Raw genomic sequence first — 1,127,976 nt, 5'->3', positions numbered from 1 at the left:
AGGTCAGTGCTGGTCCATCTTGATGGAACCAAACCTCTGTGATTTTATTTTTAATAACGGTGATCAGTGTGGGAGCCTGTGGAAGCTAAGGGTGTCAAGGAACTCAGTGCATTCTGGCATCGCAGGGACCAAGGAGGCCAATCAGGTTTAAATTTAGAAGCTGTTTTCCTCTACAGTAGTGTAAGGTCCATCCTGAATTCAACTCTCCGGGGCGCGTGTGCATCCATCTCCATCCCAGTTGTGAGTGTTGAGCTGATTTTCATTCTGCTTCTCACTGGAAAAGTGGAGAAAGTCAGAGTGGACAGGGTAGAAGCTGGCCACGGCCTGCCCTGTCACACGTGAAGAGACTGATGCACAAAAAGGACAAGTGTGGCAGAATGAAGGTCCCACCTGCTCTCTGCCTCCCTGGGGCCAGGCTGTGTGCCAGGCTGTGTGCCGCTGGAGGGCACTGGGGGCCTTGGCTAACAGCATGGCTCATCTAGGGAGTGAAAGCGCTTGGGTCAAGTGCACACCACCAAAAGTCTGTGTTTTCAATACTTATCATAAGAGCTACTACTTATTAAGCACTTAATGCATCCTGACCATTACGCACTTCATAATCTTCTCATTTATCTTCATGGCAGCCCTTTGAGGTAGATGGTGCTTACTATCCTCATTTACAGAGGGGAGTGAGGCCCAGAGAAGGCAAGTGACTCTCCCAAGGGGACACAGCAAAGGAGCACTGTGGCAGGGATTCAAACCCAGGCCCATTTTTATGGTGCGTCTTAGCCAGCAAAGCTAAAAAGTCAAATTCTGAAGACACATTTTCCTGGTAAGCACAGGGAACTGGCTGGCTTATCTTTCCAGGGCGTACTTTCAGAATTTCAGTGTTCTGTGGATTACCGCCTCTCTGATGCATAACCGGCGAATCAGCCCCTGTGTCACAGAGACCTCGTAAAGCAGCTAAGTCGTTAACCTCTCAGATGACCTGCATTTACTGGCAGGAAATATTAGTAAAAGAAGAGTTATCCTTGAAAAGTTTGTACGTTGATGATGTTTTGTTTTGATTAAGAATTCTGGGAAGCCAGAGACGCCTTTCTGCGTAGAGAGCTGCCGTTTCCCTGCCAGAACTGGCTCCTCCTACAGATGGAGCAAGATCCCGTCACTCACAGGAACTTTAGAACCTTCTCTCCCGCCGACCCGGCCCTGTCCTGGTCAGCAAGACTGACTCAGAGTGGGCCGAAGCCCCGCCCCTGCCCTAAGGCTTGTCAGGCGGTGGAAGTAGGAGTCTCCCCGACTCCTCATCATTGTGATCAATCTCAGGGACGGGCCACAGAGGGGGCTGCCCCGGGGCCCCATCCAGGCACCAGAAGCACTTCACCCTCGTCATCTGCGCGTGTGCCTGCACAGATGCGGGAAGTGGATTTGGTGGCTGTTCTCGATTAGTAGAAAAGCGGCACCTGGCTTCCAGCTGCCCTCAGTCCATAATGAGGACAGACCAGGCGGCCCCAGGTGTGGAGTGTTTGACAGGCACGTGTGTCCTCCAAGTTCCCTGGATGCCCCGCTCTTGCAGGTACCTGGCAGGTCGTCCTACACTCAACAGTGCCTTAGAGGGTGCGGAAGCCCTGCTCCATCTGCCCTCCAGATCCCCGGCAACAGGTGTTCCTTCGCTCCCTCTGTTCCTCCCTCTCTCCCTTCTTCCTTCACTTTTGTTTTTGTTTTTTTCCTCTTCTCTCCCTCCTCATATTTCTTTCATTTTCTTGCTTTGCACATTTCCCTCTCAGGTAATACATGCTCACTGGAGACGTTTGTTAGGCATTGAACAGTAGGGAAAAAACCCCAGACCTCCGTAATCTTATCATTCATATGTGGGAGTATTTCTTTTTGAGCATTTTATGTTCCTTTATATATATATTTAGGCTTGTATCCTTGTTATGATGTTCTTTTCTTCTGTTTTTTGCTTAGTGTGTTTTAGAAGCGTTTGCTCCCAACCTGGGAAACACTATTATTTTTAATGGTTGTTCCAGGGATTTCAACGTGCATCTTTAACTGATCACAGCCTACTCAGAGTTAATATTGAATTACTCCAGGAGAATACAGGATGCTTGTGGCAGTATATCTGCACACACCCCTCCCCCATGCTAATGCTACTATGGCCACATGTCATTGCTATACACATTGCAACCAACAAATCAGTGTCCTAAGATTTGCTTTAAACAGTCCCGTTTATCAACTTCTTTTATACATTGTGTTTTTGATATCACACCTGAGAAATCACTGCCTAGCCCAAGGTGTCAGAGAGTTTCTCCTATGTTTTCTTTTAGAAGTTTTATAATTTTAGGTTTTACATTCAGGTCTATGATTCGATCGAGTTAATTTCTGTGTATGGTATGAGGTACAGATCAAAGTTATTTTTCTGCATTTAGATATTTAATTCTTCCAGCATCTTTTGTTGGAGACATTCTCCTTTCTCCACCGGATTTGCCTTTGCAGTTTTGAAAAAAAAACTGACCACATGTGTGTAGGGTCTTGCTCTGTGTATTATTTTTTCAAAATTGTTATGACTATTTTATATTCTTTGTGGTTCCATGCATATTTTAGAATCAGCTTGTTAATTTCTACCCCAAAAAATCTTGCTGGGATTATTATTATTTTATTGTTATTATGTAAGTGTTAGGTGTACAGCATTATAGTTCAGCATCTGTGTATACTGCAGGGTGGTCACCACCATGAATCTAGTTACCACCCATCACCACACAGTGGACCCCCTTCCTCTCTGGTAACCACTAATCTGTTCTCTGTATCTATGAGTGTATTTTTTTTTTTTTGAAGTATAGTTGATTTATAATGTTGTGTTAGTTTCAAGTGTACTGTCTGTGAGTTTTTGTTTTGTTTTTTAGATTCCACATATGGGTGAAATCACATGGTATTTATTATCTCTGACTTATTTCACTTAGCATAGTACCCTCTAAATCCATCCATGTTGTCACAAATGGCAGGATTCCCCTCTTTTTTATGGCTGAGTAATATTCCATTGTACATATGCACAGCATCTTCTTCATCCATTCATCCACCAGTGGACACGTAGGTTGTTTCCATACTGTGGGCTATTGTAAATAACGCTGCAATGAACATAGGGATGCAGCTATCTTTTTGAATTAGTCTTTTTGTGTTCTTTGGATAAATACCCAGAAGTGGAATAGCTGGGTCATATGGTAGTCCTGTTCTTAATTTTTTGAGGCGTCTCCATGCTGTTTCCCACAGTGGCTGCACCAATTTACAGTCCCACCAACAGTGTACAGAGACTCCCTTTTCTCCACGTCCTCTCCAAATTTCATTATTCCTTCTCTTTTCAATAACAGCCATTCTGACAGGCGTGAGGCGGCTTGCTGGGGTTTTGATTTGGATGGCATTTAGTGTGTAGATTAATTTAGAGAGTTCCTTGAATTCTAGCTGTGAACACAGTGCATCTCTCCATTCATTTAGGCCTTTAATTTTTCTGTGCAGCACTTGTAGTTTTCAGTTTATAGGTCTTGCTTATCTTTTGTCAAATTTAAGCCCGTTTCATATTTTGTACACTATTGTAAGATGGTAATTTTAAAATTTTACTTGGATGGAGTCCAAGACAAATGACTTAGATTTGTCTGTTTCTCCTTTCAGTTCTATTTTTTTTTTTGCTTTGTGTATTTTAAAGCTTTATTATAAAATAGGAATTTTATATATTCTTAATGAGGTGGCCTTATTGTTGCTGTGACGAGTTCCTCTTCCTCCCTGGAACAGTCCGCATTCTGAAGTCCGCCATAACTCCAGTGTCACCCCTGCAGCTTTCTTTTGATTAGCATAAGCGTGTTGGTTGGTGTACATTTTCCTCTCTTCCTTTTTAACCTCTATATGTCTGTATATAGTTAGTTTCTTGTAGATAGCATATAGTTGCATCTTGCTTTTTTATAGTCGGACAACCTCTCCATTTTAATTGGTGTGTCGAGTACATTTACATTTAATATGAATAACATCATTGGGTTAAAACCTGCCATCTTGCTCTTTGTTTTCCATTTGTCTTATCTCCTTTGTTACTTTTTTTCTCATTTTTCTTCTTTTAGACTAATTGCATAGCTTGTCTGATTCTAACTTATCTCTATTATTTACTTGTAGATATTTTAAAAGTTGAAGGTTTGTTAAAGATGTATGGAAAGTAGCCATTTTCTCTAATGAGACCAAGCATGAGACAGTTGGTTAAGGAAAAGGTCAATAATAAGAAAGATCATATTTGGGTTTGCCTCTAGTTACCAGTAGGAAACAGAATAAACCTACACCAGAAGCCAAGTGAATTTTATTCCCTAAGCTCACAAGTGAGGTGTCTATGGTTTGACTAGTCAAAGGAGCCAAATGGAGAGTCTGGAAATTTGGGAGAAATGCACTGATGGCTAAAAGGCCAGCTCACCTCAGCTCCCCTTTCCCCGTGGTTCTCCTCCCTTCCCTCATGCTAAGCCTCTCTCTGCAGAGCTGTGTGTTCCATGCTCCACAGCGTCCCTAGCCAAAGCGTGCTTCTAACTGGTGTCTTCCAGTGCTTATCATGGTTAAGTCCAGCTCTGGGTTAGCTGGCGTGTTTCACCGGTGTATGGATTTTAGGGCATATTTTGGTGAAGGGCATGAGTGACAGTGCACCAGGCACTGCGTTCAGAGCTTTACCCACCTCAGTTCATCTGCTCCTTCCAACAGCACTGTGAGGCCCCCGCTGTAATTAGCCTTGCTTTGTGGCTGGTGAAACTGAGGCTCCGGCCCTTCCAGTCGCCCTTCTCTTTTCTTCCCCAAGGCTGAGATGAATAACAAGATATTTCACGGGGCCTTCTGAAACGTCTTCCCCTTCAGAAATCAGCCCTGTGCTGGTGCTGAGGAGACAGAGGCAATGAGACATGGCCTCTGTCATAGAGCTGCTGTTGCAGGCTTTACCTGGATTCCACGTCTGCAGGTCAGCTTGGGGTAGGAGTGTCACCTGATCTATACCAGGTTCAGCTGGGCTTGCCTCCAGTCTGCAGGTTGGATCCCATTCCACCCCCCACATCTTTGTTCTGTGCCCAGTCCCCGAGGTATGACCTGGAACGTGTTCTCCTTGTGGCTGTTACAGAAGCCCATTGATCAAAGGAAGTCACGTGGTGAAGTTCAAAGCCAAGAGAAGGGGAGGAAGAATCAAGATGATGGAGTAGGAGGACATGCGCTCCCTCCCTCTTGCAAGAGCACCGGAATTACAACTAACTGCTGAACAACCATCCACAGAAAGACACTGGAACTCACCAAAAAAACCCACCCCACATCCAGAGACAAAGGAGAAGCCACAACGAGACAGTAGGAGGGGCGTAATCGCGTTAAAATCAAATCCCATAAATGCTGGGTGGGTGACTCAGAAGCTGGAGAACAATTATACTGCAGAAGTCCTGAGGGTTCTGAGCCCCACGTCAGGCTTCCTAACCTGGTCCAGCAACGGGAGGAGGAATCCCCAGAGAATCAGACTTTGAAAGCCAGCGGGATTTGATTGCAGGACCTCCACAGGACTGGGGGAAACGGAGACGCCACTCTTGGAGGGCACAGAAAAAAGTGTGCTCACCAGGACCCAGGGGGAAGGAGCAGTGACCCCACAGGAGACTGAACCAGACCTACGTGCTGGTGTTGGAGGGTTGCCTGCAGAGGTGGGGGGCAGCTGTGGGTCACCAAGGAGACAGGGGCACTGGCAGCAGGGGTTCTGAGAAGTGCTCATTGGTGTGAGCCCTCCCAGAGTCCACCATTAGCTCCACCAAAGAGCCTGTAAGCTCCAGTGCTGGGTCACCTCAGGCCAAAGGACCACCAGGGTGGGAACACAGCCCCACCTGTTGGCAGACAGGCAGATTAAAGTGTCACTGAGCTCCACCCACCAAATCAGATTAAAGTTTTACTGAGCTCCACCCACCCAGCCCAACACACCATCAGTCCCTCCCATCAGGAAGCACCCACGAGCTTCCTAGACAGCTTCCTCCGCAAGAGGGCAGACAGCAGAATCAAGCAGTATCAGCAGTACTTCAACTTGTGGAGCTGAAAATCACAGCCACAGAAAGACAGAGAAAATGAAAAGGCAAAACACTTCGTATCAGATGAAGGGACAAGATAAAACACCAGAAAAACAACTAAATGAAGAGGAGATAGGCACTCTTCTGGAAAAAGAATTCAGAATAATGATGGTGAAGATGATCCAGGATTCTGAAAAAAGATTGGATGCAAAGATCGAAAAGTTGCAAGAAAGGTTTACCAAAGACCTAGAAGAATTAAAGAACGAACAGAGATATGCAACACAATAGCTGAAATGAAAAATACACTAGAAGGAACCAGTAGCAGATTAACTGAGGCAGAAGGGCGAATAAGTGACCTGGAAGACAGAATGGTGATCATCACTGATGCAGAAAAGAATAAAGAAAAAAGAATGAAAAGAACTGAAGACAGCCTAAGAGACCTCTGGGACAACGTTAAACGCACCAACATTCACATTATAGGGGTCCCAGAAGGAGAAGAGAGAGAGAAAGGACCTGAGAAAATACTGGAAGAGATTATAGTTGAAAACTCCCCTAACATGGGAAAGGAAATAGCTACCCAAGTCCAGGAAGCACAGAGAGTCCCAGGTGGGATAAACCCAAGGAGAAACACACCAAGACATACAGTAGTCAAACTGACAAAAATTAAAGACAGAGAAAAGTTACTAAAAGCAACAAGGGAAAAAAGACAAATAACATACAAGGGAACTCCCATAAAGTTAACAGCTGATTTCTCAGCAGAAACTTTGCAAGCCAGAAGGGAGTGGCACGATATATTTCAAGTGATGACAGGGAAGAAACTACAACCTGGAATACTCTACCCAGCAAGGATCTCATTCAGATTCGAAGGAGAAATCAAAAGCTTTACAGACAAGCAACAGCTAAGAGAATTCAGCACCACCAAACCAGCCTTACAACAAATGCTAAAGGAACTTCTCTAAGCGGGAAACATAAGAGAAGAAAAGGACCTACAAAAACAAAAACAAAACAATTAAGAAAATGGTCATAGGAACGTACATATAGATAATTACCTTGAATGTAAATGGAGTAAATGCACCAACCAAAAGACACAGACTGGCTGAATGGATACAAAAACAAGACCCATATATATGCTGTCTACAAGAGACCCACTTCAGACCTAGGGACACATACAGACGGAAAGTGAGGGGATGGAAAAAGATATTCCATGCAAATGGAAATCAAAAGAAAGCTGGAGTAGCAATACTCATATCAGATAAAATAGACTTTAAAATAAAAAATGTTACAAGAGACAAGAAAGGACACTACATAAAGATTGAGGGATCCATCCAAGAAGAGGAGATAACAATTATAAATACATATGCACCCAATATAGGAGCAGCTCCATACATAAGGCAAATGCTAACAACTGTGAAAGAGGAAATTGACAGGAACACAATCATAGTGGGGGACTTTAACACCCCACTTACACCAATGGACAGATCATCCACACAGAAAATTAATAAGGAAACACAAGCTTTAAATGACCCAATAAATCAGCTTGATTTAATAGGTATCTATAGGACATTACATCTAAAGTCAAGAGAAGGGAAGTACAGTCTGCCCACCAGCCATGCAAGCCCCCAGGCCATGGGGCCGTAGAACAGTCTTTCAGCCTAATCAGGACTAATAATTCAATTTACCTCATCTGTTTTGACAGGTGAGTAAAGTAATTTCCATGATAAATGCAGAAAAAGAGGAAGCAAAAGATGTTGCTAAGGAGGACAGTGACATAAGCACCTGTGACCTGCCAACCACCTGCCTTCACAGAGGAGGTGGCATTTGTGCCGAGTCTTGAGAGGTGGGCTGGAGGGGGTTCCCAGGCAGAGGATCAAGCATGTGCAAAGGCCCAGGGGCACAGAGGCCCCTGTGGATTTAGCAGCAGGAGGCTGAAGCATGGGGTGGCTGTGGGAGGGTGGGGAAGCAGGGAACCAGATGCAGTAGAGGGAGATGACCCCAGAAAGCAGCCAGTGATGAAGCTGGAGTATCTTGGTCAGGCTTGAATTTTCAGATGACAGTTCTGGCTGCAACGTGGAGAGCAGAGAAGAGGCACAGTGATAATGACTGTCACAGGTTTTAAGTAAGTGCCGGCACTGTTGCGTTTAAACCTCACAACAACCTCGTGACATCGGCATTACTACTTTTTAATGTACAAATTGATGAGCTTTATTTATTTTTTAAAAAATATTTATTTATTTGGCTGCGCCAGGTCTTAGTTGTGGCACGTGGAATCGAGTTTCCTGACCAGGGATCGAACCAGGGCCCCCTGCGTTGGGAACCTGGAGTCTTAGCCACTGGAGCACCAGGGAAGTCCTGAATCAATGAGTTTTACTTATTTTAAAATCTTTCCTCAGTGGCCAGGCTTGACAAGCTGGAGGCTCGAATGTGCTCACATGTGGGGGAGGGGAAGGGTCCTCGCTTAACACACCCTGTATGATTCCATTTACAGGACCTTCTGGAACAGGCAAAACTGGGGGAGGCGGGAGGTGGGTGGGAGGTGAGGGAGGGCCCAGGCATGACTGGGGAGGGGCATGAGGTGGTGGAAACACTCTACCTGTGATTGTCGTGGTGCTGGTATAGACGTCTGTTGGAGTTGTTAAGCTGTGTGCTTTCAGATCTGAAGTCAGCCTCCTATAGGGATGATTTAAAAACTCCTCCGAGGCCCCCTGCTGGTGAGACTGGGTCAGTGCAGGCACCGTTTGTCAGTGGCCGGGATCTGTGAGAACACACGGATGCCCCTTCCTCTTTTGTGTTTCGGGCTACCTGACCTTTCCCTTTCTCAGCTGAGGCTCCTGTCTGCCTCTGGGGGACCAGGGATGCTTCAGGAGCTCAGCGGGAGAGAGGAGTCCGAGTCTAGGTTTCAGAGTTCTTACTGAGATCAGAGGCCTGAAAGCGGACGCAGGTAAAGACAAAGTGTTTTCTAAATCCCTTTAGCTCCCACTTATGTGTCAAGAGTCAGGCCTGTTATCACCAGAAAGTCTACAAATGACAAATGCTGGAGAGGGTGGGGAGAAAAGGGAAGCCTCCTGCACTGTTGGTGGGAATGTAAATTGGTGCAGCCACTCTGGAAAACAGTATGGAGGTTCCTCAGAAAACTAAAAATAGAGCTACCATATGATCCTGCAATGCCACTCTTGGGCATATACCTGCAGAAAACCATAATTTGAAAAGATACACGCACCCCAGTGTTCACAGTAGCACTGTTCGTGATAGCCAAGACATGGAAGCAACCTCGGTGTCCATCAGCAGAAGAATGGATAAAGAAGATGTGGTGTGTATATATCCCTGGAGCTGAGGGAGGGAGGGAGATTAAGGGGGAGACTGAAAGCAGAAGGAGTCAGAGCCACCCCCAGTGCGATGTGCAGGGGAGACCACCGTGCGCTGGCCTGGCTCCAACATGGGGCAGCGCCGTGCACCCTGGCTGCTCGGGTGGCTGGTTAGGAAGGGGTGGCCAGAGCTGAGCCGGGGCCATAGCGTGTTGAAGGGGGGCTGCTGAGAAGCTGTGTCCACTCGCCAGCCCCCAGAATGGCGATTGTGACCTCTTTTGCAGATGATGAAGTGATCAAGTAGCAGATCTCAAGATGAGATCATTGTGGGTCACCCAGGTGGGCCCTAAGTGCAGTGACCAGGCCCCTCTGAGAAGAGGAGAGGCCGTGTGAGGGTGAAGGCAGAGAATGGGGTGCTGTGGCCACGGGAATCCCTGAGCCAACAGAAGCTGGAAAGGGCAGGAAGGATTTTCACCAGCACCACCCTGCTCGCACCTTGATTTCAGGCTTCTGGGCTCCAGAACTGCGAGAAAATGAATTCCGGTTGTCTTAAGCCCCCCAGTCTGTGGTCATTTGCCCTGGCAGCCCCGGGACACTCATCTTGGCTCTTGTGTCTTGTAAAAGGATCTGGGGGGGGGGGTTGCCCTCCCCCAGCAAAACCACAAAGACCCTAAACTTTCCTCCCATCCCAGGAGGCAGCACAGGGAGGAGAGAGTCAAGGAAGATGCAGCCGTGAGAGGCTCCGGGTGGTGCATCTCAGACTAGTGACCTGAGACTCTTCAAATGAGCGGAGATGCTGTTAAGCAAGAGAAACTGGGATACTGCTTCTTGTCAAGTTCAAGTTAATTACCACTCCCTGCACCACCCCCAACTGCCCCGTTGTAGAAAATAGACACACACCTCCGAGCAGATGTGGTGTGAGCGTAGCTGCCTGTCCCATATGGATGAGAAGCACATGGAGGCGGAGGACAGCGTGGGGAGACCTGAGGGTGCCCGGACTCTCTGCCCATGGCCTCGTCCATGGTCACGTCCAACCTGCCTGGTCTGAGCTTCTGCAGGCGTCCTGGGGCTCCCCCGATGGTGGAAGGCAGCTGCTGCCCACCAGGACAAAGGCTGAGGCTGGCCCCTGTCCAATTTTTGCATCTGGAAAGTGTTACTTGATTGCTAGAAAAATAACCGGGCGAACCCAGGGCATTTCTGGTAAAGAGGCTCTGAAGAAGCGCCTCTGGAGCCAGATGACTCAGGGCTGAGCCGAGTGCTGTGTGGTCTGCGAGCCGCGCTGCCTGGAAGCCGTTGCCTGCACTGCAGCTGATTCACAGTGGTTTCCCCTTTGAGGGGCGGCGCGGGAGCCTGTGGCCCAGCTCTGTGGCCGCCCGGATGCCCTTCTGCAGTCACAGCGAATCATGCATCAGTTTTAGTGTCCCATGGCTGCTGTAAGTGACCCCAGCCTTAAAGACTTAAAGCAGCATAAATCAACGCACATCTAGTGTCTGGCAGGCCTGGAGGCCAGGAGTCTGAAATGGGTCTCACTGGACTACAGTCAGGGTATCGCAGGGCTGGTTCCCTCTGGTGACTCCCGGAAAGAATCCACTTCCTTAGCTTCCCCAGCTTCTAGAGGCACCTGCATCCCTTGGCTCGCAGCCCCTCCTCTGTCCTCACAGTGCATCCCTCCAGCCTCTGCTTCTGAGTCAGCCTCCTTCCGCTCTGACTCTGACCCCTGCCTGCCTCTTGTAAGGACCCTTGTCACACTGGACCCACAGGATAATTCAGTGTAATATCCTCATTTCCCGATCCTCCATCAGATTAACAGAGGCCCCTTTATAGTGTATGGTGGGTGGACTAGTGTCCCCTCAGATTTCATCTCCACACAGCCCTCAGGATGTGATCTTATTTGGAAATAGGATCTTTGCACATATGATCAAGCTGGGGTCCTACTAGAGTAGGGTGGGCCTTCATCCAGTCACCGGCGTCTTTGTAAAAAGAGGGAAATTTGGACACAGACATACAGGGAAGAAGTCTGTGTGATGACAGAGTCAGAGATGGAAGGGATGTAGAGCCTAGGAACCCCAATGCTTGCCAGCGACCAGCGGAAGCTGCCGGAGGTGTGGAACCCATCCACTCCAAGAGCCTTTGAAGGAAGCATGGCTCTGCTGACACCTGGATTTTGGACTTCCAGCCTCCAGAACTGTAATAGCATAAGTTTCTTTGTTTTAAGCCCTCCCATTTTTGGCCTTTTGTAGCAGCCCTAGGGGACAAATGCATCATATAAAGCAGCATTCACGGACTTCAGGGGTCAGGTTGTGCACGTATTAGGGGGCCGTTTATTCAGCTGGTCACAGAGCCTTAGAGGTGAGGAGAAGCCTCCTCGCTGGGAGGAGCCCAGATGCTGGAGGCTGCAGTTAAGCCAGATGGAGTCTAGGTTTGCTACTGTGGGCTTTAGCACAGCGATGCCACTTGGGGCCTGTGGTTTTCTTTTTAACAGATTTCAACATGCAGATTTGTGGGGGGACACAGTTCAGCCTGTAAGAGAAGTACAGAATATTCCCTGGAGTTTTTCACTAGACAGCTGTTTGGAGGGGAAATTGTATGAATTTCAGAACTTTCTCTCCTTGACTGTTGTTACAATGGCGTGATATGTTTTGGTCAGCCTTTGCCATGTAACAAAACGTCCCAAATCGTAGGAGCTTCAAGCAGTGCAATATATTATTCTCATGTATTGCGGGATGTTCCTTCTGTGGTCTCACTGCAGATGACTGACAGCTTGGCTAGGGCTGGATGTCCGAGGCCGCTCACTCCTGTGCCTGGCAGTTGGGGCTGGCTGTCAGCTCAGGCACTGGGGCCCCCTGTCACCCCCACCCCCCAAACTCTCATCCTCCAGTGGGCTAGACTGGGCTTCCTTATAGCACGGCCATCTCTGGGTCTGCGGGAGCGACAGCGGAAGCTGCAGACCCTATGGGTCCCCAGCTTGGAGCAGGTGCCCCATCGCTTCCCCCATAATCTATTGTCCAGAGTAAACCACATGGCCAGGCCAGGTGCAAGGCTGCAGGAATAGACTCCACCTGGTGACAAGCCGAGGGCCAGAGTCACAGAGGGGCCAGGACACGCGTGGGGAGGCAGGAGTCACTGGGAACTGTCACGGTAACGACTGACGACATACGTGTCATGACTCTCCTGAAGAGATGATTCCCGCTTTGGCTTGGGTTGAAAGCAAGACCCAGTGAGCGACAGACCCAAGTCATTCAACTGACGACACCAATCTGGAACACAGGATGAGGCCATCCTCACAATTGTCCCCAGGTCAGAGACCCGCTAGGACTTGCATATCTGCAGGTCTCACAAATTCACTGACTCACCCCGCCGCAGCCTGCCAGGGACTCCAGAAGTCTGTCTTCCATTAGGTCCAGTGTTTAACAGGAACACGGAGGCCACTCCATCATTTGGAAATAATCTCAATTTGTCTTGGTTTAGGCAAGAAGGAAGACAGAGCCCTGTTGTGTTCTATTTACTAAATCACAGGGTATTAATGGCTTCAGTTGTTCTCACTGTCGCGTACTTTCTAGGGCGTCAGAGATGGTTCTGTTAGTCAGCAAACGTGTGGTGAGCGCCTTCCGTGGGCCCCGCGCTGTGACAGCAAGGCACGGCTTGAGCCGTCCTGCTCCTGTTGCCTGCTGCTGTGCAGGCACGTGTGCCCCCAGGCCGAGTGCCTCAGAGCAACACCGAGCATTCATTCTGCAGGCGCGTCAGCTGGCCCTGTGGGACCCGCGCTCAGAACTGCACGCTGGTGCCGGCCGCCAGCTCCCCTCCCCGGGGCAACCTGGGCCTCCTCGTGGCGGGCGGTGGGCTTCCAAGATCAGGTGTCCCGCGGGGAAGAAGTGGAAGCTATCAGGTTCTTCAGGCCTGCCACAGCATCACTTCTGCCATATTCTTGGTCACGCAGCTCAGAGCCAAGGTAATAGTGTCCTTCCAAAACTCATATCCACCGGGAACCACAGAAAAACTGCAGTTTTCTTAGTTGGAAAAAGGGCCTTTGCAGATGTAATAAGATGAGGTCGTACTGAACTAGTGTGCCCCTAATGCAGTGTGACTAGCGTCCTCGCACGGAGAGGAGGGGACACGGCAGATCAAAAGCTGGAAGCGGAGAGCAAGGATCCCCCGCTTCCGGCTCCAGAGGGAGCTCGGCCCCGCTGACACCTCGATTTCAGACCCTGGCCTTGGATCCTCCGAGAGACACGTTTCTGCTGTTTTGAGGCCGCCAGCGTGTGGTCATTTGTTCCGGCACGCCCGGGACGTGGGTACACTCATTTACCCTGCTTTGCAGACTCTGACCACGGACTCCGCTTATTTGATTGTTATCTGGGGTGGGGAAGATGAGGGAGGGTGTTCCATAGGTAGTGCTTGGCGGGGACGGTATTTATAGAAACAGGAGCGTTGACTTGGAGGACACGGATGGAAGGGGTGATACCGAGAATTCTCGACAGGTAACTTGTTTACTACAGCAGCTCTGCAAAGTGGGTCTGTTACTATTCTCATCTCACAGATGGAGAGGCCGAGGGACGGGGAAGTCAAGGCACTTGCCCTGGGTCTCAAGCCAAGAGGGACGGAGCTTGGATTCAAGGTCAGGAAGGGGATCTGGAGGCTCAGGGCCCCTCCCCAGCAGGTGGGGTGGCGTGCTGTGATCCCCTTGCTGGGGGCTGGCGAGGAGCCCGGTTTTCATTCTGTTCATCCCTCAGGCCCCCGGGCTGGCGAGGAGGGGTCCGGCGCACCTCAGGACCCAGCACACACGCTGGGGGTGCTGTTCACGAGAGACGGGCAGCGTCGGCATGCTTGGCTTCCCGCCAGGCTGACAGAAAGGTTGAGAGTCTCGTGGAAACACCACACCCTGGGCGTGAAACGCAGTCCCAGCCTCCTCTGGAAAAGCCGGATTGTCACTGGGGAGCAGGCAGTCACCACTGCAGCATTTGCCAGGAGAGCCGCGTTTCCTGAGGAGTCCCAGCCACGGTCACCGGAGTTCCCTGGCTCTTCTCCTTGGATGTCAGAGAGAAGGGGGAGCGGGGGTGGAGGTGGGCAGGAACCCTGGGGATGGCGGGAACCCAGGCGTGTTTCAGACATGGGTTTGGCCTGTTCTGGGTCAATGATTTCAAAGTAGCCTGAGCAGGGAGTCTCACGAAATTGTGAAACGTAGTCTCCACCTTTTTGTAAAGATACAATCATACCCCCATTCCGTTGTTTGCCTCCAAGGATGAAGAGGTTCCTCATGGATAATTTAAAAGAAAACAGGGGCTTCCCTGGTGATCCAGTGGTTAAGGTTCTGCACTTCCCCTGCTGGGGGGGCAGGGGTTTGATTCCTGGTCTGAGAATTAAGATCCGGCATGCTGCACAGAGCATGACCAAGAAAAACAAAAGCAAAACCCCCAACCAACCAACCAAACAGAGAAAAACCAGAGAACACCAACAGAAAATAAACTCCTGTGTTCTAACATTCGATCTATTATCACTTTTAAACTAAAGATGTTATCAGGATTAGCTACTAGGGAGGAACAAAAACTCCTCGTTGCCTCCCCACCTAAATGAGGATAGTTCATTTCTCTTTTATGTAAAAGAAGTCTGATGTAGGTAGTGGGACTGATATAGAGACCTATATCAGTCGTGGATCCAGGTGCCACCACTTATGGCTTCTGTTCCCAAGGTACCTCATGGTCCAGAGTGGCTGCTGCACTCCAGCCATCATACCCATATTCTAGGCAGGAAGGAAGAAGGAGAACAGTGAAGGGCAAACCTCCCCCTCCCTTTAGGGAGACTTCATTGAAGCCACACAAAACTATTCCACTCACTCCTCTTTGACTTAGGTGAAGTTCTACGGAAAGGAGAAGGCGCAAGACTGGCTGGGAAGTATCATCTTTTAACCGAGTGACAATGTACTCTATTAGAGAGCAAGAATCTTCCTGTTGTTAAGGAAGAAAAGAGATGAGCTGTCTAGAGGCAACTTGAGCGTCCTGTGTCGCTGCTGGGAACTGTGTGGTTAAAGGGCTCTGGCACTGAGGTGGAGCATTGGGGAGCTGGCATGATTGTCCCAGGTGGCCTGTGTCACCCTGGGTGTCGATAATTTGGCAGCCTTATCGCTTTTCATAAGCTTTTCCTTGGCTGAGGAGGAAGGATTCATGGGTGCTCCAAGACAGTCGTTTATACTTCAAAACCATAAAAGCATTTCCATCCCAAACCCTGTAACAAAAAGCTCCCTGAATGTTCCAGTACTTTCTAACCAAAGAATTTAATAGGCTACTCCCTTCTGACCACCTCCTTGGTTCAACAGGTATCCATTGCTAGCTGGAAGCTCGCCGTTGGAGCTTGGGACCTAAACAGATTCAGAAAGAGAGAAAGGGGGGGAGCGAGGTCCTGCATTGGACCTATTAGTGATCACTTACCACATCACAGGTTTGTTAAAAGCCCAGGTTTTGGAGTCCACTGGGTTCACACCCTCTGTATCTCTTGCTGTGAGATCCTGGGCCACTTACTTATGTGTGTGAACCCCAGTTTTCTTCTCAGTTTAATGGGGATGCTACAGATCCCACCTCCCAGCACCACCATGAGGAAGAGAGACAGGATTCACGTAAAGCACTCAATAGATGACAGGCTTGGGTTCCTAGTTCCCTCCTGTGAGCTCGGGGTTCACCCAGCACCCAGGCGCCCAGAGAGGAAGGGAGCCGTTCGGGGCTGTGGCTGACCATCCTCTGTGGTGCTGGGAGCTCCCCTGAGACATCCGTTCCAGCTCCCCTGGCCCCAGGTCATCTTCCCCATGGCTGCCCCATGATCTGCCCCGAGTGGAAATCTTGCCTTTTGGGGTCTCCTAATTCTCTCCCGCCATGTTCAGGTCTGCATTGCTTGGCAGGCTCACTCAGGCTCCCACCCCCAGCCTCGCCTCCCCGATGTGGTCCCCGTGTGTCCTGTGCATCATTGTAGACCCATCTGTCTGGGCCATCTCTCTGCCCAGACCCCCCACCCTGGTGCAGCTCCTCAGCTCCGGCTGCCCCGGCCACTGGGTAAACACATGAGCCGGGTCCCATCCCCCAGCCACAGACTTGTGGCGATGGCCGGGTGTCTTAGTTTGCGTTCCCCCTAAACAGATTCCGAGACAGGGTGTGAGTACAAGTAGTTTGTTGGGGAGATGATCCCAGGAAGTACCAGGAGGAGGGGGAGGAAGGGAAAGAGCCAACAAAGGGTGGGCATCACACCAGCTATCACTGCAGCACCTGGAGTGGAGCCCCCTGGGGTCCCTGGGAGCCAGTGTCATCCCCTGAGGGGGGAGGGAGCTGGGATAGCTCCACTCCAGTTCTTATTAGATCATTGCTTGATGCTGCTCCAACCATGCCAATTTTGTCCTGCCGTGGGCACCATGCCCAGAGCCAAAGGAACGTCTGGGCCGGCCGCAGAAAGTCAGGCCAGCACCACAGCCGTCAGGGTTCGAGGACCAGGATGGGGCATGATAGCATCTGCCAAAGTGGATGTGTGACCTGAGCCGGGCCAATCGTGTCTTTCCCTGGGATTTTACTTCTCAGTTTGCAGCCAGGTGGGAGGTGCGGCCCGTTGAATCATAGCTGCCAGTGGTCACCTTCTCTGCCTCGTGGAGTGACCAGAGAAGCCAGGCAGCGCCCAGGGAGGGGAGGGGAGAGGGACATGACCATCTTCTTTGAGGTCCTGGTCCCAGGTGTGCCTGAAACTGTCTCTCCCCGGGCCTCCCACTCATAGTAGCTGATACACCGCCTCTTTTTCTTCCTCAGACTGCCCTAGTTACATTTCCGTAACCTGCAGCTGGCCCTGCATCACGTCTGTCCATGAAGCCTCTGTTCACCCCTGGGTCCAGACACCCTCTGGGCTCCTTGGAAGCCTCTAGATCCCTGTCACTGCCCTCAGCACAGAGGATGCATTGACCGTCCTCCTGGGGTCCCCCCATCAAAAGGCTTGTCTCATGTCTGCCTTATTCATTTCTTTTTTTCCAGAATGCCTAGTCCAAAGAAAGTCCTCAGTAAATGTCATCAAGTAGGATAAAAAAAAAATGAACTCCAGCATTCATTTATTTTTAAAAATCTATTTACATTTTCTGCTTGTATTACTTCTTGTGGGGTAACTCAAGGTGGAGAAATTTGTTCTTCACTGTTGGCTGAAGAATTCCTTTAATTTGCTCTAAACTACCTCTCTCGAACTTTAAGGGGGTGCCCGTCGTATTCTGGGATTTGGTGTTCACTTTTCCTATGTGAGTCATAGTTTTTATATAGTTAAATAATACCACAGCTCAGCTTCTCTGGCTTCCCAATTTCTTCTTATAAAAAGCCCTCCTCTCTTTATATGGCTAGACTTTTTCAGTTCTTTCCTATTTCTCTCCTATATTTGCCTGCATGTTGTCTGGAATGTAGTAGGTGCTCAACTAAGATTCAGTGGATAGAAGAAAGAGTGTACAGATATCCTCATGGAGTAGAGAGACTCCTGGATTCTCCTCCCCAAACTCCAGGGTCCTCGTCTTAGTTTGGGTTCCCAGAAGCAGACCCTGAGCTGAGGATTTGAGGTCAGGCCGCTTGAGAGATGCAAGGAATACAGGAAAGAGATAGGTTTAGTGATACAGGGAAGGGAAGGAACGTAAAGTATACAGCATTAAGCCGTCGACCAGCTAGAGAATCCTTCTGGGAAACATCCACCTCCAAGTCATCCCAGTTGAGAGTGTAGGGTCTGAGGTATTTACACCTCCAGCCCTGTGAACCACTGATGGCCGATGTCTCCGGGGCATTGAATCCCAGGCACTTTGGGTCCTTGGTCTCTTTTGATTGACCATCGATTGACATCTGCTCTCAACAGGGCCAGTTAGATTCTGTCTTCAGGAAGTCAGAACTGGGAGATGGGTGGGCACATCCTGAGCTGGTCCCTGGAACAAGGGAGATGTGAACCTCCATGCTGGTGGGATGGTCATGTCCACAGGGGCTGGGCAAGGCCTGGCTGCAGAGAGAGAAGGAAGGGACCCCTCTTCAGAGTGTGAGAAATACACAGACAGCATCCTTACACCCTTCCAGGGCTAATTCTAGTTCTTTGAAGGTCTTGGCTGTCCTTGAATTCCACAGTAACCCAGCATCCTACCAAGAAGCCCCGTTCTGTGCTTAAGCTGACTCAAGTGGGTTTCTGTTACTTGCAACTTCAATTAATCATGATCTTACCCTAGATTTGCTCCCCACCCCCACCCCAGAGAGTTGTCTGCCAGTATAAGATATGGAACTCACTCTTGTACGCTTCCTTTCCAACAAGTCAGGCAAATCTACCCCACTGAGATCCCAGAGGACCACATGATTGGCACCTGTCAGCACAGAGCTGTCACCATTTTTCCCATCCTTTTGGTTTCTCTTTCTAAGCCGTACCCATCACAAAATGGTACCCCCATCTCCTTGACTCAAATTGTTAGTGGTCTTTTCTTTTTTTAATATATTTATTTATTTATTTATATTGGCTGTGTTGGGTCTTTGTTGCTGCACATGGGCTTTTTCTAGTTGCAGTGAGTGGGGGCTACTCTTTATTGTGGTGCATGGGCTCCCCACTGCTGTGGCTTCTCTTGTTGCGGAGCACGGGCTCTAGGTGCGTGGCCTTCAGTAGTTGCGGCACATGGGCTCAGTAGTTGTGGCTCACGGGCTCTAAAGCACAGGCTCTGCAGTTGTGGCACACGGGCTTCGTTGCTCTGTGGCATGTGGGATCTTCCTGGAGCAGGGATCGAACCTGTGTCCCCTGCATTGGCAGGCAGATTCTTAACCACTCCGCCACATAGGAAGCCCCTGTTAGTGGTCTTTGATGCCAAATTGAGGCTCAGTGGCTTTCTGCAGCTGCTGAATGGGTGTGGTAGGAACAAACGAGAAGCTGGAACTCCGCAGCCTTGGCTCTTGGTGTCCAAATCAGAGAGACGCCAATGAAAATAACTGGTGAGGAGATGTTGGTGTGAGCTCAAGACCCATCAGTTCTGTGGCAACCACCTCGCAAGATAGGAAAGAAAGACCTTGATCTTTGCTTTGCATGATTAAACCTTCACCGCCGTCTGGTGCAACCCCACCGTTTTGTTTGGTCCTTCCACCAGCCCACCTTGGTTCCAGGAGAGCGAGTAGACAGAAGGATAGAACCTCTCCAGGCCCGAGCGTTCCTTTTTCTAGATTGGGCTTCATTATGACCAGAAGGGCCTTTTCCTTGGTCTCAAACTCTCCATGGCTTAACTCCTGCCTGGGTAGCAAACAGGACCCTTTGCTGGGACGTCCAAGGATGTAAGTGGCCAGTCCCTTCTCAGGAGGACTCTTGGGTGCCTCTCAGTTCTTTCCCACCCAGGACCTCCCAGTAGCCCACATTGCCCATGACACACCATTTTATTCAAATTCAAATTTTGTTTTTGGAAATGAGAGTCTAAGATTGCACAATGATGGAAAAATTGATGAAAGTCAAACCTCTCTCTTTGTACTTTGTTGGCCTTAATAACAATAATATTAACTAATACTTGCTAAGCGTTGGGCCCTGTTCTGACCATTTTCCATAAATTAACCAATTAGTGCTCATGGCAGCCCTGAGGAAGAAAGATGCTCTTATCATCACCCCATTTTACAGATGAGGAGCTGAACACAGGCCAAGCTTGGAAGTGATGGAGCCAGGACGTGAACTCAGCACTGCTGGTTCCAGAAGATGGCACCACCAGGCAAGCTACAGACTCAGGCTCAACCTGCCCTTGGGTGGTCCAGCCTAGGAGACAATTGCTGCTCAGAGAGGTCAGGCAACTTGAGCAAAGACACAAAGCTGGTGGAGTCAGGATTCAAACTCATCCATCTAGACCCTCCTTGCCCTGGACTAACTAGTTAGCTCCCTGAGATGGACTGATTATCTTTTACTGAGTGCTCGGTGCCAAGCACTGTCTGTGTGTTTTCACGTATTGTGTCTGTTTTATTTTATTTTAGTTAATTAATTAATAAACTTGGCCGTGCTTCATGGCTTGCAGGATCTTAGTTCCCTGACCAGGGATTGAACCCAGGCCCTCAGCAGTGAGAACACAGAGTCCTAACCATTGGACTGCCAGGAATTCCCTATTGTGTCTGTTTTAAAACTTGGAGAGGATTTGAAACAAGCCTGCAGATTCTTTGATCTCTACCTGTTGAAAAGTATCGTCCATGCCCTCTCTCCTTGACCCCAAGCAAGCTCTGTGTTTCGACCAAGGATATGGTGGACGTGACATTCTGTGACTTCCAGTGCCAGGCCACTAAAGGCCTGCATCTTCTGCCTGGTTCCCTTGGGAGGCTTGGTCTGGGGGAAGCAAAAAGTCTGACTACCCTACCTTCCTGGAAAGGCCACATGGAGCTCCTACCACGTAGGTGACTCAGCTTGGATGTCCAGACCAATGGAACCTTCCAATGTCTGCAGCCCAGCCAACGCCTGACTGCAACCACATGATGAAGTAAGGAAGAGCCATCCAACGGGGCCCATCCCAGATTTCTGAGCTGCAAAACTATGAGCAAAGTAAAATTGTTGTTTGAAGCCACTACATCTTGGGACAGTTTGTTACACAGCAGCAGTGACCATAACATCCCATTTGAGAAATGTTAACCCCACTGAGTTGTTAAAGAGAAATGAAGTAGCTCAGAAAGGCACAGTGCGTTCACACTGTGGGAAATCCTGCTTCCTCCTCCCCTCAGGCTACCAGGTTCAGGGGCCAAGGTCACGGGCATGAGTGCTTGTGGAAGTTAGTGGGCAGTGCTGGGCACGGTCAGATCCTGTCTCTCAGCAGGGCAGATGAGAAGCAGATAGACAGATGAAGAGGGGACCACAGAGGGATAGGAAAAGAGAATTGGAGAGGAGAGGGTGGGGGTCTGGAAGTTCCTAGGTGCAGGATGCTGGGGTGGCGGCTGCCAGTCTGGACAGGAGTTGGCAGCTCGGCTGTGGGGCGACACTGTAGAGAGGTGCCCTCAGCTTGCAGCTCTGCCAACAGCGCCCCTGAACACCTGAGCTGGGAAAGGTGTCCTCAGAGCCATCCGGGACCAGCAAGGAGCCCACAGAATTGCCACGAAAAGAAGGCGGAGGCCTGAGCGAGCAGAGGTGTGGATGTTTCCTTATTGACTTCCCCAACCCCACCCCCACCCAAATGCTGGGCCCATGAGAAATCTGGGCTTCCCTTCCTTTCTGCTGGGGCAGGGACCACTCTACCCCACTGCTATGTACCCAGGTTTGATGGTACATGAGGCGGCAGCAGCTGAGCGGTGTGAGCACGAGTGGAATTCCAGCTCCTTGTGGTGGGAGGGAGTGTCCGTGCCAGCAGGGAACCAGCCTGGGAGGTGGGAGGTGAGGCTGACTGAATGTGAGGTCTTCAGAAAGCTGCTCAATGTTCCCGAGATTCAGATGCAGTGTCGCTATTCTACCAAAGTTTAATTGAAATTGTAAATGTGAAATAAAATTTCTCCCCTAGTGAAAAAACAGAAACAAACAAACTAATCCCAGTTCCTCCACTAGGGAGCTGTGTGACCTTGGAAAAGCTACTTACACTCTCTGTGCCCAGTTTCCTGACGATGACAGCATCAGCCTTGGAGGGCCGTTGGGAAGGGGACGGGGGTTGCCAGGATGAGGCTGGGTACCTGAGAGGTGTCTGTCAAGAATACAAATCTCTTTTCCCCTTGAATTTGCCCATTCTCAAACCAAGGACGCTTGTTCTGCAGCAGTCTGCTTTGCTCAGCACTAAATGCCCCAGTGCTTGGGGCAGAGCCTGGCACATAGTAGGTGCTTAATAAGTACTGGTTGAGTGAATGCAAAGCTGAGAATCGTGCTTCAAAAACTGAGAAAGGGAAGAAAAAGAAAAGAAGTGAAAATAAAATGTTTTAAAAAAAGTTATCTATTTTTTATCTGCATTTGAGCTGCACCAAACTCTTCAAGAGCTTCCAGCTTTCTGAATCTATATCACACGTGCCCAGCCAATCACTGAGGTTCTTCCTTTATCTTTGCCCCGTCCCTGTCCCCCCCCCCCCAAACCCGCCCCGTGTGCTCTGACCTGTCCGGGTGCCTCAGACTCTGAGATCCCAGCATAGCACAGCGGTGGGTGCAGGGCGACTGGATGGGGCCGTGTGGGGGAGTGATACTGAGTGAGCTGATTCAGTGTCTTCATGCAGGAATAGCAACATGCTGAGGACAGGCTCCCACTCGCCCTTGGGCACCAGCACCACCGGCACACAGTAGGTCCACACTGTGTGACTGAGTGGGGAGCATGGGGGCGTCCTTTAGCTCCTACAGCCGTGGTTTCTTCCCCTGCCAACAAGGGCCTTGGCTTTGCATCTCTTAAAGGTGATATCTTCTGGCTCTAAATTGACTGAAGTATTTACCTACATAGGTTTGAATCTGCACTGCCCACTGAGGACTTGGGGCACCCTCTTCTCCCAGCCTCAGTTGACCAGTCTGTGAAATGGGATCATTTCCATCCCACTGGATTCCTGTGAACCTGTGCTGGAATAATGACGGTAAAGTGCTTAGCTTGGACCTCAGGTTTACTGCCTTCATCCAGCAACGTCTTCCTGTCTTCATCCGCACCCTGGAAATTGTGTGTGTGTGTATGTGTGAAGTTTTCTGATGGAAATAAACTTAGCAAGTGTGTATTCTGCACCACAGTTGATGGTGCCCACGCCCTTCCCGATTTCATTTGCTGCAAGCCACGGGAGGTAGCTTCCCTTTTCCCGTTTTCCAGTTGAGCCGCAGAGAAGTGAAATTTGGTAAATTTGCAAACCCCTGGTGGAAAGTGCTTGGCACCGCGCTGGGTGCCTCGTTAAGCTCTCGATGGAAACGATGCTTCTGTGGTCATGATGAAGAAACTGAGCGCGATGAGAAGAGAGTTCCTAGGACGAGGGTGGTCGCGCTCTCCCCGCGATGCCCCCGGACCCCCGGCGCCTGCTCCTCGCTGTGTCTGCCGGGGTGGGGCGAGGCCGGGAGCGCCCGGGGGGTGGGGTGGGGTAGGGCCTGGCGGGGCGGGGCGGGGCAGGGGCGGGGCCGCCACGGCGCGGTCCTATTAGCGCCGCCGGCCGCCGGGGGGCGTGGCCCCTGGGCTCTGGGTAGCCTACAAAAGGCGGCGCGCAGGGTCCTCGGACCCACTGCATCCCTCGGCGGCCAGGGTGTCACAAGTCCTGCGACCTGTCCGCTGCGTCCGCTGTGCTTGTGCTGCCGCCGCCGCCACTCCACTCAAGAGACACCGGCGAGGAGGTGGTTGCAGCCCTGCGGAGGGAGGTGAGTGTAGCCCTGCGGAGGGAGGTGAGTGTGACTTCGATTCCTCTCCTCTCTGCTTGGTGCGATCCTCTCCGGCAATCGCGGGAGCTGAGATAACCAGAGCAGATGCCACCTCCTAGGGCTTACTGTGTGCAGGTACTTAGCTGAGCGTGCCACCTGCCTCTCAGAACCATGCTCAGCAGCATGCCCGTCCACAGATGGACAAACTGAGGCTCAGCGAGGGCAAGGTGCCTGAGACCGCACATGCTGGGTGCTGGGGAGCCGGGGCCCAAAGCCGGTGTGACCGCGGAAGCGTGCTCCCTCGGGCTGTGTACACCTGCCTTCCCTGTGCAGTTCGCTAGCATCTGTTGCATTCCTGTGTACACAGTGGGCGTCAATAAATGGAAAGCTTATGGTGTGCATGTGGCAGGAGTTGGAATGTGTCCTACCCACGTGTGGAGGGCTGGGGCGAGCCTGTGCAGTCTGCGCGACAGTTTACAGGGCCACGCCCCTTTAGGATTTTGTCTGCAACAAACCTTCCAGGTAGCCTTCCTCTTCCCACATTTCAGAGGAAGACACTGAGAGGCAGAGAGGTGAACTGTCCAGGCAGAGCGGAGGCTGGGACCCAGTTTTGTCAGCCCCCAGAGCTCCCTGTGGCTGTGGATGTGCCCAGGCATGGGGCATGCCAGAGTTCCTGCAGGTTTGGGAAGAGTTCCTGGGTCTCTTCAGCCACAGTGGATATCTGTGTAAACTTCTTGTGGGGGAACAGCTGGGGGCTGAGGGCTCAGCTCTGCGGTCTAGGAGATCTTGGGTCCCAGGTGGAAAAGCCAGGACCAGCCCCTGGCAGTGCAGACCCAGAGCCTCCCTTGAAAGGGCTGGGCTGGTGGACAAGCCAGGAAGGGCTGAGCTCATACCTGCTCATCAAAGTCCAGTTGGAACTGGGCGTCTTTTAGCCAGAAGGTGAGTTGCTGCTCGGGTCAAGAGAAGCAGCTGGGAGTCTGGCAGGTGCCCAGCTCACCTTCCAACCAAGAGTGGGCTTGTGAGTTTATACCTAGAGCCGTTGGGCTCCTTGCCCTGGCAGAATAGGGTGAACCTGCCTTCCTCAGTGGGGTCAGGGCATCTAGGGTCTAGAGCCTGAAAGATGAGAGACCAGGATGTGAGGGACAAGACGGAAGGGCATGCCCCCTTCTCCACATAGACCCAGAGGGGAACTCTCAGGGCTCTTTGTGTTTTGTGCACCCGATTTTCTGTTTCTGCCCCTGATCTGGCTGTTTCCACATGGGGAAGGAGCAGAAGGTGTGGGAGCTGTGTCACTGTGCTAGCTGTGAGGTAACCGTGCCATCCTCTTTACCTGCAACACACCTGGGCACAAGGCTTCTAGATTTTCATTACAGATGAGGAAACCGAGCCTCAAAGAGGTGAAGTCCTTGCCCAAGATCCCCTAGCTGGTGTGTGATATTGTCACCCCAGGTCTGTCTGTCTGCATGTACCTTACACACGTAACGGCTGGGTCCTGCCTCCTTTCAGACACTTCTCTGCCAACTGCTAGTTTCACCTCCAAACCTGACCTTCAACAAGGAATCATTTTGTTTGAGAGGGGCTCCAGGTAAAATAGCAGTCGGCAGAGTTGAGCTCCAGCCCCGTCCATGACGGTGCAGCTAGGGTGGAGAATGAAGAGAGTGCTTTTGATTTTTACAGTCTCTTAAAAATAGGAGTAGGAATAGTAATGATAGCATTTGTCATCCTACCAGCAGCTGACATGCATCTGGCACTTATTGTGGGCCAGATGTGCCTGGGGTTTAATATGGATGACCTATCCTGCTGACTTCTTTATGAGCTGGACTGTCCTCCGTTTTACAAGGAGGCAGTCAAGGCTCTGAGTGATTAGGGCATGTACCCAACACGACACGGCCAGGGTAGGGGAGAGCTGCCATCCTGGCTGGCCACAGGACTGTCAGCGCAGAGCTTGCTACTGGGCAAGGCTTCTGCCATGTGAGATCTGAATCCCTGCCCCAGTTAGGAGTGAGCCTGGAGAGAGGACACTGCCATGGGGGCTCAGAATCCACTCTGCCAACAGGTACCTGTATCAACATGGAGAGGGCCCTGCTGGGAAGCCCAGAGCAATGCCAGCTGCTCCCGCAGTCCTGCCTCTGGACTGGAAGGGAGAGCTGGCTTGACGGGGGAGGTGCCGGAGCCTCGGGAAGAGCATGAGCTCTGAAGGCCCGCACACTTCATCTTCCCTCAGAGACCCCATGTTGGATATCTGGGGGGTTTTGGTAGGTTGCATTTGAAAACTGGCTTTTAAAGTCAGGACCCCCAAATGCTGACCTCTTTGGCCTTGTGGGAGCTGGAAAGTTTCTTTTCTCTGTCATCAGAGTAATTTATTATGTGTGGGAGGTGCCTCTGTGTCTGCTTGCTCCCGACCTAGGGAGCTTTCTTCCCCCCTTTTTTTGCAAACTCACTGGTTTTTGATCAGTCCCAGATGTGCAAACCCAGCATCACTCAAAGGGGCTGATGGCTTGTCAAGAAAGGAAAATACAACACAGACGTCATTTCATTTCCTCTTCCATTCATTGAGCTGGATAGCTGCTCAGACCTTCATGGGACAGGGCGTCTGGAGCCGCTTGTAAAATCCTAAAGGGCGCACACTCCGTCCTGGGGCAGGGAGCGTCAGGCACGTCTGGGTGGTGGTTGGTAGGGCCAGCCATGCTCTTTTTGCTTTCTTTCTTTTTTTTTTTCCCCTTAAAAAAATGTTTTTATTGTGGTAAAATATGCATCAACGTAAGATTTATCATTTTAAAGTGTACAGTTCAGTGGCATCTAGTATATTAGCAATGCCATGCAACCATCACCACTGTCTAATTCCAGAATGTTTTCATCATCCCGAAAGCAGACCCCATAACCATTATTAGCAATTGCTCCCCATTCTGTCCCCCGCCCCAGCCCCTGGCAACTGCTCATCTGCTTTCTGTCTCTCCGGACTTGCGTATTCTGGACACTTCATATTGATGGAATCCTACAGTATGTGGTCTTTTGTGTCTGGCTTCTCTCACTGAGTGTAACGTTGTCAGGGTTCGTTCCTGTCGTCGCCTCTGTCAGTGCTGCCTCCCTTTCCATGGCTGAGTACTATTCCAGTGCACGGAGAGACCCTCTTTCACTGATCCATTCGTCCATTGACGGAAGTTGGGGCCATTTCCACCTTTTGGCTATTGCACATAAGGCTGTTGGTAACATCTGGGTACACATTTTTGTTTGTACACCTGTTTTCAGTTGTTTTGGGTCTACCCCTAGGAGTGGAATAGCTGGGTCACATGGTACCTTTATTTTTACCTCATTAAGGAACATGTGTCCCTTTTTCTTGACTTCCCTCTTGAAAAAGCATCAACTGAGACCACCTCATTCCGGAATGGGTCAAGGCCCTCTGCTGTGGGTACAGGGAATCTGGCATCTGGGTGTTTTGGGGGAGGTGTTCATAGTCATCCCCTCCACCTCACCCCAGAGAGCAACTGGCAGAGATTCCTGTTGGAGACGTTGCCCTGCTGGAGCGCTGCTTTCTACCCCAGGCTGTGCAACTGTGGGTACTCACAGACAGACACCCCCCTCCCCGCACCCCACCCCACCCCACCCCCGGTTTGGGGACAGAGAGTTTCTAGTGGTCCAGCCCAAGGGAGATTTATCTTCTCTGATTGTCTCGAGTGCTGCATCAGCTTAGACAGAAACCACAGATTCAGGGGAAAAAGGAACGTCCTAATGAGGATTGTGCAACTTTTGGACCATCATTTAAGAAAAATATAAATTTTGAAATCCCACATCTTCAATCCAAGTTCCTGGATCATGTCCCACGTGAGTGCAGGATGGTGAAATCCCGGAAGGGAAAAGAATCCAGCTTCCATTTTGTTTGCAGTCCAGTGGTCCCAGAATGGACCCTGCCCTGAGGTTCTTTTGGATTGAAAAAATCCTGGATCTGTCTAGAACTGGCATTCAGCTGGCAACTGCTGAGACTGACCTGATGAGATCCTGGAAGTCCTTTTAGAGCCAAGAGGTGGCATTCTCTGGCTGGGAAAGGTGACAGTGGGTGGGGGGATGTTGAGGGGTGCGCCAAGGGGAGGGGCCATGTGTGTGCAAAGGCCTGGAGGAGGGGAGGGGCCTGGCACCCTGAGAATGACAGGATGCACAGGGCGGCTGGGGTCTAAGGGTCAGGCTCAGGGCGGAGGAGCCTGCCTGCAGTGGGGTCAGCTGGACTGAGTTTGGATTTCCTGCTCCACGCTGCCCGGCACAGGAGAGTCACAGGAGAGTCACAGGGTGGCCTTTGTACTTGAGAAGAGGTCACCATGGGATGAGCAGTGTCCCCAAGGTGACCAAGCGTGTGTACTGACCCAGCAGCAAAGGCCTCCAAGCCAGGAGCTGTTCTCTCCTCTCTGTTACAGCAAGGCGACTGTCTCAGGGGGTGCCTTCTGTCCCTAGCGCCTCCCGCCGCCCTGACCTCCCTTTACAACAAAGAGAGAGCGCCCTCTACAACCAAGCCTCTGGTCCCAACTCTGTTCCGTTTTCATCATGTTTCATTTTACCCCTGCCTCAGGTTCTCTGCACATGCTGATGATAGAAGGTTCCCTTTTTAAAGTAAATTTCTTTGAACCCCCAAAGTGATCCAACATAAAATCGGGACTATGAAGTAGAACAGGGATGTGGTAGGAAGGTGGGCAAAGCTTGGGGGGGGGGGTGTGCCCAGGGCTGGAGTTTGGGAAGCACCGGATGAAGGTGTGGCATGAGGAAATTTGAGAGGCTATTACCAGCCACCTAGAGCAGCAATTCTCAAAGTGGGGTCCCCACACCAGCAGCAGCACCTGGGAGCTCGTCAGAATGCTGATGCTCAGGCCCTGCCCAGCTCTCCTAAAGTGATGGGGGTGGGGCCGGCCATCTGTGCTTTTAATGCAGCTTCCAGCACATTCTGGTGCAGGCTCCAGGGTGGGACCCACTGCCCTGGAAAGCTGAGAAGACTTGCCTTGGGCCCCGGCCCCAGAATGGGGTGGGCGGGGCTGGCCAATGGGGGCGGGCCTGGTGTGACCAGAAAGAAGCCACGTGGCAGGAGTGGGGCAAGTGGCTTGGAAGCTAGACTGGCCTCTTCTGTCCAGCACCGAGGCCCCTGAGAACAAGCTCTTGGCAAGCCCCTGGGCCTTTCTTCCGGAAGAACACCTGGCTTGTTGGCACCCCTTGCTCTGGGGCCCGAGCAAGTGTCCTGAAGGGTCCAGCCTTTCCCTTCAGCGTGCTTTCAGAGCCCCGTGTGCCGGGAGCTTGTGAAGTCCGCCTGTGTGCAGCCCTAAGTGCCCCCTCTGAAAGAATGGGTTGTTTCCTCCGCAGCATTTAAACCCTGTCTGTGTGTACATACATGTCCGCTGCGTCTCTCCATCCCACCCCCAGCCGGCTCCCAACACAGCCAGTCTGTTCTCATGGGGAAGCACTGGCTGCTTTGAAAACACTGTTTATTCCTGAGAACCTTCAAGGCCGGGCTTCCCGGGGACTGAGATATTTTCAGCCTTGGCTTCGCTGGACAAAGTGCCCTTCAGACTGGGGATGAACTGGGCCCTGTCTGGGAGAGTCGGTGTCTGGCCCAAGTGGGAGGCCCTGGCTGCGCGGGGCTTTATCTGGGCTCCAGCACCTCAAGTTCACTTTGCAGGGCTGTCGGAGACCAGGCCCCGGCCTTTTCTTAGCGCTGAGACTCCCAGGGAGAGCCCTGAGGTTTCTCTTCCTAATGCTCTTCTCCAGCTTCCCTGGACCCTTTCTGCCAACAGAAGCCAGAGCCTCTTTCACTTTTCTCTTAAACATTTGATTAAAGTTCGACATGGTAGAGAAGAATGCGTACGGATTCGTGCACTGGGGGATGAATCCTCTCTAAGTGCGCATGCGTGTGCTCCGGCCCCAAGGCTACAGAACCTGACCGTCCCCCGGGGAACCCTCCCATGGTCCCACCCCCGAGGGTAACCATTTCCGGACTTCTGATGGCCCAGGCTGGTTTTGCCTGGCTTTGGACTCTACGCAGATGGAACCACACGTGTTTCATCACTGGAGTCAGACTTCTTCGGTTCAACATTGTATCTGTGAGCTTCGTCCGAGGTCCTACATCTGCTAGGCTCTCAAAGCATAAATCAGACCCTGTCACCACTGGCTTCATCTGTCCTGCACCCAACACGCACACGCACGCACACGCATGCTCGCACACACACCCCTCTTTGCATTTAGAGTAAAATCTGGACTCCTTGTTATGGTCCTCAAGGCCCCTGGCTGTGTGGCCCTGCTTGCCTCTGTGACCCCACTCCTCCCTGGCCACACTGGCTCTTCACCCATCCTCGGTCAGGCCAAGACAGTGACCGTCTCTGAGCCTTTGTCCTTGTTGTTCCTGCTGCCTGGAGTTCACCCCAGCCAGAGTGGTCCCTGCCCCTACCTCGGCCCAACCTCACCAGCTCCTGTCCCAGGGCTGTCTTCCTCCAGCCTCTGTAGCATCTATTTGCTGCAATGTTCCCTCCCTCCCCGCCGATTCCTGGGGACAGAGTCTTGTTCACTAGCATATCCCAGGGACTCTGTGGCCACCTGAGGGTTTGCCCTGGGGATTTTCATCTGCAAAACATTGTGAAGATTCCATAACCTACTGCTATAGAATTCTTGAGCCTGTTTCAAGGCTGTGACTCATCCTTGCAGGTGCCACCCAATACCTGTGAATCGTGCATTTCAGGTGGGAAGCTGGTCCAGGTTTTGCCAGTCCCGTAGCCTGGAGCAGAGATGATCTGGGATGCCTGAATTCACCCAGGAGGAGGAGGGAAAGAAACAGTCATTAAACAGCGGTAAATCCTGGGACTCTGCTGCTGCGCTCTTTAGTTTTGCTTTTTTATCCTTTTTTTTTTTTTTTTGGCCACACCGGACAGCATGCAGAATCTTAGTTCCCCGACCAGGGATTGAACCCATGCCCCCTGAAGTGGAAGTGTGGAGTCCTAACCACTGGACCACCAGGGAAGCCTCTAGAACCACTATTTTCATAATCTTCAAATCCTCCCCCAGCCCTGGGAGAAATTCAGGGCTTTGTTTTGCCCATAAGGAATTGGAGACTCTAGGAAGTAGAGGGACCTTCTGGGCAGCACCCAGCTCAACGACGTGGAGTCAGGATTCGAACCAGGGTTCATCCAGTGTCCACACTTTTCCACACTGCCCCCTGAAAGTCCTTGATTTCTCGTCTTTTGGAAATGGAGGTTTCCTGCCATTTATCTAAAGCTTTGCTGGGAGCGTTGTTTCCAAGGAAACATCCGCACATCTGCAAGAAGGGAGAAAGGGGCCCCAGGAGTTATGTATTGGGTTTTAAAGAAATATATTAATTTATTATCCAATCACTTTAAAGTGGCTTCTCTTATATTTTATCTTGGCTTGCATTGAACAAACCTGGTTTTTTGTTGTTGTTTTTAAATATTTATTTTTTTGGCGGCATTGGATCTGAGTTGCAGCATGTGGGATCTGTCATGGTGCGCAGGCTCTTTGTTGTGGCATGTGGGCTTCCCTCTAGTTGTGGTGCGTGGGCTCTAGAGCACATAGACTTAGTTGCCCCGGGGCATGTGGGATCTTAGTTCCCCAACCAGGGAACAAACCAGCGTCCCCTGCACTGGAAGGCGAAGTCTTAACCGCTGGACCGTCAGGGAAGTGCCCAAATCTGGTTTTTAGTTCTTTTTTTTGCCAGAGTAGATTAAGTAAATGTTTGTTGATTGAGTGTTGTTCTCTTTTTTTTGTTCAGAATTGTGTGTATTCTCGGCATAGTATTTAAAAAACCGAATGAGTTTTATATATTATATTTGTTCAGTTAAGCATCCTGAGATAGTGCCCTGTGTATCCCATAAGGACATATCTTTTGCTGAGGGACAGAAGGAAAGAAGGTGCCCGTGGGGGTGGCATTTTTATTAAGCCTAGTGTCCATCTTTGTGGGCTTGGAGGCCGAGCAGCTGGCAAGGGAAGGGACGGGCCTGTTTCTTCCACCGCCTGCCCCAATTCTGTCCAGAAGCATTTAAGGAAAACTGGCTGGCTCCAATGGAGGAGGGAGATTCCCGCCCACAGGGTGTCTGGTTCTTACCCAGTCCTGGGATCTGCCTGAGACAGGCTGGGGTGTCCCGCCTCCTTCCTCCTAGCCGCCACTTCATTCCTGGAATTTCTGGGTGGTTTGTGGGTCTGACTCTGCTCTGCCCTTGGCCTCGCTCACATTTTGAGTTCTCCTTTGTGCTTCTGAGGAAGAGCAGAGCCCAGGGCACCCTGCCTTTACGGTTAGCCGTGGAGTCTCTCGCTGCGTGAATCCGGCTGACTTGGGGCACAGGTCAGAACTGCCTTGACGTTTTGGAGAGCAGGAGGGGTGAGCCGTCGCAGTGTGGCAGGCTCCCCGGCATCGTCTGGGGGCATCCTGTATGACCGAGAGGAAGTTGCTTGTCTGTGGTGAGCCTCAGCTTCCTCATCTGTAAAACGGGGATCATAACGGCAGTGACCCCATCAGTCTGTGGAGAGGATGAAACAACGAGATTCTGGGAGCAGAGGACCCAGAACAACGTCCGCCACTTCGTCCTCACTCGTCAACTGTTGGCTGGATTATGGGTGATAAATGTTTACTGGGCAGTTAATACGCGTCGAGGTTTCAAGTTGAATAAGACCCAGTCGGCCAGAGCTGTGCTGCAGCTGGCCAACTGGGTCATGCCGGCTCGTACCGGCTTATACCAGCTTGCACTGGCTTGTGAGAGCCGATGGTTATGTTTTCAGAAAAGTTGTGGGCCAGTTCAGTGCAACCATCATTTTTTTTTTTAATTGAAATGTAGTTGATGTACAATGTCATGTAAGTTTCAGCTGTACAGCACAGTGATTCAGGTTTACATGCATGCATACGTATATATACACACATATTTTCAGATTCTCTTCCTTTATAGGTTATCACAAAATATTGAGTATAGTTCCCTGTGAACACAACCGTCGGTAAACATTATATAAACTTACAGCGAAGTGAGTCTCATTTACAACGAAGGTAATCCATACTCAAAACTTAGCACATCCTAATTTGTTACTGCACTTTCCTATTCTCTCCACTCTTGGGGTAGTGGATGTCTATTCTGTGCATGTGATGGAAAAACCACATCGTGCTGTGTTATCGTGGGACTCTTTCCAGAAACTCCATGCTCAGTGACCCCACCTTGGTGGCTTGAAATTGCCATGGTGGGAATATTTACACGAAGGGAACTGGCAGACACTACAGATCAGGGTGGGCGTTTGGGGGTTTGTTTTTTTTCCAGCATTGGTTGTTAAACATTGAGCAGCACAGTACTGGTTCCAGCCCTCAAGAAGTGCCTGGTCTAGCCGGCAAGGCAGCAAGTGTGAGCAGACGGGGGCAAGCTGCTGAGCCCTCGACACCCAGGGCCGGCGAACGCAGCTGAACGGGGCCCTGGAAGGAGACCCAGCCCCACGGCAGCACTGGCCTCTGAACTGGCCAACTGTCATCATCGTGATCCGGTTCCGGCCAGACGGTCACAGTCCCGCTGCAGACCCGGTCTGTGACATCCTGGAAGCCACTTCCCCAGGAAGCTGGGAGAGGTGGCCAAGGCCCCGGGGTGTGCAGGGAGCCGAAGCATGTTTCAGAGTTAGGGGAGGGCTCGCCCCTCAGCCCCACAAGCATCAGACATTTAATAGGATTTTTAAAAATTAGACTTTGTCTCAAAGCAGAGGTGGGGCTTGGAACTAATGTGGTGAAGAGAGAAGAGCCATCTTCACCGCATCCTCCGTTATTAGTCCCAGCCTTCCCCAAACCCTTCCAGACCGTGCACCTGTGGAGCACTTAGCATCACCGTCACAGTGGTCAGAGCCAACGCACGTAGCTACACACTACGTAGCGAGGCCCGTAACGTCCTAACACTCCTGTTCCTGGTCTCGGTCATTCCTCGTCCCACGGCTCATCCCTTGACCTAAGCCCGCCCCTTCCCCGCAGGCACACCATCCCTGCTCAGCGGGAAGACTCCGCCAAAGGCTCATTGCTTTCTGGAAGGCTCCTGGAGCTGAATCACCCCTGCAGACCTGTCGGTCTTGTTCACTCATGGAGGCACCCACGGTGTTCGATAAATATCTATGGAGTGAATGTACAGATCTCCTCGTCCCAGCGAGGCCAGACGTTGGCGATTCAGCGGTGAACAAGGCGGACCGGTCTGGGGCCGTGATTAAGCCCTGACCCTGCAGTCTTAACTCACGAGCCACGAGCAGGAATTCATCAGCGGGGCCTGGGCAGGGGAGGGGCAGGTCGGGGTCATGGGATGAGCCGCGGGAACAGCATGTGCAAAAGCAGAGAGCTTGGCACGGCCTCGGAGCTGACAGCTGGCGGGCTCCATCCTCAGATTCATCTTTATGGCAGGCTTTGCTAAACACAGGCAGAGGCAGCCCAGACCCGATGACGCATGGAACTTCAACCACATTCTCTTCCTGTCTCGCTCCCGAGAGTTGAATTTGGTGGCAGCATCCCCCAGGAGCCAGCCCTCGAGGAGACCCCTGGCTAGATTGGGGACGCGCAGGGCTCTGGATGCCCTAAATGTCCCCAGAGCCTTGGCCGGGGTGGAGGGGTCATGGCAGAGCTGACGTCACAGCAGCCGCGCGCTCCAAGTTCCCCACGTTCCAGAAAGCTGGGTTTCAAGCCTTGGTTCCACCTCCGACCAGCCCCGCAGCCTCACAAATACCACATAACATCTCCTGGGCTCAGTTTTGTTTTCCAGAAAATGGGGTGAAAAACAGCCAGAGTCCAAATGCATCTGAAGCTGGGGCGGTGCTACAGGAATTTGACCCCACGTTGGGTCTGGCCGTTGACCGTGGGGCCTGAAAGCTTTGTTGGTCCCTTTCCGCCCCCCTGGTATGTGCTTATGGGACCCTGCCGCCGTTATCTTGTTTGCGGTCTGCCGGGCTGCGTTTTACAACTGCGGCCAAGGAGACGACGTCTCCCAGACGTTTCTGTGAATTGTGCGACGGTCCACGCGGGTGTTTCGGGCTGTTGGTAGGAGGCCAGGGACAGAGAGTGGAGACGGGCTTCTCTAGAAATGAGGCTTGCATTTGGCAACACTAGAAGAAGCCAGGGCAAAAGTGCGGAGCCAGAGAGTGTGGGCCTCTGTCTCCAGGTCCTACAGGGAGCTCGGGTTGACCCCATGAAGTGCGAGCCCCTCGGGGACCTTAGGAGGGCTGGAGGGTGCCCTGCAGAGAGGGTCCGTCAGTGAGGGCATCATATCTGAGTCAAAGGTGAGCTGGCAGGTGGAGACTGGTGAGTACCAGGCCCAATGACGGGGCGTGTCTTGGTGAAATGTCACCATGATGTAAATGTTTCACTCCCCCGGGGGCGACGCATGGTGCCTTCTGCTCGACAGAGTCGCTGTCTGACCTGGGGGTGGGCGTGGTGCCTGTGTCCACTGAGCCCCACCATCTGTCCAGGAAGCAGAGAAGGGCAGGGAGGGTCACAGTGCAAGCTGGGTTGTTTGCGGGGGTCCCTTCCTGCATGGGTAGTGACAGGAAATCCCCAAGGGGAAGGCACGGTGGAATTGAGAAAGGGGCTTGGAGGTCAAATGGAGCTGCGTTCCAGCCCCAGGTTTTCTGCTTGCAGTTGTGTGACCCTGGGCAGCTTCCTGAAACTCCAGGGCCCTCAGTCTCCTCATCTGTAAAATGAGAGCAATAGAACCCAAACCTCTGAATCATGGGGAGGGTGAAGTGAGAAATGCAGTGGTGGGTGGGCGGTGGGTGTCCCTCCATGTAAGCCCTGCTGGCCTCCCTGGTGGGGGTGTGTACACGTCACTGGAGAGCCCCAGGCGGCGATGGGCAGTATGTGTATCTCGTTGGGAAAACTTTTTTAAAAATTTATTATATTGAAGTATAGTTGGTTTACAATGTTGTGTTAATTTCTGCTTACAGCAAAGTGACTCAGTTATACATATACATATTCTTTTTCATATTCTTTTCCATTGTGGTTTATCCCAGAATATTGAATGTAGTTCCGTGTGCTCTACAGGAGGACCTTGTTGTTTATCCATTCTCTATATAATAGTTTGCACCTGCTAATCCCAGACTCCCAATCCATCCCCCTCATCCCTTCTCCCCCTTAGCAACCACTGGTTTGTTCTCTATGCCTGAGTCAGTTTTTTAAATTTATTTATTTTATTTTATTTTTTAAAAGTAAATTTGTTTATTTATTGGCTGCTTTGGGTCTTCGTTGCTGCACGTGGGCTTTTGTCTAGTTGTGGAGAGCGGGGGCTACTCTTCGTTGAGGTGCGGGGACTTCTCATCGCGGTGGCTTCGCTTGTTGTGGAGCGCGGGCTCTAGGTGCGCAGGCTTCAGTAGTTGCAGCACATGGGCTCAATAGTTGTGGCTCGTGGGCTCTAGGGTTCAGGCTCAGTAGCTATGGATTTAGTTGCTCCATAGTACGTGGGGGATCTTCCCAGACCAGGGACTGGCAGGCAGATTCTTAACCACTGTGCCACCAGGGAAGTCCCGGGTTTGTTTCCTTTAAATTGTAGATGGAGAGGGGGCTGAAGTGCTTTGGCCCTAAGTTCTGACTGATCTGTTTTGAATGGGCCGCACAGGCCACGGGGGCTGGCGTGGCCCCGGCAAAGTCGCTCAGCACCGATCGCCACCGCCCAGGTTCCGGCCGCGATCCCAGCTTTGACCTCCCCGTTCGCCTGTCTGTGTTCCCCTCTTGCGCCCTTCCATACCGATGCCGGTGGGATGCTTCGAACACAAATCTCCTCATTTGTTATCTGATGCTTGTATTCGTTTGCTAGGGCTGACAGCACAAAGTACCACAGACTGAGTGGTTTAAACAACAGAAATTCAATTTCTTACACTTCCAGAGGCTGGAAGTCCAAGATCAAGGGGTCGGCAGGGCTGGTTTCTTTGAGGCCTTGCTTCTTGGCGTGTAGACGGCAGTCTCCCCCCACCCCGTATCTCACATGTTCATCCCTCTGTGTGTCTGTGTCCTAATCCCTTCTTCTTATAAGGACACCAGCCATACTGGAGCAGGGCCCACCCATATGATCTCATGTTAACTTAATCACCTCTTTAAAGACCCTGTCTCCAAATACAGTCACGGTCTGAGGTGCTGGGGGCTGGGACTTTGACGTAGGAATTTGCAGGCCACACAACCCAGTCCAGGATTCTGTTTGGTTTTTTTTTCCCCTACGTGCCAGCCCTGTGCTGTGCTCTGGAACATAGATGTGAGATGCCAGCCCTGTTACTGTTACGATTCTGCTTAAATCTTCAGTGTTTGCCTGTGGCCCAAACTTAGCAGAAGCCATCAAGGTCCAGGCCTTGCCCCCTCCCCATCATGGACCCCCCAGGCCCCCTGAGCTCCAGCCAGGCCAGACCACTTTCAGACCCAATAGTGCCGCCCAGAACAAATGGCCCAAGACTAGTCGGCGTGTCCAGGCCAGCGGCTGTCTCGAGGTGGAGAAGCCACTTGGAGAAACACCTCCTTTCACTTGTGTTTCTCCCCATAGGAGGGTTTGACTAAACCCCATGGTTGGGAATCCCCTGGCGGTCCAGTGGTTAGGACTCTGTGCTTTCACTGCTCAGGGCCCAGGTTCAATCCCTGATCAGGGAGCTAAGATCCTGCAAGCTACATGGTGCAGCCATAAATAAATAAATAAATAATAAACAAACAAACAAACAAACAAACCCCCCACCCCCCCACCCCATGGCTCTCCCAACTCTGAAGCTCCGCACGAGGCTTTATCAGTTCTCTCCAGAACCTTGGGGGGAGGGACCCATCTGCTGTCCATGGACGAAGCATGGCCCTTGAACTTCAGAGTGAAGGTGGCTGGCCAAGTCTTCTGGAGTTAAGGTCGCCCTTGTTCAGAACATGCTGAGAGGAGGCACCTGGAACCAGCAGTGGTTTCATTGTCCTTTCACGCTTTGGCATTTTGCTTCGTTTTATTTGTTAATATTTTAAAACATTTAAGATAGGCAAGTCCAAAAGCCAGTATGCACTCGCCACCAAGGTCCGGCCCCCAAGGACGCCCTCCTCTGGCGACCACATCACGGTTGCTGCCAACTCAGCCCGTCCACTCAGCGTGAACAGAGCTTACACTTTGCCATATTTGCTTGAGATTTTTAAAATAGAAACAGAATATTGAAGATAAAGATGAGTTCCCTCATGTTCTCCGTCCCTGTTCAGTTTCCCTCACCCTGACCTCATCTACCATCATGAACTTGATCTGATCGGTCCCGGTTTTATGATACAAACGCACGTGCACACATACACACACACACACACCATATACACATGGTGTATATACACACACACACACACACACACACTGTATAATATACACATATGCACAGATGTGTGTATATACACACATCCATAAACTATACAAAATATCATGTCTGTGCCTTAAAATGTACACAAATAGTGCCATTAGCATGGTATTCTACAACGTGCTTTTTTAGCCCAACTTCAGATTTGAGCTTCGTTTATGCTGACACTCACAGAGCTCAGGCCATCCTTTTTACCTTCTGTATACTATTCCACCCACACTGCCCCACAATCCATTTACCCATCCCCCTACTGAGGGCCCTCTGAGTTGTGCCCGTAGGTAACTCAAACCCAACCCAGGTTTTGATCTAGTTGAGTCACGTACGCAATTCCTGTTTCATGCCTTCGGGGGTGCCCTGCCCCAGGGATGCTGAAGCGTCAAGGGAAGCAAATCGGGTGTTGCCATGATGCCCAAGTGGATGCTCCATGATGTCAATCCCGCTCCTTCTTCGTCCCAAATCTTAACCCAGTGTCAGGGCATTTTGGCATCCCTTTCAGCCTGGCCTCTGTAGCTGGGAAATGCTCATATATGGTGGTGTGAGTAAGCGGGAAGACGTCAGGGACCATGAGAGCTTCTGTGTTACTGGCTTGATTCCCATGTGGTGAGTGAGCACACAGTAGTCCCCCCCGCCCCCGCCCCGGCCAGAGGTCCCTGCGGCTCTGCCCCAGAGGGAGCCCCTTGGGGAGGAGGCCACATCTCACCCACTCTGAAAAGCCAGGCCTCCCCGGATGGCGTTTATTTTTATCTGAAGTGTAAGCTCGGTCAGGACCCTGGAGAGTTTCCAGGGTGGAGATGGGAACCGTCGCGTTCCCATAGCTCCTTGGCTCCAGCTCTGCCTCCGGGGATGCCCAGGCCGTACCCCTGAGGATGTCCTCCTCCGGCTGCCATCTTGCAGCCTGGCCAGTGTGACCGTGAAGACTCAGTTGTTGCTGATGTGGGGGAAGACCAGAGGGGCCTCCTGGGGTTCCGGGTGGGTCAGCATCCAGGCTCGGCTATCTCCCTCCCCGTCCGGGGACTCTGAAGCCCCTTCCACCAGCTCCCTGCACTGTCTTCAGTCAGGCCTGCCTGTCCCGCTGGGAGGGGCTGTGGGTTTCCTCGCCCGTCTCCCCAGACAAACTGGGAGTTCCTTGAGGCCAGGGACAGTGCCCTTTTCATCTTCCAGTCCCAGTGTCCAGCACAAAATAGGTGCCTAATAAAGGTCACTGGGTGACTGACCAGCTCTTCTCGGGAGTAAAGCAGAGGCGAGAGGGTGAGTGAACACAGTCATTCTTGGACCAGACGACAGCCCGGAGGAAGACCACAGTTTGTGACCGTTAGTGTGACCCCTGGCCCCCGGGGAGAGAGGAACCAGGGTAACGTGATGGAAAATCCCATCACTCCTGGGTTAGAGTCTTAGCAGTAGAGCGGCCTTGGGATCGGCACTGTAAGCCCCAGCCTCCTCACCTGTAAAATGGGGGTAATAACAGACCGGCCTCCTGGGCTGTCGTGAGGGTTGGAAATGACATAAATGAGGTGACTGGCCCACGTAGACGCTCAGGAAGGCACAGCGGAAATTCACCCAGTAAATTAACTTTGGGCCCACCGGCCGGGGTGCTCTCGGTGCTGCGCGGAGACCCTCCGCATCCCCGCCAACATGGTGCTGCGAGCAGCGCGAAGCGTGCGGGCTGTGGTGTGCAGCCTGCGCGCCATCTCTGCGCCCAATGCACCCTGCCCGCCGCGGCCCTGGGGACTGCGGGCCAGCGCCGTCCAGGCGCTGCGCACCAGCCCCGCTCTGCTCTCGGTGCCTAAATTCACAGACAAACATGAATGGGTAACAACAGAAAACGGTGTTGGAACAGTGTTGCACAGGAAGCTTCGGAAGATGTTGTTGACTGTGGGCTGCCTGACATTGGGACAAAATTGAAGAAACAAGAGGAATTTGGTGCTTTGGAAAGTGTGAAAGCTGCGAGTGAACTCTATTCTCCCCTATCAGGAGAAGTAACTGAAATTAATGAAGCTCTAGCAGAAAATCCAGGACTTGTCAACAAATCTTGTTGTGAAGATGGTTGGCTGATCAAGATGACACTCAGTAACCCTTCAGAACTAGATGAACTAATGAGTGAAGAAGCACATGAGAAATACATAAAATCTATTGAGGAGTGAAAATGGAACTGCTAAATAAACTAGTTTGGAACAACTTAATCTAGCATAGTTGCCTTAAATTAGTGGTGGATAGATTTTTAAAAAGCAACTTTTAGCAAAAGAAACTACTTGCAACAATGTTTCCTAAAGAAAATTACCCCTTAACTTCCTAATGATTTGAGATAAACACTATGCATCTCTGTTTCACAGCAATCTATGATTTTTAGGCTAGGCTCCAGTTATAATATTCAGAATTCCTGAAATTATCTGTGGTTAAACTAGTTATAAAAATTATGTAATTTAAGGATAACAGTGTTATCTTAAGCCTTATATATAATATTGTAACTTGCTTGCAGCTATCCCTGGATTTGGGTCAAAATACTCAGTGATCTTCCCACTGGAAATAACTGGCAGTGGAGAAGAGTTTGTTAGTTGTATAGTGTCCAGTGACGAACATTACTGTCTTAATTTTGCGATATACTGTGTTTGCTGGTGCCATTTTTATACAGTGAAGCAACAGCCTTGCAGGAAAATAAACAGTTTAATAATAAAATCTTTACCTTCATAATTAAAAAAAAATTAACTTCGGATCGTGGAATTTTAAAATTGCTGTGTGTTCTAAGACTCAGACAGCTTTTCCTAAGATGCTAACTAAGAAAGGTTAGTAAGAGGCGTTATTTGGGAAAAGGGCCCGTAGCCCAAAGGCAAGGAGGGAGCTTCAAGATCCTAGATGGGTCATAAGGTGAGGGGTCCACTACAGTCGGCACCAGGGTGAGAGGGGTGAATCCCAACTGATGTGACGGCGGGGCCATGCGCCACCGCCCCTGGCCCGGCACGTGTCAGGGTTAGGGTCCCAGAAACACTCCTTGAGAAGTGCAGCTCCAAGACGGGCCTTCAAGACCGGGAGTCCCAGCCACCGTCTTCTGTCCCCACGGCTCCGCTGATGCAGTTGATGGGTAGTGTAGGAACCATTGACTTAGCAGCCAACAGGGCAACACCTGGCAGTGCCTGTAACAGGCTCGCTGTCAGACAGAAGCTGGCCAAAGGAGGCTGCATGCCAGGCCGCTTAGGGGGTTTGCCAGGCAGGGATGGATGAGAGTGGGGTACGCAGGTACCCCTTGGAGGTCCTCTCTCTTTCCCCTGTCACCTTCTCCAAGGATCAAATGGGCAGAGCGCGTGTCTGGGTCCCTGGCTGGGTCCTGGGAGACTGTGTCGTTGTGTGTGATGGTTACGCGGGTGGTGCCGTGATAGGAGGAGCCTCGTGCAGCGATGGGTCTGGGGATGTCTGACAACCGCTTTGGGAACTGAGTCTTACTTCACAGGGATCAGGAAGTTTGCCACTTACGTTGGTTCCCAGCATGTCCTTCGGTGATGTGAAATGACTTTAGCAGTCCCTTTTGGGGGCAGGAGATGGAGCTTAATTCAGGCCATAGACCCACCGGAGTCCTGAATGAGTCCACGTGCTGACTCAAAGTGAGAAGAGACGGCACCACGGGAAGTTGAGTCCAGGAGACACCCAGCCAGGAGGTCCCATGTGCCATCGGGCTTGCATCCCAGCTCCACCCCTTCCTGCTCGCGGAAGGAAGGCAGGCAGGCAGGAAGTCTAGCCTCCTGAGAGCCTCCGTCTCCACATCTGCAAAGTGGGGAGAAGGACGCCCGGTCCACTCCCTGCCCTGGCGGGTTTGATACTGACTGACTTCTCCCACTCCCTCTGCTTCCTTCCAGAGCACACGAGCACCTCAGGAGCCCAGGCCGCCCAGTCTCCCCAGCCCTCGCTGCCATGAGCTGCGTCCCAAACCACATCCTGCCCCTGGGGCTGCTGCTGCTGGTCTGCGGAGCCCAGGGCTTTTTCCTGCCCAACGTCACACACTTAGAGAGGCTGCTCAGCAAGTACCAGCAGGACGAGCCCCACTCCCGGGTCCGGAGGGCCATCCCCAGGACGGACAAGGAGGAGATTCTCATGCTGCACAACAAGCTTCGGGGCCAGGTGTCCCCGCCGGCCTCCAACATGGAGTACATGGTGAGCGCCGGGGCCCAGGGGCTGGCAGGCTGGGGCCTTGGCGGGGGAGGAGGGAGTGCGGGCGGCAGGCCCGGGGGCTCCTGGCGAGAGAGGGTCCCCTGCCTCTGTGCTGGGCCCCCACCCAATCCGCACTGGGCTCTGCAGCTCAGCCCAAGCTCCCCGCCGGGGGCTCTTCCCCCCAGACCCTCCTGGAGGGGGAGGGCGAGGGGCTGGGCTGCGTCCTCACTGGGTGACCCTGATGTCTCCTTAGCCAGGCTGAGCCTCCGTGTCTTCTGTGGAAATCCGCCTCGTGTGGCCCCCGTGACAGTGTGGTGGCATGTGTGTCGCATGCCCGGCACAGACGCTCAGCCTGGGGCTGTGCTGTTACCGTGTCCTCATGTCACCCTTCCCGTCACCCCCCTGTAGCTGCGCCTGCTGTCTGAGTAGCGAGAGGTGGCCGAGTCCAGGAGTGATGGGGAGCCTGCTGGGGAGGAGGAGTAGGGAAGGGGCAGTGGAGGGTCCCCGTGCGCCTGGAGAAGCCCCGCACTTAGGAGCACAGGGGGCAGCCGGGTCCCCAGTGCACGTGCCCAGCCCTGCCCTCGCTCGCGTCTCCATGTCCCATCCCCCCGCCCAGTGAAGTAGGTGCCGTGATTTCCCCCCACTTTATAGACTGGAAAACCGAGGCCCGAGGTCACACAGCTGGTAGAGGCGGAGGCGGGTTCCGACCTGGGTCTGGCTGAGGCCACCCCTCCACGCTCCATGTAAACCACCCACTGCCCCCGCCGGTACCAGGGGCTCTTTCTCCCGTACCAGGGGCGGGGTGGGGGTGGGGGTGTTTCCCGTCCCATCTTGCCCTCTCTCGCCCATTCTGAATCCTGGCGTGGCTTTATCCTTCCTAAATCCTCACTCTCTTCCAGCCTTTCTCCTGGCAGGAGCCTCGGGGGCCCTCTGTGCTTCTTGCCTGGCATCGAGGCCTCCTGCCAGGAGCCCCTGTCCGTCTGGATAGCCTGCTTCCCTCCCTCGCCTTCGCCAGAGAGGTCTCCGGGTGCTGTGTGAGCTACAGCCGCCGCCCCCAGGAGCGCTGTGTCCCCTTCGCTCCCGCGTGCAGCCCCCTGCGGCGCTGGCCCCGGCCCTCTTCTTCCTCTGCACTCAGGGCTGCTTTCCTTGCTGCCTGTGCCCCGACTTTGGCCCCCGTTGCGGCCGGACGCCTGCCGTGTGCCTGCGGGCCCCTCGGGGTCGCTGCGGCCGCACGAGGCGGCCTGTCGCCGGCTGCGGGGCGTGAGTGGGTGCTGCCTGGGCAGAGCCCGGATCGAGGCTGTCTTCTGGGAGCTCGTTATGAAGCCATTTCTTTTTCCCTCAAGAAAACGGTCCAGGTATTTCTTCCGAAGCGGCTGTGCTAATTTTAGGAGGCGAGTGGGCACCCTTTCAAAACGCTAGCACATGGGGCAGCCATGCAGACCTTTTTAGGGTTCAAGATGGAGAGAATTAGGGTAGGGTTCTCTTTAGGGCATGGACTCCTCCCTGCTCCTTCCCAGGAACTGCTCACTTGGCGTCTGTCCCCGTGGAGAAAGGACACTCTCCACCTCTTTCTGGACCAGTCACCCTCCATCCCGTGTCCCTCCCCACCCCAAGGCCCTGGGAGGCGCCCACCAGGGAGCAGGCGTTTTCCTGGGCCTGAAGCTTGGCCGAGGCCCCAGCCCCCTGGGGTCCTGGCTGTTTCCTGCCTCCCGTGGGGAGCAGGCTGGGCTTCTGCTGGTCTTTCCCTCACGCCCTGTGCTTGTCCAGTGCTTGTGGGGGAGACTCAGGACAGGAGAAAGGAGCTTAGGTAGCAGCAGGCCGGGGCAGGCCCTGGACAGCTGTGATGAGCCTGTCGTGGTTTCCTATTTGTTTACTTTGCGGCATCTCAGGACTGGAGCTGGGATCTGGGTCCTCCGGTCTCCACAGCCCCCTGCGGGGGAAGCAGAGCCTTCAGGGGTGTTGTTGGGCTACCTCCGAGCAGGGAGCCACGGGACCGGTGCACGGTGTCGGCTCCTTCTTGAAGCACTGGCTGGTCCCCTGCCTGGAGATGGCTTCGCCAACTTGGTGCAGGGGGTTTATCTGGGGGGTGGTCCGTGAGTCCAGAAGACAGGAGGGAGGCAGTCCTGCATCAGGGCGCCCTACAGAGGTCTCACGGTGGGAATGGGGGCTCGGATCTGCGGGATTTGCTGAGTCAAGGAGGCTTGGGTGTTGAGGAGTCGCCGTCATTGTGGCCAGAGGGCGATGGTGGGACAGGAGAGGGCAGCGGGCAGCTCCCATGCTGGGCTCCTGTTGCTGGATGGCCCCGGGGCTCTGCCCGCACGGGCCTGCAGCGAGCACCTACTGTGCGCCAGGGCTGGGCGTCCCAGAGCAAGGGGACAGCCCCTGCCTGCTGGGAGCTGGAGCAGCTTCCCCAAGACGCTGGGAGGGCACCGGGCAGCCACGGGCTCGCAGCTGGGAGGGCGGCTTGGCGTCCGTGTCCTCCCAGAAGAGAAGTGACCCCGCTTGCCTCGTTCACTGTGTTCTTTCCTGAGGAGTGATGTGCCCTCCCTGGGCCGGCTGGGAGGCGAGAGGGCCGCAGATTCTTAGACCCCTGACTCAGGGTGGGCTGTGCCAGAGGGGAACAGGACTGGGTGAGCTGAAGGCGTTTCTTGCTACTTAAAAATAGATATAAATAACGGTAAAATATATATAATATAAAATGTACCATTTCAACCATTTTTATTATTTTATTTTATTTTTTATTTTTTTGGCTGTGCTGTGCGGCACGTATGATTTTAGTTGCCCGATCGGGAATCAAACCCGAGCCCCCTGCGTTGGGAGTGCAGAGTCTTAACCGCTGGACCGCCGCGGAAGTCCCTCAACCATTTTTAAAGTCAGCGTTCTATCGCATTAGGTACATCCACACCGTGTGCAACCATCACCACCATCCACCTCCAGGTTATTCCCATGTCACAGATAAGAAGACTGAGGCAGAGAGAAGGGACTTGTCAGTGTCCCCGACAAGTTAGGGAGTGAGCAGGAGCTCTGAGGATCCAGGCTTCTCTAGGTTCTTTGCGGAGTGAGGAACCCGTCGGAGATGTGCAGAGTCCCTGGGTCCGGTGCCAGGGTCTCCCGGGGCCCGAGCTGGGGGCGCCTCTGCAGTTTGGGTTCTTACACCCACCCCTGACCCTGGCCTCCTGGTGCCCATTTCTCGTCCCCCTGCAGACCTGGGATGAAGAGCTGGAGAAGTCGGCAGCGGCCTGGGCCCAGGAGTGCATCTGGGAGCATGGCCCCACCAGGCTGCTGGTGTCCATCGGGCAGAACCTGGCTGTTCACTGGGGCAGGTAAGGGCCGCCGTGGTCCCCTTACTTGTGAGGGAGGAGGTGTCTCACTCACGCCACTGGCTGAGGGCTGGTTTTGTTAGAGGAAGCGGAGAAGGTGTCTTCTGACCCATTAAGACTCACTGACCACGTGCTGTGCACATGAGTGCTCCGAATCGGGGCTCAGGGTCTCCGGGGTCCCGGTGTCTGCTTTCATTTTGCCCTATTCATTGAAAACTTGGCCTGGACTGGAAACAGCCCCTCAAAACACAGATCAGGATTTGCTTGACTTCAGACCCACTGTTTCCGGCTCTCTACGCCCAGAGTCCAGTGGGGCCACGAGCAGCTTCACTTTCCTTAGCTGGCGCCTTTCCGGGCAGGACCTGGGCAGGTGTCACGTGGGGCCAGCAGCGTGGAAGCACAGCAGCCTGGTGGTCTTTTCTGCTTTTTATAAAGTCTGTCTTATGACAGCATTAAAAGAAAACGTCTGAAGGGAACCGAACCCATCCCTGCGCTGCCTGGCTCAGCTCGCTGCGCGTTCCCAGCTCCTGGGCCACATGTGGCTGCGGGCAGCAAAGTCTCACGTAGTTGTGACCGTGGCCAGGACAGCTGTTAATTCTTTCTCTCCTTCTCCTGTGATATCAAACAATTTTCTGCTACGTGATTGCCATGGTCATCAGCTCGTCCAGGCTGCCTGTGGGCCGTCAAGTGGACGGATGGGGATTCAGCCGTTCCATCCTCATAACTGGGATCTACCCCCCATCCCACCCCCTATCCCACCCCCTGCCACTGCCCCTTCGGCTCATTTGAATGATTTTATTAAGAAAACTCTGGGGCGTGGGATTGGTGGGTCCCAGGGCACAAAGGCTGTCCCACTTCGGGGTGAACGTGAAGGCCCCTCGGCAGCCGGCTGTTCTCTTTCTGAAACCACCCCAGCCTGGCTGCGGGTCTCCAGGGAAACGCACAGACAGGACGGTGGGTTCCCTGTGGCCCTGGAGCTCGGTCGCTGCGTGTGTCTCCTTCCCCGAGCTGGCCCCAGGAAGACAGGCCGTTTCTGCAGCCACGCCACCGACCGCCACCATTCCCGGGGTCCTGACAGTAATTGTTACAAGACCTCTAACCGCCCCGCTCCCCACGATGCCCTCAGAAGTGACCAGACCCCCACCACGTCTGCTCTCTTTATTGAAACCGCTTTGTTTGCACTTGCTGGTGACAGCGACCGGGGGTTACATCTGGTGTATTTTCTTTCCTCGTGCCAACCTGGCAGACACGGCCAAAGTGAGGGGGTGGCAGCCACCAGCCGTGGCTGGCGGGGGGGTCCTCCTCGGGGCTGGGGGCCAGGGAGGGTTCAGGTGCTAAAATCCCAGAGGGGAGCTTGGTGCAAGGCTTTGCCCACCTGAGTGCAGGGCTCTGTGCACCTGTGGGTTCCTGTGCCCTGAACGAGTTTTCTGCCTTGTGTGTGAGTCCTTGGGTCCCCTGGCAGCCGAGGAATGAAGCGGGTTGTGACATTACAGGAACGTGAGGCTTTAGGCTTCTCTTGGGTCGGGGGGAGTGGATGATAGGGACCTGTCTGCCGTGTCCCCCATCACCAGCTGTTTCCCAGCTTCCAGACCCTCTCCTGCCATGGTGGGTGTCCCATCTGGGGCAGATCTGTGCAGTTATCTACATACCATCTTTCTCTACATTGACTTTAAGTGGACTCACGCCTTCAGTTTTGTCGTAAGCAGTAATATATGTGAGATGTGGGATTCAGGGGCTGCGTATATTTTCCCAAATGTATATGAAAATAAATACATAATTATTAACATAAAAAAGGACTCCCTGAGGGCCAGGTAAGAGGAGTTTCCCGCATACACAGGTGGCATGTGGGTCACCCGGGGACACTCTTGGAACCCAGAGGAGGCTGATTTGGTTTTTAAGCACTTTTTAACAGATGCTGGGTGGCGTGTGGGACTGTTTGCCCAAAGGAGGCCCCCCAGGCTGGTCTGTGGGTGGCTGGGGGAGGGGGCTCCATCGTTGGGCACGTGGTGGCTGGGACAGAACCAGCTGATCTGTCCCCACAGGTATCGCTCTCCCGGCTTCCACGTGCAGTCCTGGTATGACGAGGTGAAGGACTACACCTACCCCTACCCCCACGAGTGCAACCCCTGGTGTCCGGAGCGGTGCTCTGGGGCCATGTGCACCCACTACACACAGGTAAGCCTGGAAGATCAGGCCTGACCTCAGCCCGGCCCCCAAACGCTGTCACTCACCGGGCCCTATGGGATTGTCATCCAATCAGAAACCTCTGTCCTATCATTGCCTTAATTTTTTCCTTTAATTCAGTGCTGCTCAAAGTCTAGCTCGTAGGCCAAGCTGTATGTGGCCGGTTCACAAATACAGAAACTGAGAGTAAGCACTAGAAACTTCTATGTCAGTTTTACATTGCTGGGAGATTTTCCTTCTGTGTTTGTTCATTTTGTTTTTGTTTCAAACAAATGTATAGATCTTCACTGGGTTAGGGGAAGAATCTGGTCCTTCACCCCTTTACCACACACCCCTTTAGTGCCAGCACCTTATGGATCCAGGCCAGATTATGTCACCCTGGTGTGCCCTACCCCTCGAGCTCAGATGTATGGATGGCATCTTTTCAGATAGTTTGGGCCACAACCACCAAGATTGGCTGTGCTGTGAACACCTGCCGGAGGATAAACGTCTGGGGAGATGTTTGGGAGAACGCGGTCTACCTCGTCTGCAATTACTCTCCAAAGTAAGAACAAATGACGTGGTTTCATGGGTTGGGAGTGTGTTTGCCTACTATGGAAGACCCAACTAAAACTGGCTATTGTGGTGAAATCTCTTCATTATTTCACATAACAAGGCATATAGAGGTTGGTGCATCTAGGTTAGTTTAATAGCTCAGCAGTGTCAATGAAAACTTTCTGTCTCCTTGCTGTACTGTCCTCTCCTCGTGATCTCAAGATGGCTGCAGAGCACCGGGCATCGTATCTTTCCAAACAGACTGGAGGAGAATGGTAGAAAAAGGCTCTCTCCTTAGGCTTTTCTCACCCTTGGCCCACTTTCTCCTTAGGTCATTGGCCAGAACTAGACAACTCAAGGATAAGGAGGAATAAGACTACCCCAGTTGGCTTTGCAAGTCATCCTCTGGGGCTACCTGAATAAGTCAGAAACAGGAGTAGTTGTTGGCTGGCTAACCAGTGGGGTCTGCCATAGGGATTCTTTTTCTCTGAAAATATGCGGCAGCTAGCAATCTAGAAGACAGGTACTCGTGCTAGTCCTAGTTTTTGTGTCTTTCTACCTCCTCTCCCAGAAGGGACATCATCAAGCCTTTAGGTCATCGTTCCTCTTCCTCTTCACAGCATCCTGATGTCATCAGTGTCTCACTTACCCCTTTACTCATTCACCACCGTTGCTCATCAAACAAATATGTGCTGATTCTCGGAGAACGCTCACCCAGTTTACAGCCTGTGGTTTGCACACTGGCCGCTGGGCTGGCCGCCGTCCTAGCACTGGGCCCTGCGTGCAGTGGGCCCTTGAGGCATATTTTCTCAGTGACTGCATGAAACAGGAATGACCTCATTTATTGGGTTGGGTCAGGAGTGGCCGTGAGAAGGTGGGCTGAAGAGGGAGTCGCTGAGGTTGGGAGGAAAATAGAAACTCTCCGTAAACCATCCGGCACGCCTGTGGTAGCAGTGTGTCAGCAGCCCACAGGGATAGGGCAGTGGGTTACGTTATCTGTGGGAGGGACCCAAGCCCGTGGAGGAGCTTCCACTGGCCCCCGTGGTGGGACTCCTGGCAGAGCAGCAGGTAGGGAGTGAGGAATCATTTGATGTGAGTCTTTATATTAAAGAATACACTAGAAGATCCAACCAGAAATACCTTTGTTCTCTTATTTAGTCTCTACCACTTTCTTGAAAAAATAACAACCTGTGCCCAGTAAAATACACTAATCCTAAGAGCACAGCTTGATAAATCTTCCCACATATAAACATGTATTAGTCAGCTCAGCCTGCCATAACAAAATACCACAGACCGGGCGGCTTGAGCAGTAGACATTTATTTCTCACAGCTCTGGAGCCTGGAAGTCCAGATCAGGGTCCAGCAGGGTCAGTTTCTGGTGAGGAGTCTCTTCCCGGCTCACAGATGGCCACCTTCTCCCTGTGTCTCCACATGGTGTTTCCTGAGTGTGTGTGTGGGGTGGGGGGAGAGAGAGGGAGGGGGAGTCCAGCTCTCTGTGTCTCTTCTTATGAGGACACTAATCCTGTCGGGTCAGGGTCCCACCCTTGTGACCTCAGTGAACCTTAATCTCCTCCTCCAAGGTCCCACTTCCAAATGCAGCCATCCTGGGGGTTAGGGCTGCTGTGTGTGAGTGGCAGTGGGCACACACTTGTTCAGCCCACGCATTGTGTATATACCTGTGTAACGAGTGCCCAGGGCAAGGGAGGGAGTGTTTCCAGGGCCCCAGGCTGAAAGAGGGGCTCCCTCGTACCCCCCAGAGTGGCCAGCACTCTGATAGCCCTCCCCATCGGTCAGTTTGTCTGGTTTGGAGCCTCCTGTGAGTGGACAGATATGCCCTCTTGTGTCTGAGAGATTCGGCCGTGGTGTTGTGGCTCAGTGGGCAGTTGTTTTCAGATGTCTGTGTGGTTTTCCATGATGCCCACAGCCTCTTTCTTTAAGAGTCTGAGCCCCCGGCGGTGCAGGGGTCCGTGGCCGAGAGGGTGGGCCCTGGGGTGGTGTCTGGGCTCAGATCTCTTTGGGTGGGGGTGGGGTGGGGGGTCGTGCACCTTGACGGCCTCATGGGTGCGGGGAGGATGCGCGCTTCCTGGGGCTGCTGGAGAGTGGGGAGGCTGTCCGTCTACAGGACGCCTGGCACCCAGCCCACATCCATGACCACTAACCCGGGGATTTACGGCTCCAGCTGCGTGGGAGGCGTGGTGTGTCGCTGAGGAAACGTGGAACCCACACATGCTAGCGAACTTGGCTGGGGGTGAGGAGGAGCCCGTCTGGGGAGCCTGAATGGTCCGAAGAACCAAACTGAGCCCCACCCGGTGACAGGGCAGGCGCTGGGACACCCTGGGCCCACCTGGCGATGGTCCATGCAGGGGGGTCGTCCCACGTCGCCCATGAGTCCCCGGCCAGCCTGCATGTGGGACGGAGGCGCTCAGCGGAGCCGGCCTGCAGCCTCGGGGCGGGGGGAGAGGTTGCTATTCTGCCATCCGTGGGTGCAGATTATAGCAGCCCCCCACCCCCACCCACGTGGCCCTGGGTGATGTCCTTCCGCTATTTTGAGCTGTCCAGGAGCACACAGAGAGCGTGCTTTCTGCAGCTGGTCTCCTGGCCAACACTAGCAGGACCCCTCCCTGACCGCCCTGGACGGCTGTCAGAAATGTCACCTGAAGAGGATGTTGATTTAGCAAAAGCTCAGAGAGCGTGTTGCCGTCCCCAGGGGCCAGCTCCAGTCTGAGGCCGTCACACAGTTGCCCCCTGCATCTCACGACCGCCCCCTGAGGTTACCCCATTACGGGGAAGAGAGCAGAGGCTCAGGGTCGAGGGGCATTGGCTGGGGTCGCCTGGCTGGCAGGAGCACCCCCGGGAGACTGCGCGTCACTGCTCAGCTTACTCACACCCAGGAGCAGGGCCCCGAGTCTCTTTCCTGCGTGGACGGACAGGTGACGGGGCCGCCATGAAGAAAGTTTCCAAGACACATCCCAGTCACTCTCCTTGCCAGCCTGTGCTGCCAGAGGCCCAGGTGCTGGAAGGAGGGCTTGGCCACGCGCCACGTGCCACCCGGCCCTGGAGGAATCCCACTGAGCAGCCTCTGGTTTTCGCGCCCTGGGAACTTCAGAGGGAGGTGGATGGCGCCTGTGATGCACAGAGGGACCTTGGTCCCAGCCCCGAGAGCAGAGTGTGGTCAAAGTCTCGGAGCCCTACGGCCTGGGTTCAAATCCCAGCCCTCCCACTCACTTGCTGTGTGAACTTGGGCGAATCCCTAAACCTCTCTGAGCCTCAGTTTCCTCTTCTGAAAAAGGACTGAACTGCAGCACGTCCCTCCTGGGGTGTTGGAAGGATGGAGGGAGCGGGGGGGCGGGGGGTATGTGGTAAACACTAGACACTCCCTGAATCAGGTTGACCTTTACTCATTTGAGAAATGGCTTAGAAGGATCCCAACAGTTTCCCAGCACAGAGGCATCAGGGCTGGAGCGGGGGGTGTCGACAGCCTTCAGCGCTGTGCGAGGGAGCAGTGCGGGCAGGTGTGGGGCCACAGGACAGAGGTGCAGGGAGAAGGATGCTTCGTAGCTCCCGGCTGGGCTTCTTCTGGAATCCTCTACACTCTGTGCACAGGAGGAGGTCAGGGCAAAGTGCCCTTCCCCCTTCACACCTTCCTTCCTCCCTGACTGTGTCTGGGGGAGGGGGCAGCCTGGGCCCTGTCGTGGCAGCCCCGGTGACGGTGTTTCTGGTCTGTCCTCAGGGGGAACTGGATCGGAGAAGCCCCCTACAGAACCGGCCGGCCCTGCTCCGCGTGTCCGCCCAGGTACGGAGGCAGCTGCAAGAACAACTTGTGTTACCGAGGTAGGAAGCGGCGTCAGAACCCTTTGGAACGGGTTTCTCCTCCTCTCCCCATCTCTGGACTGGGGTTCAGCCCCAACTCCCTGGGACACACACACCCCGCCGCCCCCCGCGAGCATCTCCCATGGGCGGCACCGGCCAGAGGCATCCCTGCCCTGTTGGTGCTCGGAGTTTGGTATAAGACAGACAACAGACGAGGAATTTACAACAGCCACCTGACGGATGGTCCAGGCGAGCTGCAGGCCGGGCAGGGGCCGCCCCCGCGGGCTGTCAGAGCCCCTCCTGCCCGTCCTCATCCCCTGCCAACCACCCAGCCACCCGCGTGTGCGGCTCGCCCGGCCGGCACTCGTCAGAAACGTCTGCCTCCCCTCCGCCCACGGCTCAGGCCGAGCCGGAGCTGTCAGAGGCTGCACGTTTTCCTGCGCTGCCAGCATCTGTTGATTGCCGGTGCTCAGCAGGTCTCCGTGCTCCCCACTCGTATAAGTAAGGCACACTTTTCGTGCCTGGAGCGCTCCTCACAGTTTGGACTACTTCCTCCGGCTCCATCCCAGGAGAAGCAGAGCCGGCCAAGGGGCTGACGGTGTTCTGCAGCTGAGACGTGTTTTTTCACGTGGCTGCATGAACAGGCCTTGTGATGGCTGAGAGGGGCCTTTCAGGAGGGCTGCGCCGGGCAGGAGGCAGCGGCCCACCGTGCCGGGCCCGCCCCGCTGGGGGGACGTGGGGTCCGTCCGCTGGCTCCCAGGCCCTCTCAGGCCGGCTGTTTGCTGCTGGTTCTGTCCGCTGCGGGGGTGGGGGGATCTCGCAGGGTGGGGAGCAAGGGTCTGACAGTCCAGGCTGTGCTGGTCCCCTGGGTTGTGAGTCATGTGCAGGTGGCCGAGTCTCCAGGGGGAGCTTGGGGGGCTCAACCCAGAGTCTGGACATGAGGCTTCCGGGTCTGGCTGTTTGTGCAAACCACTTGATCACTCTGCCCATGTATGCTAACTCCAGCCTTCCATGACGTGTCTCGGGTTCACATGAGAGCGTTGGTGCATTTGGTGTGAGTGTACTGAGCGCCTGCTGTGTGCCAGGACATTGCTAGGTGACAGGGCTGGGATGACTGTGGGCACCGGTCGTGGTCCTGCCCTTGGGAGCCTGAGGTTCAGGCCTGAGGACTGACAGGCGTCTTTCAGGGAAAGTGACAGATGCCTTGTACCAGGAGCATCCACCACCCGCTGGATCAGGGAAGCAGGCGACGGCTGAGGAGGGAGACCTAGCCTAGCAATGAGAGAAGGGAAAGGTGTTTCTGGCAGGGGAACAGCATGTGCAAAGGCCTGGAGGCACGAGGCAGCGCGGTCAGGAGACTGGGAGGCGGAGGCCCCATGGGAAGGTGCGGGTCCTGGCAGGGCCTGCCACGTGGTAGGGGCTCTGTAAGCGTTGGTCACATGGAATTTCTCCTGCTCCCCCACCCCCTCTCAGGTACCAACTCTTCACTGTCTTCGAGATGTGGGTCCCCACGCCCATCCTTAGTGAAATATTCCCAGATAGCCCTGTTCCGATTCCTGGATTCGTGGGACAAGGGTGGGTTTTGGAGTGCAGCACACCTGCCTGAGGAATATCAGCCCTGCACGTTCCGGCGGTGGGAACCTGGGCAGGGCGTTTTATCCACCTGAGCCTCAGTTTTCCTGTGTGAAAATGGGGTGATGTTTTGGCCCTCGGGGGTCATGGGAGGGCGGAGAAGAATACAGGCTGACATTCAAGGCATATCAGGCCCCAAATCACCATTCAGCCGGGTCCTGTGGCTGCTGTCTGGTCACCCAGAGGGGCACATCCCTGTCAGATCCTGAGTGCCGATTTGGGGACCATGAGGGAGGGAAGCCCACTGGGGATCCCCTTTGGGTCTCCTGTTGGGAGGGGGGCTCCGTGTGCGCACGAGGCAGGCCGTTGGGGTGCAGGGCAGGCAGAGCGGGCGTCTCTGCGTTCCTGGCCACGTGTGCTCAGGCATATTGCTTACCTTCTTTGAGCCTCAGTTTCCCCATCTGTGAGAGTGGTGATATCGTTCTCCCGCAGATGGTTTGCTGGGAGAATGCGGCAAGAAGGGTGTGAATTGTGAGGACAGCAGCCCGCACATAGTCAGTGCTTTACGAACACAGCTCGCTTCCTTGGAGAGGTGGTGGCGGAGAGAGATTCCTGCACTCACCGCCCGGCATGGGGTTCTTCCTCACCTAGGGGGCTGCTTGGGGCCCTCTCCCAGCCTGGGACTCCCATCCATCTCAGGACCCTGGGAGACGCCTTCTCTTCCTGGGAAACGCATTCTGGTGTCACATCTTCTCCAGGGAGACGTCCCTGCTTCCACAGACAGGCAGCCTGCCTACCTCCATGCTCTTACAGCACCCAGACTCTCCCTGAACTTGAATCACCCGTAGTTACAATTGTCGGTCTGCTCCGGGGCCCCCAGGGGCACATAGCAGGTGGGTTCTGCAAGTTACCTACATAAATATACCCCCGATATCCCCACAGAGGGTCATTTTCAAAAAACAGATGCACACAAAGATAGCCTAGATGCTGGTTAACCTACTCAACGAAGCCTCCTGGACTTGTTTCTTTATTTTTGGTGGAAAATACCCAACTTCACTTGGCGGGCATCCTGATTTCTTAGCTAACCATGCAGAAAGTCTCCTCTAAAGCTGCTTATCTGCATAAGCTCCTTAATAAGCGTTTATTGAGGTGCCTGGCAAGACCTTGACCTATCATGGAGCTGGAACAGGGATAAGGTAGACCGTAGGAGAGGTTTCCATCCCTCCGGCCTTTCCCTGTGTGGCAGTGAGGGGCGTGGACTTCGGGGAAAGGTGGTTCAACTGTCAGCTGTGTGAGCTTGGGCAGGTCATATAGCCTCTCTGAGCCTCGGTTTTCCCATCTGTGAAATGGGGCTGCTCATGCCTCCCAGGGCAACGAGAGGATGACACGAGAGCTTGACATTAGCTGTGAGCTCCGTCCCCACTTATGGACCCAGGTGGGAGTCTGCAGAATGACGTAGCAATGCTCGGTGCCCCGGGACCCCCGGTCCAGAGCTGGATGGGGCACAGAGTAACCTTGCAGTGAACTCGGGCGTGGAATTTCCCCAGGCCTGTGCTGGTCCACACAGGGGACCTTAATTAGGATGTGCTCAAAAAGAACCCGTCCTCTGGGTAAGCGTTGCACTTTTCATGTGTGTGTCTAAGGGCGAGGACTGTCTGCCCGTTTTCTTAAATAGTGAGCCCTCAAGTGCTTTAGACGGCCTTCCCCAACTGTATTCAGCTAAATAAAGCCGCGATTATGAGGTATAAAAATCCTAAAGGCCAGTGGAAGAAAACCCAGGTTATTCCAAAGACAGCTCTGGCTTTCAGTGAAGGGCAAACCTGAATAGCCACATTGACGGGAAGACAGACCAGAGACAGCCGCTGGGTCCCAAGTGGTGTTTGCAGACCCAGTGTCTTCGTAAAGATTTAGCCTATAGCGTTTGGCTACAAATGATGTTTTCAGAATTCCTTTTCTAAACGTCTTTAAACTTTGCTGGGACTATTTTTTTTCCCCGAAAGAGTTCAAAGACAGAATTCGTTGGGAGTTGTGATCATCCTTCACTGAGCAGGTTTTGTTGAGCTACGACTCTGTGCTCATTGCTGCGTGTAGTGGGGGTGGGAAGCAGGCTGGCTGCCGGCCTCAGGGAGTTTACAGCTGGGGGGCGAGGCGGGTGGTGGTGAGCACGCCATCCAGGAGCGGTACGTGGATGTCCGTGAGCTCTGATAATGAACTTGGGACTCAGGATTGCATTCTCCTCCAGTTTAAATCCCTCTTCCCAATCCCATCCTCTTCTCTGGCCATGGTTCATCTGGGGCGGTGGTTGTGCTGTGAGGAGTTGGCCAGTGAAACAGCCACAGAATATCGCAGCCTCGAAAAGCATCAGAGAAGATTTCATCTGCCTTTCATCTGCATATCTTGTATCAACACAGAACACTTGGTCTGCTTTTCAGAGAAAAGTTGTTGCTCTTCAGGAGAAGTGGGGATAAGGCTGGGGTTGATGAACACTTGATGGGACTTGAGTTTTAATCCACCGACACAAAGAGGCCTGTGGGAGTGCTTCATTCCTGCTCCTTGAAATCGTTCTTACCCAAACACACCTGTTGTCTTTTCTCATTGGAGGAGCTTGGGAGGCAGTGGTTTCCAGCTCTGGTCCACAGACGTCCTTGGGAGGGCAGAGGTCCCCCAGCAGAGAGGTGCACCCGTTCATCTCTGATGAGGGCATTCAATCAGACTCACACGGCAACAGTCTGCTTTGCTTTGGCTGGGATTTATGGTTTGGTATCCAGGTGGCCTATTTACAGATCGCAGCGAGTGGTTAATAGTTGCCTTTCATGATGAAAACTGGACGATAAATAAACTGATGCTTAATAAATGCGATGTATTCGGTGAATTAGCACGTTTTGAAACGTGAAGGTCGTGGTCATGCTTGGAGAAGTAATAATATTTGGGTGGGGAAAAGATTGGGACCAGATGAATTACGTTTTTTTAACCAAGAGCTGGGTCTTTGGCTCAAAACTTCAGTGCAGAGAAAGGTTAAGGGATCTTGAGCTGCAGGGGTGGGGAAGGAAGCAGAATGCACTGACGGTGAGGGGCAGAGGGGTCCAAGAGCATCGACAGGGGTCTTTGTGTGTCATGAAGCCTTGTAAATGAGGAGGACCCCTCTGCCAGTGAGATCCTAGGGCCAGAGGACCCTCAGCAGAGACAGCTACAGTCTGGGGTCAGAGGAAGAGGTGGCTTCCTGAAGCTGCTTCCTTGGGCAGACGGTGGTGTGCAGGCAGAGATGGGACAAGAAACCATTCTGATCACGCAGGGGCGGGCGCCGGGGCCTCCTAACCCCTGGTCCGCCCAGCTGCTCTTGCGTCCAAAGCAAACCCAGCGAGCAGAGAGCCATCCGTTGCCCCTTGGCGGGGAGAATTCCACCTGGCCAGCACTGCCCTGAGATGTAACTTTCTCTTTGCCACTGAAATGACCCTTTGTGAAACCAAACCTCAAACAAGCTTACTTTCCAAATTGCTTTTTTATTTTTTCCGAAATGCATTTTGGTTGAATCCCAGCATGTTGCTTTCCTCTCCCTCTTCACTATTAAGAGACGTACGACCAAAAACCTGAAACGGACGAGATGAATGAGGTGGAGACGGCCCCCATTCCTGAAGAGAAGCACGTCTGGGTCCAGCCGAGGGTGATCAGACCCTCGAAGCCCAAGAAAGCCTCCACCGTGAACTACATGAGTGAGTGTGGCTCTGTCCTCTGCCTGTCCTGCGAGCTGCCTCCTGAGGGGGCAGTTGTCCTTGGGGTGGGTGGGGGAGGGCATCTGGTGGGTTGAGAGGTCTCCAAGTGGACAAACAGCGGGTAACAGGGTGGGGTGTAGCTTGCAAAAAGCACAACCTGAAGACGTTTCTAAAAAATGATATTTTTAAGTCATTTCAAAAGAAGCATTATAGGAGCTGTGCTTGGGTGGCCTTTTCCCCCGGCAGGTATTTTAAGGTTAGACCTTCTCTTGTCCTTTCAAAGAGGACCTGGGCTGAGATCTGGTTCCTGTTGGAAGTGCCCGGGTCCCGAAGGAAGGATGAATGTGCAGGGTGGAGCCTGGCTCCCACGGTCGCCACGCGCCAGCCCTGTGACTCAGACCATCACCTTACTGTGTGAGACTTGATGTGCTCATCCGTACAGTGGGAGCAATAATGCCCCATCAGCATTTTTTTAAATCGGTGAGATGTGGACACGTGCATTTCATAGTTTACGGGGGGCATTGTGTTCTTGACAATGGAGAACTGAAGCAGTTACTAAGGAGCAAGGCTATGACTTCTAGACCTGGGACAAACCTCCTGGGCCGTGTGTTGATGTTCCCACCTGTTACTCCTCACCCATCTCCTCCCGGAGCCGTTGCAGCTCCGTCAGGGTGCTGTGAGGATGACTTGCAGTCACGCGGGTTACCCAGTGTCAGCTGTACCTTGAGATCATCAAGTCGCCTCCGACAGCCCCCTTAAGGCAGGAAGCTGGATGTTTTCCTGGAGACTTCCAGAAGCCCCCAGACGCGGAGTGTTCTCACACTCACCTCTGTCGCGCTTTCTTCTCCCTGGTCTCCCAAGACACTCTGCCTCTGGGGCTCGCTTCTCTCTGCCCTCCCCTGCCCAGGGGCACCTGTGTATGTGGTGCCTTATTGAAGGTTTGAGGCTCTGGAGGGCTTTTTCTTACAGACACGGCACCAAGCGTGGGTTCCCTGCCCGCCGGTGTCTCTGTTTTCCCTCCAAACCTCACACAGCATAGAACCGGACTCACCCTGAGTAGGAGGCCAGCTCACGCCCATCCTTCTCAAAAATCCTCTGCTTTTTGGTCAGTTGCCCTTCCTGTCACCCCTGGCAGTCTCTATCCTCTTGGGCCTTCAAATGTCTTTCTCCTGGACTGTATGCCTGTTTAGTCAGCTGTAGCTTTCTTTGACCAGGAAATACACTTATGTTCCTATCTGTCCAGAAGTTCCAAATGCTTCCGTTGTCTTTTTTAAGAACGTAAAATTACAAAATAATGTGTGTCTTTTTTGTCAAACTATAACACTACTCCAAGATCCCATCATGTCCCTATAACATAAACCAAAAAGGAAAGTTTGGCAAAATCATCTTGGCTGGGGGGAGATGACACCGGTGAGAATAGCCGGGTCCCTGCCTCCCGGGCTGGACAAGGCTCGCCCTCCAGAGCCCTGTGAGGCTGCGGGGCACTCAGTGTGCAGCCTCGCTTCCAAGGCTGCATTTACTTTCTCATTTAAGGCTCACACTGCTGTGAGCGTGGAGGTGGGTACTATACCCCTCCCCATTCATAAGCAGAGCTCGAACCTCAGAGAGGAGAAGGAAGATGTCCAAGGAGACAGTGCTACTAGAAAGGGGATCCGGGACTCAAACCTCACCCTGAGGCTGCAGCCCCTGGGCAGTGCTCCTGCTCTCGTTATGACATGGATTCCAGAATGTTCCAGAAAGTTCCTCGGTGTGGGCATGGGGTCTTCTAACTCAGACTCATCAATATGACAAGTATTTCTGCATTTCTCTCCTAGCCCAAGTCATCAAGTGTGACACCAAGATGAAGGACAAGTGCAAAGGGTCCACATGCAACAGGTAAGGCCTGGCCTGTTCTTCTGCCTCTGCCTACAGCCCTCTGAAGCACCTGCTCTCGGTCACGGGTCACATCACTATCTGTCAGCTGATCCACATCTGTAGAAATGCCGGGTGTGCCAGCAGCAGGTGTGCTGTTGACAGGGAGGTCCTGACCGACGCTTTGGTGTGGCTGGGCGCTCCCTCCCACCTCTCTGCGGGAAGGGGCTACAGGGCAGCCCAGAGCTCTGTGCCAGGGACGATGGGGCCATGGCAGCGTTAGGGCAGGTGTGGCCATGGACGGGTCCAGCACGGCTGCGGCGGAATCTGAGTCGGCCTGCTTCCCGAGGGGCCCCACCCGACGAAGAGCGGCCAGCATCTCCCCCAGCGTTGAATGAACTCATCTAGCTGACGGAGTCGCTTAGTGTCGTCCACTTCAGATGTTGGAAAACATCTGCCAAGAAGAACAAGCTTGGTTTTGGCAACATAGCTGCCGGGCTGCTCCCTTTGGCAGTGAATGGCCAGCAGGTGCAGAGGTCTCACATAGACCCTCAGGTTCACAGCAGGAAACCAGGCCATCGGTGGAGGGGCCCTCACTCTTCTTCCTGTGGATTCTGGCATCTGTTCATCTAAAGCTGAATCACATTATTTAAAGCACATGCTAAAAGGAGAAGGTATACTGTATATTAGGTATATTACCTGAAAGAGGGGGTCCTATTTGATTCCACGGAGATTTGGGGTCTGGTTTGCCAGGACAACGCTTCGCTCAGACTTTGTCAGGCGTGTCCTGGGACAGACAGGGCAGCACAGGGTCAGACGATCAAGGGGCTCCCACGTCATTGTGCGAGCAGCTGGTGACAGGCCAGCAAGTACCGCGAACGTCGAGCCAGGCAGTTTGTTGGTGAGATGGGCAAGACGTGGCAACAAGGATGGTGGAATACCTGTCTGTCCCCTCGCACCATCGTCCAGAAGGGGTCTCCACTCTGCACACTCATGGGTCTGGGGTTCCCGGAACGCTCCCGTGTTGACCCTTGGTGGCGACGTGCCTTCCTGAACCACTAGCTCATTACGAGAGCATCGCGCCTGATTTTCAACAAATGACAAGGTCCAGAGAACATTCGTTGTCAGACAGCATCAGAAGAGTTGCTGGGGGTAGACGGGACCCTCCCCAAGTGCAGAGAAGGCAAGGGTCTGTCCACATGAAGACTGTTAGAGGCCTCCTGTCAGTAGACAGAGCTCAGCCCACGTGCAGCCACAAGGGCCCCGATGGCACACCTCCTGGAAGCTGGCCCACCACCTGGCACATCAGTCTTCTGTACGTGGCGCTTTTACAAAAATAATATTTAATGGACTTTTTTTCTGACTTTAAAAGGTATTCCTATTCATTGTAATTCAGGAAAACAACAACCAAAACAATAGAAAGAAAAGAATACGTGTCCCAGAATCTCGTCAATATCACTAACAATTTGATGTAGTTTCTTCCAACCTTTATTCTGTGCACTGATTAGGCTGCTACTGGTTTCACGTAAGATTTTCCAAAGTCAATAAGTATTCCTCAAAAACTTCATTTCTAGTGGCTACATAATACTCTGACATTTGGCCACACAAAAATTTATTTGGCTATTCCTTTGACATCTGCTGACTTACTTCCAGTTTTTCCCAATTATAAATGGTTGGAATAACTGGAGGTCTTTCTGCGTTTTAGCTTGGGAGATTCAAGAATCAAGGGATATGCATTTTTTTCTTTTTTTTAATTGAAGTATAGTTAATTTACAATGTTGTATTAGTTTCATGTATACAGCAAAGTGGTTCAGTTATACATATATATACATATATTCTTTTTCAGATTCTGTTTCAAGTGTACAGCAAAGTGATTCAGTTATATATATATATTCTTTCTCAGATTTTCTTCCATTATAGGTTATTACAAGATATTGAGTATAGTTCCCTGTGCTGTACAGTAGGTCCTTGTTGGTTATCTGTTTTATATATAATAGTGTGCATATGTTAATCTCAAACTGCTAATTTATCCCTACCCCCCGCTTCCCCTTTGGTAACCATAAGTTTTCTATGTCTGTGAGTCTGCTTCTGTTTTGTAAATAAGTTCATTTGTATCTTTTTTTAGATTCCACATATAAGTGACATCATATGGTGTCTTTCACTTACTTCACTTACTATGATCATCTCTAGGTCCATCCATGTTGCTGCAAATGGTAGTATTTTATTTTTTTTTATGGCCGAGTAATATTCCATTGTGTATGTATACCACATCTTCTTTATCCGTTCATCTGCCAATGATTACTTAGGTTGCTTTCATGTCTTGGCTATTGTGAATAGTGCTGCTATGAACATTGGGGTACATGTGTCTTTTCAAATTATAGTTTTTCATCTCTTCTGGATATATGCCCAGGAGTGGGATTGCTGGATCATATGGTAACTCTATTTTTAGTTTTTAATGTAACCTCCATACTGTTCTCCATAGTAACTACACCAATTTATGTTCCCCCCCAACAGTGTAGGAGGGCTCCCTTTTCTCCACACCCTCTCCAGCATTTGTTATTTGTAGGCTTTTTAATGATGGCCACTCTGACTGGTGTGAGGTGATACCTCATTGTAGTTTTGGTTTGCATTTCTCTAATAATTAGTGATGTTGAGCATCTTTTCATGTGCCCATTGACCATCTGGATGTCTTCTTTTGAGACAAATGTCTATTTAGGTCTTCTGCCCATTTTATGATTGGATTGTTTATTTTTTTTTTTTTGATATTAAGCTGTATGGACTGTTTGTATACTTTGGAAAATGAATCTTTTGTCGGTTGCTTCAGTTGCCAGTTTTCTCCTAGTCCGTAGGTTGTCTTTTTGTTTTGTTTATGGTTAAGGGATGTTAATTTTTAAGCCTTTCTGGAAAGATTAATTGATATTTGTGAGTATGATCACCATCACTGAGTTTTTTGTTTTGTTTTGTTTTGATTTTTTTACCTCTTTATTGGAATATAATTGCTTTACACTGTTGTGCCAGTTTTTGCTATACAACAGAGTGAATCAGCTGTATTTATACATATATCCCCACATCATTGAGTTTTATTCTATTAAAAAACTTTTGACACCTGGAAAATGCCACCTCCTTTTACTCTGCACATCTTTGGTGACTGATGTCTGAGGATTTTTTTGGTGCCTTTGAAGGCACTTGTCTTTCTTCTGTGAATTGTCCATCTATCCAATTTGAATCTGAAAATAATCTTTAAGGAGGTCAAGTTGAATTTGCATTTGTGTCCGTGTGACTATAAACTTCAGCCTGGGTGAATTGTGACTTGCTCCAAAACAAAGCATGCTATATCGCTGACGCTTTTCTATATGTAATAAGAGAGCTATTGAAGAAGAAAAAAACAATAACTTCATGATGAGGTTTCATCAACGTGTTTACCTCTGAAAATCATTTTCTTTTTCCTCTGCCAGGTACCAGTGCCCAGCTGGCTGCCTACACAACAGGGCAAAGCTCTTTGGAACGCTCTTTTATGAAAGCGTAAGTATGGCCAGTGCTTCCTTAAATGGCTTGTGTGGACTCCTGTCTATGTTTTAAAAGCAGGCGGCTGGTTTTCGGGTGAACAGACTTCCTTTCCCCTCCTTAGTCAAACCCCCTTTTTGTAGAGCTGACCTGTGTGTGTTTCTGGGGTCACAGACTTCTGAAGCCGCTTTCGGGAACCGAGGCCGACCCTCGAGCAGACCAGTCTCCGTGTCAGCCCTCGTGTTCACGTGCTCCACTGGGTGGGGAGAAAGGGCTGTTTGTCACCGTTCTTAGTCTGTAAAGCAGCTCAGATGAGTTGTTAAAGATAAGCAACCCTGGGAACAGAGACGTGTCATAGAGCAAGGTCTGGTCGGAAGCGGGCTGAGCCTCGGCCCGACTTTCTGGCTTTTTGCGGGGTGAGGACAGGCACCTCGGGTGCTTCTGGAAGTGATCGCAGACAAAAGCGAACTCAGATGTGCTCACGGCCTGGCCTTCCCCGCAGGCCTCCAGCATCTGCCGAGCCGCCATTCACTACGGGGTCCTGGACGACGAGGGAGGCCTGGTGGACGTCACCAGGAACGGGAAGGTCCCCTTCTTCGTCAAGTCCGAGAGGAACGGCGTGCAGTCTTTGAGGTAACCATTCTGCGATCGGGGTTCCCGAAAACTTCTCTTCTGATTGTGAGAGTATTGTTGGAACTTTGAAAAGTACTGAACAATATAAAGAAGCAGGAAAGCAGTAAAGATGACCTTAATCCCATAACTCAGAAATCGCCCCGTAGGCCGTTTAGCATATTTCATTCCAGTGGATTTCTGTGTGTGTTTAACGTGGCTGAGTTTTTGTCTGTTTGTTTTGTAGGTTTTAGGAAAGTTGATTCTATATTTGAAATTAATACTATTCTTAATTATGAAATGTACATATAGCCATTAAGATATAGAAAAACAGAAGTAAGGAAATACTAATCCCTTCATGCTCACTTCCCAGAGATAATCTGGGCACTCAGCCTTCAAGAGCATGCAGTCTTGCAATCTGATATGAGCTCTGAATCCCGCCTTTTCTCCCCTTGTCCCTGAGCACTCTTCAGACACCTCAGTAATGACTGATGGTATCTTTGAGTTTGTAGGCTAACTCTTGATTGGCACTTTTTTTTCCCTAAGAATGAGGCTTCTCATTTTTTAAACATACTTACTTGTTTTTGCAAGATGTGTTCCACGTAAGGTGTGTCGGTGGATGACAGGACAGGCCATCCTCGCCATTCTGGCTTTTGGGGGGTGGGGGTGGGGGGGCATGGAGAGCAGCAGGAGGCGTGTCTTGATGTGCCCATGGCCTCCAAGGCACAAGGGGACCCGGAGCCAGTGGAAGCCATCGGAAGCCATCAGGGGCTCTGGGTCAGACAGACCTGGCTCTGCCTCCTCCCATTGTGTGAGCTGGGCTGGCTTCTTCATCCCATCGGGGTGGCAGTGCCCTCATTTATAAATGAGGGCCACAGTAGGGCCTGTGGCTGACACCCAGCCCCCCCACCACAGGGCAGCATGTCAGGGACCCCCGTGTCAGTGCCCATCCCAGAGGCTGCAGGAGGAAGGCACCCAGCAGACACTCATGTTACCAGGGGGCATGTTCTTGTTTGTGTTCCTTCCAAACAATGAAGCCACTCAGAACATTTCAAAAACTACCTGAGTCATTCTGCTTGGAAAGGCCTGGTTCTTTGGGCAATGTTGCAATATTCCTCTGTCTTAGCTGGGGATTTGGGGGGTTATGTAAACAAAAAAAGAGCAAGGAAGTTTAAATGAAAGCAAAGAAATTATTCACGGAGAGAAAATATTCACAGAGATTCACTGGCCTAGATAAAGCTCAGCCCCAGCACTGATGGAGCTGTGGGCATGGCCAAGGGTTCAGATCCTGTGTTGCCTGGGACGCGTGTCCTGAAGCCACTTCTGGTACCTCCCAATGGCCAACTTTGCATCCAGAGTGGGCTTCTTCATGTCTTAGAATGCAGGAGGTCTGTGAACATCATCGCAGAGCACATCAAAGCTTTTGTCTCACTAACCTCTAGTCGAAATGCAGTATTTTCTTGCGTGATGGATGTTAGCCCCAAATCTGAGTAGCACTGGTAGGGCCGGTGACTTTCTCACGGGTAGGAATCCACTTGCTGGAAATGTCTCGAAACAGTCCCTGCCGTCATGATCCCTAAATGACAGTAGTTAGAAGACCTGCCTCTAGATTCTGTTTTTAATGCCTTACTAGAGATGCACAGCTATTACGCTAACATATATTTGTTTTAATACTTTGCTAATGATATTAACAATACCTGATTTCCTTTTAATCTTTTAAATGTCTCATATGCATGTTAAAATCATTGTTCTGAGACGGTGTCCATAGGCTTCACCAGGCTGCTAGAGGGATCCTTGGCAGAAGAAGATTAACAAGCCTTGTTCTAGAATGTTCTCGTGCTAGATCTTGCTCTACAATGTCCTCAGGGCTTTCGGGCTGCTGGGACACAAGTAGGAAAATGTGAAGTTGAGGCTGTGAATAAAATAAGTACAAACACAAGGGTTAACTTTTGGAAGCAATTCTGTTTGCATTTATCTAATGTTTCCTTTCACAGCAAATACAAGTCTTCCAGCTCATTCACGGTGTCGAAAGTAAAAGGTAAGCTGGCCAGTCTTTGTTTATATGACCACAACACACAGCTTATCTTGGGTTTCCCTGGAAATTTCATCCCCCTTAGTTATGTTTTTAATTAATTAATTAATTAATTTTATTTATTTTATTGGCTGCATTGGGTCTTCGTTGCTGCACACGGGCTTTCTCTAGTTGTGGTGAGTGGGGGCGACTCTTCTTTGTGGTACATGAGCTCCTCATTGCAGTGGCTTCTCTTGTTGTGGAGCATGGGCGCTAGGCGCATGGGCTTCGGTAGTTGTGTCACACAGGCTCAATAGTTGTGGCACACGGGCTTCGTTGCTCTGTGGCATGTGGGATCTTCCTGGAGCAGGGATCAAACCATGTTCCCTTCATTGGCAGACGGATTCTTAACTACTACGCCACCTAGGAAGTCCTCTGGTTAGATGTCTTTATAAAAACATACAGTAGCTTTTTTCCCCTTATCACAAAAGTAATGCCTGTTTATTTAAGATAATTTAAAAATACAGAGAATCGTTTAAAAAAAAAAAAAAAAAAGACCTAAATTCCACCCCTCAGAGATAACTGCTCTGAACATTTGGATGGATACCTGTAAATTTTCTTTTCCCTATGTATTAAGACTATATACATTGATAATATATACATTGATATGCTTTTAAAAATTGAAATGGAGGGACTTCCTAGGTGGCGCAGTGGTTAAGAATCCAGGACACAGGTTCGAGCCCTGGTCCGATCCCACAGGCCACGGAGCGACTAAACCCATGCACCACAACTACTGAGCCTGTGCTCTAGAGCCTGAGCTCTGCAATAAGAGAAGCCACTGCAATGAGGAGCCCACGTACCACAATGAAGAGTAGTCCCCGCTCCCCACAACTAGACAAAGTCCATGTGCCCCAACAAAGACCCAAAGCAGCCAATAAATAAATAAATTTATTTTAAAAGATTGAAATGGAATCGGTAACCTCATTTTTTTCAAATAATAATGTATCAGGGAGATACTTCTGTACCTTTAAGTGAACTTCTAAACCTAATTTTAATGATCTCCCTGGCATCCCATTGTATAGCAGACCCTTGGTATACTAAACCAATCCCCCTGCCCAATGGCTGCACAGACCCCTGGCCCATCCAAGTGATAGGCTGGACCAGGGATGGGCAAACTATAACCCACAAGGCCAGATCCTGCCTGCTGACTGTTTTTGTAAATAAAGTTTTATTGGCACCCGGCCATGTCTATTCATTTCCACATTGTCTGTGGCTGGTTTCTGCTACAGCAGCAGAGTTGAGTGGTTACAACACAGACCATAGGGCCCACAGAGCTGGCTTTACCCTCTCACTCTTTAAGAAAGAGTTTGCTGAGCCCTGGACTAGACAAGGACAGGCTGTCAGAGACCACAGGTGGACAGCATTGGAACTGCTTTCTTACATCTGTTGTTGAAACACAACATGTGACCTTGAAGGAAGGAGTCGTCTGCCCCTTGGGAAGGGTGTGAGCAAAGAGCTGTAGGCTGGGAATCAGAAACCGGGCCCCTCACCCATGTCCTGTGCAGCCTCAGGAGGTCTCTTAGCCTTTCTGGGCCTCAGTTTCCCCATGTGTGTAATCAGAATAACACCTGCCACGAGGCCCCAGCATGGCGCCGTAGAGGGAAGGGCAGCAAAGTGGAGAAGCGCGACGCGGATGAGAGGCGGGTGGCCCCACAGAGAAACTGTCGGGGCTGATGACACCCTTGACCTGTAAACACACTTGGGCCTGGGGTGTTGTCTCATCCCTTGAGTGGCGCTGGTGGAGATGCCAGGAGCCCTGGGGCCTGGCACCTGCGGTGTCCTCACCCCAGTTCTCATCCCAGTTCGGGGGCCTGAGGAACCCCTAGAACCACTGTCCAGCAGCGCGTTTCACAGGCCGGGAGCCTAAGGCCCAGGCCAGCCCGTGACCTGACCCTTCCCCGACGTGTTCCCGTTCACAGTGCAGGACCTGGACTGCTACACCACCGTGGCCCAGCTCTGCCCGTATGAGAAGCAGGGGACGCACTGCCCAAGGTAAGACTCTGTCATCTGGACTTGCTAACATGGGGGCTGAGAGGAGGAGGGCCAGGCTGGGTTGGGGTCACCGCACGCAGCCACGCGCAGCTGAGTTGTAGGCGCGGCCCTTGTGTTTGTCCACCCAGGAGGTCAGGGGCTTTGTGCCCTGAGCCAGGGACCCCCTTGACCTCTCCCTGAGACCACGCGTACTCAACCCTGGCTGCACGCTGGAATTGCCTGAGAGCCGCGAAAAGAACAAATCTCAGTCTCTCGGCATCGTGGCCCAGCAGGGCACCCACATCTTTAGAAGCTTCTGGGTGAGCCCCGTGTGCGGACAGGCCCCCGGCCCTGCTCTGGGGAACTTAACTGAGGAGATGATTTTGCCCCTCGCCGTGTCACCTCCACTCGCAGGAGAGAGTATTTGACTTGTAGAGATGACTTCATTTGCCACTGAGCTCTTCCCAAGCCCCTGGACAGACCTTGAGACCTGTCATTCTTGACCTCTTAGATCAGTCAAGAACCCTGGAAGCTGGGGGCCACTGGTCCCCTTGGAATCAGCTCTTTGATTCTTGTACTTGATCTGTGATGTCTTCTGTGGGTCACTTTAGAACTAGCTCATTAAAACCCAGTTTTTTGGAGGCATGATTTACACACAACAGAATCCACTGGTCAGAAGTACAGTTCGTGTGTTTTGACACATGTACAGCACAGTCCAGAGAGAGGACGTTTCATCACCCCAGCAAGTTCCCTATCAGCCCGTCCCATCCCTCCAGCTCCCACCCATGCCCCTGCCTACACCGAACTCCTTTCTGTCCCTATCACCACGCCTTTTCTGCGATCACATGTACGTGCAGCCGTCACAGCTTGCAGTCTTCTGTGCCAGCCTCTTCCACCTTGCACAGTGCTTTGCGATTCACCTGTGTGGTTGAGCGGGTCGCTGATTCATTTATCCTTTCCTGTTGCCGTGTGGCGTTCCATCCTGTGGATGTACCGTAATTTGTTTGTCTAAGGAGTGGGTTTTACATGCATCTGCCTGAATCTTAACTGGCTGATTTTTGGAGGATGGTGCATCAGAACAAAAGAAGGGGTGTCTCCAAAGTACCTATTAGATCCCCTCAGAAGCTGGGTGATATCGCATCTCTTGAGCCCTTTTCCTGGGCCTGAGGCCTGTGGATTCCCCAAGGGAAAGACTGACCTTAAAACTAACAGGTGGTGGGAATTCCCTCGCCGTCCAGTGGTTAGGACAGTGCAATTCCACTGCAGGGGCCACAGGGTCGATCCCTGGTCGGGGAACTAAGATCCCTCATGCCGAGCACGGTGGCCAAAAACAAACAAACAAACAACCGAACCTAACAGGTGGAGACCCCAAGGTGTGAGCAGGGAAGAGCCCGGGAAGGGCCCGTGAGACTGGACGGCTCCCGGCTGCTGCTTACATTTCCCTTGGGGCTTTCTTGCTGCCCACGGCCACCTCCACCACCAAGCCAACCCCCCGTGAATGTTCAGGGAAAAACAACCCTTCAATATTTCCCCAAATATCAAAGAGAAGCAGAGGGAAATAATTGCAGAAAAGACAAACAAAAGCTTGACATATTACAAGTACCCAAAGTATGTTTCTGAACTGCCCTTCTAGAAGTAGGAAAGAACATTCTTACCCAAATTCTTTTTTTTTTTCCTCTTTAAGTCTCAGACACGTCCTCTTTCTCTGTGCCCTGCCCCCCGCCCCGTCCCCCTACAGGACCCCTTCAGCCTCTCACTCTCTGCCCGGCCTCCTCTCTGTGTCGGGGCCACTGGGCTTCTGGCTGCCATCTTGGTTTCTTGGTCCCCGGGCCACAGCCTGTGTACTGGTTCCAGATAAAGACAAAAGACCTTTTCTTAAGTAAAGCCCACGCTCTTTCCTGGTGTGAGGGACTCCACTTTGAGGCACTCCCCTCACCCCCCGTGGCAGGGATGTGCTGACTGACACAGCGGTGAGCTGACCTTCCTGCCCCGGGTTATCAGCGCCCCTTCCTGGAATATTCTGTGACTCGCGGAGGTGAGGGCCCCCACCCTTTCCTCCCCCACACAGGGAAGTGGCCTTTAAAAAAATCTTTTGATTATAATCTCCATAAGGTACCTGCAGTGTGAACCGGCCAACACCCAAGAGTGGGAGGTACAACCCCTTACAGTCCCACATGCCCCTCTTAGGTTTTTATTTCCTTTCACCTTGCTGTTTGTACGTGTCTTGTCATATGAGTTTTTGGTTTTTTTTTTGTGAAGATATTCCATTTTATTAATAAGTGACTAGTCACAAAAAAGAAACAGGAAGCACGCATTACTAAGGTGCACTGAGTAAACCAGCAATTTTAATCGAGTGGTCAACCAGCGAATGATCCAAAAAACTTTAAAACCTTTCATTTTCGTTACAATTTCTTAAAAATTTTATTTTGTTTATTTTATTTATTTAAAATTTTTTTTATTGGAGTAGAGTTGATTTACAATGTTGTGTTCGTTTCATGTGTACAGCAACGTGAACCAGTTATACATATACAGTTATACATATACATGCACTGTTTTTTAGATTCTGTTCCCATAGAGGCCATTACAGAGTATTGAGCAGAGTTCCCTGTGCTGTACAGCAGGTCCTTATTAGTTATCTATTCTGTATATAGTAGTGTGTGTATGTCAATCCCGTGTGGGGTTTTAAAATTCTATATGCACTTTTAAGCAAAATATATCTTTATCGCTGCTAGGGTAGGAGAGATGTGTTTGTTTTTTTTTCTTGACGAGTAAACCGTGTGGTCGTTGCCTTTCACCTGAGTGCTTAAATCTTGACGTGCAAATAGAGCGGGCCAGCTGCTCTTCTCAGGTGCTGTTTTCCGCTGCCGCGGGCCGTCACCCACACGCTTCTCGCTTTCCAGAGTCCGCTGCCCAGCGCACTGCAGAGACGAGCCATCCTACTGGACCCCCGTGTTCGGGACCAACATCTACGCAGACGTGAGTATCCTGGCCTTTCCCGTGACCGCCCCACGGAAACCACGTTCCAAGGTGCAGACCCCGGAAACCTGAGATCCCATCCCTGTGTCTCCAGCCGAATGTCGACCACCCACGGCTGCTACCACTGCCCTAGTTTCTCCATTCACAGACACATCTGCCCTCCCACCAATGTGTGCTAATGAACACAGACGCAGGTGTGCCTCCTCTTACACAGACGACTTCAGAGTTGGGTAAATGGAATCCTGCTCCTCCCCGCCCCGCCCCCGCCCCGACATGCCTTTTTCATGTGAAGGCTTCCGTGCATCACACACTTCACCCCCCCAGAGAGTTTAATCACCTTCTTTCTCTCCTGGTGCATTTAGAGCTGTTGGTCCACTCTACTCACGGCATTGCTTTTTGGCTTTGCACACACTGAGCTAAAAGCACACAGAAGAGAATACAAACGACCTCCAATTCACTGCTTGTTAATAACCACTCATATTGGAGTCTGTTCTTCCATTTTTCCCTCCTAACTTTAGCAAGCTGTAGCCTGATTTTTCTTTTTCTTTTTTAAAAAGTGTTATTGACGTATAGTTGATTTACAATGTTGTGTTCATTTCTGCTGTACGGCAAAGTGACTCAGTTACATGTATGTATTTTTTTTGTATTCTTTTCCGTTATGGTCTAATCACAGCATATTGAATATAGTTCTCTGTGCTCTGCAGTAGGACCTTCTTGTTCATCCGTCCTGTATATGATACTTAGTTTTCATAGCCTGATTTTTCTGAAGTGAATCCTACAGAATGTAGTCTGCTTCCTCCTGGGGCCCAGGGTTTAGGGACATGGTGATGCAGAAGATGTGATGTGGTCACAGCTCTGCCCAACAGGCTATTCCCTCTTCTTGCCAAGTCGCTTACCTCTCTGTAGAACGAGCCAGAGCTGGGATTTTCTAGTCCGGGGAATCTTCTAGAGCTGAAAGTCCACAGTTAGATCAGCAGCCCTCATCCCCAGCTGACACTTTCACGCAGCCTTTCCTCACCTTCATTCTGTGGTTCTCCCTCACCGGCTGCCACCCTCGCCTCCATCTGCCTTCATTTATTCTGGATTCCCGTAAGTGTGAGCTCACCCAGTTCTGCAGAGTCAAAGCAGCCTTCATGGCTACTGTCCCCCCCACTTCCGTCTTTTTTTCTTTCCCCATTAGATGAGTCTTTTTTCTCCTTGAAAGCTGCTCAGCCAAAATTGAATTCTGAAAGCTTAATGAAGGAGTCAAATAATGTATATCAATTGCTATGCTAAGTGTTTGAGCCAAAATCTGCTACTAAAAGACAGAGCCTTTGATTTTCAAGTACTTTAAATATCAAGGGATGGGCAAAATGATTCCAGTAAAGTACAAAGAAAGGAATAGATGAAGCGGGAGTGGCAATATGGCTATCTGATAAAGTGGAATTTAAAGTTAAGTACACTGACTGGGACAGGACAATTCATTATGCAGTGGTACAAAAGTTACAGTTCGTGAAGATGTGAAAATCAAATCTTTATGCGCCAAACAACGTAGCAGCTAAACATATAAAGCAGAAAGAAAGACAGAGAGAGAGAAAGAAAAAGAAAGGTTAGAAATGCAAGTAGAACTTGATGAAAGTTAGTAATAGTATAAGGCTATTTTTTACTATGTTTTAGGTTCTTAAAAAAACACCATCACTAGGTATTGTTACTCCCATCTTACAGAGAAGGAAAGGAAAGTGAGGCTCAGGATAACTGGCCCAAGTCACACAGCTAGTACATGGCCAAGGAGAGATGCAGACGAGGGTGTGTCTTGGCTCAGGCTCCGTCCTTCCCCTACGGTGCTCTGCTTTGTCTGAATGTACCCACACTCACAAGTGCACGGGTGTGAGCAGGCCTGTTTGTGAAAACCTGTATACAGTCTCTAACTTGTTCACTAGGGTTTTGAGCTTTTGGAACCACTGTTCGATTCATGCTTGTTGAAAGAGTAAACCAGCAAAAATGCTACCGCAGTCAGTGCTTAAACAGCTCTTCAAAACATAAAAGAAGGAAGGAAGAATGGGAGAAAGAAAGAGAAAGCTACCTCCCTTCCAGAGGTTCTTTTCTGGCCTCGGTTTCTAGGTCACTCTGTATTCTGGAAAATGATGATGGCTTTTGGAAAATGTGTGTTTAGCTGAGAGATTTATTTTGGGAGAGTCGTCTCCAGACCTTCGAAGGGCCTGGTAGTGCCTGCCGTCCCTGCCTGCTCACCCGGAGTGCATGACTTGGCAGAGTCACGCTTTGTGGTGAGCTGCAGGCAGGAGAAGCCTCAGGGTGTAGCCTGCGAACTAAGTCTGGGTCAGAAGATGCCAAGTGAAGCCTCAGCTGTGACATTTACCAGGCTTGGCATGGTGGACAAGCCTTTCCCTGCTCTGAACCTCACTTTTCTTATCTGTCCCATCTCCCTTGGTTGGGTATGTTCTCACACTTGTGCATGCATCAGAATCCCCCAGAGGGCTTGTTCCAACAGAGTTCCGGGTCCCACCCCTGGCGTTTCCAATTCAGGGGGTCTGGGGTAGAGCCGGAGAATCTACTCCGTTCCAGGGAGTCCCCCGGTGAGGCTAATGCTGCGGGCCTGGGACTGCATCTTGAGGGCCACTGGGTTAGAAAGGACAGTCCCTTGAGAATTTTCCATGGTGGTGATGGTGAGAGTGATGATTCTGGTGGTGTGTGTCTTAGTAACTAGCATCTGTTGAGCACTTGCTGTGTGCAAGCCTGCATTAAGCCCTTGATCTTACTTGGCTGTCTCGATAGGCCGTCAGGCTGTTACTGACCCCGGTAGGGTGGTTGCAGCTTGCTGGCTCTGGGTGGCAGCCCTGGCTCTGCTGTTTGCCAGCTTAGTGATTTGGGGCGAGTCATGTAACCCCTGTTAAGAGAGAGTGATAATAATAATAATACCTACCTTGTAGGCTCCTGAGAGATTACTGTATCCGTCACGTGAGACACTCGGAAATGGGTCTGCCGTGGTAAATGCTCAAAAGGGTTACCTATGAAGGTCCCCACTTTATATTGAGAAAATAGAGACTCTGGGGGTTCACATAGGTCATCCCAGGCCACACAGCCAACAAGTGATGGGGACAGAGTTGCTGAGAGCAGATCTTTGTTGATAGCAGTTGTTAAAAATATTCAGATATTGGTGTTGCCTCAGGCCCTCAGGAGAGAAAGCAGGTAACTTGTACCTTCGGGGAAGAAGCGGGGAGAGGACAAGTGTGGGGGGGGGGGAGGGGGAGGAAAGGGTTTGTCGGGCATCAGCGGTGGCAGACGTGTGCAGTGACTGCTGGGTCCCTGCAGGGAGGACGATCAGGCCCTGGGTGTGAGGTTTCCATTCCCACGGCTTGATGTTATCACGGGAAACTTCTGTGCCACTGGCGCCCAGAAGTCCTCCAGGGACGGGGCAAAGGACTGTCATAGAGGCCGCAGCACCAAAGCGCCCCACCTCCCGCAGCTACCCTCAGAGGGTGTGCCTCCCCGGGCAGGCAGGCCCCGGGGCTGTCACTCAGGGAGTGTACACATCCCAGCTCCACCCGCCCGTGAGAACTGTGAGCCAGGCCGCGCTCGCTTCCACGGCTCAAGGATTCTCCGTCAGTCATTTCATTTCCCAAGTCTCCCTGCTTCTCTTTGAGAGGGCAGCAGATTTATTGCTTTGTAATCTTCTGGGGGGGCGCACAGAGCCTCCTGAGAACTGGAAAGCTGTGATCTTTCTCCTGGGGAAAAGAAGGCTTCCTTGTGCCGACAGGGTTGACCAACCATCCCAGTTTGCCTGGGATGCTGGGTTTCTCAGGCTCAGTGCTAAAACCTTGAAAGTTCTTGCCGACCCTATAGGCCCACAGCCTTCTGCCTGCAGCCTCAGGGACTCGCAGACCCCCCGGAGCCCACTTCATCCGTTTATTTATTGAAGACAAGACATGTTCATGCAGGGTTAGAAAAACTGGCCTTCGGTCACTCAAGTCAGTCAGTGGTGGAAACCAAGAAATCCAGTTCTCCCGTCTTTAGTATGGGGGTGCGTTTCGGCTCTGAGACCCTCCACCTTTTGGCAGCAACATTACCTTCCGCTGTGAGCCTCTTTCCTTCTGCAAAACTGGCAGCTTGTCTGGAATGACCTGGATTTTGAAGGGACGTGGCAGGAGCTGAGAGTCTGAAGAGCCGCTGGGTCTTCCTCATGCCGCTCCTCTCTGCCTCTGACCCTCCCGCCTCCCTCGTGGGGACCCCTGAGATTCCACTGGGCCCACCTGGGAATCGAATCTTGCTGAGCCCATACTTTCTGGCCTGTAAAATGGGAATAACAGTGGTCACCATCTCCTTGGAAGATGAAATGAGATGACAAGAAAAGAGCATCACAGGGCTGGTATTTAATAGGCTCGGAGTCAACGAGAGCTCTGCTCGCTGTGAAGGAGGCCACTCACCCCACAGACGGGTTAGTTCCACCTGTGTCTGCGGCCCCAGCTGCACCTGACAATCACCCAGCAAGTGTTTAAAATGTTCAGTCTCGGGCTTCACCCCAGAACAGCTGGCTCTGGGGGTGGGGGATGGGAAGGGCAGGGACCCGGCACCATCACCACGTAAAGATGCTGCAGGCGGCTCTGAGCTGCAGTGAGGGTGGGGACTCACTGCCAAGGCCAGTGTCAGGTTCCAGCGCAGGCCAGACACAAGGGCCATGGAAGAGGCAGGAGGGTGTTACCTAGCTGGTTCTTAAGCTTGAGTGGGCGTCAGAATTATTCTGAGTCAGTAGGTCAAGGTGAGGCCTAGGAAACTGCATCTTTAGGAAGCCCCGGCCACCCCACCCCTGAGTGCATTTCCCCAAATTTGAGAAATGTTGGTTAATTACTCTGACAACCCCACCTGAGGACTGATTTTCTATTGAATAAGTTAAGACCCTAATGAAAGTTTACTCGACCATTTTATTACCCAGGAACTGGATGACTTGATGGTTTTAGAAAACAGCACATCCTACCCTTGCTTGAAACCCACTGGCTCATTTGGCACCTGGAAGGAACCCAAACCCCCCCTTGAAGCCCTCACAGCCCCACGTGACTGGCCTCTGCTCACCTCTCCCCACTCCTGCCACATTCTGCCTGACACTGTATTCCAGGCACCCTGGTCCCTCTTTCTAGTCTTTGGACATGACAAGTTCACTCCCACCCCAGGGCCTTTGCATGAGCTGCTGCCCTGCATGGGATGCTCTGCCCAGAGATATTCCATGGCTTGGCTGGGTCTCTTGTTGTCACTCTCATCTGAGTTCTAATATCACTTCAAGAGCAGTCTTCCCTTGTCAACTGTCCTAAAAGAGCCCCTCCACCACTCATTTTATCTCATGATCTGGTTTTGTTTTCTTCATAGCCTCAGTCCCTTGTTTGTGTATTTGTTTGTCTGTCTCCCTGGACTCCATGAAGGCAGAGTCTTTATTTTGTTCCCCACTGAATCCTCCTGCATCTAGTACAGTGCCCGGCACATAGTAGGAGCTCAGAAAATATTTGTCAGAAAAAATGAACAAATGAATGAACGGATGGATGAGGCCAGGTCTCCCTGGAGAGACCACTGAGGAATCGAGGTAGCCATGGTTACTTCCTAGGGGTTGGTGTGGTCAACACGCCACCAACCAGGAGGCCAAGTAACAGCTGACCCCAGCAGGGCTTCACCTGCGCACCTGACCTTGACACTGACCACAGCTCTTCCTGCGCTTTCAGACCTCAAGCATCTGTAAGACCGCCGTGCACGCGGGAGTCATCAGGAATGAGAGCGGGGGTTACGTGGACGTGATGCCCGTCGATAAGAAGAAGATGTACGTGGGCTCCCTCAGGAACGGAGTTCAGTCTGAAAGGTAGGGCTGCGTTCTCAGACTCTCAACACCCAGGCCAGCGAGGGGCATGGGAGGAGGGCCAAAGACGGTGCCCTTTAAGATATTAGAATTCCCAGGACAAGTGTGTCCTCTTTCCTCTTCCTTTCTTTTCTCAAAATAGGAACTTTTTCCTATAGCCAGCACTTGTTTTTGTAGACAGTTTAAGGCACCAGAGAAGCCCAAAGGAAGACAATCGTGTTACCTCTCACCTGGGGGAGCCACTGAGATTTTCGATGTGTGTCCCTCCGGTCCTTTTTCTGTATGTGTACATGCACCCTGCCATGCCCCCCACAAAACTATGGGATCAAATTATAGGCTCACGATGGTTATCTACAGCTACATCAGAATATAGTTGCATTTCATTACGTGAATAAGAGGCAAGTCTGGAGTGCAACAGAGCTAGGCTCCATTTCTTACCAGCGCTGTGACCTTGAGCAGGCCACCTGCTTTGCCGTGGGGATAACCATGGTCTCTAGCTCTGGGGCTGTTGGGAGCCTTGATGGAGATGCTACCTGGCTCTTCTTTTTTTAATTAATTAATTAATTAAATGTTTGGCTGCATTGGGTCTTTGTTGCTGTGCGTGGGCTTCCTCTAGTTGCCGCTAGCGGGGCTACTCTTTGTTGTGGTGTGCGGGCCTCTCTTGTTGTGGAGCACGGGTTCTAGGCGCGCGGGCTTCAGTAGTTGTGGCTCACAGGCTCTAGAGCACGGGCTCAGTAGTTGTGGTGCACGGGCTTAGGTGCTCTGCAGCATGTGGATCTTCCTGGACCAGGGCTCGAAGCCATGTCCCCTGCACTGGCAGGCGGATTCTTAACCGCTGTGCCACCAGGGACGTCCTGCTTAGCTTTTCTTGCCACGACACCAGGCACGTTGGATTGAGGCCCACGCTAATGACTGCATTTTAATTTAATCACCTCTTAGAGGTCCCTGTCTCCAGGTACAGTCCCATTCTGAGGGTAGCTGGGATTAGGACTTCAACAGGTAAACTTGGCGGGGGCTTACAAGTCAGCCCATAGCAGAGGGGAATGCTAAAGATTTTATATCTGAGGGACCACTTTAGAAAAGCAATGTAAAATCAAGAATACAGAACGTGCCAGGCCCCTTGAAGCCTGGGCTTTCACGGCTCCTTGGAGCTCCGCGGCTGTCCCCACCCTCCAGCCTTCTGGGGCGCTTTGAGCCTCACGACAGCGCTGTATGGGAAGACCCTGCTGAGTCAAGTGACGCAGAAGCCCAGGGAGGGGAGGGGGCTGCAGGGTCACGGCCACCAGCCCCGAAAGCTAGAGTTCACAGCTTCTGCATTTTCTCCTTCAAAATTTGCAACTTCTGTTTGGGAAAAGCTTAATGAAAGGAAATTCCATTGACTTAATGGGAGGGAAATGAAGCCGCTGATGAGGTGGAATTTCCTGGCCAGGCTGGAAAGAAATCCCAGGACACCAACCTCTTGAGCTTTTGTGCCCCTTTAAGAGAAACCGTCTTGGTGAGAAGCTGGTAGGCCAGCCCCTGTGCTCTCTGTCTGTCTGATCCCTGAGAAGACCCCAGCAGCCCCACCCCCACCCCAGGGCTGGGACACAGGGGGTTGTCTGGAGAGGGCAGGGGCCAAGGGGGGTCCACCAAAGTGCTTTCTTCCCCACTGTTCAGCCTCTGCCGCCTATAGTTCTCTCTGCCCAAAAGACCCGCCCAAATTGCTCTGTCATCAGAAGAATAGTCGCCCCTGGTATCCGCGGGGCCTTGGTTCCAGGACCCCCTGAGGACAGCACAGTCCGCGTACGCTCAAGCCCTTATACACGATGTCAGAGTACCGTAGGCCGTCCACATCCCCTGACTCCACAGCCGCAGATGGTTGACTCGTGGGTGCGCGGGTGCAGAGCCCGTGGATGCGGAAGGCCGACTGTGTCTTCTTCAGGACCGCCTTCCCCAGGTGCAAAAGTGGCTGGTGCCCACTGCGCTATTCAGAAAGGTTTTCTCGAACTCTTTCCCCCTGAGTAGGTCCTGCAGGCTGGAATCTGTGGTGATGTCTGGCTGAGTTTCCCAACCTTTAGAGGAGAAAATGATAGCACCTACCTCCTGGGGTGGTGGTAAAACGATGGGTCTCCAGGTGGGCTCCCCAGACCAGCAGCATCCAAACCAATGGGGAGCTTGCTAGAAAGGCACATTCTCCGGCCCACCCCGGACAGACACTCAGGGAGCGGGCTGGGCAGTCTGTCCCCCACGGGTCCTGATGCCCACAGGAGGGTAACAGCAGCTACTGTGAGGGTGGTGCAAGGGTGACCACATCCCTGGCACACAGTCACACTGCCCATGATTCTGGTAGTTTGTGATGAAGAGTCATTGATTTACTACGTATTCACGGTGGCCCAGGCCGGTGTTGGCATCCGTGGGCACCGGGATGATAGAGTCCACCTGCACGTGCAGAAGGAAGAGGCCAGCCAGGCCAGGAGGGCACATGGTGACCCTGCTGCACTGCTCACAGCTGGGCAGTCTTCCCGCGCCTCGGTCCCTCCTCTCTCAGTAGCTGCTGTGAGCATGAAACGAGAGACCACGTGCAAAGCACTCACCCAGTGGCTCAGAGTAAGTGTCCCATAGATCCACTGGCCTCACTGCTGTGACGTACCCTCCAAGGCCTGTTGCGGACCTCAAGACGTTATGCTTCTTTTCACGTAGGGTCAAGGAACTTGACGGTAGGAGGTAGCCTACATCGATTATCTTCTGGACAAGGGCGAAAGCATCCTACAGGAATTATTCTTTCACCTGGGCACCCGTCCTTTCCACACCACTCACCCATCAGGTGGCATACACGTGGCGAGCCCTTGCGATGACCCAGACACTGGACCTAGCAGGGAACACAGGCTGACCTCTGCCCTCGTGGGACTTACCATCTAGTTGGGGGACAGATGATGCAGAAATAATGACGTCAGTAGCTGGGCAGAGGCATCACTGCCATGGAGGGGGTGCTGGGAGCTGCGTACACCCCATGGGGCGCCATCTTGCTGTCTGGAGGTGCCTCCTCGGTGATGCGGCTCCTGCAGAGACATCTGGGTGCCCCAGGCAGGGCCCTGCCCCATCCTCCCCTTATTTAGATGGGACCTCAGTGCCCCTCTGCATAGAGACCAGGGCTGAGAACTGTCCCCAGAGCCTATTCCCATTAGAAACTATGAGAACCCAGCCTAGGGCCAGACAGTGGCTCTGTCCCCAGTGTCTACTGGGACCCTGGAGTGGTCAGGGCCATCCCAAGGGAGGTGTGAACACGGGCCATACAGCAGCCCATTCACAGAAAGCCGCATTCTAAATTTAGGGAATCCTTTAATCAAATAAACAGACAAGCAAAACCTCCTGCACAGAATTCTCAGTACCCGGGCCAAAAGTTGTTTCTACTTCAAAGTGGCTTTGGTTTAGCAATTGTCTTTTTCTAGAAGAGGATTTCCCGAAAGTTTTGAAAGATGACCATGCAGAACTGGGACAGTGTAAGAGGACAGGCACTTTCTCTCTCACACACGTGCCTGCGAAGGAAAGGAAGGAGAAGGGGTCCAGAAGAGCTTTAGATGTTGGGACCAGAGTTTGTCCAGATATTTTCGGAAAGAAGCTGGACATCTGGATGAATATCACTTCAGGATTTTTTTCTGAGACTAGGATCATTTTTAAAGGCAGATTTCACAATGAGATTGGGAAATATACCAAACAATGACAGTTAACATCTTTGGTCACTTGGTTTTAACAGACGTAACCTGTTTACAGAGGTTGATGATATATACATGTGGATTGACTTTCGTTCAGACAGTAAAGCATTTATGAGGCAGCTCCTGTGTCCAGGGCACCGTCCTCGGGGCTGGGGACAGAGGGACAGAAGAGACAAAAACCTTCATCCTCAGGGGCCTCTGTCTGCCACAGCACATCCCAGATGCATACTGTGAGCCACATGTGGGCTTTTAAAGTTTCTAGTAATCACAGCAGAGAGTAACAGAAGGGAGAATTTAGAGTATATTTAATTTAATCCAAGGTATCAAAAATATTAGCATTTCAATACGTATGAATAGAAGAAGTATTGATGGGAAACTTGCACTCTTCTTTTTCCATAAGAGCTGGGAGACCTAGCAGGTATTTTGCACACAGAGCACGTCTCATTTTGGGTGAGCTGCGTTGCAAGCACTCGGTAGCCACTGTGAGCTCTGGGAGTCTCGAGGGTTGGGTGTCTGAAAACCTCTCGACATGTCCAGAAACTCTGGGAAGCAGAAACCTTTGAGCTGTTATTTCCAGAATGAGCCTTGTACAATCCCTGAAGCCGCTGGACCAAGGCTGGGCTGGTTTCCTCTTCCGTCTCCCCTCCTCCCCCCACACCCGTTTCCCAGCACTCTAAGATCTGTACACACATCGGCTCATTTTGTCCTCCCAGCAGCCTCATGAGGTGAGGACCACAGTTATCTTCATTTTATCAGTACGGAAAGGGAGGCGCAGAGAGGTTACGTGACCTGCCTAAGGTCACCCAGCCAACAGGTAGCGGGGCTGGGACTCAAACCCAGGCCGCCTGCTCCAGCATCCATGCTCACAACCCGCACACGTGGCTCCTCACCGCAGACGAGTCATTGACCTTGGGGCACAGGCCCTTCCCAGAGGGAGTTGGGGTGAGTCTTACAGTCCTACGGTACACTTGTTTGTAACTTTAAAAATATTGATTAGAAAAGAAATACATACTTATTATGTAAATAACATGTCCAGGGATTAGAAAAAAAGAGTTCCTGCAGGCACCCTATTAACCTCTGTTAATTGCTGATTTATAGCTTTTCCAGGCCTTTTTTTTCCCCCTGGGCAACACACATAAAAATGAAAATGGTGATTGTATTATACACCCTGCCCTGAAATTTTTTTCCCTAAAAAATATTTTATATTTCATGCAATAAGATTAAGAGGTTTGACGATTCCTTGGGGGTTGCACTTTTGTGTGGATAATTCGTGCTTTGCTGTGCACATACCTGCCGTCCTCCTGATGGGAGAATGAGGGTTAAACCCAGCAGGGTGGCGTCCCCATGGCCCATGGCTTTGAGTGAGGCACTGCCTCAGACGCTTTCCCTGGATAAGCTCATTCACATCCTGCAGGGTCTCTGAGGCGGGGGTACTGTTGTGAACCCTGTTTACAGATGTGGGAAACGGAGGCTCAGAGAAGTGGATTAACCTCCCCAAGGTCCAACAGATAAGATCTGAAACTGTGTCTGAGTCTTGAATTTTCCTGGAAGATCAGTAGAGGCTGAGACTCTGGGAGACTAGGATTAGAATCTTAAAAAAAATTATATATATGTGTAAGACATACATATAAGCACATATATGTACATGTATACATATGTGATATTTCTTAATAATAAAGAAGATATTGCACATGTAACAGACAGAAGAGCAGCCCTCTGTCACCCTTTCCTCTGTGGGTTCCGTGACCCCACGGGGTCCGCAGCCAGCTGGTGGACGACGACTCCGTCCCTCCCAGGACAGGTGGCCGCTGGCCTCTCTCTTTAATCCAGTCTGTGCTGTGTGGTGCCCAATGGCGATCAGGTCCTCCCCGAGTAATGTTCACTGGCAGGAGTGAGCCTCCAGGACGCAGCCTTAGGCTTGCGGCTCCCGGAGGACATGCACCCTCCCGCCTCCCAAGGGGCTCCCAGCCTCTGAGCCCCCCCACTGCCATGTGGGGTTGGCCAGGGTGGTCCTCAGGGATGGCATGGCCACAGCCCGTCCATTTAGGATAACGGTTAGGAAAGGATCCCAGTGCATCAACAGACCGGCGTCCACATCCCAGCTGCACCTGGAACAGGTGTTGGATTTGGGACAAGTCGGATCACCTCTCAGAGCCTTGGTTCCCTCTCTGTAAGTGGGAGGAACCCTAGAGATCTCTCAGGGGGCTGCAAGGACTGAACAGGGTAAGATTACATAAAGGATGGAGGCGGCGTCTGGGGGTGCCGTGGTGTGTGTGCCGGGCACAGCCGCTGGCACAGAAAGCGGAGTGCTGATGCCGAGGGCAGGGTGAGTGGCCATCAGAAGCCTGGAGTCACTCACCAGACCTGGGCTGGTGACACCGCCCAAGGCTGCAGACGCTTGACCTTTCCCAGAGCCCATCCCAGCTCATCAAATAGATCAGCGACCTTTGGGCACTGTCAGCCCGTGTGCACGCCCCAGAAGCTTCTCAGTCCAGCTCAGGTTCTTCCCCAGCTCTGCAAGGGGGTTTTTGTGCTGATTTTCCCTCCCTTCCATCCACCCCTCCTTCCCTTCCTCCCTCCTTTTTTCTTTCTTTCTTTCTCTTTCTTTCTTTCTTTCTTCTTTCACTCCTTCTCCCCTCCTTCCTTCCTTCCCCCCTCCACTTTTCACACAGTAAGATTAGAGAAATTTCAAGAAATAACAAAAATAACATTTAAGAAATTACTATCATGGGGCTTCCCTGGCGGTCCAGTGGTTAAGACTCCATGCTTCCACTGCAGAAGGTGTGGTTTCAATCCCTGGTTGGGGAGCTAAGATCCCGCATGCCACATGGTATGGCCAAAATTTTTTTTTAATTAAAAAAAAAAAGAAAGAAATTACTATCATGGAAAATCTCACAGCCAGAAACACCCACTGCAAACATTCTGATATATTCCCCTGCATATTTTTTCTTTTTACACACTAACAGCTTATTTCTTATTTGTTTTGTTTCTACAAAGAAAAGGGGAGATCAGACTGCGTGCATCATTCTGTTCATTGTTTTCGCAGTCAGTGACGGGCTGTGAGTGTCTCCCCGATGTTCCCCACGCCCGGCGTAGTCACGCCGTCACGTCCGTGGCTCCACGCTGTTCCGTTGTGTGGACAGACCATCATTTCCTTACCCAGCTGACTGACATTGCATTGTTTTCTTTTTTTCTTTTGCTGTTATAAACAACACAGCAAAGAACATCTTTGCACAAGCCCGTGTACTTTCCCCACACTTCTCTTAGGTAACTTCCTTTTACCAGAGCAGCCGCAGCTGCCCGATCAGCCTCCTTCTGCGATGCACGGTGTGTCTCTCTCCTGTGGAAGCCCTGCCCGCAAGGGCTGAGAATAAAATCCCCGCCCTTTACCAGGCAGTCCACACCTGCTGCCACCCCTCCTGGTGCATCACCCTCCTGGTCACAGCAGTGCCCCCCACTAGTCTTCTCTCTCTTCCTGGACACCAAGATCTCGCCTCAGGGCCTCTGCACCCACTGGTATCCAACCCCAGACCCTCCCAGCTCCTATACATCCCGTGGCTGGGCCCCCGTGTCATTCAGACCCGCACGCAAATGCCACCTCCCCGAGGAAGCGTCCTCCTGCTGTTGGGTCTCCAGTCAGCTCCTCCTCCCCAGTCTCATCTGATCCGGTCACCCTGAGCTCTTTACTTCCCAGCATCCGGCCACTCTCTGGATTACTGCTTACACCTGTTTAGCTGTTGGGTTCCCACCCCCAGGCTGTAAGCTCCGTGAAGGCAAAAACCACATCAGTTTGGTTTAGCCTGTGTTCCTGATGCCCAACCTGCGCATAGTAGATGCTCAGGAAACACTGGTTGAATGACAGACAAAACGCTGAGTTCAGCTATTCGTTCAGAACTGGTTGTAGGATTTTTAATACCCTTTATGAAAATTGTTCAGTATCTTTTGGAAAAAATCATCCAGTACCTTTTGTGAAAATTGTCCAAAAACGCTGTGCCAATTTACATCCCCTTTCATATACATGTGGGAGCTACAAACTAATCTAAAAAGGGTCAGAGGGCAAGACTTAGAATTTGTTAAATCTCACGTGTGTTTTTCATCACACACACACAATTGTCAACTTTCCTAGCAGAACTGGAGCTCAGTGAATGTTTGATGCTTGAACAGTAGGGACCCACCTTGCCTGAGGCAATGGAAGGGACCACACTTGGTGTCACATGATATGTGAGATGTGTTGAGGGATTCACAGCCGGTTCAGCGGGGCCTGCTCGCGCCTTCCAGGCGGGCCGGCTGTTCAGCGGGGATGCTTGATAGGACTGGGTAGGACCTTCGGGGACCTTAGGGTGGCTGTCTGGAGGACAGCCTGGGTGGCCCCTTGCCCCTGGGTTGTTGGGGCCCTGTGGATGGGGGCACCCACTGCCCCATCTGTAGAACTTCCGGTAGTTTTCCCCAGCGTGCCTTGCCCACCATGTGGAGTAGCCGAGTGCCTGGTGGCTCTGGGTGGTCCTCCCAGACTGTTCACTTGGGCGGAGAATCCAGGGAAATCTTGTAGCACAAAACGGAAGAAACCTAAATGCCCATCAGCTGAGGAAGGGATCGATGACATGCGGTCTGTCCGTATAACGGAACATCACTGGCTAATAGAAGTGGTGAAGTACAGACCACGCTGCGACAGGCGCGAGCTCCACAACCTCACGCTTAGCACGGAAGCCCGCCACAGAGCCACACGCTTTATGATCCCTTTTACATGGAATGTCCCGAACAGCAAATCCCTAGAAACAGAAATTGCCAGAATGGATTACAAATCGGCACGAAAGACCTCTGGGAGGTGATTGCAATGACCTAAGACCGGATCGTGGAGGTGACTGACCACCCCCCAAAATCACTAAAATCACTGAATTGTACACCTCAAGAAAGTGAACTTTGTGGCATGTTATATCTCAGTGAAGCTGCTTTTCTTTTCTCTCTCTCTCTTTTTTTTAAGGAAAACTTTCTCTCTTTTTAAAAAAAAATTTATCTCTTTTTGGCTGTGTTGGGTCTTCATTGCTGCACTCGGGCTTTCTTTAGTTGCAGTGATCAGGGGCTACTCTTTGTTGTGGTGTGTGGGCTTCTCAGTGCAGTGGCTTCTCTTGTTGCGGAGCACAGGCTCTAGGTGTGTGGGCTTCAGTAGTTGTGACACACAGGCTCAGTAGTTGCGGCACAAGGGCTTCGTTGCTCCGTGGCACATGGGATCTTCCTGGACCAGGGATCGAACCCATGTCCCCTGCACTGGCAGGCGGATTCTTAAGCGCTGCGTCACCAGGGAAATCCAAAACTGATCTTCCTTCTCTCTTTCTCTCTTTCTCGCTCTCTTTCTTCCCTCCCTCTTTCTTTCCTTCTTTCTTTCCTCCCTCCCTCCCTCCCTTTCTTTCTTTCTTTCTTTCTTTCTTTCTTTCTTTCTTTCTTTCTTTCTTTCTCTCTCTCTCTCTCTCTCTCTCTCTTCCTTCCTTCCTTCCTTCCTTCCTTCCTTCCCTTCTTGGCCTGAAGGATTTTGCTCCTGTCTTGAGAGGGTGGTTTTCCTGGCTGTGTGACCTTGCAGAAGCTTTATTTCTGCCCGGCTTCATTCCCTTGCCTGCAAAATAGGGATACTAATGATTCCTCCATGGGGAGGAGGTAAAGGCGTATAGAAAAGGCTCCCCACAGTATGTGAGCCAGGTCGGATTGCTGCGCCTGTCTTAGGAACAGGCGCACACGCGTTATTGTCATAATGCCACCCTGGCATCGGTCAAGCAGGCGGCCACTCTTCCACTTGACAGGTGGTAGAAAAAACCAGGCAGAAGTCTCGGAGGCCAGGTTCAGTTCAGACAGACGGGGGCCAGCAGATTCCAAGTTAACAGCAATACCTTAATAACCCTGACCTCGATTCAGACCCAGGCGTGTCTGAAGCGGCAGAGGGCTTTGCCAGCTGCTGCTGGCTGGGGCAGGCTGTGTTCCCAGCAGCTTCAGGAAGCGTCTGTCCCTCGGTCATTCTTCTTCCACCGCGGGGCCTTGGGGACACCCAGCTCCCCCTCCCAGCTGCATCCCTGCAGATCTGTGGGTAACACGTGCTCTCCCTTCTTTTTCAGCTTGAGGACCCCTCGAGATGGAAAGGCCTTCCGGATCTTTGCCGTCAGGCAGTGAACCTTCAGGGCCGGGGAGAAGGGGGCATCTTCAAGAGGGCTTCGGGGGTTCGCTTTTTATTTTTATTTTGTCATTTGGGGGGTGGGCCGGGGATGTGGAGAGTCAGGAAACTTCCTTTGATTGGCGTTCAGTGTCCCGCCCGCCGCGCCTTGGTCTCAGCTCCGCGCAGGGGAGCATCCTCGGCGTCCTGAGCAGACAGCCGTGACCGTCCTGCTGAGGCCCCGGGGGGTCTCCCCCAGGAGGAGTTCTTTTGTGGATGGAGAGCGGATTCCAAAGGATTCGGAGCTGACGCTGAGAGGCATTCAGGGGCGTGGGGAGAGGTGTGTTGATGATACTCAGGGGGAGTTTCAGGGATGGAGTAGAAGGCAGTTATTTAAAACATTAAAAACACAGTCCGTCCCTACCAGTGGAGAAAAATGGGTTTAATGTTTGCTGGTCAGACAAATGGGCAGGAACAAGGGGACTCTGCCCAGGCACCTGCCCTGCTCTCGTCCTGCTGCGTGCGGGCTGGTTCTACACACAGCAGTGCTGGTTTACTTCGAGTTCAGCCGTAACTCCAGAGATGTGTGTTGTCTTGGTCCTTCCCTTCGTCCACGTGGCCCATCTGTTCGCTGCCGTGACCTTTGGTCTCATTGAGGACTAATGAACCAGGACCCTTTCTTCATCCCCTCCCCACTGTGGCTCACACCCCGCCCAGGCTGGTTTCTGTGTCTCCCACCAGAGCCTTTGCTTGGCAAGCGATTCTGTTGGAAGCCCACTTTTTTTTTTCCCAACTCCTCGTCTCTGTGGGTTCCACTGAGATGTCTAAGAACAGCCAAAGAAAGGCTGTTTTGTTGCTGCCTTTAAAAAATGGCACTGAAATGTGCAGATTTCCCATCCGTCGGATGACCTATTTTTTAGCAATGGGAGGAATGGCTTCATTCCTTAGTACATTCCTCGCCGAGGTTAGCAGCTCTGGGAAGAGGGACAGCCTGTGGTTATGAAACCGTCCTGCGGCGTAATAACAAGTGATGGTAACACACTAGAAGGACTTCTCTTCCTGTTTTTGTGGAACGGTTCTTGCCAAATGTTCCTGAGCCTCCAAGGAGTGCGGTGCTCTCTGGCTCCCGTCACCGTATAAAACTTCTTCATAAGCCTAGACCCAGAACCCACAGTGAAATAAAATACCCTTTTGTAAATAGCACCGCTTTGCAGAAGGTAAAATTCCACCCTCCACCACCAGGCTGGCCAATAGATTACTTTTGTGAATGCCGGTTTCAAAGTCGATTTCACTCTCCATCAAAATATTTCAAAGGCAAAAGAACTAGCAGCAAGTTAAAAAAAACAAAACAAAACTAAGACAGTCTGGACAAGGAACTCGACCTGGGGAACCAAGTTGATGCATTGTTTCAGGGCATCCCTAATGAGTGAAGAAAGAGAAGGTAGCTTTCCCCCCCTTGAGGGAGTCTGTAAAAGCAATGAAACCCTTAGCTTGACGGAGCTGAAGTCAGCAGGACTGTGTTTTTGCTTTGTGCATTGTGGGCTCGTTATAACTCGTAAGTACTGACTGCTGGACTCCAGACGTCAGAGTGGAAGAATTTGGTCAGACTCAGATACAGTGTCTAGTTCCCACCAAAGATCTGAGTCCTTGGAAGCTTCTGGATGGAGGTGTTACGCTGTTGGACTTTTGCTTGTCACCAGGCTTTTGTGGCTATGGCCACGTCCAGACTACAAGGTTGGGTGTTTAGAATTAGCGACCATCCACGGGAATTTCAGCAGCTTTGCTGTTGAAGCATCCTGCCGGAGGGAGACGCTGAAACGTCCAGTGTGAGTGGACAGTCTTTTTAAAATAAGATTCCCAGATTCCTCAGTGCCTTGTTAAACGGCACATCTGATGGGCTAGAAACTCCTCACCCAGAACCAGACCTTGTTGTCTTTTTCACCCTCACAAACATTTTGGAACTGGAACCATTGTCTTCCGGAAATAGACACAGGGCGACAAAGCATGAGCCCTTGTGATCAGAGACCCTCCTCACTTAGCGTGGTTAACAGGCCCGTGGTGCCTGCAGCACTTCACCCATAAAAACATGATAAATCCAGTCAGCAGTGCTACTGGCCCCCCCACAGTGAAAAATTTTGGTTTCCTTCTGAATTTTGCCCCAGCATGTCTGATTTTTCATACTGTCTGTAGGCTCACTCAGCCCGCAGCTTACGTGTGTGCTTTTTTCTATGAAAAATGATGTATTTTACTACTTCCTATGTACAAAAGTTTATTGTAAATTTTGTGTGTGCTTCGCATAAACAGGGACCACATTGCTGTTGTTTCAATAAAACTGGTGTATTTCTAAAACGTTTCTGGGATGTATCTTTGACGGAAGCATCGCAACAGTTTGTGGAATAAAACATTGAAAACCTCCCTGCAGGCTCCTGACTTTTTGCCACGCCACTCCTCCCAGGAACGTGGCGCAGGCCCGTGGAGATGCTCCTTGTTGCAGTATTTTCACCTGAGATGCCCGTGAATCACGTGGCAGCGTGGGGCGGGGCTTGTGGAAACACGTGTTCCTGCCCGGCAGGTCTGGGCCGGGGCCTGAAGGGCTGCAGTTCCACGGGCTCCCTGTGACGCCGAGGCTGCCCACCCCCAAATCCCACTACGTGGCGAGTAGACAGGCTTAACCTCAGCCTCGCATGGTCCTGGTCAGCTTGGGCTGCGTGACAGAACGCCGCAGGCTGGGGGCTCACGCTGGAGACTTACCACTTCACAGCCCCCGAGGCTGCAAGTCCCAGGTCAGGGGCAGGAGGGCTGCTTTCTCCAGAGGCCTCTCTCCCTGGCGTGCAGACGGCCACCTTCTCACTGTGTCCTCTCCTCTGTTCCAGCATCCCGGGTGTCTCTTCCTCATCTTATAAGGACAGGGGTCCTATAGGATCAAGGCCCTATCTTGCAGACTCCATTTAACTATCCCCTTAAAAGGCTCCATCTCCAAACACAGTCATGTCAGGGGTTAAGGCTTCAGCATATGAATTTGGGGAGGGGGACCCCAATTCAGTCCTTCACAGTCACCTTCTTCCCAGCCATCAGCCCCTTTTTGTCCAGTTGAGTCGTGTATCCCATGCGTTCCAAACGCTGTCACCTACAAGCGATTTCAGAGGCACCTGGCCGACCTCTTTCCTCTCGCCATCCACACTCTGCCTTTGCTTTCACGGCCCTTCTAGTTATAAGGGCTTCTCATTTTCATTAATGGTGGGGTTAGCTTTCCTTTTTTTTTTTTTTTTTTTCTTTCTTCTTTTCTTTTTGGCGGCAGCATGTGGGATCTTAGTTCCCCCACCAGGGATCGAACTTGTGCCCCCTGCAGTGAAAGCTTAGGTTCCTAACCACTGGACCACTATGGGATTCCCAGCTTTCCTTTTTAATAAGGATATTTAAGGCTTTTTAAATGCTGATTTAATAATATCACGGAAGCAGGTGTGCAGGTGGGTCGCAGAAATCACGAAGATGGGATAATAATGACAGGGGTTTGGGAAACACTGGTTTCTGACAAATGCATTGTCAAGGCCGCAGAAATGCGCTCCCCCACACCCCACTGCCAGCAACCCCAGGGCGGTGGGGGCCTCCCTTCCGGCCTCCCTCCCACAACCCTGCAGCCTTCCTTGGTGCGCCCCTTTCTCCTGCCTCTGGAAGTTCTCCTGAGCTCCCAGGACGCCGCAATCCCAGGCCCCAAACTTCTGGTCCCCAAACCTCCCACACGCAGAAGAGGTACCGGCAGCTGAGGGGGGTGCTGGCCCTTCCTGCTTGCAGATTCCGTCTGAGTTGCTGCAGGAGTGCTGGAAAGCAGGCTGAACGCTGCCGCCACGCTGCTTGGGGCCCCCCCTGCCGCCCGACAGAGGGGGCTCCAGCACAAGGTGACACAGGGACAGAGCACGGACCTGCGAGTCCCCAGGTTGCTTCCACCTCTTACCCACGGAGGGACCTCGGACAAGTCACTCTTGCCTCTTTGGGCCTCAGGCTGCTCACCTAGGAAATGGGAATTTCTCACGGCGCCCTCACCCCAGGGCAGAGATCACAGGGAGCTGTAGGCCGAAAGGTGCTCCACTAATGATGGCGACCCTGGGTCCCGCTTGGCGTGCTTTGGGGCTGCAGATAACACGAAGCCCACCTGACAGCTCCAGGACTTGTCAGAAAGGCAGATTCTCGGGCGCCAGCCCAGACCCAGTGAGTCAGAACCTCCAGGAGTCAGCAAGCCCTCAGGGTGATTCTAGTGCTGGTTCAGTTGGAGAATTGTCACCCGGAAAACATTCACATGCCTCACGTGAGAAGTCAGGAGGGAGGTGACTCAGGGGCAGCAGCTCGGAGACGTCGGGACCCTGGTCAGCATCCCTGCAGACTTGCCCCTGCCTCTGTGGTCAGGACAGCCGCCGGCCATGAACTGTCCCCTCACTGAATCTGAGACGGGACGAAGGGACAAGCGGGAGGGTCCTCCTTCCCACAGTATTCTCTCTTTTATGGGGGAAGAAAATCTCCCCCGGGATCACCCAGCAGGCCCTGCGTCTAAGTCCCTTGCATTACCGATGGTCACATGTCCATTCTTAGGTTTATCACGAGCAGTCGTGATAGAACGGGAAGGTTTAGGGTAAAGAGAGGCTGACCGGGGCCATGAAGAGGTCGCGTGCTGTGAGAGTTAAGGGCTAGGACGCAGACAGGCCCGAGTTTGAATCCCACATCAGCTCTCCACCAGCTGTGTGACGCTGGGCAAGTTGCTGCACCTCTCTGAGCATCAGTGGTCTCCTCCGTAAAAGGGCAGTATCAACAGTGTCTACTCCACAAGCTGGTTATGGGGATTAAATGAGGTCAAACTTGAGACGTGCTCAGCCCTTGGCGGGCACACAGCTGCCACATGTGACCACTACCTTGCTTTGCAACATGGAACTAATGCCAGTGGGTACGTGCCACAGGGAGACAGATTTCTACCAAATACAATAAGGAAGTTTCAGATTGGCAGAACTTCCAAAGATGAAATGGCCCTTGTGAAGAGGGAGTGAGCTCCTCATCCCTGGAAGAATATAAGCAGAAGCTGGAAGATCCTCAGACCAGATTGACTTTAAAGCCTCTTCCCTGATTGTGGCTCCCAGCAGAGACCTGCCTTTCTCTCCTCTGCCCGGCCCAGGGGTCCCTGGGGACCCTCAGAAGGGGTGACGTGAGCTACGGGCTCCTGGCTCCTCAAACCATGGCCACTTCATTCTAAAAAAGGAAAAACAAAAACCCTACAGCTTTGTAGGTGGTCCTGAGACCGTTACGTTTTATTGGGTTGAATTTTGTTTGTTTATCCATTTTCTTTCCAATTTTTCACACCAAAACCAAAAGCTGTCCTAGACTACCACTGGGCCTTAAAAAGTCTTTCAGCCCCTTAAAAAAATAAATTTGGTGCCGAAGGCCCAGGTTTTGAAAACTTCGTGGCATTCCTTTGACTCTTTCATCTTGCCCAACTAAACTGGTAGCAGCCTTCATCCAAGGACCAGGGAGACAGACCATTAAACCAGTTCTTCTGTTGGTGCCTGGCCTGGCTCCGAGGTGGGCAGAAGGCCTCCCTGTGGGCCCTGGCTGCCACCACTCTAGACGGGGATGAGCTGGCTCTCTAGCCAGCAGGCCCCCAGCTCACCTGCTCTCACCTTCCCACACCAATCATGGCTGTGGTCCCACAGATATATCCTCTCCATCCCGGTGTCACCAGCCCAGCCCCCCCGCCCCCCACCCCCGCCTGACCCAGGAAGGTGGCAAAGGAGCTCCCCTGTGCCAGGTGCCACTACGTGCTTAGGCTGACTGGGCGCCAGGCACATGCCCTCTCATCTAATAAGCACACGTCTCCATCGACGACTTGCTGATTCAGTATGTTTGTTGAATATAATTCAAATCCTAGTTAGATTTTCTTTGTCAAAATGTCAGCTAGGAATGCGTCAGGCTGCATGTAACAGAGACCCAGTTGCAGGGGAAGGTAGGAGGTCCTGGGGTGCAGTGCTGGGGAAGTCCTCAAGGACCAGGCTCCTTCCCACTTCCTGCTCTGCCATCCTCAGTGCGTGGCGTGTGTCCTCATGGTTGAAAGAGGACAGCTTCACCTCTAGCACATCATAGATATTCGGGAAGGAAGGGACATTGTGAAGGGCAGAAGCCATAGGGCAGTTGATTCTGCCCCCTTTTATTCCAGATATTGTATTTTTATTTATTTATTTACATATTTATTTATTTTTAAGTATAGTTGATTTACAATGCTGTGCCAATCTCTGCTGTACAGCAAAGTGACTCCGTTATACTCATAGAGGCTTTTTTAAAAATATTCTTTTCTTTTCACAGGATATTGACTAGAGTTCCCTGTGCTCTACAGTAGGACCTTATTGTTTATCCATCCTGTACATAATAGTTTGCCTCCACTAATCCCAAGCTCCCAACCCATCCCTCCCCCACTCCCCATCTCCCTTGGCAACCACCAGTCTGTTCTCTGTGTCTGTGAGTCTGTTTCTGTTTTGTAGAGAGGTTCATTTGTGTCATATTTTAGATTCCACATGTAAGTGACATCATATGATATTTGTCTTTGTCTTACTTCACTTAGTGTGATCATCTCTGGGTCCATCCATGTTGCTGCAAATGGCATTATTTTTCTTTTTTAAGGCTGAGTAGTATTCCATTGTATATATGTACTGCATCTTATTTATCCATTCATCTGTCGATGGACATTCAGGTTGTTTCCATGTCTTGGCTATTGTGAATAGTGTTTCTATGAACATAGGGGTGCATGTATCTTTTTTTAAATTAATTAATTAATTCATTTATTTATTTAACTGGTTGGCTGCACTGGATCTTTATTGTTGCGTGCGAGCTTTCTGTAGTTGTGGAGAGTGGGGGCTACTCTTCATTGTGGTGTATGGGCTTCTCATTGCAGTGGCTTCTCTTGTTGTAGAGCACCAGCTCTAGGCATGAAGGATTCAGTAGTTGCGGCATGTGGGCTCAGTAGTTGTGGCACATGGGCTTAGTTGCTCCACGGCATGTGGGATCTTCCCGGAACAAGGATCAAACCCGGGTCCCCTGCATTGGCAGGCAGATTCTTAACCACTGTGCCACCAGGGAAGCCCTATCTTTTTGAATTATAGTTTTGTCCAGGTGTATGCCCAGGAGTGAGATTGCTGGATCACATGGTAGTTCCATTTTTAGTTTTTTGAGGAACCTCCACACTGTTTTCCACAGTGGCTGTACCAATTTACATTCCCACCACCAGTGCAGGAGGGCTCCCTTTTCTCCACACCCTCTCCAGTGTTTGCTATTTGTAGACTTATTAATGATGGCCGTTCTGACCGGGGTGAGGTGGTACCTCATTGTAGTGTTGATTTGCATTTCCCTAGTCATTGGTGGTGGTGAGCATCTTTTCATGTGCCTACTGGCCATCTGGATGTCTTCTTAGGAGAAATGTCTATTAAGTTCTTCGGCCTATTTTTTCATTGGGTTGTTTGTTTTTTTGTTGTTGAGTTGTATGAGCTGTTTGTATATTTTGGAGATTAAGCCCTTGTTGCATGCATCATTGGCAAATATTGAGTATTTTCTCCCATTCTGTAGGTTGTCTTTTCATTTTTTCACATATTGTATTTTTCAATTCTAGAATGGCCAGTTGATTCTTTTTGTAATTTTCTAATTTTTGGTGCTATTTCTCATTTTTTAATTTATTTTGAGTATATTTTACTTTATGACTTCAGCATAGATATAGATCAGCTAATTCCCATATCTGGACCAGTCACCTTTGATTATCTTTTCTCTTGAACAGGAGTTCGCAAACTTTTTCCCAAAGGACCCAATCAGTAAATATTTTAGGGTTGCAGACCATAACATCTCTGTCACAGTGACTTACCTTTGTGGTTGTAATGTGAGAACAATGACAGACAATATGTAAACGGATGAATGTGACTGTGTAACAATCAAATTTCATTTTCAAAAGCAGACGGGCAGCCCATGGGCCATTGCTTGCTGAGATCTTCTCTTGACGATGGACACGTGTTTTGGTTTGTTTATTTCTTTGTATGTCTAGTAATTTTAGATTATATCTTGGTCATTGTGAGTAAGGCATCTTAGAGATTCTAGATTGTTTTTTTGAGCACGAAATTAACCTGTCTGGACTCAGGGTCTGTGCAGCTGCAGTGACCTGCAGCTGAAATCACTGTTGGTTCTGTTGTCCTTTGCTAGACTGCTTGGAGTCTGTTCTGTGCATGCATGGTTCAGGGGTTGGGCAGAGCTTGTACCCAGAATTTGGCATTCCCCTTCTGCAGCTCTCTCCTTTCTGGGGTTTCCCTTCTCACTTTCTAGCTGCTGGATCCTCAGGCTCTTTAAGATTTCAGGCTCCTAATAGACATTTAGCCACCCCTATAGGATGCTGACTCGGGCAAAAAGTTGAAAAACACTGGAGACTCACATAGTGCAGTCCCCTTCCTCCAAATGTTGGCTTCTGTGCAGTTTCTGCCACCATTCACTCTTCTGCCTTTGCTTCTCCCAATAGCCATCAGGGAGTTGTATTTTATATTCTCTCTGGAGTTTATGGTTGCCATGTGTAGAATGGTTGGTCTGATGGTAGCTACCCTGCCATCACTGGGAGAAGAACTTGAGTCTAACTCAACCAGAAATCAGTGGAAGTGTAGCTTTCCCAGAAGTCTCAGCCAGTAAATTTCCACTGACACTTTGTTGGTCAGAATTATATACCACAGCCATTCCTAGCTGCAAGGAAGTTTGGAGGGTTGCCTATTTTTTCCCGAGCACATTGCAGATCCAATTGTAAAGTGGGTCCTATGAAAAAGAATGGGAGATAGGATTAAGATGGCGGAGTAGGAGGATGTGCACTCACTCCCTCTTGTAAGAGCACCAGAATTACAACTAACTGCTGAACAATCATCGACAGAAAGACACTGGAACTCACCAAAAAAGACACCCCACATCCAGAGACAAAGGAGAAGCCTCAATGAGACGGTAGGAGGGGTGCAATCGCGTTACAATGAAATCCCATAAATGCTGGGTGGGTGACTCACAAACTGGAGAACAGTTATACTGCAGAAGTCCACCCACTAAAGTGAGGGTTCTGAGCCCCACATTAGGCTTCCCAACCTGGGAGTCCAGCAACAGGAGGAGGAATCCCCAGAGAATCAGACCCTGAAAGCCAGCGGGATTTGATTGCAGGACCTCCACAGGACTGGTGGAAGCAGAGACTCCACTCTTGGAGTGCACACAAAAAAATGTGCTCACCAGGACCCAGGGGAAGGAGCAGTGACCCAATAGGAGACTGAAACAGACCTACCTGCTGGTGTTGGAGGGTTGCCTGCCGAGGTGGGGGGCAGCTGTGGCTCACCGAGGAGGCAGGGGCACTGGCAGCAGGGGTTTTGGGAAGTGCTCATTGGTGTGAGCCCTCCCAGAGTCCGCCATTAGCCCCACCAAAGAGCTTGTGGGCTCCAGTGCTAGGTGGCCTCAGGCCAAACAACCAACAAGGTGTGAACACAGCCCTACCCATTAGCAGACAAGCAGATGAAAGCTTTACTGAGCTCTGCCCACCCAGCCCTACCCACCATCAGTCCCTCCCATCAGGAAGCACGCACCAGCCTCCTAGATGGCTTCCTCCACAAGAGGGCAGACAGCAGTATCAAGCAGTATCAGCAGTATTTCGTCTTGCAGAACTGAAAACCACAGCCACAGAAAGACAGAGAAAATGAAAAAGCAGAGGACTTTGTACCAGATGAAGTGACAGGATAAATCCCCAGAAAAACAACTAAATGAAGAGGAGATAGGCACCCTTCCAGAAAAAGAATTCAGAATAATGATAGTGAAGATGATCCAGGACTTTGAAAAAAGACTGGATGCAAAGATTGAAAAGTTTACCAAAGACCTAGAAGAATTAAAGAGCAAACAAACAGAGATATGCAACACAATAACTGAAATGAAAAATACATTAGAAGGAACCAGTAGCAGATTAACTGAGGCAGAAGGATGAATAAGTGACCTGGAAGACAGAATGGTGATAATCACTGATGCAGAAAAGAATAAAGAAAAAAGAATGAAAAGAACTGAAGACAGCCTAAGAGACCTCTGGGACAATGTTAAATGCACCAACATTCGCATTATAGGGGTCCCAGAAGGAGAAGAGAGAGAGAAAGGACCTGAGAAAATATTGGAAGAGATTATAGTTGAAAACTTCCCTAACATGGGAAAGGAAATAGCTTCCCAAGTCCAGGAAGTACAGAGAGTCCCAGGCAGGAGAAACCCAAGGAGAAACACGCCAAGACATATAGTAGTCAAACTGACAAAAATTAAAGACAGAGAAATGTTATTAAAAGCAACAAGGGAAAAACGACAAATAACATACAAGGGAACTCCCATAAGGGTAACAGCTGATTTCTCAGCAGAAACTCTGCAAGCCAGAAGGGAGTGGCATGATATATTTAAAGTGATGAAAGGGAAGAACCTACAACCAAGAATACTCTACCCAGCAAGGATCTCATTCAGATTCGACAAAGAAATCAAAAGCTTTACAGACAAGCAACAGCTAAGAGAATTCAGCACCACCAAACCAGCCTTACAAGGAACTTCTCTAAGCGGGAAACATAAGAGAAGAAAAGGACCTACAAAAACAAAAACAAAACAATTAAGAAAATGGTCATAGGAACGTACATATCGATAATTACCTTGAATGTAAATGGAGTAAATGCACCAACCAGAAGACACAGACTGGCTGAATGGATACAATAACAAGATCCATATATATGCTGTCTACAAGAGATTCACTTCAGACCTAGGGACACATACAGACCGAAAGTGAGGGGATGGAAAAAGATATTCCATGCAAATGGAAATCAAAAGAAAGCTGGAGTAGCAATATTCATATCAGATAAAATAGACTTTAAAATAAAAAATGTTACAAGAGACAAGAAAGGACACTACATAAAGATCAAGGGATCCATCCAAGAAGAGGAGATAACAAGTATAAATATATATGCACCCAGTATAGGAGCATCTCAATACATAAGGCAAATGCTAACAACTATGAAAGAGGAAATGCAAAGCAGAAAAAGAGACACAGATGGAGAGAACAAACACATGGACACCAAGTGGGGAAAGCTGGGAGGGTTGGGGGGGAATGAACTGGGAGATTGGGATACCAAATTATACACTCTAAATATATGCTGTTTATTGTCTGTTAACTGTATCTCAAAAAAATTCTTAAAAAAAAATAAAAAATAAAAAATAACATAAAAAAAAAAGAATGGGAGAGGGACCTTGGGTAGGTAAGGTACAGCTCACCCGGCAACTTCCACAGGTGTAGTTTCTTATAGCTGCTCTAACAAATGACCACAAATCCAGTGGCTTAAACAACTGAAACTTATCCTCTCACAATTCTGGGGGCCAGAAGACTGAAACCAAGGTGTGGGCAGGGCCATGCTCCCTCTGAAGATTCCAGGGGAGCATCCTTCCTGCCTCTTCCAGCTTCTGGGGCCCTAGGCATCCCTTGGTTTGTGACCACATCATTCCAATCTCTGCCCCAGCTCACATGGCCATCTCAAGATCCTTAACTAATTACATCTGCAAAGATCCTATTTTTAAATAAGGTCACGTTCTGAGGTTCCAGGAAGACATGAATTTGGGAGGGATACTGGTCAACCCAATCTAACATGTAGACACCTGTCCTGCAGGCTGAGCAGTGGTAGCTGGTTGTCCACGTGACAGCTTGTCTCCCTGGACCCTTGGATTTTCCACCATTCACTCTTTGCGGTCTTTGCTCAGCCCCTCTGTAGCTCACTGTTGGGGCAGCACTCTGGGAACTGGTGAGTGGTGTGGCTTATCCCATTTTCCCTTTGCAGCCCCTCATGTTTGAACCTTTAAATCTTGCCAATATGACACTTTCAAGGGGCTGGAGACGAATCTGGAACCAGCAGGCCTGGGTTCAAATCCCAGCTCTAGCACTTATGATCTGTGAAACCTTGGATGGGTTCCTCAACCTCTCTGTGCCTCAGTCTCCTCATATATAAAATGGGAACAATAATAGCTGCTACTTTGGGTTTTTTTAAATTTATTTTATTGAAGTATAGTTGATTTACAATGTTGTGTTAATTTATGCTGTACAACATGGTGATTCAGTTATACATGTATGCGTTCTTTTACATATTCTTTTCCATCATGGTTTACCACAGGAAATTGAATATAGTTCCCTGTGCTCTACAGTAGGACCTTGTTGTTTATCCATTCTGTAAGTAATAGTTTGCATCTGCTAATCCCAAGCTCCCAACCCATGCCTCTCGCACCCCCCATCCCTTGGCAACCACAGGTCTGATCTCTATGTCTGTGAGTCTGTTTCTGTTTTGTAGAGAAGTTCGTGTCATATTTTAGATTCCACACAGAAGTGACATCATATGGTATTTGTTTTTCTCTGTCTGACTTACTCCACTTAGTATGATCATCTCTAGGCCCATCTGTATTGCTGTAAATGGCATTATTTTGTTCTTTTTTATGGCTGAGTAGTATTCCACTGAATATAGGTACCACATCTTTATCCGTTCATCTGTTTGCATTCAGGTTGTTTCCATGTCTCTGCTGCTGTGAATAGTGCTGTGATAGCAGCTACTTTGTATGGTCGTTATGAGGTTCAAACAAGTTAGTACTGTTTTTTAAAAAAGCCTTTGGAAGCCTAGCACGTAATAAACGCTTATACGTGTTGGTTGTGTACCATTATTTTAACAACCATGTTGTTCATTCCTGGGATGTTTTTTCCATCTAAAACCCTGCCCTGAGCCTTCAGGCAGCAGCCCCTGCTGTTCTCAGGGAAGGGAGGCCAAAGCAGGACAGCAGGAACAAAGAGGTGAATTTTATTTGATAGCTTTTGACTTACTAGAGAGATTTTTGTTTTTTAACTTTTTCTTCTGACATCATTTCAGACTTGCAGAAAAGCCACACAAATACTCTAAAGAATTACCCTCTACGCTCCATGCAGCTTCCCCAGATATGAACGTTTACTGCATTTCAGTGATCACTTTATTTCTCTCTTTTCTTTTGTAAACTATTTAAGAGGGAGTTGCAGACATGAGACCCCCTTTATCTCTAAATACTTGGGTGTGTATTTCCTAAGAACAAGGACATTCTCTTCCGAAGAAGGAGACATTTTCTTACAAAACCCTGGTATAATGATCTGAATCTGGGAAATTAACATGGATGCATTACGTGATCTAATCTACAGACCTTATTCAGCTTTAGCTGACTGTCCCAGGAATGTCCGTTATGGCAAAAGAAAATCTCAGATGATGAATCACATTCAGTTTTCATGTCTCATTAGTGTCCTTGAATCTAGACAAGCTCCTCACTTTATGTTCTTCTTTTATGATGTTGACATTCTTTAAAAAGATTACTGACCAAATATTTTGTGGAACGTTCCTCAAATCAAGTTTGTCTTATGTTTCTCCCTTATGCAATTCAGAGGACGCATTTTTGGAAGGAACCTCACAGAAGTGACACTGGAAGCTTCTCAGTGCCTTGTACCGGGGGCGTGTATCTATTTGCTATGGGGCTCTGATGTCAAATTTGATATCTTGGTTAAGGTGGTGTCTGCCAGATTTCTCCACTGTGAAGTTCCTATACTTTGGGGTAATAAATAATTATCTTGTAGAGAAATATATTGGAACTATGTAAATATCCTATCCCCACAAAACCTTCAGTCCCCAGTTTTAGCCTCTAGTGATGAGTCTTCCCTGAAACAAGTACTTTCTGATGGTTGTCAAATGTTACCTTTCCTCATTATGCTACATCGTCCACATTTATCAGTTGGCACTTTTCTCTAAGGAAGAGGTTCCTCTTCTCCCATCTTCATGTATTTAATCACGCACACATTGTACTTTATAAATGTATATTCTGCGTGTACAGCACATACAAATATATATACACACATGCATGTGTTGTTGTGGACTCATTAATTCTTAGTTTATGCAGTGGATTACAATCTTTTTTTTTAATTTTTGATTTTCAAATCATCTCAGATTTGAGCAGCGGGAGCCCCTGCCAGCTGGCCTGTGTCCTTTTGACACAGCCCCATCAGTTTTGGCTCAGCTTGCTGGCGCAAGGTGTTCCTGGCTCGCCTTGTACTTTCCTTGCCCCAGTCCTGCAATCAGCCATTTCTCCAAGGGGCCCTGCTTCCTTTTGGGGGACATTGCATCTAAATAGACACGTGAAACCCCTTGGTGGAGAAAATAGGTTGAGGGAAAGGATGCTCGGATCTCAAGAGCCAAATCTCATGGACCACACAACAAATTTGGGGAGATTCTGGTTCTTCACCCTGCCCAGCTTCTCCAGATAACAGGGGAGCAGAAGCCTAAACCCAGCTGCTGGCTGTGGTCCGAGGGGCTCCCCGAGCCAGGAGGCTGAGCCCTACTCCTGCTGTAGAAATTTGGAGACACTTGCTTTCCCAGAATCCCTTGCAGCTAGGGTGCACACATGGGATGTGTTTCTGTGACTTTAAATTGGGAGCCCCTGATGCAGGGAAGCTGGTGTCCAGAGACTTTTCTTGGGGGAGCAGTGGGGCTTCAGGGATAGCAGGTAGGGATGCCAGAGTTAGAATAAAATAAAAATAATAACATTAAAATATTGTATGGAACATACTTTTACTAAAATACTATTGTTTTTCTGCAGTTCATAGTGAACTGGGTCACCTGGGTTTCATCTTGCAACACTAGGCATGGGATAACAGGAGAGTCTGGACTTCCGCAGGTAGGTCCCACCAGACCATCCTGTGGTGTGATCTTGGTGTCATTTCTGGCTGCAGAACCCTCCTGCCTGGTCCTGCAGCCCTCCTTGAGATTCTGTGGGAGCCACAATGGTCTTGTAACAAGTCCCTTTTTTGCTTAAATAAGTGCAGAATGCTGTGAAGGGCCACCTGTGCCTACCTCTCACTGTGCTGGAGTCAGGTGGGGACAAAGGGAGGAAACCCCCAGATCAGTTCCAGGAGACTAGAGAGTAGAAGGGACTTGTTCCCCACTTCCTCCCAGAACTTGCAGAATTCCCCAGCCTGCAAACTAAAGACAGCCACCCACCCTTCCATCCATCATCCACCCACCCATCCATCCATCCATCCAACCACCCACCCATCCACCCATCCATCCATCCATCCATCCATCCATCCATCCACCTACCCATCCATCCATCCACCATCCACGCACCCATCCATCCACCCACCCCTCCACCCATCCATCCACCCACCCAACCACCCACCCATCCACCCACCCACCCACCCACGCACCCATCCACCTATCCAGCCATCCATCTACCCATCACCCATCCATCCACCCATCCATTCATCCATCCATCCATCCATCCATCCATCCATCCATTCATCCATCCATCCATCCATTCATCCATCCATCCATCTATTTGACATTTATTGAACACCTACTGTGTGCTAGGCACTGTCTGGGTCCTAGACACACCACAGATGAAAAAAACAACAACAACAGATACAAATGTGTCTGCTCCCACATGGAGCTTACATTCATGTGGGGGAGGCAGACATTAAATAAAACAAGTTACATACATTATATGTCAGTTGGTGAGAAGTATTATCAAGATAAAAGAACCAGGAAGGGGGCAGGGAGTGCCGAGGCAGGGGCTGTTGGTATTTTAACTGAGTGGTCAGGAAGGTGAGATCAGGTCACCGAGAAGGTGACATTTGAAAAGGGGGGGGATGAAGATGAGGGAGGAGCCGGGTGGGTGTCAGAGGCCAGAAGCTTCCAGGTGGAGGAATTGGCGAGCCCCAGGATGCTGGGGAGTCAGTGTGCCTGGCCTGAGGGATCCCACGGGGCCCTCAGGGAGGGAGAGCATGGGCAGGGAGGTGAGGGCTGAGGGCAGATTGGGGACAGCCATCAGACCGTGGGAAGGACCAAGCTTAGACTCTGGGGAAATGGGGGTGACGCATGGGTCCAGAACCAGGGAAGGTGGGCTCTGATACTGTTTTTAAAGGCCATTAAAAGCCACCTCAAGGAGAAGAGGGGAAGGAGGGCCTTCTGAATGAACTGATTTAAACTTGAAACAGTGAGGAGAACCAGGATGCCTTTCCCTGAATGACCAGCTTTATTCCACCAAGTTCATTAGACGTGGGGCAGGACTTGACACCTAAAGGTCACGTTGCCTTATAGGAGGGGGTGGCTGGAAAATCATTGCACCTCACAGGCATCCCCTATTTATTCCTTGCCACAGCCCCAATTACAATACCCCCATTTACAGATGAGGAAACTGAGGCCCAGTGCAGCCGAGCACCTTGCCCAGGACCCTGGCCGGGGTCCCACCCAGGCCTGTCTGTCCCCTGAGCTCACTCCCAGACCTACCTTCATCACGTGCTTCCTTCCAGCTCGAGTCGCCTCTGGACAGGCCCTTGCGCTCTGTGGGGCTTCAAAAATCAAGCCAAAAAAAAAAAAAAAAAAAAAAAAAAAAAAAAAAATCAAGCCGAAACGACCAGAAGCCCAGCCTGCCCTTCCGGCTGCCGGTGTGGCCCCACCCTCCCTGCTGGGCTGGCCTGGAAACACCAGCCCTGGCCCATGGGGGACTGAGACAGCTTCTTCTGATGGGCATGGACATGTGCTAACTTGGTTTTGCCCCCAAATAAGACGACCTTGTCATTCAGGGGTGCGTGTGGACACAGTGGCGAGGACAGTGCAAAGGTCCCAGAGAGGCCCAGGTGGGGTCGGCGGGGACCGTCCTCCTCCCCCGGCTGGCCTGGTGGCGCAAACAGGCCAGGCCCGGAGCGGGCGTGAGGAGCGAGAGCCACCGTCCCTGGCTCCCAAGGCTGCTGGGCTGACCTGCCCACTTCCGGACGAGGCTGGCAGAGCCGTGAGACGTCTGATCCCAGATGGAAAATTGAAACCGCGCTCCTCCGTCACTGCAGCCATTTGTCACTGGATGACGGTGTACATAAACAGCTTAATTCAAACCATACTGCCACCCCTCCGCCTCCCAGCCTTCCCTCGCTCCCTTCAAGGTAATGAATACAGTGCGATGTTGAAATGAAGGGCCCCGTTTGCTGCTCCTCGTTGAGCTGAGCCTGCTAGGATGCTTTATCTTGTCTTCACGAAAACCCCATGACATAAGAACTATTATTAGGCCCACTGGTCAGATGAGGAAACTGAGGCCTGAGTTAAATTCTTTGGCCAAAGTCATGCAGACAAGAGGCAGAAGCAGATGCTGGCCAAACTGTCCCCTAGACCCAGCTGCCCCTCTGTGACCTTGGCCCCTACGGTGGGACACACAGCCAGAACCCCAAACCTGCGCTGGATCCCAGATCCACTCCACTTGCTGAGGGTACGTGGTCTTTGAGGTCCCCCTCTGAGCCCCAGTGGGAGACCCACGTGCCTCGGAGGCTTGTCCTATAGCTGGTAGGTTCCTGAGCTGGTCTTCATTCCCAGACCGCGTGACCATTAGCTTCTCTCACCATCTCGAAAATCTCTTTTCATCCCCTGTATCATCAGGCAAGGGAGTAAAACAAGAATGAGGAACACCCCCCCGCCCCGGGTTAGAGCCCTGGTGGGGTCCCTTCTAGCTCTGTGACCTTGGGCAAGTGCCTTAACCTCTCTGTGCTTCCATTTCCTTATCTGTATAAGGGGCACAATAATAGTACCTATCTCATAGAGCAGTCACGAGGAGTCGATGAGATAGTGTGTGTAAAGTGTTTAAAACAACACCTGGACTATTTAACAAAGGCTGATAGATCATACAGTAACAAAGAAAGCCCTGCAAACGTGTCTGATAATATCACAATAATAAGTGAATGGTTATAAAAACAGCTGGGCAACAAGATGTGCTCATACCAGGAACACGTGGATGAACAAATGGGTGAATGAATGAACATGAAACTGACCAGATGAGCCCAGGAGGAGCCTGCGCGAGCCTGGCCCCGTTTTCCGGTTCAGGAGCCCAGGGGTGCAGGTGAGGCTGTGTGTGGTTGTAAACCGAGCCCGCACAGATGGAAGGGGGGGGGAGTTCAACTTCCCTGCAGAGGAAACCTGGAGCTGGAGCCGCGGGCCCCTCCCTCATCCCTACGAGGGGAGGTTTTGTTTCTACAAGGCCTCCTGCCCCGTGTCCACCCTGCCTGCTTCTTTCACTGATTTCAGCTAAACTAGGGAGATCAGTAAATGGGGAGAGATCTCCCAGTGAGGTGTCTGGGGAGCGGTGACCAATCTCTTTCCAGCCAGAGTCTCGGAAGGCAGTGGATGGGAGGCTGGGAGCCTCAAGTGACAGTTTAAATGTCTTGTCTCTGTGTCATATTTTGGTAATTCTCACAGTATTTCTGACATTTTCACTGTTGTTATATCCGTTGCGGTGATCTGTGATCAGTGATCTCAGATGTGACTCTTGTCACTGTTCTGGGGCGCCCCGAAGCACAGCCGTGGAAGACGGCACTTAATCCATAAGTGTCACGTGTGTTCTGACCAGTGCATAGACCAGCCTTTCCCCGTCTCCCTCCCTCTCCAGGGGCCTCCCTATCCCGAGACACAAGAATATTGAAACAGGCCAGTTAACAACCCTGCAGCGGCCTCTGCGTGTTCAGGTGAAGGGAAGAGTGGCACGGCTCTCGCTTTAAATCAAAAGCTAGAAACGATGACGCTTAGTGAGGGAGGCCTGTCGAAAGCCAAGACAGGCCAAAAGCGAGGCTTCTCACGCCAAACCGTCAGCCAAGCTGTGAATGCAAAGGGAATGTTCCGGAAGGACGTTACAGCGCTGCTCCAGCGAACACACGAGTGATAAAAGTGACACAGCCTCACTGCTGATGCGGAGAAAGTCTGAGGGGCCTGGAGAGAAGGTCACGCCAGCCACACTCCCTGAAGCCAGAGCCTAGCGCAGAGCGGGGCCCCCACGCTCCAGTTCTGTGAGGGCGGAGAGAGCGGAGGGCGCTGCAGAGGGAAAGGCTGAAGCCAGCAGAGGTTGTTCATGAGGCTGAAGGAAGGAAGCCGCCTGCACAGCACGGAAGTGCCAGGTGAGGCCGCCGGTGCTGACGGAGAAGCCGCAGCTCAGGCCACCCGTGGAGGGGCTGCACTGAGCAGCAGAGGGTCACCGCAGAGGGACAGCCATTAAGAACATTCACAGGGCGTGGGAAAAGGTCCAAATATCGACATGCGCAGGAGTCTGGGAGAAGGTGACCCCAGCCCTCGTGGACGACTTTGAGAGGTTCAAGACTTCCGTGGAGGAAGTGACTGCAGGTGTGGTGGCAACAGCAAGAGAACTAGGATTAGACCTGGAGCCTGAGATGTGGCTGAACCGCTGCATCTCATGAGACAACCTGAACAGATGAGGCGCGCCTGTGGATGGACGCAGAAGTGGCTTCTGGAGATGGAATCCACTCCTGGTGAAGATGCTGTGAAGATTGTTGAAATGACCACAAAAGATTTAGATTTTGTTGGTCTTGTTTTGTTTTTTGGCCATGCCACACGGCATGCGGGATTGACCGGGGATCGAACCCGTGACCCCTGCAGTAGAAGCACGGAGTCTTCACCCCTGGACCACCAGGGAAGTCCCAAGGATTTAGAATATTGTATCAGCTTCGTTGATCAAGCAGGGTTTGGGAAGATAGACTCCAATTTTGAAAGTTCTACTGTGGGTTAAATGCTATCAGACAGCACTACATGCCACAGAGAAATTGTTCCTGAAATTCACGCAGCAAACGTCATTGCTGTCTCATTTTAAGTAACTGCCGCAGGCACCCCAGGCTTCAGCAACCACCACCCTGACCAGTCAGCAGCCACCAACATCCAGGCAAGACCGGCCACTGGCAAAAAGATGACGACTTGCTGAAGGCTCGGACGATGGTTAGAATGTTTTAGCAATGAAGTACTATTAAATTAAGGCATGTTCATTGTTTTTACAGACGTAATGTTATTCCACATTTCACAGACTACAGTATATTGTAAGCATAATTTCCACTGGCACTGGGAAACCAGGAAATGCATGTGATTTATTGCAGTATTTGCTTTGTTGCAGTGGTCTGGAATCGAGCCGGCAATATCTCTGAGGTTTGTTTGTATTATACGCTGGTACGATGTTAAATTTCCTGATTTGGGTCATTTTATTGTATTTAGGTAATAGAAAGTCGTGTTCTTAGGAAATACTCACCAGAGTGTTTAGGGAGAAAAGTGGCTGATGTCTGCAACTTACATATATATGATATTGACATGAAAACATATATAGAGAAGGAACGATGGTGAATCTGGGAGAAGGGTACACGGGAATCCCTTATATTATTGCGACCTTTCTGTTGTAATTGTACCAAAATAAAAAGTTGTGGAAAGTAATAACTAAAAAAAAATGTTAGTAGCCCCGAATCCATGACGTCACAGTGCAACCCGGCACCTCTCTTTCAGATTCTCGACATCCGCCAACACTGAAACACACCTGTGTCCACTCCGTCCCCCAGTGGCTGCTGGAGGTTATCACATTCAGGTGGGTGGCCCTCCTCGGATTGTTTGAGAGGCCCCGGGTGTCCTTCTCCCCCTCCCAGCTCTGGAGATGCCAAAACCTCCCACTGTGTGCCAAGCACTCGAGCTGACCCTGGAGCCGCCAGGGTCCACCAATGAGACAGACCCCACCCCCACCCTCAGGGAAGCAACAGACACAGGACAGGAATTACAGGGGTGAGGAGGGTCCGAGGAGAGGTGCTCGGGGAACCCACTGGTCTGGAGCAGGATGGGAGTGGGAAGGCTTCCAGGTGGAAATAGTTTACACCAAGGCCCAAAGGAGAGGGAAAGCCGGCGGGGAGGAGCAGGGGCAGTGTGCTTCCCGGCAAATCTGTGAGTTAGGTACCCTGAGCTCATTTTATAGGTGGGAAAACTGAAGTTCCAGGTGTGTAATTAACTTGCTCCAGGCGCAGTGGCTAGGACGTGGCAGTCCTGGGGTCCACACCGGAACACTGCCTCGCCCTCCTGTGAGCAAGAGGGGTGACATCTACGGGGAGATGAGAACCCACTCCAGGAGAGGGGACACCCCGGGTTGGGGCCACCCCTTCCATCCCAGGAGGCAAGGATGCGGATGACTAACAGGATTTTCAGGGACCACTGTCTCCAGTCTCCACTTTTTGCTGAGCTATTCCCCTAGAAAGTCTACGGACTGAGAGCCAGATTTCTTCCTCCCGATAATGAAATTGGAGTGGTCACACCAATGGGAAAATCGGGCCCAAGGTCCCCACTCAATCTGATCTCTCAACTTCTCAGCCTCCTACCTGCCAGAGCTTCCTGGACGTCCTGGGAGCAGGGAAGCACCTCAGACAAGGATGCCCAGGTAAGGAATCTGCGTGCGGGAGGGCCCAGCCCTGCCACTTAGAAGCCCTGACATCTTCAGTCTAAATCTCCGTCTTCTTGTCCCTGAAATACAGACACTAATAGTGCCCACAGCCTTGGCTCGGGGCTGGACAAACTTTATAACAGCGGCAGCAGTGTTGATCAGAATGACGATCATTTTGAGGCTGAAACACTTCATTTTCTCTATTCGTGGCCCAGACGCTAAGGAATTACGTCCAAATCGTACTCTTTGGCCAACTCCCTTCCTTCCAGACGGTGTGGGTTTGTTTTTCCCCTTGTTGCTTTAGCCAAAAGCAAAAGTCACAAACCTCACCACCTGCCCCTTCAGAAGAGAAGTATTATTGTAACCAAAAGAACAGTGATGGCAAACCTTAGGACCCCTTAGGAAAACCCTAAGGTGTCAGCAGGGATGGGTCCCAGCAAACCTCAGGCTCCACATTTCACCCCACGGTGGCCTCTTCCTGTGTCATTGCTGCGTTGGCCCCAGAGGCCCAGGAACGTAAGCCCAAAGTACAGCTGAGGAGGGAGAGTTCAGAGGCTGGCACCTGGGACGATTCCAACAGTTGCTTTGTGTGGGCTGGACCTGTGGCCTCAGCTCACCTGGGCAGCTGTCTTTCAGAAACGGCCCCAGGCGGCTGCCTCCTTGGTATTGGTCCTCAGTGGTCAGTGTAACGGTCCGGGGACACTGCATCCGCTGACTCCAGGAGAGGGGATAACCCGGGCTGGGGCTGCTCTGTCCACGCCCGGGAGGCAAGGATGCAGGTGACTAACAGGATTTTCAGGGTCCGCTGTCTCTAGTCTCCACTTTTTTGCTGAGCTACTTCCCCAGAAATTCTATAGACTAAGAATCAGATTTCTCCCCCAATAATGAAATTGGAGTGGTCACACCATCCTCAGCGTTTAAGGTGGCAATGCCAAAATTTCGTGTCTGTATAAAGATGACCACGCTGGGTGATCACATATCCTAACTTCTGGCAAGAAGGCGAGACTTGAGAAATCGTGATTTGAACGATAAGATTGCTCCAGCATTGTTTACAGATGGTGTCCATTCGTCCACAAAGGCGTTCTCAGGGTGCTTGCTCTTGGCTGAGCACTGCCGATAGACTGGTTCCCAGAGGCGCTGTGATTCAGGGAGGCCAGATGGTGGACCCGCTAACACCTGCGAGAATGGCCGTTAGGGGCATGCGGTGCCCTGAAGTGGGCGCTTTGTGTGTGCAATCAGGGAGGCTTCCTGGGGGAGGAATCTGGTCTTTATCTCAGGAGCAGTGGGCCACAGCCATTGAGGTTTTAATCAGGGGGTGACAAGATCAGATTTTCATCTTGAAAGCATGTTCTGGCGATAGTGTAGAGAATGGATGGTTGGAGTTCAGAGTGGGAGCCAGGGAAACGGGGAGGAGACCTTTGCCCAGCCCTGGTGAGAGGCGCACAGCCAAATATTACTAAAGTACTTTCCTCCGCCTCCAGGTGGCGTGGCCAAGGGGATGGAGAGAAGTGGGTGGGTTGAGAGATACTGAGAGGGCCACCCTGACAGGACTTAGGGGCTCACAGGCTTTGGGAAGAGGCAGGGTCACAGTTGCTTCTGGGTGTCTGGCTTAGAGAAACTGGTCCAGGTGGTGTCTGCCCGGCCAGGTAACTCAGGTGGGAGGGGGGGAAGAAAAATCTCCATCATCATAAATTTAAAAAAAAAAAACATAATCTACAAGTACAGTGTTATCCTTGTTTTAAAATGTACAAAAAAAAAAAAACCCAAAAAACAAAAAACTGAAATGAAATTCACCAAAAATCAACAGAGGTTCTCTCTGACCACAGGATTCTCCTCTTTCTACTTGTCTCCATTTCCCAAATGATTGCTGATGACCATGCACTAATACAGTAATTAGGGAAAACCACACGTGAAAATCGATATGTATTTGATCAGTTCTAGGACAATCCATGCCTCTGACGGAGGTAGTTTTTCAGTTTTTTCCAGAGAATAAGTCTGGCTGGTCAGAGCAGGAAGAGAAAAGTCCCATAGCTGGGACTGCATAGTTTAACCTCGCCCATTTCCACTACCACCTGCCAGCCAGGCTCTGACCTCACCATCTCTGGAGGAGATTTTTGCTCCATTTGTCAAATCCAGGTGTGTGGATTATATTCTGAAGTCTAAAATTCACTGTCATTTTCTTTTTTAAGTTCAATGTCATATTTTCTCCCTTTCTCCCAAAGAAACATGCAAAGCAAACCACAGCTCCAAGTGCTTGACATCTTCCTACAGTACTTGGGCCTTTCAAAAAAATGAGGCGTTCCCTTCTCTGGCTTCGAAAGTGCAGCGAGGTGCTCTGTTTTGTTTCACATCTGGCCCGGAGAACATAGGCTTTCAGTAGGGAAGGGCCACTTGGAAGCAGCCTCCCCCCGTAAATCCCTTCTGTTTGCTCAGGAAGGACAAAAGTTTGAAACATTTTTAAACGTGAGCCTGCAGGGTTGAGTCTGGTACAGGGGTACCCCGACCGTCTGGGGAAGATCGCGGCCCCATTCCAAGGAGATAATCCCCCCAGACGCAAATGCGGGGGAAGGAGGCTGTGCTCCAGGCTTCTGTGGCCTCTGGCCAGTGATTTCCAGGGGGCTTCCCCCCCGTTCCCCCCCGCCTTGGGGGCAACCAGGTGCTGTCGCACTGGGGGCCCAGGGAGACCCTGACCCCTTTGGTTCTGCAAAGTGTTGGACTTTTTAGTTGAGTTCCTGATCCAAGAGTCCAGAACTCAGCCCGCGTGAGAGGTGATTGTCCCTCCTTGAAGAAGTTAGCAGGACAGAGTTCCTCTGCCTTGACAAAATCCTAGCAAAATAGTAGCAGCAGTAATACTACTCAGCAGTCATACTAATCGTAATAATACTAATGGTAGCAACAGTACAAATCGTAGTAATGGCGATGTGGTACCAGTCGTAGTAACGGTGGTAATGGTGGTGATGGTGGCGGCGTAGCCGGTACCAGCAGTGATAGGGAGAGCAGGAGTAATCGCAACAGTAACGACAGTATTAATACTAGCAGCCATGGGAACAACGGCGACAGCCCTGGGGGTGGGATGGGAGTGACGATCACATAGGAGGAGAGCCGTGATACTACTACCGCCAGTACTACTGCCGCTACCACCACTGCTTGCGGGTCGCTGTGTCCCAAGCGCTGCTGGGGGCACGAGACAGAAACGGACACGTGGATCCCCACGGCACCTGTGAGAAAGGTCCTGTGACCGCTGTCTCTGTTTGTGGATGGAGAAGCTGAGCCTTTAAGGGACGTGTCCAAAGTCCCCCCGCTGTTAACAGGCAGGGCCAGGATATGAACCCGAAGCCGTGTCGCTTCGCAGGCCCGGTGCAGGTTCGCAGCCCGGCTGCCCAAGAGGATCGCCGGACGCAGCTAAGGCCCGGCCCCCCTCCAGGGACTCTGCTCAGCCAGTCTGCAGGGACCTGGCGCTGGTTCTGTGCTGTGGGCTGCCAGGGTGATTCTAGCGCTCAGCCAGGGTTGACCAGCACCACGCGACGCAGTAGCTCTCGCTCGGGGACAGCAGGACCCCCAAAGGTTATACAGCTTATCACCCGCCCGTCGAGTTTCTGATGCAAGAGGTCTGGGTGGGGCCCAGGAATCTGCATTTCTACTAAGTTCTCACCGGCTGCTGCCGCTGCTGGCTGGGGCCCCACTCTAAGAAGCCCGCTCGGCTCAGATCCTGCCTCCCAGGCAGAAACCTGGGCCACACGTGCGTGTGCCAAGCCCTCTGCCAAGCTGTGAGCGACAAAGCAAAGGAGAGCTCGCGCAGGCGCGTCCGTCCGTCCTTCCCTGACGGTGTGGAGCACACGGGGCCTGAGGATGAGGGCGGGGCCCTGTTGCCAGGACTGGATGGGAGGGGCCTCCCCACCCTCCGCCCAGCGCGTGGGGCGCTCCTTTGTCCTCAGCCCCCCGAGCTAATCCACCATCCAAACCTCCCCTCTGAACCCGTTACATAAGTGTTCCCTGAGGCCCAGAAACTTCCAGATGGGCCTGTGGCCCATCCCACCAGCTGTTCCCGGGATGTCCGCCCCGGCCTCTTTCCTGGGCCCCGGAATTCCTGGAGCAGCCTGACGTGCAGCAGCTGCTGAAACGTGGGTCGGGGAGGCCGAGCGTGCAGCAGGCGCAGGGCTAACAGCCTTTGTGCGGCCGGCTCCGCCCACCCCCACCCGCGGGCCGCTGCCGCAGGGGCGGAGCTGGGTCCCCGTGACCCCAGGCGTCCGGCCCGCAGCACACACCAGCCTCGAGGAAGGCACGCCGGCCGCCTCCCTCAGCAGAACAGTCTGTCCCCGGCCCTCCTCTTCTGCTTGGACGCCTTCCTGGGCCTTCGGTGATGGCTCTTCTCCCACCTGCCCTCAAGTCACCCCCACGGCCACGGCCAGGGAACCACAGGGGTCCCACGCCTCCGGGTCCTTCCGAATCACCCGGAAAGCTGGCTTAAAATGCCTGTTCAGGGGCTGCCCCCAGAGAGCCTGATCCTGTAGGTCTAGGAGGGGCCCAGACCTCATCTCCATTTTTGATGAGGTCCTCAGGCAGTGCAGGGGTTCCTCGGACCACTCTTTGAAAAACACTGACACAGCTGGCATACTCTCATTTTCTATGATATATGATGTTTATAGGAAAGGGAGACTATTTTATATCTATATATGTATACAGATATATTGATACGTATCATATTAGTTTCCTAGGGCTGGGATAACAAATTACCGAAACTGGGTGACTTAAAACAACAGACATATGTTTTCCCACAGTGTGGAGGCCAGAAACCCAAAAGCAGTGTGTCAGCAGGGTCACCTCCCTCAGAAGGCTCTACGGGGAGATCCTTCCAGCTCCTGGTGGCCCCAGACATTCTTTGGCTTGTGGCTGCATCCCTCCAAATTGGCCTTCAAGCAGAAGGGCGGGGAAGGGGCCCGAGTTCAAGTCCATCACAAAGACGGAGCCGCAGGCCGGGTCCCTCGCACCTGCTCAGAGCAGTCAGGCTTTGCCCTACAGCCAGCAAAGCGGCTGATCAAACGGTGAATTTTTCTGAGACCGCACACTTCCAGCTGGCATCTGCCTGTCAGCGCCTGCAGTCCTCACCCCTCCTGGTTCCTCCCCTTCCCGGGCCTCTCCTGCAGGCTCCCTTCCTTCCCCTCTGACACCCGACCCTGGGCCTCTTCCCTCCTCTTAGACACCCTCCCTGGAGAGCTTTAAGTGCCATTGACGTGCGGGTCACCCCACACTGCCCTTCAGCCCTTGCCTCCCTGAGTTCCAGGTCTGTAGAGTTCCAGGGCCAACCACCCACTGGCCTGTCCACTCCGATGTCTTCCAGACGCTTCACTTACCAGTTATGAAGGTAGCAATCCTCTTAGCCTTTCTGAGCCCCCACTGGTAACCGTGACCTTGGAGGGCTGCTATGAGATGCAGCAGTAACACTGAGCACAGAGAAAGCCCCCAGAGCCAGAGGTGAGCATCTCACAAGGCAGATGCAAAGTGCACACCACCCCTCTAGGTTGCAGTGCCCAGAGCTGGGAAGCAGGGCCTCGGCCAGGTTCTCCCACGTTCCCAGGTCAGAAGAGACAGGTGCTCTCCAGGGTTCTTGGAAGGCCTCTTCCCTTCCTTCTCTGGTGCATGAAACTTAAAGCCAGCGGGCAAGCCTTCCTGTCCTCCAGCATGAGCTTTGGGATTTAAGTGGCAATCTCCCCTGGAATGGGGCTCAAGGATTTGAGCTGACTCTTACTAAAGTGTGAATGACTGACAGCAGACCAGTTCCCAAGAAAGAGCAAGTATGAGGACCCTGGCCTTGGGGTCCGGGGAGCGGGCACCCCTACCTACAGTCAATCAAAGGGTACCTCCCAAAGGCGGGGGTGGGGGGTGGGGGGTGCAGAATTGCCCGCCACGAGGGGGCAGCAAAGCACCAGGGATCAATTTACACATACAGAGGGAGGGGTCCGGATGGGTACCTCGATACATCGTGAAACTCCTGACCACCCCGTCTAGGTAGCCCCTCTTCTTCCTTCCAACTGAACTTGCGCTCCCTCCGTGCAGCCCCGCCAGGCGAAGGTCCAGAAGGGTCCCATGTGAACCTCATTCCTCACATGCAGTGTTACCCAAGTAGAGACTTTACACCTCAAGTCCCAATGCTGCAGACTTCCTAGCGCCTCAGAGCGGGGTCTCCAGACTGGCAGCTCCAGCTGCACCTGGGAGCTTGCTGGAAATGCAGGTTCTCAGGCCCCATCCCCCGCCAGACACACAGCATCAGATTCTCTGAGGGTAGGCCCAGCAATTTGGTTTTTTGGTTTCTTTTTTTTTTTTAATTTATTTTATTGAAGTATAGTTGATTTACAATGTTGTGTTAATTACTACTGCACAACACAGCATTTCAGCTATATATATCTATATATATATATCTTCTTTTTCATTATCCTTTCCCATTGTTGTTTATCACAGGATATTGAATATAGGTCCCTGTGCTCCACAGTAGGACCTTGTTGTTTATCCATTCTATATATACTAGTTTGCACATGCTAATCCCCGATTCCCAATTCATCCCTGCCTTATTCCCCCTCTCCCTGGGCAAACGCAAGTCTGATCTCTATGTCTGTGAGTCTGTTTCTGTTTCGTAGGTAAGTTCGTTTGTGTCACATTTTACATTCCACATGAAGTGACATCATATGGTGTTTGTCATTCTCTGTCTGACTTCGCTTAGTATGATAATGTCTGGGTCCATCAACGTCGCTGCACATGGCATTATTTTGTTATTTTTTATGGCCGAGTAATATTCCATTGTATATATGCACCACATCTTCTTTATCTGTTCATCTGTTGATGGACATTTAGGTTGTTTAGGCAACTTGGGTTTTAACAGCCCTCCAGGGGATTCTGATCAGCTCAGGGTTGAGAACCCCTGCTTTCAATGAAGCAGGTGAGATGGGAACATGGGTTCGTGTGCCGTCACGTGTCAGTACTGCTTTGAGGAAGAAAAGCCGGTTTGGTGCAGTTTGCTGCAAGGATGTTGGTCTGGAGCAGGGACCCAACCTGGCAGGCCTCGCCCCGAGCTGGGCCAGGCGGGCGATTAACGTGAAGGATGAATGAGTGCGTTATGGTCACACAGCTCCGTGCTCTAATCATTTCCCAGGAGGAGGAATTAGGAAGTCGTCTTGGGTTGTCAGTTCTCCAAACTGAGAACATCTATGGCTGAAAAGGAAGCCTGGAGACTTCCCTGGTGGTGCAGTGGTTAAGACTCTGTGCTCCCAGTGCAGGGGGCCTGGGTTCGATCCCTGCCCAGGGAACTAGATCCCACATGCATACCACAACTAACACCTGGAGCAACCAAAATACGTTAATTAATTAATTAATTTTTAAAATAAAGGCAGCCCGGTCCTCTTTCTGACAGTAGAATAGAGGCTGCCCATCAGGGATCTTCAGGAAGGAGGGGAACCCACTACCTGGGTTCACATTCCTGCTCTACATTTAGAAGCTGGGCCACCCTACTCGGTGACTCAACCTCTCTGATCCCCAGCTTCCCACCGTATGCAATGGGGACGATAATAGTATGCACCAAATAAGCATGTTGTGGGGACGAAATATGATAACTCATGTGACACTCTGGCCAGAGTAAACGCTCAACAAGCATTAGTGAGTTGTCGGGTTTTTTTAATATAAATTTATTTATTTATTTATTGGCTGTGTTGGGTCTTCATTGCTGTGTGTGGGCTTTCTCTAGTTGTGGAGAGTGGGGGCTACTCTTTGTTGCGGTGCGTGGGCTTCTCATTGCAGTGTCTTCTCTTGTGGCGGAGCACGGGCTCTAGGCATGTGGGCTTCAGTAGTTGTGACACATGGGCTCAGTAGTTGTGGCACGTGGGCTCTAGAGCATAGGCTCAGTAGTTGTGGCACACAGACTTAGTTGCTCCGTAGCATGTGGGATCTTCCTGGACCAGGGATTGAACCCGTGTCCCCTGCATTGGTAGGCGGATTCTTAACCACTGCGCCACCAGGGAAGTGCTGCATTAGTGAGTTCTTAATAAGTGGGTCATTTATGTTGTAAAACTCTATGGTTTCCCAGTCCGGCCGCTCCACAGAAAGTTAGCTATAGAGTTACTATATGATCCAGACATTCTACTTATGCGCCCAAGAGAAATGAAAACTTAGGTTCACAGAAAAACTTGTACACAAACGTTCATAGCAGCACTATTCACAGCATCCAAAAAATGGAAAGAACCCAACTGTCCATCAACAGATGTGTGGATGAGCAAAACGTCGTCCCCCCACAGAATGGAATCGTATCTTGGCCATAGAAAGGGAGGAAGCACTGATGCAGGCTGCAGCGTGGATGGACCCTGAAGATGTTATGCTCGGGTGAAAGAAGCCAGACACAGAAGACCATAGAGTATAGGGTTCCCTGTGTATGAAATGTCTGGAAGAAAATCCACAGAGAGCAGATGAGTGGTTGCCAGGGCTGGGATTGGGGTGGGGGGATTGGAGGTGATGGCTAAGAGTACAGGGTTTCTTTTAGGGGTGATGGAATGCTCTAAAAGTCATCGTCTTCATGGTTGCAAGACTCCGAATACGCTAAAACCCGCCCAGTTGTGTGCTTGAAAAGGGTGAATGGTGTGGCCTGTGAATTATATCCCAAAAGAGCTCCTTAAAAAAACCCATGTTTTCCCCATGAGATGCTCTGAAGCTATTTTTCATTGTCAATGAGGAACAGGGAGGGAAAGAGTAAAGAGAACATTCTCACTTTCTTCCCAAACTGATCTCTAAGCAAAAACGGTTAGAAAAGGCACTTGAGTTTAGTTTCGTCTCCAAGTCAGGGCTCTGTCCTAGGGCCCCGCCTTCAAGGTCCAACCTTCGTAACACAGCAAAGCAAAGCAGCCCATCAAATTGTGGGTTGTTTTTGTTTTGTTTTTTTAAAGGCTACAGACTTTCCAGCTGGATTTTGTCTGAAAACATCATACAGTCCTTGAGGTGGGTTAAGCCCCTAGGATCTTTGGGGGCTTGGGACTAAATTATCATCAGAAAAATTGCAGCATCTCCAGGCCCAGGGAGCCAGGACTGTGTCCACAGCTGTCCTTGCAGGCAGCTGCCCGGGAGGCCTGCCCTGGCCTTATCTCCAGGAGGAAATGTTCCCACCCTGCTCCAAATGTTTGTTCAGAAGGATAGGGCCAAGCAGAGTCCCAAGAGGGGACACAGCCCCACAACCCCAGCCAGAGGGAAAGTCTCCCCACACCCCACCCTGGAGGAGAAGAGTCACCAGGGAATGGGTGGGGCTCCTGGCTCCTGTGCCTCCCACGGGAACCGAAGGATTCTGTCCCCAGCCTCTCCTCTGGCCACAGCTCCCCACCCTCATACCCTCCTATCACTATCGCATATCTTCAGTTTCAAGGGTAGGGGTGGCCCTAAGGTCGCACAGTCTGACCCTGCCCCCGACACAGACTTGTTCCTTCTCCCAACTCCCTCGCTCCCCAGGGCCTTTACACAGGCTGTCCTGGGAAGGTCCCACCAGGTGCCAGCTATGTGTCCTTGGACAAGTCACTCCCTCCAGGGCTCAGATCCCTACTGGTCATTTGAGAGGCTTCCTCAATGACCAATGGGGATATGAGGACCCAGAGTCTGGGGGTGAGTCTGTGTTCTGCCTGCCTCTCGCCTCCAGTACTGCCCTTTCCCAGAGTCAGACTGCTAACTGCCCGCTCATTCTTCCAGCCGCAGCTCCCCTCCTGCCCCCGGAACCTTCCAGAATGTCCTGGCACTCTCAGGTTCCTGGGCCCATCTATGATGGTCTGGTGGCCTATTTGCTTCTTGGCCACACTGACAATTCCTGGAGGGCAGGGCTCATGGGACAGTTTCCCCTGCACATCCCCTCCCCAGCCTGGCCCGTCACAGCCTCTCTACCAAAGTGTCTAAGGGAGTGAGTGAGTTTGCACAACACTTCCTCTTCCATGGTCTCATTGGTCCTCCCCGGCACCTGGACACCGGAAACAGGCTATTGCCCCATTTTACAGGTGAGAAACTGAGTCTCTGAGCTTTGGGCTTCCAGCCAGCCTGCTCCTCCTCCTCAGCTTCTCCCAGGTTTCCAAGATGGTGAGAGAGGACCATGGGCGAGGGTGGTGCCTCCGTGGACCGTACAGCTCCTTGAAAGGATGCTGTTTAAGCAAAGCCTCCTGGCCCGGCCAGGGTGAGAGGTCACGTGTCCTTTGGCTGAGAAGAACCTGCCCCGCGGGCCGGGCTGTGTGCTTGCTGATTCATCACTCCTGGCCCCGGAGTCACTCTGCCTCCCGCCCAGCCGACGACCCACAGCGCCAGCTCCGTTCATCTTCCCATCAGGAAAGAGGGCTGTGGCCTGAGGGGACCCCAAGGGCCACCCTTCTGGAAGCAAACATGGACAAGCTGTTCAGGCCGCTGGGAGGATGTGGTTCTCTGCAGGCAGCTCCTGCCACAGCCCAGAGCAGTCAGTAGAGCCCCTGGAGACTGTGCCAGGCCAGCCCGGGGTCCAGCACCTGCTCCTCTGCTCCCCCAGCAAGGTGACCTTGGCAAAGCCCCAGACCTCTACAACCGTTTCCTCCCTGCAGCAGGGGTGAGGGCTGTGTCATAGCATCCTTATTCTGAAGGATGGTCGTGACGTTTAAAGGTCACGTAGGTCCGTGAGCGTTGGGCAGAGTGCCCAGCACAGAAAAAAGAAATCACTTATTTATAAAAAGGTTGCTTATTTGTAGAATTTATCAGAAATCTTCAAGGAAGAGGCAGGGTGAGAGAAAACTGCGTTTTCGGAGTCAGGATTGAGAGCTCCTCTGTGAGTGGGGAGCAGGGGCTGTGGTCCAGCTGTGTGCTGGGGATGCTGAGGCCTGGGTGAGAGTGGACACTGGGAGTCAAGATGGAGCCTGGCCTGGGGGGTCAGTGAGACTAGCCACTCTATCAGAGAAAAGGGAGGGGAGAAAAAGGGTGTCTAGCACTACTGCAAGGACCGCTGGATTGGATGCCCTCAAATGTTCTCTTACAGTTCCCTGGTAATTGCGAGGCAGAGACTGAGGGTTCTTTGAGGACTTGCTGAGCCCCGTGGGACCTGAGATTTATCCGGGTTACACAGGATTGTCATTGGGCAGCAGAAGCCAAGTCTGTGCTTGGTGGAGGATGTCTCCAAAAAGAGGCCTTTCAAGGCCACTGAAGGTCCAGTCTAAGTCAGAGCAGGGCCTGGGGAGTGCTCAAGAGCCCAGGGCTTTGTGGACGCAAACCAGAACGGCCCAGCTAAGCTGCAGGGCTGTTTCCCCCCAGCACAGTCTCCCACAGCGGCTGTTAGCAAACCACCCCAGACCCAACACTTTCAAAACCAAACAAAGGTATTCTTTCACCGTTCGGAGGCTGAAAGTCTGAAATGAGCCTTACAGGTGAAAATCAAGGTGTGGGCAGAGCTGCTCCTTCTGAGGCTCCGGGGGAGAATCTATTTCCTGCCTTTTCCAGCCTCTAGAGCCGCCTGCAAACCTTGGCTTGTGGCCCCCTCCTCCATCCTCAGTGCTCATCCCTCGAGCCTGTGCTTCTGTCCTCACATCTCCTTTCTCTCACTCTGACTCTCCTGCTTCACTCTTGCAAGGACCCTTGTGATGACAGTGGGCCCATGGGATAACCCAAGATAGTCTCCCCACCTCCAGGTCCTTAGTCACATCTGCAAAGTCGCCTTTGTCACGTAAGTCACGTAGTCACAGGTTCTGGGGATTGGAACATGCACATCTTTGGGGGCCACTCTTCAGCTGACCACAGTCTCTGTACCCGCACAGCTGGGCCCAGCAGCCTATGCCTGATAAGGCTGTTAGTATATCGTTCAAGTTCAGGGTTTTAGTATAATAACTTCCCTTCCTATAGATGTCACCAATATCCATCCCCTTTCTTCCTTTAATGGTAGAATGCCTCAGCTTTCATTGGGTTTAAGACTGCTCATTTCCTAGCCTCCTTTGCAGTTAGAAATGATCACGTGACTGTATCTGGCCAACAGAGTGTGCGCAGAAGTGTTATGTGCCATTGCTAGACTGCGCCCTTAAAAAGAATGGGCGTGGGCTCCCTTTGTCTCTTCCCTCTTCCCACTGTCTGGGATGTAGACACGATGGCAGTGACTGCAGCAACCACTTTGGAACCAGAGATAAAAAACCATGTGTTGAAGGTCACAGAATTGCCCTACTAGTAGTCACCTCCCTCTGGACTGTGAGAGAAATAAGATCTTACGTTACCTAAGCCAGCGTATCAGGGGGCCTCTTTGTCACAGCAGCGTACACAGTACGCTGACTCGGACACATGGGCCTGTGTATCTGAGAGGCAGCCTTGTTCCTCCCACTGCCAATGCCTCCAAGGGCTCTGCTGCCTCTCTCCCAGACCTCACCCCTGCTGAGCTGGTGGAAACTACAGGCAAGCTTATCAAATTCTTCCTAACTCGGGCTGAGAGGGGAGACTTTCCCAAACATGCAGGCTCGAAGCCCTGGCTGTGGACCCACGGCCTCAGCATCACCTGGGAGCTTGTTAGAAATGCAGAGGCTCTGGCTCCAGCCCAAACCTTCTGCATCAGCCTCTGCATTTAACACGGCCTGCAGCTGATGCGTGTGCCGTCACGTGAGAAGCTCTGGGCTCAGCTCTTCAGGTTTTGTACGTGCGCCTGTGCTGAGATCCCTCGCACGGTGGATTTGAAGCTGTCCCCCACGTCCCTCGGTTGTCCAAGGGCCTAGATTCCTCACCCCTGCTTTAATGAAGGCAAAACCACATTTTTGGCTTTATTTGATGGGGTTCTGCATAGACTAATTTTCTAAAGTGAAGTGTGAAAGTCCTGGTCCCGGGCCGTGTGCCTCCTCCGATGACAGCCACAGGGACTACTGGGGGCTCGCAGGGCACAAGGCAGCAGGGGCGGCAGCCGAAGTGGCAGGAACCCCCACTGTCTCTCGGGTGTCTATACATTTCCCCAGTTTCCCTCAGAGGAAGCAATCCCCATGGGTGGAAAGGCCCGGAGTCTCATCTGCAGGGGCATTTGAGACCATTTATACTACTTTGTGTTGTTTTAGATCATTTTCATTCATTGATTAGTGGATAGATGTTTGCTAAGTGCCGGGCACCTTTCTGTGCATTGGGAATACTGCACTGATGGTACCTAACAGACTTGCTCGTGGAGGTTACACTTTACTGTGGGTGTGTCTGGGGAGAAGATTTCCAGACCAAGGGAGCAGCCAGTGCAAAGGCCCTGAGGTCAGAGGTGCCAGGAGTGTTTGTGGAACATTGCTGAGGCCGGCCAGTGTGCTGTGGATAGGGGAAGGCAGCAGGAAGGATGTGGGGGCGGGCACTCATAGATTTATGGGGGTGACTGGCCTGGCATAGCAGATGCTGCTGGATGTCCTCTGCCTGTGTCCCCTCTGAACTCACATCATGATGCATGCCAACAGCTGCTTACCTGCGGTGCCCCTTCCACAAGCTTATGGGCTTTCTCTGGCCACAGGAGAAAGCTTGAGAGGCAGCAGGGGTCCCCAGAATGTCCAGAGAGTAGGGTAACCCATTTGTGTCTGGCTTTGGCACTGAAAGTCCCAGGCAGACCAGGAAGGGCAGTCACCTTGTGGACGAATTAACCTCTGGGGAGAAGCCCTCAGGCAAGGAAGGACAAGTGTGGTGTATAAACCCCGGGTCCTGCCCCTCATGTGGGACTGCTCAGAGGCACACCCCAAGTCGTGGGGGCCCCAGCAGGCCACCCACTCAGGACCACTCTCTCTCATCTTTCCCCCGCCCACCTCCCTTCCGCACCCCCTCACGTGTGCTTCCTGGGAGCACTCCCCAGTATACTATTGGTACCAAATCCTTGTCTCAGGCTCTGTGTCTGGAGGACCCAGCCTAAAGCCGAAGGCCCAGGCTAATGAATATGGGGGGCGGAGCTAAGCCACCCTTTGAGTCACCCTGACCTGCATGGAAGGTTCTTGGAATTTGGGGGGTGTCCCCATCCTGAGGCCCCTCCGGGCCTGTGCTAAGCCCAAGTGTGAGTCAGAGTGGACATCAGAGCTAAGAGGCCAGAACCACAGGGTGCCTCCCCAGACACTTAGGTCATCCCAGCGGCCCTGCCATGGCCTCCTTCCCTGGTGACCCTTCCCCTGCCCCTCCCCAACAGGAGGTGGCCAAGATCACGGCCAAGGGTGAGCAGTCTGTGTCCTCGGCCGCAGCCTGGGTCACTGCCGGGAACCCCTGGGCTCTCCGAGGCCCGGTCAGCATCCCCGTGCTGACCCCGGCCTGCTGCCGGTTTGGTTGGAGCCCAGGGGCTGCGTGGGGCTGCTGGCCTGGCCTGCACTTGTTCCCTCTCTCCCTCGCTTGGCTCTGCCAGTGCTGACCTTGAATCACTTTCTTGGCCTCCAGCCCCTGGCCTCGCTCTTCCCCTTGCCACTGGGTGCCCAGATGTCCTGATGAACTTAGCAGGTGGCAGTGGCCCTTCCCTGTGCTCTGACCTGTGGGGGCCTTGGCCGAGCCGGCAGACGTGGGCCAGTGTGGACTTCTTGGGCCAACCTGGTGGCCCTGGCGACGCTGGGCCAAGGCCAGGGGTTCCACCCGCATCACATCCCACAGAATGGTGGCTGCTGTGGAGCTGTGCACGGTGGTGAGCCGCCCTGCCTTCCTGCAGCCCCCTCCTCACACTCATGGCAAAATCCAAGCCCCCTCCCAGACTGTCCTGGACCTCGCCACTCATAAGAAACCTGCTCTCACTCATTTCCACTTTCCCAACACCAGAATTCCATCCTGCCTCTGTATCAGCTCACGGAAAGTTCTTTTTTCTTCCAAGTAGCTTCACAGCATTGGCTTAATCAAGATTTTCTTTTGGTCGGGGTGATGAAAGAATAACTCGGTTGTGAGGCTGGCAAACTACTTTTCTCGAAAGGAGAGTCCCTTTTCTTTCAGATGAAAATATTCTTTTAGATTCAAAGGACAGGCATGCCTTTAGCTGACTGTGAGCCTTGGACAAACGAATCGCTTTTCCTTTCTTGAACCTCTCACCTGTTTCCTCCATAACAAGTGACCTTCACGTCCAAAGCTGGAACCCGGGAGCTATCAGTTCTCTTTGGACACTTTGCAGCATGAACTTGTAGGGAGAAAAAGTCCTTTGCTGTTCCCAGTGCTGCCGTTTTATAAGCATACTGACTGCTACCATTTTTCAGTGTTTACCGTGTGCCACGTTCACAACCTCCCTGTGAGGTGGTCCAGCTACTGTTCCCATTTCATAGATGAGGAACACGGGGCTCAGCAGGGTTAAGTAGTTTGCCCAAGGACACACAGCAGGACCCAAACCTAGGTCTTCCCGAGGGCCAGAGGGGTCCCGGGTGACTCATTCCAGCTGTCTAAAGATTCCTTCTGGACTCAGCATTGATTTTGCTCTTTTTTTTGTGGGTTTTGTTTTTCCAAATCAAAACCAGTTGTTCTTCTGATTTAGTTGGGGCCTGGTCGGACCTCCCCAAAGCAGGAGAAGACGCCTCTCCAGGGTAAATGGAAACCATTTACACAATAGTTGTCAAATGCTTTAGCAGGAAATAAAACAAATAGAATAAAGCTGGAAAAGCTGAAATGAATCTGTGTGGGCAGCTGGGTTTAACCCCCAAATTACTTCCAGCCTCTTTAAAAAACATTTTCCCCCCTCTTTTCATGTTTGTTTATTTCAGTTTCTTCCCCGCCTTGCGTACATTTTCCAGACCTGGCTTTCAGAGAGGCTGTCGATGAGTCAGACCGTTCTGCTTATCTAAATGCTAATCAGGGCCACCCTGGTCCCCAATTATCTTCATTCCCGCAAAGTCACCTAGGTGGGGGCAGGGGGTGACGTCCAAATGAGTTGCAGTTCATGGAAGTTCCACGCCCCTGGGCGCCAGATTTGGGGGCCCTCCCTAGCGAGGCCGCAGGCCATCCCCTCAGAAGGAGCTCCTCAAATATGTCCACGTTGGGGTCCCAAACCAGACCTCCTCAACTGGCAAAGCCCAGGAATCTGCATTTTGAGGCACGTGCCTGTGTTTGATCCTGACTCTCTTGAAGAAAACCTAGGCAGACAGAGTCCTGTACCACAGTTCCCAGAGTGCAGGTGGGACCCCAAGGCCTCAGGAAAGAGTTCTTTGGAACGATGCAGGACCCTTCAGCACCGCCCCCCGAGCCCAGGCCAAGGGGCCGCTCTGCCCATGCCCGATGCAAGCCTCTGAAGATTTAAGAGCAGCTGGAGAGCTGTGAAGCGTTTCCCTGCAACTTCCAGTCGCTTCACTGTTGACAAGTAGCTTCTGCTTGTTTCTACTTCCTTTTCCCTCAAAACATCACAAATACAAGAGAGCTACAAGTTCTGTCATCCACGTGTCTCTGAGCACATTTATAACAGAAGAAACAGTGGAGTCGAGAAAGGCCCTTTATCAGAGGTTTCCAGTGATCCATCCATCTATTCAACAAATCCTTTCCTGAGTTTCCACCGGGCACAAGGCATGGGCAGCCAGACACACCCCTGCCCACCCGGCCGGCAACCGGGAGACAGACCCTGTGGTTCACTGTTTCACTGGGGGTCCGAGAGCCTGTGATGGGCTCCAGCCCCGTCTGGGGAGACAGGGAGCGTTTCCATGGGCTCTGAGGCGTGCGGGGAGGTGGGCAGGGAGTGGGGCGGTGAGCATCTAGACAAAGGCAACAGCACAGGGAAGCCCCACCCCCCCACCCCGCCCGCAGTGGGGAAGGTGCGGGGTGAGGCCTGGTGCACCACATGGAAGGTTCCGGAACAGCTGCCCATCCTCTCCATTCTGCCTGCACGTCGGAAAGGACCCAAGCGAGATCTCCCTCCTCAGCGGTCCCTGTGTCCGTCGAGCGGGACGTTCCTGCCGTGCCCTGGCCCCTGTGCCCTCTCCTGTAGGGATGTCCTCACCTCTGCACCCTCAGACCCGCGTCTGCATCCCTGGGACGGTGTTCCCACCACCAAGGGCACCAACGGAGACTGGGAAGTAGGCTAACAGCTTCCAGATGTCCATGAACCCGGCCTGGCCTCTAGAGGGACGGTTTGGCTCGCTGAGGTTTGTCGGCAGCAGGAGGGGTTCCCCTCCTGACCCTCGTGAGGCCCCAGCCTGGCCGGCTCAGCACACAGCAACCCGCGGGGATCTTGATGTGAGCCCTCCCGGTGTTTCTGCCCCGATCGGGGTACAGAGGGGGTCCTGATGCCCAGATGGCCGGGTTCCGCCCCAAAAGAGAGATGGCTGGAGGCAAATCCCACAAACCCGAGGGAAGGTGCCTCTCAAGTTGGCCGAGCTGGGAGGACCCCGGCCATGCCTTTGCCACAAGCACAGCGCCCCACGCACCCACGGGAACCCCCAACCTCCATGACCCACCCGGCCCAGACGCCACCCTGTCTGCCCCCCGCTGAGCTGACAGCAGCCACGCTGACCTCGGGCCTTTGCACCTGCACCCGCTGCCTGGAATGCCCTTCCCCAGTGAATTTACTTCCTTGTCACCTTCTCAGTGAGACTTTCCTTCCCTGCCCACCCCAGCTAAGAGTTCCACAGCCCCCTGCCCCCCAGACTGCATTCCCCTTTCTTTCTTATTGGTTTCTCATATCACTTTTTTTTTAATTTATTTTTTTTTATTGGCTGCGTTGGGTCTTCGTTGCTGCACACGGGCTTTCTCTAGTTGCTGAGAGCGGGGGCTACTCTTCATTGTGGTGCGCGGGCTCCTCATTGTCGTGGGTTCTATTGTTGCAGAGCTCAGGTCCTAGGTGCGTGGGCTTCAATAGTTGTGGCACATGGGCTCAGTAGTTGTGGCTCACGGGCTCTAGAGCACAGGCTCAATAGTTGTGGCACATGGGCTTAGTTGCTCCGTAGCATGTGGAATCTTCCCAGGGCAGGGCTTGAACCCGTGTCCCCTGCATTGACAGACGGATTCTTTACCACTGCACCACCTAGGAAGTCCTCTCATATCACTTTTTTAAAACATATTTTCACTTATTTATTTTCTTGTCCGTCTCTCTCACTAAAGTGTAAGCTCCACAAAGGCAGGATTGTCCTGTACTTTCTAGTCACAGATGAATCCCAGTGCCTAGCAGAGTATCTGGGACACAGTAGGCATTTAATAAATATTTGGCAAAAGAGCAAAAACAAGAGAGGGAGAGGGGTGAGAGGGAAGGAAAACGAGACAGCAAGAAGGAAAGAAAAAGGGTGGTGAGAGAGGTGGGCAGACGGAGGGAGAGAAGGAAGGAATCGCGCTTCTCGCTTCTCCTAGGCCAAAGCTTCTTCCGCCCCATTTGGGGGGCTCCTTGAGGCCCCCGAATTCCTAATGCCACGTAGGAGCGGATCTCCCTGTTGGGCCAGGCTGTGCGCAGCTGAGGCCGCTGGTCAGGGAAAGCCTTGGCCTCTCTCCGAGGACGGAGTCTTCTTCTCAAGCCAACTGACATTTCCACTTAAAAACACACTGTCCAGCCCGAAAAACCCTGGTGTTTCCTGCCTGCCTCTTGCTTGCTGAGCTGTGGCCTGGGCTGGCTAGCTTGGAGATTTCAACGCACCAAGCCTCTAAATGACCCCCTGATGTGGCCCATTTTTAGCTGCCTTTGGCCCACCTGCCATCTGTAAGCCACTTCCTGCCCGCAGCTGGCATTCACCTCTCATTTACCAGAAGCAGAGGGGTGAGGCCAGGCTGCGGGGCAGATCCTGGGTGGCACCGGCAGAGCGGGCGCAGCAGATGGGCTGGCACTTCATCTCGATCGTACTTTGAGGCCACCTCGCCTTGGTCAGAAAGGTACATGGTTAATTTCACGCTGTGGACGGGCCCCCATGCCAACCAGAGAGAGGCTGTACCAGGGCAGTCTCGGGTGCCCGCGAGGTTACATGACTGATGGTCACGGCTGACCGTATGAGCCCCCTGCCTGAGGCTCACAGCAGGCCTCGCAGGCCGGGCCCTGGGTCATCGCGCATTTATAAAGGGGGAAACTGAGGCCCCCGGGGCCCTGGCCAATGCTGACAGAGGCGACCAGGTAGGTCCCCTTCCCTTCACCTTCCATATGCAGGGCAAACTCGTTAAGATGCTTTCCCTCCCGAAGCGTTTCCGTGTGCATCACGTGTGAGTCATGCGTGTTACAGATAGCGTTGGGTCAGGTCGAGGCCGGGACCGAGCCTGAAGCTGCACCCTTGTGGGGTTTATCCCGTCCCATCCTGCTCCCCCCCCCCCCCCCCCCCCCCCCCCCCCCCCCCCCCGCTCCCAGGTTGTGATCCCAGGAGCATTTCCATATTGCCTGCCCACAAAGCCTCACCTGGGGGTGTGATGTGGGGACTCTGACCCAAGACACAGTGTGTTCTGGGGTTTCCTCCAGCGTAACTGACTTAGTAATCTATTCATTTAATGATTTAGTCTTTTACCGAATAGATATTTGCTGAGTACCGCCTGTGTGCGGGGGCACTACTCCAGGTGGCAGGAATGTCCGTGCACGTGTGTCTGTGTTTCTGAGCGTGCCGGGCTGTGTGTGTGTGTTTGAGATGTTTCTGTGTGAGGAGCAGGTGGTGGGTCACACAGGTGGTCGGAACGGCTCCTTCCCCGTGTCCCTCACAGCGGGCAGGGGAGCTCTTCTCGTCATAGGGACCGGGGGACCCCAGCTAAGGGAGCAGCCGCCATCTCCACTGTGCAGCAGGAGTCACGCTGGCAATTAAAGGCTCTCACCTGGGCAGCGACGCATCCTCACCTCAAGGGGGTGGAAGAGGCGAGGTGCCCGGAAGCGTGAGGTCCGGAGGTACTTGGAGACGGGCACTGACGTCTAGTATCACTGCAGCGTGGGTGTCGTGTGGGCCTGGGGTCAGCAGTGAACACGGCAACTCAGACACTGACGCTCTAGCTGGGGAGACAGACAGTGGGTGAGCAGCGACAGAGTTAACGATTTAATTGCATCTACGGCCAGCGCCACCAAGACGGGCAGGACACCAGGGCGCCGAACAGGGCCACGTAAGCTCACTGCGGGGGCTGGAGGGCCTCCCTCTGCGGCTTAGCTGGCGCTGCACATAAAACCTGAAGGATGTCTAGGGTTCCCTAGGTGAAGATGAACAGGAGGGCCTCTGAGACGTGGGCAGAAGGATTGCCAAAGCCCTGCGGAGGCAGGAAGTGTCCTCTCCAGGAACTGGAAGGAAGCCGTCACTGCTGGAGCACGGAGCGTGGAGCACGAGATGAAGCCGGAAAGGTCAGCGGCCAGATCATTCACGGCCTTGCAAGCGGGTGTGCGAAGCCGGCCTGTGTCCTGAGAGCCACGGGGAGCCGTGGAGGGTTTTCAGAACGTGGAGGGGCGGGGGGAGGCGCTGGACAGCGCCCTCTGGTGGCTGTGTGGGGACTGGCGTCTGCGATGCTCTCGGCCAGCACCTGTCCTGGGCTTGGTTCCAAGCCTTCCCCGCAGGGCCTGGAGATACAGTCCTTCTGAAACTGCCCGCCCCGTGAACGCCGGTGGACACAGCTCACAGGGGCCGGCCTCCCAAATGGCATGCCACCAAGCCCCGCTGTCCAGGAGACCGCCGACGGACACGCCAGCGCGGCGTGGAGCAGACCCAGACAGCGAAAGGTCTGGCTGGCCTGCGTTTTCTCCAGCGGGTGCCTGGTCTGGGGCTGACTTCAGACGGGAAGGGTCTGACCCTCCCGTCCCCACCCTGGGTAATCTCAGCCCTCCCGCGGGTGTGTGCCTCGGACAGACAGACACCGGCCACTCAAATCCCCCGCATTACCGAAGGCAGATAAACCCCGACCAGCCAGAAGCAGGGGGTGCTGCGGCGGCGCCCCCCAACCCGCCCGCCCCCGCGTGCTTTCTGTCTGAAACCGCAATGCTTATCACAGGGGAGTGATGAGTCAGGGCCTGCGTTCCTCGTCGAAGGACCGCCTCGAGCAGGAGACGTTTATCAGCTGCTTTTCCTCTTTACTTTCAGACGGGGTGAATCCAGCCAACGGAACTTTGTGGAAAGGGAGGGGAGATGGTTTTCCTCCTTCATTTTTGGAAAGTGTGACCTTACCAAAGGGCACTCAAGGCTCCCTCTCACCCTGGAAGCCCATTTGCCTTCCCGAGCGCCAGTACCTGCCCTTCCAGAGAGACCAGGCCCAGAGCAGCAACCACAGATCCACCAGTTTCTACAAGTTTTGCTCCCATGAATATGCTCTGCTCCTTGCTGGCTACTGGCTTTACTTCTTTAGGGGAAGAAGGTTTTGGAATAGCCCAGTGATTTTTCTCTTGGGGCGCCTCCATCAGCACCCCTTCTGTTAGCACAGCCAGGCCACGAAATGTGGCCTCTTGCTAAGGGCGGAGAAGAATGACTCCAAAGATGTAGACACTCAGCTTTGAGCAGGAAAATAATTTCTTTGAGTCTTCTTTTTAATCCTTGGTGAGACAGTGGTCTTGAAAGCTGGGCTTTCAAGCGTGAGTAAATGTTCCTGGAATTCCCGTCCCAGGGCATCTCCCATGAAGAGTCACACGTGGAGGACTGACCTTGGGGTGAATCAGAGCAAGGAGCGTGCAAGAGGCAGCCGAGGGAAGACAAAAGCACACGGAGAGGAAGAGCAGGGCCAGTGGGAGGGACAGAGACATCTCCCTAGCCCTCCGCTGGGGAGATGGAGGCCCCGCACTCAGCCTCTCCCTGCTCCCCCGGCTGGGCCCAGAAAGGCAGCCCGTGGCAGAGAGCCGCACTGTGGGCTCACGTAGCAAGTGGGGTCCAGCCCAGGAAACAGACACCCTCCTGGGCATTTCAGTGGAAGGTACTGAACGCAGGGAATTGGTGATGCAGGTGACGGAACAGCTGAGAAGCCGGACAGAGAAGGGAAGGGTGGGGAGGAGATCTGAAGGCAAAGAGGCCCAGGACTTCACAGCCCAGCACCACTTCCAAAGTGGCCCCAAACGGTAAAACAGAAACGATGCAGGCTGTGGCCTGAGAGAGGATGCCTACTTCCCATGGCTTGAGTGTGGCATATGGCGGGGGGCGGGGGGGGGGGGGTTGAGAAATTCCGTGTGCCCCAGTGGGGAATGTGGAACAGAGCTGAGGGGGCAGGTTGGTGAGCTCAGGGGGGCAGGGGTGCTGGGAAGGAGCATCGAGGATCACAGAACAGCCAAGCTGGGGAGCAAAGTAAGTAACGTCTGGATTCAGAGAGCCCCACAACTCAGATATCGTAATGCGAGGGACAGAACGGCAGCGTGGCTCCAAGGATGACAAAGCCCTGCTGTGAAAGCCCCAGGACAGTTTGAATAGAATGAGTTCATGAAATGTGAGAGTAGAAAATAGTCATATCTCTAAGGAAATCTCTAACATGACTTTAAATACGTATGTATAAATTAATAAATGTGTATATATATTTTAAATGAGAGCAAAAAACGACCACTCACTTTTGCTCACCTGTAAATTCCAACAGCCCCCCTGCACGGGTTGAGAAATGCCTGCCCCATGCCCCCAGCTCTCCCAGCTCCCGAGGCGTACGTTATTCAGTGGTCTCCTTGGCACCTGTGCTTTTTCTGCAAACTCAGCATCCTCTTCCTCATCCTGAACTTTACATCCTTTTTAGGGGGAGGAATCCCTTCTTAACCTGGAATGGAGCTGAAGCCCAATCTCTCCCAGTCAGGAGAAACATGGTTTACTAGTTAAGAACATGCTAGCTGCCCTAAGGAACACGTCTCCACATTTCAATGACCTTAAATGTAGTTGAAGTTTGTTTTCCGCTCGATAATGGAGAGCAGGTGTTAAGGAGGTGGCTTTTCTAGGAGGCAATTTAGGAACTCCGTGCAGGGTGGTCTCTGCCAACCCCTGGGAGCCCTCTGCTTCCAGCTGGTGGGAAGGGACAGGGCAGAGAGGAGCAGGTGAGGGAGGTTTTAAGAGGAGTGAGTGGCTTCCTCTCGAATCCCATTGGCCAGAATTCCATCACGTGCCCTCACCTGACTGCAAGGGATGCTGGGAAATGCTAGTTTGCTGTGTGCCCTGGAGGAGGAGGAAGAGGAGGTGGGATGGTGAATAGCCAGCCGGTCTCCCTCACCCACGGGCCCGGTGAGAGTGCCTGTGAGACGCCATTAAACATCCCCCGGCAGACGGAGCTGGGGAAAAGCCCACCCTTTGGAACTTTGTTCCTGCGTCCCGAGTCCCACGGGGCAGCCTCACTTCAGTGCTCCCCACACAGTGCCGCCTGGAACCGGAGCACTGGCCGTGGAGCCTGTTCTGCTCCCTCAGCCAGCATCCTCCACGATGGCTGAGAGGTGGTCCCCATCCTCTGGGGGCTTTCTGTGTCCCTGGAGTCAACAGACCCAGGAAGAGAGGACGGAACAGGGAATGACCTCACAAGTCTGCACTGGCACCCGTGGGGCAGGAGGGTGCCTCGGAGCTCCAGCTAAAGGCCCACAGCCGAGGTCGCCTCCGCGTTCTCGACAGGGCGGCCTGCCCTCTCCCCAGGGCTCACCACCGTCGGCCGGTCCCACCCCTCCAAGTGGGGCCAGGCTCTGGGAGCTGCACCTTACGAGCAGGTGGGTGATTATCCACGTGCGTGGTCGTGAGTTATGGCTACGGTCGAGTTTCCCACCCTCAGGTCTTCCGAGCGTGGGAGCTGGATAATTCCTTGTTGTGTGTGCTGGGTTTGGGGGGTGTGGTGCCCTGTGTACTGTAAGAGGTTTACCCATATCCCGACCTCTCTCCACGAGATGCCGTTAGCACAGCTCTGAGATGTGATGACCAAAAATGTCTCCAGACCTTGCCAAATGTCTCCTGGGGGGCAAAACTCTTCCCGGTCGAGAACCATTGGCCTGGAGAGTGGTTCTCACACCTGATTACACATTTGAGTCACCTGCAAGCTACAGAAAATCCACTCTTAGGTATGGGCCTGAGATAAAGGAGGCACGTCCACAAAGGACTGTAGGGCTATGTTCCTGTCAGCTTGTTATTAATAGCTGGTGACTGGGAACAGCCCAGATGTCCATCCATTGGCGACTAGATGGACAGATTAGATACATTCACCTAGCGGAATAATGCTCTTCCAGAGAGAAAGAAAAAAGCCAACAACATGCATGGATTGCACTGATATTAAGTGGAGCAAAGGAAGCCTCACAGGAGTACATGCCGCAGGATCCCTTGTAGGTGAAATTCAAGCACAGGCAAAATCAATCTATGGTGATAGAGGTGCAGAGAGTGATTACTTCTGGGGAAGGTAGTGACCAGAAGCCTCGGAAGCTGCCGGGAATGTTCTATCTTGATCTGCAGGGTGACACGTGGTGTGTGCAGATGACAGTTCATCGCGCCGTGCACTTAAGATTCACGCGTAAAAGTGATGCCTGGTATTTGTTTCCTGTGACAGCTGTCATAAATTACCATAAAGTTGATGACTAAAAAAAAAAAACAGGAGTGTATTCTCTCAATTCTGGAAGCCAGAAGTGTGAAATCAGGTGTTGCAGGGCCGTGCTCCCTCTGGAGGCTCCAGGGAGACAGACCTTCCTTATCTCCTCCAGCTTCTGGTGGCCCCAGCAACTCCTGGCTGGTGTCCACATCACTCTCTCCGCTTCTGCTGTCACACTGCCGTGTCCTCTGTGGGTGTCAGGTCTCCTTCTGCCTCCCTTATGAGGATACACGTGATTGCCTTTGAACCCACCAGATAGCCCAAGATAGATTTCCCATCTCAGGATCCTGCGTTACATCGGCAGGGTCTTTGCCAGCAACGCTCATGGGTTCCAGGGGTCAGGACCTGAGCTGCTGGGGGCTCAGTATCCAGCCTACCCCATAACTGAATTTAAAAGAAACATTTTGAATTACCATTGTGGTGGCCCCACCCCGCACCCACTGAATCGGACTCTCTGCTGTTTTTGTTGATAAGTTACGCAGCCCCGGGCGTGGCGGGTGGGGAGGCAGGGATCTGGAGGTGGTTCCTCCCATGTCAGCGGTGTGGGAAGGGTCGGGTTGCGCCTCTCTTGCGCATCACTTATCGCAGTGTAAAGTCGACTTAATGAACTTGCTGAACATTGAGTGAGTTGATACATGAATGAACACAGTTACTACGGAAGATCTGTTTTTCACTGGTAACACTTCTGACTGCCAAACATGTAGATCTTCCACAGCCAGCGATTCTCCAGTTCCCTGGGGACACCAACTGGGTGTCCTGCAATTTGATTCGATGCTGACACGGACCACCCGGAGTTAGAGCAGAGCCCATGGTTAAGGGCTCAGTCTGTCAGTGCTGCCCCCGCTTCAGAGGCCAGTCACAAGCGGTGGGTCCCCAGGTCACTCAGACTTCTCTCTGACCTGGCAACAAATCAAGGATCCCACAACTCCCTGCTCAGGCTCGATCATTTGCTATAATGGCTCATAGCACTAAGGGAGATACTTTGCTTACATTTACTTTTATTGTAAATGTAAATCCTTTACATGTATTGTAAAGGATACAGATGAATAACCAGATGGAGAGGGACGCAGGGGGACGTCTAGAAGGGTCCCAAGAGCGGGAGCTTCTGTCCCTGTGGAGTCTGGGCTGCACGTCCTCTGGACACGTGGGTGCGTTCACCAGCCCAGAAGGGTTTTCCTGGAGGTTCCGTTCCACAGACACGGCTGAGTAAATCACTTGCCACGGGTGATTGCCCAGTCACCTCCCTGGGGTCGGGGATGGACCTGCACGTTTCAGCCCTCTAATCAGATGGTTGGTTCCTCCGGCAACTGGCCCCCCGCTGGGGCTCTCTGGGGGCCACCGGAGGCCACCTCATTAGCATAAACTCAGGTGTGGTTGAGAGGGGCTGGTTGGGGATACCCGGGAGCGCTCCGATCTCCCCGTGAGGAAATGACATGGGTTCTAGGGGCTCTGCTGCCAGGAACCGGGACGGAGGCCACATACGTACTTCTTATTCTGCGTCACAAGAGAGAACGAGGGCAGCCCCAGTAAACCGGGACGATCTAAAGTCAGAGGACCCGGCTTCAAACCCGGCGCTGTCACCAGCCGCGTGACCGTAACCAAGGCCCCTCGGCCTCCCACCCTGCCTCCTCACCAGGAAAGTGGGCACACCAGAACAGCCGGGGGAATTCATGAGACGAGCCCATCCCTGGGAACCTGCTTGAAATCCAAAACAAGTGCATGCCTTCCGTGCAAAACATCTGATGCGGAGCCCATTGTAAACAGTGACGTCCCAGGTGAATCAAATAAAATCAGAAGATGCTGGGTGTTAGGTGGGTGGGATCTACATGCCTGCCTCAGCGTCAGCGTCAAATACGCTCTCGGGAAACGTGCAGAGCTTGTGAAATAGCTGAGCGCTCTTTGAAGGCAGCAGGGAGGGACCCTGGAGAATGTAAGCTGGGTGGGGGAACAGATTAGATCCTTTTGAGAACTATAAAACCCTGTCCTAAGTCGAGGGTGATGTCCTAACCCAGTTAATTCTGCCTGCGTAACAGTATGCCTGGTTCTATTTAGTTTGACAGGGGAAAACAAAAGAAAAGAAACACCCAAACAACAGCAAAAACCTCCTTCTCAGGAGAGCTTGGCGTCTGATGGTCTTTCTATAAGACACCGTGCTTGGTTTGGGATTTCAGGCAGGTCTGCTGGGGGGAGAAAAGGGCCTGGTTCCGTGGAAATTTCCTAGTAGGGTTTATTTTGAAGTAAAGGTTTGGCAGCCCTGACCCCGTCTCCTTGGCTAGACAGAGCCTCTTTTAAGAGAGTCAAAAACAGCAGGGATGGGAAATGGCCCTTGAGTGAGCTGGTTTTAGTGGAATCCTCTTCTTCCAAAAAGAACTGCCAAGACCAGCCCAGGCATCCCTTGCTTTATGAAATTCAACTCAGCTCACCTGTGGTCGGCAGAGTAATGCCCGCCCCCTGGCCCCACCCCAGCCAAGATGCCCTCGTCCTAATTCCTGGAATCTGTGTGTATGTGACCTGACATGGCAGAAGGGACTTTGCAGGCGTGCTTGAGTTGAGGACTTTGTGATGTGAAGATGGTCCTGGGTGATCCGGGTGGGCCCCGTGGAATCCCATGAGTTCTTAAGATCAGAGACCCTTTCCCCGCTGTGGTCAGAGAAAGAAGAGGCAACGGAGAAGGGTCAGAGATGCAGTGTTGCTGGCTTTGAACATGGAGAAAGGGGCCATGAGTCAAGCAACAGGGGCCACTGCTGGAAGCTGGAAAGAGTGAGGAATAGTCTGTGCCCTAGAACCTCAGGCAGCCCCACTGACACCCGGGTTGAGCCCGGTGAGACCCACGTTGAATTTCTGACCTGCAGACAGGAGATAATGAGCGTGTGTTTCTGAAGTTGCAGAGTTTGTAGAAATGTATTCCAGCAGCAATAGAAAATCAACACCTCGCCTTTCTTCTTTTCTCAGAATGTATGTTATTGAGGTATAGCTGATTTACAACGTTGTGTCCATTTCTACTGTACAGCAAAGTGACTCACTTATACGTACACATACATGCTTTCTCATAGTCTTTTCCATTATGGTTGATCCCAGGATGTTGAATATAGTTCCCTGTGCTCTACAGTAGGACCTTGTCGATCCACCCTATATGTAATAATTTGCATCCACTAACCCCAGACTCCCAGTCCACCCTTCCCCCAGCCCCCTCCCCCTTGGCAACCCCAAGTCTGTACTCTGTGTCTGTGAGTCTGTTTCTGTTTTGTAGATAAGTTCGTTTGTGTCATATTTTAGGTTCCACATGTAAGTGATATCATATGATATTTGTCTTTCTCTGTCTGACTTACTTCACTTAGTATGATAATCTCCAGGTCCATCCACATTGCTGCAAATGGCATTATTTCATTGTTTTTTTTACGGCTGAGTAATATTGCATTGTATGTATGCACCACATCTTCTTTATCCATTCATCTGTTGATGGACATTTAGGTTGCTTCCATGTCTTAGCTATTGTGAATAGTGCTGCAGTGAACACTGGGGTGCATGTATCTTTTCAAATTATGGTTTTCTTTGGATATATGCCCAGGAGTGGGATTGCTGGATCAAATGGTAGCTCTATTTTTAGTTTTTTGAGAAACCTCCATACAGTTCTCCATAGTGGCTGCACCAATTTACATTCCCACCAACGGTGTAGGAGGCTTCCCTTTTCTCCACACCCTCTCCAGCATTTGTCATTTGTAGATTTTTTAATGATGGCCATTCTGACCGGTGTGAGAAATCACTGTAGTTTTGATTTGCATTTCTCTAATAATTAGCGAACATTGCCTTTCTTGAGCACTTGTTATATGCCGATTCCTGGGATGGGATCCCTAATCCTAGTGACCACCTGTGACACGGAGCTTGTGATCCCATTTTACAGGTGAGTAAACTGAGGCTTAGCGAGGTGAACTGACATCCAGAGAGGAGATAGGAACCCTTGGCCAACTCCAGCCGCCCTGGGCCTCCTGCTGCTCACAGGTAAGATGGGCGGGAATGAGAGCTTGAAGCACGTGGCACACAGTAGGTGTTTAGTCAGTGTTACTTCTCTCTCTCCTTTTCCCAAACATCAGGTGTCCAGCAGGTCTGGCTGTGAAGTGGGTGATATTTTCTTCTGGACTGCACTATAAAGTCATTATAAAATCAACCCTGGGTTCCCAAGAGCAAAAGCCTCCCCTGATAGATGCCATCTCGGTGGGTAAAAGGCTCTCACTGGCAAAACTGGGAGGCTCACGTTGGCCCTGACTGATCACTGTGTGACCTCAGGCTGGTTACCGCCTCTCTCTGGGAAGTTTTGGTTGACAGCTGCTCAAGTCCCCTGCAGTGTCAGTCTCCAGGGAGCCCGTGAGCAAACTCTGGTCCCTATCCAGAGGACTGAGGATCAGGCCAGGCTGGTGGCTGCTGTGTCTCTACACGCATCCTGGGAGGGCACGCAGAGGCTCTCAGGTCAAAGTCAAGCCCTTCTTCCATCCAAAAGGCCAGGGTGTGAATTTGCCTGTGCTGTGAATCTGCCCCCTTGGCAGGGCCAGCTTCCTGGTGTGGGGCTGAGCCTTTGAGCTTCTTCCCCAGGAAGGTCTCTAGGTCATGGTCCAGCCCTGGCCCGGCCCTAAAGGTCTGTCCCCGCCTGGCTTTGCCAGCGGGCAACTTGCTGACCTCCAGACACTTCCTCCTTGGAAGCGAAACACGTGAGGGAAGGTGACACGTCCCAGGGGTCCCCAGCTGTTCCCGGCAGTCCAGCCCTGCTCCCAAAGCCGGGAGGCATCGTCCCTCGGATCTGTCTTTCTCACGCTTGGCTGTCAGCATGGGAAGGCCCTTGGGGGTGGGGGTGCCCCGTAATGCCGGCCCTCTCAGGCAGCTTGAACGGTGTCATCACGTTAACACGGGTTCACAGTGGATTAGGGTGGCCCTAATCTAATGCCTGGTATCCTTATAAGAAGAGGGGAACTTGGACCCCATCACACAGGGAGAGGGCCATGTGACGATGGAGGCAGAGACTGGAGTGATTCTTCTCCAAGCCACACGGTCCTCCCTGGAGCCCTTAGAGAGAGCTGGGCCCAGCTGACACCTTGATTTTATTTATTTTTGATATTTTATTTGGTTGTACCAGATCTTAGTTGAGGCTCACAGGCTCCTTAGTTGTGGCATGTGTTCTCCTTAGTTGTGGCCAGCGAGCTTTTTAGTTGCAGCAGGCAGGCTCCATAGTTGCAGTGGGTTACTCCTTAGTTGTGGCATGCAGACTCCTTAGTTGTGGCATGTGAACTCTTATTTGTGGCATGCATGTGGGATCTAGTTCCCTGACCAGGGATCGAACCTGGGCCCCCTGCACTGGGATCGTGGAGTCTTTTTTTTTTTTTTTTTTTTAACAAATTTATTTATTTATTTATTGACTGCACTGGGTCTTCGTTGCTGCACATAGGCTTTCTATAGTTGTGGCGAGTGGGGGCTACTCTTCATTGTGGTGTGCGGGCTCACGGTGGCGTCTCTTGTGGAGCACGGGCTCTAGGCACGTGGGCTTCAGTAGTTGTGGCACATGGGCTCAACTGTTGTGGCTCATGGGCTCTAGGGTGCAGGCTCAATAGTTGTGGCACACGGGCTTAGTTGCTCCACGGCATGTGGGATCTTCCTGGAACAGGGATCAAACCTGTATCCCCTGCATTGGCAGGTGGATTCTTAACCACTGCGCCACCAGGGAAGTCCCGAGAGTGTGCAGTCTTAAACACTACACCACCAGGGAAGTCCCGACACCTTGATTTTAGACTTCAGGCCTCCAGAACTATACATTTCTGCTGTTCTGAGATCCCCCAGTTGGTAGCGCTTTGTTATGGTGGCCCCAGGACACTTGCACACCCACTGCCTGCTCTTGCCTGTTTCCCGGTAGTCAATGCTTTGAGGAAATGTGAGAAAATCACCAAGTGTCCCTCCAAATGGAACACATCCAAACGTGAGGACTAGCCTTTACTCACAGCTTATGTCCTTCCTCCATTGTTGGGGGTTAAGGTATCATTTTACAAAGGGATGCTGGTCAGAGATGGCCGTGGAACTTTACTGATCTTTTGTTAGTTCTCAAAAGATTTTTCTGAATTTCTATGAAATTCAAAAGTCTGGGGACATGGGCTCTGGAGTTAAGAGAGCTGGTTCTGGGTCAGGTGCTGCTTCAAATGCTCTGTGTGTGCTTTGGGAGGCACACCTAAACCCTCGGGGTCTTCCTGCCATCGAGAGGGTTGGAGCATGGGTAGCTCTTGGCCAGTTGCCAAGTCCCTTTAAAATTGGCTCAGCCCCTTGCCTGCTCCTCCTGCCTCCCCTCTCTCCATCCCTTGAGCCCGTCTCGAGTGCTGTCTGGGTGCTGCAAACTGTATTTGATTTCAGGGGAAGGACACCACTAAGCACATAAGTAAATAAAAAGCAAAGTTCTCAGTTACACTTACCCTCGAGAAACTTAAAGATTCCCATCTGGGAACTTTGCTGCCGAGTGAGCTTTCTTGACCTTCCCCATTGGGCAGGACTCCTGTGTTCGTCAGTGACAGAAACTCCCAACCACAGGCCACCCTGGGAGCCGTGAAGGCTGTAACCAGGAACGTCAGTGCCATGAGATCTCATGCTCTCTCCATCTCTCCCCATCTTTGGGTCTCTGGGGACCTTATTTTCTCTGCGAGTAAACAGGTTTTCTCCCAGCAGTGGGAAACACAGTGCTGGTATCCTCAGGCTTAGGTCCTCCAGCTTGGTGAAAAAAGAGAAGGGAGAGCATCTCTCTTCCTGTTTCAGAATATAGGTGCTCCAGGGAAGGACCTTGATTGGACAGCCTTAGTCACATGGCTAGGCCTTGGACCTATCACTGTGGCCAGAGGGCAGGCGTTCCATGATTGGCCAGGCCTGAATCACATGTTCCTCAGGGGGTGGGACCCTGTGATGGGCAGCTCACCCAGCATCACATAACTGATATAAGAGGAGCACGGCTCCGCAGGGGATGGAAAGGGAGATGGGCAGCGCCAGGCCCCAGCTCCCTCTGACCACCACCCAAGGGGCCATAGAGTGGACATCAGAGCCATGGGATCCTGAACCGCTGGCTAGTGGGTTTTGCACATCTCTTACTTCAGCATATATTTTTCAAGTGAACTTTTACTTGGAAGACCAACCAGAGTTGTTCTGGCTGAGGCAGGAAGAGATGGAACAGAGGAAGCAGCGCTCAGAGTCTCCTCCCTCCCACCCTCATCCAGGCTTCTCCATGGAGCAGAGCCTGAAAGTCATGGAGCCATCCCACCCCCAGGACGTGTGGGAGCGAAATCCCATTTTACAGACAGGAAAACTGAGGCTCCAGGGTCTACCCCTCGCCAGAGAAATTCCTCAGCAGTTCACAGCCACATCTTCTGCCGCCCAGACCAGGCGGTTGCCCGGAATTTGGGCCAGCCTCCTTTTCGCCCAGATGTTGGACCACGTCCTTGGAATTCCCGGCAGAAGGGAGAGGTCCACAGACATTTCAGAGCTCAAATTAGGACAGTGGACTGTGGCTCCCTGACCTGCTTTGTGGCGAGCTTGAAAGTGACTCTGCGGTGCAGCGGCTGGCGAGTGCTTTCAGCCTGGGCAGCAAGACCCTTTTTCATGAGTGTGAACCGCCCTTGGCCCCGACGAAACAGAAGTGGGCTCCAGGCCTGAGGTTGTGCCCGCAGGGTTCGCCGAGCCCAGCCGGTCAGCCCAGCCCGAGACGCACAGTCACCAAAAGCCACAAGAGTCCCCACCCGAGGGACCGCCCTTGCACTGTGCAGCCCCTGTTGTCTGCTGGCAGCAGCCACGATGGCGCCCCCTCCCGGGAAGGGCCAGCCCACCCGTCCCTAGGACACCCCAGGTGCACCCTGCTGCCGGGAAGGCCCCGTGGGGTGGTGGGTGTGGGCAGGGTCCTGCCTGTGCAAAGCCACAAGACCACCTGTGAGCCCTGGCAGAGGACACAGACGACCCAAGATGCACAGGCTCTCATGTTGACAGGGAGACAGTGGGTGCACGGAAAGTGGGGGTGTGAACGGAGTGCAGAGCCCCTGGTGCAGGAGCATCGGGAGGTGACTGTCGGGAAGGCCCTGGTGGACTTTCTTCTGGAAACACAGGAGGACTGTCGGTCGTGGGGCAGGGCAGGGTCCCCTCTGTGTTTAGGTCCACGCTGCACTGGAGGACCAGTCCCTCCATCCTAGTCCACATCACTTGGCCCGGAACTGTGTCCAGTAACTAGTTGGCTGTTTGCACTGATGGCAACTACTGTCCTAGTGTCTTCTGCTAAAACCTGGAGGTCACCCTTGACGCCTCATTTTCTCACAGCTCACATCTGAATGCTGGGCTGCCTTTTACTTCACCTTCAAAGGGAAGCCCGAGGCCAGCTGCTTCTCGCCCCCTGCACTGCCTCCACCAGGTCCAGGCTGCCGTCTCCTCTTGCCTGGACTGTGCAGTGGCCTCCCCTCCTAGCGAGCCCGCCCTCACCCCCACGGTCTGTCCCAACGCAGCAGGCCGAGGGATGCTTAGAGAACTTGACATCAGTCTGCTCCGGGCCTCCCCTCTCAGAAGCCCCCAAGGGGTTTCCATCTATACTGCGGCCAACAGCATCCCCCCAAATTCACATCCGCCTGGACCTGTGAGTGTGACCTTATTTGGAAATAGGGTCTTTGCAGGTGTGACCAAGTTTCAAATGAGGTCAGACTAAAGTAGGGTGAGCCCTAATGTAATGACCAGGGTCCTTACAAGAAGAGGGGAATTTAGGCACAGACTCAGAGGGAAGACACACGTGTGAAGACAAAGGCAGAGGGGGAGAGGGGCAGCCACAAGCCAAGGACACCTGAGGCCATCAGAAGCCAGAAGAGACAGGAAGGATCCTCCCTGAGAGCCTTCAGAGAGAGCTTGGCCCTGCTGACACCTTGATTTCAGACTCCTGGCCTCCACAACTGTGAGACAACATACTTGTGTTGTTTTACGCCACCTGGTTTGTGGCCATTTGTTACAGCAGCCGCAGGAGACTAACACCACCTCCTCTATGTGCCTTGTGGAGATTGCAGTGCCCACCATCTAGCAAAGGCTCTGAGGAATCCTGCAAGGACGCACGTGTTCCATTTTCCTGAGCTTATCCAGTCACTCGCACCTACCCTTTCACCTCCCACAGGACCCACTTCGGGAGATGTTGTACTAGAAAACCCTGGCATCCCTTCCAGACTGAAAGTTCTGTTGCTTTTGTGATTGGAAGCCAAGCCATGAAATAAACAGAAATTTGTATGCATGACTAGATGCTCATTTTAAACATCGTCAAAATGCTCCTGCATTTCGGGGGAAGCAAAAGGAGTCCGGGGAAGAACAACTGCTCTAGTTAAGCCGTCAGACACGAGCTCTTCTGACCCCATAGAAACTCGATCTGAGGTCAGTCACTGTGGGAATGAGAGCAGTGTAGTTTGCAGGACTATTTCCTTGGGCTGTGTTCCTAGAAGTGGACTTGCTGGGTCAAAGGCTTTGCATTTTTAAGACCTGTGATTCATCGTGCCAAAGTGCTCTCCAGAAGGTTGCACAGATTTAAACTCCCACTAACACCAGCGGTACCCATTCTCCCACCTGTGGCAGCACTGGCCATTATCCTATCTGACATCTATACATCGTCCTGTGTATTCTGACCACAAAGGTAAATAGAGTTTTTCCTGAGTTATCTGAGTTTCCACCCAGTCGTGCCCAGAGCAGCCTGCCCACCAGCCCATCGCTGCCAACAGGGGACTCTTGCCAATGACTGGGCAGCAGTGCCAAATTTTTGGAGGAAACAGCAAACCTCACTCAGATTTGGCCTGAAATATTAAACTCTGAAAAAGAGAGGATTCAGTGTCATTGGATCCTGCCCCGGGGCAGAGCTGGAGAGAGAAAAGAGGTTGGGATCTGGAGTCAGGAAAACCTGAAGGTTTGTCCTGACTTGGCCCCTTTCTAGCTCCGTGACCTTGGAGAACTCACATGTCCTCTTCGGGACTCAGTTTCCTTATCTTTGATGTGGGATAACAACAAGCCCAACCTCATTGAGTTTGATGGGGGTTAAGTCGTTTCCTCGTTGTGAGATGGGCTTTGCGGATGGAACCCTCACATGAGCTGGGGTTCCAGGTGGCCCAGTCCAGAGAGCACTGCAGAGAGGTGTCGTCCAGCCACGAAGCGGATTAGGAAGGAATTCGGATTTCCACTTGCATGGCTCTCAAACGTCAAGAGGAATCTGCGCCTTACCCCACAATTCTGTTTCTCAGCATCCCGCTTCCTCCCCTCCCTGCATCGCTTGCATCCGCCCTGTGGTGACTCCAGAACCCCCGCCCCCATTCATCCACACCCCCCTCGGCCCCCCACCAAAGGTCGACTCTCACTTTTGCCCTTGGCCCCCTCCGCGTTGCTTCTGTCATGGAAATGGGCTTCCTCTCTCCGGTTTTGCTTGTTTTCTCAGGGCCTGGTCTAGATCTGGACTCTCCACTATAAAGGGAGGACCCTCCCCTCTGTTCTCCTGCTGCTGTGGGGCCCATTTCCTTCTGCCTGCTCCTCGACCCCGCCTACAATGTGGAACCAGCCTGAGAAAGATGGAGATCTCACTGGGAAGTGGGCGAGGACAACACACTCTGTACCTGGGGGGCCTGTTCCGGGAACGCACCCGCGTGTGCACCCCCACTGCCGCTCGCTCCCCGGCTCCCGCTGCTTCTCCCTCAGCCGAAGCCTTTTAACATCTTTGGCGCTTTCCCCTCAGCGAACGTGTTCTTTTCTCCCTCCCCCTCTCCCAAAAGACAGGTGAGGGCGGGCAAACTCTAACCCAAGCTTTGGGGCCAGACCAGCATGGCGGCCCCAGCCCTGGGAGGGGCAGGCGGGGGCTGGTGGGGGGTCGTCTTCCGTGGCTGCCCCTCCCTCCAGCCCCCTCCCCCGATGGTCACAAGGCCCCAGTGCATGTGTTCAAGGAGAACTCCACGGAGGGCCGCCTCTCCCTGCCCCACCATCCTCACCTCCCTGCGGGGGTCCTGGGAGCACGAGGGTGCCGCAGATGTCGCCACCCCCAGGCCCCCCCAGCCTTCCCCTGAACCTTCTCCTGTTCCCTAAGGCCCAGAGCATGCGCTGCTTGTGTGTGTCCCCTCCAGCCCTGACGGGAGCATGGCAGCAAGGTCCGGGGCAGGGGGACAGCTGGAGAGGTGGGGTCAGCCTGGACTCAGCCAGCCCCACCCCCCGCCTAGGAACCGGGTGGCCTCAGGTAAGATGCTGAGCCCCTCCGAGCCTCACCTTCCTCATCCTCCTACCTCAGGGGGCTCAGAGGCGCCTGAACCTGCCAGGCGCGCCGTAGATGTGCGGATGACACCGCCTCGTACTTTCCCTCGCTCTGCTCCAGGCGCTGGCCAACTGTCCGTTCACCGCTCTGCCCTGGGTGCCCTTCCAGCTCCTGGCAATACCTGGAGGAACAGTAGCTGGCAGGGTGGCCGCTGACAGTCACACCCTGTGGGCGTAAGTGCTGTGATGAGAGTACGGGGTCTGTGGGCTCAGAGAGGGGCCTGACCCACCTGGGGTGACCAGGGACGGCTCCCTGGAGGAGGTGGTGTCTGAGCCAGGCCTTAAACAATGGGTGAAAAGTGGTTGTTCATTTTTTCATTTGCATGATTAACAAGCATCTACACCACATCTACAGAGTACAAATGCCACATCGGGTGTTGGAAAAACAAGGGCACATAACGTGTTGGCCCTGGGAGATTTGAGGCCAAAAGCAGAGGACATCTCAGACCTCCCTTTCCCGGCTGCCCAGGGCCCGGGCGTAGCCAGGCTGGGTGCGGGGGTGCTAGCAGGGCTGCCCCACGTGGGGGTCAGAGCCAGGGGCCCACGTGCCGTTAGGTACGGCAGAGCCAGGAGGGAGAGCACGCCGCCAAGAACAAGAGCAGGTGGCACTCCCACTGCTCCCTGATGGGGAACGACCTCCAAGATACACTGTGAAGTGAGAAACAGCAACATGCCAAACTGCGGGATGCGGCCATTATGCTACATACGTGTGCACATGCGTGCGTGTGAGTACGTGTAGGGGACGCCCAGGGCAGGGACGGGCAAGTCGCTCAGCAGCCACCCACCTGAGCCCGTGCTCCTGGGAGGATGTTTGCTGCTAATCAGAGTGGCCCACAGGGTTGCGCAAAGAGAGCAGGGCCGGGGGCAGAGGGGACAGGCCCAGAGCAGGCACGCGAGGCCGGGGGAAGGCCCGTCCCACCACGGGGCTGCCGTGGGACATCGAGGTGTGTGCTCGCAACGTGTACAAACACGCGCCGGGGCGTAACTCAGCTGTGACCCGTTCCACCACGCGTGAACCTCGAAGACGTGCTGAGTGCAGGGAGCCAGGCACAGTGTGCGATTCCATCCTCTAGAAGCATCCAGAACAGGCAAATCCGTAGAGACAGAGGAGATGAGTGGCCGCCGGGGGCTGGGGAGGGGGAGTGAGTGATGTTGGGGGTCTGGGGTGTTTCGGGGGATGATGGAGACGCTTTGGAACTAGACAGAGGTGGCGGTCACACAACAGTGTGAATGTACCAGATGCCACTGAACTGTCCACTCTAAAATGGTCAGTTGTATGTCAGTGATGTAAACCATTTCCTGGGAGGAGGAGGAGGAAACTCCTCGCCACCCGTCTGCTTGGGCCTGTGCAAATGCCACTTCACAGGAGTCCCCGTGCACTTGGAGTCCACGAGCCAGTGGGAGATGCAGAGACGTTACACATTTCAGGGCTGGTTTCTCTGTTCATATCCAACTCTGGTGCTTAGGGACGGGGACCTACCCTGATGCCTAAGGGCAAAAGCCCACTTCCTTTGAGAAAAGGGCCAGGCCTGACCCTGATGCCCAGGAAGGGGCAAGCCTAGGCTTTTTGTTTTTCTTGCTTTTATTCCTTTTTGTTGGCCTTGTGCTGGTTTTGTTTACAAAAGATATATTTTGTTTACCCAAATATTAAAAATAGAAAACTCCATACATAAAAAAGAAGAAAAAAAAGTCAGTTGTTTTTATTTTTTATTTAACTCATTTATTAAATTTATTTATCAGCAGCATTGGGTCTGTTGCTATGCATGGGCTTTCTCTAGTTGTAGTAAGCAGTGGCTTCTCGGGGAGCACAGGCTCTAGGTGCGCGGGCTTCAGTAGTTGTGGCTCATGGGCTCTAGAGCAAAGGCTCAGTAGCTGTGGCTCACAGGCTTAGTTGCTCTGAGGCATGTGGGATCTTCCCGGACCAGGGCTTGAACCTGTGTCCCCTGCATTGGCAGGTGCATTCTTAACCACTGTGCTACCAGGGAAGTCTCTATTTTTTATTTTTGGCTGCGTCAGGTCTTAGTTGCGGTACACGGGATATTTCGTTGTGGCGTGCAGGCTTCTCTCTAGTTGTGGTGTGTGGGTTTTCCCTTCTCTAGTTGTGGCGCACAGGCTTCAGGGTGCGTGGTCTCAGAAGTTGTGGCATGGGCTGAGTTGCCCTGCGGCATGTGGGATCTTAGTTCCCCAATCAGGGATTGAACCCATGTCCCCTGCATTGCAGGATGGATTCTTTACCACTAGACCACCAGGGAAGTCCCTCTTTTTTTTTTTTTTTTCAGTTGAAACATAGTTGATTTACAATGCTGTGTTAATTTCTGCTGTACAGCAAAGTGATTCAGTTATACGAGCATATACAATACATCCTTTTTTTCATATTCTTTTCCATTATGGTTTATCATAGGATATTCAATATAGTTCCCTGTGCTCCGCAGTAGGACCTTGTTGTTTATCCATTCTATATATAAAGGCTTACAGCTGCTAATCCCAACCTCCTACGCCATCCCTCCTCCAGCCCCTCCCCCTTGGCAACCACCAGTCCATCCTCTACGTTCATGATTCTGTTTCCTGCATAAGCTCATTTCTGTCATATTTTAGATTCTACATATAAGTGACATCACATGGTGTTTGTCTTTCTCTGTCTGGCTCACTTCACTTAGTGTGATAATCTCTAGGTCCATCCCTGTTGCTGCAAATGGCATTATTTCATCGTTTCTCATGGCTGAGTAATATTTCATTGTATATATGCACCACATCTTCTTTTTCCATTCATATGTTGATGGACATTTAGGTTGTTTCCATGTCTTGGCTATGGTGAATAGTGCTGCTATGAACAGAGGGGTGCAGGTATCTTTTAGAATTAGAGTTCTGTCTGGATATATGCCCAGGAGTGGGATTGCTGGATCATAGGGTAATTCTATTTTTAGCTTCCTGAGGAACTTCCATACTGTTCTCCACAGTGGCTGCATCAGTTTACATTCCCATCAACAGTGTAGGAGGGCTCCCTTTTCTCCACACCCTCTCCAGCATTTGTTATTTGTAGGCTTTTTAATGATGGCCGTTCTGATGGAGGTGAGGTGGCACCTCATTGTAGTTTTAATTTGTATTTCTCTAATGAGTGATGTTGAGCATCTTTTCACGTGCTTTGTGGCCATCTGTATGTCCTCCTTGCAGAAATGTCTGTTTAGGTCTTCTGCCAATTTTCAATTGGGTTGTTTTTGTTGTTGTTGAGTTGTATGAGCTGTTTGTATATTTTGGAAAGTAAGCCCTTGTCATTTGCATCATTTATTTTTGCTTTTATTTGTATTGCCTTGGGAGACTGACCTAAGAAAACACTGGTACGATTTATGTCGAGAATGTTTTGCTTGTGTTCTCTTCTACGGGTTTTATGGTGTCATGTCTTATGTTTAGGTTTTTAAGCCATTTTGAGTTTACTTTTGTGTATGGTGTGAGGGAGTGTTCTAAGTTCACTGATTTACATGCAGCTGTCCAACTTTCCCGGCACAACTTGCTGAAGAGACTGTTGTTTTCCCATTGTATATTCTTGCCTCCTTTGTGGAAGATTAATTGACTGAAGGTGTGGGGGTTTATTTCTGGATTCTCTATTCTGTTCTATTGATCCGTATGTTGCTTTTGTGCCAATCCCATGCTGTTTTGATTACTGTAGCTTTGTAGTATTGTCTGAAGTCTGGGAGGTATGCCTTAGAATGGTCAGTTTTATGTTATGTGAGTTTTGCCCCCATAAATTCTTTTAAAAGAATTCAAATGCTGTCCTGATGACTGTGGACTTGGGGATAGCCGCCTTGGCCCCGGCAGCTGGCCAGGGAAGAATGGGGCCCAGGCAGCCATGAATCTGCATTTCTAGCTGAAATCTCCTGATTTGCAGATGTGAGCATCTGACTACAGGTATTTGACCCACCTGTGGGGGCCGGATCCAGGTCATGGCTGCTAGTCTGCAGCCTCTGCCCAAGAGCATCCACCCTTGGTCCAAGGTGCCTTGACGGCTGCCCAGAGGCCTCGGGTTTGCTGGGAAACAGGAGGGCAGATGGAAAAGTACCCCTGGTGGGGAGAGAGTCCCAGACAAACACAAAGACCCTGGTGGTTTTCAAAGACACGAGCTGCAGCCTCTTAAAATTCAACAGGCCTCCCTGCCATGGATAAAATGCTTTCTGGGGAGATTGCAAATGTTTGCTCTTGTGGGATTTTGTTATAAATGGACTTGGTTTTGTTTAGTTGGTTACGTTTTTATTTGGTTTAAAAAAACTTTGCAAGATCATCTTAACTGAGGACTCTGTGTTAGTCCAAAAAACCAAAGAAAGGGCAAACAAGATGGAAAAGGAATCTGACTGCCACTTGTACGCTGGGTCTGGCTGCAAAGCCCTTCACCAGACCAGCCCGTCAGAGTTGCTACCATTTCTGGAGTGCCTACTAGGTACCAACCATCCTGGTCAGCCCTGTGTGGTTCCTTCTTTCTAATCCTCCCAGAGGCTGCACGAGGCAGGAACCATTGTTGCACTGTTTTAAAGATGAGAAAACTGAGGCCCTGAGAGGTGAAGGCACTTGCCCCAGGTCACACAGCTGGGAGGTGGCAGGGATGGACATCGTAGCCTGTCTGGCTCTTCCAACCTTATCTCACAGCCACTCAGGCTGAAAACCAGACCTGCCCTCAGAGAAACCCTCACAGAGGCCACCTGGTCACCAAGCTTTCTGGGGCACTGAGCAGAGCCCTGTGTCTGCCAGCCAGCCTGCAAGGCCACTGGCGAGCAACCGTCCCCTGGTGCCCAGATACCAGGGTGTCACCCAGGCCAAGGCCAGAGAAAGAGCATGTGCAGACCGGTCCTGGCCCCCCCGGGGGGTGGCTTTCCACAGCAGATGCCACCCCTGCTCCCACCAAGGACTCCAAACAACCCACCCCAGAGGGAAATGTCTTTGGAATTCCCGATCTTCAGAAGTCCATTTGATTTGCTCCTGGGGTTTGAGGGAGGTGGTCAGCCCCTCTTCCTTCTCCGGATTCGGACCTGACTGCGAAGGCTTTCCCTGCCCCGGGGCCTTTGCACAGCCCCTCCCTCCCCCAAGGGCCCTTCCCTGATGGCTCATTCTCCTGATGCGCTTGCTAATATTAGTGCCCTCTCCCTGCTGCTCTGTTCTTTTACAGCACGAATCACAGTATATAATTATACATTTAATTTCTTGTATTTGTGTTTACTGGGGACAGAGGCCTTGCCGGCACACAGTAGGCATTTAGTAAATATTTGTGGGCCGGCCAACTGGATGCGCTGAGGCTGCAGGAATTTTTCTGTGGTCTGAGCCGTGGGTAGTGTGTGCGCATTTGCTGTCCCATGGCGCCCTCTGGCGGACATTAGGCAGATGCCAGGCTGAGGACCACACCCTTCTCTCCTTTCAGCATCTTGTCCCCAGGCCCAGGCCACCTGGACCTGGCCACCATTGGTGACGTGTGTGAGTCCACGAAGCAGCAGAAACGGGTCCTCCTGGAGTTCTGCGAGCTGGTTCCGGATGACCAGGTGAGTTGGAAGTCAGTCAGCTTCTCACATCACTATTAATATTGTCATTATTATTAGATCCCTGAGCAGCCTCTCCCAGTCGTCGCCCGGGTCCCTCCCCTCTCTGCTCCTCCAGGCGGTGATGGAGACCGTGGTGGGCACATCCCTGTCATTAATCCAGCTCTCTTGCCCCTGGATTTGCATTAAAGCTCATGGAGAAAAGGTCAAGCGTGTTTGTATTCTGAGCCAGGGAACGTGAAGCTGTGGGCACACACATCCCAGACACTCAGAAAGCAGAGTCTGAATATCAGAGGAAGCCCAGCACCTGCACACGTGCTGAGCACAACACAAAGGCTTCCGGGTGGGAGGGGCAGTGCCAGCAAACTGACAGGCACTGCTCAAGTCTGAGGGAGGCACGAGTCAGCCTGCAGACAAGGATGAAGTTCATCTGGCATATTTTTTGCGGCTCAAACCCTGAATGGACATTATCAAAAAAAACCTCAGTGAAGGTTTTAATTTACTGTTTTCGACTCCTTTGTTTACTCAAGAAGAGTTATTATTATTTTTTTATAGCCTTTAAATGCAGTACTTTAAAAAGTAAAAAAAGAGAAGGATCTAGATTAGAAAAAGTGCTTCTATTCTACCCTCAATGTGCGTGGGGAATCCCTCCTTTCTCCCTACCCATGAGAACCTGGGCACATCCTGTAACCTCAGTGAGACTCAGTCTTTTGGTCTATAAGATAGGTTATCTGCCTTCTGAAGGTCATAGGGAAAATGCGATCAGATCACATATAGGAAGGCATTTTGGAAACTGGAAATGTCAAAACTGTATCCTGTGATCATCACTACTGTTTAACCTTGCACTTGGAGCTTTTCCTGAAACTCCATCAAGTTCTACCAGCCCGGGGACGGTGCTGGTTTGTGGGGGGCTGGTTGCTGCCTGTGAGCCTGTTTCCTGGTGCCCACGTGCCTGTCAACCTGTGGCCGGACGGCACGCTGAGCTCAGCCATCCCACGCCAGGCACCTGTCGAGGGGAGGATTTCAGGGCTGGTGCGCCTGACTGCAAACTCAAGATAACACTGTCTCGAGTGAGCCAGAGCTTCTGCACCCAAAGGACCATGTCCCCTTCCAAGTGGACCCCAGCAACCTCCCCGCTGATGTGATGATGCCTCCAGGCCTTAAGATAGTCCTGCCACTTAGGGGAACTGGCTTCAGAGCTGGGAGACCCCCTCTTTGAGAAGGCTGGGCCTGGGGAAGCTGCCAGGGTCACTCCAGGATGGCAAGTCAGCAAGGACCACCCCGAGATGCAGCGGCCTCAGCGAGACGATGACTCTCCCCTCCCACACGACGCCACTGAAGGGACCATTCCCCACTGATCGATGTGTCTCCTGCCGCAGTAATCCTAAGAGCTGCGTTTTGCTTCAGCCCGAACGAGCCGTGTCACTGCCCAGACTTTCTTGTTCAGCTGCAGGCAGATCCCAGAAGGAGGACGTTCTAAACATCCTTGCAGTGCAGACGGTGAGAGCTCAACTCAGGAGCTTCTTTCTGGATCATGTACTTAAAAAAGATTGTTTATTCTCCAAACCTATGATGACTTAAAAACTGAGATTTTCTGAAAGGCTCGTCATCTCAGCAAATCCAAATGCTTTCACTTCTCTACATTCCCTTCCTGTTTCAACTTTTATACAGACGCGCGTGTGTCCGTGCGATGACGTAGGAGTGTAAGCGAGGGTCGTCCTCTTCACTCACACAAGTGAAATATATTTTAACACTACCAAGTGGTTAATACTTTGCGCAGCTACCGTGGGTTACTTAGCTCTCCCCATGCTGGCTGACATCCAGACTGTGCTACTCAAAGTGTGGTCCACGGACCAGCAGTAACAGCATGCCCAGGAGGTGGATAGAAATGCATACCCCAGACCTGCTGAGTCAGAACCTAAAGTTTACTCGGATGTAGGGAATTTGTGTCCATTAAGGTGTCAGTGTGTGAAATGTTAGATGTATTTGGACAACACGGTGATGTCCTCACGAGAAGGCCTTGCAGGGTGTTCACTTCTGTGGGTTCTCGTGTGTAAATGAGAAGAACCGGGGGGCCTTAGGGACCCAAGTTAATGTAAGTGCCTGCTCCCAGCTCATCTCCAGTCAGCCTTCAAAGGCCTGCTTCTCTGGGATATTCTAGCACTGGAAAAAACCACAGCCATAGAGCCAAGCGTCTAGTGCCCACCTGGGTGGAGAGAGGAGATGACCATGAAATGGGCTGGATGTTTTCAGGAACGCTGGGTGGACGGCACGAGGAGGGAGCCGGCAGAACGCTGGCAGCACCGTTTCCTGAGTTGGAGTTTGATGACGTCAGGGCTGACTCCTGCCCCTGTTTAGTCTGACCCGGAGTTGCCGTGTTTGTGATACTTGGAAAATGTGCGGTGACCACGTGACCTGCAAGCAGGTCACCATTCCTGTGGCGCCGCCTTCAAAGCTCTGGAGGTCCACGTGGCCTGGAGCAGCTTGTCAGTCCTGGTCTGGGGCTGGGTAGCAGCCCTCCTTTCCTCCTCCCTGACTCATTCCACAAGACGTCCTCAAGGGTGACAACCAAAACAAGGAGGTGCAATAAAAGAAGAGGCACAATTAAACCCCAAACGTATCATTTGGTTTGAACGTTGCTTCTTTATCAATTTGAGGCCTCAAGTTCCTCCCCCAAATTCCTCAAAACAAAGTAAGTGCCGCTGATGCTTGTGTTTGCGACCCCAGGGCAGAGATGCCGCCCGTTAACTCTCCACCAAACGCACCGCAGCGCTCACCTCGGGGCGTCTGCAAGGGGGCTGCTGTGTCTTCGTGATTTAGTCTTGGTGGGTTTCCGATTCTAGGAATTGATCCTCCTCTCCTCGGCTCTCCACTCTGCTGGCCTGTAATTGCTCGCAGTGGTCTCTTGTGATCACCGTCCTTCCTCTGGCATCGGCTATCACGTCTGGTCTTTCATCTTAGCCTTCACAGACCTATAGTCTGCACAGACCTATAACTAATATGGAGACTGAGTCAGTGATCAAAAACCTCCCAACAGAATCCACCTGCCAATGCAGGGGACACAGGTTCCATCCCTGCTCCAGGAAGATTCCACATGCCATGGAGCAACTAAGCCCATGAGCCATAACTATTGAGCCTGTGCTCTAGAGCCAGGGAGCCACAACTACTGAGCCCACGTGCAGCAACTTCTGAAGCCCACGCACCTAGAGCCTGTGCTCCACAGCAAGAGAAGCTACCACAATAAGTCCGCACACCGCAATGAAGAGTAGGCCCCCCCACCCCATTGCCACAGCTAGAGAAAGCCTGCGTGCAGCATCGAAGACCCAATGCAGCCAATAAATAAATAAATAAGAAAGAAATTCTTAAAAAAAAATTAAAAAACAAAACCAAAAAACTCCTCCCAACAAAGATAAATCCAGGAACAGATGGCTTCACTGGTGAATCCCACCAAACATTTAAGGAAGAATTAATGCTATTCTCAAACTCTTTCAGAAAACCGAAAAGGTGGAAACACTTCCAGACTCATTTCATGAGGCCAGTACCACCCCGTGATGCCAAAGCCAACGACACCAAAGCCAACGACACCACAAGAAAAAACTACAGGCCAATATCCCTGGCGAACACGGGTGCAAAAATCCTCCATGAAATACCGGCAAGCTGAACCCAACAGCACACCGAAAGATCGCACGCCATCACCACGTGGGGTTTATCCTTGGAATGCAAGGGTGTTTCAACAAACAGAAACCAGTTATGCTGATACAACACATTAACCGAATGAAAGATAAAAATCACATGATTGCTTCTACAGATGCAAAAAAAAAAAAGCATTTGAGAAAATTCAACACCCTCTCATGATAAAAACTCTCCACAAATTAGGAATAGAAGGAAAGTAACTTAATATTGTTGAAATGTCCCTACTACCCAAATATATCTGCCGAGACCAGCTCGGCGACTCGAGGTGAGTGACGGGTGCCGCAAGCTTGAAGAAGACACAGACACAGACTGAAGAGAAAAGTGGGACCGGGGGGGGGGGGGGGGGGCTCAAGACCATCCCAGGTTGCTTTTATTGAGTTCCTGGGCTAACATTCTCAGGTTACGCTCATAAACAATCAAACGCCTCACATGACTGAGGCAATTATCTTTGTTTACTTCCAGGGTCCGAGTTGAGCAGGTGTGGATTTGAGCTGGGGGTGGAGAGCAAAACAGCCCTGGGGGCAGGAGACCTCTCTCAGATATTAGGGGTCTGTGCCCCACCTGTGTTGGCCCCTCTGCGACTGTGCCTGTCTTAGGTTGTTCCTCCCTTGAGGAATCTTACCCGTCTCTGGCTAACCAGCCATCCTCCAGGACCAAACAGTGTGATATTAGTCTCCACGCCCCGCACCCTCAGCTCCTCCACTGCTCAAGCAGGACATTCTGAATCCCATCGCTCGGCCCACATACTTCAACATTCTCAAGGTTTCAGAAAGGTTCCCAAATGTCTTCTCACATATATCTACAGACTCAATAGAATCCCTATCAACATCCCAATGGCATTTTTCACAGAAGTAGAGAAAACTCTAAAATTCAAATGGATGGAACCACCAAAGATCACCAAGAGCCACATCCCTCTTGAGAAAGAACGGAGCCGGAGGCATCACACTTGTAGCTGCAAACTATATTACAAGCTACAGTAATCAAAACAGCCTGGTGCTGGCATGAAGACAAAAGGAGAGACCAACGGAACAGAACACAGCCCAGAAAGCAAGCCAGGCGCGCACGGCCAACTGGTCCTCAGCAAGGGCGCCAACGTTACACCGAGGGGAAAGGACAGTCTACTCAGGAAGTGGTTTGAGAAAACTGGGCACCCACATGCAGAAGAATGAGACTGGACCCTTACCTTACATTGCCTACAAAAATCAACTCAAAGTGGATTAGACTCAAACAGAAGACCCAAAACTCCTAGCAGAACACACTGGGGTTGAAAACGATGTCCACACAACCTGCGCATGGATGGTTACAGCCGCTTTACTAGTAACTACCGAAACTGGGAAGCACCCACGATGCCCTCAGGTAGGTGAATGCATAAATAAACTGTGGTACAGCCAGACAATGGAACACTACTCAGCACTAGAAAGAAATCTGTTGTCAAGCCGTGAAAAGACACGGAGGAAACTTAACTTCATGCAAATGAAAGGAGCCAATCTGAAAGGGCTGCTTTATGATTCCAACTCTATGATGTGCTGGAAAAAGGCAAAACTATGAAGACAGTAAAAATATCAGGGGTTGCCAGTGTGGGTGAGGGGAGGGAGGGGTAGGCAGAGCACAGACTTGTAGGACAGTGAAAATACTCGGAGTGCTGCCGTAACGGTGGATACATGGCCTGAGACACTCGTGCAAGCCCACAGGACGTACACCGCCGAGAGGGAAACTAATTTAACTATGGACTCTGGGTGATGATGACGTGTCGGTGCAGGTTCCTCAGTTGTGACAAGTGCGCCACCTGGTGGAGATGCTGATAACGCAGGAGGCTGTGCGTGTGTGGGGACCGCGGGTATATGGGAAATCTCGCTACCTTCCTCTCAGTTACACTGTGCACCTAAACCTGCTCTTAAAAACATAGTCTTTAAAAAAAGGACAAAAGAAAAAAAGCTCTTGGAAATTAAAACTATCACAGCCTGAATAAAATAGCCAATAGAAGAGCTTTAGAAGACAAAGTTAAAGATACCTTCCAGAAAACAAGAGACAGAGGAAATTAGAAGAGAGTCTAGGCAGCCCAATGTGCAAGAGTCAGAAAAGTAAGACACCAGAGAGGCTGAAACTCCCAAAGATGGAGCACAGCACTCCTGCCAGAACCGAAGAGCTCGTGTCTCAGGTGGAAAGGGTCCACCGGGCGTTAGCACGGGGCACCAAGGCGGAGGATTGCTGAATTCGAGGAACTAAGGACCAAAAAAGACAGTAAAGGCTTCCTGAATTTTAAAAAAAGGCCAGTCACCTGAGATGGGCACCAGAACTTCCCGGATCCTCTCGGGAGCAGTGCGGTCTCCAAAGCGCGTAGAAACTTCCATAAGTTCTGAGACCTTCCCATCCGTCCTGGGGGCCGAGCCCTTCCTTCTGTAAAGATCAAATCCCGGCTCAGGGAGCGGCTCAAGGACTCTGCCACACACTGACAGGTGGCTGCACCTCCGGTGTCTCGTGTAAGGAGTGTGCCGGTTTCATACTCAGCACTGTAGGCAGCTGACCCTGTCACTCAGGGTTCCAGAATGCTACCTGGGGATCAACAAGGATTTGACGGGCACCCTGCCCACTGTTCCCAGGCTTCTCCCGGGCCATCCCTCCTTCAGGATACCTCTCTGCTTAAGCAGCCAAACCCAAATTTACTAACAGAAGACAGGATTTAGCCAGCTTCCTAGCTGGGTCATCTTTTGCATCCTCCAGTTTAATGCAAACGTCCTCTATGAGATGAGCCTATAAAACGTTCTAACAGGAAGAAAGCAAGTAAAACCGCAAAGCCACAGACACAAGCTTCAGGGCAGCTGTGGGCCCGGCGTCAGACTCAGGGACGTGTCTGCAAGGCCAGCCAGTGCCTCCCTACGTGGCAGCCACCCTTGCCTCACATCTCTGGGTCCCTGGAGGGCAAATACCAGACACATCGTTGAATGAAGCTGTGGGCACCTGAGGTGCTGGGCTGAGAGATTTGTTTGTTTTTATTTCCGTGTGCACTAAAAAACGAAGGAACGTTTAGGATAAAGCCGAGTGAGACGAGCGGCGCCAACTGTAAAATGTTACATGTGGAAACCTTCACCAGCGCTCGGTGCCAAGTCACTTGTCCCCGGTGCTGAAGGGGCTCGGGAAGCAGTGGCCCAGGTGCCGGTGTCAGGGGAGCCCAGGCACAGCTGAGCACGGAAACACGCCAAGAATCGCACCACTATACAAACTGCTGGAGAATGTCAATCGGTGACTTTATTTCTTACAAAAGTTACAATGAAAGAAGAGGTTGAAAAGTCAAGTATACTTGATTTGCACTTATTTGCCAAGTCTCACAGGATTCAACCACTTGGATAATCGTTTTTATTGATAACCAGGATATACACGTTAAAAGCTTCACACTGAAGCCCAACACACACGTCCAGCCCAGAGGACGGGTGTGCAGACGGACGTGCAGAGCCATCTCGGGAGCGTCCTCCGCTGCGAGTCGTGCGCCGCCCCCTCCCCCCACAGCCTGTGTTTCTGCAGTGACCGAGTCTGCTGCACAGCCACCCCACAGCTCGTTTCCTTGGCTAGACGGCTGTCAGGTAGGCCCTTCGCGGTTCTGCGCCAGCGGCGGTAGAAGCCCTGATCAGGACAGGGGAAGGTTAATGCAAACGAAAGCAAAATGGCTCACAGGTGAGCAGAGGAGACCAGGAGGGAGATGCCCACTCTTCTCAGCGTGGGAGGCGGCTCAGGGGACCCTGACCTTGTCAGAGATGGCTTCCTCCAGGATCCCACAAAACACGGACAAACCAGGCAAGTTTAAGGCGAGTCCCCCGAGAGGGGAGCTGTTTTGCTTTCTGGCATAATTTTAAGCTCTGCACCAAGGGTCCTATTTTATCGCCTGTGATGTGAGTAGAGAAACAAAATGATAGCCCCAAAGGGGAAAAATTAAAAACATCAAACCAGCTGTCGCCATCCTAAATACCGTCTGCAAGCGAGGCCCCCTCACCTCCTCAGGCCGCAGATGCCAGGCTACCGCGGACGCCGCTCCCCTCCCACCCCGGGGCCGCCACAGCCGCTAATCTGGCCGGAACCAAACAGGTCAGTTCCAAAGCCCTCTCACACACTCAAGAGTTTTAAAATAAAATGAAGACAGGAGGGCAACAAGAGGACCACAGAGGAATGATTGTTCTTTGGATCGAGATATTCTCCAATAAGCAATACATTCATAGTGAACCCCACGGGAGGGGCCCGTGCAGCTCTCCCCTCTTCCCTGAAACGTCGGTTTCTTAAAAGTAGCTTGTTTGTGGCACACACCCGTGATGTGTGACGTCGCCTGAACAACACGGCCCACTTGAAAACGCACGTGCACGCACATACACAGACACACGTGGACTTGCCCACAGGGTCAAGGCCCGCCGGCCCGGGCGGGGAGCGAGCCTGCAGCCCCCGCGCGCTCCTGGTCCAGACCCCGCCTGCAGCGAGCGGGCCCCCGAGAGTCACGGGGCCAGCGGGAGCTCCCTGGAGCCACCAGCCGCGGAATTCCTGGTCACTGGATTGGCTTGTCTTCTTCACGATTGAGAAAAGCAGCTCGGCACACAGGATTTTAATAACCCGTGTAACAGCCCGCACGACACCTTAGAAAATGCCAAGTATGTTAACAAAACTTCTAACTGTGCAGGAAGATGACATCTGGCTTCCTCGTGCGGCCACGTCCTTTGGTCACTGGACGGTGACACTGATCACAGCGCCACCCAGGTACTAGTGTGGGACCTCCGCCGTCCGTGACCGTAAACACATGGAAGGCTGCTTGCTGCAAGCAGCTGGTCTGCACGGGTCTCACTGCCCTGCTGGCCACAGGCGCGCGGCCGACCCCTTCCCCACCCCGAACACACGACGTCCGTGAACAAGTCCCAGCCGACGGGAGGGCCTCACACCGAGAGCTCGGGGCCCCCCCTCCTGGGTCTCGTGTGCAGTCGCCGGAATCGGAAGCCGACGAAGGGGTTCATCCAGAGCAGCGAGGGGGGGCCCCCAAAGACGGACTTCATCCCTTCCCAGCGCAGCCGCCGCTCCCACGTCGGCTTCTCGCTCTTCAGCCTCTCGATCTCCTGAGAGAGAAAGAAAAGCAAGTGGGCGGCGGCGCCAGGAGCCCCTCGGCAGGCACGGGGCAGGCGAGGGGTGAGGGCAGGGCACGCGCCACCGGGCCTGCGTGTCCCGCCGCACGTGGGAACGGGGTGCCGGGGGAAGCGTGGGCTCCCGGGGTCAGCAGAGCAGGCTCTCCTCCTGGCACCCGCCCTGCGGCCCTCCCCACACACAGCCAGGCCACAGCCACCGGCCAGGGGCACGGCCCAGACAGCCCATCTTTCTTTCCATATGAGATATCACTAATATTTATCAAGCGCCGGCTCTGGGCCTTCCGTTCAAAGGCGTGACGGCGATCAACGCCCTGCACCTCAGCTGCCGGCGGGTGGGCTTGCCCAGAAACTGGCAATTTGCCGGCTCTACCTGCCTGGCTCTGCTGACTCCCAAATCAAAGGGACCCTTGAAACCCCCGCTGCAACACGGTGAGAGGGACACGTGTGGTGAGCAGCTCCCGGGGAACACGCGGCCCCCGCCACCCCCAGCAGCGCTGCCCGCCGACCCCACCCCGGCACCGAGGCCTCAGCAGACACGGCGGGCGAGGAGGGCGTACCGTTTCATCGTTGCATATGGAGTGGATCTGCGTGCCGAACATCACCGCGGTGAAGGTGAAAAACAGCAGACCCTCAAGGCACAGGAAGACCAACAGGATGACAGTGACCGGAGGTGAGAAATCACTGCACTCTGCGGGCAGAGGGGGCTGGCTGTGACCCGACATCAGAGCGGGGCCAGACCCCAGGCCGCAGGTGCGGGGGTCCGGCTCACGGGAGAGCCCCCGCCGTGCCACCCCGGGCCAGCGTCCACGGAGGAGTGAGCTCGTTTTGTAAAGAGGCACACCCGCTGTCCACCAGGGCAGAAGGCGGCCCTGCCAGGCAAGAGTTCACACCACCGCTACTGGGTCGGCAGAATCGAAAGATTCTGTATCACCCCAGGTCTCTACTGAGCCTCGAATCGTGTACTGAATTGTGTATTAAAATACAACTAAAGCCAGAACAGACGAGAGTCACGTGTGCCTACACTTGTGAGCAGGCCTCACACGGGGTGCACACACAAGTCCAGGGCCACACGGCTCGCGCCTGCATGCACTACACTCGCGGGATGACTGCCCTCTGCCCCGCGTGGACGGCCCTGAGCGACGCCGGGTGGGCAAGCCAGCCAGCCAGCCAGCCACACGCAGGCCTGCTGGGAACAACACCCATTTTCACCCAGTCTCAAAATTCTGCAAGATACAAGATACACATGAAACTCAGTAGAGACGATCAGCTGACTAAGGAAGACCCACTGTACACACACGGCTTCGTTACTGTAGCAACATGGCAGTGTGAGAACGTTCCCACACTCTTTGCTTAAAAAGCTCAATTAGTTCCTGAAGTAACGGAGAGGATTTCCTTCGAAACTGGAGGATCCCTTCTTGCTCTAGCACTCCTCCCTCTCCCGCCACAGCGTGCACGGGGCAGGACCCGCCGCCTGCTTACCAGTCCACTGCCCTCGGACGCAGGCGATGAACTGCAGCCCGCAGAGGACCAGCGCGTGCACGGACGCCAGCGCGATGTACATCTGCGGGGAGACGCCCGTTAGCCACGCAAGGATGGGAGGCCGCCCGAGCACAGGTCACGCCTCCACCTCGCGTGTCAAGCAGACGCGTGGGGGAGGCGTCAGCAGCGGCAGCTGACATCCACCTCCCCGGGGCCACAGAGGGCCCCGGAGAGGAATCTCGCAGGAAACACTCAGTGGGGACATCGTGCTAACACTTCAGCAAGAGCCTATTAGCCACTGGGGTTCACGGTACCTGGGAGAGAATTCAATCACAGTAAAACATCTAGAATAACACAAGCAACATACTCTCATCTGTTGGACTCCTTCCTACCAGTGACAGCACAGATAAAATCTGAATCCCAGAGAAGAGGCTGCAGGTCTGATGTCAGAATAAATTTACTTGCTCCAGGTAAGATTTCAGATAAAGAACTTAAAACCCAATACGAGTCACTACATGAGTATCTTTACTCACAGTGAAGAGCACGAAAAATCTCTGATTCTTCTCTCCGACACAGTTGTTCACCCAAGGGCAGTGATGGTCCATCTTCCGAATACATCTTTTGCAAATACTGAAAAGGAGACAGCAGGTTTTCACTACTCCGTGCTCTGAGCAAACACCGCCCGATGAAGACAGCACTGGAGAGAGCCCCGCGGGGCCTCCTGCCCTGGGGAAGGGGCCCCTGCAGTGGTGGCAGCTCAGGCTGCAGCAGGTACAGGTCCCAGCAGTGGCGGGTGATCTGGCTGCACCTGGGAAAGTTTCCCACCCATGGTGGGTATGCAGGCTGTCCGGAAAAGAGCTCCCTGCTGCGGTGGGGGCTCAGGCTGCCCTGGAGTGGAAGGGGTCCCAGAAGTGGAGGGGGCTCAGGGTGCCCTGGGGAAGGGCCCCAGCAGTAGGGGATCTATGGCTGCACGGGGAACAGGTCCCTTCAGTGGCTGGTGCTCAGGCTTCCCCGGGGCAGGGGTCCCAGCAGCAGCAGGTGCCCTGGCTGCCCCGGGGACGGGCTCCCGCCCGTGATGGGCACGTGGACTGCACTCTGAAGGGTCCCCGTAGACGGGACACTCGACATGCCCCAGGCAAAGTGTCGCAGCAGTGGTGGGGCTACGGCTACTGGGGAAAGGGTCCCTCCACTGGTGGATGCTCAGGCTTCCCCGGGGCAGGGGTCCCAGCAGTGCTGGGTGCTCAGGCTGCCCTAAAGAAGGGGGTCCCTGTAAGGGGGGGTGTGGGTGAACAGGCTGCCCTAGGGACGGGGTCCCAGGAGGAGTGGGTGCTTGGGCTAACCCTAAGGAAGGGGGTCCCTGTGAGGGTGGGTGAACAGGGTGCCCTGGGGAAAGGGTCCCGCCTGTGGTTGGTACTCAGGCTGCCACGGGGCAGGGGTTCCTCAGTGGTGGGAGCACAAGCTGCCCTATGGAAGCAGGTCCCTGCAGCCGTGAGTGCTCTCACCAAACCAGGGAAGTGGTCCCTCGAGTCACGGGCGCACAGGCTGCCCCAGGGCAGGGGTCCCTGCAGCGGCGGGGGCGTAGGCGGCCCTGGAGCAGGAGTCCCAGCACTCGTGGGTGCGGTGGCTGCCCCAGGGCAGAGGTCCCTGCAGCGGCGGGTACTCGAGCTGCACTGGGGAATGGGTCCCAGAATGGGTCCTAGAACGGGCAGGTGCTCGGGCTGCCCTAAGGAAGAGGATCTCTGTAAGGCTGGGTGAACAGATGGTCCCGGGGAAGAAATCCCTTCAGCAGTGGGCTCTGGCCGCACAAGGGAAGGGGACCCTCCAGTCATGGGTACACAGGCTTCCCCAGAGCAGGGTCCTGGCACTGGTGGGTGCACTGGCTGCCCTAGATAAGGGCTCCCTGCAATGCTGGGTACTCAGGCTGCCCCGAGGAAGCGGTCCCTGTAAGGGTACGCTCTCTGGCTGTCTGGGGCTACCCTGGGGGAGGCTGCCGTACCTGCAGTGGTGGGCACGCTCGGGCTTGATACAGCAGCACTTGGGGCACTTGTAGATCACCTCCCCAGGCTTCAGCTGCAAGCTCTCCATGTATTCTTTAGTCGCATTCCCTTTGGGTACTGCCCCCTGTGGTTTAATAACAGTGTATTTTATTGGGCAGGAAGGAAGATTAAAAAAACAATCAGTAAATTTAGGTATTAATCTTGGGTGTTATATATAATGTATAATGCTGTAGTTTTCACTTAAATTATATTAACGTGAAAAATTATTAGGCAGGACCAGAGGTTTTTTTCCATGAAAAATAACATATGCTTTAAAATGAATTCAAAATAAATAGCGCCTTATCCTTCACAATTTGGCGAGTCATTTGGGTTTTCTAACCTGGCGCAGGGCGTGCCGTGTTTGCTAAGCCACTCCAACCCCAGGGCAGCTGCAGGTCCCGAGGGTGCGCCGGCGCTGCCCACACCCCCCGGGCATGGTTTCCCTGAGAAGCACGCCCACAGCTTTCCTATCAGCTGCAGCAGGGGAGCGCTGAACAACGCCATCTCAAAAGGACTCAGAGCTCACCTTCCTAAAGCCATGGAATACACCTCTGCCAGCCTAACCAGGAGCGGTCACACACAAGCCCAGGGACCACCCCCCACCCAACAAGGCACCGGCCCTGGGGCTGGAGCGGCAGCACGGCTGTGACAGAGCGTCTGCACGAGCCCCCTTGTGCCCGAAGCCCTAGGGGAGCTGGAGCGGGACGAGGAACGGGAGCCCCAAGCGCTGGACAGCAGTGGCCCCAGCACACGGTGGTGGGCCCGAGCAGGCCGCAGAGGGAACAGGCAGTGAAAATCACACTGGAAGATGATTCTGGGCATGGTGGACAAGGAACAAGGCCAGGACCCTGTCTCTGCGCCCCACGGAGCCTGTCCTTCTTCACACAGAAACGCACATTTCTGGAGAAGGAGCCCTACTGGGAGGAGCAGAACAGGCGTGTGGTGACGAGGAGACCTCGGGGAGACGGCGGCAGCTGACAGCGGGAGCGGCACTGCAGCTCCTGAGAGCCCGCTGCCTGGCTGGACACAGGAGCCCGCGCCAAGCCCTGCGCGGCCAGGCTGACGCACATCTGCAAAGCCCAGCAGGTGCGCTGGAGACCGAGGACACTGGCTCCAAGGCCCCCGTGGGGCTGGGCAGGCAGCCCTGTCACCAGCAGGAAGTAAGGCCCCACGAGGCGCCCTGGCGGGGGCAGGATAGAGCACATGACTTCTGGGGAGCGTGGCAGTGCACACCTCCCTGGGTTGAAGGGCTCTCCTCTGCTTGCTCACAGAGGGCAGGTGTGCATCTTGAAGGGGCGACACACCAGGCGACACTTAGTGACCAGACCACGTGGAGATGAAGGTGTTTTCTGGTCCTTTTTGTGGCCCAGAGCCCTGGGCAGGCAGCCCCGGTCTCCCCGCAGGGCTTCCCGGTGACCCACCCAGGTCCCCGCAGCTGGTGACCTATGCTTTGATTCTGTCCTCCGAGACATGCTCTTGCAGGCCACACACGGAGCAGAAGGGCAGGCCCGGGTCCACTCAGCACCGGGTCTCGCCAGGTCACACCAGAGGAGCGCCCGCTAACTCAGCACCAGCGTTGGGGGCCCCCCTTCCCTCCATCGAAGAAACGTTCCAAACAGCCGAGGCACATTCCTCACGCTCACGTTCGCTTTCGGACCATTTTCAGGGCATGTGTTTTCTAAGGCGCATCGTGCATGTTTCAGCTCTGTCTCCCCAGCACTGTGATCCCCCCACCCCACCCCAGCCACGCCTCCTACCCCAGCAGGGCCCAGACGGCACCCCTCTGGCACAGAATCCTCCCTACAGCTCTGCAGTTTGCTGCTGCTGGTGCCCGATCCCTCACACACGCGCCCCCCACCCCGAGAAGGAAACCAGACGCCCACGCTCGGGACGCGCGCTCCCAACCTCGGCTCACACACGTCCAGGGAAGTTACGATTTGCAAAGCGCATTTCCCCCCCGCCCCGTATCTTTCCATCTTGACCCCTGATTCCCTTCCCAGGACCTGACCCAGGGGCAGGGAAACAGGGCGCTTCCCCTAGATTTACCTACTAATTCACAGACAGCACACGGGACGAGGAACATGTTCAAACCCATACACAGATGTACGCTGAAAGCTCCAGAGTGGGAGGAAAATCGCAAGACAAAGGACCTTGTTTCTTCAATTTAAAAAATCCCAAGGAAAAGAGACCACAGAGATGAAAAGAGAGATGAGACACATCAACCAATCACAAAGGACAGATCTTATTTGGATCCTGCTTCAAACAAAACACTGTACACGGAGTGAGGCGACGGAGGAGACCTGGACCTCACCGGACACGGTAAGGGCTCTCCAACTGCTCCACACCAGCCGCTGGCGCTGCAGCCACGCTTCTATGAAGAAGAGCAGATAAAGTTTTATGATGTCTGAGATTTACATCCAACTGTCCTGGGGAGGGGAAGAAAGGGAGTGGGCGCGGACAACGTGGACACGAGACTGACCACGAGTTAGCAGCCGGGTTCATCACCCTCTTCCCTCCACTTCTGTGCACGATGAAACAGCTATGAGAAGTTAACACAAAAGCCGGGGCTTTGGCAACACATAACTGTTCAGACCCCAGCTTTGTCTCTCTTCAGCTGTGGGTCTCACTTCCTGATGCGGACGTACCCCCACCTCCGTGAGGTGCTGGCGGGATAATGAACGCCCAGAGGCGTCCCAGGGTGCCTGGGACGGGACCGACGGCTCCCGGCACAAAGGCGCCTTCGGGGGCCCCGGCACGCGTCTGCTGAAAAGGCTGATGCTCGCAGAACAGGGCTGGGGGTGGAGGACAGCAGGCTCCGGGTGCGGGCAGCGGGTGGCCTCGCACAGCTCTGTGCTTCTGGACACTGAGACCCGCCTGGGGCAAGTCTCACCTCCAGCCACGGGCCGGCTCTTTGTGGCCAGCCCCCGGGCCCATCAGCTGGAGGGCCTGCCTTCCCTTCTGCTCCTCCCCCCCGGCACCGATAACGCGTCTCAAGAAACAACCCAAGGGGCGTCCCTGGTGGTCCAGTGGTTACGAATCTGCCTTCCAGTGCAGGGGACGCAGGTTCACTCCCTAGTCAGGGAGCTCAGATCCCACATGCCTCGGGGCGACGAGGCCTGCACACACAACTACTGAGCTCGCAGCCTCAAAGAGAGGGCCCGCGGGCCGCAAACCACAGAGCCCACACTCCCCGCAACTAAAGAAGCCCATGCACCTCAGTGAAGGATCCCGCATGCCGCAACAAAGACCCAACACAGCCAAAAATTAAATAAATAATATTAAAAAAAAAAAAAAAAGAAAAAGGAAACAACCCAAACCAGAGCCACTCCTAACAAAGACTGACTGTTCCTACTGGCTGAGTAAGAGCACATCCAGTGGGGAACTGGCCTCGCCCTGGGTGCCTGACGGCTCTCGTTCAGCCCAGACTGGACCCTGGGTTGAAGATGACCTGCAGGAAGGAGAAAGCAGCCGCTCCGATGCGAGGACAGCGTGGGCACCCGACCCTGCTGGCCACACAGTCTCCCCCCAACTGTGGGTCTGGAACCCAACGATTCCAATTCCCTCTGGTCTGGGGGCCTCCCTCTTCACTAGGCACAGAGCAGCCCAGATGCCTGAAAGGACTGGGGAGGCCTGAGGATTCTCTCAGCCTCTCTCCTGCCCAACAGCTTCTGCACCCCAGTCCCACAGCTGGCCTGGGGCCAGACCCACCCCCACCCTGGGCTCCCCACACCCGCCCTGGGTGCACTCCTGCCTTGGGCTTCCCACATCCCCCCTGGGTGCACCCCCACCCTGGGCTCCCCACATCCCCCCTGGGTGCACCCCGCCCTGGGCTCCCCACATCCCCCCTGGGTGCACTCCCGCCCTGGGCTCCCCACATCCCCCCTGGGTGCACTCCTGCCCTGGGCTCCCCACACCCTGCTGGGTTCTAGTCACACTGACTCCTGGTGGTTTCTGTAACATGCCACCAGAGTCCTGGTATGTGGCATCCAGATGTCAAGACAGAGGACTTGAACAGACAGTTCAAAGACCTACAAACGATCAGGGAAATGCACATCAAAGCACGATGAGGTTATCACCTCACAGCCATCAGGATGCTCCCACCAAACACACACACAGAAACCTGAGGACGCGGAGATGTGGGAATCCACATGCTGCTGGGGGAACTGTCACTCACTGCAGCCGCTGTGGAAAACCACTTGGAGGTCCCTCAACAAGTTCAAGGTAGGGTGAACATATGGCGCGGTAATTCCACTCCTGGGTCTCCACCCAGAAGAGATGAAACATAGGTCCACACGAAACCTTGTCCCCGAATGTTCACGGCAGAATTACCCATAACCACCAGGAAGTGGGGAGAACCCGATGGCTGCAGACAGAACATGGCCCACCCCCACAGCGATGGAAAGGGGCGGGGCACGGACGCCACTTGCGCAGGTGAGCCCTGGAAACCTCACGCAGAGGGAAGGCAGCCAGATGCCAGGGCCACGTATCCTCGCACGACCGCATCTGTACCATCTGTCCAGAGCAGGCAACTCTGGAGACAGAAAGTAGACGAGTAGCTGCTTGGCACTGCGGGTGCTGGGGGGCTGGGGCAGTGACGGCTGCGAGGTGCACGGCTTCTCTCTCGGGTGATGAAAATGTCTAAAATGACTGTGGTGATGTGAATACACTAAGGTCACCAAACTATACACTGCAAAAGGGTTCATTTTGCAGAATGAATTAAATTTCAATTGAAAAACGCTTGCATCCAGGACTCACACCCTCCTCCACCTCACACTCCTTCCCTCAGTGCTTCCATCCAGCTTCTCAAGACACGTGGACTCAACACACCCACCGAGAGCAGAGGCAGCGCCCTGCACACACCTTCTCCCCACCGCATACCCCCCACCCTGGGGCTTCCTGAAGAGCCTTGAGGCCTCTTCCCGCGGGAGAGGGGCTGCAGCAGGAGCGGGACTACAGCGGGGAGGGAGGCCTATACTGGTTACTAGACACAAGCGCTGTGACCAGAGGAGCCCAGCCGGGCAGTCCTCCCTCCCCACCGCCCCGGCACATCACAAGCTGGATGTGGCTTTCTCACCAAAACGCCTACAAAGGATGGACCCAGCCCCGTTTTCAACACCCAGGAAGATGGCCGACACTAGCAGCGCTCTTCCTACAGTGAACACTAGCGTAGAAATCGTAGATCTGGTCCCCGTCCCGGTAACTGCACTCCGGGGCCTGGGTACCTGGCTGGGCGGCGTTGCTGCGGCAGCAAGGAGGGGCGCAGGGGCGCACAGGGATTGGGCGCAGGGTTTGGCTCCCGGGGCAGGCTTTGCTGCACAAAAGGAAACGAGAAGAAGGCCCTTTATGGTCCCTGAGGGACATCAGAACGGGTGACAGTCAAACTCCACCAGCAGATGAGGCCACAAAACCACGGGCAGACCAGCCTTGGAGCTTGTCCCCTACGTGCGGCTCCCAGCTGCCCACCCGGCTGGGCCTCTGAGACTGTGCGAGGCAAACAAGGTGACAGAGGCAGCAATGCAGGCAGCACCCACGCAGAGGAACTCGGACGCGGCAAGTCAGACAGACCAGTGTGTCAACCACGTTCCGTGCCCTGGTCCCTCCCGGTGTTCTCAGAGCCCTGACCTGGTTTATAACTGCTCGGTCCCACTTCAGAGAAAGCTTACCAAGGGACGTGAGCCCAGCAGCCCTGCACTCACGAATCAGGAGCCCCTGTAGCAGTGGTTAAAAACCACTCTCAGTGCTGCGCGGAGGACCTTTTCAGGAGACCCCGCATGGACCCCGGCACCGGGCCACGCACACCTGCGGCGCAGCCCCACGGGTGTGGGCCCCTCTCCAGGGCCTGCGGCTGCCTGCCCCCCCCAGCCGACGCCCCCCCCACCCCCAGCACCTCCTGCAGGCTCTGGGGCTGGACGGGTCCCAGAAGCCACTGTCCGCGCGTGGCCGACCCAGAGGACGTCTCCCAACCTCAGAGCAGCAGCCTTAACCCCCACGTGGCGGTTCCAAACCCAGCGGCCTTCAGGACGCCGGGAGACTCCCTGCTGGACCTGCCCCTCTTTATCTCAGGGGAACTCTCCCCAGAGGAGCCCAGCTCGCCAGTGTTTTCACGCACCTGTGTCAGCTCCGCACCGGCCCCTGCACCTGCCCTCTGTGGAGCAACCGCTTCCTCCAAAGTCACGCCCACACCTGACAGCGCCAATGACTAGGGGGTGCTTCCTTCCTGCCCAGGGGGAACCTTGACCTTTTACCAGCTAGAATGAGATGTTTGCTCCAGATTTTAGCTGAGACATAAAAATAAGAGAATTACAAAGCTAGAAAGAACTTAGAGATAACAGCTAACCTTTAGTACAAAGAAGGTAAATTAGTTGCATGGGATCAAAAGACAACTAGAAAGACTAGAAAAGCGGTGAAATCCAGATGCCAGATCACTCACTTTCCATCCATTCTTTAGGGAAACAGAGTATTTAAACTAGAAAGGACCTCGGGAATTATTCACTACAATTTCTTCATCTGAACAAACCCAATGGAACGTTTTCCATGAACACACCATGACATCACTCCTCTCGCGGCGCCACGGCTCGCCAGTGAAGCCATGAAGCACGCCGCCAGCCTGCACGCGGGAGCGCGGGAGCCCCGAGGCTACAGGAGCTCGGGGCCCTCGGCGAGTGGCCGCGGGCGCCTCCCTGGCCCAGGCCCGGCGGAAACCCCAGCGCGAGGGCAGCCACTCACGGGGTCGGTGAGCATGGTGCGCAGGTGAGAGGACAGCGCGAGCAGCGCCAGGCAGTTGAAGACGGCCCCGTTGACCAGGGAGTACCAGAAGTCTCCAGAGGGCAGCAGCATGACGAACATCACCACGAAGTCTGCGTACACGACCAGCAGCCACGTCACCACGGCGCAGACCATGCCGCAGCCGTCGCGGATGAACCAGACCCCGCCGGCCGCGTCAGCCTCGCACGAAGAGGAGGACGAGGGGTCGCAGGCGTCATTTTCAGCCAGGAGAGGGTGATGCTCGACCTCCCGGAGCCGGTGTCCTGAGGACGGCATGGTTTCCCTGGGGGGAGGGACACAGCGGGTGAGGCTCCCGGGGACACGTGCTCCCGCGCGGCCGGCCCCAGCCCCAGGGCACCAGGAGGACGCGGCGCACGGGCCAGACGAGGCCCGGGTCCCGCCGCCGCCCACGCCAGCCTCCGCGGCCCCATCCATGGTGCCCGGGCCTGTCGGCCCGCAGCACACACGGGCCAGCAGCTGGCGCACGGCTGGCGGACACGCAGCGCTCGCGCTGCTCGTTTCCACCCTGGCCCACGACCACGGGGCTCGCAGCTCTCACCTGACGCTTCTCCATGTTGCTCCGAGTTTACTCTCACGTCTCCCTCATTTTAACTGTGACAACGTGCGAGCCTTCTGAGGCAGGCTCACATTTTAATCTCCATCTTCTTTAACTCTATGCTGTTTCTAGAATGCCCTTCCTCTCTCAGTCCTTTAACAGTTCCCTTCACTTATTAATCCATTCTTTTGACAACTCTCCCATATTTCCTAAAGTACCTGATATCTGAGAACACGTTGGGTCAGAAGCTAAAGAAAAACTTGCACTTTTCCCAGTAAACATTTTGCTACTTCTTTAAACCTGTAACCTCCTCTCATCAGTGCTTGACAGGAGCAGTAATACTCGTGATAAACAAAGGGAAACAGTTCATTTGCCCTTAGCGTTCATGCAGGGGATGGAAACACCGACAGCCACAGCACTTAATCAAATGGCCCAGGGCTTTCTCCACTCAGGCGCTGCTCCTGTCAGAAGAGCACAGAGCAAGTGACTGTGAGGAGGGGAGGGGGAGGGGGAGGGGAGGAGGAGGGGTAAGAACGCTCTTGGGGTGGGGTCTGCTACAATGATTAACAGCACTGGCTTTGGAATCTGGGCGTTACTTTCTTCCTTAACTGTAACCAGAGCACAGTAATGATGAAAACATTTAGTGAATGAATGAATTTGCTGATCAGAGTTCCTTCTGCAAATATTTTGCAGAATTCCCTCTTGATATAAAGATATTGACTAGTACAAGAGAGAAATGAAATTGTTCCCCACAGACTGCTCTTAGATCAGACAAAAATAGCTTTAAAATTATTTAAGTGAAGAAACTAAAGATAAGAATTTGGGGGACTTCCCTGGCAGCGCAGTGGATAAGACTCCATGCTCCCAATGCAGGGGGCCCAAGTTCAATCCCTGGTCAGAGAACTAGATCCCACATGCATGCCCCAACGAAGAGTTCTCATGTTGCAACTAAGGAGCCTGCAAGCTGCAACTAAGAAGCCTGCCTGCTGCAACTAAGACCCGGTGCAACCAAATAAATAAATATTTAAAAAAAAAAAAGAAAAGAAAAGAATTTGGGCACCCAAACCAGCCATTCTTCAGCCAGCACACACTGGACCCGACGACTGCCTCCCTGGCGACGCCTCTGCTGAGCGCCTTCCCTCTGCAGAGTCCCACCCACCCCACAGGCTCAACGCTTCTCTCTTCCAAGCAAGTCCTCCTGCAAAGACAGTCCTCCTTCCTCTGAAGGGCACTTCAAAAAGGGGCTCTGAACATCAGACACGGCTCTCCGGAGAGCATGGTGGAGCGTGGTCCCGTCTACACCACTGTAAAGGCTGATGCCGTCAGGGGACCGAGACTCTCTGGAAGTAGGACCAGTTCAGCAGCTCCACGGGCAGTGCGCTCACCCCTCCCTACCTCGAGAGAGCATCTGTATGTCAGCCCCCGGCTGCTGTCAGCCCTTGCGGGAAAGGCCTGGGTCTTCTCTCCGGGCTCCCCGGCAGCGCCCGCCCGCCCCTAGGCTCACAGCAAGGGCATGTCCACAGGCAGATGCGACAACGTGGAACTGGTCCCTGTCTCAGATCCGGACAGTGGCCTCGTGCTTGCCACGGGAGCTTCTTAGTGAAAATGCCCATCAAGGCCTTCAGCTGAAACATCCTCTCACCACAATCCCTCTGCCTCACGGCTTCTTCTCAGGTAGGACACGTCCTATGAGAAGTGGGAGCCTGCCTGCTGGGCAGCGAGCAACCAGCTGCAGGGCCACGTGTCCAGAGACAGACTAGCCTTTTGTCAGAGCACATGTGTGCAGCCTGAGTTGTGCCTAGAAACAGGGACCCGAGTCTCCTGAGCCTGAGCCCCTCCCGCTTAACCTTTCCGGCTGAGGCAGTGGCGACAGGCCTCCCCTGGGGGTGCGCACGGCGGCTCTAGTCGTGAGGAAGAGTGACCGCACACACACCAACCCTGGTGGGCGGGGAGGGACGTTCCCAGAAGCACGTGAGGATACTGAGGCATCGCACTTGTGTGCTCCTGAGCTGAATTTATAAAACCCACTAGAAGGCAAAGGGAGAACGACCTGATCCCCAAACGCCACTTCATTTTCAGGAAAGCAGTGGATAAGCACAGCAAGGCTGGGCGGGACACATCTGGTTATCTGTCCCCAGGCGCAGGCACTGCCCGCGGAGTCACAGCGCCTGCACTTCACCAGTGCAACAGGAAGGGAGGGGAGGAAGTGAAGAAACAATCCCTTTACACTCAACTAATCTAAAAATACTGGCAACACGAGAGCAAATGGCACGCAACTGGCAACGTGACGCGCGGGGGCGCAGCCTCACCCCGCGCCGACCCCCCACTGGTGACAATCTCTGCAGGATCACTTCCGAGAAAAACCCGAGGGCGCTGCGCACTGACCCATGGCCAGGCGGCTGCCGCAGCATCAGGGTTCTATTTTAATGGCTAATTTAATGGGATTTAGTCTACACTCGCAAACCTGAGCTGTTTATCCCTGTGTTAAATCCAGCCCGCTTCCCGGAACACTAAGAGCAACAGCGCATCTCCATTATCTAACGGACAACCTTTCAAGCAAAGCCTTCCCAGCGGTTTACACTCGAGAACTCCCCTCATCTCGTAATGCTGCAAACAACCGATCAGTCCCCTTCATGGAATCTTCCTCCCGGGACACACTCTCCTTTTAGGGTAGGTGGTAAGCAAACCAAAGACAATACGTGAAGAAAAAGATTTCCTTGTTGCCACGAACCATCTGAGCTGCCCGTATTGCCTTTTCAACAGTGTCCAAGTCCGTGTCGGCTGTCAGAGAGGACACAGTGATTACACACCTATGTAAACAGTCACTTACCTCACAAATTATTTCTTGACATTACTTGAACATTTTGTGCCTTTTCTTCAGGATCTTAAGGTGCATACTGTCCTATGTGATAGGATCTGAAAGACAATAAAATCTGATTAGAAAAGTTATTTTATGACAAAGGTATGTAATATTTCTCAGTGCACAATTAATTTTTGGAGCATATGTAATCAATGTAACTCTTCCCACATAAAGTTCTGTTATTCAGAACTGTCCTTAACTATGAAATCCTAACTCCTCTAGGTTTTCATTACTTGTAAACTGACTGACAATCCTGAAAATTAAGTAATTTATTTTAAGCTGACCGTTTTACCCTCCTGTTACTTTAGCCCTGGTTTTAAATACAGATATGTAAGCCAGGCTCCCCAGAGGAAAAGCCCCAGGGACAATCCAGACCAAGCCTGGTCAATCTGCATCTCAACAGGAGACAACTGTCTCACCAGCCACAGCAGAGGAACCACAGAAAAGATGAGAAAGAAGTGCAAGGTGCACCAGGCCCTGCTGGGGGAGGGACACTGGGGGACGAGGGAGGAGAGCCCCAGTGGCATCTCCCATTGGGCTTACAGAGGGTAGGCGAATAGAAGTAGCCTCCCTAGAAGCACTCATCTGGCCCAAGAAAAAAGGCCGAAAGACACCAAGATGTGGGGGTACCCCCTCAAGAGGTCAGAGTGCTGCCAGGTTTCCCTAAGACCGGGGCCACCAGAGGACATCTAACCATGGACACAGGCGCTCCAAGCACTTGGCACACCTCATTCTTAAACATGGACCACAGCCAACAGTCAGATGCTCTGGAGAAGGTTCAAACGGGTCTCATGAGGGACAGAACCCCAGAAAGAAACGCGAGAAACAGGGATTCGGAGCAGGCATGAAGCACAGAGAAGAAAACTTAAGAAGAAATAAAAGACTGCATCTGGGAGACAAAGAGGAACTTTCTGAGAACTTCCTAGTTACTGAACAATAAAAATCTGATGGTAGAATTTTAAAATCTTAAAAACAGGACTGGCAGAGAGAATGGGGAAATCTCCCAGAAAGAAGAACTGAAAAACAAAGTGGGAGGAGGGATAAATTTGTGGTTTGGGATTGACACATACACACTACTATACAGAAAATACATAACCAACAAGGACCAACCGTACAGCACACGGAACTATATTCGATACCTTGTAATAACCTGTAATGGGGAAGAATCTGGAAAAGAATAGATATACACATATATAAAACGGAACCACTCTGCTGTACACCTGAAACTACCACAACATTGTAAATCAACTAAAAAACAAACAAACCAAAAAAGACAAAGAGAAAGACCTCAGGAGAGAAAATAAAATGAAATCAGAGGACCAATCCAGGAGGTCCATCTTCCAAACAACAGGAGGTCTGGCAAAGGGGGCCCCCGGACAAGAGTCCTTCCCCCGCACAGCTCCGCTGCCAGCCCGGCTCCTGCCCCGTGTGCCTCACAGCCTGTCCACTCTGTTTGCATCGGATATCCTTCCAATGTAGCATTTTTCTGCTCAGCACACCCTCAGCAGGTGTCTGTTTTCTGAGACCAAGACCCTTAAGGAGGACACTGGGGGCTGGTGTGGAAGAGGGTGAGGGGGCAGGGGACAGGGGTGGGGTTGAGGGGTGAGCAGGGTAAGACCCCCTGATCTCCTCCGCGAAACATGCTCTGGTGCTCCTCCCGGGAGCTGGGGGCTGCCCGCTGCTTCCTGACCAGGTGTGCCCCCCCCACCAGGCCCAGGACTGCTGTCAGGCTCCCCTGCCCACCTGCCCCCCTCCACAGTGACCTGGACAACCTCCTGCCCACAACCTCCTGCCCACCTGTCACCACCACCCTGCACACCAAAGGTTCCCACACGTATCTGCGGCTGAGTCCCCTCGGAACTTTTTAGTAACACGTGGCTGTGAACCACAAGCTGCTTCAACTAACAGACGTGACTTTTAAAATACGGCGCATGTACACACACACACACACACACACACACACACACACACACACACACACACACGGAGTAACTCTACTCAAATATATATGCAGTAGCCAACAACTTTAAACGCCAAACATGCTGAACCAGTAGTGCCTAATTATGCCTTATAATGTCTTCAACTTTTCATTCTCATTCCTTCTGAATATCTTCAAATGAGCTATGCTAGCACTGGTGTAAAAGTGAACCGGCTTTGCAAAACACACGACGGCCCATGACATCCTCAGGTCCACAGCAGAAGCTCTACAAGGAGACCAAATCCCCAGGTACTTTTAAAAATTTTTAAAAGGGACCAACACAGTAACCACTTCAGAAAGCGGTCTGGCACTTTCCCAGAATTAAACCAACATCCGCCCTGTGACTCGGCAATTCCCCGCCTAGGTATTTGCCCTGAGGTGAATATGAACACAAAGCATGTACAGAACTGTTCGCAGCTGCTCCAATCGTAACACTCACCAAACCAGAGCAACCCACACATCCTCACCAGGAGATGAGTCCACAAACCATGGCGTATCCATGCAATGGCATACTAAAAGGGGGTGAAATCACAGACACATGCAACAACATGGGTAAATCTCAAAAAGTCATGCTAAGTGAAAGAAACGAGGCAGAGCAGGAGTCCACCTCCACTGCACTCTAAACCAGGCGAAGGGGTAGGAGGATGTGGAGTTCACATCTCCTCACAACTAGGGCACCTACCACACGCTGGTGGGGGACCTCAAGACCCAAGGGGACAGGAGGAATCCCTGAGCAACCGGGTAGGATGAGGCGGGGAGGAAGGAGGGAGGAGAAGTGGAGGCCAGATGGGACCAGCACCCTAGAGAAGTGGCTGGGGGATGGGAGGGGTTCCCAGGCCTGGAGAGGCCCTTGGGTGTTCAGAGGCTCAGGGGGAACGTGGCTAGCCTACTGGGATCCCTGGCCTGATCATCAGCACTGAGACCCCCTTGGGCCACACTGAGCCTAAGCCCCGCCTCCCACCCCCCCAGGGCCTTTTCTGGTCCTAAGCCTAGATCCCACCCCACCTAAATCCTGCTCTTACCTAAGCTCCACCCTCCACAGTCAAGGCCTTTTCCAGCCTTTTTTCTTTTCTGCCATTATGGTTCAGTTTTACCTTCTAGTTGTTGTTTCATTTATATTTTCATTTTTTCTAACATATCGGTTAGTTTTCTAATCTTATTTTTATTCCTTATTATTGTTTTTTTCTTTTTTTCCACCACCCTGCTTGACTTGCAGGGTCTTGGTTCCTGAGCCGGGGGTTGGACCTGAGCTCCTGTGGTGGGAGCACCGTGTCCAAACCACTGGGCTAACAGAGAACCTCAGACCACAGGGAATATTCATCGGAGTGAGGTCTCCCAGAGGTCCTCATCTCAGCACCAAGACCCGGCTCTACCCAACAGCCTACAAACTCCAGTGCTGGACGCCCCAGGCCAAGCAACTAGTAAGACAGGAACACAGTCCAACCCATCAAAAAAAATAAGACAACAAAAAAATATGTTAAATATGAAGGAGCAAGGTTAAAAAACCTATAAGACCAAATAAACGAAGAGGAAATAAGTAACGTACCTGCAAATGAATTCAGACTAATGGTAGTAAAGATGATCCAGAATCTCGGTAACAGAATGGAGGTAAGGATCGAGAAAATACAAGAAACGTGTAACAAGAATCTAGAAGAACTAAAGAGCAAACAAACAGTAGTGAACAATGCAATAAGTGAAATTAAAATACTCTAGAAGGAATCAATAGCAGAATCACTGAGGCAGAAGAACAAATAAGTGAGCTGGAAGACAGAATGGTGGAAATAATTGCTGAGGAGCAGAATAAAGAAAAAAGAATGAAAAGAATTGAAGACAGTCTCAGAGACCTCTGGGGTAACACTAAATGCACCAACATTCAAATTATAGGGGTCCCAAAAGAAGAAGAGAAAAAGAAGGGGTCTGAGGAAATATTTTAAGAGATTATAGTCAGAAACTTCCCTAACATGGGAGAGGAAATAGCCACACAAGTCCAGGAAGCACAGAGAGTCCCGTACAGGGTAAACCCAAGGAAAAACAAACCAAGACACATACTAATCAAACTAACAAAAATAAATTTAAATTAAAAATATTAAAAGCAGCAAGGGAAAAGCAAAAAATAACATACAAGGAATCCTCCTAAGATTATCAGCTGATTTTTCAGCAGAAACTCTGCAGGCCAGAAGGGAGTGGCAAGATATATTTAAAGTGATGAAAGGGAAGAACCTACAATCAAGATTACTCTACCCAGCAAGGATCTCATTCAGATTCTACAGAGAAATCAAAATCTTTACAGACAAGCAAAAGCTAAGAGAATTCAGCACCACCAAACCAGCCCTACAACAAATGCTAAAGGAACTCTCTAGGTGGGAAACACGAGGGAAAAAAAACCATAAAAACAAACCCAAAATAATTAAGAAAATGGTAATAAGAACACACATATCAATAATTACCTTAAATGTAAATGGATTAAATGCTCCAACCAAAAGATACAGACTGGCTGAATGGATACAAAAACAAGACCCATATATATGCTGTCTACAAGACACCCACTTCAGACCTAGGGACACATACAGACGGACAGTGAGGAGATGGAAAAAGATACTCCATGCAAATGGAAATCAAAAGAAAGCAGGAGTAGCAATAATCATATCAATTAAAATAGACTTTAAAATAAAGGCTGTTACAGGAGAAAAGGAAGGACGCTACATAACCATCACGGGATCAATTCATGAAGAAGATATAACAATTATAAATATTTGTGCCTCCAACACAGGAGCACCTCAATATATAAGGCAAATGCTAACAGACATAAAAGGGGAAACTGACAGTAACACAATAATAGTGGGGGACTTTCACACCCCACTTACACCAGTGGACAGATCATACAGACAGAAAATCAATACGGAAACTCAAGCATCAAATGACACACCAGACCAGATAGATTTAATTAATATTTATAGGCCAGGGGCTTCCTAGGTGGTGCAGTGGCTAAGAATCTGCCTGCCAGTGCAGGGGACACAGGTTCGATCCCTGCTCCAGGAAGATCCCACATGCTGTGGAGCAACTAAGCCTGTGCGCCACAACTATTGAGCCTGCGCTTTAGAGCCTGTGAGCTACAACTACTGAGCCCATGTGCTGCAACTACTGAAGCCCACATGTCTAGAGCCGTGCTCCACAAGAAGAGAAGCCATGGCAATGAGGAGCCTGCGCACCACAATGAAGAGTAGCCCCTACTCACCGCAACTAGAGAAAGCCTGCACACAGCAAAATAAAAGACCCAACACAGCCAATAAAATAAATTAATTAATTAAAAAGTATATATATATATATATTTATAGGCCACTCCACTTGAAAGTTGCAGAATACATTTTCTTCTCAAGTGCACATGGAATATTCTCCAGAATAGATCACATCTTGAGTCACAAATCAAGTTTCAGAAAATTTAAGAAAACTAAAATCATATCAAGCATCTTTTCTGACCACAGCACTATGAGATTAGAAATCAATTACAGGGGGACTTCCTTGGTGGCACAGTGGTTAAGATTCCACACTCCCAATGCAGAGGGCACAGGATCGATCCCTGGTCAGTGAATTAGATCCCACATGCATGCTGCAACTAAGGCTTTGCATGCCACAACTAAGGAGCCTGCGTGCCACAACCAAGGAGCCCTCCTGTCACAACTAACCTGCTGCAACCAAATAAATAAAGTTTTTTAAAAAAAGATAATAATTACAAGGAAAAAACTGTAAAAAACACAAATGCGTGGAGGCTAAACAGTGTGCTGCTAAATAACCAAGAGATCACTGAAGAAATCAAAGAGGGAAAAAAAAATGCATAGAAACAAATGACAACAAAAACACGACAACCTAAAACCTATGGGATGCAGCAAGAGAAGTTCAAAGAGGGAAGTTTATAGCAATTCAATCTCACTTCAAGAAACAAGAAAAATCTCAAATAACCTCACGTTATGCTTAAAGCAACTAGAGAAAGAAGCACAAAGAAAACCCAAAGTCAGCAGAAGGAACAAAATCATAAAGATCAAAGCACAAATAAACAAAATAGAAATGAAGAAAACAATAGCAAAGATCAATAAAACTAGAAGTTGATTCTTTGAGAAGATAAACAAAATTGATATACCTTTAGCCACACTCACCAAGAAAAAAAGGGAGAGGACACAAATCAATAAAATAGAAATGAAAAAGGAGAAATTACAACTGACACCACAGAAATACAAAGGATTAAAAGAGACTACTACAAGCAAGCTACATGCCAATAAAATGGACAACCTTGAAAAAATGGACAAATTCTTGGAAAGGTACAATTTTTCAAGACTGAACCAGAAAGAATTAGAAAATACAAACAGATCTATCACAAGTAACAAAATTGAAACTGTAATTAAAAATCTTCCAACATGAAAGAACTAGGTTATAATGCTTTTATTATTATACACTTTTAAAATAAAATTTCCTCACACAGGAAGAACACTCTTCGACATAAATCACAGCAAGATCTTTTTTGACCCACCCCCTAGAGTAATGGAAATAAAAACAAAAATAAATAAGTGGGACCAAATGAAACTTCAAAGCTTCTGCACAGCAAAGGAAACTATAAGCAAGACGAAAAGACAAACCTCAGAATGGGAGAAAATATTTGCAAATGAATCAACAGACAAAGGATTAATCTCCAAAATATATAAACAGTTCATCCAGCTCAATATCAAAAAAACAAACAACCCAATCAAAAAATGGGCAGAAGACCTAAACTGGCATTTCTTCAAAGAAGACATACGGATGGCAAAGACTCTTGCACATGAAAAGCTGCTCAACATCACTAATTATTAGAGAAATGCAAATCAAAACTACAATGAGGTATCACCTCACACCAGTTAGAATGGGCATCATCAGAAAATCTATAAACAGTAAATGCTGGAGAGGGTATGGAGAAAAGGGAACACTCTTGCACTGTTGGTGGGAATGTAAATTGATACAGCCACTATGGAGAACAGTATGGAGGTTCCTTGCAAAACTAAAATCCCACTGCTGGGCATATACCCAGAGAAGACCATAATTCAAAAAGACACATGCACTCCAATGTTCACTGCAGCACTATTTACAATAGCCAGGACATGGAAGCAACTAAATGTCCATCAACAGATGAATGGATAAAAAAGATGTGGTACACATATACAATGGACTATTATTCAGCTGTAAAAAGCAATGAAACTGGGACATTTGTAGAGACATGGATGGACCTAGAGACTGTCATACAGAGTGAAGTGAGTCAGAAAGAGAAAAACAAATATCATATATTAATACATATATGTGGACTATAGAAAAATGGTACAAATCAATCAGTTTGCAAGGCAGAAACAGAGACACAGATGTAGAGAACAAACATATGACACCAAGTGGGGAAAGCAGGGAGGGTTGGGGGGAATGAATTGGGAAATTGGGGTACCAAATTGTACACTCTCAATATACGCAGTTTACTGTATGTTAACTGTATCTCAATAAAAGTTCTTAAAGAAATAAAAAATAAAAAGTAAAAAAAATAAAATTTCCTCTTGTAATTGTGGGAAGGAGAGCATACTTAATGAGAAGTATAGTTTGTGTCCCATTCTTGTTATTTCTATTTATATTAAAAGCATATGTTCCTACTTTATAAACAATGCATACGTTCTCTCATCACCCTACTAAAAATGCTTTGATTAGAATTTGAAACTGAATATTATCAAACATGTTAAATTTTGCTTTTGAAACTGTTCAAGATGATTCAACCTTTTGCAGTTTTAGAAAATAAAGATGAAAAGACACCATTTGGGACACAAAATCAGTGGGCAGGTCTGTCACATATACAACATCAAGGACCTGCATTAATGTCAAAGTGACCCCTGATAGTCTGTGTTTATGCTGCAGAGAAATGTACAATGCTGTTGGCAGAAAATCTCCAGACTATGTCCATATGATACAAATGTTTAAGTAGTTACAATGCAAGAATACAAGCCTGGTGCTTTGATTTCTGTTTAAGGAACTAGATAGCTGATTAATATATTTTCACTACTGTCATTGCAATTTGTGTCATACAGACACAGTCCATGTTAGGCTAGGAAAGAAACCATCAGAAGGGTTATACTTGAAGTTTTTTCATCCATTCTAATTTTAGTTGCGCTACCAATAACTCAAGGTGGAAAAAAATGAGCAACAAATTAGTGTTGGATTTTCACCCAAAATATAAAATAAATATCCAAGAATTCATACTGACACAAATAATTATTTGAATAAATAAATGAGGGAGAAGAGACAAATATCCCATACAGAATAATCTAAGTAATTTATGCAGATACTCTGATGTGAAGCAGATAGAGCATAAATTTCCTCTCCTTAAGCACAGGTTGCATGGATTAATTTTTCCCCAAAGAGTACAGGATGGAAGAGGCAAAGCAGAGTCAGTTTAGAGTGGAGTAACCTTCCAAACACTACCTCTGCAAAGTGATCACGGCTGGAGTCAACAGTGCAACTCATGCTGGTAGTACTTACGAGTGGTATGAGATAACACGTACCGTAAAACAGAACTTTACCTCTGTAGTCTACCTCCCAAAACACCCATATGTAATCGGCAGGAAAAGAAAAAGATTACACAAATCCCAGTTGCGGGGTTTTCTACAAAATACCTAGCCAGTACCCGTCAAAACTGGCAAGGTTATCCATAACAAGGAAAACTTGAGAAACTGCCATAGCCAAGAGAAGCCCAAAGAGATATGATGACCAAATGTCAAGTGGTAACCTGAATAGAGTCCTAGAACAGTAAAAAGACAAAAATGAAATCTAAGAAAACCTCAATAACAGTGGATTTTAGTTAATGGTAATATATTGATAACATTAGTATATATTGGTTCATTAACTGTAACAAATGTGTCATATAATGTAAGACATTAATAATAGGGGAAATTGGATTTGGGGGTCATGGGAACTCTGTAAAATCCTTGAAATTTTTCTGCTATAAGTTTATTTTAAAAATCTAGTCTATCCTTTTGTTCAGTATGCATATTAACAATGAAACAGTCTGAGCAGGTAAATATGTGGATGTTTTTCTTAATAATATAATTAAAATTTAGTATACAACCTTAAAAAAAAAATCTTCCAACAAACAAAAGTCGAGGACCAGATGGCTTCACAGGAGAATTCTATCAAACATTTACAGAAGAGCTAACACCTATCCTTCTCAAACTCTTCCAAAAAACTGCAGAGGAAAGAACACTCCCAAATTCATTCTACAAAGGCCACCATCAACCTGATACCAAAACCAGACAAAGATATCACAAAAAGAGAAAATTACAGACCAATATCACTGATGAACATAGATGCAAAAATACTAAACAAAATACTAGCAAACAGAATCCAACAACAAATTAAAAGGATCATACACCATGATCAAGTGGAATTTGTCCCAGGAATACAAGGATTCTTTTAATACACACAAATCAATCAATGTGATACACCACATTAACAAATTAAGGAATAAAAACCATATGATCATCTCAATAGATGAAGAAAAAGCTTTTGACAAAATTCAACACCCATTTATGATAAAAAAAACTCTAGAAAATGGGCATAGAGGGAACCTACTTCAACATAATAAAGGCCATATATGACAAACCCACAGCAAACATCATTCTCAATGGTGAAAACCTGAAACCATTTCCACTAAGATCAGGAACAAGACAAGGATGTCCACTCTCGCCACCCTCTTCAACATAGTTTTAGCAGTGCCAGACACTGCAATCAGAGAAGAAAAAGAAATAAAAGGAATCCAAACTGGAAAAGAAGTAAAACTGTCACTGTTTGCAGATGACATGATACTATACTATGTCAATATATTTTATATATTGATTACTAGAGCTAATCAATGAATTTGGTAAAGTTGCTGGATACAAAATTAATGCACAGAAATCTCTTGCATTCCTATACACTAACAACGAAAGATCAGACAGAGAAATTAAGGAAACAATCCCACTTACCACTGCAACAAAAAGAATAAAATACCCAAATATCCAGGAATAAACCAACCTAAGGAGGCAAAAGACCTGTACTCAGAAAACTATAAGACACTGATGAAAGAAATCAAAGATGACATAAACAGAAGGAGAGATATACCGTGTTCTTGGATTGCAAGAATCAATGCTGTGAAAATGACTATATCACCCAAAGCAATCTACAGATTCAATGCAACCCCTATCAAATTACCAATGGCATTCTTCACAGACTTAGAACAAAAAGTTTTACAAGATGCATGGAAACACAAAAGACCCCAAATAGCCAAAGCAATCTTGAGAAAGAAAAATGGAGCTGGAGGAATCAGGTTCCCCAATTTCAAACTACACTACAAAGCTACAGTAATCAAGACAGTATGATACTGGCACAAAAACAGAAATATAGATCAATGGTACAGGATAGAAAGCCCAGAGATAAACTCATGCACCTACAGTCACCTAATTTATGACAAAGGAGGCAAGAACATACAATGGAGAAAAGACAGCCTCTTCAATAAGTGGTGCTGGGAAAACTGGACAGTTACATGTAAAAGAATGAAATTAGAACATTACCTACCACCATACTGAAAAATAAACAAATGGATTAAAGACCTATGGACTTCCCTGGTGGCTCATTGGTTAAGAGTCTGCCTGCCGATGCAGGGGACATGGGTTTGATCCCTGGTCTGGGAAGATCCTACATGCTGCCAAGCAACTAAGCCCGTGAGCCACAACTACTGAAGCCTGCACACCCTAAAGCCCACGCGCCGCAACTACTGAAGCCCATGTGTTCTAGGGCCTGCATGCTGCAACTACTGAGCCCATGTGCCTAGAGCCTGTGCGCCACAACAAGAGAAGCCACCACAGTGAGAAGCCCGTGCACTGCAACAAAGAGTAGCCCCTACTTGTCACAACTAGAGAAAGCTCACACAGCAACAAAGACCCAGCACAGCTTAAAAAAAAAAAAAAAAAAGGATTAAAGACCTAAATGTAAGACTGGACGCTATAAAACTCTTAGAGGAAAACGTAGGAAAACACTCTTTGACATACATCAACAGCAAGATCTTTTTTGACTCACCTCCTGGAGTAATGAAAATAAAAACAAAAAAAAGCAAATGGGACCAAATTAAACTTAAATGCTTTTGCACAGCAAAGGAAACCATAAATAAGATGAAAAGACAATCCTCAGAATGGGAGAAAATATCTGCAAATGAAGCAATGGACAAAGGATTAATCTTCAAAATATAAAATTAGCTCATGGAGCTCAGTATCAAAAAAACAAACAACCCAACCAAAAAATGGGTGGAAGACCTAAATAGACATCTCTCCAAGTAGGACATACAGATGGCCAAGAGGGACATGAAAGGATGTTCAACATCTCTAATTATTAGAGAAACACAAATCAAAACTTCAATGAGGTATCACCTCACACCTGTCAGAATGGCCATCATCAAAAAATCTACAAACAGTAAATGCTGGAGAAGGCGTGGAGAAAAGGGAACCCTCTTGCACTGTTGGTGAGAATGTAAATTGGTACAGCCACTATGGAGAACAGTATGGAGGGTCCTTAAAAACTAAAAATATAACTGCCATATGAACCAGCAATCCCACTACTAGGTATATACCCTGAGAATACCATAATTCAAAAGGACACATGTACCCCAACGTTCACTGCAGCACTATTTACAATAGCTAGGACATGGAAACAATCTCAATGTCCATCAACAGATGAATGGATAAAGAAGATGTGATACATATATACAATGGAATATTACTCAGCCATAAAAAGGAATGAAAGTGAGTCATTCGTAGAGATGTGGATGGACCTAAAGTCTGTCATAAAGAGTAAAGGAAGCCACAAAGAGAAAAAAACAAATATCATTTATTAATGCATATATGTGAAATCTAGAAAAATAGTACAGATGAGCCTATTTCCAGGGCAGGAACAGAGACACAGATGTAGAGTACAGACATGTGGACACAGAGGGGGAAGGGGAGGGTAGGATGAATTGGGAGATTAGGATTGACATGTATACACTACCATGAGTAAAACAGATAGCTAGTGGGAACCTGCTATAAAGCACCAGAAGCTCAACTCAGTGCTCTGTGATGACCTCGATGGGTGGGATGGGGGGGTGGGAGGTCCAAGAGGGGATATATACACACATATAGCTGATTCACTTCACTGTACAACAGAAACTAACACAATACTGTAAAGCAATCACACTCCAATCAAAAAATAATAGCATGCAAAATAAATAAAAAATAAAAAAATAAACTAGGCAAAGCTAATTTATTTTGAAAGATATCAGAACGGGGTTGGAGCACAAGAGGAAATGATGGAGAACCCAAGGTAACTTTCGGAGTGGATGGAAAATTCTCTGTCTGGACAGGGCAGCAGGCTACACGGGCACACACACTGTCAAAACAAAATTCAATGAGCTGTTAAAATTATACACTTAAAATTGTGCATTTCACTGTACATTAACTATGCCTCAATAAAAAAATGAATAAGAGAAAAAATAAGCAGCACAGGTACACATGCAGGTGTAAAAGGGTGTAGTAAAAACCAAGTTCTAGGTGCTGCTGAAACTGTTCTCTCCCTACAGACACTGCGTTTCGAGCCAGACCCTGTCAGTTTACTTTTAACAGTGTCTTCAGGCAAGTGTCTTCATCTCTTCCCCTCACTTTTTTCCCTGTGCCTATGAACAGAAAATGCATTTCTCATAAACAAACTGAAAAGAAGAAGTAAACAAAAAACATCAGTATTCTCTGGTGATCAGCTACTACAAAAAAGAAAGAAGATCCAATGATTTTCAATACTGCAATAAAAGGAATGTCTACCCTAGAGTCTGGTATTCATGTTTACATTAAAATGCTATTTAAACTCATTGTTTTACTATTCATACACCCACTGCTGACCTATAAAAAGCAGAAATAAGCAAATCTCTGCTTCAGGCACAGAAGCAGCATATGAAACAAACACAGAGCTATGAGATCTACTGAATTCAAATGTGGGGGCGGGGCCTCCAAGCTCCAGACTCCATTCAAGGCCTTGAGGATGAGCCACCACAGACAGCCCTCAGCCCTTGAGGGCTCACAAACCAGAGAAGTGGGAAGCAGCCTGGTGAATGATGTGCTCAGTATTATCCCCAAGGACAGGCAGAGGGTGACGAGGGACAGAGATGACAACAGCTTATTCTGTCCAGAGGAACCAGAAACGTGTCAATTAGGAAGATAGCACGAGTGGGCCCCACAGGACAGGCAAGATCCGCACAGAGGAGAACAGTGCAAGAGGCGCAAAGGTGGGAAAGGGAACCTGAGGGCTGCAGGGCCCCAGGCTCAGTGCGAGGGAGGGTGGGGAGGCAGGGAAGAAGAGGCTGGGGCCCCCTGCACAAAGCACTCCAAAGGCCAAGCTAGGGAGTCTAGAATTCTGCCCTTCATCCTGCTGCAAAGGGAGATGCTGGAACTTTGGTAAACAGACAGATGTTTTACAAAGATAACTGGCGACAAAGTAAGACTAGGATGGAAGGAGGAAGATGGGCAACCGGGAGGTGGCTGCCATGCCCCAGAATAGAGATGACAGAGGCAGGGCCAGGAGACGAACCAGGGCCTGAAGGGGGTGGGCTGGGGGTTAGGAGCAGGGAGGCTGGCTGGACAGTGAAGACACAAACGGGGCCCAGGACCTTCTCCCGGCCATCTCAGTAAAGTGCCAAGAGCTTTGAGACTGGGGAGGAGAAAATTAAAGAAACAGATTTGTTTAAATGCAGTTAAGTGAAGAACATATGTAGCCGGAAGGAAAAAACTTTTTTTCAACTTCCCCTCACATATTATTTCAAAGTTAAGATGGGGATTTCCCTGGTGAGGCAGTGGATAAGACTCTGTGCTCCCAATGCAGGGGGCCTGGGTTCAATCCCTGGCCAGGGAACTAGATCCCACATGAGTACACAACTAAGAGTTCGCATGCCACAACTAAGAAGCCAGCAAGCCAGAACTAAGGAGCTGTGTGCTGCAACTAAGGAGCTCACCTGCCACAACTAAGACCTGGCACAACAAAATAAATTTAAAAAAATATATTAAAAAAAAAGAAAGAAAGAAAAAGATGAACCTTTCAACAAGACAAACTTCTATTTATAGTGGAATCTGATTTCGTCCTCACTGGCACAGAGTAAACTCCCCAAAAATGGAATAAATGTACCTGCTGCATAGAATTTTAATTTGTATAACAAGTGGTTGCTTTGTCCAAGTATTTAATTGATGTGATGCCTTGTTTTCATTTTGTATGAAACCTTTTGTATGTACTCTGTTCCAAGAAATATATCTTTACTAGTAAAAAAAAAAATAAAATAAAGAGGACAGGATCAAGACAGCAGGGGAGTAGGACAGGGAGCTTACCTCCTTTCACAAAAACATTAAAAATACATCTACAAGTGAACAATTCACACAGAACATCTACTAAATGCAGGCAGAAGACCTCAGACTTCTGAAAGGGCACGAAAACCTCCATGTAAGCAGGTAGAACAAAAGGAAAAAAGAAAAGAAAGGGATCAAGACAGGGTCTGTGCCCCAGGGAGGGAACCGTGAAGGAGGAAAGGTTCCCGCTCCCTGAGAAGTCCCCTCACCGGTGAGGAGATCAGCCTGAAAGGCAGGGGCGCATCGGAGCCTAGGAGGAGAGCACAGCAACTGGTTTACAGAAGGCAAAACAGAGTATGACCTGCACAAAAGGTCGGCACCGCCACCCTGCACTCCCCAGCCTGAGACGCTTGTCTGCCAGTGTTGAAGCTCAGGCTTCAGAGGTCAGACCCAGGGAGAGGACTGGGGCTGGCAGACACTGTGAAGAGGCTGGACTGTGGCAACTGAGGGGAGTACTTGGAAGAAGCCCAGGCCTGTCAGAGAGGCAAGGTGACATTAATGAGGGGTGCGTGAGGAGAGGGGAGGGACCACCATAAGAGCTTCTTTCCCTATGAGTGCTCCCAGGCAACAGGACACCGCCTACAGGAGTTCTGGGGGCAGCTTGAGTCTCCACCACCACAGTGGGCTCCACAGGTGGGCACAGGCTGTACAAGATCCATGAGCAAGTGCCAAGTGCTGCTCCCACCCTCCCGGAGCGCACAAGGGCCACTGCACCTGCACAGCCCATATCAAGGGAATAACAGCCAGCACACGCTGAGGAAAGAGACAGCAAGCATCCAAACTAAAAGCAGCCCCTCCATCCTGGAAACAATGGTGGAGGAGAAGGACGTGAGCTCACCTCCTCTCATGAAAACACCCACATCACAACTAACTGCTGAACAACCATCAACAAAAAAGACTGAAACCTACCAGAAAAGATATTTTACATTCAAAGACAAAAAAGAAGCCATGATTAGACAGTAGAAGAGATGCTTTTGTGCCAAAACAATTAACAAAATGGCAGTAGGAACATACATATCGATAATTACCTTCAATGTAAAGGGATTAAATGCTCCAACCAGAAGACACAGACTGGTTGAATGGATACAAGAACAAGACCCATTATATGCTGTCTGCAAGACACCCACCTCAGATCTAGGGACACATACAGACTGAACATGAGGGGATGGAAAAAGGTATTCCATGAAATTGGAAATCAAAAGAAAGCTGGAGTAGCAATACTCATATATTAGACAAAGTAGACTTTAAAATAAAGACTGTTACAAGAGACAAAGAAGGACACTACATAATGATCAAGGGATCAATCCAAAAAGTAGATATAACAATTGTAAATATATATGCAGCCAACATCAGAGCACCTCAATACATAAGGCAAATGCTAACAGCCATAAAAGGAGAAATCGACAGTAACACAATAATAGTGGGGGACTTTAACACCCCATTTTCATCAATGGACAGATCACTTAGACAGAAAATCAGTAAGAAAACACAGGCCTTAAATGACACTTTAGACCAGATGGACTTATTTGATATTTATAGGACATTCCATATGAAAGAAGCAAAACACACTTTCTTCTCAAGTGCACATGGAACATTCTCCAGGATAGATCACATCTTGGGCCACAAATCAAGCCTTGGTAAATTTAAGAAAACTGAAAACATATCAAACATCTTTTCCAACCACAACGCTATGCCATTAGAAATCAATCACAGGGGAAAAAACTGTAAAAAACACAAACACATGGAGGTTAAACAACATGTTACTACACAACCAATGGACCAGGGCTTCCTAGGTGGTGCAGTGGTTAAGAATCTGCCTGCCAATGCAGGGGACACAGGTTCGATCTCTGCTCCAGGAAGATCCCACGTGCCACGGAGCAACTAAGCCCATGCACCACAACTATTTAGCCTGTGCTTCAGAGCCCATGAGACACAACTACTGAGCCCATGTGTTGCAACTACTGAAGCCCATGCGCCTAGAGCCTGTGCTCCACAACAAGAGAAGCCACCGCAATGAGGAGCCCGCGCACCACAACAAAGAGTAGCCCCCACTCACCACAACTAGAGAAAGCCCATGTGCAGCAATGAAGACCACAACACAGCCAATAAATAAATAAATAAATAGATAGATGAATAAATTTATAAAAAAGCAAACAAAAAAACAACCAATGGACCATTGAAGAAATCAAAGAGGAATTCAAAAAATAGCTAGAGATAAATGACAAGAAAAATACAATCATCCAAATCCTATGGGATGTGGCAAAAGCAGTTCTAAGAGGGAAGTTTATAGCAATACCATCTTACCTCAGGAAACAGGAAACATCTCAAACAACTTAACCTTACACCTTAAGCAACTAGAGAAAGAACAACGAACAAAACCCAAAGTTAGAAGGAAAGAAATCATAAAGATCAGAGCAGAAATGAATGAACTCAAGATGAAGAAAATAACAAAAAAGCTCAATGAAACTAAAAGCTGGTTCTTTGAAAAGAGAACAAAACTGATAAACCTTCAGCCAGACTCATCAGGAAAAAAAGGGAGAGTGTTCAAATCAATAAAATTAGAAATGAGAAAAGGAAACGTTACAACTGACATCACAGAAATACAAAGGATCATAAGAGACTCCTACAAACAACTATATGTCAATAAAATGGACAACCTAGAAGAAATGGACAAATTCTTAGAAAGGCACAACCTTTCAAGACTGAACCAGGAAGAAATAGAAAATATGAACAGAAAAATCACAAGTGCTGAAATTGAAACAGTGATTTAAAAACTTGCAACAAACAAAAGTCCGGGAACCAGATGGCTTCACAAGCAAATTCTATCAAACATTTACAGAAGCATTAACACCTATCCTTCTGAAATTCTTCCAAAAAACTATAGAGGAAGGAACACGCCCAAACTCATTCTAAGAGGCCACCAGCACCCTGATACCAAAACCAGAAAAAGATATCACAAAAAAATGAAAATTACAGGCCAATATCACTGATGAACATAGATGCAAAAATACTCAACAAAATACTAGCAAACCAAATCCAGCAATATATTATAACGATCATGCACTATGATCAAGTGGGATTTATCCCAGGGATGCAAGGATTCTTTGATATCTGCAAATCAATCAGTGTGATACACCACATTAACAAACTGAAGAATAAAAAATTATATGATCATCTCAACAGATGCAGAAAAAGCTTCTGACAAAATTCAACACCCATTTTGATAAAAACTCTCCAGAAAGTGGACACAGAGGGAACTTACCTCAACATAACAAATGCCATATATGACAAACCCATAGCAAGCATCATTCTCAACAGTGAAAAGCTGAAAGCATGTCCTCCAAGATCAGGAACAAGACAAGGATGCCCACTCTCACCACTTTTATTCAACATAGTTTTGGAAGTCTTAGCCATGGCAATCAGAGAAGAAAAAGAAATAAAAGGAATTCAAACTGGAAAAGAAGTAAAACTGTCACTGTTTGCAGATGACATGATACTATACATAGAAAATCCTAAAGATTCTACCAGAAAACTACCTGAGCTCATCAATGATTTTGGTAAAGTTGCAGGATACAAAATTAATACATGGAAATCTCTTGCATTCCTATACACTAACAATGGAAGATCAGAAAAAGAAATTAAGGAAACAATGCCATTTATCATCACTTTAAAAAGAATAAAATACCTAGGAATAAATCTACCTAAGAAGGCAAAAGACCTGTACTCAGAAAACTATAGAACACTGAAGAAAGAAATCAAAGATGACACAAACAGATGGAATGATATACCATGTTCTTGGATTGGAAAAATCAATATTGTCAAAATGACTATACTATCCAAGACAATCTACAGATTCAGTGCAATCCCTATCAAATTACCAAAGGCATTTTTCACAGAACTAGAATAAAAAAATTTTAAATTTGTATGGAAATATAAAAGACCCCAAATAGTCAAAGCAATCCTGAGAAAGAAAAAAGGAGCTGGAGGAATCAAGTTTCCAGACTTCAGACAATACTACAAAGCTACAGCAAACAAAACAGTATGATACTGGCACAAAAAGAGAGATATAGATCAATGGAACAGGCAAGAAAGCCCGGAAATAAGCCCATGCACCTATAGTCAATTAATCTATGGCAAAGGAGGCAAGAATAAACAATAGAGCAAAGACAGCCTCTTCAATAAGTGGCACTGGGAAAACTGGACAGCTACATATAAGAGAATGAAATTAGAACATTCTCTAACACCATACACAAAAATAAACTCAAAATAGATCAAAGACCTAAATGTAAGGCCAAACACTATAAAACTCTTAGAGGAAAACATAGGCAGAACATTCTGACATAAATCACAGCAATTACCTTTTTTGATCCACCCCCTAGAGTAACGAAAAAATAAACAAATGGGACCTAATTAAACTTAAAAGCTTATACACAGCAAAGGGAATCATAAACAAAATGAAAAGACAACCTACAGAATAGGAGAAAGTATTTGCAAACAAAGCAACCATCAAGAAGTTAATCTCCAAAGTATACAAACAGCTCATACAGCTTAATATCAAAAAACAAACTACCCAATCAAAAAATGGGCAGAAGATTTAAATAGACATTTCTCCAAAGAAGACATACAGATGGCCAACAGGCACATAAAAAGATACTCAATATCACTAATTATCATAGAAATGCAAATCAAAATTGCAATGAGATATCACCTCACACCAGTCAGAATGGCCATTATTAAAAAGGCTACAAACAATAAACACTGGAGAGGATGTGGAGAATAGGGAAGCCTCCTACACTGTTGGTGGAAATGTAAATTGGGGCAGCCACTATGGAGAACAGTATGGAGGTTCCTTAAAAAACTAAAAATAAAACTACCATATGATCCAGCAATCCCACTCCTGGGCATATATCTGGAGAAAATCATAATTTGAAAAGATACGTGCACCCCACTGTTCACAGCAGCACTATTTACAATCGTCAAGACATGGAAGCAACTTCAATGTCCATCAACAGAGGAATGGATAAAGAAGATGTGCATACATACAATGGAATACTACTCAGCCATAAAAAAGAATGAAATAATGCCATTTGCAGCAACATGGATGGACCTGGAGATGATCACACTAAGTGAAGTAAGTCAGACACAGACAAGTATATATCACGCTTATGTGGAATCTAATTTTAAAAAATGATACAAATGAACTTATTTACAAAACAGAAACAGACTTATAGATATCAAAAACAAACTTATGTCACCAAAGGGGAAATGTGGGGGGAGGGATAAATCAGGAGCTTGGGATGAACATACACACACCACTGTCTATAAGATAGATAACCAACAAGGACCTACTGTACAGCACAGGGAACTCTCTACTCAATATTCTGTGACAACCTACATGAGAAAAGAATCTGAAAAAGAACGAATATATGTACATGTATAACTGAATCACTTTGCTGTACACCTGAAATGAACACAACACTGTAAATCAACTATACTCCAAAAAAATTAAAAAATAATAAATAATACAATAATTAATAAATAAAACTATGATGACCCTAAAGAAGGACTTGGTCTCCTCATTTTACAGATGAGCCACCCCAGACCCCCAGTGAGTCTGGGACCTCCACTTGAGTCCCACCATCTTGGTTTGACCATGCCACTTTTTTAAAAAAGCCTGGGACATCCCCAAAGGGATGTAATGAAAAGAGAATGAAGACTACATTCCTAGTTAAGCCAACCAAACAATCAGATTAAGAAACTATAAACCGGGGCTTCCCTGGTGGCACAGTGGCTAAGAATCCACCTGCCAATGCAGGGGACACGGGTTCAATCCTTGGTCCAGGAAGATCCCACATGCCACGGAACAACTAAGCCCATGTGCCAGAACTATTGAGAGCCCATGCACCTAGAGCCTGCACACCACAACGAAGAGTCGCCCCTGCTCACCACAACTAGAGAAAGCCCGTCAGCAGCAACAAAGACCCAACGCACAAAAATAAAAAAAAATAATAAATAAATTTATTTAAAAGAACAACAACTATAAACCAAGAGGTCCCAGCATGGTTGCTTCTTTTTTAATTCATTTTATGCTTATTTGAGCTTTTCCTGCAACTACAAAAGCAACACAGGCTCACTTTTTCTGTTTTTAAAGAAGGGCCCCACTTTGCAGACCCAGGGGCTAACGGCTGACAGCAGAGAGATCCTTCTTCCCTAGGCTGGGGAGGGCGGCAGGGAGGGTACAGAGAAGAGGGACAAAGCAGAGCTAAAGCGGCTCCCACCCCACAACGCTGCTCTGAACAGGCAGGAGGTGTGCTGTGGGTGCTGAAAGTGGAGGAAAGCCGAGGACAGTGACTGAGACTGGAGGGGCGTGGCAAGAAAGAACTGAAACTCAGCACTGTGGACCAGACAGCACTGCAAACCTGCGTTCCCAATGAACGCCAGAACAGCTAGGCCTTTCATCCGCAAGCCCAGCCCGGCACCCAAAGGCCTACAGGGGTGGAGATTCACCATGGAGGGCAGGACAAAGGGGAGCAGCCTGAGAAGCCAGGTGACAGAAAACTGCAAGGAACTCGACAGAAAACTGCAAGGAACTCGAGGTCTCAGTGAGACTGAGGAGCTGGCCTGGAGGTCGTGCAAGGGAGCCCAGGTTGGCCTGAGGCTTGTCAGCGGTGGGTGGGTGGGTGGGTGTGTGTGTGTGGCTCGTCAGCAGTGGGTGGGTGGGTGGGTGTGTGTGTGTGTTTGATTTATCCTCTTCAATGATTCTCCCCTGTACATTTTCCATCATTTAGTCTAAAGTTCATTCTTTCAATTTCTTGTTATTTTCTCAACTTACTATGATGTAAGATAAACAATTGTGGCCAAAAAATAAGGCTGCAGGGGGGCTTTTAACAACTCAGAGGAGGTGCCACCCAGGGTAACGGTGCGACCTCACACGGGGCCCGGCAAACAGGCTGCTCCACAGCAGGGGAGGTGAAGCGGGATGACAAGTGAGCCAGGACGGGGCTAAGCGAGGCTGGGAAGGCCACAGAGAGGCAGGCTCCTTGCTGAGTTTGGTAAAAGAATGGAGCATTCAGAGAGCCTACACCAGTGCACTCACTGCCACTGCAATTATGTTCTTAAATGTTTCTTCCATCAATTTGCAATCATGAAAGATTCAGTCTGTGCTCTCAAACCAGACCAATAATGTATGTCATACGAACCAGTATTTGCTTCTCAAATTACTGAATCTGAAGAACAGAATATTAACCTTTAAGGGAAAAAACAACAACAGAATATTAACTGAACAAAAGCCAAGTCTCAATAGTATGCTGGCACACTGTCCACACTGGGAACAGTAAACTTATGTAACCTTTCTAGAAAGGTCTTCCATACTAAAACAAAAGAGAGCAAACTGGGAAACACACAAGGAGTCAAGGCTCTGGGAGAGGAAAGTCAATCTCAGAGTTGGGGCTGGGGGGTGAGGACACTGGGTATTCCCCGTCCCCGCCAGCCACTCTTCAGCCTCCTGCCAGGTCCTTCTCCACAGACATCTAAATATGAAGAGGAAAACCCAGGGTGAGTCCTGGGTTTTCCTCTTCAGCTACATGCTCTCTAAATAATCTCAAGGGATCTCAGTTTCACATAGTCAGAAAAGATGCCTGTGGGAAACTCCCAAACAAATAATGCGTTACTGGGTGTCTCCAACCCATTACTCAACAACTCCACGGTAGGGTCAAAGCAGAGACTTCTCCACCCTCCAAAACTGTTCGGACATGACCTGCTCGTCTCGATAAACGGCACCACTGCCTACCTGCCAACATCAAAAGCCAGGATGCACCCTTCAGTTCCCTCTCCTCCCTGCCTCCCCGCACCTAACCCACAGGCAAGTCCTGTGGGCTGGACCTCCACCACCCACCCAGATGTGCGCCACCCTCCAGCTGCTGGCCCAGCCAGATCAAGGCTGCCTCGCCTGGGCAGCACCAACCAGCGCTCTACTTTTACACTCCCTGCCTCTACACGCCCACCAACCTACGCCCCAATCAGCACCCAGAGCTAGTTTTCACAGGTGTAAGTCAGATCCTGCCACTCCCTAACCTGTTAAAACCAGCCAATGGCTGCCTCTGCAGTTAGAATAAAACCCAAAGGCTACCCTGTGGCTACACAGCCCTAGCCGCCCAGGGCCTGTGGACCTCATCTCTTACCTCCCCTCCCGCCTGGGCTGGCTCGTTCCTCTGTCATCACCTCGACAGAATGTTCTCGGCACACCCCGAGCACACCACAGACTCTGCAAATACTTGTTGAGTGAGAGAAGAAAAAGCAAAAGCGAACCCCACAGGAACACAAAAGGAAGAAGAAAGAGGGTCAAAATAGGAGCCCTGGCCTGGGGTGGGGTCAGATGGTCCGGGAAGCTACAGGGGAGAAATGTGGATGGGTTAAGGGGAGAGAGGGAGAAGGGAGCAAAGAGAGAGACCCACAGGAGCAGGGCTTTTTCTGGGTGTGTCACCTGGAGCACACAAGCTGCACGAGGCAGCCTCGAAGGCATGTGTACACAAATACCAAAGCTTCCACCTTTATCCCCGTACTAGAGCCACAGCCTGAAAGTCAAATGGAAGAGCTATTGTTAAAAATCCCAACATGATAACTAAACCCTCAAGAATCCCAAATCCAGAGACAAAAAGAACCCCAGAATCCCAAACCCCTCAAGTGTCCCGTCCCAGGGACGAGCTGAGCCTGAACCAGGCTGCTGAATCTCCCCCCGTCCCCCCTTTCCTTATCTTCCTAAATGGGGTTTGTTTGTTTAATAGGAAATGAACTTTTATAACATCAGACTCACCCAAACCTGCAACATGAGGAACGTCTGCCCACTCAGGGAGAGCCTAGCTCTCAGATGCAAGTTAATGACAACGTAAACTACTAGACTGTGAAAGGAAAGGCCAGTTACTGCGCATCTGCTGTGTGTCAGGACCTTTATATGCATCATTGCACTGAATCCTGCCACTATCCTAAAAGCCAGGTGCTCACTGGAGGACGAGCAAATCGAGCCTTTGAGCTGAAGTAACCTGCCCGAGTTCACAGCCAGTAAAGGGTGGAGTCGGGACCAATTTGACTCCAAAGCCCATGTACTTCCATTAAAACACACCTCCTCCCAGAGCACTTGGTTTTAGAAAGTGCATTCTGTAATGAATAAATGGAATCTGGGAAATATGGAACGCGAAGAATTCAAAACACTTCGACCAAGAAATACTGTAAGAGCCTGTCTCAAGAGAAACTGGAAGCTTCTCTATCCTGACTGCCCTGCTTATTACTGGGGCTGCGAACGCACTGCGCCCTTTCCCAGAATGACCCAAACCACCAGCTTAGCACAGAGCCGGCCTCTCCTTCCATTTACTGATAACACTCTGCACGCAACCAGTATTTACTAAGCACCTTTCAACCTCTAGACACAAGGCCTCCTCTCCCCTCATTCCTATGTGTTGCCGACCCTTCCCTTCCCACCTTTCCCAGCACCCAAGCTTAGGCACCCTCACCTCTGGCCGCACCTCTGCAGAACCCTAACCAATAAAGGCGCCAAACCTTGGGACCGTGGCATTCAAGGCGCCACTGAAGGTGGCTCCGCTGCCTTTGCAGGCTCTTCCGCAGTGTTCACCTGGTTCGGCTGCCGTGCCCTTCACAGCTCTGTGCTCCTGCTCCACTGCTTCCTCCAATTAGAAGACTCTCACTCTCTGCCTAGAAAATTATTCATTAATCACACATTCATCAAGCACCCGCCACATACGGAACACTGCAGGATAACACAAGTGTTTTCAAAACTATGAGGTGCTGTATCAACATGAGGCATTATCTTGGCCCCATGAGGAGTCTGGGTTTTATTAGGCAATTAATAAAATTCTACTAGAGGTTTTTCAAAAACGGAATGAAGTAGTAGGCTAGACAAGAACATGTCTGTGGATAGAGGCAAAGAAGTGAGTGAAAGAGAAAAAAATCAGAGACAAGTGAGAGTAAATGACTAAATGCCGTGCCCTGACAGCCAAACCAAAGTACAGACACCTGTTAAACTGGAAGGGAGGCGTTATCTCCTCCTCGGAGGCAAGCGGCAAAAAAAAGACCGATGGCCACTCAGAGATAGTTCAGCTGGAATGGTGTCAAAGTTGAGAGAACACTCCCAGAGGTCTTTGCTCCATGATCTAAGAGGGAGAGTCATTCGTCAATGGTAAAGCAAAAAAGTGCGTGTGTGTGTGTGTGTCTGTGTATAAAATACACATATATACATATATAATTTTAAGTGAGGTATAGCTGATGCACAATATATGCTTCAGGTGTACAACATTCACAATTTTAAAGGTTATATTCCATTTATATTTATTAGAAAACATCGGCTATATTCCCTGTGTTTTACAATATATCCTTGCAGCTTATTTATTAATGATGGTTTGTGCCTCTTAATCCCCTACCCCTATCTCATCCCTCCCCTTCCCTCTCCCACTGGTAACCACTCGTTTGTTCTCTATATTTGTGGCTCTGCTTTTTTTTTTTTTTAAAGCATATTTTTAAGGAAGGTATCATGAATGAAGGAAGGATGCTGTTTAATAAAGAATTTAGGACTTCCTAGGTGGTGCAGTGGTAAAGAATCTGCCTGCCAATGCAGGGGACATGGGGTCGAGCCCTGCCCTGGGAAGATTCCACATGCCACGGAGCAACTAAGCCTGTGCACCTAAAAAAAAAAAAAAAAAAAAAAAAAAAAAAGAATTTAACCTTGCTCAAAGGGTCTGGCCTTTGTCCTCGGCTGACAACCTGATCTAGGGTGGGGGCTGGCCACACCAAAAGGACCCACAACGTGACTTAGGGTGGGCCTCTGGGTCACGCAGTATCAGCTGACCTGGAAACTGAGATGAACCACATGGGCGGTCAATCCATCAGTCGATAACGCCCATGTAATAGAAGCCCAATAAAGACTCCAAATACCAAAGCACAGGCGAACATCCCTGCTTGGCAATGCCGCGTGCACTGTGCCTCCTATCCATGCCGGTTAAGTACCGTGTTCCGACTCCTTGGGGAGAGGACAATGGAAGCTCCATGTCTGGTACATCCCCGATTCTGTCCTATGAGCTGCTTCCCTTGGCTGACTTTTATCTTTTCCCTGTAATAAACCACAACTCTGAGCACAACAGCTTTCAGTGAGTGCTGTGAGGCCTTCCAGCTAGTAATCACACCCGAGGGTGGCCTGGGGACCCCACAGACCTGCAGCTGGTGTCAGAAGTGAGTGTGGTCTTGTGTGGACTGTTCCCTCTCAACTTTGTAGTTGACCAACTCTGCAGGTGGCCCAAACTCTTTTCAGGTGCTACAGCCAAAGGGTCACACACAAGTTGTTAACCTGACCCTGGACACTGACTTTGGGGACAAAAGGGTGCAAGAGTGAGTGTTTAGACTCTACTTTGTGCTCTGCTCCAGTGTTTGAATGTTGTTTTTTTTAGACAAAACAAGCATGTATTACTTTTATAATTAAAACATTACTTTTAAGAAGCAGACCCCCCAAAAAGTTGCTTCAAGTAAACTATCTTGTAGAGCTATTCAGTATGGACTGTATCAGGGAAGTTCTGGAATCATCAGGAAAACTACTTCTCAATTCATCCCAAGCATTAACTTCATATGTGAACTTACTGCTCATTCCATTTCCTCAAATTAACAAAAATTATATGATTTATGTCACCAAAGGGTCCAAGCCTGCAGGTAATCATCTCAGTAAGAATGGAAGGCATGTCCAGACTTTTGACTGGCTCAAGACTGTTCTTATATAAAGTTCCTTTCTGTACTTTCTCTCTCACTGAGAAGGTCATTCCATGCATGCTAATTAATATTTGTCCTTTCTAGAAAAGGATTTCCACTTTCATAGTGCATTGATTAGCATGGCTGAAAATTCCCACTTCACTCACTGTAATCGAGGCAGGCTCTGAGTCACTGGTTAAAAAAAAAAAAAAAAGCTTCTGTATACATCTCTGCCCACTTTGCTTTGATGTGAGATGTGTACATAAAGAGTTCCAAGTGTTGATTCCTGAATCCTCTAGCAAATTACCATCCAATGGTCTCATTCTTCTCCACCTCACAACTCAAAAGCCAGCCTATGGACCTCACCCCTGAAAGTACACAATCCAAACAATATCAATCACCCCGATCCTTCTATTTACCGGAATGCTCGAGAGATGCAAGTTCACACATCTGCTCAGTCCATTTTTTCAAACACCCCAAGAGCCTTTCTCTTTAATCAGGTATTCTGCCTTCCTAACAAGCAAATTTAACAAGGTGACTTTCTTAAAAGGTGACTTCAGATAAGTCAGTGTTGTTAAGATAACGTCAAAAAGATTAAATTTGACTTTTAAAAAGGTGACTTTAGGTAAATAAAACTTATAAAAGTAACAACAGGTTAAATTCATCACCTTGGAGGTGAAGCATCTAAGACGATACATGTGTTGGCCTAGACTTCTAGACCATCTGAGACGGCAGTAGTAGATAAATCTATGCGCATTACATACAAACACTAAGCAGACTGCAAACGTTAAACATTGTAGCATTGACTGCACAGCACTTTAGACGACCTCGTCAGTAAAAGCAGCTACAAAGTAGCAACACCAACAGTTCTTACACCCCCAGAAAGCTGCTTACTTTATTGGCTTATCAATAAAGTGTGCTCGTGCAACAGCGAAAGAAGAGACAGTTCCAGCAGCAATGACTCCTCAGGAGAGATGAGCCTTGGCTGCAGCAAGAAAAGATGCAAACATTGCCCTGAAGGCTGACCTGACTGCCCCAGGTTCCCCGGCAGGCAACCCCCGCTCCCAAAGATCATTGGCAGGGGAAGGGAAGATAGGAAGAAGGTGGGCAAAGAACGAAAGAGAAAAGTTAAAACTTAAAAGGGAGGGAAGAACGGGAGCATTCGTTCGACAAGCCACGGGCGACGTTCGAGGAAACCCACTGCAATACGTGCCTATAGGCTACTCTCCACAGGCGCCCTTCTGCTCCCCAACAACAGCCCCGTTATTAAAGGGAAAAACCGTGGCTCGGGGACCAGGGTGTCACGCCCAAGGTCAGGAAAAAAGCTGGGGCTGCCATTCAGGCCCTACCCCGGAAGATGCACTAAGGAGTGTCAGGGACACACCTGGGAGAGAAGTCAAGCGCTGGCACGGAGGTGCCCCCGAGGAACTCGGGAGGGTCGCAGGCGCGGAGTGGGATGGAGGAGAGGGTGCAGGGGGCACGGGGCTGGAGGACAGGGGGCCTGGGGTGGCCGGCAGGCCCCGGTGCAAGCAGCCCGCCCGGCCCCGCCCGCCGCACTCACCCGAGGCCCGGGCGGGGTCGCCCGGCGCTGCGGCTCCTCCCGGCCTGCGGCGGCGGCGGCGGCGGCGGCCGAGGCAGGGACGCATCATGCGGCCGCGTTCATGGCCTGGCCGGGCCGGGCCGGGCCGGAGCCGGCCCCGCGGCTCGGCTCGGTGCTGCCGGGCCGGTGGGAGGGAGGCGCGGCCGCCGCGCCGACGCGAGAGCCGGAGCCCAGCCGGGAGAGCGGGGCGGCGCGACCCCCGGAAGGGAACCCCGCGAGGTCAGCGGCGCCGCGCTTACGCAATTCCGGTCGCGCCGCTGCCGGCCGCCGGGGCGGGGGCGCGGGGGAGCTCGAAGTGATTTACTGGGGCTCGGCGGCGGGGTCCGTCTGCGACGGGGAGGGGTCTTAAAGACGGACAGTTCCCAGAGGCAGGCGGCCCTTCGCCGCAAGGCCCCCTCGCTGAAGTAAAGGGCCTCATCCCAGCGGAGGCCCTGGAGGGGAAGGATGAGGGCTACGGGCCGCCGCGAGGTCCAAGCCGCGCGCCTCGGGGAGGGATGCTCGCACGGGCGTCCCCGGCCCGCGGCGACACCTCGGAGCCGGCATCAGGGGCGGCCTGTGCGGCGCGCGGGGGTGAGAGCTCGGAGCACGGCTGAAGGGGGAAGAGCCCGTGGGAACCGCGGAGGCAGCAAGCGCGAGGGGAGAAGGGCGAGCGCCGCTGTTCCGCCCTAAGGGACCTGGCGGTCGGAGCATCCCAGCGGCTCCTTCCAGGTGCCGAGTCCCAAGTGTTTTGAAGGTGGAAACGTGTTTGTGTTTGTTCGTTTGGCGGGGGCGGGGGAGTATTACCTTATAATACTTGGGACAGTTTAGGCAGGGCTGGGAAGTTAGGCGCTCGGTTAGTGCTTGTCGTTAAACTCTTGAAGTGCCTGCTAACGTGTAAGATTGATATAAAAAACAAACAAACAGGAATTGCAGCTTCGGGATCTGTCAGACTCTCATGGTCTGCAAGCCACCTTCTCACAATGTACCGTTCTTGCTCCCAGCAACGCTCATCGAGCTAAAGCTTTTGGAAGTAAGGGGTACATTAATCATCAGAATTCCAGCTTGAAGAGTTTAAAATTTTACCTCTGCGTTCAGAATGGTGCTATGCATTCCGTCAGCCCTCATTGAGCCTCCTATCGCCTGGTCTGTTTATTTCCACAAGGAAGAAAAGTGAGGTAGGCCTCCAATCCGTGATCAATTCTTTCTGCATAGGCTGAAAGAAAGGAAGATTGTCTTTGGATAACATTGAGACTGCATGTGGCTGCTATGCTTAAGATATACTTGCTACGAGCCGTGTTAAAAGAGTATCTTTTTTATAATTGAAGTATAGTCGATTTACAATATTAGTTTCAGATGTACAGCACAGTGATTCAGTTATACATATACATATGTACGTATCTGTTTTTCAGATTCTTTTCCCTTGTAGGTTATTACAAAATATTGAGTATAGTTCCTAGTGCTATACAGTAGGTCCTGGTTGGCTTTCTGTTTTATATATAGTAGTGTGTATATGTTAATCCCAACCTCTTAATTTATCCCTCCCCCCAAAAGAGTTTCTTAATAAATAAAAGGTTAAATCATGACTCTCATACAAATATAAACTCGTCAAAGATTTAACTCACTAAATCATGAGAAAGTAGGTAAAATGATATAAGTGGTTCAAAGATGAATCCAAAAGGCAGGCACATGTAGGCAGTCAGGAATGCTGCACTGAATTTGCTTGATAGAGCCAAAACTGGCTTCTTCTACAGTGGGGGAGTCAGTTGAACGTTCACCAGACAAGATTCATTTGTATGTCTGATATTGGTGGGCAAGAATTGTGACCAAGTTGGTCAAGTGGACCTGCGCAGGGGTCCCAGCCCCTGCCAAGACCTCTTGTCTTTTTCCGATCGGATTCGCACAGACAGTAATGAAACCGGTGCTGAGATTGGAATAGCATCAGCTGTATTCAATGGCCAAAGAAGGGAAAGGGGGACCCTAGTTCACAAATCAACTTCTCAACCCAATTCAGGTGGAGCCACTGAGTATCTAGGAGGGTCCAGGTAAAAAGGAGGGAATTGAAGGAGTGGGAGGAATAGTCATGACTTATTAGTGCACAGGGGTGTGGTTTGGACCTGGCACTGTTGCAGCTCTCCTTCCAGTTGCAGTCATGGCAGTCGTCCACTGTCCTGGCACTGGTGGGTGTGTCATTTAGCATATGCTAATGTGTTACAGCCAGAGTATAATGAGGCTCAGGGTCTGTTGGAGGTCAAATATTCCCCCCATCTTGGGCCTACTTGGTTCTAAGCAATTCTTGTTTTTTCTCTTTGAATCTTTCTCCTGCAACTTTGATGAGAATAATTGGTTTCCATTTGAGGGAGGGGCAGGGATATGATTCTGGGGCAACAGCCTTGGTAACAGACTCACTTGCATTGCTATCAATTTTCCAAAACCTATGGTTATAAATAGCTTAAAGCAAAGAAAAAAATCCATAGAACCAGATAACCCAAGGGTGTGCAAGACAACACATAGTTGTTGTCTGTTGAAAATACCCAATTCAAACTTTTTGACCCATTTCAAAATCTTCCACAAACGACTCATAATTCTCCTCAGTCCCTACACTTGTATAGGCTTGCTTACTGTAACTTTAAAATTGCACTGTTGCTAAAGGAAATAGAGCAATAAAATCATTCACTGAAATATTTACCAGGGATGACACCAATTGACAAAAACAATTCAACTCTTATCAAGGATTTTCATCTCTTTCCCAACAGCCTTGATATGTGATCTTTTGCAAGTCATTTCCCCTCTCCAAGCCTCCGTTGTTTTTTCTTTCTTTTAATCTCCAAAACACGAGATTAGACTTGATTTCTAAGGTTTCTTCCTGTTTTGAGAGTGTGGTTTGACACAGTTTTTTGCCTCTCCTTGATTTCATAAGGCCCATGGAGCCAAAAACCGAACATGTGAGGTCCTTGCAGGGATGGGAAACATCCCATCTCCAGGGTTAGTTCTCTTTACCCAGCAGGAGCTAGTTTCCAGCTAACCACTCATCCCAGGAAATAGTTCTTTTAAAGTGAAGCCTCTACTGAACCACTTGAAAAGGTGCTCAGTCTCATTCAAAGTAGAAGGAATGAATGCAAATTTAAAGTACCAAGACATCCCATTTTTCAAAGATGAACATTGGGTGATCCTCTGTTGGCAAGGCAGACCATATTGGTGCCATTGTCAATTTATTCAGCTCTTTGGAGAACAAGATAGCAACGTGAATCACAAAGTGTACGTACCTTTTGACCCAGCGATCCCACTCAGGAATTTATCCTACAGATAGACTCACCCATGTACACAAAGATGTTTGCACTTGAGTATTTACAGTAGGATGTTTGTAGAAGCAAAAAACTGCATCGCCCTACATGCCATCAGTATATGGAAGTATGTTATACATACAAATGGAATGCTGCGGTGTGCAGTGACCTTCGAAGTATATTAAGTCTATTGTGTAAAACTGTATGAAAAAGAAGATGTGGGGGATGTATATGTTTATATGTACACAAAATATCTCTGGAAAAATATAAAAGGAGTAGGTCTGTAACTTAAGCTTGTAAACCATGTATCCATTTTTATTTTTTATTTTTTAACAGTGGCACATGTTCTTATTTTTTTACCCATTTCTTCTGGTATTTTTTCTTTATAAATTTATTTATTTATTTATTGGCTGTGTTGGGTTTTCGTAGCTGCACACGGGCCCTCTCCAGCAGTGGCGAGCGGGAGCCACTCCCGGTTGTGGTGCGCGGGCTCCTCACCACCACGGCTTCTCTTGTTGCAGAGCATGGGCTCTAGGTGCGTGGGCTTCAGTAGTTGCGGCACATGGGCTCAATGGTTGTGGCTCATGGGCTCTAAAGTGCAGGCTCAATAGTTGTGGCACATGGGCTTAGTTGCTCCACGGCACGTGGCATCTTCCTGGAGCGGGGATCGAACCCATGTCCCCTGCATTAGCAGGCGGATTCTCAGCGACTGTGCCACCTAGGAAGCCCCATGTATCCATTTTTAAACACATAAAAATTACAAATAAATGAGACACTCCAATAGAATAGTTGGCAAAGCACCTGAACAGGTACTTCACAAAAGAATATCCAAAGCATGAAAAAATACTGTTTTTCATTAGTCATCAGGGAAACACAAACTTAAACCACAATGAAACACTATTTACACACCCACTAATGGCTAATGTGAAGAAACACCAAGTGCTGGCGAGCGTGTAGAGAAACTGGGACTTCCATACACTTCACTGCCAGGGCGGGAATGTGATTGTTAAACCCCTTTGGACTACCATTAGGAGTATCTGCTGAACATGGACCAAAAGACTCGTGCTAGCATGTTCCCACAGTACACGGTGCAGTGCTGTTCGTGAATATTCAGGTTGTTTGCAGTTGGGGCTAGAATGAATGCGTCGTGGTATTACCTGTACAATGAAATACTATACAGAAAGAAAGTACACGCTACCCACCATACAAATCACCCCCACAGACAGGATGTTGAATAAAAGAAGCAAGACACAAAAGAGTACATACTATATGATTTTATTAATAAAAAGCTCAAAATTGGGCAAAACCGCTCTTTGGTGTAGGAAGCCAGGGCAGGGCAGTGACCGCTGCTGAGGTGGGGATGCTGGGGGCTAGTAATCTACTTCTTGATCTGGGTGCTGGCAGTATGTGTTCACCTGGTAGAAATTCAGCCACGTACACTTATAATTTGTATGCTGTACCTCAAGTAAACAGTGGGAGAGAGAGAGACACACACTTCCAAGGGCTGTATGGTGGAAAATCAGAAATTTCCTCAGAAGGGTGTTTGGGCGGTTTCTTATTTTTTCCACTGAGATCGTGATGTTGAATGTGTCAGCCAGATCAGGGAAGCCAGAGGCTGAAACTACACAACCCATAGTATTGAACAAGGCCCAGGAAGTCCAACAAACAACCCAACGTGGTATGATGATACGTTCCTGAGTTGCTTTTCACTGGCCCCTCTCCTCCAGCTGCAGGTAGAGCCTCTGGGGCAGCAGGCCTGTGCCTGGGGCTCTGCGCTCCCTGCATATCCCAAGCTCTCTTCCGTGCCCTTCAGCACATCTTCCTCCCCGGCACCCCGTTCACTTCCCCCTCCCTGCTTTGCTCCTTGTCACAACTCAGCTAACATCCTCTGTCACTTAGTTACCCCATTGTTTATCTCTCACTGCAGCGCAAGCCTCGCGAAAGGCAGGGGTTCTGGTCTAGTTCGCTGTCAAAATGTAGGCCCTCAATACACACGCATTGAATGAACTGAATGAACGAACACGCCATCGCTGGCCCCTTTCTCAGACGAAGAAAACGCCCAATGAAATTAAGGAGTGGGCTGAAGTTCCCACAGCTAGGGGAGGAGCCTCACTGCCTCATAGACTCACTTCATCCCCACATCTTTGTGAAATTGGTACGATCCCTCTGTACAGCTGGGAAAACAGGCTCAGGGTGAAGTGATCCATCCCAGAGGAGCTAGCCTGCAGACCTCTTTTTGTCTCGCTGTGAAGATCCTGCTCTTCATACCATAACATTCTCACTCTCTAAGGAGCCAGAGGCCATGCTCTATACATTGCAGCTCTGTACCAAGTCCTGAGGGCTCACCTGCAATGTAATCCCCTGCTCGTCCTGCCAGGACCCAATCCACCACGTTTCCTGGAAGCAAGTCCCACCCATCTGTGCTCTGGCTCCAGTAACTCAGTCCTCTTCTTTTCCTCCATTCCGCCACCGCCACCCCCACCCCCACCCCCGCCCTGCCACCGCAGATCTTAATCTTAAACCTACATGGATTCATTCAACAAATATTTAACCTACTCTCAGCTTGGAACCCTGCTGCAGACACGGGGTGACCAAAACCAAAGTTCCTACCTGTTGTGGAGCTCAGAGACTCATTACACCAATAAAAAAATGGACAAACTGGTGTGCTTCTAAAAAGGAAAAGGACAAATGTGATGAGTAGGTATACCTGGGAATCTGACCTGGTCTGGGGGTCACAGTGGAAGGCTTCCTTTAGGATGTGATATGTGAAGGACACAAGAGTATTTGATGGGTAAAGGAGTGCAGCAGGTGGAGGAAGAGAGTTCCAGGCAAAGGAGTAGGTGGGGAGGCCCTCTGTGGAAAGCAGCATGGATTGTTTGAAGCTCTACAAGGAGCCCTGTGTGGAGGGCACGGGGGGTGTGCATTGAAACCAGGCTAGAGAGCTTGGAAGAGACCAGGTCATGCAGGACCTTAACAACCATGTGAGGGGTTCTGGCCACATCTGAGGGAGGAAGCCACTGGAAGGGTTGATCACATCTGTGGTTTTTAAAGGTCACTCCAGGGAGTTCCCTGGTGGCCTAGCGGTTAAGATTCTGCACTCTTACTGCCATGGCCCTGGTCGGGGAACAGATCCCTCAAACTGCAGCTGAAAAAAAAGCCAAAAAGGTCACCCCAGCAGCTTATTGGAGGACAGACTGGAGAAGGGCAAGGATAGATGTAGGGAAATGTCACCTAATAAATGTTGATGGAGCAGTCAAATGCCAGCCCTCACCACTTGGCAACCACCACAGTATTATTTTTTTTTTTGTTTTTTTTTGTTTTTTTAGCACACGGGCTTAGTTGCTCCGCGGCATGTGGGACCTTCCTGGAGCTGGGATCGAACCCGTGACCTCTGAATTGGCAGGCGGATTCTTAACCACTGCGCCACCTAGGAAGCCCCCACCACAGTATTATCATTAGTGGGTGCTAAACCGCTGGGTGAGAATTCATGGGAAAGCAGGATATTTAAGTAGTCTCAACAGTTTACCAATTACTTCCCGACAGATTACCAGTTACTTACAAAGGGAAAAACTACCTTTACGATGCAGAAATATAGCACCATCACAATCCTGGGTCAAACACAGCATCAGCAAGAATGAGACAAACGGATGTGTGTGCCTCCTGATAGGAGGCACTGAGGACACAATGCAGGGGCGAGGGGGGTGTGGCGGGTTCAATCCCTGGTTGGGGAACCAAGATCCCACATGCCATGCAGCATAGCCAAGACATAAAGTTTTCCTGTTTGTTTTTTAAGAAGAAGGAGAAGGTGAGAGAGGCCAAGTTCTGATGATGTCACTTGTGTCCCTGGATCCTGCTGGGGCATCCCCGCACTTCTCAGTTACGTAAGCCACCATACGCCCTCTTTTTGGAAAACCAGTTTGCCCGGGCTTCTGTCAATAACTGAAACAATTCTGGTAAATATACCTTCCAGGTCCAAATACACTATTTCTAGCATATTTCCTTGAATTACCAGTCTATAGATTTCATATCTTGAAATCTCATGGTTAACCAGCATGACTTTGTCTTTGCCGTCGGTGCTTCCTCTTCTGAGGGAGGGGTCACGGACGTTTTTCATGAGTCATCTGTCCTGAATGTTTCCCAGGCCCAATGTCAAGTTCACTCGTCTGTGGTTTGCAGAATTTACTTTCTTCCCCTTTTAAAAAATAAAGTGGCCATGTCATGTGCCTCTCTCCAACTTTCTGGCAAGTTCAGAAGTTCTTTTATGAGGTATGGAGAGAGAGGGTCCATGTGAATCTCTTGAAGAGAAATGACATTTCCCCCAAATGGAATCTGATCCTGAGTGAACTCACGTTTTCTAATTTTCCTGAATAGTTGGCATCGCCAGAGTCAGGACAAGGATGCAAGAGTCCATGCCTGGTGCTGGCTTCACTCATTGAACCAAGGGAGGACTTCCTCCAGCTGCAGAGACAGTCCTTCCCCATCCCATAAAGTCTTCATGATGGGCTTGTATTCTGCTGGACGCAGGGCAGAAACTCCCAGGGACCAATGGCATGCCCACCCATCTGTAGTGCCCACACGAGGCAATGAACACCACCTTACACCCCTTCCCTTCCTGAATGCACACCAAGCTTAAAACACCCAAGATCTGGTTCCTCACACATGGTGGCTGCACCAAGCTGGTCATGAGAGTCTGGAATGGACCAGAAGCAGCTGTGGTGCTGAAGTCCCCATAGCTCTTGTGGAAATGCAGCTCCCAGCTTTTTCCTTCACGTTGGTCCCTTAAAGTTTTCCAAGCAAGTTCAATAGCCAGCGGTCCCCAACCTTTTTGGCACCAGGGACAGGTTTCGTGGAAGATACTTTTTCCATGGATCAGGGTGGGGGGTGGGGATGGTTTCAGGATGATTTAAGCGCATTACATTTATTGTGCACCTTATTTCTATTATTATTACATTGTAATATATAATAAAATAAATACACAACTCACCATAATGCAGAATCAGTGGCAGTCCTGAGCTTGTTTTCAGGTGCCACTCACTGGTAGGGTTTTGATGTGAGTCTGCAAGCAACTGATTTATTATGGTCTCAGTGCAGTCAGACCTCGGACCTCTTTGCTAATGATAATCTGTATTTGCAGCCGCTCCCCAGGGCTAGCATCACCTCAGCTCATCAGGCATTAGATTCTCACAGGGAGTGTACAACCTAGATCCCTGGGACGTGCAGTTCACAGAAGGGTTTGAGCTCCTGTAAGAATCTAATACTGCCACTGATCTGACAGGAGGCAGAGCTCAGGTGGTAATGTGAGCGGTGGGGAGCGGCTGTAAATACAGACGAAGCTTTGCCCACTGGCCAGCTGCTCACCTCCTGCTGTGCTGCCCGGTTCCTAACAGGCCGTGGACCTGTACACAGCCTGGGGGTTGGGGGCCCTGCAGCAGGCCACCTTCCCGGGCACCAGTAGCCCCATGCTCGGGTAAGACACTGATAATCAATCCTTATGCCATCTTTTCTCCTTCTGAGTGGCAGAATTCCAGTTCCTCCAACCTAACTCTTAGGACTTCAGAGAACCCATGGTTTCCTGAAATTGACGATCTGCTCCAGTTCAGATACCAGGACATTTATTTAAAAGTAGAGCTTTATTATGTCATAGAGGTAACCCCAGAGGAGCTCTATAGCTCTGCAGTTTAGCTCTGGAAATGTCTGTAGAGAAATTGAGGTGTTAGAGCCCACACTCTATTTTGCTGGGTGCTGGAACCGAGTTTGCCATAACCCCAAAATTAATGGGAGTGGGTGTCAGTTTACATTCTTATATTTGCTCTGGAAATGAAAAAGCTTCCACAGGAGATGCTTTCTATTGTTTACCTTTTGTGGTTTCGGTATGCTTGTTTGAATTGAAGAGATGTGGAAGAAACCCACACCCTGGAGCCTGAAAATTGCATCTGGTGAAAACATGTTTGGCCAACAAGTTTTGGAGCAGAAGGTGGAATCCACCAGCTTTTAAGAAGCCCCCTTCCCCAACAAATCAATCAGAGACTTCCCTGGTGGTCCAGTGGTTAAGACTCCTTGTTCCCAATGCAGGGGGCCCAGGTTCCATCCTGGTCAGGAAACTAGATCCCACATGCTGGAACTAAAAAGCTCCTGCGTGCTACAGTGCTACAACGAAGATCCGGTGCGGCCAAATAAATATTAAAAAAAAAAAAATCAATGGGCCTCAAAGTGCCCTTCTAATTCTATACCTCCTTGCCTGACTTGCTTTACAAGTACGTTTGTTAATGTCAAGACTCCACCCTAACTCTGAAATGGGCAAGCAGGAAACGGCAAAGGGCATCCTTGCTTTAAAGGTGCGGACACCAGGGCGGGGGAGCAACCGGAATCGAGCTATGCTTCCCCGCCCGGGCTCGCCGCCTCCAACATCAGCACATCACCCACTCACGTGCTTGCAGGACGGCCTGCGCCCACCCAGCTCTGTCAGGCCCGGGAGAACCCCCTAGTTTTGAGCAGATCCAGGAAACAGGGTCCCCGGGACCTGCTGTTAGAGCGACCCACGTGAAGTCCCCGAGCACGCCCCCCGGGCCTGGACACAGGCCTCCCGCACGGCCCACCGCGGGCCGGAGCCACGCGGGACCCCGGCCGGGCCACTCCGGAGCTCCGCGCGCCCACAGCGGCACCGCCCCGTCACGTGACGCAGCCACGGCCCCGCCCCCGGGCCGGCCCGCGCCTGCGCAGAATGAGCCGGCGTGGGGGGCGGGCACGGCCAGCTGAGTGACGGCTCCCGCGAGCCGGCGCCGCAGAAGCACCCGGCTCCTGGGCCCGCGCAGGGGCCGCAGCGCCCAGCCCGACGGCGCCCGCTCGCTCCCCGGTTCGCCCGGCCGGCCGACCCTGCCGCGGTGAGAGGGGAGGGCGTGCCGGGGTCTCCCGGCGGCGCGGGGGCTCTCCGAGGGGCGACAGCTGGAGCGCCCGGGGCCGGCGGGTGAGGGGCCGGGGGGTGGGCGTCGGGGGCCTCGGGGGTTTCCTCAGGGTCCGCGCGTGCGGGTGTGGGGACGTGGCAGGGGGGCCAGGAGCCCACCTTGTGGGGGAAAATGAGGTACCTGCGGGGTGGGGGGGGCTGGACAAGGTGTCCCCACCCCCCACCCCACCCCCCCGCCCGGTGGCAGACGGTGTCGCCTGGTGGCTTAGGGATGGAGCCGGTTCCTCAGTTTGGGGGGAGGAGGACCCCCCCCCGACTCCTGGAAGGGCATGCTGGGGAGGGGGGCCTGGGACCCGGTTGGGAAAGACATTTGCCAAGTTGTGCTGTGTTGGATTTTAAGTTTGCTGCCCCTCTGCTCCTGGGGTGGCAGCCGGGGGCGCCGTGGGGGCAAAGGAGAAAGGGCCCAGCCTGTGCCGCCCCAGGGCCCCCTCCTTCCCAACATCAGGAAGCAAGAGGAGCTTTGCAGAGGGGACAGTGCCACCAACGCACAGTGTCAGAGGCTGTTTAGAACAGCTGCTTCAGGGAGGCCTGGACCAGCGTCCAGGGTCTTGGAAAGAACAGGATGTGGTCTTTCTGGAGCTGGGTGCGAGTTTTCCCTGGCGTGGCATCTGAGCTTCCCTGGGTTGTACTCTGATTGGATTTGGGAAGAGCAAGAAGACTCGGCAGTGGGCACTGGCCAGCTCCCGTGACTCTGGTTAAGTGTGAGGCCGGGGTGGCAGCCTGCAGACTGGGCAGGAACTCACCTCTGAGCTGGCACAGGTGAGGTGCTTGAGGTGCAGGCTGTCGCTGGGGCGAGTCAGCGTTAGGGGCGAGTCGACAGCTGTTCAGGGACCAGGCTGCTGTAGCCAAGCCGCCCTCCAGACCATCGTCACCTCATGCTAAGGTTTGGGGCTCATTTGCTTAGAGGCACCCCCTCCCTCCACCGAAACCGGAGCAGCCAAGATGCTTAGTACCGAATTTAGCAAAGAAAAAAAAATTCAGCTGTGTTACACGTGAGCATGGTTCAGTTTGGAAGTGTATGTTCTCCCATTGTTCCCTCTCTCCCTTGAGCTGTCACTGGTTTTTATTTCCACTTTGCGCAGAAATAGGACTGCTTACGCATGTGAAGCACAGGGCGCTTGGCTATTGAGATCAGCTCACAATGAGAGAGTTGACTCATGAGATTCTCCTTTTGCATTAAAGGTGGCTGAGGAAGCAGACGCAGGCACCTGAGCCAGCAGCGCGTTATCTCTAACTTCTCATCGGTTCTGGACTCCGTTCCCGTGTGGCTGGCTGGCTTGCTTGCTTGCTTGCTTGCTCTCTCTACTCAGTCAGCTGAGCAAATCACAAACCTTAAATAATTCACTTTGGATTTCCAGACAGTGGAGAATACCCACAGATATTATATGTGGTTCTTTTTGCATGACGATAGCTTTGGTTCCTTGGAGGTAAATTGCTTTAGGGTGACCTCAGGTGGCTCTGAGGCCACTTCTTTTAGGACGGTCTTTAGGAAAGGTTTAGGGTGGGATGAATCATGCTATATGCCTCTGTCTCTCTCTCTCCCCCCAGCCCTCCATCAGAAAAGAAAATAATCAGGTTAAAAGAAACATCAAAAGCAGCCTGGGAAGAGGAAAAAGTCAGGAAAAGTCAACCCACATGACATGCAAGGGAGGAGTCAAAATCCTATTACCAATGATAACGCCTCGCTTTTACACGACAGAGTAATTGGCAAAGGGCTTCCACACACAAAATCTTAATTGATCTTTGCAAATGTCACAGGTGAGGAAACTGAGGCTAAGTGACTTGCTCAAGGTCACTTAGCTACTCGGGGGCAAAGCTCAGTGTTAACCCTAGCCATCTGACACCAGGTGCGGGGGCCCATCACCGCTCTGCCACGCGGGATGTGGGAAGGATGCGGACACGCGCATCTCAGGGCCCTAGGGCTTTCCCAGCACCCTTCTTTCCCACCGTGTGCCCCACTTGCTAAGTCAGCTTGGCTCGAAGTTGTAGATGCTCTCCAGCACTTCCCTCTACCCCAGGCTTGAGAGTCTGCATTTACTCAGATTTGTTTATGTCTTTGAGAAATCTAGTGGGAAGTGTGATTGCAGGGAGTGTCTTTTGCTCAAGCACTCAGTGTTTCCTAATAGTCTAGGTGTCTTCAGCCATGTGATGCAAGAGATCAAAGCAATTCTAGGGAAATCTGCCACAATCGTTTTCCTTGTCCTCCACACGGAAGAAAAGTGTGCGGTGGTTGTGAAACCTGAGGAGCTGACCCAGTACTTTTGTTTATTTTATCCATTTTTTTAATGCATGGCATTGTTTGCATTATGGTGACACTTTTTTTTTTTTTTAAAAGGAGGCTACAGCTGTTCTCATTAGGGAAGAATAAGCTTGAATCCTGTTCTTTAGATCCGAGCATCTAGGTCTGAAAAAGGACACCGGGGGAGATTATCTGAGATGTTTCAGCAGGTCAGTGATAGAGAACAGAATTAAAAGCCAAGGCAGTCTTGGGACACATCAGTGGATGTATAGATGTGGAATGACAAATGTGAAGGTTCTCGTCGACTCTGTGCTTAGAATATTGAGTTCTTTTCTGGGCATCACATTTAGTGCAGGACCTAGAAAAAAATATCGAGCATATTCATCAGAAATTGCTACAGTGGGGAATGAATTAGAGCTGGTAAGCCTGGAAATCCTGGAAGTCATGATTCCGGAATGTCATGTATTAGACGTGGTCTGTGGAGGCCCAGGATCCCAAGAATGAAAGGACAAACGTCATACTTAGAAAGACTTCAGTTGTAAGAGCTTTATTGGTGCCCAAGTGATTTTTTAAAAAAACTATGACTCAAATCATGTCTCTCGCCAGTGACTTCTCAGTAGTTTTGGGATCAGATACAAACTTCTTACCTGAGTCTACTATACGAGGACTGACTGACCTTCTTTGTTTCTCCAGCTTCATCTATTACCACTCTCACTCACAAAAGTCCCTCCTTCTTTCTGTGCCTTGACCAGGTCTAACTTGCTCTGCCTCAGGGCCTTTGCACTGGCTGTTCCTTTGGCCAGGTTCTCCCATGGCTGACTCCCTGTCATTCAAGTCAGTGGTCCAGTATCACATTGTTAGGACTTTCCCTGACAATCTACATAATTTCATCCTGGTCCCCCACCCACTCACTCATGTTACATTGTTTTACTTTCTTCATAACAATATCAAATGGTCTTATTTGTAAGTTTTTTATTGTCTGTTCCTCATTTATGGTTGTATCAACAGTGCCCCAAACAGTGCCTGGCATGTAGGAGGCACTCAATAAATATTTCTTGAATGAATGATTTTTATGACAGACCTTTTCAAAGATGGGAGGGATTGCTGCATTGGTAAATATTAAACTAGTCTTCTTTTACCCGAGACAGTCATCCGTAGTTTGGCTGGTTGACCAGCGGGCAAGAAAATTCAAGCATTAGATAGACGGTAAAACCAGATCCCTTTCTGTATGAGTTTCCTAGGGCTGCTATAACAAAGTGCTGCCAACTGGGGCGCTTAAAGCAACAAATAGTTATTCTCTTACAAATCTGGAAACAAGACATCCAAAGTCAAGGTGTCAGCAGGGTTGGTTCCTTCTTGGGGGCTCAGAGGGAGCATCTGTTTGTGCCCCCCCCCCCCCACCCCTGGGGGTTTCCAGCCATCCTTTCTGTTCCTGGGCTTGCAGCTGCAGCCCTCCTGTCCCTGCCTCTGTGGTCACATGGCCTTCTCCTTGTGTGTGTGTGTGTGCGCGCGCACATGCTTTCACATTGTCTTCCCTCTGTGTGTATCTCTCTCTGTCTCCTCTCTTCTTGTAAGGACACCAGTGAAATTGGATTTGGGGCCCATGCTATTCCATTAAGACTTTATCTTAACTAATTACATCTGCAAAGACCCTGTTTCCAAATGAGGTCCCATTCACAGGTTCCAGGGCTTAGGACTTCTCTTTTCATTGTTCAGCTCAATGCATAACTTCAAGATCCAGCAACATGTTGAAGGGAAAGCCTGGCAGGAGGGGCTTGGTTATTTTCCGGGCTGAGGACATGGATTCCGATGTTTGTGTCTAAAGCATTTATGATCCTTAGAACTCACAACTTATAACTCATGATCTGTGTGTGTCCCAGATGAGGAGAGGAAGGGTCTGAGCCTTTGAGTGACTTCTCCAAGGTCATGCAGGACCAGACGAACCTCCTGACTGATTGCAGAGCCTGTGGCCTCTCCACCCCTCCCCCACGTGGCCAGTCTTCCTCGTGGCTCCAGCCCAGGGTAGGATGTGGGGTTTCTCCAGCCGCTGTGCAGGGGCCCCGGAGGGGTGATTTCTTCCCTCGGCCTTCTGCTCTCCCGCGCCCACCCTGTCCTTGTGGTGGAGGAGTGGCTCACTGACAGTGAGATAAATGGTGCAGCTGGACACGATGTTCTGGTTCAGACCTCGTGCAGCTGGTCAAAGCTGGAGGCTACAATATCAGAGAAGTCACATTTTTTCTTTGTTGGGCTTTTCCAGTGATTCTGAAGGGCTTTTAAGTAAGGTTTTGAGAATACTGAGTTTCAATATCTCAGATTTCGACCCCAAAAAAGGTTACAGAAATGAGCTGTGCAGGAGCTTTTCTGATTTGGGGCCAAGGGAATGGGTGGGTGGGGGGCTGAGATCAGGGCAGGCTGCCAGCAAAACATCCTCCCTTTGCCTTCAGAGACCTTTTTATTTCTGGCTCTGTCTCACCCAGTTACCCAATGTCCCCCTCCCTTATTTAATTTTTTGTTGGCTGGGTCACACATGCGGATGGTACAAAACTCAAATGATACAGAAAGATGTCCGGTGAAAGGCGGTTTCTGTGTCTGCCTCCCCTACCATCCCCCAGCTTCCCAGTCTCCTCCCCAGCGGTACCATCTCCACCAGTTTCTTCTGTCTCTTTTCAGAGACCTGATGTCCTTTAGTGTCCCCAAGTGCCACCCCCACCTCACCCCACCCCACCCCACAGGCTGTGTTCCCATCCCTACTTTCCGTTCCTCCTTCCTCCTGCCTTTTCAGACCCCTTGCTGTGGGGACCTGAGAGGCTGGTCTGTTCCCAGGTGCTAAGTGATGACAACACCTCTGCCAGTAGTTGTATATTTAGATGAGAGGTGCTTGGAAGAAATGAGTCTGTAATGGTAAAATGTGGGGCTTTCAGGGAAGAGTGTGGGGAAAGAGCTGGTATTTATGGTGTGGTTTTCGGATCAGGTTCCTTGAACGTCAGGGTTTGCCCTGGTGAGGAGGTGAGCACAGAGCACTCAGGGAAGGGAGGAGGGAGGGGCAGTTGATGTTCCGTTCCCCAGGGCACCGTGATGGTGTTGTTACAGCTCGTATTCACTGTGCCAGGTGCTCTCCGGGGGGTTGTCACTAACCCTCACAAGAACACTGATGGGTAGCTGTGGTTACCCTCCCCATTTCACAGGTGGGAGAGCTGAGGCCCAAGAGGCAGAGCGCTGTGCCTCCCGCCACATCTGCTTGTAAGGGCAGAGCTAGCTCGCAGGTCCAGGTACCTGCTGCGTGTACACGTCATCTCCCCTGTCTCCTGGTCTGGATGGGTCTCATCCTCCCTTGTCTTCTGTACCGTTTGGTGGTATCTTCATAGCTCTCAAAGGACAGCGTGATCCCGGTGTGGCACACGGGTGACACAGAGGAGGAGCCTCACAGAAGGAAAATCTGTCATCCCTGGGGCTTTCTGGGCCCATTCCAGAAACGTTCTCCTGCCTCTAAAGATGCAAAATGATGGGATTTACCTGGCCGTCCAGTGGTTAAGACTTCGTCTTCCAAGGCAGGGGGTGTGGGTTCCATCCCCTGTCCGGGAGCTTAGATCCCACAGGCCTGGAGGCCAAAAAACCAAAACATAAAACAGAAGCAGTATTGTAACAAATTCAATGAAAAAAAAAAGATGCAAAACAAATGACCTAGACTCATCCCACCATAGGAATAATCTCCAGCAAAAGCTGAAAGAAATGATAAATTTGGAGGGAAAAAAGCAAGAGAGAAAAGGGGATCGTTTTTTTCCTTGTCACCGAGTTCACGTGGGGAAGCTCGTGCCTGGGTGCCAGCCGTGTCCCTCAGGGAAAGCCTCTCACAGACAGGTGCACTCTGAGGCCTTCGCATCCCAGCCAGGCATGACTCAGAGCAGATGACTCACCAGTGACAGAAATGACCGATGAGCTGGGGGAAGAGGAGACTCTAGAATCCGCAGAGCAAATGGAGAATGCCAGAGTAAGTGAGCTCAGCGGGCTGACGTTCAGCTGACATCCTTGAGCGAGGGGCTTTGGGAGTGAAGCAGGGAAGCTAAGATGCAAAAGTAGGGCCCAAGAGAAGTGGGGGGATACCTCACAAGAGAAGAAAACTGAACTGTGAGTTAATGGTAAATACCAAGAATGAAGTGAAAGAATTAAATGCGGGACTTCCCTGGTGGTCTACTGTTTAAGACGTCACCTTCCAGTGCAGTGGGTGCAGGTTCGGTCCCTGGCTGGGGAACTAACATCCTGCATGCCTCTGGGCCAAAGAACCAAAACATAAAACAGAAGCAATACTGTCACAGATTCAGTAGAGACTTTAAAAAAGGCCCACATCAAAACAAAAAAAATCTTAAAAAAAAAAGAATTAAATGAGATCAGAACAGTGAAAACCTGATATCCCTGCCCCCCAGTGTTGGCTTCCTTCATGTGGCTGTGCGCAGGAAGTAGGAAACCGCCTCACAGAGGAAAGCTGGGCCGATTCCCGCTCTGCTCGGGGAGGAGGCTTCTGCCGCCCTTTCTGAACGGCAGGGTCATTCTTGGAATCCCAAGGCTCAACTTGGATGATGAAAAAACTTTTCACTTGTTAGCTCTTGTGGAGGAAAGAGGTTGTTTACGTACTCAAAATCTAATATAAGGGGCGAAGACGTCAAACTTTTTGTACTAATTAACACAATAAATCATCCTATCAAAAAGAAAATCTAGTGTAAGGGGACTTAACAAGACTCCTGTGGGCACCTCGGACCTCATCTCTCAGGTCACCTGGAGGGGCCGAAACCCAAGGGGTCCCACGAGGCTGGCACCTCCCGACCGGTGGTCCTGCTCCATCCTCGCCTGCGTGCCTGCTCCCTCTCTGCACAGCCACCCGAACGCAGCATCTTTGCAAAATCGAAATCAGACCGTGGCGTTGCGCGGATGCAGACCCCCCAGTGCTCTTTCGTTGCTCCTGGGATGAAATCCTTACTCCTCCGCTCTCAAGCCCCTGCCTAGTGCTTGGCCCGCAGCCCTGCCAGCCTTGGCTGGGCCAGGTTCACTCCTGCTGCAGAGCCTGTGAGCTTGCTGTTTCCTGAGGCTGGGATGCTGGTGGGGGAGGTTTCTCAGGCTGAGCCACACGCATGGGCTTCAGTTTCAAGCAGCCACACGAAACAAGCAAAGGAAACAGGCCCAATTAATTTTGATAGTTGATTTTATTTAATCCAGTGTATCCAGAATGTCACCACGGACATACCTAATCACTATAAAAATCATTGAGACAGCTTCCATTCTCTTTCTGTGCTAAGTCTGGAATCTGCGTGGCCGGCACGTCTCAGTTTGCACAAGCCACATTCCGTGGCTCAGTGACCACACTGGGACAGTGGCTGCAGCTCTAACCTGCTAGGGCTTCAACTTCATTCATGGTACTTGCAATGGACCGTGGTGCTGTCTGTTTACCGCTGTCCTCTTACTTGAGCACACGCTCCCGGAGGCCTGGACTTTTGTTTGCCTTGTCCCCCTGGCACGGCGCCTGGCACTCTATGATGCTCAAGAATGTTTGTTGAGTGATCAGATGAAAACATGACCAAACAAACGAACCACACCTCCATCCTCTGCACGTCCCAGAGGCAACTGAGTAGTTAGTGCCATTAGGAGCCTTTTCTAATCAGGGGGATTCAGTGCACAAGGTTTCCTGTTTCTTGTAGGTCCTAACTGTTTCTTGTCGGGACCCTTGTATTGTCAAAGGCCCATCGTGATTATTCTTCACGGGGCTTATTTTGGGGGTGACAGTGATACGAACGACAGGATTTTCAAAGGGAAGCAGTTAACAGGGTTGAGGCTCTTTGGTGTTGTTACTGCTTGGAGTTAATCTGGATCACGGATTTCAACTGGGGACCTCTGGGGACCTCTCAGTCGTCACCACTGGAGGTCACTTCCGGCATCCAGTGGGCAAAGGCCAGGGATGTGCTCACCCTGCTGCAGTCTGGCGCACAGGACAGCCCTCGCTACCAGGACTTAGCCCGCGTGGTGATGGAGCCGCAGTCGGAAGCCCTGCTGTAGATCTGCGTGGCTTCACGTTGGCTACATTTCTGAATCGCCTCTGGTAACGTCAAGGAGGTTATTAGTCTCCAGAAACTTGACAGGTTCTGTGCCGGCCCCATCTTTTCATTCCCTTGTCTCGCTATCGTGTAAACCCGCCCCTACTTATCATTTCTTTTCCTAAAAGGATAGACCAAACGGGAGCTGCCTCCGGCTAAAGCCTTTGAGATGAAAGAAAATCATCTCCACATTTCCAGCACAAATTAGAATTCTGCAGAGAAGACATCTGGAGAAGCTGGCGTCTCGAGCACCATGGATCAGTGCACTGTAAGCCCTTGGAAGCCGTTTGGAAACCTTTGAAGCAAAGCAGCAGCAGAAACCCATCTCTTTTCACCTACTTTGACATAAACATCTGCCAACTACGCTTTCAAACAAACACACACGTGTTTATGGTCGCAAGCAGGCCGGGAGTGCAGAGTTATGTCTTTTTCAGTTCTTGTTGAGTGTGACGCCGCTCCCCCCACCTCCTCCCCGCCAAATAAGAGAATGCGGCTCCCATATTATTGCAGGTAGAAGAAGGATTGAGGGACGTCCCTGGTGGTCCAGTGGGTAAGACTCCATGCTCCCAATGCAGGGGGCCTGGGTTCCATCCCTGGTCAGGGGACTAGATCCCACACTCCACAGCTAAAGATCCCAGGTGCTGTAACTAAGACCTGGTGCAGCCAAATCCATAAATACATATTGAAAAGAAAGAAGGAGAAAGGAAGGAAGAAAAAGAAAAAAAGGGATCGATTATATATGTTTCGATTTTAAGGTTTTGGGGAATACTTGCAAATATAGAGTTGTGCTAGACCTGGCAATATTTTTTATCCTTCCCAATCCTCCCACTAGGTCTGAGGAAGTCTGAACTAGCTGGTGGTGGGGGTTCCTCCTGCCCCTTGCCCGTTGCTTCGTGCTGTTTTCTCTGCAATGTCTTCCCTTGTCTGACTGGCAGGCTCCTATCAGATCTGACCTGGGCAGTGCAGTCTAATGCATCGAGTGCTCCAACTTCTGGGCTCCCGTTCACGTCCACAACCTGGCATTACAGCACTTGTCCCATTGCTATAATAATTTACTTCTGTCTGTCTCTTCTTAGATTGTGTTTGGGAAAGGAAGGCCCATATCCTGTTCATCTTTGTGTATCCATTCCCAGTACATGGTAGGGGCTTAATAAATGTTGGCACACGAGTGACCTGAACACTACAAGATAACACCTTTTATCCGTCTCCCTGGTACTGCCTCTATCTGAGAAGAGAGGCAGCGGCTCCGTTCTTGGCCTTGGATGGTGAAGTTGCAGGACTCGGCACTGAGCAGAGGTGACAAACCAGTCCCAGGAAAGGAGTGGCCCTGCATTGTCCCTGGTTCTCTGTTTTACTTAGCTGGTGACGATGTGGGTGGAAAGTGTGTGTTCCAGACGCAGCTGTGTGGGCACCACTGGGCAGCTTTGCTGACCCGCCAACCCCCGGCCCGGCCCGGCCCTGAGTCTCCACTTACCATGTTAGAGCGGCTTCCCTGAGTCTGTGCCGTTCCCCTGGACTTCCTGTCTGCCTCCCCATCCCTTTCTTGTCTGTCTGCCAGCCCCCACGTCTTCTGGAAATCCGAAGTCTCATCCAACCCTAATGTCTTGGGGTTTTATTCGAGTGAAACAAAGTCTAGAATTACTTAGTGCTTAACTGCTTTGTTCCCGCACTTTTGCAAACATCTCCTTTATTCTTTTTACTTTTTTCTTTTGGCCGCACTGCACGGCTTGCAGGATCTTAGTTCCCAAACCAGGAATCCAACCTGTACTCCCTGCAGTGGAAGCGTGGAATTCTAACCACTGGACTGCCAGGGAATTCCCAATTCTTTTATTATTATTTTTAAATCATTCAGTTTTTTCCTTAAGGCCCTGAGTAACTGATATGAAAGGCTCGCATTTGTGAGTGAAAAATGTCAAGCCCTCCTTGTTTGCCGGTCTCTACTAAAGTAGGAATTAGAAAACATCTTTACATGCTTTGGAATAAATGTCAGATTGCTAAATCAGACGTTGCCTGCATTGCTTCCAAGCAGGAAGTCCTCTAGATTGTCTTATCCCATAGGGATGAGGTGGGGGAGTGCTCCTCCACTCCACTTGCTGACAGCTCTCTGACGCAGCCTTATCTGTAGCCCAAATGGGCACAGCTACCCACTTGCCCTACAGCGAGGCTGTGGTCTCAGACTTTGCGGGGGCTTCTCCAGACTCTCTTATTTAGCTCTGTGGCTTTAGACAGCTATTTATAAACATCTATCTAAAAAGCTCTTAGACAGCTTTTCTAAGCCTTCAAGTTTCTTCAGCCATAAAATGGGAATAATGGTAACCCAGCTCCTGTGTTACAGGAGAATTAAATCAGGTTCTCAGCTAGAGCACTGGTTCAGGGCCTGGTGTGTCGTGAGCATACAGGGAGTATTGATTGTAATCATCGTTTAATTATTAAAAAGTACTAAATAATAGTAATAGCATTCTGGAAAAGAACAGCCCAAGCCAGCTTGGCTTTCTCACACCGTTGTTGTTGGCTGAAGCAGCCGTGGGGAGTGGTGGCTTTGACCTTCTAGAGAGCACGTCACACCAGGAACTGCGGCAGCGCTCAGGTGTGGCAGGAGGCCAGTGAGTGCGTGAGAGGTGGGATGTCTGCAAATGCCATCCTTTTATTAGAATTCAAATGTGCAAGGGGAGAAAATTTTGAGAAAAAATGTGATAGTGTACAGCTTCTATCATGGGAGGCATAAAAATCTTTCAAAGGCTTGGTGAAAAACTCTCATTTCACATCTCAGACCTCTTTGTAGAATCAGTGAGGCTGTCATTAGATCCAGCATGAAACCTGCCCCCTCGCCGCCTCCCTCTCTGTGTCTCTTTTGCTGTCTCTTTCTCTCTGGTCATTGGAACAGCCTAGCAGGGGTGGTCTGGTCAGAGCCCCTTGACGAGATGGCACTTTCCTCCGTGTCACGTGTTGGAGGATTCTGAGTCCAGAAGCATGTGGGATCTCTTATGTTAACACGAGAGTCTGGAATGGACTTTTAGGAAGATATTCACATTTGCTCAGTAAGGGGGCAGCAGTAGAGAAGTGGGGGTAAATCACTCCAGGAAAGACCAAGCAAAACCAGCTGTGGAGGCGCGGCCTGGAAATGGGCGGGTATCCTGTCTCATCCAGCAGGGGGCCCAGAGCCATCCCCCTGGTTCTCCTGAGCCCTGGGCCTTGGGAGGAGAGACAGGCCGACGGCCAGCAGAGGTTTCATTCAGGCTGGGCCCCAGCACGGAGAGCATGGCCTCCTCCCCAGTCTGCCCTGCATGACTGTCGTGTGCTGAACTGCCTGAAATACCTGACATGGACCTTTGTGCCTTTGGAAAGCCGTGAATGTTTCCCCATCTCTGTTTCCTAAAAACCACAGTGGCTCAGAAAGAAGAAGAAGGCTTGTTTTTTCTCCTCGTGGACACTTGGCGAGGTCTCTGCAGCTCCGTGCCTTTGTCCAGTCAGTGGTGAGGAAGCTGGGTCCATAGTGTGAGCTCAAATGAAGGAGGTGACCCCAGGCCCAGAGTGTACCTCAGGGGCCGTGGGTCCCCAAGGAGGGAGGTGGGGGGCTCCTGTGTCACCCAGTCCAGGCTTTCAGGAAGGTGACTCAGAAGCCAGGCCCCTCCCTGGCGGCCCCAAAGGGGAACTTTGACTGCATTTATTTTCCATGGTGCAGAAGAGTGAGACCCTCAACTCTCCCAGCAGCTTTGGAATCAGCCTGGCTCCTCCCACTGCCAGAAGGCACCTTCCCTTAAAAAAGGAGGTGTCCCTCAAGGGATCCATCCAAGAAGAGGAGGTAACAATTATAAATATATATGCACCCAATATAGGAGCACCTCAATACATAAGGCAAATGCTAGCAACTATGAAGGAGGAAATGCAAGGCAGAAATAGGGACACAGATGTAGAGAACAAACATAGGGACACCAAGTGGGGAAAGCGGGGAAGGTTGGGGGGGAATGTATTGGGAGATTGGGATACCAAATTGTGTACTCTAAATATATGCTGTTTATTGTCTGTTAACTGTATCTCAATAAAAGTTCTTAAAAAAAAAAAGAAAAAGGAGGTGTCCATCCCTAGTCCTGGGCATGGTCTGTAGCGGACAGACCGACGTATTCCTGGATGTTTCCTCAGCAGGAAAGAGCGGGTGGAGCTCCTCCCAGAGCTGCACAGGGCTGTCTCACTGCAAAGTGAGCACATTCTTTGGGGAGAGAGTCCTTGTCTTTGTTACTTAAGTGGAGGGCCCATGACTGTATTAAGAATGTAACACGGGGGCTCTTGAAATTGAGTCCCACCTCAAAGATTGAGTGATCCTAAGTCATTGTCGCTGCAGAGGAGGGGGCCAAGTCCTGCCCTGTGTGTGTGTGAAGGGGTGGTGGGGGGAGGCTGTTTTCTTCTCATTCTTTTAACAGTGTTTTTCGCAGAGCAAAAGTTTTTAATTTTTACGAAGTCCAGTGTATCGCCTTTTTCTTTTATGGACGTTGCTTTCAATGTCACGGTGTCTAAGAACACTTTGCCTTGTTTTATTCTAAAAGTTTACAGTTTTGTTTTACATTTGCTCTGTGATCCATTTGAGTTAATTTTTTTAGAAGGTGTGAGGGTTAGGTCAGGTTTATCTGTTTACTTATTTCTTTGCTCTTGGATGTCCAGTTGTTTCAACACCATTTGTTGTTGAGATGACTGTCCTTGCTCCACTGAATAGCTTTTGCATCTTTGTCAAAAATCAGTTGGCTGTAGGTGTGTGGGGCTGTTCCTCCACCCTGTTTCATTACTCTGTGTATCTGTCACCCACCAATGTCATGCTGTCTTGATTGCCATAGCTATTGTAGAAAGTCTTAAAACAGGAGGTATGATTCCTCCAACTCTGGTTTTCTCCCTCACAGTTGTTTTTGTCTGCTCCAGTTCCTTTGTCTTTCCATATAAATTTTAGAATAAGCTTGTTTATATCTGCCAGAAAGCCCTGCTGGGGTAGGAATTGCATGAAATCTGTAGATCAGTTTGGGGAGACGACATCTTTGCTATGTTGAGTCTTAACAGTCCTTGAACGCGATAGTTATTTCCTTTATTAAGTCTTTTGTGGTTTCTTTCATCAGTGTTTTGATTCTTTGGCACACAAACTACTGTACATGTTTTGTTAGATTTTTGCCTAAGTAGTCACTTTTTCAAGTTATTGGAAATGCTATAAGTTTTTCACTTCAGTTTCCAAATGTTCGTTGCTAGTATATAGAAATATCATTGAAATCTTGTGTTAACCTGTATCCTGCAACCTCGTTAAAGTCGCCTATGAGTTCTAGGGCTTTTTAAAAAAAGATTCCTTGGGATTTTCTACTTAGACAAGATGTCATCTGTGAATGGAGACAGGTTTATTCTCTTCTCTCCAATATTTTTTTCCAAGGCCTTTTAATGTCTTTCCCTTGCCTGACTGCACTAGATAGAACTTCGCATAGGAAGGTGAGTTGAGTAGGAGTGGTAAGAGTGTTCCCAGTCTTAAAGGGAAAGCATGCACCTTTTCACCATCAAATGTAATGTTAGATACAGAGTTTTTATAGATGCCCTTTATCAGATTGAGGAAGTTCCCTTCTGTTCCTAGTTTGCTGAGCATTTTGATCATAAATGGAGATTGAGTTTTGTCAAGTGCTTTTTTGTTGCTGTTGCTGTGGACGATATCATCATATGGTTTTTCTTCTTTGGGCTGTTACCACAGTGGGTTACATTGTGTGGTATTTTTTCATTATATCCCCAGGATAAGCTCCACTTGGTTATGATGTATTATTCTTTTTATATGTTGCTATATTTGCCTTGCATCTATGTTCATGAAGGATATTGGTTTGTCATTTTCTTGTACTGTCTTTTTGTGATTTGGTAGAGAGTAATACTGGCCTCATAAGGTGAATTGGAAAATGTTGAATTTCCCAGAAGAGATTGTGTAGACTTGGTGGTGTTTCATCTTTAAATATTTGGTTGACTGTGCCATTGAAGCCATCTGGACCTGGAGTTTTCCTTTTTGAAATGTTTTAGACTATCAGTTTAATTTCTTTAATAGTTATGGGACTACTTAGGTTATCCCTTTCATCTTAGGTGAGTTTAGTTAGTTTGTGATATTCAAGGAATTGGTCTATTTCATCTAACTTGCTGGCTTCATGTATGTAGAATAGAATCAATATTTTACCACTTCAAGTGGAAAGTAGAACTCTAACCACCACAGGTCCCTTTATTCTCTTCCCTGTGTTGTAGCTTTCATATGTATTCTGTGTGACTTGCAGGATCTTAGTTTCCCGAGCAGGGATCAAACCCCCTGCAGTAGAATCATGGAGTCCTAACCACTGGACTGCCAGGGAAGTCCCTATAATTTTTGCTTTCAGCTGTCAAACATATTTTAAAGAACTCAAGAGGAGGAGGATAAGGATTTGCCTAGTGGTCCAGTGGCTAAGAATCTGTCTTGCAGGGGACAGTAGTTCAATCCCTGGTTGGGGAACTAAGATCCCACATGCCACAAGGCAACTAAGCCTGCGTGCCATAACTGGAGAGCCTGTGAGCCGCAACTACAGAGCTCATGCTCTGGAGCCCTCGTGCCACAACTATAGAGAAGCCCACGCACCTCAGTGATGCGAAGAGCCTGCATGTCACAATGCTGAGCCTGTGTGCCGCAGCTGAGACCCAACGCAGCCAAAAAACAAATAAATATTGTTCTAAAAAAAGAGGAGGAAAATAGTCCATTATATTTATCCAGCTTTTTTCCCCTTTTCCTTTGCTCTTCCTTCATTCCTGATGTCCCATTTCCTTCTGGTATTACTTCTCTTCTGTCTAAGGAAGTTTCTTTGTAACTTCTTACAGAGCACATCCACTGGCAGCAAATATTCTTTGTAACTTCTTACAGAGCACATCCACTGGCAGCAAATATGAATGTTTTCACCTTCATTCCTGATGGATTTTTTTTTTTTTTTTTTTGCACATCTAGAACTCTAGACTGGCAATTCTTTTCTTTCAGCACTTAAAAAGTGTTTTTTTCGCTTTCTTCTGGGTGCCACAGTTTTTGTTGAAAAATCTATAGTCACTCAAATCCTTATTCCCCTCTGAATAATTCATTTTTCTCTGGTTGCTTTCAAGGTTTGTTTTGTCTTTAGTTTTCAGCACTTTCATTATGATGTGCGTGGGCGTGGATTTTTTTGGATTTATCTCTTTTGCATTCACTGAGCTGCCGAAATCTGTTAGTTTATGTCCTTTGGCAAATTTGGGGAGTTTCAGTCATTATTTCCTCAAATATATTTTTTGCACTGTCTTCTTTCTCCTCTCCTTCTGGAACTCTGATAACACAAATGTTAGATCCTTTAGTTTTGTCCCACAAATCCCTAAGGCGTTGCTCACTTTTTTAAAAGATTTTTTCTCTCTGTTGTTCGGATTAGATCATTTTTATTGGTCTGTCTTCATGTTCACTGACTCTTTCCTTTATTTCCTTCATTCTGCTGTTGAGCCTGTGCAGTGGTTTTACATTTTTCAGTTACTGTATTTTTAGTTCTGAAATTTTCATTTGATTCTTCTTCATATCTTCTGTTTCCTTGATGAGACTTTTTATCTTTCCCTTTATTTCAAGAATATTCTCCCTTACTTCTTGGAGTATTATTTTATATACTTTTATAATAACTGCCTTGATGTTTTAATTAATTCCAATACTTCATCATCTTGGCACTGGTATCAGTTGATTATCCTTTCCCGTGTGAGTTTAGGATTTTCCTAGTTCTTTGTATGTTGAGTAATTTTGGATTGATCCTGAATATATGAGTATTACATTATGAGACTCTGGGTCTTATTTATTTATTTATTTATTTATTGGCTGCATTGGGTCTTCATTGCTGTGCAGGCTTTCTCTAGTTGTGGCAAGCGGGGGCTACTCTTTGTTGCGGTGCACGGGCTTAGTGCAGTGGCTTTTCTTGTGGAGCATGGGCTCTAGGTGTGTGGGCTTCAGTAGTTGCAGTACGTGGGCCCTAGAGCACACGGACTTCAGTGGTTGTGGTGTATGGGGTCAGTAGTTGTGGCATGTGGGCTCTATAGTTTGTGGACTTTAGTAGTTGTGGTGCATGGGCTCAGTAGTTGTAACTCGGGCTCTAGAGTGCAGGCTCAGTAGTTGTGGCACATGGGCTTAGTTGCCCCGCAGCATGTGGGATCTTCCCAGACCAGGGCTCGAACCCATATCCTCTGCATTGGCAGGTGGATTCTTTTCTTTTCTTTTTTCTTTTTAAGAACTTTTATTGAGATACAGTTGACATAAAATAAACTGCATATCTTTGAAGTGTACAATTTGATATTTTTTTCTTATTAGTAATGTATATATGGCAATCCCAATCTCCCAATTCATTTCCCCCAAACCCTCCCCGCCTTCCCCACTTGGTGTCCATATGTTTGTTCTCTACGTCTGTGTCTCTATTTGGCAGGCGGATTCTTAACCACTGCACCACCAGGGGAATCCGGGTCTTGTTTAAATCCTATGGAGAGTGTTGCCATCTTTGTTGTAGCAGGCACCCAACCAATTTGAGTTCAGATTCAAAGTCCCTCCCAGCCTTCTGTGAGTTTCAGTATCAGTTGTGTTTGCAAAGCCTTCATGGTGCTCTTCAGACCTGCCTCTGTGTGTCGCTCCATGGCCTGTGTGTCACTCCATGCCAGTGTGGCACCTTGGCAGTGCTCTCTCCTGCAGTGCAGCACTGAGTCCACAGTGTGCTGGTTAGAATTATATGTGCACATGCTCAGCTCAGGGCTGAGCCTGGGAGCTCATCGCAGCTTCATGGGGTTGTTCTCCTGAGCTCCTCCTTCTCCACTGTCTCCCCAGGCCTTTCCAGTCCCAGGGGCCCCTTCTGTTTGATTTTCAGCCAGAAAGCAGGGGCGTTATTTCTCCTGTTCTGCTGCGTTCTTCCTGGGACTTAGCTCACATCCGTGACTAAGCAAGAGGATGACCAGGAGAGAAGAATTCAATGGGGTTTTCACCTTCTTCAGCTCCTCCAATTGGAAAGGAAGCTTCTGTCCCTCAAAGTTTTAGGCATCTGTGGACCCCTCTGCTGCTGTTGTCACTCCTGGGAGACTGGGGCGTGAGAGCTCCAAGAAGACAGAAGCACAAAAAAGGAAAAGCCCTGGGTTTGGTTTCACTGCCTCTGAGAATTAGACAAGTCCTTCCCTACTCCCCACGCCAGGACCAGGCTTCTGGAGCTCTGCTGATGCCTGTTTCTGGATGTCAGGTTGTATTTGGTCCAGGCTGGGGGGTCCTGGAGTAGGGAGGTGGCAGAATCACCACTACATTGGTGGTGCTTCAAATTCTGGTTGTCTCCCCTCCCCAGGCTGCCCGTGTTTGCTTTTCATAGTCGTCAAGTAGCCGTCCTGTCCATTCTGCCCAGGTTTTAGAGCCACACTCAGTGGGTGAGACAGGACGTAGTATGCTCACTGCATCTCACTCAGAACCATAAGGAAGCAGAAGACGGGCATTTTAGAGGCATTCGGCAAAGAAATCCAGATTAAACAAAGACATGAGGAAGTCAGGATGAAGCCGTGCAGGACAACTGTGGTTCATGTGGGGAAGGAGGAAAATATAAGAAGAGAAACTGAAGGATTAGGTAGATGGTAACAGAAATATCTGATATGCAGTGTCACGTGAAGGACTGATGGAACCCTCTCCCTTGAGCTTCCCTTACCCCGTCGTTATGTATCTGCCTTGCAGGGTGAGAAGGGGATTCCTTCTCACCCGCGCAGGCTGCCGTGTTGAAGGGGGTGGCTTGCCTATAAGCAGATGAGCTTCATTCCTCTCCGTTGGGGGTGTCAGGAAAGGTACACATGGAGAAGCAGGGAAAGATCTCTATGAGAGTCAAGAGTCTTCAGAGTAGCGAGTATTTTTATCCAGGTGGTCACCAATGTGTATAGCCTCATGCTGCAGGAATCTGATATCTGGGCTTGATAAAGAATTCCTCTCTTAAAGTAGATTCCCTCCCCCTGCCCCCAACTCACTCAAATAAAGCAAAGCCTTTATTGCAAGAATAATTCTTGCTTCGTTAAAAGATTTTCTGAACGAGAAAACTGTCGATACTGGTAACTGTCACTGAATTTCAGCCTACACATGTTGACACAGATGAAAGCAAAGACCTTCTGAAAATCTTAAGGCAGAACTTTGGAAGTGGCCGTTTTCTCCAGGGTCTCTGATAGCGATATGATCTTTAAAGTTCCCATTGTCCTGTCAGTTCATGTACTGAACCATTCTTCAAATGCCTAATATGAATACCATTCAGAATCCATATAGTACCTTAGCCATTTGCATTTTTTCCCCCTGGTTTGTTTTATTAGTTCGTTTGATCCTTATGACAGCCGTATAAGGCCGGCAGGATAGCTGTGGCATTGTCTTGTATTGTTTTTACGTGGTGGTAATTACAGGGAGAATATAATTTTACATCTTGGTTTTTCACTTTCCACTTTTTTCATTTAACACGAGTGTTTTCACGGTGCCCTGTTGTCATTATTGCTCTCTGTCATATTTCAGTGAAGTGCCAGAATTAATGTAGCAGAACTGACATCACTTTCTTCTTGTTGAGCGTTTAGTTTATTTTCACTTTTTTTTGCTATTATAAAGCATCCTGCGTAGAGGTTTTTTGGCCATGTTTTGGGCTATTTCCTTAGGATAGATTAAATAGGCTTTAAAAATGCTGTTAAACATTTCAACATTAGGGAGGATTTCAAAAGAGCACAGGCGACCTAGAGAAAGCACCAGGGTGACACAATCAGTTTCCAGATTTCTCCATGTTGCAGGGCAGGTTTTGGATGTGCCAAGAGATTTGGCCAAAGGGAGGTGGGTGATGTGTATAGGGAAGTGAAGAAAGCATCAGCACAGGCCCAGGGTGTGCAGAGACAGGGAGAGAAAGAGGGAGAGGGAGGAGGGGAAACCAGCTGGATTCTGCAGAAATTCTGTCTTGAAGAAACCAACAACCCCATGCTTATGTGAGGTCGCTTTTGAATGACAGCAGCAACCCCTCTGCATGTGGCCGCTGGAGAGCTGCGTGGGCAGCCTTGACCAGCTCCAGATGGCAGAGCGCCTTGACCACCAGCCAGAGAGGACAGTGTCACGGCTAACTGGTGACGGACACTAGCGGTTTGAAGCAGAGGGCTTACTGCAGCCTCCAGGTGATCCTGCGTCCAGGAGGGCTTGTGCAGAGCCCTCCCTTCCGTGGAGGCACAGATGTCCGTGTGCACGGCTCTTTGTTTTGGCCCCACGTTTGGCCCACGGAGCAAAGCACCAAGCCCCAAGAGGATGGACGTTTGTTCAGTTCCATCCCTCACCTGCCTTGGGTTCTAGGAGAAGGACCAAGTCCCAGGTCTTTTAGGGAGCCTGTCCCAATCTAATAAAGTGCGGCTGTCTCCATGCCAGGGGGTGGGGTAGTATGCAGTTATTTTGCCAAATTACCCAAAAGGATGGAAGGCCAAGTCCATCTGTATCCAAATCAAATCCAGATGTCACTGAATTGTCAGCTGTGTCCTTCTTTTACTAAAGAAGTGCAGCTGCTTATGGAGAGAAGGTTGTGCCTAGTAAATTCTAGCATTTGGTTGTAGTGCAGCCAACTCAGTAAGTTCGTGGTGAGAATGAATGGAAAACACCTGTCACCAAATTCCTCCTTGCCTTAAACTAGGGGGTTCTCCAGTTCACTGAGGAATTACCTGGGATGGATGAAACATTAGTAAAGCGCCAAAGGTACATCCAGACGCTGGTGGGAGGTAACTTGAGACTTGGAACAACTTTGGAAAAACTAAGAAATTTCAAAGACTTAGACTGGGGAGGACTCGTTGGTTTGGAATCACAATACACCTTTTCCTTCCGCCCTAATCCTCTGGGGCTGGTTGAACCCCTGCACCCTTCTCATTTTGGCAACATGGCGAAATGGGATGTGTTCTGGAGCAATGCTGCTGAACCAAGGGAGGCAGAGTCACTAGACTGTAGGGAGCGTGTCTCTTCCATGGCCCCATTCCCCACATTCAGCATAGCCCCTGCCTGTCGTGGTGATTTTAATATTGACCCAGCGAGGTCAGGCGTGGGGGAACCAGCAGATGGCCCATTATCTCTTTTTCCTGTGAACTGTGAATATTTGAGACCTTTCCTTCTTCCTGGAGGTCATAAAATAAGAGTTATCTTCGGATATAACCATTATGACAGCTGCAGTGGAAAAGAACCTGCATTAAGTGTCATAAAATGTTATCTTGGGATGGAAGTGGCACAAAACCCTAGAGGTCCAGCAGCCTCTCCCGCTACCAACCTGCTAACCCCTTCTGCTTCTGGCTTCCCTTTTAAAAAGGAGACTCTGAGGGACCATTCCGGAGGGGAGACGGCTGCCTTGCTGGGACTCTGCCCTTGGACTCTGTTCTTCCTTTTGGAACCACAGAGGACAGCCTGGTCGCTTGGTTTCACAGCCACTACTCCCAGATTTGAATCCACTGTCTTTCTTTTTTTTTTTCTTTTTCTTTTTTGGCCATGCAGCGTGTGGGATCTTAGTTCCCCTACCAGGGATTGAACCTGTGCCCCCTGCATTGGAAGCGTGGAGTCTTAACCACTGGACCACCAGGGAAGTCCCTGAATTGGCTGTCTTGTCTCCCAAATTACTTACCCCCTCAGTAAACCCCCTCGACTTTCTCACCATTGCTCACGTGACACGGTTATCAGGTGGGCTTTTGTTTTTATTTTCACTTTTGGGGATGCTCTCCAGATTCTCAATAGGCCTCTCCGTTTTTACAAGTCTTACAAACATTTATTAAATTAAAATAGTTTTGCCAGTTTATTCCTTTTTCCAAAACAGTGGATCCTACTGGGTTGCTTTGGGCTTAAGTTCTGGGGAGAAAGAGACCTGGGTCCCTGGATGTGTTTACTCAGATTAACTGCCCTAAGAGAAGCTGCTTACTCCTTCCGGGGGTGGGGCTGGACAGAATGTTCTGGGAGCGGCCACCCAGTGGGAGCAGAGGTGAGTGGAATGGTCTCTCCTGTTGTGGATCAGGTGCTGCTTTTTTTTTTTTTTTAAGATTTTATTTATTTATTTATTTATTTATTGGCTGTGTTGGGTGTTTGTTGCCACGTGTGGGCTTTCTCTAGTGAGCAGTGGCTACTCTTCGCTGCAGTGCACAGGCTTCTTATTACTGTGGCTTCTCTCGTTGTGGAGCACGGGCTTTAGGCACATGAGCCCAGTAGTTGTGGCACAAGGGCTTAGTTGCTCCGCGGCACGTGGGATCTTCCTGGAGCAGGGATCGAACCCGTGTCCCCTGCATTGGCAGGCGGATTCTTAACCACTGCGCCCCCAGGGAAGCCTGGATCAGGTGCTTCTGTCAGTGCAGCTGAAGGTCAGTTTCGAGTTTGTTGTTATGGTTGTCATCAAACCCATGGACTCGTGGCGCTGCTACCGCCTGTGAACAGGCTGCGTCTCGGCATTGAACGTGTGAGACTTTGGGTCGGAAGGTCAGACTTCCTCGCTAATAATTTATGAGTTAATCAGAGACAGAGGCCATGCTATCACCACCTCTTTGCTCGCACACCGGGCCTGGCACGTGGACGGCAGTCGGCCGGTGCCCAGCGAATGACCACGCTCACCATCCAGGGGCGTCTTTTAGACTCAGCCACGCCGAGTCTGCCACTATCTTTTGGGTCCCGATTGTGTCGTTCTCTGAGTTAACCTTCCCCCTGGCTTTCAGCGCCCCACGTTCTCCACCAACATGTTACTGCACGCAAGTCTGAGTAATTAATGAAGGGGCAGGATGGAGTCGGGCTGGGGTCCTTAGCCCGTGAGCAGTAGAGACACTGGGAGAGGGGTTCAAGCACTGACTTTCACCGCATTGAAGACCCTGTCAGCTGTAAGATTTGCCACTATTTAGGCACAAGGAACGAAGATTAAATACTGCCATTTAAATTCCCACATAATGCTCTCTTGTCACCTGGAAGTGTCTTCTGTCCGTCTTGGGAGAGCCCCTGTGGAATGACTTAGGCATAGATTACCGCTTTGTGCATAACAAGGAGGAAAATACAAGCGCAGTGAGTTGGTGAAAGTACGTCTAAAACTCCGCGCCCGGAGTCCCCCTTCTGCAGTTGCGTCAGAGCCGCTGAAGCGCATGAGTTTCTGTACAGCATCCTCCGCTCTGCCATCAACATGCCCTTTACGGGGTGCTCGTCCACGTCCCATCGCGGGTGAGGGGAGTTCGGGGGGAGAGGCACGACGGAGGTTGGTCGTGTTCTGCTCCCCGAGGTGGGTGGTGGATACACGGGAGAGTTCACTTCGTGGGAGTTCATTGAGTGATATGATTATGATTTATGCGTTTTGAATTTATTTTTAAAATTACTTTAAAAAATAAAAGAGGTTCCACCCTTGTCTCTGGACAATGACAACTGTATCTTGATGGCCCTGGCTGGGAGCAGTGCTAAGACACATCTGATTTCAGAGACCTGAAAATGCCAAAAAAGTGCGTGTTAGGATAATGAAATATAGTATTTATGAATCCACCTAGTTACACAGCATGCAGGCCACATTGTTCTGTCTTATTCTCAAAGCTGTGATGTGTTTGTCTAGAACCTAGCTAAAATCCACGTGCTGTTTTCGCAGCGTTCCCTTGATTGACGGGTCTGTAAGAAACACACATAGAGACGCGCGCACGTGCGCGTGCTTGGCTCTAGAGCTTAGTTTGGCATCAGGCCTGACCCCGGTCCTTGCTGCCTACGGGTCCTGGTGCCCGGAGCCACCCTGCTGCTGACCTCGGGTGTCCCCGACGTGGCTCTCACTCCGTCTCATCATCTGCTGGCTTCCCTTTAGAAACCAGGTTACGTTTGTCCCCCTCCCCTGTCCCCACCTGTCCCCTGCGCTTCCTCGGGGATGAGAGATCATGGTTCAGAGACTCCCCACGAAGGCTGTGGTTGTGATTCATCACCAGGTGCTCAGTTCCCATCTCCTTAACCAGGGTGGGGTCTCATCCCGATTAAAACCCCTGAGCTGGTGCCTCGAGCAGGGCTTTGGAGGCACCCCTTCCCTGCACCCCTGCAGCTCTCGTTGTTCTACTTTGATCACCAAAAAATGTTGGCGCAAGTGCTCTTCAGAGGATTCGGCCGTGAAGGGTTGGTGATCAGTGCTTGCAGAGGCCCTGGGGGGACCCTGATGTTTGAGGGAGAGGGACCCTCATGGGCCTGTTAGCTATAATGCCTCCAGGTTTGTGGCACTCCCTCCCTGCACCCCCAGGGACATCTTACCTCCACTCAGTAGCGGGCTCCAACCGACAGCTACCTGCTCTGAATGGATGTAACATATGCCTTCAGATTTTTGGAGAGTCATTTAAAAATGTATATTTCAGCATTTCTGTATCTTTGTTAGACTTCCATTATAATAATCAATGTCTTTTCATTTGAGGCTCTTCTTGACAAATTGATTTTTAAGTTTGGTATTTGGATAAAGTTCATCTACAGATGAATTTGTCAGAATGGAAAGAATTTTTATGACCCAGTTGAATTCCCTTTTTTGTTTTGGCTGTCAAGAAACTCCACTACATTCGTTGTCTGACTGCAGTAGTGGGTTTCTTTGATTCCACTGGCCTGACGTTGCCCTAGATCCACATTTACTGGACATCAATCTATGTGTGAACAACTGCTCGAACACACTGACATCTAAAAGGACAGCCATGACACTTCTTATTTGACATGTATTCATTCATTGGAATGACTGTTGCCTCAACCCATGGCCCCACATTTCTTCCTGATTCCAAGGCAGTGTCAGTTATCACCCACCCAGAAAGCCTTGAGTGGATTTACCCGTCAGGAGCTGCAGGACTGTGCTGTGACCAGCCCCCGGCAGAAGCAGACGGAGGCCCTCGTTACGGTCTTACTGCAGGAGAGGTTCTGAGCGACGGGAAGTGAGTCTCCACGAGCCTCAGTAGTGGCTGCCCTCTGGCTGGGGCTCCTCCTCACCTCCACTGCCCCAGCCAGCCCACGGGGTCTCCCTGTGACCTGTGACTGCAGAGGGGGAGGGTCGCCCAGGGAACAGATGCTGATGGAGCTGCAGGAAGAGCCTCTGCGCTGTGAGGCTGATTGTGTCAGGCCGGGGAGATGTGGAAGTGGTACCCACACCCTGTGCTGCTGGGATGCTGCCAGGGCACAGATGGGTGCACGGGGAGGGGAGGAGAGCTCCCGGAACCTGGAGGTTTGCAGTCCATCCATAGGCGTCCACAGCAGTCTGTCTACAGGGTGATGGATGCAGCAGCGGGTTGAAAGCTCTCCCTTCTTTCCTCTCCCTCTCCTCTCCTCCAGCTGTTCCCGCGAGGCACAGTTTTCCTGGAAACCATGCATGCACTATTAACTCACTTCATAGCTGAACTGAAACAGATAACAGTAATCTAATCATGGATCAAGTTCACTTGTCTCAAGACGGCCCCAGAGACCAGAAATCTCAGCCAGGGGTCTGTCTCCGCTCATCCCTGCAGCCAAACCCAGACCGCCTGTCGACCTCCCGTCAGGTCCATTTGAAATAAAACACTCCTCAGGGGACTGGAGAAGACCCTCTTCCCTGGGGTCACCTGCAGGTTTGTAGATGTCACAAGAGGATGGCCACTAGCGAGATGCGAAACAGACATCCGGATTTCTCTCGCCATTGAGATGGTAGGATAGGAGTTTGCCTGTTGACCAAGACCAGAAGGGCATCCCCGAGAATGGACATGGGATTTTGTTGGCATGGTGGCATCAAGAGCTTTTTCTCCCCCTCTTTCCAAATCTTTCTCTAATGATATGTTTACGGTAAAGGGAAAAGAAAACGAGATAATCTCCACAAACTTGGCTGAGTGCTGGGAGAATCCATCTAACAGATGCACGGGAAGACCTACGGCAGGTGCCAGTTGGGGGGAAAGCGTTTGTTGGGCGTGGCCCAGGCCTGCCGTCAGGCCACAGCACAGGCAGGGAAGGCAGTTCCACAGCGCCAGTAAAGCCTCACTGCTGTGCAGGCCTCCAACCTGCAGCTCCGCTCTGGAGATGCACCCGCAGGAGAGCATCAGACAGGCTACTTGGGGGCCACGTGGCGATCAAGAGCCTGGACTCGGGGTTGACCTGAGTTTGGAGTCTGTGCCCCGTCACTTCCTAGTCATGTGCAGCGGGGTCCCCTGCTTCCCCACCCGGATTCTCTGATGCTGTGAGAGGAGGAGCCAGCGGGATGGAGAGGGGGTGAGCCAGTGTGTCCTGTGTGCTGGTCCAGCGAGGCTTGCTGTCTCTTCTGGTGGGAGGAGGACAGTAAAGGAGGGGAGTTGCCTGAGACAGATGGCAGGGGCAGAGTTCCAGAAGGTTCCAGAGTCTCCCCTGGCCCCAGGAACCTGTGCGATTGCCCAAGGTCAGCCTGCTGGAGGAGTGTTCACTCTGGGTGCCCCAGGTGCTGGGGAAATCAGGGTTTGAGCAAAGCCCTGGGGGATGTGGCCCAGCAGCCACAGAAGGCAATCTCCTTCCGAGTTCCCGCCACAGCTTGGGGCTGTGTGGTGGGGGGGATGCGGGCGGGAGAGGGGGCAGGAGGTTAGGAAACCTCCCAGAATGCGCCCACTGAGATCATCCCCGCTGGCCCCTCAGTCTTGTTCTCTTCTACAAACTGCTGTCACGGCTGCCTGCCGTGTCACCCTGAGAACCCAACCCGGGCTCCTAGTGTCTCACCCAGCCCCCCTCGCCAACCTCTTCCCTCCTCAGCATTTCCAGTTCCTGAACTTTCCAAAGTCATGGCTGCTGAGGGCCTCTGTTGCAGGCTGTTCCTCCTCCTAGACCACTGTCAGGCCCCTCTCAGCGCTCAGAGCCATGGGCTGGCCTAGAATTTCAGCCTAATTTGGTTGGTAGACGCTTCTGCCACAGAGCCCAGGAGGTGAATTGTAAAGATGCGGTTGCTGCAGGAAGGTCTGTTTGGCTGCAAGTCGGTAGAAAGCATTTTTAATACCCACACTCTATTTGCAGAGATTCCACTGTGATTTAAAGCCCCACGTCTCAGCATCTCTGGCCCTGCAGTGGGTCTGGGGACCTCCTTGTGCGCAGCACAAAGCAGAGGGATTGAGTGTAAGTCCACAGATATGTTTTCGTTGGCCTGTGATACGTTTTGGAATAAATGTACATTAGTTGCCTGTGTTGAAGAATTGGAATATTTCACAAAGCCGATTTCAGGACTTTTAGAGAGTTCTTTAGCTCTGATCCCGCTGGTCCTGCGATCCTGAGTGGCAGCCCCTGGCCAGCCCTACACGGGGACAGTGAGGTCAGTTCCCACTGGGCCCACTTCCTCTGTGTTCTCCAGCTGGGAGAACACAGGTAGGCGCATGAGGTGTGTGATCCTGGTGTGCTGAGAGTGACTGTCACCTTGTCCTGGATGGAGGCATGTAAATGTTTCCTTCCTGGAGGAGGAGGGTGGGGTCACTGCCGAGGCCCTAACCACAGGCAACCACTTGACCTGCTTCTCAGCTCCGGGCGTGGGCTTGGCTGAGAGAGGAGATCCCGGGCAGAGGGGCCTGCACCCTGCAGCCCGTGGTGCCCGCATGGTGCCCAGGAATGGGCTCTCCTGGTACTTCTGCTTCCTCTCCTGCAGGGCCAGGCCCCTCACCGTGTCCCCTCCTTCCTGAGCCTGCAGAGGAGGCTTCTGGGAAAGGATGGCTCATGCGCTCCCCAAATTTCCAAGCTAGAAAGGTGCTGGGAGAACTTCCCGCCAGCCTCTGAGAGCACCTCGGGCCGGACCAGAAATAGCTGTGACAGTTGGGTCTGATCTTGCCCCTCCTGTGCTGTCAGGTTCTGCTTTGGTAAAGAGACGCCACCCTTCAGACCAACCACCTGAAGTGTTGTAAGATACAGTAACTTGTTTCCTTTTCCTCTCAATTTTTATTGCTTGCAAACTACATTGTTAATGATAATAAAATAAAAAGGGGAGATTATCTCAGTGCCAACACTATAATACATTTCTATCTTCTTTTTCAGTCCTTTTTCCTGTGTACACATGATTGTAATTATAGTACAATTAAAACTATTCACTTCAGTATTTCCAGCACCCAGAACAGAGGTTGACACGCAGTAGGATTCAGTAAATATTTGTTGATTGTAGAATATTTGTTTACCTAACTATAAAGTGAACAGTTTTCTAATTACATCATACATTCATTCCTATTGCATCAAGTAGTTAGAATCTGTTTGCCTCTTTACTATATTTAGATTTTTCCCTCCAGTTTATCAGGGTTATAAATACTGTTGCAGTGAGCATTTTTCTCCACATAACAGTTTTTGACTGTTCAGAATTATTTTCTCAGAATAAATTCCAAGCATTTGAATTCCTGGATCAGAGGAGAGAAAAATAAGAATTATAGAAATTGCTTTCTGAAGTCTTATTTATTCCTTTTGCCGGGATTGTTTGAGAATATTAGTTTTTTCATAATCTCATCTGCTTTTTGGGTTATAATTTTCAAGTTTTTGCTTGTTTTTTAGTATAAGCTGGAAAATAGTTGTTTTGATTTGCCTGTTTGTGTGTGGTTACTAGTACGGGTTGAAGAACTGTCTGAGCATTTAATAATAATATTTCCTCCTGTGCACCACGCCTATTTGAATAGTTTGTGTATCTATTAGAATATAGGTTTTTCCCACTGGATTTGGGTGAATTTATCATATAGATATTATTAACTCGATTTTCTTATCATAGTGGCTGCAAACATTTTCCTAGTGTGTGATTTTCCGTTTTTAATATCCAGTGAGTCATTATAGGTATGATTTTCTGTTCTATGGAGAGCCTGAGAGCATAGTTGCCAGAAGGACCTTAGAGATCTAACCGGATCTCAATGTCTCTGACGGGGACTGTGGCCCAGAGCGCAGAGGCCAGAGCTCACCAGCCCTGCTGGTGGGAAGGCACCAGGGCTGCCCTGACCCTGACCCACCACTCCTTAGTCTGTGTTGCCACCTGAGCTCCTAAGAGCCCCTATTTCTCTCCTGGCCCAGAAACTTCCTTTAAGCTGAGGCTTATGCGTCTCTGTTTTGGACAAGTCTGGTTCTGTAGGACTCTCCTGAAGGGGGCCGTTGCTGTTCAAGGGACACCGAGCCAGCCATTCCAATCTTCTGACTCAGGGCATCTAAAAATATCCTGGGCTTGGGGGTTTGGAGGAGCCCATAATCGATGCATGGGCATCCAGCTCCTAACAGGCAGTAAATGCACTCTGATGCTGAATTACCGTCAGAGATGCGTCAGCTCTACGGTTTCAGCAGCCACCTGTCTGCCAGGTGTGTTCCTGGAGACTTGGGGTCTGTAGAGGCGCAGGACGGGGGCAGCGCTCAGGATCAAGATGGGCTCATATCAGGAGGGCTTTGCCTTCCTGCTTAGCTGTCTGCCCTTCACCACTGGGGAGGGAGCCCCAGAACTGGCAGGTGACCCCTGAACTGACCGGCAGGAGACCTTGTTTAGAAGTGAAGATCCTGATCACTCCTGTGCCTACATTGTCGACTTCCTGACTCTTCAAGTGTGTTCACGGCCAGGTCTGATCATCCATTCACCAAAAATACGGTGGGCACTTAATTAGGACTCTGTGCCGGTGCTGGCATTGCTACAAAGGTGGCTGAGGCAGTCCGCCCCCTCAGGGGGTTGTACTTCAGTGGAATAAACAGAACTGCTAATATCTACCTATCAAACAAGCAGACTTATAAATGAGTGTAAGTAAAATGCCAGTGGGGCCACACAGGAATCAGTAAATCGTTTGCACAGGGTTTGAGTGAAACGTCTCAGAAGAGGTGGTACTAAGCCAAGCATCGAGGGATGGATAGAATTCCAGGTGGGGCGGAGGGAGGAAGACGAGGGAGGAGGGAGAGGACCGCCCAGCCTGAGGGGCAGAGGAACAGACAGCCGAGGTGGATGCCAACGCCCAGGGTGGCCAAAGTGCAGGAGGAGGGTCCAACACAAATGCTGCTTAGAAACCATCGGAAGGTGGGGACTTCCCTGGCTATCCAGTGGTTAAGACTCCACGCGTCCACGGCAGGGGGCACAGGTTCAGTCCCTGGTTAGGAAATGAAGACCCCACATGCCATGCCGTGCATCAAAAAAATAAAAATTACGTTATAAAAATGTGTCAACAGCTCTTCTCTTTGGTGAGGTGCAGAAAGGAAGGAAGGAAAGAAGGAAAGAAAGAGAAGGAAGGAAGGAAAGAAAGAAAGAAAGAAAGAAAGAAAGAAGGAAGGAAGGAAGAAAGAAAGGAAGGAAAGAAGGAAGGAAAGAAACCATTGGAGGGTTTAGGGGGTGATGAGAGGGGACATATCTGACACCTGGGAGGGTTCCGGGTCTTGAGTAGGAAAATGCGAAGAGAGGAGCCCGGGAAGGGAGAGACGTGGGCCTGGGAGGTGAGGGACCCGTGTGTTTCGCATGTGCCTGATGACACTGTCTTCCATGGCTGCTGCTTCAGCGACAGCGGGCGCCAGGTGGCCGTCTCCGGTGATGGTCCGGTTTTCTTGGCCTCAGTCTGGTTGGCCGGAGTGGGGAGAGGGCTGGCGGATACAGCCCCTTCGAAGTCCCTTTGCTTAGTTTGGAGACACCGTGACTGATGGTGTGTTTGTTCATTGTTTGCCCACCGTATATAAATGGGCAGTGGGAAGATGACATCCGCAGAGAGGTGGCCCGAATTCTGGAAGTTTGGAGCCTTTTCTTACAGGGCATTCGTGCCCCCAGTCACTCATCTAAGTCTGGACTCTTGGTGCTGCATTCCCCTTACACGAGGAGACGCTCTCGTGGTGGTAATCATGCGTCTCTGCTTCCATTCCAGATGCCTTAGGGCCCCGTGGGCCACCCCAGAGGACTCAGTCCTGGCGGCCAGCGGCTCCCAAGGTGCTCGCATGCGCTCGCTGGGCTCCCACTCGGCCTCAGACTCCCGCTGACGCATCTGGGAACCCCGACCACCGGCCTCCCCGCCCGGCCTCCTCCCTGGCAGCTCACCTGAGCCATGGAGGCCCGCGAGGTCCCCGTGGGCTCGCTGATTGACTTCGGGGCTGAGCCGTCTGCCTCCTCGCCCCTGGAGGCGCGGCCCCCAAAGCTGCAGGATGGGGACAGCTCCCCGGGCGAGGGCGCATCAGAGAGCGAGACCACGGAGTCCGCGGACAGCGAGAATGACATGGGCGAGTCGCCCTCGCACCCGTCCTGGGGCCAGTACCGCCGCTCCTCCTCCAACGAGTCCTTCTCCTCCAACCAGAGCGCCGACTTGGCCAAGGACGAGGAGCCGCTGGAGCTCCGGGAGTTCATGCGCGGCTACGTGGAGAAGATCTTCTCCGGAGGGTAAGCCCCCTGCAGGGCGCCACCAGCCAGGGCTCCGGGCTCGTGTCTCCGCCCTGCCCCGCCCCAGTCCACATGGACCCCCTGAAGGAGTGTCCCCCACTCCTTCCCTCCACTCAGGGCCCTGGCTTTGCGTGCGCCGCATCTCGGGTGAGGGCGCCCCCATCGGCACGCCTTCAGAGGTGGTTACACCCTGGCAGTGAACTAGGGGCAGCGCGAGGCCAGGGGGTTTCAGTTACCCGCACCCTTGGGACGCTCTCCGGACGCTGAACTTGAAGCAGCGGCTCGGATGGGGCCCCGCCCTTGCAGCTCCTTCTGGCCTCACTTTGGCGGTTCTCGGTGGTGTGAACAAGGAGCAGCGACAGCTGCAGCCCAGGCGGAGGCTGGAGCGAGAATGGCTGTTACCGTCTCGGCAGGGGAAAGGGAAACGCGCAGACTCAGGTCTTGCCGGCTGGCCTCGCCTCATGCCCTGCAGCCCCTGAAATGCTGCAGGTCCTGCCCCTCAGATCATCTCTGGGACCCGCAGCATCAGTGGCACAGTGGGGGTGGGGGTGGGGTGAGGAATGCAGAGTCGTGGCCCCACCCAACCCACGGAGCCGGAATCTGCACTTGTAACAGGGCCTCTTAGACGCGCGCGTGTTGCGGTCTGAGGCGCTCTGGCTGGAGGGACCCTCTGCCAGTTTCCCTAAAGCGTAAGACTTTAAGAGTTTCTGCCTGTTGACACCACACAACGAGGATGTTGCTTCCTGCTGCGATTTGGGCCCCTCGTTTGTTAACTGGCAAGGTTGATCTCCACCTTTTCCAGGTGTGCCTGTTTTCTCTGTGGTTAGAAAGGGGAGGAGTTTTAGGATCCTAGTATCTCATCGTCCCGCAAATGCTTTTACGTTTGACTTTGAATCCTTTCTGGGAGAGCAGTAGATATGGCTTCCTTCTTATTTTGTTTGACTAACACTGAAATTGGTCCGCTTTCTCTGAGCGCACCCAGTTAATGAAAAGGGGAGAAAGCGCAGAAGCTCGCTAATTTGCCATGAAGGCCAGTCTAGATTCATGGCAGCCTGTCAGCAGCGTGGAACGTGGACGACTGAGTCAGATGGGTTTTTAAGAGCATTCCAAAACTCCCTGCAAACGCCAGGCGAATTCTCACATTTCATCTGGTGTTGGTATTTTGGGATAAATGAGACCAAGATGTCTTCTATAAAACCTTACATAAATGGTATTGCAGAAGCCACTGATCTTCAGCCTTCTGCTTCCCACGTTTAGTGGTTATATTTGGGGTAGATTCCTGGCCCCCCACGAAGGTGATTGGAAGTGGTTTAGGTTAGGTGAGCATTTTGTCCACCCTGGCGGTGATGACCCCGAGGCCTGGGGTCCCCGATCTTCACCCCGCGCACACGCAGCTGGGGAGCGTCAGAGAGCAGACCGGCTCTCCAGAGGCACAGAGGAATGGGCAGCCGTGCCCTCCTTCTCATGGCTGGGGGCAGCATCAGACCCCTCGTGTTTCTTGGCCTCAGTGGGTCCTGCTGAGACGGAGCAGATTAGGAATTCTTGAACCCAGGGGGTGCCTCCGTGCTGACCACAGATGAGTGGGAAGTCAGATGAGCCGGAGAACCAAGCCCTCGGAGGGTCGTGGAACCCTTCTGAGTGCCTGCACCTCCCTGAGGTGGGAGGTCGGGGGAGGCGCGTGGACTTCGGAGCCAGGAGGTCTGGATGGGGCTCCGGCCTGCCATCCCCCAGCTGTGTCTGATCATCCGAGCCAGGCTTCTCATCTTGGAAACAGAAATGATACCATGTCCTCGCGGGGCTGCCCGGGGGCTGAGATGAGCGTCTGCGCGTGGCGGGGGTGCAGGCCCGTTAGGGTTCTGAGGCTCGGAGGCTGAGGGCCGAGTGCACTTAGGAGTTCCTCTCCTTCCTCTTCCCCGACTGCCTTTTTTGTTCCAGAGGCTTGAAGCTTTCCTGTTTTTTCCCTCTGCCCTCTTTGCCAGGGAGGACTTGGACCAGGAGGAGAAAGCCAAGTTCGGAGAGTACTGCGGCAGTGAGAACGGGAAAGGCCGGGAATGGTTTGCCCGGTACGTGAGCGCCCAGGTAAGGGGGGCGCCACGGGGCTGTGGCGTGTGGTAGCCCACCCGCTCTGGAGAAATGAGTTGAGGAAACGACCCACAGGAAAAAGTGTAAAAGTCATTTAGAGATGTTCCAAAAAGGCCTATTTAGAATCGTGGAAGACGCCCCCCTGGAAGGGAATGCTGGGCTGTCAACCTCATGAAATTCCAGATACGTTTATTCTTTTAAAGACAACCACATGGTTAAAATGCATGGGCTAACATGCAAGTTTTTATTAAATAACCCACAGTATTCAGTTTTTGTAAAGGTAAAATATTCAAGACGATGACAGCCATATAACTGAGACAAGAAGTAAGTTTTGTAAATAGTCAGGAGGTTTTTTTTTTCCTTCTGTAAAGTGGATTAAGTTCTTAGTTTTTAAAGTATTTTTTATCAAAATAATTTCTTCTTCCAAGAAAAGTTGGAAAATGCAGATAAGCAGAAACAGAGAAACTGCCCATAAATCAACCATCCAAAAAATAGCCAGTGTTGTCACCTTGGGGTCCCATCCCTCCATACTTTCCCTTGTGTGGGTGAGTGTGTGACGTTCCTAATTTTAAAAATCTCACAAAGAGATGCAGGAAATGCCTGAGTGATGCTGCGGGGTGGGGGTGGGGTGGCACGCCCTCGCCGGGTCCCTGGTTTCTTGGCGTGAGCGTGCAGCCCCTCTGAGCCGAGCACGCCTCTGCCAGTGGCTGCCTGACCGTGTGCCCCCTTCCTGGACAGCGCTGCAACTCCAAGTGCGTCTCGGAGCCCACCTTCTACCGCCTGGTGCAGTCCTTCGCGGTGGTCTTGTTCGAGTAAGTGGTGCTGTGGCTCAGAGCCTCCGTCCTTACCCCTGGTCCTCCGTCCTTCCCTCCCTCCCTCCCCGCCCGTGAGACCCCAGTTGTGAGTAGCAGCCACGTGCGTCATCAGCTCAGTTGCTCTGCCGCCCCCAGCATCGGCTGGAGGGCGTGACCAGCATCTCACGGGGAGTGAGCGGTCCCCATCCAGCAGTAGCAATTAGGGGACCGCAGCTGGGTGTGAGTCAGTCCCTCCCTGCGGGGCCTGGGACAGGCTGTGATTACGTGGCCAGCCCTGCCTGCCTCGAGCTGAGATCTGGGGTTCTCTGGGTTTCCTGTTGTGAAGTACTCCAAACCAGGCGGCTGCCCGCGAATGAGATGGTTAGATGACATCACCTGACCTGAGTCCTAATGAGGCACTGCCGGGGCCTTTTATCTCAGAGGACAGTGTGGGTGGGGGAGAAGGGCCCCCCGCCTCCGTGTGGCCGTGGGGGGCCAGCCACGGGACTCACGGGGCTCCTCCTCCTGAGGCCCGTGGCTCTAGGATTCCGGACCCACTTCATACATCCTTACTTGCATCAGAGCCAGACGCGCCCTCCACAGTATGAACTGGAGGGGCTGTGTCTGTCTGGGGGTCGTGGGGGGGAGTACATGGGACGGGGAGGGAAGCCCTGACCCTGATCTGACCGTCGGTCGAGCCTACTTGCCCCTGTCACCTCAGTGCGGTCTCAGAGCAGGTCCTGGTCCCCTGGCTTAGGCTGTGGCCACTTCTCTGTGTCCCTGGTGTCCTTCCAGGCCCGAAAACCCCTGCTTTCCTGTGCCTTCCCCTTCTTCTCCCAAGAGGAATACAGCTGCTCTCTTGACCTCAGCTCCCTGTGCCTCCCCACCTTTCCCTGTCCCCCACGGACACGGGGCAGGTGCTGAAGGAAAGTGGCCAAAAGAGGGGAGCCCCTGTGTTTCCTGCACTTGCTCAGAATGTCCCAGGTTCAGGCTGTGCTCCCTGCAGGGGTGGGGAATCTGGGTCTGGGAGCTGGTGTGGGTCGAGGCACGGGAGGCCCTTGGCTGGAGTGTGTCTGGAGCTGCGGGAAAGCAGCCCCAAGGGGTCAGAGGTCAGTGTGGTCTCCTACCCTGAAGACACTTCGGCCTCCAGACATTTGCATCCATAGGAATTTTCATGAACCCGTGTGTTGTGTAGGTGGTGCCCGTCCACATGGTAATGTGCTTATCTAATTCTCAATTTTTCTTTCAGTTTTTCCTTAAATAAGTAAACTGGGTGTAGGGGTGTAGTTAAATTCAAGTTCCAACCCTGCCAAAACACAGAATCTTTCCATTACTTTGTGAGTGTATGTATTTTTATATGGTTGCAAAAAAAAGTATAGAAATTCAGCTTTTTAGATTTATTAGATCATTTTTATGTTAAATGATAAAAAAAAATGGCCCTTATCCCACTGTCTACCTCATTTCTGTTGATTTCCTTTTTTTAAGTAATAGTTGTCCAAGGTGAAAAACTAAACAGGAAAGGAAAGTGCATGAGGGAATAGGATGGAAAGTCACAGAAGCCTAGGAGGAAAAGGAAAGACTCTTTCACACCCTGTTCTCTCTTTTGGTCCATCTCCCAGTGATAACCACTCTTAATAATGCACATACCAGCAAATAGATTTTTTTTCTAAGAAGGCAGTACCGTGCATCTACATCAGTGCTGCAACTGTAAAGGCTGTGACATCTTCTATACACAAACGTACGAATGTACCATAATTCATTCAGCGCGTGCCCTGTTGATGGGCCGTTAGCTGATTCCTCTTTTTCGTCTCTAATTCGCAGTGCTGCAGTGGACATCACTGTAGCTTTTGCAGCTAAAACAGTACGCATTCTTAGTGGCCGACAGGCCCTCTTTTTGAAGGGTTTCCCCCTTGTTTGTTTGCTAAGTCAAGTGGATCCGTGTGTGTCTCATCCTCTCAATATAGTGAGTGTGAGAGGATATAGTATTAACATCACCCTTCATGTTTGCAGGACATCATTTAGCATAGCAAAGGTCTGGTATGTAATACTTTGATTTGACTTTCAGCAAGTGGCGTAGGGGAGGTAGGTATTCATATGCCCAGTCGTTCTCAAAGCACTGCCCCTGGACCAGGAGCCTCAGAACATCAGCTTCCCAAATGCACATTCTCGGGCCCTGCCCCAGACCTGCTGAGCCAGGGACTCCGGGTGGGCCCAGCCATCCACAGCCTCACACGCCCCAGGGGCACTGATGCTGCGCGCGTCAGAGGGTGTCACTAAGTCCTGAGAAGTAGGGGCTGGAGGGGGCTGCCGGTTTAAGCCTGGGCCCTGAGGCCCGACCTCCAGTTCTGGGGCTGCTCCTTGGGGTGGGGTTGAACTTTCTGGGCCCTGGCTACTCCACCTTGAACGTGGAAGAGGCCAGGCTGTTGGATGGTGAGCGCCCTCCCGCCGGGAGTCAGACCCGCTCCCAGGCCATGTGCCGGGACCCAGGGGAGTTCTTTCTGTGGCTTCTCCTCCGGAGTGTCTGGCGAGTGAGGGACAAGTTTAGACGCGTCTCAGGAACGTGCAGAGAGAATCAGGTGGAAGGATCCGTCAGCCAGTCACCCCCTTCCCATTCCAGGTGTCACCAGATGGACGACTTCGGGCCGGCCAAGAACCTCATGACCATGTGCTTCACCTACTACCACATCGGTGAGGCCCGGGGCTCGGCTCACCGGCCAGCGCCGCGTCTGGGGGGTTTCTTCCCGGTCAAGGCAAAGCTGCGAGGCGCCCAGCAAACAAAGGCAGCGATGTTAGGGCAGGAACAAGGAGGAGGGAGACCCTGGAACAGGAGGAGAAAGGTCCACAGTGCGGGTCAGGAGGCTGTGAGGAAACGAGAAAGGGACACGGGCAGGACGTTCCAGGGTGGACGCAGGACATCGTCTCTTGTTCTGGCCAAATGCGCCGCGGGGCCGGCTGTGGGCGGGGTGAGGGGGTGCAGCCCGGGGCCTGGGCTGGGGCTGCCTTTGTGCAGAGTGCGGCTCGGGCTCTTCGGGCTCGTGGCCCGGGGCCTCCTGGGGCATCGCAGCTGCAGGGCTCCGTGTGAAGCTCCTTGGGCTGTGACGACAGTCAGGAGAGGGTTGCTGGGGGCTGCCTGCGGGCTGGGGCTGGGTCAGGGCCACGCAGGCACTGTGGGCCGGCTCTTGTGGTGCCTCCCCTTCCTCTGCAGCTCAGCTTTGTCCGCTCCCCACCCCCCTGTGCTGTTGCAGTAGCTGCTCTGGCTGCCTTAGCTGGGGGCCCTTGGACCTGAAGGGGGCACCTTGGCCCATGGGGGTGCCTGGGCCCCGGTCCATGCATGACTTCAGGAGGGGACATTCCTCTTTTTCCCTCACTGCCCTCCTCCCACTGTCTCCCACGTCCAACACCCTCCTGTTTCAGGCCCAACCCCGGAGGCCCGCCAGGCCTTCTGGAATCTGCACGCCCCCTCCTTCCACAAGGAAAAGATGCTCGGGTCTTCCTCCATCGCTTTGTGCGTTACACTCTCCCTGTGTGCACTGCTCGCCCGCCTTCTGGAGTTGGTGCTCCTTTGGGGCTGGATCACTGCCTGTTTCCTCTGCAGCCCCTGGTGGCACCTGGCTGACCTGTACATAGTAGGTGCTTAGCGAGCGCCTGAGGAGCAGGGGCCCCGGCCCTCCATCTGCTCGGCGTCCTGAGCCTCTCGCTTCCTGCCACTGCCGTGTCTGGCCATGGCGCAGGGAGGCGCCCCGCCCTCCGTGGTTCCAGTTGGCTCTCATTCTCGCCCTCCCCCTCCCTCCAGGTAAACCGCACCTGCTCCCCTCTGAGTCCAAGGAGAAGCCGGCTGGGAGCATCGACTTCTACTTGAGGTCAGCCAACAGCTGGTTGGCAGAGAAGAAGGACATCGCCGAGCGGCTGCTGAAGAACACGTCGGCCAAGACAGAGAATGTCAAGGGCTTCTTCGGGCTGGAGTCCAAGCCCAGGGAGCCCCTGGCCAGGAGAAGCGAGTGAGTGTCACCTGCGTGCCTCCCTCCCTGACCACGGCTGTGACCAGGAGGCCGCTACTGGTGACGGGAGCATCTGTGCACCCTCGGCCGTGATTGGGGCCCGAGAGCGGCTCGCCTGCCATCCTGGCTCACCTCTCCACCCCTCCAGAGTTTTCTGGGGTTTCCAAATGCTGTTCCGTTTGCTGGGATGTTCCCCGTTGGTCCGTGGTTCTAGGACTGGTGAGGAGCGTGTGGAAATTGCCAGGAGGGCAGGGGGGGAGGTACACCCCACCCCCCAGCTGCCGTGCGAGCTGGTGTTCATGCAGCAGGAGAGACCGCGTCCCTAGGGCAGCAGTGCTCCCTCAGCCACTCAGGAGCCTGCGGGGTGGGCACTTTAGATGAGTGTAGAAACAAAGACTTTCAGCTAGAAAGGGGGCACCCTGTGGTCCCCACTGTCCCCTCCGACAGCTTGGTCGGCTTTATTCCTCTGGTCCAGACAGTTTTGGATTCAGAGAAAATGGCACAGAGAAGCCTAAACACCACGTCTCAATTCTAAAAGACTGGCAGTTGGTAAACATAGCATTGATTTCATAAACGTGTTTTCAGAGAAGACCACCTTAAATGTACACATTGCCTATGAGACATAATCCGTTGCAGCAATGTAACAGGGTTCTTTGGGAAATTGTGGGGGGAGGCGTTTTGTCACTGCTGTGGTTTCTCTCCCCAAGGGAGGAAGAGGACAAGCCCCAGGAGAAGCCGCGGAAGACAGGTGAGTGCCTCCCCGCGCTTGCTGGCGCCCAAGTGGCGCCACAGCAGCCCCACGGGGCCTTCGCTCAGCCCCCGGTGACCAGCGACACCTGCCAGCAGGTCCCCACCCGTCTGGGGCGCCAGCTCCCTGTAGCAGGGGACGCTGTGTACGCGATTCCCAAATTGTTCTCAGTTCCAGCCTGTGATCTTTTACTGAATTTCCACGAAAAAACCACTTCTCTAGGGATAAACTCCTCACCCCAGGGGTAGGGGAGCTGCTCCTGGGACCCCCCCGGGAAGCAGTCCTAAGGGCCAAGCCTGTGCGCTGCAGAGCAGGTGCCGTGGAATTTCCGCCACATGTTTGTGTCCCCTCGGGGGGCAAGCAGGGCCTACTGGGAGGGTTGCTGGGGGGTGATCTGCCTTGCTCAGTCTCCCTCCCCTCCTGCAGTGACTGTGTGCAGCCCCGAGGAGGAGAGGAAGGGGGAGAAAATCTACCTGTACACGCACCTGAAGCAGCAGCCCATCTGGTAAGGTCGCCCTTGACCTAGGAGGGTGGCGGCTGCCAGTGCCCACGGCTCCATCAGAGATGAAGGCCACTCACGTCCCCTACGACAGCCCAAGTAGAAAAGCTGCACGATAGCAAGTGTTGGGGAGAATGCGGGGAAATCAGAACCGCATGCACTGCTGGTGGGATCATCCAGCGCAGCAGCCACTGGGGAAGACGGTCCGGCAGTTCCTCAGAGGTTAGGCAGAGGTAGCCCATGACCCAGCAGTTTTACTCCTGGGTAGATGCTCAGAGGAATTGAAAACAGGCTTTCAGGCAAAAACCTATGCATATGGTTCATGACAGCATTATTTGTAAGCATCCAAAGGTGGGAACAACCTGAATGTCCACCCACGTGGATGCACAAAACGTGGACTCTTACTCAGCCACGTGAAGGAATGAGGCACCCTTACCTGCCACAACGTGGGTGGACCTGGAAAACATTCTGTAGAGTGACCGAAGCCAGACACAAAAGACCACGTAGTATATTTACATGAAATGTCCAGGAGGCAAAGCCCTGGAGACAGAGCAGATAGGTGGTTGCCAGGGGCTGGGGGAAGCAGGGAACGGGTGGTGAAAATGTCCCAGAAGTAGGTAGTGGCAGTAGTTGCACAATTCCGTGAATATACTAAAACCCACTGAATTGTATACTTTAAGAGCATGGATTTGGGGGCTTCCCTGGTTGTGCAGTGGTTAAGAATCCACCTGCCAATGGAGGGGACACAGGTTCAAGCCCTGGTCTGGGAAGATCCCACATGCTGCAGAGCAACTAAGCCCGTGCGCCACAACTACTGAGCCTGTGCTCTAGAGCCCATGTGCCACAACTACTGAAGCCTGATGTGCCTAGAGCCTGTGCTCCTCAACAAGAGAAGCCACTGCAATGAGAAGCCCATGCACTGCCATGAAGAGTAGCCCCCGCTCGCCACAACTAGAGAAAGCCCATGTGCAGCAATGAAGACCCAACACAGCCATTAAACAAATTAATTAATAATTATTTTAAAAAAGCATAGGTTTTACAGTATGTGACTTATATCCCAGTACAGCTGTTCTGTAGGTATCAATAATGTCCACATGTGATGGCTGTGGTTGAAGTGGGAGACCAGGGGATAGGGGACAGGGGACATGTCGCCCTCTGTGTTGCTCTGAGGATGCTCTCATCCCTCTGAAGCCACTCCATCGGGTGGGTTTTATTTACTCACAAGTAGGCAGCGTACTAGCACCTGGAACCCAAAGGGTGTCAGACGTGCCCCTCCCGCGAGGATCACAGTCTAGCAGCGGGAGAACTTGGCACAACAGAACCGGGTGTGTGAGGCGTGTGGCCGGCAAGGGCTGGGCTGCAGCTGTCCAGTAGGCTCCACGAGGAGGCCCCACGCTGCAGGGCCAGGACCAGGTGATTTAGCTCCAGCCCCCTGGGCTCGACTGGGCTGCTGTCTTATCATCTGCGTCAGAGCCCAGCACACTTTTCTGTAAGGGGCTGGGGGATAAGTGTTTCAGGCTTTACAGGCAATTACTCCACTCTGCCGCTCTAGTGCCAGAGCCGCGTGGACAGGATGTAAGTGGGTGGGCTTGGCTCTGACCCCATAAAACTTGATTTACACCAACAGGCAGCTGGCTGGACTTGGCCCACGTGCCGCAGGTTTGCTGACCCTAGTCTTTAGGGAGAGGTTCTTTCTCGTGTGTCCCTGTGTTTGCTCTCTGCACAGGGCCTGTCCCTTCTGGGTTCCCGTCTATGTTACTAGACCCTGTTCTAGAAAAGCAGGTCTCCCTGAAGCCTCTGCTTCCTCTTGGGAGCCTCTGGGAGACAGAGAAGGGGAAATGGCTTTTGCCTGTGTCCTGTGGGTGATGGCTTCACCTTTGACCTGATGAGGCCAGGTTACACGTCCCGAGAGAGACGTGCAGACGCCCTCAGGATGCTTTGCCAGGGGCCCAGGGCACCAGCTTAATTTAGGATAAAGCACGTGGGCCTGAGACCGTCTCCGCTGCCTCATCTATCCTGCAGGCACACACTGAGGTTCTGGAACGCGGCCTTTTTCGACGCTGTCCACTGTGAGAGGAGAAAGCGGTCTCCCACGACCAGGTAGGAGCCAAATCCGGGCCTGCTTTGCCTCGGGGAAGAGGACCAGGGAGAGGCTTTATTGTCCATTTCTGAAGAGGAGAGCGGAAGGACAGAACGGCTGAGTCCATGCGTCTGTGTTTCTTCCTCCACCCCTTCTGGCCCTGTGCCCTGCAAGCTGCCTGAAGGGTCCTGGGCGCAGCTTTGTGGGTGGGGGGCCCAGCTTGCATGAGCGCTTACTGCCCCGGGGCTCTGGCATGACTTGGCCTGACCCTCCTAAGAAATGCAAACTCCCACCGAATGAAACCATCAGGGCCCCCTCGGACCCACTCTGCCTGTCCCTGTAAGAATCCAGGCTCCTGGGCTGGGACCACTGCAGCGGGACCCCGGGTGCGGGGCTCACACCTGGGAAAGGCAGTTGCTACTTTCAGCTTACTCCTCTGGGCTGCAGCTTCCTCGAGGAAAGTTGTGCCGCTTCGGAAGACCCCCTTTATAAACCGTTTCACAGAGCACGTTGGCGCCTGCTGCGTGCAGTGGCGGGGCGGGGAAGGGGCGGCAGCCTCCCAGGCTTGGGTCACCTTGTTGTCCCGCCAGTCACGGGACTTTGACGTCTCAGAGCCTCTCCTCGTTGATGAAATGAATCCCCTCCTTCTCGAACACGGGGAGACCCCTTCCCCTTCCCCCTGGCAGGAGAGAGGCCAGGCGTCTGCTGGTAAGACTTTGGTCCACTAGCACTTGGGGGATCTTAAGTGAAATCTGTCTTTTTGGGGGGCAGTAAACCCGAACGGGGGTGAGACAACCTGCCTCATACCCCGTGGCGGCCTGCTGCGGCTGCGTGTCCTGGGGAGGCAGGGGGATCCATGCTGGAAGGTTCCTGAAGATTCTAGAGAGAGAAGTCACCGCTCTGTTGGGAGTCACAAATGCAGGAAATGCCTGTAGGCGGAGGGGATCCTCGTGTTGCTTTGCTCTCACACTCCTGGGCCACCGCCCCCCGGAACCCTGTCTCCATCTCCGTCTCCTCTGTGATAACCCGCCTTCTGCGCTTGCTCTCTTTCCATCCACATATCTTGCATGACTTTGACATGTTCCTCTGTTTACCTGTTTCTGCTGCCGCTCCAGAGGGGATGCTGGAGAGGAGGAGAAGAAGAGGTGTGTGTCCACGTGACTGTCCATGGACCGTGCGGGGGCCCTTCCAGGGCCACTGGGAGGGGGGTGGTGTGCCCAGATGTGGGTGTGACTCGCAGCCGGTGGGCCCAGCGCTGGGACAGGCTGGCAACGAGTGGTGGGGAGCTCACCAAGGACAGAGACCCCGAAATTGTCAGGAGACAGACACGGCCCCCGAGACCCCCACAAAGCCTGGTTCACATCCCGAGAGGAGAGGGCAGTGAGGTCCAGAAGGTCAGCTCTGACTGTGAGCGAGTGCAGTCTCCACGGGCCACTCTGGCCCCCTGAGCAGACCCCGAAACCACACCCTCGGGTTCAGTTGTTTTCCGCCTGGTCATTGATATGGGCTTGGGCCAGAGGAACTGTCCCTGCAGTCACACCTGGAGGCATGCGGGCTCTGGCAGACCCTGGCCCAGTCTGACAGGTCTGGGGGGTCCCAGAGGAAGGACAGCTGCTCCCTCCCCCGGCCACTGTGTAATGTGGGGCCTGTGTGTGTGAGGGGGGTCCCCTGAAGACAAAGGTCTAGAACAGGCTGTTTCCTGCAAGTGGGGTCTGACTTTGTTTGAACTTGGTATGTGTTAGATATCTTGGTTAAGATATTTTTAGAGTTAAAGACCTGCCTATTCAAAATATAGTTTCTGATACAGTGCTTTTTTTAATTTGGTAGAAATTTCCCAAAGCATGCTTCCTTTAATCAGTGATGTATTTTTAGTGCTTATTGTTTTATGAGAAATCTTGTTTTTTTTAATGCAGCCTTATAATGGCTTTTAAAGGAGCATTTAGGCATAGCAGCTACCTCCGTTCATAAAAAGCCCCCAAGTTCCCACAGACTCTCTGGTGGGGGGGTGATTGACCAGCCTTCCTGGAGGCTTCCCAGCACTGCAGCTGAGGCCCAGCAGGGCAGGGAGCTTCGTGGCCTCTGGGCTCCGTGAAGGGAGGCAGGAACATCTGGGCCTCACAGGCCTCCTCACCCAGAGCAGATGCGGTCTGGCCGTGCACACCCCAGACCTGCCCCCGCAGGATGCCCCGAGATCTGGGTCCTGGGCAACCTCGTGCCTCCAGCATGATTTCTCTTTGGCAAACTCTGCTGACCACACCGTTAGCACCCTCTGTTCTCACAGGCGGAAATGTCCCCATTTCAGGAGGCTTCCTGTTCTGTAAGCTGCTGGTCACACCCAAATTCCCACTGTGGCAGTTTAGACACACGATCTGCCCTCTTGCAGTATTAGACCTCCACAAGTTTTGGGTGTTGAACTCAGCTTCAAAGAATTGATTTGACTATGGGCATCCCCTTATCCCTGATGTCCTTCCACCTATTTCTTCAGCAGTCAGATGAAATGTCCCAACTCTAGTCCTCGCCAAAGCAAAAAAGAATCACCTCCTCACCTGGGTCAGGGCTGCTCTGCTGCACAGCTGCAAGGGGTCTACTTCCACATGGCCTGGGGTTGTGCAGTGCACAACCTGCGAAACTGTACACAGCCAGCCTGGTGGTGGTGTGGGGATTTATGTTCCCGGACAGTCCTAAGGGTGACCACTGGGGGAAAGAGGATGGGCAGGAACATGGGATGGGATTAGCTTAGTATCTGGAAGCACATTCCAGGTATCTTCTTGGGTGTCCTGTTAGCATGAGGAGATGAGGAGTGACACTTCCCCCTCCTCTTTTGCGCCCTGGTGTCCCATGGCTCCTGCTCAGCTGCAGTGGTACCGGTGGCCTCCCTGGGCCAAGAGGGTGGAGAGGAGTTGAGTTGATGTTCTGGGTTCTGTTCTTTCAGCTTCTCCATGACCGTGACCCCTCATCCCCTCATACTGCCTCTTCTCTCCCTTTTCTTTTTTCTCTCAAACTTGTTTTAGTCAGATTCCTTGTTGGGGAAATTTTTAAGGGGAAATAGACATCTGCTGACTTCTCAGATGGCCATGCGGCTTCTGTGCCCCGGGGGCAGGGGTGGCGTGGGGCCGGGGCTGGCGGCCGGCCACTGGGGGCGGGGATGCGCTGCCTGAGGGAGGGGCCCGCGCCCTGCAGGATGGGGCGGATTCCGCTCTCACTGGGCACACCGAGCTCGGAAGGGCGCTGTCCCCGGCTGGACCCTGAGCCCCGTGCTCCTGCACCGAGAGCCCCCGGAGCCACACGGGCTGTGGTCCCTCCTCGTCGGGTTTCCCAGCTTCGCTTAGAGGCTCTGTACCGTCTCCACTGCCGTTACAGAGTAGTGGTCACGGGCCCATCCCCGTGCCCCAGGAGGGCCGTGCAGGGTGGGCATCGGCTGTGAGGCCGCCGGGAGCAGAGTGAGTGGCGGAGCCGGGCCGGCCTGGCGGGCAGCGTGTGGGCAGAGGCCGCAGACGCCTCCGGAGAGCCTGAGGCCTGGAGAGAGTGCGGGGCCCAGGGCCTCCTTGCTGGGCTCTCGGTACCCGCTCCCCACAGACACGGCGGCGCCCTGGCTTCTCTGCAGGTCTCCCCGCCTGTGACGTGGGCCTCAGCCTCTGTTGTCCTCGAATCTTGGAGGATGTGGGGGGTGGCGTTCTCGTCTCCTAGAGGATGTTCTGGGCGGCCACTAAGCGCACGCCGTCTCTGGGTCCTGGTCTCATCTCTGCCAGGACAGGGTGATGGGTGTGTCCCCGGGGCAGCGGGCGGCCCCCGGGCAGCCTTCCTAGAGGCAGCACCAGCAGCTCCTTAGCAGAGGTGTCCCCTCTGTGTCAGGGAGACCAGCCCCTGTAGGTCAGAGCAGGGGCCCAAGCGGCAGGGACACGGGCTCTGAAGCCCCTCCGCTGCCCCTCCTGTGCTTGCAGGGAGCGGTGGTGCCACATGACCCAGGAGGAGCGGGATGACAGCCTGCGATTCAACGAGAACATCACCTTCGGGCAGCTGGGGTGAGCTCCAGGGTGGCCGGCACCCCCACCCCCCCGCCACTGTGACCCAGACGGGCCCCCTTCCCCCAACCCAGGGCCCCCTGGGGGCTGAGAAAGCAGGGGGGCTGAGATGCTCCTACCCCGTGGCTCCACGGGGGGAGCGCCACCCTTTTGACGTCACACATCCCTGACTCAGCGTCACTACCACTGTGCGTTCTTAAATGGCTCAGAAGCCACGATTCACTCCATTTGGCCTCCACGCGGGTTCCTAGGTAATCAGCCCCTAACACAGCTTCACGGTGAGCGAGGCTGGTGGGCGGCTGCTGAGCACTCCCCGAGGGTGGGCTGCCTGTTGGGCCCTGGCTCCCTTCCTCCCCACCAGGCGGCGGGAGGGGTGCCAGCTCACGGCTGTGTCCCCCCAGCACGTTCACGCACAACATGCTGGCGTTCGGGCTGAACAAGAAGCTGTGCAATGACTTCCTCAAGAAGCAGGCGGTGATTGGCAACCTGGACGAGGGTGAGTGCTCTGCAGGCTGGAAACCCCGCCCAACCAAAGGGTGGTCCCTGCTGTAGTCAGACATGGGACGCTCCTGTAATTGACCGTTCCCCTCTGCCTGAGTGCGTGGGACACTCTTCTCTCCGTGTAGAAACCCAGTGCTGCTCGGTAGGACTTGCTGGGGTGGGGCAGGGTGGCCGGGGGCCCGCCAGGTCCGTGCTTACAGACGGGGTCCAAGTGAGGACAGCAGCTGGGCGCTCAGACTCTGACCTTGAAAACGGGCAGACTCAGGCCCTGAGTCGCCGCCCCTTCTAAATGGCCACCACGTGGCCTGCTTTTGTTTCTTGAATGACACTGCCGCGGGACGTCTGGGGACGGGGGTCTCGAGGGTTTCCTAGCATCTCTGACTTCTGTAACAGGAGGGGGGACACATTGCCCTTGTCAGCTTCCCTGATCGACAGCTGGCCTTCCTGTGTCATCCCACCTGCTACCGAATGCTTCTTCCTTGTCCCCTGAAAAGTCTTCCGCTTAGACATATATTTGGATAGACCCATATTGTTTAAAACTCCATCCTGCACCACATTAAAGAGGGCCGAGGACAGGTGGCCTCAGGAGGTGTCTCTGGACAATCTCAAAGTGCTGTCACGAGCCCCAGCACCCAGCAGAGGGCAAGAACACTGTTGCCCCCACCGCGTGGCCCTGTGTGGCCCCCAAGACCCAAGCCTGGCCCCCATGGTATGGTTCACGCCCCACACCAGGCCTCTGGGGGGCCTGCAGGGCCGCCCTCTGTAGCATCATTTCTGCGGGAAGATGCATCCTGGTCCCAGGGAGCCCGCTGCCAGGCAGAGGGCTCACCATGCCCCGGGAGGGCCTGCCCTGAGTGAGAAGGACCTGCCTGTCCGCGGGGCTGTGTCTCTCACGAGGAAGGACGTGGTTTTCTCTTCCAGAGCAGTACAAGCTGCTGAGCGACCACATCGAGCAGATGGCCGCCGAGTAGGCCGTGGGAGGTGCCTGAGGCTCCCCCAGGAGGACTGTGGGTGTGCGCCTCCTTCCCGGGCCTGCGGCTGAATGTCAACCCCCCTGCATGACATGGGCAGCACCCAGAGCCGCCCCGCGCCGCCTTAGAACCAGCAGTTAGAAGAACCTGGTTGCCCGTCCTCCCTGCCTCCCCTCTGCCTGTGTCTGCTCCCCTACCCACGTGCCAAAGTGTCCCTGGGATTACACAGCTACAACCAAGGTGACTGTCCGTACCCCCGAGCGTGAGGCCCGTGATGTGGGCCCACGGGGGCGCAGGAGGGAGGATGCTGGGTCCAGGGCGGGCACGGTGTCATCGTAGCCTCCTGCGGGGGGGGGGCGGCACCCAGGGGAAGGTAGGGGAAGGTGGCTGTGAGCTGACACACGCCAGTGACAGGGCAGTTCCAAGTGATGCTCTGGGGCCCTCCCACAGTGGGGTTCCTGCGGAGCGGGGGCAAGCAGAGGGGCAGGCGCCTCTGAGCGTTGGTCCACGGCTGCTGCTGGCTCTTTCCCGGGTCCCGTCTCCATGCGACAGGGGCTGGAGTCCCAGGAAGCTCCAGGAAGAGAGAGACACCCCCTGTTTCGGGGCGGGAGAGAGACCGCGGCAGAGGACGTGCTTTCCCGGATGCAGGAGGCCTGGCCACAGTCCAGGGCGTGAGCGCCCGGAGACGGCTCGGCTCTGGGTGGCTGTGTTGGACGCACGCGACACTGAGGTTTCTATGTCAGGCCACCTGAGATGTTCCCCGTCCGCTGACAGCTTTCTTCTGGAGTAGAGAAACTTCCGCCCTTCGCTCCCTGGGAGCAGCTTGGGGCCGTGTGTCCCGTGACAAAGCACAGAAAAGAGAAGCCCCTTCCGCAGCTTCCAGACACCCACCCTTTCTAAAAACAAACAGTGCTGCTCTTTATTTCACAAAAGACAGAAGAATCTGTGTCAGTGTTCCAGGCGTGGTGGCAGAGGCGGCTCCCGGTGGTGACTGTGCGAGGCTGGGGAGCAGGGGTGTCCGAGCGTCGGGCCCTCCACCCCGGCCACCTGGGAGGCCCGGACCTTCTGCTGCCCGAGCCCTCAGACCGCTTTCCTGCAGAATCTGCAGACACCCCCTCGCCGTCTCATATCCGGTGCAGGAACCACGGCTCTTCCCCCAAGTCTGTACCAGGCACAGCCAACCAGCCCGAGGGACTGTGGTCTGGCCTCCACACGCCGGCTGCCCTGGCCAGCCCGGCTCCCCCTGTCCCTGCCCTGGCTCGTGGGCGCTGACCTTGATGAGGCCAGTGGGGCTGTGTCCTTCCTGCTTTGGTCCTCCGTCCTGTGTTCCTGCTCCACCTCCTCCAGCACGTCAGACACACGTCTGATACCCAGCCCTCCAGCCGGAGCTCCAAGGTTTCCCTCGTGGGGGATGCCTCCCCGGAAGGTACCAGATGCGTTGCTTGAGCTGAGGAACGCCCATCTTGGTGACTGTAAGGGAGGCGATGGGAAATACGGCAGGACCTGAGTGCGCTGGTGTGAGATGTTCCCCCAGGAGGCCTGGGGGCTGGGGCTTCAGAAACCCTGCTGTTCTCACGATGGCATGCGCTCCTGTGTGTGTGTGTGTGTGTGTGTGTGTGTGTGTGTGTGTGTGTGTGTTGGCAGCCTCTCTGGCCATGTCACTAAACAAAGCATAGCTGTGTCACCAGTTTGCCTGTCCTGTGCAAGGGCAGGTCACACAGGCCGGAGCCCCCCCCACCCAACGCTGGGCCCAGTGATAGGACGTGTCTCTACTGAATGCACTTCAGAGAAACAGCGTCCAGCTGACGGGGGTGCGGGCCCCTCCTCCCCTGCCTCCTGCAGGCAGTGCAGCCGCTCCTAAGACCCCTGGATGCGCTGTGCTCCCCCATCCCCATAAAACCAGGGCCACGTGCCCTTGCAGGGCTCTTCCCTGCCCTGGCTGTGTCACTGGCTTTCGTAGTCTTTTCTTAGTGGCTAGTTGAAATGCGTTAAGACTTTATTCTAAGGTGCCCAAAAGACTTATCCTTGTATATATAAGACTTTTGTATGGAAGTTTGATGCCATCTGATTTCTAGACGAAGACAGTACGTTCTGGGTCTTTCCAGGGGTGCTGGGTAGCAGGCGGCTCTTTCCCTCCCCACCCCAGGGGGTGGGGGTGGGAAGGGAGGGGCCCCACAGCCTTGGAAGGAAATGCAGCTTTGACTTCTTTGGGCTTGTCCAAGCACTTTAACTTCAAGATGATCTTGAGACTTTTTTTTTGTCCCACGTAGGCCTCCTGAAATAGCAGTTGAAGGCAGAAGCAAGGGTTGCTTTGTTTTTTTCTCCCCTCCCCTTGTTCATATAGACGTAGCTCCTAAGAGTGGAGTAAGTCTGACCCCGGAAGGGCTGCCTGTCACGCTTAGCCCCACGAGGGGACCCTGCCAGAGTCCGCCGCCTCGCAGAGTGACTAATGTCGGGGTGGCGCGGAGGCTGCTCTGCTGTGTCCTGGTAGCAGCTGCATTTGGCTGAGCATTTCACCTCAGGGGGTCTGGCCAGTGTCACCTCGAGGGGCCTGGCAGCCCCAGCAGAAGCCGGCAGCGTGCTTCCCAGACACGTCCTGTCTCTGTGACACCGTCTTCCCCCTGAGGCCCGGCCGGAGCAGACAGACACGGGACAGGCTCTCGGGCCCCCGCGCGCTGAGACGTCTCACCCCGCGGTGCACACCGGAGGCTTTGCAGAAAGAATTCTCGTGGCCCTGCCTGAAAGGTCAGGACCCTTGGACTCAGGACCGGAAGCCTTGGGTTGTAGCCACAAGGACAGTTTCCGGGCCCGGCAGGTTCAGGGTCCCAAGCCGGGCGCTTCGAAGGCCTGCATCAGCAGTGGCAGCTCAGGTCTCCTGCTGTCTGCCCTTCAGGGCTCGTGAATCGTAATGGGCCCCAAACAGCGGATTCTCCCAAGCAGAAAGTGCCCTGCTTGGAACAGGGTGATGCTGCCATGTGGCTTCGTATGTCTCCGGCCTTTGTTAGCTTTAGCAATATCGACAGATGTTTGAGGGGCCGTGCTCATATTCAGATTGTCTGCTGTGTGTGCGCGTTTAACCAAAGGCAGGAGAACCCAGTTCTGGTAGCGTAAGTTAGTCGTACAGTGAAATGGAGTAGACCGTAATTTTCCTATTGCCAAAAGAAAAAAAAAGGCAGGCCAAGGAGTTCTTAAGTTACCAAAAGGAGGACCAGAAAGAGAGTCCAGTTCCTGAGTTTTGTGCTCCAGTGAAACCTGGGACCAGCAGGGTCACAGGTGAGCCCCATGCTGGGTTGAGGACGGAGACCGGGACCGGAGTCAGAGGTGCCACCTGACCTTTCTCTTTCCTCCTTCCCGGGAGTTGCAACCAATGGAGCCCTACTCACCTCTTCCTGCCCAGTTAGACAGGGACGTTCATTGCTGTGGAGAGAAGGTGGCAGCCTTGAGGGTCGCTCTTCCGTGGGCTGTTTTAAGTGGGTTAATTTATCACCCGGAGCACCTGGTATCGCAGCCTCCCGCTGTGAGAAGCGCAGCATTCACAGCACAGGAGGGTTTGTAAGGGGTTTTGGTGGACCCAGGTGACTGTGACCAGCCGTCAGGGCCGCAGCTACGAGCCTGACCTTCCTGGGCATTACCACACTCTTGACTAGTTGGCTTTTCAATGAGGGAGGATCCCAGCAGGCCCGTGTGGTTAGATCAGCTGTTTGGCCAAATGACCTACAACTTGAGACCACCGGGCAGGGGCCTGAGTCATTTGCCAGAACAGTGGGGAGCTTGGGAACTGGGGGGAAAAGGGCCCAACCCCAGCCTCGGGGGAGGGGTAGCACCCGGGCGGCCCAGGCCCGTCACCCCGCTGGCCACCCGCTTCCTCAGCCACAGATGGAGCTGAGGGCTTGGGGGCCCACAGCCCCTCGGCCCCAGGGTTCTTCTTGCTCCCCCATCCCCAGCCTTTTAGCTCCCTTGAACCACTGCTCCTGTCACTCAGCTGTCTCCCCCCATCTTCCTGTAAATCATTGATTTCCTTTTTATGACTCTCGAGGGTGAGTTTCGCTTGAAAAACTTTTGGCTCTTCCATCAAACGGGGGAATGGCATTGTTGACAAGTGCCCCTCACTGGCTGGTGTGCAACATTCAGACCTGGTCTGGAGCCGGGCCTTCCTCGAGCCACATGTCCCAGTGTGTGCCTTGTCACCGTATGGCCAGGAGCAGGCCTGTGTGGGTTCTCCAGGTAACAGACGGAGGGAGTGTTTCCAGATGGTTCCCACCCAGGAGTACCCTTAACACCAAGACCCCCCCTTGGCAGCGGGCTCCCCGGGCCTTGTTCTGCCGCCATCTCCCTGCGGTCCCTCCCAAGCAAGCATCTCGGGCAGCCGGGCTGCCTTGTCCCTGGGTGGTCTGGCGCTGGCCTATGTCTCCAAGTCGGCCGGTCTGTCTGAGCTTGAGATGAGGGAGGGGCTGGGGTGGGCACCCATGGGCACCCACCCTCCCCCGGCTGTGTCCCCAGGACTCAAGGGGGCACTGCTCCCACTCTGGAGCTCTTGGTTACCACTGGAGAAGGAAAAGCGCATCATATCCAGGAGAGTCAAGGTGGTCTGGGTTTGCCCATCTTCCCGCCACTTCCTGCAGGACCTCTGTGCAGCCGCGGGTGACCCCGCATCCGGGCTTGTCCTGCAGTGTCAGACCCGGGTGCTGGTGCCCTCCTGAGTGGCACTGAGGGATGCGCTGAGCTGGAGGAGGGCTCCTGCCCGTGATGCCCGTCAGACCTGGGGGCTGCACCTCTCCCCGCCTTGGTCCTGGATGGTGCGCTCGGGAAAATGAACGTGCTCAGCGCTCATGGGCCCCACGTGTGGGCCCTGATCTGTCCCGGTGCTGGAGGCCTAGGGTCTCGTGGTCGCCTTGAGAAGGATGGGCCAGCTATCTGAACAGTAGGAAATGCTCGAGCTCAAGCAGCAAGCACCTCCCCTCAAATCATGTCAGCGTCAGAGCTTTGTGGTTCTAAGTGGCCTCTGGGGCTTCAGCAGGGTCTCCCACATGCATTCCCTGCTTCTCTCCCACCCGTTGGTCTTGGACCTGAACTTGCCATGTCCACACCTGCACGTCGCCCTTAGTGGTCCAGAAGTTGGAGTCAGTGCTGCAGGTATGTTACGTGTACAGTTATGCAATTTTGTGTCCACGAGATGATGTTCTACAAGCTATATTTTCAGGTGGAGAAAGTTTCAAGGTTGAGCTCTTAGAACAGTGTTAAAATCAAAGCTGTTTCCTGTGAAGAAAAAAAAATGTCTACATATTAATAGCACCTCAGATTGTCAGAAGGTGGAAACTGAAATAAATTATCTTAAAAAAAGAAGTCAGTCTGTTGAGTTTTTGTTTTCACATATCTGTGAGTATTTTTTTTTTTCACGGAATTTGCAGTCTTCTCAGTGACGGCAAAGAAAACACCTTTTTCTGGGGTCAAATAGACATTCTCCCCACAAGCTGAGCAGTTGGGTCTCCTGGGCAAAGTGCCGGGCAGGGGCAGTGTCTGCAGAGTTGCTGCCGGGGGTGTGCTGGTGAACGGAGGGGCCTCCGCCCCCAGGACGCCTCCAGCCCCTCCCAGCTGGCATCCTGGTCTTGCCTTTGAGCCCTGCTGCCTCACCTCTTGCCTTTCGGGGTTGGGGGACTGTAGGTAGAACCCAATTACCACCCCCACCAGACAAACAGGATGCCTTCATCGGCTCTTACAACTTGGTTTGACAGACGTATTTTGTGAAATGTTAGACTTTCTCTTTTTCTGACTATAAGAGGTCAGGAGCCACGTTACAATTCTCCAGACTAACCAGACCTGGGAGGTGAGCCAGAGGAGCAGCACAGGGCCTGGAAGAAATGACCTTGGTGCCTGGAGCGGCAGACCCAGTTGAGGGGGCCTGGGGCAGGCTGATTCCCAGGGCGAAGGTGCAGGCAGGTCCTCCAGCCCCACCCCGGACCTCTTTCCTGGGGCCACCTGAGATGGGCTGGGGTGCATGCCCTGTTGCTCACTGAGGCGGGGGCTGGACCCCCCATCCCTGGTTCTCCCACCTGACCTAGAAGACAGCACCCCCCTCATGGCTACACCTGGAGGGCCAGCCTGGGTACACCTGGAGGGCCAGCCTGGGTGGTGGAAGCCTATACACCTGACTTTTCCTCTGGTGCCAGGAGAGTCCTGCAGCTGAAGGCCAAGGGCTGGATTCGGAGGCAGCTCCAGGGGGACAGAGAAGGACCCCTCTGCAGGCAGCAAGGACCCTGGGGGGCATGGGGCAGGGCGGCCCCGGGAAAGAGGCCCGGGTCCCGTTCTACCTCCCCACCAACCCACTGCGTGCCTTTTGCCAAATTGTTCTTTGAGCCTCGGTTTCTTTATCTGTGAAATGGGAAGGAAAACATCACTCATCTGAGGCAGTTCCTGCGAGAAATGCAGACGTGCTTCTCGCGCTAATCCATTCCCTCGCTGTCCCCATGAGGAAGGAAATCAACCTGGGAGACGTACCCATAGGAAGAGTCCTGCCCATTCAAGAGAAAAGAAAAAGGACCAAGCTTTTCTCTCTAAATTTTATAGGAATAAGTTTAAAACGTGTCCTTCAAAATTCACAACAGTAAACACAAAAGAAATTTAAACAATTATGCGTTCAAATGGTGTTTCTTTGTAAGTTGTAACCTTTCTAATTCTGATTATATTCACCCTTAAAACCATGCTGAGACTTCCAGGGCACCCTGAGCATGTAACACTTTGTCCCTCAAATTCACGCCGAGTCCCTCCCTCTGCAGCCGCCTCCCCTGTGCAGGGCCACAAGCCCTCCCGCTCCCCTAAAGAAGCATCTCCCCTCTTCCCATATTTGGAACAAGCCTCTCACTCACGAAGTCATCTTTTAATGTCACGGGAAATGACTGTGGTGCTTTCTTTTCTCCTGTATTCAGATCCTGCATGAATTGCTCTGGGAAGCAGTGGGGTGAGTTTGTCCTCAGTGCCTGAGGCCCTGAAAGCAACAGACCCCAGAAGTCATGCTCCTTCTGCCCCTGTTCACCCCACCTCCTGCCTCCTGGACCCCGAAGAGAGGAGCTAGGAATTCTGTCCCTGATCCCAAGCAACCATGCACAGAGAGAGCCAGGAAAGCTCCTGGCCCGTGTCCGACCCCAGAATTAGGAACAACTGGTCTCTTCAGGGCACTGGGGCCAGAGTGGGAGGGGAGAGGCCTCTTGTGCCGTCAGCTTACCTTTAATGAGCCCTACTATGTGCCAAGCGCCACCAGGCTCCAGGACAGGATGAATAAGCAAGGTCATTTTCCTCTGGAAGCTATCAGTGGGGTCAAGACATAGCTGAGGTTCTAAAAAAGGTATGTTTGTGTGTGTGTGTGTGTGTGTGTGTGTGTGTCTGTGTCTGTGTACATGTGCACATATGTATGTGCTTACAGTGTAAAAGTATGAGATAAAACATAGTGTAAAATGTGATGATATATGATACAACATGTGACAGGGTTATTTTATAAATTATCATATAAGAAATACAGAATGTTATTTTTGGAGTGAGTGTCCTTCCTGGTTGAATCAGGGTGGGCTTCCCTGAGGAGGTGTCTTAGAGCTGGCTTTGGGGTAATAAAAGTCACTGTGGTGAAGACGTTAATCCTGCAATAATCCCATGAGGAAGGTTTGGGGTTTTTTAAATTTAATTTTTTATTGAAATATAGTTCACTTACAATGTTGTGTTAGCTTCTGGTGTACAGCAAAGTTATACACATACATATTCTTTTTCATATTCTTTTCCATTATAGGTTATTACAAGATATCCCTGCACTATATAGTAGGACCTTGTGTATCTATTTTATATATGGCAGGGTGTATCTGTTAACCCCATACTCCTAATTTATCCCGCCCCCCTTTGGTAACCATCAGTTTGTTTTGTGTCTGTGAGTCTGTTTTTGTTTCGTAGATAAGTTTGTGTCATAGTTTAGATTCCATGTGTAAGTGAAATCATATGATGTTTGTCTTTCTCTGACAGGCTTACTTCACTTACTGTGATAATCTCTAGGCCCATCCACGTTGCTGCAAATGGCATTATTTCGTTCCTTTTTATGGCTGCGTAGTATTCCGTTGTGTACATGTACCACATCTTCTCTCTCCATGCATCTGTCGATGGACATTCAGGTTGCTTCCATGTCTTGGCTGCTGTGAATAGTGCTGCTGTGGACACCAGGGGTGCGTGGGCCTTTTCAAATTATGGTATTGTCTGGGTACACACCCAGGAGTGGTGTTGCTGGATTTACTTTTTTGAGGATCCCCCCCCCCATACTGTTCTCCACAGTGGCTGCACCAGTTTACATTCCCACCACCAGTGCAGGAGGCTCCCTTTTCTCCGCACCCTCAAGGAAGGTTTTGTTTCCCACTTTGCTGGTGAGGAAACTGTCCCCCCCCCTCCCCCCATAGGGAATGAAACCGAGGGCCAGCTGCCTCCAGAGCAGAGCGTTTTCCTGAGCCTCTGTAGGCCGGCCTCTTCCCAGCAGAGGTCTCCAGGAGGCAGCGGGAGGTGTGCTGAGAACCGAGTGACCCAGAGCTCAGATGCCCCCAGACACTGTCAGGAATTTGCTCCCTGAATGCGCACACCCAGAGGGCCCAGCCAGGCAGGTGGTCGAATCTGCGGACCCCCACCTATCTCTCCACTTTGGTCAGTGATGTGTCCCTGCTCCCGAGGTCATCCCTGCACTTCATGTCCCTGTGTTTTGGGTGAACTGCATCCCCAAAACTCATGTGTTGAAGTTCTAACTCCCAGTACCTCAGAATATGACCTTTTTTGCAGAGTCTCTGCAGATGTATTTCATTAGGATGAGTGGGGTGGATCTGTAATCCAGCATGACTGGTGTCCTTATAAAATGGGGAAATTTGGACACAGAGAGACAGAGAGATGCTGTGCGACGATGAAGGCGGACATCAAGGTGATGTGTGTACAAGCCAGGGAGCACCCAGGAGGGCCTGGGAACCACCCGGAGAGCCTCCCACAGACCCCCCAAGGAACCAGCCCAGCCAGCACCCTGACCTTGGACTCCAGGCCTCCAGACTGGGGGAGGATAGACTTCTGTGGTTCGAAGCCCCCGGTGTGTGGTGCTCTGTTAGAGCAGCCCTGGGAGATGATGCACCTGCAACCAATACGGACTCTACGGGGCCTTCCCGGGACAGACCACCCCCCCAATGTCTTCCACCTGCCTCTTGTTTGTAGAAAAATTGTAGCCTCCTAGGTCTTCCCTGAGTTTGAAAGAATACATTTAATCAGAGAAATGAGAAAATGCAGAAGCAAAGGAAAATAGTCAAGCAAGACAAAATAATAAGAGTTTAGCCATTAAACAAAGTCAAGGACCTTTAGTTCCTCCTCAGGGGCTGTAGATAACATTCGGAGCCCTGTCCTTTGAGCTGTTTGGCAGATACTGAAACCCTGACCCGGGGGGAGACGTTAACTGCAGGCTGCCCACCCGCACGCAGACCCCAGACCAGGCTGGAAGCAGCAGGTGGATGATGCTGACTCCCGACGACCTCACCACCCGCCCATCGCAAGAGTGTCCACAAGCACATGTAAAGGTAATAGTGACCAAATAAAGTTTTTCTGTTCTCTACCAAAAAAAAAAAAATGTCCACAGGGATTTCCCTGGCGGTCCAGTGGTTAGGGTTCTGTGCAGCCACTGCTGAGGGCACAGGTTCGATCCCCAGTCAGAGAACTAAGATCCCACAAGCCGCATGGTATGACCGAAAAAAAAAGAAAAAAGAAAAATGTCCATGAGCTGATCACGTGCTGCACAGCCTCCCTCCCTCACCCTGTCTTTAAAAACCTTCCCCTGGTCGGGGTTTCGTACGTAGCAGAGCAGCTCCCTTACTGCGATCGACTGAAAGTCAGCCCTCGACACAAGGGTTTGTTTAAAAAAAACAAAAAAACAAAAAAACCTTCCCCTGAAAGCCATCAGGGAGTTCGGGCCTTTTGAACATGAGCTGCCCAGACTCTGCTCGGTGCCCTGTGATAAACCCGCCCTTTACGGCACCAGAACTCAGGGTCAGTAAATGGGTTTTACTGCGTGCAGGCAAATGGACCCGAGTTTGGTTCCGTAACACACCAAGCTCTCAACATTGACACAGGCTTCAACACCCCGGAGCCCCGGTCACCAGACAGGAAGTGAGACCCAGCACGCGTCAGGGTGAGATGCACCTATGTTTACGGAGCACCTGCTACACGCCGGGCGCCCTGCTGGGCACCCTGACCCCCAGAGCAGCCCGTGAGCCGCGTGAAGTGACGCCTGCCGGACAGATGAGGAAACCGGGGCTCAGAGCACACGGGACTTGCGCATGGCAGAGCCCCGGCGCGTCCAGCCTCAGCCCCCGTTTCCCGACCGGGGAGTTCTCGTCCTATTGATGGAGCCCCTGGCCCTGTGCCCTGAGGTCCTCCACGGGGTCCTCCTCGGCAGAGTCCTCCTCACTCGCTGCTTCTTTTCTCTGGCTTGGTATGGTGCTCTAAATAACAACAACAACAATAATAAGGCCATCACCATCACAGCAACAACAGCAAAGATGATAATGACAGTGGCAGGTGCTGTTTCCTAAGTGCTTCAGGCAGATGTGTCCCCCTAATACCGCAACCCTTTGAGGGGGTTGCTGTCATTAGCCCCACTTTGCAGGTGAGGCCTGTAAGGCACAGAGAGGTTAAGGAACTTCCCCAAGGTCACAGAGCTTGGAAGCAGTGGGTTTGGACCCAGGCGGTCTGGCTGGGGACGGTACTTCCTCCACTGCCTTTAGAGAGAATTATTCAGAAATCATGAGCTATCCCTTGCCCCCACACACTGTGGTTCCCTGAGTCCACTTCAGGCGGGTCCAGGTCAGATTCAGGGCCACCCTCCCACCCGCCAAGCAAGCACCTCCTTCTCAGACCTGAGTTCTCAGCTGGCCTCTGGTCGCTTCACCTTGTCACAGGTTTCAGGCCCCACCCCCAGTGCTCACCTGGGCGAGAAACCATGGGACAGTCTGGGATGGGGTGGTGTCCGTGAGCGGCCGAGCGTCATAACGCCTATAAACTCCTCGCATCTTGGCTCTAAAATCCTGCCAGGAAAGTTGGATCCGATCAGGAAACAAAGAAAATGGTGCAAGTGGGAAGGAAACGTGGCAGGACGAAGAGGCTGGTGCACAGGTAACTGCCGGGACCCCCACCTGCACCAGGTCCACCCAGGAGCCTCCTGTTCCTTATTCCACATGAGCTACAGCAGAGCATTAAGTAGGCATCGTCATCGCATTTCACAGATGGGAAAACTGAGGCCCAGAGAGGCTAGATAACATATCCATAGTCACTCAGGAAGATCAGAGATCACACTCCCCTCCCAACCAAAATAAACTAAAGATGAGTGAATGCACCAAAGCCCGGCCAATCTTCACTGACCCTCCTATGATGGTTTTAAAGCTCACTGACAGATTCTTTGACACTTCCCCCATCAGGAACTGGACTATGATCCTCCTCCCCTTGAATATGGGCCAGTGTCACACTTCTAAGGAACAGGATGTGGCAGACATGACGCTCAGTTACTTCTGAGGTTAGGTCGCAAAAGGTGACACAGTGTCCATCTCCGATGCTTGCTCTTGGACCAGCCGCCATGGACTGAGGAAGCCCACGCCCCACGGAGAGGCCGTGGGCAGTTATTTGGCCTGTAGACCCCACTGTGGACCCACACAGGGTAGACCTCATGGGGACACAGCTCATGCAGTTGCCCAGAAGGACTCCGCCATCTTGGAATTCTTAATAAGTATTGAACAAAGGGCCCGTGTCTTCATTTTGCCCTAAACTCTGTGAATTGCATGGCCCGTCCTGGACCCAGACGACAGCCATTACCTACCACACATGGGCGAGGAAGCCTTGGAAACAGCTCCAGCCCCAGCTACGGACTGGCTGGAAGACCTGAGTGAGGAAGGCCCAGCTGAACCCACCAACCCCATAACCACAGAAGATAATCCCTGTGAATGATGGCTCTGCTCCACACCGCGAGGCGTGGCGCAGCGCGTTACAGATAACTCAGATGTCTTATTCTAGATCTTCATCACATCAGATGAGGTAATAAGCACTTTGTCTGCATCTGATGTACAGCAGGCATAGTCTGGAGATGCTTTTTGTTGTCATTGATTCATTTGTTTTTAAGCACCCAGGTGATGATGATGCCCGTGGATGGTCCAGAGAGATGGTGCCGGGGAAATTCCCCACCTCTGGTTCAGCGCCCAGGGGCAAAGATTTAAAACAGTTCCTTATAATGAGCCTTCAAAGTTAGAGAAACTGCAAAATGTTGCCAACAAAAACTGCTAAACTGCTTCTATCAAGACAAAACCAACTACTCAGCCAAAAAAAAAAAATAATGCCACTTGCAGCAGCAAGGATGCAACTAGAGATGATCATACTAAGTGAAATAAATCAGACAAACAATATATATCACTTATATGCGGAATCTAAGATATGGCACAAATGAACCCATCTACGAAACAGAAACAGGCTCACAGACATAGAGAACAGACTTCTGGTTGTCAAGGGGGAGGGGAGAAGGAGAGGGATGGAGTGGGAATTTGGGGTTAGTAGATACAAACTATTATAAATACAATGGATAAACAAGGTCCTAAGGTATAGGACAGGGAACTGTATCTAATCTCCTGGGATAAACTATAAGGGAAAAGAATATTTAAAAACAGAATGTATATACGTGTAAAACTGGGTCCCTTTGCTGTACAGCAAAGACAGGCACAACACTGTAGGTCAACTATACTTCAATTTAAAAAAAGACAAAAACAACCTGCAATTCAGCCCAACCCCTCAAAGAGGAGAATGGGGGCCTGTGACCCACCTCCAGGTCTCTCTCCAGGTCGTAGCTCTCCAGAGTCTGGAAGGCACTGGAATACACCTCCACCGCTTTGGCATGGAAGACCATCTCAATGGTCACAAAGTCCGAAAAAATTTTCTGTGGGGAGAGAAGTCTGGATCACATAAGTCACACTGTCAGAAGGACTGTCCTGGGGTCATCTTGAAGTGGACCAATGGGGGACGGGGGGGCTTAGTTATCCTTGCGGGGCAGGTCCTAGGGGGAGAGTTTCCATATAGCATTTCCAGTTAATTTATTTTAGTTTGAGCTGATAAGGCATTCCCACAGTTCAACAGCCGTCTTGCACAGAGATTGTTCCGGACATGTGTGAGGCCTCCTGGACCTGTTGAGGGACGCTCTCTTCTCAGCTCTGTCGATGCGGGCTCCTCCGCTCCGCTTCTGCTCCTTATTCCGAGGTCAGGTGTTTGCAGGTTGATGGCTGCAAACGTGCAGCCCCTGTCACCCAGAGGGCTGGGAGCAGGTCCTACGGGAGGGGGAGGGGATGCTGCAGGTGGACACTGCAGGGCGCACAGGCCCCACGACCCGACGGGGCAGCCTGCCAAAATGTCATCAGGGACAAGGAGGCTGGCTTCTCTCGACGGGACGGTTCGGCCTGGCTCGGTAGCTCTGCACAGCTCCCGTGGCGTGGCTGGCTCTGGGGGGGCTCCCACGGCATGCGGGGCCCAGCACAAGCTCCTCCTGTGTGCCAGGCCTGAGGGGAGACACCGCCTACTGCGGGTCGGGGCCCCTCCCATGCGCGGCGGGCCCGTCACAGGCCCCAAAACCATGCGCGAGGCCCTCGGAGGGCATGAGCCCTAGGGCTGGGGGAGGAGCCTGCGGCCCGGAAGCACACCCCTTCCTGTCACGTGGGAAGCACCGGAAGAGGCGGGGCCGGAGGGAGCCGCGGAGCCGCCTGGGAGGAGACAGGGGCGGGGCGCCGGCGGCCCTAGACCCGGAAGCGCTTCCTCGCGCCTGCGGGTGCTGCTGCCCCCAAGCGGCAGGGCGCGGGGTGACAAGGGGTCTCGCCTGGCCTTGACCGCCTGGCCTTGACAGCCTGGCCTTGACCGCGCGCGCGGCCCTGCGGACAGGCCGGGTGCGCTCAGGCCTCCGGCGGGTCAGGAGAGGCCCAGTTCACAGAGCTCCGGACCTGCGGGCGCCCCTGCACGCCAGCCCGGCCTGGGAGCCGGCGGGGCTGCAGGTCCTCCGGGCCCCGCCGCCTCGGGTTGAGGGGCCAGCCTCGGGTTGAGGGGCCCGCCGCGGGACGTGTGATGCACGCTCAGGTAGGTGACCCCCTGCTTGAAGGCGTGCGCTGACACCCTGTTCTGGGAGTCAGTTATTTTGTAAAGACTTTGTTGGAATGGTGACCCACCACTGACATAGTGGTAGTGATTACCTCCAAGGTCGGGTTTTCATACCTCTGAAAATGTGGAGGCTTGGGTAAGTGCCTCTTAAAGATTGAATCCCCCGATTTTAAAGGATGCCCGTGCTGCACGGGGCGCTTCTGTTGGCCGCCCGACCGTGGAGAATCTTGTATGCTCTCGTTGGCCTCGAAAACAGCAGGTGCTTAATAATGTCTGCTGGTGGTTTTCGGTGCTGCCTGCAGTCATTACCGCTGTCTCACGGCTTTGGTCCGTCCGTCTGTTCGTTGATTGGTTCGTTGATTCTTTCATTCACGTCCCAGATATTTCCTGAGTGCCCGCCCAGGACCCAGGAGGGGACACGGCAGGCTGGGGGTCTGCCCTGTGGCGCCGATGTGCAGTATGGGAGGCGTGCACGGAGCGGTGAGTTCTCCCCTGCTCGCCACCGTCACGGGGTCTGCGTCATGTCTCTCCTGAGGGTGTCGGCTCTGTGAGGACAGGGCCTTGCTTTGCTGCCTATGGTGTCCCCAGCCTCAGGCATAGCGCCTCGCACATAGTAGGTGTGTATCCAACCTTTGTTAGATTCGGGAGTGAGTTAAAGATACAGTGAATCCACCCCCTGGGATAACTCCCCCAGAGGGAGTGGAGCAGAGTGTTAACCCTTGGTCAGACCAGGTCTGGGGGTCCAGGTGAGTTTCTCTGAAGGACAAGGAGGTGTGAACTCCATGCAGCCTAAGGGCAGAGCCTTCCTGGTAGAGGATGCAGCCTGTGCAAAGGCCCTGAGGTATGAAAGGCCTTGGTGCACTTGAGCTTGGAGTGGTGTGTCCAAGATGAGGCTGGAGGCCTGGGCTGATGCTTTGGAGCCTTGAGGAGGATTTCAGCCTTTCTCCTTGGAACGACGGAAGCACAGGAGGGTGTTAAACCCAGGAGTGACAAATCAGAGCTGCTTTTTGTGACATCCTTGGGGCTGCAGTTTGGAAAATGGACTAAAGGGGGAGCATCAGGAGTGGGTGCAGGGGCCTTTGTGACCATCTTGCCCTTAAAGACCCCGACTCCCCGAGGCCTCTTGTGAGAGCTGGGATTCTGGGTACGTTGGGGTGGGGTCCGGGTGGAAGGAGGAAGGATTTGTGTGACTGGGGCTTTGCGGAGGACAGGAAGAGAGTCCGTGGGTCCCGTTCAGAAAAGCAGGAACTGGGGGAACAGACCCTGCCCAGTTCTCCTGGCCAGCAGGGAGCTGGGCTGGGTGCTGAGAGAGCAGGGCTGCCAATGCTGGCTCCCGGGCAGGACAGCTGTGCAGGACAGCTGCCCGAGCAGCCGGCCTCTTACCCCCTGTGGTCAGGATGAAGCCAGGATTAACGGTCCTGGGAGTCGGGGCTCTGAGAGTCGAGCGGGCACAGCTCTCACTCTCTCTCTCTCTCTCTCACACACACACTCTGTCACAGAGAACACACGTGCACTCACACATACACAGGTGCACACATAAATACACACACACCGAAGCTCACACACGAGGCAGCCCAGGGTACTTCCGAGCAGGGACTGACCACCCTACCTGTAGGTCCTTCAGCTTCTGCTTCTGGAAGGCGTCGACCGTCTCCTCCAGCTGGTGGGAGGTGCGGCTGGCATCCACCGAGGCCCGCTGCACACTGGTCTCCGCCTGGCCCCAGAGACAGAAGGTGTCAGGGGCTCCATTTTGGATCATTCTCTGTCCCTCCGCCCTACTTGCAGACCAGCTGTCCTGCACTGTGAGCGTCTCTTGCCAATTTGGTCATCAAAGGAATGGCCGAGTAGGAACATGACAAAAGGGGCAATTGCCACTTGGACAGACCCTCTTATTAGCTGTGTGACCTTGGGCAAGTCACTTAACCTCTCTGAGCCTCAATGTGCCTGCCTGCAAACAGGGGACAGTAATAACGCCTGCTTTGCAGGATTGTTGCAAGAATGAAAGAGTGGGCACTGCTTAGCTATCACTCTAACAGGTGCTCCACATTGGCTGATCATTAATTCCTGCATGTGAAATGATTTTAGGTAATTAATTTATTGGTTGCTTTGATTGACATTTATATGGCCTGACTCCATGGCAGGCCTGGTGCGTGAAGAAAATGGATTTCAGAGCCAGGTCCCCGCAGAGCTGAGTTGGGGGTTGCCCCTTAGCTTTCTGCGTGACCTTGGGCAAGTCACCTTTCTCGGTTTTCTTATCTAGAAGCACCTGCCTCCTGTGAGCATTGAGTAGCAAGCCTGACAAGGCAGCGGGCCATGGAGGGCAGTGACTGGCCGACTTGCTGAGCAGCATCACTGACGGGACAGACCCCAGGTCTCTCGAGCCCTGGCCGATGGCTTTCCCGACACTGCGGACTCAGCCATCCTGAGCCCAGGGCCCTGCACACACCTGCCCAGGTACAGCTCACCTCGCCATTTCGTGAGGCCATTCGTTACCTGTGTGCGAGCCTGCCTTCTGCAGGTAGACGTGTGTTGCTCACCTGGGACTGAGATGGTGCTGTTAGGGATCCAGGCTACCCAGCAGCCCCTGGGGTGGCCCCGCCGCCCCCACCCAGAGGGTGGGCCCCGCCACCCCCCAGCGCCCGCCTCGGGAAGGATACAATGGTCTGTCTATCCGAAGGGGACTTCTGCCTCAGTTTCTCCAGCTTTTCCAGTTGTTTGATCTCGTTGTTCCGGACGTGTTTGAATTTCTTGATCTCAGCCTAAGGAAGGAGCGTGGTTTCCTGGGGTCCCAGGCCGGCCAGCCCCCACGTGGCCCACCCTGCAGCACTGTGCCCTCGCTCACCCGGGTCTGCTTTGTCTGTGCCCCGTACAGCTTCAGGGGGTTGACAACCTTGGTCTCCAGCCTCTCGACCTGGGGGCAGGCACATGGACACAGAGTCAGAGCGGGTGGAGCCAGGATGCTGGGAGGCTGTGTGGCCCCTGGCCTGCGTTTATAGAGTGCCGTCTGCATACCTGGAGCTACACGGTGGGCCCTCCCCCAACCTTGGGCTTGTGAGGACCGGCCTGGGCTCAGGGCTCTGTCTCCCAAGGGCTCTGGTGACACATTTCCTCTCACTGAGCCCTGTTTCGTGGCCTGTAGAATGGGTATAATGAGTGTATCATGCCCAGCATTTCTTTCCAACTGGATGGGACCTGGTGCTATTTCATTTCTCCAAACTGCCTTAAGATCTCGCTGAGGAGGCTGGCAGGTCCACCTGGAACACGGACTAGCAGGAATTCCGAGTGGGTTGTGCTGTGCAGCCCCCAGCGACATGGCAGGGCTGGTGAGGGGCCACTTCACGCCCCGAGTCAGTGCCTGTGTGCCAGGCCTAACGCTAGACACTCGCGTACACAATAGCAGTAATTGTAATGATGCTGACAGTGAAAGCTGGGGTGGATCACCTCATGGGTGTCGCACCAGAGCAGGCGGAGGCGTCCCCGCAAGGGCTCCTTAGAACCCTGACAGCCAGGCCCTGCCCCAGAGGTTCTGACTCATCAGGTCCAGTGCATGGCCCAAGAATCTGCATTTCTAACAAGTTCCCAGGTGAGGCTGGTTCCTGGAGGACAGGGCTCCCAGAGAGTTTGGTTTGCCAGATGGGCCTGGGGAACTGGACTCCCCACCCAGCCCCTGCCTCCTCCTCCATCAGGGCTCACGGCTCTTGTAAACACAAACCAAAATAATAATAATAATAATAATAATAATAATAATAATTTTCCCAAGTGCTGAAAGGGAACGGGACTTTCCCCCTCCCTTTCAGTACAGCTCTTTTTTTGAGAAAACTTGCAGTTGTAAATCCTCCCTCTGTCCCTTTGAGATGGATGTAAACCTTTTAAAAGCTAAAGAAGCCTCTGGCCGGTCTTACAACCAGGAGAGGCCAGTCATCTCTGAACTGTAAACATGGGGAGGACAGTGTCTCCAGGGAGTTTGCCTGGTGCCTGGCTCCAAGCTGTACTTACCTGCTTGTCAGAGAGAGAGAAAAAGTGTTAGTTTTCTTTGGGTAAAGATGAGTAGCCAGCCCAGGTGGCCGCCCAATCGCCAGGTGGAATTAGGAAGTCCTGTGTGACAAAGGGCGCTGTCCCCTTCCCTGTCCTCAGGGAGAGGGAGGTTTCTCTCTGCTGTCACTTATCCAATCCTGCCACGTGCATTAGCTTCTGGTTTAACACTTATCCAATAGAAAAGCTGTTTCATTCTTTTCTGCCATCGCAGAGAGGATTTTTCTGGGCTGGCTGGAGACCTATTCTATTCTATTCTATTCTATTCTATTCTATTCTATTCTATTCTAATCTATTCTATTCTATTTTTATCCCAAACGCCCAATCCATCCCTCCCCAGTGCTTCCACCCCCTCGGCAACCACAAGTCTGACCTCTCTGTCTGTGAGTCTGCTTTGTAAATAGGTTCGTTTGTGCCGTATTTTAGATTCCACATATGAGTGGTATATGACATCTGTCTCTGTCTGGCTTACTTCACTTAGTATGATAATCTCCAGGTCCATCCATGTTGCTGCAGAAGGCATTATTTTGTTCTGCTTTATGGCTGAGTAGTATTCCATTGTGTGTACACTACATGGAGCTTTTATTTTTAATTCTTTCCCTAACTGCCTGCAGCCTCCTTGCCCTCCGGAAGCCTCCAGGCTCTCAGTCCTGTAAACCGAGGTGTGACCCCAGAGAAGGAGGGATGTGAGCGTCCTCCCTCTGGGGCCACCTTTGAGGAGATGCGTCCACTGACTGTGGCCCCTGCTGGGCGGCTCCAACCCTCAGACAACCCCCCTACCAACCCTGGACAGTGGGTCCCCTGGGGCCACTGCTCACCTCCGCCTGCCGGTAATCCTGCACTTTGGCCAGGTCCTCGGCAAAGTTCCTCAGGGCGGCCCTCATCTCTGGGTTTTCCGTGTTGGCAAAGTCGATGAGCTGCTTGACCAGCTGGTCGGCCTTGTCGCGCAGCCGGGCTGTCTTGCGGGTGTAGGCGGCCAGCAGCGAGCAGAACTGGCCGAAGTACTTCTCGGCGTTGGTCACCGTGTCCTCCATCACCCGCACCTGGCTGTCCCTGGGGAGGCGGGGGCCTGAGGGGCCGTTCTGGGCAGGGACACCCAGCCAGGTCAGGACAGCGATACAGGGGTCACCCAGCCACCACCCCCTCCTCCTAGGTGGCCAGCCCGAGCCGGGCGCCTGGTCCCCGGGATAACACCAAGGTCGCCAGGTCAGCCCATCAGGGCAGATACGGGAGACCATCGGGGTCACGGGGCTGGTCAGGGGCCAGGCAGGAGTGCAGACCTGGGCTTGGCTCCTAACCTGGGCTTTCCCACCCTGGGGCCCTTTTAGAGGGGTTTTGTCTTCCCGGCGGAGCTGGTCTGTGGTGCACCCATCCTGAGCTGCAGTGGCCTCCTCTCTCTGAAATCCCCAGAGTCTGTCTTTTCCCCGAGCTGCTCAAATTCTCTGGCTTCTCTACATTGTAAAGCTTTATTAGTAAACTTTTTTGGGGGGTGGGGGGAGCCAGTTTTAAGTTTACAGAAAAACTGAGCGGGAAATACAGTGTTCCCGCATACCCCCTCCCCAGCACATACGGTTTCCCCTGTTGTTAACAGCTTCCCTTAGTGCAGGGCCTCTGTTACAGAAGATGAGCCAATTGTGATATATTCTTATTAACTAAAGTCCCCCATTTACATGAGGCTTCCCTCTTGGTGTACCTGTCATGGGTTTTGACACATGCTCAATGCCCTGTCTCTGCCATCACAGTGTCATGGAGGAGTTTCACTGCCCTGAAGACCCCATGCTCCATGCTCTGGGTTCCTTCTCCTCCCCCAGCCATTTAGCACCATGTATCACTTCCTGTCGTGCCTGGTTTCTCTCATCCCTTGCATCTTTCAGGGTTTGGGGGTGAGGGGGCAGAGGCTGAGGTGGGGGGAGGAGCTTGCTGCCTTGCTGGTACCCACCCATCGCAGGTGTTCCGTGAAAAAGTACAGACTGAGTGAAGGACTTGCTGGATCTTGTCTTCCCGAGACAGCAGAGGGGGCACAGCCTCAGACACTCGCCTCCCTCTTGCCCCTTGTCCCAACTGATCGCTGCCCCAGCCTCTCTCCATTTGACCAAAGTTCGCGCCTCAGCCCTGCATCCCTCTAATCACATCTCTAAAGCTGGAAGCTGGGAGCAGGGCCCTTTGTCCTTCTAACAAACCCTAACTGCAGCCCTTCACAGCTTGCAGTGCACGCCATGTGTATTGCCCTGCTAGCAAGGTAGACGGAGGTGAAGCATCTTACTCAAGGTCACAGCTGGCCACAGTCTCCATCCCTCCAGGTTGGGGTCCATGGACCTCCTCAATCAGAATCACTTGGAGCACAGGTTAAGCTTGCAGAATCCCAGCCCACTTTCCCCCAGACTTGTGAAGCAGACTTCCTGTGAGCAAGGCCCGGGGGGCTGCATTTTTAAAGAAGCATGTTGGGTGGTCCAGAGGTGCCCTCGAGTTTGTGACCCCCCAGAGGAGCCAGGTGTGGAAACAACTGGAAAAGGGGCAGGAGGGTTGAGAAGGCAGTGAAAGAATCAGGCTGCAGGCAGTGGGATCGGGGATGAGTCCACAAAATGGGTGATGCCCAATGGGGCTTTGAAGAGCGAAGAGAGGGGTTTCCCAGGTAGAAATGAGTGAGGGAAGTTAGCTACCCCAGGGCTGTGGGCAAAAATGCTGGGCAAGCAGACAGAGGCCAGATTCTGGAAGTCTCCATGGTCCCTAGATCTTGAGGTGGGCATGGCGTAGGCAGGAGAGCATCCTTCCCACCGCCCCCAGCAGTGCAGGCAGCCCCGTCTGTCTCAGTGCATCTGGCCCTGAAAACCCGGCCGCCCCCTCCCTCCCATCCGGGGCCGGTGTGGAGCTGCTTACCTGGAGAGAACGATGTTCATTGTGACCAGAGGCAGCAGCTGTCCTGGTCCTGGGGAATAAGGACAGGGCCCCAGGGGTCTCTCAGGCCTGGGAGAAGCCACACAGGGCTGGGCACAGCTGTGTGGTCCTGGCTCAGGGGACGCTGCCACCTGGTTGCCTGGCAACATGGCCACACAAAGTCACCCTGGGAGGAGCCTCCACTGGTCACCGGGGCAACCTCTCCCTGGGCCAGCCTCCCTGAGCGGGTTAGGAGGCCTCACCCAGCAGCGCACTGGCGCAGGTGGGGAGGCCCACACTCTCCCAGTGAAGATGGAAGTTCTTGTGGACGTGGCAGTGTTGGGGTCCCCCATGAGGTTCGGGGACTGGATTTAGGGCTGCTGGCTGGGGATGCAGCCCTGGGCTCAGCTGTGTTCCTGGGTCCTGTTGCTGGGGTGCCTCCTCCCACGAGAAGGCCACCTGGCTTCCCAAGGCTCCTAGGAGATGGCTCCTCAGAAGGGGTGTGTGAAAAAGCAGAGTGAATGTGGGGGGTCCCGAGGCCTTGTCACTGAATAGAGGGGACAGGGCTCCAGCTTAAACATGTTAATCATCATTTTATTGGTCTTTTCCCCCTTATTATAAAAAGTATCTGCTTGTTGTTAGAAAAGTAACAAAACAAAGATAACGCGAAAAGAGGAAAACAGAACAGCACATACAAAGTTGTACTAACTTAAGTACAATACATTTTGCTCTTGTAAGATTTGTGCACTTCAGTGCTGTCTACATGTTACCTAAGGAAAACACGTGTGAAACTAACCACAAACAGTGTGAAGAGCTCAGGTGGGAAGAGGGGCAGGAGGAAACCACCGTGCTGGTAACTGTGGCTGCACAGGTCTGTTCACTTTGTGTATGTCTGGAGGTCTTCATGTGGAAGAGTGTGTTGTTGTTTTTTAAGTGTGCGTGAAAGTGAGGACTTCATTGAATGAATAAATTCAATAAATTTTTTATTGAATGAATTGAATACAATGGTGTGTTAGTTTCCGATGTATAGCAAAGTAATTCAGATATATATATGTGTAACTTTTTTTAGATTCTTTTCTATCATAGGTTATTATAAGATTGAGTAGTGTCCCCTGTGCTCTACAGTAGGCCCTTGTTGGTTATCTATTTTATACATAGTCGTGTGTATCTGTTAATCCCAAACTCCTCATTCATCCCTCTCCTCCTTTCCCCTTTGGTAACCATAAATTTGTTTTCTATGCCTGTGAGTCTGTTTCTGTTTTGTAAATAAGTTCCTTTGTATCACTTTTTAGATTCCACATATAAGTGATACCATATGGTATTTGTCTTTCCCTGTCTGACTTCACTTAGTATGATACTGTCTAGGTCCACCCATGTTGCGGCAAATGACAATCTCTCATTATTTATGGCTGAGTAGTATTCCGTTGCAAATATGTACCACATCTTTTTCATCTGTTCCTCTGTCGGTGGACATTTAGGGTGTCTCCATGTCTTGACTAGTGCTGCTGTGAACACTGGGGTGCCTGTATCTTTTTGAATTATAGTTTTCCCGGAATATATGCCCAGGATTGGGAGTGCAGGATCATATGGTAGCTCTATTTTTAGTTTTTAAGGAACCTCCATACTGTTCTCTAAAATGGCTGCATCAACTTACATTCCCCTCAGCAGTGTAGGAGGCTCCCTTTTCTCCACACCCTGAAAGTGACGACTTTAGAGTCAGCTAAACACACAGGTTCAAACCCCAGCCCTGCTGTGTGTCCTTGTGCAAGTCACCTGACCTCTCTGGACGGCAGTCTTCTCCTCTGGATTGTGGCCCTCTCTCCTTGCTTGTTGTTAGGAGAAGTAAGTCCCTGGTGCGATGGGAAAGGGACAGGGCAGGGCAGTCCCCAGGGCAATTCCTGGCCAGTTGGCCCACGGTGGTGACAGCTCCGTGGTGGCTGGTCCTGTGCTGGTTACCTGGCCCCTCCCCCACATCCCTGCGTGGCCCCTTTATCGCTCCGGCTGTCCCTTTGTGCAGGCCCTGAGCAGTGCATGCACGTAACTCGGCTTCTTCCTGTGTGGGGCACGTCACCTGCCCTGACTCCCCCCACGGTGGCCCCGCTGGGGCCCGAGGCTCTGCTGGTCACTGTGCAGGTCTTCCCTGTGTGATGCTGGGGGAGGGGCTCCTGCGCCCCTGCTCTGCGCGGAGCAGCTGTCCCGGCACCGGTCACATCCTTCTCACGCGCTCGGCTCCATCTCTCCCGGGGGCTGCACTGTGCTGAATAGTGTCCCACTCAGACACGTGGGTGTGCACGCCCACCCAGAACCTCAGAAAGTGGCCTTATTTGGAAATGGGGGCTTTGCAGATGTCATTCGCTGAGCTGAGTCATCCTGGAGCAGGATGGGCTCTGGTCCAATGACTGGGGTCTCATAAGAGGAAGCAAGACGCAGGGAAGACAGCCACGTGACTGCAGGCAGAGGCGGGAGGGGTGTGGCTACGAGCTACACCTGGTGTCCCTTGCTTCCTGGACATTTGAAGGGGAGCTTCAGTCCCATCCCTGGGCCTCATTCTGTCCCCAGTGTGTGATGTCTCTCCCCTCCCGCTCCCTCCCTCCCTCTCTCTGTCCCTCCTTCCCTCTGTCTCTCTTTCCAACGTCATTAACTCATGTCGGTAATTCCCGTCACAACACTAACGACCTGCGGGACAGCCCTAGGCCTGTCCTGCTCATTTACTCACACGCTCAGAAACCAGAAGAGGAGTGGGATTTTTAAAAAGTGGGAGTTGGAAATCAGCAGGACCACATAATTGGAGACGTGACATTTCACTGTAAAATGCAGCCTTTTCAGTTAGCCAACTGTGATGGTCCGTTTTCTGTGTCATCTCGGCCGGGCCGTCGTGTCCAATCATTTCATCCAGCACGAATCCATGTTTTTGCTGGGGCGACAGTGGGGATGTGGTTGGCATCCGCGTCAGTTGGCTTTAAGTAAAGGACCTAACCCTCGGTGATGGTGGCGGGGGGTGGGGGTGCTTCGCCCAACCACTGGAAGCTCCTCCGAGCAAAGTGAGATTTCCTGGAGATGAAGAAACTCTGCCTCAAGCTGGCCGGCAGCACCCGCTGCTGCCCGCGTCTCCAGCCCGCTCTATGGATTTCAGACTTGCCAGTCCCCACAACACGTGGGCCAATTCCTTAAAATAAATCTCCTCATGTATTCAGCTGGTCCTGTGTCTCTGGAGCCCCCAGCTCTCGTAGGACCAGGAGAGGCTGCAAAGCCGCTTCGGGTTTCCGGGGCTCCAGAGTGTGGGGTCCGTGTTATGGGCAGCAGCCACCAGAGGGCGGCAGAGACCCCCCCCATGGGGAATTCCCACGTGGAGGGTGGGACCCCAGGAAACACACCAGAGCACATGCCTTCCTGCAGGATGGGCAGAGGAGCAGCCGGCCGGGAACAAAGGGCAGTGGGTCACGGATAAACTGTAAGAACTTTAGAGAGCGGAGGTCACCTTCCAGTGGGGCCACATGGAGACATCTTGTGGCCAGAGAGAGAAAGGCTAAGAGACTGGGGAGAGCCGGGTGCAGGGGCTGGATTGGGAGAGGGCTGCCCCCTCCCTCCCCTCCTTCTCCCTCCTTCCTCCCCTCCCTCTCCCTCCCTCCCCCACCCCAGACCCCTTCACCTCCCTTGCCCCTTGGCTGGAGGGGCAAGCAGGTCTGTGTCCTTGAGAGAAATGGCATGAAGCCTGTGCAGCGCCGCCCGCCCCTCCCCGTTTAGAGCCCATGGCTTGTGCTCTCTCTTTCCTATAAAGAACAACGTGCGAGCCGGTTGCAGACATCCTGACCCTTTGCCCCAAATCCAGCGTGCACCTCCAGAGAGCAAATACGCTCTCCTGCAAGAACTCATGTGACCATCACACCCAGGAAACGCGGGTGCAGGGCTGGCATCCAGCACTCTCTGCTGTCACGTTTCCCCAGCTGTCTCACTAAGCTCACTGGTGGCTGGTTTTTCCGCTGACTCGGGATGCGTTGCAATTCCTGCTGAGTCTGTTAGGTCTCCTTGAGTTGGGAGCTGCTCCCCAGCTTTTTCCCTTTCAAGATACTGACTGTCTTTCTGTTTGTAACAGAAATAATTTCCATTGTACAGAAATAATACAAGAACTTCTCCCAGAGTCTCCAATTGTTAACATTTTACTGACCTTGCCTTATCCTTCTCTCCCGCCCTCTGTGTTTTATTTTCTGAACTGCTTGAGAGCAAGTTGCAGACCCGATGCCCCTTTACCCAAATACTCGGTGTACACTTCCTAAGAGCAGGACCGGCCTCTCACACAGCCACAGACAGCCTCGAAACCAGACCGTTCACACTGTTACACGCTCTTTCATTCTATTATCTAATCTACAGGCTTTATTCAGATTTCACACTTGTTCCTGTAATGTCATTTCAGTACGTAAGCAAACAGATCATCTTCTCCCGCTCCGTGTTCCACTCCAGGGTCACCTGCTGTCCTTAGCTGGCACAATTCTGACGTTTTTGTGGATGGGGCGGGGAGGGGTCTGTTGCATTGGGGAACACCGCCCTCTTGGGCTGGATGCGGGTCTCACACCCGGACAGGAGGACTCAGAGGTGGGAGGTCCTGCCCGTTTTATGAGACCATTCTGTAGCCAGCTCTGTTCCCTCCCCTCATTCCCGCGTGACGACACTGCCAGCTCTTGCCACCTGCCTCTCTGCAGAGCCTGGTGAGCCCGAGTCTGGCCCAGTCATCCCCTGTCCCCATCAGGTGTTTGCTGAGTGTCTCTCCCACCCCCCACCCTGGGCTCCTGGTGGGGATGCCTCTCTACACAGGCAGATGGTCCCTGCCTGGTGGAGCTTGTGCTCAGGGGCCCAGTCCAGGTTCCTTCCTCCCAGCTGGGCCCCAGGGCAGGCCAGGACTCCCTCCAGCCTGTTTCCTCATCTGGGAAGTGGGGACAGTGGTCATCCACCCTCACAGGGTGGCCTCAGGGGGGAAATGAGGTGGTGCTGGGGAGGAGCCCTTAGTGTCCGGCCACGTAGCCCCGGGCAGGGTGGGGGTGGCTGCCAGTGCTGGGAGGGGTCCCATCCCCATGCGGGGTCTGACCACGCTGGGCCCCAGGAGCTCTGCCCTCCCAGATCCAAGCCCTGACATCTCTAGTGCCGCTCAAAATTGAATTAGGGTTGGTTTTTTTTTTAGCAGCCACATCACACTGAGCTGGCATTTCACAGGCTTCACGAAGCCATCAGGCGGGTACATGAACTCAGAAAGGGGCACTCAGTCGGGGCTGCTGCAGACCCCACAGTCAGCCGTGGCTTTGCAGCCCAGCAGGAACAGCGTTTCTTGATTCTGAGCCCAGCTTGGGGGACGTGCTGAGAGGCCCCAGGGGGTCAGGTCGGCCCCCCGGCTGGGTGCTGATTGGTGAAAGCGGTGGGGTGATCTTGGCCCCGGAAGTGGCTCCATCCTAGCTGGGCCAGCACTGGGGGCATCAGGCCAGCTGGGAGGGGTAAAGCTGGAGGGGGTGGTGGGGAAGCGTCCCCCATTGTGCCTGGTCGTGAACTGGCAAAGAGCAACCAAGAGTCAAGGGGAGTGACCAAGTTCACATGATGGGCAGCGTGCAGGGTGGGGGTCTCGTCCTGCTTGCATCTCACCCCCCCCTCAATTCTGCTCCTGCTCTGACCCCTAACCTCTGAAAGGTGAGATGATAAACGTGTGCTGTTATCAGCCACGATGTCTGGGGTCATTTGGGTACAGCAGCCCCAGGAAACTCTTTTCAGCTCAAAGTCTGGCCATTCATCTGCTCTCTAGGGCTGGCAGCAGGGGACACAGAGCACGTGTGGACCCTGGGGGACCAGAGGACTCGTGGGGGTGCTGACTGTGGAGGCCCCACCCCCGCCCTTTCTCACGCTTCCCGCTCCTGGGCGTGGGGCCTAAGCTCCAGACCGGACCCCTGGTGCTTTCCTGGGCGGCCTCTGTCCCTGCTCACCCCATTGCTCAGCCTCAGTTCTCAGCCCACAGACCCTCAGAGGGACGACCCCAGAGCCAGAGCAGAGTCCACATCCGGCTCTGCTGGGTGACCTTGGAGGGGCACCTACCCTCCCCAAGGCTCAGCTGCCTCACCACGTAACAAGGGTGGTGTATGTCTACTCCACTGGGTTCCGAGGGCATTACCTGAAATTACATCTGTGACACTGTCCGAGTCACGTCGTTGTCACAGCGCCTGGTGATGTCACTGCTTAACAGCCTTGCTCTTCCAACTCCCATCTTTAGGGCCAAGTTCAAATGCCTCCTCCACCTTGACTCTTCCCTCTGCCCCCAGACAGCTCTTTGTATCCCGTGCCCAGGGTACATGGCTTAATCACCTACAATGACAATAGAGTTGCTGACATTTACTGGGCTCTTACTCTGAGCCAGGCACTGGGCTGAGTGTTTTACACACACACGTGCGCGCGTGCGCGCGTGTCAGCAGTTATTCTTATGTACAGCAATTATCAGTCTCATCACAGAGCTTCCCCCAGCCTCTCACACAGAGCCCCTCTGCAAATGACTGCAACCCACTCCCCATCCAAAAGGTGGTACATTACTTAGGAAGAGTACTGGCCACAAGTCAAAGGAAACGTCAAATAATTATGTCTTTAAGAAGGTGGAAATTGGGAATTCCCTGGCAGTCCAGTGGTTAGGACTGCGCTTTCGCTGCTGAAGGCCTGGGTTCAATCCCTGGTCTCAGGGCACTAAGATTCCACAAGCCGCGCAGTGCAGCCAAAAAGAAAAAATAAGATGGAAATTTATTTCTCCCCGTGGGAAGCTCTATGATGTCAGAGCCCAGGTTTCTCCTACGTTGTGCTTCCTTTTCCTAGAGTCACCCCAGGCTCTGGTCATCACATCTACCACCCAGTCAGCAAGAAGAAGGGAGGGGCAAAGAAGGGCACGCCGCTTTCTTTACTTAAGTTGTCCACATCACTTTGCACGCACATCCTGCTGGCCAGAACGTAGTCACCCAGCCACACCTAGCTGCAAGGGAGGCTGGGAAACGTAGTCTAGGCTCCAGGGCCCCCCTTCTGGCAGGGCCCACAGCTAGCAGCTCCGCACGGACTCAGTCTGCACTCACAGCCACTAAAGCCCCGGCCTCTGGGGACTCAGGGTGGACTCCCTCAGTCTTTCCCAACAGGGCGCCAGTGTCAGGGATCTGGGGAGCTTGGCAGACACCCCACCCTGTGTTCCAAGAACTTGGGGCTCTTGTGCTGAGCAAGCACCAGGGACAGGCCTGGTCTCCCATCTTTCTCCAGGCCGGTGGTGGCCTTGGGTTCCCCAGGCTCGAGATCTTGTTTGTGGCATGTCTCACTGCCTGTCTGCAGTCTTGACCAAACAATTAGAAAGGGCTCTCAGATTTCTTCAAATGAGTGGAAGAAAAGAAAGAAGCAAAACCAAAATATGTTTCCCTTGGAAAACCCAGGGGCGATTTTGAAACTCGGTGATGCAGGATGTCGGGAAGGGGTGAGAGTGGTTTCTCTCTGGGTGCACTGAACAGAGAACAGCCCAGGAGCACTCCTGGGAGAGGGCCCTGGAGGATGGGGGCAGGGGGTCTGGGGAGGAGGGCTCAGGAGTTGTGGGATCAAGTCCTGCTTTGGCTGCTGGATGCCACGTGACCTTGGGCAGGTCACTTCCCCTCTCTGGCTCTCATGTTCTTATCTGTATAATGAGAGGGTGGGACCAAGTGTCCTCCCATCTCTGCTGCCCGGGGGAGCAGTTTCATATCCCAGGACACCCACATTCTGACCCTGTATAGCCTTCTGAAAAGCCCTCAGCCCCCAGCTCAGTGCTGCCCTGGGAACCCATGGACCCTGGGAGCCCGCCCCGCTCCATGTGCAGGGGCCTCTCTCCTCTATTCTTTCTCATCTGCTGGACTCCTGGCAGCACAATCATTTCCAGAACAGGAAAGCCTTGTTCCCTCCTAGGCAAAGAGAAGACAATTTAGGAGCAATTAGCAGCTCCCCAGGAGAAGAGAGAAAGGGAAGGATGGTGGGAAAAGAAAACCCTAAGATGCATCTTATTAATTTTTTTACAAAGCATTTCCCCCCCTAATTTTAGAAAATCCAGAAACACAGGGAGATAGTACGGAGGGAAAAGCTGACAGCCCACATCCAGAAATATCCATTAATTGCATTGGGGTGTGTTTCCTTACTGTCTCTTTGGTAAATAATTTATCCATGTTCATAATTTCTACATATCACAGGCCTGCCCATGTTGTTTCTTATAAACTCTGCATGGGTATAATTTTTGTTATTTTTTCCAGCTTTTTACTAAGAAGGATTTCAAATATACAGAACAGGGGGGAAAATAGCACAATATAAATTGTGTCCTCACCATCTACAAGAGTGAGTCAAAAATGACCTGCACCCCGGCTGTAGAGTTTGCAGAAGTTTTAATATACCCGGAGTGCGGGTAATTTTTGACTCACCCGTGTAGATTCAAATACTGTTAATGTTTGCCAGTCATCAACCTTGTTTTAATGGCTATATAATATTCCATGAGAGTACATGTACTTGAACTTGGTCAGTTACTGAACAAATATTTATTAAGTGGCTACTCTGTGCCCAGCGGTCTCCTAGGCACTGGAGCCACGTCAGCGGACAGTAGCCCTGCGTTTGCTGAGTGGACATTCAGTGGGGAGTACAGCCAGATCAAGGAGCCAGTAGCCAGTAGGCAAAGTGGACTTTCTAGCATGCAGCCAGTCCTGAGAGCTCAGGGCACCCTTAGGATGGGGAAAGGTTCTGTGGGGACTTGTGTGTGTGTGTGTTTTAAATTTTATTGGAGTATAGTTGATTTACAATGTTGTGTTAGTTTCAGGTGTACAGCACGGTGATTCAGTTACATATATATATACTTATATTCTTCTGTTTCAGATTCTTTTCCCATATAGGTCATTACAGAATATTGAGTAGAGTTCCCTGTGCTATTTATATATTCTACAGGGACTTTTGGCCCATCAGTTTGGGGCCCATTTCCTCAGCAGGATGGAATTGCCAGGGCGTCCCTCAGCCAGTGGGAAACCAGTGCCAAGTGGTCCCTGACTTTTTTCAGCCATGTCTCCACAACAGCCACTGCAGCAGGGCCCAGCCAGTGCTCCCTGAAGGCTGACCACATGCCAAAGCAGGCCGGGTTGGCATTTGCCCAGTCCAAAGCAAGCAAACAGAAAGGGACATGGGAGATGCAACAGTATACTCACAAAGTGGGGCTCATCCCATTGAAAAAAACGTTCTGAGACTGTTGATTTCCTTTGCTTTTGGGGCTAACGTGTCTCTTGCTTGGTGCAAAATGGAGGTGGTTGTAAGTGGTACTTCAAAAATTGTCCTTTCTTGGCAAAACAAAGAGTTGGCCACCCTCTGTGGGTTCTCAAAACTGGGGGAAAAAGAAGAATTACTAACCTATGACATCTGAGAGCTGGGAACCGCCATCTGGTCCGTCTCACGTTCTCACAGGGGATGGGAACGGTCAAGGCGTGGGGACCCTTTCCTGCTTTCTGATCTGCAGGTTGAATTTCTTTCTTTTTTTTTCCTTTTTTAATTGAAGTATAGTTGATTTATAATATTGTGTTGATTTCTGCTGTGCAGCAAAGTGACTCAGGTATACATATACATACATCCTTTTTCATATTCTTTTCCTTTAAGGTTTATCACAGGATATTGGATATAGTTCCCTGTGCTCTACACTAGGACCTACCTTCTTGTTTACCCATCCTACCTATAAGAGTTTGCATCTGGTAACCCCAAACTCCCACTCCATACCTACCATCCACCTCCCCCTTGGCAACCGCAAGTCTGTTCTCTAAGTCTGTGAGTCTGTTTCTGTTTCGTAGATAAGTTCATTTGTGTTGTATTTTAGATTCCACATATAAGTGACATCATATGGCATTTGTCTTTCTCTGACTTACTTCACTTAGTAAGATAATCTCTAGGTCCATGCGTGTTGCTTCAAATGGCATTATTTTATTCTTTTCATGGCTGAGTAGTATTCCATTGTATGTATGTACCACATCTTCTTCATCCACTCCTCTGTCAAGGGACACTTAGGTTGCTTCCATGTCTCGGCTGCTGTGAATACTGTGCAGCTTGAATTTCTTACAGTCCAGCCTGTCCCAGTGTCCATGGACACCAGGCCTTAAGGGGGAGGGACAGTCTCACCTGAGAGACAGCAAGGGAGGGCGGAAAAGATGCTCAGGGCTGCCAGGCACACGGTTCCCTGGGATGTGTGACGTGGGCACCTTTATCCCAGCTCTCCAAACGAGGAAACTGATGCACAGAAGGGTTTGCGTCCTGGGCCCAAGGAGATCAGAGCCGGTGCCAAACCCTATGCCTTCCCTTCACACAGCGTCCTGATTTCACCAGTCAGGAAGGTTCAGAAATAAGAATCTGGGGGAGACGAATGCAGATAAGACAGCTTTTTATTTGGCCCAGCCAGAAACATTTTTCAAAAGCCCAATAAACTGAGGTCTCCCTCTCACAGCATTTTATTCAAGGGAAGAATCCTGTGACATACACGCACACACGGATGACCTCTGACGCGCCAGCTGCCCCCTCACGCTGACATATTCTAGCTGCTCAGGGTCACTATTTTTCTCCTCTGTTTTGAGCTCCCAGTGGCCAGACTGCTTGGTTGGAAGCCCAGCTCCTCTGCCTCCCAGCCCTGAGACTGTGGCTCAGGCCTGCCCTGCCCCGGGCCTCGTTTTCCTCATCTGTAAATTGGGGACAGTAGGACAGCCCTTCAGCAGAGTCTGGTGCGGGGTGAGTGCCCCGGAAATGATGGCCGCTTTTGTTCCTGTCCTGGAGCAGGGACTTGGCTGGGTTCGGGAAGGGGAAGGAGTGTTAGCAAGGAAAGTGGGAAGAGGGCCAAGATCAGCTCTGCTGACTTCAGCCTCCGCTGAAGCCACGGCCACCATCTGAGCCGCCTCTGTCCAAGGCTCCGAAGGGTGACCTCCCTCGGGCTCCTCGATTCCACAAGGACAACTCAGCGTCTCCCCTGGGCTCTGCAGAACTTTTTTCTCTAAACAATAAGTGCTGAGCTCCTGCGCTTCCTGCCTCCCAGGGCGGCATCACACATCCGCCGCGTTTGGCTGGGATGGACACTGCAAAGGCCAAGACACGGGGGATGGGCACTGTCCAGGAGCAGAACTGCAGACCCGGGGGCGGGGGCGCGTGTGGCCCGAGACCAGGCCCCTCCCAGGGCCGTCACTCTGAGGACGCCATCCACCCCGGCGGGGCCTGCCGTGACAACACGATGTCAGAACTTGATGAGGACTTGGAAATTTCCACAGAATGCCAGTTTGAGGTTGGTTCCTTGGACTTCTGAATGATCAGAGGTCTTTAGAACTCAGAGGGGTATGCGGTCAGGATCTGTGTTCCCATGCGGGTACTTACGACGGTCATAAAGCCATCTATTCACTCAACACGATTGTTATTGAGCAGCTGCTCTGGGCTGTGCCCGGGAGGGCCACAGTGGACAGGACAGGTGTGTGCCCCGACTTCTTGGAGTCTCGGTCTAGGGGGAGCCCTCGTTTAAACAAGAGCTTGGTGGTTCCATGGGTGGCAAAGACTGTGTGGAGAAGATCTGGTGGAAGAGAAAGCTAAGAGGAGAGCGAAGCCACGTCATCCCCACTAGGACGGCTACAGTCAAAAAGACGGACAGTCACAAGTGTTGACGAGGACGCAGAGAAATCAGAACCCGCACGCACTGCTGGTGGGAATGGAAACTGGTGCAGCTGCTTGGGAAGACGGCCTGGCAGCTCCTCAAAAGGTTAAACATAGAGTGACCACGTGACCCTGGCATTCCACTCCTAGGTATCTACCCAAGACAAATGGAGACGCCCACACACAAAAACGTGTCCACAACTGTTCACAGCAGCACTATTCACAATAGCCCCAGAGTGGAAACAACCCAAATATCCATCACCGGATGAATGAGTAAACAAAATGCCGTCTGTCCGTGCTCTGGGGTGTTATTCAGCCATAGAAAGGAGTGAAGCACAGGCTGTGACACGGATGAACCTTGAAAACATCCTACTAAGTGAAAGAAACCAGCCACAAAAGACCCACATATTGTATGATTCCCCTTGTATGAGATGTCAAGAATAGGAAAATTCATAGAGACAGAAAGGAGATGGTGGTTGCCAGAGCTGGGGGAAGGGAGAATGCGGTGACACTAAAGGATATAGGGTTTCTTTGGGGGGTGATGAAAATGTTCTGGAGTTACATACTGCTGATGGTTACACACCCTTGTGAATATGTTAAAAAAAAAAAAACTGCTGAATCCTACACTTTAAAATTGTGAATTTTATAGTATATGAATTATATCTCAACATTAAAAAAGCAGAGAGAAGGGCCGGAAACGGGGACTTTCAATCTTTCAAGGATCTCTCCACTCATAAGTCCTGGAAAGTATATAAAATATTCATTCCTTTGAAACTTTCCAGGCTTTCACAGGCCACAGAGCTGTGGCCCCTTCTTCATGATCTTCTTGCTAAGGGTTATTTCTGTGGCCTGGGCTGTCCAGGGAAGGTGCTGGCACATTTTGAGAACAGTAAGTGCTCAGAAAAGACAGGCATGTCAGAAACCACAGGGATGTCTGAGACAGTCACCTCTTTGCTTTTCTTCGGAGGTCTAAACATTCAAATCCTTCTGCTCTTCAAAGCCAGCCCTTGTTGGACCCTCTCTGTTTTTTTTTTTTGGACCCTCTCTGTTTAAGTGTATTTGTAGCTTTTTAATGAAAGGGAACAGAGAGGGTACATGGCAGTAGCCATGTACTGTTGGGCAGGTTGTTCACTGTGCAGGCAGCCTTTATTGAACATTTGTGATATACCAGAAACTGTACTGAGCTCATTTTCTACAATGAACTTGGTTAACTCTTCACGTTCACCCTTGGGTGAGAGTTGTTATCCTCAGTTTATGAAGGCAGGATCCCCCCAATTCCCTGTCCTTTCACAGGTGTGCTGGGCGGGATGCAACTCCAGCAGGAGCCTGGCCTTCTTGCACAGCAGAACCTGCCTGGCCGCTGGGAGGAGCTGGGAGTTCTCCACCACCCCAGGCCTCCCCATGCCTAGAGCTGGCCTTGGCTGGGGGAAGTGCAGTGGTGAGATGCTCGCTCCAGGGGTCAACAGGACCTGGATCCAGCCTTGCTGTTCTCACCGTGTTCTCGTGCAAGTTGCTTAATCTCGCTGGTTCGTAATCCTGTGCTGGTTGAATGTCCCCATCAGCCCACGAGGGCAGAGGCCCGGCTGTCCCATTCACAGCAGTACCCGTGCCTGGTGCAGTGCTTGGCAGATAGTAACCACGTAATTAATATTTTTTGAGCAAATGAGTGAACCCGTGAGTGACTGCATGAGTGCTGCTCAGTGCCGGGGGCTGGGCTGCGACTGCAGGACGGCCCCTGGACGTCACCAGACCCCTAGTACCAGAGGCCGCAGCCCCGGGTGCCTCATCCTGGCGGAGGTCGGGTTCTCCATGGGTGGTCCCACCCTGGGGGTTGATCAGCACAAAGTCCAGAAAACGCGGCCAGAGGGGCCTCCGCGTGGTGGGGGAGCAGGGGGGCAGGGTGGGGGGAGGCCCGGCCTCTCCTGTTTCGGCCTTGCCAGCGCTGTGACCTTCCCCACCTGGCCCCGTCCATCTCACCGGCTGCCCGGGCCACCAGGGAGCCTTTCACATGGAGAGGGGACCTTCTCCATCTGCAGGGCCTCCTGGGACTTTCCTCTCCAGCTCTCCAGTTACATTCCATTCACAAAAAACAACCTTGATCTTAAGACGTGTGAGCACATTAGAAGGAAAAAAAGTGAGGTGGAAAAATGTGGTCAGGGAGCAAGTGAGCTGGGATTGGGGCACAGGAAGCGGCCGCTCCACCCCCTTTCCACCCACCCACACACATGCCAGCTGGGGAGCCTTTCCATCTGCTGTGTGGGCTGCCCGGCTCCGGCTGCCCGTGCTGTGGAGGGGAGGGGGCTGGCCCAAGAGGCAAAGACATTCAGAGGTGAAGGCCCCCCGCCTCCACCCCACCAACTGTTCCATTCTTCCCTCTCAACCAGGGCTGCCGCTGCCGGCGACTGCCAGGCAGGTTGTTCACTATGCAAGAAGACCTGCCTCCGTCCAGGGGGGCATCTCTTCCTCACACATACCTGGGCCGTGGTCCTGGCTCCTGTATCTTTACTTCCAAGATGCCTCAAACAGAGCTTTGCTAAGTGTAACCCACCCCCACCCCCCAACTCTGAGACTCTCGTGGCTCCCACTGACCTACAGGATAAAAGCTAGAATGATGCTAACACAGCACTCACATTTCCTAACCACGTACTACGTGCCCAGATTGCGCTGCGGGATTTTGGGTGCAGTACCTCTTCCCCCGTCACATGCAATCTTTATATTATGACGCGTGACACGTGTAGGAAAACTACACAAGCTGTATATGTACTAACAAACTATAAACACTTTTAACCTTCACAGCAGCCCCACGAGGTAGTCACTGTTACCATCCCGTTTTCCAGATGCCGAGGGCAGGTTGCAGGCCTGAGATCACACGGTGAGTGGCAGAGGCAGGACTTGAACCCGGGCGTTTGGCGGCACAGACCCCCAGGGATCCTGCACTGCCTCGCCTCGGGGGGGTCCCCACAGCCCCACCACCAGGGGCTTCTCTCCTGTGCCCACTTTCCAGACGGGACACTGAGGTCCGAGGGTTCCGTCGCTTGCTTGTCGAGGCAAGGGAGAGACCCCATCACACCACCGCACTGTGCCCAGGCAGTTTTATGAGAGGCAGTGGGGGGACTGAATTCCCTGGGAGGCCTGGTCAGACATGGAGCCTAACCAGGGGGCCTTCACCCCTTCCATCGCTCCCCCCAAAACTTTCGTCTTCCCCAGAAGAGGCTTGTTTCAGGGCAGAGTCCCAAGGTTGCCGGCCTTTGCCTCCCACTGTCCCCTCTGAAGCGGGCCCCCGCCTGCACCTCCCCTTGCCCCAGTGCGCTCTGCACACAGTAGGGCCTAAGTGGACCAACCTCCAGACACCAGGGTCATCTCTGCCGCAGGGAGAACCCCTGTTCATACCCCACCGCCCTGCCTCGCCACCGTGAGAAAACAACTCGGCCGCTCCCGACCTCACTTTCCTCACCTGCAAAATGGGATGACCACCTTGCGCTCAGGTCTGTTGTGCGGCTCAAACCACCTACTCTGTGCGGCGCGCCTGGGAGGGACGGGCACCCACAGCGACGGCTCTGTCCGCATCCTGACGTGGCAGCACACGGATCTGGCGGCATGAACAGAACCAGGGGCTGCTCTTCACCTTGAGTCCTTGTCCATGTGGCCCCACAAGGCTTAATCCCATTTGGGAATTTTTTTTTTTCGTCCTGTTACATCTGTCAGTAGCATAAATACTTGTAAGGAGAAGAAAAAAAATTCCCCCAGACTTTACGTCAACACAAACAGCCCTAATTGGTCCTGGAGCCTCATAATTCTCAGATTGTCTTGACCGTGTGTATCTAGGAAATTCACAGCAGCAAAGGTGAAGGGTGTTTTCATTCATAAATCGAAGTGGAGGCTTTGTCTTCAACTGAAATTTGGCTCCAGCCCCTCGCCCTGGGGCACTTTTTCTATATGTGCGCAGAAATCTGACTTATCACTTTCTTAGGGGAAAGGAGAAAATGCATGAATATTTAATTATTCTGCTGCCGAGAGGGGAGGGGAGGGTTGGGAGCTACATGAATAAAGAGCTAGATTTTCCTTTTCAAAGGCCACGGCAGGATCCGACCAGGCCCTTCGCATTTCGCCCTCCCCCCGCCCTGTGTCATGTCGGGGGCCACAGCTGTCATGTTCCTGCTACCCCGGCCTCTCTGGTTTTGGAAAGGATCAGCCGTAGGCGTGTTTGGGTCATTTCCGGTCGGTTCTTCTGGGCTCCTTGGCATATTTTGTTTGGCTTGCGACAAACACAGGCGAAGGGGGTGGGGAGAGGGGAGGGAAGGTCCAAGCACGTCTTTGGCCGAAGAACTGCCGGCCAACAGGGAAGGGGAGCCTGTGGCTGATGAGGCTAGAACATTCTGCGATGTGAAAGCCAAAAAATTCCAAAAGAAACATTCTGTAGTTTCCAGCCTGCAAGGGGAGGAAGAGGATTTCCTCTTTGGGCGGCTTCTGGGGGCTCTGGGGAGGGCCCCCATCGGTGGCGGCCCCTCTGGCGGCCAGCATGGAGGGGCGGCGGCGGCGGTGGGGGACAGGAAACAGGGTCGAGAGTCTGGGCAGGACCAAATTTGGAGAAACTCAGGGGCAAGCATTTCAGCCCTGGCAGGAACAGGATTCTCTGTAAAGGCAGAACACTCTTCCCCAAGGGTGGTCCTGGGGAGAGCTGCCTCTGCTCCTTGGGCTGCGGGGGGGGGGGCCTGGGGGGGCAGGTAGGGGGTGTAAACTGAGGCACCCAGGTGCCTTCCCTTTACAGAGGGAGTTTAAAGGAGGGCTGTATGTCGGGGGAGAATGACCACAAGCACCGCTTGCTGAGCACGCACTAGGTACCACAGGCTTCCCTGCATCCTCAGCGCACATCCCAGCAAGGGACTGGCCCTTAGGCCCACAAGACAGATGTGGAAACTGAGGCTCAGAGAGGCAAATGGTCTGGCTCAGCCTCCCTGGGAAGAACCACCTCTTTGCCAGTAGATGATTTTAAGTTGTACTCTTCTCTGTTTAACAACAGGATGCCAAATGCAAAGGCATTCTCTATAAACTGTTGAACATAAAATAATGGGGAAATGAAATTTTTCATAACAACCGATAGGAATAATTAAGTCAATTGTGTTAGGCCAGGTTTGTTATAGGAGGTCCCTTTGCTGCCATCTGACAGAAAATGGGCATAATTGACGTGCAAATAGCCCACCTTTCACATCAATAAAACTATAATGAATTTTTTTTAATGTTTTTAAATAATAAAGAAGTTCACAGTGTGAACAGCATCCCCTTAGATATGGCACCTTGTGCAGTGTGCAACCTAAACAACTGAACACAGCAGCCCTGATGAGTGAGCAGATTTGAACTTGGGGCTGTCTTTTCAGAGCCTGGTACTACCTAGGTTCATCCCATGGCTTAGCTGGCTTGTGATTTGGCTCCATCCCAGCTTTTAACGGCTAATGACTAAGAGCATGATGAATCAGAAAGGAAGGAATAGAAGGAAGAGAGGTGTAGGGATTAGATCCAGTTTGTATCACTCTCTCCCGGGTCCTAGCACAGGGCGTGGCATGCAGTGGGCTCCTTAAGGCAGCCTGAATGAATGATTGTGTGAATGAAAGCTAAGTCCACTCCCCGCACACACCCCTTCCCCCAACCTGTCTGCATCCCGCACGGCTCTGAGCTCGGGGTGGTGGCAGATGCAGGGGCCACAACCTGAAACCCCACTGAGCCAAGGGAAAGGAGCCAGTTCCCACAGGCCCCAGGACACAGTGAGCCGTGTGAAAGCCGGCGGCCAGGACCTCTTGTAATCAGGGACAATGCTTGGCCCTCAGTCCCGAAGGACATCCCAGGGTCTCCGGAGGCTGGACCAGTCCTGCCAAGTGCCCTGGCCTTCCGCCCGCCCGGCGCTGCCTGCCGAGGGTGGGGCCCACCTGGCGACTCCTTCCTTCCAGCTGCTGGCTCCGGGGGTTCCGGCCACACCTTTCCTGTGGCCACCCCTTCTCTTCCCGGCCCCCACCCCGCTGGCCTTGCTGCTCCAGTTTCTGCCTGCCGCCACCCCCAGCCTTTCTGCGCTGTTCCCCTGGGGCACGGGGCTGGAGGCCTCATTCCCCAAGGAGGTGGCAGAGGTGTTGGGGGTGACGGCTCTGACTCTGTGTGGCTGACTCACGTGTCACGCTCGCTGAGGGTGGGTCTTGAGACAGCAGTGCTCACCTGTGTAATGGGACCGTGTGGCTGCCCTGCACACTCAGGCCTCGCTCAGTAGTCCTTGGATAGGCCGGGGTCATTATCCCGACTACGCAGGTGGGGAAACTGAGGCTCTGAGACGTTGAGGGACTCGACAGGGTCGCACAACTGAGTTTATCAGAGGTGGGCCAGGTTTGAGCCCAGGCATGTCTGCCTCCAAACTGGGGGTGTCTACTTCGCCAGCCTGCCCTGTGGAGGCTCTGCAAACCCCAGGACTTCAGCCCGCTCACCAAGGCTGCATCTGGGATTCTCACACCCAGTGGAGATACCTGGGATTGTGTTGGAATCAGAGAGAACATTTTCCCCACCCCGCCCCACCCCCACCAATTCTTGGGTCCAGTAGCATCCAACAAACACTCTGAACGGGCCAGAAAGTTGAATGGACTTTGCCCAGACAGCAGTTCTTATGGGGGGAGACCAGAAGTGCTTGCGTTGCTTCCTTCTGAAGTTTCTCCAGGACAGACCCTGGTGTGTGTGTGTGTGTGTGTGTGTTACCACCCACGCGTGGAGGACAGATGTCTCCTCAGAGCCTGGCTGTCAGAGTGAAGGTGGAAGCAAATGGTGGGAGGAGTTGGAAGGAGAAGCGACGAGAAGGCAGGCAGGGAACACGCTGAAGCCACGGGCTAGGGGAGTTTATGAGAGACAAGGTGTGGCTCCTCAGGTGGGGGTCCCCAGGGCCTGGGGACCGTGTCTGCCCCCCACATCCCTGGTGAAGCCTCTCAGTGGGAGCCACTGCGCTGCTGAGGAGAGAGCCCTGGCCCAGGGGACGAGGAGAACCTCACTCCGGACACTTGTTAGTGCTCTTGGGTGGATACACTGGCACTCTGACCCTCCGTCTCTTCATCTGGAAAGTGAGCAAAACATAGTTCTTACCCCATGGGTGGTTGTGAGGAGTAGATAAGCTATCAAGGTGAAATTAGTGTGTTTCTTGGTGCTCATACCCATTAGGAAAAAAGGAAGGAGGCTCAGGCCATCCCAAGGGTCAGTTTGAGGGTTGAGGGAAAGAATTCTCCATTTCCTTCAGGGCCTGGCCTTGGTTTTGGCCCCATTTCCTGTCCTCATCTGGCCAATCAGGCCTGCCCAGATGTAACCCCTCCCCTTCCCAGAGTCACCTCAGCCACTTGACCGGGGCCCGACCTGGCCCAGTTGGTTGAATTGGCCTCAGTCTGCATTTTAAGACACAATCAGCCCTCTCCGGGCACCATCTATGACGGTCTACCCGTCCTGTGTGGGTGCAGCGGCACTGACCCCTCCAGTTGCACCGATTTCCTGATGCTTTAGGGCTCGAGGTCAGTGGGTCACACAGCATGGCCCATCCTCTCATCCTCTCCCTGCAGGTCTGGACCCCATTTCTTTGTCTGTGGAGCAGTTCAGGCGACCAAACATCCTTCCAGCTGCACCTTCTGCAAAGTCCACACTCAGGAGGCACTTACCTCCACCTCTGTCTTCCTAGAAAAGTCTCAGGGAAGGACTTTGGTCCTGGTTAGGTCACATGCCCATCCCAGCACCAATCACGGTGGCTAGGAGAATGGCAAATTGTGACTGGCCAGGACTGGGTCACACACTCTCCCCTGTGCCAAGGGACAAGAGCAGAATACTGTGACTGGCACCTGCCCCCTGAACCTCAGGGTTGGGGGGGGGAAGCCTCTCCCCCAGGGCAGGGATGTAGTTGTGCAGTTCCGTGGGGCAGTGTGTGGGGCTGCGGGGAAAACCCAGACGTCAGAGGTCCACACGCAGGCTAAGTCCAAGGTGGGTGAAGCAGGGTGGCATGGAGCTAGGGGGGCGGGGTCAGCAAGGGGAATGCAGGAGACCCCCACCCCCTCTGCCACGTGTCCAAGGAGAAGGGGTGCAGTGACACCCCCTGTGCGGTCCCTGCGCGGCTGTCCTGGTGCCTCGGGCCTCCCTTCCCTGCCGCCAGAGCACACGTTGCAAACATCTGCCCAGCTGGCAGCTGGGGGTCGCCCTCCTGGAGTTTCCTGCTGCTGACAGGAACCGTTCGCCTTTTATTACCCGCAGCCCACATCTGGGAACACTCTGGGATCAGTCTGGCTGAGCCAGGGGGCTGAAGAGCTGACTGCCAGGCCAAGCTCATGGGGGCAGGGCCGGCGGCAGTGGCGACAGCCTGGGTCTGGGAAGCGCCTCCCTCCCCCCGCCCCTCCCGCGAAGCTGCCCCATGTGACCAGCCTCCTGGACCACGTCCGCAGAGGGGTTGTGTAACCAGCCTTGTCCAAGAGGGAGGGGACGGTCTGGGCCCAGGGTGGGGTCCCACCAGCAAGCCTGGCCTGCCAAGTCCAGAAAGGGACCTCTGGGGTGGCCTTGGAACCAGGGGTGGTGGGGCTTCTCTGATTACGGGTTGAGGTGTTAATTCTCCCCCCTTTTTTTTCCTTTCCTTCTTTCCTTCCTTCCTTTCTCTCTCTCTTGCTTTCTTTTCTCCCTCCCTCCCTCTCTCCCTTCCTTCTTTCCTTTCTTTCTTCCTCTTTGTTTCCTTTTTTCTTTTCATTCTTCCCTCCCTCCCTCTTTCTCTTTTTTCTTTCTCTCCTCCTTCCTTCCTCCCTCCCTCCCCCACTCCCTCCCTCCCTCTCTCTTTCCTCCTTTCTTTCTTTCTTTCTTCTCTTTCTTTTCCTTCCTTCCTTCCTTTCCTCCTTCCTTTTCCCACCTCTCTCCTCTCCTTGAGATGACTTTTTCATCTTCCCACTCAAAGAGCACATCCTTAAGAACCATCTTTGAAACAGCAGAAAGCAAGGGCCTGAACAAATAACATTACTTTAGACGAACCTAGCCTTTCTGCTGAAAGATGACGAGGTTGGGGGAGGAGCTGCCAGTGCTGTTGCCTGCCCCTCTCCATCATGTGCTGTGTCCCCCTCCCCTCCAGCCTTTACAAGAGAGCAGTGACCCTTCAGTCTGCAGCTGCAGGCCGAGAGCTTCCCTGGTGCTCATGGGTCTCAGATGCTTATTTCTGAGGTGAACACGGGTGCAGAAAGGGCCGCACAGACCCCGGCAGAGCCGTGAGCTAGACCGAGGTGCTAAGGAGCCCTTTCAGCTGCAGCCACAAACCCACCAGCCCAGCTGGCTTGGCATCAGGCAGCCCTTTGTTTACCTGGCCGTCCGTCCATCCGTCCGTCCGTCCGTCCGTCCATCCGTCCATCCATCCATCCTTCCGTCTGTGGCTTCCTTCAACAGCCACCTGGTCAAACCCCAGTCAACACCAGGCCATTTTATTTATTTATTATGACATGTTTATTTTGTTTCAAAGTGTCAACTCTTCTCAAATGAAAAACCTCACCAGGGGAGGCTGGGTGGCCTTAGTGGGGCAGGGGCCAGGACTTGCTAGTCCCTGGTCTCCTCAAAGCTCAGAGTAGCCCTGAAGTGTCGCTAAGGCTCTCAGCATCTCCAAGGCTCAGCCAAGAACATTCCCTGGGTCTCTTTTGTCATTCATTCATTTCACGAATATTAACGGAGTCCTTCTGGGCACCAAGGCATGTGCCAGTTATCTGGACTGTAAGAGTGTGTAGGACAGAATGTCCCTGCCTCCTTCATTTTAGTGGAATGTTAGAAATAAAACAAAACCAAGTAAGTAAATGCAGATAATTACAATAAGAAGGTGGACCTATAATGGCACTGAAGCCCGTGGGTCCTAGGCTGACCTGCTTCAAAGCAGGGGCTCCTTCAGCCTGGGCTGGGCAGGAAGAGGGGGTCCAGTCTTGTGAGGAGTGGGAAGCATGCTCCGGGTAGCAGGAGCAGCACATGCAAAGGCCCTGGGACAGGGACAGCTTGGTGGGTTCTAGGATCTGAGTGGAAGCTGGCAGGGCTTGAACTGAGGGAGAAGGAAGGAGAGAGGGATGTGATGGTGTCGGGGAGAACGGGGCCTGATAAGTGGTCCCTGTGGGCCATGGCCAGGACTTTGGGCTTTGTTGTCAGAGCAGGGAGGAAGTCACTCTACGGGCTTAAGCAGGGGAATGTTGTGATCTGGCTTACCTTTTAGGAAAAGAAGGCCACTTAGCAGGTGGAGAAGAGTGTGAGGGGAGGCAGAGAGCGGAGAGGAGTCAGTTGTAATCATTTAGGCAGAGGTGATGGAGCCACGGAGGTGGAGAACAAGAGGATAAACGTGGGGAGGTCAGAGGGCCCCACCCTTTAAGGGACTAGTTAGCAAGGGGAACAATTAAATAAGCATTTACAAAACAGAGTGAGAAACATAAATATAGAGGCAGCTGTGAGGGCTGCAGGAGTTGTTCATGAGGGGCATCCAGCCCCATCTTGGAACAATGAGGAGGGCTTCCTGGAGGAGGAGACATTTAAGCTGAAAATGGAAAAATGAGTACGAGCCAGGAGAAAGGGGGTTGGGGCAGTGGGAGAGCACTGTTTCAGGCAGTGGGAACACCCTGTGCAAAGGGCTGGAGACAAGAGGAAGCATGCACGTTTGAGGACTCCAGCAGGTCAGTGTTCTCAGGGGCAGAGGTGAGGAGGTGAGGCTGGGAGCCAGGCAGGGCTGGGCTGTGACTGGCCTGAGGTCACGGAGGGCAGAAGACTTCGTTCTGAGGGCCCCAGGGCCATGGGAGGGTTTAAGCCTCGGTGTCATCATCAGCTTTGTGGTTTTGAACCATCCAGGTGGCTGCTGGTGGCATCGGTATGGGGGAAACAGGTCTAGAAGAGGCAGTTCTAACTTGGCTGCTTCTCCCTGAGAGCTGCCCCTCTGAGAATCAGCCACTGAGCAGCTGAGCTCCACCAGGCCTCGCCTGGAAGGTGGCAGGTGGCATGCGGGGTGCAACGGGCTCAGGAGTTAGAGATCCAAGTTCAAGTCCCAGCCCTGCTCCTGTCTGGCTGTGTGACAGATGGGTCAGCTGAAAGAGATGAGATTAGGCTTTGGGGGATATTTACATTTTATGGATCATAGAGTTCTGATGGCTAAACTTTCCTCCTGGCTCTGGTGCTTTATGGTGGCCTGGGGTCACCTGACCCCACCTCTGACCTCTGGAAGGAGCATCTCCCAGATCTGGACATTGGCATCATGTTCTGTTTTGAGGTGTGCTAGGAACAGGATATTTTTTCATTAAAAGAGGAAAATGTATAATACGTTTGAGCATTAAAGCTATTGCATGAAGAACCTAGCTGAAAAAGAAAACCCAAAAAACCTTAACTAAAACAGTTAAAGCAATCGAGTGCCTTGCTGCGGAGGGGTAGGGGTGGGGCTTTTGGAGCAGCAGTTGAGGCTGGCCGATGACCTGGCCCCTTGGTCATAAAAGGCAGTGTTTGGAGAAGCGGGCGGAATGGAAGGAGAGGCAGGGATTACAGGAATCAGGGCCACCGGTCTTCACGAGGCTCATCGTTGGCACCCCGTAACTATCGCGTGAGCATCAGCGAGCCCCGCTACCTCTGCGCCAGCCTGTCGTCTGCATGGGCCTTTCCCGGGGAAGGCGAGTGCTCCTCAGACTCTCCACCTGGGGACAGAGATGTGCATCGTTTACTTCCATTCTGGACACCGTCCGCCCACCACCCACTGCCTGACCCCGGGGCGGGTGGGCAGCAGGTTCCAAATAAGGTCCACACTGTGAAGAGCTGTTACATAGACTCTAGAAGATTTTTCTTTTCTGTTGGAATATAGTTGATGTAGAGTGTTGTGTTAGTTTCAGGGGTAGGGCACAGTGAGTCAGGTATACACACACATGTATCCACTCTCTTTGAGATCCTTTTCCCGGGTAGATCATTAAAGACTATTGAGCAGAGTTCCCTGTGCTCCACAGGACGGCCTTGTTGATTATCTGTTTTCTATATAGCAGTGTGTGTATGTTCATCCCAAACTCCTAACTTAATATATAGCTTTTCCTCCGCTTCTTTCTCTCTGCCGGTGTCACCGTCTCCCTCCTCCCATCTCTGTCTCTGTCTCTCCCCCTCCCTCTCTGTTCCGTTACAGTGTATTTGTTTAAGAAACAGGGTTGTTTGTCTTGGAGAGATTCCCACAGTCCTGGGAGTGTATTGCTAAGTAGACTATATATATATATGAATATACCTGTATATAAAAGTTTAACTCCCCCTGCGCTGTCAGGGCTTCTCACGTGCTCAGGCCCAGCACTGCGGACGTTAGGGCTGGCTCGTCCTCTTGGGTGGGGCCGCCCTATGTGCTGCAGGATATCGAACAGCATCCCTGACGTCCACCCATAGACACCAGTAGCGTGAGGCCAACTCTGGGAGGGAGCCGACATGCAAGAGTTTGTTGTGGGGGGGGGCCCTGGGTCAGTGCTGTTGGGAGAGGAGGGCACCTCGGCGGGCCCCCCGGGAGCTGCGGAGCTGGGGTGGCCCTCAGAGCTGTGGGCTGAGATGGCCAAGCCTTTGTGCAGCCACTTCGCTGGGTCCCTGAACCCGGGCTGCCTGGGAGGCGCCTGGCCTTGGGTGTGGCTGACAGCACTGCCAGTGGTTGGGACGCGTCCCCTTTGAGGGGTCTGGGCAGCCCCACAGGTCACCGCAGTGAAAGGACGTGTGTGGGTGACAGGTGTGTGTCAGGAGCACTGGCAGGGCCGACTTCCTGGCTGTGAGTGCCGCCGGGGAGGGGCAGCGCCGAGAGATGGCCGGTCCTCTCTCTCTGAGCACCTTCGGTGCACCGAGCCTCCTCGCACAGAGGTGAAACCTCACACGTAGTGACTGAGAGCAGGGCCACGGGAGCCGCACACGCAGTGGGGTGGGGGGCGTTGTCTGCAGAGAGCTTGACATCAAAGCAGCTGAAAGTCCCTCTGCTTTTTAATGTGTAACTGCGTCATTGACATATCAATAGAATCTATTGATACAATTTACCCCTGTAAAGTCTGCGGTTCGATGGTGTTTAGTATATTCACAGATTCTGCAATCATCATGACGGCCTTATTCCCAATTTTATCAATCCCCAAAGAAACTCCATTCCCGCAAACTCTTGGCGGTTTGCTCAACTCCCCAGCCCTAAGCTACCACGGATCTGCTTTCTGTCTCCAGCGATTTGCCTGTTCTGGACATTTCACATGGACAGAATCCTACACTATGCAGTCTTGCGTGACTGGCTTCTTTCACTCGGCGTCATGTGGTCAAGTTTCATCCGTGTTGTATTTCGTTCTTTTTAAAGGCTGAATGATATGCCAGCGTATGGATAGACCGTATATATGGACCCGTTCACCCACTGACGGACATTTGGCTTGTTTCCGCTTTGGGCTCTCATGAACAGTGCTGCTCTGGGAACTTGAGGGTGAGATTTTGTGTGGATGGGTGTTTTCAGTTCTCTCTGGGAGTGGAATTTCTCGGTCATATGGTGACTCTACATTTCACATTTTGAGGAGCTGCCCCATTTTACATTCACACCAGCAATGTGTGAGGGCTCCAATTTCTCTACATTCTCACCGACAGTTATTTCTCTCTTTTTGATTCTAGCCATCCTAACGGTTGGGATGTGCTATCTCGTGGTTTGGGTTTATATTCCCCTAATGACTAATGATGTTGAGTATCTTTTCATGTGCTTGTTGGCCATTCGTATATCTTCTTTGAAGAACTGTCTATTCAAATCCTTTTGCCCATTTAAAAATTAGTTGATGTGTCTTTTCATTGTTGAATGGTAAGCATTCTTTATACATTCTGGATACAGCGCCCTTATCAGATATGTGATTGGCGCATAATTTCTCCTGTTCTGTGAATTGTCTTTTCACTTTCTACATGGTCTCCTTCGGAGGGCAAAGTTTTTAATTTCGATGAAGTCCAATTTCCCTGTTTGCTTTTGTTTCTTGTCCTTTTGGTGTCGTTTCTAAGAACCATTACCTAATCCAAGGGTATGAAGATTTTCCCCTGTGTTTTCTTCAACGAGTTTTATAGTTTTAGCTCTTACATGTAGGTCTTGGTTTCATTTTAAGTATACGGTGCAAGCTAAGGGTCCAGTTTCATTCTTTTGCATGTGGACGTCTGGTTTCCCAGCCCCATTTGTTGAAAAGACAGTCTTCCTCCATCGAGTGATTTTGGCTCCCTTGTGGAAAAACAGTGGACAGTGAAGGTGAGGATGTATTTCTGAACTCCCTGTTCTCTTCCATTGATCTCTGTGTCTGACCGCATCCTGAAACTACACAATCTTGAGGACTATAGGTTTGTAGAAAGTTTTGAAATCAGGAAAGTGTCAGTCCTCCAACTCTGTTCCTCTTTTTCGAGATTGTTTTGGAGTTTTCCAGGTGAATTTTGCATTTCTACGTGACATTTCGGATCAGCTTATCCGTTTTCAAGCTGCCTTTTATTCTAAACACTATCAATGATAAAACCTTCCCTCTCCTGCCACCATGCCCCACTGGGCTCCCTCTGGTTAAGGGTGTGAACTGAAGTGCCGAAGTGCCTGTTTTGAAGCCCTGGCCTCACTGTTTACTAGCTGCAGGGCCTTGAGCAAGTTACTGGACCTCTGTGCCTCACCCATCTCAGGTGTTCAGCACGGGTGATGAATGTACCTAGTCATGGTGTTGGCGTGAGGCTGAGAGAAGCAGATACAGGAGGAGGACCTCATTGTGTCCAGCAAGTGCCCACTCACCAGCAGCAGCCGTGACGCACTCCTGTTGCTTGTCTACGCCGTGCATCAGCCCCAGGAGGTGGGGGTGCTCAGCCCTGCCAGCACGCAGGATGCTCTTGCGGACTTTAGAACATTCTCTTACCAGGCCCCCTCCCCCCCAAAAGTCTGATTCGATGCATTCAGGGTGCAGCCTGGGAAATAGTTGTTTTTAAACTCCCAGGTAATTGTAAAGGGAAGTGGGCTAAGGACAGCCATCAGACTGCACACAGTCACCTCCACTTGGCTGGTGAAGCACCTGGTGTGCCCCGCCCCCACCCCATGTCACTTTCATGGATCCCGGAGGACGCATCCTGCCCTCAAGGGGTTGCCGGCTTAGCTGCCAGCAGGGACCTGCCAGGGAGGAAGCAAGTTGTCCACACAACACAAAATGTGACCACGTGAAATGAAACACAAAGAGCCTGTCACTAAAAGTTCAGGAACAAAGTAAGCCCCCTAGGAGTTGGGTGGGGGGACGGGCAGCACACAGAGACCACCGGATGTGGAGCCAACCAGTGAGCCGCTGTCAAATGGGACCCACCACGCCTCCGTCATAGGATTGCGCTGAGGATCAGTGAGGTCTTCAGTGTGGATGTGACTGTGATAGTTTCCTGTGGTTGCTGTCACCAACTGCCACAAATTCAGTGGCTTGAAACAACACAGGTTTATTTACTTATTTATTTATTTTTATAAATTTATTTATTTATTGGCTGTGCTGGGTCTTCGTTGCTGCACACGGGCTTTCTCTAGTTGCTGAGAGCGGGGGCTACTCTTCATTGTGGTGCGCAGGCTCCTCATTGTAGTGGCTTCTCTTGTTGTGGAGCATGGGCCCTAGGCGCGTGGGCTTCAATAATTGCGGCACATGGGCTCAGTAGTTGCGGCTCACGGGCTCTAGAGCACAGGCTCAGTAGTTGTGGCTCACAGGCTTAGTTGCTCCGTTGCATGTGGAATCTTCCCGGGGCAGGGCTCAAACCCGTGTCCCCTGCATTGGCAGGCAGATTCTTTACCACTGCGCCACCTAGGAAGTCCAACACAGGTTTATTAATCTTGCAGTTCTGGAGGGCAGACCCCTAGCGTGAAGGTGTGGGCAGGGCTGCATTCATTCTGGAGGCTCTAGAGGAGGTGATTTCTCTGCCTCTCCAACGATGTCATCTTACAGTCTCTCTGACTCTGCTTCTGTTGTCACATCTCCTTCTCTGTCTCTGATACCCCCACCCCGCCACCTCTGTCTCATAAGGGCCCTTGTGAGGACATTGGGCCCCTGGAGAATCCAGGGTCGTCTCCCATCTCAAGACCCCACTTTGATTACAGCTGCAAAGCCCCTTTGCCGTGTTAAGATCATATATTCACAGATTTCGGGGATGAGGGTGTGGACATCTTTGGAGCCATTATTCTGCTGAACACAGTGATAGTGGTTAATGTTTATTGATCCCTTCTGACCTGCCGGGCACTGTGCTTTGGTACCAACCACATGCCCCACCCCACCCCACCCCCCGGGAGGTGGTGCTCCCAGCTCATCCTCGGGGCACTAGAGGACAGCAGAGGCAGGACCAGGACCAGGACCAGGTAGGTCTGGCTGTCTTGACCACGCCGTGCATGACTTCACTGGGGGAACAGCTGGGACAGTGTCCGGGACAGTTCTGGAGGAGCTGTCACAGGTGATCATGATCAGCGCTGAGTAAGCTGGGCTGACCACTGGAGCTGAGACAGTGAGAGGAGTGATGGTCGCCCAGACAGGCCTAGGACGTTTGGAGCCAGAGAGGAGCCGGCTGGGGAGGAGGCGCCCCTGGGTGGAGAGGCCTGAGGGAGTGTCGAACGCTGAGCTCCGGTGTCTGGACTTGATCCGGAGGCAGTGGGGGGCCACAGGAGGTGTGTGAGCGGAGGAGTGATGTGAGAACGGGGGTGTGGGGAAGGCTGTCTCTCCCAGGCTTCGATGCCCGTCACCCGCACCCAGAGCAGCCTTTCTGTCCCCCTGCTCGGGGCCATGGCGTTCCGGGGGCCACCTGGCCCGGTCCCTTTGGAAAGCACCACCTCTTTCCTGTGCCCGCGGACCCCTGGGTGGCCGGAAGCAGTGCATTGTGGTGCTGGCCTCCAGGACTTCCTGCAGCGGCCCACGGGTCTTTGTGAAAACCCTCCCCAGAGAGCCCCGGGCTGCCTGGCCAGGTCAGACCCAGGAGGGATGTTTGCTGTGGGGCCTCGGGGAGAGGGCCTTACAGGAAGTGGATGCTCTCTGCTTATTGGGCCGAGGGGGCCTCTGGAGCCCTGTCTACCAGCCTGCTGGCTCTGGGTTTGGGTCACCTCCCAGGATCCTCTGCAGTGGACCCGGGGGGCTGGGGGGGGGGGGTGGGCTCCCAGCTCCTGACCCCAGCTGGCTGTCATCGGCTCCCTTGCTCTTTGCGTTCACCAGAAATGACATTAGGGATGTCGGGGACCTTGATGGGGGCTGCGTCCCCACCCTCAGCCCCACGCCCACCTCCCACGGGCAGGGGGTATGACCCCCTGCACTGAGGACATGGTGGGGTGAGATGTGAAAGGTCACCCCAGCTCTCCTCCCTCAGCCCCTTCTGGGACGGCCAGATCTTGTCACCCCTGGCCTCTAACCGGCTTTTGGCTGAGGTGGGGATACACACTGGCCAAAACGGAATTTTATTTATACACGTGGTGCCCTCCCAGCGCTGAGCAGGCAGAAGGGGCTCAGCAAATGGTTGTTGGGGGCTGGGGAGGACCGTGGGGGTGGGAGGACACCCTGGCACCCTGCCCGGCCGGGGTGAAGGGCCGCCCACCCCCACCATAACCTGCTGCTTGATGCAGGGCAGTGCTCGGTGGCCTGAGGCCACAGCAGCCAGCTTCCAAACCCAGCCAAGGCCACACTGCATCTCCTGTCCCCAAGCTTCCGAGGCCAGTGTGCATCCCGTGGCCTGGATCCTGCCAGCCCCCGATGGTTCCCATGAGAAGCTCGCCTGGGGGCGGGAGGGGGTTGGGGCGGGGCCTGGGCTGGAGTGGGTGTCAGGGACCTGATTGCTGTCCTAGGGTGGCTGGAGGATTTGTCCTCTGATCCCCCGAGTTTCTTTGGTCCCTCCGTCCCCTCCCCTAGAACACCTTGTCCCCGCTGTGCTCTTCCATGCCCGGCCCGACCAGGAACCTGGCACGAGCTGCTCTGGGAGCCTGCAGAGCCGAGCACAGGTGGGGGGGTTTCTCTCCATCTACATGCACTTCTGAACCCTGCTGCCTTCCTGCGGACCACAGGGAGACGCCATGGGGAAACCTGACAGAGCCAGTTGGAAGTCTGGTTGCGTGACCCTGAGTTGTGTGGCTTTACCTAGAAGGTGTCCCTCCCCTCCCCTCAGAGGTGACACAGCACTGCTGTGGGTCTCCGCTGGCCCTCAGTCAGGCTCAGAGGAGGACTGGGCTTCTGTGGGCCATGCTTTCCATTGCCAGGGAAGTTGACCACCTCCCTGGCCTGTGGGTCCGGGGTCACCTTGGTGGCCACGGGACAGTGGAGGGAAATGAGAGCTGATGTTGGCTGAGCATTTACTACGTGCCGGACTGTGCTGGGCCCCCACACGGGGCATCTTGCGTGGCTGTCAGTGTCCTGGGAGGCACGTGCTGTTAGTGCCACATTACAGGTGAAACATCCAGGTGCAGGGAGGGGTCTCGGCTCACGGGAGGGCACCCAGCTGGTCAGGAGGGCCTGGGCTGGAAGCAGGGATGCCTGTTTTCACTGTCTGTGAGGGCTCTGTGTATCCGCCTCCTCGGTGTAGGCACGGTGCTGCCCTCAAGAAGATGCTAGGGAAAAAAGCTAAGCAACAAATGAAATGATCTCCAGTTGCAAGACATGCCACGTGGGAGACCTCTGATAGGCAGTCAGGGAGTACTGCTCGGAAGAGGTGACATTCTCACTTACACCATGCTGAGCCCTAAGAACAGATAGCTTTGCATCAAGAGGGGAGTAGCAGTCCAGGAGCTGACTGGGCAACGGCTCAGCTGAGGGGCTGGAATGGGCTTCCTTCCTGCCTGGAGTGCAGGACAGGGACGGGAAAGGCAGACCCCCAGGCAGGCGAGGGTGGTTAGGCCACGTATGCTCCAGCTGAGCCCACACCACGCTGGGTGCTGTGGGACAGACAAAGAGCCTAAATCAGGTTTCCTGCCATTGAGGAAATTCCAATTAGATGCTAGGTGAGATGCAGAGGCGTGATAAGTGCCTAACAATGGCAGGCCTGGGAAGAAAGTGAGCGGGACCGGAGGTGAGGGCGCAGCAGCCCAGGGGCAGGCGAGGCTGCGTGGGCTGGGTCGGGATGGGGAAGGGAGGACAGGCGTGGCCGGGACCCTGACAGCAAGAAGGGATGTCTAGGGTGTTGGAGGAGTTTCCTGTGGCTGCTGTAACAAATGCCCACAGACGTGTTGTCTTAAAACATCATAGGTTTATTCTGCTTCTGTTGTACAAGTCTGAAGTCTGGCACGGTCTCCCTGGGCCAAAATCAAGGTGTCAGCAGGTTCCTCCTGGGGGCTCCAGGGGAAATCCGTTTCCTTAGCTTTTCCAGTATCTAGAGGCCAGTGCGTTCCTTGGCTCATGACTCCTCCTCCATCTTCAAAGCCAGTGGCACAGCCTTTCAAACCTCTCTCTGGATCTGACTCTCCTGCCTCCTTCTTCTCAGGACCTTGTGATTACATGGGAGTCACCCGGGTGACCTAGGACAGTCTCCCCATCTCAGGATCCTTCACTTACTCCACCTGCCAGGTCGCCTTTGCCATCTGAAGTCACATATTCACAGGTTCCAAGGACCAGGATGTGGGGGATTTGGGGGGCCATTATTCAGCTGACCGCAGGTCAACATCAAGGCCAGTCTTTTGGGGCTGGGAATCCAGGACCTCAAGGTCAGGGTGGGTGACAGGACTGAGCTGCTTCCTCAAGGGGCTGGAGGGGGCTGAGGAGCCACAGAGAATCACCTCCGGCTGTGACTGTCACACGCAGCTTATCTGGACAGATGTCGTGGGGCGGGGGTGGGTGGAGGGGAAGCCCTGGCTTAGCCTCTTGGCAGCTGTGTGACCTGGGACAGGTCGCTCTACCTCTCTGAGCTGCATTCTCTGCAGGTGAAGTGGGGAGGCATGAGAAGCATTTATACAGTGCCTGGCACACAGTGTGGTGATCAGCCTGTGGTGGCAGCTGACCATGGGCGCATCCTACACTGGGCCCGGGGACACGGTGCCACGGGGGGGTGTGCTGGCCAGGCCGTACCTGGGGTGAAAGGCTCCATCCCAGGAGTCTCACCTCTGAGAAAGTAGAGGATGTCCCTAAAACAACTCTGATGACAGCAGAGGCACCAGGGACCTCATCGTGGCCCACAGTAGGTGCCTAATGGATGTGTGTAGATTGAATGAACAGGTGAGGTGGGGGGAGCCAGTGGGGGGGCCCGGCACCCGCACTGGGGAGGGGGCCTCAGAGGGGAGGAGTGGGGGCTGCTGAGCTCTGCCCAGGGATGGGGTTGGGGTGGGCAGAGGCCTGGAACTCAGCTGAGCCCCTCCTCTCCCAGGAGTGCCCCTTTCACTGTCAAGGTCCCTTCATCTGTTGAGTGGCCGGGCTGGCTGTGAACCAGGCGGTGCCTGCTCTGGCGGGGGCGGGGGGCAGACCTGGACAGTGACCCGAGGCTGCTGTCAGGAGACAGTCCCGGGTGTGGCTGGGATGGCACTCCTGGTGGGGGTGGGCCACACACCCAGGGCCGCCGGAGCCCCTCACCACTGGGAGACGTGACTGAGTGCAAGACAGTGGCTGCAGTGACAGCTGGGGCCGGGGTTGGGGGGGGCATCCTTCCACCGGGACCCCAGAGTCCCTGCAGGCTGGCCCCTGAGAGACACTCACCAGCCACCTGAGTCGCCACGGGCCGACTCTCGCCACCTGTACCCAGGGACCTGCACAAGCCGTGACTCACACCTGGCAGGTGTTCGCATGGACGGAGCACCTACTGTGTGCCAGGCCTGCACCGAGGCTGCAGAGGCACGGAGCCTGGTGGTTAAGACGATAGGCCCCAGAGCCGGGATGTCTGGCTTCAGTCCTGCCTCTTTGTGTGCCAGCTGGGTGACCCTTGACCTCTTTGTGCCTCAGTTTCCCTGTCTGTCAAGTGGGGATAGAACAGTACCTGCCTCCTAGGGGTGTGGTGGTGAGGACATGAGTCAGCACATGTTATGCCCTCAGAAGGGGCCCTGCCCGCGAGCCTGGCAAGGTCTTCGTGAGTGTCCACTGTTCCTGTCCCGTTGGCACAACTTGGCGATCCTCTCTGCACTGTGCAGAGCACGGAGCAGACAGCAGGAGGCGACACTGCAGTGATGCGGGCAGCTGTCCTTGGGGCTGGACGGGAACAGCCAGGTGGGGGCCGTGCATGTTGGCGGGGGTGGACCCTGGACACCATGGCCTCGATCAGACGAGGAAGATGGACTGCCTCTCCCCCCGTGTCTGTAATATCAGACTCCCCAGCGGGCACCGCTCGGAACACTGTGCACAGGGTGTCGGCTCGTGGACTCTGCGCATAACTTGGTGTGAGGGGCACCATCCTTACAACATTTTATAGGTGGAGGGACTTGGTGATGTCACTTCATTTGTCTGTGGTGGAGCCAGGATTCGAACCCAGATACTCTGGGTTCAGAGTCCTTCCTTTTTGCCAGTTTCCAAGCTGCCTCTCTGGGGCACTAGGGAGCCACAGATGGCTTGAGGGCAGGGGAGTGACGTGAGCAAAGTGAAGTTTTGGAAGGCTGGATGTGGAGCAGCGTGCCAATGGGCTGGTGTGCGGTGTGGAGAAGGGAGGGGGGCCTCTCGGAGAGACTGTCCCACAGCCAGGCGGGAAGTGGTATGATGGCTAGGGAAGGGTCAGCACGGCTGAGACGTAAAGTCCAGGCTCTCAGGGCAGGCTCACAGGGACACAGCTGGCCTCCCTGCCTCTCAGACCTGTTGAAATCTAGCCTGAGAGTCAAGGAGAGGCCCTCACTCCGAGAGGAAGGCCAAGGGCACGTCTGCCCCTGCATCGAGACCCCATGTGTGTCCTGGGGTGCAGGGCTGGCTGACCATGGCGTGTGCTCACCTGGCCCCGTGGGCTCAGAGGTCGGCCAGCCTAGGCTGGTGGCTGACCTTGGGCGGGTTCCGTAACCTCTCTTGATTTCCTTCTCTGTAAACACGCAGATTAATAATAGTAAATGTTAAAAGATTCCCCTCTGACGGGATTGTTTTGGAGGTGTCTTGAAGATGATGAATGGGAAGTTCAGAGGAGCTGCAGACATGCTCACTGCCAGTTCTTCCTGGCAGCTTTGCCTGAGGGACTGCATTCACCCTGAGATGCATGAATGTTTGTTGAGCACCTACTGTGTGCCAGGCAGTGTTCCAGCCCTGTGTTGAGTGCTTCTGCGTATCCTCTCATCATCCTTCACAGACATCTTCCAAGAAGGTACTTTTATTATCAGATTATCCGCTACTTTTAAAAAGTGAGGCAACATTCACATCCTGTAAAATTCACCAATGTAACCATGGTAAAGTGCGCGATTCGGTGGCATTTAAGATACTGCCAAGGCTGTGCAGCCCTCGCCTCTGTCTAATTTCAGAACATTTTCATCACCCCAAAAGGAGACCCTTACCCATTAGCAGTCACTCCTGATTCCCCCTCCTTATCCCTAAGCAAGCACTAAGCTCCTTTGTGTCCCATGGATTTACTTGTTCTGGGCATTTCACACAAATGAAACGGAATCCTACATTTCGTGGCCCTTTGTGGTGCTGAAAACGTGGCCTCTGTGTGCCCGTGCCAGACCCAGTCTCTGAGACAGAGTTTTGGGGGAAGTAGAAAAGAATAGCTTTATTGCTTTGCCAGGCAAAGAGGGACACAGCGGGCTTGTGCCTCAAAAACTGTGTCCCAACGGGGGGGGGGGGGGGGAATTTGGTGAGGAGTTTTATAGCCGTGGTTCAAGGGCGGGGTTGCTGATAGGGATCAGGGTGTGTGCAGGGCCTGCACGCCTTTAACCCGGTCTCAGGTGGTTTCCTGATGAGCTTCTGGAGGTTATCAGACTGTGACCTTGTCTGGAATGGAGAGTGCTGACATCTTCTAGTTGTTGGGGTTTAGTTCCGCAGAAGAGCTCAGAGACACTGTGTGTCCCTCGCGGGGGATCCCTGCCCCAGCCTGCACTAGTATTTCTTGGCCGCTCCTCCCTTGTGTCTGCCTCCCCTCCCTTCCCTGGTTAGCAACTGTTCGCATCTGCCCTTTGGGACTCGGGGAAGGTCATGGAGGCTGGGGTCTATTCCCTACAAACAAGAAACAGGACACAGAAAGGCCTCCATGCCCTGGAGCCCCACAGGGTCCCGCTCGGTTTGGTTTGTGTCTGGCTTCCTTCCCTCTGCACGGTGTCTTCACCCACGTGGTGTCGGGTGCCAGGCCCTCATTCCTTCTCACGGGTGAATAATCGCCTGCCGTGGCGGCGGGCTGGAGCCGACCTGCTGGGGCCGGGGCGGGGGGCTCTGTCTCTGACTCGACCTTTGTGTTGCTCCGTGTGAGTCTTGGGTCGGTGTGTGTGTGTCTCTGTCCCCATTCTGTTCATTCAGTCATCCGGTGATGGACATGTGGGTTATTTCCACTTTTTTTAATCCCTATTTTAAAGACAAGGGAAGTGGGGCCAAAGCAGCGACTGGTTCAAGGTCAGCACCTGACCATGAGCCAGCAAAGAGGGTACCCAGAGGAAGAAGAACCCCCGTGCACCCCAAGAGCTGCATGGACGCCCACAGCAGCCGTGTTCACAGTAACCCCACACTGGAGTCACGTCCACCAGCAGGGGACGGACACGCCAGCTGGCGCCCTCGTGCAGTGGAACTCCACCTCTCAGCACAAAGGGAGGAGGGACCCCTGCACGCTCCTTGGAAGACCCTCGAAAACCTCTTGCTACACGAGGCCACTGGGCACACTGTGTGGCTCCGTTTGTGTGAAATTATAGATCTAGAAAATTCTAGCAAAGGCAACTCTACTGCCACAGAGAACATATCAGTGGTTTCCAAGGGGTGGGGCGGAGGGTCACCTGGGGAGGGGCAGAAGGGGAGATTTGGGGGCGATGGACATGTTGGTTATTTTGATCTGGGTGGTGGCTGCTCAGGTGCATGTGTGTGTCACGTTTCATAATGTGACTTGTGCCTCCGTCAAGGCAGTTTGAGAAAACAAGCTGATCGTCCTGCTTCACCCACGTGCTGTCCTCCCCCACCCCTGTCGCCCAGCCCCGTCCTCTGGGCCGCACAGCCTGGGTCCCTTGACTTGCGTGGTCTCCGAGTGTGCAGCACCTTTGAGCCTGCCGGTGCGCGGCACACAGTAGGCGCGCTGGAAAGCCTGGCTGTGGGCTGACTAAGGTCTGTGGCCTCCCCACCGGGTGCCCCGACTCCCCCTGGGTGGAGGCGGGGCCCAGGTCTGGGACGACTCTGCTTGGAGCCCAAGGCCAAGGCCGTGGGGCTCATCACGCCCTCCCTGGGGCTGGAGGCCAGGTCTCCATCAGACCCTGCCGCCACCGGCTCTCTGCCCTGGTGGCGGAGCCCCGGGTACCCAGCGGGTAATCGTCTGCCCAGGACACCCACCACAGCGCCTCACTTTTCTCCTGCACCCCGCAACCGCCCTCTCTCTCCCTCACAGGTGAGGGAACTGAGGCTCAGAGAGGTGCTGTCCCTGGACCCGGGTCCCAAGGCGAGTCGGGGGCTGACCAGGGACTCAAACACGGGCTGCAGGGGACTTGTCCTGGTGCGGTTCGCCACTCAGGCTCCCTCATTGCATGAAGCAGCGGCCCTGAGCAGGTCAGGGTCAGGGTCAGGATCAGGGTGTAGGACACTGATGTTGGCTTGTGAGGCACTGGGTGTCCTGGGGCACTGGCAGGCCGGGTCACTGCCCGAAGGACGGCCCCAGACTCTGCTCCAGCTGTTCCCCCAGAAAGTGGCCGATTCGGGGTGATGAAGGCGGCGGACTGGAGAGGACCTGCTCAGGCTGGGGCCGGGGGTCTCTGTCTCTGACTCTATCTTTGTGTTTCTCCACATGTGAGGTCCTGTGTCTGTGTGTATATCTCTATGTGTGTGTGTGTGTGTGTGTGTGTGTCTGTCTCTGTCTCCCTCTGTCTCTGTGTGTCTTTGTACGTCTGTCTCTCTTCTTTGATCTCTGTCTCTATATCTCTCTCTCTGGGTATCTCTCTCACTCTCTCTCTGTAACTCTGTCTCTCTGTGTGTCTGTCTCTCTCTGACTACATCTCTCTGTATCTCTGTCTCTCTATCTCTGTATCTCCCATCTCTCTATCTCTGTCCTCCCTCTCTGTCTGTCTCTATATCTTTCTGTAACTCTGACTCTGTCTCTCCCTCTATTTCTCTCAGTCTTTGTATCTCTCTCTCCTCCCATCTCTGTATCTCTGTTCCTCCCTGTCTCTCTCTCTGACTCTGTGTCTCTCTGTATCTCAGTCTCTGCCCCTCTCTGTCTCTGTCCCTCTCTGGTGTTTCTGTCTCTGCACGGTCAGAATCACCATGTCCCCTCCTGCTTCTGGCTCCAGTGGGAAGAAAACCCTTCTCAGGGCGGGGACTTGAGGGAGGGGACCGGCCCGCCCTGACCTGGCGCGGCTCCTTCCCAGGCCGGCTCTGGCGCCTCTGGGCCGGCGGGAAGAGGCCTGAAGCCCAGGGAGGCCAGGGCCTGGCAGGCAGGCGTTTCCCGGGACATGACGGCTCGCTCCCCGCCCCCTGCAGCTGGCCGGCTTTCTTCTTCACGCCTTTAGGATCAACTCTGGGGCCCTGAGCACTGGGGGGGGGGTGGCCCCTGAGCACTGGGGGAGGGACCTGCCCCCTGCCCCCCACGCAAGCACCCCCGGCCTGCATGCCCTGGAGTTCTAAGGGGAGGAAAGGCATCAGGCAGGGCTGGCTGCTTGGAGGAGGGGGCCTGTTAGGGAGCAAAGGGCAGGGGAGAACACGCTGTAACTGTCTGGCCCCCTGGGCCCCCCTCCCCACCCCCAGTGGGTCAGAAGCTGTGTCTCTCCAGCCTCAGCCGGCAGGCTGGCACCAGACGCCGCACACCAGGGTCCCAGCTGCTGGGAGGGTGACAGCTGGGCCCCTCCCTGCGGACAGGTTCCAACATGCTCCCTTCCAGGGTGGGGGAGGAAGGAGGGGGGCCTAGGAGGACCAGTGAGGGCGGCAGCTGGGGAGCCGGGTGACCCGGTCCAAGTCCGGGCTTGCCTTGGGCATGCTGGCAGATGACTTGCCATGTCCCGTCCCTCATCTGCAAGAGGCTGATGTCACTGACCACACGAGGTCATTATGAGAATACAAGTGTGAGGCTAAAGTCGAATAAAAGGATGCGACCGTGAGCTCTGAGAGGTCAGTGCTGTTTTTATTATTCCCATTTCACAGATGAGGAAGTTGAGGCTCAGGGAGCTTCAGGAATTCTCTCAGGTTGTCAGCTGCAAAGCTGGAGGCTCTTGCATTTCTAAGTTTTGGCGTCTCCTTACTGGGTTTATATAGGCTCCCCGAGGCCTTATTTCTGCAGCTGGCAGGGAAGGAGCCCACGCAATAAACAGTGAATCATTAAGTGAATCTATGAACGTTAAGCTGTGTGACCCCAGGCCAGCTCCTTTACCTCTCTGGGCCTGCATTTCGATATTTGTCAAGTAAAGGATGGACATTCTAAAGACCTTTTAGGCCAAACTCCAGGAACCCAGCGAAGGGAAATGCAGGGTAGGGCCTGAGCACAGGGACTTTCCAAGGTCCCTGGTCATTTTTAGCCTTGCTCTCAGGCGACAAGTGACCCACGCTCTGTCCTCGGCCCGGCCTGCTCTTGGTGCGTTCTTTTTCTGGCTTTATGAACTCAGGCTGCATGCACAGCCAAAGTTAAACTCAAGAGGGCTGGACACGTGGCCTGGGAGGGGAGCGGGAGCAGATGGCAGGCCACCTGTTGAGGGGTGGCTGCGAATCAGCGCCTCCCGCCCAGCAGCCCCCGTGCGGCCCGCGCCTCCCACCCTCCCGCCTGCCTTCGCCGCTCACCCACCTTCCCCACTCCACACTGGGCTCCCCGGGGCATCCACAGTGGGGGTCCTGGCCTGGGACTCTCACCGAGGGGGAGCCACTGAGGCCGGTTCCCTTTAGAGCCTGGTTCTCTGGGCTGGGGGAGGGGAGGCCCAGAGCAGACGGGCAAGGGAGAAGACCCGAGAGGGGCTGTGGCCGTGCTGCCTCTGAGTCTCCAACTCCCCTGGCCCACTTGCTGCCCGCTGAAGGGGTCATTTCACCAAATCTTTGCACATCTAAAGATTTCAAAGTTACTATTATTAAAAAAAAAAGAAATCACAAAGCAATATATATTCATGGTTCAAGGTAGAAACTTTTGAAAGTACCCATAAGCCCAAAACCCCACCATCTGTAGCCCCAGGTGTCAGGCATACTTGCTCTGGTCTCTTTTCCATGAACACGTGGATAACTTAAAAAATTCTTCTTTTGCTTTCACAGTATGGCGTTACTGTCCCTCTCAGTTCATAGCGAGGTGGCCAGAGTGTAATTTTTTTTTCGTAGCATCATTCTGGATGGCCACGTCTTTATACAGGGCTCCATCCCTTATCTGCAGCTCCAAAATTGTAAACGCTGGAAAAGCCAAGTGTGTCTGTAACTCATTTGGCTGCAAAAATCCGCCTTGAACGGACAGGAGGCTGTTTATGGCCTCATTGCTCCCCCTCAGCATGAAGATTCACATATTTTGGTACAGAAATATCAATCGGTTTGATTAAGGGGGCTGCCCCCGACCCCACGGAGGTATAAGGTAATGTTAGGCCCAGGTAGCACTTTATATCTCTCAAGTCCCCAGAATTCTGAATTCTGGACCTCCTCTGCGGCGTGGAGATGAGCTAGATTTTCACTGCGTGGACGCGTTCGGTGCTCACATTTGCTGGATGTCATGCTCTCTGCGGGTGTGTTGTGCGTAATACTTATGTCAACAGGGAGAGATAAAACACTCCGTGTCTCCATGTGGCAGATGGAGACACAGAGACTCGGGGGTCTCCCTCGGACCGCTCAGGATGGAACCCAGATCCCTGGCCACCAAGTTCAAGCACACGCTGCCTCCCTGTCTCCTGCCCTCTGCTTTCCTGACGTGGTTTGGGACGGCACCAATGTGTGTTTTTCAAGCTGTGGTTCATGAACAGCCTGCATCAGAATCAATCCCTGGATGGTCATTAAAACAATGCAGATTTCCAGCGGCACCCCCCTCCCCCGCCCCGCCCCCGCCGACCTCCCACCCCAGATCCCCGAAGGTGCCGCAGGCACAAGCCTGCCCTGGAGGCTCAGGGGCATTCTGGGCTCATCCAGTTTGAGCTTGTCTGGGTCCCAGGGACTGGGATGAAGAGAAATGCTGTCCAACTCCTACTGGACATGTGCTCTGGGGGCTCGGGGGGCTCCGTTTTGCCTCTGCACCCTGCTGCCAGGGGTGTGTCAACCCAAGCTGCTCACTCAGGAGCCCTGTGTCTCCCAGGCAACCCGAGAGCTGATGGCACGCCCTGTTGGCCTCAAAGCCTTGGCTGGAAGTGGGCTCTCCAAACCAAAGTCATTAATCTTGGTGACCACGAGGGAGCTGCAGCTCCGTTCAGAAACTACCTTCCCCGCCCGCTCCCTTCTCAGAGCCTGACCTTCCTGTGTCTTTCTGGGACTCAGCACAAAGTTCCCATGTGAGCGCTGCATTCCCCGCCCCTCTGCTTCTGCTCAAAAGAATGGTTGTCTTTTATCTTAATTCAGCCTGCCTGTTTTCCCTCCCTGCCTTCTTTTTTTTCCAGGAGTAAATCTTTCTTTCCTCCCACTCATCTACTTATCTGTCCATTCATTCTTCCTCTCTCCTACCATCCATCTCTGCATGTATTCATCCATGTGTCCAGCCATCCAGCCATCCATCCATCTACTCACCCATCCATCCATGTTTCCAGCCATCCAGCCATCCGTCCATCCACTCACCCATCCATCCATGTATCTATCCATGTATCCATCCATCCATCCATCCATCCATCCTGGCACCCAGTGAGTCCTCAATAAATCGTAGTTGAATGAATGAAGAGTTTCTCCAAGGAGTCTATCCAGTAACCTTATGAAAGACATAAAAAAGATTCATCTAGAAAAAATAAGTGGTTCTGGCTGAATGAGTTCCTCACAACTCTCCTTGTTCATTCATTCATTCATTCGTTCAGCAAACATTTATTGCGTGCACCCAGGTGCCAGGCAGGAGACCAGGTTCTGGTGCTGGAGATACCATGAGGAGTGAAAGCAGATGTCTGGCCCTTACCCTCATGGAACTTTCAAATGTGGGGGAGACAGATGTTAATCGAATAACCACACTCATGAATTCATAATTGCAAACAGCAATAAGTGCCCAGAAGGAAAAGAAATCACCCAGCATATCCCAGAGATTCCCGAGCCAGGCCTGGGGGGCCAGGGAGGGCTCCTGTGGGGTCTGGATCCTCATGCAGGAACCACAGGAGGAGCCCGTGCTCACCAGAAAGAGCCCCTGCGTCAGGTGACTCCAGAGAGGGAATTAAGTAAAGGGACCTGGTTACAAAAGTGGTAACGTAGTTGAAAGAGCCAATAGAGGAGATTGGGAACTGCAGGAAGCTGCTGTCACCCCCAGGCTGGATGGACAAAGAGGAGACAGTTACTGGAGCTGCTGCTGGAGCCACAGAGGAAATGGAGCCATTTCTAGAGACACTGCCTGAACGGGGAGGGGAGGATGGGGAAGGGGAGAGGGAGAGATGGAGGCGGGAAAGGAAGAGAGAGGAAGAAATGCCCCAGCTTCTCCCTCTTCTCAGCCTTGAGTCTCCCTCCAGTGCCTCCACTGGCTGAACCCAGGGGCAGGCAGAGGCCAGGGCACATGCGGAATGTGGTTTGCAGGCTCAGCCTGAAGAGCAGGAGGGTGAGGAGCGGCTTATGTGTGGCACAGGCAGGAATTAAGCAGGCACAGAGGGAAAGGAATCGAATTCCAGTCAAACCAAATGGCATGTGCAAAGGCCCTGAGATGCAGAGTGCACAGGGCCTCTTGGGAAGGCCAAGGCACCAGCAGGGCACACGGGGCGCAGAGGTCCTGGGGTCTCCTGGAGATGTGGGCAGGATCAGAAACTGGGAGCTTGATCTGTCACTTGAGAGCTGTGAAGCCTGAGGATTTTAAGCAAGAGGGAGGCCACGACCAGATTTGCACTTTGAGCAGATCACGCTGTGTGGCTTCTGGGTGGAGAGCAGATGTGAGGCGCCCCCAGAGGGGAAGCAGGTAGGGGGCCATTGCGGCCCTGCCACATCCACCCCAGCTCCCAGCTCTGCCCCGTCCCCCCGCCCCGGCCCACACACCCGCGGCAGGGGGAGAGCTTCAACTTCTTCTCATGAGGCGGCCACTTCCTTGATCTTCTGCTTCTCCCAGATGAGGCCCCCTGCTCAGCTGGCCTCGTCCACCCCCGCGCCCTCCTCTAAGCTCCCCCAGCTGCCCTCAGCCTGGGCTGGGGTGCCCGCCATCACGGCACCTGTTCTCGGCTGTTTTTCGCGGCTCAGTTTTCAGGTCTGATAAATATTGATGGCCGAGCAGGATCCCGGGTGGCCCTGCTGGGAGATAGTTTTTCTGGAAGGCTAGTCTGGGTGCCCGGCCGGAGTTGCAATGGGACACCTGGGCCGGACTCCTGGACTCCATGCCTGCTGCCACACCCCCACACCCCCTCCCGACTTGGTGCGGGGGGTGAGCGGGTGAGCCTGGAGCCCTGGGAGGCCGCCCCGAACATCAGACTTGCTGTGGTTCTCTCTGAAACGTGGACCTGATCGCCACGTGGGCTGAGCTTTGGGATCCCAAGGAAGAGGTGGGGTCCGCAAGAAGTTCTTGAACAACTGGGTGAGGGCACTTTGGCCTCAAAACCGTGAACCCCCATTTTCCAAAAGGTGAAAGAGCTATAGGCTGAGAGTTCGCCTAGCGATTCTGTGTGCAGCTTTGGATGATGTGTGACACCCTGGGCCTTGGCTGCTTCACCTGCTTTTTGTTGTTGTCGTTTTGATTTTTGGCCACCCCACGCAGCATTTGGTATCTTAGTTCTCTGACCAGGGATTGAACCCACGCCCCGTGCAGTGGAAGCATGGAGCCTTAATCACTGGACCACCAGGGAAGTCCCCTCCACCTGTTAAATAAATGGGGTGGGCTGGACTGGGTCCACAGCCTCAACTCTCTCCAAAAATACACACTTCTTGGAGGCGGGAACCACGTTGGGGAGCTGCGGGGACGAGGGACAGAAATGGACCCCTGTGCATCGCAGGCTCCGTTCTCGGCACTTCTGCACGCAGGGGTGTTTTGATCTCCCCGAGGCAACGAGGGAGACAGCCATGGTTGTTCTCCGTGTTCATAGGCACTAAGGGAACATGGCTCAGAAGTTCAGCCGCTTGCCCAAGGCCATGCAGAGAATAAAGGCAGGGCATGGTTGTCCGTCCAGATGTTGAAAGCCAGAGGCAATGTACTGTAGCCCTGAAGAGTTTGAATTCCAGCTCTGTCACTTAGAAGCTGTGTGATCTTGGGCAAGTAGCATAGCCTCTCTGAGCGTCAGTCGCCTCATCTATAAAGTGGAAATAATACGTGAGCCTCTGTCTCATGGGGCCGTTGGAAGGATTAAATGAGAGGACGTACGCAGCTTTAGAAGAGAGTGTGGCTGCCTAGCCGAGGGACTGCGACTGCCTGTTTCTAAGACCCGTGTTCCTCCACTGTGGCATCCCTCTGCCCGTCTGCTTGGACCCCGCGCAGCGTCTCACCCAGCCCTCCGGATGGGCAGGCGCTCAAGAAATGCACTTTGAACCCAGGAGGGAGTGGAGTCAGGACCCAAAGGGGGAACAGGGGACTGTAAGTCACTGTTCCTGGTGAGCGCCGTCCTCTGGGCAGCTGGAATGTTCTAAATCATTCTAAGACCTGGGCAGATTGGAATTTTAAAATGTGTTTCCCCTTTTAGAGCAAGCCATGCCTAAGTATTTCTGGCCTGTGAAAAGAACACAGTTTCAGAGCCAGGGCAGAGAAACCACGCGTGCTCCCATAACCCAACGAAAATACCAGCCACCGAGCCCTTTTCCTCTGCAGCCCCTGTGGGCTGTATGGGGGCTGCGGGGGCAGGCAGGGGCGGGTGCCCTGCAGGGAGACGGCCGACAGGGTCCGGCTAGTGGGTGGACAGCTGAGAGGCGGGCTCGGGAACCTGGGAACCCTGGGGATTCCACGAGCCACCACGAGTGTGGTTTCAAGTATCTTAGTATGCACTGACATCCAACACATACCTACCTCACACCAGCAACTCCAACAGAAACACCTCAGGCGTTTTCAACAAAAGACATGGACAGAAATGTTCAGAGAAGCAGTGTTCATGTTGCCCTAAAATAGGAACTACCCAAAGCCAATCAGCAGCGGAATGGATGGATAAATTATTATAAATTAATCAATGGAATGCAATACAGCAGTGGGAAAGAACTGGGTGCTCCTCGGTGCAAAAACGGGAGAACTTCAGAGACATAATGCAGAGCCACAAGCCAGACTCAAAGACTACATAAGAAATACTCCTATAAAATACAAAGATGTCCTGTACTGACACAGGCTAGGACATGGAGAAACCCTGAAAACGTCACGCTCCGTGAAAGGGGCCCGTCACAAAAGACCACATGTGGTCTTGATGCCATGAGTGTGTCTCCAGAAGGGGCAAATCCGTAGAGACAGAAAGCAGATGAGTGGTTGCCCAGGGGCTGGAGGGATAGGGAGGTGACAGCTAACGGATATGGGGTTTCTTTGGGGGCAATGAAAACGTTCTAAAATTGATTCTGGTCATGGTTGCACAACTCTAAACAGACTGCCAGCCACTGAATTGGCGGATGGGGTGGTATGAATCATATCTCCATAAACCTGCTAAAAAATAAAAACCCGTTTGGTGTTAGAAGCCAGGATGCCTGGCGTCCTGGCTGTGAGTTGTTACTCTGGATGGGGGTAAGGTCTGGACGAGGACGCGAGGGGAGTTGCTGGGGGGCTGGATGTACCTTATTTCCTGGTGCTGATGACGTGCTCCGTGTGTGAAAATTCTGCAAGCGGGGCCCGTACGCCAATGGCCACGGTTCTGTAGGTACCTGGACACACTTTTCTATACGTGAAAAGCTAATGAGGGCTTTTAAAAATCACTACACCCTGGTTTAGCGTTGTACCCACGCTTCAGTCCTGCTCTACATCCCCATCAATGAGTCCAGCACCAGCCAACCGCAGAAACGAAAGACCAGGGCAGGCGGCTGGCCGTGGGCTTCGGAACATCCTTCAGGGACTCAGAGGAGCCGCTGGAAGGAAGCTGTGGTTGCTGGCTACCTCCACCACCCCCGCCCCCCTGCCCCGAGCCCCCATGGTCAGCCAGCACTGAGGGCCGGCCGCAGCCCACCGAGTATTCCAGGGCCTGAGAGCCTGGGCTGCTGAGGCTGAGGGTCAGGGGAACCTGGGCTGGGGTATGACTGGTGGTGGAGCCACAGGCAGGACTCAAGGTGTCTGGCAAGCCCTACCCTTAGCCTCCCTGGCAGGACCCAGCCAAGGACAAGAATTAGGGGAGGCTGGGCCCGGCAGGCCAGGAGCTGGGCACGCAGCAGCAGGGTGGCTTAGAGCAAGGCTCTCTGGCCAGACGGCCTGGGTTTGAATCCAGGCCTGCCAGCTCAGCTCTGTGACCTTGGGGACGTGTGGTCACCATTCAGAGCCTCAGGGTCCCTGTTGGTGAAATCGGGTAAACAATAATGCCTATTTTTCAGTCTGTCATGAGATCTAAACGAGGTGATGATGTAAACTCTGAACATAGCACCTGGCGTTTAGTCAGCACGCGGTACACCTGAGCTGCCATCAGCGCATGCTGGAGGACACGAACTGGTTCGTATTTTCGTATTGGGTGCCTGCTGCAAGCTGGGCGCTCATAAGACAGTACCAAGTCGCTCCTGTCTACTTTCTCCCTCTCCCCTCCCCCAGCCACCTATTCCCTGTCTGCTCAAGAAACTCTCCGGCTGGGAACGATTCCTGTGGATTTCGTGCTGCACATCAGGGGTCTGTTGAGAAACCAGCAGCAAGGCAGTCTCCGAGTACATGCAAGATTTATGTGGGGTGTTTGTCCCATCATCCCCAGGGGCAGGTCCACCCTGGTGATCATTTATCAAAGGAGTTTTACGAGGCCCTGAAGTTCACGGCAATAGCCTCGAGTTTCGAGATGGAGGAGGAGGTCGGGCGAGTGGTGTCGCCGGAGGGGGAGCCTGGGCTGTTTGCTTCTGGATTTTTTTTTTTCAGGTTCATGAGAGCAAGGCAAGATTTCAGGGGCACCTGATTCTGCTCTTAGACCCTATACCCCGTGCTCTGATCCTTAACTGTATAACGCAAGCAGTGATTTTGTAAACAAAGCTCTTTGCAGCTTATAAAATGCTTCTGCATAGGCCGTCTCAGGCCCTAGAGATGGAAAGTGGTCCTCCCACTTCTAGCCTCTGAACGTTCCTATATTTGAAAACAGAAGGAACACGAAGCCAGGATCACCAAACACGCCATATATTTCTAACGTTTACACTGAACAAATCAGCCCAGTTTACACATACAAAGGCAAGGAAATGTCACCAGCTCTGGCAGCTGGGAGCTTCTCCGGGTCCCAGGAGCCGTGCTCTGGAGCCTCAGTTTCTCCATCTCTCAGAGAGAGCTGGCGAATCCCACTCTGCCCCCCTGGATCGCTGCGTCACACGAGCTAACGGATGTGAGACGGCTCGTAAGCCCAAGGCCTCCATAAATCCCAGGGATTTTTTTTTTTTTATTGTTAACCGTTGCATTCCTTCCCTCTGAGAAGGAGTATATGCTTTTGCCTGTGGCCTGCCATGTTTGAAGCTCTTTCTGAGCACAGAGGAGAAGTGCTTGCTTCATTCTTAGGGGAAAAAAGAAATTGAAAGGAAAAAAAATATAGGACAGTCAGATGATAAATTTTGTTTTTCTGGTCCCCAGTGAGCCAGAGGCCAAACACACAGCACACGTAGCCTCTAAAAGAGGAACGACGGACCAGCCTTCGAAGGTGAATGGGTCCTGGGAGAGGTGCCAGAGGCGCACAAGCAGTGCATGGAGAGGAGGAAGCGGGGAAGGGTACCCGTGAGGAGGGAGGGCGCATTACGGGGTCGGCGGCCCCCGGGGGCACACGGAAGGGTTTGGGCTGGATTGCTGGCACTCGGAACAACGAAAGACTGGAAGCCAGCAGGAGCAGCCAGGCGATTCTGGAACTTGGGAGGCACCGCGAGGTTCTGGGTAGAGTCTGGCCTCCCATGTTTAAGCACGGATCGGGCCCCAGCCGTGTCCCCGGCCGTGTGACGCTGTGGAACCTCGCAAGGGAAGCCACCCAGAGACAGACACACAATACGATGTGTGATAAGTGCTTGGAGCCTGGAAACTTGCTCTCCCCCGCAGTGTGAGGGCAGATTCCTGCGGTTTCTGGGCCAGGACGACCCTACAGGAAGCCGCAAATTTGAGATGTGCCCAGATGGTCCACGCTGACGGCCTTCTGGTCTCCTACAGACTCGAGGTGGGCATTTTCTCCCTGTTGCCGACACCGGGGCTGCCTGTGAGCATCTGTCGGTGCTTTTCAAGGCCCAGGAACGGAGACGCAGAGAGCCGGGCGGCCATCCACGTGGTCCGGGGGAGCCTGGCACCCTCTCCCCAGCTGCAGGAGCCCCGCGGCTCAGAGGGAAGCAAGGAGCTGGCTTTGCTGGGGTTGGAGGCTGTGGCTCCGACGTGAAGTTAAGGTGGATAAACCTTGAGGTTTCGCCTCATCTCTGTCACAGACTCAGTCTGTTTTGTGTCTCAGTCTCCTTAGGTGTGAAATTGGGGATGCATGTGAGGACAAGCTGGCATCAGAGGGCCCAGGGCAAAGCTAAGGGCCAACAAAGCCAGGGAGAGACAGAGGCATGCCACTGGGCTCCAGCCACAGCTCTACCCGCTGCATGACTTTGGGCCTTTATTTCCCTTCTCTGTCTCCTCACCTGGAAACTGAGGACATAACAGAACCTGCCTCGCCGGCTTATTGCGAAAATTCAGCAAGTGTGTGTGCGCGCGCGCATGCACACGTGCAGGACAGGGACTTGTGTATGTTTCACACTCAACCCATGTGCACAAGTGCTGCTGTCACATCTGCGTCCAGAGAGTGTGTGCTGCCTGGACGGTCTCAGTTCACCTTCCTCTCAGCCCTGTGGGGGTATCGTCTTGTTATCCTTGTTTTGCAGATGGGGCACCTGAGGCTCAGAGAGGTTAAGGAGCAGGCCAGGGCCACACAGCTCGTAAATGGCAGAGCTGTGACATCCATCTGGTGTGTCAGACTGCGCCAGCATCCCCACCCTGGTCATCCACCCACAAATGACCAACCGTCGTCACCTACCTTCCTCCTCCTCTGATCTGTGCTCAGCTGCTCCCTGGCTCCTGAGATGTGTGCCTGGGGACCTTCCTGAGTCACTGGGTCATAGAAGGAAAGAGAAACAACCCATGGGTGACTCTCTCCTCCCACTCCTGGCCCACGTTACACACACGAGTTCAGGCACACGCATGACCTCATGCATACACACACACAGGGATGCAGGCACACACGCACACACCAACGGGCACACACACACACACACACACACACACACACACACACACACGAGTCCCCTACAACGTGCAGGCCCCTGTGATCCACGCAAAGGATCCGGCGAGGATCACAACCTCATTACACAGAGGGGAAAACTGAGGCTTAGGGAGCTAACTGGTTTGCCCAAGGCTCACACAGCTCCACAGGGATGTGACAGCATGGGGACCCAGGTACGTGGGACCCGGGCAAATGAGCCAGGCCCCGGATCTACACAGTGAGCAAGACAGACCTGCTTCCCACAGGAAGGGGTACCCAGGCTCCTGGGGAAGCCAGGCAGAGGACAGCCAACAGAAAGGGAAATAAAATCGATGGCAAATTCCCATGCCAGCGAGCTGAGACCGAGAATTTTAGATAGAGAAGGCAGCGAGTCCTCCGGGGGAAGACACTGTAGCCAAGGCCATAAAGAGGAGAGGCGCCGGCTTCATAAAGAAAGCCTGGAGAAACGTTTGCAGCAGGGAAGAGCATGTGTCCAGCCCTAGGGGACCCCCATGTAACCCCACAGCGGATCTGCCTTTCCTGAGCCAGGGATCGTGTTACCAGCAAGCTCTTGCTCTGTGTGGGGCTTGAGAGTTGCGCTAGGACACACACAGACCTCACCCTTTAAAGTTTTCCTAATCAGGCTCCCACCTCTCAGCAGGTATTAAAAATTCCGGAAGCAGGGAAGCCCCCTCACCCTGCCCCCGCATTCTTTCTGGACAGTTTTGCTGACATGGCTTTTTCGGGCCTGGGTGAGGACCGCAGTCCTGCATTTCTGGCTGCGAAGATGATGCTGACGTTCCTGTTGGCCGCTGGACTGTGATCCCTGCAATACCCACCAGAGATTCCAAAGAGGTGGCCCTTCCCTCTTGTTCCATTTATTTATAATGCATGGTCCTCCTCCGTGCCAAGAGGAAGCCTAGTTTTATTTACATGTCAGTGTCCCAGAGGGCAGAGGGGCTAACCTGGCACCTTTGTCCCCAGGCTGCTTCTGGGCTCCAGCTGGCAGGCTGGGACAGCTGTTCACTGCTCAGAAATCAGAGACTCATCGATTTTTGAAGCTGGAAGGGGGGGTGGGCATTTTGCAGATGGGAGATGTGAGGCCCAGAGAGGCCTTCATTTGTACAAGGCCTCCCAGCCTGAGCCAGAGTAGCGGGGAGGATGGAGAGGTCCTGGCTGTGTCCCCTACTGTGGACAGTCTCCATCAGCAGCTGGATGACGGGGACCAGATGTTTGCCTGGTGTTGCTGCACAGCCAGGGAGTTGAGAGCAGGGGCCTGGAGCGGGCTGCCCGAGTCTGAATCCCAGCTCCGGCACTCCCTCAGCATACCTTAATGCTCAGAGCCTCCTCTTCCTCATCTGTGAAATGGGCTGTCATGGCACTTAACCCAGAGTTCCTGGGAGCAGTCACTGAGCAGATGTGTATAAAATGCTTAGCGTCTGCCCCTGGCACGTACTAAGGTCTCTCTCTCTCTTTCTGTGTTTAATAAATACATGTATCTATACATAGGTACTGTAAAGACATGGACATGGTTACTGCCCTGCCAGAGCTCCGGCTTAACAAGAGGAAGAGAGGGCCCAGAGTTGTTGAGTCATTTGCCCTGGAACACACAGCCCAGACACAGAGGACACGTCTGCCCCTGGCCAGCCCTGGGGAGGGGTGTGGCAGGCAGAGGAATCCGTCCCCAGGATGGAGCATTCAAAATGTGTTCTGGGAGACAGGGGACAGCTCCTCTTCCCTCAGTCACCAGAATTAGAACCCTGGGTCCTGGAAGGTGCCCCCAACCCAGGGCTCCTCGGGGTTGTAAAGGGACCTTTAGAATGGGGAGGGGGTCTCCCCCCACCCCCGCTCACTCGGCAGCATCTCTACTTTGGGGCCGAGGCCGCCCCTCCAGAGAGCGGCCTTTCCTCTGCGGCTCCCGGGTCTCTGGGGACACCGGGCGCGTCCTCACCTGGCTCCTCCCGCGTCCTCCTTGACCTTTACTTAAAGACCAGCTCTAGCGGCTGATGGGTTTCCGCGGGTCCCGAAGGAGACCCTTCAGACGGCTCGAGCCGGGCGCGCTGGAGAGAGCCCCTAATTGGGGCAATGAATCATCGAGCGCGGCTCCCGGCTGGACACAAAATAGATAGAGGAGCCGGCGAGCTATTGTGCGCAGTTTGGGACGCGGGGGGTGGGGGTGGGGGTGGGGGGAGGCGCGGCGGCGGCGGCGGCGGCGGCGGCGGAGGGCGGGCGGAGGGGAGGGGGCGGGGAAGGAGCGCGAGGGAGGGATTCCCCCGCCCGCCGCGCGCCCGCCCTCCCGCGCTCCCGCCCTCCTCCTCCCCGCCGCCCTCCGCCCTCCGCGCCGCCCGCCGCCCCGCCCCCCTCCTCCCCAATTAAATGACCCAACGCTTTGGCAGGCGCCGGAGCTCGCACATGCGGCCGCCGCTCCAGCCGCCCGGGGCCCGCCGCCGCCGCCGCCGCCGCCGCCGCCGCTGCGTTCCGGGCGCGCTCGCCGCGGCGCCGCCGGGGGCTCGGCCGGCCGGGGGGGCGCCTGTGCGAGCGGCCGAGCGCCCGCGCCCGCGCCGGCCGCCCGCCGCCAAACTTTGCGGCGCGCACACATGCTCCAAGTTGGGCGCGGCGGCGGCGGCGGGCGCTGAGGGCGGCCCGGGGCGCGCGGGGGCCGGGGCGGGAGGCGCGGCGCGGCCATGAGCGGGCGGCCGGCGCCGGTCTCCCGCAAGCAGCGGCTCATGGCAGCCGTGGGCGAGCGGGCGGCGGGCGGCGGCGGCGGCGGCGCGCCGCTCTCCTGCTTCATCTGCGGCGGCGGCATCGGGCGCGGCAAGGAGCTGAAGCTGCAGGTGAAGCAGCCGGCGGCGGCGGCGGCGGCGGGCGCGGGGGCCCCGGCGCAGCCCTTCTTCCCGTTCCTGCAGCAGCAGGAGCCGGCGCCCGGCGCGCGCGAGCTGTCCCCGGCCGACGGCTGCGTGCTGGTGTGCGCCGTGTGCCGCTGCTTCCTGGGCGAGCAGTGGGCCGCCTTCGAGCGCGCCCGCACGCCCGTGGACAAGCGCATGTACTGGCTCAAGCGGCCGCACCAGTGCGACGCGGGCGCGGGCGGGCGCCGCGGGGGCGCCGGGGCCGCCCGCGAGTGGAACGTCGCCTACGCGCTGGGCGCCGCGGCCGGCGACGACGGCGACGACGACGACGACGACGGCGGCCCCGGGCCCCGCGCGGCCGCCGAGGAGCCTCGAGACTCCGAGCTGTCGGAGCTGTCGGACACCGACCCCCTCTCCGAGCCCGACCCGGCCGCGCGTGACGCCGCCAGTCCGCACCAGGCCGGGCCGCCGGCTGCTCGGGCCACCCCGGGGCCCGGGCCTCGCGGCGGCCGCTGCCCGGAGTGGAGGCCGGGGCCGGGGCCCCCTCCGGGACAGGGCGCGGAGGCCCCCGCGCCGGGGGACGCGGAGGAGGAGGGGGTCCCCTCGAGACTGCGAGCGGATGGGGAGCCCAAGGCGGGCATCCGACGCCGGCGGAAGGGCCCCGGGAGGCCCTGCGTCCCGGAGGCCCGGGCCAGCGTCCTGAGGGGCATTCAGGACCCTTGGCAAGGGCCGCCAGTCCAGGTGGCCCCTGCAGAGAGCGTGAAAGGAGTTCCTTCGGGCAGGGCTGCCAAGACTCCGGAGAGCAGGCTGCTGGGGGAGACCCGCGGGGGCTACTGCATGTCTGAGGACAGTGACATCAACATCACCAGCGAGGAGGAGGACCGCAAGGAGCAGCCTCTCCCAGGCCCCCGTGGCCCCAAAGACAAGGAAACCGGCGGCGGCCGTGCCCCCCGGGCTGCCCCGGAGAGCGGGGCCGCACCACCAGAGAGCCTTTGCTGCTACATCTGCGGGTCGGCGCTGTCCCCGGCCTCGCAGCACCAGATCCACGTGCAGAAGCAGGAGAAGCTGGCCCAGGCCCCCTTCTTCCCCTTCCTGTGGCTGCACAGCCCGCCCCCGGGGGCGCAGCCCATCAGCGTCGGCGGCAGCACGCTGGTGTGCCCCTGCTGCTTCTCGTCCCTCATGCACCAGTGGCAGAGCTTCGAGCTGGCCAGCGTGCCCATCCTGCAGCGGCTCTATGTGGTGCCCCTGAACAGCCACGCCCCCGGCATGGCCTCCAAGGGCAGGAGGCTCCTGAGGGAAGACGGCCCGCCGGCCGGGGCCCTGCCAGAGGCCTGCTACCTCTGTGGGGAGGACTGTACCCAGGATGCCCGGGCGGTGGCCTCCAGGACCCTCAACGGCAATGCCAGGGGCTCCATGCACTTCCCCTTCCTCAGCCTTCTGCCCTGCCCCCCCAACGCCCAGGGCCCCAACAAGCGCTGTGAGGTCCGCAGCTGCCCCAAGTGCTTCAGCGTCCTGGAGGACGTCTGGGCCCTGTACCGGGCCTGCCAGAACGAGGAGCTCATCACCTCCGTGCAGGGCTTCCTGGGCAGGTACCACCAGACCTTCTCTGCCTCAGACCCTGCTCTCTCTGAGCTGCCCACGTCGGCCCAGGGCAGCCCGGCGTCCGTCTGCTACATCTGCGGGGCTGAGCTGGGCCCCGGGAAGGAGTTCCAGCTCAATGTGAACCCCTCTAGCCGCTTGGGTGAGAAAGAGCCCTTCTTTCCCTTCCTCACCGTCTACCCGCCAGCCCCGCGCGCCAGGCCTGCAGACTCCACTGGCCTGGTGGCCACCTGCGTGCTCTGCTACCACGACCTCCTGGGCCAGTGGCTGCAGCACGAGGCCCGCAGCGCCCACCACGCCGTCAGCCCCTGGTCTCGGCAGTACCAAGTGGAGATGTTTGTGTGCTTCTTCTGCCAGCAGGAGAAGAAGCGGTGTCTTGGGCTGAAGGCCGTGCGGGTAGCCCGGCTGCCCTTGTTTCTCTACACCCTGCGAGCAAATCACAGCCTGTTAGTGGATGATGGGCGGCAGCTGATCATCGGTGCCTGCACAGAGTGCGGGACGCTGGTGTGTGCTGGCCAAGGGCTCACCCGCCAGGGACCCGTGGGCTGGAGCTCCCCGGTGGCAGCTGCGAGGAAGGTAAGCAGTTCTCATGTCATCCTCTGAAATCCGAGCAGGGAAGAAAGAGGTGTTGTTTTCCGTTCTGCCGGGGAGGGGTTTGCACTGATTCTGTGCGTTGTGTTCCAGCAGGAGGTGCCCTCCCGGGTCACCCTGCTAGTGCGTGCTGAGTGCGTTGGCCTGGCTGAGCTCAGGGGCCTGTGGCAGGTCAGAGGAGCAGGGGGCCGAGAGTGGTCCCGTGGAAGAGTAGGGCACTGCTGAGAACAGCAGGCACGGGCCTGAACTGGAGTGTGTTTGCAGCGGAATCTATCAAACAGAGGAAGTTCGGGGCACGTCTGTCATCCGCCTGATAACATTGGTAAATTAGTCCAGCCATGCAGGTCACGGAGAGGTCTCCATACTTACCCGGTTTGAAACACATCAGAAGTTCCTCTCCCCGCTCGCTCCCACTCAGCTTAGCTTCTCCAGAATTTTCCACCCAAGCTCACACTTTTCCTTTGAGGCTCTCTGGTTGCTTAATAGCAGATGGAGACGGATTTCTAGATGTGGGGGTTTGAGACCCAGGGGACAGTGGCCTAAACAGACATTTCTCCTGGTGGGAAGAAAGTCTTTCTTCTCTGCAAGTCATCTGTGTAGGGGGTGGGTGGGAGGCCTGGTGTGCGCCCTGTTTATAAGGCGCCTGCCTTCACGCTGCCTGCCCGGGAGGAGCTAGATGGGGCTCAGTTAATTTTGGATCCGGCAGGAACTGCCCCTGGTGGGTCTGGGGAAGCAGATGTTTGTAAGCTGTGAGCACCATCACAGCCACCAGGAATCCTGGTTTCCACCAAAGCTGGTGACACTGGCTTGTCTTAATCAGACGCCTGGAGTGGTAGCCGCTGGCGAGGAGCCGGTGGAGGGATGTGTGAACGGGGAAGGGTGTCGCCGCGCGCGCCCAGGAGTGGTTGTTCCATCTGCCTGAAAGGTTCCCGATCCTGCCTCCCACGCGTCCACGCGTGTGCACGTGTGTGGGGTCCTGGGTTGCTTGTTCACGCACGGTGGTGGCGCCTATAAAGTAGATGCCCAGCCCCAGCATCTTCACGCTCTGCCCAGGGTTCCTTCAGTGTCAGCGTCCCCTTTGGGCTTAGTGCTGTCTCTGGAGGCTTTGGTCTGGTTTGGGGGCGTTTGTCTTTAGAGCTGTTTTGGGATGGCCTCTCGTTTTAAACGGACAAGCCTGTCACCCCCCCACCCTGGATGCTGAACCTCTCTTTTGCAGCGTGTGGCAGTGCAGCCTGTGGGCCTGCTGCTGGGAGTCTGACCTGCAGTTCTCGGAAGGGCCGGGCCTGGGAGAAGAGCCCGGCTTCGGAACAGGACAGAGCCGAGTTCCAGTCCTGCTCTTTCCCTTGTTAACTGCGTGCCGGAGAGGACGCGTCTCCTCCCTGAGTTCATTTCTTTAAGCTGGGGAGTGGCAACAAGTAACACCTGCTTCGTGGGGCCATTGTGCGAATTAAGTGAATTGGGGCATTTGAACGCTTCTGGAAAGCCAAGTGCTGGGCGTGTAGCGGGACCCTTGTGTCCGCCCGATGTGTTGGGGCCGACTCTTCCAGGGTGCAGGTGGGTTCTGCAGGGTGCGTGCAGGTTTTCGGCTTGGTGGTGGCGCGTGTGGGGTCATCAGTGCGCTCCCCGTGAGGACTCTCAGGTTGTTTTCTGAGGAGCATCCACACAGCGGTGCGTTTTCCCTCGTTGATTTGCTCACTCGTCGGGAGTTGATGAGATGCCAACTGGGGACCTCAACGGATAGGCACTTGAGGAAACGGAAGAAGCTGCAGTTCCCAGTGCAGCTGGGAAGGGGGGCCCGGAGGGTGGCCGGGTGTGGACAGAAACGCAAGCTGGTGTTTGCCCAGAAGGGGTCAGCATGAGTTTGGGAAGGCCGAACATCACACTAACTTTTGCACTGTTTCTAAAGCAGCTTATTTCATTTGCTCCTGACCACGTCCCTGTAAGGACTTATTCCCATTTTAGAGATGAGTAAATGGAGGCTCAGAGAAGTCAGATGACCTTGGCGACTATCACACGGCCAGCAGGTGGCCGAGGTGGGTCTTGAACCCAGGTCTTCCTATCCCAGAGTCCGCTGCCATTGGACCGCCCGGCAGAGGAGGAACCTTGGAAGATGGGTGGGATTTGTTGGTGGGGGAGGATTCAGGAGGAAGGGAAATGAGGTTGGGGTGAACTAGAGGCCTTGAAATGAAAAAAAGGAGATCGAGTTGAGAGTTGAAGATACAGGGGAGCGATAAAAAGTTCTTGAAAGAAGGCTGAGAATGGGCTGAAAAGAGCTACACCTGGGGCCGGACCATGGCAGCATCCCAGGTGGCTGGTGAGGCCAGCGGGCCTGTGCGTGGTGGCGCAGCTCTTTGGGGTCAGGCTCGTTTAGACACAGGGAGAGAAACCTCACCTCCTGCCTGCAGGAGGGCCTGCCTGGCAGTCAGTAGAATGCGGCAGATGCAGCCTCTGCCCCCCCGCCCCCTCCTCATTCATTCCACAAATGTTCAGGGAGCGCCTGCTCTGAGCCAGGCGCTGTTCCCCACACTGGGGCTCTGGTGGTGTCAGGGGAGGGGCACGAAGAATACAGCTTCCTGGGGAGCTGCGAGCACAGCAGGATGAGGGTAGGCCGAGCGCCAGGGTGGGCCTGGGGGTGAAAGCGCAGGGTCGCAGGAGCTGCACACCAACCCGGTGGACTCCTGGCAGGGCTGTCGCGGTGAAGAGGTGGGTGACGCCACCAGAGAACGTGCCGAGGCCTCCGCCCTCCTTTCCCAAGGCCAGCTCTGGAGTCGTTGGTTCTCGTGTGCACGTTCCGTGTCTCTCTTTTGGTGCGTGGCTTGAGAATTGGGGCGGGGGGCGCGTGGGTGGGTGGGAGCGGCTAGGGGCATTGGATGGCGGCTGCAGGGAAACCACAGAGCTGGGCCAGCCTGTTCCAGAGCCTCATTGATACTGACTCCTGTGATGCCTCAGTTGTTTCCTGTTAAGTCTTCATTCACCAGTGAATCAACTTTAACTGCTAAGAAAGTAAATGTGAAAGAAAGAGGAAGGAAGGGAGGGAGGGAGGGAGGAAGGGTGTCACTGGTGCCCTCTGTTTAGATTGTGGCTTTTGTCACCAGCTGGGCTCCTCGTCCCCTGGAGAGCACTGTGCTCTGGAGCCACTGAATCTCTGAGCTGGCTGCTTGGATAGGGCTGTGTCGGGGGTGGGCTGGGGAGGCTGCAGCCCACCCTTTTGGGGGTGCTTCCATGAGGAGGAGCCCCAGCACTGGAAAGCTCTTTGAAGCCATGGAAAGACCCTGGCTTGGCCTTAAGACAGACCTGGCTCTGATCTTCCTCCTGGGAGCTGGTTGCTGCCCTTGAGAAGTGGAGATGCTCTTTTTTCTGTAAGGTTTGTGATGTGAAAGCCACGGGTGGGCAGCGGGGGTACAGGTCCCGTTCATTCCTTTCTCCTCCCTGAGGTACTTGTACGCAGGGTGAGTCTCTCGTTGGCACCCGCAGGCTCCGATGTCACAGCCTGTGCCCCCCACTTTCCTGCTGGGGGCAAGGAGTGGTTGTCCCTCCCTTTAGAGCTAGGCGGCACGGCTGGCCCAGCAGCTTGGCATCTGGGGCTGTAATAATCACGAGGAGATAGAGTGCTTCCCGAGTTCAGGCTGTGCCGGGTTCACCTGTGCTCACACTTGCCAAGCCCCCACAACAACCCCATTTAGGGAGGTGCCACTGTCCCCATGTCATAGAGGACAAAGCCAGTCCAGAGAGATCCAAGAGTTAGCCCAAGGTCACTCAGCTCACGACATCAAGGCCAGCATTGGACCCAGGAGTCTGGCTTTGGAGTCTGTGCTCCTGACTTTCTGCCCGCTCTGGGGCTCCAGCTGTAAAGGTGGCAGTGGCTGGGATGGGGGTGGGGGGTCCTAATTGCCCCTTCCCCCCTCGCCCCCCCTCCAGCCAGTAGAGCAGCTGGGAGGCAGGAGTCAGCTTGTCTGGGCCAGAGGCCCCGAGAAGCCCCCACCGGCCGTGTCTGCTGTCCCCCCGTTTCTCTGCCCGCTGAGAAGTGGCGCTTTGTCTTTGCTGCCAGCCAGCATTGCCCAGGTGTTCAGATGTCAGCCGGGGCCTGCTTCGACTGCCGGGAGAAGCCTGTGCCCGTCAGGGATGGGTTTGCCACGTGATGGAGCTGCTTTCCTTGTGAGCCAGTTGGCGGCCAGGCCTCCCGTGCCCCTTCCCTCCGTCTGGGGAGCGTTCTGGGCAGTGGAGCGTGCAGCTGTTTACCTAACCGCACCCTGGCCCTCGCCAGGGGGACGCCCACTCCGCCCCCCGAGCCTGGCCTCCCGGCCTGGAACAGGTGTTGCCGCTGGGCCGCCTTTCTTTTCTCCGGGCTGACATCTGAGGCCTGCAGAGAGCGTCTGTCATCACTCGCCTGTCAGGGCCGCACGCACATCTGTTTCCCGTGTTCCCGGCTCTCTGCGCCCACTCGGCTCCCTGCTCTTCAGGGAGGCCCTGGCGGCTACTCCTCCCGGGTCCAGGCTCCAGGGGCACCTGGGCAAGGCGATCGGATGGGGGAACCTTCCAGAAGGTGCCAGGAGAGGCCGCCCGGCTGGGCTGACACTGGCACCACCTCCCTGGCAGCTGCTGGGAAGCGACTGGGCTTTGGGCCTCTCCCGAGCTCTGACCACCTCCTCCGGGGGGAGGTCTCTGCTTTTCTTGGCGGCTTGGGAGCCATCTGCTCAGAGGAGGAGACTCTCCAGATGCGCCTTGTCTTAACCCTGGAGGCGATTGGAGACAACTGGGGTGGCAAAAGGTCTTCAAAACAGCCTCCCTGGGAGCCGGGCAGGGGCAGGGGCAGGGCTGGAGGGGGAACGTGCCCAGAGCCTTCTGGCCCCCTTTTGGCGTAGATCTCTCTGGATCTGACCCTTAGGAGGTTAACTCTGCTGTGACTCTTCGGAGGGTTTGAAGGTTCCGGGCAGGTTGGCCACACTGGCACGTTTTCTTGGCTGAGAAAGGGCCTGTGCCTGGAATTCAGGTCTATCTTCTGTCCCAAGTCCATATCCTGGCAGGGACAGTGGAGAGCGGTGGCGCTTCTGCCCTCTGGGAAGAGCGTTGAGGACCTTGGTTTCCATCTGCCACGCGGCCCCAGAGGGAGGCTCAGGAGGGTGGTTGTGGAAGGAGCTTGGACTCGCCATGTGACCTTTGCTCGTTTCCCTGTCTGTCAGAATGAAAGGTCTGGTCCTCAGGGGTCACAGGCAGTTTGCCTGCCACCCATGAAATTTGACTGGTGGTGCCCTGTTGAGAAGGTTGCTGAGGCTGTGTCTGGATGTGCTGGGAAAATATCTAGCGATTTATTAACAGTTACTTTGTTGTACTTTTTTCCCCCAGCTTGATTGAGATGTAAATGACATACAGCATGATGTAGTTTTAAGGTGTGCAGAGTGTTGATGAGAGACCTGCATCTGTTGCAAAGTGACCTCCGTCCACTGCCCCCTCCAAAGTTGCCATTTCTTTTTCGTGATGAGAACATTTAAGATCCACTCCCTTCGCAGCATTGGAGCACGTGATACAGTGTTGTGAGCCGTGATCCCCACTGTACGTTGGATCCCCGGACTTGTTAACCTTGTAACTGGAAGTTTGGTCCGTTTGTTCAATATCTCCCCACTTCATGGGGTCTAGGTTTTAAATTTGGTATGTGATGCTGGGGCCCCAAAACACCATGATGTTCTATCCTGGGGAGGATGACGTGCTAGGGTCAGAAAACCCTCACAGATCCTCATTTTTCAAGGCAACATTATACCAGGAGGACCAGCAAGCCCACAGCCTAAGGCCACTTTTACTGGTTTAATTTTTCAGTAACGCAAGCTACTTAGATGTATAAGCCTTGAAAGAAATTCTGCCAGTCCCGTGCCAGGGTGGCTGGGGCAGTTCTGCCTCCTGGCCCGGCTCAGCCCTGGACCAGGGCTGCCCTGGAGAAACGTTTGCACCCGTTCTACCCGTGAGCTCAACAAATGTTTGCATGCCTGCAGTTGCACCACACCGTGTACCACACGCGACTCTGTGAGCACTTGGCGCTCTGAGGACATGATGTGGAATCAGGCAGGTCCTGGCCTTGGGTGCTTGCGGGGGATGGGGGGGGTGTAGGGATCTGAGTGTGCTCGTGCGTTGTGTGGAGTTCTCTGCCGGGGTCTCTGGGAGCCCATAGAATGATGGGAAATGGGTATATTCAAGGAAGGCTTCCTGGAGGGGGTGACACCTAAGCTGTCCCGAAGACTGTAAAGGAATCAGCCAGACCCACAAGGGGGTCATGTGCTCCTGGCAGAGGGACGTGAGCAGAGGCCTGGGTGTAGGGAGTGGGACTTGCTGGAGAACCTTAAATAGTTCTGCTTGCAGTGGGGGCAGGGGATGGGGTGGGAAGGGTTGGCAGTGTTTCAAATCCCTGGATGCACGTTTGAATCAGCTGCCCCAACCTGGTAAAGCAGAATCTCTGAGGGGTGGTCCTGATGGCACTGGTACTTTAAAGCTTCTGGAAGATTCTAGAGTGGGGGCGAGAACTGCCGATCTAGGCTTTGTAAGTACAGCCCAGGAGTTGGGGATTTTTATCTTGAAGGTGTAGTGTGGTGGTCACTAATAGGATTAGTGCTCATTTGTTCAGCCTTTCTTTATTAAGCGCCTACTGTATGCCAGGCACTGGCAAACCAGGCCAGTGCAGGGAGGGGCTGTGACGGTGCTGACAGGGTGGCAGGGAGAGGGGAGGGGTGGGGGTTGTCACCTGAACAGTGAGGGGGTCTGGGCAGGGGGGTCAGGATTATGGGCTGACCCTGAGAAGGCACCGTTTTTCTTTGTTTTTAAAAATGAGATATAATATACACACTACAAAACTCACGCTTTTAAAGTGTACAGTTCAGTGACTTTTAGTGTATTCACAGGGTTGTGGACCCCTGTCTAGTCCAGGACATTCCAATCACCCCTGAAAGAAGCCCCCTCCCCATTAGTGGTCACTCCCCCTCCCCCAGCCCCCGGCAGCCACGAACCTCCTGTCTCTATGGAGAGTCGGAACCACGCAGCGTGTGGTCTTTTGTGTCTGGCTTCTGTCGTTTATGTTTTCGAGGCTCACCCACATTTAGTGTGAGTCAGTGCTTCAGCCGTTTTTATGGCTGAATAGTATTTCACTGCATGGATAGAGCACGTTTTGTTTATCCATCCATCGGTGGCTGGACATTTGGGCTGTTTCCACCTTTTGATTGCTGTGGGTGACGCTGCTGTGAGGTTTGTGTACAGGTGTTCGTGTGGATCTGTGTTTCCTCCTGGGTAGAGGCCCTGGAGCGAAATTGCTGGGTCATCTGGTAATTCCACGTCGACCCTGTAAGTTCCGCTTTCCCACTGAGGGTTTTGAGCAGGTAACTAACATGACATGACTTAGGTTTGCCAGAGTCACATTTGTAACTCCTTGAAGCTGTGTTCTGTCAACCCACTGGCCACTGTTGCACCTTCTGTGCTGGTCTCCGTCATCAGATTTGTTTGAAGCTGGGAGTTGGTCTTCTCCCTGGGACAAAAGGAGCTTTTGTTAAGAATTGAGAATGGGTTGCACTTGCTTTTGGGGTTTTAGACTTGCTCCAGCTGCACCCCTGGAAGTCAGAGGCCCTAGGTTCTGGCCGCAGCACTCAGTGGCCTTGGGTTAGACCTTCCACCTGTCTGGGCGTCAGTCTTCCCTTCTCTTAAATGGGAGCAGATGGTGGGCTAGTAGCGGAGCCCCTTGGCTCCTGCCCAGCTGTCAGGCTCTCATCTTTCTGCACCTGTGGGCAGGAGCGGGATTGGGGGTGGGGAGAGAAGACCCCTGCGGTGGAGGCCCAGCTGGGCTCTGCGGGTCTGGCGGCTCTGCGGTTCTCCGCCCCACCTCTGGCCACCCCCCGCCATGTGCTACCAGACCTGTTTGGTGTGGAACCCTGTGTGGAGTTGATTGCTGGACTGGGTTTCCTCCCAGAGGTGCCAGCAGCCTTGAATGGACGGCACAAAGGTCACAGTTGGTATTTGGGTCAGCTGAGCCAGGCAGGCGTGCCGGGACCCTGGGGGGCAGCAGCCACCTCTTGGGGCTGTTTCTACCTGGCGGGTGAGAGGGAAGTGGGGAGAGAAGGCAGTTCAGGGTCCGGGGAGGGCCCATCAGAAGTCAGAGCCCACGGAGGCCACATCGTCCTGCCCACCAGTTAGTATCAGTTGTTGGCAGAGCTGGTGACGAGGAAGACCGTGTGGGTTCTGCCCCTCCCCTGGTCCTGATGCAGACCCAGCGAGGTGTGGGGAGAGGGTGAGGGTGAGGGTGATGACGGCGCTGGTGTAGCGGATGATGCTGACTGCCAGCCCTTGACTTCAGAGTGGAGGTAGTCCTCTACCCTCCTCCCAGACTGCCTGTTCCTCCTCTGGCCACACAGGGTGGCATGAGCTGCCCTGCGGGAAGGCGGCGTCCTTCTCCCATCTCAGACATGGAGGCCAAGGCTCATGACCCTGCGAGTTTGGGATTACATGGTGGAGCTGGGAAGTGCGAGAGCCAGTGGTCTAATGCCCGGCCTCAGCCTCTTCCCCCTGCCAGGGCTTGAGTGGCACCGATGGGAGAGGATGTGGGGCTGTCTGGGACCCGCCCTGGTGTAGCCACACAGGGAGGCTGCCTTTGGACTCCTGCACTAGCTCCCTGAGGGGGCTGGTGGGGGAGTTCAGAGCATTGGCACACTGCAGTGCTCTTTTATAAGCCTTCCCAGACCTGTAAACTTCGCCCGGCTTCCAGACGAGGGTTCGCAGACGGGGATTAAGAGGCCTGTGTGGGTTCTGCCGCCGGGGAGGGATGGAGACAGGTGGGAGGCAGGCGTGGGCCTTGCAGACTCCCAGGATGGGGGGCTCGGGGGTCCTGGTGTCCACAGCCGTCAGCCGAAGACAAGGGAGGCCTGGAGGAGCCTTTCAGCCTCTGAGGCTCAGATGGCCCGAGAGGGTGGCCTCCAATGGGCTTCGGCGCCAGCTCTTTTAATCCTGATTCCTTTGACGGCAGGATCTCTCCACGTGCCCTTTCCCTTCCAGAGCCTCTCGCTCAGTTGTGTGCTGTTCTGTCTTTTGTGCGATGCCCTGGGGCCATTGGACGCGGAGGCTGGGAACGTTCAGAGCGGGGCAGGGCCGTCTGCGCGGAGCACCTTGGATGCCCCGGGGCCCCCAGTGCGGGGAAAGCAGTGGGAGGGCAGCCTCCCTGTGCGTCGTCCTTTGGGCCCCGCTGGGTGGGGGCGATGCCGTCCTGGAAGCAGGCCTCTGTCTCGTGCAGGCGCCGAGGCTCCTTGGGGACCTGAGCATCCCAGTCCAGGGAAGGGCGGCCCCGGCCCTGCCGGCCACAGGGTCACGCAGCCGCCCCTCCCACCACGGGAGGGACTGTTTCTCTCGCCCCCAGCCCTCCTTCTCTTGTGAAACGGCACTTTCTTTGCTTTTCAAAACTGTGTAGGGGAAGTGGGGCCTGGCTTTAGGAGCTCCCACGCCATGGGGTGGGGTGGCCGGAGTCCTTCCCGTTAGTGGGTGAAACCCAGACCTCCGTCACCTGTCACTCACCACGTGATGAGGGGGCAGCAGGCCTTCTCTGGGGTGAGCCCTGGCTTAGGGGCAGGTCCCAAGGCGGGCGGGTGGAGGAGGGGGCCCTGGAAACCCTGAATTGGAGGGATGACCGGCTGTGGGGGCATGAGAGGACGGAGCCCTTCACCCCACGTCCCCTCTACCCCACTGACTTGTGCACAGACCCCTGACCCACTCACCTCTCACACCCAGGCTCGCACGCCTTCATTCCAGCACCTGCTCCCTCATTACAAACGCATGCGCACACTCACACCAGTGCATGCTCTCTTGCACGGACACTCCCCCTGCCCCCCATCGCATTCTCTGAGAGAGGGTGTTAATATCTATCACAATGTTGGATGTGTCTGTGTCTCTCTTTAATTTTGTCCACTTTTGCTTCGTGAACTTGGAGACTCCTGCACATTTATGATTGTTTTGTCTTTCTGGTGAGTTGGCCCTGTGGTCACAAAGATGTGTCCCTCTATCTTTGGCAGTACGGTCGTGAAGGCTATTTCATCAGAATCATCCCCATTTGAAAATCAAGACCTCTGAGGTTCGGAGGGGGAAAGTGACTTGCCTAAGGTCACACAGCTCTCCCTGTCAGGGGCAGAATTCACATCTCTCCGTGCAGCTCAAAAGGTTTCTCCACCCCACTGGCTGCTTTGGGGAAGTGGGTCTGAAAGAAGCCCCTTCCTGGTAACTTTCTGGGCGCCCGCATTTTGATGTCCCGTTTGTCAGGCGGCCAGAGCTGCGTCCCCCCCCGCCCTCCGCAGAGGACCCCCCAGGAGCCCCAGAGGTCGGCCTCCACCGGAGCCGAGCATCTGGCCTGCAGCCTGCGGAGCTCCGCTGAACATGCTTGGAACACCCTCTGGAAATGTCTGGCCAAGCTCTGCGCTGCGGCTCCTGGCCCTCCCCACCCCATCTGGTGAGATTGTTCCGAGCGTGTTGGGCGGACCTTCCCAGGGATCACATGTAGAATTTCTCCCGGGGGGGCAGGAGAAATGTCCCCCCCCCCCCCCCCCCCCGCCCCCAGCTTCTCTGGTCTGTGTAGGCCTTTTGGAGCTCTTGCCAAATCCACTTTCCGGTGGCTTCACCCCAGCCAGGCCCGCGGCCTGGAGCTGCCTGGGGGCTCCGCACTGGCGGCAGGCTGCCTGCCCGTGGTCCGTGTCATCCCAGCCAGCCCTGCCGCTGGGTCCCGGAGGAGAGCCGCCTCCACCTCCCTGGGGCATGCTGGGAAACTCTGGGACCGGCAGGGGACCTGGGAGGGGTGTTGCCTAGGAGACATTTGTGGGGAGAATTGACGCAGTGAGGGGACATACTTGCCTTAAGCTGTAAATAAGGGAGCATAAGCAAGGGGATGGGTTGGTTCACTCAGCAGAGTTGTCACTGAGCCCCTCCTGTGCCCTGGATGCGATGCTCAGAGCTAAGGACCATGACTGTGCCAGGTGGAGGGTGTGACTGCTGTCATTTATCTAAACCTAGACACAGCCCGTCTATTGTAAAACACACGATTGTTTCATATGCCACTAGGCAAGAAAAAACGCTGCTCGTGAAACCGACACTCCACCCATTGTAAGATTCATCCTGGTTTCAGAGAGCTTAAAATGTAACACAGATAGTCTGGGCTTTCAAGTCAGTGAAATGCAGTGAAACGGGATGGTGATGGTGAAGAGGATGACGGAGACGAGGAGACAGTGGTGGCAGCTGCCGCGTTAGATGCTTACGAGACATTATCTTACTGCCCCTGTGAACAGGACTCTGGTGGGTGAACGAGGGACGTTGACACCTGTCTTTCCTGCTGGGCCCCTTGGGGTGACTTTGGGGTGATTGAGCAAGGTCCCGTTGAGCCTGGATAGGGCCGTGGTTGGGGCTGACACAGCGACACGGCCACGCGGGGCACCGCGGGGGAGCCGTCAGCCTTGACAGGCCTCTTGCCTCTGTCACCTCCAGGTCCAGCACCAGGCAGCAGGGAGTGACCCAGCTGACAGGCTGACCCTGCGGTGTCCTGGTGCCCAGGGCCCTGTGACAGGGGCGTGACAGGCTCCTTTGTGACTCTGGCTGCAGTGGCGCTGGGTCCTTAATCAGGCAGGACATGGCATCAGCAGAAACTGGCAGCCGCGTGCTCGGGGCCGCCAGTGCCCCCCCCACGTCCCCGCTGCCCTACTGGGGCCAGCTTCAGGCCAGACCAAAGTCCTAGGGAGGGCTCAGGGCCCCTGCCAGGACCCTGCAAGCATAGGAGCCTTGAGAAGGACGTCAGAAACTTGCTCCCCAGACTTTTCCCATCAGAAGGCACTCATTCCTCTACTCAGGGTCCCCCGGCTCTCCCAGCCGTCCGTACAGAGGGAGGGACGGGACCGTGGCTGCAGGCGAGGCCGTGCTGGCCTGCTCCCCGCGGGCAGATGCTGTGGTTTGGCCCAGGGTATTCTGAAGTCAGACCTCGCCACCCACCCCCGCCACCCATGTGGTCGCCAGCATCTCTTCATGGCTCTGAGCTCCAGGCGTCTCGCCCATACACAGGGACAATCTCGTGTCCTCCCTTAGTAAAGCAGCTGAATCCCCTAGTGAGAGCCAGGCAAGCCATCGAGACCCAGAAATGTTTGCTGTGGTTACTGGGGGCAGAGGAAGGAGGGGCATGTGAGGAATTTGAGGCCCCACTCGGAGGGAGATGGGAAACCTGAAAGTAGCCTGAGGCACCTGGGATCTGAGCTCCCATGGTCCCCTCCCTGGGCTCCCAGTGCTTGTCTGAGAGATGAAGGGGGCATTCGGGTGATTGACCCTCACGTGACCTTTGGCCCTGACAAGAGCCATGCTGGTATTTGGTGGCAGTCAGCAGGTATGGGCCACCTGACTGCTTGTCTGTCTGTCTGTGGGCCTGTTTCCTCATCTGTCTGTGGGAATTACTGTAGTGTGTGTTGTCATAGGGCTTGGTACATAGTACATGCTCAATAAATGTTGCTTCTTACTATTTTAAAATTTTGTTGACGTATACTTGATTTACAGTGTTGTGCCGATCTCTGCTGTGCGGCAGAGTGGCTCAGTTACACATATAGAGACATTCTTTATATTCTTTTCGATCGTGGATCACAGGATTTTGAATATAGTTCCCTGTGCTGTGTAGTAGGACCTTGTTGTTTATCCAGTCTACATGTGATAGTTTGCATCCACTAATCCCAAACTCCCACTCCAACCCTCCCCCCACCCACCCCACTCCTTGGCAACCACAGGTCTGTTCTCTGTGTCTGTGAGTCTGTTTCTGTTTCATAGATCTGTTCAATTGTGTCATATTTTAGATTTCACATGTAAGTGATATCATAGGGTATTTATCTTTCTGTGTCTGACTTCATTTCATATGATCATCTCTAGGTCCATTCATGTTGCTGCAAATGGCATTATTTCATTCTTTTCTATGGCTGAGTAATGTTCTATTGTATATGTGTACCGCATGTTTTTATCTGTTCATCTGTCAGTGGACATTTAGGTTGTTTCCATGTCTTGGCTATTGTGAATAGTGCTGCTGTGAACATTGGGGCTGCATGCATGTTTTTAGAGTTTTGTCTCGATACGTGGCCAGGCTCTTATTATTTTGCTATTTGTCATTTAGTTTCCTCTCCAGTCCTCATCATTCTGGAGAGCTGACCCGTAGACCTTGAAACCACAGGGATCTGGACCCTGTTAGTGAGATGAGATGAACCAAGAGGGGCGCACCTTTTGGCTCAGGCCATGAGGAAGAGGGACACTCTGGAGTCAGGAGTTAGGGGAGTTTACAATGACCCGTCATTCTCAACGCTGTGTCCCCATTCTTACATGCAGATTTCTTAACCTCAGTCCTCAATGCAAAATCTGGGGCGTATGTGCATTTTCTGGGGAAAGGACATCAGTGGCTTTTATTAGACTCTCAAAAGGGTGTGTGACCCCCCCAAGGTAAAGAGCCATTGCTGACACCTGCACCTGTCTGCACACACTCAGTGCAATGCACGTGGGCTGACCCCTCACTATTCCTTGGAACCGTCTGACTTGTTCCCACCGTCATATCCTGACACGTGCTCGCTCTTCCACTTTTCTGCCTATTTTCCCACTCCCGGAAGCCTTCTTTGCTAACCCTTCCCAGCTGAAGTCTTCCCCCTCTCCCCCTAGGCCCTTGTCTGTATGCAACTTTTCCCCACTTGGTGATAATTGATCACTTTATTATGTGTGGTTTGATGTTGTCTTTTGGTTGCTTCACATCTGTAAGCCCTCTCTCTCCAACAAGATGGAAAAAATAGCTAAAATTGGAATTTTTATCCTTGGACCCGCCACTGGTTTTTCTTTTGTGCTTTGTACACAGCAATTCCTTGCCAGCCTTGGGAGTGGCATTCCTGAAGAGCTCCATGGTTGGCAGATCCACAGTTGGCAAAGTCAAAGTCTCAAAGAAAATAAGTTAGGGGAAAAAAAACAATAAAGATGGCATTAAGTATATGTCTTTAAAAATCGCAGTAAATAGGGCTTCCTAGGTGGCGCAGTGGTTGAGAATCTGCCTGCCAATGCAGGGGACACGGGTTTGATCCCTGCTCCAGGAAGATCCCACATGCCACGGAGCAACTAAGCCCGTGTGCCACAACTGTTGAGCCTGCGCTTTAGAGCCCGTGAACCACAACTATTTGAGCCCATGTGCTGCAACTACTGAAGCCCACGCGCCTAGAGCCCATGCTCCACAACAAGAGAAGCCACAGCAATGAGAAGCCCACACACCACAATGAAGAGTAGCCCCCACTCACTGCAACTAAAAAGAAAGCCCGCACACAGCAAAAAAAGACCTAACACAGCCAATAAAATAAATAAATTTATATTAAAAAGTCGCAGTAAATAAACTTTTTCGTAGACTTCAAGTCAAAACATACCAGCTTCATCCACACTTAAAAACCTGTTCCAGGGACTTCCCTGATAGTCTGGTGGTTGAGACTCTGCCCTTCCAATGTAGGGGGCATGGGTTCAATCCCTGATTGGGGAGCTAAGAGTCCACATGCTGCGTGGCCAAACAGTAAAAAAAATAAATAGGTAAAAATAAAAACCTGTTCCACTAGGTAGCCTTTTCCTGAGTTTCCTTCTTCAATGGATGGGTGACTTGGCTGTTGTCTTGAGGTGCTGAGGGAGAATTCCCCCATAAGTTTTATTTCTTCTTGAGTCAGTTTTGGTAATTTATGTTCTTCAGGGAACTTATCCATCTCATCTAGGCAGTCAAGTTAATTGGCACAACTCCTTCATAATACTCCCTAATTATCCTTTTATGTCTGTAGGTTCTGTAATGACGTCCCCGCTTGCATTCCTGATATTGGTCATTGGTGCCTTCTCTCTTTTTTCTGTTGATCAGTCTAGCTAGAGGTTTTATCCATTTTATTGATCTCCCAAAAGGTTTATATTTAGAGTGTGTGCCTCTTTAATGTTTCGAACCAATCCTTTTGGGCTTGAAGTGTAATGTTTTTTGCACTTGCATCCGCTCTCACTCTATTTTTGCAAGTGTAGACAAAATGTTGTGAAACCACCAGGCATTTTTCAAATTATTTATGCTTAAGGGAACATTTTCCAAGCCTGACCTTTTCTCTCTGTGTTGAGCCAGTGGATGTTAAAATGATTTCTACCAATCTGCCCTTATGACCTCTACAGGTGACGTCAAGATGGTGTGTTCTTTGGCTTGAGGGGATTTTATCAAGTCTCAGATAAGTAAGAAAGATGCTAGACTTAATTTTTTTTATGCAGAAGACAAAACAACATTATCTCAGAATGACAGATTGTGTAGGATTGCTGGCTTTTCTATATATTGGTGGCTCTGTTATTTAGAACATAGGTATTCAATAATGTTATGTTTCACTTTTTATGATACAAAGTATCTACTGTTTAAAAGGTTGGTGTCCACCCACGCTTTTGCTACAAAGTATATTTCATCTACACCCTGATTGAAACTTTTGTTTCTCTTCTCTTTGCATTTATGACAAATCTCAGAGTGTCTCTTTAGACTGGGGAGGAAGCTTAGTGATCCTTGAGTCCAGCCTCCCTGGCTTTATCAAAGAATGTGTAGAGAGGGGAAGCCAAGAACACAGAGCATGTTAGAGGCTGAGGCAGAATGCCAGTGCCCTGGGATACTTACAGTTCATCAGCCAAGCCTATCCCTCCCATCAGAGATATCTTGATATTTTTACATTAGCAATTTGAGGGGCTGTGGCAGGCCAGTCCCAGCTGCTAGATCATGTGGAATCCCCAGCCCTAAGGACAACTGGGGGCTCACAAAGGGTGAGGCTGGATGGTGAACAGTATCCTTCTGTGAACCCACTGCCCTTCCATCTTCATGGCTACCTTGTACCCTCTCAAAACCATGGGAATTATTTCTGGGTAAGTTGCATTCTTTAAAAAAATTTTTTTTTCAATAGCAGCTTTATTGAGATAAATTTGCAAACCATAAAATTTACCCTTTTACCCTCTTAAAGTGTATGATTCAGTGGCTTTTATTATATTCACAAAACTGCGTGACCATCATCACTGTCTAATTTTAGGACATTTTTCATCACCCCTAAAAGAAACCCTATCTTCCCCTCCCTCCAGCCCTGGCAACCACTAATCTTCTTTCTGTGTCTATGGATTTGTCCCTCCTAGACATTTTATGTAAATAGAATCAACACTATGTGGTCTTTTGTGTCTGGCACCTCCACATTGTAGCAAGTGTCAGTGCTTCACTCCTTTTCATGACTGAATAATAGTCCTTTGTGTGTGTGGGCTACATTTTGTTTATCCGTTCAGTGGTTGATGGATATTGAGCTGTTTCCACCCTTCAGCTATTGTGAATAGCGCTGCTGTGGACATTGATGTACAGATTTTTCTGTGAATGCATTTTTTTCTCTCTGGGGTATACATAGAGCGGAATAGCTGGTTGTATCATAACTCTGGGTTTTAACAATTTGAAGAACTGTCCGATTGTTTTCACAGAGGCTCCTCCAGAAACAGATGAGGAATCTCATGTGTGATTTGCTTTTTAAAAGAGCAGCAAAGCAGGTGGGCAGCTTATGGTTATTTGTGTGTCAGTGACAGTACACATACAATAAATATTAAAATTCTTTTCCATCCTTGAGCCTTCACTTCATATCAAAAGGTGGTCTTAATACTCTTTAAAGTTTTTTTGTTTTAAAGGTGACAAATCTCAGCTCTGTAGTCTTGGGCAAGTAGGTTAACCTCTCTGTGCCTTGGTTTCTTCTTCTGTGATTGTACCTGCCTCAGAGAGGGGGTAAGTGAATAAATGCATGTAAAGCACTTGGTACCTGGTAGTTAGGAAACCCCACAGATGTGCCAGCCATTATTTTCATTATGATTCCATTATTATCGTAGGGAATTGGGGAAGTACACAGAGGAATAAAGAACTGCTCCCCCAGCCCAGCCTCAGTGCCTGCTCGCCACGTAGCTCAGAGGCAGCCCCTGTTAACACCGTGATATGCTTCCTCCTGGGCATTTTCAGTGCCTGCTTTTTTCAGAGTTGAAATGAAGCTCTATATGCAGTTGTTCATCGTGCTCTTACTCGCTTCATGTCCCAGCATAAACATTTCCCAGTGTTGCTGTACACACAGTTTTAATGTCAGTGAGGTAGACTCCCCAGCAGAAGGGCCATCACTTACCTCCCCCCCCCCCACCCCCCGCCTCCTCCCAAGAGTGAACAGCTAGGCAGCACAGAGCCGTTTATGCTGCTGTAAAATGTATGTCAGACAAGGCTGTGGAAGCTTTTTGGCTTGAGAAGGATCTCCCCGACCTCACGACAGGCCTCGGGGGGTTAGGTGGCCAGGAAGGATGCAGGCCCTGAGCGAAGTTTCCAGAGCTCATGGCCTCGGTCAGAACGTGCAGAGGGAAGACCCCTGGAAAGAGAACGAAGCGACCAAGGGCGGCTGACTTAGTTTCGGATCTTTTCCTGAGGTCTGAGATGTTCCGTGTTGAACATGTAGGCTGCAGAGATACGAGGGAAGTGATGAAAATCACCCAGGATTCCACCCCTTAGAGCATCCAGCCTTTCTTTCTACACATGCGTGTGTACACACGCACACACACACTGCTGTAGGTGGGATCACACTGTGTGTTGTGTGTCCTAGTCTATTCCACCTAGGACATCATGAATGTTTTTTGGAGGGGCTCAGACTGCAGACTGAGGACTAAGATGCCTGGGTTCTGCTCGGGGCTGGGACTGGACCCTTTACTAGCTGTGTGTCCTTGGGCCCGTTACTTAACCGCTTGGCGCTGCGATTTCCCCGTCTGTAAAACGGTGGGGCTACGCAGACGGGACAAGCTAGAATGGATGAGAGCCGAGGGCCAGCTGTTATCCTGTGCTTCCCACGCTGATCAGCATCCTTTGAGCACAGGAATTTTATGGGCTCTGCAGGGACCCTGGGCCACCTGTTGCCGGACACCCAGCTTGCTTCTAGGTTTGCAGAGAGGTGGCGGCCCTGCCCTAAGCCTTCTTGAACCTCAGCTGCCCCTCGGCTGCCTCCCGCCTGGGCCTGTCCCCCACGGCCCCTCCTTGGTTCTTACTGATGGACCTCAGGGGCGGCCCTGGCCTGGCCTCGTCAGCCAGTGGGGAGCCTGGGAGCCTCCCAGCCCCGTTGCTAGCCATACAGCACGTGGCCAGAGGGCTGGGACACCAGGAAGGGGGAGTTGTCTTAGGCAGCCTCTGAGTGGCTTCCCTGGACCCGCTGTGGGAAGGGACCAGGGCAGGAAGGGAGCAGGCATGGGGGTGGGGGTGGCCTGTCTCACACCTGGGCCTCTGCTGGAAACCGCCTCAGCCCTTCTGGGAAAGAGGTGGGATGTGAACACGCACCTTCCCGAGCAAGAATGAACCCTATTCTTGGTTCTGCTGGCCGTAGCTGTTCTCCCCATACCGCCCCCCACCCCCCGCCCCGCCCCGCCCCGGCAGCTGGCAAGTCTCGATAAAGCCTCTGCTGCAGGGAGACCGCAGGGAGCCCTCTGGTGACAGTGTACCTGGCAAGCAGACTTCAGATGAATTTGCTTTCCCAGGCCGATAAAACCTTATTGGAAGAATAAGCAAGAATATTGAGCACGTACTGTGTGCTCCTTGTACTCCTCCATACGTTCGGTTCTTCAGGGTCTGCTTACTGAACACGCACAGGTGGTCAGGCACTGTGGAGAGGTGATAAATATCCCATCTTGTTGAACAGTGTCCCATCGATACAGGTGTTAGCTGGCTTCGTGAAAAAAACTTGTTATTTTGAGATAATTGTGATTTCACATATAGTTGTGAGAAATCGCCCGGTTTTCCCCAGTGGTAACATCTTCATAATTACAGTGCAACGTCACACCGCAAGATTGACATTGACCCAACCCGCCCACCTTATTCGGATTTCACCAGTTTTTCGTGCACCTGTGTGTGTGTTCGTGCATATGTGTGTCTGTGTCTCTCTGTGGGTTTGTGTGTCTGTGTCTCTGTGTATGTGTCGTCTCTGTGTGTGCTTGTGTCTGTGGGGCCTGTTTCATTTTACAAGGAGGAAGTGAAGCTCAGGGGTCAAGGCCTTACCCAGGACCAGGCAGCCAGGGTGCAGCAGAGCTGGGCCTCACATCCGGACATCCTGACTCCATGTTCCTGAGTTGCTTTTGGAGAAAAATCACCTTTACTCTTTGCTGCTGTTCTGAGACTCGGTAGTCCCACTAGTCTCTGCTGGAGCTGCAAGCTGAGACCCCCCTAGGCAGGCTAGAGCCCTGAGATGTGGGTGCTGAGCTGCTGGCTCCTCCCTTTCACAGATGAGAAAGCTGAGGCTCGAGGAAGTTAATGGGTTCGCATAACATCAGCCAGCTGGTCAGGGGCTGGTCTAGGTCTGTTCCTTCTGCGTCTGCACGAAGCAGGGACCACGTGAGCGTCTCTTCCCGAGAGGTGAGAGGACAGAGGACACTGTTAAGCAGAAGCACCAGGCTCAGGATTCAGATGGGTTACCAGGGAGATGGTGGGGGCCTTCGGGAAGGTTTCTGAGTGGAGATGCCTCCGGAAGTGTGTGAGGTGACCTCAGACACTTAGCATGCCCCCACGTGTGTGCCAAGGAACACTAACGACTTGGGTGTTGGGATGATTTTTTTCCTCACTCACGTATGTTTGGGAAACAGTAGATTAAAGAAAGCTAAACAGTGTTGTGTGCTGCAGGACTTATCAGTGCCTTTAATGCGCTCGTGTGCACTGGGATCCTCTAGGCAGGGGAAGGACTTCTTTTCTGCACAGTGTATTTCAGGAAATGCTTACTAAGACACTCTCCAGTGTGAGATGCCGAGGTTCTGCTGCCAGGGCTGGGGTGGGCACAAGTGCCCAGGGAGCAGGATACAAGGAGCCGAAGTCTTTGTATTTTTTTTTTTTAAAGAGGAGGCTGGTGTGGCTGCAAGTTAGCGTGCAAGGTGGCTGTAGCTCTTCTGGGGCTGGTCGTAGGGCCAGCTGCTCTCAGATCAACGGGAAGCCTCCTTCCCAGCCCAGGAGACACTTAAGAGATAATGTAGAAGGCAGACACTGGAATGCAGGGCTGTGCGCACCGCCGTCAAGCCGTGCGCCTTTGTGTGTGGACGTGCGCGGGTGGGGGAGAAACAGGCACAGATGCAGTCAGCCAGGCCCACAGAAATTCAGGTGATTTATTATTTTTAATATGAGCGTTTTTTTCTTAAACCAACAGAGGAGATTGGGCTCCATTCACTGGGGCAATAAAAAGCCATTGTGTGTTTGGAGCGAAGGTTGAGAGCAACATAACAGAAGTGATTTTAAAGAAGGATTTTTCTGAGTGGCATTCGGTAGGCAAGGTGGGAGAAGGAGAAAAGGAAACAGGTATAAACCACTTGGGAGGTGGTTGCCCTAACCCAGGCTTGGGCAGGGGTGGGAGCTGAGACGGGGGAGCTGGACGCAGCCTCACAGCTTCTCATTTTCCCGGAGACCCAGAGAGGTTACGTTGCTTGCCGTGAGTCACACAGCTGCTGGTCTGCAAACCCAGGACTCGGATTCAGCTGAGTTCAGTGTCTTGGAATGTCGCCACGTGGCATGTAGCTGTCTTCATCTGCAGTATATTTTCGCCACCGTATGGGGTACACGTTGCTGATCTACCCTGTAGAAAGCGACTCCAGAGTGTGTGTGTGTATCAGGATGTCCACTGTAGCATCTCGTGTGGTAGCAGAAATTTACCCTGTGAATTTCTCTATGACGGAGAAGATTCAGGATGTCCCAGGCACTGCACTACCGTGAATATCATGAGAAGGTTAGAAAGAAGAAGAGCTTGTCGTCGTGAAAGTCAGCAGCTGCCGCTCCTGTCACTCCTAGTCCACATCCCTTGTTGGATGCCTTTCGGGCCAGAAACATTGCTGAATTTTTTAGCCCCTTAGGAAGATTCTTTAGTGTTGAAGCTGCATTTTACGTAACACCTCACGGGGCGGGGGGGGGGGAGGGAGGGGAGCACTCTGGAATCAAACACCATCCTGTTCCTGCGGCAAAATGTGAATACCTGGTGGGGGAAAACCCCGAGACTATAAATAGCCTCCAGGCAGGGCAGGTTTTGCTGACAAACGAGTGCAGAAGCAGTTCTGGTTTCCAGAACTTTGGGATTTGGGGCTTGTGGGTGAGGATTTGGGGATCAGTGTCATGACTGCCTCCACTGGAATGATTCCGTGTGATGTCGCGTCCCGGCTCTAGGCGAGTCTCCGTGATGGGAGAGAAAGCCGCTCTCCTCTCTGGACTTTTGTGTCCATTTGAAGATGGAGGAAAGTGGGGAAGGAGCTGCATCTGACTGTATGGAGAGAGCAAGGGGAACGGCCAGCTTTTTATCCCCATGCTCCTGCATGTGTTTGACTTGTGCAACGAGTGTGTGTTATCTTTTCAATTGTAGGAGAAAAGAAAAAAATGACCCCCTAGTGTGTCTGGGATGCCCTTTGTGTTGGGGGCATTGGGGATTTTTAAAATTTGATATGAGGCTTTTATTTTATTTTTAATTTTTATTAGAATATAGCTCATTTACACTGTTGTGTTAATTTCAGGTGTTCAGCACAGTGAATCAGTTATACGTACATATACACATATCCACTCTTTTAGATTCTTTTCCCATATGGGCCATTACACAGTATTGAGTAGAGTTGGATCTGAGGCTTTTCAAAAGTCGGCTTGTTTCCTCTACGAGTGGGTCCCAGCCTGCTCACCCCCCGTTGCTGGCAGCCAGGCCTGCCCGGACCCTGAGCAGCTCCATAAATTCCTCCAGCAGCATGTTATCATCCTGCACAAACGCTTCCCAGCAGCGCTGGGAGGGAGTCCCGGATGCTGCGTGTTTAGATGGGGTGGGACCTGCTGGAATTTGCGGTCCCTCATTCAGAAGCTAAATGAATCTTTTATTAAGGTCAGCACAATCCATTTTTAACTGAATTTTAAGGTCACTTCGTGCTTGGGTTTCTCCCAGGGATGCTGGGAGCGACCGTATGTCCGCAGCATTTTGGGACTGACCACGCATCTTGGAGATGGTCTTGCCGCGCCAGGGACTGAGCACTGCCCAGGGATTCTTGAGACCCTGGTGGGCACCTGTCGGCTATCTGGTCACCTGGGGTCAGCGGCTTAACGTCTGTGTTTCCTCGGGGCGGGGGGGGGGCAGATGCAATTCATTTCTTGATCAACCATTGTTTGAGGGCCTTCTGTGTGCCAGACAGAGTGAGAGCACCGGCCTTGAGGAGCTCAGAGCCTGGGGGGGAAGCTGGACAGATGGGCAGGCGATTCCAGGACAGTGGGACAAGCTGGGGTCAGCCCCAGGGGACAGACTGGGAACGGGCAGGGAAGGCTTATGACCCCCTGGGTCCTTCCAGCTTTAAATTCTTGAATCTACATCTCAGTTTAGGGCTTCAGATCCCGAAGAAGTCAGCTCACCAGATTGCAGTGTAAGAAGATGGAGAGTGGGAGCCGTGTCTCTCCAGCTGCTGACGGTCCCGAGAGCAGCGGCCCCTCGGCAGGGCTAAAGTCAACACCTCTGTACACCTGGTCACTTGGCAGTTCTCTCCCAGGGTCAAGGCCGTGTGTCACCCAGATCAGGGAACCTGGTCCTGGGGTCCCTGCTCTGTGTTGCCCTGGAGCAAAGCCCTTTAATCCAGGGCCTCTGTATCCCGGTTGGCAAAGTGGGAAAATTCTAGGAGCTCCCGGGCTGGTGGTCCTGCACCCTTGGGCACCAGCCGGGAAGCCCAGGGCCAGAGGGAAAGGGCGGCGTGTCCGCGCAGCACGGCTGGCCCAGGGCCGACCCTCAGCCTCGCAGCTGGAGCTGAGCTGGTCCAGTTAGAGCCAAGTCAGCATGATTGCTTAAAGTGTGTTCTTACCCCGCCTTCAATGTGTGGTAAGTGTAGAGGGCAATTTCTAGGTTCAGTCAATGACAAACTGGATGTTTTTTCTCCAAGGAGGCAACAATTCTTACTTCTGGACAAGAATGCCTTTTTTTTTTTTGTGCTTTAATGTATTTATCTCTGTTGAAGTACAGGTGCTGTACGTTGTGTCGGTTGCTGCTGCGCAGCACAGTGATTCAGTTTCACGTACGTACGTGATCAGGCGAGTCCTCCTCCGTGGAGGTTGCTGGGATGTTGAGCTGTGGCCCCCAGGGTCCTCGCTCCCAGTGCCTGTTTGGAGGTGGGAGGAGGGACGGAGACAGGAAACCCTGGCTGCATCCGGCTCGCACCCTGCAGCTTCCAGCCGTCCCACGGCCCCGGGGGGCTCCCAGCATCACAGGACAGGTTACCCGAGCCCCCAGCCACGGGGACAGGGCCTCACCGAGAAAGGCGCTCACACGTCCCTAGATGTGAAAGGGGAAGAAATCTTCCTCTCTTGGTCGGATGAATGGATGGGTGAGAGAGGCCGGCCCCGTGCAGTCACTGGGCAAACGTTTCCGAAGTGCCAGCTGCGGGCCAGGCCCTGTCCTGGGACAGCCGGCGGGGCACGAAGCCATGAACAACACAGAGTCCCTGCATGCCCGGAGCTGACCCTGCGGCCAAGGAGATGGGCGGCTAAGACGTGGGCAGGCCGAGCGTGTGGCGTGTCCGACGGGGGCCTGGTGGGAGAGGTGAGGCAGTGGCAGGGTGGGAAGGAGGTGGTCCAGAGTCCTGCTGGCCGGAGGCCCAGCCTGGGGAGGGGTGCTGACTGCTTCCCCCGAGGGAGGCCCTGGCGGCTTCAGAGGTGCTCCAGACTTCCCGCAGACGACCCTGGACGCCACCGTCTGTTTCTATGAGCAGCACAGAGACGCCCCCGCCCCCCTGGCCAGCGCACACACCCAGGCTCCTGGCTTCCCAGGCTTGGGTCCCGGCACGGCCTCCTGGCCAGGCCTCCCCGGTGCTGGCAGAGCACGGGGGTGTGGGGCTGCGCCGCCCCCCGTGTGGCCCACGTGGAGCCGGGCATGGACACCGGCCCTTTGACCAGAGACTCAAAGGAGGGAGGTGTATTTATTCTGAAGTGTAATCACCCTCTCCAAGAATATACAACAGAGGTCCTGCCGTGTTGATTTTCTCAGAGGTGTATTGGCTTAGCTGTGAAAGGAGACACGTTTCTTCACCAGCATCCCCCTCCTTTATTTCTGTGTAAATATGTAGTTTTTTCTTGTCTGTCAGAACGTGCTTTGGGTGGGAACTCGGAGTTTGCACCTCTGCCCTTTTTTTCCCTTCTCTGAAATCTACGTTTGGGAGCTCAGCATCCAAAAAGGCTTAAACGGGGACATTCTGTCCAGAGGGTACACTTTGTCCACTCAGAGTGCCTCAGCCGGGGCCTGATGTGACCAGAGACAAAGCCAACCCCTGTGTGGAGGCCCGGGTGATGTCCGGAGCCTGGTGGCCGGGAGAGCAGGGAGGAGGCGACTGCAGTGGTCCCAGCACCGATGAGATGAGGGGGCGGTGTGGACGGCCTCTGTGGGATGGAGCCAGCCAGGCCTGGAGACAGACTTCTAGGCCTGAAGATGTGATCACAGATCTACCTGACTTTACCCTGCTTTGCTTTCCCCTGAGTAAAAATAGCTAGGACTGTCACCTTTCCCTCTGCTGGCTGCGGGCAGAACCACCTTCTCCCTCACCTGCTCTCTGACGCCTTGTCACTCTCTTCTTCCCGCTTCCTCCCACCTTCAAATATACTTGGGTCTCATTTTTGTCACTCACCGTGCTTGTCCTTGGCCAATTTTATCTCTCTATCCAGGGCTCTGAGTTCCCTTGGGGCAGGGACCTCTGGGAAGAGTCCTTGGGTGTTGTCCGAATCTCCGTCTTGGGCGGCCAGGTCAGCACCACAGACCTCTCCTGCCTTCGTGTCGTCATAGGGGTGGTTAGTATTTGTGGCGTGTTTCCCCAGGGGCTTTGGTCTCATTGTCTCAATGGCTGCATGTACTGTGTCGGGAGCAGGGAAACATGGAACCTTCTCTCAGAGAGGGCATTTGACTTCCCCCATGTCACACAGCTGTTCCGCAGAGGGTACAGCCGGGCTGGGGTCTTATTCAAACCCCTCTCCCCATCTCTCTCCCTCTCTCCCTCTCTCCCTCTGTCTCTCTCTCTCTCTGTATATGTGTATGTATGTATGTGTATGTATATATACATATATGTATATATATTTTTGTGGTCACATGCACATAACATACAATTTGCCACAAACATGAATTTTTTTTCTCATGTTTAAAGCCTTTTAGATTTCAAAATTGAGGAGGAAGAAAGCAGTGCTTTCAAATGAAATCCCTGGATATATTTTTGTGACCGTCTGTGGATGGTGAAAGAGGCTGGTGTTTTCAGTCTCTAGAAGGTTAGAAAAGTGAGATGAAAAGGAAAACTTCAGGTAAATGAGAGACCAGTGGGTGGTCCGGGGCCTTAACCAAGCTCTGAAAGGCGGGGTGGGAGGACACCCGCTCCCGCCCTGCCCCCGCACTCCAGGCCCACGGATGCCTCTCAGCTCCGTGGTCCGCAGTGGGGAAGAGCTTGGGGCCAGAGCTGCCCGCCCCCCAGCCCAGCAGCTGTCAGGTTGAGCAGCAAGGGCCGGGGCAGGCTGTCCTCAGCCCAGACCCTCTCCTCCCCCATCACCACTGCCTGCTGGAATCCAGCACCTTCCTAGGGAGGAGTGCGAGTGCCAGAGTCTCAGGGAGTTTCCCACAAGCCACTTTCCTGCTGAAGCCCAGGTAGGGCGCCACAACATCAGTGCAGGGCAGGGGCACCAGGGGCCTGCTGAAGGCCCAGCCTGGCTTCCCTAGGCCAGGACACGGCTGCGTGGCTCTTAGGGAGCTGGGGCAGAGCCCTTCCCCAGGAGCATTTGTGAATGGTGATAATGTTTCCAGCACTCACAGTCTTGGGCTCACTAGCATTCACAGTGCCCTCGATCCTCAGGATGGACTCACTCACGGAAGGAATTGTTCCCTCCCCGGAGACCCACGGGCCCCTTGGAAAGGCCCCTGTGGTTGTGGGAGCCAAGCACGTGTGACGATGACTTTGCTGATGGCCCGAGAACCTCCGTTTGGAGCCGCACAGAAATCACGTCCAGTTCCCTTGCCTGTTCTCTCCTGAGCACCCTCCTCGGAGCCCAGATGTGGTCTCCCCAGGCCCAGGGAGGAGCAAGGCCTCCAGGCGGGATGGGAGGCCGGGGGTCTGGCCTGGCCCCGTGGTCGCCCTGACGACAGGCTGCAGGCCTCCTGGCTGCGCCCCAGCCCCTCGGCCTCTCCCACTCCCTTCCTCCCCCAGCTCCCGCCTCCTCCGGAACATCTGTGCTCCCGGGGAGTGAGGCTCCCGGCGCAGCCGCCCTCCAGAGACGTGTTCCCCGGGAGCTCTGGCTCCTCTGTCTCCCGTCCTCTCCTCTGGGAGCCAGACCTCGGGGCACCTGAGCTGTGACTTCACACCTGGCTCTGGGGCCTCTCCCCCAGGGCCCCAGCCCTGTCCTTTTCCCTCCAGCTTTGCTTGTTGGCACGCACTTCCTGATGGCCACCCAGACAGAGCCTCTCAAGGACTGGTCTTGACCTGTGGGACTTCTAGGTCTGCAGCCCCTCTGCAAGGGGTGAGCATCAGGCCTGCTCGGGGGTGGTGAGCATCAGGCCTGCTCGGGGGCGGGGGTGGGGGGCGGGTCCTGGCAGCCACAGGCACCCTTGTGGGCACAGCCAAGGAGAGCTTAGTGCAGGGCCTGTGTGCCCAGGCATGGGCAGGTGTAGGGAGAGCAGGTTGGGCAGCTCCCTGGGCTGGTAAGGGCAACAGGGGCAGCACCAGGGCCTGAGGGCAGGAGGAGAGAGCCGTCGGTGAAAAGGGATGGGTGGGGGTGGGGGTCTCTGTGCAGGGCTGTGGGCGGGGCACGGGACATGGCCGGTCCGTGGGGCCCTGCAGGGAGGAAGATGGCACAGCCAGTGCCCTGCTCTCCTCTCCTCTGCTGGCCCTTCCCATCGGGAGCCAGCAGGCCAGGGCCGCCGGCGCATATCACCCAGATCTGCCTCGCAGGACGTAGAGCCTGGGCAAGGAAGGCCAGGACCTGGAGCCACCCCCACTTTTCAGATGAGGAGACCGAGGCCAGGGACTGGGGTTGTCTTTCTCTATAGCAGCTTTGTTGAGATAGAGTTCATACACCGCATTCACAGGTCGTGCAGCCGTCACCACGTCTGTTTTCGAGCATGTTCACCCCCTGAGAGGAAATCCCATGCCCTTGAGCAGTCACTCCTCCATCTCCACCCCCACCCCCGAAGCTCTAAAGTGACCACTCATCTTTCTGTCTCTATGGAGTTTTCTATTCTGGATATTTCATGTGAATAGAATCATCTCATATGTGGTCTTTGCATCTGGCTTTTTTCACTTTGCATAATGTGCTCAGGGTTCATGGGGTTGGCGCCTGTGTCAGGACTTGCTTTCCATGGCGGAGTTACATGCACTTCTGGATGTGTCTGCTTGTGTGTCCATGCATCACGTGATGGGCTTTCTGGCTCCTGTGAATGGTGCAGCTGTGAGCATCCACGGACAAGGCTTTGTGTGGACATAATGCTTCCATTCGCTTGGGAAGATACCTGGGAGTGGAGCTGCTGCATTACATGGTGATTGCGGGACTGTTTTCCATCCCCACCTGCAGGGTTGAGGCCTCTGGTTCCCCAGCAGCACTTGTTATTATCTGTCTCTTTGGTTCTAGCCTCCCCGGTGGGGCGTAGTGGTGTCTCGCTGTGGTTAAGGAGCGGGATTTGAACTGTGGTCTTTCTGCCCCAGAGGCTGTGCCCTCTCCCCCGCAGGAGCTGACCCCCTGTGGGGCCATCCTCCCTGGGACCTCGGTGTTCCAGCGGCAGGCTGAACCCCCAGAGGGCAGGGTCGAGCGGCCACAGGTCCCCTGCAGTGCAGGCCTCCCCACCCGCCGCCAGCCAGGGGCGCCGTGTGCTCAGGGCTCCTTACAGGGTCCTCGGGCTAAGACCTTGGTGGGAGGTAGACCACCGGCCCAGGGTTCTAGAGCCCAGGCCGTCGAAGCCTCTGGTTGAGGCATTCCAGAGAAAACCCCTGAGCCCCCCAGAACATTCTGGACACATGGTTTTCCTAAATCACCAATCATAAGACTCTCACTGGCTGGACACTCGTGCATCTTGGCTCACTCGATCCTCCGCACAGCCCTTGCGAGCGTCGTCTCTTTTTTGTGGGTGAGGAAACTGAAGCCCAGAGAGGTTAGACTACCGGCCCAAGGCTACACAGCAGAGCCAGGACTTGAACCCATGGTCGGCCGGCCAGTCCACGCTCAGGCCACGGTCTTCACTTCCTTACTCTTTCTCCCTTCATTGGGTTCCCCCCAACCCCCTTCCTTACCACAGTCTACGCAGGGGCTGTGGATGTCCCTCTGGGCTGGGAGCTGTGGGGAGCTCCAAGGGACGGGGGACACGCCCCACCTAAGGAGGCCTCCCAGGTGGGGGGGGGATGTGCACTGAGCCTGGGTGACGTTTCAAGGTGACCCTGCCATTCAGATCACCCCTTCGTTCCCTGATTCGTTCATTCCACATGTGCGATTAAGTGCCTGGCGGTTAAGAAACCCTGGTGTGTAAAACTAGACAGAGCGCCTTGCTCGCAGAGCTACCAGTCTGTTGGGAGAGAGATAGCTGCTGGTTACCAGACACACAAGCATCAGTGAGCTTGCAGCTGGGCTAAGGCTTGGAAGGAGAGGAGCGCAGTGCAAAGGAAGTAGGTAACAGGGGCCTTTGACTTCATAGGGGCGGTGATGTCTGGGGGGCTTCCTGGAGGAGGTGGCTGTTGATCCAAGGTCTGAACAATAAGAGGACGTGAACAGGCATAAGAGGGGAGGGAAGAGCATTCATGGTAGAGGGGACAGCATGTGCAAAGGTCCAGAGGCATGAGAAAGGTGCACAGTGGGGAGGCTGTCCAGAGGAGAGGCTGAGGAGGCAGGCAGGGATGGACGTACCCCTTGTGAACGGCGGGGCCCCGTTGAAGGGTTCCGGCTGGGGGTGGCATGGCAAGATTTGCCCTTTGAGAAGGTTCGCGGTTCTGGAGGGTAGAACCAAAATGAAGGCCGCAGTTTTTGAGCCTGGTGTGAACCAGCGAGAGGAACTGTCCCAGGCAGAGTGAGAGATGGTGAGAGAGGCATTTCAAGACAGCTGAGAGGTTCCTCAGCGTGGCCTGGGCCTCTGCTGTCCAGGGACCCACTGCTTCTCCGAGATCCAGCTGGAAGACCCGGGTGGGGTTTGGGGTGCTGAAAAAGCATCTGCCTCCTTGGCCGCGACCAGGGCCCCTAGAGAAGGCCTCACTCCTCCCCTGTCCCTTCTCCAGCCTGTGGCCTTCACTGCCCAGCTGGGCCTCACCGCGGCCCATTCATTCACAGCCTCCCCCTGTCTTCTCCAGAAGGGGGGACCTTCCAGGCCGCAAGGGTGGAGGTGCTGGCCCCCAGCCAGCCCAGCTTCCCTGCCCACCGCCGCCTCCCCAAACACCCCCACCCTGGCCTGCCCTTTCTTTATGGCAGGCAAAGTGCTAATTCCCAGCGCAGAGAGGTGGGCCAGAGTCTGCGGCCAAGAGAGAGACTGTTTACAGCCTCCGGCGGTTCTTGGCTCCAGCGGTCCGGCGGGCTGGCCTTGCAGTGACATGTTTATTCTCCAGGCCCACTGCTGGCCCCGGCTCTTGGCAGGGCCAGGCGGAGGGTTTCTTGGTGATGCGGACAGGCTGGCGGCTGGGGGCTGTTTGTGTCTGTGCTCGCCCGCTCTCTCTGCCTCCTATTTTACATTCAAGGCGGCGAAATGCGGAGCTGAGGCCCAGGGGCCCCCGTCCTCCCCGAGAGCACTGCCCCCCAAAAAACCTTCAGAAGCTGCACCCTGGCCCCCTGCTTCATCTCCCAGGAGACCCTGTGTGGCCAGGGTTCCAGATTCCCACCGGGAAGGTCTTGGGGGTCTTTCTGCCTGCTGGCCAGGCCAGCCTCAGGCACTCCGCGGATTCCTGCTGAGCACCTGGCCTGTGCCAGGCCTCGGGTGACAGCAGTGGGCAAGACAGATGGGGCCCCGTCCTCCGGGGCCGGCTGCCCAGCTGGGCGGGGCCGGCCCTCCCCTGGCAGGGGTAACTGGGCTCCTCAGGGGGTCCCCTCCCCGCCCAGCCACAAAGCTCTTTCCCGCCTGCAGGTCCCCGTCAGCCCCCAAGGCTGGCTGCAGTGAGAGAGCCAGGCTTTGGGGCCAGACGGTGCTGGGACAGATCCCAGCCCTGCCGCTGACCAGCAGGGTGACCTCAGATGAGTCCCTGCACCTCTTCTGGCCTCTGCTGTCTGTAAAATGGGAGGAGGAGTGTGACCCTTTACAGCTGACCTCCAGGGCCCGTCACTTGCTCATTCAAACTCAGGGTCACCAGGTGTGGTGCTGGGCTGTGCAGTGGCTTTTAGGGGCAGCTTTCCTGAGGGACCAGGCCAGGGAAGGACAGACGTGATTCTGCAGAGTGTAGCTGGGGGCGGGGTTGGTGTCCTTGGGTCCCCATCCTGGGGCCTCAGTCAAGGAGTAGCCTGGCCAGGCCAGGGTAGCCCCACGGGAGAAGGTCCAACTAGGGTCTTTGGGGACAGGGTGTTTGGGGGGCCCCTGGGCCCACGTGTGGTGTGGAGCGTCGACTGGCTGGTGACTGGCAGAACCAGGCTGCCTCGCCCCAGTTTCCCTGGTGGTCGGCCCTGCGGCATCTCAGCGTTGCGTCCAGGTCTGGGTTCTGAGCTCCAGTGGAGGGGCCGTGCCACGTGGCCGGGCCTCATCCCTCGGCGTCTCGGCAGCTGCTCCTGTCCGCCCCGCGGAGGCAGCAGCACCAGGCCGGTTCCCCGGGGGACACGCGAGTGGGTGCCCACTGCTGGGCCCGGCGCTGTCTCTGACCTGTGCGTCCTTCCACACAGCCCTCCGCTTGGACACTGACGTCCTGCGGCTTCCCCTCCTAAGTCCTTGGGTCCTTGCCTCACACCGCTCGTCCCCTCTCCATGATTCCACCAGAAACTTGGGTGCCTCTCCACCGGGCTTGGCCAACTTTTTGTTAAAGGACCAGGTGGTAAATATTTTAGACTTTGTGGGCTGGTCTCCAGTGCCTGTTGCATATTTTTCTCTGTTATTTATTTTTTCTTTACAATTCTTTAAAAAGGTAAAAACCACTCTTAGCTCGGCCGGCCGGTGGGTTGCGGTTGGCCGCGGCCTCCTGCGACCAGCCGGGTGGGGGGGGTGCTGTCCGTGCAACACCCACGTCTGAAGTTTTTGTTTTCTGAGCACGAGCTGTGCCCCGGGCCGGCTGAGCTGCACACGGATTGGCTCTGTTAACTCCGACAACAGCCCTGTGACGGGCACCGTGGACCCATTTCACAGGCGAGGAAACTGAGGCACGGGGAGATGAGAGAACCAGCCTGTGATCTCACGGCTGGTCAGGGCAGTACCGGGATTTGAACCCAGACCATCCGACTCTGTCTTAACCGCGGTGCCTCACCACATGCCTTTTGGTGCCTGGCTTCTCTGCCTCCTGCCCATACCCGGATTATTTTGGATGTAAAGGAAGTGCGGATTCTATTCCTGTTTTTTCCTGGGTCTGTGTTGGCTCTCCACGGGCCTGCATCCCCGTTGACTTTTGCCTCCTCCCATCCTGTCCCCATCACCTTCGCTTGCCCCACATGAGGGAGATGCCCTCCTGAGCAACTCAGAGTTCCAGAAACAGCTTCAGCTGCACCTGCTTCCCCATGGGCAGCCCTCGGGTCACACAAGGCAAAGCAGTGTCCCTTCAGCTGCTTGGCCCACATCCTGCAACCCTATATCTAAGCCACGTGGGTTCAGCCACGGCACGTGACCGAGGTGGGGGGTGGGAGCCCCGAAGCAGTGAGCCGGACATTGCCTGCTGGACTTGCCCTGGCAGGAGGGGGCGGCTGAGGCTGAAGGGTCACTGAGAGAGGCTGTCCCCTGCCACGGCTCAGGCACAGACAGTGAGCCCTTGGTGTCCTGAAGCTATGGGCCACCGGAGGCTGGTTCTGAACTTTCTGGCCTCCCAGGGTGCTGTCAGAAAGACAGGGAGTTTTGGACGAGTGGTTCAAATGAGAGAGAACACAAATAATAAATATATGGGGAAATAGCTACATGAAAACTATTAAAATACCAGAGAAAAAGGATAAGACTCGGTGCTGGTGAAGTAGCAGAAATGAGGCTCGTTCGTATTGCTGGTGGCAGCACCAATCTGTATCATACAGTCTGTTCCCCAAACCATTTGTCAATCCACATCCAGGGCTTTAAAAACACTCCCTACTTTGGCCCAGGAATCCCATTTCTAGAAATTCCTCCAAAGGAATGAACTTGCAAGAATGAAAACGACAAGGCACGCAAAGATGTCCTTTGCACTGTTATTTATAATAGTGGGGAAACTGAAGGTCCCGCAGTAAGATGCATTTAAGTAAACTGTTGCGTGTCCCTGGGGGTAGAATATTCTGTGGCTTTAAAATGACAGCCGTGGAGCCCATTGCAACACAGAGCTGCTGATGATCTAATGCTGAGTCAAAATAAGCAGAGCACAAAATTGTACACGTGTCTTGATTACAGCCTTAAAAAAATATGTCCATGTAAGTCCAGGCTGGAAGACTTGGAAAGCTGGTGCGGCTGTGATCACAGGTGATGGGACCCCTTCCCACTGAAACACGATTTAATGCTGTCACCGTGTCATCTTAGCGCTAAATGTGAGGCAGGCGTTTCCGTGCCATGTGACCTTGAACAGGCTGCTGACTGTGTCTGAGCCTCACTTCCACCATCTGTGAAATGGGGCCGCACCTCTACAGCTGCTTTAGGGGCTGTGGGACCCGGAGCAGCCTGCCTTGCAAGGCTTTTATGGGTAACAGAGCGTCACCATCTAGCCTAAGGGTAGAGGGGTGTCGACCAGGCCCCCTGGCCAGATGAACCAGGGAGCTTGGCCTCTGACATTGAGGACCTACGAGATGGGTGTGGGGTAGCCTGTCCAAGGCTGTACAGCTCCTAAGACTTGCAGCTGGGAGCTGCCCCAGGCCCTTTCCTTGGCTTTGATACTGCTACGTGGGATAGAGCATTTCAGGCAGGGATTCCTTCCTGGGAGCCAGTGGGATCTTTGAACTCTTGGGCCTCATGCAACAGGGGGCTGAAAGCTTCTGTGTCACCTTGGTGCCAGTGTCACTTGAACCATGACCTGTCAAATGGCTTCCATTTGGTGGAGGAGGCCTGCCATGGGCTGAATTGCATGCCCCCCCAAATTCCTATGTTGAACCACTAACCCCAGCACCTTAGAATGTGTTTGTATTTGACTATATTTGGGTCTTTACAGAGGTCGTTAGGATGGGGCCCTGATCCAATAGGACTGATGTCCTTGTAAGAAGTAGAAATTAGGACACAGAGACACACAGAGGGAAGACCCTGTGAGATATACAGGGAGAAGACGGCAGTCTGCAAGCCAAGGAGAGAGGCCTCGGAAGGAACCACCTGCCAACAGCGTTGGTCTCAAATTTGCAGCCTCCAGAATCATGACAAAAACACATCTCCGTTGTTTGAGTCCCCCAGCCTGGTACTTGGTTACGGCAGCCTGAACAAACTGATACACGGCCCGGTAGACGTCCATAGGGGTGTCTAGCACCCATGGGTGTCCAGCAGTGCGTGAAGGGGGCTCGCTGGGTTTTATTAATTGCCCCTTATTGTCGGACATTTAGACTGTTTCCCCCACTATTATAGATCACAGCGCGAAGGACATCTTCCTGCACATTCACGGTGTTCATGCTTGTAGATACATTTCCAGAAACGTCCCAGGGCCGTGGCTCTGCACGTGGCGCTCCACCCACCCCTAGTTAGTCAGCAAGGCTGGTCTTGCCGCGTGAGGAAGACACCCTCAGGCCTGGGGAGCCCAGAGCCTGGGCTCACACCTGGCAGGAGTGCCTTCCAGGGGACCACACGACCTTGAAGATCATCTTCTGGGCCCCGTCTCTGAGCTGAAGTTCTCGTAGGAGGGGGGAGCGTTGGAGGAGCCCCTCGGCGGGGGGTGGGGAGACCAGCGTCCGCAGGCAGCTCAGGCTCCGAGGCGGCGGGGGCGGAGGTCAGCGGGCTGTTGGCAGCTGTGTCGACTCAGTCGTGTGGGAACGGAGGCCTCCGTCATCCCCACAGAGATTTTCTGTGGCTGGTTCTGTGAGAGAGAGAGGGAGAGAAAGAGAGAGCTGTGAAGCGAGGTGGAGGCCATCCCTGGGCACCTCTCGCCAGGCTGGGAGCTGGCAGCGGTGCCCTCCCTCCGGGTACATAATATCCCGTAATAGGCTCTGGCTGTTAGGAGTCCAGAGACAGAGAAAAGATTGACATCATGCAAGTGCTGAGTTCGGTGCGTGGAGTGCCCGCTGGCCCCTTCGCCACGTTAGCGGCTTCTGTCCATCTGGAGAGATCTGCTCGGGGGACAGTTCCTTGGGGGACAGTCCTGGGGCTCCGTGTCCCCCCAGGTTCACATCCACCCGAACCTGTGAATGTGCCCTTATTTGGAAATAAGGTCTTTGCAGATGTGATCAAGTTAGGATGAGGTCACACTGGATGAGGGTGGCCCTGAGTCCACTGCCTGGTGTCCTTATAAGACGAGGGGAATTTGGACCCTGGCAGAGAGGATGGTAGGCGGAGACGGACACGCACACAGAGGCCACGTGAAGACAGAGATGGGAACGGTGCAGCTAAGAGCCAAGGGCCGCCAAGGATGGCCGGCAGCTGCCCGCTGAAGCTAGAAAAGGCAGGACGGGTCCTTCTCTAGAGCCTTCAGAAGGAATGAGGCCCTGCTGACACCTTGATTTCAGACTTCTCCTGACTGAGCAAATGAATTTCTGTCGTTTAAGCCACCTGGTTTGTGGTAGTTAGTTACGGCAGCCCTGGGACACCAGTGCACACACCCGGTGGTCCCCTCCTTCTTTCTCCCTCTGTGACCCTCTTACAGATCGCGAGTCCCAGCAGATGAGAGTAGCTTTCAGATGCCTTGTCTCCTGGGTGGGGCTGGCCATGGGCCGGCGCGCAGTCGATGCGCAGTAAAGGTTTGCTGAGTGGCGGAGAGGGGCAGGGGCTGAGGCAGGAGGAGAAGGGAAGGGGCGACTCTCAGAGCTGACCTTGTGGCAAGGGGGCGGCCCCTCCCCTTCCCACATCTGCCCTGTCCTCCTTGTCCCGTTCTGGCTTCTCGGGCAGGGGGTGGGGAGGGGCGCCGTGCCAGGCCCAGCCCTGGCCAGAGTGCCCACTGCTCCTGTCCCTCTGCTGCCTCTTGCTGGCCGTTTGGCTTTGGACAACTTACCACACCTCAGTTTCCCCCACTGTAAAATGGGTTTGCTGCACCCCTTCTTTGGGTCATCTTGGGGAATAGGCGAGCGGGCTGGTGGAAGGCAGTGTGCCAGATGTTTGCCTGGGTCTCAACAAAGGCTGGTTTGGTTGGGGAGCAGCTGGGCAGCCGAGGGAGGACGGAGGGGCGGAGGACGCCCATGGAGAAGGGAGGAGGGCACAGTGGTTGAGAGCATGGGGTTGGGGAGGGCACATCCCATGTGGGGTCTTGGCTGTACCACTTCTGTCCTGGCATAACTGACCCTCTGCCTGTTTCCCCACGTGGAAGAGGAGGCAGTGAAAGCACCAGCCTCACAGGTGGCTGGTGTGAAGGGGGCAGGGAGCCTTGCACAGGCTCTCCAAGCCTGCACCTTAGGTGATGGGGGGAGAGGGTGGGAGAGGGTGCCTGACACGGACGGGACATGCTGTGCCTGTGGGACCACCTTTTCTTCATTCTGGGCTGCATTTGGTGCTGAGGAGCAGAGTGCTGGCTGGGGAAACCAGAGGAAGCTTCTAGGTACAAAACCCTTTGCATCTGAAGGTTGGTCATCCCTTGAAAGAGCCATGCAGAGTGCGACGAGGTGGGAGTCTGAAGGTCCCTGGGCCGCGGCCCCTCCCACCCCCCGCTCTTTTGAGTGGGGGATCCGGGCTCAGAGGGAACCTAACGCGTGGGAGAGGTAGTGCTGGTCCAGACCCGCGCTCTCTGCCCCTGGCCCGCCCTGGTTTGTGTACTGAGGAGTTTGCATGAAACTGGGGTCCCCCCCCCCCCCCGCCCGCTCCCTGCACCCGTGCCTCTCCCTGCCGGGACCCGGTACACGCATCGGTCATCGGCTTGGCAGAGATCCGAGGGCGTTCTGCGCCGCGGAAGCGAGGCATCCCGCTGGGTGTGGTGACCCCCATCTGCCTAGCGGGGGGCCGGGGCCTTCCTGATCTCCGAGCATCTCTCTCAGATTGGGAATGGACAACTCTCCAGGAAGGCATCTTTTCCTGTTGTCACTTCTTTCCTGCGTTTTCCACGGTGGCATAGAAAGCCCCCTTGTGCCGGCCGCAGCCCCAAGATCATAGGACCCCATCTTTGTTCCCCTGGGACAACCAGAAGGGCTGCGTTTATGCCCATTGCACCGATGGGCTTACTGAACCCTGCCAGGCTGGCACTTCCCTTTCTCTGTTTCTGTCCTGGGTCAGGCAAGGCAGGCTCCCCTGGTCGCCTGGCCCTGTGGGGGACGGGTGGGCAGCACCTCCCAGGGTGGCCCCAGCCTGAGGGAGAGGGATCCCTGCTGTTATTTTTGGTCGCTGCAGGGTGGCCCTGGGCTGCTGCCACCCGCGTCGGTCCACGGCTGCCCAGACTGGCCTGTGTGTCTCATGTGCTGTCAGAGCATCCTTCTGGCCCGGGGGCTGGCTCGCCTGCACTCAGCCCCTCACCCCATTCCTGGAGGCAGAGGAGGGCATCCCGTGGTGTGTCCCCCACCCCTCTGGGCGGGAGGCAACTGATGGTAACCCCGTGCCTGGGTTTCCCGAGCCCTGTTGGGGCCCCCTCTCCGGTGGGTGGCTGTAAAAATAGCACTTGCTTTCCGTCAGGAGCTGGGGGCGGCGGGGGTCCGGTTTCCCTGCTCCTGGAGGAATTACCGGCCCACATGTTGCCAGGAGCCTTGGCTGGGAGAGGCAAGCGCGGCTCCAAGCCGGCGAGCGGGCGGCGGCGCAGATGGAAACTCGATCCCGGCTCAGCAGACTGTTTGATTTATTTTAAAATCAAGCAGATGGCTGCTGCAGGGGTTTGTTTAAGTTCAGCTCCGAGCCGGGCCCGCGGCCAGGAGCCTCGGGGCAGCTGCGCCAAAAATTTTTCAATGACTTTGGTCGTCAAACCACCTCTTCCCTCCCTTTTGAACTTGAGCCTCACCACACACATGTCGGCCGCTCGCGCCTCCTCCGTGCGGCCCGGCTGCACCCGGTGCTCCGGTCCTCCCTTTGTCTCCCTGCTGCCATCTCTGTCTTTGTCCTGCTGTCTCACTCTGGCTCTGTCTCTCAATCTGTGTGTCTCCCGGTTTCTGGATCTCTCTGGGTGTCCTCACCACCCCCTTTCTCAGGAAACCTTCCCAAATCTCCCTCCCAGCTCCCTGGCTTCCTCCAGCATCCCCCCGCCCCCACCCCGCATGCCCCGCCCCAGCAGCCGCCCTCCCCCCCACTCACAGGCACATGGGAGAACAGCCAACCTTTGTGGCCACTCAGCGTCCTCTGGGCTGTCCCCTCTCCGAGACACTGTGGCTGGGAAAACCAGGCCCCGACCGTAAAATCATGAAGTAGACCAGCCCTCTTAGGTTAAGTGGCTCAGCCCCCGTCCGGGGCAGGAAGGCCAGGCGGCCTGCAGCTGTCCCTGCTAGGGGGGAGCGGGTGGCCTGGGCACCTATGAGGAGCCCACTGTGTGGCTTTGTGGCTGGGGAGGCCAGCTGGGAGCTGCCGGCAGGGCTTGTGCTCTCCCCACCCTGCGCGTGTGCGTACACACACACACACACACACACACACACACACAGACACAGACACAGACACACACAGACACACACACACACACACAGACACACACACACACACACACACACAGACACAGACACACACAGACACAGACACACACACACACACACCCCTGGTGAACAGGCCGAGTCACATCCTCCATGCCCCCAAAGGGATTAACTGGGCCTGTTTTCAAGTGACAGCAGGCTCTTCAGCCCCAGGACCGCCCACTGGCCCCAGATACCCAGCCAGGCTGCCCAGCCTCCTCCCCTAAGGGGCCCAGCACCCACTGCCCCGCTTCCTAAACAAGCCAAGGCTTTAAATAGAGGCCAGCCCTGTGAATAACCCAGGTCCCCGCGGAGCGCTCTCCAGGCGGGTGGGGCGTGGCCCCCAGCCATCCCTGCACCGTGGCAGGGGTGGGGGGCACCGATGGCATGCCAGCCCCTGGCCTGGACTGTGGACCAGGCCCCGTGGCAGGCCCTGGTCGGGGCCGGGGTGTTTTTGTGTCTCTGGGTGGAGTGGCCAGCTCTGTGGTTGATCGGGGTGGGTGCTGACTCAGCTGTCCATCCTGATGCCTGTCCCCCAGGGTCACCCCTGACTCATGGGCCTGCCTCAGGGAGGACGGGAGAGGCCTACACCAACCAGGCCACATGGCAGCCGAGGCTCGGCTGGGGCGCCCAGGAGAGAGGCCAGGATGCTGGTGCCCCATCTCCCCTCCTCTCAGCTGCGTCCATGCTGGCAGGGGCCCTGGCCTGGCCCCCAGTGTCCCTCCACCCCCTCTGGGGTCCTCAGTGGAGTGACCTCACATGCTTTAGGGTAGAGGCCCTGACCTCTTCCTCCATCGGACTCTGCCCTGAGTTGGGCCCAGGGAGACCTCAGGGACAGATTTGTCCAGAACGGCAGCGTACGGAGCCCAGCCCCCAGTTGGGGCCAGAGCAGGACGCCTGCACCCCTTGCCCTCCAGCCAGCTGGTCAAGTGGTCGCAGGACCGTGACCTCCACAACACTCCTGGGGGTATGTTTTCACATCCTGGCACAGTTGCATCAGTTCTCTGGGGCACTGTGGATGGCGGAAACTGACCCACCAGCGCCTTTAAATCTTGAAAAAACTCTGCTGAGAGGTTCATGTCTATTTTCCAAACAGCCGACCCCCCCCCCCCCCCTTAGCCGTGCACCAGCATTTCTGTCAGATCAAACAATTTGAAATTTGTAATGATTTTAGCACCTCCTTGAACAGCCTGGGAAGCTGAAAATGTGGCCCAGTTAAAAAATGCATTCAAGCTCACTGTGTGGACTGGGCAGGTGGGGGTGATTCCCCTCGAAAATGCTCCCTGGGAGGTGGGGAAGCTTTCGTTTTTGTTTTCTGTCTCTCTGGCCCCTGCCTGGGCTGGCCTTCCCCGCGTGGAGGTCTGCATCCACCGCAGGGCTTTATTCATACTGTGAATTTTTTTCTCCTCTTTCCAGTTTAATTTTTGTGTAAGACAGAGGAAAACAAAAATTTTTTAAATTATACACTGTATATCCCCAAAGCATGTTTGTGAAATGTCTCGAAATTTCATTTTCTAGGTGGTTTTACCAGATGGAAGTTTTTGTTCTTTTCCTGATTAGTTGTTTGAAGAGAAGTTGGTTTATTGGGCAGGCAGGCATCAAAGCTATCACACCCATGTGTCTAACTCAGGAAAACACAGAAAAATGCCTTTAGACTGACCAGTGTTACAGATGATAAAATCTTCAAACTGCTAAACTTGATGACAGCCAAATGGGGCCAGCACCATTTTTTTTTTTACACTTTATTGTGTAAAAAATAAGCACCATGTAAAATTTACCATTGTAACCATTTTAAAGAGTCCAGCCTAGTGGCGTTAAGTACGGTCGCGCTGTTGTGCAACCGTCACTGCCATCTAGTTCGAGAACTTTCTCATCACCCCGAACAGAAACTCCATACCCATTTCCAGTACCATTTTCAAGATGTTCTGGAGGCAGAGACGCTGCCTGGGCAGCACGGGGCACATACAGAGGGTTCCTGTGTAGGGGCGGCATCCCAGAACGTGGTGGAGAGAACAGAGGAGCAGAAAACCGTGGCTGATGACGGGGGTGAATATGGAGAGAGAGCAAGGAGGGGAGAAGTGAGGGAAGAGGGGGTTTTGGAGCCAAACTCATTAAAAGAAAAGAAAAGCCCTGGATCTGGTTGGCAGCCGAGATACATTGTTATATTTGGGTTGAGCTGGAGGTTCTGCAGATGAGCATGGTCTGGTCCAGGTCCGGTTTATAGCTTAGTTCGTTTTGAGTCTGACTCCCTGGTTTCCTGGATGCCCAGCCCTTGGCAGGATCCAGAAGCTCCATCACTCATTCCATGAAGGTCTGCTGAGCACCTACTGTGTGTGGGACACTGTTCTGAGTAAGGGAGACAGAGCTCTGAACAAGGCAGACCTCCCTCTGCTCCCCCCATCCCTCTTTCATCCAGTTTACCTTCTGCTGAAGGAGCCTGACCGGAGAAGACAGAAGGACACAAATATGCAACATGGTGTCACATAAATTTGCAACCTGGTATCAAATAAACATTCAACCTGGTATCACTGTGGAGGTGGTGAGGGCTGGAGGGAGTAGGGGAGCAGGGCTGTGTGGGGACTGACTAACAGATGCTGTGGTTGGGGGGTGAAGCCGTGAGTGGTATAGGGGCAGACCAGGTGAGGCGTGATCCTGGCAGAGGGACTAGAAAAGAAGTCAGTGCAGAGGCCCTGACAGGGTATTGAGCATGGGGTTTTGTAGATGAAGTAGGAGGTCAGCATGGCCAGAGTGGAAGAATAGGGAGGAAGGAGAGCCTGGGGGGAGGTCCAAGAGGCCAGTGGGGCTGGAGGACATGGAGCCTTGGGAGTTTTAAGTGAGAAGGGGATTCATTGGGGCAATTCCTCAGGGAGATGTGACCTGATTCATGTAACCCCTGTCCCTCTGGCTGCTGGTTGGGGAGCACTGAGTCTGGTCAGGGTCCACTTCTTCCCCTTTCAGTTGCCCTTTGATCATTGTGACTAGTTCATGGAGAGTTTCAGGCTGTCTCTAGTGCCTCCTTAACACTCGCTGTAAAAGTTATCTGCTGCTGTGTAACAAAATACCCCAAAACGCTGCAGCTGAAAACAACAAATATTTGTTCTCTCACAGTCTCTGTGGGGAGTGGCTCAGCAAGGTGTTTCTTGCTCCAGGTCTCTGACGAGGCTGTCATCAGGATGTCGACTGGGCCGCCATCTCACCTGAGACCAGCATCTCACGTGGCTGTTGGCTGGAGGCCTCTGTTCCTTGCCATATGGGTGTCTCCCCAGAGCAGCTGGCTTCGCCCAGAGCCAGTGACCCATGAGAGAACCAGAAAGGAACTTCTGTGCCTCAGATGACCTGGTCTCAGAAGCCACACACTGTCACTTCTGCCATGTTCTGTTCATTGGAAGCGAATCCCTGTCTGACCCATCGTTGGGTTCCACCTCTTTAAAGGAGGCGTCGCAGAGCATCTGTGGACATACTTTTAAATGGCCACACTTGCCGACCTGCATGTTTAATAGAAAGAGATTAGGCCTTGGGTCCCAGGTCTTCACTGGGACTAGTATTTGGCTAAAATTGCATAGCACTGCTTCGTTTTCACAGTATGTATTTTTAGGGTTACTTTCTATTTACGTTGTTTAGCATTGATTTTCCTTTGAGGGTAGTCACGTACATTTTAAATTTATTTAAGCTTAACAAGTGATTTGGCTGGAGGAAGATTATGAAATGAGAAAAACTAAATAGAGTTGAGATGAAGGACAGGGAGAGTGAAAATGCCAGAAAGCGGCACGTGGAACGTGACGGCCGCGGTGGGGGCCTGCTGGGGAGTGGCCAGCCCCCTGCGGCTGTGTGACTGGGGGTAATGATCGGACCTCTCTGGGCCTCAGTTTCCCCGATGGTGAAGCGAGGGAGCAGCCTGCTGCCCGGGCTGCTGTGGAGCCCAGGTGGGCTGGGCCTCTGCAGAAGGGCTTGGCGCGGGGCCGGGGAGGGGGTCACGGCGCAGTGAGTGTCCCCTGCGGGACGGCAGCTTCGCCACACAGTCTGTGGGGCTGCTCGTGGTGCCCCGTGTGCGTGCGTGGGTGTGTGTGTGGTGTGTGTGGAGCTGCAGGACAAGGAGATACCACCCCTCCCCTCTGCTCACTCAGAGCAGTGGTGGCACTTGTTGGTGAGGGTGGGGAAGACTCCTTTGTGGGGCTTCTTCATCTGGTCAGAAAACTGAGGTTACACAGGAAGGAGTAAGTAACCTAAACAGTGGTCATCCTCCCCAGCCCGTTGTCTGCCTGCCCATCCACCCATGCCTCCATCCTTCCATCCTCCATTTATCCATCTTTTCTGTCCATCCCATGCATGTGTGCATCCAATCTTCCTTCCTTCCTTCCTTCCATCCATCCATCCATTGACTCACCTATCCATCCATTTTTCTTTCCATTATCCACATGCATCCATCACCCATCCTCCCATCCATCCTCCCATCCATCGATCCATCCATCCATCCATCCATCCATCCATCCATCTATCCATCCATCCATCCATCCATCTTTTTTTCCCTCTGGGCATCCATCCACAAGTCCACCTGTCCTACCTTTCATCCATTCATCTGCCCTTGCACCTGTCCATTGGTCCATCCACCCATCCAGCAGGCATTGGATTTTGCATTGAGGACAAAGCAGTGAACAAAATAGCCCCTGCCATCAGAGAGCTCCTGCCTTGTCAGGAGGCCTGTACGTTGTAAAGGACTTGAGAGGAAACAGTGGGTTACCCTGTAATGGTGTAGTGAGTGCCTGCTGTATGTGGCACTGTGATCCGTGAAGGTGAACACGTGAGGACCTCACAGTGTGTGTGTCCACAGGACAGAAGGTGTAGAAAGGGGGCATGATGAACTCTGCCTTGCAGGGGAAGGGATACTTGAAGGACTCTTTTTTTTTTTTTTAATATGTAATATTTTATTTATTTATTCATTTATTTATTTAATTGACTGTGTTGGGTCTTCATTGCTGCACTCAGGCTTTCTCTAGTTGTGGCGAGTAGGGGCTACTCTTCGTTCTGGTGCGTGGGCTCCTCATTGCCGTGGCTTCTCTTGTTGTGGAGCACAGGCTCTAGGCGCGTGGGCTTCAGTAGTTGCAGCACATGGGCTCAATAGTTGTGGCTCACGGGCTCGAAAGCACAGGCTCAGTCGTTGTGGTGCACGGGCTTTGTGGCTCCGCAGCATGTGGGATCTTCCTGGAGCAGGGATCGAACCTGTGTCCCCCTGCATTGGCAGGCGAATTCTCAACCACTGCACCACCAGGGAAGCCCACTTGAAGGACTCTTGAGGGATGTGCAGGAGTTGGCCAGGTAGGGGAGGGAGAAGGGGGGATTCAGGTGGTGGGAACTGCACAGGCAAGTTTGGGGTCATCTACGTGGTTGAGAAGTGTTTGGGAGTCATGGAGGAGGACTTGAGGATTGGGGCCAGAGTGGCGGGTGGTCGGGCCACTTGAGGGAAACCTTGGGAGTTGGCGAGGATGCGCATAGGCTGAGACCATGGGAGGGGGTTTGTTTTAGGCCAGTCGGACTCCAGATAGACTGGCTCTGCCGTGAGCCCAGGGAGAAGGGGACTCCCTTACTCACCCACCCACCCACCCACTCATTCACCCACTCACCCAGCATTTCCTGCACGCTGGCCGCTCGCCATGTGCTGGTGCGGGGGATGTGGCAGGAAACAAGCCAAGCGAGGTCCTGTCCTCACAAGCTCACAGTCTAATCAGAGGCCTCAAACATTAAATCCGAATCAGTGCCGCAGGAATGCCCTGCTGGGTAGTGACAAGTGCGTAGTGGAGAAAATACTGCAGGCAAAGGGGGCGGTTGGGGGGGAGTGCATCTCCCAAGATGGCCTCTCCCAGGAGGGGGCACTTAAGCAGAGGGCAGTGGGGAGAGAGTAGCTTCCTGGCAGAGGAAACAGCACGCACAAAGGCCCTGTGGTGGGTGCGGGCCTGGCCTGCTGAAGGAGGTGGTGCCTAGTCTAGGCTCTCAAGGACCCCCGTCACTTGGCTCATGGTGAGGAGTGAAATGCGTTACAGGGGTGATGTCCGAAGTCAGAGGTGGAAAGGGCTTTCCTGTGGGTGCTGGGGAGCCACTGCAGGTTGTAGAGCAGAGGAGGCTTGTAAACATTGTTCTTAGGCAGCAACATGCAGGGTGGCCCGGAGCGGGAGGGCGAAGCTCTGGGGCCCAAAGCTTCTGGGAACGCTGAGTCAGTGCAGTTAATGCCCGGGCTTTAAGGTCAGCCAAGCTGGGGCTGAATCCCTCGCCTGCGGTGTGACCCAGGCAGGGTACTCGTGCCCTCTGAGCCTCGGTGTCCTTACCTACAGAGTGGGCATGCCGATTGCACCTGTCTCTGGGGTTGTCGTGGAGACGCCAGGAGGTGGTGTGTGTAGCCGCCCAGTCCCTGCACGTGTGGGAGCCTCGTGTGGACCCTGGCAGGTCCTCAGGCCCCGTGAGAACTGCATGAATCGTGGGTAGAGGCAGAAGGCAGGAGGGAGCTCTGCTGGGCCTGAGGAGGAAATGTTGCAGAGAGATGTCTCAGTTTACCCCGCTGCCAAGGGGCCTGGGGCCTCCGGTCCTCCCTGGAGAGAGAACACACCCGAAAGAGTTACCCGGCTGCCGGCCCGGCAGCCTGTTCCGAGCTGTGCAGGGCCTGGGCATCTGACAAGCCGAACAACTGTGTTTGACTGACTGCAGCACAGCTGCCAAGTGGAAGCGCTTCCACGGTGGGCTCCGGCGGGAGGGGTGGAGGGACACCACCTTCTCCACGAAGGGGAGGCTGCTTGGCCGGGAGTCAGGAGTGCAGCCTGCAGAATGGGGGAGGGGGGCATCTCTGGACCCGGGCTGAGATCCCCCCAGGCCGATAGGGTGCCCACCTCGGGGGCTGCCAGCCCGGCCCTGGGTCGGTAGGGGTGGAGGGAGGCGGGCAGCTGCCTCGCAGGGCGTCTCTCCCTGCAGGCATTGGCAGGCTGGAGCCAGCTGCTCTGGCCTTGGCAGGGCGAACACAGAGCAAGTCAGCGCGGCCTCCGCAGTGCCAAGGCTAGGAGCGGGCTCGCAGCTCCTGTTCAGCTTCTGCGGGCCTGGGCCCCTGTGCCCACCCGGCTTCCCCCTGGCCTGGCCCTCCCGCACCCCCACGTTCTCTGACAGTGATGGCTAATTAGAGCTAATGTCTATTGGGGGCACTTTCTATGTGCCAAGCACTGTGCAAAAGTGTTTTCGTGTATACGGAATTATTGAACACTCACAAATATTATTCACGTTTTATGGAGAAAAGGATGGAGACACAGAGGGGTCAAGTAACTTGTTGAAGGTCACACAGCCAGCAAGTAGTAGATAGAGCTGGCTCCAGAATCCATGCTCTTAACTGCTTCCTGAGACCACCTCCTGCAATCAATAGTGAGAGTGCAAACCACAACCCCAGGGGTACAAGAGATGATCTTTTCCTTAAATCAAAGTAAATCCCAGTGTAATTCTCTTGGCCCTTTCCTCATGGTTGCAAGCTGACTGCCACAGCTCTAAGCATCACGTTCTCACAGGATAGCATCCAAAAGCAGGATGGAAAAGGGTAGGGGGCTCCCTTGCGCTTTTCTCTTTGGGGCAAGGGTGTTTCCCAGGAGATTGTAGCAAACTTGGGTTTACTTTTCCAGGCAGGGCCACACGCCCATCTGTAATTGCAGGAGTGCTGGGAACATGAGTATCTGACCTTCTCAGACTTTTTGCAGGGCAGGCTGTGCCACTGAAAAAAGAGGGGCATAGGAATGGCTGGTAGGGGAACAGCCCAGTTGGCCTGATCTTCAAACAGCCCTGCACAGTACGGGGTACTGTCTCCATTTTACAAATAAGGAAACTGAGGCTTAGTGGTGGGGGCCTAGTCTGGCCTCTTTTGACCCCATGCTGGCGTTGAGCATCTGGGCTGGGTGCCTTTCCTCCTTGTTTGTGTCTTAGAACGGGAGGTCAGCCTCTGGCAGGCCGGAACAGGGCTTATTTGTCTTTTGGGCATCTTTGTCTGACTCAGGAGTAAGCATCTAGAAGGTTCTAAATCACCGTGTACTGTACTGTAAGGGCTTTGTTACCCACACCCCTTTCTGTTTGCAAATGCCACAAACCCCGTTCCAAAAGAGTGTTTGTTGACGCATGGTATGGGTGAGGAGTAGCTGGCCCCAGGCACTCTGGGATCCTGGCTCACTGAATGTCTCCAGGCCTCCACCTGTCTACATCCTCAGCTCTACCTTCTCCCGCGTGGAGTTCATTCTTGGTCAGGTTCTCCTCACAAGTCAGAGGTGGCTAAGAACAGTTCCAGGCTGATATCTAGTGACTCCAGAGAGGGGTGGGGAGAGCAATTCCTAGCAAAAGTCCCAGGGAAGATTCTGACTGGCCACCCCTATGAAGGGAAAAGGAGTGTGTTGATGGACAGGCCCGCTGGGTGGGGGAGGGACGAATGCTGGTTAGATAAAATGAAAAAGTTGCTTACTCCAGGTAAGTGAGTGGAAGGACAGAATGATGGAAAGATGAAGGATGGGTAGAAGGATGGATGGCTGATGGCTGGATGAATGGATAGATAGATGATGAGTGGATCGATGCAGGGATGGAAGCATGGAATGATAGGGGATGGATGGATAGATGGATGGATGGATGGATGGATGGAAGGAAGGAAAGATGGACACACGAATGGATGAATGGTTGCGTGCTAATGGTTAGACAGATGGGTACTGAGATGGATGGATAGATGGACCAAAGGCTGGCTGCGTGGTTGGAATGGGGGGTGGCTGGCTGGCTGTAGCCCCTCCTCCTTCCTGCCTAGGGGCTCCGTGGGCAGGGATGCCCGTGTGAGCCGTGTGATGGCTGCATGGGGTCTTCCTCCCAGGCAGCGAACTGCTTAGGCTCAAAGCCTTCAGAGTTTCACTTCTGTATCGAGGTCATTTCTGCTTCTTCCTCCTATGAATGTCTTTAAAAACACTGACTCTTGCCCCAGCATAAAGTAATGCCTGGTCATCTTAGAAGCCTTAGAGAAACTTGCAGAAGCACAGGGACCGTCGTCATGGGACTGGCCTGCAGGCCACCCTGATGCTGCCAGCCGCCCAGAGTCCCCGTGGGGCTCTTCTCTGATGGCTGCCGGTGCCAGTGCCCGGCGGCCCTGTGCCCTGGGTTCAGGGAGTGCCAGGCTCCTGGGGCTTGGGCCCAGCCACACGTGCTTCCCCCCAGGTGGGGGGTGAACCGTGGTGACCTTTCTGGCAGGCAGACCAGAACCAACATGTTGGCTTTTGGTACGTCTCTCCGGAGGCATGTTTGTCTCCACGAGGCCACACAGAGACATTTTTATAACTTCTTCCTTGGGAGCTGCCTTCTAACGTCAGAAGAACACGCAGATCCCAGGGAAGCCACAAGGTGCTTCACGGGGCATGCTCTGTGAACGTTCTGTCCGCTGTGGCACCAGTGTGTTCCCCTCCGGCGGGAGCTCAGACCATCCCGTCAGACGCCCTCAGAGGGGCGGGCGGGCGGGGGCTCAGGCTGTGCACGGGCTCTGAGAGTCCAGAGCAGAGAGGACAGGACTGCTTCCTGGTACCTTGTCCTGCTCAGAGGATGTGGGCTTGGGAGCAGAAGGGACGGATCCTCGGGCCGGTTCTGCTGCCCCGCGGGCCCTAACGAGGTCCGCCTGCGTTCTTGTGTGAGGCGTCAGGCAGAGAGAAGGCAGCCCTCTCCCCACATCCTTACGTGTGTTCCTTCTTAGGCTCTGGGGTGGGGGGATCCTGCCGAAACAACGGCCCCCTGCCCTCAGATACAACATGGTACCTGCCCTTCCACCCGGAGTACCAGCTCCTTTTCGTCAGATGCTCATGTCACCTCCTCCAGAAGGCCTCCCTGACTACTTAGTCTAAGGGTCACCTCCTCCAGAAGGCCTCCCTGACTACTTAGTCCAGCTGAAGAAGGCTTCTCTCCACCCTGGTTGCATCTTCACGATCAGCCTGTGTTTGTGTCCTTTCTGATCTGAATCGGTGAATGAATGAATGGCTCCAGGTTCCGGCGTGTGACACACACGAGCAGCACACCCGTGGCTGGGCTTCCTGGTGTGTAGCCACGGGTCAGAGGGGGCAGCGGGCAGGGGACCTGTGCTCTGGTCCCGGAGGCCTCTTGGGGGCTGCTCTCTGCGGACGGGCACCCCGCTGCGCTCCCTGGCCTTGTTCTCATCAGTGAAATGCATGGAGAAGTCGGGTACCAGCCATCTCGCCCCAAGAATCCAGTTACCTCGCTCCCTGCTTGCAGAGACGAGGCGTCTGCCAGACCACATTTATCAGCCAATCATTAATTCATTTCCTCATTTTTTATTAATCACTCTGCCCACCAGCCAGAGCTTTCGGTGGGGCAGAAAAGCGCCGGGGAGGTACCAGGTTGACAGAATTGCCGCCCCAAGCAAAGGAACGGGGAGCTGGAACCTGGCTGGGGCCCTCCGGCGGGGGATGCAGGGCGCTGCTCCGCCTTTCGGGGTATTTAGGACAGCTCCAGGGGCCCCGTTTGTCTCCTCCCGTTAGGGGGAGCTGCTCTGACCGCCTCGTGAGCACACATCTGTGTGTTTGCCTGTATGTGTTCCCATGTGCGTGCATGTGGCAGGAGCACGCAGCGTGGTGCGGGGTGCGTGTGGGGCGATGTGTGCCCAGGCAGAGCCTGTGTGAATAGTGCGTCCTTCCGGGTGTGGTGGGTGCACGTGGAGGGGTGCGCGGAGGTGTCCCTGTGTGCGGACGTGCATCCGTGCGTGCGGTGCGTGTGCTGCGCGGCGTGCGTGGCTGGAGGCGGTGGGAACAGACAGACTGACAGGGAGCGCCTCTGGATGATTAATGGCCTTTGGAAGCCGGCGCCGCGGCCATCAGACGCAGCTGGCAGGTTCTGCGCTCGGCACCCCGCCTGCCTCCTGGCTGAACGAGCCCAGGTGAGGCTGTGTTCCCAGCCCGGCGGACCGGGCTGGCGGGCTGGGTCCCAGAGGGGACAGAGAGCCCCCTTCACCGCTGCTCACCCAGGCCCTTTCTGCCCTTGCCCCCCTGACACAGACCACCTGCGCAGCAGCACGGAATGCAGCGCGTCAAATCCCCCAGCACACTTGTCATAAATGCAGATTCCAATAGGACCAGACCAAGGCCCTGGAATCTGTGTTTTTAAAACAAGTATTGCAGGTCTGATTCTGGAGGGCTTCAGATCACACTTTAAAGAACCCACCTAGTGCTACAAGGGAAGCAAAGGCTGGGAAGGTGCTCTCGTCTGGCCCCTCCTGTATGTCCCTTGGGCAGTCATGCTCTCTGCCTCTCATTTGCTGTGTGACCCTAGGCAAGTCACTTTACCTCTCTGGGCCACTTTTCATTTTTAATAATAATCCTGTCTCTTACTAGCTTTGGGATCTTTCTGGGCCTCAGCTTCTTCGTCTGTGCAATGGAGTTAATACATGCACCAGCTTCCTCTGCTTCTCAGGTTCTCGGGAGGAGTGAATGAGTCATGCCTGAGGAGTTCCGTGGGCACCTGAGTGACCGTCACTGCTGTTCCATGCCCTGAGAGGTGGGATGTGTGGCACACAGTGGGTGGTCATTCTAGATCCTAATAACAGTATCAGAGCTCATCGACCCTTCTACAACCTGTGGCTGTGACCTCATCATTTGCAATTTAGGGACAAGAAAACCAAGGCTCAGAGAAGTCACAGGACTCGCCTAGGGTGGCTCGGCCCAGGGGGGCTTGATCCCAAAGCTGGTCATCTTACTCTGCCCTTGGCCTTCAGGTGGAAGATAGGTGAGGTTGCGACTGCCAGGCCACTGCCCCTCCCCTCCTCCTCCCCCAACCCCCAGCAACCCCGGGAACACCAGGCAGGCAGCGGCACTGCAGGGACTGGGATGGGAGGGGCTGGAGGGGTTGGGAGGCGCGGGAGCCACAGCCGCCAGCAAATCCAGCCCAGCTGGGGGATTAGACCGCATCTGGCTCAGTTTACACCAGAGAAACAAAGGCGGCTGCCGGCGCCTTTATCTGGTGGGGAGGGGCAGGAGGGGGGCTGCCCTCAGCCCTGTGGGGGACCTGGGTAGAAGGGAGACGCGGAATCTGGGCCCTGATCCCGAAACTGGCTCCCCTCCCTGCCCCGTGACCCACAGGGAGGTGACCTCACGTCTCTGGATGGAGGACAGGGTGTTCCTGGAGTAGCGTGAGGTGGAGGGGGTAGGCTGGGGGGTGAGGTTGGGGAAGGTGGGGCAGGGAATCCTAGGAGCCCCAGGGTCCCCGCAGCTGCCCTTCCCAGGCCGCCTGCGCAGCCCGCAGTGGGGATCCCAAACCTGGGGGCACGAGGAATGCCAGTACTTCCCCCTCAGGCCACAGCCCCAAACTTAGCACTAGGTCTCCCCTGTCAGTCACAGAAGGGAAACAGCCAATAAAACAGAAAATCAGAGCAAGCCCGCACTCCCCACCCCTCCTCCAACAGCAGGGGAGTGTTGGCTTTTGGGGGTGTTGGGTGTTTCTGCCCCCCCAAGGGAGTTCTTACCTCTCCTCCCACCCAACCACCGGGGGTGGGGAGGTGTTCGGGCCCCTCCCGGTCACCATGGGGGGAGGGGTGGGGTTGGGGCTGGGCCCTACCCCATGGGCAGGGTGGGGGGGAACACCTCCCACTCTGGGAAGCTGGGCGGCGCGGGTGCCAGGCTGGCGGAGGCGGCGGGTGAGTGCGCGGCTCGCCGGAGCCAGGAGCTGACCTTATTAGCCGAGGGCAGCTGTTCGGGATGCACATCTGGCAGCGGGCTGTGGCCGTACCTCCGCCCCCCGCCTGGCCTGGCGTTACCTTCCAGGAATGCTGGCAGCGCCTCGCGCATCTGGAGCGCGTTTCTGGGGGCAGCCGGCGCCCCCTCCGGCGCCTGGCCCGGGGCTGGGGGTGGGCGCCGCCCCGCCCGGATTTCCTGGCTCCTCCCTCCTCAGGCTGCCGGTGTGGCTCCTGGGCGGGCAGGCCCTCCTCTGGGTCCAGGACAGAAAGGGCAGCAGGATGTGGCTTTCTCCCCAGGGGCGGGAGACCTAGGGACCAGCTGCTTGGTCCCCACTGCAGAGGGGGAAACGGAGGCCTGGAGGAGTCAGGCGCCTTGTCCGGGGCCGCACGGCTCATTTCAGTGTTAGCCTAACGTCACGCAGGTCTGAGTGTGATACCGCCCACACAGGGTCGACATCACACCGCCTGTGCCGGCGTCCTGGCTGGGTCTTCACCTCCGGCTTGCTGGGCTAGAGGCTTCAGGGCCTAGGGCCCAGCCGGGGGCACGGTAACCACAGAAAGGCAGAACAAGTGCCCCAAGGCCGGGGCTGTGGACGGTCCAAGCTGTGTAATGCATCCAGGAGTCAGGCCTGGTTCCCAGCCCAGCCTCATCCCTTCCGAGCTGTGTGACCTGGACACATGACTTCATCTCCCTGTGCCTCCCCCCCGGCTGTAAAATGGGCTGGTCGGAATTCCTGGTTCAAGGAGTGGACGCCATGGGTAACACAAACAGCTCCGGGCCTGAGGACATGGAGGGATGGGACGGGACCAAGGGCTTCCCTGAGCGGAAGAGGAGAGGGCTGTGAAAACACACAGTCAGGTGTAGGGAAGAGGGAAGGGTGTGCTGGAGAGGAAACAGCAGGTAGGAGTGCCTGAATCTGGAGGAGGCGTGGACGGGAGGGTTGGTGCCAGCCTGGAGGCTGGGGATGCCTGCTTTTGGATGCCAACACCCAGCACCTCTTGGGCTTTGTGGCCAGGCCTTGGGGAGCTCTTGAACGTTCGTGAGCAGGAGAGTGGCCTGGGCCCCTCGCCCGCGGCTCCCTCTCCACTGTGGGGGGAACAACGCCCCAGGGAGTGTGGGGGACAACCCCGGCTCCCGCCAGGCCCCCCAGGCTGGCTGCCCAGCTCTCCCTGCCGCCCCTTCCTCAGCCTCACTCCCCTCTCCTCCCGCCGCCTCCTGTGAGTCACACACGTCCCGAGTGCATTCGTCACCCTGCCTTCTCACCAGGGGTCTTCAGTTTAAAGCTCATCTCTTGTGGGGGGGTGAAGGAGACTTGGGGAGAGACGAATGGGCAGGGCCCACAGGCAGCGGGGCCGGCAGGGACAGAGGCTTGGAGGAGGGGGTGAGCTTGAGCGGGTCCCCCCCCCCGGGGGCCTGTCCCCGTCAGGGCAGGGCTAGAGTCCCGAGGGGCGTTCAGACCCGCAGTTGACAGCGTGAGGTGCATGCTCGGGGGTTTGCCTTCGCCTGAAGGTGTCGCGGACCTTTGAAGGTGGGTAAGTGACGCTGCTTGGGGTGGGACGGGTCTGCGGCTCCAATCCCAGTGCCTCGGGTGGACCAGAGACGTCCCGGGAGCCCACGCGTGGCTGCTTGGTGAAGGCCGAGAGGGCGCTGGGGAGCCAAACCAAGGGCCTGGCTGCAGGCGGGGCCCCGGACAAGAGTGGACAGTAGGGAGCTGGGGCCTGGGGTCCTGGCTGGGGCCATCCAGCCAACGGTGCCGTCCGACCCAAGACAGAGGAGCACTGGCCACGGGCACAGGAGGACCCCTGGGTGGTGGCATCCTGCCAGGGACACTTTCTCTGCCCAGGTTCCCTGCCAGGCCCAGCCGGAAGAGCCTGAGGGCCTGCCCCTGGCCTGGCGCCATAGGGCACCCGGGGGGCCACCCTGCCGCCCAGCCACCCGCCAGGCTGCCCTGACCTCCCCCAGACACTGCCTCTCTCCCGCCAGCATCTGCTGCCTACGTCCTCCCTCCCCCAGCGCCTGTTTGTTTTTCTTCCAGAACTGTCGCCTCCCACGGAGGCAGTCGTCCAAGGGAGGCGGTGTTCTGGAGACACCCCTCTGCCCTCCACCGCCCATCATGCCTCCCAGCCCCGGAGGGGATGGTGTGGGAGGCTGGGGCCCGGGCAGGCGCGCGGCATCCTCGGGCGCCGGGATTCCGTCAGCCTTGGCTCCTGGTTCTGCTGGTGGAATCCTGGCCACATCCTGGAAGGGGCTCTGGAAGGCCCTCTGCTTGTCTTGGCCCCTCTCCCTGTGCTCCCTCGCCCCCCTCTCCCCCTCAGGCAGGATTTGTTCAGAGTCCCCGCAGGGGTGGGCTCCAGGCCGGGCTGCTGGGCTCTCCCCCGTGTCCCCAGGACCCTGGGCCTGTTGAGAGCAGGGACCTGTGCAGCGTGCTGCCTCCTGTTCTTCTACTGGGACCCTGGCCGCACCCCTTCTTCCCATCTTCTGCTTTCATGTAGTCAGTTCATCCAGCGGACACCTAAGAAGACCTACTATGTGCTGGCTGGCGAGACCCACCCCAACAGGGTCGTGGGAGGGCAGCAAGGAGGGTGCCGTGACCAGAGTGGGCTCATAACAGGCCACGATGACTCTCGTGGAGAAAGGGGCGAGGTGTCTGATGTGCCCATGTGGGGACAGATGTGTATTGAGTGAGCCTCCGGGTGTGAGCAAAACAGGCAGAAGTGCCCCCCACCACTCCCCCGGGCAGTTTGGACAGGGGGTCGGCAGGCGTGGGGAGAAGGGGGTGCTAGAAGAGCCACGAGAAGGGACGTAGATGCAGCCCTAGCTGGGAATTCCTGCTGGCCCTCCCCCTCCCCCGAGCTGGGGCTCAGGCTCCTTCAGGGCCAGACACCTTGCCCTTGAGCCCCAGCTGCAGCTCTGGGGGGAGGCCATGGCCACCGTGCAGGAGGGGAGCTGGGGATGGAGGCAGGGAAGGGCACAGCTGGGAGGGCTCCTTCTGGGTAACTCCACCCCCCTGTGAACAGGGTTGGGGCATCACCCAGGGTCTGTGATTTTTTTTTTTTTTTAAGTTGTTTGAGTGCCTTTAAAATTTTTTCTTAAATTGAAGTATGGTTGATTTACAATATTGTGTTAATTTCTGCTGTATAGCAGAGTGATTCAGTTATACATATGTATTTTTTTATATACTTTTCCGTCATGGTTTATCACAGAATATTAAATATAGTTCTCTGTGCTATATGGTACGACTTTGTTATTCCATTCTATATATAGTAGTTTGCATCTGCTAATCCCAAACTGCTACTCCATCCCTCCCCCACCCCACCTCGGCAACCACAAGTCTGTTCTCTATGTCAGTGAGCTTGTTTCTGTTTCATAGATAGGTTCATTTGTGTCATGTTTTAGATTCCACATGTAAGTGTTATCACATGGTGTTTGTCTTTCTCTGTCTGACTTACTTCACTTAGTATGATCATCTCCAGGTCCATCCATGTTGCTGCAAATGGCTTTATTTCATTCTTTTTTATGGCTGAGTAGTATTTCATTGTATGTATATACCACATTTTTTTTAAAAAGTTTATTTATTTATTATTGGCTGCATTGAGTCTTCATTGCTGTGCGGCCTTTCTCTAGTTGCAGAGAGCAGGGACTATTTGTTGCAGTGCACAGGCTTCTCTTGTTGCAGAGCATGGGCTCTAGGTATGCAGGCTTCAGTAGTTGCAGCGTGTGGGCTCAGTAGTTGTGGCTTGCGGGCTCTAGAGCACAGTCTCAGTGGTTGTGGTGCACAGGCTTAGTTGCTTCACGGCATGTGGGATCTTCCTGGATCAGGGATCGAACCCGTGTCCCCTGCATTGACAGGCGGATTCTTCACCACTGTGCACCACATCTTCTTTATCCACTCCTCTGTCGATGGACGTTTAGGTGGCTTCCATGTCCTGGCTGTTGTGAACAGTGCTGCTGTGAACACGGGTGCAGGTATCTTTGTGAGTCATAGTTCTGTCTGGATATGTGCCCAGGAGTGGGGTTGCTGGATCACATGGCAACTCTATTTTTAGTTTTTTGAGGAACTTCCATATTAATGTTCTCCATAGTGGCTGCACCAGTTTACATTCCCCCCAACAGTGTAGGGGGGCTCCCTTTTCTCCACCCATGGTCTATGATTTTGCCACCTGTCATCGTTCAGCAGAAATCTGTTCTCTGCTCTGGGCCCCGCAGTACTAGATCCTGAAACCCCACCCTGAAATCCTGAAGATCCCAGATCCCAGAGTGAGGGGCTTTAGGCTGGCGGGGGTGGGGTCAAGAATCTGTTCCGTTGGATCCCAGAACAGACAACCAGCCCATCAGGACAGCAGTGAGACCTGTCAGTCGGGAAAGAACACAGAGCCCTCAGGGCTGGAATGTTCTCTGTCCCGATCTGCTGGGTACAGGGTACGTCCATCTGTAGCTAAGCACTGGGCAGGATGTTGAACTGCGTGCACTTAACTGTTTATAAAAGCTTGTAGCCTGGTGAGAGAATGCAGGTTGAAGGGCCTGGAAAAATCGGTGGGCCTGTGGCATCACCAGTGAGCTGGGAGACTTTATGTGTCACCGAGCCTCAGCTTTACCATCTGTAAAGTGGGGACTTGGGTGCTGTCTTCCTGGCGTTCTTGGGAAGATGAAATAAGTGAACACAAGTGCAGTGCTGTCACTGTTCTGATTAAACGTGTGGCCCCAGGCGTTGTCCATGTACCTCACAGTAGTTGGCCACATCCTCTCTGTGGGCTCTGGGCTGGGTCCTTCTCCATCCCCACAGATGGCAGACAAGATGTTCCGACACTGCTTTTGGCCATTCAGGCTCACTTTTGAAAAATGCCTTATTAATGGAAAGCTGCCATCTGGGGTCCTGGGGTCCTAGGGTCCTGGAGCCTCGGTCCAGCCCAGGGTGTGTGAGGAAGCAGGTTCCCGTCTTCCTGGGTGGCATGGGAAGGCTGTCATAAGCCTTTCTCCCCCACTTTGGGAAAACACAGACCTAGGTTTGAACTTGGCTCTGACACTTCTAGCTGTGTGTCGTGGGCTCAACTGCTTTCCCTCTCTGAGCCTCAGTCTTTGCATCAGTGAAATGGGGCTGGTAATTCCTACACTGGAGGGCTGTGGCAAGGACTTGACCCAGGAGCCCCAGCCCAGCTCCTGGCACCTAGTAGATGCTCATTCAGGGGTGTTCCCTCGTGCCGCCTCCCGGGCACGCCCCTCACACCTCTCCCCAGATCAGTTGTGGTGGGAGCGTTTACACCACGGAAGTTGGTGGATGCTGTAAATCAGAGTTGTTCTTTTTCTATTTCTGTTTTTTCAGAAAGCTGTTTGTTGTTTTTGTTTTTGTTTTGGGTTTTTTTTTTTTTGCCACGCTGTGTGGCATGTAGGATCTTAGTTCCCCAACTAGGCATTGAACCTGTACCCCCGCCACGCCTAGGGGAAGCACAGAGTCCTTACTGCTGGACTGTCAGGGAAGTCCCAGAAAGCTGGTTGTTAAACATTTACCACACACTGCTGGGGAAGGGGTGTCAGTGAGTCTCTGAAAGAACTGTGTCTTTTACCCAGTGTGTCCCCGACAGTGCCTTGATTTGGGAATATATCACACAGTAAATGACAGAACAAGTATTCAAGCTGAGATCTGCAGGAATCCAGAAGCTTTTGCTTTAAGTCCTCAGCCCTGCAAAGATGATCAGGGAGGGCTTCCTGGAGGTGGTGGGGCTCCCAGCCAGGCTTCAAAGGGTCCTCTCCCCCGGCTCTATCCCCCACTCTGGCTTTAGGCCTAAGGATGGGGCAGCCACCCTTTATGGCATCCTCCCCAAGCACCTCCTGGCCCGGAAATGGGCAGCCTGCCCATCGTTTCTGGTGGCTGCGGGAGGGAACCAGCCCCTGGAAGGCCACTTATCTCTCCCAGTTGCTGCCTCCGCCCCTAGGTCCAGCCGGGTCCCTGTCTGTTCCCCACCACCTGGCCTGCCTGGTCTGCTGCCATCGGGAGGGAGACCTGTGCCCACAGCCTGTGCTGGGGCTCCAGGAGCAGGAAGCCCAGGCAGCGCCCCCCACCCTGGGTGCTCCTCAGAAAAATCCAGTCACCAGCACTACCTGGGCGTTCCGATTTGACTGGTCTGGGGTGAGGCCTGGGCGTGTCTGTAAAGTTGCCCAGGGAGATATAATAGCTAGCCGGTGAGCGGACACACAAGGGTATCAGTTCCTGTGGCTGCTATAACAAGTGACACAAACATAGTGGCTTAGAGCAACACCCGTTTATAATCTGAATAAGAATTGTGTCTGGATAATATCTGAATAGTAATGTCCAGAGGCTGGAAGTCCAAAATCAGTCTCAGTGGAAACTCACATCAAGGTGTCAGCGGGGCTGATTCCTTCCAGAGGCTCCAGGGAAGAATCTATTTATTCCGTTTTCCAGCTTCTAGAGGCCACCCCAAGGGAGAGGCGTTGGAGGACCGTGGGGGTTATACCAAATCGGACACACATCCCTCTGACCTAACAGTTCTGCTGTCAGGACTGTGTCGCCTGCTGTCACCTTTGCCCAGAGGGGCCCTCCCTCAGGGGGCAGGCACCATGTGCCCGAGCAGCCTGACGCATCCACACAAGCTGGGGTACACAGGCGCCAGCTGCAGCACCGTGCACCCAGGCCGCCCCCTGCCCCCGCTAGGGTGCAGGGCCGTGAAATCTGCCCAGGCCCCTGTGCACCAGGCAGGGCTGCTTGGAAAGCTCCCAGAGGTATTTCAGTGGGAAAGCCATGAGCAGATCCTCGCACGCACACACACACGTGCCTGTTGGATTTTAGAAAGACGCACAGGAAAGCATGGACAGTGGCCGCTCCTGGAAACCTGAGGGGCCCTCATGTAATGTTGCGGAGTTCTGCACTGTTCAGCCTTTTAAAAATCATGTGGATCGCTATTTAACATTTTAAAAAGTCTCTGGTGTAAAATGAAATGTTACCAGGGGCCAGAGGGCTTTCTGTTACTGGCTCAAAAGCCAAAAGCATGGAGGTGGCTTCCTCTGGTTAGACGCACTCTTGGGGCGGCACTGGAGGTGGAGGGAGGTCCAGGAGATCTGGGGTGGCGGGTGCATGCAGGAGGCTGTGCGCTCAAGATGCGTGGAACTGGCCGGGCTGCCCCCTCTGCTCTGTCCTGTTGCTGCGGGGTTGCTACTCAGCCAGGAGTCTGCTGGAGAGAGCGTGTGAGGGGGTCCTGTGAGGTGTCTGGAGAGAGAACAGCTCAAGGGTCGGATGTGCGAAAGGCTGCAGTGTGGATGAAAGGTAAACTGAGTTACAGGCACACTGACTTGAGTGGAATGCTGTGGGCTGGTGGCCCGGAGTGGTGCACCTGGGGACGGTCTGCCTGCTGGGTGCACCTCCCAGACCCCATCGTGCTGCCTGGAAGCAGGAGGGGGCGAGATGAAGGCCAGGGGACCATTTCGTGTCCAAAACACTGTCCTGGTTCCGATGTGCTCTGCCGCTGAGCTGAGTGACCTGGGCCATCAGAGAACCTTCCCGGGCTACTGTTTCCTCGCGGACACAAAAGGCAGCCCCCTTGTGAGGAAGTCTCCAGCAATACGCTGTTGCTTGGCATATTCACCCTCACAGGACACGTCTACCAGTATTCATTTCATAATTTTATCTGAATAGATCCCCCTGTCCTTAAGTACATTTTATTTATTTATTATTTAGGCCATACCACACAGCATGTGGGATCTTAGTTCCCCGACCAGGGATCGAACTCATGTCCCCTGCATTGGAAGCGTGGCATCTTAACCACTGGACCACCAGGGAAGTCCCGAGTAAATTTATTTAAAAAGAGTGCTTCGCATCACAGCAGTGGTAGGCAGCCGCGGCCCTGGCTGACACATTATTATTATTGTCTTTGGAGAAGGAGGTTCCTAACTGACTGTGATAAAAACTCCTTCTGGGCCCCTTTTGGTTGGATTATTGGGATAAAGTTACATGCCTCCGTCTGTTAAGCAGTTATCTTAAATTTTTTATATATTTAATTCTTAAAATAGTCCTTACTCCTCCCTCCCATTGCCATTAATTGAGTGCTTTCTCTATGCCTATATGCCAGAATTGACACAGTTTAGGGGCCTTTAATAGGAGGAAGTTTCCTCCTGGCTGGAGGGAGGAGGTGAGGCGGGTGTTCTGCCTTGGGGTCAGCCTGGTCCAGGCTGGCAGTTCCAGTGACGGACCCTAGGTGGCGGCAGATCCCCAAACTGCAGTGACGTGTTTCTCCCTGGGGGGAATGGTGTGTGTGTGTGTGTGTGTGTGTGTGTGTGTGTGTGTGTGTATCTGTGTGTGTGTGCGCGCGCGCCTGTGTGTATCTGTGTGTGTGTGTGTGTATCTGTGTGTATCTGTGTGTGTGTGTGTGTATCTGTGTGTATCTGTGTGTGTGTGTATCTGTGTGTGTGCGCGCGCGCCTGTGTGTATCTGTGTGTGTATCTGTGTGTGTGTGCGCGCGCGCCTGTGTGTATCTGTGTGTGTGTGTGTGTATGTATCTGTGTGTGTGCGCGCACGCCTGTGTGTATCTGTGTGTGTGTGCGCGTGCCTGTGTGTATCTGTGTGTGTGTGTGTGTGTATCTGTGTGTGTGTGTGCGTGCGCCTGTGTGTATCTGTGTGTGTGTGTGTATCTGTGTGTGTGTGTATCTGTGTGTTTGTGTGCGCGTGCCTGTGTGTATCTATGTGTGTGTGTGTATGTGTGTGTGTGTATCTGTGTGTGTGTGTGCGCGTGCCTGTGTGTATCTGTGTGTGTGTGTATCTGTGTGTGTGTGTGCGTGCACCTGTGTGTATCTGTGTGTGTGTGTATCTGTGTGTGTGTGCGCGCCTGTGTGTATCTGTGTGTGTGTGTGTATCTGTGTGTGTGTGCGCGTGCCTGTGTGTATCTGTGTGTGTGTGTGTATCTGTGTGTGTGTGTATGTGTGTGTGTATCTGTGTGTGTATCTGTGTGCGTGTGTATGTGTGTGTGTATCTGTGTGTGTGTGTGCGCGCCTGTGTGTATCTGTGTGTGTGTGTGTATCTGTGTGTGTGTGTATCTGTGTGTGTGTGCGCGCGCCTGTGTGTATCTGTGTGTGTGTGTGTATCTGTGTGTGTGTGTATCTGTGTGTGTGTGTGTGCACGTGCCTGTGTGTATCTGTGTGTGTGTGTGTATCTGTGTGTGTGTGTATCTGTGTGTGTGTGTATCTGTGTGTGTGTGTGTGCACGTGCCTGTGTGTATCTGTGTGTGTGTGTGTATCTGTGTGTGTGTGTATCTGTGTGTGTGTGTGTGCGCGTGCCTGTGTGTATCTGTGTGTGTGTGTGTATCTGTGTGTGTGTGTGTGTATTTGTGTGTGTGTGTGCACGTGCCTGTGTGTATCTGTGTGTGTGTGTGTGCGCACGCCCCACACCTGCACTGGGAGCGTGGTGACCATGCGGTGCGTGGACCCCCACCCCCACCCCCCTGCAGGAGACCCCAGCCGCAGGGGCCCTGCGCCCCACCCCACCCGCCCATCCTCGGGAGATGTGATGAGCAGATGTACAGGGCCAGGCCATGATGTATGTTTCCGGTCGCCTAATTATTCCCAGCCCGGAAGGAGGAGAAGTAAAATGCTTTGCAGGGCTGGGAACCCGAAATCCCAGCGGGGGCTCCCGGGTGCCCAGCCCATCCCACTCCCACCCTCAGAGGCCCCAGACCTCCCGCAGCCTGGAAAGGGGGCTGGAGGGGCAGCCAAAGTTGCTGCACCTGGAAGTGATGAGAGAGGGGCTCTCTGGGGAGCAGACCTGGGTGGGGGACGTCTGTCACCTCTTCTGAGTGATGAAGGGGGGAGAGGCTTGGGGGCCCATGGTGGCGTGTCCCTTGTACTCAGCCCAAGCAGCTTTGTAGAGGGGCCAGACCGGGTGCCCCTCCACTTAGGCCCGCCAGGCAGCGTCCCGACGGTCTTAGAAGGAAATTCCAGTCTTTGCCTGAGGGCTCAAGGGGTGTCTCCAGATATAAGCATCCCCTTCCTGTCTGACCTCATCTCGTAGCCCTCCCCCCACCCCATACCTCCTGCCACACTGGCTTCTTCCCACTTCTCGGACATGTAAGCTAGTCCTGCCTCGGCTTTCATGTCCTCTCGGGGGCGCTGTCCCTTCACGCTGCCGCCGCGGCCTTCCTTGGCCATTGTCCTCCGTCTGCGACCACAGGTGCCCTTGGCTCCATGCCAGCAGAGTCTGCATCCCCCTGTTCGCGCTGTCCCCAGTTCCTGGACCAGCGCCTGTGGGCAGGGAGTGCTCAGTAAATATTTGTGGTTTGGATGGACAGGCAGGCGGATGGTAAGCCTGCAGCCTTGCCGAGAGGCTGGGGCTCGGGGCCGGCAGGACCTCGGCTCTCAGAAACAATGGGGCCCCGTGGGTGGGGAGGAGGCGTTGGCCTTGGCAACCGCTCAGGATCTGGAGAGGCCCCCTCATCGGAGGAGTCCTGGTCCTGGCTGGCCACACAGGGGTTCTCTGTCCCTCCTCCTTTGTCCCTGTGCCTCCAGCAGAGGCCTTGCTGCTCCCAGAGGTAGGGCACCAGGGTTCAGGAGCACTTCCTGACCTTGGGTTTCTGGCCACAGGGCTCCCCAGCTGGGTGGCTTTGGGCAGGCCGGTCACTCAGCCTCCGTGTGTTCTTTCTCCTCATCTCCACATAGGTTGCCCCGTGGGGCTGTCTCGGGGACTTGAAGAGGGGACGCACGCAGGGGCTGGGTGCCTGGCAGACGTGCCAGGAGGCTGGCCTGTGATGGCACTGGAGATGGCTGATCCCCGGCTTTCTCTTCTGAGCAGTGCTGGGCACCCACGGGGTGGCACGCAGCTGGGCTGGGCGCGTGCCCGAAGGCCTTTCCGTGGAAGAGTCTGGGGCTCTGTGCTGTGGTGATGCTCATCTTCTGGCTGTAGCAATCCCTGGGGGATAGATTGCCCAGTGGCATGGGGTTAGGGGCTTTCCTGGGGCCTGCCTGGCGCCCTCCAGCCCCGCCCGCCTGCCCACGGAGCTGAGCGCAGTGTGGGACAGGCGCAGCTGCAGGGGGGCAGACGAGGACAGCCGGGGCTCCGGCCCTGCGTCCTGCAGGGGACCCTGATGGCAGGTGGGCCCGGGGCCCCAGGAGCCCCACACCCCTCAGAGTGCGTGTGGCCACCTCCTCCCTGGCTCTCTGCCCGAACGTCTGAATCTCTGCCTCTGTTCTGCCTGCCTGCCTCTCCCGCTCCTTGTCTCCTGCCACTGTCTGTCTCTCCCTCTGTGTCTCTCTGTCTCTGTCATCCTCGCTGTCTCTGTCTCTCTCTCCTTTTGTCTCTTTCCCTTTTCCTCTCCCTTCCCGCTCACCTCTTTTCCTCCCCCCGCCCCGCACTCTCTGAGCAGCTGTTACCTAATAGGCTGTTAATGATGATCCAGTGAGCGGAAGGCAGAGTCCTGCGGGAGCCGCCATGATCTGTGTAATTGGTCTCGGAGGAGACAGAAGTATCTAATATTTACACACCAGCATTAGTCCTCTGGGAGCCTTATCTTGGCTGGAGCCGAGCTGGGAGAGGCGGTTCTGGCTGGTGCCGTCTCCCCACCTCGGCACCCGCTCAGGAGGTCTTTGGTCAGCGGGAACTGCTCCCTTTGGGTGGGGATGCCAGGGCCTGTGCCACTGCTGAGGGTCCCAGGAGGTGCAGGCTCGATGCTGGGGGTGGTCTGATTGGATCAGCCTCGGTGGGCGCTGGGCACTCGGCACCCGCTCCAGTGAGTGCTCCAGGCGGCATCATGTGGCAAGAGTCCCCCACGAGTGAGGCCAGGGTCAGAGAACTCAGGGCCTGGGGGGTGGGAGGGCAGAGGCGGAGAGACAGACAGGAGGCAGCTCCCAGGTGATGTGTGTGAGCCTCTGGACCCAGCTGTGCCTGACGTCCTTCTGCCCCAGACTCTCCACTTACCAGGTGGAGTCCATCTTTCGCTCAACCCGCTTGAGGCACAACTGAGAACTCCTGCCTAACCCAGGCATGAAAGGTTTTTAAGCTGCCGTGGTGTTTGTTCAGATTTCATCGCGCCCGGTAGCGCAGTATACGCAGTCAGGAGGCGCAAAGCTGCTGCAGAGGGAGGATGCTGGGCCAGAGGACACCCCCACCTGCCCGCTGTCTAGGTCCCGGGGACAGGGGGGGGCCCCAGCTGCAGACCCCTCCCCTGGCCTCCCAGAGGCGGTATGGGCCCCAGTGACGGGCAGACCTGTGGAGGGCCGTGCCCAGGCTGGGTTCCAGAGCTTTATGGGCCTCGTGTAGGTGGCAGGCCCCACGTTAGTCTGTTTCAGAGACGGAGAAACTGAGAGGCATGGCTGGAATGCAAACCAGGACCCCCAGCTCCAGGGGCGGGGGGAGCATCTCCCTCTGAGGTCACTGCCTGCCCCCGGCACAGGGACCTCCTTGCACACTGCAAGTCACTTAGTGGAAATGACAGCTCCTCAGAGCAGAGCTCTGGGCTCTGTGCCACTGCGTGGGACAGGCGGGCGTCCAGGCCAGCCTCAGGGCCAGGGGGTGACCGGGGCTCGCGCTGCCCGGCTGCCAACCCAGCAGGGTGCTGTGGGCCTTCCACGGGGCCGTCCCCGAGCTGTATCCTCTGCAGTAAACCAGTCCTCGTGAGTCCTGTTTCCCTGAGTTCTGTGAGCCTTTCTAGCAAATTCTCAAACCCAAGAAGGGGGTTGTGGGAGCCCCCAACTTAAAGCTGGTCAGCTAGAAGTGGGGGAGCCCCAGGGCTGGCGATGGGCACGGAAATGGGGGCCCCTGGTGGGACTGAGTCGTTGCGCACCCGTGACATCGTGCTCACTGTGGAGGTCAGTGTCAGAACTGAGTGGAGGTTTAGGACACCTGGTCCTGTGGGTAGAAGCGGATGGGCATCGTGGGGGAGGTTATTCTGGGAGCCTGAGGGCCTGGCTCTGAGCGGGGCCCAGGCAGCGAGTGCCGGGCTCGCCCTGCGGTGGGGCAGGAGGCAGGGCCCCCGCCGCCCGGCACCCAGACACCCCAAGAGGATGGCCAGTGGACCACTGCAGCCGCTGCGGGTGCTCCGGGGCCGAGCGCAGTGTGACCGGGGCCCCTTGGTGCCTCTGTCTCCTTGACTGTGCAGCAGGGGTCATCCTGCCTCCTCTTCTCGGGCTGGTGTGGGTTCGCTGGGGCAGTGGGAGGTGTGTGGAGCAGCACCCGCGGGGCACACGCTGTGCACTCTGTGGTGTTGTTACCCTACTAGCTGCAGCCTCAGGCGGCATCTAGCCAGTCCTCTCTAGTTGCGTCCACCATCCCGTGGCCAGGCTGAGCCCTTGGCTGCCCCTGGAGAGACCCCCCACTCCCCCCTCTGCAGAGAGCGAGGGCGGTGGCCTGTGTTTCAGAAGGGGCTTGGACCCCATTCCACGGGTCCCTGTGCAGGGTGGCTGGTGGTCACCCAGACACCCCTCGATCCCTGGCAGAAGCCCCTGCCGGCTCCAGACACGTGTCCCCCGCGGCCAGGCCCCTGAGGACCCGTCGACAGTTTACAGACAGAGCAGCCTCGGGGCATCTGTTCTTGGTCCCCCTGCGCCAGCTGGCTGTCTCCAGGGCAAGCTGGGTTGGCGGGGATGGGGTGGCTGCCCCTCCCCTGCTGCAGGCCTGTGCCGCCTCCCTTCCCTGCGCCTCCACGGCCCTGCCCAAAGCTCCCCCTTGTCACGGAAGCCCTTACAAGCGCCTGTGTTATGTCTCTGACCACGAGACAATGTGTGCTCATTCCTTTTCATTTTTATAATTTTGAAAACACCCCACTGTGTGAAAAAATGGCATTTTACAAGTGTTAATTGCAGTTTTTTAAATAAGAATTTTATAACAATTCACCCATTGAAAGTATAGAGTTCAAAGGATTTTAGAATAGTCACTGCTCTGTACAACTCTCACGGCTGTTGAATTCTGGAACATCTCATCACCCCGAAAAGAAATCCCTTCCGCTTGGCAGTCACTCCCCCTTCCCTCCCCCAGCCCTTGGCAGCCACTTTCAGTCTCTGTGGACGTGCCTCTTCTGGACATCTCATACCCACGGACTCATATCGGTATGTGTCCTTTTGAGACTAACTTCTTTCCCTTGGAAGAGTATTTTCAGGGTTCATCCATGTGGTCTTTGTGTGGCTGAGTGATATTCCGTGGGACGGACATGCCACATTTGGTCCATCTGTTCACCGTTGCTGGGCAGCTGGACCGCTGCGATGGTGCAGCTGTGAACACGTGTGGGCAGGTTTTGTGTGGACGTGTGTTTGCGTTTCTCTTGGGTTCACACCTCCAGGAGTGGAGTTGCTGGGTGACCCCAGGCTCCAGCCCCCTCTCACAGCACCACCTCCCCCAGCTCCTCTAGGCCCTGCCTCAGCGTTAGTCTGTCTGGTCCTTTCTCGGACACCTGGAGCACAGTATAGCCTGTCCCTCTGGGGAAGGACTCGGGTCTTGTCTGCAGCTCTGTCCCAGTCCTGAACACAGCAGTGGCACAAAGTAGGTGTTCAGTAAACACAAGGAGGATGACTGAGCCGTGACAGCTGGCGCTTCTACCAGCCTGCTCACCCTTCTGCCCAGGGGGCATCAGCTTCCCTCCAGTGCTTAGCTCAGGACCTGGCACCGGTCGGCGGCCCGTAGAGCAGACACTGCCGGTCTCCCTGTTTCACTGGGCTCGGCACAGGTGATGGGCCCAAGGTCACTGAGCCCTGCTCAGGCTCACTCGGAAGGCCGACGGGGCCAGAGTAGAGGATCAGGGTAACCCTGGAGGAGGTCTGGGGCCTTGCCGGGCCACCAGAGCCTGCCTGCTGTGGGCAGGTCCCCAGCTTCCTAGGATGCGGACAAGGCTCTTTCTAAACCCAGAAGGCCTTTCTTCTTTCCTGGGTAATTCTGTGTCCAGAGGCCCAAGTAATACAGCAGCTGCCCAGCAGCCTGGCACCTGGCTGGCACCTGGGACTCAGCCCCACCCTGTCCTCCTCCCCCGCCAGGGGCAGCTCACTCACTGCTGCCTGCCTGCATTAGCGCCTTCCTCTCACACCCTGGTCCTCTGCGTGGTGAGGCCCCTCCGTGTGCTCAGACTCTGAGATGCTCTGGGCTCCTCACCTGCGTCTTCCTGGCAGGGCTGGCCTGGCAGGGGCGTCGCCTGTGACGTGGGCACAGTGACCTGCCTGGCACAGGGGGGGCTCCATGCTTGTTTGCTGGATGGGAACCTAGAGGTCAGGCGGAGCATCCTGCCCCTTCCTCCCTCAGTGCTTCTTCTGTACCAGGACGAGGCTGCTGTGTTCTCGCACTGAGTGGCAGTAACAGCAGTGCTGGCTGCGTGAGACTGCATCCTCCCATGGGGCCCAGCCCTTCAGGTGGGGCCACGCACCTGCTAGGCCATGCCTCTGCCGGGCCCTGCCCTCCTGTCCTCCTCCTCTGAGGCTGGAGTCATCTTCTCATTTACAGAGGGGACCCCAGAAGATCAGAGAGGCTCGTGTGGTGGCCGGATGGACAGCAAGCCTCCGCGGATGGGCCGGCCTCCAGGGCAGTGCACTGTGCCCGTGGAGGTGATGCCTGTGGTGCCCAGACAGGTGGCGGGGGTTGGAGGGCCACCGGGCCAGGAAACGCCCAGGCGGTGGAGGTGCAGAACCAGCCCCGCATCGCAGTCCAGGCAGATGCTTCGCCATTCTCAGCCTTGGTGTCCTCATGTCCAAGAGTGGGCGGTTCGCTGTTCTCAACCTTGGTGTCCTGATACTTACAAGTGGGCCTGCGTCACTGTCTGAGTGTTTGGTGAGAAGCACTAAACCCACGTGTGTGCCAACCGCTGTTCTTAGCTGGCAGGCAGGTGTCGTGGGTTAGATGGTGTGCCCCCAGTGTCTGTCCACTCAGAAGCTCAGAATGTGACCTTGTTGGGAAGGAGCGCCTTCGCAGGTGTGGTTCGTTAAAATGATGTCACACTGGGTGAGGGCGGCCCGAAATCCAATGGCTGGTGTCCTTATAAGAAGAGGGGAATCTGGACACAGAGTGGCGTGTGGGGACAGACACACGGGGGAAGGCCACGTGAAGACCGCGGCCAAGACGGGAGTCGTGGTGCCACAGGCCAAGCCGAGGGTGGCCGGCCACTCCGGAAGCGGGAAGAGAGGGGAAGGACCCTCCCCTAGAGCCTCTGCGGGGAGCGCAGCCCTGCCGGCACCCGGACTCCAGACTGCTGGCCCATGGAGCTGTGAGAGGGTACCTTTCTGTTTTAGTCAGTCCATGAACTCAGGCACTCTGTCACCCATAGGTGGGAACCGTCATTGGCTCCATTTCAGAGATGAAGACTGAGGCACAGAGATGGAGTTTCTTCACTGGAGCCACACAGGCTAAGTGGCACAGGCAGGGTTTGAAGTCTGGGGTTCTGATTCCTGAGCACCCCCCCCCCCAAGTTAAGCCCTGCACGTAGGGTTCAGGGGCCCCGCCCGGTCCTCGGTAGATGTTTGTAAATACCTACTGCCAATGAAAAGGCCTCAAGGAGCGGGCTCAGCCGGGCCCCCGCGGGGAGCCTGGTTCATTAGGGCACTGGGCCTGCGCGTACACGCTCAGCCTCACCTCCTGCGCCGTCCATGCACGCCTCCGGAGTCTTCCTCCCGCCCCCATCACTCGGGACTGTGTGCCCACGTGCTCCCCAGGCAGACCCCACGCCCGTCTGCAGGACATCAGAGCTCTGGGAACCCGATTTGAGAAGCGCCAGTCGGTTTCAGGCTTCCTGCCCGGGGTGCCCTGAAGACTCCACTTCTGAGGTTGTTGGAACAGGAGGAGACCAGCGAGGCCGAGGTCTCCAAGGGGCCCTGACGTCCCACGGGGAGGAGGACACGTGGGTGTCCTGGTGCGAGCACGCGCGCAAGCAAAGCTTTGAACAAACGGTGCCTCCAGCAACCAGAGAATTCCACGGGGCCTGGTCCCGCCCGGCCCCCCTCAAGTTACGGATGCACAACTGGCAGCGGTGGGCCACAGGACCGGTCTGTCCTTGCAAGCTGTGTGGCCTCGAGCAAGGCGCTCAGCCTCTCTGAGCCTCAGTTTGGTGGTCTGTGATATGGGATCACAGGCCCGCCTCCCTCACAGCGGGGAGGGCCCTCCTCGGAGCAGCTTCCCGGGCGGCTTGCTCCGCGTAGCAGCTGGGGTGAGCTCCAGCTCGGAGGCACCCCGCCCCCGCCAGCAGGCGGCTTGCAGGCCCGCTGAGGATGCTGTGACGGGGAGAGCATATGGCGGGCATATGCCACGCGGGAACACGGCTGCCCACGGGAGGAGGCGCAGGAGTGGTGGAGCGACGGCGCGGAGCCCGGCGGTGGTGCGCGTGACGTGTGTTGCCCGCCCACGCCCGGGCCTCCCTGGAGGGGGAGCGTCTGCCCCTTGGAGCCTTGGGGTGCGCCGGGAGGGACCTCCTGGGGTGATGGGCAGTGTGTCCTCGGCCCACTAGATGTCACTGTCCCCTGCAAGATCCAGCAGAGCCTCTCAGGCCCTGGGAATGGGGTGGGGTCTCTCGGGGGGCAGGGGGGCGGCCCGTACACCCTCCCCTTGGCGCTTGGGGAGACCGAGTAACTGGCCTGTGGTCGCATAGCCAGGAAGTGACAGCCAGTCTGGAGCCCTCCCACGGGGTGGTGTCAGAGGCACGGGGAGAGAGGGGGAGGTCCTGGGTGCCCACGCAGCCCCCCCCCAGCCTCCAGGCCCTGCTTTTCTGCCTGCAGAGCCCCCCTGCCACCACGTCCCTCCCTGTGTCCCCTCGGCCCACTTGCCCTGCAGGCCTTAGTGCCGTGGCTGCCTGGGCTGGAACACACGTTGACCTTGGGGGTTGTCCTCTGGCCTCTGCCTCAGTGCCGTGTACACGGCAGGTGTCCAGTACGTGCTCTGTTCCTGTTAGGTGGCCCCTCGGCGTGGCTGTACCGCAGGGAGGGGTCCGCTGAGCCCCCAGGAGGTCTGGCAAAGGGTGTCACAGGTTGAGACAGACGGCTCTGAGCTCTCAGCTTCCACAGGCTTCTGCCAGCAACGGGGGGGCCGCAGAGGTCCCCGCCCGCACGTCCCCTTGCCTTGCTTGCTCTGGGTCGGTCACACCCTGGGGAATGAGGACAGCTGCGTTTCTGGGACAGCAGGAAACCTCTGCAGGGCACGGGGCCCCGTGGTCAGAAAACCCACAGAAGGAGGGACGCAGGAAGGGGTGCCGCTTACGGGTGGGAGCTGGTTCACAGCCACACGGAGGGTGTGTGCTGTGCCCGTGACACGCGTGGCAGCAGGGCTCGGGGCGGTGCGGGGGCATCCAGCCCACGGTGCCCCTCACCACCCCTCCCGGGATCCCCAGGCCCCGGGGGAGAGGAGAGACAGCCCCCACTGCGACAGCAGCAGGCAGTCTAGGTGAGGACCCGACGCCCACCCCATCGTTGCGGGAGCAGATGGGCAGGGAGCGGGGAGGCGGCGGCAGCAGCTGGTGCCGCCAGCTTCCGGCTCCCCCGCGGCGGCGGGTGTGAGAAGCAGGGACGGAGCGAGTGGCAGAAGCCCAGCCTGCTGTCGCCACCCCCCCCGCCCCCCAGCCTGCCTTCTTGGCCCTTCCAGAGGCGTCTCCCCCAAACACTCTGCCTGCAGCCTGCCTGGGAGGCCTGAGAGCCCAGCGGTCAGATCCTGGACTGAAGAGGCCCACGTCGCAGCTCCTAGCCCAACTCAGCTTCTTCCTGGTTGTGTGACCCAGGGCCACTGAGGATGTCCCTCCCAGCCTCAGTTTCCCCCCATCTGTAAAATGGGGTCATGTCAATGCCTGCTTTTGAATCCTGCCCCTACTCATGGAGCTGTGTGACCTTGGGTAGGTCCCCTAACCTCTCTGTGCCTTGGCTGCCCCATCTATAAAATGGAGAGCGTTATAACATCTGACTTGCAGTGTTGCGGGGTAGAAAGGAGTTTATTCTGGTAAAACCATGAAGGGGACAGGGGATGCCAGGACCCACAGGCTCTGCCCTTGGCAGGGAGACTCAGATGGCCCTGTGGGGAGGCCTCAGGCCGGGAGGGTGACCATGGCCAAACATGTAAGAATGGCAGTTGCCGGCATTCATGGCATGCTCCCGCAGCCAGGCGTGTTCCGAGAGCCTCGCACGCAGGGACTCATTTAACCTTACTGCACCCTTGGGTTTGGGACCATTACTGATGCAGTCTTCAGGGGGGACGCCGAGGCCCAGAGCAGTGGAGGCCCTGGCTCAGGGCCACTGGCCCACATCCCTTTCCAGAGCCCTCATCTCTCCAGCCTGCCTCCATCCTTGCCCGGACCACGTGCTCCCAGTATCTGCTGGTGCTGCGTTTCCATCTTGAGACCCCGGCTCCTGTCACCCCTCCTCCCTCCCCCCTCTCCACTGACCAGCTCCACCAGCTCACTCCCTGTCCGTCCCAGTCCCAGGGGCTGCTCTGCCCCCCCACCCCCACCCCGTGCTGTCAGGCTCAGGGTCTCTCCCCTCCCCACCTACCCTTGACCTCAGCCACAGTTGCACTAAACAGAGACGTGTACTCCAGAGAGGGAAGTGTCCGGGGGGCGGCCACTGAATGAAATAGTTAGAAATTGCGTCCCTTGGTCACGCTGGCTGCATTCCAAGCGCTCAGTCACCACACGTGGCTGGCTGGCGGCTGCCGTGTTGGGCAGCACAGACCTCGGGTGTTCCATCACCACAGAATGTTCCCTTGGGGAGTGCCTCCGGGGGCGCTGGAGAGCAGCAGGGTAGGCCGCGTTGGCTCTCCTAGTCTAAGAGGAACGTGTTGGAGCCGCGCTCTGCATTGTATGCCATGTTTCTCCAGGAACTCAGTCTGTTCTATTTTACCAAACCTCGAGCTGGAGCACATGGTCTGGGCAAGGATAGTTCTTATATACTTGTAAATTGATTTAAGGAATTCATAAAAGACATGAACATTGAAACCACGTCTGGTTAAGCGTTCTGCAGATTGCTTTTGCTGAAAAGAAGAAACTAAAACTGAGCATCTCTGTGAACATCTGGGATGTTTACCATCCTCCCCCAGGCCTCAGTTTGCACATCTGCATGAGGGCTGATCTCCTGGGCCCCCAGCTTGGAGGTTCCGGGAGGCCGGGCAGGGCGGTGGTGGGGAGCACAGGGCCTGGACTCAGAGCCTGGCTTTGCCCAGCAAGCTTGGCTCACTCTGGGCACCTTGGCTTCTTCATCTCTGGAACGGGCAGAATAGCCCCAGCCGAGGTGAGGATCTCGGGGGGCCTGGGGTGCTCTTGCAGCACCTGGGGGATGCCTGGCGGGAACAGGGCCTCCTCGCCGACGTTGAGAAGGGGCAGGATGGACAGAGCTGGGCCGCACCACCAGCGCCACGCAGGCCCGGCCAGAGTGAGGCCACTATCCCGCGGGCCCATCACACAGCCCAGAACAGGCCAGCTTCCCTGTCGGGGGGGGGGGGGGGGGGGGGGATGGAGGGAGGGAGAGGGACCTGGAGCTCCCTGGGAGCGTTCATCTTCCTGGCGTCGTGTCTTCAGAGCAGAGCTCTGAGTTCTTCCAGGGGCACAAGTGAGAGCAGGAAAGGTCCAGCCGGGGTGGGTGCTGCCGCCTTCATCCACAGGGCAGGAGAGGGAGGGGTCAGACAGACCGAGTTTGATCTCAGCAGGTCTTTTGTCCCTGCCCCGCACTCAGTAGCCTCCCCACAGCCTCGGCCACCAGCGGCTGTGAACACGCCCATTTGTTCATCCTTCCATTCGGCCCACTTCACTGGGTCCCTGTGACACGCAGCAGAAACGGGGAGCACAGCTGGTGAAACTCCGCCCCCTGGACCGTACAGCCTCAAAGCCGTTCCTGGCTGGGATGGAGGGCCGGGGGCCAGGGTGCCCTTTGCCTCGAAAGACATCAGAGAATTCCAGCCGGGAGCCCTCACACCTCTGTGTGAGCAGAAGGGAGGTGGGCTTCCCTAGATGTCCAGTTCTGGCTGGTAACCCCTCGGCAGGGTCCCCACGCTCTCAGAGAGGACACGGCCTTGACATGTTGGCCCCCGCCCCACACGGCCCCTGTGCCCGAGCCCGACCCGCCCTGGTGGGAAGCCAGGCCCGTTGCTCTGCCAGACTCCAGTCCTGCCAGCTGGCCCGCCCTGCACGGTTGCCATGGCAATCCCTCAGCATGTCAGCAGGGCCTGCTGCTCCCTCTCCATCTCTCTCTGGGGCCAGAGCTGCTTCGGGGAGGTCCCGGGGGCTGCCAGGCAGAGGGAAGGTTCCCCAGAGGCCCCTTGTGGTCCTGGGCCTAGGCCAGGCCTTGACCCCTGCCAGGGGGTGTGGGGGCTCCAGGCAAAGAACGAGGGTTCCGCTGGGTGGCCAGGGAGATAGTGAGGAGCCGGGGGTGAGGTGAGGGCAGAGAGAAAATAAAATGACCCTGAGGTGGGGGCATGTGCCCCTGTGTCTTCACGGGCCTGCAGACCCTCCCAGCCAGTCATCGGGTCAGCACACCTGCCCTGGGAGGCCCACCCCCACCCCACTGGGTACCTCCTTTCCACTGTGTGTCCCCTCCACCGTGTGTACTCCAGCCTGCTCCACTGGCTGCCGGGCACCAGAAGACTGTTTCCTGAAAAACCGCCAGACAAGGGGGGGTCAGGATAGAGACCGCAGTCACAGCTGTCCATGGAGGTTGGTGACCCTCCCAGGGGCACAGAGAGGGTGAGTGACCAGCACAGAGCTGCACAGGGCTGCAGCCAGACCGCCCTCCTAGGGCTGTTCTCACGACTGCTGGAGGCAGGGGACGCAGGGAGAAGGAAGAACTGGGGGGGAAAGGAGTTCAGTGCAGAGCCGGGAGGACTTGGAGAGTGGGAGCACCAGGGCAGCTCAGAGGTGGTGGGGCTCCTGACGTGGCTTCCTGGAGATGGAGACCCCACAGGGGGTTAATTCTGGCTGGAGCTAAGGAATGGAGGGGCGGGTTGGGGCGGCCTTGGTGGAAATGGTGGTCTAGTGAGGGATGGTGGTCCCAGGCTGGAGCGGCCCACGGGAGGGGCCCCATGGCAGCCCCCGTGCTCCTCCAGCAGCACGGGGGGCAGGGGATGGGGGAGCTCCTACCCCCCCAGCAAGCCCTCCCAGCCCCCCAGCTCTGCGGTCCCCTCTGGTCTCAGGGGGTTACAGCATGGCTTTAATTTCAGTGACCTTGACGCTTGTCAGGTCACATATTTCAACTCCGTGGACTCATCCAGCAGGAGCGGGTTTCCACGGCAACAGGGGCTGACCCACCGGAGCCTCCCGCCCCCTGAGCGCTCCCCCTGTCCAGGAAGCCTCTCTGCGCTTCCGCCTGCACGTCCACCATCAGAGCCCTTTCCCTGTGAGTTTTAACTGCTCTGGGCTCGTCCGTCCCCCCCCTACTGTGCTGCGCAAAGGCCAGGATTGCGTCTCATGGTCCTCCCGCACCCCCCACATCCATGTCCTGTAACGTGAGCACACGGGGCCGCTGTCCACGAGGACGCAGACAATCCATGTGTGGTCAGTCTGTGCGTCGAGATGGGCTCTTGTTTTTCCTGGGGACATCTGTTGACCTGCTCTGCCCAGCTGCAGAGCCAACGGGGAAGGGGCGTGGCTCAGCATTTCGGCAGGAATTCAGCCAAGACGCCCAGTTCCACACAGACTGTGTCCCAGTGGGCATCATCCTTTCGCAGGCGCTCGGGCCACCTGGGAATTGGGTGCTCCGCCTTCATTGTCAGCTTCTAGCGCTCACGGTCGTCCTCATTTCCCCTCCCGCCTTGCAGGGCCTGGGGGGCCAAGGCCGCCCCCATGATCCAGCAGCTGTCTGTGCCCTGGGAAACTCCACCTCTGCTTGTGTTCCTGTAGCCCGGGCACGGAGCCTGTGCTTTCCTGCCGACGGCACCTCCTCTGCAGCCGCATCACCAACCATCATTTATGGAGTGCTTGCTGTGGGCCAGGAACACGTGGAGCCCTTTATGTGCATGATTTAATCCTTGCCACACCCCACGAGGGCTCTTGGGGGACAGGAGGCCTGGTGCCACCACTCACTAGGTGTGTGACTTTGGGGAAATGAATTTGCCTTCTGGTACCTCAGTGTTCCTACCTGTACAATGGGCTGTTGCTGGACCTCTGTCTGTGAATTCATGGAGAGTTTGGAACTGTGCCTGTCTTCTGGTTAGGGCTCAGGGGGGGTCAGCCGTTCGTGTGTCTCCCTGCCCTGCAGAGAAGAGGGGCACAGAGAAAGTATGCACATCTCCAAGGTGGCACAGCTGGTTCTGACCATCAGGCAACATTTCCAGCAGGCTGCATGGGGCCCTCATGGGAGAGGCGAGAGCCAGCTCAGGTGAGGGGTCGGCGGAGCCCCGTCTGCTGGGGCCCTGGCTGCTCGTAGGAGAGGGCTTGGCATGTATTGGTCCCTCTTTTCCTGAGGCTATCCACGTTCAGTGGTGTTCACAGGGCCCAGCAAATGTCCTTGAACGGATAATCAGAACGGCAGCCGTCTACTCGAGTGTGTTCTAGGTGCTCATTCATTGAGTTCTCCTGAGATCTCTGAGGTCCGAGCTGTTGTCACCCCTATTCTAGAGAGTAGTCAAGGGTTTAAGGATTTCCATAGCTCAGCGGGACTGGCTGGCAGCAGGAGGGGCGTAGAAGCACTTACGGTGTCCCCGTGATGCTAACACTTAAAATGCATTCATCTCATAGCATCTCCCCGTACCTTATAACGTAGGGCCTCTGATCACCCCCACTTTACAGATGGGCACACTGAGGTCCACGAGCTGCTCGCCCCGTGCCACACAGGTGACAGGGCAGAGCCCAGGCCCTCCGCCCCTTTGCCAGCCTCTCCCAGCCAGCGCTCAGAATGCCCAGAACAGGAAGTCTGCCCTTCAAGAATAACTTCTTTCGGAAAACTGACGGTGACAAATTATTTTTTTAATGGTTTTAATTTATCCCCCTTTCCTCAGAGAGTGTCAGAGGCAATCTGCTTCCCTCTGCCTCCGTGCGCCTCCCCGTCTCTTGTTAGTGGCTCGGCTTTGAACATATTTCCTTTTATCATGTGGTGACACGCAGTGGCAGAGGGCGATTCCGGGAGAGGCTGTCGGGGAGGGGCTGGGCTACAGTTTGCACCGCTCCTGACAGCTAATTAGCTGTGTGTCTTTGCACCGGGGGGCCTCTCACATGGCAGCCGTCATCATCACGGCCCTGAAGCCACATGCCGAGGCTTCAGAGGAGGCCCGCCACGGCCTCCCGCCTCTGGCCCCCATCAGAGGTGTCCAGGGTAGCGATTTGCATTTTGGCGGATGCCCTTGGACTGCAGGCTCTCCGGGCCTGCTCGTCGGCTGGGGTAGGAGGGCAGGGCCAGAACGGTGGATCCCTGGGGACCGAGTTCACCCGCGGTTGCAGGGTTCCGGGTTAGGACCCAAACTCGAGTGGGAGTCTGAGGCTCTGTTTGACCTCAGGCATGTCCGCTTCTCCCCGAGGCTCAGTTTCCTCATCTGCGAGTTGGGGATGAGGTGATCCTCATTCTGGCTCCCTCAAGCTTGCTGCGAGCGTCCCGTCGGGGAATGTGTCACACAGTGAGCTGAAAGCACTGAGACGCGTCTGGGTGAAATGGATCCAGCGTGTATCGAGCACCTGCCGAGTACCAGGCCCTGTTCTGGGCGCCGGGGGCAGAGCAGTCAGCAGAAAGCCTCCTGACCTTCAGAAAGGGAAGGAGAAAATAACAAACCGAGCAACAGCATGTGTAATCCCTGCTGTCGGCAGGGAGGGGCCTGGCCGGCTTGCATCCGCCTGACAGCTAATTAGAGGTGATTACAGGCAGGGAGGAGAGGGAGGCGTGGGGTGGGTGGAGAGCCTGGGGAGGGAGAAGGGTGCACTTTCAAACAGCGTGGTCAGGAGAGGCCTCGGTGACATCATCAGTTATTATGACGGTCGTGTTTATTTATGAGGATGAATGGCAGAGGTTGTGACCCACCTCCCACCCCTTTTCTGGCTTGTTAGAAACACGGAGTGTGTTCCTTTATGCTTTTTAGGGCAGGGTTCTCACACTTGAGTGGCAGCAGGATCCCTTGCGTGCTTGTTAAGGCTTGTTAAACACCTGGGCTGTCCCCAAGGTTCCTCATCCAGAATCTGCATTTCTGACAAGTTCCCAGGTGACGCAGTCGCCGCTGGGCTGGCTCGGGGACCTCCGGTCTCAGCTGGGAATGAACTTGGCTCACGCGTGAAAGCTTGACTTCCTTCTACCTGGTGGCTGTGGCCGAGAGCCATGGATTCCTGTGACGGATACTCCAAGCTACCAAGGGTCAGATCACACTGTGTGAAACCGCCTCTTCTTCCATTGCATTTGATTCAGTGTCACGTGTGCTGGGGCTGGACAGCTGTCCTGGCCTCGTGGAGCCGCCGATTAGCAGAGAGGACAGACATCGGACACTGTGTGCGGGCGTAGAGCTCGGCCTAAGGCGGGCTCCTAGCCACCCTGGGCGTCAAGGAGGACTTTCAGGAGGGGGTGACACCTGAGTGACACTTCCATAGACTCTCAGTGCCACCAGGTAGGGAAGGTGGGACAGGTGTTCCAGGTGGAGGGGACCTTCTGTCCACAGTTAGGAGTGAGTGACCTTAGGGCATCACCTGCTGGGGGAGGGTCGGGGGGGCGCTAGATCGGGGACTGGGGCCCATCGCCAGGGACCTGAGCTGTCCTGCCAGGGACATTTCATCCTGAGGGCAGAGGGGGCCCCCGACGGACATGGTGTAACGTCTTTGTATAGACACGTGTTCTGGGTGCAGAGTGTGGTTCTGCCTCCCCCCAGATCCTTTCCGGAGCACAGGGAAGCCGCGGAGGGGAACCTCATCTCAGACTGGCCCAGTGCAGCGCGTGGCCCCGCCCCACGTGCCTGGCCAGGAGCTGGTCCAGGTGGAGCAGGAGCCGTGGCCGCCCCCGAGCTGGCCCGTACCGGGGTGTCACACACCTCCGCTCTGGGTGTCCGGGCCGTCTTTATTTTACGTTGGTCCCCCTGTCCCCACCATCGCCATATTTTTTATTTCTGATCTAGTGGTGCTCGGAGCACCCTCCACTTTGCATCCTTGGCGGCAAGCTCTCTCGGAGACCTGAGAACCACCTTCAGAGCAGCCTGGGGCAGGAAGGGTGGGGGCAGGGACTGGCAGGTGCGCCTCGGGGCCTTGGCTCTGTGAAGTGCATCCGTGCGTGGTGGCGCCCGGGGCTCCAGCCCTCGCTCTCCCGACCAGCTCCCCAGCAGCAAGCAGCTGTTCCAGCCGGGTGGAGTCAGGGAGCAGGACGTGAAATTGGGCCCCTTCCCTCTGTTGAGAATCCTGGGTGTCGGATAAGTTGGGGGCACGCAGGCAGCCGGGACCAGGAGGGCCGGGGCAGTGGGGTTGAGTCCTTGCATTTTGAGATCAGACATCCTGGATCCTGACTTGGATTGCTGTGTGATGCCATCTGGTGACTAGGCCTCTCTGTGCCTCCTCTTTTGCCTCTGAGAAATGGGATGGTGACAGCGCAGTAGCCGCGTGGGGATGTGGGGATGTGGTGAAGAGGTGGGTACCCCTGGGGTGATCTGGTGGCATGTTGTAAATGCACAGTAAACACCTGGGGTGGGAGGGCCGCTTCCCTGTATCGCCACATTGGGAGTGAGGGGAAGCGGGCATAAATATCATTTTGTCACTCTTAAGAGCAAAAGAGCGATGGAATTAGAGGAGCAAGAGCCTGCGGGTAGGTGCGGGGAGTGTAGACAGGGGTGAAACCAGCTTATTGGTAGCAGGCAAAGCTCGTCACCAATCCTGGCGGCCTGGCGTGTCAGTTTTATCAACAAAACAGAAAGGAGCTTGCGGCCACCCTGCGCTGGGTGGAGACAGTCGTGACTGCTGCTAATGGGGGCGGGCTGCTCGGAAACGCTGCCTTCCCTGCCGAGGCGGACCCCCTGGGACCCAGTCTCTGCTCTCCGGAACCCTCCCACACAACACCCACTCCTAGCTCAGACCTCCTTCTGGCCTCCTCCTGAGTATGCCCTGACCATCTCTTGTAACGGGGTCCCCCCACCCCTCCTGTCTCCTCTGGGAAAACTCACCCCAGGTGTCACCTCCTCCAGGAAGTCTCCCATGATAGCCCCCTCCAAATCCGCTTTCTGGGAACTGGTTTCACATCTGTCTCCTCCATGAAGCATGAGCTCCTCAGCCCAAGGCCTGTGTCTCTGATTTCTCCTGTGTGGTCAGCACCGGGAGGGCCAGGGGCCTTGCGTTTGATGAGTGACTGAATGAACGATGTTATTCTCTGCCGCACGTTCTCCTGGGGCAGCTGGACCCCAGCTGGACGTGGTTTCCTTGCATCCTTTGCAACAGGCTGCTTCTCCTCTGGCACAACCCAGACCAGCCGAGGACCCCAGGCCGGCCTGGGTGCTGGAAAACGGAGCCGTCACCCTACCCAGGAGCTGCCTCCCGGGGTGGGGGTCCATGCAAAGACAGGGTGCGAGGCCTTCTGCAGATCCCAGGGGGGACATCACCCCTGTCGCAATCCAGACCTGCCCGAATCCATCTCCATTTGTGGAGAGTTCCAGATCACGGATGCTGTCACACCTCGGCTCCTGGCCCGGGGCCACCCTCTCTCCTCCTTGCTCATCTCTTTCCAAGGCCAACCTCATCCCCCCCCTCCAGGAAGGCCTCCCTGACCTCTCCTTTATTTCTCAGCCATGTGTCACCCCTTGGTCCTGGGATGTAGGTCCCCAGGGGCCCTTAGGGGATTCGCCGTCCGCCCGGGGCGCAGACCCCGTCCTCCAGGCCCCGTACCCCCAGGGTGTGGGAAACTGCCTTGTGATACTGACCAGTGAGGGAACCCGGGGCAGCTGCTTGCAGCCCGGCTCCAGTCTGCCACGGCCCCCTGCCACTGCCGCAGCAGGAAGGCACTGAAAGCCCCATGTGCAGGGCAAGTTCTGATTTTCATGAGGAAGACACATTCTGATTAGGCCGTGGGGAGCTTTCTTCTGTGCACAGTAAACAGTGTGCCACCTACCTGCATGCCAGGTGTTCGGGGCTCACGGGACCTAGGTGAGTGCATTTTTCCAATGAGCATCCCAGGGCCAGGAGGTGAGGCCCCACGTCCACCGTCATAGGGCAGGTGTGGGTGCAGGTGTCTGCGCTCAGCCTTGACGTTCTCTGGGTCCTGTGCTGCTTGAGGACATTGGCCGCGCTCCCCATGAGAGTGGCCTGGTGGCCGGCAGAGCCCTAGACAGACGCCACAGAGTGATGGATTCCAGGCCTTGGCGCCGGCTCCGAGGGGAGGAGGGGAATCGCTCATACTGTCAGGGGAAGGCCGTTCCGAGGAGCCCGCAGCTTCTCGGGGAGGCGGAGGGCACCCCACCCCAGCCAGCCTCCTTCCCAGGCTGAGGGGCACCTGAGGGCCCCTGGGGACTCCTGCCTGCCCTGGGGCGAGGCTGCCGGGAGGTGCATCTTCTCCCTCTGGGATGCCACCTGCAGTCAAGAAGGCGCGACGCTGCTCGTGGCCCAGTTGGGACACCGAGGCCCGAGGAGCGAGTTGGTTGCCTCCCCACCAGGGAGGCCTCTAACCTTCACTTCAGCCAGATTGGGGATGGCTGACAGCAGGCACTGCAGAGCTGCCTGAGGGCCCCCAGAACCGGGCAGAGGTGGCAGCTTCCCTCGAAAGGAACCCCGTGGCTGGAGCCGAGCGGGCACTGCCCCACTTCATCACGGCCCCTGCAGTGGCTCCAGGGAGCCAGGCGACCTGTGCCCAGGGCCTCCATGCGTGGACCTGTTTCTTCCCAACCTCGAGGTGGCTTCTGTTGTGCCCACTTCACAGATGGCAAGACCCACGCCAGCGGGTCTACACTGCTGACCGTTACCTAGCAGTCAGCGGATGGAGCTGGTGCCAGGCCTGGGCCCACCCCCCTAGCTGGAAGGGGGTGGTTTGAGACCTGATAGAAAGAGTGAGAGAAGCAGGAAAAAGGGGTGAATCTTTTCTGGGAGTGTGTTGGGGGCTGGGAGGGGAGGGGAGAGACAAGGATCTGGTGGCCACTCTGAGTGCCAAACCTTTGCATCCTGGGAAAGACCCTGTGTGACCCGCCTCTTTCAGAGGCCTGACATGTGACTTGAAGTCACACATCCAGCAGGTCGGGGAGCAGAGATCTGAACCCCTGCCCGCATCCTGTCCCTTCCCACCTTGTCCCCCACTGCTCGCTGTCCGGTGCCCGCCAGGCTGGCCCTGCCCTCCGCCGCGGGCCTGGGGCCCTGGAGCTGCTGGCTGCTGCTTGCCTTAGAGGGGGCGGGAGATGCGTCTCCCGCTCAGCTAATTATGTGGAAAATTGGAAGAAATTGCACGCGCCTCGGTGGGAAATGAGGTCAGGGCTGAAGGTTATCGGAGCAGCCGCGGTGGCCGCGCGGCCGGCCTCCCCTGAGACTCCCGGCCCCTGCCAGAGGCAGAGCGCATCCAGGGCCCCTCCCCACCCAGAGCTAAGGTTCCTGGGAAGTGGGGGTGGCCGTGGGCCGCTAACCTCGCTTCCTTGCAGGGTAGTTCCCAGTCCTTCACCATCCGAAGCTTGGTGGGCCAGCGTCCCCACCCCCGCTGCATCCCTGTCCACCGAGTCCTCTCTGTTCTCATCTTCCCAAGGATGCTCGGAGTGGCGGGGGAGGGGTGGCTCAGGGCAGCACTGGGCGAAGCAGGGGCACCGCTGGGGATTGGCAGGAAGGGAGGGCAGTGAATGTGTCTTGGCGGGGAGGGTTGGGGAGGTTCTTTGTGTGCGCACAGGTGTGTGTGCAGGATAAAGCCGACAGCCCCAACCTGACCGCCCCCACCAGCCTGCACCTTGTGCTCTCCCCGCCTCCAGCACCTCGTTCCATAAATACTTATTGAGCACCTACTGTGTGCCGGGCATAGACCTGCCTCTTTCTCTATCTGGACTCACTTCTCTCCATTCTCTTGAGCACATTCCCCAAGCCCTGAGGTGTTTTTCCTCGGCCGGCCAACCCCTACTCACCCTTCAGAACCCTGTGCAGGTGGCCCGTCCTCAGGCACCTGCACTGCTCACTGGTACGCGCTGCTGTACGAGAGGGAGAGAGTGTGCTGGCTGAACACGGACGGTGGGGCCAGGTGCCTGGTTCAAAGCCTGCTCTGCCACCAGCTAGCCGGCAGCCCTGGCCGAGTTGCCTCTCTCAGCCTCAGTTTCTTCATCTGTGGGGTGGAGTTGACAGAGCGCCTGCATCGAGATTGAATGAGTCCTGTGTGGGGTGCGCTTGAGTCCCTGCCTGCCACAGCCCTGGGGCTGCCACGTCAGGGCTGGTCTCCGGTGGTGAGGAGGGGTGGTTTTCTCAACCCCCGCCCGCCGGCAGCCTGCTCTCCTGCCTCTGTGCACACAGCGCCGTCCGTCCTGTTACCCGGGTTGGCCGTCTGTGCCTGGGTGCCAGGACCAGCGGTTGTCTCTGAGCCGGGGGTGGGGAGGTCGGGCAGCACAGGCCTGGGCAGGCAGGTGCTCTGGAGAATGCAGGTGCACAGTGGTCCTTCATCACAGGGCATCTGCCAGCCCTGACGCTGCGGCCACTGCTCGCCCGGGTCCTCTTCCTGACGGGCAGTCACGTGATGGTGATAAACGTGACTGCACGGCGGACCCCTCCCCCCTGCCCTTCCCCGCCAGCCCCCTCCCTCCACCTGAGTCCTTGGAGGGGAGCAGTGAGGGCAGTGGGGGTCACTGTTCTGGGCGGGTGGTCTCTTCACACTCAGAGCTGCCCAGACACGGGGTCTAAAGCAGGAGACCCGTGTCTACCCCGCGTGGCTGGGCCCGCTTTCTCTCGGCTCCCGGCAGGCTCTGATTTTAATGACCACGGTCCAGTTAGGGTTGGCGTACGGGGAGGCTGCAGAAAACTCCAGGAGAGGGAGAGACTGACCCTCTGAGCCAAGGGCTTCCCTCCCATAGGGCGACCCTGGGGGGGTCATGGGCTCCGTTGTACAGATGGGGAAACCGAGGACAGGGATTCTCAGAAACTTGCCCGAGGCCACGCTGGCACCGCACCGTTTTTTTCTTTTTTTAGTGCCGTGCTGCTTAATATGGAAGTTGAGGAATGAGAATAAATGAGCCGCCCCCACCTCCAATTTCCTCCTGATTGACAGGCGGTGGCCTCCTGAGGGCTGGCGGGCCTCTCCCGGGGGAGCGTCCCACGTCCTTCCTCTGTGTCCCGATACGCTGTGATGGTTGCCCCCGGCAGCATCAGAGGCTGGCAGGGAGGTGGGCGTAATTGACTTGTAACATTCAGACCGTGACAGGCCGTCATCTGTGTCAGGCTCGGGGCGGGGAGAGCACCTGTCAGTGTGTGTGTGTGCACGTGTGTGCTGTGTGTGTGTTCTCTCCTCATGTTTTATGCAGATAGCAAACCATCTTTCCTGATTGGGGAGATCCTTACAAGCACAGGGCAGGTGGCATACAGGGCTGGGGACCCAGACAGGATGGAGGCCTCCTGACCTTCCCAGCTCTGCCTGCCCAACCCTTCTCTTGGCCCCTGAGAAGTCCCTCTCTAGCCTTCCTGACCCCCTTCAAACCCAAGTCATGGGAAAGGACTCCCTGTGTCCCTGGAAAGTAGCCAAAGTGCCCTCAGCCGCAGGTCTGCCTGGGGTCTCCAGGCGAGAGATGGCTCTGTAGGTGGGGGGCTTGTGGTCCACACACGTGCTGTGCCGCGGACCTACCATGGGCACTGTGGAGCACTTTGGAGTTCGCATAGCCAGCCCATTTTGCAGGTGTGAAAACTGAGGCCCAGAGAAAGTAGGTGGCTTTCCTGAGGCTGCACAGCTGAACTCAGGTCCACTAGACTCCAACCCCATGTTCTTCCTGTGGTGCCGCCGCGTTGCCTTCTGCCCAGGGCCTGGCATGGCTTTGCTCCTGTGGAATCACTCTGGCAGAAGGGACTGGATAGGTGCTCTGTAGTGACCTCCCTGCGCCACCAGCTCCCTGCACAGACTCCTGGGGCTCCAGCCGTTCGTCCTGCCTGCCACAGCACAGCCCCTTGGTCTCGTGGTGGGGGGAGGGGAGGGGGTGATGGAGCACTGCCCGGGCCCCCTCCAGGGCTCGCTGACCAGGTGATGACTGTGCTCTCTCACCCACATCCTTCAGGAGCCTGGTCTGATGGATAAAGAGATCCTCCCCGCCCTGTGTCTCTCTCCTCCTGGGCCATTTGTCTCAGTGACATCAGGGTCTCACTCCCTCTGCCCAGGTGACCCTCCGAGGACACAGCCCACGTGGACATTCAGCACAGCGAGCTCCAGACGCGGCGGTAGCCAGAGGTGGATGTTGCCATTTGCATCCCCTTTTCAAATATTTTCAGAATCTGGAAACAATTAAAGTGGCCCAGTGGGGGCTGATCTTATTAAATCAAAGCTCGCAGGCTGTTGTCCTGGTTGGATTGATGCTGCCCTGGGCTGCCTGCTTTGTTAATGCTTCGTCCTGCATGCGGCCTTGAAGGAAACACACACCAGAGGGAGGAAAAATCCATTTAATAATCCTTGGAAGCCCAGCTCCCGCGAGCTGCAGAGAACGTCGCCCTGGGTGTTTCCGGGGTGGGAGCGGTTCTGTATGAGGTCTTGCCATCCGCTCCGGAAAGAGCAGTTTCTAAATGTGCCTGTCTGCAGCCTCCGACAGCCCATCCATCCCTGGCTAGACGGAGGCGGGAGGACCGGGACGCAGACAGCCCTGGGGGCGGACGCGCCTAGCTCCTGAGATCTGCCCCTTCCCGGCGGCTTTGGTGTCTCTGGTTCCTACCTGGAGCCTGGAGCCGGTGCCTCCGCCTCGAGGCTTGTTCAGAGGCACAGCGGGGGCTGTCAGGCCCGCCTGTCCCCCTTCTCCCTTCAGCCTGCAGGTCCAGCTTCCGCCTGCCTGCCCGTGAATGGCTTTCTTTTCCAGGTGCTTCTGGGGCCCCAGGTACCTGGCCCATGACCAGAAGGTCTGGGAGGTAGTGCCCTTCCCGGTGCCTGCGGGGAGTTGGTGTGTAGGTACCCCAGCCCCTGCCTCCCGCCCTGGGAGACCACTGAGCTCCCGGCAGGGTCAGCAGGATTGAGGGTTGGGTGACGTGCCCGGCGTCGCTCTCCTTCCTTCCCTTCCCCTGCCTGCGCTCCGACATCTCTCTCACACACAGGCGTGTGCTCCCAGGGCCGGGCGACCGGCCTGATGTCTCAGGGACACAAGGTCTGGAAGCAGTGGCGACATGTCACGCTGCATCAGCAGCCTTTGGGGGGTGAGTGGAGAGCTGCCCCAAAGCCTGAAGACCCCTCCAGGCCAGGGAGGGCAGCCACGACGAGCCTTTAAGGTTCACAGGCTGCTGGCCTGTCACTCACAGCATCAGAACGTTGTCCGGTCCAGAGAGGCCGTCGGGGCCCCTAGCACCAGCCTCGTCGTACAGCTGGAAACAGGCCCTGTGGGGCCGAGGGGCCTGCGGGGGTCTTCTGACCCCATGCCCCCCTCCCCGTCGTCTCGGGTCCTGGGACAGAGTGGACAGTGGAGGGGACAGCATCGCCTGGAGGGCGGGGATGAGGGAGCCCGGGGTGGGGGGGGATGTGGCAGCGTCAGGGTCACGTTCTGGTTGAGACGTGCCGCATTCTGGGGGAGCAGGCAGAGGCCCCAGGGCTGGGGTGGGGGGCCTGGGGGAACCTGCGGGGCCTCGGGGCCAGGCCGGTGTCTGCAAGGCACCTTCTCATAAGGACTGTTCTAAACACCCTCTCTCCTCACCCCGTCCCTCTGCGGCGGTCATCACAGTTGGACGACCCTGCCCCGTGTGGGCAGCCGCCAGCCCGGGCGCAGGTATGTAGGCTGTGCAGGTGCCCGGCGCCCTGGTGTCCCCAGGCCTGCATCTGGCGTGCTCGTGCACTGGGAGCTGAGGGACAGGCAAGGCCCAGCCCTCCTCTCCTACGCCGGCCTCGGGTTTTGGCGACGGGGCGCCTTTGGCCACGCTGCCGGGAGCGCTCTGTCTCTGCCACGCGTTGGAACAGCTTCCAGCACGAGAACGATCCGTTCCTCCAAGTTTGAAGGAAGCACGTCTGGCCTTCACCATCCTTGGAGTTAATCCTCTGACAACTTTTGCTGTTTCTTCCCGGGTTTGAGGTCTGTTCGTTTCTGCTGCTTCTTGGGTGGATTTTGGCAGTTATTACTCTGCTGGAAACCTGTCCGGTTTTGGTGAGATCTTCCCACGTGCGCCGTTCAGCTGCACACGGTGTTCCGTCATCCCTCTGAGCAGCTGCCTGGTCGATTGGTGCCTTCTGCCCTGATCCCCCGGCCCCAGGCTCCTGGAACCTTTCTGGAGAAGCTGCCAGTTGGCCTCACGCTGCAGCTGGTGAGCCGGACGCCGGGGAGGTGCGGTGGAGCTCAGCTGCCCGCCTGGCTGTGCTCGGGGGCCTGGTTTAGGGACAGGAGGAGGAGCAGAAGAGAACCCCTGGCGCCATCTGTGCCAGGCGCCCCTGATCTTCTCAGGCAAGAACAGAAGCCGGGGCTGGCTGGGGGATGACACGATGACAGCCTAGAGGCGGGCAGTGCCAGCCTTGGGGCCACACAGGCCTTCTCCCCAGAGCTGTGGCACCGCAGGCGGCCACCCAGCCTCTCCAGGCCCCAGGGTCCTCATCTCCAGCGTAGGGTGAGCATCACCCGCTGGCCGGGGGTGTGTGAGGGTTGGAAGGGGAGACACGGGACCATCAAAGCTCAGCGCAATGTCTGCTTGCGGACGGAGGACTTTACGGCGTGTAATTACACCTCAGTGAACTCGACCTTTATATGTTTTAAAGGAACATGAATATTCCCTGCAGCAGGATTCACAATAGCCAGAAGGTGGAAACAGTCCCATTGTCCATCAGCAGATGGTAAGCGAAGCGGGGTCCATCCACACACTGGAGCATTACTCGGCCATGAAGAGGAGAGAGGGGCTGACACAGGCTGCCCCGTGGGCGAACCTTGACGACATCCTACGGAGTGAAGGAAGCTGCTCACAAAAGGCCACCCGTGGAGGATGCCATGTGTGTGAACTGTCCAGCATAAGCTAGCCCGTGGAGATAGAGAGCAGATTGGTAGTGGCCAGGGGCTGGGGCTGGGGAAGGAGGATGCGGAGTGACAGCGAATGGGCACAGGGTTTCTGTTTCAGGCGATGAGACGGTTCTGGAGCTAGAGGTGGTGGCTGCACAAAACTGAGAAGGTACTAAATGCCACTGAATTGTTTGCTTTTTTTTTAAATTGTTTTTTTTTATTATTTATTTATTATGATTATCGGCTGCACTTGGGTCTTCCTTGCTGCGCGCAGGCTTTCTCTGCTTGCCGAGAGCGGGGGCTACTCTTCATTATGGTGTGTGGGCTTTTTATTGCAATGGCTTCTCTTGTTGCAGAGCACAGGCTCTAGGTGTGAGGGCTTCAGTAGTTGTGGCACACTGGCTCAATAGTTGTGGCTCGTGGGCTCTAGAGCGCAGGCTCACTAGTTGTGGTGCACGGGTTTAGTTGCTCTGTGGCATGTGGGATCATCCCGGACCAGGGATTGAACCCGTGTTCCCTGCATTGGCAGGTGGATTCTCAACCACCGCGCCACCTGGGAAGTCCCTGAATTGTTTGCTTTTAAAGTGGTTAAAATGTTCAAGTGTGTCTGGTGCGTGTTTTACTACCACGACAGAGGTAAGGGAGGGAGATGAGGTGTCGGGGGGGGGGGGGCGTTTGGTGACACCTGTCAGTGATGGCCGGGAAGGCCCTCCGGAGGCCTGGGTTGAGACCCAGGGTCCCAGCAGCCGTGCATTCTGCTGCCTGGGGGATTTGGGATCGGATCAGGCTTGCCCACCCTCTGCGAGCAGGGGTGATGGGTGGCTTAGTCTTAGCAGTGCTGGCAGGGCCCAAGTGCCCTTTCCCTTTTCCCCAGCAGGAAAGACAGAACCCAGAGTGCTGGTCTGTGCCGGTCTGGTCACTAATACGTGCGCCCTGGAGCAGGTCACTTGCCACCTCCTCGGTGCAGAAGGCCAAGCCCTGGATGCAGTAGGCTCCCTGGGAGGCTGGCCCCGCTCCTCCTGCAGTTCATGGGGAAGACAAGGCCTTGTTCTTCATTTCTCCGTCAGCAGACTTGAGGATCAGCGTGTCCATAATTACAGCTTGTAGGCAGCCTAGGTCCAGCGCTGGGAGCTTGTCAGGGCGGAGAGTCCACACGGGCTTCTGTTGGGGCTGCCCGCAGAGCGTGGTGTGGCATGACTGGCCGGCCACAGGCACAGGTGGGGGGGCCTGTGTTGCCCTCCTGGCCCTGCCCCGCCATGGGCAGAGGAGATTCCAGAGCCAGATCATCAGGAATTGAGAGGAGGATGGGCACTTCCTGCCAGGACAGCCAGCCAGAGTCCCAGCCCCTCAACACTGGACATGAAAGCCGCAGAGAAGGCAGGGGGATGGAGAGGAAGCCCAGGCCCAAGGCCCTGGGAGGGCAGAGGCCTGGGGGTGGGAGAGCACGGCCTGGCGAGGGCTCGGGCCCTGGCAGCAGCAGGAGCATCTTGAGGGGAGGGTCTGGATCTCACACAGGAAGTGCCTTGGCCTGAGTCTCAGCCACCGCACCAGACTCGTAAGTACCCAGTGAGTCTGAGCCATGCCAACAAAAGGGGCGAAGGTCCTGCAGCCAGCACCCAGCATTTCACCCCCAGGTCCGTGGGTGTCACGGCCGAATCCTGGGGGTCTTCCCTGGGGCGGGGAGCCAGTCAGGGCCCGGGAACTCTCGGGGCCCAGTGTGGTTACACGAAGGTCATGACCACACGCAGCCGGCACCCAGGTGGGAGCCGGGCAGGGAGGTGCACCAGGGCGCCGAGCCCCACGCCCCCCAGCAGATGGCGCCCTCGGCCCAGGAAGGGAAGAGGCAGGTGGCTGAGCTGCAGGCCTGCAGGCTGCCCTGTGAACTGGTCTGTTTCTGCACGTGTGGGTACCCGGCCTCACACAGGGCCAGGCTCAGCTCTAGCAGGGCTGTGGGCAGAGCCAGAGGGGGTGCTCCTGTGTCCTTAGGCCCCAGGGTCCCCATCCCAACGACGGGTGCATTTCCTGCCTCCGAGGGTGGGGGGCCCGTAGGTCATTTAGCCACGTGCTGGCATGGCAGCCGAAGCCGCGGGGGAGGTGGTCTCCACTCTTAGGCCGCATTGACGAGGTTCACGTCCCCACTTTGAAGATGAGGAAGCTGGGGTCCAGAGAGGTTGCATTACCTGCCCAGGGTCACACAGATCCTGTGTGACCAGACCCTTCTGGTGGTTGCTGAGACCCTTCTACTTTAGCTGAGTGCTTGCTGTATGCACTGTTGAAGCACTTTACTCAAATCTCCTCACTTAATCCAGGGGAGGAGACGGAAGCAGGAGGACCTAAGGGAGTGGCCAGGAGACTCCGAGCGGCTTGGGCTGGACCAGGAAGTCTGGTTCAGAGCCATCCATTCACCCACAGTTTTCTGAGCACCTACTGTGTGCCAGCAGCCCTGCGTAGGGCCCCTGCTGGGGGAGAACACGTACATAAAGTCAGCTGACAGTCACTGGTGGTGACCGCTGCTGCAAGGCCAAGGGGGAGGCCCCCTAGTGCTGCGGGGCAGCGTTAAGGATATTTGATCCAGAAAGGGCTGTGGGGTCAGGGAGGTGCCTGGAACGTGACGACCGGGAGTGACCAGAGGCAGCTGGCCGGGGAGGCGCCTGGAACGTGACGCCTGGAGTGACCAGAGGCAGCTGGCCGGGGAGGCGCTGCAGAGGTGGGGTGGGGGGTGGCCTTGCTGCGGGTGTGGCCCAGGGCAGGGGGCAGTGAGGACGGCAGCAGTGTGGGCGTCACCCAGGAGCCTCGGGAGCTCGCTCGTGGGCCCCACCCAGGCCCAGCCTGCTCAGATATGCCCACCAGCCACCGGGGCTCTGGTGGGCCCAGGGCAGGGCCTGAGACTGCGTTCCTGACAACTCCCCGTGGTGCTGGTCTAGGCCTCGCTTTGAGGCCCCACCTGGAGGAGCCTCTGGGGTGCAGCTGGGCGGCTGTCAGGGGACGGGCGGGTAGGAGCCAGTTGCGGGGGAGGGGGACCTCCATCACCCAGGTCTCCCCCGTGGAGCATTTCCTCTCTTGTTTATGTCCATGTCCAGCAGCTCAGGTCCAAAGTTCCTTTCCTACCCCTGGCTCTGGGCTGTGTCGGGGCCGGCTCATGGCCTCCGAGCTGTCTGCACCTGGGGGAGACCCCACGTGACTCCAGGACACCCGGATGCTGGGCCTTTGACTGGGGCGGCCTGTGGTTTCTTCTGAGCCGCCTCCTCAGGGCTCCTTCCTGCCTGGGGGACACCAGGTCCTGGTGTCATCTCCGCATGCAGGGGATGTGAGCGGTAAAACAGGCCTCAGAGGCTTTCCCGGCTCTGCTCATGGGAGGCATGGTTGTGGCCACTCTTGCTCTAATTACATGGTCCGATTTCAGCCTTACAGCTGCTCCATAAGGAAAGTCATCATTATGACCCATTTTACAGATGACAGGACTGAGGAGAGGGGTGTCCGGTTCTCTGGGCCAAAGTATAGGATGTGATCCCATGTGGGTGAGGGGCTCCCCTGGACTCACCCTCCCCGAGTGGGGGGACCGCTCCCTGACCCAGACGCCGCAGCTTTTGGCCTGAGACCCTGTCTCCTGGCTGTGGAGCCGTGGATAGGACACAGCAGGATGAGCAGGGGTCCTTGTCTGCCACTTGAGGCAGGGGCTCTGTGCCTGTTACCAAATGGCACGTTTTCTGTTTTTATTTACTTGTTTCTCATCAGCTTTTTTGAGAAAAGTGACATTGCGCTTAGGAATGCAGATTTTTGTTAAAAAAGTCACTCGCTCCTGGACTGACTCCTGCTTCCCCTGTGAGCGTGAATCCCCGCAGGTTTTTCGTAACTTTTTTTTTTACCTCAAATGTTTGGGGCAGGTGTGTTTACCCCCAATTTTTAAAATGCCAGTGATGTGACATTGCAGGGTGTGGGAAGAGGCTTTTGGGGTCTGCTTTGTTCCTCCAGCTCAGGTGGCGGTGCAGAGAGGGTGGGAAGCTAGCCAGGGTCGGGGGGGTGCTCCGGGCCTGAGTGGGGACCCATGTTTTCCTGTTCCCAGGCATGAAACCCCTCTCTCTGCCAAGCCTGCCGTGAATCCCACTGAAGCCAGCTCCAGAGCGTGGGGCCTCAGTGTCCTCGCCTGTAGCCGGGCTCACACCATCCCTGCCTGCTCCTTGGGGTTGAGGGGAGCCGTGGAGCCCCGGTATCTGAGCGCGTGTGAGTCCCCGGGAGCTGGGCCAGGTTTGCAGGTGGTTGGTTTCTGAACTCCAGCTCCTCTTGTGTTCACTTGAATCCCTGAGATGCTGACCCTCCCCTGCCCAAGTTAGGATCTGAATTTTGAGAGAAGCCCGTCTCTCGGTGGGAAGAACACCATCTCAGAGCAAAAGACGGCTTTACTCTGGTGGATTGGTAGCTGGGGAGACAGCTGTTCATTGAGCTAAAGAGTGTGAGTCCAGGAATTCCCAGCGGGATGACGATTCTTTGCATCCGCAGAGTCGAGAGGGGAAATTGAGCCCCTCGCCCAGGGCCCTAGAACGCATTCCCTTTCACCCAGGGCAGCTGAAGTCAGCACTTTCGTTGGCAGTTTTCCCAGAAGTAGAAGGTCTGCAGCTCTCATTCCAAAGCCTGTGTCATTTAGGAGCAGACGGGGCTGGTGGCCCTTGGGGACCCAGCTTCCCTGCAGGTGGAGTCTGAGGTGCTGGGGGCGGAGCTCGGGGCCAGGAGCATGGAGGGGGTGGGGAGCATGCACCCAGCTCCTGCTTCTGCCTCTCGGTGACCTTGACAAGGTCCCTCACGGGTCCAGGATGAGGCTTCTCTGCCCGTGACGCCTCCCAGCGTGGAAGTCTCTGATTCCACCCAGGGGTCATCTCCTGGAAGAGGTCTCTGGAGCCCATGATCTCTTTTATTTGCGGGCTCCCCACCCCGCCCCGCCAAGATCATTCCTGCAAACTTTTATCATTAGTTTCCAAAAAACATCTCCCTCGCTTCCTTATATTTACATAAACGCTTTTCCTTTTTCAGAGCCCTCTGAGGACACTGTCTTGTGTTACCATGTCTGGTTTCTTAGGAAGACAAGGCAGAGGGAAGCAGAAGGGCCCGGGGACAAGGAGCAGGTCCCACGGGCCAAGCTGGGGCGGCCGACATTGGCACCCCAGGGCAGAAGCATCGCCCAGGTCTGGGGGCGCCTGCCCAGCCCACCCTGGCAGAGTGTGCTCCAGCAGCCGGGCCAGGTGAGAAGTCACCTGGGAAGGGCCAAACCAGGTGGACGAGCTGGGCCAGGTGCCCTTGCTGTGCCCATGTCTCTGGTTGCTGTGGGGAAGTTTGGAAAGAATGGGCCTCCCTGCTCTAAATTTCCTTCAGGAAAGATCCAGAAAGGTGAAGAAGCAGACGGCCTCTCTCTTTCGACCAAAGCGTCCCTGAGCTTTAGAGCTGCAAGGGATCTTACAGGACATCAGTGCTGGACCTTGAGGGGTCATCCAGGGCCTGGGGACTTATACGAGGTCACGAATTCTTGACAGCAGACAAGTGATGGCTTCTTCCTGGAACAGCACTCAGGGTGATGCCTGCACCCCGGAGCCGGCCACGGAGCAGCTCAAAGCGTTCCCAGCCACGAGTTAATTAACCCTCCCAGCACCTCTCCAAAGGAGATAATTATTACTCATATCACCTCCACAGGTGGTTAAACCGAGGCCCACAGGGGTTGAGCGCGTGTATTAAATGCCCCATAGAGAAGTTACTCTGCATCAGAGCTTAATCTAACCTGCCTCTTAATTAGTCAGGGCGATTAGTTTCCAGCTACTTTCAAAGACTCCAGTTTTGTTGTTTTCTTATAAAAATCCACATGCGATGCTCCAGAAAAAGAAGACCTCAAAAGAACATAAGTCTCAAGCTCTGTCCAGCCTGGTGTCTGTGGGCAGAACCGAGGGGAGTGGACGTGGCGGGGGGGGGGGACAGTTACATCCCAAAGGCTGTGCTCGGTGCTTCCTAAGTGTGTTAGCTCATATAACCCTCGGACAGCCCCTGGAAGTGCAGACTGTTGCTGTCCCCATTTTAGAGATGAGGAAACTGAGGCCCAGAGATGTTAAATCCCTTGCCTAAGGCCACACAGCTACAAAAAGGTGAAGCTGGGATGTGAACCCATGCAGTCTGGCTCCAGAGTTCTGATCCACTCTGCCGTGTGTCCTCCTGCCTGGGTGTCCCTGGGCCCATCTCCTTGCCCCTCTGAGCCTCAGTTTCCTCGTGTGGGGGACATAGAGTGGGGAGCGGGGGCAGGACTGTGCAGGATCCGTGCCCCGCTCCCTGCAGTTCCGTGCGTGCCCGCGGCTGGGGCTCTCCCTCATGGGCAGCTGCCTGCCAGCCCTCAGAAGCACGTGGTTCTGCTTTCAAGATGCCCCCGGCCCAGGAGAAGGCCCCGCGGGTCAGGAGGCCGGGAGAATTGAGAATCTGCCCGACGGGTTGTGCTTTAGCTGTCACTGCAGGATGACTCTTGGCGTGTAATCACAGCGTGCGGCACAGGGACAAAGAACATGACAGCAGGGGATGATCAGACAGAGAGAAGGCGGGAGAGGGCACAGCGGGTGGGGGCCGGGCCCGGGGGCCTCTGCTTCCATCTACTTGCCGAGCACTCAGGGAGGCGGCCGAGGAGACCTGCCCCGGTGCCCCTTCCCTCTGCTCCTGCCCCAGACACCTGACCTCCGAGCGGCACAGCCTCCCCGGCCCCCAGGACTCTGTTATTACAGCACACAGCCCTGGGTTTTTCATGTCCACCAATTAAGGGATTTGCCGGGTTGACAGTTCTCGGGAACTCGGTACAGATGTTGTGTTCGAGCCAGCGTGGGGGTGGTGAGAGCCACTAACTGGATATTAAACGCCCGCTGCAGGGGCCTCGTGGTCCGTGGCCTGCTGGGATCATTCGGGCCGGAGGGATCATTGGGAAGATGGGGGCCCGGGACGAATAAGAAGGCTGGCCGATGCCCGGGGAGGGCTGGCAGGCGTGGCAGCCCTGGTGCAGACAGGGGCTGCCTCCTCGGGGGCTGTGTGCCGGCTTTCACCAGCCGGCAGCAAACAGGCATCGGGAAGACTTCAGCTCACCCATATCTGGGCTCTTTTTTTGTATCAGGTGTGTAGCGACAGACCAGAATTTGAATCAGAAAATTAGTGAACGTAGAGGGAATGGCGGAAATAGCAACACACCGTTTGCAAACAGCACAGTGGTCGTCCTTTCAGGCCGGAGCCATCCATGGATTCGGGAGTCAGTGGGCAGAAGGATGGTGGGAAGGGAGCTGTGTGTGCCGTCTCAGGGTATCCCTCCCCGAGATCTTTTCGTTTGTGTGTTTTTTTGACTGTGTCGGGTCTTAGTTACGAAGTGCGGGATCTTTCATTGCGGCGTGCGGGCTCATCGCTGCAGCACGTGGGCATCTCGCTAGTTGTGGCACGTGGGTTTTCTCTTCTCCGGTTGAGGCGCGCAGGCTCAGTAGTTGTGGCGCACGGGCTTAGTTGCCCCGCGGCACGTGGGATCTTAGTTCCCTGAGCAGGGATCGAACCCCTGTCCCCTGCATTGCAGGATGGACCGTTTACCACTGGACCACCGGGGATGTCCCGCCCCAGGATCTTTCTTGATTGTGAAGGGGAGAGTGGTCACCGTGAACCCACACCAAGTGATCCGTGGTGCCATCCTGAGGGTGGGACAGGTGACTTCGGGGCCTCTGGGTGTCAGACACTGAGAAGCACGCGGCGTCACTTCCAGGGTGTTCCTCCCGAAAACGGCCTGTGTGGGAAACTAAGGAGAGGGGGCGCTTCCTGGCCCAGCCGATTCTGTACAGGAGGGGGTTTGGACCAGCCCTTGATGCTCAGTGTTGTCTGTGCACCAGGGGCAGCCCCCTCCCCAGAGTGTGCAAGGAATGCGGAGTCTCACGCTCCGCCCCCTACTTAGAATAGAACGTGCCCTTTGAAGGGACCGCCCCCCCCCCCCCCCGGGTGCTCCATGCACAGTGAAGGCTGCAAACACCTCCCTCAAGAATCCGAAAGCACCTTCCAGCGCTGAGAGAGTGTGGTTCTGATCCAGTCAGTTTCAGCATCACAAGGAACCACGCAGGAAACCAGAACGTCGCGGCAGGACCCTGGCGGATGCGCGGGAGCACGTGGGGACACCGGCGCCACTTACTGGGAAGGCCGGCTGGCTCCCTGGACTGCTGCTGCGGAAGAGGTGACGTCCCCTCACACCACCTTGCAGAGCGGCTCCTGCCCCCTCCCGCAGCCCCCTCGTCCTGAGCTGCTGAAGGGACAGCCCAGGTGGGCGTCGCGCTCGAGCGGGGGGCGGTGCGCAGACCCTGCCGTGGAAGACACGCCCGGCCGGAGGGCTCGCCACCCCCCCGCGCGTTCGCGGGAACACCACGGCCGCTCGATGTTTTCCGAGGAAGGGTTCGGGCGGGTCAGCCCACGTGCTGGCATCCGCGCCCAGGATCTTTGCCAAGGGACTCCCACGAAACGGGAACACGCATGTGAGGGAATGTGTGACAGCGCGGCTCTGGAAAATCACACGGGGGTGTCTGTGTCTGCGTGCCTGGCCGGTCTCCCCTAAGAACGCCACCTGGCTGAATCGGGGGCTTGGCGCGCCGGGGCGGCCGGTCACCAGGCGGGCTTCCAGGGGCCGGTCCTCGCCCCGGGCGACGTCCCTCCTGACGCGAGACCGTCGTCGAGCGCCTGGCCCGGAAGGCTGGGCCCTGTTCCGATACGTTAGGAGCAGGCGCGTCTGAGCAGCGGCCACCGCCGCGAGGGGCCCCGGCTTGCCGAGGACTGTTTGGCGCCGCGGTGGACGCGTCTCTTAGTCCCGGCCCCGGCAGCTTCGGGTTGGATTGTGTGCAGGTTTCTGTGTCTGGAACGATGAAGGATGGGGGGCGGCTATTGGAACATCTGTTCTGCTGTCACTTGGGAAGTTTCAAGTCAGGCGAGTTTGTATTATCAGCCAGAGTGGGATGTTTTATTCCCTGTGTAGGGAGTTCAAAAAAGAAAGCGAGGAAGAAGTGAAAACAACACGTGAGTGTTTTCCTCGTCCTGTGGCGTGGTGCTCTGGGTCTCCCGGGGTCTGGGGGGCTGCGGGAACCAGCTCCACTTAATGAGGCGCTATTGCGAAATGTGCGTCCACGCCGGGAAGAGCCAGGGGCCGCGGGCTCCAGGGGCTCACCCGCCTGCCGTGAGGGGCGGCCGCTGCCTCGCTTCAGCTGCACACAGGGCTCTCGGTGCCGCCTCTGTCCCCGGCACCCCCCGAATGTCTCGGGGGACGAGGACAGCAGATGAGTGTTCTGCGGTGTCACTGAGACCTCTGGCTCGTGCGAGGGACCGGCTGGAGGCGGGCGCTGGGGTCTGTTTGAGACAGATGGCACTGTCAGACTTGGCTCCCGGAAATTGTGCGAGACAAGCTGCACTTGGCGGGCCTGCAGAGGCCTAGGCTCCAGGGTGGCCTCGGGGCCGACTCTGTCCAGCCCAAAACAAAGGCTGCCTGCCTACCCTGCCCTCGCACTGCCCCCCCCCCGCCCCCGCCGTGCTATCCACGCCAGGGTTTTGTGGGAGGACCTGTTGGAGGACCAGGAAGCTGACCGAACACTCATGACCTCACAGTGACCCCTGAGCCTTTCCTGATCTGCCCACACCCCCCCACACCTCCGGCCTCCTCTCCCCTCGTTACTCACTCTGTCCTAACCCAGATCCTCTTCTTGCTGTTCCTCGTATACGCCAGCCGTGTCGCCACCCCAGGGCCTTTGCACGTGCTGTTCCCGCTGCATGAAACACTGTTCCTCCTGATAGCTGCGTGGCTGGCTCCCTCACTTCCTTCCCAGGCTTCCTTAGTTGTTCCCCTCCCCCAGGCACTCTATCTAAAATTCCAGTCCGCTCTGAACAACACCTCTCCCACCTCCTGAGCTTTATTTCCCTTCTCCATGTGTCCCTAACGTGCTGTCTTACTTGTTTGGTGTCTGTCTCCCCTAATCCCACCAAAACCTAACTAAGCTCCATTGGCCCCAGAGATGGCCCGATTTTCTCCTGGCTGTGTGCACGGTGCCGAGGTCAGTGCCTGGCACACAGTAGGTGCTTAATAAGTATCTGTGGAAGAAATGAAGATCAGTGAGAAAGAAGCGCTACTGACCTTCCCCTCCCCACTTTTTGACATTTGAAAAATAGTGAAAGAGGCACTGACTCTGAATTCACTGGAGAATGTCAGAGCTGGGGGTGGGTGGTCGGGGGAGGGAACCCACAGGCAACAAAGCCAAGTGGGCAGGTGGGCAGAGACCCAGAGCGAGGACGTGACCTGCCCGAGGCCACGCCCAGCACCTGTGCACCCACCTCACCTGCTCGCAGCCTCAGCCGCCTGGTGAGGACATGGCAGCCTTGGAATCTGTAGCACGTCAAGCACTGGCTGGGCCTGGACACGGTTCCAGGAGGTTCTGATCCTAAGGAGCCCCGTGTCTGGGGGGAGACACCCGCTGCCACTTAGAACAGCGGAAGTCGGGGTTCAGTCTCCGCCTTAGAGGAAGGGGCAAAGCCAGCATGGGTTCGGACTGGCTTCCTGAAGGTGGCAGCATTTGTGCTTGGGTCAGTGGAACCTGGGGTAGGGGGCCTTCAGGTCCCGACAGAGTTGGAAGCAGGGAGGCCAGGGTGCCGGCGTCCACATGAGGCCGTCACACTGGGGAGTGGGAGCGTCGGGGCTGGATTCCCCTCTGCCCGTGGAGCCCTGAGCCCCGCCTGGCCTGCACTGGCCTGAGAAACGGGTGCCCGAGACTTGGTGTGAGTGACCTGGGACGGTTCGGGGAGAGGAAGTTGGTGAGAGAGCAGCAGGGTCCAGCTCTTGGGTGCCTTGAGTGCCGAGGCCACCCTTCGAACTTCCACCTGGGGGTCCGTGCGGCCGCAGCCCTGACCATCTACCTCGCAACAATCCAATCTCAAGGTTAAGTAGACTTTTCAAACAAACTTCAGCAAAGCCCCGGGTGTCCGTCAAGGCATCACTTTGACTTAAACAGATGCAAAAAGTTGACACTGGCAGGACCAGGTGCAAACCCACTGCCAGATGGGTCCTGGCGCCCGTCTCCCGCAGTCCTGGAGGCCACTCGGGAGTTTATTTTGACTTCCATCACCCTCCCCACAAATGCCAGGGGCTTCTCCTGGGCCCAAGAGGCCACATGTGTCAGATGCATGAGTCTGTCCCTGCGTCTGTGCCTCTCAGGACTCACCTGTGCCTCGGTTACCTGGGTCCAGCTCAGCTCCCTGCACCTCTGAGCGTGTCCCCTACGTAGGGCATGCTGTGTAGAGCCAGGCTTCTCATACTGTGTGCAAAACCCCCAGCCCTTGTGGAAGTGCAGGTCTGGGGTGAGGCCTGAGACTCTGCATTCCTAACATGCTCCCAGGGGAGGGCAGTGTGCTGGGCCGTGGACCATGCTTTGAGCTGGACTGTTTGCACACCTGTTGCCCATTGGAATCACCTCCAAAATGCTGACACCCAGGCCCCACCTTCAGGGATGCTGGGTTAATTGCACACATCACCGGCTTTTAACTGGCACGGGCACTGGAGCTTTGTAAGCCCACTTGGTAAATGTTGGGCAGGTGAAATTGCAGTGGGGTGGTTGCAGAGAGGGAGGTGTTAGCTGAGCAACCACGGTGGTGGAGATAAGAAGTTGGTGGCGGGGACTCCACAGCCGGTGGAGGACGTGGTGAGGGTCAGGGGAGATGGATGTGCGAAGGTGGCGTGAGAAGAGTCAAGATGTTTAAAAATTAATGATGGCCATTAGTTCCATTACGGATAATATTCTAAAATCCTGTTTTAACCCCCATTTTCACCCCAGGGTGGTGTTTAGCACATGTATTTGTTTGTTGAGGCCTGGGAGTAGCAGGTGACTTAGGTGGTCTGGCTCCAGAGTAACGATGAAGGAAAGAGCTGCATCCTGCCGCTGCATCCTGGTCCTGTAAAGGGGCAAACCTGGGACAACAAGGGCAGAGCTTCTGTGGGAGCCGTGATGGTGCTGGGGAGGACCATCAACCCAGGAGGTCTTCCTGGAAGCGGTGGTATTTCAGAGGCGCTCTGACAAGCCTCTCTCTGATGGATGAGGACAGGGTGCTCCAGGCAGAGGAAGAAAGAAAAGCCGGCGCGTGACTTTGAGGAGACAAAGTGAATTATTCAGTCACATGGCACTTACAGCACAAACACTGCTCTCCCCTCCCAAGTCGAGCCCAAGCTCAGTGACCTGCCAGCACTCACAGGCCTCCTGTCCTTCCATGGTCACGCAGCCAAGAGGCGTTGGACTCAAGTCCACGTGCACCGCAGCAGCCGGAGGTCCCCGTAGGGTGCTAGAGCGCGTGGCTCCTGCTGCTTTGTCCTTTCCGGGAAGTGGAAGCTGCCACTTCTCTCTGGCTCTCACCTTAACCCTCTCCTGACACTGGCAATGGGGGATTCAGGAGGTTGGCACCCGTGATGTTTCACTGTTGTTGGCTGGCATTTTCTCAGCACTGGGCCAGGGTCAGGTGGCACTGTTCTCAATGCGTTACAAAGATTGTCTCATCCAATTCCTCACCCCACCCTGGGAGGCAGAGACCATTACTGTCCCCAGGATACAGAAGGGGTGGTTGAGGCCCAGAGAGGGCAGGTAACTTGACCAAGATCACACAGCTGGGAAGTGATAAAGCCAGGATTCAAACCAGGGCAGCCCAAGCCCTGGGGCATATCTAAGCACCAGGGCTGAAAGCCCCCGACAGGGCCTCCCAGCACCTACTGCCACTTCCGAAGCAGCGTCAGGCGGGAAGGGCAGGCTCTCCGCTGTCAGGCCCACAAGACCTTGCTTAAAGCTTCTTTGGAGTCTGCTCATGGCCTCTCTGCAGCCCTCATGCAAAACAAAGGCAGCAGTGTGGGGAGGGGCCCTGGGAGGGAGCCCGGGCCCCCACTGCTCGGCCCGCTGCCCAGCTGGTGCAGCTGGCCCTGCAGGGTGAGCTCTGACAGCTGCCGAGGGATTTGCATGGGGAAGGGCTGGAGAGGGTTAGGTGCACTGAGCAGGTCCCCCGGCTCTCCCATCCATCAGATGCTCCCCTCCTACACACACACACACACACACACAGACACACACACACACACACGCGCACACACACGCATGCACGCACGCACGCGCACACACACACACACACACACATGCAGGAAGCTCAGAGCTGCTCATTCGTATTTCCCAAAGGGGCACTTGGCAGGCAGGGCCCGAGTTGGCCCCCCATTCATTTCCATTCCAAGTCCTCACGTGCAGATAACAACTGTGCCTCTGAACATTCAAAACCGAAGCCAGCCTGGGCCCCGGGCTCCTATCAGGCCGGCCGCAGCCCCCCGTGACCTTTCACCAGGGGTGGGGGGCAGGAAGGAGGTGAGAGCAAGCTGCCGGCAGAAACTCGGAGGCAGGAAGCCAAGGAGATGCAGGGCAGGGGTGGCAGGGGGCTGTGAGGGGCCGCCTTTCCCGGCCTGTGCTCCCTCCACGCGGGCGCAGGGGCTGGCCCGCAAACTGTGGGGACCCTGCGTGCTTAGCGAGCCGGCACCTCCTGGGACCCCTGCCAGGCTGGTCTGGCAGCTGCTTGCTGCCCTGGATCCTGGAGATGGGGGTCAGACCACCGTGTCCCTGGGGCACGGTTTCGCTGTCCTGGGCCTTGGTTTCCTCATCTGTAAAATGGGAGGGTTGCATGGTACTTATGAAAGCGCCGAGCACTTGCCTGATGTCATCAAAATGCCACCCTGATGCTGACGCTCATGTGGTGGGTGGTTACAAAGGGCTGAATTAGGTGGTAGAACCTGTGTGCTGGTCAGAGAGGCCAGCTGACATCTGTCTGCAGGGGCTCCCTGGAGCAGTGGCCTGGTGACATGCAGACTGCAGGTCCGGGAGCAGGGGCCGTTGGCTTCTGGACTCGTTGATTTCCAGCCTGAAAAGCTGTGTGAGTGAGAAGGGAAAAAACCGCTCAGCCTTGAAGGCTCAATCCCCTCCACCTGGGCCTGGACCACCCAGGCCAGAACCATGCCTGTGTGGCTTCTGTGTTTTAGGGGCTGGAAAAGAGGGGTGTTTGGAGAGGGAGAGGCGAGTGGAGACCCCAGGGGCCTGCACGGGCAGGGGCTGTTGGTGGGTGAAGACCTCTGGTCTCCAGGAATGGAGCCGAGGGTGAGGGGACTGAGGGCCTTGTTGGAAAGTAACCGTGGGCGCTGGCGAGTCCTGCAGGTTTGGGGGAGGGGTGCCTACTCCGTCTCCCTGGGGGTGGGGGAGCCATCCAGGCCTTGGGAGCGGGGAGGGGTGGCACTGCATCCCGGTGGCTTCAGAGGGAGTGTAAACCCCCTGCTCTCAGCGAAGACCCCCGTTCCCTCTTCCCGGAGGCTGAGGGCGGTCGGCCCCAGGGCGGGCCGCCCCCGCTCTCCCTCTGGCAGAGACTTCTGCCGACTGGCCGGGCGCCTGCTTCCTCTTCTCTCCTTTGCTGGAGCTTCAGCTCCTCGTGTGCGTGTCCTGTCAGGCCGCGGTGCGGAGGAGGTGTTTGGGGCCAGGGCCAGGAGCGGGATCCGGGGTGCACAAGCCGGGGAAGCCGGAACCCTCCGCAGGAGGCCGGGTCTGGGTCCAGGCTGCCCCTGTGGGGAATGAGACATTCCTCTCCCTCCCTGAAGGGCTGCTTGTCTTTTCCTTGATGCAGAAGAGAAGTGGTTTGGATGCCAGTTACTGAGCAACTAAGTCTTTTCCCTAGAGGGCAGGTCATGTTCACGTCTCACCTGAGGGCACCTGTCCTGCCCTTGGGCCCATTAGCTGGCCCAGCTCATCTGGCCAGGGTCTCCTGTGCTCCCCAAGGCTGTCCTCTGATCGCTCAGCCTTGTCCATGTCAGTCCCTTTGCCTGGCCACTGCACCAGGAACACTCTGGCCTTCAGGGATCCTCCTCTCTGCCCCCCCTACTCCTCCACTTCCACCCCTCCCCACCCCCCAACTTCAGCACTAATCACGTGCTGCCTTACATCGTTAACTGAAACATAAGTGCATCTCTTTCCCCAGACCTAGATGCCGGGCCTCTAAAGATCAAGGAACATGCTTTAAACCCCCTGTCACTCATGTGGCTTTTGTGTTCATAATTCTGGGTCTCCCATGCGCAGTTGTGCAGATTCCACACTGCACAAAGACATCAACTGAAATCCAACTGTCTACACACCACACACCGAGCCATGTGTGCTGAAACAAGGGGGAACCTTCTTCTAACGTAAACCTCTCATTTACACCTTGCTTCTCTTTTTGTAATAACGTGGGACGTTAACCAACTCTGCAAACAGGAGTCGAGACAGACACAAAGAGGATAGAATGCGGCCACCCGCCCTGCTGTCCTTTAGTTTCTGGGTTACTCTGTGTTTTAACCAGATGACTGGTAGGGACCACATCCTGTACTTCTTTACCCCTCCTGCAGCCACCGCCAGCTTGCACAGTCCCCCAGGAACGGGCAACTCGCGGCATCTGCTGTGCTCCGGGGCAGGGGAGCAAGGAGGCCTTTCTCCACCGTCAGAGGCAAGTCTGCAAACCCGGAACAGGGCTGCACGGCCCCAAAGAGTCACAGGAACAACAGTAGACCCTTACCCTGACTGTCTTCACAGGGTCAGGGGACCCAGGACCGCACAGGCCACTTTGCAGAAGAGCGTCTTTGTGCCTGTCTGGCTTTTACTGTGTTTTCTCCTTCCCGAGGAATCAAGCAGTGTTTTTTGGATTCTTCTCTTCCTTCCCTGCCCTGGGGGAGGACACCACGCCTCCCGCCGCCTCCTGCCCCCTCCTGGCCCCCGTGCACCCTGGCGTCCTGGGGTGTTGAATGGAGCGCTGTCCACCCTGGCAGGATGGATGTGCCCGCGGGGCTCAAGGCCATGGCGTGGGCACAGTGTGTGGCCTCTGTCTGGCAAGCAGGAAGGCCTCCTCCCAGCCTGTCTTCCCCCACCGGCCCCAGCTGCTGACGGAGCCCCTGAGCCCCGGGAGACCCTCTCCACGCTGTCCTCACCCTGCAGGAGGCTGGGGGCGCAGGTCCAGCCGGGCGCAGCCGTCCAGTGGCGAGAGGCCACCTCACAGACCTCTCTGTCAGGTCGTTAAACCCCTGGCCGGGCCCTGCCTTCCTCCCTTCCGAGCACAGAACACTGCCCTTGTCACTCTTAACACAAAGGGCCCTTTCTCCCCTCCGTCTTTTATTAGCACTGGCTTTGGGTCGACTGGGTCAGGCTGTGGGGACTTAGACAGAAATAGGGCAGCCCTGCCTTTGACCCTCAGAGCTCAGTAAGGAGGCAGAGAGGTAAACAGAATAACCACCCTCAGCCTGGGAGGTGCCAGCATCCACGTCCATGGCTGCTTGCTGTGCATCCTTGGGTGAATTACCTACCTTCTCTGGGCTTTGACGGCTCATCCGTAAACTAGGACTAATGATAGATATGACTTGTGAAGAATAATTGTGTGTGTGTGCGCGTGCAGATTAAATTGTTTCATTTTTTATTTTTGATCAGCTTTATGGAGATATAATTTATGTACAGTAAAACCCATGAGTTGTAAGTGCCTAATTCAGTGAGTTTTGACAGATGTGTAGTCATGTGACCACCACCACGATCATCAGGCAGAATGTCCCCATCACTGCAGAAAGTTCTGTGCATCCCCTTGTCATCAGTCCCCTCCCCCACCCCTTACCCTGGCAGCCGAGATCTGTTCAGTGTCCGCTGCTGGGCCTTTTCTGTCCGCTGCTGGGCAAGTTGTAGACCTGCCTTAGTGTCCTGGGGCTGGTGGAAGGAATCCCACAAACCTGGTGGCTTAAAGCAGCAGAGACGTACATGTTCTCTCAAGTCTGAGGCCAAGGTGTCAGCAAGCCTGCTTTTTCTCAGAGGCTCGGAGGAGAAATTGTCCGCGCCTCTCTCCCATGTCCAGTGCTGCCAGCCGTCCCCGGCGTCCTGGGTTCACAGCTGCATTACTTCCGTCTCTGCCTCCCTTGTCACGTGGCCTTCTTGTAGGGACACCATCGTTGGATTTAGGGTCCAGTATAACCTTGTCCTAACTAACTACATCTGCAGAGACCCTATTTCCAAGTAAAGTCACATTCTGAGTTTCCGGGTGGATGTGAATTTTAGAGGGACTCTCTCCAACCCAGCGCGGCACGGTTCTGCTTCCCTTTGCCCGTCTGTGCAGTGGGGATGTTAGCGGGAACGCCTCTTCCCAGGGCTGCTGGTCAAATGAGATAACAGAGGCAAACCCCAGAGCGCGGCCCGGCTCCCAGCGTCAGGCACAGGCCTTTCCCTGCCAGCATCACGCCAGCAGCGGGGAGCCGCCCCAGGGTAACCCTCCGTCAAAGTGTGATATTTCAGACTTTCAGGGCATGTGATGCTAACCAGATAGCACTGGTGGCTCGGGCTGGCCTGCTTCTAAGCCCTGGGTAAATGGTTTCCGGGAGCACGTGCCCTTCCGCGCTCACCTTGAGGGTTGAGGTTCCCTGAGAGCCGAGGGCCGCCCCATCCTGCCCAAGTCAGCGGCAGGCAGGTGAGCCCTGTGTGGGGGGGGCCGGGGGGGGGCCGTGGGCTGCGCTGCTGCTTTCTAGCACGGGACAGCACCTGCTCTCACCTAAGCCGTTCAGGTCTGCCGACAGGTGGCCCTCCCCCATAGGTTCCATTGTCATCCCTGTTGTACAGACAGGAAAACGAAGACACAGGGAGGTTAAGTAACTGGTTCCGTGTCAAACGTCTGGCCAGTGGCACAGCCAGGAGTTGAGCCCAGCAGGCTGTTCTCAGGGTGGTTCGAGTCTGTGGTCTACACCTGGTCTACAGCTGTTGGTCCCCTCGAGAGAGTGAGGACATCCTGCACGGCCTCGTTACCACCCTGCCCGCCGCCCCCGTCTCACCGCAGCTGCCCGCCAGGCCCTAACAGAGACCCCCGTGCGCGTGAATTCACTGCCTGTGTTGACCGCAGCCTGGGTTTATCTCGGGGTGATGGGCAGTGAATTTCCTTTAGGACAGCTTTGTGTCATCTGTAGGACATGACAAACCACCCCAAACTTCGTGGCGTAACATGGTAACTAACTGTTGTTTTGTTGTGAGCGCCTACAATCGGGGGCCCGACTGGGCTCAGCCAGGCGGTTGTTTACTGGGGTGTCCCACAGGGGCCCGGCTGCGAAGACCCAAGCAGCTGGGGCGGAACGGCTGGGGCTCGCCCATCTCCACCCTTTCCCTGCAGTTGAAAGGAGGCAGATTCCAGGGAGCAGGGCAAAAGGTACGTCAGGCCCCATGGGAAGCGTCCTGGTGGATGGGGTTGCTTGTGTGGGTGGCAGGCAGCAGTGAAGGCTTTTGACAGGCAAGTGACACCATGAGAATTCTTCCCGTAGATGTTCGTCAGTTGCCTGCGGAACGGGGCCAGCATGGGGCTGGCGTTGAACAGGCAGCTCCACGTCTGCTCTGTCGCCCCACCTGCAGACCTGCCGGGACGCAGGGGAGAGGCTGGGAAAGGGCAGAGTCTGGGCCAGGACGGTCAGTTCCAGGGCCATGCATCCCTTGGTCCCTGCCTGCGCCTTGGGAAGAGGGGTCTCCTGAGGGCACCCCGCCTTGCACTCAGCCAACCAGCGACTCTGTTCTGTCTCAGCAGCTCAGGATGAGCCCCCAGCCTGGGCACCGGCTTTCTGTGGCACTGTAATGTCTGCCTCCCAAATTACTGTGAACTTAGTGGCTAAAACCACACCCGTTTATTCTCCGACAGTTCCGTAGGTCGGAAGTCTGACACGGGTCTCACGGGGCTGGAATCAGGGCACTGGCAGGGCTGGTTCCTTTCTGGAAGGGGAATCTGTGTCCTGCCTTTTCTAGCTTTTAGAGGCGCCCACGCTCCTTGGCTTGTGGCCTCTTCCTCCTTCTCCGAAGCCAGCAGCCCTGCATCTCCCTGACCCTGCTTCCATGGTCTCGTCTCTGCTCACCGCGGCTGGGAAGCCACCTGGATAATCCGGGATCACCTCCCACCTGAAGCGCCACGTATTCGCAGGTTCTGGGGATTACGGTGGACTCATCTCTCGGGGCCATTACAGTAAGTCCCCTGCATACGAACGAGCTCTGTTCCGGGAGCACGCTCATACGTCCAGTTTGTTCGTAAGTCTGACAAAGTTAGCCTACGTATGCAACTGAGACAGTGGGCGGTATAGTGCTGTACTGTAATAGGTTTGTAACACTCTTCACACAAATAATACATAAAAAACAAACACAAAATAAGGAACACATTTTTAATCTTACAGTACAGGACCTTGGAAAGTATCGTAGTGCAGTACAACAGCTGGCACACGGGGGCATGTTCACATCTTTGAAAGTTCTCACCTTGAAGGTTCGTACGCAGGGCATTACTGTAGTCTGCCTGTCGCACCCTGGGTGACCAGTTGGCCGGTAGAGGGGAGACCCACAGGGAGGGACAGGAGAGAAATCAGAGCCCAGGGACCCAGCCCTGGGCGAACACGTTTCCATTTCTCAAGGTCTGTCGGCCCAAAGAGAATCTCTGTTTGCAGCCCTTTGCCACCAGCCTGGGTGCTGGGACCCCTCTGTGAATGCAGGGCCCCCAAATTCCAGGAAGTTGCTCTGTTAGGCGGCTTCTTTCCAGTGTCACCCTTGGGGTCTGGAACACACTCTTTGGCTGGTTGACGTTCTTGGTCCGTGAGAAGGGCCTCTGGGAGGGACATCTCTTCGTCTAGCCCCGACAAAGAGGCCTCATAATATTAATTAAACGGATCCAAGCCCGGTTAACGTCACGGCTGGGGCACAGATGCTTGGCTGTGGGGGGCACAGAACTTGCAGGAGTGGCTCCGAGGGCGTCTAGGTTCGTGTGCACGGTGTTGGACAGTTTTCCTTCTCGGCCAGCAAAGCCAGTCCCTCCTACCACCTATGGCTGTGGACACCCCTCCATCTGTCTGTCTGTCTTCCTGACATTCTGCAGCCCTTTTCCCAGCCTGCCATGGGGCGTGGCCTTCTGGGCAGCAGATTTGTTCAGGGAACGTGCATCACGGCTGCAGCTAAACCTCGTACAGTTACGTGGGCACCGCCTCGTTTGGGGTTGACCTGGCAGGTCTAGGAAGTATGCTGGCCCACTAGTACCTTGTCGATGGGTTCTGTCCTGAACGTCCCAGGCACTGAGTCTGGCACGGCAGAATTCCTCTGTCTCTTTGGGAAGTGGTCAGTCTTCAGTATGGTAAGCTGGTAGGTCGCAGAGCTGGAGGCAGGATCCAGGCTTGTGGGTCCCCGGCAGTGTCCACGCCCACATCTGCCTTGCAGATGGGTGCGGCCACATGACTTGCCCAAGGTTGCAGGGAGCGTGTCCTCAAGCGGGCCTGCCTCTGAGCATCCAGTGAGCTTGACCTTGTTCTTAGGATTCATGGGCAGCACGTTCCATCTGCAGTCTCTGCTGTACCCCTTCCTCTGCAGAAATTAAGATGGTTTTAACTGCAGATTTAACAATTATATTTTGTTACTGTGTTAAAATAGATGTAATAGAAAATTTGCCATTTTAATCATTCAGTGTACCATTCAATGGCATTAAGTACATTCACAGTGTCAGGCAACCATCACCACTGTCTATTTCCAAACCCTTTTCTTCTTTCCAAACAGAAACTCTGTAGCCCTTCAGTAATAACTCCCACACCCCTCCGGCCAGCCCCTGGGACCTCTAGTCTGTTTCCTGTCTGGGAATCGGCCTGTCCCAGATGAGTCCTGCAAATGGAATCATACAGGGTTGCCCGTTTGGCCTCTTTCGCTCAATGTGATGTTTTAGGGGTTCGTCCGGGCTGTAGCTGTGTCCGTGCTTCACTCCTTTTCGTGGCTGAGTGCTAGTCCAGTGTGTGGAAAGACCACATTTCGTTTATCCACTCGGCTGGTAAGGATGACATTTTTGCAGCAGTCACTGTGCACCTGGCAGCCAGCTTGGTTCTCACAACAGCCCTGTGATTTAGATCCCAGCCTCATCCCCGAACTGTGGGCGAGAAGACAGGGTTTCCACAGGTGACCAGCTCCGCCTCAACCACCCACCTAGCGTGGCCCTGAGCTGGGATGCCTGAGGGGGGCGGGTTGCATTCCATGCCCTGCACCTTGAGCCCCCCAGCCGGCCTGCCTCCTGGTATTTGGGGGTGCCGTGGGGCTGCAGGAGGAGGAGACGCAGGTGGAGTTGCAGCGGGACAGTTGGTCCTATGAGGTGGCGCTACAGGGCTCACTCACCTCCCTGGCCCCTCACGGAGTGGGACGGGAGCGTTTGGGGACAGGGTCCAGCTGCCCTCCCCCCGGGGCTGCCTTCACCCTGCACCCTCCCACGGCTTGGAATTCCTGCACTTCCAGCTGCCCGGCTCTCTGAAGTGGCACGAAATCGTCACAAACCCATAGAGCCTGGCTGGGACCCCCCCCCCACCCCCTCATCCCCGCCTTCCACCCCCTCATCCCCCCCTTCCCTGTCACCTCACATGGCGCCAGGCCCGCTGCAGGAATGTTTATGGTTAAACCTCCCAAGTCGAGACCGTGTTGATTTTATGAGCCGTGTGGGCCCAGCAGAGCGCGGTGCCCTGTGTGAATGTTTGCTGACACCCCAGGCAGTTGGCAGGAGCCGCCTTCACTTGGGGGGATGCATGGGATTCCTGGGGGTGGTTGGAGAAGCCCCCGGAATGGGGCCGTCCCTGGGAGGTGGCTTCTAGGGATAATGAATGCTTTCCAGAAAACACGACCTCCTCCTAAAAATCTGTCCCCGAGAACACAGACTCTGTACAAGCCGCCTGTTAGCAGAGCCTGGTGTGGGGGGAGCTTAGGGTTAGCCCCCGCCGCCCTACGTGGGCAACGGAAAGGAAATTCACCAGAGCAACGCTGTGGCACTAATCTTGGACCTGTGTGCTTTGTGGGTCCTCCACGGGGACAGGGCTTCCTGACCCTCGTCTGTCTCCGTCTGCAGCTCTGTTGCTATCTGTGTCTCGTCTCTCTGCAGCCTCGAGGCCAGGCCTTGCGTGCCCGGGCCCTGTCCCTGGGCAGGCGGAGGGGTCTGCTTGCAGGTAGCAGCTCAGTGTGGGCCCACCCTGCTTCCACGTGGCCCAGAGGCCCTGGGTGCTGACACCCTGCTGTTTGTCTCACAAAATGAGCACAACCTGTGACCTTACCCCCCCACCGGCCTATCCGTCCCCCAGGACCCAGCGTCCAGCCCTGCCCCGGGAATCCGGGTGCGGCCCAGTCTGAGGACGTGGCAGTGGCTGTGGGGGGAGGAAGCCCATCTGGGTTCCGTGACCCAGGAAGACAGCTCTGCCACGTCGGTGGATGGAAACCCTCCAGAAGCAGCAGAGCCCCGCCCGCCCCGCCCCGCGGAGCTGCCCCGCAGCCCTCCGAGCAGCTGTTAATGCCGCCCCAGATCTCCAAATCCTCCACTTCCAATTTCCCGTCTTAGAATGTCACCTGGGGGAGGAGACACAGCCCAGGAAGGGAGAGAGGAAATAAAAGGGAGAGAGAGCGAGCTCGAATGCACACACTAATCTTCGCTTGGCGGCTCAGCTTTCAGGAGCCCCAATTAATCATTATTAATTTAATCCGGGATGACTCAGAGTCGTCCTGACAAGAGATCAGCCGCGATTTATCCCACCTGCTAAGAGACGACCTTATCAGAATTCAGTGAATTCGTTATTGCGTTAAGCAAGGACCCTGATGAATCTCTTGTCTGCCCGGTTTACTGAATGACCATCGGCCTCGAGTGACTCCCGGCCTCCCCACCCCCGCACGGTGCCGTCAAGGCTTTTCATGGACAGCCTGGGGGCGGGGCTGGGCTCCGGCAGGAGGACTGAGCCTGTCCCCTTCTCTAGCACCAAGTGAGAGGTCGTAATTTTCTGCTCTGATCCCGGGCAGTTCTCACCTGCATTGTGCATCACAATCACCAGGGGTGCTGGTTGAAAATGTGGGTTCCAGAGCCTCCCCCAAGCTTCTGATTCAGGAGGCATGGGCTGGGGCCCCCGCATCTGCATTTTAACAAGCACTCCTGGTAATTCTGATGCAGAAGGCCCAGCTATCTCCCTGAGAGCACTGTGAGCTCCTCGAGGTAGGATCGTGGCCTTAGCCATTGTTGAGGGTTGGTGTGTTAGGCAGGGTGGGCAGTGCTAGCTGCTGTAACAAATAGCCCCCAATCCTCCGTGGTTAATGCCGTAAAAGTTTATTCTCACTCGCATCATGGTCCAGTAGGGTGTTCAGTAAGCCTTCCATGAGATGGTTCAGGGTTCCAGGCACCGCTGTCTCTTGGACCTCAGAGCCCCCACTGCTAGCCCATCAGTAGCAAGGAGTGGAAGTGTCACTTAGCTGTGCGTCCAGGGCTGTGTCTTTGGTTTGGTGAGCATCGGCCAGTCTGCCTCGCCCAAGGCCTCGCGAGTTTCCCAGCACATGCCTGGCATGTAGATGAGGTGACCAAGTGACTGGAGGCTTGCTGAGTGGTGGTCACTCTGACTTAGCTCGTTTCTGGGGCCCCAGCCATGGTAACGCTAAGATGAGGGGGACCCAGAAAGTGGTGCGCTTTGGGTTTCAGATCCACGCTTCTGTGCCGAATCACACCCTGGTGTCCCCAGAGGAGACGCCCATCCCAATGTCCTTGGTCACCTGTGGCCAGTGGATGGTGGCTGTTGACCTTCCCTACCTGTCATCTGATGCGGCTACGCATCTCCTCCTGCAGGAGACCTCCCTGTCACCAGAGGGTGCTCTAACGCCCCCAGCTCCTGAACTAGAACTAGCACCGAGGCGATCCCAGCAGCTGGCACTTACTGGACACCTGCTGTGAGCCAGGGTTCCTCCTGGACTCATTCGTGTGACCCTCACAACAAACCCTGCGTGGCAGCGTCTACTGGTACCCCCATTTTACAGACAAAGAGACTGAGGCCCAGAGAGGTGAAGTGGGCTGCCCAAGGCCACACAGCTCACAAGGTGCAGACCAGGTTACGTATATGATGGCCAGGAGCAGCGTTGTGGAGCCAGGTGCCCAGGTTCACAGCTGGCCCTGCCTCTTGTGCTCTGGGGGGCCTGGGAGAAGTGACTTTAACCTGGCCCTGCCTCAGTTTCCCCGTGGGTAAAACGGTGAAAACAGGATGCACCCCTTAGGGTGGTGGTGCAGATGAAATGAGGGGATGTGTGTAAAGCACCTGGCCAGGCCGAGTCCGGGGGCACAGCACCTGGGCTGCTGCAGCTCCTGCTCTCTCGGGCCCGCAGCGCCCGGAAGCTCGGAGCGCGAGGGCTGTGCCCAGTGCCTTTCCAAGCACTCTTCAGGGCCAGCCAGGGTCTCCTAACTGACCGACCACAGGAGGCGTCTGCTTCCTTGCGCCTGGCAAAGGCAGTGACCCAAATGAAGAGAACGGGGCGGCGGGGAGGGGGCAGGAGAAGATCCCAGAATTGAGGGCTGAACAAGGTTCAAAGTTCAGTTGAGGACTGGCAGAAAGTTCCTCTAGAGGCCTCAGGGTGACTATCCAAGTTTAGGGGACAGGGTGACTGCTGTGTGTCTTTTCTGCACCAGGGACCCCAAATCATGGACTTTCAGAGCACAGAGGCAGCCTTCCTGTTTCATGATGGGGAAACTGAGTCCCAGGAGGAGGAAGGGACCCATTCCTCTGCCGTTTTGTGCAGAGCTTAGAATAGCCCGGGGCTGATGTCTGGGCCGGTTGTCTTTCACGGCCCTGGCCAGGGGAGGATGGGCACTCAGGGGGGCTGGAGGCCCCTCTTTGTGGGGCCCCTGGGCATCACGGGTGAGGCTGGGTAGCTGCCAGGGGCAGCTCCGTTCCATGCCAGAAGCTCCAGGCTTGTGTCTTCAAAACAGAAAGGGAAAGAGGGTTTTCTAGATTGAACCCCCTCGCCCCGAGCAGGCAGCCACTAAGGCTCCAGGCTCACAGACTATAGCCAGGGCAGTGAGGGTGCCCGTGGGCTCGCTGGGCACAGGCAGCTACTCCGCAACCCCAAGGGGGCTGAACACCCCCCTCTTCCACCGGCATCACGGCTGCTGCACGGTCCTTTGCCAGTGGCAATGCTAGCCTCTTAGAAAAAATTAAGATCTTCCATCATCAAGCATCTCCCACTTTAGGACTGTAGCCAGAGTAGGACCCACTTCCTTAAAGCCTGAGGAGGGCCGAGCTGCACAGCCCACGTCCTGTTAGAAACCTGCCCCTCCGCGCGGCCCGGCCCGGCCCCTCTCCTGGGGCCTCCTCAGGGCGCGTGCCCCTCGCTGCAGGTGCATCCCGGCGGTGGGGTGGTGGGCCCTGCTCCGGCAAAGCTGCTCCCTGGGGGTCCCGGGTTCTCCCCTCCCAGTGTGGGCTGAGGGGCGGCAGTGGTCCTAGACTCAGCTGCACCTTACAACCACCTGGGGAGCTTTGAACAAAATGCTGATGCTCAGGCCCCGCCCAGCCCAACCGAACCAGAATCTCTGACCCCGGGCCTCGGGCATCAGTATTTTGTAAATTTCCCCGGTGCAGCTGCTGTGCAGCCAGGGACAGGAATTGTCGCTCTAGAAAAAGAGCAAGGACTGTCCTCCGGTAGTGCACTGGCTGCCCGCGGCCTCCAGCCCCAGCCGCGTTCCTGCCCTGCTCCGGGCGGGGAGTCAGCGTGGGGAACAGGGGGCAGGTGGTGACACGCTGAACACCAGCCCGGCCGAGCAGGTCTGCAGAGGGAGGCCACCAGGATGGCAGGTTCTGGAAGCCATGCTGCTCCAGTCGGGGAGGGGATCGGGCGGCTTGGTGGTGGTTCCTACATACCAGACGGTCCGACGTGTCACGTCAAGAGCAGTTAGATTTATTCGGGGTGGAGCCAAGCACTCCCTTGGACTGGAGGTGGAGTTCCAGAAGACTTTGACTCAGTAGGGAAGGAACTTTCTAGCCATTTGAGGCCAGCCAGAGAGGGGGCTGCCTCTGGCCCTGGGCAGGGCCACGTGGAAGCAGATTTGAGGGAGCTGTGGGGTTGATGGAGTGGCTTTTAGGCTGAATTTTCCAGAGAGGGAAGCAGCCCTGCAGAGAGACCCTTCATAAGGGGGAGGGGGAGTGCCACCCCGAGGGCTCTGGCTCCTGGTGCCCCTCCCCCTCTGCACTGGGCACAAGCTGGGGGGGAGGAGGAGGCCCCGTGTCCAGACCCAGCTCCCACCATCCAGAGCTCCGGCCCGAGTGCCGGGGTGGGGGCCCTGGCGCCTGGCAGGTGAGGGCGGGTGAGGGGGGGTCTGCAGGGCCCACCCAGAGGCAGGGTTTGGGCAGAGTTTGTGCTCAGGCCGCACAGACGGGCTGCGGCAGGACCACCGGGGTGAGGGAGGCTTGGGCCTGGCTCGCCTGCTGACAGGTGGCTTCTCAGGGGCTTCAGTGGTGCCACCCCACCCCGGCCCTGTCAGAGGCGGCAGCTCCTTGCCTCTCTCTCGTTTCTTTTCTATGTCGTCTGTGGTTCAGGCATCTGCCAGGTTCAGAGGGGGTCCACAGACGGCCCTCACCTCTCCCACCAGCAGCGCTGCGGCGAGGGTGGAGGGGTCCCCCAAGGCCATTCCCAGGTTCGACAGTTTGCTCACAGCACTCAAAGCTGAAGGCTGCTGTACTCACAGTTAGGGTTCATGACAGCGAGCAGGTTCACAGGGAAAGCAGCCGCGAGAAGAGGTGCCTGGGGCGGGTCCCGGAGGGGTCCAGACGCGCCGCTTCCCCTCCCAGTGAGTCAGGGCAGTGTTTGCACCTCATGGCAACAGTGGTGACACCCGCTTGGAATCTTATAACCAGGGATGCTCCCCCGAGGTGCGGTGTCCGGAGTTTTTATTGGAGCTTGGTCACAAAGACAAGGGTGACCACCCACGTGGCTGACCGTCTCCTCCGGCCCCTCCAGGGTGGCCGAGACCCCCCCCCCCCCCCGTAAGTCACGTTGTTCACACAGACTGTATGGTGTGGCCCAAGGCCCCGGGTAAACAAAAACACCCATATGCGGCAGGCCATCCCAAGGGCGTGGAGGTCGCCTCTCAGGAGCCAAGGGTCAAGGCCAGACCTCTGTGGGTATGGTCCACTCTTCACTACTCATCGCTACCTGGGAGTTTTAGAAGTTTGCATGCATCTCTGTTAAAGTGGATGGTGGGTCCTTTGCTTCCTCTCTAAATTTGAAGGACGCGTCTAAAGGGACCCTGAGCTCTGAAGGCCTCAGTGCATGTAGGTGATGTCTCGGTGGTGAGAGCCCGGGAGCGGGAAGGGCTGACTGGTCCCCAGTCTCCCTGGACCCCGAGTCCAGCCTCCAGAACCTCTGGGGACAGCTGGGACTGAGGACGTTTTACTTCTTAAGACACTAGACAGGGTGTCAAAACAGTCTCTTGGTTTCCCAGGCCTGGAAAGCCCTCCTCGAACATCAGGACATGTTTAAGCCACAGAGTGTGATGCTGACTATAGATGAGGACCCAGGGGCTCATTTTAAACTGCTGAGAAAACACACTCCCCAGGAGCTTTAAAGGTGACTGTCCACATACCTGCTGCCACCGGCCCTTAATGGGAAATCTTTCTCATCTGTGTAGTAAAACCGGCCCCCAAAAGATTCCTAAGAGGCGAGCTCAGCTTGTATTGTTGCATGTGTCCACAGAGAATGAAATGTTTGTTTGTTTGTTTATTTATCTATCTATCTAGGCTGCTGTGGGTCTGAGTTGCGGCATGTGGTATCTTTAGTTGCAGCACATGGATTTCTTAGTTGTGGCATGCAGACTTCTTAGTTGTCGCATGCGGACTCTTAGTTATGACATGCAGACTCTTAGTTGCGGCATGCTTGTGGGATCAAGTTCCCTGACCAGGTATTGAACCCGGACCCCCTGCATTGGGAGCGCGGAATCTCACCCACCGAACCACCAGGGAAGTCCCTAGAATGAAATGAATGTACTTTAAATGCTTTGCCCGTGGAAGGCTCTTGGTGAACAGTTCTTGAATTCTGCAAGCTAGACAGTCTCTCCCCTTTTAGTTTAAGTCAGAGAGGTTTGGACCGGAATCCCTTTGGAGGGACCAGGGCAAGTTTAGCATCCTAGGATCATATTTTCTGTCACTGTGACCCACAGGAGAAACTCCCCCCAGCTGGGGCCTGCCGCTGCCTTGGATGGAGGCGTGGACATTTCTGCTGACCTGGGGCTTTGCAAGAGCCCAGGAGGGCACGTGGCAGTGCGGGAGGCCTGATTCAGTTTGGAGGCAGGTCACGAGCACAGCAGTGATGGGGCTCTAGGACTGGCCTGGGAATGAGGATTTGATTCTGCAAGCCTGGGTGAGGCCTGGGAATCTGCGTTTCTAACACGCTGCAGAGGACGCCGAGGCCGAGGGTCTGGACCACTCTGATTAGCAGGGCTCTGGACCCCCTGCCCCATAGAAGCAGAGCACCAGCCACGTGTGTAATTAATGGTAAACTGCCAAGCAGCCACATTTTAAAGGTAAACGGAAAAAGGTGAGATTAGTTGTAAGAATACATTTTATGTAACTTGGTACATCTAAAGTAGCACCATCACGGGATGTGATCAAGCGGAACAGGCCTCCGAGCAGGGAGCAGCGTCCGCAGCTGCCAAGGCTGCCCGCCCGCTGCCCCCTTCTCTGCAGGCTCCACTCGGGGCTGATGATCCCTTTTCAGCTGCCGGTCTGCGCGCTGGCACTCGGGCGTGCGGCTGTGCTGCAGAGCTGGGCAGCCGGCTGAGCCGTGTGTGCCGGGCCGGCTGGCGGCCCGAGGCTGGGGCTCAGGGTGAGGGGTGGATGCGGCGGAGAAGCTTCCATTGTGCCCGCAGCAGCTGATGTGCTTACAGCTGGCGGAGAGGCGGGCGCCCCCCTCCTCCGCCCCGGCTCAGGAACAAACATCTCTTCTTACAAAAAAATAAAAAAGGAGACGTGACAGGGGTCGTGGCTGTGCTTTCCACATGACCTGCTGGGGAACAGAGTGCGTCTTTGTTAATCCAGCCGTCTGTCAGTTGGCCTCTGCACAGAGGCATAAGCCACTTAGCGCCGCCTCACCCCTGACCCGCCATCGGGCGCTCAGCTGGGCTGGGCGGGGGCGGGGGAGGATGGAGGGGGGGTCGTGGGCCTTGGCCTGTGCCTCCTGCCGGCTCCCCCACCAGCTGCCCCCCAGGTAGGGCAGCCCAGGCAGAGCTGTGCTGACCGTGGCAGGAGAGGACCGGGGAGCGGCACCCTCGCTTCAGTACCCATCATTGCTGTAGGCCTCCGTTTCCTCAATCAGGGAAATGGGAACACGAGCCATGGCTAACCCGCTGGGTGGCAGTGCTCAAGAAAGAGTTGCTATTTTTATTAAACCTTCATTCTTATTAATATTACCATCATCCCACCCTTTGTTTTCAGCCTGCCTTCCCCCCCCCACCTCTCTCCCCCGGCCCCGCTCTCCGACCCTCTCACCTGCACCCCCTCCTTGCTCCTTTTCCCTCTGTCACGCTGCACCCGGGCACCTGAACCTCATTTTCCAGCCCCTCTGTCCAGTGGCGGGTGGGGGCTGCCCAGGCCCGCCAGGCTGAGATGGGGCAGCTGGAGGAGCAGGCCAGGCCAGGCAGGGGGTTTCCAGCCCCATCTGGAAAGGGCAGGGTGCCCGCTCAGGACACCCCGGGAGGGTGCTCGGAGCCAGCTCTGCCCTGTGCTCTTCTCCGGGCCCACCCGCAGCTGCCCAGCCCACCCGCTCTGCTAAGGCCTCCATCCTGGTCTCGTGGCCACGTGGGCTGTGGCCCCCACACGGGGGGTTGCCCACCCCTACTGTTCACGTGCCAAAGCCTTGCATCGGAAAGTCTGCTGCAGGGGCGGGGGCACCTGCCCGGGGCATACACAGAGGGACCGGCGGGGGGGGGCCCTGTCCCCCTCCTGCCCCCACCCAGTAGCCTGCAGCCCCCCCACCCCCGGACTTCACAGCCTCCCAGGCAGGCGCCGTTGGAGGCTACATATAGCCACAGCGGCCACTCCCTGCGGGCGTCAGGCACGGTGGTGGGCTGTCAAGACGGATTCGCTCGTCTGCCGCGGGCAGGCGCCCTGACAGCCGGGAGGGGAGGCGCGGCCTGCTCCTTGGTACCAAATTCCAAGGCCCAACAGAGGCCTCATTTCTTGGCCTCACCCCCAGCAGATGGGCTGATCCCTAAATCCCACCGACCGCGGCGCAGAGCAGGCGCCCCTCCCCCGCGCCAGGCCGTAGGCTCTCCTGCTGGTCTGCTGGCCCCTGGCGTTCCTTGGCTCGTGGCCGCGCTCCTTCAGGCGCTGCCTCTGCCGTCACGTGACCTCTCCTCTGCCTCTCTCTTACAGGGTCCCTGCCGTGGGATGCAGGGCGACCCTCATCGTCTCTGACCTCATCATACCTTGATTCTGTCTACAAGGACTCATTTCCAAGTCAGGTCCCGTTCACAGGTTCCGGGGGGCTTGCAGTCAGGAGAGCCCTGTTCACCCCAGCATAGGCAGGAGGAGGGGAGGTCTGGTCCGTCTAGACGGGCGTCTGCCTCAGAGCAGGGGCCGTGGCCGCCTCTCTCCTCGCTGTCCAGGCCTCGCGGGGCTGCGAAGCAGGGGCTGAAGCAGGCATCAGGCCACTGGGGGTTCGGGTCCCTGGGACTGGATGTGGCGGGGAAGCGGGGGAGGTCCACTGACGCTCACAGGGGTCCTGAGGCCTGATACCTGGGGGTGTGATCGGCCCCTGGGTCCCAGCCGCGGTTGTGGGGGGAGCCCCTCCCCCTGTCCCCACAGGAGGGACGCCACGGGCCTCCTAGGTGCTTTCTCGGAGGGGAGGGGAGGCCCGGCAGCTCTCTTGTCCCAAGACCAGGTGGGCTCTGGGTTCCAGTCCCTGCTCTGCGCCTTCCCGGCTGACCCCAGCTTCCCGTGCAGGGAGCAGCCTCACCTGCAGTAGCCACGTGAGGCCCTCCTGTGGGTGAGTTCATCTAGCGTCGCCTACAGAGGGGGGGCCAGAGAACCCCCGCCCTGCCCCGGCCCTGCTTCCCCTCGGCTCACACCCCCGTTCCTTGCGTCTCCCCTTCAAGGCCCTCGGGGCCCCTTGCTTGACCCTCGCCCTGTGGTTCCATGGTTGGGGGGCTGCCCCTGCCCGAAGACCACCCTGGTGGACGTCCCGGGACAGCCTGTTTGGTTGGGCCGGGGCCAGGCTGTCTCGGCCTTCTCTCTCGCTGGTGGACGACGGGCCCTTTCATGTTGGCCCTGAGGAAGCCAAGCAGAGCAATCCCACCCCGGCCCCCAGTTCTCCTTCCTGCACCCCCGGCGTGCTGTGCCTTGCCGTGAGAGGGTTTCCTGCCCTGTTGGTCACCCCAGGACAGCTGGAGGGGCCTCAGCACGGGGGGAGGGAGGTCTCAGCCTGAAGCAGGACCCCAGGACCAGCTCAGCAGGCACGGAGGGCTGAGGCCAGGCGGGCCCTGAGGCCTGGGGGTGGGATAGCTGTGGGAAGGGGTGTGGGGGCTGCTGAGCTGCTCTCTTGGCCGAGAACTGGCTTCTGCTCCACTCCAGCTGGGCTGCGCGGGCAGCGTCCGTCCAGGGCCTGTTAGACCCCCACATCTACTCGCTTTGGGGGCTGGGAGGCTGGGGCACCCAAGAGGTGTGGGCAGGTGCAGGGGTGATGTGATACTGCACTAGTCCCAGCTGTGTGTGTGTGTGCGCGCGTGTGTGACGCATACACACAGAACCTGCCTCAGAGAGGGGCTCCTCTTTGCCACCCCACTTCCCCAGCTGTGCCTCATGGAGCCGGGGGAAGGAAGAGAAAGGAAAGGAAGGCATTCCACCAGCTGGGGCCACAGAACAGCCTAGAACCCAAGGCTCACCACAGTAGGGGGGTATGAGTGCTGCCACCTCCCAGGAACCCTTTGGAAAGTCTTGAGACCACTCCGGGGTTTCATTTTTAAGCTTACAGCTCAGTGGAGGTGAGGCGCACAGCCTGCCGGGACCTGGCCCAGCACTGGGCGAAGGAGAGTTGGGGGCCAGGTGGGCGGTGGCAGGCACAGTGGGGCCTGGTGAAGCTGCGGGCCTTGGCGGTGGCCAGGCTGGCTGTCCTCTGCACCTGTGAGTACACACGTGCCCGTGCACACACGTGAGCACACGGGCTGCCTCGGTCCTCTCCCCCCTCGTCTCACAGCCCCGCCAGCCGGAGTCACGGCTCTGGAAGAAGCCCGTGGCATTGAGCTGTCTCTGCCTGGTCGCTCGATCCTCGGTTTTCTGCAGCTTGCATTTTTCTCCTGCTGTTTCCGGGAGTCTTATCTCCCCAGACAGAGTAACCCCAGGGCAGGCAGCAGCATGGGCTCTGTTTCTTGTGTATCTTGCAGGGCATCTGGTAGGAGAGACGGAGCAGCGCGGGGCCCATCCTTCCCAGCTGGTCGTTCCAGGGCCTTCGTGTCTTGATCAAGATGCGAACGGGTACAGTCCGTGCCTTTGCCATTTGCTGATGTAGCAGAACATGCAGGACATTCGGGTGGTTCGGAGGGACACCTGGTCACAGTGCTTCCAATCAAGGCTGGCTCAGAGAATCTGCCACGTGTGTCCCGGGCCAGAGCAGAGGCCCAGCCAATATCTGGGCGCTCGGCCCTGCCGTTCTGGACGGAGGTGGCTGCGGTGCCCGGGGCGCTAGTCTTTCGCATCTTCCTTCAGGAACTTCCAAGGGCACCTCTGCAGAGTTAGCTTTTGACAGCTGAGAAGGAGGCAGAGAGGCCGGTTGAGGGAGAGCAAACAGGAGACTGGTGGCCACACTTCTCACTGCCCAGCGCTGAGGGTCCACCGGGCCAGCCCCGTCTCTAAAGCAAGACCCGGGGCAGGAGCGAGGTGGCGCCAGCGGCCGTCAGGGCCCGCTCTCTGGGCCCCTTGCGGCCTCATGTCTGCTGAGGCCTCTTCTGCCTGTATGTCAAGACAAGGCTGTTTGCAGGCAGTCAGCCTTCCTCAGAGAGCGGAGCCCACCCTGAGCATGTCAGGGAGCACGACGGGGTCAGAGGGTGTCTCAGGTCAGCTGCCGTCTTCCTAGGGGAAACGCTGGTTTCCCTCATTCGTTTGACAAATATTCGTTGAGCACAGATTGCTTGCTGGATGGAACTAAATGCCAAGGGTCCGAGAGTAACTGAAACCAACACCCCCATCCTCGGGGAGCGGTGATCCTGGCTGGGCGGGCTCCAGTCCACATGCGAAACAAGAGAGGAGTGCAGACCCAATGGTGGGGGGAGGGGGCGCCAGGCGAGAGCCAGGGCACCCGGTTAAATCTGCATTTCTATCAGCGACGGGTGAATGTTTGGTATAAGTATATCCCAAATATCGCATAGGCCATACTTGTATTAAAAGAGGGTTCGCTGTTGATCTGAAATGTGGACGGAACTGGGCGCCCTGGGTCTTCATTTGCCGCATCTGGCAACCCCAGGTGGGGAGGTTGAGGGGGCAGGGAAACGCGGGCAGGTGCGGCCGAGGGCCGGTTGCTGACGCAGAGCTGCAGCGTTAGGTGGTAGCTGAGGACAGTCTGTGGAGAAGGCACTGCTGGGGTTGAGGCCAGAGAGGAGCAGCCACACCCTGTGGGCCTGTGGCCCCTGCCAGTCTCTGCTCCAGCTGCCCCGGAGTCGGCGCTCCGGGCCACCGGACGTCCTGGCCGCACAGTTGCCACAGGCCACCTGGTCTGTCTGCTGGTTTCCAAAGGGCCAAGTGACCTACTGGAAATTCCAGCCACTGTCCAGTAAAATACAACGCCGGCCACCTATGGAATCTTAAATTTCCTAATAGCCACAAGTAAGAAAACATGTTTACTCCAAGAAAAAAATCTGTAACTACATGAGGTGATGGATGGTAACTAAACTTACTGTAGTCCTTTTGCAATATACGTGTTTATCAAATCATTATACTGTTTACCTTAAACCAATACCACAGTATATGTCAGTTATATCTCAATAAAACCGGTGGGCGGGGGGGGGGGGGGGTGGAGTGAAAACAGGTGAAATTAACTTTTTTAATGTATTTTCTTTAACCCACCATATCCACAATGTTATCGTTTGAACATGCAATCAGTATATTGAATGATTAGTGCGATTTTCTTCTCCTCATAGTGAGACTTCAGAACCCGGGGTGTCCCCTTCTCAGTCACACGGGGTGCATTCGAAGGGCTCCACAGCCACGTGTGGCCTGTGGCCACTGTTTTGGACAAGCGTGTCTGGGACCCACGCCTCCTGACTCCTGGTCCAGGCACTTTCTCTCTCCTGGGGGTGTGCGGGTGAGCACGCCCTGACCCTGCGACCTCCTGTTGGTTGGGATCTTGCCCCCGCTGGGAGGGGAAGAGATGTGCTCAGGACCCGACGGCCAGCAGAGGGCAGCGGTGGGTCAGTGCCCAGGGTCGGTCCGCAGACCAGGCCGCTGCAAGGACCGCAGATGCCCTCAGCAGAGGGGCCACGGAAATAGCCAGTGGCCTCGCGGCCGAGGAGCTGGTTGGGAGCCCCTGATGGGCCACTCCCCGGCCTCCCCAAGCCCCGTGGCACCCTGCAGGGCTTGTGGTCCGTCCTGGTGTGTGGCTTGTTTCCCTCTGTGCCTTGGGAGCTGGGAGGTGGCATCCCCTTGGCAGCAGGGACCGTTCTCTCACCAGGGGTGTGCAGAGCTGGACCCGGGCGGGTGTGAATGCCCGTCCCGCTGAGGTCACCCACGCCGGCTTGGCTACGGCCCAGCGGGGTGCGGGCGAGAGCTTCACAGCGTCTGAGTGTTGAGTGAGCTGCCCTCGAGTCAGCGGTCATAGGGCGGGAGCCCCAGCAGGGGCGCCCTGGTGCTCCTGGTGGGAGCAGCTTCCACAGGCCGGGGTGGGGGTGGGGAGGCCCTGCCGGGTGCACCAAGGTCCCCTGCCCACGGGGGCTTTCCATCTCCCACTGGGCTGAAGGCAGGGGCAGTTATTCCCTACCCATGTGGAGAGCTTTCTGCTCCATCTGCTGTGTGTTTATTGAACCAGGAGCATTTATTGAGCACCTGCTGTGTTCTACGCAGGCCTTGTCTGGTGGAGCACCCGTGAGGTTGGGCTGACGTGCAGCAGGCAGGTTCTCTGGCTCACAGTGCTGGGGACCAGGGTCCCAGGAGCAGCCCCCAGCCACAGCCGAGCCACACAGCAGCCCAGTCACCGCAGTGTCACCCGACGGGCAGCAGTGTGCCCCATGCTGGCTCCTTCCTTCCCGTCTCACCCCCCCCCCCCGTGCATCCAGCCCCCCCCCCCCCCGTTAACTATTCCCACTCCAATCCCTGTCTCAGGGTCTGCTTCTGGGGACGCCAAACTAAGACGAAAAGCCGACCTCACCAGTTGGGAAGTATTCAAATATCAAGGTGAGCCTGGGGGTCTCGGGGGAGATAGGGCCTGACCGAGGCCGCGAAAGAAGGTTCTAGAGAATTCCCTGGAGGTCCAGTTGTTAGGACTCTGTGCTTTCACTGTCAGAGGCTGGGGTTCAGTCCCTGGTTGGGGAGCTGAGATTCCACCAGCAACGTGGTATGGCCAAAAAAAAAAACAAAACTGGGAAGGTTCTAGAAAGCTGGGTAAGGGAGGGGCTGGCTGCCAGGTGGGGAGAACAGCACCTGCAGAGGCCTGGCAGGGGCACAGGCAAAGTATGTGGTGGGACAGGGACCTGCATCCACGCAGGCAGCATGCAATGGGACCGGGCACCCTGCCGCCCCTTGGGAGAGCCAGCGCTTTGCAAGCAGGAAGATGGGGGCCCTTCTTCGTCAGGGGCATCCTCTCTGGGGTTTGGCTATCTGGGAGGAATCGAGCCCGCATGCCTCTGTTTTCTCATCTATAGAATGGGGAAGGTAGTCTCCCCTGGCGGCACTGAGCACGTGGTCTGTGGAAGCAGGCAGAGCAGGGGCGGGGGCGAGGCCCGCACGGAGCCGGGGCTGCCACCGGGGTCCGCGCTGGCGGTGTTGGTGGCCGTGGGGCGGGCGCCGGAGCAAACCGCCAGTGAGGCTGTGGCTTCTGGGCTCCTCCCTCCCCACCCCACAGAGCTGGTGCAGGAGACACGGGGTGGGGGTGGGCGATTCCCAGGACTGTCAGTTTGTGGGCCTCCTTAGCTGTCGACTCAAGCTGTCGTGTTGAACTGTCTTTAAGTGACCTTGGACCTGCATGTTCCCGCCTCTGAGTGACCTGTTGGCTCGTCAGCGTGGCTGATGAGCAGCTCGTAGGCTGGTAGCATTCTTAGGGGACCAGCCAGGCCGGGGGCCCCAGTGCTGAGATGGCGTGCGGCCCCGTGTCTAGGTGCTGAGTCCTCGGTGGGAAAGCCAGGTAGCTCCAAAGGATGGAGCACAGGTACCGTCCAACATGGAACTATGCAGCCGGGCACACAGTAGGCGCTCAAAACATCTCCCTCCTCTCCTCTTCGTCTGCCCTGACACTGAGACAAATGCCCAGGGGTGGGCCGGGGTCTCAGCCGATTAAGATACCAACTCCCCACCGCCAGGAGTTGGAAATTTGCGAAGGAAGCACCAGAAAAGTGGGCATGTGACCCGAGGCTTGCGGTCAGTGCCAGAGCGCTGGTGGGCAGGGCAGTGGGAATCCTTCCAGAAGCTTCTAGATCGAGTGACATCATAGCAGGCTGCAGCGGGGCGGCTGTGCCAACAAGGGCGTGCAGGAGGGCAGCTCCTGGACCTCATCCCCAGGGAGTGGTCCGGCTGGGGTGGGGTGGGGAGCGTCTGGGGATGGGCTCGCTGGGACGGGCTCCCAGGCACACCCCAGATGAGCTTTGCGGTGACGGTGCAAGGGCTTGGGCAGCCATCATCACGGCCACTTCACAAATGAACCAGCAGAGGCTCGACTTGGGACACAGAGTGCACAGGGGCCTCGAATGGCAGACCCCACATCGTTTCACTCCTTTTCCTCTAAACGCCCCCAGGATCTCTTGGAGGCCTGTCTCGCCCGTATGTGCACACTCTAACCCTAACCCTAATCCGGATGCTTCTGGTTGGCCTTGGGCTGTACTGTTTCCTCACCTTCCTGGAAGACCTTTTCACGGACTGTACACACTCAGTAAAATAGCATCGAACTGAGTTGAGGCTGCGTTTGTGCAAACACCCAACACGGCGCCCAGCAGACACAAGGGCCGTGGGTGACCTTCCCTCCAGCCCCAGCTTTGTCCCCTCATCCCAGGGCTTATGGCCGGCAGAGCGTGTAGCTGACCTACCCAGCTGACTCACTTCTCCTTCAGGGCTGTGTTCCCTTAAAAAAAAATTACAGGTTCTCAGATGTGTAATGAAAGGTTCCAACTTTTCAGAGGGGGATCTCTGTCTGGGAAGCTTTAAATAAGGCACTGGGGAGAACCAGGTGGGGTCAGCAAATCCATTTTGCTGCTGTTCCTGGAGCCAGGGGCCTCCAGAGGGGCCTGGGTGGAGAGCAGGGCCCTGGTCACGCTTCCTCAGAGGGAGCAGGCACTTGAGGGCTTAGCAGATGTGTCGCCTGAGGGCTTTCGGGTGACCACAGGCCACGAGTGGGTTTTCTTTTCCTTCCCCAGAATGCTACTCCCGTTAGCTTCCTCTGAGGTAGTGTAATGTCACACTACCCTTTAAAATGCCAGGCAGGGCTTCCCTGGTGGCGCAGTGGTTAAGAATTCGCCTGCCAATACAGGGGACACAGGTTTGACCCCTGGGCCGGGAAGATCCCACATGTCGTGGAGCAACTAAGCCCACGAGCCACAACTACTGGGCCCGCGTGCTACAACTACTGAAGCCTGCACGCCTAGAGCCCATGCTCTGCAGCAAGAGAAGCCACCGCAATGAGAGGCCCACGCACCACAACAAAGAGTAGCTCCCGTTTGCCACAACTAGGGAAAGCCCGTGCACAGCAACAAAGACCCAACAGAGCCAATAAAAATAAATATTTTTTAAAAAATGCCAGGCATTTCACGCCATGCCAGCCCTCAGTGTCCATGTTGACTCCCATCTCACCCCAAGTAAAACTGGAGCCCCTCCCTGGGTGTTTGGTGTCCTGGGGCTGCCAAACCAAATGACTGCAGACCAGGGGCCCAAACAACAGAAATACATTCTCTCACGATCCGGAAGCCAGAAGTCCTAAATCTAGGTGTGGGCAGGGCCGTGCTCCCTCTGAAGACTCCAGGGGAGGATCCGTCCTGCCTCTTCCAGCTCCTGGAGGCTCCAAGCATCCTTGGCTTGTGGCGGCCTCCCTCCAACCTCTGCCTCTGTTCACCTGGCTTTCCCCTCTGTGTCCATGTCCTCTCCTCTCTTTTTAAAAACACTTTTACTGGATTTAAGGCCTGCGCCAATGCAGTGTGACCTCATGTTAAGTAATATACATCAGCAAAGGCTCTATCTCCAAATAAGGTCACATCCTGAGGTCCTAGGGGGACATGAATTGGGGAAGATGCTATTCAACCCTGTACACTTAGCCAGCCAAGCTGTGATCCGATCCCCTAGCCAGCTCTCCTGCATCCTTTCTTCCCACTCTCCTTGGCTGCCTTGGCCACTGGGGCCTTCTAGCACCAAGGATGCTTGTGCCTCAGGGCCTTTGTACCTTCTGGTCCTGCTGCCTGGAAGGTGCTCAGAGCCCCCTTCCTCGCTTCCCTCCTCAGGTGGGCCTCGCAGAAATAACACACTCTATCCCTCTTGATCCTTCTTCTGTGGTTTTAGCTTCCTTCATTCCACTCACCCTCTGCGTATTGTATGTTTTTCGTCTCACTGCCCCCAGGAGTCTGGAAGATGAGGGGCCTTGTCCGTCTTGCTCGCAGCTGGGTCCCTGCCCCTAGAATAGTTCATGGCACAGAGTAGGTGCTCAGCTAACCTGTAGCCTGAGCGCTTGTGGAGTTCAGGCGTTCAGGCTTCAAGGATACCGTGGTGTCCTTCAAATAATGATTTATTAAGCCGTGGGGCTGCAGGGGCCACAGGATAGGGAAGAAAGCAGGGTTGGAGAGGGAAGCAAAGAGGTCTGTGCTACCCCCTCCCCCCCATGCCTGAGCTATTCTGCTTCCACCTATTTCATCTATTTCTTATTTGAAAGGGGGGTGGGGAGTCCTGCCGCCTGCAGCCGATGGAGCCCCGTTTCACAGATGAGGGCACCGTGGCTGGGGGCGGGGTCAGGCTCCTGAGCCACTTGGGGTAGAGCCCGACCCGGAATCTGCTCTCTGACCCAGGGTGGTGTTCCCACGCCAGGCCTGACCCCCGCTTCTCCCTCCCGGGGCAGCTACTGGGCTTCCGTGGGAAGGAGCCCCAGGCTCTGCAGCCAGCAACGTGCAGCTCAGAAGGGCCGGGGGCGGGTGGACCCCCCCCCCCCCAGGCTCCCCCCAGGCTCCCGGGCACCGAACTTTCCAAGTTCAACATCGCCGTCCGCCAGAGGCCAGCTCAGTGTCGCGTGGCACACGTTCCCGAAAACAGCACATCCCCTGTCATCCCCGGCGGCCAGTCCTGGTCTGATAGACCCTGAGGGGTCAAGTGCCCTCAAAACCCGGGGTGTGGGGGCAGGTGGGGGCAGCCCACCCAGAGCGCCAGCACAGAACTCCCGGAGCCTTCTGGAAACATTGTAACTGGCCACATTGTTTGCATTTCCAAACCCTATTGCAAAGAAAAATAAATACGTGCAGCTAATCAGAGGTGAATTTGCCGCAGGCGATGACCAGGGACTGTTTCTGCTGCCGCCGTGGCCGCCCCTGACGTCCGTGGGGTCTGCTGTGCAGGCACCCAGCTCTGAGGACCCCGCTGCGGCCTGGACGGCTCTGCGGGGAGGGCTGTTGTCTCGTTAACACTTGAGGAAGCCGGGGCTCCGGTGGCCCTCGGGTCCGGTGAGGACTGGGCCTGGGTGGGTCTGGGGCGAAGGTCACACTGTCCCTGCTCTGTCCCAGCCCCGACGTAGCCCCGGACTCCGTGGCTTGTTGCTCCTGAGCGTTTGTGGCTCCCGGTGGAGACAGAAGCTCGGAGCCGGCCTGAGGCCATTCTCAGGTGGGCCTGGGCCTCCGGGGCCACCGTCTCCAAACCAAACACAGGCTCACACGGGCCCACAGGCGTGTCTGTGCCACCTCGGAGCAGGAGATGTGGTCTCGGGGATGGCGTTCGGTGCCAAAGGCTCAGCATTTTCTGGAACCTCCTGTGGGTGGGATTGGACCCCCACCCCGCGCCTGCTTCAGCTGTCGTTAGAAAGGGTGAAAGGTTAGAGGTCGGGGGGTGCTGGCCGTGTGAGATTCCGAGGAGACTGTCAAGTTGTGCCCATTCTGGCAGAAGGACAAGAACTCTCCAGAAGCAGGGGATCTGGGAGGGTGACAACCTGGAGAGGGGCCAGTCCCTGGTGGAGAGGAGTGGTGTGTACGGGAGACCTGTAACAGGGACCCCAGTCCCCAGGCACAGGTGGGTGGAGCCTGCCAGAACTCCCAGAGGCACTGCCCGGTGGGTCCTGCCAGGCTGGGCAGAGGCCTGGAGACAGCCTTTGCCCAAGTGCTGACCACACGTCCAGGGCCAGCTCTGTGGCCGCCTGCAGTCACCCAGGGTCCCCCACCCAGCTTAATGCTGTTGCCATCCTGAGGTTCTTAGTCATGTTGAACAAAGACACCTCCCCCAAACTTTCATCGTGTGCTGAGCCCCACAAATGAGGTAGGCCGTGTGTGTCTGTCACGTGCTTGCCTCTCATTTGCCTTATGAGGTTAGTTGACACAGAGAGGCTGATCACTTGGCTTAGGGCCACACAGCTCCCATGTCCAGTAAAGCCTTGACCCCAAATGTCTCCTGAGTCCAGGAGAATTTTCTGTGAACCTTCCCTGTGTCCCCTGATCGCTTTTTGCGTGAAAACTCAACCACAGTGACACATCACTTCCCCCCCCCACTAGCATGGCTAGAATCAAAAAGACAGTGACAAGTGTCGCAGAGGACTTAGGGAAGTGGGAACCGTTACACACTGCTGGTGGGAATATAAAGTGGGTCAGCTTCTGTGGAAACAGTGTGCTGATTCCTCAAACAATTAAACATGGAGTCACTGTATGACCCTGCACTTCCACTCCCAGGTGTAAACCCACGCAGACCAAAAACATACATCCACACAAAAATTTATACACGGATGCTCATACCAGGACCAGTCACAATAAACAAAAAGTGGAAACAACCCAAATGTCCATCCACTGACAAGTGGATAAACAAAAATGTGGTCCATCCAGACAATGGAATATTATCTGGCTCTAAACGGGAACAAAGTGCGGATTCATCCTGCCACGTGGATGATAAACCTTGAAAACTTGCAGCCAGATGCAAAAGGCTGCATATTGTACGATTTCATTGATGCGGGTGTCCAGAAGAGAGACATCCGTAGAGTGTTTGCCTGGGAGCTGTGGGGGTGATGAGCAGGTCGAGGGTGGGGAGAAGATGACTCTGAAGGGGGACGATGTTTTGTTTGGGGTGGTGGCAGCATTCCAGGATGAGGTAGTGGTTATGTGTGACGGTACTAATGGCCGCTGGAGTGCACACTTTTAAATGGTGCGTTGTATGGTATGTAAATTACGTCTCTGCTTTTCGAGAAGGCTTAGTGGTGAGAGCGCGCTTTGGGCCTGGGTGGCACGCTGTGTCTCTGTATCCCAGACCGCTTTGACTTCTACGGGATTATCATTGTCCCGTAGTTATCACTCTATAAACGATCAGACCTGGGTCCTGTGATCTGATAAACGATATTTTCAAATTGATTTAAAATTATTTTCACATAAAAAAATTTACAGGGTTAGAAAAGTAGCCTGACAGTTTGCACTTAACATCATTTCGTTGGAAAGAACACATTTTTTTCTGGAATCAGGGCCCTCTGGGCTTTTTCCGGACATGGGACTATCACGGTAAAACCTAAAAGTTAGAGGGGAGGACTCTGGAGTCACTGGCTCGGTTTGAATTCCAGCTTCCTGGCTGTGTGGCCTCAAAAGAGTTCCTTAACCTCTCTGTGCTTCGATTTCCTCATCTGTAAAATGAAAATGAATGCTGTTAGGATGAAATGAGATTAATGCTCAGAACATTAGGAAGTCCTTACTGTCTGAGTTTATCTCATGTTTTAGAGCCAATCGTCAACAAGTATTTGTGGGCTCCTGATACGTGCTGAATGCGGTGGGGTCCCAATCAGGAAGATTCAGCTCCCACCTGGAGATATTTCTCCCAAGAGTCATCTGTTGCTGTGTGACCAGCTAGTTCCAAACTCAGAGCAGAAAACAACCAGCATTGCTTTTGCTCACAAATCTACAGGTTAGTTGAGGCTTGGCGGGGAGGAACCGCCTCTGCTCCCCAGGGGCAGGAGCCGGGAGCTTCGTGGTGGTGGCTCCGCTGTGTGCCCTGGGCTCTGTCACAGCAGGATGGCCACATACCGACACCAAGCGTCATGAGGGAGAGAGCCGGGCAGAAGCTGTACCACCTTCATAAGGGGGCCTCCTAGGTCACCGGACATCCACTTCCATCATACTCCATCATTGGAGGCTGTCCCAAAGCCCCTGCACCCTCCAGGTTCGAGGGAAAGGGACAAAACTGGAAAGTTCTGGAAGAGCCTGTGGGATGGGAAGTACCACTGTGGCCGTTTTGGGAAATAGAATCTCTTCTTGCGACATGAAGGATCAGGGCTGGATGGGTCCCTACAGGTCACTCGTCCCCCACCACACACCCCACTTCACAGATGGGAAAACTGAGGTCCTGAGAGCAAAGCGAAATCTCAAGGTCACAGATTCTCCCCTTGCCCGGAATCAGGTTCTTTGGAAGGATGCCAGCTTTCCTGCTTGATAGCAAGCTCCTGGAGGGGAGGGGCTGAGTCGTCTTTGTCTTTGTACCCGCCCTGTTCCCCCCTTCCCCCAATGCCCAGCTCAGCTTCCCAGCCACCTGAATCTGGCCTGGGCTCCGTCACAGAAGGGTGCTGACCCCCGGCCAGGTCCCAGAAGGCCACTCAGACCTTCAGTGTCTCTCTCCCATGTTGACCTCGCCAGTGCTGCACGCAGTAAGTGCTCGGTCAGTGCTCGACCGTCTGCCCACGCCTGACCGATGCCAGGAAGCCCAGGTCCTGCCAGGCCTGGGGCCCTGGGTCAGCAGAGCACAGGGGATGGCTGGGCCTGGCAGCCCCTCCTCTCCCAGACCAAGCCCCGCCCACCCACCGACACCCCCCCCCCCCCCCAGGAGTGGAAGGGCCTGGAGGTGCCAGCCTGGCTGGGCCCCACCCCACCCCCACCCCCACCCCAGGAGGATCGGGAGGCCTGGAGGGCTGGCTTCCTGAGCCCCCTGCTGGAGGTGTCTCCGTGGCTGCGGGAAGAGCGGGCAGAGCCAGATAAAGGCCCAGCGGGGGCCCTTTCCCAACAAAGGAAGCCCGGCGGAGGCCTCTCCTCTCCCGCCTAAACACTCCAAATGCCTTTCAAGCTCCGCGGCAGACTGGCGGGCTGTTCTCAGGCAGAGGGAGGAGGTAACGACCGCACAAAATGGGGTGGGAGGCGCCTCTGCCTTCTTCCAGCAGCCCAGGGGCAGAGCCATTTATTTTAAAAGAAATAAACAAAACCCCCCATGTTCTAGAATATTCCTTCTCAGAGAGTAGGCCCCTTCCTGGGCCCTGCAGGGCGTGCGCTGGGGAGGGAATTGGAGAGAGGTGCTGGGCCTGGGTCCCCCCCGCGTGCTCCCCCCACCCCCTCACCCCCTTGGGGTCCTCGTGGACGCCCCCTCCCCTGTGATTTACGAGGCTGCCACCCAGCCCACATCTGGCTGTTCCTTCTGGGGGCCCCAGCCCCACCCTGGGCCTCTTGCAGCTGACTCGTTGCATGGGGACAGAGCAGACCGTCCTCTGCTGCCCCACCCCCACCCCGCCCCCAGCCTCCCCGTAGGAGATGCTGGGTCTGCAGGAGGGTGGCTGAGGGCCCGCAGGAACCTTCTAATGAGACAGGCATTCGGTGGTGGGCTAAAGGGGGGTCGTTGTCCCAACCCCTACTGGGGCCAGACGCGCAGGCGACACCGCTGTTTTAACATCTGAACTCTGCCCTCTGCCCCCGCTCCTCCCCACAGCTCCCTGGGTTCTGTGGAAAGAGCTGCAGCCTGGGAATCAGACCAAGCCTAGATGGAGTCCCAGGACCACCCTTTAGTTGCCAGCAAAGGGTTCAGCTGTTCTGCACCTTGGTTTTCTCATCTGTAAAGTGGGGGTTAACCCTGCCTGCTTCCCAGGGCGGGTGAGCGAAATTAATCCAGGGGGTGCCTGTGCCGTGCCCAGGGCCCTGGGTGTACAGGTCTCAGGTCCCCTGGGCCGCCCCAGGGGCCAGGGATGACAGGAGACAACAGGAGGGTTGGCGTCAGGGTTCAGCCACTGGGCAGGGGAAGCCTCGGGACAGCTGCGCTCCTGGTCGGTGCTGAGGCAGGCCCCCCAGCCCCGGCCTGGGGACACAGGGTGGCCTGTAGGACGCCACCCAATCTGGACACGCTGGCCCCCAGGCCTCAGGCCTCCTGGGCTGCTGGGGCATCTCCCGGCAGGGCTGAAGCTGCTCGGTAACGAGCCCCTGGGGCGCTGCGGGGCGCCTGCGAGAGGGCAGGACAGGGTTCGCTGGTGCCAAGGCTCATTAAGCCTGCCGTTCAGATGGGGATTCGGCGGGAGCCAGCCCGCGATTCCTTGGGTTTGGTTATTAAAGGCTCCTTGCGAGGTAAACACCAGGCGCTTCCTTTCAAAGCCGCACCTGCTAATTAGAGGGCAGGGAACTCATTAAAACTGTCACTCGGGGCTGCCTGGGAGGAAGGGCTGGGGGAGGGGAGGCTGGGCCCTGGGTGGGCAGAACCCAGGGCCCAGCATCCCTGCCGGCAGGAGGACAGACGCTCCCCCCATCATGGGCGTGGCCAGGAGGCTCAAGAGGCAGGTGCCCGGGCCCCCTTCTCCCAGGCCTGGACCCCTGGCCCCTTAGCTGTCATTCCTGTGCTTCTGCGCCCACCTGTCAGGGCTGTGCGGCCTCCTCCGGGTGCAGGCATTCTTCCTGTGACAGTGAGGAGCGGGAAGTAACAGGAGCAAAGTCACGTTTGTGTTTGTTTTGTTTTGGTCTGGTTTTTTGTTTTTTGTTTTGGACGCGCTGAGCAGCATACAGGATCTTTGTTCCCGGACTAGGCATCGAACCCGTGCCCCCTGCAGTGGAAGCGCAGAGTCTTAACCACTGGACCTGCAGGGAAGTCCCAGGCCACATTTGTGAAATGCCTGCTGTGCCAGGGAGAATAATGGTCCCCAGGATGTCCCTGTTCCAATCCACAGAACCCGTGTGCATGTGGCCTGACGTGGCAGAAGGAACTTTGTAGGAGAGATTAAGTTGAGGACCTGGCCGCGGGGATCCTGGGTTGTCTGGTGGGACCACTGTCATCTTGGGGTCCTTATGAGAGGGAGGTGGAGGAGGAGTCTCCGGAAAAGGAAGTAGGACATGTGATGCAGAAGTAAGAGTTGGAGCGATGTGAGGAAGGGGCCCCAAGCCGAGGGATGCAGGCGCCTTTAGAAACTGGAAAAGACAAGGAGGTGAGTTCTCCCCTGGAGCCGCCGTAAGGAACCAGCCCTGCCCACCCCCGATTTTAAGCCCCCTGAGACCTGTGTCAGACTTGTGCCCTCTGGGCTGTAAGAGAATGAAGTGGTGATGTTTGAAGGGCTAAGTCTGTGGTCACTGTTACAGCAGCCACAAGAAACTGCTGCCTCTGCCGAGTGACAGGCACCCTGCCTGGGTCACTCCCCTCACATCCACGAGGGAGGCCGGGGCCAGCCCTGCTGCCCGGCAAGCCTGGGGCTCTGCAAGCTCTCGGGCAGGGATGCTGGCTGCGCCCTGGTGTCCGTCTCTGCTGCATTGGGGAGCGGATGCCTGTGGGCAAGAGGTCAGCACCTGTGTGCTTGCTGCATTATTTTCTGTGTGCTTGAGACATTTCATTGCTTACAGTGTTTCTAAGTGACACCTGCCTGTTCCCAAAACCCTCTCTCAGACTCCTCCCGCCCCTCTTTCGCAAACATCAGTGGCCACGTGTGAGCCCTGAGGGCCTAGGGCCAGACCTTCTCTTGCTTGGACCAGGCCTTTGGGGAGGCTGAGGGGTTGCAGGGAGTTGAACAGCCCAGGGCACACAGCAGTTGGTAACTGCTCCCCTTTCCCAGCCTGGCAGGATTTAATCCAGCCAACCAGATGGGAGTTAGAGAGACCAAGTTCAGACCCTGCTGTGTGACCTTAGGCCAGACACCTAACCCTTCTGAGCTCAGGCCTGTCTTGTAGAAAAGAGGGAAACGCCTCTGATCTTTGCGTCTTTCCTGAGGTTGTGAGGCCCAGAGCAGGGCCTGGTGCAGGAAGTGTGGGCACGGGGCCTCCCCGTCAGGTGGACACCCGGGATTTAATGAGCATGCATGTCAGGCCCTGGGACCTCTGGATGAAAGGGATGTGTACACCTGAGTCACCTTTATGGCCATTCTGTGCCCCCGGGTGTGTCCTGCCTTGACGCGGAGCCTCAAGGCGCTGGACCAGTTTGGCTGCCTCTGAGGTCTCTCAGCCACTCTGCTCCGGGCTCTGGGCATCCGGCGAGGACGCTTGGGGCCCCTCTCTTGCACCAGTGGCCCCAGGGGTGCAGGGTAGACCCAGACTCGTAGCCACACCGGGCCAGTGGGGCAGGTACCTAACAGGACTCTTACCTAGAGGTGGAAAATCTCAACGCTGCCGCGCCCCGTCTTGTGGGGCCGCGTCACCATGGGCCATGAGATGGGGATGCTGCTCTATCCGTTCCTGGGCCTGGGCGCGCCAGATTCGGGTTTAGGGACCCTTGTGTGTGATTCCTGGGAAATAATGTCAGAACCAGCCCAAGTGTATGGACAGCATGTGCCACGTACCTTATACTTCTTAACTCACAGAATCCTTGAGCAGCTCTGCAGAATAAGGACCCCGCTGTTGGCCCCACTTTCCGGATGGGGCAGTGGAGGCTCAGAGAGGTTAAGTGACTTGCCCAAGGTCACACAGTAGGATTCACAGCCAGCCCTGTTGGGTTCCAAAGCCAGAGCTCTTGTTGGCGACCCCTACCTCTCCCCTCCCCTCTCACCCCTACTTCTCTAGGCTGGGGGTAGGGGGAGCTGCCTGGGGGCCGCAGTGTCCCTGCCCTGTCGCCTTTGGGCCACGGTGGAGGGCTTGTCTGGCTTTATCCCCCATCACTGCCCCCCACGCCTGGGCTGGGCAGCTCCCTCCTGGTGAGCACCCCCTTCTCAGCCTCCCTTCCCTGGGGTCCCTTCTTCCTGTCCCTGCCCCTCAGAGTCCTGCTCATCGCAGGAGGCTGAGCTCCTGCAGCACCTGGCTCACCCTGGCATCCAGCCTGGAGGGGGAGCTGCGAGGAGGGGCAGGGGCCTGGGAGCCGGGTGGGCCACTCAGGCAGGAGCCCTTCACTGGGGCTGTGGGACCCCTCGCTGGAGACCCCAACCCCGCCCCTGAGCCCGGCCATCCCCACACCACTGGCCCTGAGCTGACCTGGCCCTTCACGGCCTCAGGCCCGCTGCCCTGCGGTGCAGGGCACCATTGATGGGGGCTCACTCTGCAGAGCTGGGGTGGGTGGAGGGCAAGGCTTGGAGGCGGAGGGGAGGCCGAGGCCGCACCATCTTAGCTTTGTTTCTGAGGGAGGGAGGCAGGCAGGTTCAATCCACTTTTTAGTAAACGAGGCCTCTGATCTACAGAAATGAGTAATTGGCAAGGAGCCAGTGAGTTGGCACCTTGGCAGCCTCGGGGGCGGGCTGAGCAATGGGGGCAGGGTCTCTGAGCTGCAGGAGGCAGAGACCGCTGTGCTGATCAGGCTGCTTTAGGTGCAGGGGTGGCTATTTCTGGGGGCCGGGGGGGCGTTGCCAGGGACAGGGAACCACGAGCCCCAGGGTGGATACCTGGCTCCTCTACCTCCACCTGGAGTGGGGGACCTTGGTGGGCCACCTTCCTCTTGAACCTCAACTTCCCCATCTGTAAAGTGGGGCTATTCACCCTTTGCTCAGGACGCTGGTGTGAGATGCTGCCTGCGAGGTGAACAGAGCAGCAAAGACGCCCAGTCCCCCTGCTCCCCTCACTCGCTCAGGACGCTCACCCGGAGCCCCATTCATCCGTGGGGTGGCTGTGTGGCCGCAGGAGAAGGTGGCCCTCTGGGCATGTACATCCCCTGCTCTGTCCTGCTCCAGACCTGCCCCCACATCCCCCGTCCAGGGCACCCAGGAGCCACCCTCCGCTGGCCTTGCCTGACTTCTGTGAGCAGCACGTCCACCCTCAGGTCGCCCCCCGCCCCACCTTAGTGAGCTGTGGAGCCAAGGGACGACTCTGGGGACTTTAGTCTCCCTTCATCTTGACCCCACCAGGAGTCCTAAATAACCCAAGTGTGAAGTTTAAAACAGGTGTTGGGAGCCTTCCCTGGTGGTCCAGCGGTTGACTCCTGCTCCCAGTGCAGGGGGCCCGGGTTCGATCCCTGGTCGGGGAACTAGATCGTGCACGCCACAACCAAAAGATCCCTCACGGGGCGGTGAGGGTCCCACGTGCTGCCGCGAAGACCTGGCACAGCCAAATAAATACATATTTAAAAATAAATAAAACAAAACGGATATCTGTTGGGCCAACCCGACTGGCAGGCAGCACCCTCTCCGGTGGACGGGCTCCCCCGTCAGGGGCGCGTGGAGCCGCCTCGGCTGCTGGTGGCGGCCCTGCGCCACCAACAGCAACAGCAAGGACACCTTCTGCGAGGGAGGGAGGGCGAGCAAGCACGGCCCCCGCGGTAGGGCCGGGAGCCTCGACGCCTGGTGCGAGGCCTCTGAGGGAGCCGCTGCCGCGCCGGGCGCAGGTGGCCCCTTCCTGCCCTTCACGCCTGGGGAGTGTGTGTGCGGTTTTCCGGCTCCCCTCGGGGCTCCCATAAAGAGCCCCCCGCCTGTTTGCTGGCTGGCGCGGGGGTGGATTCTGGGGCCCCCTTGCCCCCCCTCCGCCCGGGGCTGCCGTGGGAGGATGGCCGGGGCGGGGCTCACGGCCCCGGGTGAGGCAGGACCCAGGCCTTCCCGGGACCCCAGCCTCTCGGGGCTGTGACCGAACCGGGCATGGGGGCTGCTTCTGACTCAGGTGTGGGCCGGGGTCCTTCCAGAAGTCTCTGGGCTGTGCCTCGGGCCTCGGTGATCAGCGGGGCCATTCGGGGACACCCACGAACCCTGCTCCTGCTGTGTGGGACTCTCGGCCGCCGGGTCTGCACCTGTGTGACTTCACTTACTCATTCAGCAAATGTTTATGCAGCCTGGCTCTGGGCTGGGAGGTTGGCGAAGCTTTGCTCGGGGAGCTCCCCGTGTGAGCGTCGGACTTTGAGGGCAGAATATCCGAGGTGCCGGGGGTAAGGGAGCCCCACAGGGGAGGGCAGAGGTGCGTGCGGCGTGGGACCAGGGCACCCACCCCCTTGGTGAGTCGAGGGGGACCACGCAGCCCCCTCCAGCTGCTGGGCTGTGTGCTCCTGGACACGGGCAGTGTGTCACGGCCGCACGAACACACGCTCACACGCATTCACACGTGCGCACTGCACGCTCACACACAGGATACACAGGGGCACACAACGCACGCCAGAGCCACGCGTGCACACACACCCCGGGTCCGCCCCAGCCTCTGTGGGGTGGGGGACCCGGGACAGACGGACACGCGTGCTTGTCCCCTGTCTCCTCGCCTGGCCACCACACAGGGCTTCCGCACGTGGACACCCAGCCTGCTCAGCCAGGCTCCAGCCACGCTGCCCACGTGGACTCAGGCACGCAAGCAGGGGCCCTGGGTCCTGGAACTGAGGGCGGGGTCCGAGAGCACGGCGGTGGGTGGTGGGGTGCGGCCCCTCGGCCCCACGGAATCCTCACCCTCGGGGGCACCTGGGTGGGGGGGGCCGAGAGGGGTGGGCTCTCAGTACAGGGCCCAGGGCAGGGGTCCCGGTGCCCAGGTCCGAGGCGACGCTGGCGTACATCAGTACCTGAAACGTACGTTTCACAAAATATTTTTACTACGTGCGGGTGCATTCTGGTATTCTTTTTTGTGTCTCTTCCGTTCCCTTTTCAAAAAAAATTGCTCTCATGTGGGACACATCCCAGGGTTTGAGAAACAGGAGGCAGGCGACATTTCAGATTCCTCCCACCTCTGAGATCTGGGGGTGCTGGAAAGTTCCCCGAGCTCCCATTCATCTTTGCAACGAGACAGAGATTACACAAACAAAGCCGGCGCCTCCGTGCCTTCCCAGCCCCACTCGAGCTGCTCCCGATCACGCAGCCCCTCTGCGTGCACGGTGCCGCCGGTGCTTTTCCTTTTTCAGGATGATCAAAGGAAACGCAGCATCGGAATAACGATCTGGAAAATGGATGCGGGACAGAGGGAGGGCCCTTCCTGTTCCTGGAGCCTCCTGCTCCCAGGCGCCCGCTCCCTCCCTCTCTCCTCCCACGGAAGGGCTGACTCACCCCCACTCCGCACCCCATGTTACTTTGTTCTCCTTTCTGATCGTCACGCTATTAGATCTTTATCCTATGTCTCCAGACTGGCCTTCATCTGTATCTTGCTTCACCTCTGAGCAGCTGTTTGTATGAAGTTGCTTAACCCCCTTTGTAAAGGGGAGGGGGGACCCTGCCCTGGGCGCCCTCTGAACTTTCCAGGCTGCTCTGGGGCACAGATTTGTGTGGAGGTTACCAGTACAGACCGAGGATGACAGCATGGCAGCATCTGGGTGCAGAGTGGGTGCTGTGTGACCCTGGGCAGCTGACTTACCCCCTCTGTGCCTCGGTCTCCTCTCGCATAAAGTGGGTGTGTCATGTAGTAGAACCTATCTCGTAGGTGTGTTAGGAGGATCGAGCCAGTGAAGATGTATAGAGTGTTTGAACAGTGCTCGGCACATATAACTAATGACATTAAGTAATTATCTCAAGGGGTCACCTTAAGGAAAAATAAAATCATCTGGGCTTTCTTGAGCAGTTCCTGAGGGCCAGGTGGTGCTCTGAGTACAAGTGTCTTGAGTCTTTTTTTTTTTTTTTATGAAGTGCACACTGTCATTATGACCGTTTTACAGGCGAGGAAGCTGGGAACCCAGAGAGGTTTAGTAACTTCCCTGGGGCCACACAGCCCACAGGGAGGGAGTCACCGCCTGAGTCCAGACAAGTTTAGTAGATGGAGGCTGCTGTCGACCTCTGGATTGTTACCATCCTGTTGCTTAAGAATGAAACAAGGTGACGTGTGCAGAGCATAGCCGGACACGTGGTACGCCGGAGTCTCAGCATTCTAGCAGGTGATTGCATGAGGTCCGGGTGGGGTATCTGTGCCCCCAGGTGGCCTGGGTCTGACCCTGCTGGCTGTCACGGCCACGGCCCGAGGAAATGTCTTGCAGGATGACGTAGGTCCCTCGCCCCCGCTTCCTCTCCTGGAGGGCCACTCTCCCCGCCGAAGGGACTCCGGCATCACACCCCCTCCCGGAGCCAGGCCAGCAGGCACGGTGTTAATTCTGCTGCTCTTTTACACTGTTGCAAATTGATTTTTTGCCCTCCCCATCCCACTGGATGATTTGTTCTGGAGTCTGACTGGGTATCGATGCCAAGCTAGCTGGCCTGTCATTTACATCGTGGGATCGTGGGGCATCTCTTCCCTGCTGGGAGAGGGGTACGCGCGTCTGTGCCAGCCCTGGGGTCTGCTTGCGTGTCTCCTGTGATGTCTCTGAACAAGTCGCCGGCAGAGCTGACCCGGCCTTTGCGTGACCTGCCCACGTGTTGTGCCCTTTCTAGAAGCTCCTGTCTTCGTTTCCCACTGTTATTTTTCCCCTTTCCACCTCAGTCGGGACTCACTCCAGTCAATTATTCCCTTCAGATCTTTTCAGGGAAGACAGCAGTGCAAAGCCCTGAAAATCGCTCTTCTCAATGTTTCTCCCATTATTAGATGTCTTTCCTGGGAAATGGCGGGGGCGGGGTGTGTTCGCGCGCACATGTGCACGTGCCCACGCTCAGGGAGAGAGAGAAAATGAGAAATTCTTTCTAATCTTTCCTTTTATTCTTCTTTTCAAAAGAGTAAGCTTAAAATCCTTTGCTGGTCAGATTCTTAGATTTTTGACTTGTGTCTTTACATCACAAGGCCACGTTTGGCTTTTCATTTGTGATGACTTCCTTCTTTGCCTGTGGACCCAGAATGAGCAGGTGTGCTGTTCTCCCTTCCAACCTCTTCACATGTCAGCGGCCAGAGGCCTGGACCTTTCCTCGTCCTGCTTGGAGTCTCCAGTGCCTAGAACAGTGCCTGGCACGGGGCAAGGGCCCGATAAATATTCCAAAATTAACTCCTAGGTCTGTTTTTCCTTCACACACACCCCGCCTCGCCCCTGCAGGGCATACCCAGCACAGCTTTGCGTCGCCGGCAGCTGTAGGAAGTTTAGGTGAATTCCGAACTGCAGTAGGTGAAGGTGCAGAAGTGAATTGCGCAAGCCATGTCAAAATAAGTGTGAGTGTTACCAAACGCAGGTGCCTGTGCCCGGCGCACAGTGGGGCCAAACAACACGGAGACATCGGAGTTTGGAGCAGAGAAAGGTTTGTTGCAGGGCCGGGCAAGGAGATGGGTGGCTCGTGCCCCGAAAACCCCGAACTCCCCGGAGGGTTTCAGTAAAGCCCTTTTAAAGTCAAGGTGGGGGCTTCCCTGGCGGGACAGTGGTTAAGACTCTGCACTTCGACTGCAGCGGGCACGGGTTCAATCCCTGATCTGGGAACTAAGATCCTGCATGCCTCAGGGTTCGGCCAAGAAAACAAACAAACAAAGTCGAGGTGAGGGAGGGGCGTGGTTAGCTGTTGCAAACTCCTTGGTGTCAGAACCCTTTGTTCTTGCAGCTGTCCAGTGTAGGTTAGGACATGATGTTCAAGACGTGTTACTCTCTGTGCTGCAGCTGTTTAACTGGAAGCAAAAGCAGCAGAAGGCAAAGGTGAAAGTAAAAGACGCAGATCTAACATGGAGTCAGATGTGTTCCTCCCGGGACACGAGCGCGCAGGACCAGCCCCCGACACAGCTGCACGTGCTGTATTCCGAGCACAGGTTCAGTGACCAGCAGCGATGCCTGCTGCGCGCCTGCAGGTCGGGGGGCCTGTCCTCTGTCGGGCTCAGAGGCACCGGGCAGGGGCCTCCAGAGGGCAGCGCTGGCGAGGGCTGCGGGGGCGCCCCCTGCTCTGCCCCGATTGTCCCTGCAGGCAGGTCCCGCCACCTCCCTGGGCCTCCAGGCACACTTCCTCATCTGCACGGCGGTGATGCTGGCAGTGTTTGCCTCACTGGTTGTGTCGAGGATTAAGTGAATTAAAACATGTGGAACGTACTTGAGACAGGATGGCGCGCAGAGCAGATGCTACGCCTGTGATTATTAGTATTTTATCGCCATTTTATGTATCATCCTTTCACGCGCCGAATGGAAACCTTTCGGCTGCCGGGAGACACTTCGCTGCCGTGGCCAGAACACGCAGGCTCCGTCTGATTGTCTGGGGCCCCTGTCATCCACACGTTTTAACGGGGTGGGGGGGAGGTTTCAAGTCTGCAAGCAGCCGAGCGAGCGGGGCCCCCGCCCCGGCAGCCTTGCTGAGGGCCCGGGCGCGGGGGTGGCCTGCAGGACACCAGGACATGCCGGCGCTCTCGGCGGTGGCGTCGACAGGGGCCCTGGCCGTGTCCTGCCGGCTGTCCCTCTGCAGGGACTGCGTGGCGGGTGAGGCCACGTCTGCAGGCGCCTGGGCGCCAGCCTCCAGCCCGGCCTGCCGCCTCCCGAGGCCGCTGAGCCGTGACCCAGCAGATGCGACGCCCTGGGAGGCTGTGTGCAGTGGCTGTCACTGTGTTTCCACGCTCCAGTGACAGAAACCCTGCCCCGGCGTTCATTTACATTATAGCCAGTGCACCCCGACGTGTGTTTTTAAAGGGTATAATTTCTATCAACTTCAATTAGAGCTATTTTTATTTTTGTCACCCTGAAGCATTTCCCTGCGGTTAAGCTGCCATTTTTCACTGTAATACCCCTGGCAAGGGCTGGGGGAAAATTAATAGTCTAGTGATCACTTAGCTAATGCACTGTCAGCGCTTGATAAACGGACTGCCCTGGGTGAGACAGCGCAGTTCCCGCCACCGTAATTATGTCATGTTTACCTGCGGCCGCGAGGCCCCCTCGGAGGAGGTGCGGGGTCGAGCTGAGCCCCCACAGGGCCCCGGGCAGGCCCTCTCCACCCCTCGCTCTCACCCCGTCCACGGAATCTGTCTTTGATGTAATTGAAGCGCGCCAGGGAGGGCGTCTGCCCATCCTCCTGCTGTGTGGCATTTGTCAGCTTGCTAAACATCTCGGATCCCCGTTTGCACAGGGAGCACTCCAAAGGGGTTACTGTTGATAAGCCACCTGACCTCCCAGTTGGGGGCATCGCAGGAGGACACGTGGTGGGGGGCGAGCATCATGCCTGGTTTTAAAGAGGATGTCAATTCCCGAGTGGGGGGAGGGGCAGACCCCGAATGGGGAGCTAGCTGGGAAAGCCAGGCGCAGACGCTGAAGGCAGAGGAGGGACAGGGCCCGCGGTGGGATGTGAGCCTGAGGCGGGGGCAAGGGAAGCAGCTCAACCTGCAGGGAACTGGCTCCTTCCACCGAAATCAGGCACCGGCTACCAAGCTGAGGCACGGCCATGCTGCGGACAACCATGGCGTCATAAAAAGGAACAAACCACCGAAATGCCCAACAACCTGGTGAATCTCCGGGGAATCGTGCTGAGTGGAAACAGCCAGTCCCAAAGGCTTACACACTGTGATTGCATTTACATAACATGCTTGAAATGGCAAAATAGAGAAATGGAGAACAGATCAGTGGCTGCCAGGGCTCGGCGTCTGGGGCCGGAGGGAGGTAGGTGTGCTCACCAAGGCGTGTCACGGGGGTGCTTAGGACGGCACTGTCCTGCCTCTCGGCTGTGGAGGTGGTCCCGGGAACCTGAGCCTGCGACGGCGCTGCGGAGGATGAAACACGCGCACGTGCAAGTACAGGTCAGACTGGGAAACCTGTGTAATGCGGGCAGGTTGGGCTGCTGATTTCCTCTGTGACCGTGTGCTATAGTTTTGTCAGATGTTACCATTGGGGAAACGGAGCAGAGCGTACTCAGGATCTCCCTGTGTCATCTCATCATAAAAAGTTAAAATTAAAATCAGAAATCAGATCACACCCCTCCTTGGCTCCAAACCCTCCCGGCTCCCTTCTTACTCCAGATGAGAGCCAGAGTCCTTTAGGGGCCCACAGGGTCTTCCAAAACATGGCCCCATTGCTTCCCCCACCCTTCAGCCTGTTGCTGTTCCTGAGACACGCCAGGCACTCTCCTGCCTCAGGGTCTTTGCGTGGGCTGTTCCCTGTGCCTGAAATACTGTTCCTCAGGCTTCTACGTGGCTCCTTCCATAACTTAGATGTCTCCTCTGTGTGTTGTGTTGGGGACACTGAGGCAAGCGACAGTCTTGGTGGAGGCAGAGGTGTAACCCCTGAATCAGTGGCACTCACATGAGGGCACTGATGGAGGTGGTGCAGGGGAAGGTCTGGCTCTGCTGAGAAGTGGAGCTGGGGAGAGAGTCCGGGGTGGGGCGGGGGGGCAGAGTCTTGGCTGAAAAGGAGGCAGGGAATTGGGGAGGGGCCGAGAGCATTTTGGAGTGAGAGGGGGACTCCTGGGCATGACAGTGGCTTGTGAGCAGACCCCTATGTTGTTTCCACCCGAACCTTGAACCAAGGGAGCCCTCGCCATTTTACGGATGGGGAAGCCAAGGCCCAGAGAAGTAGAGTCACTTGCCTGAAGGCACACAGCTCATAGGTGGGAGGTGGGATTTGAACCAGGCAAGATGGTTTCTGCATCTGCCCTCAGCCCCTATGGCACGCCTGGAGGGGAGAACAGAAGGTAGTGAGCCCAGCAGTACAGGTGCACGCATGTCCTTCTGCAGCCCCTCCTGCATCGGGTGGACCCAGGAGACCAGCGGGAGCCCCTGCAGAGGCCCTACCATCTCCTGTGTCTCCCAGCCTCGCCTCTGCTCCAAGGCAGGGCTCGGCTCCCCTCCTCTCCCACATCCCAGGTGTGTTTAGGAGACGCAGCAAACGCTGCTGCACCCCCACTCCCACTCCCTCCAGCCACACGGGCCCTGCTGCTTCTAGAACAGGGGTCAGCAACTTGGCCCACGGGCTACATCCCGCCCACAGCTTCTTTACATACAGCCCATGGACTAAAAATGAATGTTACCTTTTTAAATGATTGGAAAAAAAAAAATCAAAGGGAGATAATATTTCGTGACATGAAAATTATATGAAATTCAAATTTCAGTGTCCGTAAGTCAGGTTTTATTGGAACAGCCACACAGCATTCCTGTTCACATTGTTGAAGTCTGCTCTAGTGCTACGAGGCCCAAGCTGCGTAGTTCCAGCAGAGAACATGTAGTCCATAAGCCAAAAATATTCTCTGGCCTTTTCAGAAAAGGTTTGCTAACTTGCTTCCCGCCTCGGGGCCACTGTGTTTGCTGTTCCCTCTTCCTGGGACACTCTTCCCGCAGATACCTCTCTCCACGGCTAGCTCCCTTGTTTCCTTCAAGTCTTTGCACAGATGTGCCTTTCTCAATGGGGCCAGCCTATGGAAGATTCTAACTGCACCCGTCCACCCTCCTCTCTGTCCTCTTCTCCTGTTTGTCTTTCTGGCACCTCCTACCAACTGACCTGTGAATATGTATTTACTGACTGTCTGTCTCTCCCAGCCGGAACGTCACCTCCTGAACGGCAGGCATTTTTAACTGCTTTGTTTGCTGCTGTGTCACAGGCATAGAGCCTGCCAATAGTAGGTGCTTAATAAATGTTTATTGGATGGATGGATGTTTGGATGATTGGATAGGTGGATGGAAGGATTGATGGATAAATGGCTGGATGGATGAATGGATGAATGCATGGATGGATGGGTGGATGGACAGACAGCCAGATAGGTGGATGGATAGGTGGGTGGGTGGATTGACAGTTGATTGGATGGGTGGATGGAAGGATTGATGGATGAATGGCCGATGGATGGATGCATGGATGGGTGGGTGGATGGATGGACAGCCAGATAGAGAGGTGGATGGAGGGGTGGATGGATGCATGGTTGGTCGGGTAAGTAGGTGGATGGATGTGAGGCATGACAGATGGGTGAAAAACTGGGCTGGCCGAAATCACATGCTGGCTCTTAGACGCCACATGGAGGGGCCAGAACTTGGGTAAAGGATTTTTTGCGGGTGGATGAGTGTGGTGTTTGGGAAAGTTGGCTCAGCCCCAGGCATGGCTGGGGGGTGAGTGGGAAGGACTGTGTGCCCAGACGCCGGTGGGAGGCGCTCTCCATGGGAGGCAGGAGGAGGCGAGTGGGCCCTGCGGGCGTAGGAGGGGGGACCCCCCGAGAGCGGGGTGTCAGGTGGTCATTGGTCTGAGATCGGTCTAGCGCCCCCTGCTGGACTCCGGGAGCCCCGACACCCCTGAGGGCTCCCGCCACTGACCCTGGGCCTGAGCTGGCCACCCCCAGCATCACCCGTGTGCTCCGGTGCCTGGCAGTCAGGGGGAGGCACGCTCGCCTCTGGGAACAGTGAATTCCTCCCTGCAGCCCCCTGCCCTGTCCCTGGCCTTAGGAAGGAGCCAGCTGGCTCAGAGGCCTCCCTTGAGGGAGGAGGCCGGGCCCATGCCTTTGGGAATGTTCCTTTCAGCCCCAAGAGCAGCAGAAGTCGGGCATGCCTGCCTCTGGCCAGCTCCCGCCTCCCTGTGGCCCCACCCTTCCCAGCTGCAGCTGCCCTGCCCGGGTGAGTCTCCCGAGGCTCTGAGCACTGTCAGCAGCAGACTCTGGCTTTCTGATAAGCTCTCAGAGACGTCACGCCCCACCTGCCCCATCGAGACAGGGCAGTGAGGTACCCTTTCTGTGCCTCAGTTTCCCCATATGTGTAATGGCGCCCAACAGTTCCCACCCCCCCCCGCCCCCAACCAGGGCTAAGGCTTAATGGGCTGACACGGCAAAGGCTGGCGTGGGGCCTGGCGCTCAGTAGGTGCTGTCAACGTTTGGCTGCGACCAGGGAAAGGCATTTTGGTCCCAAGCCTCCTGCCTTAGGGCTGTGGTCCGGGACCCTTGTGCTGCAGCCACCCAGGGACAGGCAGTCGCTCCCGGCTTGGAGCAGGTGCCCAGTTTCAGCCAAGCCCAGAAACCCTCCAGCTCTGGCAACCCCCGGGTCGTGAACCAGGGGCTTTCTGGTTCCCTTCATGGCAGGTGGGACCGGCTCCCCTCTTTGTTCTGCTGTTTCTTGCTTTAACAAACGCGTCCGTGGGCTTCCTGTGCGTCAGGCCTGGGCTGGGCTGCACGAACGCTGGCTCCCCGTGACCGCCCTGTGCTGTGGGTGTGACTGTCGGCACGCCCTCTTCCAGACGAGGACGCTGAGGTGTGCCCAGGATCACCCAGCTTGGACCCCAGACGGTCACTCCCGTTGGCCACAGAACTGCTCCTGGCCCCTTGTCCTCCCCTGAGTTTGGCTTTTGTCCTCCTGAGACACACCAGTGCCTTCCTCTTTTCCAGACACCCCGGGGGAGGCGTCTGGTGCCTGCTGGAAGGGGAACCAGGCTGGGTGAGCTCTGCCCGCTTCCTGTCCTCTTAGCCTCCGTTTCCCCGTCTATAAAATGGGCTAGTCATTCTCCCTGCCTGGCCCACCTGGCAGAACCACTGCAAAGCTCCAGGAGGGGACGGCGCACACACCTTGCAGGTCACTCGGGGGGAGAGTTGTGACTGTCTCTGTCCCCTCAGGTGGCTGCAGTGCGTCCTTACCTGGCCGGCTGCGAAGCCAGGGACAAAACCAGCGTTTCTGCCCCCAAGTCCCGGACCTTGTGTCCACGTGGGCCTCTCTTGTCCTCGAGGCTGGGTGAGCCTGTTGCCTCCCTCCCTCCCTCCAGCCCCTGAGAGGTGGGAGCACCTGGGCGGACTCAGCTGGGGGAAGCGTCGGATCGGGACCCCCGGCTGTGGCTCCTCTGCCCGAACCGGCGACCCCCTCCCCACGTGCGCTGCAGCCAGAGCACCCCCAGTTGCTGTCACAGATGTGGCGGCCCCCAGCCTCTCCCGCACGATCTGCGGTGTCGCGTGAGCTTAATTAGCCCCTGATTACTCATTTACTGGGTGCTGTGTGTATTCCATATCTAATAACTTTCCAATTACGCCCGGTCTGCACCGCACAGTTAATAACCCGTTAGTTGTCTGCTTATCGGGGACTCTGCAGTCGGCAGCTCCATCTCCCCCTGACCCTCGGCCCTGCCGTTCCCTTTATTGCAGTATTTGGAGTTCTCTGCTCACCATCACGGAGCTATTACCGGGAATTCAGGGACGTAAAATACTGGGTTTTGGCTTCTGATGCACCAGCTTGCAGTGCAAAACAGGAAATCCCACCAGAGAGGGTCGAGCGCAGCTTTGTGGGTGGGCTCTCGTGGGGACCAGGAAAGGGGGAGGAGGGGCACCGTGGTGGAGCTGACCCGTGTCCCCTTGTTTCCCTCCCTGACAGACGGCCCCAGGCCTGTGACCCACGTGTCCCCGGCAGGTGGCAGAGGTCTCCCGCCAGCCCAGCTGTACCCACCCTCCCGCCAGCCACGGTGGGCCCCCGGCCATCGCTGTTTTGGGAGGGGCGGGCAGCTTTTCTCCCCAAACTTGGCTTCCTGCCTGTGTCTGATTCTTCCTCAGGGCCAAGGGCAGGTGATGCCACGTCCTTCTGCTGGCGTCTCCTCTTCCCCCTCCTGCAGCTCTGTTTTGTCTCGTTCTCCTGGCCTTGGTCTTGACATAAATCAGCCGCAGCCCATCAGCAAACCCACCACCGCTCAACCGCGGGATAAACCGGTGTGCCAGAGACCACAGTCCGGGTTGCCATGTGTCTGCTGAGGCAAGGAGTACAGGAAACGAGCCCTGCTAGTGTGCGGTGAGCGCCTACTGGGTGCTGTGGGGGCTCTGACTGTGACCGGCTGGGTGACCTTGGGCAGCTGACTTGACATCTCTGTGCCTCAGTTTCCTCCTACAAAGTGGGAGTTAAGGTAGGGTTGTTGGAAGGATTGACCTGGGTACTGACAGCAGGTGCTCGGTGGACACCTCCTACATAGCAAGTGCCCAGTAAATCTAGGGTAGGCATTACTGGTCCATTTCCCAGAGGCATAAACTGAGGTCTGAGCAGTGGAGACTAGCGTGTTACTCCTAGTTATGGCCACAGGCAGGCGGCACTCAGGATTCAGTCCCACATCTGCTTTATTCAAGCCCAGCAAGGCCGGCTTCCTGGAGTATATCTTGAGCCCATTTGGAGGAAGGAGAAGATTCAGGGTGATCAGGAAAAGTTGGGGAGCCCACACCCTAGATCCCGGCCCCATGAGTTTAGGGGCTCTGGGACTGCCTCAGGCTCTGGGCCGGCAGCTGGTGAGGGTCCTAGAAGGTGGCCCTGCCAGCTGGGGCTGAAATTGCCCAGAGGCCAGCTGGGCACCCCCTGCCAAGGCCAAGGCCGTGGAGCCTTCCCCAGCACACACCCCTCCAGGCTTTGTGGGGTCCCCTGAGCACTGCGCCCCTTTGGTTCTTGTTCCCGATTCTTGTGCGGTCAGGTGATGAGATGAGCTGCTGTTTCTTAAGCACCTACTGTGTACCAAGTGCTTTCACAGAAAGCACCCTCCCTCTGGGAGGTAGACACTTGCTGTGTTATGAATCCGTTTCTCAGGAGGGGAAACTGAGGCCCAGAGAGGTGAAGTCACTTTGCTAAGATCTCCCAGCTGGGGAGTGTGGCCAGGACGCAGTGCCTGGCCCCGTCCCACTGCAGGGAGCCGGAGAGAGGGAGTCTGGCTAGTGCCCAGGAGGGAGAGAGAAGCGGGCTCCGGGAGCAGCCAGCCACCCAGTCCCTGTTGGAGAGGCTGCGGGAGAGAGAACTCCTGGCGTCTCGTGCAGTGGCCTCTGGGATGCTCTGGGCCCTCAAATGGAAACTTCCCTTGTTTTTAAAACTACATGATTTACAGGCTACGTGGGTGAGCCTGGGACACATGAGGCTGAGTGAAGGAAGCCAGACACAGGGAGCTGCATGGTGTCGGACCCCATATATATGACACGTCCAGAAGAGGCAAGTCCATCGAGACAGGAAGGAGACCAGGGGTTGCCAAGGGCTGGGGAGGATGAGGAGTGACTGTTAATGGGTACAGGGCGATGAGAATGTTCTAGATGGATTCTAGCGATGGTTACAGACTCTATAAATATACTCAAGCCACTGAATTGTACCCTTTAAATGGGTGCGTTGTATAGTATCTAAACTACATCTCAATAAAACGATCCTACAAGACAATAAAGCAGGCGTTCCCAGACTTGGGGGGCTCCCGGACTAATACAATTAATAAAAGAAGCTGGGTACTGACGGCAGTGCTGCATGGTTTTCCCCTTCAGAGCAGGGATGCTGTATCTGCTCTCTGCCCTACTCCATCCTCATCTCTACCTGCAGATTTACCTGGAGTCAGCACTCTCCGGAAATCACTCATTCCCGGGAGAAAGTGTAACAAGGCGAGATCTCATCAGGATATTCAGTGGTGGGCTGCAAATCCCTTTTAGGGTAAAGAACCCTGGAAATTTTCCCCCTTTTTGCCTTTCCCCGTTAACTAACGCTTTAAACGTAGTGGCCCCGGTCCAGGAAAATAAAGAGGACAATAAAGTTTATCCTGGTCCATGAGGCCCCATGGGCTGTCTGGGATGCTGCCAATTTCCAGGGTCCCCGGAGCAGGGAGCAATGTATGTCCCAGGCCCGGTCCTAATAGCACTTTAAATTAAGACAGGCCGTGAGCTTGGAACTCTTGGCTCTGGTAGAGAGAAGGCGCGGTGAACATGTTGGTTCAAGGGTCTGCTTTTTATTAGTCAGGCAGTGTCGTAAATTTGGCCTTGCAGGGTGAGGAAAGGCTGCTCTCTGCCTCCATGTGATGGTCTGGCTGAGAAACTTTGCCCCCACCTACGGCGGGCGATGCCAGCATGAGCTCACCCACAACCCGCCACCCCACGTGCGTCTGGCAGCCTCGTCCATCCATGAATAGCGACTGAGCCCCCTCGGGAGTCCTGGGCAGCTGCTGACAAAAGCTGGAGAAGGGGGTGAAATCCTTTTACTTCCAACGAGAGTCAGCATGGTGGGAACAGCTGGACCGGAGGAGGGAGGGTGCCTGGCACACGGCCGTGCCAGGGAACATGTGTTTCTGGGCCGGGCCCTGTTCTGGAGCTTTGGGGTTGCATTAGTTACTCACTGCTGTGTAACAAAGGACTACGCACAAGCGGCTCACGGCAACACACTGTCACCACATGCGTAGCGGGGTCCCCTGGTGCAAGTCAAGGCTTCGGAAGAGCCGCGCTCCCACCTGGGGGCTCCTCTGGGGAAGGACCCACCTCCAAGTTCATTGTTGGCAGATTTCATCTGTCTGTGAACTCAGGGCTGCTATGGACATTTACGTGCAAGTTTTTGTGTGGACGTCTGTTTTCAGTTCTCTGGCATATCTACCAAGGAGGGAACCGCTGGGTCCTATGATGACTGTGTTTGACCCTTGACGAACTGCCAGGCTGTCTCCAAAGCAGCTGCAGCAGTTTACAATCCCGCCAGCAGCGTGTGAGGGTTTGCATCATGTTTCAACACTTCATAATCACGAGAGTGCAGCTTTTAAAAATGGATTCCCAGGTTCCTCTTGAAAGATCAGGCCTGGCGGGATGGGGCTGGCCTCCTTCCACATGGTGCTGGGTGGGACTGGTGCTGTGCCCCTGCAGTCTTACCTACCCCGTACCCTATTTACGGTTTACCCTTCGGTCCCCGCAGAGATGTGTGCTTGAATCTCTTGTCCTTCCTGTCCCTCCTCCATTTCAAAGCCTGCTCCCGTTGAAGGCCTAGTTCAAATTCCACCTGCTCCAGGAAGCCTGCCTGGATTTTCCCAGCCCTTGGGGACTTCTCGTATCCTCAAACTCCTATAGTCCTTGTCACTTGCACCCCTTTCCACACAGTAGCATTCTCTTTTGCCATCTGCTGTTCTCTACTTAAAAGCCACGTGCCCTGGTTGCTTTGTAACAGAAGGGTCTTCTCCCAGCTGCTTGAGTTCACATCCCAACACCTCCAATTACTGTTGGAACTCAAACAGGCCACTTTGTCTCTTTGTGTTTCCATGTTTCTGCTGGAGACGGGACTGTTGGGAGGATTAACCGTGGCACATAGTAGGTGCTCAGTAAACGGCATCCTCGTGCCCACAGCTCTCCATCTGGGGAGCCATCCCCCCCCCCGAGGCGTCCCACCGCCACCTCCCCCAGCAGGACCCTGGTCCCCCAGCTCCAGGAGGACAAGCAGGAGGTGGGCCTCACCCCACGCTCCTTTCCACCAGCACAGGGGCAGGGTCAAGGCCAGGGCACAATGCCACTCTCCTCCGCTCCCTGCCAGCCCGCCCCCCCCAGGTTGCAAGAACGCTGCCTGGTTTGACCAGGTGCCACCCTATAGACAGTCCCTGGAGTTGGCTGGACAAGTCATCCTGTGACTAACGGGGGACACAGCAGCCCTGCGTCTGGCAGAGCTTCCCGGAGTGACGATGGCAAAGGTGCCAGAGCAGCTGCAACCCGGTGGGGCGGGGTCTGTAGAGGCTCCAGGCTCCCCGCCATGCTGGGGGCACGCCTCCCCCAGCCCTAAGCAAGCCTGCGAGTGAATGAAGTGTGCCCGGCCCGGGCGCCGGCCCCTCCTGGCTCCAGCCTAAGCCATCAGGACCCCCTGGGATTTGCGGGGTCTGTGGTCTGGGCAGTGTCACCACATGGATCCCATAAATTAAAGTGTTCCCGGAAACAAAGGGTGACTGTCTCTGTCTCTCGCATGTGGGGCTGCTGGGGTCTGGACGCAGCGCCGTCTCTCCCCGGCACTTTGGTTTTACAGCCCTAATCCCTGGAACAACGGGGTCAGCGTGGAGTTGCTTTTTGACAGCCGTGCTGCCCCGGAGCTTGTAGCTGGGGAGGTGGGGGGTCACCCGTCCCCGGGACCGGCCCCCAGCCCCTGGAGCCCTGGCAGGGACGTCCCCGCGGCCTGGAGCCCAGGAGGCTGGCCTGGGTGGAGCCTGCCTTGGCAGCTCTGTGACCTCAGGCTCCCACCGCCCCTCTGAGAGCCTCAGTTTCCCCGCCTGTGGGAAGGGGGTGGGGTGACTGGGATCACCAGTGTCATAGAGACAGGACGTGGGGGGGGTGCCGGAGGCGGGGGACAGGCATGAAGAGTTCGCGATGAATGGGCATGGAGTTTCCATTCGGGATGACGAGAACGTTCTGGAAATGGAATCGGGGTTGGTTGCACATGGTATCTGGACTTCACACCCCTGAGTTGTACACTTAAAAATACTCAAGGTGGTAAATTTTATGTTATGTATATTTTACTACAATTTTTTTTGAATACAGGAAAAGGGGGGGAGTGGGATGACTGCCCCATGGGGTGAACTGAAGATTAACTAGGTTAATCATTATAGTTGCAACCAGCTAGTGAGTCATTATTACGAACTGTGCAGAGCACGGGGGCTCAGGTAGCAATGGGACCTGGGGGTGGATCCCCAGTGCCCAGTGGTCAGCCTGGTGTCCCCGGACAGGGTTTGCTGGGCGAGGAAGTCACTCGCAGTGACTCAAACTGGCAGTCAGGGGACCAGCTCTGCTGCTGCCCCGAGCCAGCCACGCTGAGTCCCTGATGACAAAGCCAGGCCACTGTGGGGGAGGGGCGGTACCCAGCAGTTCAGGGGGCCCACCCCTTGGGCACCTCCAGGCGGGTGTGGCCAAGACTCACCACGTTCCCCTCCTGTCCTTCCAGGTCACCTCTGCATCACTCGAGGCGTCGACGGCCGTCCACCCTCCCGCCCGGGAGCCCGAACCGCGGCCGGGCGCCCCAGCAGAGAGCCTGCCCAGGGGTCCCAGAACCACCCAGGAGCAGGGGCCAGCCCGGTGTCAGCAGAGCTGCCTGGACGGGGCCGGCCCAGACCTCACGGGCACAGGTAGGTACCAGCTTTTTACTACCTCTTGGCACTGGAGCAGGTCAGGTTGCACTCAGCAGCAAGGGGCCCCCCAAAAAGTTCAGGTGCGGACTCCCCGCCCACGGTCACCGCATCCCAGGGGAGAGCCAGGAGGCTGGGTCTCCCTGACGGGTTGAATTTTTGTTTTCCCCGCACTTTTCAATACTCTCTCAGCGTCCATTCACAAACAGCCGTTGTTGGTTTTTGTTTTTGTTTTTGTTTTTTTAATCTCTATGTTCCATTGTATTCACTCATGCGACGAAGTGAGAGAGTAGCATTGACATATAGACACTAGCAAACGTAAAATAGATGGCTAGTGGGAAGCTGCTGCATAACACAGGGAGATCAACTCGATGATGGGTGATGCCTTAGAGGGCTGGGATGGGGAGGGTGGGAGGGAGTCGCGGGAGGGAGGGGATATAGGGATATACGTCTAAATACAGCTGATTCACTTTGGTGTACAGCAGAAACTGGCACAGCAGTGTAAGGCAATTATATCCAACAAAGAGCTAAAAAAGTAATAATAATAACGTGATAGATCTCCTAACCCACCACCCAGCTCAGCCCTAGGAGCTCCCTCTGCCTCGATGCCCCACCCGCCCCCCAGGGGCCTGCCAGGTCCCATTTGCTGTTTCCGTTGCACCTGTGTTTGCCTGAACACCAAATCGCCGGCATCCTGGGGGGTGTGAGCTTTGTCTCCTGGGTCCGGCTCAGCGCTGCAAGATCCGTCTGTTGTCACAGCTGCCGCAGCCCTCGGTGTCGCCGCCGCGTGTCGTGTGCGTACGCCCGGTGTGTGTGCCTGCGCTCCCTCCCGCCGCGTGGATGTGCCGCTCGTGTCCTGGCACGGGGCTCTCGCTGTCGCCTCAGTTAGGCCAGAGGGAGCATCCGGCCGGGGAAGGTGCTGCCAGCGTTTTCCTGCGTGGGCATTCGCTCCCACCCCCTCCTGCCCAGCTCCGCCCTGCTGGATGTGTCACTTTCCCCAGCCGTGGAGAGGCTGCTCCCCCGTTGGTTGCTGGGCTTGAGTGCGGCACCCTGAGGCGTGGGGCGTGGGGCGTGTGGGCCCCGGGCTGGGGGCCGTGAGTGGACACCTGCATTCTTACCTAGGGAGGGTGGTGGAGCAGCCCCTTCGGCCAAGATCCCTCAGAGTGAGTCCCTGTGTGTGTCCTGCCCCTAAGATGACGGAGTCTCAAGACCCCCCCCCCCACCCGGGCCTCCCTGTTGCTGGGCCACTGCAGGGGCAGCTGATGGAAAACACCGCTTGTTAGTGAGGGAGCTGGACCGCAGGTGGGGGAGCTGCCGCAGGGTGGGGGGGAGGGGTCCTGGGGGTCATCTGGGCATCCATCTCCAGGACAGCTCCGGTACCTACCTCTTTCCCTCCTTGATGTGGACTCGGCGAGGGGCGGAGGTGGCTGATCAGGGGCTCATGGGCTCCTCCGCCCGCTGACGGGCTTCCAGACCCTAGCAGACAGGGACAGAGTGTCAGGCAGCGCAGGGGACGTGCAGCTGGTGGGCAGGGATGCCCCCGGCCCTCTCAGAGCCTGGGACAAGTGTCTTCTTGCTCTGTGCCTCGGTTTCCTCATCTGAGGAGTGGGAAGGAAGGCCAGCGGGAGTGCCTGGCTCACGGGCAGGCGTGAGAATTTAAGTAACCAGGACAGGAGCACATTCGGTACAGGTGCTGGCCCCCCCCACGCGTGCTCGTGGTACTGGCCGGGGTCAGCCCTGTTCTTTGTAACCACTGGTCGCCCCCCCGCCCCGTGCCTCCTCCAGGCAGCACAGAGCATCCATGAAGCTGTTCTCTCCACCCTCCTCCTTCACCCCAGCTGCCCCTCAGCTCTGGGTAATAACCTGCAAAACCGTGACCCTCAGGGACCCTCCCCTCCCCGGGTTGGCACACACGAGCCCCTGCCCCCTGCCCCGGGGCCGCCTGGGGCAGGACAGGGGCACGAGACCCTCGTCTGCCAGCTGCTCCCTGTCAGGCTGCGGCCCTGCCTGGGGGGTGGGGGGATGGGGAGGTGTGCAGCTCACAGCTGGAGACCCGCCCAGAGCGCCATCCCGCCGTCAGCCCCTCCCGGGGAGGCCGCCGCCGCCGCTGCTTGGAAACGTGACAGTGACTAATGGTTCATTACACACCTGCCACCTCTCATCGGGCGGGCGCGCAGAGCCCCCGGGTCCAGCTGTGCACTGGCAGCTGCACGGCGGGGCGGGCGCGGGCGAGCACTTACAGACACAGGGACTAGCGGGCGCGGGGACTCTCAGGGACAGGCGCAGGCCTGGCACGTGCACCGGACAGGAGGTGCAGATACGCAGACACACATCCAGAGACGCACACAGGCGCCAGACGCCCTTATGTGTGCACGTGAACACGCATCACAGACACACCTGGGGACGCATGTCCATATGCACACGTACCCCCCCCCCCCCGTGCACGCGTGCACACACACACACACAGCCCGGTCACGCCCTCTCTCCAGAGCTCTGAGCCCCTCCCCGTCCGCCCGCTGTCTCTCCTGCTCCCTACGTGGCAGCGTCCACCCCCGTGTGGTCTGGGGCAGGGGCCTTTCCCAGAGGCCAGGGTGGCCGTGCGCAGGTCACGGGCTGCATCTGTTGCCTTGGGGGGCAGCTATCCAGTGTCATCCGTCTCTGAGCCCCAGTTCCCTGCAGATGTCTCGGGTGTGGGGACAGCCGCTTTGCCAGGGGAAGGACGCTGTCACACCGGCAGCCCTGGTGCCGGGCTGGGGGGCTGGGCCATGTGACCCCAGGGACACGCATGGACAGCCCGCCTCGGTTTCCCCTAGAGGAGGAGGTTGTGTGGTTCTCAGGCTCCGTGTTTGGAGGGCCCGCCTGGGGAGTGGTCACTTGCTGGCTGCAGGGAGAATCGCTCGGGGGCTGCAGGGGAAGCGGGGAGCCCAAGGGCTGGGATTCCTCTGGCAGGCAAGGCAAGGACCTTGGGCTGACCAAGCTGGTAGGAGAAGGGCGCCATCCAGACCTCACCACAAGGCGGCCTTCTCTTGTAGGTGGCGAGCCCCCAGGCCCAGCTCTTTCCAATATGCTTAAGCCTTTGGTCAAAGGAAGGGTCCATTTCTCACGTGCCACTCGCAGGCGGTATAAAATCCAGCGAGAGAACACTCCTAATCCATCACCTGCTGATGGGGACAGGCGTTCCTGAACCGGGGTCTCTTTGCCGTCGTGGGCTCCCTGAGAGAGAAGCAGCACCATCTGGTGATAAGAGAGGGTGTGGCTGGTGTCCTAGGCCCAAGTCCAAGTTTCCAGCTCTCAGCACTGCCACTTCCCAGCTATGGAGCCTCTGCAAGGTTTAGTGTTCCAAAAGTTTAGCCTCTTCAACTGCCAAGTAGGTGTAAAGTCGTAACCATGAAGTCTTCCTTGTAGCATAGTATCGGTGACATGGGAGGAACACCGAGGGGGCACCGGGGCTGCACGGCAAGGTTGTACAGGTGGCACACTGCACAACGTCAGGGGGCACCATTCTTGTTGCCTCTGTGCACGTGCTCCCTGCACGGCCATCAGGGCTGCCATGTTGCACCCCTGAGCAGGGGCCCTGTAGCTCTGCCGCATGGGCCTTGGGTGTCCTTTCTGAGCTGCGGAACAGTTTCTAAGATGGTAAATAATATCTTCATTAGTAGAGGTAGTTGAAGCCGCAGACCCCACTGATGGGTTTGGGAGGGGATCACAGGAAGCCAGGTGGAGACGGACTCTTCCCTCACGGCTGTGTTCCCGGGCGCCTCCCTTTCTCCCCTGCCATGCTGGGGTGCTGGGGTGGGCCAGCCCTGTAGGGGGTGGCCTGTGGGTTCCTTCTGTCCTGACAGCTGCTGCTCTGCTCCCACCCCGGAAGCCCCCAGTCTCCTTAGTGCTTATTCCAGGCTTTTGGGGACCACTGGTGCAGTGGGGAGGGGAGGGGAGGAGCAGGGCTGGTGGGGTGAGGTAGGAGCCAATGCGGGAAACACGGGGCATCTTCCGTCTCCCTTCTGGGCCATCCCAGAGGATCCCTCCGGCCACCTGCTCTTGTCACCACCGCGGCCGTGGCCACCTTGGAAGAGTTCGAGGTTAGCTCCTGCGGTTGCTGTAATAGATTATCACCAAGTCGGTGGCTTAAAACAACACGCTGTAGTATCTTACGGTTCTGGAGGCTGCACGTCCAACATGGGTCTCCCTGGGCTAAGATGAAGATGTGGGCAGGGCTGCACTCTCCCTGAGACTCTAGGGCAGAATCAAGTTTTCCAGCCTCTGGAGGTGCCCACGTTCCTCAGCTCGCGGCCCCTCCTCCACCTTCAAAGCCAGGAGCCTTGCGTCTCTGCCCTGCTTCTGTGGTCACGGCTCCTCTGATGCGGTCCTGCCTCCTTCCTCCATGTGGAAGGACCTGTGACTACAGGGGCCCACTGGACAGTCCAGGGTACCCCCTCATCTCAAGGTCAGCAGATTAGCAGACTTCATTCCCCTTTGCCATGTCAGGGAGCGTGCTCACAGGTTCCAGCGATTGGGACGTGATTGTCTTGAAGGCCCGTTATCCTGCTGGCCACAAAGTCCCTTCCACAATCAGTTGTGTCCGTCAGGGCAGGCACTGCCAGGTGCTGGGACAGCTAACCCCACTGTGGGTAACACAGGGTCCCAAGTCCCCACCTGGGACTGCATGTTTCCCAGGGCCGTCTGCTCAGCCCCGTCTGCAGACAACGTGGCACGTGTGCATCCCAGCCCCCAGCGCAGCCGGCCTCTGCCCAGGCTCCCTAGCCCCACGGATGGGGGGCTTTGCTGCAGGTGCTGTGGCTCAGCCAGTTCTCCTAGGACGGACGTCCCAGCCGCCAAGCTGAGAGCACAGAGAACCAGGCAGCTTCCTAGGAGCTGAGTCCCTCAGACCCAGGCTGAATTCTTGGAGCCTGGGGGCCATGCCTGCGAGATGTAACGCAAGCACCGTGAGGACGCAACAACTGCAGTTGCCTGGACCTTGAACAATCATAGGTACTAACGTCCGTCCTGGGGCTACTTGATTTTTTCCTCCTCTTTTCCTTGCTAGGCGTGTGTTTAAATCAAACCAGTGATTGTTGAGTGTGGACGTGTTTAAGCGTTCGGATTCAGACTGGCACTCTCTAGATTCAAATCCCTCCTCTGCTCCTTCGGAGCTTCTGGTTTGAGGCACACAGCCGCTCTGTGCCTCGGTTTCCCCCGTGATTGCTGTGAGATCCCAGGATGGAGCACCTCTATTGCAGAGCGCCGTGCCTGGCCCTCGGGGCCGCCAGAGCTGGCCCTGGCCCTGGCCCTGCAGGGGCGAGCTGGTGACCGCCGGGGCCCTGGCCCTGCAGGGGGGCGAGCTGGTGACCACCGAGGTCCTGGCCCTGCGTGCCTTTTGTCTCTCCTTTGTTGGGCGAATGGGCTCCCGGCAGCGAGGTTGGGGCTCCATGGCCAGAAAGGCAGGGCCTCCACTTGGGTTCTTGGCTCAGGCCCCGAGATCCTTGGGCAGCCTCGCCTGGAGCAGGGACGGGTGCCGAGTGCTTTGGCGGGAGGCTCTGGGTGGACTCCTGTTCCCCACGGCCAAGCGGCAGCTGCTCGGAGGGCATGAGGTGGCGGGTGGGGGGTTGGGGGGAGGCGGGCTTGGCTCAGCTTCCCCCGCCCTCCTCCCCGCCTGGTGCAGAGGCGCTGCTGTGTGCAGTGGAAGCGTCTCCCCGTTCCCCTCACCGCCTCTCTCTTCCCGTGTACATCTCCAGCCAAGCTGGAATCCAAAGTCTGTTTTCTCTCCAACTAGCAACTGTGTGTCTTCTCGGGAACTGCGTGTAACGCAGGAAGCGCGCAGCTTGCAAGTCGGGGCAGGAGGTGGAGAAGCCCAGGCAGCTCCGGAGGCCCTTGGCTCGCGAGTCCATCTCTCCCCAGGAGCCTCTGAGTATCTAGCCGGGACTCATCGCTCTGGCCCGAAGCCCCTTCCCGCCTCTGTCCTCTGCTCACCGGGGTCTGGTTGCTTTCAGCTGGTCCCGTGCTGGTGTGTGGCTCTGTGCGTCTGTCTGACGGATTCAGTTGTCCGTGACATGAAAAAGGAAAGAGAACTTGGGCAACTTAATAAACCGATAAACTGAGCATTGACATCAACGAAGTTCAAAATGGCGCAAAGATAAAAGCAGCTCCTCAGACCTGGCAGAATCGCTGTCGGGGGGTCTGTTTGCCCCGAACTCCAATTTCTTTCCAATAAGTTTGTGATTAAGATTTCAGGTAGGGGGGATTCCCAGGCGGTCCAGTGGTCAGGACTCCGCGCTTCCACGGCAGGGGGCACGGGTTTGATCCCTGGTTGGTGAACTAAGATCCTGCATGCTGCGCGCTGTGACCAAAAAAACAAGTCAATAAAATGCAATAAAATAAACATTTCAGGTAGGAAAAAAAGAGATCAGCTGAGCCATAGAAAGGACTGTTCTGAGGCTCAGGTGGGGTGTCCCGGAACCGTGTAGGGGACCCCACGGAGCAAAGCCGGCACAGACCACCCCTCCAAGGGCTGCTGCACTTGGGGCCCACCTGTCTGTCATCTCAGCCGTGGCCTCCACCAACCCGCCACGCTGCTTTCCTCTTGACCAAGTTTAAGCTGGTAGATAAGCTGGCAGTCGGGGGACCTTGGCTCTCGTGGTTTGGCGCCATGTGGATTTAACTGGCTAGAAGACCATCGTAAAATTCTCCCTATGTCCGCACCGGCTCCCACACACGACCTTCTCATTTAGAGCAGAAATCACTTGACATCGGGCGTCTCTCTCAGCAGACCTTTGCTTGTGTCTTCACCGTGATTGCCTGTTGGAGCATCTGTCTCCACCTCTACGCTGCCGTTCATGTGTGTGCATTTGTTCACAAACTTTTGTTGAGCACCTACTGTGTGCCAAAGACTGTTCTGGGCAGCATGTGTGATGCCAGGTGGTGACAGGTGCCATGAAGCAAAATAGGGTAGGAGAGCACAGACATGAGGCTTGTGACTGTAGGCGGGCTGGTCCCAGAGGCCTTGCTGAGGAGGTGGTGTTGGGCAGAGAGTTCCAGGACAAGGGAAGCTCAGGTGCAAAGGCCCTGAGGCAGTCTGTGTTCAGCACGCTTACCCTCTCCATGTAGGCAGGGACCGTATCTCACTGTCCTCTTCATCTCTCCAGCACCTGGCCTGGAGCATATACTGTAATAGGTGCTCGATCGATCAATGTTTGTTGAGTGAATACAAGTTTTAAGTCAGCTGGTGCTGGGGGACTGGATGAGGGGAAGGTAAGGAAGAAATAAGATTCTTGTAAACATTGGGGGCATGCGTTTACCCCAGCTTCCTGGCCCGAGGGCTGATGTTCCAAGCAGGTCCTTACTCCATTCCAGAACTTTTCTTCCCTCTCCAGGGCTTTGCTGTAAAATATAAAATTCCAGCAACCACAGGCTGCCTGCTTTTTCCCAGTGTGATCATGTTGGGGTCAAGGGCACTTGAAGGTCACCCGTGAGTGATTGGTCCTTTGTCCCCCTCAGACTTCTCTGACTCTGGGGACGGGGGAGCTGTGAGCTCCCTGGATCAAACACAGGGAAGAGCATTTATTGAGCAACTGTTGTATGTCAAGTGCTGTGAGTCTGGGAACGGTTATCTCTCTAGCTGTATTTGTTTCGTATGGCTGCTGTAACAGACCTCCATGAACTCGGCAGCTTAAAGCAACACAGGTTTATTATGTTACATTCCAAAGGTCAGAGATCTGACACGGGTCTCACTGGGCTAGAATCAAGGTGTCATGGGGCTGATTCCTTATGGAGGCTCTAGGGGAGGATGTTTCCCTCCTTTTCCTGCTTCCAGAGGCGCCCACATTCCTCCAGCCTCTTCCTTCTGTCATCGCATCTCCTACTTCCCACCCCTGCCCCCCTCCTACAAGGATCCCTGGGGTCCCGTTGGGCCCACCACCTGCCGGGGTCGTCCTGGGGTGGTCTCCCATCTCACACCTGCAAGGTCCCTTTTGTTTTGTAAAGTGACACATTCGCAGGTTCCAGGGCTTAGGACATGGCCGACGTTGGGGACCATTATTTGACCTCCACACCTTGCTGGGCTGAGCTGGCCACGTGCAGCCCAAGGGCGTGGGGTCCCCGCCCACGACAGAAGAAGGGGCAGGCTGGTGAGGACTCCACAGGGATGTAGGAATGTACCGAGCACTGAGTCTGTGCCAGGCACTGTCACGGCCGCTTTGCTGGGACGGGCCCCTCTGGCCTCGTGGCTGTGCTGCTGGGAGACCTGACACAGCTGACTCAGCCCCAGCAGGAGTGCGCTGGGTCACCCTGCGTCCGTTTCCTCCCCTGGAACATGAGGGTGATGACAGAATCTTTCTCCCGAGCTGTGGCATGAAGGTGACCTCCGTTTCCAACCACCATGTTTAGAATGGGGCTGCGGGCCCTTCTGGGGGGTCCTCACGCCACCTGGCTGGGAGAGGCTGGATTCTCACCCATCCCAGAGGTTCTGGGTGCCGTTTGGTGTTTGCCCAGGAGGTGACACAAGAGAGCGCTGGAGACATGGCCACACTGGGTATAAGGAAGGGGACTGACCCCAGAGACCTGGCAAGGCTCTGCCCCCTCCAACCTCCCACCACTGCACCCCAGCAGGCAAGCTGTGGGCCCACCTTCGGGCACACTGGGTGACCCTCTGGGCCTGGCCTGCGCCCCAAGGCAGCTGAGTCATGGTCCCCACCCCAGCAAGTGTCCAGCCCTTCTGTCCCCAAATACACCAAGATGTGCTCTAACAAGGACAGAGTGGCAGAGAAAGCATAGTGCAGCCGGGGGGGCTCCAGGGAGGAGGCAGCACCTAAACTGGGCATCTGGACGCTTGTAGGGAGGAGAGGAGGCCCTTCAGGAAGGAGACCCCAGGAGCTAAGACCAGACCCTGATAACAAGAGGCTCCTCCCCTTCCCTCCCTCCCTCCTTCCTTCCTTCCTTCCGCCCACGGGTCTCCCACCGGGGCCTCTCTATCGGTCGCCAGAGACCATGGCCCACGGTGGGCGCCACCCACATGCCCAGCTCCCCTGGAATCCCCTCGGAGCCCCACACGAGGCCTGCGCCCTTCTGCCGGCCTGAGCGGAGCCGTCCTTGGCCCTTTCTCTCCAGGGATGCCTCGCGGGGGTGGCTCCTGCTGCCTGGAGGGCATCACAGCAGCTATGGGGACGTAGTGCCCAGCACGTAGGAGGTGCCCAGGAGAGGCTGTTGAGGGACGGTGTGAATGAGCGAGGGCAACCTTGGTGGGCCTGTGACCCCCGCTGGGATCTGGAGGCTCCTCTGCTGCCCAGGGCATAGGTCTCCCGTGTGCAGGAAATCTCTCGGGCCCCCGGGTCCTACGGGAGGAGAACGGCACATGGAAGGCAGGACGTGGCCGCCACCCTCTGGGGCTCGGCTCCTGTCTGCAGCTGGCGGGGTGTGTGCCAGGCGGGGCGGGGGGCGGGGGGGTGGCTGGGGCAGGGAGGGCGGCCGCGTGGTTGTGCTGCGGCTCCCCGGGCAGCCCGGGCTCGCACGCGCTCCGTCTCTCAGCTGACTTCTCGGGAGTCTGCTCCTGCAGAAGACCCGGGAGAGAGGCTTTCTCTGCTCCTCCCACCTTGCTGCCCCGCCCCCTCAGCCCCCCCCGCCCCCGCCTCCCAGGCCCAAGGGAGCTGCTCTGAGGTGGCCAGGCCAGGGCTCCGAGGGCTGGGACTGGACTGCCAGTTCTCATGGACCAGAAGAGTCCCAAGTGGCCGGTGCTCCTGCCGGGTGAGTCCCTGGGGCGGCCCCACGCGGGAAGGGAGGGAAGGGGGTGTCCTGGGGCCGTGCCCGGACTCACAGGACAGAGGCAGAGATGGGGCAGCAGATGCCGAGCTGGGACGTGGTGAGGGAGGTGCGTCCTGGCTGCAGGGGCACCGTGGCGCATGTGTGGAACACAGCATGGCCCAGGGGACAGACGGAATGTCCCCAGGGGCCGGCACGTTGGCCCCAGTCTGAGCTGGGGCCTAAGGGCAGGCGTTGGAATGGTAAGGGGGCGCCGCAGAGCGCCGAGGCGTGGCAGCTAGCGCCGCAGCCCCGCGTCCGCTGGCCTGTCCCCACTGCCCCCGTCGCCGCAGCTCCTTGCGCGCGGTGCTGTCACAGAGCTCAGGCTGGCGTGGGGCCTGGTGCCCGGCCCCCGAGGGTGCGCACCGGTGAGCCTGCTGTCCTCCCAGCCGCCGGAGCAAAGCCCAGAGCCAGGTGGCTCACAGAGGTCACCGAATCCTACCGTCCCTTCCTACAGAGGGGAAACTGAGGCTCAGAGGAAGCAGCATCGTTGCCGGGGGCTGCCCGGCCCCTCGGGACGGAGCAGGGTCTAGCAGGGTCACCTGTCTCCCTGGCCCCCTCCCGCATCCGGAAGTGGGAGGAAGAGGGCGGAGGGCCGGGAGAGGAGGCAGGCAGATCGGGGAGCTCGGGAGCAGCTGGAGGAGGCCGAGGGACAGCCTCCGAGGAGGTCCTGGGGAGGACACAGGTGTGCGCGGCCCAGGAGATGCTGAAGCCCCAGAGCTCCCTGTTCCAAACCAGGCGGGGCGCGTGGGCTCCTCCCCCTCCCCCTCCACCCATCACAGCCAGCTCCTTGGCCACTTAGGGCAACATGCAAGGCCCTGGGCTGGGAGGTGGAAGGCACAAACTCTAGTCCTGACCCCACTCCCTGCCTTGGGTTGAATCTAATTACGAAGGAGCACGCTGACAAGGGGAGCTCACTGCCCTGCCCATCCACAGGCCGGTCGGCTGTGAGGTAGTGAGCTCCCCGTCCTCACTCGTATGCAAGCAGGAATCGCCAACCCATTGGTGAGGTTGTGGAGCAGCAGAGGTCAAATAGGATAATCTTCCTTCCGCATCTCAGATTTCAGATCCCACCTCCTCTTTGTGCCCCATCTATGCAGCAAGAAGGACCATAGCAGCTGGCGTCTAGTGGGCACCTACTGTATAGCGAGGCTCTTTGCCAGTTCACTGAACCCTCACCACACCCTGTGTGCAGGCACCGTTCTTCCCCCATGTTTCAGATGAGAAGACCGAGGCACAGAGGGTCAGGCGACTGGCAGATGGTCCCCAGGCTGTCAGTTGAGTGGCAGAACTGGGGTGAAAGTGCGGCACAGAGCTTGCGTCCCGACCCGTCGTGCAGAGTAAGATGTATCCTCAATTACAGGAAGTCCAGTCCCATTTAGGAAAATGTATCCTGAGCTTTGAGAAGTCCAGAAGGTTCTCCAGAGTCACTGCGAGGCTTTGGAGGGGAAGACAGTGGACTGTGGCTTTCCAGGCCCCAGGCCCTCTGCCAGGCCGGGGACAGCCCCAGTCCTGCCAGGACAGGCAGGTGCCAGGCAACGAGGCACCTGTGGTGATGGGAGGCGGGGCACGTTGTCCTCCCAGGGGGCGGAGCGCTGGGAGCGCAAGAGCAGGCCTGGGCCCAGCCTGCCTCGTGGGTGCTGGGAGGGCAACCAGGGGCTGTCAGGGGCTTTGTTCCCATCACGAAGGCACAGCCCCGACTCCAGCACCTTCCTCACACCCTTGGCAGCCAGACGGGCCACATTCACCCCAGGCCCTGTCCCCGACCTGCCCAGTACCCAGCGTCTGTGCTGCCTGGGATCGCCCAGACTCTCCTTAAACAGAGGAATGAAGCTGAGCCCAGGCCTGGGTCGTGGGCGTGGGGTCTTTGTGGGCAGTGTGTCCCTTCCTCCAGGTGCAGTTCAGCCCCGCCTCTTGCAGGAAGCCTTCAGTGATTGCTCCGTCCTCAGAACATCCCCTTCCCCTTCTCTCTCAATATTGCGATGTCTTTTCCTCAGCTCCAGAGTGGGAAGGGAGCTCACTTAGTTTCACCCGGGTCTAAACCAGGGCACGTGTGAGAACATAGACGGCGCTGTTACTTATTATGTGGGACATTAGCTGAAAACCAGGACTGTCCCAGGCAAACCAGGACATACAGTTGCCTGGCTTATACCACTGTCTTTGGCCTTTTGGGTGTTGCCTTCTCTGATTCTCTTTCCTGTCGGGTGGAACAGACACATATGGGAAGGGGGAAGGAGGGAAGGAGGGAAGGGAAAGATTCGGGCTCTCGTGCTGCTGCTTTCTAGTGGCACCTCAGCGTTCTCATCTGTAAAGTGGGAGCTCTGGTGGCAGCTGTCACGTAGGGTCACCGTGAAGTTAAAGGAGGCTGTGCACCGAGCACACATTTAGTCATACTGTCCTCGTTGCTGCAAGGTGTCCTGCCTTTGCCTCCATCCTTCCAGCACCAGACTAGTGTCAGACAAGGCCTCTGTGTACTGATTGCTGCCTGGAGGAGGGTCTGCACAGAGGAGGTGCTCAGGGACATTTCTAGAAGGGTGGATGGGTGGAGAGTGGAGGATGGATGGGTGGATGGGTGGATGGATGGATGGGAGGGGGAGCGCTTGGCTGAATGAAGAATGGATGAATGCTGGTCTCATCTCATCCCAGGCAGGCCTGGAGACCCCAGCCCCTTGGCAACAGGCAGCCCGGGGCGGGTATGACTGTGCTTTTGTCCCCAGGGTCCCCCACAGTTCCCCGTCGCCACAGCAGGGCCCCACGCTCTCTGCATCTCCTCCATAAGCCACAGCCCTGGCTGCCCACCAGGCCTCCCTCCCCGCCACTTGGGGCACTGTCAGGACAGGCAGGTCAAGTGGGTTTCAGATCAGCGGCTCCTTACGCCCTCTGTGTGCGTGTGCGTGTGTATCTGTCTGTGTGCGTGTGTCTCTGTGTGTCTCTGTGAGTACGTGTGTCTGTGTCTGGGTGTGTTGGGATGTGTGTGGGTCTGTGGGCGTGTGTGGTTTCATGTGCGTGTCGGTGTGTGTGTGCGCGCGCACCAGCGGGGGAGGCACCCCGTGGCTTCGGGCTGAGGGAATTAGTGTGCAGACAGTGGCTTTGGCAGCTGGCCAGGCCTGCTGTCCCTGGAGGCTGTGAGGGGTATGGATGTGACACGCGTCTGACCTGCTGGTTCGTGGGGGCTGTGGAGGAGAGGGCCCCGGAGGCTGGCTTCTGGGACCCCAGCCCCCTTGTCCTGGGCCACCCACTGCTGCCCCAAGGCCAGAAGAAGGCCCTGTCCTCCGTGGGGTGGGGACAGAGAATTGGACGAGGGCCGGCCTCCCTGCCCCTTCACCGGTGACCGTGGCCCCGTGCCCTCCCTTATGGGGGCTGAGAGACCATTCCAGGCATTGCTCGCTCCCCAGATGTGGTGTGAAAAGCGGGGCTCTGGACCTGGCTGGCCTGGGTTCCAGTCCCCTTACTGCAACTTATTGCTGTATGCCCTGGACAAGCCACCTAACCTCTCTGGGCCACTTCCTGACGTGAACCAGGGCTGTGAGGATGGAGTGGGTCAGGACCTGAGGCCCTCAGGACAGCCCAGCTCAGCGGTGTGAGCTGTCATCACCCTGACTGTCACTGTCCTGGTCATCATTCTGTCCTCCGTGTCCAGGAGCATTTGAGTCCCAGTGTCACCCCTCCCCCTGCCCCCCCCCCACAGCCCCCCTCCTCCAGCTGGGGAGAAAGGCAGGAATCTCAGGACCCTGACTGGGTCAGGGAAGAACCCGTGTGACCCTCAGCAGACCTGGGGCGGAGGCAGCCCACCAAGCTGAGACACAGCCCCCTGGTCCGCGGTGCTCAGAAATCACAGGAAAACACCATCCTGGGGCAGCTTCCAGCCCCCGCCCCCAACCGCCAGCACCCCCGCCCTGGCCCTCTCTCTCCCTCACCCAGCAGGGCACAGCAAGGGAAGCAGTATTCATCAGGCACCTACTGCATGCCAGTTCTCAAGCCGTTTCCCCATTTTATAGATAAGGAAACTGAGTCTCTGAGGGGTGGGAGGTTTACCCCGGGCATACGTGGGGCCTGGGACCGGCCCCAGCCAAAGCAGGAATTCCCACTAGGAACCAACCTCCGCACTCTGGGTGGGCTTCCCTTACCTCCTTGGACCTGAACATCTGCTCCGTGAGCCCTGCAGTCCCCAGGCGCTTCTCCAGCCCCTCCCCAGCGTCTCCTCGCCCAGCCCCTAGGAAGCAGAGCCCCGGGGAGATGGCTGACCACACAGTCTCAGGAACCAGACCCCACAGGCAGATCTGTGTGCCCTCTCTGAGCCTCAGTTTCCCCATCTGTGAAATGGGGACAACCAAGGATGTCCATCTTCTCTAGTGTGGGGAAGGTGGGCTGTTGAGGCACCACCCCTGGACCCGAGGGGCTGGTCTGGGCTGAGTTCAGTGCTGGGTGGCCTGGTCTGGCCACCTCGCGTCTCCCTAATGGCAGGTTTGGGCACAGACAGAGCCTGCGGCCTGGCCGTGTGGGGTGGTGGTTCTGCTCCCCCGCCGCCTGCCCTCCTGCCCGCCGTGTGGTCCCGGCGGGGACACGTGAGCACAGCCTGGCTCTGTCCTTGGAGCTGTGGGAGGCAGGCTGGCACCGCAGGAGCTGGGAGCTGGAGGTGAGCCCGGGGGGGGGGAGGGGCGGCGGATGTCTGCGCCTTCCTTCGCCCTCAGCGCCAGCCCTGCCAAACCACAGGTGCCCCCGCAGCACAGGGTGTGTGGGCGGGGGGGCGCCATGGAGGGGGTACAGGGTAGCGAGGATGGGGTCTTCTGGGAGGAGACCTGCCCCCTCCCCTCTCTGTTCTGGGGAGAGACGTGTCCGAGGCTACACGGGTCGGTCTGCACAGCCAGCACCACCAGGGCTGCAGGTCCCACTGGGTGTCCGAACTGCTCCTGCCGTCGCGCAGGTTGTGCACTGCACTCAGGGAGCCCTTTGGATAGAGCTGTCCAGTGTGCCGTGGTCTGGGGCCTCCCTCCCACCTTCACTTACCACATTTTGATTTTTGGTTCTGGAATCCTGGTCACCTTTGATCAGAAGCCTGGAATGTTGGTGGGGGTGACGTGTGTGAATGGTCGTGGGTGACAGGGCACCTGTCGTGGGCTGCACGTGGTGTGGAAGTTTGGGAGACTGCAAGAAGCTCTGTCTGTCCCTCAGAGGTCAGAGTGATGTCTGTGTGTCTGGGTATCCCGTGCATCCGATTCTCCGCGGGCACCTGTGTAACGTCAGCATTTGTGGGTACCGTGGCTTCATTCCCCCCTTCCTGTCTCTCCTTTGCCTCCAAGCCCCCCTTGCCAAGATATAACATCTGAACTCCAGGGCTCACTGTGGGCTGCTGGCCAAACGGAACCTGGGAAGAGAGACACCAATCGAATCCTTTCCTAGCTGTGTAATCTTGGGCAGGTTACCTAACCTCTTTGTGCCTTCATTTCCTCATCTGAGAAGTAGATAATAGACTACATTGTAGGGTCGTGGGTAGATTAAATGAGATAATGGTGAAAAGCACTTCAAGCCGGGACGTGGTGTAGAAAATGCCAGTTGCTTTCTCACTCTGTGTGCCCTGGGTGCAAACTGCCAGCTTTGTTCTTTGCTCTGACCCCTGGAGGTCCTGGCAGGCGGGAGGCTGGGGTTCACCTCCCTTGTTCCCCAGGGGTGGCTGGCACCAGGCTTGGCACAGGGTGAGCCCTGGATTCGTGAGCAGCTGCAGGGGTGCAGGGGGGCCTCCCTCTCTCCGTCTCTGGGAGCTGGGGGGAGGCGTGGGCCCCCCGCTGCCCCGGCCCCTTTGTCCATGCCGGCCCCGCCTCCCCGGTGCAAGGAAACCGCAGGCAGTGCCGCTCAGCCCTATCTCGGGCCTTCTGCAGGCAGCCCTGTCCCCAGGAAAGGGCTTATCAGCCTGGTCATCTGCGCCCCAGCAGGCTTGGGAGCACATGTGGTCAAGTGGCAGGGAGCTCAGAGGGAGGCCAGTGGGGGCTAGAGGGGCGGGGGCACCCCTGCTGGCCTGACGTGGCCCCATGTTCCCCCATGGGGGGCTCTGGGCACCTTAGGCAGGGCCGAGTCCCCAAACCCCCTTCCCAGATTCCATGACATCCAGGCCCCACCAGCCCCTTCCCCAGCCCGCAGACTCAGGGCCCTCCAGCCCGCTGCCGTCCATTCGGGCACCTTGGGCTGGCCTCCCAGGGCGCAGCTGGGGAGCCTGGCCTGGGTCTGGAGGGTCGAAGCTGGAAAGCCCATTTCTGGGTGATGAGCCATGGGAAGGCCGCCCGTTCCCCCTGATCCCCCCGCAAGGGCCAAGGGGACCTGGTCCTCCCCCCTTGTAGGAGCAGTGACTCACGTGTGTTGAGCACTTCCTGAACAGGGTGGCCCTGCTCGCCATGCTTTGCACGGATTCACTCTTTGACGCCTTCCCACAATTCTCATAAGCCAGGCCCAGTTATTAACCCATCTTAGAGACGGGGAGACTGAGGCCCTGGTGAACCTTTGCATCCTGCAGCCTTGTGGACGCCCTGGGTCTCTGGGTGCACAGGACAGTCAACTTGGGGATGGAAGATGGTCCCTTTGGTCCCTGGCCACCTGGCACCCTAGTGCCATTCTGCCGTCGTCTGTCCCTCCTGTTGCTCCCTCTTCTTCCCTCGGGGAGAAGTCCTGCAAACCAGTGGGGGGAGCGGAGCAGAGCCGCACCTTCCCCAGTGGGTGCACACAGTCAGAGAAGGGGCTGGAGAATTTAAACATCGGCGTTCAGATCCCAGTGCGGGCACCTGGGAACCTGGACAAGCCTCCTAGCCCTCCGGGCCACGCGGGGGGCCACACACCCTTTCCACACTCCAAGTACACCCCCCCAGGCCTTGGCCCTGCCGCTGGCTTCTCCCCAGACAGCCAAGGGCCTTCCATCTCTTGCCTGAGATCTGCGGGTGAATTCACACTCTCCGTGGGCGTCCTGTCCGTCTCTTCTAAAGCGTCCGCCTCCTGGCGTGTCACACCCCGTCCTTCGGCTGTCCTGGGCACACGTCACTACCTGGGTGTGTGTTTCTCTGATTTTCCTTGACTGCCCTCTGCCCCTGGCTGGGCAGCTCTAAGAGGACAAGAATTTCCATCTGTTCTTGTTTCTTGGTCTCCCCAGCACTAGCTCAGTGCCCAGCGCATAGTAGGTCCTCCATAAATACGTGTCGAATGAGTGAACAGACACATCAGCAAAATAAGAAAACTAAGAGCTTCTTCACTCTTCTCTGAGGGATTGGTGGATTATTACCCCCGCCTTGTTCCTGAAGAGACTTGGGAGTGCTCCTGGCCTGTAGTAGGCGCTTCTAAGTATCAGGGTCCTTCCCCGCTCCCAGGCCTCCGGTTCTCGTGGGTAAACTGAGGTCTCACCAGAACAGAGCCAGCAGCCCCATTCCTGGGGGTGGGGGCCTGTCCTGCCGCCCCCCTCCCCGCAGGTGCCGGTTCGGGCCTCTGGGCCTGGACCCCGCTCCCTGGTGGGCTACCAGACCGCAAGCAGGGCTGTGACGGTCCTGGAGTCCCGCCACCCAGGTGTGTGTTCCCTCTGCTCCCTGACCCCCGGCCAGGCCAGGAGGCGAGGGAAGCAGGTCACTGCAGTCACCCTCCTGCTCTGGCTCCCGGGAGATCAGACCCTTTGCAAGTTCAGGGCACGGCCATCGAGAGGGTGCCCAGCCCACTGGCCTCCCTGCCCAGTCCATGTCTACTGGCTGCCCTGTCCCTGCCAAGCGTGGTGGCGAAGGGGCTTATTTTCCGAATCCAAAGAAAGGACATCAGGTATTCGGCCTTGGGAAGTCAAAACATTGTCATTTCCAGAACATTCTGGTGGATTAGAAGGACCGCAGACTGGCCGGGAAATTAGAACATGGACGGTCACCATCTCCCTGAACGACAGCAAGAGGTCAGAGGTAGAGACCTTGTCCTCAGGGATCTTAAAGTCCAGCTGGGCACCCCAAGGGTTAAGGGCACACAGCTGAGGAAGTCTGGGAGGGCTTCCTGAAGGAGGAGAGACAGAGCTGTGACTTGAGGGATTCCAGGAAGCAAAGCAGGGCTGGTGAGGTCCTCTTGGAGATGGAGGGCCACTGTTCCAGCAGGGAGGGGTGGTGCTTCAGGACCTCATCTGAATTGGGGGCGTGTCGAAGGCTCCCTCATCTCCTCCCAGAGCCCCGGAATCGGCGCCTTGTTCCTGCAGATGGATACTGAAGCCTGGGGAGCCACTGGTCAAGGTCACAGGCAAGACAGAGGTGGGGGGAAGTGAGGTGAGGAATCCCACTCTCTGCTGGCCAGGTGTCCCCCCCTCCCGGCCCCCCACCGTGGTCGGGTTTAGTGTTGAATCTCAGACATTTGGTCTGTGCTCTGCGTTAGATGGTAGTGGTTTGAAGTCCTGACATAAACATGGCTAACAAATTGGCTCCATTTGGTGTGGGCCCCAGATCTCATTGGATCCAATTAACACTCACTGGGGGGTCCAGTAGTCAGCCTGCAAACGGGCCCTCACTGCTGCTCCCCCTCCCCGGGAGGTGCCATCCTGCCCAGCGGGGAGTCACTCCTTTCCCCAGTCTTTGCACTTTATATGGGGACCTGTGAATTTCCGGGTGGGTGTGGGAGCTTGCAGGTAAAGTCTTGGCAATGCATGTTCATTTTTTTGTATTGAGATAAAATTCAGATAACATACATTAGCCCTTCAAAGTGAGTAATTCAGTGGCATTTACTCTGTTCACCGTGTTGTGCGGCCATCACCTTTTTCCAGTTCATCGTCCCCCAAGGGTCCCCCGTCCCCATTAGTCATTCTCACGCCGCCCCCCTGCACCCCAGCCCCCGGCAACCACTACCCTGCTTTCTGCCTCGACAGAGTTGCCTCATTTCACACACGTGGCATCATACAGTGTGTGGCCTTTGTTGTCTGACGTCGCTCACGGAGCACGTTTTCAAGGTCCATCCAGGTTGTAGCCTGGTCAGGACTTCATCCCTTTTCGTGGCTGAATTACGTTCCACTGCCTGGATGCGCCACGTTTCAAGTAGTCATTCTTCCGCTGGTGGACACTTGGGCTGTCCCCACATTTTGGCTGTTGTGACTGCTGCTGTGATTCACGTACACACTTGACTTGGAACACTTGTTTTCAGTTCTTTGGGGTGTAGAGCTGACCCTTGAGAAATGCAGTTGTTAGGGGCGCCCACCCTCCAAGCAGTCGAGAATCCTCGTAACTTACAGTCGGCCCTCCGCACCCATGGTTCCTCCACGTCCGCGAATTCAACCAACCCCAGGTGGTGCAGTCCTGTCGTATTTACTATGAAAACAAACCCACGTGTTAGTGGGCCCACGCAGTTCAAACCCGTGTTGTTCAAGGGTCAACTGAATACCTAAGAGTGGAATCTGGTCGGTCATACTATGAATTTAACTTTATTTCATAAACACGTGTAGTGCTCTGACCAGGTGCAGTTTCGTATTCACGGCGTCCCTAAGAGGTAGGCACTGTTTGCCCCATTTACAGATGAGAATGCCGAGGCTTGGCAGTTAGACAGCCAGTGCTTGAACCTGGCAGTCAGACCCTGGTAGCTGCCACTAACGCAGAACTGAGGTCGTCAGCTCCGTCCGGCCCCGGGGGTGGTGAGCACGTCTCAGGGTCCCTGGCGGGGGCCGGGAGAGCTCGCTGCGCTCACCCTCCCAAGAGGCTGTGGCGCAGGCCTGAGGCCGGCATGTCCGCTCGTACAGAGACGTGTCCCCGAGGATGAGCGGGAGGCGGCTACCTTCCTGGGCGGGGTCCCTCTCCTGACGGCAGCCTGGGATTGCTGTGCTGACCGGGGGGCCAGCCCCTTGTGCCCCCCTGGGGTTCCCCTGCCTGCTCGTGGGCTGTCACGTCAGGAACACGTGACAGCAGTGCAGGCTCTCGGCCAGCTCGCTCTCCCGGGTGCCTGGACACCCTCGGAGTCCCCGCTGCTGCTAACGGCTCTCCTGCGGGTGGTGGGTCCGTCCACTGGGCGTCAGCCACGCGGTTGGTCCTGGGCCCCGGCCGGCCGCCCCCTGCAACGTGGTTATCTCCTGGCCACACACCGCTGCGCGCCTGCGATGCCTTATCTCCCCGGCCTGTCGCTGCCTCCCCGGTCCCTCCGAGTCTGGCTTTATCTCGCCATGCTGGGCCACTCCTTTACCCACAAGCCCTGGTCTCCAGTGGGGTGGCGGTCGGAGCCCTGGGAGTCCCAGACCCTCGGGACAGGATTTCCTCCCCACACAAGGCTAATCAGCCACGAGGCCCCCACTGTGAGCACGTGTGTCCGGGAGGACACGCAGTGACCCCGAAATCTTCCAGGCACTCAGCCCCCGTCTCTGCAGTGTGGGCAACTGAGCAAAATCCCTCCCAGTCTCCCAGGCCAGAGGGACCCCAGGGCAGATGGCCAGCCCCTCGATTTCAGAGGCCCAGACACACGGGGGTGCTGCTCAGGGACCCTCAGCTGGCGCCCAGGCTGGGGAGCCCACCCCTGGACTCCGGTGAGTTGGAAGGACGGTGTGGGCCTGGGGGCAGAGCAGGTCACAGCGCTCCCGGCCAAGAGCGGAGAATCTAGGAGGCCTCTTTCCCGCAGGCGCGCCTGGGAGCAGGGACAGACTCCGGCACCCTCCAACCTGAGGCCGCACTGGGTGCTCCCCATAGCCTCACGGGCCTGCCGTGGGCGCACGGAGCTCTGTTCAAGGTGCAGGCGTGTGCGCGCCCATACACGCACAGATCACAACTCGTGCACACGCACACAACATGGAGCTCCCTGAACGGGGTGCACGCACACACAGCCTCAGTGCACAAGTACGCAGACTCACACGCACACTCAGACACAGTCCGTCTCACTCTCAAGCACACACAGGCTCCCAGCACGCACACGCACACTCACGTGGTGTCTCTCTCTCTCTCTCTCTGACACACACTCCTCCCCCAAGGCCAGCCTGGGTGACTGCAAGTTTCCTCAGGAGCTGCCCACAATTGACTATTCATGCTTCCCTCTAATTGCCTCGTGGGTGTTTGTCTGCTTGGGGACCGAGCCAAGGCCGGGAGGATCTTGAGCCACAGGGTCTTGAGGGTGGGACTGGGGTAAGAGGGGTCTGCCATTAAAGGGACCCCCCAAGGGCAGGGAATCATCAGGCTAGGGGAGGGAGGACCCTTGGGAGGACCTCCTGTGCCTCCTACCTACAGAGTCCAGGGTCAGAGTGGACCACTAGTCGCTAAGCCGCAGGATTGCGTCTTTGGCCTGGAGGCTGCTGTCATCCATCCTTAGCTGTTCCCTGTGGGGCTTGGCAGCCACCTCCCGCTTTGGTTCAGATCCTGGTTGGTTTTCCCCACAGAATCCAGTCCATGCCAGCCATCCCTCCACATCGGAGGAGACTTCGTTTGCTAAAACCGCTTCACAGAGTGTCCCTCCCCAGAACGCTCTCCTGTGCAGTCAGTGTCTCCTCCCCCCATAGCTGAGGACAGGCTTGGAGAGGGGTAGTGATGTGCTAGTGGGGACCTCCCAGCCCAGGATCCTGATCTGGGGTCCCAGAGATGCCCCCCCTGAGAGAACGGGGACTGGGCCTCCTCACACTGGCTGAGACCTCCCTCTGAGGACGTGTGGGGCTTGCAGGGTGGCCTTCGTCCTGCGAGGCCCAGGTTCAGCTTGGAGAACCTCTTCCTGGCCTCAAAACACAGGCAACAGGCACCGGGTGCCGGCTTCCCTCCCATCCCTGCTGTTTACTTGCTGTGTGACCTCAGACCATTCTCTCAACCTCTCTGAACTTTCATTTCCACATCAACAATATCACCAACCCGCAGCCTCACCAGGAGGATCACGTGAGCACCTGCTGGTTGCGGAGCACGGGGCCTACAGAGCAGGCACTGAACCAGCAGTCTCCAATATTATCAGGAGAAAAGATTTCGTTTACTGCCCCCCGCCCCCAGGCCTTGCTTTCGTTTCTCAAACAAGCCGGGACTTGTGCAGGTGGCATCTTAGCCCACGGAAGGGCCAAGGGCTCGCAGCCAGGTGTGTGGGGGGAGCGTCCTGAACGACCTGCAGCCTTCATCGCTGGGGACGTGGATGAGCTCTGACGAATTAAGCCCTGGCCTCCGAGGGTGCCCAGTCGTGGGCACAGGAGTGGAGTGACTTGAAGCTGGTCCCGCGGTGGGGAGGGCACAGAACAGGCCTGTCCAAGTCTTGTGGGCCTTTCCTGTGCCCTGGGGGCTCTCTGGTGAGTGACCAGGGGGCCGGGGAGCAGGGGAGGTCCCCCTTTGGAGCGGGCCTGCGCTGCTTCTGGCTGCTCGGAGCTGCCGCTGAGCCGGGCGGGGGTGCTGGGCGCCACCCCTCCGGCCTCCAGAACCGCTTCCTCTCGTGAAGGTCGCGCTGGCTGCCTGTCACCTGCCCTAGGCCCCGGGTTGCTCCATCAGATGGGAGACACGTCCCTTCTCGCCAGGGAGGCCCCTTGTCCCGCACGGGGCCCTGCAGGTCGGGGCCGCTTCAGCAGGTGGGGGGGGCGGGTACCTGCCGGCAGCCGCTTGTCCGGGGCGGAGGAGGGGCTCAGAGAGGGGACGCACGTTGGCTGCGTGTCTCGTGGGGCGGCCCCCACTGTCAGCCCCCCGCCCGGACGCCTGCACAGACTCACAGCGGCAGAGGCAGGGCCTGGGGGGAGGCTTGCTTCCGGCCCCCACCTCTGGCTGCCGCTCCCTCTCGGGGTCCCTGGGGAGCGAGGCCGGGGACAGCGCTCAGGTGGGGCCCCAGCAGCGGAGGAGGGGTGTCCGCACCCCCCGTGCCAGGGTCGGGCTGGCTGCTGATGGATGGTAATGAGCCCCGGGGAGTCTGATGAAGTTCATTTTTCACCTGCCCGTGCTTTCGCCTCCCTGCTCTCCCAGGGCAGCTGGTAATGCATCCTGGAGCCCTTCAGAGGCCGCGGCAGTGATGGGGTCACAGATCACTCCCCGGCGGAGTCGGAGCCGGACAGCAGGGTGGAGGCATTAAGGATGGCCACCGGTGACCCCCGGGCCAGGCCGGCTCCGGCCCCGGCTCCAGACGGACCTCCACGCCCTGAGCATGGTGGGGAGGGAGGGGCCGACGGAGGGCTTCAGGGCTGGTGCACGCCCTGGGGGGTGGGGGGCACAGGGGAGGACAGTTCTTCCTGACGAAAGGGGCGGAGCCCGGGGCCCTGAGGACCCCCAGAGTGGGCGTCGCTTTGCAAGCCTGTCTGGGGCTCCCCACGGCCCTGCGACAGCTGCCCCTTTGGTCAAGGCCTCTGTGACGCGTCAGGGTCGACGGGAGGCCAGCGTGGACCCCACCCCACCTCCCGCTCTGCGTAGGCGCGATGACTGCGGGGAGAGCGCTCCCCACCCCGTCTTGCCCCTGTTCAGCTCAGCAGGGTGGCCTGCAGGGACTGGAATGGTGGCAGACGCCCTGGGTCCCCCGTATTAACAGCGCTCCTGCCCCCCAAACAGGTAGAGGCAGTGGCTTCCAAAGCTGGGCAGGAGCCCCATCCTGCCTGGTTCAAACCCTGGCCTCCGCATCTTTCCTGCTGTGCAGATGGGCAAGCCCCTGACCCTCTCTTGCCTCAGTTTCCTCATGTGTGAAATGGGGTAATACCGAGTGGTGTGTGGGGATGAGAAGACGCGTGGTGAACGGGGCGCACCTGTGGCAGCTTTGAGGACCCAGCACTGTGGAAGTGAGGCTTGTCATTATTACCGTTGGCAGCAGCGTTCGTTCACAGCTCAGGCTCGGATCCCAGCTGTGTGACCTTTGAGCACACGCGTACCCTCTCTGGGCCTCAGTTTCTCCACCTGCAAAATGATGAGCGGGTTGACCAGGCTTATTCATGAAAAGCCTTGGCGGGGAGGCCCCATGGAGGGGGCACTCAGGGAAGCTGAGTTCCGGTTATGGGTGCTGGAAACAGCTCCCCGCTGGCCTCCCGGGAGGTTCCACTGGAGGGTGGGAAGGGAGAAGAGCGGGCTCCTGGTCGGCGGCCCCAACAGTGAGACTCTGGGCCGGGCCTGCAGACGTGAGCCAAACACTCCTCACGTCCAGGTGGAGAAACAGAGGCACAAAGGCTTGGCGACCCCCAGGCCATCACACGCAGGGTCCTCACCCAGCTCCCCGAGCTCCTGACGGAGAGGGGGGCGCTCAGAGCCCCTTGAGGTCTGCAGGGAGCCTTACTGGGGTGTCTCCGCTCCCGTGTGACACGGTGGTCTCTGGAGACAGCGTTTCTGGTCCAGGACTGGCAGACTCTCCACCCAAGTGGCCCGGGGCCCGCACTGCAGACTCTGGGCCCAAGGAGGGTGCGCGCTCCCTGAGCACCTGAGGGCCCTCGGGTCAGGCCCTGCTGAGTCCCAGCCCCGCTGGTTTCCCGGAGTCACACCTTCCCAGCGCTCAGCCTTCTCGCCACCCACCCCTCAGCACTGCACGTGAGCGGTGCTCTGGCTGACCTCCTGTGGCCCCGTGTCTCCTGGCTGTGTGACGGGGCCTTGGCGCCGGCTCTTGCCTCAGCCGGGACGCCCCAGCCCCAGTGCTCTGTGTGATAGCAGCCCCTTGCCCTTCGGGCTCTCTGCCAGCGTCACCTCCTCCGTGAGCCTCAAACACCTTGACTTGCTTTCTGCGTCACACTCGGCTCTAATCACCCAAAATTGTGATGTTCGTTGATTTCCATGGTTTTCAAAATCTCCATTGGCTAGAACGTGTTATACTGTCGTGAGAGCGTGTGCATCTCTTTTGTTCACTGATGTGTCCCCAGAATGTGGGACGGTGCCTGGTGCATCGTAAGTGCTCAATAAGTGGAACTGGCTGCACAGATGCAGGGATGGAAGGATGGACAAGTGGATAAATGAAAGGACAGACAGGTGGGTGGGTGGAGGGAGGAAGGCAAGGAGGACACTTGGGTGGGTAGACACGTGGTGGGTAGAGGGAAGGAAAGAAGAGAGGAAGGCAGGCTTCGTTCCTTCCCCTGACCCAGTTCTGCCCGTAGATGGGGGACCGCGGGAGGTGGCTGGTGGCTCTGTGTTGGTGGCTCTGTATTGGTGGCTGGGTTGTGACAAGCTGGGTGAGAAGATGAATTAGAGGAAGCACCTCCAGGCAAGGCCACAGGTGTGTCAGAAGCTCGAAAAGGTGGAGAAAATCTCTGTGACGTCGAGGGCCCTTTCGGGACCTGGGAGTGACCGTTTGATCAAGAGAGGGAACTCAGTCCCGAGGCCTTCCAGCCAGGTGCTGGGGAGAGAGGTGGCCGGCGTCCAGCAGCAGCCAGGGCCCGCCTGGCGCCACCTGAGGTTGTGCGATGGAGCAGAACCTCTCCGAGAAGCTGCTGGGCTCATACCAGGGCGTGTATGCTGGGGCCACGGCGAGGGGAGCAAGTGTATTTGCATCATGTTTGCATGCAGGTGGTGTCAAGCCTGGCGGTTCAGAGCTCCTTCAGGTGGTCCCGTCTCTGCTTTTCCTCCTGCACCCCACCCACCCTTTGTCCCTGTCCTGGAGACCCTAAAACAGGAGGAGGTTCCCCTGCTTTGCTGGCTGAGCCTCCAGGGTCTCCGCTTCTGTAAGCAAGAATGATCCTGAGAAAGCCTGGAGCACTCCCTGCCGAAGCCTCCGCCTGTGCCGTGTTCACCCCCTGAATCCTCACACCCCTGCGGGGGAGGTGTGGCTGCCGCCCCCATTTCGCAGAGGAGCAAACTGAGCCCAGGGAGCGGAATCACAGGCGGGCAACCACTTAGCGGGTCGACCCGAGCTTAGGGCTTTGCGCGGCTGGGGCGCTGAATCCCAAAGACCCCGCAGATGGAGTCCGGCTTTTTGCCCATTTCACCCGAGAGGCGGTGCAGGCAGTGTAGACACCCGAGAAGGGACAGAGGGAGTAAAGCCCCAGCTGTGCTTGGGAACGGGCTCAGGTGCGTCCTCAGGTCGGGCTGGGAAGTCCACGTCCCTTCACGCGCTTCCGCGTCCCCGGGATCCGGGACCGTCTCTGGTGCGTCGTAGGTGCTCAGTAAGTTCTTAGAGCCTGTGGCCTTGTGAGGCCTCAGACACAGCTCTGCCAAGGCAGGAGGACACGTTCAAGGGACCGAGGGGAGGGTGGCCAGCGGGAGAGGAGGAGAGGGCTCGTTACAGCAAGATCAGGGTCAGCTTCCCGCCACGCGTGGGGCCCCAGGGCCGGGCGGGCAGGCGGGGCCGCGAGCCCCCTTTGAGCCCTGATTCCAAGAACCCGCTTTGCGTCCCGCTGTGTAACAGTGTGATAGGTTAGGGTCAAGCTGTGGTCCCATAACTTCTTGGAAGACATTTCAGAACAATAAAGGTGTCTGGCTTTACATCTGCTCATATTTTATCCTCGCTTTAGCCTCTCCCGCTTACTTGCCTTGGATTTACTGTGCGAATATTTTAAACGGGTTGGGGTTTGACGCCGGAGTTCCCGGCGGTGCCTGTCCCCTCCCGCCCGCCCCGGGGGAGCCTGGCCCCGGCGAGCCCCCGCGCTGGCCTCCGCCTGCTGCAGTATTTACCTCCTGGCTCCTCTGACAGCCGGAGCTGTCTCCCAAAGCGAAGGTGATTGGACTGCGACTGTTATAACATCACATCTTGTGTCTGTGCTCTCGAGATGCACGACGCTGCCAGAATGATAAGGGCCGGGCAGGGCCGGGGTGGGGATGGATAGCGGTCCCCTCTATTACGGCGCCTACCCAGCCCCGCTGCAGGCGCCCTGGGAGCTGACAGAACAAGGGCGCCAGCCTCCCCGGCTGGGGCTGCTTAAACGGTTTGATACTGTCAGCTCTCCAGGCCCCCACGGCCGTCAGCCCTGCACACTCCAGAGGGGCTGGGACAGAACGAGACAAGCCCTCAGCGGCAGCCGCCGGCGCTGTCCAGGACGTAGTGCGTCCTGGTCACCGCGCTGAACGCCTTGGGTTTATGTGTCCGGTGCACACGGCCCCCCTAGAGGACAGGCCTCTTCATCCCTTTTGTCAGTGGAAGAGACTGAGGCTCAGAGATAAAGTGACTCACTGTGTTCGCGTCCCGGGGTGGCTGTAACGAAGGACCACAAGCTGGGCAGCTTAAAACAACAGAAATGTATCCTCCCGCAGTCCTGGAGGCCAGACGTCCAAGATCATGGTGCGGGCAGGGCCGTGGTCCCTGGGAAGGCTCCGGGGAGGATCCCTCCTTGTGTCCTCCTGCGTCCGGTGGTGCCGTCCGTGCTTGGCGCTCCGTGGCTTGTGGCCACATCCCTCCGGCCTCCGTCTCTGCGTTCACAGGACCACATGCCCTGTCTGTGTCCAGGTCCAGATTCCCTTCTTCTTCTAAGGACACCAGGCATACACGAGACTCGTTTTAACTTGATCACATCTGCAAAGACCCTCTTTCCAAAAGGACGCACACTCACAGGCTCTAGGTGGACGTGAACTGGGGGGAGGGACACCGTTCACGCCAGTGCACTTGGCCCTCCCCACTTCCCAGCCTCACTGCTCCACCCCTCCCTTCCCAAAGCCCCTCAGATAAACCCCTTGCCCGTGAATCCTTGTCTCAGGCTCTGCTTCCGGGAACGCATGTGAAGACAATACGAACAGTAAAAATAAGAACAGAACAGCCAAGGCGAGTATCATTGACTCTGTATGAGACAGTTAATGCATTTAATGCCTACAGCAGACCTGGGGGTAGGGCTGCCAGATTTAGAAAGAAAACAAAACAGGACGCTGGGTAAAATGTCAACTTCGGGTAAACAACAAACACATTTGTGTATAAGTATGTCCCGTGTAATATTTGGGAGATGCTTACGCTAAAAATGTTTTCCTTGTGTAGGGCTGCAGGGGATGGAAGTGATGCTGATGCCTGCGGGGTTTCTTTTCGGGGTGAGGGTGGTGAATATGTCCTAAAGGCGATTATGGTGATGTGGGCCCGTGCCGTGAATATGCTAAAACCCATTGAATTGTGTACTTTACATGGGTGAGTGGTGCACGCTCTGTGAATGATATCTCAACAAAGCTGTTATCTTTATTTATTTGTTTACTTATTTTGTTATCTTTAAAAGTTTATTCACATGTGAGATTTAAGTTTCACCGTGTTTTATCTGGCAGTCTTGTTAGGGTGTAGGCTCTCCCGCTGTCCTCAGTTCATGGATGAGAAAACGGAGGCCCAGCCATACAGCACAGCCAGGAAGTGGTGGAAGGGACTGGAACCCAGGCGACTGCCTCCCTAAGCTTTAGGGAGCATCACCTAAGGGCGGGCTGCCTGGCTGGGGACCCTCACGCTGATGTCTTCCTGTCCACCCAGAGGCAGAACCTGTGTCTCTCGGAGCAGCTGAATCCTGGTGTGGCTGGGACAGAGCCTGGGTTTCTCTGTCTTCTCCCCTCTCTCCTTATTTGGGCTCAGCCTCCTCCCTTTGACAGGACAGCAGGCTCGTCAGAGGGAGGAGGCAGAGAGAGGGTCCAGTGAGACACTGCCGCTGCAGGCCCAGCTGGCGCCCTGTGGCTCCCTCCCAGAGAACTCAGGTGGAAGGCTCTTCAACAAGCAGAATGATCATGGCAGCTCCAGCCGTGTCTGAGGGCCTCTGGCTGCACAGGGGCAGAGGGGAGGCGGTGGTCTACACCCGGCGAGGCTCCAGGCCGGATGACTGCATCACCCCTCGACGCCTCTGGCGGTCACATCTGGTGTCTTATTACAGCGCAGTCCCGAACAGCACCGGGCACACAGGAGGTGCTTAATAAGTGCTCCTGGCATCGACTGCACCTTGGAGCTGAAGGGCTTCCGAGGCAGCTGGGAGGTTGCTTTGTTAACTTCACTTAGCAGAGACGACTCCGGAAGCCCAAAGGGCCACCGGTCGCTGACTGAGACAGGCCTGGAACCTTCCGGAACAGTGTTTCTTCAGGCTGCTGTGTGATGGGCAGTGCCACAAAGGCCATGGCACCCACACCTACGAGATAGCAGACAGCTCCAGGGCTCCGATCTTTCTAGGAGTTCTGGTCCAGAACCAGGCGGTCCCCCAGCCTGGTGGCTGGGTCTGAGCCCAGGGGTTTGCGGTCCACCTCCTCCCCCCCACACCGCCCCCCAACGCCACCCCAGGCAGGTGGGGCTCATCGCCGCCAGGGGGCAGCAGGGGCTTGGCTGCCACCCCGGCCCTGCAGGCCTGACTCAGGCCCCCTGGGACAGAGCTGGGCTGGAGGAACTTTCGTCGTGGGTGTGGGGGCGGGGTTTGCTCTGCAGGTGCCCCAGCCCAGGACGCACGCTTCTGATGCCTCTGCGGACCTACCTGGAGTAAAGGAATTCATAAGAGACCACCTCCCGAGAGTCAGATGGACAGTCCGTTGCTGCTGGCTGCTGGCTTCATGATTGTTGAGTTTTGCTTTTCTCCCCAGGAGAATGAATATTTAGTCACCGGGCTCAGGGAGCTGGCTGTCAGGTGATCCAGGAAGGTTCCCGCCCTACCTGCTGCCCACAGACATCTGTGAGGGTGGAAGCTGGCGAGGGGGCGGCAGGAGGGGAAAGGAAAGAGGTCAAGGCCCGAGAAATTAAACGTTCATAAATGCAGGCCCGGCGCTCACAAAGTAGGGCAGAGCCATTAGTGCTCATTAAAATTTAATACCTGTCTGTGCTCCCGCGGCCCCGTTGGACACTGCTCTAATTTGATGGGTGTAGAGGGAGAATTCTCAAATAATCGTGGAGGTTGGAGACTTGATTTTCTCATGTTAACATGAAGAGGACGGTCTGGCTTTGATCTTTACCTTCACGCCGATGATTTGGTGGGTCCTTGGGGTAGCAAGCCCCCCACACCCGATCTTTGCGGGGTGGCTGGTCTCATCCTGGACCGCTCTCCCCCCACCTCCCCTCTGCCGGTTCACCCCAAGCTTCCAGGCCCAGATGGGAGCCAGGCTTGGGCTTCCCCTCTAAAGTTCTCTGGAGGAGTCCGTATTAGCTCATCTGTCTTTCTTGGAGTGGAAGTCCCCTCCTCCTCCCCCCAGAGGATCTCTTTTCCTGCAGCAAAGTGAACCTTCCCTGTCCTATTTCCCACTGCCTCCAGGAAGTATGTCTCCCCCAGGCAGCGTGAACACCCTCCGTGCCAGCTCCAGCTCCGTTGGCATATGGTTTCCGGGCTCAGTGTGGGCCCAGGCTGAGCGCTCTGGAAACTCAACAAGGGAGAGACTGGAAGCATCCCTGGAAGGCTCCCTGGAGGAGGTGGTGCTTAAGTCCTTGAAGGACGTGTGTGGGAATTCGGCCAACGGAGAGAAGTGACTAGGCATTCTCAGTTGGGGAGGGTGAGCTTGTAGGGAGGGTGGGGGCTTGAGCACCTTGGAAAAGGGAGGCTGGAGGTCAGGCCCTGGCGAGGTGGAAGATGAGCAGGTGCGGCAGGGCCTGCGTGTGAGGCTAAGAGTGTGAACCTTGCCCTGAACCCCTGGTCTGAGAACGGAATGGATCAGGCCCAGAAAATCTAAGCCTGGGGCAGCCAGGGCCTCAGAGCAGTGTCGACTGTGGAGTGTGTTACAGAGGAAGGAAAAGAGGAAACTGAGATTACCGCATCCCTACTGTGTTCCAGGCTCTTCCAGGTGAGAAGGGCAGCACACGTCTCCCCATTTTATAGATGGACAGACTGAGGCCAGTGCCTGGGCCCAAGAGTGGAGCAGGAATGCAGAGGGGCATCTTGGGGCCTGCAGGCCCGGCCTGGCTGGACACAGGCTGGCATGTACGCTGGCCGGAGACACCTCCCAGGGACCAGTGCCCAGCTCTGCGGCTCCGGCTTTGGGCCGGGCACCGTGCCCAGCCCTCACCGCAGTGGCTCCGAGCCTTCCTTCCCACCAGGGCTCCCAAGAAAACCCTCTACATCTTTTGACTCACCCTTAATAAATGCGCCATCCATCTGTCACCTCCGCCCTCCCCTGCCCACACTCTCCAGGGGCCTGCCCAGAGCAGCTCCTAAATCATCCACGCCTGCCTCCTCCTGGCTTCCTCCAGCGCCCGCCCCCCCCACCCCGCCCCGTCCCCCGCCGCCCTCCCCTGGCCTCAGCCCCTTTCCCAGCCTGGCTGGGAGCAGAGCGCGCCCAGAATAGATCAGGAGAGAGAGGAGAACCACAAACGCCCAGGCCCTGCAGAAGGGTTGCTTGGGAGTCCTGCAGGACTTGGGGTCGCCCCAGACCAGACCTGAGACCCCCGGCCCGGGGCCTAGATGGCTGGCGGGATGTCCCCAGGTTCCTTGTGTCCACTGAGCTCCCCCGAGGTGCTCGGGGGTTTTCCTCCTTTTTGCCCCCGGGCTTCCTTCCTCTAGAATGCTCTCTCAGATATTAATAGGGCCCCTGAGAGCATCCTCTCAGACGCTCATGCCCAGCCTCAGTCTGTCCCGCTCACTCAGAGCTCACATTCCTTGTTGGAAAACCCACTGAGATCCCACGAGAAGAAGCTGGGGTATGGACCTCCATCCCGCCTGCTCCCCAGCCCCGCCAAGCCTGTGGGTGGATATAGTGCAGCCTCTTCTGGGCCAGAAGCTTGGGAGTGGGTGGTGTATCTTGCTTTAAAAGACAGGAAATATGCGGCCGCAGGCCCTGACACAGACAGGTCCCAGCTTGAACTCCAGAATGGAACAGATTCACTGCAACCGTGACGCGCAAACGCTCCCCGCCCCCACCCGGCACCCACTTCCAGGTCCACGTGGGAGGAGCCGCCGTCCTGGGTGCCTGGTGAGCTGGCTGAGCGGGAGCCGCCCCGCCGGCTCCCTCCACGCCTGCGGTCTGCCAACGCCTTCCGCTGCCAGGCCGCTGCCAGAGGCAGGCTGCCCGCCGCCAGGCGCCAGCGGAGGAAATCAGCGGGCTCAGGGCCCGGTGGCTCACGCCTCTCCCCGACCGGGGAAGGGGGTGCTGCACGCCGTTCGGGGCCTCCAGGGCACGTCCGGGTTCTCTCAAGGGGTCGGAGTGAACATCCAGGGGCTGCCCGAGTGGAGGTCACAGGCCTGGCGGGGCCTGCCGCCAGGAGTGCGTGGGGGAGGTCCCATTGGGAATGTCTCAGCGCTGGGGGCAGCGGCGTGGCCGCTGCCTGGGAGGCTGCTGTTTCCTGTCTGTGTGGGAGATGGGGTGCCCTCTCCAGGGAGCCTGGGACCCACGAGTCTTGGCGCCATCCGACAAGGGAGACAGAGAGCGGGAATGGGGGGCACGCAGGGAGCAGGAGATTGGGAGGGGGTGGCTCCGTGCAGCTGGCGAAGTGGGGCGAGGATGCGGGGGAGGTGTGGAGTGGATGGGAAAGGGGAGAAGCAGACACCCCGGGGCCCCCCCTTGCTCCTGATCCCCAGTGAAGTCTGGCAGGGAGGAAGGCAAGAGGTGGGGCTTGGTTTCCCACGCCTGGGTCAGGGGCTCCAATACCTTCTCTCAGCCCCCAGGGCAAGTGGAGGTTTCTCTCCCCTTCCCCAGGTGAATCAAGGTTCAGAGAGGCAGAGTACCAAACCCAGAGCCACACAGCACAGCTCACCAGCCGGAGACCCCTGGCCCTCTTCCTTCAAACACACATGCGTGTGCGTGCATGCGCACACACGCACACCTGTGTCCACCCCCTGCTGTGAGCACTGGGCTGTCCCCACCCCCCAGGCAGGTGTCTGGCATTGGGGTCCCCTGGCACCATCCCTGCCAGGAGCACACGGACTGCGGTGACCAAGGCTTGAGGAGGGGCTGTTCCTGGAGCCAAGTGCTCCTCCCAGCTTCTGGAGCCGTCACGTCCAATTTCACGAGGCTCCAAAGTCACCTTCCGGGCAGGGAGCCTAGGTGTCTGACTCAGCCCCGGGCCTCCCCGGAGCTCCTGGCAGCGCGGGCGGCACCACCTGCCGGACGAGCTGCCATCTGGCCGCGCTCAAGGACACCCGCCAGCATCACACCTTGGTCGTCTTTGCCACTGCTTCTCTGGGGACCTGCTGGCCTCTGGCTTCGGGACTAAAAATGATGCGGGAAGGGGGCCCCGCCTGTGGTCCGATTTTAATTTGAGCATCTCCCTTGGGATCCTCCCCCGGCGCCCTCACAGAAGCAGGTGAGCCCCGGGAGCTGGGGCCGCCCCTTCCCATCACCTTTCCAAAAGCCTGAGGCCCACCTTCTTCCCCACTGACCAGTTAACTCAGAATCTGAGGGTGGGAGGGTCTGGGCATCTGTGTGTTTTCAAGGTTTCTGGGTGACTCCATGTGCCGCCCAGGGAGAACGCCAGCGTAGATGTACCTCACTCTGCCTTCCAGGGTGTCCAGGGATCAGGCCCCATAAGTGCTGTGCCCGCTCTCTGCCTCGGTGTCCACATCTGCAAAATGGGCCTGGTCGTAGTGCCGACTCCGCGGGTGGGCTTGAGGATGGAATGAGTTAAGGCGTGTAAAGAACTGGGGCGCCTGCTGGGAAAGTGGGGTGGGGCTGCTAGGAACATCCTTCTGTAGGTGGAGGGACCCCGGCGGACCTGACACCGCGGTCCCTCCCCGTCAAGAGGGGGAGGCTCGGAGGCCGCCAGCCTGCGCCCCATCCCAGCTGCATCACTGTGTGTCTTTGGGAAAATGGCTGTGCCCCCCGCTGTCTCTGTACACTGGGGACACATCTGCCGCCTGTGGCCCTGGCAGGAATAGAGGTAACATGTGTGACAGCTGCTGGCTCACCGGCACTGAACAAATACCAGATCCCATTCTCTCAGGCAAACCGCTGGGCGGCCTGGCGCCTCCGTGTCCCCAGCCATAAAATGGGGCCATAGGCTGGGGGGCCCGCAACGCTGATGTCAGAGCTAACAGGGAAACCAACCTGCACAGCTGGTGCCGGGTTCCTGGGCCAGTGGGCAATGTCCCTTTCTGGTCGCTTGGTCCTGCCCGGGGAGACGTGCATGCATGTGTGTGGAGGGGTGTGGGGGCGGTGTGCCTGTGTGGACATATGTGTGACTGTGGAGTATGTGCATACTTGCGGGTGTGTGGCTGTGTGTGTACACACACGTACGCATGAGATTGTATGGTACATGCACACGTATGTACGTGCAATATGTGTGTGGCTGTGCGTGCTTTCGTGCACATGCGGCAGTGTTTGCTGCATTGCTGTGTGCAAACAACGTGTGTGTGTTCGTATGTGCTGTCCGACTGCTGTAAATACGTGTGCAGGTGGGCGTGCGTGCGGCGTGTGGGCCTGTGCCTACGTGTGCGCACGTGTGTGTGTGGTGCTGTCGGGAGCCTTCCAGAGTGCCGTCGGCCTCAGCCTGTGGGCCCCGCGCTCACGGGGAGCTGCCTCGTCTGGAGGCCCTGCGGGGTCCCCCCAGCGCGGAGCCCGCTCCAGCTGCCCCCCCGCCCCCCCAACCCCGAGCGGGGCCCATGCACTCTGGACAGGTCTGCTTCGGGGTGGGGGGGGGCGTCCGTCCACAGGGGCTGCAGGTCTTGAAAGCGTCTCACTGTGACTATGGGATGCGTTCAGAAAAGTACAAAGACTAGAATAACCGCTCTCAGACCCGCCCCCTCCCCCAGGCCTCGGGAAGAAAGTGTGCCCCGCGCGGGCTGTACCCTCTCTGGACTTCCTCTCCCCCCAGACCTATGGGCTTTTTAGAGCCCCTGTGGGCCCCCTGGGCAAGCCTCGCGCTTTTCTCACCTCTCCCGCCTCAGTTTCCCTGCCTGTAAAGTGGAGGTAACTGCAGCGCGGAGCATTGTTAGTTGTGGGTGTTTGCTGAGCACCTGCGGTGTGCCAGGCACCCTGGGCACAGGGGCTACAGCTGTCAGCGGACAGACAGGGCCCCACCCTCACGGGTGCACATTCCGGCCCGCACGCGCTGATGGCAGAGAGGTCATTACCAGCCAAGGGCAGGCCTGGCCCCCAGGCCCCCTCCCAGCCCAGTCCCAGCGGCTCTGCCAGGACGGCACAGCTGGACACGGGGCCTGGCGAGCCACACCCCTCGCTGTGGTCACTCTGAGCCCCAGCCCTTAACACCTGCACCCTCGTAACCAGGCCAGCACCTTGATTAATTCATGCAGATTCTCCAGAAGTCAAGAAAAAATACGGAATTATCCACTGAAGGTTCAGCCAGCCCTCCCCACTCTGCTGTGTGTCTCCTGTGTCTGTGTGTGTGATCATGTCTGTGTGAGTGTGTGGTGTGTGTGTATGTGGGGTGTGTGTGTGGTTGTGTCTGTGTGTGTGGTGTGTGTATGTGTCTGTGTGTGAGTGTGTAGTTGTGTCTGTGTGGTGAGTGTGTGTGGTTGTGTCTGTGTGTGATCGTGTCTGTGTGTGAGTGTGTGGTATGTGTGTGTAGTTGTGTGTGTGTAGTTGTGTCTGTGTGTGAGTGTGTAGTTGTGTCTGTGTGGTGTGTGTGTGGTTGTGTCTGTGTGTGATCATGTCTGTGTGTGAGTGTGTGTGGGGTGTGTGTGTGTGTGTTAGGTATATCTGTGTGTGTCTGTGTGGTTGTGTATCTTCTGTCTCTGTGGGGTGGCTGTGTGTGCGTGATTGTGTATGCCTCTGTGTGTTTATGTGGTTTGTATCTTGTGTGTCTTTGAGTGTATATGTCTGGGTGTGTCTGTGTGTGTGTGTATTCGTGTGTCGTGTGTGTAGGTAATATGTCTTGTGTGTAGCTGTGTGTTTTGTATGATTATGTGTCTGTGTGTGATTTTGCGTGTGGTTGTGGGTGCGTGTCTGTGTGTGTGAGTACCTGTGCTGGGAAGGGGGGTAGCAGAGGCCTGGCTTTGACCATGCAAATATCGTTTTGCCAGAGGAGGTGGCTGGGCCTCAGGCCTGGTTTGAATATGCAGAGCACGGGGGTGTGGATCCCAGACACTGCCCCCCCCCCCACCCCGCCGCCCCCAGTGGCCCCAGAACCCTCCCCGGAGATCAGGTCCAAACCTTGAAGGACTGAGTGGGAGGAGGCGGTGCCCTGGGCCTGGGAGCTTCAGCTCTGAGCCTCCCCCACACCCCCCCCCAGGGGTGCAGTTGTGGGGGCCGTGGGGACCCCGCCTAGGCGGGAGAGGGAGTGAGGCCGATGTCATGCATTATTCAGCATCTCCTGATTTCACATTATTCTCCCTGATACTTTTACAACCTGTCAGTAAATAAAAAGATTCTACATTATTTATAGAAATGGAGCAGAATTGGCCACGAGGATTTAGGATTGCTATTATTAGGAAGTCCTGTGGACCATGGGAATGGGGCGCGGTGGGTGGAGATGCTGCCGCCCTGACCAGGGAGGCCAGGTTTGTTGAGCCCAAGGGGGCCCGCAGCTGCCATCCTTTGGGCCGCCTCCCCAGAGTCACGCCAGGCGAACGAGCTGGCCCAGAGGCGGGCGGCTGTCTGCCCGGCTGGCCGGGGCTCCTGGGGAGGCTGCGGCCAGTCCCGCCAGCTGTGCCCCCTCCAGGGCAGGCCTCTCGCTGGGTGGCCGTGGCTGTGACCACAAGGTGGTGGGAGGGGACCACCCAGGTAGGAGGAGAGAAAGGGTGGTGGGGGCACGTGGAATCTGAGTGCTGAGCAAGGGGCTGGGGAGCGTGCAGGAGGCTCTGATCGAGTATTTATGGGGCGCCTGCTGTGTGCACAAGGCACTGCGCGGTGTCGGGGCTGGGCCTGCCTCCCAGGGCTTTGCTGCATGTAGCCTGTTGCTTTGTCCTCAAACCGGCAGGCGGGGGGTGCGGGCGGATTTGGGAATGCTGCTGCAGACGGTTCAGGCCGGCTGAGCACGTGTGCCCTGGTCTGATGCCCCCAGCTCCCCATTCCCCTTGAAGATGCCACGTCCCGTCCTGCCCGGGCCGCTTCCCTGGTGCGTCCGTACCTCCTGTTCCAGGCTGTAGCCTTGCGCATGTGTGTGGAGCTGGCTGCCTGCTGCCCCGCTGTGAGAGCGTGTTTCTCCACCTGGGTTCCACCAGCTCCCTTCCTTGATGGTCATCTAAATATAGTTAACTCGAGCATATTCTGGTTACCGGGCGACCACCCTTTAACTGAGCATTTCCAGGAACTCAGGGTGTACATCTGCGTGCAGCTACGTCTGCACAGAACTCTGCTGGGGACGGCAGTGAGTGCCACACGCTGGGCTTCTCAAAACCGGAGCCTGGGCACATTAAGGGCACCCGTTGAGGGAACCATGTTCTCACAAGCCCTGCGGTCCCCAGGTCTGAGAAGCGTTGGCCCCGCGAGGGCAAGACTCCTGTGCCGTTTGTCTGAAAGCCCAGCTTCCAGCACACAGTAGGTGCCCTACAGTGTCTGGCGTTGAGTTGGTTAAGAGTTATCCACCCTTAGGAACCTCGCTCCCTGGGGGGGAGGCCAAATGAGCCAGTGGATCCGGAGACGGGGGAGTGGCCTGTCATCAGGGCTGTGGTGTTCTCTGAACCGAACCCAGAGATGCTGAGGGGCCCAGGGGAGCAGAGACAGGGATGGGATGGAGTTGCTCAGAGAAGCCAGCTGTGAAGGGGAGACTGGAGTGGGCCTAGGAGGAGTTAGCCTAATTTGCAGAGGTGATGGAGAGCAGCCTCACAGCTGAGAATGAGCTGATGGGGACCGTCATGGTCTAACGGAGAGCCAGGGCCAGGCTGAGCTCAAGAGCTGATGTTGGAGGTAGGACTGAGAGCAAGGAGACGGGGCTCAGCGGAGCGTGGGCTGCGAAACCACAGGACAGTGCTTCCCGAAGGAGGTGCCACGGGCACGTCGGGCTGGGTGTATCAGCTGTCTGTGGCTGCGTAACAAATTCCCCCAAAACTTGGTGGCTCCAAACAGCACTTATTATCTCCCAGTGTCCATGGGTCAGGAATCTGGGTGCAGCCCTGCTGGATCTCCTGCTTCAGGGTCCCTCACAGGCTGTGATCCATGTGTCAGCCGGGGCTGCTGTCTCATCTGAGCGCTCGCTGGGGAAGGACCCACTCTCCAGCTCACGCAGGGTCATTGGCAGGACTCAGTTCCTCATGGGCTGTTGGCCTCAGTCCTTTGCTGGAGGTTAGCTGGACGCCTCCCTCAGTTCCTTGCCACGTGGCCCTTTCCCAGGTGGCAGCTCAGAACGTACTTTATCAAAGTGTGCGTGCCAAGAAGACGAGAGAGTGTGCCAGGGAGAGAGGGAACCACCATCTTTAAACAAATCTCACAACAGATAGCCCATCTCTTTTTGCCATATTCTGTTCATTAGAGGCAAGTTCCTATGTCCAGCCCACAATGAAGGGGCGTAAATACCGGGAGTGGGGGATCAGGGGGAGCCTGTCAAAGCTGCCCCGATGGCGGGCGCTCAGAGAGCAGTGAAGCTTGTAGTGTTAACACACGTGCCCTGGGAGCCTTCCAGGGAGGGATGAAGTGAGCAGTGTTTCTTCAGTGACCACCCTGGGACTCATCAGAGATTCAGGGGACTGTTACAGAAGGAACAGTGAGTGTCTGAGCAGGAGTGCGGTTGGGATGCTTCCCCTTGGCTTCACGGGGAGGGCGATTCAGGAACGGGCTGCACTGCTGGGAGCGATGCGGAGCTGAGGCACTCGTCCTTGTTCTTGAAAACGTCTCCCCTGTGACCCCAGGCCTCGGCTCTGGCTGCGGTGCAGGTGAGAAAAGCTGTCGGGCAGCCTCCCTCTGCTCTGCAGGTGCAGGCACTCTCTGGGGGCCTGATCCAGGATGCAGGGATGGGACACTCCTGAGAAAGTGGCCCAGGTTGTCTGGGCTACCGCCCCCTGGTGCACCTGGAACTCTGGGTGTTGGGCCAGCTCCATCTTTTGCGGTCCTGGTGCAAGATGTATGTCGACCTCATCTTCCACAGGCCTGGCGCCCCAACCAACTGCAGACGGATCCCAGGGGTCACAGCCTCCACCCAGGACGTGCTGAGTGCCTGGGGGGTGGGTGAGGGGGCGCTCCCCAGCAATGCCATCCTAGGGTCCCCACGTTGTCCCACCCAAGGCCCCAGGGGCTGTGTCCTGACCCATACCTGGGTCCAGGCCCTCACCGGTGGTGGTGGTGGTGGTGATGCCAGAACGGGAGCCTCCCACTCCCCACACACAGCCAGCTGCTGCTCTGAGGCAGGGAGGCAGTGGGGGGCTGGACCATTGCTCAGCCAGAGCTTCAAGAGCCCTGTACGTACTGTTGTCCCATCACACCTCACCTGCAAAACACCAAGCGGAAGAGGAAATCATTAAGAATTTAAAGGCGCAGACCACAGAGCATTAAATTCCCAGCACTAGACCCTTTGGCACGGAGGGCCTTGTGTTAGTGTCCTGGGGCCACCGCAGCAAATGACCACACACTCGGTGGCTTAAAGCAAGACATTTGTTCTCTCGTAGCCCTGAGGCCAGAAGTCCAGAATCCGTATCGTGAGCTGAAATCAAGGTGTGGGCGGAGCCCCGCTCCCTCTGGAGGCCGGAAGGGGATCTGTTCTAGCCTCTTCCAGCTGCTGGAGGCAGCCAGCATCCTTGGCTTGTGGTGCATCCCTCCCGTCTCTGAGGCCAGCATCTTTCCATCTCTGTCTGCTCCATCTTCACGTGGCCTCGTCCTCCGTGTGTGGCAGAATGCCCTGTGCGTTCCTCTTGGAAGGGTGTATGTGATTGCATGTAGGACGCACCTGGGTAACGTAGGCTACTCCCCTGAACTCAGAGCCTTACCTTGATCACGCCTGCAAAGGCTCCTTTTTTTGGTTTGTTTTGTTTGCTGTATGAAGTCACATTAGGGCAGGGGCATCTTTGGGGGCCGTTTTCAGCCTACCCCCAGCCCTGTGTGACTCCACAGGCCACAGGCGCATGAGAACCTTTGATCTAGGTGTGTGAAGTCAGGATTCCACTCATGGAAGGCCTGGCTTCTGGAAGGTTCCTTGCTGCTGCCGGGAATGCACAGGGAACACTGCTCCAAGCCCCAGCTGTTCTGCTTGCCTTACGGCTGACCCGTGGGGTCAGAGTGTTTATTCCCATTTCAAAGCCTGTGTTTCCGCGTGCCTGGCCAACCCAGCATGACAGTTGGCGGCTGTCACACTTCGGCGGGATCCGTGAAGTAGCTGGGTCCCTGCCCCCCACCCAAGGTGCTGACCCCGGAGTGCGTGGCCAGGCCTAGGAATCTGCATAGTGACAGACACCACAGGGACGCTGCTCTGCCCAGGTGGGAGCCCCTGTTTTCTGAGCCCCCTGAAGAGTGAGGTTGAGGCAGAGAGACGGGGACTCCTGTGTCCTCAAAGAGAACACATTGCTCATGGTGGCTGGGCTGTGAGAAACAAGGCATCTGTGGGGGCGGTGGGAAGGTGGGGAGATGAGTAGCTTCTAGTCTACCTGGGAGGAAGGCAGGGGCATCCCTGAGATGTTCCTGAAGACACAGAGCTTGGTGCCACCTCCTCCCCAGCTGTCCCCCCCGAGAACGTGGCCCACTCTCCCAGGTGGGTTGAGAGCGCCATCTTTCACCGTTGGCATCAGTGACACCAGGGTGATGACACACCTCAGGTCCCAGGGCTCTCCAAACTTCCTGAGCCCGTGTCAATCAAATCATTTTTAGCACACGCTTCCCAGAACATGTATACTTACATGTTACATCCATGTACCACTGTCCTAGCAGCTTGTGTACCTTACAGAACTGAGCCCAGAATAGCAATTCAGAAAGGATTCAGAGAATCCTAGGAGTTACTCCCAGAGCCCCATGGAGGGTGTGGGCATTTGCACGCCCCCTGGCCCGTGCTAGCCTTTGAGAGCACCATTCTACAGGGTAGGAGATCCAGCTAGACGCAGGGCAGGGAGGGGAGCATTCTTGGGACTCACGCGGGCGGACCAGGCGCTTCCACACGCCAAGAAGGCTAGTATTTCAGGAACTGCATTGTGTGCCAGATGACTAGTACACAAGAGAGTTTCTCAGACTTCTACGTCTGCGACTCACGGTGTGAATTTTCTGTCTTACATCATGACCCAGGCCCCACGTGCACATACGCGCCCTTGAAATGGTGCTTGAGTGACGCTGGTGTTTTCTATGCCGTTTTGTGCCACAGAAGAAAGATTCTTGCCCCATCCACAGAATGATTTCACGACCCCTTCTTTGGTCTCAACTCGCAGTTTGAACAAGAAAGGTGTGAGTCAGTGCCACAGGGCTTCAGGAAAGGGACTAGATAATAGTAAATTAGACAGATATAGATATGATATTATCTATGTGGGGTGGATTTTTATTCTTGGGGATCCTGACTTCTCAAGTGTTGGGTCTTCCTGTGTCCTCTTCATGTCCTCATAGGACCTGGAACATAGAAAGTGCTGAATAGAATATTAACGATGGATGGATGGATGGATGGATGGATGGATGGATGGATGGATGAATGGTTGGGTGGGTGGGTGGGTGGATGGATGGGTGGGTGGTGGGTGGATGGATGGGTGGGTGGATGGATGGATGGGTGGTGGGTGGATGAATGGTTGGGTGGGTGGGTGGGTGGATGGATGGATGGGTGGGTGCATGGTGGGTGGATGGATGGATGGGTGCATGGTGGGTGGATGGATGGATGGATGGATGGTGGGTAGATGGATGGATGGATGGGTGGGTGGGTGGATGGATGGATGGGTGGATGGTGGGTGGGTGGTTGGATGGATGGGTAGATGGTGGGTGGGTGGATGGATGTGTGGCTAGATGGGTGGGTAGATGGTGGGTGGGTGGATGGATGGGTGGATGGTGGGTGGGTGGTTGGATGGATAGGTAGATGGTGGGTGGGTGGATGGATGTGTGGCTAGATGGGTGGGTGGATGGATGGATGACTACATAATGAACCCATTATGGAACAAGCAGGTTGCAGGTGCCAAAGCTGTGCTGTTGCTACAAGCTCACATCCTAGAGAGGAAGAGGCCACCAACCGGGGCAGGAAGTGACCGGGTCCCGGCTCCCGCCCCCGCCCCCCGCTAACGCAGACAGTCGTCTCCCCACCAGCCGCATCCCCAGCAAACCCATCTACAGCAGCTGGCCTCTTCTGACCCCTGTAATTGGGATCTGCTGTTTGAAAGAAGATTCATTTCCTTTGCAGCTGACGAACCCGCAGAAGAGCCAGGGAGGGTGGGAGGCGAGGTCCCCGCCGGCCTCCAGAACTTCACGGCTTGTCCCCCTGTCCTGAAGGTGCTTGCTGCCAGCCTGGCAGTGACAGTTTTATTGGCAGGCGGGCCCGCTAGAAGGATTGTAGGCTATTTACAGTGTTGAGGCCATGGCTTTGCGCGGAGACAGTTAACATAAATTCACATGATGGATCCGTTATCACTTCATTGAACTTCTGGCGGGCCCATCGAAGGCCGAGCGATAACACACTGTTTCCTGGGTTTGCACAGCCCTGGGATACATTAAATACACTTTATTTATGGCCCACCATCGCTGCACTGTGGGCAGGAGAATGCAGCTTTTGCAACTATCGTCTAATTTTATGATGAGCATTAAAGCCGGGCCTATAATTTGCACCTTTTTATTCATTAGACAGTGGTGCAGCCATAAGTCAAAAAGGCCCAGGGATTTAGGTGCAGATCCAGAAGATAAACTATTGACAAGCCAGATGTATTTTTACATTAGAGCGCCTTTACAATAGTTTATGTTGAGAGTGGAATATAAATTGCGTTATTAAATATGAACCGCTCTTGGAACCAGTGCTCATCAGCGAGAAGAGGGAGGGGGCTCGGAGCCTGGAGCTGGGAGGGGCCGCCTAATTTCTCAAGGTTGAATGTGTGATTCTGCTCCGCCGGTTTGCTCTGTTTGGAGCCCCAAGCGGGAGCAAGTGGCGTGATGGGGAGGGGGCAGCGGGCTCAGACTGACCCACCTCTGATCGGGGCCAAGTCCGGGGCTACCCTATGGCCCAGCTCCTTCCAGGAAGGAGGGCTCGGTCAGCTGCCAGGCCAGGAGGGCGCTTGCCCACTCTCTCTCTGGAGGATCCCCAGGTGACAGTGGGGATGGATGGTGTCCTGCTGACCTGCAGGACGCCCAGCAAACTCTTACTGGGCATTTCAGCAGCCGTGCAGGGTTTGGCAGGAATTTAAGGGCCTCGCATGCAGACTCCTATAGGATCACTGATTTCCTGGTCCTGGGCTGTCTTGGAGGACCAAGAACCTGTATATAGCCCAGGGCTTCTCAACACTGCCACTACTGATGTTTGGGGCTGGACCATTTTCTGTGGTGGAGCCGCATCCCTGGCCTTGACCCACAAGATGCCGTGAGCACCTACTCCCCCAGGGTGACAACCCAAAACTTCTCCAGACATTGCCAGCTGTCCCCCAGGGGTGAAATGGCCCCTAGTGGAACCACTCACGTAGCCCATCAGGCCCTCAACATCAGAAGCCCTGAGGTCAGGCTCTTAGCTCAGCCGCTGGACGCCCCTGTGATTTATTTTGGCTTTCCTGGACTCTGTGTTCTCACCGATGGAAGGATGGGATGAGAGCACTGGATTTCTGACTTCCTCCACTTACGCTCCTGTGGTTCTAGAAAGGTTGGCCAGGGTGTGTTGGGGCAGCTGCAGGAATCCTGCCCTCACTGCTGGTTTGGTGCATCTTTGTGTCGGGGTTTGCAGCTCAGTTCCCTCCACCCCCCAGGGGCCCAGGCCACTCCAGCGGTCATACACTCAGGTGACATTCCTTGGACGGAAGGCTGGATCCCATGTCCAGTGGGAAGGGACAGGGCTCTGGGTCCCAGATGTTAACCAGCTTCCAGCAAGGCTGGATCGTTGTTCTAAAACTCCAGCAGCATCAGCACCCCTGGAGGGTGTGGTCACATCCGCAGTGCTGCGCTCTGTCTCAGCATTTCTGACTCAGTGGGTCTGGGTGGGGCCGGAGACTCTGCATTTCCAGCAAGCTCCCTGGTGACACTGATGCTGCAGGTCTGGGGCCACAGGCAGGATCACTGGGGCTCGAGGAAGGCAGCGTGGGGAAGGGTTACTGGACAGGAGTCTGTGGGACTGCCAGGAAGCAGGACTGGTGCAGAATCACAGAGGTGGGGCTCGAAGGCTGGAGGCTGCACGGCTTGGGGCCCCAGGGCTGTCCCGGAAGGAACCATCCAGCTCCCCGCTGCCTCTCCCAGCGCACTGCCCGTCTCCACCCCTATTCTTTGGACATGATGGGCTGCCTGTCTCTCTCCTGTTCGCCCATCCAGATCAGCACTTAGCACGAGCCCCACCTCCTCCAGGAGGCCCTCTCTGCTCCAGACGCCCAGCACAGCGAAGCCACTGCTGGCTGTGGGATGTTGGTGACAGTCACCACCAAGAGGACGTGGTCCAGAGCTGAGAGGACACGCAGCCCCTATGTCATCCCTTCCAGGTGCCACCCCAGGATCTCCCAGCCTCCGTGTGGGCAACAGACAAAGGGGGCAAGGCTGGAGGCAAGGGACCACAGGGAGGTTGTTGCAACAATCAAGGCAGAGACATGATGGCTTCTGGGCCCACGGTGGTGCTTTGGAGGGAGTGATTGGATGCAGGGTACATTTGGAACGCAGAGCTGTCAGGATTTGCTGGTGGCTCGGAGGTGGGAGAGGAGAGAAAGAGGACTCAAGACATCTCCAAGTTTTTGACTTGAGGAACGGGAAGGCTGCCGTTGCCAGGAGGAACGGGTCTGGGGAGAGGAGCCGGAGCTCCCTTCTGGCCACGTTAAGAGATGCTGTTAGACACCCAAGTGGAGATCCAGTTGGCAGTTGGATATTTGAGTCTGGAGCTACGAATGCCGCACCCTTGGTGCACAGATGGTGTGTGAAGCTGGGAGCCTGGGGGAGGCACCTTGGGAGGGAGTGGGCGTTGAGGAGCACTGGGTCTGGGACGTGCTGACAGCTGGGGGTGCTGGCTTGGTCACTGCAGGGACAGCAGCGGGGGTGCAGGGCCCTGTCCTAATAGAAGGTGCTGTGGACCACACCAGGGACCCCATCTAGAGTGGGGGGCAGAGTTTAAGAATACACCAGCCTTCCCCTTGCCTTGGTGCAGTGCTTCTCAGGGCTCGTTCCCATCATCAGGGAAACTGACATGCCTCTGATGCCTGAACCCCACCCCCGGAGATCCTGATGGAAATGGCGGGGCTCCAGCAGGGAGAGTTTGGAGACCTCCCATGTGACCACAATGTGTAGCCAGGGCTGAGAGCCGCTGCTCTGGGAGGGCCAGAGTCATGGGGTGCTGGGCCAGAGTCTTAGCCCTGGAAAGGCCCCTCTGAGACCCAGCTGGGACCGTTTGGCCACTCCTTCTGCCAGCAGGTATCACAAGTCTGTGAAGTGCCCAGGTCTGTGTTAGGGGCTGGGATGCTGACCTGAACACGACGAGCCCTCTGCCCTCCTGGTGTCTAGAGGAGTCTGACAGTTACCTCAGCAGACACTAACCAGCATGCTTGTCACAGTGGCCGGAAGAAGCACAAAGAGCAGGGAGCCCAGCCTGAAATCAGGGAGGGCTTCCTGAGGGTGGTGTGCTTGAGCTGGGCTTTAAAGGCAGAAGACGTTCCCTCCATGGAAAACTGGAGAAGGGCATTCCAGAGAGGGCATGGAAAAAAGCTTGGAGACTGAGACAGCATGAACAGGGGGCCAGAGGGGCAGAGCTTTACGTGGCTGGGACGGAGGATGACATCCTAGTGGCGGGACGCAGACAGAGCCCTGGGGAGCAGCAGGGGCCAGGCCAGCTTGGGCACTAAGTGGGAGGCCGGCCTGGGGCCTGAGTTATTGCTGAATATGGGGCTGCCCTGAGTTGGGACAGTAGCCCCCAAAATGCCTCGTCCACCTGGAACCTCAGAATGTGAGCTTCGTTGGAAGTAGGGTCTTTGCTGACGTGGTTAACAGGAGGTGATACGGGATTAGGGTGGAGCATCCATCCAAGACCGGTGTCCCAACAGGAAGGTCCTGGCATGGGACCAGGGTGGCTGTCAGCCACCAGGACCTGGAAGAGGCAGGAGGGGTGCTCCCCTAGGGCCTCCAGAGAGGCGACCTCAGAACTGTGAGAGAGTAAGTTCCGGTTTTGTGAGTCGCCCCATTTCCGATCCTTTGTCACGACAGCCACAGGAAGCTCACACGGGGCCACGCAGGATTTGATCCTCACCCCGTTTCATCCTCTCCTCAGTTCACCTCAAAGGAAAGCAGGAGAGGCCCTGAGAGCCCCGGGTGGCTCCAGGGCCGAGACTCTGCCCCTGTGCTCTCTGGGCCCGCCTGGGCCCGCCCGCCCTCTGCGTCCCCCCCCGTCACACCTCCTGTCGCTGGCCGATCGGCTCCCCCTGGGACAGCGACAGAAGCAGGTGAGCCCCCGGCGACCTGGTACACCTGCCCGTCCTGAGGCTCAGGGGTCTGTTTGCCTGTGATCGGTCCGTGCTGGCCCCAGGACGAGTGGGGCGAGAGGCAGGTGGCTTCCTGACGGCCTGGGTGGAGGGTTTAGGGCCTCCCAGCGGGGCCCCAGGAGAGGGTGGGGGGCGCCCCCCGGATACCACCTGTCCTGCAGGGACTGTCCTGGAGGCTCCTGCTGCCTCCTGCCCAGGCTGTGTCCCCTGACCCTCTGGGCCTCAGTTTCCTCCTTTGTCAAGTAGGAATAAGAACAGTACCTACCTCAGCGGCCCCTTGGGAGGATTAGAGGGCCATCTGCAGTATTTAGGACAGTGCCCAGAAGGCAGTGAGCACCACTGAAGGGAAGCCGGGCAGTGGGGGTACGAGCAGAGGCCCTGGGCTCTCCTGAGCAAGGTCCCCCAGCGGCCTGGACCCAGGACGGAGGTGTCTGGGGGTCTCTCTGGCCCTGGATTCCCCGTGCCTCTCTCAGTCTCACCCATCCCACGAGAGAACCCCGCAAGCAGGGCATCAGCTCCACCCCCTTGTTCAGTGAGGGGCACACCGAGGCACAGAAGGGGGCAGAGCCTGGGCCAAGGATGCACAGCCAGCCCAGCGATGCCCTCTGGTAGTATCTCATTTAATCCTCACCTGTGATGCAGGGGTGTGTGACTCTCCCCGCAGTGCAGCCGATGACCCTGAGCCCAAGGGGGCTCCCAGGCCCACGTCTCGGAGACAGCAGGAGATAGAGCCGGGTCTCCAGCAGCGGCCCCCAGCTAGTTCATCACTTTTTCATTCAACAAACGGCTGGACAGCTACTGTCTGACAGGCAGGGAGGAGAAAGCAGGTTTCCTAACGACTGCACTTGTGAACTGTCTGTGTGTGTGTGTGTGTGTGTGTGTGTGTCTGTGTGTGTGTGTGTGTGTGTGTGTGTGTGTGTTGGCCACAGTGTGTCACTTTTTATCCTACCTGCTTCACCAGAGGTGGAGAGATGGGGATAGCTGCATTTCCACCCTTAATATTTCCCTTAAGACTGGCCTCCTGGGGGTGCTGACTCAAGGGCTTTCTTCCTAGAAGAACCAATAGTAGCTGACGTTCATCGACGCTTCCTCTGGGCCAGGCCCTGCTCTTTCTTTCTGCACATCACTCACTCAGTCCGCACGCTGCCCCCACGAGGTAGGCGTTTATCTTCATCCTGGGACCTCCTTCCTGAACCCCGCAAGAGGCACCAACCCCGGGCTGGTCTTGGTAAATGCACAGAACTGAGCGTTCATTTTTAAGGGGGTGACCCAGTGCGGGTGAGCTGGGCCAGGAACCTAGGTGGCCTGTCTGTGGAGCCCCGCAGCCAGCTTCCCCCAGGGCGCGTCGGAGGCCCAGGTCACCCCATCTCGGCCCCCGCCTCCCACATCCGGGGCTGTGATGCAGCAGCAGCTTCTTCTAATGGGTTAAGTGACTTTGCTCCAGACACAATTGCGTTTACATTAACGGCATGAATAAAAGATGAATTCCGCTGGGGTGGCTGTCAGGGTCCTCCCACACGCACACAGGCTCCAGGCAAGACTGACAGTAAGAGGCTTCTCGGGAAGGAGCCAGGGGTGCCCCCACAGAGCCACTAAATGAGGGATGTCGCCTCCCTCCCCGGGAGGCCTGCGGCGGCGCAGGAAGGTGGAGCAGGGGGAGCACTGGGCTGCGAGTCCAGGCCACTGCACAAACATTTGTTGAGCTGCCACTCTGTGCCTGGCGCTGCTCGATCCAAGAAAGGAGCAGACGGGGTTCCTGTCCTCACAAAGGGGCATGGGTAGAAAATAAACCTACGCTCCAGTGAATACAGGATACCAGGCCAGGTGTGATAAGCTCTATGGAAACAGCCAAGTGGGGGAGGGGAGGAAAGGGACAGGCAGGAGCCCTGGTTGCCGGAGGTGACCTTCCGACCTGAAGGGGGGTGAGGAGGAAGAGCAGGTGCAAGGGCCCTGAGGTGGGTGGGGGGGGCGGGGCCAGTCACGTAGGGCCTCAGAGGCCAGGGCTCCGGCTCCTTTGCTGAGTGGGGAGGGAAGGAACCTTCAAGTTCCCCCGTGGCTGGAGCATTGCTGCCCTGGGGTTGGGCGCGGTGGACGCTGGCAAATGGGCTTTGGAGGCGGGGCTGCTGGAGCCTGCAGGCTGCTCGTTAACCAGGTCTGGCCTCTCTGGGCTCCAGAGGGGCAGGGCCGGGCACCCTGTTCACCCGCTCGGCTGCTTTATCTTGGCAACAGATTGCACAAACCCCTGAGCTAATATTGAACTTGCCTGGATTTTCAATAGCACCTGTAAACACCACGGCTCCCAGCCCCTGCCCTCTGATCCCTGCCCGAGGAGGGCATTCAGGTGCGGCTGGCCCCAGGCACCGCCTGGGCAAACACCACAGAGGGCAACGGTGGTGGGGGTGGAGTCAGTTACCCTGGAACCAGAATCCTCATCCTCCGACCTGCCCTTGAGTATAGATGTCCCTTTGGGCTGGAAATAGCCAGAAGGGACCCTTCTCTGGAGAAAGAGGCAAAGGTCCCAGCCTGTCTGGGGAGCCATTTCCAACCCTGCATGGACATCCTCCCCGATGCAACACCAGGCGCTCATCCTCCTGTACTTGCCGGTGCCTGAGGCCCGCGGCTGGTCAGGCCCCTGGGGTGGGGGTGCTCAGCCCGTCCGCACCGCTGCCCAGAGGATCCAGGCCTGGGCGCCTGCTCCTGGAGCGCGGTCCCCTTCTGCTGAGCCTTAGACCCCTGGGGGCGCGTCTGAAATCGACCCTGGGCAGCATCCCACCGGCAAGTGTTCCCGTTTAATCGCTCTGGAGCGGCTGGGCCTCTGCACGTGTTCACGGGGGCTGCTGTGCCCGGAACGCTGCATGCCTTGAGTCGGGGTTCGGTGATGGGCTGGGGGTTGCGGGGGGCTTGGGCCGAAGGGAACGTAGATCTAGGCAGGGGGTCAGAGAGGGCGGGGGCACCGTCCTTCCTCCACTGAGCCGTGGTGAGCGTGTGAGTCTGTCTGGCTGACCTCCCCCGCCCCCACGCCGCTGGAGCTCTTCCCTCTGCCTGCGGAGCTCCCTCGCCAGGTGCCTTCTTCTGGGCCCAGCTCACAGGGCAGGGCAAAGCAGGGCTCCTGCAGCCCCAGCATCATCAGATTTCCTTAGGGGAGCCCCTGAGCCCTTAGGTGGGGTGGCATTTTTGGCTCCTGTTCCCCGCCTGGGGGAGCTGACCTGAGGGCACTTCCAGAGCCGCGTTTCCTGCTCCAATCACTGTCCAGTCTGAGAGACTGGGGCGCCCTCCCCAGCCCCACAGTTCGGGCACATTATTTGTTCAAAGAATATTCTGGGGTCTCCTGAAGGAGCCAGAAAGGCAGCTCTCGTCTCCCTGATAACAATGGTCCCCATTCGTCCATTCACTCACTCCCTCCTTCATTCATTTGTTCACGGAGGACGCGTCGAGCTCCTCTGTGTGTTCTTGGCATGGGGGTGGGGCAGCGGACCCAAGACCCCTGCCCTCACAGTGCCAGGGCCACGCATTCTTGGGGGAAGTCAAGCTTGAGATGTGACATCAGGGTCAGTGTTCAAGATATTTCACCTGTTCTGCCCATGGCCTGCCTTTCATTATGGGTCACGGGGAGACTGGCGGTTTCCTGGCGAGAGGCCAGGCCTTCTGGAAGCAGCTTGCTGGGACCTGGGGCCGCAGGATGGAAGTATGTCAATATTTTAACAACTGGCCCAGCTGGCCTAGTTGCTACAAGCCGCACAGTGACCCAGCGGCCAGTGGGATCAATTTGTGTCATGCGGTCCAGCCCCCGCCCACCTCTGCAAATCCGGGAGGCTGGCCCTGGGGGGCCCGGCCCACCACCCAGCCTCCCCGCTTCTCCCTCCTCTCCCAGCCTCCCAGCTTAAATACTTTAAAACAATCTAAAAGTAATTATCACGCACAGGCTGCTTGGGAACACCTGCTCCATCCGTCCCTTGGAATAGCTAATATGCCTGCACGGAGTGCTGACAGGCGTTGGGCTCCTCGCGTGTCCCGAGTCACCAGATGCTCCTGTGCTGTGGCGCCACCCCGCCACGTGGCACGGGGAGGCCGCCGAGCCCATGTTTCCAGCACTCCCCGCACAGCTGTCACTTACGGCGATCAGTAGGAAAATCATCACCCCACGAAGTCATACATATGGAACGTCATATTTGCAGAATATTTATTTTAACACGTGTCAGGGCCTCCTCGGGTTGTAGGCAGAGCCTCTGCCTCACGTACAGGCAGCTGGAGTGGGGCTTTCTTCCTGGAGGACTGTGGGGTAGGCAGAGAGCCGGGCAGGCAGCACACACCGGGGGGGGGGTTGGGCTGGGCTCAGGGAGCCCCATCCTTGAGCTCAGGGCTCTGGTCCACCTTCCCTCGGTGCTCTGGGTTGGGGGATTGGCAGTGGCCCACAGCAGCTGCCTGTTCTGTTGTCTCAGTTGGGGGCTAGCCAGAAAGTAGAAACCATGCGAGGTATTTCAACAGAGAGAATTTAATGCAGGGCCTTGGTGAAACAGGTGTTGGAGGACTGAAAAGGCAAAAGTGGGACATACGGGTAACAAAGAGATCATACCAGCTGGAAGCAGTACACCTCCCCAGGGCCATGGAAGAGCTTGGGTCTATTGAAAGGCAGAAGCTTGGCAGAGGAGGGGCCTGTGGAGCTGAGAGCCAGACCTCAGAGGAGGGGGTGAGGCTGGCCTGGTGCTGGGAGTGTGGGGAGAAAGCAAACTGGAGGGAGGAATCACTGGGGCAACACTCATGAGACAAAGGAAATCTCATGGTGGCAAAGGGCTGTGGGATCTTCCTGCTGGGGGACAGAGCTGTGGGGACAAGGGGCAGTAAAAGATGCTGTCACCCATGCACTGCCACCCCTAGCCCACCCTCCAAGGCCAGCCAAGCCAGCCTCCCCTTCCCACCTTTCTACAATCACGCCAGCCCATGCTGATCAAGCTGTGTTGGGCACCCTGATCTCCTTGGCCTCTAAATGGTAGGAAGGAGCAAGTTTGTTCCCAAATTACAGATGGGGAGATTGAGGTTGGGCAGTGAAGTAACTTTTACCTTGGCCAAGAAGAGGCAAGTAGGAATCTGAACTTCTTGTACTGCAAACTCCTCAGGCAAATATCTTATAGATAATATCATATAGATATCTTATAGAAATATCCCTTTGTACAGCTAGGAAAACTGGAGAGGTGAGGTTACCTGCCCACAGTCGCTCAGCTGGTGCGTGGCAGGGCCAGGATTCAAACTTCAGACAGTCCTGCTCCAGAATCTACACTTTTTGTCACCACTCTCTAAGAATTTGTTGGAGATGGATGGATGGATGGATGGATGGATGGATGGATGGATGGATGGATGGATGGGAGAAAGGATGGATGGATGGATGGAAAGATGGACAGATAAGCGGAAGGGTGGGTGGATGGATAGATGGAATGAATGAAGATGAATGGGAGGAAGGATAGATGGATGGATGGATGGATGGACACAGATAAATGGAAGGGTGGGTAGGTGGATGGATGGATGAAGGTTGGATGGGAGAAAGGATGATGGATGGATGGAGGTTGGATGGGAGAAAGGATGGATGGATGGATGGACAGATGGACAGATAAGTGGAAGGGTGGGTGGATGGATAGTTGGGATGAATGAGGATGAATGGGAGGAAGGATAGATGGATGGATGGGTGGACAGACAGACAGATAAATGGAAGGGTGGGTGGGTGGGTGGATAGATGGATGGATGGATGGATGGACAGACGGACAAATAGAAAAATATCCCCTTGGCAGGAGACATTTGCAGTCACTGAAACTGTGCTGAATTAACCCTGGCTTTAGCCCACTTCTGGTGGCTCAGGGATCCTCATCTTTTATTTTCTAGTGAGAAGTGCTTGAAGCAGAAACTGGGGAGGGCAGGACAGAACATGGGTTGTGGTGTGTCCCACAGGCCTTGATTTGAATCCCAGCTGCTCCCCTTACTACTGAGTGACCTTGGAACCTCAGTTTGCTCACCTGGGAAATGGAGCCATGAGACTGTCTACCCCATCTCACCCCGCCCCCACCTATGACCTTGCAATGGGAACAGCTCAGCATGTGCTGTCTCTGTGTATATAGCTAACACACCCACAGCTCTAAGCCCACGCTCACACAGGACACACACGCAGGTTCAGGTACACACACACGTGCACCTGACACACTACATAACTTCTGAAAACACACATGGGACCAGCAGACACTCACGGGCACCTGTGTTCCTGCTACACACACCTTCACATGGAACGCGCAGAGTCACACGCATGGAGACGCAGCACAGGACTCCCGCCCAGAAAGCACATCTAGGGCACCCGCAGAGGACACGCCACAGAGCCAGATAGCCGCTGTCTTGTGTTGTCACCCAGAGCACAGGGAGCTCCCAGAGGGACAGCGCCAAACTGCTGCCCGGAAATAGTCCTCCCAGGAAGCTGCACGCACCGGCTGCCACGGACGCTGTGTCCACCCCGAGGGGCTCCGGGGGCAGTGGGCGGGCAGCGGGCAACCTGCTCCATGTGACAAGTGTGGGTCTGCTAACAAGGCATCGGCGCTCCCCCCTTGCTCACGACCTTCCGTGGCTCCTGTCCCTGGGGCAGAGCCAGGGTCCTTGCTCTGGCCTCCAGCCTGGGGTGATCTGTCCCACACTCCCAGCCCCGTTATCCCTGTCCTGTCTCCCACGCTGTCCAGCCACGCCGGCCTCCTCTCTGACTCTCAGACATGCCCCAGGGCCTTTGCACTTGCTGTTTCCATGGCCTCTTCCTACTCTTCCCACTCACACATCTCTGCAGGATTTGTAACCACTCTTCCTTTCACAGCAGGGCCTCCCTTCCTCCTTCCTTGCCTCCCTCGGGACTCTCAGTCCACCTACTCTGCTGTTCTCCAGAGCTCAGCATCACAGCTGACACACACACGCATGTGTGTATTTACTTATTATCTGTCTCCCTGCTGGACTGCCAGCTCCACCAGGGACTTGCTCCACGCAGACGCCATTCCCAGGGCTGCAAACGGGGCCAACACACGGCAGGTGCACAGTGTAAACTGTGGAGTGAGCGGATGTCGGTGGATTTCATGCCTTCTTCTGTCTCTTCATTTCCCCAGTCCTCCACGAATAGATGTGGGGCTTAGCCTGAGCCCAGCTCGTGCCAGCGGCAGGGCAGGATCCTAACAACATCTAGCACTTTCTGAGCACTCACAACATGCTAGGTGCTGAACTAGAAGCATCACGTTAACTCATTTAATGTCACAAACTTGTAGTACGTGAAACCCATTTTGCAGGTGATGAAATAGGCACAGTAGGATAAAATCTCGCCCCTCAGTAATTTTCAGCAGTAAGGCATACATATAAAAAGATGAACCATGATAATCAATGATGATAATTGTGGGGACACAGGGCATGCCTCCTGTGTGGAAATAACCCCCAGTTCACAGATGAGGGGAGAAGCCCACACAGAGAGGTCAAGCAACCTGCCTGAGGTCACCCAGCTCGGCAGGACCGGGTGGAAACTGCACTGGGAGGGCCAAGAGCCCTGGGCATGATTTCTAACCTCCCCGCCTCCAGATTCCCCTGTGCAGCCGAGGTTGGAAACCCCCGCCTCGAGGCCCAGCATCCTCCTGTCCAGTGCAAGCCTGCAGGCGGGGCTCCGAGTCCAGGAGCCTCGGGGGCGATCGTGTGCAGAGCCTCTGCGTCTCCCTGACAGAGGCTGCTGAGCGAAGCACGTGCGGGAACCAGGGGTCGAGGGAAGCCGCCTGGGTGTACGTGGAGGGGTCTTTGCAGGGTTGGGGGGCTTGCCCAGCCACGGCTGACTTGCTGCGCGATGGCGTATGGCAAAATCTTTGTATTTTTTCAAGAGAAGCCAGAAGTCCAGATTGTGCTGTCCAATCTGATTTTTAAATGTTGGCAACTAATGTGAATATACAATTCTTATGTCACCGTGGGGCAAAAAGCCACACAGAACCCCAGCCGCGCTGGCAGGCCCTGTTTGCAGCGTGTGTTTCTCTGATCCCAGCACCCGCTGGCCCCGACCTGATCTTCGGGGGGATCAGGGGCTGGAAGCTGGCCTCCCAGGGAGGGTGGGTGTGGCATTGTTCTCCTGGCTCCCCTGACACGCAGCCAACCCGCCTCCCTCCACCCCAGGGCGCCCTGCCTTCCCGCCCCCTCCGAGCCCACCTGTGCAGGAGCGGGTCCCTGACACCCTAGGCACCCAGAGCGCAGAGGGTGTCTGGCCCCCCTCGGCCCCCAGCCGCCCATGCACCCTCTCCTGACGGCTTTATCAAGCCTCCAGCCTTCCCAATCCCATTGTTGCTGACATCTGTTTCGGTAAGTGATTAATTGCAATTAGCAAGCGGTTTGAAAGCCCTGGAAGAATACTCAGCAGAAAACTCATCAAGATTAACGAGTGGCGGGGCTGTCAGGAGGGGGCATCGCCACCACGCCGCCACAGTGGGACCCAGCGGAGTCCTTGTCGCCTGCGCAGGTGCCGGGAAGCAAATTGGAGGCGACACCCTCGCTCCACGCCCCCCGACTTGCCCTGAAACCCTCCTCCCCCATAAACTACCACTAGATGATTTCTCATCAAAATGCATGAATTACCCACTAATAGGCTATTAATAAAACCCTTAGAGGGTCATACGATGAGGTTCTGAGCATGCAGAATGGATTGCAGTGCTTCCAGAACCCTCCACCACTCGCCGACGTGGGCATACCCAGGTGGGGGAGGCTGCAGGGTCGCACTCCCATCAAGTGATTGTCGGGAGCTGGGGAGGCACCTGAAACCAAAGTCAAGTCCATAGCGAAGTGGACCCTTCTCCCTTGAAGAAGGAACCTCGGGAGCATCGCCTCCCAGGCAGGCAGAGGGCAGGTGGGAGAAAGGCAACGGACACCTTCAAACTGAGACCCAGTGTTGGCATCCCAACCGTGCTCTCCTGCTCTGCCAGGGGCCTGAGCACCTGCATGCCGCGGCGCGGAACACGCATCTCCACGCGGGTATTCGTGTTTGCACGTTCCCTGCCAGGCCTTGCCCACGTCCGTTATGTTGCACCTTATGTGCACATGGTACACGTGTGTTATGTGTTGTGTACATCTCTGTACACGTGGAGGGTATCACTTGCAGGCCATTGCACGCCACCCATGCCGTCATACCCTTTGCACATTTCCGAGATTCTCTGCATCCCTGCTCTGCCCCGTTTCTAATGATCACGTGTGTTAATTGAAGGACAATTATGTGTTGGGTGTTTTGCAGTCATTCTCTGTAATGCTTCCCACAGGCTGCATTGCCCTTGGTTTACAAGTGAGGAGCCTGAGGCTGGGACCTTTAACAGTGTGGCCCGGAGACATGGCTGGTGACTGAGCCAGGTTTGAACCCCAGTCTGTCTGACGCTGCAGATTGAGCTGGTGTCCCCCAGGTCTAGAGCAGTCACACTGGATGTGGATGGAAGGGCCCTGTTTTGTTTTGTTTTGTTAATATTTATTTATTTGTTTGTTGGCTGCAGTGGATCTTTGTTGCTGCACGCAGGCTTTCTCTAGTTGCATCTCTAGTTGCATCGAGCGGGGGCTACTCTTCGTTGCGGTGCGCAGGCTTCTCATTGAGGTGGCTTCTCTTGTTGCGGAGCTCGGGCTCTAGGCCCACAGGCTTCAGTTGCAGCACGCGGGTTTTTTTTTTTTTTTTTTTTTTTTTTTTAGGCGCACGGGCTTAGTTGCTCCGTGGCATGTGGAATCTTCCCAGGGCAGGGCTCGAACCCGTGTCCCCTGCATTGGCAGGCGGATTCTTTACCACTGCGCCACCTAGGAAGTCCAAGCACGCGGGTTTAATAGTTGTGGCTCGCGGGCTCTAGAGCACAGGTTCAGTACTTGTGGCGCACAGGCTTAGTTGCTCCGCGGCAGGTGGGATCTTCCCGGACCAGGGCTCGAACCTGTGTCCCCTGCATTGGCAGGTGGATTCTTAACCTCTGCGCCACTGGGACCTGTTTCTTACCTTGTACTTTTTTGGCTCTGCTCTGGAGCCCAGATGGTGATAAATCCCCTCAAGACTCTTCTGGGGAAATTGGGAGGGGCCTGGAAGTTCTGGGGGACTCAAGGGCTCAGGGGGTCACAGGCACCGACCCGGGTAGGTGCTGTTATTGCCAGATGTGAGCAAGTCATATAACGTGCTTTGGGTTACATACATTCTCTGGCTTGGTTTATATTGTCACTTTCCTCTCATTTAGTCTGGACACCACCCAGACGAGGTAGTTCTTATGTCCATCTTGCAGAGAAAGAAACTGAGACTTAGGGAGGTTAAAGTCACCTGGGTCAGGTCACCAGACATAAAAGCAGAACCGTGATTTGCTTGAGCTCTGGTCCATCTGATCTCAATCTGTGGGTCCCTTTTTTTGTTCTGACCGCCAAGTCACTTGTCTTATCCTCTGTCAGCCTTAGAGGGAGAAGCCGAGTGTATGTCATGGACCGTGACCGCTGGCCATGCCCGGGGTCCTCTGCTGCCTACTCTTGACACGTGCTGGGACCCTTCTGCTGGGCACTGACGTCTGTCTCTCTGACCAGATGAAGCTTGTGTGGATGGATGGATGGGTGGATACTTGCATAGAATGAGATGGATGGATAAGTAGATGATTGGGTAGTTGTTGGACGGATAGATGCTTGCATGGAATTAGGTTGATGGATAGATGGACAGACGGATGGATGAATGGATGGATATAGTGGATGCTGGATGGTAGATGGTTGAATGGATGAATTGATGTTGGTTGGATGGATGGATATTGGTTAGATGACTAAATGGAAGGCTCTGTGAGGGGAAGGAAGACCCATAATTCCTCATATCCCTGGTGAAAGAGATGAGCGTGGGCAGGAATTCTGCAGCGTCAGTTTGAAGGACAGTGGCCCAACCCCTCACTGTACCAGGGGTGAAGCTGAGACTCAGAGATGGGAAGGACTTGCCGCAGTGACAGGATTTACTCATGGCAGGGTTGGGAACCCTGACCTCACTCCTGTAACACAGTAGGGCTCCCACAGGACACCTCGTGGTCCTCTCCTGCTCTACGAGCCCCATCTAGTGTATGACCCCGGGGTCACTAGGGTGGTGGCCAAGAACAAAGGTTATAATAATAAAAATTAATAACATTCACATCATGATTACTCTGTGCCAGGTCTTTACGTGTATATGTAGCGCCTTTAATTTCCCCAGTAATCCAGTGAGGAAGGGGCTGTTATTATCTGCATCTTACAGATGAGGAAACTAAAGCACAGAGAGGTTGAGTTGTTTGGCTGAGGCCACACAGTTAGGAAGTGTCAGAGGCGGAACGTCAGACTGGCTGGGGCCTGTGCTTGTCCATCTCTGCCCTGCCCCCTCGGGGTGGCCCTCTTCCTCCCTGACCCAGAGCAGGGGGAGCGTCAGGGCACGTGACCTGTACAGCGGCACAGAGCCCCACGCTTGGCTTCATGCTGGTTTTGCCACCTCGACGCTCAGTTCGTCCTTGAGCGAGGAGCCCTGCACGAGACCCCACAAGTTCCGCGGCCAGTCCTGCCTCAGGGCCTCCACTCCCTGTCCGCTGGGGGCAGGGGGCCCAAGCCTGCTGAGAGGCTGGAACCTTGGGCTGCACACAAGAGGCACGCTCTAGCCAGCAGCATCCCAAGGGTGGGCCTGGTCTGGGTCCTCCCTCGGCCCCGCCCTGCAGATCCCAACCCGCCACCCCCACGCCCCCACCCCCGCCACTGCCCTGGAAACCCCTCAGAGCCCTGTGTGTGCCAGGCCCGTGTCCTAGATCGGTCCAAGCCCTCATGGCTGGAGCTCAGCGCCTGACTTCCGGGTGGGTGTGGTGGGAGGGGCTGGGGCTGTGGAGGGCCTGAGGCCTCTTGGTTTCCCACTGCCCCCACCCCCAACCCCTCCCAGTGTAGGACGTCTCAGGGGGCAACGAGGGCTTAATGGCGTATCTGAGGCTGGGAGAGAGGGAACAAGTCTGTGTGTAAAACGGTCCAATAATGGGAGGAGCCCTAGAGGGCCTCCCAAATGCAGTGCCCCGCTCAGCTCTGTCTCTGCCAGTGTGCGCCTGTTTCCTCACCGGTGCAGTGAGGCCTGGGCTGGGGTTGACCAGGGGCCAGGCACCCGGTGAGCCATCTCACTGCAGAGTGGGTGCTGTGCCCCACGCCCCGCGGGGGCGGTGCGGGCAGTGGTCACGCCTCTGTGTGCTCGAGCACCAGCCCGTGGGATGGGGCCACACTCCACCCCCCCGGTTGTGGGCTCCGAAGCCCAGGCCCTTGGGGTCCCCCAGCTGCCGCAGAAGACAAGCAGGGTCTGGGGCTCCCGGGTCTTGAGTCTCAGGGATGTGCTTTGGAAATTTATTTAGCTCTGTTGGCTCCTCCAGCCTCTGCAACCTTCCTGGGAGGGGCAGGGAGCCTGGGTCAGGGGCTGCTGAGCCCCTCAGGCCCTGGGTTAGTGGGGGGCTGTCAGAACTCCCCTCCCCTCCCTCCTCTGCACTTGGGACAGCATCCCAAGGAGGTATCAGCATACATCAGTTCTGCAAGGTAGTGTTTTCTTATCCCGATTTTGCCAACAGGGAAACTGCCCAGAGAACTCAAGACACTGGCCTCGGGCCACACCGCTGACGGTTGGCCCAGCCTCATCACAGCCTGATCCTAGCCAGGCATCAGCTCAGCCACTGTCACTCTAGTGTGGTGGTGTCAGCCTGAGCCTGTCCCTGCAGTATTACCAGCTCTGGCTGGCTGTTCAGTGGTGACATCCGAGCTTCTTCTGGAGCAGGAGTGGGGGATTAGCCTTTCACGGTCTGAGGCAGTCAGACCCACACAGGGTCCTCTTTGGAGGAAACTCCCTTCTTCAGTAGGGGCGAGGACTGAAACTCTGGGCCCGGAGGGTTAAGGCGTGGACCTGGGCAGCCCAGAGAGGGAAGGAGCTGACCTCCCGGGGAGTCCCCGGGAGCCAGCTCCAGCCCCACGCCTGGCCAGCTGGGCGCGGCCCAAACCCCGGAGGGCCCGTGGGCGCCGGTCTCCCGCCCGAGGGGGGTGGGACGGCTGCCTGGCAGGGGCCCCGCTGGCCAGGCGCCCGGTTCCCGGGCTGGGACCCCACGCTGCGGCCTGCGCGGGGCTGGGGGGGAGCCCGCGGGCCTGAGCGTGGGCGGGGCTTGGCCCCCTGCCCCGGCCCCCAGCCCCCTCCGCGCCGGGGGGGCGAACCTCCAGCTCCTCGAAGGGAGACATCTGCTGAAAAAGTGGGGGTGGGGAGAGGAGTGAACGCCGAGGCCGCCGCCGCCGCCGCGGAGCCCCCGCAGCGCGTCCCCCTCCCTGGCGACTTTTGGCCTCCGAACAGATGGTGGGGGCGGGGGGGCGCGGGCCAGCCGGCCCGTCCCACGTGTTACCACACCCATGAAATTTCCCATTGTAGGGGGCGGGGGCGAGGAGGCGGCGGCCCCCCTGCCCCGCAGCCCCTCCCCCTCCGCGGCCATCTGATCTCCACCCCCAGCGGGCGCGCCCACCGGGCTCCCAGAGGAGGCGCCTGGGGTCACAGAGGCCCCCTGCGCGCCCTCCGAACCATCCGCTGCCCGCAGAGGGAGTGGGGGAGGGTGGGGGGGCACGGAGGGGGCCTTTTTACATGTAAGTATGAGAACTGGCCTCCTGGAAAGGCTTTTTCCCCCACGTTTTTATTTCTAGAAAGCCTGATGCTGCCAGGACCCTCCTGCCTGACCAGGAGGCTGCCGCCCGGTGCCAGGGAGGAGAAATAAGGAACCAGTGCCATCTAGCAGTGGGCAGCCCCGCCCTGGGGAGGCGAGAGCTGCGTGTCTGCACAGCCGGGGGGGGGGGGGTTCTGCCCGGGAAGGGGGCCGGGAGGGGGAAGCGGCGAGTTCTGCTCCAGATCTGAGCCCAGGAAGGGTCTGGGTTCCCGTCCCAGCGCTGCGCCAACCGCCCGGCGCTCCGGCCTGCCCCTTGCGCTCTCCGGGACAGGTTCCCCGCCGGTAAAGTCAATGTGCTTTTCGCTCCCCTTGTTGTCGGCTCCGGGAGTTCAGCAGTTGTGGGGGCGGGGTGTCAGCAAGGCTGGAAACACCGCTAGAGCCAGCTGGATGATGGGTCAGTGACCCGACTGTCTCTGGGTTCAAATCCTCTGACCCTTTCAGTGTGGTCTCGGGCAAGTCACTGAACCTCTCTGTGCCTGCAGTTTCCTAGGTCATAGCAGGACCTCAGATCCTAGGATTCTGCGGGATTAAGTCCGTTCTGAAGGTAGAGCTCTGGAACACAACAGGCAGTGAATAAGAGCTCCCCTTAGTTGGGACTTTACTGCCTGGGGCTGCCCGCACTCCCAGGGTGGCTGCCCCAGCCTTGGGGGCGGGGCTCCGTGCGGAGCCTCCTGGGGACTGCCCGCCGTCCTCTGTCTGTGTTTTGGTGCTGCCTGCCCGTCAGGCTGTGAGCCCCCCTCAGCCCGCGTGCCATTTCTGTGGCGTGTGTGACGTGGATGAGTGAGGGAGTGGACAGCAGGGCTTCAGGGGGTCTGGGGGGCGGGAGGGTGTGCCTTTGCCCCACTCCTGCTGGTGCCCCAAGGCCCACCCCCAGGACCTTAACGGGTGGATCACAGGAGGTGCGGACCCCGCTCCAAGCACTGCCTCGTTTACTCCTAAGGAGAGCCTCGGGGTGGCAGGTGCAGTCCCTCCCCTTTACAGATGGGGAAGCTGAGGCCCAGAGCAGCCCCGTCACTTGTTCAGTCTTAGCTAGTGAGGAAACAGACCAGCATTCAAACCAAGCGGTGGGATCCAGAGTGTGCGGGTCCAGCCCAGCCTCCGTCCCCTCTGACCCCAGCGTGCAGGGGCTCAGGGCTGGGGGTCGGCTGGCTCAGACAGCTGCCGAGGGCTCCCCCCGGGGCCTCCTGCCTGCCCTCCGCGGGGGACACCTGGGAGAGTGTGGCCTGAGCCCCCGACCTGGGGCCTGTGATCACAGGCGCCCTCCCCGTGCGGCGGGGCCAGCCGCGATCACTCAGAGACCTGGGGCAACACTGGGCCCTCCCGACCTTCCCACTGGCCCTTGGAGGTCCCCGGCCTGGTCTGTCAGGGGTCTTTGGCAGCCACTCTGTCTGCCGGCCCTGGGGGCCGTGACCTGGATGGTGATTTATGTGGCCGCAGCAAAAGGCCACGGGCGGTGGGGCTCAGGGACAGGGTCAGGACAGCCAGGAGGCGCCGAGGATGAGGGTGGTGGCCTGCCCCGTGACCCGGGGGGCTGGGGGGCTCAGAGGAGGGGGCGGCAGCCCCGGCGCGACGTCCCTTGGGGGAGAGGGGGCCTCAATTCCCACCATCTGGCCTCTCTGGCCTGGAAGGTTGGCGGTGTCCCCCACTGGCTGTAATGGCCGAGCCCGGCAGGAGGGGGAGAGACAGATGGTGGTGGGCCTGAGCGGTAGAGGGTGGACTTTGTTCCGAGGGGCTCGCTGGGGGAGAACACACGTCTCTCTCGGACACACGTGCACACTCGCACGCACGCACCAGGCACCACCCACCACCCACCACGCTGAGGCACTTTGTAATCCTGGGCCTGTATCCGTGGGGGGTGGGCTTCTGATGAGCCTTCAGGTCCAGACTTGCCTGGCGAAGCCTCTCCCCAACGCACGAGCACAGACACACATGCACACGCGTGCACAGACACACGTACGGAGACACAGAGGCCCAGAGACACACACGCGTGTGCGTGCACAGACACACTCGCTGACCCCCGGCTCTCGCCTTCAGAGAGGGGCATGGGTTCCTCCGGGTTTCAGAGCAGATTCTCTCTCCTGCTGGACGACTGGCTCCCACCCACTGGCTCTCTCCCCGCAGCAAAGTCTTTCCCAGAGAACCCGCCTCTCTCCCCATCCTGCCCCCTTGAGTTGCTATGTTTATCTGAACTGCCTTATCTGTCTGACTCCTGCGCATGTAAACCCAGAGCGGACGGACTTCCCGTGTCTTGTTCGCCCGTGTATTCCTGAAGCTTGATGCAGTTCCTGATGCAGGAAATGTTTGTTGAGTGAGTGAATGAACAGGCGGGTGACTGGGGGCAGGTCTGAGCTGGAGAGACACCTTAGGCTGTTGGAGTTTAGGGGTAGCCACACTGACTGCCTTGCCTGCGCTCAAGTGCACAGATCTCGTTCCTGCCTCAGGGCCTTTGCACTTGCTGTTCCAGCGGCCCGGTGCCCTATTCTTCCGGACATTTGCAGAATTCAACCCCTCCCTCGTTTCAGGCTTCACCTCACCAGAGAGGCCTGTGCTGGCCACCCTCCTTAGAACAGCCATCCGTGGCCGCCGCCCCAGCTGTGTTTCCCTCCTGGCAGTCGTCCGTGGCTGGCATGGTGCTCCTCATCTGCTTGTTTACGGTCTGGCTCCCCCACCGCAGTGTCACCCCCTCGCAGGCAGGATCTTTATCTCCTTCCCTGCCGTGTTCCCAGGTGCTCAGGTGCTCAGCTGGTGGTTGATACACATTTGTTGAAAGGATGAATGAAGGGTGGGTTGGTTGGGAAGCTGGAGGTTGGAACCCACTGCCAAGGTAAATGGAGGCTGCTGACACACTGGGTCTGGTGCCAGGCAGTCGTCCAGGATGTTTGGGTCAGGAGAGAGGTGCGACGTGACTGCTCCAGGTTTCACGCCCACCTTGAACGCAGAAGGAACTAGGGGTCCCAGTCAGGCGGCCCATGGCGTGGGGACTCTTCCTCAGCAGTGGCCGTCCTGGTGGCCCCTATGTTAGTGTCGTGGGGCTGATGTGACACATCATCACAGACTTTGTCTGGAACGACAGAAATCTATTCTATCCTAGTTCTGGAGGCTGGAAGTCCAAAGTCAAGGTGTTGGCAGGGTTAGTTCCTTCTAGATGCTCTGGGGGGACCCTTCCTGCCTCCTCCAGCTCCTTGGCGGCTCCAGGAATCCTGGGCTTGTGGCCGCAGCACTCCCACCTCAGCCTCTGTCCTCACATGGCCTCCCCCTGTGGCCACCCTGCCCCCTGGGGTCTGACATCTCCCTGTCGGTTTCCTGTTTGGGGGCGGGGAGAGATGCAGCTTCCATCTTTGGGGGTCCAGGACAGGTCTCCTGGTGTGGTCCCCAGCAGGCTGGTCACCTTGAATTCTCCGATGACAAGTGGCTCGATATTACCCACCTGCCCTTCACCACGAGAAAGCTTCAGCTGGAGCGCAGAAATCTCAGGTTCCTCCTGTCTGGGCAAAGATGGTCCAGGCAGTTGTGACCAGGTGGTATTGGTGACGGGCCCGTCAGGGCCACGCGGTGCAGGGCACAGTCAAGAGCGTGGCCTCGTCTGCTTGACTACAGGTTTGAATCCTGCCTCCAGCTGTGTGACCTTGGGCCAGTTTCTTCACCTCTCTGTGCCGCTTTCCATCTGTGGACTAGAGATAGCCATAGTACCTTCCTCCTAGTGTTGCTGAGGGGATCAAATAAGGAAAAGTATGTGCAGTGCTAAGATGTGGATCTGGCCTGCGCTATGATTTATGTGTGTTGCTGTTATAACAGGCGGGAACTTAGGTATCGTTAGAAAAAATAGAAACCTCGAGGCAAACGTGGATGGCGTGGCATGTGCACAAGGGGACACTGCACACATATCCCCAGGCCCCTACTTTCGTCCTCACAGGAGAGGATGGGACAGCAGGAGTGCTAGCATCTGGAAGACAGAGGATCCAGCCCCGCGGGGAAGGTGGCAGGCTGGGTGACCCTGCCCAGGTCCCCTGACGTCTCAGAGCTTCAGCTTCCTCCTCTGCGGAGGGGGTGATTCCACCCTTGCGACAACCAGAACTAATGTTTGTGGGAGGCCCAGAGCTCCTGCAGTTAAGTGAAGTCTTGCAGGGTGGCAGGCAGGTTCTGGGGGCAGAGAAGGGCTTTCTAGGCAACAGGAAGGGCACAAGATACAGCACCTGGGGTATGGGAACGACAGCTCAGGAGCTGGAGCTGATTTCATCGGGGGTGGCCAGAGGCTCAAGTCCTGTGGGGAAGACCAGAGAGTTGGCAGGAAGGATGCTCGATGCCTTTTCCAGATCAGCAGCCCCTCGTCCAGCTGGATCCCTGAGGTGCGTGATGCAGAAGGCTGTTCGTTTTTACAGCTGCCGAGTCTGATTTATTTGGAGAGCAGACACCGGAATGGCCCGGGAAACCTCTGGGGTGGGGGGTTGGAGTGGATGTTTTGTTTCCTGGGCTACAGTCGAGGGGGCAAAGGTCATGGCTTGCAGTGCCCTGGTACCCCATGTCCCCCAGATCTCGCAGGCCGGGTGGTGCAAGTGCTTCGGTCTCCCTCCTTCACCCGACACGCGTGCACAGATACACACACGCGCTACAGCTGGGGCTGTGTGTTGGTGGAGGAAGCTCCCTCCTCTGGACACAACCTGTGCTGCTGGGAGAGGCTGGAACTGGCCCCGGCCTCAGACCTGGCCTCAGGGACCCTCCTCACCCTCCCTCTAGTCCCAACCTTCATGTGGGTTTCAGATGTGGACGCAGAGGCTGGAAGGGATTCAGTGACCGCCCCCAGCCCCAGGTCCCCACCTCTCCTCCGGAGGCCCCAGCGGGCCTCGGGCTTGCTGGCGGCTGGGTCTCAGCCTCCAGTGATCTCCAGGCAGCTTCTAATTCCTCGGGCTCCCCCGGCGCTCGCGTGCCAGGAGGCTGCACGGTCGCTGTCTTTTCTGCACGCCTCGCCCTTGATCTTCTCAGGCTTTATCTTCCAGCCTGAATCGCCGCCGGCGCCCCCATGGGGCCCCCCGGTTCTGAGCCGCCTGGCGATGAGCTTGGGGTGCCTCTCGCTTTGCAGCCAGCGCCCCCCCCCCCACCTCTGCTGCCCCCCAGCAGGGCTCCTCGCCGCCTTCTCTTCCTTCCCGGGAGCACCTGCCACGCGGGGTAATTAGGGCTCGGCAGCAGGTGCGGCAGGCCCCGGGCGGGCACAGCCGAGGGGGAGCGGGCTACCTGCTCCGTCAGGGCCGCGCAGAGGGAGCGACGGGACCCGCGTGCCTGGGTGGCCACCTCACGCGGCCCCTCGCAGGTGCGGGCCCAGATTCTGTTGAGCTCAGCTTTGCGTGGCGGGCGGCTGGCAGGGAGCTGCTGAGCCTCCCGAGGTAGCAGCCATCTGCACTGTGATAAAAAGCCCCGAGGATGATAAATAGACAAGTCGCGCTTTTATTGGATTGCAGCTCGGGCGCAGCCACTTTGGGTTTGGCGCTGTGCTAACGACAGACTTCTGCTTCCCTTGCAAGGCCTGTCCTCTTGGGGAGAGTGCCAGCGGCAGCCCTCTCCTGGCGGGAGGGAGGGCACCCCCCTGCCCCCAGCCCTGGGGCGGCTGGCCTGCTCCCCCCCACGCCGGCCTGTGGGGTTTCTGCAGGGGCCCCCGCTCACAGCCCCTGGGCTCAGGCCCGTGGGCTCACATCCGGGCTCCGACACCTACTGGCTCTGAGTCTCCGGCAGGCCACCTAACCTGTCTGTGCCGTGGGTGCCTCATCTGTAAAATGGGCAGATAATGGCATCTCCCACCCACACAGGCTTGGGAGGTGCCGTGAGTCACGGTCGTGTACGTAGCATTTGGAAGCGCGCCCGGTGTGCACACGGGGCGCGACGTGTAAATATTCGCTGCCGGTGTCCTCGCCACCATGCGCACCGTTGTCGTCAGCTCTGTTGCTCCCAGAGCCTCCCCTGGCCCAGCGTCCTCCCAGGTAGGGAGCCGTGTGGAGTCAGGTCTGGGAAGAGGGGGCCCATTCCTGGGAGGACCTGGGCTCTCCCAGGACACCAAGGCCCCTGTTCATCCCTCCCCCTGTCGGGCAGAGGCAGGAGCTCTGGAGCCGCACGGCCGGGCCCCTCCCGCTGTGCCCTGACCCGCTGAGACAGCCCGGCAGCCGCCGCAGCGTCCTGGGGCTCCGCTGCCCCGGTTGTCACGGGCGGACGGTACGAGCACTTGCCTGGCAGCGCGGCTGCGGGGCTGGAATGAGCTGACCCGCTTTAAGCTCCAGGACCAAGTAGTAGGCACGGGTAAACGTCGACTCTTGGTGTTGTGGACGGTCCCCTGGGCGGACACTGAGGGGACAAGGCATCAGGACAAGAGTGAGACGTGCAGGAAGGGTGGCCGGGGCAGGGCGGCATCTCCAGGGTCCTCTGTAGACGGCCCGCCGTTGGCTCTCGGCACGGATGGTGGTGGGACCCCCGGCACACCTGCCCCGGAGGGCCTGAAGCTTGGCCCAAGGAAGGGGGGAGGGCACGGCGTGTCACGGGGCGGTGGCCGTCTGTCCCACGTGGCTTCCCGTGCGCCGACGGGCGGGTGAGCTGATCTCTCTGAGCCCCAGTGTCCTCGACTGTGCCCACCGGCTCCCCGCTCCCGGCCTGGCTGCCTCGCTCCTCCCCGTCTGCCGTCCCCGCCTGACCTCCTTTCCCTGTGCAGGCACATGGCTTCCTTTGTAGTTTTCTCCCTCCTTCCTCTTCCCCTACCCCCCGCCCCATACAATGTCGGGTGCTGTGCGTGCTGCAGCCCTGACCTGGGCCTCTCTGTTCCTCCAGGACTTGAGCCGGCGGCTCCAGGCGCTGACCCCGTGTGGACTCACCCTGGGCCCCCGTGCCTTCCCTGCTCTATTCCTGGACATGAGTGGAGGGCACAGGCGAGATGGGGGGCACAGCCCTCCCACCCCCTTCACGGCCCAGGGCCCTGTGTGTGTCCTGGTCCTGCAACCCATCGGCTCCGGCCGTACCGAGGTCCTGGTGGCCCTGTTGGGAGGGTCTAGGACAAGAAGAGGCACCAGCAGGAGGCCCATGGGAGCATGTGGGGGCCAGGACCTTGGACTCACAAGTTCAGGGTTCACATCCCAGCCTTACCAGTTGACCTTGGGTGAGTGACCTCTCCAGACCTTGGCTTTCTCACCTGGAGAATGTGGCTCCTAAAAGAACCTGCCCCGCGGGTGTGCCGTGAGGTCTCAGGACTCAGGACACGCCAGCCGTCACCGCCACTGGGCCAGGCGCTTGCTGGGTGCCTGTTTCACCCTCACAATGACCTGTGAGGTTGGTGCGTCCTTCCCACTTCCCAGGTGAGGTGACTGAGGCTTTGCAGGGCGCAGCTTTTTTGGCATGACGCAGGGATCTAGTGGCAGAGACTGAACTGAAACCCCATTTCCGCCCAGACCACAAAGAGCTCAGAAACGCACAGAAGAAGAAATGAGACAGGATTTTAGGTGTGAGGCCAGACTCTAGGGTGCCTTCCAGGCACATCTTTGAGGCTGTCTGTACCCAGCCAGTACCCAGCCTTGTCGGCAAAGGCCCAGAGAAGTTAAGCTACTTGCCTGGCATCACACAGCTTCTCACTGCCAGGCTGATATGCTCTATCCTGGGGTGGCAGCCTCGGGGGACGGCTTCCTATACCTCAGGGCCTGCTCTGTCTCACTGTTGGGGGACATGAGTGAAAACCTTAATGGGGGCGGGAGAGCACAGCTGGAAGGAAGGGCAGGGCAGCCTGGTGGCTGGCGAGGGCTGTCTCCTCAGCCTGGCTCTCCTCCTGCCGAAGCTGGCTCTGAGCGCCACAAGCCCTCTAGATGATTCTAACATGCAGCCAGGGTGGAGAACCCCTGGTTCCTGTGCTCTTTAAGTAACTGCCAGGTATTGAACGGTGGCATTTGAAAAGCACGGAGCGGCTGCTGTAAGGGCGGAGGGGAGGGGGCATTTATTGAGCAGCTGCTACGTACCCCGAGGTGCTCCAGGCCCCTGACACAGGTGCACGTTAGCCCAGCGAAGCGGACGTGAGACTCAGAGGAACAAGGTGGGGCCCCCGGGGGGAAGATGTGTCCCCTGCCTTCTGGTACCTTCTAAGGAGAGCAAGGCCCAGGTCTGTGGCCATTTCCTCTCCCTCCCGCTCACTTATCTGGCGCCTCTTCCTCCCTCCATCCGCTGAGTTAATGCAAAGTGGCAGGGGTGGGGGGGCTTCGGGGCACCGCTGGCAGCCCGCCCGTGCCGCCCGCACCTCCTGCCCCCGCAGCCCCGGGCAGGAAACCACCAACGTGCTTATGAAAGAGGCAGGCGCAGCTGCTGTTAACAGGTGAGCCCTTCCGAGCTGGCCTCTCCCAGGGCCTCCTGGAGAAATCTGTAATGAAGTGCAGCTGTGAACTCCGGTTTTGGGTCAGAAAGGCAATTTCTCATCTCTCCTCACAGCCATTGAGTCGAACATCCGGGAGCTGTTTGCCTCTGCGGGGCCTCTGCCCCTCGGCCCCAGCGGCCGACGCCCGGGCCCAGGAGGCGGCATCAATATCCCCGCTGTCAGGGGCAGGTGGCCGGGCGCGGAGGGAGCAGCCCCGCGGGGGCAACGAGGTGGGAGCGGGGAGCAGCTGGCCGGGGTGCTCTGGGGGATCGGAAAGCTGTTTCTCCTCTCGTTTTAATGGGTCTTTGTGACTCCGATGGTGCCCGATTCACCGCGTGGCAGCGTGATGGCCGGGGGCTCCCGCCGCGTGCCATGTTTGAGGCTTTTGGGAGGTGCCGGGCAGCTGTTCCCGGCCTCACCGACCACGGCGTCCCTGGTGGGGCTGGGCCGGGAAGGACCTGGAAAAGCAAAGCCCAGGGGGGCTGGAAACCTCAGGGCCCTTGCTGGGACAGCAGCGGTGGCAGTGGCGTGGGGGCGGGGGGCGAGCCCTGGCTTCCCGATCAGGCCCTTCGCGGCCGGGCCACCTGAGAAGCCAGTTGCCGCAAGGCCTGGAGGACGGGAGGAACTCTCGCCAAGTAAGGTTGATTGGAAATGTGAGCCCAGCGGGAACTCCTCTCCTGTCTCAGGAGCAAGGCTTTCGATGCCCCGTTGCCTGGTTTCCACCTGGCTGAGAGTCACTCACTGAACCCTAAGCACCGGCCTCGTGTTGTGGGTGGTGGCTCTGCATCGCTGCTGTGTGACCTTGGCGAGAAGGCTTGCCGTCTCTGATCCTGCCTCCTGCCAAATGTAGGGGTTGGATTTGAAGAGCTGCTTTGAGGATCTGATGCTGACGACAAGGCAGTGATGGTGACGATGCTGCGGGAAGACAGAAAGGACAGCCTGCCACGTCTGGCAAATGACCAGCTGCCCCCTTCCTGCCACCCTGTCCACCAGGGCTCCCAGCTCAGCCTGGCCGAGGGGCAAGGGGCGTCTCAGCCCCAGCGGTCTTGCCCCTCCAGCCCTTTGGCATAGAATCTGAGCTGCCTAGGTGCACCCAGCCACCCTCTCACGGCTTCACTTTGTGGCCAGCTCTTTGCAGACACCTTATGTTTTTAAAAAATCAGGGTTACCAAGACATAACTTATATTCAACAACATTCACTCTTTTTAAGTGCACTATTTGGTGAGTTTTCACACATTTCTACAGCGGTGAGACAAGCACCACCGTCAAGATGTAAAACTCCTCCCCCCACCCGGCCACTGCCCACAACGCAGAAAATCTCCTCGTTCCCCTCCCCCATGCTCTACAACCTCAGGTCTCGTTTCCATCCCTCTGGCTTCGCCTTTGCTGGACTGTCATAGGACTCACCCAGCGGGAAGATTCGTGTCCGGCTTCCTTCTCTCAGCACACTGCTGTTGGTGCCTGTGTCGTGGTCGAGAGTGGGGTCCCACTGTCAGGATGCACTAGCACCGCTGGGTCCATTCGCCTGTTGATGGACATTGGGGTGTTTATTTTGTGTTTCTGTCCGCTCAGGCTGCTGTAACAGAGCCCCATTGACTGGGGGCTTAGACAACAGACGTTACCCCTCAAGGTTCTGGAGGCCGGAAGCTCGGGATCTGGTGCCGGCTGACTGGGCTCCTGTTGGGGCCGCCGCCACCGTGTCCTCATGCGGCTGCTGCTCTGTGCACGTGTGCCTCACCTCTTATAAGGGCACTAATCCCGTCTTGGGTGCCCCACCCTCATGACCCTGTCTAACCCAGATCACCTCCTAAAGGCTCCACCTCCGAATACCCTTGCATTAGGGATCAGGGCTTCACAGATGAATGGGATGTGGGGGGTGGGGGGGACGTTCAGTCCACGTCAGCAGCTCACGACGCTCCTGTGAGGTGTGTGGCATCACCGTCTCCTCTGGTGGGTAGTGATATGCAAGCCCAGGGTCCCACTGTCAGCTGCCTCCCCACAGGCCACGCAGCCCAGGAGGCCACGGAACAGGCCCTCTTTGCCTGCCTCTCTCCCCTTTGTGGCTCTGAGAGCCCAGGGCCCATGTGCCCTAAGGAAGAAGTGTCTGGGCCCCACAGACTCGTCTTTCAGCATCAGATCCGACCTTGGCTGAAGATGCCTCTTTGTCCCTGCCGGAGCCCCGTGGCCAGCTCGAATAATTGGATTTTAATAAAACGGATGGGAGTGCGGGAGCAGTTCACCACCCTGGCCTGCGCCGAGGCCCTGCAATTAAACCGATTATGTCTTGAGAGTCAAGCTGTCTGACTCCGCATCCCTAGTTTGGCGGTGCTTGCCGCCCCTGCCAGCATGGTTGTGTATTGACTTACCCGACGGTCACGAGCTGGGACACGCCTGGGGGCTGGGGTAATTAACGTGGGGTGCTGCCGGGATTCCCACCCCGGCTACCCACCTCTCCCTCCATCCACAGCTTCCGGGTCCTGGCGGCTCAGGGAATCACTGGGAGACTTTGGGATCCGGGTGCGGGCCACCCCTCCCTCCCCTGGTTGTGATGTAGTTAACTGGGGGTGTAGCTAGGCTGCCGGGAGTTTGCAGAGCGGCCCCGCCCGGGTGAGTGTGGCTGGCAGCCCCGGAGCTAAAGAGCCAGACGCTTCTGGAAGCCCAGATTGGCTGCCACCTCCTTCCCTGGGCCCCCCGGGCTCGCGCGGGCGTAGACTGTCCCCACGTGAGAGCTTGTGCTTGTGTCCTGCCTCCGGGCTCGTGGAATCCTGGTGCAGGGTCTGAGCGCAGGGACCCTGGGGACAGACACTGCTGGAGAGACACATCTGCGGGGGGCGGGACGCCGGGTGTCTTTTCCAGGCGTGGAGGTCGCGTTTTCTCTCCCCCGTTTGTGTTGTTAATAAACACGGAGCGCGTCTTCTCGGCCAGGCGCTCTGTTGGTGCCGGGTGGGTGGAGACCCCTCCGTGGGGCTGGGGGCCGCTCAGTGCCTCCTCCCGCCCCGCGGGCACCACGGGTCTTGGCTGGAGACCTTTGCCTTCTCTGGGAGTGTTTTGGCACTCATTTCCTCCCCGCCTTGCCTGTGTGTTTCAGGCTTTGTGGCCCCCCCAAGGGTGCCCCAACACGGCTGGTGGTTCTGGGCACAGAGGCGGCGCAGACTCCTGGGCCCGGGCCCCCTCTGTTGGTGGAGCTGGCGGGTTGCCAGCCCCAAGGCAGCCCCTCCGCTCCCCCTGTCGGATGAAGGTTCCGGATTTTGGCATCGGCGCAGCTGGTTGGGGGGCGGGGGGCTGAAGGGAAGCCGTTTGGGGAGCTCTGCAGGGACACCACCGGGGTCTGGGGACCCTGGGCAGCCCGCCCACCCCCTGCAGCCTTCCTTTCCGCAGCGCCCCCTCAGAGGCCGTGCGGACCGCACCCTGAGCCGGCACGTGTGCAGGGAGGCCGTCCCCGAGCGCTCGGTGCGCTCCGGGCGTTCCATGATGGTGATGCATCGGGAAGAGGGGGCCGCGGGCAGGCCGTGAGCCAGCCTGGAGGCAGCGGTGGGGGCTGCAGGGCTGCTTGCTGAGCGCTGGGCCCCCAGACTTGGGGAGGGCGGCCCTTTGAATCAGGGGGAAGTCAGTGGGTGGCCATGGGGCAGGTCCCATCGGGTGGCCACCCTGTGGGCTGAGGGGGGTCCTGGAGCCCCAGCTGCTGAGGGCTGGGGTCCACCTGTGTCGCTCAACCCCCAAGGCAGCTCCCCAAGGCTGGGCTCAGCCGGGGCAGTTCCTGGCCTGGGGGCCGGGGAAGGGGTGGCCCTCGCCTTCCTTGCGAGTGACCCTGCCCAAGGTCACCTGCCCTAGCCCTAACCCTTCTCCCTCTTGACGCCTCCTTTTCCTCATCTGTAAAATGCGGTCGCCCCCACCCTGATGTGGGGAGGTGCACGTTTGATTGAGGATGGCCCGAGGTGCCCCTCTCGGAAGCCCGCTTGCCCCTCAGACCCTCTCCATAGCTGCCCCAGGACCCTCGCCTGGAGCCTGGCAGCCCTCGTGGTCGGCTCGTGCCTGCCAGGAGCCAAGTCTTGCCACCTGTCCCCCATCCCTGGGCGAAATGCTCTCTCCGCCCCCCAGGCCAGGTGACCTCATGGGTCAGGCCCTGCTCTGTGCACCTTACAAACCCATAGGAACGCGTGTCTCCTCGCTGTAACCCTGCAAGGAGACGCTTGAAGGGTCCCCATTTTCCAGATGAGGAAACTGAGGCTCAGAAAGGCTAATGACTTGCCTGGGGATACACGGTTGTTAAGTAACAGAGCTGGGCTTTGAACCTCGGCATCCAGCTTTCCCTCTGGACTCGGCTCAGCCTGCTCTGGTCCAGAGGAGGCTGGCGGCTCGTTGAGTTAATGCAGGCCTGGCCTCCAGGAGGGTCACCAAAGGGCAGGCCAGTGTTTGGGGAGATGCCGCGTGCCAGCCCCGCGGTGTGTGGGGCGCGTGGTGCAGAGGGGGCAGCATTCTCTATGTCTGGTTCCGGGACTGAAGGATCTGGGGCATCAGGACCGGTGAGCTGGAGTCCAGGAGAGAGGACATCCCACAGGGCAGGGGCCGACCAGAGAGCTTCCTGCACTTGTGGAACAGCGCTTCCCGTTTTTTTGTTTTCTTTTTTTTTGGCACACGGGCTTCGTTGCTCCGCGGCATGTGGGATCTTCCTGGAGCTGGGATCAAACCCGTGACCTCTGCATTAGCAGGCAGATTCTTAACCACTGCGCCACCTAGGAAACCCCGAGCGCTTCCCGTTTTATGCTCTGGAGTTTCCAAACTTCTGGTGCCTCAACACACACAGCCCAGCATTTCACACGGCATGAAGTACAGGCCGGTCCCGTGGGGACCAGGGCCCCTGCGAATCCCCAAGGACCCTGAGGACAGGAAGGGAACGGTGGTTTTCTGCCTTGTGTGTCTGGGAGCCCTTGAGGTGGCTAAGTGATATTCAAAGAGGATTCATCTAGCATCTGTCGTAGGGAAAATTGCGGCGGGGGAGAGGCCCTGCTGGGAGGCTGTTGCAGGAGCCCAGGTCCTGGAAGGAAGACCCCGCCCTCGGTCCTCCCCTCCCCAGGAGAGACGGTGGGGCAAGCTGTGCTTGCCAAAGAGGATGCCACCCCACCCTTCACCCCGTGAGGACAGAAACAGCCCTCTCCCTGCTGAATCACAGGGAGCTGCTGTGCACCCAAGGGAGCTGACGGGGGCTTCTGCGGTCTCCTCTCCAGAAGATGCTGCCTATTGGGCTTGGAGACGTCTTCTGATTAATGAGCCCCAGAAATTGGTGTCCCGGACTTGCCGCCAGCCCAGGATGGCGGAGGAGGTGAGCCGGCGGCTCCTGCCGCCCCTGCTTTTCTCTGACCCTGAAAGAGAGGGCAGCTAGGGTTGCCCCCTGGGCCCTGGGAGTGTGTAGCCAACAGCCAGATAGGGATGGGGAGAGGGGAGGGGACGAGGCTCTCTCGGGCTTATCTGGAAGAGGTCAGGACCCCAGAGCGGGCAAGGCAAGGGGTGGAATGGTGGGGGCGTGTGTGCCTCCCCGTCGTGAGCCTGGAAGCAGGGGCCCGGTGTGCTCCCCGAGAGGCCTGGGCTGCAGCTGCCAGGTCACGAAGGCCAGGAATTTGGCGGCCGCAGGGGTGAGGCCACCTCTGACCTGGGATGAGGATACAGGCCGTCTTGGGTTTCTCTCTTGTCCCTTAGAGGGTCAGCACAGCAGACCTTGTCGTCTCCCTCACGAGGATGAAATGTGTCATCACCCCAGGAGATAAGCTCTGGGCACATGGGGAGAGGGTGAGGGAGAGGGTGAGGGTGAGGGGTGGGCTCCCTCCCAGGGCCCCCCGGCCCACCTGCACGCGGCCTTTCCCTGCTGCCCCGTGTAAGCTGGCCAGCGAAGTCCTCACACCCCAGGAGCAAGACTAGAGTGATTCTGCCTTAGCCTCCAGGGGGGCAGATGCGGGGGCCAAGGGAGCCCCAAAAATGTGACGTAAGGCTTGGTGCTGCCCCCGGTTTCCCAAGAACAACAATAATAATAGCAACTAACATTTATAAAGAACTCACCAGAGCCTGTTCTGAACCCTTTCTATACATTGTCTCATTTTACCGCATGACAGAGGCAGTGCCGTGGGTCCCATTTTACAGATGAGGAGGCTGAGGCCGCACCCTCCGGCTCCTGTCTCTGGAGCAAGGTGGTGTTCGGGTTTGCTTGTGTCATTTTTGGTCCTTTGTTCTCAGGCTCTGAGGGGCTCTGGAGACTTCCATTTTGCTACTGTATGTGACCCCATCGCTGTCTTCTACATTCTTGGTGGTTTCTAATAACGCCTGTACTTGTGCACCCTGAAAGTGTGGCATCGGGGCCAAGTCAGGAGGCAGGCAGGATATTTCTAGGTGACAACCCTGCCCACCGCACACAGTACCCCCGTGCCCTCCTTTGTCTTGTCTATAAATGATGGGTGTCAATCATTTACCCCTTTGAATGATTTTAAGAGTCTGTGTCCTTCCTGGGAGGTTGTATTTCCAGTCTGTGCTCTCAGAGTGAGAGGAAAGACTATCCCTAGGAAAAGAATTTGGAACTAGGAGGGCAGAATTTGGGAAGCAGCAGGCCTTCCCTAGGAGAGTCACCACCAACCTATACAGGGCTTTTGTGCAAATGAGAAGGTGCCTCTTCCACCAGGCAGATAGAACCCATTCCCAGGTGTGTTTTACGAGCAGAGTGAGGGCTGGGTTTCAGCAACCATTTGCCATTTCATCAAATGCTCTTGTGCAGTGAACAACTTGAACAACTGTACTTGGTGGCCCTTCTCCTACGGTTCCTCTTGACTCCCATCACCACCACCCCCGCCCCCACCCCCCACAGTTGGTTACTAGAGCCTCAGAGCACAAACCTAACACCACCCAGCATTCTTTCACCCTGGAGAGACCAGGGTGCTCATCTTCACTGCCCTGTTTGGTGTCTTTTGCCCATGTGCTTAGTGGGGCTTCGCTGGGATCGGCCCAGGGGCGGTTTAGAGGTGGAGGATTCTAAGAGTTCAGGCAGCCCAGTATGTCCATTGTACAGATGAGAAAACCGAGGCCCTGCACGTTACTGTGACCTTGAGCAAGTCAATTCAGACTTTCTCTTCCTCTTTTGTCTTGAGCCTTTGCTGTGCTCAGGGCTGACCACGTGTTCAGCTGTCCTTTAGAGATGATGGTGCTGAAGCCCAGGGCCACGGGGCCCTTCGCCGCAGCTCACACAGTCAGTTAGCAGCCCAGCTGGATCCGAGTCTACACGCCTGTCTCCTCCCAGCCACAGACCCCACAGCTCCCTAAATTCTGGTTCTTTTCCTTGTGGGATGAAGAGGAGGGGCCCCAGGACACATACAGGACGCACCTCCACCCAAGTCCTGCCCTTGTGGCCGGCTTTGCCCAGGCTGGCTCTGCATGGGATAAGCAAGGGCACCCCTCCTGCCAGCCGCGGGGTGAGGGTGGTGGGGTGCTGGCCGCCACTGCTGGGAGCTCTGCTCAGGCCCCGGGGAGAAGCAGGCTGTACCCGGCCTCCCTCCCAGCTCACGTCCCTGGACCCATCAGCTGTTCCCCTACAGCCACGCTAGCCTGAAATGCCGAGTGTGTTCAAGGTCAAACAGGCTGGCCTGGGGAGAGCTTGTGTCCTCAGTCCTTACTGCAGCTGCTCTCAGCTCTGGCGGCACACTGGAACCACCTGTGTTCTAGAAACACTGAGGCTTCTGCCCCATCCCTGTCCCCAGAGATTCTGATATGACTGGTCCAGGGCGGGGCCCCAGGCCGGTATTTTAAGAAAATCCCAGGTGATGGGCATGTCCCCAGAGATGAGAACCACCCTCTCACAGGTACCCACGCCGTGGGAGGGCTACCAGACTCGTTGGATGTGGCACACAGGTGTTTGCTAATCTGCTGGCCGACGGGAAGAAACCCCTTGAGAAAACACAGTGTTGTTCACGTGCGCTCCAGCACTTCGTTTCGGAAAGCAAACCGACAAGCGGAGGATGGGGAACTTGACCGGGCAGGAGGTGAATGTGGCCTTGGCTGCTCCAGAGGAGCGGGAGCCAGGCGTGACCTGTCCTCACGTCATCTTCAGAGGCACGGAGAGTGGCAGGGAGGCTGGCACAGGTGGACCCCACACGTGTGCTCGTGGTCCTGTGGGCCCGCATTCTAAGACAGATGTAGATAAACTGAGGAACGTTCCAGAACCTGGGACTCTGATGGGGAATGAGTCGAGGAAACCACGGGTGGGATGGGGATGGGGTGAGATTCTGCTTGAGCAGAGGAGACTCAGGGGACCCTGAAAGTGGGCTGCTAGTGAGTATCTGGGGTCTGAGGACAGATGGGTGGGGCCTGGTCCAGGGGGTGGAAGTTCCCAGATTTCAGCTCAGCTGCAGGAAGCAATTCTGCAGAGCTGTCCTCGCCCCAGCAGGGATCCCAGACAGGGAAGGAGACCCAGCGATTCTCTGGGAGCATGCTTGGGGCAAGCACTGAGCTGGGCTCCCTTGCAATAGTGTTTCCAAGGGCATCTGCCTGCACCCAGGAGGGACTGGCCTAGCCCAGGGTCCTCGACCTCAGCACTGCAGACATGGGGGTCCGATGATCCTTGGTGGGGGGCCGTCCTGTGCATCACAGGCTGTTGAGCAGCATCCCTGGCCCCCACCCACTAGATGCTGGTGGCACCCCCACCCCCATTGTGACAAGTAAAGATTTCTGCTGACCTTGCCACACATGCCGTGGGTGGGGGGCAGAACCACCCCGACTCAGAGAACCACTGTCTTGGAACGAGGGCTCTCTACCTCGGCTGCAAGTAGGAATCCTCTAGATGCTTTAAGAACTACGGATGCCTGGGTCCACACCCAGAGGTGTGATGTCATGGGTCTGGGTGCCGCCCAGACAGCCTAGGGGTGGGGAGGTGGTTCAAGTTGCCCCCAGGGTTCTGAGACGCAGCAACTTTTCAGACTCCAGGGGGTAATGGGGTAGATTGCTTCTCAAGCTTGAATCACCTGGGTGGTGGCTCCAGCAAAGTCCCCCTGTTTAATTAGGCTCACCTGGAATGTCCCGGCAGGTGTGGGAATCACCGCCCTGAGCTTCCATGAGCCCCTTGCGGCCTGAGGTTCCAGGGTTCTGAGCTGAAAGGCCCTGGCTAGCCAGCCCGGCTGGGACCTCAGGTGCCTCGGTTTCCTCCCAGCCTGCCTCCCCGCCGGCCCCCCAGCTGTCCCCTTCCACCCCGGGTCTGGGCCTCTTCCTCACCTCCCCCTCCTCCTCCTGGAGACTCCATCTCAGCCCCCACCCCTCCAGCAGCTCCTGAGAGCCAGCCAGCAGCCTGGCCCCTCCTTCCTCCTCTGCTCCCAGCCGGTGGCTCTCAGCTCCGGCTTGATTTAGTAGGCGTTGGAGGAGAAAGGCAGCCTGAAGAGTCACTGAGAGCCTGAAGCTCTCCAGCACTTATCTGGAAAGGAGAGGCCAGAAGCCTCTGGAGGGAGCTGGGGCGCAGGGAAGGACACACCTCTCAGCCAGGGAGGGGCCCTGGCGAGCCAGCCCTTTCCCAGCCGCTGCAGGGTTATGACCTCCTGGGCCACAGGAGCCCCCCAGCACACAGGGTGGGGGCTGCCCCTCCTTGCCACACCACCCAAAGGTGGAGGGGAGGCTAGGGGAGCCGCAGGGGTGCCCCTGCCTTGCCTCCTGCGGGCGGGGCTCAGCCCTCATTTGAGGAGATCAGACACCCCTGGGGTAGACGAGATGTCAGGTGGGCTTAGAGGGAGGTGTCCCGACGAGGGCCCCTACCTGGCTCCCCCCTCCCGCCCTTTGGTTGTTTGTCTGCCTTCCTCTCCCGGGGCTGGTCCCCCCTGGTTCTCCTCCTCCCTGATGAAAAATAGAAAAGGAAAATGCGCCAGTGCCCAGGTCTGGGGAGCCCCAGCCCGCGGGATGGAGAAATGAAAAGCGGCCCCAATTAGAGGCTTTGGTTCTGCAAACTTGATGCTCGGCACTTGAACTGTCACGGCGGAGCCTTAATTAGCAGCGGCGGGGGAGAGGTCAGGAACAACTCAGCAGTCTTGACAAGCGCGTTATCAAGTGCAGGGGAGCGGGGGCTGCCCGGGGAGCGGGCGGGGCGCCGGGAGCGGAGGGGAGGGGAGGGGAGGCGGACGATGGGGGCGCAGCGGCGCGCGGGAGGTGGCGGGGAGGAGGCGCGCGGCCCCAGCCGAGCGGGAAGGGAATAAGATGGTTGCTGCCAGGCGGCCGCGTAGCCACGGCCGGCGGTGCGTGCAGCCTCGGGCGAGGGGGCGCGGGGCGCTCCCGGGGGCGGCGTGAGAGGCTGCTCCCGGCCCCCGGGCGCCACGGCACCTCTCCCGGGTCCCCGCAGCAGGCAGGCGGACGCCCCCGGCGGCTCCTGACCCCTCGGTTCCCCGGCCCTCCCGGGGGCCTCCTGCCGTCCCGTGACCCCCCACCCCCGGCTTCCCCCTGCCACCTCCCTGGGTCCCCAGCCCCCGGCGGGCAGCAGGAGCGCTCGGCGCGCGCGCGGACGCCCCGCCGCTCGGTGACCCCGCGCCCACGCCGCGGGCTATGCGGGGAAGCCCCTCCTGGAGCCCCCCGGTCCCCGCAGCCCCGCGGGGCTGGTACAGCATGCTCGGCACGAAGACCTGGTCGTCCCTGCTCCAGAGCCTCAGTAAGTGCCGGGCTCGCCGCCCAAGCCCGCGGAGAGGGAGAGGGGGAGGGCCTGGGATGGAACTTTCTGGGGCGCGCCGCCCACCCCAGCCTGGCTTGCCGACCTCGGATTACCCCCAGGTCATGCACGTGCCCCCAGGCGCGCCGCCTGCCCCGTCCTGTTCCTGTCAACTCAGAAAAGCAGCCAGTCGATTTATGTTTTTGAAGTAGGGGAGCTCCACCTACCTGCCTGTGTGGCCGGGCCTGGGGCACGTCCAGGGTGTGCAGCGCTGAGGCCATGGAGACACCAGCAGATCTTGTCCCCGGAGGTGGCGGCCTGCACCAGCCTCGCAGGGGTCTGCGCTCTCAGGGCCAGTTAGCAACCTGGGATGGGAGTGTCAAGCCAGGCCTGGCCCCTTTGTGCCAGCAGGAAACCAGAGGGCTCAGATCCAGGGGGAAAACGGAAGGAGGGGTTCGCACACAGGTGGGGACCGAGGGTGGGTTTAAACTGTGTGTCACCCAACTTGCCCCCTTCCCAGGCTGCACCAGCATCTCCCTGGCTCACCCCGCCCCCCCGGCGGAGGAGCTTTCTCTTGATGTCCAGGCTGTGACCTCGTGTTGCTGAGCATGAACCAGGCCACGAGAGGGTGGCGGTGCCCCAGAGCCCCCTGTGGGCAGGTCGTTCTCAGCCCCCACTGCAGAGGCTTCAGCAGGACTCTGAGGTCCAGGGCACCTCTGCAGGCGGAGGGTGTGCAGGGGCCCCTGAGGTCCTTGGCTGGAGGGCAGGTGGAGGGGGGTGATGGGGAGAAGGCAGCCGTGGACAGTAACTCTGGTTGCCGAGGTCCCTTCACGGTGATGCTAGAGACAGAGGCTGGGTGGCATGGTGGCATCCACGAGCTCCCTCCTCCCGTGTGAGGCTGGACATCCTGACCTGCAGGCCTTTTCTTCCGGGTGACCCTAGGGTGTCCCTCCTGATCCCTCCCCCACCCCGTCATCCACGCTGCTGGGGCCCGCCAGCCCCCTCCTCCCCGTGTCGCCTCCCTTCCAGCCCTGCATCTCTGTGTGTACGCCTCTCCGCCTGTTTGAACCGAGGCTTTTAAAGCTTTTTGCCTTTTGAAAACTCAGGGAGGGGAAGAGTGGCTTGTGGAGAGGTCGTGAACAGAGGATGATTATAGTGCAGTGGGTAGAAAGAGCTTAAAACCAATCCCCGTCCATCAGATGTCGGCTTAGGCGGTTTCCCGTGCTCTCCTGGGGGGCCAGGTGCGGGGCAGCAGCTTAGAGGAAGGAGGAGGCTTTCTTCCTTTCAGCTAAATGAACCTACCAGACTCCTGTCTCATCCAGGTGTTTGATCATCGCTGCCTTCTGCCCGCTCCCTCTAATGGCCCTTCTTCCTGGGGCTGGCAGATGAGGGACAGAGGATGCCCCGTCCCATGGGACCCTGGCAGCCCCAAGGGGCCCCTCGTGGCTGTGTGCCCTCGGCCAGGTCACACGGCACCTCAGACCTCAGTTTCCCTGGGGTGGAAGGGATGACGGTCCCTTGGCTATGAGCCACCATCTGCTAGGCGACCTGTGTCCCTGGCCCGCAGTGTGGAGGTGAAATGCCAGGCCTCATACCTTGGGCCTCACAGCCGCTTCAGGAGGGAGGTGGTGGCTTCTCGTTCCAGCAGGTGAGGAGACAGCCTCAGAGAGGTTCAGCTCACTACTCAGGGTCACACAGCTAGTGAGGCGGTGAGGAGGGGCACTGGGGGCCCAGGCAGTCCCGCGCTGGGCCCCGTCCCTGGTCAGCCGTCTCTGGCTGCTGGGCACCTCTTCCTCTGCTGGGTCTGGTCCCTCTGCTCTGTAGCAGCCTTGGACGGCCTCTCTGTGCCTATAGGATACCGCCTCTTTGGATAATTCCCCAAGTGGGGTCCCAGGCAACCCCCAGAGGGTGGACAGGGGCTGTCTGAACCCCATGGCCACTTGCCACCACTGTCAGCGCCAGTGGACCCAGACCAGGCTTCTCCCATGAGATTCCGCGACCTCGAAGGGGCCCTGGTGGTCTTCACTGGCTGCCATCACTGAGCCTGTCAGTCCTAGGGTCAGCCACTGTGAGAGATGGGTTTGGCCCTTGTAAACCCTTTAGAGAGAGGCAGGTGGCAACACCTCTGCCAGTGGTGCAGACTCCTTGGGGGGGGGGGGTGATGGAGGGCTGTCAGTAAGTAAACCAGACAAGCCATTTCCAGGTTTGCATAGGAGTCTTGCTCTATTGGGGGAAAACATCTCCGGAGACCCTCCGCCAAGAAGGAAGAGGCAAATTAAGAAGTGGGGCTGAGCGTGTGGCTTAACTTCCAGGTCCCGGGCCCGGCACGGCTCGGGCAGCCAGCTGGGAATGCTGGCCCTTGCTAGTTAGCGTGGGGCAGCTGCGTGCTGCTCGGGCCTGGTCTAGCAGTGAGGAGTGCCAGTGTGGAGCCGGACAGCCTGGGTTTGCGTCTGGACCTGCCTCTTATAGGCTGTGTGCCCTTGGGCACGACATTTAACCCCTCTGTGCCACGGTTTCCTCCTCTACAAAAGGAGAAATAATAATGGCACCTATCTTGTTCTAGATAGCTATTGCTGTGTAACAAACTGCCCCAACACGATGACTTTCAGACAAGTCGCAGACCTCCCCCTTCCATAACTCCTGAGGGTGTTGGACTAAGTGGTTAAAATGTGTAAATGGTGCTTAGAACATGAAGTTTACCTGGTAAACGTTAGCTCTCCCCAGAGCTGGGTCCCCAAGAAATTCTTCACATCTAAAGTGACACGGGAAAGAAAAAAATATATAATAAAGTGACACGGGGTGCCGGAGGAGAGCACGTGGTTGGGATGTGGGGGTGTCTGGGGTCAGAGGCCCGCCTGCTCTTGTGTTAGCATTCTCTCTCTGCCCACCTCTGGTCTTCAGAGTGACCCTTGACCTTGAAGTCTGTTCTTCCCCCTTTCTGCCTGCATCCTGGCCTCCTGACCCCATCGCCCTTCTTGACAGGGGTCCTCCTGGCAGGCTGCCTCTCACCTGCCCGGTCTCCTGCGGGTTCGTGTTCGGGGATCCTGGGACCATAGGAACGGGGGGAGGCAGGAGGGATGCCTTGGAGGAACAGGAAGAGTCCAGGAGGCAGCGTGTGGCCTTGGACAGGCACTTCCCACCTGGGGCCTCTGCGTCCCCGGCTCCGTGAGGATGGGCTGGACCGGCTCCTCCTGGGGCTGCAGCGCCAGCATCACGGGCTCAGGGACCCACTCAGATCGGGGGGCAGGCGAGCGGAGCCACGTCAAGGCCAGCGGCCCTTCTGAGCCCTTGGGAAGACCTGGTCCACGGCCTGGCCTCGGAGATCTTCCAGCCAGGGAACGGCTCTCTGCTCATCTGCTCCCATCCTCCTCCCGGCCATGCTGTGGTTGAGAACAGTGACTGCCTCTTCCCATCTACTGGCATCAAAGAGAATGAGCTCCAGAAGGAAGGTGGGGGAAGGCTTGTGGTAGTAGCTGGTGGCACTGTAATAGTTGGCATCGTAGGTCAGCTGTGCCAGGGTGGATAGTGTCCTCAAGATTCATGCCCACCCGGAAGCTTGGAATGTGACCTTACTTGGAAATATGAGGTCGTTAAGCATCCTGAGATGAAATCGACCTGGAGTAGGGTGGGGTCCGAAGTCCAATGACAGGTGGTATCCTTGTAAGAGAAAACAGACACGTAGGGCAGACAGCCTTGTGAAGACGGAGGCAGACACGGAGGGATGAGGCCACAAGCCGAGGAGGCCTGAAGCCACAGGAGCTGGAAGAGGCAGGAAAGACCCTCCCCAGAGCTTCTAACATCTGGAGGGATGCGGCCACGTGCCACACCTGGAGCCACCCAAAGGAACCAAGGACGGATCTTCCCTAGAACCTTTGGAGGGAGTGAGCCCTGCCGGCACCTTGATTTCAGACGTCCGGTCTCCAGAGCTGTGAGAGAAACATTTCTGTTCTTTAAGCCCCCAGATTGTGGTCATTTGTTATTGCAGCCCCGGGACACTCACAGACCATCGTCCCCCCTTAGTATATTTTTATAATATATTCAAAATACCATCTAATATTCTCCGAAGACCCCTAGTATTGTGGGTTGGCTGAGAGAATACAGACCTGGCTTGGGGGACCTGTTTCCCACCACCCTGGAGGCTGGCGCCTCCCTTTACCTCCCTGGCCTCCAGTTGAGGTAGGAGAAATGAGCTGCTCGGATGGGAAGGAAGGCCTCTCCAGTCTGAAACGGGCACAGCTGAAGGCCAGGCTGGGCCCAGTAGCCCCCCTGCGGTGACCTGTCTGCAGGAGGTAAGGACGCCCGAGGGCGGGGGTGAGGTGGGGCCAGGAGCCAGGCCGTCCGCCCGTCACCCTTGCTCCCCCCCGGCCTGAAATGCTGCTGCCTCCTCTGCCCCCCGGTCCACCCTTGGCCTCGCTTCAGGGCAAGGCTCGCGGGGCCTACAGGAGCCCCCGTCCACGTTCACCCTCTAGAAGGTCGGCAGCGTAAGCCAGCTGGTCTGCTCACCGCTGTATTGCAGCACCCAGAACATGCTGGAACCCGCAGGCGCCCAAATCCTTGACGCCCTGGAAGGACCTGCGGGGCCGGCAGGGTGTCTGCCTGCCTCCCCTGCCCTGACCTCACCCACTGCACCCTCAGCCCGGCAGCAGCGAACTCACACCCATCCTAGTGGCCCTCAGACCAACCGCACGTCCCAGGCAGACGTGGAAACTGAGTCCTGAGCAGGTCGGGGCTTGCCCGGGCCGGCGGCCGGGGGCAGAGCTGGGATCTGAGTCACCTTCCTAGGGCCTGAGCTGCAGCACAGACGCCTTCTCGCGGCCACCGTGTCCTGGGATGCCCGGCTGCTGTCTTCACCACGGTCGCCTCTTGCTGGGATGCTGAACTCACCACACTGGGGGCCCACGCCCGACAGAGCTGGCGTCTCTCGGAGCAGGAGTGATGGGGCTCTGGGAGGACCGCTGGATGCCCCACGGAGGGGCCGTACCTCACTCTGCTCTGCGGGGGTCGGCGAGCTGGCAGGGCCCACGGCCTCCGGGCTGCCCCCCCCCGCCCCCAGTCACCAGCGTGGAGAAACCCCGGTGACCCAGGCAATGTTTCTTTTAATTAGAGACAATTAAAACAGTGTGACGGTGGCCGTTTGGTAGCTTCCTTAGGAGGAAGCGGAGAGCCCAAACGGAACCTAAAAAAAAAAAAAAGATGAAATAAAAGCGAGTGAATTTTTAATAGCGATTATCTCCTGACACACAGCGCGTTGCCATCTGGCAGACACACAAGCCCACTGAAGCTTGATGCTGGGGACGGGGAGGGGGCGGCGGGAGGGAGGGGCAGCCGCAGGGTTCCTGCCCGAGGCCCAGCACGGGGCGCTCCCGCTGTGGACAGCCCCGTGGCACCTTGGTGAGCCCTGCCACGTTGGAGGCCCTGGCCTGCCCACCCTGGGCTCTCTCAACCCTGGCCCCCTCGCCTCAGAGACCCTCCCCCCAGCTGACCCGAACGGAGAGGCTGGGTTCTCAGCATCTCAGCTGATTGCGGGGTTCTGGTGGCGCCGTGTTCCAGTGGAGGTCACGGCCCAGTCTCAGTGGCCACAGTCTGAGAGTGAAGATGGTGCCGGTCTTACTTCATGCCACCTGTGGGCCCCTCGGATTATTCGTTCAGCCCATGTGTTTTAGGCATCCGCTCGTGCTGGACCCCGGGTGGGCCTTGGTGGCTCAGGGAGGAAAAGTGTGACCCCCTGCCACGTAAGGTTGGGGGGAAATCATCATCTCAGTGGCTGCATCCTAAGGTGCTGGGATGCTGTTGACATCTGGGGCGGGATGCTGCTTTGTCCTGGGACCGTTCTGTACATCATAGGACGTTGAGCCGCACCCCAGCCTCTGCCTGCCACGTGCCAGTGACATCCCCCAGTGGTGACAACCACAGAGGTCTCCAGACAATGCCCAGTGTCCCCCAGGGGGGGCAAAACGATGGCCACAGCTGAGAACCACTAGCACCCTCTCGGGGCCGTCTCACCCCTGTGTGTGGTTGGTGTCCGAGAGGTGAGGGCATGTGGCCCGTGCTGGTTGCAGGTAAGGGGGGATCCAGCAGTTGCAGGTCGAGAGCTTGCGTTCTAGGCAGTAAATGGTAGGAGTAGCGTCTGTTCCACTGTGGAGTTGTCTAAAGGTGCAGGTGCTGTGAGGACCAAGTCACGGCAGCAGGGAAGGGAGGGCACTACCGGGTTAAGTTGGAGGATTATTAGCTGTCCTGGGACGGCTGTAATAAAGCTCCACAGACTAGGTCCTGAACTAGATCTGAACAGCCTTCTCAGTTCAGACCCTGAGCAGGCCTGCTGCCTTTGGGGCCCCAGGGAAGGACCACTCCTTGCCCCTCCCAGCTCTGCCAGCCGCCGGCATTCCTCAGCTCGTGGCCTCAGCTCTGCTGTCTTCACAGGCTTCCTCCATCTGTCTTGTATGGACACTCATAGGATTTAGGGCCCACCCAGATCATCCAGGACAGTCTTATTCCAAGACCGTTAGTTACATCTGCAAAGACCCTTTTCCCAAATAAGGCCACATTCAGAGGCCCCCTAGGACGTGGGAGTGTCTTTAGGTGCAATGCCCGTGCCCGGGGGAGGGAGCTCTGGGCAGAATGGCTGACACACAGCCCTGAGCGGGGAACCTGCCTGAAGTGTTCAGGGAACAGCAAGGAAACCACGTGGTGTGGACAGCGGGGTGGGAGGAGAACGGGGTAACGGGGTGTGTGTGCGGTGGTGCTGGAGATTGGCCTTTCCTGGGAGCGAGGTGGGAGCTTGGGAGCGTTTGGGCAGAGGGGGAAACAGGAGCTGGCTTCCCTTCTCTCTGGCTTCCCTTCTCACGGGGTCCTCTGGTGCCCCATGGAGGGTGGAGCACGGGGTCAGGGCAGAAGGCAGGGACCCGCAAGTTAGCTGGCTACTGCACCAGTCCGGGTGAGAGGTGGGGTTTGGCTCGCATCTGGGGACAAACAGGCATCTCCATGCAGCTTTCCACCTAGGGCAGCCCGTTCTTGGATGGATTTCTGAGTGTCTTGTCTTCCCAAACAGCCCTCCCCACCTCCGCCCTCTGTCCTCCTCCCCTCCCCTCCCCACCACTTTGGCAGCTGTTGTTCCTGGGAGCAGGGAGAAGAACAGCTGGAGGTGCGGGGAGGGAGGTGGGTGGGGGAGCCAGGCAGCAGGGATGCCCAAGGGGCCGTGCCATCCTGGAGTACGTTGCCTCTCTCTCTGCAGCATTTCCCACAATTAAACCTGAGCGCCTGGTGCCAGTGGAGTGACCGTGACCCCTCCTCACCACCGCTCCCCCACTTCCCTCACCGGCCCTCACCCCCTCTCTCCTTTCCTCTCCCTCCCCCTCCCCCTTTCCCCCCAGGCTGCCCTCTGCCTGGAAGCTGACCCTCCAGCCCCCGCAGGGCTTGGGGGGCAGGATGCTGTGAGGTCCTTGTGCCAGTTTCTGAAATGAATGTTGCTTCTACTGCTCCATCCTTCCGTCCTTCTCTCCTCAAAGGTATTGGACGTTCCCCTGGCAGCAGCAGACTCCCAGCTCAGACCATGGGTCTGAATTTCACTGTAATCTCCTGCTTGGTTGTAGCTTATCTCCTGATTCAGTCTGGGCGACCCCCTGTCCCCCACGTCACTGCTGATGTGGCCAGGGACAGTCAACTTGTACTTGTCATAACATTCCTGAGGGATTTATTGACCTGCTCTGGGGGCCCCGCTGACCGCTCTCTTCTCTGCCTCTCGTGGACCGAGTCCCAGCTTTTCTGTCTCCCTTTTCCTCATCTCAGCCCCCACCAGCCAGGTGTGCAGCCGGGGGCCGCCGAGGCGGGACAGTTTGCAGGGAAGTGGGAGTGTCGCCAGTGTTGCTGCATCTGTAATCAGTGGTGGGAGCCTCACGGGCCCTTCACCCAGGGGAGCGCTGGTCACCAGGCCATACACGCCAGGCCCAAGACGGCTTCCAGGGGTCTTTCTTCCCAGGGGGGTGGACTGTTCACACACAGCAAAGCTCCTGGAGCCTGGGCCACCTGCTGCCCCCTCGGGTGCAGAAGGGTGTCCCGAAACAGGTGAGGGCGGGAGCACGGGGTGCCCGTCCTTCAGCCTGCCGAGCTGAGGGCGTCAGACTTCCGTCTCAGAACCTGTAATTGTGCTGAGCAGTGATTGTTTATAATAATACCAGCCCAGCCTTCAGAAGCTGGCTTATTTGTAGCCTGCCGTGGTCTGTCTGCAGTGATGGGCAATTTGGGGCCTGATAAATCTCGCTGCTGGGGCCGCCGGGTCACATCTCTCTGTGGCAACAGGAGCCCGTGTCTGGGCGTCTGGGCCTGTGATTTCCCAGGCAGGAAGCTCTCTCGAGAGGGAAACAGGGAACTTCCCTGGGGGCGCAGTGGTTAAGAAACCGCCTGCCAATGCAGGGGACACGGGTTCGAGCCCTGGTCCAGGAAGATCCCACATGCCGTGGAGCAACTAAGCCCGTGCGCCACAACTACTGAGCCTGTGCTCTAGAGCCCGTGAGCCACAACTACTGAAGCCCTCAAGCCTAGAGCCTGTGCTCCACCGCAAGACAAGCCGCCGCAGTGAGAAGCACGTGCATTACAACACAGAGTAGCCCCCTCTCTGCAACTAAATAAAACCCAAGTGCAGCAACGAAGACCAAACACAGGCATAAATAAGAAATTAATTAATTAATTTTTTTAAAAAAGAGGGAAACGGGGCATCTCGCTTCTTCTGGGAAGGAGAGGACACAAGAGCCTGGAGGGAAATATTTCTTCTGGAGGCCTGTGACGTTCCCAAGAACATGACAGGCTCCCCAAGGCCTGGCCTGCCTGGAGGGGTTCTTCAGCAGTTTGGAGGGGCCTGCCAGGGTTGGGATGACATTCAGAGAATCGCAAGCTGCACACAGTTAGGGGCTGGTGGGGTCTCCTGGGCCTTCTCCTCCTCCCTTCTCACACACACATCTGTTCCAAATAAGGCGTGTTGTGCTTTCAACCCTGTGCTGTCACGGCCTGGTGGGGATATCGTGTTAGGGTGCAGAACGGAGCAGGGAGGTTTCCAGAGTCCCAGACATAGGTTCTCACTGCTGCTGCTCTTGCCCTTTGTTCCCTGAGTGCAGCCTCACCAGCCGTGTTTAGTTCTTATGTTCCTGTTTGCCTCACAGCCCTCGCACATGCTGTTCCCACGTTCTGTAATGCTGTTCCCTGCTGACTCCAACTCTTCCTTTTTATCGAAGGTTTCCTGGCCCGTCTTCTGGGCCTCCTTGGTATGGATGTGTTCACGTGACTTTGCGATTCTGGGCTTCTCACTGCTGAGCTGGGCTGCACCAGGGCAAGGACTAGGTTGGTTGTTTGGCTTGGAAGTCGGTCCCCAGGAACATGTATGCAGGAGGTGCTCAATAATGATTCTGAATAAGTGTCCTGTTTTATGTGCTTCCTGACTCTTTAGCCAAAACTGAGAATGAGAGATCTTCCACCCTGTGTTGCCTGCTTGTGGGCAGTGCCTCTCGGCCAGGGGCTGACTTCCACCCCGGTCAGGCTGTTTCCCGGATGGGCACCTTTGCCCACCCCGCCTCCATCCTTGTGCCTGCAGAGAGCCTCCTGGGGCCTTGGGAGTCACTCACCAGGCACAGAATAGGCTTCAGGGCTTTTGGCTTTTTTAGCACTTTTATTGGGATATAGTTCGCACGCCATATAAACCACCCTTTTAAAGTGTGCGAGTCAGTGGTTTTTGGCACCATCACAGAACTGCGCAACTTTCCCCACCCTCTCATGCCAGGACATTTTTCATCACCCCAGAAAGAAAGCCCATAGCCATCCACTGTCACCCCCTATTCCTCCCTCCCCCGGCCCCTTGTAACCACTAATCTGCTTCCTATCTATGGATTTACCTATTCTGGGCATTTCGTATTCATGGAATCATAAAGTTTGGGGCCCTTTGTGTGGCTTCTTTCACCGCGTGTTATGGTCTCAGGGTTCCTGCATACTGTAGCGTGAGTCAGGACCTCACTCCTTTTCGTGGCTGAGTAATAGTCCAGCGTGTGGCTGGACCACATTTTGTCTTTCTGTTTAGCCATCAGTGGGCACTTCTTAGCACGTGTGGATACACGTGGACATGTTTTTGGGCAGACGTGTGTTTGCAGATCCCTGGGCCTCCCTTGTGTGACTCGCTCACTGCCTCTCCCATCTAGAGGACTTCCTGTTGCGCTGAGTGCTGGGGAGGTGGCTGGGGTGTGCGTCGTCACCGCGGAGGGAGCAGCTCTCGGGTGTCGCCGTGCGCCCTGCACTGGCCGAGCCCGTTCACAGAGGCAGCAGTGGCTCCAGGCTGGGCTGTCGTCGTGCCCAGTACACGGTGGGAAACTGAGGGCTCAGATGCCCTCACGTGTGGCCACAGTGTCGGGGTTTGCTTCCTCCTCGCAGCTCTCCAGGCCACGTTTCCAGGTCCGAGGGGGCAGGGGCAGACGCGGGTGACGATGGGTGGTACCTCCGTCACATCTCCTGTGTCCCTGGCCGGTCCCAAGCCCTCAGTTGAAATCTCTAACCTCTCACAGCCCACCCGCCGGCTGGCATTGGACTGATGCTGTTCCTTTGACAGGTGAGGAGAGCGAGGCACAGAGAGGCCAAGTGCACGCCACGTCACAGGCCCTCCTGTCGGGGCTGGAGTTGAACTTGGGCAGTTTGGCTCCAGATACTACTGCCTTTTGCTGCTGGGGTGAGAGGCAGATGTCGACAGGATGGAGGGACGTCCTGGGGCCCGCTGGGCGAGGTGAGGCTCTGCCTTTCAGAGACTCTGTGTCTCAGTTTCTTACCGGGGCGAGTCTGTGACCCCGTAAGCCTCGGGGTCCCTGGGGATCCCTCCTGCGGTCCCCATGCCTAAGCCCACCCCCTTGAGCTTTGCTGCTCCTGGGAGGCCCAGCGGGGCCCCCACCCCGACTGCAGCCACCCCGAGCTGGTCAGCGGCCCGTGCCTCTTCCCTTCTGTGTGTGGTGTCCGGTTGCCTTCCCGGGAGGCAGAGCAGGGACCGTCCGCCGAGGGGTGTCGTTTTCACAGCAGGTGTGGCAGGCGGCGGGGGCGGCCTAGGCTCCCTCGGAAGAGCGGGGGCCAGATTGGGTGTCCCACGCCGTCGGGGGCCCTGGGCCCCCCAGTCTGATTTTTCTGCGTGACACCCCCAGCACCCCCTGCCTGAGGTTTCAGCTCGAGGCCCAGAGCCCTCCACCCGCCTCCCTGGGCTCCTGAAACAGTAATCGCCCGGAGCAGCTGGGCTCCGAGCTGAGCGCGCGCCGGCGGGCCCCCCAGGGAGCAGCGCGTGTAGAAACCACAGGTCTCTGTCACCCCCCTCCCGGGACAGCGTGTGCTGCGTCTGCTCGGATTTCAGTCTTGTTTTCTGGATCGCTCTTGCTTCCTCCCTGGGCTGAATGGCCTCCTGCCTCGTTTCGGCAGTTTTCCCCGTGCCTTTCCACCAATTCCAGCCAATCCTGACACCGGCTCCTCCTGAAACAGCTCAGCCTCCCTGAGATCAGAGCCGGACTTCCTGGGTTCAAGTCCAGGCCCTGCCACTGGCCAGCTGTGCGGCCTCAGCATGTGGCTCAACCGCTCTGTGCAGTCGGTTTCCTTATCTGTCAGATGGAGAAAAACGGCACCTCCCGTTTTGAAAGATTAACTGAGATAAACCACATAAAGTGTATGATGCAGCGTCTGGCTCACAGTTGGCAGTTTTAGTGACAGGAGAGGCGCACATCAGGCTCAGAGATGGCAGGGATAAGAGGCAGTGCTAACTCGGTGGGGGGCAGAGGGATGTGATGCTTGAGAAGGGTTTTGAGGGGTGTGTAGGAGTTTTCTTGGTGAATGAGGAGGGGATGAGAGGAACCCCAGTCAAAGAACTGAAGTTAGTCCTGTGTATATGGATTCATCCTCCTTCCAAGTGGGGAGCTGTTGGAGATGTTTCAGTTGAGCTGAAATCCTGTCCTGTACACGTGTCAGGATTTCGACGATCAATGCCTGTTTGCTGGAAGTGCTTGGTGTGGTCCATTTCCAGAAGCTGAGATGAGCTGGTAAAGACAGAGCCTGGCAACCTCTCTTTAGCTCAATGTCTCCCGTTCTGTTGCTAGAGCCAGTAATGCATATTGGAGGCCATGCACTCTGTGTTTCACTTTGGGAGATGGAGTGAGATGCACAGAGAAGGTGCAGCAAGGGTGGCCCTGTGCTGCGTGCTTCCTTTTGCATCAACTACGTCATTCTCCCGATGGCCAGAGCGAGGAGGTGCTTCTGTTTTCAGCCCCATTTTACGGCTGAGGAAACGGAGGCCTGGAGCCGTTACTCGTGACTTGCCCGAGGTGAACAGCTGGGAGGTGGCAGAGCTGGGGTGCCCCCCTGCCCCCCACCCCCGTGACCACACTCTTAGCCCCTGTGCTTAGCGGCCTCCGCAGGACAGGCTGGCCCTTCACCTCAAGACCCAGTGGCCTGGTGTCCGGAGACCAGGTCCCTGCCCGGCCCCCGGAGGCGGGGGAGCTGGCCCAAGTCATCTCACCTCTGGGTTTCACATCCTCACCTGGGCAGCCAGGCTGCTGCTGCTGGCACCCTCTTGGATGTCACGTGCGCTCGGAGGCTCCGACGGCTGTACGAGGGCTCTGTAAACTGTCGCGTGCCCTCCACGCACTGGCTGTTGTCATTTTCCAGAGAAGAGCAGCAGCTGTGAAGTGGTGAGAGGTGCAGGGCCAGGACAGGCCAGAACTCTCTGCCTCTGGGTTGTGTTTGCACTGGAGGTGCCCTGGGTGGTGCCCGGTCCTGCTGAACAAGAGGCAGGAGGTGCACGAATGTTTGTCCTGGAGGAAGGGCGGATGCAGAGCTGGGCATGGTGGGTGCGGAGTGCGTGGGTGTCCAACAAGGCTGACGCTCGGCTCTGAGGGCAGGGCCTAGGGCCAGACGGCCTGGTCTCCGATCCTCACCCCGGCCCCGACCACTTGGGTGACCTTGAGCGAGTCACTCAACCACTCTGCGCCTCAGTTTCCCCTTCCGCACATTGGCGTTGTAAGAGGCTGGTGGCGAGGGCTGGAAGAGCCCCCGGGTGGCCGTGGGCCGTCCCAGACCTGCTGCACAGTAGGTGCCCCGGGAACAGGAGTCTCTGTGTCCTTTCTCCTCCACCAGCCAGCGCCTGGCTCCCAGGCCACTGTCCCCGCCTGCCCGCCTGCCAGGCCCTGGGGGATCAGGTGTCCCAGAGGCGGCGGGCTGAGACCGGCAGGCCTCCCAGCCACACACCTGAGAACCCGCTGGCAGGAATGTTTGCTTAATTAATTGACTTTGCGAGAAGGAGCCTGTCCCCACGTAAATCTACCAGCAGGCCCCGGTGCTCACCACCGCCCGATGCACGGATGCAAGACTAGACTTTAAATAAGGGTGCGGTTATTGTTTGAATAATTAAAGAACATCGGGGAGACAGCCGCCCTCGGCGCACCTCCCGGCTGCGGCCAGCTGGCTCTGTGCTGCCAGCGGCCCCTTAGCCCGTAGGACCGAGGGGCTTGCAGACCTGGGTGCTGGTTGAAACCTGCCCCGCCCCCCAGCAGCTATCAGAAAAGGGGCAGACCGAGTGCCCCCATTTTCCAGATTGGGAAACCGAGGCCGGGAGCGTTAAAGTGCAGAGCACGGGCCTGGGATCCCGTGTGCTGAGCTTGGCAGAACTGGTTCTGCTTTTCTGCGAGGGGGAGAGATGCCCCTGCTTCCGAAGCCTCTTAGGGATGTGACGTCCTACCCACAGATCTGCACACGGTGGGGATTTTATGGGACGCTCGAGACCACTTTGTGTCACGCAGGAACAGAACCCTAAGTAAAGCCGCCCCGTGGGTTCCCTGCTCTGCTGTTTCCTCCCGAGCCTGCAGTGAGAAAGGCCGGCAGGTGCCCGTGGGCCCCGCACGCTGCAACCTTTGCTTAACCCCTCTGAGCACGCCAGGCTCAGCCACCAGGGTCCAGGAGGGTTTGGGGGTGGGGCAGACCGAGTGCCCCCATTTTCCTTTCCTCCTGCTGCTGATGGCCAGCTTCCTTGGTTTTTAAAATATAAAATTGGTTTTTAAAAAAAAAAAGTTAGTTGCTGTAAATTATCCCTCCAGAAACAAAACAAAACAGCTGGTTGATCTGAAGGAGCACTAACTGTGCAATTCAGGGCTGTACAGAGGTGGTCCTGGAGGGGAGATGCTACAGCTTGGATGACTGCAGCTGACAGGGCCACATCCGAGAGCCGGGCCGGTGGGAGACGGGCTCACGTGCATCCCATCACCTTCCCATAACTGTCAGGGGAGCGCCGTGACTTGCCGTTTTACAGATGGGGAGACAGAGGGCACAGAGAGGGTAAATAACCTCCCCACCTCACACAGCAGAGCTGTGACTTGATGCCAGCAACCTGGCCCAGAGCCGCCTTGAGCCCCCAGACCCCCTTCTTCTGCAGCCAGTTCGCCTGCCCGCCCTGTCTCTCTGGGTGGGCCTTCCAGCTCATGGTCTGTGCTCTGCCGTGACCGCCGACGGGGCTGCCAGCTCCCCTGTGCCCGCCCCTGGGGCCCAGCGCACCTGCAGCCGCTGCCTGGGCACAGTTGCACCTGGTCAAGCCCAAGGCACATACCTGCTCAGTCAACCTTAATTCCTCAGCACCTGTCCTAGACCCCTTGCCAGGGCCCCCACTGCCCAGATGGTATGGTAGGGCCACTTCCACCACCATGCACAAAGGTGGAATTTATGGCTGTAGGACACCATCTGGAACATTCTATGTGACATTCACAGTACCACACCTCCCCAGACAAGTGAGGGACCGCCGAGCCCAGGAACAGGGACCCCAGGGCCACCCACCCATGGTTTCCCACGCCCTGGAGGCATCCACTGTAGCCCCTGCTTTTTCCCAGAGGATAGCCTAGGCCCAGAGCGGGAAATCGACACGCCCTCAGTCACACAGCAGGGCGTGGCCAGGTTCCAGGTTCAGCCTTCGCACAGCCAGTTCTCCTGAGAGAAGTGGGGGCTCTGTCCTCCTCTCTTCCCCTGGGCCTTCAGCCCTGCCTCCATTTCATCTCGCAGAGGAGGAGGGGAGGGAGTGAGGCGTGGCCCCTCCGAGCGCTGTGCCCGCCCGCTGTTCCTGGGAGGGCATCCTTCATCCCGCAGCCCCGCTCCGCCAGCGCCGCATTAAGGACGGATGGATTACAGCTAATGAGCCTGCTTGCACCATTAACACTGGAGGGCCTTCCCGGGATCAGAGCCGGCTCGCGGCCCGCCGGGGCCCGCCTGTCGCTCTCACGGTGGCGCCGAGGCGGCTGGCTGTGCGGCAGCGTGCCCTAATTGTTCCTGTAATTGGGAGCCTCGTGCCACCCTCCCCGGGGCCGGCCGGCCGGCAGAAGCTGCCCCCCCGCGCCCCCTCCCCTGCCACACCTCTCCCAGCCACACGGCCCCTGCCCCGCTCATCCCTGGGGGTTGGGGGTCCCAGGAGCTGCTGCTGGTGACCCCTCCCGCCCCTCAGACCCCCACGGCAAAGGGGAAGAGCCCCTCCCCGTGGATGCCCCACCCTGGGTCTGGACTGGGGGCGGCCCCGCGGCGGCAGAGCCCCCGTGCTGGCCCTGAAGCCGGCTGGGAGGGGCCGTGGCCCATGTCACAGGTGAGGGAGGGGCCTGCTGGAAGGTGCGCCACACCCGACGGGACCCACCCACGCCCAGCCCTTCGGCCCCCTCTCTTACGCACGCTCACAGCACACACGCGTAACAGTCCCTGTACACCCACGCGCACGCGTGCACTCACACGCACGCCCACACACGTGTATGTACACGTGCGCTCACACTCCTACTCACACATTCACGTACTCAGCCAGCGCCCACCCTTGCACACAATTCACCTGCAGTCTCGCGTACACGTGTGCTCACTCAGAACACACCCTCACGGACTCCCCCCGACACGTCTGCTCTCACACACTCGCACACGTGTGCACACGTGTCCCGGGAGGCCCCCCCAAGGGCTCACGGCCCCTCCCCTGTTTTCCCCGGAGTCACGCTCGCCCCCAAGCGCTGGCGGCTCAGCTCAGGATGGCCGTTCTCCCCTCTGAGAATTTCACGATTCTGAGTGGATGTGGCCTCCCTCTCTGTGCAAAGCCCTCTGTGGCTCCCTGTGGCCGGCTGGCATCAGTGAGGGGCACAGGTGCAGGGTGGGGGTGGGGTCTGCCTGGTGCTGACAGCGCCGACCGGGAGATCCCAGCACAGGGAGGGGACGGACGGACGGCAGGTCAGGGGCAGCGCAAGTCCTCACTCCCTAAGTGAGCCTGGCGCTTTCCAGGACATGGACTTTCCAGCCCCACCCCCGCCCCGCCCCTGCCCCTGCCCCTGGGGAAAGTTCTAGTTAACTCAGGCCTAGTTTTCAACCCAGAAGGAGTGCGTTTACCTTATCTTGGGAGCTGCACCTTCCTGCACGTCCAGTGAGCTGGTCACACTGGAGAGGAGTGGTTTAAGCCTTTGTGGACCTGGGTTCTGGGGACGTGGGAGTCGCCCCCGGCTGTGATGGGGTCGTGTCTGTGCACCCTGGCAAGTTGATTTCATAAACGCTTAAGGAAGGCTCACGTGAGCCAGGCAGATCTGAGCTCCCTGAACTCCATGGCACCCTTGCGTCTCCTCCCGTCTTATCGCTGTGTTACAGGAGGGAAACTGAGGCACAGAGCGGCTAGGGGACTTGCCCAGGTCACACAGCCGGGTCTGGCGGGCCGGGATTTGAACGCAGGCAGTCTGGCCCACCTGGGAACTGCTGTGCAGCCTTGAACAGAGCAGGGGTGGGAGCCAGGCGCACGGAGGCCAGGGCCATGCCCTTGGGAGATGAGGGAGGTGTGACGTGGTGAGGAATATGGACGTGTCCTCTGCCCGGTTCCTGACACAGAGCTCCTACGTCCCCTGGAATTTCCTGGGTGAGGGGAGCGTCTTTTGTTCTAACGAGGTGACTCTGGGTGGGCTCGGGGACAGCTTCAGGACAGGACTGGTCACCAGAACCATGATGGGAAACTTGGAGCTTTCAGCCCCACCCCCTCATCCAGGGAGCGCATCAGTCATCGATTGCACCTATGGGAGGAAGCCCCCGTCCAAACCCCTGAACTGCGGAGTTCCGAGCGCTTCCAGGTTGGTGGACGCGTCCTGTGCGGGAGGTGACGTGGCCAGAGAGGGCGTGGCTGCTCCGTGGCCACCCCCAGGCCTTGCCTGAGGCCTCTCTTCCGTCCGCGGTCCCCGAGTAGCATCCTTTATAATAAGCTGGAAAAGCAGAGTGTTTCCCTGAGTTCTGTGAGCCGTCCTGGCAAAGGATGGGACCCGAGGAGGGGTCGTGGGGGCCTCTGATTTATAGCTGCTCACCCAGAAGTGCACGGGGCCTGGGACTCGCTGAGGTTGTGGCAGGTGTGTGGGGTCTGGCGCTGACCCCAGAGAGTGGGTTGTTGTGGGACCTCCCCCCGACCCCCACTGTGGTGTCAGAGGTGTTGTGAGTAGAAAAACGGTTTCCCTCTAGGAGGTGGGGCTGTGCTCCCTGGGAGGGAAGCGGACAGGCCAGGTAGCCCCAGGGAGGCAGGGATCTGCGTGACCTTGGACGGTTCACTTGTCCTTTGGCTCTCGGTCGGTTCCGTCCCTGAGGCTCTGGTTTCTGGCCTCCCAAAGGGCTCTTGAGGCCACGGGGACCCATCCCCAATGCCTCCTGTGTCCCTGTCACTCCTGTCGGCTCTCTGCAGGGCAGTGGCGGCAGCAGGGGGGTCAGGGAGCAGAGGCGGCCCCACCGCCCAGCTGCGGAGGCTTCTAGCAAGAGCTGGCAAGGTGAGCCTGGGAGAATGGCCTTAAATTGTCCAGAGAGCCAGTGCCCAGCTTCACAGTGACCTTGCAGGTGGCCTCCGGGCTCTCTGCGTGAGGATGGAGGCAGAGGGCAAACAGAGCCGGGGAGCGGGCTGCCCAGGGCAGAGTCTGTCCTCCCGGAGGACACAGGCGCCGCCCACTTCACTGTCTTAATGGTCTTTCTGGCTATTGTTTCCACACCCAATAGCCTCATCCTCAAGCAGTCTTTTCCTCACTTAATTGAGCTTCTCTGCCGCCCTCCATTTATTAAGCTCCTACTGTGTACTTACGTGTGTGCTTAGCATCTGGAGGGAGGATGTAGGACCTGACCCCTGGTCTCTGTCACTCATTCATTTATTTGTGCAGCCAACACCTATCATGGTCCACAGGGCTCTAGACGGTGTTACTCTCTCGGAAACTCTGGATCTAGAATTCTAGGTTATTCCTCCTACAACACAGGTATTAAGCTGATGAGTTTGGTTACAAAACGCTCACAGCCAAGGGGAGGACAGATGCACAAGTGACTCAGGTTCATGGTGGGAAACGCCATGCGAGAGTGAAGTACAGTATGCTGTAGGGACAGGCTTTTCAGAGGCCATGAATTTGGACTGGGGTTTTGAAAGATGCCTAGGAGTTTGTGAGGCCAAGAACAGAAGATGCAGTGTTCGAAACTGTGGAGGAGCGCCTTGTGGAAAAATTTGAGCAGACCAGGGAATTAGGCAAGGGCAAGAATGAGGGAAGAGTGGGAAGAGGTGGCGGATGACCTCTTGGAATTGAGGTGTGGGTTAGACCTGGAGGATGTGTCGTTTGGTCAGTGATGGGAGGAGAGGTGAGAATGCGGACTCCAAAAGCCTCCCGGGGTTGGATTTGGTGTGATGGGAAATCAGCAGCTCTGTAATCTTTCTTTTTTCTTTCTTTCTATTTGCATTGATTATTTTTGCCTGTGGTACAAAAGACAGAAGGAAAAATGAGTCTAACATAGCTGTTCAGTAGAACTTTCTACGACAGTGGAAAACATTCTACATCTGTGCTGTCCTGTGTGGTAGCCACCAGCTACATGTGGCTTTTGAGACCCAGGAATGGAATTTCAAATTTTATTTCATGTTAATTCGTGTGAATTTGAATTCTAGTCACTGCCTGTGACTAGGAGCTGCTGTACTGGACAGCACAGCTCTGGAGGGGAAATGAAGTCACACTCCCACCCCCAGCTGCCCCATCGTCTGTCTTGATGTGCTTTGGAGCAGGGCTGATACAAGTGCTCTGAACGAGGACCCTGCAGGAGAATGCTTGAGGTGTTCCCACCCCTCCTTGCCCTTGTTTCTCAGTGGACGGCGTGGGCTTTTCCCAGCCGCTGAAGGAGCCTCCAGGGAGCCGGGCGGCGTGTAGGTCAGGCACCCACCCTGCCTCTGCAGGTGCTCAGCACAGGCCGCAGAAGCCCAGGCAGAGACAGGGGTGACGCATCACCTCTCCAAGGAGCAGGTGCAGCCCACAGACCCAGGCATGTTGTCCAGAGCCCTGCTGTGAGCCTGGCCTCACGGGTTCAGTTAATGAACAGCTAAGGGCATCCTATAGAAAAGGATGGGGCGAGTTTCCTGGAGGTTCCATGGTTAGGACGCGGCACTTTCACTGCCGCGAACCTGGGTTCAGTCCCTGGTTGGGGAACTAAGATCCCACAAGCCGCATGCCATGTCCCCCTCCCCGCCACCCCCCCCCCAAAAAAAAAGGAAAAGAAAAGGATGGGCCCTTCACAGCCATATCCTTGTGGTGGCTCAGACCCCGGTCTCTAGTGGGGTGAACAGTGTTCCCTCAATATTTAGGTCCACTGAGAACCTCAGAATGTGACCTTATTTGGAAATAGGGTCTTTGCACATGTCATCAAGTAAAGATGAGGTCAAGCTGACGTCAAGTGGGCCCGAATCCAACAGCTTTCTTAGAAGAAGGCATATAGACATGGGGAGGAGGCTGTGTGATGACGGGGAGAAGGTTGGAGTGATGTGCCCGCAAGCCAAGGAATGCTTTGCGTGGGGTCCCCAGAAGCTGGAAGAGGCAGGAAGGATGCGCCCAAGACCTTGCCGAGAGAGTGTGGCCTGCCGAAACCTCGATTTCAGATGCCTGACCTCCAGGACAGAGGGAATGAATTTCGGTTGTTTGAGGCTCCCCCGTCTGTGGCCCCAGGCGGCACACGGAGGGGGCAGGGACACACACCCAGCCTTGGCCTGCCGGATGTTGCCTGGTGTCACCTGTGCTTTGTGTCCAGCTGAGCGCGCCCCCTAGGCTGGGGCTTCCAGAAACACCTCGTATTTTGCATCTTAGCTGGAGGAGACCCCCCGCAGCTGACATTCAGCGTTCACTCAGGGTGGGGAGGCTGTAATGGAAGAGGAGGGTGGCCTGGGAGCCAAGAGACCCATCTGTCCGAGAGCCTGCTTACCGATGCGCACCCCTTGGCCTCAGTTTCCTCATCTGTGAAAAGGGGTGATGGGGTGGGACGGATTATGTCCTCAGAACATCCATTCCAGCAGTATCCTTGGAGGCCCAGACTACGAGGGCTTCCAGAGCCAGGTGTCCAGAGGCAGGGGTCACCAACGGGAGGCACGTGGGCTAGGAGATGGCGCTCAAGGCTCTTGCCATGGCGATGCCAACCCACGCCCAGGCCTGTCCACCTCTCCCTCCAGCCCTCGCTGCACTCTTGAAGGTGCCAGCCCAGCCCGGCCGGCCGCAGGGGGGCACCCTGCGTGGAGGTGGCGGACACGAGGCTGGCAGGTGCTGCGGCCACCCGACTTGGATCCCAGGGCTGGGCAGCAGAGTGCTGCTGGCACCCAGCTGTAGCTCGGAGCACCGTATCCATCAATATGAGAGGAGGCTCTGTGCAGTCATAGCGTGGGGCCTGCTGGGCAATTGATTTAAATCATTTTATAGAGAACCTATGTAAAATAAAAAGCCTTTAATCACATTTGTATCCATTTCCAGGCTCCGTAAATCAATTTGAATTGAGCTGGGTGCCACGGTTACAGCTGATTAGCGTGTGTATATATGGTCAAATTAATGCCGGCCAAGTCTGCTGCATGGGGCACGGCCATTAGCTCCTGCCTGAGCTCGCCCGCTCTCGTGGGGGCGGGGACCGCACCCTGCACCCCGACCGCAGGGCAGGCTCCTCTCCCCCTCCCTCCAGCCGCCTGGTCCCCCCAGCCCTGCTTCAGGTGGTTCCTGTGGGTGCCACGTGCCGCCGCCACCCCAGGGCCAGCATCTGTGCAGCCGGGAGGAGCTCTCCTAGCCACTCTGCCGGGGGCCTCCCCGCCTCCCCTGCTGAGCCTCCGGTGGGCCGCCCACCCCGCCTCCTGTTCACGTGGGCAGCAGGCACTGATTGAGGCCTCTCCTGGGTGCATCCCTGGGGCCAGGAGGAGGGACCCAGGATCTGTTTGCTCCTTACCCGATATTTGTGGAGCACCTGGGACACATCAGAGCCACACAGATAGCAGTCTGTGCCCTTAGAGACACATCATAAACCCAGTACAGCAGCAGACGAGCTGGAGTGTTGGAAATGCGGGTGCTCTGGGGAGGACGGGTTGCAGCTGTAGGAGAGCGTGGATCCAAAGGTGGCGTTTGAGCAGCGATGTGCAGGCGGCCAGGGAGTGAGCACTGAGGCCTGTGTCTGGGGTCTGGGGGAGGCTCCTTGCAGAGGAAGCAGGGAGAGCAAAGGCGAGGGCGGGGGGACGGGGGGCGGGGGCGGGCCAGGCTGGGTCGCAGGTGCAGTGAGGAGCAGGATAGGCATTCTTGGAGGGTTTGGGCAGGGTCAGGCATGACCCTTCCGGCTGCTGTACGGGGAGGGGGTGTCGGTGGACAGAAGCAGGGAGGCCTAGCGAGGGGGCGAGAGGAGACAAAGGCCGGTGGGGTCTCCTCTTCCTAGGATGGGACAGTGTGGTACCCCAGGCCATGTGGCGACCCTTGAATCATGTGTAGGCTGAGCAGGGGCAGAGGACCAGGGGTGGGGGGCACATGGGGCCTGGCTGCCAGCCTCCCAGACGTGTCCCTCACTCAGGGGATGCAGTCCTCCCTGTGTCTTACAGCTCAGTGGTGGCTGTGGCCTGTGGCCCATGTGTACAGGAGGGGCCTTCTGTCCCCCTGTCCTGGTCCCCACATGGGTCTCGGGTCTGCTCTGGGTGCCCGGGAGACTGGGGCATCTTTCTGCTTGCCCGGCACCACCGAGGGGCAGGGAGCTGACCCCTGTGCGGCAGCCAGGCCCAGAAAGCTGGCTGCCTCTGACCCCTGAGGCCGTGCCCGCACCTCAGAGGCTGCAGGTGCCTGACGGGCTTGGCCAGAGCACCAGGTTGCCTTGCTTCTGCTCCTGAGAACTTTTTGCCGGGGGCACCGGGGTCTTGATGTTTGCTCTGTAAGTAAACTGTCTAACCTTTTAACAAGGTTGCTGCTGCCCAGGAGCTGCCCGAAGGAGCTGTGCGGCGAGGGGGCGGGGGGGGGTCTCTTCTGTCCCAGCCCCGAGGGCCCCCTCCCACGAACCTAGTGGGTGCCTCCCATTCAAGTCCTGCCTCCCAGGTGGGTCCTCTCTCGTCTCACCCTGCCGGTCTTTCCCGAGAATTCTCACGACGACAGCCTCATCAGTGACTGCTTACCTGCTGCTGAAGAAACAGGGTCCCGTCCCTATGAACACATTTAACATCCACAGCAAGCGCACGAGGCAGTATTTTTATATCCTGTTTGTAAAACGAGGTCTAGAGAGGTTCCGTCACTTGCTTGAGGTTGCACAGCTTGAAAGTGGCCGAGCTGGGATTTGAGCCCAGGTAGTTTCCAGGTATCGAGCCCTTAACGGACATGCCAGGACGCCTCCCAGAGATGACACTCACCTGGGCGTCTTCTTGGAGGGCTCTCAGTGATGATATAGGCCCTCACGGTGCTTTCCTAGCCCTTCCTGAGCTTACATGCCCTGGTGCTGGGCCCACATCACGCATGTGCATCCTACAGGCGTTTGTTGAGCACCTGCTGTGTGCCAAGCTCTGTGCTCGGAGCTGGAGACGCAGCAGGGACCCAGGTAGACACCTGTGCTGGGGGAGCTTATATTCTGCATGTGTGTTGGAAGGAGGGGCGGCGTGTGTGACACAAGCACACAGATAATAGGTGATCAGTGCAGTGGTGACGTACACTAAGGAGGTGATACAGCCAGGGCAGAGGCTAGAGAGCAGGGGCTGACGTCAGTGAGGTGGGCGGGGGAGGCCCGTGCAGATGTGACTTTGAGCAGGGGCCTGAAGGAAGGAAGCGAGCAGGCCCTGTGGTATCCGGGGAGGGCGCTCCAGTGAGATGGGTCAGCATGTGCAAAGGCCCCGAGGCAGACCCTTACCTGTGCATTTTCCCAGTAAACCTGGTTTGAGGTTTCCAACTCTTTTAATTTCTAGGGCTGCCGTAGCAAATTACCCCAAACTAGGTGTCTTAAAACCACAGAAGTTTGTTCTGTCTCAGTTCTGGAGGCCAGAAGGTTGAAATCAAGGTGTGGGCAGGGTGGTGCTCCCTCCAAAGGCTCTAGAGGAGGGTCCTTCCTTGCCTCTCCCAGCTTCTTGGTGTTTCTTGGCTCGTAGATACATCACTCCTCTCTCTGCTCCTGTCAAATGGCCATCTTATAAGGACATCAGGCATATTGGACTTGGGGCCACCATCATCCAGGGTGACCTCATCTTAACTAATTCCATTTGCAAAGACCCCATTTCCAAATAAGGTCCCATGCTGAGGCTCTAGGGGGACGTGACTCTGGAGGGGACACTCGTCACCCCACTGTAGACTCAGATTGCTGGAAGGAGCTTTGGGGCTGGCCCACCAGGCAAGACCCCCACATCTGCTGAGGAGGAAATGGAGCCCAGGTGGGCGAGGCACCTGAGGGGCAGCCTTGCACCAGCAAGGAGGTGGCAGGCCCGGCTCTGTGCCCGGTCTAGGCTCTGCATTGTGCTGCCTGAACACAGGGCGGGGCGGTGGGGAGCTGACCGCTGGGTGAGTGGGCAGAGCCTCGGCCTGGCCTGGCTCAGAAGTTTCTAGGTCAGGCCAGCAGCCCTCCTCCTGGCTGGGATCACGCTGGACTCTTTCCGGCACTGCATTATTTAGAACGTGGCCGTGGTGGTGTTCCGTGGCCCTGTTGGCGGGGAGGAGGAGGCAGGGGGAGGGGGAAGGCCCGGGATGTCAGTGGCCCATCCCCCAAAAGGTTTTGGGAGCTCCTCTCCCGTGTGTCCCGAGGCAGGGGGATTCCCTCGGGAGAAGAAGGAGCACTGGAGCTGGAGTCCAGGCCCCATCCTCGGCCAGGCCACATGACCCCTGGCAAGTTACTTCCGGATCTTTTGCTCTTAGATAATTGACGAAAGACAGCCCTGCCTCCCGGGATTTTGAGACTCAAATGAGAATGTGCTTTGAACTCCTTAAACTCATGAGGAGGGTGTTGAGACCTAATTGTAGCCTCCTGGAGGCTGGGGGAGGGGAGGCCGAGTTTGTGACCCACGGGGGCAGCTGGCCCCACAGGAAAGGACACTGGAGCCGGGAGACCTGGGGTAATTCGTCCAATGTCCCTGAGTCTCTGATCCCTCGTTTGTCAAAAGCCATGGACGGCACCTGCCTCAGAGCATCAGCAGGCAGCCCCGGCGAAATCAATCGTCCTGGAGGCCAGAAGTGGATCCCCCGGTGCGGTAGGGCCAGATGCTTATACGTGGAGGGGAGTCGGGGCACTGCCCCGAGCAGGGGTCTCCTGCTTCATTTCCCTGGGGGCCGGGCCCACAGTGGCAGGGACTTGACCCCGCTCCCCGGAGGTGAAAGGTCCCCACTTTGCAGCCGGCGGTAATTCCCAGAACCATCCATCTCCCGCCACCCCGCGCCTCCGGGTGCCGTTGTCGTGGGGATGAGTGATGGGCGCCTCTCGCGGGCCCCGGGCGGGGAACTGCTACAACAGGTTTATGCCGCGTGAGTGATGGTGTTTGCACCACTGACGCCCAGGTGCCGCCAGGACCCGACAGTGCCAGGGACGAGACTTCCCTGAGAGGGCACAAGTACCGCGCAAAGCTTCCAAAGAGGCGACTGTTTCCGTGCCCGAGAGACCACCGAAGGGTGCAGGGGAGGCAGTTGGAGCGGGAAGGCCAGGCCCTGGGGTTTGTCTGCAAGTCGGAGGCCAGGCCTGCCCCGTAGCTGATGAAGGGCTGGGTGACTTTTGCAGATTGAGGGCAGAGATGGAATTGGGGAGAAGTTGACTTATTTGGAGCTGGGAGCTGGCACCGCGCTGTCAGTGGCAAATAGCAGCAGCAGCGTGTTTGAAAGATCCAGAGCCTGTAATTGCAGTCCGGGTTCCCTGGAGTGTGGGGGAGGGGCTGCTGCTGCAGGAGAGGGTGGGGCCGGGGCCAAGAGGAGCTGTCGCCCAAGTCCCTTCCCCGCTGACGGTCACCTGGCGGCTGGGGGTTCAGGGTGGCCCTTGTGGTGGAGTGTTTCACGACCCCCTTTGTGTCCGGACTTTCCTACTCCCACTGAAGCTGTCACTTAGCATCGCCCCCTGGGGACCCGCCTGGTCTGCCGAGTAGGAGCCTGGCCTTAAACCCCCTCCTCCTGCACCTGCCATGGTTTACATCAGGAAACCCGCTGCAGTGGGGATCTGGGGATCCCCACGTGTGTGTGGCAGAAGCCGTGTACCCTGAGCCAGAGGCTTCAGCCGTGGGACCTCGGTTTCCTCATCTGTAAAGCGGGGCCTTGGATCGACCCAGTAGGGTGGTGGACGGTCTGGATGCATGAGATCACATGTGTGAATTCTTCAGTCGGGCGCTGCACGACATTCCCTAGAAGGCATCTTGGTGTTACTTTCAGTGTCTCTGATGTAAATATATTTTTCTCCTGATACAACCGTGAGGGAACAACTAGCAGCACCTGGCCTCACACCTCTGGGCGGCGGCGTGGTGCGGCGGGTGACACCTCCGCGGCTTACTCACGTCCTAATCCCAGCTGCTAAGACCCACTCTCCGAGTAAGGTCCCAGTGGCGGGTTGCAGGGGTTTGCATAAGGACATATGTAGCCCAGGACCGGCTCAAGGTCACCGGGTTGAGGAGCCTCAGGATTCTGCGCACACCTCCGTCCTCAAGTGCCGGCCCGGCGCCTGCATGGTCTCGGCACCCAGCGTGGGCGTTTTTAGTCCTTGTGGCCCCCCTACAAGGGTGGTGCTCTGGTGGTCCCCATTTTGCGGATGGGGAAATGCGGGCTGGGGATGCGGCCGCCGCTCTTTTGCCTGGAATCTCACGGCTGGGGGCTGGGGGCTGGGGCCGGGGGAGCGGGTACCCGGGCTCTGGGACTCGTGCCCTGGCTGCTGTGCCTCTGTTGCCAAGGAGCGCCACATTCGGGGGGCGTGGAGGGGCACCTGGGCCCAGAAGCCAAGGGCTGATGACGGGGCAGTGCCGTTGGGTAGATGGCTGGGGGGACACAGTGCCCCACCCCCACCCCGTTTGCCCTGCAGGGAGTGAATCCCCTCCTGGGGCCCCCCGACTCCTGCACATCTGCACCTCTGCCCTGCTGGGCTGCCGTCTGTGTTTCCTCATTCCCACCCCAACACACGCGCACGCACACACACACGCGCGCATTCACATATGTGCATACGCACACGGACAGGTACACACACGCAAATATACACGCTCGCAGAGGTGCAGACACACGTGCTATACCTGTGCACATTACACGTGCACAAGACATGCGTATACACACACGCACACATACACACAACAGGCACGTGCACGTGTCACACGCAGATGTAACACATGTGTGCACATGGATGTGGGCCCCGAGGGGCAGGGCGTGGGTTTGCCAGGTTCCCAGGCTCTGCCGGCGGGTGGCACCTTCCCAGCCCCTCCACCTCCTGGCGGCAGGGGAGGCCCGCCCAGCGGGGCGAGGTGCCCTGTGGGACGCTTCCACCTTGTGCTTTCAACCTGGCTGCTCCTGCTGACAGCAGCGAGGTGTGACAGAAATAGCAGCAGGATTCACGCAGCGGTGACAGTGGTGCTGACGGCCAGAGTCCCTGCAGAGCCCGGAGCTTTGGTCTTCTTTGGTTTGGGGCAGCCGAGGAGAGGGAGGCCCTGAAACTGGCTGAGATGCAGGAGGCCCTGGTGACGGTCCCTGCTGCAGGGACAGCGTCTGGCCCGGCCAGCTGCAGGGCAGCAGAGTCAGTGTGGTCTGTGCACCTGCCTTGCTTACCAGAGAGCAGGAAAGAACAAACACCGGCTTGAGCACCTGGAAGCTTGACCTCAGGGGGCAGGTGGACGGGTCTGGCGGCCCAGAGTGACCTGCACCTCGTGGGGGAGAGGGTTATATTCTAAGAGGAGTTGTCTGATAGGTTGGGCAGGGGAGGCACTACCGGGTTTTGCCCCGTTTCCAAGCCCTGTGTACAAGTGAGACTGGGACATGCTGGGCTGTAGCTCCTGAGAGGTGGGCCTGGGCAGGTGTGGTGGGCATGGCACAGGTAGGATAAGCCAAGTGCAGGGCATCCGTGAGCGTGTGCCACCAGCCATCACCAAGACCTCCTCACACAGGTGGGGAAATAACTATTAAAAATGCAATTTAATGTGAACGTGCTTAATACCACTGAACTTAAAGATGGTTACGGTAAGGTTTGTTATGTGTGTTTTGCCACAATTAAAATTGATTTTTAAAAAGTTCACCTACACGTACATATGAATCCACCCCCCCATGCCATGTTATACGTGCTAAGTCAGCCCCCAAACGTAATAAAACAATAACGTGTCTTGCTGGCACAGTTATGGTGAAACGGACAGATGCCTGGAGGCTGGCAGCATGTGGACAGGAAGAGCCATTTTGAAAAAGCAAAAGGGTAGGTTGTAGGGAAACCCACAGAGATGCGTCTTTACTCGGATCCCGGAAATCTCATGCAGGAATTTATTCTAAGGAAGTCAGTCATAAAAAACAAGCGGGCAACAAAACAGGAAGTACGAACATATACATCCGACTTTGAAAAACTGGGACCACCATGCGTTTCCCCTGATGGGCACTGACATCAGCACGACAGAGTATTAGGGCGTCTTCAGGACGATAATCCCAGAGACCTTGGGAATCAGATAATAAATAAGAGGCTGCCAGGTGCACAGAAAGGTCTGGAAAAGGTTTGTTCTTTTTCTCCTCCTGTCCTTCTGGGGACAGGAAAAACAAACGCGGATGTGTTTTGTAGTTCCCGTGGATTCCCTGAAAACCTCCAGAGAAGTGATAAACAGATCTTTGCATCCTGGTGCTGGCTAATTTGTTTTCAATAGGTTTCAATCAATTACCTGGGGTCCTCAGGAAGGGGACGTGCACAAGTAATTGGCTAAAATAAATCACTCGGTGCTTCAAAAGCAGCTCTCTGCTGAGAGGCAGCAGCCCGGCCTTCGATTCTTAACAAACAGGCGTGTTTGTCCGCCACCCCCTGGCTCCTCGAGCTCCATGGGAACTGCGCACCGGGGGTCCGGGACGAGGGGCACGCACGGCAGTGATGGATTTGGCCCCCCTGCGAGGTCACCGAGTCTGGTGGGCTCCTCTCCTGTGTGCCCGCAGGAGTGTCCAAACCAGGCAGCTTAGACAACAGAAATCTGTTCCCGCACGTCCTGGAGGGCAGAAGTCTGAGGTCAGAGGGTCTGCCCAGCCGTCTCTCCTCTGAAGGCTCCAGGAGAGGACCCTTCCTCCTCTCCTCCAGCCTCTGGCTTTGCTGGCCACCCTCGGTGCTCCTTGGCTTGTGGCTGCAGCCCTCCCGTCTCCACCTCTGTGGTCACGCGGCTTCTTCCCTGTGTGTGCCTGTCTCTGAGTCTCTTCTCTTCCTATAAGGACCCCGGTCATACTGGATTGAGAGCTCACCCTTCCCCCGTGTAACCTCTTTTTAGCGTACATCTTCTCTACGTGTACAAAGATGGTTTCCAAATAGGGAGGCGTTCAGAGGTACTGGAATTAGGGCTTCACGGTATCTTTGGGGGGCAGGGGCCACACCTCAGCCCACACCCCCTCTTCTGGGTGAGGATCTCAGGGGCAGGCTGCCTGCTAACAGACGCTGTCCCCTCTGCAGGTGGGTTTGGAATGGGGGTCTGTATCCACATGGGGCTCTGCCCTCCCCCTGGCTCCTTTAGCCGCTGTCTTACCTGGGCGATGGGGGTGGGCTGGGGACGTTCACAGTGGGGGGGCGTACCTGGCAGAAGCCCCGCTCAAGTGTTCATAAAAACCATCCTTGAGCTGTGAGGAAGGCCACGCTCACGGTGGGAGGCTCAGCGGGGAGCCGGATACCCTCGGGACATTCGCTCTGGCAGGAAGATCCTGGGAGGTGGGGAGAGGGTGGGAGTGGGGACAGCGAGAAGGGGGTGTGTGCGCTGCCAGTGCTGAGCCTGGGGAAGGTAGCCCGGGGCGGGGCCCGCGGAGCCCCCCAGCCCCGGGCACCACCAGGCAGCCAGGGGGCCGGGAAGCCTGCGGGGTTGCGGCCTGAGGCCCCGAACAGTCACGCTGAAGGCCTGAAGGCTCCCTCCCTGTGCTCCTGAGGACCCAGAAGTACGGCGTTGACTCTGACCTTGGCAGCTGCCCGGGTAGGTCAGCCTGACCCCTCCCGACGAGGAGCCGCATCCGAGCTGTCCTGCCTGTGCTTCCCCAGCAATTCCCACGTCCCAGCGCGTCTGCTCCTCGGAACTGCCTCTCTGGGGGCGGAAATAGGACGGTGCCTGTGTTACAGGCCCGGTGGGATCGCGGCCCTGGACACCTCGAGAGCCCCTGCTGTCGACCATGGTGCCCTGCAGACACACGGAGAGGTTTCGAGGGAAACTGCCTTCCTGAGGTTGGTCAGCACCGAGGCTGGGCCAGAGGCGAGGTCTGCCGTCCTGACTCTGAGTCCTCTGTCCTCGAGGTCATGCTTGAGCATGAAGTGCTGGAAGGACTTGGAGAAGGGACGCTGGATGCTCAGAGGCGAAGCTGCCTGTGACCCACGAGCAAGGACGCTCCCAGGGTGGAGTTACAGCAGCGAGGGCGCGCCTGGGGTGGAGGTCCAGCGGCGTGGGCTGGGCAGGTGTTTGTGGATCCGCGAAGGGCTGCATCCAGCCTGACTTGTCCACGGGTCCTTCCTTGAGGCTTGAACGAGCTCAACCTGGGACGGAGACCGGTGGTGGCCCTGGGGTAGTGGGAAGTGGCGTGATAAAGAGCCATTCTTTCCAGGACAGGCCAGGACTGAGTCCTTACGGAAGACGGAATACAAGCCAGGGTGTACACGCTCAGTGTGGCCTCAGCTGCGGACAGGATCATCGGAGGGACAAGACGGAGCAGGGACGGGCATCCAGAGGTCAGGGAAGGGCCCCTCTAAGGAGGCGACGGAGCTGGCACCTGAACAGAGAGATGGAGAGGAAGCCACGTTGGCATCTGGGGAAGCGTGGCCGGGGCCAGGGGAGCCACAAGTGCAAAGGCCCTGTGGTCTGCACTCGCCGGGCCTGTGCAGAGCAGTGAGGCACCAAAACCACAGACCGCGGAACCACGTTCCTCTCTTCCCCGTGGCTTTCTCTGGCATCCAGGGGTCTCTCGTGTTTGTCACCATGCTGCTGGCCAGGATGAGCCCGGGGAAGGCAGCCCGCAGCTGGGAAGGCCGCGGGCAGCTGGGGCCCCTCCCGCCTCGCGGCCCGGCCTCCCCCTGCGCCGCAGCTCGCCCACACCTCGTGCTCACAAATCACGGCTGCCTAATGAAGTATCTCACGCCTTGAGAGAACTCCAGGGCCCCTCGCTCTGAGCCAGGTCAGAGCCCCCGCGAAATTACAGCTGTAAGACACGGCGGGGGGGGGCAGGCCTCTCGCCCTGCCTGTAATTACGGCCCACGGAGTGCTGATTGCCGCAGTCCAATTAATTAAACACGGCAGCGACCCAAATTATGATCCCTTGCCTCATACCAAGCGGTATTTTTAACCTTAACTGTCGCAGCCGAGCTTAAATTTCCTATCTGGACAGAAGTGTCACCCGCGGGAGAAGGAGTAGTGTTGAACTGAACCTCGCCGGTGACAGACCCTGTAATTAGAAACTGTAGTGTCCCCGAGACTGGTCTTTAAAACTGTCAGAAGCCAAACGGCCGTCATTTGATACAAGACTATCATTACCCGTGAACCTATTAGCTGCAGGTAAATAACATATTATGCCGGGGACAGAAAGCAGGCGGGTTGGGGAATTCGCTGACGCTTAATTAGGACCAGCCGCGCCAAAGATGGATGGTCCCCTTCTCGCTTCCTTCGTGAGGAGGAGGGTCGGGGTGGCGGTGGTCGCGGGAGGGGGCGCAGGCTGCCGACCGTGCAGAGAGCATCGCCTCCCTCGTCCGCACGGCCTCTGCCGTCCTCTGCGCTGCCCGCACTGCTCTTCCAGACGGAGGCTGACACCGATCCCCGTGGGGTTGGGGGACCAGGTGTGCGCACAGCCCTGGGCTGAAGGGAGGACGGCGGAGCGGACACCCCGCTTGGCAGAGGCCGTCTGCGGGGGCCCTGGACCCTCCTGGGGACCCGGGCGGTGCACAGTGAGAAGCGCACTTGACAGTTTGTCAGGCCTGTCCGCCTGGGTGCAGTCAAGCTTCCTGATACTCGCCCTTCACACTTTACAGTGGAACTGGAAAGGCCTTTTGAAGGCTGGTTTCCCAACGTGTGGGGTGAGGACCCGTCCTGACCACAGAGCAGTCCACAGGGTGACGTGTGGACTGTCATTCGAACGTGGATGCAGAGGAGACAGAGTTACCCAAGAAGCCAGTGGCGCCTTGAGTGTGTGGGCTTAAGTGCTGAGTGAGTCTGTTTCGACGTATTCTAAGTGGCCGGGGTGCCTGGGGCCGCCGCTCCAGGAGGCCTGACTCACCCGGCGTAGGTCACCCAGGATCTTAGTGTCCCGGAGCAAGGGGTGCAGATGCCGGTCTGGGGGAGCGCTGCCCCTGGGTGGGCGTCATCCTTGGGCTTGTTTGTTAGATAAACAAAGAATTTAGGAAGATGAAGGTTGGAAAAGAAGTTACAACTATTCAGTCACCGGACACAAAATTCCCTCTGTACCCAGCCAGCCACCACCAGCGTGTGCACACACGCACACACATGCGGGAACACCCGTGTTTACCTCCTACAACACGTTCCCCCTGCCCCATGTACACACACACAGCCCCCATGCACACACAGTTGCCCCCGTTCCACACTTGTACACACACATCCCCGCCCAGGAACCTGTTTACACACGTATCCACGTGCCCTTCTGCACGCAGACACACGCACACGTGGACGCCGGACAGCATGGGCCCTCCCCACGCATTCTCCAGGTTGGGTCCTGGTTTTCAGGCATTCGCTCCCTTCCCACAGCTGTGGCTGGTGGATTCGCTGGGCGCTCTCGCCGTTGGAGCCCGGGCCCGCGCTGAGTAAGGTGGGCCTTGCCTGTCTCCGGGTGAGAGGCGCCCGGAGGCAGCGGCAGTCCTCGAGAGCCGGGTGCCGGAGCGCAGGGTGATGGGGGACGCCAAGGGCGGGCGTCTGCATCCCTGCCTGTCCGTGTCACCTGTGGGGCCCAGGAGGGGCGAGGAGGGACCCACCAGGGGAAGGAGGGAGGGTTGTCGCGGGAAGAGGGGACGAGACAAGCATGGGGAGGGGCTGGAAAGGGCAGGGCCGCTGGGCATCGGGAGACGGGAGCGGCCGGTGCCACGTGAGGACGGCCCCGGCAGGAAAGTCTGGAACACCCTTCTGAGGGGTCGGGTTTCTGGCCGTGGAGGTAACCTGCATGGCCGCGGGCTTGGTCCTGGGGAGGCGGTCGCGGTGCAGTAACACCGCCCGTGACAACTGGCGTGTACCAGCCGTGGGCGTGGTGCGGCGCTGGGCACCCGGGCACCATGTCATCCACTCACGCGTTCACGCGCTCGCGCGTCCGCTGTGCAGGGAGCTCCTGCTACTTGGTACAGACAGCCTTTGCTCTCCGGGGTCTGACAGCTCAGCGAGGGGGGAGCGGTGACGGCCCCCCTCCTGTCTCCCGCCCTCCCCGTGCACCCGCGTTTCCTGAGCCCCCTTTCGTCTTACGTCCCAGATCAGATTTGCACGCGCACTGTCCCCCACGCCTGGAGTCCACAGCCTGCTGGCCCGCCGGCCCGTCTTCCTTCCTCGCCCCTGGGGTGCGTGTGTGGGGGCTGCACTTTCCCGAGAACGTGCCGTGGTGACATATTCGGCGGGCCCGGCTGTCTGGCTGGGGAGATCCATCACCCGGCGTCCTCGATGCTCGCCAGCCCAGCCACGTTTTAATTTGCCAGTCTGTGGGCTCCTACACGGATTCATCTATATTTGTGTCAGGCGAGATTGCCTTTGTCTTCCTCTGCCTGTTAATAAATCCCTCTGTAGATCCCGGCCGCGGCATTCCGCTTCCTTGGTATCCGGTTTGGAAATTGCGTTGGGGGTTGTGGTGGCTCTGAGGGAAGACGACCCCGTGAGGCCAAACCTGGCTATTTCTCTCCGCACTGGATCCCCCACCTCGGAGGGGACTGGGCTCACCAGATGGGTGCTGTGGTTCTCGGTTTTGGACACCGTAACCAAGCATCATGGACGCGACAGCTTAGACCCACAGGCATTCCTCTTCTCACAGTTTGGAGGCTGAAGGTCCACGATTCAGGTGTTGGCAGAGTTGGTTTCTCCGGAGGCCTCTCTCCGTGGCGTGTAGGTGGTCGCCTTCTCCCTGCGCCTTTGCATGGTCTTCTGTGTGTGTCTGTGCCATAATCTCCTCTTTTTATAAGGACACCGGTCCTATTGGGTGAGGGGCCCACCCCAGTGACCTCATTTTAACCTCATTACCTCTTGAAAGACCCTGTCTCCAAATACAGTCACATTCTGTGGCGCTAGGGGTGAGGACTGTGGCATGGGAATTTTAGGGGCCACAATTCAGCCGATGACAGGTGCAGTGTCTCCTTTTCAATTGTCTATGATGTACGATGGTCATCAGAAAAGTGCATATAAGTGCCCACCTCGTGTGTGTTTACCAAATGAACTTACCGTGTAACCAGCACCCAGAAAAGAAATGGAGTGTGACCAGCCCCAAGAAGCCCCCTCGAGCCCCTGGTCAGCCACTGCCCTCCCAGGGAAGCCACTGCCCCGACATCTAAGCCCATGGGGTAGTTTTTCAGAACAGTGGTGTTCCAAAGTCACATATTCTGAGTGGCTTCTGCACCACAGGACAAAATGCAGCAGAAGCAGAAACAGCTCCAGGAGGGGGGACAGGCCACCTGGGGGCCTTGCAGGCGGGCTGCCTGTAGGAGGAGACGTGGTCCAGCTGTCCCCTGTACCATGCCCTGAGCAGACCCCGGGGTGGGGCTGGCCAGCCGCCGAGGCACCTGACAGCTGCTTCACGGACGCGTGACAACAGTTACCCAGAAAATCAGGCTGAGGGAAAGAGGTCGCTCTGTGAACTAGATGTGCTGACGGGATATGGTTTCTTGGTTTGTTTTGTCCACAGAGTGAAATTCGCAGAAACTTTATGGTGCTTTTTGTCTTTTACCTGCGTCCTGGTGCCCCTGAACTTGACATTCAGAGGAAGGGTTTATACACATCTTGCGTCCTGCCTGGTGTCACCTCCTTTGGGACCTGTCGGGTGCACGTTGGCTGTGTGCCCTCCCAGCGTGTGGCTGACAGCTGGACGGTGCGGATGAGGCGGGCACGCGTGGCTGGCCGGTGGGCAGCTCCCCGGGTGACTGAGTGCTGGCTGGCTGGAACTCGTGAGATGTGACCGTGGGGACTGGAGTTCCGGGAGATGGACAGGGACGGGAATGGGGGAGGAGAGACTTCAGCCACGACCGGAGGAGGGGCGGCTGGGTGACCTCGGCAGAGAAGAGGAGGCTGGCCTGGGGAGGGCACAGGGCGGACGCAGGCTGCGCCGCACGGAGCTGTGCATGGCTGGGGACAGCAGCCTGTCCACGGGACGGGAGCTAGGTTTGCGTGAGCGTGCGTGGAAAGAAGGTGGCCAGAGAGGCTGGGTCTGGCCGTGGATGAGAGCCAGACTTCGGCAAGAGATCGCAAGGGTTCTCGTCTTGGGGAGGTCACGTTGGTGGGGACTCTGTAAGACCCGAGCCCCATTTCTGGGTCGGCTCTTGAGGCTGCCTGGCCTCACTCAGAGCAGCAGGGTGGTGGCTGGCTAGGGGACCCTGTGTCTTGTTCATCTGAGGAGCCCAGAGCTCCAGGTGTGGGGTCTGCGGCCCAGGATCGTGGTGCACAAGGGGAGGCCGGGGGCCATCACCAGCCTCCTGGTGGTCCTCCTGGCCGGCTCCTGCTGGGCGAGGCTGTCTTCCTTGGCCGCCCACCTGGAGGCCGCCTCGACTCCAGACTCCCAAGTCCTGCAGCCGTGGGTCTGGGCTCCCCTGGGCTGGCTTGCCCGGGCCACCGCCTGCCACCCGCCTACCTGGCAGTGTGGGCGCCCAATGGTGGAACTGAGAGCCAGGAAGGCTCCCCCTGAGGTGGGGCAGCGGCAGCCTGGCCAGGCTGCAGGCAGCGGGGCCCACCGCCAGCCGCCCCCAGCCGCCCCCAGCCCACGTGCGGTGGGGGACGCGGACGTGCGGGCCCTTCCTCCCCCGCCCAGAGGCTGCGGGAGGCGTGGGGGGGTTTGGATCCGGGCCCCCCAGCCCCCACGTCCTGATCGCCCCTCCTGATCTCCGCGTCCCCTGCAGACGGTCTCCCTGACAGAACCTGACAAGAGCCATTTCCAAGATGGATTGATTCAATTTAGCACAAATTTTTGCTGGATTTGGTGACGTATGACTCCCTGTTGGAACCGCATCGAATGTGACTCCAAAGAGAGCGGGTTTATTAGGCCAGGCGGCGCCGCACAGGTGGGGCCCGGGGGGGCCGGGCGCCTCCAGCGTCTTGTGTGCTTGTCCTGGGGTGCCCTGGGGCCCCCACCTGCCCCCCAGGCCTCCCGTCATCAGGGGGCTGCTGGGCTCAGCTCAAAGGCGAGCGCCTGCGAGCCGGCTTTGCATTATACCCCAGGGGCTGCATTTCCATTTTATTCCCAGAAGCAAAGTTTTGCTACTGCCGAGGAGCCCACCGCGGGAAACCCAGAGCTAAAGACCTCTTCCCTCCGGGCGGATAAATCCTTAATGGAGGCTGCAGCTCCAGAAGGCACAGTGCTGTCCACCACTCAGCCCCAGCCCAGGACCAGGGCCCGCTGTCCGTGCGTGTGTGCGCGCGCGTGTGCGTGTGTGTGTGTGTGTGTGTGTGTGTGTGTGTGTGTGTGTGTCGGAGCAGCCGGGACACGCACACCATGGCTGGTGGCCTTGCATTTTGCCGGCAGCTGTATGTGAGCACAGGCTTCTGCGCTGGGTATTCAGCAAGGGCTGGTGTGCTTCTGCTGGTCACTGTTGGAAGAAAACCCTGGAAGGGAGGGGGGACCCAGCATTGGTTAGGGAGGCAGGAGCCCGAGTGTGGGTGCCCGTGGCTTTGGCCTTGTTGCAGGGTCCTCCCACAGGAGCAAAAAAGTCACAGCTAGAACTACAAAGCCTTCCTGGACAACCCGCCCCCCCAAACCTTCTGCTCCCTCTTCCTACAGATTCCCCTCTGCATCTGCTGCACTCCAGCCACGCTGGCCTCCTCGCTGTTCCCTGAACATGCCGGGCACACTCTAGCCTCAGGGCCTTTGCACCTGCTGTTCCCCCTGCTGCAGTATTTTCCTTAAGACCTCCACACTGCTGGTGCTCTGGGCTCCTTCAGGCCTTTATTCAAAAGTCAGCTGCTCCCATGAGGCTGACCCTGGCCATCTTATTGAAACGTAACACAGAACTCCCCCCGGGCTTCGTTTCACTTTGTACTGATTCCTCTTTAAGCTCACATACACGGACGCTGCGTGCAGACAGGGCCTTGCTCTGTTTCCTTCACTGCCATATCCCAGACGCCCAGGACAGTCCCTGGCACTCAGTAAGTAGTAAGCAGGCAGGTGAATGAGAGCCTGGCTTTCATGGCCGTCTGAGCTGGACAGAAAGAAGCAGGAACGTGCTTGACGTTCCCTTCGAGTGTGTGATGGGCTGAGAAGTGGCCCCCCAGAGACATCATGTCCTAACGCCTGAACCTGTAAATGTGACCTGATTCGGAAAAGGGGTTTTTGCAGGTGTGAATAGGTTAAGGAGAGTGCGATGTGATTAGCCGGGATTATCCAGGTGGGCCCGCAATGCAATCATGAGAGAGAGGCCGAGGGAGCTGAGTCACAGACTTGGAGGAGGCCACGTGACCACGGAGGCAGCGCCTGGGGCCAGGGCGCACCTGCAGCCACCAGGAGCTGGGAGAGGCTGGAAGGATGCTCCCAGGAGCCTCTGCGGGGAGCACGGCCCTGCCAGCACCTTGGTTTCAACGCAGTGACTCTGCAGTGTCCAACTTCTGGCCCCCAGAGCTGTGAGAGAATAAATGTGTGCTGTTTTAATGCACAGGTCCCGGGTAATTTGCTGTGGCAGCCACAGGAAACAAGCACGGTGTCTGGCGCTATTTCGCACAGCGTGTAGATAAGCTCCCTCAGCAGGGCGGGGGCGGGACCAGCAGCTTGGAGGCCACCCTCTCCCCAAGAGGCCAGCTTCCCGCCGGTGCCCTGAGCCTGGGCTCCTGCGTGCCGGATCTGCTGGATGGGGCTGGTTTTGAGGGTGGGTGGCAGAGGAGGGGGAGGAGCTGGAGGTGAGGTGTCTCCGGGGAGCTCTGTCCTTCACGTCCCCAGTCTGGCTTGGCCCAAGTGGGGAGCACAAAGCCTCCGCCGTGGGGCCAGGGTGCGGGGGTTTGACTCAGCCCTGGGGTCACCCTGGAGCTCGGCAGGGACCCCTCAAAACCGAGCCTGGCCCTTGAGCCTCGTTTCTTGGAGTTGTGGCCGTGGGGGGTTGGGGGGGACAGGGATGGGGAACAGAACGAGTGACCAGGAAGGAGCTGGTGATTGGCCGGGCGGCCGAGGGAAGGCACTTGGGCCACAGGGCAGCGTCCGGCACCGCGGCCTGAGTCCTCCGGGGGGGACCCCAGACCTGCCCCACTCTGAAAGCCACAGGGAGCCCGGTGATGGTTTCCCACGTCCCAGCAATCACCGTTTGTGCGGTTGGAACCCCAGGCTTCAAAGTGCCGACGCGCTGAGCCAGCCCCTTTCCAGTATTTTTTTGGGGGGTTGCTTTTGAAACGTGTGGTGTTTTCTCCCTTGCTTTTGAGGCAAATGGCTGATTGATTGCCTTTCATCTCCTACTTTGAGTAGCTGTAAGAGCTACTTTATATAAACATCAATTACCAGCACGTAATAAATTAAGGGTCCCTCGCACGGCATGCATTAGAGTCCAGCCCGATATCAAAGCGCTCCCATCACCCAGGAACGGGAGGGTGGGGGCTGATTAGCTGCGCGACGGTGGCGGAGACACCAGTTTAATTGTGGATCTGCAAGCGGGTCGAGGGCAGCGGGACCTCAGGCTCACCCGCTTGTCCCCCGCCTGGCACCCATGGGGTCAGTTGGCCAGGTCACTAGCCAGGGCTTCTGGAAAGCCCACCCCACGCGTCTCCTGACCCTGAACCCCAGCATTCGGCATTCGGGTCACTTTGGGGACCTCTGGAAACCCTCAAAACCCTCCTCCACCCTGGCCTCTGTCTGCTTTGTCCGGCGCTCAGCTCTCTGGTCCGTCGGCCCATCCCGGTGGCTCCCGGCCACGGCCCAGCCAGGACTCCCACACCCTGACTCTGGATCTGCCGAGAGGGCGGTTGAAAGCGAGGACCCTGACTCTGTGCCGGGTTTTACCTCCCTCCCTGCTCAGCACCTTCACAGCTGCGTGCCCTCGGGCCACTTACTCACCCTCTCTGTGCCCCAGTTTGCACCTCGATACGTTAGCTGTCCCCTCCACTGTCACTGTCACAGGCCACAGCCCATTTTGGGGCTCTCCCCGGCCACCCCCATCAGTGCTGAAGCCCCCCCAGGCATCACCCCGCATGAGCCACTTTTCTCTCCCCTCCCCCTCCTGCTCATCAGCCCGCATGTCGCCGGTGTCCCTGCACCTCCCCTTCCTTGGCTGCCCAACTTCTAAAAGGACCTGGGGCACCTGCTGCCTCGGGCCTCAGCCCCACCCCCCTTCCAGGAAGCAGCAGACCCTCCCAGCTTGGATGCCCACGGCTCTCCTAGCCTGGCGCTCTTCTTCCTCCTCGAGAGCAGCTTGCTCTTGGAGGCCCCCCCGATGCACGCCCCAGGCGGGGGTCCCCGCAGCACCAGCATCCCCGGGACAGACGGTGTGGTAAACACGGCTCTGGGGGGAGCCTGAGAACCTGCATTTCTGCCTCCAGGTGATGCTGCTGGTGTTGGGAGTGCCCCTTTGAGAACCGACAGAGGGGGGCTCCCTGGGGGCTCCTGGAGAAAGGAGACGCTCAAGCGTCCCCGGGTGATTCCAGGGTGCAGCCAGGGCTGCCGAGAGCCTTGGAGAGCCGTGGTTGGAGAACGGAGGGGGCTCATCCTGGGTGCCAAGGTCAGGGCTACAGCTCCTAACCAACGTCTCCTCCTGGAGATGCCCACGCGGCCCCCTCCCCCGCTCTCGTTCCCTCCTCATCCTCCCTCCTCCCTGGGCTGCGCTCTTCCTCTCCTCCCCTCCCACTCCCTCCGGTTCAATCTCAGGGGAGGACCAGGGACCCAGGCCCCTCTCTGGCCAGGAACCCCCTAGGCTTCCCTGGAAACAGACCCAAACCGCTGCCCCCACTGCCCGCTCCATGGGAGCCCCCTCCCCTCCCCGGCAGCTCCTGGAGGAGAGGAGAAGGAGGGGTGGGCAGACCTGGCTTTGCAGCCCCATGGCCCAGCCCTGGGGCGGCAGCGGACCCGCTGGAGGTTTGGCGCAGCCCCTGAGAGCTTGCCGAGCCCCGCTCCTCACTCTGCAGGTTCAACGTGCCCAGACGCCTCACACACGGGCGCCGCCGCTCAGAGACGCTCAGCCCATTGTTCGGGGAAGGGCCCCTGTTGCCAGAATCTCTTATTACGGGATGGAGATTTCTCACGTCCAGACCGCCAGGCCTGGCTGTGAGCGCCTGCTCCCCTCCTCGGTGTTCTGGTCCAGAGCCCCGGGCCGCTGCCAAGCCGCTGCTCTCCCAGCCGCGGCCCCCGCCCCCCGCCCCGTCCGCCCGCAGGTCTGCAGCCGTCCTGCGGGTGGAGGTCAGGGCTGGTGAGTCAGAAGCTTGGCAAGGATGCGTGCGTGTGTGTGCCTGCGTGTGCGCACGTGTGTGTTGTGCACACGTGCATGTATGTATGCGCATGTACCTCCGTGTGCTTGTGTGTGGGCCTGGGTGGGTGCACGTGTGTGCTTGTACAGGCACACACCTGAGTGCACACACGTGTATCTGTGTTCCTGTGTGAACACGCGTGTGAGGAGGCGGGAGCTGTGTGCACATGCTTCGTCCTGGGGGAGCCCAGGAGCTGGCCCTCCTGCTGCCAGGGTGCCTCCCAGTGACGAATGAGCACTGATGTTTCCCAAGCAGCATTCCAGCTTCCTGAAGTCATAGTTTCCATCTGCAGGCGCCACCCACCTCTGCTCTGTCCCTGTCCCTGTCCCCAGGGGCCTGCACTCCAGCCTGGGGTGCCCAGGGAGCCAGGGGCCTCCCAGCCTTAGCCCCCCACCCCCACCCTGCTCTCTCCCGAGGTCCCTCGCGCAGGCCTCCCGCGGGCTCCCTGCTTGACGGGGTTAAGTAGGGAGCTGGCGTTGCCGGGAAGAAACACAGCCGCTCCTGCGAGCTCCGCGGCCTGGGGTCACCGTGGAGCCTGCTGATGAGATCTGGCAGCGGGCAGGTGGGGTGGGGGCGTGGGAGGAGGGCAGCAGCCCCAGAAAGCAGGGCCAGAGGCTGCTCCCAGCTCACGCCTGTGTTTTCTCGGGGCTCAGGGCTGGTATTTTCTGCATATGGGGAGATCACCTGAGCAGGCGGGGGCCAGACCTGCCCCCATGTTCTTCCAGGGTGCCCTGTGGCCGGCTCTGCAGGGCTGGGCTCTGAGGATCTGGGGGGGTGGGACAGGGGACACAGAAACCCTCAGTATCACTCTCTGGCGGGGCTCCCGGAACACCCCAGAAACACGGTAGGGGGAGAGAGCTCCCATCTCTTCTGCCAGGACCTTAAGCCGACTTACTGCCCTGCTAGTCCTGTGGCTGGTGGGTGCCCCTCACCCCGGCTCCGAGGACACAGGAGCCACCACTCCTGGCCCAGCTTTCTCACCACTGGGTACAGGGGATGGCGGCCAACGGGGGCTGGGTGCAGGGAAAGGGGCGCGGGAAGGAAATCCAGCGCCTGGCAGCAGGCGAGGCTGCAGAGGGACCCCGGGCTTCCAGCAAAGTGCCAGCCCCGAGAGCAGCCCCCCGTGGGCATCGCACGTCTTTACTCGGGTCCCTCCCTCCCGCCAGAGCCTCCTCAGGTGCTCCAGGGACGGAGGAGTGGAGCTGGTGGCGCTTTGGCTGTGGCACCTGTGACCCCTGCGGGACCTTGGGCAGGTTCTGTGCCTCCTGTGATAAGGAGACAGCGCAGGCCCCGCCCCTAGGAGTTCGGTGGGGTGATGGCTGGGAAGAGTCAGCCTGACTCGGGGCTGGCGGGCGCTCCTCTGGTGGGTAGATGTTCTCTGAGACTCCGTTTCCCCGGTTGTAAGATGAGGGGGGTGGGCTGGGTGCTGTGAGGCCCCTCTGCCACTTTTCTACCTTGAATTGAGAAGCTACCGTGGAATCCCAGGGGTCCCCTCACCTGGGGTGGGAGTGGGAGTGGGGTGCCTCTTGCTTCCTAATGCTCCTGGCAGGTTGGGGAGGGCGGGCTGGGTCCCACCCTGGAAACGCAGAGGCAGCCTGGGGTCCGTCTGCTCAGCACACAAGGGGCCTCAAACGGGGTCCCTCCTGGCCTTGTCTTGGGGTCTGATGGAAGGAGAAGGAGACCCCTGAGGACACTCGCAGGGGCTGGGCACAGCCACACCTGGGTTCCACCTCCGGCTGCTCCACCTTCCCAGCCACTTGGCCTCCCGGGGCCACGACGTCCTCATCCGGCAAGTGGGCCTGTAGGGCTGGCAGTGACCGAGGAGCCCATGCATGTACGTGCGACCCGAGGATCCCTGGGAGCAGAGTGACCACCCAATCCCACGTTCGCATCAGTGTTATTTGTCTCGGAACCGGTGACACACCCTGACATCAGGTCACGGCCCGGGAGCTTCCCCGCCCTGCTCTGAGGTCTAGCCGTGAAGCTGTTTGCCAGGAGAGAGAGAATGGCTGGACGCCCCCCCAAATCCCATGCTCCCCGACGAGCCCTGCCTCCCTAAGCCGGCTCCCTCTCCTCCAGCCCCAAGCAGTCGTTTCTCTCTCTTTTCTTTTCTTTTCTTTCCTTTTTTTTTTTAAATCTTGCTCGCAGAGCATCTCCCACTCGGTCATTCCATTTCATTTCTGGTCTTGGGAGAGTGACATTTACATATTAATATTTTCCGAGGGAGCCCCGCGCGCGCGGAGCAAGTGTCTGCCTCGTGGCCTCCCATAATGTGAGGGAGATAAAGCGCCTGGCTCCGCCATGAATAACGACAAATGAAAGCCGTGTGGCCGTGAAAGGCCTCGCATCTGCCCTGTCAGCATGTGGTGCAGCGGCTCAACAGCTGATTTAGCGCCCGCTCCCGCCCAGGGTTTATCTCTGCTTGCAGAGGACGTGCTCTTTGTGAGGGACCTGCCTCCTGGCTCTTCCTCCCCATCACCTCCCGCCGCCGCTGTCCCCGGTGCCAGGGCCCGGCTCCCCGGCCTCAAGGCCGCATGAGGTGCTGGGGGCTGGAGCCGGTGGGTCCTCTCTCCCCTGCAGCGCTGCCCGCGAGGGCCCCGCGTCCCCAGCCACCCGGCAGCTGTGCCTCCTGGTCCAGAGGGACCCCGAGATGCTGCCCGGGCACGTGCAGGGGGCCTTGGGGGGGACCAGTGGGGGTGGGTCTCCAGGGTATGAGGGTCCCAGAGAGAGCATGGGGGTCTCTAGGCAATAAGGGTGCTCACGTGGGTGGGACGGGGCCGGCCACGGGAGTGGTCCCGGAAGGAGCCACGGGAAAATGGCCATGATCCGGGGGACCCGTGGCTGACGGTGCTGTGTGCGTGTCTGAATCAGCTCGTTGGCTGCGAGGCAGGGATGTGACATCAGCGTGTTATGCCGGGGGAAACTGAGGCACAGAGAGGGACGTGGCTTGGTCAAGGCTACACAGGAGGGAGAGCTCCAAGGCGGCCATGTTCAGGCTCCAGCTCTGCCTCGGGCCGGCTGCTGCCCCGGGACTCAGTTTCCCCCACTGTAGAGCAGGGACAGTACAGCACTCCGTGCGGGGGAGAGGTGCAGAGTTGGCCCGACGCCCAGCACGTGGTGTGCAGAGGGTGACTCTCCGCTGTAGACAAAGTGGTTGGTGTGTGCTTAGGACACAGTGTCATTAATGCAAGACTTACCCCAGCTGCTTAAGGTGCCCACTCAGGAAGCACCCCCCTCCACCTCCCGGCATTCTGCAGGGTCTCTCTCACCCCATCTGTCCGTCTGTGGGTCTGTCCATCAGTCTTGGGCTTGGCAGAGAGACCGCATGAGAGGTCTTCACTCCAGGGGTGGGGAGGGCTGGGGAGTGAGTCTGGGGTCTTCAGCAAGGCCCCCAGGATGAACACAGTTGCAGCAGAAACTCTGACCCTGGGCCATGCCTCTGCCTTGACCAGTGCCGGGAGGTTTCCCGCCCATTGACTGCTGACTGCGGCCCAGCCCGCTTCCCGGGGCCCCAGGGCCCTGGGCTCAGGCCTGGGAGCCGGTTTTCTGTCCAGATTGAAAGACTTACACCCTAAGAATGTCTCAGAGCCACCTTCAAAGATGAGGAACTGGAGCCCAAAGTGACTTTGTGACACAGCCAGGATCGGGCCCCAAGCCTCCTGCCTCTGGGTCCACACTGTCCTCCCTGGGTGCCCTGGCCCTCCCTGCTGCCTGGTGCAGAAGCCTGGCCAGGGCTGGCCTGTAGGCCTCAAGGAGCCTGAGTAACCAGCCCAGCATTATCTGATACAGGATAGCTCTGGACATGCTTGGGACCTCTGTGGACCTCGGTTTCTTCTTCTATGCAATCACGTCCCCAAAACCCCCTTCCTGCTCCAGCCCTTCCCTTGCATTGAGAATGTGTGTTTGCAGCCTCCCGTAGCACCCGAACAAGGGGGCAGGAAGGAGTTTCCAACCCCACCCCTGCAGGAGGAGGGGAGATGTGAAGTGGGGGCAGGGGGCCTGGCTGTGCGCTTGAGTTGCCCGCCAAAGAGAGGCCAGCCTTTCCGTCTCCGTGTTCTCACCCTGTAAAATCCGGAGCGCGCTGGCAGGCAGCCCAGGGGGTCTTGAAGGGTTTCCACATGCTGTTTTAAGATCTTCTGCTAATGAGGGCCCTGGCAATGCCAAGCGTTCCTGTGTCTGTGCGTGCCAGTGGTAAACCGGGCACCACTTACCGGAGTGAGTGGCGTCTTCTAGCTGGTGAACGTGGTAGGGCGGGGCGGGGGGAGGTGGGGGAGGGCCGGTGGGGGGTGGGGGTGGGGGGCAGGGGGGCCGTCCCGGGCCCACACCCGCCTCCCTGTGGATCCCTTCCGGGGCCTCCTCGAAATACCAGGAGCCCTCGTGGGAAGAGGGCATTTGGAAGCCAGGCTGGGCGTTGTCGGCTGCACGCGCACACCCACCCGAAGCCTCAGTTTCCCCATTTTCAGCGGGGTGTCCTGAGCGGGGCGTAGGCGGGGCAGCGGTAAGGGTGTGGTGAGCAGTCGGCCGCACCCCCACACACACCTCGACCTCGGCCGGTGCCTTAGGGACCAGCGCGTCTTCCCCACCGCCTCCCGCAGGCCCCGGGGGAACTGTGGGATTTGCCAGGACGTGGCTCAGCCATTCTCTCTCCCGCAGCGTCAAGGTCAGCCGCAAACGGAAACATGGCCGGGCCGGCCCTCCCTCCCAGAGGCCCCGAACGCGCCCTCCCGTGCCCTTCACCACACCTGCCCAAGGGCCAGGTTCAGGGTGTCAAGGGTGTGAAAGGTTAGCACGGCCCAGGGTGCACCTGCACCCCTCACCCCCCCACCCCAAGGGGCAGCCCTGCCTTTCCTCCGGCCAGCCCCACCCATCATGCTTCCTAGGTCAGCCTGTCTCCCTCCTCAGCAGGTACACAGCGCCGCTTCCCCGACAGGGACCCCACTATTGTGCGTCTTCGGAGGAGCGGTTCAGGCCGTATGTGGGGCCAGCAGAGGTCCTGGGGCACTTGCCTGGGGGCAGACACCGACCTGAGCCCCTTGCACACATTGTGCATGAGCCGATTTCTCACTCACAACAGGTGGGTGCATTGTGCGTATGCTACAGATGGGGAAACTGAGGCACCCCGCCATGAAATGGCTTGCTCAGGGCCACATGGCTGTGGAGAAGGTAGTTTTGAAGCACAGAGTCCGTGTGTGTGTGTGTGGATGTGAGAGTGTGTGTGACCCTGTGTGTGGGGGGGATCCCTGCTTTCTAGCACGGCTCTGTCTCCTGCTTTTGTTAAAATTCTCTCCCTGCCGTCCGAACACTCGGGAAGGTGCTGGATAAATATTTGTCAAGTGACTGTCTGATGAAATAGTCTGTGGGTGAGGAGGAGTTAAGAGGGAAGAGTCTCTGCGGACTGATGAAGGAGCTAGAGTGGGGGGAGGGGAAGGAAGCAGGGTTGGGGGACCCTGGGGGCCGCCTCCCACCCCCTCCAAGACCCCCAGCCCTAGGGGCTGGAGCTGATGCAACGCCAGGCAACAGAGCAAGGCACGGGGCTCCTGGGTCTCGGCTGCCTGTGCCCCAGACCCTCCCGTGGTTCCGGATGTCACCCCACTCGGGCTCCCTGGACACTGGGAGATCAGAGCGTCCCAAACGTCCAGTCTCACCGTTGTCCTGCCCCTGGGGGAAAGGCTGAGCCCCTCCTCGCCCAGCTGTTCCCGGCTGATGGGCCGGCCTCTGGGAAGAGAGGCTGGGCAAAAACAGGCCCAGGCAGAGCCTGGGGTCCGGCTCCAGAGGTGCCGCCCGCCCCAGGCCGGGGCTTTGGGGGTGACACTGAGTGACCGGGCTGGGGGCCCACTCCCCCTCCGGATTCCTGGCCACACCCTGGGCTGGCTCCCCGATGGCGGGGGCGCCCCCACTTCCCAGCCTCCCCAGCTCTCTAGTGCCAGTGCTGGCGGCAGCCTGCAGGTGGTCTGCCCTCTCTGGCTGGCGGGTGGGTGGGCTCCGTGGGTCTTTGCCACTTGGTGGGGGGGGGGGGGGGGGGAGCATGGTTGAAGCTCAGGTTGCAGACCCGATCCACCTGGGATCTGATCCCAGGCACCTCTTTGCTGGCTGTGTGTCTTCAGGAAAGGAACGTGACCTCTCTGGGCCTCTGCTTGCTCATCTAGAAGTGGGGGCTGCTTGTGAAACGCAGAACGAGATGGCCTGACGATAGAGATGCTTCTAGGGACTTCCCTGGCAGTACGGGGGTTAAGACTGCGCTCCCGATGCAGGGGGCATGGGTTCGATTCCTGGTCGGGGAACTAAGATCCCACATGCCGCATGGCATGGCAAAAAAAAAAAAAAAAAGTTCTTCTGGCCCATTGGAGCCTCTCAGAAATGCTGGGGAGAGGGCACCACTGTCGTGGGGGTTGACAGATGACGCCCTGCTCCCAGGGGCCCAGGAGGAGACCCGCCAGGGTGCTGGGACCACCCGGGGCATTCGCCAGAGACCGCCTCACGCCCTGGGTGCCGGGGGCTGGAGGTGGGTGTGCAGGGCGGCGAGCTGAGGCCATGGTCTAGGGCAGAGGCCTGGACAAGGCGGGCAGGTAGCCGGGGCGGTGCCCACCCGTGGGGGCGGGGAAGCGGGTCCGTTTGTATGGCTCTGACCTGTTCACTCTCCTGGGCTGGGAAGCCGGGGCCAGGCCTGTGATTCCGAGAGGGAGAGGGCCGAGGGGCCCGCCGGCTTCTCCTGGCAGCCTGTGTGTGCGGGAGGTGGGGCGGGGCGGCCACGCACCAGGGAAGCCGCGGTGGCGGGAGCCTCATCTGGGTGTCTCTGGGCTCTCTCACCCACCGGGCCGGGGACGAAGCCACAGCAGGCTGACAGCTAGGGAGTGCACCCCCACCAGCTCCCGTGCCCCCAACAAACCACGCTCCCCGGGGCTGTCCGGCCCCTCACTGGGTGACCGGCCCTGGAGGGTCTGTCACACCCGCTGGCCTCGCTGTGTCCACGTGGAACCCTGGCCATCGGCCTCTGGGCAGCTCGGCGGCCTCGTCTGGCCTGCGGGCGCTGCGGCCAGCGCCACGCCCCTGCCTGCGGCGGGGCCCTCTGTCCTACCTGCCTGCAGCCCAGCTGGCAGGGTGACCGCCTTGGGGGGCACAGACGGCCCCTCTGCCGGGGTCCGCTCCCCTCTCCCTCCCCCGAGCCCTCTCTGGCAGAGGCCCGAAGGGTCGGGGGCAGAGTGGGGACAGGCCCGCCGGAGGGCAGGCTCTGTAGGAGAGCTGGCCGTCGGCTGGGGCCTGGCTGCCTGCCTGTGGCCAGCAGGATCCTGACAGATGTGAGGAGGGAGGAGGCCGGGCCGGCACCGCCTTTCTTACTCCGTGGGGGCAGCACCCTCGTGATAGGCCAGCAGGCTTTCCTTCGGGGGGGTCAGCTCTTCGGGGTGTAGGTGGCACTGCCCACGTCCCCCAGGGCTCAGAGGCTCAGACGGAGCCCAGACACAGCCGCACACCCCTGGGGGTGCTGAGACTGTGGGCCCTGCCCCCCGCATGTCTGGGTTGGAATCTCGTCTCCACAGGTACTGGCTGTGTGACCCTGGGCAAGCTGTTGAACCTCTCTGGGCTCCGTTTCTTCCTGTGAAGTGGGGGTAGCCGTCGTCTCTCCCCGCACAGGGTTGCTGGGAGGCCCACGTGGGTCAGTACCCAGAACGCATTTTGAACAGTGCCTGGCGGAATGGACAGCATGTCCCTGTCACCTCACCACAGACCTCACGTCCTGCGAACCTGAAACCCAGGGGCTGGTGTGCAGCAAGAGGTGAAGACCCCCAAGCTCCCCCTCAGTCCCCCAGTTCCTGGTTCCAGGGCATAGATGCTCCCAACCAGGTAGGGTTGCTTCGAGACGGGCCTGAGCCACGCTCTCCCCTGCTCAGGGTAGCTGGTCCTTGACTTTCTCTTTGCAAGCCTGGCCTTTTGTGCCCCCACCCTGGGCCCGGCAGCAAACTAGGAAACACACTAGTACCTGCTACACGTACTGAGCGCCTACTGTGTGCCAGGGCCTGGTGCGGGCCCTCCTCAGGGTTAGCTTAGGGGAGCCCTAGTCCCGACCCCTTGAGAGGGGGCACCCCGGCAGCCTGGGCCCAGCTGGCCTCACCATGCCCCTTTGGCCTCCGCCCTCAGGGGGCTGCAGAAATGTAGACCACGGACCCCATTCTTAGATTGCTTTGGGTGGGAAGGGCGGACAGACACAGACACACACAGACACACACAGATACACACACACACAGACACACACACACACACACACCCCCCTGCTAGCAACCTGACGGGCCCCTTGGAATGCTGCAGGTTGCCAGGGCTGTGGAGTGGACAAGTGAGTGCTCCCGCGGAGAGCGGGGCGGTGGCCGGGGATGGAGAGAGCCCCCATGCAGAGGCAGGAGCCCGCGCACCGTGGAGGGTTCAGGCCCGGGTAGAGGCAGGGCCTGCCAGCCCCGGCCGCCCTCTGGCTGGGAAAGCGACGCCCGTCGGCCCCTGGACTCACGTCTGATGATGGATAAGGATGTCCGCTCGCTCTCACACAGGCGACCCGCGCCGATAATTAGCTTTTAACCTGTCCCCGCTGTTAACTCGAAAAGGCCACCATTTGTTCCAGGGAGCTGCTAGTGTATAAAGAACCAAACATGGCCAATTTTGTTCAGGATGAATTAAGACTTGTAAATGTAGAATGAGTTCATCTATTTAATTAAGTAGCTGCAATATGGATGTTAAATTAAGTTCACAGCGGACGTGCCAAAACAGTGTTATAAAAATATGGTCGGCGGTGGGCGCAGGCATTTGGGGAGGGGTGCGCTGGCCCCTCCCCGCCTCCGAGTGGCCGTCTCCCCGATGAGTCGGGTGCCGCCCTGACCTGCGCTCACCACCTCGTGTTCCCAGGGCAGCGGGAGGCCCTTCAAGCAGGGGCAGCTGGCTGCAGCCAGGACGATGCCTCGTGCTTCCAGAGGACTCACCTGCCAGGCTCCCACTGGCTTCCCCGCCTCCCTGGCCCCCTGGCCCTTGTGCATGCCCACGCAGGAGGCTCTAAGGCCGCCTGCCCTCTCGGCAGGTGATTTATGGGAAAGGTGCTGCCCCTGCCGTGGGGGAGGGAAGCCGAGAGGACACGGTGAAGAGGTATTTGCTCCGACAAGGACCCTCTCGTGGAGGGCGGAGAGAGAACGAGCAGAAGGGAGGGGGTGAGGACGAGGGCAGCGTGCCCAGCGTGGGGCACTGGCATCTCAGAGCAGGGGTCACCCAGTGCCGGAGAGCACGGAGACTTCCGGAAGACAATGACTTTCCTTCCACCCCCACATCAAGCCGCCCTGGGGAGCGATTGTGGCAACAGTGCCATTTTCCTGGGACCACCAGCTGTCCTGGGTGGAGAGCTTTGCTTGACAGCAGTGGGCTGAATGCAAAGCGCAGGCACAGGGAATCTGGGGGACGCAGCAGACTGTGCCCTGGAAGACAGACACGGAAGGCTGTAAATGCCAACGTTAGCACGTATGGGAGTGGTAGTGGAAGGAGGGGCTAACTGTAGTCAGGAGTAGGGACAGAGTCAGGGAATGTTTCCTTAAGTAGGGGATTTTCCCCTTGGGTTTTAAAGGATGAATAGGAGTTTGCCTGGTAGATGGGGAGAAGAAGGCCATTCTGGGGAAAGAGAAGAGCGTGCACATAGAGTTATGCTGAGCACCCGGCGGTTCATCATGGAGGGATAATTGGGGATACAGCTGGAGAGATGGGTAGGGAGGATGTGGGCGGCCTTGAACGTCATTCTAAGCAGCTTCTGAACAGGGACCCTGAAGGGAATGGAGAGACAGTCATCCATTTGTGCCTCCTCGCCTGAGCCACTCAGACAGAAATCCCTGTCCTCGTGGAGTTTACAGTCCAGTCAAGGCCATAGATACGAAACAAACAAAACCAGATAAGTAAGCACAAGATTTGGTGGTGAAAAATGATGTGGAGAAAACGTCAGGCTAAGGGGGCCCAGGGCGGTGGGGATGGGGATTGCTGTTTTTATGGGGTGGCCAGGGAAGGCTTTTCTGATACCCTTTAGCAGAGCCTGGAGGAAACAAAAGGTGACGGGGACGTCCTGTTTGCCGCAGGCAGTCCCAATTTGTGCCTCTTGTTCCAATGGGATTATTCATACAGCCCCTTTGTGACCAAAAAGGAGGTGACCCGGGTTACAAGACGGGAAGGGCAAGTGCAAAGGCCCTGAGGTGGGAGTGAAAGCCAGGAGGCTGAGGCGGGGGTGGGGGGCAGGTAGCACAAGATCCCGGAGAGGGTTGTAAGGGCGTGGCTTTTACTCAGAATAAGATGGGAGCCTTGGAGGGTTCTGTGCAGAGGACAGTCCTCCTCAGGCTGCTGTACCGAGGATAGACTGCAGGGGGCGCGGGTGGCAGCAGGAGACCGGTGAGGAGGTCCTGCAGTAGTCTCGGGGGGCAGGGCTGGGTCAGAGGTGTCCAGCTCCAGGCACGTGTAGAAGGAGGCGCTGGCAGGTGGATCAGGCTCGGCGTATGAGACAAAAGAGGGTCTGGCTGCGGGAGAGTTTCCGCAGAGAGGCAGCGGGATCTGGGGGTGGGGGGTTGGAGCTCAGCGGCAGGTGGATAGGAGGTCCCGAGAAGGGGGCTGGTGGAAGGCCTCAATACTTGGTCCCCACACAGTGCTTTATTGATTTTTAAAAATTTATTGCCAATATTTAAAAACTAGGGGATTTTTTTAAAACCCAGACTTCCCGCTTCTCTTTAAAAAGTCTGAAGCTCTGGTTTCACGGGGTCTGTATTCCCTCTTGGCACCTGGCGGTGGGAGCTGAGCAGCCCCCGCTCACGTCGGGAAGGGCGCGTGTCCTGTGTTCTCCAGGCACTGGTGTCACGCGTGCAGGAGCCACTAGACTTCAGCCTGCGAGGCCCCTGAGCCCAGCTCCTTGTGCAGTGCACGACCTGCCCGCGTGTGCCCAGCCTCCTTGCCCTGATCGGAACCAGCTCTTGAAGGCTGGTAGGAAATGACAGGACTGTCTGAAAATCCCCGCGGGTAGCGCCTGCCCTCCTGTCACCCTGGCCCCCGTTACCAGCTCAGCTGTCTGCCTCCGCTCCTTGAAGCCTGTGGAACCATTTAAAAGGCTCCTAAGGATATTGATCAATCTCTCTAAAATGGATTATTCCGTTTGCCTCCCAGCCTGACTGGATGACCCGGGTAAGATCAGAAAGGAATTATGTGAGCCGGAGGCCGAGGGAGCAAGGGTGAGAATTATCTCCTCCCGGGTGATGCAATCTTATCAGAGCTGAACTTTACTCTCCGTCTTGGGATACAGGATACTTTGGGGCTGTCGGAAAGAAATAATAATCTTACGATTTGCAGCCCGCCCGACACGACACAGAGCCAGCGGGGAGGGGCGGTGGGAGCAGGGGAGGCTGCGGTGAGGACCGTTTTTCCTCGGCGCTATTCCCTGGAGAAATCAAGCCCTGGTAGAAATCCCGTTGGAGCCCCAGCCTTGGGTGGCACGCCTGCGACCCGCTCACGGCCTGCGTCTTGGACCCGAGGGACAGGCTTGTTCATTAAAATTTGAAACACAAATGGAAAATTGCTACCTGCAGCCTCAGCAAGCAGCCAGCCCGTGGATCTGAGTTCCCGTTAACGGATGGGATAGGGAGGAGGCAATTACAGCTGCCACCCCGCCGTTCCTTTGGAGATAGTCGGGTCTGGTGGGAGGAGAGAAAACCCAGACCCTTCTGAGGCAGGGAGAAGCCATGAGGCCCAAGTGAGGACGCGTAGTTCCCTGTCCCCTGCCCCGGAGCTCAGCCCCAGCACCTCCCCTGCTGGGCACTTTGCCGTTCCGGCTTCCCGCTCCTGCCCCCGACCCATTGCCTGGAGGGCATGAACCGGCCCTGGGCCCTGTTGGTGTGTCATCCCAGCCGACACCCACGCAGTGATGCTTTCGGCACGCGCCTGCCTCTGGCTGGGTTTGGTTGCCCGGATTCAGGACTTGGGTGCAGGGGCTTTGTTTGGGAGGGGATCCCAGGAGACACCACGGGGGGCAGGAGGTGGGGAAGGGAAGACAGAGGGGGCGTCGCTGAGCCTCGTGTAGGCACCTGGAGCTCAGCCTCGCTGGGGCCCCCGAGAGATGGTGGGGAACGCCCCTCCGCTGTCCCACAGTCCGGGCAGCACGTCAGGTGCAGCCGCCTTGGCGGGGGGGCTGCCGTGGGTGCGGAGCGGGTCGGTGGGGAGCGGGCGGCGTCCACAGTGGCTTCTTGTACCCTGGGGCAGGGGACAGCCCTCGCTAGACACCGGGCCTCCTGCTGAGAGGGCCTCAGCCATCCAGGCAGGGTCCTTGGGCAGCTCTGCCAGCAGACCCTTCTGGATGGGCTCCGGCTCCCGGGCCTCAGGGGCTGGGGGGAGGGGCGGCCCCCGAACCCGAGGACAGCCCTGGCGGCACCCTAAGCAGAGTGCTCTGGGAGCGGTGCCCTGCCCCCCCCCCGCCCAGGTCTGTGCCGGGCTGTCTTTTGTGTGCACTTGTGTTTATTTGGCCAAGGGCTGGGTCAGAGGGACTTGGAGTCGGAGCTGGTGTGAGGAAATGGGGGCGGGGGGCTCCCTTGTTCTCCCCCAGGACAACCGGATGGCCCTGGGTCCTGAGACAATGGGCCCAGGGAGGGGCCAGGTGCTGGGCCCAGGGCAGGAAAAGGACGACCTAAAGATAAACACAGACCCGCCCGTGGACTTGAACTTGGACGGCAGAGAGGTGGCCCGAGACTGTCCTTCCCCGGGTGCCCCATGAAGCCTGAGGGAGAAGGGGCTGGAGTGGGGGTGGGCGGAGTGTCCAGGGAGAAAGTAACAGCCAGTCATGGTTTGCTCTCAGGGCTTTCGCTATTAGCCTTGAAGTCTCTCCACGGCCCCACAAGGAGCACCGCCATCTCCCTGAAATACAGGGAGACTGAGGCACAGAGGCATGTGTCCAAGGCCACGCGGCTGAGCAGTGGTAGAGCGGGGTTTGAACCTGGGTGCTCCTGTCCCCGCCTGCCTCCTGAAGCTGGGGTCCCCCCCATCCCCCACCCCCACCCACCTCGGGTCTGGGATTGTGCCTCCCCCAGGTTGCTTCCAGCTGCCACCCTGGGCAGAGGCTGAGCCCCCCAGGAAAGGGAGGAAACACCCATCCCTCTGGTCTGGGACTCTGGACTCCATAGAGAATCGTGGCACACCTGCCCACATGGGTGTTTTTTTGGGCGGTGTACATCTTTTCTTACATGTGTGGGGCTGAGAGAGAAGAGGTGTGTGGCACCAGACTGACTCCGCCCCCACCCCCCCGCACATCTTGGGGCTGTCACCAACCGATGGCCAGGCCTCGCGATTCTTTGCAGAGTGGGTCCCATGTCCCCCTGCACCAACTCCCCCCAGCCCTTCCTCCGCCCGCACTCCCCCGGGCACTGGGCATCTCCCACAGCCTGCCGTGACCCCTGTCTTCCAGCGTGGGGACCCAGCAACCCATTAACTCCGGAAGAACATGCTAGAACTCTGTTTTTCTCCTCTCTTAAACATCTTTCTTTTTGCATGTATTTTATAGTGGAGAGAGAACATAGAGAACATAAAGAGAACTTGTAAATAGATGAGGGTTCGAAGTTTTTTTTTCAATGTCTAAAATCAACTTTTTCGAACCAGAGTTTGCATTTACTAAAACGCAGCCATTGAAAGAGTTGTGTCCATCAGCCTTTGCCACGTGTACATCTGTAACCACCATCTCAGGCCAGTGAAATGCTGTCCCTCCAGAAAGTTCCTTCCCGGGTGTACCTGCCAGCCCCCGATCTGCTTTCCATCACTCTGGGTTAGTTTCTTCTTCTTTTCAAATTGTGGCAAAATATACAAAACATAAAATTTAGTGTCTCACCCATTTTTAAATGTTCAGATCAGTGGCCTTGAGTACATGTCAGTGTTACACAGCATCGCCACCATGCGTCTTCCTGAACTGAGACTCTGTCCACGTAAAACACTTAACTCCCCCTCCCCCAGCCCCTGGCAACCCACCATCCTGCTTTCTGTCTCAATTAGTGTGACTCCTCTAGGGACCTCGTATAGGTGGACTCATACAGGCTTTGTCCTTTTGTGACGGGCTTATCTCACTCAGCACGGTGTCCTCAGGGTCCATCCGTGTCATAGTGGGTGTCAGTGATGCGTTCCTTTTTTAAGGCTGAATGATATTCCACTGTGTGCGTGTATTGCGTTTGTGTCTCTGCTCCTCGGTGGGTGGGCCCTTGCGCTGCTGTCACGTTTGGCCTGTTGTGAACACTGCGCCGCACGTGGGTTTGCCGGCACCTGTGCGCGTCGCTGCCTCCGGTTCCTCTGCGCCGGTCCTCGGGAAGCTTTGCCTGCGCAGGGACGTGGCGTCAGGGGAGTTGTGTGTACAAGGGTGCTCTGCAGCTTGGGTGCCTCTGCGTGACACTCTGCCTGTGACACTCATCCAGGTCGCTGAGCAATGTTCCACTGTGAGACTCAGCGCAGTGGTCAGTTTGGTCTTTCGCCGATGGACAGACACTCGGGGCTGTTCTGGATGGAGAGTTAGGGGCCGTGGCTGGAGAGCCAGGTGTGCGTGGCGAGGCGCCGGCTCCTTGCCGGCTGACGGGACCGGGCTCTCGCTTCTGCCCTAAGCCCACAGTCCTCTGAGCAGCTCGGTGGACCAGGCTTCTCCCCGGGGCTGGGTGCAGACGTAAGTAAGCGAGATCCGACCCCTGCCCCGAGATGGAGGGTGGGGGAGTCGCCAGCAGGGCTTGCCCTCTGTGCTTCTGGCCAGCTCCACGCTTCCTGCTCGATGGTGCCAAGATTATAAACCCGCCAGCGAGCTAGCCCTGCAAACAGGCTTCCTCACAGAGGCCCACCAGCTGTCAGGCCTGGCTTTCCGCCCAGCGCACCCCTTCCAGGCCACCATCTTGGCCTCCTGGGGCCACGGTGAGGTGTCCTCGGGGGTGAGGTTCTCCCAAATGGGGAACCGGGCCCCCCCAGCTTCCTCCTGCGCTCTGTGGGGGTGAGGGGTGAGGTCAGTGGAGTTACCATCCACCAGGAGCCCCAGGCCCCGTTACTGGGGAAGCTTTTCCAGGCCACCAGGGGAAGCGGCAGAGGGTAAAGGTTGGCCTCCTTATCAGGGCTCCCTGGAGGAAGGGATGAAAAAACAAAGCCCCCGAAGCCCTCTGGGCGTGACAGTTGCTGATAAGAGGAAGGCTGGCGGGGTGGTTTGTGGTGACACCCAGTGAAAGCAGAAGTGGGTGGGATACCCCCCCTTCTCCCCCCCCACCCTCCCCCCACCCCCGCTGCTAATCTGGAGCTGCATGTGGTCTAGACCCCAGCCCCAAACCCAGGGACCGGGAGACCCAAACAAAGCAGCCCCTAGCCCGGAGCCCCTGGGGAACCACTTTTTCACCCCCCACCTCCCACTTTGCTGGAAGGTAATGCATGATTACTAGGCCCGAAGGAGCGCCTCTGCTTCATGTGGTCCTCTGGTGTGCATTCATGGAGCACCTGCTGTGTACCAGGCGAGCATTCAGTGATTACCTGCTGTATACCAGACCTTGGCATTCAAAGATGGAAGACACAGTAAAGGCTGGGTCATCAGGACAGTGGCGGCTGAAGGGGATCATTGGGACGCAGACCGCAAGGGCCATGAGAAAGAGATTCAGGGGAACTTGGAAGGGACATCTAAGGGGAAGTGTCCCAAAGAGGGAGGCCCGGCAACTGCCTGGGGATTAGTAGAATTGGCCAGGTCACCGGCCAAGCTTCCGTGGGTTTGGCTAAAGGCCAGGACGCTCTGAGTTCTCCATGGGCCCCACTGGCTTGTTTCCTTTAGGGAAGTAGGCTGATGTTCAGGCTTAGATCAGGACTCCTTCGAAAAGGGGAAGCAGAACCCTCTCGGTGAACTGACGGTGAAGTCGGCTGCGTGGGGTGGGAGGAGGCAAGGGCCCTTCCTGAAGCTTTGGGGGCCAAGCCACCTCTGTTCCCAGGGAGGAGGAGGGGCTGCAAGGTGTCCGCCGCTTGGCAAACGCGTGCTCTGGCGGTCCCCTCCCTGAGTCATCCTCGGGCAGGGGCCTGTGACGTGGGGACATCGGCCACACCTTACAGGGGGTGTGTGGGGGGGGGAGGGATGTGTGTGGCGGGGGAGGGGCTGGAATGTTCTACACTTCCATCCACACTCAGTGCTGGGAAGAACTGGAGGTAGAGAGAAGTCGGGCCACGAGCGCCAGGTGGGTTTGGACCCAGGCCACCTGGCCCCCGGGAGGCTGCCTGGCCTGGAGTGGCTGTCTCACCTGTTTCTGGCACCCAAGAAGAAGTGATCCAACCCAGGGGCTGGGACAGGTGGGGCGCGTGGGGGGGCCTCCAAGGAGAAGCAGGTGTGGCTGGTTTGGCCGCCAGTCAGCCTGTCGGGACTGCTCATTGGTCACGATCGGGAAGGCTCTGGAAACGCCAGGCCTGGCGTGGTGGGGGTGGCAGGGCGCAGACTGCACGGTGGGGGGGGCACCAGCTCCAGGAGTTTGGAGGAGCCGGCGACCAAGGGGCCTGGAGCAGTCAGCGTGCCCCCCGCGCCGCCAGAGGACCCCTCCCGACAGGTGGGGCGAGAGGGGGTGCTCGCCCATCCCCTTTCCTGGGAGACCCTGATCCCGCAGGGGTGGGGGGGCAAAGGCAGGGCGCTCCGGGGACGCAGCCGCAGCTGCGGGTGATGCTTGGTGGGCAGAGGGCGTGGGACCCGAGACGGGGGCCTCAGGCTATCCGTGTGCCGCAGTGGCCGCTGCTCCCGCCGGCCTCACGAAGACGGATGACCGAGGCCTGGCCGTTGGGAGGAGGAGCCGGTCTTGATGTTGGTCTTCACAGGCATCAGCTGGGGGCAGAGGGGCAGGAAGAGGGTCCGACAGAGGCGCGGGGCTCCGTTCCTGGGAGCTCAGTGATTCTTGGCGCCACGTCAGGCTTTAAAAATTCAGAGGCTAAATGAGGAGACACAGGCTGCTCGTCCAGATCGACCTGTGGTCACCTTTGCTGCCCGGGGCTGCCGGGCTGGGGGAGGGCTGCGGCCAGGGATGCCTTCCACCTCCAGCTCCCGTGGAGAGGGACACGCCCCGCCCAGAAGCCTCCACAGTACATTCCGCATCTGGTTTCTAGCCCGGACCCCCTTCCGAGGCGGTGCCCTGGGTTGCTTTGTGTCCCGTCCGGGCATCACTCATTCACTCACTTACTCAGAACTGAGCCCCCACGGCGTGCCAGCCACTGAACTAGGCACCACCGATGTGGTGGTGGAGACGCCAGAGAAGCCCCACGGTGACGAAAGTGTCAGGTGTAAATTCAGGGATGGGATGTTACAGAAACCCCACAGTAGAGCAAGGGGATGGGGAGACTGGGGAGCGCTGGGCGAAGCGTCTTTGGATGGCAGTCAGGGCGGGTCTTCCTCCGCAGGTGATATTTGAGTGCGGGGAGGGACGCTGTGTGGATAGCTGGGAAGAGAGAGGTCCAGGCAGAGGGCACAGCCAGTGCAAAGGCCTGGAGGCAAGAAGCGTCCAGGCAGGCTGGCGTGGCTGGAGCAGAGGTGAGGCAGTGGCGGGGCCTCGCCCGGGTCTCGTAGGGACCGCGGAGCCAGAGTCCCAGGCTTGAGCCCAGTTCTTCTCGGCACAGAGTTTCCCAGTGGTCACCTTCCTGCCTCCCAGACCTCTCATCTCCTTCAACCGTAGCTCAGGGGGAGGAGAGAAGGCACGCTGGCCATCCCGAGCCGTTGCTGGTCTGCCCCGCAGCCACCTGTGGCCCCGTGGCCAGCCCGTCAGCACCGGGTTTTTGATTATCTACATGTTGCCTTTGCCCTTTGCTTCCAGCCGGGACTGCTGAGCTCTGCAAAAGGCACATGGCTGGCAGCGGCGCTGCTGGAGGAGCGGGAAGCTTTGCCCCCTGGCCTGACTTCTGCGACTGTAATCTGCTAGGTTTTATTGTCGGGAAGCACTCCGGCCGCGTGGCAGGCAGTGTGGAAAGCGTGTGGCGGGGCTGGGGCTGGTGGTGGGGTCGGAGATAACAGAAGTCACCCACCGTCACCCACAGCTGTTCACCCCCTGCCACGTCCTGGCCTCATCCCTGACCACACATGTCCTTCCTTTGTCTTGAGCGGTGCGTCCACGTCGCCTGGGTACAGTTTGTGGCTGGGGAGGCTTGGCCAGGGCCTGGGTCTCCGCTTGAAGGTGCCTTGAGGGAGCCGGCCGTGGAAGCAGGCAAGTGGTTTGATTTTGGACTTCACCACCTTTCCGAGGCCCCAGGGAGGAGGAGGTGGCAGAGGAGGAGAGAGCAGATGTGGCTGCTTTCAGGGAAGAGGTCTTGTGCCAGGCCGAGCCAGCTCGTGGAACAGGACAAAGGAGGCTCAGTCCCATACTGCGGTCCCCTGGTGGCGGGATTTAGGCCGTCTTTCCTGCCTTCCCTAACCCAACCTCCCTCTCGCCCCGGGGAGCATCTGGAGACCCCTCCCCTCCCCCACAATCCTCCTCCAGCCCCCAAGTCTGCCCCCCGGCATCCCTTGGCTGAAGTGGTCCACAGCCCCCGGTGATGGATGGAGGCCTCCCACTTGGCTCCGCCATCTTGGCCAGAATGCCATCTGCGTCCCCGGCTCCTGCAGGCCGCGCCCTGGCCCTGCAGGGCCGTGGCTCTCCTTCCCCCTTCCTCTCCCAGCCTTGCCCCCTCCTGTAAGTGGCTTAATTAAGGAGCTGTGCGGTTTATTTATGTATGGACCTAGCCTAATTGGCGTGTTTGTCTTTTCTCATTATTCCCAGCTGGACAGAGCCGTTTGAACAACAAATGGAAAGAGGCTGGATCTCTCCAACACAGTGTCTATTTTTGAAAGGCTGCTCGGTGCCCCCGCTATTAGCTGCGTGCATGTTTGCCGGCTCCAGCCACATGCCCGTAAGCACTTAATTGTGGGTGCAGTTAGTCAAGGCGGGCGGCTCGCTGCAGATTTCAGGGGTGAGGGAACCTAATTACACCTGCAATTGAATACTTTAGCGGGGACAAAAGATGCCTGTTCAGCTAATTGCAGGCACCAAAATTGCCCCCACAGAAAGATTCCCTGGTAGATGCTTTGAGAGCCAAGGCCAGGAATTGTAATAAAGAACGGATAACTCGAAATTATAGCAGTGGGGGGGTTGCTTGTTTTGGCCTAAAGGATTCAGCTTTTTGCAGCAGCCATTATACCTCTGGGTTGTTTTTTTCCACTGTGGAGGCCGTTCTGTGGCTTAGTTTGTTTTTTTTTTTCACGAGCGCCTACCTTCACACAGAGAAATGTCACCGTGATGGGACATTGGGGGTTAATCACCTCCTCTCAGCCATTTGCTCACTGACTAGCATGATTCACCAGACTTACCTGGGACAGGCGATCGCCCCCCCCCCCCCCCACCTCCCTGAAGGTCTCGGGTCCTAATGAGTCCACTGGGAGCTCGCTGGGGGTCACGCATGGTTCTCGGGGAGGCGGTGGTGAACGGGCCGCATCCCTGCCCTTGTGGAGACTGCGTCCTCGTGAGATGTCTGAGTGTGACGCTTCTTTTGTTACGGTCTCCTGCTCTCTATGTACCCCTTCAGGCTCGCGTTTCCCCTCTGGGTCGGAGCCAGCCGAGATGCTGAGGCTTCGGTAATTCCAGCCTCTGGGGTCCCTGCAGATCTGCTTCTGTTGGCTGTTGTAGCTCCTGACTCCCAACCAGGAAGCGTGCGTTTCTCGGGTGCCTGGTTGTCTTTGACTGTGTGCTGGTCATTATATTTTTAAAAAAATTTGGAGGTGTAAGTTGAAGCCTGGAATGAAGGTGATCTCCTTCAGGAGGACGTGTATTTGTTTCTGGCAGATGCCTGGAGACACCAGCACTTTGGAGCCTCCTTAATCCAGTTCAGGACTTGACGTTCCCAGGGAACGTGACTTCAGCCCGGCTGTGCTTCTGCACGAGGGCCGTCCGGCTCCCCTTTCCCCCTCATCCTGCGTGGGTAGTTCTCTGGGGCCCTGGCTTATTGTGGGGAGGGTTTCCTTTTAGACCCCCAACTTGAACAGAGGACCCAGGCTTTGCTTTCTGTCCCCCTTGACCTTGAAGGCCATGAAAACCTAAGTTCGAATTTCACAGGATCGTACACACCCTTGGGACCATTGTGGCCTCTGTGCCAGGTCAGCTCTGGGGATTCCAGTTTCCCTTCCCTTTTGGCCTGGTGCTTTTGAGAAGCTGGGGAGATATTTTTATCTGGCTTCTTGGGTTGATTTTATTGGCCATGATGAGAAAACAGGAAGTCCAGGCCACTTCTCCAAGCAGGCTGGGGGAAGCAGTGGGTGTGGCAGGGGACCGAGGGTGAGAGGGACATCTGTGCTCCGTGCGGAGTGGCCTGAGTGGCAGACGCTGTGTCCAGAGTGATCAGGGCAGGGGCAGGCAGCCAAGTGCAGCATCCGGGTGAGAGCAGCAGAGAGAGTCCGAAACTGCGGATCCCGCCGGGGCCTCCTGCAGAGAGCGGGTGGCGAGTGGGGTCTCCTGAGATTCAGCCCGCGTGGAGTCACAGACCCTGGGCAGGGGCTTTCCTAGGAACCTACTTGGTGGGGCCCAGCTGGGGGCAGGACCTGGGTAGTTGGAGGAAGTAACAGGGCAGGTCCCTCAGGATACCTGGCTGATGGTGTCCTGATAGGTCCGTCATGGTCATCACGGGTCTGACCGTGCCTTGCCACCCAGGCTCTGCTCTTGAGCTTGGCCCCATCTCCCCTGGCCCAGAATGTCTCCCCACCCTCCTCTTGGCCTGGCTTCAAGTGCCCTTGGTCGTAGGCTGCTCGGCGGACGCAGCAGGGCCGTGGGCCTGGCACAGAGGGTCCGTGTTCTGTGTCTGGCAACAGAGTGGGCCTGAGACCAGTGTCTTTAGCACCTTGTGTTAGAGACAAGGCCACCTGGGACGGTGAAGGGTCAGCTGCAGGACAGAGCCTCGGGGGCGTCCTGCGTGACCAGCCGGGCTGTGAGAACTCACTCTGCGTGGCACGAACGTTCGCTGCGCACGTACTCTGCCGGGGTGACACCCCTGCCGCCCTGCTTGTCACCTGTCCGCCTCGGGCGGACCCTTTCCTCCTGGAGCTCCGTGTCCCCATCTGCGAGGGGGCAGCAGTGCTCACTCCCTAGCACCGAGGAGGAGCTGAGCTGGTGGGACAGATGAGTCAGCGCCCACTGAGTTGTGACGTTTGGGGCCGTGTCACCCAGATGCACGTCTTGCCCTCAGACTGGAGAGGACGTTATAAAGGGTGCAAGGCCTGGGGGGGCCGGGCGGTTCTGAGTTTGACGAGGGCATCAGCCCTCTCCCACATCCCTGACCTTTGGGGAGGAGCGGGGGAGACAGCTCTGTGTGTGAGAGAGAGAGTGTGTGTGTGTGTGTGTGTGTGTGTGTGTGTGTGTGTGTCGAGATTTTTCAAGTCGGGGCTGGGATGCGGGGAGGGTGTGAACCCACATTCGATCAGCAGGCGAAGGAAGAAAGCAAGCTGCACCGGGCAGCTTTCTCTCTGGAAACCTGTTCTGTTTCTTAAATGTCAGAGTGAGCAGATGGTGTGTCTGAGTTTTATTAATCATGGACTCGTGGAGCTGGAAGGCCTGGGGGATCATTTAGTCCGAGCGTCCTACCGAGGGGGAGACTAAAGGCCAGAGAAGGCCGCAGCCATGCTGTACCTGCGAGGGGGCTGGAGCTGCACTGGGACCCAGCGGCCTCTCCCGAACCCACGTGCCTCCTACTCTGTAGAATTAATAGACAGGTGTATGCTGTCCCCCACCCCAGGAACAGCCATCCTGCCTCCCAGCCAAGAGCTGCGGCAGAGCTGGTTCTGGGATAATCCACCCCCACCAACAACCGGAAATCCTGTCTTTGAGACACACGGGTCAGGATTGTGGTCACCGACTGAGAATGTTCTGGCCTTGGTGCTCTGTTGAGCTCAGTGCAAACTGGTGTTTGCCAGGTGATGTCCGGAGACGGATGGTCGTGAAGCCCGGGGCACCTGGCCACCTGCACCTGGTATGTAGGTGGTCCCGCTGGACCTGCCTCGGCGTCGCAGTGCATCCAAGCCGCGTAGCTTCTCCCATCCCCAGCTCTTGACTGATGCTGTTTCCTCCCCCGTGACAGCTGTTGAAACGGACTGTAACACAGGGCACCCGGAAGTTCACCTCCTCACATGATGTTATGAAATTGAAACCACCGTTTAAACCCAAGTGGGCAGAATGGCTCTTTTGTCCTGCCTTTCCCAAATGCATCCTGCAGCTGTCCCAGTGAGCCATGGGATGACTCCTGTCAGTGCCACCAGCCTTGCTTCTATGATGGTAGTGGAGGTGGGGCTAAGTCATGCTAGAGTGTTCATGACTGATGGCAGGTACTTTTTTTCAGAGCAGGTTTTGTTTAGGCTGGAGAGAAAGAGGACTGTGAAGAAAAGGCCACAAGGCCACCGGGGTTGCCCACCTAACATATTGGCCCCTCCCTCCTTTTTCCTGTGTCAACACTCCAACATCACGGTATTCCTTTCCTTATGATCCTGTTTTCTGAATCCCAAGCTCATCCCCACTTTGGAACCAACAGCTCTAAGCAGCCTCAGAGAATCAGAGACAGCTGGAAGACCACGGCACCCAAGTCAGCCCCTCTAACTTTTTATATGGTAAAATTGGGGCCAAGAGAGGGCATTTGTTTGCCCAAGACCGACGGTAGTGCTAAGTCTGAAAGTCAGGTCACTCAGCATCCCGGCTGGACCCTTTTGGCCGTGCCATGCGACATGCGGGATCCTAGTTCCCCGACCAGGGATTGAACCCAGGCCCTCGGCAGTGAAATCCCGAATCCTAACCACGGGACCGCCGGGGGGACTCCCCTGGCTGGATCCTTTATGCGACATCCGTGGCTCTCAATCAGGGCAATTTTTGCGCCCCTTGGGGGGGGGAGGGGGAGGAGGGAATTTGGCCGTGTCTAGGGATATTTTCATTGTCACTTCTAGGGCGTGCATCCCAGGGGTGGAGGCCAGGGACGCAGCTAAACAGCCCACCGTGTACAGGGCAGCCCCCACAGGAAGAATTATCTGGCCCCAAATGTCAGTCGTGCCACATCCACGCTTTGAAAACGACCAAAGAGGAGCTCTTCCCTGGGGAGACTATCTCTTGTTGGGGACATGTCCGGAGTTCCATCCGTTCAGGTCTGACCCTTTGGAGGATAAAGAAAGGGCAGCTCAGGCCTTGGGGGACGGTGGGCAAGGAGGGGTGCAGGGGGAAAGGACGTGGCAGGGCCCAGCCGGGGTGTCTTGGCAAGGTAAAGGGGGAGAAAAACAAAAGGGGGGCCAGGGCTCCCCACTCCACGCCTGTCCCACTGAAAGCTGTGCCCAGCAGAGCAGGCACAAAGCCACCTCTTAAGAACCGCATCCTGTCGGCCAGAGGGCTACATGGACCTGAAGCAGTCAGGCCCAGGGGTAGACAGGCAGATCTGCGTGTCCTCCACCAGCGGGTCATTACGTCCCAGCAGCGCCTGCTTGCCCGGCAGACAGCGGCAGGCGGCGGGGGGGGGCTGTTCACAGACGCCTTTTCCCTTGAACAGGCTTTCGCCTGGTCCCTGGTGGGCAGGCACCGGTGGGGAGAAGAAAGCCTCGTCAGCCTGCCCCCCGGGCGGCTGAGCGGGACGGTGGCTGGAGCAGGATCTGAGCAGGCAGGCCCCACGCGGGCGGTCGCTGTGTCCACAGACGGGGCCACCGTGCCTGACCCCCGCGTGTTTCCTCCCCCGGGGGACCTTCCTCGGTGCTTTTTGACAGCCCCTTGCCAGCCCTGGGCTCGCGGGCTCTGCGCGGAGCAGGGTGCTGACAGCCAGAGCTGTCTGAGACAATGCGTAGGCAGAGGCCCTCCAGCATCCCGGGGGCCCGCAAGGACAGGTGAGGGGTCCCCTTGCAGGGAGGAGCTGCGTGGCCCCAGCCATCCCAGATGCAGTCTCTGTCTGGTTTCTCTGGCATCCGTGCAGCCCACGGGGAGGAAGCCCTTTGGCGACATCATGGCGTATGTCTTGTAAAACCGTTGTTGTAGAGTTCCCAAATCCCGAGCTTGCCGGCAGCTGGCTCCAGCGGCAGCCCCAGCCCAGGGGTCAGATACGGGGTTCTGTGTGTAGACAGCAATGTGCGGTGTTCTTGTCTTTGCTTGCTTGGCTTTTCGTTGAAAAGGGGTATAAGCCCCTTTGCCAGCTCCTTCTGGAGAGAGATGAGGAGGACACCAGAGATAGCAGTTTAAAATGCAGGGTCTGGGCTGCAATCGGATTTTCCTCTTACTGGCTGTGTGACCTTCGGCAAGTCACTTGACTTCCCTGGATCTTGTTTGCTCATCTGAAAACTAGGGGTAATGATAGATTTATTTTTATTATGAGGATGATATAAGATAATGTATTTAAAGCATCCAGTGCAGTGCTGGTCATTAAGTAAATGTCTGTAAAGGAGACCTATTGGTATGTGTATTAAACTAGCGTTAGCTGCTGTAACAAAGAGACCCTGATAGCTCATTGGTTCATCACACTAGAAGTTGCTCTCTATACACACTCCCCAGTAGACATTCCACAGTAGAAGTTTATTTCTTAATCATATGCCAACATAATATATAATCGGTGGGGGAGCCAGGCAGGGGCCTCTGCTCACAGCAACATTTGGGGGCATGATAGAGGTGCCGTGTCTTCTGTGCATGGGTTCAAGGTCACCCTGGGAGCTGACATCGGGTGGGCAGACCCGGAAGGGGAACACGGAGGCTCACGCAGGAGGTTCTTCTGGACCAGGCCTGGAGGTGGCGCGTTATTACTTCCACTGCCTTCTCTTGGCCAGAATGTGGTCATCTGGCCCCACACATCTGCACGGGAGGCTGAGAAACGTAGCCTGGGTATGAGCCCAAGAGAGAAGGGAAACAGGTTTGGTGGCTAGCCGGCCACCAGGCTTCTTCTTGTTTGCTGTTGTTACCCTGGGCCTCATGGGGCTGGCTGGGATGCTCAAGGCCAGCGGAGCCCTCAGTTTATAGGCTGACTGGGCAAAGGCTGGCTGGCTGGCCATTCCCTGGGCAGATAGCCATACTCCATGGTCTCCTGCAGCCCAGGCTGCTGCCCAAACCCCAGCCAACAAATGTGTGTCACCCGTGGGGGATACGAGAGGGTGGGCAGGTCACTGGAAAGCCCCCCAGCCAAGGGGCGTTGACTTCAGCCTCACGGAGTGCAGGTGGCCTGAGCACACACCTGCCCACGGGCCTTGGACACTTCCTCTTCCTCCCAGCCCTTGCTAAAGACCCGAAAGAGAGATTGACCCAGCTGGCCCGAAGCCCATGGCATCGAGCCTTGGACAAGGCCCAGGGCCTCCCTGGATTGGCAGGACAGAGGGCATTCTGTTTTCACAGAAGTGATAGGACGTATGAGTTTCCTGTGGCTGCGGTAACAAATTACCCCAAACTGGGTGGCTTGAAACATCAGAAATTTATTCTGTCCCAGTTCTGGAGGCCAGAAATCTGAAATCAAGGTGTCATCAGGGCCACCACACTCCCTATAGAGGCTCTAGGGAAGGTCCTTCTTGCCTCTTCTAGCTCCTGGTGGCTCCAGGAGTCCCTTGGCTGCATCCCTCCAACTTCTGCCTCCATCTTCATGTGGCCTTTTCCCTTGTGTGTCTTCTCTTCTGTCTGCTTCTCTTTTTATATGGGTACTTGCCATTGGATTTAGGGCCTACCCTTATAATCCAGGATGATCTCACCTCAAGATCCTTAACTTAATGACATCTGCACAGACTCCTTTTCCAATTAAAGTCAAATTCACGGTTCTAGGTGGACATATATTTTGGCAGGCTGCCATTGAGCCCATCACACAGGGGCAGACACAGGAGGCCATGAGGGGCCCAGTCAGACCCCTGAGATGGGACGGCACTCCCTGGATGGGCTGTACCCTGGAGCCACTGGGTAGAGGAAAGCAAAGGTAAACACACCAGGCCAAGGTGGAAACGAAACCTGAGTTTGCAGATGTTACCTTAACGGGACAGTTCTCCCTTTCTCTTCCAACCTCAGACTTGCTTATCTTGAGACAGAACGTTCGCACGTGTCCAGTCACCTAAGGACCAGAGCTGGACGGAGGGAGAAAGCGGGTGTGTCCATCCCCTGGGTATCTGTGGGTGAGGGACTTCACCTCTTGGGGCCTCCGTGTCCTCATACAGATCGGGGTGATGGTCATTGTAGGTCTGCCCCGTGGGGTGGGGGCAGGTTCCAGATAAGATAACGCCCTTAGCAAAGCACAAGGCACAGAGCCCTGGCTGCACTGAGGCCCCGCCTGTGCTAACTGCTGTTACTGCTGTTACCACTATTACCCAAAACACAGTCATTTACAGCTCTATTTATGGAGTCCTTACTCTGTGCCAGGCACCAGAGTGATTACACACCTGCATCTTCCTGGAATGCAGGGGTGATTTCATCCCATTTTCCAGGTGAAGCAACTGAGGCTCACATGGTGACGTCACTGCCTGAGGGCACAGGGTGGGTGGGGGCACAGCCAGAATTTGAACTCCCGTCTGTCCAACTCCAAGCTGATGGTTGTGAACATGGACTCTGGAAGCAGCTCAGCTTCAAACCCCAGCTCTGCCACTTCCTGGCTGCGTGTCCTTGGGCGAGGCACTTGACCTCTCTGGGCCTCATCTAGAAAATGGAACTCCTAAGGGTGACCTTGAACACGGTTGTCATGAGGACCTAATGAGTTATCTGTGGAAAGTGCTTAGAACAGCAGCTGGCACCGACCGAGCGCTCAGGAAACATCATCTGGCGTGATTATCCCCGGGAGAGAAATGGAGGGGCAGACCCAAAGGGGCATTTCAGGTGAGCCACGTGGCCTCCCAGCCTCCCCTCGCCTTCCTTCCCTGGAATCCTGGGGGCGCAGTGCCCCCCCCAGAAGGTGAGGTCCCAGCCTGGCCTGGGCAGTCACCAGAGTGCCAGTGGGTACACGAGGCACTGAGCCCTGCTGCTCGGAGCCGGACACCCCACCACTGCGCGTCCAGACCCTGTCCACGGCCTCAGTGTTCTCGGCACGTGCTGGGAAGCTATTTTTATTGCATGCAGCTGACGCTCTTGGCCGGCCAGGCTGTCTCTGTGCTGCGGCAGCGGCAGCCCCGCTAGAGGGAGTCTGGGGCCCCTCCATTTTGAAGGTGCAGCTGGGGAGAGGGGAAGGAGGGCCCCACCCCCACATCTTCAGAAGGGGGGTCTGGTGGTCTCCACGCTGCCTCCAGGGAAGCAGCCAGCCCGCAGCTTGTTTCCCCATTGAGAGATGAAGCGCTTTTCTTTTCTTTTCTTTCCACTGGGCCCAGGACATGCCCAGAGCTTTCCTCTGACCCTGGGTTGGCTGGCGGTATGGACAGAAGTCTCTCAGGGAGGTGGGGATGAGTTTGCCCTTCGGTGTACCCAACTGTAAGAAAGGGACCGTGGGACTTCCCTGGCGGTCCAGTGGTCGATACTCCACGCTTCCACTTCAGGGGCTACATGGTTTATCCCTGGTCCGGGAGCTAAGATCCCGAATGCATGCCGCGTGGTGCGGCCAAAAAATAAATAATAATAATAAAAAAAACAGGACACCGGATGCTCAGCCTGCACCGATTGCTGCCTCTTTAATTTAAATACCTGTCTCTTCCCCAGAGGTGAGCTGGGAGAGCAGGAGGAGAGGGTATTGCTGCAACCAGGCTCTGAGAGAGAAGAGGGGGTGGAGAGGAGGTATCCCATCCTTGCAGAGAATCCGGCTGAGCTGAAATCCCCAGGAGCGTGCTGTCCGTCTCACCTGGGCACCTGGCAGCTGGTCCAGGTGTGGCCCAGACTGGCTGCCCCTCCCAACCCAGCCAGGCCATAGGCACCATTCGAGGAGGAGCGAGTCCCCTGGAAATGAATGGCCTTAGTGATGGGTTCCAAAAACGACAGCCAAGCCACAAGGGCCGGTGGGAAAGGGAAAATCCTTCCAGCTCCCCGTTCAGCCACATTATGGCAAACAACTGAGCCATTCAGTGGAGAGGCAGCCCGCTAGGCAGGCTGCTTGGCATGGTGGGGGTTGCTTTATATTTTTCAGCTGTTTTGGCATCAGGTCGGGAGCTGCGGTGCAGCCACCCTCCCGTGGTAGAGCTCATATTTTCCTCCCTTACAGACGTCCCTGTCACCAGGAAATGTCACTAACCTACTTTGAGCCACCCAGACTCAGGGCCAAAGGAGGCTCAGGTTATCACTAGAATCTTACAGCTCACCTCCTGCCCCAGGGAGTGGCTAAAAGCAATTAGGGCTCCGCCAGAGCATTTTGAGATAATTTGCTGCAGGCATTCAGATACTTACTGGGGGGAGGTGTTTGCCTCTGACGCGGGGTGTGTGGGGGGGTGGGGGGTGGCAAAGATAAGCCAGTGCCAGCCCGCCAGTGTGTGGGGTCTCCTCTCGGCCTCCTACTGCTCTTCTGCTCACCCACCACTGGCAAGCCAGGCCAGGGGGCTCTCCAAGGCTTCACTGCGCCTCTCCTCCCACAGTTTCAGTCTCTGTTGGCCCCGGAGTGGCAGTCTCCAGGGGGCCTAGCATAGAAGCCAGGCCATTAGAGCTCAAGACTAGAGACCCCCTCTGCCATCCCCAGTCTGGGCACATCGCCACAGGTGGCTCCCAGAAGGCAAGCTTCTTTCCGGCACCATCTTATCCACTTTAGCAGGGGAAGGGGGGCACCCAGCAGACTGGGGGAGCAGCCCTCGCTCTGTACCCTGCCTGTGATTGGTCCATAATTACAGGTTTATTGCCTGTACAGCTATTGTGTAATGACATGTTTGCAAATTAATTTTTATGGCTCCTGCCATTAGCATATACAGTAGAGGAAGGTTTAGTATTAATTACTACTGTTGTTCGTGTAATCCCGGAGAATTAAAAACCAATAAAAAGAATGACAACAGAAACTGATAGTTCAGGGTCTTTAAAAAATAGTTTTCTTTCTCTCCTCCCAAGTAGAATGGGAGATTTTCCGAGCTTATGAGGGGTCAGGGGGTGGGCGGCAGCTCGCCTGGGCTGTCCGGTGCGCACATTATCAAGTATGCGGGTGATAAGCGGGTGAGAAATGGGTGGGAGGCTAAAGCGGGGATTGAAGCGGAGGCCGGGCGGGGCCGGGCGGGCAGGTGCTGGACTCCGACCCCGCCGTGCCAGGCCGTTGTCTCCCTCGCAGCGCCGCCGGCGGCGGCGGGCGCAGGGGGAGGCGCGCGGAGCGCTGAGCGCGCCGCCACGCAGCCCCGGAAACAAAGGGCCGCCGCCGCCGAGGGCCGGGCGCGACCTCCGGGGTCAGCGCGGGGCGGAGCGGCCAGATGCTGGCGGTGGGCGCCGGCGGCCCCGAGCGGCCGGTTTCCTCCGGGTCAGCAGCCCCGGCGCCCTCCCGGGTGCCCGCGCGCGCTCGGCCGCCCGCGGGGAGGGGGCGCCGGGCGGGGCGCCGCGGGGGCTGGGGGGATTCAAAGATGCTCCTCGCCCCCCCCCCCCCCCCCGGCGGCCCAGCCGGCGGAGAAGGCAGCCGCCTGCGCGCTGCACCCACCCAGCCGTTGGTGGCGGCGGGGAGGAGCGCCACCCTTCCCTTGGCTCAGAGCGCTCCGCCCAGACCATTTAAGATTTTTCTGGCAGGGTGGCGTGGGGGGTGGGGGGGGGCGCACCGCAGTGAGTGGCCTGGAGGGGTCAGAAGGCACGCGGGGTCCGCCCACCTCCTCCAGTTTGCCCTCCGGAGTCCTCCTCTAGAGTATCATGTTCCAGGAGTCCAATTGTCACCCGAAGCCGCCGCGTTCCGCAGGGACCCCGGGGCCGCCGCTGGGGACCCCTGATTGACTCAGCGGCTGGAAAGCGTTGGCAGGAACCCAAGCCTGTGGTGCCCGCAGTGACCTGCCGTGCGTACCTGCAGGCTCAGGTCTGTTCCACAAACCAAGGTGATTGTATCTGGGGTCAAAAGGTGACCCCTTAGTGTTACCAGGTCGCGATTCTGGTTGGTTGTGCCACTGAGGGGCCCTTCAGAAGGTAAAAGGGCTTGAAAATAAATTGTCACATCAAGAGGCAGCTCTGCAGCGCGCGTTTAAGTGTGTGTGGGGGGGGGGGCGTGGGTAAATGGAGCCTGTCTCTTTAAAATCGCTGGGCTGGACAATGAGCGCACAGGATGTGGTTTGGCGGCAGGGTTTTTTCCCCTTCGATTTGGGGAATTATCACATGGGGCCTTCTTGAGCTGGTGTGAAAGAGAGGCGGGTGGGGAGGAGGGATACAGGCTGCACACTCACACACTCTGTGCAGTTGGTCGTTTTCTTTAACCAAATTAGCCAGGGCTCTCGTTACTATGGTACAGCCGGGGCTTGCAGAATCCCAGTAATAGCATTTATTAGGTCTGTTTGCCTGGAAGCATGCCTTCCCGGAGCTGATAATGCACCGGTGCAGGGAGAGGGGGGGAGACGGTATCAAGCATTTGGTTACACTTGCAACGGGGATTTTTAAGGGGTGGGGTGCGGGGTGAGAGGAAAAGGAGGAGAGAAAGAAGCCTCTGGCTTTGGGCGCTCACCCTGGGCCGGGGCCGGCGTGTTTCCGCAGCCCCGTGTGGGTGTCACGAAAGGCGGGCCAGAGCTCCCGGGGCGCGATCTGGGGATCCTCCTCCCAGGCCCCGGCGGCGGGTGAGCTCCCGGCTCCCGCAGCTGTCAGACGTGGGTGGGAAGGGAGGGCTGGAGGACGGGCGGGCGGGCGGCCAGAGCGCGGAGCTGGGCAGCCGGAGGGGGGACCGGCGGCGCCCGCGGCCGCCCACAGTTTGCAAACGGCCCCCGCTTCGGGGCAGAGGGGAGCACCCCCGCCGCCAGCAGCAGCACCCTCCGCGCGTTGGGAGAGGGGAGCCCAGCCCTCTGCGCCCCGATCCCGGTCCGCATGGATCTGCCGCCCGGCGCGGCGGCCGCGCGGGGGGGAGCTCGCAAGTGAAACTATTATTATCGCCCTGCGAGGCATGGAGCTCTTGGAAGATGCCGCGTAGAGACGGAAGGAGCCGCCGCCGCCTGCAGCCGCCCACCGCTGCGCCCCTACCCTTTCGCTTTCATTAGGGGAGACAAATCTGCTGTCAGGCAGCCAGCTTTCCAATTTACCGATAATGATTCTTGCATGAAAATTGATCGAGGGGCCCTCCACCGCCGTGCGCTCTCGCCGGCCCGCTCTCCTGCTCCTGCTGCCCGGGCGCCTGAGCCCCCGCGAGTTCTTCCTCCTCCTTCCCCCACCCCTGCTCTCTGAGTCAGTGGTGGGACGCCGGGCCAGGGAGATAACCAAAAAAAAAAAAAAAAAGGGGGGGGGGTGTTGTTGGTGGCGAGAGGGGGAGGGGAGCAGGCGTCTCGGCCTGCTTTCTCCTGCCCGAGACTTGTTTGCCATCGCTGCCTCTTTTATTTACGGGAAGAAATCTCCCCCTCGGTACTTCTTGGCTGTTTGGGTATTAATTTTCTCCTCTCTCCTCCCCGCTCGCCCCCTCCTCTACTCCGCCCCCCCCCCCACCCCGCCCCTCCTCACCCAGTAGCTAAGGGGAAACGAAAACAAAGCCGATTTCTCCTTGGCAACAAGAGATACCCCCTCCCGCCGCCCCCCCTTCCTTTTTCCTTCTGGTTCTGAACGTGAAACCCTGTTGGAAACAGGTCCCTTGACCCTCGCCCTTGACATTCAAATGGCTGAATGGAGGAGAGATTGCTACTCGCACGTCTTGGGGGCTGCTTTCTCTCTCTCTCTCTCTCTTTTCTTCTTTCAAATGAGTAATCCCTGAAGATCTTAACCCCCCAATTTCCTCACCCTCACCTCCCCCCTTTATTTTTCTCGCGCTCCTCTCCGCTCTCCCGCCTGCTTCCCTCCGCCGTGCGCCCCCCTCCTTCTTTTATTTGCATCTCAAGTCCAAAAGGCAGAAAATACACACGCGGCGAAGACACCGGGCAGCCGTGGAGGCTCCGGCCCGTCCTTGGTCGTCAATTACCTCATTGTGGATCTGCCAGGGCCAAGGTGGCCGAAGCTGCCCGGGCGCTGGCCGGAGAGAGAGCCTTTTGATCATTTTAGGGAGGAGGAAAAAAAAAAAAAAAGACTTTTTTTTTTTTTTTTTTTCCGCGTCGCTGCCGGGATCGCTCTTCTGCCTTTATTTTATTGTTTTGGACATTTTTGAGCGCCGTGGCTCCGACGGCGCTTTTTGTCTCCTCGCTGGGTTTTAGTATTTTTTTTTTCCCCTTCTTCATCCCTCTCTGGCCACTATGGAATTCTAACCTGAATCATGTTTGGATTGAAGCCGCCTCTGTATTACTTACCAGGTAAGCGAGCTCTGCGCCTCCCCGGGTCCCGCGCGGCGCCAGCGCGCCCCGGACCCCCCAGCTGACCTACTCCTCCAGGCCACCCCCCACCCCCACCCCGACCCCCCGCCCGGCGTGGGTCGCGGGCGGCGGGTCCGCCGAGCCCCCCGCAGACCCGCGGGCGCCCGCGGCCCCGGCGGCTCCCGCTGCGGTGCAGCCGGCGGTGTGTGCGCTACGTGCGGCGGGGAGCGCCCACCCGGCCCGCCGCCCCCGCCGCGCCGCCGCCGGGGGTTGCGCGTCTCGCTCCTTTTGTCTGCCCGGAGCCGGCTCCGTGGCGGCGGCGCGGCGAGCGGCCGGGGCACTCCAGCCTTCCAAGGGGAGTGAAGCACCGGGTGTGAAGTTACTTTCCTGCAGGCCGCCCTGATCGGGTAGCGCCCCCCCCCCCCCCCCCCGTCCCCAGTCCCCAGTCCCCGGGCTTATTTGTCTCTCCCTCCAGCCAGCCCCTTGCGCGCTCTCCGCGCGAGCGTGGCGCGCCCGCCCCCCGCCCCCCTTCCTGCCTGGGATTCCCTGGAAGGTTTTGTGCCTGCCGAGGTCGGAGGAGGGGGCCAGGGGAAGCTCTGGAGGGTGGCTGGCGTGGCTTCCTGTTTCCCTAACCTTCCTGCGCGCTGACAGCAGCCTGCCCTGCAACTTTCTGTTTCGGGGCAAGTCGCGCTTGCAGCCCCAAGGGGAGGGGAGGGGGTGACAGCGGGAGGTTTGGGGAGCCCCTCTTGGGTTCACCTTCTTTGGACCTTGAGACTTTAAAAATAATTACATGTAGGTGAAAGGGAAGCCGGCGAGCCAGGGTTACCGGTGAGGGAGGTGGCAGCCTTGGTGACCCCTGGGGCCCTCCTGGCGGGAGCGCTGTCACCCCTTTCCAGTGCCCCCTGGGGTCGGGAGGAACCCACCAGGCCTGCCCCGGGTGGGCCACGTGACCCGCAGGTCAGGAAGGCCGATCTGCGTGTGACCGCTTGTTCTAGGAATGAGCTGTTTTTATTTCCCCTTCCTTCCTTTGAGAGTTTTATCTTCCCTGGGCGTCGACACACAGTTCCTATGGAAGTTGGGGCGTCCATGGATTGGGGGGTTGGGGGGATGTACGGGTGCTGTGGGGAGGAGAGGGGAGGTTTCTGGACTACTTATGCTGTGGCTTTTAAAATTCTGCAGAGAGGCTGCCAGTGGAGGTTTACTTCTGAACTGTTTTGCTGGCAAAAGGTGCACGTGGCCGGGTGTCGGGTTTTGAGTTTTTCCTCTGTGTTCAGAAGCCCCTGTCACTTTGGCTGAGGCTCCCACCGCTGTCCTGGATTTCCCCCCCCCCCCCCCCGGGAGGAGAGTGGCAGGAGAAATGGGCCCCAGCAGGACCCAGCTCTACTAGATCTTGGCCCTCACTGCCCTGCACCAGAGCAAACATTTTCACCCAGTTGATAGAGTAGGGGGAGGCTAGTAGGGGGGAAAAGTGGGAAGAACTTCTCAGTTCTGTGTGAAGTCTGTCCATTTGCTCTTTGTGAGTTTCTTTGTGGCTGTTTTGGGTCCCCAAGCCCTTTCCAGGAACTGACAAGGTGTATGTCTGTTGCTTCATGTCTCCACCGCTTTCACAGGAAGAATATTTCTCAGGGTCTGCACTGCCTTCTTGATCTCTTTTTTCCTTCACTGCCTGAAATGTAAATCCGGCACTTCTCTTCCCTCGGCACTACAGATGCTTCGCAGTTCCGGTCCAAATTAGAACCGGAATCCCCAGTTGACAAAGGGGTGCAGGGCCCAGTCCTCTGGCTCAGAGGCGGCTCCCCCACAGGAAGACCCCAGGTGGCTGAGGGCTGGTACCAGGGCCCTTTGAACCCAAGCTCTGGCCCAGTGTTCCTGCTCTGGCTGGCGGCTCCCGTGGCCTCCCCATCCCCCTTTGTACCTGCAGCGCCGCCCCCAGAGCTGCGCCTTGCCTTGTAGACACTCACTACATGTTTGTGGCAAGAATGAATCTTCTTAAGTACAGGGCGTCTCAAAAGCACAGGTGTTTGTAATCTACACCCCACTTCACCTGCCATTGGGTGGCTGCCGGCTCATATGTATTCATCAGGTGACCGATTTTCTATTTACACGGGGAGCTGGGGAGAAAAGGAGGAAGTGTCAGGCTAGGAAATCCAAAGCAATTAAGGCAAATCAGTCCTGGCTGGTGTGAAGCCCTGAGCCGCAGAGGGTGAGGGCTGCAGGTCGGGCCCCCGGGGAGGTCAGGGCACACGTCCTCTGGGTCTGTGCAGGAAGCTTTGTCCTCCACTGGAGTTTTCTTTTTTTCAATTTCCCTGCTAGAGTTTGTACTTTATAATTTCACTGGGATAGTGTAGAGGCTTAACTGGGAAGAGCCATGGTCAAGTGGCTTTGCTTCAGTCAGCTCATCTTAGAACAGTGGATGGAATTGTAAAAGAAACGACCTGGTTCTTGTGATCGCCCTTAGGCACCCTTGCAAGTGCTTCGCAGGCATCTGTCCTGTAAATCTCACTGCCGCCCCTGAGCTAAGTGCTAGTGTCTGCCCATTTCACAGACAAGGAAAGTGAGGCTCAGAGGAGCTAGCAGTTTGCCCAGCTGGGAAGTGGTGGAGCTGGGACGTGACGCCGACCGCTGCCCGCCATGCTGGCCCGGGAGGCCTGGGGTGGTGGGGCCTGGATGCGGCCAGCCTGGCATGCTATGACTCTGTGGCCTTAGCGGCCTGACATCCAGGTGCTCCTGAGCCTCTGGGACCCCATTCTGTCCCCACAGCCGGATCCTGTCACAGTGTCTGTAACTGCAGAGAGCCAGGGCCCAGCCGCTCCTAGGAGCAGTTAATGCACAGTCAGGCTGGCATCAGGCACTGCTCCTCCAGTTTGACAGGACTGAGGCCAGGCAGTGGAGGTTTGAAGTCCTGCTCTGCCTCTCCAGAGCCATGACCTTGGGCAGGTGACTTGAGCTCTCCGGGCCTCGATTTTCCCATTTGTGAAATGGGATCCATAATTGCGTCAGCCTGAGCATCCAGGCTCGGCCCTCGGCGGCCTGCCGCTTCCCTAGGTGAGTAAAGTTTTATTGGCACGTGGCCATGCCTGTTCCTTTGTGTGTTATCTGCGGCAGCTTTCGCGCTACAACAGCAAAGTGGTGTTGTTGCGACAAGGCCGGCCAAGCCTAGAACGCATTATCTGGCCCTTTGCAGGGGACGTGTGCTGACATCTGGTGTCAGGGATTAAACGAGTGAATCCTTGCAGGGCACTGAGGACAGTGCCTGCGATGGCGTTAACACTTAGCAAGGGACCACTCTAATAATCGTAATTACCCTTATTAAGGTGGAATTGTTTGCAGAAAACCACAGGGCTTCTTAGCAGTCGAGCTGGACTTGAACTCAGGTCTTTGGACCAGGCCCTTCGTGCCCCCGTGACGTGACCTGGCCTCTGGTGCTCATTCACTGGCGGGGGCATTGGTACCTAGCAGAAGGATGCTTCCTGTGCCAGGAGGAGGCAGGGGCGTGTGCGAAGGGAGCTGGGGACCGGTGGGTGGGGGGGGGTCTCAAATGCTTCTCAGAATTCCCTCCTGTGTGCACGTGTGCCCAGCCACCCCCTTTCCTGAACTCCACCGGACTGCGAGCTCCACGCGGGTGGGGACTGTGTGTTTCTTTCCTGCCCGACTCAGTGCCTAGACCAGTAATAAGAATAATAAAAATAACAAGGAAGAGGTGGCAGCAGCCACTGCTTTGGTGCCCGTTCCGTCCCAGACGTGGTGTTAATGCAGCCCCATTTGCCAGCTGAAGAAACTGAGGCACGGAGGGCTTGAGGTCGCACAGGCAGTAAATGGTGCAGCTGGGCTTTGACCCCGGGCAGTCTGGCTCCAGAGTCCCTGCTTCATAAATATTTGTTGAACGAGTGAGGGAGGGAATTGGCCATTGGCATTGGTGGTAGCGCCCTGCCGGCCCCCTTATCTTGTTCCTGGAGTTCGAGGAGGGAAGACTCCTCAGCTGTCAGCTGACCCCACCCTGGCCCCATGCTGAACTTTGGGTGACCCTGGCTTCCCCTGGGGATTTACTGTCCACTGCTGGGAAGGACACTCCAGATTCTCCAGTGAGGAAACTGTGGCCCAGAGAGGGCTGGGGCTTGGTCCAAAGCCACACAGCCTGCTGGTGGCTGCTCGAGAGAATCCTGGTCTCCCCCAGAGCACTTTCCCTTCCCCCAGCTGCCCCACCTGCAGGGGCCCGGGAGAAGTGAACCTAGGCCCAAGTGGCCTGTGGGGAGCTGCCTAGATTTTCTTTTTCACCTCTCAGGCTGCTTCCAGAAAGCCCCCGGGGTGCGGCTGGTACGGATCCGTGCTCAGGCCCACCTGGTTTGGGGCAGGCGGCTGGAGGTGAGGGCAGGCCAGAACTGGGACCTCCAGCTGCCAGCTGCCAGATCCCAGGGTGCCCCCTCAGGAGCTGGAGCTGGAGGGGGGCAGGTGGTCCACAGTTGCCAGCTGTGACGGAGCAAAGGCCCAGCTCTGGCTCACTGTGGGAAGCTGCTGGGTCGTGGGCAAACCCATGGCTTTGGGGTGGCTCTGGAACCACCCAAAGCCTGTTCTGGGGGCAGGTTTGGCCTAATGGTCTCTGAGTCAGATAAAAGGACAACATTGCTGTTTCAGTTGTGATTGAGAAAGCTGCTTATTTACAGCTCAGAAACTCAGCGGGGAGAAGCGTTTCGGCTCCCATCTAGCACTTTCCAGGCAGTCACTAATTAATCTTCCGATACCCCTGAGAAATGGGGAGGGGCCGCCACATTTCCATCTGTCAGGCTGGGAAAGCCAGGGGCCCTTTTGTCCCAGCTGCAGCCCAGCCCTTCTCCGAGGGGCCTGGTCTGGCTCCCACCCCCCTGCTCAATTTGGTTCTCATTAAGATTTTTTTCTTGCCTTAAATGTGTTGTTTTTACTCCCTGGGTGGGAATCTGACATGGCCCCACTGGAAACTCTCCTGCTTCTTATCTTCTTGACTCTTGGAGTCAGGAGAAGTTTCTTTTATGCTCTCGGAGCAGTCATTATGATACCTGGATTTCTGCCCTAGAATGGGGCAGGGGCAGGGGTGATTCCCTTCCTTCCGTGCAGGAGGAAGTGGAGGGTTGGAGGGCAGCTGGCCAGGGCCACCCAGCTCTCAGGGACAGAGCGAGCAGTGGGATGAAGTGCCTGGACCAGGGCTTCTGTTCCAAGTCCAGGGCTCCACATCACTTAGACATGGGCATGTGCAAATGGAACAGCCCCACTATGCTTCCTTTTCTCCAAGGTCAAGTGCAGGTGGGCCCCTCTGGTCATCTGGTCTACCCCGCACTTTGCAGCTAAGAACAGAGACATCCAAAGACCTTGAGGGACCTGTTGATTTCTAACCGTTAGATTTTTGGTGAGATTGGGTTGGTAGATGTGGCCTCTTCATCTACCAAGGAATGTCCTATCATACTCTATTTTGCAGGGGAAAAAAGAATCAGGCTTTAATAGCCCCTAAAGTAGCCTTTCCCAAAGGACAGTGGCCTAATCTCTTAAGGGGTTCTCAGCAAAGCTGTTCTACATCCTTAATTGGAATTGCCTCTCCTTGGTGGTCTAAGTACACAATCAGAAATTTTGAAGCCATTCAGGCGGGTCGGGGGGAGTGTATTAGAAAGGAAGAGGAAATTGGGGGGTGAGGGAATAAAAGTAGATGCAGTGCTTTTTTTTTTTTTTTTTTTAAGAGCTCCATATAGATTTAAAGTCCTTTTGTTAATTTAGGAACATAAAACCGTGTGATGTATAGCTGCGTTTGCTCGTAAAATTACTAAGTGTGGCATATTTAGAGCTGTGAAAGCTTGGGGTAAAAGGGAAAAAGAATCAGTGAGAATTTTTTTTGCAAGTCTTTGGGGGAAGATGCATTTTCCTGGCTTGTTCCCAGCGTGGTCGGGCCTTCTGGAGCTTCGGGTTGCTGGTTGCCCTCCGCCTGGATCACAGCTGGGGGCAGTGCTTCCTGGGGGGGGGGGGGGGGGGGGGGGGGGCCGGATTGGAGTCAATCTGGGCCCAGGTCTCGCCCCCAGAGCCTGAGCCCACCCGGCCACCCCCCCAGCGGAAGCCCACGGCCTCAAAGGGTCAGGCCCCCCCCCCCCCCCCCCGCCCCGTCTTTCTCCGGTCCTCCTGCAGGGAGACAGGAAGCACCCTCTGACCAGGCCTGGACTGCCGCCTAGTGGGCATTTGGCCACTTGCTTAATGGCCTGCGGGGTCGGGAAGTCACGGAACATTGGACTTGGAAGGGACCTCAGCAGTCAGATGGCCCAGCCCCTCCCTTCTCTCCATTTGGTGGTCTCCGAGGGTCAGGCCCACCATGCCACCGGGGGTTGTTAGAATGTTGCTTTTCACACAGAACACACACATGCATTTGACCTAGTTCTGTCCTGGGACACAAGACCAGTCTGTCCCCTCCTAAATATCTCCATCTGAGCTGGGCAAGTGCTGGGCCCTGTGTTGACCTGGCAGGAGCCTCAGAGGTCTGTGTCTCGTGGAGCATCTCCCAGGATCAGTCAGCCTGGTGGAGGGAATCCGGGAAGGCTCCGTGGAGGAGGTGGCGGTGTGAGAGGCAGGCCTTGAAAGTGTGGCGTGCAGAGTGGGTGAGAACGGGTGGAAGGGGGCTAGTACAGGGCGGAGGGGTGAACAAGAATAGGGAAGTCACGCTTAAGACATTCAGCCTGTGACGCTCACACCAGGTGTGCTGAGGACTGGGCGCGGGGCCATCCCTGCCCTGGTGGTTGTGGGGGATGAGGGTGCCCAGGGCACATGTAGAAATTCCTGGGACTGCCAAGGAGGCACCGACTGGTTTTGAATTGGGGGTGGAGTCCGTGTCCAAGAGGCCACAGAGAGGAGGTGAGATTTGAGCTGGCCTTTCTACTCTGGGCACTTGAAAGGAAGGGCCACCGATTCTGCCCTGTTTCTTAGAGGCGCCCGCTGGTGGTGGGGCTCTGAAGCCTGTGTATCCTTTAAAGAGGGTGGGGGCCCTCCTTGGGGGTGTCCAGACAGCAGGACCCCTTCCAGACTCTGAGGGCCCTGGACCTGAGGTACCAGAAGGAGGAAGTGGATGGACAGGATGGAGCCTCACTCACAAGGGGCCTCCCTGGCCGCCCGGTGGGCCCTAGGGCCTCTCTTCCTGCTCTGGAGACCAGGCAGCAGCGTTAGGACCAGCGCTTGCCCTCAGAGAGTGGGCGGGGCAGGAGGGCCCAGCTGGTGGGAAGCAGCGCTGTCTCCGCAGGGCGCTGGGCCAGGCCCCCTGGGAGATGGTGGCTTTTGCACTGGGCCTCCCCAGAAGGGCGGGAAGGAGAGTTTTAGGGGAAGGGGAGAGCTTGGCCAGGAGGGTAAAGCAGTGTGGTGGGAAATGAAGCCACTGGGTGGGTCGGAGCCACATTTGGAGGGTCTTGAACACCATAAGGCCAATGACTCGTAACCCTGATTCTGCTGTAAGTGGGCGGAAATCCAAGGTTTTAAAGTGGCCAAGTTCATCTGTGTATTCCATACGTGTTTACGACATGCCAGGCACTGGCCCAGGCACGTGGACATATGGCCAAGAGGCTCCCAGGAGCCATGCCCTCCTAGAGCACCCATTCCAGCAATGAGCACGAGGCACTGTATCCCCCAGTGCAGGCTCTGGAGAAGGGATGGGGTAGCCAGAGTGTGGGCAGGGGTGGCCAGACACCCGAAGAAGGGGGGGCGGTCAGTCCTGCAGAGGTCTGAGGGGAAAGTCCCAGGCATAGGGTCAAACATGTGCAAAGGCCCTGAGGCCTCTAGGGTGTCCATACGGCCACAGGGGCAGGAGCCTTGGGGAGAGGGGTGGGAGATGAGATGGGAGAGCTGGGAGCGGAGGAGGGGATGATGTGACTTGAGCAGCTCCTTCTGGCTGCAGGGCTGAGATAGATTCCAGGCGGTCAGGGGGCGGGAGGGAGACCAGCATGGAGGTGACCGCCGTGGCTCCGGGCGAGAGACGGGCGGCGGCCGGACCAGGCTGCCGCGTGGAGGCAGCAGAGGTGGGGGATCTGGAGGTGCAGGTGGGTCAGGCGGTGGCGTGCCTTGTCCCGTCCGTTTTAGGAAGGTGGCTCTGACAGCCCCCCTCCTGGAGGCAGGTGGTTGGCGGAGGCTCCCCTCAGAGCCACGGGGGTCCCAGAGGAAGAGGGCGGGGCAGGGGGCTCCGAGCGTGGGCTCACACCCCGGCGGTTCTCAAAGTGGGCTTCCCGGGCCAGCGGCAACGGCACCAGCTGGGAGCTGATAAGATGCAGGTTCTCAGGACTTCCCCCGCCCCACAACCTACTGTGGCAGAAAGTCTGTGGTGGGGTCGGCAATCTGTGTGTCCTCGAGCCCTCCAGGGGATTCTCATGCTTGCTCAAGTGTGAAAGCTGGTCTAACACTTTGGCCTGACTGCGGAAACTAAGCTGGGGTAACCAGTCCCCAGGAAGTTTGAGAATGGGGTTGTAATTTCCAGGGGAGTCCTTGGCAAGTGAAAGAGCAGGGGATTAGAGTAATCAGGAAGGGCCTCCCAGGAAGAAAGTGGTGCCTGGGGTTTCAGGGCCTGCACTCAGGTGGGTAACCACCAGGAGCTGAGGTTCAGGGGTGCCTCTGTGGGGTCTGCCTGGTGGGCTTCAAGGTCAGTGAACTTTTCTGATGCTGCAGCACTTGTTGGAACAAGGACTCGGGTGAGAGCACTGGGGTTGATCCTGTCTCAGCTCCTGACAGGCTGTGTGACTCTGGGCAGGTTCCTTACCTTCTCTGGGCCTCAGTTGCCGCATCTGGTAAATGAGGCCGGTGGTAGGGCCTGCCTCCTCGGGCTGTTGTGAGTGTTCAGTGAGTTAATCTGCGGAAGCGCGGCCCAAGCACCGGGGAACCGTTAGCCGCGATGATGTTTGGACTTTGTGCTGCCTGTGTTTTGGATTCTGGACTGATGTGAGGGAGGAGGCCCTGCCCGAGGGACCTGGCTGAGTCAGGCTCGGTGGGGGCAGTGGCCGGGGCAGGGAGGACATTGCCCACGGCCCCTGGGGCTGGGTACGCCCCTTTGCCCAGACTCGAAGTGGCCGTCAGCCAGCCGGGGCCGCTCCGGTCACAAGATGGCAAGTTCTAAATATGTAAAGAAGAAATGGAATCGCCTTGGTTAGATCGTCCTGGCCCCTTTCCCACTGCCGCCTACGTCAGAAAAGCAAAACGGGGTGAACCCCGGACCCTGAGTCTTCCTGGGTGGTGGACGGCGTTGCCACACACCTCCAGTGGAGAGTTTCATTTCAATGCATTCCTTCCCTCACCGCCCCACCCCCAGGGGACTCCAGTGTCACCCTCAAGCCCGCAGAGCCCACGTCAGAGGCAGACGGCACCTTGTCTCCTACGCTGGGGCCTTCTTTGAAGCTGCCCGACACTGGTCCCCACCCCTTGTCACTCTTGTCCTATAATTCATTTAGGATTAGCTTTCAGACCTCCTCGCCAGTCCTAACTTCTGTTGTCTTGGTAACGGTGTCAACCGTTTGCTGGTTTCCCGTGATTATCTGACAAGAGAAGAGGGAGGCCGGCAGAGAACATAAAGGAAGGGGAGGAGGAGATAGTGCCTGGGTCTTAATTGAACTCACTGGAGGGGCCCAGCGGGGTGGGGCTGCCTGCCGGAGAGCAGTTGGAGAAAGGATGGGGTGAGGTGAGGCACGGCCGGCAGCTGCGTGCAGCGCGGGGGCGGGGCTCGGGCTTCTCACCCCCTCTGGGAAGGAGCACAAGGACCCTCAGCCTTTATCTTAGATCTTAAGGGCCCGGGGACAAAGATGTCACCCTCCCTCCCCACCACTGCTCTTTTGAGACGTTTCACGCAAGGCAGACTTCCACCCGTCTCTCCTTCAGTACTAACCACAGGATGCTGGCCCGTGGGTGGGTGGGCCACCTCAGCCTGGGGGGGGGTGGGGGGGGAGGCGGCTGGGTGGGTCTGCAGGGGACCAGGATTCCCTGGGATGGAGGAGGACTTCATAAGCACATGTGCGGTTATAAAACAACGTCGTTTATCATGCTGGCGGGTGTGCTGTGGTGCAGGGATTCAGAAAGGGCCTGATGGGGTGCAGCTGGTCCCTGCTCCGTGCGGCCTGGGGCCTCAGCTAGGAAGACTGGGAGGCTGGAGGCCGTTTGGTGGCCACACTCTGGAGTCATCTGAGGACTCCTCTCACTCTCCTGTCTGGCAGGTGGTGCGGGCTGCTGGCCGGGGGCTCAGCTGCGGCTCTCGGTACCTCCGTGTGGCCCCTGCATGTGGCTTGGGCTTCCTCACACCATGGTGGCCCCGGGGAAGCCGTGCTTCCTACATGGGGGCTCAGGGCTCCAAAGGCAGGGGTCCTGGCTCACGAGGGGGAAGCTGTGTGGCCTTTTAGGACCCAGCTTCAGAAGTCACGTGCTGTCACTGATGCCACACTCTGTTATAAGGGAGGGATGAGCCCGCCCGGGGTCAAATGGAGGGGAGTTAACCCTCGCTGTTCAGCGGGGGTGCCAGGGCGAAGGGGTGGGATGTGTTGGAGCGTCTTTGGAGCACAGTCTGTTGCACACACCCTGTTCACCTGCTGGCTCTGTGTTCAGGTAGGCGGTGGCCTTGTCTTACCAGGGGAAAAGATTCCATCCTTTTCCAGGGACACCTTCCTCAGTGTCCCGAGCTGTGTGTGGTGGCGCTGTGCGCGGGGCCTCCGCGCTCCGGCCGGGCAGCCGGGAGGCTCTCGCCTGGGCAGCCTCCCCCAGCGCTGGGCTCCCCCAGTTTCGGGTTCACTATCCCTGTACCAAGAAGGGTTGTTTCTCAAAACAGGGGCCTGTTACACGTCACAGAAGGAAGACCAGACCCTCACCAGCAGCAGTGAGAGGCTGGCGTGCCTTTTGGGGAGCTGCTAATGAGCTCTGTCTGATCTTCAGGAAACTCCATGGTAAATTATTAATTTGGGCCAGAAATGAAAGTGTGGAACCAGATAGGCTCATGAATATTCATCCTCGACTTCAGCACATGGGTTGAGCAGCGGCCGGGCCAGCCAGCCACACTGTGACCCAGAAATGGCTGAGGTACCCAGGGAGGAGGCTCCTGGAGAAACCTCAGTTTCTCCATCCATAGATGGGGCTGATAACTCATGTCTCATTAGCACAGTCGCAGCGAGAGCAGGGCCGGGACTGGCTTGAGAGAGGGTAGCATGTGTCAGAGGGGTCCTGACCCCTGGACTTTCACAACAGTGACTCTGTGGGCATCGTGGAGTCACTGATGGTGGTAACGCCTGCCAGGAAGAAACCAGAGGCCCTCACTGCTGCCTCTGCTTCTCTCTTAGGGTCTCTCGGGAGTCAGTGCTGGGGACCCCGTAGCGATCCGATCCCTTTGACGGACACCCTTTGGTTCTGGAGGTGACAGTGGTTGGCGCTGTTGAGGCCACCTCCAAGGTGGAATGTGACTGGCCCCTGCCGGACATGCCCTGCTGTGTGCAGTGGGTGAGCGTCTCCAGCATGGTTCTGCTGGGGTCTGCTCCCCCTTGTCAGAGCCCGGCTTCCCGGCATGGGAGGCAAGGCCCTTGGCAGTGAACCCCCCGCCCGTGTGTCTAGCCTGACCTTCTCTGCCCCTCTGCCAGGCTCTTCCCACTGCCTCGGGTTCCGGGCTCGGAAGTCTGGAAGCCTTTCTGGGCTCACCCATGGGACAGGTTACTGCTTCCTCTGTCCTCCCAGGTTGCGGTGGCGGAGCGACCTCCTCTTTATTATGCGGCGGGGCGTAGCCTGGCAGTTGAGCTCGTGGGCTCCGGAGGCAGATGGCCGGGGGTGGACTCCTGGCTGTGCTGTGCCGTTTGCGCCTGGGAAGCGGGTGGGCGGGCGGGCGGGGGGGGGGCTGCTCTGCGCCCCGGGGTAACGCGTGGAGGGTGCTGCTTGCTGAGCTTGCTGTAGGGCGTGAAGGCTGCGTACAGTTAAAGGGCCCAGCGCGTCCTGGTTCCTCCACACGCGTCCACCTGCTGTCGCTGCTGGCGTCACCGTGATTTCTCGTCTGTTTCCAGCTGGGATTGGAGGTCCAGGGCAGGCCCCCCGGGTCTCCCCAGCTCCGTGTGGGAGCACAGCAGGCCTTTGCTGCGACCGCAGTCTCGTGTGAATGTGTGTTTTCCCTGCTTCTTGGGAACCCATGACTTCAGATCACACTGTCCCCCTGGCGTGCCGCGGGGATGGCCGTGGACCTGCGCTGGGCTCGTGTGGGTTTGGGTGGGTCCGCGCGGGGCCTTGCACCTGCCCTCAGCCTGGACAGGCCTGTTTGTATTGCAGCCCCTGGAGACCGTCTCTGCGTGGCGCTGAGACCACTTCCTGCCTGAGCCCTGGGGGTGGAGGGGCGGGGGTTTCGATCCCCCGCCTGGCAGAGGAGGACACAGAAAACCGAGGTTTCTGGTGGCTTCCGGGGTTAGAGCTGAGATGTGACCTGCAGCCCTGGGTTCCCAGGCTGAACCGGTGGCTCCTTGCAGCGAGCGTGTCAGAGAAGAGGCTCTCGGGGGCAGGCTGAGCTGCCAGATGGGATTAAATGTCGCCTGTCTGAGTCCCAGGCTCACAGGCCAGTTCTGGGGGCTCTGTCCAGGGCGGGGGACTTCTGGACGGCCTTGGCCCTTGGTCTGCATTGGCCTTTGAGGCTTTGGCGTTAGGGAAGCTCCTCGGAGCCCAGGACACGTGGGAGGCTGCCGAGTGTGTGGTGATGAGAGGTAACGTGCTGGGGGAGGAAAGACCTTGCCCTTGACCTGCCTCTGCCCTCGAGGCTCAGGGTCCTCCGGGATCACAAAGGTGGGCTACAGGCGGGCCGTTGGAGAGCTGACACCTGCTGCGTGACAAAGCTTTGGTGCTCCTGCTGGCCTGCAAGAGAGTTTCATGAAAAGCCTGTGAGGTTTTATTTGGCTTATTGAAACCAATAACTCCACCTGCCTGCCTGGCCTTTCATTCTGGTTTTGATGCCTTTGACTCAGGGCTCTGTCACTCCCAGGTGCTTGGGCTCTGAGACAGGCAGCCAGCGGGTCCGACCGGTGGAGCAAGCCGAGTGGAAGGAATAATAAAGCAAACAGCCTGCAACCAACTTTGTTCTCCTTGCCCTGGTTTGGAAAGACGTTGGCTTCTTGCAACTGCAACTGGCGGGGCAGTTCTCGAGCAACTTGCTGGGTGCCAGGCGTGGGAGGGGCTGAGGGGAGGATGGAAAGTAAGTCACAGGTCATGCCTTTGAGGCCCTCCTGGCCACCTGAGCAGGGGAGAGGCTAAGCCACGCGTGGACTGCCAGCCTCGGGGCCTTGGGAGGATGCAGAGGACTCCTGGGGCTCGGAGGACAGAGAGTTCCCAATCAGCTGGAGCAATCTGAGAGGGCTTCCTGGAGGAGATGGTGTTGGAAACAGATTCTGAAGAGTTAGTGGGTTTTGAAAGGGGAAGATGGGGGAGGTGTGAAGGGAGGAGACACAAATTGTACTGTGCCCTCGAGTGGCCTGGGATCTTGAGGGGCAGGTTCCGATTCAAGTGGGTCGGGGTGGCGCCTGACAAGCCAGACGGGGACTTTCCCTCCCTCGAGGCTCTGAGGTCTTCTGCAGCCTCTCCAGGCCCAGGAGGCACCCATGCAGCTGGTGCACAGGCCACACGTGGAGGAGTGAGGGGCCAGACCTAGCCACATGTGACCATCGAAACACAAAACGTACAATTAAACTGATTAAAATGAAACAAAATCAAAACTTCCATTCCTCAGTCACACTGGCCCCGCTTCAAGTGCTCCATGGCCACGTGGGGCTGGTGGCCACCATATTGGATGGTGCAGGAAGAGAGTGTTTCCATCATCATGGAAAGTTCCACCGGACAGGGCTGGCTTCTGACCTGGGGCGGGGGGCGGCGGGACGCCAGCAGGGGCCTGGGACAGCCTTTGAGTCTTCGCAGGGAGGCCCTCAGGAGCCTGGGGGTGCTCTTCGCTGTGTCGGGGCCGTGGGGAACCCCTGGACAGGGACTGACCTACTCGTAACATTAAACACAGGAAGGACAGGTCAAGAGGTAAGGAGAGCCCACGTGGGGGAGGTGGGGGCCAGGGCCCTTGTGGAGGTCAGGCTGGCAGCATCGTGTGTGCGTGATGAGCGCTGCGGGGGTGGGAGTGGGGGACACATGCGGGAGCTGGAGAGGTGGTGTCAGTGCCCATCCGTGAAATGGGGAAGTGAGCCAGGACGGAGGTGGGGGCCCCAAACCACCAAGTGACAGTTTGATGAAGGAAGGAGTGCCACTTTCATTGTCAAGTGGCCTTGGCTTTGGGGGGGCCGGGTGGGCCCCGGAGGACAGCAGTTCTAGTGACTTGTTATGTGCACGTCCACGCGTGTGCCTGTGTGCACAGGGGCACCATCTCCTGCAGGGGGATGTCGCCTCAGAAGGTCTCGGGAATTCCCTGGCGGTCCAGTGGTTAGGGCCTGGTGCTTTCATTGCGGTGGCCCGGGTTTGATCCCTGTTTGGGGAACTAAGATCCTGCAAGCTGTGCAGCCAAAAAAACAAACAAAGAAAGGTTTCCAAATGGAGTCACTCTTTCCTGTGCACACACACACACACACTTTAGTCTGTCCTCACCACACCCCAGGGGATCCACAAGGGCAGAGCAGGTGAGACGTGTCCTGAAAGAGGCTGTTCAGGAACCCAGCTGTCCTCCCTCAGTTTCCAGGGCCTCCCCCAGCCCTAGGGGTCCGCACAGCCACGGGATCTCAGTGACTTCTTCCAAGTGCTAGAGAAGATCCCAGGAAAGGACACCTGCGTGTGTCCAGGGGGCTTCCTGACGTCTGCGCCATCAGGGTAGTCCACGTGAGGGGCCACAGACAAAGGCTGGGCATCGGGGAAACCTGGGCTGGGAAGAGGAGGTTCTGACTGTGTGAGTGTCAGGCTCCCAGTACGTAGCAGGCTCTGCTTAGGGGGCTGCCTGCAGTCCCAGGCGTGGGGTTTAAGGGGCTTCTCGTGGGTTGGTTCATCCAACCTTCACATTCCCTGTTATTACCAGCACCATTTACAGAGGCAGAAATGAAAGCACAGAGAGGTTAAGTGACTTGCCCAAGGTCACACAGCCAGTAAGTGGTGGAGCCAGGGTTTGAACCCTGACACTCTGATTCCAGAGGCAGTAATGGCCCCCCTGTTTTCCAGCCCCTCGGTTACCCCCCACCTCCAGGATCATGGCACAAACTACATACTGTAGAGTCAGGAGCCCCGTGTGGAGTTCTGCCTCCCAAGCCTTCCCACCTTGCACATCTTAGAGTTTCAGCTGGTTTTTTGAATTATTGAGACATAATTCACATACAGTGAATTTAAAATATGTGCTTCAATGATTTCTGTTTTTTATTTGTTAAAAATTTATTTTATTTATTTATTTATTTATTGGCTGCATTGGGTCTTCGCCGCTGTGTGCGGGCTTTCTCTAGTTGTGGCGAGCGGGGGCAACTCTTCATAGTGGTGCGCAGGCTTCTCAGTATGGTGGCTTTTCTTGTTACAGAGCACGGGCTCTAGGTGCACGGGCTTCAGTAATTGTGGCATGTAGGCTCAGTAGTTGTGGCCTGCGGGCTCTAGAGCACAGGCTCAGTAGTTGTGGCGCATGGGCTTAGTTGCTCCACGGCATGTCGGATCTTCCCAGAGCAGGGATCGAACCCATGTCCTCTGCATTGGCAGGTGGATTCTTAACCACTGTGCCACCAGGGAAGTCCTTCAATGACTTTTCATACAAAGTGTTGCAGTCATCAGTAATCTAGTTTTAGAACATTTTGCACCTCCAAAAGAAACCCCTTAGCAGTCGGTCCCCATTTTATCCCATCACTCAAGCCCTGGACAACCTCTACTTTCCATCCCCATGGACTTACCTGTTCCGGACAGTTCATATACGTGGAATCATAGAGTGTTTGTCCTTCTGTGGCTGATTTCTTTCGTTTAGTGTAATGTCCTCAAGGTTCATTCGTGTCGTAGCAGGTGTCAGAACTTCATTCCTTTTTATGACCAAATACCATCCCGTCGTGTGGATGGGACACGTGTGGGTTGTCCATCCGTCCTCTGATGAACGTTGGGGCTGTTTCCACTTCTTGGCTCTTGTGAAGAACACTGCTGTGCACGTCTGTGTACAAGTTTTTGTGTGGGCATTATGTTTTTATTTCTCTTGATTGTGTACCCTGGAGTGGATTCCTGGATTGCATGGTGGCTCTACATTTAAGCTTCTGAGGAGCTGAGCTGCCGGACTGTTTGCCTGAGACTCAGTTTTCACTGCTGTGAAATGGAACAGTGTCCTGGGGACGTGCTGTTTTTTGGTATCAAGTGATACCGAAAGTTTCATTGGAAACTCTCAGAAGCTAAATGATGAGTTTCATTGCTCCTGTTAATCGCAACCCCAGGGCCACCCAGCAGGTGAGTCCAGGACAGGTGGCGAACAGCATCGTGGTCCTGGCCAGCCTCTGCCCAGGAAGCATTTCTCCTCCTCTGCCCATCAGTGCTCAGAATGGATTCATTGTGAGTGAGTGTCCTTCCTGTGTTTCTGGGGAACTTGCTAGGAATTCGAGAGAAATTTCTCCAAAGCTGAATTCCATAGAAAAAGGGATGAAGGCTGGGACATGTGGGTGACCTCTGCCACCCTCCTCTGGGTGGGGATTTTCTGGAGAACTTGAGCACACGCGGTGTAATCTTCTTGGCCAGGGCACAGTTGGGACATCCCAGGAGCTCAGCTTCTGGAGGACTGGTTCAGAGAGCCTCCTCGTTCCCCCTCCATGGGGGCTGGGGTGCCTGGGCCTCCCGTCTGGTTCTGACAGGCAGCCCCTGGAGCCTGAGTTTTTCTTGGAGGACATCCAACTGGTGCAGAGCTGGCTTGGCCCTGGTGCTCTTGTGGGAGAGAAAGGAAGCTATTGAGGGCCAGCCGTGGAAGTTGTAAACTGGATAAATGACCCTCCAGAATGCATTTCCTCAGCTCTGCAGGGAGGATTCAGCCTGGGAAAATCCCAGTGTCCATTATTCAGCTGCAGCCCAGAGAGGGAATGTGGCTGGCCTGGGGTCACACAGCAAGTTCAAGCCGAGCTAGGAAGGCTCCTCCTGACACCAGTCTGTGCCTTTCAGCAGCTCTGAAATCCTGTCCTGCCCTCTGACATAGCCTCTTCTATCCCATGAAAACCCGAGGCTTCATCCCCGCAGGCCGGCAGCAGCAAGACTCCACAAAGCTGCCCCTCCTGCCACTTGACAGGGCCCTGGGGTGAGGCCACCAGAGCAACCTCACGGGAGAGACCCCCAAACCACACAGCCCCTTTGCTGGTGTCTCCACCCTGCCTCTAAAGGGCTCCTCGGCCCCCCTGCCAAGAGCTCACAGGGGAGTAGGTTTGGGAATGCCGCAGATGTACTTCCCAGAAAGCACACCACCAGCCTGTCCCTTTTGCACCTCTGCTGCGATTCGGGTGGCTTCCTGGATGGCAGGCCCCCTCCGGGTCTCCTCCTCACCCATCAGCAAGGGACGGGAGGCAGCCTGGCGTTTGTCCCTGCCGCCCTGGAGACCCCAGGGCCCCTGGAGGGAGCCGGACGGGGTTATCGGGGGGCGGTGACGCCCAGTGCCCCCGCTTTTGATTTATGAAGCTGGTGTGCGTGCCAGCAGCCCCCCTCGCCCCGCCAGCCGCTTGCCTGAAAGGTTAATCCCCTCGCCCCGTGGCTGCTCGCCGCGCCCCCTCCCCCTTCGCAGCTCCTTACGCTCCAGTTAATTAAACAGGGCTGCCTATTGTCAGAAGACAGAGCTGGATATTTATCACACCTTGGCGCTCCGGGATGTCAAAGGTGTGCAGAGTCTGAAGAAATACCGGCAGGGAGTAAGCCCAAGCGGTCTGTCTGCGGGGTCCGGGGCGGGCGGGCAGCTGCCACCTCGGGTGACCTGCGTTCTTTCAGATTCAGCTGGAGCGGATCACTTCCCACCACCACGCATCTGACGACGTGTGTTTCCTGGGGGAGCTCTGGCAGGACGGCCGGGAGATCTGTGATCCGGAGTCAACATCCTGGTTCCGGAGATTATTTCAGTGGAAGGAATGAAAGATGCCCTGAAAATATATACAGATCCTCCTTACATCTGCCCTGGTGGGGTGGGTGCCCGCGCATGGCCCAGGTGGGGGGTGCACGGCCGCCCTCTCCCTGCCCTTTCTTCTGCCTACGCCTTGGACTTTGCCGTTTTATTCTCATGTTTTCACTCGGGCACTGCAAAAGCAATGTGGCTAATTGTGGGGTTTTTTTTTCCATGGGGGGAGGGTGTGAATATGGATGTAATCATTTTATAGGGTTTTTTTTCCCCCTTAATAATCATGCTTTAAAGATGTTTGACATCTGTAACTAACAGCTGGCTTCCTGGTATGCAGGAATGTCCTTTTATTTCAAAGCAGGTTGAACTGTCATTAATAGTATAATTAGGTGATTATCACTATATAGCAGAAAACTGCTTAATTGCAGAGATTGCTTTTCTAGGATTCTAGTCTTTTTATGGTTATATTTGTTTTAGCTGTTTGAATTTTCACGATATTTTGGCATTTGGTATGTTGCCTCGTTTTGTGTGTGTGTATAGGTTTTTTTTTTTTTTTTTTTCCTTCCTGTTTTCTAATGTGTCTGACAGCTGTCTTCAGGAGCATTTGGTCCCGAGAAATCTTCTGGTATTAAAGCAGCGATGAGGGAACGTTACCTGGAAGAGGTTTCTTACCCTGGGGCCCTGCTTAACCCGCTCTGTGCCAGGCTGGCCTCCTGCAGGAGCAGGCCCAGAATCCCAGGGGCCCTCTGACGTATCTGATCACACTGTGGATGATGGTAGGAAATTAGACATTTAACCCCAGAGCCGAGGTTGTCTGTTAAGAGGCCCCCTTTTACAATGCAATTTATTTTTATGGTGCGTCCTTAATGCACAATATTACCAAATGCTTCTGGGCCGTGTGGGTTCCGGAGAGAAAGGCGCATCTAAAGGGACGTGGTCTCAGATGTAACTGGAATTTGAAAACCAGTGGGTTGTACAGAATCCAAGAGGAAAGAGTTCCTCTTGCTGAAAAAGGCCTTTGAAGGGAAATGAGTCCAGAGGTGAGGTTGCCTTTGAAAAGCCAGTAGAAACCCCTCTCTCCTTATTCCTGGGCTGGGTCCTCCCAGCGATAGGGGAGCAGGGTGTGCTGCCTCCAGGGCTGACCTCTGAGCGGCTTCCTTCAGCAAAACCCCAGGAGACTCTTCCGCCCTAGCTCCCAGAGGGAGGTCCCTCCAGACCCTTCCTTCCCAGAAACTCTGTCCTCCCCAGAGCACAGGGATGTGTTGTGGATATCACGGCCCCTTTCCTTCCTAAGAGGTCCAGGCAGAACCTCACCGGCAGCGGTGTCCTGTTGCACCTTGGGTCCGCGGCTCGCCTTGGCCGTGCCCCGTGTGACCTTGGGAACCTCGTGCTTGGCCACTGCGGACCCAGAGGCACGTGCAGCAGGGCCCCCCGGGTTGTCACTGGGCCACCAAGTCAGCCCTCACGCACTTCGGGCGATGCCGCCTGGTGTATAAGAGCAAGCAGATCCCCCCCTGACTGCTGGCCCTGCATCCCAGGCAGGAAACTGAGGCCCTGGAGGTGGGATGATCTCCCCTCAAGCCAGCCAGGAGCTCAGCTAGGCCGGAGGATGGGTGCCTCGGAGCAGGGGGCGGGAGGACCCGGGGTGAAGGTCCTCCAGAGACTGGGCTGTGGTGCAAGGTGCTTTCGCTTTCCTCTGCTGTTGGGAGCACCCTGCCCTGCGAAGGGTGGAGGAGGAAGTCGTTCAGGGCCCGTCCTCCTCTCCCAGCCCCGCCTCAGCCGCCGAGTTAACGCCTGTAGTCCTCTGCCCACCCCGGCATCATCCCCATTTCACAGACGAGGACAGGCACGGCCACCTGTCCAGGGTGTGACAGCGACCCAGAGGTCCGGGTCGCCCACCCCAGGAGCTCCATCTTCAGAAGGCAAAGGCCACCTTTGCCTGTGAGTTTCCGGGAGAAGTCAGGGTCCCCCCACAGCACCCTGGGTCTCCAGCATTTTGTCATTCTCAGCCGAGCCTGCCAAGCTGGTCAGGAGCCCAGCGGCCGACTCCGCACAGCAGGCGCCTAGACCGGGAAGCCTGCGGTTGGCAGCCAACCCGCAGAGGACCACAGATCCGTGCTGTGTGGATGCAGGCAAGTCCCTTCCCCTCTCTGACCCTCTTCCTGAACGGTGAGCCACCTGGCGTTGGGAGGCTGCTGGCCTTTGTTCTCCTAGAGCCCGCGAGGCTGGTGAAAGGCCCTGTGATCCTTAAGATAAGGGCAGGCTCCTCCCGGCCCCGCCTGCCGGTGCCCAGCAGGCTGATGCGATTGGCAGGAGCCTCTCCCAGGAGGCCCGAGCAGCCCCAGATACTGCGCGCGGACACCTGGGAGGGCGGAGACAGGCAGCTGCTCCTGCTTGGCTGCCCCGAGGTTTTGTGGCCAGAGGATAAATAAGCCCTAATCAGTTTTTTCACCTTAATGCTGTTGATAACATTGACAGCATAGCGGCTGGGCCCTAGTGCAGATTGGGGGAGAGGTTTACTCGGGGTCACCTCGGCTCCCAGATGACAGGCCAAAGGCACAGGCGACCGGCCACTGCTGCCCATTTTACAGATGGGGCAGCTGAGGCCCTGAGAGCTTCCTCCCACCGCCCCCATTGTGTGCCAGCCCGTTTTGTTTATGTTCTCTCTCCGGCTCTGCACAGCAAATATGTGGTAGCCGCTTCTGTTTTTATTTTGCAGAGAGGAACAGGGGCTTAAAGGGCTAACAGACCTGTCCAAGGTCCTGTGGCCAGGAAGTGGCGGAAGCATCCAGACCCAGGCCAAGCCATCACTTACCTCAGATCAAGTGGCTCCCTGCTCTAAACTTCCTTAGAATAAAAGCCAGTGGTCTTTTCGGCACTGCTGTGACCCCTCACGCTGCCTCGCTATGCGCTGTCCCACTGCAGGGCCTTTGCACATGCGACCCTCTGCCACCCTGTGTGTGCACGTCACACCCCTGAAGTGCATTTTTTGTGTATTTTGTTGTCTGTCTCCCCAGCTGGACTTTAGGCACTGCCAAAACAGGGAAAGATCTGGTTTGTCTTGTGTGTAGGTGCAACCTGGTGCTAACACAGTGCCTGGCACACAGTAGGTGCACAGTAATGCCTATGAGTTGGACAGTCCGCCTCACTGTGGGTCACAGCCAGTGCATGGCTTAGGATTTATGGTTCTCTCTACCCTAAGCAGAGGAGGCTCAGGGTGAGAAAGAGGGGCCCTGGTGATGCCAGCTTGCAGTCTTCCAGACTGGGGAACCCCAAGAGGCTTCAGGGGCGGGACCAAGGGGACCCTCCTCTCAGGGTGGGGCTTAGCAGGCCAGAGGGCCCCTCCCTGGGCAGGGCTTCTGCAGAATGACGTTTCTGCAAAAGCGAACCCACCCGCTTCTTTTGAAATTCTGGCTGTGGGGCCAGCTTGGGGGGGAGCGGGGGGCAGTCACAGACACAGCAGGGCTTTGTGTCCTTGGAATCCTTCTGAAGCCAACTTGTTGGGGAGGGCGCTTTGTATTGTAAATTTCCACAGAGTAATTATGTCTTAATGTATGATAATCCGGCCTGGCCCTGTTGCCGGGCAGCCTGTGTCGGCTGTGCGCCGGAGCCGGCTGTGGGCAGGACAGCTGGGGTCAAAGGGACATGTCCCGGAGATCTGAGGACAGCAGGGTCTGGCTGGGTCCTGCCGGGTCGCTCCTGAGGGACCTGGGACTGTGGTTAGGATCCTGGGTCTGGGATTTCCCCAGACCTGAGCGTGGGAGACGCAATAAGGGCTGGTTTCCTGTTGTGGCCTCCCATCCCTCCCCCAGGAGTAGAGCTCCCCAAGGAGCCCCATCTCAGAAGGTCACAGAACTGCCAAGTCCTAGGTCAGAACCGGCCCCGAGAGGTCCTCCACACTTGGCTTGAATACCTCCACAGATGGGGAGCTCACTCCATGCAATCAGCAAACACAGCATTTATTATATGCTGGGCACTGGGAGTCCAGGACTGAACTAAGCAGGTGAAAATTCCTGACTTCCTGGACCTGACACAGCAGTGGGGGAGGTAGACAACAGACACGATCAATAAGATACAGGTTAGTTTGGGGTTACAGAGGAAAGAGACAGCAGGGAAAGGGGGAGGCCAGTGCAGGGTGAGGGATGGGTGGAGTTTTCCATAGGACCGCCAGGGAAGGAGGGTAGGAAACCTCAAGTAGGAGCTTTCATGGGAGTGAGGGAGGCAGCCTGCCCAGTGGATTTCTGGGGGAAGAGCCAGCCGTGTGTCGGGAGCAGCAGGTGCGAAGGCCCTGTGGCTGGAGCCTGGCTCAGCTCCTGGACTCAGTTGCGAGGTCCCCCAGCTCTAAATGTCCGTTCTGTAGATGCGCATTGACCTCCTGCAAGTCATGGGGAAAGCAAAGAAGAGCAGGAGGTGGATTTGGTTATAGATACTCTGTTCCTGCCTTGGGAAAAATGTATGGTGAGAGGGAGAAGTAGATGAGCTGAGAGAGAGATACAGGGAGAGAGAGAGAGAGGGAGAACGCAGTACATGCAGAGCCTTTGGAGGGACCCTTCCTGGTAACCTGAGAAGGACTTGAGAGCAGGTGGTGAGCCCTGAAAGCTGGGCCGCGGCTGAGCCGCAGGGAAGGAGGGCGGGGCTGGCGTTTCTCTGCCCTGCTGTTGAGTCTGGGTCCTCCCGGCCATTTGTCCTCTGTGGGGGCCCAGAGGAGCCTCTCAGACCTCATCTGGACCCCTCTGCCCTCTGCCAGGGAGGCATGTTGGCTCCGTCTGACACCGGCTGCAGCCAATGCTCAGAGGTTCACGTGTCCTGCTGGCCACGCAGCCTGGCCGTGGTGGCCGACGTGTGTCAGGGGCCGCTGTCACGGACTGAGTATTTGTGTCCCCCCTCAAATTCACGTGTTGAAGCTCTGAGCCCCCGCGTGGCTGTATTCGCAGATGGGACCTCTAAAGAAGTAATTGAGTCCATGAGGCCACCTGAGGGGGGAGCCAGTCCCATAGAATTGGTGTCCTGTAAAGAAGAGATGGAGAGAGCGTGTTCTCCGTCCGTGGGGAGCAGGCAGTGGTCTGCACCGCAAGGCAGGAGCCCTGCCAGCACCTTCACCCTGGAATCCCAGGCTCCTGTTGTTCAAGCCCGCAGTCCGTGGCGTTTTGTGCCAGCAGCCCAGGCCGACCGAGACAGTCACTAAGGGCCCATGGGGAACGCCGGGGCCTTATCTCCCCGTCCTGCCAGGTGCTGCAGGAGCCTGAAGGTTGGCTGCCTGTCTCCACTCAGGGCTGGGCCTGACCCGGAGAATGCTTTTTTAACAGGATTTGGTAAAACACCTCTGGCCTGGTTTGGGGAGGGGCTCCCCTCCTCCCCTCCTGACGCCCTCTCGCCTCCTGCCTGAGGAGCTGGGGTGGGGGCAGGGGAGGCATTCTGAGAGGGGATGACGAAGCCTTCTTGCCCCCCAGCCCTCACCCAGTGCTGGGAATGAGGCGGGGGCGGGGAGGCAGGAGGGCAGACTCTGAGGTCATGGCATTGATGCCAGGTTGCTGGGAGCCAGCGTGGTCAGTGTATCTGGTGACGACAAGGATGCCGGGGGACAGACACCAGCACCGTCCTGGCCAGGCCTGAGCCAGGGCCACGCGGGGCCGGTGTCCTGAGAGCCTGCCGAGCCCGGGAGGCTGGGCCCAGGAGGCCGGGGAGGCCTGGCTCTCTGCTGAGTCTGAATGGGACAGGCACGCGGAGGCCTGCGGCCGGGATAAACCTGGGGGCGTGCCTTTTGGGATGAGAGTTTGGGGGAGCTGGGGAGGGCAGGGCGGATGGGCCCCTCCTGTTTCTGTGCCACCATGGCGGGAAGGGTCACAGGCGGGACCAGGGCGAACCTGTGTGTGTGTTTGTGCACATGGAGGGTGACAGGGACAGGCGTGGCCGGGTAACTTGGCTGTCCCACCGGGGACTGAGCCTCGCTTTACCTCCTGTCTCTGATCGCGGGCACAGAATGGAGCGAGTCTTGGGGGCCCCTCCCTCGCAGCTGCCTGGAACGTTGCACCCTTGATGAACCAGGCTGACCTCTGCCTTCGTTCAGGAGCCCTTCCTACTAGCAGGAGGGGTGGAATGCAGTCCCTCCAGTGTTGTAATTCGCGGGCTAAGGCTGCATCTGAATTACATGGAGTTAAAAAAATACAGACCCCCCCACCCCCCAAGGCCCCCTAGCACCGAACACATCTGGTTCAGGGGACCTCCGCGGGACCCTGGAGGGGGTCCTCCATTTTTCAAGGCCTCCCACCCCAGCTGGATATCAGTCATATTTAGGAAGCGGACACTGCCGATGCGGGCTGGGTGGGTGGGGGTGGGGCCTGCTCAGAATCTCCAAACCTACAGCTGGCCTCCGCCTGCTCCCCCTCCTCCCTCCCTCCTCCTCCTCCTCCTCCTCCTCCTCCTCCCCCATTTGGTCTGCGGGCTGTTGGCTGTTGGCGCGGAAATCTGGAGGGAAGGGGGCGGGAGCAGACATGCAGCCGCTTCTGCACCAACCCTGGTGTCATCTCACTTAGAACTCTGAACCTGGCAGGTGTAAGAGGATGCACTTAGCACCCTAAACAGGGCTCTGCAAACATCGCCCCTCCTCTCCCGGAGGTGTCAGCACCCCCGGATTAATGTGTCCTGGCAAGAAAGGAGCGTGCCAGGATTCAGCGTGACCTCGGATCTTCGGCGCCTTTGGGGTGGAACTCCGCCGGAGAAGGTGGCCGGGGTTCAGAGGGGTCGGAAGCCCCCGTGTGCTGGGCTGCTGCGAATGCCACGTGTGAGGAAGGAGATGGCATTCTTCGGGGCTCTTTGGGGGCCGGCCAGAGCCTGGGCACTTGGGAGAGGGCAAAGCTCCCCTGGCCTGAAATGCACCGGGGACAGCCTCGGCAAGGGGAGGGGTCCTTCCTGACTCGCTCCTGCCTCTGGGGGGCCCTCTGGAGCATGGTCCCCGCAGGGACCGAGCCCAGGCTTCCCTCCCTGCGTTGATACACAGAGCTTCTGTGCGCCATGATTCAGGGTGTCGGGTGGGGACGGGCCGTCCTGCGCAGCACCCCCACGCCCCCCGCCTCTTCATGCCTTTTTACTGCGAGAGCCCGTCTGCAGAGCCTGCGGTTGGTCTGCTGCCTTGTCATTTAGGTGTTCCAAGCCAGCGATCGGGAGGCAGCACAAACTGTGGCATTTGCTGAGCGTAAAAATTCAATTAATTCCAGAAGGCAGATTAAATATAAGTGAGTTTTAATAATTTGCTGTAAAGTCGGAGGATTACTGCGGGCACGAGGAGGGAAAGCACACGTGTACATGATCAGGTTGGCACAGTCGCAGGGATGCCAGCTGGGGACGCCTCCCGGAGCCCCCCGTTCCTCCCAGTGCTGCCCAGCAGCCACCTTCCTGAGGCTGGTGTTGTGGGGTCTCCAGCTGGAACCCTGGAGGACGGCTGGCTAGGCTGGCCCAGCCTGCCGGTACCCCCTGCCCCATGTGCCCCAGAGCGGGGCAGCAGGCAGCTGGGGAGACGGGCGGCCGTTCTCGGCTGGGGTCTCTTTCCAGAATCCCAAGGAGTGCCGGTCAGGCCAGCGTGGGCAGCCCTGGCCACGTGCGCCCCGTGGTCTGCGGTTCTGCCCGCTGCCCCAGCTCCCCCCGGTCTCACCTTTCTCTGCCTGCCTCCAGGGTCCTCAGGAGCTGAAGGCTGCCAGTTCTGGGCCTGGGTTGGTTTTGTTGTCCTAACTTTTTAGGAAGTAGATTGAGAGCAAGAAAGGGGCTCAGATTCCAAGGCTCTCAGTCCCCTGGGGTCCTCCAGCCTGCACACGTGTGCATACACAGTCACACGTCTCCCATCACGCGTGTGGTCAGCGTGCGTGCACACAGGCAGGCATACACGCAGGTGCACCCCTGCACACGTACGTAGTTCCACACATCCACATGCACACACAGTCACACGCGCGTGCCCACACACGCGCACCGTTCTGTCCCAGAAACCCAGGGCGCTGGGCCCCTGCACGTGCACCTGGGAGACTGGGAGACGGCGGGCTTGTCGTGCCTGCCTTTTGTCTCCTCCCACCGCCAACACACACACACACACACACACACTCACCCGGAAGGGAGCCTAACCCCCTCCCCATCCTCCTCCGAGTGGTGCCACCAGAAATGAGACCTGACCCAGAAAAGGCAGTTGGTGGAGGGGGCTGTCTGGAGCCAGCCTCCCTGGCCGCCCTGCCCCAGGGGAGGGGGCGGGAGAGAGGAGCCGGCAGCTTTTATGTAAAGACAGTGATGGTCCAGTGAGTACAAAACGCTGTTTCAAAGCCAGCCTTCATCACCACCACTTCCCACTGTGATCTCCGTAGATTTCTTTGTCTCCTTCAATTGGCCCTAATTATGGAACTGGAGGCTGCCTGATCAGTTTCATTCTTGTCATGAAATCCTGAGGGCACGCATGGGGACGGGGACACAGGCGCGCCAGCTGCACAGCCCGCGGACCGGCCTTGGGTCTTTGTGTGCGTGCCTGTGTGTGCCGCGCGTGTGCACGTGTGCTCAGAGACCTGCTCTCTTCCCCTCTGCTTGTTCCCCCAAATGCCTGGCTGGTTCGGGGCCCCTCTTTGGGGGCAGGCGGGAGTTCCCAGCGGACCTCCCAGCTGAGAACTGGCTAGCCGGGATGTGCATATGGTGAGCAGGCTGGGATGCTGGCAGCCACCACGATGAGCACCTGCAACGATGAAAGCCACAGCCAAGCGTGGCATACCCGGCCTCCCCTCCACACTGCCTCTAATGCCCTAATTATGCCGTGTTTGTTTCAGTAATGTACACTCTCCGGGTACTGATCCGTCATAATGAATGTATTACCTGTCTCTGGGTGAGGTTTGGGAGATTCAGGATGCCGCTTTGAAAATGTCTGCAAAAGCAGGAGGATCAGGGAGGCAGGATGGTCCCCCCGCCCCTGCAGACTTTCTCCCTCCGAACGCTCGTTTTTTTCTCAGATGGCATCGTCTTTGGCAAAAGCTGTCTGAGGCTGGTACTTGGTACAGCTTTTCCGTTCCCCCTCCGTTTTATGCCTTTTTAATATTTAAAGCCATCATTGGGCTGAGCGATAAAATGCTTTCAAATCAAATTTTATCCTCCAATCTCATGCTCTGGCTTCCCTCTGGCCAGAAAAGTTGGTGGGGGCGGTGCTGGTGGAGCCGGGGTTGGGGGGGGTGCGGTCTGTTTGAATGAAGCATGTGCCAATGTGGAGGCTGCCGAGACACCCTGCTCCCTGCCTTCCGCCCCCCCCCCCGCCACCGGATCCACCCCCTCCCCCTGACACCCCTGCACCATCCACCCAGACCCCTCGTGGAGATAAAGAAGTCGTGGGGTCCACGTGGTCCGGGCTGTCACCAGTGCCAGACCCATCCAAGATGGGCTGGGGGAGGAGCTCCAGGCCACATCTCGCCGTGTGGGGCTGGGTCCTCCCTCCGCCCTTTTGCTGATGGGAAGGAAGAGTTGCCAGGGTATTTTTTTAAAGGTGGGGGATAAAAGGCGTGATGAACTGTGAGTGGTTTATGGGGAGAGGGGAGAGAGGAGAGCCTGCGGCCTCCACCTGCTCTTGTCTCAGCAGCGCAGCCTGGAGGACAGGGCAGGGAGGTGTGCTCGGCCTGCAGGTGCCCGCCCCCGCGGCTCTGCCTGCCACGCCTGCGTGCTGCCGGCATCCTGGCGTCCGGTGGTCTCTACCCGTTGGTCTGCTTGCTCCCTGCTCTGCCCTGCTGCTCTGGCTCCGGAGAGGGCCCCGTCCACCCACCTGGGGCTTTCCTTCTCCCCCTCCCCTTTTTAGTGGTCCTCTTGTGTGGCAGCCAACGTGGTATTTTTAGGATACCCAGGAATGGAGCCCAGAGCTGGGGGGGGAGCCGTGCCAGGAGACACCAGCTGGGATGCCAGGGACATCAGGACTCTCTCCTGCGCAGCTGACAGTTTCTCCAGACTCTTGCTTGGGCCTCTCGTTGGTTTGGGGGCGTTTTCTCCCCAGCTGTATCTCCACTGGGGGTGGAAGGGGAGGAGTTTCCTGCCCTGTCCCAGCGAGAGTCTAGAACCCTCGCCTGTAATTGCTGCTTTGCCGTCAGGAGATGTCAGTGCACCTGGTTCTGATGATGGCTTCCCTAATGGCCTTAGGCAAGTCACCTCCCCTCTCTGGGCCTCCGCTGCCTCAGGTGTAAAGCCAGCAGTGGTGACACTAGCAGGGGTCCTTCCTGAGTGCTTCCAAGCTGGGTCCTGAGCCAGGTCCCGGTCCACACCTCTTCTTGCTCAGGGGTGTGACGTGGTGAGGAGCACGGACTCAGGACTGGCCTGCCGGGGTTCACTTCTTGCTGCTTCCCAGCTGTGTGACCTTAGGCAAATTACTGAAGCTCTCTGTGCCTCTCAGTTCCCTTGCTTATAAAGTGGGGGTAACAGAAGAACCTACTTCATGATGGGAGGCAGGGATTGGCAGGGATTCAGTGTGTGGTGCCTAGAACACCAGATAGCCATTATTATCAATAATCAACTTTCCACCCGATACCTGTGAAGGAGGACAGTACAGATGAGGAGGCTGAGGCTTACCAAGGTGGTCACTTGTTTCAAGACAGATGTTCAAGGAAGGGCTGCTCAGCTGTCCTAGGGCTGCCCAGCAAAGTACCACAAACTGCGTGGCTTAAACGACAGAAACGTATCCTCTCTCAGCTCTGGGAGTCAGATGTCCGTGCTCAAGGTGGCTCTCAGCAGGGCTGGTCGTTCTGACGCTGTGGGGAAAGGCTCTGTTTCCTGCTGGCTTGGAGACGGCTGCCTTCCCTCTACGTGTGTCTGTGTCCAACTTTCTTCTTTTTACAGGGAAAGTCATCTGATTAGGGGCCCACCCGACTCCAGCATGACCTCATCCCAACGAATGAATTACATCTGCAATGACCCTGTGCCCAAACGAGGTCGTACTCTGAAGTCCTGGGGTTAGAGCTTCAACATAAGAATTTATGAGTGGGACGCAGTTCAGCACATAACTGAGCCTCACGTGGCCTGGGACCCAGGGGTCTTCCAGCTCTAACACATGAGAGAGCGTGCCGTGGCCTTGCGGGGGGAGGGACCTCGCTCCCACCCCCCCACCCCCCACCCCAGCCTCTCCTCCTGCTCCTCTCTCTGGTCTTGCCCTGCTGTGGGCTTTCCAGCAGCTGGCCCTGGGGTGTGTGTTTTCCTAGGGGTTCCCAGGATGGGTTCCTTCCTTCTGGGAGCTCGACCACCCTGGGTGTCCCACTGCCAGGCTGCGTGGCCAAGAGCCACAGCTGCTCCTAAAAGGTGCACTGTCGTTGTGGCCACTGTCCTGCTCCGTGGCCTTGCACATGGGAAGCATCCCCTCTGCCCACCTCTGAGACCGGCACGCACACAGAACCCTGGCCACACAGCTGGGTACAAAGGCTCCGCTGTCTCCCTGCGTTGAGAGAACCTTCGAGCTTCTGCCCTCTCTCTGCCGTGCACACGAGTCATCTGTGGCCCCAGGCCCCACCGCAGCCCCCGAAACCCCCAGCCCCACATCACTCCTCCTGCCCGGTGGGAGCTCCATGTAGAATGCACAGTAGCTAACTTTTTAATTTTAAGTAATTCCAGTAAGCAGCAAGGGAGAAATAAGTGCCCACAGCTGTCAGGGGTCTTGATGTAGCTGGGTTTTATTGAACTGCCTCTGTTCAGTTGGTTAAGGTCTGTCTTTCCTGTTGGGCTCACATTGCCCCTCCAAGGGATGGAATTGGGGGGCACCTCCATGGCTCACAGCCTGGAGAAGACAAATAGGGATGGGCCACGGCCCAGGTGGGGGTGGGGAGGCGGTGGTTTGCTGGCTGCTGGTCACAGCCTGGACTCCGCCGGTGGGAAGATGAAACCCCCACCCCCGGGGGCATCTGGAGGGCCCGGCTGTGGAAAATGAAAAAAATAAATAAAAAAGAGCGGGCGGGAGAAATAAAGGGGGAAAACGGCGATGTGGAGCCCCAATTGCTAGCAGATGGTGCTGGTATTAGGAAAATGAAAATACATGCAGTAAATTTGCTATTTGCCAGTGTTAATTTCTTATCCCAAGGTAAAACCTTCCCCCTGGCCCAGCCATGCCATCTGCATGTGCATAAAACACATTACAGCAGAACTGATGGAGCGGCAGCGTCATGCACGCGTGGGGCGCCGGGTGGTCGGGCTCCGAGGGGGGAGGGCGGGGGACGAGGGCACACCTGCCGGGGCCCGGGGACGGGCTGCTGTGCGTCCCCCCTTCCGCCCAGGCACGCCCAGGGACACACCTGGGTGCAGCAGGGCTCCTTGAATCAGGCCCCTTGAGGGTTTGCCTCCATCACTGAGCAGAGGCCCGGGGAGGGGGAGGGGGAGGCTTCCGGACCCCAGGAAGGTCTCCCAGTTGTCCCCAGGGCTCACCGGGATCCCTAACAGGGCTGGTGACCCCTGGCTCCCCACCCCTGTGCCTTCCTGGACTCTCCCTCGGCCCCTCTGCCCCAGACCTTGCCGTGTCTGGGCCAGCAAAGAGTTACCGGTTTTCAGGACAGGCAGCCTTGGCCCCCGCTTCAGACTCCGGCCTTGCTGGACTAGTGGTGAACTAGTTTCATGTCATCCCTGTAGGTGTCCGCCTCTCATCTGTCATCTCTGGTCCTCCCTGCTCTCTGCAGAGGAGGCTGTCCCCCTCGCCTCTCCAACTAACCCTCTACAGTTGCCAGGAGGTCACCCCGTTGGTGGCAAGGTCATGTTCGCACCAGCTTCAGTTCACTGGAGCAGGCCCCCTGCTGTACAGCATCCCACTGTAGACCTGCAGGACCTGCCACCCGCCAGTTGCCAGGGAGAAAGGACCCTCTCCACCCACTGTTCAGGATGTAGTGTGCCCTACAGGGTGGCAGGGCTTCAGTCCTGCTGCGTTGAGGGTGGGCCTCTGAGCTCCTGGGGCCCCTGGACTCGAGGGGACACTGCACATGCTCAGTGGATGACCAGACCCCCCCCCAGCATCCGGTGCGTGCCCCCACCCCTCCCGCTGCGTGCCTCAGGGGCCGGGGGCCCAGCCTGGGCCTCGCTGTCTGCTAATTACCAGTGTGGGGACGGCTTTATGGTCCTCCGGGGCCCTGAGAGAGCCCCCCACATCTGGTCAATTAATGCTGAATCTGTAATTCGGATGACATACAACCCCAGCCAGCTCTCCAAATGAGGCGATTAAAAGGCTCTTCTCCTCCTTCGCTGAAGAACAAGCAAAACCGGGACCTTCTTTATTTCGCGGGATTGATGGGCCCTGCCCGTGACCTTTGGTAGGACAAGAAGTATTATCAGGAATACTTCTGTATTTCCCGACTGTGCAGGCTGCGTAAATCTCCCATCAACTCAGGCAGGCGGCGGGGTCCGCCGCCGCCGGCGTGATTAACACGGGGCACCTCCCGGGAGGAAGGCAGGCTGGCCTTGGTCAGGAGGGGCCCGGGGAGGGGGGCAGGGGAGGGCGGGCGCTCGCGGCCCTGCGCCCCGCCCCCCCCAGCCCTGGCGCCCCGCGGGGCACGGCCGCCCCCCGCCCCCAGGCCGGGGCTCAGAGAGCCTTCCGCAGCATTTCTCATCTCAGGCCCGGCGCCTGCCCCGGGGGCGCGGGACCCAGGCCCGCCGTCCGTCCTGCTGGGGTGGCGTCTGGGTCACGGAGGGGCCTGCGTCGTCGTGACGAGCGTGGGCATGGGGGGGGCCCACGTGCGCCCCCTGTGAACCGCGGGCCGGCTCGCCGGGCCGCATCGGGGAACAGCGGGCCGGCTCGCCGGGGGGGGGCGGGGCCTGGACGCCTGCGGGGGCGGGGCGCGGCCCGGGGGGCGGGGTCTGAGCCGCGGACGGCGGGCGGGGCCTGGGGGCTTCTGGAAGAACTCCGGAGGCGCCTGGGCCCCGGCGGGTGGTGGAGCTTCCCTGGCGTCTCTGGGAGGGGGTGGGTCCGCGCTCTTGGTTCACTGGTTCTCGCGGGGAGTCACGCCTATGAAGCGTCAGAGGCGCGTGTGTGAGTGCGAGAGCCGGGGGCACACAGAGCACGGCCGCAGGAGCCCCGCCGTCCCTTCCGGCTCAGGCCTGGCTCACACGCCGGCCCCGTGGGCCTCAGCAGCTCACTTTCCAGTGGGAACCTCTGTGTTCCAGCCCGTGAAATGGGGACGCTCCTGTCCCCCCAGGGATGCGGCACGCGCTGCGCAGCTCGGCAGGGGGGACTTAGGACGGGGTTCTTGGGGGGCGGGACAGGCTCACACACCTGGACCGGGGGTGGCACGTGGCCGGGTGACCTTCTGGGGACAGTGGGGGGCTTCAGCCAGACCTGTGGGGTAGGCCCTTCACCCTGGCATTTGGGGTCGTGTTCGGGGTCCCAGCCTGGTCCACGGGGGCCACCTGAGGCCGGGCTGGAGAAAGCGCCCGGCCACCCTGCTCTTTCTGCTTGAGCTACAGGGAGGTTGGACGCGGGCTCTTCTCACCTTCTGCCTGTTCTTCCCAGCGTGTAAAGGCAGGTTAGGGTCACAGACCTCTGACATGGTGGCACGACTGGGCTTATCCTGACCGCCTTTGAGAGAAAGGTCCATTGCTTTCATCAGATCCTCAGGAGGGCACCTGATCTGAAAGTGCAGGTCCTCACTGGGCAGCCCCTGGCTTAGTCCAGGGCTCCTGGAGACCTTCTGGGAGCTGGATAGTTTAGCCAGACTTTTGCCTGAACTTGCTCACTGCTCCCCTCCCCCCCCCGCCCACACACACACATTGGGCCCTGACTCAGAAAGGGAGGAGGTGAAGGTGACTGTCACAGGTGAGGCAAGAGGGTGGGGGTCCCCAGAGCATCCCCTGCTCTGCCCCGGCTCCCAGAGGCTGCGTCTCAGTAGGGAATTAGCTTCTTAGTGAAGAGAGCCATCCCTCCTCCTCACGGCCTCCCAGGGCCGGGGTCTTGGGAGGGTCCCCCAGGCGTCCACGGAGATGGGAAGGGGCTCCCCAGCGGGCACTGAGATGGGCCCCGGGCTGGTGGACCCTGGCGCTGACGGGCTGTCAGGTCAGTGTTCAGACCTCACCAGGACTCCGGCTGCTCCTTTTCCATTTTCCACGTCGGCACTTTCTTCCTTCTTTGGGGAGGCCTTGCGTGCATTCTTCTGAAAGTGAACAGCCAGGTGCTGCTCTGGGTGTGGGTTTCATCCGTGAACAAAACGGAGAAGAATCTGCCACCACACCTTCCCCTGGAGCAGCACTGTCGGAGCCAGTCTCAGGATGATGGAATGTTCTAGATGTGCCATGCCCAAGTTGGTAGCCAGCTGGTCACGTGTGGCTATCGAGGATTCGTGAGACTGAGAAACTGAAACTTTTGCTTTATTTGGTTTTAATTAATTTCTTTTTCAGTTTCAGTGGCACCTTGGCCAGTGACCACTCTCCAGAAAGTACAGATCTAGTAGAAAGAGCACCCATTGGAGGAACTGCTTTTCTGTGTGGTTTTCCTTTTCTGACCCCCTTCCTGTGTCTCAGGGACCTTCACATGTGTCTGTGAGAGGATGGGAGGACGCCCGCCACCCACCCTCGGTACTGTAGGCGTGGGAGGGGAGGAGCCTTTCTGGCCATAGCCCGCCTCCTCTGCTTAATCGCAGCAGGTGCAGAAGTGTCACTGCAGCAGACACAGGTCCTTGAGAACAGGGCCCTTCTCTTATGTTGGTTTTTGTGTCTAATTTCCGGCCCCAGACTTGGCATTTCGGGGGGTGCTCAAGTATTTGTTGAGTGAATTAATCAATGACAATCCCAACTGTGCCATTTTTGCCAGCTGTGTGACCTTAGGCAAGTTACCCTCTCTGTGCCTCAGTTGATGGGAATCACGGTAGTATCACCTCATAGGGCTGTTATGAGGCTTATAGGGTAAGACACCCAAGGCATTTGGAGCAGGATCTGGGACCGGGGCTGTGGACGTGTATGCTTTTATTAGTAACGGGAAACCGTGGTGATTCCTGGACATCCCCATGGGCCGCCTCTCTCTCCAGGGCTCTCCTTCCTCTGCTCAGCTGTCTCGGGGGAGGTCTGGGGCACGTGTGGATGTTGGTGGAGGCACCTCCTGCTTTTAGAGTGGCGGGGGAAGGAGGAGTCATCGTCTCTGGTCCCTTGGTTTGCACGCTGAGCGCAAAGACAGGTGAGCTGGCTGGGGTGACACAGCTGCTTGGTGAGTCACGGAGCTGGGACTGCTCCCGGGTGTGCCGAGGCTTGGTCTAATGGGTCCCTGTTGGGGGTCCCCGACCTGAACAGACCCGTCCTCACCGGCTGAGAGTTGCTCATGCGGGCAGCCTGCCCTGCTCTCTCCAGCAAGGAAACTGCCCTGGCAAGCTGGGGACTCAGCGCCGGTCCGGAGGCTGCCCAGGCCGGCCGCATCCACACCGGCCCTGCACACCACCTGTGTAAGGCAAAGAACCTGTGTAAGGGTCAGTTTCCTAATTGGTAAAAAGGGGCCCCTGGTGGCGTGCCTCCAAGGTGGTGGCAGAGAGCACGCAGAGTAATTCACTGCATCGTGTGGAGTCTGAGGCTGGTGCTCGGGGAACCTTGGAAAGTCACCCCCATCCAAGGGTCCAAGCTGCCCCCCCCCGCCCCCCGAGAACCCCCGCCGCCGCTCACAGTTCTGGAGGGGGCTGCCCGCAGCCTTGGTTCTTGCAGCGTCCGCTTGCCCTGTCCAGCCTGGCCTCGAAGGCACCCTTGGGGTGTCCCCCCGCCCCCTCATGCCCATGTTCTCTGCAGCTCCTGTCACGCCAGCTGCCTTGACGTCCCCTCTCCCAGGGGCCTGATGTCATCACTTGGGCAGCCTGGAGGCCTGTGGGGAGACGTGATTCCCACAGCCGGATCCCCTCCCCCACCCTCCCTCATCCCCTTCCCCTCCATTCTCTCTCCTTCCTGCTCCTCATCCTTCCTGACCCCCCCAGCCCGGCCCCTTAGCCTCCCCTCCCCCCAGGCCCCTCCGCTCCCCTCGGGGCTGCCCTGTGCCAGCTCCTGCCTGTGTGAATGTCTAATCTCCAATTTTATTCGCTGGGCTCCAGCCCATTTGCATAATCCACACAGTCACCCTGGTTTTAATTGCCCACAACTCTGCAGAAAGATCATGTGGTTAAGTGGTAAATCATAATTAGATAAATAATTGGTTTGGCCACAGCAAGCTGCTTTTGTTACACCTGCCATCTGCTGGACCCGTTTTTTCTTCTGGCCAGAACAATGCGGTTCTGATGACGGAGCTCGCTGCTTCTCTCTTCTGGGGGGTGGGGGGAGGCGGGGGCGGGGGGCGGGCGGGAGGGGGCTTGAATGGAGGGGCTCGGAAGCGGAGCCTGGAAAATTGCCCGGTTGCTGGGGTCCGCGCCTGGCCTGCGTCTCCCTCTCCGAGCGGGCACACCACACAGTCGCCATTCATTACCGGCTTGGTTAATGCAGCCGAGTGGCAAATTTGACTTCTTTGCAGAAAAGGCAGGGAGGAGAGGAGCCCGGGGGAGGAGAGGAGCCTGGGGAGGAAGGGACCAGCAGGGGCTGCCCCGGGCTGGCCTGCCTGCGGTTTGTCGAGTGGCTCTGACGGCCAGGGCGGGAGGCTCGCTGTGGAGGGCCTGGGCCCCATCCTGTGTTGGGGGCAGAGGGCAGGTGGGCAGAGGTTAGAACCCACGGATGTCCCTGCCCGCCACGGTCAGCGTCTCCATCTGCTCTCCCGTGCTCCAGGCCCCATCTGTGAGCCCAGGAGTCTCCGGGGGAACTGGGGGTCCTGGGCCGCCGGGTGTCTGGCCGGGGGCCTTCTGCAGGGCCGGCCTGCCTTCACGCTTCTCTCCCACCCTGCCTCGGTCCCCTAGCCCCTGGGAGCTGCTTCAGATTGTCTTCACTTCACTCACTCGCTCGTGCAGTCATTCGGCAAACGCACGCGCTTTTCCCTGCATGATGAGCGTGTTCAGGCACTGGTCCCTGTGAGTCAGGCTTCCCTGTGTGACTTGCGAAGGTCCGTGACCTCACAGAGCCTGTCACTGCATCTGTAGGGTGGAGACGATCATTGCCCCTGCCTGCGGGCTGTGGGGGTGTCAGAGGACATGATGCGGATCACGTCCGTCAGGTGATGCCTGCAGTAAACAGACGCTCAGGAGTGTGGTCGCGGGGCGGCGTGCCTGCCGACCTTGACCCCTGAGGAAGGGGTGGCCCCAATGGAAGCGGCACCCAGTGCGCTGGGAAGGATCCAGGGTAGACGGGGCTTTGGAAAGGAAACCCAGGTGATGCGGAAAGGAGAGGAGAGGCAGGAGCCACCCAGACCAGGACATCCCTGACTCCAGGCCTTGTGTGTTTTTGCTCAGGATAGACAGGCCCCTGCGGCCAGACACCACTCTCCCTGGAGGCCTTTCTTCCTAGGCCTCGAAGGCTGGCCAGTTGGCCTTGTGTGTCTAGTCTTCTGGAGTTTGCATCTGCAGAAACCCAGGAAGCCTTCTTTCTCTGACAAAAGGCAGCCTGAGAACTCGGGGCCCCTTTCTAGACAGAGACCTTGCAGGGGAGGGAGGAGGGGCCCTCCTGGCTGAGGACCCCTGGGAGCAGAGTGCTGGCTCACTGGCCTCATGGTCTTATTGACCAGAAAATACTTGTATCTTCTTGAAAACCCACTGAGGTCTGTTGGGAAAATTGTGGACATGGTCCATGCGGCTGAGACTTTGGAAAGCAGACATTTTCTGTGTTTTTCCATCTAGCTGTCCACCCGTCCACCCACCAATCAATTATCCATCCTCCATCTTCTCCCACTCTTCCTTCCTCCCATCCATTTCCTTCCTTCCTTCCTTCCATCCATCCATCCATCCATCCACCCACCCATCTGTTATCCATCCTCCATCTTCTCCCACTCTCCCTTCCTTCCTTCCATCCATCCATCCATCCATCCATCCACACATCCACTCACCCATCCACTTATAATGCTTCTCCTTGGTCCAAAGGCGGGAGTCTTCCTCCTCACCCACTGCCACATCACACCTCCCAGGAGGGATACCTTTGCTCTTCTGACATCGTCATGATGGTCCCCCTGCCTAGTGAACATTACCTGCAGATCCCTGTCACTAATTTGAGAAATGAGGCTTCAAAAGGATTCCCCAGGAAGGAGTGTTCTCAGATTCCTGTAATGTTTCTAGACTACAGCTTTCCAGGAGACATCCCCTTCCAACACCACAGCAGGTAGCTGGGGATCTGAACTCACTGTAGTAGCTATAAGCTCAGAATTATCCCCAAATTAGATACGCCTTGGTTTTTTTTGTGAGCCCATGTGCACCTCTGCCACCAGATATCTTAACCTTCGGCTCAGAAAATGTGGTTTTTTTAAATATTCTATGTCTGTGCTTTCCAATATGGTAGCCACTGGCCACATGTGGCTATTTAAATTTAATTTTTAAATTTTAAGTTAATTAAAAGTTAAATGATATTAAAGATTCATTACCTTGGTTGCACTGGACACGTTTCAAGTGCTCAGTGGCCACATGTGGCTGGGGACAGCTGCATGGGACAGCTCAGATACAGAACCTTCGGCCATTGTGGGAAGTTCTGCTGGACAGTGCTGTTCGAAGTGTTTACTCAGGCAGAGCCTTAAAGAACTAGAAGGTGGGCTGTCCTCAGCCGTCACTGGTCTTGAGCTAGATTTTCCTGGGTTTTCCCCATAGGGGAGGGAGGACTGAACTGGGAATCAGATTCGAATTTCATCTTGTCTGTGGTGCTGTGTGACTTGAATTTGATCGCTTAACCTCTCTGGGATATAGAGATCAGACTTGAGAACCTTTGGAAGAGGGAGTGTCCTTCTGTCTTGGAATGATAAAGAGGAGAGTGAGACATGGGCGAAAATAGATATGTAGGGTTCCCCCAGGCTTGTTAATAACATAAAACCTAAAGATGGCTGTGGTTCCTCGGACCTGACTTTAGACAGTTTCAGGGCGAAGTGGTGTGCAAGGAAAGATGTTTTTCTTTCTCTCCTCCTGGGCACATGTCCCATCTCCTGTTTCTTCACTATCTTGTCTCTCAGAGGGGAGGCTGGACACAGTGATCCAGAAGGTTCTTTATAGCAGATCCCTGCTTTCTGTGTCCCCGTGTGCTGCACTTGGTTTTGTTAGCACCAGGTCTGGCCTGTCACTGCCAGCTACCCCGCCCTGCCTCTTGTCCCCTCTCCATCTTATGCTCTGACCGTCAGGCTGCCGGCTTAGGCCACCCCTAGGGCCGGGTCACCTGGAGAGGGGGTCACCCTGGGGAGGGGGAGGGCGTGCCCTGAGCCTGGGTCACCCCCACCAGCAGGCATCGGCTTTCACAGGAGTGCCCCTTCCCCCAGTGGGGTCTGGCTTTCTGTGTCCTACCTCCAAACGAGGACGCAGGTTAAAAACCAACTTTGATCTTTCAGGAATTGCCGGTATAATTTACAACGTGCTTAAGAAAGCAGCAGCGCTAATAGCTGAGCAGGGACGCTTAATCCCCCTTTCCTGGACCCCACTCCCTCAGCCTCCTCGGAGAATCCCTGCTCAGGCCAGGGGAGGGCAGGGGCCCCTGGGCGGCTCGCCTGTGGGGTTCTCCCCCAGTGGCTGAGCGCTGGGGAGGGGTGGCGTGGTGGTGCCAGCCCCCTGGTCTGCACGTGGGGCGTCCCATGAGATGGGTGCCCAGAGAAGGCCCTGGGGATGCTTGGGGGAACCGCAGTGCTCCTGGGCCCCTGCCCACACCCTCCTTCCTCCTACGCCCCCTAATTATTTTCCTTGGATGTAGTGAATTAAATCCTCCAGTAACCACAGGAGACGTCCCTGGGTAGGGCCCCGCTCACATCTCCATGCGCCGATAGAAGTTGTTAAATGAATAATGTTGACTTACGCTGGGGACCACATTCTCTCTGAATATAATTCCCTTTCGAGTTCTGGGGAGCTTCCTGCAGAAACCATAAAAATAATAAACACGTCTCCATATCAGAGGTTGGTAATGCCGCTTCGAATCCTTTTGGGGGAGAGAGGCGGGGAAGAGATAAATTAAAATTAATTTTTAAAAGAGGATCACGCCACAAGTCAGATGACAGAGCAAGCTGGGGTAATGGGCTGGTTCTCAAAGGGGGAGCCCCGGGGCACCTCCCTCGGGGAGGGGGCGGGACTACCTGTTGAAAATGTAGATTTCTGGGCTCCACCCCCAGATGAGTCTGTGGGTGACACCTGCGGATCTTGTGGAACGTGAAGTTCGGGGACCGTGGGTTCATAGCAAGAGCCGTGGGGGGAGCCTGGAGAATGGCCTCCTGGCCAGGTCCTGCCCTGGCCAGCTGCGACCCCACGCTTTTGTCTGTCGCCTCTCCGGCCGGCTCCGCATCTGAAGGCTTGCCAGGGGTGGGCGGGGGCCGCGGGAGGAGGCGCGGGGAGCCCCACGTAGCCCTGGCCCCTCCCTCCCTCCGCCTGCTCCTCCTCGGATCCCAGACTGTGAGGCCCCCGGGCGGGTCCCGCACCTGTGAGGAGGTGCGCCTGTCGCCCCAGCCCCAGCCCGTGGGCAGGGCTCTGCGAGGGAGGCCGGCTGCCCTCCCCAGGGTCACAGAGGCCCGGCCCGAGCGGGCAGGGTCCCCGGACCGTGCGCCCCGGCTCCCCGCGCTCAGGGGGCCTCCAGGTGTTGTGGAAGCATTGCCTCCCACCGCTCTGCGCAGCCGGCTGGAGAGACACGGGGTCACCTCGAGACGACGTGGCTTCCAGCGGGGCCTGCTTCTAACGCAACACCTCGGGTTATTAACGGCGCCCACAGGTGGGGTCAGGCGGCGTGGGGACTTTCCCAAGGTCACGGAGCAATTTGCCGGCTGAGCCAGGAATAGACGTCCTGAGCTGGGCTGTGCTAACCCCGGGCTCACATTGCTCGCCGGGCAGGTCTGCACGGGGAGCGGGGCGCTGGGGGGGCGGGGAGGGGAGGAGGGCGGCGCCGCGAGTCCTAGATGCGGGCCAAGGGGAGGGGCCGGACGCGGGCATCCCGCGTGGACGGGGAAGGCCGGCCGAGAGCGCTCGCCAGCGTCCCTGTCACTCCTGCGAGAGGAGACCGTTTGGCCCTCTGAGCGAGAGGTGGGTGTTGAGCCTGTAGCTGGGACGGTGCTGGTGGCCTGCCTCTGTGTGTGCTGCTCCTGAGGTCAGCCAGGAGCGCGAAACAGCAACAGGAACAGGCAGAAGCCCCAGCCTCTGTTTCCCTGGTGCCTCTTTGCTGAATCCTCTTACTGCTCTCGGGGGAGGGATGGGTGCGGCACCGCCGAGGGGGGTCCTGTAGGGGCCGATGGGGAAAACCCACCCTCCTTCGCTCCGGAAGGGCGCGAGGCATTCTAGAACCAGAGGGCGTGTATTCCAGGAGGTTCCTGCGTCCCGTGTTTGGCTGAGTTTATTTTGGGGAAAAGAGGGACGCGTGCAGTTGTTGTTGCTGATGAGGGCTTGTGTCCTCAAAGGGGCTCCTTAAGTTCGTTTAGATGGATTCGGCAAACGTCTGTTTAAGGGCTTGTGAAGGTCCAGAAATAAGGACAGCTGTTTCCTCTCCGCCGTTGACAAGGCCTTGGTAAGCCCAGGGCAGAAGGTAGAGAATTCGAACGTAACCCCCATGCGAGGGAGAAGGTCACCTTCCCCTAGAGGAGGTTAGAGCCACATCCTGGAAGGCTACCTGGAGGAGATGGAATTTAAGGCAGGGCCTGAAGGAAGAGGTAAGAGACAAAGGAGCTTTGAGAGGGGCTGGGGAGGGTGCCCCCAGCATCAGGTAGAGCCTGGGTGAAGGTAAGGAAAGGAGAGCGGCTCTTAACCTAAATTACACCCACGAGGGGAGGCTGAGGGGGCAGCAGGGATGGGGAAATGTGGCGGGGCCCTGTGCCTCCAGACACTTGTAGAAAGGACTGTGGGGGAGAGGGCGGAGACGTGGGCTGACACCTGGAGAGATGGGAAGGTGAGGGGCAGAGGTGACTCACAAGGGGAGAGGAGTGGAGAGGAGCCCAAGGAGGTGAGGACAAAGGGCTGGGAGGAGGGCAGCCCTGGAGGGGACACGGGAGGAGGGGCCCTGCTCCCAGAGCCCACCAGGAGGGCACGATGAGGAGACAGTGGACGTGGAGGCACTGGGCACCTTTGCGGGTGACCTTGCAGTGGGACCGGGCCAGGGCCCGAGTTTCAGAGAGTGGGCTGGGCGGGCAGAGCAGCCTTTGTGGCAGGCTGGGGGGCCGGGGCTGGGAGGAGGTGTTTCAGGATTGGGGAGCTTCGCAGCGGAGGCTGAAGAGCCAGGCAGGAGGGAGAGCAAAGGCCCTTCTTGGAGCAAACAGGTAGAAAGTGAGAGGGGCGCCCCAGGCATCAGGGCCCCTCCTCCCACCCCAGCCTTCCGCTGGGGCCCCATAGACACCCAGAGGGTCTTGGGCAGTGGCCACGACCACCAGGACTTCCAGCACTTCCAGCAGTGAAAATGATACTTTGAATGAAATGCTTTCCCCTTGATTATTTCCATGCATGAGACCGAATTATAAAAACCTAAATGCAACGAGTCGCGCAAGTGGGTCCTCGCTGCCTCCGTGAGCCAGCGGAGATGGGGCCTAGCCTTGACCTCTAACCCCTAACCCCAGGGTCCCTGGCCTGGCTGTGGGGGCTGAGGTCTGGTGAGGACCAGTCTTCTGCCCGCATCAAACTTGTCCAGTCTGTGAGTGATAAAGGCATCTGGGATTTGATTGTCCAAGTGATGGTTTGGGACTTTAGCAACAGGCAGTAGGTAATGAATCCAGAAATTTGCCAGGAGCACTGCCACCCTGAAAGGATGATGCAGGGGAGTGCAGGGGAGGGGACAGGAGGGTGCGGTTCTAGAATGAGGGCTGGGTTCAAACCCCAGCCTTAGCCTCCTGCCCCAAGAAGCAGGCCTGACATGTAGTAGGATGGAGCAGGGCACACAGCGTGTGGTGGCGGTGGCTCAGGCGCCTTCCACACGTGTGTGCAAATCCTCAGACCTCTACACGTGTTGGTTTTCCAGGGTGATTTGAACGTAGAGAACTTTGAAGGCTTTTAAATGTACAAGGAAACTTGGGGGATGGGGACCCTGAAATATGTTTCTGCAGGTCCCTTCAAGTTGGTGTGGGGGTCAACGATGACCCTGTGGGCCCGGCAGCCTGGGTTCTAGACCATGTCCTTCTCCGGCCGCTGGGCAGAGTCCTGTGCTCTGAGCTCTACCCACCCAGATTGGCCTGGGACCTGGGAGTGACTCGCTGCCCCCAGGGCTCCCCTCGGCCTGTGGCCTCTCCACGTGGCCACCTGGTCGGGAGTCCAGGTGCCCTGTCCTCTGAGCTGACAGAGCAGGAAGAAAGGAAAGCCCCTCACCCAGTGGAGGACAGCTGGTTAGTTTTTGCAAAAGAGAGTTGTTCCTGAGAAGCTGATGAGGGAACCACCCAGATTTCTGCGTCCGCCAGGTGTCCAGGCTTGGAAGGAGGAAGTGTGCCTGCTGCCGGGTGGATGTTGGGGAGGGGGGCGGGGCTCCTGGTGCTCTGGCCTCCTCCACCACCCTGCCTGCGGGCCCACGCTGGCCTCAGGTTAGGGGTCCAGGATCAGAGGCTCCTGTCACTGGTGATCTCCGGTGGACCTAGGTTCCCTGTGCCACCCCTACTGCTCCCTCCCTGTCCCCCAGGCCTGCCCAGGTCACCGCTGGCCTCTTTCCAGCCTAGTGGCCAGGTGGCGGGAGCCACAGACAGGTGTGTACCTTTCGGTGTCCTGACCTCCAGCTGCTCAGCGCTCCCGGGTCCTGGCCTGCCCTCCCCGAGGCCAGAGCACTGTTGATTAGGACAGAAAATGCAGATGGGGGAGGACTGTGTGACCCGCACCTTGAGGGTGCACAGGTCCCGCCTGCAGAGACAGCGCTGAGTGTGTCCTGTGTGTGTGCGAGGGTGAGGGCCAAGCGTGGTGAAACGCCCTGGAAACAGAAAACACTTGAACTTGACAGGTTTCCCTCGTGTGACCCGAGAGTTGCAAACAGCATGAAAGGGAGTTTCCAGAGGATGCTCGTCCCTGGGGGGCATCTGGGGGGTGGGGGGGGATTCTCTGGAAACTGCAGGCCCTCCCCTGCCTCTCCCAGCAACAAGGAGGGGGGCCTTCAGGTTGGATTTTTTTTTTTAACGGAGATAAAAATCACACAATGGAAAATTAACCATTTTAAAGTGAACAGTTCAGAGGCATTTAACCCATCTGCAGAGTTGTGCAGCCACCACCTCTACCTTGGCCCAAGACAGTTTTTTTTTTAACCCCAGAAGGAAGCCCTGTACCCATCAGCAGTCACTTCCTCCGCCCCCAGCCCCTGGCAACCACGCGTCTGCTCTCTGTCCCTGTGGACTTCCCTGCTCTGGGCTTTCCTCTGGATGGAATCACACACTGAGTGGCCTCTGTGTCTGCAGGTCCTCGCTGTCACACCATCAGGAGCCGCTTCCTTCTCACGGTTGGATAGCGTTCCACGGGGCGGAGAGACTGCAGGTTTTTAAAATCCCTTGTCCCCCGATGGACATTTAGGTTGTTTCTGTTTTCCGGCCGTTGTGAACATGCTGCCGTGAACGTTCACGGCCAGGGTTTTGTGTGGACAGACGTTTTCACGTCTCACTGTGTTCATCCATGTTGGAGTACATATCCGGACTTCACACTCCTTTTTATGGCTGAGTAATAATCCACCGGACGGTGGACCACACCCTTGTTTCCCAGTCATCCAAGAGAGGACGCTTGGGTTGGGTGGATAATTTTTAAGACACATCTCTGAGAACGAAGTCAGGACGGGGTATTGTCAACGTTTTAAGAAATGACAAAGGCAAGAGACTTTGGTGGCCCGCTGGGTCTCACCCTTCTCTCTGGCTCTCCTCCCGTCCGTCTGGCCCCTGCAGGTGACCGACCGGTAGTACTGACCCTGAAGCCAGCACGGGCTGTGCTCAGGGCCATGCTGGCATGATTCGTGGAGGAGCCGTGATTCTTGAAGTCCAGGCCTTTCGAGAGAGCAGGCCTGCCCCGTGCCGCCCGGCCCCAGACCCCGCTGGAGGTCCCGCTCCCTGCGCCGTGCCGACGTGGCCTCCCTGCCCGCCCTTCTGGTTCCTCATAAACCTTTATTTGCTGCCTGCTCCTTAACCGTTTCCTCCTCACACCAAATGTAAGTCATTTTGTGGAGCTGCAACTGTATCCCAGGCACGATGCAAGGCTCTTTCTAGCTTAGTATCTTGTTTAATCCCCACTTTAAAGCCAGCGAAGAGGTCTTGTTGCTTGCATGTCAGCAGCTGGCAGGACTGGTGCACAGAGAGCGAGGTGGAGATTTGCCCTGCCAGGTGTTGGTCACGAGGGCTCAGCCCAGGTGTCTGTCCTCTGAGCCTCTCTCCTCCACACTCACCCCCCCCACCCATGCCAGTGGGCATTTCTGGCCATGCTGTGTGACTGGTGAGATCTTCGTTCCCCGACCAGAGATGGAACCCGCGCCCCCTGCCGTGGAAGCGTGGAGCGCTAACCACTGGACTGCCAGGGAAGGCCCAGAAGCCATGTTTTGAAATTTGCTTCTTGGATGATCTTGGAATGAAGTTCACACAAGGTGACCAGGAAGTTGGGTTTGGAAAGAGATGGCGAAGAGGTCAGCCGAGGGTGTGGGGGTTCAGCGGCTGGAGAGAGAGTGTGGTGAAGCCAGAGGACAGTTTCATAGCTGCTCAGGGCCTTGAATGCCGAGCCCAGGAGCTGAGCGGGCACTGCTCGGGCTGGAGATGCTCTCCTGATGGGAGCAAAAGTCCTGAGGACAGCGTGCTCCACAGCAGAGGGGGTGTTTCTGGTGTGTGTGGTTTTTTTTTCCTCAGTTGACAGTGTTGGAAATTACACGTGTGCCGTTGATTTGGGGCCACATTCCCCGCCCTCCTCCACCCTGGAAGCTTCTGCTCCTGCCCTAGAAGGCAGAGGCCGGGAGTCTGCACCGCACGCGCCCTCAGTGCAGGCCTGCCAGGTAGCTGGGGATGCGGCGTGGAGGAGACGCACGCGCTGCGATTTCATAAAAGCCTGCTAAAATAAGACCACTCAGGAACATATTCTCTCCCGGCTTTACATCACACATGTTGACAGTAGGAAAACGTGGCCAGGTTGCTCTCGAACATGAAAAATGGGAACTAGGCATGCGAGGAAAGGAAAACCCGGCCCCCCACCCCAGCCGGCAGCGTGGCGGGGGAGGACCCTGCCGGCCCCCGGCAGGCCCTTGACCTCTCTGAGCCCCCATTCTGCACCTGGGCAGCGGGGGGGGGGGGCGCTGCTCTAGGGGGTCCGAGGACGGGAGGGGTCAAGTGTGCTCCCACAGCTGCACCCGGAGGGTGTGCACGCGGCGTCGGCCAGCGCTGCGCCTTCCTGCAGACGGTCTTCTTGCTGGAAGCTGCAGCCTGGGGGCCCCTTCCCCGCCACCCCTCAGCCCGTGGCCGGGGAAGGGACAGCGTGGGGACAGTGGCCTGAGGCCCTGCCGAGGTGGTGGGGTGGGGGGGGGATGGGCAGCGGCCCAGCCAGGCCCCCCCACGAGGGTGTGGAGCCCCGCCCGGCCAGCTCGCTCTGGAAAGGCCTCGGGACTCCCGTGGCATGTCCGGGCGCCCAGGCGGGTAGGGAGCCAGGAGGGTTTGTGCTTGACCCGTGGCAAGGCCACCCAGGCCTGCATGGGCGACGGCTGGTATCTTACAGGAAGCAGCAGGGAATTGGGGGGGGTGAGGCGGAGACATGCAGAGCTGCCAGCCTCAGGGCCTCCCCCCGCAGCCGCTGCCCCCCTGAGGATCCGAGCACCCCCTCCATCCACCCTCCCTCTGCTTTGGCCTGGCCCGCCCTATAAAGTTTAAAGGTTTTAAATGCAAATATTTCTCTTTTATAGATGCCAGCTGTCTCCAGAGAGCGCGTTTCCTCGCCGCTCAACTTTATTGTCCAATTAGCTTCCCATATCTGGGTACCGGAGAGCCTGGGGGGCCGGGGGGCCGGGGGGAGGGGAGCACGGGCTCCTGGGGCAGCTCGGGAGCTGGAAGCTGCCCCCCCCCGGGGTAGTGTGTCTGGGGTGGGTTGGGGAGCCCGGGGCAGAGGGGGGAGTGGTGTACCCCCCAAGGTTGGGGGGCCCCCCTCAGATTCTGGGCTGCAGGAGGAGAGGCAGGAACTGGGGCGGGGGCAGTGAGCGGGTATTCTTCTATAAAAAATAAAAATGAAAGCAGCCAGCCCTGTGCACACACTGGCTTCCTTTGAGTCCCTCTGGAGTGTCCCCCTCCCCGCCTGCTTTCTAGCCGCGCGGCGGCTTCCCCATTCACCGGGGCTCGGCGGCTCACAAAGCGAGGCAATTAGAATTGAAAATCTATGCAAAACAGCTGTTAACTGATTGTAAAGGAGTGCAGCTGTGAGCAGGGTGCAGCTTGGAGGCCGGCGCTGAAAGGGCAGGAAGTGTCGGGGCAGCCCCGGGTTAAGAGGCAAACTCCCGCCACCTCGTCCACCGGGGTTGGCCGGGCCTTCACCTCTCCTGCCCCCTGGAGGTGACCTTGGCTACTGGGCAGCCGGCTGAGACGGCGAGGCCGTGGGGGCTTCCCAGGCCAGGCCCGGACGTGCCCCCATCCTTGGAGAGCCTGGCTCCTCCCTAGGAGGGCCGTGGGGCGGGGGGAGGACTGCCGCGGTTTTCCCTCCCTTTATCCTCCCCGCGGGTCCCTGTGAGATGTGAGTGAGATGTGAACGTGCTGAGGCTCTGTCACAGCTACGGGAGTCCCTTCCCCGCTGGGCACCCACTGTCTCTGGGGGGGGGTGTGTGGAGAGGGGAGTCTGGGGCTCCACCTGGGAGGCCCAGACACGCCCACTCCTGCCCCTAGCTCTTGCACAGGGTGCGCCTTCCGGTCCCCAACTCCAGGCCATAGCGCCATAGGGTGGCCTGGGAATCTGTATTTCACAACACTCCCCCCCCAACACCCCCATTATCTAAGACTGCTGCCCCACGCGATCTGTATCTAAGAATGGGACGCAGTGCCTGGAGAGATGAATTCCAGAGGCGGGGATGGGAAAAGCCTCCTTGGAAGAGATAAGATTTAAGCCGGGCTTTGAAGACTGGAGAGGATTTCTGGGCCAGTGATAGCTGGCTGGAGAGAGAGAGGGGACTTCCGGGATGTAAGTGATGGAGGCTTGGCTGCAGGACAGGGCAGGAGGGGCTGGGGATGGCTGTCCCTCAGCCCTTGGTGCCCCTGGTGGTACCCTCTACGCTGGTAGCCTTGGGGTGAGTGGACCACTCATGAAGAGGGACTGAGCAAATCCCGGGGCTCTGGGTTGATGGGTCCCGCAAGCCTTCTGGAAGGGAGAATGGTTTTCGGACACCAGGACAGGCCACTGGCGATAACCCCCCAGCCCCGCCCCGCCCTGATACATCTGCAGCAGGTAGCTACAGAGAAATGCTGCCGGGTATAGGAGGACAGCCAGGGTCTGGATCAGGCTTGGATCAAATGTGTGTGCCCTAGGCAAGTTAATTAACCTTCTCTGGTCTCCTCACTGGGCTTTGTGATGGAGGTCAGGAGGCCGCCTTGCAGGGCCCGAGGGGATTAAATGACAGGAGTTGAGCAGCTCTGGCACTTGTTAGGTGTTTGGTAAACGGCAGAAGTGAACCTGCCTTCTCACCCACACTGACGTCCAGGTCCCTGAGGCTTGTTTGCCGATCAGGTGCTGAATGGGGTGTCTGGGGAAAATGACGGTGACGTGCAGCCCATACGTGCTAGGACACTTGGTTAGGGTGGATGACACAGTCCTGCAGATCCCAAGAGACGTGAGATAAGAGCAGGATGCAGGCTCCCCTTCCCTGGCGTCCAGGGCCTGGCGTAGGCCAGGGGCTGGACCTGTGCTGGGGCTCGCTGGGGGACAGCTGCACGTAGTGCCTCCACTCCAGGCACCTCACCTGGCCTGTAGGTGCCCGGGCGGTGGTGGTGATGGGTCAGTTGCCAGCCCGCTCTCCTGTCTTCCCAGTTCCTTGCTGCCTTGAAGTGCCCCTCCTGTCAGCACCTCCCCCCTCGGGCCTGGCACTTTCAGTTCGGTACCTGGAAGGCTAGTGTGTCTGTTGAGTGACTAAATGCCCACGGTGTTGTTTAGAAGCATCCTTTCTTTCCACCAGATCCCTTGTCAGTTACCTCGGGGTAAGTTTAAGGAGCTCCTGGGGCTTTTCCAGAACTGATGGTTTCTGCATGCTTTTGGCTGTGCAGGTTTCCCGGGTTCTGGAGGCCGGCTGGATTTTGCAGGGAGCCGCCTGAGTAGGTGCTCAGCCAAGGGAGGGCCTTCCGACCTCTGCTTCCTGCTGCAGGAGGCACAGATGGCCCCGAGTCTGGGGGTGTGGGCAGGCACTTGCCGGCATCCTGTTGCCCCTGGCACAAAGGAAACAGGACCCTGGTGAGCGGGGCCATCAGGGCAGGTGTCCCCACTCTGGGAAGTGTCCCCATCCTGCCCCCCTGGGACTGGCCCCGGCCTTGGGTAAAACTTGCGCTTTCACCCTGAACCTTCTTTTTCTGCCTGGTTTTCAGGCATCAGGGACTGAGGGAGAGGAGATGCAGGGAGGGCTCACGACTGGCTGCCGGGGTGGGGGCGGGGGGGGGGGGTGGAGCCGCCGCCAGGAGGGGAAGGAATACCCCGGAGGGAAATGGAGGGCGGCCAGCCTGAGCCCGGTGTGGCGGGAAATTAGGAGTCAAGCTACGAACCTCGTTAGCGGGGAGCGCGCGGGCTGCAGGAGAGCAATTCCCACCCTTAAGCTCGGAGGCCGTGCCCCCGCAGTACTGATCTCCTCGGGCCGGGCGCACCGACAGCGAGTGTCATCCATGTCCGCCCGGTGCCAGCCCGCCCGGCGGCAGCCAGCGTTTCCCGTCCCGGGCGCGCGAGCCGACTCGCTGCTGCCCCCCGGCGGCCGCTGCGGCTCCCTGCGGCTCCCCGCCGCCTGCGCGGGCTGTCCCGGGAAAAGGGAGGCTGCAGGTGTGAGCCGCGCCCGGCACAGCGCCCAGCGCACCAGTGTGCACTTGACCTTGAGCAACTCTGGCCTCGACTTCCTCGTCCGCGGAACGGGGATCGCGCTACCCACCTCACAGTGCAGTGGAACCAGATGTTTACAGGGGAGGGAGCTGCCAACTCTTAAAAATAAACCCAGTGGCCACCCCACAAAATGTTATGTTTGGCCACTGTGGTCCTTCTCAGACAGGTCGGGGAACTTGACCCCCTCTCCCCAAACCACCACCATCCGGGATGAAGGGAAGTTAGCTGGCACACCTTGTCCTGGTGAGAGAGATTTGGAGGTGGGGCCTGGGTGTCCTGACCTGGGGGGAGGGGGGCTGGGAGGAGGCGCCTGGCCAGGTGCGGCCAGGTGCAAGCTGTTTCCTTTGTAAATTACTCCCCGCCCCCCCAGCCTGTAATCCAGGTGAGAAAGGGTTCGAACCTCCCCCAGAGGTTTGTAATTTTGTTTTCAGGCCCTAGGCCCGAGGAATTCTCAGCTCCTCCCCCCTCCCCAGCCCCCGACTCTCGGCGGGGTCGGAGGCACGCGCTCCTCTGCGCCCTGGCCGCGGTGAACCTGCCGGCCGGTGCTGAGGATGAACGACCCGAGGCCGCGCTGCGGAGACAGCGTGTGGTGCGTAAATGAAAGCGTCGGGCGGAGGCCTTGGCCCGCAGGAGGGAGGCGCGGCCCTGAGCGAGGCGGCGGGGGGGGGGGGGGAGGTGAAGGGGAAGCGCCCCTCCCACGAGACGCCGGGACCGGCCGGCGCCCACAGGTAGGAGCCAGTAACGGCCCCCGGCTCGGCCTCGCAGGTCCGTTTCCCTGGTCGTTTGTGGTCGGCCCGGAGCCTTGTGCAAGGCGCGGGGGGGCCGACTCGCGTGCGCCCGGCGGAAGGGGGAGCAGGGGAGGGGGCGGCCCGGGGGCGCCCGTCCGGGCCCTGCTGCTCGCCCCGCAGCGGGCACTCGGGCGGGTTGCGCTCCCGGCCGGCGCGGGCTCCGGCGGCTCCGGGCCCGCCAGCGTCATCGGGAACAGATGGATGGGGGGTGGCGGGCGCCCAGCGCTCCCTCCCGCCGCAATCCGGACTGGCGCGGGGAGGGCGGGCGAGGAGGGAAGGCGGGGGAGGCTGGGCCCGCGGGGACGGCTGCGTGCGCGCCTGCCAGGCGCGGCGCGGGCATGTCCCGGGGCAGGTTTGGGGCTGGCAGAAGCGCGGGCTGGCACCGGCGGCCGAAAGTTGAAACCCGCAGCTTGGCGCTAGCGCGGCCGCGTGGGGCGGGGGCCCGCGGGGTGGGTCCTGGTTTGCCTCCGGGCTCAAAAATATGAAAGCCGTAGATGAGAGGATTTTCAAAAGAGGATGTACCGGGAGAGACCCCGGGGCACCCGAGCAACGTTGGGAGCTTGGGACGCGCGGTGTCAGAGCCCGGGGCGCCGGGCGAGGCCGGGCCGCGCGGGGGGTGGGCTCCAGGCTGGCCGTCTGCGCCCGCCAACGGGGGGGGCGGGGCGGGGCCCGGGGGCGGCGAGGCGGGGGCCGCCGTCCTTCACCGTGCCGCCTGCGGGTGCCCGGGAATTTCAGGACGCTGCCTGAGTCATTCCAGTCTGTCAAGTGCCTGGGTGAGGTGGGGTGGGGGGGGTGCCAGGAATGGGGAGGCGCTGCTCTGGGGCCGGAGGCCCAGTGGGTCGTGCCAGTTTCTGGAGGCGGGCGGCCTCGCCTCTGACCGCAACCCCAGCTACTTAATGACCCCCCTGGCGGAGCGGCGCCTTCGCGGACTCTCCAGCCGCTGGGATGTGGGTTCTTTAAAGAACTACCCCCTGCCCCCCCCTCCCCCCCGCACTGTGGCCTTCCCAAAAGTTACTTAAAACAAAACGAGAAGGAGGAGTTCCTGGAGTTCGGGGAGGAAGGTGCATAGGCCCGAGCGCTTGACATTCAGTCCTCTCAAGTTGGGGCAGTAAGAGGGGGTTGGGGGGGATAGAGGCGCGCAGCCTGCCTTGTATCTTCCCCCAGCCCCCCGACACAGTCACAGGCTCCGAGAACGTCTTCCTCCCGAAGGCCCCCAGAGCACGTGAGTGTGCGCGTTCGCTCCTTGCTGGGCCTGCTCTGGCCCAGCCCAGACCCTGTCCCAGGCTCCGGGGAAGCGGTCAGGTTATGAGACGCGCAGGGGCGCCGCTCGCCTGGCGGGCGTGTGGGAAGCGGCTGCTCCCTACTTTTGGAATCCAGTGGCTGATCTCCAACTCCAGTGTGTCAGGGACCCCCGCGCAGTCGAGCCGGGGACCCCCGGGAGCCTGAGGGTGGCACTTGCCCTACCTGCCGGTGTCCTCGGCTCACCTGGCCGGCCCGGCTGGGGAGGGGCGTGCGCCCGCGCGGGTGTACCCGGGCGCTCGCCGGTGCGCGCGCGCGTGTGTTTGCGGCTGAAACCCGACACCTCCCGCGGGCTGAGGTCAGGGAGCCGGGAGCGAGCCAGCGGCCCGGGAGTGGGCGGCGTTGCGCCTGGGTGTGTCCTCGGCGGCGGCGACAGCAGCAGGTGTTTCTTGGCCGGGGCCCCGGAAGCTCCACCTCCCCGGCGGGCCCAGCCGCCGCCGCCGCCGAGCAGCCCCGGGTGAGAGAAGCAGTTGAGACAAACACTGGGCGCCGGGGGCTCCAGCATGTGTCAGCCGAGGCGGAGCGGCGGGGCCCTGGCATGAAAGGTGAGCGCGCGCGCCCCCCGCCCCTCCAAGTGCGCGGGTTCCGTGGGGGCGACCGCCAACGGCTCCGGGCTAACTTCCCCCGGAGTGTGAGCGGCGATAAGAGCCGGGCGGGCGACCAGAGGCCTCCCGCCCGCGGCGCGTCGTAGCCCGGGCGTCCGCGCCCCAGGCCGGGGCTCGGTGGCTGCGCGCGGCGGGCGGGGAGCCAGGGAGCTGGGGGGCTCTCGGTGAGCGGTCTACACTCCGGAGCCCGAGTGAAAACTTTGCGGCGGCGGGGGAGGGAGCGAGGGGCGCGGCGATGCGCCCCCCGCGGCAGGTGCTGGCGGGGCGGGGGCGGGGGGCCGGCGCTCGCCCGCGGGGGCCGCGCGGCCGGGGTTTTTGTCTTGCTCCCCACCCCCCTCCTCTCCCCCTCCCCTCCCCCTCCCCCCTCCCCTCCCCCCAGAGCTGGGGAGGCCGCCGGGAGGGCGGGACTGCGGCCTCCCGGGTCTCCGACCCCCAAGCCCTGCTGCCCAAGGGCGCGCCCTGGGCTCCGCCGCTTTTTCCCTCCCTCTCCGCCCCCCCCCCACCCCGTAGGCGCTTCCCTGCCCCTCCCCCTGGTGAAGATGGCTGCCCCTGCCTCCGCGGTGGGAGGTGATTGCATCCGCCGCCCCCCAGCCGCGCTACCCTTTTTCCCTCCCCGGCCCTTCCTGCTCCGCCTGGACGCGCCTCCCCGCCCCCAGCCCGGCGGCCGCGCGAATGGGCGGCCAGTGGCCCGACCGAGTGGAGCCGATTCAATTATGCTGCGGCACCAGAGACACCTCCTCGGCCGTGCGCCCGCCTCTCCAGCAGGCTAATTAAATTCCCTCCGCGGAGGCGGGGCGGGAGTCGGGCTCGCCCTCGCACCGCCCCCTCCCCGCTCCCCCTCCCGGGCTCGGGGCGGGGGCCTCGGGGACGACCGAGAAGGGGGCGGTGGAGATGGAGGCGCGGGGCCTGGGGGATTGCCCGAAGTGCCGCCGCGCCCCCCCCTCACCCCCCACGTGATGGGCCGAGGTCCCTGGCTGGAGCGCCGGCTCTAAGTTTGGAGGGCTGCGTGCGCGGCGGGGAAAGCACCTGCCCGCCGGCTGGGTGGCCGATACCGGCCCAGTGGAGTCGATTTGGCTCCTGTTTTGTAAACTAGCCTTTGTCTGGGAAGTGCGTCTAAAATACATTAAACCCTTGTTAACCCCTACAGTGCCTTATCTGGGGCCCACATAGGCTGTGGTTTGGAAACAGAGAGCGGGACCACCAGATGAAAAAAAAAGGGCTTCTTTTGTGAAAGGCTGGAACAAAGGGCCCAGCCGATTGTGGGTGGGAACCTCCCCGCCTAAGCCGATTTCCAGGCAGACGGACGCGAGGGCAGAAGGTCTTGGTGGGGCGCTTTGAGATGTCCCCTGGCTGACCGGCCGGGCCCTCTCGCCTGGGATTCCGTGCCCCTCCTCGGTGGAAGGGGGGGACCCCAGGCGAGCAGGCTGCCTCTGGGTCTTCCGGGTGTCACAGAAGCTCAGGGCACCTGAGTGTTGCTCAGTTTGTGTTTACGAGCCGCCTCCACCCCCCAGGGATGGCAGAACCTGAGGCACAGGCTGCCTGACTCAGCCGGGCCACGCCACAGGTGAGGGGGCCCAGGCGCAGGCTCGGACGGGCAGCCTGTGTGTCATGCAGCTGCTGGCTGTGCAGGGAGTCACCGCCCCGCCCGCCGGCCCGCCCGCCCTGGGACTCGGGACTCGGAAGCTGTCTGCAGGCCTGGCTCTGTGATAACAGCTACGTGGATACGTCCCAGCGGGCCTATCGGATCAGTCCTGACCCTTGAGTGAACGGAGGTGCCGGGTTGGCCTTTGTCACTTTGTCTCTCTGCAGCGAGGAGGGAAGGAGGCCCGGGAGCTAGCCAGGCTTTTGACACTCAGATTTTCCTTTCTGCGAACCTTGGGGGCGGTGCTGGTGAGCCGCCCGGGCACGACCCGGGGTCAGCCCCGCCTCGGGAAGGGAGGCTGGGAGGCCCGTCCTGGTTCCAGGCGCCGTCATATCTGCGGGGCCAGGCCCTGAACAAGGCAACAGGTTGTCCCGGACGGCACAGGCCCTGACCTGTTGGGGACAGCTTTCTGAATCCTGGCTTATCGGAGTTGAGAAGGGTTTATAGAGCCCCCGGTTGGGTTTTCTTACAGCTGCTGCCTGTGGGTTCATGGCCCCGGCCTGGGGAGTTCTCAGAGTTCCCTGGGCGATTCTAACGTGCACACTGGGGCTGGGAATCAGTGCCCTAACAGGTGGGTACCCTGAGGCCCAGAGGAGCACGGGGCCAGCACCTGAGCCCACAGCAAGCAGTGGACCCCTTTGGAAGTTCTGGTGGCCTTTGCCAGACCGCGCCTGCAGGCAGACCTTTGGTCTCCAGTAACTTCGCTGTCTCTGGGGAAGGTCAGGGGCTGCAGACCCGAGAGAGCCCTGGGGTTTCGGAGCAGGAGCAGCTGCCTGCCTCTGGCTTCAGCATCTCTGGCCTCTGGCTGCAGCGGCAGGAGCAGAGTCTGCACAGCGCCACTCTGTGGCAGGCCTGGGTGCTGCACCTCCCAGCCCGGTGCCTCCCCAGCCCACTCCGTCCCTAATGGCCCTTGACCTTTTAGCAGGTGGCGGCCCCCCTCCTCTGCTCTGAAGGAGGAGGGGCCTCCCAGCCCAGAGCCCCTTCCTGAGGGGTGGGTGCCCTCGGCTCCTACTTTCCCAGGAGAACGCAGGTGAACAAGACTGGCTGCGCTCGCCCCAGGAACTCGTAGGGGCTTGTGGAGTCAGCCAGCAAGGCAGGTTTTTCCTGGCCCCATCGAAGGCTTGGAATTCCCAGCCTGGGTTACTCGAAGTCCACCCGGGCTGGGGGTGGGTGGTAGCACGTTAATTACCTCTGTTGTGGCAACACAGCAGCCTGCAAACCACAGCGCTGGGTGAGGCCGGCGGCCCCTCCTGCGGTGTGCCGGCAGAGCTGTTTTCCTGACCTGCAGGGATCCACGTTTCGGGTGACATTTCAGCTTGGCCACGCGCGTTAATGCCTCTCCTCTCTCGCCTCTGAGCCGCTGGCTGCACTTCCGCACGCTGGCCTTGCTCCCTGGCCGAGGCCACAGGCGGGAGGTGACGTTTGGGAGTGCTCCTGTCACGGAGAATGTATGGAGCGCCTGCTCTGAGCCAGGCCCGCGCCGCTGCTGGGAGGTGCACGTGCAGATAACACCGCAGAGCCTCCGGAGCGGCCCTTTGCACGCCTGCCAAACGTGCGCCGGGGGCCTTTTAATCTCGCCTCTGCAGCTTCTCCTCCCCACCGGCCTCTTGACGTGCGCCTCTGCTCCAGCAGGATGGCACCGCGGGCGTCCCTGCCCTTGCGGGGGCTGCTCCTGGCCTGGAATTCTCCAGTCAGCTCCAAACCCCAGGGGTCCCCGTGACCACCGTCCCCTGCAGAGCAAGGGGAAGTTAGAGCAGCCTCTGGAGGGAGAGGGGCTGCTGATGGTGGAGGAGGACCAGGGTTCACCAGCATCCATGGAAGACGGGATCTGGCTGAACTTGAGGCTTTGTAGGGTCCTGGTGGGGCTTGGGTGGGGGGTCTCTAGGAGGTGACTTTTAATTGAGGAAGGAGGCGTGGGGGGAGCAGGAAGCCCGCAGACCAGGTGCTCATTCTTGGCTGCACTCGGGGAACTTTAAAACCCCAAGCTGGACCTGTGACCAGTTAAGACCCAAATCTCTAGGGGTGGGGTACAGACATCTGTGTTTATAACCCCCCCAGCTGAGCTAGAAGGGCCTTCTGCTGGGGAGCGGGCAGAGCAGAATGGTAAGGAGCTCCTCTCGGTGGGGGGAGGTGCTGCTTATTTTCTCTTCAATGTTGTGGGTTTTTTTTATTTAATTTATCTGTCTGTGTTGGGTCTTAGTTGCGGCACGTGGGATCTTGGTTGTAGTGTGAGGGTTTCTCCCTAGTTGTGGGGTGTGGGTTTTCTCTATGTCGTTGTGGAGTATGGGCTCGAGAGCGCGTGGGTTCTGTAGTTTGTGGTATGCAGGCTCAGTAGTTGTGGTGCGCGAGCTCAGTAGTTGTGGCACTTGAGCTCAGTAGTTGCAACGCACTGGCTTAGTTGTCCCACGGCATATGGAATCTGAGTTCCCTGACCAGGATCCCCTGCATTGGACGGCGGATTCTTGACACTGGACCACAAGGGAACGGCCTGGGCTGATGGTCCTTAAGAAGAACTGAGGTCCCACATGGGAAGCCAGAGTCTACCCCGGAATTGCAAGGGGCTGGTACCCTTCCCCCGGCCGGGGAGGCAGTGGGGATGGTTCTGGGCTTTGTATTAACCTGGGGTCAAATCCTACAGGTAATACTCTTCACCTGCCCCAGGTGAGCTGCAAGCCCCTTTCCTGAAGGGACCATCAAGCGCAGAGTTTTGTTTGGATGGGCGTCTCCTGCGTCTGTCTGGAGCTCTGGCCAAGCTTCCAATTCTGGAACCGGTTCCTCCAGCTGGAGGACCTGACGTGTGTGAGGAATTGCACGTTGCCATGGTGTTGGGGCAGCCAGACCCGGGTGGGGGGGCATTCCATGGGCAAATGAGGACGTCGGCCCTCCCACTGCCGTGGGTGCCCCCAGTTGTTCCCCGTCTGCAGGTTGGGGCTGCCGTGGCCTTGTGGAGGTAAGGGTTGAACGTGTGCCACGTGCCTGCCCCGAGTGGGTCAGTGCAGGGGAAGGGCTGAAAGCCTCGGGACCTGGAGTTAAGTCCCCGCGTGTCTGTGTCGGTCTGGCGGTCACTTCCTGACCAGGGCGTTAACACCCGCCTCTGGCTCAGCCTGTGTGACCTTGCATCCTCTTCCTCTGGGCCTCGGTTTTCTCGTCTGTGAAGTAGGAATGGCAGTGGCACCCATGGTGTCCTCGGGCTGTTGAGGGTTAATTGCTTTCTTATAAAGCGCTCAGAGCAGCGCCTGGCATGGAGGGCTCTTGTGTAAGGGTTTGTCGGAAGCACACAAGATCATCCCCGATTCAGTGGCTCTAGGATTCTTGGGATTAAACGTGTGAAACCCAGAAGGCTCTGTTCGCCCAGTCCCTGGCCCTGGCAGTGGTTGGTGTGGGCAGGGGCCGTGGCCACTTCTCCCACCAAGACCTAGAGGCTCCAGGTTCCAGATCAGCCTCTGCGGACCCTCCCCTGTTGGGGCTGTGGCAGCCAGATGCGTTCCTCTGGGGCCTCACCCGCCCCCAGGGTCCTGATGGCATGCTCACACACCCACCCCTTTCTCAGTGACTGGGTGCCCCCATCTTGGTGGCGGTGGGTGGGGAGGAGGGAGGCTGGAGGGGAAACGGCCGCCCCTCCCCAGGCCTGCCCTTCCTGAGCGTGGATGCCGCGTCTGTGGCCACAGGCAGCAATGAAAGGATCGATGGGCAGGCTTTTGGTCAGGTTAAGCTGTCCCAGAGGAAATCCACGTGTCAAGCGGAGGAGGGCCAGGCCTGCCAGCAGGGGCAGGCGGGGGCCTCTTTTGTGCTAACCCGGGTCTCCTCCCCCTGAGCTGAGCCAGGGCCTATCTGGGGGCTGGGTGGTGCAGGAGGGCCGGCTGCCTTCGTGTGGCGCGCGTGACGTGGGGTCGTGTTCTCGCTGCTGTGCGTCTTCCCCTGAGGTCTGACTTGCAGGGTACGGGTTCCCCTCCTTTGGCTGTTAGCTGGGAGAAGCGGGGGCCCCCCGGGAGCGCGTCCGTCTGCCCTCCTCCGCCTCCACGGGGGCTCCTGCCCACCTGCCGTCAGACAGCTGGCGATCGGTGTGAAATGGAAAACCAAGGGACGTGAGCAGATTGGCCCTTCGCTGAATTCCTGGTGTCCGTTTATCTCTGAGTGCGCTCTTGCAACGTTTGTACGTAGGGGACGTGGTCTTTCTCTGTTTAACGCGTGAGGATGTCTAGACTAGGTACCGAAGCTGGATGCAGGTAAAGCTCACGTCCTTCCTCCGCTGCAGGGGCGGAGGGACTTGCGCCTCCCAGAGGCGGCAGGGCTGTGCGATTGCCCGGTGCTGCCTCGGGAGTCGGGCAGGCTTAGCTGCCCCCGCGTACAAGATGAGGACGCAGGCTCAGCGTCAGCCCCTGTGGCTCTGCCCTGCGGGCTCTCAGGGCCCCCTTTCCATGGGCTCTTGGAAAGGACGTCAGGTGGGCCCTCGGGGAGCAGAAGTGTGGGCTGAGATTGTAGATTTTAAATCAGGTTCACGGCCGGGCCTCTCCTTTCTGAACACATCACCTTAGCCTTCTGCAGGGTGCCGTTTTCACCCGAATACACGTCTCATAAGACTCTGTGTGACTGAGGAGGGCTTGCTTGGTAGGGATGCCAGCCCCGGGAGCCTGTCACCCGGGCCCAGGGAGTGCACTTCAACCCAACAGCTGGTTTCCAAGCTGAAGCCGGCAGGACTGCGACGCCCCCCTCCTCACACGGCACAGTGTGCGCGGGGTGTCCGAGCCGGGCTCCCCCAGCCAGGGCGCTCGGCGGGCCGCGGGGCTCCCCGCTGCGGTTCCCAGCAGGGTGCGTGCCGCGCGCGGTGGCCCCCTCGGGTGTGTTCACACCTCGGGACCGACCTGGTGAATAGATCTCGAGAGGGGCGAGGGCTGGGGCAAAGGCTTGACACGTCTTTGAGGACGTTGCCAGAGTCCTCCAGAAAGAGCTGCAAAGATTCCCCTTTCTGGCCGCCTGTGTGACCCAGACCTTTACGTACCCAATTCTGGAGTTCCCATGGCGCCCCTCAGCCCTTGGCCTCCAGAGGTGTCCATCCTCCCCACAAGGGGAAGAAAACCCTTTGATCAGCCTCGGCTTTTGTTGCACCCAGCACAGGTCTCAGGGGTAGACGGGACCGCTCCTTGCCATGTGACCTGAGAGTCCTGGGGGGTGACGCCTGGTGCCCGAGAGAGCCAGCTCGGGCCTCGGCATCCTGCCTGGGGTGCCGGGTCCTTGCAAGTTCTGGAGTGTTTTTCGTTTGTTTCTTTTGAAAAAGAAAAGGACCGTTTAGGCCTAGGCAGTTGGCTGCGCTGCAGTTGGCGGAGGGTGGCGGTGGCCAGAGGAAGGTGGCTGGCTTGACCTGGCGTGTGACAGGGTTGGGACGAGGGAGCTCACAGCTGGTGGCTTGTGGCTGTTTTTGCAAACTTTGACCCAGTGGTCCCACTCTGAAGCCGATTTTGGCTGCAGGGTAGTTGATTTTTTTCCACCGGAGCATTTTCTGATGTCTGGGCATGGTACATAGGGCTTTGGAGATGGTAGATGAGCCCGGGTAAGGAACCATCAATAAAATTTGGACCATGGAAACACCATAAGAACTTAGTGTCTTACCTTTATCACCCTTGGCCTGGGTAGAATGTAATTAGGAGAGGGTGTTAGCAGCCAGGGTTTGACATGGAAAGAATTCTACGCCGTACGCGTCTATAGCCTGGATTCATGGGTTAAACACATCCCTGTGGGGTTTACAGATGGGCTTCTGTGAACTTGGTCAAACTAGGGGCTGAATTCAGTGAGTGTGTTTTTCTGGGCAGGGGGTCTGGTCTGCCATTTTGCACTGTTGTGAGAATGGACCTTTTGCAAAAGCCAAAACACGCTTTATACCTGCAGGCAAGTCCTGGCTGTGATTCAAGTGGGACCCACCTGCGGCTGACGTGCACCGGATCAGCCCCGAAGCCGGGGGCGGAGGGGCTGACCTCTTTCGACTCAGTCTGGACGGAGGTGTGGCTACCACCTGAGCGGAGCGCCCTGGCTGGCCACGCGTTTGTTAAGCTTCTGTTGACGTTGACCCAGTCCACTGCCCAAACCCACGTCGTTTCTGCATCGGAGAGACCCCTGGCATTGAGGGAGCCGAGCGGCCCGAGGCAGCAGGGAGTGGGGGGACTCCGGCAGCCCAGGGGCAGCCTAGGGGACAGTCGCCACGCTCGGGATTATGGCTGCTGGCTTCTCATTTTTCACGAGAAACTGAAAATCTTCAGTTTTGACTTGAAACCTCCAGTTTTAAGATATCGTCCACTGATTCACAGTTAAAACATGTCTTGACGTCAGGCCAAATGAAAACAGGTTGGTGGACGAAAGGCGGCCCGCGTAGCCTCTGCCACCTCCTGTCTAGCCTCCCCACCCTACCCCAGGGTGCTCATGGGGAAACTGAGGCTCAGACCAGGTAGGAACCTGATAGGATCATGCCAGGAGGTTTGGGCGAGGCAGGCCCGGATTCCCACCTTCTGGCTGGTTTTCCAGCCAAGGATGCAGTCCCTTAATTCACGCTGGTCCTGCCACATGAGACTCCGAAGTTGCCTGTCTGCCTGAGCGGGGGCCAGACATCCCCCTTCTCCACGTGGAATCTGGTAGGCTGTGCACCTGTGAAGGTGGGGCCGATATACCTGTTCTACAGGCTTGAGGACCTACTAGGTGCGTTTGGGGGCTGGGGGGTGCAGGCGGAGATGCCCGCCCTGCGCAGATAGCTTTGTCAGCACCCACTCAGTACTGAAGGGACAAACGCGCTTCTGTTCTCTGTGCCCCTCTCCTCACCTGAGGGGCAGGGCAGGGGCTGTCTGAACACCCAGATTCCTGGGCCCTGGGGCTGAACAGGCCCCGTCCGGCAGTGGCCTCTGCTTTCTCTTCTCACAGTTTCTCAGTCTGGTCTCCCAGTCAGGCTCCTTCCTTTCAGCAGGAGAACCTGGCCTTGACCCCTGCCCACCTGGCCTGGTTCCCCACCTGCCAGCCCTGGCCTGCTGCCGCCTGGAGCCTTGAAGGCGGTCCGCGGCTGCCTCCTGGCCGGGTTGGCTTCCTGTCCTTTGGGGCCTCTGACCCCCACCTGCGTCCTGCACCCCATGCCTGCGGCCTCCACTCAAAGGGCTCCTTTGTGAGGAGGTGGCCTGCTTCGCTCAGGGGCCCCCGGCACACAAAGGAGTCACTCCCGGGGTTGTCGCCTGGGCGCCCTCCAGCCCACAGCTGCCGGAATGTGGGATTCGGGGGGTGGGGTGGGCCCCAAGTTCAGATCTGCCCTTGCTCCCTGGCTGTGTGCCGCCTCCGACCCTCCTTGGTACCGTCTGTAAAATGATGCAGCGTGTCGGTGGGTGCTCACAGCAGCCTGCAGGATGGGAGGTGGCCCCTAGCTGGGGTCAGGGGGGAGTCCTTTCCAGTGTCTTCCTGCTTAAAGGGAAATGGCCGACAGCAGCGAGGAGAACTGGGTTCCCACCCCAGCATCTCAGCTGCAACCCCAGACAAGGTGTGGCTCTTGCAGCCTCAGCCGACCCGTCTGTGGAGTGGGCGCAGGGATGGGCTGTGTGAGGGGGCTCCTCGGGTGACCCGTCTGCTGGGGGGTCCGTCCCTGAGCTGCCGTGAAGGGTGACGGTATTGCTCTGGGCAGAGCCAGGCCTTGCTGTCACTGCTGACACTGTTAAGGACCGCCTCCGGGGGTCCTGGGTGCCAACCTTGACCTCGTCTCTCAGCCTTTTGTCTTAGTTGTGCGCGTCCCTGGGGTTGCCGGCTTCCTGCGCCCACCCCCAGCCCCTTACAGCGCCCCTCCCAGGCCGCCCGCCGCCCCCCGGCTGCTGGCAGCCCTTCATCTGCCCGTCCCAGGCTGCGCCAGACGCAGCAGCCGCTTAGAATAATCGCCGTCAAATGTCGCTGCCATCTGTTGCCTGACTTCCGTGCTTTGCCTCCACCGGAACCTCCGGGACTCCCGAGCGTCTGCGGCCTTGAACCCCAACCCCCAGGCTGTCCTTGGAGGCCTGTGTCAGCGGGCCGCCCCGGGCGCCAGCCCCGAGCCCATCGCCGTCCGCTCTCGTCTCCACCCGGGAGCCAGCCTGGGGGGCCCCAGCCCCACCTGCACCTCCCGGTTTTGCCTGGCACGCGTGCCCCGAGCGACACACGTGTGTGGGAGTCCCTCGCGAACACTCTGCACCCTGTGAGCTGGCTTCCGCCTCCGGGACGCTGACGTGGCAGTGGGCAGGGGAGGCTGGGGGGGCTCTGAATGTTGCCCCCACCGAGCCTCACTGGCTGCAGCTGTGGGGCGCTGCTGAACCCGCTGCAGGTGGCTGCCCCGGGGACCCCAGACATGAGCTTTGCAAACAGCCCACCCCGCGGCGCTGGCTCTGGGCGGGGGTGGGCTCCTGTTCCCATGGACTGGGGTCCTGGCAGACGCTTTCTACAGCTCGTAAGCTCCTGCCTTCCCTTGTTCTGCAGTCACTTCATAAATGCCGCTGACTGACAGGCCTGCGCGGGGAGGATGGAGGCCTTGTATACAACGAGCTGCCGGGTTACTCGTCTCTCTCCCGGGCCAGGGTCGTCTCTGGACACACAGGCTGCCTCCCCCCTCAAGGCCCCTCCCCCTTCCCTCCCCGCCTCGGTCCTTCTCTCTGCTTCCCGGTCAGGACCAGGCCATCTGCTAGGGCCGTCCTCAGCTCCAGCAATTAGCGACGGCTTTGGCTCCGTCCCCAGTTGCTGGGTCCTTCGCCTTGGGGAGGACGTCCAGCTCTGGGACTCCGGGCAAGAAAAGTCCCCTTAAGAAACCTGCAACCCCAGGGGGTGTCCTCCGTTGAAAAAGAACCCTCAGGCCTAAAGCAGGCCACCCCTGAGCATCCAGGAGCCAGAAGGCCTTCCCGACCCTCCCAGGCGCCTCCCCCACCCCCACCCCCGAGAAAGATTGCTCCTTGCGAGGGAGCTCAGAACACGCCAGAGGAGCGTATCACAGTGAATTTGCTGTGAAGCCACTGGGGCTCCCGGGATCACGTGGTGCCCCACGCGGCCGCCGCCCGCCGGTGTCCCTGCGCAGGTGACCCCGGCCTTGTTAGGGCTGTAGGAGCAGCGCCCCTTTCGGGGGGAGCGGTGCCGTGCAGGCCCCGAGCTGGGGGACGCCCTGTATTTGTTCACAAACATTTCTTCCTGCGGTAATGAAAAATTACCAAGAGGGGTGATGAGAGAATCCCCATCCAGATTGCGCACGCGGGCCTGCACCCGAGGCCCTGCTGGGCCCGGCCTCGTGGGGTGTAATTACCCGGGTGGGGGGGGGCGTGCTGCTGTCAGGGGAAGGGGCGGGTTGGTGCTTGAACCTGGAGCCAACAGAAAATCCATCTCGGCTATTAGCTTGTAATTACAGAGCGTGGAGGGAGCAGGCCTGAGGTCTGGGGCCGCGGAGGAGCGGGATGAAAGGGAGCCGTGATTACGGAGTGGCGGGAGGCGCGCTGATTAATGACGCCCTCCGCCCTCGCGCCGCCACCGTGTTTAATGGACTGTCAGGGGCCTGCCCCCCCTTTTAAGCCCTGCTGTTCAGAGCGTTTGGACAGCAGGCACCCCCGACCGATCGGGGTCTGTTCTGAAGCACCAGGAACAAGGTGGTTCTGGAAAACGTCCTTCGAGCTGCCGCCTCTCTGCACTTGGATTTTTCTTCTCTGCCTTTTTTTTTTTTTTAAGCTTTGTGCTGCTTTAGAAACCTGGGCAGGGAAGAGGAAGATGTATTGATTAAGGACACGACATTTTGGTAGAAGGAGCAGGAAAAGGGAGGGCCTCCCGGGCAGTCCTGGGTGGGGTGGTCCTTGCTTCTGAAGACGGTGGTCACCTTCTGGGGAAGGAGGGCTGGGTGGTTCTGGGGGTGCTGGGAGCCTGGCGGCTTTCCTCTCCTGCCCTAGGCATCGGGCACTGAGTGGGGGCCCTTGGCTCTGGGTGTCTGGCTGTGGCAGCTCCTCTCTCCCGGGGGATCGAGGGGGCAGCGGATGGTGGCAGGAGGTGGACGGCATTACCCAATGCACATGAGGCGGCCAGGAGGCCACCTGAGCGCCCCTGGGTCGCGGTGGGCGGGGCGGGCGGGGCTGGTACAGCAGAGAGGGGCTGGCTCTGCCCCCCGCCGCCCCAGCCCTCATCACGCCCTGCCCTGCGGTGGAGCCTGTTCCCAGCTGTTAGGGTAATGCATTTACATGCGCTGATCATGTAGACAAGCACGCGGTGGATGGCCAGGAGCGGAGTTAATAAACACCTTCCTAATGGGGGTCGGGGGGCAGGGAGGTGCCCCTGCTCTGCGGGGCTTCTTCAGGGCAGGGGCTGCCCGAGACCCAGTCTCCCCTCCACCCGTCCCGGGGCGGCCACGGTCACCTGCCTGGGCTCAGGGGGAGAACACCTGCGTTGGGGAGGCCGGGCGGGGGGTGGGGAGCAGAGCCGCCGTGCAGTGACCCTGAGCCGCGACTGCAGGGCGAGGCACGGGGTGGGGGGGGGGGTTCCCGGAGGCCGTCCCCAGCCGCTGCAAGGTGACCCTTGATGGGTCTCTGGGTCCCCCGAGTCTGGCCTCTGTCCTTCCACGTCCGAGGTGCAAGGCGGCTGTCACCCCGGCTGCCGGTGGTCCCTCGGGCCCCCTGCCGGCCCGCCCTTCCCAACGCACACACGCTGAGGAGGGATGCTAATTTTAGACTCCCCTAACGAAGCTGCTCATTTGGAATTCTATTTTAAGTGACCTGACATCAGCAGAGCAGCTTTCTTGGCTCGAAGCTGCTCCAGAGCCCACAACGGGCGCTGCGGCAGGGACGCTCGCTTCGGGGGGACACCCCGGAGCCCAGAGGGCTGTGCACAGGGCCCTGCAGGCCTCCTGCGGGGGGGCGGGCAGACTCATGGGGGCGGGGGTGTCTCTGGATGCCGGTAGGAGTGTGATAGCGACACTCAGGCGGCAGCTGACCCGGGGCAGGGGAGGACCTGCCCACCAGGACCCTGGTCAGCAGGGACAGGCCGGGGCTGTCGGCAAGGGTTTGGGTTCCGGCAGGGGCACCCCGGTTCCCTCGGCTCCTGCATCTGGCCGGTGGGAGGCCCCGTCTTGGGGACGCCCGGTCCCCGTGTTGGGTGTTCCGGACTCACGTAGGCGAGTCTCTAGGTCTTTGAGGGCCCCCCATTTTTAAAGACCTGGTTCACTGTGGAAGAACTAGAACACAGAGCAGTAAAAAGGCTGAGCATGAGGAAACTGCTCCTACTGCCACCTGAAGACCCCCTCCCACGGCCTGAGGGGGCGTGTGACACGTTTGGGTCGCCCGGGGTTTGCCCCGTGGCTGCTCCCCGCTTCTTCCAGCACCCCCGTACCATCCTGCCCGGCGCTGGCAGCTGGTGGTCACAGCACGTCCAGCTGGGTGCCAGCTGGCCAGCCTGTCCCACGGCCAGTGGGCAGTGCCCTCACATCTGCTCCCTGGGCCGTGGGGCCTGGCCACTGAGAGGTGCAGGACCACACTGCCTGCCTCACTGCCCTGCCCCCTCCCGCTGCCCCGGGACAGGTCTGGATCTGGGCCCTGACCCGCTTTACGTACATGGGACACGGGGGCTGTGGTCAGGTAACCCCCAGCCCTGCTGTGGACCATCTGTCGGCCTTTGGGCCCAAGCCTGGACTCTCCTGTCTGTAAAATGGGCGCAATAATACCTTTCTCTTAGAGGTGACAGGATTTAAAGGGTGGTGGCCAGTTCTCTCAGGTGTGCGGGGAAGGGGAGGGAGGTGGTGATGGCCTTGGAGGGCATCACAGGGGCCCACTCTGGAGACTCTGTGGGCAAGAAGGCAGAGTGTCTGCAGACGGTTGCACTTCCACGATGGAAGGGAATAGAGGTTGAGGGTCGTGATCCGTAGAGGATGTAGTGGCACTCGCTGCACCAGTTACCTAATGCTGCGCGACACGCTGTCCCAAACCTAAGCATGTAGGGATATGGGAGCAGCTCAGCCGGGTGGCTCTGGCCCAGAGTCTCCGGTTTTCGAAACCGTTGCCAGGGCTGCGGTCTCATCGCAAGGCTCCCCTGGGGCTGGAGGAGCCGCTGCCGAGACGGCCGGTGCCTCGTGGCTGTTGGTGGGAGGCCTCAGTTCCCCGAACGTGGGATTCCCCACAGGCAGCCGGGGCGACCTCGCAGCCTGGCACCGGACCCCCCGAGGCTCAGGTGATCCAGGGGAGAGCAGGGGGGCGGCCAGGGGCCTGTGATGACCTCACCTTGGCAGTCGCCCCGCTTGCCCCACGTTCTGTTCGGTGGACGTGAGTGGAGCGGTCTGGCCCACGTCGAGAGAAGAGGATTAGTTCCCGCCTCCTGAAGGGATGCGTGACAGGCTTGGACACGTGTCTGAACCACCGCAGTCACGCGTGCTTTAGTGCTGAGCACGTTCGCACCTCTTGGTCTGGCGTCGCGGGTGGGCCTTGGATGGGGCAGGTGGTGTCGGGAGTGGCGAGGACACCGCCTCTGGGCCTGGAAACGGGGCTGCGGTCCTAGACGTGCGGCTGCGTGGTCTCTGTGAGCGTGACCCGCCTTTGCACAGCTCCTGGCCTCGGTGTCCCCGCCAGGGCTCTGCTGGTGTCCTGGGCTCGTCGGAGACCCTGAGGTCAGGCCCCAGGGGTGGGGGCGGGGGGTCCACCGCCGCCGCGGCCTCTCCCAGCGCCACTGGGAGGCTGTTTTGAGAGGGGACCCGACCACGCGTGTGACCTGGTGTCCCGGGGAGCGTCTTCGTTTCCCTGGAGTAGGGAGCCCCGGCTGCCCCGTCGCACAGCTCGTCTTCGGGCAGCCCCTCGTGGCGCTGCCTTCCTGCAGCGGCTGGTCAGGACCCCCAGGACTTGTGCGCTCTGTGCCCGGGCTGGGTCCCCGCAAGGCTGGTGCTCCACTGGATGACCCCCCGCCCCCCCAAAAAAAAGTAACCCATCAGGCCCCGGAGTGAGGGTGCTGAGGGCGCTTCGGTCCCGGGCAGGACCCGGAGGACTCCTGGAGCACCCAGATGAGGCCCCGTGTGCGGTCACATCCTCGTCCCTGCAGGCAGCAGGACGAGAGCCCCGGTCCCCCTCTGTCACTCTCACCAGCCGGTGCCTCCCGCTCAGGGACGCGCGGAGCTGGGCTGAACGGCTCCCGACCCGGCCGCGGGAGGGATGGTGGTGGGGAGGGCTTTGTAGGGGGAGGTGGTTTGCCCAGCCTGACCCGTGTGACCTTAGCCAAGCCCCTCACCCACCCAGACCCAGGTTTCTGCCCCCGACGGCCGACCGGCTGCTCGGTAATAACAGGGACCCTTGGGATGTGCCAGGCCTGCTCTGGCACGAAGCCCCTCGTGTGATTACCTCCTCGGACCTTCGTGGGATGGACGTCACGAGGTAGACTTTGTCTGTACCCCCAGTTTATAGACGAGGCGACGGAGGCCCAGAGCGGTAAAGCAACTTGCCCCACGTCACACAGCGGGAGGCCGCAGCGCCGGGAGTCAGGCCCTCGTGTGTGGCAGCCTCCTCCGCGCTAAGCCTGAGCTCCAGGCTCCCGCTTCCTCCTTGCTCCGTGGCCGGCTGCACCTCCTGCCCTCTCTGTCCACGCCACCCCTGGGGGTGGAGGGGAGGAGCGGGGGCTGAGGGGGGCCCGGGGCCGAGCCTCGGGGACGTGGCATCCATTGTGCTCAGCGGTCCTCGAGGGGCTGGCCGGGGGCCGGGCTGGCTGAGAAAGGACTTTTGTTAGGAACCTGCGTTTTCTAGGGATCAGCCTGCTGGAGCGGGGACCCTGCGCCCCCGCCCCGCGTTCTTGGGTTTCTCTGCTGGGCTCACGGTGCCCGCGGGCATGTGGATCCCGCCCCCCCCCCCCGCCCCCCCCCCCCCAGAAAGAGGAGGACGCGCGGGGTCGGCCTCGGGGCGGCGCCGCCCGGCTGCTCCATGGGGCTGCTGCCCCCGCGGGGCCCTGTCGCCCGGCGTGGTGCCGCCCACGTGACCCGCCGGCAGCTGGGAGGCCCGCCTGCCGGCCGTGGGCGCAGGGGCTCTTGTGGGGTCCTTTGTTCCGAGGTACGAGCCCTCTCCCGAGCGGATGGTGTTCCCTCGAGCTCGCGCCTGCCTCAGTGTTGTCTTTGATCCGCCGCCCCCCGCCGCCGGGGCTGTTTACCCGGCCAGCGCCCCCAGGATCTCTCTGCCTGCCCGCCTGGCCGCGAGGGTGGCCACACCCCGGCTCTCCGGGACTCGGGACTTGGGGTGTGTGGGGGCCTGTGGCCTCTCCCGGCCAGCTCTGGGGGCAGCGGGTGGGCAGGGTGGGTCTCGGGGCCCCACCCCTGCCAGCCACCTGTGGGGGTCCCCAGGGCTCACCTGGCTGCTCACCGGCACGGGCGTGGAGGCAGGTTCCAATTAGAGTCTAGCTGGACGGGACACAGAGCCCTGCAGAGCGGGAGTGGGCTCCGGGGGCTGCGGAGCGCCCCTTGGGGCGGAGGCCGTGGCCCGGGGGAAGCACGTGTTCCTGCCCGTTACCTTCTTGGATGCTCTGAGGTCGTTGTTCTCTCACCCCTCCCGGGACTCCCCCGGGGCCCCACCCCGACCACGGACCCCAGGTGTTGCCTGGAGCTGTTCCGTCTGGGGCTTCAGAAGTTTGTTTGCCTCTCGCTGCTCACAGCCCGCTGCCCCTGCTGCCTGCGAGGCCACGGGCCTTGATTTACATCCCTTGAATGTACCCACGGCGAGGGAGCGGGGACCAGGTGGGTTCCCCCACCCCGGGAGGGCAGGAAAAGTTAATGGAGAACTTACCTCTGGCACCGCTCACGCCCGCATGCCCACCCGGCCTTTATCGACGGGGCGCACGGGGTGGGAGAAGGTTTGCGCCTCCTCGGGACGTGAAGGGCCGGGGGCTCGTGGGGAGGCATCTGACGTCACCCCTGGTGGGTGCTGGCTCCTCCGCCAGTGTGGTCTGAGCCTGGACCCCAGGGGGAAGGGGGCTTACCCCGGACGGTGCTTCAGGCCCGCAGTCGTGTGTCTTTGGTGTCTAGGCAAGGTCTGTGCCCGGCGGGACCATAGCAGGGTCTGCAGGTGGCCGTGTTCTCTGCCTGCCTCTGCCCTCCAAGGTGCCTCCTCCGTGCAGACCCTCTGGGTCCGCGTGGCTTTGGGATTCAGGGAGGATGGGAGCGGCACCTGAGGGCTCTGGCCAACCCACCGGGCCGTCCCTGGTCTGTGCCGCCTGCCCACGTGCAAGGCTGTTTGCTTCTCTGGAAGGAGAAGGGTGTGAGGTGCTGGAGGCCTGGCAGGAACGTGCTGTCTCCTCAGCGGCCGCCGTGTGGGCCTCTCCCTGCCTCTGGCGTTCTCTGGCGTGCGAGAACACTGGCCCCGTGCCTCAGTCTCCCTTCCCCGCACCCGTCGGGATGCTTTCACATCCTCCGGACCGGCCTGGAGAGGTGGTCGGCTCATGCCGGGACGAGCCGTTGGGCGTCCAGGATCGCCGGGGTCCTGGGCCCAGCGGGAGGGTGGGGGTGGCCCCGGACGCCATGGCGCTGGCCCTGTCCCGCTTCTGCTGTCCTGCCTGCCGGGGCCGCCGCCTCTGCGCCCGCTGGCGCCGGGCCGCGCGGCGCCCGCTCCGGTGCTGGGCCCTCCTGCTCTCCGGGTGACCTCTGGTTCTTCTTTTCCTGTTTCAGGCATGAGCCATGAGCCCAAGTCCCCTTCACTAGGGATGCTTTCCACCGCGACCAGGACCACCGCCACCGTCAACCCCCTCACCCCCTCGCCGCTCAATGGCGCCCTGGTGCCCGGCGGCAGCCCCGCCTCCAGCAGCGCGCTCTCGGCCCAGGCCGCGCCGTCCTCCAGCTTTGCCGCCGCGCTGCGCAAGCTCGCCAAACAGGCGGAGGAGCCCAGAGGTAAGAGGCTCCCGCGGCGGGGAGACCGCGGCCCCTTCCCTCCTGCCCGGCCTGGCGGCTCCTGCGCGGAGCGGGGGCGGCGCCGGGGAGCGGCTGGCCCCACGAGCCGCCCCGCGTCCACGCCTGCTGGTGTTCCTCGTGCCGCCTGGTCCCGGCGGGGAGCGCGCCGTCTGACCCCCGCCCGTCCGGGGAGCTCACCGGCCCAGCCCCTCTGCTCGGCTTCTGCCCCCCCGCGCTCTCCGCTGCCTCTGTGCTTCGGCTCCCGGAGCCGCCGAGGGGGCGTGTGGCGGTGGGGGTGGGGCGGTGTGCCAGCGGCCGTGGCTTTAGAGGAGGGTGGCCGTGCCGGGCCCGGATGCCTCCCTCCGGAGCCCCCAGCCTGCTCCGGGGGCCTCTTTCCAGGTGGCATGTGTCCCAGGAGACCAGGAACCCCAGGCCTTGATACCCCCTCCAGACGTGGCAGGGAGCACGGTCTCTGGAAACCCTCTTTGTCCCCAGTGTCCCAGAGTGGGGGCACAGCTCACCCCGACACTGCTTAAGCCCCTCAAGGCAGGGATCTTGTGGCCGCGTGGACAGGTGTCCCCCAGGGGGCCGGAGCTCTGGCTCCTGGTGTCGCTTGGGCAGCCGTGTGCTGTGTGACTTCGGGCGAACACGGACCCTCTCTGAGCTCCAGCTTTCCTGTTTGTACCACGAGGCTCACGACAGCTCTGACTTGGGGCGCTTCTAGGGATGACCGTCAGCCTGTGTTAGTCCGGGTCAGGGGCTGCTGGCTGGACGAATGAGGCTGGCGGGCAGTCTGCAGCCAGAGCTGCTGGGAGGCCGGGGCCCTCGTGGGTTCTGCTGCCGTCCTCTCGGATCCCCTTTGGACTCCCTGCTTGGAGGCAGGGGCCGAGCTCCCAGGCAGAGGAAGCGGGGACCCTGGGCGCCTCTGCCTGCCATCTGCGTTGCCCCGAATGTCCAAGGCTTGGTGTTCCGGGTTCCAGGCCCTCTGGGCACCCAGAGAACACACGTCTGTCTTTATAGACCCTGGGGTCTCCAGCTCAGCAGAGCGGACGTTCACCCTGAGCAGGGTGGGCTAGGGGAGCTGCTAAGTTCTGAATCTCCCTCGTCCCCACACTCTTCAGCTTACGTGGTTGCCGGGTGGAGGAGGAAGTGGGAGGGGAACAGACTGGAGTCGATGGGCAGGGTGGGTGTCGGCCCAGGAGCAAAGGCTGCCGGGGCCTGGTGTCTGCCTGCCCTGGGCTGTCGGTCCACCCAGACAGACCTTCCCCGGCCCTGCACGTGTGCCCCTCCCTGCTCTCCATGCCCACCAGGGGACTCCCTGGCCAGCTGGCTGCAGCAGCCCAGCCGCCGTCAGGAGGCCCTGCTGTCTGGGGCCACCGCACACCACGCGGCCAGAGAGCAGAGAGGCAGTGAGTGCGTGCCCGGCCTGGCGGGGCCCCAGAACAGACATCCAGGGCTGGCTGCGAGCACCCAGGAGGAAAGTGCGCCGTGGCACCCTGAGCTGGGGTTGAGACCTGGGGGTCTCTTCAGAGTCGGCGAGAAGCCCCCCCGGGCAGAACTTGCCTGGCAGCTCCCTGCTTTGGTGTCTTCCTTCCTGGCATCCCAGGGGGCAGAGCAGCAGGGCTGGCGCAGCTTTCCAAGGCAATTGTCAGCGTGTGGGAGACACCGGGGCCATCCAGCTGAGTCACCCCAAGTGTCAGGGCTTCAGCCAACAGCTGTGTCCACTCCCGGGCAGCAGGGCTCGTCCTGAGGCAGCACCCCCCATCTGTAGAGGACGTGGCAGTGGAAGGGCACGTCTCCCTCCTTGCCGAGCTGGCGGCGGAGAGGTCTGCGGCCACGGCTCACGCGGGGGACTTGGGCGCAGGGTGAGCCTGCCTTGACGGCCTTTGTCTCCTCTCGGCTGCCCCAGGCTGGCCCCAGTGTCCAGCTCGAGTGGTGGGTCAGTGGGCAGCCCACATGCCGGAGGCTGCCGGGCCTCGCTGGCCGGGAGCAGCGTGAGCTATTGGGGGGGCCCTGCTCCCCCGTCTGCAAGCGATCTGGGTGTTCCGTGTGGTGCCCTGGGAAGGGTGCCGGGGACGTTGTGGCAGAGGGTCAGGGCGGGTGGGGGGGGGGGAGGAACGAGCCACGCGGGTCCGGGCGTGTCTTGCCTTCTGGGCGTAGTGTCCACCGCCGGCTGACCCGAGGTTTTCCCTGTCGTTCTGATGGGAAAGCCAAGGTTTGAGGGGGGCTCGAGGTTTATTTGGGCCCTGGGCTGCCCCGATGCTTGAGGTATGCTGTGTGTGTCCTGGGCACGTGGGACCTCGTTTCTGTCTCTGGGGGCCACGAGCAAAGTCTGCGCGTTTACAGCAGCCCTGATGTGCTCCACTCGCGAGGCTCTGTCTGGGCTGCCCCAGTGGGGCCTTGGTTTGAAGAAATGAGCTCACTCACTCTCTGAAGCATCCTTTGAGCCACATCCCACACCTGGAGCCCATTTTTCTCACGGCGTTGCCCCAGCTCTGATGGGCCATCTTCCATCTGTAGAATTGGCTGACAGCCCAGATTTGGCCCATTGTACAGGTGGGGAAGCTGAGGCTCAGAGAGGTCAAGTCATGAGCCTGAGGCCACCCCGCTGGTGCTGATGTGCCGTGTCCTTGGCTGCTACTGCTTCAGCCTTTCCAAGCGGGCGTGGATAGCTGGACTAGGATGGCAAGCCTGAGCACGCAGTCCTGGCTGGGGGGACGGATGCCCCCTTCCCACCCCCCAGCACCCACCACAGGGGTACGGGGAGCACTTGGGGGTGTCTGGGCTGTCAGCTTCTGGATGTCTGGGGGCTGTGGGGGCCCAAGGGCAGAGCCACCAGCCCCCAGCTCCCCTGCCTCTCCACCTGGAACCAGAGAGCCCAAGGGGGACGTTTGCTGGGCTTGCTGCTGGGGGGCGGGGCTCAGTTTTTTTGCGTCTTAATTTCTTAGGATATAATTCACATCCCATAAAACTCATCTTTTAAAAGACACGATTCAGTGGGTTTTCGTGCGTTCACAGTGGTGCGACCGTCCCTCTTAATTCCAGACTGTTTTTTCACGCCTGAAAGAAGCCCCGTGCCCACGCCCTGCCCCAGCCCTGGCAGCCGCGATCTGCTGTCTGGACGTCCGCCACCTGCGGGCGCTCGCGGCCCCGCGCCTGGCTCCCCTACGCGGCCCGACGTCCGCAGGGCCGTCCACGCGGCGCGCCTGGGTCTCACTTTTCGGGGCTGGACGGCAGCACACGCCTGTCACCAGGTGTGAGGAGGCAGAGCCCCAGCGAGGGCTCTCCCTCCTGCATCGCGGCCCTGACCGTTTGCTGAGCACCTGCCATGTGCCGAGCAGTCCCCCACCGCGTTCCCAGCGCAGCCCCGGTCTGTGTCCTGCGTCCGTCCTGCTGGTGGACAGAGTCGAGCTCCAGGCTTGCGGGTGTCCTGAGCCGGCAGCAGCGCAGCGGAGGTTGGAAACCCCTCGGCCTCTTGCCCCTGCCTGGCGTCTTGTCCCCCTTCCCGGAGAAAGGGGGCCGTCGGTCCTGCTGCGTCCGTCCCTCCGTGGGGGCGAGGCCCCGTCCCTGCAGGGGGCCCCCGATGGCCCGCCCCCACGGCCCCGGAGGTGCCCCCATCTCAGCCTCCCGGAGCCGAGGTGCCCTAGGGCCCCGTGGCCGACCCCGGACAGCCCTGTCCCCGAGGGCAGAGGTCGCGGGTGGAGCCCTAGCAGCTTCCCACCTGCACAGGGAGGTGGTGGGAGAGGGGGGCCTGACCGCAGAGAGGAGAGCCCGAGGCGGCAGCATCCCCCTCCCCCGCACAGGCCCCGCCCTGCGGCCAGGCCCTTGCTGGCCAGCCCCGTGCCCCCTGACCCTATCCTCCACCCCCACCGCCCCGCCCGCGGAAGCGAGGTCGCGGCCCAGCTCTCCCCGCTGCTTCCCGGGCTAACGTCGTTCCTCCCGTCGGATCTCCAGGGTGCAGTTTAAAAATTAAGTTCAGAGCAAGTACTCCACAGCCCCGGTTTGCTCTGCCCCCGAGAGAGGAGGCGGGGGCGGGGGCGGCCCTCGGTGGGGTTTTAGCTTTCTTGGCACTCCGAGACGCGCTCTTTCCTTTGCAGCCACACGGCCAGGCGTCCGTCCCTGGAGGACTCCTGAAGGGACTCCGTGGGGGGGCACCCCGACGTGCTTGCCCTGTAACCCACTCCTGGGTGGGTGCCCAGCGGGGTGGACACGGACAGCAGCAGATTCTGGTTCACGTGCTTGCTGTGTGACCCGGGCACGGCGCTCGACCTCTCTGGGCTGCCGTGTGTTCTCAGGGTGAGGATAACCGTTAGGGACTTCCCTGGCGGTCCAGTGGTTAGGACTCCGCACTTCCACTGCAGGGGGCACAGGTTTGATTCCTGATCGGGGAACTAAGATCCCTCATGCCGCGTGGTGCAGCCAAAAACTTAAAAAGTAAAAAGAGTAAAAGAGGATGGGGATAACATGTCTGCCTCGTAGGTTCTGATGGTTCCGGGAGAGCACGCCAGCGCCAGGCACAGCACTGTGTGTGACCGCTGAGGGCCACCCATGCCGTCACCCCAACCCTCCACCGCCCCGTCTCCTCTGCTCCCCGCTTCCCCCGACACCACAGCACAGCCAGGGGCTCGAGGGGCTGGGAGGGCTTGGCTGAAGGCTGTGCACACGTCTTCAGGCCCGAAGTGGCCCCACGTGGGGAGAGAGCCCGTCCCATCCTGTCCGGGCCGGCGGGGGGGGGGGGCGGTCGGCCACGGCCGCCACAGCTGCTCCCATGTGTCCGGTGATGTGGGTGCATCTAGGCCCAGGGCAGCCGCTCCCTGTCACCGAGACCTTCATCTTGGCTCTTTGGAGAAAGGGGGTCCCCGGGCGTGACCTGGCCCACACAGCACGTCCTGGAAGGAGGCTCGGGCTGCAGGTTCCGGTCTGGCCCCCACGTCGGTCCTCGTTGTACCCGTGGGCCCCTTCGGCAGCGACAGGCTGGAGCCACCTCGAATGAGGCGGCCCGCGGCCATGCCCCGGTGTCGTCCTCGGCCCGTTTGCATGGGGGCGGGGGGGGGAGCGGGGTACTGGGCGGAAGGAGCAGGCTGGGCTCCAGAGCCAACAGCCCGTTCAGATCCCAGGTCCGTCCCTCCCCGCGGGGTGTGTGGGGCGCCAGGCGGCCTCACCGAGCGGGTCTACCGAGAGCACGGGCACCATTTTCACCGCCTGCTAGAGAGGTGACCGATCGACGCCGGCTTCATCTGGACCAGACACAGCGGCTGGCAAGGGCAGCGGGGTCCAGGCCCCCGCGCACGGGTGGGAGGGAGCACGCGTCCCTCCAGGGGTTGGCGGCTGCCTTATCTTGTCACTGGGTGCCTTATCTTGTCACTGGCTTTGCAGGCAGGTCCGGTGTCCCTGGGGCCCCCGGAGCCGCCTGCTGGAGTGAGGTCCCGCCCCGCGTCTGGGAGGCTGGAGCATCCCTCCTCCTGTGGGAGTGGGAGGTGGGGCTGTGCCCACCAGCGGTGCCTCGTGCAGCCGGCCTGAGCGAGGCGGGAGGCGGGCCGCTCCCGTTCCGCCACCGGAAGTCTGCCTCTTTCAAAGAAAACAGCAAAACAGACGGGAGGGACGAGGCCGCCTGGCTCTCGCGCAGCGTGTGTGGTGTGTGTGTCAGGCGTGCGGTTGAGGCTCCGCAGGCGGCGCGTCCCAGGATGCCTGCAGCCCCGTCTGCCCGGTGGTGCGGGTGTGAGCACACCGGGGCGTCCTCAGCGCGTCGCCCTCCTCCTCTGTGCGCTGGGCCCGGGACTCAGAGGGCGGCGAGGCCCAGGGAAGGGGCCCCGGCCGGCCCTGGTGGGGGATGCCTGGATGTTCGGACAGGAGGCCTCACCAGGCCTCGTCGGTGCAACAGCGACGTTCCCTGTCCCCTCCCTGAAGCCCCCTCTGCCTCCCTGCCCCGCCTTCTCACCCCCGCATCCCCTCCCCTCCCTTGGTGCACCCCCTCCCGGCCCCTCCCACCCCCGTCCCGCTCATCACCAAGTAATCAGCCCCTGGAAACACGTCTGGCAAGAAAGACCACACCTGGCCTTTGCTGGTTGGGATTTAGTGACCATCGCATGACAGTACCTTGGGGGCAGGCGCGTACCACTGGCTGCTGGCACGAGGTGGGGCTGAGGGCACTGGGTGGAGGCGGCGGCAGGCTGGGAGAGCCGCCTCCAGGAAGGGAAGCGGGCATTGGCAGTCCTGGGGCTCTTTTTCAGCGGGTTCTCCCTGAACCCCCAGGTTGGTGGAACCGTCAACCTGAGCCGGCTGAGGACAGCCCTGCGTGTGCCGTGTGCCCGGCTGTCCCTGCTGCGTCCAGCCTGCGGGGGTCCAGAGGGTCTCCCACCCTGCTCCCCGCCTCTGCGTGCCGAGGACGCAGACTTCATCTCCGTGACCCACACGTGCTCGTGGCTGTGGGTCGTGGGTCCCTGCCTGCACCAGGTGAAAGTCTGGATAGGGCTCAGCGGGAGGGGACCCTGCTGCTTGGTCCGAGCTCCAGAACCTGTCGCAGCCGCCTCCAGCCGGCACCCGAGCTGGCCCTGAGGTGCTGCAGCTCCAGCCACAGAGGGGGCCTCTCAGGAGGGCGTCCCCAGGGTCCTGCTTTAGGGGACACGTCCGGTGACGGCTGTTCCTCTCTGGGTGAGGCGGCCTGACTCAGTGCCCGGGGAGGTGGGGGGCTGAGCGGCGTGACGGAGACGCGGTCTCGCCCCCCGCACTCTGCAGTGTGCAGACGGGGGTGGTCCCGGCACAGGAGCCCTGGTGAAGGGCATGCAGTTGGTGCCTAACGGTTGTCTGGGTAGCGGGTTGAGTGCGCGTCCAGGGAGCTGACGGGGCCTCTGTGACGCTGCAGTTGCGTTTCCGGGCCTCACTCCCGCCCCCGTCGCCACAGCTTTGGGGTCTCAGCTGTTAATTGCACGTGCCAGGCGGCCTCGGGCGCTAATCCGCGAGGTCAGACGACAGAGGTGCCACGGAGTGCCGTGCGCCGTCACCCCCGTGCACACGGTCACGACGGGCGGCCCTCGCAGCCCTCCTCGCGGCCGCCCCGAGCGCGGGGTCGGGGCTGATCATGCTAATTGGCGGGTGCGTGGTCAGGCATCGATCTGGCCGCCGAGTGACGCGTCCGGCCTGCCCCGAGGGACGAGGCTGCTCATTGCCCGTGGCCTCCCGGGTGGGCGAGGGCACCTGGCTCCCAGGCTCCGCCTCGCACGCCCCTCCTGCTTCCTCACTCACCGCCCGGTGCTTAGAAATGATGCTGGTCCAGAGAGACCTGCTGATGGCATGGTGGGGAGCTGGGGGGTCTCGTGATCCCAGAGGTGGCGGGGGGACAGCAGGGTGGGTGGCTGGGCGGCCCTGAGTCTCCGCGTGCGGGTGGCGTGGCCCCTGGGCACCGGGCCTTCCGGACGCGAGGCCGCAGGGGCTGCCGCAGGATGGGCTCGAACGTGTCTGCTCCCCACTTCCCTTCCGTTCACCCGGCCCCTCGAGGAGCAGAGCCCACGTGGCCTTGACCCCAGCTCTTCCTCCGGACAGCCCAGCCTCGCCCTTGACCGGTGGGGGTGGGGGCCCTGTGTGTGTGTGTTTCACTTCCTTCTCGGCCCCTCCACCCCCAGGCAGAGTTTGCCGCGGGCGGCCCGGGGTGCAGGCGGGCGCACGGCGGGTCCTCCCGCTCCTCGGCTTCCCGCCGCCAGCCCCCGGGGCGCCGCGCCCTGAAAGCACACCGGCTGTGTCCTCTGGCTGCTGGTGGGCGTGGCGGGCGTTTCCCATCGGGCCTGCTGGTGTCTCTGCGGCCCCAGCAGCGGGGTTGCTGGGCCGAGGCGTGGGTGGAGCTGGCGCCTGGGGAGACGCCCCCAGGTTCCCTCTGTCAGCCTGCCACCGTGGCCGGCGGCGGCTGGCTCCCCACGCCAGGGCTGGCCCGCTCAGCCCGCCACCTGCCTCCCGCCGCCACCGCCTTGAGGCCGACTTCCCCGGTGGGCCCCACCGACCTGGCAGCCGCAGCTCGTTTCAAAACCCTGGAGGCCGTCCCACTGGGAGAGGAAGGCCGCCGCTGGCGTCCTCTGTGGGCTGTCCCCGGGCGGGCGGGAAAGACAGCTGGCCGAGGCTGGAGTTTGCCCCAGCGGTGGGAGGCACGGTGGGATCCTGACCCAGTGCTCGGTCTGGGTGGTTGGTTGGCCAGGCCAACTTGGGGCTGCAGGATTGCTGGTGTGTGGGCCGTGGCTGGCGGGTGCCTTTGGGGAGTCGGGGGTCACACCTCGGGCAGCAGCCATCAGGCGGCTCCTCACTGCCCGCTGGCCAGGTCCTGACGGGTGGGGCCTGGGGGCGAAGGGGGTGTCGGGCCGCAGTGTTGTTCTTGGGGTGGCCGAGCAGCCTGGCTGGGGGTCAGACCGGGCTGGCCCCGGTGGCTCCCCATGGGGCTGCCCTGTACAGTTGTGCGAGCCGTGCACAAGCCTAGGGAGCTGCACTGAAGAGGCCCGGACGGGAACACCTTGCTCAGGGCAAAGCTCCGTCCCAACGTCTGTGAGGCCTTGGCGTCCGGCTCCTGGTCGCTGCTGAGCCCACGCCTGGCTGGTCGGGGCCTCTGGGGCAGAGGGAGGGCGACCGTCTCCAAGCGCCCTGAGCTGTAGGCCGCTCTTCTCCCCTTCAAACAGAGGTTTTATTTGGTAACAGGAGTGTGGCCACTTGACGGTTTAGAGAAAAGTGGAGGGTCTTGGCCCCTGGGACCCAGGCAGTTTCTGAACAAAATCCAGGGAGGATGCTTGGAACTCGATGAGGCTCTTTTGTTGTGTTGTTGTTGTTGTTTAATACTTTTTTTTTTTTTCCTTTGGCTGCCTTGGGTCTTCAGTGCTACGCACGGGCTTTCTCTAGTTGTGGCGAGCGGGGGCTACTCTTTGTTGCGGAGCTCAAGCTTCTCATTGTGGTGGCTTCTCGTTGCAGAGCATGGGTTCTAGGCACACAGGCTTCAGTAGTGCTGGTGAGTGGGCTCAGTAGTTGTGGCACACAGGCTTAGTTGCTCCGTGGCACGTGAGATCTTCCTGGACCAGGGCTCGAACCCGTGTCCCCTGCATTGGCAGGCGTATTCTTAACCACTGCACCACCAGGGACGTCCACTGATGGGGTTTTGCTTGCAGAGGGGGAGGTCTGTGCTGGCCCCAGCTTCCTCCCCCGCCCCCAGGGCTGCAGGTGTACCCTGTGGGGCTCCTGCAGGCAAAAGCTGCCCGGGGAGGGGGAGGCCTCAGAGGGGGCCTTTGTGAGATGGGGCAGCTCCAGACTGCGACTTAGGCCTGTCTGGAGGTCTGCCTCCTCCGGCTGCCCGAGCTCACGCAGCCCCCGTGGCCGTGGGCGAGTGGCTGCCACTAGCTGGAGCTCTGTTGTGTCATAGAATCTGGGCATCTGCTGTCTGGCCGCCCCAGACTCAGGGCCCTGGGTGTTCTCCGTGGCTCTCAGATGAGGTGGGGCCTGCCTTGGGTCTGTGTCGGGGGCCTGTGCGGGGGTCTCCTCCGCCCCCAGACTGCAGCCCAGAGCCGTGCGGAGGGTGGGTGTGCACACGACCAAACCTCGCTGGGCCTGGGCGTGGTTCTCGGGGACCCCAAGTGGCAGAGCTCTGGGGACCCCAGGACGGGGCCCTGCGGCAGCTCCAGCCCTCAGGGGCTGCTCTGCCGCCCCTCTGCCGGGACGTGCCTCGGTCAGGGACTAGAGACCCCCGGTGCGGGGCGGGGCGGGGCATCGGGGCAAGCCTGGTGCCTCTGGGGACAGGGGAGTGGGTGCACGGTCACCCCTCCCCTCACTCACAGGGGGCCCCTCCCGGGAGGAGCTGCTGCACATGGGCACTTTCTCCCTTGGGACCCAAGGTGAGTCCCTCCCAGCCCCCCAGGCCCACCCTGCTCCCCTTGCACACCATGGCCCTCGGGGACAGCACTTGGGGTGATACTGAGGGCTGGGATTTCTTTTGGGGGTGATGGAAATCAGATAACAGTGATGGTTGCACAGCTCTGTGAATGTGCTAAAAACCCTCATTCTGTGTGCCTTACATGGTGACTTACATCTTAATTCCTAACATTTAAAAACAAACGCACTGGACTTCCTAGGTGGTGCAGGGGTAAAGAATCCGCCTGCCAATTCAGGGGACCTGGGTTCGAGCCCTGCCTTGGGAAGATTCCACATGCCACAGAGCAACTAAGCCTGTGAGCCACAACTATTGAGCCTGTGCTCTAGAGCCCGTGAGCCACAACTATTGAGCCCATGTACCGCAACTATTGAAGCCCATGCGCCTAGGGCCCATGCTCCACAACAAGAGAAGCCACTATAATGAGGAGCCTGTGCACCACAATGAAGAGTAGCCTCCACTCGCAGCAACTAGAGAAAGCCCGTGTGCATCAACAAAGACTCAACGCAGCCCATAAATAAATTAAATAAATAAAATTAAAAAAAAAAAAAAAGCGCACTCAGTATTTTGAAAATACGAGCCTCCCTTAGCCGCCCTCGGGCCTCTTCCCCGCCTGCCAGCCCTGTCTGGCAGCGAGGACCACCTCTTCTTACCTCCCCACCTCTGGCGGCACCCTCCCCCCTCACACACACAAGGGGCTCACGGAACTCCGGGGCCTTTCTGTGAGCCGCGGGGGTCCCGTGCCCACCCCCTTGCTTATGCCCTTGTGTGCAGCTCCTGCCCCTCGGGGACAGGTCCGGCCTGGCTGGAGGGCTGACCCGGCCCTTCACGCACCCTGAGCCCCCCAGCGGCCCCCGGTGGCCCGCGTGACCTGGGGTGTCCCACGTGGCCCCCAGCTGCGGTGGGCGTGACTCCTGAAGAGACGTGCTCTCCTGGGGCTCAGTCTCCATCCGAGTCTGCGGGGGTGGCCCTGCCTGGGGGTGCCCCCGGCTCTGTCCCCCTGGGGGTGGGGTCTGGAGGCCTTGTCTGTGGTGCCCCCGCTGGGCCAGGGAGGGGGAGTTAGAGCCCGGGTCCCAGCCTTGGGCGGGGCGTCTGCCGGGGCCTGGGGACAGCCACTCAGGCTGCCGTGTGCTTCTCCCACAGGGTCTTCACTGAGCAGCGAGTCGTCCCCCGTCTCCTCCCCAGCCACCAACCACAGCTCCCCGGCCAGCACGCCCAAGCGCGTGCCCATGGGCCCCATCATCGTGCCCCCCGGGGGCCACAGCGTCCCCAGCACGCCGCCCGTGGTGACCATCGCCCCCACCAAGACCGTCAATGGCGTCTGGAGGAGTGAGAGCCGGCAGGTAGGTGTGGGGTGGGGGGGCCGGGGCGGCCACCGATGCCGGGAAGGTGGCCTCCCGCGGAGCAGGCCTGGGTTTCAGGGTTGAGATCCCCCCGCCCCCCGACTCACTCCCTTGAGCCTGTCTTTTCCTCTGCAAGGCGGAGCGGCTACAGCACCTACCTGGAGGTGCTGTGTGTTTTAAGAAAACCCGTGGGCGTTCGTGGTCTTGGGCTGCCCCCAGGCGTGCCACGGAGCATCGCGGATGGGGGCTGGAGGCCCCAAGTGCCAGGTGTGGGCAGGGCCCCTGTCCCTGGCTTGTAGATGGATGGCTCCTCCCCGTGTCCTCACATGCTCTTCCTTTCGTGCGCGTCTGTGTCCTAATCTCATCTTCTTACGAGGACACCAGTCCTGTTGGATCAGGGCCCCCCCCCAGTGACCTCATGTCACCTTAATCACCTCGTCAATGATCTTGTTTCCAAACGTGGCCACTTTCCGAGGTCCTGGGGCTTGGGACGCCAGCATAGGAATCTGGGAGGACAGAGTGCTTAAAACTGAGTTTGCACGTCATGTGCGCTTGGTAAACAATAGCTGTTATTATTATTGTTTGTTGCGCCAACAAGGAGTTGAAACAGGGACAGTACCAGCCCATGTTTTCAGGGGTCATGGTTTTCTGTTTTTATCTTAACTTTTGAAACCCGCCTGCCCGCCCCCGGAGGCCCTTTCCCACACGTGGGGGGGTCCCTGGGTGGCCTGCCAGGCGACCTGGCTGTGCAGAGGGAGCCAGTGGCCTTGGGAGCTGCTCCTTGACACCTGCCCGGGGCCCACCCCCGCCCGCCCCCACTGCCGCCCGCCCCCCAGTGCTCCCAGCCTGGAGGGGTCCTTCCTAATTAAGAACACCGTCGCTGTGCTTCTCTCCTGGATTTTCCAGCTGCATTCCCAGAGGGAGAGCACCACTTGGAAATACTAATTAAACCACAAAGAGAGCGGGGAAGGAGCGGGGAGGGTGGAACTCTCACCTCGCTCCCCTCCCCGCGCTCTGCCCTGCTGGGTCGGGTGGGGGATGGGCACCAGGGCCCCACCTGGTCATCACTCAGGGTCTTTCTCTCTGCCCTGGAGGTGGGGGAGCCAGCCTCTGTCCACAGAGGGGGCCACCCTCAGGCAGGCCCTAACCCGGGGTGAGGATCCCCAAGGAGCCCAGCAGGGATCCCTGAATTCCTGGAAATAGTCCAGGACCCAGCTGAGGGTGTGGGCCTAGCTCGACCCCCACATCCGAGCTGACGGCCCCTCCCAGGTCATCGCCTGGCCGTGTTGTCCCCCCCGCCAGAGGCCGAGGTCCTGGCTGTGTCAGCTCTCCCCCGGTCTCCCCCGGGGCAGTGTGGAGGCAGGAGGGGCCGGGCGGGCGGGTCCCAGCCAGAGGGGTTTGGAGGTGCTGAGCAGCTCCAGTGCTGGTTTGAGGGCGGACAGGGGGTCTGCACCAGAGAGTCTCCTGTGTCCAGAGGGGCCCGCTGCCACCTGGCAGTCAGCTCGACCTCAGGGCCCTGAGCACCTGCGTCTCCCTTAACTCCCTGGCGCCCGGGGGCTCTGGTCCTGCCTCAGCCCTGGCTGGTGACGGCCACCCACGGCCCGGATCCTCCCCTTTGGTCCTGCCCCCAGCGGCTGCCCTGTGCCCAGCGGCTGCCCATCCAGACCCAGTGGCCTCCTGAACGTCCGCCTGCTGGACCCGCGGGCGCCTTGGCCATGGGCCCCTCCCCCCCAAGCCCGGCCATCCCCAGGGGGTCCTCACCACCTCAGAAACACCGAGCAAGGGCCGCGGTGGCTCTGCTCCAGCCATTTACCGCGGCGGCGGCGGCGAATGAAACACGCGTGCCGCCAGGGAGGGCGGTGGGAAGGGCGCTGGATGAGCGGGTGGTGGGTAGCTCGGTGGCTCCGGCACAAAGGCTCAGCGGAGAGTGGGATCCTTCTGGAGGGGGAGGCCGGGAGGACGCGTGAGGACAGGAGGGGGGGGGTCGCTTTCTGGAGTCGCGGGGGGCCCTCCCACACGGCAGGGAGTCGCCAGGGGCCCTGGGGCCCCTGTGCCGAGGTCGCCGGTATTTCCCAGGGAGCGGGAGCGGTGCGAGGACAGATGAGGTGACAGATAGTCTGTTTTAGAGCTAACAGGGCATGTCTGCGCGGCTGCCTAGCGGAAGCCTCTCTAATCACCGGAGAATGAAGGATTCTCCTGCCCCCGCCCCGCCCCCCTTCCTTCTTTCCTCTCTGCAGCGGCGCCTGCAGCCGCTGCTCAGAACTGAGAGCTGCCCGCAGGTGCTCCTCGGGGCGGCCCCGGCTGCGGGGACGGCGCGGGGGCCCTGCCGCTGCCGTCGGGGGCCTCGGGGTGGCCAGCTGAGCCTCCTGGGCCCGGCCTGGGGCGCGGGGGCTGCTGCCCGGGCCCACCCCCACCCCCCCCCCCCCCGACCTCGTTCCCCGGTGCCTGTCACAAGCTTGGCAGGGCTCCAGCCAGACGGGAGGCGGTGGGTCTGGCCTGCTGGAGCCCCTGCCCGCCGGCCTGCCCCTCCCCCAGCCGGCCAGGCCGGGAAGGTGCCATCTGGCCCAGCCGCCTCCAGGCTGGGCTTTGTCCTGCTGAGGGTTGAAGGGGGCTTCTGGGGACCGCTCCGAGCTGGGGCTGGCGCGCCTGGGGCCCCTCCCCTGGGACAGGGGCTGCTGTTTGGTTCAGCAGACAGTGCTGGCAGCACGGGGAAGCAGGTGATGGCCTGGAGTTGCCTGGAGCTTCTCCCCAGGTTTTGTCCTCAAATCGAGGTCCCCCGCCCGGGACTGATGGCGGAGTCCCTTAGCTGCCGTCTTCCTCCCGCTCTGGCCTGAGGGGAGGAGGGGCCTGGCGGCCAGCCTGGAGGCAGAGCCCGGACCACCTGGGGTCTCGTCGCTGCTGGACTCGGCGTTTACATAGCGGGCGCTGCCCTGGCACCTAGGGGGCCTCTGGCTCCAGCTGCTGTGTCCCCGTCCAGAGAGCGTCGAGGGCCGTGCTGTCCCTTGTTTAGTCCATCCCAGCCCTCAGACACAGGGCCTCCCCACCCCACGGCGGCCCCCGCGAGGGCAGGCCCCGAGCAGCTAGTTGCACAGCCTTCGTGCCTCCTCGTGGGGGTCCGCACGCGTGCTGGCCGGGCCCTGCGCCCGCCGAGGGGGCGGGGGTTGTGAGGGACTCAGCAAGCCTGACCTGAAGAAGCCCCTCGGGTGGTTGTGTTGACGGGGCACACGGGGCGTGGGGGGGGGGCTGGCCACGAGACCCCACGTCCCGTCCCGCCCCGCCGCTCTGTGGGCTGCTGCGGTGACCGCACCTCTGACAGGTGGGGAAGGCGAGGCCCAGGGCAGTTGCGGGACCGCGCAGGGTCTCCAGGACCAGACAGGAGCCCCGCCGCCACGGCCCCTGCCTGGACGTCTCCCCAGCTCCGGAGACCGGGGCCGCCTGCCCTGAGCCGCCCTCGGCAGCCAGCCCGGGGACAGCGCTCCTGGGAGGGCAGGTGCCTCACGCACCGCGAGGGCCCGCCGTGCGGCGCCGACACGCGGGAAGGAAGCAGGTGCTGCGCTCGCGAACAGCTCCGGCCAGCGGCCTGTCTCCTTCAGTCAGCGGCCGCTGCTGTGCCTTCCGGGCCACGTTTGGCAAACAGGGATGGACGGACGGGGTCACCCTCTGCGGGCGTGGAGGCGGAGGGGCCTCAGGGGCACGGCACAGTCTGTCCCTCGCCCCCCACACGGGGAGATAAGCGGGGGTCCCTGCCGCCCCGTCTCCTGACTCCTGCAGGGGCTGGAGAGACGGGAGAGGTGTCTCCTCGGGGACAGGCTCTTGTCACCGTCCCGTGTGCGGTGGTCATCCCTGGACACACCCCAGATCAGCGAGGAGACAGGGCTGTGGCTCCCCTGGTTCGTGGCCTGGTGGCCATGCCGTGGGGGGGTGGACACACCTGGGCCCGTGTCCTGCTCTGGTGCTGCTGCAGGGGGGCCAGGCCTAACCCAGCTGGGGCGCATCGTGCCACGTGGCGCGAGGAGAGGCCCGGCCGCCAAGCTCTCGGGGCTCAGGGGAGGCTGGGCTGGCGACATCCTGACCTTAGGCTGAGTAGGGCCATCCCGGGGGCAGAGCCGTGGGCGCCCCGTGCCTGCCGTGTGGCTCCCTTTCAGCTGCGCAAGTGAGCAGGACCGCAGAGCCTCTCGGTGGTCTGCTTGCTGTGAGCTGGACGCCCCTGAGGAGGGTGTGCAGGCGCGTCCCCCGCGTGGCCCGGGGTGGTGGGGCCTGCCCCCTCCTCCTGCCTGAGCGAGCCCCTTCCAGGTTTCCGGGGCCTGTCTGCCCCGCCAGGCCCCAGGTCCCGCTCTGTCCGGGCGTCTGGGCAGGCACCGCCCCCAGCCCTCGCCGGTGTGCAGAGGTCCCAGACAGGTCTGGCCCGCTCAGGCCCCACAGCTGCCCGCGCTGGCTGGTGCCAGGGCTGCCCTAGGGTTTGTCTGGGCGACAGGCTGGCTTGTTCCTCCAGGGGCAGCACCCGCTTCTCGGCCACATCCTCCGTGGGCACCAGGGGCTGAGGTGTCTGGGACGCAGGCCGGCAGCTGGCGGCACAGCGGACACCTCGGCCCCGGGGGTGGCTGGTGATCAGTGAGCGGGCGGGGCGCCAGGTGGTTCTGTCACGCCCACCGCAGTGCAGAGCCCACCACCGGGGGCACAGGGACCGCTTCCGTCCCGCTGCCGCGCCCGAGCGTGGAGCTGGTGTGAGTCTGTGGGGGACCCGTGCTGGGAGGTCGTGGGTGTGCGCGAGACGCCGCGGCCCTACTCTGCTGGGTCCCCTTGCGGGTACTTGTCTTGACTCCTGTCAGATCCTTGGCGGGTTTCGGTCCAGACCTGCCCATCCTCAGAACCCGTGTCCTCCCTTCTTTCTGTTCTGCCTCCGGTTCCACACATACCGCAGGTTTGGGTGGAAAACTATAAGGAGAGGCCGTCTCTAGATTGTGCCCTAAAGCTAGACCTCTCCTCTGAGTCTAGAGGAAGTTCTGCCCTGTCCTTGTTGGCCGCCACCTGAGGGCCGGCCACCAGCCCCCTGCCCCTGCCCTGACCCGCTGCTCTCTGTCTCCCAGCAGGACGCCGGCTCTCGGGGCAGCAGCGGCGGTCGGGAACGCCTCATCGTGGAGCCCCCGCTACCCCAGGAGAAGGCGGGGGGCCCAGCCATCCCCTCCCACCTGCTCAGCACCCCCTACCCCTTTGGCATCTCCCCCGGCTCGGTGGTGCAGGACTCCCGCTTCCCTCCGCTGAAGTAAGTGCCGGTCAGGGCTGGGGGAGGGCACGCGGCTGGGCTCTGGACCTCTGGGGCTCTGGCCGCCAGGCCGGCCGCCCCAGCAGAGCCCGAAAGCCGCCAGATGGTGGCTCAGCCCCAGGCCGGCAGCCCCGTCTGCGCCTGCTGGCCGTTGCCACGCTGAGCCGACGGCCGGGTGTGTCGCCTGCCTGACCCTAGACCCGCAGCCCGGACTCCCAGGGCTGGGGGTCCGCCTCTGGGCTGCGGGTAGCGGGCCTGCGCCCTCTGGGGAGGGCAGCGAGGGGCCGGGGCGGCCCGCGGAGCAGCAGCTGCCCGCCTCCACGCCTTGGGCCTCGCGCAGGGAGGACCTGTTCCTGTGAGGGAGGAGCTGCAGGGGGTGCAGGGAGGGTGACCGTGTCCGGCCTGGAGCTCACCCCCGCCTTCCCCTCCTCCGCCCGCAGCCTCCAGCGGCCTGTGCACCACGTGGTGCCGCCCAGCACGGTGACCGAGGACTACCTGAGGAGCTTCCGGCCCTATCACACGGCCGAGGACCTCCGTGTGTCCTCCCTGCCCCCCCTTGGCCTGGACCCAGCCACCGCTGCGGCCTACTACCACCCCAGCTACCTGGCCCCGCACCCGTTCCCCCACCCGGCCTTCAGGTGAGGGGCCCCAGGCTCCCCCCACGCGCCCTCGGGCAGACGCGGCCCTGGGGCCCGACTCCCGGGGAGGGCCTGGGGCAGCCGCTCCTCCCAGCCCTCCAGAGGTGCCCCCCGAGGGACAAGGGCGTCCCCAGCTCCTGAGCAGGCCTTCCCCAGCTCCTCTGGTTCCCACCTTCTGGTCCCCTGGCGCCCGTACCTGTTGACACACGGAGCGCGCGGCTCCCGGGTGACCAGGAGACCCCACGGCGACGGTGCCGCCCCGCTGTCCGTGTAGGAGCTTCCCGAGTCCTCCCCGGAGGGCCCGCCGTTGTGCAGTGCACCAGCCCTGCCCGGGCCCGCCGGCCAGACCTGGAAGCTCCCCACTCAGCCTGGCCCGGCTGAGCTGAGGTGTGACCGGCAGGACCTTGGAGCCCCGAGCTGCTGGTGTCGGTTGGCCTCTGGGAGGAAGAGGGGGCTTTGGGGCTGGCCGTGGATGTGGCCTTCTTCCCCAGGGCCTTGGTGGAAGGCTCTGTGGCCGTCCTGCCCTGGCCAGGGCACCTGGCAGCAGGGCCGGTCCTGCCTTTTCTCCTTTACCTTCGGTGCTCACCGGCCCCACCTTCTTGGCACAGGATGGATGACTCCTACTGCCTGTCGGCCCTGCGGTCCCCCTTCTACCCCATCCCCACCCCCGGCTCCCTGCCCCCGCTGCACCCATCGGCTATGCATCTCCATCTCTCTGGGGTCCGCTACCCACCCGAGCTCTCCCACTCGTCCCTGGCGGCGCTGCACTCGGAGCGGATATCCAGCCTCAGTGCCGAGAGGTAAGCCCCGTCCCGGGCCAGGTGTCCTCTGCTCCTGCCGCCCCGGACGGCAGAGCCGGCTGGGCGGGCTCCTTGGCCACTCCTGTCCTCGGGTCTGCTCACCTGCAGAAGGGGTGGCGGTGGTGGCGGCTTCGAGCTCCCGGCCAGTGCCTGGCAGGCTGTGTCCTCAGAACCGCCAGCCCCCGCTGTGAGCTTTCTGCGGTGCTTCGGGACTTTGTGCGTGGCTTTTGATCTGCTGCACCTTGAGTTTTCTTAGCGCATCAGCAGAAGTAGAACCTGGCTGCGTCCCTGTTGAGCTGGGAACGCTGGCTTTTCATGAAAATCTCGGTCTTGGGTGTCCGCTCCTCACTTCTGGGGCTTCTCCCCGCCAGACCGTCCAGGCCCCACGCACCCCCGCGGTGAAGGTCACCTCTCCCTCCGCCCACCCCGCAGGCTGCAGATGGACGAGGAGCTGAGGCGGGAGAGGGAGCGCGAGCGGGAACGGGAGGCTGACCGCGAGCGGGAGAAGGAGCGGGAACGGGAGAAGGAGCTGGAGCGCGCGCGGGAGAAGGAGCTGGAGCGGGAGCGGGAGCTGGAGCGCCAGCGGGAACAGCGCGCCCGGGAGAAGGAGCTGCTGGCCGCCAAGGCGCTGGAGCCGGCCTTCCTGCCCGTGGCCGAGCTGCACGGGCTGCGGAGCCACGCCGCCGAGGAGCGGGGCAAGCCCTCGGAGCAGCTGACCCCGACCCGAGCAGGTACCCGAGGGGAGGGCCACGTGCCAGGGCGGCTCCCTGAGGAAAGGGCTTTACCGGGTAGCGTCTGCCAGCTGGCCTGGAGCAGATGGCACCGTGGATTGCAGGCTCCAAGCCTGACATCCCGGGCGGGGAGCCGGGGTGGGGGGAGTGGACGGGGAGTCTGGGGGAGAGGCACACGGCACGGGTGCATCGGATGTAGGTAGGTAAGGGGAAGACTGTGCACCGTAGTAACACGTGACAGCATTCTTATTTCATTGCACGTATATATAACCTAACTTTGAAACCTGCTCTGCATGGATGTGAGCCGGCCACACACCCCGCCACGCAGCGCGTCACGCGGGCGGGCCCTCCGGGAGCACCCATGCCCCCGGCTGTCTTGGCCCGGCTCAGGGGGGCCTTGGAGGGCGGTGCACGTCTCCTCCGGGAGGACAGGCGGGAGGGAGGGCTGGAGCCTGTGCCGAGGTCCCGCGTAACCGCCCTCTTCCCCCACAGAGAAGCTGAAGGATGCGGGCCTGCAGGCGCCCAAGCCCGTGCAGCACCCCCTGCACCCGGCGGCCGCCCCGCACCACCCCGTGCCCGGCCTCCTCCCCGGCCACGGGCTCTTCTCGCTGCAGGGCAGCAGCGCGGCCACGGCCCTGCTCCTGCAGCGCACCAACGAGGAGGAGAAGTGGCTGGCGCGGCAGCGGCGCCTGCGGCAGGAGAAGGAGGACCGCCAGTCACAGGTGTCCGAGTTCCGGCAGCAGGTGCTGGAGCAGCACCTGGACCTGGGCCGGCCGCCGGCGCCCGTGGACACGGAGCACAGACCTGAGAGTGCCAGGTGGGCCCGGGGAGAGGGCGTCGTCACGGGTACTTCATTTCACTTTCCAACCCCCGTCCTGGCCGGGAGCAGCGAGGCGGGAAGGCGGTCTGCTCGGGGTTCCAGAGCCGGGCCCGTCCCACGTGGCCCGGCTGCGTTCCCACTGGGGCACGCGAGGCGTCGGAAGAGGGCAAAGGAGAACCTTCAGTGAATAATTACACCCATTCTTTCCATCTTCCTCTGCCCAGACTTTTTTTTTTTTTTTAAGAAGAAAGGAACTCCGTTTAATTTTTAATCACAAAATTAATTTTATTGCTTTTGTAACTTAAGAAAAACAACACCAAACATCTTTTCAGCCCTGTTCTAAAAAAATTTCTAAAAGGCCGTCGTGCCTGTCTCTGGGACCCCTGGTTGCCGGCACCTGCCGTGTGAGCTGGGCCCCTTCTTCCGGCTGCCCACAGGGCCTTGCAGCCACCACCTTGTGCCCCCACCCCCTCCCCAGCCCTCCAGGACTCATTCTGAAGGGCCGGGCTGAGGGTTGGTGGCGAGAGCCCGGCCAGGCCGGGGGGACACTAGACACGGCTCCCCTTCTCTGGGCCCATTTCGCTCCGCTGTGCACAGAGGAGGTTGGGCGGGAGGATTTCCGAGCCTCTCTCCAGCCCTTGACGTCCATGGTGCCGTCTGGGATAAGAAACACCAGGGTGTCTGAATTGGAGGCCGTGTAAATACATGCCCACGTGCTCCCTCCCTCTTTCCTCCGGCCTTGTCTGCCTGGTGGGTTTTCTTGCTGTGTCCTGGGCGCGGCTGGCCCGTCCAGCAGCCCTGCCTCTGCATCCACTGAGCAGGGCGCCGAGGGCATTCACTTGGCTTACCCGGGTGTGACCGAGAGGGAACCGTGGAGGGCCCCTGGCTGCGTTTCCGGCCTGCTCTGCCCAGCATGGCCACCATGAGGTCCCCGGTGCCACGGACTGTCCCTCAGCGTCTCTGGGCCCCCCTGAGGCCTCACGAGGGCTGTCACGTCTGCTTCTGAGCCGCCCTCCGCTCCTCTGACACCCACACACCGAGCAGACTGGGCAAGCAGTCAGCACACGTCCAGAGTTTCCTGACAAACTCAGGGCGCACCGGCTCCCGAGGGTGTCTTCCCCTGCGTGGGGCCCCTGAGAACGCAGCGCAGCCGTCAGGGCCCGCATGCCGCTGCCCCAGCAGGGGTGGGCTCTGCCCCGGCCCTCACCTGGCCTGGGGGTCCCCCCCGCTGTCCTCTTGGGCCCTTGTGCTCCGAGCCACAAGAGCAGTCTGCTCGGCTCCAGCACGTAAAGGGTGCGTTCCGCTCACAGGCTTTACTACTTTGCTGTTTCCCTAAGGATTCAGCTTCCTGACGTGGTTCCCTTTCGCACCTGCCCGGCAGAGGTGCTGTGGCCTTGGTGACTGTGGTTAGCTGGCTCCTCAGCCAGGCAGCCGGAGTCCTGAGAGCCTGGCCACATGCCCACTGTGGCCTCTGCCCTGCGCCCTTCCGCCCCTTCAGACCTTGCCCACAGTCACTGTGGGGTTGCCCTTAAAAAAGCAGATAAACTTTGGAAAAACAGCAGCCGGGCAGTCTTTTGGAACTTGAATTGTGTTTTAAATGCCCCGAGGAAAGAGGCACTTAATTTGGCTTCGAGGCACGGCTGCTTGTCTGGAGGAAGGGTCCCTCCCTGCCAGCGTGTTGGGGGCGCACTACAGCGGGGGGCCTGGCTCCCTGGACAGGCCCCCGCCCGATCCTGGAAGACCCTCTGGCTGTAGGTGCTGCTCTGGGGGTGCATGGGGTCGCTGCGATTCTGACTGGGACCACCGGGGGTCCGCAGCGGCACAGGCCCACCCTGGCTGTGAGGGTCTCCACGGAGGCGGGTCTCCCCAACTCCACTGGGCCGGATGGACCCCAGAAGCCGGTCTCTTGCTGCTGTGTGTGAGCACCGTGGGGAAAGAGGAGGCCGGGCCACACTGCAGGCGCCAGAGCAGAGTCCACGGGAACTCGGGAAGCAGTGGGATGGGATGAGCTGTCGCGAGGTCGCGGGTGTCAGGTTTGAGTGGTCTGGCTGGGCCGAGCCGTCTCTGCCCTGGACCACCAGGGCCCACCTCGGGCTGCGCACCCTCTCCAGCGTGGGTCCACAGAGGAGGTGGGTCCCTCGGCTGCAGAGTGGAGGGCGCCTTCTCCCTCCTGCCCTGGGATGTGGCCTAGAGGAGCCCCTCTTGCCCGCCGGCTCTGGCCGGCTTGGGGGGGGGGGGGGTGGTCCCGGCAGGCGGCCTGGGGGCCTCACGGCTGATGGCTGCTTCTGCTCTCTGCAGACCGGGACCAAACCGTCACGAGCCAGGCAGCCGCGACCCCCCGCAGCACTTCGGCGGGCCCCCGCCCCTCATCTCGCCCAAGCCCCAGCACCACTCGGTGCCCACGGCCCTCTGGAACCCGGTGTCCCTGATGGACAGCGCGCTGGAGACGCGGCGAGCCCCCGAGGGCCACCCTCTGCACGGCCACCCTGCCCCGTTTGAGCCCAGCCGCCAGGCGGCCGTCCCGCTGGTGAAGGTGGAGCGGGTCTACTGCCCGGAGAAGGTGGAGGAGGGGCCCCGGAAGCGCGAGGCCGCCCCCGTGGACAAGTACCCGCCACCGCCCCGGGAGGCGGGGGGCCCGGAGCAGCAGACCTTCCCACCTGCACCTGGGCCCTTCCTGGCGGAGCTCGAGCCGCCCGCCCAGACGGTCCTGGGCCAGCCCCGGGCCTCGCTCGCCCCGCCGGCCCCCTTCGGGGAGCCCCCCGGGCCCCTGAAGCCAGGCTCGCCCTACCGGCCCCCAGCGCCAAGGGGCCCCGACCCCGCCTACGTCTACGATGAGTTCCTGCAGCAGCGCCGGAGGCTGGTCAGTAAGCTGGACCTGGAGGAGCGCCGGCGGCGGGAGGCCCAGGAGAAAGGTCTGGCTCCCCGCGGCCCTGGCCCTCCTCCTCCCGCTCCCACTCTCTGCCCTGGGGTCCCCGCAGCGCCGCGGAGCAGGGTCACTGGCCTGACCCCTCGGCTGGGGAGACAGACCTGGGCCCCTCGCCTGTCCTGCTGCAGTGCACATTTTCCCAAAAAGCCAAGCCACAGCCTGTCTGTGAAGACGGCTCCATAGACAGGCACAATTAATACGTGATGAACAGAGGCTCACGAGGCAGTCTAAACAGCGCAGCGTAGCGGGAGGGGTTGCAGGCGGGCGAGGGGCCGGGGCGGGGGCGGGGGCTCTGGCCGCCTCTCCTTCCTGCTCCTGCGGGGGGTGGGGTGGGACGCGGCCGGCGGCACCCTGGGCGCCCCGAACAGCCACGGAGAACAGGTGAGCCGGCCTCGGGTGACCATGGCTGTCCCCCACCTGCACCTGTCAGACTGGGAGGGGTCGGGGGGTTCAGACCAGTTTCTCCTGCAAGGTGTTGAATTCAGCCTCGTAGCCCGCAGCTGGGGCCAAGGTCGAGGGAGTCTTAAGTTGTGGTCTAGGCTAGAGTTAGGGCCCCAGAAGGATTTTTCTCCTCCACTCACCCTGTGAGGAGGTGCAGGGGTTCTGCTGGGCTCTGCAGGGGAGCCTGCGTGCATGCTCTGTGCCTTTGCAAGGACGGGGACCTGCGTGTGCCTGTCCCCTCCCGAGCAGGAGGCGGCTGTGGACGTGGCCCCCGGCCCACGCGTTGCGTGGTCCCCTGCCGTGGGAGGGGGGGTGGGCCAGGGGACTGCCTGGCCGCCCCGGGGGCCATGGATCCGGGGGAAGCCTGCCTCCTGCCCCCACCCCCCAGCCCTGAGAAGCCCTGGGACCAGGGTTAATGCACATTGCCACCTGGGATGAAGGGAATCTGGGTTTGGGGTCCTCACAGGGCACGGGCGTCTGGCCTGCCGTGGGGGGGTGTCCTGTGTGTGTCTGCGGGAGAGTTGAGGCTCTTCACGCAGCTGAGCAGCCCCACTCTCGCCTCCAGGGTACTACTACGACCTGGACGACTCCTACGATGAGAGTGACGAGGAGGAGGTCAGGGCCCACCTCCGCGGTGTGGCTGAGCAGCCGCCCCTCAAGTTGGACGCGTCCTCCGAGGTATCTGGGTTTCATCGCCGCACTCGGGCTCTGGGCTGGGCTGCTGGCACCCACCTCGGTGCCTGGCTGGGCGTTCCCACGCTTGCTGGGACGCCGTCAGGGTCCTCCTCCTGCCGGGCCGGCACCCGGGCTTCGAGGACCCCAGGAGGGGCCCCTGGGTCAGTGGAAGCACGCCACTGCCAGTGGTTTCAAACTCATTTGTTTTCTTTCCCAATCTAGAAGCTAGAGTTTTTGCAACTTTTTGGCTTGACCACCCAACAGCAGAAGGAGGAACTGCTGACCCAGAAGCGGAGGAAGCGGCGGCGGATGCTGAGAGAAAGGAGCCCGTCGCCCCCGACGGTTCAGAGCAAGCGGCAGACGCCGTCGCCGAGGCTGGTGCTGTCCACCCGCTACAGCCCTGATGAGATGAACAGCAGCCCCAACTTCGAGGAGAAGAAGAAGTTCCTGACCACCTTCAACCTGGCCCACATCAGCGCCGAGAAGAGGAAAGGTGAGGCCAGGCTGGGCCTCGTGGGTGGGGGCTCGCTAGGATGGCTGGGGGTCTCTGAGGAAGGAGGTGGGGCTCTCAGGGTTCCTTCTGGCTCCTGGAGGAAGCAGCTCCTCTGCTTTCACAGCCTCGCCGCACTATCTCTCCTCCATCACACTTCTCTCTGTCTTAAACTCGCACAGCCCCATTCAGAGCCCATCTTCTCTTTTTTCATCCCAGGTGCAGTTGACACGCTGGTGCTCTGTGCACAGCCCAGCGTGAGCTTGACGTCTGCTTTGTCCCCGTCACATCTCACAGCACCTTCAGCCCGCCCTGGGCTTTGGGGGATGTGCGCCCTCCTGCAGCAGGGCACTCAGGCTCCTTGGTAGCAGTGTTTCCTCTTGGCGGGCTGCTCACGTGGCCACTGGGCTTCACGTCCTGATGGCAGGAGGCATGGGGTGGTCCACGGCAGCTGGGCAGAGCCGACACTCACTGTGAGTGGACGGCTTGCCCTGAGATGTTTCCAGATCGGTCTGGCCACCAGGGGCGATGCTGGGGCCGACTCTTGGGCTGGAATCCATGGTGTGGTCTGAACCCTCTCTGGGGCATCCGCCCCCTTGGTCTGCCCCCGACCCCTGCGCTCTCTCAGTGCTGGGATGTGGCGCAGGGGAAACTTGGCCTTTCTGGGGGCACACACCCCCACGTCCCCCGCTTGCCAACACCTGGTCACCTCTTTCTGGAAGGAAGTCAGAGGAAAGCAGAATTGCTTCTTGGTCATCTAGTTGCTTTCCTTTACTTCATTCGCGGGGGTTAGCCGTTTAGTTTTGTGTTGAACCAGTGAGCTGGAATTGTTGCTCTCCCTTAAAGGGGCAGTGGCACGATTACCGGGACAAATCCTGGGAACGAGCATAGTTGTGTTTGTAAAGACCATCTCTTGCCTGACTGAATTCCCAAGGAAGCTACCAGTCACGTGGCCACTTAAGTTGCGGTCAGCGAGAGGTTCGTGAACTGTAGCGGGAAGTCGTGGCATCCGACATCACCGGGTCGGTGTCCCGTTTCCCTAAATGGCAGCCGTCAGTGATGGGAACGGCGAGGGGGCGGCAGTGTGTGTGGCTCTTCGGGCTTGCTTCCCGTGTCGGGGCCAACTCTTTTTCTTTTAAATAAGAATTCATCCCCAGAAGCTCTCAGGTACCTGCTGCTCGCCGCGCACACACAGCTGTTCTCAGAACACACCTGAAATGTTACGTAGTTGGAGCGAGAGGAATCTGGGCTCTCTTTAAAGTGAAGATTCTTTCTCTGAACCCAGCCTGCCTGTGGCTTTGGTCTCTCGTTCTACAGGACTCATGCCTGCCGGTCGCAGCCTGGGCTAGACTCCTGTTCCCCTTCCCTCTCAGGAATCACACGACCCCCTTGTTAATCTCGGGCTGCTTTTCTCATAGACAAAGAGAGACTTGTTGAACTGCTCCAGGCCCTGAAGCAGAAGGCACTGTCAGCAGCAGTGGCAGACCCGCTCAGGAACTCTCCGAGGGACAGTCCTGCCGGGTCCCTGAGCGGTAAGGCCAGCCCCATCCGCTGCCGCCCGGGACTGTCCGGGGGCTGCCCCGGGTCAGAGGCCACCACCCCAGGTCGTCTTCCTCCTGGATACCGTGTGTGCTTCTCTCTGCATCTCTCTCGAGCTTCCTGCCCATGGGAAGGATCTCCCTGGCCGGAGTGCGAGCATTGGCAGTCGGGGCTCGGAGGGTTCCAGGGAGGGTCCGGCTGCGGCAGACTCGGTCCGGTGGCCGGTGTGGCTGTGGCCACCGTCCATCTGCCCGGTGGTGGCCCGGGTTTCAGCACCTGCTCCTTGGGCTCTGTGCTCATGTCCACCCACCCTTCGCTCTCCTCCCAGCATCTTGTCTTGGTCTTTCTGCCTTGCAGGCCCCTCCAGCACCTGCTTTCACACCTTCTCTTTCCTTTGTGGCTCTGACTCTCCCGTGCTGTCCTGCTGACGGAGCAGGACATCTTGATGGTCCAGCCCTGTTCTCAGCTCCTAATGGGATCTTTCTTGTCGGGTCGAGCTATGTAACTTCCTGCCTTTTGGATGACCCGAAGTGACTTGCTTCTTCCTTCAGATTCTTCTTCTTCCCAGATGCCTCCCTGGAGCACCTTTCAAGGATGGCCTTGCTACTGAGCACAGTCGTCTCAGACCACCCGGCGCACACTGACCTTTCATTAAATGGCTCTGGGGTCCGGGTCCTTTGTCCTGGGTCTTCATTCTGTACAAGCTCTAGAGGTCAGGGCTCTCCTGTTCACGTGCAGCCCTTAACATGTTCCTCACTTTCTGTCTCAAAGAACCAGCCTCGCAGCAAGCCCCTCTGGATACGGAGAAGCCCGTGGGTATCGCTGCTTCCTTGTCTGATGTCCCAAAGGCCACGGAGCCTGGGAGGCCGGAACAGCTCCGACCCCAGGAGCGAGTCCAGGAGCCAGCCCCCGCCAACGGCGAGAAGGCCAGGCCGAGTGAGCCCCCCGGGGGTAAGAAGAGCCTGAGCATGCTTCACTACATCCGGGGCTCCGCGCCCAAGGACATCCCCGTGCCGCTGTCCCACAGCATCAACGGGAAGAGCAAGCCGTGGGAGCCCTTCGTGGCGGAAGAGTTCGCGCATCAGTTCCACGAGTCCGTCCTGCAGTCCACTCAGAAGGCCCTGCAGAAGCATAAAGGTAACAAGGCCGCCGGGCTTTGTGTTGGGGCGCCGCGCAAGCTTCAGGGTGTGAGAGGCACCTGGCTTTAGATGCAGGCTCTGCCTCCACGGTCCAGGGTGGGGCCCAAGAGTGCACCGTGTGTAGCGGGTGCTGGTCTGCAGACCACACTTCAAGGAAGAGAGGCCACCTGTGTTTAGTAAAGCCCTTCCTTTCAGTAAGAACAGGCGAGGAGCCTTTGCAGCAAAAAACAGGACAGCCTTGGACAGCTGAGTGATTGCGTCCCCTGCACAGACACACCTGGAAACCTCCCTGTCCTTTGATAACCGGCCCAGCAAGCACTGTGTGTGACACACTGCTTGCTCCAGCCCCCGTCTTGAGCCCCCAGATTCCTGCCCCTTGGGTATGTTTGTGGGAGTCACTGCAGGTCAGAGAACAGAGGTCAGTATATTTTATTCCCACTGATTTAAAGGTTGAATTAATTAGAAAACAATCCTCAGTGATTAAATGACTACTGAGTATAAAATAAGTTTTTGTATACTCCAGAACCCAGAAGAAAATAACGTGGTTATTATGCCAAAACCATTTTAGAAATTTTATTACTACAACCTGTAAAAGCTGAAGAGATAAATAAGCATTTTTAGACATACAGGTCGGATGTTGTCAGCATCCTTCAGGTAAATTAATGCTGTCAGCAGAGATGAAATGATACCCAAAAAGCAAAGGGCAGTGGTTTTTGCAGTGATCTTTAAAAACAAAAAACAAAAAAACAAACTCTCCAAGTCAGGAGGAGCGCTTTATTGGATGTTTGTTGTGAATTTACTTGAATTGTATTTTTCAAGAGGGAGATGCCGACTGTGCTCCAAGACACACCCACAGAGGCTTTTTGGCAGCCCGGGGACACATTTTTCCTGCCTCATTTCAGCCCTTCCCTGAGGTTACATTTGATCGTTTCTTTGGGACTTTAAAGTCACCCAGCCCCTGCCAGTTCGGGCTGCCGTCCACAGTGGGAGGCAGCTTGCACCTGTTCGACCCCCACCGGCAGGGCCGTGCCGTGAGGCAGAGTGGACCTTGGCTAGACAGGCCCCAGCCCGCTAGCGGACTCCTGGTGGAGGGCGGGGCCCGGGCTGTGCTCGGGCCGGGCGCACCTGCACTTCCTGAGGAGAGGGGGCTGATGCTTCCTGAGGGCCGACCGCAGGCCGAGCTCAAACCCACAGTTTTACAGAACAGGACGTCGAAGCGCAGGGCCTGACCCAGCTGAGCTCACACGCATGGTGGGATTGATCGAAGCCGGGTCTGCTGCCGTCTTGTCTTCACAGTGCTTTCCAGCCTCCTGATGGTGCCGTCTTTGGTCTATGAAGGGTACAGGCCTCGCCATCCTTTGTCTCATCTGCCGGGAGACCTCAGGCACGCTGACCCTGCCGCCTGCCCCCAGCACAGGTCCCCACAAGCCCTGTGATGAGCTGTCTTCTCCTCCCCAGGAAGTGCAGCCGTGCTGTCCGCGGAGCAGAACCACAAAGTGGACGCGTCTGTCCACTACAACATCCCCGAGCTGCAGTCCTCCAGCCGGCTGCCTCCGCCCCAGCACAACGGGCAGCAGGAGCCCCCCGCCGGGAGGAAGGGCCCCCTAGCTCAGGAGGTGGACCTGGACTCGGAGGAGGAGGAGGACGACGACGGAGAGGATGACGACGAGGACCCCCCCAGGCGCAAGTGGCAAGGGATTGAGGCCATTTTTGAAGCTTACCAGGAACACGTAGAAGGTACGGGGTGGGGAGCAGGCCGAGGGCCCAGGAAAGACAGGGAGGGAAGCTTCACAGGCCAGTCGGTGCCGGCTTTCATGGCCAGGCTGGGGACTGTTTGAGTTGTGGCACTGCGCTTGGGGCTCTCAGGGTTCCACAAGTAGGCAGAAACACCAACAGGCACATTTCCGTCAGCCATTTTGCTTATTTCTAGCAATGTTCCTGGACCTCTGCGGGCACCAGGGCTGGCTCACACAGTAATGGCAAGCCTGAGGGCACCCTCACTGGAGGAACTGAAGCACCAGGCACTGTCCTCACTCAGCGTGACAGCGCAAACCTGGGCCTGCGCTCTCTCCGTTGCCCTTCTAAACATTCTGTCAGTCCTGACTCTGTGGCTACGTACAGGGGTCCTAGAAGATGCAGAAGTGACTCACTAGCCAAGCCTGCCTCACGGGTGATGCGTCTCCGTGATGGGGCGGTTCCCCCCTCAGGCTCTGTGGTCCTCTCAGACCAGCGCTCTGTGCAGGAGGCAGCCCTTGCCGGCCGCCGGCATGTCGAAACCCACTTATTCCCATACCGTACGGGGGTTTCATTTTTATCGTGAGTACCGTGATCATTTCTAACAATATTTTGAAATAAGCATTTTAAAAACAGCCAAGTGCAATCAAAAGGAATGCCTGTATAGCTACAACCTGAGTTATCAACTCCTACAATTTTTTTTTAATTGAAGTGTATAGTTGATTTACAATGTGGTGTTAGTTTTCAGGTGTACAGCAAAGTGACTCAGTTATACCTTCAGTTCTTTTCCATACGGTTTACCACAGGATATGGGATACAGCTCCCTATGCCACCAGTAGGACCTTGTTGTTTACCCTATCTTATACATAGTATCAGCTCCTGCATTCTGCTTGTCTCCTTCAAGTGGAACCCTCATTTTGATTTTATTAAGAACATATACATCCAGAAGGATATGTAGCATTACTCTTTTTATCTTAACGGAGTGAAATTTATCCATCTTCTCTGGGATTAGTTTTTGGTATCTTGTTGGAATTCCTTCCCTACCCCAAGGACATGATGAGTAATGCATTTCCTTCTAAGTCTCTAAGTTCTGCTTTTCTTATGCCTAGAATTGATTTCTGTGGATGGAATAAGGTAGAAATCTAGCTCCATCTTTCCCATCCGGACAACCAGCTATCCTGGCAGTTTACGGGTGCCCTCTTCCCCCTGGGGTGGGGGGGTGCTCCTGGCAGGCAGTGTTCTCCCACGTGCCCAGCCCCTCCGTGTCGTGCCAAACCTCTGCAGCTCTGCACTGTCCGGAGCAGCTCACCCTGACATTTCTGACAGCTCAGCTGTTCTTGGCCCTTGGCTTTCCCTGATGAATTTTAGGATCACTTTCTGTGTTCTACCCAAAACCTCCTGTTAGATCTTCAGGTGCACTGAATTCACAGATGTGGGGAAAATGGACATCTATGAATAGGGCATTAAACTGTTAAATAATGTTTGCTCCATGAGCAGTTTACTCCCTGTTAGGTTTAGTTTTAGGCATCACTTAGTTGTTGTTACTGTTGGTTTTTTAGTTTTTGTCATCCCTTATTCCTTAGATAATCATAAATGATCAGACCTGCAAATAAAAAGTTTAGTTCTTTCCTTTTGAATTTGTACACATTTCCTTTTTGTCATACTGCATTGCCGAGGACCTCTAGGCTGTCGAAGAGGGGCGCTAGTGCAGCTCTTGTTCATGAAACTTTTTTAAAAGCAGTTCAACTAAGAATAAAGGTTCCCATCTGCTGCTGACTTTATGGCGTGTGGGTGTTGAAAGTTAACTAAGGTATTTTCTGGACCTGTTGAGATGACGGCCTTATGTTGTCACCTTTTCATGTTTTTGAATGCTGCTTACTTCCTTGCTGAATTTCATTTTTTAGTACTTGTAAGATTTTGTGTTCTCAAGTGGTATTAGACTGATTTTGTTGTACTTTATTCTGCTATCATGATTGTTCTAGCTTCTGTAAAATCAGTCAGGTAGCCTTCCCTGGTTTCCATTCTCTGAAACACTTCATATAAAGCAGGGATTTATTCTTTTTTTTTTTTTTTTTAATTGCAGCATAGTTGATTTACAATGTGTTAGTTTCAGGAGTACAGCATAGTGATTCAGTTACACACATACATATAGCCACTGTTTTTTCTTCTTTTCCCATTACAGAGTATTGAGTAGAGTTCCTTGTGCTGTACAGCAGGTCCTTATTATCTGTTTTATGTACAGTACTGTGTACATGTCAATCCCAATCTCCCAATTTATCCCTCCCCCCCTTTCCCCCCAGGTAACCATTATAAGTTTTCTATTTCTGTGACTATTTCTGTGTTGTAAATAAGTTCATTTGTACTATTTCTTTAGATTCCACATATAAGTGATATCACATATTTGTCTTTCTCTGACTTACTTCACTCAGTATGACAACCTCTGGATCCATCCCTGTTGCTGCAAATGGCACTATTTCGTTTACAGCTGAGTAGTATTCCAGTGTGTGTGCGTGTGTGTGTGTGTATATGCACCACATCTTCTTTATCTATTCATCTGTCGATGGACTTAGGTTGCCTCCACGTCTTGGCTATTGTAAATACTGCTGCTATGAACACTGGGGTGAAGGTATCTTTTCAAATTATGGTTTTCTCTGGATATATGCCCAGGAATGGGACTGCAGGATCATATGGTAGCTCTATTTTTAGTTTTTTAAGGAACCTCCATACTGTTTTCCATAGTGGCTGCACCAATTTACATTCCCACCAACAGTGCAGGAGGGTTCCCTTTTCTCCACACCTTCTCTACCATTTATTGTTTGTGGATTTTTTGATGATGGCCATTCTGACTGGTGTGAGGTGGCACTTCATTGTAGTTTTGATTTGCATTTCTCTAGCGATGTTGAGCATCTTTTCATGCGCTTTTTGGCCATCTGTACGTCTCCTTTGGAGGACTATTTAGATCTTCTGCCCAATTTTTGATTGGGTTGCTTTTTTGATACTGAGCTGCAGGAGCTCTTTGTATATTTTAGAGGTTAATCCCTTGTAGGTCTCATCCTTGCAAATATATTCCCCCATTCTGTGCGTTGTCTTGGCATTTTGTTTATGGTTTCCTTTGCTGTGCAAGAGCCTTTAAGTTGAATTCAGTCCCATTTGTTTATTTTTGTTTTTATTTTCATTACTGTGGGAGGTGGATCAAAACAGATCTTGCTGCGATTTATGTCAAAGAGTGTTCTACCTATGTTTTCCTCTGAGAGTTTTATAGTATCCGGCCTTACATTTAGGTCTTTAGTCTATTTTGAGTTTGTTTTTTGGGTATGGTGTAGGGGGTATCCTAATTTCATTCTTTTACGTGTAGCTGTCCAGTTTGCCCAGCACGAGTTACTGAAGAGGTTGTTAAAGCAGGGATTTATTCTTGAAGGTTTGAAGTCATTCTCCTGTTAAAGCCAGGCTCAGTATCTTTTGGAAAGGCAGAGATTTTATTTTACTCATTAAAACTATAAATTCCTAACAGCTTAAAAGCTTTCACGCTGAACCCTTTTTCTTTTTAAAAAATGCATCTTAAGGCTATAAATTTTTTCTTAATTACTTCCTAATCTGTATCCTTTAAATTGCCTTTCTATGCTAGATCCTTGGATTTCTTCCACTGGGTTGGATTTACTTTAGTGACATGATTTCCCAGCACGACTGAGAGGGCTGGGAGCTGTGTGGCCCAGAGAAGGGGACTTTGCTGGAGAAAGGGGAACACTTGCCAGGCCTGTGGCCCGTGGCCCCTGCGTACAGAAAACGTGTCAACACCGCTTGTTTTTTCAGAGCAAAATCTGGAACGGCAGGTGTTACAGACGCAGTGCAGGCGGCTAGAGGCCCAGCACTACAGCCTCAGCCTCACGGCCGAGCAGCTCTCCCACAGCATGGCGGTGAGTCCCGGGCACCACACGCGGAGGGAGCAATGGGAATTGGTTCCTGGAGTTTTTTCTTAAACACATAACACTTATTTTTGTTCAACCTTTTGAGTGTGGGTTCAAGCACACCGATACAGACAGGTTTTGAAGGGAAACTGTGCTCTTGAGAGATCAAAACAGCCTTGGGGGGAAATTCGGGAGTCATTTTAATCACGCAAGATTTACCTAAGGACAGAAGCATCGTTCATGTGCAGAATGTTTGATCCTGGAAGGGGGATGGTGATGTGTATTATGCCTTTGAGGGAATTCAGTGCCTGTATCAGTCTCCCCCTCCTGTGATTTGCTCAGGAGCATGGAGGGAGGAAAGCTCTCGAGGCAATTCCGACTCCCCCCACCCGCCCTGCAGCTGTGCTTCCTCCTGCCCATGGGATGGGGGCTTGTCTCAGAGCAGGTCTTGCACATCTTGGCCATTCCTGAAGCAGCAAAAGCTTTATGGTGGCACGGATAATTTTTAAAATATCAGGGTTGAAGGTGAGACAGCGCCAGACCCTGGTTCTCTGAGAGCGAGCAGGGACTGCAAGAATCCGAGACTTTGGGGACAGTGGGGACGGGTTCTAGGTGCTGAAGGCTGGCCTCCGGCGCACCCACACATCTCCTTCCCGTCTCAAGTCAGTGTTTTACGTGACTTTCTCTCCCCAGGAATTGAGGAGCCAGAAACAGAAGATTGTCTCAGAAAGGGAGCGACTCCAGGCAGAACTGGATCACTTACGGAAGTGCCTTGCGTTGCCTGCAATGCATTGGCCTAGAGGTTACTTTAAGGGATATCCCAGGTGACGGTTTCCCTTGCACTAGGCCGAACCTATAGTATAGAAATATTATCTATTTTATTACCTTGAATATTTAATATTTTTCACTGGGAGGTTTGAAGCTTAGAAAACGAGGATGTGCCATGCATGCAGCAGAGGACTCCAGGCTCCAGGAGGGAGCACGGACGCGCCTTGCCTTCAGCGCAGTCGGATCACCTTTGGAATTCAGCGAGCAACCCGTGTAGGACGCCCACAGTTTTTTCTTTTTAAAGGCGGTTTTATTCTTTCCCCACGTCATTTTCTAATCTGAAGATGAAGGCTCCATTACCAACACTAAGATTTGATCATTTGCAGCCCCTGGGTGCGTCGGACTGGATCGGACCCTGGGTGCTCCGTGTCACCAGGCTGTGAGAGCCCAGGCTGCTCTGGCTGCAGAGGGTGGGGCCGGTCTCACTCCTCCCCAGGACTGAGACCTGCTTCAGCGGAGGGAAGGTGGGGTGCATTTTAAGTGAAGAGCTTATTTGTTTCAGTTACTTTTCTGCAAAATTTTCTTCAAAGCAACAGGTCCTAGGAGCACACAAAGCAACAGTCCTGAAGCCTCGCCCAAAGGCTTCTCCCCGGAAAAGCTCTTACCTAAAGATAAAGCGAATCGGCAAACTGAAGGTACCTTTTATTACTTCGTGGGGGAAAATGTACAGAGCTCTATGTATACATTTATTCACACCCACCAGATTGTTACTACGGTGGGGGGTGTTTTCATACAAACGTAAATTTTGAGAGAAAAGTCAAAGGTGCTTCAGCCTTGTACTGTGTATATATATTAAAAAACAAAGTTTTGTATGTTTTTATTACTTTAATTATTGTTATAAAAAGCCTGCCATTTTTAATATGTGGTTTGGGGGGATTTTTGTTTGTTTTCCTGTTTGGGGGTTTTGTTTGTTTTTGTTTTGTTTTTTTGGGCAAAAAAAAAAAACAACCCTTGCTTTTAGTGTTTGTACTGCTGCTGGTCAGGACATTAAGATATTGAAGTGTTTTTAAAAAATTAAAGAAGAAGAAAAGTAAAAGAGCTTACCACTGGCACCTATGCGATCACTTCATTTTTGAGTTGCACCAGAGAGTGATGTGGAAAGCCATGGTTACTTCTCACCTCCTCCTGCGCCCCCGCCCTGGACGCGGAGTTCAGCACTGCCCCGGGGGCTATGGTGCGAGGAGGGGCTGGTCTCCACCGGGAACCGGGGAACCGGATAGACGCCGTGTGTGTACCTTCATGCGTGCACGTGGACACGGGCTTTGTAAAAAAAGAGCCTTTGAGGAAGGGAGCAGTTGCCAGGACAGGAAGCTAAGGTGGTAGAAACTCTAGAGGCTGTGTTTAGATGCAGAACTTTGCGCCAGCCTAGAAGTAGGTGAGCAGTATCTGAGCAGCTCTTCTCTTGGACTTACTGTGCTGAGCACAGGCAGGGCCAGGAACGGGGATACGCAGACCAATGCGAGGCACCGGGGAGGGTGGGGTGGGGCCTTCTTGCCCCAGTTACTGCCCGTTCAGGCAGTGTGGAATCTAGATCAGGAAGGCATCTCTTGCCTGAATGGGCCTGAACCAGAGGCCAAAGCAGGCAGTGGCTGGTCTGCCTGGGGGTGGGATGGGGGAGGGGACCTGAGCATCATGCCTTGGGCCAGGGGAAGGGCTGGTTGACCTTCAGGAAGGCCACTCACTGTGATCTGTGGCCGCGCCTTCAGCCCCAGACCTTAGCTGCACAGAACAGCTTGTGGGCAGATGGCTTTGTGTCACTTTATCTGTTCCCACACAGTCTGCTTTGTATGTCTGCCAAGAATCTTCCAGTTATTAGCAAACTCAGAAAGTGCCGCCAGTATTATCAGCAGTCAGCAAGCGCTCTCCTCTCTACAGAACAACTTGAAGAGCACTAAGGGCTGTTCTGGGGGCCGCCTCCCCTGCAACAACACAGAGCGCACCATGTGCCACAGGTGGGGACAAGTGTTTTAGAGGGAGCCCCACCAACAGTCAGGGCAAAACATCGCTGAGTGTCTCTAGTTAAATAAAACCTGCTTGCTGTTTCTGAAGGCCTAAGGGTTACAGCTTAGCACTTCCCCCCCCCCAGCCCTCCTCCTCTATCATAGAAAGTGTCTGGATGCCTTTGCTCCTCGGCTCTGGAAAGGGCCTTGGCCAAAAGCAGAAGGGAAAAGTCGATCTGATAACTTGATGGGAAAGAAAAGCAGAGCCCCATCCTGTCGCAGGGGAGCTCCTGTGGCTGGTGTTTTGTTGTTGTTGGGGAGGAGTTCGTAGCATGAGGGTTGAAGGGATGCCTGCTTAGTACTAACTGCCTTTTCCCTCCCCCACCTCTGAGCTTCTCCATCACTCTGCCTCGCCATACTCCCCCCTACCTGTGAGGATCTCTGAGTATTCTGTGAGGATCTCTGCATATTCTAGGGCTCAAGAAGTAATATGACAATCAGAATATAAATACAAACCAGTAAGGCAACATGAGTAAACTAAGAAAAAGGTAACAAAAGTGTCTTTTGAAAACAAAAGTGCACCACTGAGACACAGTACCCAATCGTGGTTTGGTTTTGTTTTCCGTTTAATAATTAGTTTTATAATCTGAAACCATTTATTCTAAAAGAGCATGGTAACATCAAAGTCTCTTTTCAGTTTGGGCTTAAAAACTGACAGAGATATGTGGCATCCCTGAAGTGTTCTGCTCAGCTATTTCACATTGAGTTTGAAAGAACGTTCTGAAGTGCACCAAATGTGCTCTAGAATTGAACTGATCGTGGAACTTCTGTGTCAGTGTTTTCGTGAAGACGGTCCTTCACGACCTGTGTCTTCCCACAGCACCTGGGAGAGACAGCTGCTGTCCACCCTCTGAAGGGGGTTTTGCTAAACATCTGTGGGATACCTTCTGAAGCGGAGGCGTGTGGTTCTGCATTTCATCAGATGACTAGAAACACACCAGAGCTTTCCCCCAAACTTGGCACCGCACGACCTGACCATTTGAAAATGAGTTTTTGTTTCATAGAAACAAGCCAAACAGACATAAAATGTCATAATCTTAATCCATTCTCTCAGATAAGTGACCAACATAGGAGTTTCAACACTTCAGTCTATATTCTTAAGGAAATAAAACACTTAGTTGGCATTAACATGCTAATAGATTATACCCTCAGGGAAATTCAAAGAATATTAAAAGGAACCCACACCTTCAGCAAAGAATTATAACAGGAAATCCTAAGTTGTATGTGGGACGGTGTTTCGTCAAGTAGCTCACAATGCTGCCACACCTCCAGAATCAAATCGCATACCCCCTTTTCCCTCCGAGCCATGGTTTACAGCGTAGAAAGTTCCAGGGACCCGCCACCAGATGGAAACAGCACAGCGACACTGTTTCTCTTCCGGTGTAGATTAGCCACTTAGCCGCAGCCCCTACACTCTTCCAAGTAACCACGCTATTGACTTAACTCCTTGCAGTAGCCTGTCTCCAACTTTTGATCCAGCGCTCAACCTAAATTCCTTAGCTCTGCCTTGACCCGAGGAAGACCACACTCATCAGTCGTGTTCCTTTGTATGTACCTGTGCTTAATTGCTACAACAGTCAACCAGTACAAGGAGGGAGGAGGGACGGTGCCTCGGTCACTCTGGGGGCAGTTTAGATGCTGTGAAATTAAACCTGTTCTAAGTGTACTTGTTTGAATTAATTGTATTGTAATATTATTTGTTGAATGTAGTAATTAGGTATTTATGAATATATTGCTGTAATTTCTGACAACATCCAAAAAATAAAATCTTCCTGAATCATGTTAAGAGAAAAATCTTTTTTTATGTTAAAATAAGGCCAAAAAGTAAAAATAAGAGCTCAACAATTATACAGCTTTACAGGTCAAGTGTGGAGACAGATTCGACTGTACCTCAGCCAGGTTTTAAGAGAAGGGTATTTGGGTGAGGTCTGAGATACACAGGACTCCCGAACCACCTCAATAACTTGTGGTTTCATTCTAGAAGATTCCCCAGGCTAAATCTGAAGGATTCTGCATGAGAGAGATGAAAAGACAAGTCCTGTCATCTCTTAACTGATGGAGACCGGGTCTTCATCCCTCCATGTGCGGCCCTTTAGTGTTCAAACAATAGCTGCTTGTTAGAGGGACATCTGGGCACCCCCCTGGGACAGAGAAACAGGGCTCTAGTAACTTGAAATAAGTTTGGATTTGAAACACTGAAGGGTAGAAACACCAGTGGTTATTCTTTAGGCCCCGTTGATCACGCACGTACACCCTTCAGAAGCCCTCCAGACGGCACATGACTGCTTCTGAGTGACAGCGCTACTGTGGGAAACCAGCTGGTTCCTGAACCTGCTCCTCACAGGACTAGGCAGGCACTCCCCTCCAGGGCGTAATGTGCTTTCCGTAAGGAACCGAGCAGTGCCACAGCTGAGACCTGCGTGTAGGGAAAACACCACCCTTACCAGAGCCACTGCTGCCCAGAACAGCCTCCCCCTCAGCTCCTCAGGAGCCCTGTCATAGGCCCCACTTTGCCCCCGGCATCCTGCTTTCAGCTGCACTCACGTGATGACATGGAATTAACGCTTCCCCGCCTTCCCTCTTGCTGGTGAGCAGCCGAGAGGACAGGAGACACCGCAGTGCCGGCCGACGTCCACAGCTGCCTGCTAACCCTCTCGGTTTGTTCCATCAGATCATTGTAGCCACTCAGCCTGCTCTTTTCATGGGAGTTATGCAGGAAAAAAACCCAATAGAGATTTGGGTTGATTCCATCTTTATTGTATATCAGGGTTTAGGTGACAAGCATGGGACACTGTCACGAGCCATTCATCTGCTGTCCTCTGTGTGAGCAACCTCTGTAGGAGAATGGCCCAAGAAATCAGGATCAAGAATGGGAAAAAAAAGGCCGCGGCCACGTCACCATCCTCTATATCTCTGTCTTAAAAGCAATACCCGACATCATTAGACCCTCACCTTCACAGGACAATTCCGTGTGTGACAGGAGACCGGGGCTCTGCTAGGGAAATCACTTGTCTTGCCAACGCTTTTTTCTTTCCCCCATAAAAGGACAGCTGGCTCCCAGATACAGATGTGGAATTACAGGATGTCTTGAGGACTAAGCACAAGCCTGTTGCTTTCCAACAAGGCGATAAACCCATTCCTTGCTTCACTGTGCTTTTTTCATACATTCAAAAGTGGTTCTAGAATTCCAGAAACGTGAGTACCTCTGTCACGTCCTGAGCACTCACACCGTCCAGTGAGCCTCCTGCCGGCAGACGCGGGCCTCGACAAACCAGCCTCTGCCTAGAAGTCCTGAGACTGGGTGCTGTCAGAAGGTTGCAGGTTCGTGCGAAGTTTGTACATGTGATTGAGTGCTTGCGTGAGGAACGCCCCACTGGTGTTGATCTCCATCAAGGTCAAGTTGTCCAGCTAAAATAAAATACAAGGGAAAACAGACAGGCTGGTTGGGTTTTTGATTTCGAGAAGGGTTAAATTTATTGGGTAAAAATAAGGAACCGACAAGAAGTAATTTTCTGAAAGCCCTGCATAGCTGGTCATCCCTTTCTGCGATGCCGTAAGCGGACAAGATGCCATGGGCTGTCCCGCAGAGCATCCGGTTTCCGTGGGCGGCCAGTGCGTACCCACCTTGGCATGTGCCTCCTGCTGCCTCACGAAGCTGTCAGCAGACACCCGGAGCTTGGCTATGCGAGTGTCCCACACATCCTTGATCAGGGTCCGGATCTCATCTGCTTTCGGGATGTTGTCTGAAGCACTAAAGGAAGCAAGAGGTGAGATGAATTGCAGAAGGAAGCACTTGGTAAACTAAGCCAACCTCCAGGTAGAAGTTGCTGCTTGGACTTAGGCGAAATGCACAAGCTGTTGTAGATTCAAAATCTGTTTCACTTTTTCAATTTTAAAATGTAAGGATTTCTAGCAGTTAAGCTTGGTGCCAGGAAAATTCAGCCATGATCCTCACCGAGTTATCTGTGCTCAAGTTAACTGTCCCATGGCAGGCTGTGGTAAAAGGACTTCTGTTTATTTACCTAAAAAAAGGTATGGAAAAGCAGCTCTGAGTCGATCCTGCTCTGTCTCAGGATAACTGAGTGTCCTATTCTGTAGAATTTCCATCTAGCATGAATTTCTTTCAAAGGCTGGCTCAGAGGTCACATCCTCTAATGCTAATACCCCATCAGTTATCCAAGGGCTGCAACCCGCCAGGAGAAGAGCCTCTGTGCCAGCACTGTCTTCTGTACTACACAGCATTTCTATCCTCACAAAAGCCCTGAAGGATAGGGACTGTCCCACTCTACACGGAAGACAAAGATACATTTGCAGAAGTCACAGAACAAATCACAAATTAGCATCAACACACCTACACACAGCAAATTCTGGGTAAAAGTGTGGTGGAATCATCGGGGGGGCGGCGGGGGGCACTAACAGCCTTCCTGTGTGACACAATTTTAAACTAAACTAACCTTTGAAGGAAGAGACAAACTAGAAGACAAAAGCAAAAGCCAACATCGTTCATCACCAGGCATCCTAGGATAAGCTGGCAGTGTTCTCACCACAGGCTAAAATTAGCCTCAAGGTTAGTAGAGAATCAGTGGTATAAAATTGACATAGTAGATTTTATTTAAGACCCCAACACTTGGATCTTTCGCTCTGAACAGCAGGTTAAAGAAGACAGGACCCCAGCTCCTTGTGAACTGCACTGCGGAACCAAGGTCCATTCGCTGAATGGCTGACTCTGAGGAATTATAAACAAGGGTTTGATAGGAACTGTGTACATGATACACTGAACTTCAAAAACTAAAGATGATCAGGCCAGGCTTCCCCTCTGCTTCCCTATTCTCCCTTCTGAAGTCACGCCCCCTCCTCCCCACCCCGCGCAACAGAAGCCCTCTCAGATCCTCCAGATGACGCCCCACCTGCCTGAACATCCTCCTGGGGACTCCGCTTCCGCTCCCCTGCCCCCACTCAGTCCACGCAGGTCCCAGCAGCCCTGCTTCACAAACCCGTGCCCTTTCACCTTCTGTCCTATACCTTCACTGCCCTCTCCCCTAGTAAACATCCCCTCATCCTCCAATCAGGGATCCCCACTCTGGAGCACCAGGCATGAGGACTGCATCCTGATGTGCTCCAGGCAGCATCGTCACATCCAGGTGCTACACCACACCTGTTAACAGAGTCATGTCTCTTCCCCACAAAATCGCAACTGAAACCTGCATGACCACCTCCACTACCTAGTGGGACGCTTAGCATGCTGAATGCTGAGAATGTGCATTGCACAACTGCAGCCACATGTCAACTCCAGGACAAGTCACGTTACGCACATGTCCACCTGAATTCCACAGTGCCACTCGGTGGGCCCCCAGCCATTGCTGTTCTACAGCAGAAGTAGGGAACTTCCAACTTTTGTTCTGGTTCTGCTCTTGAATCCATCAATTAAAAGGTGCTCAGGGCTTCAAAAGCTTGACATTGTGCAAATTACATTCTGAGTAGCTCCTCAGCAAGGTTATCCACACTTGCCTTTCCCTCCACTGATTCACTCATTCAACACGCATGTGAGCACCAGGCCCTGTGTGTGGCACACAAGACAGTCCCTGCCCAGAAGAACTGGGGGTGAAGGGGGGAGGAACAGCACAGGCAGACGGCAGTTAGAGAATTACAACGGACTAGTGCTGTGGAGGGATGCAGAGCTGCCACGAGGACAGGTGTGCGTAACATGGGAGGGAGGGAGGACCTGCTGTGCTAAACCCGAGGAGGGAGCAGGGCACAGGTGAGCTCACTGGGCAGAGGGACAGAGTAGCATACACACACACGCATGCCGTGCGCACACTCTGAGGACCGGGGCATGTGTGAAGAAGTGAGCCTGGACCCTAGAGAACCAGAGGGAAGGACCAGAGAGCTGTGAGAGACGGGAGAAGGCAACCAGGCCATGCGGTGCTTTGAATACCATGATCAGGACTTCAGAGCGTGGAAAGGCTCCAAGAAGCAGAGGAGTTACGTGGCAGCTGTACCTTTGAAAGACCACTCCGGCTGCGAGGCAGAGAATGAATCAGAAACCAATGCGGAGCCTGAACTGGATGAGGGGAAACAGTTTTGGACTGTTGGACTTGCCTTCTAGCTCGGGGTCGGAGGCAAATGTGAGCCCTGGCCCTTTCCCGTGCAAGAGATGCAAGAACTCAGATGCACAGGCCCAAGGGAGCAAAGGCGTGCAGCCTGACTAATAAAACATTTGCAGCTAAGAAAAAGGCCACAGCTAGAGATGAGGGGCTGATGCCAGAATCCAGTATCAAGTGAGGGTTAGGGTGCAGAATGGAAAGAATCAAGGGATTCACCAGGAGAGGGAAGAGCGGAGAAAAGGAAAAAGGAGAAAGAGGGAGTGACAGAGCCCGGCCAGTGTGCGTGTGCCCACAAACGACTCTCAGATTCCAAAGGAGCTGGGGGCCAAAGCCACCACTTCCCTCGGTAAAATGAGCGTGGACACAAAACGAGGTGGGGTGGGAACGGGGGGCTCCGTCGCGCGTGTGGGTTTGAGGAGGGGAGAGGCACTCACTGATTCAGCAGAAGTTTGGTGAGCTCCATGTAGTAAGGGCTGGGCACAGGGGTGAAAGTGTCCTCCTTTCGTTCATGGTCCCGAATCTTCTCCAGCTTTTCTGAAATGTAGACGTGAACACACTTCACCACGACCATAAGCAAAACACAGCTTTAAAACCTTTCAAATTTACCAAGTATCTACATTACCTAACTGATCAACAAATACATGGAAAAAACACCACTTTTTGAAATAACATATCACTAACTAGATATTATTAGAGGGCCGATTTCCTCAAACTCTTCTCTTCGAGAAGGTGGTAGATTTGGGTTATTGTGGCTGCTGGGCCTGCAGAATGTGTGACTGAAAACAGTACGTGGGAGTCATAAGTTCTCCTCTTAGGGAAAGAGTGCAGTATTCTTTCTACCTTTGATGTGAGCACTGATGCCAGGACTGGGGAAATCTACTTATTTATATTTAACCTTGTTCAGAAGAGAGCAAGACAGCTTACAACTAAGAGGGGATTGAAGGCCCCACGTCTGGAATCAAACTGCTGAGTCCGATTCCATGCCTCACTACTCCCAGCCCCCGTCCTTCCTCCTGGCCTGAGAAAACCCCAGCCCTGAACCCAGACTGCCCGCTGTGGCAAAGGGACACACAGACACAGCTCTGCTGTGGGGTCTCGTTTGAAATGACTGCCCACCCACCTCAAGGGGCCCTCGGTGCTACCCTGCAATCCTTATACTCCCCTGGCCTGGCCACCCTCTCACCTTCCATCCTGCCCGCCCTCCCCGCGCCTTCTCCCCAATGCCTTGTGGGGCCCTGCACATTCCCGCCATCCCATGCTTCTGGGGGGCACGCTGGACCCTCTCTCACCTGCACAGAGCACCGTTTCAGCAACTGTCCTCTTGAGTGATCCCTGTTTCCCTCGCTATTGGACCATCCCATCAAACTCAACACAACATCCCCCATCTTAAAAAGAACCACCCCCCCGGACTTCCTAGGTGGCGCAGTGGTAAAGAATCCGCCTGCCAATGCAGGAGACACAAGTTCGAGCCCTGCCCTGAGAAGATTCCACATGCCACGGAGCAGCTAAGCCTGTGTGCCACAACTATTGAGCCTGTGCTCTAGAGCCCGTGAGCCACAACTACTGAGCCCATGTGCTGCAACTACTGAAGCCCAAGCGCCTAAGGCCCATGCTCCACAACAAGAGAAGCCACTACAATGAGGAGCCTGCGCACCACAATGAAGAGTAGCCCCCACTCGCAGCAACTAGAGAAAGCCTGTGTGCAGCAAAGAAGACCCCATGCAGCCAATAAATAAATAAAATAAAATAAAATAAATAAATAAATTTATAAAAAAAAAAAAAAAAAGAACCACCCCCGGGGTTCCTAGGTGGCACAGTGGTTAAGAATCCGCCTGCCAATGCAGGGGACACAGGTTCAATCCCTGCTCCAGGAAGATCCCACATGCCGCGGAGCAACTAAGCCCATGCACCACAACTATTGAGCCTGCGCTTTAGAGCCCGTGAGCCACAACTATTGAGCCCATGTGCTCCAACTACTGAAGCCCATGCGCCTAGAGCCCACGCTCCACAACAAGAGAAGCCACCACAATGAGAAGCCCGCGCACCACAACGAAGAGTAGCCCCCACTCACTGCAACTAAAAAGAAAGCCCGCACACAGCAAGAATGACCCAACACAGCCAAATAAATAAATAAATAGAACGACCCCCTCTGCCCCCCCGCACCCTGACACCAAATCCTTCTCCAGCTAACCAATCCATTTCTCATACCCTTTACGACAAAACTTCAGGAGTTCCCTGACATCGGCGTGAACTGTTCAGGTGGGCGACTATCCCACCCTCCGACACAGCTCAATGAGGCCACCACCTCTGCTCAGCCAAACCCAACGGCCCATCTCAGGCCTCGTCACGTCTGACAAGGGCCAACCCCTGGAGAGAGCTTATGACTTCGCTGCTGCAACACCACTCTCCCAGAGTCCTCCTCTCATCTCCCAGACTCGTCCAGGCCTTCCCGACCTCGACACACTGGAGGGCGGAGCTTCCCTCAGCCCTGTCCACCGCCTGCACCCATATCCCACTTCATTTAAACACCACCTATGCTCTCATGACACCTTCCACACTTAGATCCACACTCGGCCCCTCCCCGAAACTCCTGCCACAGATGCCCCACCGCCCACACTACTGCCACTCAGATGTCTACAGGCACCTGCAGCATCACATGTTCCAACCCCGCCCTGCCCCCCACTCCCACTCCAGCCCTGTGGTCTGCCCAGTCTCAGGAGACAGCACTCCTAGCAACCCCGGGGCTCACCCCTACCTCTCCTCTCTGGTCCCGTGGCCTGCCCTTCAGCACATCCTGCGCATCCTTCTCTTCAAAACACGCCTAGATGCCAACCACGCCTCCACACCTCCATCAGCTCACTGGGCAAGCCACCCTGAGCTCCTGCCTGGGTAAACCCCTACTGCCCTCTCCCACACTCATCTTCTCCACAGTGCAGACCGATTCTCTTCCTTTTTTTATATCTAAATCAGAGTAGGAAACAGCTCTGTTCAAACCCAGCTACAAATCAAAAAGACCGAAAGCCCCAGGGACGGCCAGGAGTAGAACAACAGGAGCTAGTCGGTCTGAGCAGGCGCGGGCCGTCTCCACACCTTTCCTCTGACTCTGGCCTCCCACAAGACAGGTTCTTGTCCTGCGTCACCTGGGGTTGGAACAGGCCAAAGCAGCCAGAAAGGGATGTGGTGCCAACACAACCAGGGCCTGGGGGTGGGGATGGGGGTTCCCTGCTTAAAAAAAAAAAAAACCCTTCAGAGAAGAGTGAGGTGGACTCTCCTGTCGTGTTCAGGACCACCTGACTCGCACATCCCTTTGGGACAGGGTGTAAGGACAAAACACCCAAGCAGTCTTCTTACCCTGTACTTGAGTGCACTGAGGGCACCTGGCTCCAGGTGTCCTGGCTTCTAGGAGGCAGGCACCCCGGTGATCCCCAAAGGGAAGGGGATCATCAAAACCACCCGGAGGCTTTTCAAACTCTGTATGCCCTCCTACCCCGACCCCAAATAAATTCCAGATTCTTTACAATTAATGAGCCATTCATACCTCCGAGGTGAGAAAAAGACTGCAGACATTCACGATAAAGACTGTGTGCCTCTGTGATGCACTATTTTCTCTTTGGCTTTTTTTCCAACAGCTTTACTGAGGCATAATCAACATACTGTACAATTCACCCATTCACTGGCTTCTAGAATATTCACAGAGTTGTGCACCCAGCACGTCAATCAACTTCAGGACATTTTCATCACCCCAAAAGGAACCCCATAATCGTTCCATCACCTGCTCAAACCCTCACCCCCAGCAACCACTGATTCTCTTTGTGGACCTGCCTGCTCTGAACAGGTCATATGCATAGAAGAACACAATAGCTGGTCTTGCTGTCTGGTTTTTTCCCACTGAATGTAACATCTGAAAGGTTCATCTATGTTCATACCCTGTGTCACAATCTCATCCACTGAGATGGCCAAAAACAACACAGCCTTGGAGGGATGATGCCTTGCTTTCACGCATCTCTCTAATGTAAGGTAATGACTCTGCTCCCCATGCTGGTTTATACTTATTTCTTCTAATTGGAACAAACATTTCCTTAAAGTTATGTAACACTTTTAGTTTTAAAGCAAGTGGGCTTGGGACTCCCCTGGTGGTCCAGTGGCTAAGGCTCCATGCTGTCAATGCAGGGGGCCCGGGGCTGATCCCTGGTCAGGGAACTAGATCCCACAGCCCGCAACTAAAGTTCCTGTGTGCTGCAACTAAAAGATCCTGCATGCCACAACTAAGATCCCACATGTGGCAACAAAGATCCCATGCACCAAAACTAAGATCTGGCACAGCTAAATAAATAAGTAAATAAGTAAGTACATTTTTAAAAAAAAAACCTATTAAAAAAAACCCAAACCTATAAAATAAATAAATAAACAAAGCAAGTGGAGCTTGATAGTGGAGACGAGATGGTGGAGTAGAGGAACATGAGCTCACTTCTTCTTACAAAGACACCAAAATCACAACTAACTGCTGAACAACCAAAAAAAAAAGCCACTGGAAGCTACCAAAAAAGATACCCTATATCCAAAGACAAAGCAGAAGCCACAATGAGACAATCAGAGGGGTGCAATGGCGATAACATCAAATCCCATACCCGCCCGGCAGGCGACCCACAAACTGGAAAATAATTATAAGGCAGAGGTTCTCCCCCAGGAGTGAGAGTTCTGAGTCCCACGTCAGGCTCCCCAGCCTGAGGGTCTGACAACTAGAGGGGGAGCCCCCAGAGCATCTGGCTTGGAAGGCCAGCAGAGCTTGACTGCAGGACCTCCACAGGACTGCGGGAAACAGAAACTCCACTCTTGGAGGGTGCACACAAGGTCTCATGTGCACTAGGAGCCAAGGGGAAAAGCAGTGACCTTACAAGAGCCTGGACCAGAACTACCCGCTGGTACTGGAGGGTCTCCTGTGGAGGCAGGGGGCAGCTGTGGCTCACTGTGGGGACAAAGACACTGGGGCAGTAATTCTGGGGACATGAGCACTCCTGGAGGCTGCCATTTTCCCACCAAGAACTGGCCCCAACCAACAGCCTGCAGGCTCCAGTGCTGGGATGCCTCAGGTCAAACAACCAACAGGGTGGGAACACAGCCCCAACCATCAGCAGAGAGGCTGCCTAAAGTCTTCCTCAGCCCACAGCTGGCTGCTAAACACGCCCCTTGACACGGCCTTGCCCACCAGAGAGATGGACAAGGACCCAGCTCCACCCAGTGGGCAGGCACCAGTCCCTCCCACCAGGAAGCCTGCACAAGCCTCTTAAACCAGCCTCATCCACCAGGGGGCAGACAGGAGAAGCAAGAAGAACTACAATCCTGCAGCCTGCAGAATGGAAACCGCAATCACTGAAAGTCAGACAGAATGAGATGGCAGAGGAATATGTCCCAGAAAAAGGAACAAGAAAAAACCCCAGAAGAACAACTAAGTGAAGTGGTGATAGGAAATCTACCCAAAAAAGAATTCAGAGTAATGATAGTAAAGATGATCCAAGATCTTGGAAGAAGAATTGAGGCACAGATCGAGAAGTTATAAGAAATGTTTAACAAAGACCTAGAGAAACTAAAGAACACACAGAGATGAACAATACAATAACTAAAATAAAAATACACTAAGGAATCAGTAGCAGAATAAGTGCAACAGAAGAATGGACAAGTGAGCTGCAAGACAGAATGCTGGAAATCACTGCTGTGGAGGAAAAGGAAAAAGAATGAAAAGAAACGAGGACAGTCTAAGAGATGGCTGGGACAACATTAAATGCACCAACACTTGCATTATAGGGGTCCAAGGAGAAGAAAGAGAGAAAGGACTTGAGAAAATATCTGAATAGATAATGGCTAAAATCTTCCCTGACATGGGAAAGGAAACAGTTACCCAAGTCCAGGAAGGACAGAGAATTCCAGGCAGGATAAACCCAAGAAGGAACACGCTGAGACGCAAGGTAATCAAATTGACAAAAATTAAAAACAAGGGGAAAGCAACAAATAACGTACAAGGGAATACCATAAAATTATCAGCTGATTTTTCAGCAGAAACTCTGCAGGCCAGAAGTGAGTGGTAGGATATATTCAAAGTGATGAAAGGGAAGAAACTACAACCAAAAATACTCTACCTGGCAAGGCTCTCATTCACATTCAATGGAGAAAAAAAAAGCTCTACAGATAAGCAAAAGCTAAGAGAATTTGGCACCACCAGAGTAGCTTTGCAACAAACACTAAAGTAACTTCTCTAGGCAGAAAAGAAAAGGCCACAACTATAAAAAAAGAAAATTACAATGCAAAAACTCACCAGTAAAGGTAAATACAGAGTAAAGGTAGGAAATTAACCACATACAAATATGATTTGAACCAAGGAATCATGAGAAGAGGAGAGTGTAAATGCAGGATATTGGAAACACATTTGAAATTAAGAGACCAGCAACTTAAAACAATCTTGTACACATACAGACTGCTATATCAAAACCTCATGGGACCCCCAAACCAAAAATCTACAATAGATACACACAGAGAGAAGAAAAAGCAATCCACACACAACACAAAAGATAGACATCAAATCACAAGAGAACAAAAGAGGAAGGGAAGAAAGAAGACCTTCAAAAATAAATCCAAAACAATGAACACAATGGCAATAAAAACATGCATATCGATAATTACCTTAAATGTAAATGGATTAAATGCTCCAACCAAAAGACATACACAAGGTGAATAGATACAAAAACAAGATCCATATATGCTGTCTACAACAGACCCACTTCAGATCTAGAGACACATACAGAATGAAAATGAAGAGATGGAAAAAGGTATTCCATGCAAATGGAAATCAAAAGAAAGCTGGAGTAGCAATACTCATATCAGACAAAATAGACTTTAAAATAAAGACTGTTACAAAAGACAAAAGACACTACACAATCATCAAGGGATCAATCCAAGAAAAAGATATAACAATTATAAATGTATATGCACCCAACACAGGAGCACCTCAATATATAAGGCAAATGCTAACATCCAAAAAAGGAGAAACTGACAGTAACACAATAATAGTGGGGGAATTTAACACCCCACTTTCATCAATGGACAGAAGATCAACAAGGAAACACAAGCCTCAAAATGACACATTAGACCACAGGGACTTAACTGATATTTATCGAGCATTCCATCCTAAAGCAGCAGAATACACATTCTTCTCAAGTGCACATGGAACACTCCCCAGGACTGATCACATGCTGGGCCACAAAGTGAGCCTCAGTAAATTTAAGAAAACTGAAATCATATCAAGCATCTTTTCCAACCACAATGCTATGAGATTAGAATCAACTAAAAGAAAAAAACTGTAAAAAACAAATACGTGGAGGCTAAACAGTATGCTACTAAAGAACCAATGGATCATTTAAGAAATCAAAGAAGAAATTTAAAAAATACCTATAGACAAATGAAAACAAAATCACGACCATCCAAAATCTACAGGATACAGCAAAGCAATTCTAAGAGGGAAGTTTATAGCAATACAATCCTACCTCAGGAAACAAGAAAAATCTCAAATAAACAACCTAACCTTAGATCTAAAGCAACTAGAGAAAGAACAAACAAAACCCAAAGATAGTACAAGGAAAGAAATCATAAATATCAGAGCAACAATAAATGAAATAAAGACAAAGAAAACAATATAAAATATGAATGAAACCAAAAGCTGGTTCTTTGAAAGGATACAGAAAACTCATAAACCTTTAGCCAGACACATCAAGAAAAAAAGGGAAAGGGCTCAAATAAATAAAATTACACATTAAACAGGAGAAGTTACAATGGAAATGACACAAATACAAAGGATCACAAGAGACTACTACATACAACTATATGCCAATAAAATGCAAAACCTAGAAGAAATGGACAAATTCTTAGAAAGGTACAACCTTCCAAGACTGAACCAGGAAGAAACAGAAAATATGAACAGACCAATCACAAGTACTGAAAATGAAACTGATAAAAAAACTCCCAACAAACAAAAGTTCAGGACCTGATGGCTTTGCAGCCAAATTCTAGCAAACATTTAGAGAAGAGTTAACATCTACCCTTCTGAAACTATTCCCAAAAACTGCAAAGGAGGGAACACTCCCTAACTCATTCTATAAGGCCACCATCACTATAATATCAAAACCAGACAAAGATACTACGAAAAAAGAAAATTACAGGCCAATATCACTGATGAACAGAAGTTAAAATCCTCAACAAAATACTAGCAAACTGAACTGAACAATACACTAAAAGGATCACACACCACAATCACGTGGGATTTATCCCAATGATGGAAGAATTTTTCAATATCTGCAAATCAATTAGTGTGATACACCACATTAACAAACTGAAGAATAAAAACCACAAGATCATCTCAATAGATGCAGAAAAGGCTTTTGACAAAATTCAACACCAATTTTTAATAAAAACTCTCCAGAAAGTGGGCAGAGAGAACCTACCTCAACATAATACAGGCCATACATGACAAACTTACAGGTAACATCACAGTGGTGAAAACCTGAAAGAATTTCATATAAGATCAAGAACAAGACAAGGATGTCCACTCTCTCCACTTTTATTCAACATAGTTTTGCAGGTCCTAGTCATGGCAATCAGAAAATAAAAAGAAATAAATGGAATCCAAATTGGAAAAGTAAAACGGTCACTGTTTGAAGATAACAGGATACTATACAAACAAAATCCTAAAGTTCTAAAAGTGCTACCAGAAAACTACTAGAGCTGATAAATGAATTCTGCAAAGTAGCAGGATACAAAATACATACACAGACATCTGCTGCATTTCTATACAGTAACAACAGAAGATCAGAAACAGAAATTAAAGAAACAATCCCATTTACCATTGCACCAAAAGAATAAATACCTAGGAATAAACCTACCTAAGGAGGTGCATGACCTGTACTCTGAAAACTTTAAGACACTAATGAGGGCTTCCCTGGTGGCACAGTGGTTTAAAATCCACCTGCCAATGCAGGAGACATGGGTTTGAGCCCTGGTCCAGGAAGATCCCACATGCCGCAGAGCAACTAAGCCCGTGCACCACAACTACTGAGCCTACACTCTAGAGCCTGCGAACCACAACTATTGAGTCCACACATCACAACTACTGAAGCCTGACGCCTAGAGCCAGTGCGCCACAAAAAAAGAAGGCCATCACAATAAGAAGCCCATGCGCATCAATGAAGACCCAATGCAGCCAACAAATAAATTTTTTTAAAAAGACAGTAATGAAAGAAATCAAAGATGATACAAACAGATGGAAAGATATACCATGCTCTTCTACTGGAATAATCAATGTTGTCAAAATCACTATACTACCCAAAGCAATCCAAGGAAGCAATGCAATCCTTATCAAATTAACAGTGGCATCCTTCACAGAACTAGAACAAAAAATTTTTAAATGTGTATGAAAACAAAAAAGATGTGGAATAACCAAAGGAATCCTGACAAGAGAAAATGGAGGGTGAGGAATCAGGCTCCCTGACTTCAGAGTACACTACAAAATTACAATAATCAAAACAGTATGGCACAGGCACACACACAAAATATAGATCAAAGGAATAGGATAGAAAGCTCAGAAACAAACCCACGAACTTATGGCCAATTAAACTATGACTAAGGAGGCAATGGAGAAAAGACAGTCACTTGAATAAATGGTGCTGGGAAAACTGGACAGCTACATGTAAAAGATTGAAACTAGAACACTGTCTAACATCATACACAAAAATAAATTCAAAAACAATTAAAGACCTAAATGTAAGACAGAGATACTATAAAACTCTTAGAAACACAGGCAGAACACTGACATAAATTGCAGTAATATCTGTTTTGATCTGTCTCCTAGAGTAATGGAAATAAAAACAAAAATAAACAATTGAGACTTCATTAAACTCAAAAGCTTCTGCAAGCAAAGGAAACCATAAACAAAATAATGATAACCCACAGAATGGGAGAAAATATTTGCAAACAATGTTACTGACAAAAGATAAATCTCCAAAATTTACAAAGAACTCATGAAGTTCAATACCAAAAAAACAAACAATCCAATAAAAAAAAAAGGGCAGAAGACCTTAGTAACTTTTCTCCAAAGAAGACATACAGATGGCCAGAGGCATATTAAAAGATGCACGACTTCACTAATTATTAGAGAAATGCAAATCAAAACTACAATGAGATATCACCTCACACCAGTCAGAATGGCCATCATCAAAAAATCTACAAACAATAAATGTTGGAGAGGATGTGGAGAAAAGAGAAGCCTCCTACACTGTTGGTGGGAATGTAAATTGGTGCAGCCACTGTGGAGAATAGTATGGACATTCCTTAAAAAACTAAAAATAGAGCTAGATCCAGCAGTCCCATGCCTGGTCATATATCTGGAGAAAACCATGGTTCGAAAGCGTACATGCACCCCAATGTTCATTGAAGCTCTGCTTACAATAGCCAAGACATGGAAGCAACCTAAACATTCATCGAACGATTAATGGATAAAGAAGATGTGGTACATATACACTGGAGCACCACTCAGCCATTCAAAACAATAAAATACCATTTGCAGTGACATGGATGAACCTGGAGGTTATCATACTCAGTGAAGTAAGCCACACAAAGAAAGGCAAATATCATATGATATGGCTTATATGCAGAATCTAAAACAAAATATACAAATGGAACTATTTACAAAATAGAAACAGACTCACAGACTTTGAAAACAAACGTATGGTTAGCAAAGGGGAAAAGTGGAGGGGAGGAATAAATTGGGAGTTTGTGATTAACATATACACACTACTATATTTAAAACAGATACCCAACAAGGACCTACTGTATAGCACATGGAACTCTGCTCACTATTCTGTAATAACCTAAATGGGAAAAGAATTTGGAAAAGAGTAGATACATGTACATGTATAACTGAATCACTTTGCTGTACACCTGGAACTAACACAAGAGTATTAATCAAACTCCAATATAAAATAAAAATTAAAACAAAAATAAACAAATGGGACCTAATTAAACTCAAAAGGTTTTGCACAGCAAAGGAAACCATAAACAAAACGAAACAACCACCAATATACATAGTGTGTGTGTGTGTCAATCGCAAACTCCTAATTTACCCCTCTCCTCCATTTTTCCCCTTTGCTAACCATACATTTGTTTTCTGAGTCTGTGTGTTTCTACATTGTAAATAAGTTCATTTGTATCGTTTTTTTAAAAATTCCCCATATAAGCGATATGATATTTGTCTTTCTGTGTCTGGCTTACTTCACTTAGTATGATAATCTCTAGGTCCTTCCATGTTGCTGCAAATGGAATTATTTCATTTATTTTTAATCAAAGTATAGATGATGTACAATGTTGTGCACATCTCTGCTATACAGCAGAGTGACTCAGTTATTCACATATATACATTCTTTTTGTATATTCTTTCCCATTATGGTTTATCCCAGGAGGCTGGATATAGTTCCCAGTGCTAAACTGGAGGCCCTTGTGGTTTTTATTTATTTATTTATTTATTTATTTATTTATTTATTTATTTATTTATTTATCGGCTGCATTGGGTCTTCGTTGCTGCACACAGGCTTTCTCTAGTTGCTGCAAGCGGGGGCTACTCTTCGTTGTGGTGCGCAGGCTCCTCATTGTAGTGGCTTCTCTTGTTGTGGAGCACGGGCCCTAGGCGTGTGGGCTTCAATAGTTGTGGCACATGCGCTCAGTAGTTGTGGCTCACGGGCTCTAGAGCACAGGCTCAATAGTTGTGGCGCACGGGCTTAGCTGCTCCACGGCATGTGGAATCTTCCCAGGGCAGGGCTCGAACCCGTGTCCCCTGCATTGGCAGGCAGATTCTTTACCACTGCACCACCTAGGAAGTCCCCTTGTTTTTATATGCTCTAAATGTAACAGTTTCCATCTACCAACCCAAAACTTCCGGTCCATGCCTCTCCCCCTCCACCCCTCTTCCTTGGCAACCACAAGTCTGATCTCTTTGTTTGTGAGTTTGTTTGTTTTGTAAATAGGTTCGTTTGTGCCATATTTTAGATTTCACATGTATGTGGTATCATACAGTCTTTCTCTTTCTGACTTACTTTCTCTTTCTGACTTACTTCACTTAGTATGATACTCTCTACTTGCATCCACATTGCTGCAAACAGCATTATTTCATTTTTTTTAAGGCTTAGCAGTATTTCATTGTATATATGTACCACATCTTCTTTATGAAGATGCACATTTAGGTTTCTTCCACGTCTCAGCTATTGTAAGCAGCGTTACTAGGAATATACTATGCTCAACCAACACTATATGCAAACAGATAACCAACAAGGACCTACAGTATAACCCAGGGAATTCTGCTCATTATCCTGTAATAGCCTAAATGGGAAAAGAACTTGAAAAAGACGAAAGACATGTACACTTATAACTGAATCAGTAAGATAACATTGTTAATCAACTACACTCCGATATAAAATAAACATTAAAACAAAAATAAACAAATGGGACCTCATTAAACTCAGAGGCTTCTGCAAGCAAAGGAAACTATAAACAAAACAAGACAACCCACCAAATGGGAGAAAATATTTGCAAACAATGCGACCGACAGGGATCAATCTCCAAAATTTACAAACAACTCATGCAAGCTAATATGAAAAAAAAACAAACCACCCCATCAGAAAATAGATAGGAGACCTAAACAGACTTTTCTCCAAAGAAAACATACAGATGGCTACAGGTACATGAGAAGATGCTCAACACTGCTAATTTTTAGAGAAATGCAAATCAAAACTACAAAGAGATATCACCTCACACCAGGCAGCAGGGCCCCATCAACAAGTGTAAAACAATAAGGGTGGGGAGAAAAGGGAACCCTACACTGTTGGTGGGAATGTAAATTGGTGCACCCACTATGGAGAACAGTATGGAGGTTCCTCAGAAAACTAAAAATAGAACTACCATACAATTCAGCAATCCCACTCCCAAGCATAAACCTGGAGAAAACCATGGTTCGAAAGCATACATGCACCCCAATGTGCATGGAAGCAACCTAAATGTCCATCGACATATGAATGAATAAAGATGTGGTACATCTATATTGGTATGGTATTACTCAGCCATTAAAAGGAATGATATAACGCCATTTGCAGCAACACAGATGGACCTGGAGATTATCATATTAAGTGAAGTAAGCCACACAGAGAAAGGTAAATGTGACATGGCTTATATGTGGAATCTAAAACAAAATATACAAATGAGCCTATTTACAAAACAGAAACAGACGCACAGACTTAGAAAACAAACTTATGCCTAGCAAAGGAAAAAGGTGGAGGAGAGGGATATACTGGGGCGTCTGGAATTGACATATACAATAAGCCCTCTACTTCCATTCCACAAGTGCATTCCTAAGTCCACTTTGTTCGTAAGTACAACAAAGTTAGCCTAGGTGCCCAACTAACACAATCGGCTCTAAAGTACTGTACTGTAATAGGTTTATAATACTCTTCACACAAATAATACATAAAAAGCAAACAAAAAATAAAGAAAACATTTTTACTCTTACTGTACAGTACCTTGAAAAGTACACTAGTGCAGTACAACAGCTGGTATACAGGGGCGGCATGGAGTGAACAGGCAAGAGTTACTGACTGGAGGAGGGAGGTGGGGTGGGAGATGGTAGAGCTGAAGGATCGTCAGCAATAGGAGACAGAGGGCCAGCTGCAGTTTCACTCATGCCTGATGATGACGGCACAGATGCTGGTTCCCTGCTGGATTCAATTCTATCCACCCTCTTGGAAAAACGAAATCCAGTGATCTGGGTAGTAGCTCTCTTTTTCTCATCACAGGTGACACGGTAGCACTGGATTGCATTCTGAACAGCTGCTGTAACCTTCGTGTACCGTTCTACATTTGGGTCCTGTGCCTCAAAAACTAACAGTGCTCCTCAGATAAAATCCCCTTGCCATTCACTACATCATGAATCTCTGTGGTCCTTCAGTTACTACTTCTTCCTCTTGTCCCTCTTCATCCTTTCTCTGGGCCTCCAATTCCATCAGCTCTCCATTAGTAAGCTCCTTGTGTTGCACAGCAAGGAGTTCAGTGAAGTTGTCCTCTTGCAGATTTAGCTCTAGTGTCTTGCTGAGGGTCATTAAGTTGCTCTTTTGACTCCTCATCCACCTCAAATCCATGAAAACTGTAAACTGCAGGCAGAGGTTCTTCCAAACTCCATTCATGGTGACGGCCATAACCTCATGCCAAGCAAAGTCAATGTCTTTTATGGCCTTGTAGATGCTACAGTCCTTCCAAAACTGTTGCAAGGTTGTTCCTGATTTGTCACTCCCCTTTACTGCCTGACAAAAAGTGTGACGTGAGTGATATTTCTGGAAAGTTGCTGTAACTCCCTGGTCCATAGGTTGGATAAGCGATGTAGTATTTGTTGGCAGACGCACTACTTTGGCGTTGGGATGAAAGTTGTCCATAAATGCTGGTGGCCCAAAGCACTGTCAAGCAGCAAAAGAACGTTGAATGGGACGTCCTTCTCCGAGCAATATTTCTCTATAAATAAAGTGATAAAGGGATAAAGTGGTGGAAAAACCAGTCCTGGAAAATGGCCTGTGTAACCCAGGCTTTGGTGTTACTCTCCCACACACCAGGAAGAGAGCCCCTGGCTATGTTTTTAAGGGCTCTTGGGTTCTCTGAATGATGTACTGAGAGAGGCTTCAGCTTCATATCGCTGGAAGCACTGCCACCAAACATCAGAGTCAGCCTGTTCTTTGTTGCTTTATAACCTGGCATCAACTCTTCCTCCTTTCTGATGTAACTTCAGTCTGGCATCCTCTTCCAGTACAGTCCTGTCTCATCCACATTAAAAATCTGCTCAGGTAAATACCTGCCTTCATCAATAATTTCTCAAAGCATTTCAGGAAATTCCTAGGCAGCTACCATATCTGCACTCGCTGCCTCGCCACTTATTTTTACGTTGTGAAGGTTGGCTCTACTCTTGAACCAATGAAGCCAGCCATGGCTGGCATTAAAAGATGTGCCCTCTGAGTCTTTGCCGTGTTTCTTCTTCAAGTCTTCACAAAGGCTTTTAGCTTTCTCTTGAATCAGCCCTGAGCTGAGCGGGACTTAACCCTACCTCCACACACTGAGAAGTTTCTCCATCTCCTCCAGCACGTTTCCATGCTTCTTCAATACTACCGTCAACATCATCAGCACAGCAAACACCACACGTTCCATGATCTTGTCCTTGTTCTTTAGAACTGCGCCAATGGTTGAATGATTCATGTTATAAAAATGAGCTACGTCAACCATCTTTTCGCCTCTCTGCACTCTAAATTATCTTCACTTTTGCTTCCATCATTATTGCTTGGTGTTCTTAGCAGAACAAGCTACATCACAGCTGCTTTTACGCTTGCTTCTGGACATCCTGACCTTGAAATAAAGATACTGGGGCTTCCCTGGCAGCACAGTGGTTAAGAATCCACCTGCCAATGCAGGGACACAAGTTCAATTCCTGGTCTGGGAAGATCCCACACGCCGTGAAGCAACTAAGCCTGCACGCCACAACTACTGAGCCTGTGCTCTAGAGCCCATAATCCACAACTAATGAGCCCATGTGCTGCAACTACTGAAGCCCATGTGCCTAGAGTCCGTGCTCCGCAACAAGAGAAGTCACCACAATGAGAAGCCTGCGCACTGCAACAAAGAGTAGCCCTGGCTCACCGCAACTAGAGAAAGCCTGCATGCAGCAATGAAGACCCAACATAGCCAATAAATACAAAATAAATAAATAAAGATACTGTACTACTGTACTCACACAGTACAGTGAAGTACACAAAAGCACAACCACTTGTAGAGGATGCATGCTTGTGACAATGTATGCCAGAAACATGAACTAATTGACATGACTGGACCTGTGAATGCATGTTCGCATCTTTGAAACTTCAAAACTTGAAGGTTCATATGTAGGGGACTTACTGTTAACCACTACTATATTTAAAATAGATAACCAGGGGCTTCCCTGGTGGCATAGTGGTTAAGAAGCTGCCTGCCAAAGCAGGGGACATGGGTTCAAGCCCTGGGCCGGGAAGATCCCCCATGCCGCGGAGCAACTAAGCCCATGCACCACAACTACTGAGTCTGCACTCTAGAGCCCACGAGCCACAACTAGTGAGCCCACGGGCCACAACTACTGAAGCCTGTGCACCTAGAGCCTGTGCTCCACAACAAGAGAAGCGACCGCAATGAGAAGCCTGTGAACTGCAATGAAGAGGAGCCCTGCTCTCTGCAACTACAGAAAGACCCAATGCAAACAATAAAAAATAATATAAAATTTTTAAAAAAGAAATTACAAAAATAAATAAATAACCAACAAGGAAGCACAGGGAACTCTGACCAACATTCCCTACTAACCTAAATGAAAAAAGAATTTGAACAAGAGCACATACATGTACATGTAAAACTAAATCACTTTTCAGTACAACTAAAAATGACACCACATGGTTAATCAACTATACCCAAATCTAAAATAAAAATAAGAAAAGAAAAAAAAAAGCACTTCCCTGGTGGTCCAGTGGGTGACACTATGGTCCCAAAGCAGGGGGCCAGGATCAATTCCTGGTCAGGGTAGTAGATCCCACACGCTGGCCACAACTAAGAAGTATACATGCTGCAACTAAGAAGCCAGAGTGCCGCAACTAAAAATCCAGCCTGCCACAACAAAGATCCTGCGTGCCGCAGCAAAGATCCTGTGTGTCACAACAAAGACCCAGTGCTGCCAACATAAATAAATTTTAAAATAATATTTTTTAAACAACTTAAAGCAAAAATAAACAAATGGATATACAATGGAGAAAAGGCAGCCTCTTCAATAAGTGGTGCTGGGAAAACTGGACAGCCACATGTAAAAAAATGAAATTAGAACACTCCTTAACACCATACACAAAAATAAACTCAAAATTGATTAAAGACCTAAATGTAAGGTCAGACACTATAAAACTCCTAGAGGAAAACACAGGAAGAACACTCTTCAATGTAAATCACAGCAAGATCTTTTTTGATCCACCTCCTAGAGTAATGGAAATAAAAACAAAAATAAGTGGGACCTAATAAAACTTCAAAGCTTCTACACAGCAAAGGAAACTATAAGCAAGATGAAAAGACAACCCTCAGAATGGGAGAAAATATTTGCAAATGAATCGACAGACAAAGGATTAATCTCTAAAATACATAAACAGTTCATCCAGCTCAATATCAAAAAAACAAACAACCCAATCAAAAAATGGGCAGAAGACCTAAATAGGCATTTCTCCAAAGAAGACATACAGATGGCCAAGAGGCACGTGAAAAGCTGCTCAACATCACTAATTATTATAGAAATGTAAATCAAAACCACAATGAGGTATCACCTCACACTGGTAAGAATGGGCATCATCAGAAAATCTACAAACAGTAAATGCTAGAGAGGGTGTGGAGAAAAGGGAACACTCTTGCACTGTTGGTGGGAATGTAAATTGGTACAGCCACTATGGAGAACAGTATGGAGGTTCCTTGCAAAACTAAAAATAGAACTACCACATGACCCAGCAATCCCACTGCTGGGCATATTCCCAGAGAACACCATAATTCAAAAAGACACATGCACTCCAATGTTCATGGCAGCACCATTTACAATAGCCAGGACATGGAAGCAACCTAAATGTCTACCAACAGATGAAGAGATAAAGAAGATGTGGTACATATATACAATGGAATATTACTCAGCTGTAAAAAAGCAATGAAACTGGGACATTTGTAGAGACATGGATGGACCTAGAGACTGTCATACAGAGCGAAGTGAGTCAAAAAGAGAAAACCAAATATTGTAGTAACACGTATATGTGGACTATAGAAAAATGGTACAGATCAACCTGTGTGCAAGGCAGAAATAGAGACACAGATGTAGAGAACAAACATATAGACACCAAGTGGGGAAAGCGGGGAGGGTTGGGGGGGAATGAATTGGGAGACTGGGATTGCCATATATACATTACTAATAAGAAAAAAAAATACCAAATTGTACACTTTAAATATATGCAGTTTATTGTATGTTAACTGTATTTCAATAAAAGTTCTTAAAAAGACAAAACAAACAACAACAACAAAAAATGTATATATGTTTAATAACTCAGTCACGTTGCTGTACAGCAGAGACGGGCACAACATTGTATAGCATTTACACTTTGATTTTTTAAAAAGTATGAAATAATTGCATTTGCAGCAAATGGACGGACCTGTAGATTATCACAGTAAGTGAAGTAAGACAGAGGAAACAAATATCATATGATATGGCTTATTAGCGGAATCTAAAAAAAAATTATACAAATGAACTTATTTACAATACAGAGACACACTCACAGACTTGGAGAACAAATTTATGGTTAGCAAAGGGGAAAAGTGGAGGGGAGGGATAAATTGGGAGTTTGGGACTGACATATACACACAACTATATGTAAGCCAGATACCCAACAAGGACCTACAGTATAGCACAGGGAACTCTGCTCACTATCCTGTGATAACCAAGATGAGAAAAGAATTTGAAAAAAAGGACAGATGTGTATGTGTATAACCGAGTCACTCTGCTGTACACCTGGAACTAATATGACACTGTTAATCAACTATACTCCAATATAAAATAAAAATTAAAAACAAAAACAAAAATGAACAAATGGGACCTCTTTAAACTCAAAAGCTTTTGCACAGCAAAGAAAACCATAAACAAAAAGACAATCTACAGAATGGGAGAAAATATTTGCAAATGATGTGACCGACAAAAGATTAATCTCCAAAATTTACAAAGAGCTCATGCAGCTCAATATCCAAAAAACAAAAAAAAACAAAAAACAACAAAAACAATCCCATCAAAAAATGGACAGACCTCAACAGACTTTTCTTCAAAGAAAACATACATACGGCTACAGACTAATGATAAGATGCTCAACATCACTATTTATTAGACGAGTGCAAATCAAAGCTGCAATGAGATTTCACTTCACAGCAGTCAGAATGGCCACCATCAAAAAGTCTACAAACAATAAATGCTGGAGAGGGTATGGAGAAAAGGGAACCCTCCCACGCTGTTGGTGGGAGTGTAAGTTGGTGCAGCCACTGTGGAGGTTCCTTAGAAAACTAAAAATAGAATTAGGGTACCATTCAGCAATCACACTCCTGGGCATCTACAAGGATAAAACTTAATTTGAAAAGATACCTGTACACCTAGTGGTTAAGAATCCACCTGCCAATGCAGGGGACACACATTCAATCCCTTGGTCCTGGAAGATCCCACACGCCCGGCAAGCAACTAAGCCTGTGCGCCACAACTACTGAGCCTGAGTTCTGGAGCCCACGAGCCACAACTACTGAGCCCACGCCACAACTACTCAAACCCGCGCACCTAAAGCCCATGCTCTCTTCAACAAGAGAAGTCACTGCAATCAGAAGCTTGTGCAATTCAATGAAGAGCAGGCCCCGCTGCCTGCAATGAAAAAAAGCCCGCGGAGTGCAGCAACATGGACGAACCTGGAGATGATCACGCTAAGTGAAGTAAGTCAGGCAGGGAAAGACAAACACCATACGATACCATTTATACGCAGAATCAAAAAATGATACAAATGGATTTACTCACAGAACGGAAACACACTCAGAGACTTGGAAGAGAAGCTTATGGTCAGCACAGGGGAGAGGTGGCGGGAGGCATAAAGCGGCAGCTTGGGACCGACCTGCACACACTACTCTATTTACAACAGATCATCAACGAGGGCCTACAGTAGAGCACAGGGAACTCTGCTCAACATTCTGTAACGCCCCAAACGGGGAAAGAATTCCATAAAGAACAGATACATGCATATACACCCGAAACTTCCACAACACTGTTCATCGACGATACGCCAGTATAAAAAAAAAATCTAAAAGTAAGGTAAACCTAGTGCAAGTGTCTTCAAACCGAAACCTGACCAGACACTGGCGCCCACACCCCAGCCGCGGAGGCTGGACGCTCTCCCGGATCCCGCAGGCCGGCCCTCCCCCGCCGCACCCCGCGCGCTCACCCACGTCCATCCACTCGGGGGGCAGCAGCCGACACTTCTGTCTCTGCTTCAGGCTGACCGCCAGCCACAGAGGCACCTGCACCGGTAAGCCGGGGTTGAAGGGCCCCAGGTCGCCCTGCAAACACACACGCGCACGCCGTCACTCCGGCCCGCACGGCCCCGCCTCCACTGCCCACGCGCGGGCCAGCCCCGCCCCACCCCCACCCCACCCCCGCCCCCCCTCACCTGCGGGAGCCCTGCCCGCCGCCCCGCCCCCTCCCGCCCCGCGCCAGTCGCAGGCCCGCCGGGGCTCACCCCGATGAGGTAGATCTTGTCCAGGCTGAAGTTCGGGATGATGGTGACCAGCTCCTTCTCGGCCAGGAACTCCACCTCGGCTGCGTCCATGGCGTCGCGAGCGGTCAGCCCCGGACGCTCCCACGCCTCCGGCCCCTCAGAGTCCGGGAAGAAGCGCCACCGCCGCCGCTTTCCCGCCGCCGCCGCCCAGAGCCCGCCCCCTGGCCGGAAGGAGCCTCGGCTGGCCTATAGGAACGCGACGCTCTCCGCCTACCGGCGGAAGGCGGGAACCGTGGCTGTGACGAGCCCGCGGATTGGCGAGCTTTAACGAGGCTCCGCGCAGGCCCCGCCCCTCCCCTCGTGTCCCGGCCCCGCCTCTCCTGTGGGCAGCGCACCTGGCGCCGCCGGCCCACCTGCGTCGTGCGCAGACCTTGCTGTACTTTCACCTTACCCCGGCACCTGCCCGCCAGCGCCGCGACTCAAACTGGGCGTGGGCCTTGCGGCCAGGAGTAAATGAATGTGATTGGTCAGGGCGTGACCTGGCTACCCAGACGCGACCCCGGCCCCCGCGGAGTGAGGGAAGGCGTTGTTTCCTTTAACGTCACCATCCTCTGTCCTCCCTGTGCGGGGTTAGCGTCTATAAACATGTACATTCCTGGGAAGCCCCTGGCCGTCCAGTGGTTAGGACTCCGCGCGGTCACTGCCGAGGGCGCGGGTTCGATCCCCGGTCAGGGAATTGGATCCCACGAGCAGCGGGGTACGGCCAAAGGGGGAAAAAAATGCAGATTCCTCCACCGCACCCACATATTCCAATTCAAAAACTGCGGGGGAGAGGCTCACAGTGTGCACTTTGGCAGGCTCCCCAGATGAGATTTGTGAAGGGGCAAGTCTGCACGACTGGGGCAAGTACGGATTGGTGAGCTCCTCTGTTGGCCAGTCCGGTGCCCTCTACACCGTGGGCTCGTGCGAATCTTCAGAACAGTGGTTCTAGGACCCGCCTCTGTCAGCATCCCCTGGGAGATTCCGAGAGTTGGCGCTCCTGCAGACTTGTGATTTAGGGGTCCGGGTGGGGACCGAGGGTTGATTCTAACCAGGGATTTTGACGGGGTGATAATAGGCCAGGAAAGCTTCCTGGGAGGTGAAGTAGCTAGAAGAGGATGGGGAGGGTCAGGCACGGGGGCATAACTTGACACCATGATCATTAGGCTCTAAGGAAAAGCATATGTGACAGGAGGATTTCAGGGTTCTAGATCCCGGCAGGAAGGCTGCCTCAACCCCAAAACACCACACGCTTTCCCCTCTAACCACCCTGAAACCTGCCCCGTGTCAGGTTGTTGGGAAAATGAAATAAGGCCATAATTCAGTTCTGCCCACTGACATGGCCTGGAAAGCTGTCTGTTGTTTCTCTGAATTGGAAATTTTCATTACAGGCCTGGAGATTTCCTTCATTGTGTCATTTATTGTGTCTTCATAAAGACAAATACTTTCAAAGAAAATAAAAGATCCCCTGGGACACTGTGTGATTGAGAGCAAGTGACCACTCTGAACTTCAGTCTCTTCATCTGCAGGTGAGGTAGGAAGAGAAGGAGTCCCGGGGGTGTTTGGGGAGGCGGGGAAGCTGCAGGCCACCTGGCCCCTCCTAAAATAGAAGCAGGGAGTGTGTGCCAGCTTGTCTGGGGGAATGTTTGATTGATGGGGGAATGTTTTCTTGACTGGCAAATATTTGCGTTTCAAAGCTGGCGAGGCTTCCCTCCTTGATTTTCACAGCCTGCAAAAGAGCAAAGGAAAAGAGCTGGTGGGAAAGCCGAGGTTCAGAGAGGCCTCGGCAGGATGAGTAGGAGAGCCAGCAGAGCCCAGTACCGTGGTGTCCTTATCGGGAAGGTGGGGACAGTGCCGCTGCTTACCTCAATGGGCTTTTGGGAGAACAAGACAAGGTGGGGGGGGGCGAGATGCAGCTTTACACCCTGCAAAAGGGTGGCGTCCTGGAGTCTCAGACTTGAGCGGACACCAAGGTCCTTAGGAGGCTTGTTAAAGCAGCACAAATCACAACAGCCGAAAGCTGGAAACCACCCAAATGTCCATCAGCTGAGGGTTGGATAAACAGCACGTGGTCGATAATTACTACGGAATATTATTCGGCCATAAACAGGAATGAAGCACTGATTCATGCTACACTGTGGAGGGACCTTGAAAACATTATACTACATGAAAGAAGCCAGACACAAAACCATACACGATTCCATGTTTATCAACTTGGCAGAATAGGTAAATCCATAGAGATAGAAACTAGGAGAGGGGGATGGGGTTCCTTTTGAGGGTGATGGAAATGTTCTGGAATTAGACAGTGTTTGTGGTTCCACAACTCTGTAAATATACTAAAAATGCCTGCACTGTAAACTCTGAAAGGGTGAACCTTACAATATGTGAATTATTCCCCAATAAAACTGTGATGTAAATGCCCCTCCCTAAGCTCCAGACCTAGACTTTCCGACTCACGCTCCCCAGGAAGTTCTTATAATTGGGAAAACTTGGGAAGGCAAGTGATTTGCTCCAGTCCGGCTCGGAACCACTCCCAGGATCCAGAGAGAACTTCTGAGAGCCCAGCCTCGGGCCTGGCCTCTGACAGTGGGGAAAGAGAAGGTCAACAGGCAGAAGGAAAAGTCAAGTGGGGAGGGCGGATGGGGTGGTCAGGGCCCTCACACCGTTGTCTCCTGTTGTAAACAATGCCTCCCCGAAGAGGCTAGAATGACCCCTGCACTAAGGAATTAAGAGCTGGGGACATTAGAGGGGTGGGATGGGGAGGGTGGGAAGGAGTCATGGGAGGGAGGGGATATGGGAATATATGTATAGATACAGCTGATTCACTTTATTGTATAGCAAAAACTGGCACAACAGTGTAAAGCAATTATACTCCAAAAAGAGCTTAAAAACAAAAAGAAAGAGCTGGAGACAAAATAAATTGGGATGAAGGGGCACATCACCTGGGCAGAATCCACACTGTGCAGACAGAGCTCACCACTCCTGAAGTGTCGGCCGAGCATGGCCACTTCCTTCCAAAGAGAACAGCATGGAAGAGGGCAAAACAGAGAAACTTGACTAATAGGACCTCAGCCAGGTGATCGAGGTCAACAACAGTCGTGAGAAGCCTAGGTGATGTGCACCCTTGATGGGATGGAGGAGGAAAGTGCATCACCTCTGGGGCTTCCTCCCCAAACCTACACCCCCCCATCTAATCATGAGGAAAATGTCAGACAAATCCTAATAAATGGAGAGTGCAAAACACCTGGCCAGTCCTCCTCAATGTCAAGGTCATCCAAAACAGTCTGAAGAACTGTCCCAGCCCAGAGGAGTCTAAGGACATTTGACAATTAAATGTCTTGTGGGGTCCGGGAGCAAAAGGACATTGGGGGAAACAGGAAACGTGGATAAAGTATGGACCTGAGTTAATAATCACAGATCAAAATTGGTTCATCAGGGACTTCCCTGGTGCTCCAGTGGTTAAGACTTCACACTTCCATTGCAGGAGGCCTGGGTTTGATTTCTGGCCAGGGGACTAATTTAAGATTAATGATTAACAACAGGTCAAACGGTGGGGGGCGGGGCAGTATATGGGAACCCTCTGTACTATCTTTGCAACTTTTCTGTAAATCTAATAAAACTATTCTTAAAAAATAAGCTTAAAAAAATAAAAATTTAAAAAAAAAAAAAAAAAGCTTAACTAAAAAAAAAAAAAGCCACCCCTCCAGGTTCCTCTGCGGCAGCTAACCGAGTGCCCCCTGCAGGGTTGTCAGCACTGCAATACCTTCTGGTCACATTAGAATTTAGGCCACAGAACAGTGCTCCCCAAATGAGTCAGCAACCCAGACTTCTGATTTTAAAGTGCTGGATCTTTCTGCAATGCCGGACATGTCCCGGGGCTGTGCGGTCCAGGACAGTGGCCCCTAGCCCCATGTGGAAAATGAGCACTTGCAGGGGCCCGGGGGCCTCTGAAAGGGTGTGGTCCTTGGGTTGGATGTAGGGCCGCCAGTTGCACCCCGATGATTGCGGGCTTGAGTGCGCTGGGAAGGACCCGTGGTCCCCCTGCGCAGAGCACCCTCACTCAGTCCTGGTCGGTCAACCTTGAGGCCTGACCCTCTGCCACGGGGGAGCGATGTTCTTCCAGCGAGGAGCCAGTGGTCCAGGAAAACCGAGAATTAATCACAGTGAAGAATCGAGGTGGAAGTGGGACGTTCCAGGGACTCTCAGCCCTGCCTGTGCAGGGCAGTCACCTGCAGGATAACTGGCTATACCTGCCCTGAGGGAATTGGACCCCTGGGTGGGGCCGGGCCCCAGCTGAGAGTCCAGCGGCTCTGCTGTGGTCTCCAGGGGACTTTAGGGGAAGCAGTGACTTGCCGCTGGAGGTGTCTCCCATCTAAAGAGGGAACTAGAGTTACAGTCGCAGCAGCAAAAGGAAAATGTAGAATGAATAACACCTCCTCCCGGAAGTCTCCCTTCCTCGCTCCAACTGAAAGGGGCCGTGGGGTGGTACCTACCGAGCAGGGCCCTGATAGTAAGACTGCTTGCCTAGCTGGGCCCCTACCAGAAAGTACAGCTCCTCCTGGACGTGGGCGCCGCCTGTCCCTCTGAGGTCTCTGAGGTGGGTGTTATCGCATGAGCCCTGCAGGCCTGCCCTGCCCTGCTGTTTCTGGCCAGCGGCGGCTCCCACTGGTGGGGGCACAGCCACTCCAACTGGCACCGGTTCCAAGCTTCATCTCCTAGAGCCCTTGGCAGGAGGGGCAGGATTGACGCAGGTGAATTCTCAGCTGCGTCTGACACAGCCGTGCAGGCAGCGGTGGCTCCTGCACCCGGCGGCAGTGCCATGTCTTCTCACGACAGCCCTCAAGGTGCTCTTTTCGCAGCTGAGTGCGGCGGCAAGAGAAGCAAGAAAGACAGGCAGCGGCCAGTTCTCCAGGGCGGCTGTGTGAGCTGCTCCCCAGAACCTGGACCAGATCCTGAGCCCAACGGGAGGCTGTGCGAGGGATGCAGGGCGGGCAGCGACATGCACCGACTGCAGTTTAGAAAGAGAACTCTGGGGGCTGGAGTGGGGGCGGGACGTGGTCTCGCAACAGGAGACTCACCTGGAGGCTGGGAGCAGACGTCCAGGTAAGTGGTGGCGATGGCACCTAGGGCAGCAGCCCACGCGGACCAAGAGGAGGAACGCTTGAAACCAGAGCCCGTGGACTGCCTGCCGGTGTCCAGAAAAGCCAGGCCCCGGGACACCTCCGGGCCTCACCCTGGTGGCCACAGGTCTTTCCCAGCCACCTGTGGCTCCGTACAGCCCGACAGTGTCCCCCTCTGCCCCCCCCCCCCAGGCTGCTGTCTCCGGGCCACCAGGGTCTGGCAGGGGAGTCATCCTGCCAGCCGCACAGCGCATATCACGGCTGAGCCGGGCGCTCTCAAATGCCTCCGACACGGTGCGAATACACTCTTGTGTCTTTTTACCATCTGCTGCTGTCATTAAAAAATTACATTTCCATCTGTTTTCACACTTTTCTCCCCTCCCAGCCTCCCTTCCCAGAGGCATATAGCACGAAGCCCACATCGAGGACCCAAACGTTCCCTCGCCTCTTGGAACCTGGGAACTTCTCCAGGACACACCGGGGTTAGGGGTAATGGGCTTTGTGGGTGACCAGAGCTGTTAATTTCTCTTAGGTCACCATTGACCGTGACCTCTGCCCCTGCCCCACTCCTCGACACACACTTTGCAGGAAGCCACTTAACAAAGCTCTTTGGTTGTTGGTTTTTGTTCAGTATGCGTGGCTTTGGTATTAAAAACACATGAAAAATAAACTGCAGACATTAGTTAACTATTCCCCTAGGAGGTAATATTTAAGGAAGAACAGACTCAAGAACTAAGAACTGGGGAGCCATGCTTTGGGTTAAAAGAGTCATTCGAGACCAGCCCCAAAGAGGCACCCACCCCCACCTATACAGCCTCCCTGACCTTGCACGAAGGGTCAAGTCCACGTAGAACCCAACAACCCCACAAGGTTGTGACCGCAAACTACACCTGGTGGATCTTCTCAGATGCAGCTCTGCAAACATCAGGATAATCACTATGCTCTAGAGGGCTCTTTGGACCCCCGTACCGGGTGTTATTCTAGGTCCCTACGCATGGCCATCTGTTTCATCTTCTCAACAACCTAGCTGCGACCCTCATTTGAAGACTGAGGAAACTGGGGCTCAAAGAGGCACAGTAACTTGCTCCAGGTCACCCAGGTGAGACATGGAGCACAAGGAAGGAGCCCGGAGGCTGGGAAGCAGGAGCCAGTTCAGGTTAAGGAGCAGGTTTCCACTGCTGGCCTCCCAGGGCTCAGACCCCTCAGAAGCTGGGGCAGCTAGGAAGCCTGGCTCCTCACAGTGTGTCCCGGGACCAGCAGCAGCACTGCCCTGGGAGCTGGTTAGAGACACACAACAGCTGGCCCACCTCTGCATGTGAACCAGCTCCCCGCTGAGAAGCACTGGGTAGACTAGAACAGTCCTCAGAGTTGCCTCACGGCCACCACAAGGGAGAAGAAACGTGGGGAATCTACCTTCTAACTCCCATCCATAGTGGGCTAGGGGTACTGCCAGGCAGGCTTGAGAGCTCCCACCCCAGCTGCTTCTGCACCAGAGGAAGCCCTTGGAAAGAAAGATGCAGGTGCGGCAGTGGAATCCTAGTGTGACATAAAAGAGGGGGGCGCCGTCCCTGCAGATGTGGCCCCAGGTGCCCTGCTCTTACCACCTGCCCCGCATTCACACCCTCAATCTCCTAGACTCCTCACATCCCCATGGTGTTGTGCCCATTCCCCAGATAAGCAAACTGAGGCCCAGGGAGGTTGGTAACCTGTGTGATATCGTGACTCCCATTTACTGACTGCTCTGTGCCAGGCACCATGCAGGGGTTTACAGAGATCATTTTCTTTAATCCACATGCACTCCCCACGTGAGAGGTCCTGCTATCCTTACTTTACAGGTGAAGAAAAGGTTCAGAGAGGTTGCACGGCTTTCCAAGGGCACACAGCACCATGCAGATCTGGCTGACACCCTTGCTCGCACCCACTCCCCCTATTCTTTCTCACAGTTCCTAAGAGGGATGCTGGGGCTGCAGTGTGGTCCCCTGCCCCCTGCTGTCATGCCTTCCCAGGGCTAGAGCTTGCAGGGAGCAGGCCCCCTCCACCTCGCCCCTCCCTCACAAGGAGACAGGGCTTGCTTGAAGGCAGAGCCTCAGGGGCAGTGAGTACCATCACAGGGGTTCCTGCGGCCTGGGGTGCAGATGTGACAAGGAAGGGTCCCCCTCATTCAGCCGACATCATTCTGCAGTGCGTGTTCTGTGCTGGCTTCACCAGGGCCTCCAGATTCAGGAGGCCCAGAGCCCAGGACGGGTGTGGGCGCCTTGGACCTCAAGACCTTTCTTTCTCCAGGAGACCAAGGGGACGCTCCTGGGCCTGCGAGAAAGCCAAACCAGCCCCCCAGGGGCTGCGCAGCCTCTGGCTGGCCCTCCACCTGCTCTCCAGCTCACAGCCCTCTTCCCGTTGCCATGAGCACGAAAAGCCTGGGATGAAGCGACGGTTAGCCACGGCAGGTTTCTGAGTGGGCTGGCGGCCCCTGAGCTGCGCCCAGGAGATGTGGGGGCTCCCCCAGTCTGTGGACCGAGCCAGCCCTCAGGGCGAGCAGCCAGCCCCAGCCCGGAGACCCAGCCTCCCCTGGGTTCCGGAGGGAACAGGACTGGGGTGTCAGTGTCCCCTCCAGGCAGATATGAGGGGCGCTGAAAATCCAGGCAGGAAGGAGCTTTGCCTGGACGCTCAAGAAGTAACGTGCTGCGTTTCATCACCTTGGAGCCCACCACCTGGGCACTGTTTTCCCCTCCCTTTTCCTGAGCGCCCTTTGACCTCTCGCTTCTGGAAACACTACACCCATTCATTTACTGCAGAGGAACCCCCATGACTCAATATTACCATCGTGCGATGTCGTTTTGTGCTATTTTGAACCATTAAAATACTTTTTTTGAAATAACCAAAAAAAAAAAAAAAGGAGAAATATGTGCTGGGAGCAGCTTCGCGTGGATGTAAGAACACGGGGTCTGGGTTCACATTCTGACTTACTGTCTGATGACCTTGGGCAAGGGATCTAAGCCCTAAGCTGCTCCGGTGCCCCATCTGTAAAATGGGGGTAACGAAAGTGTCTACACTGGGACACCGGATTGTTACTGCCTCCCTTTAACAGACGTGTCTGTCCCTTCCTGTGCCATGTGACTGCCCAGCTCACCCAAGTGGGGTTTGGCCATGCAACTTGCCTGGTCCACGCGCAGAAGCTGAGATGCTCTTGCACGGCCAGACTTGTGCTCTGGGCGTCCGCCACGAGAACGCACTCTGGTAGCTGCTGGCCAGAACGCGGAGGCACAGGGCAGTCTGCAAATCGAGGGGCCAAGACCACCCAAAGACCCATCAGCAGCCGGCCCAGCCCCTCCGTGGTAAACGATTCCCCAAGCCTACCTCTGTACCTGGGTGTGCGCCACCTCCTCCGCACGCCCAGGAAGCAGGGTCCACGGCGCGCGTTACCTGGGATCTTTATTTACAATGCAAAACAAGAAATTACAAATCACCTTTGGGCTATCTCGATGTCTGTAAGACAACGTGTAAAAAATGGAGCCAGGCCTCTGCAAGAAGTCCTTGCGTGTGCGGACTTCCTGGGCACTGGTCTGCATGGCCCAGGGCGCTGGCAGTCTGTCCGTCCAGAAGAAAGCCTCTCCGTGGCACCCCGATGGCCGTCGCTGTGCCCTGGGGTTGGCAAGAACGTGCAGGCGCTAGAGGTCCGGTCCCCTCACGGGGGCCTGGGAAACGCTGTTCTGGACACAGGCAGGGCCGATTCCTTGGTCCTCTCGCCACGCCTCTGCAGGTCCAGTGCCGGGAGCGCTCGGTCTTCCCAGCCGGCGTTCCCAGCACATCTGTCCCAGGCCCCCCAGGACACGTGGAGGGAGGGGCGCTCAGAGCAGGGGCCGGTGCAGGCAGCCCCCAGTCCTCGTCTCCTCCTCAGGCCTCAGGGTCTATTTCTCCATCCTCCGGACACGACCCCGTCTCCTCCAGCCAGACTAGGAGACAGAGGGGCGGTCAACATCCAGGTGGGCCCCCACCACTGCCAGGCCCCCCTCCCGGGAGCTCTGGGGCCTGTGCCCCTGGGCGCCTTGTTTGCACCAATGCCCCAGCTCACTGCACAGACGGCACTGGCAAGGGGCCCCCAGGAACGCTGGGTCTCACCTGGGTCTCATGGGATTTCCCACCCTCCCTCCGCCCGTGCCCAGCGCCCAGCTCCCCCAGATCTCTGGCTGAGGTCTCTGGGACTGTACCCCCGGCCCCACCCTTGGTTCGGCCTCTTCTGAGTGCCTGCCTGGAGATGCCTTCATGCCTGAGGCTGGGTGGGAGGTCCACACGTCCACCCCCTGCCCGGTTCCAGAGGGGATGCTGAGACCCAGATTGGAGGAGACCTTCCCCAGCCAGCAGGGTGGTCCCGGCAGGGCAGGGTCCTCTCCAACCCCTCGCCGTGGGGGGAGCCCCAGGTATGCAATCACCACTCGGAGCCGGCACCCTGCAGGAGGTGCTGTCGGGGCCTGCTGGCTCTCCTCCTGCCCTGAACGTCTCTGGTGAGAAGACCAACGACACAGGCCCTGTGCGGGGTGTGACGTCAGGCCCTGGACCTTGCTTGACACGAGTCCTCACAGCCTCCCCGAGGCACGACTATCCTCTGTAGACCGGGGGCGGGGGGCAAGGCCTCACTCCCAGTCCCACACTGGTGCACGCCAGAGCCGGGATCCAGGTTCAGCGTTCTGTGACTCCAGGGCCTGTGCCCTTTCTCCTACACCTCCCTCTCTAAGTGGGGAAAAGCGGAGGGTCGGGCCTGAGGTCTGCCACCAGATAGGACAGGAGGGCCCCCTGTGTAGGTCGCTCTGTACTAACCCACCCTGGGACTCCGCGGGTGCTCATGGCCTCCAGGCTCTCACCCCACGACCTTGAGGAGTAACCATGAGGTTCCCCAGCATTCACATCGGCCCTGGCAGCAAGGAAGGTGGTTATGATCCCATCTTACAGATGAGGACACTGAGGCCCAGAGAGGGAAGGGAGCGTAATGGCACAGCCAGGGACCTGGGCCTTGGCTGCCCGCACCGAGCTCTCTGATAAGCAGACGCCCAGCTCTTCTCTCACCTTGCTGTGCACCCTTGGGTGAGTCGCTGTCCCTCTCTGGACCTCAGTTTCCCCAACTATAAACTAGAGGTAAGGGTGGTACTCACAGCCCATAGGGTTGGAGGGAGAATTAAATAAGATTTGTGAAAAGCATTTAGCCCAGCGCCTGGCACTGGAAAGAGTGACACAGGAATGTGACCCACGGCCAGCAATACTGCGCATGGCCTGGCCCCAGTCCCCGCACGGGGCCTGGCCCGAGCCCGATGGCTTCTCCCAATCACTCCCCCGGTGGGAAAGCTGACATCCAAACTGAGAACTTCTGGAAAAGCCTCCCAAGTCCCCGCACTGGCTCGCTCGCACTGATGAGCCCACATTGCCTTGTGGGCCTGCGTGCCCCGCGGGAGTGGGCAGGGCTCACGTCCCGACGGTTGGTTGGCTGAATGATGGTAGCCACTGAGGGGGCACCTAGCCTGGGGATTGAGAGCACAAGCTCCAGGTCTCACGGCCTGGGTCTGGAATCCAGCTCTGCCCTGTTCCAGCTGTACGGCCAGTGTCTCAACCTCTCTGAGCCTCAGTTTACCTGTCCGCAGAATGGGGATGATGACAACGGGACCTAACCCGGAGTCACCATGAGGCCTCAAGGGAAACATACGCTTACTGCCATCATAATCATTACTTATTACATGATCGTTACACACGACAGCAGCCTCAGCCCCAAGCGCAGGTCCGGCTCAATAAACCTGTTCACGAATAACCGTCCCACTGGCTCCAACGGTACCCACAGTGGGGCTGGTGGGGGCGTCTCCCTGTCACCATCTCCCAGGGCACCACCCCGTCTCCCTCTCACCATCTCCCCTGGGCACCATCCCGTCCCTCCCTGCAGTGAGCTGAGTCCCGAAGGCCCAGACATCAGCCCCAGCCCGGGCGCGGGGAGTTTCCAAACCTGTGCCGTCCAGCTGAGCCGCGGCGGCCGGCAAGAGGGAGCCGCCGTCCCCCGGCTGCAGGGGAAGGCCCTCCATCCGTCACCGCGGCGGCCAGCCCAGCCCCATCCATCACGCGCCCGGCTGCCGGCGGGGGCTGTCTAGCTAACTACTTAACACGCCACGTCTCGCTAAGGCTGGGGCCGCGGCCGAGGGGCCCACGGTGGAGTGGATGCAGAGCCGAGTGTGAATTTTTAATAAACCGGGGGGCAGGGGGTCTGCGAGCGGTGCCCGGCCAAGCCACCCCCCCGCTCCCAGCCCGGCACGGCGGCAGCGTGGCCTCACCTGCCCTCCGCGAGTCCCTCGGCAGGACGGCGCCCGTGGGGGTGGGCGGGGTGATGACGATGTTGGGCGGGTCCAGGTGCTTGTGGCCCAGGACGGGGGCCGCGTCGCGGCGGCTGCTGCTGCTGCTCACGCACATTTTCAAGCCTGGGGGGGAGGGGGGGGGCGCACACACGGGCACGGACACACGACAGAGAGACAAGCGTCAGTGGCCGCCTGGCATCACCAGGTGTCCCCAAGACCCAGGAGGCGGGGGCCCGCCCCACGGCCCCGTGTCACAGCAGAGGGCGCTGAGCGCCTCGATGGTGAGGGGACCCGCCCGCCGAGCTCTCTCTGCCACGTAACCTGGGGGGGGGCACACCGGAGGTACCCCAAACACGACTCTCAGTGGACGAAGGGGACCGGGCTTGGTGTGGGACCCAGGCCCGTCCAAGTGGGGCCGTGTGTGACCCCTCCCGCAACCTATTTTCCAAGATAGTTTGTGTGAGATCAGTACGGTTTTTTCCTCCGGTGCCGGACTGAATTCACCGGAAAAAACGGTCTGGGCCTGGAATTTCTTTGGGCAAAGACTTTGGATTACAAATTTGGTTTCTTTAGCAGCGATGGGCTATTCAGATTTTCTATTTCCTCTTGTGCCCATCTGGGTAAGTTGCATTTATCAAGGAATCTACTTCTTCTAAGTGGTTGAATTCTTAAGCTTATCTCTCCCATAAACTCAGTGCAGGTAATCCAACCCAGCCCGGTTTTCACCTCGGCTGACATAAAAGTACTCTCCCCAAACCCCTCCCTCATTCTTCCCGTCTGAGTCAAGGCCATCACCACGCACCAGAAACCAGAGCCTCAGCTGCAATTCTGCCTTCTTCCTCGCCCTCTAGTCCTCCGGACAACTTAACCAACCAACAAGCCCGCAGATGCCACCCCCTTAATACCTGAGACATCCTTCCTCTCCCCCTACATGTCCCTAGCGAGCCTCTCCGCCTCCTGGTTTACCCCTCAGCAGCCTACCCAACAGCAGCCAGAAACTACAGACCTAATGATACCTCATACCTGCTTGGAACACTCACTAGCTCTTGGCAACTGGCTGCAAGCAGCATTTTTCCCAAAGTGTATTCCCTGGAACACTGGCCTTCTCAGACTCCCTCAGGAAGGATGTTCCACGATCCAATGAGTTTGGGAATCCCATTCCAAACTCATTCTTTCTCTTCAAGATTTCCATGCATGTTAGAACATTAAAGGCTCTGAGAAGTCCTGCACAGAGGAAGTTGCCGTCATTGTGCTTCACCCCGGGCTTCCTGAACTTAAATAACCTTGGAGACTTTTTTTGGAGGGACACCTGTTGACATCTCACAAAACCATGAGTCATGAAATACACGTTGGGAAATGCTGGTCATAAATTAAAGTCAGCCTCTTAGCCCAGCTTTCAGGCTTCACGGTCTGGCCCCAACTCGTTTTGAAGCCTCATTCCCTGCCACCTACCCACACTTCCCAAACTGCTCACGGTCCTGCAAATGCCCTGGGCTCCCCAGCCCTTTCGTGCCTTTGCACAGGCTGTTCCTCCTGCATGGCGTGCCCTCTGTTGCTCTGCCAGGGTGATGAGCTCCTACGGACCCTTCAAAACCCAGCACAGGGACTTCCTAGGTGGCGCAGTGGTAAAGAATCCGCCTACCAATGCAGGGGACACGGGTTCGAGCCCTGCCCTGGGAAGATTCCACATGCCACGGAGCAACTAAGCCCGTGCGCCACAACTATTGAGCCTGTGCTCTAGAGCCCGTGAGCCACAACTGCTGAGCCCATGTGCCGCAACTATTGAAGCCCACGTGCCTAGGGCCCGTGCTCCACAACAAGAGAAGCCACTACAATGAGGAGCCTGCACACCACAATGAAGAGTAGCCCCCGCTCTCAGCAACTAGAGAAAGCCTGTGTACAGCAATGAAGACCCAGCACAGCCAATAAATAAATTAAATAAATAAATAAAAATTCATAAAAAAAAAAAAAACCCAGCACAGCAGGCTCCTCCGTGGGGACGATGTCCCAGGCATTCGACCCCCTCTTGCAGTCTGCAGTCTCCCAGTGCTGACCTCACTGTATTGGAGCGATTAGCTCTGTCTCCCCTGACTGTGCCCATTTGGAGGACAGCCCCGACTCGCTCATCCGTGTGTCCCTTGAACCTAGCATCCTGCCTGGGACAGAGCAAGTAGGGTGCTTTCAATTTTATATTAAAAACGACTTCAGGCACCGCTGAATTGGGTACTCAAATCTTTGTCTCTACGCCCTTTGTTTTCCTGCCCCAGACAGCCCCAGACTGGACTGCGTTAGCTCAAGTATCTGAGCCCCTAACTGACTGCAGAAACCCAAGGAGTGGGGTGGGCTTCCCTGACCCCTCACTGAGACATGTTCCTAAATGACCCCTGTAGGGTCAGTGTGGTGGTTCTCAAGTCTGTCCCCAACAGGTGGACTCTAATTCCCTTCCCCTCCAGTGCGGGACGGACCTAGGATGTATTCTAATGCCTAGAACGAGACGGAAGGGATGGCGTGTGGCTTCCAGGAGAGGTCATGAGAGACTTCCTTCTCGCTCTCACTCTGGGGAAGCCGGCTGCCACGTGAGGACGTGCAAGCAGCCTGAGGGAAAGCCCAGGTGGAGAGTCAACGGCCGTGGGAGAGAGCAAGCCAGGAAGTGGGTCCTCCAGCCCCGGCCAGCCTGCACACGAGCCCACAGGCCCAGCCCACAGCTTGACTGCAACCTCACCAGACCCTCCATGACAGACCTCCCCGCTAAATCATCCCTGAATCCCCAACCCACAGAAACTGTGAGATAATAAATATTTAAGCCACTAAGTTTGGGGGTAATTTGTTACATGGCAGTAGATAACGGATTCCGTCAGCACAGCTTGCCTGTCCTTGAAACCCCGTTCCTGTTTTCCCCCTAGGGAGTCCCTGTGGCCCCTGAACCTGCCAGGCTGGTTAGTTTTGTACAAAGAGGCCCTGTTTCCGCCATCGGATTACGAGCCCCTCAGGAGCAGCCACCAAGGCCTCTGCCAACCTGCTTTAAAGCCTTAGAGGAGTCTCTCCCTGCCATCTGACGCGGACGCCCAGGATGTAAAACAGATAAAAAGAAGCCACTTGGAGGAAGCCCTCCTGTTATCACTGCAGCAGCTGGCATGTAGGCATCACGTGCCATATGCCAGACAGCTCCTCCTTCAGTCTCCACGGCCACCTCATGAGGTGCAAATTCAGACGTAGAGACGGAGGACCAAAGAGGGTGGGAGCTTGCAGGGCGGGAAACAGCTGGTGCACAGCGGAGGCAGGATCTGAACCCAAACCCGAGTCTGTCTGACGCCAAAAGCTGCTGCTTCTTGTAACCACGATCTGCTCACAGAGCCAGGAACCTGTGTGAAAAGGGCCTGAGAGTAAATGTTGTCCTCTAGGGGCTATGCAGTCTCTGTTGCAACTTCCGTTGGTTGCCATTGAGCACAGCCACAGACAGTGTGTATATGAGTGGGTGGGGCTATGTGCCGATAAAACTTTATTTACAAAAACAGGAGGGGCAGCCAGCTTTGGCCCGAGGGCTGTGGTTTGCCAGTCCCAGCTCTGTAGCACCAGGGGTTGGGGAGTTTGGGTCAGGGGTGTGCCTGACGTCCCAACAGGCAACAATGGAACCTCAAAAGCCCAAGGCTCTTTAATGCCAAAACCAACATCCAAATCCCAAACCTGGCTGCTGCTGGAGCGGGACGGGTGGCGGGTGTGAGGAAGTGCACGGAATGAAGGAATTCAGGGGAAGCACCTGTCCCGCAGGCCGGGGCCAGGAGGGTGCTCGGTCCCCACCCGCCTCCTCTAGGATCACCCACAAAGGCGTCTCCGGGAGCACCGGGCCACAGCAGCGAGCTCTGATTATTGTGATCTGTAAGTGAAGGGGGCCTCCCTGCTCAGTCTCCAAGGCCCCTTCCTCCGCGAACGTTCCAAAGTTCTAAAATAAAATGCTAATGGAAAAAAAGGCACACTCCTCCCAGGGCCCGCATTTGCATTTTAACATGTTCTGGGAGCCCAGTGACAAAGCCCACATTCTTAATCAGGAAGCATCAGGTCACTCGGTGGGCCCTGGAGAGATGCTGGAGGCAGAGAGAGAGGGGGGGGAGCAGGGAAGAGAGGAGGGGGGGAAGGGAGGGGGGATGGGGGAGGGGGGAAGGAGGGAGGCGGGAAGGGAAGAGGGGGGAGGGGAAGGGAGGGGGGAGGGGAGGAGCGAGAGAGGAGGAGATGGGTGAGGAGAGAGGAAGGAGGGAGGGGGGAGGAGGAGGGGGAAAGCGGGGAGAAGGAGGGAGGGGGAAGAGAGGGCAGAGAAGGAGGAGGCCCCTCCCAACCCTCAGGGCCGCCCAGCCTCACAGCAGAGGTGGCTGAGCACCAGGGAGCAGCTCTCGGGAAATAAAGCCGACTTTGGGGATTAAAAACAAACGCCAACCCAGCCCCAGACAAAGAGGCTCATTTGTGCTAAAATCAGAATGGTTATTTGTTAATTATATGCCCGTCTCAGGCCATTAAGAGCCCGTTTCCTGAGGGGAAGGACTTGGCAGGGATTTCAGGGGGCCAGGCCCCAGAGGGGAGGAAGCAGAGAGCGAACCCCTGGGCCCCAGAGCCACCGAAGATTTCTGATTTGGGGATGCGAGGGGCAGCTTGCGCTGGAAGCCTTCCTCGACCAGGCCCTGCTCTGGGGCACACGGGTTCTCAGTGCTGGAGATGGAGCAGGCCGGGCCAGACCTCCCAGGCCTCCTGGCGCCGGCCTTCCGGCTCCCGCGGGTGAAGCACGGAGGCTCTGTTGAGGGGAGGTCAGGCAGGCTTCCTCTGAAATCTAGTTCTGCCCTTGCCCCGCTCCAGGGCAGTGGCCTGCCATCCTGGCTGCCCGCTGCAGACACCTGGGAAGCTTAAAAAATATCCCCAGACAGGGGCCTGGGGGTGGCGGGTGGAACTACGAAGTTCCAGCGTGAGTCTGACAGCAGGGCTGGGACCCCCGAGCCAGGGCACCGGGAACACGCGGCTTTCCTCTCTGAGCCTCAGTATCCGCGGCTGGAAAAACGGAACTCTGATATCAACCTTGTAGGAATGAAATACCGGGTGTGGGCCATGTGGGCCATGGGGCTCCTGCGGGCTGGGGCCTGGGGATAAATACTGGGGGAGGGGAGCACTGCTGCCTCCCACCGAGACCCCCCCACCCCCACCCCAGGCTCTGGGCTGAGTTTGCATTAATCCTCACACCATCCCTCGGATTGGACACTAGGGTCATGGCCATTCTCCAGCGAGAAAACCATGGCTTGGGAAAGGGAGGTAATGTGTCTGAGGACACGCAGAGGCTGGGTGGCTCCAGGCCTGAGCATCCACATCACTCCTTGTGGTATCAGCCACCACGTCCCATCCTTCAGAAGCCCTGAGCCAGGCCTAGCCTCGGCTCAGGGTGCCCCAGGCACGGGGCACGGGGCACCAGTCCGGCCCCAGGCCACCCGGAGGCCAGCCCCAGGGGGTTGGAGCCTAGAGACGGCATCGTGGCTTATGGGCGCCCTCTACTGGTTACTTTAAAAATGGCGCTCCATCAGCGTGGTGCCAGCTCGCACACCCTGCCTGGGACCACGTCCCTGGGACCACATCCACTCTTCCCCAAGCCACCGTCACACACAGTGGCCCTGCCGGGCCCACAGTGCAGGGGGAGGCCAGACTGTACACCTGGGCTTCGGTCCACCTGGCAGTGCCTCCACCCCGGACCCCGTCTCTTCACCTGCAAAAATGGGGGTAGTTCACGGTCCCCACCTCCAGGCGGCGCAGAGGGGGTTAGAGCCACACTGAAGCCCTCGCTCCAGCCAAGGGGTCTGCCTGTTCGTGCATCTTGCAGGTGCGGAAACCACAGGGCCGGCCTTGCAGCGCACGCTCGATAAACACAAGCTGTTATGAACAGCACGAGACTCTAACTGGAGCACTTGTTCACTGATTCAGCCAATTCTGAGCACCAGCCGCCCTCGGAGTGCAGATCAGGGACCTTGTCTCCTCCCTGCAGTCACATAGCTGTTTGTGGAGTGACTCTGACAAGATGTTCCTGGTTCCAACTCAACACTCAAAGGAGACCCTTTTCCTCCAGCTGGGGGCTGGAAAGGCCACGGGCTCGGGAAGGAGGAAAAACCGAATCTGACTCTCTGTCCTCCTGCTTCCCCGCTGTGACTCCCTGCCCGGTCTGCTCACCTGCAGAGCCAGGGATAAGCCCCCAGCACGGAGCCAGGCTCAGGGGAGATGCACCTATTATGCACCTACTGTGTGCTGGGGACATGGCAGTCTCAACAGATGTTTTTCTGCCCCTCCCCATACGATGCCTTCCTCCACCCCTCACTCCAGGCCCCAGCAGCACACTGGGACCCCCGAGTTCGGAGAAGGTTGGAAAAAATAACAGGGAGGGTCCCCTCTGGTCCAAGCCATTGTCGGGAGGGGCCCACGTGGCTGAGCTGTGGCCACGGTGCTCACGGGAGGCGGGGGCTGTATGAGCACGTCGCAGGGATTCATTATTTGGTCCTCCCAACGAGGCCCATTTTCCAGATGGACACACTGAGGCACAGAGAAGTCACAGGGGATCTGACGCTGAGCCTGTCCTCCTGGGGGCCAGGGAACAGAGAAATACCTTCCAGAGCCTGGTCGGTGAGAGGAGGAAGAAGGAGCAGACGACGGGAGGGAGCAGCAGGACTGGGGCAGACGCTGGGAGTCGGAAAAGCCTTTCCAGAGGGGGCTGTGCTGAGAGCGAGAGCGCGAGCGCGCGGCCTCGGAGATGGCAGGGAGGACTCTTGGGTCAGCCGTGGCACACACAAAGGCCCTGGGGCCAGGTGGAGGCTGGGGCTGGCACTAATTCCTCAGAGACAACCGGGTGTCTGGAATTAGTGCAGGTCTTTCAAAAAAGCAAATGGACAAATGCCTCCGAGGGTTCCAGATGCACTTAATCTTTTTTTTTTTAAATTCCAATTAAGGGGAAAGCCTTGCATTATTACAAATGAGGCCAGGATGGGTGGGGGTTTTACCTCTTCTCAGCAGCCCGGGCCCAGTGGAGATGGCAGTGGATGTTTTAAATCTCTTTTTAATTAAGGAAAAAGCCCCAGCTTGCGTCAGGGATGAGCTGCTGGAAAGAAAGCCCGGGAGGAGGGACCAGAGAGAAAGAGGCTTTGGCACCGCAAACGGGGGAGTGTGTTCACCTCCCAGACTGGGCAGCAACCGCCTTCCTGCCTCTGCAGGACTCAGCAGTCCCTCCCTCCTGGCCTGCCCTGCCCTGCCCGGTCCTGGTGGGCAGGACTTACTCCCCCCAGCACCGCCCCTCGGGGAGGCTTCTCAGGGTCTTGGCCATGCAGGGTGAGGGCTCAGACAGCAGGGCCAGGCCTAGCTCCGTCACCTCTCCCCTGTGTGATGGGCAAGCGGTCCCGCCCTGTGACCCTCAGTCTACTCGCCTCTAAACTGGACTCAAGAGTAGGCCCGCCCTCAGAGGACGGAGAACTGAACTCAAAGAAAATCTCCAAAGCCCTCGACGCCTGCCTGGGCCACAGGAAGAGCGCGATGTGTGTAGCTATGGGTCCTCAGCCTTGGCACTGCTGACGTTTGGGGCCAGGTTATTCCTTGCGGTGGGGCTGTCCTGTGCGTTGGAGGGGGCTGAGCAGCATCCTGGCCTCTAGATGCTGTGGCTCCCGCAATTGTGACAACAAAACGTGTCTCCGGACATTGCCAGCTGTCCCCTGGGGGTAGGGGTGCCAGCTAAGATTCAGGACAATATTTTAGTGTAAGTATGTCCCATGCCATATGTGGGACATACTTATCCCAGACAATTAGTCCTTGTTCATCTGAAATTCAAATGTAACGGGGCAGCCCATTTTATGTTTTTCTCCTCCTAAATCTGGCAACTCTACCTGGTGGGGGGCAAGATCCCCCAGAGCTGAGAACCATGGCCAGAGCCGTTACGAACTACCTGGGCATTTCCGAGCAGGCGCCAGGGAGCAGGTGGTTTCCTCTGTCCCAGGTGGCTCCGCTGCATGTCTGCGTGGCTGCAGCCACGGCAAGTGACTTGAGGATGGCCTGAGCCAGAGGGACTGCCCTCCCCAGTCTGCCCTGAGCCAGCTGTGTGGGCTGAGTACGCTTCTTAACCTCTCTGAGCTTGTGTTTCCCCAGCTACAAAGATGCTACCTGTGGTCGGCCCCTTGCCGGAATAAAGATTTGAACTTTCGCTCTAGATCCTAACCCACAACCTGCAGGGCTCTCGTAAGGACACGTGCGGTTAGGTGGAAGGTGTCTGGGCAGCCTGGCCAATGGCAGGTGCTTAGCGGGGCCACGTCGTTACTGCTGCTATTCATAGAATATTGTGGTTATTACTGTGCAATTAGAAGACTCCAGTTAGTCCCAGAGGAAGGGGTGACTAGTGCTATCCAGAGCAAACTGGAGAGCACGTGGGGAGCCTGGGCCCAGAGGACAGGGACCTATCCCCCAGCTGCGGGCAGCGGAGGCCTGAGCGGGGTGCAGATGGGCAGCCAGACAACAGAGCTGCCCAAAGACGGGGAGGCAACAGCAGCTGCCTCCAAGCAGGTGGCTGGGAGAGGCGTGAGAGCAGGCTGACTTTCTACGACATGTTCTCTTGCACGTTTGACATCCTGCACCATGCGGATGTTTCACAGATTTAAAAATAAAAATAATTAAAAAGAGAAATAAAACATTTCCTGAGGAGGGGTTGACAGAACCAGATTTAGGAGGTGGAATGGGGAAAAGGGGGAGGTGGGGCATTCCTGCTGGAGAGGTCCGCTCCAGGCGAGGAGGTGAGACAGCAGACGGACGGCGAGGGGGCTGGGGCAGAACTCGGAGCCCAGGCCTGGAGAGGCAGGAGCGGGGATGGGAGCGCCACCAGCAACGCTTCTCCCTTGAGCCACTCAGGAGCCCGGAGTCCACACCACAGAGTCCTGGGAAACGGGGTTGAGCTGGCTTCCCCGGGCCAGAGACACGGGCAGCTGGAAGAGACTCCAGCCCATCCGAGCCCTGCTCTCACCTCACTCTTCCCTTGGAGACAGCCACCATACTGTTTCGTCGCATCTCCTTTCAGAATATTCTCTGTCTGCACGTGCGAGTGCGTTCACAGGCACATTCCTTTCTTCTTCCGACACAGGTGGTGGCATCAGATCAGTGTTTTGCACCTTGTTCTTTTCACGTCGCCACCCGCGTTGGAAATGGCTCCCCACCCACTGGGAGCGGCGGGTCCTCCTTCGCGGCTGTCGCGCAGCCCCTGCGTGCCTCGCCCTCCTCACCCACAGGCAGGAAGCCCGTGGCTGGGCCACGGAGCAAGCCTCCAGGAGCTGCAGCTGGCGGTGGCGGGCGGCTGCGACCGGGGGGCTCTGGCTCAGAGGACAGGTATCCTGAGGGGCAGGCCCTTCCGGTCCCACAGCACCTGGTCCGAGCCTTCCGTCCACGTGGCCCAGACCGCCCCCCCCCCACCCCCAGGGCCAGGCTGGTCCGCTGCGGCCCGGCGTGCTGCCCGCTGCCGGCCCAGAGCTCCGCCCTCCCAGGACCTCCCCTCAGTCCCAGAGGGCTGTTCACCAAGCCGGCGGGGGGGCGGCAAGCAAGGTGCCTAAGTCACACACTTTAGGGAGGCCCCTGCTCTCAGGGCCAGCCCCCCCAGCAGATGGCCAGGTAAAAGGCCTGTCCCCCTCCACCCGGGACAGCTCTGTAGGGCCATCTCAGCTGCCGAGCTCCCGTGGGACAGGCAGAAGCCTAGCTACAAACGCACGGGAGGCCGACCCCGCCGCTGGCCCGCCCAGCTGCCCACCGTGGGCACCGATGCCACACGCGCTCCCCAGGCCACAGGTCTGTCCTGCCACCTGGGACAGACGGAGGACAGCTATCCGTTTGTGTGCTGGACTCCTGGGCAAGTCAGGGACCCCTGGGCAAGTCAGGGACCCCTGAAGGTGGACACCAGGATCCCCCACTATGGCTTTGGCCACAGAGGGCCTGGCCCATGGTCATAAATAAAACTTCAAAGACATTCTGAAAGGGAAAAACCAGTGTGGGCTCATCTCAGCAACAGCAACGGCCCCCAGAGGCCACTCCTGCGCACACCCCGCACCCCAGGCCCTGCTCCCAGCTCCCGGCACGCCTCCTTCCATCCCAGCAACAGCCCCGCCCTGGGCAGCGTCTAACGGAGCCCGTTTTACAATGGAAAACAAAAAGCACTGGTTCAGGGAGTTGAAGACCCTCAGCCAGGTCGCGCGAGACGTGCACCGGTCGACCTGTCTCAGCTTCACACTCACCTGCCTCGGGCCCCACGAGGCCTGCGAGGCAGAGGCAGAAGGATGGCGGGTGGCGGGGAGGGATGGTCGGAGGAGGACGTGGGGCCGCTCCATCCTGGCCCAGAATCACGTCTACCCCGCACCGTGAGGCTGAGGAACCACAGCCCACGAGGGCCCGGGTAACCAGCTGGGTCAGCCCCCCGGGCCAGCAGCTGACCGTGGGTGAGCCCGGCCCTCACCTGGGCATCCTCGGCAGCACAAGGTCCCCGTCCACCGAGCGCGGCCGGAACCAGGCAGCGCGTCCAGCACTGCTGCCCCCTCCTCGGGGTCCCGTCCCCTCCTTCCTGTCCTCGTCGGGAGGCTCGCTCTCCATCCTTCCTTCACTCCACAAGCACTTCTGGAGCCCTACGCCCATGCCAGGCCCGGAGGGAGCTGCAGGCACGGAGCTGGGCAGGGGGACTCGCATCCAGGGTGCCCGGTCAGGCTCCCGAGGCACGCGGGGCCCCAGCGCAGTCTCATCTTAGCTGTGAGACCTGGGGTGGGGAGCTTTAGCACCTGATGCCTCCGTTTCCCTACCTGTACCCTGGGGATCACGAGACGTCTCCTCAAAGCCTTGCTCAGCAGATGGCAGGAGACAGGGGAGGGCAGGCGTGGACCCCCTCCTGGGTGAGGGCGTGAGACGGCACAGCCGCCCCTGCCGGCCAGGGCCTTGCCTGGGAGGGTCTCACATCTTAAAGTCAAGAGACTGTTCGTTCCACACACGTTTACGGTGTCCCTACTGTACGCCGCCCACAGCCAGGAACAGGGCTCCGAGGTGAGCAAGGCAGCGTGACTCCTGACCCCGTGGAGCCCCCAGAAGAAGGAGGCGATGAGGCTTAATCCCGTGTGGGCCCCGGTGAGGGACCACGGCTCGTCTCCCACCTGCGGTGAGACGTGGGCCTCCTTCCCTCCCTCCCTCCTTCGGGAGGACAGCAGGTGCCGGGTTTCGCTTAAGCCTGCTGCGGGGCTGAACCCTGCTGTGAGCCAGGAGGACCGCCTGCTCCCCTGGGGAGCGTGCGGGCCAAACTAAGCCCCATCTGCTTCAGCGCTTACAACAGGCTTTGGTCGCCCGCCCCTCCTCTGAGCGGGCTGGGGGTCTCCGAGCCCCCAGAGCCCCTGTGTCCTGGGCGGAGGTCTGTGCAGAAGGTTCCACAACAAGCCCCGGATTGGAACCTGCATCCCTGAAGCCCAGTCAAGCTAGCTTGGTCCCTGTCATCTTCCGGTGTCCGTCTGCACCCCAGGCCCACCTGGAAAGCAAGGACAGGGGCCTCAGACAGTGGTTCTCTCCCCAGGCTACACAGTTCGATCACCTGGGAAACGTCATCAAAACGGAATCTCTGCCCTGGGCAGGGCGCCAGGGCTGCCCGTTCTTGCCCCGGAAGGGAGCTGGGAAAGATGCCCGGGCGGTCAGGGGTCCTAGTGCCCTGCGGCATGGGAGCGGCCTCCGCGGCCTCCTGGGTCCCCACCCTCACCGGCATCCCATTCTCCACAAAAGAGACTATGGAAAAGCACCGACGTCAGCCAAACCCCAACATCGTACAAAGCACCTGACCGGCCCTCCACAGGACGGTCAAGATCACAAACACAAGGAACTTCTAAGAAACTGTCGCAGCCCAGAGGGGCCTCAGGAAACATGACAACTAAACGTCAGGTGGGTCCCGATCACATCCGGGGACAGAACGGGGACGTTCGGTGAAAACAAGGAAATCAGAATAAAGTATGGACTTTAGTTAAAATAATGTACCTGTACTGAGTCACTGGCCGTAATGAATGGGCCACGCTAATGTAGGACATCAACTCTAGGGAAAGCTGGTCGCGGGGTATATGGGAACCATATAATTTTTCTATAAATCTAAAACTGTTCTAAAAAATAGTCTATTGTAACAAATGAACCAACCAGCAAGCCAGGACAAGGTCCCCATCTCCTGGCCCTTTCCTGCCTGGCCCCAGAGGGACAGTCCTCTGGGACCAGCCCAGTTCTCAGGATCCCGTCTCCACGGTGATGCTGAAGTTGGCTGGGGCTGGAGCGCGCATCCTCTGGGGAATCCCAGAGACCATGCCAGGCCCCGAGGTGGCCCCACCTGGGAAAGGCCACACCTCCAGTTTAACTTTGCCCTGCCGAGGTCCCCACACTTCTGAAGCTGCCTCCAGAGCAGGAAGGTGCAAAGGGCCAGGAAACCCTGGGCACCCTCTCTAGTGCTCATCTCAGATTATTCTTGAAACACAGCTCAGGAGCTGTTTCCACTCATCACCCCATTTTACAGATGGGGAAACAGAGGCTTGGGCATGTGAAGTGATTTGCACAAGGTTGTAGCTGTTCGGGCAGAACTGAGATTTGAACTCGGATCTCTGATTCCAGAGCTACCTCACCAGTGGCTCTACACCCTGAGCAGACCCTGGAATCCCCCAGAGGGCTTGTGGAAACACCCGAGAGTTTCTGACTCAGCAGGTCTGAGTGGGTCCCGAGAATTCTCACCTCTGCCCGGCCCCCAGGTGATGCTGGGGCTGCAGGTCGGGGACCTCCGCTGAGAACCACACGGCCCCACCTGCGGCTGACCGTGACAGAACGTGCTCACCAACCAGGGAAACCACTCCCCACTCCCCGCTGTCCGCGGAGCCAAGCCCGTCCTGACCGGCCCTGGGGCCTTGAGCCCCGGTCCCTGGGCCTCGGTCTACCCATCTGTAAGATCACCTACGCTGTCCAGGTGCCGTCAGGATGAGGTGAGCAAACTGGGGGAAGACACTTTGGGTGCAGGGCCGAGATCACAGGGACACCAGCCCTTACACGAGAAAGTGTGACAGACGTGCTCTCTGGATAGTGGACCATCCCTACCGGTCACGGCTGCTATGGCCAGGCCCTCGAGCACAAGGACCCCACTCAAAGTGTGCCGCTGTGCCCACTCTCCTTTGGAACCAGAAACAAAAGGACTTCAGCACAGCTGTGCTGCTCTCTCCAAGGTCACACGCTCATGAACGCCCACCTTGCGCTGAGTCTTTATTGCCAGACAGGCAATGCGCACGTTCTAAAAATAAGACAGAGAGCTGTGTTCTTGTCCCACACGCAGGAGGCTCAGAGGTGAAGGGACTTGTGGTGGGTGGAGTAGCGTTCCCCCCAAATGCACATCTACCCTGAACTGCAAAATGTGACCTTATTTGGAAATAAGGTCTTTGCAGTTGTAATTAGTTAAGGATCTTGTGATGTAATCATCCTGGATTTAAGACTGGCTTTAAGTCCAAAGATTGGTGTCTTCATAAGGCAAAGGACAGAGCAATGTCCTTCTAAGAGAAAGGACACGGGAACACAGGGGAGGAGGCCGCGTGAAGACAGGGGCAGAGACTGGAGGGAGGTGGCCACAAGCCAGGGATCCCTGGAGCCTCCAGGAGCTGGAAGAGGCAGGAGGGATCCTCCTTTTGAGCCCCCAGAAGGAGCACGGCCCTGCTGACACTCTGATTTTAGACTTCTGGCCTCCAGAACTGTGAGAAAATAGATTTCCGTGGTTTTAAGCCCCCCTGGTTTGTGGTAATGTGTTACAGTGGCCGCAGGAAACTCAGACACCCTCTCACGGGGTTAAACGTGAGGGTTTCAGAGAGCACGTGCTCAGAGCTTCTGGCTGCAGTGGCCACTTCGCGCGTTCAATTAAAACGTTTTCCTCGGAAGAGGCCATACCTGCGGTGGCTAAAGCTAGGCCTCTGGGACAGCCTGTCTGGGTTCAGATCCCACCTGGGTCCCCGCTGTGTGGTCGCAGGCATCTACACGACCTCTCTGTTTCTCAGCTTCCTCATCTGGAAACTGGGAATCCCAGAAGTACCCACTTGGTGGTGGGAGGAGGGATGGATGAGCTGACCAGCTCAGAATGCACAGAACAGGCCCTGCCCGGGCCGAGCCCCCAGGAAGAAGCCACCATTTATCCTTGTTATTTGACCAGGTTATTCTGATTTCTGGAATTTACCCCAAATAAATGATAATTTTTAAAAGTCAGAAAGCAAAGATGCTCAAAATGACGTTATCCACAAAAGCAACGTGTTGGAAACAACCCACAGACCCACTCTTGGCAGAACTGGACACAGGCATTAAAGAATTGTGAGAGGGGACGTCCCCGGTGGTGCAGTGGTTAAGAATTCACCTGCCAATGCGGGGACACGGGTTCGATGCCGCAACTACTGAGCCCACGTGCTGAAACTACTGAAGCCCACGCACCTAGAGCCCCTGCTCTGCCACCAGAGAAGCCGCCTCAATGAGAAGCCCGTGCACCACGACGAAGAGCAGCCCCCGCTCCACACCTAGAGAAAGCCCGTGCGCAGCAACTAGAGATGACCCAACACAGCCAAAGATAACTAAATAAATAATAAATCTTTAAAAGAAAAAAAAAAGGATGGTGAAAGTGATGCTGGCTAGAGAAATACAGCACTTGCACTCAATTAAAAAATAAACACGAGAAGGTGCCCACACTGCAAGTCCCGGCACCGTCAGCCAGGCGAGCCCACCCGAGGGCAGCAAGGGAAGGGACGTGGACGCCCGGGAATGGCACCGAATGGCACGGGCGCAGGGATCCAGCCCTCCGCAGGGGAGCAGGGGCCGGGGCCCCGGGGCTGCTGGGCCTGGGTCACCCTGGTTAAGCACAGGGAGGGGGGTTCTGTGCCCCGGCCCACCCCCATGCCCTGAGTCACACCCAAGCCTGTGTGGGCCTCCTCATCTCCAGAGACCAAGGCTGGGTGGGGCTGGGGGTGGGAGGGGGCGGTGGGCCGGCCCCAGGGAGCCAGCGATGAAAGATGCTCCTCGCTTGGTGCCACCGGCTCCGGCACCCCTCCCAGCACTCAGCTCCTCCAGGGCCGCTTTAAAAGCTCCCAGTCCAGGAGCACTCAGTCTGCTGCCTGGGCTTCAGTCCTGCAGGTGGGCAGATGGGTGTGGGGAGGTCTCCCAGGGATTCTCAGCATCTGTAGCTCCTGGGTCTCCTCCCCTGGCCGAGCCCCCAGCCTCGGGCTGGAAGGCAAGTGGCCCCCAGAGGCTCCTCCAGGATCTCGGTTTGTCAAAGATGTCCTGACACCAGAGCCACATGTGGAAGCAGCCCAGTGTCCGTCAAGGGATAAACGGATAAACTGAACGTGGTCTACACACAATGGGGTGTTATGCAGCCACGAAAAGGAAGGATATTCTGACACGCCTGCTACAACATGGACGGAGCTTCACCATCACGCTGAGTGAAGTAAGCCAGACACAAAGGGACAGAGGCCGTATGATTCCATCTATGGGAGGCGCCCAGAGTGGGCAAATCCAGAGAGACGGAAAGTAGGTGGTGGGTGTCAGGGCTGCGGGGAGGGGAAGGGGGAGTTAGTGTTCAATGGGGACAGAGTTTCAGCTGGAGAAGATGGAAAAGTTCTGGAGACAGATGGTGGGGACGGCTGCACAACCACGTGAGGGTACGCAACGCCACTGAACTGTACGCTTAGAAGCAGTTAAAATGCTACGTCTTATGTTACGTATATTTTACCACAATTGAAAACCAACACAAAAAGCTTGTCCTGAATGCCTACTCTGTGCCCAGTACTGGGGAGATCCCCAGAGCAAAATCTAAGGGAAAAGGGTCCTTGAGCTCTGAGGGTTTGGTCTCTGGACCCAACCACGGGACCCGACCCCTCCCGGACGCCCGCTCAACAAACGCCTTCCCCCACTCCTCCCGGGGGACCACGGGTCCCCACTGGCCTGCAGTCTTGGAGGAGCTGTCCCTCAAGATGCCCCGCCCCCACCGAGGGCCAGCCAGAGGCTCTCCTGGAGCTCACCCATCCTAGCAGTGGGACCTGAAGGCTGGTCCCCCATTCGGAACCCCTCCTGACTTCCTGTGGCAGAGGGCTGGAACTGGGGAAGGCAGGAGGGGAGTCGGCAAGGGGCTGCCAGGGCGACACCCAGATTTCAGGCTGGGAAGACGTGGGCTGGGAGCGTTTGTCACCCAGTAACGGGCTTTGTGTGGGTCGTGTGGGTCTGAGACGCCCCTGGGACAGCCAGACGCTGGACAGCAAGGCCCAGAGCACAAGACAGCTCTGGGCTGCCTCTGCCAACACCCACAACACCCCTCAAGGACTCTGTGTCCTAGAACCTTCTCCCTGCCGGCCCTTCCCCTCCCCCGGCCCTCCCTGCCCAGCACCCGGCAGGTGGGACATCCTATCTCGGTGATAACAGGCCCTGGGGGCGGGGAGCAAACACCCTCCTGCGTGCCTGGCACCTTCCACCAGGGCCGCTTACTCCCTGGCTCTGCAGGCCCTGGGAGTCACCCCTCCGAGGGGGACCTGAGGCGTGGGGGGCGCTGGGACGTTCCCCGTCACTCAGTTCCAGGAGAGGGAAGGCCCGGAGGAGCGCTCGGCGTCGGAGCACGCACGTGCACGGCGCCTGCTGTGGACAGGGCTGCCTTGAGAGGGTGCGCCCTCCGTCTCGGGGCCAGCAACCCTGGAGCCTCAGGGCCTGAGGCTCTCCTGCCTCCCCTGCCCCCCGGCCCCCATAAGAGCTGCAGGGAGCGAGCCACCGCTTACCTTTCAGGCAGGTCAGCTTCAGCCCCATGTCGGCGCCTCTGCAGCCTGGGGAGAGAGCAGAGGCTTGTCAGGATCGGCCACGCGTGGCCAGGCCCCCGCCCCCCACCCGACAGGGGCACAACAGGAAGCAGCGGTGGAGAGAAACCGCGGCCGAGGTCACGGCTACATCTGGGCTGAATGTGCTCAGAGACAAGCGTGTGCTGGTGGAAAAAACTTTCAGGCGCCTCAAAGCTAAATATACTGGAGGAGGCCCAGCGCGGCGGCTGAGCCGTGAAGGTGCAGGTGAGGCCTGGCCTGGGCCGAGGCAGAACCAGCAGCACCTGGCCGCGCCTTTCCGGGGCCGCAGAGCCTCGCTGGCTTCGGGGACGAGAGGGCCCTGCGTGCGGCTGCGAGGTGGGCCTCAGCCCACGTGACGGGGGCACCTTTGGTTATAACGCTGCCCCTCTTCTAAAATGCAAATCCTTTAGAGATCTAACAGGCAAAGGGAACCCAGTCCAGAGTCCACGGGTATTAAAATCTCCCAGCCCGTGTTCCCGCGATCTCCCTGCCCGGGGACGGTCCTGAGCGTTCTGCGTAGTTGATGAATAAACAGGCAGCCGCCCGACACTCAGCCCTCGGTGACGACCCTGTGAGGTGCTACGACGGTCCCCATACTATGGATGTGGAGATCAAGGCTCTGAGAGGTGGTGGCAGCTGTCTGAGGCCACTCAGCTTACCAGAAAGAGCGGAGCTGGGGTTCCAACCCGGGACGGCCCTCATCCCCCACTGGGGCCACCTCACAGGGGTCTGCGAGGCTCTGCAGGCCCTTATTTCTACCGCGGAGGGTCCCCGGGCCTCTGAGAGGCTGAGGGCAGGGATCCCTTCCCTCCCGGGGAGACACCTGTGTGCCGGCTGGCGGGGTGAGGGGCGCAGGGTGGCCGTGAGCAGTGCCCACAGACCTCTGACGGGGGGGGGGCAGGCGTGTGTCGGAGAGCCCTGCCCTTGAGCTTGCAAGCCCACTGTCTCTTTGTCCCGCGCGAGGCCGGGATCTAAGGCAGGTGCGCTTTCCCAACTGTCCTTGGGTGTCCCCCACCCTTCCTGCCTTCTCTGCCCGCCTCGTTCCTGGGGCTCGGGCCTCCCAGCCCCCCCATCTCCCTGCATACTTTTCTTACGCATTTCCACCTGGGCATCTGGTCTCAGACCCAACACCGTGCATCCAAGGCCACGAGGCCCTTCACCTCCACACAGACAAACGGGCGCCGACAGCGGCGTGACACGCCCAGGGGAAGCCGACGGTGGCCAGGAGGCCAGAGGAGGGTTCCCGCCCCAGCCTGGGAGGCGGGGGGACCACGTCCCCAAAGACGGGCAGGAGCGGCCAAGCAGGAAACGGCCTCCCGGGTGGCAGGACCAGAACGTGCAAAGGCCCAGAGGACAAGAGGGGTGAGGCCCACTGGAGGAACCAGGGGGTGGGGGGTCAGGGCAGGAAGAGGCCACAGAAGGGCCAGAGCTGAGCTGGACTGTGGGGTCTCTGGAGGCTGCCTACGTCGTTGGGAGGCTATCCTGAGCACAGGCAGGCGCCTGCACCTTCTAGGGGGCTGTGCAGGCCAGACACCGCCCCCGCAGACCCCCACAGCCCCAGAGCTTGTTGACCATGGAGCACCTGAGCCCCACCCAGACGCGCTGGGCCGGAATCGGCATTCTCACAAGGCCCCTCGGGAGCCGTGTGCGCGCCGAGGTCGGAGCAGCTCGGCTCTGGGCCAGAAACTGTGGGGCCTGAGCGCTGAGGCCGGCGGGCGGGGCAGCCAGGGTGTGGGGGGAGGGGCAGCTGGAAGTTGGGGTGACGCACAGGCCTGTGAGATGGTGGGACCCCGGGAGGGGCCAGTCCGGGGGAGGGGTCAGATAAAGGCTTCAACTGTGGCCAGGGTGGACTTGTGGGCAGGGAGAGCCTGGGGGACTGAGAGCGGGCAGGAGAGACAGACAGACGGCTTTGGGAACTGAGTCAGGACAGCTGTGTGCTAAAGGAAGCTTTTCCCACGTGGGAACAGAGCCTCGCCCAGCCACGTGACCAGAGGCGGGCTTCCTAACCTGCCAAGACGTCACATTCCTCATGTGTAACATGGGGCGCTGCGCGCACAGTGGTGTCACTGAGGACCGGGTGTTGGCAGGCGCCGGCTGTGAACGGGCTCTGCTGGGCGGCACACAGCAGAGGTGGCAGAGGGGTCGACTGCTATTATGTATGACGGAGGGGAGGGAGGCGGTGGTCTCCACCTGCGGCCTTTTCTCCGCGCTGCTCAGAGCGTGGGTCCTGGACCACAGCACGGGCACCACTCGGAGGCTGTGGAAAATGTAGGCTCTCAGGCCCCGCCCCGCCTCAGGAGCCATATCTCGACCAGACCCCGGTGATGCTGACTGCAGGGGGAGCGGCACGGAGCAGGCAGGCACTTTGCAAAAACACCAGCGCCTGGGTCCTCCCCCAGAGGTTCCCGGCAATGGGCCTGGGGTGCGGCCCGCCACTGGGATTTTCACAAGCTCTGGCGGGGAGGGGGGCGGGGGCGTTGCGCAGGGGCGGGATTCTAACGTGCAGGATGAGATGCCCTTCCTTAGGGAACGGGGGGCTGGGGCTAGAGGAAGAGAGAACGGGAGAGCAGGCCTGTGGGAATGAGTACCGGGCGCCTTCCTCCAGCATCCGCTATGGGCCCAGACCCTCTGGAGCTCCCTCATTCATGGTCAGTCAAGCCTCACACCAGCCTGGTGAGGTTGGGACCATTTCTAGCCCCACTTGGCTGATGGGGAAGCAGAGGCACCACGAGGTTCGTTAACCTGCAGAAAACGTCGCATGGGGAGCAGATGGCGGGGTCGGGCCTCCAAGCCCACGTGTTCAACCCCAGAGCTTACCTCCCTCTCTCTGCCCCCGACTGCCCCCTCGCCCAGGCTGGGTCTCCTGCCCAGGGGTCTGCAGCCCTGAGGTCAGGATCCCTGCTGGCCACACTTAACCACCACCACTGTACAGACGCCGGAGAATATACACTAGCACCTCCTACTCCTGCAACTTCTCTGCAAGCTCGAAACTATTTCAAGAGAAGCATCCAACAAAGGAAAGGAAAGCAGAGAGCAGCTCACCCAGAGCTACCCAGCCTCGGCTCAGCACCACCGCCTCCCCTCGGCAGCACCCAGCGAGCCGCTCTGAGCATCAGGTCCGGCTTTCCTACAACTGCTCCGACGTGGCTGGAGGGGCGGCCAGGGACGGCGGCTCTGGCTGGGGGTGGGGGCGCTGTGTTACACAGTTCCTCCCAGAAAATTGTCCTGAGTTGATAGCGTTCGTCCCCAAAGCTGTCTTGTGATTTCAAAAATACCGATCTCAAGACACTCAAGGAAAGAGGGAAGGAAGTTAAGAAAGGAGGAGGAGGAGGACCTGGCAGGCTGGATTCAGGGGACACCGGGGGACAGGAAGCTGTGCCAGCGTCGGGTAAACGTCACATCAAGAAGTCACGTCTACGTGTAGTGATTCTATTTCTGGCTCCTAAAAGTCCCAGATGGAGTTTTCACCGACCGACTTTTCTCACCCCAGTGCACGTTGCTGTAAGGCCCCACAAGGACAGCAGGAAGGTGGTGGGCTTGGGAGGGGCTGAGAGGAAGTGGGAGTCTGTGTGAGCTGTGTGACCTTAGGCCAGTCATTCCCCCCTCTGATCCTGAGACACCGATGCCCTGCCTCCCAGGCTCTGTGTCCTCATCTGTAAAACAGGCACCCTGGCCCAGCCTCCGGGACAGGGCCTGGGACAGCTGTCACCGTCATCACCTCACTGTCAACCATACATGTCATGATGTCACCTTGCAGCACCCAGTGAGGGTGCCGTGTGAGAAGAGAACCAGGGACACCCTGCCACGTGGTCCCGGATTCCGAGGTGTGGCCTGCAGTGGGAGGAAGTGCTCCCTGGGGTGACTTATGCCGACTGGACTGAGTCCCGTGCACTCCATTCCCTTCACGACTGGGGCTGCTGGGGGTGCGGGGCAGCCCCCTGCAGAGACAGTAGATGCTTTTGTGGGAGACGCTCCCTGTAAATGGGATGGGATGGGATGTTCGGAAAGGAGGAGGGAAAGCTTGATCCTTCATCAAAGAAGGATGAAGGAAGGAAGCTACACAGACGCCTAACTGAGGGAGTGGGGCTATATCCCCCCAAACCTCATCACCATGACAGTAACAGCTGACAGGTGTCAAGTTAACACTTTGCAGAGGTCATCACAGTGGGACTTCCCTGGTGGCGCAGTGGTTAAGAATCTGCCTGCCAATGCAGGGGACACAGGTTCGATCTCTGGTCCAGGAAGATCCCACATGCCACAGAGCAACTAAGCTTGTGCACCACAACTACTGAGCCTGCGCTCTAGAGCCTGAGAGCCACAACTACTGAGCCTGTGTGCCATAACTACTGAAGCCTGTGTGCCTAGAGCCCATGCTTCTCAACAAGAGAAGTCACTGCAATGAGAAGCCCACGCACTGCAAAGAGTAGCTCCCACTCACTGCAACTAGAGAAAGCCTGTGTGCAGCAACAAAGACCCAATGCAGCCAATAAATAAATAAATAAATTTATTTAAAAAATAAAGGAATAAAGACTGCCTGTCCTTAAAAAAAAAAAAAAGAGTTCATCACAAAAGTTCCTAAATCCTGACCACACCCGACGAGATAACACTATCGCCATCCTTACTGTACAGATGAGGGAATGCAGCCTAAGTGGCCAGTGGCCAGGGAGTCGCAGCTCTGAGAGGCCGGACTCCAAAGCTTCAAGTCTCTATCATTCTACACACCAGAGGTCTATACTGTCTGAAATTGTTATGAAGATACATACTTCTGTCATTAGAAAATAAAGATTTAATGGGCTGAAAGAAAAGGTTTCATGAGACGGGCCGCCTTAGCTTGGCCAGATGGTAGGAAGGCAGTGAGACCCAAGAGAACTGCTAGTTTAGGTATAAATGTTCTCTCTCTTTCACACATTTGCAGGAGTGTGAAAAACCTCCCTTTCCTATTGAATTGGGCTCTGTTTATATTCCCTTCAAAATATCAGATTGTTAATTATTTGCACAACAGCTTGAGTTAGAACAGGTTCTTTCTTGCACCCAGGCATGAAAACCCCTCTATCGCCCAATGGCCACAACAGGATCCTCTCTGGCGACAGGGATGGGCAGTGAGTGATGAAAACTTACTTCTTCTGCAGGGGTCTGCCCCTCCCCTGATCGGCGGCGGGACAGACGGGTATCTACCGTGCTGCACATCACACAGTCTCTCTAAAGCCATGGGCATCTCCAGGGCAAAGGATACACATGGCCAAGGTGTCCGTGACTGTCCTTAGAGCAGCCTTGCAGATAAGAGCCACACACTACAGCCGAGTGCTGGCCAGCTCACCCTCTGCAGGTTTGCGACACGAAGAGAACAGTTCACTACTGTGCAAAAGGTGATGAAGATGTAGCACAGCCTGTGGGAGACACAAGAAGCCCTCGGGGGTGACGGGACCCTGCTGGTGGAATTCCGGCTCCCGTGTCTGCTGACGCCCTTCAGTTTCTGCTTTTGTGGATCACGGGGGTTGGGCTGTAGAGGATGGAACAACCCCTCCTGGGATGAATCCTTCAGATCTACTGGAAGTGGTCACATGACACACAGGATGCCCGACCAGAGCACAGGCCACACGCCTACTAAACATTCTCCACCATTTACCTGCAACTCCCGTGGCACTGGGCAGCCGGTATTTTGATTTGCTAAGCCTGGCAGCCCTACACAAAGGTTGTCACCTGGGTTTCCCAGATGAGCCCACGCAGGCCTGGAGAGGGAGCGTCAGGGAGAGGCAGAGTGGAGCTAGAAGCCTGAGCTTGGTCTCTGCAGAGCCACCTCCCAGAGGAAATCAGAGCAGCCCCGTGGAGGTCATGACTCAACATGCGCACAGGGCCTCACAGCCTTGACCAAGAGCTCACCTGAGGACCAGGGAGAGGGCAGGGGTGAGGAATCACAGCTGAGGGATGTGACCGTTTGCCTAGGTGGGTGGACCCACCAGATCAGACGGAAACAGGTTCCCCTCGCAGCTCAGCGAGTCCAGGCAAGCTCTGCGCACCTGTGTCCTTGCTGCAAACACAGGGAAGACGTACTAACTGACTGACCAATCAGGACTCCCAGCAGGCACACGACACATCTTGGTTTTCTTCCTTTTTAAAAAAAAGGCCCTTTCCTTTCACAAGAGGATTAGAATTCCTGCCACAGCAGCCAAAGGGACTGTGCTGGGAGCAGATGCTACAAGCGTTCCCATGCCTCCCATCCTGGGACATAGAGTGCAAGCACGAACCTCTCCCTGTCTTTAGCCCACAGACCTGCAGGAGGCACCTGCCTGGCCCACAGCTGCCCGCCAACAGGAAGCCAAAGAGGATGGGCCCAGGGGGAGGGGCAAGGTGCCCACCAAAACCTCCACCTGCTTGCTGTCTCTGGGCAGGGTCTAGCTGTGGCCTTCCACTGAACGGCAATGTAAGTCTGAGCACAATACTTGCCCACTGCCCTCTCTGGGCCTCTGTGAGAGCAAACCCAACACTGGATTTGTGCAACTTTCCCTATGTTATACATCAGTTACAATGTTTAAAAATAAGAGACATTGTACCAGAAGTTAGGCTAATGGTTAATTAATCATGGGGTTAAGTAGAAAACATGTCCTTATTTTTACAGCAGCCTTGAAGTTAGGAGTCACAAACTCCTGGTCACCCCCTGCAGGTTTGCAGTGCAAAGAGAAAAGGAAACTATTGTGTTGTCTGCACCAAATAAAAAGCACCATGTGGCACTGCCTGTGGGACACACAGAACCACCCACCGGCTCCCAGGGTAGGCTGTGGCTCAAGGGGTATGAGTGGGGTCCTGGGGAATTTGTTTCTTGATCTGGGTGTACACTTTTCATGTGCACACGTTATTGTGTGCATATTATACATGAACAATATTTTCATAGGGGAAGGTTTGTGCTGTGAGGGCTAGGGGTTCAAGGTCAGGCCTTGCCACTTACCCACCTCCTGCGTGACCTTGGATCAGTCACTTTATCTTTACAAGCCTCTGTGTCCTCATCTGTAAAATGGGGATAACAACAGTATTAGGTCAGAGAAGGAAAACAGAAAACGCAGGTGATGGGCGCCAGCGTTTAGTCCTCGGTAAACAGTAAATAGCACCGCTGTCTTTCCGCGGCCACGGAGGGCAGGTCCAGAGGTGTTCTCAACCTCTGGCTCGGCTGGGGGCCCACGGAGGGCACCCCACCGGCCAAGAGAAAGGCTTCCAGGGAGAGGAGATTAGGCTGGCGGAGCTTTCAGCTTCCTTGGGGCCCGCAGAGGGATTAAGTCTTTCCATAAATACACTGCCTCCCTCCCACCCAGGGCGGGGGCACAGAATGCAAGGTGGGTGTGGCCTGGACAGGTAAGGGGGTGCTTTCTGGATTTAACCCGGCCTGGAACAGGGGCTCCCCAAGCACCCCCGGGAGCTATGCAGGAAACCCCGGAGCCTGCCAACCCAGGTGCCTCTCGCAGGAGCCTGTTTCCTCATCTGTAAGATGGGGTGTTTGTTCCACAAAGGCCGCAGCATCACAGGAGCGCCTCCACCAGGCTGCCTGCACCTCCTCTCCCCCCACCCCCTCTCCCCTCACCCCCACCCCATCCTCAGGGAGGCAAAGAAGGCTCAGTCTGCAAGGACTTTCCTGATTCCATCTCGGCCCAGCAGCGGTCTGAAAGAGGTCCCTACCGCCCTGACCCCGCCCACCAGGCTGGCGGAGCCGGGCCGCGGGTCCACCTTTAAAAGGAGTGCCTCCCCTCGCCCCCCGCCCCCCGCGTTCCGCTGAGCTCAGCGGGCCGGTAAAGTCGCGAGTGCGTTCACACTGGTCGCCCTTTGCGGTTGCAAACCTGCTTTGATGCCCTGGGAGCGAAGGGGGCCCCTAAGTGAGTTGGTTCATAAATAATACATTCTGAAATACTCGATAGAGGGGAAATGGTTCCTCTCGAGGCCTCCTGCCCCCACCCCCGGCCGGGCTCCTCTCCAACTTTAAGGAATGGCCTTCTGCTCCAACCCCCAGGAACTCGTGACAGCGCGGGGTGGCAGGTGGGGAGGGGGGGCCGTTGGCTTCCACGCGCGGGGACACCCCCCCCCCACGCGCGCAGTGTAAGTTGCAACACGGCCAGAGGTGGCCCAACTTTCCCCAAACCCGCGTCTCCGCAAAAAAGTCTGCAAGAAGCTGGGGGGACGCCCGAGCCTGCGAGGGTCCCCCTACCGCCCGCCGGGGCCCCCGCCCTCCCCAGGGACGCCCCCCTCGCCGCGGCAGCCGGCGGGGCGTGGACGCTGCTCCGCGGGGCTGCGGCTCCGGGGAAAAGCGGCGTCTTCTGGAAGGGCAGGGCGGGGTGGGCGGCGCCGGGGCGCGCGGCGCGGGGCACTCACCGCTTGCTGGGGGGCTCACCGTGGGGCCCGCCCGGGCGCCGGGGGCGGCGGCGGCCGGGCTCGAGGGGCCGCGGCGACGAGCCTGCAGGAGAGAGCAGCGGGGGTCATGGCCCGGGCCGGGCAGCGCGCGGGGGCCCCGCTCCGCCCCGGCCGGCGCTTGGGGCCGCCGCCGCGCGCACGCCTCCCACCGCCCCCTCCCTGGCCCCCGGGGGCGGCGCTGACGGCAGCCCCGCCCCGCCCGCGGGCGCCGGATTGCCCGGGCCTGGCGCTGGGGCGGAGCGGGGCGCGCCCGCCCCCTCGCCGGGGAGCGAGCCAGGGGCGCGCCCGGCGCCCGCTTCTCCCGCCTCGCGCGCTCCGCCTGCCCTCCGCGGTTTCCTCTCGCCCGGCCCGGGGGTGGGGTTGAAGCGGGGGACCCGGGGAGAGTTTGGGCCGCGGCCTGGGGGGCTCTCCACCGTGCGCCCCTCCCCGAGGCTGGGTGCCAGGCGCCCCCCCCCGAGGCTGGGTGCCAGGCGCCCCCAGCAGCCGCGCACCCCAGCCCTGGGTGCTGGAGGTTGGGCCTCGGGGTTCCCGCACGCCGGGTGGCCGTGCTTGAGCGCGCCCCACCGCCAGGCCGCGGAGAGCGGAGGGGAGAGGTGGGAGGCTCCGCCGTCTCACCACCCCTGCCCTGGGCCCTGGGGACGCGTTAGCAATGCGCTGCCTCCCCCCGCCCCAACATGTAGTCGCTGGCCTGTGGGGCCTCAGATGGCCTCTGTGATCCAAGGGCAGCTTCCCGGTGTTAGCGTCTGTCCCTTTGGCTCTCCACACAGGCTTTTGCACCCCACTTCTGGGGGTGAACCCCGGGGGGTGCGGCCCGGCTGGGGGTGTTAGGACTTGCCTCCTGGCCGCTGGGCCGCCTTCAGGGTTTTGAGGACGCCCAGCCGACAGTCATTCCCCAGTTCCCAAGCGTGTGGGTGCAGAGGCCTTTCATCCAAATGGGCTTCTCAGGAGGCTCCCCCCCAGCGTGCCAGGAAGAACAAATCTACCCCCTACCAAGGGTTTTTCATGCCATCGCCACAAGCCTGTCAGGCCAGCTCCACCTTAGAAGCCCAAGGTCTCCACACCCTGTGCTCTGTGTCCTTCTGGAAGCTTAGAAAGGGAAACTGAGTCTCAGCGCAGGACAGTGACACTCCTTCAGTGAGTGCAGCTGCAGGAAATGCAGTCAGCGCCCCAGCCGAGTTCTACCTTTGAGTCATTCCTAAAAATGTTGCAATCTTTTGGTTCCTCCGGACCAGAGTGATAGGCAGGAAATGTATCATGTCTCCCCTCCCCCAAACAGAAGCAGGGGGCCGGCTTAGGGGCAGGATGTCCCCCCAACTGTCCCCGCCCCACCCGCAGCCTCTGGAGGGAAGGGGGGCGAGGGTCCTGTGCCCTTGTTCCTCCCCAGGGAGCTGTGGGGCAGGGCTGCTCCCCTTGCCTCCTGAGATGGTGGCATCAAAGGGGTGGGGAAGCCTCCAGGGACGAGGGGCACAGCCACCCACATTCTTGTCACAGAAGCAAGGCCCTTCTGCTGGCCGAGAAGCCCTGAGCAGGTGGAATGCTGGGCACTGGTTGTGAGATCAGCCTGTCTCTGGGCCCCAGTTTCCACAAGGAGAAATGGGGACCCGTTCATTTCTACAAGCACTTTTTGAGCACCTGCTCCGCGCTGGGCACCAGGTAGCACAGTGAACAGCATCACTGGCACTGCCTGAGCCTATGCCGTGGCCTGATGTCACCACCTGCTCAGGACAGCCCTACTCTCTCCATTTCCCAGGTGTGGAGCCCGTGGCAGAGGGAGGCCACAGGTCACCCCGCCGGTGAGTGGTGTGTCCTGACCTGTGCCCTGCTCTCCTGCCCCAAGCAGAGAGCGGAGCAGCCAGTCCCTTGGGGGAGTTTGGCCCAACTCAGCACTGGGGGAGGGGACGCGGGGCTAACGCGAGGGGCCTCCTCTCGAGGAGGCCCCGGGAGGTTTTGTCAACTGTATGGGGCTGAGATGAGGATGGAAAGAATCCAGTTTAATTTGCTTCCTCCCCCAGGAGGCCTCCGCCCCTGGAGGACAGCGGGGTTGTGCTTCAGGGTCAGAATTTCTCAGTGTCGGCACTTCGACGTTTGGGGCTGGATGATGATCTGCCGCGGGGGCCGTCCTGGGCGCTGGAGGACACGGAGCAGCACCCTGGCCTTCCCCCACTAAGTGCCAGTAGCATAGCCGCCCGTCCCAAGTTGTGACAACCAAAAACATCTCCAGACATTGCCAGAAGACACCCTGCGGGCATGACTGCCAGTGCCTTGAGAACCCCTGAGAGTATTCCAGTGGTTCCCAGCCCTAGCAGCATGCCAAGATCCCCGAGGGGGGCGCTTAACCAGTAAATAAATAAAAATGAATGAAGCAAAGACCCAGGCCCGGGTTCACCCCCGGGACCCTGACCCCACTGGTCCAGGTAAGGCCCAGGTATGGATGCTCTGTAAAAATTCCCAGGTACGTTTATCAGCTGATACCACGGAGAATATCGACTTGGGCGTCAGAGTCGATTTGGAAGGACAGAGACTTCAGAAAGAGATCAACCAACTGCAAATCCGTGCGAAGCCTGGACGGGTCCCGATTTGAACAAACCAACTAGAAAAAGATATTTGTGAGATACTAGAAAATTGAACATAATCTGGGTATTAGATCGTATTAAGAAATTACTACTAGGGACTTCCCTGATGGCGCAGTGGTTAAGACTCCTCGCTCCCAATGCAGGGCCCGGGTTCGATCCCTGGTCAGGGAATTAGATCCCACCTGCTGCAAGTAAGGAGCTGGTGAGCTACAACCAAGGAGCCTGCCTGCTGCAATTAAAACCCAGTGCAACCAAATAAATAAATATTTTTAAAAAAGAAAAGAAATTACTACTAATATTAATATGATTAGTAGTGAAATTGTGTTTTTAAAGCCCTTATCTGTTAGTGATTCACGTGGAAAAGTACTTATGAGTGAATTATCATGAAGATGAGGTTTGCTTTAAAAGACAAGGAAGGACTTCCCTGGTGGCGCAGTGGTTAAGAATGTGCCTGCCAATGCAGGGGACACAGGTTCAAGCCCTGGGCCGGGAAGATCCCACATGCTGCAGAGCAACTAAGCCCGTGCGCCACAACAACTACTGAGCCTGTGCTCCAGAGCCCATGAGCCACAACTACTGAAGCCCACGTGCATAGAGCCCGTGCTCTGCAACAAGAGAAGCCACGAGAAGCCACGGCAATAAGTCCGTGCACCACAAGGAAGAGTAGCCCCCACTCACCACGACTAGAGAAAGCCTGTGCACAGCAACGAAGACCCAGTGCAGCCAATAAAAATAAAGAAATAAATATATAAAAAAAAAAAGACAAGGAAAATAAATGGGACTTTCCTGGTGGTCCAGAGGTTAGGACTCTGTGCTTCCACTGTAGGCGGCGCGGGTTCGATTCCTCGTCGAGGAACTAAGATCCCACAAGCTGTGCAGTGCGACCAAACAAACAAAAACAAAAAACAGGGAAAATAAAAGGTGGCAGAGGGAGATGAAAATAACGGAAAATGTTGATAATTGTTCGAGTTAAGTGACGGGTACTTGGGGGCTCATTATACGATCCCCTCTGCTTTCGTATGTATTTGAAATTTTCCAAAATGAAGTGGGGGTTTTGTTTTGTTCTTTTTAAAAGAGAGAGATCCCACGTGGACACCATTCTCCTGGAAGGCAGGTGAGGTGCCGAGGAAGTCGGGCTTGTTTTGGGGTGGGGGCCCCATGGGCTCTGGAGGAAAGTGCGGCTCAGTGGGCTTACCTTGCACCACCCCCCTGGCAGCAGCTGCAGCGACTGAAGAGGAGGGGACAGGCTTGAACCCACAGACCCTGGAGACTAGGCCAGGGCAGCAGCCCCACACCTGCCTGTGATCGGAATCACCTGGAGTTTTGGGACGAGGCAGGTGCTGGAGGCAGGGACTGCTCAGGTGTGGGCCCGAGGTGGGTGGTTTGGGACGTCGGGCCCCTAATGCTCGTCCCCCAAAGCCCTCCCTTCTCAGCCCCTTGGTCTGCAGGGGATGTCGGAGAAGAGTAATTGGAGCAATTCCAGCCTCTCGCCCCCGTGGGCACTCACTCCTGCGCACAACTCTACAAGGACTGCAGGGTGGACTGAGCACCTGCCACGTGCCAGCAACAGGTCTAGGCTCTGAGGATACGGGGAGTGAACGAGACTAGTCAGAGACCCTTGCCCCTGTGGATGTCGGAGTCTAAGTGCTAACAAGGGAAAATACAGCAGAGGGCGAGGCTAAAGGGTGGAGAGCTAAAACTTCAGATGAGGTGGACCACAACCCTGAGAAGGTGACCTCTGAGAAGCCCCGGAAGGGAGCAGGGGCCCATGTAAATATCAGGAGGAAATGCTTGCTGTGAGGGTTCTGAGTTCAGGGTGTGGCCCAAGGAGGGCAGAAAAGGGACCAGATTTGTAGGGCGGCTCCTCCTCCTGAGACGTCCTTCCACCCGCCCTTGTCCAGTTAGCTCCTCCTGACTTTCAGGGCTCTAAGCAGCGTCCCTTTGCCAGGCAGACCTCCGGCTGCCCTCTGTTCATCAGTGCCATGACTGAAGGTCTGGGTCTCACTGGCAGGGAAGGGCAGGGACTGGGTCCGCAGTGCTGGCCTCACAGCCTCGGCCTGGGGCACAGGGCCTAGCGTGGGGCAGTCACTCCCGCCACACTTGTGGAATCCATGGGGGTTTCAACGAACCAATGAAGAACTGCAAGTCCTCAGAAAGTTTCCGGGGACCAGGGGACCAGACACATTGCAAGGAAAGCAGCAGACGGGACAGCCCATTCCCAGAGGGAGCCATCTGCCCAAATGCCAAGCCAGGGAGGCTGCCCGGGGGAGCTGCTGGGGAAGAGTGACTCTGTGAGGTTGCTGTGCCCAGAACAGGGAGGAGGTGGTTCTGTCTGCACAGCCCCACCTGTGTCCCTTCTAGCTGCCAACAAGGGGCAGCGTGAATGATGATCGTGATGGAGGTGGCACTGGGGCCCCACCAGGGAGGGGACAGAGGGAGCCAAGGGGAGGAGCAGGGCTGAGGTGACAGTGGTTGCCGCGGACACTTTCTAAGCCAGGAAGGACATCAGGGCAGACCCAAGGCTCAGCAGAGGCCAGCCCAGCCCGGGACGCCTGTGAATAGGGGTGCTTGGGAGCCCCCAGACATGGCAGCAGGGTGGCAGAGTGGGTGCCCGGCAGACTGGCCTCCCAGCAGACCCCGTGTGGGTCTGAGAAGCTGGGCCTTCCTGGTCACCATGGCAGGACCTCCCCTTGCCCGGAAAGTGCTACCCACTCACACGTGGAATAGGAGGGTTTGGGGTCCACAAGGGCTTCAAAAGCTGTCCAGGAAGGTGGGGAGCAGGGCTGGTGGGAGGGGAGATCTTTCCATTTCACAACCCCCAGGCCTCACCAGCAGCTAATTCCCTATGTGAGGCATGTCTGTGAAATTCAGTTTCACATTCAACAATCACTTATTGATCACAGTAGTAGGTTAAAGAGGGCTGCAAATTCTTCCTCCTCCCCCACTGAAAGGCGAGGTTTATTCCCCTCCTTGACTCTGTGGCCCTGAGGCTGCACAGCCAATGGAATGCAAGAGAAGTGACGCTGCCCTGGTGGCTTCTGCTTCCTCTGTCTGGGAAGACGTGCTCTCGGGAAGGTTCCTCTCAGAACCCCACCACCATGCTGAGATGCCCAAGCCACAGGGAGAGCCCAGGTGTAGACTGCCTGGCAGAACTCCAGCTGAACTCCCAGCCAACACCCAGCCCCTACACCCACCATGTGTGTGAGCCAGGCTGGACCTCCAGCCCAGGCAAGTCCCCAGCAGGTGACAGCAGCCCCAGCTGGAATCATGAGTTGCCCAAGAACCACCTGGCTGAGCCCAGGTAACCCACAGAGTTGGGAGAAAGTAAACAATGGTGGCTGTTTTAAGCCACTGCTATCTTACGTTTGGGGATGTTTGTTACACAGCAATAGGTTGCTGAGCCAGGCTCCTATGAAGTGTTAAGCACAGATGCGATCTAATTGCAGCTTTAATTTGCTGCAGTTAGATTTATGAACTATTCCAATGTCCAAAAAAGTAGAAAGCATGAGAAAATGTACACCCATAACTTGCTACAGTTGCTTGAGGTTTCCTTCCCCTAAGAATTCGTTATTATAGATATTTGAAAATCTGCATGTCACTCCCCTCCCTCCCATCCTGACGTTGGGGTTGGCCCTCCCTGCCCTGCTGTTACTCTTCTGCTGTCCACCTGTGCACCCACAGGCAGTCTGCAGTCTTGGCTAATCTCCACAGCCATCTTGCCAGGCAGCAGACACTGTTATCCCATTGTAGAGATGAGGAAACTGGGGCTCAGAGAGGTGAAATGGCCTGGACCAAGGATGTCTGGCTGCAAAGGGGGCAGAGCTGTCTTCTCTCACCAGGACCCACCAGTACAGAGTGGGTGGCAGGTAATTCCTTTCTTCCTGGAGAAACCTTTGTGTGCATGTGTGTGCCTGCACTTGTACTGTGGGGTTTTGGAATGAAATGATATGATGCCTGGAATTTAACCAGTGGATGGGAGGATAGACGAAAATGGCCCTGAAATGGCCACTGCTGGATCCCGGTGATGGGTACATGGGGACTGGTTGTGCTGTCCTCTCTCCACATGTATGTTTGAAAATTCCTGAAGTTATAAAAAAAAGAAACTCCAGGCCCTGGGGAGACCGGTCCCAGGTAAAAGGTAGGTAGGCCACACAGGAGGGGACGCCCTGGTCTGCAGCCTTGTCTGTCCGAGAGGGTCACCTGAGAGCCACAGACTCGCCTTGTAGCTCCCGAGGCTGTCAGGAGGGGCCAAGGGCTTAACCCCACCCTGGAAGGGGCTGAGACGCCCCCTCCCACATCCCAGGCTGCCAGGGGCCCTCCAGTGTCACGCTGGCCACAGTGTCTTAGCAGTGTCGTCTGCCCCAGAGCAGAGGGCTTGGCGTGGGGCAGCTCCTCATCTCTGCGTCCTCTGCCAGCCTGTGCTGGTTTAGTGACCCCGGGGACAGAGTCTGCCTGGGCTTGCTGGGTCAGGGGAGGCAGCCTTGCTTTGCCTCTGGGAGCAGGGTGGGGAAGCAGCAGGGCTGGAACCCTCACATAGGGTGACACCTCTGTGAGGCCCCTGCAGGCTATGGGACCTTAAGCAATCAGCCAGCTTTTCTGAGTCTCTGTTTTTCACCTTAAAATGGAGCGAGGAGCACCAGCTCCGAGGGCTGCAGTAAGGGTCCAAAGTGAGAGTGAATTGCAGATTCCCTGAAAGAATCACAGTCTGTAACTAAGGTTTGTTTTGAGCTAACTGGGCATGAGGCACTGTTTTAAGTACAACTTTGCAGAGCTTTCTGAGGACGGTACTATCATTCACCGCCCCCCTTTTTTTTGACCACACCACCCGGCATGTGGGATCTTAGTTCCCCAACCAGGGATCAAACCTGCGGCCCTTGCGGTGGAAGCACGGTGTCCTAACCACTGCCTGTCGGGGAAACCTCCATTGCCCTCCTTTTGCAGACGACGTGACTGATGCCCAGAGAGGTGCTGTCACCTGCCCTGGGTCTTGGGCTAGTGAGGACAGCGCCTGGTTTCTGCACGATGCCCAGCGCCAAAGCAGCGTCCACCAATAGAAGGAAAGTCACAAAAATCAACGGCCACTACGTCAAAATTAAAAACTTCAAAAAGGCACCTGTAAGAAAATGAAAAGCCAAGCCGCAGTCGGGGAGAACACAATTGCAAATCACATACCTGATAAGGGACTGAAGACATCAAGGACGCTCAGAACTCAACAACAAGAAGGCAGGTAACCCAATTAACAACTGACACTTAAATTTAAAAAAAATTTTTTACAGATTAAAATAGATATTTCACCAAAGAAGATGTACAAATGGCCAAGAAACACATGAAAAGAAGAACAACATCATTAGTCTTAAGGGAAATGCAAGTCAAAACCACTTCACATGCACTCAAAGGGCTTTAATCAAAAAAATAAAAGGAAAATAACAAATGTTGGTGAGAGTGTGGAGAAACTCATAAATTACTGCTGGGAGTGTAAAGTGATGCAGCCACTTTGGAATCCAGCTTGGCGGGTTCTTAGAAAGTTATAAACATTTATTTGCTAATTCACCAATTCTACTTCTAGGTATTTACCCTAGAGACATGAAGACACATGTTCACACACAGATTTGCACACAGATGTGCACAGCAGCTCTAGTCACAAGAACCAAAAGGTACAAACAGGCCAGCTGTCCCTCAACTGATGGCTGGACAAGTAAACCATGGTCCACCCACCCCGTGGAATATGACTCAGCCATGAGACGGCAGGAAGCGCCGGCACCTGCCATCACGTGGGTGTGTGTGCCTCAGAACCGTGATGCTCAGTGCGGGAAGCCAGACACGAAGGCCACACAGATGATGGCATGTACGTGACGTGTCCAGACAGGCAAATGTATAGAGACAGAAAGCAGACTGCTGGTTGCCAAGGGCTGGGGCTGGGGATGAGGAGGGATTGCTATGGGCAGAGGATCTGTAAATTTACTAAAGATCGTGCACGCAAGGCAAAGCAGGTGAATTTTATGGTATGTGAGTTACACCTCATGAAGGCTGTAGCATGACAACAGTAACAACCCCAGCTGCTGTGTTAACAGCTCCTGGGCGGGCGTGGCCACAAGAGCTGAGGGAGGAAAAGGCAGGTCCCCCCAGGGACTGGGCGGTGGAATGACCAGGTGACCTGCAGCTGCTCGGACGGCACCCGCTGCCAGGGCAGAGGCTTCTCAGGCTCTGGGGCTTTTGGAGAGAGCCCGAGGGCTGGTTCTGCAGCAGAGAGAACGGGGAGCCTGGGACCCTCGTGGAGGTGCTGCAGCACCCGCAGAGAGGAGCCGGAGGGCGAAGGATGGGCCCTAAAAATGAAAGGTGGGAGGGTGTGGAAAGAGGAGGGAAGACCAAAAACAGGAGAAGGAAGGAGGTGGAAGAGGAGGCAGGAGGCAGAGAGGGTGAGGAAGAGCAGGGGGGCGTTGGAGAGCACCGCGACACCGCAGGCGGGCTGGGCCGCCCAGGGCCCCCACTGAGGAGCTCGCACGGGCTGAGGGACCGAGCCGTGTGTGTCCCAGCCCACACTTGTGACGGAGACGGAGAACGAGGGCAGCCATTCCTTCCTTCAGCTCCTCACCTACGAGCATCTCACGAGTATCTGCGCTCTGTCGGGTGCCGGCAGCTTGGGGGGACAGACAAGCAGCATAGGGGCGTGTGGGGGGAGCCCTGACGTGTGGGGACAAGTGTGATGGGGGTCATGGGGGCAAAGTTCAGGCGCGCGGGGGCAGATGGCAGGATTCAGGGACAAGGCAAATACATGCCTGAGGCAAGGTGGAAGGGTGCGAGTGACAGCAGGCAGCCCTGCCTTGACGTCCCTTGGGAGGCTCGGTGGAGGAGCCCAGAGGCTGAGGGCAGGTGGGGGCGGGAGCGGTCAGAGGCGGCCAGACCGGCGGGCCTGGGGGTCGCGGAGTTTGGCAGCAGCTGGTCACGGAGGCGGCCTTGGCAGGGCAGTGGGCACATCAAAGGGGCTGCAAAGCTGGCTCCAGACCGCTGTGGGGAGGGGGCAGGTGGGCTTCAGGGCCACAGAGAGACCGCAGTCAGGGGGACGGGGCTGCACCAGGCCCTGTGGGCTCTCCATGGCCTAGGAAATTGTTCCAGAGCGAAAAAAGAAAGCAATACACAAAAACAAACAAGATTGTAGCTGCAAGAGAGAATGACAAAGCTCTTCTTCATGTCCTGATGGGGAAAGATGGCCAAGTGGAAAAAAGCATGTTGTAGAAGGTATACAGACATTGTCCTCTCAGTGAAAAGGGAGGAGAAAGGGCCGGCGTTTGCTCGTGTGTGCGTGTGTGTGTGTGTGTGTGTGCGCACGCCCGCGCTGCTGGAGAAACTGTGGAGGGCTCTGCAGCACCCAGGGCAGCTGGCTGCCTGAGAGGGAGGGAGTGGGGCTGGAGGCAGAGGCCTGGGGAACTTTTCACTCCCTTCCCTTTACCCCTTTCGAAATTTGAGACAGGAGAATGGATTACCCAGTCCAAATTTAAATTAAAAAAGAAAAAAATCCATGGGTTTTAAAGTATAGAGGAACCTGCAAAATAGAAGCTAATAATAGTTAACTTAAGACACTGAAGCGTTCATCTGTGTTGAATTTGGTCTTCACAAAAGTTTTAGTACTTTGAAGATGAACTGAGGTTTAGCTTCAGGAGCGTACCTGAGTGTGATTGACTGTGCTTGTTGAATTTAATAAGTTACTTATAGTCACATAATTTCAAATGCTGAACTAAAAGAAGTGTTTGAAAAATGTTGCAGAACCAAAGGTGTTTAATGGTGGGCATGGGTGGGATTTCTCATCAGTCTTCCAGGCTCTGGGATGGGACCTCCCACGGCAGATGCAGAGCCCCAACCTGGGCTGGGGTTGAGGTCGTGGGTGTGGAGAGATGCGGTGCGGGGTTCCTGAGCAGTGGGGGAGGGGTAGGCATGGATCTGTGACCGGTGGGATGTGGGGGGCAGGAGGAATCAAGGAATTAATTCTGATCTTGCCAGATTCTGGGAAACAGCACATCTTGGAACCATTGTGAGGATAAAAATATTGGTACTTGGTCATCTGTAGCGAATTTGTTGCTTTTGATAGACATTCTTGTTCATAACCCAATATGTTCTTATAAGGACAGTAGCACCATTTATTTGAGGGCATATCTGGGGATCGCCCTATCCATACCCCAAAGCCTTGTGCTAAAGTCCACCCCGGGGTTAGCAGCAAGACCGGGTCCAAAGCTTCACCCTTCTTTCGCATATACGTGAAGAAGCTTGGCTTTCCCAGAGCATTTCAAAGGGGATGCAGATGGGCCGGGGGCTGGAGGGAGAAGTGGGTCTGGGAGGATGTGGATTCAGATGCCCTGATGGTGCTAGAGCATCAGCTGGTGAAGCGCCTGGTAGCAGGAAGGAGGAGGAAGACCCAGGAAGCGTGGCTGCTGGGGACAGCACGGAGGGACACACCATCTGCCCCGCTGGACAGAGCCTGAGGTCATTGTCGGTCACCCAGCCGGTCACCCATCCAGCCTCTTACCTAATGGTCACCATTTGTCACAGAGAAAAGAATAAACACCATTGTTAAATATCTCCCATCTAAAACCATTAAGATACTTTAAAGCATTGTGCCTGAGGGGTCAGATTCAGTTACCTGAAACCTTAGCGTACGTCAACTAGACTTCTTCCCAAAGATTCCAAACCGGTAAGGTTTCTGCACATCTCTGGAAGGAGGAGGGGATTCCCCAGCAATTCAGCCTGGGGTCCCATCTGCCAGGGGTAACTCCGCTGCACACTGCAGGCTAGAGCCTTAGAACTCTTTCTTCAAGCCCTGCCTGGGTCAGCCACCCAGACAGGCAGCTGCAAAGTTAACCTTTCTCAAGGCATCAAAGCAGGCGCCGTGGTGTGCAGCGCCCGGGCGCAGCGCCCAGGGGCAGCTCTGCGTGCTGCCAGGAGCCCTTGGGCAGCCAGAGTGCTGGCTCCCGGCCCTCAGGGTGCTCCCGGCCTCCCAGGGGGTCTGGATGAACGAGCCGGGGACAGTGCCGGCAGGGTGGGGGTGTCACATGCAGTGGCTGGAAGGGGCCTGGGCTGTTCTGCAGGACATTGTTTCCCTGGTCAGCGTGGGGCTTTCTGGGAGGCCCTGCTCAGGGGGAGGCCAGCCTGGCAGATGCCCAGTGTTCCCTCCGCAGGCGGCCGGCTCCCGTGGCCTCTGCCTCATTCCCCTGGGGCAGGAGGAGGAGCGAGGAAGGGAAGGGTGTCAGGGCTCTCTAGCACGGGACCAGCTGCCCTGCCCGGGCTGAGAACATCAGGGGTGGGCCGGGGGGGCTCAGGTACAGCGCGGTTCTGTTCTCAAAGCATCAGGTCACTCACTCCATTCATCAAACCCTCCCCGGGGCACCTGCCATAAAATGCCAGCCTGGTAAAGTCTAGGGCGATTTCTATCCAACAGAAATCTACTTCCAGCCACAGATGCCATCTGTGATCTCCTAGCAGCTTTGTTAGAAACAAGTAAAAAGAAACAGGTGAATTTCATCTGAGTAGCATATTCCATTTAACCTGATTTATCCAAAAGTTATCACTTCAACCTGTAGTCAATGTAAAAATCATTAACAAGGTAGTTCTTTCTCGTGCTAACCCTTCCCAAGCCGGGGTGTATTCTACACTTAGAGCACATCTCCATTGGGCCCAGCCGCACTTCAAGTCCTCAGGAGCCACGTGTGGCTGCCGGCTGCCGTGTGGGACAGTAGGGATCTAGAGATGCAAAAACCAGTAACAGCCAGACTTTCTGCTGGGGGGGAATCTCTGCTCACTGGGCGGGGGCTGCAGCCATGCGAATGAACAACCATGCAAATCAGAGCTTGCTAGGTGCTACGGGACGGGACGCAAGAGCAGGGATGCTCTGCCTAGAGCAGGGGTAGTGGCCCATGGCCTGTTAGGAACCGGGCCGCACAGCAGGAGGTGAGCGGCGGGAGCGAGTGAGTGAAGCCGCCCATGGCTCACGTTACCGCCTGAACCTCCCCCGCTCCGCCCCGTCCCGTCCGTGGGAAAATGGTCTTCCACAAAACCAGTCCCTGGTGCCAAAATGACTGGGGACTGCTGCTCTAGTGTATCTTCCGTGGGCTCCTGGTCCCACTTTGCCACTTGGTAACCGTGCATGGCGCCCGGCCACCTCCGGCCACTGGTAAGCATTTAATGAGTTAACCATGAGGAAGTGCCACTCCATACCCACCGAACTAGAAATTACAAGTGCTGGTCCTGCCAGAGAGCTGCTCAGGGAGTGGAAGTGGGGTGACTGGAGGGCAACTGGGCACCATCTGGGGAAGCTCACCCCCACCAGAGAGCCTCCCCACGGAGGGGCCTGTGTCCTGGGAAGCCTACATGTGAGTGCCAGGACTGGGGATGTGGGTATTCACTGTAGCATTGCGTGTGAAGTAGCGAACTTGGAAGGGCTCTAAATGTTGGTCAGAAGAATGAACAATCTGACCTGTTCGTCCATTGGAAGATGGCACAGCAGCCCGTGTGAACGAGAAAGGTCTGCGCATATCTACATGGAAATACTCAAAAGCATACTGAGTGGGAGAAATCAACATTGTGTGGTATGAAGTTGACTGGAGCATTCTGAAAAAGACAAAGCAGTCTATAACTGTACATGAGAACACCATAGGACTATCTCAGCGGGTGCCCACCAGTTTCCGATGAGCAGTCGGTTCCAGGAAGTGGGGAAGGGTGGCATGGGAGAGGAGGACAAAGGGGGTCTTATCTCAGCATTTCATCTGTTAAAAAATTCAGCAAATACAGCACAAAATGCTAATATATGTTAAGTACATGAGTGCATGTTAAAGTATTCTCTGTACTTTTCTATACTTGAAATATTCCATAATAAAAAATTAAAGCCCCTCTGAATTTAAAAAAAATGAATGAATGAGCAGCCCTGAGAAAACCACCTGTCCTCCCTGTGCTTCAGTTCCCACACTTGAAAGATGGGATACTAGCACCTATATCACTGAGCTGACATGGGGCAAAAACGTGGCCACTTTTTCATGATCAACGTCTGGGAACAGAAGCTCTTAATCAGTAACAGCCTGAGTGTTCACCGAGTGCTTGGCAAGTGCCAGACCTGAGTGAACTGACTCACTGACATCAGGAATCCTTGGGACTTCCCTGGCGGTCCAGTGGTGAGGACTCTGTGTTTCCACCGCGGGGGGCATAGGTCGGGGAACTGAGATTTTGTAAGCTGCGTGGCACAACCAAAAAAAAGAATAAAATAAAGGGCAGGCGTCCTTATCCCCATTTTACAGATGAGGATACTGAGGCAAGAGTCGTTAAGTAAGTTGCCCACCATTACCAGCTAGTAAGTGGTGCAACTGGGATTTGGACTGGGCCAGCCAGGTTCAAAACTGGCATTTTGACCCCTTCTGTATACTGTCTCTAATCAGTGCTGATTCTCTTTCCTTTTCCAGAGACTGAAAAAATTTCAAGTCTGCAGGTGCCAAGTCACCCACCAGTGAGCAGGGGCCCAGGCTGCTCCCTATAGAGGCAGAGGGTAACCGCCCTGGCCGCAGACGGCTCACAGCCCTCTCCCTGGCACGGATGAGCCCGTCTGGAAGATCAAAGTGCCTCCTACCGACTTTAGGGGACCCCCAAGCACACCAAGTTCCATCTGCTTTTTAACTGCTGCTGAGGGCTTGGCCACTAGCAGGCCTGTCTTTACACCTCTGTTATGAAACTATTCAATAGGGTGGGGCCCACGCAGAAGGGGAAGTTCCGAGTCCAAATCTACCTTCAAGTGACCCTGGGGCCCCAGAGAGCAGCTCCCTTCCCTGGAAGCCCCCCCCCCACCCCCCCACTACCTGGGCTGGGGAGTGAGGGGGTCACAGCTTCCCTGCAGCCTGAAGACAAAACCTGGAAATTCCCTCCTTGGCAGTGAGCTCTCCTCCACGAAAAAAATGATTTGTGCCACAGACAAACATCCTCCCCCCTGCAGGCACTGCCAGGCGGCAGTGAGAAGAAATGGACTTGCTTTTCCCGTGTCACTGAACTTTAGTACCTCATTTAACTGAAACTGGAACGCCTCACTTTGGTGTGGTGAGGGGGTGGGGAGTGGGAAGCACCAGCACTGCCACGCCTTTCTCGCGTATAAACTTCTGAAATCTTTACGTTAAAAATCCCAGGAGTGTATTCTGCTATAAGGAGATAAAGAGAGTTTTCACAGCTCAGGAGAAGAGGACAGGATAGTGCTTGACACGGTGCTGGGCACTTGGTGGGAGGAAGTTCCACTGCGAGGAAAGAGAGAGGGGGCCCCCCAAGCCTTCTTGGGGGCCTGGAGGTGCAGTGGGGGGCCGGCCGCTCTCCCCGCGAGGCTCCCGGCGCCCCAGCTCTTACCTCTAGGAAAAGAGGTCAGTGGCCGTCTCGCGTCTCAGGCTGGGGACAGTCACTCGCTCTTCTCGGGTGGCCATCTGGGCTGCGGCTGCTCCCTGTCCCCTGCTGGCCGACTGTCTCCTGACTCTGCCCGTCTGGACTAAATGCCTGGCCTTTTCGTAGAGAAGGGAAATTATCTCTAAGCTCAGGCCTCCAGTGGCCCCGTGGCTTTTGGAAGCTTACTCTGTGCCATTAATCCCTGACTCACATTCCCGGTTTCTGGCCCCACGACAGAGGGATGGGCCAGCCAGAGCTGCACAGAAGACAGACCCACGTGGCGGAGGGTGGAAACCATGGCAGGGGAGGAAGAGACAGAGGGGGACGGGACCGTTTCTGGAAGGCTATCCGGGAGGGCAGCTGTGGGACTTTCATGGGGAGTCCCACAGCTGCTAGGGGTGACCGTAGGGTCAGCGGGGGGATGTCAGGAAGTGGCTTACGAAGCAGAAGGGGAGAGGTCTGGCCTTCGGGACTGGGATGAGCTCCCCGGTTCGGGTGTGATGGGCACGCCCGTCACCACACTGGCTTTATTGGGCCGGTGGACCTGACGACTTGAGAGCCTGGGAGGGAGGGTGCCCAGGCCCCTACTGCCACTGTGCACACCTCCCCTTGCGAGCAGGCTGCCTGTGGCCTCAGCTCTCCGAGCAGGGGGGCCTCAGAGAGGCAGAGCAGAATGCAGTCCCCCGCCGCATCCCCACGGCAGGCAGGATGACCCCTGACAGGGGTGCTGGGAGAGGGTGTTGTGCTCTGATGACGCCCACGTGAAATGCCAGACAAGCAGCCCAGGGCAACAAAGCAGTCCTGATCGTGGCCTGCGCGCTTCAAACCCGTGCAGCAGGCCACATGTGAGGAGGTGACGTCGTGATCTGCGGACAGAGAGCAGCAAGGTCTTTGCACATGGCTGAGAGCTGTGGTTGGGGGGTGAGACCAGGCCGGCAGAGAGACCAGGGCTTTCCAGGAAGCTGACGAGACACGCGTCAGCCCTGGCACGGACGTTTGCTCAGACTGGGAAACCCACCCGAAGCCACCTGTTCACCCCAGTTCCGGGAAAGGAAGACGGGCCTCTTCTCCCAGCACCTTCCCCAGGCTTAGCTCCGGAGCCTTCTGCAGTTCAAATGGAAGCATCACTGAAAGGCTCCACGCTGACATCCACCAGTCCCTCCCCTTCGCCCGGAGTAAGGAATGTTCCTGGAATTAAAGCCGGAGCCTGGGAGGCAGAGGAAATGGAGTTGGGTGTAAGGGGTGCCAGTGCGTTTTGGGCTCCAATGCCGAGAACACAGCCATTCCAGCGGGAGAACCAGAGGCCTTTTGTAGCAGATCAGGCTGGAGAACTCGGGGTCTCCTGCTCCACCAGGAGCCTCCCTTCAAGGCCTGATTCGGCCCAGCGCAGGCCCGCGGCTCCGCCACACTGTGGGACAGCCTTAGAGATGTTCTTCCTAGAGTTGCTTTCGGTTCTGGGATTCGGGATGCTTGAGGCCGGCGAGCGGGGCCGCGCAGTCCTCGGGGGTAACCAAGTGCTGTCGATGGCCGAGCTTGGCCTCTGCCGTGTCCACCACTCCCACCACTTCAGATAGCACGTCATTCTGTTGTAACAGGGCTGTTCTAAAGCACGGGAGCTGGAGGCAGAGCTGAAGGCAAGGCCCCTGAAGGTTGAAGGGAGCCCCAAGGCACAGCTGGAAGGGAAATGACCATGGTGGCAGTTTTCCCAGACTTGTCCTGGCTTCTAGAATCCTGTTGTCACCACACGCATCAAAGGATGTTCCCGGCACTGGCTCAGCCCCTCTGCTTGGGGTGGGAAGGGCCAGGCCAAGGTGGGCGGTCACACGGGCCAGGTGAGCATGGCTCAGCTCCAACCTCAGACTCTTCCATGGCCGGGATCTAAGTCTCTGGGGCCAGCAGCCAGGGCCAAGCGCTGAGCATCACTGCAGGCCCGGCCAAGCCCCCAGCAGGCGAACTGGCGACCGTGCGTACGTCCTGCCACAGGTGCACCTGAAGGAAGGGGGCCCCGCAGTGTGGAGGTTTTGTATCTGGTCAGAGCCTGGGCTGGCAGGTGCTCCAGTGGGGTGGGCAGGTCCCAGGGAAGGGCCCTGTAGCCTCACTTCCTCTTCTTTATCTGGGGAGGCTTTGCTTGTGCTGGGGCCCTGGAAGTTTCTGCCTGATGAAAGCTAAGTGTGCTGGCCCTGAGAGGGAGGGCGGGGGGAGGTGGATGGCAAAGGCCGTCCCTCTGAGGGGTGGAGAGGAGACATGAGACGCGGTGGGGCCCGCACAGCCCTGTGCTCTGCTTCCCCATGACTCAGCAAACCGCAGTCACAGCTGCACTGTCCGGGGTGCCGGGAGGTCTTGCCCCAGCTAACAGCTCCCTGTGGAGCAGGGACAATAAATGACAAGATTTATTCAGCTCCAGGCTTAGCCAGTGACCCTCAACCTGTAACCTGAATTAGCCATGGACAGTGAGACAGTCAGGCACTGCTAGAGGAGCTTGTCAGAGATGCACGTTTCCAGGTCTCTCCCTGCAGCTTCTGTTTCCGGCGGTCTGACAGGTGCCCCCCAGCTGGCTCAGGAAGCTGGCACTGCCAAAGGTGTTCCACGGGAGACAGCAGGCAAGGTGGGCGGTGGGTGGCAGTGTGCTCTCACACCCCTGACCACAGGGAGCCCCTGCCCACTGGCACAGAGGAGGAAGACCTGTGTGCAGAACACTTCTTTCTCCACGAGTCACTGGAATAGTCCTCCTTTCTACACCCCGCTCCCCTGCCCTGTGGAGCCTGTGCAGACAGCACCCACACTTTCTCTGTGCTGGACGTGGGGCACACTGCCTGGTCTGGGTATTCAGGTACGCCAGACATCAGACCAGACCCACAGCGTCGGGGGTGGTGGAACTGCAGGGAACAGCCGAGCAGCTGGGTGGTAGTGGCTGGGATAGTGGTCTCAACCTGCCCACGCTCCTGGGGGCTGGTCACTTCCTGTCCCCACATCCTGGCTCTGTCCCGCCTTCCTGGCTGCTCAGGTGAGAGGCCCACCTGGCATGCTTCTCTGCCCCAGCTTCCACCCTCCTCAGCAAACCTCCCAAGGGCGTTTCCACCAGGGGATGGCCCTTACCTAGGAACTCAAGCTCCTCCTGTGTGTCTGTGCACCTGCTCATTGCACTGAAGAGCCTGTGGGCAGGGCCTGCAGGCCACTCTTCTCTGTGTCTTCTGCTCCCTACGCAGTGTCCAGAGGGCTGAGTAAAGGAAGGACCAGGTGTCAGCTGGGTTAGAGGCTGCAGAGCAGGGCGGGGGGAGGGGCAGCTCCAAGCACCCATCCCCAAGCTGCCTGCAGGCCCAGGGAAGGGCTGGTGTCCACAGGGTGTCTGAGGCCGTGTCTGCCTGGGGCTGGTCTCAAAGGTGGGCTGCTTGGGAGACGTGTGGGAAGAACGCCAAGGAACCCCTTGCTGTAAACAGAAAAATACTTAACTTCCTTTGGGTGCCAGGCTTCTCCCCATCTGCTTTGCTCCCCCGGCCCCCCTACCAAAATGTACTCCCCTCTTCTCTGCTGCCGGCCTGCCCCACCTGCCCAGGTCCGGTCCTGCCTCAGTTTCCCTCTGCCTAGATGTGAGTGACGGCCCACCCTGTGGCTGTGTCTGCAGGTGCATCAGCCTGCCTCAATAACCACATTCCCGTAATTACGGGGAACGCTGTCCCTCCTGGATAATCCCGTAATGCCTGGAGGAACTGTGCCTTCCTCCTGGGGCTCGGGTGGGCGCAGCGTCTGCTCGTAAAGGCACCCCAGATCTCTGTGAGTTTCTGAGAACGACCTCTTTGCCCAGAAGTCATTTAGCAGAGAGGTTGTCTGACCACGGGACAGTCATTTTACCAGTAGGATCTGCAAATGGCTTTGAGCTCCTCAGAGGCCAGCGCTGAGTAAATTCCAGGCATTAGAAGTGATTAACAGAACAATTCGACTCTGGAAGGACTAGCTTGAGCTGCAGGGCAGGATGGGGTGGCAGGCCAGGATGGTAGAGGCTGCAGGCGACACCAATAGCTGTCTTGCTTAAAAGTCTTGCAGAGTAAGGCGAGTAGGTGAGGAGAAAGGCACAGCTGAGCTCCTCAAACAAAGCACTGTGGCTCCCTGTTTGCAGAGGCCAAGTGTTAAAGCTGAGTCTCAAGAACAGCCCAACCCAGTCAAAGGAGCTGTGGAGGCTGCTGTGTCCCCAGATGCCCCGACACCGTCACAGCACGTGAGGCTCTTCTGGGAGGCCCAGGGCATGTGAGCTGTGCGCAGGGAGGGGCTTCTGCTGCTTCATATTTTCTTCCCATGAAAAAACTCTCATGTTTTCAATTTGATTCTCCTTGATGACATTAGTTGAGCACATTTTCAATGTTTACTGGCCATCTGGATATCTCCCTTTGGGAAGTACCTGATTAGCTGGGTTGTGTTTTGAAAAAAAAATTGGCCTGAAATTTTTAATATATTTGGATAGATATATCGAAGTCTTTGTTGGATGATCGTATTATAAATATCTTCTCTCGCTCTGTGACCTCCCTTTTCACAGTAGTAATTTTTTTTTAAATGAACAAAAGTTCTTGATTTTAATATAGTACAACTGATCACTTCTTTATGTGTCCTGCTTAAAAATCTTTGCCAAGCCCAAGGACGTGAATATATCCTCCTGTTATTTTTCTGGAAGGCTTATCATTTTACTTTTCATATTTAGACCAATAATCCATGAGATACCCCTAGACACCACCAAAATGCCTAACATTAAAAAGACCGACAACGTGGTGTTGAAGATACAGAGAAAGTGGAGGCAGATGTTCAACCGGTTCAACCCACTGGTTCAACGGGCAACGTCCCCTAAGAACACACACACCCCAACAGCCTCACTTCTACACATAATCCTGAAAGACATGTGTACATGTGTGCACAAAAGGGCACACACAAGAAAGTTAACTGCAGCAAGATCTGTATCAGCTCAAGTCTGGAAAAACTCCAAACATGCATCCATAGTGAAATGGAGACACCGGGCTGCGATGGACTCCGTGAAGTAACAACACACAGCATGGAACATACATGCAAACTCGCTACACGTGATGAGGGTGAATCTCACACACAATCATTATACATGCTGGACATGTCCACTCACATAAAGCCTAAAACCCAGGCAGAACTAACGTAGGTTTGGGCATGAAGGGCTCCTGGGTGCTGTCAGTGTTCTCATGTCCTCACACGTGGAGCCCGGCGGTGGCCACAAGAGCCTGAGCCTGTCCACTTTGAAAATTCACTGCATTACATACCCGTGATTTGTATGCTTTTCTGTGTATGTGTTATATTTCAATAAGTAAGTTCTATTAAAAAAAAACAACAACTCTTGTTGCATATGTTTGGGATGGGGACACAGAGAACGCAGCACATCAGTATAAAGGGCCAACTTAATGGTTCTGGAGATGAAGTGATTAAATAATCCAAAAACATGACTTACATTTCTTTCAACAAATCTGAGACTTCAGAATTCAAGAAACAGAGAATTCAAACATTTAGGGGAGAGAATATCCAGCAAATGGGGAGATCTCAGAGGATTCTGCGTTTTTGGTTCGTACCTTTGATTCGATCACCTGCCGGTCTCTGGAGTCATGTCCTGCGCACACAGGGACGAGGACAGGGCCCTCAGGACGCAGGAGGCAGCTGCATGCAGAGCTCTTGCTGCAGAGCCACCTCCGGAAGGCGGGAAGTACTGACAGATTGAGATTTCATCAGAAAATTAAAAATAACAGGTAGGTCTTCCTGGGTGTGAGACGTCGCCCTTGCCCTGCCGTGCTGGGCCCAGCGCTCTGAGCCAGCTCGGAAGCTGCGGGCCTGGTGCCAACCTGCCCGCTTCCTGCTGCTCGAGGGTTTGTGGCACATCGCTGCATTCTGTGTGCAGCGCATCTGAAAAGAGGGAAAAATCACAGTGCTTTCTGAGACAGAGCTCACCCAGGAGACCCGAATCCCGCCGGGGTGAACCCTAGGAACCGGGACGCGCAAGCTGCTGACCCGCTGCGTGCGCAGCTCACGGGTGCCCTGAAGGCCCAAGTCCTCTGTCCCTGCTGAGCGCGTACACTGGGGTGCATCACTTCCGTTCTGAGGATCTCAAATTCCTCATAATGATGCACGGCCAGAGATCAGGGTTTTTAAACGTGTGGCCTGAATCACCTGCTAAAAGCTGACTTTTGGATCCAGAATCTCAATGAATTTGAATTCTCAGGGCCTGAGGCAGAGAATCCGCACAAATTTTCTATTATTTTATTTCCAATTATGCCTTTTAACTCCTAATTTACAGTGTAAGCGCCTCAAGTGTAGGCATCCCATGCTTCCATTTCTTTGCATCTCAGTATCCAGGACATCAACTGTATCAGGAAATCCTGACGATGTGACAGCCTTCCACCACGTCTTCGTGAATGCGGGGTGGCGGAGACGGGGACGGGAGGGTGGCAGAACGGGAGTGACTCCTTGTTTCTTTTTGATTTTCTACTAGGAACACACACTGACACTGTGGTAAGAAGGAAAATGCGTTCAGACTGGGCAGGGGTGGGCGCGAGGCTGGGCAGCGTGGCAAGGGGGGGAGGAACGCAGCTTCTCTGCTCCTCATCTCCCAGGGATCCAGCCGTGCGAGGCCTCAGGCGGCCACTTCCAGGCCGGCCTTGGTGCCCCACCTGTGAGATGCAGACCAGAACACCCCAGCACATCCCCGTGGGTGGGGGTGGGGGGTTGAGAAGCAAGTGTAAGCAAACGGGGAAAGAAAAGTAAGCTGCTCTTATTTCTGAGAACAAACGCTTTTATTCACTCACCTATCCAATAAACGGTCACTGAATGTTTGCTATGAATAAGGACTTAGATCTTTCTTAGCAAAGGACTAAGTAGTCCTTTACCTCGGTGGGGGGGTCAGGCTGGCAAATAGTATGTTATAGAACTGTTAAAACATCAGCAGTTCACTTTTTTCAGCGTAGCCCAAACACATTCTACTAAGAGCCAGCACATGTATTAGTCCCTCTGTCTTCACAATGACCCTGCAAGTAGGTGTCATCACCCTCTTTTTTCGGACAAGACACAAGAGGTAACTTGCCCTGGGCCACAGAGCCAGAGTGGCCAGCTAGGACCCACACCACACAGCCCTGCAGCCCAGTGGAGCTACCTAAGAATCGGGGAATGAGGCAGTGCCCGGGCAGCAGGAAGATCTGTTTTTGAGAACACCCTTCTCTGAGGAATGACCGCCTCTTCGGCAGTGAGGACAGGGCAGCGGAGAAGGGAAGCTGGGGCACGACAGCCGGGTCCACTCTACACACATCGAGTAACCCTCAGTGCCCAGGGTGCACTCAGCACACCTGGCCGAGGGTACTGTCGTGGGGCAGACTCCCTGACCGCAGGGGCTGTGCTGGGTCTGAGGCCTGGCCTGGAGAACTGCACCAGCACAGCGAGATCTCATTTTATTGTGCTCTGCAGATACTGCATTTTTCAAAAATTGCAGGTCTGTGGCAACCCTGCGTTGAGCAAGCCTATTGGCATCATTTTTCCAATAGCATTTTCTCACTGTTGTATTTTGGTGAATCTCACAATATTTCAAACTTTCCCACTATTGCTATGTTTGTTACGGTGACCTGTGATCTGTGATCTTAGATGTTACTATTGTGAATGTTCTCGGGTGCCACGAACCACAGCCCCATAAGACAGAAAACTTAATTCATAAATCGTATGTGTTCCCCCATCTCTCTCCCTCTCCTCGGGCCAACCTATTCCCTGAGACACAATACTGAAATTAGGCCAATCCTGCAGCAGCCTCTATGTGTTCAAATGAAAGGAAGAGTGGCACGTCTCTCACTTTAAATCAAAAGCTAGAAACGATGAAGCTTAGTGAGGGAGGCATGCTGAAAGCAGAGCCAGAGGCCTGTTGTGCCAAACAGTTACCTTGAGTTGTGAATGCAAAGGGAAAGTTCTGGAAGGACATTACAGCGCTGCTCCAGAGAACACACAGGTGATAAAAGTGACACAGCCTCACTGCTGATGCGGAGAAAGTCTTGAGTGGTCTGGAGAGACGGTCACACCAGCCACATTCCCTGAGGTCAGAGCCTAACGCAGAGCGGGGCCCCCACGCTCCAGTTCTGTGAGGGCGGAGAGAGCGGAGGGCGCTGCAGAGGGAAAGGCTGAAGCCAGCAGAGGTTGTTCATGAGGCTGAAGGAAAGAAGCCGCCTGCACAGCACGGAAGTGCCAGGTGAGGCCGCCGGTGCTGACGGAGAAGCCGCAGCTCAGGCCACCCGTGGAGGGGCTGCACTGAGCAGCAGAGGGTCACCGCAGAGGGACAGCCATTAAGAACATTCACGGGGCGTGGGAAAAGGTCCAAATATCGACACGCGCAGGAGTCTGGGAGAAGGTGACCCCAGCCCTCCTGGACGACTTTGAGAGGTTCAAGACTTCCGTGGAGGAAGTGACTGCAGGTGTGGTGGCAACAGCAAGAGAACTAGGATTAGACCTGGAGCCTGAGATGTGGCTGAACTGCTGCATCTCATGAGATAGCCTGAACGAATGAGGCGCGCCTGTGGATGGACACAGAAGTGGCTTCTGGAGATGGAATCCACTCCCGGTGAAGACATTAAGACTGCTGACATGACAACCAAGGATTCAGACTATGACATCAGCTTAGCTGATAAAGCAGGGACTGACTCCAATTTTGTAATAAGTTCTACTGTGGGTCAAACGCTATCAGACAGCACTACATGCTACAGAGAAATTGTTCATGAAATTCATGCAGTGAACTTCATTGCTGTCTCATTTTAAGTAACTGCCACAGGAATCCCAGCCTTCAGCAACCACCACCCTGACCAGTCAGCAGCCATCAACCCTGAGGCAAGACCGTCTACCGGCAAAAAGATGCCAACTCACTGAAGGCTCGGACGATGGTCAGTGTGTTTTAGCAATGAGGTATTTTAAAGTTAAGGTATGTACATTGTTTCCTCAGACACAATGCTATTGCACACCTAACAGACTACAGCATAACGTAAACATAACTTTTATATGCACCAGGAACCAAAACATTCACGTGACTCGCTTTATTGCTTTATTTCGGCGATCTGGATCCGAACCCACAACATCTCCGAGGCGTGCCTGTATTTCTGAAATGCAGTTACTGGCCACAGCCTCACTGGTGGCGTCTGGAACTGTCGTCAGGCAGCACTAAACACAGGATGCTACTTGGCTTCATAGGGCAACGCAAGTTCCAGCCAATGGCTTCCTCCACTAAACTGAAGTGGATGTTCTGCTGGAACTTGTCACACTACTTTGAAAGCAAAAGACCAAGGAGAGCACAATTTTTGCCAGTTCTAAAGCTGGACTAGATCCCAAGAAGGTAATCTATAAGGGAAAAAAAGCTTCTTAGAAGAATGGGGATTCATTTCAGAGAAATGCAAAAGTTGATCAGATTTTGCATCCTATTCAAGGAGATCTTCAGCATAAGGAGTAACAAGTCAACATTATAAGGATACAAGTATCGAAGTTAACACACCTCCTATCTGAGAGCGGGGGGGGGGGGGGGGGGGGGGGGGGGGGCGGGGACGACACGACACGACACACTGGACGGTCGGACACAAACGAACATTTGCTGCCTGGCTTTCTACTGAGCTGAGAAAAATCCAGTGCTTAAGAGGCACTGAGCTGACGGAAAGGCTAAAAACATGTCAGTTAGTAAAACGGACGTCTATTTTAAAATTCAGCTCTCTTCATTAAAATTGCTAAAAATGCCCGCAGGGTATGGAGGCTAACGTTCAAGGCTATTTTTCTTGCTTCTGCTTACCACGATGTCACAAAGCAGCTACTGTGTTAAGACAAATACAATGCTAAAAAGGGGCAGTTTTGGAAGCAAATATTTTTCTTTTGAAGGCAAAACAAAAAAGGTAGGTCAGAAAAGCTGAAAATTACTACATGCAGGAACAATAGTTTTCCAAGCACATCAGAAAAATAAGCTATTAAATCAAAGCTAATTATACAGAACTTTTTACACGGAGGAGGCTTACAAATACCATATCCCTGGAAGACTTAAAATTACTCAAGATTTCTAACTCGTTTCCTATTCTAGGTCAATCTAATTTCACTGGAATTAGCTGAGTCAATTTTCCCTTCGTATGTGCACTGCTTTTTGTCATGTATGAAATCACTGCCTACCTTTTCACATTTAGTAACCTCAGTTCTTAAGGCAACTGTTAGACATGGAAAATGGCATTTTTATGTACACCAGTTATTCACTTGTCCCACTCACTTCATGATGGACAGATGCTATGGAAGAGAGAGCAATGTCCACTAGATTCTTAAACCGTATGACTGGTTCTAAGGAGATATCTCTACCCACCGCGCCCCTCCAATCCCTGCAGATTTAGAGTTACTTAGGAACATTCTGATCCACGAGGATCTCTTCAACATACAGATATACTCTGTGTTGCTCCTTTAAGTCTTTTTCTAGGAAAAGGCAGAGTATGAATCCATTTCAGTGGCTTTCTGACAGGCTCTTCCTTTTATTCTGGGTGGGGAGAAATGAAGACTGTTCTTAGGGCCAGGAGACTGGAGGTCCAGAGGCCAAGTAGCGAGGCTTGGCGGGATAAGATGGAGGGGAGCCCAGCACAGGGCCTGGGGGCTCAACAAAGGCTTCTGCTATTTTACAAGCATCCAGGAGCATTACCTGCACATTGGAAATGTTTTCGTGTTTTTCACATTCTTCCCTTTGGAGTATTATGCTTTCTTTTGAAAATGTAAGCCTGACTCAGCCACAGAAATGGCACCTGGTTCTAGGCTGAAATCCAAACTGGAGAACGGCACATGTTCCTGGGAAGGTGGTGGAATCAAGAACAAGAATTCCACAAAAAGGTGAAAATGAAGGAAAATAAGACTATCTCTGCAATGCCCTCAAAACTAGCCTTGGCCACATCTTTGGTTCCAAATAGCTCTGCCAGTTCCCCTTGACCTTGAACCGGAGGTAGCACATGTCTGTTTTAATTCCAGGAAAAGACAGCCTTTTCTGTGGTAAGTGATGGAGATGACTCTTTTCAAAACGAACACAAACCCATGTGGAAGGAGGCTGCCCACTGCATTCCACTTGTGCTGGTCCCACATCCGAGGAGAGTAGTGAAAAAGATACAGTGTACCAACACATCACCCCTCTCCCCACTTGACATAAAGTCAGCTTACAAAGCCAAGGGTGAGAGGGATCTGAAGAGAGAATCTGATGGACCAAATAAAGTGCATCTGCTGTGAGCCATGCTGAAAGGTTTCCTACTTGATAAGACAACCAGTGAATGCTGTGTCATAAACCTTCTCAACAGAATACCCACTGTTACGAACCTCCTTCACATAGTCCAAAAAAGGACAGAAGCAAAGCTGCGGTTCTCTGAACGCTGCATGAAGCAACGCATATAAAAAATGCAATGGAATCATGACGTTTCTCCATCAATTTCCCACAACTGGGTTAAAAAACTTGACTGTTTGTTTCCAATGTAACAATTCCAGACAGTGCCCTGTAAAACTCCGGGAGCCTACACTTTGTTCTGCTTTTGTTGCTTCAAATACAAAAGAAATAACTGTTGTGAAGACGTAAATTAGAACTCTTTGGATAATCACGCACGTCAGCCTTTTAAAGAGAATCTTTTAAAGAGAATCTTAGCGCGGCTCCACTTTTCTTTTGGTTCCACAGATCTACAAGCTTTCTGGTCAGGGAGCGTTACATTGTGCTCCCAACCAAGCTGCCTTCCCAAACGTTTGTTTCTACCCGGAACGACGAAGGTTTCTCCAGCAACACTGGCATTATTCCCACGTGTAGAGTCGCGGCAGCTACGGCAGCCTCCCGCCCACCGACACCAGCTCTCAGGCAACGCTGGGCACCAGCACACCACGCGCCTGCCCAAGCCCAGGGCTGGACGACATGAACTCAAACAGGATGAAAACTCACAAGACACTCTCATTCAGGTATAAGATCTGGGCATTTTTTTTTTAGATAGTTCATAAGCCTTAAAAAGTATTCTCTCCAGATGATAAAAGGTTAGTTAAAACTGTTTAATAGGAACAATCTTGGACAAGCAGAAATAGCTTTGAAGAATTATAGCAACGTACAACCAGGAAGGACTCCACAGGGATGGCCACATGGGACAGTCTGTACCTGCTCTAGAGACTCTGCGTGAGAAAGATGACTGACGGGACATTCTGCCCTCTTCAAGGCACAAGCCACTTCTGAAAACTGTCAGCTTTCCACACAGGCTATGAGATATTTTATTTACATTTAAAAATAGCTTTTCTTCTTCAGTGTAGTGGGAATGCCCAGAGACCAGTCATAGAAACGCCTCCCTAACACAGGTGCAGAACCGCTTTATTGATCTCTGGGTTTGTCCAGTCATTCCGAATGTCATCCAGGTGGTTGTCAAAATCCACGAGCGTTTCGTAGGACCGGCTGTCCAGGAGCGACGCCGAGATCCTCTGGGCCTCCGGCCAGTCTTCACAGTAATCACTACGAGGCGAGACAGGAGACGTCAGCCTCTTCATGAACACTGGGGGCTCTCCGACAGACTGAACCCCAAACCAGCCACATGCAGAGTGGTACAGAGGAAGGCAGTAATGACCGCTAGCAGACACGCACACTGAAACCCATGAAGATGTACAGAAAGAATACGAAACACGAGAGAGACACCCTCCAAATGAAATTCCGAAGAAGCTGGAGGGAGGTGACTGACTACAAATAAAGCAAAGCAGGTGCCTGGAAAGGGGGTCTGGCTTGGGGAGGGGCGGCCTGGGGCTGGGGTGGGAAGACCCTGGAGCGACCCCGGGAAACCCTGCAGGCCTCAGCGCTCCAGGGCCCGAGAACACGCAGGATTTCTGCGTGAGGTCTGCACACGCCCCTGGAGAAGACGCTAAGGTAAAAAGCCAGCGGGCTGGGATGGGCGGCCCCGCGCAGGCACGCGGGGCATGGTGCCCTGGGAGCAGGCACTCACTAGTGCGGGTCTCTGCAGCGCCACCTGTTCTCGTGGTGCTCGTACACGTGGATCGTGGGCACCACACAGTCCATCGTGAACTTCGTGTTGTCCACCTGCAGGAGACACAGATGCGCTCGTGAGCAGAGCCAGCACCTCTGCGGCAAGTGTGAGTGCAGGCCTTCCTCGCGCCTCCCCCGGGAGCAGCGTCGACACTGCCGGCGCAGACCTCACCCCACCCCAGAGCGCGCGGCACCAAAGGAGCCAGCCCAGGTACGCTGCGCGGCACGCAGGGGGAACACTAAGCTCTGTACTGCTCTTCCACAAACGTGAAGCGTCCAAACGTTACTTCTGCTTCCTGTTAGAATTCCACCTGAGTCGAGATCAACAAGGCTCTTGTGAGCTACGCACCTACCTGGCTCCCCACCCCGCTCCCGCGGCTGTGCCGGCTAACCTAATCCAATGGTTCTCACCCTTGAGTGCGCCTCAGAACCACCTGGAAGCTTACTGAAACCCCCTGCCAGGCCCCTAGAACCTGCATTTCCCACAAGTTCCCAGCCGGTGCTGATGCTGCCGGCACGGGGACCCTTCTTTGAGACCTGCTGAAGTTGAACGACCCCACCTCCGGACATCCGTGTACCGTGACTGCAATGGAGAAGACTGCAAAAGGGGGCCACGGTCGGATGCCGCATCCGCAGAAAGGAAGACCGCTCATAGGTAAAGCTCCACGTCAGCCAGAGGACGCTCAGCAGCCAGGGACTCACCATGATGAGCGCCGTGTCGCTGAAGCCCTCGGCGATCCTGGACGCCACCTTCTCTGCGACCTGGTTTGGACTGTGAGAGAAGAACCGCGCTCTAGTGAACGCCATTCAGCACTGTCTGCAAGGCAGAGTGAACAGCTACGACATAAAGACCACCAGCACCAGCACAATGCGCCCACTTAAGCAGCTTTTGGCACTGCAGTGACTTGTGAGGACGGGAACGCTGTGAGGGCCACGTGGAGCAGGGCAGAGCAGGCCCCTCCCCCACCTAGAAGCCCTGGGACGGGGTTTCGAGACGGAGGGCGTCTTCTAAACGGAAAGGCTCCCTGGATCCCCGGGGAGAGCCCCACCCAGGGCCTGCAGATGACTGCGCTGCTGAGCACTGCTCCTCCCGGCCCACCTTCTCCACCTGCGCTCTTAGCTGCTGGAATCAGGTCAGTTGTTTTCTTTTTTTTAATTAAAAAAATTCCTGAGCCATTCCAAATCTTCCGTGTTCATCCGTCTTCACTGGCTGGCTCTGGCCCTGCCCCCACCCCAATCTTGACAAATGACAACTTTCCACCTGAATAGAGTGAATTGGAGTGGCTCCCACACGGTCCCTGCACGCCCCCCCTCCTCCCGCCCATCCCCTCTGACCTCCTCCCCAGGGCCTTATTTTTCTCTCTTCCCCCACAATGGACCCAGCTCTGCTGTCAAGTCAGTCTTTTCCTTATTAGGACAAAAAATTATTTAACTGGTTTTGTCCAGCCATGGTCCAACTCCTCTTCTCACTTTCAACCTTTCTTTGACTTCTTTGGTAACTTGTTGATCCTGTCCCTCTCCATCTCCTCACCATGCTGTGTAATCTGGTGTCCGTCCCCTTACCCCAGCACCCCTGAAGCCTCCCTACCACCTGCCACGCTCCCAAGGCCCTCCAGCTGGAATCCGGGGCAGGCAGGCCAGCTTGTTCCTAGTTTCTCTGACCATGGTGACCTTTCCATTTTCCTCCAACCCCTCAGCAGGTGCGGTAGATTCTTTCCTTCCCTCTGCCCCCTTCATCCTCCCTGCCACTCATTCCCTCCAGCTTATCACCAGAGGCATGGGTTTCTAAAATTGCTTCCCAACAGGTCTCAATTTCTAGGCTCTTCTTAGGAGATAAAAGCCCATTGTCCTCCACCTGGCAGATCCAGCCTCTCTCCACTGGACCAGCTACCGTTCCCACTCCCAGGAATAATGCTTTGTGTGCCTTCAATTACAGTGAACTGTCTACAGGTCGTCTTCCTCACACACCCCTCCCCTCACTCACTGTTCCCTGTCTGGAATGCCCTTCCGTCTGTGCTTACTCAATTCCATCTTTTTTTTTTTAATATTTATTTATTATTTATTTAGTTATTTTTGGCTGCACTGGGTCTTCATTGCTGCATTCAGGCTTTCTCCAGCTGTGGCCAGCAGGGATTACTCTTTGTTGCAGGGTGCGGGCTTCTCATTGTGGTGGCTTCTCTTGTTGAGGAGAATGGGCTCTAGGTGCGTGGGCTCAGTAGCTCTGTGGCACGTGAAATTTTCCTGGATCAGGGATCAAACCCATGTCCTCTGCACTGGCAAGCAGATTTTTAACCACTGTGCCACCAGGGAAGTCCCCTCCTGCCATCTTTAATGCCCAGAAAACACAATCCTCTCTGGGACGTCTCGCCAAGCTGCCCCAGATGAGGTCCATCTGTCCTTTCTCTAACCATGGAGGCCTTGGAATGCAGCTGTCTTTTTGTGCATCTTTCCCCCTGCACAACCAGAGACTCAGCTTTTTGAGACAGGGACTGAGCCATAAAGAAATACACTATACGACTATGATCTTTTCCTTGTGACTGAGGTGAGAAAAGCAGGTTTAATGCTTTATAAAAATAAGTTTATCTAATTAATATATTTTCACTTTTAAAATTGAGAAATTATAGACACGTGTGATTATTTACCTGCAGTATCGTGTTAAGGAAAATGAAACAAACAAAAAAACAGTTTAATAGAGAAAGTGCCCCAGGGATTCTTGTCCCTCAGGTCAGCCCAGAAAGCCCTCAAAGTGAAGGTGGTGCTTCACAGGAGTCGGCAAGTGCCAAGTTCCCGTGGTGGAGACCTGCTTATTCCCCCACCCACTGTGGAGAAGGCACACCCTGACCACTCCCATGTCTTCGCAGGTCCTCACTCACCCACACCTTAGGTGTGAAGGGAAACAAAGTCAGCATCTGCTAAGAGCACGATCTTCTCCCTACAAGCATTTGCCATGAAGAATGGCAAAATGCTGTTCTCCTCATGTTTATGACCACCACAGTACTTGTGACTTCTGTTGGGAAGGGGATCGAGAAACATTTATGTTTCACTTCAAGGTGCCTCCAAACTCAAATTTAACGTGGGTTCTTTTGAAAGAAGGTAAAAGTTACAATAGTTAATGAATTGCCAAAGTATTTCAAGAGAATTGCCAATTTTGTTTATCTTTCATTTGTATTACATTTAGTGTCAAACATGGACCTGCTCCATTCCTAATGTCAGACTGTCACTTGTGACAGTCAAGTCAGCACTTTGCTTCTGACAAGGCTGTACAGTCCTCGTTCCTGTGAACAGTCAGCTGCCAAATACAACCGTGGGGACCCTGGAGACAGAAGCCACTGTGCCAATTCCCCCTCCCAACCTGCACAAAACCAGGCGTTTACTTGTGACTGAGATCTTACATTTACATCTGAAAACTCTTCACTGAGCATCTAGCTCAGGTCAGGGCACTGGACCCGGTACTGAAACCTACCCTCATGAAGTGCTAATTATGAAGCAAAGCCCCAGCAATTATGAAATGATCGAATAAAACTTCATGGGATAACCCGAAGTTTAGGAAACAAGTAAAACAGTTACAGAACACCTTACAGTTCTTTTTCTCAGATAAAACAGTGACGGAATGATCCCTTTTTAAAAAAGCAATCACAGGACTAGAACAGGACTGGCCTCTACTTGGAATCAAGCAGAGCCAAGCACGCTCTGCCCTCCTCACAACCACTCTCCAAGGGATGAGCTCTTTAGCTCCATTTTAAAGACAGGACCACTGAAGCCCAAGTGCTGAATCAGTAAGTTGCTGAGGACTTGAATCCAAGTCTAAGCTGGCTCCAGAGCTGATACTGAGACAATGTGAATCAGCTGATGTTTCTAACAGAGGAGCGCAATTTTCGCTGGCGGGGCTGAAGAGAGAAGGAAAGAAGGTTTTCCAGGCAGAAGCAAACGGTACTAAGGAAGGATGTCAGCACGACCCCAGGTTCTGAGCTGCCAAGCTCTGTGGCTTTTGTGCAGCGAGCATCTCTGACTGGAGTTTCTTCAGCTGAGTGTCCTTGTGAGGATCCGAAAGGATGACACCAGTAAAGCCAGGCACAGTGGCAATGACCTGGGGTTTACTGCAAACACACTGGAGGGGCGGGTCAGGTCCTGGAGTGCGGCCGAGGCTCGTGGGGTCAGAAGGGGTCTCAGGGGTTACTGGGCACACCTGTCTTGCTACCCACCATGCTCTCTACAGACCTCACCAGCGGCTGGTAGGCTCTTAAACACTGACTTCAATGGGAGAACGAAGACCTCCAGAGCAGAGCAGGTGAAAGATCTGGGAAACGCTGCACAGTGGGAAGAGCATGAAGACGGTGTGTAAGAGAATTCTAGGCCGGGATGGAATGTCGTCTGAACAGAGCCTGGAAGATGAAGAGGCCATGAGCCAGATGAGGTACGTGGAGGAGCGCGCCTGTGCGGGTGCCTCCCAGGTGGCCGCCAGAGGCGTGGATCTGGGGGCAGGGATGAAGGAAGCCAGAGCTACCACCTCTGGCCCGGTCTCCTCTCCTTCCTGCGAGAAGAGCTGCTGGCAGGACAGCGCCCCACACTTACAAAATGGAGAGAAATGCCCCGCAGCTCTCAGTGTGGCTTCGCCCCACCTTCCCACCTCGCCTGCCAGCACCCCTCTGTGTGTGCGCCTCACGCTCCTGCTGGTTTCCGCCTGCAGTCTTCATCATGCCACCCCCTTGGGCACTCTTCCCTCTGGTCTCCATGTGTGCACATGACAAGACCCTGCCCACTCTCGAGCGTCCAGTTCAAATGACACCCCTCCCCGAGGGCTCCTCTGGCCACGCCAGTGGATGCAGTGCCCCCTGCTCCTGCTGGCACAGCCCTCCACATCACCTCATGGCATGCGGCCCAGGGGCCTACTCCACAGGCCTGGCTTTCGGTGTCTTTCATGTTCAATCTAGCACCTTGAGGGCAAGGGCCAAGAGTCTTCAGCTTGGCTCACACAGCGCTTGGCCTGAGGCAGGCGTTCCATGCCCTGTCAGCCTCTTTCATGTCACAAAGAACAAGACGGACACGTGCTGTGAACAGGCTCCAGCTCATCAGCACGTGGGAGGCAGGTGGACTCAAAAGGGAGGAGTGGTTACTAAGAGATGCACCAAGGAGAAACGGATGGCATTCACGGGCGCAGAGACAGGACGGTCAGAGAGGTCACAGGTGAAAAACCAGGGTTTGCAGAGCACCTGTGTGCTGTCATCCACGCAGAGGCTTTCACAGGAGTTGTTCTGCGCCCAGCGCTGCACGGGTGACCCTGCCTCCCGCAGAGTCCCACCTGGGCCCAGGCTTCTGAGTCCAACTTCTTGCCTATGCTGGGCAAGCAGACATGACTCCAGGAAGCACTTTGGTCTGGGGTCCTTCCCTGCATCCCCTGGAGCCGTCAGCTCTGCCCGGCCACAGGAGGAAAGCGCACGAGGACACCCGGCTCGTGCCTCTGGCTTTCAGCTGGTCAGGGTGCTGATCCTCTGGGCCTCCTCCTGTGAGGGCACGTTAGGCTGGCTGCTGGCGTATCCCTTGACTAAAGGGCACTGTTCTCCTCGGGGTGGACTTCTTGACTTGACCCAACCCCTCCTCGTCCCTTCAGGCAGGGCAGGTACCAGCTTTTGTCACCAGCTCTGGGTGACTGCACCACCTTCTCCTGAGTTCTCTTCCATACTGTTCACACCTCTGGAAACAACCAGCTTATTAAGTCCTCCTCAAATTATCCTAACTTCAGGGTGTCATCTGTTCTTCTGCCAGGACGCTGATGCAGAAATAAAGCAAAGATCTCAGCTCTGCTCATTAGCGAGAACCACAGTGGGGGCAAACAGCTGGATAAGAAAACCCAGGACCTAATATGAAAGCAGCAGCAAATCCCATATTTTCATCAAATTATCAGACCGCAAGAGAACCAAACCTTAAGGTTGCTTTTTTAAACCCCAAAGGGTAGAGCTCTTCCCTAATGCTCTGCCCTGCACCATCCCGCTTTGGGAACGGGCAGCAGGGCAGAGGAGTATGAACTCCCCTCCAGCAAAATACAGAAGATACAGAACAGAATCCCAATGTTAATGTAAGTGTTTAGAATTAGTTGTTTGGATTTACCCACACCGCAGCCCCCCTGGAGCACTATACACAAGCACACAGGGTCTGGAGGGGTTCTGTTTGCATAGATTTTGCATCCTAAGCCCACAGAGGTCAAAAAGTGCATCAGAGGTCACCTCCCTCACAGGATCATTTTTTCAGACCACAGAGGGGTTTGCATGGACATACCTGGCATCCTTTACTCGTTCATTAGCTTGATAATAACCCGCAATCACATAGCTATTATCTTTGCACCATGAATCAATCTGAAAGAAGAACAAAATTTGGGAAGAAAAGGTGAATGGTTTTCCCTTAAATATCAAGTCTCAATAAATAGTGACCGACCCCCCCCCCCCATGCTGGGACAAGGCAAATATAACCCCTGTACCCTCCTCACTATAAGAATGAAATGGAGGGGCGGTGGGGGGGGCGGGGCGGCGGCTTCCCTGGCGGCCCAGTGGTTAAGAATCCACCTACCAATGCAGGGGACACAGGTTCGAGCCCTGGCCCAGGAAGCTCCCACATGCTGTGGAGCACCTAAGCCCGTGTGTCACAATTACTGAGCCTGTGTTCTAGAGCCTGCGAACACAACTACTGAGCCCAAGTGCCACAACTACTGAAGCCCATGCACCTAGAGCTGGTGCTCCACAACAAGAGAAGCCACCTCGATGAGAAGCCCGTGCACCACAACGAAGAGCAGCCCCTGTTCGCTGCAACTAGAGAAAGCCCCCATGCAGCAAAGAAGACCCAACACAGCCAAAAAAAAAAAAAAAGAGGAATGAAATGGGGGAGTTCCCTGATTGCCTAGTGCTTAGGATTCTGCACTTTCACTGCTGTGGCCCGGGTGGCTTCAATTCCTGATTGGGGAACTGAGATCCTGGAAGCCACACAGTGCCGTCAAAAAAGAAAAGAAAAAAAAGAATAAGAATGAAATGGGCGTTCAGGGGAAAGATGGTCACCCCAATTTGCTTTCCACAGTCCATGTGAGGCCAGAGGAAGCAAAAGAAAGGCCTGGGCCCCCACTCTCACTGAGGTGGGATGTCTTCCCACAGAGGAGGACCCAGTAATGGCCGGGAGGGGTAGGGCTGGACACGAGGAATGACCTCTGCCTCCAGTCCCAGCAAAAGACCCCAGTGTAGACACATATTTAACGGGTGCGGTGCCGTGGGTGAGGGGAGACCAGTGTAACCCAAGGTTCTCTGACAACATGAAGCACTGAGGCACTCTAGGGCTTGAATAAACCTTAAGATCATTTAAATCAATCCTTCACAGATAAACAAACTAAAAGGCTCAGAGAGGGTCTAAGTTTGCACAGCCAGGTAGCAGAGCCAGCACAGGAACCTAAGTCTCTTTCAAAGTCAAGCCCTTTAATACTGTATTTCAGTATTCCTAGCAACACACAATGAAACACCCATCATGCTGGGATGTGGGGTGAACAGGCGAGCGTGTATGCCTGCGGGCACACACACACACACGCGTGCACACTTCTGTGTGGCATGCTTTTAAATGGGAGCAGGGCAGCAGATTCTGGAAGTTGTTTTATAATGCCCCTCCTCTCATCAGATTTAGCAGCCTGCAGGTCTAATGTTATTACTAAAAACAACAAACGGTCAGCCTGTTTTCCCATAATGGAATTTTAATAATACACTGCAGTAGATTCCATTCTCAGTCTGCAAAAGAGGAGATAAAACTGATCCTTGATATTTTCAAAGTGAATTAACTGGTTAAAAATGTTTTTCTTTTCTTCCTTATTTTTTCCCCTTTTTAAAACACAGCTCTATTGCTCTCTTCCTCAAATTCTGATTTGGGCCTCCAACAGTCTCCTTTATGACTAAAAGCAGACATTAGACAACGGTTACAGTTCAAGGTTCCCTGGCTCGCACGAGGATTAGAATAATAATTCTGGACTCCTAAGAGCTCACAAATTACCATATTGGGTCAAAACCAAGGCTCAATGAACCAATTAGATGTTTTGGTCATTCACCCAAAAGATGAGAGCTAAGTCTACAAAATGCTTATAATGGCTCTTTCGCTGTAACTTTTTTTTTCCCACTGTAACTTTTTTTTTCCCACTGTAACTTTTGATGCAAGTTATCCCACAATTACTTACATCTCTATGTGGTATCAAAGGGCACAGTCCTGTTCTAGAATCTGGCATTTGGCCCCATTCCCTGAACTCAAACCCATACGTTCGCCCGCCCTTTAGCACAGCCCTCTCAGCCTTCAGTGCCCCTCTCCCGGCTCCGCGGTGTGGGCTCTTCTTATATCCAGAGTCACAACTACAGGTGGTACCTCAAGTTCGGCTGCTGTCCTGGCTTCCTAACGCCCTCAGGACAAGTTACAAAAACTTAGTGGCTTAATACAACACAAATTTATCTTACAGGTCAGACGTCTAAAATGGGTCTGCAGGGCTGATTCCTTCTGGAGGCTCCAGGGGAGAATCCGTTCCTTGCCTTTTGCAACACCTAGATGTCACCACATTCCTGGCTGGTGGCTGCATCGCTCTGGCCTCTGCTTCTGTTGTCACAACTCTTTTCTCTGACTCCTACCTGCTGCGTCTCATGAGGACCCTTGTGATTACGCTGGGTCCATCAAAGGATCCAGGATAATCACCCCATCTCAAGAGCCTTACCTTAATCTCATCTGCAAATTCCCTTTTACCATGTAAGGGTACACGGTCACAGGTTCCAAGTCGTTTTATTTTTTGGCGCACCACAGCTACGTGTAATATAAGGATAAGGTAATTATTTTCTGCTGCGAATGCCCTGACCATCCCCAGCAGCAGTCTTTTTTTTGGGGGGTGGGGGGTGGGGGGGGTGAGGTGCTATGCGGCACAGCTTGCGAGATCTCAGTTCCCTGACCAGGGATGGACCCGGGCCATGGCAGTGAAAGTCCAGAACCCTAACCACTATACCACCAGGGAACTCCCACAGCAGTCTTCAGCGAGCAGTCTAAGCGACTCCCAGATGCCTTTCCTGGGCTGACGGTAACAGTTCATGACTCAGTCCCTAGCGAACACATGGTGTCACCTTGTACCTGCACTCAGGGAACAGAGAAGGCACCTGACACAAAGGGTGATTCTTGTGGCAAACACAATGCACACCTCAACTTACACTTTACCTAACGAGGAGTGAATTCCTATATGAAAAACTCCAAGGGCCTAACCAAATTCCTGCAGAAAGTAATGTCACAGCCTTGAATTTCTAGCAGAACTCTGTTTCTTGTTTGTTTTCTGTTTTTTGGCCACACCGCATGGCTTCCGGGATCTTAGTTCCCTGACTAGGGATTGAACCCGAGACCCGGCGTTGAAAGCGCCAAGTCCTAACCACTGGACCGCCAGAGAGCTCCCTAGAAGAACTCATTGAAGAGGCTGCCCTAAAAGTGAACCAGGTCACAAAAGCTCCGGCTTGGCTTTAGAAACCTTTCAATGATTCAAATACAAACAACCAAGTTAAGTCTGGATGCCTGTGACGGGCATGTACAGCCCATCCACAGCTGTCCAAATATAGACCCAAGTGGCCCCCGTTGAGGAATGGAGAAGCGGCCACCAGAGCCCACAGAGGTAGCATAAACAGGTTTCAGTGGAAGCAGACGTCACCAGGGAGAGTGACCTGGCGTGGAATGAGAGTAGGTGTGCAGGAGGCGGCGAGCAGTGTGGACAGTTGGCGGGGGAGGGGATGGGGCAGGCAGCTCTCGAGGGGCTACAGAATCCTGCAGTCAGCCCAGACGGCTTGCTGATGAAAAGCCTGAGTGGATTCAAGCGGCAGCTTACACAGTAAAGGCAACTCGCTCCTCCCAAGCGGGGCAGGGCAAGGTAAAAGAACTGAGCAGCTGTCTGACCTCTGTTCTCAGCGACTGTTTCCTTTTCCCTTACCCTCCGGCTAAGACGCCCTACTCCCGTGATGTATCTTGTGAACAATCAAAATGAAAAAGCTCGGGACAACACTGTCAGGACAGGAAACCTGTCAACTGACTCTGAATGCAGGATCCGAATTCTACATTTACTTCTGTTGTTTCTTTTCCATTTCAGAGGGAAAGGACACTTTCACCTTGGCATAAGCCCGCCACCCTCTGTTCAGTGCCCTTTCAGGCTCACTCCATTCCAGACACGTAGGAGAACTGCTAAAGGCTCTGGGCCCAACTAACCCATTCCCAGTTAGACTGCACAAGAAAGCAGCTTCTCTCAGCAACCTCGCTGATATTTACATGTGTGAGGCACTTCGTAATTTTCAAAGCACGATCACCTACCTCAGGTGACTATATAATAGCCATAAAGCAGGCAAGGCAGGGAGCTGATAAGGCCACCCCAAGGAAGGTGCTGCGCCCATGCCTGCCACTTGCAAGCTGCGGGTGCCTGTGAGCCTCCCTGCCGGCAGCACCGAGCACGCTTTGGAGTCTAAAAGTAGAGGGGTTGTTAGTTTCACGGAGAAGAAAAGCTCCTTCTCAAGTCGGCCACTCATTCTTCTATGGCATGAAAGGAGCTGGTTCCATGGAGGAAGCTCTGGAGGTAAATGGCATGGGGACAGAGGCGAAGGTCAGGGGGAAGAATGGAAAGAAGAACCCAGAGCAGCCAGCTCCCTCTCGGAGGCCAGAACATGTATGTTCTGGAGATAAAAAGGGGCAGGAGGAAGTAGGGGGCTGAGCCAAGAGCCAGAGGGACAGCAGCCTGTGCAGATGAGCACAGAGAAGGAGCACGTGGATGCAGCAGAAAGAATTCTAGACCCAAGTCATGGTGACTAGACCAGCCGGCATGTAAGGAAGTCATCGGAGCAGAATGTAATGAAAAGCAGCTCCACAGCACTAGGAAACCACCGAGAGGGGAGAAGGACAAAGAGGGCTTAGGGAAACAGCGGGTTTATGCTAATTTCCCTACTGACATTTTATCGGTTTTTGCCATTAGAAATAATTCCATCACTACCTACGTCAAAGGGTCGTAAGGATAAATTAACAGGCATGAGTACTTAAAAAAATAAAAATAAAAAGCACCCAGAAATGCAAGGATTTTTTTTTTAAATGGAAAATTATAAATGAAAAGCCTTGCAAAAGAATCTGATGCTGCCCTTTGACGGACTGCATATCAAGTCAGTCTTTCCCACTCATCAAAAATAACTCAATATGAAACTCCCTGAATAGAAACAAGCCATGAGAATTAGGCCTCGTTTATACAGTTTTATGGATTTAGATGCTTTATTAAAACTACATCTTCTAAAGCTGATAAACTATGGCTCCATACACTGAGATTTTTCATTGCCTTCAGCTTATAAAGTTGCTAAGTCAAAAGCTGAATGATACAGGGGCTTCCTAGGTGGCACAGTGGTTGAGAATCCGCCTGCCAATGCAGGGGACACGGGTTCGATCCCTGCTCCAGGAAGATCCCACATGCCGTGGAGCAACTAAGCCCGTGTGCCACAACTACTGAGCCTGCGCTTTAGAGCCCCTGAGCCACAACTATTGAGCCCATGTGCTGCAACTACTGAAGCCCACATGCCTAGAGTCCATGCTCCGCAACAAGAGAAGCCACGGCAATGAAGAGCCCACATGTCACAACGAAGAGCAGCCCCCGCTCACCGCAACTAAAGAAAGCCCGTGCACAGCAAAAAAAAAAACCATCACAGCCAATAAAATAAGTAAATTAATTAAACAAAAAAGCTGAATGATACAAACCTAAATATCTTAATTGTGATACAAAATTTGTGGATGGACTCAAATCGCACATTTTCCTTTACAACTATTTTGAAAGTTATTTAATTTGTACTCAATTGACATCTTTCTCATATTTGTCAAATGCTGAGCGTATGATTCAAAATTTTGATCAATATAAGAGAAGTGAGCACAAACCACCACTGCTTGGCAAGGACAGAACTTTGGCTGTTAGTTTTCACTGTCTGAAAAGAAGCTAAGTGCAGAGAATCTAGTGTGCACTTAATTTTGGTGGACAGGAGACTCAAACACTGAAGGGCACATGTGGGGGAAGTGCTGGAGGGCGAGCTTGGAGGGCAGAGGCGGTGGTGCAGGGCGAGCAGGGTCAGAAGAGGACTCAAGCAGTGCCCTAAACAGGCTGCGGCAGTGGGCCTGTCTTAAGAGTAAAGGTTCCCTCTGGGCATCTTCCCTCCCCAGGTAAAGGGTGAACACAGCTCTAATCCTTGCAGAAAATTTATCTAAAGGTGACTCCTGTGCAGTTGTTTACAGTTAGTATATTTAATTTGCTCAAGTATTACATTCCTATCTCATAACAGAAATATAACCCTTTAACTCTGTAAAGCTTACTTAAGAATGAAAAGAATTAGCCCTATTCTGACAATTCCCAGTGAGGTTCAAGTTTGCCTCTAAGATGCTCTTTGATTATTTCTGACAGGGTTTTCTATGTATTTAAAGCAACATACCTTTTCCTCCTACCCTCTCTGGCTACGCATCAATTAGTCTGCTGACTCCCCTTCTTCCACCCATCCTGTAGAAGCTGAAGTTGCTCAGGCTTCTGTCCATGGCTCTCTACTCATTACACACAGTCCCAGTCAAGCTCTCATGGCTTCAAAAGTCCCTGAGAAGCTACTGGTTCCCAATCTATGTCTCCTGCCCACCCATCTTCTGAGTTCCAGACCCATTTTCAACTTTCAACACTAGGTTGTTTTATTTTCCCTCAATGAATGGTGCCACTGTCCTTCCAATGCTAAGTCAGAAACCGAGGTGTGTCACCTTCACTTCCTTTTCCCCATGTCCCCACACGATCAGTCACTGAATGCTGTGGATTCTCCCTCCTGGCTCTCTCTGATCCGTCTCCTCTGTCCACAGTGCACTTAGTTTAGGCCACCTCTCTGCCTCTAGCGTCATTCACACTCCTGTTTCCAACATCCTCTTTGCTGCTGGCTGGAGCAATCACTCCAAGACATGAATGTGACCATGCAACTCTGCTCCAGTGGCTTCCCTGTCCTCATGATGGAGCCCAGACGCCTTTCTGTGATCTGCAAGGTCCTCTACAAGGAAATCTGTCCATGCTCACCTCTCTCTGCCTGGTCCCTTTATACTCAATACTCTAGCTCTTCTCTAACCAACCCCCCCCCCCCTCCATTTTCCTGGTCTTTGCACATGCTACTCCCTCTGCCTGAGTGCTCTTCCTCCACCCCCTGAAGGAAGCCTGGGTTAGCTGACCCTCCCCACTTCTGCTTAACTCCACGTGTGGCACTTATCTTTCGCTACTGTACTTGTCCGCTAGTACAAGTTCAACTGCTAAGCAGGTACTGTGTTTGAGCCATGGCTGTATCCCTCCCCCAGCACAGGCCTGGCACTACTGGAGAACTGAATAACCCTGCACTGACTGGTTAACCTAGCTCCCTGCAAGGGACTGCACTTCACATATCCAATCACCACACAATTCCCTTGACAACAAATTAATCAAGACAGGTGGTTGAAAAGACTTGGATTAAAACAGACTCATGCACACCCCAGGGACGGACTGGTACTGACAAGCCATTTCTCCAGGAGCTAAAATGACTGATTTTATAAAATATCATCTACTTTTTATCTATCTCCTGCCCCAAGATGACATGAGGAAGTTCACACAGTGACTCAGTTTAACAGGCACTCAAAGATGTGCCCAGTAAGCTCAGGACAGGCCCGTTTGTCTAAAGACACTTCCTGCTTACCAAGAGTTTACGGGGACATCATAATTAGGTAAACTATGAAACGGATTCATTTTTACTTGTTGAGAGATATAAAGGATTTCTACCTACACCTTCTCACACTTCACTTTTTGCACAATCAACTAATATTTTTTTAGTATTTACAGCTTATTCGTACAATGTTCCTCAACCCACGCAGGTCTGAGCCCACAGTTTCTCTCTCCCTAAGGTTTCGACTCAGACTTACAGGCGCTCTTTTGCCCTCGTGGGTCACCGCACCTCAACAGCCGCTGCCTAGCCGGCCTAGCCCTGCGCCACACCTTCTCCCACGGCACTTCCAGAAACCCGTGTGAACCGACACACAGCGGTGTGCGGGCTGGGAGGCCCGCCTGCTCCGGCTTTTGAATTCGACACGACGTCTTTAGCTTTGCAGACCACGGGTGCACCCTCGATGCCACCCGAGAGGACGCACGGGCTCTCCTGACAGCAAGCTCGGGCGCATTCCCGGGCACCCGCCCGGCGCCGCCTTTCCGAACGCGCCCCCACCCCGGGGGACCGCGGCCCCCCCACCAGGTGGGAGCCACACAGCCGCGCCCAGACCCCCCGCCCCCCGCGGGTCCCGGCAGCCTGCGTCTCGCGGCGGCAGTCCCCCGGGCCGGCCACGGTCGCCCCTCCGGCCGCGCTCACCAGCGTGAGGGCCACCTCCAGCATGGGCGCGAGGGCCAGCGCGCCGTGGAAGAGCGGGACGCAGTCCACCAGGAGCGTGTGGGGCGCGCCCGGGCCGCCCGGCGGCGGGTGCTCCCTGCGCGCCTTCTGCTTCTCGGCCACCAGCAGCCCGTTGACGGCGCAGTGCGGGTACTTGGCTCCGTGCAGCACCATCTTGCAGTAGGCCTGCGTGGTCAGCTTCACCCCGGGCATGCTGAGCCCGCGAGGCCCCGGGGGCCCGGCGCCGGCCGCGGCCTGGACCCGCTGCCCGGCCGCGCGCCCGCCTCACGCCGCTCTCGCGCCTCTCGCCGGGCGCGGCCGAAAAGCGGTCTGCCAGCGGCCGCCGGAAAGGCTTGTCCGGCCCGGCGTTTTACGACATTCGCGTGCGGCGCCCCCCACTTCCGGTCCTGTGACCTCCGGCGCGGTCGGGCGAGGGGCGGTGTCCTCCTCGATCCCGTGGTGCTCCGCGGCGCGGCCTCGCTCTCTTCCGGTTGCGAGCCCCCGGGGCATAGAGGGCGGTCGCGGCTGGCACGGCGGGCAGCGGCTGAGCGGCGGCAGGTGAGGCGGGCGGTGGCGGCTTGGCGCCGCGAGGCTGGGGGAGCGGCGGGCGAAGGGAGCCCTCGGGCCCGCGTGGTCGTGTGCCGGCGCCAGCAGGAACCGGCGGCTGGGCCTCCAACCCCGGTGACATTGAGGCCGGCCGGCGGAGGCTCCGGGCTCAGGGGCCGCCGGGTCGCGGCCTGGGTGCTGTCCCGAGGCCTCCGGCCCGTCCCCGCCTGCTCGGCCGCGGCCGCGGGCCGGCTCCGGCCCTGACCTTGGAGCGTCCGCTGGCTGCGGGCGCGGGCCTGGGGGCAGGTGGATTCGCGGGCACCCGGGCTCCCCCCCCGACGGCGCTGCGCCACCGCCGCGGGTGTAACGGGGCTGCCGGGCCGGGGCAGAAAACTCGGGGACCGGGGGCTAGCTCGGCCCTGACGTCATGCTCCTGTTTATTCTGCCCCTGAGGGGATGTTTTTCGCATGCGTGCAGAATCTTTTTCGTTTTCCGCGGTCCCCTGAAAGGTCCGGTTTTCAGGGAAGGGGAGGCGGGGGAGCTGGGCCTGATTCGGGAAAGGCCCGGGTGAGAGGTGGGTCATCCAGGTCATTCGTCGTCCTGCAGGGATTGAAAGCGGGCCGGGGCCCTGTTTGCAGCCGTTCTCCCCGATTTTCCCTTCCTGTGCCGTGCACGTAGTAGGCCTGTAACCGAATAACGATTGCAGTGCGTCCACCATCCCTTTGAACTGTTTGCCTTCTCCGTCTAAAGAAGGGAGTCCACCATGGCAGCACATTCTAGCTTTTCCAGAGTCTCTTTTAAAGTGCTTTTTCTCTTTGCTTTTTTAAAAAAGCCAATTTTAAAGAAAGCAAAAGCAAGAAGACAATATAGAACGTCAGTTTTCTATGAATTGCCTTAAGTGTGTACACCTGGCGCTTGATTTCTAATGATGCGCCGTTAAAACGTGCTGACTGCTGAGGGAAAAACCCTCAGCCTCTGTTATTTCGTGAATTCGGAGTGAGTAGTGAAGAAGAGATCAGTTATGTTGGGGAGAAGAAGAAAAAAGAATTGCATTGACTTCTAGAATGCACTGGGGCTGAAAGAAGAGTCATTCCTGATAGGTGTTTACCCTCATTCATAGAGAAGGTACGTTTTTATCTTTCAGAATGTTGGCTACCAGAGTATTTAGCCTAATTGGCAGGCGAGCATTTTCCACTTCAGTGGCTGTTCGAGCACATGGTAAGTCTAATTTTTCTTTTTGCTGTGTTATGTGTAAGACCCTGTGCTAGAGTTTCAAACAGAGGGCGTAGTTCCACATTAAAGAGTATTTATGAATCGTATTGCATTCTAGTCTGGGCCCTTGCTTATGCTCATGTTTTCCCCTTTCTCCTCCTTTTCCTGGGTTTCAAGTTCCAGTTCCACCCCTTTTAAGAGCCCCCCACTATACCTGACTTCAGCGCCGCCCCTCTTAAGTTATTGGGACAATGAAAGGGAAGGAGCTTGGACTTCCTCACCTGAACTTGGTTTAATTTCATTTCCACCTTGAATTAGCTACTCAAGTTTGGGAATCTGTTTTCTCACCTGAACTGGGTTTAATCTCATTTCTACGTTGGACTAGCTCCTCAAGTTTAGGAATCTGTTTTCTCACCTGAAATATATGTAAAGAGTTCAATGCCTGGCGGCATGTAGCAGGCTTAGTCTTGCATTTATCAGGCATCTTCTTTGTACTGGTTACTGTTGGGTGCTTAGAAGAAGAGCATATGTGATATAAAGTGGTCCCACAAGAATGTTTGCCATCTGGAGAGGGAAGATACATGAAGGCAGTTTTTCAGTAAGAGATGGACCCCGAGGAGAAACATTTAGCCTGGGCTCTGGGGTACAGGGGAGGCTTCTGGAAGAGAGGTCTTGCTCTGCGGAGGGGCTAGTAAGTTTAACCTCACCTCCAAGAGGGGAATGGTGTTCCAGGCAGTGGAAAAGCAAGCAAAAGGAGGAAACGCAAGTTGGCATGACAGGTGGTGTTATTGAGGGGTCAAGTGCCGGACTTGAGTGGTGGGTGATGAAGTTGGAGAGCAAGCCTTATGTATCCAGAGGCTCAAGAGCTGTTGCCTGGGCTAATGGGTGTGTGAGTTTTTCCTTGAAGCTGTGTCCTTTACTTGGCAATGCTGTTGTATTAGGTTTCTCTCTGTTCCTGACATTGCTCACACTGTGGACACAGGGTCTAAAACAGATCCTGTTAGTAAGAGTATTATTGAAATACGTGATTTAAATGAATAGATAATTAAAAAATTAGTTGCTTAATACATACAGAAACACTCCTTCACTAAAAGACTAGGAAGTCACTTAGGACAAAGATTATGTTTTCTTTCCATTTTAGTTTTGTTTATATATTTCCTTAGCTTTTGATTTCTTTGCTTAGTTTAGTTTGAAGTATATAGAAAGGAAAATTTATCTTTTCTAGGTGTCACATTTCTACGAATTTTGATAAACTCCTGCAGTTGTGTCACGACGACCCCAGTCAGGACACAACATTTCTGTCACCCCCAGCAGTTCCTTCGTGCCCCTTTGGTTGGTCTCATCTTCTGTAAGAAGCCAACTTCTCTCTCCCTTAGTGGCACTGGCCACAACTTATTCTTAGGAGTGCTGCTTTTGGCAGAGGAAGTTGGATCTAGTCAGTCCCTTCTTGAAGGCCTGCGCTGGCTTTTCGTGCCTGGAGTAAGATCAGCACCTGGGCTCTCTGGTCTCCTCACATCAGACTCAAAAAGGCGAAGAGCAGCCCAAACCAGCCCTCCCTGCTGGCTCACGCTCCCAGCCCCCACTGCTATCCTGTTTCTCAGATGCCCCAGGCTGGCCCCTCCTGCCTCAGCGCTGGAGGTGTGGGTGGTTGCTTCTTTCTAATCGTCACCCTCCTTGCAGATTCGATTCGAAGAGCCTTTCCTGACCACCTGTCCTGCCTCACCTTGCTTTGTGCTCCCTTAGAGACGGTGGGTTTGCGGGTAGTTTGAGTGTCATCTGTCTCTGCCTCTAGAGCGCAAGCTTTGGAGGCTGGTACCTTGCCGGGCTTCTTCATGGCCTTGTCTCCAGACGCAGTAGGCAGGTGGAAGGAACTACAGTCCATCGGACGAGTCTCATCCTTTAATTTTAAAGTTTTGGTTAAATCAGTTGTGCACGAATATGTGAACTGACTCCCCACAGAAAATAGGAGCACAATCCGGAGCCCCCATTGGCGGTCCCCCGCTGGCAGTTTGGGTATTTGTGTGGTAACACATCTGGTTGAGAGGGGAACCCAGGGTCACCAGATTTCCTCAGCAGATGCTCCCAGGATCCATCCAGGTTGAGAATAGAGATGATAAAACAGTCACTAGCATGCAAAGTCTTTGCTTTTCCCTCTTTGTAAAAGGAATGTTTGGTGTGTTAACCTTTATATGGTCTCCCCCCTGCCGCCGCCCACTTTGGCCCAGGCCCAAAGTGCTGAAGAGCCCTTGGCAGCCCTGAGATCAGGAATTGGCCATTCTTGGTCTAGAAAATGCAATTTTATGCTTAGCGTGCTTGAAGGTTATGAGCATTTATATCTTTATAACAGCATCATTGAGCTGTAACTCACAACACACTTCACCTGTTGAGAGGTACACTGCAGTGGGTTTTTTTAGTACGTTCACTGAGTTGTGCTATTATCACACAGTCAATTTTAGAACATTCTCATCACCCTAATTAACATTTATTTTTAATAACTCGTGTAAGCTGAGTGCTTTTTAGTCCACTTATCATTTTAATAGAATCTTTGAGTTTTACAGATATGTTTAAGAGCACTCTGAAGGGTTTATGCCTTGTCTGGTGATTTGAACCTTTCTGGTGTTGAATTAGAACATTTTCCTCCACATCTCACTGACAGCTCAGCATTCTGGGTCACTGTCACCATTGGGGAGGCAGACAATGGAAGGAGGGATGCAGCACACCAAGTCCAGTCGTCCACTCCCACCATTTGAATTGTAATATAAATACTACGTTCTCCAAAAATATGGTCATGTTTCTCTAGATGAAAAATTGAAGAAATGTTTCTCCTTCTATTTCAGTTTAATTCTCATGTATTAAAGACCTAATGAAGCAAAAGCCAAAAAAAAAATCTTAAGAGTTTTAAAATTGTAAAGTGATTCTAGCCTTTTTCATCTCAGATCCTTTAGGGATGAGGTCGGGTATAAATATATGAATATGGTGGTCATTTGAATGGCACAGACAAGCATCTAGAGAACTTTCACTGCTGTAACACTTATGGTTTTGTTTCACTACTGTTAACGTGTTTGGGGCATTTTAATCGTTGGACTAAGTTAGTGGAAGTGAAGCACTTTTGCAGGACTTCATACCTCCAGACCAGTTTGGAACACAAAATTTTCTTACAGGTGGAATTGAACACACAGCTTTTTGCAGAGGGAAAACCCTGAATAAAATTTAAGATTTTCCTTTTTTTCCTGCTGTGGGAGCTTTTTTCCTCTTTACTGGAGTAAGTGGGTACACACCCCCTTGAAGGCACTAATGTTTCTGTCTTTTTGAGCAGGAGTCCCCATTTCGTCCTCTCCTCTTTCCGGTGATAACAGCTTGGGTTTCCCTTGCCAAGGATTTTATGTTTAGTTATACGTACATTGGGTACCGACACATAACTTAGGACAGCATAACCCTGCCAGTGTTCTGTGACTTGCTGGGAACACGACTGTCTTTCCGTTTTGAGCACATGGATCTGCTTTATCCGTTATCCTGCTGTAACTTGTTTCCTGCCACACAGGTTCCCCTGGTTCCCTTTCTCTGCTCACCTTTTTCTTTTTTTCCAGAGTTCTCGTTTTGCAACATGCTGTGTAATGTATTGCTCGATTCCCACCTCTAGCGTGTAGACACAGGGAGGCAGGACTCTGCTTGGTTCACTGATGATCCCGGGTTAGAACCACACTTGGAATACACTAGGTACTCGGTAAACCTTTGTCGAGCAGGCTGAATGGCTCTGTGATACACATTTCTAAGGAGCACAGCTTCTCTGTGTGTCCTCAGTTGGATACAGGTTATCTGATACTTGGCTGTAATAAGCAGTGCCACAGTAACCAGCTTTTCGTATGTCTTTTTTCCTGAACTTTGAACCCTTGTGTCTTTTTTGAGTTTTATATTGTTTTTGTTCTTCCCCAGTAGTTGGAGTCCCTTGCAGAAGGGCCTTCGCTTAGTCTAGTCTCCAGTCCAGGGAACCTGAGCGCCCTGTCTGACCTCTGCATGAACACTGGTACTTGCAGGAAGTGCTGCCTCATTAGCGATGCCCCTGGCAGGTTTTTGTTTTGCTGTGATGAAAGGCCCCACTGTTACCCACCTGCCTGCCATCCTCAATCTGCCGTCTGGGGCCCGCAGGACAAGCCTGCTCCCCAATTCACTGAGGTTCTCAGGGTGCACATAGATGTACTTATTTTGGTTTTTAGAAGTACCGCTTTGTTTGTAACACTGAACCTTGTGTGAATTTTCAAATGTTTATCCAATGCGTGTTTTAGGAAGTGTCATGAAGAGTGAAGACTTCGCTCTCCCGAGTTACGTCGACCGGCGTGACTACCCCTTGCCCGATGTGGCCCACGTCAGGAGCCTTTCTGCCAGCCAGAAAGCCTTGAAGGAGAAGGAGAAGGCCTCCTGGAGCAGCCTCTCCATTGATGAGAAAGTTGAACGTGGGTATTTAAGGGAAGCACAGGCAGCCTGCGCTGAGCGAGAATTCTCCTGTTCTGGGCTGTGGGCTCTGGGTGGGTGGGGGTGCTGTGCTTCTGCGGGGCTCTCCAGGGTTCAGGCCCCTTTGTCTGTGCCTGTGGGAGAGGAGCTCCCCGTGCTTCCCCGGGGAGGAGCACGAAGACGGGTGCAGAGCTGCTGAGCGGGGCTCTGGAGGGTTTAGTGTGTGGGAGCAGCTTCTCCGTGCCTCCCCGGGTGGGGCTAGGTTGGCTGTAAGTTATTGATGGAAGATCAGCAAACACCGTCGGGTAGGAAAGAGATGTGAAAGTATTGTGGGCTTAAACAGACCCTTATGCCTTAATCTGAAGAAGAAAGAACGTCACTCTTTTTTTTTTTTTAACCCAGAGCAAGCGCCATGCGTCTCCTTCCTTCCCCCATGTGTGCATGGCGGGGCGGGGGCGTCAGGCCCCAGGCCTGCCTTGTGTTCCTGGCTCCACGTGTTGGTCCCCATGGCCCTCTGTGCCTGCAGCGCTGTCCTTTCTGTTCCCAGTGTACCGCCTTAAGTTCAAGGAGAGCTTTGCAGAGATGAACAGGGGCACGAACGAGTGGAAGACGGTTGTGGGCACTGCCATGTTCTTCATCGGCTTCACTGCCCTCGTCCTCATCTGGGAGAAGCAGTACGGTGAGTGGTGGGAGAGAAGCCATGTGCCGGGAGTGGCTCCATCTTTCAGTGCCCGGGAGTGGGCTGCGGACCTCCATGCAAGATGGGCACGTCCGCTCTGGGCTCCATCCCCAGATTGTTTGCCAGGTTTGGGAGACTGGCTCAGGGAACTGAAGTGGTGTAAGTCAGGGTCTGATTTATTTGGAGGGGGCCACGCTCGCTTGTGAACGGCTTCCTTTGTATAGCACACCACGTGTCCAGTAGCGGTTTAGCTGGTCACCAGTCAGAAGGCGTAGTAGAGGGGAGATCAAGGAGAAGGGAGCTCTTACCTGGCAAGGACTGTTTGAGTTGTCGGGGACTGCCACTCTACAACCAGAGTCCTGGGCCCCCGGACCTCGTGGTCTCTGCTTAGCCAGTGCTGGGGCTGCGCGTGCGTCCTAGTGCTGCCTGTCTTGCGCGCTCTCTGTCCATCGGAGGAGGGGTGATCCTGTGCTCGCCGCCTGCCTGTGGGCGTGGGCCAGGGGCAGACCTGTGGCCGCCTGCTCTCCCCTCGAGCCACCTTTGCTTGCGCTTGCACTCTGTGCTCGCCTGTAGCCCGTTACCTGTGTCCTGCAGCAGGCGTCCTGCTCAGCATAAGTGGTTCATCGCTCACTTTTACGAGTGAAGGGGTAATTTGGAAATACCGAGTTATCAGCGCCCAGAGTTTGAAACCAGCACCCTTGCATGGCTGTGGGTGTTAAGTGGCAGGTGACTGCGCTGACTGAGTTGCCAGTGAGATGGGGGAAGACCTCACCTGTGTAACGCATTGGCTTAGAAACACCTTGTCAAGGCGGTTGCCTCACGAGGTTGTTTTGGACTGCAGTGTACGGCCCCATCCCACACACCTTTGAAGACGAGTGGGTGGCCAAGCAGACCAGGAGGATGCTCGACATGAAGGTGGCCCCGGTCCAGGGCTTCTCAGCCAAATGGGACTACGACAAGAACGAGTGGAAGAAGTAAGGACCCACCGTTCATGCGTCTGAACCTCACCTTGTCACCTCCGTGCAGCTCCGCACATTTACTGGAAAGCCTGTGTACCAGTGCTAATAAACAAGCAGTTTACGTGACGTCCTTGTGGTTGGTTCTTTGATGATAACTGAATGAAATGAAAGCGTCATTTAAAACGCAGTAGGTTTCTCCCAGGTGTCTGTAGTAAATACATTTTAGGTATAAATGAACTGGCAAAAATAAGTTGTATAAGGGGACAGCATATAAAAACTAAAACTATAGAGTCCTGTGGTATGGGATGCTTTGACAGGAGATTTTTCTGAGAGTAAAATCCCATTATAGTAGCTAGGCTGACAGATGTCACGGTGGTCGCTTTTCTCCCGGAACTGTCTCTCCCCCTGAAATTGTCAGTGTTGGTTGGAGTGTGTGACTACGAGGTTGGGAAGGGCAGGCCGAGTCCTGTGCTCCTTGCCTGGTTTCTTGGCTGCTCTTGGCCTTTTTATCTAAGAAACAGCAGCGAAGCCGGTGCTAGGTCAGACGGGTTAAGGAGCTCTGCCCGGGCCCGGCAGGCTCCCTGTGGGGGGCTCCTCTCCCTGTCCTGTGGTTCTCCCCTCTCGCTCTAACCTCAGTGCCCCTCACTGGTCCCTGGAGCCCCTGCGTGGGGAACAGAACAGATTCTGGAACACAAGCCGTGTGATGAGAGCTGTGGCGGCTGGTGCAGAGGGGTCTCCCAGCAGGTGGGGGCGGGGGGTGGGGGTGGGCCTAGAGATCACCCACAGTGTTGCGGGAAGACGGCCTTGGCTAGGCTTGTGGGAAGGCTTGAAGCAGCCAGTGTGATGTGAGGAGCAGGTTAAATGTGGCCCCTGACTGTGGTGTCTCCTGCTGCTCTAGAAATGCCCTTGCTGGCTGTTCTCAGAGGCCTGCTGACTGCCCCGAGAGGCGCTCTGGCAGAAGAGGAGGTCTGGGAGCTGCGCTCTGGCCGTGAGGACCAGTGTGGCTGTGGGTGGCTGGGGTCTCTCTCTGCCTGGTGCCGTTTCCCGCTCCTTGCCCGGGGGGCTCCTGTGGTGGGGCTGCCGTGGCTGACTGGCCCTTCCCCTGGCTCTCCTGATCCTTGGGTGATCACTGGTGGGGCATCTGCCCTGGGCCGGGCACTCGCTGTCTCACTCCTCTGAAGGCCCCCAAGAGGAAGGGGCCCTTTCCGGCGTGGATGGTGGAACTGAACGCAGCTAGAGGCCGAGGGCTCTGCCTGAGTGGGCGTGAGGGGTTGCCGGGGTCCAGCCCAGGCAGGATCCAGGGAGTCCCTTGGGAGGGGTAGAGTCGGCGAGAAAGGAGAGGCAGGAGGCAGTGGAGTTGCAGAGAATAGGAGAGAGAGAGACTTTAATGTTTGCTCGGGTCTTATATATCTTACATCTTGCTATGTGGATTTTTCCATTAGGGGCCCCATATCCCTCCCCCAAATGTCCCATCGATTCCGCCGGGGGCCAGTCCTTAGTCAGGTGATGAGTCTTCTAGGTAATCATCAGTTCTTCATGTTCCTGTTTTGCCCCTTCAGTGGTTTCAAGGGGGAGGGGGAACACAGGATAACAATCTCTAGGGACAGGCTTCTCAGGCGCTGCAGGCTTGAAGTAATAGACACATTGTCAGCAGTTTAAGCTTAATCAGTGAGCTACATTCTCTATGCTACGTGACAGCAGACATACAAGACATGGACATAACATAGATACCCGTAATATTCCATTCTTATAAGGGAAGGGTGCAGGGGATATTTTATAGGCAGCTTTGGTTTGACTGACCCTCACTTCACCGGAGTCCTTAAGTTCCTATACTTCTGTACTATCTTCTAAAAACTATGATGATTGGAATATGCGTCCTGCCAGCTCCTGTGAAGCCTAGGGGGCAAAGGTTTGGGATAATTATGATTGGAGGGGGAGGCATTTTTAATAACTATGCATGGCCCATGCTGGCTAAGCTGCCAGTACGGTTTTAAGGTGGGTATGATTAGCCGAAACATTCCTTTATTTTACAGATCAAATCAGAGGAGTCATAGACAACAAGGCTAAGAGAAAAATGATTCTTTCTTTAGAGAACAATGTGTTTTTCCCATAACCATCTACCATAACGAGCATAAGACCTCCTGTCGATTGTTTCTAGGTGTGCTGGCGAGGTCACAGACCTGTGGGCGCACATAGTGCAGCCCAGGGGATCACATGCTCTTTGTTTAAGCACTTACTCAAAGGTCAGGGGTGGCGGGACAGAGAGCTATGCTTGCCTAGGCAAGCCCTTACAGTAAGGCAGCTCCCAGGGCTATGTCCTGGAGACCAAGGCCCTTGTTGGAGGCAACTACGGAAACCAGGACCCCTGTTCAAGGCAGCTCCCCGCAAGGGGTGGTGGAGAGGGACCCCCGGACACTGCTGCTCTCCTGGAGTGGCTCCATGCAGAGTCTCCCCAGGCTTGGGGGCTTCTCCTGACCGCGTCGGAACCACTCTTGCACTTGCTCGGAGGATTACCACCTGTGCCTTGGCGTCAGTCTAAGGTGTGCCTGTTGTCCTTTTCTGTTCTCTCTGTCCTTGTGGGTTTATGCCTTTAAAAAAAAAATCCCTTTACTGCTATTTTAGTGGAAATTCCGGAGGAAGCAGCCTGAATGCTCCACGCAGCCCACCAGCCTTAAGCTGGGGGTCTGCTGACCACTCATGGGTGGTCTGCACGTCGTGGGGGAGTGATGTCAACATCATCATCCCCCACAGTTGGGGCCCCCAGGAGCACCGAGGACAAGGACAACATCACGAGTGGATTCAGAAGGGCTCTGGGGTGATGGAGAGGGTGTTTTGGGTGGGGATGGGAAAAATTTGAGGTCAGTGGTGGGAGGCCTCCCCGAGGAGGTGGCCTGTGAGCTGAGACTTGGCCTGCACCCACACTAGAGCAGAGGCAGGGACGTGAGGGCGCAGGTGGAGGTGGTCGTGCTCAAAGGACCTCGGACAAAGGCCCTGAGGACAGAGCTCACTCAGTTCAAGGACCTGAAAGGTGACCCACGGGACTAAGACCCTGTGAGGGAGAGGAAGGGTGTGGAGAGCACGGGGTCCAGGAGAGAGGGCAGGCTGAGCTGTCTAGGGGGTGTGCTCACGTAGCCCCAGGCCGCCTCTCCCAGGGTGTCCAGGGAAACTATTGTAGATCCTTGAGTAACGTGAAGGTGGGGCAGGACTTTGAAAAGCACCAAGAAGGCTGATGGCACAGCCACCGGCTTAGCTCCTAAGAAGCCAGTGGGGTCCCTGTCCCCCCAGGAGTGGGGATTCCTCAGAGTGGGCGTCCCTGACCAGCCCAGGTGCTGGGTCTCTACATGGGACCATCGCAAGGCCCTGCCGGGGTGCCACTCTCGCCTGACGCATGGAGAGCACCTTGCCATTTAAAACGTGCTTCATCCTTTTCCACTGTTCCTACTTCGGCCTGTCGCTCAGCACTCCCCTTATTACCAGCCGGCAGCTTTCTTAAACGTCATTACGTACAAAGGGACAGGTAACAGCAGGCTAGCAAATGCAGCCCTAGATGCTGGAAGGCAATGGAACAATAGTTTCAACTAGAATGATATAATCAGCTAAACTATTCACCGAGAGCAAGGGAAAAAAGTAAAAGATAATCACAGGCGAACATGAAGAGCATTTATTACCGAGAGAAGCACTGGAGGATGTGATCCAGGAAGAAGAAAACTGAACCCGGAAGGAAGGAGTGAGACATAGGAAGGAAGGGAAGTGAAGTGGTTGGAGACCGTGAGGGCCCGTCCACCCACACACTCCTCAGCTACAGCAATAAAAATGGGGATGACCAACTTGGGGGGATTGTGGGGAGGTGAAGGCTGTGGTGGGATACTTTTTGAATTTCTGTGAATTCCCATGTAGAAGCACTAACTAGAGAGCTAAATCCAAAACCCTATCGATAATATCTATCAAACCATTAAGTGAGGAGATGTTACTATGAACCAGCCCCACGACCCCCCAACGTACAAGTGGGTGGGGACAAATCAGCCACGGCCACAAGCCCTACCCGAGATCTGCTTTGGTGTCAGAGAAAGCGGAGGGAAGCAGGGACGGCTGACGGGCCTGAGAACCGAGACCCCGGGGTAGCTGAGGGCTGTACCAGGAAGGAGGGGCGGTGGTGCCCTCTGGTGAGGTGGGGAGGGTGTCCAGTCGGGCGAATGCTGGGGGCTCTCGGTCCCGACACTGACCATCCTGGGCTGACCTCTGAGACAGGCACCCACGCTGCAGAGAAATCGCTGAGCGTGGGATCGGAGTGACCGAGACAGGGACAGCAGGGGTGCAGGAAAGGTGAGCCCAGGTGTGTGTGTGGGGGAAGTGAAGACGGCCCCCAAATCTCAGGCCAGTTGCCATACTTTTCAACCTCAAGAGAGAACAACCTTGTGTGGAGACTGAAAAGGCAGCCCCTAGTTAATCCTCCCAGCCACTGTCGAGAGTCAGGTAGCTTAGAAGTAGTGGAGAATCTTCAGTAGTAAAGAGTCAGAAAGGGGGCAAGATACAGGATTCTGAGGCTTTAGTGACCCCTGACCCAAGGGTATAAAAGTAAGCTGAAAGCACTCTGATGGACAAATGGCAAATTGGAATTCTGGAGAGTCCAGGAGGCTTCTGGAGATTTCGTGGTCCTTGGAGGGATGAGTGGGGGTTGTGTTAATCTCTCTTTTGTGGGTTAATGGTGAAAATCCTTGAGTTCTAAACAGAGGAGCTTGGTCAAGGCCAAAGGGAATAAGCAAGAAGCCGATGGCTGAGAAAGTGAGCTAGAGGAAGGCATTCATTTTGTTTCTTTGCTGGTCACTCCATGTCACTGGTTAGAAAAGGAAGAAGGAAACAGAGGTAGCACCTCTGTCTAGGAGCGAAGATGATACCTCACTAAACGTCTACTTTTATTTATATCTATTATACAGAATTACAGTAAAAGAAGTGCGAAAGGCAGAAGGATTTCCACAAAATTTAAGCTTCCAGGTCTCTGACTTGAAATGGTTCTTGCAAAGACTTGATAGGTGCCCTATCAAATTTTATTCGTAGTTTTAATTCTATCATAATTAAATAGACGTGTGTTTGTATGACTGTGTATGTACATCTATACGTATGTGTATTTACTTGACGGTTTTTACATAAAATTATAACTTATATTAAAAAAAAAAAACAACCTTGTGAAATTAGAAACGTTGTCCTGAACCGCACCTCCTTCTAGAGGTTCAGGAAAGTGAACGTGAGCTTCAACAAGTATCCTTACTGCAGTGGATTAACGTCCACCCAGCATATTTCAGCCTCTGGGTCCTGAGACACACAGAGCAGCAGGGCAGTGTGAGCAGTGCTCAGGGACAGAAACAGCCACCAGGAACGGGGCTTGTTGGCCGGTGCTCCCCACAGCACGTTGCTGTCTGTTCGGTGGGTCCGTAGACGAAGCCCCTGTGGTGGCAGGTGGAGGCCGTGCCGGTCCCGTAACATGGACTTCCTTTCCCCGAGGCTGACCTGGAGGCCACAGGTGTCAAGGGCCTAATCTGCCCAAAGCGGAGCCCCTCGAGGAGCCCCAGCGTGGCACCAGTGGGCTTCTTCGTGCAGCAGGGGCTCACCGGTCTCACCAGCTACCCCTCACCTAGAAGCAGCGGACTCTGAACACTTGGTGGTGGCCACTTGGGCAGCACGCTCTCAAGGAGTGGGATTCTGTCTTACAGGGTGCAGGATGCCTTTTTTATATCAGTTTTGTATTGTGGTAGAACATACATAACATAAAATTTACCGTTTTAACCGTATTTAAGTGTCTAACTCAGGGGCATCAGGCGCATTCGCACTGTTGTACAACCATCTCCATCGCTATCCGTCTCCAGAACTTTCCATCATCCCAAACTGAAAATTCTGTACCTATTAAACCATAGCTCCCATCCTCCCCTCCCCCAGCCCCTGGTAACTACTGTCCTACTCTCTGTCTCTCTGAATCTGATGACTGTGTGGCCTTGTGTGTGTGACTTGTTTCACTCAGCATGGTGACCTCTGGGTTTGTTCATGTTGTACCGTGTGTCAGAATTTCCTCCCTTCTTTTTTAAGGTCAAGTAATTTTCCATTGTATTTATATACCTCATGCTCTTTATCTCTTTGTCCACTGGGGACGTTTGGGTTGTTTCCTTTCGCTATTGTGAATGACACTGATATGAACATGGGTGTACAGATATTTGTTTGAGTCTCAAGTCTTGATTCTTTGGGTATATAGTGATACCTAGAAGTGGGAAGAGCCAGGAAGTAGGTGGCAAATTGTGAGAGCCGGGGGTCTCTCCCATCCTTGTCAAGGAGCGTGCTAACTTTCTTTCCTTTCATACAAGATGATGCTTTTACTCAGGGACCAATGTGTGGGTCTCTCTTTCGCTTAGACTGGATACATGGACCAGGGATCAGGGGTGGAAGGGGGAGTGTCTCTTCCAGTAACACACCGGCAGGGTCTTTGTTTCCCATTTGTGAACATTCTTTGTGGGTTTGGAGGTCTGATTCCCTGGGGAATGAATGAGTCCACCAGGAGATGCAACGGTGGCTCCAGTCAGCTGGGGACGGAGTCCACCCAGACTGGGTGGGCTCCTCATGTCCCTGACCAACAGAAAGAGAAGGGGGCTACTCGTTCTGGGGGGCGTGTGACCCTGAGTATAGACGGGAAGTGGGGTTTGTGTTACACAGTGGGGCCGAGGAAGGCAATGGCTAGAACCTAGGGGACTCTCCTGGGTGCCTCTTAGAACTTCCAACAGTCGAAGTTAACATACAGCAGTAGTTTACAATAACAGAAAAGAGACAGGGCCACCAAGGATGCCGACCCTACGTGAATGGAGGTCACTCCAAGAACCTCAACCAGCTGAGCCCTGGAGAGGGGCAAAGGAGTACAGAATGGGGAGCGGAAGAAGGAAGCTTCACGACCGTCTCAGAAATCAGGACTGCAGCATCTCAGCATATTTTCCTTCTTGCTTGCTGTGTGTGCCTGCGTACGCATTAACTATTTTTTCTTTTCTGCGTTTCCTCTCCTTATTGTTTTGTACGCATTTATTGGAGGTTCATTTTACATTTTAGCCCCTACGTAGCAATATTCAGATGTGACTATGACTGAATTTGAGGAATAAGTTGCGTAGCCCAGGAATACCTACAATGACTGTTGCGACTTACTGAGCCCTCATTTTGGGCGGAGGGTAATACTGAACATCTTCCTTCGTATGAAGGCTGTTTGCATCTTGTTTGGGGGGTCATAGAGTTGTCTGATGTTGTGCAGAGGTGCTCAACATGGCGCGGTCACAGAGTAGCCTAAGAGATGGACTGTGCCAGGTGAGTTACTGTCTTGGCTTCAAACCCACCCTTCTGTATTCGCTGATGGATGCTGGGGCTGGGATGCTGCAGACCGCATTTGGGCTTGGCCAGCTGGCGTGGCCTCTGTTCCTAGGGGCCCTCAGGGAGCCCAAAGGCTGGAGGAGAAAGGAGCTCTTCCAGTCTGCCCCTGCTTCCGGCCTGCTTCCTCCCTGCTGGCTTCCTGGCTGCCTCTTGCCTGCTTCCTGTCTACTTCCTGTCGGCTTCCTGTCTGCTTCCTGCTGGCTTCCTGGCTGCTTCCTGTCTACTTCCTGCCTGCTTCCTGTCCACTTCTTTTCATCTGTGAGTGTCACCCAGCCTGCTGCTTCACGCTGGCAGTGGCGGTTCCTTTCGTTGCAGCAGCTGAGCCCGGCTTTCTGTTGCTGCCACGAGTGCAGGATCAGCCTGAGCAGGTGTCTTCGAGAAGCCCTGCCCCAGGTGTGGAGCAACACGCCACAAGGCCTGGTGTGTTGAGAAGTCCCTGTGTGGCTCACAGGCCGTCACACGGGGCCATGAGAAGCCTGAGGTGTCCCAGCGTGCTCTCCAAGAGGGCGTGTCATTGTGGGAGACAGGGCCCATTTTTTGTGAAAAGAACAGTTGAATAAGTTGAACCTGTATTTTTAGTTTATCCTTGATATTGGTATTTGAAGGGGAAAAGCTGTTATTTAGGGTGAAGTAGATAGCTCTATCTTTTGATAGAGACTCTTAGAAACTCTTGAGTTTTTGTACATCCCCTGTGTGCTTTGAAAGGCTTCAGAAGTTGATGCCCATATTACCTTATTGTGTCAAATTTCACGTGAAAACTTCAGTTTTCCCCTGAGTGTGATGAGTGACCAGTCCTGTTCCTGCAGCTTTCAGACGTGTTAGGTACTGACTTGACCCACTTTCTCTCCAGGTGCTCGGCAGTTTCTTCAATATCCAAAATAAAGTTACGTTTTAAAATTATGTTTTCATCCTTTTTTTAAACTCTACCTTCTTTACCCCCACCCCCAGTTTGATTGCTAGGTAATTGACCTACATCACTGTGTAAGTTTGAGGCGGTTGGCATGCTGGTTTGATTTGCATATGTTGTAAAATGATTACCACAGCAGGTCTGGGTAACACCCATCCTTCCATAGAGATACAGTAAAAAGAAAAGGTAGAAGAAAAAGGAAAAAATTCCCACCATGATGAGAACTCGTAGTATTTCCTGTGTGTCGTGGAGCAGTGTTAGCTGCAGTCGGCACGTTGTACGTCACATCCCTGTGCTTATTTATCTCATGACCGGAAGTTTGTACCTTTCCACCACTTTGCTCCAATCCCCCCTCCCCCACTCACCCCCTGCCGCTGGTAACCGTAAGTCCCATCCCTTTTTCTGTGAGTTTGGGTTTTTTGTTTGTTTTTTGTTTCCCTTTGTTTTTAGATTCCACATATAAATGAGAACATACGGTGTGTGTCTTTCTCTGTCTGACTTATTTCACTAGCATAATGCCTTCAGGGTCCAATCGTGTTGTTGCAGATGGTGGGATTTCTTCTTGTTACAGGGCTGAGTAGTATTCCGTGTGTGTGTAAATATACCACAGCTTCTTTATCTGTTCATCTTTCAGTGGACACTAAGGTTGTTTCCATGTCTTGGCTGTTGTAAATAGTGCTGCTGTGAACATGGGGGTGCAGGTATCTTTTTGAGTTAGAGTTGTCATTTCTTTTGGATATAGTCCCAGGAGTGGGATTGCTGGATCGTATGGTAGCTCCATCTCTGATTTTTTTTTTTTAAATGTATTTTTTTTTGGCACACGGGCTTAGTTGCTCCGTGGCATGTGGGATCTTCCTGGAGCTGGGATCGAACCTGTGACCTCTGCATTGTCAGGCGGATTCTTAACCACTGCGCCACCTAGGAAGCCCTCCATCTCTGATTTTTGAAGGACTCTCCGTACTGTTGCCATAGCGGCTTCACCAGTCTACAGTCCCACCAGTGACGTGCAAGGTTCCCTCTTCCCACATCCTCGCCGACATTTGTTATCCTGTGAGTGTAATGATGGCCGTTCTAACAGGGGCAAGGTTGTATCTCACTGTGGTTTTAATTTGCATTTCCCTAATGGCTTGTAGTGTTGAGCATCTTTTCATGCACCCACTGGCCTCTTGTGTGTCTCCTTTGGGAAGATGTCTGTTCAGGTCCTTTGCTCACTGGGGTTTGGCCACCGTGTGCTCATGTCCTTTGTCACCCCTGAGTGGGAGTTCGCGCCCCAGAGCAGGGGCTCACATGCCTTCTAAAGGGTTGTCTTCAGCTCGTAGGCATCTCAGATTGAGCAATTGGACCTGCGTCTTGGAGACTTAGACTTGGTGTTTCATTGGGCTGCATTCTCAATTCTGCACAGCAGAGGGAGAGCTGAGGCCTCAGCCATCCCGTTTGTAGGGTGGGGCATTCAGAAACCTGGCAGAGTGAACAGAACCTTCTCCTGAGCTTTCTCCAGGGTCGGGGCATAGAGGCTGAGGCATGGGCGGCACCTTTGTTCACACACCCTCCCCGGCACGCGTCTCTGCTTGTAGTGCCGCTTCACCCACAGGCCAGGCACTTGCAGGGCGGCCCTGGCCAACCCCATCAAAACCAGGTAGTCGTGGCGGTGTCCTCTCCTCCAGCTGCCCTTTCTCTGTCCTGCAGAATCCTCTGGCCCATGGGGACATCCGGCTGCAGACGGCAGCTCTGCAGGCTGGGAACTTCATTTCACCACCAGGGATGCCGTGCTTTGCCTTGGCACAGACCCCAAAAACAAAACAGTTTACAAGGGTGTGATGTGGGCTTACAAGGCCTGAGAGCCAGTTGCTTCTGGCACTGCTGCTCCCTGGGTTAAAGTATACAAGGGCTTTATCTGTGAAGTAGGCTGGCGAGGGGTTAAGTGTACCGTCACCAGCTCAGGCTGCCTGGGTCCCAGCTCTGGCTTACTGCCCTACATGCATTATTTCCTCATTACAGACATGAGGTTTTTCTCCCATTTTACAGATTATGGGATGGGGCACAGAGAGGGTAAGTGACTTGTTTAAGGGCACACAGCCAGTAAAGTCAGAGCTGGGATTCAAATTCCAGCTGGCCTGTACCAGTGCCTGTGTTGCTGTTTTCGCTTGAGATCTGTACAACTCCTGGCACATAGTAGGTGCTCAATAAATGTTTACTGACTAAACAGACATACCCAAGCCCTAGGAATGGGTCAGCCTCTCTAAGGGTCTTTCCAAACGATTTCCTCACCTTTGCCCTGCAACAGCGATTTCTCCCCCCTCCCCCCTCAACCAAACCAGAAGTCAACAACAACACCAGCTACCCTCAGACGTCCACCGCTCCCCGGCTGACCAGTGACTCCCTGAGCCTTCCCTTCCTAGACACGCTGTGCGGGCAGCACGTGGCCTTGGGATAGATGTTAGGAATCTCACTCCCCCGTAAAATGTAGCCGCGCCACGGCCAGATGCAGGCCAGCACCCCACCAGGGCTGCGCCGCGGATGAGTGCGGAGGGCGGGGTTGTCATCCCTGGGGCCTACAGGCTCCCTGAGAGCCTGGTGGGCGTTCCCACTGCCGCTCTCAGAAATGCACCATGAGGCCCAGCCCCAGGCATTGCTGGTCTGACGCAGGTCTGAGGTGGCGGCTGACAGGCCTGTCTTGGTTTTCCCGGGATCATCTCACTTTTAACAGTAAAGCCCTGTGTCCTTAGTGTTGTCATTTACCTTATTAATTCCACCAATTACTGTGGCAGAAATGGCTCTAACTGTGGAACTTCTGTGTTTTATTGAAAAAAGCGGAAAACAGGACATTAAGGGTGTCCTGGCAAAGTCCCTACAGGAGCAGGATGTACTCCCCAAACATAGGGCATGTCCACGCAGGCAGCCTGCACATCCCTCGGCCTCTTGGTCCCAGGACGGCTGGAAGCGCTGATCAGCTGGCTGGGGAGCCAGGTTCACTGCGGTGTCCCTCCCAGGGGTGCTGAACTCTCATCAGAAATTCACGTGACGCAAGCCGTCGTCCCAGTGTTTCTCAGCCCAGGCTGCGCGTCAGGATGCCCTGGGAGACTGTGTAAAGGCACTGAGGTGTGGGCCTTGTGCTAGGTGCGTCTGCAGGGTTTCAAGTCCGCCCAGGCGATTCAGGTGCAGGCTCAAACCACGGCCTTCATTGCCAAGAGTCCTGGGAAACCAGTTGACAGCAGAGACCTGTCTGCCTAACCCAGGGCTGCGGGGCCAGGATCTCCAGGGGAGCGAAGCTGTGGTTAACAAGCCTGTGGGTGCTCTTGAGGCTGGGCTGGGGAGGCTCCACCTCGCTCAAAGGGGGGCCCAGTTTGCTGAAACAGACTGGCGGGGGGGAGGGGTGGGGAGGCTGGTGAACACGAGGTCCCCATGGCAGCGTAGGAACGGACACCTGCACACCGCTGGCTGTCGTACCCCAAATGGACACGAGGTGGCATCCCGACTCCGTGCTTGTCCTCAAGCCTCCCCCCCCCCCGCCCCCCGCACCGCCCGAGGCAGGCTCTGCATTAAAAAAATTGTTTTTTTCCTTGTCAAACTTGTCTCCTGAAAAGTTGGCAGGAGAGCGTGCGCAATCTGGATTACGGGGCCATGACCTGAATTGTTCTGCCGTGTGCGTGACCTGCCTTCAGCAGTCTTGTGTTTGATCATGAAAATCCGTGGAAATTTTGTATTTTGCTCCAGACACTGCTGTATTGCTGTATTTGTTTTATTATAGAAATAGTTATTCCCACAAATTGCGAGTAAAATTGATCCCCCTGGAAGGTGCGCCGGCTTTTGCAGGGTTCTCGGCAGCGCACGCCTCAGCTCCTGACGTGAGCCGCGGAGGAGATGAGACCGACGGTGGCCCCCCAGCTCATCGCCGCGTTGATGCTGAACGCCTGCCGCGGGCAGGACGGGACCCCATCCTCAGGGACCAGGTGACAAGCAGGCATTTCCGTCTGCTCCGTAAATGCCAGTGTGTTGCTATCACATCGCCCCTGAGCTGCTGTCCACCTGCACGCTTAGGAGAATGGACGTTACGTAACAGAACTGAAAGCCACCGGAGAGACGGCGTGGAAGACTCACTTCAGAAATGGGAAGTAGAAACTCAGGGAGCAGGGCAGCGGGGCGGCGCGAGGCGGGAGCCAGGCTCTGATCGGGTTCTGCTCGGCCCAGCGGAACAGGGGAGTGTCCTGCCCTCTTCCTGCCTGTTTTCCTGGTGGGAAATGCAGTCACTGGGGAGTTGCGAGGATTCCCAAGCAAATCCTAAAACTCCAGCCACCCAGAGTAAGCAGCTCCCTAAATGCCACGAGTCCCAGAACCCACGTCATCCAGAGTCCGTCCAGTGGTGGTGCGGCCCCCATGATGGAAACACCAGGTTTTAAGGGGGAAACAAAGCTTCCAGAGGCCTTTTCAGAGCCTTTGGCTTTCAGCACAGAGGGGCCGAGTCCAGGCTCAGCCTCCTGGGGGTCCTGTCTGGAGGGCAGAGCGGGGCCGAGCTGCCCTTCCTGCTCTGGCCCGGTGCCACCAGGAGACAGACGTTTTCCCAGAGGCTTAACAGTTTGGGTCCATGCTTCTGGCCCTGGGCTCTGTGGGCCACTGATGTGTGTGTGGGTGGCCTGAGGGGGCTGTGTGTGTGTGTGTGTTGGGGGGCTGGGGTGTTAGTGTGTCAAAAGCCACGGCAGTAAACGGCATATTTTCTTGAGGCATCATTTTCACTCGAAGTTTCGGGGAAAGATTCTTGTTGTTTACAAGTAAGACAAACATGGATATACCACAGAGCAGAAAGAGGCTCAAGTCCGTTTTAAAGGTAAAATACACCACTCGAAAGCTGTTCACACGGAGGCCGGCCCGAGCTCCCCTGGGAGGGGTTCTCCTCTCCTAGAGCGGCTCGGGGAGTAAGTCCATGAAAAACACCCATTTTTTTTTTTTTCTTTTTAAGAATTTTTAATGAGATACAGTTAACAGACAATAAACTGCATATATTTAGTGTACAATTTGGTATTTTTTTTCTTATTAGTAATGTATATATGGCAATCCCACTCTCCCAATTCATTCCCCCCCCAACCGTCCTCACGTTCCCCACTTGGGAAAACACCCATTTCTTGACGACCTACCGCATGCAAAGCACGGTGCTAGACGTGGAGGGGGCACGAGGTAGGAACTCCAGCTCCTTCTCTTGAGGAGCTCATGGTCCAGAGAGGAGTCTTGGCTTCCCCTTCACCCGCCTGCTCCTCGCCGCCAGCGCCAGCCTCATCACCAGCCTCGTTGTTATCACCGCCACCGCCATCTCCTGCTTCACCTTCGTAAGCGCCAAAGCACCTGTGTCTGCTTTGCTCCCCACTGTAACCCCAGCTTCTGGGAGGTTGCCTGGCACGTATGAGATATTCAGTAGATACGTACTGAAAGAGTGAGCATTTCATCATCCTGTAATCACACTAACGTCTGTGTTGTGTGTCATCTGTGATGGCTCACTGCAGTGCTACGGGTAGGAGGTATAGTTATCTGTTCCCACACTGACAGAGGCTGGACACCTTCCAAAGACTCTACACCTCGCAGACGGTAGAGTCAGGATCTAAACCCCGGTCTGTCCCACTGCAGCGCTTGGGTGTTCCACCTTGAACCACGGTGGCCCAAGGCTCCTGGCACAGCCTTCAGGTAGGACTCGAGCCCAGAGGCTGGCTTGGTCAGGGATGGCTTTGTTTTAGTTTCTCTGTTGGGTACTGAGACAGTCAGTGTCCAGATACCAGAGAGCGTGATCTGGAAGTGACTGCGTGTGTCCAGAAGGTGTGACCAGCAGGAGGTTTAGGCAGCCTTTCCGTGTTTGGGGCTTCTGGTGCTTCCCAGGCATTTCTGTATACACTGTGGCTGTGCCAGGCTGGAGGGGGACTCGCGGGGCTTTCCCTTTGATCAGGAGCCAGCTGGGGTCACCTGCAAAGCAAGTCACAAGGCTGCCCCGGAGGACTTTCCCAGCCATTAGGGCCACCACTTCCTCAAACCTCCCCGATGCCCCCTGGAAAACACCAGCCTAGAATCCTCATGAGTCTGGCAGAGCCACTGTTCTGGGGCTACAGGGGAGATGGGCTGGAGGGACCGAGGACCCACGTCCCCCACCGGATAAGCATCCCGGTCCTCTGCTGGGGGGATTTGTTCGTGAACGCGCACGTGACCCACACTGGACCCACCAGATGTCAGGACTTGTGCTGCATCTGGAGCAGTGAGGGTGTGAGTCTGGACCCACTGGGGGACCTGGTGGTAGTGAGTGCACCTGACAATGGCGAAGCTGAAAGAGGAACGTGGAGCCAGAGATGGAGAGAGACTCAGGCTTTCTGGTGTGATTTGAGCCCCTGGATTCAGCTTTACGTGAGCCAAGCATCTCCTGGACCTTTTGCTTGCACGAGCCAGTAAATTCCTTTTTCTTCTCCTTTATTTACTCCAGTAAATAAGTTGGATTATTAAGTTGAGTGATTGTTATTATTATTTTGGTCATTCATAATGGAAAGAGACCAACACACAGGTTCAAAGACTTTTGGACTCACCACCCTCATTGAGAATCCAACAAAAGCTAAGAACCCTCTCCCCAGAGACATGTACCAGCACGCGAATGCATGCTAGCGTGCGACCGAGCACGGGGGCTCAGTGCACCTCCTTCATGGATCTTCTAGGTACCAAGAATCTCAGGCTGAAATGCATTTGAAAAAAATGCTGCAAAGGTCTTAGAAGCCTGCCCTGGGCATCTGAGATCAGATGAGACGTTTTAGCTGCGGACCTGGTCCCCACCACCTCCCGAGATGAACACTCAGGTTCAGAGCGGTGAGCTTAGAGCTGTGGACTCTCGCCCGTTCCCCTGTGCACGCCTGGTTTTATTGTGCTTTGCTCTGCTAGGCGTTGTAGGTGGTGCGTTTTTTTGTTTTTTTGTTTTACACAAATTGAGGGTTTGTGACAACCCGTTGAGCAAGTCTATTGGTGCCATTTTCCAACAGCGTTTGCTCACCTTGTGTGTCCCATTTTGATAATTGCAATATTTCAGACTTTTTCATTATCTGTGTGCTCTGTGATCAGTGATCTGAGATGTTACTGTTTTGTCTTTTTGTTACTTTGTTTTTTTAATTAAGGTATGGACACTTTTTAAACATGTTACTGTTGCACACTTAACAGGCTCAGTATGAAGATAGCTTTTATGTGCACTGAAAAGCCAAAACATTCGTGACTCACTTTATTGTGTGGACTGGAACCGAATCCACAATAGCTCTGAGCTATGCCTGCAAAAGTGTTTTCAACTGGAAGCAACCCCAAAAAACAAAACCTCAGAGTCCAGCCCCAGCCCCATACCACTGGCACAAAAGGGAGCCAGTGGCCAGGGCTGGAATGGGGCCCCGAGTCCAGGCTCTCCTGCGTTTACTCTGCACAGAGCCTGTCATTGCCAGACTTCTGATCATGGTGACAGAGCCTCAGTCACTGGCCACAAAACCCTCCACAAGTGTTTTGAAATAATAATACATATCCCGGCACTGGGGCGCAGAAAGCTGAGCTGTTTGTGTTGTAAGTGAATTATGTAGTTTTGTCCTCTTGCACAGAACAGATCCTTCAGATGTTTACGTAATAAAGATTCCCCGGGTCTCAGAATCAGAAAGGCCAGTGTTTGTTTCAGATGGCCGAGCAGCCGGGATTTTTCTTTTTTGGGGCTTGAAAAATACAGCAGGTTCCTCAGAGACCGGGTTGCTGTGTTAGCACGGGCGGTAGTGTCCCTTGGGGTTGTTGTAAAGGAGCGGAGGGCAGGCCTGTCACAGGGTCTCCCTCGGAGCTGGTGGGGTCTGTGGGTGGCCCTCATCAAAGTCATGGTTCCGTGGCCAGGGAGGGCCTCGCTCTGCTCTTGTTTTGTCTGCTAGAGGCTTCGATCCTCAGGATGTGTTTGGGATAAATACTGGAGTCCAGTGTCTGCTGCAAAGACAAATCAGTCGCTTGGCTGATATTCTTCAGAGTGTTGACTCAGTGTTAGAGAAGAGGCCTGTGCAGTTGGGTTTGTTTTTTACTTTAAAATTATTATGGAGTATTTCAGACATAGAAAACTGCATGTAGGATACCACAGTGAACCCCACGGACCTGTCACGTGGTGTAAGAAACGAAACATTACCTGGGACCCCTCCTCAGTTGGCCCCTCCCCACCCCCAGGAGTGATGCTGTCCTTGACACAGGTGTTTTCCCTGTGGGCCTTTTTCTCCGCCTCTTGAAATTTTCTTCCAAAAGGGGTGACCTCAGGAGTGATTCTTCACTTTTCCAAAGGACCCCCCAGACCTCCTATACCTGCAGCCTTTGTGTGGCCTTGGGGGCACTTGGGCACCTGGAGCAGTGCAGGGGGACCTGCAAGGGTTAGCGGCTGAGTCCTGCTTCAGGTCGACACCCCCCCCCAACACCTGACCTGGGTCAACTGTGCCCCCTCCCTGCAGCTTCCTCCTGGAAACACCAGGGGCACCGCGGGCCCCCTCGGGAGGGCTGTCGGGAGGATGGAGGGGGCCAGCTCCCCGCGCCTGGGTAAGTGTGAGCTGTTGTTATTGTGCTGCCTCTGGACAGCTGTGGGTGCCTTTCCTCAGGGAGTGGGAAGAGGGGAGCTTCCCCACCTGGGCCTCAGGGATGGAGCACTGGGGCCTGTCCCACCACCTCGGCTGGACCGCACAGCCCCTCCGCAGACAGACGGTGCTGGATTCCTTCCCTACAATAAAAAAGCAAAAGAAAGGGGTTTCTTCATAAACTGTTTAGCAACCCAGGGAGGGAAAAAACAATCAGAGACGTGGAAACAGCTCCGGGGGGGGGGTCCGCCGTGCGGTGAACCCGCAGAGCCCCCGGACCCCGCTGCCTGGGCTGTGCCGTCGGGAAAGGGGAACAGGAAAAGCACGGCGGGTTGAGCAACGTGAGCCCAGATTGGGGCCAGGCGACCACAGCCCTGGACGCCGCAGCCGCCGGGCGTTTGCACAGGAAGCGCCCCCAGCCCGGGTCGCGTGGGCCCTTCTGTGCAGGGGGTGCCTTGGGGTCAGGCCCGGGCTGCCAACCTCCAGCACCCATTGCACACCAGGGAGGGGCCGGCCCTGGGGGGCAGAGGGCGCTGACCCCTTGCCGTGGGCTGGCGGCTTTTCCCTAAACCCTCAGGCCACACCTCAGCCTGCCTCTCCCAGGAAGCCCCGGAACTCTCCAGAAGGAGCGCCACCTTGTCCGTTGGCACCCTCCTCAAAGCTTGCTTCTAACAACGTCTCCCGTGCCTGCCTGCCTTGGGGTGAATGTAATTTATTTGCAACACTCATACAAGTAACTCTATTAGAGAAAGTGTGGAAAAAGAAAACAAAATTCACCCATAATGCCACCATCCTCACGCTGCAGCTGTTGTAATTTTGGTATGTTCCCCTCCAGACTTTTTGTCTTAATTCATATTTTTGCATGTGATTTAAACATAGTATAGGCATAGTTGGAGAGCTAGCTTTTGACCCAATGTAACGTCCTGAGCATTTTCCACGCTGCCGTGGTCTTCATAGCTGTCCTTGTCAGCCCTGGCTGTTGGGACTGTGGTTTTATTTGTAAGATTTTAAGAAAACGTTTCTGTGTGGAAACATTTCAAACACACGTGAAGCTGGAGTGAATCGTGAAAGGAGTCTCCAGGTTCTCATCATCCAGTTTCAGTAAGTGTCAGCCTGTGGCTCACCCCTCTGGTATTTTTTTTTTTCTTGTGGTAGAATATACACGACATAAAACGTAACCATTTTTAATCGTTTGGTGCTAGGTTCAGAGCCACTCAACACAGTCACATCGTTCTGCAGTCGCCATCACCCAGCTCCAGAAATCTGTCCTCTTCCCAAACGGAGAGCCTGTCCCCAGTAAACGCTCACTCCCCCTTCTCCCTCCCCAGCTCTGGAAACTTCTTTTCCACTTTCTGTGTCTATGAGTTTGACTCTCTAGGTGCCTCATATAAGTGGAATGAAAATACTTGGCTTTGTGTGCCGGGCTTCTTTCACTTAGCATCACAGTTCCAGGTTTCCCTGAAGTCGTAGCAGGTGTCAGCACTTCATTCCTTTTGAAGGCTGGATCATATTCCGTTGTATGTGCATCCCACATTTTGTTTATCCGTCGATGCACATTTGTGCAGGTGTTTTTGAGCAAATTCCAGACGTCCTCTTGTTTTGTCCATGGATACGCCTGAGTGCTCTGAACGGTGAGGACCTTTTAAAGAAAGCCTTACAGCCATAGCGTGCTCCCATGCAGACCGCCTGACAGTAATGCCCACGCATCACCTAACATCCAAGCAGGGTCCACATGGCTCCGATTTCCTTGTGAATGTCTTCCTGAAGTTGGTTTGCTTAAATTATGATCCAAGAAAGGATGTTGTAAGTCTCCTTTAATCCTTTTTTCTCTCTCTGGCCGTTTATTTGCTGAAGAAACTGGGTTGTCGTGCTGGAGAATGTCTCACGTGCTGACGTGGGTGGTGTGTCTCCACGTATCTCTCTGTCTCCCAGGCTGGACCTGACTCGAGTTCAGTTTTTGGCAGGAAGGTCTCAGAGGGCGCTGTGTCCTTCCCGTCGCGTCAGGTGGGCGGCGTGGCAGTCAGCGCCATCACTGTATGTTTTGCTTGGGTTTGTTTTTACTCCTTTACGTTTGTTACTCTTTATTTTGAAACTTATTTTTTTTTGGCTGTGTTGGGTCTTTGTTACTGCATGTAGGCTTTCTCTAGTTGCGGCAAGTGCAGGGGCTACTCTTTGTTGAGGTGCGTGGGCTTCTCATTGCGGTGCCTTTTCTTGCTGCAGGGCACAAGCTCTAGGCACGCAGACTCAGTGGTTGTGGTGCACGGGCTTAGTTGCTCTGCGGCATGTGGGATCTTCCCGGACCAGGGATCGAAGCCGTGTCCCCTGCATTGGCAGGTGGAGTCTTAACCACTGCACCGCCAGGGAAGTCCCTTGAAACTGTTTTGAACTTACAGAAACCTTAGAGTATTTCAAAGCATTCCTGTGCACCTTCACTGAGACCCCATTCAGGTTTCCCAACAGATGGTACCCATGGCTCCAGCCTCCTGCTCTCTGGGCGGGACCCCATCCAAATCACGCGATGACCCGTTGCCAATCTGGATCCATTCTTGGGTCTTTCCTTGGCGTTCACAGCCTTGACATATTTGAATATTCCAAACTAGTCTTTTCTCAAATGCCTCTCAATTTTGGTTTGTCTAATTTTTCTTCACAGTGAGTGCAAGTTATTCATCTTGGCTGGAAAAATCACAGAAATAACGCTGAGTTCTTCTCAGGGAATCCTGTGGTTGGGGGCAGGGGTGCATGATGGAGGTCTGTCCATCCACTGATTTCCATGTGCATTCGTGGATTCCTGTTTTACTCAAAGCCAAACCCTATTCCTATCATTATTTACTTTCATCCTCAACTACGCGTGCATTTCTCAAAGTTGCTTTTGTCAGTGAAGCATCTACGACAGGGCTTGTCCCACAGCAGGACCTACATACTCCTTCCGTCTGAATGCGGCCCAGTTGTTCCATGATGTATTGGTTTTATTGACGGTCCCTTAATCTGCTTCCCCTTTCCCCCAACAGCACTGCAACGAGTATCCTTGTGCAGCGACCTTGTTCCCAGCAGGAGGCATTCCATTTTATTTTCATTTTATTTTATTTCTTGGGGATAAATTTATTTATTTATTTATTTATTGGCTGTGGTGGGTCTTCGTTGCTGTGCTTGGGCTTTCTCTAGTTGTGGAGAGTGGGGCCTGCTCTTCATTGCGGTGCGTGGGCTTCTCAGTGTGGTGGCTTCTCTTGTTGTAGAGCATGGGCTCTAGGCACGCGGGCTTCAGTAATTGTAGCACGCGGCCCCAGTAGTTGTGGCTCGTGGGCTCTAGAGCACAAGCTCAGTAGTTGTGGTGCATAGGCTTAGTTTCCTCATGGCATGAGGGATCTTCCCAGCCTAGGGCTTGAACCTGTGTCCCCTGCATTGGTAGGTGGATTCTTAACCACTGCGTCACTGGGGAAGTCCTGGCATTCCATTTTAGAAAGCTTGAATCCCTAGAAATTTCTTCTTCCTTTTGAAGCAAATCCACCTCGTTGTGGCTTCCGCCCACCCTGTCCTGCGGACAGGAGCCATAAGCTCTAAAGCCAAGTGCTTGGCCCCGCAGCGGGTCACAGAGCCGGCGAAGAAGGTCGGGTCTCGCACAGCTTCCCGTCCCCAGGTACCGGCTGTGGCCCTCGCAGCTGCCCTGGCTGCCGGCCCCGGGGAGCCCCGCTCTTGTCACAGCCTGTCCTGCAGGTGCGAGGCCTCCCTGTGGCCTGAGCAGAGGGGCCAGGAGCCCTCTCGCCTTCTTTCTTTCAGACCCCAGGTTCGACTGCCAGTTGCTGCCACTTCAGTTTGGCAGCCACGACCTACTGCTGACCCAGCTGGACGTGGGTCTGGCCGAGGCTTCAGGGTCTGTGAGAGTTGATGCAGTTTTTTTTTTTTTAATTAATTAATTTATTTAATGTATTTATCGGCTGCATTGGGTCTTCGTTGCTGCACACGGGCTTTCTCTGGTTGCTGAGAGCGGGGGTTACTCTTCATTGTGGTGCGCAGACTCCTCATGGTAGTGGCTTCTCTTGTTGTGGAGCATGGGCCCTAGGCGCATGAGCTTCAGTCGTTGCGGCACATGGGCTCAGTCGTTGTGGCTCACGGGCTCTAGAGCACAGGCTCAATAGTTGTGGCGCACGGGCTTAGCGGCTCCATGGCACGTGGAATCTTCCCAGGGCAGGGCTCGAACCCGTGTCCCCCTGCATTGGCAGGCGGATTCTTTACCACTGCGCCACCTAGGAAGTCCGATGCAGTTTTTTAATTTGCATCATCCACTGAACTTTCCCTACTACCCTGGACATAGGCGTGACCCATCAAGGTTTACACACGAGGAGGTTGCCCTCCCCCCCCACCCCCGCCACGCAGAGGGCCCCTCAGGGTAGGACAGTGCAGGGGCTCTTTGTGTGGCTGTGAGCAGAACCTGAAGGCAGAGTTCTGGGCCCCAGGCTGGTAGCCGACGAGGAGTGTTCCCCACCCCAGGCCAGAAGGAGCAAGGGAAGGAAGAAGTTTCTGGAACCAGAAGGAGAGAGTCGTGTGGCTCAGGTCTCCCTGAGAGGAGCAGGGGTCTCTGGTGAAGGGACAGAGGCAGTGCTGGGTGGCGGTGGAGGGGCACTGGTGGCAGATAGATGCCTAACAGCGCCCTTCTCCCTCCCTCTCTCTCCCATGGGGCTCCCCATTAGCCGACCCTCCCCCCACCCCTGAGCCAGCAGAGCAGCACAGGCCAGCCTTCCGGGGGCAGGGAGGACAGGATCGGGGGCAGGTGGAAGATTCGGGCACAGAGGTTTAGTGAATGGCGCGAGGTCCAAGATAGAACTGGGTTGCGGCTAACACACGGGTTCTAGACCTGGGGTCTCAGCTCACCCCTCTCCCCCTTCCCCAACCACTGGCTCTCTTTAAATCGTGAATGCACCCAGCTTTGTGCCTGGCAGGCTGAGCCCCTGTCACACCAGCCCGTGAGGGAGTGACGCCCGTTGTGCGCAGTCCACAGAGCACGTGCCCAGGGAGGCCGGTGCAGAGCCCGTGGTCCTGGCCGAGCAGGGGCACGCCAGGACTGACTGTCCTCTGGATCAGCCTGCGCAGTGTCTCCGCCCTGCATGCTGGTCTCTGCTTCTCCTCAGCGCATGGCCCGTCTGGAAAGAGCAGGCTCTTGTGATGGATGGTGTTTTCCTACAGAGCAGGGTAGGTGGTGGGGCCACTCCACTCAATTTATTTTCCTGCTTGATCTGCTTTACTGGTTGAAATGGAAACAGTGTCGGGCTGAGTGTCAGTTAGAATTAAGTTTGAGAGCAAAAAAAGAAGGAAGGAGGGAGGGAGAGAGGAATGGAGGGAGGGGAGAGGAAAGAGGAAAGAAGCAGAGAAGGAAGAGGGGGAGGGAAGGAAGAAAGAATAGGGAAAGAAATGAGAGACAAAAATAGGTCTTTCACCAGGCAGATCATTTCTCTTCCACATATTAAAAAAGAAAACTCCTGTGGTAGCAGCTCCAGGCTGGTGTGGCTACTGTATGGTCATCAGTACCTCAAGCCTCTTCTATTGTGCTGTTCTGCCATTCCTAGCACAGTGCCTCACGGTCTAAGATGGCTGCTCAAGCTCCAGCCATCATGTCTGTATTCTACCCAGCAAGAAGGAGAAGGACAGAGACAGAGCCAGTCCTTTTGTTTTGAGGAGAATGCATAGAAGGAACATAGCTCACTTAGCATTACAGTTCATTTGTTTGAACATAGCTTCTCTCTCTGAGAGAATCCTCTGCAAGGAGGCATGCCCGCTCTTCATCCTGGAACTGGGAGGGGGTGCTGCTCCTGGTTCTTGCCTTGTGATAAGGAGGTGGATCCGAGAGGTGCAGCCAGAGTCCAGGCAGTGGAGGCAGTGGGGAGTGAGGAGCTTGTGAGGTGAGGAGGACGGAGGGGCAGCCCTGTGGGGAAACCCCAACCTTGGAGGGGCTGTCCTGCTGGGGAGGAGTTAGTCATTAGACTGGTTTGGGGGCCCTGGGGGAAGGTCCAGGGAGGCAGATTTCAGCTCGATGTTATAAAGTCACTTTCACGTTGAAAGCTTTGAAAGATGCAACATGACGGCTTTTCTCTGGGCGTTTGGGTGGGGGGACAACCTCCCACACCTCCATGTGCACTCCCAAGAGTAGAGACTGGAAACTCGCCTGGTCCACAAAGGAGTTCCTGGAAACTGGCAAGGGAGGGGGAGTGAAGCCTGAGACCCCACACATGGTGGTCATTAATCTTTGTGGCCCATGGTCGCTCTGTGCCAGGTGCCATTGCAAGAGCCCCCTGGGCTGCCCAGTCCTTCAAGCCTCTCCCCTCCGGCAGCCCAGCAAGCAGAGGCGGGCAGTGGTCTGTCACCTGCGCGGTGTCCACAGCCTGCAGGGGCAGAGGCTTGACCTGGACGGCACATCCATCTGGCAGAGATACGCAGGCCGGGAGTCAGATGTGGTTTCCAGCCCTGCACAGACTGACCGGCCCTGTGGAGGGTGTCCATGTAGCTGAAGAAAGACCAGCTTCCATGTCGACGGAGGGAGGGACTTGGCCCCTGTCTGGAGAAGGGAGAGTCCCAGAGGCCACGGCCCCTCCAGGCTGTGCCTAGGGCAGTGCGTATCAGCTCTGCCCCACAGTGTTCGGGGCCCACTGGCTGTGGGTGCCCGTCCGCTGCAGGATAGAGGACCCAGAGCTCTTGGCTGGGGCTGCAGAGTGTCAGCTTCATGCAGCCCTGCTGTCTGGCCCTGCGCCTGCCGAGACACTGCCTGTTTATGACCCGGCTTCCCGTGCAGATCCATCTAGAGGGAGAGACTACACAGGTAACGCTGACAGGCGCCTTCCGGTCCCCCAGCGCGCAGAACCTGCAGTGACATCCGTGTGGCAGCCTTTTGGTTTCCTGAGCTCGGCCTGCGAGCTGGGGTCTGTGCTCTTCCCTGCGTCTTTGAGACTAGCAGACCCCGGAGCAGCGGGAGTAACGGGACGCGGGGACGAATGCCCCCCATGAGGCCTCCTGCGGAGGACCACCTGGTCTCCCAGCCACCCTGAGCTCCGCATTCCAGATCCTCCTCTGCAGTGTCAGGGGCTGCTTGTTGGGGTATCAGGTTGGGGTTTGGGATCTTGGGGGTGGAAACTCCTGGCTAGCATCCCCGAACCGTTTTGGAAGGTAGGATGTCCTTTATGAACAGCGAACAGAGAGTCTCGGCAGGCCAAGGCCGTCTGTCTCAGGGGCCTGTCAGACAGCCCTGCAGACACTAAGCAGCCTTCGTGAGCTGCTTCTGCACACGCGCGGGTGCTGACGCCACCTGGAGAAGAGGGGGGCAGTTCTCAAAGGAAACCTGTTGGCAGCTCTGGGCTCTGGGCCCTTCCTGAGTTCCTTTGTGCTGTGTGTTGGAGAACCTTGGTTCAGAAGCCAGAAGGGGTCTTGGAGCTCCTAATCCAGCCCCTCCCTGGACAGTAGGCCCAGTGCTTGCTCTGGCTCCTCCCTCCAGGGGGTGCTGGTAGATTCAGCAACCGACAGGCCTGGGGGAGAGCCCTGATTCCTGAGTGCCTGCCCGTGGAAACGCTCCCACCAAGGCCCGTCTCAGGCTGCCAGCGTGAACTCACCAAACATGGAGTTGGAAAGGGGTGGTCCCTGTGGGTCTGGAACCCTGCTCAGCTGGGCTGAAGGTCACTTGCCCTGTAACTACACAAAGAGGGGCCCAGAAATTACCCCCCACTCCAGGGAAGCCATGAGCAAAAGAGTCCTTAGGGAAGTTTCAAAGGTATCTCTTGGAGCTGACACGTGCACCCGACCCCCCCCCCCCCCCACCCCGAGGACGCGTGGTGAACAGGAGAGCTCCGTTGGGGCGGCGTACGGCTGTGGGTGAGCACGGAGGACCGGGACAGCTTTGGGGCGTCTGGCCCCTGGGGGCCTGCTGGGCCCTGGGAGGCTGGGTGCATCGTTGCCATCTCGTTGACTGTAGTTTTGAGTCTTTTCCTGTTTTCCAGTGAGCAGCACAAGACTTGAATGTAAGAAGTGGGTTGCAAAGAGTAGAGAGCCACTGCTCTGCAGATTGAGGGCTTTGAAAAATGCCCTCACTACAGAATGACACTTTGCTGTCAAAACCTGGGCTTTAGAAACATCAGTGGGCACAGTGGTCTGAAAAGGGTTAACGATGTGAGCTCAGCCTCCCAGGGGCGACAATACTTGTGCTGGGGAGGGTTTATTTTTTTAATTTTAATTAATTAATTAATTAATTGGCTGCATTGGGTCTTTGTTGCTGTGCTCGGGAGTTACTCTTCATTGCAGTCCGCGGGCTTCTCATTGCGGTGGCTTGTCTTATTGCAGAGCATGGGCTCTAGGCACATGGGCTTCAGTAGTTGCGGCACATGGGCTCAATAGTTGTGGCTCAGGGGCTCTAGAGTGCAGGCTCAGTAGTTGTGGCACACGGGCTTAGTTGCTTGTGGCAGGTGGGATCTTCCTGGCCCAGAGCTTGAACTCACATCCCCTGCGTTGGCAGGCGGATTCTTAACCACTGCGCCACCAGGGAAATCCTGGGGAGGGTTTAGAAGGCAAGGTCGCTAACCCCCACCTGGGAATTGTTGGGAGAATCGAATGGAATCAGACGCCAGCGACATGCTCAGCATTAACGTTGATTTAAAAGGTCACCATTAAAAGCAGGCCGAGAGGCTGTTGGATTACTGTAACAGGAGACTTACACCGTAAAAATCATCTGCAAAAATAGGTCCCTGGCTTTTGAGATCAGTTGAACTTCTATCTAAACCGCAGAATAAAATAGTGAGCAAGTCAAAAATGATTCTGTGTTTGACTTTGGAGCCCAGGCTACTTTGAGAAGTGAGTGAATGCTGTTCTGAGAATCTGTCATGCAGTAAAATGTCAAATAAGGGAATCTTAAAACGTCCATCTTTTGGAGAAAGAGGCAAATTATAAGAAAGGTTGATGACATTAGGCTTCCAGGGGCTGTCCTGGAGCTGGCATGGGTCCATGCCCATCTCAGACACCTACAGAAACGCTCTTGACTTCTAGAAGCAGAAGTGCCTCAAGGTCCTAGGAAGCCTCCAGCTGGGAGAAGAAAGGCCACGGTGCTCTGTGTGAGTGAGACTCCTCCGTCTCAGCGCTGGGGCTCGCGCAGTTCAGCTCTGCCGTCCCCTCCCCGGCGGTGCGGCCGCCGCCCCCCAGACCCGCGGGGACAGAGGACGAATCCGGGGCTGGACGGAGGTGCTCAGTTTCTGGCCCGGCCTGGGGCCCCTCCTGGAGGGCAGCGGCAACCTTTCCTGCCCCTCGACACTCAGAGGCCACTGAGCTGTGTTCTCAGGCAGCTGGGGTGACTCCCTGCTGGACAGAGGTCAGCATAGCTGAAGCCCAGCGTCGGGAGAGGGAGGCAGCTCGAGAGACGTTGGCTGCCCTGGGACTCAAATATTGCTCCTGTTTTTGACCAAGAAGACCCTTTCCTTCCCCATTCTATGTGGATCCAGAAAGGAGCTCAGGACCTTAGAAAGCAGTTGGCGTGGTGCTAAGTGTCCCGGTGAGACTGAGGCGCAGAGGGCCTGCCCTGGACCTGTCCCCGTGCCGAGGGTCTCCAGACGGGCCCTCACCGCCTGCCTGCCCTCCGCCTTCTCCTGGTGACGGCCCCGCAGGGGGCTCAGTCTCCACCTCGTGCCACTGGCCCCAGCACCAGGCAGTCGGTGGATGCGGAGGGGCCTGCTGCCTGCTGTCGGCCGGGCTCTGCAGGGACCCCGGGGACGGGCAGGTGGGCACACCGGTACAGGAACGCAGATGGCGGTCGAGAAATGAATGATGAAAAAGCAAATAGCAGTGTGGTCTTGACCTTGTCCTCGCCGGGTCCCTGGGAACTGGGCTCTGCACTCCAGCTGGGTCAGGCTGTGCTCTTTCAGTTCCCCATCGGCCCTCGTTCCCAGGGCTACTGCTGCCCAACGCAGCTGGAAGCGTGGCTGCGGGGCTGTGGTCCCCGTCCTGTGGCTGGCGTGGCAGCTGGGAGTGGGGCTCTGCGTGCCAGTGCCTGTCCCGGCCTGGATGGGGACACGGGTGTGGCCCGTCTGGCCACGAGTGTCAGCTCTCAGAGGCCTGGGGGTGCAGGGGAGGGGGGGATCCACGGCTGTCCGCCCGGCCTGACCCGGATGCTGCTGTTGTCGGGCAAGATGCCAGCCCCTCAGGTCCCCCTCTGTAAACTCGGGCGATGACATCGACGGCACAGGGTCCCTGGGGGCGTCAAACGGGCCGCGTGTGTGAGCCCCTCGCACCAGGTGTCAACTGTGTCCACCTTCGCGCGCCTTCCTGCTCAGCCTCCTTCCTTCCCCACGCAGGACGGTCCCTCCTCTTTCCTACAGAGGTTGGAGGTCGGTGGTGTGGGTCCCCTTTGCTCGGCCCGCCCTTCTCTCTGCAGATACAGAGCCCTTGACTGGGGCCGCGTCGCGTGCAGGGGCACTTGCTGCGTTTGCTGGTTGGTAGGACCCCAGTGAGGAGTCCCTGTCAGAGGGGTGGCCTGGGTGGGCGGGGGGGGGGGGGGGACGCCTTTCAGCAGAGTCTTTCTGCGTCCTCCCCGCCACAGGAGGCCAGCCGTGAAGCCCAACTCCAGAAATCGGGGTGACCACAGGATGATCAAACTTGTGGGAAGTCAAAGCCAAAAGCTCCCTGCGGGTGTGAGCTCCGGGCCACGGCTGTCCCTGCTGGAGTGAGCTCCGGGCCACGGCTGTCCCTGCGGGTGTGAGCTCAGGGCCACGGCTGTCCCTGCTGGAGTGAGCTCCGGGCCACGGCTGTCCCTGCGGGTGTGAGCTCAGGGCCACGGCTGTCCCTGCTGGAGTGAGCTCCGGGCCACGGCTGTCCCTGCGGGTGTGAGCTCAGGGCCACGGCTGTCCCTGCTGGAGTGAGCTCAGGGCCACGGCTGTCCCTGCGGGTGTGAGCTCCGGGCCACGGCTGTCCCTGCGGGTGTGAGCTCAGGGCCACGGCTGTCCCTGCTGGAGTGAGCTCCGGGCCACGGCTGTCCCTGCGGGTGTGAGCTCAGGGCCACGGCTGTCCCTGCGGGTGTGAGCTCAGGGCCACGGCTGTCCCTGCTGGAGTGAGCTCAGGGCCACGGCTGTCCCTGCGGGTGTGAGCTCAGGGCCACGGCTGTCCCTGCCGAAGTGAGCTCAGGGCTACTGCTTTTACTGACAAGCTGGAAGCAAGAAACAGTCGGGAGTCCCAGGGTCAAGACTCTCTTGCCGTTCTCCCTGAGACGTCCTCTGTGGAAATCCATTTCTAGAAGTCCCCTTGCCTAGGCAGGCATGTTTGCCTCCAGCCACCTCGTATGTAGTGTGGAGCCCAGAGACCAGGAGCCCATCCCCAGGTGGGCAGCAGGGGCACGGAGGAGGGGGACCTCCCACACGTACATGCTGGTCAGGGCAGAGCCAGGGACTCGGTTCCCTGTCCCGTCCCACGGGGTCCCCAAGGAGAGGGTGCAGGCTGGGTTTCAAAGTGCAGGGATGGGTAGCCTCTACTCGGAGTCTTCACAGTTCAGTGACCCTCCCCCTGAATCCTCACACTTAGCCAGGTAAAGGCTGACGCCTGGATATCCAGAGCTGCCAGGGAGACCCTGCGCCTCACGCGGCTGTCCCCTTGTGGCCTCAGGGTTCTTAATTCTTCCCCAGGATGACAGTTAGGGGTGAGCCCCCCGGGCTGAAGGCCCCCAGCCCCCACGCTTGCTCTGCTGCAGCAGGGGGTTGGAGAGGGCTTGGTTCTGGGCCCGCTTCAGGGGACACCTGTCTTTTCCTTCCCCTCTTCCCACTCAAGGGGATGCCCTCCACCCCTTCAGCCCAGCCACAGGCTCCCCACCCTCCGAACCTCAAGGAAAACCTTTCTCGAAGCTTTCTCTCCACCACTCCCCTGCCATCAGCTGGATCAGGTCCTTCTCCCAGAATCGGGGGGTGAGGCTGTGCAGGGGCATGTGGGCTGAGCGGGGCTCTGTCCCAACCCTGCCACTCGTTGGGCGTCGGCAGGGAGTCCTGGGAATGTAGTTTGCCTCTTTCTTTTTTTTTTTTTTTTTTTGGCTGTGTTGGGTCTTTCTTGCTGTGCACGAGCTTTCTCTAGTTGTGGCGAGCGGGGGCTACTCTTTGTTGTGGTGCACGGGCTTCTCACTGTGGTGGCTTCTCTTGTTGCGGTGCGCGGGCGTCAGTAGTTGCAGCACATGGGCTCAGTAGTTGTGGCACTTGGGCTCTAGAGTGCAGGCTGAGCAGTTGCGGTGCATGGGCTTAGTTGCTCCAGAGCATGTGGGATCTTCCCGGACCAGGCATTGAACCCATGTCCCCTGCATTGGCAGGCGGATTCTTAACGGCTGTGCCACCAGGGAAGTCCCAGCTTTGCCTTTTCCAGTTCTGTTTTTTCACCTGTATGTCCAGGGCCACTGGGCCACGTAGGGATGGAGCAGGAGAAGGGGGCAGGAAGTTGGAAGCCCCCAAACTGGCCCAGTCTGTCCCTCCCTCCCTTGGGTCAGAATTTCCTAACCCTTCAAATGTGGGAATTAGAGAATCTAAACTCGCAGTTCCCTCTGGAAGATGCTGGAATCTCAGGTGTGTTGTGAGGGGCTCTGGACGCCGTGTACAGCATGTCTTACACTGTGACCTCTTCGGCGTTGTGCGCCCTCCCACCACAGCTGTGCACACCCAGCTGGCCCTGGGCTGGGGACCCGGTCGTGGGCCTGCGGTGCTCCTGGCACGGATGTGATTTAAAATCCGCTCTGTGCTGTTAAGATTCCAAAGTCTGTCTTTGAGCTTTTAATGGCCCTGGACAAATGCTTTCAGGGTGAAGACAGGTTTCTTTCCATTTGAGCGCATAGAATTTAAAAGCATTTTTCCCACACACAGGTGAGCAGCTCCTTTCAAAGCTCACAGATTCTCCTGCATATCAATCAGCTTCCCTCTCCCTGGCCTCCGGGGGGAGGCGGAGACAAGCCCACCTGTCAGGGAAGGTGTTCTTTCACCACCTGTTCTACCTTTGACTGGGAAGCTGAGTGTCAGAGGCCGCCTCTCCAGAGCAGAAGCGGCTGGTGGATAGATTGATTTTAAAGCTGTGACCCATGCCATTCAGTCTACCAGCGTCGATGGAGTCTCTGCCGCACAGGGTGAAGAGTGTCCTGAGTGTGTGAAATGCCTCCGGTGCAGGGAGAGCGTTGGCTCTTACGCTGGAAGATACAAGATGCGTCCCACTTGCTCCCCCTGCTCAGCCAGCTGAGTGTATCAGCTTCTGCAGGGACAAAGCCCTGAAAACTGGATGGCTTCACACAGCAGAGGTGTATTCTCTCACAGTTCTGGGGGCCAGAAGTCCAAAATGGAGGGCGGGGCCCTGTTCCCTCTGCAGGCTCTAGGGAAGGCTCCTTCCTGGCCTTTCTCTCATCTTCTGGTGGCTCCTGAAATCCTGGGCTTTCCTTGACTTGTAGAGACGTGTCTGCCACCTCTGGCTCCATCGTCACACCATCCTCTCCCCGTGCCTGTGTCCAAACTTCTTCTTCTTAGGGCACCCGTCATTGCATCAGAGCCCCCTCAATCCACTCTGACCTCATCTTCATTTGATCACATCTGCAAACACCCTACTTCCAAAAATAAGGCCACATTCATAGGTACCAGAGGTTAGCACTTCAGTATATCGTTTCGGGAGACAACCCACAACAGAGAGGAAGACTGCATCCTGATTTTTATTTTTATTTGGTGATCAGTCTAGCTTACATTCAGAACACAGTAATTTTAGAAGTCCCATCTAAAAGCAGGGCATGCCTTGTTTTGTTTATTTATTTGGTTTTAACCATTCCTATGATAATTCATGACCCACTTCAGGTCTTCCTAGCTGTCATTCACCTGTATGTGGCCTCGTATCAGCCTTCATGCGGCTCTCAGTGTTTAAGAACACTGTTCCCTTTTTACTGTCCACACCCAGGATGCCCGACTGGGTTCCAGGGCTGATTTAGCCACCGTGAAGGAAACAGGTGTGTGGGGTGAAGTCCGGGGGGGACCAGGCTCCAGCTCCCAGCATCCTCTCTAGGGAGGTCGCACAGGACGTGCTAAATCCCCGCAGCCGCGAGCTGTGACAGCACGTGTGCAGTGTTTCCAGCAGGGATGCGTCAGAGACTCAGCGCCCGGGGTCTTTATTGGTGGCTGGTTGCACGAGCACCCTCTCTCTGCCTGATACCCACCAAACCCCAGACCCGCAGGAGGACGGCAGGGGCCCGGCACCACCCCCACTGTGCGCACACGTGGTCCGGGCACAGGGAGCCGCTCATCGGTCCCGGGAGTGGGGGCCTCCCCACATCCAAGTCCCCAGACGCCCGCCAAGGGCCGACCTTGTTAGGTGGCCCTTCTGGGGACCCCGGTCTCGGGTCTGCTGTGTTAACACTGCCCATGCCAAGTCTCTGCACCGCTGCCTTTGGCCCCCTTGTGATTGCAGCACTTTCCAGAGCCCTCCCCAGAATCCCAGCACCTCTCCCCCCAACTTTCTGCTTTTGCCCTCCAAGTCCATGGAACAGAGATGCCCGTGCGTCACCCCAGCACCCCAGGGCTCACGCCTGCCCCTCCGTGTTTGTTTTGAATGTTGGTTGCTCTTGTGTGCACGTGGCAAGTGCCCCGTAGCATGTCATCACTGAGACCCCGGGACAGGATTAGTTCTGCCATCCGCATTCGTGTTTCAACTTTGGGCTTCTAAAAATAGAACTCACAGTTCCAGGTCTTTTAGAAATTGGTTGATTTCTGTGTAGCATTTCACCCTCTCCAGTTTTTTAGGTCGTGGGGATGTCCATTCCTCTTCGGGTACCGACAGCGGTATAGCAGGACACAGCTGTGTGTGCTGTGCAGGCCTGTTCCTGAAGCGCTGTTTCCCCGGGTCTCTGCTCGTCTGCTCCTGGGCGTCACTGCTTTGACCCCTTCATCGCGTTCTTTGCTTGAATGTTTCCAGATCTGATAACGTAGCAAAAGGCAGCTGTTGGAAGGAAGCTGCGCTGGGCCTTAGTGACTTACATGCTCTAATTCAGTGACATGGCCACTTCCCTCTCTGAGGTTCTCAGCCACTCTCCCCTTCAGGGCAGACACCTCCTGGCTGTGTCTTCTCTCACGCTGTTTATGCGCCTGTGGGTTGTGAAGGTCAAGTGCGGGTAAGTCATCCGCGGTGCGGGGAGGTGGGGGCATGCTGGGCTCTGCGTGTGGAGCGAGCTTGTGTTTAGCTCCCGACCTCGTCTGACAGGGTGAATGTTTGCCTTGTGGTGCGGCTTCCAAAAATTTCCCATTTCTTAATTTCACAGTGTGATAGCAGGATTGCGGAGCGGGGGGTGGGGGGGGGTCTCATTTCACTGAAAAAGGTTTACCCTGAAAATAAATCCTGTGTACCCCCCAGTATTATTTGTTGGTTGAGAGAGGTCCATGGCCAGAAATCAAGAAACGCAGCTGTTGGGACGTCCCTGGTGGGGCAGTGGTTAAGAATCCGCCTGCTAGTACAGGGGACACGGGGTCGATCCCTGGGCCGGGAGGATCCCACATGCCGCGGAGCAACTAAGCCCCCTGTGCCACAACTACTGAGCCAGCACTCTAGAGCCCACGAGCCACAACTACTGAGCCCGTGCACTACAGCTACTGAAGCCCGTGCACCTAGAGCCTGTGCTCCACAACAAGAGAAGCCACCACAGTGAGAAGCCCGCCTGCCGCAACCACGAGTAGCCCCTGCCCATCGCAACTAGAGAAAGCCCGTGTGCAGCAACAAAGACCCAGTGCAGACAAAAATAAGTAAATAAATAAGTAAATTCATTAAAAAAAAAAAAAGAACATCTGTTGGACGGAGCCTGTGCTCCCGCGCTGCTGTCTGATGGGGAAGCAGCCTGGCCTGTTCTCCACATCTTGGGTCATTTCTAGCACAGGACACTGCTTTTCAACCTGAAGGAGTGTTGTGTGCCCAGGTCATCGACGCTGATCTTGTTCCTGTAGGCAATTTGTCTGAATCCCAAGGGAAAGAAGTTGTGTAATCTCGGAACCCTCGTATTTATGTGTCAGCAGGACAAGCACTCTCTGCGAAGGGGATCTTGGTCCTTGGCGGTTTTCCGTCCAGGCTGCTCTCTCGCTCTCCCTGTCCTTGCCTTCCGTTCCTTCCACACATAGTTATCAAAACCCTTCTGTGGGTGAGACACACTGGGCCCCACACCGTAGGGCTCGCGAACACAACCAGAAGTAGACAGTGCCCTTGCCGAGCTTTGGATGTGTCAGTGGAAGGAAGACACGTTCAAAATGATCGCGAACCCAGGGTCTCAGGAAGGCTGAAGCCAACTGGGGATGACTTCTGGTGGGGTGGCCCGTTTTATCTGTTATAGCGGACACTGCCTCGTGCCAGTCACTCAGACTGCCCAGCCAGAGTCTCCCTCCGCACTGCAGGGGGCATGGGTTCGATCCCTGGTCGCAGAACTAAGATCCCACAAGCCATGTGGCCCAGACGGCAAAAAAAAAAAAACAAAAAAAACCCCAGCACTGATCTGAGGATTCCACCCAAGCTGATTGGAGATGTCTGGTGTGTCCAGCACTGTTGCGGGTGTGTGAGCACAGCTGGTGCCTGGTGAGGGCAGGGGGCACAGGGCAGGGTCTCTGAGAGGGATGACAGTAGGCCGCCTTCAGAGTTGGCGCTCACAGTAGGCCTGTTTAAGCTGAGAGCGGGTGGGGAGAATGTTTTGGATCACAGAAGAGACACACAAGAAGGCCCGAGCTGGAGGCAGTGACTTCGTAGGTGTCTTTGAACTTGGAAACACCATGGCAGTTCTACCCCAAACATAAGATTTGCCAACTTTACCACCAGCGAAAGGAAACCTGGAAATCCAATATTCCAGAAAACTTGCATGAAGGAGACAAGAAAAACCATCTGCAAATATTGGTGGGGCCTGGATCACATGTTTAGGGCAGGAGGCTGGCCTGACTGCAAGGCCAGGAGGGGAGCCAGGCGGCAGAAAGATGGGGTGTTGAGCCTTGGCTATGGAGGAGGAGGGCCTGGATGCTGTGAGCGGGAGCTGGGATTGGCTGTGGTGGGCTCCATGGCTGACCGGCCGGTGTACGCAGTCCCCACAGCAGTGGCCAGCCTTGGAGTAGTGCCCACTTTACTGTGAAAGACCTGCCAGTTGGCACAAGACTGGACAGAGTAACATTATAACAGTCAGAACCTGGAGACAGTCCAGGTGCCACCTGTGGGAGGATGGATCGCGAGAGTGGTGCTTTGTGCGTGGCAGGTTACCCACTGGGAGAAAGGGACAGACTGCTCGCAGCAAGGTGGATGGACCGCCACGCGCCGCCAGGTGACGAGAGCCCCGCCCACGGGCGGACTTGCTTTGTGATCCTGTTTCTACAAAGGTCTAGAACTGGCAGATCGACCACGTGGTGGAAGAAAGTGGGGGCAGTGGTCACTGTGTGTGGGGGCAGGGGTTGAGTGGAGGAGGCGTGAAGGAACTTTCTGGGTTGGTGGTGATGGCTCGATCTTGACGGGTCGGGGCTGCACAGCTGTATGCCCTCGTCACAGCTCAGCAAATACAGAAGTAGAACTTACCCAGAGCAGTGCTCGCCGCGCAGTCCGATCCTGATAAAGGTCTCAGTGGAGTGGTTGGTGTCGGGGTCTCCACGTCAGTCCTTGCAGGCCCCCCACCCCGGGAGCGATCCTGGCTGTGCTTGGCCCTCCCCCTTGCCTTTCATTCTCAGTGGTGCCTTATTTTCGAGCATATTCAATTTCTTTCTCTCCATAGACTGTTTCTTGCAGTGAAATGGCATAATATCATGGAAAGCGTGCTTGAACTGGAGTGAAAAAAAAAAAAAACCTGGGCTCAGAGCTACGGACATTTTAACAAAGTTTCTGACACGTGAAAAATGCTTGATAAATATAAGCCAGCATTTCTGGGCAAGTGCTAATTCTTGTGATGTAATAATAACAGTAGTCCTGATAACAGCTAGCAAGCTTTAGTGCATAACCGGTGCCTGTGAGCTTGCCGGTGCTGTACCCATCTTACAGATGGGGAACCTGAGGCTGGGAAGTTACAGAGTCAGGCTCAAGCTAGTCCGCTGGACCCTGAAACCTGTGCCCTTGAACCTTGGCCTTACTATATCTTGGAACTTGTGTGCCACTTGAGACCTCTGACTCTTCCATTACAAAAGGGAGGAAGGATGGCAGTCCTGAGCGCCAGGCTCTGTTGAGGAAGAAAAGAGCAGTGTGTGCAAAGCGCCCCCGCATAGTACCGGGGCCGCGATGTCCGTGTCCCTGTCGCTCACATGCACGTAGGTCTCTTCTACGAGACCACCTGCTCTGTCCTTTGTCCGCTCGCCACCATGCCTGGTGGCCAGGTCCCCAGAAGGTACAGTCTGTACCGGCCATCCACATGCCTCTCCTCTCACATGGGGTCCTTTGCCCCCTCTCTGCTCCTAGCCCCACTGGAGGGACTGTCTCTATGGGAGCAGTTTATTGGAGAGCAAAGTGGGATTTGCCCACAGGAGATGCAAGTTCAAATTGTAGTCACATCCTCCACTGCTGTGGTGTTGGACAAGTCACCCGATCTCTCTCAGAGTCACTGTCCTCATCTGCAGAAGAGGGAGGATCGTAATTCCCACCTCATGGGACTGCTGTAAGGCTGGAGGGAGGCGTCAGAACTGCAGGGTGCCACGCGCTGTGGCCAGTGCTCTTACTCGTTGGCCTCTCTGCATCCCCGGAGAGGCTCTAACCGCACCTGGCTTTTCCCGGGCGTGGTCTTACACACTCTGGAAGTACTGGAGGTTAATCCTGACTGACTTAAATAAAGCCTCGCCTCTTGGTTTCCCAGGCCGGGCATCATCTTCCTGACCACTCCCTCCTCCTGGGTCCCACCCAGCCACCCGAAACTCACCAGGCTCTATTATTTCATTCCTCCAAAGTGTCCTGAAATAATTTAAAGCCTCACTCCCCCTTCCCTCCCCGGCCTTTTTCCATCCTCCTCAAACTCCCCTCCCCGCCCTCCAGCTTCCTTCAGGGCTCTTTCCCCACCTTCTGGCTGAGCTCTTGCCTCTGACAGCCCCACGCCCCAGTGCTGGGGTGGATGGGTCCTCTCCAGACCCGGCTCTTGTTCTGTTGTGTCTCTGCTCAGGAATCTCCAATAGCTCGCCACTGTATGACATCTAAACTTGGCCCAGCCCATGAGGACCTCCATACCACGGCTTCGTCTTAGCTACCCACTTAACTCCCATTACTTAAAAAGCAGTCTTGCCAAAACTTGGAAGCACCGCAATATCTTTAAGTAGGTGAGTGAATACACTGAGGCACGCCCAGACTCGGCACTAAAGAGAAATGCGCCGTAAAGCCGTGAAAAGACATGGAGGAAACTTCAGTGCATGTGACTGTGAAGGAGGCCCATCTGAAAAGGCTGCGTACTGTGTGACTCCAGCTCTGCGACATTCTGGAAAAGGCAAAACTATGGACAGAGTAGAAAGACCAGTGGTTGCCCGGGGTTGGGGGAGTGAGGACGAAGAGGTGGAGCGCAGAGGACTTTTAGGGCAGTGAAAATACTCTGTGTGATACCACATTGGAGGATACGTGGCCTTATAGATTTGTCCAGCCCCGTAGCATGTGCACCACCAGGGATGAGCCCCGGTGTAGACTGTGGACTTCAGGTGATGATGGTGTGTCAGTGAAGGGTCTTCAGGTGTGACAGATGGACTACTCTGGTGGGGATGTTGGTAGTGGGGCAGAATGTGTGTGTGTGGGGACAGGGGCAGGGGTATATGGGAAATCTCTGTACCTCCCTCTCAATTTTGCTGTGAACCTGCAACTGCTCTAAAAAATAAAGCCTTAAAAAAGCCTAAGGGACACAACCTAATTGTAGAAATATTAGAAATACAGATAAGGAACGACCAACGGTTCCACCACCCGGCGATAACCACTGTTTCACGTCTTGCTGAATCGTCCCTCAGAACCTGTAGATGCGTGTGTGTAGCCATATTAACGTGTGTGTATTTTAAACAAAGACCGAACGTGATGCTGCCTCTGTGTGGGAGCCTCCCTTTCCGTCATGTGCAGTGGGCACTGAGGGGGCTGCCGCCCAGTGAGTGGACGCCCCTAATTCACTCAGCCAACCTCCTCTCACTGGCGTTTAGGTTGTGCTTTCTGTTTCCTCTCCTTTTGGTTTTATTCTTGTCCCCAACATTTTTTAAAAAATTCTGTTGATCTTTTTATATCCCCCTCCATACCCCTCTCCCCAGGTTTTGTAATCTGCTGATTTGGAAGATATAGATTGTCTTCCTATTATTTTCGCAGGCACCCTTAACTTTCCCTGTTTATTGTATTACATTTCACAGAAAGGTGCGGAAAATATGTGTGCCACTGACACGTTCCTGGGAAGCATGCCCTCCCATCAGGCCCTCCCTCCCCGGAGCGGCCACTGTCCCTGTGGTCGCCAGGTCCCTGCTTTGCCTTCTGCTCCCCCGGCCTGTGGCTGTGTCCCTAGATGTTCCGTTCTTGTTTATTTCCAAATTGATACCAATGGAACCATATCATATTCATTTTTGGGGCAGGGGGAGGGACTGGCTCCTTTCACTCAACACTTTATTAAAGATTCATCCATGTTGTATGTAACCCTAGGCCCTCCGTCTTCGTTGCTGTATCTTATTCCTTTGCATGAATATACCACAATTTATTTATCCATTCTAATGTTTTTTTTTTTCCATTCTAATGTTGATGGACATTTTATCCCATAGGCTTTGGAAATTATATACACACACATATATATACGTACACACATGCACAGACACGTGTGTGTGTGTGTGTGTGTATATTTCACATGCATTCTGGTGTTTGCATTTCTGTCAGGCATACACTGGGTGTGGAATTGTGGGTCATAGGGTACACAGGTATAACTCGTGTGGTTTTCATTTGCATTTACCTGATCGTTAATGAGGTTGAGCATGCTTTCATGTGTTTATTGGCCTTCTGGATTTCTTGTGAAAAGTGTCCCCCAGTTTTTCAGTTATGGCATCTGGAATTTTATTATTGCTTTGTAGGAGATCTTTGTATATTTTGGATAAGAACCAGTTGTTTGGTACATGTATTATAAATATCTTCTCTCATCTGTGGATTTGTAGTGGCATTTTTTTAGTAAATAGAAGTATTAAATTTTAGTAGTGTTGAATTTATCAGTCTTTCCCTTTATGGTTAGTGACTTGTTTTTGTCTTAAGGAACGTTTACCTACTCCAAGTTCATGCAGGGAGAGTTCTACATTAATTCTAAAGATTCTGTATTATTGTCCTCACATGTAGGCCTATAAGTCACATGGAGTTGAGTTTGTATATGGTGTGAGGTAGGGGTCCAATTTTACTTTTTTTCCATGTGGGTGCCCAATTATCCCAGCATGCTTATTAAAGTGGAACACAATAGAATAATATCTTCAAAGACATGAGCAAAAGTAACTTTCAAGCTAGGCTCTAAACCTGCCTAAACCATCACTCCAGAGGGAATGGGACACAAAGACATTTCGGATGAGACTGAGAGAGGTTTACCACTAGTGACCTGAACCGAAAGAGCTTTTAAAGGAATGGAGTAACTGAATACAAGTGGAAGATCTACCCACATCTCAGCCTTTTTCTGCAGGGACCCCATTCCATTACATTTCTTTGAGGTCATGAAAAATATTCAAACAGAACCCACTGGACGGCCACAAGCATAGCCAGCGGTGGGAACTGGGGTTTGGTCTGATCGACCCTCAGTGTTATTTTCATCCCTTGGCTGGGCAGGTGGCTGCTAGCTTAGGCAGAGAGTCCTTGCTGAAGCGAGGTTTTCTTTACCTTCACAGATAAAGGAAGCCAAGGGGAATCTGCTTGTTCATGTCCTCCTTAAGTGGAAGGGAGAAGCTTTTACAAGAAATAACTTTTTCAGCAAATCCAGTGTATTTTTTTAACCTCTCATTTTTTTCCCCCTGCAATTGTGACATGTCTACATGAAATTGGCCACAGGAAGGAAGCCTCGTTCAAGAAGCTATTTTCTGAACATCCCTCTACACCCTAGATTTCACAACAGGCATGCATTTTGGTGGGGAGGTGGAGGCTTCGTGCCTTCCATGGCAGCTGCAGCTTGGGAGTCAGGCGCTGTCAGGAGTCACTTAGGGCTTCAGGGGATCCCTCCATCCAGTCAGAGAAGGTAAGGATCGGAGGAGCAATTAAATATTGCCTTTAGAGAAAGAGACTCTTGGAGCAGAGAGTCTAAACACTTCTGGAAATGAGCCTGAAGTGAGAGGTCAACTCAATGAGACTCTGCAATGGGGAAGTTAAGAGTTTGGAGAAGGACTAGGAAAAAATAGAATGACCCAACCACTGGGAGGTCCCCGGGACTGCTGCTCTTTCTCTGCTCGTTTGAGTTTACATAATTATTTTGGAAAATTCTGTCAAACGTCAATTTCTTTTCCATCGACCCCCCTAAAATTTATGTGTTAATTATACAACTTTAGATAGATTGCTGTGGAGCTACCAGTTGAAAGATCCTGGCTGAATATTTTGGGGAACGCTGTTCTCACAGAAGCAATAAAATACTTTTCCTAGAGCCGTGGTTCCCCAACCCCTCAAAATCACCCTGGATGGGGGATTCTGAGGGGACTGCTGCTCTTAAAAGTACCCCTTCACGTAAGATGGGGGGGCCCAGGGTCACTGGTTTATGGCCTGAGGAATGCACAGCCAACACTGGCGTCTTGCATAGCGACTTACTTCACTGTTTGCTCTTGTCCGTATAAATCAGGGGAGGGATTCCCTCCAATTTCTCCGTCGGTCTGGCCTCTGAACTGCATGGAGTTTGCATCCAGCCCTGCTGCCCTTAAAAATACTAATCATCTGGAATTCCCTGGTGGTCCAGTGGTTAGGACTCTGTGCTCTCACTGCGGAGGGCCCAGGTTCAATCCCTGGTTGGGGAACTAAGATCCTGCAAGCTCTGTGGCATGGCAAGAAAAAAAAAGTGATAATCATTTAAGTTATAGGCATGATCGAAATCATCTGACTTTCTGTCCTTTGCTTTCCACCATCCTTCTTTCTCCTTCCTGTTGGAGGTAGGTGACTCCATGCACGTCTGCATCGAAGTAGGGATGCAGATGATAACTGTCGTCTGCAGTGCCTGCCAGGCCCCGGCTACTTCATGCATCTCGTTTCATCTGCACAGCAGCTCTTGGAGGCAGATACTTCTCTCTGCAGTTTGCAAAGGAGGACACAGGCTCAGCGTGGTTTAAGGGACTCGTGGGCAGAAGCCCACGGCTGGTGGGGTGGAGGCAGGACACAAGCCCAGTCAGTGTGCTGCGTAATAAATTAGCATCTTTGCAAGGCCTGGCTCAAAGGTCACAGGAACTCAGAATCTTTCGTGTTTAAGTTGAGTTGTTTCCTAGTGTTGACTGTGCATAGCACTCCTCGTGGTGAGTGCCCTGGAGAATCTATGATGAAATATTCCAGAAGGCATGAGGGTGTCTCCTGCTAAAACTAGATCAGTTGTACCCGAGCACCTGACTGCTCCCAGTCTTCATCTTCCTTTGTGGGGCTGTCGGACATAATGGACACAAGGCGTCTTGCCTCAGGGCAGGAGAGCCTTTGTTCCAGAAGCTGTTCTCAGCAGCCCCAGACACTTCTTGCTGAACTCTCACCAGGAATTAGAGGAGCTCTCAACTGTTGATGTGTGTACCAGGCGTACATTTGGTTTGACAGCTAGTATATGTTGCCTTACTGCCTCGGAATATTACCCGGTTTTCCTTTTTCAGTTTTTTCATCATTCAGTTTCATCATTCACAGAATGGATTTGAGCAGAAGACATTTAGGGTCCCATATGAGTTTCCTCTTTCTGCCGTAACAAATTACCACCAACTTAGTGGCCGAAAATAACACAAATTTAAGTCCTGGGGATGTAATGTACAGCACACGGCGGCTCTAGTTAACAAAACTGTATTGTGTATTTGAAAGTTGCTAAGAGAGTAGATCTTAAAAGTTCTCATCAGAAGAAAAAAAATTCTGTAACGACGTATGGTGACAGATGTTAACTAGACTTACTGTGGTGATCATTTCACAACGTATACAAATATTGAATCATTCTGCCGTATGCCTGAAACCAATGTAATGTTGTACGTCTGTTCTGCCACACAGATTTGTTTTCCTACGGTTCTGGAGTCAGAAGTCTGACACGGGTCCCACTGGGCTGACATCAGGTGTGGGAGGCTGCAGGGAGAATCCTGGCCTGTTCCACCTTCCAGAGGCGCCCACATTCCTTGGCTTGTGGACCCTTCCTCTGTCTTCAAAGTCAGCAGCATAACAGCTTCAAATGTCTCTTTCTTTCTTTCTCTCTCTCTCTGACTCTGTTCCTGTCATCACATCTCTTTCCCCGACTCTGACCCCGGCAGTCCTCGTGTAAGGGCCCTTGTGATGACATTGGACCCACCAAGGTGAGGCAGGATACTCTCCCCATTTCAAGACCCTAAACCACATCTCTTTTCCATCACAGGATCTGCACAAGTTGTAATCCTGTATGTTGTGTTTCAGGGCTGTCTCCCCCACTGTTTTAGAAACTCTGTCTTGTTCACAGCTCTGTTCCTGGGACCGAGAAAGGGACGTCGGTTGAATTATCCTCAAATTGAAAATTTCCTTCTTTGATTCACTCCTATTCACTTGTAGGCCGTGTGTTTGTCTGATAAGAGAGGAAGAAATCCAACACAGTTTTCTAACCCCAGGGGCTCGGCAGCCAGTGTCGGGACATGCACTTAGGTGAGCTCTGCGGCCTCCGCAAGTGGCCTGGTGCTGTGGGCAGTGCCACGCCTGGGGAGCTGGGTGCTGGCGAAGTAAACCCTCCATGACGACCCCAACTAAAGGCAGACCTCGGCTCCTGTCTGCTTCTCTTCTGGTTGCTTCTATTTTCTCAGTGAAATAGGAAGAAGATCAAGGGGGTGCTGGAGGCTTGAGGAGATGGTGTCCAGGAGAGAGGAGCAGAATAGAGAGATGGGTCCGGTTACCGCGCAGCAGGAAGGCGCACTGAGGACCACAGTCACACGAAAGGGAGGTGGGCCAGCCTGCTGTGTGCTCTCTGGCCACGTTCCGCCGTGGGCACAGGTGTGGAGAAAGGGTGGCGTTTAGCCGGGCTTGGTGTCTGCCGAGAAGGTGACACTCTGTGGGTACTGGTTCCCCTTCCTTTTGGGCAGAGAGGGTGGGACGTCCCTCTGTGGACAGAGGGCGGGTCCTGAGCTGGGAGTGGCGCTCACGGACATCGAGAACAGCCAAGGACGTGTGTGTCAGAACCATGTACGCCGAGGTGTGCTTTCCTGTGAGGCTGCCCTTCACTTTGATCTCACGAAACACGTGGCAGGAGAGAGTGCAGGGCCCTGAGGCCACTGTCCCAGGCCTGATGCTCCCACTAGGGACCGTGGTCTGACCAGAGAGCTTACCCCTGGAAGGCAGACTTCAGTCATCACCACCATTTTCAAGGTTGAGCGGCCACCATGCCCAACAGGTGGTGGTCATGGAAGTGTAAATCCTCAAGAAACTTACATTCTGGTTATCATAGGTCAACCGACACCAGAGCACAGTTACACATGACATTGAACAAGCTCAGAAGTTGTTTCTCATTCAGACCTGGGGATTATGACCCAGCCTGGTTTGAATTTGCCCCTGAGCCAGGCAACGGGAAAAAAAACCAGGGGCTGGGAGGGTTGAAGGCCAAGTTTCCTTCTGTGCTGTGGGTTGCTCCTGACAGGTGTCTTCTCATTGCCTTTTATGGGCCACGTCTGTGACTCTGGCAACCCCGGGGACTCCCCCGGTTTCCTGCTGTGGTAGGTCTGCTGATGGGAAGTGGCGCCCCATCATTCAGTTTCCTTTCACATCAATTTCTTTTGAATCCTGTTACTCTCACACTTAAAGAAGGGTTAGGAAAGGCCCTTCTTAGGAATTTCTGGTGCTGTGGGCTTCTGCCCCTCCGACTGCCTGAAGGGCCTGGGCGCTGACAGGCAGAGGGTGGGTGTCATCAAACCCGAAGGCCCCCACCTGAGGTGAGGACACTTGGGTGATGCCTGGCAGGCAGGTGTAGGCTGCTCGCTGAGGGGCTGGCTCTCGCCCAGGGACAGTAGCACTTGGTCATTTTAGAAGCCACTGTCCTTTCCTCAGGACTCTGCGCTGGGTCACTGACCCTTGGATAGTATGGAAGGGGTGACTTTGGTTTTGGCACAGATTTGAAGGCTGGGGAGCAGAGGGAGGAGGGAGTGAAGAGGAAGAGATTTAAAAGAGACTGAAGCAGGGAATTCCCTGATGGTCCAGTGGTTAGGACTCTGCGCTTTCACTGCCGGGGCCTGGGTTTGAGACCTGATCAGGGAACTAAGATCCTGCAAGCTGCGTGGTGTGCCTGCACCCCCCCCCCCCCCCCCCCCCCCGCCATAAAGAGATCAAAGCAAAAGGAAGAAGCATACCTCAGTGGTTCTCAGCCAGGGGCAGTTGTACCCCCAGGGGACATTGGGCAGTGCCTGGAGACATTTCTGGTTGTCACCACCAGGGGAGGGGGTGCTTTTGGCCTCTAGTGGGTGGTGGCCAGGGATGCCCTCAACACCAAAATGCCCAGGCCAGCCCACCATGAACAATGATCTAGCCCCAAAGCCCTGATGTAACTCAAAGGACTGGCGGAGGCTGGAGACAAGGAGCCTGAGGATTTCCACCCAAGTCCCACAAGGAAGACTCATTCCGCTGGGAACTTCTCTAGTGGAAGAAGCTCCATGGTTTTTTTTTTTTTTTCCTTGAGCTGCGGCAGTGTGCCTGATGTGGCCTCTGGGTGAATCGTGGAAGCGGAAAAGTTGATGTTTGGGCTCTGGGATCTGATGTTGATCTTTTCCCTATGAAGCATCCTTCTTGATTTCTCCTTATCTACACAGGAGAAGATATCACCAGTTACTGGTCTTGGATACAGATGATTTATGTCCCTTTGCCTCCCTTGCGATGGTCAGTTTTTTTTTTTTTAAGGTCTTTTATTGAGATATAATTGACATACAATAAACTGCATATATTTAAAGTGTACAATTTGATTTTTTTTTCTTATTAGTAATGTATATATGGCAATCCCAATCTCCCAATTCATCCCCCCCCCCCCGCCCCGGTTTTCCCCTCTTAGTGTCCATGTGTTTGTTCTCTCCATCTGTGTCTCTGTTTCTGCCTTGCAAACCAGTCAATCTGTTGGATGGTCACTGTTGAACCTTTCCTCTAGTGGGGACACCGCAGCTTGAGCTGGTTTTAGGAGGTCCTGTGGGCGTGGCAGGTGGTGCTCTTGGTGACGGTTCACCCCAGACTGGTCTTGCTGGGTGCCTTTCCCACAAACCTGGCTCTCACCAGTGAGGATGGCTTCTTGCTGGCCAGGACCTGTCCTCTGAAGGCTCAGCCCCGCCCAGCCTGCCTTGGGGGTGGAGCACAGAGGGGCTGTCTGGGCCTCTCTGCCTTGTTCGACATATGCCTTTCCAGGTGGATCCAAGGACCGCCTGTCATCTTGTGATGGGTCCATGGAGACCCCTTCTCTCTTGAAGCCCACCCTTGATGTAAATGTTAGCCAAGTGTCACAGAAAATGAAGGACGGGGTGGGCAGGCGCATAGGCTCCAGGTCCGGGATGTCCACTGGGGAACGCAGCATGGAAAGTCCACGCTGACATGGCAGCTAGAACCAAAACCCCTCTGAGCATGAAGTCAAGGCCGCCTAAAAAGAAGAGAAACCGAGAGTCTTGGGCCACGTGCCTGCAGAGCCGCGTGGTCGGGCCAGGGGCCCGGTGTGGGGGAGGCATCAGGAAAAGCCTGAAAATTCTGCAGTGTTTTGCTTTCACTCACCTAGATTTAGAGGAATCCTCTGGCAAAACGAAACTGAAGTCTTACTTCCCCACTCTAGTCTCCTGGCGACCGCAGTAATGGACTTGCTCTCGGTCACGGACTCTGGATGCCTTTGGGGGTTCAGCTTTGCCAGCGTGTAATTTGTGGACAGTACAGTTCACCAATTTGAAGTGTACAATTTGATGAGTTTCGACATATGTGTACCATCGTGTAAGCACTGCAATTATGAGATAAAACATTCCTATTGCCCCCCCCCAAAGTTCCCTCATCTCCTTGTAGCTAATCTCCTCCCTCTTCCCCATGCTCCCTGGCAACCACTCGTCTGCTTCCTCTCCCTGTGGTTTGGTCTTGTTAAATAATCGCATGTGTGTGGAATCTTACCGTAGGTAGTCTTTATGCCTGGCTTTTTAAACTGGATGTCATGCTTTTACGATTCACCCCCACCGCGGTGTGTCTTCAGCAGTTAGTTCTTCTAGCTGGGTGCCAGCCCATGGCCTGGAGGCGTCCCAGCATCTGTTCACCAGTTCATGGACATGCGGGTTGTTTCCAGTTCTTGGAGACTTGAGCAAGGCTGCTATAACCATTTGTTTGCAGATATTCATGTGAACCTATGTTTTCTGTTTTTGTGGCAGATACCTATGAGTGGAATTGCTGGGTCATGTGATGGGTTTATGATTTACCTTTGAAGGAACCACCAAACTGTTTCCCAAAGTGGCTATGCCGTTTTGCACTCCCACCAGCAGTGCCCACAAGTGCCCGTTGCCCCACATCCTCTCCAGCACTGGGTGTTGTTGGTGTTTTAATTTTAACTCTCCTAGGGACCGTGCAGGGGTATCACTGTGTGGCTTTGATTTGTATTTCCCTCATGACCAGTGATGTTCGCATGTGCTTATTTGCCATCTGTGTATCCTGCTCGATGACATTTCTGTTCAGATCATTTGACTGTTAAAAAAAACTGGGTTGTTTGTTTTCTTATCATTGAGTTACAAGAGGTCTTTATATTCTAGATACAAGTCCTTTGTCAGATACACATTTTACAGCTATTTTTTGTGGTTTGCCTTTTCATTTTCTTGTGTCACTTAAGAGCAAAACTTAAAAATTTTTGATGAAGTCCAGTTTATCAAATTCTTCTTTTATAGTTTGTGCTTTTTTGTGTTCTGTTTAAGAAATATTTGCCTAACCCAAGGTCACTTAGATTTTCTCCTGTGTTTTCTTCTAGAATTTGTATAATTTTAGCTCTTACCTTTATGTGTTAGAATTATTTTGAGTTCATTTTTGTATATATATGTCATTGTTCTTTTTGTTTTTCTTTCCTATACAGATGCCCAATTGTTCAGCTGTTGGAACTGCCATTAGTTGAAAAGATTATTCTTTCTCTCTTAAACTGCTTTGGCACCTTTGTAGAAAATCAATTGGCCACGTCTAAGTAGATCCATTTCTAGACTCTATTCTGTTCTGATTTTATTGGAAAAAATAAGATTAAAGCACAGTGCCTGTCATGAAAACCCATTCATACTTTATCCAATAATGTTTTTATCTAGAATATTTCCATTGCCTCTGAAGAATGTCTGTTTGTTTTTGTGCAAATTTGTAGTGTGTTTCGGTCAAAAGCATTAATAGCTGGGCACGATTTAAGGACTGTAAATCATGGAAACAAATGGTCGGAAGGGTCTGATGCCTTTGTAGCATGAGATATGACAATCTGAAATTTGCACCTTCCCCCTATTTCTGCATTTCTTTGTCTTACACAACTCCCAGGTCAGTGAGTGTCCAAGAGAACCTCTGCCTCAAACCTAGGAGGCTGGTAGCTGGTTTCAAACGCAGGTCCCCATCTCAGTGCACCTTAGTGACACTTCGCAGTTTCCAGGACTATTTTAAATCTTCTCTGGTGATTCAAATGTCAGGCATGAGACTACCTAGGCGAACTTCTGTTCCTTTCCTTAGTAATTAATCAGCAAGTTCATCATGTTACACACATGTATGTCCCCCTGTTCCCACCTTGTGGTGCTAGACACGCACCACGCAGGGTGCGAGGGGGAAAGAAATGAAATAGCACTTACAGTCTCTCCACCATAAACCATATTTTTGTAGTTGCATTTAGTCTTTATCATATTCACAGAAACATATAGACACTCTCACAGTGTATTCTCCTTTCATATATGACATGTTTGATCATATATGATGTTCTCTAGGGCTTCTTACTCTTCTGTGTTTCAAACACCAGTAGGAAAAAACCCTGCTCGCTTTGGGGAGTTGATGCCTTAATTTTGTAATAAGGTCATTTAGAAAACCAACTTCCATATGGAGTGTCATTATTCATAAAAGAAAGGATATTTTACCTCCTGAGATTGGCGTTCTCCCTGTGCCAGCGTCTGAGAACTGCCATTTAGACCCATGGAAAGGACACAGGGTCAGAATCGGACCGTCTTGGGAGGTCAAGGGTGTTGGAGAGGGGATTCCTGAAGGGGAGGAAGTTATGTGAGGTCAGCCCTCCGGTCCTTTCCAACACAGTGAGCGGGTGACTTCATGGTCTGGAAAAACCTGGAACTGCTTGTCAGTCGTCTTGCTCTGATGGGCCAACCCTCCTTCCAGGTGCCGAGTTTTCCCAAAGAACAGATAAGTGCACTTAGGGCTGGAAGTGTCCTTAGAAATTCAGCTTGCTCTCTTTACTAAGGGGAGCTGATTTGTCCGCTGTCACCCACCCAGCCCCCCCAATGATGGGGACAGGGACCCCAGCCAGTCAATGATGGGGACAGGGACAGCTCTCCTGGGCTCTCTAGCTGCTGGATCCACTGGCCCAGACAGCATGGCCATGCTGGCTGTCCTCTTCCTCTCCAGCTCTGTCACCTTCTGGGGAGGCGGGTGCAGTACAAGGGGTACAGGGTGGCCAGCACGCCCAGTTCCTTTCCTGCTGTCATCTCACAGTGATCCTGAGGGGAGCTGTCACTCCGACTCTTTCTGTCATCCACTCTTTTACCCCCGTTTCTGATGGGCAGGTGGGGACGTGCACGGGCGCCTGTCTGGGTCTAGGAGCCTGCGTGCAGAATGCAGGAAGTGCTTTCAACCTCTGAACAGAATATATGCGGGAGAAAAAAACCTAGGAAAATTTTCACAAAATGTGTTTCCTATGTCCTGATAACCACTAAGTGCTAGTTATACAGATGTGCGCAAAGAGTGAGCCGGAGGTGGCTGGCTGGGGTGGTAGTGTGGGCAGCAACAATTTGCCTTCTTCCTTTAAAAATTCCAATATTGCTGAGTCATTAATTTTTAATGAATGAGAAGTTGTGAGAAATACAGAGAGACGTGTGTACAGGCTCTACTCTTTTGTATTTGAAATTGGAAAAATGTTGCCCGAGAGCAAAGGGCTGGGTAGCTGGTTGGTCTCCTATTTGCGCGTGGAACTTAGAAAATAAAAGTGGAATTACTTAACATTGTTTTCAAAGCGTTAGTCATCGCAGTGAGAAAAGGGAAGTCAGATACATACATGGTGGAAAAAGGCAGTCAGTATTTGTGGGTGATGTAAGCAGATGTGTCATCATATTAATTAATAACTGATATTGGCACCGATAGGGAGGTCAGTGGGAGAGCCAGTTATAAAACAGCTATTCAGAAGTCTGTATTTTCAATGACATTGACCATTATTGGTTTAAAGGGAAAAAAGATCTCCTTCACAGTAACAACAAAGTGCATAAAACACCTGGGAGAATTTTCTAGGTGAGTAGCTGAGCCAGCCAAGGAGAGTCTGGGTGATTGAGAAAGGACTCTTGGTTACTCTGAGGACTTCACTTGGGAGCCAGAAATCTTTTAACAAATAATCTCTTGAACCCTGAGCCACATATTTCCCCTGAAAAGCATGCCTTTTTTCCAGCAAAATTTTGTTGGGGGTTATGTTATTGAGGAATGAACTGAGATGAATATGTGTAAATGTTATTTAATGGCATAGAAATTTGAAGACCCTGCAGGAGATTTAAAGACTCCAACCCTTGTTATAACTTTTTAAAAGATTGTGAAATTATCAAAATGCTCATGAATCGGGTTTTAATATGCTGTGTGATGCGTGGATGAGGCTGTACCGTTTTTTTCTTTGAATTTCCAGGCATGGTTCTGCAGTGCAAAAACTCTGTAACATTAACAAATTCAATAAAAAGTAAACATATGTGGGAGGAAGAACCTAGGAAGATTTTCACAAAATGTGTAGGCTCCAAAGTGAAAAAAATCGAGACTCTATTAAAGGACATAAAAGATGACTTGGATGTTCTTGGATAGAAAGACCTACTATTGAAAGCATATCAGTTCTCCATGAATTACCTATAATTCAATGCAGTTGCAAGAAAATAATGCATGAGATTTTTTAAAAAACCCACAATTAATCTAAAGTTTATCCATAAGACCCCACAGGAGAGGATGGCTAGGGAATGGGGTGTGTGTGTGTGTGTTTCTCAGTTTTACAAAATGTATTTTAAAATTTACGTAGTGTTAAGTTTCTCTATTTTGAGGTACAGGTGTTTATGTTTCGATAACTGCTTGGGGTTCTGCAGCCACCACCAGACCAGGAAATGGAACAGTGCCCACCCCACCCCCATCCAAGGCAACCAGGACCTCTCCTCTGCCCTCTAGTTTGGCCATTTCAAGAATGTTGTGTAAATGGAGTCATATGGACTGTACTCTCTTGTGTCCAGCTGCTTTCACTTAATATATTTGAAATTCATCCATGTTGTGAGCAGTTGATAGTTTTTTCTTTTTTTCTTTTTCCTGAGTAGTATTCTGTTAGTAGTATGGAAATGTACCACATACTATACCATTGTATGGAAACAGTTTCTTTATCTAGTTATCCACCGAAGGACTTCTAGATTGTTTCTGATTTTTAGCAGTTATGAGCAAAGCTATTGTATGGAAACGTAAAAGACCCCGAATAGCCAAAGCAATCTTGAGAAGGAAAAATGGAGTTGGTGGAATCAGGCTTCCTGACTTCAAACTCTACTACAAGGCCATAGTGATCAAGACAGTATGGTACTGGCACAAAAATAGAAAGGAAGACCAATGGAATAGAATAGAGAACTCAGAAGTAAGCCCAAACACATATGGGCACCTTATCTTTGACAAAGGAGGCATGAATATACAATGGAAAAAAGACAGCCTCTTCAATAAATGGTGCTGGGAAAATTGGACAGCAACATGTAAAAGAATGAAATTAGAACACTTCCTAACACCATACACAAAAATAAACTCCAAATGGATTAAAGACCTACATGTAAGGCTAGACACTATAAAACTCCTAGAGGAAAACATAGGCAGAACACTCTATGACATCCATCAAAGCAAGCTCCTTTTTGACCCACCTCCTAGAATCATGGAAATAAAATCAAGAATAAACAAATGGGACCTCATGAAACTTAAAAGCTTTTGCACAGCGAAAGAAACCATAAACAAGACTAGAAGGCAACCCTCAGAATGGGAAAAATAGTTGCCTATGAAACAACGGACAAAGGATTAACCTCCAAAATATACAAGCAGCTCATGCAGCTTAATACCAAAAAAGCAAATAACCCAATCCACAAATGGGCAGAAGACCTAAATAGACATTTCTCCAAAGAAGACATACAGATGGGCAACAAACACGTGAAAAGATGTTTAACATCACTAATCATCAGAGAAATGCAAGTCAAAGCCACAATGAGGTATCACCTCACACCAGTCAGAATAGCCATCATCACAAAATCTGGAAACAAGAAATGCTGGAGAGGGTGTGGAGAAAAGGGAACTCTCCTGCACTGTTGGTGGGAATGTAAGTTGGTACAGCCAGTATGGAAAACAATTTGGAGGTTCCTTAAAAAACTACAAATAGAACTACCATATGATCCAGTAATCCCACTTCTGGGCATATACCCAAAGAAAACCATAATCTGAAAAGAAACATGTACCATAATGTTTATTGCAGCACTATTTACAAATAGCCAGGACATGGAAGCAACCAAAATGCCCATCAACAAATGAATGGATAAAGAAGATGTGGCATATATATACAATGGAATATTACTCAGCTATAAAAAGGGATGAGATGGAGCTATATGTAATGAGGTGGATAGACCTAGAGTCTGTCATACAGAGTGAAGTAAGTCAGAAAGACAAATATTGTATGCTAACTCACATATACAGAATCTAAAAATGGTACTGATGAACTCAGTGACAAGAACAAGGACGCAGATGCGGAGAATGGACTGGAGAACTCGAGGTTTGGGGGGGGCGGGGGCTGAAGGGGAAGCTGAGACGAAGTGAGAGAGTAGCACAGACACACATATAGTACCAACTGTTAAATAGATAGCCAGTGGGAAGTTGTTGTATAACAAAGGGAGTCCAACTCGAGGATGGAAGATGCCTTAGAGGACTGGGATGGGAAGGGTGGGGGTGGAGTTGAGGGAGGGAGGGAATATGGGGATATGTGTATAAATACAGATGATTGAACTTGGTGTACCCCCCAAAAAAATAATAAATAAAAAAAATAAAAAAATGAGCAAAGCTAAAGCAGTAAGTTTTGAAGTTTTGTATACAGATTTTTGGGAAGACGTGTTTTTGATTCTGTACGATGAAGGTGGATATGCTTGCCTTATTCCTGAATTTAGGGGGAAAGCATTTGATTTTTCAGCATTAAGTATAAAGTTAGCTGTAGGTTTTTTGTAGATGTCCTTTATCAGGTTAGAGAAATTCCCTTATATTCTTAATTTACTGAGAGGGTTTTTTTGTTTGTTTTTAATGTCATGAATGGATGTTAGATTTAGTCAAATGCATTTTCTGTATCTATTCGGGTAATGATGTGGTTTTTCTTCTTTAATCTTATAATAGAGTGGATTACATTGGTTGATTTTCTCATGTTGATCCAGCCTAGAACTCCAGGCTAAATTCTACTTGGTGTTGATGTATTTTTCTTATGAATGGCTGTGATTTGCTAATATTTTGATGAGGACTTTTGGACCTATATTCATGAGGGATATTGGTCTGTAGTTTCCTTTCTTGTGTAGTGTTGAATATTTCTCTGGTTTTGGTGTCTGGGTAATGCCGGCTACATAGTGTGACTTGGGAATTTTTCCCTCATCATTTATTTTCTGGAAAAGACTGTGCTGACTTTGTATTATTTCTTTATTAAATGTTTGGTAAAGGGCTTGGGGTTTCTTTCTTGGAAGATTTTTTAAAAAATACAAACTCAGTTTCTTTACATATAGGACTGTTGGGATGATCTGCTTCATAGTGGGTTTGGTAGCCTGTGTCCTCGAAGGAATCGGTCAATTCCATCCAAGCTGTCAAATTTCTCACAGAGTCGTTTCTAATATTACTTTGATCTTTGTTTACTATCTCTAAGATCTGTATGCTGTTCCTTATTTTGGTAGTTTTTGTCTTTCCTCTTTTTTTCTTGGTCAGTCTGGCTAGAGCTTTATCAATTTTCTTGATATTTTCAAAGAACCAGCTTTTGGTTTTATTGTTTTTAATTTAATTTCTGTTTTTAACTTAATTCACACTTGTTTCTGTCTTTATTTTCTCTTTCATCTTGCTTGCTTTGGGTTTAATTTGCTCTTTTTCCCTTCATTTCTTAAGGTAAAGTCTTAGATTACTTATTTGAAAACTATCTTCTCTAGCATAAGCATCTGATGTCTCTAAACTTCCCTCTAAACACTGCTTTCCTGACATCCCACAAATTTTGATATTTTGTATTTTTATTTTCATTCCATTCAAGATATTTTATAATTTCCCTTGTGACTTACTTTTTGACCTGGAGATTATTTAGACGTGTGTTTAATTCCCAAATATTTTTTTGTGGGGGTTCTAAGTAGCTTTTTCTTATTAATTCTTAGTTTAATTCTGCTGTGTTCAGAAAGCCTTCTTTGTATGTTTTCAGTTACGTTAAATTTGTTCAGGTCTGTTGTGTGACTGAGGATGCAGCCCATGTTGAAGACTATTCTGTTGTTGGATGGGCTGTTCTGTAAGTGTTGATTGGGTCAGCTTGGTGGCTGTGTTGTTCAGGTCTTCCATATTCTTGGTGATTTTCTATCTACTTGGTTTTTTAAAAAATTTATTTGTTATTTATTTATTGGCTGTGTTGGGTCTTTGTTGCTGCACATGGGCTTTCTGTAGTTGTGAGTGGGGGCTACTCTCCGTTGTGGTGCGCGGGCTTCTCATTGTCGTGGCTTCTCTTGTTGCGGAGCACGGGCCCTAGGCGCATGGGCTTCAGTAGTTGTGGCACACGGGCTCAATAGTTGTGGCTCACGGGCTTAGTTGCTCCGCAGCATGTGGGATCTTCCTGGAGCAGGGCTCGAACCCGGTTTGGCAGGCGGATTCTTAACCCCTGAGTCACCTAGGAAGCCCTGTCTACTTGTTTTATCAGTTTCTAAGAGAGTGTTTATGTCTCTAAGGTTTTCGGGTTTTGTTTTTTGGATTTTTTTTGCCACACTATGTGGCTTATGGGATCTTAGTTCCTGACCAGGGATCGAACCCAGGCCCCGACGGTGACAGCGTGAAGTCCTAACCACTGGACACTGGGGAAGTCCCCAAAGTATAATTTTAGAATTTGGCTATTTCTCCTTTCATTTCTATTATTTATTTATTCATGCATTTTGACTCTGTTGTTAGGTGCATACACATTTAGGATTTTTATGTCTTCTGGGTGAATTTTTTTAATCCTCACATATTCTGAAGATATATATATCCCTTAACATGGACTGATCTATGCAATGCTAAGTAAAAAAAGAGTAAATGATTTTATTTATGTAAACTTAATCTATCTCTCCATTATCTATCTACCTACCTACCGATCTACCTACCTATGTACTTATCTAACAGTCATTTATCTATCCTTCTAATCTATCCTGCTAATCTAACTACTTTCATCTGTTAGAATAGCAAGGAGTTTTGAAAAATGTTATCCAGATGTTGATGGTGTTTATATTGAGTGATTTAATTTTGGGGAATTTTAATTTTTTTCCTTATGCTTTTCTGCTGTGTGGCAATTTCCTAGAAGTATCTTTTATCTTTATGAACAGTGAAACCAATTTTAATAGGGGCTGCTCTAAATTAAATCTGTAGTGAAGATCAGGGAAAGAAAGGAATCAGTAAGTGGAAACAAGCAGTTCACAGACTTACATGGAAATCGATCTTCATAGTCTCTCTCAACTCCTCAAAATTTTTTACACGTATTTAAAAATATATTTTCACTTCCAAAATATATATTAACATCAAATTTTTTTCTTCTGTACAAGTTCAAGGAAATAGCAATTTCATCATCCACCCCCCGCCCCAATTCTACATTCCTTGGTTAGCTGATGATTCAATGGCTCAGAATTGGAAAGTTTTCATTTTCATAAGGTCAATATTTATCATTCAAAAAATGCATCTAATTCATCTTTTCCTGTTGCTGAAAGTGTTAAATCTTTTTTACCATGGTAAAATATACATAACATAAAATGTACCACTTTAACTACTTTTAAGTGTACAGTTCAGTGACATTAAGTACATTCACAATTGTGCAACCATCAACACCATCCATCTCCAGAACTTTTCATCTTCCCAAACTGAAACGCTCCCCATTAAACGCTAACTCCCCCTTATCCTTCCCCCAGCCCCTGGAAACCACTATTTTGCTTTCTGTCCCTATGAATTTACCTATTGTTTATACCTCATATAAGGGACATTATACAGTATTTGTCCTTCTGTGTCTGGTTTCTTTCATTTAGCAGAATGTCCTCGTGGTCCATCCATGATTTAGTGTGTGTCAGCCTTTCCTTCCTTTCTAAGGCCGAATAGCATTTAGTTGTATGGACAGACCGCATTTGTCTATCCCTTTGTCCATCGATGAACGTTTGGGTTGTTTCTGCCTTTGGTTATTATGAATCGTGCTGCTGTGAACGTGTGTATACAAATCAGATAATCAGTCTTTAAAAGGCAACACACAGGGGAGTGGTGGGGTGAGGAGCGGGTCTAGGGGATTCCGTGCCCTGCTTCTAATTCTAAGCAGAGGAAGGACCCAGGCTAACACACCCCAAGTTAGTCCTGTGAGATGCTGGCCGGTTAAAACCCTTGATAAAAATTAAAATATACAAAGGCTCAAAGGCAGAGCCATAACTTTTATAAACAAAGGATTTCATTTCATCTCCAATGTAAGAAAAGCAATAGTCTGCTCGTCGAGCTCTTGGGGTTGAGCGGGTGTTTGTCTTTCCCGACCCACAGTCACCCCGGGTTGGTCGTGTGACTCAGAAGGAAGCACATTCTCCCAGGTCACGCTCAGCCTATCCTGGGATGAGCAGGAAGGACCCTAGTTCCTTGCTGGAGCCACAGTCCATGTCAGCGAGGTCAGCATCTTTGGAGCAAGATTTTTTGAGAAGTAACAGAGAGTGTCACATGTTATTAGCAAAAACAAGTCTAGAATGGATTTCAAAACATGACCCTGGAGATTCCCCCTACCAGCACTATCCCACCTCCCCTGACCTCCACCCCAAGAACAATCCCAGGAGGCCTTCTGGGAGGTGGTGTGCTTGGAAGATCTTTGCATCCTTGATGACAAGAATGGCAATTGCAATAACAGCTTTTCCAGGGGAGGGATTTGGAACTCAGCATCCTTGACACAATAAACACTGAATTGCAAATGGATAAACATTTGCTGAGAAGGAGGGCACATTGAATGTAAATTGAAATGGGACATTAAAAGTGAAAAAGACCACGAGTGTCTTGGGGTCAGTAGACAGAGTGAAAACAGATGAACAGTGAGTGATTATGTGGGACGGGGTCACACCCTTAAATCATCACTTCCTGAAGCAATCCTCAGTTTCTCCTGGTGCCCCCGGCCCCCGATCCCTTGAGGGACTGGCCTTTAGGGAGGTGGAGGGACTGCGTCCTGCTGTTTTTCTACATCTTGCTGGGGCGCAGGCCACCACTTCCCTTTTGGTTCCTAGACTGTGTCCATAGTGAGACGAAGAGGCAGCACATGGCCCTGACAGGCAGGCTTCTCTGCAGTTTTGTTTTGGGTGATTGGAAGGATATTGGGTAGAACTTACATCAAGATAACCGGCACATTTTACTTCTTTATTTGTGATTCACAGGCTGGGGCTTATGAAAGGCGTTCATAGAAATGGATCATGTTGTATGGATCATAACCTTTCTTTTCTTTTTTTTTTTTTTTTAAATTGAAGGATAGTTGATTTACAGTGTTGTGTTAATTTCTGCTGTGCAGCAAAGTAATTCAGATATATATATATATGTGTATATATACACACATTCTTTTTCATATTCTTTTCCATTATGGTCTATCACAGGATATTGAATATAGTTCCCTGTGCTCTGCAGTAGGACCTTGTTGTTTATCCATCCTGTATGTAATAGTTTGCCTCTGCTAATCCTAAACTCCCAATCTTTCCCCCCCCCACCTGCCTCCCCCTTGGCAATCACAAGTCTGTTCTCTATGTGTGTGAGTCTGTTTCTGTTTCATAGATAGGTTAGTTTGTGCCATATTTTAGATTCCACATATAAGTGATATATGATATTTGTCTATCTCTATCTTATTTCACTTAGTATGATAAGCTCTAGTTCCATCCATGCTGCAGATGGCATTACTTCAGTCTTTTTTTTTATGGTTGAGTAATATTCCATTGTATATATGTACCACATCTTCTTTATCCATTCATCTGTTGATGGACATTTAATAACCTTGCTTTTCTTTTTAAATTAAAAAAAACTTTTGGCTACACCACGCAGCTTGTGGGATCTTAGTTCCCAGACCAGGGATCGAACCCATGACCTTGGCCGTGAAAGTGCAGAGTCCTAACCACTGGACCACCAGGGAATTCCCTAACCTTTCTTTTCTTATAACATATCCTTGGATATCATGGAGAAGGAGAGCAAGAGCCCCTAAATTCCCCTAATGGTTGCTTCAGCACTCATTTCAAAGATCCAGTTCCCTGGGCTTATCAGAGTCAGTTCCTAGAGTATAATTTGAAGGGTGATGAAAGCACTCCCTCCACCCCAAAATACTTCCCTAAATAGATCGGGTTGTGGTTTTGTCCCTATCTATAGCCATTTGTTTGGTTTAACACATTCGTGGCCTCTGTTGAAAACGCAGACTTTTGTTGGTTGAGAGGGTAGCCCACCAAGCTGTGAGAGGATGGGCTTTGGGCTCGGATGACCCTGGTTGCCAGCCCTGGTTCACTCCCTCGTCCTCTGATGGTGAACAGCTTACTCTGCAAAGTCTCATGTTTCTCCTCTGAACCGCAGGGTAGCACCCACCTCACAGGGGAGCTTTGAGAATTACAGGAGATGGCACCGAGATCAGCACTGTTCAGTGGAAATACAGCGCGACCCATAGGCCTAATTTAAAATTTTCTGGAAGTCACATTAAAAAAGTAAAAGGAACAGGTGAAATCAATGTTAATATATAGTTCATTTATCCCAATAGATTCATAATATTATCAATCCAACATGCAGTCAATATAAAAAGTGTAAAAGAGATAGTTTACATTCTTTTTTCTCGTGCTGAGTCTCCAAAATCTGGTGTATTTTACATCTCAGTTCATACCAGCCACATTTCTAATGTTCAGTGTCCACATGTGGCTGGTGGCTGCCCTATTGGACAGAGCAGGAGTAGAAAGGGCCTGGCAGTAACCGGTGCTGTGTGGACTCCTTGCTTCTTCCTCCCCATGTGAATTTACCAGCTCCAGCTGGCTGAGCAGCTAACACACGCGTGATGGAATGTTACTTGTGTCAGTTTCCTCGTGCTGGTTAACAATTTGCCGCAAACGTAGTGACTTTAAACACCACCCATTTGTCATCTCGGTTTTATAGGTCAGAAGTCCACATGGATCCAACTGGGTTTTCTGCTCAGGGTCTCACGGGCTGCAGTCAGGGTGTCGGCTGGGCTGCGTTCTCATCTGCAGGCTCGGCTAGGGAAGGCTCTGCTTCTAAGCTCACCCAGGCTGTTTGCTGACTTTGGGTCCTTGCGTCTGTTGGACTGTGTCCCTGTTTCCTTATTGGATGTCATCCGGGACAAGTCTTTGCTCCCAGATACCACCCACATCCTTCTCATGCTTTCCATGCGGCCCCCTCCTGCTTTGACCCATTTGTTTCCCCTTCTGCCACCAGCTGGAGAAAACTCTGCTTTTTAAGGACTCGGGTGATTAGATTAGACTCACCCAGATGATCTCCCTTTCTATTCACTCAAGGTCAACTGACTAGTAACCTTAATTACACCTGCACAATTCCTTCTTCCATGTAACATAACATAATCAGGGTGTGATATCTCATCCGCTTCATAGCCTCAGGGATTAGGGTGGGAAACCCTGGGGGCCGTTTTTGGCCTCTGTCCACCCCATTACTGCAAGTGGGCCTCAGTATGTGGCAGGCTCTCCTGCCCAGCTGGTCTGGATGTCACAGGAAGCTTTATGGGGTGTTTTGAGGCTGTGGCTCTCTGGAGGTGGGGAAGGGAAAGTGCGGAAGGGAATGAGGCCTCTGTAGTTCGATCGCGTGGTGATTCTGATGATTGCTTCTGGGAGTTCTCTCCTTTTCTCTGAACGAACAATCTTCCCAAGTGTTTGACCAAGGCCAACTGGTGACCCGTCCCCCTGCTAAGTGTATAGACCAGGGGACACTGTGATTTGATGTTAACACTTTTGGTCCTTTTGGGTTTCTGAACGTAGTGGCGACTTTAGGGCAAGATTATCTTGAACATTTTGGAAGCAAAACAGTATTTGTTGAGAGGCTGGTCATCACAGTCCTCTCCCTCCTGGTTACGAGGATTGGATCCCATTTTGGGGTGAAGAATGCTGATCCACAGCAGGCTGTGTAGACTCACTCCAGGGACACCTAGGACGTGAGCAGATCCTCCTCTTCAAGGAGGCCACCTGGGCCCCTTGCAGAGCCAGCTTTGCTCCCATTCCCTGAAATGAAGGTGGGTCAGTGCTTTAGTGTCTTTTACCAGGAAGTTAAGTAGAAGATGTTTAACAGAAATGCTTTGTTTTCCTCTATCCCTGTGAGCAGTGTCTTCGGGGCTTCACGTGGGCACGGATGTTCGGCATCGCTTTTTAGTCTGAATGTCCCGTATCCATGGTGGAGCGCACACACGGCCGCCATTGACAGGTCGTCCCTCCCCTGGCCAGTGGCTCTTCTTAAGGGATTCCAGTACATGGACGTTGCCCAGTTATCAGGGTTCCTGGGGTGTCTTCAGGGTACGTCAGTTTTTTTTTCAATCCTGTGCATTTCATTACGTACACATTTCAGAAACGTTCTTGACAAGGGGCCCATTAGGCCTCGCCAGATTGCTACGGAATGTGTGCCAGCTTCCTGTGGATGCTGTCACAGATTGCCGAGAAGCGGGTGGGGGGGCTTAAAACAGCAGAAATGTGTTCGCCCGCCGCCCTGGAGGCCAGCAGTCTGAAATCAAGGGGTCAGCAGGCTCCGAAGGAGAATTTATCCCGCGCTACTTTCCATGCTTTCCTTCTGGCGGCTGCTGGCAGCCCTGGGCGGTCCTCAGCTGGGGGCTGTGTCACGCCCATCTCTGCCTCTCTCTGCATGTGGCCGCGTCCCCCTTCTTGGAAGGACACCCTAAATCCCGGGGGATGTCATCTTGAGATTCTTAACTTCATTACATCTGCAGAGACCCCTTTTCCAAGTAAGGTCGCATTCCCAGGTCCTGGGGTTAGCCAGTGGCCGTATCTCTTTGGAGGGATCGCCATGCAACTCACTAGGGAGCCCACGGCACAAAGAAAGGGTGAGAACCCTCGTGACCTGCCTAGAGAATAACCCATCTTTCCTGTCAAAATCGCACTTTTTCATGGTTTTTGCTGATGTACCTTGCTTGCATTCTTGGCTTGCAAATTGAAAATTACAATACATTCCCTCTACCTTCTCCCCGCGCCCCCCAAAAGAGCTTTTGAACAGGATTAAGTTATGGTAAGCACGGACCATTTTTTTTTCTACTCTCAAAAATTATCTAATCAGGAAAACACGGAGTGGACACGCGTCAAAATCTCTCCCACGTACATCCTACAGCGTGAAACTTGCTAAATGCTTTTTGGTAGGAGGAAACTCCCGCAGTGCTTGGGACAGGGCTTCTCAGCTCTGGGCTTGTCTGTTTCACGTAGCTCAGTCTCAATTTCCCTGCCACCCACATTCCCTGCCACTTCTCCCGAGACACTGGAAGCCTCCGTAGGGTCAGAGCTGGCTGGAAGTCTTGTAGTTTCCAGACAGCTTTCACCCACCTGACTTCAGCGGCCGGGACGCCCCACTTCTCTGCTCTCGGGTCCCAACTTAAATGTCACCTCCTCGAGGCCGCCTGCCCACCCTTTCTGCCCCGAGGTCCCTTGCGTTTTCTCTTCTCTTTTTCCTTTGTCACCCTTTCCTGATGGTATCTACATAGCGGGCAGACAGGCAACCTCAATGCCTAGGGATGACATAATTTTTAAATTTCCTCCAGTCAAAACCAGAAGAGAGAAGTAGAAAACCTTGGGTGAAAACCATGTCATTCAACAGCTTAGGTAGAGTAAAATTTTGGTGATTTTAGTTTAAACATTCACTTATAATTTTTCTGAAATAGCACAGTGCTAAAAATCGACCACTATACTGAGCTTGAAATACTTCTATTCTCAGACCCATTACCTCTATTTTATGCTGGTTTCTCTTCATTTCTTTTTATTGAGTTAGAATCCACACGCCATAAAAATGCACCGTGTCAAAGTGTACCATTTGCTGAATTTCAGTACATTCACAAGGTTGACCCAAGTAGTATTTGGGATGCTTGGCTATTGCAGAGGCAAAGCATTTTAGATTCTTCTGATGTGGAATTTGTATAGTGTTTATTTACTAAGGGGCACAGAATTAAAATCACATTAAAAAATGGAGGATATGAAAAATTAATGTATTCTGCACAGAGTCTGTTGTGTTTGGGAGAGCTCCCGTGGTGGGAGGAAGGGCAGCCAGGAAGGAGAACTGCCAGCCTGGAAACCCCCAGGGTCATGGCCAGGGAGACCCACCACCCACGGAAACCTTTTCTCAGTGACACAATGCATCCTTTTATCCTGTTGACAGGCCGCCATGAAGGCGCCGCAGAGGCTCCCTGCAGTCAGTCCTGGGACCTTCCCAGGGGGTGCCTCGCCTGCCTCCTAGCCCTGCTGAGGTGCGTGCCCACCCCCTCGCCCCCCCCAGCTCGCCCCTTACTCTCCTGGCTGTAAGGTGGACCCCGTCCGCGGGGACACGCCTGTCCCTGGCACGCTCAGTGTGTTTGTGATGACACTGTTCCTATACGCAGGAGGCACCTTCAGTTCCAAGAATGAAACAAGGCCCCCCCCCACCCCGCGCCCCCACCGCCCAGGGCTCCCTGGCACCCGTCTTTCTCCTGCTTTGGTCTTTTCTTCCTCTACCTGTGAAAAGTCTTTCTCAACCTTTAAGACCCATTTCAAATGCTGCTTCCCCCCCAAAGCCTTTCTTGAATGTTCCGGCTGGGGGTGAGTTCCATGCAGCGGGTGAGCCCCCCGGCCTTCGCGTCGGAGAGCCTGGGTTTGCAGCTTCTCCGCTCCTGGCGGGCGGGCTCCTGGCGCCTCGCTGCATGGTCGTTTCTGCGGGTGCTCAGGGGGGTGGGATGCTGCCGGGCCGCTGCCCGCCCGCCCTGCCCGGTGGCTGGGAGGCTGGGACACGCAGCCTCGGGAGGCGCGCCGTGGGTGGTGTTGCCAGAGTCCGGCCCCTGCCCCGGTGCTGGACCCAATCTCAGAGGCAGAGTTTGGGTGAAGTAGAATTTGCCAGGCAGAGGGGGCCATAGCGGGCCAATGCCCTCAAGACTGTGTGTCCCGCCCTGGAGCGGGTAGTGAGGCGTCAAGGAGCAGGGCGTGGTCAGCTCGTGGACACTCTCCTGATTGGCTGGTGGGGAGGTACTCATCCACCTGGCGGTTCCAGCTGGTCTGGGGTCTGCGTGCGGGTGGGCAGCCTGCAGTTAACGTCTCCCGCCTGGGGGAGTTTCAGCATCAGCAGAACAGCGCAAAGGACATGGCTCCGAATATTATCGCTAATCCTTGAGGAGGAACTAAGGGTCCTTCCTTGACCTTGTTTAATGGCTAAAGTATTATTTTGTCTTGCTTGACTGTTTTCCTTTCTTTCTGCATTTTCTCACGTCTCTGGTTGAATTTATTCCTTGACTGACATTTTTCTACAGGCCAAAGGCAGGTGGAGGACATGGTGGGGGTCTATTCTGGGAAGGCCTCCTAGGGTCGGGCTCCGCCCCAGTGCTCTCCAAGCGCGCGCGTCTGTGCAGCCTTCCCCCTCCCTCTGGGTTCCTGCCTTGCTGGCCCCGCACGGAGCCTTCTAACCACGTGTGTATTTTGCTTTGAGTTATTGTGATTGGTGAAGCCCTGGGCTTCCCAGGAGAGGAGATATGGTTCCTCTTCTCCATCCCTCCTGATTACTCAGCATAGCCGCGTGCGAGCATTTTCTAAACAGTGAGGTTAGAAAGTTAGTCCTGGGTCACGGACGGAGGCAGAATTCTCTCCTCGCCCTCAACGTGGTGCCTCTGTGTTTGGGTATGAGCACGTGCTTTCTCGCCTGCCTCCGCCGTGTTCTCCCTGCTGCCCACCTCTGGATCTGTCCTTCATCAGATTTCCGCTTTCAGTTTAAGCTCTTCTGGCCGCTGGCGTTTGCTCCCAGACCTGCTGCTACCTGGGGTCTACATGTGGGGGTGCCCTGCAGTCATCCTTCTGACTTCCGAGCCGCGGTTTCCACTTTCCCCCCACCCAACCTGGGCCCTGGGCCTTGGCAGCCAGGCTTCTGGTCTTTCTGGACACCACCTCAGGGAGCTTACCTGTGGGTCTCCCTGTTAACTCGTGTGTGTGCTGGGGAACATTTCAGGGTAGAAATAGATACCGATGCGTTTTCTCAGAAGTGTTGAAGATTGAAGCATGTGGAAAAGAACAAGTCGGCCATCATCCACCTTCACAGGACGTGAGGCCCAGCCCGGCCTGGACGGACTCTCAGGGCCCTCATTTTACGGCTTCCTTCTCAGAGAACAGTGCGCATGGATTTAAAGTATATCGTTTTACTTTTATTTTCACGTATGTGCGAGTCCATAAACAACACAAAATTCTGTTGTGCATACTTTCAACCTTTATATAAATGATGCGATAGTGCATATATTTAATCTGCAACGTGTGGTTTTGATTAAAAAATTCTGTTTGTCAGGTTTGTCACGTGACCTGCGGGGCGGTAGTCTCCCGGGTTCCCACGCCACAGCTTGCCCGCCTGCCGCGGACGCACGTCTGCGTCGCTCCCGCGAGTCGGTGCCGCAGCCCTCGCCCCGCATCCTCTGGCTGCGTGTTTTGGAGCACACGTGTGAGGTTTCCTCCAGGCCTCTGCCTGGAAGTGGGGTTGCTGACTCAGAGAGCATGGGCATCTTCACCCTTCGTGGACATTCCCAGAGTGTTTGCTGTGGGGACATCAGCTCCCCTCCAGCAGCAGGTTTGAAGCTCCGTCTCTCTGCTTTCTTGGCCGTGCTTGGCACTGCTGGACTCGGCGACTTTTGCTGATGTGATGGTCAGGCAATTCTGCCTCATTGTTTGGACTTGCATTTTCCTTGTTAGTGTTGCAGGTGATCATCTTTCGAGTGCTTATTGGCTTTTTGGATTTTTCTCTCCCGTGAATTATCCAGATAAAAATATTTAAGAACAGCTTTATTGACATGTAATTCATGTACCATACAATCACGCGTTTAAAGTGCGCAATGCAGTGACTTTAGTATATTCAAGAATTTTGTGAACATCACCACAACCAGCTTAGAGCATAAATGAAAGGAAACCTTTACCCATTTTCCTCCAAACTCCCCTGCCCCAGGCAACCACTCATCTACTTTCCGTCTCTATAGATTTGCTTATTCTGGAGATTCCATATAAATGGAATCGTGTAGTGTGCTTTCATTGGCGGGATGTTTTCAAGGGTCGTCCATGTTGCGGCATGACCAGGAACTCACTGCTTTCGTCTACGTGTGGGGGTGCCCTGCAGTCATCGCTGAACACTGTTCCCTTGTGAGGACGTGTCGCATCTTGTTGATGCAGTCGTCAGGTGATGGGTATTTGAGCTTCCCCCTTTTGGCTGTCACGGCTAATGCTGCTGTGAACGCTCGTGTACAAGGGCTCGCGTGGACACGTGTTTCACGTCCCTCGAATATACACCTAGGAGTGGAATTGCTGGGTCATACAGTAACCCTATATTTTATTTATAGCTTTTGCATATTTTTCTTTTAGTTGTTTGCTTGCTTTTTTTCCGATTTCTTAAGAAGAATTACACTTTCTGGCTCAAAGTCTGTCTATATTCTTTGTTGCAGGTATCTTCCAGTCTGTGCTCTTATTCACCTTTTCTTTTCTTGTGGTGTAGAAAATCTAAATATATTATTTATTTCCTGTATGGTTTATGCTTCTTTGTGTCAGGTCTGAAAAATCCTCCCTACTCTGAGGCTAAAAAGTTATTTCCGTATATTTTCTTCTAAGGGTTTTTATATGTTGCCTCTTATAATGAGACCTTTAATCCATCTGAATTTTGTTGGGTGTTTGTTGTGCAACGTGGAACTAATTTTATTTTCCATGTGGATGGTCAGTGTCCCTCCGCCATTTATCAACCAGCCCACCCTCCCCCTGTTGCTTTTTGAGGCCACCTCTGTCATACATCGAGCCTTCACATACACAGGGAGATGGTTTCCGGGCTGGTCCTGTTGTCCCATTACTTTCTGCCTCTAACCCGTGTCACTGTCACATTCTCTTAGTTCCAGCATATTTATGATGAGACTGGACGTCTGGTAGAGTAAGTCCTCCATATTGTCCTTCAGACTTGTCTTGGCTTTTCTCTATGGTATGTATTTTCCAATCTGTGAATATGGTATAGTCTGTATTCAGTCATGTTTTCTTTTGTAACATCCAATAACAGGGCGGTTTCTGGTTCATGGACAGTGCCTTCTAGCTGCAACCGTCACGTGGTGGGAGGGGCAAATGGTCTGTCGTGTATGAGGGCACTGATCCCATTCATAAGGGCTCCACCCTCATGACCTAATCACCTTCCAAAGGCCCCACCTCCTAAAACCATTGCATTGGGCATTGGGCTTCAACATAAGAAACATTCACACCATAGCGTCTTTCAAGGACGTTTTTGTGTTGAAACAGTAAATAACCTAATCCAAGCAACAAATGAGGAAATAAAGGCATAAGAATAGTTTTTAGGGAAAAGAACTCTGCCTGGTGCAGCTGGAAAGGGTAACGCTGCTTATTCAGGGGCGGGGGTGGGGGGCGTCAGCAGTCCTAAGCAGCACCGAGAATCCCGCATCTTGGGATGAAACAAGCAAACCTGAAAGAGAGTCCCTGGAAATTATTCTACAGAGGGATAGTCCCAAACCCTTGGGGGCCCTGAGGGCACCCAAAGAGTTGGGGCTGACTGGGGACAGAGAAGTGAACACCTCCCGAGGCTTGGCCTGCACGTATGTAACCCTCGTGCAAACTGACCGTCGTACAGATGTAACTTCTGTCCTCGTCCCAGGAGCAGGACACGGAGCAAGTGTTGTTCTCACTCATCTCCAGCTTGACTCACAAGTGATGATGCATCTATTTGCATGAGTGGGTGACAGAGGTAGAAACGAAGAGGTCAGAACAAGAAGGCTGTCCGGAAAGAAATGACTACGTTGTAAAGAAATTTCGGCCATTTGCATCCTTTCCCCAAGTGCCTCCCCAACTAAGACTTCCCGTTGGTTTGTTTTTTAATTTAGCACAACTCTGCCTGGAGAAATGAGGCATTTAGGTCTAGAAGAAATGGGAGCGCCAGACTAGTTCAGCCCTTTAATTTTCTGGAAGAGGAAACAGAGGCGTGAATTCCACCCTTCTGCTCCGGCTGTACCTCCATCCCCTGAGCAGAGCAACGTGGAGGACTGGAAAGAACCTTGGGCTTGAAGTCGAGAGGCTTCAGCCTCCCTGAGCCTCAGTTTTCCCATCTGTCAAATGGTGACAGTTATACCCATCCTGCCTTCGGGGTTGTTTTGAGAACTAAATGACAAGATTTGAGAACAAGTGTTTTGTAAAAGAGAAAGCAACTGCAGGTTGAAATTGCTATGGCCAGTCTCACCCAGGTCTGCACAGAGAACTAGTCCTTCCCCTTCATCTTCTGTGCTGAGTTCTGCAACGCAATTCTGGGAACCAAAGGGTCTAGCTTTACACCTTGGCCTAGAGAGCCAGCTTTGTTTTTGATCTCTTCTCTGCACCCCTCCTCCTTAGGGGGTTATGGGGACATCACAGCCGGCCATGCGATGATAGCAAAAGAAATCACAACCTGGCATGAATTTAACTGCCTCCATTCAGGAGTTATTTACTGAAGACCCAGTAGGTGACAGCGAAGTTGAACTGGAATCATGGAATCGTGACATTGGAAGGGATTGGGCATTGCGGATTAAGCGTTGCACTCTCCCAAGTAACCCAGGAACACTTTTTGCACAAGTCGTTCACAGGTGATCAAGCACTTTTTCCTTTCGTGCTTCCGGGGAGGGGTGGCTCCCCACCTCACCAGGCACTTCATCCCATTTTTAGAAAGATGATTAAAGCCCAGCTCATTATCAAGTGGACTGAGGTGAACACGGGAGCAAATTCTGCCCACCGACGCACAGCTGCCATGTGCTTTCTCTTTTAAGTCTGAAATGCCACACAGGCCACGTAAGTCTGGAGTGAAGATTGTGAGGGTCTGTACTTGTAAACAAAGTCTTCAGTCTTCCCCCTCAGAACCAGCGTAAAGACGGAGTTCTACGTACTGTTTTAAAAGTTTCTTAGAATGCTCAAAATTTGTGACTCTGCTTCAAGGTAAATCATTGTTGTTGTGCTGTTTTTTCTCTGTGATTAAGCCGTATGTTTATTAGACATCCGTTTGTGGTGAGGATGTGGATGAGCTGGTTCTGGACTGTGTGGCTTTGCTTGTTCAGCGTGCACATTCCGGGACCCCACCCCAGATGTACTAAGTGCCCCTGTTACATATGCAGATTCAGATGTAAAAACACTGACTTAGGCTGCATGTCAGAATTTATATTTTTGGTGTATCTGGGAATTCCCTGGCGGTCCAGTGGTTAGGACTCTGTGCTCTCACTGCTGAGGGCCTGGATTCAGTACCTGCTCGGGGAACAGAGATCCTGTAAGCCGTGTGGTGTGGCCAAAACATTTTTTTAATATTTTTGGTAAACTAGTACCTCCTGGCAATAACCCTAAATATTATAGATATTTCTGATGTATGCTCAGTATCCTTTCACTCTGAAGAGCTGTTCATTTCCACGACTGTTTCAAGCTCTTTTGCTAGTAATTAATGTGAATAAAGTTTACATTTGAAAGGCGAAATAATTATCAAAGGCCTCATGCAGTTCCTTCTCTTTACATTAAAGCTGTATATGCTTTGACCACCCGCCGCCTGGAGTTGGAATGGGACGCCTAGCACGTTGCAGGGATTTAATAAGCATCCGATACCTGAGTGAACCGTGCCCCTAAAAGTAATGGGTTTCAGGATGTAAACAAACATCGATTTATCTCAGGCCTTTATTTGTTATGCTTCTGGAGTAAGAAGTAGATCGGGGCAGCATGAGCAACTATAAATTATCATCTAAATCCACCTTGAACAAATAAGTGATCGATTCCGTTAGAAGAGAAACTACACCTAAGCAAACAGGGTTAAAGGTCTCATCTTCAGAGCAGACAGGTTTTACCCAGTTTCTGAATACTTCTCTTCCCAGGGCCCTTCAGTCAGCTCCAATTCACCGCCTTGAAGAAGTCCCACTTTTCTTGGGAGATAGCCTCTTGTACGGAACAGACTGACCATTTGTGCCCGTATATGTATATGCATGGACACACGTGCACACACACCCTGTGTGTTTAATTGCCCTGTAAACTACAGCCATCTTTTCTGTGTTGGGTAGACTAATGAATGAATCTTTTCCTTACCTGCCAGGATGAACTGCCAACTTTCAAGTACTACTTGGTTTTCCCAGGTGCATCATATATCTTCCACATGTGCATGGAATCGGGTCTCCGTTCCTGACCTAGCGAAGGTATATCAGGAATCTTTGCTTGAGTCAACATCTTGGCCATGTGCCCTCAAGCTGTCCGTTGCCAGCGCATTCATTTTTTGTACAAACCTTAGGTGTACAGCAGGATGCGTTTTCCACGTGTGCACAGCCCCCCAGATCAAGATGTGGAATGTTCCAGCCTCGGGAAGGCTCCCAGGTGGCTCATCCCAGGCAATTCCCATTCAGCCCTCCTCTCCCGGCCAGAGGTGACCTCTGTCTGACCTCTTTCACCTTAGTTTTGCCTCTTTTTGAACTTTGTATAAAGTATTTTTTGCCTTGGCTTCTTCCACTCAGGTGTGGTGTCTGTGAGTTTCATCCTTGGGCAGAGTGTAGCAAGGCTTTGTTCTTTCTAGTCGTTGTGTAGCATTTCACTGCAGGGTATATCACAGTCGGTTTACCTGGTCTCCAGCTGACTGCTGTTTGGGCTGTTTCCAGCCCAGCATTTGGAGTTATTGGGAATAAAGCTGCAGTTAGGCTCCCTGGGTGTGTCTCTTCGTGGACCTCACGCCCTCATCTCTCTGGAGGACATATTTAGGGGTGGACGTTCTGGGCTTAGGATAGGCACAGATTTAACCTGTGTTTTCCAGAGTGGTTGTACCAGTCTGCGCTCCCACCGCAGGGTGTGAGAATTCTGATCCTTCTAATCGTAGCCATTCTGGTGGACGTGTAGTGATGGCCTGTAGGTTTTAATTTACATTTTCCTGACTAATCATTCTCATCATCTTTTCAGGTGCTTCTTGGCTGTTTGGTTCGTGCAGTGGCTGTTCAGTCTATTTTCTTCTTTAATTCAGGTATCACAATGTTTATTCATAGACACAAGTATGTGAAATCAGGGCAAGGGCATAACTTCCTAAGTTCAGCAGACTTGATGTCAAAATCTTATAGGAGGGACCGATTCAGATTTACCATCTGTTCTGCACCCACAAAACGCACTTCAGGGACATGAATGAGCTCTCAGAACTGATCAGCTCTGTGCACTAAGCCTAAGCACTAGCCCAGGTGCAAGGCTACGAACACTTGGCACATAAAAAACCCGCAGGAGGTAGACGTGTACGGGCAACGCACTGTTACAGCAACAGCCCCCAATTACAGCCGAGCAATTTGCCGTAACAGCCAAGTGGGTAATTAAATCCTGCAACAACTCAAATATGGCAGAGCAACGTGCATCCCTGTAGTAGCTGCCGTTCCTGTTGTGCTTTCTAACGTAAGATAGCTGCAAAGGTCCATGCGCTACCCTGCCTCTGCCTCAGGATTTAGGATGGAATTTTCTTTCTTTTTGATTCATAGGATTTTTTGATGTCTGGGTGCAAGTTTTTTCTTGGAAATGTGTTGGGAAAGTCTTTTCCCAGTCTTGGCTTGCCTCTGCACTCTGCGTGTTGTCTTTCTTTCTTTTTTTTTTTTTTAAAAAACATTTATTTATTTGGCCGCGCCGGGTCTTAGGTTTGGCAGGCGGGATGTTCGTTGCCGCGTGTGGGATGTTCACTGCAGCGTGCGGGATCTTTAGCTATGGCATGCGAACTCTTAGTTGTGGCATGTGGGATCTAGTTCCCCAGCGAGGGGTCGAACCCATGCCCCCTGCACTGGGCGTGCGGGGTCTTAGCCACTGAACCACCAGGGGAGTCCCTGCATGCTGTCTTTTAATGAGCACAGCTCTTAGTTTTAACGAAGCCCAGTCTCTCCAGCGTCTCATTTCTGGTCAGTACTGTCCCTGTCCTGTTAGAGAAACCTTTGCCAGCACTCTCACCCCCAACCCTGTTGTCTTGATTGTGCGCTTATTGCATCTGCTCTGAATTTCTGACCTACCGGCCACCCGACCCCATGGCACGGATATCCTTTAAAGCCTCTCTCATGCGTCCAGGTCAGCGATCTGCTGACGGATAGACCCCTCGTTACGTCCTGTTTCTCGGGCCTGTCTACGTGGTTTTCTTTGGTTTGCTCATTCCCAGTTTCAGTGTCAGTGCCGTTTCTCGCAGTTAACGATCTTTTCTCTGATTTGGTGTTGACATTCTTGGAGGAGTCTCGTTGTGTCGGTGTGGTCTGAAGCAGAAAATTCAGAGTCAGCCCAACATGATGAAGCGGATCAATGCCATTAGAGTCGGCATTTATTAGTCTCTTGTGGAAACATGCAGTCAGGAAGAATTTCTGAAATTTCTGTTTCCTGTGCCGAGTTTCGCTTGGAGGACACTGGAGTCGGACTCTGGAAGAGGGGAAACCAGAGGCCCGTTGAGGTCCCCGTGGCAGGCGGAGCTGGGAGCTGGCAGGCACTGTGGAGCACGGGGTGCCAATCCAGAGAGCAGAAGACACTGGGAACTTTCAGGCCCAAAGGAGGAAGAAGCTTCCACTCCTACAGTCTTGGTATCTGCTGAAGTGAGCCTGCGTGCCGGGGCTGGGAGGACACTCTGACCCGGACTCGCTCCCGCCATCCTCTGAAAGCTGGCCCGCAGCGGCTCCTCTGCCCTTGACTGTGAGCCCCCAGCCTCAGTGATGCACGAGAAGACTCAGCCGCTCCTAGTTCATGGCGGGTGAGCACAGCCGCGGCCACCTTTGGAAGGAACGTAGCAGGTTTTACACGTCAAACCCCCCTCAGGATTAGGAGCATGTGCAGAAAAGTGAACACAGCAGACCCGAGACTCGGGTCCCCAGAAGGGCCGCCTTCCGAGGTCGGCCCTCGGCGGGCGTCTGGGGACTTGGATGTGGGGAGGCCCCCACTCCCGGGACCGATGAGCCGCTCCCTGTGCCCGGACCACGTGTGCGCACAGTGGGGGTGGTGCCGGGCCCCTGCCGTCTTCCTGCAGGTCTGGGGTTTGGTGGGTGTCAGGCAGAGGGTGCTCGTGGGACCGGGTCCCGATAAAGACCACAGGTGCTGAGTCTCTGACGCGTCCCTGCTGGAAACACTGCACACGTGCCGTCACAGCTCGCAGCTGCGGGGAGTTAACGCATCCTGTGCGTCCCCACTAGAGAGGGTGCTGGGGGCTGGAGCCTGGTTCCCCTGGACTTCACCCCACCCCACGCCCGGTCCCTGGGCTGACCTTGCTGTGTGACCTCTCACTGTAATAGATCAGCTGTGATGACAGCTCTGAGCTGAGTCCCTGAGTCCTCCTAGCGACTCACTGGACCTGGCCATGTTCTTGGAGACTCCCAGCTCAGATCCTGGAGCACAGAGATGAACAGCTGTGCTTCCAGCTCCTCTCCTGTTGCTCCCCCTGACGTCTTTTTATTTTTTAAGAACTTTTATTGAGATGTAATTGACATACAATAAACTGCATATATTTAAAGTGTGCAATTTGATATTTTTTTTCTTATTAGTAATGTATATATGGCAATCCCAATCTCCCAATTCTCACTCCCCCGCCCCGCCGCTTTCCCCACTTGGCATCCATGTGTTTGTTCTCTACATCTGTGTCTCTATTTCTGCCTTGCAAAGCGGTTGATCTGCACCATTTTTCTATATTCCACATATATGCGTTAACATATGATATTTGTTTTTCTCTTTCTGACTCATTTCATTCTGTATGACAGTCTCTAGGTCCATCCATGTCTCCACAAATATTCCCCCTGACATCTTGCAGTGAAGTTATCCTTGCTACTTAAGGCACCCCTAATTTAGTGCTGTGCTAAGTTAGGGGTACTGAACTAGAATAAGATTTTACCTTTTATCTAAAGAAGCGTTCAGTGAAATAATTCACAAATGTATACATTAAGCCCCAAATTATGTTAGAAAGATTTCAGTGTGGCTGGAGTCTCATGTTTTTATTTTATTTTATTTATTTATTTGTTTATTTATTGGCTGCGTTGGGTCCTCGTTGCTGCACACGGGCTTTCTCTAGTTGCTGCAGGCGGGGGCTACTCTTCATTGTGGTGCGCAGGCTCCTCATTGTAATGGCTTCTCTTGTTGTGGAGCACAGGCCCTAGGTGCGTGGGCTTCAAAAGTTGCGGCACATGGGCTCAAGTGCTCACGGGCTCTAGAGCACAGGCTCAATAGTTGTGGCCCGTGGGCTTAGCTGCTCTGTGGCATGTGGTATCTTCCCAGAGCAGGGCTCGAACCTGTGTCCCCTGCATTGGCAGGCAGATTCTTAACCACTGTGCCACATAGGAAGTCCCTGGAGTCTCGTGTTTTTAAAGTGAGGGTCAGTGAAGGCTGGGTAGGAAAGAAGATGACTTGAGGGGATCTTAAGGGTGGTGTGGCAGGCAGACTGTGGCCCCCACAGACACCCACACCCTAACCTGTGGGGCCTGGGAATATGTTACCTTACAGGCCAAAAGGGAACACAGTTGCCGATGGAATTAAGGTTGCTTGCTAATCAGCTGACCTTACGGTGGGGTCCGTGTCCTGGACTGTCCGGGTGGAGTGTGTATAGTATATACTCCCAAGGGCATCGCAGGTGCTTAAATGTGGAAGAGGGCACATGCGCACGTTCTTGGTGCCACCACCAAGTGCCTCCCTTGCCCTGTGGATTTGCAGGGCAGGAGTCAGAGCCCTGCTGATGGTGACTTTGGTTTTCTCAGGAGAACTGACCCGTCCTCTCAGCAAACATACTCCAGAGCTCTCCTGAACACCCCCTTGCTACGCTTGGGCTTGGAAAGGGTGAAGGGAGAGGTGAGAACTCAAAAATGGAAAGGCTCTCTCCCAAGAAAGCTCTTCACCAGTTCCCTTACCTAGTCATCAGCCTCCCCCAGCCCACACAAGCTCCCTCAATCCCCACTAATCCTAAGAGGCAGGAATGATTAGGTTGAACCATAGGAAACTCTCCTTTCCATAGACTGAAAAATAGAATAGTGGCAGTTTCTTACCATTTAACTGAATGGTATCATTAACACCATTACACAGATGAGGAAACGGAGGCTTGGGAAGGTCGAGTCATTTGCTCAGGGTCACACATTTAGTGAGTCTGGGAGCTCACACTTAAACAGGGCCCTGACTCCAGAACCTGTTTCTTTTTTTTTTTTTAAGAACTTTTATTGAGATACAGTTAACATACAATAAGCTGCATATATTTAGAGTGTACAATTTGGTATCCCAATTTCCCAGTTCATTCCCCCCCAACCCTCCCTGCTTTCCCCACTTGTCTTCTTTTAACTTATTTTCTAAAAATAATTTTAAAAAGTATTTATTTTTGGCTCTGTTGGGTCTTCGTTGCTGTGTGTGGGCTTGGGCTGTCGTACTAGGCTTCAGTAGTTGTGGCGCATGGGCTTAGTTGCTAAGTAGCCTGTGGGGTCTTCCTGGACCAGGAATCGAACCCATATCCCCTGCATTGGCAGGTGGATTCTTAACCACTGAGCCACCAGGGAAGCCCCAGAACCTGGTCATCTAAGTGTGGTGATGGGCTGCAGTCTCTGGAAGGGGCTCCTGCTGGATGGCGGGGGGAGAAGACTGGAAGAGCACAGTTTGTAGATGGATGAGTATCTGGACCTGCCGTGGCAGCCACGGGGGAACCAGCGTAGATGGAAAGGCTTAAACTGGGGGAGCAAAGAGTAGGTTAAACAGGCACCTGGGATGGAGACAGGAGGGCAGGTAGGCTGCTGTGGAAATCAGGATGAACTTTACCATGATTAGGAGATGCTGGAGGTAACTGAATAGGAAGGAATGACCAGGGATCAAACAAAAACTTTGTTTTTTGGGTCTCCTGTCCTTGGCACCGCCTCTAGTGCATAGCAGTTACTCAATAAATGCTCATTAAATAAGAGCAGAACAAGCAGATAAGGTTAGCAGTTATTCCTAGCAGAGAGGAATTACAACGTTGAAAATATGGGGTTTCAGGGGCAGCTTTAATGCAGGCCAGTGGACTGTGAACAATTCCTGTCATGTATATAGTGACACCTACTGCCAGTAACATATGCTGGGACCCTTCCGCCAACTTCTGTATATTTGTGGCTCTTATCTTTTTACTTAAGTGGAGTGTTGAGCGGAAAGCTGACCACACATCATCGTGCAGTGGACAGTGTTTACAGGTAGGGAAATCTGGGTAGGCTTAAGGGGCACATTTGTGCAAAGATATGAGTATAAACATACATACAGGCTGTTGTAAGAACTTCTGAGGTCCTAGGCGCTCTGAGGTCTGGACACTCATCCCACATCATAACAAACATATTAAAAAAACTCCCACATTATCTAAATACTCTTAAGTAATTTAAGCTTTAAGAAAATAGTTTTCACTGGAAATTATTTGGCAATGGGGAACTCATTTAATTTACGATTGCTGTGACTTCCTGGGAATCGTGGTATTAGGAAATTCCACCCAACTGATTTCTACCTTACACACAGTTTTCCAATATAGTGACATGTTTATCAATGAATACATTACAGTGATGAAGTTGACATGTTCTATTTCAGCGATCTTCTTTGAACATTTATTGACTTCACATTTGCAGTGTATTTTTTTGCACTTTGGAGCTAATCAAGTTTCTTTTTCAGTCCCAAACCTTTTCATATGTCCTTGAAAAGCCTAATGCATAAAATGGCCCAGCGAACACTGCTTCTTGTGTATGACTGGCCAACTCGGCATAAGTCAATGAGGAATTTCACTTTTCTCTAGTCTAAGGCTACCCCAGAACAGGACACGGAAAAACACATCTTTTTCCTTTTGTCTCCAGGACTGAGTTTCTTATTTCTGTTCCTGCGCGTCACTCCCATGTCTACATTCGGTGGCAGCTGACGTGCCGAAGAGGCTGGACGCTGGACAGACACACATAGGGCCCAAGACGACCCCTGTGCTCTGGGGGAAAGAATGTATGAGGACAGTGCCCCTGATGGGACAGTCTAGCGTCAACGGATAGCCGCCGCTGCGTCTCATTCCCGTGTTCAGAGGGCGGCAGTTCCGGACGAGTCCTCAGCTGGGCTGGGGCGGGAGAGAGAGAGGGTCACAGCCCGTCCACTGCGGGCGGCCGGTCCTCCAGGGCCGGCTCTGTACGCGGCCGCCGCCTTCCCCAGGCGCACCCCAGGCGCACGGGTGCTGGACACGGTCCCGGGGCTTCGTCCGGAAGGGGTGCCGCCCGCGCCGCTCCGGGAGCTGCGGCCGCACTAGCGGAGAGACGGCCTGTCCCGGCCTGGGCGCGGGCCCCGGGGGCGCGGCGTCGGCCCCCGGCCCCCCCTCCCCGCCTGGCCCCCCCTCCCCGCCGGGCCCCGCGCTGTCTGACCTCCGCCTCGGCCCGGACCTCGGCCCCCTGACCCCCAGCGCCCCCCCCCCCCCACCCCCGGCCTCCGCCGTCTGACCTCCCGCCTCGGTCCCAGCTGGCCTGACTTCCGCCCTCTGGTACCCCCCCCTCCCGGCCGCCCGATCTGGACCTGGGCCGGCCGACGCCCCGCGGCCCTCGGGAATTCCTGCGGACACTCCCGGGACCCCCGGAGCGACCCCGGAAGGCGCGCGCACCGCCCGGCCGCCGCCGCCTCCGCGCGCGGTGATTTCTCGGAAAGCCGGGCGCTTCGAAGAAGGCGGGCCAGGCGGGCCAGGCGGGCCGGCCCCCTGGGCGGGCCCCCGCCCCCCGGCGCCCACTGGCCGGCGCGGCCGTCGCTCCGCGCGCCGGGCCCGCCCCCGGCCTTAAATCCGCGCGGGCGCCCGAGGCCGCGGCGCATCTCCGGAGCTCGGCGGCGAGCGTGCGAAAGCGGGCGGCGGCCGACGGCGGGCAGCGGCGCAGGTGGGCGGCCGGCTGGGGGCCCGGGGTGCGGGCGGCGGGCGGCGGGAGGCTGCGCAGGGGGGCGGCCGTGCTGTCTTGGCCTGTTTCCTCCGCCCTCCTCGTTTTCTCCTGAATCCGAACCCAGCGTCCAGGTGCGGCTGCTCCCAGCGGTTGGCTGCCGCTTGAAAATAATCTCGTTTTTCTTACAATCTGGTTTGCATGGAAAACGTTAGAATGGCCCATACAGTGAAGGGGAATCTTGACCCCCTTATTATAAGACCTGTTCCTTTTCCCGCTCAAATGCTGCTCTTGGAACGGGGCTGAAGTCATAGCTGTGACACTGCTGATGGGGCTAGACTCTGAAGGGGGGCGAGCTGGGTTTTCTAATTCCGTTTGATGACAGTTAAGACTTCTGAGTGAGGTTGGAGGTCTTTTGCTTACGTTATAGGCCAGCCTTTCCTGCCAAGAAAGTCTGCTTCGGGGTCACAGCTAAAAGAGCATTTTGGTGTAATATGAGCCCCAGGGCAAAGGGCAGACTTTTCTAAGGTGAGGTGTGCTCCTTACTCAGAGCTGTGAAGTACTTTATGAATGGAAACTAGAGACTGAACTTGCCAGAGTTTTAAACTACTCCCCAACACATGAGGGGTATAAGCCACTGTTTTTGAAACCCAAGTCAGGAGCCAGCCCCGTCAGTGGCAGTCCTTTTGGATTATGGCAGCTTTCTCCCTGGAGAGAACTGAGAGAGGTTTAGGCGTTTCAGCGACATTGGGGCCAAAAGGAGAAATGGCTTTCATGCTTTTGGGCCTATGAGCATCCAGGGCAAATGACCAGGTGCCCTGAGAGGCGTGGGGGAAGGTGAGTCTTGCACCTGCACCACCTCTCAGGCCCTTCCTGGAATCCGGGTTGGGTGGGCCCAGGGCGGCCTCTTATCACCTCCCGCCTGGGAAGCCTGAGCCCCGGCCGATTTATAGGGATGCAGATTAGCTCCAGATAGGACTTGGCCCATAAAGAGAATTATTAGCTAAAAATCAAGGAAGAGGAAGTTATGATCACGTGACTGGGCTTATCCATGTTTCCTGGCTTGGCATTTGGTGGAATTAACTTGTTAGCTCTCAGTAAATCGTTACCGACCGCACTGTAAGAGGGTCTTAGGCTTTTCATGCTGCTTAGAATCTTGGAGGGGGATCTCAGTGACAGCTCAGGTGAACTGTCCATGTGCCGAGATCCTCTCACTTGACGGTGGCTTTTCTCTGCAGGTGAGTAAAACGAGACCCTGCTGGGGGCCCTGAGGGTCGGGATGCCTCTCTGGACCTCAGGTTTTCCTCTTTTGAATGAAGGGGGGGCTGGATCAGATGATTTCTAGAGTATTTTCATGTTCTGTGACTCACTCTTCCTCTCAGTGCCATTCTCTATCTTTTTTCTTTTTCTTATACATCACCATGACATTCATCCTTAACAGTTCTGGGGTCATGAATCCATTAGAAATCCTGGTGGGAAGGTGTTGACCCGCTTTCTAGAAAAAAGCCTCTGCAAACAAAACTTTGCTTTTTATTTCAGGAGGCTCCTGGAGTGTGAACTTTAGTTTATGAACTTTGCACTAAGGGGCTGAGCAAATTGCTGACGAGTGGGCACATCTCACTTAGTAGACAGGTCCGCAGACACCAGCCTTCTCTAGTGTCCTGGCCCCTCTCGCCCTCCTCCATCAGCTCCCTCCCCAGGTGAGGGGAGGTGCTCTGCCTTTCCTCCGGGAGAGCCCTGTGGGAATCTCTGCCCTGAGAGGTTCTTTCTGGGGTGCGCGGTGCTGTCGTGCCATCTCTCTCACCAGGCGTCCCTCCCAAATCTGTCCCTTCTTGTTTATAAACACGAGGGACTGTTTTCAAATTCTGGGACTTTGAGATCCATTCACCTTGCAGATGAGGAGAGCCTCAAAGAGATAGATGGTCAAGTGACTTTGCCAAGGTCAGTTAGAGAAAAGCCTTCACTGGCGTCTGCAGTTCCCAAATCGAAGTCCAGTTCCCATCTCACACCTTCACTCCTTTTAAATCCACAAATGGGCAGCTGGAGTAAACTGGATGAAAAAGTTACAGGTGGCGCTTACGGGCCCTCCCCTTCTCTCATCCGGGACCTGAACTGCTTCTCTGACCACTGGGCCATCTGTTGGGTGGCTGGAGCGCCTGAAACACACACTTTTTGCTTTATGGGCCAGGATGGCTCTGTGTGTGACCGTGTTCCTAGGGACATTATGTCTTGTCACTGCTGATTGTTTCAAACTTGTTGGCCTGAAGAGGTCACATTTTAATCGGAAGAATGGAAATGCTGTTTTTTTTTTTTGGGTGGGCGTCCGTCCAGCTGCCTAGGGGATTTCCAGCCCGTTCCTGTAAACGTGGGCTGTGAGTCGATACGGCATGGTCGTCCTCTCTGTCTGTGCCGTTGGGAAGCTGCCTGCTCTGGCAAGAATGTGCTCCCCAAGGATGTCTTTGGTGCCCGGGGATGCTGAGGCCCCCGGTGTCTGGTGCCTTCTGGGAGAGGCCAACTTCGCTCTGTTCTACCACTGCAGTTTTCCTCACTCTTGTCCACTGTCTCCCATTTGGTCATAAGAGTTCCTGAGCAGGGAAGTTGGGACAATGATAACAACGTGTTATTTAGAGAGACTCTTCTCAGGTCCAGGCACTGTGTGAGGTGCTCTATATGTGTCATCCAAGTCCTCAGCACAGCGACGCCCGGTACCCTCAGCTATCCCGGTGTGCCAGAAGTGTAGCTGACTCTCCAGGGTTAAAGGACGATCCAGGGTCACCCAGCTGAGACATGGTGGGACCTGAATGGGACCCCAGCTCAGTCCCATCCCCAAACCAGCTGTGAAGGGGCAATCTAGAAGGGACAGCCTTGAGGATCTCCTCTTTCTCGGAGAGCACAAATGTCCTATTTGCTCACGCATGCTGGTCCAGTGGGGCATTAAGTCCTGGGACTGGCTCTCAGAGCAATGGATTGCTCACTGACAGGACCTGAAAAGGTGAAAGTGGTTTCCCCTATCTCGTGCTAAAAATGGAATGATGAGAGATGCTCTCAGATATGGCTGTGTTTGCCTGAAACAGAACGGGGGGGGGGGGGGAAGCTGGAGAGAGCACAGTCGGAGGCTTAGTTGGGGCCACATCTGGCTGACACTCAGCTGCAGATTTCCCAGGGAGCTTTCAGTTTCCATTTGGGGTTGGAGGTCCTGGAGGCAGGCATTGTCTCCTCACAGCAGGTGGCCCAGAGTTCCTGGATCCACGGGTTTCCCCCGAGCCGGCACCTGTGTTGTGATCCTCTGATTTTCCTGTTAGCAGTTTTTGGCTGGGTGCTGTGAACGAGACAGTGTTTGTAACTTCATAGACTGTTTTCTCTTTCCCAGGATGTGTGACCGCAACGGCGGCCGGCGGCTGCGGCAGTGGCTGATCGAGCAGATCGACAGCACCATGTACCCGGGGCTGATCTGGGAGAATGACGAGAAGAGCATGTTCCGGATCCCCTGGAAGCACGCTGGCAAGCAGGACTACAACCAGGAAGTGGACGCTTCCATCTTCAAGGTAGAGCCACGGCCTCCCCGCCCCATCGCGAGTGCCCGGTGGAGCTGTCCAGGGAGGGATGCCTTTCTTATTAGCTGGAAAATTAATCCAGTTTTTTTTTTTTTTAAAACAAATGAGTGCTGAATGTGTCTCAAAAAACACATAGTAGGTGATTTTACATGTTACACGATTTAACCACTTTCCACGTTAGTTCTGTATCGTTGGCTTTCTCCGCTGAGGAAACCGAGGGTTCTTTCTTCCCCTGCGCTACCACATCTTTTGCACAAGGACTACCAGACAGAGAGAAAATACTTCTTTCAGACTACGACCTTTTTCCTCGGGCTGCCGCCTAAATTCCATTTAGGATTCTAGGAAAGGTTTAATTCTTCATTCTTTCAGAGCTGTTATTTCTGCTTGGCAGTGTAGGGTCAACTCAGATGAGAGACACCATCTGTCATCACTTCTGGGGCCAGGTCATGTGGGTGTCCTGAACCTGCAGCCGGTGTCTAAAAATAGTCCACTTCCCTTGAGAGTCGTCAGTGCCCCAGGCATGGAGCGGCTGCCGCTTAGTTCCACCATGTGCATCGTGATGGCAGCACCGCCTGTGAGTTTGCCGTGTTAGGCCCGGTCCCACGTGTTTTGTTTGTTTTCCTGTCACACAGTCCCGTGCAGGAGGCGCCACTCCTGTCCTTGTTCTGTGGAGGCTCCAAGAGGAGAAGTGACTTGTCCAGGATCTCCCAGCTCTTGGGTGGCGGAGCCAACATTTGAACCCAGGCGGCCCAACCGTGAGCCCAGGCTCCCAACCCCTAGCTGTCCCCGTCCCCTAGATTCAGGCAGAGGAGCCAGGGGCCAGGGCAGCCCAGCTCTGCAGCCCAGCGGGTTATCAGAATCCCCTGTGGGTCATCAGGGTCACCTGTGGGCTTCTCTAAGTCTTCAGAAGTGCAGGCACCACCCCCTGGGAGGTTTGGAGCCCTAGGTCAAGGTGAGCCCAGGCCTCCATGTTTGCAAACAGACATGTCAGAGGTGATCGGACTCAGAATCCAGGTTGCAAACTGCTGCTGTGTGTGCTTGTTGTGTGGGTGTTTGGGGGCAGAGTTGGGGAGGGGACAGTGAGTGTGGAGAGGAGTGGGAGGCTGAGCGGGGAGGGCCAGAGCCGGAGCCCAGGCGTGTGTGAGTGAGGGAGCAAAGGCCTGCAGGGCCCCAGCAGCACTGGACTCAGCCGGGATGATTGTCACCCACACAACCAAAATGCCAGAGGTTATACCTTGGCCCCAGAGCAGAGCACCGACAGGTCAGTTGGCCTACGAGGCATTTCATTCCTTCACATCTCTGCCCGGCGTCTGCAGGGGGGCTCCTCGTCTTAGCGGTTCTGTGACTGTGTACTCTGGGTCACAGAGCTCTTTGACAGTCTGATACCAGTTGCCGGCCCCTCCAAGAAAAGTGGGCGCATGTGGACATTCTGCGCTCACCTTCAGGGGGGCCTTCGTGGCTTGGACGTCCATCTGGCAGGTTTCTTCCCTTCAGGGACCCCAGGTTGGGAGCCTGGGCGCTGCTTGTGGTGGCATCACAGATTCCCCTCTCGGATAAGTTTTGTGCCTTTGGCATCATGGCGAGCTTCTCTTGGGAATGGCTCTGTCTAAATTTTAATATTGCCCAAGGTCCAGCCAGTCAGTGGCGAATTCTAGATCATAGGTGGCTGTAAGCCAGCGCTCCGCCACCCGGGGCCAGGTGTGGGTCCATCCTGTGCACCCAAGAGGATGTCAGCAGCATCCCAGCCTTGACCCTGTAGATTCCAGTAGCTCTCCCTGCCCCACCGTGAGAACCAAAAGCGCCTCTGACGTTGCCGGATGCCCGCCAGCGGGTACACTCTCCCCTTCCCTACTGAGCATCCTGCTGGGAGCGGACCGTGACCAGGATGAACAGGTTGGGGCAGAGGGGTGGGGTGCCGAGGGCGCGGCTGCCGGCGGGCCCTCCGTAGAACCGCTTCAGGAGGCGAGGAGGGGGTGGGACCGGTGGCTGCACAGCCCGGCTCGTGGCTTGCCAGTGGAGATGCAGGCCTCTCCCTTCACCCTGCTCCCGCTCTGTTCCGGGGGGTACTGAAATAGAGCCCCAGATTTATACATCTTATGCAATGTCCTTCACGGCCGTTTCAACAGCGTTGAGAAAAGTGTGCAAGATTCCCAGTGTTTCCGTTGATGATGCAGCGCTCAGTGTGGCAATCTGAAATGAGTCTACAATCTCGGCAGGAATGGCGGCGGGAGGGAGACCGGGTGCCCACCCAGAGCTGGGTGGCCATCCGGAGGGCGGCAGCCTGGGCTGGTGGACGTGCAGGTGATGCGAGGACCCGTCAGGGCCGGTCCCCGAGTGGTGCTCACTCCCATCCACCCAGGGGCGCGTCCCTGCCATGGCCCCCAGCGGAGCTCTGCTGTTGGAAGAAGCCAGCCGTCAGGCCTTGAGCCATCTTGGGGATTTTCTGGTTAAGTAGAGAACCTTTTGTTTCAAACATTCAAAGAAAACCTTTCAAAAATTTATGAGTTAAGGGGAAAAAAAGTGAGCCTGCTTTCCTGCCTACGTCATGGATCGTAAGAAGTCACTTATACCAGAGAATCCTTCATGGTCTGCAGGTGTCATTCTGAGGTCAGCTTCCTGGTGTAGACCAGAGACAGGAGGCTGAAAAAGACACTAGGTCATTTCATATCACCCCTGACTGTTCTGATGAGGCCCTGACATCAGCTCATTTATTTAAAAAAAGTATTTTGCCTCCTTTTCATAAAGTTGAGGGGGAAGATCTAGTTAACTGAGGGTTATGACTCATTCATTGTGCTGCCATTGACCAGGCTGTGTGACAGGCCTGGATAAATCAGAACTTACTTATTAGTAGCAGGTATTTCAAATTCAGGATGCCTTCAAGGAAAAAAAGTCATATGATTTTTAAAGCACATGATGAGACAGTGTTTTTTATTGTTTTTTAAACGTAAGTAGTTGATTTACAATGTTGTGTCCATTTCTGCTGCACAGCAAAGGGACTCAGTTACACACACATTTATGCATCTCTGTACAGCCTCATTTGTACTCTTTTCCATCATGGTCTATCACAGGATATTAAATAGAGTTCCCTGGGCTCTGCAGTAGGACCTTGTGTTTGTATCCTTTATATACTAGTTTGCATTCCGTACACACTAGTCGCAAACTCCCAGTCCTCCCTCCCTCTCCCCCCAGCACCCACAGGTCTGGTCTGTGAGACAGGAGTGTTAAATGGGGAGGAGCCGGTGGTCCCGGATTTACTGCTGGCTGCTGCTGAGCCCAGAGCAGCGCACAGACAGGAGACGTGATTCTGTAGATTCTCAGCCGCTGCGTGGCTGTTGCTTTTGGGCCTCAGATCCCTCTCTTCTGTCTAGTGTTTGCTCTTGAAGGGTCCTGAGAGATCACCCAGCTAAGTTGACCTTTTCAAGCTGGCCAGAGAGCCCAGAAAGGGCTCAGGGCAGGCTGGTGGTGGGGCATCCAGCCCAGGGCATGTCCTGACCACGGGGCCTTTCTTTGCTCTGTGGGTATCCTGGCTTTCCTTGTGGGCTGAATGACGCGTGCCCATGGCAGTGCCCTGCGGGCTGTGCAGCTCTGGATACACCCCAGCTGGCCTAACATGGCCCCCACATCCACGCTCTTCCAGTCCCATTTGTAACGTGGATTCACCAGTTCAGTGGTTCTCAAGTGAGGGTGCGTGTAAGCTATGATATTACTTCTCTGGGGGATGCCAGGCAGCATCTGGAGACGTTCTGGGAGCCACAGAGGGAGTGGGGAGGCCACTGGCGTCCAGTGGGTGGAGGCTGGGGCTGCTGCTGGATGTCCCCCAGCCCCAGGGTGGCTGCACCACAAGGAGGGATCCAGCCCCAAATGCCGCTAGTGCAGGGTGGAGAAACTCGGATTTAATATAACACAAACTTGAAATTACTGTTCAGTGTGTACAGTTTACTTTTAAGTTTCTATGAAAAAAATAACGCATGGTCTGTGATGCAGTTAATAAATGAAGAGAAAAATATTGAAAAGGATTGAAAAGCATTTACTTTTAAACATGTTCCTGAAGGGGAGTCCTGCGTCTGTGTGGGAGGAAAGGACGGTGCGTGCTCAACTAGCAGGGGTAGGGGTGCTCTTCCAGTCTCTTCACCTCAGGCAGGGCTGCACACTCTCACCTTAGGGCATGAGCAGAGGAGAGCGCAGGCGCTGAACTCTGAGGTCTTGTCTTACAGCAGGGAAGCCAGGACTGTTTTAAATGGGGGTGTGACTCAGGGGCGTTATGGTGTTTCTGGAAGTGTGGCCTCCTGACCACCTACGTCAGAATCACTGGGATGCTGGCTGAAGATGCAGGGTCCCAGACCTGACCCACGGGTGCCCAAGGAGACTCTTGAGGGGCAGGGCCCAGGAACCTGCATCTTCACGAGCTTCCCTGGGGACTGGGATGTGCATTAAGCTTGGGCACACCTGATGCTTACTGTAATGGAGAGTCCTTGGGATGGAAGTCAGAACAGCTGGTTTTTAATCCCAAACTGGGTCACCTTGGGAAACCTCGCTCTCAGAATTGCATTTTCCTGAGGGGGGTGTTGAGAACCCTGCAGATCTCATATTATTTTAGGCTGGAAGACATGTCTGATTTTGTCTGACACCAGATGTTATTTGCACCTGACAGTAGTGATCTCCTGATTGGTGTGTCTGTATTCCAGTTTTGAAATCTAAAAACTGTGCCCATCCATATTTGATTTTTTTGTTGTTGTTGTTAAATACTGCCCCATTTTATATTTTGACTTAAAGTTTCCAGCTTTGGATTTCTAGTCCTAGTTCAGAGTCTAAGGGTTGGAGAGGTCAGAAAACAGAGCTGTGAAAAAAACCCACAGAGAGGGAAAACATTTCTTTGCATTTTAAACAGTACCCTGGGGAGTGGAAGGGGAGAAGGGGTGGGGAAGGTTAGAATAAACGCCAAAATGCAAAACAAAATTTCTGTTAAAAGTAGCAGGGCAGTGGACGACCACATTCAGACTTTTTGCAAATGTTCCCTTTTCATGCTAAATTTTAGCTAGAGGTTGATTTGAAAAAGCAGCAAATTGTTCTTTGTTTTGAGCATTCTACTGAAACCATGTGCAACTTCCTCTTTGTGCTGCCTGACCTCAGGCCCCTCCTGGCCCTCTGGTCCAGGGGAGGATTTGCAGGAGGCAGATCCAAGAGGTGGGTGTGTGGGTGTGTGTGTGTGTCTGTCTGTCTCTCCCCGCCCTTGGGCCTGGGTTCGAATTCCAGCTCAGCTGGGCCGTCTTGGGGGAACCCTCCTCCCCTGACCTGGGTCTTTTCACTTCTGTCTGATTGGGGTCTCTGAGCCCTAAAATTTCTTTACTGAGAGTTGATGGCCCAGGAGGACCTTCAAGGGGGCAAGCGGAGCAGGTCCTGCCTGTGGCCCTGGTGTGCGTGGTCCCAGGGCCAGTTGTGTGCTGCATGGGTTTCCTTTTCCTCCTGCAGGCCTGGGCCGTTTTTAAAGGGAAGTTTAAGGAAGGGGACAAGGCTGAGCCAGCCACGTGGAAGACGAGGCTACGCTGCGCTTTGAACAAGAGCCCGGATTTTGAGGAAGTGACAGACCGGTCCCAGCTGGACATCTCTGAACCGTATAAAGTTTACCGCATCGTCCCCGAGGAGGAGCAGAAATGTAAGTATCCTTTCTTTATGGGCACTTGGCCCAACAGAGGCCGCCTGGGCCTGGGGTCCAGCTAAACAAACAGTTCTCCCCTTTGTGTCAGCAGAGGTTGAGGTCTCCTTCCACTGACCTCGCCCACCATCTGCTGACCTTGGCAGCTTCCAGTCAAGTGAGAGGCTGTGGACCGAGGTGTGTCTGTGTGTGTGTGTGTCTGTGTCTGTGTGTGTGTGTGTGTGTGTGTGGAGAACGGGGTGGTATCCGGTGGTGCTGCTGCTTGCTGATGTCGGACCAGGAGCGCGTGCCGGGGCCTCCCTGGGGCTCAGCAACAGGCTTGGACGGGAGCAAGGCTCCCCCGACAGTGCGGATGAGGGATTCCTTCTGTTTTCTAGCAGCTCGCATAGCCGTCCAGGAGAAAATAAGGTGGACAAAGACGGGATGGCTGATAGGGGCTGCGGGCACAGTTCCTGAATGAAATTGCAGATGGCGCACTGTTGGCTTCATTGCTGGAGATCGGATGTGCTTCTAGATATTAGGTCCTGATCATTGTTTGGGAGCTCCTGGATGTGATCGTTCCTGAAGTCTCCTCCCACTGTAAAATCCCAGGAAGGCAGCTGTGAGGAGATGAAAGCAGAACAGCAAAAACCGGCCTCACATCACATCCCCTGGTCCTGATGCCCACGCGCTGCTCTGGTCAGACATCACTAATCAGTCCGGATGTGCTGAGCTCAGATCTGGCCCTGGTCATTTTCAAAGTGCCGTGCTCTCAGCTGCTACAGATCAGAGCTGGCCCAGGAGAGGAATCCTAATTCCCATCCCTGGGTAGAAACACTCTTCTGGCGGGTTTTCTTAGCCTTGGCACAGCACCCCCTTCTCCTCAGCGGCTCGCCTAGCCGTCCAGTAATGCTGGGAAGAAGGAGAACCCTCGGGAACTGCCTAGGGCCGGGCAGGAGTTCCGAGTTTCTGAGGGGGCTTTTCCCACTGCAGGGAGGTTGGAAACGTTGACGTGTAATTCTTAAACAGTTAAAATCGTGAATCTCACATGCATGGTGAGCCTGGGTCGGAGAGTAATGTAACTTGCTGATGAGGCAGCAGTGTGATGACAAGCCTCACCTGCCAGCACGCGCGACGCTGGTGTGCCACCAGCGAGAGGCAGGAGGCCGGGCCGAGCCCATGAGTGTCCTGCCGGGCACCACTGCCACGCAGGGCTGACGTGCTCAGCTGATCGTTTGTGGCTTAGCTGTCTGCGAATTAACCCCTAACCCTGCTGAGTCTGAACCCCTGATCAGTAATCAGCAGTTAAGTCAAACAAACTGCCCTTCCCCATGGAGAATCAGATGGCCCTCGGGGGTACACCTCTTACTTACTGCCAGGTTTGGAAATTTTCATCATCACAGAGTATAATAAGTTCTGACTTGAAGGAGTAGGGAAGTGTCTCTGAACCCCCCGCCCCGGACCAGCTGGGCCTGAACAGGCAGGTGACCTGGCTTGTTTACAGCTGGGGCGCAGCTGGCGTCACCTACAGGGTGGGTGTCGCAGGAGCAGCGGTTCTCAGGGGGCAGAGCAGCTTCACATTTGCATAATGTCTAGGTGGACACACTCTCCTCTGTACTTCAGCGGTTTGCTGGCTACCCTGGGGGTGTCCCACCTGCCCCCTACTTCCCCATCAGCAGCTTCTGAGTGAATTCTCGAATCTATCAAAATGAAATAAAAATTCTGTCCGGATAAAACAGTGGGTCGATGGCAGGTGCCTGGGGCTGCGGAATTCTGGCAGATGAGTGTTTGCTGGTCATGATACATCTCACATGGGTGAATGTAATAAGGCGAGTTTCTGGCTGCTGAAGAGGCCTGGGGGCGGGGGAGAAACTGGCTGGGTCCAGAGTGCTCGTCGTGGAAATGCTCATGGGCCTTTAGGTGGTTGCTGCTGCAGGCAGGTTCCAGCCTGCGCATCCGCGAGCCTTTACCGTGTGCGCACGCACAGATGCACACGTGTATATTTGGAAAGGCCAGAAAGAGATTTCCTGCCCATTAACTCTAAAAAAAGGACTCCAACCTGCAGACACATTTTGCCAGGAAATCTTGCGTGTCTTCAGATGCCCCAGCTTGCAACTCTAACCCCTGTCAGGTGTAGAGCAAATCTGACTTGAGTTCATTTTAGATCTCAGCAAACAGAAGGAAGAGACCAAAGTGCTGCCTTTGTCCTCTGAGTGTTGGACACAGCAGCAGCCAGCTTCTCTCTTGACTCTGCTGATCGGATGACTGAGGCAGCTCGGGAAAAAGATTTCTAGGCCTTTCCCAAGCCAATGAAGACGTGCCTTGGCTTCCGTCTCCTTTAGCCTAGCCTTAAAAAACCACCGCCTGTGGCCTTGATGGCGGTTGTGATGCCTCAGTGCTGTCTGTCATGCGCTTGTCTGGTTTTCCACAGGCAAATTAGGTGTGGTGGCTCCCGGCTGCGTGAGCGAAGCCACAGAGATGGAGTGCGGGCGCTCTGAAATCGACGAGCTGATCAAGGAGGTGAGTGGGGGCAGCGTTCCCAGGGGTCCAGCCCCGACAGACACTGTGCGTGTTCAGTGGAGAGCGGCGCCGTCCTGAATGCCCAGCCAAGGCATCTGGGGCCTCGGGCTCTCGCCCCGCAGAGATGGTACCCGGGCATCCTCATGAGGCCAGCCTCGGCCTGCTGGTCAGCCTCCTGCACCTTACAGCCTGCCCTTCATCCCGAGCGCGGGGGCCCAGCTGTCTGCTCTGTGTCAGTGAAGTTCGCTCAAGCTCTAAACTTGTCATATTTTAAACATTTTGAATGCACCCTATATGCCCTTGCCTTTTTAGGCAGGCTGCTTTGAAAAAAAAGTAAACGTTCCTCGCTGCTTGGGGTTGCCGTCATGACACAGATCATGGTACCGGCTCTCATGCTGGGCGGGCTCCTGTTGTGTCACATGCCGCCTTTAGTCCTTGGTGGGTTGGAAAGCCATATTGTCAGGCTTATTAGAATTGAACATAAACTCCTAGTTCATAGGCTGTAAGTGAAGGCTTAACAGAGTCTCCTTAAGGCAAAACGCATGGGTTTTTGAATACTAATTTTAGCTACCTTTAGTTTCTCGGCTCTGTTTTTGTGGATGTTGCAAGGCCAACGTTGCCTAGCTAAAATTATTCCTCACAGCTTTTGCAGAACGTGGTGTGGGTGCTATAGAAATTCTTCTCGATACTCACACGGCAATAATAGAATCCTTGGGAATAGCTTTGAGTCAGAGAATGCAGATAACAAAACGTACCCACCTCTGGGCTGCCCGGCTTTCCTGCAGATGGCGGCTGTGACGTCTCTGGGTGGGCTCTGGCAGCAGGCCCTGTGAATTCCTGGCTTCATTTCTTTCCAGCGATGTCTCGTTTTCCATACAAGGCTTTTCAGCCAGCTCAATTAAAAGAGTGAGATAATTGCGTTGGCACCCCAGGCTCACAGCAAGAGCAGATTCCAGAACGTTTTCTAATTGGATTTACCAGCCTGCTTTAAGGAATGGGTCAGAGGTGGACAGTTCGGACATGGCGTGTGGAGTGAGATCGGCTGGAGCGCAGCAGACAGTGTCCGGGTTGCCGCGCGCTTCCCCTGGGCAGCTGGGTGACCTGGCCGTTCGGTTTTGCAGCAGGCGGTTCTATGTAAAAGACCGGTAAACGTGAGGGGCCCCACAGAGGCTCGTGATTCGGTCACATGGTTTGATCGCTCAGCCTGGTGGATTTATTGAGTTGGATCTTTGAAGATACAAAGTGAAACTTCCCTTCGTCTCGTCTCGTGCGATAGAGGTGACAGGGTGGCTGTAGTTAAGTCTGGGAGCCCAGTGACAGCAGCGCTGTCCTCTCTCGCCCCTGCTGGCAGCCTCCTGTGGATGACTACATGGGGATGGTCAAAAGGAGCCCCTCCCCGCCCGAGGCCTGCAGGAGTCAGCTCCTCCCGGACTGGTGGATGCAGCAACCCAGTGCAGGTGAGGGCAGGAGCACCGCACTGTTCCCATGGTTACAGCCTTCACTCCTTTCTGCTTGGTGAGAGGTGGGGTGGGCGGGGGGGGCTACCATGATCCCTATTTTCCTGCAGGTGACTGAGCCCAGAGAGCTGCCGTGGCTTCCAACCCCAAAGGCACAGCCGGCCATACCCCTGCCCCCACGTGCCACTGTCCCCTGGCAGGCACAGTGTCCTTCCTGTAGGAGGTGGCACTCCCCACTGTGCTCCTGGGACGCGGGGTGGGGGACCCGAGGGAAGATGCAGCTCTCAGCCACGGGGGTCGTAGGTCCATCAGGTCCGTCATTTACAACATGAGGACCCCTGAAAGCCGAGGACAGCCCAGCACGTGTGAGGTGGGGAGAGCTCAGAGCCCTGGATTTGAATCCCGTGTCAGGAAGCTGCATATCTTAATCGCGCCTCAGTTTACTTGACTATAAAATGGAGACGCCAGGACCTGCCCCGCGGGGTCGTGAGGACCACGTGCGGCCTTCGCGCGTTCCTTAGCTTCTGACCCCCCGCCACGCTCCCTGAAACGGCCCTCCCCCGTGGGCACGGGCACCTTTGCTTCCTCCCTCGTCTCTCTGCCCCACTGTCTCCTGCAAGAGACCAAGAGGGGACAGCGGGCCCAGTGGCCTCAGAGGTGGCCAGGCTGCAGGGGGACCGTGTCGCCCCGACTCCCAGGGCGGCAGCCGCAGCCCGGGGAACGCTCGCGGGGCCCCGGGCTCCCCTCCGAGACGGGCCTGGGGGGGGGCCGCAGGCCGGCAGCGTTTCGGGAGCAGACCCCGGGGCGGGAAGGGAGGGGGGCCCCGCGGTGTCCCACGGACCGTGGTCAGAAGTCCGACAGCACGGAGGAAGGCTCCTGCCCTCCGTGCTGCGTGGGTTGAGGTCTGGTCTTATGAGGCGGTGGCGGGGCCTCGGGAGCACGCACGTGCGGCTTCTTGGGAAGCCAGGTTCCCGCACACGGCTGCACCGGGCTGGGTCTGAAGCTGTCGTCTTTCTCCAGCAGGCCTGCCGCTGGTGCCCGGCTACAGCGCCTACGACGCGCACCACTCAGGTACGGAGGCGCGCGGGGCGGGGTGGGCGCGCGCGTTGGAGACAGAGCACTAAGGACCTGTGGGGGCCATGAGACGTGTGAACGGGCGAGGTCTGGTGTCGGAAGTTGGGAGCCCGATTCCTCTTTCTCACTGTTTGGTTTGGAGCAAGGGGCTGGTCTTTATGAGCCTCTTCTTGGGTCAGACCAACAGATAAATCCAAAGAGCTCTTTACAGGCGTAATTATGCAGGAGAAAGAGTGGGGATAGACACCCTCACGGCCCAGCTCTGTGTGACTCCGGTGGAATAACTGAACCACGTGGTGCCTCAGGCTCCTCATCTACAATGTAGGAACAGTAGTGACAGCCACCTCACCCGTACTGTGAGGCTGTGACGGGTATTACTACAGTTTTCTGGTCGGGACGTAATTGGTCAGTCCCTGGTCAGTTTCGTCTACTGACACACCCTCACCCACACGCAAGCGTGAAACAGTAGTGACGCTGACAGCGACGGTGGGGATGGTGATGATGGTGGCGGGGACGACGGTGGCGTCGACCACGGTGGTGGTGGCTGACGTCACTGAGTGCTGGCTGGCTGCCAGGATCTGTGCGGACGCCTCCACGGCCTCGTCTCATTATAGCACCACCTCTAGGTAGGTGCCGTTACTGCTGCCCTCGCACGGGCTCAGAAACCCCGGGTCGTGCAGCTTGTGGGCCGTCCCGTCCGTGCTCCTGTCCCTTGCGGGCAGAGGCGGCCTGTGCCACGTGGTTGTCTAGTTACGCTGGGGATTGGGACTGTGGGCTCTGGAATTTACCTTCAGACTCATTGGTGGCATCTTCAGGGCAGGGAAAGGCTGCCTGGTTCTGTGAGAAGTGGGCAGCCTGACTCGTCAAGACAGCACAGGACGGTAGGGCTGCGGCCTCGGGCCGCCTGGCGTAGCAGAGGAAACGCGGCCCAGGGAGCAGTGTCTGCGCCAAGGCCCTCACAGGACCGGGGGGGCGGGGGGCGGTGTGTGGAGCCAGGTCTCACCCAGGCAAGAAGGTTGTGAAGGAATATAATTATCCATGCCTGGCAGCCCTGCGAGCTGGGGCGGACAGAACTCTGCTTCCCAGAGGAGGAAACAGGCTGAGAGGTTAAATTGCTTGCCTGAGGTCCCACAGCAGGGAAGCAGGGTTGCAGGGCTCAAACCCAGGCATCTGGTGCAAGCCTGCTGTTGAGACTGCTGTGTGCCTGGGTCACGGGGTGGTGGCCTGGGAAGTCTGCTGACCGATGCCTTCTGGGGGCAGGAGAGTAGCCAGGCCCAGGGCTGCAGCATCTGGGTGAGAGAAGACAGTCTGGGGAGGAAGTTTCCCTGGGCTGTTCTACAGCTTCTTAGCACCCAGTGCGTGAGGAGACTCAGCTACTGCCTTATGCCAAGAAAGCCCTAAAACGTTCCCGTGGAAGTTGTGGACTTTGGTTCTTCTGTTCCATTCACACACACACACCCCACTAGGTAAACAAGCTGTCCAGGGTCCCCTGTTCGCAGCCCTGTAGGGAGGAGGCAGTGAGTGGTGCGGGCGGGTGAAAGGTGCAGGGAGAGGTGGGCAGTGTGGCGAGGTGGAGCCCTGTGCCCATCCAGCTGCCCTACGGACTCCAGACCCAGCCAGGCTCGCCTTCCCCATGTTTTCTAGAGAAACCAGAGGTCTGGATTTTTACGTGAAACCTCCCATGTAAAACGCTGGCGACAAATGTGTGTTAATAGCGCCCCACTGTGCCAGCGGGTCCACACGCGCCTGTGGCTGCCAGCGACCTCGCCACTGTCGTGGGAGCAAGGGGCGCGGCCACGGGAGCCGGCAGAGGCGGAGCCGGCCCGTTGGGGAGGGCTGGTCCAGGTGTGTCTCGGGGCGGGTGCCACCACCTGTCTGCGCCCCCCGTTTCCTGACTGAAGTGGTGTGATTATGAACAGTCTCCACCTCGGGGTGGGGGGTTGCCGTGAGGACTCGGCGTGCTACCCGGTCGCACCTGGTACGGCTGTGAGACCAGAGATGGGACGGAACTGCAGGCGTCTCATCTATGCGGCTCGTCTTTTGTCCTGTTGTCCCGATTTGCTAAGCACCACGTCCACGGTGCTCCCATGTGCCAGACGCAGCTGTGCGCTCATGTGGCGCTCACAGGCGCGGCAGGGCAGGGCTGTCGTCTCCACTTTGCTGATAAGGAGACCACGCCGTGTGGGGCAGCTGCCCTGGGCCAGCCAGGTGGGCCCACGCACCAGGAGCTGGGCTCCAGAGCCCGTGCTCCCGGCACGGGTGCTGTGCAGCCACCGTGGTCAGCTGTCCCCCAGCAGGGCGAACGTGGGAGCGGGATGGGGCGCAGCTCAGACTTGTGGGGGGCTGGCCTGCACGCCCTCCCCAGCGGCCGGGCTGAGGCACTCTTCCGGGGCATCCTCCTGCAGGCCCTGCCAGCCCCTTGGCGGGGGCCTCTCGGGAGCACCTGAGCAGCAGCCGCTCACACGGCCGGGAGGTGCTGCGGTGAGGTGAGGCCTGGGTGACACCAGGGCAGAGGGGGCCGAGCGGTGACAGAGCCAGCCTGGAGTGTGTTGTTCGTTCAGGACAAAGGTCAGAATTGCTCTGGAGGAAGGGAGTGGAACGCGCGGAGTAACAGGCAGTGCAGACGTGGGTGTGAGGTTGGGGGGGCGGGGAGGTGTGGGCTGGGATCCGGGCGCTGCTGAGCCTCCCAGGCCTCAGTTTCCCCAAATGTCAAGTAAACAAGTTGGACTGGAGTGCCTGAAGCCCTGACCCCAGCCCTGCCTGATTTGGGAATGCCACTGCACTCGGACGTGGGAGAAAATGGAGCCTACAGTCTGCAGCAGGGAGTCTTATCGTTCAAGCAAGCGTTTCTTGAGCAGAGCCCAGGGGGAGGGTCCAAGGAGGCAGGAGTGCACAGCAGTGTGAGCCCGGGCCAGGCAGGTGGCTGCCCCTGGCCGAGGGGCAGGTGGTGCCCTGCACAGCTCTCGGGGACACCACATGGTCGGGCTGCTCACAGCTCGTGTGGCTCCAGAGGCAGCCCTTGGCAGGTCTGGGGCGCTTAGAAGGTGCCTTGAACGCGCCAAGCTCATGGGCAGTGCGTGTAGTTATTGTAGCTTAAGGTGTGAAGATGCAGGTCCCTCTGGGGGTGTCCCTGGACCCCCTGTTGTCTTGACTCCCACCTTAGTGTAGAGGTTCCCAAACGCTAGTCACTTGAGCTCCCCCTGCGCAATCGGTTTTTGTACCTGGGTACCACCTGGACTATTAATGTCTGATTCTTCTGTCTCAATTTTTGAAATTTATTTTAAATGGGGACCGTCTATCATTGCCTGTAAAAGTGGAACGAGTGCCACTTGCTGTAAGTAGGAAGTCAGAGGCCAAAGCAAATTCAGTAAAAACCAGATACACTGTTGAGAAATTCTGGCCATCACAATGACCACAGATCCAGGACTCAGAGGCTCACGCTCTCCGCCTCGTTAGAAGGGAGGTTGTCAGGGTCAAGCGTTCAGGACCCATCTTCCTTTCTGAGGTAATCAGAGATTGAGAGAATCATGTTGGCACTAACTAAAAGAAATCCCCTTCCCCCCAGTCATCTTACGTGTGGTACGTTTTGGGAAACATTGCCTTAATTTGAGTCCTTTTCAGACTTCTTCCCGAGAACAGGTTTGGTTGAAAGGTTTTAGATTTTTTTAAAAAATTTATTTATTTATTGGCTGCGTTGGGTCTTCGTTGCTGCACACAGGCCTTCTCTAGTTGTGGCGAGTGGGGGGCTACTCTTCATTGTGGCGTGTGGGCTTCTCATTGCTGTGGCTTCTCTTGTGGAGCATGGGCTCTAGGTGTGTGGGCTTCAGTAGTTGTGGCACATGGGCTCAACAGTTGTGGCTCACGGGCTCTAGAGCACAGGCTCAGTAGTTGGGGGCGCATTGGCTTGGTTGTTCCGTGGCATGTGGGACCTTCCTGGACCAGGGATTGAATGCGTGTCCCCTGCATTGGCAGGCGGATTCTTAACCACTTGCCACCAGGGAAGTCCCTAGAGAGATTAATTGGAAATTCAGGCAACCCCAAGGCAACTGTGAATGTCAGGAGAAAGAGTACATCTTTGTTATCACTAACCTGGAAATCAAATCATCTCCTTCCATCATGACAGTAAGCAATACTGTGCGTGTGCGTACGTAAGCAATACTGTGTGTGTGCGTACGTATGTGTACATTTACGTATGTGCGTGTGTAGACATGTAGTGTAACACTGTATATATTACGGTGGTAGAGCAGTGCCTGTGAGGTGGAGCCATTTTCCTAAGAAATTAAGTTGTCAAAACACAGTTTACCCTCAACTATGACTTGTAAATTACAGCAGTTACCAGACCTTCTCCAGAAGCAGGGAGGGCACTGCAGTAATTTTTAGTGTCTCTGAATTATTGGCTTCCTTAGTGATTCTGTGTGTTTATTCATGCTTATAAAAACATTATGTCTAGAAGGGGTGTATGAACTTCCCCAGAATGCTGACGAGGTCCCAGGTGCACACAGGGTTAAGGCTGCCCACTCCCTGGCCTCGGGAGAAAGGCAGGCTCCGGACGTGCTGGCATGGAAGGTACCGGGCCCCTCTCCCGCAGCCCCTGACCTGTTCCCCTCTCTCCGCAGCCTTCTCCCAGATGGTCATCAGCTTCTACTACGGGGGCAAGCTGGTGGGCCAGACCACCACCACGTGCCCCGAGGGCTGCCGCCTGTCGCTGGGCCAGCCCGGCCTGCCCGGAGGCAAGCTGTACGGGCCCGAGGGCCTGGAGCTGGTGCGCTTCCCGCCGGCCGACGCCATCCCCAGCGAGCGGCAGCGGCAGGTGACGCGGAAGCTGTTCGGACACCTGGAGCGCGGCGTCCTCCTGCACAGCAGCCGGCAGGGCGTGCTGGTCAAGCGGCTGTGCCAGGGCCGCGTGTTCTACAGAGGCAACGCCGCGCCGGGCAGGGACGGGCCCAACAAGCTGGAGCGCGACGAGGTGGTCAAGGTCTTCGACACCAGCCAGTTCTTCCGAGGTCAGTGCCAGCTCGCCTCCCTCCCGCCTGCACGTCCAGGGCTGGCCCTTTGACCCCGACCCGGGCCCCTCCATGCCTGCCTCCCAGAGTCTAGGTGGGGGGGCCTCTAACGGGGGCTCCCCTGTGGGTCCTTCCTCACGAGGCTGTGGCAGGAGTAGGGAATTTAGCGCTTTCCCCGCTGCTGTGAGCTGTCCCCACGCCCTGCGGGCTGGTTAGAAACGCGGAGTCTCAGGCCCTACTTCGGGCCTGCGCGGTCAGCATCTGCAGGCAGGCAAGGTCCCCAAGGAGTGGTGTCCGCGTCCTGAGACACGCTCACCTGTACGCACCAAGTCCTGGGGCCACGGCCGCACAGGAGCGTTGCCTGAGCTGCTGCTGCGCTTGGGAGGTCTGTGGTTAGGCTCCCACGCTGTGAGGGAGTTCCTCCTGGGAGGTCATGGACCTGTGAAATCAGTCACTCTGGTCCCCTCAAGGCTGCCAGCCAGCTCCCACCTCGTGCCCACAAAGCTCTGCTCCTCTCTCTGTAACAGCAGTGGCCGGAGAACTCCTGGGGGCTTCGTAGAGAACAGGCCCCGGGAAGGTGGGCAAGTTCAGCTGCGAAAGCCCTGACTCCACCTGGCCAAGGGGGTCTCGAGGCCAGGATTCACCAACACCTTCCCCTGCCCCGGTGTCTCTCCAGAGCTGCAGCAGTTCTACAACAACCAGAGCCGGCTTCCCGACAGCACGGTGGTGCTGTGCTTCGGAGAGGAGTTTCCAGATATGACCCCCTTGCGCTCCAAGCTCATCCTCGTGCAGGTGAGAACAGGCAGCTTCAGGGCTCACAGCCAGACCTTACAGCCTGCACGTCGGGACCCAGCTTATACTTGGGCTAGGGACCAGGCAGCAGGGACTCGGGGACTCCATATGTGTGCAGGCCTGGGTGAGACCTTCAAGCAGGGGAAGTAGATTCTTTTCATCTCTGTTCCAGGACTCTCACAATCTATATTGTTTCCACTCCTTTTTTTTGTTTAGTTTGTTTGCAAAACCTCCTTTTCAGAAAGAGTCCCCCGTTTAGTTGCCTTTAAGTGACAGATTAGGGTGTTGCTAGCCCTTGTTTAGTCAAAGAAATGGACTCTAATGGTGGAATTCTGGACCCTGGCTTGCCAGGTTGGAACACCATTGGGAGAGGATATGTCTAAGTCTTTGCAGGAAGACCCTTGCTCTTTATTTGCATCTGCCTGTTCTGGGTTCATTCATTTGGGAGTCCTGGAGGTTCTGAACAATGGCCCTGGGCTGGGGTAATCAGAGAGAGTACCCCCTCACTCCCCACCTCCATCTCTGACCTGGTGCACGTCCCTCCAGATCGAGCAGCTCTATGTCCGGCAGCTGGTGGAAGAGGCTGGGAAGAGCTGCAGTGCCGGCTCCCTGATGCAGGCTCCCGAGGAGCCCCCGCCAGACCAGGTCTTCCGGATGTTTCCAGATATCTGTGCCTCACACCAGAGACCTTTTTTCAGAGAAAACCAACAGATCACAGTTTAAGTCTCTCTCCTGGGCACGCCACCCCGCCCACATCTAGAATTTCATGTTCACAGTGACTGTCCTAATTATTTAAGGATGTGGATCCCTCTGACCTGGGGTGGAAGGCTTCACCCTGCTCTTCATTTAGCGAGGGCGTCCTCTGAGGACATGACGGAGCTGTGCCCCACTTCTGCCGTTCAGACATGAGCATCCAAACTCACACCAGATGCCCTGGAGGCTGTAACTATAACCTGTGATGAAAGCATTTATTTCCTGCATCTCCCCCTAATTACCATTAGCTGCTGTGATTCTTTCTTTCAGTATTTGGGAATACTTGATATTTCCAAAGACCTGGCATTCAATTTTACTAGCAAACAGCTGTTTCCAGAAAAGAAATATTTTGTTTTTATCTTTGGATAGAGCTATAAAGTTATGATTTCATATGCTTGATTCAGTGAAGTGTCTTCTTACTTTTAAGCATGTTAATAAGATTTAAAAACACTTGGATACCAGCCTTCCTTTAATAAGTTTGGCTTTTCAGAAGACTGCATTTTCTTCCTAGAATTTGGTGCCAGGAGAACATTTCCATCGCCAGGGGAACTGGTGTGTTTTCATCTTCAGACAATGAAAACTTACCTTTTGGGCCTTTGTTGCCAGGAAGCTTAGAGCTAAATTTATATTTTCATCTCTGTAATTAAATTATCTTACATACCTCTTTTCTTTGTTCTGAATGGTTCTGACTTGTTTTGAAAACAGATGTACTTTTAATTGCCCTTTTTTAAATTAATTGTCCTATTGTAAACTGCCTTGAATCTTTTTTTTTTTATAAAGTGGGCAGTATATAAAACACAAGTTCAAAAAATAATTGTGGACGGAAGAAGCTTTATGGTTGTGCCTTCAGTTCCGTCAGTCCATTCGTGGGCCAGTGGTGTGGAATGTGTGGGGGTGGCCAGAGTGAACTGGGGAGCACTGGATGAGATGGCAGCTTCTCACCATTACACGGGTCTCCCAGCCCTAGTACTACCTGGGGTAAAAGATGACCCCACTCGGTGTGGAGAAAAGGGAACCCTCCTACACTGTTGGTAGGAATGTAAACTGGTGCAGCCACTATGGAGAACACTACAGAGGGTCCTTAAAAAACTTAGAGTTACCATGTGATCCAGCAATCCCACTCCTGAGCATATATCCAGACAAAACTAATTTGACAACATCCATGCACCTCAGTGTTCATAGCACCACTGTTTACAGTAGCCAACCTAAGTGTCCACTGATGGAGGGATAGATAAAGAAGGTGTGGTACATATACACAGTGGAATACTACTCAGCCATAAAAAAAGAATGAAATAATGCCATGTGCAGCACCATGGCTGGACCTAGACATTATCACACTAAGTGGAGTGAGTCAGACAAACACCATATGATGTCACTTACATGTGGAATCCAAGGTACAACAGAAATGAACATATCTCTGAAACAGAAACAGATTCATAGACATAGAGAACAGAACTTACCAAGGGGGAAGGAAGGACTGGGAGTTTGGGATCAGCAGATAGAAACTATTACGTATAAGATGGATAAACAACAAGGTCCTACCGTAGAGCACAGGGAACTATATTCAAAATTCTGTGATAGACCATAATGGAAATGTACATGAAAAAATACATAAACATATAACCGAGCTGCTTTGCTGTACAGCAGAAATTAACACATTGTAAACCAACTACACTTCAATAAAATTAAAATAATAAAATTAAAAAATGAAAATGGTGGCAAAATACACATTAAAGAAAAAAATGACCCCACTGCACACCAAATTCTACCCTTCAACACAGTGGGATTCCAATGGTGGGGTCCCAGTTTTAGCCCTGGAAGAACCTACCCTGTTTACGAGCAAATAACATGCATCTATCCCCAGAAAACATGTACACATTTACCCTCAATCAGGATACAAACCAAAAGCCAGGCAGAAGCCTGAAAACAATGGCTTGCTTGGCTCACTGGTTCACAACATCACGCTGCCTTCCAGTGTGAAGGGTAACGCATCTCCACAACTACTGAGAATCACTTCCATGATTCAGAAGCACTTGATGCCAATGGCATTTCTCACAGAACTAGAACAAAAAATTTTAAACTTTGTATGGAAACACTAAAGACCCCGAACAGCGAAAGCAATCTGGAGAAAGAAAAACGGAGCTGGAGGAATCTGGCTCCCTGACTTCAGGTTATACTACAAAGCGACAGTAATCAAATCAGTATGGAACTTGCACAAAAAGAGAAATACAGATCAATGGAACAGGATAGAAAGTGCAGAGATAAACCCATGCACCTATAGTCAACTAATCTATGACAAAGGAGGCAAGAACATACAGTGGAGAAAAGACTGAGTCTCTTCAGTAAGTGGTGCTGGGGAAACTGGACAGCTACATGTAAAAAGAATGAAATTAGAACGTTCTCTAACACCACACACAAAAATAAACTCAAAGTGGATTAAAGACCTAAATGTAAGGCCAGACACTATAAAGTTCTAGAGGAAAACATAGGCAGAACACTGACAGATCACAGAATATCTTTTTTGGTCCACCTCCTAGAGTAATGAAAATGAAAACAAACAAATGGGACCTAATTAAACCTAAAACCTTTTGTGCACAGCAAAGGAAACCATAAACAAAGCAAAAAGACAACCCACTGGATGGGATAAGATATTTGCAAACAATGTGACCAACAAACGGTTAATCTCCAAAATATACAAACAGCTCATGCAGCTCAATATCAGGAAAACAATGACAACAAAATCCCAATCAAAAAATGGGCAGAGGCTGTAAACAGACATTTCTCCAAAGAAGACAGATGGCCAAAAAGCACATGAAAAGATGTTCAACATCACTAATCATTAGAGAAATGCAAATCAAGACTATAATGAGATATGACATTATACCAGTCAGAATGGCCATTGTCAAAAAAATCGGCAAACAATAAATGCTGGAGAGGGTGTGGAGAAAAAGGCACCCTCTCACACTGTTGGTGGGCATGTAAATTGGTGCAGCCACTATGGAGAGCAATACGGAGGTTCCTTGAAAAAACTGAAAACAGAGTTACCACCTGATCCAGCAGTCCCACTCCTGGGCACATATCTGGACAAAGCTCTAACATGACAGGTTACATGCACCACAGTTCACAGCACTATTTACAGTAGCCAAGACATGGAAGCAACCTAAGTGAACACTGACAGAGGGATGGATAAAGAAGATGTGGTGCACAGATATGATGGAATACTACTCAGCCGTAAAAAGGAATGAAGTAATGCCATTTGCAGTTACATGGCTAGACCTAGAGATTGTCATGCTAAGTGAAGTAAGTCAGAGAAGGACAACTATTTACCATATGATATCACTTATATGTGGAATCTAGTAAAAAATGATACAAATGAATTTATTTACAAAACTGAATCAGACTCACAGATTTCAAAACCAAAGCTTTGGTTACCACAGGGGAAACGTGGAGGGAAGTGATGCATTAGGAGACTGGGACTGACAGATACCCACTACTATATATAAAATAGGTAAGTAACAAGGACCTACTATATACACAGGGAACTCAATATTCTTTAATAACCCGTATGAGAAAAGAAACTGGAAAACAATGGATATATGTATGTGTATAACTGATTCACTTTGCTGTACACCTGAAACTAACACAACATTGTACATCAGCTATACTCTAATAATTATAAAAAGAGATAAGAAGCCCTTGATCACTTTTTCTGATAACACAGACTTTGTGTCTTGCTAGATCAGTGTACGCCGGGGCCGGCCAGGACTGGCCAGGCATGGAGTGTGCCGAGCACCTGCAGGGGCCCTGCTTCTTGGTGGCGCAGAGTTCGTGGATGTGGCCAAGTCAGTGTAGAAATGGGGCAGGCTGGGGGAGCGGGCGTGGGCCAGGGTCTGTTTGCTTCCCATTTGCTCTCTGGATGGGGAAGAGAATTCTCTATTCTTTCTCCTTTCTCCCAGCCTGGGTCACAACCACCCCAACTCAGCATCTCACAAGGAAAAGGCAAGAAGGGGCCTCACCTGTCAACCCTTGTTCTGAGAAGTGAGAGAAGCTGGGGTTTAGGGACAGGATTGCCCTAGCTCAGCCAACCCGGTGGCCTTGTAACTGTTAAAGAGTCTCCAATTTAAAATCTGAAAAGCTGAAGAATGCCTGCTTATTTTTCCCATGGCTGCTTGTATGCAGGTGATGGAGGTGTGGTGTGAGCGAGACTTCATCATAGGTTCTTCAGGTGTGCTGGGATTCACACGAGAAAACAGGAAAACTCCCGGAGGAGTGGCTTCTCCTCTTGGGCCCAAAAAGCCAGCATTACATTTTTAAGGATACTAGAGCTGTTTTCTGAAGTTCTGTCAGATAAAAATTGGCTTTAGTCTCTGCTCAAATGATTGTCAAAGCAGACATCTTTAAAATGCTGAATGAATATTTATTTTTGCATCCATTTAACATTTATTGATCTCTTTTACTCTTTATTAAAATAAAGTGCTGTTTTTTTAAAGCTGATGTGTGTTCTGGTTTTTTTTTGTTTTTGTCATTGTCAGATCTTTTATTATTTTTCACCAGATTCTAGATTCTTTCAAGGGGGAATTGTAAAGCAATATTGCACTGTGATTTTTTTAAAAAAACTTACTGATTGATTTGGCTGCGCCGGGTCTTAGTTGCAGCATGCAGGCTCTAGTTCCCTGCCCAGGGATGGAACCCGGGTCCCCTTCATTGGAACCGTGGAGTCTTAACCACTGGACCACCAGGGAAGTCCCTGCACTGTGATTTTAAGGATTTTGTTGCTTGTTTGTTTTCTTACTCATCCTCAGAACACTAGCAGAAAGCTCTGGGGACTTGCGGATCGTACAGAACTTTTTGAAGAAAACGTGGTGGGGCACGTCATGTTTTTATAAAACCTGAGGGTTTTCTCATACTTGGCTTTCTGTGAGCTGACTGGTGAGTGTGCAGGGGTGTGAAGAAGGGAGGAGGCTGGCCCTGAGCACAGTCCTGGAAGCTGCTGGAAATGATTTGTCAGAGGGCCACCCATGATGGGGGAGTGCCTTCTTCCACTCACACACACGCTCACTGCGCTGGTTCTGGGGGTACAGCGGGGACCCGGGGGCCCAGTCTGGCCGTCACGGAGATGGCTTCATGGGACATGCCCATTGAACCACCCAGGACAGATCAATGGATTGCAGGGTGGTGGAGACAAGCTACCCGACACACTGTATGCAAGGCCATGGGCCTTCTCCTTCCAGCTCAGGTGAGCCCAGCAGGGTGGGACAGTTCTTATTCTCGGCTTACAGATGAGGAGACTGAGCACAGGGCCATACTTGGCTGATGGCAGGCCCTTTATGTCCTGGGGGGACCACTCTTGCTGCACTGCTTCAGCTGGCTGGCTGACAGCCGGGGAAAGGCAGCAGGCAGGCGAAACGGCTGGCTTCCTCGGAAGCAGGTCGCATGGTTCCCGCACACTGCAGCTTGGGGTTGTGTATGCAAGCAGGTCCTTTCCTGTCCTGTGGATTCAGGGCCAAATGTGGACACTTGATAAAGTCTGCTTCTCCCCAGAGTTCAAGACCCAGTTGCAGAGCGCTGACAAAGCCTTCCCACTCAAGTTCCCGCAGCAACCTTGGAGGGAGAGGCAGGGAGCGGGGTGGGGGGTGGGGTTCACCTGCACAGGAGGGAGTTCAAGGATGAGATGCTTCAGTATAAACCAGGGCTTCTAGAAAACACTGCTAAGGTCCTAGGTGTGAACTAAGTTTTGAGATGTTGACCCCTCTGGACAGTTAGCTTCTGGGATCTTGAAAGGCAGCTCGTGGGAATGGGCTGATGGGACGTTCCGGAAAATGAGCAGCCTTCACTCTGTGTTTAAAAATGATTAACAAAATGTGAGGTATTTTAACACTCGCTTTGTGAGTGATTGCCACTTAGCATACAAACTTGCAAAATACCTCCGGGATGCAACATTTTTTAGAAATTAAATTCTATTGGAGTATAGTTGCTTTACAACGTTGTGTTAGTTTCTACTGTATAGCAAAGTGAATCAGCTCTACATATACACACATCCTCTCTTTTTTGGATTTCCTTCCCATTTAGGCCAGCACAATGCAGCAAGCAGAGTTCCCCGTTGCTGTACGGTATGTTCTCACCAGTTGTCTATTTCACACACAGTATCAACAGTGTATATGTGTCAATCCCAGTCTCCCACTTCCTCCCATCCCCACACTCCTGGGATGCAAAATTTGTGTTTTCCTTTGTAACGTCCAGATGGATTCAGATGACGGCCCCTGGGATAAGCATCCACAGGACTTGCCAGGCCCCAGGAAACCTGGGAGAATCCTCCTGAAAGGGACAGACTGGGCAGGCATCCCCGTGTGCTATGGGGACCATTTCTCTCCACAAAGAAGCAATTGTGGGAACCAGGAAGAAGTCGTTCCTATGATTCAGACTCTCCATGATAGAAAGTTTTGCAACTCAACTACTCAAGAATATTTAGAAATTCTTGCTAAAGAATGATCTATAACTAATAACTAATTTTAACAGCTCAGTGGGCTGAGAGTCAGGGAGGTGGTTTCTCAGTGGAAAGTCTGGCTTCTTTTACCAAAAGTGGGAGAGAAGCAGCAAACGTCTCGGCCCACTCACAACTGGCATCTTCCTCTCGGACATGTGCACTGTTCACTGGCGTTTTAAAAGTTCACTCTCAAGGCAAGAAACTCATTTAATCCAGTGTTTCTTCAGTTTATTTGCTCTGTTACGGCTTGCAGTGTGTCTAGGATGCGGTGCCTTGCCAAGTCAAAAACCTTAGGCACTGAGAGGAAAGTGTGCATTTTCTTTCTGCTGGTTGGGCTGCCTTCAGATTAGATGGAGTCTGCCCTGGATGGGGATGGCTCCACGAGGCTCTTTCTGTGTAACAAACGACCCTCGAACTTCTTGGTATCAAGACCATTTTATTTTGCTCACAGATTTTGTGGGTCAGGACTAAGAGAGGGTACAATGGTGTCCATAGCATCTGGGGTCTTAGCTGGGAAGAGCTGAACAGCTGAGGGTGGCCTGAGTGCCTGGGATGGCATCTTCTGGAGGCTTTTCACCCGTGTCTCGTATGTGCGTGGGGAGGGCTGTAGGGCTGCGCGCAGCCGGGACTGTCCACTGGAATGTGGTCTCTCCAGGCGACTTGGGCTTCCTCACAGCATGGCGGCCCCAGGGCAGCCCAGTGGACAAAGGGGAAGCTGAATGGCTGTTTGTGACCCAGCCTCACACACCATTTAGCATGACTTCTGCCCCCTCTATTGGTCGAAGCAGTCACAATGCTGCCCAGACTGAGGAGGACAGGCAGAGCCCCACCTCCTGATGACGGGAGTGTCAGGGAACGTGCAGTCATGTTTGGAGCCCAGAAGCATCTTCTCCTTTGCTGCTCATCCCACTTTTTTTTTCCTTTTTTTCAAATCTTCAGCCCTGGCCCCTTTCTGCCCTGATTCCTTGAATCCCAGGCAGGCAGACGTTCCTCACCCCAACTTGGGAGCATGACAGGGTCGCATGCCTTCTTGTGAACGTAACCCTTCTCTTGTGTGATGAAGTCACCTCTCAGGGCATGGATCGACCTCACAGTTCTCCGTCTACAAAACCAGGGCACTGGAGCTAGTCTGTAGTTGCATTTGGTTGCAGGGCTGTGGTGCATCAACAGGGGCATTTCTGAGCCCGAGCCCTACGCTGCCCAGCTCTTTAAGGGTTATGCACATACATCAAGTGTCCGGCAAACACAGGCATCCATCCCGTCCTTCACTTTTATATTAAATTGTAAGGATCAGAGTTTGTTAGAAAGGCTACAGAATCTTAAAAATAAAAATTTCTCAGAGAAACACAAAAGGGAGGGACTCTGGCTGTTTTCCTGAAGAGCTTTTGGGGGAAAAATCACAGTGCACTTAGCCGGCCAAGATGTTATCTCTGCATTCAGCATTTCCCCTCCTGCAGCATCTGCAGAGGCCTTTCTTCTGACCTCCTCCCTGCTCCTCTGTCTGAAACACGCATTGAGCAATCAGGCCAGTTAGAAATCCTGAGCCCAGAAATAAAGTGACTGTTGCTTTGGTGTCCCTGCACGTTTGCTCTGGGTCCCGACGGAGGCAGAAGGCAATGTTTGGCGGAAGCAGATGGCCTGGTCTACTGTACATTTCAGAATATTTCAACTGCAAGGCTGGTGGGGGCTGTTGCATCACTGGGCCAGAGAGGGCCGCAGGACAGAGGCAGGGAGCCCTGGGGGCTGACCGCTGGGCGACAGGCTCAGTTGTCCAAAGGCAGGCCTCGAGGTGGGTGGGGGTGGAGCTTGCAGGGGAGAGGGAGCAAGGGGGAAGCAGGCTGGGAAAAGTGCCTGAATTCTTAGCCAGGTCCAGCATGGGCTGACGCAGGGGGCACATCTATGGCCGCGACGTCAGCTAGACCTGGATTCACAGCCTGATTCTGTTGCTGATTAGCTGTGAGACACTGGGGGTGACGGCTTTCCTTCTCTGAATTTCTGTGTCCTTGGCTGTAAGTGATGCCTCACTCCTACTTCATGTGGATGCCGTGAGGATTCACTGCCCTGACCTCATGGGGTTGTTGTGAGGACTCACTGAGGTCACTCACAGGCAGGTGACGTGGGCAGCCATTTGGGACACTGCTTAGTGGGTGTGGAATCAAACAGAAGGAGCTGGGAGATTTTCCAAAGGGCCTGTCCACGGAGGTGGTGCAACTCAGCGTGAGGACTCATGTGGGCACAGTGTTCTAAGCTTGTTGTGCTGTCTTCCATGGTCCCCAGTGTCCACCCTGCTCGCTCACTGGAAGGCCGACCGCCACGGACCACTAATGGCTCCCCCACCCTCTGGCCTCCTGCCGAGCTCAGCCAGTGTGAGTCCAGCGGGAGATCAGAGGGAGGAAGGCGGCATCAGTGTCCGTGAAGGAGGGGCCGTGTCTGTCTCGCTCACTATTAAATCTCTGGCATATAGTATATGCTCAAAACAGAGTTCCTGATGAAGGAATGAATGCCCACCGCCCCACACGAACAGGCTGAACGTGCTTCCCAGGCCTAACGCGCCACGTGCCCCATGTGCAGGGCGGGAAACAGCCCTGGGGCTCAGAAGATGGACGTGGAGGACGACTGCGGGGAACTGGTGGACCCCCAATGGAGGAGGAGGACAGGGTGGTCCGTGGGGAGGCACCCTGGGCTGGGGTCTGGAGGCAGGACTCGGAGCGAGTGGCAGACGGGGGCTGAGGCACACCAGGCCCTTTGTGTGGCCAGAGGGAGAACAGACTCCAGACGGCAGCACCTGCCTGGCCCAGACACGCTGCAAGGCTTTACTCAAGACGAGCCTGCTTTCTGGAAGTGTCGGGCAAAGGTGCGGCCCTAGGCCATTCCGAAACTCAAGGTAATTCTCTCAACTGTGCCTTTCGTTTCCTGATTGTGAAGTGAGCTGGGATCACTTCCCTCCTTCTCAGGCCTGAAGACCTGCTAGCACCAGAGGTCATCGGTGACCCGCCCCCTGGGACCTGTGCCCACAGCCCAGGGGTGCCCTGCCCCACCTCTGCCACGCTGATGGGGCAACCTCTCTGACCCTCAGTTTCCTGGCAAATGGGTGTGAAACCACAGTGAGTTGTTTTGCTGAAGGGCCTTGGATGCTGCAGAGTACGCGGGGAGGCGCACCCTCACTGCTTGGACTCGGCTGGTCCCCCTCAGCACCCTCTTCTCCCCCATGGAGGGCAGCGGGTTAGAAGGACAGCACCTTCTTGACTTTCAGGGTAACCGCTTCCCTACTTTTCTTTATGCTTCTACTCTCAGTAGCCCCTCAACACATGCCTGTTTGGGGACGTCCCACAACAGAACCATACATTCGCACCCCCCGAGTCCGGCCTCACTCGCCCACCTTCACGTGGGGAGCGTCACCCTCTGTCGTGCGTTCGTTTCCAAGGCGGTATTGTGTCTGTGTGTGACAACGCCACGGCTGTTCCCGTCTTCCGTGGACGGGGCGCTGGGTTTGTTTCCAGTTTGGGGCGTTCCTGCGTGGAGGTGTGGTACCCGTGCCCCTCTCAGATTCCTGTGTCACGAGTGTGCGTGGCCGGCTTGGCTGATGTCTGCTGGAGTGTGAGTGTTCCCGATGCTCCGTGTCCCCACCAACACTTGGCACTTTCAGTCGTTCGTGTTGTGGACACTCGGGTGGTGCCACCATGTCTCTGTCTGCTGTCACCATGTCTCTGTCTGCTGTCACCTGGCATCTCTCTGACGGCACATAGGGTTGGGCTCTCCATCATCTATCTATCAGATGGGGAAGGGCTGTTAGTTTGAGCTCTTGCACACTTTTTCACTGGGCTGTTATTTCTCCTGGTTTCCAGATGGGAGCCCAGCCCACTCTGTGGAGCTGGCGTTGGCTCTGTGTGGTTGGGGCCTGGTGGGATGTCAAGGACTCCGAGTATCTCCTCGGACCCCACTCACCCCAGGTAAATATAAGCTCTCTTGGTAAATATAAACTGGGGGTGAAACCAATGGAAGATCTGAAGCCACGAAATGACACAGGTGCCACGTGGGGCACAGAGGGAACCTGCCAGGGACATGGCATGGTGATGCTCCGTGGTGGTACCCCATAACCTCCATGCCCCCTGGGTTGCTCTGGCTCTTCTCCTGCCAGACAATTATGCCACACCCATGCATAGCTGTTTGTGTGGATGTCCGTCCTCAGCTCCTTGGGGTGAATACCTAAAAGCACAACTGCTGGATCATATGGTTAAGCTTCTGTCTGGCTTTGTGAGAAAACTGACCAGCTGTCTTCCAAAGCGGCTGTGCGTTCTGCATTCCCGCCAGCAACAAGTGGGAGGTCCTGTGGCTGAGTTTGCTTTGTGAACCTTTGATCCCTGTTGATTCGATGAGGCAACACCCGGGCGACAGTTATGGACGTGGTCAGGCTCTGGCAGGAGGTAGGTTCAGTTGCCCAGCTCTGCTCCTCATCTACGTGTGAATGCGGACAGGCCAAGTACCACCCCGCACCCCAGCCTCACTGTCCTCGTCTGTGGAGAGGAGATGCAGATGGGCCTTGACTCCAGGGGATGCTGTGGACTGGATGGGGCACCTCAGTAACCTGGGCAGGGGGCGGGGAGGAGGGCCTGCATGAGCATCAGCCACTGTTGTAACTGACAGCGAGTTTCACAGAAGACTCAGCTCTTACCTAGGCTCTTAGAAAGTTCAAGAGGGGAGGAACTTGTGGCAGGCAGGATACTGCCCCCAACGTGTCCACATCCTAGTGACCTTCATGGCAAAAAGGACTTTGCAGATGTGAAGAAGTTAAAGACCTCGAGGTGGGGAGATGCTCCTGGATTCCCCGGGTTGATCCTATGTCATCACAAGGGTCCTTAAAAGGGGGAGGCCGGAGGGTTAAAGTCAGAGACGGAAAGATGCTACCTGTTGGCTTTGAAGATGGAGCCAAGGAAAGCAGTGCCTCTAGAAGCTGGAAAGGACAAGGAAACAAACGCTCCCCTGCAGCCTCCAGAAGGAGCAAAGCCCTGTGACACCTTGATTTTAGCCCAGCGAGACCTGTGTCAGACTCTGTCCTCCAGAACTGTGAGACAATGGATGCGTGTTGTTTCAAGTCACTAAGTTTGGGGGTCATTTGTTACAGCAGCAAGAGGACACTGATACAGAACCTTAGTGAGCAGGGGAGGAAACCAAGGCCTGGAGAAAGGGCATCACACGGCCAAGGTTCCAGGGCAGGGACGCACCGTTGCAGGCACCCTCTTGCCTCTGCTTCTCAGACCTGCCTTCTCTTCCGTCCTGAGTCCAGGGCTCTGAGAGTGTCATATGGGAGCTACACTGCCCAGAACACTGGGGACGGGGTGAAAACCCCAAGGTTGAAAATAGCTCTGTACCCGGTGTGGTTCAGTTTCTGCTTCTCGGCCTGCTGTGAGGTCGACAACTCACAAAGCCACTTCCTCCTGACTCGCTTCTGCCAGCCGTCTTCACTGGCATTTCCCCGCGCTCCCACTCCCGCTCAGCTCAAGTTCTCCGAAAGCCAAGCTCTCAGCCATCCTGAGGTCAGGATGTGGATCAGCCTCAAAATGTCTTTCCTTGGAAAAATTCCTGACATGTTTCCAGGCCGGCCTGCAACCAGGGGTTTCTGGTTTAGAGGACTGTTTTTTTTTTTTTTTTTTCTTTTTCTTTTTGTGACTCTTATGGTCTTCCTTGTTTTGAGGTTACAGTCGGTGCTTCCTTTCTCTGGTGTGAAATTCAACCATGATGCTGTTACACTCAAGAAGATATTTCCATTCAAAACCACTGTTATCACAGCCCTAAGAAATTTTCCTTTACTTCCATTGAGTTCTTGGGCTTGACCTAAAGGTGATTTGTACTTGGAAAATCTGAACATCATCATCTGACACCTCGTCTTAGGTTGTGTGGGAGGAAAGGAATTATTTTCTAAATGACGCTTACAATTTCTGTTTCATTTCAGATAGGAATGCTTCAAAAATGCCAAAGATGTTAAGGGAAAAAAAAAAACCACCTGTGCTTCCCATAAAGTCTCAACCTAACAGCGGCCAACGAGGTGTCCAATTTACTCCCTGGCATGTAGTTGGTGCTCAAGAGATATTTGTTCAACCAAATGTATGAATGTGTGAGCTGGGGAGCAATGAATTCTGAAGCAACTGAGATATTTCCAGATATTTACCCTCACTGCCGCTCTCTGAACCATTTATCAGGGGGAGCCAATGATCCCAAGAGTCTTGCCTGATGGGAACTAAAGTGCATTTCCCTGTGGCCCAAACTCTCCAAGCCAGAGGGCCAGGTGGGAGCAAGCTTCCCCAGTCTGCAGGAAACAGAGAGCCAGGCTTTGGCTAAGTAGACCAATGATTACAGAGGCCCTGAGGAGGGTTTAGTGTGTAGGGAACCACGTGTGTATCAGATGGAAAACAAATCATCTCCCTAACTGTGAAAAGAACTCACAGCTGTGGAGAACCTAGCATCTCATCAACAACCTTCAAAGAGCATTATTCCCATCATGCAGACGAAGAAACAGGCTCAGCCACGCACAGATGAACAAACTGCCCAGGTCTGGGTGACAGACCCGAACCTGCCTTGAGGCTGGCCAGTGACGGGACACGGCTGTTTGAGGGCTGCCATCCATCTCCCCACTCTGCGCTTGCTCAATGAGCCCAGATTTTGTTCAGGCATCTCCTCCTCCACCTGATTCAGGGAGGGGGGGGTCCCCATCCACAGACCCAGCTATAATTCCTGATCCCTCTCTAAGACCATGGTGTCACCCATTGCCCTTGACAGTGAGGGGTCAGGAAGGCGCCTGGGGCTGAATAATGGTGATGGGCTATGAGGAAAAGACCTGCTGGGGCTTCTGCGGAGTCTCCTCACTCCTATGAGAGGGCGAGTCCCTCCTTCCTCAGCATGTGGCCGTGTCTGGGGAGGTGGCAGAACCGCCACCGCCATCATGCTGTCAGCCTGTGGGTGACGCTGACACCTGGAGGGGACGTGGCAGAGGACTGCCAACCCTCAAAGGAGTATTTCTTGTTTTCAAGAGCAGATACTCCCCCGAACCTGGAGTATTCTGTACCTTGCTGCCCAAAGCATCCCCGAGGACGTCCGTTTCTGGCTCCTCTTCCTCATCGCTGCTCCTCCTCCCTGCGCCCCGCTCCTGGCCCAGGCCCCTCGCTTACAGAGGTCACCTCGCTCGGCAGTCAAGTGGGCCTCTCCTGCGCTGCCCACCCCACAGCGCGGCCCGAGCCTAAGAGGAGAACCACGCGCAAAACAAGGCACCCCCACAACGGCCACCACGCGAGAACACGAGCGCACGGCCCCGCCACTTACCGCACGCCCAGGCTCGCGCCCGGCGCCCTCGTGCTCCGCGGGGCCCCCAGGACGGCCGCTCACCGCCAGCGACGGCAGCGCCCCGCCTTCCCGCGTCCTCCCGGGGCAGAGCCGCTCTGCCGAGTCCCTCCCTGCACCCGGAAGCTGGGCAGAAGCCTTCATGTGAACAGCGGACGCCACCGCCCCCGGGTCACCCCGAAGGGCAGCTTGCTGAGACGCCGCCAGGTGAGTGGAATAAACGTCCGGGGCCAGGAAGCCGGCGCTCCCTCCCTCCTCGCGGCCAGGTACGCGCGTCACGCAGCGTGTGATTGGTGCGCCTGGGTCACATGGGGCCGCAGCCCTGCCGCAAGGGAGGCTGGGAAGTGGGGACTGGCGGCTGAGTGGTGCGCCTGGGTCACATGGGGCCGCAGCCCTGCCGCAAGGGAGGCTGGGAAGTGGGGACTGGCGGCTGAGTGGTGCGCCTGGGTCACATGGGGCCGCAGCCCTGCCGCAAGGGAGGCTGGGAAGCCGGGACCGGCGTCTTCTCCTCGCCGCTGCGGGATGGGTCGCTTCGCAGGCATCAGAAGGGCTCTGAAGGCGGGGGTGGCCCGAGTCAGGGAGGAATGAGTACCTCCGTCAGCCCGGTGAGCGGGTGTGCCATCCTTGTGCCGTCCGTGTTGACTGGCTATAAGAGCGGGAAGACGCTGGTTTACCTCCAAGGCGTTTCCGTTCAGCTGTGGACGACCAGCGTCTGCGAGGCGTCGGAGGGCTGGGAGAGGGACCGACCGGGGCTTCCCGGCGTCTTCCTCTTGGCACCTCGCCTGTGGACCCTGAACTCTGCGTCCCGTCGTGTGGAAGGCTGGCAGCCTCAACACAGTAGGGGTCATCGGTCAAAACAGCATCGAGCGCCCCCGGGGTGGAGCGGGGGCTCCTGTCTCGGTCTGGGCCTGAGCCCCGTATCTGCAGTTAGGAGCAGTTGCCTCTTAGATTGGTTCTGTTAGCCGTCGCGCCGTGCAGTTTTCAGAAGTACAGTTTGTTCACCCAGCCACCCACGTGTCCTCCTTCCTCCCATCCATCCTTCCTCCCATCCATACATCCATCCACCCATCATCCCTCCACAGACCCACATGCGAGCCCAGACTTGGGACACATAGTTAGAGGCGTTGCCTCTGTGCTGAAGGAGCCCACAGTCATGGTGACCTTGCATAGTTCCAGGCAGCTCCTGTTTGGAGCTTCTGAGACGTTAGGGCTTGGATACCTCTCTCCTCGGTCTGTATGTGGCTGCCCTGGGCTGGGCAGGTACAGAGGATGGTTCAAGGTTGGACCATCACATTTGCATTTTTTACCCTTTTGGTCTCAGCTTTGCAGAGGAAACTTTTCTGGAAGTCTTAAAAAAAACTGAAGAAAAAAAAAAAAAAAACACAGGAAGCAGTGTCTTGTGTTCTTTGTAGCGAGTCTTGTGCTAATTTTGAACCAAGCTTTATTTTTCTTTATTTTTAAATCCTGAGTCTAGCGTGTGAAGAGAGATGCTTCCTCCGGTCAAATGGCAGCCTCGGCCCTGAACCTGCAGTGGGCCAGCAAGGACGAAGAGCACGCAGAGAGCCTGGGGCGGGCCTGGCAGTGACATGGCCCGACACACATGGCTGTTACTGTCCTGACAGTCATCTGTCAAGGCAATGTGAGCCCGGTGCTGGTGTCATAATCAGGTGGCCAGGTGGGAATGTGTTACTTCATCTGCCACCTCCTAGGGTTGTGCCAGCTCTTAGGGTCTCCTCACGTGACACAGCCACCCTCGGCTGACGACACTGAGATCCACAGCTTTAGCACCAGTGGGATAGGTTCCTGGACTGTCTGATGAATGCCCCCTTGACCTTTCTGCCAAGAGGGCCCACCAGCACCTCAAACGCAAATTGTCTTAACTTGAATTCCTTATTTCAACCACTGCCCTCACCCCCAGAGCCGGCTCCCCCTCTTGGCTTCTCAGTTAAGGACAGCTGCAGAGTCTAGAAACCTGAGTGTCACCTTTGCCACCCAGTTCCCTCTGGGTCCCCCCCGTCTCTTGCCTGGACTGTTAGTGGGGTCACTTTTCCTGCAGACATCTGGCCACGAGCCACCCAAATCTGATCATATCACAAGCCCCCTCCTGAACACTATGATGATTCGGTAGCGTGCTGTCCAACGTGGTAGCCACCGGCCCATGCAGCCACTTACGTTTACATTAATTATAATTCTGTCGTGACATCCTGCCAGCTGGTCTCTGCCCTCTCCATCATCCACACAAGAGCTAAGGAGAACGATCTAGAACCTGGCTCTTAGGGGGCCAGTGGCTAGCTCCCACCCTCTGCTTAACTGTCAGTAGCAGCACATTCTGTGGCCCACACTCCCGGCCACCCCTTATCCACCTATCTGGCCTCCTCTGTCTCCCTCCCACGTGTGTCACTCTCGGGCCCTCCCTGTCCTCTGGTTCCCTCGGCACCTCCACGGCTCCATGCCTGCCCTCCATCCTCTCCTCTGCCTCCCTCCTCCTGCAGGGTCCCAGGGCGACATGCACATTCCTTACATGAGGAGGCAGTCGAGGCCAAGGCCTGGGCTCACCCAGCCTTGGGGGGATCCTGGCTTAGCGGCAGAGGCACCACAGGGCTCTGAAGCTGACATTCTAGCGCTCCTTTCTTGCATGGCTCCTTTACTGGTCTGGCTGCCGAGTTTTATGTTCTTTTTATTTAAAAATTTAAAGAAATTCCATCAATTCTTGTTTTGTTTATCTTCAAGAAGACCCTAAGTTGTTTAAGGCCCACAAACCTAGACCCACTCTGGGCAGGCCACTCGGCCTGAATAACCTCAGTTCCCTCATTTTAAAATTAGGAATAATAAGACCTCCTCACTGAGTCGCTAGAATGACCATGCAAGGAAAGGGGGCAGCTCTCAGCATGGTACCTGGAGCATGATGGGGTCGAACAGTTAAATGTTAGGTCATATTTTTGATAGAATAAATCGGTGCTCTGCAAGTATAGTCATTGTTAGAATTAACAGTACCAATCTTGGGGCATGCTGACTCGCTCCTCTACAACCTCGCGGGTGGGTGTTACTGTCGCCCATTTTTCAGATGTGGAAACTGAGGCTTAGAGGATAGGAGTGATTCTGTGTGTTGGGCAGTGGGCCACTGGTGGAGCTGGGTCTCCGTGGCTCAGAAGCTAGGCTGCTGTTGGGCCGATGCTGATTCCCAGGGCAGCCACTGGGAGTGGGATCCCCACCCGGTGCAGAGATGCTGGCGGGGAGCAGCCTGGGCTCGGAGCGCGTGACCGGCTCCCGCTGTGTCTCCCACTCTTCTCCTTTCTATTTCGGCTCTTCTCATTCTGAATTTCGTTTCAGCTCAGGCCCCTACCTTGACGCGCACACAATAGAAACAAACAAAGTTTCGAGGACCCCGAACACCAAGGTAGTTCCATAGCGACAAGGTGCCCAGCTCCCGGGATTAGTCATGCACCTTTCTGATAAGAAAAGCGAAAATGTGAAGTTGGAAACTGCAGGCGCCCTGCAACTTCCTGAACCCAGCGCTCCACGTCCTGCCCGAAGGAACAAGTGACTCCCCAAAAGGACTCCTGGGTGGAAGTCCCACGTTTCGCTGCCCATGGAAGGGGAACTGGTTGGGGAGGTTTGGTTTCAGGAGCTCACCTCTCGGCCGGTGAGGGATCAGGGAGGGTCTCCCGGGGGGAGGTTTGGCTGCCTGGGGCCCTGGCATCCTTGCTGGGAGTCGCTGGGGCAGCCCGACCCCGGCGACACCTGTGCCCGGCCTCCCACGGCTGTGTCTTCCTGGGCAGCTGCCGGCTTGGCCCTGTGGCAGGGCCGCGCTGTTGCGACACGGGCTGCTGAGGTTTCTGCGGCCCCTTCTGGTCAGAGGCGGCCCAGGTGCTGTGGGTAAGACATGTGCCAGGGACCGAATTAGACCCCCTTGGAAAAAAACAGCACCCCGCCTAACTTTTTCACAGGGCTGGTCTCTGGACCCACACCCCGTAACTGACACCCATGCCTGCGTTCAGGGGATCAGGGGCTGATGGTCTGGACTCTTAAGTTAGACGTCCTGGGCTAGGGTCCTGCCTCCTCTAACTGTGTGTGAGCTGTTCCCCTCAGTGGGCCTCAGTTTTCCCATCTGCACGGTGGATCAATTAATAGGCTCTAGCTCACAGGGAGCACTGAGGATGGAGCAAATTAATGCGGTAAAGTCTTTCTCATAGAGACATGTGAGGCTCAGGGTGGATGCAAAGTCAGTGCCTGTTGAATGAGGGAGGGGGAGGGGGTCCCTAACGCTCTGCTCACTCAAGACAGAGAAACCTGATACAGCCATTTAGAAAACTTTTGGGGGGAAACCATTTTAAGTGTGCAGAAAAGCTTTAAGTATAGTGCAAAGAACACGCTCCTTCTTTTCCACCTAGGTTCACCTCATTTTGGTAACAGCTTTGCGATCTAACTCACTAGTGTTCATTCCACTCATTGAAAGTGTGTCCTTCCGTGGCCTTTCGTATCACAGTTGTGCAACCATCACTGCAGTCAGTTTCACAACAAGTTCATGGCTCCCTCCTCCGGGCACCCCCACACCCCTTTGCCACCGCTCACCTGTGGCTAATACACGTGTGTATTTTAACTGTTAATGCTTGTATGCTTTCTTTTCATCTGTGGCTTCCAACGTCTTTGAGTCTTAGAGACGCTCTTAAGTGTGAAAATACTGTGCAGAGGCCTCCCCGCTCGTTCATTCACTCCGCTCGTGGTTAGCGAGCGCCTGTTGTGTGCCACGCCTGGTGGCTGCAACGGGGGACAAAACAGACACCATCAGACGCAGAGAGGAATCCACGCAAATCACAGCATGGAAGGTGCTGGACTGGAACGAGGGAAGGGGCACCTGAGAACGCAGCAGGGGCCCGGCCTCGCCCGGGAGGGAGGGCGGGCGGGCAGCTGTGGGCGAGGTGGAGCTGGGGGCGTCCCGACAGAGGGAGCGGCAGGTGAGAAGCCTGTGCAGGGAACACGCTCGCTCCATGGCAGCTCTGCCAAAGGCCCGTGTCCGCTGGACGGTCACCTGAGGCCACTGGGGCGTGAGGGTGAGAGCAGACCACCCAGGGCTCATAGAGGGCTTCACGTTAAATCTGCACACACGGGGAACCTCCAGAATTACCCGACACTGCGCTGAATTCTATTACACGCTTCCGCCAACAGATTTGTCCTTGATCACAGCGGCTTCTGGTCCATCTGCGCGGTAGGTGTGTTTGCGTGTGCGAGAAAGAGCGGGATGGGGACCCCTTGTAAGCACCCTCAGCTCCTTGGGAGCCCGAGCCCTCCCCGCTGGACACTGTTGTTTTAGACTCCCCCTGCCCCCGCTTTATTTCAACATTTTATAAACTCTGTTCCATAGGTCACTGCACCCTGAAGAAACCAGAACCAAACGCCAAGAGTTATTCTAGTCAAACAAGCTTTGAGAGTACCCCAGTTCTTTCTGGGCATTTCACAATACATGGGGGCATATTAAAGGCTCTGAGAAGTCCCGCAGCAAAGAACCCTGTGCTTCCCAAACTCAATAGTCCAGGGAACCCTTTTATTCCATTAGTCCCATGAAACCAGGGTTACGTGGAAAATGCTTTGGGAAACAGGGCTTAATTCTGCAGTTAAGCCAGCTGAGGTACGGAGCCGAGAAACGTCTAAGTCCCCACCCAGAGCCTGCACAGAGGGGAGGCCGGCCTGAAAGCAAGAATTGTAGAGTATTTGAAGAAGGGTTCACTCTTGTTACCCTTGAGGAAGCAAATGGCCCCCCTGACCCCCGGGCCCTGGCCTGGCTCCCAGCCGGGCCGTGCTGTCCTCTGATGGGCATAAGCCACCTCATGGCACCCCGACCTTATGCAAGGTCATGATGAAGCAAGGGAGGTCACCCACGCAACAGCAAACCTTGTCCCCGCTCGGCTAAAACGAGGGGTTGCTACTGCTTTACCCACCGTGACTCCCCACCCTCCCTGTAGATGAGTCAGACCCGCATCAGAGGACTGCCCCCCTTTCCGACAGCAGCCAATCCAGAGTGAACCCCCCTCCTCAGACCCTCCCCAACCTCCCCCCAAGCCCACTCCCACAGCAGGCTATTTGTGACACCCTCTGGCTCCACGGCTCCGCACGGGGAGGGTCCATCACCGGTGCGTCAAGGGCTGAACGCAACCGGCCACCCCAGGCACTCCTGGGGCGGTTGGCTGGGGGGCCTCCACACTCCTGAAAACCCACAGCCCTCTGAGCTAAACACATCGCCACTGTGTTATACATGCAGCATCTTTTTGAAATTATGTGGAATTTATTTTGCAGAGATATTCATTGTGATAAGGCTTGACTCGGGGGAACTGTGTTTTCAAAGCAAGCCGTAGACCAAGAACTATATAGTGAGTGAAAGAGACAGTTTACGCCCCTCTCCCCAGTCCAAACGTAAACCCAGGTCTCCCTAAACCAGAGTGCGCCTCTTCCACTGCAGCCCACATCTGCCATTGGGCGCTGGGGGAACTGGGTGGGGTGGGTAAACCCCGCAGCGCCGCGGGCAGCTGGGTGAGGACCTGCGTGCTCTTGGGGGAAAGATAGTGACGTTGGATGGTTAGGATTTCAAATCCGGGTTCCAACCCTCCATAACTGACCTTGGGTGAGTTTCTCCACATCCTGGAACCTCAGTTTTCTCATCTGTAAAGCGGGGGTGCTAATATTAGCACCCACAATTCCCATGTGGTTGAGGACTTAGTAGACAGCACACATGAAGTATTGAGCCCAGTGCCCCCATCAGCAAACAGTGAGGGCACGTTACCGTCATTACCCTTAACTACCCAGTAAAGGTCTGCTGGGTAGTTCTGTGTTCCTTCTGGGGTAGATTAAGTTCTCGGCCCTGGCTGCCCACGGGAACCCCCTGGCAGCTTTAACAAACACAGGTGCCCCCTCACCCCCGCCCCCCAGGTGAGGAATCGTGGGTGCTGAGAACAGCTGGACACAGCCTCCCTCCCCCTTAAATCCATACAGCTCTGCGGAGCGAGCAAGGATGGACGGTTCTGATGGCCCTTTCAGGGAGGCCAGGGCCCAGTTTCGCACCCCCGGGGCCACCTTTAGAAGGTGCATGCTGCTGGCTGCACCCAGGGCTGCTGGAAGCCTGGGAACGGTGGGCGTTACAGGGAGGTGGTCGGCACCAAACCCCGAATCCCTCTCACGTGTGATGAAAACGACTCACATTCGTGGAGTGCTTCCAGCGTGCTGTGCTGAGGGCTGCGTGTGCAAATATTGCTTTAATCCCCATGACCCCGCACTGTACGGGAGTTAGTTTCCTGCGGCTGCTGTAACAAACGAGCGCCAGCTGGGAGGCTTAGAACAACACAGCCGTATCATCTCACAGTTCTGGAGGCCAGACGCCTGATGTGGGTGTCGCTGGGTGGAAGTAAGGTGTTGGCGGGGCTGTGTTCCTTCTGAAGGTGCCGGGGAGAACCCCCTTTTTGCCTTTTCCAGATCCTACAAGCGTCTGTGTGCCCTGTCTCCTGTCCCTCCCTCCATCCTCACAGCCAGCACTGGCAAGTGGAACCCTTTTGCTAACACTTTACTTTGACTCCCTCTTCTGTCTCGTTTCCACTTTTATGCACCCTTAGGGTTCCTCTGGACCCACCTGGATAAGCCAGGATAATTCCTCCGTCTTTAAGTCAGCCGATTAGCGAGCTTAACTTGTCTTCAACAGCAATTCATTCCCCGTTGCCGTGTAACCTGACACACCCGCAGGTACTGGGAACGAGGGTGGGACACGCCTGGGGGGACCACTGCCCACCCCTCTACGTTCAACGCATTCCCATTACACAGGTGAAGACGCGGAGGCTCAGCATGGCCACGTGGCCACACAGGAAGTGAGGGCCCCAGAGCGATCCCCGGCCCGTCGGGCGGAGGCCGGGGCCACCGTCCTCCCTCTTCAGCCTCTGCAGGCCTAACGCGGGCTGCGGAGTTCCGCATCGTGGTCTCCAGGACACGGAGTCTCATCCCACTCCTGCGGCCTGAGCAGATGCAGAAGCCGCACGTGAAGCGGGGGGGGGGGGGGGGGGGGGCGTCTCGCTCCCCACCCCATTCCCAGCCCCGACGATTCACAGCTGGGCTTCAACCAGATACCTCGCCACACCCTGCCCAGCCGGTTTCTGTTCATCGAATCGGGCCCATCGCGTGTTGTGTCCAGACCAGCTGTGAGTGTGGGGGGAGGTAAAGATAAGAAACCGTGCAGGCCCTGGAACCCGCCCAGCGTGGCTCTCGAAGGCTGTAGTTGTAGTTCTGGAGATTCACGAGTCAGAGCCCTCGCCTCTTGGATGACTGCTTTTCTGTCTGTGGGTCCATTTGGGGCCGGTCTGGGAGTGAAAACGTCCGAGTCAACACTCACCAGCATTTTGGGTGAGGTGTAAGATCTGGAGGGAGCAGCTGAAGGTACAGAACAAAATCTTCAGGGAGGTAGTGTTTCCACCAAAGACGGCGTGTACCTGTGCTCCTTGACGTGGAAGGAATCAGCAAAACAGTACTTGAGGCAGAATCTCAGGGCCTGAAGGCCCCGTAGAGACAGACAGACCTCTGTGTGTCAGTAAGAACATGGGGCCCCAGGTGGCCCTGCCCGCGCAGGCCGCCCGGAGAGGGACCCGGGCATTGAGACGCGAGCCCAGGCCTCTGCGGCCTCCCCAGGGCAGGGCCGCCCGTCGGGGGCTGCACGGTCTCGTGACCTGTCTCAGAAGACTCTCCCTCCCACCTGCCCCTCCTCTCTCTCCTGGACTTTTCTCCTGCAGCCCTGCCTCCCCTCCGAAGGTTCTGGCAGGACTTGGAATGTAAACCCTTAAAGGTGGAAACTCTGGGTTCCTGGGCACTGGGGTACCCTCTCGGGGGCCATTGGGACCTTGCTGGGAACACGCACCTGGGGGCCTTTTAGCAGTGCCCCCTGCTGCCTCCCTGGACCCGGGAATGTGAGAAGCCCTGTTTAAAGTTCTCTTTAAAGTTTCCAGACCCTTCTGAGGGTGGGTGTAGAAATGAGTCCAAGTTGGGGTTTTGTCTTTGTATTTCTTTGTGTGTGTTCTGAATTTATTTTTTGCAACAAGCATTTTTTTTTTTAAATAACAGAAGGATACCATTTTTATACTACTTCCATTTGGGAAAATGAAGTCACGACTCCCACCACGTGGATGCCTGTGTGTGTCTGTAGCTGCTGGACACGCCCCGTTCAGGTGCCGTGGGGACCTGGTCAGTGCAGGCTCAGACGTGGCCATTCACGGGGGCAATGCAATGGTCTCTTCCCTGCTGGTGGGTGTCACACCCACGGCGTGGAGAGCAAAGGGACCCCGGTTGGGGGGGGACAGCCTCTCTCCTTCCTCTGGCGGCTGCAGGGGCTCCCTCTCCTTCTGTGCTGCTGCCTGCCCTGGGGGCTCCTCCCCACCGAGCTGGCCCCGTGGCTTTCTCAGCAGGGGCCCTTGGCGCTCCCAGGAGTGTGGGGTGGGGAGGGGGCACACAGGCTTTTCCCCTCAGGCTTGCCACGATGGGTGCTGCAGGGGGCAGGAGAGGCCAGGACAGGGTGCTGATCCACACTGGGATGTGGTGAAGTCAGGGAGGGCTGCTTGGAGGAGGGGACATCTGCGCTGGGTGTCAAGGCCTCAGCCAAGCCCGGAGCTGGGGGGACAGGATGCTTTACGTCCAGGCAGCAGCAGTAGCAGCTTTAGAGAAACAGCAGCTAGTGGGTTGGCTGGCACCTGGGGAGGGGACAGCCTGGGCGAGGGGACAGCAGAAGAGGCAGGCGCAGGGAACAGGCTTTCTGAGTCCCTCAGGGCCTCGTGCACCTTGTAAGGGCAGCGGGCGGTCACACGGGGCGTTGCCGGGCAAGGCACCGTCCGATTTGCCTGTGAGCCTGGGGAGCGACGCAGAAGAGGGCTGGGGGGCTGTTTAACCCCGTGGGCCAGAGGCAGTGAGCCTGGACCTCGGCTGGAGCGGGGGCCGGCCTCACCTCGGACTGAACACGGCCTCCATCAGGGATTGGGAGGACGGCCCTGGTGACCACATGCGTCTCAGATGGTGGGATGTGAGGCAGAAGCCCGGGGGGGCATTTGAGGGGGAGGTCTGTCCAGCTGTCCTATAGGAACATACCCTCCCACACACCCGTTCTGGACATAACATCTAGTTATGCTTCAGGCAAGATGGCTACACGGGGGCCAGGATTCTCACCTCCCTGAGAATCCATGTGGCGCTTTGGGGCTGAGTGTAGGGCTCCCCGGGCTGGCTGGCTTCCAGGAGGCGGTGGTGAGAAAACCCGAAACATCGACCGGGGGCGTTGGTATCATGAGGAAGGGAAACCAGCCTTTTCGTTGCCCCTCCTCGATCCACCATTGGTTTGGTTTGAACACATTTTCCCCCTTAATTGTTTTTTTAAATTATAAAAATAATACAGCAACCGCATTATATAAAATTTGAAAAAGGAGAAAAGAACGGTCCTCCCATATCCCGCCCCGCCCCCGCTCTAACCCAGCAGCTCCTGGTCCTCGTTCTGCTGCGAGAATGTATTTTGAATTGCGATTTTTTTTTGGTAAAGCGTATTATATCATGCACACTGTCCTCGTTGCTACCCAGTCATCACAACTGTGGGGAGAGTTTGGGTAGCATGCAGGGACCGGTGTGCCGTCCTCTGTGACGCTAGCCCTGTGTGGGTGGCCAGCTAGGTGGTGTGGAAAGTCCTGGTCCTCTGGGACGAGGCTGCAGATGCTTGAGGGTGGGTGTTTCTGCTTCTTTCTAATTGTTCTCTTAAAATAATGTCCAGGAGTGGCATTAGCAGGTGGCTGGTATGACCTAGTCCCTGGTCACTTCTCCAAGGCATCCGCCTCGCGCCCCTCTCCCCTCTGCGGCCGCACAGGGCTCCCTGCTGTCCTCAAGCATGTTATTTGTGGCCCTGCCTCAGGGCTTTGCACCGCTGCTCCCAGAACACCCTTCTCCCAGTCATTCACATAGTTTTTCCTTTTCATCGTCCAGGGGTCTGCTCGAATGTCACCTCCTCAGAGAGAGCTATCCTCACATTCTCTGCCACCGTCTGGCTTTATTTTCTTGGGGGCACCTGCCACCATGTGACATTTGTGCAGCTGGTGGCCTCCCGCTAGACAGTGAGCACCGTGAGGACTGTGTCCGGTGCATCATTGGGTCTCCCGCTTCCCGCAGGGGCCTGGCGCACAGGAGGTGCCGGACCGCACGCGCCGAACGAACAGTCAAGGACACAGAGTTGTTACGAAACTTTCAGGTCTCCTGACGTGAATTTCCGAATTGTTTATAGAAGGTGTGGCCATTTCCCAGTCCTCCTCAGAGGCTCTTATGAAGGTGCCAGGGGCAACTTCCGTCGGGGATTTTGCCTGCGTATCCATGCCTCCGAAAAGGTGGACGTGAGAACACGCTGGGTGTTAGTCTCAGTGGTGCTGGGGTAGGTCCCGGATGGAAGCATAGGTCTCTGCCCTTAGAAGCAACATTTTCAGCCCTGTGTGACCCCCCCCCCCCCCGCCCCGAGTCCTGGAGATTTCAGGCTACAGCCACGGACGGAGCCCCTCACTCCCCGTGGGGGGACGACCCCACTCTAGAGGCCAGAACACTGTGGTCCAGGTGATGCTGACCTGCCCCTGGGGCCGCCTGAACCAAACCCAGCCCAAACCCAGACTCAGGCGTCTCAGCTCTGGGGCCTCGATCCTGAATGTGACCCAGATGAGGAGGAAAAGAAACGAATTGGCTCGTGGGTCCAAGTATCGCAGGAGCCCAGCTGGCTGGATCCTGCCGGGCAGTGGGGCCAGATGGGGCACACCCACATCCTGAGGGCTCACGGGTGCCAAGTGCTTGCCAGTCGTGGGGCGTCCAGTTTAATTCTCCCCATGACTCTGGTGAGGGAGCATGAGCCCCATTTTTCAGCTGAGGACACTGGGGCTCAAAGAGGGGGACGGTGACACGGCAGGTAGCAGAGGGGGATTTGGCCCCCGGGGCTGCCACATCAGGAGCGGGCACTTTCCGTGAGCTGAGATGGACAGAGCCCGGCAGTCCTGCTGCTCTTGGGACAGCCCCACCCAGCCTGCCTGGACCGCTGGGCTGTGCCCTGGTCCACTGCAAGCAGAGATCTTGTTCTTCCCAGGCTTATCCCAGAGATAGCTCTCAGCAGGGCCTGGGGATCTGCATTTTAATAAACTCAGCAGGTGATCCTGAGGCCTGCGGCTCAAGACACTTGGAGAAACCACGGCCCTGGAAGAATCCAGCTTCCCCTCGCTCATCTTCCCCAAACGCTGACCACACGGGAAGACATCTGACAGTGATGGGCTGGCACCTGTGAGGCTGCGGCGCTCCCCCCACAACCCGTACGAGGAAATCCTACTTTCACTGGTGCTAATTAAAGAAAGGAGACCAAACCCTATGGATGCTTAGATCTGGAAGGACACTTAGAAATCATGCAATGCTGGGGTTTTGTTTCCTTTTGAATTTTGGTGTTTCAGAAAATTGGCTTTGTTCTTAGAGCAGGTTCACAGCAAGATTGAGTGGAAAGTCCAGAGTGTTCCCGTGTACCCCTTGCCCCCCTCCGGCCTCCCCGGGGTCCCCCGGCCACCTCCATGGCCCACCAGAGTGGCGCGTTCCTTACAACCTGCATTCACACACCATCAGCACTCAAAGTTCATGGTCTACGTTCGGGTTCAGTCTTGATCTCGTACATTCTGTGGGTTTGGTCAAACATAAAACGGCGTGTATCCACCATCAGAGCATCGGAGTCGTTCCACTGCGCTAAAAATCCTCTCTGCTCCACCCACTCGTCCCTCCCTCCCCAATACCCCGCTTTTTTAAACTGGAAAATCCGGTTGCTGGCAGCTGTATCAAGGCCGAGCACACACACACAGGCAGCCTACTACAATGGGAGAAACTGTTTGGGGGGAGGGAATAAAGTGATACGATTGGTCATTAAAAATGATCTGTTATCATGAAAAATGTTTTGTGAAATCACTGCAAGATGCACAGGAATTTTAAAGAGGACCAGATTTCAAGGAAATCTGGGCCTTTAAAAGTGGTAGGCTGGTAGAAATGTTATGAACCAGTCTCCCCAGGAAAGCAAAAAAGGCCTCTGCCGATTTCCGTGGTGTAAATACTCCCACCTTAGCCTCTTTAAGCTGCCGACGTGATGTCCCCGAGCACGGGGCTGGGAAGAGGCACACCGCTGGCTTTCACGGGCTGGGGATGCTGCTGGCGGTGGGGGCGGCTCCCGCACAGCGCTGGCCCTGCAGACCCCGGGGGACAGAACGCAGACGTCTCCGTGAAATACTGAAAGCTTAGGTCGAGAGAGGATGGAGAGGTGGAAAAATCGGTTACACGTCTCTCAGGGAATTAATAGCAAAGCCACTATTGGAACCCAGCTCCCACCTGCAGCAGGTGAATTGTCTGCCCGCAAGTTCTAAGTAGTGAACGAAGATTGTTGTCATAAAATGACGCCCCGGGCTCTACCGCCACACGGAACATACAGGGAACAACAAGCTCTGTATCAAGTGTAGGACCCGCTCATTCCCTCCTCCGCTTAACTCTTCACGGATTCGTGAGTAATTAAGACAGTGCTTACGGAACGTGGACTGCCTGCCGGCATCATTCGAGGCACTGCAGGAGTGAGTGAGGCGCCGGTGGGTGCTCCCCAGGTGGGTGGGCGGGTGGGTAGGGGGCTCGGGCGTGCTCACGAGGAAAGGGCTGAAAGAAGCTGCAATGGAAAGCGAGATGCGGCCGGAGCCTTCTGGACTTTCCCAGGCTCTGATCACGCGGCCCGGCAGCTGTTTGGTGACTTCCGGCCCCTCTGGTCTGCTCGTAACGGCACACCTGGCCCAGGACCTGCACTGCACAGGTGCACAGCGGCTGTTCCTGGAACGAGTGGGGGCTGGGTGCCCAGACCGCTCACCCCTCCTCAGGGGTGGGGTGCGGTGGGTGGGTTCTGTCTTCCTGATCTCACCGATCCCACCCAGTTCTAAGGTGGTAGTGAACAAAGTGCACCTTCCTTGAGCCCCTTCCTCCTGAACACCGAGGGGAAGTCCGGTCATTTACTGAGATGCTAACGAGGCCTTGGAGGGACCGAACTGAAGGCAACATTATGTCAAAAGGTTGAGCTTGGAATCTGACCAATATAGGTTCAAATCCCATCTCCACCCCCACTTACTGTGTGGCCTTGGCGAATTCCCTTCCCCTCTCCGAGCCTCAGTTTCCCCATCTGTGCAATGGGGATACACTGGCTCGCCTCCCAAGGTTTGCTGTGAAGACTGGAACTCTTATGTTGATCTAATATAACATATAATAATATAATTACAGTTTGCATCAGGCATAGAGAGGGCACATAATAAGTATTAAAAAAAAAATGAAGGCAGTAGACAGCAAATCTAGCAGAAATCTCAGCATATTGAAGGAAAAGGGACTCTGGGGTTGATCCAGCTTTTAACTTCTCAGATGAAGAAGCTGGGAACAGAAAGGGGAAGAAGCGACTGGCCCCCCCATCACCCTGCGAGTGAGAGTCAACACTGAAACTCCACCTGCGCTGACTGTCAGCCTTGGGGGCTGTGCTGGGGAGTTGATGGTTTCAGAGGCGGCAGGAAAGTGGGAGGGGGTGGCAAGGGAGATGGGGCCGGGAATTAGCTGAACTCCTGCTTCAGGGTGGGTTACTCTGCCTTTTGGGCCAGAGCAACATTTCCTCAGGGCGATGCGAAAACAGCCTTGAAAGTACTTTGCAAACTGTGACGTGCTGTGCACTCTTACCAATGACTAGTCACGTTTACTGATGCTTACTACGTGCCAGGGAGGGCGTCAAGTGCTTTGCGTGTAATAAGTCCTGCCAAAAGCCCCAGGAAGGAGCAACTGTTACCCCCAATCTGTAGGCAAGGAAACCAGGACCAGAGAGGTGAAGTCACTTGCCGGAGGTCACACAGCTGAGAACAGGCAGAGCTTGTATCCAACTGACTCCAAACTCCAATCTTTTTTTTTTTTTTCCCTTTGGCCATGCCACGCATGCCTCCTGCAGTGGAAGCACCGAGTCTTACCCACTGGACCGCCAGGGAAGTCCCCAAACTCCAATCTTTGACCACTGCACCCAGCTGCGTCTTTGGGGGGTCCTGGCTCCTGGAACTGGGGGAAGGTCAGCAGATGCTTGTGGCTGGAGAAGGTGGCTGGTGGCTGTGCTCGCCGAGGCCGCCGCCACCCCGTCCACATCTGGGTCTTCCAGAAGCCTGAGCACTCCTCCAGCGGAATTCACCCCGTGCCGGGAGGAGAAGCCGACCCTGTCTCCTTTTCAGGTGAGAAACCGAAGTCGAGGCCCTGGCCATCTCCTGCATGGAGCCCCAGGGGTCAAGACCAAAATACTCTCCTGGCCCTTGAACTCCATCCGGCCTCACATCCCTTGGGCCTGCCCCGCGAGCACCCTCTCACTTCCCAGGTCATGGAGCCCGCGTCCTGCGGGAGGCCAACAGGGCAGGGGCTTGGCTCCACCCTGGAAACATCTGGCTCCTGGGGACACTTCGTGGGAAACTGGCATCCACCCACCTTTGGGTTCTGAGCTGAGCCAAGAGCGGGCAGCCGCCCTGATCTCCCCCCAGCGCCTTTGGGCCAGGGTGGGGGCAGACGGAAGGAGGAGCACGGGGGAAGGTGTTCAGCCTTGCCTCCAGGGATTCCATCAAGGGCCGCTCAGGGGTCACTCTGGTTGCAAAGGAAGTGGGGTGGGGCTTGAAGTTGCACCTAAACAACACTTTGTAAGAATCCAGGAAATGTGAGTTATTGAAAACAAAGTATCCACGAAGGGCTGATGGAGGTGGAGGCTGGGGGCTACGCTCACCCCCTGGCACCACCCGAACTTCCCAAAGGCCAGAATCATCCAGCAATGGAGGGCGGAAGCGCTCCGTCTCTGCAGGGGACCAGCCTGGTGGGTGGGGCCCGGGGGCTTTGCCAGCTGTCCTCTGCGACTGCTGTGTGGGATGTCTACTGCGTGGGGGTTCCTGGAGTCGGGGGCCAGTTGGGGTTGAAAGCCAGCTGCATCCCGCTCCACAAGCTGGGGAAGGCACAGCTTCCCTGACTCAGGCAAAGGCACCTTAGGGGCCAGCCCTGGTTCAGCTTCCTGGTCTTACCTCAGGAACAGGCATGGAATCCAACAAAATTCCAGAATAAGGACATGTATGATTTCACATCACAGGAAGTTACTTGGAGGCTTCAGGCTTGGCTGATCCCATGCCCCAGAGGTGTCCTCAAGGAGCCAGGTCCCTTCTGTCTCCCTGTCCTGCCGACCTTGACGTTGGCTTTGTCTTTGGGCTGGTCATAAGATGGCGGCCGTGGTTTCGGGCATCGCGTTCAGGTGACGGAATCCAGAGGAAGAAGTGAGACCGCCTCCTCCGTGGTACTCTCCTGGAAGCGAGGAGACGTCTCCCAGAAGGCCCCTGGCTGACACTGTGTTACATTTCATTGACCAGAACTGGGTCACATGTCCAGACCTGAACCGATCCCTCTGGAGCAATGGATTGATGATTGGTTTAGACTAATGATGGGGGTGGGGGTGGGGAGAGAGGCTGAGGGTGTCAGCCTCAAGGTCCACACAGCCTAAAAGACCATGACTCCATCAGCCTTGCAGGGCTCTCTCCTCTGGAAATGCAGGCCTCCCAGCTCTGAATTAAAATGGGTGGAGCAGACTCCCCCCAACATGGCAGACTCAGAGCAGCTGCATCTGAAACCCTCAGAAGCCCACCCTGTTTCCTGCTGCTGACCATCCTTCAACATAGTCCTTGGCTGACGTCCGATTGGCTGAACTGCACCCAGCGACTCGCCAGCACTGCCCAGTCCCCCACTGCTCCGTGGTGCTTTGGCCTCGGTTCTGCCAACACCCTTACACCAAGAAAGCACCTCACCACTGCCTTCTATCTCTTTCTCATCTCCCTCTTTGGTCCCTTGCCCTAGAAGCCCAGGTTTTATATCTTTGTTCCCTCGAGCCTCCGGTCTCTGAAGGTCTCCTTTCAACCACAGATGGTGCCCCCAGCCCATCCAGTTGGGTCTTGGAAAAATGATCAGGGGAACTCTTCGCTTCACTTAACCATCTTTCCTTTCTCCCCGCCGCCACAACTTTGTGTTATGAAGACTTTTCAAGGAAACAGAAAAGTTGAGAGTGGTGGACACTGATGTTTCCCCACCACCCACATGCAACAGCTGTTCCCATGGGGCCACATTGCTTCAGAGATCCGTGTTTATGTATTTGCTGATTCATTTGAAAGTAAATTGGAAGGTGTGTTCACAGACCACACGCAAATATGTTAGAGTTCCCCTTCAGAATTCCAATGGTATTATCACACCAGAGAAACTTAATGTCATCTTTATGCACATCAAAACAACAACAAGGTACCACCTCACACTGGTCAGAATGGCCATCATCTAAAAGTCTACAAATAATAAACGCCAGAGAGGGTGTGGAGAAAGAGGAACCCTCCTACACTGTTGGTGGCAATGTAAGTTGGTGCAGCCGCTATGGAGAACAGTATGGAGGTTCCTTAAAAAAATGAAAATAGAGTTGCCATGTGACCCAGCAATCCCACTCCTGGGTATGTGCACCCCAGTGTTCACAGCAGCACTATTTACAGTAGCCAAGACGTGGAAGCAACCTAAGTGTCCATCGACAGAGGAATGGATAAAGCAGATGTGGTACATGTATACAATGGAATATTACTCAGCCATAAAAAAGAATGAAATAATGCCTTTTGCAGCAACATGGGTGGGCTTAGAGATCATCATACTAAGCAAAGTAAACCAGACAGAGAAAGACAAATATCATATGATGTCACTTATATGTGGAATCTAAAAAAATGATACAAATGAACTTATTTACAACATAGAAGTAGACTCACAGATATAGAAAATAAACTTATGGTTACCAAAGGGGAAAGGGTGGGGAAGGGACAAATTAGGAACTTAGGATTAAAATATACACACTGCTATATATAAAATAGATGACCAACAAGGACCTACTGTATAATGCAGGGAATTATACTCGATATCTTGTAATAACCTATAATGGAAAAGAATCTTAAAAAAGAATATATCTCTATCTGTATCTATATATATATAGGTACAGATATATCTGAATCACTTTGCTGTACACCTGAAACGGACAACATTGTAAATCAACTATATTTCAATAAAAGTTAAAAAAAAGAGACTTAATATCATCTTTAATATCCGGCCTCTATTAAAATTTCCCAGTGATGCATCCATCATTGCGATTCATTTGAATCTGAAAAGAAGTGAATTTCTTCCAGCCTGTGAGGGGTTAATGAAGTTGCTCTCAAGTGACCAAAAATACATGGAAAAACACATGCAATTTTCCCAGCAGCCTTCCTTATCATTTTCTCTACCCCCACTTCCATCTCTCAAAGTGATTTTTTTTTTTTTTTCCAGGTCAGGCACAGGGCAGAAACCAGATGGCATTTCATCTGCAACTCAAGGGCCTTGTCCTGGGAAGGCTCCGGGTCTCGGCACGAGATGGTGTCCCTCTGGCGTCCAGCAGCTCACTTGGAAGTGGGTTCCGTTCCTGCTTCTGAGCATTCGCTCGGTCAGTTCTCTTGACTTTGAGTAATACCACAATGGCTGGTAGCCTTCTGCTTTGCCTGTCCTCCAGCGCTGAAGTGACACTTCCTCCAAATTAGATTTCTCAGTAAACCATGTTGACTGACCCTTTTAGGGAAGTGACCACAGGGTCTGTGGCCACAAAAAAGTGGAGGGGCCTCAGCTAGACAAACAGCAGATGTTTTGTTTTCCAAACAAATGCCTGGGACCGTGACAATTCTGTTTTCCAGACTCAGAGAGAAGAACAATTTCTCTTTTCTTCTCAGATGCGCCCAGGCGCCTCTGGGGCAGTGCTGGGTCATTGTTAGTATTGAGACAGTTAATATTTATAGAGCAGTGGCTACGTCCGGCACGACTTAACCCACCCCCGTGGGATAGCGTGGGAGACGGAATAAGGGCCTCCAAAGACAGCCACGTCCTAATCCTTGGAACCTACGAATGTTCCCTTAGACGGCCCCAACAGGACTTTGCAGATGTGGTCAAGCTGAGCATCTTGAGAAGGGAGATTATGCTGGACACATGCAGTCACAAGTGTCCTTCGGCAAGGAAGGGAGAGGGAGGTTTCACACAGAGATGAGCGCAAGCCGTGTGGTCATGGAGGCAAAGATTGAGTAATGGGGCCGCGAGCCAAGAAAAGACAGCAGCCACCAGAGGAAACAGATCCCCCCGGAGCCCCCAGAGGAAGCAGGGCCCTGCCGACACCTTAATTTTGGCCTAGAAACTGATTTCCGGGTCCTGGCCTCCGGAACTGTGAGAGAATACATTTCTGTTAGTGTAAGCCACCAAGTGTGAGGTGCTTTGTTAAAGCAGCCCCCAGGAAAGTACCGCAGGCAGGTACCACGAATGTCATCTCATTTTACAGGTAAGGAAACCATCCGAGCAGTGATCTTGACCTGTAAGGGAAGTGTTGGACATGACCAGGGTTTTGGTCAGTTTGGCTGAAGATTAGGACCCAAGTACTCGAGACTCTGAGCGTCATGAGGGTGGGGGCCAGTTTCCTACTTCTCTGTAAACTCTGGTCTAGGCATGTTGGTAAGCTTTCTAGATGTTCCTCTGAGCGATTCTGTAATGTTTGCTGCAGGTGTTGGATGTTCAGGATTGAGGCAGTTCAACTGCCTTCCTGTATCTCTCTCTCTCTCTCTCTCTATCCATCCATCCGCCATGCCATCTGTCCAATCATTCACCTATCCATCTGTCCATTCACTTGTCTGTCTATCCATCCTCCATCTTCCTCCACTCTTAACCATCCATCTATCCATCCACTCAACCCCCATTCAACCATCTGTCTTCTAGAGACTTCTCTGGTGGTCCAGCAGTTATGACTCCACACTTCCGCTGCAAGGGGCATGGGTTCGATCCCTGACTGGGGAACTAAGATCCCGCATGCCATGTGGCGTGGTCCCCAAAACTTATTAAAACAAACAATCAAACAAACAAAACCATCTATCTTCTCATCCATCCCTGAACACTTGTTGAGCTTAAGCATGTGATGTCTAAGAATGGGATACTTAAGAATGGGATACTAAGCTGGACAAAACTAAAATTCAAAAAGGCACATACACCCCTATGTTCACAGCAGCACTATTCACAATCGCCCAGGCATGGAAAGAACTCAAATGTCCATTGACGGTTGAATGGATAAAGAAGATGTGGTACACACATACAGTGGAATATTACTCAGCCATAAAAAAGAATGAAATAATGCCATTTGCAGCAATGTGGATGGACCTAGACAGTATCACATAAGTGAAGTCAGTCAGAAAGAGAAAGACAAATAGCGTATGATATCACTTGTATGTGGAATCGAAAATATGACACAAAGGAACTTATCTACGAAACAGAAACAGAATCACAGACATAGAGATCAGACTTGTCGTTGCCAAGGGGGTGGGGGGTTGGAGGGGGATGGACTGGGACTAGTGGATGCAAACTATTACATGTAGAATGGACTAACAACAAGGTCCTGCTTTACAGCACAGGGAACTATATTCCATATCCTGTGGTAAACCATGATGGAAAAGAATAAGAGAGTATATATGTATCACTGAATCACCTTGCTGTACAGCAGAAATTAACATGTAAATCAACTATACTTCAATAAAATAAATTAAAAAAAAAGAATGGGATATTCAGGATGGCTTTATCAAGTAGGAGGGCAGGGGACCACGGACACAGCTGCGGTGGTGGGGAGCAGGGGAAACCCAGGCCAGCAGGTCAGAGTCTGCGCTGGGAGGGTCATCACAGGCCAAAGAGCAGCCAGCCAAGGGGAAGTCAAGAGGGTCTCGCCCATCGGCGCAAAGCTGAAAGAGCTGTGGGAAGAGGGCCGCTTCAGAGCCTGGGCAGGCAGCTCCGGGCAGCGTGGGAAGCTGTGATAGCAGGGGGCAGGATTCTAGGACGTCCGAGAACTGCTGCACGTTTGGAATAGCAAAGAAGAAGAAATCAGGGCCCCAGACAAGGGGATTACAGGTAAAACGCAGGAAAGAAACTCAGGTCACCAGTAATTGGAGCATGAGGTGGGGAGAAAAATCTCAGGAACGAGGTACAAGGAAAGCCAGGTGCCCAAGGTCAACCTGATGCCCAAGGTCACAGCTGGTGTCCAAGGTCAACCTGATGCCCAAGGTCACAGCTGGTGTCCACGGTCAACCTGATGACCAAGGTCACAGCTGGTGTCCACGGTCAACCTGATGACCAAGGTCACAGCTGGTGTCCAAGGTCAACCTGATGACCAAGGTCACAGCTGGTGTCCACGGTCAACCTGATGAGCAGCCCAGGCACTCGTGCTGAGACCCCAGAGGCCTGGGCGAGGCCAGTGGGGCCGGGCCTGCGCAGGGGTCCAGCGGCACCAGCTGTGGGCAGACAGGAGCAAAGAGGCTGAGGCCCAGGCGGGGTGTAATCGGGCCTGGGCAAGGTTGTGAAGAAGTGGGGGTCGGTGCCAGGTGCTTACGGTCCCACCTGGCTGGTGCGTCAATTACATACACATTTAACGAGACCTGACTGTGTGCCGGGCACTTGGGACACACTACGGACGAGACCCAGCTCCCGACCTCTGGGAACTTGCAGTCTAGTGGGGCAGGCAGAGAAATAGAGAGTCACCCTAAGGGCTAAGGGCTGGGAGCTGCGGGACAGCAGTGGGGGCACCTGACCTGGCCGGGGTGGGAGGCATGAGCTGTCTCGGCCGGGGACAGATGAGCTGCAAACTGGGGACGATGGGAGTGCTGGGTGTGCAGGGGCCCTTGGCCCTGGCTGCACAGCAGACCCCGCTGGCAGCTGCTGGGACCCCAGCCCAGAAATCCTGATTCTGCTGATGATGGGAGGGGCCCGGGCCTCCGTATTTAAAACAGTCGCCTCCGATGACGGCAATGTGCAGTCAGGCCTGGGGGGAAATGCTTCAGGAGTGGGGGGCCGGGCTTGGCTGGGGAAGCTGGACACGCAAAGGCTTCCTGGAAGAGGTGATGTCACATCACACGCGGTATCTGCCTTCTCTTCTACCAAAACCAGAGACTGCCGAGGCTGGAGGGGCAGCCGGGACTGGTTTCAAGGCTGGGTGCTTGGCCCTCCTCTGGGCGGGGGGCCCCTGGAGCAGGCCCCAGATCTCACACTTTTTATTCTTCCCAGGAAGCCAGGCAGGCCCTTTGAGAGCGGCAAGCCTTCAAAAAACCACGCTATGAGAGTGGATGAGGGAAGAGTGGTGTGGAGCGATGGTGGGCGAGGCCTGAGACTGGGTGTTTCTCCCCAGTCCCCCAGGGACCCCCACGGTGCCAGCTGCAGACCACACTTTGAACAGCAACGGTGCAGAAGAGTCATTACCACCTGCTGGGGAATCATGTGGGAAGTTTTGAGTGGGGCTTCAAAAAAAAAATGACGATTCCTAAGGTTGACTTGGTCTCACCACGCGTGAAAGAACGAAAGCAAATACTTCAGGGAGGAAGGAAAGCACTGGGGTGACAGGCAGGTGGCTCCGGGGTCCTGATGAGGACACGAGAGTCGCCACAACCTTAATCTCACCCTCCACTCGCCCTGCCCCAGCGCAGCGCTTGCTACAGGGCCACGGCCGACATCAGCTCTCTGAACCTAAGAGTAAGATTCGGGCACAGCACCGTGCTTTAAAAATCACGTCTGGTTCCAGTGACATGTTCAGCAGTGGTCCGCCGGGGGTTGATGTTTCAAAAATGATGTAAATAGAATCGGAATAAAGTATGGAGACATTTTTTTCCGAATGAATGAGTGAGGTTTAATGGAGTTTTACAAAAGGGAAGAGATGCCAGAAAGCTTTTGGTTTTACGGGTAACGTAATGGTTATTTGGGGCGGGGGGCGGTGGAGGGGACCTAACGTGACAATACAAGAGAGGAGCTCACACTTCACACTTCTGGGAGAGGGGAAGGCCCACAATCCGTTTTGTGCTTTTAAGAAATTACCTAAAATATGAAACTTTCTGCTGCCCCCAAAGCAGCTCTCTCTGGCTAGATCATTTCATTACTTTTGGTTTTTTATTTACCTTTGTGGTTGGAATCTGGTGCCCTGGTGTGCTGAAAATAGCTCTCAGAAGTGACTTTCTTCACAGTAACGTCATCCCGTTTCCACGTGTTCTGAAAGATGTTGGCAAGGGCTCTTTGCTGTGAGTTTAGGCTGTGGCACCCTTGCTGGAGGGGCTCCCGGCATCCTGAGTCTTTCTGAGTATTGTTTGGGGGTCTTTTGCCCCGCGTGGTTGAGAGGTTGGGGCTGAGCTGTCCTGGCTCTTTCTGGCTCCAGCAACTGTGTTCTTTCTCTTATTGGGCTCAAGGGTCACTATCCCAACACTGTGAATCTGGAAATCATCAGTCAAAAAATTCCAGCCACCCGGAAATTAGCCATGAACACCGAAACGAGGACAAAAAGCCTCAGGTCTGCACATGTGACCCAAAGATCAGGTGTTCCAGCCCTTGCCCTGTGGTCAAGATGAGGGAGCTTCATGCTTGCTCAGAGCCTATTAACTTCCGTTTGCATACAATTCTAACTTTCTCGCTGTAAGGGTGCTCAGGCCACAGCAGTTTGTTATACAGGCAGACCCAGGCCAGCTGGGAGCTGCTGAGGAAAGGACAGTCACATGCCTTCAAGAGGGTGATGAAGACACAGGCATCTGGGGCATTTCATGTCGAGGCACATGGTTTTGTACACTTTGATACGATGCTTCTTCTGCCGATTAATCCCCCTGATGTGACTGGGGAACAGGACAGAAGGGGGAATTTTCACTGCTCTAGATACTTGCAAAAGTGGTGTGATTATGAACGGTGTTTTATTGTTGTTGTATTTTTGCAATATTTTCCAAAAAGTTTTAATGGAAAAACCTTCCGTCTCCAGGGCTAGGGCAAGGGAGGGGCTTTTGCAGGCTTCTTCCTGCCAAAGATGTTTGTGTGAGCTCTTTCCTCGGCTGCAATGCTCTTCCCCTAGACCCCTAGGTGGCTACAGATCTCTGCCCAGATGTCCCCTCCTGGGGAGAGCTGCCCTGACCCTCGCCCACCCAAGCACCCGCCCCTCAGCACCCTCCGCACTCCTCAGCCTGTGAACCCCCTCCCAGTGCCTTGCCCTCTCCACGAGGTTCCTCGCTGTCACAGGCTTCCAAAGGCTGGTGCTCCGGGCCCCCGATGGTGCCTTGCCAGCAGCGGGTGGCCGCACGGACGGTACCATCCCCCGCGTGGCTGCCAGCACGCCACACACAGGTCTCGAGAAAGCAGGTCCTGTGTCCCCCCCACACCTTTAAGGCCCATCGCATCCTGGGTTCATATCCAACCTTTGATGCTTGGCTGACCTTGGGTGAGCTACTTAGTGTGTGCGTGTGACTCAGTTTCTTTATTTGTACGATGGGGACACGGCCAGCGCCTGTCACAGGTGTCACGAGGGTGAAATGAATGAATACATGAGAACGCTTAGCACAGCCCCTACCTGCCTGCTGTGATGACTAGTTCTAAGAGAATGATGCTACCGTGACTACTGCTATTACCACGACGACTACAGCTACTGCAGTTGCTACAGTTACCACCGCTATGGGTGCCTCAGCAGAAACTCCCCACACCCTGAGTCAGGAAGCAAACCGGCATTGAAGTCAGACAGTGCTGGCTGTGTGAGCTCAGCTAAGTTGCTTCCCCTCTCTGAGCTTCTGTTTCTTTTTCCATGAAATGGGGGTAAAAATGGCACCTGTCTCCGGGGATTAATGTGAGGGTTAATGAGACCGCGCAGGTGCAACGCTCCGTGGAGCGCCTGACACAAGGTCCTGATGGTAGAGGTGAAGCCCCTTGAGAACAGGGAGCCTGCCTTCCTTTCCCTCCTTCCAGCCCTGGCACGGAGCAGAGGCCATGCACCAGGATGCAATAAACCAAGGAGTCGCTGAGAGCTGAGATCCCAGAGCCGGGTCGGCTCATCTGGAGGCGGGTCCATGTGGTTTCCTCTCTCTCTGCTCTCCCTGCCCCTCTTCGCTTCCACGATGCCTTCCTATCCCATCAGGACTGCCTTGTTGTCACACCTTGCCCGCAGGGGTCTGGCATCACCATGTATACCACCATGGGATTTAAATCAACAAAGCACCACCTTTAGAGCAACTGCTGGGGGCTGCTTTCCGGTATGTTAGGACTAAGCAGTTCTTTTATTTTTAATAATTTTTATTTTAATTAATTAATTCATTGCTGCATGCAGGCTTTCTCTAGTTGTGGCAAGCGGGGACTGTTCTTTGTTGTGGTGTGCGGGGTTCTCATTGCAGTGGCTTCTCTCGTTGCAGAGCACGGGCTCAATAGTTGTGGCTCACAGGCCCTGGAGCACAGGCTCAGTAGTTGTGGTGCACGGGCTTAGCTGCTCCACGGCATATGGGATCTTCCTGGAGCAGGGATCGAACCCGTGTCCCCTGCATTGGCAGGAGGGTTCTTAACCACTGTGCCATCAGGGAAGTCCCAGGGCTAAGCAGTTCTTGGTGAGAGGATTTCAGGTTAAGCAGGCGTGAGGGCTCCTGCCAGTGGGAGACCACCAGCCTGGCCAGTGCAGGATGGTCCCTACCCTTACCCCAATGTCCTAGACAAGTGTAAGACTGGTGTGGCTTTGAAGAGAAGCTCGGACTGCCTTGGCCATGTGTATTGGTCCATGTTTAACAAAGGGCTCTTGTGAAAGTTCCAGAGTCACTGAGTACTGAACTCACAAAGATGCCTTGTTTCTTTTTCTCTGTCAGCCCACATCTCGGGCTTTTCTTCTTCCTTTTGACCTCAATACAGAGGGGCTCTTCCTGGCTTCCCTCCCTCCCTGAGCTCCCCCAGTCCAGAGCCGAGGCCAGCGGCCTACATGGCCCTCTGCTGTGGACTGGGAAAGGCGCCCCTCTGGGCCAGGGCAGACCTGCAGGCCTAGGACTTGGCAAGCTCACTGCCATGCCTTTTGTGCAAATAAAAGGAGCCTCTTGCTTCAGACAGGGCAGCACACAGCTTGTATTTTTAGCTCCACTTGAAAGCCAGGTGCTTTGTGCAGTGCACAAACCATACCACTGTATGTGGCAGCCCTGCCTTGAACACCCAATCTATTGGCCTTGAAAACTCAGTGGTATAATCTCTTGCCGGCCATGCAGTTATATTCCTTAAAAACAGCTGGGCTGCTACACTGCAGTTGGAAAGAAAAAATTGCAAAGAAAATCAATGGCATGGAATGAAATCCCCTCAAACCACATATGTGTTAAGAACCTGCTCCTGTAAGTACGCCTTCTCCGGATTCACTGCCTCTAAACGGCTCTGGGAATGTTGTTTCCGTGAGTTTCATGTTATGCAAACTGTACTTTAAAACACTCTTTCCAACACTTAGTGGCTTGAGATTTAATTTCCGGGTGATGCTGCGTCCAGTGTTGCATTTTCATGGGTCTGGCTTTCCTGTGTGGCCTTATCATAAAGTACTAGAGGCTTAAAGAAACTCTCTCTTGAGCTGTGTATGTTTGATATCCACGTATTGACCAGTGAAGTTGTAAACAGATGAACAACAACAGTGAAAAGAAAAATTGAGGTATATCATAAAAAATGGAGAATCTCAAAACTGTAGCTGTAGAAGATGTCTCTGGATAAACATTCCAACTCACCCCCCTCCCCAACCCGCTCTTCATCCAGACGTTTTCCAGGGCTTGAAAGCTCCTCCTCCTCTTGGTTTCCTTCCCTCTGTCCGTCTGCAAGACCCCTCCTGGTTCAGCATGGCCCCCGGTATCATGCCTTTCCTCTCCTGCATCTCAGCTCACCTCCTCCCTGTCCATGCCCCCTTCCCTGCTCCACGGTGTTGAGCCATCGTGTTCAGACCGGAGGCTCCTGAGTTCAAACCCGGCCCCGCTGGCTGAGGTCCACGCTGGTGACTTTGAGCCAACATTCCTTCCTTCCCTGCAAAGTGGGAAGAATACCAGCCCCCACTTCAAACAGCTGCTTCAGGATCAAAGGAGACCTTGTATGCAAAGTGGTTATAAAAGTTCTGGGCTCGTAGTAAACGCTCAATTAAGTAAAACGGTAATGACTACTTTTACTGCCACTTCTCATTTTTGTATGACATTCAACATCCAATTTAACGTCTTCAGTGTACTTGGTGAATGATGGTATTTTCCCTTTACTATTTTTTTAAGGGAAAAATGCATACTAATGTAAGAGGCACACGCAAGGAATAGATGGGTCTTGCCAAAAAATTTACACAATGGAGAAAAATAGAAAAGTAAAAAATGGAAGTCTGTCATCCTCAAATTTCCAACGAGAGGTAAGTGATGCTTGTGCTTTGCTAGGCATCCTTCTCAGGTGCATGCTTGTGTGGTATGTGTGTGTGTGTGTGTGGTTTTTATACTAGGATTATACTGAATGCATCGTCTGCATACCTTGCGAAGTCCATATTTTGCGTGTGGAAGATGCTTATGTTTTTTCACAGCAATGTGCACCTGAAAGCGACCTGCCTGCCCAGCCCCATGTCTGGGATTGCTTTCACATGGGGATACCCTTTCCTGTTACAGGGCAGAGTGTGTGTAAGTTTCCCTCCATCAAATACTCGGCTCGAAGATTCTGCGGGAGGGGAGGTGGATTTTGCTGCTTTGGGCTAAATCTCCATTGCAGGACCCTGAGTTAGACGTGGAGGAATTGTGCCCCTGGGCTCCACTTCCTTTTGGTGTCATATGCTAGAGCGATTCTGGCCAAGAATAATTCTGAGAAAAAAGAGCTTCTGAATCAGTATAAAAACAGTTATTTTGCAAAAGGGCAAAACTGAAAAAAAATTTTTTTTAAAAGCATTACAGTTATAGAAGTGTGTCGCCTAAAATACTTTGTAACGGTTTGTGGGAATGTTCTGAGCCACATTATGAAAAGACCCTGCGCGAGAGTTTTCAAGGGCAATCCAAAAAACCAACGCTGAGCCTAAGCGCTTACCCGCCCCGCCCTGGAGATGTCACAACACGCGGCTCCCAGGGCCACCCCCATGCTGGACCCGTGGGGACCTGGCCGTGGCCTTCCAGCCTCACGTCAGGAGGGACGCACCGCAGAGGATTTGCTCGTGGAGCGCCTGACACCTCTGCCTGCCCCTCTGGCCCCAGCGCACGCACTGAAAAGCTGGAATCTTAAAGGAAAGTTTTGCACTTTGATTAAGAAGGAAAAAAAAGGTCCACCCACCACTTCCTCAATTGTCACAGCTCTTTCACCACTGGGAATGATGAAGAGGAGGTAAAAATAGACACAGTCATGATTTGTCACTTAGCAGGGACTCGGAGGGCCACGCTTGAGTGTACCCCCCTGAATTTAGAGCTTACCTCTTGGCTGTTTTAAGTTTGTCGTAGAGATTTGAGCCCCCGGCCCCTTTCTGTGTGGGCTGACCCTCAATCCCTCCTCCCCAGCCCAGACCCTGCTCAGCTCTGCTCCCAGACCTCTCCCCCTTGGAAAGATGGAGACTGAGCTGCACATTCTTGATCTCTGTATGAGCTGTAAATATCAATCCATTTAGTCCTCCCAACAACCCATAGGGGTATGTAGCAACATAATCACCACCACCATCGCCACCACCAGCATCACCACCATCATCATAATCACGTCCAGCAAGTTGCCCAGAATTAGTGTGATTGGCTGAATAATGCCCCCCCCCAAATGCCCCCAACTCTAATCCCCAGAATACGTGACCTGCCATGGCAAAAGGGACTGTGCAGATGTAATTAAGGATCTTGAGGTGAGGAGATTATTCTGGATGATCCAGGTGGCTCAAGGTAACCACGAAGGTCTTATACGAGGGAGGCAGGAGGGTCAGAGTCACCGAAAGATGTGAGGACAGAAGCAGAGTCAGAGGCTGGCAGCTGCTGGGCTGCTGGATTTGAAGGTGGAGGAAGGAGCCAGGAGCCACGAGCGAGGGATGCAGGCGCCTCTAGAAGCTGGAAAAGACGAGGAGACAAATTCTCCCCTGGAGCCTCTGGAAGGAGCACAGCCCTGTGACACCTTGATTTTAGCCCAGTGAGACCCATGTCAGACTTCTGGCTCCCAGAAGCCTGAGATAGTACATCGGTGCTGTTTCACAACGTGTGGTCACACGTTACAGCAGCAACAGAAGCCACATGGATAAGAGAATCACTTTGCAACCTGAATCTCCTGCTTTGTAAACTGGTGCCCTTCTCGGAGCAGGGACAGACTGACCGTGAGGCCAGCCACCTGGTGTCTGCACGCACCACGGCGCTGACTCCCAGCCCCGCCCCCCCCAACCCCGAGAAGGTTGTTGGAGGCTGTGTTCCGGCCACCTGCTGGGCTGCGGCTGGCCCTGTGCTCCGCCAGGCTGGGGGCTGACTTTTGAACTAGGACCTAGTGGGAAGTTGGAAAAGTGACTTTTGCCCAAGTCTGTACAAACAACAAGACAGAGGAAAACGGCCCCTGAGGGCTTTGGCTATAGGGTGTAGCCTAGCCACCGCTGTGTCTTCCTGCCCAGAGCGGGAGGCACCTTCCCTCGCCAAGGGTGAAATGAATGTCCCTCTTGGCTCACAGCCGGTCAGACCCGGAGCTTTCACATACAAAAAAATGCAGAGGGGACAGAAAAAAAAAAAAAAAAAAAAAAGAAGAGAAAAGAAAGAAAACCAGAAGCTGGCGGGTGCAGGGCAGGGAGAAAATGCTGGTCTGAGCTTGAGGAACACGGGGTGCTGGGTGGCCTGGCCAGGCACCCCGCTGTGGAGGTCAGAGGGTGACCTGGCAGCCGCGGTGACCTCTGAGATTCTGCAAAGCCCCTGCCAACGTTGGGGTCAAGATCTTAGTGAGGCAGGAGCACGCCAGCTCCAGGAAGAATCTGAGGCAGAGGAACTTGGCAGAAACCCAACTTCTCTAAAAATACTGAAAGCCCGTGGCCCACAGAGGCCTGATGGCAAGGCCCGTCGGGCTCCGACAGCCGGGTCCCTGACGGTTGAGACCCAGCGTGGTCCTGGCGTTAAGCAACAGGGCTCTGCCCCGGCCCCATCGCCACCACGTGCCCGGCCCTGCTCCCACAGAAGGTGAGGAGAGGCGCTGCCGTGGGCCTGCATGTGCCTGTCTGCGCTCACGTGGCCTCGCGTGCTGGTGTGCAGGCCGGAGAGGGGCTCCACAGCCCTGCTCGAGGCCTGGGGTCCCAGGCTGCCCCCGGGGGGCCTCTTCTCTGAGGACCGTCAGAAGGGCCCTCGGCTGGGCCGCAGCGTGGATCCTGGGCTGCCGCAGTCCACGACGGGACGGACGGTAGTGACAGAATAAGGAATTTACGGAGCTCTTGCTGTGTGCCGGGCCCTGTTCTAAGCATATCATCGCACCAATCCGCGGAACCCACGAGCCTATGAGATAAGAACTACTTTTAGTCCCACTGAATGGAGCAGAACTGCAGTCCAGAGAGGTGAAGTCACTTTCCTGAGGCCACACAGCATTGGGGCAAGGAGGGAGGAAGCCTGGGTACAGGGCTGAGGCCTGAAGACTCCACTCCACGGCCTCGTGGGAGAGTGCCAGCCTGAGCCACCTGGGCAGGTGTGGCCTCGGGTGGGTGGGGGCCCTTCCTCTCGCCCCTTGGCCCTCTTGAGTCTTCTAAACTGTCTGGTGACCTTGCAGGTAGGCTGAGAGGGCCGTGGCTGGGCTGAAGGCCCTGAGGGGTGGGAGTCACGAGGCGAGGGGTTTGGGCTCCGTGGCCCCCAGCTGGGAATGACGCGTGTGGGGCTGAAACAGTTGTCTGCCCGTCTCTAGGGTCTGATGCCTTCTGCTGCACTCCAGGGCGTCTCGCTGAGGCCTGCAGGTCTGGGATTTACAGCGGACGCCTGCCCTTGCAGCCCTGCTCCTCGCTGGTCAGGGCCCCCTGCCCACCGGAAGGGCAGCAGGGCAAGCGGCTTTCCTTCCTGGTGTCTGGCTGCGCAGCTGCCTGCGTGCTGTCCCCAGCCCTGCCGAGCTTCCTCCCACGCAGGATGGGGCCACGTGGGAGCCTGGCCCCGCCACCCACAGGGTCCCTGCCCCTCTGTGCCCAGGAAGAAGGAGGGAGTCCTCGCTCCCCTGCGCCCTTGTGGCCACCCCTTCTGGGCCATCCGGTGGCATCGCAGAATGACGGGAACAGTGACATGGGGGCCCAGGTGGGAAGAGTGGTGCCTGTGGTGTGGCAGCCCCAGCCTGGGTCCTGGGGCCCCACTGCGAGGCTCCCCTGCAGCCCCCCAACTTCCTAGCCACGGGGCCTGCCAGTCCTCTAGGTGCCTTGGTGTCCTTGTTAGGGACGTGGGGGCAAAGTAACAGCCTCCTCGTCAGACTTGGCGCCGAGTCAGCGCCTAGTGAGTGCTCCCTGTGCGTAGCTGTGACTGTCACCTTCTCGAGGGAGAGGCAGAGGTGTTCGCAGCTGTGCCTTGGCCGGGAATCGGCGGCCCCATCAGCCCAGTTTGCAGATGGGGAAATCGAGGCTCACGTATTCAGCTCTGAGGAAAGATCAGGCTCCTGGCTTATGTACTGAGCTCACTTTGTCCTCTTCTTCTGCCCTCTTGAATGTCAAGGAAGCCAGTTTGCCCCGAATATTTCACTTGTAGAAAATCAAGTTCAGAGTTTCGGCACAAACACCACGACCTCCTGACCCTGATGAGGGTAGGTGCTGCCACGTGAATGTCCGCTCACATTGGACACGTCCTGGGACCTGCTTCTTTCTGTTGAGGGGAAGCTTGCAGCAGGTCAGGGAACCAGAAGGGCTGCTAAAACCTGCCAGAAGCAGACAGCATGGAGAGTGGGTCCCTGGCACAGGTGTCAGAGGCCCTGGGCTCAAACCCTGGTCTTGCTTGTAGCTGAGACACCATCTCTGGCAGATGACTTCACCAGGTTCTGCTTCCGTTTACCCGTCTGCACGGGGCTCTCTTGAGAAGAGTTCAGGTAAAGCCCTTACACCAGGCGGATAACCAGCCTTTAATACACGTGAGCTACTGTTGCTCTCTTGATCGACCCTCTCACTTTGCGGACGGGGGAAACTGAAACCTGGACAGAGGAAGTGATCTCTGTGGGGACACCTGGTCCCAGCAGCAACGGGATTGACGGAGCTGAGAGAGACCCTTATTCCTCTGAACGAAGAGAGGTTTGCTTTAGGGTCTGTTTCTCAGGGGTCAGCTGTGTGGCCTCAGGAGCAGCACTTAACCACCACGGTTCTCGTTTCCTCGCCTGTAATACCCCCCCCCCACCCCGGCACCGCCAGCCCGGATCGTGTTTCCACACCGAGATGGAGGAAAGTTTTCAGAAAAGTTTCTTTGGGGCCGTAAGCTGAGAAAATGACACAACGAAATGAATATTGACTGTTGGCGTGAATCACTCCAATGGTTTCTTTTTCCCTTGACCTGTTAGAGGCAGCAAACATTTATTTCTCCACTGGCATAAAGTAACCTTTCTCTTATTTCCAAACATTACACGCAGAAAACCTAGAAAGCATGGAAAACACAAAGTCGGAGGGAAAAGGAAAAAAAAAAAGGAAAACTCAAGATGGGGAATTACAAAAAAAAAACACCTCAAAACAAAAAGAAAGTGGAAAGGAAAGTCAAGCAAATGTTTATGCCAGATAGGGCCCTGCCATAAAACCTCCGTGTTTCTGGTGAATGCTGTCCTGGTCCAGTTTGAAACCATGAAACCTCAGGGCGTTGCCTTCCCAGGAGCCATCTTGGAGCCTGCTGGAGGAAACCCTCATTTTCTAGAACCTTCTCCTGCACACCAGATGCCCAGTCACCCACGAGGTGGATTGGTGTGGGTGGCAGCCCTGGTCTGGCCTTTGGGACGTGCACGGCCCGTAGAGCAGAGCACAAGGTTCGAGGTGCCCTAGGCCTCGGCTGCCTCGGCAGCCCCCCTTTCTGCATGGCTTTTCGAGGTGGCCTTGGAAGGGTCTCCTCCTGGCTTCTCTGTGACTTGCCCCCCTCACTCATGGGCCGGGGACCCTTCGGCACCGATCAACGTGTTCTGCACAGAAGGGCTCTGCACACGGTGGTGGCGACTGTGATTTTCAGTGCAGCCCGAGCGTCCACGTGATACGAAGCAGTCGCTTTAGGACCACAGCGTGGGAAGCCTTACGAAAGCAGCCCGAGGAAAGCGAAGCAGCCCTTCCCTCGAGGGCCTGCGTCTGGCCTCGTCCAGCGACACGTGGCAAGAGGCAGGGCCACTTTCGGTTTGGTGGACACTGTTGGTTTATATCTTAACAATGAAGAAATGCCAGAGCAGGGTTGCACAACAGACGTCTAACCTCCTACGGTGCACGTCCTCTTTAAAAGCCGTGAGTGGGGGTGTGGAGACCTGGACAGGTCTGAGATGGAGACGCCTCATGAGTAGGGCACCTCCTCCCTGCCACCCCCTGTGTGAGGCTCCAGCCATGTGGCCGCTCTGTCTCTGGTGCTGAGCCCTGTCCAGCGCGCACAAGGTGCCCAGAAAATGCTGAGTGAGAAAACGGACAGGCGGCTGCACGAACGGAGTTCAGTCTTCACAGGAGAAGGAGCAGTGACCAGAAGGCTTCCTGGTCTCCAGGGCAGGCAGCCAGGCTTGCGATGAACCCCAAGGTTTAAATGTTATCAACGCTTATCATGCTGGGTAAGGGGACAGCTGTCCCCTGGGCCTGGGGGCGCTGAGCCACCGGCCTCTGCTGGCAGTACTTGTCCAGCGTTCTCTTTTATTTTCACTTTCATCTCCCCTTGCAAGTCAAAGTCCAGATGTCAAACAGGGCAGGGCCACAGAGAGGGACAGGTCTCAGCACCATGTCTGCCGGCTGCGGGCTCGGGTCCTGAACCCTGCGCCACTGGGATGGGCCCCGAGGGTCTCTCACTGTCCGTGGCTTTCTTTTCCTGAGGACCAGGGGACAGCCGCGGAGGACGCCTGGTGTGGGAGATGCGGGGGGCCCTTTCTGCCCAGCGCACTCTCGTAATCCTCAACTCTCAACTCCGCCAACAGGCGCCCCGGGGACTCAGCCAGGCCCAGGTGGGACCTGGCGTCACTGAGAAGGCACGGGGGCTGCTGCCACGGCAGCCACGAGATGGCCCCTGCAAATTCCCGGGACCCCTGGGCCCCCAGGATCCCTAGGGAAGCAGCACCCCCTGCTGGTGGGTGCACCCCTTCCCTCCCATTCCCCTGCCATGAAGGGCGTTTGCTCACCTCCTGGTCCCCGCACCACCTGCCTTTGGGGCTGCCGGACACGCCACAGGGCATTGTGGGGTGGATGCGTTTTACAAATGTGGCCTCCCAAGAGCACACAAACAACTCTGCAATTCCACCCCGAGGTCCCCAAGAAGTTTCCACCCGGGGCCCATCAGGCGACACCGGTGAGGATGTTCAAGGCACACCCAGGGGTGTGGGAGCCTCCGGGTGGGCCACGTGGAGGGCGCGTGTGCAGGGAAGACTGGCCCGACAGGCGGCAGCAGCACACGTGAATTTCAGAGCAAGACACCGCATTAAAAAAAAAACAAAAACCAGAATGAGAGCACGTTACAAAACCACGCATTTACCAGAAATAAAGGTGTGGATAAATACTAAGGGGGAATCATAGGAAACTGTCAATTGTTTCACCACTTTTTTTTTTTTTTAATCTACAAATATGAGAGGGTCATGTGGTGTGACCTTACAACTTACGGTGTAATTACAGAAAATAGAGCGATGAGAATAGATGGTCTACACGGCATGTATTAACAACAGCGGGGATGTTGCCCAAACAGAATATTCAGTAAAATAAACCAGAAACAAAGCAGTCCGCACCTGGTTCCATTTTACAGAGTTCAAAACCAGGCAGAATGGGTCTCTGTTCCTGGAGGCTAGGACAGGGCTGCCCTTGGAGGTTAATGGTGTACTATTTTTTCACGCGGTGCTGTCACACGGGTGCCCAGTGTGTGCACATCCACTGAGCTTACGGCATGTGTGTTTTCTGTACCTGTGTCAGCCTCCCATAAAACCTTAGGAGTGCAGGCTTCTAAAGTGACAACGGGCGTTTACGAGGAAACCCAGTAACGTCGGGCTTTGTGGTCAGCCTGGTGAGGAGTGGCCCAGGATGGGGAAGGAACGAGATGGGACAAGGCCTAGACCTCTCCTCTGCCTCTTGGACATCCCAGGGGATACGTGGGGCCTCCGCCGACGGCAGAGTGCCCCCCAGCCCCTCCCCAAGCTCCCCCTGCACCCCTGTACTGCGGGGGCCCAGCCCTACCGGCAGGAAAGGAGGAAAGTCCCCACTGGTTTCTTTTTCTTGCCACTGAAGGGGCTGCAGGTATTTGTTCCTGAAACTCATGACTGAGCTAATTTTACACCACAAGTGAGATGCTACAGGGAGAAATGAAACGGATGACTCTGGGGTCCGACCTGATGGCCGGGAGTGATGCTGGGGCTGGAGAGGGCTCCTCTGTCTGTCAGAGAGGGGAGCTCGGAGTCCCCGGATCTCAGTTTATACCCTCAGACTGGGGTTGAGAACTAATGGGGTGTTTTGCACTCTGTCATTCACTGGGTCCTTTGGGCCTTGGTTTCCTCAATTCCAGGAGGAGGGGGCCCATCAAATGATGCCTCAGGACCCCAAAGTGTACCTCACTCTGTCCCATCTTTGCTTTGTCTTCCTCTGTTATTTTAGGGGACCGATCACATCCCAACAGCAGAAAATGTCAGCTTGTGTTTGGGTTTTTAGGAAAACTAGAATGTAAAAGCACATCAATTACTTCCTAGTTAGCTCCCCTCACCCCATGAGCTCCCATGGAGGCTGTCCAGGCTGTGAGGACAGGCCACACTGCAGGAAGGCTTGGAGCGCACCGCCGGATCCTTTACAGCAAATGACACCATCTAAAAAGGGTTCACGTCACCATAATTAATCCGGGACTTGTATAACCATCCAACGTGCCTCCAGAGCTCTTAGAACAGCCAAAGGACATAGAAGATTTTTAAAACATCTGTAAGCAAAGTAAGCGATCGTGTTTATTCACACCAGCAGAATTCCCCATCTCCTGGTGGCATATGTGAGTGTCAGGGTGCAAAGGAAAGAAATGAATTCTCTGCGTGGCCTTTATCCGTGCTGCTTCACACTGCACTGCTCAGAAGCTGCCCACCATTCTTAAAAGAGAAAGTGTTATTTCTGATCTTATTTTTCCAGAGGAAGGGGGGTGGCTCATGTGCTTTTTTTTTCCACCCCACAGATAGAAATTAAACTGGAAAAAGTACTGGGTCAACAAGAGCAGGTCCGACGGCGTTGAACTCTGTGACAATCATTATTCATCGTGGGATCCCAGCTGGATATGGACATGAGTGAAGCAGGAAGGGTGGAAGGAGAGGAATGTAGCGCCCAGTGGACTGGCGGCCCCAGGGAGGCCGAGGCGCAGGCATTACGCAAGCATTCGAGCCCACATGTGAGAAGATGTGATCTGAGGTCTGAGGACACCTGAGCGAGGGATTCTGGAGAGAGGGAAGGGACCCGTGGGCTCCTGAAGCAGAGTGGAGGAGAAGGGCAGCGAGAGGAGGAAAACAAGACACGGAACACAAAGCTCAGCTTGGAGCTTTCTGGCAGCCACAGCAGAAAGGGAGCATGGCAAACCTGCCTAAGGAAAAGCGGATGGGTCTTCCCTGTGGGTTTGGAATTCACCTTGAAGGACAGATGGCCCCGGGAGGAGAGAGAGTGACCAAGCAGAGAGTGTGTGAGCTGGGTGTCCAGACGTTCACCGAACGAGGGGCGTGTCCAGAAGGTCGGTGGCTGGCACAACCCGAGGCCCGTGCGTGGGAAACCTCCCAGGAAAGATGCTTTGTCCGTGTCACTGCAGCCCTCGTAGATCACGGTGGGAGTGGTGCTGTCTGTGCTCAGGAGCACACACCAGCCCCGCCGGTGTTTGCGGGTGGTCTGCACCATGTGCCGCACGGAAGTAAGGTTTGTGCTCGGGTATAACAGCTTCTATTAGCCCACACTTTCTTGACCTTCACCTTTTCTCTTTTTTTCCAGTCGTGTGCAGGGCATGCAGGATCTTAGTTCCCGACCGGGGATTGGACCCGTGTCCCCTGCAGTGGAAGCGCAGAGTCTCACTCACTGGACCACAGGGAAGCCCCTTGACATTCACCTTTCCATTCAGTGCTGGGCAGTGTACAATTTCGTGAATGGCTCTTGGCCTTTGATGGTTGTTTGGGGGCAGGGGTTTAACCATTTAATCACATAAGCTGCTCTTTCATGAGATGCTGACTTCCAGGCCTTTCTGCAGGTGGTGGATCAATGTATGTAATTTCAGGACTGGCGGGGAAGAGGGATGGGGACCCCTCCTTAAGGCTTGAGCACACACGTGTGGGAGCAGCTGTTTGGAGTGAGTTCTTGGACAGGTAGCACAGAAAGGAAAAGACTTGGTCCAGCACCAGGCATCATGCTAAAGCATTACCCGCTTACCTCCTTCGATCTTCCCAAATACTGTGTGATGGGAGCTCTTACGGGCCCATTTTACAGAAGAGGGAAATAAGGGTTTGGTTTGGGAGGAACACCAGGCGTGCTTCCCCCACAGTGAGAAAGAAGGACACGGAGGGCTGCTGCGCACGGCCTCAAGGCTGCTCACAGTGAAACAGCCACAGCCACGCCGCCCCTGCCGCCTGACGGCTCCCTGGGAGCCGGGCCTGGCCGGCCGGGGGCCCAAGAACCACCCGTGTGATCCCCACAGCCGCTGTCTCTGTATCACATGGGGAGACAGTGAACTTGGAGAGATGCACTTGTCCAAGGTCCTGTGGGTAACAAATGGCAAAGCCGGGACTGGGCTGGACCCGGAGAGGCCACGTCACGTGCTCAAGGTACCGTGGGCTGCAGGTGGCAGGGCTGGAGCCCCTGGCACCGTGAATTCACGTGCGACCGACCGACCCGTAACAAGCTCTCCAGGGGACGTTCCCGGCACGTTCCCAAACTTGTGAAATCGATGTCATGGGATGAAAACACTATCCCAGGTCACAAAACGTCCCTCGCCACTGCCATCAGAAGCCATAAATACCCGGGACCAGAGGTCTAACATAGCAGGTGCCTTCAGACGCTCTTCAGTTATGTGCAACTGTCACCGGACACGCATGGACCTTCCGCCCTAGCAGGGGAGTGTAACGCTCTGTTGACCCCAGCAGGTAAGGCAACAGACACCTGGCCACGTGTGCGTGAGGACGGCAGGATCACGTGCCCGCTGCAAAGAGGGGTCCCGCTTCTCACGTGCGGAAGGATCAGCCCTCTGGCCTCCCCTGCGTGCACACGTCTCTCCGGGGGCTGCTGCTGGCCTTGCCGGGGGCCCCAGAACACAGGGATCCCCTCTCCGCCTGGCCTCTCCTGGACCGGGTCGGAAGGTGCTCTAGACGGAGCAGAAAGCGCATCTGGTCTTTGACGGAAACGGAGCAACCATTCTCATCAAGCAGAGAGTCAAACTGAAGAGTTGACCCGGGATGGAGAGCAGTCTGATGTGCCAGTTCTGTTCTGGGTCATTCGTTCGGGAAGCCTGGAGGGCCCGTTGCGGTTTGCCATGGGGCCTTAATTTTCACCATTTTGTTTCTACTTGTGGCTCACTGAAACAACCCCCCCCCACACACACACTCACAAAAACACAGACACACACACACTCACTCACAGACACACTCATATTTAGGTTCTATTGCTCTGGGATTTGGCAAGTGGGACTGTGGACCTCTGGTCTACTTATTCACTCAACAAACATTTAAGGGGACCTCCTATGTGCTAGATAAGTACCTGGAGTACGAAGACAGAAAAGAGACAGACGGAAGCCCTCAGCCCAGCCACATGCAGCCCGGGGAACGCTTGGCAGCCCGTGGGCCTGGAGTGGAAAGTCTGAACGGGGGACGGGTGGGGGGATCCAGGCTGGTCCTTGCCCTTGGGACCGAGCTGAGCTTTGTCCTGCAGACACTGAACTTGGGAGATGCCGAGTGCTCTCCTGGGGTGCCAGCCACAGCAGGTGATGTCTGAGTCCTGGTGGAATGGGGGCACCGGCACCATCCATTCTGCAGAGGCCGAAGGAGGAAGGGCTGGGATTTGGACTGGAGAACAGAGCCAACGGCCCCCACATCATCCCATCTCCCTAGGAGACGGAAACCAAGGACCTGTTCTCAATTTCCCCCTCAGAAGGCAGCACGTCCACTTCTGCCCCATTCAGGCAACGTAACCACTTGTTTTTAGAAGTTGGAGAAATAGGGGACTTCCCTGGTGGTCCAGTGGGTAAGACTCCACGCTCCCAATGTAGGGAGCCCGAGTTCGATCCCTGGTCAGGGAACTAGATCCCACATGCGTGCCGCAACTAAGGGTCCGCGTGCCACAACTGAGAGGATGCATGCCGCAACTAAAGATCCTGTGTGCTGCAATGAAGACCCGGCACAGCCAAAATTAAAAAAAAAACAAAAAAAGAAGTTGGAGAAACAGAGTGTGGGGTGAAAGCCATAAACGTAGTGTGTGGCCTAAGCCAGAAGACGTTATTCTCCCTGTCAGGACAGTCACGTCTGAAGGCCTGCAGTTCTGTAAGAGTGACCCCCTAGGAAGCTGTTCTCTGCTTTTTCTCTCTCCTGCAATTAACAGCGAGTTCCGCTCCGAGGCCGTGAGCCCCTGGAAGGCAGTTTCTGGGCTGTGCATTTCCCTTGGTCCACATGGTGCACCCAGGGCCCACCACTTAGTGAGCAGTGGTGACAGCTGCCACGTGAGAGCACCTACTGTGTGCTTCCCACTGAGTCCAGTGTCCAAGTTCTGGGGTCGGGGAGGTCACTGTCTCCATCTGACAGACGGAGTAACTCACCACGGCTGTGACACCAGGAGTGGCTGGGCCTGGGAACGGAAGCCTTGCAGTCTCTTAAAACACACCAAGATGGCGAATGTGCTAAAAACCGCGAAGTGGCACGCTTGAAAGGGTGAATTCTATGGCAGGCGAATTATGTCTCTATTTGAAAAAGCAGTGAAAAAGACGGCATGGTGCCCCCGAGGCGGGCCTCCTGCCCGAGAGAACCAAGATGCCGGTATTTTTACCGTGGTCATGAATGGTGGCAGAAAGTGCTTAATGAGTATCAGAAGGAAGAAGGGAGGGAGGGATGGATGGATGGACAGGTGAGCGGGAAGGAGGGATGGAGGGAGGGAGGGAAAGAGAGAGGAACAAAAGGAACAAAAGAGGGACGGAGGAAGGAAGTTAGTGAGAATGAGTGAGTCCCAGGTCAGCCACACAACTCCGTGACGTCCAGAACACGTCACTTCTCTCTGGGCCTCAATTTCCTCATTTCGAAAGTCCTATGGAATCTCAGCTCCACCTCTAACGTATGTGGGTACATAACTTCCCCGGCTGGCAACCAGGGTGGGCCCGGAAGGCCTTCAGGAGCGGATGTGGCCCCTGGCTTCCTCCCACCTGGATCTGCCGCAGGCCTTCCTCAGCACCAGCGGGCCTCCCTGCGGGCTGTGCAGCCCATCTTCCCAGCGCCGGGGTGCTATGCCTGGGGCAGGTCTGGGTTCAGAAATGTGATGCGTCTTGCGGGGAACTGGCTGAACCCCAGCGATCTCATTTCAAGTCACAGGCCACCGCAGGCCTCCCACACGAAGCCACAGCAGCCGCTGAGCCACCACCACTCAGATCTCACCCCGCTGTGGCCGGCAGGTAGAAACCGGGATGTGGACACCGTCTTCTGTGAAACCCACTTGCCTTGTCTTCAAAGAAACCAAGCCTGCCTCCCTTTCAGGCAGACGAAAACCAGAGAGTCGTTCTGGGGCATGGGCCTTGAGGGGTGGGGGAAGCCAGCTTTGCCACAGGCCCCAGGGGCTGGAGGAGGGCGTGGGGGAGGCAGCCGGGCTGGAGGGAACCGCCGTGAGCATCACCTCCCAGCCGCTGACCGTGATGTCAGGGAGCAGCATGGGATCCGCCCCGTGGAGACTGGCGCACGCCACAAGCCAGGGATCCTTTTCCCAGAGCTGCTGGCTGAACGTCGGGCACGAGTGAGGTTCAAGTTTACAGTCGCCACCTCTTTGGCTCACTGGCTCCCCCTAGCTTGACCTCTCCTTCGGCTACAGTTTCTACTGCCTGCTGGAAATTTCCACCTGTGTGATCTCCTGGTCGCGAGAATTAAAAACCCTCAGGGCGAAGTCGGCTTCCCCCCGCCCTCTCAACTCTTCATGGTACCAACGCATCCCACAGTTACTGAGGTTCCAAGTCTCAGAGTCATGGCCAACTTCTCCGCCACTCCCCAGACTGAGGGCTACTTCTCTCTTTCCAGTCTTTCCTTCACATCCAGAGTCTCTGCTCTGACCCTGTCACCTCCCTGCCTCTGCCTTCTGCAAACTCCAAAATGGCCTTGTGCTCGCAGAGGCTCAGCTTTGACCACAGCGGGTCCTCCGCTTGAGCCCCCCGTTGCCCTCACAGCCGTCAGGACGTCACCCTGTTCCTAACGCCGTATTTGGCATCTGCTGCAACCTTGCCCCAAAGGCATCGTTCCCCCCTCCTGCTCCCCCCTTACCCCGCTATCCAGCCCCGAGGTGCTATATTTCATGGGCCGACTGTGACCGGTTGGTGGTTGTGGGTCTGGAACGTTCCGAGGTGGGCTGTGGGATGCTCACAGGGATTCTGAGGCTGCCCGTGAGCTCGCTGCAGGAGCGCTGCAATTGATTAGCGGCGTCTGCTGCGGGCGAGGGAGGGTGCAGCGGGCCGCCTGTTTGCCAACGCAGAAGACTGGGCTTCTCTCTCCAGCCCACCCCAACTTTCCTTACACGTTCCTACATCTGTGCTTTCCCTCCAGTCCCGTCCCGTTCCCTGCATGTCCCACCCCACGTCCTGAAGGACCAGCCTGAATGCTGGGCAGCTGATGCTGAAGCTAGGAACAGGCGTGGGGACGATTCAGCCGGAAATTGATGGAGGCAGAGATCGGCAAAGCAGAGGTTCCCAGGCGGGCATCACGGGCAGGAGCTACTGAAGTCACAGTCCTGGGCCCAGCCCCGGCTCTCCTGGGATTGGACCTGGAGATCTGCATTTATAATAAGCCCCCAGGTGACCCTTACGCAATGTTTGTGGGCGAGCCACTGTGTGGAAGGCCTCCACACAAACTCTGCCACCATTTTTAAAGTTAATTAATTAATTCCTTTTAATTGGCGTGTTTCTGCCACCTCATCACAGAGCTGAGGCCTGAGACAGTGCTTCTCCAACTAGCTGTAGGGAAGGGCCGGTTTATGAAAAAGGCCTTGGAATAATGTGTCGTGAAACTGAAACTGAAAATACTGCTCGCCATTTTGCAGCGATTGCGGGGCTAGCTCTTCATCTAGAGGAACACTGAATCTCTTCCCTTTGAAATGCTGTAAACTGTTTATTGCTTAGAACGCCAACAAGCATGCCAATGCTTTACTTGTTCATGGTTGAGGTGAAATGTTTTACTTTGTACTGGAGAAGACAAAAACAGGGTGTGTTTGTTTGTCTGTTTGGCCGTGCTGCACGGCATGCGGGATCTTAGCGCCTGACCAGGGACTGAACTGGCGCCCTGCACTGGGAGAGCAGAGTCTTAACCACTGGACCCCCGGGGAAGTCCCCAGGCTATTATTTTACTTGAGTAATGAAAATACATCTTGCCTTGTTCAGAAGAAAATTCATATTTATAAATACTTTTTCTGCATTAAACGTGCACAGTAATCATTTACTGTGATTTACGGTGAGTCTTTATTGCTTTTAAGGGGAGGCACTTTCCAAATGGAGGTGACTGAGACAGAGACGTACTGTATATACCCTGTATATGTGATGTCAGGTTACAAAGCTTAAAAAATGATGGTTGACCTCTAATGAATATATTTGGAGCTGATCCCTAAGAAAAACTAGGAAAATTACCCTTGAAATGAAAAAATCTAATCCATTGCATGTGGATATTTTTATAAATACAATAAAAGTGAATTACTTGAAAAATAAAGTAAAAATATACAAAACATAAGCCCCAACTTTATTAGTAAGAGACTGATACGTAGTCTGTCAAATTGAATAAAAGTTTCCCAACTTTTCCTCTCAATTTCTTCATCCCTTTCGCACCAGACACAGGTTGTGGATTGGCACCTGCACCACATTTGGAATCGCACTGGTTGGAGGGACATGCCTGCAGCTATTGTGTTTGCCTCCCCAAAAGGAGTTCTTTGCAATAAATAGTTGAACACAAGTCCCTTTCATATAATGGTCGCCGAAATACTTGAATGTTGCTGCGTGTGTGCTCCGGGTAAGCGGGCAGGTTGGTGTGTAAGGAGACGGTAGAAGAGGAACATGATTCCCCAGAGTGCATTTTCCTCTTCATAGCGACCACCCTTCAACTTCCTCTCCTCTACAAGTACATTCAGGCTTCCCCTACAGCCCCGGCCCCCTGTAACGAAAATCACTTAGCAATCAAATAGCAACATCCCTGAAACCTGAGCGGTGTAGGACTGCCCAAGATATTTCCCTGCTTCTAGAAAACCCTCTCACTTACAGATTCAATGGGGCCTCTGTCAGCTCACGTCTCGAAGCACCTACACACGGAAGCTATGCAGTACACTCCTGGCCAACCCGCACGCAGCCCCGAGTAAGCAAGTGCGTGTATCTGTCTCCACTTTAGAGAAAGGGTTCTGAGAGTGGAGCCTGAGACTGTGGGATCTTACCTGTCTAAACAAACAAACAAACAAATAAAAGCATCTAATTTTGGTTGGAACCTTGAACCCCAAACTGCCAAGAAGACAAGATATGCAAAGTGCACATCTCCACCCCGTTAAAAATACATCTGGGTGCTGGGCCTGGCTTCCTTTGTTGGCCAGATGGGGGACCTCATCTCAGGTGGGGTGTCTTGGCCATATTTGCATAAACTATTTACTTCAGAGTTCTAAGAAGTGTGGTAGCCAGTGGGCGTCCAGAGAGGTAGTTCTCCACTGCCAGATTCGGCCCAGCCAGGTGCTGTGTGACCTCAGTTAAGGCTCCCAAGTTTTCTGATTCAGTTTCCATGTCTCTCAGATAAGACTTAAGAGTGACGGCTACCTTCATGGAGCCTACACTACATTCCAGGTCCCTGCTAAGCCTGCTCTGTGCATTAATCTGATTTCATGCTCACAGCCCAATGAGCTCAGTGGTGATTAGGCCCATTTCACAGATGAAAAAAACAAGGCTCGAGAAATCATCACTCGCCCAAGCTCATACAGCTAGGATATGACTTGAATCAGATTTGACCCCCTGGAGGTTTGACTTCAAAGCTTGAGTCCCCCCCACCCACCCAATTTTTAATGGTTTATTTAGTTTTTGGCTGCACTGTATGGCATATAGGATCTTAGTTCCCCAATCAGGGATCAAACCCTCGCCCCCTGCAATGGAAGTGAGACGTCTTAACCACTGGGCCGCCACAGAGTCCTCTCCACCCCAACTTTTTTATTATGAAAACTTTCAAGTATTTGGAGAAGTGGGAAGGGCAGCCTGATAATCACCTGCATAGCTACCACCTGGTTTCAGCAAGTTCACATTTGGCATATTTGTGTTCTCTCTCTCTCTGCGGAAGGTATATCTCATTTTAGAGGATTGCCTTTTAATTCCAGCTGTATTGAGGTACAGTTGATGTGCAATGAATCATATATATTTAAAGTGTACAGCTTGATAAGCACTGACCTATGTGTACACGCGTAAAACCACCGCCGCCCTCAAGGGAATGGACAGACCCATCCCCCTGAGGTTGACTCAGGCCCTTTCACAGCCCCGCTCACCTGTTCTCCCCCAAGGCATCCCATCCCCCAGCCCGTGGCTACTACTTCTTGCCACTAGAGATGAGTTTGCATTTTCTAGAATTTTATACATGTGGAATTACATATTTTGTATGGCTTTTGGGAGGAGGCTAGCTTCTCTTACACAGCATAATTAAGGCTCAGCTATGTCACAGCAGGTATCAGGAATTCATTCTATTGCTTGCTGAGTAGCATGACATTGGATGCATAAGCCTCTTTCTTTATCCTTGTGGGCACTGGTTCCAGTTTTTGGAGCTGACAAAATTGCTGGGAACGTGTGTGTACAAGTATTTACATGAACAGATGCTGTGGTAGGCAGAAGGAACCCCCTCCCCGAAACGTTCATTCCATTTCCCCTAGCATCTGTAAATATGGTACGTTCTGCAGTGAGAGGGATTTTTGCAGATGCGTCTAGGGTTATGGACCGTAAGCTAGCGAGATGATGCTGGGTTATCTCGGTGGGCCCGACTCCTGGCAACCACTGATCTTTTTATCGTCTTCCTAGTTTTGCCTTTTCTAGAATGTCAGATAGTTGGAGTCATACAGCAGGTGTCCTTCAGAATCGGTTTGTAAAAATCTGCAAAAGCGCAGCGCTCGGAGTTAAGGGCCGTATTGAACACGACAAACAACAAAAATAATCGCAATACAGAGAAATTCCTCCGGTTTCCCTGAACTCCACGGAAGTCTAGACTCACGTCCTTGGGTTGCTGCTCTTACTTCCCTTTTCTCAGGGCCTGTGCTCCCTTCATGAAAGAGACAGGCCGGGCTCCCTTCCCAGGGAGCATTTGGACGGGAGCGCGGCCACCACCGTCATCACTGAGGATTAAAAAAACAAAACAGAACAAAACCTGAGGTCTCCTGACCATTTCCCCCTTCAAAGGTGGGGAGCAGCACATCAAAACCAGAAGATGAACCAGAAGGTTGCTGGTGGGTTCTAGAAAACTCCAACCACAAGGATGAGGAAGAATGAACTGAGTTATATAAGAAGTTGGTTTAAATGCGCTTCGGTTTGGGGTGTGGGCTCTACCGGGCAAGCCGTTGCGAACGAAGTCTTTCTCCCGGAGAGCACCTGGGCCCACCCTCCTCGTGCCTGGCGCCCCGCCGGTGGGGGAGGTGGGCACGCAAGGGCTCTCCAGCATCTATTTCTTTTAGTTTCAATTTTTTTTAATTGCAGTAGAGTTGATTCACAATGTGGTGCCAATCTCTGCTTGCACGGCAAAGTGATTCAGCCATATACACACATATACATTCTTTTTCATATTCTTTTCCATTATGTTCTATCACAGGATATGGAATATAGTTCCCTGTGTTACACAGTAGGACCTTGTTGTTTATCTGTTCTAAATGTAACTGCTTACACCCGCCAACCCCAAACTCCTAATCCATCCCTCCTTCCCCCTCTCCCCCTTGGCAACCACAAGTCTGCTCTCCACGTCTATCTAGCATCTATTTCTGAACATAGTTCTGAGATTTTAAATGGGATGCCAGGACTTCAAAGGGCTTCCTTGGGAAAGTGCGTATGGGACCCTGGCTCCCAGATGACAAAGTGGGGGGGGGGGGGGAGGGAGGGTGCTGTAGAGGTGATGGAAAGGGAAACCCACCCCACTCATGGAGCATGGGTCCTCCAAGATGGGATGGGATTTACAGCAAGGGACTCACGGAGGCTACGCTTCTATCAGATGCCGAGACGCTGGTGGCTAAATCATGCTCTCCTCCCACCCGGGATCAGCCCGGGAAGCTCAGTCCTCTTTCCAGGATGCTTCTCTCCCGTCCAAAGTCCCTGACCAAAGGTCATCATCGCCAAAGGTCCCCTAGGTGCTCTGAGCTGGTGCAGGTGGCCCATCGTGCCACCTCGACTGAGAAAATGGAAACATCTGTTAATCAGATGGCAGAAAAGACGTGCTGGCGTCTCCCCTGGAAGCTGTGGGATCGGATTCTTCCAGGGCCCCGCTCTTCCCTAAGTGTGGCGTCTTCAGAAGCTGCAGGAACCTTTCCAGGTTCCTTTCCAGGTTCCAGGAGCTGATGAATGGGTTCCTTTAACAAGTGTCTACGGAGCCACGGTGCGTCAAGCCCTCAGGGTGGGGCACGGTGGGAGCTGAAGCAGACACAGCCTCCCTTCCAGAATCTCCACTCCAGCTGGGGGTGAGGGGAGGGGTAGAGACAGACCCCGACAAACACACAAGCCACACCCCCAACAGGAGCAAAAGCTGGGTGCACCTCTTAGGGTCTCCAAGGACCAGAAAGGGGTTCTGGTGAGGAAGGCCGCCAAGAGGGGCTGTCCAAGCCATGGGAACAGATGGCCGCTGCCCAGGGGTGACGATGCTGGGACCCCTGGAAGTTTCTGCCCTGCGGACTGGCTACCTTCAGAGGCTCCTGAAGACACGCCCTGGTTTCTGGGGTCTCACCTGTGCCCCTGTCGGGCCCTGGGGACTGTGCTGGGTGAGGTGCAGAGGGGCCCAAACCCCAGTCACCGCCCTGGGAGTGCAGCTGGGAGGCAAGTGTGAACAAAGGAGATACCACCCCCCAAGGGGATCGGGTCCAACCAGGGGTGTGGACCTGGAGGCCCAGCCTGAGGGCTCGGCCTTTGGGGTGCTGGCACCAGGGCCTGCACTCCTCTGCTCCCCTTCCCTGATTTGGGGCAGGACTTGGGAGCTGGGAACCACCTGGACTGGGGTGTGGGCCGAGAAGGGGCGCCCGGCTGCAGCCAGGACACCTGGGTTTGAGTCGCCTTTGCCCCTAGACAGCTGTGGGGCCTGGGCTGGTCCCTTCACCCCTCTGAGCCTCAGTTTCCTCATCTGTGAAGTGGGGACAGCCCTTCTTGCCTGATGGGTGTGCAAAATGGAAGCCTCGAGCTGCTTGAACCTCGTGAGTCTGAACGGAGACGTACCCTGAGTGTGAAATACTCAGCAGAGTTCAAAGACTTGAGACAGAGAGAGAGTGTAAAATATCTCACTGGTAATTTTTCAATATTGGGTTTACATGTTTATTTTTATTTTTTTACTTTTTGGCTGCGCCATGCGGCATGTGGGATCTTATTTCCCCGACCAGGGATTGAACCCATGCCCCCTGCAGTGGAAGCGTGGAGTCTTAGCCACTGGACCTCCAGCGAAGTCCCAGATGTACATGTTGAAAGTGATAACAGGTTGGTTTTATTGGGGCTAAATATTTTCTTAAAATTAATTTCTCTCATCTCTTTTTACTTCTGTCAATGTGACTAAGGAAATTTTTAAATGACACAGGCTCATGTTACATTTCTATCGGGCAGCCTAGTCCAGAACACGGGCTATGTGTTGGAACCACCTGGGACCTTTAGAAGCCACTAGCCCATCCCTGGAGGGTCTGATTTAACTCTCCTGGGGCGTGGACCAGGCATCTGGTGCTTGCAAAACTCCATGGCTGATTCTTATGTCATCAAAGCTGGGAAGCACTGCCGTAGAGCTCCTGTCAAGTTTCCAGAGTAGGTGTCCGTACAGCCCCAACGACAAGTGTGACTGCCCACGATTCTGTGTGCGGCAGGGCCAGGGAGACAGAGACTCTGGGGGTACCTGTTAGGTGCACCTGTCCCGGCTGTTTGCGTCCATCACCTCGTGTAATTGTTAGCTACCCCCTAAGATACGGACTGTGTTACCCCCATCTTCCTGAAGAGGCAACTGAGACATGTGACACAGTCATGTGCCTAGGAAACTGCAGAAGAGGATTTGAATATGTGCTTTCTCCACTACACACCCCCATGGGGAATCCTGTGAGTCCCAGGTCATGGACGCAACCAGAGTTTAGGAGTTCATGCTCCTCAGAGCCTGGGGAGGGTGAGAAAAGTGATGAGATGGCCAAAGCACGCAGCTCAGGGGCTGGTGTGTTGCAAGTACCCGCAAGGTCATGATTTATATCATTAACCTAAGCCATCATCACCACCGCCATCACCTTCACCGCCGTCATCACCATCACAGAGCGCTGGTCAGTGTTTCTTGCTTTCTGCCTTTCCAAATCAGCTGTGTACAGTAGGGCAGGGTTGAAGCAGCAGGAAAAATAATCAAATTCCTAGGAGCTGTGATATTTACAGGGTTGGGGTGAGGTAATCGTTCGGATTCGAATCCCCAGTCTTGATTATAATTAGATCAGTGGGTAGCAACATGGGGTCTCTGCCCGTATTCCTGATTGCCCTGCAGTTCTGCTCAGGGAGAGCAAAGCCATTATTTCAGGGGAAATCTGATCACAGTTTTGCAAAAAGATAATTGCTCTTTTGAGGGAGCCTTGGTCCCAGTATCTTCAGAAATAGCTCTAGAGCCGTGGGACTCACTGGGTGTTGTTCTCAGAAACAAGCAGAGTTGTTCCCTGAATTCTAACATTTCATCCATGGGAAGGTCAGCAGTTGCAAAACTCTGAGCCTCCTTCTGAGGAGCGTGGGTTGAAAACGGGCCTCACTGAGCGGATGAGGAAGCTGTCAGTGTGACGGGTTCAGCCTGGAGGAGAGGCGGCAAATGAGTATAAAACGAAAAGCCAGGAGATGGGGGTTCGAACCCTGGCTTTGCTGCCTTCGACCGTGCATCCTTGGGCAAGGCTCTCTTTGAGCCCCAGTTTCCTCATTAAAAGTGAGAAAAATAACATATTGACACAAATTTGACCGGGTTCTTGTGAGGACAAACAGGGATAAAAACCTTCAGAACTTAAAGCTCCACTGTGAATGAAGTATCTGCATTAAAAAAATATATGTATTATTCGAAGTGCTGTCTAATAGAAATCACTGCGATGATGCAAATGTTCTGCATCTGTGCTGCAAGTCACAATCAATCAATAGTCTCGGAACTACAGCCATCCATCTCCCCTCAGGGGCCCAAGGTGGCTGCCACAATTCCAGCCCTCACGCACAGGCACAGCAACCTCTGGTCACATGCCCTGGCTGGAGAGCATGTGATTCATGGAGATACATAGGAAAACAATCACAGCAGAGCCTTCCAAAAACACCCTGTGGACATCTGCGTGACAACATGCCTTCTGTTTCCTAATGTTTTACAGACATTAAGTGGATGCCTTGTATCAATAAACATATTGAGGCTGGGGCTGGGGACTCAGCCCGTGTAGGTACAATAGCCCTGATCTGCAGAGGAGAAGCTGATGCTCAGAGGTCAAGGGCGCTGCTGAGGCTGTACAGTGAATCTGCCGGCGAAATGCCTGGGTGTGAGGGTCGGGGGGGATAGCATGAGATCAGAACTCAGCCCTCCTGCCCCCGTGTTAACAGAAGTGCTCCCTTTCCCGAACACCTCTGACTGGTGTGACCTGAGGGTCTTCCCTAAACAGCAACCACGCTGGACCTGCGGGGAGAAAACTGCTGGGAACCTGCTATTGGGGGGGTCAGGGCACCACGAGGCTGTGTCTCTGGGGTGCGGGCTCCCTCTGGTGGATAACCTGAGAATTGCATGATGTTCCCTCAAGGTCCTCAGTAATTTCCCAAGTGAGCCTAAGAAACTGAAGAGCTGGCTAAGATGCAGATTCTAGGGCCTTGCCCTCAGGGATTTGGATTCAGCAGCCCTGGGAAGGGCCTGGAAATATGCATTCTAACTAGCATCCAGGGTGACGTTGATGCCGCAGGTCCATGGACCACAGTTTGAGAACCACAGCTCCCTGGAAGTCTGGGGTCTGGGAAAGCACATGGATGGATGTGGAGTTTGAAGACCAGGATGACAATCTTGCTGTGTGGCCTTGGGTGAGGCATGTTCCCTCTCTGGGCCCATGTGTTCTCATGCATAAGAGCAGCAGGTCATGCTGGAGAGGGAGGAACAGTATTTGGAGTCGCTAGTTACTTACTAACTGCAGACTGTTTTTCTGGGCCTCCATCTCCTTACTGTAAAATGGGCACAACAAAGCTTCTTCCTGGACTCTTAGGGCAGTGGTGCTTCTGGACTCTCACATGCATGTGAGTCATTCAGGATCTTGATAAAATGCAGGTTCTGATGCAGTAGGTCTGGGCTGGGACCTGAGACTCTGCATTTCTAAACGGCCCCTGGGGAGGCCAGTGCTGCTGGTGCACAGGCCAGAAGCGTTTAAAAGATCAAAAGAGACATCACAGGGTAAAGGTGCCTTGTAAATTTTAAGGTTTTCTCGTTGGGTAACTGTATTCCTTGGTTGAAGAGCTTGGGAAATGCTCTTGGAGACTCACAGTGCAGACTGGCATGTTAAATTAGCATATTCATCTGGCATGCTGAATTAGCATATTAAATTAGCATGTTAACAAACACCCCCTGGATGCTGCTCCAGGCTGCTGCCTGATTGGTCCCCGGGATGCACTGGCTCCCCCCTTTGCACATGCTGTTGCCTCCGCTGGGGACACATCCCCGCTGGCCTGGCTCATCCTCCTCATCCTGCAGGTCTCAGCTTCCTCCTCGTAGCCTCCTGTCTTCCCGAAACGGGATGGAGGCCACACCCCTGTAGCACCCTGAATGCCCCCATCATAGCACTTTTCTCACTGCACTGGATTTGCCTTGTGCAAGAACAGGGACTGGCTGTGTCAGACGTTCACATCATGTCCCGGGGCCAGGCTTATGGGGCTGAGTCACGACATGTGGGGTCAACGAAGGAAGGAGTGGATGAAGGGCACAGACTTTGTGGCCTCAAACCCCTTCCGGCAGAAGAGAATTCCTGACGTGTATGCTTTGGCATGGTGTAAAGAGACCTGGGGTGAAACTAGATGAGAGTGCACACACGCACACACATGCACACGTGGTGGACACGTGCAGATTCACCGTAGAATGCTGTAAAGTGTCAATCAAGAGGCCTGAAAATCATGCATCTTTGGAATGGTTTACTTAGCTACCCAATCTTGGAAAAATAAAATCTTCAGATTAGGAAGTTCTGAAAAGACAAATGCTAGCTGTTAAGACTAAGTCCAGAAAGAGAAAGAAACCTGGAGGAGACCAGGAAGAGCTTCTCAGCTCCCACTGCCCCACCAAACAGGCCGACAACCCGGGCTCCGGAGACAGAGGATGTGGCTGTCAGTCCCAGCCCTCCCACTCGCCAGCTGTGTGATCCTGGGAGAGCTGCTTCAGCTCTCTGGGCCTCCGGTGTCCCACGTCTAGGATGGGGACAGAGAGAAGCGCCTCCCTCCTGAGGCCGCGAGGACCGTGTGAGGCGATGCCGGCAGAGTCCCCACGTGGTCCTGGGTCTCAGTCGGTGTCTGACAAAGGCTGGTTATCATCATGTTTACTGCCGTCGCTCAGCTGGATGCCTGCCTTGATTTCTAAGGGGGTCTAACTGGACAAGACCTGACGTGGAAACTGAATTGGTGCCTTTTGCACAATAGAGAGGATGAAACAACAGGAGAGCTGGCTCCAGGCTGGTGCCAGCACCTCTGCTTCTGGGATCCTGGGGCTGGCCATCTCTTCGGCCTCAGTACATCCCCAACCACAACATGAAAGGGACAGGAAAACGGCCGAAAAGCAAAAGGCGGATAATACCAAGTGCTGACAAGGAGGTGAAACAGTCAAATCTCATACCACGTGGTGGGAGTGACATTTGCGACAAGCGTTTCGGAAAACTTTCGGCAATGGCTGCTAGATCCACCCCCTACGACCCAGCATCTCCAATCCTGGGAAGACACACAAGAGATATGGAAACAGAGGTTCACCCACAGACACAGACAGGCAAGGTGACAGCAACGTCGCTTGTGCAGACAAAGCTGGGAACTGCCCCAAGGCCCATCGATGGCGCACGGAGGAGTAAGCCCTGGGCTGTGCGTATAGCTGGCCAGGCCACGGCAGTGAGCGTGAGCGAACCTGCCACAGGCTACGGCACCTGTGGCTTCCACCAACGTAGTGTTCAAAACACGGCCCAGACTCCAAAGAGTGCACCCCGTGTGATTCTATGATGTCAAGTGCAGCAGCAGGCCGTGCACATCTCTGCTGTCACAAGTCAGGAGAGCGGTTACCTTTCTGGGCGTGGGGGAGGGGGACGGCCACAAGGGGATGTGAAGGGTGCTTTTCCTGCTTTATATACCGTATGCCACACTTGGGTAAAACGTTTACACGGAAGCAAGGAAGGGTCGGATGACATGGCTCTCGGGCCATTCTGGCTCTCTGTCCCTGGTGCTCTCATCCCTGCCCTGCTTCCTTCTGTCAGTTCTGCTCAGCCCCCTGGGAAAGGTCCCTGTGGGAGGGAGGGGACTCCTTGCTTGGGGCTTGGCAGAGGTTTCTGAGGTCATGCCAAGAGGCGGCGGTGGATGGAGAGATGAGTAAGGGCTGAATTTCCCTGCAGGGAAGACATGGGTCTGACTTTGGGCTCCACAGTGGTTTCCTCGGCAACCAGCTGTTGTCAGAAAAACAGAACAATGTGAGAACATGGCAGGGTCAGGCAAGGAAAGACCCTCTGGGGAACTCACGCACACAGAAGAATAAGAGGAAGTGGTCAGAGTCGCGCCGGGCAAGTGGCCCCAGAGGCCAACCCATCTCCCTGTCCACCCCTGGAATTTTTGTGTTAATCAAATATATGCAAATCAAATAGCCTTTTCTCAATGACAGATATTAGCTATTATGATCCCAGGGCTGTGTTTCCCAAAAAGCAATCATGAGGGCTGTGATGAAATATAACTGGGCCACCCAGCTTTCCCCGGTTTGGAGGTCAAATATGACCACATTACATTTTTTAAAAAGTAACCGCTTACGTTCAGCTTGTCCTTATTTGCTCCACGTCTAGTATCACGTCTTAAAGACCCTACCTCCCCGCTGTTCAAGAGCTTTCTAAGCGTTTGGAACGCAAGGTGGACGTCAGGCTGCCTGCCCACGGCAGGTGGAGGGGAGGGTGGGAACATGCTTGACGCCCTGCCCGTTACAGCTGCTGTCCCGGCGGTGGCCACATGGTGTCACTGCTGAGGGACAGCAGTGGGTCCCCCACAGCCGGAGGGACTCTCGCCTTCTGCTTAAGTGGGACCCTTGGTGGCCCTGGGCTAGAGCTCTTGCAGTCCACACTGCTGGGCTCAGCTTTTGTTCTCCCAGGTGCACCGCAGCGCCAGGGTAACTGCGTCCAGAGGTGCTTCTAGACTGGCCAGAGAGGGCATGAAACTACCCCAATGTCACACAGCCAAAAGGACCAGACTCCTGAAACACATGTGACCACGCGTGCACACACACACACACACACACACGCTTTGTGGAAATTTATTCTCAGGTATTTTAGGGATGACGTCACTCCAGCTAAAGATTCCTGCAAAGACTCCCAGTAAAGACAAGGATGGGATCTCCACAGGGTCGTAGAAACACTGGACTTTTGAGTTAGATATTTTTGTATTCAGATCCTGGTTCTGCCACATTCTTGTGTGGACTCTGGGTGAGCTGTTTCACTCTCAGAACCTCATAAGATGGGTATTGGAACAGGACGCACGGCGGGGCGAGAGCGAGGCTCGCGGTGGTAGCACGCGCAGAGCGCCACTTCTTCTCCAGGCCCTCGGCCCCGAACACCCTCCCCTAGTTCTGGGCTCACCTCAGCTTTCCCTGGCCAGCCTGGAATCAGACAGTCCTCCAAGGAGCTCGGGGTCTGGGGCCCATGTTGGTAAAACCTCCCCAGGTGATTGTAACGGGAACCGGGGCTGAGAGCCGCTGGCCTGGGTGGGGGGGTGGGGAGGTGCAGGGTGCCCGTATTCCTTCCCGTCTCATCACAGCGACATTCAGTGAGCATTTCCTGTGTGCCAGGGCTGTTCATTTATCATCTTATCTGACCCTCACAAACAACCCCCAGGGGATACCTTGTAAAACGATTCTGCACAGGAAAACCAGAATTAGGCATCTTGTGCGGGGCACAGAATGAGTGGAAGACAGAGGCTGGATTTGAACCCAGGCCTCTCTGCCCCCACAGTCCCTCCACGTCCCTGCTCTGTCTCTAATTCCTGGCTTTCCGGCCCTACGAGCGATGCAAACCAGTCTTCCCTACACGCCCACGCTTGCCCTCCTCGTCCCATCCCACCCAACGATGTTCCTCCAGAGAGTTTTATGTTCTCATCTCCATTCTTCCATTCACTCATTACTAAGCAACAGGGTAATGAAGCTGAAAGCATATTTTGCACGTGGAGCCACGCAGACCCAGAGCAGAGAGCTGGCGTGCAGGGTGGTGGGGCTGGTTATGGATGGCGGGGCTGGTAACACTGCCAGGAGGAGCTCAGCCTTGGAGCACAGGGACCCCGTGTCTTGCGGACCAGACACCCCAGGCCGTGTAGGGAAGTGGTTCATAAACAGAGGCAGCAACGTTACAACCATCTGAGGACCTCCGCACAGTGGCAGGCGTTTACACCAGCTGTAAATACCTAGAGGACCTGGAGAAAGTCGTGGTGTGACCCGGTGCCACTCGGGGTTTCTCCAAGAAGCAGAATTAGAGAATCGGCCACCCGGCTGCAGGGGCGTCTTTTACAGAAGTTATTAGGTTTAGCTTCTTCAGTTAAAAGGGAATACAGGTTTACTAAGAAGGCTTTGGAGAATACCTAAATAAAATGATAACGCTTCCACGGCACAAATTCATGACTGGCATTTTGGGGTGTTTCCTTCCAGACGCCACTCACCACCCCATGGGCTGTCGCTTGAATTTTCATTTGCTGTTAGATCACAACCAGTTCCTAGTAATACTATCAATTACTAATCCTAACATGACGTGGGACATGCCAGGCACTGCTAAGATCGTCACCTCGTCGGCTCATGTAGTTCACACAAGGTCAGCTGGCAGGATGAAATTTCATCCATCCTTCTTTTACAGATAAAGTCACACAGCTGGAGCCGGGATTCGAACCTGGGCAGCGGCAAGGAGACGGACAGCCCAGATCTGTCCTAATGCCTCCAACAACAGCAGCTGCGTCCCTTTCATCTCAAGGGTCTGTCCGAAGCTTCCAGGAGGCGGCCATGGTCAAAATTACATCTCTGACAGCTCTGTGAATTCCTTCTGGGGTCCCCCAAGGCTGGGGCTTTAGTCAGCTCTCAGATTGGCCAGGCCCTGCTGGGATCTTCCGACCCCTGGGTATTGGGTCTTTCTTCCTCCTGGGAGGCCAAGAGGCCAGAGGGCGTCCGGGTGACAGCGCCCCTCGTCTCTGCCTTGCAAAGCCTCCTGGAATAAAATGCTCTGAGTTGGCCGATCTGTGGGTTGCTGCCACATTGTCATCTCAGGGCTCCCTGGGTGTGGAAAGCCATGCGGGACTGCAGGCAGCTGCACTGCAGCTGAGAGGCTGCCGGAGGAGAGGGCCCCGGCCGCCAGCCAGGCCTTCCCTATCAGCACGGTCCCCTCATCCCACCCGCCCGCCCGCGGACACCTCCGTGCCCGCCCTCCCTGCAGAGAGAGATAAACATCTTTCCCGAGGAGGCAACAAGGGGCAGGAGGTGTCCTGGCCCCAATGAAGCTGTGCCGGGGCCCCTGGCTGGAGTTCTCTGAACTCCAAGAACAGCAGGGGGCTGGCGGCCTGGGCCCCGGGGCCTGCGAGCTCATCCATCAGTGGGGCGGCTTTGATTCTGATAAGGGTTTCATCTCCAGGGACAGGAGGGGTGGGGTGGCTGGGTTATGGCTCCATGGCCCCCAGGGCCTGGAGTCGAGCTCCGTGGCTCCAGAGGGAACTTCTCCAGCAGGAGGCGGCCTGTCTTTGGCCCTGGAGCCTACTGGCCTGCAGGCCCGCGTGTGAGACAAAGCACAAGAGGGACAGGGACGCTGGTCTTGGAGGACTGACCTGAAAGGAGTCCCTGAAAATATCCTCCCCTGGAGCTACCTTTCTACTGCATTTTGAATACGTGTCTCATTTTATTTCCGTCATTGAGGGGAGGTGTCCGCGGTCACACCTCAGATGAGGAAACTGAGGCTCAAAGAGGGTGAGCCAGGTGTCCAAGGCTGCCCAGCTAGGAAGCAGAGCTGGGTTTTGGACACGTCAATCTGACACCACAGCCTGGTGTCTTCCTAGGACATCAGCACTTCCCAAACGCAGGGGCAGGGGTGCTGGGCCTGGGCCCTAAAATACAGACTCAAACTCGGGGGGACAGGCTGTTTGCAGGCCTCCTGATCATCAAGGGGAAAGTCTAAGGGCGTTGCCCAAAGGTCCTGGACACTCTGTAACCTCTGCCAACCTGCCTTGAGGTTACTGCTGCTTGTTTCAGATTCAAATTTATTATTTTTAATTTTTTTACATATTAAAAAAATAGACGTCATCTCAAACTTACAGGAGAGCTGCCAGTGTGGAGCACCGGGCTTTGCAAGTTGTCTGCCACCCAATGCGCCACCCCTGCGTAGGTCAGCGTGAGTGTCCTGCACACAGGACATCCCCCTGCAGAACCACACCCTCGGAAGCTGACACCAAAGCATCGCTGCCATCTGGTCCTCGGGCCCCGTTCAGGTCTCACCATCGTCCTAGTGATTCCTTTTTACAGCAAAGGCTCCCGTCCGGGCCCCACGCTGCACTGAGCCACTGCGGCTCAGAGTGGATGGTCGCTCCTTCTTTCTGCGTCTCTCGGGCCCTTGACACACTTGCAGAGAGCAGGCCACTTACTTTGCAGAATGTCCCTCCATTCGCTTCTTCTTGATCTGACTTGGGCCGTGGGTCTTGGGCAGGAACAACAGTCCTCAGGGCAGCCTGGCAGGTGGTGCAACAGCCAGGCTCTTCATTGCTTTGCGTGTATGAACTCATACAGTTCTCATGATAGCCCCACGGCGTAGACAATTATCCCTGTTTTCTAGATAAGGAAACAAAGGCTCAGAGAGGCTGAATCACCGGCTGCAGGTCGCACCGCCAGTAATTGGCTGATTGGGGATGTGAAGCCGGCTGCACGCACACAACTGGCTTGAGTGCCCATGTGTTTCCAAAGTGGCCAAGTACAGCGGGAGTGGCCTCCATCCCCAGCATCCACGCCGTGCACCTGTGTTCTATCTTCTAGGCTCTTCCAGGCTGCTCCGGACCTCCCCTCCCTCCCTCCATCTCTGTCATCTCTGCTTCTCTACTGGTCTCTAGCAGAGTTCTCTCTCTGTCGGTTTCTCTGAGCATCTCTCATTGTCTCTCTGTCTCCCCATCTCGGCCCCCAGCCCCCAGTCCGGTCCATCTCGCATCTTCTCTCGCAGTGGCCCCCGAGGCCGGGCAGGGGATTTGCCGGCCCCACCTCTGGGCACACAGGACTGGTCAGATGTCCTGCCCAGCGCCCGGCAGAGACCTGGATTTCTTTGGCCGCTCAGCTCTTCCTGGCAGGAGGCTCAGGATTTGGAAGTGGACCAGTGCCGCACGTGGAGAGAAGAAGGAGCCGGCTCAGGGGCATCCACCTATTGAAAACTCTGCCCCCTCCACAGGCATAGTTTATCTCCAGGAGAGGCTAGCGGGCTCCTCCACACATTCCAGGGGAGCTCCAGAATGCCACCCCAGGGAGCCCCCAGCGTGGGGGAGGCTGGTAGGGGAGCGGCCCTTGATAAGATGCAAACTCCTCCAGGCAGGCCCCCCCGCCACCCTGTGCTCCATATGGAGGACGGCTGGAGAAGGGCCCAGCTGCGTTCTGCTTCCTGCCTCCCTGCAAAGCCCTCAGAAGCCTCCCAACCGGAGACCATTCCTGCCCCCTGGCTGCACCTGGTTCCAGGATGTGGCATGAGCAGAGCTCCTAGGGCCACGAGGGGTCAGGTCTCCAAGTGGATCAGCTGTGGGCCCCGTTAGGGGATCGCCCCTGAAATGTCCACGGGGGAGTTCTCTGGGGTGGGGGTGGGGAGAGGGATGCAGGGAGAGAGAGGGAGGGAGAGAGACAGAGACACAGAGAGATACAGAAAGAGAAATCTAGAGCGAGAGCAAGGGGGTGGGGGCTCAGAAAGAGGGCAGTGGAGCCGGAGGCGATGAGAACAGGAGGGGAGAGAACCGCGCCCACGCGGATGCAGACAGACAGCGTCAGAGAGACACTGGAAACGGAGGGAATGAGTTGGGGAGAGGACAGAGATGGTGACGCCAGCTGCACCGGGAGGGGGAGGGGGAGGTGAGGGGCTCCTTGTCTGGGACGTGACCCTCCCAAGACCCTCACCCAGTCCTGCCTGGAACAGCGGGTGGGAACCTGGGTTGCGGGTATGCAGAGCATGCGTGTGAGCGTGTGTGCAGGCCCGTCTAGGGGCTGTGTACACCTGAGTGTGCATCTGGTCCTCTTCCCCGGGGGAGCCCTGTTCCTCATGCTGAGATCCGTGCCCCTCCCGGGACCCTCAAGCAGGTTGCTGGGTGGGCAGGCAGTCCAGGACCTGCAGCCGCCCCGCAGGCGGAGCTCTGGCCCCGCTGGCCCTGGGGTCCCCCACCTCCACGTGGGGCTGCTGGGCCTTGGGTGTCCGTCCCTTCACTCACTCTGGTCACCCCTGCCCTCCTGCACCGCAACCCCAGGCGGTCCTGCGTGAGGCCTCCCTTCACAAGCACCCGATTCCCGGCGCTGCTTTGCCGAGGGCTTTGCCGGCACAGAGCATCCATCCTCCTTCCAAGCCTTGGGGCGCGTGTCACAGCGGGGCCGAGAGCAGAGGCCTTGGCCTCAGTCTCCTCACGGATAAGCGATGCAGGGACTCTTCGTGAGTACCTTCTCCACGTTCTCGTTTCTGAACCCCCACCCCCTTGATCTCTCTCTAGATTTCTCTTTCTGTATCTCTGTATCATCCACAAAAACAAAGCCAACAAACATCCCAGGCTCGGCCCTGGGCATGAAATGGGCTTCTCCAAACCCAGCCTCATCATCTGCCAGCTACGCCCTGTCCCCAGCCTTGTTGATCTCATTTGTAAAATGGGGACAATGTCAGTCCTTACCCCGGGGGGTGTGAGGGTGGCTGAGACACACCTGGCCCGCACACCTGGCCGACCAGCGCATGCTCAGCACGCAGGTGGCTCCTGCTGCCCTGCGGTGGTGATTAGCGTAGGGCAAGGTCCCTGGGACACGTGGGTGGAGCCGACATCTCAGGGAGGCCGGAGACGTTCCCAGGCCCTGGGCCACTTTCCCCTCTCCCTCTCTCTAATCCTCTCGCCTTGCAGGCAGCGCCCGGGAGACTTTGTTCTGCATGTGGTTTCCGGGGCCCTTTGGTGGAGTTGACGAAACCAGGAAATGCCAGCACGCGGTTCCCAGAGGCGCCTGGCTCCGCGCTGCCCCGGTTCCCTGAGCCGGCCCGAGACCAAAGCCGCCTCGCGCTTCTGACGTCTGGCAGCACGGCCAGGCCAGCCCTCCCGCCGTCCTCGCCCCCTGGGAGCCGGGCCGGCTCGGACTCCCTTTGAAGCTACTGGGAACTCTGTGCCCAGGGCCGCTCTCAGGGATCCCAGACAGGATGAGGCTCTGGGTCCCAAGAGCACACCCCGGGGTAACTGGGACTTCCTGAGTCCACTCTTGGCCAGCAACGCGGGGCCCAAGCCAAGGTCACTCGGCAGGTCCACTCGCCAGCACTCACTCACTCATCCATGAAGGTAGCCTCTTTCCTATTTCTCAGAGACATCTTTGCCACGTGCAAGATGGGGTTGTCACGACCCATGTGCCATGGGCTGCCGGGAACATTAAATGAGATGTTTCACGTGTGGTGCCTGCACACAGCAAACACACGTGATTATCCTCCCCTGGTAGGGTGGCTACACGTTCCGACTCTGCAGCCACAGGCCTCTGAAGTTCAAACCCAGGCTCCGCCACCCACTGGCTCTGTGACCTCGGGCGAGTCACTTAACCTCTCTGGGCCTTGGTTTTCTCACCTGTAAATGGGTGTAGCCGCAGTACCCGCTCCATAGAGCTGTTGACACTACACAAGTTAATATTTGCAAAGTGTGTAGAACAGAGCCCGGCACTGAGTCAGCACTATATCAGTGTTTGTTGAAAAAATACACACATCTATTCCAGAAAGAGCCAGTAACATGGGGCCCTGGCCCCTGGTGCTTGAGTGCTTGGGGGATATCCGCTCTTCCTGTGACTACCAGCTATGGCTGGGCGGAGTGCCGGCACAGGGAGACAGCGTCAAAGGAGAAGTAATGCCTAGCACCCGCTCCAGAGGAATCTTTCCTACTCAACCACATTTTTGGTCTGAAGAAGTGGAGGCTCAAGTTGGTGATGTGAGTTGCCCCTGGTCCCATAGTGAGGCAGTGCCGGAGCTGGGGTTGGAACCTGTGGATCCCAAGACCATGAGGCAAAGTGAGTCTCACAAGTGGCCAAGTCAGAGAGGCGGGAAGTGGGGCCTAAGCCCACTTGGACTGGCTGACACTATAAAGGATTTGATGTGTCGGTTCATGTAAGGAGTGTTCTGGAGGTGGGGAGGGTGTTGCTGTTGATTTAGTTTGGCTCTGGATGGTATCACCAGGACCCACATTCTTTCTTTCTGCAGTGTTAGCGCATTCTCAGGCTGACTTCCCTCTAGGTTGCAAAAGGGCTACAGGAGTTCCAGCCATCACACCTAAACACCATCCACTTACAAGGAGAAAGAGCTAGCTTTTAGGAGAGGCCTCTTCATTCCCAGAAACCTCTAGCAAGCTCCCTGTCGCGCCTCATGGGCCCCAGATGGACTGTGCGTCCATTCCTGCACCAATCCCTCTGGCCAGAGGAATAACGTGCTCTGATGGGTTAGGTCTGACTTACCTGGGCTGATCTCTGTGACAGGGATTCACACTTGAACCTTGGGGTAGGATCAGCCCCTCCTCAACACCTATCTCTGAATCACAAAGAGGCAGGGTGGAAGGGATCTCGGGGATACTTTGGCAATGCTCACCACGTGCCCGTCTTTGTGCCACGCCCTGGGGGGTCAACAGGAAGTTAACCTGTGCTGTCATGAAGCTCACACCTGGTGGGAGAGACAGACAAGAAAGCAGGCACATGCAGTGCAGTGCGATATGCATATGACAGGGCCAGCATGGGGAAGGGACACCTGACCCAGCTTGGCCACGGCCAGGCGAGTAGTCCTGGAGGAGAATTTAAACTGAGACATAGCCAGGGGAAGGCTCAGGAAGGGTGCTTGTGAGCTAGAGGGAGCCTGATGTGCTCTGTGGTTGATTCATGATGCCTGTCGTGGGTGCGGCGTCGCGGCACGTTAAGCTATGGGCTGAAAAAGTGAATCTGCTTAAAATGAACTGAAAGTTCAGAGTCCACGGAGCCTTTATCTTAAAAACACAAACCCCCCCCATTATGAAAATAAGCTCATGTAAAAAATATGCTGTTCATACGACGTGTCATTGCATCTCTAAGCTAATTCTTAGACCAGCGTCCACAGTCGCTTTGCGTAACTCTATAACATTTCCCACAGCATGGCACAGCTCACATCCAACGGCTGATCGACGTGGGGGTTTAAAGGTCCAACAAGGAGCCGCTCTGAGGGTCCCCGAGGCAGCGGGGCTTTCTGCGGGGGCAGCAGAGGCCCGTCCTGAGTCAGCAGCCCAGCTTCTCCCCCTGCCCTGGCCGGCATCCTTCCTTTCTTTTCCCTCCCCAAGAGCACCCTCCACCCCCCAAACCTCCTGCAAACCAGGGCTCGGCCTCCTGGGGAGTCCAGGCCTGCACTTTCTAAAGCCCCTTGTAGGAAGGTGCAGGGCAGGGAGGGGGCAAGAGGTGAAGGCTTCTGAGCAGCTAAGTCAGTCCCACTCTGTTCTCCAAACCCAGACTGGACAATCTCACAGCAAGTCCCGCGAGGCTACCATCCATCGCTAATTCAGGGAAACCCACACCTTGTGAAAGGCACTCTCTCTCTCTCTCTCTCTGCACTCTATTTCCTACCAAAGCCAAGCCCTTTCTGCCTCCACCCTGACCTGGCCATGCCAATTTGTCCTTAATGCTCAATTTCATCTGCCAATTTGCGAGACAAGAGCCCCCTATCCTGTGGGAGGAAAGCGCTGCCTTAAGAGGCTCCCGAGGGGCCCCCTTCTCCCAGAGCACCCTCAGCTCCACACAGGCTCCTCTCCGGGTCTGTTTGGAGAAGGCGCCTGGGATTTCCGAGCCCCGCTCCCAGGCCAGCAGGGAGAGCCTTCCTTTGCCTGTGCTCCGGTGTTTTCTAAGAGGCCTTTTCTTATGGGAGTAATTGGAGCAGGCCTCATTTCTCCAGGAATGAGAGCAGTGCAATTTAGCAAGGCTTTATTAGGTCAAACAGAGAATGCCAGGCTTGTCTGATGTTCTGGCTGCACCGGGGTCCTTAACGAGAGGCAGGAACGTGGCCGGGCTCCAGCCGGCAGACGCAGGCCTGTGATCAAAGCCTCGACTTCCCCAAACCGGTGCGTTCGGGGGAGCCTCCCTCCCACTGCCACCTGGGGAGAGCCTTTAGCTCCTGGAGGAATCGGCCGGGGCGGGGCCCCCCACCTCTCTGGGGCAGCTTGCCCTCTGCCCTGGCCTCTCTGCCAGGAGGGCAGGACCCAGCAGCAGGGTCTCTCCTGATGGCCCCCGGCTGGCACCAACACTCTCCCCCGAGCACGTCTGGCCGGGTTCGAGGAGGGATCCTGTGGACGTTTCCAAAACCCTCCTGCTCCCTGTCTCCCCTTGTTGGCGCTGTGCCCGTGGGGATTCGGATGCGTCCGCCCTGGCGTGGAGGACTTGCTGCGCGCGGTTCTTTCTCCTGGGGTGATCTCAGCGCCTGCCTCGTGCTCTGTCACTTGGCTGAGGGCTGAGGCATGTGGGGACCAGGTAGGCGCGGCGAGCTGAGACTGGGGAAGGGGCCTGGGAGGTGGGGATGTCCCCTCCGCAGCCTCTCCTGGCCGCCCTCACCAGCCCGTTGGAGGAAAACTTCATGTGCTCACATGTTGAGTCTGGAGTTTCCCATATTGTGGTCCAGTTTGTTGAGTTGGAAGGAGCAGAGGAAGATCAGGTTGCCTTTTCCAGAATCCTGGACGCGTCCCTAGGCGAGCATTCGAAATCAATCAGAACTGTCCTCCTGGGTCATTTGATGGGGGAGGCTGGAGCCTGAGCAGGCTGGCCCAGGGTTTTACAAGTTGTTTTGCAAAACAAGTGTCCTAGTTTCTGAGCCCGAAGAGCTTGAGGCCCAGGAAGTGCCTGAGAGCACGGGCTCTGGGGAAGGACCAGCTTTGAGTCCTAGGATGCCAGCTACAGGCTGGGCAAGGTTCCCACAGCCCCAGGTCTCCGTTTCCTGCCTGTGAAGTGGGAATCCCGGGGACACCAACCTCTTCAGGTGGACTGAGGGTCAACGCAGAGGTGACTATGAAGCACCATTGTGGCTCCAGCCCCCACAAAAGATACGTTCAAGTCCTAACTCCCAGTGCTTGTGAATGTGACCTTTTTGGGAAATGGGGTCTTTGCAGATGTGATCAAGTTGAGATGCGCTCAGAAGGGTTAGAGGGTGGCCCTACCTCCAGGCTGGCCGTTGTCCTTATAAGAAGAGGGACCTTTGTGCACAGACACACACACAGGCAAGGTGGTCCTGTGACAACAGAGACAGAGGTCAGAGTGATGCGTCTACAAGCCAAGGATGCCTGCGACCCCAGAAGCTGGAAGAGGTGGGAAGGATCTCCCTGCAGAGCTTCTGGAAGGGAACCAGCTCTGCAGACACCCTGATCTCAGACTTCTGCCCATACTGCGGTACTTGGGCAGCAGACCTAGAAAGCTCACATGGTAGCCCTAGAAAACCCGACCTCTGAGTGCCCATTCCTGCACTGAGACTCCCTGGCCATGAGGCCCGTGGGCCTTCGGGGTCTCAGGGCCTCAGCTCTGCTCCAGAGCCACGTGCCTCCCCCACGATCCTCCCCATCTACAGAGACCCGTGTCCGGAGCTCGTCCAGGGTGTCCCCAGGCTCTGATGGGCCTTTCCTGCTGGAGATTCAGGCTGCCCTCCGCGGTGGGTGCAACACTGCCGTTTCTCAGACAAGAGCCCTGGGAAACCAGAGGCAGGACAGCAGGAAAATAAGAGTAATGAGCCGTCTCAGAGCCTCCGTCATTTTCCCAGCACTATGGTTTCTTTCTCAAGTGCTTGGGGAAACAGTAATTCTCACAGATTTTCCTTGTAATGAAGGGTCCCAGGGTCACTGCAGATTTGGCCCAAGTTCCAGAGCTACTTTTTTTGATATCCACGAGCCTACAGCGGCCCCTTAGTGCTGGAGAGGCGGCCCTTGTGACCCAAGAGCTGCATTCTCAACTGTATTTAATTTTCATTAACTGTAACTAGAAAATGGACACTCCAGTGATTAAGAAGACTCTTCAGTATGTTCGCACCCACTTGGCATGTGAAGCTACCTTTTCAACTGTAAGTTTTATGAACTGAATATACAGAGCAAGTATTTTCAGCGAAAATTTACCACCCAAATTAAGATGTGGAGGTGTGAAATGGCACCAGGTTTTGTACAGTGTAAGTGTGGCATATACACAGGATTTTGAAGACTTAGTATGAAATAGAGAATGTAAAATATGTGTTGATGTTTTGGGTATATTAGGTTAAAAATATATTATTATAACTAATATGCACCCCCTCTTTTTTTTTAACTTTTTAAAATATAGCAACTAGAAGGTTTAAAGTTACACATGTGGCTGATGTTATGTTTTGGTGGGGGAGGGGGAGCAATGCTGGTCTAGATGGCCAAACTGGAGGTTTGAACTTATCTGCTGCTCTAATGTTGACCAATAGCAGGGCACTGTGACCTTGGGAAAGCCCCAGCTCCATCTGAACCTCAAGTTCCCAATACCAAACTGAGGAGGTTGGGCTGGACCAGTGGATTTGGGTTACTGGAGAGAGACTGAAGGGGTGGAGCTTTCAAAACCACCAGATTTGATGACCTTAATTCGTTCCCACTGAGATTCTTTGGTTGGGCTGAGGACCAGCTCACACCATTCCCACTTCAGGCCTGGGCAGCTGATGGAATTTACAACAGAATTGCTGGGCACAGCTGCGCAGGTTGTTGACGGCACAAGAAAGCCTTTCCTGATTTGCATGACGTCGAATGTTAAGATTTCTCCAGATGAGTAGAAAAATATGTGTGTAGCATTTTCAAATTTAAAAACACTTGCCTGCAGTCTAGATGTTACTAGCGTGAGAGCCCACTGTTTCCTGAGGCCACCTTAGAATCTGGAAGGAAGGTCTGTAGGACGAGGAATAAGTTCACAAATAAGGAGGGAGGGTTAAGAACAGTCTTCCTTCTCTCCCTTCTCTCCCTCCCCTGTTTGCTGGCAGGACAGTGAGGACCCCAGAGAAGAAACTGGACACTCCTGGGGACCCAGAGCCACCGGGGGAAGAGGCCTGGGTCCCTGGATGAGTGTGTGGACAAGTGCTCAGTGCTGACGCTCCCCTGGATTATGTCCAGAGGGAAAAATGAGCTTTGGTTGGGCGATGCCCCTGAAATGTCAGGGCCCGTTTGTTACAGCAGCTGGTGCGCTGACTAGTCCCGTCCTTTGGGGGGTGGTGGGGTGGGGTCCCCCTGCCCTAAAGAGCTGTACTTCCAGGTCACAGGAAGCGGGCGGGGAGGCCTCAGTGGAGATGTGCTGGCCTCCCCACACTGGCCCGACCTCCTCTGCCGAGCTTGCCGGTGGCCTGGGGAGGAGGGAAATTTCTGGGCTTCCTGCCCCCGTTCCCCACGATCCAGCGTACCCTTCTGGGTCTCCACCCTGCCCTTCTCCTCCACACGTGGATAATTAGAAGCTGCTGGTCAGAGACTGGCCGGGAGCCAAGGCATTTTCTCTACATGGGAAAACAGAAAATAAGGTTATAAGTTCCAAGCCATGGAAACCACCTAGAACTCCGGAGATGTTTTGCCGAGCTCTGTCCTTATGGGGTCTCAGAGGGACCACTGGCCTCCGAACGCCGGGATGACCATCTTCCCTCGGCCTTGAGGCTCTTCTCTCCCTCTGGGCCTGTGTTTGGTACCGGAAGGTGGAGGATGTGGAGGCTTCTGGACTTCCCAGCGTGCAGGGGTCTGGAGGGAGCTGAGGGTGGGGTGGGGAAGGAAGGGGACGGGGCGGAGTCCGAGGGAGATTCCCAAAGGGTCACCACTCCAGCGTAGCGTGGCAGGGGCTCTGTGGGGGTCTCTCCCTTCCGCCAGCCTTCTGGCCTCCAGTGGAGGTATAACCATCACTCAGGGAGACACAACGGGGAAGTTATAGGAAAGCGGCCACGTCAGCCAAGGTGGGGGAGGTGGCCCTGTGAGGCCCAGAACTGGGATCTTCGGACTCTATAGCCCGCGCTGCAGAGAAAACAGATGCGCAAATGTCTTCTTTTTTTCAAGCAGAAAAAAAGCACATGCTCGTACAAATTCAAACAGCACGAAAGCCTGTGGAATATAACCCGCCTTCTCTGACTGTCCACGCGTAGTCGGGTGGGCTCTGTCTCCGCCTCTGGAGCCTGGGCAGCCTCTCTGGCCGCTTGGCCGAGAAAGTCGGCAGGAATGAGGCTTTGTGCCTCCTGGTCTAGGTCAGAAGAGCAGGCAGCCTCTGCCTGGAGCTGTCAGGATGCTCGCCGGCCACCACGGAAGCTGTCCAGCTTCCCCGAGGCCGCCACGTTGGAGGGACCACGCTGGGCGCTCCCATCCACAGCCCAGCCGAGCTCCAGCTGGCCATCAGCACCAGCTGCCCACCTGGATGTCCGGGCCAGTCGGTGTCTGGATCTGGAGCTGGGTGGGAGCAGGGAGCTTTCCCCAGCTCGCTTTGTGTGGGGGGAAATCATCTGTTCACTCATGACTTCGTTGATACAGCCCGTGTTTCCTCAGTGTCTTCTCATTGTCAGAATTTGTAGCCATAGGTGTTTTGAAATCCGTATTACTTTTGGATTTTTTAGAAAGACAAGATGGTGCTTATACAGTGATTTATTTAACACCTGTAGTGGATTCTATTTCTTTTCTATTTCTGTTTCTCCAAGGAAACGTGATTTTCATGCCAAGTGGAGTAAATAGACTGAATAGCCTCAAGTCAGATCAGGTCAGGTTTGGCATCAAATTTTCAAAACAAAACAGAACAAAACAAAGAAAACAAAACCCGAAAGTCATTGTGTGCTTTTCAGAGCCTTTGGGTTTTGGGATTGTCGAAAGGGGTGGCGGAGCTGTGCTGATTTTTATGGAAAATCATACCTTCCCTTTGTGGAAAAGTGAGACTGATATTCCTTTTATCTTGGTGATACAGTTTCCCTTCTGAATAAAATTGAGTTACAAAAAGTTGATTAAAATAAATACATTGAGTAAACAAAAAATACAAACGGGATGCAGATACGATAAAAATAGTGACGACCTCCATGTAGGGAACACAGATCTAGCCCCCCACCCCCGCCCAAGTGACACAGAGGGGTCATGCACTGTCCATTCCATTTTGCAGGAAACAAGCGCCAATACTTATCAAATACTTACTATGTGCAGGCATTTGTCTATGTACTTTAAATACACTAACATTTAATTTTCACAAGAACTCTGGGAGGAGAGTACTTTCTTATTATCCCCATTTTACAGATAAGAAGACGGAGACACAGAGGTGAGGTGACTTGCCTAGAATCACTCCCCAATAAGTGGTCGTGGGGGACATGTGTACTTAACCCCCACACTCTAGCAAGCATCTGTCGGATGGGGGAACAGGGGTGTCTGCATCAGGGCTCACCCAGAGAAGCAGAAGCAGGAGGAGATATAAGGATAAGGAGATAAGGATAAGGATATATATATATATATATATACACACACATATAAGGATGTAGATACAGGTATAGATATGAATATACAGATGGATATAGACACAGAGACACATAGCGTTATCTAGATGGATGGATATAGGGATACAGATGGAGAGATATAGACGCACAGATGGGTGGATGGATAGGTTGAACACAAGGAATCTGTTTACACTCTAGTGGGGGCGAAGCATGTCCAATGTCCTCAGAGCAGGCATGAGAAGGGAAGATGAGGAGCAGGCTGGGATCTGTGGGCTCGGGTTAAGCTGTCCCCAGGAGGCACACTTGCTGGAAGGAGGATTTAGAGACAAGGGAGGACACTGACAACCCTGTGACTGTTTGGAGTCTCTCCTTCAGGGAAAATCAACATCCTTTTAGAAAGACCTTCCTCCTGATTAAGCCAGGCCCACCCAAGATGAGCTCCCTTTAGATTAATTTAAAACAAACTCCTAGGGACTTACATCCTATTTGCAAAATCTCTCCCCAGCAGCACCTAGACTAGCGTTGGATGAACAACCAGGAGCAGGTGTGTGCGCCACAAGACGGCCACAGCCCCCCTCCTGTCCTCCGGTCTTGCAGGAGACCATCTGGGGCAGTGGCTTCTGGCTCTAGACTCAGCCTCCTGTCTCCGGCCAGAGGCGGGCTGGACACAGAGGTCTGCTAGATGCACTTCTCCAAGCCAGCGTTCAGAGGGCCTGGGCAGGGAGTAGAAGACGCCGTTATGCATTTTCCTGGGTGTGGTCGGGTGTGAGCCGGACGCACCTGCTCTCCTGCCCCAGAGGTCCTTCAGGAAGATACATGGGGTGATTTTCCAAGTCTTCATCCAAGGTTTATCCAGGCCACATTTAAAAAATGTGCTTTAAACGTGTACTAATTTTAGTTTTTTGGAGCAGAACGCCCGTGCAGAAAAGCAGAGCCCTGTAAGAACAGTCCTGAGTGCAGATGGCCACGTGCACATCTGTGATACCAGCCACCCCCACCCCCACCCCTGCAAAGGGCGGAGCATGACCCCACCCTGAAGCCCCGCCTCCGCCCAATCCCAGGATGCCGACTCCCATCACCGCAGAGCAGTTTGTTTGCTTTCGGGCTTTATGTCCAAATCAAAATCTGTGTCTGGCTTCATTTGTGGGTACGTGGCTATGGGTTTTTCATGTTCATTGCTGTATACTATTCCACAGTGAGACCACGCCCTGGCCATTTCTCCACTTTACCATCTATGGGTGTTCGGGTAGGGCAGCTGCGAACATTCTAGTATATGTCTCTTGGTGAGCACACACCCCCCCCTTCGGTGGGGGGACACTCAGAAACGGCCTTGTGGGGTCCTGGGTCCGGGAGCACGCAAGGCCTCGGAGGGTTCTGTGGACCATCAACTTTAAAGGTGTTTTGAAGCCTTGCCGTCCTCGGGGCTTTGGAAAGCACCCCATGCTACAAACAGGCAGTTATAAAAGGATTTTTTCTTTGCAGCTTTTAATAGCCGTGAAATTCTTGGCGACATGAAATATGCTCCAAAGGGGATAAAAAGAGACCTGTGCAAGTTCTTGTTCAAATAAATAGCCCGTCTCTGGGTTGAAAGGGAAATCTGTTCCTTGCACTGCAAGACTTTGTTCTGTTACTCCTTGTTTCAATCCCTATTTCTTAGTCCTTGAATAAAACTCGGGGACCTTGTCAAATAATGTAACATTTCTTTCATTTTTATTCCTGTCGGCAGGTATTGGCTTCCTCAGGTTCAGATGAAGTTTCCGTGGGTCGGCCCGGCACTCACGGGACAATGTCTGTCCTCAGCATCCTGGCCACGAACCAAGGGGCAGGGGTGCTGCCCAGCCATCTCACAGGGGAGGGCTCGAGGGGCAGAGGGCAAAGTTACTTGCCGAGGTGGGTACTCTAGGTGTGAGCCCAGGTTTTTCTGATGCCAAGATGACCCACCCCTTTTAAAAAGAGCACCCCTTCTGAATGTAAATTGCTGTAGCCACTATGGAACACAGTATGGAGGTTCTTTAAAAAAATAAAAATAGAACTATGATCTAGCAATCCCACTTCTGGGCATATGTCCAGACAAAACTATAATTCAAAAAGATGCATGCACCCCTATGTTCACTGCAGCACTATTCACAGTAGCCAAGACATGGAAACAACCTAAATGTCCATCAACAGATGCATGGATAAAGATGTGGTACATACAGACGATGGAATACTACTCAGCCATGAAAAAGAATGAACTAATGCCATTTGCAGCAACAAGGATGGACCTAGAGATGATCATACTAAGTGAGTCGGAAAGAGAAAGACAAACACCATACGACATCACTGATATGTGGAATCTAAAATGATACAAATGAACTTATTTACAAAACAGAAATAGACTCAACCAGATAGAAAAGAAACTTATGGTCTCCACAGGGGAAAGGGGTGGGGGGAGGGATAAAATAAGAGTCTGGGGTCAACATACACACACTACTATATATAAATAGATAAAGAAGAAGGATGTACTATGTAGCACAGGGAACTATATTCAATATCTTGTACTAAACAATAAAGGAAAAGGATATGAAAAAGAATATGTATATGTGTAACCGAATCACTTTGCTGTGTACCTGAAATGAATGCAACATTGTAAACCAAATATACTTCAATTTAACAAAAAAAGAGCCCCCCTACCCCAACTGCAGCGTAATATCCACGTAGGAAAATGCACAGGAGATAAGGGACATCTCAGTGACGTTTCATCAACTGGACACAGTCGAGTCACTAGCTCCCGGGTCAAAACTCAGAACCAGCCCAGCCCCCGACGTCCCCTTGTGCAACCCCCCCGCCCTCTCTCGACTTCTAACAGCACAGATGAATTTATCTGTCCTTGAAATTCATCACACAAACAGATTCACAGAATACTTTTCCCTCCATGGCTTCTTTCTCTCAGCACCGTGTTTGTGAGACGCATCCGTGTTGTTGCGTGTAGGGACAGTATGTCTGTTTTCACCCATTTTGTTTACCGATCCCACCGTGGACAGACATGTGGGTCCCAGTTTGGGGCTATAAGACTATGGTGAACACGTGGGTGTGTGGCACACACGACACGACACGACACAGGGAACCACACTTGGGCTCGGCTGCAGCACGTGCTGTCAGACGGTTTTTCAAAGTCGTGGCACCCGTGTGAGCTCCCACCTGGGTCTTTTCCCCCCGAGTCCTCTAAACCGGGGACTTCTAACCCAGCCAGGACCCCGGGCTGCGAGGATCTGCTGCACCTTCCACAAGTGCACGGAGGTGGGGTTTTAAGTGGCCCAGCCACCTCCCTCCCCACAGTTATCTCGGGCTCACTCACCCCAGGACCCAATTATCTCTGCAATCCAAATTCCTGCCTCTGAAGTGGAGCTGGGTCTTTGATCTTCCCTTCGGGGAAGATCTGAGCTCGGGGGACGGCCTGGGGTCCGGGCCAGGCTGCAGATGACTTGAGTCCTGGTCTTTGGCCAGGCGGGCTCCCTGGGGATGCTGTCGGGGCAGTTATCCCGGCGGGGGGGGCGGGGTGTGTGCGCGGAGGGGGGGGCCCTCTGCAGTCTCGCCTTCTGGACTGGGAGCTCCATCAAAGGGCTGCGTCCTCCCTTATCTGAGGGGCAAGGCGGGAGGCCGCGGGGGCAACTCAGGCTTTGAGGGGGAAACCTAATAACTCCCTCAGCACATACCCGGGGAGCCCCCACGGCATGCCAGGCGCTGTGCCGGGGGCGGGATGCAGCGACGAGAGAGGCCTCCCCGACCATGGGAGGTCCTCAGGGCTGAGACGGAGGGCGTGCACACGTGTGGGGAGCTGATGGCCTTGGGACAGGCGTGTTTCTCAAACACGACCCAGACAACGCGATCCTAAGAGACAAAGTGGGTACAATGGACCTCATCAAAATAAAACACTTCTGTTCATCGAAAGATGCCCTTAAGAAACCGAAAAGACAAGCCACAGATTGGGAGAAAATATTCCAAACACACGTATCTGATAAACGACTCGCATTTAGAATATATATATAAAGAGCTCCCACAATCCCACAAATCAAGAAGAAAAAGACAAACAGCTGGGTAAAAACGAGGTGAAAGCCTAGAACTGGCACCCCCACGAGGAAGATACGGATTGGGCCGGGAGCAGATGAAACACCCCCGGGCATCGCCCACAGAGAAAGGTGACAAAGTCACGAGGAGGTACCGCTCCACCCGCAGAGGATCAAGGGCTGGAGAAGGTGCAGAGCAGCCAGGACTCACTGCCCACAGGGGCCAAAGTGACACAGGGACATCGGTAGACGGTTCCCTAGTTCCCCTCCTGGACACAGGCCCAAAAGAATGAGGTAGTCGGCCACCAAGAGACTCCTACAGAGAGGTCCACAGTGGCGACACGGATCACAGCCCCATACTGGGAGTAACCCAAGGGTCCACTGGTAGTGGATGGATACACCAAGCGTGGGACGTTCCAACAACGGAACACTATCCGGCAGCAGGAAGGATTCCAGGATCAATACAGGAAACGGTGTAGATGAATCTCTAAAATGGTACGGGCCCATGGCGATGACCACTGGGCCCACAGCCCCTGAGCCCCGGGGAATAATGATGGCGGTGGTGGTCATACAGCCGGGCAGTGTGGTTATCACCCTCTATTCATGTACCTGTTCACACAGCATGGATTTACTGAGCACAAACGATGCGAAAGTCCGTGTGGTTTCCTAGTTCAGGGCATTGGCTCCCGGCTTTGTCACTCACCAGCTGGGTGACCTTGGATGGGATGTATCACCTCTCTGCGCCTTGGTGCCCCCATCTGTAAAAGGGGGATACTGAGGCATCAAATGCTCAGAGGGGGCTGGAACTCAGCTGGGGGAGTGTCGCTGTGAACCCCGCCCCCTCCACGTGCCACACCCGGTGTTGGGGAGACCAGCTGCCCCACGAGCTCCCGGGCAGCAGAGCACAGATGCGGTCCCTGCTGGCGCCTGAATCTCACGCGCTCCACCACCTGTCTGTGAAAAGAGGCAATGGCCTCAGAGGGTGGCTGAGGGGCTGAAATGAGACCCGTGGGCTTAGCAAGCGCCTGGCTGCAGGAATAGCTCCTTAAGTGTCACCCACCACGTTACAGATGTCGTTAAACACTGCCCATCGACGCGATTAGGCTCGGGGAGAGAGCGGCAGCGAAAATGCAATCGCCAGGTATTTGCCTGTGAGACGGTCAGTCATGGACCAGCACCCGGGGTGACCGCAGCTGGAAGCACCCTGCCCAGTTAATCTGTGTGACCTTCGCACCCTCCCTTCTGTGTGGGCACGTTCCTCTAAACCTCAGGCCCAGCTGGGTCTCTGAGGGTCAGATAAAAAAGGCACAGGCTTCTCTCTTAGGATGAAAAGGTGCTGACTGTTCACACAGCTTCGCAGAAGACGCTGGTCTTTTTAAGGCATGTTTGTGGGGTGATTCCAGAACTTGTCTAAAGGGCACCCATGCATATTCTCTGAGCATCAGTTCCTTGCAGGGCGCAGAGCTGGGCATGTCGGGCCGGCAGCAGTGAAGCGGCCCCAGACCCATTCTCGGCCATGTGCCACGGGACCTCCCAAACGCCGTGGGCGCGGTGAGGCGTGACGCGAGGATGTGCACGGTGGGACAGTGGAAGGGGAGGGGGCTACACGCACACACCCCCAGACTCTGCTTCCGCAACACCAGGGTTCACCAGATTCTCATGCTTGGCCACATTAACTTAGGTTTCTCCTTTTGGGATTTACAGCTGCTCTGAGAAAACTGCCAGGCTTGTTCTGGCTGATGGGGTGACACGTGGGCACGGCAGCCCGTGGCCCGTTCTCTGGGAAACTGCAAAGCCCTCTGGGGTTAGAAAGCTGTAAGAACCTGGGGGGATGGACGACTTCATCCTGGGGTCCTCCCCAGGGATGGCATGCGGGTGGATGTGCACGTGCACACGTGACCCACCTTGCACACCACCCTCTGGACCCCCGTGTGAGAACGTCCTTCCCCAGCAGGCGGCTGCAGACCAAGCCCAGGTGCTGCAGCCTGGAGTCGGGGAGGGGACGCCCTTCACTGCCACCAGGCTGACCTGGAGCCCGGCCCCACGGGTGACGTGCCTCTCCAATAGCAAGGAAAGCCCTCTCCCTCCCGGCCACCCCTTCAAGGCTTAACACAACGCATCTATTGACCTGGAACTTCCCTCAACCATCTCTGCCTCAGCACCTTTCTCTTCCAACGTCACAAGTCTTGCCTGCTGGCGTTCCTACTTGGTGACGTTGCTATATGGTGACATTCCTATCTGTGTGTGTGCATGTCTTCTCTGGCCTGGACTGTGGCGGTAGCCTCCACATCACTGACAGAGTGATCTTTTGAAGTGGTAAGCTTTATCATGTCACTCCCTTGCTTAATAACCTTCCATGGCTCCCCGTTGCCTACAAGACAGAGTCCAGTGGTCCTAAGTAGATATCCAAGGCTCTCCCAGTCTAGCTTAAGCTTCCTTTTCCAGTCTCATATCTTGCAATGCAGCCTCCCGTTCAGCCCCACCTTGAAGCTGCCTGTCTTTAGTTCATTTTGTTTCTTCCACCTGGAATGCCCTTTCTTTACGCTCCACCTGGAAAACATCCTGCTCCTTCCCCTCGGCCCGTGGTCCTCCACTAGGAGCAATGTTGTTCCCAGGGCACATCTGGTGACATCTGGAGCGATTTCTGGTTGTCACAGATTGACGGTGTGTGTGTTACTGGTCAAAGCTAGGGATGCTGCCCAGCACCCTCCAATGCGCAGGGCAGCCCCAGGTGTCTCCCCGGGCTGAGGCTGAGCAAGCCTGCTCCAAGCCCACCTGCGCCACGTCTCCTCCGTGAAGCCCCGACCATCAGTGCCTCTCCCTCCTCCGGCCCGAGAAGCCAGCTGAGGGGGCAGCCATTAGATGCGGATGGGTCCACCTCCCTGCCTGGCCAGGAGCTCCCCGAGGGCAGGGACTGTGTCCTCATTAGTGTCACCACTGGTTAACCCAGGGCCTGGGGCACAGGAGAGCTTGGAAAATATTATTGGACCCGAAACTGAGGATTTAACGAATGGCACTGATTAGAACTAGGATTCTGGCCTGGGACCCAGGCAGGAGAGTCAGGAAAAAAAAGAACCGCCGACACTGTAGCACAGTGAGGTGGTCTAGAGCACAGACTCTTGGGTTCAAATCCTAACTGCTCCAGTAACCAGCTGTGTGATCCTGGGCTGCTCACTTAACATCTCTGTGCCTTGGTGACCTCATCTGTAGAATGGAGATGATATCAGTGCTCATCCGTGGTGGATTTAAAACACGTCCACACCATCTGGAGGTGCATCTGTCTCCTTCCCATGAACCCGGGCAGGATACTTGGCTGCCTGGGAGGAGTGAGCACAGCGGAAGTGACCCTGGGTGACTTGGAATCTGGGTTGGAAAAGGCCATGCAGTTCTTGCCAGTTTTTCTTGGGACCCTTGCGCTGGAGCTTTCTGTACCACGGGAGAGCCTGGCTACGCTGAGGGCTTACCAAGACATCACTGACCATTTTTTGATACCATGGACCATTCTGGGGGAGGCGTCCACAGGGACAGAGGCCTATGTCCTCTGTCTGTGCCACGAAGGTTGTAAGAGCTCTGAGGACCAAATGAGACACAGCCGGGGAGCCGGCAGCACGGTGCCCAGCAGGCAGTGAGCCCTGAGCGAGCGATGGCTGTTCCTGAGGGCGGCCCGCCACACCTGCAAAAGTGCGGCACCACCATGAGGTGCTGGTCCTTACCTGTCATTGTCCCTTCATAGGGGAGTCCCAGGGCCAGAGGAGCATGGGCAGTGTGTGTGCGGTACCTGTGGGGCTCTTTCTCCCTCTGGGCAGAACAGGGGGCAAGAAGCCAAGGTGCCAGGTCTCGGGGGCAGGCCTGGGCTTGCTGATGCCAACGGCGATGCCACAGAGGGCCTGAGGGGCTCCGGTTCAGGTCCAGCTGTGGGCCCTCGGGCCGCGCACACAGCTTCTCTGTGCCTTGGTTTCCCCTCCTGTACAGTGACCCCCCTGGCTGGCCGTGAGGACCCGGGAGGTGGTGCTGGAAAGGCTCTGAGCCCACGGTCAAGGCTCTCGTGCTCTCATTTCCTCTGTGCAGGGAGAGGCCGATGAGATCAGCCCCTTTGTTTCTAGGAAACCCATCTGCAACTGGTTCTAATAAAACCGGAGCAGCTGGGCCAGGAGGGCAGGAAGTGCGGAAGAGCCGGGGCTGCTCCCCTGGGCCCAGGGGCCTGGCCACTCCAGGGTCCTCGGAGCCCCTCCCAAGGACCCTGAGGCCAGACGTCTTCCTGGCCCGAGGTGGTCAGCAGCGGCCCTGGGAGAGGCCTTGGGGAGGGTGCCCGGGCAAGGGCACACATGTGCCGCCCCGCGTCCCTCTTCCTCCCGCTCCCCCTTCTCACCTCTCCTGAGCCAGCTGCTGACAGTGTGAGGAATTGCTCCCCAAGGCGGCTTGGAAATACACAAGGACGCGCTTCCACGGCAGTAAATCACGCTTTATGTCCTCAGTCCTGCTGAGGATGCTTCCGACTGTGATGTTTTCCGGGGATTAAGTGAGCCTGATGACAGGCACAGGGCTGGAGCTCCTGTGGTCGGGCGGGACGGGTGGGACCTCCACCGTCTCGGCCCTACACAGGCGCCTTTCTCTGCGGGCTGCGGAGGATGCCGGGAGGTTGACCTTGGAAGTGGCTTGAAGCATCAAGACGCCTCCCCCGCTCTGAGTTACCCTAAAGTGTAAGCGACCACACACCCTACTGTGTGAGGGTTTCGGCAAATTGGCGCCGGACCACCCACTGCTATAGAGAGGGTGAGTGTCCCGCGAAGCCCACTTTGAGCCAGTGGTGGGAACGGAGGGTAAAGCAGTGGGGACAGCTGAACCATTTTGATCCCAGCGGTGTCTGGATGGGGCCGCCCCACTGAGGTCCTCAGAAGCTTAGGTGCTCAGTCTTTCTCCCCACAACGTGGCTCTAATCACGCGGTGGGTGTTCCCAGCCTAGAATGCAGAGGGCTCTGCGGAGAGACGCGCGGAGAGCAACCTCAGCTCTGCCCTGTCTCGGGTAGTCCTGCCCTTCACTGGCGCCCAGGCTCCTGGGCTCTGAGATGAAAGGGTTAGGGCTGGGATGAAGAGTGTCCAGTGTCTGTGACCGGCCCAGTACATCTATGATCTATGATACTATGGTCTAGTGGTTTACTCCAGGAATGCAAGGTTGGTTAAACATATGAAAATAAGCACGTTAACAGAGTAAGGGAAAAAAACCATATGGCTATTCTGATATATCCAGAAAAAAAAAAAACACTTCAAAAATTCAGAACCAATTCATAGCAAAAGCTCTCCGCAAACTAGGCATAAAGGAAATCTCCCTCAGCCTGATAAAGGTTCATTACTACATAAAAAACCTACAGCTGGCATCATACTTAACAGTAAAGACTGAATGCATTCCCCCTGAGGTCAGGAATAAGGAAAAGATACCCACTCTGATCACGTATATTGCAGTTCGTCCTGGGGGTTCTGGCTAATGTGAGAAGGCAACAGAAGAAAGGTTGACTGGAAACAAGGAAGAAAAATAACTGTCTTCATCGATGACATCGTATACATAGAAAATCCTGAGGAGTCTACCAAAAAAATACTGGAGGTATTAAGTGAATGCAGTAAGCTAGCAATATGTTAGGTCAATTTACCAAAATAAATTTTGTTGCGTTTCTACGTAGTAGCAATTGGTAATCGGAAGATAAAAATTTTGAAGTACCATTTATGATAATATCAAGCCATAAAACTGTAACATATTTAAGGATAATTTAAGCCATAAAGTATTGCTGAGAAAATTAAAAAAGACCCACATAAATAAGAGATATATCATGTTTATGGATCCAAAGAGTCGCTGTATTTATTTATTCAGGCCGCACTGCGTGGCTTGTGGGATCTTAGTTCCCCCATGAGGGACTGAACCCCAGTCCTCAGCAGTGAAAGCAAGGAGTCTTAACCACTGGACCACCAGGGAATTCCCCAAGAGTCACTGTATTTAGAAGACAATTTTCCCCAGACCGATCTATAGATTTAATGCAATCCTAATAAAATTCCAACAGGCTTAAAAAAAAAAGATGAACAAGGCGACTCTATAACAAAAGCAATTTTGGAAAACAAGGATAAAATTGGAGGGAGCCTATGACCCGATTTCAAACCTTGCTGGAAAGCTGCAGTGCTCGGGAGGGTGCGGTATTGGCACAAGGATGCTCACACATCCGTGGAGCAGAGCAGAGCCTGCTTGCTGACCCGCACCCACGTGGTCCAGTGATTCCTGACAACAGTGCTGATGGAAGTCAAGGGAAGGATGGTGTTTTCAACAACCTGTGCTGGAACGGACACCCAGATGGACCTGTGCTGCCCATTAGGAACATTGGGGTGGCCAAAGAGTGCCTTCGGTTTTTAAGTAAAAATAAGAGACACATTTTTCATTTTCACCAAGAACTTTATTGAACAATGTAGTCACCCCTTTGTTCCATCACCTGCTGCCATTTTTCAGGCAACTTCATCATTTCAACTGCCCCAAACTTTTTTATCTTTTTGAGCAAAGAACTGTTGCAGGTGCATTTTACAGTCTTCCAGGGAACTGAAATTTTTTCCATTAAGAGAATGTTGTAAAGACTGAAATAAATGGAAATCTGAAGGTGCAATGTCTGGTGAATACGGCAGATGAATCAGCACTTCCCAGCCAAGCTGTAACAGTTTTTGCCTGGTCATCAAAGAAACATGCGGTCTTGCGTTACCCTGATGGAAAACAATGCATTTTCTGTTGACTAATTCTGGATGCTTTTGGTCAAATGCTGCTTTTAGTTGGTCTAATTGGGGGGAATACCTGTTGGAATTAATTGTTTAGTTTTATGGAAGGAGCTCATAATAGAGGACTCCCTTCCAATCCCACCTTCCCACACAACATCACCTTCTTTTGATGAAGACAGGCCTTTGGTGTGGTTGGTGGTGGTTCATTTCGCTTGCCCCGCCATCTCTTCCTTTCCACATTATTGTACAGTATCCACTTTACATCACCCGTCACAATTTGTTTTGAAAAATGGAACATTTTCGTTACATTTAAGTAGAGAATCGCATGTGGCAATACGGTCGAGAAGGTCTTTTTTTCTCTTAACTTACGCGGAACCCAAACATCAAAGTGATGAACATAACCAAGCTGGCGCAAATGACTTTTGATGCTTGATTTGGACATTTTGAGTAAGTCTGCTACCTCCCGTGTGGTATCACATTGATTGTTTCAATTAATGTCTCGATTTGACCACTGTCAACTTCAACTGGTCTACCCGACTGTAGAGCATTGTCCAGCGAGAAATCTCCAGCACGAAACTTCGCAAACCGCTTTTGACCCGTTCGATCAGTCACAGCACCTCTCCATACACTGCACAAATCTTTTTTTTTTGCGTGTGTTTCAGTTGCATTTTTACCTTTCTTGAAATAATAAAGCATAATATGCTGAAAGTGTTGTTTTTTTCTTCCATCTTCAATATTAAAATGTCTACACAAAAATTCACCAATTTTGATGTCTTTTTTTAAATGCAGGCTGATATGAAAGTTGTCACACACAATCTAACAAAATTGTTTCGAATGAAGTTAAAGAGAACTAAGTGCTACTAAAGCCATCTTACGGGAAAAAAAGGAATGAACATTTTGGCCAACCCGATATAATGCAAGCTATATAGGTAATTTTAAGGTCCTGGCAGTCATACTAAAAAAGTAAGAGGAAACAAATGAAATTAATGTTAATAATATGTTTTTCTTAACCCAATATGTCTAAAACACTGTCATTTCAACATTGACAATTTACATATATTTTTTGGTCCCAAGTCTTCAAAATCTGGTGTATATTTTATGCTTACAGCACATCTCAGTTCAGACTAGCCACATCTTAAGTGCACAATAGCACGGCACCTGTGGCCAGTGGACAAAAATGCACCTTGAACATTATCTCACACCATTTATAAAATTGAGTTTAAATGGATGATTGACCTCCATATAAAAGCCAAAACTACAAAACTTCAAGAAGAAAACATAGGAGAATATTTTTATAACCTTGAGATAGTCCAAGATTTCTTAGATAAAGCACAAAAAGCATAAACTATTAAAAAAAAACTGATAACTGAATTGAATCAACATTTTAAACTTATGTTCTTTGAGAAACATCGCTTAGGAAATAAAAAAGCCTATTCCAGTCACTGGCTGGGAGAAAATATTCACAATGTGTATATTTGATGAAACGCTTGTATCCAGCATATTAAAATAACCCTAAAAAACCCCAAACAAAACCCAAACCAAAAACCTGTTACACTGAATAATAAGAAGCCAACAGAACCATGAGAAAATAGAAGAATTATTACAAGTGTGTGAACGTGTGGTATCGGCACACAAAAAGATATGTGAATGGTCAATAAACACAGTAAAGAGGTTCAACCTCACTAGTTAGCAGGGAAATGCAAAGTAAAACCACAATGAGATGCACACCTATTAGGATAGCTAACGCTACCAACTGCTGGCAAAGACGGGAACATCGAGAACTTCTGTTGCTGACGGGCACGTGCAGGTGTATACCAACTGTGGAAAACAGTTTCATAGCTTCTTGTAAAACCAAACATACATTTACCATGTGACCCAGTAATCCCACTCCTACACGTTTACCCAACAGAAATGAAAACAGAAAGAGGTGAACGGCAAATGCTCGTAACAACACTAATTGTAACCCCACCTGGAAAGCATCTAAATGCCCACAAAGAGGTAAGTGGATAAATAAAGCGCGGCATATCCGTACGGTGGAATACGACTCAGCTTTAAAAGGGGGAAAAAAACCCTGACTGATACACGTAGTGTGGGTGAATCTCAAAAACATTATGCTGAGTGAAAGAGGGCAGGCACAGAAGGGAACACACAGTGCGACTCCCCTTGTGAAATTCTACCAAAGACACAGCTGATTTAGTAGCAGAAAGCAGATCAGCGGTTGGGCCCAGGATTGGGGGAGGGGGCAAGGACTGCCTGAAGCAGGGCTCAAGGGAACTTTCTGGGCTGATTTTGGGATGTTCTATATCTTGTTTGCGGTGGCTATTTACATGGGTGGCATAAATTTTTCGTGATGTGTTGAAACATACACTTAAAATGAGTGTTTCGTTGTGTGCAAATGATACCTTTAAATGTTCAAGAGTAGGTATCATCTCACAAAAATTTAGAATGCACAGATTCACTGGGACACAAACAAGGAAACAAAAACCACATCACCTGTAATCCTACCCTTTGGAAATAATCCTGTAAGTATTTTGGCCTATGACGTGGCAGACACTCTCTTTTTGTGCATAGGTCGCACATGTGTGGTGTTTTCCAAAATCAGAGTCATGTTACATTTACTGTTTTGTAACTTTCTTTTTCTATTTAACAGCATCTTGAAGATATATTTCCACGTCCAGCGAAGCATTCCCATACCCACACTTTTAATGGCAGTGGGAGAACCGCATCCTATGACTACAACCTCCCTTACATCACCTGGCCCTGCCTGAGGGACATGCAGGCTGTTTCTCATTATTTGCTCTCAAGCCATGCTGGGCGAAACATCCTCAGTGACATCTTTCTGCTCATCCTATGGCTTCCCTGGTGGAGTTCCGAGCGGTGGAGGCAGCTGGGTCAGAGATGGGGGTGTTGCTAAGGCTGCCGATGAGTACCATGCCTGCCTTCCAGGACCCCATCCTTCTAGGGACCTGGATTTCCTTCATCAGTGTGTGAGATGCCCTTGAGGCCGCATCCCACGAGCCAGCCAGCCTTCTCCCTGTTGGCTCCCCACTTCAGTTCTCTCAGAGACAAGAACTGATGAAAACCTGCAGAATCTGCTCTTCTGGAGGGCGTGTGAGTGGAGGTGTGTGGGGGAGGGACCTGGCACCTGCAGGGAGAAATATTTGAGCTGCTGGGAGCGTTTCTCTCCCTCTGGCGCTCAGAGAGGCCTGCTGGTGGGAGGCCCCTCTGCCTGGCAGGCCCGGGAGGCAGGCCGGGCCCAGAGCCATGCTCCGGAGCACACACCACTTGGTCCAGGTCATTCCCTCAGGGTTAGCTGCGCATTGCCCGGGGACCTCGCTTGGGGCCGGGGGTGGAGCTGGTGGCCCAGGGCCAGAACACACCCCAAATTAGAAACTTCCCTCATCTTTTCCTACTGGTGTCTGAGAAATGGCTGCCGTGGTCAGCAGGAAAGGTAATGATTTCGGTAAGTCATGTGCCCACTCTATCTCTACAGGGCTGGCCACGCCAGCAAAAAAGCTGCAAACACAGGTCTCTGGCCTTTTTCTAGCTCATTCCAGGGCTCTCCCTACACAACACGTGAGGCCTGCTATGGGATAAAATTTGGCTAAAATTTTCCAGAAGGCTGTTCTCCGTCCCCTCGCCCTTGTCCTTTCAAACAGGGATTAGACCCCTGCTCCATCTCCACTGAGTGGACAGAGGACCATGGTCTCTCCCCTCCAGAGGTTCATATTTTTCCATTTTAGAAAAACATTTCAAAGAGGCAGTAATTACACAGGGTAGAACTACTTTCAAACAGTGAAAAAAGACAGAGGGTGGAAAGGAACCCCCCCCCCCCAATCTTTGCTCCTGGTGCCCCACGCCTGTCCTGGGGGAAGGGATGAGCTCCTCACTTCTGGAAGCATGCAAGCTGGATGACAGCTGTTTTGTTTTGGTTTGGTTTGGTTTGGTTTTGGCCGCGCTGTGTGGCGTGTGGGATCTTAGTGCTCTGATCAAGGATGGACCCCGGGCCCACTGCACTGGAAGCACGGAGTCTTAACCACTGCACCACCAGGGAAGTCCCAGATGACAGTTTCTTGACTCAAGCATTAGACCAGGCAAGGAGTTAGACTAGACTCCAGCCAGTGGATGGACACAGAGAGTCTACCACACATTGCCTGGTCCAGTAAGTCCACAGTTACTGCTTCCTGTTCTTTGCAGACATCAATGGTGCAATAGAAAGGCCATGTAAGAGTGTTCCACCTGTGAGCCATGGAGACCCCAGCGTGGCTGGTGGCTGCCTTGAGGGGAGGGACAGATGGTTGTGTCATTGGTGCGTGACGCTCATCCCTTTGTTTCAAATGAGATCCCTCTGCCAGACCTGCGCACTCTTGCCTGTTCTTATCTGGTGAGTGGGTGAAATCCAGGTGGACTGCCTGGCAGAAGCAGCAGGAACTTGTGGCTGGAGGCGGCCCATTGGTTAGTGGAGGATGGGCAGGGGCTGTCAGGGGGCAAAGGGCAGGCAGGAAACCAGCAGCCCACCCAAGTCTCCGCCTGCACAGGCTGCGGTGGGCAGAAACTGCTTCCTCTCTTGCCTGCATTGCGGGGAAAGGAACTAGACTCAGTTCCTGAATTGGAAAGGAGAGGAAAGGGCGAAGGCTGTGAACTATTGACAGCATTGCACTTTCCCCAGCTCTGGGAGCGATTTGCATGGGAACCCACGAGGCGGAAACGATATTTTAGCAGCTGGTTTCCAAGGTTGATGAACAGCAGAAGACGTGGCAGTTAAGACAACAGATCCAGATTTCCGGTCCTCAAGAAGTCTTTCCAGAAAAGCAGCAAACACTACAAGTGGCACCTGGGAGTCTCCCATGCCACGGCGGGTCCCAAGGCAGCACACGTCACCCCTGCTAGCGGTGTGACCTGGGGCAGGCGACCCCCCGCCCCCAGCTCTGCACCTGGGTGTCCTTGGCTGGTAACATCACCCCTCGCAGGACTTGTCTACAGATTTAATCGAGATTGTAGGAAGAAAAGTAGCTACTACATATGACTTCCAATACCTGGATCTTGGAAGTGAATCAGGGCTTTCTAAATGGCCTCTAAGTGGTTTGGCATATTTAATTATTCTAATAACAAGCAAGTCGGTGAGGATTTGCAGCAGCTTACAGTAAAATAACGACGGTGACAGTGTCAGCAGTTATCCCATGCTTGCCAGGTGCCAGGCACTGTGCTAAGTGCTTTACATAGGTTATTATAACCAGTCGCTCGAGAATCTGCGATTGTGGTCTTGTTATACCCACTTTGCAGCTAGGAAGCTGAACTGAGAGAGTGGGAAAAATGGCCCAAGATCACTCAGCCTGGGGGGTGGCTGACATCCAAATGCAGGCCCCTGTCTCGCCCCTCACCCTCCACTGGACACACACACACACACACACACACACACACACACACACACACACACACTACGGGGCTCAGGGTCTCAAAGGCAGGTGCTGGTAGACTTCTGGGGGATCCAGAACTGTATGCAAACTTATGTAAATACAAATTCTTTCTCCCCGGGGAGCAGCTGCATTGATTTGTAAGATTTCTAAACAGGCCGGTGGGGGAGGTAGTCAACTGACTGTCATATATTGGGTTCCCTAGGGATAGACTCCGAGAGAAACCAGGAAGGGGTGAAGCAAATGGAAGGAAAGAGGATGCCAGGCCAGCAGCGACTTCAAGCAAAGACCCAGTCTCAGCCTGATCCCTCCGGGGGCCTTAGAGGGTGAGGCACACTGCAGAGCTGGCTTCCTAGTCCCATATGGTAAGCTGGCGGTAAGGGCTGCCCTGGGGACTGGGTCGAGTGGTTCCAGTAGCCCTTGGACAGTTCTCAGAAGAGAGTCCCAGGTGCACACGTGGAGAAGCAGAAGCACAGAGAAGCTGGGGGAAAGAACACACCAGAACTGTAGAAGCGGCGGGGTGTCAGCTGGCTGGGGCACCAGCGGCACCTGCTGCCTGTTTGCGGGTGGGCGGCTGTGGCTGGGATGCTGGGGCCGGGGCGGCTGTGACCCACACGGAGCGGCCAGGAGCTGGTCCACACGCGATTTCCAAGGCCTCCCTCATCCTGCCAGCCACGCCTCCGCGACTCCCTTCCCACTGCTATTAGCATCACGTACAGGACACGTGTCCCGGACACGTGCCGCCTCAGCCTGTCCAGGAGGGTAAGAGGAGAGAGGAGTGAAGAGAGGGAGAGGGGAGCGGGGAGGGGGAGAAATGTGGGTGCTAGGAGAGACAGCAGGGGGAGGAGCCAGCACCCCGAACGGCAGGGTGGCCTGCATGTTCCTCGTACGACGTGGGCCTGGTTCTTTCTGTCCTCTGGGTGGTTGCCAAGTTCCCTTTGCCCCATGGCGCGCTTCGGGCCAAGGAATCACATACTCTTTGAGCTCCTACTGTGTGCAGGCACTGGGCCACTGGCAGGGGGCCAGCCGTGAACCCAAGGCAGCCTGTGCTTTCTTGCGGCTCATGTTCTAGGGGCGTTAGACCCCACCCAAGTGCACGCCATCGTGGCTCCAGGTAGGGACCCGGCCTCCTACAGGCTTGCAGACAAGGACTGGGGCCCTGTTGGTGGAGACCCTGATTACCTCCAGCCTCACAGTGGGCCTTGACCGCGCAGGGAGACCTGCAGGCAAAACACCCTCCCGTGCCCGCCCCGCCCCGCCCAAGTTCTCTACCGAGTTCCTGGGGGTGTGATCTGGCCCCTGCCTACCTCTCAGGCTCATCTATTTCCACTCTCCTTGCTCTGGAACTTTCGAAGTGCATGTGAACCAAATCCCAGCTGTCACACTAATCTCTGTCATCTCATCCCCCAGAGCCAGTAATTCCTTATCTTGCAGGAGTTAAAACAACAACAACAACAAGGAAACAAAATTTAATTGGTCTGCACGGGGCATCCTGGAGCTGAGACCCTCCCCCCAGGCCCCTGCACCCTGTTCTCTGTTCAAGTCCATCCCCAGCTGACCGCTCACCTGTCTGCCCTGGGCTGTCACCTGCCCCCTCTCGAGGTTCCCTTTAGGTGTCAGCTCCCCTGGAGCGGGGAGGGGGTGCTTCTCTGCAGCGCCAGCCCCCTGGTGCTCACGCATCCCCCAGCACCAAGGGGACTCTGCCCACCTTCCGCCCCCTGGTCTGCCAGCTGCCTGGAGCGCAGGTGAGCCCACCTCTTCATCACCTACTGGCAGCGTGACCAGGGGCAGCCCCTCCTCTCTCAGGGCTCGGTTTCCTCTCTTGTAAAGCGGGGACGGCGACGTGCTCAGATCAGAGTCTGCTCAGCGTGGGGGGAGGGTGAGCTGTCCTGCTGTTGTTTTCTTCGTGTTCGCTCACGCCCTCAGCCTCCGAACACTTCTGAGCATCTACCAAGTACTGGTCCTGGTCTCGGCTCCGCAGAAACAGAGGGGGTGGGGGGAAGGGACGAGAAGCCCCTCCCTGGGGAGTTCACAGTGCTGGGGACAGGGCGGGGTCTGGAGGGGCGGACGCTGACGACCCGTGGTCCTCACTGATGGAGGGAGAGCATGGCGCGTGCGCCTCGGGGAGCCGCAAACGCCCAGGCGGAGCGAGTGGACAGACAGGCATGCGTTCAATGTGCTGTTGGCCCACCTTCCTCCTGCCCCATCAGCGCCCGGGGCCTCCCAGCCTCTGCCACCCTCCGGCTCTCCCCAGCCGAGACCCCCGGGGCCCACCTGTGCCGCCCCCGGCCCCTCACCATCAGGAGCTGCAGGGGGAGGGGTCCGGGCAGCTCCGGCTGGTAACCCTCGGGGCCCTTTGTCCCTGCGTGGCCGTGGCTCTGCCCAGGCGGGTCCCTGTCGGCTGGCCTGTGTGGCGGATGCCGCACGGAGGGTGCCGCACGGAGGGCGTCACTGGCTCCCTTCATGCCCGGAAGGACAGGCCCGGCTGTGAGTGTGGGCCTCAGGGTCCTTGTCTGTAGTCTGGGCTCATCCTGAGGATGAAGGCGGCTCTGCAGGCACAGGCTGGCCTCCTCAACAGTCCGTGGGGTGGGGGGAGGGAAAAGCAGGATGAGCGGGGGACACGGCTCCAGAGTAACAGGGCCTCGTAACCACCCAGCGTGGCGGGCCGTCCTCGACTGGGTCCTGGTCAAAAAGCCGCCATGGAGGACATGTTGGGGACGACTGGGAGAAGTCTGGATGTGGACTGGGTATCAGACCGTGTGAGGAAATGACTGCTAATTTTGCTAGGTGAGCTGATAGCATCGCAAGCACGTAGAAGAGTGTCCTTCTGGTTTTTTCTTTTTGCGTCACGTGTCATGCGGGATCTTGGTCCCCCAACCAGGGATCAAACCCTTGCCCCTGCATGGGGAGCTCGGCGTTGTAACCGCTGGACCGTCAGGGAAGTCCCTGTCTTTCTGGCCGTGGAGGTGCCTGCTGCAGTATTTAGGATGGAAGTGTCCCGCTGTCAGTAAGATACTTTAAAATGGTTCAACAACATCTATGCTTTGTGCTGAGCAGAAAATTTGGCAAAAAGATCATAATGGTTGAGTCTAAGTCGTGGATACATGGGAACCAGTTGCTTTTATTATTAACTTTCTCGATTTGAAAAATTTCATAGCGAACTTTTAAAAACATGAGGGCAGCTAACCCCCCATGGCAAGCGTCTGCGCGTGCTGAGGGCTCCGCCAGCGGAGCTGCCTGCACCTGGGCCGCCGGCTGCGCACAGGCCTGGCCCAGCTGGCCGGGCTCCTGCCTCCCGTCCTGGGGCCCCGGGCTGCACCTGGGGGGCCCCATGCCAGTGCGCGATTTCAGCCTGGCCCTCACATACCCCGCGTGTCACGGCCGCACCTCGTTCCCACCACCCCGCTGCCACCCGGCGGGTTCCCTCGTGCCCGGCTGTCCCAGGAGCTGCCCCGGGACCCCGAGCAGTGGAGCCAGGGAGTCCCAGCGCGGCCGGCCCCTCTTCCTTCCAGACATTCACACGTCAGCGCTTGAGGAGTGCTTTCCTCTCAGGGCCCCGCTGGAAAGCGCGGATGGGTGTGAGCTAACTGTGGCCCTGCTGCTGCCTGGCGGGCGGGCAGGCTGGGGGCACTTTGGGAGCCGCCTGGAAGGCCAGGGCGCAGGCTGGTGGTGGGAGGGCAGGAGGGAGATGCTGGTGCTTGAGTTCCGTGGCCTCGGAAGGGGGGGCGGAGGGCTGGCCCAGAGCGGTCCGGAGTGGGCACCCGGGACCAGCCCAGAGCCGGCCCCCGTGTCCTGCGTGGAGCGGCCTTGGTGGAGAGAGAACGTGAGCCCTCACTTCAGATGATGCCCGGAGCCGGGAGCAGCCGGCAGGGCACAGGCTGGTCTCACACACCCGGTGCATCAGGACCCGGTGAGGCGGGCATATTCGGGGGGGTGGGGGGTGGGTGGGCCTGAGACCCTGCATTTCTCTCAGGTCCCCAGCAGTGCAGATGCCTCTGGCCGGGGCCACTCTGTCCTCTGCGTTAAGGGAAGGCAGCTGCGGGGAGCCCAGCAATGGGATGGAGCCCTGCCCTGCCCCCGCCCCCACAGGACCAAGTGCCTGCCTGTGGGGCTCCAGCCCGAGCCCCTCGGGTGCTGCCTGGCCGTGGGTGCACGTGAGTGCCCTCTGACCCCGGGGCAGGGGTCAGCTGTCCTCCATTTGTCATCATGACCTGAGCTGAGGCAGGCAGGGCCCCTTCCTGAGAGGAAACCGCGTGTGGGGCACAGAGGCCTCTGCTCAGACGCGGGCCCAGCCTGTGGCCTGGGGGCGGCGGGGGCGGGCGGGACGGAGTCCACCCCTCCCTCCAGGGCTCAGCGGCCTCTGGGCACTCCAGCTTCCTGCAAGGACCGCTGCCACGCGGGTGGCCAGCTGGGACGCAGGGGACGGGAACCTGGCCCCCGATCCCATACGAAGGTTTAGAATCTCGTCCCCCCGGACTGTGAGCCGTGCCACCACTTCCCACGACAGAGGGAGAGGCTGTGTCTCGAGCCGTGTTTCCTCTCCCTCCCGGGAGGCTCTGGGACTCCCCGCCGGAGGTGACGTGTGCCGTCCTGCGCTCACCCCCAGCTTCCTCTGAGGTCCAGTCCTCGGGGGTCCCTCGGTGCAAAGAGCCCCCGCTCCCCCTGTCCGTGGTCTGGTCCTCCCGTGTGTTTGTCGGACGCAGCTCCGGGTCCGACAGCTGCGGGACTGCGGGGACGACCCCGTCCCGTGTCTCCTCACGCTTCTCCCGCACGCCCGCATCCCAGCCACGCCGGCCCCCTTGCTGTCCTCCGACCAGGCAGACGCATCCCAGCAGCCCCGCCTTTGCCCTGGCTGTCCCCTCTTCCGGGAGCACCGTCCCCCCACGCCCATGCCCACGCGGCTCCATCGCTCCCTGTGTGCAGTCTGTGCTCCGTGGGGCCTCCCTGCCCGCCTTGCCCCCAGCGCCCCTTACCTGCCTCTGTGATCTATTTTCACAGTACTTACAGCCACCTGGCTTTTTTTGTTAATTTGCTTTGTCTGTTAATTTTTACTTTGCTTCTTGGCTATGGTCCCCTCTGGAATGCATTTGCTATACAGAACGTCCCAGGACAGCTCAACAGACAGTAGCCACTTGATAAAGACGTGAGGCGGGGTGGGTGGATGAATGAGTGCGTGAACCACACAGAACGTGTGTTAAACGCGTTTCTGGCTTCTGGGTAGCTGTTAGTTATGGAGAAAACGCAAACCCACTTGAGAAAAGCGCAGCTGCTACCACGGTGGACCCAGGATAACTGGGGAGTGAAAGGGTCTGTGCCCCTTCTGTCCAGCAGAGGGCAGCCAATTCCCAACTTGGAGTTCTTGCCGCGCTCAGAAGGGCTCATTTCTTTTTTCCTCTTTGAACTTATTTTTGAAGTTTAATGGGAAATATTTTTTTCAAAACTCCCACAGTGCGCACGAGGGGGGAAAATAACTTGATCGGATACACAGGCACTTGGGAAACTGTTTCCTCCTAAGTTTCAAAGTGACTTTTCTCTTTTCGGGACACAGAGAGACCTGTGGTGCGGGGCTTTTGACTGGCTTGGGAGTGGAGCTTGTTATCTAAAGACTCTTAAAAGTCCGTCAGATCTGCCACAGCCCATCACTGCCAGCCTGCCTGCTGGCGTCACAGTCACAGAGCTCTGTCTTTGGAGCAGAATTCCCCAGGAGATGTCTGCAGCGAGTCCAGGGGCCACCCTGGCCAGGGAGGGGGTGGGGGAACAGGAAGCCTCGGCTGTGTGTCTGGTCTGGGACTAATTAGCTGTGTGACCTTGGGCAAGTCACTTAACCTCTCTGGTCTGTTTACTTTCCTTTGAATGGGGTGCCGGATCGGATCAACTCATCTTGAAGTTCCTTTGAGCACAGAAGTCCATGGGTAGGGGAAGGGCTCCTCTCCCAGAGTTTGGGCGAGAGCCGGCCTTAGAGGTACTTCATAAATGCCGGCAGATCAGTGGGACTCAGGGGCGGACCTGGATGGAGCTGCAGTTGGTGTTTATCTCCAGCTTTGGAGTGGAACTGAGGCTGTTTCTTGGCCCTGCCACTAACTGGATGGGTGGCCTGCAGCGGCTTGTTTCTTTGAGCCTCAGTTTACCCATCTGCAGGCTGGGATCAGGGTGTACCTTTGCAGGGGTGCTGTGAGTTTTCAATGTGATAACAAATGAGAGTGTGTATGTGTGTGTGTCTGTGTGAGTGTGTGAGAGCATGTGGATGTGTGAGTTGTGAGTGTGTGGATGTGTGTAAGTCTGTATGTGATGGGGGGATGGTGGGGAAAAAATCTAACACAAGCTTTTTTTAATTGGCGTGGAATTCACATAACACACAATTATCAGGTTTCAAGTGTACAGTTCAGTGGCTAATCTTTTCAAAAGAGCTTAAAGATTAGGAAACCAGTGGTGAGAACCCACTGTCCGTCAGGGCCTGTGCCAGATGCGTTGCCCACATGGTGTCATTTGATCCTCACACCTCCATGAGGGAGGAAGGGACTTGGCAGAGAAGGAAATGGAAGCTCAGAGAGGTTGAGCAACTTCCCAAGAACACCCAGCCAGGAAGTGCAGAGCAGGGTTCAACCCCAAGGCTTCCTGGTCCAGGCCAGAAGGCGATGGAGGGCCCGTGGCCTCGTGGCCGTCCCTCTGACCTGACTCAGGAGCCTTGGGAAGGGATGCAGGCAGCTCGGGTGGGGCCTGGGTGATGGGCAGGGCAGCAGGAGCCCAGCAAAGTCACCTGACCTCATCATCCCTTCATTTCCTGCTCTGCCAGAGAGGAAATGTTTACACAGCGTCCCCATGCAGACGCTACACAGGCCTGGGCTTGCAGTAATTAGCTGAACAATGAGGGTCCAGCGGCTTCTGAACAGCCCAGGCACTGGCTGGGGTCGGGCGGCCAGGGGCCTGGCTCCTCACTGACAAACGTGCCTTGTGATCCTGGCCTGTCCCCACACCACCCTGGGCCTGTTTCCCTGTGTGGGAAAGGCGGAGGCTGGTGAGCTGGCCTCCGAGACCCCCTAAGGCCCCATGGGGGTGACGCCCCTGGTGGAGGTGCGGGGAGGGAGGCAGGCAGGGGGCTGAGGGGAGCACACGGCAGACTCTCTTCCAGATCCGTATCTTGATCCGTTCGATCTGCGGGTCCCTGAGTCAGCTCAGCACCCGACCGCCATTTATGAAATAGCCTTTCCAAGTGGTTTGTCTGCCCATGTGTTAGTTAATACATTAATTAATGAATCAAACAAACATTTATTATGCATGCACGGCTGGTTGTCCTCCAAAAACTGCTCACCTTTTACAGACCGCTCTTTAGCTGTGGCCGCCTGGCCAGGGACTACGTTTCCCAGACGTCTTTGCATCCAGGCGGTCCCGTGACTGGTTCTCACCAATAGGAGTGGATGGTGAAGATGGTTGCTACATCCCACCAAGGCTTCAGGAAGTGGCCCGCCCCACCCAGGGGGGGAGGGGCCAAGTATCTACTCATCAGCGGTTCTCTGTCATCGGCTGGGGGCTGCTCTGAGGGGTCTTGATACCCCAGCACCTCCAGTTTACTTTGTCCTCAGGTAGAACAGCTATTTCCAGATGTCTAGGGCTGCTGTCCCAAACTGGGTGGCTTAAAACAATGGAAATTTACTCTCTCATACTTTTGGAGGCCAGAGGTCTGAAGCGGGTGTGTCGCAGGGCCACCCTCTGACGGCTCTAGGGAAGAGGGTTTCCTGGCCTCGCTCCTGGCTTTGGGTGGCTGCCGGCCACCCTTGGTGTTACTTGGCTGAGGCTGCATCACTCCCACCTGTGCCTCTGTCTCCACGTGGCCTCTGCTCCGGTGTTCTCACATGGCCTTCCTCAGAATAGTGCTCGACGCACTTAGCACCCACTCTACTCCAGTATAACCTCATTTTAATTAATCACCTCAGCAAAGAGCCAGTTGCCAAGTAAGGTCCCTCCACAGGTGCTGGGTGGACGTGCATTTTGCGGGGACGCTTTGTGCAGCCTCCAGGTGTGGAACCGCTGGCCCTGGCAGCTGGCGGTTTCGAGCACTGAAAAGGACGGTCCCGGCCGGCGTTCACGCAGACCAGGAACCAAAGCACAGACTGTCAGTTGGGGGCTCAGGGGTCAGAGGGCTTGGGCCTGGTGTCAGGATCTCATCTGCTCAGAAAAGTCCTTGCTTTTGAGCGAACAACTCCTCCCTTGCGTGACCACACTCTGTTCCCTGGTTGATGCCATCAATTGAGCTCCACTGGACGCATGTCTAGAAGACACACTGTGTGTCTACAGCTCTACTCTCTCTGTGTGTTGAAGGGGTTTTGGCATCTCATGGTCCAGATGGTGAGTCCAAGCTCCACTGCTCACTGGCTGTGTGTCCTTGGGTAAGTTACTTAACCTCTCTGGGCCTCGGCTTCCTTTGTAGGGTTACTGTGAAGACTGAATGAGATCATATACATGATAACATATGTAAAGGGTTCTGCACATAAATGGGGCCACTTTTTTGCTCGGTGGCTGTATGTGATCCGGTGGTTGAGTTCTCCTCGTTGCTTAGGGACAGAGCTGCAGGGTTGGCTGTGAACTCTCGCGTCTCCTCCGGGGCTGCCCGCAGGGAAGGTCCTCTCTGGTAGACTGCTTCCAGGAGGCCAGCAGGGGTGGCGCTGTGTCCCATCTGTGGTTTTCCTCTATTGTTTCTCTGCCACGACCCCTGAGGTGAGGGCCTGCCCTCTTTCCGTATCCCACCCCACCTTCCTGCAGGCCCAAGGCAGGACACAAACGTGGAGGAACAAAATGGGAAACAGGAATCCACCCCGTGCAACGTGGCCCACCAACGCTCTTCCCCAGGCGTGACTCAGGGCGAAGGAATCACCCACATTTGGTTTCCAAAGCCAGGCTGGGCCTCTGCAGGGTTTGTGTCCCCTAATAGGTAACAGGACAGCTGGGCTCTGGCTTTGGCTCAGACACAATCTGCAGATGTGGGCCTCTCCGGGCTCCAGGTCACACTGTCCCTGAGTCCGGCCGAGCTTCGGAGCCCAGCCAGCCGCCCTCCCCCGCCCTCCACCTCCCTCCCCAGAGCCAGGGGGTGGGGGTGGGGGAGCAGCTGCCCTTCACCAGCACCCTCCTGCCCCCTCCAGGACCCTGGCTTCAGAGACTCAACTCCACGTGGCCCTCTGTCCGGACAATCGATGCCAAGATCTGATGCTCTCGTTGAGCAATTTGGGGCAAGCCTCAAGTGAGACGTGTCCTGATTTTCAAGATAAAGTCCAGACGTGGTGGAGCTGGGACCAAACCCTATCCTGCCCTTTCCTCCAGCGTAGCGGCCTCTGCCGCCTCGTCCAGGCATGGCGTCAGCAAGGCCTGCCTTCCGTGCAGTTCTCTGGACTTGCTTTTCAAAAGGCCCAGTTTGCATCTGGCTGAGGGACTCGTCCTCCGTACAGTGATATGGTAGGATATCACTTGGTAGGGTAAGGGCAGCTCATCGCGGCCCTGCTGCTTGAGGACACACTGCTTTACTTGTGCCCTCAGCATATCCTCACGACGGCCCTGGGGGCAGGCGAGGCCGGGGCTTAGCTCTCGGTGCTGGGTCCGCCGTGTTGGCTGTTTATGCCTGGAGCTGTGCAGGATGTTTGATGCCTGTTCTGTGTGAGCTGCTAGATATTTTGAATATCATCCCTGGAGGTGGGTGGATGTTATTATCCCATTTCACAGATGGGAGAATGGAGGCTTGGGGAAATGAAACGTCACTTAGCTAAGACGTAGAAGAGCCGGGTTTCAAAGCCAGGGCAACCAGACTCCACTCCCAAGTCTAGGAGTTTAGGGAGAACTCTTCCCTTCTCACAAGAGGGACCCCATTTCCTGCCGCCTCCCCACCTTAGCCAAGCGGGGTGTCTGTTCTGTCCCAAACATACGCCTGACCAGCGATGGCTTGGGGATCCCAGCTGCTGGAGACAGAGGGGCTCTGAGGAGCTTGGGGAAAGCAGCCACTAATGTCTCCTTCGGGGTCTTTCTTTCAGGTGAACAGGCCTTTAGGGTACCTTTGAGACGAAAGCTGATATTCCTGCAGCTGAAACTCGAGAGCTGCTGGGAACAATGGCTGTTGGTGGGTGTGTCTGGACTCAAGCGGGAGTCACAGCAGCGTAAAGTCCAATTCCATACACAGAGGTCTCACGTGGACACCCAGGAGCGCAGGACGAGGGACCCTTGAGGCCGAGGGGTGGTGTGCTTTGTCTTGGGGCGGGGGCTGGGCCCCCCAGGAGCAGAGCCTGAGATAAGGACTTGGGTGCAGGTACCTTCTGTGGGGGACTGTGATCCAGGAAGCCTGTGGTCAGCGGGATAATGGCCCCCAAAGACGTCCACATCCTAATCCCTGGACCCTGTGAATACGTGACCTTACATAGCAAAAGGGACTTTGCAGGTGTACCTGAGTTAGACATTTTAAAATAGGGAGATTCCAAAGAAGACACCCCGATGGCCACAGGTGCGTGGAAGGATGCCCCTCATCGCCAGTTATCAGAGAAACGCAAATCAAAACTGCAATGAGGTACCACCGCACACCAGTCAGCGTGGCCATCATTAAAAAGCCTACAAATGATAAGTGCTGGAGAGGGTGTGGAGAAAAGCGAGCCCTCCTGCACTGCTGGTGGGAATGTGGATCGCTGCAGCCGTTATGAAGAAGAAAACCCCCCCAAAATAGAGTTGCCACGTGATCCAGCAGTCCCACTCCTGGGCGTGTACCCAGACAAAACTGTAATTTGAAAAGATGCATGCACCCCAGTGTTCACTGCAGCACTATTCACAGTAGCCAGGACATGGAAGCAACCTAACTGTCCATCAACAGAGGAATGGAGAAAGAAGATGTGGTACGTATATACAGTGGAATATTACTCAGGCATTCAAAAGAATGAAATAGTGCCATCTGCAGCAACATGGATGGTCCTAGAGATGATCACACTACGTGAAGTACGTCAGACAGGGACAGACAGATATCATATGATGTCACTTACGTGTGGAACCCAAGCTACAACACAAATGAACTTCTCTATGAGGCAGAAACAGACTCACAGACACAGAGAACAGACTTATGGTTGCCACGGGTGGGGGTGGGGGAGGGATGATTGGGAGTTTGGGATTAGCTGAGGCAAACCATTATATATGGGACGGATAAACAACAAGGTCCTACTGTAGAGCACAGGGAACTACATTCACTATCCTGAGATAAACCACGATGGAAAAGAATATGAACTCTATATATATAGTTATTATATATATGTAACTGAGTCTCTGCTGTACAGCAGAAATTAGCAGAGTAAATTATATAATATATAATATGTATTATATATATATTATATATAACTGAATTCCTTTGCTGTACAGCAGAAATTAACACAGCATTGTAAATCGACCATACTTCAATGAAACGTAAAAAAGAAAAGAACATAGGGAGATTATTTTAGATTATCTGAGTAGGCCCAGTGTCACCACAAGGATCCTTGAAAGAAGAGAGACCTGAAGATGTTACCCTGCTGACTCTGAAGCAGAGAAGGGGCCCCAAGCCAAGGAATGCTGGAAAAGGTCGTTAGTCATTGCGTGGGCACCCCGGGCTCAGCCCCCCCGGGACCCTCGGAGGGACGACACTGGTGCCTCAGAGCTGTGCCCCGAGGGGCGGGATGGGAGGCGAGGCATTCACCCCGGAGCCCACGGCTCACTGGTGGAGGCTTCCCGGCGCGCCCCGGCTTCCCTCTGCAGCAGGGCAGCGCCGTTCCCTGGCACAGGTGAGAAGCAGAGAGATGCGGGGACGCCGGCGCCCCAGGGGCTACGCGGGGCACAGACCGAACTTCATCCAAGTACCGCCTCCCCCATTCCTGCCACGTGTTTGTCCCTCCTGTACCTTTTCACTCATATTTTTCTATAAACAGATTCACTACAGAAGACATTCACGTATATGTAAAAGGAATCTCGGTCCCAGAAATAATTCCTGAAAAATGACGGGTTGGATACTTAATTCTGCATTTCTTCCCCTATTAAACATGAAAAGAAATACATCTACCATTCAAATTAAAAAATCTGCCCATTGATCACCTAATATCATCTCCTGTTACCACTCAAGAACCCATGCTGTACATTTTTTAAAATGCTCCATTATCTTATTTGCCCCAACAACAATCTGTTTTATGGAGGGGGAACTAAGCTCAGAGAGGTTAGGTGATTCTCCAAAAGGCACACAGTAAGTGGCTGAGCCCGCAGATTTTTCAGTCTCCAAAGCCTACCCAGTCTTCCTCCTACACAACACTCGGCCTCATCATGGCAGTGACGCTAATAATAAGAATCACCTCGAGGCCCTAGCTCTGCACCAAGCAGAGTTCCGCGTTCTCTAAATATAGAATCCTATCAAAACGCTACCACAGCTACCACGGCTCCCAATTATCACCCTTGCCCTATTATTTTATCACAGTTACAAGATTAGGTGTTTTTTTTAAAATTTATATTAGTAGCAAGTAGCATCATCTCCATTTTTTCAGAGGAGGAAACAAAGGCACTGAGAGTTTACGTCACTTGCTCAAGGTCACACAGCATGGCTGCTCCCTGCAGAGTTTCAGGTTCAGCCTCTGTTCCCTGAGACACAGAGTTCCAGGAAGAGGCTCTCCGTTTATTCTGCTCAGGGGATGACCCCGGTTCTGTGTTGGGGGCAAACGCACAAATGGTTTCCCAGACCCTCCACGAGCCGGTGTGGCATTCTTGGGATTGGCCTGATGCCTCATTCTCGCTGCTGTGGAGCTGCCCAAGGTTAGTCGGGGCCCAGGAGGAGAAGGCCCGCGGGGGGACCCCAGGCCCCCACGCAGCCCGGACACTCACTGCATCATGGATGCACCCCACCCCCACCCGGGCGATGTTTAATAATGATTTGAATGTCCCCAACTGCAAAAGGCAAACTCCCACATGAGGGTCAGTCCAGTCCCGACCACCAGGAAGTGAGGCCTTTCTGTCTAAAAGGGGCCTTGTCAGGACCAGGTCATCACAGCCGGGCAGCGGTGGCCTCAGGCTGCTGGTGGACACCACTGGTTGTTCCTATATCACGACGTGTCACCTGATGGGCCACAGATGCCCAGGGAGGCAGGGCAGGGGCGTGGGGCCAGAGGTGGGCCCTGGCTGGAAGGAAGCTGTGTCCAGGTGCCCCACTGCGAGCTGACTCTTCTGGGGAGAAATTATGGGCAAACAGTTCTTGTGTTTTTATAAAAATTCACAGTGGCGTTTGTTCCTCTTTTCTTGTTATCAAGGCTATTAAGACTTAGCCAAGTGTAGCTAAGGGAGAGGAATGGGACGAGCAGCAGGGACAGGTGCAGACGCGTGTGGGCTCACGTGCGGCCCTCAAGCCCCCCGCTGGGCCACGGCTTCCTGCTTCCCGTACCTGGGAGTCAGCCTCGGCCGCAGGCAGACCAGAAAGGGCGCCCTGAGCCCGGGACAGATGGGAGGGGCCGATGCCCACCTTGGCTCCCGTGCCTCTGGGAGGGACGCCTCGGCTGCGTACCCCTCACCGGCCACGTGAGTCTCCGTAAGTGTCGTCGGGCAGCTCAGGCACACCGTCTGGCACCTCGGTCCTCTCGGGAACAGCGGGCTCTGGACTGAGTGCACAGCGGGGGTGTGATTCCAGCTGCCACCGACAAGGGGGGACCCACACCCCTGGCTCCCCTGGGGTTCAGTCTCCCGACGGGGGAGGTGGGGCTCCTGCGACAGGCGCTGTTTGGTTTTCAGGAGGCAGCAGTGCAGGAACCAGGCCTCCACGGCGGCCTCACACGAGGGCCCTCGGGGATCCAGGGCTGGTCTCAGCCTTGGCCTCCCGCCCCTCCCACCGGGTTGGGGTTATTTGTGTCCCGGACCAGCGTCTCTGAGGGCAAGAACGGCACTTTAGGTTTCAGGAAGTTTTAAAACTTGAGCGGTATTTCTTTGTTGCTGGCCACGCACTTGGAGGCTTCTGTGACCAGCAGGTAGACAGCAGGGAGTGTGGTCGTGGGTGACGCCGCGGTCTCCTTTCCGATGGGCCGCAGTCTCGTCTAAGTTGCCTTTACGCTGTAGATTCACCTCATCTCTTTTTTCCTGCATTTAATTATGTTAAGTTTTGATCTCATTTCAAATGTAAAGAAGAACTCAAGGAAAAGACAAAGATACAGTGCCCATCACTGCCACTACTGAGGAGACCGCTTGCTCCCGACAGCCCTACCCAGGGGTCACCCTCCTCCCCGTGTCACATATAAGGAGATGGCGGTCCAGAGGGCAACGGGTCTTAGCAGAGGAGGCACCGCCAGGGAGGGCAGAGCCAAGGTTTGCACACAGGCGGTCCAGGCGAACCCCCAGCGTGGCAACGGCGTTCTTTTTTGAACCTAAATCTCTTGCCCTCCTGGGCCACCTGTCACCTGGGCCTTACTTTCTCGCTGGGGCCGGGGTGGCGGCAGGGCCTGCTCCCTGGGGCTGTTGCCAGTCCTGTGGCCTAATGATGCGTGTGGAGCGCGTGGCACCGTGCCCAGTGCGTGACGAGCCCCGGCCCGTGCCCGCTTGTCAGAGAGGAGCCAGGGCTGAGAGTCTGCCCTCGCCGGGCCCCGCCGCCCCACCAGACACTGCCGAGCGAGGCCGGGGGAGGAGAGCTTGCGGGCTGCAGCGGGGTGGAGGAGCCTCCGCGCTCCGGGAGAGGCTCCCTCGCTGCTATCTTAATCCCCTGAGATGCTGAAAAAAACCGGCCGGTGTGGAAGGGGCCTCCTTGGGCGCCTCCCACCTTGGAGCAGCCGCATTCCTGAGGATGCCCTGCCTGGCCTGGGCAGTTGTGGCCTCTTCCTGGGAGGCCCGGATGACATACGGATGTCAGCCCGCAGCCACTCTGCCCCCAAATGACCACACGGTTTGCTCAATGAGATTCCGTGAGTTAGTGTGAAGAAGACGCCCCCTTCTGGCCACTGCTCGGGCGTGGTGTAGCCTAGTGGGCAAGGCTGGACGTTTTAAGAAGCTGTGTGCTTTGGAGCAATTTGCTTCACCTCTCCGAGCTTCGGAGTCTCCATCTGCAAAATGGGGATACCAGTACTTACCTCACAGAGTGAGCAGACTGCCTGCAGGCCCCCAATATCCATCTTCCCTTCCTCTATATGATAACTCCCCTAATTTTGAGCAAGGGAAATGAAGACCCAAAATAAAGACTCCACTTCCTGGCCTCCCTTGCAGCCGGGTGTGGTCACGTGAACAGGCTCTGGCCAGGGGGCCGGACGATGCAATCCTGGATCTGCCTGGCGTCCCCGTGTCCCTCGCCTCGGGCTGCACTGTGAATGAGCCACGGTGGACCCAGCGGATGAGGGCACGTGAGGTGCGGGAACAGCAGGGCAGAGGGTCCCTTGCCTGCTGTGGGCTTGGACTCCTATGAGGGAGAGAAATGGACGTGTCCGCTGGGGTCTGCTAGATACAGCGCGACCCCCCCACCCAACTCCCCAGTGCAGATTTAAGAGGCCGAAAGCAAGGCTGTGTGTTTTATGTGAATCTTCTCATTCAGTTTTCATCACTGACCCTTAGAGAGGAGTAGGTGTGATGACTATCTCCATTTTGCAGATGAGAAGACCCAGGCAGAGAGGGACAGAGCGTGTGGCCACAGTCACGCAGCTACTAAAAAGGCGGAGCCCTTACTTGAAGCACAGTATCTGAAGAGCCCCCAGAGCTAGTCTTCTGGAAATCCAGCATGAGCTTCCTGGTCCACAGAAGCAACCAGCTTTTCCCTCGGGGGCTGGTGAGTCTTAACCAGCAGCACTTTGTATGTGGCGGGGCTTTCATAAAACTTGAGTGAGTGGCTCTTTTCCTGGGTTGATATCTCAAGAAATCTGGTTCTTGTTCAGGTATGAGGCTGGTAATGGCAATGCGGCCAGGGAGCCTGGCTCTCCGGCAGATTCCCAGGAGGCCACGTGTCTCGTGTCCTCCTTGCTACAAGGTTGAGGCTTCCGTGAGGAGTGTCGTCTGAGCAGCTGCCGTGGCCACGGAGTGCAGAACCACCTCTCTTTTTGGAGAAACTCGCCTGCCCCTGGATGAACAATAGCATTTGAGCTGAAATAAAATAAGAAGCCAGCTTCTAGAAAGGACAGGTACCAACAACTCTCGCGAGGAAACTGCACCCATCTTGAATGTCCATCGGCCCAGATCGCGGTGTTTTTATGGCCAATCAGCGGGAAGCTGGATTTGGCTCCCACCACTTGCTGGGTCGAGGGAGGTCACACACTGGGTACCAGGTTGGGGAACAGAAGCTGGGTGCCTTTTGCAGCATCTGGACAGAAAGAGGAGGGAAGGGCCCCGGCTGCCCCACTCCGTCCCCGTGGCGGCCGTGCCCAGCCCTATCCTTCCGCTACGCATTTGCCCCTATTGTGTGGCTTCCCTGGCACCCGGACGGACCTCGCTTGGCCACCATGTTCTGAAAAGGCATTCTCACATTTTTCTTCCAGGACGGCCTCAAGCATAAACAGTCCTGCATGGTGGGCATCCGGCCTCCGGGGTCCCATCAGTTCCATCCGGTGTTTGTCATTTCCCCGGAGACGGCCGGGGCAAGGGGTGGGGTTTGAGACGGGCATGGATGAGACGGGGAGAGCTCAGGACAGATGGGGAGCCCGCTGTTTATCCAGCGTGGCCGCGTGACGCTTCCATGTTCATTTTGTAACTGGAACCCACGCAGCTCATTCTATTTTGCTTGACAGGAAGTTTATGGCTTGAAGGCGGAGTGTTTGGCGTGAGGCTTCGTAATCGCCCCACTGTTTCTGACCGCCTTTGAGGATTTGGGGGCACAGGGACTGTCTGCCAGCTTTCCCCAGGAAACAGTGGGGGCTGAGTCATCTGGCACTAGGACAGACCAAGACGGGCTGGTGCGGGCCTTTCCCGGGAGGTGGTGGTCCGTTTGCCTCCTCGTCCAAAATCGTTCTGTTGGCACCTTGACCCCTCGGCAACTTGAGCGTGACCCCCATAAAGACTCACCAAGGGTTAGTAAGAAGCTACGTGTTTGGTGGTGTGATTTCAGGCGCGTTCCTGGGAGCTGAGCTTGCTGAGTTCCAAGCTTTAACGGTTGGCTGACCGGACGCAGTGGTGTGTGCGTGTGTGCGTGTGTGCGTGCTTAGGTGTCTGCAGAGCGTGTCTGAGAAGCCGCAGTCTGGGACGCTCAGTTTTCACCCCAGAGAGGAGCAGTCTTGAAGATTAGCAGGCGGGCTCTGCACAGGGCCTCTGACGGTCGGCATGAGGGGTGGGCTGGGGCCTCCCCGAGGCCATCCATCACTCAGCCGGCTGACGGGGTGTGAGCGTGGCCTCAGCAAGAGATAGCGGAGGAGAAATGGCCTGGACAGGGGATGCGTTTATCTGGCCTGGAGCTGCGAGCCGGTCCATTAGTCACAGCAGCAGAGGCTGCCCTCAGCGCGGGGCCTCCGTCCTGTACCTGCCTGGTCACCTCCGGCCCTTGGAGAGGCTTTGTCGTCCAAAACGGCAACAGCGCGCGTCTGCGGTGTGGCTGGCCAGACGACACAAGTGTTCCTGGCGCGCGGCTTCCAGGTGCATGGCTTCTGTGGTCTTGGGGGACGTACGGAATTAAACACCTCAAATCAATATCATTGCTTAAGCCAACCGCTGGCCGATTGGCCCCTTGAGACACTGGCAAAATGAGAGCCGTCGCCATTGCTGGAAGACGTCTGTTGTGCCAGACAGGTTTTTGTCTTTTTTTTTGTTTTTACCTCTTAAATAACTTGAGGTGGGCAACAGACACACCTTTGCTTCCTGGCTGAGAGTTTCTGAGGACACTTAGCTAGATTTTGGGTTGCTGGGCTACATACTTAGCTGATCTCAAAAGCCAGGTGGAATTCCCGGGGCCGGTGTCCTAGGCAGAGGAGAGATGGGGTTACTGGGAAGGCGGTGATTTATAACATGCCAAGTGGCCCAGGGGACCCAGCATTCCTCCAGCTCACGCATCAGACAAGTGTCTTTGAGCATCTCCTGGTGCCGGGCGGTGGCCAGCTGAAGGTGGGGGGGGAGGAATGGGGGAGGGCAGGGCTGACGGGCTCTGCATGGGGGCACCTGGGTAGGGGGGTGCCTCCTGGCCCCCGCCGGGTGAGCACCATCCGTGCGGGGGTCTCTGGGTTATCTGCAGCGTGGGGAGCTGGCCTCTGGCTGATGACACATCTGCTCTCCTAGAGGTTACGACGGACACGTCCCGGCCCAGATGGTCGGTGATGGACTTTATCTCCCGGATGGAGGGGGGTGGCCGGGGGCCAGACCTCCCCAGCTGCCCTGCGGGTGACCTCCATCTGCCTCGAGGGGGCGGCAAGATTCACTCTCGACGTGCCAGACCCCTTACAGATGTCATTCTTCCCTGTAGCCCTGTGAGGGTGGTTGTCAGCAGGCCGTGGGACAGTCAGGGAGCTGGGGGTCCAAGTGGGCTCCCAGGGCCGGCTGCCAGCGTCCCCGCCGCGGGGACTGGGCTGCCTGCTCTTCCACAGCAGCTCACGGAGTTAACCTTCACGGACACCTGGGATGGAGGTCCTGTAATGATGCCCATTTTGCAAGTGAGGAAACCGAGGCTCAGAGAAATTGTGACATGCCAAGGCCCCCGGCTGCCGCGTGGTAGAGATGGGATTCAAACCCCAGCCCTCGTCCTCCTCCATCAGGACTGCGGTCCCTGAACAAACGGAAGCCCAGGCCAGAGGGAGGGGCTGTGCAGAGCAGGGTTCTCGGGTTACAATGACAGAAGGGTTGCCCAGCAAAGCAGGGGTGACATTGTCTCCTGTGATACATTTAAACAGACGTCGTTGTAGCAGCGTCTAAAAAGTCACATGGGAAAAGTCAGCACGTCGATGTACTTCCTTACACTTTTCCTGTTTGAATGAGAAATGGTGGGAGGCAAAAACGAGGCTGTTAAAGTCAGGATCGTGGGTCGCACGGGGCAGCAGTGACCGGGAGGGGACGCGAGGGGAATTGGGGGACGACGGGTCACCTTCTGTCTCCTGGTCTGGGGTCTGGGTACATGATGGGCCCGCTTCACGAGGCTTCACCCATCCATGCACTCATGGTTAACGAACTTTTCCGTACGCACACTGTCCTTCAAAAAAGCACTCTAAAAATCAAAGCTAAAGGAACATGGAGCTGCTGAAAAATAACACTGCTGTTTAGCATTTTTGAAAAGACCACTCACGAGTTAAATTGCTGTAAAAGAGAATATTTCCATCAAGAATTCTTATAAATACTGGATTTGTAAATATATATATTCCTATATGTTTATATTTTATATATGTATTCGTATATATATACGTGCTTCAGTACATATATATTCTGCTGTTGCTAAACAAGTTGGAGATGTACATAGAAACAGAAAACCCCACCTGTGACAATGACAGTAGCAGGCCTGGGACGAGCCCCCTCAGCGTCCCCGGGTCTCCAGGCACTACAGCACGGATCCTCGGCGGTTTACGGCATCCGCACCCCCAGGACACAGGTCGCAGGCCCCCCTCTCAGAGCCTCTGATTCAGAGGGTCTGGGGTGGGGCCCAAGACTCTGCATTTCTAGCGAGCTTCCCGGTGATGCCGCCGCTGCCGGTCCAGGGGCCCCACTCCGAGGAGCAAGTCTCTAAACTGCTCCGTCCAGACCCGCAAAGAGGGTTCACAGAAAGTGGCCCCCTTCCCTCTATTCTGGAACCAGAACGAGCCCAACCTGGCTTCCTCCGGCAGCTCCTGCCCCAGTGTTTCCGAGGCTGACGGCGGCCCTGGGTGTGGTCTCACGTGTCCACTGCGTTTGGACCCCGGAGACCTCATTCCTCCTTTCTTCCTGCACCTCGTGCTCCTCTAGGCCCAGAAGGAGGAGAGGCAGGGCAAGCTCGGGCTCCGAAGACACAGGCAGGCTGCTTACGGACGGAGGTCTTCTCTCAGACAGGCTGCCTCGCCTGTGCCCCCGCTCCCTCCGAGTCCTCGCCAGCCATCCCCAGCATCCACATTTCCGTTAACAGTCCGTTCAAGGCCATCTGGCTTTTCCCATCAAGTTCCTCAGGGTTCTCCCAGCCTCTACCCACTACCCCGTTCCAAAGCCACGTCCACATTTGCAGGTCTATTTTACGTGTTTCCCATGTCCAGGTATCCAAGACCTGACTGCGTCTTGAGGGCCTGGCCGTGGGGTGAGTGGCCTCCACCGCGGGGCCCTGTGGGATGGGGCAGCGTGCACTGGCTCGGGTGGCGCCTCGCTGCGTTGGCACCAGTGCCGGGGGCCAGCCTGGGGTAGTGGCGAGGACACCGGGACTCCCAGAGGTGGGCACGGTCCTCACCCCGAGATGGTGCCCCCTCTACATTCACCGATGCTTTGGGGCTTTGAATCATGCCTGGTGGCTGTGCTCTCTTCTCCCCAGATCTGAGCTTCCCCAGAAAGGACATACGGGGTCGGCTCACGGTGGAGGAGGCTCAGAGGACGTGTGCGGCGACCCCACATTCACAGGTGAGGAGCAGGGCCCAGATGGGGGAGTCAGGCAGGGCTGGGGGGAGACCTTGTTTCTGTAGCATCGTCTGCAGGGATCCCGGCTCGAGGGGGTCGGCTGGGCGTGCAGTGTCATGTCCTGACTCTCCTGCCTTTGGGGTGACTCAGCACTGAGGCCGAGAGGAGCAGGAGACGCTATTGGTTGAACCGTTACTCCTGTTAGCGTCTGTGCTAGGAGCTTCTAGGAGCGTCAATCCCCAACCCCATCCATTACCCGCATTTTATAGATGGGAAAACTGAGGCTGAGAGAGGCCATGCGACTTCTCCAAGGTTGCTCAGGTGGGAGTGGGGGCCTGGGTATGGACCCAGGCCTGGCGGCTCCAGAGCCCCTGGGGCAGGCTTTGCTCCCCACCTAGGAGGCCACCTCCCAACTGAGTTCCTGGAGCCCCTGCGATGTGGTGCCCACCCTTCTTCATGCCGAGGACTTCAGGGCCCTGCACCGCTCCCTGGGGAAGACGGCTGTGGGCTCAGGCCCTGGGTCTCTCTCCCTTACGCCCCTGGGCCCATTTTCACAACTTGTATTTGAGAAAGCCAAGCCCCACGGTGTGCCTCCTTAGCCAAAGTGCAAGGCTCAGGAGTGTGCGAGAAATTTCTCTGGCGCTGGCTGGGCTGCTGTCTGCAAGGAGGGCATCTCCTCCCAGTCCCCCACACCTTGTGCTGTTTCCTCCAGGGTTCCAGAGTGAAGGCGTTTGAAAGTGAGGCAGGATCTGTTCCAAGGGGACTGGCAACGTGGGCTTTTGTTTTTTACAGGCAGAGGGGCTGTCAGCCGTGCCCCGCTAACTTGACCCCAGAACGGGCGGCGTTATCGGCCCATCTCTGCAGCCTGGGCGAGGCCGGTTGAATTATGTCGAGGAGGTTATCGGGGACAGACGGTAGTTCTCCGCCAGGGCAGCCGGGGCTCGGGGTTAATGGGCAAAGGTCAGCGCCTACCAGAGCTCCATGTGGGATGGATTAAGTCACCGCTGGGCTTGGTGGAGGGCGGCCGCGGGAGGACTCGGCCACTGCTGGGCCAGACCCCGCTCAAGTCACTTCCCTGGGATCTCAGAGCTCACATCCAGGAGGACTGATTTGGTTTTCCTCTGGGAGGAAAAAACCAGTGGACGCTTCTCTTAGAATCAGGGTGTCCCTGACTCGAACAGATTTTGGTGTCCACCTCTACGATTTAAGGCAGGTGATATAATAATATCCAATGTTCAGGTGCTTTGCAGGTGAAGCACTCCTAATAAGCCCATTTTACAGCTGAGGAAGCTGAGGCCTGGGAGGCAGCATCGCCGGCCCCAGCAGCCTGGCTGTGGTTGGCTTCCGGGGGTATGAGCGCTGCAGGCCTTCAGCGGGGCAGGGGACGGGAGAGCTGGCGCCTCTCTGGTCTCCCCCTGGCTGACGAGGATCTCAAGGTCTTGTAATCCCGGAGGTCTCTGGTTTCCTGAGCTCGCCAGTCCAAAGGGGCAGCTTGGAACCCTAACTGGAAAGTGGGAAACCCCAGAATTCTCCGTGGACCTGGGGGACCCCCGCTTACCCAAGATCTGACGCATCCTCTGACTCTGTGGCCGCGTGTAACCTGGGCTCGCGCTTCCCGGGCCCTTGTGTCGGGAGCTAAAGGCCCGACTCAAATTCCAGGCTGGAGGAGCCTGCAAAGTGCAGAGAGGCCTCAGGGTTGGGGCAACCAGATGGAGGGAACGGGGCGGTTTGGGCTTTGAGTTCCACTGTGCCGGCGTGCGGTTAAGACTGCTGTGTTTTACACTCGGCCGTGAGGGGTTCCCTAAGACGGCCAAGGAGAATACACGGTACGTGTTACTAACGGTGATGTTGACAGTGACCCCGCTGTGCCCCGGGTGCCAGGCTGGGGGTGGGGCCCGCAGGTCCCGGGGACACACCTGCTGGTGGGAGAACAGCTGCCCCTTACTGAGCGGGAGCCCCATGCTGGGAGCAGCCCGAGCTGCTGCGACAAAACTGGGGGCCCAGGTCGGGCGTGCTTGTGACAACAAAGGTGTGTTCTCTCCCAGTTCTGGAAGGAAGAGGTGTGACATCAAGGGGTCGGCTCCCTCAGAGGCTTCAGGGAAGGGTTCTTCCTGCGTCTTCCAGCTCCTGGGGGCTCCGGGGGTCCCTTGGCTTGCGGCCACTTGGCTCTAGACTCTGCCTCCACCCTCGCGTGGCCTCTCCCTGCGTGTCCGTCACAAACCTCCCTCTGCTCGTCTCTTATTACGACACCAGTCACTGGATCTAGGCGCCACGCAGATATTCCGGGATGCTCTCACCTCGAGATCCTTAACTTAATCACCCCCTCAAAGATCCTTTTTTCAAAAAAGTTCCCATCCACAGGTTCGGGGGGGTGGACACAGATTTTTAGAGGCTTTCATGGGCTCGGGGCTCTTCACCCAAACTCTTCATCCTCACAGCAACCCTCGTCTCGATGCAACTGAGTCAGGGGCCATCTGAGCCGCTGCCCGAGGCCAGGCGGCACCCAGGGCAGGGCCGCGCCTGGGGAAGCTGACTCAGTTCACCAGACGTCCTCTTGCCTCCCACGGGTTGTGGACAGATGTCCAGGGTGGGGAGGTCTGGATTTCTTCTGAACTCCTACACCCCAGAGGGCACCATTGCGCAAGACTCCCGCAGCGGCGGGAGCGGGGAGCCGGGGCGGGGGGAGCGTGGCGGGGCCGCTGACATTCATGCGCAGCAGCCTCGGTCTCCTTGCTGGACCTGCGCTGGTCCTCACGGAGCAGCAGCGGGGGGACGCGGGAGAGCGTCCAGCACGGGGTGCGGCGCACGCGTGACGTGGGCGTGTTGTGGTGATTATGCGGCTGTCGTTACAGTGGTCGTTATTGAAGCACAGTTACATGATCAAGTGTAGGGTGACGCTGTGCCCTGTTTTCTTCTGAGAGCTGTGTATTTATGGCCTCATCTGTCTTCACGATTTACCCTCCCAGATAAGAGCCACCTTAGCCCTGCTGCACTGTTAAGGAAACTGATAACCACTTACTCACTTCCCCCTTTTCTCTGTCGGGAGAATTCCATCTTCGTCATGAACTCGGTTCCCACTGCCTCGCTCGGCTACCCACAGGATGCTGTGTGCCTCGAATGAATTTCATGGGGGTCGTTTTCGCCCAGAGGGAAGTGAGCGTTGAATTCCCAGACCCCCGTCCCCCTGGGGGGCAGGCCCTCGAGAGGGGAGCTGTTGAGGGTTCTTGTGGCTTTGGACCCCTCCCCAGGGGCTTGAGGCCCAGGAAGAGTGCCGGGTCCTGGCTAAGGCCATGGCCTGGGGGGGCCCATCTTACCAGGACACAGGAGGCTGCCGGGAGCACAGGAGAGTCCTGAGGCCTCGGAGCAAACACGGAGGGCCAGGCTGCCCGCGGACGTGATAACCACAAACCTGGCCTCAGCCTGGAGGCTGCCCTCCACCTTTGTCCAGGCCTGGGGACACCGGAGCCCCAGGGATGCTGCAGGGAGTGGAACCCCTGGCCCTTCCCCTGGACCACCTGGCTCTGACTCACTTTCCCAAAAAGGCCTCCACCAAGTCTGACATCAGGTCCACGTCCTGGAGCGTCCGGCACAGGACTCCTGGGCAAGTCCTGGTCGTTGTAGCTCCTGCCGGGCAGGAGGCCAGGCTCCAGGGTGCTGGCGTCTGGGAGGTGGGGGTGCACCCAGGAGCCTTGTGCAGGGGTGCGTCTGAGAGCATCGGGGATGGGGTGACTGGGCAGCTAAGGGCAGGAGGGGGTCTGGGTGGCTGAAAGCTCCCTGTAGGGCTGGACGGGACCCCAAAGGGCAGGTGGGCTAGGCCCCAGGTGGGCTCTGGAGCCTGGCCGCTTGGGTCAGAATCCAGCCTGTTTACGCACTGTGGCTTTGAACAAACAAAGTCTCTTAACTTGTCCAGGTCTCGACTTTCTTATCTGCAAAATGGGGCTGATAACAAGAGCCATCTGGAGGATGGCCAGGGGCTCGGTGAGGACACTCCCACCCCCACCTTCAAATCCCACGGAAGGCTCGGTGGGAAAAAACCAGTTTGCGTCCGATAAGTCTGAACAAATTGCATGCTGTATCCTCAGCCCCCGGTCAGCGGGTCATGTGTCGTCCAGAGCAGCAAGGTTCTGAGAAGCCCAGCGTTAAGAAAACGTTGAAGCCCGTGTGTGGCACTGATAGCGCTCGCCGGAGGGGTGTCTGGGGTGGGAAGTTCCAAGATGAGTCAGGAGAAATGGGACGAGCTGGTTATAAGTTACACACTCAGGAGAAACTGGACAGATAACAGGACTCTGCAAAGAGAACCAGGGCCGAGCTGCAGGGGGAGGTCTGTAGAGTCCACGCGGGTGGGCCGGGGCTCAGGAAACTCAAACCCGTGGGGCTGCCTGCGCCCAGCGACCTGCCAGTGGGACCCTACCTCATGGCCCTGGCATTTCGTGGCCAGACGTGCACGGCCGTGACATCGATCCCAGGAGTCAGGTCGCTAGGGTGTATAGTGAGTGTGTGTTGAGCCACGTGAGAAATTGCCCAGCTGTCTTCACAGGGGACAGAGCCATTTTGTGTTACCAGCAGGGAACGGGAATTCCCGTCGCGTTTTGGATTTTAGCCATTCTGAGAGGCATGTCGTGATATCTCTTTAGGTTTTAATTTGCAGTTCCTTACTGACACAGGATGCTGAACATTTTTCCATATGTTTATTTGCCATCCATATACCTTCTTTGGTGAAGTTAAGTGTGTCTTTAGATCTTTTGCCCATTTTTATTTGGTTTGTTTTCTATTTACTTATTTATTTATTGGCTGTGTTGGGTCTTCGTCGCTGTGCGGGCTTTCTCTAGTTGTGGTGAGCGGGGGTTACTCTTCGTTGTGGTGCGCGGGCTTTCTCAGTGTGGTGGCTTCTCTTGTTGCGGAACACGGGCTGTAGGTGTGCAGGCTTTGGTCGTTGCGGCATGCAGGCTCAATAGTTGTGGCACATGGGCTCAGTTGCTCTGCGGCAGGTGGGATCTTCCCGGACCAGGGATGGAACCTGTGTCCCCTGCACTGGCAGGTGAATTCTTAGCTGCTGCGCCACCTGGACGGTGGACTTCTGCAGGCCCTTGTGGTCTTTGTGCTGAGCACGGTGAGAATGCCGACCAGAACCAGCTTTGCTCTGTCTCTGCCTCACGCCTACAGCTGACCTGAGAGTTCACACTCACTGAATGCCTGTCATCCGCCAGACCCGAGCTAGCCTTTTAAGCATTTCCTCGCTCAGTCCTTACATCAACCTTATGAGATATGCACTTGTGATCGTCACGTGACAGGTGGGTGAACTAGAACAGAGGGGTTAAGCAGCTGATGGTGACCAGGTACGTAATGAGGGGAGGATGCCGCCTGGTAAAACCCCGTGGGAGGTGGAGTGAGGTGCAGACGCACACCGCCCAGCACGGCGGCCACGCGGATCCTGAGCATCTGAGATGTGAGTGCTCTGAATTGAAATGTGCTGGAAGTATAAAATAAGGTCTGGATTTTGAAGACTTGGTACCAAAAAATGTAAAACGTCTCACGGATAAGTTTTAAATTGTGTTTCATGTTGAAGTAGTCTATGTTGCGTTAAGTAAAATCTGTTATGAATACTAACGTCATCTGCTTTTTACTTTTTCTAATGGAAGACATTAGTTACAATGTGGCTCAGACTTTAGTATTTATTTTTTGGCCATGCCACGTGGTACGCGGGATCTTAGTTCTGTGACCAGGGATCGAACCCACGCTCCCTGCATGGGAAGCACGGAGTCTTCACTGCTGGACCCCCAGGGAAGTCCCAGACTTTGTTTCTATTGTACAGCACTGCCCTAGACCAGGAGTCAGCAAGCTATGGTTCTTGGACTCACTGTGCCCCAAGGTCTGTTTGCTTGTCCGTGGGTATTTTTCTGTAAATAAAGTTACTGCTACACAGCCCATCCATTCCTTGACACACTGCCTGTGACTGTTTCCGCACTATAGCAGCAGAGTTCAGCAGTTGCAGCACAGATGGTACGAGCCACAGAGGCCCGGAAGTTCACTCTCTGGGCTCTTACAGAAAACATGTGGCGACCTCTGCCCTAGATGCAAGTTTGGGTGGCTGGTTCCCAGAATGTGAACTCTCTCCACGGAGCGATCATAGGTGATTTTGCATTTGTCCTCTTTTCATGTCTCTTTCAAAATGTCCTTACGTGTCAGAAGTGGTAGCATTACTTTGGCAATCAGGAAGAGAGATCGTCGGTGCCTTTTTACTACATGAGAATAAAGTCTGAGACGGGAACCGAAGGTGCCACTGGGCTGACCCTGGAGACCGGTCGTCTCTGGCTCGTGAGCCTGCTTCCCAGGAGGGCCTGGGAGAACCCCAGGAAGCCTCTTGCGCGGGCAGGGATCCAAAGGCCTTTTCCTTTCCGAGGGGCTGTTAACGTGGGCACGCGGAGGGAGGGGCGCGGGGGCCACGGGCAGACCCGAGGAGGCTGGGCCGTGCGGCGTGGGGGCTCGGGAAGCACGGCCCATCTGGTTTGCGTTAGGTTTATAAGGCTGATAGCAAATGAGGGTATTAGAGCTAATTGACTTATTTAGAGAAAGACGACTCAATCCCAGAAACTGCGATTGGGCCCGAGCGGTGTTCCTCGCCGCGGCCTGCAGGAGTGCCCTCCGGGAGGAGGGGCCTGCCAAGCCCTGGCCCCGGCGCAGAGATTGGTATCGGCTTAAAAATAGCCCTGCAATCACGTGTGGCCTCGGGCTGGGCTCTGGGACCTGCCAGCCCCTCTCTGGCCTCCTCCGCGGGGCACACTCCCAACAGGGGGATCTCGGCCCATCCTCCGCCCCTTGGATTTGGGTTCCCACCGCCGTCCTGGGGCGCAGGTACCCTGCAGGGCGAGGGTGAAGGGGGAGCGACATTCGGCAACATCTCTCCTGGCCCAGGGTCCCACATGCGGCGTCCCCAGCCCCCTGCACCCCGGGTCCGCACAGCCCCGCAGAGAAGCCTGGTGGTCCTGGAGCCCCTGCCCTCCCGCTTGCCTGTGCCCACAGAGGCAGCAGGTCCCCACCCGTGGTGCCCAGGCCCCTTCCTGGGCCACTTCTCCCGCGTGGACACCTCCAGGCCAGGGCCCTTCTGGCAGCCTCCACGCTCAGACCGAGGGCTCTGGAGTCTGGACTCGGGCTCCATGTGGAGGCCGGGCTCCCTTCGGCTTGGTTGCACCGAAAGAACCTGGGCTTTGGAATCAAACCATAATAGGTTCAAATCCAAGCTCTGTCCCGTGTCCCCGGCGGGAGCTTCATTTTCCTCATGTGTGTGGTTGAAAGCTGAGACCTAGTGAGTGGGGAGGGTCACCCGGGGGAGACGCAGTGTGGCTATGACGGGACTGGGGTCAGAGCCGCGGGATGAAGAGGAGGCCAGAGGCTAGGGATCTGGAGTGGCGGGGCCGGGGCGGGGTGCGCGCTTCAGCTGAGGGGTCAGCTGGCGGCTGCAGGTCAGCAGCTTTAGAACACAGCCGAGGGGCTCAGGACCCAGCCTCCCTCCTTCCTGCCCTTCCTCCCTGCCATCTTTCCCCCTTCCTTATTTCTTTTCTTCATTCATCCATCCTTCCTTCCTTTCTTCCATCCATCCATCCATCACGTTTGTTATAATAAGCTTTTCAACCTTGTTCTCGGACCAGACAGCATGTCCTGGATTTACAAGATCGAATATTCCTTCTTCAGACTGTCGGGCTGGCACCTCAGTGGTCCCGTTAGATGCAGGAGCTCCTATTAGATCCCTACCAGGATTCCTGTGTCACTCATCAGGGAATGAGTCATTCAACAGGTAATTATTAAATGTCCACCACCAAGCTCCATCGTAGGAGCCAAAGTTATAGCCGGGAACAATTGTAACTAATTCATAACCCCGTCCCCCAAAACCAAACAGGTAGGAAGGGGAAGATATTACAAGGAGCAAGAGGTAAAGGAGATAGAAATCGATACTTTAGAAAGCTCTAGGGCAGTGGTTTCCAACTCTAGGTACATATTGGAATCCCTTGAGGAGGTTTTAAAAAGAGATACACATTGGTGCCACCTAAAACCAACCAAGTCAAAATCTCAAGGGTGAGGGTGAAGAATCAGACTGGATTATGCTGTCACTTCCCAGCTGATTTGAATGCAGTTAATGTTGAGAACCGCTGGCCCCTGGTCAATCTCATTCACTAAGTGACTAATTCACGGTTCTTCTTGCTCTAATCCAGTGATTCTCAACGTGGGGTCCCGGACCAACAGCATCCACACCCCCAGGAACCTATGGGAATGCAGGTCCTCAGGCCCCACCCCAGACCTGCTGGGTCAGTAAGTGTACACATCTGTGCACAAGCTCCCCGGGCGACCCTGCAGCAGGTGCTTCCCTGATCCACGGAACAGGTCTGCTCGCTCTCGGCTCTGGGGCTCCCAGCCTCAGCCCAGCTGAGCACTTGCTCCCCAAGTCTGGCACTCTCCTGAGGCCTGGGGAGGGACACAGGTCTCACCCCCTATGCCAGCTCGATCCACTGGGGTGGCTTCCTGGGCAGCTCTGCCTGGCTCAGCGGGAGGCGTGCGCTGATAAGTTAGTCATGTCTGCACGGGAGCGTGGACGGCTTTGGGGCTTCTGGCTCAGCATCTGCCGCCTGGATTTAGGTAGAACCTTTCCTTCCACGTCAGAAGACTTTATTATTGGAAAACTCTGATCATCTTAGTTTTGCGGGAGGGGTTGCAGGGTAGAGGCGGCTTGTCTATTTCCGTTGTCCAGGCTGTGCTGGGGTTTAGCAGCCTACTTTCTTTACAGTCTTAGCAAGAAAACCTCATGTTCACTGCCATTTTAGATAAAGTACAGCGGAATGAAATTCCAAAGGACAACAAGAACGCCAGCGATGTGCTCCTCATGAGGAAAATCCCCTCCACCTTGGTTCTATTATGTCAGTGGCCGACTTCTTCCCTCCTGCCAACTCTGAAGTCCAGGTTATTTCTGTTTATAGTTCCTTTTTCCCTTAAAATAAAACTCACTTTTGGTCTGATTAGAAAAGAGTTACACCCTCATGATAGAAAATTGGGAAAATGCTAAACAAAAAGGCATAAGGAACTAAATTGAAATCATCTGAAATTCCACCATCCAGAAATAATTCACCTTTAGCATTTTGGTTACGCCCTCTCAGACTCTCTCTCTCCCCCAGCCCCCGCTCCCTTTCTCTCCCTGACATCGGGAAAGGAAGCTGACCTATGTGTACATGCTGCCTAATTTCACTCACTTGAAATTATAATGACAAGCCATGGCTTCACTGAGGAAATGAGAGGCCCTGGGCTTGCAAAGCCTACAGAGAGACCAGCACAGTCACTGTGGTGACCAGAGCAGGCAAGGGCCCAGGCACGAGGCCTGCTGCCCCCATCCGGGTGCCTGTCCAGGTGCAGGTGAGCTCTGCGCAGCCCCCTGCAGCAGCCCCCTGACTCTCCAGCAACACTGCGGTGCGCCGTGGCTGCTATTTTTACCCACCCTTTATAGATGAGGACATGGAGCCTGGGAGAGGGGAGGTGCCTTGCTCTGGGCCACACAACTGCCAGAAGCGGCATTCCAGACCTTCCTGGAGGGGGTTTGCATCTACCTGGGAGAGAAGAGGATGGAGTAGGGGAACGTTCTCAGGGGCAGTCATGTCAGGACTTTAATCCACAGGTTGTGTTTCTATGGGGTTGACTCTGTGTGTCCCACATGACTCCTCCGTCAAGATTCTCTCAGTTTTAAGTGATAGAGACTCACTTCACAACTAAATTAAAAAAAAAAAACAACAGTCTTTATGACCCATATAATACTAGGACCCAGTGCCAGGAGTTCAGGCACAGTTGGATCCAGGTGCTTGAATAATGTGGTAATCAGCCCCTCTCCCTTCTCTGGGTTTAACTTTGCTCTAGGTTTTTTCCATTTACAGATTTTTTTCCCCATGTCCTGGCCTCTGGCAGCTCTGAGTACACTCCACCAGTTTAGTGATGTAAACGTGAAGAGTGTGCTCCGTTCTGTGGTCCCAGCAACATCCTGGGGTTGTTGCTTACTGGCTGGTCATGTGACATCTCCCAAGCAATCACTGTGACGTGGGTTGTCTGGGTCCTGTGCTCACCCCTGAAATGGGAGCCGGGGTGTCATCCACCACCTGAGTCTCGTGGCGTGAGAGTGGGGAAGGGATCGTTCCCCAGAAGGAAGCTCAGAGGCCAAGCCCTGAAGCAGGAGTAACCACCCAGTCTGGTGCCTGAAACGCCACCAGGTGACACACACCCTGCAAGACCTTCTGAGGAACAGGGCCTCCTTCCTGGGTCGTAACCTTCTGCCCCTCTAAGGGGTGACCGTCCGCAGCATATTAACGGGGACAGGGGTTATCTGAGTAAGTCACTAACGCCCGCTGTCATCAGCACAGGCAGGGACTTGAGGCCTGGAGCAGGGGACAAGTAAGCTACGAGGTGCAGAGCATCCTGGAGCTCAGGGAGCCTCGGTGGGAGGCTCTGACGTTCAGGGGATGACGTGACAGCCCCTGGTGTGGGTGCTGGAACTTTCCAGGGAGAGAGGTTTGTGGACAAGCTGCACGATTTCACAATTCTGCTCCTGGGTCAGCCCCGGCACGGCAGGACGTCCGAGCACATTCTCAGGCCCTCCAGGCCAAGCTCTGGCTTCCATGTGCAAGGACAGTTCACTCCAGGTGGGCCCAGTTTCATGGCCAACAGCTGTGTCCCTGTGTACACTCTGGCTCACGCCCACTCACCCCCAAGGCCCACTCTCACGTCGGTCTCCTCTTGTGGCCTGGAGCTTCCTGGAGTGTGAGGAGCTCACTGTCACGTCTCCAGGGCCTGGCACGCAGCTGGCACCCAGTAAGTGTGGTTTGTTTTGATGGACAGATGGCTGGGTGGGTGGGTGGGTGGGTGGATGGATGGGGGGGCTGGCCGGCCGGCCGGCTGGGAGGACTCTTGATGGACAGATGGCTGGATGGAAGGCTAACTGGACACAGAATCGTGACTGTGAAGAGCGGGGTCATGATGCCAGCCTGCCTGGGTTCAAATCCCATCCCTGCCATTTATGGTTTGCTGACCTCCGGGCAATGTTAGCCTCATTGGGATCCTACTTTCTGATCAGTAAAATCTAGGCACTACTGGTATTTACTCAAAGGCTGCGACATGTGAGTGGTGTTGGCCACAAGGATGAAAGGGTTACCAGGGAGCTCCCCAGGGTGTGGGGCAGAATATGCGGACACAGCATCCGTGAAGCTGGGTAGCTGCCTGCACGTGCATACGTTAAACTGCACGGGTCCACGGTCCACGGACTGTGAACACCAGAGTCCTGCACGATCCGGGTCGGTTGAATCCGTGGATGCGGTGCCTTGGATCCAGAGGGACAACTATAAGTTTTACTCAGATTTTTGGCTGGGGGGGGGGGGGGCATTGCCCCAACCCCTGTGTTGTTCGAGGGTCAGCCTGAACAAGCATGTCGTCTGATGAATTGTGACGCAGCTACATGCCCTTGTAACCACCCCCACAAAGACACAGAGCGTTGCCCTCCTGGAAAGTGCCCCCAGCCCTCTGCCGTCCACCCTTCTCCGCATCCCGGCCTCAGGCAGCCACGATCTGCTTTCTGCCACTCGAAAGTGGCTTCGCCTGCCCTGGAATTTCACACGCGGGATCATGGATGTACCCCTTCCTTCCTGGGTTCTTTTGCTCGGTGGTGTTCTGGGGATTCGCCCACGTGTGCGTGTGTTGGCGCTTGGTCCACTGTGACCGCCGAGCAGTGCTCCACACCGTGGAGAACCACCACGCGGTCACCCTCCCGCTGCAGATGGACACTGGGTTGTCTCCAGTCTGGGGCTCTTAGGATTAAGGCTGTTCTGAACATTTTGTGACCAAGTCTTTTGTGGAAATATTTTCATTTCTTTGGGGTAAATACACCTAGGAGTGGAATCCACCTGGCGTTCAGTTCAGTCTGCAGATATGGTGGAGACCAGCTAGCTGTTCACACCTGGTTTCATCTTCTTGGGCTCCCCGCTGGACCACTTTCCCAGCGGCCCTTGCAGTCAGATGAGGCTGTGGGCCAGGTTGTATCCATGGGACGGAGCAGAAGTGATGGACACCACTCCCAGGCCTGGTCCCAAACCTCCCTCCATCCTCCGTGCTCTTTGCCCTTCTGCCAGCCTGGCTAAGAGGCACGTGTCACCCTCAGAAGCCCGTGGTTGAAGAGGCAGAGCCAGGAGACAGGAGGAACATGGGTCTCTGATCACAGTTAGGATGAGGGGCACTGGACCAGGTGGGATCGCTCACCCTGGACTCTGAGAACAGGAAGCGGCCCTGCCCAGGGCTGGGCCAGGGCGTGCTTGGGCTTTCCAGTGGAAAGGGCGGATGGGAGAGGGCCCCCCCATGGAGGTGCCCCTGCCGGCACCACAACAGCCCTCGCACACCTGTGCCCTCCTCAGCAGGTGCTCCCGTCCCCTCGCCTCGGGGCTCCACACACACACGACAGGCGTCCTCCAGCCTTGGGGAAAGGGAGGCCTCGGGTGCGCCCACGCCCGGGCCCCGGTCCCCGCGCGGACGTGCCCTGGGCGGGCAGTTGGGGGCTCGAGTGCCCCTGGCCCAGGCCCCGCTGCCGACGGCCTAATGAGGCCGCATCTGGATCTCATTAGCCGTGGAGCCTCCGCAAGCAGAGGGCCGCCTTTATCACCCGCCCAGCAGAGCCAAGACAGGAGAAAAATGGCCGTGATAGGCTGCTTCCTGCTGAGCTGTGAAGGAGGCGGCGGGGTCGGCAGCGGGGGGGCGGCGGGGGGAGGGGGTGTGGGAGCTGGGGGCTCAGGGACCAGAGACAGCGGGGCGTAGGAGGGAGAAGCAGCCCCCTGTCCCTCGGTGAGCTGGCCGCCTTGGGTGCGGGCAAGGCCCAAAGGCAGGCCTGCGGGAACCTCCCTCTGCCATTCCCGTGCTTCCAAGGTGGGAGGGGTCACGGGATTCTCATCAAGACCCCATGTTGTGAAAGGCACCCTCCCCGCCCCGCCCCCCCTGGCATTTCTGACGCAGCGGGTCTGGGCGGGGCCCAAGAACCTGCATTTCTGGTGCGCTCCCCGGTGACACGGGTGCTGCCGTCTGGGGACCCGTCTGGGAACCTGGGCTTGAGATCGACACGGGTCCCTGGCGCGGTCACATGTCCAGGTACCCTGGGAGCTGTGTCTCCTGCCGTCCGGATCCCACCCCGAGACCCTGGGGAACTGGCGTCTGTCCGTCTGGGGCGCAGGGCGTGTCCAAGGCCACCAGGTGATTCTGAGGCGCGGCAGAGTGACACCCATCGGAGCGTCACTCACTGTGGCTATTTCCTGCTGCGCCAGGCACGGCGCGGGCTCATCACTGTAGGTCCGCAGCGGGGACGTCCGTGCCGACGTCACAAGCCTCCCCCGCTGAGGACTGACGGGGAGCGTGAGGGTAACGGTCGTCGGGCACCGACTCTACCCCGCGCTGCTTTAGGCATCTCGCACAGGTTAACTCATCCGCTTCTCTCAATGCTCCCACGAAGCAAAGGCTGCTTTTACCCCCACGGTAGACACGGAAACACTGAGGTTGAAAGCCAGGTTAAGTAGCTCATCCGCACTGGGGTCTGGAGCCCTGCTGGCCTCCCCGCCCAGGCTGCCCTGCTCTGGGCACGGGCGAGGGGCCCCCCTGTTGTAGCAGGACGGCCAGCTCCGGTGCCCAGCACGCGGCGGGGCCTCAGGACCCCTTGTCCCAGTGCTGCCCTGTCCCCATGGGGCCGAGGCCTGGACAGCCAGTGGTTCAATGGGGGAGGGAACACATGCACAGGGACCATGTTGTGTTTGCCATGAAAGCATGCCTCTCTCCCCACCATTCATCTAGTGTTTAAGGTTCCTGGTTCATCCGGCAAAACCCATCTAAGTCAGAAAACAGCACAAACAGCCTCAACAGCCAGGAACTTCAGAGCTCCGCCAAGTATCTGAAAGTAAATTCAAACACGTCCAAGCCGTGGCGATGGGTTAAGAGCCCAGCTGCCGCTTCTTAATGCTGGCTTCTTTCCCACCTCGGCTGGTCCTTTCACCTTTCAGCTCTATAATGGGCACTGACGTGACAACCAGATAAGCAAAGTAGGTCCACGGCCTGTGACCGGTGAGGGCCTCGGGGGAGCATGAGGGCTTTAACGGACCGGGCTTCCTGCCATTCCTTCTGGTTGCTCACAAATTCCCATTCAAGGATGACAACAGTTGGAGAGGGAAAAGTATTACGGAAAATACTCGCTATGCAGGGAATAGCGGGCGCGGACAGTTGAGCACAGAGGCAAACACCCTGCATCTCCGGGGGACGCGGCCCGTCTTTCAGCACCTGTGCCTCTTGTCTGGTCTCCACACACTCCGCGCCTCCTGACACCAGCACCACGTGACTTGGGCTTCTTGCTGGCCCTCGCAGGGAGAAGGCCGGGGCCCGCCCGGTGGGCAGGGAGCGCGTCTGTTTGGTCTCCCGGTGAATCCCCAGTGCCCGCAGCAGCTCTGGCGCGTAATGGGTGAAATGAAAGAAGGCCAGCCCGGTGGCCTAGACTCACGGCAGCGGCCCTGAGACACCTGGGGAAACTCAGAGTATGTCTAAATCCCCTGAGAAATGTGCAAGTCGTCGGGGGGCAAAAGTTCCATAGAAATGGTTGAAATTAAAAAAGGTTTTGGTTGATTAAAGCGGCACAAACAACGTGAGGACCTGATTAAGTCACTCGGCTGCAGTGCGGTCAGGGACAGTTTGGTGGCCAAGGAAACCAACCACCAGGCCTGGTGGCCTGGGCTCCACTTGACTTAGGAGTTAGACCCGTAACCTGGCGCGTGTTTTTTGATAAGAAAAAATACGCGACACCCTCATTTTAAAGTTGGAAACTGCCAGTATGCTGAACTCCACCTCCCTCCCTCCCTCTCTCGGCCTCTCCTTCCTAAGGCACCTCTTCAGTTCTTCTCTGAACAGAAGGTGCCTCTGGTTTGATGGGGAAGGGGGGTGGGGTGGGTCGGATTTCGGGCGGCAGGACCACGTACGGGGTGAGCACCTCATCCAGAACCACAAATACCAGCCAGGAACCTGTTTTAATGTTCAAAGCTAAGTGTCAAGGTGGCATTGCTTTTCGGCTGAAGGTCACGCACCAGATTTTAGTGAGGGGAGAGCGTAAAACCACTGCCCATCCAGCAGCATCAAATTGGGAATTTCCTCTGTATATTAAAGACATAGTCTGAGGTCACGACCCCCTTGGGGTTCATATTTTTCTTTGCCGGCCCCTGTGTGTAATTAAAGCCGGTATTTGAGACGAAGCCGGGAGATTCTAGGGCAGCCTTCTCGGTGCTCAAACCAGCTTCTTCCTTCACCTCTGCCTGCTCCTTCCCCTGCTCCCTGCCCCTTCCCTCCCTCCTCTTCCCTATTCCTCTCTTCCTCCTCCTCCTCTGCTTTGATTTGGGTAGTGCTGGCCAGGCTGACGTGGAGTTCTTTTGTTGACCAAATGGCGATGGGAAAAGCCAGCATTAATTGAGCACGTGCGTGCCTGACTCAGGCACGCCTCACCTGGGCGGGGAGGAGCTGGCTGCCTTAATATCCTCGTTTTGCAAACGACGAAAATGAGACTCATGGGGGCAGGAAGTTGTGCCGCCGGGATGTGACCTCGGACCCGGAACCGGCGCTCATAGGGCACAAGGGGGAGGTGAAATGAGCACCGCTCCAGGCAGCGTCCTTCTGAGCTGGCAGTGTCCTCAGAGAGCCTCACGCCTGACCACCTCCTGGGACAGGTGACGAGACTGGGGTCCGAGAGGGCTTGCCTGCGCCTGGCAGGCAGCTGAGGGTGGCCACGCCGGGTGCCTTGACCCCGTCTGAATCCTTGCTCCCTGTTCGTGCTCCGAGGTCACCCTCCCTGGCTCCGGCTGTGTCCTCTCTCATCCATTCTCTCCTCTTCTCTCCCCAGGTCTCCCAGGGCGACAGTCGGGGCCGCTGGAGAGGACAGGCTTGTGCTCCAGCCCCCGTGCAGGCCCCTTCATCCTCCCCCGCCCTGGCCTCTCACCATCGCCCGTCCTCCAGGCCTGTGCCCACCGTGGATTCCTGGTCTCTGATTCCTCGTCTACAAGGTCAGGGTAGACAGGACGGGCTGGTGACCATCCCCAGGGCCAGCCAGAGAGACCGAGATGGGGAGCTTCCCATCGATGGTGGCAGATTCTCCCGGGACCCTAGCCGCCACCTTGCCGACTGTTTGGATGGGAGGAGTGAGGGGGTGCCGGGTGCCGTCTGGGTACCACGACTTCTGCTCCTGGGATGTCTGCATGCTGCCCCGCCCCTTCCCCTCTTCTCCATTCTCACGACCACCCCAGGTTGCAGGCCCTGCCTGAGCATAACTGGTGCCAGGTTTCCAGGGGGTCTTCCAGCTCCATGTCTCTCTCTGCAACTCCACCCACAGCGCCGCGTGGCTCTGCCTGCAGGCCTGCTCTCCACCTTCTCCTGCCTGCTCTGGGCCCCGGGAGCTCACCTCTTCCCACTGTGTCAACAGTTCCCCTGGTTCTGTGGGCAGGGGCTCAGCAGGAAGTCAGAGTAAGGACCCAGGGTGAGGTGAGGGCGTCTAAGGGGGCTCCCCAGGCTGGCTGCGGCCCTCCCTGTCCTGCCCCGCGTGAGTCCTGTGACTGTAGGCAAGTCACAGGCTCTCTGGCCTTAAGTAGGATTACTAACTATGCCCTGCCTACTTACAGATTAAATGAGATGGTGCAAGGAAACGTCTAGAAAAGTGCCTGATATGGCGAACATTCTCAGAAATAAACATTAGCTGTGATTATTGCTGTAAAAGTGTGAGTCAGGTATCTGGCTGGAGGGATTTCCGCATACTCTTGAGTGAGAAAAGCAAGATACAGACTCGTATGTGATCCATCCCCGTCCATCCAAGAGACAGAAAGGCCTTTATGTGTGAGTGTAATTAAACGAGTGGGAGGAGGGTTCGGAACACTAGATGCCAGGCTAGTGCTGAGTGTTGGGGGTGGAGAGGGGAGAGGGCAGAGGAAAGCCCCTTCCTCCGGGAAGTCTTCCTGGATGCTCCCCCAACCACCAGGGCTCCAGCCTCCCTGGGGCCACCCTAGCTGTGCCTGCTCACTCCCTCGTGTTCTACGCACCCTGCGTACACTGGTAGGACCTCCTCCTCAGGGCGTGTGCCCCATACTGTACCCGGTGCAGTGTCTGGACAAAGGAGCAGCATCTCCAGGGTCGGACCAATGAGGAGGGTGGTGAGCAGGAGGGGAAGCTGCCCCAGTTCTCTTGGTCACAGTGGGCTGGAGGCTCGAGGCTCAACTCTCTGCCCCAAAGATGCCCCTGGGAGGGAAGTTTCTGATGCTGCCCCCTCCAGGTCCCATTTTCCTGCCCGGAAACCCCCACCAGAAGGAAGCAAGAACGTGACTGTCCACCCACCATCCTTCCAGACAGCGGGGGAGCAGTGTGCAGAGTTCCAAAGGTTAAACCTAGAGGGACCTCATGACCTGGCAATTCCACTCCTGGTATCTGCCCAAGAGAAATGCAAACACAGGTCCGCACAGAACCTGTACACAAATGTTCACAGAAGCACCATTCACAACAGCCGAACGGTGGAACCCACCCAAATGTCTATCAACTGATGGATGGATAAATAAAATGGGGTCCATTACTCAGCCACAAAGAGGAATGAAGCACTGACACAGCCTCTACGTGGGAACCTTGAAAACATGATGCTGAGTGAACAAAGCCAGATGCAGAAAGCGAGGCATCATGTGATTTCATTCATACGAAATATCCAGAATAGGCAAACCCACGGAGACTGGATTAGTGGTTGCCAGGAGCTGGGGGTGGGGGTGGGGGGGCGGCAGCAATGGGGATGGGTTGCTAATGGGTACCAGTGTTCTTTTTTGGTGATGAAAAGGCTCCGGAACGTGATGGGGTGGGCACACAGCGTCATGAATGACTAAAGCCCACTGAGTCGTTCTCTTTAAAATGGTTAATTTTAGGTTATGTGAACTTTACCTCAATTTAAAAATATGGCTCACGGTCATCCCTTAGGCTGGTGCAGTGTGCCCCACGGGCTCTGGGCTCCCAGAGCCCCCCACCCCCTCCACCGCCGCCCGAGGTGCCAGCCCTCCACCCCCGCTGCTCCGGACGGCGCACGGTCTCATCTGCAGTGATATTCACCTCCCGACAAGACGTCCGCCCTCTTCCCGCCACTCCCAGAGTCCCCCTCCGCGCCTGCACTGGGAGAGCCACTGTGTGCGGCTACCTGGGCCCCCGGGTCCTCCTGACCCGGGGCAGGGCGGGTGCTCAGGGACAGTGGCTCTCGAACTTGCTGTGTGTTGCGGTCGCGGGGGGACCTGCGGCTTCCTGACGCCCAGGCTGGCTGTACCAGGGATACTGCTTCAAGTGGTCTGAGGCGGCGCCCAGGCGCGGGGCGTCTTGAAAGCTCCCCCTGGAGCCAAGCGCAGCCAGGGCAGAGAACCCCGCTCTGAAAACCCTGCGTGTGACGGCGGATGCAGGGTATGACAGGGCTGCCCCTTCCTCAACCACGAAATGCTGGCACCATTTTTCTTTAAGTAGAAAATGTTTACAATAGTCTTATTGAATGTGTTTTAAACAGTAGCGTCTTTCTTTAAGTAGAGTCGCTTTAAACATCTTAACCGATACTTCACACTTCACTGCGTGCCTACTTGGTACCAGGCACTGTTCCCGACATCCTTTGTATGTTGGCATGTAAACGTTGCAGCAACCGGCTGAGATAGAGCCGTGACTGGTCCCGTTTTACACAGGGGTCCAGAGACTAGGAGGGGGCGCATGGCCGGAGGCCGCACAGCCGGCCAGGGCTTTGATCCAGGAGGACGGCTCCAGGCTCGTGCATGGAACTGAGCACATTCGGCCCGCTAGCTTCACCTAAGCCGCGCGGGGAGTGTGTGGGTTATACCTTCCCCGATTCACACTAAGATAAATCTGTAACTATGGAAACAATCAGGTGCTACCTACACGCCACTTGAATCACCTGGCTTGTCGCCGGGAGTGGACGTCTCGCTCTGAGAGGCTCTGGGGCAGAGACAGAGCACTTGCGTTGGTATCCACTTTACGCCTGAATTCCAGCTGGGGGACCTGGGCAGGGCCTTGTCACCCCTGGAGCCCCAGGGTCTCGGCAGAGGCGGGGACAAGGGGCAATGGGGAGTAGCATAGCAATGGTGCCTGCCCACAGAGCCCGAGTCCTAAGCTGGACTGCGGGCCTGCCGCCCGGGGGGCCCACAGAGCCGGGCAGGGACCAAGTGGGTGTAGGATGAGTCTACAAACAGGGCCAAAGGACACCTGAAAGAATTTTGTGCGATTGTAACCTTCTCTCCTCCAGATAATCCCAAAGGCAATAAACTTTGGCTGCAGATCAAGGCTTCTCAATGTTTTTATGACCAGAACACCCTCTAATGACTGTTCCAGCCGTTCCCACACCACCTCTGAGCCCTTAGGTGGAGCCCTAGTCTATCAGGCAGCTGGCTTATCAAGCCATAGCTGATGGATGGGTCCCTAAAGTCAGGGTAGATGTTTATCTAAGAAATAAAATAAAATTAAATCTAAAAATTAAATAAAAATTTAAAATAAAACTAAATTAAAAAATAAAATAAATAAAATATATCAAATAAAGAAAATAAAAATAAGGAAAATATAAAATAAAGGAAATATGAAATAAAATCAAAAGTAAAATAGTAAATAAACAAGTATACAATAAAATAAAAATAAAAAATTAAAATTAAATATAAATAAATATGAAATAAATAAGATCAGCTGTCTATGAAAATAAAATTAGACATACATCTAAACGTGGAGGACAAATATTCAAACTCTAAGCAGAAATTATTGGAGAATATCTTTGTGGCCTTGGAGACAGGACAGCTTTTATAAACAACACACAAATATTACAGATCTTAAAGGAGTTTGGTAAATCTGCTTATATTAAAATGAAAACACAGATTCTCGTCCTGAGCAAATACACCACGGACGAAATGGGGGGAAAGCCGCAGACTGGAAGCAGATATTTCCCACTGCAAGGGACGCTCCCGGCTCCTTACCTCCCACGGTTGCACCGCGCCCTGTTTCATTGTCTATAAATTGCTACGGGTTATCAAGGATAAAGGATGGCATCTCTAGTCTGCGTAGATCAGCACTTCACACATGGTAGGCCCTAGGGTTTGTCAGTATTGTAATTATCCACTTTGTAAACTATTTTAAAACAAATCTATAAATAGTAAAAGACAACCTAAGAGAAAAGTATGCAAGGATGTGAACAGGTGATTCACAGAAGATGAAACGAGACTTTCATGGATCGCTGTAAACGTGCACGCTCTCATCAATAGCTGGGAAGATGGCAACGTAAACAGCAATGAGATAACTTTTCAGGCTGGTCGGGCTGACGAAACTTAGAGGTACGTCAACCCCAGATTTCATCAGAACACCAAGCAGCGCAGCAGGAAGAGCGTCTGCTGTGGTCCGAACGCAGCTCAGGGCACTCGCGTTAGCCGGCGTTTGGCCATCGCTGGTAAAATTGAAGGTAAGTAGCCCCAGGGAGCACGGATATCATTTTGTGGAGAAATTCTTGCAAACACCCATCTATATGCGCAGGTGTGGGTAGGAGACCCGTCCCAGCAGCACGGGCAGTCAAAACTGCAACCGCCATGGCCCCGTTCACAGCAGGGAAGGCAAAACAGTTCATCTAAGGGGTACTTTGTATCCACATCCACAAACTTTGAAAACGGATGTGGAGCAAGATGGAAAAGTTTCAGAAGGAAAATGTCAATAATGATGCTTTTAAAACTCTTTAAAAAGTGCAAAACAAAGCTATAGGTTGTTTTTGGATCCGTGTGGAGGTGGGAGTAAAGAGGAAAAAGCAAAACCCCAAAGAACTCCGGGGAGTGGCGTTTGCGGGACCTGGAGGGAGGAAGGGCACAGGGGAGGGAGCGCTGGGGTCTGCAGAGCCTTTGCTGGCCCTTGACACAAGCGGGGCCTGAAGCTACTGCAGGCAAATTCCAGAATTTACACTTGGACCAACTCTCCATCCTGACGGCAGCTCCACATTCACACCCAAAAAGAGGACCGTCCCACATCTCAGCCCGACGTCAGGGCCGCCGGGGGTGTATCCATCCGACGGGCCGGAAGCCGAGGCCCCCTCCAGCCCTTTGTGCCCCAAACCAGCGGAGGGGCAGCCCCCTTGCTCAGACCTTGGCCCAGCGCCGGCGGTCAAGGTGGGTGCGGGTGGCCGGCTGGGCGGCCACCAACCTGGAAAGGGCCGTGTTCTCCCAGAAATGGTCTCCAATGGAGCGTAAATGACCAAATATTAGCCTGCCACATAACAGGGGATGAGAAAATGTCGGTCTGTTTCTTGTATCTGATGCAGAAAAACTATTTAAATCTATGAAATTTTTTTCAAAGGCGGTGTGTGTTGGTGGGGAGGGAGGGGGGGCCGGTCCTCGCGGAGGGCACATGTGTCTGATGGCCAGACTTCTGTGCCTTACCTTATTGTGCTTGTTTGAATCCCTTCCAAATGGGCCTTTCTTTCCTTTTTTCTCCCCGCCTGCCACCCCCTTTTCATATTTTACATGTTGTGATTTCACTGAGCCCTTCCAATTGGTCGTCAACAGTTCATTTGTGCCAGGACCTTCTGTAAACTCTGCGTGCGGGTCTCCCGGTCTGACCACCCACCGAAACAGGCTGTCTAAACAGCGTGTGTCTGGGCCTCAGACACAGCAAGTGAGTTAAAGATGGATCCCGTCCAAGGATTTTTTTTCTCCAAGCAGAGGTGGGGGTTGGGTAGGAGACCCTGGTAGCACCAGGCCCTGCTTGGATGCGGCCTTTTGAAGTTGGAGGGAAATGGCCCCTGTCTTTTGTCATTTTTCTCCATGGCTGTCCCTGAGCTTAGGAGGATCTCTCTCACCCTCTCCAGTTCAGGGTGTGAGGTCAATCTCTGTGTCAGGAACAAACTGTTAATAGGGTCTGGGGCTTCTTTCAACTGATCCCAAATGCCTTATGGCCAGAGTTTGCCACCCACTTTGTTCCAACTTGGGATTTTCCAGGCTATAACCCCTGGGGTACAGCTTTCTCTGAGTGCTGAGTGGTCCTTGGCCAATGGCTGGCAACAGTAGATGTTCCCTGATGACACTGAGGCAGTCCCAGCATGTGCCAAGGCCCTGTGGCCAGTGCTCACTCATGATCACATTTAACCCTCACAGCAGCTATTGGAGCTTGGTCCTATTAGCACCTATGTTGCAAAGCAGGCAAAGTGAAGAGTAGAGAAGCAAAGACGCTTGACATGACTCATACGTGGTGGAGAGGATTAGGGTCCACGTGTCCTACTCAGGGACTGTGTCCCGTACTTGTCACAAAAGCCGCTTCTCCAGTCTGCCCCCCAAATAGAGAGTGGTTCACAAATATTTCTGACGTGACTGCTGTGTGAGCATCTCTGTTAAGGTATAGTTCACATACCGTATAACTCACTTATTTAAAGTGTATAATTCAAGGGTTTTTAGTATACTCACAGAGTTCCGCAACCATCACTCCAGCTATAGAATAGAATACGTTCATCACCTCAAAAAGAAACTCCATACTCATTAGCAGTCATGCCCTGTTGCTTCTTCCGCCCGCTCCTGGGTAACTGCTTTCTGTCGCTATGGATTTACTATTCTGGATATTTCATGTACATGGAGTCATACGATACGTGGTCTTTTGTGTTGGGACTCCTCCACTCAGCATGATTCCCAGGTTCATCTGCATGGCATCCATCATGCATCAGATCTCCATTCCTTTTCATGACTGAGGAATGTTCTATTGTGTGGATGGGCCACATTTGTTCTATCCATTTCATCAGCTGATGGACATTCGGGTTGTTTCCACTTTGGGCTGTTCTAAATAATGCTGCCATGAGCACCTGTTGACAAGTTTTTGTGTGAACATATGTTTTTGTTTCTCTTGGGTGTATATACTTAAGAGTGGAATTGCCGGGTCATATGGTGACTCAATGTTTAATTTTTTGAGGAGCTGCCAGGCTGTTTTCCAAAGTGGCTGCACCATTTTGCTTCACCCCCCAGAAGTGTATGAGGGCTCCAAGTTCTCCGCATCTTCTCCAACACTTATCATCTGTCTTTTTGCTTTGAGCCATTCTGGCGGGTGTCAGGTGTTACTGCGTTACGGCTTTGATTTGCATGTCCCTAATGACTCCCGACGTAGAGCATCTTTGCCTGTGCTTCCTGGCCATTCGTGTATCTTCTCTGGAGAAACGTCTACTCAGATCATTTGCCCATTTTTAATTGGGTTGTTGGTCTCTGTGACTTTTATTGATGTCTTTCCCCCCTGCTTGCTTTGGAGATCCTTTTGGGGTGAGGTTGATTTTCAGTGGGTCATCTACCCACTCATCCTCCACTCACTGCTATTCACACCTGCAGTGATTCAGCGGGTCTGGGGCCCAGGAAACTGCATTTCTGATAAGTTCCCAGATGCTTCTGTTCCTGTTTTGAGGACCTCACTATGAGAATCCCTGCCTAGACAAACCCCCCTAAATGTGTGCAAGGAAGCTAGTCTTTAAGAACGGTGATAGCAGGATGGTTGGTACTAGCAAACAAATAATCATAACCTCAGTGCCCCGCAATGGACAAAAATAAACTGTCACCCGCTCACATCATAGAATATTGCACAGCTGTGAAACGTGAGTTTTAGCTACACACATCAACATGGGTGAATTTCCTTAAGGTGACGTTGAAAAGAGCAAGACAAGAAGGAGACGCCAGGGTGATGCTATTTATATGAAGTTGAGAAACAGGTCCAACTCAACTGTATGTTATTAATAGAGACAAGTATGTATAGTAAAAGTAGGAAGACATGCACAAGCCTATTTAGGATAATTCAAGGGAGAAGCCCACCCGGGGAGCGGCAGTTGTGTCTGCAAATTTTATTTCTTAAGCTGAGGGGTGGGCTCTGTTGGCAGAACCAGCCCACCACGGGCCCCCAGTCTCACTTGCACATCCTTGCTGAGTGTTGGGCCAAAATGCAGGCCCAGCCGTCCTCTGACACGGAGCCGTTTCTGTGGCTGGTCTTGCAGTTAGGAAGGTCAAGGAAGTACCTGTTTGCTGCTTGTTGTAAAGGGTGCTGAGCCCTTGGTCCTGGGATCCTCAGCTGGGACACCGCACACTGCACATGAGGCCGCCACCTGGGCTCCTCACGTCACCTGAGGGACTTGGGCTCGGGGAGACCTATGATCACGCAGACACTCTTGTCTGTTGTGCTGTGCGTAATGCACTGTCTTCGCTGGCCCACTGACTCTCACCTATTCCTGCACCTGGGGTGGTGGCCAGCCAGCCTTCCGCCCACTGGGTCAATTGCATTGGAAGCTTGTTGCCCTCTCCACCTTCCACGAGGTTAGGGTTCTTCCCCAACCGTCACGTGAACACGTGTTAAATTATCATCTGCACTTTTTTGCGGGCCCGAGTCATTGCATAATTAAAAGTGCGACAGTGGCACCGGAAGCCGCTTTCTCCTTGGAGGGCTGTTTGATTTCTATTTACCAACAGGGGTGCTTCTTGATGTCAAATCTGGGCCAGAAAATCTATCATAAAAGCTAGGCACAGCCCTGTTTGTAGATTTTTCTAATCTGTTTCTGAAACTGAAGTTTCTTGTCCGTGAAGATCCCTGATGAGACTGAAGGATGGTGCCCGGGATGCAGAGCTCTGAAGAGTTAATGCTGGTTGAGGAGGCAAGACCTGCTGATCTGAGGGAGGGGGCTCGGCGTAAAGATCACCAGGGCCAGTCTCACGGGGAGATACCGTGAGTGTGCGTGTGTGTGCGCGCGAGTGTGTGTGCGCACGAGTGTGTGTGCGTGTGTGTACACATGTGAGAGCGTGTGTGTGTGAGACACACAGAGCTCCATGTCAACCCATTCAGTGGACACCTCTCCTTGAACAGCAAGTGCCGACCCGGTACCATTTTTCATGCTTCCACCCACGAAAAATTGGAAATAAAAAAATCTAGTCCTTCGCCAAGATAGTTTGGGAACACTGGAGGTCACTGTCATGTTGGATTGCTGTGAAAGTTTCTGAGCAGGCCAGCATCGGTCCTCCGAGCACACGCAGATTAGTCTTTGCTGGAGAAGTTAAAAGACCTATGCTGAGTGGCTGCTGTGGGCTGAACCAAGTCCCCAAAGCCATGCTCAAGTCCTAACCCTGTACCTTTGAAATGTGGTTTTGTTTGGAAGTAGGGTGTGAGCAGGTGCAACGAAGTTAGGATGAGGTCACACTGGGCTAGGGTGCGTCCTAACCCAGTGACTGCTGTCCATATAAGAAGAAGGAAATGTGGACCCAGAGAGAAAATGGCACATGAAGACGGAGGCAGAGGTTGGCGTGGTACAGTTCAAGCCAAGGACACCGAGGATGGCTGGTAACACCGGAAGCCAGAAAGAGGCAGGAAGGATCCTCCCCGAGACCCTTCAGAGGGAACGTGTCCCTGCCCACACCTTGATTTTGGACTTGGGGACTCCAGAACTCTGACAGAATAGCGTCCTGTTCTTTCAAGCCACCCAGCTCGGGAGCCCTGGGAAATCAACTAGGTAATGACAGGACAGGGGTGTGAACCCAGGTCCTGCAGCCCCCTGAGCCCCCCGTCTCCCACGGCATCACTCAGCTGCGAGGCTGCCGCTCCTGGGGCCGCGAGGACAGATGGCGTGGGGGATGGGAGGGCGTCGCTGCAGTCTTCACAGCCCTTTCTGAAGGTTCCGCCTGGGCCTGGCTCTTAGATCATTCCTCTTTTGCCTTGAGCTCTGTGGGTTCAAAGCCAAAACCATAAGCAGTTTAATCAGTGTCTGTCCTGGAATTACCCTAACCAGCCAGGCCGGGATCGTGCCCGTGTCCAGCCCGCTAGCTCTTTGTTCTTCCTGCAAGCCTCTTCTTCAACGCGGTCAGAGGAGGAGTTAGCTGCGTCCCAGGAGGCATGGTGGTTGCCTTCCCTGCTCCTCGGGCACTGATCACATGAGGCTGGTATTCTCGACAAAGCCACTGTGGCATCCTTTGCAGAATTGTGTTTTCCGATGCTGCCCTCCTCTGCCCTCTAATTGCGTGCATCTGCAAGGCCACGGCCAGCAGTGCAGTCTAGGGTCCGTCTCTCTGTGCAGGGCCCGGCGGGGGCAGCCTCGTGGACGTCTCCAGAGCCCCGCGATGTGTGCGTGGCAGGCATCCATCCCCGTGTCTTGAGCCAAGAAGGCCGAGGGTGGGCCGGGGCACTGAGATGTGCTGGAGGTCAGAGGTCAGAGCTGACGGCGCCTCTGGAGTCATGGCCAAAAGGAAGGAGAAGTAGCCTGGTCCTCACCGGGCTGGAGTGAGGCGGGGGTCCACATCCTGGCTGTGTTAGTCACGAGCTGGGTGACTCTGGGCACAATACATGACCTCTCTAAGGCTTACTTTCTTCATCTGTGAAATGGGGGCAACAGTAAAACCTGTCGTATAGAATTAGTGAGAAGGCCAGTAACATGCTATCCATAAAGAGTGCAGCTCAGTCTCTGGCAGTGTCCACACCTGGCGGGGATTATTACCTGGGGGCAGGTGTTGCTGAGGCACCGTCCGCAGCTCACCCTGAAGTCCACCTCCAGCGGGGCTGGCCGGTTCCCGTGCACCCCGAGTCTCTGCATCTCTCCTCTCCCTTACCTGACAGCTTTCTCCAGCACCATGGCAACGTCATCAGCTCACACGTAGGGCAGCCTAGCGATGCCAAGACTTAACGCTTCCAGGCGCAGTCCTCAATCCAGGAAGGGTGGGATTTGGTGGATAAACGCCTAGGTTCCCCAGCTGTCAGTGGGGCAACTTTGAAGTGCCTTCTACACGATTCATCAGACAAGACCCCAGAGGCACAGAACCCCTGTTACCTCCAACGGGAGCCCGCCCGCTGAGGTCGCCCTGCCCTGACTCACTTCCTCGCTTGCTTGCCTGTGCTGCCAGGGGTCACCTCGCAGAGAAACCATGGGTACCCAAGCCTTAAGGTCTGCCTTCAGGGGGACCCACACCGAGACGGCTGTGACATGGGGGCAGTGGATCAGACGTGGGGCAGAGAAAAGAGAATCGGGAGAACTCAGGGCGTAAAGGATGGGAAAAGCTGGCAACCAAAATCTGAAGCACAAACTAATGACAGCAAGGAAGATGCAGATTCACGGACTAGCAGGTTATCCTGAGTGTGGAGAATGGCCAGCATGTTGGGCAGCGTGTACGCTGATTCATGAGGTGAAGAAGATGCACGGTCGTGGAAACGCCTTCCCACTGAGAGCGCCTCCCTGCTTCCAGAGACGGCACGACCCCCTCTGCAAACACCGTTAAGCGGAGTGGAAGTTGTAGACGTAAATGTTGCAGAGAATCCCCAACACAGAACCCCGGGAGGTGGTCTTGAATGGTCTTGGGACTCGTTTCCTTATTTTACAAGATCCCATGGAAACTGTACCCTATGATTTTCTTTCTTTTTTTTTTTGTCTGTGCTAATTAAATACCCTGAATGGGATAACATTTCACATCTTTGCACCCATTTTACTCTTAGTTATATATGCCTTTGATTGTCTTATTTGTATTAATCAATTATAATTGAACAAAGTCAGTTTCTTCATGTAAAACAGAACTTTGCCAAATGTGCTTTGAGTGGAAAAATAATAAAAGAGGCCTTTTGTGGGGAAAATATTGGAATCCACTGATCTGATCTGACATACCTATTTTACAGAAGAGGAAAACTGAGACCCAGAGTGGTTAAGTGGTTTGTGTGAGGTTACACACCTGGACAACAGAGTGAACACCCAGACATATTTCAGAACAAATTGTAAAGAAAAGGAGGCCAGACAATGGCATGTAAGAGGTTTGGCTGAGACTGGCCGAGGTCTGGCTGAGCTAGGGCGGGCTCGGCTGTGCTAGGCTCCGAGCTGGCCCAGGGCACGTTCTTCTCATGATCAAAGATGTAACTATAAGGGGGAAAACCTAACATGTGCACACTCACACTGAGACTTTGTGTGTGTGATATCTGCTAATATCTCAGCCCAAGCAAGCCTCAGCACTGAGCTTAAAGTCAAGCAGTGGAGAAATACATTCTTTCCATGGAGGTTTGTGTTAGGGAGGGAGCGGATATTTGTTGAGCGATGATCCTGTCTACCACAGGGGCTGAGTCTGGCGAGTAGAGAGGCAGCATATCAGGTACGCACTGTTTCAGCATAGACCATCCCAGGGTGGAATGGATGCCTTTCCGGCCAGAAGCTTAACAGAAGTTTCTTAACTCAGCTGTTCCTTCCTCATCAGCTTCCACAGCCATGATGGCCGCCTTTCCTGATGAGACATCTACGAGGATTCTTACGTTTGTTCCTCAAGTTCAATGTGTCTTTTTCCTCTGGCTTTTAAATTTTACTTTTTTTAAAAAATATATTTATTTATTTATTGGCTGCATTGGGTTTTCGTTGCTGCACGTGGGCTTTCTCTAGTTGCGGTGAGTGGGGGCTACTCTTTGTTGTGGTGTGCAGGCTTCTCATTGTGGTGGCTTCTCTTGTTTTGGAGCACGGGCTCTAGGCACATGGGCTTCAGTAGTTGCAGCATGTGGGCTCAGTAGTTGTGGTGCACGTGCTTAGTTGCTCTGCGGCATGTAGGATCTTCCCGGACTGGGGCTCGAACCCATGTCCCCTGCATTGGCAGGCAGATTCCTAACCACTGTGCCCCCAGGGAAGCCCCAAATTTTACACTTTATCACTGTTTTCCAGCGGTTTCCTCATGATGAGCCTCGGTGTAGTTTTCTTTGTGTTTGCCCTGCTTGAGTTTCAATGATCTTCACGGATCAATAGCTTATAGTTTTCATCCAATTTGGAAACATTTTGGCCATTATCTCTTCAATTATGTTTCCACTTCTTTCTCTTTCTCTCTCTCCTTCTTCTGGGACTCCAATTACACGCACATGAGACTGTTTGTTGTTGTCCCATGCAACCGTGTTTTGGTTTCTGTGGCTTACATGGCTGTGCCTACAAGTCACTGATCTCTTCTTCTGCAATGATTAATCTTCTGTAAAGCCCATCCAGTGGAAATTTCATTGTGGATGTAATATTTTCAGCTCATAACATCCCATTTGGTCCTTTTTCATGCTTTCTGATTCTTTCTCCATTATGTTTATGTTTTCCTTTAAATCCTTGAGCATATCTATAGACGCTGTTCCAAGTTCTTCTGTGTTAATTCTAACATTCCTGTCACTTTTGGCTCTGTTTATTTTGCCTGATTGCTGTCCTGATTATAGGTCACATTTTTTAATGCTTGCCATGTGTCTAGTTATTTTTGATTGGATGCCAAATATTACAAATGCTTGTTATTTATTGAGTTGTTGGATTTGGTTGTCTCCCTCTAAAGAGATTGCAATTTATTTTGGCAGGAGGTTAAGTTACTTGAAAACCAGCTTGATCCTTTCGAGGCTTGCTTTTAAACTTTGTTAGCCTTTACTCTAGGGTCCCTTCAGCCTGACTGCTAAGGCAGGACCCTTCTGGAATCTCTACTGAGTATCCTGGTCTATTGGTGGCTCTAGAGGGCAGCCCAGAGTTAAGACAGCTGAATTCTGATTTGGGTTTGCCTTCAGACTTGCTCTGTTATGTTACCCAAATGACTTAACATTTCTTGCCCTTACTTTTCTCATATTTCAATTGTGGAATTTGGTCTCAATTAGTGTTTTTCATGCTGCTCTTTTTTTTTTTTTTTTCCAGTCCTTGGGGTTGCACGGAGGTGTATGAGAAAGCACCATGGGGGATGGGATGGGAAAGAGAGGTTTCAACTAGAACCCCTTACCTGATTTCTATCGAAATAGCTTCACGTTTCTCTGCTTCACATCTTGAAGTTCTGCATAAGACTTCATAGGAATAATCACTGTTACATGAAAAATTTGAGAAACCACTATATAGATATCTCAAGATTACATGGAAGCTCTATGTGACATTCGGCAAAATCAGTAAGCTAAATTGATCCTCAGGTTAAGAGGAATGTTATGTCTCTTAAAGTGTAAAAAATCTGTAAATATCTATAAAAACAAATAGTAGTATAACACCACCCTATTCCACTGGATAAATGAACACCTCTCTACAAGTATGTTTACCCCCAGATTTGTAATACGGTTACTGGTGACACGACGAGATTTTACCTCTATTCTAGGTTGGGTTGTCTATTCTTAGAGAAGCAGTTGCATTAGGTCATCAATGTTCTAGGAGATCAGGAGTTATTCCACACGCATCTACCTGAGTAAGTGCTCAGACTAAACCAAGATCCACATAGTCATTCAGTAAAAACTAGTCTCCACAGCTCTCCTATATATTAGAGCCTTAATTTTATTTATTAGAGGAGAATATACATTTTGCCATCAACTTCTTTGAATCTGGTTATAGCTTAGATAGTTCCAACAGAATTTGGTTATGGCCACTTAAAGGGTAACATTAACCTTTGGCGTATTTGCAACATGGCGTATAAAAAAAATCTATCCAAATAAAATATATGTTCCTGATAAGAAACCAGGAAGCTTTCCTGGGCAGTCATTTGAATTGATAAGGCACAAACAGAAACCAAGCCTGAGGCTTCCCTGGTGGCGCAGTGGTTAAGAATCACGGGTTCGAGCCCTGGTCCGGGAAGATCCCACACGCCACAGAGCAACTGAGCCCGTGCGCCACAACGACTGAGCCTGCGCTCTAGAGCCCGTGAGCCACAACTGTTGAGCCCACATGCCGCAACTACTGAAGCCCATGCGCCTAGAGCCCGTGCTCCTCAACAAGAGAAACCACCACAATGAGAAGCCCACGCACCGCAACGAAGACCCAACACAGACAATAAATAAATAAATTTAAAAAATAAAGAGAAACCAAGCCTGGTTTGGGGAGAGTGCTGTATGCCAAACAAACCAGGCTTCACGTCTGAGAGGCGGGGCTGTAGGGTGACAGCTGAGAATGTAAGACCACCCTGTGTGGGCTCCAGCTCTGTTCCTTTTCCGGCGGGTGACCTTAGGCTCTCTGTGCCCATGTGTATCCCTCACTCTTGCTGTGCTGGCAAACGCGAGTCTGGCTTTTAACTGCCTGCCCCTGTGCTGCTTTGCCCGAGGGCTCCGTCAGCTATAAGAATGGTCTGTGCTCACAGGAGGCCAGCAGTCTCAGGGACCAAGGCCACGTGGGAGTAGCCCTCATCCAACCATGGTGGGAGGGAGCGAGTCAGTGGGTGACGCCCCAGCTTGCTGTCCCCTCGGGTGGGTGACCCCGGCCTGCATGTCCACACTCTTCCATGGAGCTCCCCAGAGGGTAATGCTCCGGCGGCCTGACCCTGAGTTTCTGGCTTGAGGAGGCGCCCTGCACTGGTGCCTTCCCCTCCCGCTCTCCCTCCTTCCCTCCCTCCCTCCCCTGCTGGTATTCCTGGGGCTGCCCTCCTCTCATCCACTTGTGTGAGAACCCTTGTCTCAGGCTCTGCCTGGGAGACATCCAGCCTGAGACCCGACGTAAGTCAGCTGCTGGCGCACAGCCCACGCTCCAAACGGGAGTGATTTCTTCCTTCTGTCCCTGGGTAGGTCCCGGGGCCTGGGACGTGCTCAGTTTTGGGTGGCAAAAAAGTAGCCGCAGCTCCAGGGCAAGGCATGATGTGAAGATCAGGGAGCTGCCTGGAGCTCTGCCTCGGTTTTGTGCCTCTGTGGCCCCATCAGCCAGCTTGTCCTTGATTCTCTGAAGGTGCTGAGGTGTAGCGTTCAGACCGCGAGAGGTGTGAGCTATGACGGGAGAAGGCCTGGCAGCAGGAGGGTGGGTGGCGGCTTAAAGAGAGGCTGGAGCCTCTGGGAGGTGGCTGGTATGTGATAAGATGTTGCAGTGGCAGCAAGAAACCTCAAAGCCAAATTCCGAGGTTTTTCCTCAGGTAGAGGATGGGGGATGGGCGTGGGGGAGCGGGGAGAAAAGCGCGCTCTGCAAATGAACCATGCCGACTCCATCTCCTTTATCTGTTGCCTGAAATGGTGTTATTTCCTCCCTTGAAGCAACAGAGATAAAACGTGAGTGTTCCTTATTATATTACATTCCTTCCCCGCTATCATGCCAGCTTGGGCTACTGAGATGCCTTATCAACTCAGGCTTTCTTTGCACAGACCTCCCCCTCATCGCTGGTCCACTCCCATGGACCGGAGCCCTGAGATTCTGCCAAAGATCAGGCTGGGCCGGCCCAGAGGGAGCCGTATTATATACATGTGTACACAGACACTTAAAAATAAAACTGCCGGCCGGTCTCGGAGCACCTCCTTGGCTGACGGGAGAAGTGCTTAGGTTGGTGCCGGCGCGGCCCCCGGCTGCCCGGTCCTCTGCGCCCAAGGCCTTCTCTGTCGTGCTGGGAGGTTCGGCTGGAGACCGAGGAACGCCAGGGAAGTGGAGAAGCTTCTTAGAGGAGGCCCCGTCCTGCCCGGGGCCTGGAGGATTAGAGAAATAACGTAGAATTTCCAAATTTAGCATTCAGGAATCGCTTCGTATAAACAAGGGCTGCTTTCGCCGCCGAGATGCGAAGTAGATAATGCCAAAAAAGTCCCCCTTTGCGACTGAATTCTGTGATTCTGCAGCCAACCTCCACGTTGACTGTTGGTGCAAATGAAGGGCCGCTTCCTGCCTGTCCCTCTGCATGGGTGGTCGGGCTTAAAATGAAATATCCAGGCTGACAAATGCTTTTACAAAGGCCAGATTATAAACTGTAAACCCACTGTCAGCTGGGCAGAAGAGAAATCTAAATGCCTCTCTACCATTTAAAGATTTCGTTTGGCCCCGAGACTAAAGCGCTCCTCCAGCGCTCAGAGCGGCCTTGCGTTTATAAATTGTCACTGGGGCTGCAGTGAGCTTGGATCAGGGAATCTATCAGCCAGGAAACAAACAGCCTTCCCCAGACTTCGGGAGATCTGGGTATTGTTACGTGCACAAAGTGCCCCAGAGCAAAGGAAAAGCAGAACAGAATTTCTAGAGGGGACAGTGTCCAGGACGCATCTATATCTCGGGAGCATTCGGGTTCACAGAGAGTTTCAAAGGGGGAATTTTTTTCATGGGAGAAGAGAGACCGACCTGCAGACCAGGGAACACACACCACTGGGCCTGGTCCGGAGGGCCTTTGCTCTGTGTGTGTGTGTGTGTGGCAATCCAAACCCACGGCTTCCCGCTCACGAGACGCGTGGAAGGCGGGTGGGGGCGCGGGTCGGGCTGGAAAGTCCTCAGCAACACGTGTTCCCCATCCCAGCGGCTCGCTCGACACGCAAGGGCCGCAGCATCCAGGAAGTGTGGGCCAGGGGGCAGCGGGGGGTGAGGGTGCCGGAGGGACTCACCCACCCTAGTGGGCTTGCCCTCTCCAGGCTGAGCCCCTCCCACCCGCCAGCCTATGACTGCTGGTCCACTGTGAAAGCATCCGTGCGGGTCTCGCAAAGCCAGGCTGCCTGGGAATGGTGGCTGCTATTCCCGTCCAAAGTCTTCCATCTGCTAGGATGAGAGAGAATGAGGGAATCCAGACCCCGGGGGCCTGGAAGAGCCAGGGGAGGCTGGACGTGGCACAGGGTGATCAGACCGTCCTGCTGCACACGCTGAACCAGAGCGGGGGGCATCATTCAACAAATATTGGTAGAGCACCTGCTACATGCCAAGCGCTGTTCTAGAAGCTTGGGAAGCACGAATGCACTAAACAGGCGGAGGTCCCTGTTTCCACAGAGCTAACATTCCAGGGGGAGGAGACCGAGGGTGAGTGGGAAACGGAACCAACACTGCGCAGAGGGGATGGCTGATGCAAAGGCCCTGGGGCAGGGCTGTGCCCCGGGGAGCTGGCAGAGCAGGGAGGATCCCGTGTGACCGCAGCAGGCAGGTTGAGGGGAAAGGAGGCAGGGGAGGTGAGAGGAGTGAGTGGGGAGGCCAGCTCCGGAGCCTCTGGGCTCGTGCGACTCCTTTCACTTTCATTTACGTTAGTTAAAGTAACATCGAGCTAAAAATCCACTCCTCAGCCACACTGGCCGCATTTCAAGGGCTCAGTAGCCGCATGTGGCCGGTGGCTGCCCTGTGGCAGATCTAGAACATTCCATCATTGCAGGAAAGGTGCCACCGGGCAGTGCCTTCCAGGGCCTTGGCAGGACGTGTAAAGATCATCGTGAGAACTGCGGCTTCTACTCTGAGGCTTCGGAAGCCGTTGGAGGGTTTTGACGGGAGGACGGATGTGTTTCAAAGGATCACTCTGGCTGCTGAGCAATGATTTTAGAGGGAAAAGGGAGAGACTGACCAACGTGGTCCAGAGAGAGAAAGCGACTGCTCGTCAGGGTCACTCTTGCACATCAGTAGCAGAGCCAGGTCTAGGGGGGAGGTCTCCCGCCTCTCAGTCTGGGGCTCTTCCCATTAGAGAATGCCTTTCTTCTTCCTATGTTCACTCGTATATGCGTCTATATCTGTGTGTATATGTGTATGCATGTGCACACGTGTGTCTGTGTGTCTATACAGGTATGTGCACATAATATACACGTTGGTGTGTGTGTATACGTTTATATGGACATGTACGTGTGTATGCGTAGATATATAACATGCACCTGTGCATATGTGTATATGTCCACACTCACATATATGTAGGTTTTTCCAATGAGCATGCTTTACTTTTTTCACAGCTTTATTGAAGTGTAACTTACATACCATAAAACCCATGCATTTTGAGTGTGTAATGCAGTGACCTTTAGTAAATGTATGATTTGTGCAACCAGCGGCACAGTCCAGCCCAGTGCGTCTGCTGGAGCGGAGTCCAGAACACAGGCTCCAGTTTGCGCTCTTCGGGCTCTGTGCAGGGCGCCCCCCGCCTGGCCAGTGTTGGTCCAAGCAACCGCCCAGATGGAAACTGTCCTCCCCTTGGGGTCATGGAGGTGCAAGTGGCTTGTCATTGAGAATTGCTCACACGTAAAACAGGCAAATCCTCGGACACAGCCTTTCTAGAAGAGACGTGTCACATCTGTTCTTGCCCTCCTGACACCCCCTCTTCCTTCCTCTGGCAGGCGGTTTTTCCTCATCTTTTCTCAGAATCTCTAAGCATCTAGCTTTATTCCTGATTTTTCCAGCCTTCTGGCCAAAAGTATATACAGAGAAAAATATACAGAGAGGTTAGACTCCTTTTCCCACTGAGCTAATATTTAGGGGAAAGATTAAACAGATAGTCCAGGGTTGGCTTGTATCATTACCACGTTATCCTTTATAAAGTAAAGGGTTTTAGCAAAAAAAAAAAAAAAAAAAATCCAACTAAGAAGGGAAAGGTTCAAAACCCCCTAAGACAAATGATTGTGATTTATGGCCAAGGCATAGACCAGAGTCACTTGAACACCTACTATGTGCAGGGCATTGGGTTGGGGTCATGGAAATGACCAGGGTCTGGTCTCTGCTTCTGGGTGTTTCTAGTCCCCAAGACAAAGTCATCCATTCATCCGTCACGTATCAGTTATGTGCTCTTGCCTGACTGCCCTGCCTTGCTGGCTGCGACTGTTTCTACAACCCCACGTTCTGTGGTCCGTGTCCTGTTTCCTTCCCACCTTTCCTCCCAAAGACTGACAGCTACAGCATAGGGGCGGGCTTGGTGGAGAGCGAGACCCCCACATGTCTGATTTTTATTAAAGGTATCTTCTCTGCAGGTTGAATTCCTTTCCCACCTGGGCCCTCGACTTAGCTGGACCAGAAGCCACAGCCGAAGGGAAATGTGAGCTGCCTCGTTGCAAGCCTCACAGCGAGGGGAGGACTGGGGTGGGGTGGGGGTCCCGACAGGCTGTGACCCCCACAAACAGAGAATCTGGGGAAACATACACGGTTGTGTGCACTTTACAGAAGTGGAGAGGTGCTGGGCAAAAACATTATGGTGAATGGCTATTTTCACTGTAACGGTTAAAATTTGGGGATTTAAAAAAATTAGTGTCATATCTGACAGAATATTGTACGGTAATAAAAAAGGCATGAAGTTCTGATGCGTGCCACGGCACAGGTGAAACTTGAAGATGTTTTGCTAAGCGAACCTGGTCACACAAGGCCACATGGTGTATGATTCCATCATATGAAATGTCCAGGACAGGCTAATGCTTAGACACAAATCTGATTAGTGATCGCCTAGGGTTACAGGGAAATTGGTAATGATTGCTGAGGGTGTGTGATTTCTTTCCGAGGTGATGAAAATATTCTAAAATTGACAGTGGTGATGGTTGCACAAATCACTGAATATACTAGAAACCACTGAATTGTACATTTTAAATGCATGAATTTTTGGTATGTGAATTACATCTCAATAAAGTTATTAAAAATACATGTCCTTGTTTATTATACTACTTTTTATTGGTTCACATTGGAAAAATTAAAAACAACAGATAACCAAAAAAGAAGAAAATAGAAGACAGCATCCTACCACTTAAGCCATAGGGGCACGTTGGCACATATCATTCCAAATGTACCTGTTTCCATGTTTTATTTCTGTTGGTTTATATTTTTTGTTTTCATTGCTGATGTTGTTTTTAAACACACGTGGAATCACAATGTAGAGGGTGTTTTGTGTCCTGACAAGTCTTTGAAATATCTGTTTTCTGGACAGAACAGACCTAATTTGACTGTGGAGACCCAGTAAACACTGCAATTACCGCCGCACAGCAGCAAAATCGCTGCTGGGAAAGAAACTTGCCCAGGGATCTGGGAACTTTCCGTTGGGCGGCTGAATTCAGGTTCTGTAAACAGGAGAATCGCCACGCTGCTTTCCAGAGCCGAGCATCTGTCCTGGCGATGGGGCCACTGGCCAGGCCGCGGAGGAGCTCTGGTGCGACCAGCGGGTGATGCGTTCAGTCAACCCCAGCAGGGAACGGAACGGTTGAAACAGATGGTTTCACCCCCATAAATCTTTAACCCCCGGTTACTTACCTATTCATTTATTTGTCTGTCTTTTTAAATGAAAAGAAGTGATTTATTCCCATGGCCACAAACATCAATGTGTAAAAAGAGGAGCAGACAGCGAAAGAAATCCTTCCTCCTCTTCCAGACTCTGTATCTCTACCTGCAGCCTGCCAGCACCACCAGTTCCTTGTGTGACGGGCACGCGTATGCACACACGCCTCCTACAGGCTGGCCTCTGCCCCCACGCCCACCCACACCCATGGAAATAGGCTCTTTGTCCTGTCCTCTATCTGGCCCCTTAGTTATATTTACAATACTGTTATAATATTATGTACATAATTGTGAAGGTTGACATCGGTACACATAAATAAGATTTATCCTTTTTGATGGCTGTATACTATTCCCCTTTATGGATATATCGTAATTTATTAAACCAGTCCCCTATTGTTGGACACGTGGGTTATTCCTGGCATTTGGCTATGACAAATGGTGTAATGAGCATGTTTCTATGTAGGTCTTTGCCTCTTACTGTGAATATAGCTGTAGAATAAATTCTTAGAAATTTAATTGCTAAATCAAATAATTTGTACATTTAAAAATTTGGTAGCTCTTTCCAAATTGTATAGTTTGTTGTAAACTATAACCTTCTAATAGTGCAGGAGATCCCCTGTTCTGACTTAATTTGGGGCATTACTTTGGTGACTCCTAATAGGGAACCAGATACAGATGTCCTCTTCGCCTTCCAGAACCAGAGAGAGGTGAGCTCAAGATTGCAGTGTGCATTTTTCCACTGTCCCACATCACACACCTGCCCTGTGTCCGGTCTCCACAAAAAACCGCTGCTGGGCAGGTGGCTCTGTAGGGTCTGTTGTAGTGGCTGCCGCAGACAACACTAACAGCCCTTCTGAATCCTCCTTCCTCTCCTCCTTGATAGGTGTGCCTCCCAGATGTTGCAAGTTTGATTCCAGACCACGGCAATAAAAAATATCGCAATGAAATGAGGCATACGAACTTGTTTGGTTTTCTAGCACACAAAAATTATGTTTACACTATACTGTAGTCTATTACGTGTGCGATAACATTCGGTCTAAAAAATGTACATACCTCAATTTAAAAATACTCTATCTCTAAAAACTGCTACCCATCATCGGAGCCTTCAGTGAGTCCTCATCTTCTTGCTGGTGGAGGGTCTGGCCTGGATGTCGATGGCTGCCGACTGATCAGGGTGCTGAAGGCTGGGGTGCCTGCGGCAATTTCTTAAAATAAGACAACAGTGAATTTCGCCACATCAATTGACACTCCCTTTCACTGATTTCTGTGTAGCCTGCAATACTGGCTGATAGCATTTGACCCGCAGTAGAACCTCTTTCGAAATTGGAGTCCGTCCCTGCTTTATCAGCTAAGCTGATGTCATAGTCTGAATCCTTGGTTGTCATGTCAGCAGTCTTAATGTCTTCACCGGGAGTGGATTCCATCTCCAGAAGCCACTTCTGTGTCCATCCACAGGCGCGCCTCATTCGTTCAGGCTATCTCATGAGATGCAGCAGTTCAGCCACATCTCAGGCTCCAGGTCTAATCCTAGTTCTCTTGCTGTTGCCACCACACCTGCAGTCACTTCCTCCACGGAAGTCTTGAACCTCTCAAAGTCGTCCAGGAGGGCTGGGGTCACCTTCTCCCAGACTCCTGCGCGTGTCGATATTTGGACCTTTTCCCACGCCCCGTGAATGCTCTTAACGGCTGTCCCTCTGCTGCTCAGTGCAGCCCCTCCACGGGTGGCCTGAGCTGCGGCTTCTCCGTCAGCACCGGCGGCCTCACCTGGCACTTCCGTGCTGTGCAGGCGGCTTCTTTCCTTCAGCCTCATGAACAACCTCTGCTGGCTTCAGCCTTTGCCTCTGCAGCGCCCTCCGCTCTCTCCGCCCTCACAGAACTGGAGCATGGGGGCCCCGCTCTGTGCTAGGCTCTGGCTTCAGGGAGTGTGGCTGGTGTGACCGTCTCTCCAGGCCCCTCAGACTTTCTCCGCATCAGCAGTGAGGCTGTGTCACTTTTATCACCTGTGTGTTCGCTGGAGCAGCGCTGTAATGTCCTTCCGGAACATTCCCTTTGCATTCACAGCTTGGCTAACGGTTTGGCGTGAGAGGCCTCGCTTTTGGCCTGTCTTGGCTTTCGACAGGCCTCCCTCACTAAGCGTCATCGTTTCTAGCTTTTGATTTAAAGTGAGAGACGTGCCACTCTTCCTTTCACCTGAACACGTAGAGGCCGCTGCAGGGTTGTTAACTGGCCTGTTTCAATATTCTTGTGTCTCGGGATAGGGAGGCCCCGGGAGAGGGAGGGAGACGGGGAAAGGCTGGTCTATGCACTGGTCAGAACACACGTGACACTTATGGATTAAGTGCCGTCTTCCACGGCTGTGCTTCGGGGCACCCCAGAACAGTGACAAGAGTCACATCTGAGATCACTGATCACAGATCACCGCAACGGATATAACAACAGTGAAAATGTCGGAAATACTGTGAGAATTACCAAAATATACAGAGACAGGAAGTGAGCAAATGCTGTTGGGGAAATGGTGCCAAGGGACATGCTTGACACAGAGTTGCCACAGACCTGCCATTTGTAAAAACATCTTTGAAGCACAATAAAGTGCAATAAGCTAAGGTCTGCCTGCATCATTAAAGGCCCCTGGGTTTCAATTAGGTCCGTGGCCACCCATCTACAGCCTCCCTCGAAGCTAGGTATGGGCCTGTGACCAAGTTCATTCCTTTAGGACAGGTGTGGTAATAGTTGCACAAATTTTGCATCTTTTTTCTAAGGAAATTGCCTTCCTGCCACTTCCTCCTTGTCCCCAGCAACCAGGGGACAGGGACCACACACTGGTGACCCAGCAAGATGGATGGAACCTGGGTCCCTGGTTGATGCAGGACACTGAAGGAAGGGGCTCCCATTTCTGCACAGCGGACAGCAGAGCTCACTCACCACCTCTCAACCTTGGGAACCCAAGAGACAGACCTGGGCAGCAAACTGGACCAGAGAGGGGACCAGAGTAGAACAGAGAGGCCCGGTTGTCACCCCTGCAGGTTCTCAGAAAGAACCCGCAGACCGTGGGGTGTGGGTGTGCTGAGGTCCTTGGGACGCAGGGGGCTCCGAGAGCTGACGGGCTGGGTATTCATCACTCCTGGGGCCATTTGGGTTTTGGAAGGATTACCCAACTTGCAGGCCACGTAATTTCTTGGTAATTACAAAGCAGGTTGCAAAGCAGGTTGGAATTCGGGGGCCTTGCTGCCTGGTTCCAGCTGCTCCAGAAACCAAATCGCCAACCAACAGCTGGAACAAATGCTCATAAAAAAGTCACCCAGCTTCTGCCCTCCATCTGCTTCCTGGAAAACGTTCACAGCAGGCCCTCTCCGCCCACACAGAAGAGCGCAGATCCAATCTTTCCCATCAAGCTCCTCAGCGGCAGGGCCCTGGAGTTCCCGAGACTTACTAAATCATTCTGGCTGTTGGCTTTGAGAGTTCCTGGAAACCCAAGAAAAGTAAAGGACCACGAATGGCCATTAAACCACTTAATTTTCTCTCTTTGCTCTTGGTTCCTCCCAGACTCCTTAGGATGGGAGAACTCAGCAGGGGATTTGAGACAGAAGGGGTCACATTAGAAGGCTTAAGGGATGCCGCCTACAAAGGAAAGCATGTTCTGATCACTCATCTCTCGCGTGGGTATGACATTTGCCTGGAGCTCCAGGCAAGAGGCTGAGGACACAGAGCGAAGGTGGCACAGCCTTCCTCTCCGGAGGTGGCTGTCACCTGAGACAGGCACACAATGTTCGCAAGTGAGAACTGCAGTAAAAGGGGTGTGTGGTGGGTTAACTAGTACGCCCCCGCAAATCCATGTCCTTCCAGAACATGAACAAATAAGTGGAGATGTGATTTACTTGGAAATCGCGTCTTTGCCGATGTGTTTAAGGTAAGAATGGAGACGAGACCGTACTGGATGGGGGGGTGGGGGGGAGCCGTAAGTTCCACAAGAGCATCTTTATAAGAGACCGAAAAGGACCTACAGAGACAGACGCACAGGGAGAAGGCCATGGGCTCTGGAGGCAGAGACTGGCGTCTACAAGCCGGGGATGGCCGGCAGCACGGGGGCCTGAGAGAAGGGCGTGGAAGAAATTCTCCCTTGATTTCCGACTCCTGGCCTCCTGAACCAGGAGGGAATACACTTCTCTTGTTTGTAGCTGCCCAGCATGTGGGAATGTGCTCAGGTGGCCCCAGGTGCATGAGTCCAGGGGCGTGAAGACCTGTGGGGCGTGGCTTCTCCTCCCTGGGGGATCAGGGAGGGCTTCAAGGAGGAGGTGGCAGTTGAACTGAGCCCTGAGGATGCTGAAGCATTAGCTGGGCAGACTGGGAGAAAAGGCTGATTCCAGGCAGAAGGAACAACATATGCGCCTGTGGCTCTGGCCCCTCTGGGTCCCTGCAGGGAAGGGTAGCGCGGAGGAGGAGCTGTTCATCGTGGCGGGGGCATAGCCCTCCTGCCCTTGAGCCACCGATGGCTTCTAACTGTGAGTCCTGCCGTGTGCCTGCCGTGTGCCCAGGAGGAGGGGACAACGTGGGTCCTGGTGAGAATGGGCGCCCACACTGCCCTATCCCCCCCACCCTAAACGCTCCAGGTTGTTTCTGATACCTGCAGCGAGAACATTCTCCGCAAGCACAGAGCTCAGCTATCTGAGACTTAGGCTCTGAGCTAAGTCACATTCACTGTTTCCGTTCATTTTAAGACCATTTGTTTTTGTATATATTCAAGCTATAAGGTGTCAGGCCTGTTCGCCAGATTCCTGGAAATTCTTCAAACAATAAAGTGGGTTTGGGAAGGATCCACGGGAGGAGAAGCCCCTCTCCCCGCCGCCACACGGGACTGTCCCTCCTCCGTGTCTCTGCTCCTCTCTCTTCTTGATGACGAGGGCGCCTTGGCTGAGCTTGGCCCTGTGTCTGCACCTCCCGTGACATCGGGTCTCTGCCGGAGGAGTCAGCAGGAGGGGGCACGCAGGGCTGCTCTGCAGCTGAGCTTAAAACAAATGTATCCGGCAGGAGCTTGAGTCAGAAACTCGGCCTCTTGACTCAACATTCAGCAAGGGAGCCTGGTATGCCCACCAGAATTGAGGCCTTGAAGGTCAAGGCAGGGGGGTCTTCTCTATCATGGAGCTTCATAAAGGTCGCCTAAAAGTAGCGAGAGACTTAAGACGAAACTGCCAGCTTTGGGGCCAACACGCCCCTTCCTGGGGGAAGGTCCGGGCAAGCCCCAGCCGCAACCTCACAGTCAGAGGGAGGGCACGTGCCCAACAAGGCCAGGAGCGGCCAGAGAGGAGGCGGACAGCTGGGGAATCGACTCCTTAATGTCCCGAGACGCTTGGAGAGCAGTCAGGGCGGTCTCCAGTTTTACAACAGAGCAAACTGGCTTGCAAGGCCGAGTGATTTGCGCCAGTGCATCACTGAGTGTAGACACTGTATCCTGTTCCCTAGAAAGTTACACAAGCACAATTGGAAACCACCACTGTCCGTGCTACACAGTGGGCCCTGGTGGCACTGATGTTACTCCTGACTGAGGACCGGGGGAAGGCCTTGGCCAGGAGGACCCTTCCTAGAGGCATCTTCCCTGGCTGGGCTCTGCAGATGGTTTCCTGCAGGCTGCACATTTGCTTCTCTCACACTTGGACAAGTTACTATCTGCTTAGGGCCTCAGTTTCTTCATCTGTAGAATGGTAAAAAATTTCTTCTTCTCAGGATGGTTGTGAAAATGAAATGCAGATGCTAGTGGTGAAATGGCTAGACCATGAAAAGCCCTCAGGCAAATGAACTGTTGGGTGATGGAGATGGTGATGGTGGTGGTGGTGGTGGTGAGGACAGTGATGTCGTTCCGTTGTACCATCAGTGGAACTGTTGTGAGAAACAGGCTAAATGAGGCTTTCTTCGCTTCCTTCCAAAGCACTGTCAGGACCAAGCCGAGCTCTACTGGAGCCTTCGGCATTAAGAAAAATCAGGAATGCTGATCTTCCATTTAAAATGTTCATATTTGATCATGGAATTATTTGCATTAATTTTAATTTTAATTTTTAAAATTTTTTTTTGGCTGTGCTACGTGGCTTGTGGGCTTTCAGTTCCCCAACCAGGGATGGAACCCGGGCCTCTGCAGTGAAGTGAAAGCCCAGAATCCTAACCACTAGGCCATCAGGGAACTCCCCATTAATTTTAATTAGAAAAATACTGAATTAAAATACTTTTAATCTTGGTAAGTGAGTTTTTGGTGGCCCCTGCAGTGTCTCAGGCGGGGCAAACGCCTCCGTGGCCTCAGCCTGGCCTGACTCTTCTTGTCACCCGAGGAAGGGCTCCTCGTCCTCATTCCTCCAGGTGCCACCTGACGCCCACGGGTGGGGGGTGGGGGGACTCTGGCCCTGTTCCTTTGGGCTGTACCGGCACCTTTGTACTTTCTGATCTTGCACAGCAAAGGGGAGATTGTCTTAAACGCTTCAGGGCTGGAACTGGCGCTTCCTGGTCGGGGTCTGATTTCGACAAAGGTGCTCACCATTGAGTCTGGGGGACGGATTCCCCGCACTTCCTGTGTGAGGGGAACAATCCTCCCTCCTCAGCACCGGCGGCAGGCTTCCGGGGCCTTTCTGACGAAGCCGTTCCTGGCCCACAGCCATGCAGACCGCGGACGCTCCCCTCCGTCTCCGGGAGAAACGGCCTGGGCAGCCCCACGGCTGGTGGGAGCTCCAGGGGAGTCGGCGGATGGTGCCACTTCCTCTGTGCTGGCCAGCGTGGTCCACGGTTCCGTGACCGGAGGCGACACTGGGCAGAAACTCGGTCTCGTCGAGCACATAGATCTATGGGGATATTTACGGCCCAGATGGTGCGCCAGATGGGAACTGTTCTCATGTGATGTCAGAAGTTCAGTTCTTTAAACAGTTTTGGAGGTTGTGTACGCTCCAGTTTTTAAACAGTGTTTAGCAACCCTCTTGGGCCCCAGGCCCTGGAAGGGCTTCCCGGGGTCCGGGGGGTCCCGGGGGCTGGTTCCAGGGTGGGAAGGTGAAGGGAGGAGAGGCCGAGTGGGCAGAACGCCGGGCCTGTCTCCCGACGGCGTGTGTGCCTGCTCCACGCGCTGGCCTCTAGCGTGAGTTTTGTTTAAAGAAACGAATCTCTGATTAAAGAGTTTTGAAACCATGAACCCAATTCAGAGGTTCTTAATCCTGGCTGCACACTGGGACTCACGTAAGGAATTTAAAAAAATTCCTTGGCCCAGGCCCTACACCCAGAAATTTGGATATAATAGGTCCGTGGTGAGGTGATGGCATCAGCGTTAAAAACTTTATTCCTCAGCCATAAAAAGAGATGAAATAATGCCATTTGCAGCAACATGGATGGACCTAGAGGTTGTCATACTGAGTGAAGTCAAACAAAGAAGGACAACTATCATATGAGGTCACTTATACGTGGCATCTAAAAAACACGGTACACATGAACTTATCTACACAATACAAATAGAGTCACAGATGTAGACAACAAACTCGCGGTTACCTGGGGGTAATGGGGGGGAGGGATAAATTGGGAGGTTGGGATTGACATACACACACTACTATATATAGAATAGGTAACTAATAAGGCCCTGCTGTACCGCACAGGGAACTCTACTCAATACTCCGTAATGACCTATATGGGAAAAGAATCTAAAAAAGAGTGGATACGTGGATATGGATAACTGGTTCACGTTGCTGTACACTTGAAACTTACACAACATTGTAAATCAACGCTACTCCAATAAAAAAAAAATTCTTTCCCCATGACTCTAATGTGCCACCAAGGTTGACAGCCCCTGGTGTGGGCCAGCATTCTTCTTTCTGCTCACGCAAGACGAGGGCCCCAGGGGGTGGGGGTGGGGTGGGGTGGAGGTGTCACATGACTTGTGCAGAGCCCTGTGCTAGCTCTTCTCCAGGCTGGATTAGAACCCTGGTCGTCCAGCTATGAGTCACAGCGCCTGGGAATCTACAACGCACGCACAGAGGAAGAGAGAATCCAGATATCCTATGCGGATGTGACGTTCTATGCTTTCATTTTCACATTGGAACAAATATTTTTAGTCCACCATTTGCGTTTCAGGGAGAGAAAAGCCTCAAGCAGGAGAGGACGTTGATGTTTATACTTCCTCTGGGAGGCAGAGGTTGGGGGGGGGGGGCCGCGGCGCACGGAGTGCCCCCCAGGGCCACACAGACGCACAGAGCTGAGAGGAGGCCCCCGAGGGCTGGCTCCCGTGCTCACGGTTCAGTTTACCCACTTTACACACTCAGTTTCTCATTCCCATGGGAACGCCATCCCAAGGCTCGCTGGCTAAAGGAGACAAATTGTCGGTGTTGGTGAAATGTTTTGCATTTTCAAGGTCAAGCGCTTTTTTCCCCCCTCAAGAATAAAAGGGAGAAAAAGAAGAGAAATAAGCATGTGAAAACTTTCGCCAAGTTGGCCTATCAGGGTGCAGAGTGTACATAACTCCCAGCTTTGAGAGGCATGTTGGCATTCCCTGGCGGTCCACCGGTTAGAACTAGGTGCTTCCACTGCAGGGGGCATGGGTTCAATCCCAGGTTGGGGAACTAAGATTCTGCATGCCGCATTGTAAGGCCGAAAAAAAAACGGAAAAAAAAGAGGCATGTTAATAGTGATGGTGGGCAGGGTGATAAGAGCCAGACCGAAGGCAAAACCGAGAGGGCCTTGGGGCAATCACATCCCTGTCACAGTGGGAAGTGACCAGTCCAGGTAACGCCAGGGTGCGGCTCTGTGAGGGAGGAGCAGGACAGCGGCACACAGGAGGTGAAGACCACGTAGACACTTGATGAGTTAAAAATACTTGGGTGTCCCGCAAGGAAATAGGGGTTTTGTGACTTGACCCGCAGAATGTGGTGCAAGCGCCGCTGCATAATTTCTGAGGCTGGGGTTTTAGACGTTGGGAGCCTCTGCCTTCACACTTAAATAGTCCCTCCTAGAAGCCGCTCCATGTGGTGAGAGGCCAGGCTGTTTTCCAGGAGGAAATCAAGCTGCTACTCCCCACGTTACAAAAAACCTCAGCAAGAGAAAGGAATCTCCTCCATGTATTAGTCAAGATAGGCCAGCTGTGCTGTGTGACAAGTAGCCCCCAAATCTCAGTGGCTCTGCTCAACCAAGACTTTTTTCCTCACTCACACGGGGTCTGTGGTGGGTCCTGTCCTTCACGTGGGGAGTCTGCCACTCACTGCAAGGTCTCCGTGGTCACTGAGGTGGCAGGAGGAACCTCGCAGGGGTGTGGGCCGCGCTCCTGAGCCTCGTGCCCCTTCCACCCACCGCCAGCACCATCACGTGGATCTGCCCAAATGTAAGGGGGCTGGGATGTGAGAGGCCAGAGAGAGCGTCTGTTGAGCACCCTGTCTCTTTAGTCTTTCTGCCAAAGGCTTTTCTGAGCCCTCAGGCAACTGCCAGGATTTTTTTGCCAGCAGAGGACAAAATGAGCTGTAATGGAACACCTCAGAGAAGACGGAGTCTGCTGACCAGTGGCTGAGTGTGTGTGTGTGTGCATGTGTGTGTGTGTGTTCTTAATTTTCTGTTGCTAACAGCTAGTAGAGTATTAACTCTTGCTAAAATTATCTGTGTTTTGTATGGTATTTGAGAAGGAATCCCAAGATGTTGGACAGCCACCATGAGAGCTCGTTTGAGAGATCTCCCCTGGGAAGGGAAGAGACAGATTAAGTGGAGGGCAATTTAAAATGGCCATATCCAACAAATTATTTTCTAGGTGGCCTTGCTGAATCATCGACTAGGACAGGAAGTAGACATTTGTCCCAGGGTCCCCACCACACTGTGGGAGTGACTCCCTCATGATCTCATTCGAGAAGTCCTAGGCCCAGACCAGGGCTCACAAATTGGTCTCTGTTCAATGACTACCGAGACCACTTGGTGCTTCCGGCATAAAGTGCTGAGACCACATCTAGATCTGGTGGGAAACAGTGCCATGATTGATTAGTAATGTCTGCCATGGAGGGAGTAAGGGGGGAGCAGTCTCCCACTTCAATATCTACCTATTCTAAGATGCCCATTTCCCCACTTTTAACATCTCTGAAATCAGGGTACATTGTATAACTGATGGCATCTTACAAATTATTTTGCAGTGGGTTTCTGTGGTTCACAAACTCATGGTGCATGGGACTTCCCTGGCAGTCCAGTGGTTAAGACTCTGCTGATTCCACCGCAGGAGGCATGGGTTCAGTCTCTGGTCAGGGAACTAAGATCCTGCATGCCACATGGTGTGGCCAAGGAAAAGAAAAAGGTGCATTGCACAATTAATAAAATACATAACATTTGGTATTTGCCAGTTTTGGTTTGTTTGTTTAGAGAGCTGTTGTTGGCATTTAATGGGCTTAGATCCAGGATGCCTGGACCTGGGAGGTCTTGGTGGGATCAGTTTCCTCTCTCTGTCTCTCTTCCCCCTCTCCCCTTTTCATTTGCATCTCTGAGGTTTTATTCTGCACAGCCCCACGGCCCTTGTTCTTTCTACCCAGCCAGCCTGCCTCACAGCATCTGCAGAAGGCACACACCCGTCCCCTGGACGGCTCCTCAGGGCCCCCCCCCCCCGCTGCCCCCGGCACCCTCCACGTCGTCCCTCTCTGTTCCTACTCCGCCATCACTGGAAAATTCCTTCCACATTTTTAAGTTAAAATTCTCTGGTCCCTGAGTGAATCAAATAACCTGTTTGGGCATTTTTGAGGTTGGAGATTGCTGGCCAGCTTGTGAATTATTTTTCCTCTGGGTTGTGCTAAGCCCTGATCTAGTCAGCTGCAACCAGGGTAAGGAGGTTGTGGGGTGGTGGGGGAGTGGGATCCCGAGGTACAGCACGTCCTCCTAGGAGTCAGGGGCTCGCCAGAGTGAGTCTGTACCCACAGCTGCATCCACGCACAGCTTCCTTCTGCCCTCCCCTCCCTGGGTCCCATGTGGCCCCATCATCACACTGTGCAGAGTCCCGTCTTGTCGGTTTGCTCTCTCACTCCCACCTGTCCTCCATCACCCCAACCCCATTTGGCACCGACGATCACCCTGATACAGTCCCTGTGAACATTATTGTTTGTAGCACAGAGCTAAAGAGCCGGACTTCCTGGTCTCGAATCCCAGGTCGATACGGATTAGCTCTGTGACGTGGAGCCTCCGTTTATATAATAATGGTATTTTACATTATAATGTTATTAAAATTAACAACTAATATTTTAATATATATGTCTCTTAGAGGGCTGCTGTGATAACTGAGTGAACGAACGCACGCACTTAAAATGTGTTACTTGGATATCAGGATACTTAGAGCAGCGCCCTGAACATAGCCGCGTATAAGAGCTTGCTCTCCGGTGCGTTCTCGCGAAAGGTGTACCGCATTCGTGGATGCTCAGAGGATGCGTGTCGTATCCAGCGACGTCTCCTTCTATCACTTGCTTCACTTAGCACGTTTCATTCACATATACGAACTATTATAAATTTGTCTTGGTTTTAACTGTTTCTCACAAAGATGCTTCTTAATGATTGTATCGCCTTCTTGTCCTTATCATGTAATGATTTAACAATTCCACATTATTGAACATCTAGTGCTTTGCTGTAAAAATAATGCTTCCTTTTGGGTCCATATACACACACTTGTGTGTAATCTCTGATTGTTCCTTAGGTGACACCATGGGAGGTGGACTTGCTGGGCCAGTGGACACACACATCATGAGGGTCTGTCTACACACGGCCACCTGGCCCTCCAGGTTGGTGGGCGCATTTAAACCCCTCGAAGCCAAATAGAAGATGCCGGTTTCCTCTTTCCTTTGCACCAGGCCCAGGAATGTGCATTTTCATTGTAAAATATAAAATCTTTGGCCCAGAGACCTTGACTCTCCACTGCAGTCCACCGAAGGCAGAGGGAGTCTGATCAGGAAGGCAAAGATCAGCCTCAGAGAAAAGGATCATGTCCAGAGGAAAAGAGGGCATCTCCCAGGGCAGGAGGCAGGAGAAGAAGGCAGAAGGGACAGAGGGATTAGACCCCTGACGTCAGAGCACAGAACCGAGGCTAGTGATGGAAGGAGCTGGCAGGCGGGCAGGGGGACCGTGGGCTCTGCCGCTTTTCCTGGAACCGAGCTGCCTCCTGGTTACAGATTACGTTCATTTTGATTGTAAGTACGGGTTTGCCTTCCCTAATGGCAGGGTTGGGTAACGATGTGGTGATGGAGGCATGCGTTACCCAGGAGAGTCTGGGCTGCACACTCCCAACGCACATGGAACACTTGGCTGTTTGATGTTCGCCTCCCATCATTTGATTGTATTTGTGGAGCTGGAAATGTGGGGAGGCGAACTCTCTCTCTGATTTTCTTTTTGTTTGTAATTTGGGAATGCGGCTACAGAACAGACAGTGGCTAAGTGTCCCTTGACAACCGAGGAGCTGGAATTTGCTGTGGGGTTTTGCAGGGGAGAGGCAGAGTGTGCCGGGTAGCTTGCCTGAGATGAACAGAGCAGGGGGGCAGTTCAGACATTTGTGTAATGGGGGCTAAAGACTTGGATCTTCCCCCGGACAGTCTTTGAAGGAGTTGGGTGTGTGAAAGGTGGTTTGTGGCTTGGACTGTGTATCAGTTCAGAATGCTGTCAGCTGCAAGTAACTCATTCAAGACCAACAGAGGGTAATCCTGGGAGGTGACTTTTCTTACAGGTCAAGAGGGACGGAGGAAGCAGGTAGCTAAGCTCCATCAGTGCTCTGAGGTGGCATCTTGGAAACTGTCTCCAGCCTAAGGTGTTGCAGCAGCTCTAAGCATCCTATTCACACGTTCTCTTCTTCTCAATCTCTTTCTACAAAACATCCTCTTTTCACTTAGTGAAACGCCATCATCTTTGTTTCTGAGAGATATTCGACAATCCCAGAGAACTGCTTCAGATGGAGGGTTCCTGGAGTGGCCAGAGCCCAGGGGGAGCCCGACCACCAGTCTCACTGGTCATCTCTGCCTCACCTGCAGGGTCTCGGGACAGGTGAGTGGAGGCCGCCTGGGTGCCTGGCTCTGATGCTACGTTCTGATCCCCTACCCAGCCCCTGCCATGGGTTCCCACTGGGCAGACAGCCTGGAAGGAGCACACGCGCAGCCTCAGAGGTTCGGAGCTGGCTTCATATCTCAGTCCCACCACTTAGAGCCGTGCGGCCTTGGGCAGGTCCGGGCACGCCTCTGACCCTCAGTTTCCCCATCTATCAAGTGGGGGTGAGAACGCACAACCAAGAACTGTTGTGAGGACTACAGAGAAAGGACGAAATAGCCCCAGCACTGCCCCTGGCATAGCGGGGCTCAGTAAACGGTCGCCTCTTTCCATGATTCCTGCCACAGGAGGGGAAGTGGAAGAAGAGAAGTGCAAGTGACGGGACTTGTCTTAGCCTTTGCTTCCAGTGTGGGTTATGATAAAGAGATTTAAGACACAAGTGTGGATGCTGTGGGTTTCTTGGGCAGCTTTCCTTGTGCTACAAGGTGCCCAGGATGGAGCCCGTGCAGCACCCACTATGCAGACGTAAAAGCCCATTGTGGCTGTTGCAGGAAACTGCCCTGGTTCAGATCTTTATTCTGAAAAGAGGACTCTTCTTATTCGCCATGTATGTGATGATGAACAGATGTGCTGGAATGAAGGCAAACACAGGTACATCTCCTCCTCTGACACTTGCTGCCAAACCACCGAAATGTCTGCCTTCACCTTCCTGTCACAGGACGGGAGAACTATGGACCTGGCATCTGGGAGAAACCACCAGACACTGCAGCCTTCCCATGTCGGGAAACCACTGCACCAGCATCTTGGGGTGATCAAGGTCACCAGCCTCAGCTGTGCTCCATGGGATGCTTACATGAAATGAGCTTCTGGGACAACTTCAGGGTCACCAGCCGTGGTAAAGTAAATGGATAGATGGGGCAGGGCCAATTTTAAAAGCAAAGCCACATCTGAGCATCTGGATTCAATTTGACAAGAATTGGCAGTGGAAGGACTCTTAGATTCCATTTATTTCAGACTCCTTATATGACAGATGAGAAAACTATAGCCTAAAAAGTGTAAGTGACTTGCTTCGATTATGTAGCAAGTTGGTGGGAGTGTCATTCCATCCACCCATCTATCTATCCTCCCATCCATTTATCCATCAATCCACTCACCCATCAATCCACCCATCCATCTATCCATCCATCCATCCATCCATCCATCCATCCATCCATCCTCCTATCCATCCACTCACCCACCAATCCACCAAACCATCCATCCATCCATCCATCCACCCTCCTACCCACCCATCCATCCATCTATCCATCCACCCATCAATCAATCAGAGATATGTGCTGAATGCTTCTGACGTGCCAGGCGCTGTACCAGGTGCTGAGCATTGGGTCCCAACAGGCAGATCTGACCCCCATCCTCAGGGAGCTTGCAGTCCACTAGAGGAGACAGATTACAGCAAATCACATACTTAATTTCTTTTTTTTTTTTGGCACACGGGCTTAGTTGCTCCGTGGCATGTGGGATCTTCCTGGAGCTGGGATCGAACCCGTGACCTCTGCATTGGCAGGTGGATTCTTAACCACTGTGCCACCTAGGAAGCCCCACATACTTAATTTCAATTGGGATCCCTGCTAGGAAGAAAAATTCAGAGTGCTAAGAGAGAGTCTGGGAGCATCTGGGAAGATCCCCTGAGGAAGTAATCTTTAAACTGAGACCTGAAGAATGAGTAGGGCCAGCCAGACAAGGGAAAGGGGAGTATTTCATACGGAAGGAAGGCTCTCACAAGGGAAGGAGCATGGAACACTGAGAGAGTGAAGGAAGCCTAGAGGTGCTGGGGAGGCTGGCAGTGTGAGAACCCAGACTTGGAGCTTCCAGGCTTGTCACTCTCTCCTCTCCTCCTATAGCTCCCATCCCAGGACTCTGTGCCTTATAGAATCAGCCTCTCCTCCAATTTCCATGTTTGAAGAGAGTTGGATGATGAAAATACTTAGTGGATTTGCTAGAAAAGGCTCATTCTAGACTGGACTGGGGTTTGGTGTTGGGGGAAGAGACTATCTGGCTTATAGAAAAGAAAATACTGGGACTTCCTAGATGGCGCAGTGGTTAAGAATCCACCTGCCAATGCAGGGGACATGGGTTCCATCCCTTCTCCAGGAAGATCCCACATGCCGCAGAGCAACTAAGCCTGTGCGTCACAACTCTTGAGCCTGTGCTCTAGAGCCCGTGGGCTTCAATAGTTGTAGAGCACACGCACCTAGAGCCCGTGCTCTGCAACAAGAGAAGCCACTGCAATGAGGAGTCCACGCACCACAATGAAGAGTAGCCCCTGCTTGCTGCAACTAGAGAAAGCCCGTGCACAGCAACGAAGACCCAATGCACCCAATAAATAAATAAATAAATAAACTAACAAATAATAATAATAAAAAAAGAAAATACCAACTAATGTGGCACACATCATAAAGAAATAAATTATCTCCCCAGACAGGAAGTCTGGGTTCAGCATGCCATGATGGCATGAGTTTCCCAGTGACGCTCAGCATCTCTAAAGTTCTCATGGCCTCCCCAGCATAGTGGCAAGGTGGCAGGGGTTTCCTTAAACATCACATCCTCATATGACTTCCTCCAAAGGCAGGGAGATGGACAAGGGACCTCTCTCCTTTCACTGGGGAGAAAAACTCTTTTCCAGGAGTATTACAGTGTAAGACTTTCTCTTATGGTTCATTGGCCCAAACTGGGTTATGTGCTCACTGCCAGCTCTAAGAGGCTGGAAAGGTGATTATCTGGGGAGGTAAGGAAGAGGGATTGGCATATCTGTCACATGCCTCTAGTTATCGAGGTAATAAACCCACCAAAAGGAATGAGTCCTCTTTCCATTCCTAATTCACAGTCCTGGTGGCTATTATCAATCTATTTCTGCAGTCCATGTTAGTGTTTCAATGTGTGATGTGGTACGGAAGACGCATTTGACAGAATCCAATATTCAGCCAATAAGAACTAGAGAGGAACCTCCTCAGTCTGGCAAAGAGCAACTAGATAGTCATGTTGGGAAAACACGGACTCCAACCCCTACCTCACACCATACATAAAAATTAATTTTAAATCTAGCTAAGATCTAAATGCAGGAGCTAAAACTATAAAACCTTCTAAAAGAAAACATAAGAAATATATCTTCACAAACTTGAGGCAGGCCAACAACTCTCAGACATGATAGAAAATGCACTAACAAAAAATAGATAAAATTCAAACTTAAAAACATTTGCTCTGGGGGATGGTGGTGCAGTGGTTAAGACTTCATGCTCCCAATGCAGGGGGCCCAGGTTCGATTCCTGCTCAGGGAACTAGAGCCCATATGTGTGCCACAACTAAGAGTTTGTGTGCTGCAATTAAGAGTTCACATGCTACAACTAAGGAGCCTGCCTGCTGCAACTAAGACCAGATGCAACCAAATAAATAATAATTAAAAAATTTTCTATTTAAAAAGCACTATTAAAAACAAAAAGTTAAGCATCACATTGCAAGAAATACAGAACACTGAGACTTACCTGTTCTCTTTAGGAATGAAGAATATGGGAAGTTAGGCCCTTGGGTATGGAAAGTGAATCCACAATCATCACTATCCATCAACCGTTATCATCAACAAAGGAAGGGCTGCCATCAGCTGAGCATCGCCTTTGTGGCAGGTACTACACCATCTGCTTTAGATACACTCTCTAATCTAAACCACTCACCAGTACTTTGAGAAAGAGAACAGTCCCCCAGTCACAGACGAACAAATTGGGCCTGAGAAATCACACACCAGGGGTGGTAGGTGGTGTCAGTGGTGCCACTTCTTCACCCCTTCCTGTATTTTTGCTTTTGCCCTGTAACTATGAAGAGCTCTCCCTCCATGGGCAGGGTGACATGCTTCACCCCTGGACTTTGGCCTCAGCCACATGACTTGCTTTGGCCACCACAAGGGAAGGGGGTTTAATAAGGGCTCTGACACTGGGACGTGCTCTCTTGCATCTTTGCCATGGCAGTGAGGACATGCCCAGCCTGGCCTACTAGAGATAAGAAACAAGTGCAGCTGAGTGGGCATTCCCTTGTCCCAGGTGCAGTCAGCCTAGACCAGTCCTGCTGCCATTCCCAGACATGTGAGTGAACCCAGCCAAGATCAGCAGAGCTGCCTGGCTGACGCCCAGCTCACTCCAGATACAGAAGCAATACACACTTACCATTCTTACAATGCCAAGGCTCTGTGGTTGTTTGTTATGCAGCACTTTTGTGTCAAGAGCTAACCGATACACCCAGTAAGCACTGAAGTCAGAATTGATGCTCAAGTCTGTTGACTTCACCATCCATGTCCCTTCCACTCTGACATTGTTTTTTTTACTGCAGTTCTCATAATTATTTGCATTCATGACAAAGTCTAGGATTTAACATTTTGGGGAATATAGGAGTGGATGTTGGGCAAGAGGGAGTGGGAGGGATGCAATTTGGAAAGTTGGTCAAAGTCAGAACACAAGCCGGGTCATGTGGTTGGAGTCTGGCCAGTTACTGCTCCCAGTTTGCTCCCCATCCTTCCTGGTCAACCACAGCAACAGGCCTAGCAAAAGCCGCCTCTGTTTGCCTCGAGCACCGGGAAAAGGCTAATGGTAACACTGCCTCCCATCCTAACAGCCAAAATGCACTGAGAACCTACTCTTACTAACCTCACATGGTCACCCCATTTAATCTTCCCAACAAACTGACAGCCTTAGTGTTCGCACTTTACACATGAGAAAATGGAGGACACATCAAACTGTCCTCATGACTGGTTTCTGGAAGAATTGCAAACTAAAGAGTGATATTTCACAGTTTAGAACCTGAGAAAGTCATTGGTACAATTGCCAATAGCAAAGGCATCAATTACACTTTAGTTACTCATTCAACAAACCAGTTCAATGTAATCGTTACTCACGAGGCCAATGAAGTATTTAAGCTTCAAAATGCAGGAAACAAAAACTGATAACTCGAACAGGAGAGGGAGTCCAATCCATAGATACAGCGGAGATTCCAACACTCCTTTCCCAATAATTGATAAAACAGCCTACAGAACCAATCATGACAGATACAGAAGACTTGAACTCTATAAACCAGCTTGACCTAAATGTCGTTGCTAGAACACGGTACCCAACAGCAGCAGAACCCACATCTTCTCCTGGGTGCATGGAGTACCAACCAAGGTAGACCAACCATCTTCTAGACCACTGTGGCTCGTGGCCTGTGTTTGTATAGCCCATGACCTAAGCGTGGTTTTTATATTTTTGAAGGGCTGCCCAAAATAAAACTAAACAAAACAATAAAGAATATGCAACAGAGACATTACCTGGCTTGCAAATCCTAAAATGCTTGCAATCTGGCCCTTTGCAGACCAACCTTCCCTTCTACTTTTCTAGGTCATAAAGCAAGTCTCAGTAAATTTCAAAAGGTTGAAATCATACAAAATATATTCTTTGATCACAGTGAAGCCAAACTAGCAATTATTAACATGAAAGTATATTTAAAAAAATCCTAAATATCTAGAAATAAAACTAATAGACCAATAGCAACCAAATAGACCAACAGCACAGAACAGGGTGTCCAGCACCAGAGACATGTACATATGGGCGTTTGTCACATGACGACAGCAAAGCTGTTTCAATACATCATGAGAAGGACCAGCCATTCAATCAACAGCGTCAAGACAATTGGCAAAAGCGCAGAAGCAAAATACGTACACCATAAAACTATTAGGAATAAATTTAGACGATTTTGAAAACAGAGAACATTTTCTTAAAAATGTAAGTGCGAGAGCAAACCATGTCAAAAATTCGTATAACAGTCAACACCATCAACAAAGTGAAAACCCAAGCGACCAACTGGGAAAAAATACTTGCAAAATATAAGGCACAGAAACGACTAATATGCGTAATATTTAACACACGCTTAAAGATCAGGTTAAAAAAAGATAAACACTCACCGACAGGACGTCCAAGCAGAAACGTTGAAAGGATAAGGGAGGCGGCAGCACCTGAAAGCAGAGCACAAACGCCAGGTGTGAAAAGGTGTCCAAACGCATCAGCAAACAGGAAAACTCCCATTAAAATAACAGGGTGTTGCTATTGGTCCAGAAGTTAGTCATAATGAGAAGACTGGCCGCACCAGCACTGGGAGGAGGACGGGGAGTCAGCTTAGCCATCACTGGCCCACAAACTGCTTCGTTGTTTACGGAAGCAATTGACACGATCTGTTCCAACTCGAAACCCACACACCTGACGCAACCCACACACCTGACAACCCAGATGTTGCACTTTTAGAAATCACTTTTGGCAAAGAAATACCACATGTGCACAAAGGGGCAGCTCTGAGGATGTTCGGTGCGAACATGTGTATTGTAAGAAGACACAGGAAGTAACCGAAATAGACTATTCATATGGATGTGGTAAAGCGAACCGTGGTAAAGCGAACCTGAGCACTTGCTTAAACAATGATATTGAAGTATAGCGGACATGGAAAGATCTCTATGAGGAACCCGAGAAATTACACAAGTGAAGGTTTATACAAGACAGAGCCAGCCTCACAGAGAGGACAAACCATGGTTACCACTGGGAAGGGGGAAGAGGAGAGGGGAAAACCAGGGGCATGGGATTAAGAGGTACAAGCTGCTGTGTATAAAATAGGTAAGCGACAAAGACACTTTGTATAGCATGGGGAGTTCTAGCCATAATCTCGTAGTAACTTTTAATGGAGTATGATCTGTAAAAATACTGAATCTCTATGCTCTACACCTGATGTTGTAATAATATATATAATATACATACAACATACAATATAATATTGTAAATCAACTGCACTTCAATTTTTAAGAAAAGGTTTCTAAGACACTGTTGGTATAAAAAGGGGGTTCCTGGAAGTGTTCAGTGTTACACCATTTATGTTTACGAGCTACACAAGGTGGCAGCTCTTCTGCGTACACAAGTTTGTGTCTGGGTAAATCACAGAAAATGTCTTGAGGGTATCCAGCAAACTGGGAAGTAGTTTTCTCTCTATAAAGAGAATGCAGGTGGTTTTTGTTGTTTCTTTGGGCTTTTGTCTATTTTCCAAGATGGAGATTATTTCTGAAATTTTAAAAAAAGCTCGAAGTGTGTGCGGTGGTACGCTTTTTACAGCGTACAGATGCAGTCTGTAAGGGAGGGCAGCTGTCCCGCTGTTCCAGCCTGGCAAGTTCAATATGCTTTCCACTTTCCAATGCTATATACATTTATAATTTCATTTTATCCTTTTAATCCATCCTGGGCTGAGGGAGGTAATCACCCTTCTTGTGAGGGTGTCTGAAGATGTTCTAGGCATCTCAGTTTTATTCTCAACTCTAATTCTAGGAAGGAAGAGTTAGTCTTTTTCCCACATCTCATACTTCCCTCTCCTCCTCCTTCACTCCATGTCACCCACTAGCAGCCTTGCCCCAGAGACCCTGCTGAGTCTGAGGGCACTGGGAGAGCCCTTAGCAATGAGGTCGCCAGGAGAGGAGGTCACAGGGTGAGTGACCCAAATGGCCGGGCTCCTCGCCTGTGTCAGGCGCCCCCCAACGCTGCTCCCCCTAATCTTTGGGTCTCTTTGCAAACCCCACAGAGCGTGGGTGCTTAAATTCCAAGTTGTGACAAAGCTGGCAAAACCACCTTGAGTGGGAAACCATCTTTCTGAGCATATTGTGGCCCCCTGGGGGGTGTGGGAGGATGGTAGGGGGGGGTGTCCCAGGAGGAGAAGGTGGAGGAGGAGGCAGCAATGGGGGGCAGCGACTGGGGAGGGGGTTAAAGGTTCGAGATGATCCCTTCCTGGTCTGGAGACTCAGAGGGTGTCTGCGGAAAGCATCTCCCAAGACTTGCAGGCAAACATCAATTTCTTCTCACAACAGAGCTGCCTGAAGGCCTCAGCACCCTGGCTCCAGAGTCCCAAAGCAGCTTTGTGAAACCCTGGATCACGAACCACGGATGGGTGGCGCGTCCGTTTAGAGAGTTGTAACCAAGTTATCAGAAAAATGAAAATAGACTGGACCAGTGCTTCTCAAACGTGGTGCTTGTGCGGACCTGGGGTGGGGCCCTGGAGTCTGTATTTCTAACTCAGATGGTGCTGATTCTGCTGGTCCAGGGACCACACTCTGAGAAGCAAAGGATGAGATGTCTAGCTAGATAGGAATAGACAAAGCATAGCGGTGCATTGCATGTTGTAAGGTTACATTTAGTCTTGTGAACATTTATTTCAAGTGTGCGTGTGTGTGTGGGCGCACGCGCGTGGGTTGGGATGTGTACTCTCATAAGGGACTGGGACCCGATAAAGTGAAAAACACCGAACTGGAACCACAAGCAGGACTCAGGCTGAGAGACAGACAGACTCAGGTGGACGCGGGTCATGCATCATTCTGACTCTACTTTAAACATGAAAATGTCTCTGTAAGGGACGTACTTCTTATCTAGTCCCCCGTTGCTTCCATTACGAAACGTTGAACTTGTGCCATTTCCTGTGGCGAGGGCTTACACAGGGGGGTGAGAAGGGCACATCTGTTTTGGAGTCTCATTTCAAAACCTCCCAATATCACCGAAATCAACTGGCACAAACAGAGCCCTTGGGAGTTTCTTTCATAGAAACGGCCAAGTGCGTCTATCAATGGAGAACATGCAGCCGGGCGGAAGGGCCCGCCAATGGCCGCTCCATCAACCTTGGCAGATGTGTACATTACGCTTTGATCTCCGAGGATGCTGTATTTAGATGACATAATGCCCCTTGGGTTATCTTTCTCCAAGGTAGAAGGGACGTAAGCAGATACCCACTCTTGCAAGATAAAATTAGCACCTCTTTGCTGGTAGATAAACATTTTCAGCAGGAAAGCTCTGATTAAAGTACAAAGCAGCCAGGGGTATGAGGCTGCACCCCTTTGAGTGAAATTCCTATTTATAATAAAAGGAAATAGCACTGGTATGACATAAGGCGGCGGGGAGCCGCCACTCCCGCTGTAAAGACCGGGCTTTACAGAGCACCACCGTGGCCCAAACCGGGGGTCGGGGGTGGAAAGGGGAAACGCGGGTGCTCTGCGCAGACCCCTCACTCACAGCAAGGGCCCCATCGGTCCTGGCCTTTCTGTCCCCACCTTCCGGGGCTGCTGTGGGCAGTCGTGTGGTTCGCTAACTGCCGGGGAGCGGTCATCAAGCCGCTCGCCCCGGTGCGGGGCTGGGTCTGCCCGGAGCGGGGTGCCCTCTAGAGAGCCTTGCAAGGGCGCTGCTAGTCTCCGGAGGCCCTGTCTACCCAGACACCCTGTGCTGTTTCCTATGATTGCATTTTGCCCCCGGGACCCCGGCCCCGTGTCTTTCCCTCCCACTCTGCCCACTTTAGGGGCAGGTCACAGGACGGGTCCTGCTCATAGCGGGGAAAGGAGGCCAGGAAGGCACATTGTTTTAGACGTTTCGTGTTCCCCCACTGGAGGGCTGTCTTTCAAAATCAGAAAATGTCAGTGCCTGAAAGCTTCGTCCAACCACATTTGTTTTTTGATGTTTGTGTACGGACTTACTTAAGTGACTTACTTCCCAATTGTGGTTTTCTCTTTCCTACAGCTTCTTGCTGCTTTTCTATTTAGAGAAGACCTTTCACTACGTCCTTGAGGAGAGGTTTAGTGTTTCTGTACTCTCAGTTGTTGCTTGTCTGAGAAATGCTCTCTCTCCTGTATTTTCAGTGATACGCTTTCTGGGTAGAGTGTCCTAAGTTGTAGATTCTCCCCTTTCAGGACTTTGAATGCATCTTGCCTCTCCCTTCTGACCTGCAACGTTTCTGTAGAGAAATCAGCTGATAGGTTATGGGGGTTACCTTGTCATTAACTCTGTGTTTTTCTCTTGCTGCCTTTAGAATCCTCTCTTTAACGTTAACTTTTGCCATTTTTATTATCACATGTCTTGGTGAACTGTTTGGGTTTATTTTGTTTGGGACCCTCTGTGCTTCCTACATCTGGATGTCTGTTTCCTTCTTTAGCTTTGGGACGTTTTCAGCCATGATTTCTTCAAATACATTTTCAATCCCCTTCTCTCTTTCTCCCCTCTCTGGGATCCCTATTATGAATAGATGGGCACACCTTATGTTCTCCCACAGGTCTCTTTCATTTTTATCACTTCGCTTCCTGTCTGCTCTCCTGATTGGGTGATTTCCATGATCCTGTCTTCCAGATCACTTATTCCTTCTTCTGCACTATTCACTCTGCTATTCACAGCCTTTAGCTCTGTTTTCATCTCAGCAAATGAGTCTTCTAATTTTTCTTGGTTCCTCCTTATAGTTTCTAGTTCCTTTTTTTAAGCTCCTTATTGGAATATAATTGCTTTACACTGTTGTGCCCGTTTTTGCTGGGCAACAAAGTGAATCAGCTGTATTTAAACACATATCCCCATATCCTCTCCCTCCCGAGACTCCTTCCCTCCCTCCCTATCCCAGCCCTCTAAGTCTTTAGTTCCTTTTTAACTGTAATCTGCATTTCTGTCGGTAGCCTTTCTTAATTCCTTCAGTATTTTCAATCTCCTATTTGAACTCGATGTCCATTAGCCTGAAGAGGTCTGTTTCATTGTTTGTTCTTTCAGAGGGATTCTCTCAGTCTTTTAATTGGGAAGGGTTCCTCTGTGTCTTCATTTTACTTACATCTCTCCTGCTCTGTGAGTTCAGGAGAAACAACTATCTACTGTGGTCTTGGAGGGCTATTTATATGTGGGGGCGTCGCTGTGTAGCCTGTGTGGGTTTAATATTTTTGGTGCCAGGGCTGTTTCTGGTGTGGATGCCTGCCGCCTCTGTGCTCAGTGTGTGATGGCCGTATCCCTTGCGGGGGTGTGACTGGGGTTGTGGTGACCAGGGCCTGCACTGGATAGGGAGCGGGGCCTCCTCTTTCCTCTGTGGCTGTCACTGCCCTGTCGGGGGCAGGGTCTGCTCCCTAGCTGTTGGAGTAGAAACCCCCAGACCCACGTCTGAGCTGTGGTGGGAGGTAGGCAGGACCGGAGAGGAGCTACGAAAACTTCCTTCACCGGAGCCGTCCACAGGGGAGCCTGCCCTGAGGTGTCACCTGCCACCTGGGGTGCGAGTTCACCAAGTGCACTGGTGTCACACCGCCCTGGCCCCGCCTCCACTGCGGGGACACAGACATGGGCCCTGGTGTCCCTCAGGCGCCGTGTTCACCAAGCCAGCAGCGCAGATCTTACCCCTGAAGTCAGGGACCAGGACCGCAGGGGCCACGCACCTGGACCTGCCGGGGGAAGCAGCCCGGCCCCCGGCCCCGCCTCCACGTGCGCCCACAGAGCCCACAGCTGCTAAGGCTGGACCGTCCCAGCCACAGGAGCACCTGCCGTCCCGCTCCCAGAGCTCGTACAGGCGACCCCGGGAAAGAGGCTGCCGTGGCGGCCCGCCCCCCCACCTGTGTGTTTACAGTGGGGTTTCATCGGCGGCTCATTCCCCCGACGAGCACCCCAAAAGCTAGGCTGCTGGTGGCGGCCCTGCCCCTCCCTTTGTGCGCCCCTCAGTAATGGTGTTTCGCTCCTATGGTGGCCCAGGCTTCCTCCGCGAACACCCCCAGACCCGACAAAATCTGGTTAGAACCTATTAGGCCCAAGGTGGCAGGAGATGTGACCTCCAGGGGACCTTGAGCCTCCTCACATACTCGTTGTAACACATCAGCTAAATGACACACCCACCGGCTCCAGGACGGTTCCGAGGCTGACCATAAAGGGCCAAAAAGTGGGCGGTGGCCCGATTCCTGGAAATCCCTGCCCCTTCCCCGAAATAATAATCCTCCCACTTATTAGCCAATGAAGTCACCCAGCCCATAAAAGCTAACCTACCCGTATTTTGGGGCAGCTCTCACCTTCTCAGGTGGCTACACTCTGTCTATGAGCATCTCTCTCAATAAATCAACTTCTTACCTATCACCGTGTCTCTCACTGAATTCCTTCTGCGATGAGACATAATGAACTTGGGCTTCATTAAGTCCTGGGACCAGGTGTGTGAGCTCAATGAAAAGACAGTGGGTTCAAGTCCCATCGGAGTTGTGCGATTTCAGCATCTCAGTCCAGCCCCTCAGGCTGTATCCGGGCAGCGGGCCCCAGTCCTCTCCATCCCCTGAAGCCTGAGTTCCAGCCCCCGGCCCTGCCGGTACCCGCAGGCACGCGTCTCGGGCTGGGGGTGCAGTGAGGTGGCACAGAACCTCTGTGCGGGTCTCCCTCTGTTCTGGCTGCCACCAACCGGCTGCTGCGCTCTCCTCCGAGCCTCTGAAGGTCCCCCTCTGTCCCACCGGTGAAGAGGCTTCCCAGGGTGCGGGAACCTTTCCTCTTTTCCAGCTCCCTCCCAGGGGTGCAGGACCGGTCCCTATTCTTTTTTTCTTTTTCCTACCCGGTTACATGGAGATCTTTCCTGCACTTCTGGGTGTCTGATGTCTTCTGCCAGCGTCCAGTAAGGTATTCCGTGGGGACTACTCCACGTGCAGCTGTATTTCTGATGTACGTGCGGCAGGAGCCGAGGTCACGTCCTCCCATTCCGCCATCTTGCTTCCACTTGCTTTGCACGTGTCATCAGGTTAAGGGTCTCCAGCTGAGCTCATCTTGAGTTGGGCCTGGGTGGGCCCTCAATCCAAGAGGAGAGAGAGGAGAGGCCATGTGAAGGCAGAGGCAGAGGGTGGAGGGAGGCGGCCACCAGCCAAGGGACCCTGGCAGCCGGCACCACAGCAAGACCCCACAGCTGGAGCCCTAATGGGCTGCTGTTGCACTGTTACCAGTAACACCCCTTTATACTCTCAAAAATGTCCAGGTTTCAACAATAAGGATACCTCCACTCTGCAAAGGATTTTAAGCAAGACGATGACACACTGGCAGCTGGCTGCCCCGCGAGAATGGCCCAGAGGGGCCGAGGAGGGGGTGGGGAAGAGCAGCCCTGCCCCAGGGTGACTGCACTGGGGAAAGGGAGACGACCAGACGCGCGGGCTTCCTGGACACGGACTCTGGTTCCAGGGACGCACGATGGCACGGGCGTCTCCTGGTCCCACGAGGGGCCTCTGGAGGTCAGGGCATCAGTGGGGTTTTAGCTCGGTCCTGTCCCAAAGTGGATCCAGTGCGTCCCCAAACCTGGCCCGTGGTTATTTCCTCCATTCCGGAATGCTTCATGGGAAGAGACATCCTCAGCGGCGGGGCCGGGAAAGAAGCAGGTCACAGAGGATCCCTGGCAGGGCTGCCGCTCCCACAGTGTGTTCCAGCAATGCTGGTCCCTGTCCCATTGCTCGTGCATTCACTCCTGTCCTAGGGGACCCAGCAGTAAATACAGTCTGGAGGAGGGGCTGCTTCTCCCTTTCAGGCTTCTCCCCTCGGGTCTGGGCTCACAGTTCAGCCTCTCCCAGGGCCCCTGTGCATGTTGCGTTTCTCCATGTTGGTTGCAATGGACTTGGGCGCCACACAGAGTCTTCTGACATTGACACAGCACCAGGGCAGAAGGGACTCAGAAGCTGTAGTGGTGCACGAGTTCACCCACGTCTTCCATGCTAATGATGAGAACAGACACTGACCCAGCATCTCCCCTGTGCTCCTTGTAAGGGCGGCCCCCTCAAGTGGGTGGAGACCTGGCCTGGGCCCACTCTTCCTGCTTCGGAGGGTCTTCCTTCTGCCCCTTCCCTAGGCCCCCTTTCGGTTTCCCGAAGCTCTTCATCCACCCTGGTTTGGGGAAGGGGTCTGCAGGTAGTCATTTACCCCTAAGTGTGAATTTCTGCCACAGCCTTTCCGTCCCTCTTGGGGAGGGCATGTTGTAAACCACAGCTCACACTGTGAATGAAAGAAAGATGTGTTCCCCGGGAGAAAGCCTTCAGTGAGAGCAGGCAGTCAGGCGAGGCTTTCCCGGTGCCCGAGGTAACAGGGGGACCACCCTTTCCACCCTCCTCCCAGGAAGCCTGGGTTCCCTGCCCTCCGCTCTGCAGGCAGCCAGGCCCCAGTCACTGTACCTGCTTCTCTAGGGAGTGTTCCCAAGACTCTTCCTCACGCCTGACATGCCCCCTTTACTCTGTGTCTTTCTGATCTCAGACACGTGCACTGAAGCGTCTGGCCCGTAACAATAAACAGTGTCTGAACTCCTTCACTTCTCCTCTGAAACCAGGGTCCCTTCTCAGCCTTCCTGTCATCACCTGCACACCACTGCCTGACGCAAACTGTGCTCAGCTCACCTGGAAAAACGGCCCCTCCGACAAAAAACAGTTGTTTTTCATTTACAAAGATGGGTTTGAAATTTGATACACCAAAGGGAGGAGGAAAAGAAGCAATGTAACTTCCACTTCACAGTTTCGTGTTGATTTTATTTTTAGTTACATCTCTGTAAGCCTTGTTCAGGCTTTGACTACTTCAGGGATTCTCCTTGCTGAAGACCTCTGAGATCTCAAATCCTTAGAAGCAATATTCCCTTCAAGTCCTCAAGTATCACCTGATCAATTTCAACATTTCATCCAGAGCAGATTGAGACAAACCCTGAAATGATGACGGTGAAATGATGACGGTGCTGTCCCCATGCCTGTATGGAATTCAACATAGAGGCAGCACTGAAAAGAATGTGGAGAAGTCCAGCGAAGAGCTAACGAGGGGTTACGACTGTATTTTACAAGAAGCATATTTAATGTGATTTGCTTTATTCGTTCATTTTCTGTTAATTGTGCCTCTGATTTTTTCTAATTTTTTTGGTCATGTTTCTCCCTCTATTGGCTTGTCATTTTCTTATTTAATCTGTAGTTCTATTTCTGAAACCCACGGTCGTTCTGCTCTACACCCGGCCGCTCTGAGGGGTTCCTGGACTGGTGACCTGGGCATCTCTGGCTGCTGGTTAATGAGGGACAAGCTCAGCCCCACCCAGACCTGCTCATCTGAACCTGCACTTCAGCCAGACCGTGTTGCATGGAAGATTCCCGGACGAGGTGGGTCCCTGGGTGCCTTTTAGCCCTGACATCTGTGGTTTGGCTCCACCCACCTCCCTCCACCACTCACGGTGGGGGTTCAAGAGGTGACACAGTTCCAGGACTGTCTGTCTTATACTGATGTGACAATCTCTGCTCTTCCTTTCTCCTTCTCTCTCTTTCACATATGTCCTTAATCAGCAAAAATGTTTTCCCCATAGTTTTTGTAAATAAATCCCTTAATACTAAATCTATTGTCCTCTGAAGGACTCATGATTATCTAAAAAAAAAAAAAAAAATCTTTTCCCACGAAGTCTACTTCCCAGTAAAGTTCTGAGTTCCTGCAAGTCCTTTCA

General features: G+C 55.2%; 11 protein-coding genes, 1 long non-coding RNA gene, 1 other non-coding gene and 2 pseudogenes across 37 annotated transcripts; 8 read left to right on the top strand and 7 right to left on the bottom strand.

Moving 5' to 3' along the window:
- The first annotated feature begins 23,454 nt into the window (after positions 1-23,454).
- On the top strand, positions 23,455-86,637 carry CRISPLD2 (cysteine rich secretory protein LCCL domain containing 2). The gene is made up of 15 exons (XM_057713189.1): positions 23,455-23,572; positions 41,734-42,028; positions 45,230-45,348; positions 47,388-47,520; positions 47,958-48,073; positions 51,794-51,894; positions 57,015-57,155; positions 58,970-59,030; positions 62,462-62,528; positions 63,013-63,143; positions 65,114-65,157; positions 67,110-67,182; positions 70,062-70,137; positions 75,840-75,973; positions 85,764-86,637. Exons 2-15 carry the CDS (start codon positions 41,789-41,791, stop codon positions 85,816-85,818), a joined length of 1,491 nt encoding a protein of 496 aa, XP_057569172.1. The 5' UTR covers positions 23,455-23,572; positions 41,734-41,788; the 3' UTR covers positions 85,819-86,637.
- Positions 39,491-40,068, top strand: LOC130839212 (glycine cleavage system H protein, mitochondrial-like; annotated as a pseudogene).
- A 68,525-nt stretch (positions 86,638-155,162) lies between the features above and the next one.
- ZDHHC7 (zinc finger DHHC-type palmitoyltransferase 7) lies at positions 155,163-198,606 on the bottom strand. 11 transcript variants are annotated; one of them, XM_057711579.1, is made up of 9 exons: positions 198,467-198,602; positions 194,670-194,868; positions 170,716-170,801; positions 167,291-167,612; positions 160,525-160,649; positions 159,062-159,158; positions 158,529-158,610; positions 157,607-157,737; positions 155,163-157,022 (listed from the first exon to the last, which is right to left on the bottom strand). In XM_057711579.1, exons 4-9 carry the CDS (start codon positions 167,603-167,605, stop codon positions 156,846-156,848), a joined length of 927 nt encoding a protein of 308 aa, XP_057567562.1. In that variant the 5' UTR covers positions 167,606-167,612; positions 170,716-170,801; positions 194,670-194,868; positions 198,467-198,602; the 3' UTR covers positions 155,163-156,845. The 11 variants fall into 11 exon arrangements, with proteins under 11 accessions (XP_057567562.1, XP_057567554.1, XP_057567560.1 ...); XM_057711571.1 differs by having other exon boundaries at positions 194,716-194,868; XM_057711577.1 differs by having other exon boundaries at positions 194,789-194,868.
- LOC130838981 (small nuclear ribonucleoprotein-associated protein B'-like) lies at positions 172,386-205,610 on the top strand. Its single transcript, XM_057712741.1, has 4 exons — positions 172,386-172,438; positions 172,505-172,579; positions 198,263-198,724; positions 205,559-205,610. Exons 1-4 carry the CDS (start codon positions 172,386-172,388, stop codon positions 205,572-205,574), a joined length of 606 nt encoding a protein of 201 aa, XP_057568724.1. The 3' UTR covers positions 205,575-205,610.
- A 2,890-nt stretch (positions 205,611-208,500) lies between these two features.
- KIAA0513 (KIAA0513 ortholog) lies at positions 208,501-260,357 on the top strand. 5 transcript variants are annotated; one of them, XM_057711056.1, is made up of 13 exons: positions 208,502-208,646; positions 217,179-217,313; positions 238,814-239,319; positions 241,299-241,398; positions 242,140-242,213; positions 244,813-244,883; positions 245,989-246,193; positions 246,901-246,941; positions 247,368-247,446; positions 249,463-249,540; positions 253,462-253,542; positions 253,944-254,038; positions 254,965-260,357. In XM_057711056.1, the coding sequence occupies exons 3-13, from the start codon at positions 238,991-238,993 to the stop codon at positions 255,012-255,014; spliced, it is 1,203 nt and encodes a 400-aa protein (XP_057567039.1). In that variant the 5' UTR covers positions 208,502-208,646; positions 217,179-217,313; positions 238,814-238,990; the 3' UTR covers positions 255,015-260,357. The 5 variants fall into 5 exon arrangements, with proteins under 5 accessions (XP_057567037.1, XP_057567040.1, XP_057567039.1 ...); XM_057711055.1 differs by having other exon boundaries at positions 208,511-208,646; positions 217,174-217,313; XM_057711054.1 differs by lacking the exon at positions 217,179-217,313 and having other exon boundaries at positions 208,501-208,646.
- Positions 260,358-265,399: 5,042 nt separating this feature from the next.
- Positions 265,400-276,106, bottom strand: CIBAR2 (CBY1 interacting BAR domain containing 2). Its single transcript, XM_057713105.1, has 10 exons — positions 276,087-276,106; positions 274,028-274,262; positions 272,020-272,088; positions 271,835-271,936; positions 271,715-271,720; positions 270,787-270,891; positions 267,862-267,975; positions 266,001-266,086; positions 265,743-265,767; positions 265,400-265,504 (listed from the first exon to the last, which is right to left on the bottom strand). The coding sequence occupies exons 1-10, from the start codon at positions 276,104-276,106 to the stop codon at positions 265,400-265,402; spliced, it is 867 nt and encodes a 288-aa protein (XP_057569088.1).
- A 50,902-nt stretch (positions 276,107-327,008) lies between these two features.
- On the top strand, positions 327,009-736,276 carry GSE1 (Gse1 coiled-coil protein). 5 transcript variants are annotated; one of them, XM_057710685.1, is made up of 17 exons: positions 327,400-329,150; positions 479,245-479,425; positions 699,117-699,335; positions 710,368-710,567; positions 715,655-715,830; positions 716,271-716,468; positions 717,077-717,268; positions 717,701-717,999; positions 718,492-718,816; positions 721,118-721,731; positions 722,752-722,864; positions 723,126-723,354; positions 724,770-724,883; positions 725,662-726,027; positions 727,488-727,766; positions 731,574-731,677; positions 732,362-736,276. In XM_057710685.1, exons 1-17 carry the CDS (start codon positions 327,813-327,815, stop codon positions 732,494-732,496), a joined length of 5,082 nt encoding a protein of 1,693 aa, XP_057566668.1. In that variant the 5' UTR covers positions 327,400-327,812; the 3' UTR covers positions 732,497-736,276. The 5 variants fall into 5 exon arrangements, with proteins under 5 accessions (XP_057566670.1, XP_057566669.1, XP_057566668.1 ...); XM_057710684.1 differs by having other exon boundaries at positions 327,401-329,150; positions 715,658-715,830; positions 723,084-723,354; XM_057710683.1 differs by having other exon boundaries at positions 327,402-329,150; positions 723,084-723,354.
- On the bottom strand, positions 545,793-549,838 carry LOC130837963 (uncharacterized). The gene is made up of 3 exons (XR_009049621.1): positions 549,704-549,838; positions 548,745-548,862; positions 545,793-548,252 (listed from the first exon to the last, which is right to left on the bottom strand). It is a non-coding gene; the product is annotated as an uncharacterized LOC130837963 (long non-coding RNA).
- GINS2 (GINS complex subunit 2) lies at positions 736,270-761,186 on the bottom strand. Its single transcript, XM_057710688.1, has 5 exons — positions 761,012-761,186; positions 760,718-760,832; positions 741,035-741,134; positions 738,121-738,247; positions 736,270-737,904 (listed from the first exon to the last, which is right to left on the bottom strand). Exons 1-5 carry the CDS (start codon positions 761,099-761,101, stop codon positions 737,779-737,781), a joined length of 558 nt encoding a protein of 185 aa, XP_057566671.1. The 5' UTR covers positions 761,102-761,186; the 3' UTR covers positions 736,270-737,778.
- Positions 761,187-769,565: 8,379 nt separating this feature from the next.
- C16H16orf74 (chromosome 16 C16orf74 homolog) lies at positions 769,566-812,903 on the bottom strand. 4 transcript variants are annotated; one of them, XM_057712833.1, is made up of 8 exons: positions 812,659-812,903; positions 797,687-797,768; positions 796,282-796,336; positions 795,215-795,362; positions 794,453-794,721; positions 789,278-789,322; positions 772,452-772,595; positions 769,566-770,099 (listed from the first exon to the last, which is right to left on the bottom strand). In XM_057712833.1, exons 5-8 carry the CDS (start codon positions 794,547-794,549, stop codon positions 770,041-770,043), a joined length of 345 nt encoding a protein of 114 aa, XP_057568816.1. In that variant the 5' UTR covers positions 794,550-794,721; positions 795,215-795,362; positions 796,282-796,336; positions 797,687-797,768; positions 812,659-812,903; the 3' UTR covers positions 769,566-770,040. The 4 variants fall into 4 exon arrangements, with proteins under 4 accessions (XP_057568816.1, XP_057568819.1, XP_057568817.1 ...); XM_057712836.1 differs by lacking the exon at positions 794,453-794,721; XM_057712834.1 differs by lacking the exons at positions 794,453-794,721; positions 795,215-795,362 and having other exon boundaries at positions 796,278-796,336.
- Positions 812,904-824,710: 11,807 nt separating this feature from the next.
- On the bottom strand, positions 824,711-840,463 carry EMC8 (ER membrane protein complex subunit 8). 2 transcript variants are annotated; one of them, XM_057712276.1, is made up of 5 exons: positions 840,088-840,451; positions 831,974-832,050; positions 826,403-826,472; positions 825,660-825,754; positions 824,711-825,178 (listed from the first exon to the last, which is right to left on the bottom strand). In XM_057712276.1, exons 1-5 carry the CDS (start codon positions 840,316-840,318, stop codon positions 825,019-825,021), a joined length of 633 nt encoding a protein of 210 aa, XP_057568259.1. In that variant the 5' UTR covers positions 840,319-840,451; the 3' UTR covers positions 824,711-825,018. The 2 variants fall into 2 exon arrangements, with proteins under 2 accessions (XP_057568259.1, XP_057568260.1); XM_057712277.1 differs by having other exon boundaries at positions 825,037-825,178; positions 826,279-826,472; positions 840,088-840,463.
- A 60-nt stretch (positions 840,464-840,523) lies between these two features.
- Positions 840,524-848,076, top strand: LOC130838772 (cytochrome c oxidase subunit 4 isoform 1, mitochondrial). The gene is made up of 5 exons (XM_057712278.1): positions 840,524-840,663; positions 841,796-841,869; positions 846,147-846,314; positions 846,860-846,991; positions 847,833-848,076. The coding sequence occupies exons 2-5, from the start codon at positions 841,797-841,799 to the stop codon at positions 847,967-847,969; spliced, it is 510 nt and encodes a 169-aa protein (XP_057568261.1). The 5' UTR covers positions 840,524-840,663; position 841,796; the 3' UTR covers positions 847,970-848,076.
- A 6,109-nt stretch (positions 848,077-854,185) lies between these two features.
- On the bottom strand, positions 854,186-854,302 carry LOC130839429 (U6atac minor spliceosomal RNA; annotated as a pseudogene).
- A 33,348-nt stretch (positions 854,303-887,650) lies between these two features.
- TRNAE-CUC (transfer RNA glutamic acid (anticodon CUC)) lies at positions 887,651-887,723 on the top strand. The gene has a single exon. It is a non-coding gene; the product is annotated as a tRNA-Glu (tRNA).
- A 35,536-nt stretch (positions 887,724-923,259) lies between these two features.
- On the top strand, positions 923,260-944,923 carry IRF8 (interferon regulatory factor 8). 3 transcript variants are annotated; one of them, XM_057713679.1, is made up of 9 exons: positions 923,260-923,335; positions 926,703-926,877; positions 932,356-932,539; positions 934,950-935,038; positions 936,390-936,495; positions 937,519-937,566; positions 942,186-942,572; positions 943,249-943,364; positions 943,911-944,923. In XM_057713679.1, the coding sequence occupies exons 2-9, from the start codon at positions 926,704-926,706 to the stop codon at positions 944,085-944,087; spliced, it is 1,281 nt and encodes a 426-aa protein (XP_057569662.1). In that variant the 5' UTR covers positions 923,260-923,335; position 926,703; the 3' UTR covers positions 944,088-944,923. The 3 variants fall into 3 exon arrangements, with proteins under 3 accessions (XP_057569662.1, XP_057569660.1, XP_057569661.1); XM_057713677.1 differs by having other exon boundaries at positions 937,516-937,566; XM_057713678.1 differs by lacking the exon at positions 923,260-923,335 and adding an exon at positions 926,492-926,558 and having other exon boundaries at positions 937,516-937,566.
- The last annotated feature ends 183,053 nt before the right edge of the window (positions 944,924-1,127,976 follow it).

This window comes from Hippopotamus amphibius, chromosome 16, assembly GCF_030028045.1.
Source record: "Hippopotamus amphibius kiboko isolate mHipAmp2 chromosome 16, mHipAmp2.hap2, whole genome shotgun sequence".
Classification (NCBI taxonomy): Eukaryota; Metazoa; Chordata; class Mammalia; order Artiodactyla; family Hippopotamidae; genus Hippopotamus; species Hippopotamus amphibius.
Note: the sequence above shows the minus strand (reverse complement) of the source record. Positions and strands in the feature narration are given on the sequence as shown.

Excerpts from the sequence above, each read along its gene's own strand:
- CRISPLD2 (XM_057713189.1), top strand. The coding sequence starts at position 41,789 with ATGAGCTGCGTCCCAAACCACATCCTGCCCCTGGGGCTGCTGCTGCTG. Across the intron at positions 59,031-62,461 it reads AAAGGGTCCACATGCAACAG|GTACCAGTGCCCAGCTGGCT; the intron begins GTAAGGCCTGGC and ends TTCCTCTGCCAG. Across the intron at positions 75,974-85,763 it reads AACGGAGTTCAGTCTGAAAG|CTTGAGGACCCCTCGAGATG; the intron begins GTAGGGCTGCGT and ends CTTCTTTTTCAG.
- ZDHHC7 (XM_057711572.1), bottom strand. The coding sequence starts at position 167,605 with ATGCCGTCCTCAGGACACCGGCTCCGGGAGGTCGAGCATCACCCTCTC. Across the intron at positions 160,650-167,290 it reads GCACCATGCTCACCGACCCC|GGGGCAGTACCCAAAGGGAA; the intron begins GTGAGTGGCTGC and ends ATTAAACCACAG. Across the intron at positions 157,023-157,606 it reads CCATATGCAACGATGAAACG|GAGATCGAGAGGCTGAAGAG; the intron begins GTACGCCCTCCT and ends TTTCTCTCTCAG.
- LOC130838981 (XM_057712741.1), top strand. The coding sequence starts at position 172,386 with ATGCTCTGGTGCTCCTCCCGGGAGCTGGGGGCTGCCCGCTGCTTCCTG. Across the intron at positions 172,439-172,504 it reads GCCCGCTGCTTCCTGACCAG|TGACCTGGACAACCTCCTGC; the intron begins GTGTGCCCCCCC and ends CCCCCTCCACAG. Across the intron at positions 172,580-198,262 it reads CACACCAAAGGTTCCCACAC|ATGCACTAAGGAGTGTCAGG; the intron begins GTATCTGCGGCT and ends CTACCCCGGAAG.
- KIAA0513 (XM_057711058.1), top strand. The coding sequence starts at position 238,991 with ATGGAGGCCCGCGAGGTCCCCGTGGGCTCGCTGATTGACTTCGGGGCT. Across the intron at positions 246,942-247,367 it reads GGAGAAGCCGCGGAAGACAG|TGACTGTGTGCAGCCCCGAG; the intron begins GTGAGTGCCTCC and ends CCCCTCCTGCAG. Across the intron at positions 250,666-253,461 it reads GGAGAGGAGGAGAAGAAGAG|GGAGCGGTGGTGCCACATGA; the intron begins GTGTGTGTCCAC and ends CTGTGCTTGCAG.
- CIBAR2 (XM_057713105.1), bottom strand. The coding sequence starts at position 276,106 with ATGAACATCGTTCTCTCCAG. Across the intron at positions 272,089-274,027 it reads AGGATTACCGGCAGGCGGAG|GTCGAGAGGCTGGAGACCAA; the intron begins GTGAGCAGTGGC and ends GCCTGCCCCCAG. Across the intron at positions 266,087-267,861 it reads ACCTGGAGAGAGACCTGGAG|GATTTTAGAGCCAAGATGCG; the intron begins GTGGGTCACAGG and ends CTTTCCTGGCAG.
- GSE1 (XM_057710687.1), top strand. The coding sequence starts at position 327,171 with ATGTACTGGCTCAAGCGGCCGCACCAGTGCGACGCGGGCGCGGGCGGG. Across the intron at positions 715,831-716,270 it reads TCCCGCTTCCCTCCGCTGAA|CCTCCAGCGGCCTGTGCACC; the intron begins GTAAGTGCCGGT and ends CTCCGCCCGCAG. Across the intron at positions 723,355-724,769 it reads CAGCGCCGAGAAGAGGAAAG|ACAAAGAGAGACTTGTTGAA; the intron begins GTGAGGCCAGGC and ends CTTTTCTCATAG.
- GINS2 (XM_057710688.1), bottom strand. The coding sequence starts at position 761,101 with ATGGACGCAGCCGAGGTGGAGTTCCTGGCCGAGAAGGAGCTGGTCACC. Across the intron at positions 738,248-741,034 it reads ACCAAACTTCTGCTGAATCA|TGCTTCAGACAACATCCCGA; the intron begins GTGAGTGCCTCT and ends TGCTTCCTTTAG. Across the intron at positions 737,905-738,120 it reads AGCAGGAGGCACATGCCAAG|CTGGACAACTTGACCTTGAT; the intron begins GTGGGTACGCAC and ends ATTTTATTTTAG.
- C16H16orf74 (XM_057712833.1), bottom strand. The coding sequence starts at position 794,549 with ATGCCCATGGCTTTAGAGAGACTGTGTGATGTGCAGCACGGTAGATAC. Across the intron at positions 789,323-794,452 it reads GGCAGACCCCTGCAGAAGAA|GCTGCAGAGGCGCCGACATG; the intron begins GTAAGTTTTCAT and ends CTCTCTCCCCAG. Across the intron at positions 772,596-789,277 it reads GAAGCTGACCTGCCTGAAAG|GCTTGAAAATGTGCGTGAGC; the intron begins GTAAGCGGTGGC and ends CCTCCCCCCCAG.
- EMC8 (XM_057712276.1), bottom strand. The coding sequence starts at position 840,318 with ATGCCCGGGGTGAAGCTGACCACGCAGGCCTACTGCAAGATGGTGCTG. Across the intron at positions 826,473-831,973 it reads GAACGAGTAAAGGATGCCAG|TCCAAACCAGGTCGCAGAGA; the intron begins GTATGTCCATGC and ends CTTCTCTCACAG. Across the intron at positions 825,179-825,659 it reads CGCTGCAGAGACCCGCACTA|TGATTACTGTGAAGACTGGC; the intron begins GTGAGTGCCTGC and ends CTCGCCTCGTAG.
- LOC130838772 (XM_057712278.1), top strand. The coding sequence starts at position 841,797 with ATGTTGGCTACCAGAGTATTTAGCCTAATTGGCAGGCGAGCATTTTCC. Across the intron at positions 841,870-846,146 it reads AGTGGCTGTTCGAGCACATG|GAAGTGTCATGAAGAGTGAA; the intron begins GTAAGTCTAATT and ends TGCGTGTTTTAG. Across the intron at positions 846,315-846,859 it reads CATTGATGAGAAAGTTGAAC|TGTACCGCCTTAAGTTCAAG; the intron begins GTGGGTATTTAA and ends TTCTGTTCCCAG.
- IRF8 (XM_057713677.1), top strand. The coding sequence starts at position 926,704 with ATGTGTGACCGCAACGGCGGCCGGCGGCTGCGGCAGTGGCTGATCGAG. Across the intron at positions 926,878-932,355 it reads TGGACGCTTCCATCTTCAAG|GCCTGGGCCGTTTTTAAAGG; the intron begins GTAGAGCCACGG and ends TTCCTCCTGCAG. Across the intron at positions 942,573-943,248 it reads CACCAGCCAGTTCTTCCGAG|AGCTGCAGCAGTTCTACAAC; the intron begins GTCAGTGCCAGC and ends GTGTCTCTCCAG.